The sequence below is a fragment of the Serinus canaria genome, chromosome Z (assembly GCF_022539315.1).
Source record: "Serinus canaria isolate serCan28SL12 chromosome Z, serCan2020, whole genome shotgun sequence".
In the NCBI taxonomy this organism is placed as follows: Eukaryota; Metazoa; Chordata; class Aves; order Passeriformes; family Fringillidae; genus Serinus; species Serinus canaria.
In genome coordinates this window covers 56,361,854-57,515,286 of record NC_066343.1, presented here as the reverse complement: position 1 = coordinate 57,515,286, position 1,153,433 = coordinate 56,361,854, and the positions used below count along the sequence as shown (strand labels likewise).

The window sequence follows — 1,153,433 nt, the reverse complement described above, 5'->3', positions numbered from 1 at the left end:
AAACTGGGCCTTTTACACGATGTTCTTCATGATCCTTTGTGACTTGAGTCTTGAGTGTAAGTGAATCTTAGTTCACTTTACTGTGAACTAAGATTGATTGACTAAGTCTCACTTCTTGGTTTATTACTGTCTTGTTTTAGGGCAAATTTGGGAGGAAACTTCTGAATGGGTATTTTTTAGAAAGCAAATTCAAGTGGCCCTTCCCTTCTACTGTATCAGAAAACATTTCTTTGGAGAAAAGTGGAAAAATTTGTTTATTTAACTAGCAAAGTACGAATACTAGCAAAGTACAAATATGAAAAAATTGATAATATTAAACAATGGAACTTTTTGTTGTTCTGAAGAGATGGGAAATTCAGAAAGTCCTTGTCATGGGGTGTACCTTGGCTTGCTCAGTCTCTTATCAGCCTCTCCTATGCTGCACAATGCCACCTCCTGGTTCCCAATAGGCCACAGGTGTGAGCTCCCAGTGTTTTTCTGGGTTTTTAGTCCACAGCAGGGCTGAACAGCTCCAAGAAAAAGAAAAGCCACAGTCTGGGGAGCTTTTCTGTCTCAGCCAGCTAAAAGTTAACTAAAAGCAAAGGAGAGCTTCCTCTGCTGTCCGTGCTGCAGACAGCACAGTCTGTGGGATGGATGTGGGGAGCAAGGAAGTCCCTGAGAACAAACTCTGTGCTTCTTCTCCCCCTCAGCTCTCAGAAACATCTTAAAGGTGCAGAACTTAATACCCAGCATAAACAGAACAGATGACTGGGGATACAAGCATCATAAAGTCACCCAGGACAATGACCTAACTTATCCTCTTAATTTTCAGTTCCATACCAGCCTTTTCTCACCACCCCATATGGGTCTGTATGTTCTCTGTTTTTGTTTTACACATTTTCCCTGTTCTCCAGGGCACTAGTTTTTGTGTTTCCAGTGAAGTATTAATTTCTAAGGTTTCTAGCATAGGCATCCTTAACAAATAAATTATAAAACACATAAAAGATGGACTAGGTATAGAATTAAACATTTGCTCTTCAGTTTGTCACTTCCCTTGCAGGATTTTGTTGTCATACATTGTTCTTATACCCAGGTATGATCGCATTTTTTCTCCTTAAATCACTGCAGAGCTGGTGCAAAACACTTGTTTCTGCCACAATTCATGTCCCTTAATTTTCTTTGTTTGAAGCTTGGCAATGTTTCCAAAGACCTGAATTCTTTTGCAGTTTTCTTCAAAGTGATCTACTAATTAAAAAGCAGGCAGGCTACCAAGAACTTAGGCAATCATATGTTTTCCCAGAAAGATCTCCCAAGAAAAGAGGAGGGTGTTTAGGGCAGCGGTCACACAGGCTATGCTAGCTTTTAGTTCCTTCTGGGATGGTGCCAAGGTCTATTCCCTCCCTGCCTGCTCAGTGTTAGTTCCCTGGGGCTGGCAGGAGGACAGGCTTGCAATTATGGTATTTATAGGATCCTGTATTTGGTCCCCAAAAACATGAGACTCTATTTCATTGAATTTAATGCATACTTACATGGTCAAGATCGGTGGATGGTTCTGGAAGGTGTTCCCCCAGTACAGTGATAGAGTATGAAAATAATATAGCTCCTGCCAAGTGTCAGTGTCAAGTGAAGACAATGCCAAAGAGACTTATCTTCCTCTTCATCTTCCTCACTACCCTCTCATTCTTCCCTTGTGCTGCCTGGGTTGAATAATGTCACACAGCTTTATTTCGGGCACTAGCCCCTGCCCTCAGAAAGTGCAGTAACACCTTTATACAGCATCTGCTTCTAAAGTGAAGTCAGACCACAGGTTTGCACATGGTGTTATTTTTCTCATTTTGTTTTTTTCACAGCTTGGCTTGTTTTTATTGCATATGCCAGACCGAAAAAAAGATTATACTAACCTCAAAATTGAGTACTGCAAAAGTAAAGACTCTAAAGCTTCTGCCTTTAAAGGTTTTAAAAAAGACTACCTTCAGATACATAATTTCCCTCGGTGAAGTTCTCTATGGCCACTATTCGCCAGCTTTAAATGCACTGAGGAGAAACAAGAGTGCAAACTGTATTATTCATCCATAAGAAACTGTTAAACCTAATGACCACAAACACATGCAAATATTTCATGTAGTGTCCTGTAGGAATTACAGTCATTCTGGCTTTTTCTGCAATGTAAATGCTCCTAAGTACTTTCTTAGTTTAAGAGCACCATTCCAAAATTCATTTAGGGAGGCACTGTGGCCACTTGGTCTGCTGTCAGTATCTTTTTTCAGAAGCTGCTGCTGCTTCTGGTGGTTTTTGGTCCCATTTAAGGTACTTAAAACTTTGTGAGTCTACAGACACCACGTGCTGGTGATGGAGCTGTTATGGCCAGAATTAGCCTGCCTCCTGTATAAATGCTAGGCCCCTTACTCGACCACATTGATCATGCATAAGGAACAAAGATCTGTGTGATGGTAGCTTCATGCCCAGTATTGGAGACACTTAGCTTCAAACCTGAGGAACAATTGGAGTAGTGTTTTGTGCCCTAAAAGAGCTACCTAGAATATTTTGTGTTGGTGTTTATTTTTTTTTTTCATTCGGCCCTTCTCAATGCCCAAATATCTTACACATAAAACCTCCTTGTTAAAGGAAATAATGCCAAAGGGTAGTCAAAATCCTCTAAACAGAACAAAGAGGTGAGTACTTCAGTCAGTATGTTTCCCTTCCTGATCTCCCTTTCCCTTTCCAGTTTCAGTCTTCAAGTACTTCAGGATACAGGACAGGAGAGTTGCTTACCAATTAGGCTAAGCGCTTATTTTCTTTCTATGGATAGAATAGCAACTTCCTGAGTCCTAAGGGCAGAAGTCAGTGTTACTAGGGCTCAGATGACACAGACAACACAGGAACAGAGTTACAAGATACATGATGTAAGAGTCTGTCATAGGTTATCTGTCTCTACGACACTCTCTTCTATCCTGAACAACCATACCTGTTTTTTATGCATGTGCAGCCAGTACCTAGACATGTACAGGCTACCTATGACTATGTATGATAAACATGTAGCACAAGAGAGGAGAACATTTATGAGATTGTAAACTTTTTTGTCTTATTTTCTGTAATTAACTAGGATTGTAGAACAAGAAAGATACAAAGAATCAAATGTTCTGGCAAACAGGAGTACCAGTCATTGTTCTTAATCCTCAACAGCTGCAGCTGATGCTCAAACAGGGCCAGACAGTGATGCATGTCTTAATAAGGCTTGGATATAAAGAAACTCTGAGAAATTAGAGTTGAAGGTAGGAGACTTGAGGGTCTACAGAAAAATTAGTTACTACATAATTGGATATGCAGTCCCTATTAGCACTGTAGATATGAGAGGAGCTCGTTGCTACCAAAGCAAGACATGCCAGAAACAATGCTGAATAGAGCAGAATCGAGCCTGCTCAGGAATAAAAGGTGGGCTGAAAGCTGCCATTGTCAGAGGCAAGTGAAGCATGCAACTCCTCTGTGAAAGAAGGGCATCCTGTCCTCTCTTTCTCATTGGGATTTCATTAAACTAAATTAACAGTCATTATCCTTCATATATTTCTTCTATACACTGGTCTAAGATAAAAACAGTAAGATTTAAAAAGCATGTAGTAAGGAGGCTTCACACCATATGTTAACATCAAAGTTTTGACATGACAGAGGCATGCATTCAGAAATTCTGTGGAGAGCTGAGAACCACACTTTTCAATAAGTGTGGTTTTCCCTGTCTTACATCAGAAGCTTTTCTTTGTTCCTTACCTTGTGTTATATATTGATATCTCCAGGTTTTCCAGGTAAAAGTACTTTCTACATTTATGAAAATATTTAAAAGTGGCTGGCACTAAATTTAGTTTATTGGAGTTACACCTGTCCTGACTGCTGACCTGAAGAACTGAAGCATGCCATTAGTAAAGTCAGTGTACCAAATGAAAACAGATCACACACTGATCAGTGGCCTCTAAGGAAAGTTAAGACATCTAGGAAAGAGTGACATATAAAGTCTGGTCCGCTGGCTTCTTTAAGAATAGAAATGAGAGCAGGTGATATTTAAAACAGAATGGATAAAAGAAAAGAGGAACAAAAAGGATGCCCTAAATAACTAGATGTGAAAATGAAAATCCCCACTAGATTTTTTTCAGCAGCTCACTTTGATCCTTTCATTCCAGCATGGTTTCTGATTAAAGCTATTGTTAACATCAGCCACCCAGGGAAGGTAGGTAGGCCAGTGCTGTACTTTCCTTTTCCTGGGTTTAGCTGTATGATCCACCAATGACCAAAGATCTCAGGCAGTTACTGGACATCTGCTTTTTAAACTCCAGAAGCCAGTACCTTGAATAAAGCTACTCATCAGTGGAAAAAAGCCCTACAGGGTATCATATTTGACAAATGCAAACAAAGCCAGAACTATAAGAAACAAACCTGCTGGCAAAATGATAAATACACTTACCAGAAGGGTAAATATTGCCCTCTGACCATGGGATATCTGTTTGGGTGTTGTCACTGCTCTGAAAGACACACACTGGGGAGTAAAAAAATCTGTATACCTCCCAGCACCACAGCAGATGCTTTTCTGCACATCTGTGCTGAGAGGAGGCAGTTAGGACTGCCCAAAAGGAACACAAAAATTCAATTCCACAGCTACAGACTGACTCAACCATTTTGTCTAACACAGGGGACATTTGGGGAAAATTTTAGTTCTCTCAAATCCTTAGTTCTATTTCAAATTGACATTTTCTTCTGGTTTGGCTTGTGGGTTCTCAGTTGGCCTTTAATGTTCGGTATTACTTTGCATGGGACAGGTTTTAAGTTTTGAAAGCAGTTATTATTGGCACAGATCAACCATAGCAAATATATTGTGTAACACACATGCACTGCACTTTCATGTCTGAAGTGCACCGTAATGCTCCAGAGCAAATGTAAAATAATGTATAAAAATAGCACTCAACAGAATTTACAACAAGGTAAAAACAAGAATACAAGTAGTTATTGCAGCTCAGCAATGTAAAGAGAAGCCCTGGCATCTGGCAAAGGGTGAGCCTTTGGAAAGGAAGTAAAACATCGCAAATACAGGTTTAGAAACAGGATGTGATAGCTCAGCCTACAACATGGATTATTGGATTTTTGGGATGGGTCTGAGCTAATTTTAACTCTCATTTCAAGTAAGGAGATCACTTCCTTCAGTGAATGTATAGCAGTGACCTTCACAGCGAACTGTGACGTTTCTCCTGTCGGAGTCTGCATTTAGCTTCAAAAGTTTCTGCCTCTATTTTTGACTTTCAGAAGGGCTGCTGCGCTAAAAGAACTGTCTCCTTGTAGATATGTCAGCTCAAGTTTATAAAAAATATTATCTCTTCCTCTGGTTTATATATTTAGATTCTAATGGCAGAGATTCTGCCGCTAGAAGTTTCCTGATTTTTTTCTTAGTTATCTCATTACTGTTAGTGTTAGATGACAGATTAGAATCAGCCGACTCCTGACTTAAAGAGACAGGGGCAGTTTTCACTTATCTGTCAAGTAGCGGCAGAGAGGCATGATCAGCATTCAAAATAATACCCAATTGACAATTTTGATGTATGAAGGAAGTCACCCAATACACGCATACAATAGATCGATTTAAAAGAAAACCCAGAATTTTGTTTTACTGCCCTTGGGCTCCTTGGTGATGGTGTATCTGGTTAGGTGCGTGGTAGTAAGGAAAACATGGCTGCTTCTAGAAGAGCAGTCCTAGTTTGGAGAGGCAGAGAGTGAGCAGTCATGAGAAACTCTGGCTCCTATCCTTTCAGCAGTAAAACAAGCAGTTCACACTTGTATGTTCTTTGCAAAAAAACAGGAAAAGGTCATCTAAGAGGAAAACAATGTGGTGAGTGTTATTCTTTAAGTACCTTAGAGTGCTTCAAAATGTGTATTTGTGGTTAGAACAAATGTTTTCAAACCCCATGCAGCTTTATAGACTTGAGGAGGAGTGGCTTGAGAGTTCAGCAGCAAGAGACCTGCGAGTGCTGGTGACAGCAGCTGAACATGAGCCAGGGTGTGCCCAGGTGGCCAAGAAGGCCAATGGCATCCTGGCCTTGATCAGCCATGGTGTGGCCAGCAGGGCCAGGACAGGGATTGTCCCCAGTACTGGGCACTGGTGACTCGAGTGCTGTGTCCAGCTCTGGGCCCCTCACCTCAAAAAGTTCTGGGCTGTATCAAGAGGACAGCAAGGCTCATGCAGCATCTAGCGATCCTGTCTTACATCAGAAACACCTGAGGGAGTTGGGGGTGTTTTTCCTTGAGAGGTGGAGGCTCAGGGGAATCCTCATTGCCCTCTACAACTGCCTGCAAGGAGGCTCTTAGTAAGGTGGGGTCCAGTACCTTCAGCTATCCCTGCAGTGAGAGGACAAGAGGAAATGGCCTTAAACTGAGTAAGGGGATAATGAGATTAGATATTGGAAACAATTTTTTTCACTGTTAGGGTGGTCAGGCACTGGAACAGGTTGTCCAGGGAGGTGGTAGAGTCATCCTACCTGGAGGTGTTTTAGAAGTATCTGGATCTGGCAGTGAGGGAAGTTTAGTGGTTAAGAGATTACCAACAGTAGTGCTGGGTTGACAGTTGGGCTGAGTGATTCTCTTCCAGCACTGATGACTCAATGATTCAGAGTTTTCCCCATTTCAGTAAGACTAGTCCCCAAGCATGTTTTTGCACAGAAAGAAACAAAGCAAATGAACTACTTAAGAAGTTTCTCTGATCAGGAAGTGCAAATATCCCAATCTATATGCATTAAGAACTGCAGACTTTGTTGGACTTCATTAAACCCAGACTTGTTTCTGTCTTGTAAACTTGATTAAACTTGATTTACCTCCCCTCCCCTCCTTCTCTTATTCACTGTCTCTCTCTTATGATTTTTAGTTGGATAGTCTCTGCTTTACTGATTTCTTAGGTTAAGATGGCCTCCATGAGTCAGCCTCTTGGGCAGCTCTCAAACCATTCTCTACAGCCTGAACCTTTCCCAAAAGCCTTGGGATTTCTTCCACTTTCATTAATTCTGTTCACTTTGTTCTGGGACAAAGTTTGAAAAGAACAACCATCTTTTACTGGAGAGAAAGTAACACAGAAGAGTCTTGAGGAAAAGATCAGGAATCAGAACACATGGAAGCAAACAGCAAATTAAGCTTATGGTGAGAGGAAATAGTATAGTCAATGGAAAGAACAAAACAGTGCAATAAATACAAAAGAGAGACTGTATCAGAAGTTGTTGCTTTGCAATAACTTGGTGCCAAAGACTAAGCCAGATGCATTTTAAGTTTGGGATCAAATGGGTGATCAGTCATCTTGCCTGAAGTAACTCCTAACTGTTTTCTCCATCACAGCTGTTTTAGAAGGAACAATATTATCCACAGTCCTTCTGTCATGTTGTAGAGACCAGCATTTTCTGAATTACAGTGGATTTAGAAGGAGAAGAATATTATGATGAGAGAGGGGGCACACTTCAGTGACCAGCAACAGGCTGAGAACCCTTTGTTCTATAAACCCTAAATATGCATCTGCTTTCTCTGTGGGCATCATCCTGTTCCTTGTGACACAGCCGTTTCATCAAGGGAGCAAAGCAGTGCCTGTGAGGGAGTTGAGACTCTCCAGATAACAGTTATGACAATGCTCACCAATGCTCTCTCAACATTTTTGATTTGTTAATATTCAAATTAGTCACAGGGGTAATAAAATCTGTCACCTGCTTTATGATCTTATGAGAAATTATGAACAGTCCTTAGGGACTGCAAAAGACAGTTTCTTTCAGAAATGAAAGTTCTAAGGTGCTTATCTATAGTTTCATTTTGTTGTATGCATGCTTTGTGACTTAGACCAGTATTTTCTTCACAAACTGTTGAGAAATCTTTGCGGCTGCAGAGTTGTGCTGACCAGGACATTTAAGAACAGTTGTGCTCAGGACATTTAAGAACATTGCCTCAGGGCCAGAGAGTGTGTGCAGTGCAACTGGGACACAGCTCCCCACACATGGAGGGTATAAAATAATTAATCATGATACTTCTCACTGTTTGGAGTTAACATTGGTGGAGTTCATTTGCTGAGCAGTGGAGGGATAAGAGAGATCTTCTTGACAGGTGAAAAATATTTTTTTAATCATTAAATAGGACCCTTTTTCAAACAGTAGTAGTCAGGAATAACTAATGATAACTCTTTCCATAGCTGTTTTGAGCTCCAGACCAGGTAAACTTCTTGTCTCTCCTTCAGGTGTTGCTTCTCCCAGGTTCACAGCTATGACCACCCTGATCTCTCCCTGCAGATGTACACTGGCACCACTCAGCTGGTTCCTCACAGCTCCATTCCCTCATAGTTCATTCCCTCAACAGACCATGGCCAACAACTCCCAAGAGCCTGCTTAAAGCACACTAAAAAATGCTTTTGCAGAAAAATAAAAATATAAAAAATGCACAAAGCAACAGGAAAGAGAAGAAAAGAATAACAAGAGATTCTGCTTGTGGTTTTTATGTAAAGGCAAATAGTTGTAATTTTTACTCCCACCCTTTTGGGGGTATGAAAATCTCCAAAAGAGTAATTCCCACTCCCCAAGAGAGTAATTCATACTGATGTTTTTGCAGATTTCCTCCTAACAATAATCTCCCATGTTGGACTCAATGGCTTTAAAATCAGCTGACTTCACATGTCTTTTAAGTGTTTCCTAAGAGGAATGTATGACACTTCACCTCTGTCTCTAGGTGTATGAAACTTGGCAATTCTATTTCCCAACAAGTCCTACATTCATCATAAATACATCCAGCTACCATTTAAAAGCTCAGCATTAACATTTCTCTTAACATGTACCTAAAAAGCCATTAAAGCACACCTCAAAGCTCCACATTTGCATAAACTCACTCAGGCACAAGAATTTAATCTGTGTTCAGCTCCAAAGAACATACAAATTCTTTTGAAAACCATAGCTACAAATGTGAGCCAATATTTTCTCTCCCACCAGTGTGACGAATATACTTTATTTTTTCCCCTGGGACTAAGTGCACAGAACAGAGCTACTAGTAATTTTCTAAAAATTATCTTGCCATTATTCATTCCAAAGAGATGTTGAGTACCTCTGTTAGCCTGCCTTCCCCTTCTGTAGCTCATCAGAAAGTATAGGTACTTTCAAGGTGAGGACACTAGAAATTTCTCTTTCTCAGCACTTGCCTCTGAGCAAGAGAGCCAGCTTTCATCCTCCCTCTCTCGCTCCAAGAAACAGTAAAGGAAGGTAGGCAGCTTAAGCAAAGCTTGAGTTCTTTCAGATGCCTATTTCCAAAATGGAGTCCAATTCATGCTGTGAACCACAAATACATGAACAACTGTCAGTCCAGGACTGGAGAAAGGCCTTATGAAATCCTCAAAATACAAAAAAATATTCCCGTGAACGTGTGGTTGTGCTTCTTCTCCCCCACTCTGTGATATCAGTACTGCTTGTGAGGCCTTCCCTGATTAATAGCTCCTGGACAGGTAGCACCCCTTGAGCTTATCAGAAACCATCTATTCCCAGGAACTTCTGATGCCTAATGAGCTCCTGCTTTCCAACAGATTGCCTTGGAATATTTTTTGGTTTTTTTTTTGTCTGAATGGTAGCCTAAGTGGGTCAATGTTACTGTTATTTGACTTCTGAGTAGAAGTTTTGGCTTGGATTGCAGCCAGGGCACAGACTGACTGATGACTAAAGCCAATCATCTCACAACCTTGTAGGCGCCTTCAACGTTCTTGGGCCACAGAGGGCTGTAGCCAGCAAACTCGTCTTTCTGGGATGCCTCTCAGAGCTTAGCAGCTCTCCATGTTGTGATACTCAGAGGTCTGCTGCCAAAAGATGATGATGAGGCCTGGTCTGACACCTCCCCAGTTCTCAAAGCTCAATTCTTGCCTGTTGAGAAATGCAGAGGTAAGTATTTCACTAAATTTGATGGGAACTTTTGGCAGGAGTTTTTGCACATATAGATATATACACACATATCTCCCTGTGTCTGTGTGCATGCATGTGTGAATTAATTTAAATGCAAGATGGTGAATCTAGTATGATTATCATAATTTAAGATTTTTATCATTACTGCTATGCTTATAGTAAGTCCTGTTGAATATTTTCATAAATTTTAAATTAGTCAGTGATTAAGTGCTGCTAAATCTCTAGTTTATCCTCAGCCTTTGCATCCCTGGTCTCTGTGAAAATTGTTCTAAATTGATTCCACTCCTATTTTTCCTGTGTTCTTCATCTGTGAAGTAATACAGTGAACCTTTCCATCAAACTTTGTCAGCTCTTAAATCTTTATTAAGCCTCCTTTTGCTGAGTCCATTGCCAGTGATTCTTTAAGCTACCTACATCACTCATTCATGACTAACAGTAGTCAAGCTATCATCTTTAACTCCCTGAATTCAAATCCATTTCAAGGCATGAATAAATACCTTTTATTCTAACTTTTTCTCAGTTCTACCACTATGCATTCAAGTGGAACATTGCAGTGAGAGGCAGAACATATTGTACTCCTTCCTAAAGCAGGTAGTTCCTGTCGCCCTGATTTTGTAAAACTTTGTAAAGCCTTCTGATGTTTATATTCTTTCAACAAACTTTCTCACACACAATTCTGTAAATAACCTATGTTTTGCATTCTTTCATGGAGGTGGAGAGAATTGATGGACCCTTGGTCTGTCCAGTGGCATTGGAGAGGTGGCACTGTCACCCTCCAATCCACTGTCACCTTTGGAAAACTATAAATGTTGGAGTCAGAAAATAAAGGTCCTCTTTTTTTGTTCCCCTCGAGAGCAGCAGTGTCTGTGTCATCATTTCGTGCCTTATCTCAACAAGTTCCTAGTTCCCTTCCAGCTACTTGGGTGGCTGATGGATGAAAGTATATTTCCACTCTCAACAAGTGGCTTGTTCTCATGTAATAAATAGTCCCTGTGCCCATGGGTCAGATATGTCTCTAACTGTAGTGCCTCTAAAGAGTTGAACTGATGTTATCTATCTCTTCACGTGAATTACGTAAACTGCGACTCATTATTGCCAAAGCAACATAATAGTTTACTGTCTTTTTTTAGTCAGTAATGGCTATGTGGACACAGCAATACTACAGGAAGTTTTTACAATCATCAGTATTATTAAAAGATGTAACTTAGTGTTGAGCTGTACTTTTGGCTCATAATTGACCACACTTATGTTTCTTTATATATGAGAGATAGTAGCAGGGCTAACTTTTAGTTCTGTTTTCAATATCTGTCTGTCTGAACATATTTGGTGCTCCAATAGATCTCATATGGTTTAACATATACCAGGAGAAAAAAAATACATGCAAGATTTAGAGGATCTGATGCAATATTTGAATATTGGCATCAGGAAGGCACAGCACAGATGGAGAGGGACAGTGCACTAAGGGACCCCATGTCTGGAGTCTCCATGTGAAACTGGAGTAGGTGGCATTAAAAGGGATTACCTTTTTATCTGGGCCCAAAACAATCACGGCAGTCACAGCAACTATTCCTACATGTAATGACCTTAACAGCTTTTTTTCACCTGTGTTCTCAAGCACTTTGGAAAACATTGATTAACATAAACTTGCAATGTTCATGCAATGTCCCTTGTTTGTCAAAACAGAGCAGTTTCAATGCATGTTATTAAAAAGGTGTCATCTGAGAAGATAATCACAGTTTGACGTGTGCAGTCCTGTTTATTGAGGTGGATTATAAATGAGAATGAGGACTGGAGCATACCCATCTGCTTTGGGTGGCCAGTTTTGGTGAGCTATTGAATGCCATGTTTTAACACACACACAAAAAATTAATCAAAGCTCCAGTACCCTAATGTGGGGTTTTTTTTGTTTTGTTTTGGGGGTTTTTTTGTTTGTTTGGTTTTTTTAAAAAATTTTTAAAATTGTTGCTTTGTGTATTGATCAAAAACTAGCAGCAAAGATTATGTCATTTTAGAGAAAATTCTACTCATCCCAGCATGACAGACCCACTAAGAAGTACATTTACCCTGGGAGGATGAGCTCCCAGGAGTAATTCCCATTTGCTAGGACCTTCTGGGAACTGCCAACCCCATATTTCCCTCCCTGAAAGCAACCAGCACAGAGGAAGTCAAGATGGCATACCTGTGAGGGAAATTTGCCACTCCATCAGTGGTAGGAGGGGAAAGTAAAGCTAAAGTAAGCATCCTTTTTTTATAAGAAAGGTAGGCAGAAGAGAGACTATTTCTGCAGGCAAACATTTGGACATTGACATAACCTGTTGTTAGGAGATATACACTAATATTCATCATACAGTGTTCCTTCATGAAGCCTGTTCCATCAGGCTTCACATTGTTTAACATCTGCATTTTAAAATAACATTTTCTGGCTTGTTTACTCAGCTCTTTTTTTCACAATTTTATCTTTTATGAATTACAATTGAAAGCAATAAAAGCCCAATGGCACAAAGAATACTTTTCAGTTGTCAACCATCCTCCTGGTAACAACATTCCCCCTATATTGCATGGCAGTTAGTGATGTCCAGCAGATTGCTGCTCCAGAGAAATAAGAAATAAAGCAAGCTTAAATATGATCAGTGTCTTATCACTGAAGACTACAGCTTGCTTTGTTAAAAGAGAAGGAATATACATGCCTTTCTGATGTAATTTGCAGTAATAAAAGGCAGTTTAGATGATGCTTCAGAAATACAGTGTGTAACACAGCTAATCTCTGTTCTTTCTGTACATACCACAGAAGGGGCAAGGTTGGAAGGGACTACTGCAGGTCACCTGGTCCAGCCTGCCTTCTCAAATGGGGTCCCCCAGAGAACGTGGCTCTGAAATGTGTCCAGATGGCTTTTGAGTACCTACAGGGAAGGAGAGTCCACAGCCCCTTGGGGCAATCTGTCCCAGTGCTGTCACCCTCATAGTAAAGGGCTCCCTCAAGTTCAGGTGGACTATTCCTGACCACCTTCTTGTCTTCCCTGAGCTTAGAGATGGCTGCTATGAACCATTCCATTGCTTTCCAGAGACTTAGGTGAGGCTGACTAGCCAGTAGTACCCTGGGTCCTCTGTCCTGCCATTTTTTAAGACTGGGGTGACAATTTCTTTCTTGTATTCTTCAGGCACCTCTCCTGACTGCTATGAACTTTCAATGATGATTGAAAGTGGTCTAGCAATGACACCCCAGAATGTATTCCATCAGGTCCCATGGACTTGCAGATGTTAAGTTTGACTAAATGGTGTCTAACCCTATCCTCATCAACCAAACCAGATTTCCTCCTCTTGCTCCAAACCTTCATCCTGGTCTTTTGAGGCATGGATTAACAAGGGCTGGCTTTGCTAGTGAAGACTGAAAGAAGGAATGTGTTCATTATCTCAGCTTTCTCTGCAACCTCTGTTGAGAGGGACCATATTCCAGTCCTTTCAGTCCACACTTTTCCTGGTATTCCTTATGTCATTATTGGGTTGGTAAGGGAATCTAGAACAACAGTTATGATCTCTCCTGTATTTCCATTTGAAGGCAGCTACACAGAAAGAAACAGATAGGCTGAATTGATTAATACATGGCTGGTGTCACTGGTGGAAAAATTCGGGGTTTTTTAACAATGGAATGGTCTATGTAGCATCATGCATGGTGCTTTTCAAACTGAACTCACTTTACTCACTAAGAGAGGAGAGTCTTTGCTCAGAAAATAGCAGGCTTGCTGGAAGAGCATTAAATCAGGTGTGATGGGAAGGGGGATGATATCAGGCAGTTCATGGGATGATATACAAAGTTTAGAAAGACAGGGTGCTAGTCGGGTTCCTCTGTCAGTGCCTCTGAAATTTGCTGGTCTCACTGGAACATGCTTATGGAGATGAGCCAAGAACTCCCTAGGTAACAGAAGCAAGCAGGGAAAGATCAGAGAAACATATCAAAGGGATTAAGAAATGTTCCTCTAGGAAGACGACATGGTTGACAGCCCAGCTGAAGTTGAGAAGTCCAGCTGAGGTGCAATTGCTAATGCAAGCTGGAAGACACCATGTTGCTAGAAAGCTATGACCTTCTTGCCATTACTGAAACCTGGTGGAATGAGTCCCATCGCTGGAGTGTGACTATTAATGAGTCAGGCTGTTCAGAAGAGTTAGGAGAGGAAGGAGAGTTTCAGAGACTGAAATAGTTCATGCTTCAAACATTGATATAAAGTTTTGCTCATTATAAAAAATCCTGTATAAAGAAGCTACCACCAAAGAAGCCTCCCTGAAGATACCTGACTGGGATTTTGGACTGAAAGTCAAGCTGCTGAGATTAGACAAAGGGAAAACACATTCTTCAATCACCTGAAACAAATAAATAAGCGAAGAAAAGAACTTAAGTAAAACCCAGCAGCAATGCTAAGAATCATCTTTGGCTTGCGTTGGGGTGGGGGAGGCCATAGCCCACAGACCCATTTGCTGGAAACAGATTTGCACAGATTTCTCTCATAGCTGAGATGGGGGGAGGAAGTTTTGGTGCATTGTAACCTCTGCTCAGGGGCAGTGAGCCCATCCTCTCTTACACAAACTGGCTATGGAACAGTCCTGGGAAAGCCACATCCACGGGACATTGACATGAGGGGCAGATAAATCATCAAAGGTCCCCCCAAAGTGCCCCCAGAGTCATTACTGAGGCCTTGCACCACAGAACTGCATGTGATGCAACAAACCCAGTCTGTTGTAAGAGACAATGGCAAACTCCCCTGCCCCACAGGATTTTCCTACCTGGCCTGAGCGTATATTAACGTATCAGATTCTATGCTTTTTGGAGGAGGACCTCCACCACCAAGAAGACCAGCTGGAGAGGACTAATGGAGCATCATTGTGATTTACTAAGTGGTGATATTTTCCTTATTCTGTCGCTGTCAATCCCTTTCTCTCCCCACCTCTCCCTACATTTTCTATTTCTTTTTTTCTTTCCCTCTCTCTCTCATATTTACTATAAAATAAAACCCATACTATTGTCATTGGTATATGGTCTCATTTGCACCTTAATTCAGGCAGAGGCATTTTTTAGAAGTTTAATCCTATCACAGAGGCTGAAGGGTTGCCCTCTATATCAAGAGTGGGATTGGGTGTGGAAAATTGTGTCTGAAGAACAGCCACAAGCAGATTGAAAGCCTGTGCTAAGAATCAGAGACCAAGGTAAAAAAGGGAACCTTGTGGCCAGCATCCACTACATGCTGCCTGCCCAAGGGGAACCTATGGATGAAGCCTTCCTGCTCCAGTGAGAGGAGGATCCTTTTCACAGGCCCTTGTCCTGTTGGGGGACTTCAACTACCCAAATATCTGCTAAAAAAGAGGCATTGTGAGCTGCAGACAATCCAGGGGACTGCTGGAATGTATGGAGCTCAACTTCTTGACCCAGGTAATAGACAGCTCTACTGGAGGGGTTGCGTTACTGGACCTGAGGGTCACCAGTGCCAGTGAGGGAACTGGGGACATCAAGACTGGAGGCAGCCTGGGCTGCAGCGATCTTGCACTGGTGGAGTCTGCAGTCCTGAGGGATATGGGTCAGGTGAGGTGTAAAATTAGGTCCCTGAGCCTTAGGAAAGCAGGTTTCCAGCTTTACAGGGGGGATAATCAGTGGGGTCTCCTGGGAGACTGCCCTTAGATACAAGGGAGTGGAACAGAGCTGACAAGTCTTTAAGGAAATCTTCCAGGAAGTGCAAGAGCTGAAAATCCCCAGGAACACATTGAGCAAGGAAGGAAAGAGACCAGCATGGCTGAGTAGGGACCTGCTGGAAAAACTGAAAGGAAAGAAGCAAAGACACAGGCACTGATGCTAGGACAAATGTCCTGGACAAAGTATAGACATGAGGTACAGTTATGTAGGGGTGGGGTTAGAAAGACCAAGACAAAGCTGGAGCTGAACTTGGCAAGAAACACAAAAAGTACCAAGAAGGTACCCAAGAAGGATTTCTATGGGTATGTTAATCAGAAAAGGAAGGTCAAAGAAGGAGGAATGGCCCCTGTTGCACAAGGCTGTAAAACTGGTAACAAGGATGAGGAAAAGGCTGAGATACTCAACAATATTTTTGCCGTGGCCTTCAGTGATATCCTCTCTTCCCACACTTCTCAAATCCCTTGCACTGTAAGTAAAGATCAGATTGGTGACCACCTGAAGAACCTGAATGTACATAAATCAATATGACCTGGTGAGATGCATCCTGGAGTCCTGAGGGAAATGGCAGCTGTAGGTGCCGAGCCACTCTCCACGTCTGAAAATTCATGACAGTCCAATGGTGAAGTCCCAGGTGACTGGAAAAGGGGAAATATTGTGCCCATATTTAAAAAGGGTTCCATCGAAAGCAGTGTGACCAGCAGGGCAGGGGAGGAAATTTTGCCTTCTGCTGTGCTCTGGTGAGTCTCCACCTGCAGTGCTGCATCCAGCTCTGGGGTCCTCAGCACAGGAATGACATGGACCTATTGGAGCAAGTCTAGAGGAGGGCCTGGAAAAAAACAAAGAGATGGAAGAACTCTCCTATGAGGAAATACTGGGAGTTGTAGTTGTTCAGGCTGGAAAAGAGCAATCTTCAGCATGATCCAATTGTAACCTTCCAGTACTTGAAGGGAACCTACAATGGAGATGGAGAGTGGTATTTTACAAGGTCATGTAGTGACAGGACAAGGGGGAATGTCTTTAAACTGAAAGAGATCAGCATATATTGGATATTAAAAAGACATTTTTTCCCTGCAAGTGTGGTGATGGACAGGAACAAGTTGCTGAGAGAAGCTGTGGATGTCCCATCCTTGGGAGTGTTCAGACAAGGATGGTTGGGACTTTCACCAGCCTGGCCTAGTGGAAGATATCCATGCCCATAGCAGGAGGGTTGGAACTAGATCTTGTCTAACCTAAGGTCCTGCCTAACTTCAGCCACTCTATAATTCTATTTGAAAAAACCCTGCTTGTGATCCTTGATATTCTTCATCAGATTTAACTCCAGACTGATCTGAGTCTTCATTGCATTTCTGCATACCCTGAATATATCCCTATATTCATTCCATGTGGCCTGTCCCTGCTTCCCCTTCATATACATCCCATGCTTATATCTGAGCTTTGACAGGAGCTCCTTTTTCATCCATGCAAGCCTCCTGCGCCTTTGAGTCTCGTAAATGCAGTACACAATTTAAGTCAAGTAATTCTCTGTGCTAGCATTGAAGATGTAAATGCAAGCCTGCTTGGTCAGTTGCCACATGACACTGGCCTGTGGAGGCAGCTCAGGCAGGTACTATTCCTGGGCTTGCTAAGTTTACCTGTGTTCTTCTACTGATTGTCTGTTGAAACATACAGAACTGTCTTTTGCAACTGCAGCTTTTAATAAAATAAGTTTATTTATTAAGGGATAAATAGTCTTAATCAAATATAGAGCTGATATAATGTTTAACATAGTAACATAGAATTATCCACCAGGATGCCTCCAATATAATAATTCTATATGGAGCCTATTAAGGGAATTTATATGTTTGTCAATTAGCACAACTGATTTTTTCAATTAACAACTTAATAATTATTACATGCATGAAAAGTAGACCTGTAGAGAAAGAGAGCTGGTGAGCAGTAAAGTAGGAAGGTGGTGTCTGCTATAGAAAGAGGGAGGGTTTTTTTTTTTTTGGAAGGTGTTAAGCAATGCACTCTCAGGTAGATTGGGTTACATCTATGTTAAAAACATTGAAGAAAAAAAGTAGGAAAAGAAGAACTTTTCTCCAAGGTTCACCTCGGGCAAGTGAACCTTGAGAAAAAAAGAAAAATACTTCTGGTTACATCTAAATCCTAGTCTAACAATTTCTGAAGTGCCTTGTTTCTCAGAATGTGCTAATACATGGGGTTTTTTTTCTTCTTTTGACGCAGAAGTGACTCATAATCTTTAAGACGAGATGGTGTTTTTGTTCACAGTATTAGTGTGAACCCTGCATGGGAATAAACATGGTAAAATAAGCTTTCTATTTGTCTTCGGTATAAACTATGTGTAATGAAGGAAGCGGAGAGAGAAAGATACATGCTGCATCAGTGACTGTTCCAGAATAGCTTGATTGCTTTTACTGTTGCAGCCCAAGTACATAAGTTGATTATCTTGATAATACTGAGAAAAATCAAAGATATAATGAGATTGTTCCTACCCTATTTCAAAGGAACTGCGTATAAGACTTTCTAGCATCTAAATGAGATTGTGGGAAGTGGGAAGCAGATTTTTTTAACTACCAGGAGCACCTAGCAGGAGGTGGTTCAAAACTGGTTTATCTGTTGCCTTCTTCCAAAGCCTAGTTGCCAGAAGCCAAAAACTTTTTAGCAGTCTGAATGATACTTAGAACCCAACAGTACTTTCTGTTTACAAGGATGAGCCCAGAGGTTTGAAATTGATGAATCTTGCTGTGAGGGAAATACAAATCTAGCTTTAAGCTTAAGCAATACTGGTTTTATTCCTGCATCAATATTGCCATGCTGGCGGCTGTGGAATACCTCTAGTGCAGGTAGCTCAGTGTGCAGCTGCAGAATGGGCTGCAGGTTGAGCTCTGGGGGCCCAGGAGCCTGAGGCAAGGGGAAGAGAACTGGTACTGACCCTTTGCAGAGCAAAGAGCATGGGGACTTGTGGCACCAGCCAGGTGACTGGACACTCAGAGACACAGCAGGAGCCTATAACCCCAGATTGTCACCCACTTAGACTGTGAGGGCATAAAAGCTTAGGGTCCCCTTTGTTCAAGGCTCCTCCTTGGAAATACCAGCTTGAGATGTTATGCTGCTGTTGCACCATGGTTAAATCACTCTAAGGATTCAGAGATATGAGACTCAGATATGGGAAAACTGGGTTGAGTGACAAAACTTTGTCTGACAGGGTGAGTGCAGGGTGTGTAGGGAGCTAAAGTGGCTCCTGGGTGGTCAGACAGAAAAATTTCCTTAAGATGGCATTAGCATTCAGAGAGTTTTCCCAAACTGACAGGGAGTTGCAAAAACAGTGTCTCTTTTTAACATAGTGCAGCATCATGATTTATTGTCTCTTCATGATGATGTTGAATCCAAGAGTATATTTTTTAATGATGTATTGTGGCAGGGTAGAGGTTGGGCACATAATCATAGAGCAATTTGTGCTGGAAAGGTTGTTTAAAGGTTGTTTAGTCCAGCCCCCCTGGAATGAGCAGGGGCATCTTCAAATAGATCGGGGTACTCACAGCCTAGACCATCCTGATCCTTAACACTTCCAGGCATCTAACACCTTTTTGGGCAATGTACCATTGATGGTTTTTCTCATAAAGAAAAATGTCTTCCTAATATCCTAGTCTGAATCTACCTTCTTTAGTTCAAAACTATTACACTCTGTTGACGCCTTGTGAAGGCTGACCTAGAACGGAGGTTAGACAGAGTTAAAGAATAAAGCAGGAATTTATTAAAAGCCCTCAATGGATACACCTTGGGCAGCACAAAAGCTCAGCCAGGGCTACACACAGGATGAACCCAAAAGGGTCACAAAATGCAGGACCAGTCACAAGGTCTCTCACTTTTACAAGTTCTGGTCCATTTGCATACTGGAGTTAATTGTCCAGTTATAGCTTTAGGTTATAAAGTCCCATCCTTCTTGTTTTTCTCTCTTCATTCTGGCATTGTTTATGCTCTTGGGCCTGATCTGGATTGGTTGTCCTTGGTCCCAAGGTAGGAAAGGAATTGTTTTGTCTCCCTACTCTGTGAAGAGAGCTTACCAACGCTTAGTATGAAGCTCAGAACCACACACTAAAGCAGCACAGAATCTGAAACATATACAAGATAAAACCTAAGGCATTACTCACAGCAGGCTTTACTAAAAAGTGAGTCTCCATCTTTCTTAGCAGATCCCTGTAAGTAATGAATACTTTAATAAAGTTTCCCTCAAGCCTTCTCTTTTCTAGGCTGAATAATCCCAGCACTCTCAACCTTTCCTCCTAGGAGAGATGTCTCTTCTCTCTAATCATCTTTATGGCCTTCTCTGGACTTGCTTAAGCAGTTCCATGTCCTTCCTGTGCTGTTACCCCAGAGCTGATGCAGCACTGCTGGTGGGGTCTCACCAGAGCAGAAGAGAGGGGCAGAATCCCCTCCCTGGCCCTGCTTGCCGTGGTGCATTGGATGCAATCTAAGATACAGTTGACTTTCTGTCTTGTGAGCACACATTGCCAAGTCATGTCCAGTTTTTCGTCTACTAGTGTCCCTCAAGTCCTTTTCTTCAGGGCTTCTTTCATTCCCTTCTTCCCCCAGTCTGTATTGATACCAGGGGTTGCCCTGATCCTGGTGCAGCACCTTGCACTTGACCCTTCTCAATGTAAATTGGTTCACATGGGCCTGCTTCTCAACCTTGCTTGTGTCTCTCTGGATGGCAGGAAAAGCTGCCTTAACAGAAATTACTTTGTTTAAGATAGCTTTCACTCATGTGAGGAGTCTTGGTTTGCTCAGTGCTTCAGAAGATATCTCCATGCTATAGACATTGATTCACTGCCTTTGCACCAGCTCATCTTTTCAGGAACAAACAGCATTACATTGAGGTTTCTGTTTCAATTGGACTGCTTAAATTCCTGCCTCTTACCCTGTTCAGGGCTCCTTCACTCTATTGTTTCAGGTTGTTTCTCTAAGATTGTAGTCATGGTGCAAATTTTCAGTGCTCTCATAACAAGGTAACAAAGGGAGATCATATTTTTCCTAGAGGAACAATGAAATAAAGCATGAATATTGATTCTTCTAGGCTGCAAAGACTAAATTTATGTGTTGAACTGGATATTCTGTTGTTCTGAGCAGTTTGTGCATTGTGTTGTATTTTAATATTAAAAAAACAAAACCCAATCCTCAAAATGCAAAAAACATCAACAAAGATAGAGATATTTTTTAACTCTTTTTTCTTTTTGATGCGAAGGAAAGGCTGAATGTGGCTTATCAAATTGTAGCAAGGAGGCGTGTAGCAAAACAAAAGCATAGATCTCTACGTCAGAAGTGCCAGGCTAGCACTTTGTCTTTCTATTGCTCCTCCTGTGAATTTGACAACTTATATTTTGAATAATTAACAGAAAAATATATTTTGTTAATTTATGTTGTAGTTGAAAATACGCAAGAAATACATAGACAAATTCAAAAATTTCCCCTGATTTTCGGATACAAATACTCCTTGAGGAGTATTGTCTCTTATTTTAAGTAGACTTAATAAAACCAGTCTCCAAACTGAGCTATTTCTTCTATCAAAGCATGTCATATACAATTGTTCAGGCAAAACTAGAATGTCAGATGTCACTGCTATTGTGCCAATACATTGGCATGGTCATGTTGTCCTCCAAGTGAAGAAAGCAGCACGTAACCTACTGATTTTTTTTCAGCACTCATTGAATGATTGAAATGTATTGGTCACAAGCTGGGAGAAAACCCACTACATGCAACCTTAAAGCACCTTCTTCACTGGCTGGAAATCTTATTCAGAGCTGTGTCACTGACATGTTTTATGAAAAACCCTTCTTTAGGATTTTTCCCCTCCTGAGAAGCTGAGAGGCCTCAGGAACAAACTGTAAACAATTCTTATCTGCTGCTGTGGAATGCAACAGAGAAAATCTGTGATTGGCCTCCTCATGCTGTTTGCAATTAAGAGCCTATCACAGTTCACCTGTCCAGCGGTCTCGGTCTGGGAGAAGACATTTGTTTTTAGATTCCTATTCTATTCTTAGCTTAGCCTTGTAGTGAAATCCTTCTCTCTATCCTTTTAGTATAGTTTTTATATATTATCTATCATATAATAATAAATCAAGCCTTCTGATACATGGAGTCAACTTTGTCGTCTCTTCCCTCATCCTGGGACCCCTGTGAACGAGGTAACAGAGCTGCTCCAAACTCTCTATTTCGCAGAACTAAACATTCAGTGGACAATCTGATCTGCCCTTCAGGTAGGGTATGGTGCCTTGTTTGTATTCCATATGGTGCATGGGGATGCAGGAAGCAAATGCTCTGGGGACATGTCCAAGAATGCTGATTTTTAGTTCAAAAGCTACCAGATGAAGGAGGCAGAGAGGGGAGCACTTGCCTCACAGATCACTTGCTGAAAGCGGCAAACACCTGAAGCAGCAGTTAGCAGGAGAGCACAAGGAAATGAGAGATTTTGAAGCTGCATTACAGAGCAGAAGAAACGTAATCAAAGAAGGTCAGTGTCTAACACTTCTAACACTCAGTTGTGTAGAGGTTTTTTTTTTGTTGTCATAATACAATGAATTCTCTCAATAGGATTTTACAGCTTGTGAGCATTCAGGGTCCTGTGGATGTAAGTTTACACTCCCATAGTGTTGTAGAGGAGGGTTTGGCATTGATTTTTGCTATTCTGAGCACTTCCTCACAAAAACAACAGTTGCATGACTGAGGACCGCTTGGAGAGGTTTGAGAGTGAAATTAAAGTTTGTGAAATTTAAATTTGTGAAATAATAGATATTTTCCCAAGAAGAGAGACTGGATGTGTGCAGAGTCCATTAAGGATCCAGTGACAGAAAGTAGGCCCCTTGCCACTTGGCTGTGACAGGCTGTGTGCCACATCTGGCCAGCCTTCTCAAAACTCCATTTCATGGTTCTCCTGAAGGAACAAATTGTAAGGCAGATCTTCATGCCATTTAAGGCAGTTACCTAATCTTCTAGATAGAAATGGTTTGAGTAGCAGCTTTCATAACTGGCAGCATTTGTCTGATATCTTATTTCCAGCTGACCTCTGCAAATCCATCTGTTGGATCCATATCTACATCGTGATTTGGTGTTTCCCCCCCACAGGTGAAATTTGCTCAATTTGGGGCTTGTAGGGTCAAATTATATGAAGTAGGCCAATGTTTACTTCAAAAAAAGGGCAGCTAAGCCTGAAGGAAAGAAAAAGGAATTGTCTAAACAAACTTTGTACGTAGTAAAGCATGCTGTCTGCATGCAATAAACAAATCAGAGGAGAGAAGAAAGAACCAATAAATGAATCTGGAAACTTAACTATCATGCCATTATTTTGTGTCATGGTTTGAGCCTGGTACAATACCAGTGCCCCCATGAAAATGCTTCCTCCCTGGTGTCTGCTGCGAGATGTGATCAGAAATAGAGCAAAGCAGGCTCCAGCTTAGGAATAAAAGGGAAAAATTTTATTAACCTACAACTATAAAAGAAACACATAGAACTCAGGATGAAATCCTTCCAAAAACATTTGTCCTCCCCCCACCAAATTTCCAATACATTCACCCCTCAGATCACTCACTCTCAGTCCAGCACCACCCTTCAGATATTCAATTCTCAGTTCATCAAGGAGAGAGGAGTCCCTCTTGTACCATAGGCTTCCCCAGGAAACACAGTTGAAACCTCTTGTGCTTCCATGTCACACACGGCACTGCCCAGAGAACATTCGCCATCGTGACCTCTTCCTTTCATGCCCAGTGTTCTCTCCACTGTGCATGGACCAGAGCTGCTTCTAGGGTTTTCCTTTTTAAAGTGTGCTATGCCCAGTTCCAAAAAGAGCACAGTCTCTCTCCTTTTGGGACACCTGTCCCCACCAGATTTCACCCCCTGGGGCCGAGGGGTCTCAAGAACAGAGATCTTCTTCCTCTTCTTCTTCCCTGAACATCGAGGGCACCACCACCACCCTGCTCACCTCGTCTGTGTTCACACACCTTCACATCACCGCACTCTCCTGGCTCTGAGCCATTGCCTCCCCCCTAAATGCAGTCTCTGTGTCACAGGAGAAATGGTTCTGTCCATGGCCATATAAGAAATTACAGCCAAAGGTCACTCCATCATCTCCTCCCACCTTAGATTCTTCTCAGCTTCTCTCAGACATCTTTCACTTGCACCAACTTGCATCACACTTGCCCATTCTCTATCCATCTCTCTTCTCATTCAGCCCAGGAGGATCAGCATGGCAAGGTTTCATCATCAGAAAAGGGTAAAAGGTCTTCCTCTATCTCATCTCTGTCTCTCTTCTCATTCGCTCAGGAGGATCAGCATTGGCAAGGTTTCCATCATCCGAGAAAAGGGTTAAAATGGCTCATTTCCTCTTATCTAATCTCTGTCTCTCTTCTCATTCAGCTCCAGGAGGATCAGCATTGGCAAGGTATCCATCATCCGAGAAAAGGGTTAAAAGTCTCAGGCTCTGCCTGTCCAGAACTCCCACACTGGCAGCCGGGCACCTTCTCACTGCACCCCCCCACCCCCTTCTCCTTCTTGGCCAGGCCATGCTATCAAATTTCAAGGTGGCAAAGGCACAGGCTCCCTCTCTCTCTCCCTCAGGGCTGGTGGGCTGCCCGAAGACTCTCAGTGCTCCTCCACCCTTCCATCCTGCAGGGCCCTTCCCCTCCCTTCTCTGTCCCAGCCCGGCCTACCTCACTCGGGCCTCACGGCCTCCCCTCCCCGGTCCAGCTCGGAGCCGGGCAGGAAAGGTCTGACCTCTTCCATGGACAGAACCCAAGAGAGCTTCCCCAGGGAGTTCTCAGCTTTTAGCCCCCCTGTGTTCTCAGAGGCACATCCATGTCCTCAGCGGCCACACCAGATGCCAATATTCAAATCTGAGCACCTCTTGGTTTGACTACAGCATCCCAAAAAACTCAATTCTTCTCAAACTACGACATTTTGTTAGCTATTTCATTATTTTGCCAGACTTCTACAGTGCATAAAAATATTGGTCACAGATCAAAAGACTTTGAAATCTTGTGCCCATAATGTACCCACCTCCCCTGCCACACATGGAATAGAAGGTGTCACAACACAGAAGTCATTGGTTGGGAAAACCAGGCTACCTGGATGGTCTTAATTAGGTAGGAAATGAAGGCTTTATCGTCTGATCATTACCAAAGATGCAGTGTATGTTAGTCATGCATTGCTTCATTTAGCAGAATTAGTAAGTGCCTTACTTGAAATTGTATCAATTAAAGGAATAAGTAAATCATCAGGAAAGAGTTGCTAGAAGTTTCTAAAGTCCAATCTTTTTCAAAATATGGTGTTAATTGGAAAATTAAAGAGAGAATACATACTCTTCTGTAACCCTTTCAAATGCTGCAATCCTCCTGCATGTGCAATTTTTTTTTTTTAGTAATTGCAATGTTTGGTACTTGAGAAGCCTTTCAATAGTAGCAGGTCTCTTAAGAGCACCGTAACCTTTCCTGGGCCTCAGCTCTCTTCCAGTTCCTGTTTCTAACATTCCTCAGCACCCTAGTCTTGCCAAACACCAGCCCTTCACAGGCATTTTCACAGTGCCAATCAGTTTAAAAAAGAAAGCTAGACCTTTTATGATGCATGGTGGTTTAGCTACCTCCCCATATCATACAGCTGCAATCATCAGTGGTATCTCTATTGTTTGTCCTATTCTAATGGCAGGAATTCACTGTTTATCAGTCCCTGCCCTTCCTCCTAAATCACCCTGGGTGCCAACACCAAATCTACTTTCTGACATTACAACTTGGGCTAAATACTTAGCAGGCTGATCTGCAGCTCTCAAGAAGAAAGTTTCTTATTTTCTCTTTAAAGAAATTTGATAGTTGTTGCAAATGTTTATGTCTGAGCTTGCTTTGAAAGGAAAAGCTCCCTGCAGGGAAAACTCAGCCCAGAAGTTTTGGTGGATTTGCTGATACAAGATGGACCCCTGATGCAGAGCTCTGTGGCTTTCAATGGCTAAGTTGTTTATACACAAGCAGCTCCCAAGTCCCTAATTACTTTGAAATCATTGGCAACTATGAAACAAAATTAAGAATATGAAATATTCAAGTAGTTTATTTCCATTGGGAATTTTTTATTTTTACCTAAATCCAACAATGACCCAGATTCCTCGTTGGATTTACATTTGCTTTTGTTGCCTGAGAGCTGGAATAACAGCTACAACTGTGAGGTGCAGATCATGAGCCCTTTGCCCTGATTTTAGATGTTTAAAAAAATTCCAACCCCTTGTGGGAGCACTGTTATGAATTGTGGGGAAGACAACTGTGCCAATTACATTCTTTGGTTTTGCTTATGGCATATGGAAAAGAGCAAATGATATTAAAATGGGCTTCGATTAATTCACCCTGAATTAAACTTTGCATATTCCCTAGACTTCCCTACATTTACATCTACAGATGGTACATGTTGGTCTGATGCTGAAAGACATAAATAAGATTTTAATCTCCTCCTCTTTGGGAATTCACAAAGAAGTACTGGACAAAAGAGTATTAGTTGCTTTTGTTGGATAGAAATTTCAATAGAGCATTTGAAGACAGCACCAACTTTGTTTTTCTCAGTTTTTGCTAAGGTTACAAAGTGACTCAGATTTAGAATTATGACAAGGACAGATCTGCTCATATTCTAAGTCAAAATGTGATAAATAGTTTGACCTCTATCTTAGATCGTGTACTTCAGCTCTGTGGCTCCAATTGTTCCTGCTGTGTATGCCTTCCTTTAGGGTAAGGGAAAAATTGAGTGAGTTTGTTAGAGTTTCAAAACCTTGACAGTGATGAAGACCCACTTAAAAGCAGAGTTTTCCAAGCTTTCACATCATAGGCAAAGAGTACTGAGAAAAATTTCTCATTTCAGCAGGAGGTTATAATGGTAAAAAAATAAACAAGAAATTAAAACAGGGTTGAAAAGGAAATGAAAAAAAAAAAGTGTTTGACTGCCAAAAGCAAAAATAAATTTATATTCTTGTCTCTTTATACATACTATATGAGACAAATTATGTAGACATCCAGTATATCTTCATTTTCTGGTTCCAGAAAAATGTGTGTAGCAGGGAAATCACAAAAAATGGGATTTTAGCCTAAAGATCAGGGACTGAAAAGATGGCCAGTTACTGCTTATCTTTCACAGCATCTGTTGCTCCATGACAATCCTCGTTGAACACTGCACCTTGAGGGCTCTTCCCTTCCAGTCTCAACTGGTGAGTCACCCTTTGGAGGAATACAGACTTCTTTTTCCATGGTCTAGCGTGTGGAATACTGTAAATACCTCCTAAGGGTGAAAATAAGTATGAAAGAGTCAAGAAGTGATGTTTTTAATGTGAGTGTGCCAGGGTGCCATCTGTAGGACACATTTCAAACTTGTGCCTTGTGGGAGAGCTGTAGTTGGTAACTCTCAGCTAGAATCCCTTGCAATTAGGGAGAGAATTGGTGACCCCAAGACTATTCTTTGCAGGTTACTGTCCATCCTAGTCATAGACAGGTATTGCTAATGCTTGATTAGCTTTCCATTAGAGCTTTTCTTGTGGTCAGAAGTTTGCTGCAGTATAAACTCATCATTCCCAATCCCATTTCCAATGAATACAGAGAAGTATTTTTAATTTTAATGCTTTTCAAATATTTTTAAAATGTTGCATTGTCTTCCACTCTTTTTTTGGTTAAATAATTTTTTTTTTGTTTTCCCTCACACAATTTCTGTAGCCTTGCCAATGTTTGTTGTCTGCATCCCTCTGGACCAATTTAAAGATACTACACCAATTTCCCCAGAACCAGATTATCACAGGACATGATTTTTCTTGCATTTGCAAGGAAAACACAGAGTAACATGCTGTAAGAGTGCACTTAGCAGCCATTAACCATTTAAAATCCCAGAAATAAGTATAAGACTGTTATATGCCCTATAGTCTGCCAATTACTGTCATTCCTACTAAGAGCCCTGCTAGTAGTTTCGTTTCTTCAAGGAAACACTACTAGACACTACTTCTGCACATCTGCTTAATTAGACACTACTAATTAAGCAGATGTGCAGAAAAAAAGGACAGAAAAATGTCCATGCTGAAATGACAGAAGTGTCACAAAAAGCAGCTACAAGATTAGAAAATGAGAATTTATTTAAATATGTATATGTATATGTAGATTTTATATCTAAACATGTAAGTCCAGTATGTCATTTTGAGTGTGCTTTTTAGAAAGAAATTTTATTTATGAACAAGAAAATTTTACTGAAACCTTCAGGATTTCATATCATGGCTACCATAATACCTTATTCATCTGTAATGCATATGCTGGTTTTTAACAGATACTGCATTCAACAGGATTCTTTCTCATTTTAAGAAGAAAAGAGCAGTACTGGACTGGAATGACTAAAACATTTGATCAGAAACAAGTAATAATGGTTAACCTTCACTTTCCCTTTTGTAGTGGGTCAACCTTGGCTGGATGCCAGGCACCCACCAAAGCCTATCACTCCCCTCTGCAGCTGAACAGGGGAGAGAAAATATAAGAGTTCATGATTTGAGATAAGGTCGAAGAGAGATCACTCACCAAATACTGACACCGGCAAAACAGGCTAGAATTAGGTATACTAATTTGATTTATTTCTAACAAAATTGGACCAGGTTAATTAGAATAAAATAAGATCTTAAAACCACCTTCCTCCCACCCCTCCCTCCCTTCCAGCTCTACTCCCACCCAGTGGTGCAGGGAGACAGGGAACAGGGGTTGTGGTCAGTTCATCTCACAGTCCCTGCCTCTGCTCAGGGAAAGGAAAGGAGTCTATCCCCCACTGCAATGTGGGCTCCCTCCTACAGGAGACAGTTCTCCATGAACTTTGTGGAGTCCGGCTGTTTGTCTCTGTCCCCACACATGCTTAGGCACCTTTTCTTCGGCCCACCTTTTGTGGCCCACCCAGGGACTGCCAGTTGCCGGGGTCTCTCTCTCTAGCTGGTCAGAGTGACCCGGAAAACGTTCAAAAGTTTCTTTTCCCAGCCCGGTGCTTGAAGAAGGAGTCAGGGCTCTTCATTTTTCGGTCTCAAGGTTATTTATTACATCTTATCTATAAAATTCTTTCTCCCTGTCCAGCCGAGATCCGTTCAGCAGGACAGTCAGAGGCATTCTGCCCTCCCCCAGGGCGGTGTTATCTTTTTATACTACAAACTACATGTACAATATTTACAATCATTCTCCAATACCTATCATCTACGCTAGACAGTGAGTTTCTACTCTAGACCAATCTAAAAGTGCCAACATCACCAGACAGGATGGAGGTAGAGAAGAAGAAGAAGGAAGGCTAGACACGCCCAAATCCCTCCATCTTGTCACCAGAAACCCCTATACCAAAAATCCTAAAACCTACATTTACACTCTGTGAATACTTTATCCCTATACCATCTAAACTGCCGTGGCCTCTATCACCTCATGCAAAGGTGCCAAGCTGTTCCATGGCCCGCACTCGAACCCGATGGTGTTCTGGGCTGTGTGCCAGGGTCTCTGAGCCCCCTGGCAAGGGTCCCAGGAAACTCCAGACTCCCAGAGGTATGTCCTGAGTTCCGACAGAACTTCTTCAGTGTTAGTCCTTCCCATGGACAACAGTTCTCCAAAAACTGCTGCAATGTGTGTTGTCTTCCACAGGGTACAGACCTTCAGCCACAGCCTGCTCCAGGGTGGGTTCCCTGGGGTCACACACTGCCCAGTTCCTACTAGGAAGTGCTGTACAGTGTGGGCTCATCTTTCCATGGCTCTGCCAGGACCCTGCTCCAACACAGGCCTCCACAGGGTCACAGCCTCCTCTCAGGCATCTGCCTGCTCCAGAGTGGGTCTCCTTTGTGGGCTGCCAGTAGATCTCTGCATCTCTGGGCTGCAGGGCCACAGCTGCCTCCCCATGTCTGCACCAGGGGCTGCAGGGGAGCCTCAGCTCTGGCCCCTGGAGCACCTCCTGCCCTTCCCTCTGCGCTGACTTGGGTGTCTGGGGGGCTGTTCCTCTCACATGTTCTCACTCTAATCTTCTCTGGTGGCAATTGCATCTATGAAATAACTTTTTTAAAAAATTCTTAAATATGTCATCACAGGGGCATTATCACCATTTGTGATGGGCCAAGACTTGGCCAGTGGCATGTCTGTCCTGGAGCCAGCTGGCTTTGAATCAGGGGGAAATGGGGCAAGCCTCTCACAGAAGTCACCCCTGTAGCCCCCCTACAACCAAAACCTTGACCTACATAGCCAATACACCTTTAAACTTAAAAGCCTTTTGCAAAGGAGAGAACATTTAAAATAAGGCTAACAGAGCCAGCTCCTGTTTTCTTGTTGCTCATGGTTTATTCATAGATTTTTTGGGTAACACATTCAAAGGCCGCCCCAGAGCAGCTGTCACATAAGAGCATCCTGTGTGAAAGGTTGGGCTTATCTCAACCTTTATCAACCTTATCTCTTATCTTAATGACAATAATAATGGCAAGAGGTGAGTTCTGTTTCTACACCTTGACATTTACATCAGATATTTACATCAGATTTGTTGACTTTTTTATCTTTGGATGTTGAGTCCTATAGGCTGTCTCAAAGTGGATGCCCTTGACTGCATAAAGCAGGGTCTACCATCCAGTAATGACATCCTGAAGCCTTTCTCAGGCTTATCTGTTCTTTGTCCCTTGTGTTTTCATTTTCTTCCTGTTTTCTTACTATTGATCTCCCATCTCAGACAATACTAGCCATTTTCTTATGATTTTTTAGTCCAGAGGAAGTAATTTAGTCTCTACTGTCCTAGAAATATGGACCAGAGAATTTCACCTAGTGATGATACATTTAGCCCTAATTAACTTTTGCTTGACCTGCTGGGTTTAGTGTGGAAACTCAACCAGTGTTGATGCTTGTTTTCCACCACTTGGAATTCTCTGTATCCTGTTATCTCCTTAAATGTTTAATTGTTCTTTCTGTTAATCTTGCATTATTTTCAGTTTGAGCCTTGCTGACTTCAGCTTCAAACTTCTTACATCTTGCCTTTCTCTGCTATAAATAAAGTGCTATTCTCAGCTGTCTTTTAGCAATGTCTGAAGAGTGCAACTAAAGCACTCTTACCCTGTTTCTCACAACCTAACTCAATTAGGAATCTGTCAACTGTTAAAAGAAAAAGCCCCTTTTTTTTGACCTTTCTGAAAAGAAGGGTCTTCTAACTCTGTGTGATTGAGGGATGTTAAGGACACAGGAAGGATATACAAGGGGAGACACATATGGAGGTGACCTTATAAGTGGCATGGCTCAGTCTCTGACCTACAATGGTGCTCTGTCATATATGGAATAGCATCAGCATCCTTTGATTCAGTATCCTTTTACCTTTATTTATTAAGACTGCATAAAAGATGATATACAAAGCATGATCTTAAAATGCCTGATGTTTTAATACCTTAAAAGCCTGAGTTATGAGTTAGTTTTAATAGAAGAGCATCAGCCACTAGAGGCCCTTCATGTCTAGGAGACTGGCTGAGCCAAGAAACCATAGAGTATGCCTCTGGTTAGATTTAGTACCCCTAGGAGGGAAATTATAAACAACCCAGCTGAGAAACAACATACAGACTGTCAGTATTAGGCACCTCTGAGAGGATTTGTTCTCTTCTCAGCTCAAAAAAGCTGAGTTACTCAAAAAACACTCATGAAATTAAAGTCCCTTCACTCAGGCATATATTTTCTTTCCCTTCTCTTCATCTAATTTTCTTAGTTGATTAAACACAGACACTGATCTTTTATAGTGGTTCTGATGTGAATGCCAAAGGCGCCTTGTCTAAAAAGCAGAAGGGCACCCTGGGACCCAGGTGAGAGAAGCATCAACAGGGCACATAGGCCACACTGCTGTTTGTATATGCCCCCACGTAGTTCAAATGGACAAAGTAAATTAAGTTAGATCTGCCACTAAGAAGCAGAGGATTCAGAACTACAAATATTTTTTGCTAGTGCTTAGATGGAAGCAAACCAGCTCTTTCATGGCTCTTTTTATGTCTTCCCGGGAAAGAGTGTTTATGGTGAATTACAATTATTTATGTTTACTTTTCCAGAGCTCCAGTAGGAACTGGGGGGCTTTTTTTGCTTGATGCTTTTCCAAATAATGAGTCGTATTGTCAGCATATAATGCTGGTCCAGCTCTCAACTCTAGAAAGCAGGGCTTGGGATATACTGATATATTGAGAAAAGTGGTTGCCAGAAGAAAAAATGATCCTTTGCCTTGTAAAAAGTATAATATATTCTATAGATCTGCTTCCTGAAAGTCAGTAGTGAGGTCTTGCCCATTGCTTCTTTCACACCACCACAGAGGACAATTAGGAAACCTGGTGCTGTCATCTGCAGGGGTTTTTAAAATGTGTTTGTCTCTATGGCAGTTATTTATGACTGCTGCAGTCTTTGGTCACACAAAAATTAAAATAATAGCATCCCAAATGGAGAATTAATGACATTTCAAAATTGTAGTTAAGTGAGAAAGGAGTTCTTTTAAACAACTCACACCTTTCTCAGGATCAAAATAACTCTTTGAAATGGCCTAGAAAAACTTTGAAGGGCGGGTGTGTGAAAGGCTGGTAAGATCAGAAGAATTCTTGAGTTACTCAGATAATCAATAAGGAGCAGAAGAGTTATGTGTTATTTGGAATGTTGTAATGTATGAAGGATTAAGCCAGTTCTCACTGTGCTAACACCACCACAAAGGAAAGCAGATCTGTGTGAAAGAAGGACACTGAGTTTCAGAAGGACAAGAAACACATTGTTCAGTAACACACTAAGAAGTTGTAATGAATCAAGGATTCTGGCTAGGGTGTACAGACTGTGAGCTGTAAACAGAGTGATTAATATGGAGAGCCTCTTAGAGATTACCAGCTTTAGAGCTTTATAACAAACAAACAGTTCTGTAACCATGATGTTCCCAGCTTTGTGTTTTTTCATTAGTCTAGATTCTTTATTTACACTTTTAAAAAGAGTGTATTTTAAAGAGAGCCTTTTCTTGTACTTGCCTATTAATGTGATGCACCAGATGCTGGCTGATTAGAAAGGAAGACAAAATGTTTACTGCTACTGCAGAGTAATGGAAAGAAAACAGAAGCCACAAAATGGACTATAACTTGCTGAGACATACTCACTGACTGAACAGAAAACAGAATGTCAGTGAAAATGCATAACTGTGGGGAGAAAAGGAAAGAAAAGCAGAGAAGCGGCTTTTGGTACGTTAAAACATCCTAATTGCACAGGAAAAAAATCATGGTGGAGGATATCTATCGATGTTTCGATTTCACTGCAATGTACATCTATGCAGCACAGCTCTACCCTAATCTTTCTTTTCCCTTCTATTTATTATGCTTATCTTTGCAATTGTGAATTTTCAAAAGGGGAGGGAAAACATTTGTGAAATAGTTGGGCTGCTCCCCAGTTTTTCCTCACAAATTACCATGGCAGGGCATAGTTGGAGGAAGGGCATGAAAGAGTTGAAGGACTAGCAGCACTCCTGCCTCAGCCTTGGCAGTCAGCACAAAGCCCTCGGTCACTCAGTGCAGGAGCACATCAGCTTTAATGATCAGATGTGGCAAACCTGTGTGTGAAACTTGTCATGAGATGAGAGGTGTTGGTGCCTGGAGGGCAGTCAGCAGACCCCCAGAGAGTTCCTGAGGTTCATACCTCAATGAAGGTGGGGGCGGTTCTTGTGTTTTTTCTTTACTTTGTCAGTCTGTGACCTTCTGAGGGACATTTTCCTGGAAAATCAATTTGATGTGGCCTGATGAAAATTCAGGCCCTTAGGTGATGGAGTGGACTATTCATTTTTTCTGTATCATTATAAAATCCATCAGTGCCTTGTCTCGGCTGTGATTTTCCACTGCAGGCAGACATGGTGCTGTGAAAGAAAGCCTGAGACAATTTTCTCTATCCCTTTCCATCTAGGTGCTTTTCCTTGCCCTGAGTGTTTCTATGTAAGACTAACCTATGGAAAAATGAGCACAGTTTGAAGTCTTGAGCAAATTTCCTTTTCTCCTTTGGACTCTTCTTCAACACAAGTTTAGGTGAGGCATGTTAATATTGGGCAAAAAAACTGGGAAAAATACATATCTTGGCTTCACAAGATCTCCTAGAAGAGAGGTAACAATATCTCATATAACCCTAGAAGAGAGGTGACAATATCTCATATTGCACAAAATGTTTGTTACATGGTTCCCAGTGAGGACAAGAGGAAAGGACCAAGATTCACTTTCTGTAAATAAAAGTCCTTTTGGGGATCCGGTATCTCAGTGGATTTTATTTTTCCAAATCAGTTTGTACAAATGTATATATTTAGGAATATTTGCTATACCAAATTGCATGGAACGAGTACCAGAAAACATTATTAATAATACATATCATGTACTCCAAAATTGAAAAATTAAGGCCCTCTATACAATATCATTCAATCTCTTTGTGAAGCTGTATTTATGATAATCTTCTGTTTCAGACTTCATGTGTATTTTCCACTCTATTTGTATAGGATATGTGTAGGCAGCACTCAGTTAATGACCTACCAAGCAGTAATTATAGCCCACAAGTCAGTCTGCCTTGAAGACAGTAAAGTGAATTTTCTCCTTGCTTTTCAATAGTTCTTGTCAAATTACATGAACCTGAGAAATTTACCAAAAAAAAAAAAAAAAAGAGCTGACAGAATTTAGCCATTTCATTCCCATTTTATAGATGGAGGACAGAGGCTCAGATAAGAGAACACCCTTTTTTTTTTTTTTTTTTTTTATAATTAGTTTCAGATCTATTAGACGTAACCTAAAGAAAAGTAGCACTATTCAGTTCTTGGGACCTATATGGTTTCCTCCAGGGTCAGTGCTGCTGCTGAGCAGATTCTGTATTTATGAACTTAACAGATTACTCTGTTATTCTATTCAGTTTTGACAACATCGTGGTGTTACTGAGGAACACCAGATTTTTAATACACTTCAACAGGGAAGTGTAACATTATTTTGAGATACTTTCTGCCCACAGAAACTGGAAAATTTAGCAGAATTTCATGAGAATTAGAAGCTGCTGACAACTGTCCTAAAATGTGGGTGTCTGGCAGTACCAGAGTAGGCTGTCAGTCCCATTTCCTGTGAGTGCAGAACTTCCTGTGAAGGGAGGGTAGCATAACTTCCCTAATTATTCTTTTCCTTTTTTTTTCCCCTTTTTTTAATGGTTATTCTAAGTAAAAGAAATATTAGAAAAGGAGAAAAAATTAAGAGTGTGATCAAAAAATTGATTATCCTTCTATCATAATCTTGCTAGACTATTTCTGGGTAAGTTGCACTTTAAAAATCTTACTGCCTGTTGTGAAATCCATGGTTGTTAGAAAGGAAAGAATGGAAAGTTTTTTATTTACATGTTCCCAGTCTTTATCTCTTCATATTACTGCAGCTGCTAGAACTGAACTTTGATAACTCATGTCAGGCTCTTCCACTTATGTTGACATCTGATCTTTAAGGTACTTCTTTTAAAAAAATTTTTTTTAAATATTCTTTCCCCAAGGGCTCAGATTTACATAAATTAACAATTACAGAGAATGGCTTCATGCACAACTGTATTCTTGCATTCAGAAACAATATTGTACCTACCCTTTGTTGATAAAGCTATCATTTAATTGAACAGTCTTTTAAGCAACATATTTAATGAACAGTTAAAAAAACACACCAATTCCCTAACCATTGTACAAAGTCCCTAATAATCAGCAATATCTGTTAAGTAAATGAAGGTGTGTTTGTTGTTGCCAGGATGCAAGCTGGAAAACAATAGCAGGCAGTCCTCTGAAAAATTGTAGGAAATTAAATGGCTTTAAGTCCTTTATGATCACATGAATATGAGAATCTTTTTAGCCTATCTTTTTATTGTCTAAGTCTTTTGGCTTGTCAAAATGATAGATTCTGAAGTGTTCATGGTTTTCTATTGAAAACAAATTCCTTATATGAAAAATTCTTGATCAGTGTAAGAAAAAAAATTATTATTCCTACAGAATAGAGCTGATCATCTTTACCTTTCAAATTTTTTTATGTTTCAGACCACTTCAGCATTGTTTAATGGATGGTTAAGCTGTCTTACAGGGAGTTAAAATCTGCTGTTAATTAAGCTTTTTTAAAAGAGACTCTCTTTTCCAAGAATTGTTGAGATACACTTCAGGTTGAAAAACATGCACTAAGTGTTTTCCTGGTAAGTGTATTTTGAGCTAGAATGTGATGCTGTGTCCTCTCACATAATGGTTGTATTGAACTGTTTTGGCTGAGTGTTTCCGAGAAAATGGTGTGCATAGTATTTTGCCTGTTCCTCTGCAATTGACTTCCTGGATTTTCTTGCAGTGAGAAATTATTCAAAAGTTCACTGTGTTACACACCTTTGGATAATGCGGCTAATTCAGGCACAGGCCTGGAAGCCTGAGAGGCTTACAAAGGGCACAAAGGAGAGGCAGAATCAAAGACTCAGATCTGAAACAAGGCCAGGAAGTAACTGAAGTTCCTCTGTGGTCAGAGGAAAGTCAAGGGAAGAAAGTAATAAATATGGAGAGCAGAGAACTGTCTCTGTAGAAGGCCAAGCTGCAAGGGCTAGAATCAGTGTTTAAATTAAGAAAGTAAATCAATAACTGAAATAGAATAAAGATAGCTTGGACTAGGTGAGATTGGCATTTTTAAAGTTATTGAATTAATTGTGATGAGGAAATTAGGATTAAAAAACGTTTAATAAAAGGTGTACTTACTTTACCTTAAGGCACAAAAGACAGTAGGAAGATTAGTTTGTCAAATTTAACAGAACTAAAAAAATGAAAGGCATCGGTGTATGAAGAATTAGTGTATTAAGAACATATGAGGTCAACCATGAGAAGTGAAAGGAGTGACAGCAGTGAGTGCAATCTGGATTGGACTAGTGATTTGATTCACAAAAACTTATCAGAAAACTTAATTAAAAACACCTCAAAAAAGAGCAGCAGAGTTAGAAGCAAAGAAATTGTCTTCACGTAAAGAAATGATGGTGACGGTAGGGGGAGCTGCTTGGATGAGAGTGTATGTGAATATGTGGGTGGGTGAAAAACATTCTCACTAGCAGGAATTTAACTTGACTGTTATGCCAAGCGAAACTTAATTTCTTTGTTAGTGATTGATCCAGGAGATGGAGTAATCTTTTAACAAGTATTGTACTGGCAAAACTCCCTGTGCACATTTAACTTCCAGTAAGAAATTAATAAACCCAGAAAACATTTACTAATACATTTGTGAAAAATCAATTTCCTAACTAAGATTCACTAGAACGGTAATTACTCACAAAGGAGAAATGAGACACCACATCAACTGCAAGAGGAGAAACAGAAAAAAGGTACTGAGATATTAGGTTGCTGCTAAACTAGTCAATTAAAACATATGAAGAAAACCAGAAACCCAGTCAGTATAGCCTTGCATGATATGTTAATGTATTTTCCCAGTTTGAAGTTTAATGCCATTGATTTTCAATTAACTTTAGGTTTCTGTGTTGAGATTCCTTTCTTGATCCCATTTAACTACAGCAACAAGGCTACTGGAAAGGATAGCTGAGAAACACTGTCTAATTTGTCACAGGGCATAGATCTGCTCAAAACCCCAAGAACTCTTGACTCTTGAAAAAATATTATGATGTGAAACATCTGTGAGTAAGAACTTCAGGTGGAATGTTAAGATGTCAAAAAGTTCAAAGATGCAGAGGAACAGATGTCCACTCCCTTTGATTTCCACCTGGCTGCGTAGTGTCGGATGGAGGAAGAGGAGCCACTTAGGCCTTTTCATCACCAAACCTGGGAGAAACTGTACTAGGAAAGTTAGAAAGCTGCCTCAGTGTGTATTTAAAATGTGATGTGGTGTCACAGTACTGATACTGATCTTTTCATAAACTCAACCAAAAACACTGCATAAGAAATAGGAAAATATTCTGAAGTAAATAATGGGGATTGTTCTGAAGAAAAGAGCAACATGAGTGCTTGAAAGTAACATATGGTAACAGAAGGGTGTAAATAGCACTATTGATGATCCTAATTGTCATGAAATCTGAGTATTTTCAGGATTTATTTTCAAGATGAAAACATTTGTTGTGTAGCTAAAATGCAGTAAATGGTAGTAGAAGCATTAAAGTTGTGTTGGAGATTAGGCTTTGGTTTAGCAAGTGTTTAATTTGAAACAATGGAAGCAATTTGGATATTGAGATTGAGTAAAATTTAATGGGAAGCTATGGGAAGTGTCTATTTTTCCTTTCTCTGCATTTAGGGACTTCTATGCAGAAAATATCTCATAAAGCCACAGAATAAGGTAGGTATGAATCCCTTGTGAAAGAGATCTCTGTGGCCTCAAAAAGAAAACAATATGAACAACATGAATTCTGTAAAATTATTCTGCATTGCTGATTAGAAGTAAAAGAAAACAAGTCCTGAGTCCATTTAAAAATACGCTGTTCAGAAGCAAAAACATGCAGAGCTCATGGAAATTAGTGGAAAACTATTGGTTTTTATAGACTTGAAATTAGTTCTGCTGCCTACCTGAAGTAATTCTTGAACTAGTTGAAAAGCAGAAACCCATATGCTTTTTAACTCTCCTTGTTAAGAGAATAATCTCTGCATAACAAGAAAAACAAGGTGACTGATGCATATGAGAAGTCAAGAGGCCAATTATGCCGAAAGCATCTTCACAGCCATTGACACTGATGATTAAGATTCTGACAAATCTGATCCAAAAAGTATTTCTAGCCTGGAAGAGTGTCTGACCAAAGAAAGATCAAGTAGCTTGAGGAAGCAGTGCAAATTATTTTTAATGTCCAAAAAAGCTTAGTAGAAAAAGTGGAAAGTCATTGCTTCATTTAAGTGTGTGACACTAACACAGGAGCAAGTGAGGCTCATCCACAGAGTTCTAAACTTGCTTGAAGGGGAAAAGGGAGAAAACTGCTTGCCAGTGATGGTGTGCCAAATCTTGAGGAAATGAGCACTAACAGGAAGCCTCAACTTGCTTTGCAGGGTTTTGGCTACAGAGTACCACATGTGGAATTTTTTCTTCACTATAGCATGCAGGAGATGAACAAAGAGGAGTTTGAGGCTTTGGCTCACTCACAGGGATCTGGCAAAAGTGAAACCTGGTGGCATGAGTTCTGTGACTGAAGTACCTTGTTGGATGGTTACAGGCTCTTCAGGGAGGATAGTCAGGGCAGAAGAGGGACAGAGGTGGCACTGTATGTAATGGAAGGGGTAGAATGTATGGAGCTCACAGGTGGCAATAGCACTGTTGAGAACCTCTGGGAAGGAATCAAAGTCCAAACAAGTAATATGGATGTCATTGGGGGAGTCTGCTATAGACCTCCTAGCTAGGACAATAGCACTGATGAATTATTTTATGAGGAAATGAGAGATGATTCCATGTTAAAGGTGCTTGTCCTTTTTGATTGATTTGGGGGAATTCAACTTGCCAGAAATCAACTAGGAGTGTTACACAGCTGGTACAACCTGAGCAAAAAGGTTCTAAAAAACTGGATGATAGCTTTATTTATGGAACTAGTCCTAAAGGAGTTGACTCAGAAAGATCCTGTCCCTGATCTGCTGCTTGTCAACAGGGTAGATTTGTGAACAAAGTGGAGATAGGGGCCATCTTGGCCACAGCAACCACAAAGAGATTAAAATCTCTGTTGACAGAAGGAAAAGTGCTCGCAAAACCTGAACTCTGGACATGAGGAAAATAGACCTCAGGCTGCTCAGGGTATTAATAAGTAAAGTCCTCCTGGGAAGAAGTTTCTGCTGGTGCAGGGCTCTGTCAGTGCCGACCACTTTTTAAACATCACCTCCTGAGTGCGCAGAAACAGGAAATTCCCAAATGTCAGAAGTCAAGCAGGTGAGGCAGTAGTCCACCTTGGCTGAACAGGAATGTTCTCCTGGAAATAAAGCAATAAAGGAAGTTTTCTACCCAGTGGAAGCCAGGTCAGGTGACATGGGAATAACACAGAGATGCTGCTCACCACTGTAGAGAGAAAATCCATGAACCAAAACTCAGCTGGAGTTGAATGGCTAAAGGCAGTGTAAAAGTCTCTAGGGGATGAGGATGGCCACCTCACAAACAGGGGCATGGACAAGACAGAGGTGTTTGACACATTCTTTGCCTCTTTCTTCAACATGGATGAAGGAGCAACAGGGTCTCGGTACCCTGAGCTGGAGGACCATGATTGTGAGAATGATCAGCTGACCATGAAATTTTGCAAGTCTGCTGCTCTGGCTGGATCCTTACAATTTTGTGGGGTCTGATGGGATTAATCCATGAATCCTTGAAGACCTAGCTGATGTCATTGCTAAAACTCTCTTGATTATTTTTGCATGGTTTTGGGAATCCAGAGAGGTCCCAGCTGACTGGAAGTGTGTAACCTGAGCTTGTCCCAGTTTTCAAGAAGGGCAAGAAAAAGGACCCTGGAAACCAAAGTTCTGTCAATCTCAGATCAGTGACCTGTAAAATCACAGGAAAAGTCTTCCTGGAAAAAGCTCATAAAATCTTAGTTCTTTCTCTGACAAGGTAGTCCACCTAGTTGATCAAGGGAAGCCAGTTTATGTGATCTTTCTGCCTTTCAGTAAAGCTTTCAATATTGTCTCTCACAGTGTCCTGTTCTGCTCTGCATTGGGATGGCCTCACCTGGAGTGCTGGAGGGGTTCTGGCACCACAACATGAGAGACATTAAACTACTAGAGAATACCCGAGGGAGAGGAAGACACTGATCTCTTCTCTGTGGTGACCAGTGCCAGGACCGGAGGGAATGGCCTGTAGTTGTATCAGGGGAGGTTTAGGTTGGGTATCAGGAAAAGGTTCTTCACCCAGAGGGTAGCTGGGCACTGGAACAGGCCCTGGCTCCCAGGGCAGTGGTCACAGCAGCAGCTTGACAAGAGTTCAAGAAGCATTTGGACAGTGCTCTCAGGCACATTGTGTGACTCTCTTGTGACCTGTGCAGGGCTGGGACTTGGAATCAATGATCCATGTGGGTCCTTTCCAACCCAGCATATTCTGTTATTCTGTGATTCTAGGAGACATCCACTAGCTCTCTGGGCAACCTGTTCCACTGGTCCACCACTGGATAGCCAAACCAATATATATTATATGGGTTTATATAAACTGTAACATAGCTATAGTATAGCTCAGCTTATACAAGCAGGATTCCTTGTGTGAAAAACTGTAAATAAACAAACTGCTAAACTGGGGTCTGAAAAATAGTGTTATTCAACATTTGAACACCAAGTTCAGGATCCTAGAAAGAAGAAATTGGAGAAAGTCATCATTGAAGGATAATAAGATTAAAATACTCATGGATTTTTCCTCCAGCTATCTCAGTTTCTGGAGGAAAAATCTTCAGCAGAGAACATTTTCTAGTGCCAAATTATATTTGTTAGCACAAACCAAGATTTTACTTACCTGCTTAATATTTTCTTGTTCACTGCTCCAACTAATTTCCCTTTGGCAGCTATGAGAGAGTCTGCTAAAGGAGATACAGCATTAGAGGTTGAGTTGCAGCCACTCAAGGCACACAACAAATAAATATATTTGTTGGTCATAATTACATATGAGAAGTCAATTCTGATTGCATGGGGTTAATGAGAGGTGGATATATTAATGACCTGTCTTATTAATTTGCTGAGAATTAAGGTCATGAATATAAAGACAAGTATTTCATTATGTTCAAGAGTACTAATATTCTAATACTACTAATACTAATATTAAGCTCCATTTTAATTTCTTGCTGGGTGAGAACATTTAAAGAAGCAGCACACGTGATCCAGCACTGTTTGATTCCATTTTTTTTTATACATGAGATCTATGCTGTTGACACTGTTTCCTCAGAGAAAGTCATTGAGAAGGGACTTCCCATCTTTTCCAGCATCCATTTGAAAGTATACACAAATGTTTTCTGTTAGCAAATGCAGAAAGAGGTGGTAGAGAAAAAGGAGTAAGAAGAGTCTGTGAGCAAGCTGAAAGAGTTTCATCATGATATTAGCCAGCTCAAATGTGGCATCACCCTTTACCAGAGCTCTGGGAAGAAATGGGCAGGACTGTGTTTTAAAGTATCCTAAAGAAACTAAATTTTCCTGCAGTCACTCCATGAGGCTTAAATAAGGCCAGTCTCTCCTCAAAACAACTAGGTTTTATGCACCAAAAATATACTGATACCACTCACATGTTTATCATAGTGTAATGGCTTGTCTCTGACCCAAAATGAGCACCCCTTTTCCTTCGTCACCTATAATTATATCCTTAGTCAAAGTAATTATAGGAGAAAGGAAATGTAGACTTTATTTGTGTACTCATTTGTCCTGACTTTAGGTGAAGTCCGTTTAAATGATACATAGTTAATAGTATTGTCTTTGTTTTATCAAAAATTATAGACAAAAAAATTGTGTGACACCTACATATATGTATTGAAAACTATTGCTGGCTTTATGCTAATAGTAATCAATATTTTACTAATCTAGCAGAAGCTTTAATTTATTACCTTAAAAGAGACTTCTTTTATGGTTTATTCTTGTGTGTGCAAGGGAAAAGTTTTAATATTGTCTATAGCTTAATCTTCTTGTCTTCAAGCAGTTGAGATTGTAGTAGATATATAATCCAACTTTATTATTATCTAAGAAAATGGACTATAAACACTTAAATGTTGTGAATCCTCTTTTCTACTTCTGAATTTAGTGCAGATACTACAACATTCTGCAGCATAAATATGGTACAGATACTAGTATTGTATAACATGGAGCTGCCAACTCTGACTTCTGTCTCTTAAACTTGTAACTGCAGTATTCAGATATGAAATAAAAACACAAATTAAAATCACTACTGTGTCTGTCTGTTCAAAACAAAATATATGTGGTCTATATGCAATTCTGGTTAGCACAGAGAAAAATCTTCCATACTCAATTCACCTTTAGAGCTTAATTCTGACTGTACTCAGTGCTCTTACCAAGGAACCACTGAAGGTGATTATCAAAGAGAGATGACATGGAAGACTCATGAGGAAAGCCAGGAGATCATGGCTGGAGTTCGACATTTAGCCCAAAGCTGCTGAGGCAAAGTAGTCACTCATTCTTCCTTTGCCAATACTAAGCATTCTTCCTATGCTTCAATACTAACTGTCTTTTATTGCCAAACATACTCAACAAGATTGCCTACCCTGCCCAGGGCCTGAAATATTGCTATAGAGTGCATGTTAAAACCCTGGAGTGCAGAGCCAGGGACTTTGGGAAAGTGGGCTTCTTCAGGTAGGTGAAGTAGTCTGAAGTAGTTTTGCAGGAGCAAAGTAAAGCATATGCTGGGTAACTAGATTTGTTCTCTTATGGAAAAGTGTTATGAAGCATGTGGCACTAGTGTAAGTACTTGGATTTGAACCCAAGTTGGTTTTACTTATGTATGGCACTTAGAAACTGTGTTTCTTGTCAGTTTCAACTGGTATTGCTTTGTTCCAGAAAGCATTAAAGATTTTTCTAAGGAATAATTATATGGTCATGAAAAGTTTGTAAGAGATCTTCTCTCTCCTGGAAATATGTGTAAAGTGCTCACTAGTCTCTGGGAAGCACTTTTCCTTTTATTTCTTAGTATTTCTCCACCCCTCATCTGCATACACAAAGGCAAACAAAACCAACTTGTGCCTGAAGTCATTGCAGAAAATCAGTTTCCCCTGATTGTCCACTTTTACATGAATTTCCAGTGCCTCAGTTGCTCATGATGCTGAAGCATGTGCTTCTCAGTCTCATTGTTATTAAGAGTCTGGGCACTGCACCACTGTACTTTCCTGAGCTGTGGAGGCAGGTCAGAGAGGTTTCTTGCAATTCTTCCCTATGACCGCCCCCTCTTTTGGTAAATATTGTTGCTGCAAATCAAATAAACTATATAGCAGCTTTGTACTGAAGAATAGGAGCAGATGCCATCTCTGTGATAAATCTTGACTCTAAATCCAGAAAAGCCAGCTTCTTGAATGCTTTTTGGAATGGCTGACTCAAGAGCTGCTGCATACATGCAGTGTATTGACTGATACACCTACTTTTCCTCTGTATAAAAGGACCTCCTATTGGCTCTAATCTTCACTTCCTGTTGCATTGCTTTTAGAAAGCAACATTATGTTTGTTCCTTGGGCAAAGCTTACTGTTCATGCAGTGAAACTATTCCCATTTGAGAAGCACATGCTGCAAAAGTCATTAAATAACCATGTGTCCTGGGTGACTTTATGATGGTTGCATCCCCATTCACCTGTTTAGCTCAGAAATAAGTTCTGCACCTTTAAGACAGTTCTGAGAGCTGAGGGGGAGAAGAAGAACATAGTTTGTCCTCAGGGACTGCCTTGCTCCTCGCATCCATCTCACAGACTGTGCTGTCTGCAGTACGGACAGATGGCAGGATAGAGCTCTTCTTTGCTCGAGTTAGTTTTTAGCTAGCTGAGGCACTAGTTCTAGACTGTGTTTTTTCTTTTTCTTGGACCTATTTAAACCTGCTCTGAACACCCAGAAGAGCACTGGCAGCTTGGACATGGGGCCTACCGGGCCAGGTCAATGGCCATTTCCAGGGCTGGAGGGGCCGAGCTACTGCCCACCAAGGGGACTTTCTGAGTTTGTCATCTCTTTGGATTGCCAAGAGAGAGGTTTTGTTGTTTAATATTGTTCTCTCTCTCTCTCTTTTTTTTTTTTTTTTTTTGTGCTGGTGAATGCTTTGCCTGTTAAATTAAAAGTTTGTTCCCTCTTTCCTCCAAGAAGATATTTTTCCCAAACCAGCTGGGGGAGGGGCCACTTGAATCTGCTTTCTAGAGGGATCCCTTTGGAGGTTTTCTCCCAAATTTACCTTGAACCAGGACACCATGACAGAATTTACATGGATGTAGGTCTCAGGCAGAATAATAGGTTCAGCCTTCTCATTATTTCCAGTAGAAATGAAATCAAAATGTTTAAACATACATGAAAAAAAAAAATTTCTGCTTAGTTACACTCCAAGCTTTTTGATACTAAACTTTTAAAATAAAATATATGGCTTTCTTCATATTTCTTTAGGTAAAAAATAAAGACCCTATGTGTCTAACAGATGACTTCTTTCTCCAGCTCTTTCAGAGGAACTCTTTGCATGTCTTCTTACAGGCTATTAGAGCTCAGAGGAATGGTACCAAAAGACCAGTGCATGAAAGCATGTGTTTGTCCCATAAATGCATTTTTCCTTTCTCTTTACCAATGTCTGACACTGCACTCTGACCACTCTAAAAATACATATTTGAATATTAGAACTCTTGATATAATTTTTTGCCTGCATGTCCATAACCATAAGAGTGTTTGTTGCTATTTTTGCTTGACTGAACTTGTCATATATTTAAGTAGTTGTCATAGGGCTGGAATGATCTAATACACTGGATGAATACAAAAAATTTGACTTTACCACATTCCTTATGTTTTTTTGCTTAACAAGCTTTATGGATGAGTAATTATGAAAGCAATTCTAGTGGCAAATTGGATTATCATGCACAAACCTGCATTTCATATTCTTGAAACTAGAGCCATATGACCTTGTTTTTTATTTCTAACCAGATGAGAACATACTGTACTAAAATCTGAGGAAGCAGGTACTGTCTAAACTAAATCCTTCTTTCTGAGTGTACCTAAACCAAAAACATAAAGAGTGTTTCTTAAGTTAGAAGTAATTGTAGACACAAACCATCAGGCCCTGCTAGAAGCTAACCAGAATAGCTCAGTGGTAATTTTTGAACTGTGTATGCCATAGAGATTTTTGTTTTCCTTCTGCTATGCAGAGAAAGTAGCTAGACTTTGATAACTATTAAAAAATATAATATTCTCTAGAATACTGATTTTTTTAAGTAATATTTTTACTTGTAGGTATTTGAACAGGCAAAATACTGTCTGAAAAGCTATACCAGTGAATGCTAGAGAATCCAAAGCAAGATTAAAATTTATACTGCCAGCACAGCATTGTCATTCTTCTGCATTTTGTTATGGTTACCAGAAATATGGGCAGAAGCTTCTAAGAGAGTAGAGTTCCATCTGAATAATTAATTTCTGTTCTTCATTATATATAGACATATGTTTCTTTAGGAATAATTGTCCACTTATTTTTTTCTGTTCTTACTTGTATCTCACTTTTTTAGCATGCACAATTTTCAAATAATACAATCTAATAATTTCTGTCATATTTTTTATTCCACCTTTTAGGGTTTTTTTCTGTTCTTAACATTCCTATCAGAGCAGCAAATATGATGAGTTAACAATATTATTTTATGAAAAAAGAAACAGGGACCAAAGGACTTTCTTAAGCCAACGAGTCAGCAGGAAAGGCAGAATCCAAACCTACTTACAAGCAAATTTATGACCACGCTTACACTTTCATAACAAGCAGCTTGGCGTTTTGATTGCACTTGAGAGAATGTATGCAGATTAGATTGCAATTAGGTAGATTAAAAAATGAGAAACATGGAATGTGACTGTAGTGAGTTTCTCTGCATTGTGGCAGGATAATCCTTCCACAAGGATTGTCTGTTACTCCTCCTTTCTAGAAAATGCTGCTGCAGAGGAACAGCTAATGAAATGACTTGTGACCCAGCATCAACTCTGGTTGGAAACTGGCCTATGAAATGTCTTTAAATGACACAATGGTTTCTGCAGTGAACATCCAACTGTGCACTCTTATGGCCAACTGCCAGAATTTTGCTGTTTCTTATGCAGAAGTCATGATTACAGAACTGGGTTCATTTGCAAACATCAATCCAACACCTCCTGTCTTTATCTACCTGCATTCATGCTCTCATTTTCTGCACAATTTGCAAGTTCCAGAGCACTTGGGACATACTGTGCAAACAGACTGATTAATTCCCTTCCTGATTAATTCCTCTGCAGCATGTGCCCTGCATACCAAAGGAGTGTGCCCATAGGAGTGCCAGGCACAGTGAGCTAAACCAAACTACTATAGCTGAACTTTCCCCTTTTCATTTTGGTGAGGTGTGTAAAATTTTGCATAAGTAAAAGCAAGAGAAGGAAACACATCCAAAACGTGAATGTACCAAATAGATTAAGAGGCGGTTGCAGATATTTGAGATGGGATGTAATGATTTCTCTGAAACAATGACAATATTCCCCTTTAATGGAAATAATTGTGACCTAATGCTGGAGGCTACTGCCAGGTCCCTAGCATTAATATGTACTGCATGTATAACAAGGACGACAGGGAAATGTGGAAGCATTTAATTTGGAAATAAGAAGTAAAATGCAGTAGACAATATGTCATTAATCACGTATGGAATCTGCCAACCACTCAACATCTCTACTCTAGTGAACAAATTACTACTTGCTTTTAAAGACTCAAGAATAATCATGAAACTGATCTGACATTAAAGGCCAAGTTAGAGCTCCTTCCTTGGTTTTGATTTTCAGCCTAAGTTTTCAGATCTGAGAGAGGGTGGATGCCTCTAACTGAAAGCTAATGAGATCTAGAGGGGATCAGCATCTCACCAAATCACATCCTCACATTTGACCTCCAGAGGCTTCTTCTTAATACCCCTGATGAAATGGGAGTGATGTCTGAGTAGGTCTGATTGGTGTTTTAAGTACCTATGCAGAATAGAAAATCAAGCAATAATTCTTTTTCTTCCTGAGTCATGCATAGCTAAGGAAACCAAAAATATCTATTAGGTTGTTTCCTGCCACAACAGCCTCTTCTAACACAGCTGCAGAGTATTCATGGGAAGTACTTGATAAAATCACCATGATATCATTAGCAGCAACTGTGTTTCTGCCTTGAAATGCTTATCAGAGGAAAAAAGCAAGAAAAATTAAATTATATTAGAGCTAGATGTGAATATATTTATTTCCTCATTCATTTTTATATTTCAGGCTGAAAAATATACAAGCTGAATGTATGTGTTTTTTTCAACTGTTTCTTCTTTTCACCTTTTTTTTTTTTTTACTTAAGTCTATAGTTACTATAGCAGAAACTTTAAAAAAATCTAGGGAAATGTAGGAGAATTAATGAACTGTAGCTATTTCTGTATTTTCCATTAATTACTGGGTATGCTAACATCACACTGAGGAAAGACAGACAAGTCAGATGCAAAATGAATGAACACAGCAGCCACACATCTCACTGACGGTGTGTATATCAGATAAAACTGGTCAGATTCTTTCTTTAACCAATCAACCTCTCATAAAGAGTAGGAAAAAACAAATCAGACTGCTTGGTTTGAGAGCCTAAAACCCACCGTTTATGGCTGCTAATTCCCTTGACCACTCTGCAAAACCTTAAACACATTAATTCATTACAGAGCATTTGCTACTATGCTGTTTTAACAATCCTTTTGGGAGTGCAGAAATTATTTGACAGGACAAACTGTGTGAAAATTTCTACCAGAGCAGTAGTCCCAGAACCCCTCTCTCTAGGTCATCTGATTGATCTGAGTTGTTGTCAGCACCGAACCAATCAATGTCGTCCAGTGACCATTTAGATTGGTGATGTGGCATATCACAGATGTGACAAAACTTGGCCATATTTAAGAATTTCTCTGTTTTGTACAAATTGATGTATGCTCTTTTCTGCTATCAGAGCTTCCTCTTGTCTAGGCCAAATGTTGTGAATAATGGTACAGAAATGCATGGACAATACAAGAACCATTCTTCTGACATACAGAAAGTTTTTGTTGATGACATTTTATCGTGAATAGAAGTTCTGTTGCAAAAGGATCACATGAACAATACATTTGGCATGTAATTTAAGTGCATTTTTAAAATTTGGCTATGCATGCACTGATGGAAAATATCTCTGCAGGTATATGCCCAAATCCAAGCATGGACTTTAGTTCCATAATTTCTATAATTTTTAACCACAATCTGCCCATCATGATGAATACATCACTTTGAACTCCTCTTGAATGGTTTGCAGACTCCAAGGGATAAATCCCTTTTTATTGAATCACCTAGGCAGATATTTTTAAGATTTTTAAAGTTAGAGTTGGTAACAAAATCTGTGCCAGAAGACATGTTACTGCCACCTTCAGCTCCATGTGGCATTATCTCCCTTGCCTGGACAAGTCCCTGGACAGGTAGATGCATAGTGATGTGAGTGCTCACATTAGGTGGTGGTGAGTCAAGAGTTAGATGTTTCTGTTCTTCAGCTCAGGGACCCAGAGCATAGGAAGATGCCTTCAAAGGGAGGAGTGTGAAATGCCTGTTTGATCTCCACAGACGTGAGTGACCTTACTGCAGACAAGACCATGGTGCTGTGCAATAGAAAGCGAAAATCATAAGTTTTCCCTTTTCTGCATAGCAATGAAACCATTGCATGTAGACTACGAGGATGCATGAATGTGATGGTGTAAGTGGTGCTGTGACCCAGTAGCCATGACAACAACAGTGCAAAGACAGATTAATCCAATGCTCTTTTCCATCAACAGCAAAACTGCGGTGATTTATGGTGGTTCTTTATCCACAAGATAAAGCTGCATTTCAGTTCTATGTTACAGGTCTAGTGGTTGCAAAGTTTAATAGTGAATAGACCAACAGTATCTTCTGTTCTGAGAATCAGAAGTAAAAAAAAAAAATCCCTGACATAACTGTTTGCTTGTCTTTCATTCTAATGCACGCCTGTCAAGTCTCATGTGATGAGCATCAGACTTGCTCTTTTACCAACTGCTTTCTCATTCCCTACTGTGGCATCTCCAGTTCATGCCTCAGCAGTGTGCTGTCAAGAGGCCTGACGTGTGAGTCTGGTCTGTTGGAATTTTAAGGATTTGCAGAATCTGCCAAAGTCACAAAGCCAAGTATCTATACAGCAGTGAAGAATCTTCATCTGTTGCAAATACAACATGGTTTACCTCATGACAAGATTCTATTTACTTTATGTGTCTTCTAGACTGACAAGAACTCTCCACAGATTTTTTTTTTTTCAATGGCTGTGTACTGGAGATCTGTGCTTGAGACAGATTTTGTCTCAGTGCCAAATCCACTATCAATTTCTAACTTAATTTCAGAACTGTATTTTTTAATTTATGCTTGGCTTCATGATGAAATAATGTTTAAAACTGGAAATAAACATTCCTGAGGTCTCTAATCACCATTTTCTTGCTCTCTAAATTCCCTGTTTACCTAGTCAAAAGATCTCATACTTTTTTTTTCTTTTTGAAAAAATATCTGAAGAAGGCATACCTCAACAATTACATTTTACAATCATATGCCAGATTGGAAAACATGACAGACTAAGCGAGAGTGAATGACCTTTATTGCTTTGTGAAATACTTGTGACTCCCTTTTCTTTTTCTGTTTTCTGCATCCAAAGTCCAATCTCAGGATAAGCCAAATGACATCCTGGAGTAAAAGGAACACTGTTTTCTAAAAGGTCAGCAGTAAAAAAGAAAGCTATTTGATGTTATGGAAGAGAACATGACAGAAAACATTGTCAAGTGGTACTGATCCTTCATAATAGTTAGAATTATGTACCTAGTAAGAGCCTCTATTTTCTTACATCAAAAATTGAGAGTATTTGTATGTAGATCTAAGAATTACAAGAAAGGAAATATGATCATTAGTTAATTGTCTTTGCCTTATTAGTCTCCATATTAACTCAGATTTGTTCTACTTCTGAATCTTGCTTACTTGCTAATAGTACAGAATGGCCTACATTTTGAAAGTTTTGAAAGCACAGAGATATTTGCTCCAATATAGGCACTGGAGTTGTTGAGTCACATTGTCACTTAACACATCTGTGTTATCTTAACTTATGCAGACCTGTAGTGCAAAACTGAGAAACAGCTTTGTTAATATTCTCCATCATTTCAGAGTTCATGCATTCAAAACAACTCACTTGGTTACAAACCAGCTGCCTCCTGATGCCTTTATTATCACACACTTTCATTTGCAGCTCTGAAAATTATTGTTATCTTCTATGTGCTGTAGAATAGTGTTTTGGGCAAAACCCAAACTGTGTTACAAAGATTAAAAAGTGTCCCAAAATCACACAGTTCTACTTCTACCTAAGTCTTATGTGCTATATACAAATATATTCACGCCTAGCTATAACTATCTTACATGCAGCATGTTCATTCTGGGTTAGCCTTTGTGATGACTTACGTTGTTTGAGTGACTTTTTGCCATAACCTAAGGAAAGCTAAGGAAAGCTTCTCTTATTTTCTTTAGTTTCAGTTAGCAAATAATAACCATCTTGTTCTGCAAATCCCATTTGTTATGGGGAAAAAAATAATTTCTGTGATTGCAGGAAAAACAAATTAAAAGGAGGTAGTATAATCAATACACCATAAAATCAGAATTGATATTCATGACTATTCCTCTGGTGCTTCTACTACACCTAGTTAAAATAATGAGGTATTTTATTAAACTGGATCTCCTATAGATTAACATCTGCTGAAATGTTAATATAATTCCTAGAAATTAGGTTTAAAAGAGAGCTTCAAGTACACCGTGCTTCAAAAAAATTAATATATTGTGGCCCAGTGATTACTAATCAACAGAAACTGTTGAGCCATAAACACAGTGCTCTGTGGACAAGTGTATTCAGGAGTATAGTCACAGCAGGCCACTGGACTATCATGCTTGAGGTACAAAAGTTTGCTAGTGTATAGCGCTATACTATTTCATTCTGGCTCACTTCTCTCCAATACTGTCTTCAAAAGCCTCTGAAGAAGACAGAAAGAAAAAGATGAAGCTTCTGCCAAACAACAAAAAGACAAAAATGGAGAAATAAAAAATTACCCCAGCATCATCTCTTCAACTAACACACAATGCAATAATGACAGGGCCAGGCTGGATGGAGCCTTGAGCAACCTGGTCTAGTGGGTGGAATCCCTGCTCAGCACAGGGGAGAGCCAGATGATCCCTTCCAACACAACCCATTCTGTGATTCTACAAAATCGGTGTTATTTGTGCATTTTTATGCATTTGAAAATTAAAGAAATAAAAAGTATTGTTTATGCAAATGTCTGTTTACTTTAACATTTGCACTAGAAGAAAATTAATCCCATGCTTTATAAAAGGACATATGATAATGTAGAAGTAACACAGCTTCATGTTCTAATAATAGTTGTCTGTATGGAGAGACTGCTTCAAAACTTTGGTGTTGAGATAAATGCAAATATAATTGAAAGCTGTGGAGGATCTTTGTCTTGGGATAAATTTGGGAACCTGGCATAATTTAAGTCTTAAATTTCTAATGTATCTGTAATTTTAAACATTAAATACAATAATAAATCCATAGTATCTATTTTCTAAATTCCGTAATCAAAAACTTCTCTGAATGCTTGAATCTACTGTTTCAAATATCTAAAACATTGACATTTCAGAATGAGAAGTGTTTTATGGAAAACTGTACTTTAATAAATACTCAGGATTATGTGATATATTTATAATACTTTCTAAAACCAAAACCCCATGACACCAAGCTTTCATAGGAGAAAAAAGCTCTTTGTTTTTCCCTAACTGCAATTGATAACACATATAACGTGTCCCGTTTTTAGAGGGAAATGGGTTGTAACTCATGATTTTTGGTAGCTTTTCACCAAAAATCAATAGTAAGACTAAATTGCATGCATTAAGAAAACACAAAAGTGATTCTTAGCACCCATGCAGGTGGGTCTAAAATATTGAGCAAATTCAAGATATCTACAATGGCAGAAACAGCAACACTCTGTGCTTCATGCAGGAAAGAAGGGTGAGCTTCAAAAAATGCACGTCTTTGAAAAATACATCCTCTCTTTGTATTACAGTGGGGTGGGTATAAACAGCTGCAAATAAAATTAAAAACTTGCAAAGCTAGAATGAAATTTCTTCTGATACACACTTTAATCTATATTCATGTCTCTACAACACAATTTGTTTGTATCACAGCTCCTATGGGTGCTTCACTTCATGCAATATATACTACATATGGAAAGTGGATAACCCACAGGGCAAACTGCTGTTTCCATGCTGCCTCAGCCACCACTGCTGCCTTCTCCTGCCCTTTCCTCTGCCTGGGATGTGCCCAGCACTCAGACCTTGGGCAGACATCTCCAGTCATCCATGGCTCATCTTCACCCTTTCATTAGAGCTTGCCAAATCTTAAATCTGGCTCCAACACCCTTTTTACATTTTTCTACCATGTATGGACCTGTCCATTGGAACCTAAGGTAAATGGACTCTGCATTAGAGGATGGGGCTAAGCAGAAGTGTCGAGACAGATATTTAAAACACCTTCTTGGATGATTAATCACCACCTCATAATGACACCAAAAACAGCTGCCACCATCCAGAAGCCGTGGCCACATGTCCATGTGGGTCTATGGCCATGGCACAGCAGCACGACACGGAGCAGGCCATCGGACAAAAGCCAAACGAGACAAGAGAGAGCAGGACAGCGGTATGCGATGACAGCCCAGGGACAGTCACTGTGCATAGCAAAGACACTGACCAGCAGTCCTCAAGCTGAAAGGTGCTTGGTCGCCCAGCCCCAGCGCGGGAGGTGGCCACGGGGCGCGGCCGTGAGAACGGGACCGAATGTGGGCGCGGGATAACGGGCCGGGAGCCGGATAAAGAAGCGGAAGCGGGACAACGGGGCGGGAGAGGCCCCGCGTCGCGGAGCCTGAGGACGCGCCCTCCCCCTGCCCGCAGAGAGGGCTGTGCAGCGCCGCGCCCAGGCCTGGGTGAGCCCGTTCCGCTCCACCGAGCGGCTTCGGCAGCCCCCCGAGCTCCGCCCGTGCTCTGCCGGCCGGCGCCGCTCCTCCTGGCTGAGAGTGGTCGGGCCGGGAGGGCAGCGCCTCCGCCGAGCCGGCCATGGCTGCTCCGCCCGCTCCGTCTTCTCTTTCCGCCTCAACACGGGCACAGCGCGCCGCGTCCCCGCCCCACCACAGGGTCCCCGCTCCTTGGCCCCGTGCCCTCTGCGGCCTCAAGCCGGGATCGCGGGGCTCCGCGCTCGCCGCTCCGGCCCCGCCCGCTCGCGGCCTGACGCCGAGCACCCCGGGAACTGTAGTCCCTTCTCTCAGAGCTGAGGCCGGGGGACCCGGGCAGCAGGACTACGACTCCCGGGAGGTCACGGGAGAGAGGGCGGGGCAGGCCGGGGGCGGAGCGGGGACAGCTCCGGTGCTGATCTCGACGCGGGTTTGCCGGCAGAGCCCGGGCGGGCGGCGGCGGCTGTTGGCGTGCGGGAGCGAGCGGCAGCGGGCGGGCGGCGGGGCCGCGCCCGGCGATGAGGCACGAAGCGCCCATGCAGGTCGGTCCCCGGGCCGGAGCCCAGAGAGGGGTGCGGAGGGCGCGGTGCTGCCGAGAGCCGGGACCGGGCAGGAGTCTCTCCGCCCGGGCTGCCGGGCCGGCTCTGCTGCTGCGGGCAGAGGGTGAGGACACCCTGGCGTGTAGGGGGCCTGGGGCATGTGCGAGGGGTCGTGTCCCCGGGAGGGAGGGCTCGTCGCGGGGCAGCGGGTGGGTTTCGAGTCACACTTGGGCACATCGAACGGTGTTTTTCAGATACTGCCCCCCGAGCGCCGGTCGCAGCTCTCCTGGGACTGACTGGCTGTCGGGTGTTGGATGATGAGCTGTACCCAGGTCCTGCCGAAGTGCACAGGAAGTTGGCACGATGCCTCCACCTGTGTAGTCATGGAACAGTTGTCCACCTACAGCGGGGAGAGTTGGCTCGTGGCTAGAGCTGGGGGTAGCAAAGAGGGGCCCCTTCTCAGTTTTTATGTATGGAAAGATCATTTCAAAGGTGGTTGAGGGGAGAAAAAAATTAGGAAGTGGGACATAATTTGTAAATTATCTCCTTTCCCAAGGAAAGATATGAAAACAATTTTCCTTAGTTTTTTATATGCTGTTGTCACTGGCAATAGGTATGTCTAGACAAGGTACATTTGTAGCAGGCACATCCAAACGTGATTGGGAAGGGCAATAGCAAGCCAAAATGCTGCTTACAGACATTTAAGAAGTTATGATAAAATTATGATAAAAAAGGCCAAACAAAGCTATTAGATACAGGAGTTTGCATGACGATTCAGCTCCTATCACTCAGCAAAATTATTAGATATGTCAATGTGAGTTCATAGTAGAAGCACTGGAGTACAAGAGCCTGCCAAGCCGCTAAGTCCTCAGAGGATCTCATATGCACCTTATAGTTAACTTATCTAATTGCTTCTGGAGTCCTCCTTCTGCCACTCCCCCTTTTTGGCAGTGTACTGTGGAAGCTTGTTCACTTGCTGGTTAGATACTTACTAACCTCCAGCTCAGAGGCACTCAGTTTATGCTATTGATAAGATCCAGTGTCTGCTCCAGTATATATCAGTCTAAATAGCTCTTATTGCATCATGACCAGATTACTATGCAGAGAAACAAGCTAATGTTTTCTTTACTGGATTTTTGTTTGGTTTCGTTTCGTTTTTATTTCTGCCATAAGATAATCTTCCTGTTAACCTTTCTGAGTGTTTTCCCATTTGAACTTTGGCTTTCATAAACACACTTGATCAGAATTGTCCCTAATGCTGTCTCATCAGTGCCCTAGACAGTGGCATTAGAATTTCACTTAGTCTCTTAGCATGATGCAGCTTCTCTGGCAAACAAAAAGGTACTCAGTCTTTCATAGTCTCATGACCCTGAGTGCTGTACTAATTAGAGTAAATGGCAGAAAGCTTTAGCCATTTCATTTTCATTCTTTCATATTCCCTGGTAAATCTAAATGTACTTCTGAAGTACCTGGGCTGACACAGCTTTTATTTTTTCTTTTCATAGCAGCACTATTTTGGTGGCCTCCTAATATTCTGTGTTATACTAACCCTCTGAGGACTGTATCTCATTTTGCCACTAATGCTACCTAGAGTGGGAATTAGAAATATGCTTCCTAAGATACCCTTTTCATAGACAAAGTAAATTTAGGTTAAAGAAAGAGGAATGAGGGATAAATCGCAAGCTCACCACAAGAATCCAGGTTGTCAAAACTGTTTTTTACTGCCTTACATTCTACTCTCCTGGGCAGCTCCTGGCAGTGTGGCCATATTCATGCTAGTTTTGCTGACATGAGGCAGGTAGAGCTTCCCTGAAGTATTTTAAACCTAAAATCTCAGTTTCTTCTTGGTATTTCCCAACTTTGTTTTTCAGTGTTCTGCTTAAAAAAATCCTTTGCATTTATAAATACATGTTTCTAATTGTGCTGGGATACATTTACAAATATACATGGTTCTGACCCCATAATACCTTGAAGGAGATAGGCTTTTCCTGATGCTGCCAACTACATTAGTTTACAAGCTGTGCTCTGCAGATGGCTGGCAATCAGTAAATTCCAAATAAGTGGCTGTGCATTATCTACTGAACCTTGTTAATTCTTATTAATTGGTTAAAAAAGAAATGATTAGGATTTGTGAGAATTGGCTCTGGTCTACATCTGTGGATATCAATGTTGAGATTCACCAAAATTACAAGAAAATAAGCAGCTTGCCCAAGATGTAGAAAAGAGGAAAACCAAAGCTATAGGATGCCTCTGAAAGAGTTAAGATTAAAATCCAGTCTGTAGATTAGTCTGATATTTCGCCTCGAAAATAATTAATTTCTTCATGGCCATGTTATTTGTCACCATGTTCTTATACAGAGGGATTTTGATAATATTTTAAGTCCTCTGATGATGTAGGTTGATCTACACATATAAGACAACTATGTGTAGTGAGTGTCACTCACTTGCACATTCTACATATGGTTTGGTAAGTTAGAGTCATTGAATTTTTCCGTTGTATTAAATTATTTCAATATCCATTGATTATGTTTGACTAATTATATTTTGCAAAAGGCAGAAAGATTGCCTTGCAAAAGGCTGCGGGAAACTCTGTTTTTACTAAAATACATACTAAGGTCAGCTGCTGTATAGAAAGAAATAGGAGTGTATATATTTCTACCCTTTATGTAGGAAAGAACCATTTCTCTTTCCACTGCAATTATGTGTGTATAAACACTAGTCAGTCAGTGCTGTTCCACTCTCATCTGACCCCAAAGTGTTCTATTAAAAAGGACCTCAGTTACCCCACTTTTAGAGGTGGGCTGTAACAACAGCAGACAGAAAGAGAGTGTTGCACATTTGAACAACTTTAAGTTCCCTATCCTCATTGTACCTAGTCTATCCTCACTGTACCTAGAAGGAAGACATTTTTTCTGGACTTCCTAATGATCTTTTCCTTTAAGACATGACTGTTAGAGTTTTTAAAAGGAAACAACTTATTTGCTAAAGGTGTGAAGGAATAAATCTCAGTGTTTTCAATGTCAGGTTTTCTTGCCTTTTGCACCATATTTTCTAGGGGCATATCATCCTACACTAAGCATGCAGAGTGTATATATAAGTGCAAATTAAAGTTGTGTGCAAGGCAGGGGCATCACAGCATCCTGTGCTGCTCGAGTAAGAAATCTGTTCAAATTGATTTTGCCAAAGAATGAGGCCTGCCAAGGCATAAAGAGTCACATAGCCAAATGTTTTGTTATGATCATGGAGGTGGCAGGTAAACACAGTTTTTCTGACATTTGTTCTCAACCCTGCTTTTGGGATCAAGGAAATAGCTAAAACATGAGACTTGGAAAGCACCTGGACAGAAAACTCTGCTTAATAATTGAACTTGCCTATGCCCTTAAATAATCCATGTTTAAGGAGTTTAGAGATGTTCTGTAAGCAGGAAAGCAGACAAAGCTATCCTTTATTTGTCCTTGCACCATGTTCAAACTGGCAACATAACTCCTCCTGGCTTTGATAAGGAGCAACCATGTGAGATCTCCTGTCTATAGGTTTTCTGTTCATTGTCTTGAGCTTAGACTTCTCAGTCAACTCTCAAGTCTGTCCTAAGTCCTGTAGGAAATGGTTTGAGACTGCTTTTGGTGCTAATGATAATAATGTGCATTTTCTCTTCAATTTTACCAAATAAGGGCAAAATTGTACTGAAGAGAAAACTCAGTGTGTTTGGTTGAATGTGATGCTTGTTTAATATATCCATTTAACCTTTGAGAAAAGAGCTTTGTCAAAATAAAGGTGTGCATTTTACTTTATTGGAAACAGAATATCATAACTTTAGCAAGGTTTAATTTGGTTCTCATCCATGTATGTAATGTTTAATTACAGGTGGGAACACAGCATTCCTAGTGATTGCTTTTAGCATAACTTCCAAAGGTGGAGCATAGCATCATCATGATCTTCTTCGTATTATATATATGCCTCCAATAGTAGGGAAAAGTACTTTCAGGAGTGAACTGACATATTAATACCTTGGGAGGTGGATTACAGTGCATTCCATACTTAATTTTTAAATCAGCAGCTTGCATTTAAGAAAGAGAAGCTCTGCAAGCTTATTCAAAAAGTTCAAGAGGACCAAGCACCTCTATTTCCCTTACAGTCAGCAGAAATACAGAAGTATTTCTTTAGGGTATCATTTAGATTGTGAGCATAATGTGGATTTGCTTGGAAGAATTTGTTTTGTTTGCTTACTACAGAATGAGTGAGTTTGGGAAATAATGGCAAAGTCTTAGCAACTGCACAGAGTTTGATGCTTCTTTACACTAGTGCAGGCTCATTTGGGTTTTGGACAGGAGAAAGGATCACTGTCAGTAGTCTAGGGAGACTGATTCACTAGGCTAAAGTTAGTCTCTCCAAACAGTTTTATTACCTCACTAATCCTCTTGGAGAAATTAGTCCTTTCCAATGCCTTTCCTATGCCTTTTGCATCCTGCGATAAGTGGACATACTCCTGACCCTGAAATAAAATAGTTTCAATTCTACGTTGAACATGCCCATGATTCTGCCTATGATATTGCAAGTAATGACTCCGTAAGTTTATGGCAAAGTGGAAGTGTTGGGTTTTTAATTTTTTTTTCCAGAAATGTTGTGGAAACTGCTGCAGGAGCAATGCATATAACCACACTAATTTAGAGGAGCATTGAAATTCCCGTGGGTAAAATCTGTATGTAAAACTGTCCACAGGAAATACATTATTACTCAGGAAGGCTACACAATGTACATGGTCTAGCAGGACTATTATTAGAATCCAGGTCTCCTGATTTCTCTGCTCACTGAATCATACTGTTTCTGAAATGTTAGCCATTAAAGTATGTGGGGATGAGTTGGAAACTTCATAGGATTCAGGGTAGCAAATGGATGAAAGCTTAAACCTCTTTTTGTAAATCTTAATCTGGTTGAAGAAGCTATGTGAAAGGCTTCCTAGGAGATGTGGAAAGATGTCAAAGGCTTCCTAGGAGATTCAGGAAAGAATATGATATTCCTCCTTGCTACAAGGGGTAACTATTGCTTTCAGCTGCAACAGAACAGAGGGGAGCCATAAGGGCAGTGGAACAGGCTGCTGTAGCAACAGACAGTGGCCACACATCTGGCGCCCACAGCCGCTGCAGTCTTTGGTCTGATAGACCTCATTGACTTCTTGTTGCAAACTCTATGCAACATCAGCATGCCCTTTGTTATACTGCTCTACAGCAATTTGTGAGTAGACTCGTTTGATCAATATTTGGTATCCTTTTTCTTGTGTTCTAAGCAAAATACCCCCAAATAGTTATATAATACAGGACAGTAATGAAGTTTATCTCTTTTCTATAGAAATGATAAAGCTGAAAGATTAGTAATTTGTATGCTTGGCAATATTAATTTTAATTCTGAATCTTCTTTGTTGCATAGCTGTGGAAGAAGTGAATAAATTTTAAGGCTAATGCAAACACTCAGGTTGCAAGCGTAGATACCCAATACTACATTTAATGAAAAAGGTAATTCTGAAATTGAATTCTGAAATAAAATACTCCCTACTCTATAATTTATGAAATATATATCTGACACTGAATTTTCTGTTAAAAACTTGCTACTTCCAATGTCTTTTTCAGAGATTTTGGTCCCCACTCCTGTATGCCTCTTCAGTAGCCCAAAGAAGCTGGCATCATGTTTTTGATGCTATGAGATAGCAGAATTATCTAAAACATTATACAGTAACTAAAACTTTGCAGAGAGTGTAGGTTAATGCAGAGCTGTCATCCTGGTTCCAGTTGTCCTTTCTGATTGCCCAAATGCATTTTGAGATGCCTAAATTAGAAAGCTTTTACATGAGCTACTTTTCTGTAAGTCTTTATGTTAGGTTATAGTGTCTGTTGTTCTGTCTCAAATCAGCATGCAAAAGTGTTGTTCTTAGAATAATCATAATCAAAGAACTTCCACAGGCTCTCAAAATACTTGATAATTTTTCTTGAAAACTCAGCTGAAACACTCTAAGTTCTTTATTTTTGCCATTTCTTTTTGAGCAACCTAGGTAGAACTTTGGTCACATTTTCACTCTAATCTCTGCAATTTTCATGCAAGCCTAAGGTGCACTTTTTATAAATAGAATCCATGATCTTAACTAGAGCAAAATAGGTTGCTTTTTAACAGTGTTCAGTAATCTGTGCTTATTCAGATGTTTTATGTGGATTAAAAACTGTTTTTCAAGGAATCAGATTTCAAAATGTTGATGTCATCTGGTAGGACCTTGACACAGTTGGGAGATGGGCCACTGCAAACCTCAACAAGGCCAAATAGGAGGTCTTACACCTGTTTCATGGCAATCCCACCCACACACACAGGCTGGGCAGAGAAGTGATTGGGAGCAGCCCTGTGGGGAAGGATCGGGGGTGGTGGCTGATGAAAAACTCACCATGAGCCAGCAGTGAGTGCTCCCAGCTCAGAAAGCCAAGGGAATCCTGGGCTGCATCCAAAGCAGCACTGGCCAGCAGAATGAGAGAGGGGTTCTACCCCTCTGCCCTGCTCTGCTGAGACCCCACCTGGAGCACTGCATCCAGCTCTAGGGTCCCCAGCACAATGACAAGGAGTTGTAAACAGGTCCAGAGGAGGGCCAGGAGGTTGGTGGGAGGGCTGGAGCACCCCTGCTATGAGGACAGGCTGAGCAAGTTGGGGCTGTTCAGCCTGGAGAAGAGAGGGTTGTGTGGGACCTCACAGACACCTTCCAGTATCTCAGGGGGCCTGCAGGGAAACTGGAGAGGGATTTTCTGACAGGAACTGGAATGACAGGGCAAAGAGAAATAGATACTGAAAGAGGGGAAATTTAGATTAGATATTAGGAAAAAATTATTTACTGTGAGAATAGTGAGACACTGGCACAGGTTGCCCAGAGAGGTGGTGGATGCTCCAGACCAGGTTCAAAGCCAAGTTAGATAAGGCCTTGAACAACCTGGTCTGGTAGGAGGTGTTCCTGGCAGCAGGATAGTGACTAGATGATCTTTGACATCCCTTCCGAACTGTAATATTCTTAATAATAATCTAACTTCCAATTATGATGATGTTGCATTAATATTGCAAATTTAAAAACCTACAGAATATACTAGTACTGGAAAAATATCAAGACTTTATTTCAGAGGTGTATATTTAATGGTATGATAACTAAAAGGAAAAATGGTAAATTTTTCCTTTGGTAAAGATTAATTAGAACTCTGTGCATTTCTTGAAGTTTACATTGGCAAATCTTTCAATGTTCTTGAACTTCATTGATACCTGGTATGAAAAAGTCCAATAAAATTGAAATATTTCCATTTTTTATTATAAAAGAGACAATAAGATATTTCTTTTTTATTTTGAATTACAGATGGCATCCGTTCAAGATTCCCGATATGGCCAGAAAGATACATCTGACCAGAACTTTGATTACATGTTCAAACTGCTCATTATCGGCAACAGCAGTGTTGGAAAAACCTCCTTTTTGTTCCGATATGCTGATGATTCCTTTACATCTGCATTTGTAAGCACGGTTGGGATCGATTTCAAAGTCAAAACCGTTTTCAAAAATGAAAAAAGAATTAAGCTACAGATTTGGGTAAGCTAAAATATGAATCTGTGAATTAAGCAATTTGATGTAGTTTTGATAGCATTTACACAACTGCAGGTGAGCAGAGGAATGAAATAGCAGTTAATTATTTCTTGCATAGTTTTTCTGTCTTGAATATTAGAGTGCAAACAGTATTTTTAAGGTATTGAAGTACAGTTAATTAATTAAATTACTTTTGGAAATAATACAGGTTGACACATATTAATATCTGTGTAGTGAGCTCTAAATGTCTCTACAATATGTAGACTATAGAAAGTGTTACATCAAAGTACCTCGAAACACCACTTTTAAGATCTAGTGTCTTCCCTTAAAAAATTATGAATGCATGTGTGAGCTATAATAGTGGATGCATAACAGAAGGCATAATTTTTTGTGCTGTCATCCTGATCACCTGAAAAATCTTCTGTCTTCTGCTGAGGAAGAAATCTTGTTCAGAGAGATAGTGTTAGCCACGCATACAAATCTATACTGCCTATACCTTAGAGACAGTAGAAAGATACCCAGTGGAGAAAAATGAAATGAGAGGGCATTGGTTTCCTTTTTCACCAGTTCTCATCAAAAATAAATTATGGCCAAAACTTATTCCATAGAATCATAAAATATCCTGAGTTGGGAGCCCCACTCCTGGCCCTGCACAGAACCAACACAACAATCACTCTATGTGCCTGATTCTGGCAGGTTTGGTGCTGTGACCACCTCCCTGTGGAGCCTGTTCCAACACCCAAGCACTCTCTGAAAAAGGTGAAAAACCTTTTCCTAATATTCAGCCTAAAGCTCATGTGACACAGCTTCATGTCATTCCCTTGGGCCCTGTTACAGGTCATAGAGAGAAGAGGTCAGTGCCTGCCCCTCCTCTTCCCCTCACAAGGAGATTGTAACTGCAATGAGGTCTCCCTTTAGTGTCCTCCAGAACAGACCTCAGCTGCTCCTCGTATGGCTTCCCCTCAAAGCCTCTCACCATCTGTTCTTTGGATGCTTTCTAAATACCTTTTGTATTATTGGTGGTCAAAACCACACACAGGACTTCAGGTGAAGCTGCCCAGTGCATGATGCCTTGTAGAAGCTACCTGGAACAGAGGCTAGACCAGAGAGAGTAATAGCAAGTATTTATTGAAGGCCTTCAACAGATACACCCTGGGCAGTCAGAAGCCTCCAAGAGGCTACACCCAAGATGGATGATGGTCAGGATCTGTTTTTCAGACAGACAAGTTTGGTCCATTTACATATCAGAGGTTAATTCTTCAATTACAGCTTCAGGTAATAAAGTCATATACCCCCAGTTGGCTCCTGCCCCCAACTCATTTTTGTTTGTACTTTTGGGGCCTGAGACAGTAAGGTGTCCTTCAGCTTCAGGCCTAGGGGAATTGTTTTATCTGACCAAAATCTGAAGACAGTAACTAACACTCTATATAGAGTTTTAGAGTTATACATTAAAGCAGTACAGAATTTGAAAACTTGAAAAGCTAAAATCCTAAGGCATCATTCCCCTAAAAGCCACAATTCATCTAGGTCAGAGGAATGATGAACAAAGTAGGTGAATCCCTTCACTTGCCTATCTGTGCCTAGTGCACCCCAGGACATTGTTGGATTTAGGATACATTCACTGATACATCCCCTCATTCTTGGATGATAAGGTGATACTGAAAGGAAAGGGAGAAATAGCAAAACCTTTAGTAATGTGGAGCTAGAACTGCAGGCCTTCCTGGTGTGCTTGAAGATTTAGAGCAGTGTTTCCTTTGTGAAATTTTTGTAAGAGCCCTAAACACCAGATTTTCCTTTTTAATTTTTTAATGAATATGAATAATTTAAAATTCATTTCATGATGGGCAGCCATTAAGTCTCAAAAAATCTTGGTTCAAATCTGACCAGTTCATCTAACATGATTTAAACGGCAGATAAATTGAATATTTTATTAATATAGTAAAATGGAAAATTTCCCAGGGTTTTCTAGACTCTATAGACTCTGTCTCATTTGGCTTCAGCCCTTGGTATCTCAATGAATTTATTGTTCTGTACCCTCTAGGAAACAGAAGATAGACTTTTTGCCTCTCAATGTTTTTACGTTTAAGTGTCATTAGTATAACAGTGGTGTATATATATATTTATAAATATAGAGCTATATATATATATAGCTATATATATATATATATATATATATAGCTATATATATCTATACACAAAACACTTCAGTAACATGCTGATTTCATTTTAGTAGGTTAATGTTGGAGATCGCATTGACAGACCCTTTTTTTTTTATAATGGAGCAATAAAATTGTGTTCATATTACAGTTTTTACACAGTTCTTCTTTTAATTAACAAGTAACCATTGCAGTAGGTTTTATTGCTCATGTCTTTCCTAACCAAAGCAGCAATGTTAGTTTACAAGGTTGTCATATGATTAGTTTGACACCAGTATATTTTTTTCCTCTCCACGTCACAAATACGTGCTTAGTTCAAAGCTAAAATCTAGATATGTTGTGGTCTATCCCTGGTGTAGAAGGGTTGTAGTAGCTGTACTCTTCCCAGCAGTAGCAAAAATGTATTTTGCTGTTCTATGCATGGCATTAACATCAGAGTGCAAAGAGGCTTTGACAGTTCTTGCCTGAAAAAACCAAAATGATTGAACAACCCAAGAGCTCTGTGTTCCTTAGGGAAGAGGAAACAGAGGGTTAGAGCATAGAAGAGACTTTCCTGTCTGAAGAGTCCCGTGCCAAGATGCAGGGTTAGAGACAAGCCTTCAGATCACACTTTCATAGGAAAGGGTTTTAATCCAAGCCAGCTGCATCTTTATTTGTGTTGGTGGTTGGGTTGTTTTTTTGTTGTGGTTTTTTTTTGGGGTTTCTTTTTTTTTGTTTTTTGTTTTTTGTTTTTTGTTTTGTTTTGCCGGGGTGGGGGGGGCATTTGTTTATTTTACACTAAATTCCTAATGCCAGTTCTTAAAAGGTCTTGTCATTGCCAAATTAACTCAAATTGCAACACCTCACTTATAGCTGTCTGTGCTTTTTAGATGGAGTGTTCTGTGTTGGAGCATTGTGTTGCAGTTAAGCTTGCTAGTAAATAGTTTGATTGTTGCACCTCTGACACCTTCAGTAAAATTAGTAAGGGATCTCAGAAAGCTATTCTAGTGCACAAAATCTGAAGTAGAGCACTATTATCCTGTCTCCTAAGTTATGTCCAGGGCAGAATTGTTCTAAATAGGCATTGTCTATATCGGTAGCTTGTGTCTATATTATATTATACTTTGTTATTTTTATTGGTTATGAAAATAACATTCTAAAATGAATACATTCATTTATTTATTTGTTCCTTTATGAAAGACAATTTATATTAGATAGAATATAAAATCAAGTGAATCATAGTGAGTGTGATTTGATGTTGAATCTGAGTAGAAGCATGAGGTTGTAATACTTGCATGAAGTAATAACACTTCCCTCAAAATCAGCGACAAACTATTTGGTGGCATCATGTGATAGCTGATGTTCAGCATATATGAAATAAAATAGTATTGAAAATCTCACAGTTTTGTGAACTCAGAAGACTGCGATGAAACTTTAAAATGTGTTTTGAATGACAAAATTAGAACTGAATTACTTTGCCATGCACTTAAGTGAAGAAATACATGGAATGATACTGGTGTGCTATTCTTGCTTGACAATAAAATACAGAAATATGTAAATAAGTCACTGAAATTCCCTACGTAGACACGCAATCAATCCAATCCAATTTTTCCTATTACAATTTTGTACATATTCTTCTAGGTTAATATTCCTGTTTTAATAGTGCTTTCAACAAGATACTTTCAACTTGAAAGCCTGTTGGAATTTGCAGATTCCATCAGAATAAGATTCTCATATGCTTGCCAGTGAAGGTTACAAGTTTGTTTAAAGTCAGCATGGGCACTCACGGAAGCAGAGCCATTATTTAATAATAAAATTCACAGTGTATTATTACGGATGAACTAGGAAGGGCTATCAGAATGAGGTAGGTGGTGTTTACATACTGGGGTGCCCTGCAAGTCATATCTTTGTTTGAGGTTTTTTCTTGCTTGAAGGCAATAGTGTCTTATTCTTGACCTGTCTTCTTTCATTTTTCAAGTCAGGGAGAATAGGCTCCATCTAGTCATTCCTGTAATATCATTTTAAAATAGTCAGAAAGAGCCTGCTGGGAGCACTGTAACATGTGCTTTTTTTTCCTTCTGAGCCGAACATCTTCTTTCCACAGTATTTACTACTGGAATTGAAAGAAGTTCAGAGTTCAAGTGCTATATTGATTAGTGGTAGCACATTACCTTGTCATAGGACCACCATCTGGCAGTGAAATTTTGTTTCACAGCATGTTATAAGTGTGACAGTCTGCTATGGACATTAGGAACACAGAATATTTACATGTCTCTTATCTTTTAGAGGACAGGAATCCAAAAAAAAAAAACAAAAACACTTTACCTAAAAAGTATTGATTGCTCCTTTGAAACTATACAAAAATCTGTAAAGAAAAGTTATTTGTATGCAGCACATAGAGACACAGGATAAAAGTCCATTAAAGGACTTTAGGATGTTTTACAGTGTCAAATAATAAAAAGTAATATATTTTTCCTCTGTTTTGAATTAGTAATATTAAAGGAAAGAGCTGAAACTAGTAGGCAATAAGATTTTCTCACTTTCACACTTACACTGAATTTTTAAAAATGATTTCTCAATATTAATTCAGAGAAAAATACATTATAACTAACACTATTAAAAGGTCAAATGTGTCTAAATCGGAAAATAAAAATAAGAGCCTTTTAAATATATCTGTAGCTGTAGTGTTGTAAAGCCTTGCATTACTTTTGTGAACTGTCAATGATATAATAAAAATAATAGCCTGCAATAGTTTATGAACAAATTATAGGCTTATTTGGACAGTAGAATTTGTTAGCTATTATGTCAAAAATAAACCATAGAATAGGGAGGGAAAAAAATCAAGAAAAATAAAGTCCAGATACTGGCTCTTAGAAGAAAGCATAAAATTTGCAAAGACAGCTCAATATGTTTAGCTGACAGTTTATCCATACCTTGTCTTTGGCTCATTTTAAAAATTTACTTGATCAGAAGCCTCAGTGATTTCAAACTGATTTCAGTCCAAATTTTTTCTGAGGAATAAAGTATCAAGTTTTCCCTCTGTGATCTGTTTATTGCACAAAGGAGTTATAACTGAATTCATACAATGATATCTGATTGTAGCACTTTGGTGCAAATATCAAATAAGAACCCTGCATTGCATTTTGCTGCTTAGATGGCTTTTCCCTGGGACTAACTGTAGACTTCAAGGACTGGGTGCAATAATCACATAGAAAGATATCCTCCTAGAGGAGACAGGATAAGCGCTGCTTGTGTCAGCATTTCCTTCTCAGAAGTGTCTGTGACAGTTTCATTTAATACCCAAAATGTTTCTTCCCTCACATCAACAGCTTCTATAAATCATCACAGGGCTTAGGGACTAAGTAAGGACTAGGTTGCGTGAGCTGACTGAGAAAATGCAATGCCATCATTCAATAACTAAAATTATTAGAACTATTTAAAAAAATTTATAAATATTAGGCACCTGATTTTTTTTCTCTACAAGCTTCGTAACACTCCTTTAGCAGTAAAATGGATTCAGATTAAAAAAACCCAAAGCATGTGTAGAGTGTGTTTGTGTGTGTTTTGTGTGGTAGAAGGGTCTGTAGAGTACCAATATTCACGAATATTATCTTGATACTGAGGTCTCTGGGGGGTATTCTGCAGTAACTTAAAAGTGTGGAGGCAGTGCAATATTGCAGAAATACCCTGAAACACTGACTGGGGCTATAAGAATCAGTTCAAGAGTCTCTAAATTCACTGGTTCAGTAGAAAGATGTGAAAGCTGAAGCAATAAAAGTGGAGGTAGGAGTAGCATATGGAGAAAGAGGATAGCAAATGTAGCAAGTATTTCATCACAGGATTTTCAGTCACATCTGTCTCATGAGTGTTTTTGTTTCCTGTGATAGCCAGTGCAAACTATATTTCATTATTCCTTTCTCAGCTGCTGGTGACAATGTGTAGCTGCTACTTTGAATACCAAATCTTTTTAGATAATGATAGTAAATCTAATATTGAAAATGAAACTTCCTCATCTCAGCATGAAAATCAAATGTGTATACTTTAATACATAGACAAAGTGATTTGACAAGAGTAATGTAGAATCATAAATGTGCTGAGTTGAAAAGGAAAAGGATTGTCAAGTCCAACTCCTGGCCCTGCATAGGACACCCCGAGAGTTACATTGTCGAGACCATTGTCATGAGACCATTGTCGAAATGGTGGCATGACCACTTCCATGGGGACACCATTCCAGTTCTGGAATTTGAGATTTCTCTGGATTCAGCTATATTAGGAAACTAAACATTCTAAAACTGCCGTTAGGTGCTGGTATTCAGCTGGTATGGAATAGTTTTTGTCCATATGTTTAAACTCTTTCAGTCTCTGAAAGAGAATGGACACATCCTGGTCTTGTCTGGGAAACGTCTCTGTCCTTTGCTAAGTCCTGGATTCTGCCCAGGAGCTGCTAGTGCTTGCAAACCTGGGTCAAAGCAGTTTGACAAAACATGATGGCAATTTCACAGCATAGATAAATTTCATAGCCTTGAAGTGCTTCTTGGTACAACTTAATTTGCTGTTACAGACGTGGCCTGAAAGAGCAGCACCTCCAGGTAGACATGAGTAGGGCTGACCTGTCCACTGTGATAAGCAGTGCAATATGTTCATAAACATTAGTCTGTTAGAAGATCCTAAAGGAAACATTCCCGAGAAAAGATGGTTAATGGGTAATGTGGTTTTGACAGATGGAATGCTATAGTCTTTCTGGACATTTCCTGTTAGCTGAAACAAGGGGAAATTCTGGGAAGCTTTTGTTTCATTTTGAAGATGCCCTTCAACAAGAAAATGTTATCCAGTTTTTGTTGGATGTGGTTTGCCTGAATTGTTTAATTTCTCCACAATACACAACTTCTACACAATATAAATCACTGAAGAGCCTGAAAGTTTTGGGGTAGAATCCTGTTTTCATGCTGCAGTATCATTTCAAATGCTGCTTCTTACAAATTCATTGAGAGTACTACCACTTATGTGCAAGTCATATTTGGTAGACTTCATTTCTCAGACATATACTGAAATTTAATTATGATTATCTTTGCTTAATTTTTTTTACCCTTATTTACCCTTATTTACCCTTATTTTCTATAGCATCTGGAGTTGTCTACAACAGATATTGAAAATTTTTACAATCAAAGGAAAGCCTATTATAGTACAGAGATAACTATTGTATTCAGATCTATCAGAGAACCATCAGGAATTTTTAATCTCTGTCTAGATTTAAAAGAGTCTTAGTTAATTTCAGAAGTAGTATATTTCCTGAATGTAAGGCTTATTAGTCATCTCTTTACCTTCCCTGTTTATTCTGTATTATGTTTCCTGTACTTGTTTTTCTGTTTCTATAAAAATTGCACCCATGGGTCCAATTCAGTCACAATTTTCCATCACCTGAGGTAGGTAGCCTAGAAGGAAATTGTGGGAAGAGTTAATTTTCAGCCATTCAAGTGTCAGTGAACAGTAGGAGGGGGAGATACTGCTTACCTACAAGGAAACAAGACAGTTTGCCTTTTCTCTAAACTTTAGTACATACTGGTAATTTAAATACTCTATATAAGGTATAAAAATATACATAACTACTATAGCTTAAATGTTAAAAGCAGTAGAGCAGAGGGAAATATAAGCAGAGACTGGAAAGGTAATATATGTGCTGCTATAGGAAGTTTGACTGCAATTGCTCATACTATGAGGCAGGGTGTGAGAGAAAGCACCAAGAATCTGAGTGAAAATGGGACCAAGAGTTTATGAATTAAGGCACCTTAAACAGTGTGAAAAATGAGTTACTACATGTGATAGTTGGTATTATTTCTTTGCACACTACAAAATCACACTATAAAAGCGCTAAAAGATGTGATACCACAGTCCGTTACTGGAAAACCCAGAACTGTATTCACTAAAATTTTTTTGAACAAATGCTACCCTGGGGAGTATTCAATGTGTAAAAATATAGATGCATCCTTTATAAACAATACACTTCCTGAAAAAATAACTGCATTTCTTGTATGGAACCAGGGTTCAATCTTCAGTACCAAAGACCTTGGTGATGTAAAAGGCATGTTCCATTCAGATTTCAGTGCGAAAAGCACATGTTGTATACTTTATGGGACAGGCCATGTTAGCCAGTGATAGTACTTTTAAAAATTCATATGCAATTTATTTAAAATGCAGAACTGGCTTTTCAAACATTTATGAGCCACTACAATTTTATTGCTATTAAAAAGTGCCTGTCTTGAGGGTTTTAAACACTGTCTTTAAACCAAACTCAAAAAAAAGGATGGTGACTATAAGTTCAGCACCCTGTCTAGCCAGTCCTTTGTCCTGATGCTGCATGTTTGCTCTAAAATGCACGCCAAAATGGTTGCAGATTCCTGGCCTCAAATAGTCTGCAGAGGAAATGTGAGTCAGTTCTGCAAAAGCAGTTCTGCAACTGCAACCAGCATTAAGTTCCACTGTTTTTCTCAATATTCCAACAATTTTTTGAAAGCCTTCTGTAGAGTCTTGGGTCAAGGATTTTACTCTTTTACAAAGTCCTGTGGTTTACAGAACCCCCCACTACTTCACATAGCTGGATTTTAAATATTCTTTGTAAAAGACTCCTTTTATTAGAAAAAATTATACATTTGGATTCAAAGGCCTGTATTAATTGGAAAGAAAAGGTATAATTTAGCATAATTGAGATTCCAAATAAAGCTTATCTCACTGTTTAACTTCAAGCCTGTGTGGGAATTCTTTAAGAGAAACTTAGCTAGAGTAAGATCCCTTTCAGAACACTTTTAGTGTTCTGGAAATTGTGTCTTAGGCAGTTTTCTTCATTGGACTCCAGGGAAATGCATCCTGCCATGTTCTAGGTCAGCAAATCATCAAACTGCCACACTTCAAGTAATTGCAGCTCTCCCTGACCAGTGACCAGACTGCCTTCTGGTATAACCTTTTTATAGCTGCCTTTGCCTGCCACATAATGATCTGCAAGTCACCAGCTTGTGACTGTCAGAAAGCATATAACAGTGGAAGAACTGTCGTGAACCAACACTTGCACACATGCAAATATCATATAAATTAACGTTACACAGGCCCCATAAAAGCTGGAGATGAGAAAAGGAAAGAGAAGATAGAAGAGTATTTCATAGATGTGTATCTGAATATCAAAATTTTTGTTTTGTTTTTGTTTGGTTTTTTTTGGTTTTGTTTTGTTTTAATAGAGGAGTCAGGGTGGGAAAGAAATAATAAAAGGAATGATTTTGCTGGGGGATCTGGATCAATAACAGTTACATTGGATTAAATTTGAAAAATAAATAAGCTGTTTTATTTGTACAAGCTCAACTGAATTCAAAGAATCTGACAGTATACTTTTAAACTGTCAATATAACTAACACTTACTAAGTTATCATTTTAATAAGCAAAACTAAGCCTATTTCTAAAATGAAATGAATGTTGACAGCATTCCTAAAAGTGAAATCAACTGTGCTGTGAGGTTCCATGAACCACTTTAGCAGCAAATCGATAACATCTATACAGTTGCAGTGAATCTACAAAGAAAAACAAAATAAAAGAAGCCCATACAGGCTCTTTGCTGAATTTTAATAAGATTTATGTTGTAGATTAGAGCAAAATGTTGCACTCTTGCTGTGCAGTTGTTGCTTTGAAATCACAGGACCAGAGCTTTGGACAGGAGCCATAATGTAAATACCATGAAAATGGGAGTGTAGAGATAATATATAAGGCTTACTTTTGCCCTCTCCTGCTGCTCAGTACAAGCTGTTTCCCTGAGCTATGTTAGAGCATCTTGAAATCATTCTGAAATTATGCTGGGTTGAAAGGGACACGAATGACTGAAGGAGGATATGAGGGTCACACAAAAGGAACTAATTTCTATTAATGCTAGTCAATTTGCATTTTTTTTCAGGAAGTAAGCCTAGGTGCATGCTGTAAGAGCACAGAGCCATCAGAGTCTCTGAGTCACATGGGGATGTTTGTAGTAGCTTATATAGTAGCATATATAATGGGTGATGCAAGCAGATTTTGTGTCTGAAATTATGATCAAACAAAACAGCATCTCTGGAGAATTTAGCTCTGTATTTACATTGATATCAGTTGGTCAGATAAGAAAAAGGAGCTAGCATTTCAATTGCATTTTTTTTTCTATTAGGGAAACTGCTTTTTCCAGTTTTCTTTCTCTTCAGTGTAGTTGAAGGCTAATCTCCTTCAATCTTTCCTGAATAAACATATTGTTCTATCATAATCATCTTGGTATTTTCTGGTTTAACCCAGATTGTTTTATTACTCACTCTTCATAAAAAAATTCTTTCCCCAATTTTTACCTCTTATAACTTTGTTTATTCATTAATTGCAATTTGAGACATACAGAGAAATTTTACTTCAATGAATTCAGTCAATAACGCAGAGGGAAGTTGTCAATGGTGTAATTTGTTGACTTCTTTACTCTAAAATTAGTATGATGCCTATCGATATATGATGGTAGCTGTATATATATAAAGAAGGTTTTTACTTTTCTGGCCATCAGGTCATTATTTTTGTATATTTATAGAAAGAAAAAGGAATTTAGGTCTGCCACAGGAAATAAATTTTTCTCTTGTGACAGCAAGAACGATACTCAGTGGGAATTGTTGCCCCTTATAGATTAGATACTATTGACTTTGGTGTATTTTATTTGAAAATACAAGCCACTCTGCAAAAATGAGTATAAAGTAAACTCTCCTAGGGGTTTCTGGTTTTCCTTTATAGATGGTTTGGTTTGTGATGCTGACTACTAAGGCCTATATTTGTTCATCCTAATGAAGCATTCCAAAATGAGCTGAGCTAAATAAAAAACTCTGGATATGTAATATCTCAGAATTCACCTAAAATTAGTAGGACATATACTTTCTGCAATGTCCTTAAATCTTTTGGAACTGATTATTTCTGACCTCTTCTCCAAAAGTTCCTCAAATTCTAGTCAACTTACAAGGCTTACAAGACTTCTTAAGAGCCAGCAGTGGAATTAACTTCAGGTGTAATTTCTTCAGAGAATTTTCTGATTAGGGTTTCTAGGTTTTAGTGGACATGATCACACATGATATAGCATCATGTATGCTAACAGTGAACGAAAAGATATGAGCTGAAGTGTGACAGCATCTCAGCTGGCTGGATGTAAATACAGGATTCTTCAACTGTATGAACAAAAGGAATCAAAGTAATTTCCTAGAGAGCACTGATTTCAGTACTGGAAAGAAGAGTGGGTGAGGAACTAATGACAGGAGAGGACATCAGACTTCAAATGCATTGTGTAAAGGTTTTAGGACTCAAATAGTTAATAAACTTAACACATAGTAGGTATATGCTAACAATGATTGTAAATTATTGGAAGTTGGAAGGTGTTACCAGAAGAGGAGATCAGTATAAAATACATTAAAAAAACCCTACTAGCTTTCAAATGTCAGGTAATAGAATTGGTATTTAATTTAATGATGTCAAATTGGGCGCTTCAGGACCAAGAATAAGAAAGTACTTTTTAAAGTATAAGTTGTTTAGTTAATAGCCACTGAATAAAGGCATGATCTGGGTATATGAGAAAACAAAGGGATTACTACTAACCATCCAAGAAAAAACAGTTAATATGGTTTTTGCATGTGCCTGGTGAAATATTTCCAGAGGAGATGGGACTATTTCATTATTTGCTGTGCTGGAGATACTTCATATGGAGAAAGGAGTTCAAACTGACAACAGGTAAAGAAAACAGCCCTACTGTACTACATGGAGGAATTAAAGGAAATAGGAGACAAATAATGTAAGTTTCTTTCTCCAGAAAAAAAAAAGGCAAGACTAGTACTTTAGTTTTTTATGAAGCTTGTAGTTTGGTTTGGTTTGGATTGGTTTGGTTTGGTTTGGTTTGGTTGGTTTTTTTTCCACAAACACACTTAATTTTGTCCAAAATGCACAGTCCTCCATTGAGAAGTAGTTTAGATGAAAAAAAAATGTGTACACAGGCCCATTATTTACATGATGTCAATGTGCTAAAGAAACCTGTATCAAGTGAACAGGTTAGGCACTGATCATCTGTATAACAGACAGAGGCATTCATGGTTTTACTTAGAAAGCTTCTGTGGATTTGGGCTGACGAGTGGTGCTTGGACCTTTCTGAATGCTCACAATTGCTACTTCCCCAATTGTATGCATGTTAGTAGTCTTGTATAGAGTACCTAAAGGATTCATGTATTTGTCTTGCTTCTCTGCCTCATGAGACATTTTTTCTGCTCTTGTTTTGACCAACTCTCTTTCAGAATGTCCATCTGTCAGATACTAATAATGCTTTCTTTTCATAGCACTCTGCTTCTGGCAGTTTAATTTCTTGAGTGGTTCAAAATAGCGTCAGTAGCTAGCTGCAACCCATAAGGTAGAGCTGGTGGCATGTAGCAGAATCACAACAGAAGCAAAAGTGATCAGCAGGAGATCAGTTTGGTCTTTGAACCTGATGTGTCTGGTAGACAAAGAAGCTCACTAAACAGCTGCTGAGTGTGAACGTGTCTTTTGCCATAGTGCGGGTAGTATGGAACCTATCAAGGCAGAAAGGCATTAAAAAGATCATATAATGGTGAGGGGGATTACAGTCATTTTGGCTGGGAAATGGAAATGCTGGGATAGCTAGTATTGTGCTAATTAAAGAAGAGGAGAAAACAAAAAGAAAGACATGATGGAAGCATATATGAGGAGTCCTGTGAAAATTAATGTCAAATCTGAAGCAAGATTGTAATTAGCTGCCTGAAGGGTGAAAAGACCTTATAGAAAAGTCAGATAGTCCGGGACAAATGCCTCTATGCTGAAGGTTATGAATACCATTATGATTGTGTAAAAACAGGAACCTTAAAGCTAAGTGGCATAAGCAATGATGGAAGATGACATTTGTACATGAAAGAAGCAATGATAGAAGGCATTTGTACAGAACAGTCTTAATTGAACTTCAGCTCTGGAGATTAAACTTACATATATTTAGAGCTTTTTTTTTTTTTTTCTCTAATTGGAAGGCTAAGGCACTCTAAAGAAATATCCTGTTTTAAACCAGCCATCTTAATAGCTGGTCTGCATGAGAAGAATGAGCCTGGGATTTTAAATGGATAGAAAAAATAAAACCTGGAATTGTTCATAAATTTTACCAGTTCCATACACATAGATTAGCAATAGCAGTTCTTGGTAAAAATTTATGTGAATTAAGAGAAGTCTGAGCAAACTCATGTTAAGAGATACTCACAGAGTATTTATAGACACCAAAACTACTTCTAGCTCTGGAAACTGGAGAGCTGTGTGTGGTTGGAGATTGGAGGTGTGTTAAAAAGGACTATAATAAATGTCCACCTTGTTGCAATTTTCCCTGAATATTTAATACACACTATTAGAGATGGATACTGACTACATCTGTCATTTCATTTGACCCAGCAAGACTGGCCATACATACAGGTGTATTGTCTACAAAAAAAATCAGTTTTTTGCCTTCTCCCAGGAAAAGCTTCCCTGCTCTTTAGGAAACTGTATTTCCTAGCTAGACAAGTGCGAGATAATTCAGTCATGGCCATTTTAGTGCTCAGGCCTCTTTTACATACAAATGAGTCTTAATACTTTGAAAGCTATGGTATTCAGGGAAATAGGAAATTTTCCTGCCTGTCCCTTGCAACAAGGATTTTTAAGAGCTGTGTGGTAGTAGTTCACAAGTGATCACAGAAGAGGTTGAAGGTAAGGCTGGGCAGGACTGCAGTCTTGTTTCACTGTGGTGAAGGATGCAGAATCAGAAACTGGATGGATTCCAGGAAATCTTCTGGTAATACTTGTGCTTGATTCCCATCTTTAAATATTATATTAGGAGCTAGACTTCTTATTTTGTAGTGTCTGATAGCTTACATACTAGCTTTCTTTTGCTGAATTATAAATTTTTTTTCTTCTTTTGAAGTATCAGATATCACAGACTATTTCTATCTGAATTCATTTAGAAATAATGGCTCCAATGCAGTGGTTCTTAGCCATTCCTGTTTGGGCCAGTGGTGTTCTCTAGGACAATCAGACAAGGTCTGTGGAAGGAACACAGATATAAAATACATTCTCACACATGTAAGTAAGGAAGGAAGGTGAGGGAAAAGTAGTAGCTTACATGATTAGCCCAGCTAGTACACAAATACACTAATACACTAGCCTACTAATTTGACTAGAAATAAAAACTTTTGTGAGGCATCATGGAAAAATAAGTTGAGTAACCTTGACTTGGAAAGCCCTATTTTCCCTGTGAAAACACAGGAGCACTACTCTATCCTATACTACTTTGTATAAACTCTGGCGTTCACTCTGACTGCTACACAGTAACCTCATCCTGTGATATTTTTCATTTTGTGTTGCTAGTTAGGAAGTGAAATAACATTTCATGACTTTCTTTCTCTGGGTATAAAATAATAAATGAATACATACACCTTCTTTAAGAGTAGGAGATATTCAGGCAAGTGTGACTGTTGTATTTTCAGTGTATTCTGGAAAGATGCTAGGGGCTGTCTCTGTTGACAATGATGAACATGCATTCAATCTTATTTTATATGATTTTCTCTCAGTTCAATCACTGCAAAGCAGTGTTGCCATCACACAGTATGGTACCACACCAAGGGTCTCTAACATGAAGCAGAGACACAGGGGTACAGCATGACTGTCCTTGCATTTTTAAGTTTGGGGAGTTTTTATTTGACCTTTGGTTTTTTTACCTGATTTACTAATATGTAATACAGTGAGAACATGCAGAGTACCCAGTAGTTTGCCCTAATTTACAGAACAATGCAGAGAAATTGCTGAGTGCAAAAGTAGATTTGGTTTTTTTCCCCCTTGTGTACATAAGATCTTAGAAAATGGATTTCTTTATGCAAGGAGAACTCACTTCCTTACAGATTTTTTTTTCTGATCATGTAGAAGAAAAACTGAGCTAGTGAGTTGCCCAAATATAACTTTAAACAGACCATAATTAGTGTATGTCTCTTGTGAGAACTCGAGTTTTCAAAAGTAGCACTCACCTTCTACTGTGGTATTTCTCTTGGAAGCATACAGTTAAATCCAGTGATATTGGAATACCCTCTTTAATGTAGTTATAAACAAGGCCTGTTTAGAATGGAATTTTAAATGCTGGAAGTTTCTTTTATTTTACAAATTTTATCCACATAAAATGTCCATTAGTGTATTTTCCACTGTTTTTTATCAGTGACTAAAACTACAAACCTAATAAAGGATTTTTTTTCTGAATGTCTTAAGGATTTTGTCAGTACAAGGGTTTTAAATGTAGTTGACTGCTTCACAGTTTTTGATCACATATGGCTTTTAATCGTAGAAAATATCTTCCTTTATGTCAAACATTTCCAAGACTGAGAGAACTAATGTTGGATCACTGTAATTCATTCCCTCAGTAATCCAAATTGGATCTCAAGGGCTGCCAGGCTTTTAGCATTTAAGAGATTAATAGCCTCTATTTTCTGTTTCTAAAAGGGATTTTGTAGTTGGTCTTTGAGTGGGTTAGGGAGAAACAAAATAAATTTAATAGCTTTAATGTCCTTGGAAGTCTTAATTCAAGTGATTAACTGTACTTCATCTAGTACCAAATCACCTGTAAATCTAACTTAGCCACTAGTGCTGTGACTAGTGTGATTAAGTCAATGGCCAGCTTATATAAAAGTTGACTTCTGACTATTACATCAGAAAAATTTTCTCTTACAAAACTAAATTGTCTCCCGGACCTATGATGAGATTTCAACTCAGATTTCTAAATCTGGTAAATTTATGGAAAGAAGTTCCAAACCTGATGATGTTCACTTTTGAGTAACTCAAACAAAAAAGCCTTCAGAAAAGTGTAGCAACTTCTTATTTAATCTGTTCTGAAGCTGTAAGTAACTCTTACACAAAGGGATAGGTTTTCAGTTGCTACACAGCTGGTTCTCAGTGTTCCCCCAAAGTGAAAAGAGCCAAGTTAGCAAACAAGCTTCATTAGATGGAGATACAGGTGTAAGACTAGAAACTGGGGAAAAGGGACGTAATTTAGAAGTACAATCAGAAACCCAAGGACTTGATAAGGTAAAATTTAGGTAACTATCTGAAGTTAGTAATCTGCCATGGCTGTATGACTGGTAGCCAGAAATATCTATCTTCAGAAGATGCTTTATTTCTGTACTAAAAGCATCTCTGAAAGAAAAGGTCCATCTAAAATTTTCCACTCTGGAAATATATGTTCTATTAAACAAAGAAGTGGACATAAATATAGTAAAATAGATGCTTATATTTTTTATTTCTGAATCACACCTTTATCAGCTGAAAAAAAAGGGATGCCTTTGATGACAAGAACAGCTAATGGATGAGAGATTAATTTCAGTTTATTCATGGCTTTTCAGAATTTTTGTAAAAATCAGTGTGCTATAATTTGATGACCACCAGAGCACTTTGGGCAGATTAGGGATAGCACAAATGATATTATGGAGACAGACATGATCCAATGAATCAGTGTTATGCACGTAGAATGGCATCCTCCTTTAGCTGGATGCGATTGCTGAGATAATGCCAATAGTTAATATTATTATGGCTTTTTTTGTGTTTGTTTATTAGAGCCAGGTGCCTTTGTTCACATTCTGAATTTTGCTGTCTGGTGAAAAGAAAGGATTTTTTTCAGAAGACATACTAGGATGGATGGTAATAATTATCAGTCAGGAAAGTTTAGAACTCAAAGATGTGAACATGCCAGCTTTGTTAGTTTCTCAGAAATTCTTTGAGAAAAAGCATAGCCATCAAGGCAGAAATTTCAAGTGGAAGATACATCCCAATCCCACTGTGCATGTATCCATTTTAGTGGAAAAAAAAAATAGAGGTATTTTGATTATCTGATCTGATGTCTCTGTGGAGGCCAAATGATGGTTTGAATTTTATTTTAATCATGGATATTTATTGGAAAACCTTTGCAACAGAATCCAGAATATTCTAGGAAATCTATACTTTTTGGTCTAGGGAATGGTGCGGCTGCTATATTTTTACAATATACACCAGTTTGTTTTGGTGTGAGGTTATATTTTCCAATCCTTTGAAATTAAGTCATAATACCCATTTCAGGCTGATAGGTTTAAAATCTTCTGTAGATCACTTATAGTTTCCAAAGGTGTTAATAAAATCATGGAATGTTTTGGGCTGAGTATTTGGGAAGAGACCTTTAAGAGTATCTAGTTTCAACACCTCTGCTGTGGAGAGGGATACCTTCAACAACGGCAGGTAGCTCCAAGCACCATCCAGCCTGGTTTTGTTTCGAACACTTTTGGGGATGGGGCATCCATAGCTTTTCTGGGCAATCTGTTCCAGGGCCTCACCATCCTTTTTCCAGAGCAAAGAATTTCTTTTATATATCTAATATAAATCCACCCTTGTTCAGTTTAAGTTCATTTCCCCTTGTCCTATCACTACTTGACCTTGTAAACATTACCTTTCCAGCCTTCTTAGAGACTTCCCTTTAGGTACTGGAAGGTGCAATAAAATCCCCCCAAAGCCTTCTCTTTTACAAGCTGAGCAACCCCAGCTCTCTCAGCCTTTCTTCACGAACAGGTGCTCAAGACCCCTGATCATTTCATCTATACTTGCTTCTACAGATCCAAATCCTTCTTATGTTGGCAGCCTGAACTGGGACTTGCTGGCCACACTTCTTTGGATGCAGCCCAGGACACATTTGACTTTCTGGGCTGTGAGTGCCCATGGCTGGGTCATGTCCAACCTCTCACCCACCAGCACCCCCAAGTCCTTCTTCTCAGGGCTGCTCTTAATCCATTCACCGCCCAACCTGTATTTGTTGGGATCGCTGTGGCCCATGTGCAGGACTTTGCACTTGGCCTTATTGAACTTCATGAGATTCCCATGGGCTGTCCTGCTGAGCCTGTCCATGTGCCTCTGGGTGACATCTCATCCTTCGGGTGTGTCAAAAACACCACTCAGCTTGGTGCCATCTGCAGAGGGTCCACTTGATCCCAATGCCCAGGCCACCGTACAATGTTTGTGATTAACCTGTTCTATGGAGAAAGAGGCTGTACTTCTTTAAATTAGATATTTTATAAACATTTCTGGGCATGATTTTTCATGAGCAAAAGCTGCTTTATCATTGGTATCACAGTGCCTTATAAACAGCTTTCTGAGGAATTTGTGTTATTGTTTTAAATCTTAGAATTTTTGATTGGTCACTTTTTATAATGCTTTTAAAAGTTGTCTTCTTTTCCAAAAACATTTTACAAATATTTTTGTTTTCATGTTTGGAGAACTACATAGACCCCAGTGGGGCATGGGACAGGCAGCAAAAGGTCTCCTGGAGCTTTCCTGATGTAATGTATCAGCTTTCCTGATACATTACATCAGGAAAGAACTTGAGAACAAACTGGCAAGAATGTCTTTGTTTTCTCCTGTTATTTATGAGGACAGGAATCTGTCCTTCATAACCATAGCTTAGGAAAAAGATACGTAATTAGTTTTCTCAGTAGAAAGTTCTGCTCACCAATCCATTTTCTCATTTGTTTATATTTGTCAGAGAACACAGTGTAATGCTTGCTGCCATTCCTCTTACTGTTAATTATCTGGACTGTAATTTAATTGTCCTTTGTAGTGTTCTGCATTAGAAATCTTAAATAGTTCATTTCCTAAAAGCCAGGCATTTCCCTTGAACCCAAGCCAAGATTTTGCAGCATATGACAAATAAATGAGGTGCATGTGATACTAATAATTTTGGTTTTTTCTTTTTCAGACTAAAAGAGTCTGTTCTCTAACAGACTTTGGCACAAATCTGTACTTTTCCATGTTTTTTCAAAATTATTTCTGGGGTTCTTCAAAAAGGGGAGTCATAAGTGATTTTTGCGATTTGGCTTTCATGCCACGGTGCTGCGTGTGCATGAAAATAGCATGCGTCCCTCTACCATGCACAAGAACATGTTCAGAAGAAACTCAGTTCTTTGTCTTTGTGCTCCTTCCTTTTGTCAGGAGCTTCCAGAATTGAAATCATTTGCAAGTGAAAATCTTATTTTTAAGCTTTAGATCTCAGTTCTGCATCCACTATGAGAGTGATTCCTGCTCACACAAATAGGACCATTGCAAAATAGTTAACTCGGGCAAATAAAGACTGACAGACAGGACTTTATTATTTACTCACTAAAGAGGGGTCCTCATTGAATGAAATCGTTCAGCTTCAAATGTTACCATCAGTTTATCTCATGGTTAAATATATCTCTCTCTAGTAGCAACTAATTCCTAGTGGCAGCTGCCTGTTCTCAAATCACATTTTGTACCCATGTGGCTGTAACACATGTAGTTAATTATGACAAATACCCTGGAAATGTTATTAGAGTCCAACCACTCAAAACCCCTCATTAATTGTGTGCAGGGCTACCTATGATTGGTTTCATTAGAGACTATTATCATCTGTGTACTGTTGAGTCTGCACAGGGAAAAAATCATGAGAACTAAAATGTAGAAAGAAAGCATCAACATTTTACTCTGAAAAGGAGAATATTGCCTAAGGATCTTCAAAAATAGGAGAAAAACTCATATTGATATTTCAGGAGTGTCTAATTTGTGGTGAAATATCTGAAATACTGATGTTAGATGAGTGCATATGTTCCTTTCTTCTTGTTATAAAAATTATCTTGTCATAAAAATTGCTATTATTTCTGAGGAATGTTAATGCTCTTTTGTTCCCTACTGAGTTTTTGAGGAAGGAGGGAAGGAGGAGGAATAACATTAGGTGAAGGGTGCCCTTACAGGCTTAAGAAACCTCCTGCTTTTTACAGCTGAATGTCATGTCTTCAGGACTTGTTAGTCTTCTTGTTTGTACACACATCACCTACTCTTGTAGTGTAGGATGAGGTAAGATCTTCTTTTTTCACAAAAGAGGTAAAAAAAGTGGAAATAGCAATTAGGGTAGAAATACATAAGAGACAAAAAATAAATTTGGACTTAGAAACTTACTATGAAATTTTTCCCCTCTTAAAATATCCTTAAATATTGAAATGTCTCCTCTCTTGTGACTATTTCTTTCTATGAATGTAACTTCATGTTACTCTGGATAAGGAAAGATTATCCTTGTGGTTGCTGGGAATGTGCTTTTGGCAATAATGTGAATAGTGGTGTCTTCCCCACAACATTGACAAACAGCAGGAGAGTGTCCACAACTTGCATCAGGATTACAGATCAAAGATATACAGCTTTCCACTTGCTTCTTGAAGTTTCTTGTCTCTTATCATAGGTCTCAGAACATCTGTCCAGAAATCAGCATTTATGGGCTTCCTGTATGCTTGCAAAAAATTTTATTAAAAGCTGCAACATAAAATTACAGTTGTATCTGATTTTTGCCTTACTTTACACAGGGCTTTTAATTGCAATATTTCGGAACTTAATAACTTTACAGTGTTGCTCTCCAATGTTATTTTTAAAAGGGGAATTCAGTGGACAGGGTGTACTTAGCTTAACAAAAAAATCTGGGTAACTTTTACTTAAAGTAGAGTTTCTCCTCAGATCTTTGCTAAAGAGAAATGCTAAATGATAATCCTAACAGTAAAACAATGGATTCTGTGGAAGTTAGGAGTAGGAAAACAGTGTCTAGGCTTTGTGCTAGCTTGTTGCATAGGGATAAATATCATTCTTATATCTTAAAATGATGGCTTGATATCACAGCATAAGGGACTATTTAAATAGTAAAGAATTTGTAGCAAAATTTTCAAAGATTTATCCTAGAATAGAAGTCACTTAACTGTTTTTATGATTTAAAAAAAAAAAAAAAACAAAACCAGAACTATGTCTGCCAGTACTTGTAAAAAAGGGCAGCTGGTAAACTGGAAAATCTTGTTCTTTCTAGAAAACAGTAATTTTGCATTCATGTGTTTTTCTCTGTTTGCATGTGTTTCTTTCCCTTCTGGCTTTCAAGACTTAGTGTGTGATTCAATTTAGTTTGGCACTTCACTGTAAGCTAAGCGTGATTGTTGTGCCTCATGTTTTTCCTTCTTAAGGGCCAAACTACACAGTGGTAGGAATTAACTGGAACTAACAGCACTAATCATCCCCCTTGGTTGGATACTAGGGGTAGCTGATTTAGTCTGCTCCATTTTCAGTAATTACCTCATTACGTTCCTCCTCCTTTCATTGTTCGGATATCCATCGGATCTCTGCATTTGCAGTGACTGGATTTAAAATAGGGAACTTAGCACAGCTGAAAGGGCACAGCTAGTCATTTTATAATTATCTCAGTTTTAAGCACAGCTTTTTTGGTTTTTCTGTTAAGCCTCCCTGTCACTGGGGTATGGAATGATGGTTTGTGTGTACTGTGAATGACACAGGTACATTTTTGCATTCAGTGTCTTCAAGGAGGCAGCAACTGGAACAAACTTGGTGTGTGGGTGTGTGGCTTCAGTGGTACTGGTGCCTCAGGATGTTTCATGGCAGTGTTGAACTTGGGACAGCAATGTACAGAAATTAGTGCAAGACTGCTGATGGCTGAGAAATAGTTGTTTTTATCATCTAAAAAAATCAAGGGATAGTGTTGCTGAATATGGTGCTGGATGAGCCTCATCAAGTATGGGTTGCCTTTCAGTGGCTAGGAAAGTCCTTTAGGTTCAAGTGTAATTGGATTCTCCAGCTACCTTTAATTCATTATATCTTGTTAACAGCTAAAATTAATTTTATCTGCTGCTTAACTTAAATTGCTCTGTATAAAACACTTGCATACACATATATATTTGATCTTTAATAATATACATACTTTATTCACTCTTGATGCTGCTGGAAAATTTATAGAGGAATTCTGTAGCATTGGGGACTCTCATCAACACAACCCTCTTCATTAAACTGCACCCATTATACTGTGTTTTCCCTGCCCTACTACCTTCCCCATGGATGACATGCTGGAGCAAGTTCAGCAGAGGGTTTCCAGACTGCCCAGGAAGCTGGAGCTCTTGCATTGTAAGGAGAAACTGAATGATCTGAGGTAGCTGGAGTGTGGTAGGTTCAGAAGGACCTCAGAGCATCCATCCCATACATGTAAGGAGGTATCAGGCTGTATGTCACAGAATCGTAAAATTGTAATATTCATTAGTTCCAGCCATCAGCTGTCTGCCAAGAAGAAATCTATTTCTCTGTATAAGGAAAGGTTTTTCTCCACAACAGCAACAATAAATAGAGAAAGAGATTGCTCTGAAAGATTGTGCAATCTTTTTTTTTTTTTTTTTTTTTTTTGAGGTTTTTCAGTATCCAGTTGAATACAGCTCCAAGCAACCTGGTCTGCTCTTAGAGGTGACCCTGCATAGAGGTGAAGGGTGGGTTAGATGATCTTCTAAGGAGCCTTCCAATCTGAAATAATTTATGGCCCTACAATGAAGTTAGGTCTTCAAAGAAAAGGGGCCTGCTGAGAGGAACAGAATACCCAAATACTTCAGCAGTCAGGCATTCAACACAAGGGTTGTAAATGTGCAGGCAATAGCAGAGAAAGTTTAAACCACCTGGCCTGGCTGATGAAGATCTACTTCTCTGCTAAGATTCCATTTACTTCCCTTTCTTCACTCCTTATTTAATGTGGATTATCTGTAGATTTATTTCAGGCTAGGGAATTTTTAAATGCTTTCATGCTGTCTTTTGTAGTGGCTTATGTAGATGAAAATGCCATTATTTAATGTGTACAAATAAAAATATTCTTTCATATAAAATATTTTCCAAACCTCTCCCTCCCAGTGTTTCAGAAAACTTTTCTGAGGTAGCATGTATAGAGCATGAAGCACTCAAAGCAGTCAAAATTATATTCTAAATCTCTGATTGCATCATTGGCCCAGAAATAAAGAACACTAATTTTTGAAAAAAGTAGTCATTCTGATTAAAAGGCCTTTTTTTTTTCTTTACACTACCTGAGAAATTTCTAAATTATTTGAAAGCAGTTAAAAATGGACTTTGTCTTCCTTTTCTTTCCACTGCACAAGGGATCCTTTGAATCAAAAGTATTCAGCTTTATCTCATTTTTTTACCCTAGATGTTTTTCTATATTATCTTTATATTGGTGGAGAACTATTAATCTTTCCTTTTATGAAACTTTTAAAATGTTTTCCTTTTGCTAGTAGATACAAAAAGTACTTTTCATCAAGGCAGCATTATTCTTGCTGATTCATCTATGCTATCTAGTCAGTTTTGAGGCAGAGGCATTTATTGAAGATAATGCTGCAAAAAGTGGTCTTTTGGGGACAGAAGGCAAATCCCCCATTTTATTGCATTGGTTCAGATGCCAAACATTCCCAAGAACATTAACAATACAGACCAGTGATAGCTTTAAAAAGCTACACTTTGTATATATTTTTTGATCCAGAAATATATTCTGCCTAAACCCTGTTCATAAATAGGTGGAATGTATTCTGGATGAAATTGATGTTCCTAATTCATTATAAGCTGAAATATGTTGTGTGTATTAAGTCTCTTTCCTTGACTGACACTATCTGCTTTGCAAACAATTCAGGTATATTCTTGGTGACCCCCATTCTCTGTCTGGAAAACATTATTCCATGAGGCATCACTGCTGAAAATAACTTAGAAACTGATTTGAGTTCTTAAATAACTGTTGGTGTCTTCTTGGCCACCTGGGCACACCCTGGCTCATGTTCAGTTGCTGTCACCAGCCCCCCCAGCTCCTTTCCAGCCACTCTGCCCCAGCCTGTGGCACTGCCTGGGGCTGATGAGATCCAAGGGCAGGGCCTGGCACTTGGCTGTGTTGAACCTTATGCCATTGGCCTCAGCCCACGATCCAGCCAGCCCAGATCAGTGCTTGAAATCAGTAATCTTGTGCATCTTCTCTTTCTGAACTTGTTTTTTTTTTTTTTTTTTTCCTCCTTAGGTTTTGGAATTTTCTGGGTGGAATTTTTTGTGGTTTGTTTGTTATGGTTTAGGTTTTGAGGGTTTTTTTTGGGGGGGGGGATTGATTTCTTGCAATTTGATTTTGTTGGGTTTTTAGGGTTCTTTTTTTACTTTGATTTGATTTTGTGGCTTTTGAGGGGGTTTGCTTTGTTTTGCTGGCTTGTTTTTGGTTTTAGTTTGCTAGTTTTGGTTTTTTGTTTTGTTTTGTGGTTTTGTTTTTTCCAGAGGTACTGATGAAGTTCTACTTTTCTCAAATGGTCATTTTATAATTAAAACATGACTGATGACACAAACGTAGCCAAGAGAACAGTGACATAGTTAATATACAAGCAATCTTTTTCTACACCTATTTCTATGATACTGCATTTTTTTCATAGCAATGACTTTTCTTTCCCCCAAAAAGATAGCTCAAGGGCATGTGTGGAAGAAGCAGTAAAAGGAAAAAATGAACAATTGCATTCCAACCAGATAAAATGTAACTTGTTTTTGAGTAACTACTTTCACTATTGTTTCAGATCTGCTTGTCAGTAATTAAAAACTGAGGAAATTCCTAATCTTTTAATTAATATATTACAGAATTGAATACTAACTCTGCATGTGCAGATGGTCATCTCCACTGTTAACTGTTATGCATTAGTTTAAATGGAAAAATAGAGAATAACTCTTCTAGAATATAAATATCTCTGTAGACACTGAGATTACAATAGTCATCTTTCTGGCATACAGGAAGGTAAAACTAGTTTGTGTCCTGTGAGTGACTGATATGAACAGGAAGCAGCAGATCCTGAGAATTCTTCCGATACCCAAGACTTAAAGTCTCAAAGATCAACTGATGTTTTTGTTTGCCTTACATTACAGACCCACAAAGTGAACAAGAGCCCAAGTTTGGATTTCCTGAGTTAGTGTAGAGCCCAACAGGTCTTATACTGGTGGGTTTGACTCTGCTGACATAAGTGCCAAGACCTCCTTCCTGGGCAGCAGAGAGAAGGAAGGATTCTCACAGTCATGGCTTCCTGCAGGATTCAAACCACAGAGTAATTACTGAGTTTTAATGAATTATAGGTTCCTATTGTCATATTTGTATCAGAATTTCCATATTCTCTTTTATGTGTTCCCTTGAGTCTTAGGTGGAAAATAATTTGCCTTACTAAAGAACCCTCCAGAAGATATTTTCATTCTGTTTAGGTTTCTCTTCTTTAGAGCATATAGAATGATATGACTTAGATCAGTTTTAAAAAACCTGTATTTTAACAATGCAGTATTTATCAGAATTCTTAACTTCTTATCGTCCTTCAGGACAGGAACAATGAGAATCCAGATTTATAAAACACTTTTTTATCTCTGCACTTATATAATTTCAGAATATTAATGTTTCAACTCCTAAATGTACATGGAACAGCAAGATCATAAATAAGGAGTGTAATTCTCACAAGTAACTGTATTTAATAGTTGATGATTTAAGGCAAGTAAAATACTTTTTTAGCTTGGAGAAATCACACAAGAGTCATGACAGTTTTTCCTTGCTTTTCTTTGTAATGAACTCCTTCCTAACTTAGCTGTTTTACATGTTATGGACTGAAGTATTGCTTCTCTGTGCTACTGCCCGTCGGCCATAGCTTTGACCTACTGTGAACATATTATGTACAATACTATCTGGACATTTTATGTCCACCAATTTTGCAATAGCATCATGACGTGCAACTTTTGCTGCATAGATGAGTTTTTCAGCAAGGCAAATGCTTAAACTTCAAAGTCAGTGGAAACTTTGCCTGTATTTCAGTGGACTAAACTTCTCTTGAGACTTTCTGCTGCCATCTGTCTGAATGAACCAGGACCTTCTTTGCCCTTAATCTTTTGCATATGCTAGTCCAGGGGTCCTTTTGAATGACTAGTTAGTATGGAGCATTCTTTTCCCATAAGGAAGCCAGTGTATGGACCTTAAGAGGAAACAGCATCATTCTTTGAAGTTAATGTAATAATAGGATATTATTTTCTCTTTATAGAGCATCCTTGTTTTATTTCAGTAATAAAAAGAAGCTCTCAGAAGAATAATTTTACAACTCTTTGTGGAACATGAAAGCTGTGTGTCATTTAAAGACTCTCCATCAGGCTTTAACTCAGCTGTCAGCCTTTCAGATAGCTTCAGTTGTCATCATAAGCAGCTGGCAGTCTAGCAAATCCCTGGCCTGTACCCCTGACTTTGTTTCCTTGCTAATGTATAAGGGAACTTCAGCTGTTTTCTATTGTTATTCAGTCAGTTGCTAGTTTTTTCAGATTTTATTTTATTGCCCCTCTGTTTGGCTCTGTCCTGATCTGCTGATATTGGCTGATATATCCTAATATTGGCTTCTGCAGTGTGTTCTCTGGCTGACTTGGTTGCCTTTCTTCTGTCACACCTGCTTCAGGCTGGGGAACCTGTGTGATTCTGTGGTTTCTTGTTTTACCTGTCTTCAAACCTGTATCTTGCCTTGGAGCATGTGTTTATTTCTTGTGCACCTAGCTACACCTTTCTTAACATTTTTGCTTGACCTTCTAGGTGTTTTTTCTGATCTGGCCACACTTTAACTCCTTCTTCTTCTCCCTACAACCTCTGTTAAAGTTGGAAGAAAATGAAACTCAAAGTTTCCCATGCCCAAGTGCTAAATTAATTTTGTTTTCAGCTAAACCTCAAAGACCCACTCAAACAGTAAATGAGGATGAAAATCAGAGAATGTTTAAGAGGTAAACCAAGTGTATCAAATTTGCGTAGAGAAGGAGTGTTTACATTCATATATCTATGAATTGGCTAGATATTCATGAGGTCTTCTTCAGGCCTTGTATTCTCATAGCAGCAAGCCCATAAGTGTACTTAACATTTCTTCTGCAGCTTTACTTTTCAGACCCAGTGGAACCTGTGCAAGACAGTCTTTTAATATGGATGAGCTCATAAGCATTTTCCCTACACTTCAGAGCTTATTTTAGACCAACTTCAAGTGGAACATCTAATTCTGTTGCATTGGGGAAATGCTTCAGGCACTGTGGATTTCTGAGAATACAATGCTCTGTGTACAACACTGAGTTTTGAATCACAGTCATGACAACACCACTGCATATAGAAAACACTGATCTTGTAAAAACTTTCACTCTATCAAATTTGCTTGATAAATGTTTGCAATCCCACTGCATGAAACAACTTTATATCATATTTACCCAAGTTACTTTAATCTTAAATTAAATCAATAATGTCTGCCATCCTGTAAGTTATGTACAACCATGATGTCAAATTATTTCTATAAGAGTACACTCTGGGTAATTGGGTAAAAGACTGCCAAGGTGCCTGCTCTGGATCTAGATCAATTTTATACTCCCATATGTTCTTTTATATTTATGGAAGCATAAATGTCATTAGCAAATAACTCAGAATTTCCTAAAATATAGCTGAAAAAGACAAAATTTCTAGCAGAATCCTGTTCTTCCAATAACTTTGTGTATATTCCACAAATCTCAATTAGACATACTTTATTTAAACATCAAGCTATAATATACCAAAAGACTATCTTTTTAGTATTTAAGTTTTTTCCATGGAAAACAGTGGAAATAGATTAATTATTTTTTTTATCCTTGAGGCATGGACAAATGCAGAGAGGATGAGTATTTTCCATACTGAGTTATAATACAAGTTGTATCACCTGCGGGGGTTTTGTCTAAAACAAAAACAGCAACAATAAACCCCTCATAAACAAACAATAAAGAAAGAAAAAAAATCACAAAACCCTTAAAGCAAAATATAGGCTTCACATGCATATTATTGTCTTAAAATTCCTTAAACAGAGGTTTCATTCATAAAAGGGAAATATAAAACTTTGATATTTCAGTTAAATAGCCGTAATATTAGAGCTGAGAATTGTGTTGATGTGTTTTTCATTAAACTGAAACAGTTTTCAGATTTTTACCTATGAGCTTTTGAGGAAGTGCTGAATTTGAATAAATTATCCATATTTAAAGGAGACTGTCTAAATCATTTCTTCTTCTTTAGCAGGAAGCTATGGGTAGGTACCTTATAGCATGAAGAAACCAGTCCTTGTCTAATTTTTAAAGGCGTTCAAGATACAGAAATATTGATTTCTTCCTGGAAAGGTGCTTTCTGATTTTCTTGTCAGATGAATTTCTCAGGATAGGTAATGTGGGAATATTGCTACAAATAGTTGTAATTTCTCTGATGTTTGACCTATCATGTGTTGCTAGTTTAATGGACACGAAAGGCTCTTTCTTTAAATGTCTGGTGTGACAATAATTTCATTAGTGATTTACACAATAAAGAGTAAATGAGGAATACTTGACAATTAAAAATATGTAGTTGGACCTTGGTAATGCAAATGTTAATGCAAATGTTGTTATGCAGATCCCCCTTTACAAAAATTAATTAGGAAAGTAAAGAATTAAAATAAATGTGTGCTTTTCTGCTAGAATTCACATTAATTTGATCTGTTGTTTGAGGAATTAGAATATTCTAAAAGAATACAAGATGCAAACCAGTTGGTGTCACTTCAGTTTGTCATCATTAAAATTATTCTGAAGGTACTGTAAGCCTAATTCTACAGCCCTTACAAAATGATCCATCTGTTGCAGCAGGCTTGAGGATCTTGCTAGAAATCCATATAAATATAAAACCTTGCAATAACTCATGACAAGAAGGAAATGAAAAATGTAGAGAGAGAAAATTTTTAAAAAGGTAGTCTGCCTGTGCCATGTTTAGAAACATAAATATTAAAATAATAATTAAAATTTGCCACTCTGAGTGCCTAGGGCCTTCACAAAGAGAAAATAGTGGACTCTCAACTTAAAAACCAGAGGTAAGCATTCCTTTTTAATCCTGTCAATTGTAGCTTTTGAAGCAATTGTGGTCAGTGCTTCTTAGACATAAATTGGCTGTATGGCTTAAATGACAGAAATTTCCCTTTTAACGAAATGGCAAATAAATGTCTTAGTAATTGTTAGAAGAACTATACAGACAAGAAACAAAGTACCCACTTAATGTAAGTGATGAAAACCTTCATGCTGACAGAATGTTTGAGGGTCATGAACAAAACCAAGAACCAAGCTAATACTAACTGCTTAGCTCAGGTTAGAAACATTTATTCATTGTCTGGGTTTGAAGTGCAATTCCTGTATAAAGTGTGGAATTACAATCACATAAATATATTACAATATTTACTTTTCACTCAGTTCTCTTCCTCAAGGCACACTATAGAAAATTATCTATTTGTAAAATAGATTAGAAAGAAAGCTGTCAATCAAATTAATCATAAAAATTTTCTTATTATAGTTTACATATAAGTAGGAAAAAGTAAATTTTTTTTTTTTTTTTTTTTAGTTCATTTACTGGACTCTACAAGATAGGGATTTACAGACCTCTTTAGCTCAGGCTAAACTTGCAACACAATATTTGGTGTGCTAGTGAAGTAAATATCCACCTTGGAAACAATACAAATCCAACATAAATAAGAAAAAGGAAAGATTTAAGAGTTTATCTTCCATACAGATTTTGGGGTTTTTTATCCCTAATTTTAAAAATCAAATAGGTATTTTATGAGCTACTCATATTTCTCTAATTTACAAAGAGGTTCAGCTCAGAAGTTAGGCTATTTAAAGAGTAAATAGTGAATTTCGATGCTTATCTAGAATTGGCAGCTCAAATTTCCTATTACAAAACAGAAGTTGCAGTAACTCGTGTCTTTGTGAATAGTCAAAATGTTGGTCTCTTTTAATCTTATTTTTTGGGGTTTTTGTAAGCTCAACATCTACTCAAGATCTATTCAAGATCTACTCTGCTTTTTTTTTTCCTGATTAAATTAGGAACTGGCTCCTTCTGCTTTTATTCAGAATTTAAATAACCATGGTACAGTAGCACATGTCAGCTGTGGTGAAAACATTGCCAATTTCTTAAAGTGATTATGAAAGAACTTTGTGCAAAGTTCAGTGGCTATTCACCAGCATATAGATGATGGGATGTGCTATTGGGTTTTTGCTGTTAATCTGCAGCAGACGTTTATCACTTTTTTTTTTCTTAGTGTTTGTATTTATATGAATTTATTACACAATTCATAGCATAGAAACATAAAACTCTTAAAAGATCATCTGGTCTAACCTTCCATAGAAAAGAGAGCCTATATTTGGTTAAAAAAGGTATTAAATTGTTAAAAATAAATTGAGGGTTCGAAATGCAAGGAATTTTATTATAGTTATTATTTTTAATTTTTCACTATATTCCCAGAAGTATCTGTAGGATATAAAAATAGTATTAGTATTGGGAACAGATTTTTTAAAAAGCACATGTCAGCAAAGTCTAGCTCAGAAATACATTCCTCTAACTCAATAAAATGCATTAAAACATCACTAGATTTAAGTGGCTTCTATGTTCTTTACTATATATTGAATAACCAGCATATTCCTAATCTAATGGGAGTCAAATTCAGTGCTCACTGCTGCCAGGAGACAGAGCCACTGTTCTCTTCTTCATGCAAAAAGTTCAACCTGTAGGCTCTGGAGATAATCTTGTGTTTATCTGAGAAGACATAAGTCTCCTTTAATGTCAGTCTGTGTTCCTAAGGCCAGAGATGAGAGAGGGCATTCACTAGGTGTGAAGAGTCAAGTGATAAGAGCACTTTCCTGAAAGGTAGATATTAATTAACAGTCTTCAGCAGTAGGACTCCCTAGGCTTTGATCTCTTTTATGTCCTGCCTGAATCTGAGCTATATCTGTGAGGTTACCATTTAAAAATGGTGACTGACACTGTAACAACCACAGAACTGAGGATTTCCTGAGAAAAGTGGCAGTAGCTGCAGTGGTTTGTGCTGAGCTCAATACTGTCAGCACATCAAAAGTTGATGCTAAGGGAAACTCCTTGGGGCTCAATTACCTGTGTTCCTAGTTTGCCATTTCCAAATATATTTACAAAAAGAATAGAGACGCTTGAGCTAGATAGTAGGGGCAAGTTTTACACACGTATATTTGCATCATTAAGAGGACTATTAAAAATGGTAAGGTGGGAACATGTGTTGTTAGCCAGGCAAGAAAGGTGAGGATTGTATAGTGACATTTGAATTCTCTATCATACATGTCCACACAGCAATGGCACAACTGAAGAGTTACTTGGGTTTTAGGAGAGACGTCACAAACATGTATTTATGTGATGCATCTACAAAAAAGAGATCCATCTTTTTTGTGTTCATCTACACATTGTGTAGTTCACATGACCTTACTTACGTTAATGTAATTTATAGATTGCCTTCTGGCAGCATTCATCAGGGGTTGGAAAGAGCATACAACTAACAATTAGATCACTTTCAGAGCACCACTTCATATGACTCACATTGCATACCTTTGCGCAGAAAACGTGAATCGCAATTATAGTACTGCTCTTTATTTGCAGCCCTCTTCATACTGTGCTTCCTGTTTTTCAGGGATGTGTGCGGCTCTAAGCAGTTCAGTGTGGTACTAACTAGAGGCACTTCACAGCAGGTGATTATGGGAGGCCAATGCCTAACTGTTGTAAGCATCATAGCAGAAGGGTACGGAAAAAAACTGAGGTGGGATAGGGCTAAAGGAATAGCCAAGGAAGCTGCCTCATGCACAGTACAAGCAGACATGGAGAGAATGAGATGAAAATAGAGTAGTGTGGATGAGGCAATGGATGAAGTGCCATAGCTGGTGAACAGAAAGAAGCTGGTGATGCTGTTGTGCTGTGCAATGCACAGCTCTTCTCAGTGCACTGGTGTGCGATGAACAGCCAGAGCGGAGCATCCAACTGGCCATCCCCAAACTGACAAATTCTGTGTTGTCACATGTGAGCAGTGGCTGCCAGCTGGGACAATAGATTCTGAAAACAAAGAGGGTAACTTTCAGCAGGCCTGAAGGCCTAAGATGCTGCAGTGCAGCGGAACAAGAAAGCTGCATGAGCCAGAAGTTTGCAAATTCCCCTTCTGCTGATAGGTCTTGAATTCACTCTGTAACACATCCTCATTACTGTGGCTGGCAATTACTTTTTGAAGATACTAATTTTTGTGCTAAATTTTCAGTTTTCAGCGACTTGGGTAAACAATTCTTTTGAATTTCATGGAAACACATGAGAATCCCCCTAACGATATGCAGCATTGTCCCTGCTTAAGCAAAAAGCTATTTGAATGTGAAAGGTTTTAATTGGAAAAGAAGTCATGATTGTTTCTTAAAAGCATTGAAATGTAATATAATCTAATCTTTACCTAAATTTTTGTTGAAGTTATAGATTGAATTGATATAGAGTGCATATTTATATACTAAATGTCAGAGGACATTAACTACGCTGTTGTGTCCTAATGACACAGATCCAATTCATAAGTTTATTCTGTATGGTATGTAACACGCAGAACACAGATACTTATTAAATACAAAATACATGATACTTATTAGAAAAAGTTATCTATATTTACAGAAGTAAACACTTTTAACTGTATCTTTCATAAAATCTAGTCCTTAGCCCTGTCAATTAATTAATTTTTAATAATACTAGAAATTTTTTAATGTGTTCTAATGAAATACCCATTACACAGCTCTGAAAATTAAACTAATATAATAGTGTGAGGCATCCTTTTTTTTTTTTTTTCAGTCAGCCATTGTGTTGCAATTGCTTTCTTTATGAGGAAAAGCATGGAATGATACTATACAACAGATTTTACTATTTTAGGGGCAAATGAATGCTGTACTAAGATATAGTCACTTCTCAGAAAATTGGAAGGGAAGAGAAAAACTGGCATAGTTATAAGAGGTCTTGGATTTAACATTCTGTGTCACTCTACCATGGATAATTCATTCAAGACATTCTGTGTTTCAAACACTTCCCCTTGGAGGTATGCAGTTTTCCTATTTCTTTTAGGTTATAAACAGGTTATAAATGCACAAAGGAGCTTTAAGAGTCAAAGAGAAGACAGAGGGGAAAACACATCATGTTTCAAAGCAAAGTATAGGAGTTGTGTTGAGCACTGATAAAGAAAAAATTCAGCCTAAAGAGATTTTTCCAGCTTTAGTCTTCAGCATTCTGTTACACAATTTAAAGAATTAAAATATAAACAAAAAAAACCAACCTCCAAACAATTCTGAACTTTCTCAATTAAGTGGAGTTTTAATAAGAGACCATGATAGAGGATGAATGATCTTAGGTCTTCAGTCAGGACACAAGTTCATTTATTGTCGCTAGTGCATCATGATCTCAGACCCTTGCTCATGCTTCCGGCCACACTTGAGTCAGTTCAGACTTCATTAGCCCAAATACTGGGGTGATGGTCAGCAGAGAAGAGAGATGTTTGGGTGTCATGGGTTGAAAGTATATTACCCATCTTAAACACTATATTTCTGCCATATATGCTTTCTTTGGTAAGATTTAGTCTAAAATATCCTGTAAAAAATGGAATTTACATTTTTATGCTTGAATCTGTATATGTTTGTTTTTTTAAAGGAGAGCTTATATTTAGTGTATAATTATAAATAATAGATTTGTTATTAAACGCTTGTGTTATACATTATTGAAATGGATTTAATGAGTTATTTTCAGTCGTGTTTCTAAAGACTTGTTAATTCAAAATATCTTCTGATAAAATACAGGGTGACTCTGATGTTCTAGTTATTCTATTTTAGATAAGCATATGGCAAGTCTAATAAAAGATTTGAGGGCAGAGAGTAATTTTTGTGGTTGGTAATTGTGCTCCAAGTTCAGTTAAATTGTTCTGTGAGATTTGAGATCCTTCTTTGGTGTATGAAGTGACTAAATTGAGTGCATTTTGTTTGAATTTGTGATTTAAAAATATTAATTAGTTATGGATTGAACTTAATATTTCTATACATTGCATAATATAGTACATGTTGTACTTCATTCTGAAACATCTATGCTGGAACCACCTGAATCTGTTCAATCTTCTTGAACACCTAATGATGACTTATGGAGCTGTCCTCATTCACAGTTTTGACAACTAAGTACCTAAAGTACTCAGGAACTCCTGTACATTAGGGAAGTTTGTTTTCATAATTTTTGAGAACATATACTTCCTGCAGCATCCAGTAACTTAGATGGTACCTGGCATCAAATAAAATGTAATATAAAACCAAAAGATGGCAGTATATCCATCTTAGACAAAATGATGTGTTGCAAAGAACACATTTTCATCCCATTCAAGATTAAAAGGGAAATAATGGGAAAAAAATATCATGTGCTCCTCATATTCATTTGTTGCTTCTGCTCATCCATAAATGTGATTGTGAAATTCAAAGCAGTTGGGTTTAGGAAAATTAATAATTTCTGTTTGAGCTGTGTGCTGTGGGCTGAAACAGAGACCCTTGGGAGCCTATATGGAGCCTCCGAATAAACAGCCCTGGCAAATTATCTTCAAAGCAGCAATCTTTGAGCATGCTTACATGTGAAATGAGCAGATTTTTTTTCCCGTCACAGTATAGTAGAAACTATATATTAGGAAAAAGCCCCATCCCTCCTTTCTGGGATCAGTTCTCACTTTGATCTTTATTCAAATCTCCTCTTTGTCACTCTGCCTTTTCAGTCAAAGAAGCATTTTGTCAGCTGTTGAATGATAATTCAGTTATGTCTGCACAATGAAATAACATGTCCCACAATTTAATAAAATCAGGGTAGAAAAAAACCCCAGTTTTTATCTAGGATCAAAGAACACGTGGCTTAAGGTCTAATAATGTAATTTGCAGTTAATCTGCTGGTCAGTGCTATATTCAGTGAACAGATTGCTGGACTTTCTATTCAGGTTGCACCAAAGGCAGAGTTTGCATCAAGGAAAAATACAAATCCACCCAAAAAGGTGTCTTTTGCAGTGAAAGAAGCCTGGAGAGGCATTGTTAAGGAACCTGTTTTATGTTATCTCCTGTGTACTTAAAAGCTGCTCTATCAGGGGATTTATTGGCATGGCTTTTCAAATATTTTTAGTCTAATCTGTATTTGAAAAAGAGTCATTTAATTTGCTATCATTTACTCTTAACTTTGAATTTCTTTGGTAAATAATACATGAATCCAAAATAATTCCAATGTGTTAGTATGCTTGAAGATCTGATTCATGCTCATGAATTTAGCTCTTCTGTTAAGTAATTGCTCTCTTTGTTTATAATTACTGAAATGCAAATGTATAAAGGAACAGTTACGGAGAAATGTATTTCCTTCTCCTCATGCTTTGAGGAGGTCAGTAAGGATTCTGGGACTGTAGACACAAATTTGCAATGTGGCAAATTTGCTTTCTTCTTCCCTAACATAAAGGCATCATATATAGGGCATGTTTACAAAAAACACACCTCTTTATATCACAATAGGAATAGTGAATATTTATGATTTGTGTTATATAGATATGGTCATATTATATGTAAAAATATTTTGAATTTCTGTATGTACAGAGGAACGTTCACCTTTGGGGACTATATTTTTGAAAAATTAGGAAACCCTACTATTCCTACTCCTACTCCTACTAGTCTAAAGACCACTATTATGTGAGAGTTATAAGAGTTTTTCCTGGGAAGGAATGGGATAGAGATTTAATAGAATATGGTGGTTTTCAGGAAGCTGTCTCTTAATTTTACTGATCTTTTAAATTAAAGTACAAATATCACAGTGTAAAAATTTAAGTAGAGTTCTTGTGATCAGACATGCACTACTTCAATGTCGTCAGTGGTGCACTGTAGGCAGCAAAGCCCTTTGAAAGTTATTTACACTCAATTTGCTTTTAGACTGTTCTTTGACTCTATATGAGCCCAATGTCTGGTTTTGAAGTAGCTAGTGCTTTAATGTAGCTCTGATTATAATTATACTTGCTACAGATTTCACAGCTGGTCATTTTTCTGCTTCCATTAGACAGTAATTTCCTATTCCTTTATGATGCATTAAGACAGAATAATTCTGATTTCTGAAAGAACACCTGTCGTTCAAGAATCTCAGCTGAAGAATAACACTAATTATAGTTCATCATATATGATCTAAATCCTACCTCTAGAACTTATTTATACTAGCACATTTCATTTCATTGAAATATTTGCATTCAAAACTTCAAATAAACTATTGCAGTCATTCTGCTTGCTAATAAATAAAAAATTATCTAATGTTTAGGAAGAAATTATGCATTTCATTCAAGCCTTCTACCCTGACAAGTCTAAATCTCTTCATTGTTTTGATTTGGTATTTGATTTGAGCTCCTGGGATAACATTGCAATTTCAGGATGAATGGGATTCTACCCCCTTTCCTTATATCAGCATAAATGGTTTTGGATTTTTGTAAATGGGTAATTAATTTACTATTAAGGATCCATGTTTTCTGTCTTTAAATATACATTTTGTTACCAAAAATAAAATTAAGAATGGATATGGTGCAACTAAGTACTATGTACTTACAACAGCAAGGAGACTTTTGCTCTGATTGCGTTCTGCTTGAAAATTTAATGTTAATTGATCTCATAATTAACTGCTTCACTTGCTTAAGAAATAAGACAAAGGAAGATAAAATTAGCACTGTGAAATTAAAAACACTGTGATCTCCTCAGAAAACTGAGAGATCTATCTTTTTGTATTCCAAAAGGATCTGTCATTTTTGACACATAAGAAGTGATTCATCAAAATAATTGCATAGATTTTCAGGTGTAAAGTGGGGGGGACGTCTCAAGCCTTTGAGGCTGCTGTGATTTATAAGCCTGTAAATGTGAACCCCAAACCAGACAGGGATAGCCATGTTTCCCATATCCAAGAATGTCTTTCAGGGAATGTTTTTATAATCTGCTACTCTCTGGATCTCTACGGCCTTTGACCTATTTCTAGACGGAATTATTTTGAGGTTTTGGCCAGTAATTCCTTGATGCACTTTGATCCAATTACCTGCTGTAATGAAATCTTTCACACAAGCATAAACTTCAGCAAAAGTTGCTTTGAGTAGTCCAGCATTTTCCAGTGAAATAACCTTGCATCAATAATCCCAAGTGCTGGTATTAATTCTTCAGTTAATTTAGCAGTAAAATATTGAACTTTTAATATGATCTTTTTAATTTCAGAGGGTCTTATTATTTACTGTCTGTGAGTCACAGCAAACTGTTATTCATATGTAATAGGTAAAGATGTTAATCACTTTTAAATTATAAAGAATTAGCAGCTTCACATTTTTTTCTGAAATTCTAAATGCAAAATATTAGTTTTACAAATTTTGTTAACCTCCACCTTTGTTTCTTTACCTATGTCTAAAAAATTAGATTCTCTTAGAAGTCCAAGTAGTAATGTCAGCTCATCTAATATCTGATTCCAGAATGTGATCACTGTTCTAGATATCATCCGGCAAAGCACCTGAAGCTTAAATTCCTTATAAAAATTACTTCTCTTCATCAAGATTTGTGGAAATGTCTCTTTATCAAAGTGCATCAGTCTACCTATGCATTTATAAAGTTTGTGACATACTTTTTTGTTAAGAATCAGTCCATATTCTCTTTCCGCTTTTCCATGGACACTTCTAAAACCTCAAAGGCTCTTCCTTGAAGTGTAGAGGTCTTGCTGCTGTTTTGTTTGCCTGGTGTTTTTAGAAATATAAATATAGGAGGAAAATTTCCAACTTAATAAACTTCATCTTTGATACCTTTTATTTTCTTCACTTATTGCTCAGTTTATTGAAGAAACTCTTGAATAATATTTCTTTCTCTCCTAGAGATGAGGTCCATACTCCCAAACCCGTCAGCGTTTAAGAGTCACTTGGACAATGCTTATTAGATCACACTGTAGCTTCAGCCCTGAAGTGGTCAGACAGTTGTACAGTCTCTTCCAACTGAAATTTTCTTGGGACCATCCCTTCCAAATGAAATTGCCTTTAGCCTTTGCCTTTGCCTTTGCCTTTGCCTTTGCCTTTGCCTTTGCTTTTGCCTTTGCCTTTGCCTTTGCCTTTTCTTTTGCCCTGCCTTTTCCCTTTCCCTTTCCTTTTCTTTCCTTTCCTTCCATTCCTAGGCTTGGCAGTTGCGCTTTCTGGTAAGATTGTGGTTTTTTCTCCGAAGTTTTATTTTAAAGTTACAAAGTCATTAGAATTGCTAAATATGCTTATGCATATGCTAGGCACACAGCTCTCAAACAGTCTGACCTAAAAGAAAAAGAGAGACCAAGGGCCAAATTAAACAGCAATTTAGATGATATCTGATTTAATTATGCCACTTTATGGCAGAATTCCCTACAAAGAGAATGCAAATATAAGGGCACTGTACCAGAAATAATTCAAGATTCATAGACTAATCACACCTGACATGTTTAACTTCTTTGTACTACTCACTCCTAAATAATTTGTTGTTTTAAACCATAAGAAAATAACAGACAGAATTGGTGGGTGTGCATTAAACAGTGTCAGCTGCTGACACATTTTCATGCTAAAAAACTATTTTCTTGTTAGAATAGCCAGTACTCTCTTCAATTACATGTCTCTCATCAAACATCAGGACAATACAGAAGTGTTCTAAGCATGACCTTTTGATATGCAGCCATAGTTCAGAGATCTTTATTGACAAGCAAGAGAACACAATGTCCTTTTGTTTTGGATGAAAATTATATACTTTGGACAATCCCCACTCTCACATAATGTAGTAGATTAAATTGTTGGATCTATTTGTCATCTTTTAAACTTTCTTTCCTTAGTGAAGAGATTTTAGGAGTGCTTATAGTGTGTCTAAGAGTTCCATCTTGCTTTGATGAGAATTTTTTTTTTGTGACTTTGATCCAATTTAGTTTCCCCAAATTAGTAGATAAATCTTACATGTAGATAATTCTAGCAGCATATTGATAACAAAAGTATCTTTATGTTACAGGGGATGTATCCTCTTAATTCTAGCACAAGGAAACTAAAATAATTAAGGATGAGGAAAAAGTGTTTTCCAGCATCTTGCAAGATTTGGTAATTAAAGATTGGCTTTAAAAGAACTAGTCATTCTAAGTCTAAAAGACTTGGAGCCAGATTCTTGGTCTTTCTTGAATCACCTTTCCGTCAATAACTGTCTGAAAGCCATTGTGGACTCCTGTGCAGTAAAAAATGGATAACAAACTGTTGGAAAACAAAAGATTCAAAAGAGGGAGAGGTTGGTGGAGAGTGTCCTGAAAACACACTTCTCAATAGGTCTGTGTCAGTGGAGGGAACAGTCCCAGGAAATACATGAAGGAACTGTGTTGGCAGTGGACAGAGAATGGTGCATTCTGTGCTTTGGATGCATCACTGGTGAGGTTCTCCAGAAGATAACAAGTGCTTTTTCAGCTGAGCCTTAGAATATAAAATACCTGCCGAAGGTGTGATAAACTAAGAACTTCCAGAATTTCCTTTGATATCTTTATGCTTTCCCCAGGAAACAATGGTGCTGCAGACACAGAAAGAGCATACAGAAGTTACCTGTAGGTCCTCCTACAAGGAATCTTCCCGACAGCTCTAAAGCAGCATTTTGTTCTCAAGGTAGAAAGAACCTGTTGTAGTGCTCTAGCACTGTAGTCCAGTATTTTTATTCAAAAGGTATTCTAAAGCACGAAGTTCTGCCTTTTACCAGGCCTTATATAAGTTTTGGATGGATTGGACTCCTGCCTTGCCTGAACCCTTCAATAAATAATGCATTTATAGTTTCTTACTCAAAGTGGGTATTAGGTGTCTAGTTCTGTGTTGCAAATTGTCTTCTTTCTGTTTTATAGATTTTAAATTTTAAGAAAATAAGGTAAAAGTACAAGTTCATAGTTTTTAAACCTAATATTCTGACTAGAAGTGCATTAATTTACTCCTGGGGAGTTTTGGAAGGTTATTAATATATAATAGGAATGTTTCTGTAATTTGTTCCCAATGAGAGAAATCTTCACTGCAGATTTAAACACTGAGGCTTATCACAAGAAGAAGTAGAGGTGGGAAGAGAGTTTCTGGAAAGCGGGTTTGGTTTATGGTTTTAAAATGTCCTTTTTTCTATGAGGTCATTTTTCCTTTAGAGTAATTTTTCTTTTGGAGTGTTCTAAGACCGTGCTTCTAAAAAACACTCTGAACAAAATATGCTAAGCTCATTTTTGCAATGAGGAAAGAGTTATTTTCTTAGCTCTCAATAGCCAAGAGGTTCTGTTAGCTAATCAGTGGACAAAGATTTTCATAATATTGTAATATGATGGCACTATTATGGAAATTTTTTCAGTGCAATGAGCCACTAACATAGAACTGTTTATCAAAATGGCTGGTCAAACTTTTTGCTATCAGTGGATCCCAATTCATCCTGAATAATAAGGGTAAGTTAATTAAATATGAATAATGAATATTAATAGAGAAAGCTCTTAGAGATGCAGAATAGGAATGAATAAGGGGAAGAGAAAGATGAAAGGTTATTATATTGTGAATAAAAAGTTCTAGAAAGAAGCAGTTAATCAAAAAGTCTTGTAAGTATATAATAAAAGTACAGAAATGGGAAGAGCAGTATACTCTGGCATTCCAATATCCCTCAACATTGTTTTTATATGATAGTAGTTGACTTGCCTGTAAGTCTGTTAACTTCCAATATAGATCAGTGGTTTTTTTTCTGCTCACTGCTAAATGAAAAGCGTCTATGCCTCTGTATGTTTCATCTGTGGATGAAACAGCTCTACTTTTCATTTTTATAATAGGAATTAGCATAGGTCTTATGGCATTAGGAATGACCTTTCCAGCCATACCCATCCCACTGTAAGTGTGACAGCCACTGTTTAGTGTCCAAATTATCAAGCACCCTCCTGGAGCTTAAGGACACTTTCTCTAAAGTCTGAAGGTTGTCTGTAGTTGAGTATGAGGTTTTTAAAATTACAGTTCCTTGTAATGTTATCATAGATCTTATATTTCCTCTTTTCATTAAATGCAGATTGTTCTGATCATCTTATGCTTTTTCAGAATTCAGTGGAATTTCAGCATTCTCAAATTATTTTGGTTTTAGTAAAAATTTTATTGATCGTACATTATTTCAGTTTCAATTAAAAGTTTTGTAGGTTTTTTTTTCATTATGCACCAAGACACATTTTTGGTCTCTGAGTATAAAAATTAAAAAGAAGAAAAAGGCCATTGCTGTTCTTGTAAAATCTCAGGACTGGGAGCAGGAGTTTTAAAAAAACAACAACAACAAAAAAGACAAAACTAAGAATATCACATTTTGTTCATGTGTTGCTTCCTGAATGGTAATAACTGCCTGTAAAACAAAGATACTTGTCATAGCTTTGCTGGTTTTGATTGTATAGAACTATTTTTTTTCATAATGGGTCTCTGTTGCTTCATTATTTTCCTGAAAAATGTGAGGAAATTTTTACATTTTAATTTACAAGTATTTCGAAATTATACAAATAGAAAGTTATCTCTATCTTTCCTTATAGATGTGGTCACAAATTGCACTTCAATATTCATTTAGCTTTTAATGTGACTCCTAAAATATACTTGCAATACTACATGAAGTGAAAATTAGATTTTATAAGGTCATTATTTCTACTATGTGCTTTTGGTAGCAGTATATAACCCTTGATTTTTGTAACACTTGTCATAAAATACAAAAAAAAATCTAAAAAGCAAAACCTGAGCCTTTCCAGAAAGAAATTATTCTTAAGACTTAAAAGGAAGTTTGGTAAAAATACACAGGAGTATTTTAATTCATTTTACTTTTATGGATAATGCTAAGTTCTACTGATCCAATGCATGTCCAAAGATGGGAAAGAAAGACTAGAGGAATTAATCCTCACATCCAGCAAATTAGGACAGATGACAGTAAAAATGAAGACAGGACCAGGATAAAGCTACAGCCTGTGGTGGGGAAAGAGGGGGGTGTGCACTGAAATGGCAGCAGGGTTCAAAAACTGAGGCCAGAAATGATGGCAACTGAGGTCAAGTTCCCCTGGGCTAGAAAGGAGACAGTGCTACACTGCTTTCCTCACTTTTGTCATTAGGAAGGCATGATAGCTGAACTGCAGAGAATGGATGTATTATGTGAGTCATAAAAATAAAGGAGAAGAACAGGAAAGGAGAAAAGCAGTAAATTTAAAATTCTATCAATTTCAGGTGCAATGAGCAGCTCCATAGTGAGTGAGAGAAAGTTAAGCTTTCATTAAATTATTGTTCCAGACCCAGCTCTCCTAGGAGGGCTTTCCTCCTTTCTAGGAGCCAGTGTCTCAGTGCAGGCTCTGCTGTACTTTTGTCCTGCCAGGACAGCCCCCCCCAGGCCCCTTTTTGCCAGCCACATTGAAATAATGTCTCTCCCCGCTGCTGTGACCCCAGATATTTCCAGCTAGCCCTGCCATGTTCCTGCATCCCTCCTGTTTGAGGAAGGAACTGTCAGCTCTGATTTTGAGGCGAGTTATAAGGATTAGCACAGGTATGTATTGGCAAGCTCAGGAGCTGGCTTTTCAAGCTCCAAATGCCTGTATATATTTCTACAAACACATGTGTGCATTCACAGATACAGTCATATATTTAGACATGTATAAATACATGTGTATATATATATATATATATATATATATATATATATATATACACACACACATATTCACATATGAATATAAAAGACAGACTTTCAGGGTGACCAAAGCCATGAGAAATTTGGAAAGAACTGCTCTCAGAAAATAGGTACATAAGCAAAGACTGAATTGGCAGTACACTGTTACATCTCTTTCATTGTATCTTAGCTAAAATAAGTGTTTTGAACTGTGTTTTCCTTTCCTTGTTGTAAGTGCTCATCTATCTGTGTTTCTGTGTGCCTAACAGTTTCTGTTAAAAGTGCTGTTTGTTGAGAAACAGTCCTCCCGGGATAATCAGCTCCTCCTGCTCCAGCAACTTTTCTCCCTGTGCTCGTTCTCTGTGCCCTGCCCAGTTGCTTCTGATATAACGCCACAGCTGCTCTTCCTGGGTGTTATCTTAGGATTTTTGCAGAGATCTGCTCTTGTTCCTCCTTGGATAACTTCTTTTATTGTTGATTGGTTTTTTGTCTTTATTTTTTGGAGGTTTTTTGTTTGTTTGGTGGGTGGGGGTTTTTTTTGTTTGTTTGTTTTGTTTTGTTTTTGTTGGTTCTGGGGGTGGGGAGTGAATATTTGGTTTTTGGGGTTTTTTTTGGTGATTTTTGGTTGATTGGCTGGCTGGTTGGCGGGGGGGGGTATGGTTTGACGTACTTTTTATCCTTTTTTATCCTGTGACCCCAGAAATACCTGAGGAGAGATTAGAAAAATTAGAGAAATACATACTCTCTTTGATTGAGTATATAAATAACCTTAGGGTAGCAACAGCAGAAAAGAAAAATGAAACTCATTAGGGAGCTGTTTCTTGATTGCTGTGCCAGTTTTCTTTATCTTAACAGAAAAATTTGGCCTGCAAATTGAAGATTCACCCAACTCACATTTCTAATTTTATCTTTCTATTTGCCTTGCCTTCAAATGGTGTGGATGTGAAGCAGAGGTACAAACACCATCCAAGAAATCCTCCTCTACTCTTGCCAGGTTTTGGCACATAGAACAAGCTGTATTCTGATATGAGTAAAATTTGTAGTGAGAAAGTGTATCTAAAAAAGATATTTGTATGTTTGGCATACAGAACAGAAATGCAGAGGCACAGAGTCACTTAAGCATGCTAGAAAATAAATTTGTGTTTTTCAGGCTGAGCTCTCATGACAGGCTCATTAAAAGTTCTTGCTGCCAAATGCTGTTTGTTTCCACCGTCAGAACTCCCTATGTTAATAATGACCAACTCCCCTTGACATTTATTTGCATAAAGTATTGTTCCTGTCAGTGGTGCAGTGCCAGGTGAGGGTGAGAGGGAGGGCACACAGCAGATGAATTCAAATGTCTCATTTAACCCATTTCAAAACCACTGTAGTAATCTAAGCTGGTATGGCACATTCTCAATGAAGTCTAGCTTAGCAGGACTTGACAGTAGGAGGGGTTTACTTCTGTTGAGTTAGATATCTGTACATTGCAAGTAAGATATGCAATAGTATCTTCAGGATTACTATCAGAACCTTGGTTTGTATTTTGAGACTTTCCAGCCCGCTAAACTCTTAACTTCATGTGAAACACGATTTCCTCTTGAGTCAGCCAGCTTCCTGTCCTCAAGTGTTTCCACTATCACAGATGGCTATTACATGTTATCCCTCCATTCCTCTGGGAACCTTGTTGTCAGCAGCTGGTGCATTCCCTATACAATAAAGCCTCCAATTATATAGCAGTTCCGCAGTAATAATCAGAATCATGACATTATGAAAGAGAGGAAGGCAGGACAAACACTGATTCATGTAGTTACTGTACAAGCAACTAACAGATCTGTGCTTATTATTTTATTGTACGTCAGATTCCACAGCTTTAAGTTTAACTCAAACGAAGAGCCAAGGTAATATGGAATTATTTGTCTGCCTGTCATTTGATACATATATGATCAGGAAGAATGAAAGGAGAGTTGACCAAAAGCATACCAGATTGATGTCTTCATTCAGAGGCAGAACCAGATATTTTGCATTCAATCTATACCTTTACTATTCTCCTTTTCTGGTCCTTTTAGCTATTGAATCAGTCACAAAAAACAATTATTTTTTTTTTAATATGAAATCATACATATTGGGATCTGCTGCACAAAAATATTTGCAGATGACTAATTTCTGTTATACATGAAAAAAATCAGTTAAGAAAAGAAGCCCAACAAAGCATACTGGGAGCATCAAAACATGAAAAGCAAATCTGTGCAAGTATCAGAGTCTTCCAAATACTCAAGACTGTGGGCTATTAGCCGTGTACAATGCACAATTGTATGGACAGTTTCTAAAGTACTGTGACCACTAAACCTTATAATAATGTGATTTAATAATTAAAATCTCATGCCTACTAAAAAAGATCCACAAAGATAGGATCAGCTAACCAGAAGCAAATGGAATAGTGTAGATGTATTAAAAATTGAGTTTATGAAAGTGAATGTAATATTTGAAAATATTTCTTGTAGATGCTGTCATTTGTCTGTGTTTGTGTGTGTGTTTTGTCTAAAATTTCTAAAATACATTATTTGTCTTTTGTGTGTGGTAGTTTTCATAAAGCATTCCCTCACCCTCATTCATTCCTTTCTGCATTTCCCACTCATTTAATGAACAATCATCTGTTCTTACCAGACATTAACTACATTAATGAAGAAGTCCCCAACATGATATATGTGTCCTGTTTTCTGCTCATGAAAGATAAAATGAACTGCCTTGTTTAAAATGCCAGTCAATAATAGGCCAAATTTTATTCTTTCTCAGGCTTATTTTATTTCATTAGCTTAGAAATAAACATCAGTCAGTGCAAGTAGAGATGTTATATTTTCGAATTTAAATCTAAGAAGACAGTCATCTTAGACCAATTCTGTAGCCTTGCCAAATAGACTAAGAAAACATAGCAGTAGACAGTAGCCCTACCTGAATTGGAAAAGGTTTTCTTCAAGTACAAGTATATAACAGTTCCTGAGGATACAATCATTGTGATGTACAACTAGAAATATAATAAAATTTGGAAATCAATTATTTTCTGCTTAGTTCTTCTATAAGAATAAAGCTAATAAACAGAAAGATCATGTACATAGTATTATCTGTTTAAATAAACAAAATTAGTGTAGTAAAATATAATATTTTATTATTTTTCTAATGTGCTATCTCTCCTGTCAAATGGTATTTAAGTTCATTGATGGTCATATGAAAGGACCTATCCTTAGGGCAATTATGGAGGTATTCTTGTTTGAATACACAGAACATGCTTATGAGTGTGTGGGACACGAAAGTTTTGACACATTGGTTTTTTATATTTGGGTTCATTTCTTACATGATCAGAAAAACTTTACTGCATAAATTTTTCATTAGGCCTATATAAAATTTTAATTGCTTCTCCATAGAAAGTGAATATAAAATAATACAAAGAATTATGTGATTACCTATATTTGGAACTAATGTACGACCCTTTATAATGGTCATCCATCTCTGTCATGTATACTGAAATATCACTTTAGAACATCTTTTTTTATCATCCTATTAACATAGCATTAGCTATGAATTTAGAATTATTAATTAGAATTGGAGAACAACTCCAAATACCTGGTTCCTTCCCAGACTGACAAACTTGGCTCTAGACAAACATCTTCTGTCCCGAAGTCAGTAAGTGTTTGGGCCCCTTTGCGTAAAATCATATAAGGACTATAATCTTGATTTGTCATCTTAAACTAGTTTTTAATTTTCATTATTTATTTTTATAATCAAGAGTTCCTAAGCCCACCCTATGTGGCTTTTCACTGAACAGAAAATAATTGGTGTCTGGGACAGAAAGCGTAATTCACTAATGACTTTATTGCTAGGGCTTTTCACTCTTATCTGCAGGTGGGCTTCGGTGGAAACCACCTAGAGCAAAATAAAACTGCTTTTTGTACTATCATGTTTTTTAATCAAACAAGTCTCTAACTAAAAACCAAGCAGAGGCACTTGATAGACACTGATAAAATTTGTTTGAAAATCCTCTCCTGGACAGGCTGAATGCTTGCTGTGGGCCATATTTTGCTTCTGTGCATCCCAGATGTTTTTCCTAATAAAAAATCAAATAAATGAAACCAATAAAACCAAAAAAACCCACAAACCCAAACAGCAAACCAGCAAACTAAATAAAGTGGGAAAAAAAGCTTTTTTCATAAATGAAATAGGCACATCTTAATACCTTAATATTCTTTGTTTAGTGCACATCTTAAAACCTCAGTATTCAGGAACACCAGAACATCTGGGAGCAGCTATCCAAGCTCCAGACCACAGCTGGTAGATGCTCAGCCAGTTCAGAGCATAAACAGAAACAGTTTAGATCTGTCTGGCCTTTCCCACAAAGATGTAACCTAACTTCATGTGAGACCTGCCAAAGACTAACTACTGTTTTAGCTTTCCATCTTGAATCAGTGAAACTACATCAAAGCAGCAGTTACTGTAATCCAGGATGAACAGGAATCATATATTCTACCTAATGTTGTTAGTTGCACTGATGACCTTGGATATTTTTTAATCTAAAAGTATTTTCTGTTGCATGTAGAATCTCCTTTTCTTATTTTATTAGTTTATGAAATAGATTATATATATGCAGAAATGGAGGCCTACCTAATTTTTTTTTTCTTTAGCTTACTAGAGAGTACTCCTAGATTAGAAACTATTTCAGAAAACATACCAAATATGTTTGCTTCTGGTTAGTCTTCTTTGTAGGAAGGATGGATATAAATAATGGATAATAAATGAAATGGATTTATCTGTTAAATTTTCTAGCTATTGAAAAAACATTGGAAATAATTATATTAATTTTCAAAGTTTGTTAAAATTAAATGTGCACAGATAATCTGTTAATTACAGGATTGCACTGAAATATGTCTCCTGTAATGCTATTAATAGTAATGGCTTAAAATATTAAATAGGTAGGTTGGAACATGAAATAGTTATGCATTTCCTGTATTTCAGTTATTGCTGTTGTGTCTCAATTTTAGTGCAGACAGAGGTGGTTGCATTAGAGAATCTGAGAATACTTAGTGTTGGGAAAGATCCCTGGAGATCATGCTGTGCAACCCCTGGGCCAGTGCGGGGTCACCCAGAGCAGGTGACACAGGGAGCCATCCAAGTGGGGGTTGAGCGTCTCCGGAGAGGGACGCTCCACAACCACCCTGGGCACCCTGCTCCAGTGCCACCCTCAATGTAAAAAAGTTCTTCATCAAGCTAAGATGAAACTTTTCCTGCTTAGTTTATGGCCATTGTTCCTTGTGCTTTCACTGGGCAACACTGAAAAGAGTCGGGTACTATCTTCTTGCCACCTGTCTTAAAATATATATATTATATTAATAAAAGCATTAATGAGACCTGCTGCCAGCCTTCTTTTCTCTAGACTAAACTCTATTCTGGATATTGCATTAATATATTAAAAGCTAGTTGCTACCCTGAAAAGTTTTTAATGGAAATAAGGAAAGGAAGGAGTAGGAGATAAGACATATTTCTACATTTCTTGCTTTACGGGACTGACAGAAAATTTCCTTCCCTTCCCTTCCCTTCCCTTCCCTTCCCTTCCCTTCCCTTCCCTTCCCTTCCCTTCCCTTCCCTTCCCTTCCCTTCCCTTCCCTTCCCTGCCCTTCCCTTCCCTTCCTTCCCTTCCCTTCCCTTCCCTTCCCTTCCCTTCCCTTCCCTTCCCTCCCTTCCCTTCCCTTCCCTTCCCTTCCCTTCCTCTTCCCTTCCCTTCCCTTCCCTTCCCTTCCCTTCCCTCCCTTCCCTTCCCTTCCCTTCCCTTCCCTTCCCTTCCCTTCCCTTCCCTTCCCTTCCCTCCTTCCCTTCCCTTCCCTTCCCTTCCCTTCCCTTCCCTTCCCTTCCCTTCCCTTCCCTTCCCTTCCCTTCCCTTCCCTTCCCTTCCCTCCCTTCCCTTCCCTTCCCTTCCCTTCCCTTCCCTTCCCTTCCCTTCCCTTCCCTTCCCCTTCCCTTCCCTTCCCTTCCCTTCCCTTCCCTTCCCTTCCCTTCCCTTCCCTTCCCTTCCTTCCCTTCCCTTCCCTTCCCTTCCCTTCCCTTCCCTTCCTTTCCCTTCCCTTCCCTTCCCTCCCTTCCCTTCCCTTCCCTTCCCTTCCCTTCCCTTCCCTTCCCTTCCCTTCCCTTCCCTTCCCTTCCCTTCCTTTCCCTCCCTTCCCTTCCCTTCCCTTCCCTTCCCTTCCCTTCCCTTCCCTTCCCTTCCCCTCCCCTCCCCTCCCCTCCCCCTCCCCTCCCCTCCCCTCCCCTCCCCTCCCCTCCCCTCCCCTCCCCTCCCCTCCCCTCCCTCCCCTCCCCTCCCTCTTCTCTTCTCTTTTTGCCAGATTTCATCCTTGTTTTAAGAGCACTGCCAAACAGTCTTTTTTTTTTTTGGTCAGCAAAAAGCTGTATTGGTGCTCATGCCAATGATTAAAATCACAAGAACAGAACAATTAGACATTGTCTTTTTGTTCCAGATGTTTCCTAGCTTCAGGAAACATCCTTTTTTTTTGTAATGATGGTCCTAAGGATGCTATTTTGTTCCAGTATTTTATCAAGATTTTACTTCTGTCACAGTGGAAAGGTACAAGGCAGGATCAGAAGAAAAAGTTCCCAACTCTCAGGGTGAATAAAATTAATCACTAATGATTCAGAATATTTGGGCTGACCTTTCTGCTGCTCTCCACTCTCCCTTCATAACAGAGTTGATATGTCCCTGCTGTTATGATCCAATGCAGAGTTCTCCTATTTCTACTTATTCTCAGGATTACAGAGTTGTACAGTAACTCCTTCTTTTTTATAAAAGAAAAAAAAAGAAAAAAAATGCTGTGCACTGTAAAAATTTTGTTTGTTATTGTTTCAGGACACAGCTGGCCAGGAGAGGTACAGAACAATTACCACAGCTTACTACCGGGGTGCAATGGGCTTCATATTAATGTATGACATCACAAATGAAGACTCTTTCAACGCTGTTCAGGATTGGTAAGTAGAAATTGGAATTTATATTAAATAAAGACTCAGAGAGTATGAATGATATCACTTATCTGCTGTGACAGTGTAAATTGTTTTGGAAAACTTACTTCCAGTTAAATGCTCAAGCATTCCTATACCTGAATATATAGTGGTGGGGTTTTTTTCAGTCAGGAAAGATAATAAATATTTAAAAATGTTTTGCATATAATTAATTGTAATCATTGTGTTTTCTGTAATTTCAGTTCATGTACATTATTGATACTACTAAAACCTGAAACATGCTAATGTGGAGACCAACTGCTAAGATACCAGAAAGTGCTCCCATACTTTATGGAAAAAAATGAGATACCATGTTTGAGGGTCATTTTTGAATTAATTTTTTTTATCTGTAACTCGATATACCTTGTTTTGTCCATCCTGCAAATCAAGTGTTAAAATGAGTGAACTTTATCAGAATAGTAGAATCCCTGGAGTGGATGGAATTTATATTCCATAACACCTGGTGTCATGTGAACATACAGATGTCTCTATGAAAGCGGAGATATCATTTTAATCACACAAGTCAGCCAGCATCCAGACAATCTAAAGCTTTTTTAAGTAAAGCTAACATAAAAGGAGAGCCAGAGTTTCCCTAAATGATTTTTTTTTTCCCCTCATGAGTAATTTTAATATCCAAGACCCTTTCAGCAGTTTTCCGAGTGATATGAATAACATTTGTCATGTGTGCTCCACATGCTCTCTTGCATGTAGTTCCCACGGGACAACTGTATTTGAAAGAGGATTTTGTTTGGAGTTTGTGTGGTTTGTTCAGTATATTTCTTTGGCTTCTTAAAATTTATTTTAGGATATGTTCTAGTGTGTACTTCTTTCAGGACAGACAAGGTCAGAAGCATGTTTCACACTTAAAACATAATGATGCTGTGATGCCTGTTTTTTAACAGAAATTATTGCCCAGCATTAAACCATCCAAGAAAAATAATTTTCTCTCTTTTATACTCTTCTACTTATTACTGTGGTAGAAGGTGTCACTGAACCCATGGAACATTTTCTCTCTCAACACCTGGAGTTTTTCTTGGTCTGTATGAGATTGGTCATTTATGACTCTAAATAATATAATAATTACTGAAATAATTACTGAAATAATATAATAATAACTGAATACCTTAGCTTGACTCTGCTGCAGAGAAATGGGATCTTGGGTTGGCTAACATTTCCTATGTAAGCACCGGGGACGTAGTCATTTACAGTCCTCCAGGGGAAAGGGGCAACTCCAGACTGTTTCCCACCTTTTCTCCATCTAGTTATCTGTATGCCTCTACACCAAATTGCTCTTATGAGCAACTCCTTCCATTTTTGAGAGAATCTATAAGCTTGCATGAGTAGTGTAGATTGAGTATCTATCTTTGGACAATTGAATGTATCTGAGTGGAGTCTCTGTTTGATACTCCAAGAGGAAGGAACCTTTGCTCCCTGTGAGTTATGACAAAGGGTTTTTTTGCCCATGTTTTATAAGCTGGAAACATAGTATAAGTACTTGCTATTACACATTTGTGACTACTGCTCTGTTCAACAGCATGAGACACAATCTCCTATCTTACAGGAGGTAGCTGAAAGTGTTAAATTATAGATGCTGCTGCAAAAGGTTCATAAAAACAGGAAATCAAGGAGTTCACCAACCTCCCACCTGAACATGCAGATGTGATTGCCAGTGGCACTGCTTTCTGGCCCTGCCAGATGAAGCACTTTCTCGCTTGGTCCTGTTTTTCATTGTCCATGGGCTGATTCTGTTCTAGCGAGGGGTTGATAATGTCTTGTCTAGGACCAGCTGTGATCTGAAAATTTCATTGTCCCATCTCCAGGCAAACCAGATGGCATGCCATGTATTATCTCTCTTCCTCTAACACAAAGACTCCTTTTATAGCAAGTGTAAATATGAATACTGATTATTAATTTTCCCACCTGTTTGTTTTCCAGTCTCCTAGATCTGTTATGTTTGGCACTTTTTTCTCCTGGTAAAAAGTAACTAGGCTTCATGCTAATTAAAATGAAAAAAGTCACGGTAAAATGAAGCAAGAAAATATTTTAAAGCTATGGAGTTCTTAAAAAGATTAATTCTGAAATATGATTTTTCCAACCATTTTTATCTAGAAGTTTTACAAAGAATTGACAGCTCATACAGAAATTTGGTAGAAGGAAAGGATTGCAGTATTATGTGTCGAGAGCTACTGAGAAATAATCTGCATGATGAAAGGAATGACAGATATGCTGAGTGCCTCACTTGTCAGGAAGAGACATAGATTTGCCTGATATTTGTATTTTTAATGTCATAAGCCCAGTTGCTGTTCTGCTGTTCTTCCTTTTTTTCATTACTCCCATCTCACAGCTCATAATTAATTTTGATCAGCCCTGGCTTCAATTTTGATAGTAATTGCACAGCTTGCTTCTGAGTGTGAGAAAAGTTAAAGAAAACTGGCAGTTAACAATGCTCCAGAAAAGCAAGTATGGCTATGTGCAGGTATCTCTGTCTTTCTAAACGTTAGAGGAGGAGAGAGCAGGGGCTTTTAAGTCTTTTTGGGGCTGAAAGTGCTTTTTTCTGTGATAAATGTGCCTCTCTAAGTAGAAGTGCCTCTTTGTATACATGGACACAGGTCAAATCCAAGTTCAAATCACATCACATCAGCTTCAAGACTTGATCTAGAAACTGCTCTGCAGTCAGGACAATGAATCTACAGGTACATTTTAGGTTTGGATAAAGGAATTTGGTTTAAAATATGTGTTGGAATGATTTTTTATATTAAAAGAAATTTTTTGCAGCCTGAAAATATGACTGACGTTTCTTCTTTTAAACTTCACATATAGATAAATAATAGTTGTACCTCTAGATACCATATCTAAGTCAGCATATATCTGTTCAACTGTGAAAAATTCTATAGCAAATTTGACTATTAAGATTTTACATTTAAAAAATCAGTATCCATAATTTTTCTAAATCTATTAGCAACTATATGTGTAATGTATAGCCAAGAATGCAGAGAGAGTGGATTTGTGCTGAAAGTCTGTCTCCTAACAAAAAGAGCAAATCAAATATGCTTTGACTCAGCAGTTCTTCTATGGAACCCTCCCCAGGGTCTGAAGCTGCCTTTACTAAGAAGCTTTTACTTTCAGCAATGCAGCTAATGCTGCAAGATGTGTACCTTGAAATAGCTTGATGCACCTTGGTCATGTCATCCTAAAAATATGAAGATTTTGGGAATGGATGTATTTCCTTTAAATAGGAGACAGTTGTAGGGCATCATTTTCTTCTTGCCTGAGTTTTAAAGTAGAAAAAGGGTATAACCAAATAATCAAAACTTCCCATTTAGCCGAATTCTTCAGACAGCATCCACATGCTGTTTCAAGAGAGTGATCTAGTGAGATCTATTTTCTTTAGAAATTCTTTCTAATAAAATTTGAAGAAGAATTGGTGAATGTTGAGAGTGCCTTGATGCCACTTCAGTGAGTAATTTTTAATTCAGCTCTAATGTCACAGTGCTTGCATTAATTCCTGTTTTATACTGACACCTGTAGCAGCTACGTTTGCTAGCCTTTTCTCTCTACCCATTTCACTTGGAGGTGCTATGCCCCTTTTCATCTCAGTGTTTCAGTGCACCGAAGTTGTGTCCTTAATGGCAGTGGTCCTTTATGGTAGAAAGGAGAGGGTGAAGGCTTTGTACTTTCTTTACAACTAGTACCAACTCAATATGCTGAGTTCTGTAGAAGTTCCACAGAAATAAATGTCTCTGAGTTGAAGTTAAACCTGTTTTTATGAATACTTTTCTAGACATCTAATGAATGAATTGGAAGGAATTGAAATATCTTGTACTCAGCATGTTTCTAATGCAATACCTTACCTAGGTCAGAAACAGCAGGTATCTAAAACATGATCTAAAAGGCTGAAGTTTTATGTTCCAGGTTGAAAACCTCTATGTGAAACTTTTCTAGGTCTGAAGGATGAATGGGGATAGAGCACATGGTATATAGTTTTTTATACTCACTCTAAGTTGCTCCTCTGCAATCGAAAATGTGCTCCCTACTAAAAATATTTGTCCAGCAGTATTTTTATCACAGTCTGGTGACTACTGAAGACACTGCTGTGGAGTGTAGCGTGGAGGGCTCCCTTGTGCATGAATTCAAAAATTGAGAATTTCACATTGCTGAAATCTCAGATTCAGAGGTGCTTCCTCAGGAAACACATAAGGCTGAAGGAGTCAAAGAGGCTTTGAGATATTGATGATTTGTTTTCTAAACCTGTCAAGGTGTACAAAATCAATTTTTCCTGCATTTTTGGCTGAGATCTATGGGAGCAGGGAAGACTGCTAGGAAACACCTTGATTACCCTCTCCCTTTAAAAAGTACAGCATTTGTGAAAAATTATGTTATGGATGTATTTTAATGTCCCTGTTAGAAAGAATTCAGAGGGTCTTCCATGAGAGATATTTCTATTTCCTTTCCTTCTCTGCTCTTTCTAAGATGTCATTTTTACTACCCCCTTCTCCCCTGCTGCAGACTGCTCAATCTCATGATCTATGAGAAGAAATCAACTGGAAGAAGATACTATTTCATGAGGTGACAGAGCCTCAGTTCCCAGTAAACAATTTGTGGTTTTAAGAACTTTATCACACTCTGTTTCCTTCTGAATTTAGACAGAAATTATTTGCATAATTTAGTAACAACCAATATACTCAGAACAGCATGAAAACAAACTTAATTTAAAATTAAAAGCAGAATTAAATACTGATTTTGCATTCTTCATCTTCGTCCATAACACATGGGAGGTAGTTATTGGAAGTGGGTTTAGGCAAAGACTATAGAAATGACATAAGAAAACACCACAGCATATCCTGAGCTGTGCAATGTTACTTTAGCCATTACTAGAAATATATGGGGGGTGTGGAGGGCTAGGTGTTTTTGTGATACACATATCTTGATTAAATTATTCAGGGTGTCGTTTTAGATGGCTTTAAAGTAGAACCTTAAAAAGAGTCAATGCTTCTATAAATTCAAGATAACACTGAGAATTAAGGCATGAAAAATATGAAAGTTGTCACTTACACATGGCATTTGGCTACTGGATTTACTAGATATGTCAGTAGTCGTTGTCATTCTGTAACATAGTGGAAAAAATTCTTCTATTTCCTTGAACTTTTTCTGTCCATTTAACACCTCAACTGAACTAAAAGTTGGCAGCTACAGCTACAGTACACTAGAATTGAGCATTTATGTATTCTTTTATGTCTTGTAAAGGAAGATATGAAGGCATTTTTTTAAGAATCATTGAGGGAAAAGAAAAAAATACTCAGATGGAGCAGACTGGTATTAAATATATATGCAACTTATACTGTATAACACACACACACACATATATATATATATGTATATATATATATATATATATATATATACTTGTGCTTGATATCAACATATATTTAAGCAGATACCCTTCAGTTGCTTTTGACATATTCATAGTTTTCAGCCACTGAGGAGCAAGGAGATGCATGCTGGTGGATAATTTCATGTCATTCTCCTGCTTAAAACAAAAGACACTCAAATTATATGCTGTGGAAAAAAAGAGTGAAATTGATCCCAGTTTGATATTATCCTTTCATTTCTTTCTTGCATCTGCACACTGGATAAGGGGAAAGAGAAATTGTGTTATTTATGGACTTACATATATGAAACAAAAATGCATTTTTCAATTGGAAGTATTGATAGTATTTGCAATTACATGAAATTTACCATTTTCTTGTTTAATACTTACTGTTGAAAATGTACTTTTGTCACAGACAAAATAACTAAAATTCTTTTCACTTTTTATCTTCACTCGTACTTTAAGAAGGACAAAGAGCAATGGCAAACTGCATGTTTTTTTCTGAAAAAGAAATTTTATAAATTAAAAATATTTAAAAGTAATTGCAAAAAGGTTATTCTTGGTGGAACAAAAGTGTTTTAAAACTCTGTGTTCCAGACCAGTTTGCTTAGCTGTTTTTCACCCATAGTTTGCTACAAAATTCCTACTGTAGGAAATTGCATACATGAAACAGTTCTCTGAGGTTATCTTTTCTCTCAAAGTCTGTCATCAAACTTTGTTTCACAAATGCTAAATTGCTGCTAGCTAAAACTGCCTACATGCTTTCCAGTTTTAAGACCCACTCCAATATCTTCCACAATGTTTCTCCCAACATATAACAAAAGAGTGTCCCCACATTTCAAACTGAAGGGCAGAGCATAGCCTGGGTTATTTGAGGAGTAATATATACTGCAATTGAGTTTTCCTAAAAGAGAAAAGAAGCATGTATTTAGTATGGAAAGAAGATAAAATCTTGCAAATAAATAATTCGGGTTTTTTTACACTTCTATAATTTTCAGAAGATCATTCATGATAGACCAACAAAAAACATTATGTCATCCAGAGTATTTTCATAAAGTCATAGAATTCATAGAATATGTTGAGTTGCAAGACACTCCTTGGGATCATCAAATCCAGCTCCTGGCCCTATGCAGGACACCCCAAGAATAAAATCCTGTGCCTGGCAGCATTGTCCACACACTTAAATTCTGTCTGGCTTGGTTCTGTGATCATTTCCCCAGGGATCCTCTTCCAAAGCGCATCCACCCTCTGCATGAAGAACCTGTTCCTGATAAACTAAACTTCCCCTGACTAAGTTTCATGATGTTTCCTTGGATCCTGTTACTGGAGGCAGTGGTGAAGAGATCAGTGTCTGCCCTTCTGCTTCCCTCATGAAGATGCTGAAGACCACGAAAAAGTGTCCCTTCAGTCTCCTCCAGGCTGAACAGACCAAGTGACCTCATATGGCTTCAGTTTCAGACTTTCACCATCCTCTTGTCCCTCCTTTGAATGTTCTCTAATAGCTTTTTTTCTGCTTATATTGTGGCTCCCAGCACTCAAGGTAAGGCTGCCCCAGAGCACAGCAGAGCAGAGCAGGACAATCCCCTCCCTTGCCTGGTGGGTGATGCTGTCCCTGATGCTCTCAGGACATGCTTGGCCCTCCTGGCTACCGTGGCACTTGCTGACTCAAAGTTTTTTACATGTCATAAAGTATTACCCTCTCTTGTCACTGACATTGTCAATGCATAGCTTTAGGAAAATTCTCCATGAAAAAGGACAAACATAAACTTGTTTTTCTAGACTTATCAAGACTTTTCTTGATAACATTTGATGTTAGGATTAAGCATCACTCTGGTCTGAACTACTTGCTTTGATAAAGATACTTATATTTTTCTTCCTACTAAACCTTGAATTAAAATATGCACATTACAAATAGGAATTTCTGCAAATCCTTATCAAAGTGGTTTGTGTTGACTTAAAAGTACAAACCTCATGAGAAAACATTTTCTGTGTGTTTACTGTCCGAAAACTAATTCATGTGTTTTAACAGTTAATCAGGAAAGACAGATGTTAGGTTTTCATGGCATTTTTCATTCTTTCCTGTCTTTATGCCCTTAAACCACAGAAAGAAACATGTTTGTGGAATAGAAATTTTTTGTATGTGGTCCTTGATCCTATTGGCTCTTGCTCCTTTCATTTGTTTTGTTGTGGGATTAAGGGCTTCTGTAGGTTTTGCACCACTTGAACCTCCTTCACTGTAAATGTGACATTTTCTTAGATTCTAGGCAGCCACCCAGTATTAGGGTGTCCATTCAGCTGTCCTCAGCTGCATCAAACCCTACTAATGCTGCCAGTGGGAAGTCTAATAAGAAAGAGGAGTAAATAATGATAGAGTTTCCTCAGAGTGTGATAGCAATCACACACCCAGGTCCTACTCAGTCACCAACTGGTGAGTGCAGCTCCTCAGTGGAGCTTGTCTTAACAACATGCTTCAGGATTAAGTCACTCTTAAGTTCCACTGGACCTAACTGGCTTAAATAACTTTTAATGTGTCTATATCTATATGTGTCAGCTGACATGCTTGTTGATTAGGGCAGCTGTTGGCCATAACTCGACATGAATTATTACCACCACATTGCAGTCTCCTTGTTAGCACCAGCTGCAGACTGGCAGCTACATCATAAGTGTGGCTGCAGCTTCTAACTACACCTTTCTCTACAGCTGCCACGCCTGCAGATAAGGGCTGAAGTTCTGGGGATTGATCTTTTCTTGTTATACCTGGTCTCTGGTAGGGAAAGATTCATCACTCCTTTCCTAAGACCCTTTTCCTCAGTCATAGCAATATGGAGGTCTGTCTGATACAAAATGGCCAAAATCTTTTATCTGGGAAAACATAAAAAACTAGCAAATTATGCCTTCCGGCTACCTGCATCTGGCAAGAGGAGAGCTCTGGCTTAACTATCCCCATAAATTGCTTTGTTGGAGTGGAAATTTCACAGTGGAGATTTATTGTGCAGTTGATGAGGTAATGCAAATACTCAGCCATTCAGAGAACTGTTTTTTATTAAAGGAGGTGTCTTCCAATCTGTACCACATCCTGCTCTTCTTCAGATATGATGGCTGGGAGTTATACTGAGGTGGATAAAAGCAAACCAGATGATCAGATAAGTATCTGAATGCTGCTGGGCTGAACTTCTGTCCATTAATTAGATCATGTTAAGGTACTCTTAATGAGATTTTCAGTTTTGTCTGTTTTTTCCTATGATAATGCTGTTATTTTTCAAAAGGTTAAAGTGGAAAATACCTCTGACAGGCTAGTGGTGAGCTGCAGGAGTTTATCAGAAAGATAAAGAAACTTGGGGGATGGTAAAATACAACAGTATGCTAAAGAAGGTACATGAAAGCTGCATTTAATATTTATCAAGTCTGTCCATTTTATAGTTTCACACTGACAATAGTAAAAGAAACAAACCCTGGTATGTTATAATTACCTCACAATGTTTATTTTTGTTAATAATAAAAGTCTTACAATCTTGTGAAAATAATAGTTTTTACTGGCTGTGCAGTAACTAGTACACTCTTCTTACCTCCCTGTAACCTAATATTTACAGAGTTACACAGTTGCTCAGCATTCCCAAATGAAATCTCTGCTGCCAGCCGACACAAGTCCAATCAGGGACTTAATAATGTTCCTGAGCAGTTTCCAGTCTTGTCTGAAGCTGCAGACTATTCATTTTTCTCGGTACTCTAATATTCTGAATCTCTTACTCTTCAGAGGAATATGACGATCCCTGTACAACACTCAAAGCTTGAAATTTGCTGATGGAGCTGTTCCTTTGGGGTTTCAATTTTGCATATACCTTCTGTGAGTTGGGATATCTCAGTAGCATTAAGACTGCGATTTCAATCATGCAGCCTGGATGATTTTTGTTCAAAATCTCAAAAAAACCCCAGTCTATGTGAATCAGTAGTAAAGCAGTGTGCAGCTTTGCAGGCAGTATGAAGTTTAACTGAATCCTTCTCCCTTATGAACTTTCTTGTCTTTGCTGCCCTCTCCCCTCATTTCCTCTGCACATGATTTCAAGATGCCCTGTTTCGAGTGTCAGGCCTTGGCAGCTGTGCAAGTATATTAGCTATGTGCAATGCAGTCTATATGGGGGGAGTACAACAAGATTTACTGAAATTGATCCCTCTGGTCATAAACTGCCGTCAATGTTCTTGTATTGAAACGTAAACTGCAATGTGACACATCAATATAACTGCTGGTAGATGTTTTTTTTAAAGCATATCCAAGTGCTAGTTAGGTGGTTTAGGTCGTCTTTTATTAGAACATTGCAAGGCTTGACATTAAACCAAGGCTTTTATAGTGAATGCTTAATATGATGGATTTCAGCCTTCTTTTAAGTCAATTTCTTTCCTAATCTCATTTGTTGTGCTGTGGTATGCTAATAATAAAATTCTTAATTAGGAAAGCGCTAAAAACTAAAGTCTTAATTGTAACTACAGCTTAGTACCATCATCATTCTGCCAAGGATCCCTAAAAGAACTTGTCTGTCAGTGTCAGGTGACAGCATGTTAAAGATAAATAAACATTTCTGATTATTATAAAATAATCAGAATTATTGAATATTATAAAATAAGAAAAAGAAAGGGAAAAAATGTTTTCACTTCAAATTAGAGTTTCTACTTTTGTCTGATGCTTGCTCTTATTTTGCACAATACAAGAGGCATTGCTCTATAAGTAGGACAAAAAAACCTGCCTGCTATTTGGACCAAGACTTTGGATGTTTATTAAATATGCTTTAGCAGAAAACATACATTAAAAGCCCACAATTTATCTAGATATTGTGAGAACAGGCAATAAAAAACTGAACCTTCAAGGTCACGAACTGATGTTTAAACTCTTCACAGGGACCAGAGGAGGGACTGTCTTTAGGCTTTAATCCTTCTCTGTGCTGGACACCAAGCAAATGAGGACCACCTCAGTGGCTGAATATGTTGCAGTTGCCTTCAGCAAATAATGAAGCACCACAGAAGCCTGCAACCAAGCTGAGATGTCCCAGGGAAAGTTTGGGATAACAGTATTTCAATACAGAAATTAAATTGTCTCACCCATACTTGGATATCACAGTGCACTGCTCAGTTCTGCATACAAATTATTCTTGCAAAGTTATGCAGTTGTCCCTGAGATTAGACCCCACATAGCCTGCTTTAGCAATTTAGGACTGTCCATCACAAGGGGTCAGGCAGTGGCAGCTTAGTGATGACACATGTGAAATATTTAATCTCTACATCATTGGTTTAGCAGGAGATTGACAGCTATAGTTTAACTGGAGTTGGGGATATGGTTTTGTTTAAGTTGGGGAGAGGGAAGTAGAAGGCATTGGTCTGTGCACAACTCTGGGAGACAGCAAGGAAAATGTGGAAAAGCAGATACTGCTGCACAGCAGATTAGATTTAACTCTAGCAAGGAGAGTAGTGACTTCTTTCTTGCTACCATTGGGATTTTAAAAAAATCAAACTAAAAGATGATTCCCACATGAAAACACGAGAAAAGTTGTACCTGTCCAATGTTCATAGTAGGGAAGGCTTTCTTAAGCTCTTCCCTTCTCTCTACTTGTAGCAAACGTGCTCTGCCATAAGTTCACATCATGAGGAACTCCAAGGAGAAAAACAGATCAATGTTTTTTTATCTTCAATTGCCTTCTCCCACGCATATGATACATCTCTATTTACAGTGCTTTGTACACAGCAAGAGAAAAGAAAATGTTATATCAATTAAAAGGCAATTCATACAGAACATCTCCCTTGGAAAACTATAATTCTGACAAAACTGATTTCAGGCCCAGTTTGGCAGACATGACATTTTCAGTTTTTCTATACCTGCGTGATATCCTCAGTTTTTTTTTTTTTTAAAGAGACCACTTAGATAATGCCTGGAACAGGCTTACCTAGAGACAGAGACAAAACAAAGTTAAAAAGATAAAAACAAATATTTTTAACAAAGGACCTTCAGGTACATCAGGGGTAGACAAAGCCTCCCCAAGGGGCTACACCCAAAATAGACAATGGTCATGAGTTTTTCAGACAGATATAAGTTTGGTCTATTTTCATATCAGGGGTTCATTCTCCAATTATTGCTTCAGGTAATGAAGTCATATACCCCCAGTTTGCTCCCCCCACTGCGATTCACTTCTGTTTATACTTTTCAGGGCCTGGGGCAGGGGCTGTCCTTGGTTCTGAGGCTTGCAAGGATTGTTTTTTCTGTCCAACATGCAAAGAGATCTTCCTAGCACTCTCTGGAGTTCAGTTATACTAATGCAGTAAAGGATCTTAAAAATACAAAAGGTAAAATCTTAAGGTAAACTAAGTGAGAAAATGAGCATCTGTCACCACCTCATCTCTCATGAGGTAGTTGTTTTTTCCTGTTGTTCCTGGAGGGAAAAACTCTGTAACAAATTCATGTTAATGGAACACATTAAGTTCTTAGATATGTGTGTACATTAGCAGAGCCAAGGTGTGCTAGAGAAAGCAAAAATAAAGGAAAAACATGAAATAAATTCTGCTTGAAAACAATTCTGAAGAGAGGACAAGACTCTAGCAGTTTCTTTTGCTGGTCAGTGAGAGGAGCCTGTGTATTACAGCTTGCTTGTTACAAACCAGGGAGCAGCAGAACTGACTGTTACAGCCCCTGGGAGAAAGGGAGAGAGCAAAATATGAGCCAGGCAAAATGGACGGGAACGCAAACCCTCCTTTGATGTAATATTTAGCATTAGTCCTTTCAGTATAACAGAGCTGAGTGTTACGGCCTCTGGGAGAAAGGCAGAGAACAAAATATAAGCCAGGCATAATGGATGGCAATGCCAGCCTTCCTTTGATGTAATATTTAGTAGCAGTTCTTTTGGTTTTGCTTGCTTGGAAAGAATCAGCAAACACACCATTAAGACTCAATGACAAGAAACCTGCACCTGCAATTAAAAAAAAAAACAAACCAAAAAACATGGATTAAAGTTGTTTATGTAAGCTGTGGTAAAATTGAGAGAAAAAATACATATTTTATTCATGTTTTACTGATTATATATATATATAACTTTACATATATAAAAGATATAAATGTATTATATATATAAAAAACATAACTTTTGCTTTGTATTTTAGATAAATTGAACTTTGCCATTTTAGCCCCTGCCCTTAGTACATCCTTTTAATTCAGTATATTTTCTGAGCTTTCAAACTACAAATGCTCAATTCTTTGCATAGAAGTTAAAGTTATAATTCTAAGCAGATTAAAAGAGATTTCCTTCATAGAGCAAGGAAAATCAGTATTGGTAGTTCATCTGAACTACAAATGCTTATTCAGTTTTTATAATCTTCTCAGAGTTTTGTAGTCTATGCATATTTGAGTGAGTAGATTACAAAAAATATAGAGAAGTGACTAAGAATGATTAGGAAATGTTGCCTCTAGCAACTCATACAATATCTTGTAATAGAGATTTATATTCTGAAAGTAATGGGAGTTTAAAATGACTTTCTAGTCTCCATGGAAACTCTACTGAGTTAGTTACTGCAGTCACAGCTTAGATATATAAACAAAAGCAAGGGTATGATGGCTAGAGGGTAAGTCTGTGTTTATCTGAGGTTGTTAAAGGGCTTTTCATACCATAGCAAACCAGTCTTCCAATGCAGTAGGCTATTAAAAATCCAAAACCAAATCTTTTTCTCACATTTAAGTTAAGGTTTTATACTTTAAATTGTTAATGAGGTGTCTTCAGTTTGCTTTTCCAAAAGAGAGAACTTTCAGGACTCGTATTTTCAAGAATTCTGGGATAAGTTACAAGCTGTTTATGAGACTATCTAAACTGAAAGCTTTGAACTAAAGCTGAATTTGTTTTAAGTCCAGTTCTATTCTCTTTCCCAATAAAGTTATTCAAGAAAATCTGTTCAGAGATTCCAATAGCTGTCCTACCAGTTTTATTTGAAGTATTCCAGGAGGAAGAAGGGAAGTGTGGAAGAGAGCGACAAACTGTGATTTTCTTTAAGATTCCAAAAAGTTATGCTGATTTACTCAGCAGACAGGGAGTGCAGACAGAGAAAGTGAATGGTCTGAGGCCCTGTCTCCTTTTAGGAGAAGATGGCAAATACCCCAAATAAACAGAATGGAAATTTTTAAAGAAGGCAACTGAAAAAATGAATAGGTCCTCTAAGTCACCCGAAGGGAAGCAAAGATATTTGTCCAGGGTGAGTTATGTTGAAGAATAGTTTGGTGGGTTTTGGGTTTCTTTTGTTTTATTTTGTTTTGGTTTGTAGAGAAGAACCGGAACGTAATCCTTCTGAGCTTTCCTCAAGCCAGGTTCTGTAGTGGGTGAAGGGCAGAAACTCTTGCTGAGGGCCACAGTACTTGCAGAGGAATGAGGATCACAGACCTGTGGGAGATATTGCAGGGACCTGTGGGAAGCAGAAAATGCCATTAATCAGAGGAAGTTCAGTGAGAGCTCTGGAATGAGGCAGTTTGAGCACCCACTGTGACTGGGATGAAGCAGGTAGGCTCACACACTAAAATCACTGAGGAATGGTTGCTGGAAGCTTATCTTTGTTTGGAATTTTTTTTAAATTGATCTTTATTTAATTCATATGTCCCCTCATGCTGTTTTCCCTCCTTAGTCTCTATTCCATCGCTTTTAAAATAATTTTTCATTGTTTTATTGCTGTCTTCCATATCCTCTGTTTTTCTTGCTGTTAGTTTTTCTCCTGAGTCCAGAGCACCAACCTCTTCTTGGGAAGCATCTTCCAAAAAAGGGGTTTATCCCCTCCTCACTTAACTGGTGAAACATTTTGTGGGAAGGCTCAAAGGAGGAAGGAAAAAGGCTTTTAGTAGAAAGAAGAATTCTGAGACTGTGACACCTCATCATGTAGAAGTAGATTTTTAAAATACATTTAAACAAATCTTGAATTTTTTCTGTTTTTACTTAGAGTCTGCCTGAGCCCACTCGTGAAGACATGTATTACTGGAAAGTTTCTGACACAGATTTTTAGGATTTCAGTCTGATTTTTTTAAAATCAGATTTCAGTCTGATTTTTTAATTATTTTATTAAAATAATAAACTGCTGAATTTTACTTTCCTAACTGCAAAGGTTATCTTGACAATAATGTAACAAAAGGCCAAACTAGAGTATTTCAATATTGATCTGGTATATTCATACCTCAAATCAGAAGCTGATAATGACAGTCCTTTCTCCACAAAATTGTTTCCTGAGCACTGACAGCTAGCAGGCTCTTTCAAAGAACACTCATCTCCATACAACAGAGAGCTGTGTTCTCCCAGAAGTGCAGGAATGCCTTGGAAAAGCACAGCTATCTCCACTTGTATGGGCAGCTCCCTGCTGTAAGAACATTGTCAGCTCTTCTCCCTGGGCAGTAATAACCCACACTGCTCTGCAGGAACAGTTTCAAGTGCTAGTGTTCATCCCATGAGTTACTAAATGGTGATAAACACAAAGGCTTGTTTTAAATAGTGTGTAGCTTAGTGCAGTTTATATTTCCATACGATGTGCTAAGTGAGGACAGCTGGATACACTGTCTTCTCTAGCCCATTGTCCTATACAGAGGAAATGTTTAAGTTTGCTTTCATGGCTTCCAGACTTACACTTCTTCATCTGGAGCTACCTTATTCCCTAGGCACAGACTGAGCTTGCTATTTCTCTTGTAGCTCAGCTAGACAGAAAGAAGTGAAGTAGTGTTTTGAAATGTAAAGTTGCATTGTATGCATATGTTGGATTAAGATGCTCTTGTAGCACCCCACATATTGCACAGATCCCTGTCATAACTTCATTTCCTGCAGGTGATTTTTGCCTTTGTAAAGGCAAAAGTCTCTTGGTGTGCAGCATTCGCACCAATATACAGTATATTGCAACCAGTTTATAGATTTATTTAATAAAGATGTTGGAGAAAATGAATAAGAATTAGGCTTTACAAGCTGCAAGACCTGTCAAGGAGAATTAAAATGTAGACTGATTCTTGTTTTGTAGAATGTTTAAATGATTACCTTATTCTATGATGTATATATGTGTACAATATGTTTCTATATTTTCTATGCTTATTCACCTATTTAATAGTCAAGCAGAGTGAACACTGATTTCTTCTAGACTTGGACTGACTTGGACTGAAATCTTGACTTCAATTTTTCAAAAAAAAAAAATTATAGCATTAAAAGCCATAAGGATGTGAAGGGCATGATAAAGTAACTATTTTTGATATTTGAATATATCCAAGTTTTTTTTATTAGGGATTACTCTTATTACTATTAAATAAAAACTCTCAGAAAAATGGAACTGCTTTCTTATGTGGTAATATTTCAACAGAAGATCAAACTCTGTACATTCTTCATGAGAATCCTGGGAAGGGAAGAACTTAAAACCAAAACTGTTTGGATTTACTTTTCAGCATTATTAAGTCAATCATTCAACACAGATTTCATAACCTTCATTTTTTATTGTATTGGTTTTTGGAGTTTTTTGTTTATGCTGAAGGCATTGTTGCACTTTCCTAGGATGACTTAATTGAAAACTATTGATTCATTACATTGGTTGCTCTCCTTTTTTTTATTTTTTCTTTTTTGCAGTCATGGCCAGTTCCATACACATAAAAACCTGGTAGAGAGAGCTGAAGTCCTCCACACTTAAACATCAGGTCTTAAATATCTTTTGCTTTTACTTTTTCAGCTATAACTAAGGCCATCAAGGATGGAATCAGCCAATCCTTCTTAACTGAGTGCCTGAAAAATATGAATGCTTGGAGTATTACTTCTTTGATAATTAGCATTTAATCAGCATTTTTTGCATTTGCTTTGATTGCCATTTCATGATTTATTATTTTTAATTGAATTATGCATTCATAAAAACCTCAGTAAACTAAGGAAATGAAAGGAGAGATTATTTTAATTTCTGTAAAGAACATGTACATACCTTACCATGAAGTATGTAATTTGCTTCTGAGCCTAAGCAAAGAAGTCTGCTGGGTACGTCTTCTGGTTTTATTTAGCATCTAAAACAGGGAGGAAATGGGAGTGGGGTGAGGGGAATCAAAAGACATGAAAAAATTGAGATTAAATCTTTGCTGTTATACCTTGTGACTATTTTGTTGTGGTTTTTTTCTAATTAATTTCTTTTATGTCCACATAAAAGTGTAAACCAGGATATTTGGTGGAAGAAGATTGTTTTGCTGGGCTCTGGATTTTGGGAAGATGGCTATATAATAAAGAAAAAAGCTTGACTGCAAAATAAGAGGCCCAACTTAAATGTCTACGGAATGAGGGTAGGGGTGGCATGTGTGGTAAGAGTGATAATAGTGAGAACTGTACTTAAGAAGGATATGAAAAACATAGTAAGAATGACTCTTTTGAGGAAAGAGAATTAAGAAATAGAGTTGTTCTGGTGGGCTTTCATCAGGGCAGCAGCACTGCCTGTTCTCATTTCAGACTCTCCCCATTTTGTGAAATTCCCGTGTCCCCATGGATGTCTGACAAGTAGTGTACATTCTGTGCATTTGTGCACCTTTTGCTCATCATGATGCAGAAGGGCAGCACTGCTCAGCCTGTTGGCCAGGGACAATTTTAAGGCAGAGCAAGCTGTCATATTTAGAAGCCACAAAAGTTTTTCTGTTCAGCCAGGGCAATGCCAGGACTGGCCAAACTTCCTGGACTGTCAGCATCCTTGATGCAACCACCAGAACTTTAGATCTCCATGGAATGAGGCTCAATAATAAATAAAGGTGTAGATGAATTCCAGAAAAATTATAAGGAAAAATGTAATGTTCAGAGAAAAAAAAAAAGTCAAAATATAGGCCTCCCGACATATAAAAGTGTGGAGATGAAAAAGAAAGATAAAATACAGTGGAGCCCGTTTTCTTTCTCCAGGTATTTTTTTTCTCTTCTCTATGTATTAATATTAACTGCAGCAGTAGTGAATATTCATTTATTTAACCACAATATGTAATCATGTGTCTGTAACTTAGAGAACAGCTAGCAAATGTATCGTAAGCTGGTAACACAACAAACACCGGAGAATGCGCTGAGCAAAGCACATCCAAACATTTGGTGTCTTACACACATTAAAGAGAAAGACATTGGGTTTTAAAGCATCTAGAAAAACTACAGCCAGCATGTTACTTTTCATGGTAACCAAAGGAAGTGCCCACATACCTTCCACAAGCTTCCCAGCTCACTGGTAGATCAGGATCAGTACTGTTCAGTTTTGGCTATACCTCACTGTTGGGAAAGAGTGTGACGTGAATGATCCAAGGAATGCATCCAGAGTGCTTCATTTATTTTGAAATATGTATGACTGTTAAAGGAGTACTTGGAAAATTAGAAGTGGAACATCATTTTTCACTAACTAGAATTGAAGAAATAGTTGGGTTTAATCTCTTCAGTTTAAGTAAGTCTGCTTCTGATGTGCAGCCTGTGCACTATTGCTTTTCCCTGATACATTTCCACACAATTTTTGGTGTTGCTGATCTGTACTGAGCTATGAGGAAAGAAAAAAAAAACTCAAGGGAAGAATGGGTTCAGAAGAATGAAAAAAAAAAGGTTTTATGTAAAAATCATACACCATTGACAGATATTCTAGGAAAGGAAGTGTTAATCTTCAGTGAACAGATTTAATTAGACTAATAGAAGCATATGAGAATGAGGCTCTAAAATATAGTACTTATGCTTATATATCAATACATAACAGGAAAAACAGATGAACTTTGGGACATTGTGAACTGCAAAGAGATTATAGCCTAATTGTTGACACTTTATCCATATGAATGATTTTTATGATGGATTTTCAGACCCTTTTGTAAGAGTGTCAGCAATTTTCTGGTCTGGACCCAATACACACTGAAAAAGGACAATGAAATAAATGCTCTGATAATAACTTTAAGTTGTGCTCTGCCAGATTCATGCCCAGTGTTTTAAAGACAGATGGTTCCCTGTACACAGGGAGCACATCCTCTTAGACTAGCAGCTGGATACATCGCTGGACTGGGAAAGTTCTGATGGCCAAACTGGAAGATAAAATTGTCTGCCTAAGAATCTTTGTACCTCCAAAATAATATTTTTACCTGAATAAGATCTGAAGGGAAGGGTGGGGAGGGGTTGGTGTGAAATACCAGACTAAAATATTTTGTTCTCTCTCAAAACTGGAAACACTTTTTGATGAAAGGGATTATGTGGCTTGCAAAGGACTCAATTTTTTTTTTGTTTCCATAGGCCAAGGTTCAGAAATACCATTTTTTTTGCATTTTAAATGTTTTCAGACCTATATCTTGACAGCCAAAAATATTCCCTTTTTTAAAAAATGCAAGTAATATCACAATCTCAAGAGCAAGTATTTAGACGGAAATGCTAAGGCTTATGATATTCTTAAAGAGAATGTGCAAAAATATAACCTTTAATGTTTCCTAGCAAGAAACATACCCTACCACAAACAAATCTATCTATTCTCCTTTTTTTTTTAATTACTAAAAAATTAAAAAAAAAATAATAAAAAATGTATGGCTTCAGAAAATATGATATCTACAATAAGCTTAAGAATGACTCTTAAGATTATGTTATCATTAGATATGATGATATGAAATAACTTTCTGCAGTTTTCAATTATTTCCTTCACTCTACAGGTCCAGTTGAATTTAATTTGTGAGTTCTTTTGCCTTGCTTTTCTCTGCTCCTTGCCTTGCTTGGAAAGCTTGGTCTTTCAATGATGCCAAGGAATATAGAATAAATACACCCAAAATAATTTGGACAAGATAATTGATATACACACCAGGCAGGCAATCTGACTGCTTCTGGGATTCAATATCATGTCCGTTTGTGTGATACTGCATTGCACTGTACTATTTAGACATCCAAACTATCTAGGAGGTTCCCTAAAATAGTAACACATGATGCTGTACACATGCTGTCCATCTGTGTTTGTGTGTTCATCAACCGTACAGTAATGATCCTTTTTCCATTTTCCTATATCCTGAAGTTTGGTAGAATATGATGAGAAAGGTAGATTGATTTAGTTACAGTCACCCCTCTGCTGCTAATGCACTGCATTCAAGGTCTTCACAGATCTGACTCCTGGTTCTATTAGGCTTCATAAAAAAGTGCTGCGTAAAATGTCAGTTCTCACAAAAATAAACCCTTGGAGCTGAGATGGTGGAAGACAAAATAAAGCTAAACATCTGCACTTATCTCAGGAACTCTACCTGTAGTTTAAAGTTTTGTAATGGAATAGGGAGTGGCTGTTTCCATAAACATTTTTTAACCAATATGAATTAAGTAGTTATTTGAAAGAAGGTAATATATTGACCAAAATGTTGTTTTTAGTATTCACAAGTAGTTCATATACTTTGGAAACAAATTCTTGTGAAGGAGATGATGACATCCTTCTTCCCTTTTTCTTTTCTGCACTTAACTATTTTTTTTTTCACTTGAAAGGCTTAGAAGTATAGAGGAAACAAAGTAATGCATTTAATCAGTAAATAAATATTCAGTGTTGATAGAAAGACCTTTTTCTATAACCTTTGCATATGTAGTTCCACCTTAAATCCATACAGCAGCTGGAAATAGGTCAACACTGAGCATCTTATTGTTTGATGAAAGAATTCAAACCTGTTTCCAAGGTAACCAATCCCATTCTCTACAAATCTCTGCCGTGCTACTACCTGTTTTGTGAAGCTGAATGCTTTTCTCATTTCCTGAGGTTTAGCTTGAACTTTAACACACACATGTATGCACACACCACGTGCTGCTTTGTTTTCACTGTGAAGAAAGAGACAGCAAAAGTAAATAGGAGATGGTTAATATTTAAACTGTTAATGCAGGTGACTCAGTAGCACATTCATAGAGCTTTTGTAAGTGGTGCCAAGCAGCCCTTGAACAAACAGCTTTTACAGGAATGGCAGATTAATTTTGGATGAATTTCTGGGTACCTGGGCATCAGGTCAATATTGTTTCCTTTGTTCTCTGCTCTCTACACACACTAGGAGGGATACTCTATTCTGTGGAAAGTAATTAGGATGTGTCAATAGAGGCAAATGATATTCAGTAATACTATTTAGTGCATAAACTGCCATGTCTCTATCATGTTAGGTAGTTGCTCCACACATCTGTGTATAAAGACAGAACACTTATTTTATCAAGTTTTCTTTGTACGTTTCAAGTGCATCTACAGACATTAAAACATTTTCTGCAATATTTCAGAAAGATAGTTTTTGTTTTAAAGTTACGTTTTATTTAGCGACTGGAACACGTGGCAGTAGAACATAGTACAGAGTAAAGGAGATGCGTCAGGCACTAAAAAACCTCTTGCAAAAATATCTTCTTTATCTGGAAAAAACTGTGAACATGATACCTTACTGACGATGTTCTGAGTATTTCCACTATATTAAAGAAAGCATATTCAACTTTATTTTTCTTTTGCCTTATTTATTTACATATTGACCACACAGGCAATGTAGAGTTACCTAAATGGTTGGCAGAGTAAAGTAAAACAAAGCAATTGCTGCAAGATGAAAACTGCTCCTGCTCTGATCAGTAGGATCAACTCTACAGCTGATTTTTAATGGAGGACTTAATAATGATCTAGAACATTGTTGGTCTACTAATCTATTCATATACTAGTATTCATACTAGTATTAACCAAAGAATTTCTGTCTGTCTTCAGTTATTATTAATACACTTCCTTGAAGCGTGATACACAGTTTTGGTTTAGCTTTTGAAAATTTAATTTGTTATCTGAAATGTGACCAATTTTATCACCTAGGTAAATAAGCTTAGACTCTCTGTGATAAAGTGTCTCAAAAGAACGAAACAGGCAATTCACTAAATTCAACTCTACAGCTACATGAGTGAAAGCACTGTTCTTCCATGATTTGCATTTACCTTGTAACACCAAGAATGATCTTAAGGTTCGAGAGTGTCCTGGTTCCAGCCAGGACAAGGGTTTTTTTTTTTTTTTTGCAATAGCCAGGAGGGGCAGAGCTGACAATTTATTCTGTTCAAGCTCAGCTCATTGCTGTGGGAGTTTCTTCTAAGGAGAAGGGATTCCCTGTGGTAAAGAAAACATGATTGAGGTAGCCAACCAGTATAGTTTATTATTGGTTGGTTTGTTGTTTTTTGGGATTTTTTCCCCCAAGGAATTTGTTTATTTTCTTATACCCTATCATTAGTATTGTTGTTCTTGTTCATTTTCTCATCTCATTTCTGTTTCCAGTAAATTGCTCTTATCTCACCCTGTAACCTTTGTCTTTGTGTCTCCAGTTCCCAACTCGATCCCACTGCAGCAGGTATCAGGATGTGAAGGGATGCCAGAGAAAGTGATGTGTGGTTTTGGAGAGTCTCACTGAGAGCACTGAACCTAAACCACAGCAGGGGGGAAGTTATGATTAGTTTTCTATTGACAGAATTAGGAGCAGAAAGCCACTGCCATAAGTAAACATCAGACCAGATATTGCTCTGGGTACCTCTAATGAACGTAACCTTCAGAAGCATTTACCTCTGCAATCAAAGCTGTGCAGAGTTTCAGTGCAAGCTGCACAGTTCAAGGAGAAGCAGTGAAGTTAATTCATGTCAATTTTATTAAAAATCATATTTTTCTCCCTCTTCTGTAAAATGTCTTTTACCAATTAGCATGAAACATATCTGCCTATATCATTGGTAATGCAAAATCCTACATTGGCATACTTATTTTAATATTATTATTTTGCAATTTTATTTAATTAAAGTTGTTCATGTAGCCATGGACTCTTTACATCTTGTATAATAGCCTTACATATTTTGGCCACAGGACACATTGTGTAAAATCTGCCTATTATCTTGGTCATACAGAAAAATGTAATTTGTGTTCAGTAAATTCCTCTTTTAAAGAAGTTTTGCTGCTTACCAGTATACGTTTCTGTTGGTAAGTACTCAGGTCACTGCTGGAGGGGTTTTTTTCACTTTTGATTGCTATTTATATTTCTAATCCACAGCTAATTTTTGTCTCTGCTCATGTCTAGCACCTTCAAACTCTTAAAAGTCTATTTACTTTCTGTAGGTGTTGCATATTAATCAATGTTCATTTGTCTTTGACCCTTCAAATCTGTGTAAATTTAGGAGGTTAAGCAATATAATATGTTGGGTTTTTTTAATAATAGAATCAATCTCTCTTAATTTTGAAGCTCTCTTAATTTAGGTTTTAGTCCAAGCCTGCCACCAAGTCTCTATGAAAATCAAATAAGAGAAATAAGAACCTAGGAGGGTTTATAGTGACTATACAGTGGATTGAACTGCTGTCTTTGCTTCGACTGAGGATTGAACCATGCCTTTGCTTTGACTGAGGAAGGACTCAAACTACCTGGATCACATTGGATATCCAGGCTTTCAGATGTTGTAATTAAAAGTACTGAATTCTAGCCTTGCCATATTTTGTTTTGGGTTTAGGTTGCTCACAGGTCCACATAAAAAGCTGTAGATATTCAGGATGAAAATACCCATCTGAGGGTATTTTTTTTATCTGATTGGAGTTTAAAAAAATGTCTGAGTTTTCTGTACTGTTACTTCATCTACCATAATTTCTAAATTCAGATTATAATCTAAGATTACAGTCCTTTATTATTTTTTCCCAAGATTCTAATCCTTTGTTCCCTCTTGTTTCTGTCCTCTATAATCTCCTAATTTGTCTCAAAACTGTGGCATTAAAATGTAGCAAAATTCCAGAGAATGCTGAGTGGAATGAATAATCCTTGTTCTTTATAATATCTCTTAATTCTGTCAGGCATCAGATTGGTTTTGTCACTTTGTAACCTGCTCTCAGTTTTTGGTCACTGCAGCCCCAGTCTTTTCTTTAGAAACACTATCTAGTCAGTTATCTCAAAGCTCATATTTACGTATTTTGTCTCTTTCTCCAGAAGGCAGCACCTTTCACTCCCTTGTATTAATTCCATCTCATTGATTTCAGATTGCTCCATGAGTCTAACAAAACCACTTAGAATTCTGATTCTGTTCACTGAAATTCTTGCTGATACTTCCCTCCCTCATGGCCTCTACAGAATTAATGTATTTCCTATTTAGTGTATTTCCTATTTTGTCATCCAGAACATTAATATAACAACAAATGGAATTAGCACCCCATATTCAGACTGCCTTTCTTGCTTCACTGAATAATTCCTAGCTAACATGAGAGCAAATTTTAAATTTTTAATTTTTTTTAATGTAATTTTTTTTAAATTTTCTCTGCATGTTTACTATGCTGCTATACAGAACATACCTTTCACATGTTAATCTTAATAAAACCAAGAGGAATCTCAGTCATTTCCTCCCTTATATCTGCCAGGTTATTTAGGCTATCAATATAGGCGACAAAATTGGCCTAGACAGTCTTTGTTAGCAATGTAAGTAGCCCTCTTCAGGTATTTTTTTATTTCCAGGCATTAAATGGAATCATTCGCCTATAATTCCTCAGATTTTTCTTTTAACTTATTTTTTTTAATTGAATATTATTTCTATGCATTTCTTTGTTTAAATTCTTGGGTGCATAGTCTAGGAGTGCTCAAAGGTAATAGCTAATAATTTAGAGATCCCTTCAACAAGTTCCTTAATGCCTTAAAAAGAATCATGCTCTGCTTATTTAAATATGTCTGTAAATATCCTGGACATTCATTAACTTTTTGGCTGTTTTGACATGCATTTTTCTCCTGTTGCTAATCTTGTATTAATAATCTTGTATTATGGATGAAAACCAGTCTTTATTTTAAAGAATAAATAAGTTATCAAGTACAATATATTGAACACTTGGACTTCATCAGGCCATCAGTTTCAGATGAGTTTCTGCTTATTTCTAATACATATATAGATTGTATTATTTTTCTAATACTCCCTCCCTTCCCATCCAAAGCTACTCATAGTTTTGTTCCATGGAAAACACCTTTCTGTTTATAACTAATCACTTGAACTTGGTTACTGTGTGGATATATCCTTCTTTTTGGCTGTTCTGGAAAACAAACTGGGAGCTAAGCACTTTTAATAAGGTACACCAGAATCCCCATGATGTACTATCTAAATTAGGAACATTTTTATGTCTTCAGAGACACAAATGTCTCTGTGATGTATTTAATTCCCCAACTAACAACTGTTTGCCTGAGTGACTGAGAATTGCCTCATCTGCTGTTCTGTGAAACATTATGCAATTTTTACTGTAAAAGGATCCTATACACTAAATCTTAAACTGATAGGTTTGGGTTGGAAAGTGTTACTTTTATTGAGTCACTCAGTGTATTAAAAAACAGAGAAGACTTTGGATTGCCTTGAATAGGCTTGTTGCTTGAAGTCAAGCCACAGTAAGGTAGGATACAAACTGATGTGTTTAAAATGCACAATATTGTTACAAATATTTTTATAGGGAAGGGTTGCTGAACAGAAAAAATCCAAAACATACTTTGTCTGCTTACACAACAATTAGATCAGAAGGATCTTCTCCCACCACATATTTGTGTTGTAAAGCACCCTAAAAGTTTTCTGGCACTGAACAAGTCCCTGCAGGATGTATTTTGCTGTGTTTCTCTGACCCCATAGTTACCTATGAGAAATGGCTGAAGAAGGCACGATATGAGTTGTTCAAGCTCTCCTTCTTAACATCTTCAGAGAACATCATGTTTTGCTTTGCACGGATTCAAAGACTATTAAACATCCTTTTCTATTAATCTAGAGTTATTTGCAAACTTGTACTTTCAGTGTCTTAGGTTTTTATAAGAACTAATTGGCTGTTGGGGATTGAAAACATCCCTATTATCTATATTTGTCAGAAAACTTTGATTTATCTAATTATGTACCCATGTAGACATCTCCACTTTTTGTGTGGCAATTGATATCACATTAAATGGGAAAATTACATGTTGAGCATGAATAAAAGTATTCATGCCATGTAAAATGCTGAAGTCTGGAAAAAAATTTTAAATACTATTTTTTTGAAGCCTACAAGTTTTTAAGTCTTATATGCTTTTCCTGGATAAATTTATTGGGTTTTGGCTTCCGTCTGCTACATTAATTTCTTTTTTGTTGTGGTAATTTTTATCCGTCAGTAACAACAAGCTAGCTTAATTAAGAATTTTGGCTTGTGCTCATTTGCCCTAAAGTGGACATAATTCTGACTTGCAGCTAAGATACCTGAAACCCCAGAGCAGTCTTTCATCCAAGTACCAGACATCTGCATTCTACTCAGCTAGTAATTCCACTGTAAAGCAACAGAATTATTTTTTTTTTTGTACACTTTGAAAACTTGAAAAATAGCTGAACAGTTTTCAGAGTGAATAAGGCATGCTTCTGTCAGGGAAACTGATAAATTCATTTCTTTTAACCAAAATCAAATGCAAATGTTGTAATCATTTGTTGTAGGTACATAGGACATTAAAGTTCACAGGACACAAAAATTCCAATTTCCATGTCATACTTGCTTTCCATGTCAAGACTTGCTTTTTCTCAAATCTTGTTTATATCTCAAGGCTGATTTTATTTATACTTTTCTGTGCCAGATGGACTGCTCTGAGCAAGCTTCTGCAAAAAAGTTTATGTGTTGGAACTTCTGGGCTTTTACACTGTAAATACCTCTGTTTAGGCAAGATGGAGCCTGTTCTATGTATTTAAAGACAGAAGACAGAGAAACAGCCAAAACAAACACTCCCCCCACCTCCAAATATGAAGATTTGACCTCCAAGAAAATGAAGGAGTTCTTTGATTTAGGATTTGTTTTGGGAATAGGTTGGGTTTATGACATTTAGTAGCTGTGAGAAAAATTAATATCTCCAATTTGACTTCTATTGTGATCTGAGCTTTGAGCACATTTTTTGTATGTAAAGAAACTGCATCAAAGATACATGAGATACTCTCCTAAAAAAAAAAAAATAAATAAAACAACAGAAACACCTAAAAAAACACTGCTGACAAACCCAGGAAATTGGCTACTGACCTTGGACAAGAGGATTTTTTTTTAGTATTCTCAACAATGTTATGCATGCAGCTAACATCTTGCTTGGTTGTTTAACTATTGCACTTTATTGAACACTGGTTTTTGTTAGGCACCTGGCAATGACATTTGAGGTTTTTCCTAAGTGATTGTAATTCACTTAGTCTTCATTAGAGAAGGTTAGAAGTACAGAGGATACCTTCTAATGTGCATGTTTTAAAATTTATTTTAGTAACTGTGACTTGTCCATACATTTTGATTCCTTCACTCATGCAGAAATGTCTGTCATTTTTCATCCTGACAATCTAATCAGGGGTTTTCATTTTATGTTGTTTTTCACAATGTTATTTTTACTGTTAGTAAAAATAGTAAAATTGGAGACATTGCTGCTCTTTTTTCACCAAATTAAATGTTTTCTCTTTGTCTTGTGTTTCCTATACAGCTCTTATTCAATAATGGCATTTTATGGCTTGTACTTTCGTGATTTACTTGGGTTTACTACACAAACATCTACAATAGCCTGAGATGTTACTTCCCTGCATCACCTATCTGTAGCTGCTCTTCCTTTATATTCTTGCTATACACAATTCAGCAGGACAACACAGCAGCTCGACCAGCTCATAGCCCAGATCCATAGCTCATCCTCCGTTAGGTTTATATATTGCTGTGGGTGAAAATATCTGAGAAAATATCTATTATGTTTAGTCTCTTACACTAAAACTCTGGCAGAACCATAGTTTGGTGAATGGGGTTTCATGTGTCCAAATCCTTGAATTTCTTTTAAAAGCTTCAAAATTTTAACAGTCCAAAGAAACTGTGTCAACCAAATGGTTCATAACTAATAGGAAAGCAATTACTGAGCTTTATGAATTTCTTTAGAGTACTTTAGCTGCATATAAATTTTCCATCACGGTTTTTGTACAAAAGAAATCTTATTCTATTTAACCTTGTAGAATCTGACATAGAATCCTAGAAAGTACAATAAATATCAAGAGTTTACATTCTGCTTTTATTTTATTACCAATACTTTAGAATGCTATGAACTGGGGGGTGTGTGTAGGTGTATTTTATGATGCCTACCTAAGCACCCTACATAGCTTATATTCAGCCTTTAGGATGGCTGTTTCTCTGTGATGCAGAGACTTGTTCCCTATTCAGGCGTAATAACTATTTCATTCACAAGTACTCATGAAGTGTCCTGTTTCCATGAACACAATAGAAGCAAGCAAGAGCCACACATCTTCATGTGCGTCAATACATGAAATTCCCCATCTTCCTTCTGCATCTATATCTGCCTCTGGTTATCTCTCTTGTTCATATTTGCCCCTAAGAACAAGACAGCTACAAACCAATACTGTATTGTATTCCCATGTGCTTTGCTCTAACCTGCAGTCTGGCTTAGTCCTTGGCCTTTTCTTCAGTGTTTGCAGCTCTCTTTGTTATTTTCAAGTCTGATGTGGGATGTGACATACCATTATGTTAATCACTGCACATTAGTACAAAAAAAAAAAACACCTCTGACTAAAAAAGTCTGAGTGAAGCACAGCATACAGAAAAAAACACAGGATGCCTGTGAAACAGTAAGAATTAATGTAATAAATTCAGTCTTAGCATGCCAATTGGCTATTCATTGAAGAGGGACATGACTACAAAAGTTATTTATCATCAGAGATTTAAAGGAGGATACTATAATGCTGGGGTTTTTTTACAAAAGACAGATTGGGAGAATGTGTAGAGGTTACTATTAGAATAATGAAATATGTTGCCAGTCCAGGATTCTGACTCACATCAGAGGTGAGGTTTGGTGGCATCTTTACATATAAGAAATGTGAGGGGTTTTGTACAGAAATATTCTAACCATTAACAGTTATCTGTGATTTCAAAGAAAGAACAAAATCTTTCTTCCATCTGTTTTGTTTTTTACCTAAAGATTGAGCCAGATCCTATCAAGATCATTTCAAGGTCAAATATGTGGATGTTTGATGTCCGAATATCACATGCTATGCTGAAGACCCTCAGAAAGCTGTGAAAATTAGAAGCTCACAGTTCTTCTCATGGCTTGTGGGCAATATTAAATGGAGGATTAAATAGATCTATTCTAATTGATAGTCCAAAGATAGATTCATAAATCCATACTGAGACACTCGGAGAGCCAGACTAATTTAGCAGAACTCAACACCCAAATTCACAGCTCAGGACAGCATAATTCTAAATTCTACATGTCCTTTCTCTGAAAATGTCATCAACTTTGAAGTATTGCAGCACAGTATACATTGCAACCAAACCCTGTTAGGACACTACAGTTAACATCTGTCAGTGATTTATATAGTAATACTTCAGATAACAAACAAAAATTCTTCTCTTCCTCTTGTCCTACTCTGAGAATGAAGAGCTATGATGTGTCTGCTTTTTCTTTGATCTCTCTGACCAAAGGTGTTAGAACTCCTGCTCTTCACAATGAGGGCTAGCGACGACCTGTGCCACCTTACTCCCTGCCATGAATTTGCAGGAAGCAGTAAAATGCTGTTACATGCAGAATTAGGGCCCAGATGTCCTGATGCTTGCAGACTGACACTTAACAGGGCAAGCAACACTGACTGTTTTACCATTACTCCTTTAGCTAAAGGTCCGTGCATAAGGAATGAGTGTGCAGCATACCTCAGGTATAATTTGGGAGAAAAGCTGTTTGCACCATCTTTCAGAATCAGGATAGAGGGCTTTGTCCTCAGTTTCCTTTTATCCTGTTGTGGTGGACAGTCTCTCTTCTCTCAGCCTTTTAGCCTTTATACCTGCATTAGAATGTATTATATATTCTTTTTAAAACCCTGAACAAAGGTGAGGGATGGAGGCCTGTAGGGATCAATTGTGCATTACCTATTGTTTCTCTGCATGAGGCTTTTATAATATAAGTCATTTATTTGATTGCTAGGTATGCTTAAAGTGGTTGGCTAGAAAGCTTTGAACTTCAGTGAAGTAAAAGAAGCAAGCTGTTCATTTAATCAGCACATTTAATTCATCCTGCTTTGCATGCTGTGCCACACTGTCTTCTTTCCATATAAGGATTCTGTGGTATCTTCCTGCAGCACCCCTGCCTCTCTTCTGCAAGCAGCCAAAGATGGCTTTGTGCATATTGCTTATATATATGCTATAGGCCCAAGTCCTTTTTGGTATGCAATGTAGCAGCTACCTCCTTCTTGTATATCTCTTCTTTTCAGGTGAGTTGTTTATATTCAAGGTTGCCTCTTTTCTTTTTTTTTTTTTTCTTCACACTGACTGAGAGCATGTTCTTAATTTATCTTGCTTTTAAATATTTATCTTTGCACTGTGTAACGAAGTGGGAAGAGAATCAGCAAACTGAGTTTTGATTATATTAGGAATTTATATAATTTTTAAGTGTCTTCTACCTTTAGATATTTCATTTTGTTTATTACTGTTAATTCATCAGATTTCTCTTTAAGCAGCCATTGTTTAGAGTGCAATGAGGATTTTCTAACGCTATGCAAAAATTTTAGGAAAACCTTGAAGGAATAACTGAGAAGAGGTGAAAAATATTTCCTAATTTAGCAATCATACTATATTAAGAAAAAATAGAGCATATTTGTTCCAAGATTAAGACTATCTATTTTTTCTCTCAGCCTCACTCACTCACACATGATACATAAATATGTAACCTGTAATTTTCAAAAAAATCAATAGCACCTTTTGTGTCACTTTCAGTAGCCTTTTTTTTTTTTAATGTGGTTTGCCTTCATATTCAAAATTGTTTAAGTGCAGTGACGTGCTCAGAGCCTTCAGAGATTATCTACCACAAATGTTAGGAAAGGTACTTGATTATCACTTAGCATCTCTTCATGCATACCCCTTTTTCAACTGAATGGTTTTCAGACAACTCATAATTTGCTTCAGTCACATCCTCTCTTCCATTCTACGTCCTTCCCCTGCCAGATATGCAGAGAAAAAAGTTAAAATTTTTTTAGGGAATGATTGGTCTATTCAGTACTGCTGTGACAAATGGGAAATGAGGATACAGATTTAAGCCTTGCTGTTCCAATTATCTTCTCTTTTTCCAAGTGGAGGACTGAAGCTATCAGTGCTCACCTAGAGAGGTCAGGGGGCTGCCATGAGAAGCACTAGGTCCATGAGACCAGCCCTTTTCTCTGAATGTACTCTGCATGTCCCCCAGGGGCTCTGTGACCCTCAAGAAAAGAGAGTAGTTCAATTGCATTGCAATTGAAGTAGTAGTTCAGTTGCATTCTGCTTCCCCTCCCAAACCTTCTACATGTGTGCTTCAGGCTGGCCTTGGATTGCATCAATTCACTTATAAGGACTGTCTGTCTGAGAGAGGTAGTCATTATTTGTGTCTTTGAACACGAGCCTTGATAAGACTTTACACCCTGCTTGAAATTTCTTCTCTTATTTGATTTTGGGGTTGGGGTTTTTTTTGTGTTAAAAGACCCCACTGATCTTCTCCTTACTCCCTGATCTCTCCCACTGGCAATTCCCCAGTCTGTAAATCCACAATCCATTGTACAAAAGCCTACCCACTAAGGACACCTTGTGTCTGTGAGCAGAGCTATCAACTAAGTCCTTGTTTTAGAGGACAATCTGGAGGTGACCTTAGCAGCCTTAGTTAAAATCTTGAAATCTACCCTCACACCACAGTAAAATTTGGCAGAGCCAAACTGAAAGAACTGACTGCTTCAACTTCAGTCAGTGTCTGTGATCAGCGACCCCCATGCTTACAGGGTTAAATGAACTCGGATCAGCACATATTGCTATGAAGGCAGTGAGGGCTAGCTAAAGTTCTTAAGGTGCAAATGTTTTATACACAACAGTTTCTTACTCTAATCCCAGCAGATGCTGTGTCTACATACAAAGGCATGTATAAATGAAGCTAGGTGTGCTGTAACCTCCCATTCATCTGCAAAAACAGAGACCTCAGTTCCAAATGTTGCTATGCAGATTTTAGCTTCATTGAAATACAGGAATTTTTCTAGATTACATCAGCCAAAGCCTCTCTTTGTTGTGGGACCTGGTGGTTAATATCATCTAGCTTTTCAGATTTTATGCTCTTCCCTTTCAATCTTTCTTAGTTCTGCTGGTCAGTGTAGGAAATGCAGTGTAGGAAAATGCAGGGTTATTCCTTCAGACACACTCACTGTGATTGAGGCACAATTTTGGGAAAAGGGATCAAGTGATGAAAGGAGGCTGTGTGGCAGGAGATTGCCTTCCAAAAATCCTTCCACAGTCCTGCCATGTACACAGAGGTGTACTCAACTGACCTCAGAGTCTGCCACAAGGCAAGCCCAGCATTTTTCCTTCTTCCTCTTCTCCATACCTTATAAAGACCTGGTGACCAGCTCATTCATTCACAATTACTTGTTTGAAACTGCAGACATAAGTTTCTGGCCGTACATAGGAAATGTTTTATTGTTTTGATCTTTCAGTACGTTACCTCCCTCTGCTCCACAAAACAGAGCAATTCTACTGATGAATTTTTTGATTGTCTGATTCTTGTCCTTATAATCTTTTCATACAAAGATTACCCAAACACCTGTTTAATGAACATGGTTGCATCCTCTTAAAAGGGGTGTTTACCCACTGAAGTCAGTGACAAAGTCCTGACTTCAGTGGGTAAACTGTTTTTCTTTCTTTTTTCTTTTTTTTTTTACCAGAAGGAAGCTGTAACCTTTGAAATATGCTAGTGAACATGGTTCAAACAGTATGCTTTAAAGACCTCACAGGCAAAGTGAGATAAAGTTGAATTTTTGAAAGTTCATCATGAGCCCTAGGAGAGGGCTCCAGCTTGTTGAAATGCCACTGTGTTCAGTTTCCAATAGTGTTAAAAAGTTTTACATCCAATCTCCATGTTTTACTAGAAAGTTGTATTTATGCCTGCATGTGTTGCTGTTAATTTCTGCAATACTCAGGCTTTTTGGGTCAGGGAAAAGCACTATATTTTGGTTTGCAGAACTGTGATGGAGAAGAAAATCCAAATATATACTAGCTAGGGCTTGAGAGGCAAAGAGTTATATATATACATGTACGTACCCATAGTTATCTATAAACCCAGTCTTTTGATTTGTGAATCATGTAGCAACACTATTGACATTCTAAATGAATGTCAGTAGTGTTGCTTTTTTCACCCTTTTTTCCCCTTAAAAAAAAATAAATCTTACTTTCTTTTTAATCCTAGAAATCTGAAGTCTAATGCCTCCCTCCATCTTCTCTGAGTCAGCAGGAATAAACCTGCAGTTTACTTGCTGGCAGTGTGAGTCAGCAAGACAATCCTGCCACCCTGTGCCAGACAGGATATAGACAGGGGAATGGTTTTTACTGTTGTCTTTGACTACTGTCAGCCTTCACAGAATGAATTTTGATCAGCAGTACCCCAAAAACAAAATGTGATCAGACAAATTAAAAATTGACTCCAAAACCCCAAAAATCCCCAGTACCATTGCATAACTCATACTTGACTAGTTAACCAGTTAGCATCAGTTAACCCTGAGATAAAAACAGTTGCTATTTTGCCAATACAGTTCCAGGTATCTGTGACAAAAGTCAGAAGCTCATATGTTCAACTGAAAACTAGGTCACATTTCAAAATTTTGGATCTCAAATCCCTTGTGTCTGCAAGTGTATAGCCACACAGGGAAATTACTTTCAAAAAGGTACGATTGCAAGGACACAGTGGGAGAATCAAAATTTAATGCCTCAGTATAGTTCTGAATGTTTCCATTGCTCTGCTTCCAGAGAATGACATGGGAAACAACCTTAAAGACAAAATGCTGCTAGAATTTATATCCATTTTGTGTAAAATTATAGTAAGAGGAGAAAAATATCCTTGATGTTTTAGTAAAACAATATTGTCTCTCTTTTCAAGAAGAAGTGAAATAATTCACATGATTTTCCTGATACTTGCAGGCTTCATGACTCCTTAACAAGGATAGGTGATGATAGTTTATCACAAGTGGCCTCAATAACCTGGTAAGATTTTTCAGTGATTAAATTTAGGTATGATTTGTTTCAACTCCATCTCTAATACTCAAACAGGCATTTCAGGATTCAATTTATGTGCATATAAGACTGAGTTGTTTTTGAAAGAGTTAATGCCAAATACTAAATAAGAAATATAACCCAAAATTATCTAAGACAACAGGACATAAGAGAAGCAATAGCACAGTTCATTTAAACTTGAAAAAAAAAAAAAGCTGAAACAATAGAGGAAATTAAATCCAAAGAAGTGAAGTTTACAAGTAAGAGAAACTTGGAAGTCATTGCTCATTAAATAGGTAGAAAGGGATTAAGAGCGACAAATGGGCAATGCATTTCATAATGAGATTTGACAGTAAAAAGTCAGGATCAACTCAGAGTTCCTGAGAGTTGATTAATCAGAAGTTCCTTAAAATAGGGATGTCCTGTTGGCAGGTACTTGCCATATATATTGTAAATATGAATCTGGATTTTCTATTTAAAAGAAAAGATGAAAAAATAAATAATCCTGTGAAATCCAGCTCAATGATTGTTATAAAACTCTCAATATTGGTATAAAACAAAAGAACTTGACCACACCTTTAAGAACTTCACTAATCCCAAAATGCCACTGTTGGGTAGGTGCTCTTTGGGTCTGGAGATGAGACACTAGTCAGTAATCCCAGGTGCAAGAGCTTCTTTGGCAGGCAGTGCAGTCCTGGGGTAGGGAACTGTCCTAGGTGCAGTGAAGAGGAAAGCATTAGATATGAGAGTCTAGGACCAAATGAAATTGTTCATCATCAGTATTGCTTGCTTACCTCTATTTTTTTTATATTATCAAAAGCCCGTAAGTGTAAAAAAGAAAAACAGAAAATGAGGACACATACGTATCTGTCTGTATCTGTTTACTTATATATTCCTTATATATATATATATTCTTATATATAAGAATACAAAATAGCAAGCAAAAATTGTTTTAAGTGACAGCAAATTGCTCATTTACTTAAAACTTCAATATACCAAGCAGATGCTGTAGTTGTTTTAGTAAATTTTTTCATTACTCCCTTGTTTTATAGCTCTGTTTTTCAAATACCAGAGTTAGGATCAGCTGGATTGATTAGGGTCATTACTTGGAATTCCAGCGACAGTCTGGGCAATCAACATAAATTGGTGATAAACAGAATCATTTATGTGAAAGCATCTGGAACATGAAAACAAGGGGATAATCAAAAGATGTGCAAGTGCAGTCTGTATTTTGCCTTTTATTGTTTCCATGAATATTATTTTCCTATAAAGACTTTTTTCCATCTCTTTTCAAACCCCTTTTTTAGGATTGTTTTCACTGTGCATGTGTGGTAGCAGCTTTGAAGGATGATAATTTAATGGTGGGTTTCTCAGTGGGGAGAAAATTAAAATGTACAGCCTTTTGTCTGTGTGGCGAGTTGTTAAATCACTTCCCACAATATGACACAGCTTGTGGCATTATACATGACATAAAAACTCTTCATTAACATGTGTCCTACTGTGAAAAATGTGCTATATTAGCTGGCCTGCCCATAAGTAAACCTTGTTGCAAGAGAGGATTCACAGTACTCCTGTGAATAAGATTTAAATATTGAGATGTACTTTATATTGTTTTATCTTTACAAAAAATACAAGGAAGTTGCTTGGAATATCTTTTTGCCCTTAGTGTCTAACAGACTATTTTTATCTATTTTTCACTGTGTTTTGTAAATATCCATTCTACTTTTCTAAGCAAAAAGCCTGGGAAGCCAGTATACACCACACACCAGAAAAGGAAGAAATGAGATTTACTGACAAGGAATTTACTCTCTTTTATGAATTCAGCATACCTTCAGCCAAAGCCCACCTTGCCTTGGATTAGGTCATGGAACTCCCCCAGAAAGTCTCTGTTATCTGTCTCTGTAACAAAACAGTCTGCAGTGTGTGCAATGCCAGGTGTACTGCGTGTGGTTACTCTGCTTAGGGCTGAGGTGTGCTGGCTGTGTAGGTACAGAAAATCACCCCACCTGGAGAGCTTTTTCTCTGAAGAGTCAGCCACCAGAACTTAAGCACAAGAGGTAGTGGGGAGGAGGGATGAAAAGTAGTACTAACTTAGAGCACAGTCTTTTTTATTTTTATTAATGCAATAATTTCATACTTGGCTCTTGCTACGCTGATATTGGAAAGCAGTTTCAAGGTGTAATTGACAGCTGTCAAAAAAGCAGTTGGCAAAGATTGTGCCAAAGATGCAAAAACTGAGGACATCTACAATCTGATTAACACAAATTGAGTATTCCCTGTAGGCTTCCAGTCCTTCATTGTAACTCCAACTAAAGTATGTAAAAGTTATATGTTATGTAAAGTCTGTAAAAATTAGAGTTTAAACATAATGTCTTTTGCCAACAATATATCAGTTTGACATCATAGACCATTATCCACTGGATTTGAATTTTATGTCAGAAAATAATTTTCAGACAATAACAGACAGTTGGCACTCCTATTTGAAACAACGCTGTACAGAAAAGGCACCAAATCTAATACATGGACTCTTCTAAAAAGTATTTGTATATTACATGAAAGGTAAAATGTAACTCAATAAAGTACTCAGAAAAGAACTCTGGATGGGAAGACACTTCCATGGGCAGAGTAGGAACAGCTAGAGATGGTTGACTAGAAAGACAATTCTGATTAATGAACAATATAATGCCTTACCTGTCATCCTAATTACCACACAGAATGGTGTAAGTATTAATGCTATGTCAGTTGTAATGCATTCTACTAAAGGGAGACCCAGAGTGGACATCACTGGGTAAGCATATACTTCCTCATTACAATTATGGTAATGGAATATCACTAACAATAAATAAGAATAAATGTCATAAACACACAAAGAACATCAGCTTTTTCATCTGCTATTAACGCTGCTATATATCTTCCATTTTTGTTTGTAGGTAACTTAACTTTTCGTAAAATGTTTTATTTCCTTGCACAGGGTTATAAAAATGCACATATTAAAGATCAGCTCAGTTTTATCTCCAAAAAACTGGATTAATTTTGAATATCTTTACAGCCTGTCAAAACTGAAATGTAACACCAGGTTTTCTAAAATGAAGTTATGGCCTCAGAAGCTTGTAATGAAGGATTTTTTCATTAAAGTAGATCCAATTCTTTCCAGAACAACAAAAACCTGTGATGCTCTGGGTAATGTGCATTTTGACTAGCTTTCTGGCTGATAATGAAGCAGAAATTTGTTAGTGTCACACCTGTTATGCAGCTTCTCCATCATCAGTCTATCTTCCTCCAAGGAAAGGTTAAATGTGTAGCCTTTCTTTGCATGGTGTGCACTCTTTGGCTCTGCACAAGGAAGATAAAGCCTGTCAGAAGTGGTGAATAATTGGCATTGTTCTGGTTTCTTCAATATCAGTGCTTTTTTTCACAATCATAAGGCATTTTTCTTCATTTGCCCTTCAATCCAGACAGAAAACACAGTATTGTATAAACAACAACTGACACATCAGATACAGTCAGTCTTGAGCAATATTCATATATCCTGCTCTGCTGCAAGCATGGAGGGGTTGATGTATCCCATTTTTGCTATTATTTGTGTAAAGGAAACTTTCCTGTCCAACCATCCAGGAGCCACACCTGCCCCACCTGGGCTGGGACCAAAGCCTCTTCATGGCAGGTGGCTTTAGTGACCCTGCAGCTGCCCTGTTTGACTCCCTACACATCCCACACTCTCACAGCCAGACCAGGTTTCCTCATTGCCTCTCCTGCCTATCCCATAACAGAGTCTCAGACATCCACAGCAGAGGCTCAGACATCTCTATCCTTAAAATTATTTAATCATCCTGCAGCCACAAATTAACAGCTCAAGCTCAACACCTAATAAAGATGTGCTGGGCTTTTATACCCTCAGAATCTAAGCTCTCAAAAGTCTGGGGTCGTCAGTTCCTGCTGTGTCTGATTGTCCAGTCACCTGGCTGACACCACAGATCCCTGGGCCTTTTGCTGTGCAGAGTAGCTGAGGTTTATTTTTCTTTGAGCTCCTACCACCCAGAGTACAATCTGCAGCTTGAACTGCCCTGCTTGCCAAGCTATCAGCACTAAACATATCCTTAGCACATGCACTTCTCCCCAGATCCTTTTCCTCTTGCTATGTTTTGATATTAAGGGTGGAGAAAGTTTATTTTTCTCATTTTTCCCCCTTTCATTGGTCTTCTCCATCCATTTTCAGTACTCTGTGATGCTGGGATGTCTTTGCCTATTCTCTATCAAATGTTAATAAGCATTTGCAGTCAGTAGGTGCCAGTGCCATCACTGAAAATAAACATCACAAATTCATTATACCATGAATTCTAAAGAGAAGTGAAGATGCCAGAATGTCCTCTAGGTTTTAAACCCTCCTTGAGAATGACTGAGAATTCCTCATTCTGATCACATGTTCATCAGCTTTTTATTTTGATAATTATTTCCTTTATCCATTGCTTCCCATGGTTTTCAGTAATGGCTTCAATAATCATTAAGGGGTTCATAAATGGAAGAGATAAAACTATTTGTATTAGCCACAATCCTGAAGGCTTTATGGCCTGCAGATAGAGCACACCAGAAAGATTAAACAAGTAGAAAAATTTCAAAAGTGGCAAATATCCAGATTTTCCTTGTCAGTACAGGAGGAAAGATCCTGAGCAGTTTCTTAAAGATAGTTTTATTTCTGTATATGGCTCCAGCTGTTCATCAGTTCAATTAAAATCTGGCAAATGGTAGCATATTTTTTTTTATTATTGCTGACATTATTACCAATTAGTTCTAGTATATTCCTGCTATGTCAATAACTGTGGCCACAAAAAGTCTAGTATTCAAGTACACCAGGACACTTTGAGTTGTTGTTTGCTAAGATTGCTTAAAATTTTTTATCTTAGTACTCTCTTCAAAATTCCAAGAGAGCTGAGTTGGAGTTTTGGTTGGTGGTTTATATGTTCTGAATTCCTTGTCTCCCACTAATACTAGATTGTTTGCTGGAAAACAGATGAAAAGCCTGAGGCCACCTCTCTCCCTGTGCCGCTTGCAGCAAGGTCTAAGCACCCAGTGCAGAGCAGCTGGTACAGAGCCAGATTCCAAATGGCCATCAAGACTGAGCAATGCAGCCCTTTAATGTGCCCTACAAAATAATCCTACATGTGCTCCATTTTCATCATATCCAAAAGATAAGTTTGGAAGAGAGTGGGGATATGTAAACTCCAAGATGCTGGGGCATCCTTAAGGCACATAACCTATCAGTATTCCTGGGAATAATAAGGGTTTAGCTGACATAGAGGGCATGGGAAAAAGAATGGAGCATATGGTGTACACTGAAGTGTGGGAAACACTTGGCTGTATGAAGGAGACCTCAGACCTCAGCTCTTCACTCTGTGGAAAAGCTGGCTTGAATGGGAAGTGTGTCAGTGTCTTCACAGACAAGCAGGGTGGGAAAGGATTCGTGGCATAATTCCATAATCTGAAAAGATGTGAATGACAGAGCTTCCCCTTGCCATCCCTCTCTGTATTAGGGGTTTGAGAGGGCAGTGGTGTGTGTTTTCCCATGTCACAGGATGGAGACTGGGGGAAGAAGGAAAGAGATCCCTCCTTGCTTCAATTTCAGAAGGAAAATGACGTCTCCTGACAAAGTTGGAGAGCAACCCTTCCTGCTCAGAGAGACACGCTTCCTGCTCAGAGGGGCATGGTCAGTTGGCACACTCTTGTACAGGAATTTCAACTGGGGACACTGAACATTTTAGAAACGCCTCCAGACTCATAGTTGCTTCTCTGACACTGTCTCTTACCAAGTACATAAACTGAAAAAGAACAGATAACCTGGGCTCCACCTGAGATCCCACCACTGCACTGTGACCTCTAGTAATTCAGCTAATGGACTTTGCAGTCACCATGCTGTAGATAAAGACAGGATAATAATTTTAAGGATTAATTAGTGCATTCAACAGTAACTCAAAAAACCCCAAAACAAAACCAAAAAAACTCAGTTTGGTAGAGGTTTCTTTAATTTGGTTTTGGTTTGTTTGAAGTTTTTTGCATAGGTTTGGGGGTTTTATGTCTTTTTCCTGGCAAGATGATGCACTCCAGTTCATTGAGTACTCGTTTCATAAATCAAAACATCATAAATACAACATGTTTCCTGAACTTGCTGGAGTAAACATTGCACATAGGCCCCTCTGGAGCGTTTTGGTTAGGGTGTTTGTCTTGTTGTTTGTGCATGTGTGTCATCGTTTGAGCCTGGCGCAATGCCAGTGCCCCCACGAGAACACCTCCTTCCCTGGCACCCACTGTGAGATGTGATCAGAGACAGAGCAGAGCAGGCTCCAACTTAAGGTTAAAAGGGAAAAAACTTTATTAACCTAAACCTACAAGGAAAAACACACAAGACACATAGAACACAAGATGAAAACCTTCCAAATTCTTCCTCCTCCCCCCACCAAATTTCCAACTCCATTACCACCCTTTAGATAACCAATTCTCAGTTCCTCGAGAAGAGAGGAGTCCCTCTTGCATCACATTCCTTCCATGTCCAGTGCTTTCACCACTGCACATGGATCAGAGCTGCTTCTAGGGTTTTTCATTTTAAGGATACTTTGTCCAGTTCCAAAGAGAGCACAGTCCTTCTCCTTTTGGGACACTTGTCCCCCCCCAGATTTCACCCCCTGGGGCCGAGGGGTCTCTTGAACAGAGATCATCTTCTTCTTCCTCTTCTTCGATGACGGAGGGCACCACCACCACCCTCCTCACCTGTCGTCTCTGTTCACTCCTACACATCACTGCACTCTCCTGGCTCTGAGCCATCGCTTCCCCCTAGAACGCAGTCTCTGTGTCACAGGAACACAAGGGGTTCTGCTGTGGCTATACAAGAAAAGTCCAGCCAAAGGCCACTCCATCATCTCCTCCCACCTAGAATTCTTCTCAACATCTCTCAGTCTGATCAACTTCAGGAGGAATCAGCGTTTGCAAGGTTTCCATCTTCCTCAGGGGGGTTAAAAGTCCCAGGCTCTGCCGGATTGCTCCATGAACTCCCACGCCTGGCTGCCCTGCTGGGCACCCCCCCCTTCTCCTTCATGGCCACGCTATCACAGGCACAGGCTCTGTCTCTCTCTCTCCCTCTCTCCGGGGGTGGGGGGGGGCGGGAAATGGAGGACGGCTGCCTGAAGCTCTTGCAATGTTCTCCTCCACCCTTGGGCCCAGGCCGGGCAGGGAGGGTTGAGGCTCTGCTCAGTCCCAAGCGGGACTCCAAGAGGAAGTTGCCCGGGGAGATCACAGCTTTTAACCCCTGTGTTCTCAGAGGCGTATCCATGCCCTCAGTGAACAAACCAGGTGCCAATATTAAATCTGAACACCGATTGGCTTGCCCACACCATCACAAAAAATTTCATTTCCACTCAAACCACGACAATGTGACTTACTACATAATTAGTCTAAAAGCCTATAAAGTAGGCCTCTTTATGGTGTGCAAGCATCCTTGGAGGACTTGGTCCAAAGAGTGGTGAATAGATTGAGGCTATCTAAAAGTTCATATTTACTCTATATATACTATATTTATAGTATATATAGAGTAATATATACTCTATATATACTATATAGAGTATATATTACTCTATATTTACTCTATGGACATATCTTTACTGAATATATTTATATCAGTAAAGATATAAATATATATTTATATTTATATCTTTATATACTCTATATTTACTCTATGGACATATCTTTACTGAATATATTTGCTTGCTTTTCATGTGGTCTGTGGGTGAAAACATACTAGAGAGTATTCCAGGTTATATGAATATTTGCCCTGGACATAGATGAGTTAGTAAAAAGTGATAATATAAAGAGGTATTCAGAGTAAACTCAAAATATGCCAGTAGCGGGTGCAACCTGAAATATATTGAGTAGTGAGGCTGAAGATCTATTCCCAGCATGCCATGTGTACATAACTCACAAAGATACAACACACAGGTATGCATGTACACATGACCACATAAAAAACCCCCAGCACCCTCAGAGTGCTCCCACAAACACCAAGAGCATCATCATCCTCACACCGCTCCCTTCCCAAACAGTGCAGCATCAAGGTCCATTCATGTGAATATGTATCTGTGCAGACATACACATTGTGGCTCTGTCCATCAGCTGGGCTCATCGTGTCCAGGTATTTTTCTGAGTCTTAATTTGGTGACCTGCTTTAGCACACTCCTGCTCCACCAGGATAGTGTACACAGGCTTTGGATAATCTGATGTTTCCTGCCATAGGCCTGAGAGCGGCCAGGGCCAGGATATTATTTCGGCTCTCTCTCCTGCCATAATCTCTCGTGCTGATAAACTTTTATCACCTAATCTAATGTGAACAGTCTGGTTTCCACAGCAGTGACATCATATTGCTCCCCCATATTAATCTGTGCTATCTTCCATGTCTCCCAGTACCTCAGCTGCCTCAGCCAGCTGCGGCTGCATGTTCCTGAACCCCACTCTGTCACACTGCGCAGCATTCCTTACAAGCTGACCAACAGCAGACACAGGCCCCTTGCCATTGTTGCCTGGGCAGTTACTTGAAGATCTCTCTAAGATAAGCAAATAGCATTACTTTTTTTGGCATTCAGGTCTTTTCTGACAAGGGGCTAGTAAAATTGCAGTTCAGTGAGAACAAGCATGATGCTGATCATGAAAACTAATGGATCATTGCACTCCTCCATTAACCTCATGTTGGGTGTCACCTGTAAAAACCGTGTCTCTTGAGCTGTTGTTGGAGTCCACTCCAGCTAGCCATGGACCCTTGCCCACATGGTCTTACATGGACAAAAGCAAAAGATGAGAAGTGCTCTTCTCCACATGGGAACGAGTGTCCTGTTTATTGGCTTGGGAAGGGACACCTCAGACTCTGGTGATCACCCAGATAGAAAAGAGAGTCTTGCCTTACTGCAGGGAACTTTTATACCTGAGGGAATGGGGGTGGGGGAAGAGGACCACAGTCAATGGGATAACATTGAGGAGGGGCGAGGGGAGGGGTAACCTCGGGAGAGACCTGCGGGGGTACAAGGCTCAGAGGTGGATGGGGGAGAGACCGTGTGATGGGAGAAGGGAAATAACAATCCATGTGACATAACATACTCGGTGCAAATTTCAAATAGCCCAGTGCAAAACAACAACTTAATAAACTATTTAGTGCAGTACAGCAAAGGGGCTGGTAGAATTGCCGTACAGTGAGAACAAGCATGATGTTGATCATGGAAAGTGGATCATTGCAGTCCTCCATTAATCTGCCCCTCTGGAGTCTATACATTATAAAAATTCAAGCATGCTGCACATTGCCTGCCTACCACAAAACTAGAAAGGGTAAGATTTACATGGTAAATTACAATTGACATACACCAGGTCACTAACAGTGAATAAGAACTGTCTTTTTCAGCTTACTGCAAACACTATCTTTGCCTTTTCATGTCTTCAGTCTTCCTGAAGTTTAAGTTCTTTACAAGGACAACAGTTTGTGTTTTGGATTAATCAGAAGCCTTGCCCATTTGATCCTTGTATGCAAGGAACAGCAAAATGTCTTTTTTTCTTAAGTGACCTATGTACTGGCTTTGGTGGAGAGTTGTGGGAATCAAAACATACAGAGGCCAATAGTGGAACTATATGTCTAAAAGAAAACATAACAGTGATGACCCTGTTATATCCTTTGAATCAAGCTTCTGCTGCTGTGGTGTTAGGTGTGAATACATTTGACTAATTTTCAATCAGTTTTGCTCTACTGAGTCATTTGCAGAATATAAGCCTTTGGATTTGTTTGCAAGGACAAGATCTCTTCTTGTTACTTAAAAAAAAAAGTATAACTAGAAGATGAGGCAAAAGCAAGACAGATTAAAAATGTCTACTAATAAAATAAGTTGCTTTAATAATTTGAAGAATTTGCACAGATTTTTAATTGTAGAATAAAAAAAATCACATCTGGCTGCAGTAAAATTAAGGGACCTTACATTCTTAATGAAAGGAACTCATGTAAAGCTCTGGAGGCAAAGTCTGAAAACATGGCTGAATGAGTGCTCTTTACAGTTGTGTGATGATATTTCTTCAGGCAGTATTTCTTCATCTGTTTATTCTATTTCAACTTAACAGATTATGTAATTCCTTAATAAGTAAAGCTTAATATTTTTACTGTATATTTTGCTTTTGAAATGTATTTGATTTCCTGCTGACATAAAGGGAATAAATTGGCTCCCAACTAATAATTGTTCAGAGCTAAGCTCTTTTAGAGCCCTTAATAGACTAACATATTCTGACATTTGAGGTACTAGTATTTGCAAAATTGCTGTGGTGACAAATGTAATTCAGGTTAAAAAACACAATAATAATTCTACTTTGCTTAGCCACCCAGCATGATTCCAAAAGGACATTTCTGCCAAAGTGAATGTATGTTGTCCTTTTTTTCTGAGAAATGGTATCTTTAGTAAAGTATAAGTGTATGGGGAAGTCTGACTTCTTTTTGGCCACAGTACATTACATCTACTCAAATTACTATTAAAACAGCTTTAAAGTAGCACAGTGTCCATTTCTTGAAGAAAAGATCAGGTCAGGCCCAAGGGAACAATCTGTAGCACAAAAAGTCTGGGACTTGCCTCAGCTTCTTTTTGGTCATTGTTATAAAGTGAAACATTTCTAAAAGCAGTGATTCTTCCCTTTAAATTTCTCTGCCTGTCACTGCAAACCCATCAGATGTGACCTAGAGGGTTTTTTTTGACTCAGGCAGGGAACCTGTAGGCAATGGCGTTGGACCCAGGGTCACAGTGATAGCTATAGTAGCTTTTTGCCCATGGCCATCCCTCTGTTTTTGCAGTAAGCGAAGCCAGCTGGGGAGATTTGATCCATTTTCTGTCTTTCACTAGAATCAGTTGTCAGACTAGATTGGAAAAGATCATGATCTTTTTTGAATGTAAGACTTTGCAGACAGGTCTCAGTGAGCAGAGATGATGGCTGTGTCATGAGAAAGGGTTACTAGTGAATGTACCCATGCAGACTGGTTTCCAACACATTTAGGTGACAAATTTTTGAAGCTGTTTCATCTTTTGTCTAAGAGACTTTGAGGAAAAAAGTCCATCATATGCCACAGGATCCCTTTCCAGGGTGTCCTCTCATAACTATGTAGTTATAGAAGTTAGTTTCTATTCTATTGACATTTTCATAAGCATCCTGTGTTGTCCAGGGAGGGATGGAGGGAGGAAATGGTGTTGGTAGGCTGGCAGAAAGAGGTATGCTCTCTGTCTTTTTCTCTCTCCATTGATCATTGATCCCACTAAAAACTTTGAGCCTAGAGCCAGACTTAGTCACAAGCTCAAGACAGTGTAAGTGCTTGGAGTAAGTTTCCTGCATCCAGTGCTACCACCAAGGGCACATAGTGCTCCCAGTTAGATGGTGGTAACCAGAAGCATCACTCTTGGCTGAGCCAGGAGACAGCCATGAAGCTTTCCTTCTACAGAGCAGATCTGGGTACCAGCAGAATGGTGGAAGGCAGAAACTGATAGGTACCGCAAGTATGGTTCCAAGTCACCCACTACCTGCTCACACTCAAAGAAAGCACTGTAACCTGTTTCACTGCCAGCACTCATGGTCCCTATCGTGTTTTAAGGCCTTTAAGATACTTCCATTCAGCTGCAGTCATGGTTAAGCCTTGTATAATTTAAACAGAAGTTAAATCAGAATTCAAACTCAGCCCCTGTCCATGGCCTAATGTACAGTATAAGTGTTGCTGACCTTCTGGTAGATCAAAGAGCTGCAGAGGAATGTGCTGGAGAGAAACAACAGAAAGAAGAGAGACTAGCTCAGAAACTTTTCAAGTTTTGCTGCTAAATTTACATCCTGATCTCAGAAGTAAAAGATAATAAATGAGTACATGGCTGATTTTCTTCCAGAGCTCTTTGTATAGATTATAAGGCTTGTATTAAAATGTGAAAATGAGAGAAAGTATCATCTCTTCTTTCTAAAAGTAAAGGAAGAATGGTGAAGTCAGGAGAAAATTTTATTTTCAGCAAGCAAAAGCAAAACATGTGTTGATACTATTGCTGTAATAGTAATACCTGATAGATAATCCTTAGTTTATTTGAAATCTGTAATTAAACAGAATCATGTTACCCTAGCTGTCAAAGTCAGTATTGTCTCTTTTGTCTGTTTGCAACTTTATTTGAAATTAAGGGGAATTTGCTTTGCTTTGACTCCTCTCTCTGCCTTTCTCTTTTAAGGTCAACTCAAATCAAAACATACTCTTGGGATAATGCCCAGGTTATTTTGGTTGGCAACAAATGTGACATGGAGGATGAACGGGTAATCTTCACTGAGAGGGGAAAACATTTAGCGGAGCAACTTGGTAAGAAATGACATAACAAAAGCTTTGTGGTTGCTTGTGAAAATGCACAAATTAATTTCATTTATTGCTACAGTACTTGCAAATATATGTTCATGACACATTCATTGTAAAGGACTAGTCACACACTGCTTCTCTTTTATTTCTACAGCCTTTTTGACATGGAGCAGGGAAACAAGTAAATCAAAAAACCAGAAAATGAAAATTAAAAATAAAAAAAAAAAAAAAAGAGAGAGAGAAAGGAAAGGAGATATTGCAGTAAAAGCTTACTAGACCTTTTTGCAACTTGAGTAGATTTGGGTTATGATTAGCAATACCAATAATCCAGAACAGAAATATGCTGCTGTCCAACTCAACTCCCACTGCTAACACTTCACTACTTCACTACTGATCCACATTCACAGAACTGTAGATGTGAACTTGTTTCATAAAGTCTCCCTCTGGGAAACAAATTCTATACAGAAGATTGCCAAGCTGTGAGCACCTTTGTTGTTTCTGTCTCTACACAACAGTCTTATCCTTTCATACCATGAAATATTTTTGAAGTGACACTGGCCAAACCTTAATGGAAAATCTCCAGAGCATCATTGTAATGCTACTACCCAGCCTCTTTTTTCCTTCAAATTTCCTGATCTCTGGAGAGTAAGCTCAGCAGGTGTGTAAATCAAACTCTGGCATTGTTAGAGGTCAATTTTTGTACAGGGACTCGTAAATTGTGGGCATGGATTTGTTATTGTTTTTAAAATTATGTGTGGTAAAAGCTCAGTCTGGTCAAAATATATGTAACTAAGATCTCCTTATCACTATTCCTATATAGGTAGGTAGATGAAAGGATGTTTTAATAGGGAATCTAATCTCATGCTGGTGGTTCTTAAGTCATGTATATTCATAGGTCAATGTCCTTATTTTTTAAAAAATACTGTTTTCCACTTCTGCAATTACTTTTCCTGGTAAACAAGTGTATCAGAGTAACATACCTTCCTATTGAATCTTTTTTAATAAGTGTTGTATATGTGTAAAAGAACTCCTTGAATTAATACATTGCCGATTACTGTAAGTTAGTCTTTGAAAGATGTCAGGAAATATTTAGCAGAAGGTCACATCCAGAAACCATACAAATATTTGTAAAAAATTGAGTTCTCAAACTGCTTGCAACAAAACCATTAACAGAGGATATTTACCTTGGCAGAAATGCCTGTCATATTTTCCTATATATATTTTTATATATGTTCTTCCCATTTCTAATGTTTTCTCATTGTACTAGGAGATAGGAATGCGTATTCATTGGAAAAAGAGATCCCAAGGACCTAACTGTATAATTTTAACATGAATTTTGACAAGGTACTGAAACATTTAGCAGCAACCATAAATTTTCACTATAGAGTTTGAAATTTTTTATAAAGTCACATAAAAATCTGAATTTCTATTCCTTCTGGTGTTCCTATTAAAAAGAAAATTAATGCAATGAATTGACAAGGCATCCCCAAGGTCATAAATTTATCAAGACAAGAAGGAACTTTACATGTTTTACAGTCAAGAATCTCAGATGTAATAGCCAATGCTTGAAAAAAAGAAAAAAGGGTAATAAGATAGATAACAAAACTCATGTTTCAGGCTGTAAAGCAAATTCCAACTCCTGGGGTTTAAAATTCAATCTTTATGGAAGAAGATTATCCTTCATTTCCATATTTATCTACTCAGGGGGTTTCTTTTCTCAGATACGTATCCTGTGGCTATCTCAAGGGCAGATTATTGTATTAGATAACTTGTGTTCTGATCCAGTTGTTTACTGTAATCAGACTGCACACACAAATGTTTACAAGTTTCCTGTACAGCTACAATAATTTTTTTAATCTGCCCAGAGACCGGGGAGGTGATGTCAGGAACAACAGAAGAATTTCCCTTAACTACCATGAGCGCACTGGCCTTGCTGCCTGGTTTGGAGGGCACCCATTGTGTTATACACATGGGACTGTCTTTTGTTTCTCTGGGAGAAAATTGATAACGTGTCTTATAGACAAGCTTTAAAAATAACAGTATAGATTTTTCTGTCCAGACAGACATTTTAAAACTGTGGTCCCTTTCAACACAGTGTTGATTACAGACACAAGCCAATAAGACTCATGAGTGCTGTACAAAAGCTACACCATGACACCCTCTGTTCTCAAGAGTGGTTTTATTTTTGGGCCTTGTTTATTTGAAGTCCCTGAGAAAATGAACACATGCACCTTCTTGGGTGTATATTCAGAAGGTCAAAAAGAGCGCTGGAAATTTTACCCTCTGGGGAACGTGGTGTTGAAAACAGTGTTACAGGAAAATGGGATCTCCTTTTGGCTCCTGACCTCTCTGAAAAGTGTGGCCTTCAAGTTTATTAACAAGGTGTAATCATTCTTTTTTTTTTTTAACTCTGTGCTGGCTTATTTCTCAAGTGTAACCCAAACAAGGAGTTTAAATGAACCAACAGTAAGTCTCATTACTGTTGGAGGAGGTCTGAACTACTACCGTGTGGTACATCTGCATACCTTTATCATGGCACTACTCGCAGCTCACAAAAGAATGAAGGAATAGTTAGGAACCCAGACCTGACCTTTAAGAAAAAATTACAGAATCTTTATGAGGTCAGAATCTGTCTTGTTTGCTTTGAAGATGATTTTTTAAATTGGTTGTTAATAACATGACACCGGCAATACCACTATGGGTCATAAATACAAGCAGTGTTGTAGGTATTTTGTAAAAGATGTGAACTGGCAAACATGCAGTGCTACTTTCTCTGACCATAGAAAATGATATTTGTGTGTCTCATGAACCAAATGCAATACATTTATATTCAATAGGCCTTTTGGATTTTTTTTCCTTGGATTTGTACAATGATGTTTTTGAAGCCATATAGAATCATACCACCCACAACATCCTTTAAATATGCACAGTTCATCTGTTATCTACTGCTCCTTTGAATTGGCCTCCTGATAGTTTAATTTTATTTTTCTTCACTGTTATATTATTCTTACAAACAGTGTACAATTGTTTGCTGTTACCTGCTCTGTACCTCTGTGAGTTTCAGAGTGCTCTGTCATATTCCCTTTTTCTCCTTAAGTTAATTCCCAGCATATTTAATTGTTCCAAGCATAAAGACGCAAAGACATGCATTAGTCATTCCTTATCATCCTATTCAGTATTTTTTCAAAGGTTTTTTTTTTCAGAAATCAGTTCATGATTGTTTAACACAATAGCATCATTAACAGGTTAAGGTTAGAATGAAATCAAAATAGATGAGATCAAATAAAAGTTACATAACTTTTCTTCATATAAATATTGCAAGAATATTCAAAAATGTGATAAACCAGCCAATAGAGAGATATAATTAATGCAAGGTTAGTATTGATTTGGTAATGACAGCAAACACATTTAAAGAAGTTTATTCACTAATCATTATCAAAAAAGGGTATGGAATATAATTATTATGATATTTTCTGTCTTCAGGAATATTTGCTCTGAGCAGTACATGGATTGGCTATGGAGTGAATAGATACGCTTTAAAGCATTTTAGTAAAACAATAGTTGGAACTTCTTGTTTTAGTAAAATGCTTTAAAGCATATCTACTTCTAAGAGCACAAAATGCATGCACTCTTGCCAGCTAAACTGCTCATACAGTTTTCTGAGATAGTGCTCTCATGCCTTTCTGCAAAACTCATATATTCATACAAGTTTGGTGTCAATTGTCAGAAGAGAAATAAAAGGAGTTGCAGGTGGCTTGATGTTTTGTTTCTTCTATTCACAGTCTGTATGTTATATTGATATTGTGATCTACATTCCAGTTAAGAATTAGCAGGGAGAGGTGTGCACAGACCTTTGAATAGAGTCTGAATAACTGCACAGGGAAATGGATAGCTGCATATGCAGTTTGACATACAGTTTTTCCATTTATTTGGGACATACAGTATTTCCATTTATTTCCATTTATTCTGCTGTGCCTGTTAATTAGATACATCAATTTTATGTGTTCTTTGGTTTCTCATGTTCTTCTTATGCTTTGCCATCCAGAATTAACCATGGCTGGGGGCAGTCATCATATCTAAGCATGCCCTAGGTTGCACTTGCTGTTTTCTGAATTTATCCTGGCATGCTATTTCTCCTAGAGGCCAACATCCAATGTCAGAAAAGAAAATGAAACAGGCCCTCTCTGGGTGAGCTCTCACATTCTCTTCTGCAAGGGGCAGCAGAAACCAGGCCTCACACTATATTCAGGGAACCTGCAAAGGCCTCTGAATAGTATGTGTATCATGCTCAGCAGTGCCGGTGACTTCAGTGCACCTCCACAGCGTGTTACTCAGAGAGACAGCAATTTTTACATACTTTATCTCCATATTTTCTCTTCTCATTTGGGTGACCTCTTCCTTTAGGTCTTTACTTTAACCTTCCTTCCTGCCTGCCTGCCTGCCTGCCTGCCCTCCTTCCCCTCCTCCTCTCCCTCCCCTCCTCCCCTCTCCCTCTCCCTCTCCCTCTCCCTCTCCCTCTCCTCTCCCTCTCCTCTCCCTCTCCCTCTTCATTTCTTCTTTATTTTTCTCTTCTTTCTACTTCATTTCTTTTCTCTCTCTCCTCCTCTTGATTCCCAGTGCTTTGAAAATAATTTCCACCAAAAACTAGAACAAAAATTCTTAGTTCAAACAAAATCATCCTTCCCTAACAATTTAGTTCTCATTTTGTTCTTGGTTCATATATTTGTGTAGGTAATGGTTTTGCCAGGAGACAACAGAAACAGGATTGAGCTGTGATTGCATATCTTCAAATTAAACCATTTAGCATGCCAGTAAGCCTTAAAATGGGGCATTTGTCAGTGCTGGTGTCAGGTCTAACAGAGGGTGCAATTGTGGTGGTCTGACCCAGCCTGCCAGAACAGACCTGCTGCTGAGATGGAACAGGAACAAGACTGGTTTCTGAATCCTTCCAGGGCTGGGGCACAAGGCAGCAGCTCCCCAGCATCAGGACTGGGGTGCACCTTCACTTGCCAGGAGTAGGAGCCCTGGGAGTAACACAAACACTGGGCATCTGTGGGCATGCTGTGTGTAGGAGGCAGCTGTGAGTTTAGGCACTGAACTGAAGAGGCATTTTTAGTGCTGTATTTTTGGCATGTAAATCAGGAACCACGTGGGAACTGACACCTCAGCACACACAGTTTGCTAGAACAGCAAGTTCTGTTTTGTTTCTGTGGCTGACTGGAGGCTGTGGTGCACAAGGCAGGGTCACCCACTGCTTAGAGAGCATGGACATATGGCTGCATCTAAATTTGCATTAAAAATTAAAATAATTGGGTTGTGCTGCAATATGCTGGTTCAAACTTCCATCCTACACTGTTTTTTAAGCTTTTTTTAATGGGAAAAGGTTAGTTCCAGGGGAAAGAGACAGACTGACAGCATTGACAAATACCAGTCTTCTGTTTAGCTACAACACAGACAGGGTATTGGCAGAGCAATTACAGGCTCCTGTCCCCAGGATGTTCTTTTACTGAGAGGAAAGCCAACCTGCCATTACTTTCACATACTGGGAGCTACATTACAGCAATTTATTTAATAAAAATTAGGAGCAAGGGTTTGTTCAGCCCATGTCTCCTGTAAACACACACACAAAAAAACGTTTGCCAGAAATTGAATTTATTGCCCAAATGCACTCATTTAAAGGTATCTGGAAATGACAATCAAAATCAATACAACTGGAATTTATATGAAACCTTCTGTTCTAAAAGACTGCAAAATGAGATGTTAGCCAGAGCATGACCAGTAACAGCCCCTTGGGTCTCCCCATTCTGCCACAGCTGACAGTCCTCCTTTAGCTTTTTTGTTGTTAATAAATTCAGTCATCCTAAAGACTGGATAAATAACTTAGCATTTCTGGCAATAATGTTTATCTTCCTTTTAATTCTCTATCTTGAATTCTGATAAAGCACTGCTCTTCACTGAAATAATATTAGCAGAGTCCCTTTCTCAGGCTTAATGTTGTTTTAATAATTTTCTGATCATAGTCCAGCACTTGGGCTTGTTAGGACAGCAGAGATCCCCTCCTATTGATCTAGAGAGCAAAGCACAGCAAACCAGAACTGCTGCCATAACCAGATAGTTGCTGATGTAGGAGATACTGTGAAGAGCAGCAGTGGTCTCCAGTGAGTTTCAACCCAGTTTCCTAGGAGAGATGACCTTTGCAGTCATGCCATGTTGTCCTTTCTCTCTTTGACTAAAAAATATTGACAGTTCTGAGGAAGTGGACATCTGAGCAGAGGAGAAAGGTCTTGCAGTTGCCTTGACTGACAGCCTGTAATGTGAATGCAAAACTTAGTAGATACTATTCATAGCAGGCAAGAAGGTAAGTGCCTGCCAGTTCCCCCTCAGAATTACCCACAGGATGCAATTTTAAGACGATAAGGACTTATTAACTCCTCTCCTTTATATACAATGATATTGTTAAAGTATAAATTCCTATGACTTCCTGGAGGTTGCCTTTTACATCCTACTCTTACAAAGGGAGCAGCTCCCTGCAGCCATTTCTTGCTCTGATGCTGCAATCTCCTACTACTCCTCACAATTCTGGATTGAAGAAGACACTGACAAAAGCAACACTAAGGACCACAGTTCAAGCTTGTCTTCATGAAAGTTTAGAAGGATAGGTAGTGAGGGAATATACCCTTGTGGACATCTGCAAAATGTAACATATGGGGTGATAAATTAAATTGTCTTTATTGCAGAAAAACACTCTGAAACCAAAATGCCTCCTGATCAACTTGTGAAACATCAGCATAGATCTTGTCTGTATTGTCTGTGGAAATGTTCTTAAAGTTTGCTGTCTAGCCTGTGCTCTTGATGTCATGTTTTGTCAGGAAGATGAGAGGGTGCAGGATGTTCTTCTCTTTGCATGTGACTGTGCTTTCTGGGCTTTTTTCTTTCCTGTGTTTTGAAAGCAGACATAAACAAGTATTATTGAGCAGTTATGAAGGAGCCTCTACAGAGCTGGCACACATGTGAGGGAGAGAGGGTACAAAGTCAGTAATTCTGGCTGTGTGTATGATTTAGGAAAGCCATCTAAATGCTCTGTGTGCACTGCAGATCACCAGGTGAACAACAGAACCGTGCCAGTGCCCTGTCTAGCTCGGCTGCTATAGTGCTCTGTAGGAGCTGCCAAGAGCTTGCCAGCTTTCTTTGAGTCACTAGTAGGGAAAGAGGGAATCAGCAAGGAATCAGCAAAGGAAAACAGAATTAAACACAAAATAAGCACTTAAAATATCGTATTCCATGGTCCACACAATTTTTACAGGCAGCACTTTGATGTGTTGGATTTTCTGAGTTTCAGCTCTGTTCTGCCTGACCTTCCCACTTACTTCTTGGGCTTGTCACGTCTTTGCAATAATCTCCTCTGCCTGGCCTCATCCACATCAGCAGTACAGATCATCACAGGTGGTAGGAATATGGTGTTCTTTGAGCTCTGCTTCCCTGAGCAGCACCACATGGCTGCCTCACTTCACACTTGTACCCTCATGGAAAATATTTTCTCTCAATTAATAATGAGTAGTAAAAAAAAGACCCTGAAAACAGCATTAAAAGTCATAGAACTTAGACTGTCATACACAGGGATTTATGAAGCTTAGGGTGTCTAAGAGCCATTAGTAAAATAATTGCAAGATGAGTCAGTAGAGAAGGAGGTGTAATGGGGAAAAAAGATCTGCAAAATATTCCATAAAAATGAAAACAAACAGAATTTTAGCGCTGATTCCAAGAACACTCTGCTAGGAAAAATTCTGTATAGCTCCTTGAAACTATTCCACGGGCAGGGTTTTGGTTAAACAAATGGACCAGCCAAAAGAACCAACCTAACTTGCTGGGGTATCTTGCACAACGTAATACTCCCATGAGAAATTGAATCTCTTGCCCAGGACAATCAGTTGCTGTGTGAATGCCTACAGAAGCCTCTCTTGCAAGGGTCTTCATAAAGCAAGGGTCTATGGCCGCATCAGATGAGATTTTGAACTGTTCTGCTGAATTTTTGTAATCCAGCTGGTCCCACTTGCTCAGTACATGCCATGATGCTTTGACAGTGATTACCAGAAACTGTACAAAGCCTTTCTTAACTGTCTTAATTGGCTTCAAAAGACTCTTCTGTGTTACTATTTCTGCACCTGTGAGAACAGTGTCTTACCTATGTGCAGCTGCATCTGTTTTACACCAGAAACTGCCTGGAAGGAGCTCACATGTATGCCCCATTCTCTTCTTGGGAAGATGGATGTTTATTTGCACATTCAAGCATACAAAAAACACCTTTCATAGGTCTATACACAGAAGGAGATGTTTGGGCTAATTTCCCTCACTGTTCAAAATTCCCACCCCTACAGTTCCAGTAAAGAATATAGCATTAGTTTTATTGTGGAGGCAATTGGGTGCTCAGCCACTTTCTCTCAGGTCTATCCATTTGCTATGCAGCAAAGCCTAGCCTAGCAGGTCCAGGCAATTGATGTCCAAGTTGATGGAATACCCTCATAGCCTGATACCCATCTACATCACGGCTATGACTGCAATTTCCTTATTTATTGAAATCATATCTGAAATTCCATAGAAATCTCCAGAGTATTTTATTTGAATCAATTATTTTGCACTTGACACTCTGTAGCCCTTCATTTAATCTGGAGAATGGGTGCCATGTAAGTTTTTCATTATGTTCTCATGCAAAACATCCACACCAAGATAGCAGGCCTGTTTTCTTGCTCTTATCCTTGTCACAGTAGTTCTTGACATAGGCCTCCTCTCTGTGACTCTTTTTCTTTCATTTTCTGCTTTTCTCTGTCTAGATCTCTTACCTAGATATCATATCTGCTATTTCACGATCATCTGATGTGCTCATTTTCCATCTCTATAACTGTAAAAACTGTTCCACTCTTAAATGTTCTTTAGATTCAGTGTTCTTCCTATCATCTCCAAAGCGTTGGTGCACCATTCCCCCATTGTTACTCAGCTCTTCTGCCCTATGATTCTGCTTGTTCCTCTGTGGAACAGCTGCTTTCCTCCTCCTCCCTGTGGAGAAGACAGTAAGACCTGTGGAAGATTCTTGACTCCTTTGCTGGGCAGGAGCTGCATCTGGGTTTCAACACAGTGTACTGAAATTGTGGAAGGTCTTCCTTTCACCAAGCAGCTCCAAAATGATCTGAACAGCTTTCTCCTGCATGGAGCTCTGCAAGAGGGCCAAAGCCACCAGAAAGTTATGCTACACTGTCTTTCCTCATTTTCCTACCTGTTTAGTTCCTTTGCTCTAGTGCGAGCAAAGCTGAACTAAAGCAATATCTTATAGATCAAAACTATATCCTTGTACGTAATTTTTGTAGAAAGTCTTCTATTATTCACAGTTTTCCTGCTTTGCAGAGAAATGTGGAATGGAAAAGTTTTATGGCAATGTATTCTAATACTGGTGAGCTTACCCTTACACTTCTTCCTGATACTAACAGAAGTCGTATGACCAAATAAATCTTTGTACAATATTTGTAGTTCCTGCTATCTAATCTCCCTATGAACACTAGCTTTTGCCAGTGCTTCGCTCCTACACATTTAAACATTTTAGTGCTTCATGACACTTCAGTCCAGCACCTTACATAAATTAAAAATGCAAAAAAAAATCAGAGCAGAGTTGAGTTTGTACATTGCTTATCACTTCTTGCTGGGTTATCATGTCAAGCTGAATATAATTATCTCCAGTAATTCTAGAGTAGAACTAAAATTGCAAAATCTCCATGGACAACAGTTATAGGACTGAATGTGCAGATTACATTCTGTTTGGATGGCATACTGAATGCATAATACTAATGTGACCAAAGTACTTGCATTTAAATTTCATCTGGCCTTTCAAAACAGAATGAAACAAAGCATTCAAAAAAATCAAACAAAACCACCAGACCCACAAAGATTTGGGTTCTGTCCTTCAGCCAGGAATTTCAAGTAATTGAAATTTTCTGACAGGGATTTTTGCCATACTTAAAGACAGTGGTAATTGCACATTAATATTCAGATTTAATCAGAAGGAATCAAAATAGTTATGCAAAGGGTAAGCCAGACTGTGCAAAGGCTTCTGTAAAGCTCTCATTCACTGATTGACATCAGTGAATCAGATGTTTTGTAAACTGTTTCAATATTCAAACCATAGGTAGTGGAAAGACAGGAATGGAAGAAAGTTATGAATTATCAAAGAACAAGTGAGAAATGTTCTAACTTGGGAAAAATGTGGGAAAATTCCTAGAAAAAAAATAAACTAAGGAACACAAATGCTTTGCAAAGGAAACAAGTGTGTAGGAAGACCCAGCAATGGCAGAAGCTTTCCAGGTTGCAGGCTGACTGTCAAACTGCAAACCTGGCCTAGATGAATGAGACACATGTGGGAGGTGAGATGTGATACAAATGGAGGCAGAGAAGAGAACTTAGGGAAACTGTCTCTGGAGGGCTTAGAACAGCTGCCTCTGCTCTATAAAAAGTTCCACGGTCCCTTAAGGGCTAAGGATAGCTATGGTATTTGCCTTTGGGCTAATCATCGGGAGCAAATAGATAAAAAGTCCTTCTGTACAAATTAATTAAGATGTTTTCTTCCTTATGTGCATTTCTGTATTTTGGGGTTTTTTTTTTCTTTTTTTTATTAATTCTGTTTGGGGAGTTCCGAATCCCTTTGGTCCCATGGATTCACATCTAACTTTATCGAATTGCAAAAATCTTCTCTTGTCTTCCTTGGTTTTTTACCTTTACTTTTGCAAGCATTATTTTGTATTTTGGCAACACCTTAATAACACAATGGAAATGGCCGTTTCCAGCTGAATAGTGCTCAGAGGAACATAATACCTGGAGATGGAGCAGCAATTTACTTGTTCCCAATTGCTGTACATATAGGGCTTTCCTAAAATAATTCTCTGAAACAGGTATTAAGTTTTTGACTAAACTGTGTTAAAGTCGAATTTTTCTAAGGGAATATATTTGGAGCGGTCCTGACTTCATCCAGCCTTGTATAAAGCCAGTAGCACTAGTGGACTTACTCTGATCATGTTATAATTTTAACTGCTCTTCTTTTATATGTCTGCTCTCATGTGTTTCCTTTCTGAGTGTTTCTTGCTCAAGAGAAGTTTGTATGTTTATTTGAAATACCAAAATATGCCTAGAACATAAACATGTTCTTTATTTTCTTAGGATTTGAATTTTTTGAAACAAGTGCCAAGGAAAACATTAATGTCAAGCAGACGTTTGAGCGACTGGTGGATATCATCTGTGACAAAATGTCAGAAAGTCTGGAGACAAATCCCACCATTGCTGCCAGCAACCAGAACACACAGCTAAAGGACACCCCTCCTCCACAGCAGCCCAACTGCAGCTGCTAATGCAGCTATCAGCAAAGGCAGCTCCAGTGTGTTCTATTGCCAACAGAGTATTTATGAATGGTCTATATGCCTTTATTTATACTGTCTTATTAATTTATTTGGAAGAACAGTCTTGTTTTACATCAGCTGCTCATATATGCATATGGGGATGGAGCAGTTTTTAGTCTGAAAGGATGATCCATATTTTAGAACCTGGCTTTTGCATGCAGGGTGTATATTAACTTCTCTTTTCTTTTTACTATTTTGTGTCACACTTCAGCTGGTGCCATGTCCTCAGATCATGTTTGCCTATAATTGTATCTTGCTTCATTGGTTTCAAGTTATATAGCTGAATTTTTAGGGTAGTGGTCAGGGTTTTGACTTAGCTTCCTGATGCCACTTGTGCATTTTCCTGACTTAAAATGAATTTAGAAGTATTCCTGTAGTGAGCAAATCCCTCATTCTGCCAGATCACTTGTACAAGGGAGCACATTGCTTTGGAAAATCCACACTCACTATGCTACACATCCTGGCTGATTGAAAACTGCAGAAATCACAAGAAAGTTAGGTCCTGGGCCCAAAGCCATAAAAATTCCCAAATGTTCATCAACAATTTTCAGCTGGATGTGGATATTCAGTCCTGAGTCTCAGAGATATTAGGTACTTCATTCTGTTTGGACAGCGAGTGTATTGGCTTTTACATAGTAGCTGCATGTATAACTAATAATTTTCTGAAACCAGACTTAATTTCTCATTCCATCATTATGGAGATCCCAGTCTTACCTACCCCTGCAGCAGTAGGCTATTTAGCTCTCTCCATGTCTGCCGGCATGAGACATTAAGCACACAGTCCTATATTATGTCTGACAGAGCCAAATTCATTGTGTTTGGTTGTTCACAGCCAAAATTTGCCCTGTCACGTCGCTGTCAAACCTGCATGCTTCAGTTTTCAGAAATTTCATCTCCTATTCAGTCACTGAGACAGCTACCACCACAGTGGCTATAAATGTCTGTATTTCACTCAGACCTACTGCAGAAATGCTGATGGTGTCAGTGAACTGAAGTTTGACCTGATTTTTTTCCATGTATTTTGGCAAGAGAATTAGGATTTTTAAACTTTAGGAGTAATAAAAAATTGTCAACATTTCTAATCTTGGGCTGAATGCATTGAAAATATCAGCAAAAAACTGTGAAGATAACAGAATAAAGTATGCAAATTCTTTTATGTTAAAGTGTTAAAATAGTTATATTTTACAGTTTTTACTCTTCTAGTAATTGGTGGAAGTTTCTTACATCCGTATCCTGAAGTATGTTGTAAAACTGCTTTACTTGCATCATGGTGACCTTTTTTTAACTAAACAGCATAACTGAAGAAGCCCTAATTATTTTATTTTTCCAATTAGACAGAAATTAAGACAAGGCTGATTTTTTTTTTTAAACTGTCAGCGGTGGGAAAAATCTGAAAAATAAAATAAAAGGAAGTAACACATACTACACTGAATGACTCACAACTGCAAAGAAATCCTTCTTTACAGTTTATGTTTTTTGAAGGTAACTTATGGAACTCCTGATACACAATAAAATAAAATAGCTGCTTTTTAAAAATTGATTAAATAATCTAAATACACTTTAACAAAGTTACTTCCAAACTACAAGGCATAAAGACACATGTAAAAAAGATATGCCAGGAGCTGCCTAACTTTAATTAATCTGGGCTGTCTTCAGTCTGGGTTTTTAAACCATCTCTGTCCTGTTAGCTAGTTTATTTTAATGGAGACTGATTTACCTCCATGAAGAGAAAGCACCCTCCTTTTTAGAGTGGAGGACCAGCCAGGGGGAAGAGGTATGTGCTATCCAAACAATCATCCCTTCTCTCTCCAGGGTGCTTTCTTTTTCCCTCCCCCATTTAAGACAGCATGTTGCTAAGTGTGCTAGGAGACTTTCCCTAGTACATTTTCACACCCTCCATGCCAGCTGATTGGAAAAAACAGAAGCAGTACAAAGTTGAGCAAGCTTCATCTGAGATGGCTGCTGGGCAGTTTTCCACGTGTTTCTTGTTATGTCAGTGATTCCTGCTTGAGAAGAAGGAGCAGAAAAGCCTTGAGACAGAATTCAGCTTCAGCTCTCAAGTTCTTTAGATGAGTCTTAGGTTGTATTATTAGCCTGAACCATCTCAGCCAAGGAGAGGAGAGACATAATCGAGTTGTCAAGGATTTTGGTCATGTCCTGAATCATGCAGCTTGGCAAGAAGTGCAGGTATTCTTCCACCTTTGCTCTGAGATGTTTGATATGAAATTGTCATCTCCTGTGCACAGTGCAATCAGGAAAAAAGACTTCATGGTGTCCCTTGCTGCAGTCACACTTTGCTTGTATTGCATTGCAATGAACTTAAGACCCTCCCTGCCTGGCTATGACTGTTTAGACTTGGTGGTAGAAATACATTATTAGCATATCACTTTTCAAACAAGTTGAGAGATAGATAAAGAGTTCTGTACGTAAATGGGATTAATTAAGTACTTTTCATTTTGCATCAGAAGTCTGGGCAGAAGAGTAACAGCAAAATCTAAGGAGAATCCCTGCTTCAAGTTTCTGAGGCAGCTAACCTGCTAGGCCTCCATATATTTGGCCTTCTGCATGAGATGAGGTGGCTGGGGGAAGCAGCTGTCAGAATAGTGTTGTTCCTTAGAGTCCTAAAAATGTGTTAAAAGGAAAAGGCTTATCTGAAATACAGCAGCAAAGAATGAGACTGTATCTAAAATCTCCTCAAAACTTTGTACTAACACTCAGAAATTGTCATGGAGTTCAGAGTTAGCTTAATTTTTTCAATGTTCAAATAAAATACTCAGAGTTTTTCAAGATGAGACTCAGCCCTCTCAGTTGACACTGTTTTGAGTAGAAGTTTGGAAAGGATGACCTGCTGTGGTCCCATCAAACCAGATTTATTGTATCATGACTTTCTCTGAAATTGAAAATGTGTGGAAATTCAAGCAGGCTTTTTCTTTCAGACGGAGTTATGTCTCAATCTGGTTCAGTTCCTCTTGACTTACAGGATAGAACTGCAGTTTTCTTAAATTCAGGTAGGCTGAACATTTTTGAAGAACCTGTTGCAACTTGATCAAGGGCCTAAATTTAAATTATCAATGCCTTGTTCTTCACGTATATCCAGCAGCCACTGATTATGAGTTCCCGGAGGAGACAAGCTAGTTTTGGTTAGATCCCTGATCTTACCGGTGGTGTGGCACAATTCCTTCAAGTACCAGGCTACAAAGTGCTGTATTTTGTGATGGAACATGGGAGGGCTCAGATGAAAACTGGGATAGCAGAAACAAAATTATTTTCAGCCTCATCACAAGTGAAAAGGTTCTTGCACACCTTTCATTAATTTGTGGTACTTTTAACATAAAAATAAGACTGAATGTCACAGCAAATCATTGGTCCAGCCATAGATACCCCTTTCAGCAGAGATTTATCCACTTGGTGAGATACAGCACTTAATATACAGAGTATGTTAAATTTCTGAGAAATGAGATGCCTTTGGGCAGAGAATCCTGAGCTACATAGTGCCAGCTGAAGCTAAACTAATACTACACAATCCCTTTTCCGAGTTATGATCTAGAACTAAAGCTTATAGCAGCAAGCTAATCCTGTGCATGGGCCATGCACCAGCCTTATCATGCTCTAACAATATGCTGCTTTCTGCACCTTCAAGCTACTGGTCAGAAAATACCTTGGGAGCACCCAGGAACATGGGGATTGTCTGGTTCCTGCGGTGCCTCTGGCAGCAACCTGCCGAACAGCTAGCCAGCCCTGCTGGGTTGGACATTCAGATGCATGTTTTTGATTCTTTTAAGAGTTCATGTTCACAAGTTACAAGTGCAACTGACTAAATACTGTGTCTGTTATTTTTGGTGGTGGTGGTTAGTTTATTTAGACTTGTTCATTTGGTGTTTTAAATATGAACTAGCCTAATTTTCTCTCAGAAAATACTCTTTCTCTCTGAACAGCTGTGTAAGTGACTGTTAGCTGGGTTTGTTTGTTCCTTTGTGCTTTTACTTAATGCATTACCTAGAGAAATTACCTGAACAACTACATCTATGCCACCTTTTCCAGAGCACCAGTTTGAAAGATTAAATTTTCTTCCCAGTCTGTTCAGTTCAGCTATACCACCTACATCTTCTTTATTTTAGAAATTAAGTATTATTTCAGGATACACAAAATTTGCTGGAGTTTGATCCTAGCTTCCAGAATGCATTAAATTTGCCATTTGTAGGGGGAAAAAGTAGCAAAAATTCTACATTTTGTGGTTATGCATTTGTTTATTTGGAGTAGACAAATAATGTTGCAATCGCATTCCAAGAGAAAATCCCTTACAAACTCCACCCTTCCCAAGGTACTGTTTCCTATATTTTATTTCCTTAGAGAAGTAAATTTTATTATTTACATTTTTACAGCCAACAACTAAATCTCAGTTCTGATTAGAGCTTGATCCTTGGCCTGTTTCATATAGACTCACAATGTATAACCCTAGCTCTTTAGCATGACAGATTCAGCAATGTGAGACCATGAATTTGAAGCCTCATAGATACATCCTCAGGGGGACTAGCAACATATCTTCACTTATACCAACAGGGGAATAAGTTCTGTTAATTTTCCCATTGATCAATACATTCTGACTCCAGATTCTCCAAGGCTGATCACTTTTCCAGTCTCATTTAAAAAGGCAACATATTTCAATTAGTTGAATGAACCCTACCTGTTTTATTTAGGGGTAAATGTACTTCACCTTTGCAAATTAAGTTTTATTTTTCCTTTTGTTTGTCCATGGGTGTTCAGTGAAGCAGAATTTGTGACTACACACATATAATATGCACATATATACAGTAATACACCTTTGATAGTTATTCATTTCCCACTGTTACTTGTTTATATTCAGTACCACTTTTCCCAAATTTATACTTAAATTGTCATTACTGCTGGAAATCAAATGTGTTACATTTGAAGACCATAAGTTTACCAACTGTGGTTCCAGCAGAGGTAGATGGCTTGTCATTTGTACAATAAGGTACTTGGTATCTGATCTGGGGGGAAGCAAAAAGTCCTGATTTCCCCATAACGTCACATTCACTATAACACACAAAAGTGAAGGTTAGATAGACATTGTTTACCACTTCTGGTGATAAATTTCCTCAAGTAATTCTGACATGTACCTGCAACTAGTGATATATTAAATGTTTGTGCTGTAACTCCTGTTTGGTATTTTGTCAGTAATGTCAGATGTGTTGTGACTCAGTTGGACTGTCACAATGTGTAACTTATATACTAGCATTCGTGTATTTCAAATGTCTTACATGTTGCATGAAAAAAATGTTATAAAAATAGATATTTTTTCTATTTTTGAATACCTCAAGACTGAGGAATCATGGGCCAATAAGTGCAATATTTAATTACTTACTCAGTGTATATAAACTTGTGTGAAAGGGAGAAGCATCATGTATGTGTGATAAGCTGTTGATGATGCCTGTGTGGCTTAACATTTCTAGTAAATGTACACGTCTTGTAGAAATTTTATATAGTAAACACTTTACCAGTGTAGTGTAAGAATATTCTTAAGTAACTTAAGCTATTTTTCATATATGAAAACTATAGTTAAAGATATTTGTATGTTTACTGCAAGTGCATGTCAATTTTACTTTTAGAGTTCTGAGTGTCCTTTTTTGAGAATTGCCATGTTACACCAACACTAGTGGGACAGGCCTTCCATCAGAAAATGCTTTAAACCATTTATAAACTGTCGGCCTATATTTTTTTAAGCATGTTCTCTAGAAGCATTAAAAGAACCTCTTAGAGCTCAGCATTTATGGTGAGTAAATTATTTATTCTTAAAGAGTCAGTTACATGTTCTATCTGCCTGTATTGCATAATATCATGTGGACATGTTTTCTTTAATCTGATACAGTTAACTCATAATACTTACATGAAATTATAAATAGGGGTACCCAATATTCTTGCAGATGACTTGCCAGACTTTGGTTGGTGCCTCGGTTTAACATGTTTGCAAATGTTTCCTGGACATGTTTCCAGGTTATAGTCAGCAGCACAGCAGAGTGGAAGGTGACCTTAGCTGGACAGTTTTGACAATTAAGTTTCTTAACTTCTCTAGATACAAAAGATGGAAGATACCTCCTTAAAGATACAGACCCACATTCATCACTCCAATTTTACATGGCCTTCAAAGTTCAACATTTCCAGTATCAGGAATAAAACTGAGGTGCAAATGGAAACAAAATGCAGAATCTGACCATGAAATTAAAAGGAGACATCCAATAGTTTATTTATTCCTACTTACTTGCATAATTCTAATGGTTTTCTAAGAACATGAGAAAGACCATCAGTACTCAGCAACACCCTGAGGTACATTTGGAACCTTAAACCCTGAGTCACTGATCTGCCATGGGTTCCCAGCTGTGTGCATAGAGCTTGCAGAAAAGCTCATTCTGTTAATTTTTGCTAAATCTCCAGTTTCAAAGGCGTCTGTCATCTGCACTAGGAATTTACTAAACAGAGACAGGCCATTGAGTCTGGGGCATGGGGAAGAATTGGGGAATTGGTTTTGCCAGACTATTTTCCTAAAAAAAGCCCATATATTCATTGGTACCACGCTAAAGGATACATAAGTAGATTTTTTATTTTATCTGATGCATTTTTCTGACAATATATGAGGTTTAATAAGTTATAGTTTTTTGTTGTTTTGTTTCATTTTTTTTTTAATTTGCTTGATCTGGAAAACAATTAAATTCTAAGGCTTACTAGAAACCAGCATCAAGGGTTTCCTTTCTGATGTCATCAAATACATTCTCTGAGAAAGCAAAGTAGACAAATTGCATTAAGTAGCACATGACAGTATTTGCAATGACTGAAAAGTCCTTAAAAAAGTTTTTTTGTACCTAAAGCCATTAAAACTTCTGCAAAATTATATACACCAGAGTAAAATGAAAATGTATGTAGATAGAAATTTGGGATTGCTTAATATAAAAAGGAAATTCTTGGCATCATTGTTGCTGAGCAACAAAGTAAGATTCAGAATATGATGCACCACTAAAATGGAAATGTGCAGCCTGCTACAGGACTCCCTCAACCTTTTATTGTTAAGTGACCTGACAGTTCAAGGGCTGGCAGTTAATTTTGCCTAGCTTTTTTATAATTACACACAGGCATGTGATTACATGCATGAAAATAAATGCTTTCCTTGATAACATATAGCTGTTCTGATTCTCTAAAACTAACTTATTTGCTGAACTGTTTTTGAAGAAAAATTGAAGTATGTGTTTAGGATACCTTTGTGAGGGGGTGAGACTCAATCTGTGCCTTCTCCCCCGACTCTTACTGCAATATAGCTACTGTGGTTTTAAAAAATATGTTAGCTAAAATGCTGCTGGGTGATAAACTTTGTGAATCTTCTCCATAAATCCATAGAAGCTCTTTTCTGAATGTTCAGTACAAGTTTTATCCACAAGGAGAGTTTAAATTCTGTGCTGACGTAGCAACCATGTGTATTTCATTGGATATTCTTTTTGTATGTGATTTCTGTATACCAAGTGGAATCAGTTTGTTTAATTTTTTTGCTGAAAGTTTTTTTTTTTCCTTTTGCAATTACAATAAATATTCAAGAGACTATATTCATGAATATCTCAGTTGTGGTGATATGGTCTTACACCCCACCCCTCTCCCTTCATTTATTTCCTTTAATTTACTAAAACTGGAAAAGAGTAACCTCATTTTTGACTAAATGATTGACAAAGATACCACATCTGCAATAATTCATTTCACTAATATCCTCTCAGTAGCACTGGTGACTGTAGCTCTGTAAGAGTTCCACAGAATTCACTGGGGTCTTTGCCCTAATAGTCTGAAGAAGAAAAATTTTTTAGACATTTCCCTAGCAAAAGCATGCTACCTCTAAGCTGACTCTTTAAAATAGGGCAAAGTTTTTTCTTTTGATTTTTCACTGTCTAAGCTGCTTAATATGTGCTTTTTGGATGCTGTTACTTGCTCATGTAATCTTAGTTCAAATGCACCATCTCAGTTGTGGTGGGTGGTTATTTCACACAAATCATGATTCATCACTGTCCAGTTTTTGCTTTTTCCAACATTTACACACCACTTGTCCTAGTTGGAACCCTGCTCTTGAATTTATTTTCCCTCCACATAAATCTTAACCTTCATTCAATCTGTTGATCAGGTTGCATCATCCCCTGTTCCCCCCAATGTTCCACCTGTGAGCAGGTGTCTACCTATAAACTCCTTTAGCACACATCCTTCTCACTGTTCTACTGTGTTCCAGCCAAGTCCCCCTATTTTTCTATTTACATCTCATCTGCAAAATATCTCATGATAATTGCTTAATTTTCTCTCAACACTGAGTGCTTCCTTGCTTGCTGTTTGTGATCCTAAATCTCTACACAGGTATTTGCTGAAGGGTCTGTTTGTGCAGCTCACTGCCCTCACACATAAAGCATCTCTTTGTAGCAAGGACTCTTGTTATCAAATCACGTCTGAGAATGAAACTCCCTCACTCCTTCCAGATATTGGCAAATGTAGTGTCTTTTTTATCTACCTCCTCCTTCCACTGCTCTGTGAGATTGGCCCTAATGTACTTGTGCTGTGTATTAGGGAGAGTGGAAGACAAGACAATGAGGTGTAAGAGGGAAAGGATAGCAGGGAAAAAACAGGTGATTTCTGATGGATACCTTGAAATGAGAGAATTTTTGAACTGATTTTATTCTAAACATGCTGAAACTTTTAAAAAAACTAGACTAGGTAAAATCACAGATGGGTAGATAAGAACAGTGATCTACCAGGACAAAACCTCACTCAGGAACAGATATTTCTTGTTCACAGAAAACATTTTTTATCCTATTTTCAGTCAGAAAGCTGAAGACAAAATGTTTCTAGCCACCACCAAAAAAAAAAAAGTCAAACAGGCAGAATATCCCAGTGAAGTAAGAGTGGGTGACTTTGAAATGTGATCCACCAAAACTGAGAGAAACAAACTCCAGCTTACATCCAAGTGAGGGGACTAAGCAAGGTAATGGAAAACTGAGGGTTAGTTGTTTTTTGTATAGATCTGTGCAACTCTTGAGCTGCAAAGAGAAAAACAGAGGTGCCTTCAAAAATCTGAAGTGTTTTCCTACACCCATGTACCTGTTGGCATTAAGGCAAGATCCTGAAAAACTAAACTATAGGACAGATTTACATCTTAACTGTCTCATGTAAGAAAGGGTCACCAGCTGCAGGCACAGGCTGTAGGAAGCTAGCATGAGATCCTGTTTTCTACAATATCCCAGCCAGAGTGTCTTCCATTGGGCCTGGTCCTAACGCTCTGCTGGGGTTGAAGAAGCTGGAGGTGCTGAAGGATTGTCAGGATGAAAAGACACTCCAACCCTGGCTAAGCCTGAGTGAACAGCTCTACAACCCACTGCAGTGCAACGGAAAATGAGACCAGAGACCATTCCACCTGTGGAAAAATTATGTGAAAGGTCCAAAGCCCACCCAAACTCCCAGTTGTAAGGAAGATAAAAAATACTGTCTTTGAGAGTTAGAAACTCTGGTATTACTCTCTTCACTTCCCAACAGCTGCCCCCCAGGAGGCTATCCGGGGCATCCACAAGCAGCAATATGGTTTCCCGAGGAGATACAGCCTTTTCCCAATGTTCAAGCACATGGGAAGAGTGACCTTGGACTGCCAAATTATCACTCCTATTGAGGCAGTGTAGCTAACACAAAACTGTGCCAGGTGCAGACAATCAGCCTGCTCACAGCAGAGCAGCCTCACTCTGGGGCCCCTACAGGGTGTTGTGAGGCCTCAGGAAGTGCATACTCTCTTGTTTCAAATCAATGCCTGTGGTTAGAAAATGAGCCCATGAATAGCTGTAGAACATCTGGGGATGTCACACAGAATAACTGCATCTAACCAGACTAAAGATTTTAAAATTTAGATAGGGTTCTAGGAATAAAAATCTCTGCCCTGCTTTTTTTTCAAGAAAATTTGCCCTAAGAGAGATATCTTTTTTTTTTACTGTTTTCTTTAATACTTATCCAAGCAGGAGAAGGCTTAGCCCCTGACCCCAGCAGCTCCAGCCCCTGCACAGGCCAGCAGCACAGTGCACACAGCCCAGCCAGCCCTGCCCTGCAGCCATCAACTCAGGCAGCATCTGCTCAGTGTCTTGGGTGGAACCTGCCTTTGGGCCATCTCTTTTATTTCTGTTGGGGAATAACACCATAAATTGTGTATTGGAAAATAAAGCCCACTTCAAACTGAAGTTTCTCTCTTCAGTAATAAACAACAGGCAGATGAGTTTTCTAGCGCCTTTGCTGCATGAGGACACATAACCATGCACATGCCACCTGGCATAGCAGAAAAACACCAAGGTTTTACTCTATAACTGTCAACATGGAGCAAATCTTGCTTTGTGTTTATGCAGGATATAAAAATATCTTCACTAACATTACAGACAAACTGGTTAAATGGCTTCCTTTTTTCTTGCAGGTAGTGGGGACCATCTATCAGGATGGAGATACTTGGTGTTCGTGTCCATTTAACATTTAACCCTGAGCACGCACAGGATTTCAGATATGGCCATTCATTTATTTCAGGAGTCCTATGCCTTTGGTCTAATCTGGCTGCTGTCTGCTTCTATTGTATGAGTGCTTTCTGAATCATGGTATTAGGGAACATAAGTATCTGGTCCTGGGATGAACATTTCCATCTAAAAATTGTCTAATTCCTCTTCTGTATGTGCCTCCCAGTTTTCTCCTTCTAGTTATTTTCCTGACATGTAATAATAGAGATTCCCAAATCATTAGAGAGGGATTTTTTCCTATTTCTTTAGCAGATAATAATTTCATTCTTACATTTCAGAGCAAGCCAGAAAGACAATTTTTTTAGCCTGCTAAGCTTTCTCTCTTGCCTTACCATCTTGTCTAAAGATAATCCATGTCTGCACAGTCCCATAATGCACAAGTCACTAACTGAGAGTGCCAGGTACCCGGCAATTGCTAACCAAGAAAAAGGGAGAAATCACAGAACTACATTTTGGAGATGTGCTGGCAACAGGCATCCCTCCTGCACTGGGCTTATTGGTGGGTTGGGCAAGAAGCCTTAGCGTCTCAGTGCTAAGCAAACAGACTCTTTCTCCTCCATTCACCACTTATATTCCAATTTTTGAGCTGGGATTCTGGGTTGTGAGTCTTTTGGGTTTTTGGTTTTTTTTTAATGAGTTCACACAGCAGAGAACAATTCATTGTACTAGGAGAGGTGTGGATAAATGTTGCACTCAAATAATATGCATACATGAATGATGACTGTAGCCTCTCTCCCGCGGCCGCCGGAGGCTTTAGGGTGCCTCCGGCCCGGCCGAAGATGGCCACAGGATGCGCCACTCCGGGACTCCCTCCGGAACCCTGGCAGTGGTTACTGCCTGTGGCGTGGGTGGCGCAGGCGGGAACTTCGGCTACGAGGTACCAAAGCAAAGGAAGATGGAGGGACACTCGTATAGGAAAAAAGGATCTTTTAGCCTTCCCTAGCGGGGATAGGGACAAGCGACCAGGAGGAGGCCTCAGGGGGGCACTGATAAAGAGAGTGAGTGTGATGGGAGGAGACACAAAGCTAACCAATAGCGAGGACCCAGGGAGGAGCGTGGGTTACAGCAAAGCCACTGAGGATCACAGAGGGGAGGGGAAAAACCCCAGGGGCAAATCATCCATCGAATAAGGGATGACTGACACAGAGAATTCTCGGGATAAGGGGGGTGGTTACCATGACAGGAGGGGGGTGGGGGCAGCTCCAAAAGGGAGGATATAGGGAGAAACCATTGTGAGGGAAGTACATGGGGGGAGCCAAGGACCAAACCGTTATTGAGTTACAAAAGGAATAACCGATCATAAAACACACAATGTCACAGACAATGCCACAGACAAGCCAGAGAGAAAAGGAGCTGGGCCCAGATGGTTTTGGTGACCACAGATACCATGCAAAGCTTCTTCCGTATATGAGCAATGGAAACTATGATTTTGTGGACAGCCACATTTTTGGCTGTTTGCGTTCAGCCACCCTTCATGATCCAGACATGAGGTGTCTGAGTACCGAATTTTCTCAAAGGTGCTGCTTCAGTGCTGCAGTGGGGTATCACACAGCTAATGGTCATATAGGGCTGAAAGTAGGTATGAGGAAAGGGAAAAAGAAGAGTGTGTCTGTAAGAGTTGCAAAAAGTCTAGGTATCAAAAAAGGAATAAAGTTAGTAAATCAACAATGACCTAGTCCTTTTGGCCATTTTAGCAGTCCAAGAATTTTTGGCTCCTCAGAGTCCTGACACAGTACTTAATAAATCTTGCTCTGGGTCCTACACCCTTGGCTATGCATACCTAGGTACAGAGATCCCTGGGGGTGGTCAATAGAACTTGCTGCTGGAGCCTCACTCTGCTGTGATCACAGTCCACTGTGATCCATGGCCAGTTTTCAGCCTAGCTGTGTTATTTCAGCATACCTTTGAACTGCCTGGCCATGACAGGCTCATTAAAACAAACAAACAAACAAAAAAAAAAAAAAAAAAAAAAAAAATCTTGCTTTCCTTCCCACTTTTTCCTTTTCTTTTCATTGAAATGAAAATCAGGTGCCAGAAATATCTTCTAACTCACCATGTTTTCTGGTCTCACAGCAAGAACCTTCCTTTTTGTTATTCCAACACCCCATAGAGATGCTACAGTCTAAAATCTCCTCCCAACTGCCTTCCAGTCCCCTTTCCCTCTGCCCCTTGGGAAGGAGAGGTGGGTGCCTCTAAGTGCAGCTCGTGATTACATTCCACAGCCCTCTAATGTGTGTGTGCTGCAACCACACTGTGCTGTACAGAGCAGCTGCTCCCCTCCACCTGGCAGGGACCTGTCCTGTCACCCATCACCTGCTACACAGCAGAGCATTTGGCCCTGGAAGCAACCTTTTGGCATGTCAGCTTTCATGGGAAGCAATTTCAGTTTTTAAGCTACTCACTCAACCCCAGGCTGCTGCTCAGCCTGGTAAACAGATTGAGCTACCTACCCATCTTGTGAATCCACTTTTACCACTTCCTTTATCTCTGCAGTTGAATGTCAGGCTTGAGAACTAAGCCTGGCTGCATTTTCTGGCTGTACATTACCCTATTCATTCCTTGCAAGACACAGGGCAAGCAGGCATGTAACACAATCTGTTGGTATAAAAGGGGATGATCCCTAAGAGCTGCTCTCCTAACCAGGACAAGAGCTAAAGCGAGGGCTCAGAGAGCTTGCAATGCACACTGCTGCACTGGTGTCAGTGTACACTCACTCTGTCTTCCTGACCCCTGCTGATGGCAGCTGAACATAAGCCAGGGTGTGCCCAGGTGGCCAAGAAGGCCAATGGCATCCTGGCCTAGATCAGCCATGGTGTGGCCAGCAGGGCCAGGGCAGGGATTATCCCCCTGCACTGGGCACTGGTGGGGGCACACCTGGAGTGCTGTGTCCAGCTCTGGGCCCCCCCTGCAAGAAAGGCACTGAGGAGCTGGAGAGAGTCTAGAGAAGGGCAATGGAGCTGGGGCAGGGTCTGGAGCACCAGTCCTGTGAGGAGCAGCTGAGGGAGCTGGGGGTGTTTATCCTGGAGAAAAGCAGGTGACCCATTGCTCTTTACAAGAACATGATAGGAGGATTTAGCAAGGCGGGAGGTCAATCTCTTCTCCCAAGTAACACACAGCAAGACAAGAGGAAATGGACTCAAGTTGTGATGAGGAGGTTTAGATTGAGGAGTTGGAAAGATTTCTTCACTGAAAAGGTGGTTAGATATTGAAGCAGCCGGCTCAGGTAAGTGGTGGAAGTACCAGTCCTGGAAGTCTACAAAATACATGTAGACATGGCACTTGAGGACATGGTTTAGTGGTGGACTTGGCAGTTCTGGGTTAAAGATTTGACTTGATCTGAAGCATCTTTCCCAGTCTAACTGACGCTATGACTCTGTTCTATGATTCCCGTGCCTTGCTCCATCACAGCCATGCACTGGGGGACAGGCTGTACAGACGAGTATCACTATAGCCTAGGGACAGCGCAGCTCTGAAAACAAAAGGGGCCATACCATTGCCCAAGCCCTGCCCTGGCGGTTCCCGTTCCGAGCACTGCAGGACGGGATAACTCCCGCCTGGAGCAGCCGGGGCGGCGCGGGCGGCAGGGACGGCAGAGGGAGCGCCGGAGCCGCGCAGCGATCTCAGCTCATCTCGTGTCCCGGGCGTCGCGGGGCGCAGCTGGGGCCGCCGTGCCCCTTCCACACTTTGCAAACCACTCCGTAGGTCGCTCCCTGCAGCATGCCTTTACACGCCTGCCTAGGTTTCCCCGTTTTCCTGCTCAGAAAGAGAGGTAACAGGGCTGTGTTACCGACGCCAAAAACGAGTGGCTTCGCTTGGCCACGATGTGGCGACAAGGCTTTTTTCTTAGCTTGTTGCGTCTGATGGATTCCTGAGAGATATCCTCGTCTTTTACTTTTAACCTTCGCGGATCCAAGCGTGGGAAAGATTTCTGCTCCACTGCAGCCCTTTCCTCTTTTTTTTCCCATGTGTTCCCCATCCTGCTCCTCCTGCAGCACACATTTTCGTGGCAGCTGCTAACACTTTTCAACTCTGCATTTAATTAAAGACTTCAATATTGTCATTCTTGTAATTTTCCAGACCATGAGTGTGACTCTGGGAAAGCTGTGAAATAGGCGCCTAAAAACCATATAATATATTGGCTTCATCCCTTCCATTGTCTGGTACCAAGGGCTTCTTGTTGGTACTCCAAGTGCCTCTGAATTGTGTGTTTAGATGTGTGTTAGTGTGTGTGCTTAGGTAAAGGACAGAAAGAGCAAGAAGGAGAAATGATTCATGTTGTCAGCTCTCAAGAGAAAGGAAAAAAAAGCCTCTAAGGAAAAATTATCAAAGATGGTCTCCTTCTATCCCTTGAGAGCACCCTGGTCTGCAGCTTCCCATTGCAGCTCAGCACCACAGTGCTGCATCTGCTTATGCTACCTCCCACACTGTCAGCCCTTCTACAAGCAACAAGGGCTAGAAACTTCCTGGGAGAATTAGTGCCAAGAGAATCTTTAATTGTTTCTTACCAACTCTAAGGTAAGAAATTATGGTTCCATGGCCAGAAACATCTCAGCATTGACAAGTTTGGAGGTTTACCCAAAATTCTGCAGGTTTTTTCAGGCAAAAGGTTAGTTGTGCATTTGCCAACACTTCCAGATGGGTTCACAGGCCCACTCTAACAGGCTTTCCTGTTCAGGTCCTGCAATCCAGCCAGAAGCAGGATCTGCTGCTGCACAGGACACACAGCCTGTTGTGGTCTGGGAAGGGGGCTAGAAGGCACAGAGAGCTTCTCATCCACAGCAGCTACAGAGAGGGTGAACACAGAGCTTTAGAGTGGGCCCCATAATCACAGTGCACTGCTTGTGTGAGTAGAGGTTTCATGTCTCTCCCTAACATTTTTTGTCCCTACCTTCTGATCACAGGATAGTAAGAGGGAAGAGCTGGTTCCAGTGGTGAATCAGGAAACATCTTTTGCCCCTTCCTTGCAAGTTAATGCATCTCATTTTCTAGTGGCAAAAGTATCCTGATATAACATGGGAAGAGGATTCACCAAGACAGCAAAGCAAGGAAATTCTACTCAGTGTATAGGTTTAGCACACTATGAACTACCTTGATTGGCCATATGGCAGGCATGAGACATAGGAGGCTACAGTTTATTATAATGATGTATTCGACTGCTCGTTCACATTATGTTACTGCAGTTAATACTTTCTGGAGTTTCTTTTAAAACCCTAGCTCTAACACTAGCTCTTCAGAAAAATGCTCAAAAAAATGTCGACATTTTCCCAAACTTTTATTATGCAGGTAAGTTCCCAAACTTTAATTTTGAAGGCTAGCACACACACCTACTAGTAAAAGAGCAAGAACACCAAATGTGTTTCTTATTAACTCATTTCCCAGGAGGAATGGGCCTGCTCCTAATTGCGCTCTTCTACTTGGGTCGTACACTACATGGGGATGTAGAGAGATTAGGGACAGGCTGTCCCTACTCTTCGTCGAGCACAGACTGTGGACATCTCAGGTCTCCTCATCCCTTTATCAACCCAGATATGGGGCCACCAGGTTTGGAGGCCCAGGGCAGGCATTTACATTAAATAGAGGTTTATAGCTTTGAGAGAGAGCAGAACTGGCTGCAAATTCTCCACTGATCACCTTCTAAAATATCAGGGACTCCTGCCCCACTCCTGCATGGGAAAAGTGACTGATTCTTTGCTCTCATCCCACACATCTCAAGTGTGCCCCCAAGCACCTAGAAGGCAAGGTGAGAAGACACAGTTCAGACAGAAGACGCACAATTTTCCCACCCTCATTAGTGAGCCACGCAAGTTTCCCAGCCCCACCTTCATGGTGTCAGCAGGAAAGGTGGCTAAGAACACAAAGTCTCCCTTCATGTGGTACCTGCAGCCGTGTCCTCTTAACGTCTCTTGTATACAATGTAGAAATATTTCTTAAGAGAGCCATATGCAAAGCATGAATCCCAGTGTTGCCTTCCAGAGTCATCCCCATTGAAATGATTCCAAACTGATTTCTGAGGGTTTTAGGGAAGGAATAGGTGATCTTGCCCTTTGTGACTAAGTGAAAGAGAAGGATGGCTGATGGAAAGGGCACTGCCAATGCTGCTGCCCAAAATTTTGCTGATGGAGTGGGGATGGAGATGAGAATTTATGTTCCATTCAATACCTACTAAAGCTATGGGTTTCTCCTTCCCTATCTTCCCCTTCACTTCTCATTTAAAGATGCAACTCCTTCTATAATCCTTTTTTTTCCCAAGGGAGACATCCTGGCACAGCACACAGCCATCAGACCGTTTAGCTGTGCAGGGTCTGTGTTCTCAGATCACAGTATTCTGCCTTAATATGTCTGCAGAAAGCAATTAGGAGAAATACTTCAGCTCTAATTTATATAGCAATATAGTAACTGTTGCTCACAAGAGCATGAAGCATTAAAACTAGGAAAATAAAACCCCAGAAATGGAGGCAGAGCAACTCATTTGAGGCATGAGTTTTCTCTGCAGTGGCTTTTCACGTGGAGGGCTGCTGTGACCTGCCAAGGGACTTTCCATGCCCATGTTCACTCTCTTATGCCCCTGTCTTGTCTTAGCTGTCAATTGCTTTCTCTACTGGCCAAGGCTTTTTCTCTGAATGGTGTATCTGAGAGAGAGAGAGTGGTGTTATAAACATTATCCTTTCCTAGCAGGCCAAGAGCAGCCTGGAAGGCTGATCTCTGCTTCCAACAGACCCTGGTTCCGGCATCTCCCACAGTTTCCACCCTCTCTCACTTTTTCAGTTTAAACTGACTGGGGAGGCCCAACAGAGAGCAGGGTCCCAGCTGTCAGACAGGGAAAGGTGCTTGCAGCTGTAAGAGGCAGCATGGCAGAGGTTGCAAATTTAGACCTTACTGAGACATCTGGAAGGCAATAAAGCCATTTATTAAGTGGTTGAGTAGAGGAAATGTCATGTAAGAATTAGGAAGTATCAGGTTCAGAAAAGATTTTGAAAATTTGTGGATACTGAATGTAAAGTGAAAACAGTAGAAAAGCTGAAACAGAGAGCATGATGCAATTTCAGACTATGAAAGCATCTTATCTTTCCCTACCAGGAAGCTCTGTTGCTGCTTCTTTTTGAAGATGCTGCCCTGGTGCCTTTCTCAAGGGGAAGCAGTGCTTTGTAGGACAGGGCAGGATGATCAGAGCTAAACATTGTGTAATTTGTAGATATTCACACCCATGTTCTGTACCTGTATTTGCTGAGGGACCTTTTAAGCAGACCAGCCCCAGAGACACCACCAGTGCTCTTATGGGGTCAGTTGCCCCAGAAATGTAGAAGCCCATTAGTGACAGCACAAAATGCTGCAACATGGCCCAGTGATTCCAAGAAGCTGGAGAGACGCAAAAATATGCTAGGTTTGGTTACCACATCTGCAGTGGGAGCATAATCTGCTTCTGCAGGAGTGCCTTTGTGGATGGCCAGAGGGCACTGATACAGTTATAGAAAATCTTCAGTCAGCAGTCCCCCCCAGCAAAATCCTGAACAGAGAGAAGGCTTACAGAGTGAGAGACATTTCTTTTCATTTTAGTGGAATAACTCTTCCCTGGACTCATGGGTTTTACTATTAGCTCTCCCAAATTCTCTTAATATTAAGTCACACACTGACATATGGAGGAAAAAGAAATGTCTTGATCTTTCCATGGGGATCATAGAATTGCAGAATCATAGAATGGTTTGAGTTGGAAGGGACCTTAAAAATCACCTAGTGTCAGCCCTGCCCCATCATGGGCAGGGACACCTTCCACTAGACCGGGGTGCTTAAAACACCATACATCCTAGCCACGAATATTTCTAAAAATATGGAAATAATAATGCTGATTCTTGGGCTGGATATTTCAAGTTCCTTCTAGATGCACAAGCAGATCCTCTGCCCCCCGCCTCCACTTCCAGCAGAAAGAATTTCAAGTGACAATTGTCTAATGAAAACAAGTTATGAGTCTCCAAATACAAAATAATTTCAAGTATCTGCTTGCAATCTTATAAATATTCTACAGTCTCTTTAATTCCTCAGTACCCAGGCTGAAGCCTCTTTCTCAATATGTATTTTAGGCTTTTGGAGATTGAAGTTTTACCAGTATTATAGCCACTTAGTGCTCATCAAAAATGCCACTGCTTTCAGGTTTAAAACAGGAGGAAGTCTACAGTGATAATATGTTTTTACTGTCAAGTTACTGTAATGACTCTCTCTGGAGCAAGTTCACAGTGTGCCACATTTTCACCTCTCAGCAATGCAGAAGAGCCTTCCAGAAAAGTCAGTTTTTGTTATGCTGTGCTCCTCTGGCCCTCAAACACTTTTCATAGGGCCACAGTGGAAAGAGGAAAGTAATTTATAATATAAACTAATAATATAATACCACATGACTTAAAGAAATATTTGTTGAATGCCAAGTACTTCCCATTTTTTTTACATTCCTACGTGATTTTTTTTGTTCAGCTGGTTTTCGAGTTTTTAAAATAGTTTTGGATCAGCAGAGCAATAGAAATTCAAGTCTGCTGTTACAACATGCTATCAAAGGTTACCTTGCTCTTGCAAAAAGGTCAGAATTTACACAAAAACAAGAGAAAAGCAGCAGCACATATAAATAGATGTGTTCAACAAGTAATAGCAATTAACACAGTACAGCACACAGTGCTTAGTAAATGTGTGAAGCCTGATTCATCTCTTGAACAATGTTAAACATGAGTATCTCAATAAAACTTCAAAAGTATCTACTATCAGCTCACAGTGTTATTTTCAAAAATGGAATTTTAGTGCAGCTGCATGTGGAATGAAGCCCAGCATGTGCAGGCCAGCAGGTGTGTTACTTGCTTCAGAACATGCAATGTAGTGATGCAATGGCTAAACACAAAATCTTTATTAACTTAAATTCTCACTCTGTTATTTGTATGCATTGAGATGTGTGGGTGTGCCTCAGGGGCATCTTTGTTTAAGATTTGGGAGGGGAGGGAGAGGGAGAGGGAGAGGGAGAGGGAGAGGGAGAGGGAGAGGGGAGGAGGGGAGAGGGAGAGGGAGAGGGAGAGGGAGAGAGAAAAGTGAGCTCTGAAGAACTGCTACCAAAGTCTGTCCAAAACCAAAGAGGGATGCAGAAAGAGAGAGACAGAGAGAGCAGCTTCTCAGACAGGTGTCCATGGATGATAATTTCCGAAAAAGCTGAAGCTGTTGATGGTCTGGTATTATGTCACTGGTCTGCTAGAAGCAACCACATTGGTTTTACTGTTCAGAGGTCTGTTGTTGGTTGTATCGTCTCTCCTCTATGTTGTAGAACATAGGATCAGGTACCTGCAGCATCCACTTCTTTTCCCAGGACCATTTACACCAAAGCATTACCTGTATATGCTTAGTTGTGACCCTCTTGCATGCAAGAAGGCTTTCTAGGAGCTCACACCATCACTGTGCTGTTACTTAGTGTAAGATCCTCAAAGATCCCTCTTTCCCACACAGAAATGCTCTTCAGATTTAGGGGGGCATTGACCATGCTCATGTACTCTTTATGAAAATGAAGCCTGCTCTAATGGGCTGCTAAGCAGCACCACGACAGCTGCACTGATTCCTCACTCAGCAAGGAAAACTGGGCAATGTCTAATGTCGAGACTTGAGGTGGGACTTCCTTGTCCTCAGCAGAACCCTTGAGCCCTTGCTCAGACACCCAGGAGCTTTCCTGCCTTACCAGCTCAGACAGAGCTCCTGCATATAAGCGAGCTTCACTTTTGAAGATGATGATTAGTAAAATAATGAATTATATTGCAGCTGGGAAGCCTGTCAGTCCAGCTTTGACAAAATTGCCCTATAGAGAAAGAAGTCTCTTCAGAATAAGTAGTTTCTCCAAAAGAAAGATAAAGCAGTTTGGAATAAGAGCTTAAAAGAAAAGAATCCAGCTACTTAAATATAGTACTGGAAGATCTGTTTTTAGTCAAACTGCTTTGAGTAACTACATGTAAGTAAATGAGGGGGAGCAGGAGATTATGGCTCTTCTTACCTTAAGAACACCAAACCCACAAAGAATTCATGCCTCCACTTTCAGTAGCTACAGTGCTTCCTTCCCCAGGACTGACAGCTTTCTTCCCCACCAGATCACGTCACTGCCTGTCACCAGTGGATTCACATGTTTCTTGTTTCATATGTGACATGCTAACTAGAGACCTGCTTCAAAACAGGCATTTATGAGTCACTTGCTATTCAGCTATGCTATCAAAAAAACACAGTTTGAATACATAAGGGCATGAAATAAACACTCTTAAAACTGAATAATTTTCTCTGACACTATCACTCTAAAGTTGAAAATGCTGCAGGTTCCTGGAGCAGTGCAGTCTGGTTTTATCACCACAAGCACATCCTAACACGGGTCAGGGCTATTTTATATTCCTCAGCATGACAACCTCGACCAGTACCTCTGGAAACATGAACTAGGCAAGGCATCTAATTCAAGACATCTCAAGGCAATGTGCCCAGCTTCCCACTGCTGACTGCTGGGCTGGAAAATCTCACAGGTTTTCCTGTTGCAGGAGCTGCTAAAAGGTGGAGATATCAACAGAGAAAAAAAGGGAAAAAGAAAAATACCTCTTATGCCCACAAATGTGCATGGTTTTGGCTTTCAGCTTGTTTTCATATTAGACAACACATTTTCAGTATTTAGAGAAAATAATTTCTTTCATAAATGAATTTACTGTCATCAGCCTCCTGAAAGCAAGCTTAAATCAGTTATCCTGAGCAGTCATTTAACCTCTCCATGTTTCTAAGCCTGCATAGCTTCAGGTAGAAGAAAAAAAAGTCCTTTAGGCATGTAACTGCACATGCCCCATGAGGTCTGCATAGCAAGATTTTCACTTTCAATTGACTAAATTATATTATGACCAGGTGGTGCTGCCATTCCTTAATGCAACATGTGATGCTGGTTGCGTTGGAGGTGATTCAATAGAGGCAATGATCTAAAATTATAGCACGCACTCTCTGGTTCCTGTTGTTCTCATTAGCAGCCTAAATTTCTAACGTACATTTATGATTCTAGTTATTGGAGAGCTAGATGCAATTCGCACCTGCGTAGGAGGTACAGGAAGAACAGTGCTCTGCTTACGTCTCACTTTTAAGCAGTGCTTTGAACAGCTTACTAGTTTGTACTGATTCTTGGAAAGAATCACACCTATTTTTGAAGAAAGCAGAGCCATTGCATACACGGTGCTTTGCAGTGGTCCTGCCAGGTGACAGCACAGATTCAAACCCAACCATGGCCTCCTCTTGAATGTGGGAAAAACGTCAGCGTCATCTCCCTGCTCTGTTCCAATCATCTTAAATTGATGGGTGGAGCATGGGATTGTGGCCAAGCTAGAGGCTTCAAGCACTTGTGGGGTGTCAAGAAAAATGGACACATCAAACCAAAATATCTTCTGCTTATGCTTGTCCATGCCATGAAGTCATGAAAGAAGGAGGAGCTTAAGGCTATGTGTTATTCTTTGCATATCCTCCATCCATTCAAAACTTTCAAGTTCTGTAAGAGAAAGTTGTGAAATAAATAGCCTTTGGCAAAATTTTTGCTTTCATACCAGGGTACCATCTGCGTGGCTGAATTAAAAGCCTGGGCCAAGATGTAATGCAGCTATGGGAAGTGAAGTCTGAGTCTGTTGTGAAAAATGGGTTTGTGAAGTTGGTCAGTGGACGTCAGTACCATGGGGCTTTGGGAATAATCTTTTCTCCACAGCAGGAGGAAGCTGGTCCTGGATAGCACCAAGCAGCCTGGATATGAACTACCCAAGGCAAAGCTCTGCTGTGGTCAGACCAGCCATATGCTGTGGAAAAATGGGAAAAGGAGGTAACTTTGCCTGGGACAGGCTGGTTCACACTACTTTAATGGGAGTCACACACACTCACCTGAGAGCTGTGCTTGATGTGTGCAGGCAAACAAGGTTACACCTGTTTGCCTTGCCCTGCCACTGCTGCCTCTGTGCAGATATCCATAATCATCAGATGTCACAATGAGAAAGCAGAAAACAACACTGCTTTGTTTTTTCCTACCTATAAAAAGGCATGAGTACATCAGACTTTGTTTAATTTCCCCTTTATTTGGCACACTACATGTACTCTTTCAGATGCTGGAGCTGAGAAAAGAGGATGGGAGGTATCAGTCACTGCCTCGAATGGTTTGGTATTAACATGTCACCAGCATTTCAGGGGATTCATCAAAGTCAGGAATAGCAGGTGACTCACAGGCAGTGTCTGTGTACATGTCTGGTTCAGGTAATGAATTTGCTCATTGGATTTTGTGTGTCACGTAAGTTAGATGGGGGATTCATCAGGGCTGAATCTAGGCTTGGCTTTTGGAGTAGAGCCTCCACATGGGTCAGCTCCCTGGAATGGCCCTAAGGCATGTGTCCCACAGTTCTGAATGGCTGCACCAGAGACACTGAAGGACACAGGAGGAACATCCATGGTCACATAGATGTGGCTCACTGCACAGACACACCCTCAGAGAGCTTGTTCAATGGTTTGTGCTGCAAAATTCCCACCCTCATACTTGGACTCTGATCTAGGTCTGCAAACTTTTTTTTACAGTGGTAGCTCACAGGGACTGTGAGAAGAACTTTGTGCCTTGCATTCACTGCTATTCTACATCCCTGAAGGAAAATGGAATATCTTTCCTCTCCCCCACCCTCCATCTTTTCTGCTTTCTTCTCCAGTGTGGCAGATGGAATCTTCTCTGGGACAGACAGGATTCCCCAAGGCACTCGCCTTGCTCTGTATCAGGTGTGAGTGAGTTATGAGTGTCCTGGGGACCTGGCAAAGTGATCTCTGCCTACTTGGCAGCTGCTGCTCATTTCAGCAGCAAAGACCTCTCATTTCAGCAGCATGCTGTTTTCAATGCTGTCTCTAATTAAATACTGGAAAGATGACCAGGACTAGCACTGAGGCACCCAGACACAATATGGCTGCTACCATGTTTCCCCATGTTCCAGGTACTACCCAGTTTGCAGAGGAAATTCTTTTGGCTGGGGGATCCCTCTATGGCAAAGCCTTGGACAGTCTCCAGGGGCCAGAGAAAGCTTGCACAGCAGTGCCCTTCAATTTTTATTTACTTTTCTATTGCTTTGCAGGACCCCTTCCCTGGAACACAGACCAAGGCTCCTGTGAGAGCCTGATGCCCTGGGTCAAGGTCAGACACTGCTCTCAGACATTGTTCTCTGCTTGAAACATTCCTGTGGAGAGCTCTCTGAAGCTATTCAGTGCCCCCCCCCCTTACATTTTGGTGCCAGATGACACTACTTGCTCAAACCCAGTCAATGGACCCCTTTGCCAGGCTAGAGGGAGAGCCTGTATTGATTGCCTGCAGACATCAGCTTCCCTCTAGAAGGAGAACAAACCACTCACCTTAGTCATTCTTGCAGACCTGGTTCTGGGTGGGCCTGGGCACAGCACTCCTGCCTAGACAGCTCACAGTAAGGCATCATGTGGGCACCAAAACTTATTTTTTCCCACTCTGCCCACTTCTGGTTGTGGCCATCTCTCCAAGTGCAGTGTGAGGAGAGGCAGAATCAAACAGGGCTTCATAGTATGGTCCAAATCCTATAACCTTAGATTTAACAGGTATTCTTGCAGTTAGCAAGAAACTTCTGCCCTGTATCTCCCAGACAAAGGTAAATAACTTCATTGCTGGCAGATGTTCTTTACACAGATGCAGTTCAAAATATGGGCTTGAGGCCAGGTTTCATCCTTTTCCAAATGGATCACCAGGCACTGAGAACCAGCCTTTAAAAATTTTTACACTGCTGGGCTTCCTTGATCCATCCCATGATTAAACCTGAGTACTTGAGTTTGTTTAACTTTTCTACTGTGCTGGCATTTGTCAGTCTCAGCTTTTTACCTTCTCTTTGGTTGTTGTTTTTGTCACATTTCTCCAAGCAGAGGAAAAGTCTGATGGGTGGTTCAGTGCAAGATGTCTTCCTTGGTCTGATGGACCACAGTCCCCTGCTCACTGAACAGCAGAGAGCCTGTGTGCAGGCATAGTGACCCTTCCCTCTCCATCCTGCGCAGAGACCTGGATAGATTCAGTGTGAATGCAGCTACACCTGCTTGGGAGGGTGGGAGTATGTGGTGACAGCACACCATTCACACTGGGCTGGCTGCTACACTCTCTGATATCAGAGTGTCATCCCCACTGTTTGAGAAGATGCCTTTCCTGTGCAGAGGCACAGGAAGGGAGCAGGCACCAAACATCAGTTGCTTCAGTGCACATTTCTGTCTCTTTGCACAGTTCCACCTTCACTGTCAGTGTCATCAGTGATGCTGGGCTTTGTGCAGCAATGGTTGAGTCATGGGCAATGTTCCCTGTGAGTGACTGTGCTCTGGGAGAAGTACCTTCTAAGGGCTACAAGAGGCAGATCAGAGATCCCACATGCCTGGTGGGTACTTCATCCAGAGTAATTGGAAGGAACCAAGCACTTCCTGCAATCTGGAGTGAGACAGCTTATGCTTAGATGAGAGAATGGGGCCAAAATTCTTTTGCTTAGATGCTGCAAGGGTTTATTTTTAATACACTATTAAAAATACAATTTCTGGTTGAAAATACCTGTTGATGAATGATATGATGTTTACCAGAAAGGAACATCTGAAGAGATTGTTTCTGGGAAACTCAGAGCCAAGAGAAGAATGTTTGTCTGTTACATACCAGTATCACACGCTTCAGGTATCCATTCCAAGCAACATAATATGAGAGAGGTGAGTTGTCCCATTCTAGCAAGCAAAGAGAGCAGAACAAACACCTTCACAGCACTTAACCAAGGAAGCTGAAAGTGTGAAAGTATTGAGATCATGACATATGAAATACAAAGAAGGAAACCTCATGGATCCTGGGAAAACCAGCAGTGAATGCTCCAGCCTAAGAGGAAAGAACCCACGTGTTCAGCAAAGCTTTGAGCACAAAGAGTTGCTGGGAGGAAAGATGTGAGAAGTGATAACGAAATGTGATGAAAATGATGAACTGCACTTAAAACACAGTTGACAAGTGGCTTAGTTCTGTAGAGCTGTGAAAGAGGTGGATTTAGAATGTGGTCAGAGTGAGTCTGTATCTCCTTCTTTGACTCTGCAACCACTTCCAGCTCGTCCCCCCCTCCTGGAGGCTGAGAATCCCTTAGGGAAATGGGTTTTGTTGCACCCTAGCTACTGGAAGAGGAGGAGATTTTTAATTCCTTTTACAGTGCCTGGCAGGAAAAGGAGCTAACAGGGACTGTGTGAGGTAGGAAGATGAATTCCTACCTCACACAGGATGCTGCTAAAACAGCCTTTGCCCTCTGCTCATAGCACAGGATTGGTGGGACAAAAAAATTAAAAGTGCCCCAGATAATATGCATTATTTGAGCCAAAGTGGCCTGGGAGAAACATGGGTTTGGGCAGCAATTCTGGGAGTAAGTCCCTGGAAAGGGTAGGACAGGGGAGCCAGACTCTTTACCACTGTTACTGCTGCAAGTTCTAGGCTTGCCCAGGACCCCCACTGATCTCCAAGAAAATTACTGACCATTGCTTCTGAACAGATACAGATTTCATGTTTTGACTCAGAGTTGTTAAGATGGCCCTATCAAATCTTACTGCCAATAAATTTGTCATTAACAAAACCCATAGATGAACAGTGACAGAATTTTGCATTTTTGTTCGGCTTTTATCAGAGAGCTAGCTCTTCTTTCTCTCTTCATTTAGTTTTTAAAAAAAAAAAAGAAAAAAAGAAAGGAGAAGAAAAAGAGAAAGAAAAAGTGAAAGATAAAGAAAAGAAAAAGAAGAAGAGAAAAAGAAAAAAAGAAAAAGAAAAAGAAAAAGAAAAAGAAAAAGAAAAAGAAAGAGAAAAAGAAAAAGAAAAAGAAAAAGAAAAAGAAAAAGAAAAAGAAAAAGAAAAAGAAAAAGAAAAAGAAAAAGAAAAAGAAAGAAAAGAAAAGAAAACAAAAAGAAAAAAAAAGAAAAAGAAAAAAGAAAAAGAAAAAGAAAAGAAAAGAAAAAGAAAAGAAAAGAAAAGAAAAAAAAAGAAAAAGAAAAAAAAAGAAAAAGAAAAAGAAAAAGAAAAGAAAAAGAAAAAGAAAAAGAAAAAGAAAAAGATGAGGCAGTATTTTATAACCCACTCTAGCCTACACAGCCAGACTCTGTGATCACTTGGTCGTCTCACTTTTTTGACAGCTAGGGTGAACCCAGAGCCAACAGCAGTGTGAAGTTTCATTATTTTACTGAGTGTCAAATTTGAAGTCTACTTTAAGAATTGAAATGTCACTACCTCTTTCATCCTTGAGACTTTCTTCACTGCCCCAGTACAGAGTATATGACATGCTTTTAAAGTGCAGGCAGAGTTCACTCTGTTGCATGATTTCCCCATGAGCCATGTCTGGGCTCTGTTCCTCATATGTAACGCAGTAACATCTGTGCTCCTACCTGCCTCTGTGGGTGTGTGTGTTTGTTACTAATCGTGCTTAGATACATAACTGTCTTAAGTCTTACTTCTAAGCCATGGACACTTTGCTGCTTCTATCCAGAGCAGGGGGGATGGTGCCTCAGGACTGTGCTGATCCCCCAGCCCTCTGCCCTCTGCAGCAGAGCTGAGCTGTGGGACCAGCCACATCAGTGCACAGCTCCCTGCTGAAGCCCCTGGTCCTGGCAAAGGTCAGGTCAGTCAGAGCCTGCTGGACTTGAGTTGCATCTGTCAATAAACATCCACAGGTTCCCTCTTGCTGACGTTTTTCCAAGGGATGTCCTTTCTTATGGACAGTCTGAGGAGACATTCACTCCTGGTGACTGCTGGAATTGCTATAGGGCACACCCACTAATTGGCTATGAGGGGCACTCTGTTTTTCCAGAGCACAATGCTGCACTAGAGAAGCATATTCATCCATACATGCACACATAATTTCCTCTTTTCTACCAGTATCTATAGCTACATCTAGTCTATCATCTATAGTTATATCATCTATATCTATATCTATATCTATATCTATATCTATATCTATATCTATATCTATATCTATATCTATATCTATATAATCTATCTATCTATCTATCTATCTAATCTATCTCTATCTGGGTGCATACACATCTATATGCTTTTTGACACCAAGCATACATTAGAAACACAATAACCTTCCCACAGGAGCTAATTTCAAAAGCTCACTTAAGTATTGGTGATTTCTATACTGTAAAAGCTTTTCAGAAAGCCCTAACTTGCAGACATGCACCACTTCTACTGAACTAAAGCTTTTAACAGATGTCAAACAACCAACCCACCACCTTGACATGGATAATTGCTCAAAGTAATCGGCATTAATTTCCCCCAGTATTGGAGGAAGTTGCTAGTTTTAATTGGTGAGAAGAGATGATAAAATAAGTTGAAGAGGGACTAAATAGGATACCAATCTGCCATGTTAGTGTTCACCACAGATGTTTTCCAGGGCCTGAATTACTTCACACAAGCTGTCCTGTAGACTTTCCTCCAAGGGCTCCTTTCCTCCTTGTGTCAGAAGTGTGACAGCAGAAGGTTCCTCCCTCACCCTGTAAGTATGCTGTGGCCTCTGTCTCTCAGCACATGCTGAATGTGGAGCTTTACTGCTACCCAAAAGGTGTCCCAGCATCCCTTTATCCACCATTTCCCTCTCTGCTCAGATACTCACTATAACATAATTCTTCAGCCAGGATTATGTCCTTGTGCACTTCCCTGCATCAGCCATTCCTGAGATATCTCTGGGTGGGAGTTTGGGAGCAAGCAAGCAGCAGAACCAGGTACCTTTGCAGAATGGGCTCAGGAGGTTGCAGGGCACCAAGACCCAGGCAGTCCACATTTTGCTGCAATGTGCCTCATGAAAAAAACTTAGGATTTTCAGCCATTATTTAAGAGATTCTCAGAAACCTTGTGTTTCCCTCTCCTCTAAGAAGCATGATTGTGCTGCTGTGTCAGCCGTGCTGCAGATGTCAAGGTTGTGTTCCCTATTGTGTGTTTGTTTTCTCTTCCTGGAGAACCTTCATGTCACCTTCATTTCACCTTGTATGGCACCTTCACATTTTGTCATCTACCACTATTAGCTACAGCAAGAAGCACAGATTTCCATTCTCTAACACAGGGAGCAGTCCTTCCCAGAGCCTTGGTGCAAGAGCAGCTGTGTGGATCTGCAGACGTGCCCTTTGGCTGTGACAGAAGATAACGCGGCTGAGCCCCGCTTCCCTACTGTATTAATTATTAATGAAGCTGAACAGAAGAGCAGTTCATCTGAAGTAACACAAAGAAGAAAGGAATGATTCATACCCGCCTTTGCTAATGCTTTCAGATTTGCTGGATTTCCAGTGGCCCAAAATTAAATCCCCATTCCCTCCCTTTTTCTTTCTAAATCAGGTACAAAGCTCTATCAAGCTAGAGGAAATGTCAATTTATCAGAGGCAGAGTAGTCTCTATATGACACCATCAAGTCACATACAAAACAGTCCAATAGCGATACCTGGAAATGCAACATGGGGTTTTGGATAGGAAGTCTACTTCAAAGGGCTTTCTGATCTATTTTACACAATAGCATGCTGTTCTGTACTGAAATGAATGTGTAGAGATTAGCATGTGCCCAAAGCAGCATTTTCCTCCCACCATGAGCACAAAAAAATCCCATTGCATCGGTCAGTGACTGTCTAAGCTGCTCCTCTGCAGCACCATGGCAGCAGCACAGCAGCAGGATGTGCAGCCCAGGGTTGTGGCACAGCCAGCAGCACCCCTGCATCGAGGGTCCCTGTGGGAGCACCACATGTCCCCAGAAAGCAGTGGGAATGCACTGCCTGCTGCTGGGTAGCTCCTGAAAAGGTGAGGAGATTTTCACTGGGATTTTATCTCCATTGCTTCAGAATCCTGTGCAGCAGAGGAAAGTTTGGGTGCCACCATGAGGATACCTTTTGCTAAAAGGAGACAAATGCCAATATCTGCTCCCCTGGGAAATAAACACCATTAGTGATGCCAGGGAGAGCTGCAACTACATGGAAAACTGCAGGACTCTGCAGAATTGCATCAGAAAATTGTTCAAATTTATCTAAAAAAACCCTCCAACTTTTTAGGTTGGCTGTGGGAAACAACAGTACTGGCATCCCAAAACATCACCCGGGCTGCTGTGCCACACCCCCCCAACTCATCCCCACAAAACAGTGCCATTGCTCTTGGTTATGATTTCCACCACTCTCCAAGCACAAAGCCCTGAGGATTCTGCTGCACATCAAAACTGTCAGAGAAACATCCTGCACCACTAGGCACAATTTCTCCAGTCTGGCAGGTTGTGCAAGCTGATGGCAGCAGAGGAACTCCAGGACTTCTGTTGCAGGCATCCCACAAGGAAGCAGTGCTGAGGGCTCCCACTCCTCCAGGCTGGTGGAGCACTGGAACAGCAAATCTGGCAGACCAGAGGGTCTGAGGCTTGTTGCCAACTTACTCAGACACAATGGCTGAATGGTTCTGCAACAGTATATTTTTAAAGGGAGTCCTCACTAGTCTCTCCAGGCAGCAGCAGGCCTGGGAGAAGCACCAGAAGGTATTAATATTTATGGAGGGAATTCTGGTGAGGAAAAAATGGACAATGATATCAAACATTTCTAATGAAGCATGAACTTGAGCAGTTATTTTACTTACCTGCAGGGAAAAGACACCAAATCATTACTAGTTCAGTTAGAAGTCATGCTGCTAGAGGCTTTTTCAGCTTGGATGGAATAATGAATAAATTGAATACTAATGGTGTTCATTATTACTAATTACTGACCAAGGAGGGTGCTAGGAGACAGCCCGTGTCCTGTGGCCATGCTGGAGACACTCTGTGTGTTACATCTGCCCTGATTTTGCTGTGCTCTTGAGTGTTGCAGATCAGAGGCTCCAAACGGTGTAGCACTCCACTCCCGTTTGGAAAACAAGACTTAAAGGCCTTTGAAATTTACAGAGTGTGCCAGCTACTGCTGGCTGGCCCCAAGCGAGAGGGCAGCCAGCAGGAGCACAGCAGGTTTCTCTCTGGGGCAGCAGCACTTGACAGGACCTGTGAGAGTTTTGGGTGCATTTCAGCCTCAGGGCACTGGCAGTTTTCTGGGATATCCACGTCTTGTAATGGCTTCAGAGCAGCTGGCACCGCAGTGCTGCATGCTGCACTGAGCAATGAGCACTGAGCTGTGACTCTGGCTGTGCCGCTCTATGGGCAAAGAGCAGCTGTGCAGTCCAGAACATCCGTGTGTAACAGCTCACAGTGATGGGTGTTGGTTGTGACATCTTGCCCCTCAATCTTCCCCAGAGCAGCAGTGGCCGTGGTTGAGCCACTCCTTGAGTGAGGGATTTATTTTTTTTTTTTTTTTTTTTCTTGCTTTCCTCACTTCACCAACCTGCCGACTGCTTCTCACTGTACAGCTCTGTATGTTTACTGCACAGGAAAACTTCACAGGACAAGGTTAGAGGTTGTATCCCTGCTAAGAAATGTCAAAACCCTGAGCCAGATTGCAATAATCTCTTATTGAAACTTTTTTTTGGTCCTTTTTACCCCACACATGTTCTTAAAACATTTCTTCCCCCTCTCTCCTCACCTGTGTGTTTCCCTGGGTTTCATACTCTTTTGTACTTCAAGGCAACCCCAGACAGACCACTTCTGATGGGTTTCAGTGAGATCTTGTCTTGGTTTAACCCCAAACATCCACAAAGCTCTACAAGTTGCTTCTCCACAAATGAGGCTGGGAGGGAATCAGAAGGGTAGAGGCTGCAGAACTCGTGGGCTGAGGTACAGACAGTTTAATAGGGAAAGCAAAATCTGTGCATACAAGCAAAGCAAAACAAGGAATGAGTTCACTGCTTGCCATGAGAGCAAGGCCTAATCATACAGAATGATGACTTGGGAAGACAAACTCCGTACTCCAAATGTCCCCTCTTCCTCCTTCTTCCTTCACTTTATGATGTCACACTGTCTGGAATATCCCTTTGCTCAGCTGGGGTCACCTGTCCTGGCTGTGTCCCCCCAGTCCCCTCACCACCACGGCAGTATAAGAAGCAGAAAAGGCCTTGGCTCTGTGTGAGCCCTGCTCAGAAACAACAAAAATATCTCTGTTGTCAGCCCTGTGTTCAGGACAAGTCTAAAACACAGTCCCTGTGAAGACAATTAACTCTACCCCTGACAAAAACAGCCCATGGTAAAATAATTAATTTAAGTTCTTAAGAGATTTGGCTATTAGTTTTCTGGAGGCTCAGAAGATTCGGAGGATTTTAAGCTAACATTGTCTCTGCTGAGCCCCATGCAATGATGGCTTACAGGCATTTGCTAAAAGCCAAGTTCAACACTTGTACAAAGTATGCCCCTGTAGTTTGACTAGTACATGCTGCAAAACCTCTATTTTGTTTTCCAGACTTCTTCAGATAAACAAAAAATGGTCTCTGCTGTGTAATAGAAATGCTGATATTGTAGACATCTGAACTCAATGGATGTTAGAGAAGGATGGGGGTAGGACTGGAGGTAACATGATCGATGAGTTTCTGATGTCAGTATTTGCTGTCTTCCCAGCTCATAAGCACTAGTTAATTAACACTATCTGGAATCCTGTGTCTTCTCCCTCTTGCTTTCACTAAGGGCTGTTTACTCAGGTGTGATATCTCCCACGCTAAGGTCTTGTTTATCTGAGACAGTCATCCCACATTTTCAGTCTTTAAAGCTGAGATTAACACTGCATTGTATTGAACAATTTTTAGATTTTTATATATACATTTTAACTAGTAAACAGTTTTTACCAGTAACTTCAAAGAACTCAAAATATTAGCATTGCAAAAAGGCAAAAAACCCCCAGCTTTGTACACAAGGAACTGAGACAAAAATCAAACTCAAACTCAGTTCTCCTTATGTCCATATTCAAACTTTGGGATGTCTTTGATGAGATGAGATTATTTTAGTCGGAGATTATTTCTCCCTGCTCAGGTTGTGCTCCCAATTTGTCACTCTGATTTCTGTTTGGACTTCCTATCCCGCTTTATTACCTTTTGCAGCTTTCTCAACCAATTTGACAGGAGGAAGCTAGAGATTTTCTTTATTCTCCAGACTAAACTGAATTGAACTAACTAAGGCTTTTATAACATCTTTGAACTTTTTTCTATTTTCTTTTTCCTGGAAGAACCTAAGCAAAATTAATCACAGATAGAAAGAAATTGGACTGATCATTCCAGTAAACACTACGTGTGCTAGTAGCTGTGACTTTCATTTTCCACATTGCAGAGAGATTAAGCAAACAAAGCTGCAGCTATTCAGACTATTTGTCTCATTAGGAAATAGAAGAGTCATTTGTTCATAAATACATTGAACTGTTACAACAGCAGCTGTCTGCGCTGAAACAGGGGATACATTTTGGTTTTTCCGCGAAACTTCTCTATTCTGATTCATTATTTCCACAGGCAGAGACTGACAAAGTAATGCCAGAGGATGTAGGAAGGAAGCCATGAGCTACTGCTGCCAGCTTTAGGTTTATGCACGGCTGTGGTACCTGATCTGCTTACTGAAAAGGTTTTAGTACTGTCAACAATAATTTGGGACTCCTTCTTCCTTATAATAATAGCCATGATGTATGCAAGCCATTTTCTTATTAGGGTTGCTGGAAACATGCAAGAAGGAGACTGACAGGAGTGACAGACATAATCTAATTTATTCACCCACTGCAGCATCCTTCATCTTCCCCACACAGAATTTATCAACATTTTCTGACACAAAGGTGTGAATGAAAAAGGAGTCCTAAGAATTCATTCTCCTTGCAAACAAATCCCTAAACCCAAAGAAGGACCTAAGAGACTTAAAGAAAAAAATGAACATAAGTTTATTTTTCTTTAATTCAACCATGAACTATTTTCAGTTAAGCAAAGAATTCCACAAAATGTCATACTGATCCTGAAAGCCAGGCACCTAAAATGTGTCTGAAAACCACTTTAAGACCATATTTCCATTGTCATATTAAGACCATATTTCTTCCTCAACAAAACACCATAATTTATTAATTTTATTTTTAAGAGTAATTTCTTTTTATTATTTATTTGGAACAGATATTGTGACAATGTCTAACTGTGGTACTATTTTTTTGTTTTTAGTTTGTTTGGTTTGTTTTGATTATGTTTTTTTGTGGTAAGGCAGCATATTGTTCCTCTAGACAACTCCTTGACCCCAAGTTTCTTTAAAGCCAGTGAAGCCAGTGGTAAAATTTTCTGAAAACCAAGACTGTATGCCTTTCTATTATAACTCACACCTTTGTGGATTAGGCTTCTTAAAAAATACCAAATTTGATTGACTTTTCTAATTTGCTCATATTTATTTTGCATTATTAATGTGAAACACTATTCTGACAAAATATGATAATCAAATTATTCTGCAAACGTGTTTTCTTTTAAGCTGTCAAAACTATGGGATGCATGTAAAAAAGTTAACTTTCAAAAAAATATTAAAATGCAGTAACTAGGCAGAATCAACACATGCTTTTATTTCCATTGCATATAAAATTTCATATGAAGGTATTGATGTACAGTACTAACCCATAGGCTGTAAGAGAGGCTAAGAAACCAGTGAAAGAATAGCCATGTGCAATGTTCACACAAGTTGCCACTCTCAAGACATCCCCAAAGAAAATACCAAATTAAAACAGTAACAAGAAATTGTTCAGGATTTCTGTTGTTGTAGTGTCCCTTTTAGACCATATAAAACAAAAGCATTCGAATTCCTTTGGGCCAGGGCTGCTAAATCTACAGTTTGTGTCAAAAAGGAGATTCTGTGTTTTCTTGGAAAAGAATCTCTCCTTTCGTGAATAAGTCGAAAGTTACAAGGGCTGGGCATCACTGGAATGGAGAAGAGGTTTTTACCTCACTCTGGCAAATTCAATGATACCAGCTCTGAGTTATCTGGAGCAATGTGACAAGTCAAACAGCAAGAGTTGCTCAGTCCAACCTGCAAACCTAATAGTAGTGTTATTAAAACATCTAACAGTTGACTGCTCTTCTGGAGAGCTAGTGCACTATGCTACACACATCTGCACAAAGCTTTAGCTACACCTATATAAAATAAACTTTGGCTACTTGTAACACTAATATTGGAAAGCATTTCCAAGGCTGAAGTTGTATATCCTACTATGGATTCTGCTTATACAGTGATCATTTGTGCTACTAAAGAAGAGACATTACAGACAATTTTAAAAGTGTATGAGTTACACCCTCTTAATTCTGATCATTCCATTTCACAATATGCATTAAAATCAAATGTTTATTAGAGATGCTTTCCAAAGCTGTTTCAGTGCATTTCAGCAGTGAAATGCAGCATCAATTATTTATCTTTTTTAGGAACAAAAAATGGCTGCAATAATCCCCAATTACAGGCTGTAAAAAGATATTCAGAGACAATAAAATTACATTACCAGAAGTCTGCAAAAGCTTGAACTTCCAGCAGGGTCAAGAATGAAAATTTATTGTAGTATTACACATATTGGCTCGTAAGAGTATCCCCCATCGGTTAGCAACTAAAAATATGTAGAAATGCCCAGCCCCAGCCCCAAGGCTACCTTACTTTCAAATGCAGCTAAACAAGAAAATATTGTTTAAAGTTAAGGCACAGCCCTGGGACCAAAGACCTGCAGCTTTTTAAATCGATATATCTTTATGTATTTTATACTTTTCTTGAATCTTCCATAAACGAGCTCTATGGTGACACTGAATATATTACAGGAGAAGAAATGTACAAGGAATATGTATACACAATAGTCATTCTCTCACCAAGAGTTTCCAGATACAGCAACACCACCCTGACAAGGATGATGTTATAATAAGAACTGATAATTTACAATTAACATTACAGTATGTACATTACAATAAATACATGGTTGTAAACAGAGACAAACAAGACTGTATTACAGGTAAGGTCATTTGGTGAGAAAAATGCATGGCACAAAAAATAAATAACGCATTTGAAAAGAACTGTCAAAGCTTTCTATAAAATCCATTTCATTCAAGTTTTAAACTTCTGAATGCTATTTGTTCTATCTATATTCTTTCATTATCCTTTTTTAATGACACAAAATAATTAAAGAATTTAAATACAGCATTACTGAGTACAGCAACTTGCAAGCTAAAGTGTACTGTTATAAACAAGGTGATATTTCTTTTTTCCTCCCACTCAATATCCTGTCACTGCATTTTTTATGGCAAAAATATTCACAACACATAAAGCCACTTGTAAATTGTATTGTTTTAAAGCAGTGTACAATGCTAAAACACACTTTGGCAAAAGAGGAAAATAAAGATTGTACAGTGCATTATATCCCCAACTCTAAGAAATGGTATCATTTTCTATGATTTGATTGTCCACATGTACAGGTGTGTATCTCACAATATGGTTTTATGTTTATTTACCTTCAATTAGTGCAGAAACAAAACCTTCCAGGTCCTACTGGTTATTCTGGAATTTATATTGCTTTTCCACTGCTGAGGTTCCAGGCACTCTTGGGGGGCTAAAAGGACTTTTAGATGGATCAGGTTCAGCAAGAAATAATGAAACAAAAAAGGAATTAAAAAAAAATTCAAAACACAAAAAACCCCAGGAGTTATCTTCATTCTTTTACTCCTTCTGCATCTTCTGTGCTGAGGCCCTGTAAGGGCTAATGGTAAAGAAAATTATGACCTGGATATAGAAGAATGCAAAATTTATTTAAAGTTGAATTATTAGCCAAGTAGTTTAAATCAGGTTTTTATTCTAGATCTCTGGTAATTCAAAAGTACCTGCATTCATATCTGCAAATTTGCTACAAAAAAATCCAAAGGGAAAATAATGGTGGCTGCTATCACCTTTTGTTAAGAAATTATCTTGATATTGTCATTTTGACAGAGTTTTATAATGTAGGAGTCTGTTAGCATCCCTAGGCAACTATTTTCCATCTTCTACACTCAAAACTACAATTCTAATGAGGAGTAAAGTGGAGGAAATAAAATCTCTTCCTCCATGTGACCAAACATCAAGACTGAAAAATGACAAAGATGAATTCCTACCTCCCTTTAGCTTTCCAAGTTACAAAAGCTTTCAGTACCAATCAAACTGAAAGGTAGGATTCCCTTAGCACAAACTGGATAAAGGATGAAATGATCTAAGACTGAAATAATATGGAGAAAACTACAACTCTGATGATGCACTGTTCGCTTACACAATAATATAAAAAGACAAGACTGGCCTGGCTCTTCTAGCAACAGACATTTAAAAATAACACTAGTCATCATTTTTATGTTGTACAAGTCTCAGATTAGCAAATGCTTTAACTAGATAGCTACCCAGATTAAAAGTTACTAGGAGTCATAAGCTGGAAATATTACACTAATGATTTTTTGCACCAGAACAAGTATTTCATACATTGTATTAGTCTGTTCTGATGTAGCAGTCTATAGCTCCCAGACAAAAGCAGTCTGAAAAACCATGTTTCAGAGGAACAAAATTGATTAGAATAGCAAAAGAGATGCTTTTGTACTTATGACAATTCATTACTCTTTTTACAGGCTCTGGTCCTGTAAGTCCTAATGTTAGTGGTCCCAGGTGGTATCACCAGGACCACTTCTTGTAGTAAGACAGAGTTGGCAGGATCAGGCTACTATGAGGACAAAAGCACTATATAAGTCCACTAACATATCTGGGAAAATTGCATTGAAAAAAAAAATAAACAAAAAAAGCTATCCTACTGAAAAAGTTCTATGTAACACAAAGAATACTCATGGAACTCACTAATATATAAAATAATAGACATTTACAGCTTAACATTACCATGACATTCTAAGGTGCCAAAAAAAAAAAAAAAAATTAAAGAAAAAGCCCAACAAGTATTATCCAGTGTAGTACAGATTTGTACTGAAAACTTCTAAGTTACTCTTTGGAAAAAAAAAATAGTTGCAGATGAAAGTGTTGTTTTTTTTTTAAATATAATACCTTGGTATATTTAATAAAAGTGAGCTCTAAAAAAGATCTCTCTTTCACATATTATACAAAATGGAGAGGTTACTGCAACCCACTGGGTCACATTTTTTCAGTCATGTCTCAGAAGATTAGAAATTAGAAAATTATGTAATTTTCACAGCTTATCTTCATGTTGGTAACAGAATCCATTTGTGTCACATCATTTTTGTGAATTTGTTTGTAGGAACCTCAATGTTTTTTTCTTTCTGTTTCCTCCACAGATAAACATTATCCAATGTCTTACAATACAATACAATGAATTCAAAAACCATCAAAGCACACCAACATTCGTTTGGCAGGTGGTACTCCTCTGAAAGCATTTTGCTTTATTTAATGGAATCTGCCAAATAGAGACCTTATTAAAATGCAATTTATGGATGTTCTCCCCCTGCTTTCTGACAGCATGGAGGTGATAATTCTGTTTACAATATTCCTGAGTGCCAAACTGAATCATCAACTTCAGTTTTGATCAACAATCATTCTGGCAGATAACACCAAGTTCTGACCATGGTTGTAGTATGTGACATATACTTTGGAAATCATTGCCTACATTAAAAAAAAAAAAAAAAAAGAAAAATAAAAAATCCGTAAAAAAACTGAAAATATCCCAGGCACCCTGCAGCACCAGCCCCCTGCAAAAAAAAAAAAAAAAAAAAAAAAAAAAAAAAAAAAAAAAAAAAAAAAAAAAAAAAAAAAGAGTGAAAGAGGAAAAGAAAGGGAGTGAGCAAGAGAGACAAGAGAGAAAGAGACTGTGTTTTCATTGTTATGTGTCAGGAGAATGTTCTTCTACCATACAAGGCTCTGCTGTTTGGTGCTCCTCGTCCTCCACTTCTTCCCCTACTTGCTCATCAAGAGGAATTTCAGTGGATTCTGAATCCTGGGTGCAAAGAGTCTTGGAGTCACTGAAGCTGGTGTCTTCTTCTACTTGACTTCCACTGTCCTTTTCGGTGTCTGACTCACCGTCTTCCTCCAGCGTTAGTTCAAACTGGAATTTTTCAGCTTGACCCTGCTTTCCCTCCTCCTTTTCTTCAGGTGCAGGAGAGGGACTTCTAGGGATTGTGCTCTGGTACCATTCTCGATTGTCCTCCAGTGTATCCAAGATATCCTGGGCATCTGGGTGAACAAGATCTGCCCATGTCTCCCACAAAGGATGAACAATGTAATCTATAAAACCCACCTGTTTCAAATAATGCAAGGATATGATTACTTACAGAGAATTGAGTAAGTCATGCAAAATATGAGAAATATAATGCTAGGGAGATACACAAGATACATTACCCTTAGAGGTGGCTGAAAGGAAACATACTAGTTTATATAACAGATAAGGTCTTTTACTTTTCAGAAGTCTGATTCAGGATATTGGATAATGGCACAGGAAAGAATTTGTTTTCAAGTGAACTGCTCATTCCAAACAACTCCACTGCATCTAGAGAGCTAAATACCTGCTTTATACTTAATTATGTTTTTGAAGGAAACCCCAATCAGCTGTACAATAATTTCTTTTGGCATGCATGCTGCTTTTCAGGTCAGGACAGTGATGGAATCCCTTCAGCAAACATACTGCCACGCACTATGTTGTCACAGTAAGTCTCAATTTGCCTCACTTACAACTGAGGAGCTGAATTAAGTAACTAAGAGGAAGAAAAAAAAAAGTACATTCAGAAATTGTTCAAAACATGACTATGTACCATCCTTTACTTCTAAAAGGATTAACTACCTTATAAAATAAATTACCTGTGATTTTTCTACAGATGCATTGTGCTTATCACACATGGGACTTATCTCCATTCCCCTCTCTCGTTCCCGGTCTCCCTGACGGAAAAATTCCTCCATTATTCTATCTGTCCATTGGCGGTAGAGATGGAGCGGCTTGGTAGGGTTGCTCAGATCTGCACAGTGCACCATATTCTGAAGAACCTAGGATACATTGTGGTGTTATTGCACTGAAGAAAAGCAGCTCCTATTTTATTTTCATTTCTGGTGACTGTAGAACAAAATCTTGAAGATACACACAATGCAAAATTTATTCTAAACAGCCAAAACTTACGTGCTTTTGTGCTTTTCTCACTTGCAGTAATAGCCATGAATTACCTGGCTTCTGCTGCTTCTGCTGCTATAAAGGTCACAAAATCCTTGCGAGAAAGAGAATCACTTTTTGATAATTTGAAGGGAAGGCCAAAGCCTCATTTAGTCCTGAACTACCCTAGCACTTTGTTAGTCTCCCAGAGAATCACGTAAACCATGTCATTTAGACCAGTGAGGAAGCAGAGGGAAGCAGCAAATCATGGTGTGAAAGAGACAGCTCTAATCCATGCTGGGGAAGACAATATTATTAAGTATGTAATACAGGTGAATATTTTCAGATGCATTTCCTTACCTGAATCCTGTCTGAATAGTTATCAAGAAGCAGGACACCAGAACTGGTCACTTTTTTCGTTTCAACCATAGTTTTTAAATCAGCCAGTAGATTCATATGCTTAGACATATCTGTTGCAAGTACCTAGAAAAAACAAACAAAAAATGGACACTATGTAAATAATTCTACTGGATTTTTATGAAAAATAATTGAACATATAAATCAACATTTTTGGAAGGAACCCATAGCTCCTATGTCTGAATACACGATACAAGTAAGACTCCTATATATTCATAATAGTAGGTTCTCATATTAGTTTTTTAAAGAATATGAAAAAATCATTGTTCAGCATTGCTTGGAATGAACTGATCAGACCAAATTCATTTTTAATTCAGTAGCAAATTTCTACCTGTAATGGTAGAATGGCATCATGTCATTACAAAACCAGTTTTAAACACAATAGTATGCCTTCCAGAAATGCATGGAAAGTGAGTGGAACTTAAAAGACCCCACTATTTGGGTGATACAACAAAACTTCAAACTTTCACTTCATGTTTATGGGCCTGACGACATGTCATTTATCATAAATTACTTCTGTGCTTTATTATTCAATGTCCTAGCTCTATGGAAGACAAAATCTCAAAACTCACAATGTCAATGACCATTTTCCTCAATGATTGTCTCTGTTTTTTGGTCAAATTCTGGAAAATGTCACAATTTTCTTCCTGCAGCAGTTTGAAACCCACAGCCAAGTGATGATTCTCCAGTACTGATGAGTCATTGTACATCAAGGCGAGTTCAGAATCTGCAATAACAATTGCAGGGCAGAATGTTACTAAAGCCTGTGCTTCTATCAAATCCCTTAAGATCTTTTTCAAATTCATTACATGCATAACAAGATTTGCAGATAAACTTTTAGAAGCAGCCCTGAAAGTTACAGAATTATTCACTGAGTGACTTACTAGGTCAAGCCAAAGTTGAGCAAAACAAAGAAAAGGCTTTGCAATGACACTGGAACACGTGCCTGGAGTGGCAAGTTAGAAAAAATATAAGAAAGTTAATTTTTAGAATAAATTTTCATATCTGCAAGAGGTAACTTAGAAAATATTATATTCATCAACTGAAACACACTGATGTGTTTTCTTCTCATGTCTCTCTCTGTCACCACACCTAAAATTCTACTGTTAGTCAAGTTTCAGCTTCCCAGCACTCTGACCTGAGAATACACAGCTGAGGTTTTTCTGCAGGTCTGCTGCGGAGCACCAGCTTCTTGATTTTCCAATCATGTCTTTCTGCAGTTATCCAAGACACTAAGATGCCTAGTGATCTAGGCCTACAGTCATTTGTCCATGACAGCTGAAGGCTGGTAGGATGGACAGAAGCAGCTACGCTTCTGTCTTTTTCATGTAATGTCACGTGGTGTGAAACTGCAGGCAGCGGCCTTGAGTGCTGCCTTGTGTTTGGGCATGGTCAGCCCCTGATGCTGTCTGTAATACTGTCCTCACCAGTGGAATCATTCTTACCTCAGTCACCCCAAATGGCCATGAGAATAGCACACACTTCCCAGCCATGCCTGTGCTAAGGCACACATGTAAGGTCAGCTTAGACCTGCTGAACAGACAGCTCTGAAAAATCAAAGCAGTTTATCTAACTGTCTGCACAGCTTTAGCTTTAACCCAGGAATACTGCACAGTCAGATTGCATATGCTTTAATATACAGCTTGTAAATAAATCTATCACAAAAATCTCAAATAATTTTTATGCAATCATACTTTTCCTGTGCTATAGTAACTTCTGTTTATTACAGCTGTTCTAGCCTAAGTCTAAACATGCATCAGTCTATTCCACTCTTAGTCCTCTTTTTTCTTTTACACCAGCTATGTTTTAAAATGCCTCTGGTTCAACAGGAGGTCTCCAAAAGCTTTGATCTTCAGGTTTCATTAATTTCATTATCTATTCTCCTGCTGTCTTCCTCTCCTGTCTTGAATAAATCGATCTGTTGAATCAAGAAAGTGTTCCTCTGCCTTTCCTTATCCCAAAGAAAGTAAAACCATAACAGCAAAACCAGAAAGAAAGCAAGTTTGTAAAATGATCTCCCTTTTGTCTTTCACAGAACACATACAAAGCTTGCATACTTGTTTTTCTTATACAGAAATCAGGCAATCAGTTTATTTTCCTTTCAAACAGCCTTCTGATTTGCTGCAACTGCAAAACACTCCACATTGCTAAAATACTTTGGAAGAGCTGGAGCTACAGACAGTTAAAATGCAATCAACTTCAAAATGGATATAAAAATTCAAGAAAGTTCCCCCTTGGTAACCTCTGTAACACATTGTAAGATTCAAGAATATTTTTCTGGAAGGACAGAGTTACAGTGGTAACATCTACTCTGATTCTAATATACTTCAAATTTGTTATTTAATTGCATTCAAGAAGGATTTGTTTAGTCAACAACTCTGTAATAGACTTTATATAGGAAAATAATAGAAAAGTCAAAAGAATAATTATAAAAGAAAAAAGAAAATACGGTGAATAGGTACATACTTTAAGTAACTAAGTCTATAATTTCTTTTTAAATGCATTCTTACACTTAGTGAAATCTTAATACATTGTTTGGTTCATTGGAGAAACAAAATTAGATGGAAGCAAATTATCTTCTAAAGGTTAGGAAAATTTTGGATTTGAGAAGCCAACATTTGATGATCTTTTCCTGTCTCTGTCCCTGCAGTTTCTTCCTTGTACACAGAACAATTTAAAATAAACAAAATCTCTTGGTTTCTTTCTGCCTTGCAACAGCTGAAAGTTTCAAGTAGTGTTTTTACTTGACTGACACATAAGACTCCTTTATAAAAAGCTGAATTGAGAATAACAAGATATATTTTCTAAGCTGATAATTATCAACATGAGTATGACTCCCACGTTAGCTGAATTTTAATCTAACTAGAGGTAAAAGCTTTATGCACCACTACTCATCCCTTCAACTAAGTCAATACTCTTAAACCTAAACAATTCATTGGTTTCCTCACAGAACCTTGGAGCCAGCAGCATAACCTGGCACTCAGTTTCTGACTCAACAAGCGAGGAAAAAGCTTTGCTTACATATGCCCACTCTTAAGATTCAATTAAGAATTCTTTGGTTCTTGCACAAAGCTTGATTCACTCTCTGCCTGCACTGCTGAACTGTACTGGTCCCCAGTAAAGCACAAAAAATCCAGAGTCAATCTTAATCCTCTTTCATGAGGATGAGTCATAAGATTCAATTTCATTATAGGATGGCCCTTAGGCCATTGAGACAAACAAAACTAGGTGCAGCCTAAACTGATGTGAATGTCTCATTTGAGTCTACAGCAGCAATGAGTCAGAGGAGGAGCTCCCTTCTTCAAACTCTACTGCTGATTTGGGGTCATTCTATTTTAACACCTGTGAAATAGACTCTGCCCTTGTGCAGAAGCAACAGTATCTATAAATGTGCAAACAGATGGGTCAAATACACAACCCTAAGTATGTTTCCATTTCTGTTGCTTTTTCTTCTTTTGCACTTGGATTATTTATATTATTTAAACTTTGCACTTCAAGGTCAATTATCATAAAAGGAGGAGTTGTCAGAGAGCAGAAGAAATAATATAGTATGATAGAACTTGTATTGACCTACAAAGGGCACTAATAGTGACATAAGGCAACAAAATCCAAGCAAGTTGCCACTGGGGCAACAAACCATTGAGTAAATATGTCTTGATCAGGTTCAATAAAGTTAACAGTGTTTTTCTTTCAGCAGATGACTGAGGGGATCGAGGTTCAGAAATGCTGCCAACAACAGCCTTGAGGAATGCAGAAATACACTGGGTTTCAAATTTGGAGATAACATTGGGGTCGGGAAAAAACCAAACATGTTTATCATAGCTGCAGAAACAGGGTGAGGAAATTCAATCTACAAAGCTTGAGAGATCGAAAGCCAAGTACAGGATCCAGGCAGAGATTGTCCTGACTGTCTGTTTTCTAAAAAGAAACTTGCTTTTATGCTTTCTGAATTTCTATCCTTGGTCACGCCATATGTTTCCAATATAAACACATAAATTCTTGTCTTGCCTTTTTTGGTTTTTTAATCTTCCTTCATTCTATTCCTAAAAGTTTGTCTATTTAATGTTAATCAACTATATTTCCAGGAGAGAAAACATGCAATAGACTGAAACAATGCCAGGTTTATAGTTTATACCTTAGTAATTCTCGCTAGAGTGTACCATGTAAATCATTTCTAAAGTTAGAAGAAATGCAAGGTAATATCAGGTTTAAAATATAAAAATCTATTTACTGAGAAAAGTTAGAGACAGAAGCAAACAAGGAATGAACTCGTGGTATTTCTCAGGTGCTATGTGCAAACCTCGGAGCAAATTTTTGAGAAAAACCATTAAACATCAAACTTACTTGTGTTGATAAGAAATTGATTTGAAACCCCAGGATGATCTACATCATGTATTGCACTGGCAAAAATTGCTGCAAGAATCTCCAAATCAGTGAACACCGCCTAGAATATAATGAAACAGAAATGACAATCACCAAACAATGAAGAAGTGTTTTCAATAAAAATTATTCTACTTGAATCTGGATCTGAGCAAGCAAAACACATTTAAAATACACTATATTCCCTAGAGACTTTACACACAAGCTATCAAACCCTTTGTAAAGTCATCAATTACGTAGAATTTCATAAACATGTCAAGTTTGGCCAAAGTAAAGTGATTTGTACTTCATACAGAGAGCATCACTAAATTCTGCCACAACTGAAGCATTTTCAACTTCAATCTGTAATTAAATCCACCTTTATTAGGCAATTAAGTACAGCTTTCTAACTTTTAGCACAAATTAAAGTCAATATTTCAGCCTGACTCCCCTGTTTCTGAAAGATGCACATCTCCTTTATAAAGAAAATAGTGACAGACTACACATCATCTCACTTTACATTTACTGATTTTCCATTTGTATGAGACTACTGGGAAGATAGGAAAAGAGGACTGCAATGGACTTTGAATGTCACTGAACCCAGTGCCCTCTTGTCAGAAGCACCTACATGATGCAAGTCCTTTCAAAACTGATCAAAAGGGCAAAGACCAGCAGTGGCACTGGGCAGACGTTCCCATTTCACCAGCTGAAGCTCTGCTGAGAAGAAGGCCATGAAAAAAAACAGGTCTGGGAAAAAACCCCAAAATTTTACTGATGACTAGCTCAGCTGTGTGGTGAAGCCAGTGGTGTTTTAAGAAAATTACCTGATCTTCTTGAGAACAAGAAAATTTTTCTCAAGTGATTTCCAAGTCTTTGAGGATCCACTGCCCAGATCCACTTATGACCCTCTTTTCAAGGTAATACAGATGTATACAGTAACATGAAAGACTGACCATTACAGGAGAGTCAAAATGCAGCCCTCCTTGAAAAAGAAGGTAGATCCTTTCAAACTAATAAAATTTCTACTGCTTCCTTTACCTTTTCTGTTTGCTGGGATATATCAACATCAATGTTTGTTATGTTAAGACCTGAACTGTGCTTAAAAAGATATAGTCCAGTGAAAATTTAGTAAGTGTTCCAGTATGTCTTAGAAATAAATACAAAAGTAGTCTTTCCAGATCAGAATAAACTTTCCTAAGAACTTCCACTTACTGTGGTTAGGCAGAATCTCACATGGGAAATAACTACAGAACAGGATGCAGCATAAATACTAAGATGGTAAAAACAAGATATGCATTGTGTTACAGTGAAAAGGTTATGACAGCAAAAATATCCATGATTTAAAATAAAAAGAAGTGATGTTTTCTGCACAATACTTACATGATCCTCACAAAATATTTTTAAAAGAACAGAATTCATTAAAGAAATGCTAAGATTTATTTTAAAAACCTTGCAGAAACTAAGATCTCTAATATTTAGTTTAGGAGACTCTCAGTGCATCCCTTTCTCTCATGACTGACATTTTTCTTCTTCAGTGTAGTTTACCTCTAATGCTGGGGTTGATAGGAGGACATGGGTTGACTGAACAACATCTGCAGCATGTATGTTATTGTGGTATGCCACATCTGCATGGTAATGGTCTTCCAGGGTCATCAAGTAAGTTATTAAAGTATCTGCTGGAATCTTAAAAGTTTTTAACAAGTCCCGCTCCTATAAAATAAAGGAAAAACAATTAGATTTCAAAGCACAGAACAGTCTCCACGATAAGAAAAAAGCAGCATGACTGCTCATACTTGCCTGAAAAATAGTGTGCATGATGACAGTCAGAGGTCTGTTTCCAGATAACTCTGCTACTCTGAAAACCTGAAGGCCCCACTTGTTCAAATCTTCAAGTTCCTAGAGTAAAATCAAGCAATGAACGGGTTGAAAGCTAACATAAAAATTCCTGCAATTTTTGAGAAAAGCAATTATAATCAGAGGACTCATTAAGACCTGGCCACTGTGCAAGTTACATGCTAAACTTTGCAAGGGCTAAAATCTTAAAGTCTGCAGCTGCTACTAATCTTGCAATATGAGAATTTACATCTACCCATTTTTCAAATTTTATTTGTCTAAGAAGGAAAGACTTCCTCTTAAGTGCATTGCTCCAGAGGGAAAAGCTCAACAGTATCTTGAATGAGTTTAACTGACACACTTTGCTAGCTCACTGTCTATTGACAACGAAGTTCAGTGAGGAGAAAACCTCGAGAGATCTGGCAATTCTGCTGCTCTCTCTCTGGTCTCAGAAACACACTTCAAATCAGATTCCTGAAAATGTTAGGAGAGGCATAACTCAATCAAAAATCCCTTTATACCAATTTTCTGTTATTACCAAGTAGTTAGCTGCTGGCGCAGAAAATAGTAAGAAATTTCATTAAAAATAGGAAAAAGAATGCACATAAAATGATGCAGCTAAAAACAGGAAGGATAGTTCTAATGTTATATACTCTTGTGTATTTTATAAAAATAAGTTTGCTATCTATACATTTTCATTCCTGTGACACTATAAAATATGTTTACTCTTCAATCTTCAGATGCTATATATGAATAGGAAGCTTTGTTAATGCATACAAAATGCCAGATCAAATTATCTTCATGCTGAAATCAACTCTTATGGTCTGATCCTGATTTTACTTGCTATTCTTCCACTCCAACAAATTTGGACTATTTCAAGTGGTATAAATACTTGGTGCTGCAGCTTGAAATCAGTGTGCATAAGCAGAGGATGGAATAATACATAAAAATCCACACTCTCTTTATATAATTTCAAGGACATATATATATTCTCTACCTTGGCAAGGACATCTTCTTGGTCTGTTTTAACTCCAAACCTGGGAATACTGGAATTAGTTAGGCTGGAGCTGTGCATGAGTTTTTTGACTCCACTGATCTGGGACATTGGCCTCTTCTTTTTCTCTTTCTCTTTCTGTGTTGGAGAAGGGATTTCAACTTCATGTTGCTTGTCTTCAAAAGAATGAATAAAAAGAGAATAATTTATAAAATAGTTATAAATATTATAAACTTCACTTTTGAGTTGCACCTTATGGACTTTTTAATTCTTAGAACAACCTCTTTTAGGATTTGGATTCTTTCTATCAAGATCACTAAACCCATGCAAAGTTAAATATAGACCTATACTTCAGTAAAAGCAGATCTCTTTTACTCAAATTGCCTCATTATTTCTGAATTGGCTTTAAAAGCAACTTGTGACTGTCTGATTACCACTTTTGCCAAATCCCTAGTGCTGTAGAAAGGGTCAATCAACTCAGTATAAAAATGTTATTACAACCGCACAAGAATACACTTTGCAAGAAAAAAATAATTTTCTTTCTTATTTTTCAGGAGAAATATTCTCTGAAATTGTATTTCAAAAGCTGTCTATGTGTGTCCTCATGTAAACCTTTAGAAAACTTTTTCAGGACTTGAAGACTCAAAGAATTTGATACTTGTGGACTGGTCCTGTCTACTAAGACTGTACAATCTGGAAAGCCTTTTGTGCTTTCCAAGCCACATCTACAAGCACTTTGGATTGCTGGCAGTTCATGCCACCAATGCAGCGTTTCTGCACCTCCCAACTAGAGTCAATAATAATGACAAAACGAGAGAGTGCTTTGTTAATTTCTGAATTTTGCTATGGGTTTTGCCTCCATAGCAGTGTCAGCAGCATCACCTAATAAAATTTATCAACATATGTGCCAGCAAAACTTTAGACAAGAATTAAACTGAGAGTAAAATATATTTAGGCAACTGCCACAGGATTGCTGCACAACCAGTAAGGGGTTGTGGAGCACTGCCAACATCTGCTTCAAAAAAACCTAAGTTAGTGCAGTGAAGGACTTTTCTGAAAAAAACTACCAGGAACATGAATTATTTTTTGTTTATTTCATTCATACTGTATTTCAAACTAGAGTTTAATGACTCCCTTCAAATTACCTCTTTTTCTTTGCTGAATTGTACCTCCACCTTTTCTAGACCTCAAGGAATATACGAGCAAAATCATAAAACTCCAGAAAAGATGTTTCTGACACAGGAGATGAGCCAAAACAGCTAAAAAAACCTTAAACCAAAACAAAATTTGAAAAGAAAGTAAGAAAAATTGGGATTTTTACATGTGTATTTTTTTACTTTCTGCAATATTCATTTCCAATAAAGACTTTGAAACCAGATGAGGTTAGCAAGTCCATTTCTAATTATGAGCTTTTTATATGTTTGCTTATTTACCTTTTGTTCTGCTTTTTTTTTTAATTACCCCTTAGCAGATACATTTATTGGACACCTGAAATTCCAAGCAAATCACAATGAAGAAAAGATTTTGGAAAAGTCACCAGGTTGTAGCCTACAGCACTGAGTCCCCCGACTACACCATCATACTTCTCCTTGTAAGGAGAAAAAGGGAGGCAGAGCGTGGCAGCCCTTGTCTGGTGCAAACTGACAAAAGATGAGGAACTGTGACTTGTGCCTGTGCTTTGATGTTTATGGTTTCAGCCATATGCACAAAGTTTAGACCCATCAAACAGAGGTTCGTTAGCTGAGCTGTCAGACTAACTCAAGTGAAAGGAAGTGTCTGTCTGAATGACTTAAATCTACAGAGAAACTCCATGGGACTGCCTCTGCTTTTGCAACTTTGACCACAGAGGGCTGTGCCCATCTGAACATCCAGAAAAGACAGTTTGCCATTTTGACCCTGTTTATGGAAAGACAATACAGGTTCTCAATTACAGGTTCTCAAACATCTTCCATTCATAGAAAACAGGTTAATGATGCTGAAAAAGGAAACTTCGCTTATTATTACACATGATGTATGTCTTATACACAGATTGTATTTCTTATCATTTTAAATAACTTCAAACATTCGTATATCCCTAAAGGAAAACAGTTTGGTTTTGGTTTTTTTGCTGGTTTTTTCTTTTAATAAGAAGAACAGAAAACCCTGTTTTCTCATGTCACCTTCCTAACTTACAAATGTGAAAAATTTAGTAGATATGGAGGAGGTAAGGTATGTATTAAAAAAATTAATTAGATAATAAACTCATTAAATACTTCCAGGGAGAGAAAGTTTTCTCTTCGCACAGATATTCAGAACCTACATACTTAGACTGCATATTTTGAAAATATTTAGGCGACACATCTATATATGAGGCATTTGTAGGTATAAGAGCAGCACTATTGTGCTGTACCCATGGTCCAGTAAATTAGAAGTGATTGCCTTCCCAGCCTCTTTCTGCTCATGACTGAGATCTCATGCGAAAGGCTGACGGATGCATTTCTTTACCCTGTCAAAGTAAGTCTCAAGCTTTTAAGTGAAAGCAAGCAGAAGCTGGCATCTCAGTCTCCTCAGCCTAAGTGGGTCATCCTTTCAGGCAACTGCACACTGTGGTTTTCAGGGCACATGAAGCTGGGCAATGTTGCTTGTCCGTGGCAGAGGCTTATCCCTCTCTCTGTGTCTGAAAGCCTGCTGTGCTGCAGCAGTTGGCACACTGCTGCAACCCTGGGCCAGCTGAACAGACACATTCAGCCGTCCATTCTGGACTGAGTGACAGGATAAAATGTACTTCACAAAACCCCACTTCTTTCAAAAAAGCCAAAAAAAAGCACCAGCTATGGTATCTCACACAGAATAAGATGGATATTAACATATATAACTGTCACTTGTAAAAGTACTTGTTATCCTAATTTAGATGTATTTCACTGTGCATTTCTTATTACATCATCTTTATGAACCAATATTATTTTGCTCAAAACATGTTTTGAGATTGGTATGCTATCTTTATCTTCATGTTCAAAATCAGCTATTTGAAAGTTGTCTTAATTTTCATGACTTTTAAGAAAAAAAAAAAAAGCCAGGGTTAAGGAACCATGTTCTTTGTAATATTGTGTTGGGCTTTTGTTAATGCTCACATCCCAGCATGCCAATATCTTGAGCTGCAAAAACTTTCTGGAAAAAGTCTATTCAGATGTTTATTTAGTCACATGCACCTAACTGTGCATATGGAGTCAGGGAATACCAAAATATCTTAACTGCTTGTTGTGAGATTTTATGATTTTACATGTGTTTATGTGTTTCCTTCACACTGAAACCTCTGCAATAATTCCATTAGGAAAATATAGTGGTATAATTCTCTTTAATATAAAAAAAAAAATATAATTACCACTCTGAGACTAACCCAGTTGGTTAGTGCATGGTGCTAATAAAGCCAGGTCGTAGGTTTGAGCCCTGTATGGGCCATTCACTTTTGAGTTGGACTTGATGATTCTTGTGAGTCCCTTCCAACTCAGAAGGATTTTCTGTGAAGCTCTGTGATTCTCTATAATTCATTATATTAATTTCTTAATATGGTATCAATATAGTAGTTATAATATGTATATGAACATTTATCTGCAATTACACACAGGGAAATCACCTACACAAACTAATTGAGCTGTGAGAAAGTGGATCTAATCTGATTTCTCTGCACAAATGCTGACAACAATATGCTAAATGCACAGTTTCTGAAAGCAGAAATTAATATGGAACACCACTTGCTTTTAGGCTCTAACACAGCCCAGAGAGATATAAAAACACCCAAAAGGCAAAAAAGCCAGCTCTTCATAATCTTACCTAAGAAAGTGTTTGATATATATTCTGAGACTTGATTGCCTGACCTGCTCATTTCAGAGAGGTGGGTTAGCTCACGGTTGAGCATTCTTTTAAACTGGAAAAGAAAACAAAAATGTGTAAAGTTAGCTACATCAAGATATATTTTACTTAGAATAAGAACATGCAGTCACTTTATAACTGGGGAAAGAATATGGCATTAAGAATACATTTTATATACATATTTATTTATTTTTATATTTATATATACTATAGCATCAAGAACATATACTGTGAAAGAGGAAATCACAGGTACCAATGATCCACCCAGCCATCTTCATGGATTGGACAATGTCATTCTTAACCTCCTAAAATACACTGCAGTGATTCAATGACTAAGGTACAGTGTCCTACTAGTAACGGAAAACTCTAAGGCATTTGCACACACACAAGTTATAATATTGTCTTTCCAATTTTTCGATTTTAATTTGGAAAGTAAATATGAATGTATCTATGTCGGAGCTGTTCTCCACTAGTTCTCTCACAAGATGTGCAAATTAATCTGTTTTTGCGTTTTTTGCAATGCATTAGGTAAAATTTCAAATCTATCTTACCTCTCAGCACTAATCTACTCAAAAGTACTTGACAACATTGCTCCAAACAATCCAAATATCTTCTTGTTTTCATACTAGCCAATTTAAAAAGAGGTAGGCTTTGTTGTCTCAGACCTAAAATTACTATATTCAACCAATGACTTGACCATTCCACTAGCTCAGAAAACTGCAAGCATCTCCAAGAAACACTGGGGTAGAAAATACCCATCTGTGGAAACATCTTCTATTTCCCTCTTAGTTAGCAATTCACTCTAGGCAGTCTATAGGATAGAAGCAGATACTAATATTCCATTAAACATAAAATTAATGAGGTACACATCACTGAGCCTTTCTTGATTCCTTCTAGACTCCAGGGTGAAATGATATCCTGTGCTATTATGCTTCACAGTTAACTGCCTAATACAGCTCTCACTGTCTCAGATGCTTTTTCATTGACTGTAGCTCTCCTTGATATTACCAACAAACAGAAGGCAGCAATACGTACAAATAATTCCAACTCTTGACAATGAAAATTAGCATGCATCTGTCACTATTGAATTTTGCCTCCTATTGTGCCATCCTTTTATTTTGTTGTTAGATTTCTCAGTCATCTTTTCTCTTAACAAAGCAATATTATTTGCGCAACTTTCAGAATCACCTTTTACCTTCTCCATAGTCATGACTATTTATTATATCAAGGAATAGCAACCCTTAGAGTATATACATGTAAACATTCCTCTATGCTGAAAACTGGTAATTTATAGTTTATTCTTCTTCAAAGGAGATAAACCACTGTAGTAAATATTAACCATCCCATTCCCATTTCACTGGAATCATCAAAGCTATTTCTTCAAAGAAGACTTACATTATGAAAGGTGTTATTTTCTTCACATCTTTGTAAGCCAACAATTACCATATTGCTTACAATATGCCCAACAAAATTACCTTTAATAAAACATTCTAACCATTAGCCACTGCATTTTCTTGCCATCTTGACGTGCTATCAGCTCAGGAAGTTCCAGAGCTAAAAAGACTGAATCCTACTTTAGTCACAAGCCAAAGGCTCAGCTTTGATCTCAGATATAGCCATGTGCTAGGAAGTGCTCAACACATGTCTGAAAATTAGAACCATACTGCAAACACAGCTACACATACAATGAGAACTACAGAGCTATGAATTCTAGAAAAAAACAGTCTCAACCTCTTCAGCAATGCCTAATGTTTGTCACCCATGTCAAATGTAGAAAAATCAAACCAAGTTTATCAAGTAATAAAATGGCTGGTCAAAAAATACCAGGACCTTTTTCTTAAAAGTCTTTCTTTAAACTTTTAAACACTTAACACACTTAAGTGCTTACACACGTTTCCTTCTGTTCCCACAGAAGGTGAGAAACTGTAATATATAGGACAAAAACTGAAGATGTCATGGAATAGCTTGTCTCCAGATGGCATCCAGAGACTGCAGCTTCAAATTAAATATTAAGTATAGGAATATTAATAAAATGTCAGGAGTTGACAAAAACACATTAACTTCCAGGCATGTCATCAGTTTATCCATTACTACTTCAATATTCTCTCTTCCTTAATTTGACTTGCTAGTTCACTGGATTCTAAAACTTCAATAGATGCTGATCTCCCTGGTTGTTTCCTATTAAACACTTCTGCATAATGTCCAACTTGGTGTTGCTGGTTTTGCTGCAACAAATTGTGTCGTGTTTCATACCCTGGAAAAAAAAACCATCTAGCTACCACGGGCATGTACTCTTCAGAATGTCTCTTTAAAGCTTTTCCAGTTTTGAAAGAGGAACAAATCAGTATTTGCAGGTACTTGACACAGAAAATAGGAAAGATTTTTTTTCCCACCAAATAATAAATTTAACTGCACAGACTGGGTAGAGAGGGTTGTTATTGCATACTGGGAATCATCTTATGGAACTAATGGAGCATATATTCTCTAAGAATTTTCAGCTCATTGTTTCTTGTATGAATATCCACAGCAAATGGAAGGTACATAACATGCTTTTCTAGTGCTATGTTCCCCACTATTCTGATGCAAACCTTCCCACCTCCCATCACCCCACAAGTCAGTAGAATATGAAAACTCAACCATCTGCATGAGAACTGCAGAACAGTCTGTGTTACTGCTGAAAAAGAGTGTAAAGTGAAACAAGTCCCTCAGTCTCTGCAAGGCCCTCCTGCTGAGAGCAAATTCAATTGGAGATGCCTTTGGCTTTGAAGAACTGTAGCTGCACAATTTCCTCATACTCTTTCACATGTTGCTGACGCCACAGGACCAAAACTTTAATTGACATGAAAACTTCTGGACTAAGCAGGAGTTTGGAGAACTGTTTTGATTTTTCTAATTATCTGACAAAGGCTTACAACCGTCATTGCCATTGAATCAGATGAAGCTGAAGACCATATGCAGACAGCAGTTGCTGATGCAGAACAATAATGCTCTTTGAGAATATTAAAAAAATCAACCATGAGAGACAAACAGCAATCAAGACATTCAGGCGTTTTTTTGTTTATTCTCTGTTTCACTGTATCTGTACATTACTCAGTCTGCTTACGTTTCATAACTTGCCTTTTGAGGAAAAAAAAAAATCTTCTTTCTAAGAAAAAAACAATCAAAACAGCAAAAACAAATTTAACCCTATTTTCCCCCTAATTTTACCTATTTCTCAAAGATTTAATTTGGGCCCGAGTGCACCCATCCATAATAACTCTTTCAAAGATCCACATCTTACACAGCTCTGCACAAATACTTTATAATGAAAAGTTTGCCCCTCACATGGCTCCTACAAGCTCTTACTGCCAACAAGAGTAGTTGGTTATATCCGTGAGCCAACAATGTTTTATTTCTCCAAAAAACACCCCAAAGTGCTTGAAACTTCTCTAGAATCCACAATCTCATAATTTGGCCTCCTGCAAATAACATGTTGCATATTATGTTCAAAACAAGTCAAAGAGGACATAAAACCACCTTGTTCCTAACAGCAGTAAATATCAAAGATGATACTCCAAATAAGAATTTTTAAAATCTGACTGCCATGTACTTTCCAAACTCAAGAAAATAAATCATAAAGATCAAAACTCTTGTTAATAATAAACATTTAAACCATAAATTTAATTATGATATGTGAGCTCAGCATGGGGAGGAAGCAGAGGTTTTTGGCTAATCTATGCATATATTGTATTTTTCTCAGAAAGATTTTCACACATCCCACTGGGCATTGTTAGGTTGGAAAAATTACACATACATCCTTTTGGAATACAACAGTCCTTGATGACATCCTTAGAAAATCACCCCAAAAATGAACTGGCAATAAAATGCCCATTAAGTCGACAATAGAGTTCTTCACTGCCAAATACTAATGTCAGAGCAATGGAGCCATAAGCTCTTTTCTAAAAAATATCTCAAAAATATTTCCTTAAGCAGAATTTTTTAAAATCTCATTTGTTTCTATTTATTTTAGATTTTAATCTCAGCTGGGGTTAGGGGGATGGGGGAAATAAGAAGGAGCAGAGCCCTCAACACAAATACAAGCAGAGCATTCAAATAACAATAAAAATGTCTCTAAAGTGAAAAGAGCAGATGTGCACCTTTATTTCCCTTTATACAGCTACGAAGTCTGCTGTAGCAAGAACTTTAATATATGAGAATAAAGGTATATACATTAATGATAATGAACTGAGAATGATTTCTTACATTCTTTTAAGTCCCCAGGAAGAGATTTGTAGTTTAGGTCTTTCTGGGCTAAAGCCCAATGTGTGCACATCTCTGTATCTATATTACTGCTGTCAGCCTAGGATAAGCATACATGGAGGAGTTTTTTTGAAAAACAAGTTACTTTTCTGATGCCAGCAAAGACACACAGAAAAACACAGACAAACCATGGAGTAACCATGTTCCCAGATGGCAACTAGAGCATTGATACATTTTTTGGAAGAATTTGAACGTTTGTTAGAAAGAATCACCAACTCCAAGATCCAAATAGAGTTGATTTATGGCCATGAACAAGTTTGGACTACACACTTTATTATATGTATGGGTTATTGTTTACACTTTAGAGGGTTTTACAAATTTTGTGTGAAGTTCTTTACTCAGTAACAAAGAGCTTAAGTAGCAGCCAGCAGCTAGCTGTGTCAAGAGGAAGCACACAGAACCACTCTTGCTGTAGACTCTCTGTAGCAGCAGGGTCTCTTCCATGCAGGCTTTCTGTTCCTGTGGAGAAATCTGCTGCATCCCAGGGACTGTAAAGAGGCTGCCTCCAACACAGCCTTTGGCACCAACACTGAAGGTGAAATATGGACCAAAAAGCCCAGTCCTGTCTGGCCTTCAGTTTGAGCATTTATCAAGTTTCCAGCCCAGAGGAGGCTGGAATAAAAATGCTAAAAGTGACAGGGGACTCTCATAGCACTAGCTCCCAAACCCTCGGGGCAAAGATCCCAGTTTCAGCCTTTGTGGCTGCTTCTTTTCCAGGTAACATTTCTAAAAACTTAAAAGAAATAGAATACATCCATGGAACATACTACGAATACTTGGAACATTCAACTTACATGACTATGTTTTGTTTCTGAAATACCTATTCATGTTATTTTTAGAATATGCTTGCATCTCAAAATGAGTGAACTATATTATACTACTAGATGTGAAAATCTTGTATTCTACTATATAACAAGGAATTTTAAATAAGTCAGCCTTACAAATTAACATAAGGCTTCTGTCTGTACTGCTTATCGATGCAAAACTATCTTTGATTTTAGCACCATTCTAGATACATAAACAGCATTCTCAATAGCTAAGGGTTTGTGTTGGAAGCCCGTGGGTTTAATTAGTATCAAGGCCAGGCACTGTTTTTTATAAGAAGCTACAGAAAGGGAGATATATCTAAGGCTGTCATTGTGATGTCACCAAAATGAGTGGTGCTCATTTTTTTCTGTAAAAGATACTCCACAAAAACCAGGGGTAAACATTCACATTTTCCAAAATATAATTCACAGGAGATAAAGTATAGCCTGAAGTACTCAGAAATATGTATATAATAAGGGATAGAAACATATGCAATGTTACATCTTATATTAAAAACAATGAGAATAAGATACATCTTATAATATATCTTATGTTACAATCTGAGAATAAGATATTTCAGCCTTCAGAATTTTATAAATTCTCTGCATAATTGTTTTGAATGTCACAAAAAACAGAACATCTTTTCTTCTCACATTTTTTCTCTCAAAAAGCGCTGTAATAAAATTGTGCTTAAGGACGACTTAGCTTCTTAACTAAAATCATTGGCTGTGGACAGTATAGGACACTCTCTATAAAAGAATATTTTTTCCCCATGTGTACTCAATTACACCATGGTCTCCGCTAAACTTCAATTAGAAAAAAGTCTATGAATTTTAAAGGATAAACAGTAAGAGTGAACTTTATTTTTTTTTAATTGGTGATTGAATTTTTCTGATTTAGCAAGAGGAACATGACAACAGCTGCCTAGAAATGCAGGAAATACTTTCTAGTAAATTACAATAAATTACTTTTAGCTGAAATGCAAAGAAATTTCATCTTATTGTTTTAGCAAACAAGAAAGTAATCTACCTAGCTAGCATAATGGGATGAATTTCTTCACAGATGACTGATCAAAATCCTTGGTAATATATTGTAACAATGCAGCATCAGCTGAAAATACTCATAATTGGACATAATTAGGCTTTGCACTTCTATTTTAAAAGACATATATCTATTGAAGGTATTAATAAAAGAAATTCAATTGTGCAAATAAAATTGTGTTGTGCTATTTTTAGTAATTGAAGTAATTTATTTCAACATATGCCTTATTTAGTTCAGGAGAAATCAGAATTTCTTTAAAGCACAATGATTTGATACACTTACTGTCTGTCAAGCACAGGATAATTTATTTTTTTTACACATTCGATAGCAATTATAAAAGTATACAAGCAGCAGCATTTTTCTTAAGCACAAATGTAATTTTTTAGGGATAAACCAAAGCTCAGATGTGGTTTTCTATTAAGTGTATTCCAGTTCTGTGTGTTGGCAGGCATACTGATTTAACTCCTTGATGCAAAACTTTTCCATACAAGAGATAAAGGTTATTTAATTCCATTTTCTAGCAGTTTTGCTATTTCAAGCTAGTTCACACTGCCCCACATAACAACATAGATCAGTATTAAAAGATGGCAATTTCCAATGTTATAATCAATAAGCTGTCACACTCACAGAGGCTACAAAAATGATGTTGAAACACAGTGTTCATAATTTCACCTTTCTTCAGCTATTAAAACCAGTATGAGTCATGCATCCACCCATTATCCTCAGCTTCTTTACTCATGCTCTCTTCTATTGTATAGTATCTCTTTTGAGGTATTTGGAGCTTTTTAAAACCTTTTAGTGGCCAGAAATACAGATTTGTAGCAACCTTTTTCTGAAAGAACACAAAACTGTTCTGAATTTTTTTGGCTTTAGGCTTGGTCTAACCATTCACTGAAGTAATATTATTTTAAAAGTCCCAGCACAGTTTCTAAAAAAGGCTATACTGTTCAGCTCATTCTTCTTGCTGAACAAAGCCTTGTCATATTTTTCACTTCAAATTACTCATAATCATATCATCCACAAATCCTCACACTATCCAGAGATCATGCAATCATGCACCATAAATCAAAGTTCTTAAAAGGTAAAACAAAATCCTACCTTTATGTAGCCCCAAGAAACTGAGAGTAAATAGTTTGCCTCAGGCATTTTTGATTTTTTCTATACTACCAATCTAAGCTATCAGTTCTTTGCTATCTGACACTGCAAAAGACTTCCAAGAATTAGGATTCCGTCTTCCCTCTCCTAATTCTTTTTGCTGGTCTTCAGGTCCTCAGCAACTGTGTGCTCAGGAGGCATACTGAAATGAAATCCAACCGCGTGGTCTTCCGACTGTATAAATGCCATTTGTGAAACTCCAAGCACTCAGAGGCAACGTTGAAGACACATATTGTACGAGCTGAAGAAATTTCTGAAGAGCTAGGGATATGCATATTTCCTGAACACCAGGATTTAATGAATAATGTATGTCAAGATGCTCAGCTGCTCAAAGACTTGCTCTATCAACAGCTACCAAATAAGGACCTGAAGAGGAAGCCACAGACAGTGGCAGCAATCCCTCCCATAGAGCCATACTAGCAGCCAATAGTGTGTCACCCTAAAAGATATAAATCCACAGGGCTGGTATCATGATGTACAGTAATTTCCCATTGGCTGATTCCGGGGACTCTCCTCGGCATAGGATATTTCTTTTTTTCTTTTTTTTTTTTTTTTTTTTATTTTGCCTGTCAGCAAATGTCCTTTCCTAATGGCATCCCTGCCAGCAGCATTCACATGCCATTCAAAAATAATTGGGCTAAAGTCTCATCACTTCAGCAGCATTTACCAGCTTTCAATGGACACACCATCCAAGCAGTCAAAATTAGTATTGTGCAAACATCTGTCTGCTTTACCTAGTGGGTTCATTTTTTCATATGGAAGAAAAATATATTTTGAGGTGTTTTTTATGGGAAAGAAACCCAACATGAATAGATCTATCTCATTTCTTGAGTAGTTTATGGTGTACCTGAAAAATGAAATTTTTTTGGCTTTTATGCCATCTACATTAAAAACTGATCTCCCTCAGACTATTTGGTCAGGCTGCTAATGCTTTTTTATTTAAAGAGATAAACGCAGTTACTATTATGCTAAAGCAAGTCACATGTCTTACAATTCCCAGTAAATGTTAAGCTTCCAAGGAGATGTAAGAAGTGAGCTAATAAGATCCTCAAATTCTCACTGTATTTATTCAACTTTTGCTCTTTCTGCCTCAGCAGATTATTATAATCAATTACAGCTATACATCATTGAAAAAAAGAAGGGATTGATTGAAAGTGGAGTGTGTCAGTGAGCTGATTCAAGCATTAAATAAAAGATCCCACCATCTGCCACTCAGAGACCAAAACTTGAAAGGAGGAATACATTATGCCCACGGCAGGGGGGGTTGGAGCTAGATGATCTTTAAAGTCCCTTCCAACCCAAGCCATTCTATGGTTCTCTGATTATTTTGCTCCACTCTGTGCAAGGCAGATGCACTACTGCAGCAAATTTCTGAGTCTTTGTTCTGTCAAAAGAAAGGGAGAGTGACAATGGGCAAATGCCTAAGAACAAGCTGAATGAGGTGCAGAGCTCAGCCTAATCCCACACTGCTGATTCACAGGAAGATGCTGATTGAGAATGGTCATAAGAGAGGTTTTGGCTGAAGTAGTCAGCAACACTAAGTGCTTCAAAAAGAATTGAACCTGTAAAGATCAATAGGGCAAAATATGATATCAGCAAATCTTTTCCTTACAGCAGAGAAACCTAAAGCAGTATGACAACTGGATACAATCAACAGATTATCAGTACTTAAAGTATTTTCATGTGGAAGGCATAATGTTTGCCTTTAAATAGATAATATAAAACATTCCTGACACATTTTAATATCCACAGTTATACTTGGTCTGAATCAATGAAGCTAGATTTATATAAAACAATTAAGATTTGAAAAAAGACCTGGGGTTACTAGACACTCAGCAAGACATTGAAGAAGTCAAAAGGAACTTTTAGAAAATATTTCTCCTGATTCTTCCAGCTCAGTTTCATAATGGTGACTATAAAGCTTCTCTACATCTGTCTTTCATTGTCTTCTATCACCCACAAGAGAGCACTGCTGCCACCTATCCAGCATCAACACAGTGCTGGAAAAATGATGGCTTTCTTCAGGAGGCAATTTCAAGCATGACTTAGAAAATGGTAAAATAACTTTTGGCTACTTTAGAAATGAAGCATGTGGGTATGAAATTTTGGTTGCAATAGGTTGTATGAGAAGACACAGGAAAGTCAAGTCTTAAATATTTTTTTCTTACTTTGCTACTAAAGCTGCTTCCTCATGAAATATTAACAACTCTTCCCAAAGAACTGTTCCCAAAAGAACTTGATTCAGATAAGAAATATTTAAAATGGCTGGAATGTAAATTACACCAGCTGTTAAGAATGGATTAAAAAATAATCAAATTTTTTTTCTTCTTCACTAATGTATGAGATGAAGACACATCTATAAAAATTACTGAGTTACAGTTAGTAGAAGTTATTGAAGAATGGTGTTTATCAAGTTATTAGCTAGGTCATTTTGATATAAAAACAGGAAAAAACATTTCCCTCCAATGTAAATATACGTTACATCAATTCACTCTAACTCCACATTAACTATAGTGATAATAGATAATTACACCTTATACACACTGCTTATAACTGACTGGTATTATTTTTTCAAGACTCACAGTCTCAACCTCATAAAAATAATGATTGCTGTAATAGAATTTAATTGTATTACTTCACTGATTTAGAAAGCATGCCTCCTGACTTTGGCAACATGATCTTAGATGTGGAGAGTCAGGAAATTGATTCCAGCTCTTATTTACAAGAATGGTTTTGGTTGATTTTCCTCCTGAATTCCCAGGTTACAATCACTGAATAACTGGCTTTAGAGGAGGTTATGATGGATAGAAGAGTGTATGGCAAATAGCTGCCACTAACTAAATATCCAGAGGAATTCAAGATAAAAAAACAAAATTCAGAGATTCTTGTTTTTTGTACAAATATACATCCATGAAGATAAAACATGGAGGAGGAAGGATACAATGACATTTTCTACAATGCTCCAAACAATCAAAGTATATGGAAAGGGGAAAGTGCAATTTGAAATTATAGTGAGGAGTATAATAATTCATTAAAAAATAATAATTAAAAATAATTCATTAAAAAAAGAAGTTTTTAATGAGCACTGTTATGTCTTTTGAAAGAATCAAGACCATGATCTTGAAGGACTCAAAGATGATAAAGTCCCTTAACACCCTTAATAAAAGTTAGTTATTATTCAGTCAATGATTCTGGACAACTCTCTCCAAAGAAGTCATAAAAAGAGGTGGCAGGAATCCCAGGAGCTGCAATGTTCAGTTTTAGCATACTTTTAAAGACTTTAAAAATGTTAATTTGTGCTAATTGAAATTCCCAAGCAGGATGGATAGGTATATTTGACCACTTAATGAAACCCCAGTCCTGGGTATAATGGCAGAAAAGCTATTATGCATGGAATATGCACATATTCCATGTTTTTGCTCAATAAGGAAGTGAGATGTAAAAGTGAAATTAATGCCAGTCACTATCATTTATGTGTTTGAACATGTAATATTCTTGTGCTGTCATAGAGCATTTGATTTATAACTGTAAAATATTCTGCACCACTCCCAGTGTTGAAAGAAGATACATTGAGAGGGCTGAGAATCTGATTATAGACTCATTCCTAATGGTCATAAACAGTCTGTCTTCATCTAATGGGACTGTTTTAAGTAAGGTTTTCCATGACTTGAAACTGTTCTATGGTAGTAAATGTCTTAGTTGATGACCTGCAATTACATCACTACTGTGAAGATTTACAGTGTGAAAATTTCCTGAGAACAGAAACAATTGGGAGGAGCAGTTGTTATGGGATAAACTGTGAAGGTGTAAAAGCCACCACCAGCAGCCTCGCTTGTTCAGAATGTTGACATCATTCATGTAAACTACAGCTCGGGGAATTTAAGGGGAAAACGACATACAGCTCAGGGAATTTAATGTCTGCAAGGACATCATCAATAAGGAACATGGTTCACAACTAGGTAAACCACCCTGAGGAAAGGAGGAACCCTGAAGAGTATGTCAAGTCACAACAGGGCATTTCATAGTGATACTGTCACCCCCAAAAATCTGTGTCTTCTGTGCCTCTAAATAAAAAGAGAGGCTCTATAGCTTCTTACTCTGGCAACACACATAATGGAACAACGCACACAGCTTTAGTGTATTGTTACTTCGTTTTCAGGGGTCCCAGGATGAGGGAAGAGACGACAAAGTTGACTCTATGTATCAGAGGGCTTGATTTATTATTATATAATAGATAATATAAAAAAATTATACTAAAAGAATAGAGAGATGGATTTCACTACCATGCTAAGCTAAGAATAGCAAAAGAATGTGAAAACAAAAGGTCTTCTCACACTGAGACCGGCTGGACAGGTGAACTGTGATAGGCTCTTAATTACAAACAGCATGAGGAGGCCAATCACAGATTTCTTCTGCTGCATTCCACAGCAGCAGATAAGAATTGTTTACAGTTTGTTCTTGAGGCTTCTCAGCTCTCAGGAGGGGAAAAATCCTAAGTAAAGGACTTTTCATAAAACATGTCGGTGACAGTGAATCTTTTCCTAATTTCTATTATGCACATTGCGTAGGAAAAAAATCTGCAAATATTATTAATGTCTCAGAGAAAATCTTCCGTAATAAAAGAAAAACCTCAGTCTATTTAACTTATAAGCCCACAGCTACTGTGGAGAATGATGAAAATAAGAAAACACAGCATACCAGACCTGATTCTCTAGCACCAAAGAAGCAACAAGAAGCAATGAAAGGCAGCTGAAACTGCTTCAAACCAACTGGGCTGAAACCAACACACACTAAAGATGACATAGGGAAGGTCAGTGGTATCCTGGATGTAGAAAGAAGAACATTGCCAGCAGGTCACAGATCCTGCCCCTCTACTCAGCCCCTCACCTGGAGCGTTGTGCCCAGTTCTGGGCTCCTCAGGGCAAGAGAGACATGGGACTCTTGGAACAAGTCTGGAAGAGGGAAGCAAAGATGATTTGGGGGCTGGAGCATCTCTTTTGCAATGAAAGGCTGAGGGAGAGAGCATGTTTCTTTTTCTTCAAGAAGAAAAGACTGAGAGGGAACCTCATCAATGTATACAATATCTGAAGAGAGGATGTTAAAAGGATGGACCGGGCTCTTCTCAGAGGTGCCAAGCAATAGTACAAGAGACAATGGGCAGAAACTGATGCACAGAAAGTTCACCCTGAACATGAGGAAGAACCTTGCTATGTGGGCGACTGCACTTGAACAGATTGCCAGAGAGGCTGTGAAGTCTCCCTCACTGGACATATCCAAGCACCATCTGGACTCAATCCCATGCAATGTGCTCCAGGATGGTCCTGCTTGAGCAAAAAGGTGGGACCAGATGACCCATTGGGGTCACTTTCAACCTTATTCTCTGATTCTGTGATTCAGTTGCATGAACTGAATGAACTTTCACATGATGAGAGTGTTACCACCTCGGTCTTTCCTACTACATATAAGTGATGGGTAATACAAAAGTGTACTTAGCTTTCAAAGAGCAGTGCTCTCAAATGCAACCCCTTGGATTGACTATGAAATTGCACTGAGAACATTTTGAGAGATGTCTGAGCATCTGTTCTGAATACAAGTGTGCTGCATGTAGTGCATCTTGTCTAGTAAGCAGCAAAAAGTAAAGCAAAGAAGTAGACATCTAAGCATATCACCAGTTTTAGTTTTCAAGATTTTTGAATGCATTACAATTTCTTGTATGCATTACAAAAAAGAACAGATAGCCTGAACAATCCCCATAAGCCAAATTAAGAGCCTTTGAAAACATGAAAAAATAAGGCCTGGCAGGTGGTTAGAACTAGATAATCTTTAAAGTCCCTTCCAACCCAAACATGTTATGATTCCATGATTTTTAGACTGACATTCACACATTAGAGAACAGCAAAAATCACCCGTGTCAAATCCAGCTCCTACCGGTCACAAACGCAGCAGTGTTTTCACAGCACTAGCCAGCTCCATCTGTGAGTTGTGCTGGTATGTACACCACCAAAGCTTCCCCACAGAATGGAGAGTCTACTCAGTGCTGGAAGACCACAGCAGAAAAGTATGGTCATTTCATCCTGCAAGCAAGAGCATGTGGATGGACTCAGCCAAAACCCAGAGCCGGACTAGAGGAAGCAGCAGGACAGGCAGAGACAAGAAAACTATGCTGAATCAACCAGCCTCACCAAAATTCTCTGGGTCGACATAAGAATCCATGCTAGGAGAGAAACTGTAGGATTTTAGTAAAAAGTCCCAAACAATTAGTAATTTTACAAAAAGGGGAAGTTGCTTCAACTGTGGCAACCAGCTGCCACATGCTAAGTGAGCTGCAGGGACAGAGACAAAGCTGCATCTCATGCCAATATCAAAAAGAGATGAACTTCACTGGTGGCTGAGAACTGATGACTGCAAGTGGAACATATCTCCAGTTCTTTCAAGGAAGTTATAAGTGTGCTAACTGCAGCACAAGTATACTGCTTTAAAAATGTTTTCTTGGAAGCTTTCAGCCTGTCAGAATTACATTTGTTAAAAATTGTGGAATAGCTTATGCAGTATAATTTTTCAGATATTTTATTTGGAATATAGAATTCTTATGCATAAAATACAAGAATTATATGTTGCTAAACAAACTGAGATGATGATGTTCCTTTGAACTATTTTAGGGGAAGTATGTAGTAAAACCCAGGAGCTAAGGTGTTTAATAAGAGTAAGGCTCCCTTTTTATTTTAAATTTAAAAAAGAAAAAAGAAAAAAAAAAAAGAAAAAAATTAACACACTCTGATAAGATATGTAATTCAGTGTTTGTATTTACTGCCCTCTAGTGATAATAAAGGCATTAGCTATGATTATGTAGAAGCATGAAGATTTTTCAAATTGTAAATGTCACAATGTGGTTCACTAATTTTCAACCCTACCAGAGCAGGGTCTTTACAGGTATTCTCTACAGCTGCAGCATTTTCAATAGACACTCGTGAGCAGTTGCACAGGCAACAGAAACAACACCTATTTCAACTCTTATCTTGGGGACCACTGTCAATCCTTTAAGACACAATATATACCAATCCTTCTCTTGAAAGTTTTCCACATAATGAAGATTACATATGTATGTAATAGTCTCTAAAAAACCACCCCGTACTATATGGAGTTTAATTTCAACAAATATTAATCTTTTTACAATATTCTGCTATGTATTTATTTTCCCCTGAATATGATCCTATCACAACTATGTCAGTTATTGAGAAGCTACTGTTAAAAACCAATTTAGATCAGAGAAAGGTCAACCAGGGTGTGACAGCAGCTGCAGTTATGACGGCAGATTTGAGGAGACAGAAAACACTAATAAATAGTTCAGGTGGCTATTGCTCTGACAGAATATTGGCAACTTACATATCAATGACCCTAAAAATTCAGAATTGAATGAAGACCTGATTTCTACTTTTTTATCTAGATGCACCCTGAAAGTAAATAAACACCCTGTAAGTATTTACCATAGCATAGCCATGAAAGAAGTTTATACCCACGTTGCACATTTTTGCAGATAGCTATATCTAGGAAAAGTACAAAGAGTGTAAAAATTCAGAAAGCTGCAATGGCACACTTATCCTAATACTGATACAGCTATACCAGTACAAAACTAAGCTTAACAGGGATTCCTATTTCATACAGAAAGTTTTTACAGGTAAAACCTATGTTTTTACAGGTATTGCAGGATTAATCTTTCTTCTCCTGTAACATGGCATTCTTATTTTAATGATGTGTTCCTACTGCAGACCTTGCCAAAGTCAAGTTCATCAGAAATACTGCTGAATAGTTGTAATTTCTTGCTAAAAGAAATGAGCTTTTCATTCATCTTTGTACAGCTGTGAAAGGGAAAAAAAAAAAAAAAAAGATTGCACAGACAAAACCAGGGATTTGTGGAATATGAAGTGATTACTAACACTGCAACAAGCTCAATATAGCTCTGATAAACATGCCTTAGCAAATGCCTACAAATCACACACTGTAGACACCAACATTTTGAAAGCCAACTGCAAACTGTTTCATGCAATTTTGTTGGTTCACACTCCAGTTCTTATTAAACCACGGCTGTTGTATTTCTTATTAAGGTGCATGTGATAGTATCATTGTTCTTTCAAGGAAGAAATGATAATACTTATTTCAATGTGTCCTTCATAACTTTCATTTGATTATTTATTTAGATGTTAGAAATATGCTCCACACCTACAGAGATTCACAAAACAATGAACGTCTATTCATCTGGAACAAGTGAAACAACTAGTCTCATGCACATAGGGAAACAAAACAAAATTCCGTGTTGTTTCTCTGTGTAAGTAAGCATTTCACCTGAATGCCTCTAGGTCAAATTAAGCAAGCAATCACAAAACCCAAGTGGTTTCCAGTCCCACATTCAGGCATACTGTGAAGTTGGGTTTATGGCTCCACATGAGGGAGATGGAGACATGCTAACATAACCAGGCCAAAGGCAGCTCTGTACTTTCCTGAACAGCATGCTCACTACCTCTGTGATTTATACCCCTCTTACAAGAAGTCTCAGTATTGGCATGAGGCAGCTTTTGGCAGATACCAGTGACTTGTCCCTCATGCTGGACACAGAAACCGAGTGCCTTTGGGGTCTCTGCGTCTGGCGCGGCGCTGACGGCGCTCGCTGGGTGCTGCTGATCCCCGCCACGCCGACCGGGATCCTCCGCTCCTCTGCCGGGCACTCAGTCCAGCAGCCACGGAGGAGCTCACACACAGCCAGGGCTCAGCAGCTTCCGACCAGGCCATGCTGGGAGACATGGGCCAAGTGCTGATAAGAGCCAGTGACACACCCACGCCAGACGGTGAGCACTCCTCACTGTCCCAAGTCACCACGTCCCCTTTGGAGGTTCTTCCATGAATGCAGACCTGCATCACTCCATCCCAAGAGCGTTTTGTTCCCTCCTACTCCACAGTGTAGGTTGATGTGAGACAGGGATATTAACCCAGAACCTTCCTTGTGCTACAAGGCTCAGACCTCGCCAGCTCAGAGTCCACAGGCTATAGCCAGAAGCCCTTCCTAATACAGCCATTTTTGCACCAAGTTTTAGCTAAGAGAGCTACAACTCATACAAACCCTACACCTATTAGTCTCCAACAGTTATCACAGCAGCAGAAATTTTGTAGGAGTCCTCTCACCTGCACGAGTTTCTCTTCTTTTTGAGAAACTAATCTTACACCAAAGCAAGCACCATGAGTATCTCAAGTCACACATTTGAGTATAAACATATGCATTTCTCATTAACATTGTAGAAATGGATTTCAGGTGAGAGGCACCCATGTAGTCATCCTCCAGGGGTTGTTTTTCAATATTTTAATATTATTCACAACTGACTGTTCAAAAGTAGAAAATGCTTTTATGCTACTTTTTCTACAAGAATTAGTGCTGCTCCTGAAAAACCTCAGTTTGACAACAAATCCATATTTCCAAGTAAACAGTTTGATAGTTAAATCAATATTTTCTTTTAAAATACTCCAATGTGTCTTGTATTTAGCAGTTTCCACTATATACTGTAACACCATACAGTAATCCCCTTTTGCTAGCACTGCTTTTATGCATGGCTTATATTAAGTTAATATTTTGTACTTAACAATCATTAAAAGTACTTTCATAACAAATTAATATACTTTAGGTTTGATAATTTAGTTCACTTATGAACTTACATAGCACAGAAAAGCCTTAAAGAAAACTTCATTTAAAATTAAAAACCTCTGTTTAACCAATGATAACCCATAAACGATCACTTCTTCTGAACACTAAACTAATAAATCTCATCATTCATACAAAATTTGAAGTGAAAAGTAGATTAAAAAACATGAAAGTAATGTCGCATACTGAACACTGATTAGGCTCCATTAACGAAAATACAACATTAGATTGAGCTATAGTCTCTGATGGACATGCATTATGGATAAAAAATGCAAAGGCATTATTCAAGTAAAAGATTTTCTATTAATCTTTCATTATTGTTAGGTAATTTAACAGGAATCAATGCATTTTTCATATTTCAGTCCTCTTAGATACATACTCTTATGTCTCTATAAAAATCATCCCTAATCTGAAAAACATCTTAAAATCACACAAAACCAAAAAGGTATGGTATCATCATCTTTGGCTCACATTTTCTTTTGTTAAAAAAAAAAAAACAACCTGAGAAACTTTGTCTGCTTTTTTTCCCATTTACATACAATATTTGCAGCAGCCCAAAAGGCTCTGAGCAGCACACAAAACACCAGAAAGACTTCAGCAAATGCAGAAAGACATCAGCCTGTCCAATTACATGGGCATACATGCAGAAGCCCACTTTGGCCCTCACAAGGATAGAAATGTCTAAAAAACTCACAGTCTGTGTCTAAATAAGCTTTCTCCATTCTTCCAAAGAAGCTCCTGTGAACAGCTGATTCTATCATCTCTTTATCAAAGTGACAACAATGACAAATAAAACCAGCTCTGGGCTCCATTCCCAGCCTGATGAAATAAATGTAAAGACTCTCACTAGCTCCAGCTAGTTGAATTCACACAAAGTGTTCAAATGTCCCAGACAAAAGAAGTGATGCCCTGGTACGTCAGTCCTGCCCACTCCTGTCCAGTGTCATCTTATGTTCAATCTCCAAATCAGAGAAAAGAACCTGAAACCATATAATAAATGCAGTTCATCCATGCAGGACTTTAAAGTTAGCCAGGAGTTTATGTCTCATCTAAGACAAAGTCCATTCAAAATGAGATGCAATATTTGATAACTTCAGTGAATATTTAAGTTAATTTTCATACTCAGTTGACAAGATTGATATGCCTATATTCTTAATTACTTCTTAATCTACAGCTACACATGTAAAATTCATAATCCTAGCTTTTAAAAACAAAATGTTTCTCATTTTTAGACTGTTTTCTCTGTGCTTGACGTGGTGAGGATTCTCAATATTACCCAGTCCAGTGTAAGTACAACACATACTTTTCCTGACTAAAATGAGGATTTGCCTTGGATATTTTCCACTGCACCACTATATTAGTCACCTCATATTAAAATATTAGTATAAGTTCCTAATACCAGTTAAAGTCCCAGGTCTTGATTAGAAAATTTTCTGAGAGAAAAAGGACTATGAAGCAAAGCAGTGTGATTTGTCCAAGTCTGAAAACAGACTTCTCAAAGACCCCTGGTAGTCTGGTAGAAGTACAAGTCAAAATGGATCTTATCCCTTGCAGTGCTGCTACCTATGAGTCCATCAGCAACAATCAGCAGACACAGTACAGGTCAGTGTGACTCTCACCTTTCAACAAAATTATGTGCAACACCCAAAGGTGAGACATCATCGCTGGGCAGGATCTGGGGGTGAAAAGAGATGCTGGAGAACACAAAAATTTGTATACAGCATGCTATTTCACAATAGCCAAGACATAGTAGAAGGAAATAAAGAAAGAAAATTAAAAAAAACCCATATAACTCTTCCCTCAAGAGTAATTAAGGCACAGTTTCCAACTTAGCCACACTACTGAAATAACAGGTTGTAATAAGATTTAAAACTCAGCATCTGTCCACTCATTCTGCCTCTGATCAGTAAGGCAGCTTTAGTTTTCTACAACTGGGACATTTTTCAAGCTCTGATAACAATTTCAAGAACAAACAAAACTGCCTATGTACATCAGCATACTTTTATTTACACCACATCTCTACAATCTAAAAGACACATGAGCACAGGAATAGTATCTAGCTGAAAAGACAAAACACCACAACATAGTTATCAAACTATTTTTCTTCCTGCCGATTTATTTTACCCCAACAGCACAGTTTTATTTTGTATTTTCATTCCTATCTACCTTTCACAGGCCTGGGAAAAAAGATCAAATTACAGATGTATATCCCTGACCACAAAAAAAAAAATGTTTTAGCTTCCAAATACCAATATTTGTTTTTGTACAAATTTTTAGAGCACTTTATCATCTTGTATTTAAAATTTAGCTCCTCCATTTTTAAAATAGATGTATGAACAGAAAGCTGTGCTAGGAATGCCAAGCTCTGACTACGAAAAGTATCAAAAGTATCAAAAAATTCTTTATCCTGAAACCTTTTCAGCAACAACCAAAAAGAGCTATAGGAAATCCATCCCAGCTAGAAGACACACATCAGTTTTTACTGATGATAAGGGGGAAGGGGGGAAGGGGGGAAGGGGGGGGCAACTACCAAATTTCAAAATGCAATCTTACCTGGGTCCAATATTCAGGCACACAAAACTTTGACCATGCTTCAGAGCACCAGAAAAATACAGTCATATTACTGAGAAATCTGGGTGCTGGGCTTTAAAGCTTATGTAGCCAAACAGACATTCAGTGATTTGTCAAAAAATTCATTACATTAACACCTCTAGGACTAAACACACTTCTAAGTCCTCCACCTGAAACTTCCATTGCAAGCAAAAAAAGTAATTAATTTAAAGGCATTCTTGCAGATTTAAATTAATTTCTTTTTTTGTTGTTGTTTTTTGTTTTTTGTTTTTTAAAACTGTTTTCCTTCAAGCAGCGTAAAACAGAAAGACTCTGACATGTACACACAGAATAGTTTTGCAAAAGTATCAAGGACAATTTCTGGCTTCTTGCTGAGACACCACAACCTACATTTACTACAAAAAGGCACCCTCATCCCTGCTTGTTGCTTTGGCCACGGCATAGGTTCGGCTTGCACTTTTTCCCCCGGACCTGTTTGTTTAGGACAGGCCCAGGCCGTTCCTATCTCGGTGCCTGGGTCAGCAGGGCGAGCATTCACCGCAGCAGCAGCAGCAGCAGCAGGAGCAGGAGCCGGCACCTCTGCCGAGGAGATCAGCAAGCAGCAGAGGGCACAAATGCAGAGCAATCGGAGCACTCTCCCTGCAACACCAAACACAAGGTCTGCTTCGACACGCGTAACACCTCATGCAAAAAAATGCATCCGGATTAGGTTGCCCAGGTGCTTTGAAGCTCCAGTTCTCTGCGGCAGCAGAAGCTGAACAGGGTAACGTTAAGGCTAAGAGGGAAAAATCCCCCATAAATACAGGTTTAGAAAGCAAAATAAACGCTGTGTTTTGCAAGGTCTCAAGCATCTGTTGGTCCCCCTGGTTCTGAGATGCTGCTATTGAACCTCAAAGAAGTGAGAAGTTTAATTCAAATAACAGGAGTTCAATAAAGAAACATCCTTACAAACATGCTCATAATTAACCTTCAAATATAATTATTTCATTCAATTATTTCAGCTACCAAACTGAAAACATTTTTTCATGTGTAGTTGCAGAGGAAGTCCCTTTGTGCATGGAGAAACCACAGCCAAAACCAAAGTGCTGGAGCCTCTCATACTACCCATTCATCACTTTTAGGGTATCAGGGTGTCCCCACTGTACAGGAGGTAACAAATTCACCAATGCATTGTGGCCACAAAGCTTATCAACAGTAGCCAAGAATCTCACTACTGCTGAAATACTCAAAAGCATCAACCATATGTAAAGCCAGCAGTAGCACACCTGCACAACCATTTGCAGAAGCAAAGGGCAATTTTATTTTTTTTTAAGTTATCAAATAATTGAAAATACAAATTCAAATGTTCCTTAAATTTGTCATTACTTGTCACGGCGCAAATAAAGTTTGGCAAACACATCAACTACTCAAAACATTATTACGTGTGTAAAAAAGGTCTGTTTTCTAGTCTGTCTTGTCAATTTTTCATTAAAACATACTTAAAGATGCTCAGGTCCAGGGTCTATCCAGCAGCCTGATTTTTATTTGTTTCTGTTCCACAGACTGTTCTTTATTAGTGAAAGAGCACTATCCTACTATTTCTTTTTTTCTTACTCTAAGCTCTACTGTGCCTTCTACTCATTAGCTGAACTACTTTTTCCATGTTCCAGGGATGAGGTTTGTAGAAATACTGCTAAAGAGCATAAAGTACATAAAACTTAGGATGTTTATCCTTCCTTTGTTCTGATCAGCTCTGAAAACAATCAACTGTTTCCTTGTGTCAGCAAGTACACATGAATCACATCCTCACTTATTAAAAACTGCTCTTCATTTCAATGACCCTTTGAAGCACCAAAGGGGGGGCAATATATTATGAAAAGTCATTGTTTCTACATAAAATAATCCTTCCATTTATATTTTACAATGCTCAATACAGACCACTACTCTGGGAGAGAGTAGGAAAAAATATCTTCATATCTAGTCCCTGCAACTGAAATACCTTTTTAAGTACCAACTGGTGCAGGGGTTCTGAATCTATTGATGGCTATCAGTATAGAACAAGAGAACCGTATCTTATTATAAATTCTACCTACCCAGTTTGGAGTCCTCTTCCTAAAATTTGATTTAATGGTAACTAGAGTATCTTTATTGCTATTCGTTTTACTCTTGGTCATTAGAAAAAGACATCTCTGTTATAACAGCTGATTCTGGATCACAAAAATCATGTTTATGAAAATATTACTATCTCAGCTGGCAGTGTGAGGTTGTCTGTAACCCTGGATAAAACTACTGCATCAAGGCTGTACAGTTAACCTTGGACACAAATCAGATAGCCTGGTTTAAATACATTAATGCCTGCTTTTACAGGTCCTCTAAATCATGTAAACAAATTCAATTAAAACCCACACATATTTACATGCATCAAAAAATACTCCTGGACTTACAAATCTGGGTAATATGACTGACGTAGTGGAATGGTTAGGAGGTTGAAGTTAATAATACATGTTTCCTGTAAGGCTTGGCTGTTTATTCCACAATAAAATTAACACTGACTTCATTTTGCATAAACCAGCAGCAATTCTGAGTGGAAGGTTTAGTTGATGATATTGTCGTGCTGTAGGATCTTATACAAGTATTCAACCAGCTCATTTTCGTCAGCTGGCCATATATTAGTGGACAACAACTTAATAAAAGCAGCAAGCTGTTTAAATTTTTTTTTCTAGAGAATCTTGTAATCAGGCCTGACACATTAGCTTGATTCAGTGCTGCTCCACTGCTGGCAATTGGAGATGGTACTGCTGCCTGTGCAGCTCCTTTTCAACACCTGGAGCAGGCAAAGAGAGAACAACAGGCAGAACTTGAACTTGCCCTAGTACAGCAGTGTCTCCCTTGGCTGTCAATCCAGATGAAGCAGCAGTTCCCCATGGCAGCACATCCTGCCCACCAGGCCCGTAAGGGCAGTCACGGGGCAGGTTCACCTCTCACCTGCTCAGAGCTGAACAAGCTCAAGAGGCAGGTGCAGGCCACCACCCTGCTCACATGGTTTCAAGGCAGGATGAGCAGCATCACTTTCCATCATGCCTTAGCTTGCTTAGATTCAGTTTTGTAGCTCACATGGGGACTGGTTGTGAGTTAACTGGAATCAATTTCTACTGAAATAAGTTTTATTAAAAAAAAAAAAAGAACAAACAAAGAAAAAAAATCACAGATGGGGAAATATCCATCTACAATATACTTAATCCTGTGGTGAATCTCCTAAACATGTAAAGTTTTAGCAGATGATACCAAAACCTCCACTAATATAACTGAAACAGGAAAACAATTTCTTAGTAGTGTCTTTATGAGACAAAGTCTGAAGTGACATTTCAGAAAACACCACATTTGTTGTACCAAAACCTCATATAATAGTAGAAGCTGCCTCTTATTAGAAACACAAAATTGATTAAAAAAAAAAAAAAAAAAAAGAAAGGATGGCCACTGCTTTCCTAAATTCTTCATATGTTACAGTCTAACCCCTACCAAAGTAGCACCCTACATACAATGACAGCATTCTTGGCTCTAAATATCATCACAAGGAGTCACAAGTCTTTAGATACTTCTTATACCTTTCAGTTGTCCCGAATACCACCTTATTACTAAGAAGGAAGTTATTAGATGTGCATACCCATGAAAAACCTTTCCAAATAAAAGTTTTTGGAAAAAGAAATATTTTTGTGTAAATGCCAAAAAAAAAAAAAAAAGCCACAATGATATCTGCATTTAAACTAAATAATTCAATTCCTGGAAAAAATTCATAATTTTAAAATCTGTTATTATGGTTGAAAATAATGTAGTTCCCCATATTACATCTTAGTTATTTACTATGTAGCATTTTGTCTGGTTTTTCTGTCCCATTATGCTAAAGGAAAAAAATCTTTCATACTGCGGTATTTCCTGTAATTAAAGAGGCTAAAAAAAAGGTCTGTTTGTATGTTGGCATGGACCATTTGTTTATATTTATGGAAGAAATTATCAAGTTATTAGGGACCAATAAGATCTGCAATCTTAGAAGCAGCTAAAAAGCTGTAAAGTGTTAAATAATAGCAACCTTCTGAGAGGCATAATCTCTCTTTTACACATCTCTTACATCCAGGATCTTTCAAAAAGCAGTGAATGAGAGATGCAAAACCCTATTTTTCTCCTAAAATTTAACATACAAACTGAATCTGTGAGATTCAGAGTTCCTATCTTGTTTTTGAGCCTTGAAATACTAGTGCTCTTTCCATCAACTCTTACGTCTATGAACTCCAGGCTCCTTTCCACCAGTGCAGAACTGGACAGCCTGAGCTGGCTAATTCTATTGGAGGGGAGTCCCAAAAAATGGGGAAGAGGCTGACCCTATCACAGATTTAAGATGTTTTGAAATAGCAACTGCCTGCTTGTCATGGCCAGAGGAGGCCAATGATTGCCATTATGTACCCACACAAGGAGTGAGGGCTGCTTACAGCTCAGTTGCCTTGAGCCTCACTCACCGCATTTACTTCACTATCCTACCAGGAAAACTATGTTTCATGATTTTTCTCATTTGTCAGCAACCCCACAACCCCTATGGAAGCAGCAGGATTTTTACAGAAGAGATTCAGCCACAGCTGAAGTAGCACCACTACTCTATCCACTTGTTTCTGAGAAGATGGAGGTGTCAATAAATGATAAAGAGTGGCTGGTCCAAAGACTCTGCAGGAAGCAGAGTTTCACCTTTTATGTTGCTGCAGCACATCCCTGTACAGTTCAGCAAGGCAAGTGCTGTCTCCTTTTATTTTTTTATGTATACAGGTATGTACACCTCACTCATGACTGCAGTTACCCCCGAGCAAGCCTTCTGCTCTCCAGCATGAGAAGTCTCGCATGAGAGCCAGTAAGGTTGTGTACAGGGAACTGCACTCAAGGCCAGAGGTCTTAAATTTCTTTCAGTCTGGCTTCAGTGAATGGAAAGCAAGCAGTTTTCCTAGAAATCTAGTCATTTCTTACCTCCACAATACTCTTGTTATTTTTCTTTTGCTATAAAGTACAATAAAATTGGGGAAGCCACACAAGTGTGAATTAAGTAAAACCGAGGCTTGCCACCTATCAACATACCTTTACTTTGTCACTGTACAAACTGAAATCTTTAACGAATAAAAAATTTCCTGTCACTGCACTGAACAAGCAGTGTCTGGCTAACAGCTGCCCCTTAATCACAATTTTAATCACAAGCAGTATCCTAAAGAGCTAACCAAATCCTCAGATTTTCTTCGAGAGATCTGACAATTTAAGACCCAATTAAACCATAATGTCAGCCATGCAAATGCAATGGCACTGCCAGACATTATATAAGAGGACTGCCACATAAGAAACCTTGTATTTACTCATGAAAACAACTAATTTCTTTTCTAGTGCTATGCTTCCAGCACCTATTTTTTAATATGCAGTAGCTAACCCAAGTGAATGACCGCTGTTTAAACCTTCTTAAGTGGATCTGACATATTAGCTTGTCCCTTAACTGGAAGCAGGTCAATTTAACCAGTGGTTGTGACAGAGGAGACAATTTTACTCCGGCTGAGCTTCCACATTCGGAAAAACCATTGCAAAAAAATTATGCTTTTACATACAAAAGGTAATTTTTGAAGACAAGCTCCTCACTGTGCCATGAACCTAACCCCAAAGCTGGAAGAAAGAACAGAAAAAGGACAACAGTAAAATCTAGCCTGTTAACAAAAGAATCAGTCACGTTGATTAGTTCTAGACGCAGCCTATCCAGGACCATACAAAAGTACCGGCCACCACAGCACTCAAGCTTTTTCACAGAACAAGACAATGATAAAACAGACGGATGGACTAAATCAGAAGTCAGTCTGTCATCAGCTCCATTTATTCTGAGCCTGGGTAAACTCAGAGAGCCACTGTCAGCCTGGGGTAACACAATAATGCTTCTGCATTCAGTGGGGGCTTTTGTGTAAGAGCTGCCAAGGGCCTCTGGCCCAGCTTTTTTCACCCCAGCAAGGCTCATGCTAGAATGCTGGCAGCAGGGCTTTCCTGGGAAAACACAGTGAAGGTAACACAGCACCTCTGTTTGAAGTATTTTAGGGTTTATACATGGTCCATTATTTGACCTAAGTAATAAATTTAGCCTCACTCTTTCCCCAGATATTATGTTAGTCAGCCACACATTACCTGTGTGAGCTTTTTAGTGCTGAAAAGATGAAAGAAAAAATACTTTTTAGCAGAAAGAAAATGTGATTACAAACCAGCTCAAAGTAGCAGAGGAGGGAAGCTAAGAAAAACAAACAGAACAGATTTCAAGTTGCCTTCAAGTATCATTTTGGTTTACATTAAATATTTACATGTAAGTAATTAAAAAAAAAGTATAATTAACATTATTGTTTAAATTTACATAGTAGGTGATAAGTTCAGGACTCTAAATCCCCACCCTGTGTCACGTTAGGGTCGGCTTTGGACATTAGCTGGTTGATAAAATTGACACTTTGGGTATTTTCAAATCACCAAAATAAATCTCAGAATTTATTTTTTTTTTTAAAGTAAATAGCACTAGTAACTGTCTGTAAATAGACTTCTACTCTAATCTGTAAGCATTGCAAATACTGGTTTACGACCTGGACAATTATAAGAAAGTCTACACTTAAAAAGTAGATTTGTAGTTAACGTGGTCCAATTAAATGAAATCAAAATTTTCTCAGCTCTATACCTAAAAGAGATTCCTGGACAAGGGCATTAATTTGCATTTGTAGTAGGAAAGAAGTGCCCTATGATTGACATCTTCTAAACCCTTGCTCTTTACCAGTTATTAGCAAATCCTGCAAAAAGCATCATTTTCAGGAGAGCTAAAGCTGAAACAAAAACGACTCAGTCTGAAACTTTTCCCATGTGTAAGCTGAGATACTCAGGCACATAAAGCACCCAAAAAGAGATGCTTGCAAAATCATGATTACAGAAGTGAAAATACACTTTTACAAACAAGTTTCATTATACATACTTCTTCATGTTTGACTACTCTGCAAATAATACTGTCTAACAGAGAGGAATTGCTACATCTTTATTACTGGAATTTTTAATTTGTGTATTGTCCATCACAGAATAACTCTCAGATCCATAAATTAGGTAGTGGTAAACTGCATACTGGAAGAAGACAGTTCTTCTCCCAAAGAATTTAAAATCTATTAAATAATGCTTTAATCTTATTTAGCGGGAAAAAAACCCCAAGGATGGTAGTCATAAAAAAAAAAAAAAAGAAAGAAGATATTTAAAAAAGTAAAAAAATCATCACTATGCAACTTGAAAATTTTAAGATATTTCATATGTGCCTCAAAGTGCAGCTGTATCTAAAGTGAGAAATCACAATCAACAAGTTAGTAGCCTCCTAAACCCCGTATTTTCAGGAGATATTACTCACAATTCAGTTTAACAAAAAGTGATATGGGTTGGGATATGTGGAAATATAAACAGTTAAACAGTGACATCTAATTATGCTTTGGGATCCTATCTCTAATGACCCAGATTTGTAAACTATTTCCCAAATTATATTTTATCTATTCAAGAAAGCATTACTCAGAAAAACACAACAATACTACAGTCCACTAACATCAGGCAATATTAAGATTGCATTATACAGAAAACCAGACAATTCTCCAAAAAGGAAAGACATTTTAGTCAATTTCTAAATTTAAGGCGTTTTTTATATGTTTGCTTTGGAACCTTTCAAAACTTTAAAGGGTTTCTAGAGGAGAATGAAGATGACAAACTTCCTGCACTTTTAAAAAGCTGGTTTTCTCTTGCTAGTACCCCATTTCAGAAGCAAGCAATATAAGTAAACACCAAGTACTGTAAGATTCATCACAAAAAGTGACCATACAGTTACCCACTATGTCCTTTCAAAATCACACTGATTTGCAAACTATGCCAATGGGTGCACCAGAGATCCATCCATCAGTTACTTCACATGCAATGGCTGCAAGTATTTGGAAATCTTTGTATTATGAGGATGGCTGGGAAATGGGAAATCACCTGGATATTTAAGTCATACTGATGTAATGTAGGCAGCCAAGCATCACAGCAGGCTCCCTACAGAACAGACCTGCAGCCTGCTTTCAAAGTTTTTGGGTAACACTTTGTCCCACAACATACCGGGGCACATCCAGAGGTTGTGGCTAGCACCCTGTCACTACTGCTTTAATCAATTTTAAGTAGGGAGAAGATGGATCTTCTTATGTATCTGCGTCATTCCACTTTCCGTCATCCAAAGCCGTGCGCTGGCACGTTGTAGACTACTGCTAATTGAGCATGAGGGCATCTAAACAAAATAAATATCCCTGGATTGGGATATGCTAATGCTAGTCCTACGCAAGCATTACAACAGTAAAGGGATTCCAAACAGATGAAGCCAACAGTTCAGACTGTCAACTCACTGCACAGAAGGGGACTGGAGTTAAGACTCACTCCCTTGATTACTCCAAGCATTTAGGACATGAAATACTGTTCCCACCCTGGGTTTTTGGGGTTTTTTTCCTCTACTATGGCAGCCTTTCCACAATGGGCAGAAGTTCTTACCTAGTGCAGAGTTCAATTCTTACACCGCCCCTTATGTCTTGCATTTGTTCACACAAATAAAGAAAACTAATATTGATGAAAATGCTGTTGCATACAAAATAAAGGGGAGAGAAATAGTTAAGGGAAGTAGCTAAAAGTCCAGGGAGAAAAAACACCCCACCAACAATCAGTCAGTCTCATGGGTTGGTTCTTCGAGAGAGCCTGACAAAAGGAAAGAGAGAAGCACTGTGAGAAGCTGTGTTCTTCTCTACCACCAGCACTCCTTTTCCTGACTTTCTAATTTGATTTTACAGGACCTACTATTCAGATAGAGAGCAAAGTACTTTTGCATGCTCATTTCTGTACTGAAGTCTATGTTCTCCACCTTGAGCAAAGCTTTTCTTCTTCAGTTTCTCACTACGGTAAAATAGTATAATTTATCTATGTGCCTCACTAAGAGGTCAAAGTTTGCAGTTATATTACAATAGGAAGTATTGTATAAATGCTGGGTATGTTTCAGTAGTATGAATAGAAATTATTCTTCACAATAACCTTCTGTACCGTGAAATGAAAATCCTCCTGCATTAATTTTTCTCACACTATGGTACGAGCTTGCTGGTTAATATTCAGGATTGTTCACATGCTGGTTAGTGGCACAGGTTTACACTTTGTTGGTTTTGGTTTGGATTTTTTGGTGTTTTTTTCTGTTCTTTGGGTTTTTTTAATTATCTTACCAACCAAAACAAAAACGTCCCAAATGAACACTGAAAGGTGACACAAATTTGTATTCAAGGAGTTAGATTTACAAAAGGAGAGTGAAAATGCTTACTTATTCAAACAAGTACAAACAAAACAGTATCAAACTCAGAGCACCTCTGAGCCTATCTATAAATGCAAATCAGTTGTCAAATTTTACTTTTAAAAGGTCCACTTTTTGTAAAATCTGAATATACTTGGCAAACTCTAAAAACATTGATTTGCAATTAATTTTACCTCATTCTAGAAGCAGCTTACCCTCACTGTTAATCAAAGACACTGCATATCTCATCTGTTACAGGGTGTTAAGAAATAAATACTTGAAGAAAATGCAGCATTTTGTGAAAGAATGGTTATACAAACATCACAAGCCAGGAAACTGACAGGTGTTCAAACTTGTTAGCAAGACCAGGTTGCATCTGTCAGTCTGATCTCACTCCCTTTGGAAACAAAGTCTCAGAGTTATACAGTGCTGAAACAGCCTCGGAAACTCTTGACTTTGTATCTTACAGATGCATACACAATAGGTACTGAGTAAAAAGATCTTTCAGCTGCAATAAAAACTGAAAACGCAGTTCTGAGAATAGCATAATGCCAGGCAGAAAACTCTTAAAACAGAGCTCAAATTGGTGCTAAGCATCTGTAAAGCCAGGAAAAGCACAGGGAATATTTCATTGTGGGATTAAACTGCAAAAGTGTGCAGATACTTCATATCTGACATAAAGGCACACTTCAACAGGAACTTAAAAATAGCCAATAATAAAGAGCAGATACTTGGTAAGAGCAGTCAAAGCAAGACAGTAGAGTATTAAGAAAGCATAAGCTGAGTCAAAACAACTATCTTCCAACTTAAAACAATAACTACAACTGAAGTGGTTAAAAGATACTAAAATATCATCAGCTGCCTTTGCAAACATAACAGTAGGAAAAATAACCTGTATAATAAAAGCTTTCTTATAATTTCTAATTGCATATGTTGTTGTTCAAGTACTCAGTTGATTAAAAATATAAAAATAAATTTTGAAGTAACATAGCACTTTTATAAATTCACCTTAAAAAAAAAACTAACTCCAGAAATATACCTGCATATTTCTTACAAATCAAAATCAGGAAAGAAATTTTACTTATGGATGAAAGATGTGGAAACTCAATTTCAAATTGCAAGACCAAAGCACATACAGACCATAGCAGATCCCATCACAGAGTTCCTAGATAATGCAAATCCTCAGCTTCCAGGATGCGAAGGAAGAGCGCACTCTGTTGCAGAAGCACACCTCTGGATGTAGGTGCCTGTTGTGATGGCACTTTGGTTGAGAGCATGTTCTTTCATAACAAAGAGCGTTATGAGAGCTGTCATCATCATTGTTTACAAGTAGAATCCACCATACAGCTCCTCTGGGCTCAGGAACTACCTTTATCACCTTTCACGCTACTTTCTACACCGTTTCTAGGAAAGATCCCTAATTCTGTATGGGGTTCTGTGAAAAGGAGCGATTGAAGAGGTAATTGCCAGCAGCCCTGACCAATCTCTTTTTGTTTTAAAACTGACGCACGCAAGAAAACAGTGTAGCTTTACAAGACCTGCATCACTTTGACAGCTTGCACTGAAATTTAAAAGAATTGGTGTATAAAACCACAACAGAACCAGCTGCCGCTCCCGCTCCCAAACCTACGCTGGACGCTGCTTGCCCAGGTCAAGTTTCTCCGCCCGGGGCCGCTCCAGCGCCCTGGCCCCTCCGGCCGCCCCTGACCCGACACAGCCCCGGCTGCCGCGCTCAGGGGGGAGCGCGGCGGCGAGGCCGAGCCCGCGGGCTCCTACCTTGTTCGAGGCCATTTCGCTGACGGAGTGCCTGGTTTGCAGGGTCTCCAGCTGGTCCAGGCACCAGTCCAGCTCCTCCATGGTCTCGCTAGCAAGTTTTTGGTAGGCCTCCTCTGCGAAAAGACAGGGAAAGGCGCGCTCAGTTCGCAAGCGTTTCACAGGGCTCACGGGGAGCGCCAGCGCGCCCATCCTCCGCTGCCCGGTGCCCGGAGCCGGGCGCTGCTCCCGCATTCTGCAGGCGCGGGCAGCGGCTCTGCCCCTCCGCTGGGCTGCGCTCTCAGCAGACACCGGGCGGCGCGGGCAAGTAACTTTGGTCCTGCGGGGCTCGCCCCCAGCCTCGGCTCGCCGCCCGCCGCGGGGCCGCTGCCGCCCGCAGCGCCGCCCCCTCGAGGGAGGCTCCGGCTCCGCACCGCGCCCAGGCACCGCTGCGGGGCACGGGCTGCGGGGCCACGGCTGCGGAGGGCACCCACAGCCCCCCGTCCGCGCCGGCAGGAGCGCTGAGCCGTCCTCCCCGTCCTTCTCTTACCTACCGACCGCGGCACCATCAGAAATTAAGCGGGTAACCTTTATAGAAGCGTGGGGGAAGGTGTAGGAGCACATGTGAGTGCTCCGAACAACGCCGGCCCGCCGAAGCGCCGGCTGTCAAAGGAGTACTCAAATAACTGCGGTCGTATTTGTTCTAACCCAAAGTCTGTGTGCGTGTGTGTGCTAGAGCAGGCACAAAGTATTGCATGTTGGCTGTAAGCACAAAAGAACAGATGAAAAGGTTTTGGAACTGGACATAGGAACACAATATGGGAAATGAACCAAATAATGACCATGATTTTACCAAAATTGCTAAGTATTCAATTGGAACTAACTATCCTGTAGAAGTTTCAGTTACAGACCGGAAGACGTACCCTTCTTCAATAACTCCCCAACAACAGGAAATCTCTCAGCATGCAAGTAATTTTAGAAAAATAATCGTATATACAGAGTGCAAGCCTCACCTACCAAGCCTGTCTATTTTTCATTTTATGTAGAACTGAAGTCAAGAATACTTCTCCACAATGAACTCAGAGCTGAGTGAGTTTTAGCCCAGGTATTCTATCCTGCAAGCCGTGTATCTGAAACATCAAATTTTGAAACTGCCTGCATGGACACATCTAGATCAGCTACATGCAAACATTCCTCCAAGCAGAGAAATATTTCTTCAATGGGCTGTTTATGGACATCTATAACATTTCCCTTTACTTGTTGCACATCTATAACATCTCTCCTAACTTGTTTCACCTCAAATTAACCTTATTTTCAAAATGTCAGAGAAGAAAAAAAATCAGGAAAAGAAATTAACTAAAACTTGTTTTCAAATAAAACATCCCAGCATGGACTACTGTCAAATGGTTCAGTGCATTACTGTACAACATCCTGGATGCTAGACCTGTATCTTTTTATGTTTCTGAGCACATGCTCAGAAACTTCAAGTTCCCTCACATCTTGTAAACTTCACATACTTGTTGCTATTGCAAAAACACCCCACAATTTTGAATAAAGTTCACTGTCATCTGAAAGAAAGTAACATAGGAAGAAGTTTGAATTGAGATTAATTGGCAGAACCATTTAATGGAAATTTTGCAGTGTTTGCCACTTCAATAAACACATTAACCAATACTCAACAGAAACTCTTCCCATTAAATTGTAAACCCTGTCATTCAGATGCATACTTACTACAAATGCTGTCTTATCAAAGGAATTCCCTGGCCAATAAAGACAGGATTTCCAGCCTGTTTATCAATTGAAAGAGAATCCATGATGGTCTATAATACAACACACATCACAGATCACTAGTTCTTGAAAACACTAAAACAAATTTGTATGATGTTATTTTCCTGCTAGCCTGAAGCCTGCCTAATAGCAATTCCTGAAAATCAGATACTGTGAACGATGTTTTTCTTAACAAGACCTTCCTTCTTAGCATCCCTTCTAATATTTAAGAGATTATGTAGATAAAGTAAGTATGAAAGTATGAGAAGTATGAACACAACAAAATAAACTCAAAGGATACAATATTCAGGTAAAAGTAATAAAGTGTTCAGTTTGCTATTTATTTAGCAAAAATATATACATTACCAATGTCACCTTACATTCAGGAATCTTTATCTACTATTTACCTTACCAGTAGATCTCAAAGCACATTAGAAAGCAGAATCCATCACTCACAAGCACCTCACCCTCGGGTTGCTTCTCACAATCTCCCACTTCAGACTGCCACACTTCAAGAGTCTGTGACTGCCGTGGGGACCCGTCTGACCACTCTGGCTAAGTAAAATTCTGATGGCCAGTGCTAGGCTTAAGACTTGCTGGACTTGGCACCTCCTGACAATTCTTAGAACTCAGTGCTGTCAGACCAATCTTAAATGGAAATAAAAGGTTTTCTAAATGATGGCAAAGTACCCATCAAACAAGCACACCTGCAGTTCTGAAGGGCAGAACAACCGTAGGAAAGCTTTTTTCTGAACAGTACCAAAGCTCTAAATTTGGCCCACACTTTTGTTGTTATACAATGTGGTGGAAAATGTTGAGGTTAACAGCTTTTCAAGTATAACACTCCGGTGCCACTAAGCTAAGAATAAAAGAATAATTATCAGCTGTGCAGCTTTGAGAGCCTCACAACACTGTTTCTGACTTCTCTGTTACCTCTAAGATAGCACCCTGTAATTAGATCCAGGACTGATCTACCAATCGGTTTTTTTTGTTTTAGACACATGATCAAGCTTCCCCACCCAGATGAAGTCTTAAAACAGATTAACTTCTGTAAATGAGAGGCATCTTGAAATGGCAAAGGTTCTTTTATGTCTCATTAGGCTCTAATATGAGGAAGAGAACATTTTAACACCAGCTGCTTTAAGAATTTGCATGTTATTTTGTATATGCTTTTAGAAAAAAGGAAGTGACAGCAAGTGTTCTCATTTCAGTTTACAGATTACAGGCAATTCCAATATATGTAGCTTTTAGTATGGTACATAGAAAAAACCCAAAAAACAAGGAATGAAAGGCCAGGAGAAAGAAAAAGCTCTACCATAATCATTTGGCTCCGCACAGCTATTTTTTTTAAAGAGTGTTCTACAGTCTGTGTTTATAAAAGACTTGATTCTTAGCACAGTGCCTAACACACCACCATAGATGGCTGCACTTTAACTTGCATGGTTATTTGGAAGCAATTTATGTTCAAAAATTTTGAAGGGAAAAATTACTATATGGAAATACTTATGTAGAGTGTCCACTTTACGTAATGGTTTGTCATGATTTTCATATATGTTATTCTGCTACTCCTGGAGAACAAAAAGCAATATTATACTTTTCCACTCAAGTAGAAAAGCACTAAAGTGTATGTGTACTATTTGTATTATAGTATTTTAATGAATTTCAAAACAAAAAAATCAAAAAATAAGTACAGATTCTTCATTATTGCCTGATCAGTTGAGATCATCTAAGTGATGCAAAGATCCTGGAAAAGAGTTGACTCAGCAAGCATAAAGTGAAGAGCTTGGACAACTTGCCTTAAAATGGGAGTGTCTTGGAGGCAAGACAAGAACTCTGCTAAGCAGTGATGTGATCCAGAGTCTTGGCATGTGTACTGACTTTTGGAGCTGCAGGCTGCTGGAAGAAGCTCTGAAAACCTCCAGACTATTCTAAATGAATGGAAGATCTAACCAGAAAAGGAAAGTCAAAGAAGGTGCACCCCCCTGATAAACAGTGCTAGAAATAAACTGGTAACAACAGATTAAAAGAAAGCTGAGGTACTCAACAAATCTTTGTCACAATCTTCATTTCTCTCTTTGCACTCCTCTTGAGAGGACAAACAGATGGATGGGGACTGGGATAGCAAAGCCATTGTGAGGGAAGATCAGGTTTGTGACCACCTAAGGACCCCTAACATATTTTAGTCTATGGGACCTAATGGGATACATCCCAGAGTCTTCAGCTAAATGGCTGATATAGTTACCAAGCTGCTCTCCATGATATTTAAAAAGTCATGGCAGTCAGGTGAGAAGTCCTTTGTTACTGCAAACATTGTGCCCATCTTTAAAAAGGGTAGAAAGAGTACCCTGGGAGCTACTGACCTGACAAGGTTACTTCTGTGCCTGGAAAGGTCATGGAACAAATCCTCCTAGAAGCTGTGCTAATGGAGGACAGGGGAGTGATTTGAGAGACTGGCACAGCTTCACTAGGGTCAAGCTCTGCCTGACAAATCCAGTGGCCTTTTGTAGTGGACTGGCTGCATCAGTGGACAAGGGAAGGGGTGTGGAGGTCCTGGAATTCTGTAAATCCTTTGACATGGTCCCTCACCACATCCTACTCTCTAAATCTGAGGGAGTTGAATTGGAGAAGTGGACTATTAGATGGATAATAAATTGGTTGGATGGTCACATCTAGAGGGTTGAGGCCAAGGACTCAGAATTGCAACGGACACCAGCGACAAGTGGTGCCCTCAGGGGTCTGTGTTGGGACCAGAATTATTTAATATCTTCATCAGTGATGTAGATAAAGGGATCGAATGCACCCTCAGCAGATTTGCAGATGGCCCCAAACTGAGTGATGCTGTTGACACACCTGAAAGATGGGATGCCATCCAGAGGGACCCGGACAAGCTGGGAAGATATGGCCCGTGGGAACTCCATGGTATTTAATAGACCAAGTGCTTGTGCTGCATTCAGTTTGAGGTAATCCCTGGTATCAACACAGGCTAGGGACAAATAGATCCAGAGCAGTCCTGCCCAGAAGGGCTTGGGGGTGCTGGTGGCTGAGAGGCTGGACATGACCCAGCCTCTGGGTCATGTCCAGGACACGTGTGACTCTCTCCCAGCCCAGAGAGTCACACGTGTCCTGGGCTGCATCCAGAGCAGTGTGGGCAGCAGGGCAGGGAGGGGATTCTGCACCTCTGCTCTGCTCTGCTGTGGTGAGACCCCAGCTGCAGTGCTGCATTAGCTCTGGGGTCACAGCATAGAAAGGACATGGAACTGCTGGAGCGAGTCCAGAGGAGACCACAAGTGTGATGCACAAACCTGGTCAGAGGGGTGGAGCACCTCTCCTAGAGGAAAGATTGCATTGGGATAATTTAACCTGGAAAAGAGAAGGCTTTGGGGTTACCTAATTGTGGTTTTCCAGTACCTGAAGGGAACTGTCAATGAGGATATAGAGAGACTTTTTACAAGGGAATGTAGTGACAGGGGGAATGGATTCAAACTGAAAGGAAGTAGGTTTAGATTAGGTATTGGGAGGAAATCTTTACTGCAAGGGTGGTGAGGTACTGGAACAGGTTGCCCAGAAAAGCTATGGATGCCCCATCCCTGGAAGTGTTCAAAGCCAGGTTGGATGGAGCTCTGAGCCATATGGTCTGCTAAAAAGTGACCTTGCCCATGGCAGGGGGTTTAGAAATAGGTGATCTTCCAACCCAAACCATTTTATATTTCTATGTTCTACTGTGAGATTCAGACCCTGGACATCATCCCTGAATTTTCTCTCCATGTTTTTGCTCTTCAGCCTACTGCTTGAAGTTTGGAGCAACAGAATTTCAGAAACAAGATTTTTCAGTTTCTCTTACAACTACCATTTCAATAAAATCCTCAGAGGTTCAAATCAATATTTTTTTTGTGTAAATAAGGGTGTTCATACTTAGAAACTTAAGTGATGTCCTAAAATTGAAGTGACTGATATATTTAGTCAATATTGATAGTTTCTATTAATTATAGACATGTTAGCTCTTATTCATCAGAGAAATAGCATCCATTTTCTTGCAACTTAATTTTTTTATATCTATTGAGAAACATCACACATATTATGACTTAAAATGTTAAGTCACAATAGCCTGTATTGATCTCTCTTGTGGAGTGTTCACATGTGTTACTGTTGATAAAACGTAATTATGAAAGATGTCTTTGTTCAACACTAGAAATTTGTGCACATCTCTCTACAATCACTGGCAGACCAATTCCCTTGATCAGATTTTAGAATGAGCATCTGGGAAAAACCCTCGGCTGCAGCAGGTTTCTCAGCAAGTGTCTTTAAGGTCCCACTCATCACACTAATTTTTTCCATGCTAGGTATATCTCCAATTTTCTTCTCAAAGTAAAGAGAAATTCCTTGTACATGTTAGTAGCCTTACACATGCAGAGACTGTCCAAATGACAAGGATATACTGCTTTATACAAGTAGCACTAGCCTTAGGCTGTGAGAACTGCCTTATCTCCATGATGAGAGAAGGTAGAAACTTTCAGGGTACAATAGGAGGAAAATGATAAATTCCAGTTGTGTTCAACTTGTCAAAATACTTGATTATAGTTACATAATAAAAAAGAAGTGCATAAAGAATCGTACAAACAAAACACATATTAAATGAGGATCTAGGAAAAAAGTAATTTTTATTCCTGAAACAGATTTTATTTCTCTCATGGTCTTAGAACAAACCAAATATCTCATGTAAAAATATCTCTGTGTACTAAGACTCTATGTCAAGGGCAAAAGGATAAAAAGTATGTGTTTGTATTGTACGAGACCAGGTAACATAAACACTGCAGATATCTAGGAAGAACTTACTGGGCTTTTGAAAAAGGCCTATAACATTTAGTTTAGACTAAATAAAACACTTCTGATTCCTTTAAATAAAGAACTGTATCACTCAGCTCTCACTATATGTTTCAGTTTCTCTGTGTGGGACTGCAAACTTGTGCTAGCTTTTTTTCCTGTAATCATTCAATGTATTTCTTGGAAAAAAGGTCTGGAACAGAGTTACTCATACTGATATAATTTGCCCCAAAATCTAGAACAATTTCTATATGAAGTATTTGCAAATTCGTCTAAACAAACAGTCTTGAGAGCCATAGTAAGGCAGAATATTAAAAAAAAAAAAAAAAAGTGTTACCAGTTGAAGCCAACCAGGCAAACATGCATTCAGTACAGACAGTATATTTAAATAATTTACTGCCTCAATGACAAAGCACACCAAAATTTTGCAGTGTGAATGTTTAAATCCACTCCTTGCTATTATCAAATATCCAGCAAAGCCAAATGAATGTTCTTCTGTTACCACTCATCCCTACCCAGTGCTCCTTTCGCCTCTGACCAATTTGGCAAAGCACTAACACATTCCTTACTCCACTGCCTATAAGAGTTTGCTAGAAGGACCACTGTCACTTACTCACTGAAGAAAAGAAGTAAACCTTTTCATCAAGAAATCAAGCTTGCCCAAAATGAAAAAAAAAAGGGGGAAGCTTTTGATTTTCAAGTAGCTCAAGTAGCACAATGTCTTTTTAATGCATTTTTATTGCTTTTCTCATGAAGAAACTTATTTTCTTTTTAAAAACTCTTTTTCTCCCAACAGTTGTGAGAGAATTGTGTCAATTCTATTCTCTCATGGACAAGGAGTTCAATAATGGATTCATTGCTCAAGTTTCTTTCTTGTCCTTTTTTGATACCACAGAAAAAACATTTCTTCTAGTGGAGAGGATATATCCTCAAATCAGTTTCCCCTCTAGCTGTAAGCCATTCTCTTTCCAAGAAGGATACTGCTGTTGATTCAACATAATGAGAGAAGTGAAAGGTTTTCTAAGTGTAACAAAATCAGAGGCAAAAGGCACGAACTAAACAACAGGATGTTCCCTCTGAACATTGCAAAACTTTCCCTGTGAGGGTGACTGAACACTGGCACAGGTTGTGCTGTGGAGTCTCTATGCTTTTAAATCTTCAAAAGCCATCAGAACACAATCTAGGCAACCAGCTACAGCAGGCACTGCCTAAGCAGGAGGATTGGACTATGTGGCTTGCAGAAGTCCCTTTCAGTTTCCACCCTTCTGTGATTAAGTTAGCAATTGAGAAAATAAAAGCCATTTTTGTAAATAGTGGGTGGCTCAAATGGTGATGCTGTCATGTTTGCAATTCTGTAATAGTCTTTGTCCCTGCTAGAAGGGACACTGTTCCTATCAGGATTTTGCTGAAGAGCCCTTTTCATATATATTGGTATGGACATTATGATGAAAACAAGAAATAAAAATCACTAAACATAAATGTGTAAAATTTCACTATTAAAAAGACCAAGTCACAGTTTTGTTTTCCTGCCTTCTTAGGACATGTAATCTGAACATGAAGGAACAGCTCAAGTTTTTATCAAAAATTGCTCATTAAAAATCGTCTTCACTTTTGAGAAGATTGTTATTGGTTTTGCCTGAGATGTCGATAGCTCAAAAACCTAGCAACTCTGTTCTGCAACAAATGTTCATTATCAACTGAAACTTTCTTAGATCAAGCTGATTGGGGGTTTCATCTGGGAAAGACTTTTATTATACCTTTTATGTTTGGGTTTGAGTGTCCTTTAGAAACTTTCCAGATAAATATTCAGATATCACTGTGGAATAAAATAAAAATAAAGTTATTGGGAAGTACCAAAACAGATTAAGTCTGTTTCCCTAAGCTTTTGTGTCTTTAAGTAGTTGACTTGATTGCTGAAATCCCTGACACACATGGGTGCAGACTAAGTTCACACTATATGAAAAAAAAATGCTGTGTTCAGGATTATAAGGATTTATAAAGGCCAAAGTCTAAAAAAAGCTTAATCTGTCTTTGTCTTTGCCAAAAAACCTGAGTAGAATTCCTGGTGTCTGCTAAGGTGGGAAAACTGAATGAAAGATTTTCAAGAGTTAAGTCATTCACTTTGGCTGTTCTTCATATAAATCCTCTGGTGTCCAATAAGATATGTGCTCAAACTGCATGTTGTGGGTGTTTGTTTGTTTGTTTGTAGACAGTGTTAATATGCTCTTTTATAAATTCACCATTTTTGCAAGGTTTATACTTAATACACTTAACAAATCACTACCTTGCTATCAGATTTAGCTGGCATTGGCCAGTGATTTCAAAAGTTAATAATTGGTAGTACACACCTATTTCCTAAGGGAAGCTATTCTAAAACGTCACACTTTTATTGGTGTTAATTCTAAACAGAGATGCATGATATTGCTAAGATAAACTAATTTAACTGACGGCAAGAGTGAGCAGAGAGAGGCTTTATCTCAGAACCTCAGATGTTGCAGGAGAGTGGAAAGTTCTCAGCCTTGCCCCAGCTGTGTAGCAGGAAGAATGCTTTCTTTCCAACAAAGCAAAAGGAGAAATACAAGAACACACAACTTCAATCATCTTTCTTCCTGAAAGCAGAAGATAGGGCAGTAGCATGAATGAAGTTTCCTTGTTTTTGTGAAACTGCTCTTCCCTCCACACACAATTAGCTGGGTTGTATTTACACAGCACAGAGAGGGTAGACTTTTGCACTCTTCCCTAAAATAAGAACAGAGGCAACTGGCAAATATCCCTTTTAGTTTCAATATTTATTTAGCTTTTAAAGCTTTTTTCCCAGGTGAAGTGGTGTCTGAATCAGCCTTTGGGTTAGCAGCACACTCTTTACCACTGAACTCTCACATCCTACTAGTGACAATGGAAAAATCTGAAATTCTTGGCTGAATGGATACTCTTGACAGATTATTCCCAATGAATATGTGCTGAATCAGACCCTTACTCTACAAAATGTACAGATCATCTCCTCTGTCTCTTGTAAAATTCCATACTTCTCTGTGACAGCGCTGCAGACGTGAATAATCCTTTTGCCTATAAGACTAAGATGGTGGATAAACTCTGTTTTCAGTTAGATAATTCTAACAAAACTTTTATTATTGTCATAAATATTTTTATAATCTCCTTGGTTTTTGCATAACTACTTATAAATATATTCAAAATATTATTCTAGTAGTACTCAAGAGACATATTTAGGAATTAGATGGTAGAAAGACATCAAAATTCAGGGTCTTGTCCCCTAGGTTTTTTTCTGTTAGTGTTCTTCCGATATGGATAAATAGAAGGCTTCTCCCCTTCTAGACCTGCAAGTGACCAGTACAATTTTTCTTCTCATTTTTCTTTTTGTCAAACCACAGGATAATATAAAAGACAAAGAACACAATATGTAAAAATCAAAACATAAATTAAAAATTCCCAATCCAAGTAATATAATCTAACATATAAAACACAAAACTGAACCATGGAAGATATCAAAACCAAGTAACAGTTTTAGTCTCAGTAACAAAATTCAGGTGTGGACTTCAACATTTCCAGCAACTGCATTTTAAAAAACAAAACAAACTGTTCTGAGATCTGGGGGCCAACACCACTTTTCTCCTGAAGAATTAGAGCATCAGGAGCTGGTTGGAGAAGAGCTCTTCTATATGCTGCTGGTGAAATCAGTTCACCCAAGGGAAATATGTCTTTCAACATTTTTTAGGGAAGCATAGGCATTTTATATGTCATCAGTTATCAGTTAAAATGCAAATATTGTAAAATAAGGTACATACAATTTTTAAACTATATTATTAAGCGGTGCTAGGCAACTCCAGGATGGATCCACCACAGGCCAAGGCTGAGTCTGTCAGTGACCATGGCAATACCTCTGGGATAATGTATTTGAGAGGAAAAAAGTTATTGTGCAGAAGCAAATTGTGGCCAGAAAAGGTGAGGATATGTGACAGGAACAGCCCTGAAAACACCAAGGTCAGTGCAGAAGGAAGAGCAGGAGGTGCTCCAGGTGCCAGAGCTGAGATTCCCCTGCAGCCCATGGTACAGACGTGGGGAGGGAGATGCAGCCCATGGAGGAGACTCATGCTGGAGCAGCTGGATGCCTGGGAGTCAGTCAGGAAACCTCTGCTGGAGTAAGGTCTTGGCAGGCACCTGTGACTTTGTCAGGCACCCATGCCAGAGCAACACCTAAAGTGCTGCAGCCTGTGGAAGCAGCACATGCTGGAGCAGTTTGTGAAGAACTGCAGCCAGTGGAAAGGGTTCACCTTGGGGAAGTACGCAGAGAACGGTCTCCAGTGGGAGACACTCCATGATGGAACAGGTGAAGGAGGAAGAAGCAGTGACAGAAACAATGTGTCTTGAACTAACCATAACCTCCATTCCCACTCCCCTGCAACACTGGAGAGGAAGAGGTAGAGGAAACTGGGAAAAAAGCTAAGCACAGGAAGTAGGGGACAAGATGGAAGGGTGATTTTAAGATTTTGAGATTTTAAGATTTGAGTTTTAATTCTCACTATGCTACTTTGATCTGATAATAAATTAAACTAATTTTCTTAAGTCAAGTCTGTTTTGCCTGTGATGGTAACCAGTGAGTAATCTCTTTCTGGCCTTTTCTCAACCTGTGACCCTTTTGTTCTCCTTTCTTTCCCTGTCCAGTTGAGGGAAGGAGTGATAGAGCAGGTTTGGTGGGCACTGGTGCCCAGCAACATGCACATCAGGCTTATTGTACCTGCTAGAGGGAAGTCCCCGATAGGAGGAGTTAAAAAATACTAAATATGGTTATAATGAACATTTTCTTTGATTGTTTGGAAGTCATTGTAGTAGATAATGAAATTCAGTCAGGAATATAGCAGCTGATTGAAAAATAATGAGATTAGCTAAAAAACAAGAAGAGATGCTCAATTTGGTCAGACTCCAGAATGAGACAATGAATTTTACAAGAGGGAAAATGTTATAAATAGAGAATAGTTATTAAAATTATAAAGCTTTTCAACAGGAAAAGAACAGCAGCTAAAACCACAGCTCCAATGAATTCTTGTGCATAACTCCCTCTGACTACAACAAACCAGAATTTCACAGAAGTGTCATTCCAGAGCTGTCAGGAGTGATAGAAGGAGGGATGAATAGAGGTTGTAAAATGACAGTGATTGTTGTGTTTTCTTTTTTGACCTCTTAAGATGTGCCCTCAGCAGTGCCCAGTGCAGGGGGACAATCCCTGCCCTGGCCCTGCTGGCCACACCATGGCTGATCCAGGCCAGGATGCCATTGGCCTTCTTGGCCACCTGGGCACACCCTGGCTCATGTTCAGCTGCTGTCACCAGCACCCCCAGCTCCTTTCCAGCCACTCTGCCCCAGCCTGTGACACTGCCTGGGGCTGTTGTGACCCAAGGGCAGGACCAGGCACCGGGCATTGTTGAACCTCACACTGCCAGTTTCAGCCCATCTCCAAACCCCTCTCTAAAGCCTTCCAATACTTCCATCCAACATGATATGGTCCCCAAACTTACTGAGGCTACACTCAATCCCCTAATTCTAATAATCTATAAAGACATTGAACAGGACTGGGCCAAATTCTGAGTCCTGAGAAACACTGTTAGCGACCAGAATCAATTAAAAACTGATTATTTTTAAAGAAATGTGTGTTCATTAGAAATAAACACATAGCAAGCTAGAACAAGTAGCTGAACATTCCGCCATAAGAAACTCAAATGATGCTTTGATTATCAGGTAAGTTCTCTTAACCTCTGTGATACAACTATTGTTGTGACTCTAGATTGCATCTTTATGGGTTTTGTAACCTGTTTGAACCTTAAATACAGAAGAGTGGTATGATTTAAATTCCATTTGGTCCACTGTAAAGGTCACTCTCTTTTTAAGGTAAGGATAATGTTTTGTATGCAGAGGTATAATTTTAACACTTTATCCTCTAAAACACAGTACATCTCTGCAAAGGAAATCATGGAAAAATAAATGGCTACATCTTCGCCTTAGGTAGACATCAGATTTTAATAGTGGCACACTGATTTACTGTAGGTGAGGATGTGGCCTGTAGCTTGCATTTGTTTATACAAATGAATTCAAACTTAGGAGTAAGGTGATAAGTCTGTAAAGTTAGTCCAGCAAACAGGACAAGCTATATGTTCCAGTGAGTTTGGACAAGTGGTCAAGGTAATGAAATGTGAAAGGTAAAACTGAGTGATTGGCATAATCTACAAAGTTACCTCATGTTAGCACAAACGTTAAAACAGTTAATTGTCAACACAGCATTTTTTTCTCAAAGAGAAATAACAGTCCCTGAGCCTGGTTGGGTGCTGCTGGCCCTGTTTGCCAGGCCCAGGAAGCTGGTGAACTGCAGCTTGGGCTGTCCTGGTGTGTCTAAAATGAAGAGTCACAGGATGAGGCTGTGCTGGACTGTGTGCAGGTGAGCTCACCCCAGGAAGGCATGTGCTGTGTATGAAATCAGACAGTCAGACAAATGATTTTCTCCTCTGGGATGATTCAGTGAAGTGAGCCACACATGCATCTAACAGTCATGAAAATTGCATTTTTTTTACCTTCTGCCAGGGATGCTTCACAGTTTCATGGAATCATGGACTAGTTCAACTTGGCAGGGACCTTTCAAAGGTTGTCTAGACCAAACTTCTTGCAATGAACAAAGACATCTTTAACTGGATCAATTCATTTAGAGCCCTGTCCAACCTGAATTTACAGAAATACTGCCCTGTAAAATTCTGAGGACAACTCATAACTTCTAGAATTCAGATGATCTTTGCTTTGACTGTGGACTGGTAAAGACCTAAGTAGTTTAAAATGTTTGGGCTTTTCCTTGAGGATGAGGAGAAATGCACCTTCAATCTCTCCTGTCCTTCAAGCTGAAGAAGAAAAAAAACAGAGCAGAGTCTAAAGGAATATGTATGGATAAAGGGAAGGAGAAGCACATAAAAAGTGTTTGGAGACAAGAAAACAAGACAGATTCAACTGACCAAAGAACTCCAATGTCTCTAGATGTTACAGATGATAAATCTGAACTGGCAGAAGCCTGCTTTTGAGAACACTGCTAAAGTTTAATAAATAGCATGTATATAAGGATATAATAATTCTTTTACCAACCCACAGAGAGCTCCACAACTACTCTTGCAATACGCTTCCATAGGCCAGCAAAGAAGTTTTTAGATTTAATAGAAAGCCACAAGACAAAATGGCAGAATATGACAGGCATTAGAAAAACAAAAAAAATGGAAAGAAAAGGACTAGGATTAATTTCTTTATATTCCAAAGGGACCTCTGTCCATACCTGGAAGTGACAATCTTTTCTCAAGTGCTGCATGTAGCTTACTCAATAAGTATGTAAGGAGACAGCCTGAAGGAAGCTCAGCTTGCTGCTGCAGGTTAATGAAATGCTTTGAACTGCAGGCAACATGCACACCCAAATTACATACTGTAATACAATATTTGAGCTGCTTCACCCAGTAGAAGCCAATTATTCTTGGCAAGCATCCTCATCATGCCTTCCAGTTCCCCATCCCTAATATGTAAAGTATCATCACATGAAAAGAACCCAGCCAAAAAATTCTATAGTCCCTTACAGATGAAGATCAAGTGGAAGAAATACTCAATGTTTTAGAGTAAGATTTCACATTAGAGTAGCATTCATCTGCTCACAGGTGTTATCAGTATAGCTTTTTGCAAGCAAGAATAACAGCTGAAAATTCAGTTTATCTAGATTTATGGTGCCTATCAGTCTAATGACTTTTTTGTTTTACTACAGTGAAATAAAGTAAGGCAATGGGAAATATGAATTACATTCCATGAAAAAATCAAATAACATAATTTTTTTCAAGGACTTGTATATTTCTACAGAAGTTTGGTAACTAGTTGGTTTAGGATGGATTAAGTATATATAGTAATGCTAAAGAAGTTAAAAAACTGAACTTCAAATCTCTACTGATACTTACTGAAGACACAGTCCACAAACTGAAGTGGTTGTGTTCCACAATCTGTATTCTGACAGAGAGGCACAGAGGGGGAAAATAAGTTATGAAATCTATACTATCTACCTTTTTTATCCACAAATGTGATCAGAAGTCAGATCTCTGAAATTCAGCTCAGGATTGCACCCAGGAATCACACTTATCTAGAAGTAATGTGCATAAAATGATTCTCAGTTACCCTGTTACCTTCCAAATCTTCTGTTTTTTCTTCATACAACAAGAATAATTTTGGGTAACAATTTGAATTGCATCACCAATTACATGAGAATAATTTTGGGTCAAAATATGACTTGCAGCTAAAGTTTATATAGTAGTGATAGCAAGCTCTCACAGAAAATAAAAGACATAGCTAACTCAAGTGTTCCATAACACTGCACCACCAAGGGCTGTGATACTTGAATGACAGTCCGCAGTGTACTCAAAAGAGCAAAATGTTATGCTTGGGAAGGGAGCAAGTGTTTCATTTATATCTGCTGCAATAAATAAAAATATAGGAAGTTTCCAGTTGAGTTTGCTAGGGAAGCGAATTTGAAAAAAATAAGTTCTGCTTGCTTATCATAAGAAAAATTTACTATTAGCAAAGCAGTTAGGTGGGAGAAGAAATTCATGATGGAAGAGAATGTGAGAAGAAATACAATCTCCCTAGCATTCAGGTGGAATATGGTATACTTGTTGGTGGCTGTGTGCTAACAAAGGTCATGATTTGTTGGAACAAATACAATTAGTGGCTTACAATACAGTCATCAGCCATGAGTCCTGCATCAGGTCTGAATAAAAAAAGCAAAGGTTGGGCAAAGCAAAAAACCCCATGTTGTTGCCACATTGTTTAACATGATAAGGAGGGCTGTGTAATTAGCTCTGTCAGAAAATGAAACTTATTACTAAGAAGGAAAGGATATCAGATTATAATGTTTTTAAACTCACCCACACAACAGAACTCCTGAGATGCTTGGGCATCTATGTGACAGCTACAATGTGACAGTGGAGGAATATGCTGAAGGAAGTGTGTTCCTAAAAGAATTTTGCTCTCTGTTGTTCCATGGAGAAATTTGGAGTGCCAGAAAACAGACAGTTCTGTCATATTTCTTTTTAATTCTAAATTATCATTCCACTGGAAATAGATTAAACTTATTTTGGTAAAATTGCTAATGTTTACTACACTTTTTTAAAATATTTAAATGTAAAATAATATTTTAGAATATGTCCCTTAAACAAGTATGAAATTTTGGATGAAGATAAGAGCATACTACTCAACAGTGAAGTGCAAAACAAAAGCGTTTCTTGGAATCAGGGATTGTATTTACCTAATCCATCACAAATGAATCTCCTACCTACTGAAACTAGCCCTGATTTATGTAGCTGGAAATAGAAACTTTTATCATCCTACAACAAATTCCCAAATGATTCAGTCCTAATACATAGCTAAAGCACATTCCATGTGATTAGTAGCTCATATTTGAAATTATTTTGGATATTTACAGACAACTGTTACCCAAAAGGAAAAGGTTGTCATGGTGAGCTCAATACTACTGTATCTGACATCATTATTTGTGGGAACTCAGCGCATCACCTCGGATGCTCTGAGTCCCAGGGAGACCCCTTGGGGGGCTCAGAAGTCCTGGAATGTAGCCAAAGGCACCTGGTGGCTTGATTTTGACCCTTCAAGGGTCGTGCTATCAAAGCATGAGGATATGGAAATTTCAGAGGTTTGAATGGTGTAGGGCAGGTGTTTTTATAGAATAGAATATAGGTTTTAAGATTTTGATACAGGGGGGTCTAATGGAGGCAAGATGGAGGATTCAGGCCCGACCTCGTGGCTTTTCTCCTTCTTCTTGTCATCCATCTTCTCTGTGATGTGTGCATTTTAGATTGGTTCATACTAAAGGTGCACTGTTTAATAAAGGTGATGGGTATTGGAGAAAAATTGTAAATATCACCTACGCAATTATCAGTATAAGAATGTACGACCGCCCTAAAGGGGCAGAGAGTGCTTGTGGCTGCCTTGCTGGTCAGATCTCGGCTGGGCAGAACAAAAACCTTAGAGATAAGCTTTAATAAACAACCTGAAGACCGAACTATAGAGGAGTCCAGACTCGTCTGTTCATCGCGGGCTGCCTGCGAACCGTCCCACGCGAGCCACCCCACGCATGTCCGACAGAGACACACAGCCGGTCGAACATCTGGCGATCCCTGGGTGGGCTCAGGTGGGCTCAAGAAGGGCTCAGGTGGGCTCGAGAGGGCACGAGTGGGCTGGAGACGGGCTCAGGAAGAGCACAGGAGGAACACAGCCTGAGCCCAGGCGGGCAGCTCCCACAGCTGGACTCGTTCCCAGGAGCACGCTGATATCTCCCGGAGAAAGCAGCGTCTGCAGACGGAGAAAGCAGCAGCCACTGAACAGCAGCAGCCACTGAGACCATCAACAATTATCGCACTCCTCTTCCACCGAAGGAGACTCGTACCAGGACAGCCCGGACTGGAATCAGAAAGGCGCCTCTGATCCCATCTCCTGCGGACTGCTGGACAGGACCAGGAGCCTTCGGACTGCCCCGACGACACAAATTCGGTGAGAAGGTTCAGATTTAAAACATCAATTACTATGGGAGGCACATACACTAAGGAGCAATTAGAAATCTTAGCGGCCTTACAAGGCTTGGCACAGATGCACACAAAGGGAATTCCCAAGAAACATCTTAAAGATTTATTACTGTGGGTCAGACTTAATTACCCACATTCAGAGACCCGGTTGTTATTTGAAATGGGTTTCTGGCAGGAGGTCAAAAGGCACATATATTTGCTAGCAACAGAAAAGGATGAGGCAGCCTTGAAGTTATTATCTCCAGCAAGGATTATGTTGGAGGCGATTTCGGCTGAAGCTAGAAGCGCAGCCGGGCAGTTAGATGATAAAAACCCCGGAAAGAAAAAGGGGGGTCAGGGCACGGGACAGAGACTAACTCTGGTCTCAGATAGCCCGGGAAAAACTGTCCCCGAAGAAGAGGAGGAGCAGGAAAAATTAGAACTGCCTTCACTTCCTATTCCCCGAAAACCCAAGAAAACCCCAAAGCGTCCTGAGACCCCAGAGAATTTAGGAGACTCAGACACCGAGTCAGACACGAGTCCTGTCTCAGAGCCAGGCGATCCTGTGGGAGGGGAAATTCCCGAGTTACAGGAGCCGAGGGCGGAAAAGACAGGAGGGGGTGTGGAGTCGCGAACGGGGGTGGAGGGGAGCGGGACCGGCACGGAGGCACCGAGCCGCGGCGACCGTGATTACGCAATAGGGGCGGCGTCGGGGGCGGCGGCGGCAACGGTCCCGGGCGGGGAAGGAGGATCTGTGAGGGCAGGGGGGCATAGCACGGGTGGTACGGGTGCCGTGCCGGAAGCGGCGGCTCAGATGATACGCGCGGGGCGGGAAGAGTGCGCGGGACCGGGGGCGCGCGGGATTTCCGGGAAGGGCGGAAGCTCCACTGCGTCCATCTCAGATACGGGCAGTGAGGCGAGCGGAGCCTCAGAGACCCAGGCGGGGCCCGGCGGGAGGCGCAAGAAACGCATGACAATGACATCACAACACCCGGAAACAGGGATGCGGCGTTCTACCCGGATCGCAGCGCGCACGCGGGCCAAAGCGCGGGGCGAGCTTGTCGCGAGGAGGCGGGGCGTGAATACGACGTCAGAGGGGGAAGGAGAGTCGGAGGCGGAGACCGAGGGGGAGGCATCGGAGACGGAGCAGGGCGGAGACAGTGACGTCAGCTCAGGGGAGACGGGGGGCGTTCCCGGGGCCGCGCGAGCACGGAGGGTGCGGGCGGAGCGCGGCAGGGGGAGGGTCCCGCCCCCGGCGGCATCTCGGACGAGGAGGGGGCGTGGCCACAGCTCCAGTTCCCGGGCTCCACCCCTTCCCCGGTCCCGATCCCCATGGCTCCAGTCCCTGAAAGGCAGGCTTCACCCCCCCCAGGGGTACGTGCAGGTATTCAGCCTACATTGGCAGCCCAGGAAAAAACCGTGCGAACCCAATCTCGTAGCAGGTCTGCAGCAATGCAGCAATTCTTTCCTACAATATATAAAGGGAAAGGTGCAGAGAAAAAAGCGATGTTACCAGAGCAGATGGATTACCCATCGACCTCGGAGTTTCGAGGGTTTGAAAATACGCCATATGGAGCGGATCAACAGAGGGATGATGTGATACAAATCACAGCATCTCAAGGCATTCCTGCATGGATGTTTTCAGCAGCAGAGGCAGCGAGAAGCTTTGTGCATTCACTCAACACAGCAAAAAAAAAAAAAACAATCACGAAGATCTCAAATTTCCTTTTTACATATAGGGGCAAAGCCAAAACCCTCGTTTCAGATGCAAAACGTGAGAAAAAAAAAAAAAAAAAAAAAAAAAAAAAAAATTGTCCAAAATCAGAGAAAAGTGAGAAAGCACCAGGCTTTTGCCCAAGATACAGGAAAAAGGAAGGGAAAATCAATGCAAATCAGTGTTGTTCTAAATATGATGTAGATGGAAATCTTCTGTTTTGAAAAATGCCTCTCAGGGAGAGAGAGAGATGGTACCATATAAAGATAGAAGCATTAGTAAGGATTCAATTACTTGAAGTTCTCTGAAGACAGAGCATTTGAGAAACATTATTCAGATCCTATCTGTGGGGTCATCAGCTGATTCTCCAATGGTTCAGAGTTTTAGGGATTGTTGTCATTGAGTTTGTAACCTTTGTTAGATTTTATAGGTAAGACTGATAAATAAGGATTGCTGTTAATGTTATATGAATACTTTAAAAAGGTTGTCTTAACTCCTTCTAATACTTCCTGTTGATAAGTTGATTATATAATGAGAATTCTCAGAATTTGTGATAAGAATTATTATCAGGGTATTGTAATGTTTATAGCCAGTCAGTGTTTTACTATCTCTTTTGTGTGAAGCCACATGTCTCTTCAGAATCTTGTCTTATTTCCTAACTACTCACAGGTTTTTGGATTTCTTTTAAATCCAGATTGCCTCTCTTGTGGTTTTCTTCATTTATTGTTTCTTCAGTTATTACAGAGGTACCTCAGCCAAGATTTCAAGAAGTCTACTGTGTTTGAAGAATTTCCATCCCAACAGAAGTTTCAGAGGGATCCAATTATTAAATGGTTTGATAGATCTTTAATCCTAAGGTTTCTTATTCATAATTGCTGTTTTTAAGAGTCTCATTTTAAGAATGTGCTAAGTGATATCCATCAATTAGAGTTCGGGCTCTGGCCAAGTCCTAGCTCTACTTGAATGGAGTGATTGACAATCAGCCCAGATGTTTTCTGCATCAAAAAGTATTCAAGTCCTTTTGGCTTGGCAATTTGACCGTCTATGATAGCTGAACCTGTTTTCAGAGAGAGTTTGGAGAAACATGAATCCGGACATGGATTCTCCAGTTCTCTGCTGTTGTAAGGTTCATCAGCTGTCGCAGACTCTGGGATGACAGTTCAGTGTTGTAGTGTTTGACAATTGTATGATTGCAGATGTGTTATTGGTTATGTGTATTATCTAATTAATCTCTAATTGCTGTCATTTTACATTTCCCTATGCAATTGCATAGAGACTGAAACGGAGTTGATCAATGTTTTATTTTCATATCAGGACCCATTCTTCACCTCCAAGATTTTGAGAAAATCCTCCAGTCTCTTCGGGGACATGGATTTGTTTGTGTTTTAGCGGGTACAAAAGTCCAGGTGAACCCCAGTGAAGAATGTGAAACTCCATCCAGTGCAAGACAATGTTGACAAGAAGCGCAGGCAAGAAAACGCTGGCCATTCCATAAGCAGAAAAGAAGATGTACAGATGTGGACTGCACAGAGATTCCAACCCTTGTGCTTTGCCCATAGAAGGCTGTGGACTTTGGGTCACTTCATGGGTGTGGGAATCAGTGGTGTTGTAAAATGTTGTTAGATGATAGCTTGTTATACTTTTGTAAGGCTTTTAGTTCTCTTGTTCATTATGCCATGTGTTCTTCTGTGTGTACGACGTGCAATGAGTCAAGTTACCAGACAAGTGCTTTTTGTGCAAAGAGAGGGGGGAGATGTGGGAACTCAGCGCATCACCTCGGATGCTCTGAGTCCCAGGGAGACCCCTTGGGGGGCTCAGAAGTCCTGGAATGTAGCCAAAGGCACCTGGTGGCTTGATTTTGACCCTTCAAGGGTCGTGCTATCAAAGCATGAGGATATGGAAGTTTCAGAGGTTTGAATGGTGTAGGGCAGGTGTTTTTATAGAATAGAATATAGGTTTTAAGATTTTGGTACAGGGGGGTCTAATGGAGGCAAGATGGAGGATTCAGGCCCGACCTCGTGGCTTTTCTCCTTCTTCTTGTCATCCATCTTCTCTGTGATGTGTGCATTTTAGATTGGTTCATACTAAAGGTGCACTGTTTAATAAAGGTGATGGGCATTGGAGAAAAATTGTAAATATCACATACGCAATTATCAGTATAAGAATGTACGACCGCCCAAAAGGGGCAGAGAGTGCTTGTGGCTGCCTTGCTGGTCAGATCTCGGCTGGGCAGAACAAAAACCTTAGAGATAAGCTTTAATAAACAACCTGAAGACCGAACTATAGAGGAGTCCAGACTCGTCTGTTCATCGCGGGCTGCCTGCGAACCGTTCCACGCGAGCCACCCCACGCATGTCCGACAGAGACACACAGCCGGTCGGACAATTATTCCCACAGATGAGTGCAGCAAGGGGGTATGTCCTTAGATCCTCACAGTTGGTGATGTCTTAAAAAAGGCTAAGGTTCATTTTCTCTTCACTCATATTTTCTCTCCTACTTTAACACAAATGAGAGCAGTTTTGGCTTATTCATGATTTTAAATAATTTTGAATACTTCTGTTTACTATTTAAATGCAAATAATTCAGTTAATATTTTCAACAGCTCTAAGTTACTGCCAAAATTCAGCACTGAATTTATAGTTTTCTTACTTTGCTTTCTTTCTGCTTTTTACATAGACATTGGTTTATACCCCCTACATATAAACTACAAAGTATTTCACTGCCCTGCTCTATTTGACAAATACCTATTGAGAAGAGCACTTAAAAGCCTTCCTAGATTAGCATTTTAATCACTATAAATAGACTGGTGTAGGGACACTCTATGAAAGTCTCTAATATGCATAAACATTCAGAATCACTCACCCAAATTCACGACATCGGTGGCAACAGAGTGCATGAAGGTAGTCTGTGGTGAGATGTTAAGAAGAAAAACCTCTGCTCCACACATTTAAAGGAAGGCTGTGGACTTTGGGTCACTTCATGGGTGTGGGAATCAGTGGTGTTGTAAAACTGTTGTTAGATGATAGCTTGTTATACTTTTGTAAGGCTTTAAGTTCTCTTGTTCATTATGCCATGTGTTCTTCTGCGTGTACGACGTGCAATGAGTCAAGTTACCAGACAAGTGCTTTTTGTGCAAAGAGAGTGGGAACTCAGCGCATCACCTCGGATGCTCTGAGTCCCAGGGAGACCCCTTGGGGGGCTCAGAAGTCCTGGAATGTAGCCAAAGGCACCTGGTGGCTTGATTTTGACCCTTCAAGGGTCGTGCTATCAAAGCATGAGGATATGGAAGTTTCAGAGGTTTGAATGGTGTAGGGCAGGTGTTTTTATAGAATAGAATATAGGTTTTAAGATTTTGGTACAGGGGGGTCTAATGGAGGCAAGATGGAGGATTCAGGCCCGACCTCGTGGCTTTTCTCCTTCTTCTTGTCATCCATCTTCTCTGTGATGTGTGCATTTTAGATTGGTTCATACTAAAAGTGCACTGTTTAATAAAGGTGATGGGCATTGGGGAAAAATTGTAAATATCACATACGCAATTATCAGTATAAGAATGTACGACCGCCCAAAAGGGGCAGAGAGTGCTTGTGGCTGCCTTGCTGGTCAGATCTCGGCTGGGCAGAACAAAAACCTTAGAGATAAGCTTTAATAAACAACCTGAAGACCGAACTATAGAGGAGTCCAGACTCGTCTGTTCATCGCGGGCTGCCTGCGAACCGTCCCACGCGAGCCACCCCACGCATGTCCGACAGAGACACACAGCCGGTCGGACAATTATTCCCACAGATGAGTGCAGCAAGGGGGTATGTCCTTAGATCCTCACAGTTGGTGATGTCTTAAAAAAGGCTAAGGTTCATTTTCTCTTCACTCATATTTTCTCTCCTACTTTAACACAAATGAGAGCAGTTTTGGCTTATTCATGATTTTAAATAATTTTGAATACTTCTGTTTACTATTTTAAATGCAAATAATTCAGTTAATATTTTCAACAGCTCTAAGTTACTGCCAAAATTCAGCACTGAATTTATAGTTTTCTTACTTTGCTTTCTTTCTGCTTTTTACATAGACATTGGTTTATACCCCCTACATATAAACTACAAAGTATTTCACTGCCCTGCTCTATTTGACAAATACCTATTGAGAAGAGCACTTAAAAGCCTTCCTAGATTAGCATTTTTAATCACTATAAATAGACTGGTGTAGGGACACTCTATGAAAGTCTCTAATATGCATAAACATTCAGAATCACTCACCCAAATTCACGACATCGGTGGCAACAGAGTGCATGAAGGTAGTCTGTGGTGAGATGTTAAGAAGAAAAAACCTCTGCTCCACACATTTAAAGATTTGAAACCAGAAAGTTGTTTATCACTGTGCATCTGCACATGTAAATTCAGTCTGCCCTGCCATGCCTTTCTAAATCAGAATCACAGAAGCACAGAATAAGCTGAGCTGGAAAGAACCCATAAGAATCATTGAGTCCTGCTACTGGCCCTGCACAGCACCATCCCCCAAAAACTCCACAATGCCCAAGAGCACTGTCTATATAAGACTCATTTATTTAAACATTAATTGCAAATCTCCATGAATATCCATGAATAGTGTGTAGCCAAGTTTATCATTAATTTCCCCTTTGTTTCAATTATGAATATCCTTTAAAAATGATTTTAACTTCCATTATTGATTTTTTTTATGAAAGACGGAAATATAAATTCTCACCAAATAAATAAAAACTACAATTCATGTTCCTGCACTCCAGCCAGGTGATGCTCAAATAAACATTTTCCCAGAAGGCTATTTTTTATTTGTCAGTCAGACATTAATTAAACAAAGATAAAATATACAACAAATGTACTTTTCTGATTCCATGTGGTATCCCCTTCATTGTGTGAAAGATTCCTAACAAAGCAGTGCGTACTGCAATATAATTAAAATTTGGAATCCCACAACAACTATTACAACACTAATGAGGTAAATAATAATGTCAGCCAACATCCTCTGGTAAGAAGGTTGAAAGAGTAAGGGATAATAGATGTCAACAGACTTCAAAGAGAATGCCAAGTTCAAATGTAAACAAATGTAAAGCACATACAATTTAAATTAGGATTTTGTAGTGATGTCAGGCCTGAAGAAAACAAGGTACAGGCAGAAAAGTGAGGCATTTTTGTCCAAAGTCCACAAGAAAGGACTGTGTCTTGCCAATAAAATAAATTAAAATAAATTAAATGCAGTACACAGGGCAGGATGCTTACTATTATTTTAAGCTTTTACTCTGTAAGTGGCAGCATATTAATTTCTTTCTCCTTCTTTGTCTGTTGGAACTCACTGACACAAAAGAGATATTTTTGAAACAGTTAATGTAGCTCTATCCACATAATGTCATTGAAACAAAAGGATGTTATTGATTTTATGGTTTCTTTACAGCTGTGTTGTTGATGTTCAGATAAAGTACCTAGGAAAAGTAGTTTTTTCTTTTATCACCAAGTTAAATGCAAGCATGACCTTTAAAAATTCTCTATAACAACCTTCATGGATGCCTAATGTTTTTTTATTGTTGAACATTTCCTCAGCTATTTAATTATTTCACTGAATATGCTTACACAATCTGTATAGCTTTCTTTCATTTCATACCCCATTTAGCTATTATTTCTCACATTGGAAATTATGAAAAACTCATAATGATTTACAAGGAATTCCTGTATTTAACTATCAGAAGTCTTAAATAAACATTAAACATGCTGGTTTATTCTTAGAGTTTCCTTGAATTCAAAGTCAGAGCTATTTAATAAGAGCACAGCTCTATCCATTATTATCTTTAAACAAAGTCAACACAGAACTTTAAATTGTACACCTGGCTAACAATGAGGCATGGCCTTCCTAATTTTTCCCAAAATATTGCCCAAAAGACTCTAGATTTTATTGCTTATATTGATTAAGTGTAACTTACTTTATGCTTTAAAGCCTATTGCTTTTCATTTTATGTTGTTAGCATTGATTTGCAGAACCTAATAGTTCAGGCTTGCACAGGCAAATCTAGAAAATAAATAGCTCCTCTTATGAGCAATTACATGTGTTAACTTGATCAGTAGGAGACCTGAAAACATCAATGCAATTCCAGTAAAAGTAACAAAAGCATCATTAAGGTACAAAGAAACATGTTTATTAGATACTTCTTAGAAACAATTTCAGGGCTTGAGTAAGAATATACCCAGCAGGTGCTTCATGGCAGCAGGATCTGGCAATTGGCATGAGCCTGGTCATAACTTTCACCAAAAAAAGAGATAACAGAACAGTTTTAAAACTTTGTGAAAACATTAATATAGACCTCCCTAACTTTCTCAGTCTCTGTATGTTCACATAATTCATAACACCCCTCCTATGGCTACTTCTTTTCTAATGTGCCAAAAATTAGCCATTTGCACGAGGGTTTAAGCATTTTACAAGCTGTATTTCAAGCTCATTCCTGACTCAGTCCTGAGACACTGCTTATCTGGGTCCCTTCACCTTTGAACTGTGACATTTGCAGTTCTACTGCAGTTTCCCACATGCAGGGCCTTGTCTGTATGTTAGCAAGGCTATACCATCCTTACTGAAATTATGCCCCTATGTTCCAGTTGCTGTCATGTATTTGAAACTGCTAAAATGAAGACTGCTGCTGTTTTGCATCAACTGCTTCTCAGGCCAGATAATGCCATCAAAGTGAATTTTTGCTTCATAATTCCATTATTCCTTTCTTCTGAGTCAACCTATCTATAACCTTCTTCCTTTCTGTTCTAATAAAAATAAAAATAAAAATCTCTTTGAAACACAGACCACCAGCTATACCAGTACAAGCCCTCATCTAGGCCTGGAGCTACTTACGGGTACAGTGGTCCTGACAACAAAAAGGGAGACTTCTCTTGTTATTAAAGCAGTGATGCCAACAATCCAGAAGATCAGAGTATGGACTCAAACATCCTCAGAACTACTGAAAAATCCCATGTTAAAAAGTTGATTACCTGCAACTGGTAAATTCTTCCATTATGAAAACATTTGCTGTTTTTCAGACTTTAGCTTGAATGAGTTAGTCCTGACACTGCAAGTAATAATCAGGGGACAAAAATATGTCAGCCTAACATCCTTAGTATTTTTTTGGCCTTTTCAAACAGAAGAGTCCAGCTAGGCTCACTGCTTCTGTTACTGCCTTCCTACCTCTGATTGTGTAACAGAAGATAATTAGTCAACATCCAGATTTAAAACTAAATCTTCTAGGGTGCTCATGTTAAGTGATAACTCTGTTCTAGATTTAAAAAGCTGCATAGGACAGAACTGGTGGAGGGCAAAATGTACAGAAATTATATATGTGCTCATTATTTTCCAAAGTTGACTATATCAACAATTTTCTTTCACAGTATTTTCTTTTTTAAAAAACAAGTAAATCTAGAAGTGTTAATTCTTTAAGAAAAATAGAGTGTTTTTTCTAAAATTCTGATTCTGAAAAGTAGCAAAGCACTATTGTGCTGTTGTGTTTCAAAACATCATTGATACCAGAGGTGTTGCAGCATGAGAATATCCAGGATGCTTGCAAGAGGAACCAGTTGCAAGAAATCTGCTGTGCAAGCTTCCCTGAAGGTGACTGTGCCATGGGTGCTGTGCAGAACGGCAACCACTTCATGCAGCAGCTCAGGCTGGACTGGGAAAGACCACGAGAAAGAACTGGTATTTTGTAATATACATCAGTGCTGGATGGCTAGTCCTGGGAAACACAGTCAGACCTCTCCTTCTGTGATTTGTGTCTTTATTACAGTATGTATTTTCTAGTTAAACTGATAAGGCCATACATACTATTTGCATATTAATAACGTAAATTTTATTACATGAATGATGCAAACAGAACCACTTCCAATCCTTGTAGATCCTATACCTTTATGATGTTGATAAAAAATAAAGTTCTTCATTATGGTATTTTAAGCCAATTTATCAGAAATGTGAAAGATAAAAACTATGAATGAGTAACAACTACTAAGTAATTAACTAATCATAACAGCTGTCTAATTCAATAATTCACATAGTAAATGTTACAATTCAATATAGAGTCACTGAACTTATTTCAAGAACAGCTCAATTGCAATAAAGCTCCTTTTACAATTACTGTACATTGAAATAGTTCTGATACAGTCTAAGGATTTTATATGGTAAATCAATTCAGGTCAAGCACCATATAAAGGACTACAGGTAATACCACTTGCATTGTCCTTAGCCAAGTTATTTCATGAAGCACAGTATCTAAATGCAGGAAATTTTTCATTAAAAGGATTTGGAAAATCCCTTTAGAGAAATACAGAAAGTATCACTGTAAATTTTCTCTGTCTTTCTCTCTCTCTCTTTTTAATGCATAATTCTCTTTTTTTTTATGGATTACTGAGCAAATAGATGTGATATTAATACACAGTATCAGATATAAGATGTATAAGCTTACGCTGAAGAAAACTATAAAAGTAACTAGGAAAATTAAATAGGAGCTAAGCAAACCAAGAGTGCTTTACAATGGTTGATGTGTACTCAGCAAACAGGGGCATTCTCATTTCAGGGCAACCACTGCTCTCTGGGAAATTAGTTTAAAAGTGTTTCATTTAAGTGAATTCATGTCCACATCCATAAGGCTACAGAAAGCCAGCCAATTTAAGCACCATTCAGTTATAATCCAGTTATAGAGTGCCACAGTTAGGCACAAACTGTCTCTTTCAGCTATGTTTTCTAGACTGTCTCACAAAGTATCTACTTTTAAATCTGAAAATGGGAACTGTTTCACGTTGCTAGCAGGGGGATTTTCAGAGATCACAGTGACATGTCCAAAGTCAACAGAGGGAAAGGCACACAGAGTTAGGAGATCCTCTAAGCAGATTGCTGACTTCTAGATGTAGGATGAAAGGAGATTTTTTGATCACGTGTTAATGTTCTAGATGGGGAAATTTGCCTCTTTCCTGATACTATTGCTGTATAACACCCTAATTTATGGCTCTAAGACTTGAAGAACAGAATTCTCACTCATTGCACAGACTCACAAGATCTTTGGAAAGGTACTTATATCCCCATAAATATCTTACATACAGCGTATAACTAAAGCCTAAACCAGAAAAAGTGTTAACCTATTGATGCTGTCTCATTTGAAGCCAATTTTTAAGCATGTATTAATAAGCAGGAACACTAGAAATATCAAACATCAAAAAAAAAAAAGGAATAAAGCCAGAAATAAGACTAAACAGAGCAGCTACAAATTTGATGGGGTTGAATAAGACATGCTGAGATTTATTTGCAGGTTGGAAAACACATCTGACATCTGGTTTTGACTTGACACTTTATAGAGAAGTTTTTGATGATTTTTATATAGAGATATTGAGGAATTAGAGTAGTTAATTAGTTAATTCAGTAATTAATACACAAGGAAATATTAAATTATTTGTACATTGTATGAAAGTACATCAGTTACTACCACAGTGTATTTTTAAGGTGATTCCAATTAAAAGACTGTTTTCTTCCTCATCAAAACATAAATTTACCGAAGCATCTAAACCTCTCCCTCTCCCTCTCCCTCTCCCTCTCCCTCTCCCTCTCCCTCTCCCTCTCCCTCTCCCTCTCCCTCTCCCTCTCCCTCTCCCTCTCCCTCTCCCTCTCCCTCTCCCTCTCCCTCTCCCTCTCCCTCTCCCTCTCCCTCCCGAACTATGAAAGGCAAAGGGAATTGGGTTGTTAAGCCTAAAAAGAGAAGAGTGACCTTATTGTGCCTTTTGTTTACATAAAGGCAATTTAGAAAGGAGCTAGAGAGGTGCATTTTATATGGGCAAGCATAGCTTTAAACAGAAAGGAGAGAGGTTTGCATCAGATGTCAGAAAGAAATTCTTTACTGTGGGAATGGTGAAGCCCTGGAACAGGTTGCCCAGGGAAGTGGATGTTCCTGAAAGCATTCAGGACCAGGCTGGATAAGGCTGTCAGCAGCCTGGCCAAGTCGAGGCGTCCCTGGCCACGGCAGAGGGTTTGGAAGAAGATGATATTTAAGGTGTCTTCCAGCCAAACCTTTCCATGGTTCTACAAACATGACCACGCAGATTGCAGACACGTAAGAACTCGGCTCCAACCGCGGGCCGTGTCGGTGGCACAGCTCCGGCTATGTGTGCCCTGTGTGGAATGTCAGCGGGCACAGCCCGCGTCGGGAGCGGCGGAGCAGCGGGACGGACGCTCCGAGCGCCGCTCCGCAGCCCCGCTCCTGCTGCCGTCGGTGCCACCGCTTGCCGCAGCCCCAGGCCGTGCACTCCGGCCGGCCTCGCCCCGTCCAGCCCTGTCCCAGACAGCGCCCGGCGCCGGACGAGCCGTGTTTCCAGAGCACGGGTTCCCCGGCCCGGAGCCGGCTCTGGTCCCCGCCACCGGCGGAGAGGGTGCCGGGGAGCGCGGGCTGAGCAGGCAGCGGGACCTACAGGCAGCGGCACCGCGGGGAGCTCAGTCGAGAGACAGGGAAAAGTTCTTTTCCTAAGGGCACTGAAGGTTTGAGCAATGCGGCTTCCAGCCGAAGTGTCTAAAACCTTTACCCCGCGGGGGTGAGTCTTTCCCCTTCCGTGGAGGTGTCCTATCCCACCTAGCATCTGTTTTCGATAGCATCCCACCTAACTACAGCAGCAGAAGGGTGAGAAGCACCTGGCACTGTATGGCTATTTTAGCACCATGGGTGAAAGGGTTTGACAACTGACATTCTTTAGGGAGTATTTAAGCTATAGGGGTGCAATGCTTGAATGTTCAAGATGACGCTGGGAAAACCAGGTGGAAAGAACAGGCATTTAAGGAGCATGTGTGGCAGCTGAGATGTCAAGGCCACTGATATCCAGGCAGAATATTCTCTCAAACTGCTGACACTGTGTTGTAGAAAACAAAAGTGAAAAAGAACTGAGAATTTATGAGCTAAAACACATTCCAAGCCTGAACTGGTGAGGAAACCATGGGAGAGGAGGACAGTGATTAGTTTGTCAGGCTGGCTTGATGACATCAAGCCTTACAGGACTTACACTGAAATCTGCAGCATCCATAGAGTGTGTCAGTCTGGCGTGCACCTCATAACATCTGAATCTGCTGATTGTCAGGTATCCTTATCAGCTGTTGCTATAAATGTCCCAAAATGTCTGTACTTACATGCTTTCCTCTCCTGTCCAAACCTTTACTCACAACACTTTAAACCACACTTTATATGTTTATACCTCCCCAACATCTTCTATATATACTCACATGTACAAAATCCAACAAACTCCATTTTATAAAATTATCCCAGTTAATTTACTTGAATGTAAAGCAAAATTACCCTTTGAATGAAATGTATTAGCATCACTTAAGCCCCATGTTTTTTACACAGTAATACCAATTCCTGGATTGTTTCTGATTTTACAGTCAGATACATTTTAACAAACAGTTTGCAACTGATGTACTGTGAACGTAATGAATCATTAGCACTCCCACCCACCCAAAAGTGAGAGCCAAATGTTCAGTCCTAGCAAAAATACTTGAAACTCCATCACATTTCAAAATAATTACAGCTGCTGGTCCTCTGTATGACTTCAGCCCACAAACTGGGAAGTGGCACTTTGATGCACTTGCAGAGGCAAAGCATAACAGACTAACAGAGCAGTAGACACACTTTGAGGTTCTTGTTTCATTGTAATATCTGCATTTCACAAATGTTACTTCTGTTTTAGAAAGCTTTTCTTCAAGTGGATGGTTTTACGCAGATAATGAGATAGAAAAAGCATATAGAAATTATACATATTCCTTTTCTGCTAGTAAGCATATCCCTCATTTCAGATGCTTGTTTTTTTTCAATTACAAGAAGTGAGTAATTTCTACAGAAAGTAATAGGCTCAAAAAGGTTGAATTAGAAGAGAAAGGAGGGGAAATTTAGCAGCATTTTCTTAATCTGATAGTCAAATATTATTCTTAATAATGGTGGCAGCTGTCTCTTGCAAGAATGAAGACAATGTAAGGGAAGAAATAGAAAAACAGACCCTGTCCTATATCTATGTTCTTCAAAATAGTGATTCCTCTTCAGAAGGTCAGATGTGTTATAAAATTGTCCTGCTGCATCAACAGGATTAAGCTACAGTTGGCCTTTGCTTAAAAAAGACTGAAAAAACTGTCAAAAATGGTTTGAGGCAACCAGACTTAATCCATTTACAGACAGCTCCCTAAAGCCATGACTAAATTCCTTAATTTTTAAAATTGGGCTGTTGCTGTCGTCACTCTTCCAGACAGAGCAATAAAGGTGCAAATACCAACCAGCCATCACCTCTTTCAATGAAAAGAACTATAATACTAAGTGGTGAGTTGTGAGAGGACTGCTATCATTCATACCACTTTTTTAGTGAGGTGAAAATACAGAGAAAGAGAAACGAAAAAAATTAAGTCACATCTTGGCCAGGCCTGAAAAAATGTAATCAAATTCTACTCACTGAGGTTGTTACTTCATTTCCAGACTGGACAGTCAAACCAAGAGCAGTAACTGAGAAATGAATGAAATGAAACCCAGATTTCCACTCATTAAAAATATACTATTTAAAAAATGGTTAAGATTAATGCATAATGGTCAATGACAGAATCTTGGAAAGCAATTTTCCCTGAATTCTGTTTATATTGAATGCAATAGTTGTAAGATCCAATGGAACTATCAGCCCTGAATGTGGAGTTTTACGGCAGAAGTCCATTGATACTGCCTGTGAACTCAAGAGTCTCTTGCTCTGGGAAAATAATGTATTTGTCTTTGTTTAAGTATAGAACTCAAAAGACATTCAGAAGTTGTTGGGAGGGTTCTGAGATTAAGCTTATAAAACAAATTCTGATTGTGTAACTCTTTCAAATGAGATAACACTTTTATTTGTCTAGGATGTAGAATCCACTTACGATCATCAACACAGCAGCAAAGATGGTCCCTACACCATATAAAGTTCTTTGTCTGTTCACTTAAAGGAATAAATAAAATTTAAAAAATTACTCTTCAGATTAGTATATTAAAAAAAAAATAAACTTGTAATGATTTTGAGTACAATATGAAAGTAGTAGTACATTGAACTGGCAGGTAACCACCTATACAAAGTAAATATATACAGTGTTTCAGGTAGGCATAACAATATATTAAATTGAAAGTTAAAAAAATTAAAAATTAGAAGCCAGGTTATATTTTTTTCCCCCAGAATTAGTAGCCAGAGGATATTTATTTCCTCAAATGTAAATTTTTGCTGAGAGTTTCTGATAAATCCACCTAACAGAGACATGCACAATGGCAACCACTGATCCGTGTTCTTTGCCTTAGGATTAGCCTTGAAATTCCATTCCCATTTACAGCTGCGGTGGACTACAGTCCTTCGTGCTAACATTTCCACTTCTTAGGAGAGACTGACATTTATTTTCAGCTACACATTTCCAAAGTGTTAGTAACACTGAAGCCATGTTTTCTAATTACAGGAGTTTCTGTAATGGCAATAAGCAAAAATTGAAGCCTTGAAATATGGCCAGATAGAAACAGTGGCTGTGTTAGTACCATGAATGACATTCTCTTCATGGAGAAACCCTTTGCAGAAGAATACAGGAAGCAGAAGACCTTCCACCCTATCCTGCCCCTTTAAAGGACAGTTTCTGTTTCCAGCCTCAGCTAACAGAACAGATTGTATGAAGTGAACAAAGTCAAGAACACTATTTCTGAGTTCTGTTCCTCTGCTACACCAATTCACAATTGAACATTAGATGTGGGGAACAATCTTTTCTATAAAAAACTAATGCTTTAGTTTACTGCGCTGGTTGCATAGACTTTGTTAATGATCCTGACTGTCACCTGGTAACTGTCCGTTCTCCAGCAACACAACACAGAGTCAAGTTTGACAACTTCTAGAAGCAATCTTGTGGAAAGGAAGGTGGCCAGTATGGTCTTCATATATGAGATAACTTTTTTTTAAAGCTATGTTGTTACTGATGTTAGGGATCTGATCATAGGTAAACCAGCTTTAATGTGCTAGCCATGAATCTGTGAGACTGTGGCCTTTAGCCTGGGATTTAATAACATTGAGCATTTGTTCTGGTGGTGAAAGTCACACTGTACTTCTTCATCTCTGTTGGTGTCTGCTCACTAAACAGAACGAGCTGAGAGATATTTATACATCTTGTAGTCCTCCTCATTCGCAAGGCTGCCTGAGAATGCTCTAGGGGAGCTCCTTCCCTGCACTGAAATAATAACACTAGCTTCCAAATAACCTTGTCTAAGCACTGCCAGATGAGGAGCTAATCAGTAACTCAAACAGTGGAAAGGTAATCTGTTTTTTCCATCAACTTGCTGAACAAATGTAAAAAAATTACATTAATTACATTTATTAGGGGAAAGATGGATTTTTTTATGGTGTACTTTTGACTGATGGAGTTGTTACTTTGAAAGAACTATATTTTTAAAGAAAATTTTTATTATATTTTGATTTTATTCTATGTAATTTTAGTCTTTAGAATACTTATGTAAATGTTTTTTATTTTCCAAAGGTAATGTGCCCATAGTGGATGTTTTATAATTCAGCTCTGCAGGATTGAGCTGTGATTGGAAATAATGCTTGCAAAACTGACCTCTCACAGAACCATCAATGCATACAGTTTTCAAAAATAAATGCTTATGAATAAATTTGTATATAGTATGAAGTAGAAATATCTATTTATTTTAACAACTAATCTTCAAAGAAATGGACTCCAATTTTGGAAAATATGACCAATTTTTATAGCCCTTTTTTACAGAGAAGACTAATTTTTTTTTTTTTTAGAGAAAAGAGCTTTCAAAGTAGAACTGGCTACTGGTCTTACCGCAAACATTTTATTTGTTGAAAAAACATTAATTCCTTTGAGCATCAACTCTGTCTTGTATGTTTAGATAATAGTATTTGTGGAATAGAATTGTGCCCCTCTCTTTTAAAGTGTATACTGAGGCTACAAGGATCCTATTTATTTCTAGTAACTTCCCACTCCACAGCTATTCATTGCCTCATATCTTACAGCCACCCCTACCTCCTAGGGAAGAAACAAACCAAGCACAAAACAGAAGTCAAGGGAGTATAAATCTGCAAGGAGGGTGGAACTGCACTAGACCAAAAAAAAGTGTTGTAAAAGACTAATTGGTGCTGCAGCTTCAGATTTTACTCAGCAGAGCAAAAACTGGCAGATTTTGTAATGAGAACCGGCAGAAGCAAGGCAAACAGGCTTTGGTTACACAATATCATACAGTGAATATCCATGGCTGGTAGGTAGTAACATGCTTACATACATTTCCAAACAGCAGTAGCCCCTGATAACTACCGTGGTTTAACCACTTGACTGTTGTTTTCCCATGTGAAAGGCATATGCATACTAAGTCAGCTGCTTGCTCTTTGAAAATACCACCTCAAACTGCAAAAACACTTATGGCTGTAGGGCTAAAACTTCTCTGCTCACCTCCTTTATGGGATAGGTTTCCAGAGTTGAAGATGTATGAAGAATGATGAGATTCAAACAAACAGATCAGATTGTGATGAGATTCATGAGATGAAATTTGATGAGATTCAAATTATCTGTATCTCATATCTCATATGAAAAAGAAAATTTGCGATTCACCCCCAAACCCACAAAAAAAAACCCAAAAAACCCAACTCCCCCAAAAACAAACAAACAAACAAACAAACAAACAAACAAACAAACAAAGAAGCCCACACACAATAAAACAAAACAAAACAAAAAAAAAGGGGAGGAAGCCACCAGAGTAGAAATGTATTTCTGCTGCTGAAATGCTGAAATAGGTCATACATGCATATAGGGCAGAGAAAGGGCAGAATACGAAACACAATTTGGGGGTCAGGTAGCATTTGCCATTGCTTGTATTAGATACAATCCCATTTAAAAGAATTAACCTACACAAAATTCTGATTTTTCTTTCTTCCTTTGAAAAGCAAAGTTCAAACCCTGCAGTAGTAATAGCAACACTAACCATATCTACAATAGTGATAAAAACAACATTAAAGACTCCTCCTAAACCAAATACTCTTTTCTTTCCCTTTAGTTGCCTATCATCATCTGTTGGACCTTCCCAAATCCTGTTGATAACATTTAGGTAGCTCAGCTTTTCCAGGTTTTGAAACTCTTGTGTGATTATTTTCCTTCATTTCTATGGCACAGACTTTTTCCTAGGCTTTTTTTTTTCTAGTGATCTTTGCACTCCTTAAATTAAAGACTAATTAGTCAATAGTTCTTACAGTATGTGCACTAAGTTATTAGCATATGACTTGGTACAAGGGAAATTTGTAAATTCTTGCTAATCCAAAAGTCACTTCTGTAATATGCTCCTGATTTAATTCACATTTTTTTTAGTACAGTAACAAGCAATATAGTGGCTAAATTCACTCAGTTGGATATAATCCTACTTTGCTTATTGTAGTTAAGAAACCTTTTATTTTTATCAAATGATTTAGGAGATTGGTCCTAAATTTTTGTCTCCATCTGTGTTTTTTATTTGGCTTAACATCTGTCCAAATTCATAAATAATTTAAACATTCCAATATAAATATCATTGGAGAAAATAATTTAAAATACTGTGTGCAGAAGGAATGATTAATCAGATTGGAAATTTTATGCTAACATTTGAATGCAAATATTTGGGAATAATTTTTAATATTTCATAGCAACTAAAAATATACACATATGACAACAGCTACTTCATTAACTCAGAATATCATCATAATGGGAATAAAATTAAGACTTTCTTAGTGCAAAAAAAGTTTGTGTCTACTCAAATAGAGATAATCTTCTTAACAGTGAGCTAAGTAAGGACTATGACAAAAGAACATAAATTTTACAACTCTATTAACAGAAAGGAAGAGTCATTGAGCTATGAAAACCTGGCTAAGTACTGTGGTTTGGGTTTGATTAGGAAACTTTGAAGTCATACCTTGGCATGTTTAACATTTCAAGTGAGAACAGTAAGAACAGACAGTAAGATCTACTGTCTCTTTCACTGCCTCCCATCATTCCTCCCAAAGTCCCAAAGTCAAATTTGGTAAAATTTTCACAGCAGCTCTTCCCTGACAGGTTTCTGTAGAGAGAATGCATGTGGTTGTTCAGAGGGATTTAATTGCAAGAGAGCCAACTGGAAGCATGAAGCACAGGGGCATGTCTGAATACATGACTGTTCACCAATCAGTTGTTTCCATGATGACAGGTTCACACTATCAAAGATTTTCTGAGCTGAGTTACCTAACATTGGAAAAAGAGGTCTTTTTAATTAAATATTGTTGTAACTTTTGAAGACTGATTTTTAGGCATTGCTTATTCTTGAAATTTTTAATCCTAGTTCTTGAGAAAGTGAAGCAGGCACTAGTGGATGTTCCTACCGCCAGACCTGGTATTACACCAGTTGAAGACGAGTCATTTTGCAGGATGTAAGGCAAAATAGACGAGGGCAGAGGGGGAAAATACAGAAAAGGAGGGCTTTGCTGAATCTTGTCTCCAGGGTTGTCTGACCATGGCTTCTGGCCTCTCTGATTCACTGCAATGTTCAGGCTCCTTACTAAGGAACCTGCATATAATAAAAGCAGAACTTATTCACTTTAATGGGTGATTTCAATGTAGCCCTAATTTTTAAATAGATGCTCGGGAATGTAAATAGGCTAGAATAGGTCAGTTTCTCAGTAACCTATTAAAGAAAAAAATATCTACTTTCAAATAAATATTTTAGACTGGACAGGTGATAATGTGTCCCTGATCAGAAATGAAGATGTAAAAAGAAAGTACACTCAGACTGCAACCAAGTCATACCATAAACCACATCTGATTCAGTTTCATTTTCTATATTTATCAGACAAGGGACTGCATTTGTAATAGGAAGGAGAAAAATGACACAGGCAAGAGTCCTATTTTTCCTGCCGATTCTTCTCAACTCTGTCCTAAAAACCAAACTGTGTTTCACTCTTTTCAGCTGTTTTTCTGTTGTTTTGAATACAATCAATATAGCTTGGCGTCATGTACAGTTCTCTGCTGTGCTAGACTACCAGTGCCTGTAAGGGACACAGGCTGAAAGGAGAAGAAGCACATGAAGCTTGTCACCCCGTCTCTCTTTCCAGTGAAGTGGACAGTTTGGGTGAAATAGTGATAAAAGGGCTTTTACTGGAGCAGCAAAATATGAGACCAATTTGAAAGTAAGAAGGAAAGATTTATGTGGGGTTGCATATCAGATTATTGATGTGGAGACTGATAATGTCTCTGATGTTTTCTTTTTAAATGTATCCCTAGTCTAACTCCGAAATGTGTGAGTCTGAAACAAAATCAAGGCTCTACTACACTGCAGTCTTATGAAAAGTAATCTGAAGTGCTAGATGAAGATAAAAAGTAAAGGTCAGCCCTATGATGGGTTCTAGTCTCTATGCACTTTAATAACCACCACATATTTCTACTGAAAGAGACTGTTGAAAAATTGAATTCATAAACAAGGACAAGTGTTGTTGTCTACACACTGCAAAACATCTCCTTTTATTTTCTAATTTTTGTTTCAAGTGGTTCTTTTTAATTATATGGGCATTCCTGCCAGGAATCTTGTAAACTATGACATATATTTCTTTGTTTAACTTTCTATTTTATGAAAGCTAACGTATTTGCCTATCAGGTATCAGTGTTGAAGAGCACAATTCAAATATAGAGAGTGTCTATTTTGTGGCCTGGTTTTATTCATTTCCTTGAAAGTGAGACGATGCATAAACCGCTTATCTGGTTCAAAACCATGTCAGTCCTCTTCCTCCAGTTCTGCCTTAAAGTTAATCACTGTTCTACAAACTCACTCACCCTAAAAGAGCCCTACATACAGATTTCAATTGAAGCCTTTGGGTTAGAAAACTTTTGTAACATTAATTAAAACTCCACAAATCAAGAAGAAGAAAGCACTCAGCAAGCCTTCACAGCTGTATCCTGTTAATAACATCGTCTTCCCTAAACTAATGGGGCTGAACTAGAGACAATGCCTTTTTAAAAGGAAAACCCGTTTACTAAATGACTCCATTTAAACAGCTATTTTTTAAAATTGTAGCCCATGAAAGTACTGCACCAGCTATGACACTGAAAAAAATTTTTTCTGAATGCAAGCAAATATGTATTCCATTTATTAGTATCAAATGCTTACAAACTCTGCATGTGCAAGGGATAAAGCTGCTAATTCAGCCCCAAAGATGAGGAAATTACTTTGGAGGTCTGGATGCAGGCTCTCTGATGTCTTACCTGTTAGCTGCATACCTTACTTCCCATGGGTCAGGGGATGTATGAATGAAGTTCAGTCTGAATGTAATTTGTGCCCTGATCTGTATCTGACAAAGCAATATGATCTTGTTTGTGTTGTGGCTAACAAGGTTATAAGTGAGATAACTCTCTGTTTGGTGATCATGACCTAGATAAGGAATTTTAATGATTAACTGAAAAGAGTACCTGATGTAAATAAGGCTGTTTTCCAAATCTGTTCTATTTATGCAAAATATTATTTATTGATTAAGAAAACAATATACAGGTCACTTGAAAGAGCTTTTCACAGTGATGATAGGGAACCGGTTAAACTCCACTAGAATTGTTCAACTCCACTAAAGCTGCTGATTATCAATCCTGTATTCAAAACACTTGGAAAAATTGTGTTTGTTTTTCAAAAATGACGTAGCTGAAGCTAGCTAAAACAACCAACATCTGCATTGCTATTTGGTTACATAACTTCATGGGTCAGATGGAAGGATTTCAATGGAAGCTAAGTCTAAATATGCTCTGAACTGCAAAATATAAATGTTATATTAAACTGCAAAATGTAAATCATAGAATCATAAAATGGTTTGGATTGGAAAAGACTTCAAAGACCATCTAGTTTCAACACCTTCCACTAGACTAGGTTGCTCAGAGCCCCTGCTCAAACACTTCCAGGAATGGAGCATTCAGATCTCTGGGCAGCCTGTTCCAGGGCCTCAGCACCCTCAGAACTTCTTCTTAATATCTAGTGTAATTCTGCCCTCTTTCAGCTTAAAACCATTTCCCTTTGTCCTATCATGACAAACTCTTGTAAAGAGTCCCTCTTCAGCTTTCCTGTAGGCCCCTTTATATACTTGAAGGCTTTTACTTACTTGTGTAAGATCACCCTCCACTTCTCTGAACAGAGCAGAGCAAGTCTATCAGCCTGTCCCCCCAGGAGAGGGGCTCCATCCCTCTCTCTGATCATCCCTGATCATGGCTTTCTCTGGACTGGCTCAAGCAGGCACAAGTCTTTCCTAGGCTGGGGGGCCCAGATCGAGGTGCAGTTCTGCAGGTGTGGGCTCATGCAAGGACTTCAGCAAGGCCTTTGACACTGTCTCTCACAATACCATCGTAAGCAAACTCTGGAACTGTGGACTGGATGAGAGGACAGAACTGTAGAATAAACCTGGGAAGCTCAATCCTCGAGTCGCAGATAGTTCCTTTGTTTTGGAAACAAGATATTTGTATTTCACTGTTTGTGTTAAGAGAATTACCGCCAGTTTGAAATGAAACACCAGAAAACATGATTCATAGTGAGAGAAACCTCTCTTTTGGTTGAAGTACAGAACACCAAGCATGAGAGAACTGTTCAGCAAACCCTGTTATTCCAGGCTGGTCTTAATCATGAGACAGACATGGCACTTGCAGGAAATTCATATTCTTTTGAAGACTTCTAACAGAAGTTTTCATCTCTCCTTATTCACATTGACTGTAGTTAAAACTGATATTTACATCCTAGAGTCCGAAGAAAGTATGAAAGGTGTCATTTAAACATTCTATTGCTACATGAAAAGCTCCCATGTCCAGCCCCCTAATTTGTCTGCAAAAGGAACACTTGGCACACCATAGCATAGCTGTCTGATAATGAACATGGTATTGTATATCATTGATATTCATTAGCTTCTTTCAACACAGTGTTCAAGACAGATTCATGTGGATATACTGAATAGAAAAGACTTCGTTTTGATCACAACTGCTACATATTTACATTGAAAAATCACCATATATTTTAAGACAACCATGGTGGCTGTTGCTTTTAAGAATTTGAAGACATTCTTAGATTCCCGTGCTGCTTCACTTCTCAATGTCATAGTTTCTTATTTTTTTGCTAAGGTATGCTGCCACAAATTTATGTCTTATGGTGAATTCTTAAAATAGCAAAGGAGAGGATTTTGCTCTTATTTTTTAGTTTATGGCTTTACCAGATTCCTTTTCATGTTTCCTTTGCTGGTACCCCCGTATCTTCTGAAGCAGTTCCCTTCTGTGATCATCCCTTTCCTCAGAGTGAGTCTTCCCGGAGACATGTCTTTCAGGAAGTTTAGCAACATAAAATCTCCATCTTAAGTGTCTGTTTTCTGGCTTATCATCAATATAGCTTAGTGACACTGTGCCCTCCAGTCACCTAGATTGCTACCTTGCCAGTAAATTTTTGCTGAGATTGCAAGCTGAGCCATCTGGATGACATGATGAGGCTCTACCCAAGCTGGTGTATCTTTATGGATACTCCATGACACAAATTCTGCAAACAACAAAACCTGGAGGATCTCTCAGCAGGAAGGATCTCTATAAGCTACATTTTGAACGTTCCCCACAAGAATTCAAAAAACATAGTAGCATCTGAAGGGGCTTTCAATTATGCTGTGAATTATAGCAGAAGTGTTTAATCTTCCTTCTTAATATACTGCTGTTAAGACATTTAACTAGGATTCTATATGCCCCAAGAACAAACCTATGCATATTGCTGCACTGATGCCATGAAATTTGTTGCCATAGAAATATCAAAACCAGCTTATAACTAAGAATGAGCAAACCCTTTCTTGCAAAATAGTATCTAGCCTTAATTTCCATTCAATACTCAAATGAATTGTAGCCATTTCCATGCTTTACTGTGGCTTAATATCTTTGTTATATATATTAAAGTCTTTCAACTACTTTTATCCAGTGCACACAGGCTTCAGATCATCCAGTTTGATGCATAATTTGGGCACAGAATTTCCAGCAGCATCTCTGAGAAATCAGACTAAATTAAATTAGACTAAATTATCCTTACTATTCTTTGCATTTTCTTGCTGCCTTTGAATTTATTGGCAAAGAATTTTCTAGATTAATTGGAGAGCTGACTGTAGTACCTTCTTTCTAAACTTTAAAATTTCAGATGATTTATGGCCGACATGTAGAGTTCACTCTGAGGATTAACTGAATAAAAACCTTCAGATCATGGAGAATTTAAAAAGAGCAATAGCATCTTCCAACAGAGAGCATCTTGGGTCTTACTGTCTGAACTGCTTCTCCTGCTGGAGAAAAGAAGGTGACCTTAGGCAAATAGCTGTGGGAGAGCATGTAAGGTAGTGATAACTGGCATGCACATCTTCTCTTCTGGATATCATTTTCTTTTACTCTCATGAATTTCACTATGTTTTCTAAAGTTATTCCTTTGGTGTTAAAGAAAGAGCCCTGTATTTGAGTTTCTCTGTCTCCAGTAAACATATTTCTGGATTACTCTGCTATGAAACAAATCACAAAATCAAAAATATAATTTTGATATAATATTCACAACTGAAATTGTTTATAGAGAGCAATCAATCTGAGCAACCAATGCCCAGAATTACTTCTTCAAGAAATATATTAGCAAAGGATCATTAATATAATTGGTCTACATATATAGATATATCTTCTTTCTATTATTTAATTAGCATGATGCCTTTCTGTATATGGTATAGATTTAAACATATAACCTTCTCTCCCCTGATGAGCCCTCCTACAATTCATATTGTACGAGGTCATAGAAAAATAAAACTGTACAGAACTGCCAAGGTCCTTTTAAGGTGAGAGGTTAGCTGAAAAAAACCATTAATTTTAACACATTCCAGAGCCTAAAGGCAGAAATTATTGAACATTGAAAAGCTACCCTGCTCCTCAAAATTGCTGATGTACCATTTTTTTCTTAGAGATACAAATGCATAGTTCAATTAAAAAGATGTGGTATTTTGAAAATTGTGGAAAATTGCATTTCTGGTTGTTGTTTAAATAATAATTTGTCTGTTTAGGAAGTGTTTGTATACTTTGATCAAGAAGAAAAGCAAATGCTCTTTCAATATGACAGAGGACAATAGAGAAAGAAACACATGGAAAATTCCATAGTGTAAGTTGTGAATTAACATGATGTAAAAAATATGGGATACAATAAGAGTATTTCCATAAGATATCCAAGATGAAGTTGTCATCAAAGTAACCAAAAGTAGTGTGGTGTAAAATTTTCCAAAATATTAATGTCATTTACACTGCTAGTCTTGTTTTTAGGTCAATGTTTCCTTAGAAATAATGCTATCTTTCAAAAAAAAATTATTTCTCATACAAATGCTATAAAAATAGGATTTACAATTCTAAATCAGAAAATTCAGTTTTGAACATTTCTCCTCATAGCATAAGCACTTTTAAAGAGAAGACTTTTGTGTTTCCATAGCTACAGAACTCTATGTCCTAAAAAAAAAGAGATGAATGGATTCCTCTTATTCATTTTTACTACTAGATTTCCTTGCAGAAAGTTACTAATTAAATTATTCATTTTATGGTCACACACTGGTATATAAGGAAAAGAAATTGGAAAAGAACTTAAATTAAAACTGGAATAAAAAAATAGAAATCAGAAGTTAACAGGACTGAAGACTAGAAGTCACCAATTTGAGTCCCTATGTGACTTAAAAACTCAAAACCTCTTTAATAAAACAAATATAAGGACATGAAGCAATATAAGTATATGAAGCAATGCATATTTGCTATTATAAAATGCATTTTTCAGTTAAATAGTAATAAATTATTCTTACCTGTTATGGTTGCTTTGTTAATAGATGGTTGGCTACACATTGGTGATCTTCTATTAAAAAGGAAATGAAAGAAGGTTTTAGCCTGAAAAATTCACTGATGACTGAATTCCTGAACAATACAACAGAAAATGCATTACCTGGGAATTCATTTGGGAACTCCAGGGCAGGAATATTTTAGGAACTTACAAGTTTATTAAAAGCCTGCCTAATCACATCAAGAGCAAATACATAGTTTGAAGTGTGACTTATAAATGTATTCAAAGACATTCTTTTCTTTGAAATGTTAATTCCTTCTAGGTTTCAAGATGCATGCTTTGGGCGAGGGAAATGACTTCACTACGTTTGCCAGTGTAACTAACATTAATGTTAGCTGTGATGCTTTAACATGACTGGAGAGGGATCCTATTTATGCTGGCTAAGGTATCACTACCTTGAATGAGTGAGGTAGAGTTCTAGGTTCAGATCATGCAATCAGATCTCAGTGAGTGCAGCTGCCTGCTCACCCTGTTTCGTTTGCCATACTCAGACTGTGCCCGAATGGTGATCTTTGAATGATCTTAGACATATGACTACTTTATCTAAAATCAGGTAAGGTGAAAAAACCTACTCCAAGTTTATGCAAGGACAACAGTTGCAAGATCTATTAGAAGGCAAGGGGGCTATTGTCCCAGCCACCAACTATAGCATCTTTAGGGATTAATGAACTTATTCCTCATCATTGATTTATGCAGTTTTGGTGGCACAGACTGAAATGTATAACTCATATTTGTCTTCTTAACTTACAGTTAAAAAGTATCAGTGGCCAGAAAATGACACTCACTTGCTGGGTGCCCGGTCTTGTAAATTGGTTAATGCAGCAAAGTTATTCCGGACAGTACGCAGGCTGGCCAGAACCTGCAACAAAAAAAGTGGTTTCAGAATCAATTTCTGCATAAGTGAGACTGATCAATCTCTGCTCCACTGTGCTGAAAGAAAATGGAAAGGTTTCCTGGGCAGGTTAGTCTGTGACCTTTGGCTGTTATTTAACAATAATATGTCTGTAATACAAAGGCAGTAGTTTGCCTCCATTTTTTTGCTCCCCTCATAAACAAATCATTTTCTGTCTGAAGTCAGGCTGACTTGCAGGGGAGGAAAATTTTTTTACTTAATTCTACTTATTTCTTTAAAATAAGAAAAGCATTTGAGTCTGGAAGATAATAGCCCATTATACCCTAGTATTTCATGCATAAGAAATAATTACAAAACCCTAATTTGTAGTTCAGTCCCCATAACTTGAAAGGACAATGGGAATGAGATTGTCTAGATTACCAGAAAAAGTAAAAAAGTAGAAGTATCTCCTCTAAGTGGCACAGTTGTTTTAGGGACTCGGTGCCAAAGGCCAGAGAAAGAGGGAGTTATCCCCTGAGAATGCAGGAAAAGTCTGCAGGCTCTTACAAGCTTTATCCATTGGGGAAGACAACATAGGTGAACTGCTTCCTTTCGGGACCTAATTTTATGTAAGGTAGCAGACAGCAAAAGTAGTAGAGCGTCTTCATGTTATAAGTGGCACTGGCACTCTCTTCTGAAGGCAACTGGGTAATACACAACAGATTTTGTGCCATGTGAGGGTAAAAATATGAACCTCTCTGTCAGGGGAGAGGTTGTTCAGCTGATGTCAGGGAGGAACCATGAGTTTATTGGAGCTAGGCTGGAAATGGGAGAAGGCAGCAACACTAATCACTGGTATGTCTTTGCAGAAGTTGACCCTTTTTTTTCTCAGCCCAGACTAGGCTGGATGCCTGGTGAAACCATCTGAAGAGTAACAAAAGCAGCAATGGGAAGCTGGGTTTCAGAGATCTGAGTTGAGGAGTGCACAACCCTCTTTTCATAGCACCTTAAATGTATACAATAGGTTCAAAGTGCGTAGGACACCACTGAAAAAAAAGAATAAATTAATGAAAGTTTGTAACAAAAAGTAAAGAACTAGCAATAGCTGGCAGTGGTCAAGCCATTGGAGGTAATTTCCAAAGTTAAGATAATAAAAAATACCTTTGACTAACTAAACAGTAGTAATCTTGTTATGTTTTTCTTTCCAAAAATCAGGAAGCAAACTGACTTATTTTCAATTCAGCATGAATTAAAACCAATTTTATATGTCATCACATTTGCATATTCAGGGTAGAGTGGAGATTTCAGAGTATTTTATAAAATGCCCTTGCTTAATATTTGCTCTGCTAGTAAAAGATAATGGTTTTATTCATAATAAGGACTTGATTGAGTCTTACAGACACTGAATCTCTTTGCAATATAATTAAATATATAATAAAGTATTTAATTAATATTGTTTTAACAGCTTATTATTTGACCAAAGCTACCTGCATAGTGTGGCTGAAGCTGCCACATGTGCTTATATGTGGCATATCTATTATATATATGACATATGATTTATATAATATTATATATAATATATATTATAAATTATATATATTATATTATTTTAATATTCTTATTTGACACTGCTGTGCGACTCAAACTTTCTCTTTCCATTCATCTTCAATCACATATGACTTCATAATCACAGTAATTTGATTTTAAATCCTATCTGTTCTGTAAAACCCATCATCATGGGTTCAAGGAAAAGCAATGTTAATTTTTCATACTTTATAAGGAAGCTCTCTTGTGAAGAACTGTGGCTTTTTAGTTTGAATTATAAAGAATTTTGAGCTAGTATTTTATAAACCAGAATCTAAATAGAAAAAACAAACCTGGTTTTGTAAGGGAACATAAGGGCTTTGGGTAAAATTTATCTCATGTCTAAAAATCTCACAGTATTTAATTCATCAAAGATGTTCAAGTGGAGAAATTTTAATTAGAAAAATAACAGAATAATAGGAATCAGAATAATAGGAATCAGAGAAATTTTAATTAGAAAAATAACAGAATAATAATCATGTCATCCTGCTACAGTATTTGGAAGAGATCAAGGGTGTTTTTCATTCTGTTGCACTTCAACTTTTCAGATAATCAAAAAGTGTTAAGAAAAAGAGGTATGGTTAACAGAGTGGGAGGTTTATGACTTTCTGTTGAAACACTTTTCTTGTTTCAGGCAAACATATATAACATCAACAACAGAAAACAACTGGTTTGGCCATTTAGTCTTCAAATTACAAGGCCATGTGAGAAATATGACAAAGCTGTTCCTACCTGAGCAAATGGGGTCACAATCAAGTCATCTCCATGTCTGAAAAAAAATAAACAGAATAGTGAGTTAGAAAAATTTGCTGCTTTAACAGAAAGAAAATCAGGTTTTATAATGCTGTACAGGTGACTCCAGTTTTATTCCTCTGCAATTACACTTTATCATTGCTCCACACACACTCTGAAAAGCAAGTATCAACTCAGTTATTGCCCAACTGCCTGGCAAGGCTGTGGGAATATTGACAGACCAGCCACTTTCTGTGCTGTCGGTATGGCAGGTGTCTGACCCCCCGCGATTAATCCACAGACATGTCATCCTAAAGGATAGAGGTGGATGTCCCAAAAGTGACTCCATGGAGGGCTGTCACCAGGCTTGTGAGGACAGAACAAGTGGATGGCTGGGAAGCACATCACAGATTAATAAAAACCTACCAAAACTTCTAAACTGACTGAGACATCTGCAGTTGTGGGACCTGTGACCAAGGGTGTGCTGTCACTGTGACAACCTCAGAGCCATGGGGGGGGGTGCATGGACAAGGTGCCAGGATGACACACCATAGGACAGAAGGCAGGAAGAGAAAAGAGGGTTCCTATTTCTCAGCATGAAAAACTGCTACTTGAAATGCTTGTCAAAAACTACAGTCAGTAGATTTTAAAGTACAGTAAACACAGGTAGACAGAAGGGCACAAAAGTAGCATCTGCAGCATGGAGGATATATAGAATCAAACATAGAGACATGGAAAATTTGGCATTTTCAGTTATCCTATCCACTATATGCCAGCTATCAAGGTAAAAAGAAATTTTCCAAAGGCAAAAATACAAAATGTTTTTAATTTTCTTGTATTTCCTTGTAATGAATTTTTCATGAATTACAAGTTGCAGCTTTTGACAGAAACTAACATTGATTTGGTACAATTTTAATTTTATTCAAGTTTAAGCATAAAATATGAGTTTTGAATATTAGATTTCAAGTCCATGAAAACCTGATTAGAAAAAGCCTGATAAATGGACAAACGTGACTTTTGTTTGACTTGCTACAACTTTATTTTTATAATTTATATACTGTTCACAAGACAGCAATAGTTTGCAGATACTGCAAGAACCTAATTAAAAAGCAGTATGTGCAATCTGTACTGCTGTACAATCAGCCTGTAAGGATGAAACAAAACTCCCCAATATTAAGATCATCAGAATGTTTAATAACTCTGTAACCATTTTTATTATCATCTCTTTTAGTCCTTTTGTAATAGAAGAATGGATTTTCGACACCAAAAAAATGGAAGAACTTTGCATTTTGTACACAGTCTTTGCAGGAGTGGTGGGAATAGGGCATTGCTTCAGGTGAAACCACAGGCCCAGACTGGACAGAAAGCATATAAGCCTGACTCTTAGAACAAACCAAAAGAAACGTGTGCTCCATAGCAGGAGCTCAGAGGCTTTAATTACTCAGGGAAGCCAAATCCAATGGAGTATAATAGACAACATGAATCAGCCCAGAGCATTAACAGGAGAGTTAATGACCACCTGGGTTTAGTACCTCTTTATGTTTTCATTGAGTCAGGAAAACATCAGCAAATGCCCTACACTATAATTTTAGATAAGGATTGCTTAATGAATTACATAAAGGCTTTAGCAGAAGATAAGTCAAGTGCCTTTTTTTTTTTTTTTTTTATCCTGTGCTCCACTGAAAGAGAGTGTGACTATGCTACTTCACTTCCAGGAAAATTATGCTCTTTGTCTTTGAGTTCTGTGAAATGGCATTATCTGATATGTGACAGATGGCTTAAATGTTTCTCAGTAGTCCTTAAATTTCTTATCTTTTATAAGGGATATTTTTATTATTTGCATACAGCTACTCCATTTTTTTGCTTCTTTTTTGACATTTAAAGGGGGCCCAGTTCAAAACATAAAGACACTTTTTAGTCTAATCTATACATTTGGAAATTATGAAAGGGCAGAATTATGAAGATGAAGGTGTTCACAGGTAGGAACAGCACTGGATAAAGAACAAAAATATTCAATTGTTTCTACCTGTAAATAAGACAGTGGAGACATGGAGAGGTTTCTTTCTAGCATGCAACAGTGGCAAACACTCTGAATGCCCAATGTATGGCACATATGCACAAAATATTCACCCGTGCCTCAAAGTACTAGACAAATCCTGAAACATAGTCACTAACAATTAATTTCTGATTGACAAAAGATATGAAAACAAGATCGTCCTCCTCAAAATCTCCTGTGGGATTTTTTTATTGCAGATGGTACTCCCTCCCCTTCCCATTTAGCCCCTGTTTGCTGCTATGTGGATGTTGAGGCACATTTAAAAGGCAACAGCTACATGTTCTTGACTTTCTGTCTTGGAGGATCTTTTATTCTTTTATGTAAAATAACATGATCCCACTTTTCTCATTTTCAAATTTAATTCTACTTGAGTGGTTTCTGGACTGAAGAATACTGATATCATACTGTAGCTTGTTATTCTTCAGAAGAGGCTTGATTAAGTAGTAATTTAATGTACTGAAATCAAGCCAGGACTTGATTTTCACTTTTCAAATCTCCCTTGTGTCAAGAGCAACAAATCCAGATACTGTCATTATTTTGGTGAACCTGATACTGAATGTACAGATCTCCACAGCTTTCTCAAAATAGTTAGCATTCACCAGACCACTTGAACTGCAATGCAATCATAAAAGGTGGTGAGAAATCTTTGATACACATTGGGTCAGAAAATCTGGACAAGGTGAGATGGTTCAAAAATAGAGCAGACATGTCCAAAGAAGCTGTGGTAGTTATAATACAGAAGAACAAGAACCCATGATTCAAAATGTCATTGATACACAGTTTATTACAGTATAATAAACACTAAAGTGCATCAATGGCCTCTTCTCTAGATGACATGGAAGCTGATGGGTGTTTCGATCTGAATTCCAGTTAGGATAGTGCCACTCATCTGTATACATAAGCAAGAGGGAGTGTAAATACTACAATATGCCACAAGCTTCTAAATATAGACCAAGGTATTAGCCTTTAAAGCTAGAAGAAATTGTTCACATCATTGTTAGACTCTCTTAACTAGAATGCCCAGCATACTTGCTCACATCTTAATTTTTCAAAGGAAATACAGGTTTGAAAACAGAATATTTTTCACAGAGCTCCAAGATTTAAAATTATCAGCTCTCCATCATTGCTAAAGAACATTGTTAAAAAATGTGCTGGCCCACATGAGATTAATGACTCTTACATAAAACACAAGCAAATTTCTCTTTAGCAGACCAAAGGTTGTGTACCACATTGCAAGTTATTAGCCACAGTAAAGTGGTGAAGCCTAAACCTCTGCAAATTTCTGACTTTTTCTTCATAACATTTCCTATATGACACTTGAACTCACACCATATAACCTATGCTGATCCCCACCCTGAGGAGGAGATGAAAGTTCTGTATTAAGTCAGAAGCTAGCTGAATATGTTCAGTACAAAAGTTCTGCTTCCTTTCCTCAGGATTTGCATCGATTTGTCTCTTCTATCCCAATCACAGAACAGTAATTAACTTTTCCCCTAATAATAAGGAACTTAGAGATGCATGGACAGACAGAGAAGCAGGCAGGAAGAGTAACACAGGGATAAGACAGGGTGACTGCATAACCTTTACTTCATAATTAAACTGTCATAATTTAACATCTAATAAGTAACTAGAAAGATATTCTGCAGACCTATCAGGATACACTTATAAAAGAGTAGATGTTTTTTATAGTGGCTAGAAAAAATCTCACCATATCCATTAAGGAGAAGGAAATCCCAGGCTTTAGAGATCACGAGGAGAGTGAGGGACTTGCCCTTGTGGAGCTTCACAGGGAAAGTCTTTAAAGTTTGTCTTTCTAATGGCCATAGTAACACAGATTAAGATTTTCTAGGTCTTTCTAGACTTTTACATGAATACCAACTGAGTGATCTTTAGGACATGCATTGAAGTTATGAGATATAAACAGGATAAATAGGAGTTCTGCCTTATTTGAATAGAGGGGAAAAAACATACAACCCATATTTACACCGGTTTAACACAAATGTACCAGCTGAATGTATGATCTTATTAGTTTGCAACACTCCTCCCCTTGAATCAAAACTGTGCTTATATTCTCAGGAGAAATATTGGCTGAGGATGCCTGTCAAGCCTTAAATCCAACTGGTATAGTCTGTGTTGGATTCTCTGGCTACAAACTTTGGACATAAACCATCTGAAAGAATAAAGCTATCAACTGAATTAAAAAGCCCAAAAGGACAGTGGCTGTACAGAATCTCTGAATGAAGCTCCACATCAAGAACTTTCATCACAGTGCTTGCTTTCATCACTTTGTCATATGAATTGACTCTGTTTTTAAAGAACTATATAAGAAAGAAGATTGACACTAAGGTAGTCTTCTGTTTGGGTAAGAAAATATATGGCAGCTGCCTTTTGCAATGCAAACCTCTAGACTGGGATTAAATATTGCATCCACTCATTTCTGCCTACAAGGCTGTATACTTACTGTCCAATAACATGTCTCATCTTAGATGAGATATGTGCTGTGTTTTGTTTGTGGGAACACAATTTACCATACACAAAACTTCAAATGAAAGATGGAGAATAAGATGGAGTACCCTATCTGCTAGGATTTTCTTTTCTGTCCCAATAACATTTAATACTTGAAGCCAAATATGCACCCGCAAAACACATTGACTAAGTATGCTGAAGTATTATTCACATTGCTGAGGTTCACATTTTAGCAGCAATGAAAAATGATCCTAGATTGCACCTTGATATGGCAATGGTAATGGTACTAGCTATCAGAAGCTGTGCTTTGAGGAAAGTGAGCAGCAGTGGCTGCCTGCTCCATGCAGCTTGATATTTATCATCATCATCATCTGCATTTGAAAAATACAAATGGGTTGGTTTGCAAAATCTATTTTGTGAAGTCAGAAATCATAGTATTCCAAGTCAGCTTATTCTGCAGGAATAGTGCTTAAGTCATGTCATCTCAATTTTTAAGACTTTGAGAAAAAATTTTCTAGCCCTGACATAGCTTAGGCCTTGCTCAAAAAGCCGAGACTAAATGAGTGCAAGTAGCAGCTCTTCAGGTTTTGCCCACATTCCAAAATGGGGTTACACTTTTTCCTAGATAGCCAGTGGGTTATTGGTCATTTGCATGTCTTTGAAAGGGTAAGCACAATCTGAGGGATGATTAGGCATCTCAGGCAGGGGATACAGTCTATGACATTGTGAGCAGGCTGCGACTTAGGGCTGAGAGAACAAGCAATTGAAATTGGTATCAGAGCCATGAGCTTTAGAAGAGGGGGTTGTTTTTCCCAGAGCATTTTAATTCTGCGAATATGTACGTAAGAGGATTGTTTAAAAGAGCTACTTGAAACTACAGAAATTAGACCCTGAATGAAGCAGACTCTCATCAACTATTGTCTGAGTGTTTCAGAGCACCACAATTTTCTGTTACACTGTGCAGTTATGTCCTCCTGATACATCTGTCTAATTCAGCAACACAGCTAGCCCTAATTAGTGAAAAAGTATTGCTGTAATATTGGGAGTTCAGTACAGTTAATTTAATCAAGCTTAACCAGATGAAGGAGGATCGGCCCAAAAAAGCCACAGCACCTGAGAAGTCCATTATCCCAGCCAAAAGAATGCTGATATAGTAATTCTCCTTGGACTGTCTAACTAAGCAAGTGAGATTTAGAAAGACAGACTAAAGGGAGAAAAAATTTCTCCAACATAAATGTCACTAGTAAAAAACTTCAGATATAAGTCTTTCCAAAGACCCCAACTGACTTCATAGGGAGCAAAAATCAAGTTACTCCACTATGATGTTCATTAAGAAAACAATTGTCTGCCTTACAGAGATCAAAACACCTCAAAAAAAAATTGAATTATTACATTTGGCTAATGTTATGTACTAAAGTACATATGTTATGTACTAAAGTACCTAGAGTTTTCTAGATATAACTTGTATTTTATATAAGAAAATACTTTAATTTTTCATGTTGCCTTTTTAGTATCTTAGATCCTGAAGATCCACTTGATTAGGCTTGAAAGAAGCGTTTGACTTCTTGAAACTACCCTGTTGCAGTCATCAGTGCTAAGTTACCCAAAATGCAATCTTAATTCAAGCTAAACTGCATTAGCACCCAAAGTGAGAAGCTCTGTCAAGACTTGGAAGGAGAAATGTCTTACAGGCTAACTGGAAAGGAACAGTGTTAACAATTCTAAATCAGTATTTTGAGGTTTAATCCAGGCCCTATCAGGTACATACTATCTGGCTATGTGTATACCTCACTGTGCATTAACAGCTCTCTTTCATTTCATAGTGCCTCTACTTTTGACCAGATTAAAAAAAAAAAAGAAAAAAGATTTTTCTGGGTGACAAGGGCTATTTTAGGTCTCAGAGACAGTGATCTGAACTATGACCCATCAAATCCAGAAGCTTCATCTAGAACTGCTGAATGAGCTAGAATGAGTATTGGTTGACTATCTCAAAAAACCAGGAATTATTACTGTTTTCTCCCATCCAATATAATGCTCTGTAGGAACCCTACCATGCTTCTTACATCTACCAAGAAAAGTCTCCTAACACCTTTGGAAGAGTTTGAGGACGACCAGGATCTCTTATATCAGTCCCAGCTACTTTTATCAGAAGCTTAAACCTTTTCAACAACATTGTACTCACACATCTGACTTGTGTAATCTGCCTGAGGTAATCATGTAGGTAGTGCTGTAGTGGACCATCACAGTAGGATTCTGGCCTGATGTGCAGCATAAAAAACCACAGATAACTCAAGAAATAATTTGTATCACATTGCCCTAGTCATCCACCAAGCTTCAATCCTTTAGGTCTGTCATTATATAGCAGACCATTTAGATTACTGGAGAATGGTGGGTTACAAACTGAGCAACTGGCCTCTGTTAAATCTGACAGAATTACTTAGTCCTGAAGGGAAACAGAGCATGGCCTTGCCAGAGGCCACTGCTGCAGGTGCTTTTCTCTCTGAAATCAGAAGGTAGTCCTCCTGGGGGTCACTGAGGCAATGGCAAGGGAAAAGAAGCTACAGCAGTGTGGGGCTTTGTTTCGTGTTTTGAAGGAGAGGCTAGATTAAGCCAGAGAGAGTACTTTGAATGAGAAAAATGCTGGACTCAATCAGAGGCGTCCAGGCCAACTCAGCAATGCCACTATTGGACTGTCCATACAACCAAACTCATCATTTAGCTATATCAAGGCTGGAAAACAAATAGGCATCAGAGACTACAGTGTAGTTCTGTTCTCTTCTCAGGTTTGAGAAAATTAGTGACTGGGTTTGCATACATGACTGGAAGCATTCAAGTTACTGCCACTTAAGGAGTTACTATTAGTGAGTTTTGATTGCATTAGCTGACATACATAAACTTTCACCTTGTTGCAAATTAAAATAAAATATGTATGTTTTATCTGCAACTGCTTTTAATCATCAGGTATTTGGTTGCTTGCTTGTCCCTGTCCCACATGCTTAAGTGTTTAAAACTGATATGGGTGTGTTACTTCTGAAGAGCAAGACTACATGACTTTCCATGTGAGCCTCCTACTGATGCAGGCTGAAAGATTCCCTCCTTAAAAGAGATAGCAGAGCTGCTGAGAACCAGGCACTCATGCAATGCAACCCAGCCTGAGAGAGCTTGCTATCAACCAGCCACAGTGCGTTTCAAGGTTTATAAAATATTGTACCTTAACTAAATTCAAAGGTCCCTAAATGTATGTAAGAAGAAACAAGCTGACTTCAAGAAGAACAAGGAAAAAATATCAGATTTTCAGACTGTACACTTTCATGGATTGAGCTCTAAAACTAACTGAGCATTAGTGCCATTAAAAGAATTCAGAACATTCAGTTTGTGCCCTTAAGGGTGGAATGACAGCTAATGTTCTTCTGGGTTTTGAAATAAATTTGACCTGTGCACATAGGTTATCACTGAGCCAGAAAACCAGTCCAAAAGAGATCTCCACAACACATTAAAAAATGTTTTACAAAGCTGCCTTTTTGCAAAGCTGCCTCTCTTCACACAGCTCCTATCCTTCAGTATTGCAGGCACACAAAATGTTCGAGTCCACCTTCCTCTCCACTGCTGATCAGTGGTGCAAGCCCAGGGAGTAGTGGTGTGTTGTACCTGACATCCCAGCTAAGACTTGGCTGTGGTACCATATTTTTAAGAACATGCCATCTGTGACTGAAAAGATGCAGAAATTCAGAGTGTTTTGGTTGTTAACTTCACTAATAACTTATTTTCCTTCAAACATCCATTGTTTCCAGAGGAGGGAAGAAAAAACCTAAAACATTTAAAGTGTTTAAAGGGGAAGTGAGGTGTTTAACAACTGAGAGCTGTTTGGAAAATCGTAAGGTTTTAGAAATCTCACACAAAACCAATCATGACTCTGTATTGATTGAAAGTAAATAAAATATATTTGCATTTCATCAACAAAAATTCTCCCCTGAATAAAAAGCAGATAAAATCTTCTCCATGCAAAAATGCTTTCCTTTTGTTTTCCAACATAACTGATTTCCTGATCAACAAATAAAGTTAACACAAATTTATTATTCAACTTTAAGCAAGTTGCATTCTAAGTTGGTTCTTGTTTTAAATTCCACATATAAAATGTGTCAAACAACCAGAAAGGACAGAGTAATTTTTTTAAATTTTTTTTTTGTTTATAGCTCAAAAAAAATATTGTAAGTGACTTCCAAATTACTTAGATTAATTTAAGCTGCAACTTCATTTAAGGGCCTTAAAAAAAAAAGAAAAACACAACAAAGCAAAATATTTGTCTGTTTTTGTCCGTTTTTCCTAAAGTGATGTAAATACATTTATTTACATTAACAAATTAATGTCTCAAGCAATTGAATGTATTTTTTAAATTAAAGATTTTTTCTAAACAGTGTCACACATAGAAAATTGTTCTTTTTTAGAGTAGGCTGGACTTTGAAGTTTAACTCTTCATTTTCAGTAGGTAATAACCATGAAATAAAAAAACCAGAGATTCCTAGAAAATAATATGATTGAAAGGAATTTCAGCTGCAAATTTCTGGAGAATAGATAATTTCTAATTTTTAAACTGAAGTGCAATTACTCTTCTCAGTAGACACATGTCTTATCTGCTGTTCTAGAATCTTGGCTAACACCTTTCATGAAAAAGGTGTGTTTTTTCTCCATAACTTAAGATTCATAATCACAATATTTGATTAATAAAACCAGGCTTACTGGCTCAGAAAAAAAAAGAAAAAAGAAAAAGCTTGCTGTAGAGGACGAGAAAATATATCCTCTGTAACTGTAGCTGTAGGGAAAATATCCTGGAGAAAACTTCATCCTCTTGATATATCTTTTATCACAGGCAGCAGCAGAGGGATGCTGCTTCTTCAGAAGTTACTGACAGAGTAGAAGTATGTTGTCCAGGTCAGGGAATGGGTTTATGGTGGCCATTTAGCAGATCACCAGACCAGTCACCCTGCAGCTCCCCACAGTTCTTGGGTGGGATCTGCTCTTTTAATGCATGCAAGGAAGTTTTAATAGAAATCAGAAAACTTTGTGTAATATTACTAGTTGGAACTTATAGTGATAAGCTGATGAAGAAAACAATGCTGACCTTCTCTAAAGAAAGCTGTAAAATTCCCCCAGCAGTTGCTTTTTTATGAGTGAGGTTCAGCTCCTCATAAAAAAAGCAGTCCTGAGGAAACCAGGATGTCCATGCTGTGCTGGGCTGTATTCTGAGAGCTTGTGGAAATGGGAGAAGAACAGGCTTAAATGACAGGTCAGAAGATGTATTCTTACACTCAGAAAAACAGTGGAGCTTGGACAGACTTGTCTACTGAGAATGTCTTGGTCCTCTGGTCAAGACTGCTATCCTCTGGTCTGCTTTTTCAGAATCACAGGGAGATTATACAAGTTTTTGCCCTTCAGAGTGGCATAAAACATGGGCTGTGATGCAGCACTGGACAGCTTATTGGCTTTTTATTTTCTAGGAACCTATTTTTTAACCTGATTAGAGACTGGGTTCTGCGAAAACAGAAATTCTCTACTAATTTGATCTATTCCACCATTAACCAGGGCAGTGATCCTTTAACGAGAAAGAGTATAAAAAATGTCATCACTTCAACCTTTTCCTGTATTTGCAAGTTCTGGACAGCCACAGCAGTTCAAACAAGTCAGCATTAAGCAATCAGACCACCTCAGCAAGACATCCACACAGCTCTCTGCTTCACTAATGTCTTCAATTATAGGTCTGACAATTTTTCCAATTATGATTTTGCACATCTTTCATCTAGATACTATTTCCTTTCTCCTCTGTGTTGCGAATTTTGGGTTTTGGGTTTTTTTTTGTTTTCCATTCTTTATTTTCCTTCCCTTTAAACTTGTTTTCCTACCTTTCATCACAGACCCTGAAGTATAATTCCTCATATTGTCTCATATTACCCCTCACTGACTCATTCAGTTACTTTTTCTCTTGCACCTCCTTTTCTCTGCTTGAAATCCCACAGAGAGGCTTCACAACACACCTGTGCTCATCTGCCTTGGACCTTGCATCTTCCTGTCTAAATTATTCACCTCTCCAGGTCACAAAGTTTTGCAGCTTTTCCTGATCTCCGTATATAATCTCCATGTCCTGCTTTTATTATTCTCAAAGACCATGTTATTTCTTCCAAGGGATAACTAAAACAAAGTTACTGACCCCCATTCCAATTTATGTGCTTTTCTTTTCTTACACTCAGGTGCTCTTTCTGCTGAACTGTGCCCACAATTGTCCCACTAACCTTCTCTCATCAAAGCAGCCTTGTACTCATCCTGTCTTTTTATTCTTTTCCATAACTAATTCATGAAACTCTACTTTACATTTTCTGATTTTAAAAAACTTTCCACCTGTCCCTTCTCTGCCCTTGTTTCTTTACTTTCCACCTCAACTCCCTGAATGAAACACCATTTGCTTTCTCTGTGAGGTTTACTATTTTGAGCATAGTGACTCGCATTGTATCTTCTCCTGAGGATAGTATCTGACTGCATTAGTCCCTTGGTTATCATCTTATTCTTTGGCTTTATAGGTTGATTGTAGAAGAGCCAAATTTTTCATTTTGGGTTTGCAAACAAGTCAGCACAACTTGTTCCTTTCCTTGGTTGGAGCTGCATACATAACAAATAATGACACGATGAATTTAGCACTTTAGCACTGCCATCCACTGGCTGTCTTAACATGACATTCCACATCTGACTAAAATTTTGAAGCATTGCTACTGACTGGAAAGTATTATTCTAAGTTGAGTATTTCAGAGTAATGGAAATGCCAGAATTCTTTATGTTCTACCCCTTTAAAATGCAAGATGTATGCCTTTTGCATTGCCTTTTTCTTTACAAAGTGAAATATTGCGGCTGGTTGAAGAATCAGGGGATCTAGACTAAGTTGCTGTGTGCAATTAATTGACTTACATTACCTGAATGATGTGTATATTTTGCAATATATATTGGTCATGTTTAAAAAACAAACAATACTTAAGCATGTATATGGATGCAAAAGGGAAATAGGATAATTTGAAACTAACCTAAAATTTGTGTACTTTCCCTGTCAATACTTTCATCTTCCACTTCATTTAGCAAGGTCCTGAATCAGAATGTCTTCATTATATTAATAGTATTCAATGGATTTTCTCTCCATAAGCACATTCAGTTTATGTTTGAATACATACATAAGGACTTTTGTGACTTTGATTTTTTATTCCATGCTATTTTATCTTTTTAAACTTTTCCTTCTTTTGTTCCATGTCTTTCTTTCACTTAATTTCTGTGATACAGCTAAGCTCATTATAATTAGACTTATTGATAAATTAATGATATTCCACGGTGAGAACAACTGCCTTTTACATTTCCTAATGTGCTCCCCTCCAAAACAGTGGCAGGAATATTTACCTTCTTAGTACAAAGTTTCATCTGTGACAAGAGACTTTGAAAATCTATCAAGATGTGAGGTCAAATAAATTTTATATGTAAATGTGTTTCCAGAAAAATTTGAAAAGAAAATAGAGAGGGAAAAAAGGGGGAAAATGTGTGCTGTTTCAGTAATTATATTGTTTATCCAATTTACTGCCATGTGCTGAAATATTACCCAAAATTCTAGGAAATTAAGTGGATTATGGGTTCAAGGATGGAGCACTAATTGAATCTTTCATTGAAATGACTCATCTAAGCAATGCAGTCAGCTGGATTGTCCTCCTGAATGTAAAAATCTTTACAAATGTTATCCTGGTACAGGTGCCATAATAAAAGCTTGAATCTTCTCACTCCATAAAAAAGGATATCTTTCAGAGGAAGATTTGCTGGAAGGGGGCTACTATTCCCAAGAAAAATGCATTTTTTATATAACAAAGCAAGACGAATTTTTTTTGTTCTAACCCATTTTGTCTCAACAAAAACTGGTCACATTTGGCACAAAGCTTGCTGAGTACTTCAATCCACTGATCTTAACTGAGTCATAGACCTTACACTAACCCTCTCTCAAGGCAGGAAATGTTCTTACCCTGAAACTCTACAAAGAAAAAGAGCTATAAGTAAACAAAACAGTTCTAAAGAATATATAAGATGAAAAAAATAGGTGTGTTCATTTATGTCTTTAAGTTAAATATCAGCTCTAATTTCACTCATTTTTATGAAAACTCTTATTCTTTTTTTGTGCCTACTCTTATTTTTCAAAGTTAATATCTCTAGGTCCTTGCCTCACTGAAAACCAGCATTCACTATGGTATTCTGACAAGCCTGATCCTTTACTTTAGATATCTGTTTGAACCATAAACACCAATTTGGCCATGCAAATTTGAGCCATTTAGGTAAAGAAAACCCAACCAAGCAAAACAGAGTTAATAATTTCTCCTATTTAGAACTGACTAGAAGATGGAACATTTAAATACTATTGGTATCTTACTAATAAACAGAGATTTGCATTACTTCCACTACACATGGAACCTGAGGTTCACATATACTTGAAAAGCGTGACTTAATAGCAGAAAATACACACTTCACAGAATAGTGAGAGAGGACAGAATAAGCTTAAAAAGGTTTTTTGTTAAAATTTTGTCTTTTAGTTAAGACGGTATTTGAAATAATTTTTTCTCTCTCAAATATATTATTTTCTTCCAGCTGGTAAATATTTTGCCTAAAAATTTAAAAGAACCCAGTTGGAAATAAATGTAATCTATTTCTTAAAATCATGAAGAAGCAGAAATTGAATTTGTATTGTTTCTCTTGAAAATAAGAGACAGAAAATAGCTCTCCTTACCATTTTAGTACACCAGTATTGACTATCATTACTATTCTGTCAAAGCTAGTAGAGTGCATAAACATGTCAAGTATACACTCATGACATCCTTCAAAAAGCTGCAGGAACAAGTTTAATCTTCATTAAAGAAATAAACAAACAATTATCCATTACTTCACTGGCATAAGTGATTACAGCCTGACTTTAAAAAAAATTTTCTTGTGGCTACAAAAATCTTGATATTGGACAAATTATAGACTAGAAGTATTTCATAAGGTACTTACATATCACTGGCAATGGAGGAATTCCTGGACATGGACTTTGGGGACAGATCATAATCACTGTCTGACCGGTAGAGGAAAGACTCCCTACGTTGGCTGTGGACAAAATTTGCCTGAAGAATTAGCCCTGACCCAGGGCTTGTCATGGGGTCCAAGGGACTTCGTCCTGATGATGTACCATTGTCTACATCGAAACTGCAAAAAAAAGAGAATTTTTTTAATGTTATTGACCTAAGAATTTTAAAATATAATAAAGACCCTTCTGAAAAATTATCATAGCTAATTGCTTCTTGATAGTAATGGAGAAATAAAGACCTGGTCATGTCCGCTGCTACAAAAAAACCACAAGTCACACAAGAGAGATACTTTAAAATTACTGATAAACAAGAAACCCCCCCCAAGGCTGAAGTAAAAGAAAACTGGCAGAGAAAAGTCCCATGCTATTAGAAATACAGGGAGCTTTCTACTTCTCTGCATGTAGAGTGCGTCCATGAGCTCTATACCAGCAGAAACATGACATTTCACTATTTATTTCTTCAGGTCCCAGCTCTTCTGAGCTGGACCACAGTTATCCTCTCTCCCACTGATAAGGCAGTTGAGGGCTTTTTCCTTATTAAGTATCCAATCCTAATATTTTGTTACTACAAAAATATTTCAAGTACATACTTTATCTTGTCCCAGTAAAAAAAGTGCTGCATTAAGGCATAGGCACGTGCTTGAGCATGTCTGCCTGCATTAGGTTTGCTGTTTTACAAACAGATGGAACCAGTGAGTTCTTTGTTAATGGCCAAGCAGAAGAATTTCTGTAGCCATTTGTGTCTGAACCACACAGCTTAGATTCAGCAGTTTTGGTTGCTGTGTTTTGTATGAAGAGTGGTAAAGAGGCTTATAATTCCTAGAGAACATTTTTGTCTAGAGAGGCTGAAGGACGAGGGAAAAGAAAGAAAGAGAAGAAGAAAGTAGATGCTGTTTTACATAGATGGTAATGTTTCTACCAAGGGCTTTGAAAATCAGTGCAAAGACCTTGAACAGGAGTCTGCAAAGAACTAAACGCTGGTACAGGGTGAGTGGTGCTGAGAGGATGTGTTCGTGGCAGTCTGTGTTGTTTGACAGCCCAACAGCTCCACCCGGTACTGTACGGAGGATTTTTGCAGCATGTGGCTTCATGTTTGGGTGTCTTGTGGTATGCAATCTGAGAGGTTACAAATGTGTGGATTAGCAAGTCCAGCTCTCTAGGCTCATTTGCCATACTAATGGGGACAAAAATAACACTGCTAAAGCATTTAACAATAAGGGATGAACAGAGGATCTTTCACATGATTTTTTTAAACATAGATAAGCATTAGCAGCATATTATGCATTTTTGCTGGACCCATATGAAGTATTCTTTTGAAAATGGTGTTCATTTGAAGGACAGCCACAGTTTTCCAGTTACAGCTAAGGACAGCAGAAAAGATGCAGTGCAAGTCAGCTGTTGATTACTTCAGGCTAACACAAGTGTCACAGCTGGTACTTGCTACTCTGTTCCAGCTTGTTTTATCTCCCATTGACCTGAGGTTTCAATGAGGTTGCCACTTCAATCCTTTGCTGAAGTGACGGGATTCCCATGACCTTTTTTTCCCTTCTTAAATGAACTAATCAAAGAAACATATATTGCTTATTTTGACACAGATGCACACTGCCTGGCAGAGGATGGATTTTTTGTTTCATTATTTATTTCATTTTTTATTTTACTTTGAGCATATTTCTAGAACATACTGCTTTACTGTCACATTCAGACTATATTATTTTCTTTCGATTCACCATTTACAATTTGAATGTAGAAAAGCAAATGCAGTTGGTTTGTTTGTTTCTCTTAAAAAAAAAAAAGCCAAAAATATTATTTAAAAAATTCAGGAGAGCACAGTAATTTAATTCTCTTTTCACTGTAGTTTTCAGAACAATTACCTGTCAGTAAATCCAAACACATATACTTCTTCCCAGGACTGATTTGATTTGAGTATCTTAAAATGTCCTACTGCTTCATGAACCTCAGACTAAGAAACTTTAAGCCATGAGACAACAAATTAGAGTTCTGGCACCAGCCTTCTAGGTGATCTTGGGCTAAGTGCAGAGTTACTCTTTGCTTTTCATTTCCCCTATTTGCTGCATTTTTATGATGACTGTGAAATCTCCTCACAGCGTGTTTGAGGATGTATTGGAAAGATCAAGATACCATGAATGCTAGAGTAAAATGTTCTTTGCAGCTTGTAGTGTCATTGGTTCATAACCACATTACCATTCTTACTAGCATGACTACTATTACTTGCTATCAATCAATACCTTTTTAGTTTGAATTTCTAAATATTGCAGGAGAGCAAAATAATCACAATGGTAATGAAGGTTTTAGCTCATCATATCCAAATTTCCTAACATTAATATTTGGTTTCCTGAATAACTTTTATGCCCTTTAAACAGCTTCAAGAAAACACAAACTCCTAATCTATAGGTAGTCTGTATATTTTGTTTTCTATTGAGGGCAGAGGGGAGATAATTCCTGCAATTTCAGGTAAAACTGAAGACTGTTCTCAGTAAGACTAATTTTTTCAATGACAGCATCATTTCAAATACATATGAGTTTGCCTGGAAACTTTAAAACAAAAGTTAAAACTGGATATAAATAAATGAAGATTAATGTAAGTCCCTCTTACAGTATGAAAATTTTGAATAAAGAGCTAATGCTAAATTGCTTTCTTTAACAGTGGACTTAAATATTCAACTGAATCAAAAGTATTCAGTTGTATTAAACAAATATGGTTTTATTTGCAGGGTTTTTTATTTTCTTCATCCCCCTTTTGTGGACATTACACAAATATTATATTACCAACAATTTATTCCTGTCAGAAGCCAAGGCAGGCCTCTACAAATTATTTCACTCTCAGATTGTAACATATTCAATTTTTAAAATTTAGAAGGCTGTTAGGTAGAACTGCAGTTTCACCTGGGAAAGGTCCTTTGGTTTGCATCACCAGGTAAAGACAAACTTGAGTAAGACGCTGCTGTTGCAACAGAAATTTTATCCTGTTGTACTGCGTGGGAACCACTAGATGGGTGTAAAAAGCAAAAAACAGGATCTGAATAGATCAGCTGGATTTGCCTCGTGCTGTTCCCAGAAAATATGCATCAAGAAAAATAGTGTTCAGCTCTACAGTCAAGGGAAAGTGTGAATAGAGAACTTTCTTTTTTTTTCAGAAAGCTACGTTCATATTAAAAATTTTCTGAAATGTTTTAGCAGGTAAGTGTCTTATTAGATCTTTCTGAGACATTTGCCAACACTTTCAGATATAAAAGCTTGCAGAATTCTAAATCAAAATAAGAGTTATTACAATGAAAATAATATAAATTGTTTCTTTGTCTGAATCATATCTCTTATTTTTAAGAAACTCTACTTCTAACTACACTGTATCAAAAGAAGAGAGAATCAGAATGGGGATTTGAACACTTCAATGCCAGTTATTTGCTCTTTGTTGTTGCATACACTGAAAAAAATCTAAACTTTAAGACACAAAACAGGACAGGCTCTTTAACTTGCCTGATCAGAAATTGCTAAAAGTCAGCTGTGCTTGCTTCATATTTATCTTTTCACTCTTAGCAAGTTTTAAGCCACAGCAAGAGTATGCTGTGAATTAGAAAGAACAGAGAAACAGAGCAACATCTTCATGGAAGTTGTTACTAAAGAGGACAGGAACATTTTCCTTTCATTTCGCAGGTAGTAAAGACAGAATTCTACTTCATTGCTCTGCAGCCAGCTCTGGGCACTTTGCATAATGCATGCAAACTGAAACTGCCTTTGGTGACAGGCATTTGGCACAGACATCACAGAATTTTATGTGTTCAAAGAGCTTTGCTGCAACTCCAGAGGTGCCAAATCCCTGAAAAGTCAGTGATAATACAGCAACTTTTGTGTCTGCATTTTGAAAAATGTTTTAAGGCATAAGTGGATAGTTTTTATCTTTAGAGCCTGCCTTACTCAGTGTTCAGTGCTGACAAACTTGACATGAGATGAAATTCAGAATTTTTTTCCTTGTTTGGCTGTTCATCTTGTTTGCACTTCTTGCCCACTTTCTGTCATCCATGCTCTGTACTAAGCTGGGGACAAAACTGAGTGATTTGTAAACATTCATGGCTGATCTTCCTTGTGCTCCTAACACAAAAAGTACAAATAAGCCTACCAGCAAACTTTAGGAAGATTGGAAGGTGGTTAGATATTTTCTTCAGACAATACTGGGACTCTGTGGCAAGAACAAGAGGGGTTCTGGATCCTGATTCTGAATCTTAGCAGCACCTCTTCGTTGTTTATGACTGCACAGCTCCTTTGCATATTGAAAGAAACTGTGGACTTCCTTTTGAGTCCCTAAAAAATGGTTTCCTACTCTGCCATGCTGCTAAAAGAAAAAATGTGGAGGCCTGTATATAAAATATGGATTTTAGTTACATAAGGAATAATGGCATCATGATCACTATACCCAAGAGTTCGTAATTAAGGCTGAATAGAAAATCTTAGTGTTGGTTTTCCTTAGTACTGAGAATTTTGCACTAACTCTGCAGCATTCTTTTTTTTTTGGGGGGGAGGATTATTTTCTTTAGTTTTTGTGTGGTTTTTATTTTAGAGAAGTATGCAATAGTAGCAGAGAGAAGGAAATAAATTTCACCCTAAAATGAAGAACTTACCAGACTTTTTAAAAATGCAAATTGTACTACTGTTATTCCCCTTTAAGTGCCTTCCCACTTTCATCTTGGAAACTACAGGGAGGGAGAGCCAAATTAATTGAACCTCTTGGGTACACCTTATCTTTTAAGGCCATCTTTAGCATCACAGAGGGAAAGGCAAGTTCTGGAGGAGCACTTTTTTCCCCCCATCAAAGGAATCCATTGTCCTGGTGTCAAGCAATCTCTCCAGCCATCTGTGCTATGACCTACATACACTTCTCAATGTCCTCACTTCCAAGAAGTTGTGTCCTGTTTTTTCACCTGGTAGCACAATCCAAATATTACACAAAATAGGTGCATTTGGTGTAGCAGCTGTAATTCACTGAAATTATCAGAGAAGACCTGCCCTGCAGCAACTCCCCTTGAGCAGGATGGAATTTAGGACAAAAGCAAGGTGATAAAAATACAAGTTTCCAAGGAAAGGGTAAACTATTCAGTTTGTGCCCCAGGACAGGAGCCCATCTCTGAGGAAGGAGGTCTTAGCAACCGGAGAAAGGGAAGGAATGGATGTTGCTTTCAAAAGCAGAATCTGAATTTATTTCTTGGATTGCTTCAGATTTAAATAAGCCCTGGGTCACCACAGCTGATGGAATGCACCATGAATATGGAGGATTGTAGAGAAAGGCTGGAGTGTGACTGTATCTAAGATTCCTTGGTAGGTCTTTGTGATTTCACTTGGGCCTTTTATTGCTTATTAATTAACTAAGCATTAAATTGTTACTACAGCTGATTAAGGTGTCCCTTTTTTTTTTGTCAGACACAGTTACCCCAAAGTGAAAGATGAAGCTTTAGAATTCTCTTTATCATAAAGAAATAAGTTGTCACTAGTCTGCTTCTGCCACAGGCTCCCAGAAGATTTTAGGTGTTGAATAGGCCAACCTGCAGCATCAGAAAAAAACCAAATAAAAACCGAGAAAAACTAAATCAGTAGATTTTTATAATTGAATACTAGGCTAATTTTTTTTTTGGGGGGACCTTTCAAAATGTTTCCTTACTGACAGTGTCTACCCAGTGATGCAAAAGAATCCACATCTGGTTATCTCTTTTTTTTCTGTCTTTTCTCCCAAAACTAGTTAAAAAAAAAGAAAAAAACCAACAAAACGAAACAACAACAACAAAAAATCTCAGTAAAATGAGGGAAGAAAAAGTAAAACATTTGTATTGATATTTTAGAAGGAATATAATACCTACTCTCTACATTTGAAGAAAAGTGTTTATATGTGAATTGATGTTTTTATTTTCTTTCTAGCAAAATTAAGAAAAATTTTTGCCTTCCATTACTTAAAATATTTCCAGTCAATTGTAACCAAATGATATTAGAAGGAACATATGATCTAAATCTGAATTTCCATGAACCACTGTAGAATTCAAGCCAACTATCTGGTTGTGGCTTTGAGTTTCCAGTTGAGTTCCAGTGGTTCAGAAAGCAAGCCCTATGATTAACTCCATATTTAGTAGTGATGTGGGTAGAATTTCCTGTATCAAAGTTCCAAGCAAAAGAATAAAATATGGCATTTTGTGATTTGCTTTTTTTTTAGCAGTAGAACTTGGCTTTTTCTGTTGACATAACTGTTTTTAGAAGCTTTAGAGTGTACAAGGCTATTAGGTCCAAAATTATAAGACAGTATTAAAAGCCCAGGAAATGGACAAATGGAAGATGTGTAGGACAAAAAACTAACATTAGTAGGAACTGGTAAACTCAAGCATGTTAACAAAGGAACTCTGATTGTCTGTTTATCTTCTGTGTCATATTTTTTGAGCAAGAACCTCAGGAAATCCAATCTCTCAAAACAAACTGCTTCATGTTTTGTTATGAAGTTTCCAAGCAAGGAGTTTCCTGTGAAGACTATTCAATTTCTTTGGTACTTTAGCTTTGAATTGTTTCCTGGTACTCAACTGAAGATGTGCTTTCCACAGTGTCACCTCATTATTCTTAATTACCCCTCAGTGGTCTACCCATTTGGCCTTAAACTCTTTTTTGAGGCACCTATTACATCAACTTGAGCATTGTACTGGGATTCCCTTTGTTATTCCTTTTATTTTTTTCCTCAGAGAGAATATCATCCCTCACTTGGCAAGTTTTATTCTCTAAACTTGGTCTTGGGAGTGAACTTCTTTCTACTAATGTGATGCTCAAATGAAATGCCGAATTCCAGGTCCTATCTCATAGATTTGATGTTTTGATGTTTCTTTGAAGTTGAAATAGTTGTCTTATTTTAGTGTAACAACAATTCAAACAAGAACCGCAAGACAAATGAAATGAAAAACAGTTTCCAAGAAATGTGGTAATCTGTTCATGCTTTTACTAGATTTAAGTCACTTTATTAGGTTCTTCTGATCTAATAGACCTAAGGGGATTAATATTTCTACTTTTAGATAACAAAAAAAAGCCACCAAGCCCCTCTTTGCCAATGCTTCTGCTAAAATCTGTGGCAGCTGAGATCTGAATGACAAAATCTGCAGAAAATGTTGAAAAATTCGAAGTATTTTGGGCAATCTGAGAAAAAGAATGTTGAAAAACAGAACCACTTGATCCAGACATGAGAAAGACTAAGCAGCAAGCCCTGGGGTGCTCCAAGTACCCCACAAACATACTGGTCCTTGCCACCCTTGTATGCCATTGCTGCAGGTACACTTCAACTGCATTTCTAGGATTGCAGGCTCAGCTGGACTGATGGCTCTCCATTCCATAACCGTCATTATTTGATTGCAGTCTATCTGTCACCATTCACTTAAGTCATTAAGTGGGTTTATGTTCCTGTGATCCCCAGGGATGGGGAATCCACAACTTTCCTGGGCAACCTGTTCCAGTGCCTCACCACCCTCACAGTAAAGAATTTTCTCCTAATATCTAATCCAAACCCACTTTCTTTCACTTTTAAGCCATTCCTCCTTGTCCTGTGAATTCACCTGCTCTTGTGAATGGTCTCTCTCCATCCTTCCAGTAAATTGGGTACTTGAAGACTGCAATTTGGTCACCCAAAGCCTTCTCTTTCCCAGGCTGAACATACCTAACTCTCTTAGTATTTCCTAAAAGGAGAGGTGCTGTGTCCCTCTGATCATCTTTGTGGCTTTTTCTGGACCCACTCCAGCAGTTCCATGTCCTTCCTGTGCTGGGACCCCCAGAGCTGATGCAGCACTGCAGCTGGGGTCTCAGCAGAGCAGAGCAGAGGGGCAGAATCCCCTCCCTGCCCTGCTGCCCACACTGCTCTGGATGCAGCCCAGGACACGTGTGGCTCTCTGGGCTGGGAGTGCCCATGGCTGGGGCACGTCCAGCCTCACAAGTCCTTCTCCCTGGAGCTGTTATTGATCTGTTCATCACCTCAGGTGTTGCCCTGACCCAAGTCCAGCACCTTGTACTTGGTCTCACTAAACGTCATAAGATTCCCATGCACCCATTTCTTCAGCCTGTTTAGGTTCCTCTGGATGGCATGCGTACTGAACTATCTTCAGTACGCATGCCATCCAGAGATCTTTTTTTAAAAAACCACTTTACCTAACTTTATTCAAGTTTAAGAAAAATTGTTTTTCTTTCTGGGGTGAGTTTTGATCCAAATATACCAATTCTTTTTTCTGCACCACTACTTTCCAGGCAGTATTTGGATGCTGGGATACAAAACCAACTTGCACCGTGTGACCATATGGCATGAATTTACTGTAATACACAGTGCCATTAATTTTCTCTTATTTTAAATGTTGTAGAATAAAATTTCAAAGCATATAAAAATGCTTATGTATCGGTTAATAAAAATATGCAAACCATCCACCAAGCATGTTTCCTAACTCTAGTTAAAATGCAGTTTCTCTAAGATATTAGTAGAACATAGTTGAGAACCAAACTTGTGCCAGAGGTGGAAAACCAAATACACTGAAAGAGCTCAGTCTCCTCTTTCCATGAATCCAGTCAAATGCCATTATAAAATTAAATTGCTTACATAAATTGCTTAAATTGCTTAAATAGAATAAATTGCTTACATATTCTTTATTAATTACTAGTGTGATAAAGCAAATGGAAGAAAACAAGGAGTTTCTCAGTCCTATAATATTTAAATCAATACCCTACAGTACTGATGAAAATACTGAGTCCATATAATGGGTAAAAATATTCCAAGGGATAACACTAATATGCCTTACTATGTTTCCCAGCAAAACATGTCTATCTGAAACATCATCATATACAGCCCCAATGATGATAAATGCTAGGTGACAGAAGATATGGTTACACTTATCCTGTGTTTAGTGACAAAGACCTTTTGCAAGGAGAACCTGTGACAGAAGGTGGAAGGACTAAGCGTTCCTGGTAACTTCATGCTATATTCCCATACCAGAAAATACAGCCCAGAATGGTAGAACCACAGACTGGTTTGGTTTGGAAGCAACCACAAATTACTCGTTTCAGCCCACCTGCCATGAACAGGGATACACTTTCCACCAGATCAGTTTTTTTAGATCTCCATCCAATCTGACCTTGAACACTTCCAGGGATGGGGCATTCACAACTTTTCTGGGCAACCTGTTCCAGAGGTTTATCATCCTCACAATGAGGAGTTTCCTTCTAACATTTAACCCTTACTTATCCTTCTTCATCTTAAAGCCTTGTAAATTACCTAAATTACCTTGTCTCTTGTCACTACATTCTTGTCACTCTCTTGAGTGTTCTTGTAGGCCCCTTTCAGTAACTGGAAGGTGTTCTAATGTCTCCCTGGTGTTCTAAGTCTCCCTTCTCTCCTCCAGGCTGAACAAGCTCAGCTCTCTCAGCCCATCCCCCTAGAAGTGGTGCTCCAGCCCTCTGATCTTTGTGGCCTTCTCTGGACTCACACAAATAAGCCCAGGTCCTTCATGGAAAGAATCCAGTGAGCCATCATGTGATCCAGTGTGACCATTATAACAAGAGAACCTGCAATCCTCAGCATCACTTAGTTCATAATTATTAAATCTTTGCACAACTGACCTTAAGAAACATTTTCTTCAAAAACCATGCATTGAAGAAAATGAATAAGGGCTGTGGACAGAAAGGCCCAAAGAGAAGAAGCTCTAAAGCATAAATGATAGGGACCTTGCACACAGAAGATGATTTTTTTCACCAGTACAATGTGCACACATAAATATCAGCATGAAATCAAGGCCAGCTTCAGAGGAGGGTGGACAGGAGACAGCTAGGTAAGAAATTGCAGTTGTTTCTTTAGGTATTGTTCAAGATTGACCATGACAATGAAAGCTCTAGGTAAAGGACACATAATTATATTTGACAGGAAACAATTATTTTTTTTTCTCACACCATTGTAGCATTCCTCTCGTTGCAATAAATAATTGCTGGCAATTAATCACAAGCAAATTCTACTTCCACAAGAATGATATATTAATAGTAATTATCATTGAAGGCAAATTATACATTTTGTAAAGAGTGAAAGCTCAAGGTACTAGGACCTTTAGAGATCTAAAATTTTTATACTTTGGTTTAACAAAATTGTTTCGTCCTTTCCACTTCAGTTCTTTAATTTCTGGGTATTGGATTTTTGTCTCTTCCTCTTCCCTAGACTCCTACTTAACATGTATTAAGGTACATGTAGTGATTTGAGTTCTGGAAGTTCTCTGCCACATCCAAACAACAACCTTTAAAGGGTAACAAGCTCAGCAGCTAACCTTGGAAGATTGCTGAGATGAATTATCTTGTGCGTACACACTTACACTTTTGTTAGACCCTGAGAATATTCACTGAGTGCATGTAATGTCAATGATAATTCATGTCAATAGTCCAAAGCAAATTTATAACCTACAATAATGAATCATTTGGGTGTCGTTTTTCCTGATTTTTAGGACATTATTTTAATGTTAAATGTATTACTACAATGCCTAATAGCATTACCAAGGAGGGCTGACTGATGTTCCTCTGTATAGAACTGTGTTTTTGTGTTGCTAAATTACTACATTCTGTGCTGCAATTTTCTTTCCAAGTTTTTAAGAGGGAACAAGGATCAACTGTTGATAGAAATTGACAGAGAAAATAACATTTTTTCATATTTAAGACATTCTGGGAACTGTTTTGTGAGATACTCTAGTGACTCATATTTTGTTGTACAAAATAGGTTTTAGCCAAGTGTCTGCAAAATATTATGGTTTTTTACTGATTCTGTGAACCTCTTCATAATTTTCAAAAAGTTTTAAGTATAGGCTAAACTTAAGCCTGTCACCTAATGTATCAGCGTTACTGAAAAAATCTGAAGTGTTTTTTTAAAAATCTTCTCTTTTGCCCAGAGTCTCAGAGGAAGAAGACCCTGTGGGGGGGCTTTTGTGTCTTTCACCACAGAAGACAGGTACTGACCAAAGGGCTACAGAGAAGTAAGAGTGATTTTATTATCAGGAACTGGAAACAATTGCTCAAGCTGCAAAGCACCTGATAATGAAGCAGTCCCTTACACCAAGTAAGTGACTGGTTTATCATGCATCACTGGCTAAGTATTTCTCCTTCTTGAGGTATCCATATGCTTAAGCCATTGACACTCACAAACACAGATTAACTCAGAGCCTCTGAGCAGCTACTGCTCAGGATGGATCAAAGGCCCACCAGACCCACTGCTCTCTCTCTGGGAGGGGATGCCAATGAAAAAGGGTAAGAAGAAGCAAGTAGAAGTGCTACATCTCCCTTGTAACACAGCTCCTCATCCTTTGCTCACAGTTTAATTGAAAAATGCTCTGAATACAAGAGTCATTACATGCCATGGAGATAAAAAAATGAAGTCCTGGACAACGCATTTTGAAAGTTTAAGTTAGGTAATACTTTCACTTTTACCTCTGTGGTTTAATATCTATTAAGTAAAAATGATACAATTCCTTCTATTGCAAGGGTGAGATGAAAATTACTTTAATCATCAGTGAGAAGCTGTGAAGTGTCACATGGTGAGCAGCACAGAGAAGTTAATGAAAGCACTAGAGCTGCTTTTACAACACATATGAACAGCAGATTGTCAGTAAAGCATGTGACCATATAATGAGAAGCAAGAAAATGATAAAATACTGAATATCTCATTAATTGAGTTGCATTTGTTTTGAGTTCTCATGAAGTAAAAATAATATAAACCCACATAGGTAAAGTATAAAATTATTTATGCCCAGGACTAAACTAAATTTCCAAAGTAAAATGCTATCTTGGCTTTTGTGCTGGACTTTTCAGTCACAATAACATCTATATCAGCTTACTGTATTTACATTTGAGCACATGTTGAAGACTCTTGCTTATCTCCAGTTTTCTATTTTAGCCTGCTGTTAATGGCAGCCTATCAGAAAACTGACTTCAAATGCAGTGTTGCAGGTTTGGCTTCTAAAAATTATTACAAAGATGAAGACCACATTTCATTTTGGTTATAATGCATGTTTGATTAACTTCATCTTCTGCTCATCCTTGAGATCATTGGAACATTTCATTCACAGTTTCATTTGCATTAACTACTACTGTAATATAGGCATGTTCTTTTTACAATCTCTTATGCTCCTATATTGTATGTTTCTACCAGTCACTGTAAGATCATTTATTGAGTAAATTACTGTTGAACTCTGAAAGCAAATGTGACAAAGCAAAACCTACAGAGCTATAAATTTAGTGCTTTTTGTATTAATAAAACAAAATATTTTGAGGTGTGAAATTACTATACATGTTATATAGCTCACATTTGTTAGAATATCTAAAGGAACAAAAGTCTAAAAACGATCAAAGACTATAAAAAAACAACTAGAAATGAGAGAAAAACCTCCAACACTGATTGCTACAGACTTCAGATGCCACACAGAGCTAAGGCAAGCACGTCTCACCAAAGAAATGAGTCTTTCTCTGTGAAGGAATGTAGTAACAAAAATGCCAGTTTACATTGCTTGTAGCAAGGCATTTTTTTCCAGTATTAAATAAACCTACAAGCAGTTTATATGCAGTTAATTAAAAGAGCAGTTGAAAAAAATTTTTTTAATAAATATGAGTGACCTGGCAAGCCAAAGCTGTTAAAAATCACTGTGTATTGCAAAACAAATTCTTATGTGAAATTCTTCTCACAGAGCAAGACTAAATCATTCTATTTAAATTTAAAACTCAGCCTAGTACAATGCAGAAATATATATCAGTAGATCTATGAAGCCCAGCTAAAAATTTCTCATCAGTTACAGAGTTATCTGTAAGAACAAACCAATTCCATAGAATAAGTTTTGTGCTCTAATTTCCACTAAAAATTGGGGAGGGGAGATGATTGCTTTTGACTGGTTTAGTCCATCAACCATCTTCCCTGCTATAACAACTGATCAGCTGCATTTCTCCATTGGGCAAAATGTGCTGCCTTTTCTCATCCTTTCCACAAGCCCCCCCCGAATGCCAAAAAAATGTATGTTTGAACTAACAAAATCATTCAAAAGTCTGGACAAATCATAACAGCTGAACTATAGAACTTCTTAGGACAAAATGATTAACATGATGTATGTTTACAAATAGAAAAAAAAAAATCAAAAGCATAAGGGCATTTTTTGTATAATGAAATTTCCTGTTACCAGGAAAAATTGTGCATGATTTATTGACTTAGTGCAAAAAAGAGTTGTCAGGCAACTAGATTCCAAAAGTCTATTTTCTTGATCCTGATGTCATTACTAAAGCTGGGATAGGACACGCCATAACTGCTGGCGCCAAGGAGGTGATTGTATCACTCAGGAAACATTAAAAAATGCACAATCCAAGAGAGCAAGGAGAAAGTCCACTATCTCTCATCAGTCCCTACAGATGAAAAAATGTCAGTGTAACATTGTTGCTTTTGGAACAACTCCTTCAACTATTTTGCCCGGACATCTCGTAATTTCATCCTACGAAGTGTTCCCAGGAGAATCAACAACTTAGCCAAATAAAAACTACTTTTCGAGCAGCGCTTTTCAGCACAACCCGTCCGTGCCCGCAGCCCTGCCAGGCTGCCCACACACGGCGCTGGTGATGTGCCCTCCCCGCTGGCACCGCCCTGGGGGCACCGTCCATCACCGTGCCTCACCCGTGATCCGCCGCAAAACTCACAGACACTCGGGCTCTCGAGGAGAAACCTCGAGCAGACGGGAAGGGGGGCCCGGGCAACTGAAGGAGGGACAAACTATCAGGATATCCTTTGTTACATCTGTTTCTTTTGTGGGAATAAAGTAGAATAAGAGGATGCAAAAACCTGTTCTCTCGCTGGGTGAGTCATCCCGACTGAATAATTTTGTCCTCTTCTATGCTTACATTTCCCTACCTGCAAAATGGGAACTTTGTAAAGAGCCAAGAGTGCTGAACCTTAAAAAACAACCAAAACAAAACAAATTAAAACCTACCTACTACCTAAAATTAATACCAATTAATTTTAATAGTGGGTGTCTTAATTTGGTAGTAGGAGTTTAGGAGTAGTAACAAGAGAAAAATCAGAAGCACTGTTTTTAAGGATGTATCAAAAACAGATATAGGTGAGGAAATGAGAAAATTAGAACATTTATGTGTTTTCCTCATAGAAATCCTGTGAAGGAATAGGAAGAATAGACTAGTTTATTTACTTGTTTTGGTACATGTGCTTTTCAAGATCTCAAAAAAAGGCAACAGAAGACATCACATCAGGAGGTATTTCTGCAACATTTCCATGTAAAACAAGGGAATAATGGAGGAAAAAAAAAAAAAAGGAAAAAAAAAGACAGCAAAATAAACCACCAGCAAACAAACAAACAAACAAACACCCTTCACTAAACATTTATTATAAGAAACTTTATTTAAAAAATACAAGGAAAGTAAGAAGAAAATCTTTCTCACTTCAAGTGAGAAGCTGATTAGATGTTTTTAAAATGTGGTTTTATTGTTTGTTCCACCATGTGGTAGTTCTCTAAAGAAAACCATTCTAAATTCTCCTTTCAGACAGAATTGAATGGTTTGTTTGGTTTTATTCAGTTTTGGGTATTTTTTCAGAAAGAGCTAAACAAATTTAAAAATATTTTTAAAAAATGTTAAATGGACAATTAATGCACTAGATGAAACATTACTGAGGTGTAAATTACTGTCAGTGGCTAAATATGGGCTTAGAATATCCTACTACACAGCCCTGCCAGGACAGCACATGGGCAAGTATTCCTCCTGGGAATTTTGTAATTTTGCATTAAGGAAGCCTCATTAGTACATATCTTCCCACACTATTCTTTTTTTACCCCTCCCAGCCATGGCTTTTTGCCCACAGAGCTTTTTTGTCTATCCATGAGAAACACAGACTATTAAAAGAGATAGCAGGTTTGTGTACTATTTTCCTCTGAAAATTTTTCCATGATTGTTAATAGATAAAGCAATGAAAACAGAAAAAAAAATTTATATCTGACTTCTCCAATGCATGAATGAAGTAGCATTCAGTAAATACAGTTTTTGCTATTGAACTTCAATATCAACATAGAAGTGCAATTTAGTAAGCATAAATTTTCAGAATATTCATGGATTTGTACAATTTCAGAGATAGCATGCTTGAAATAGTGAATGTTTGATTTAAAAAAAAAAATAAGTTCCTCAATGAGTATTTAAAGAAGAGAGGTAAGGCAGAGAATTTTTGCTTATAGTTCAAATATTAAAGTTCATACCTTTCCCTGACATGTGATAACATGAAATAAACAATTATCTGTATCATTTAAATCTTTAAGAACTATTACAGTATGCAGCAATGTTTGTGATTGTCTCTATATTCCATCCTTTAGGAGAAGCTGGATTTAATTTATTTTCCAAGCACCTGCAATAAAAAATATTGCACAAGACCTCATTCTGCTAAGCTAAACTTCAGGAAATGGGTCCTTTAATTTACCATCAATGAATACAGTGTCTGAGACTAATTTAACATCAAATGAAGTAGAAACTCTGATACCAGATGCTGGTTCTGAGCCACACAGAGATAGCAAGGTCAAAGAGTTTCAGAAGTTTGCTCTCAAAATCGTTATTCACCAGTAGTTTTATGGTAAAATTCCTGATAAGATTCACACACTTATAAAAGAGAAGCAGCAGGCAAAAGGGGAATGGACTGGACATGTGTGGAAAAGGGAGAAGAAATTATAAAGAATCCTTTAAGCAAGCTCATCCTTTTTAGGAAATATCTATCTGCAGCAAACAAAATTGTACTTATCAATACTTCATATTAAAGATTTGAGAAAAGGGATGTGCTACTGAGCAAAAGTACATTCTGAGCTGATAGCCCTTAGATTTTCTTCTTTAGATAAAAAAAACTCAATTGGAATTTCAATTATTATTAAGATTTTATTAGCATTTTATTTAAGTGGTCTCTTCCAAGGATTTTTGAAAGCAGCTGGAAAGTTCTTGAAAACTAACTCTTCACTTTTTGATTCTAGATTTCCAATTGCCAACAAGTATTTAAACTAAAATAAAATCTTATTTTGAAGTAAGAGCCCAAATATTACCATGCTCAATACCTCAAATAGAAAAAATGAAAAAATTGAGAAGGCAGAGAGAGCAGCTGGCCTATCTGAATGTTAAAAAAGACACAGTGTTTTGCTTTCAGTTACAATGAATCATACAGAACTTCTATTTCTAGTACCAGGAACCCATAAGAACATAACTACTGGTTAGGAAATCAATCAGTTTTAGGTGATGAAGCAAAACATTCTGAGGAGCTATGGGAGACTGAAAAATGAATGCTTCTCATCCATCTAAACCCATGTAATGATACATAGGCCATATTAATAGCATGAATACAAGCAATATTTTACTTTTAAAATAAATAATTGTAAGAAAGGTATAAATGTGAAACATCAGTAACAAATTCATGTGGTCATCTTACTAACATGGGGAGAAACTGTGGGGGAAGGAAGTCTTTCTGTGGTGGAAAAGCTGTTTGGACAAGATGAAAAGCTGTGATGGCTTTACAAAATGTCATTTCCTAGTTATTCATTTCCAGCCTTTTTCAAGAATGGATATTCCAAGGAGAAAAATTCATTGCTTCACAGCTGTGAACATCCTGCTTGCCAAAAATGCAAATGTAATTACTATCTGTGAATCAAAGAAAAACTGTGGTACTGCTGATAAATATGAGTAAGGCCTAAACCCTGGCATGTTAATCTCATCCCTGGAAGTCTTCAGGGCTGTGCTGGATGGGGCTAAACAAATTTAAAAATCCTCTCTGACCTAGAGGAGGAAAAGTGTCCCTGCCCATGACAAGGGAGTTGCCGACAGATGATCTTTAAGGTCCCTTCCAACACAAATCATTCTAAGGTTCTGTGGCTTTATGGAAATGCAGATCTCTACAGGTCAAATTCTGATTCATTGAGAAGGGCTCTCCGTGTGTGTGTCTAGCAAGAAGAACGTTAGTTAAAAACTGAGAAGAGAAAGAGAAAAAAATCTTTTTGCAATTGTGGTATTTGAGTTGCTACAAATGCTGAGTTTATGAAGGCTGACGCCACCACTGGGGGTTCAAAGAATGGTTCCTAATGTTTTCCCAGCTCACGTCTCTGACCCTTAAAGAATGGAAAACATATGTCAGCAATTAAGTCACTAATCATAGTGTTACCAAGCATAAAAACAGTGCCTGTGCCAATATCATCTGAGTCACTTAATATGTTTTCTCAAATGCCCTGGACTCCACATGGCACCGAACCTAAACAGTCGTTTTGGTCATACTGAAACCTAGACAAGAATAGATCTTTCCTTAACTGCATGGAGTTCAAACAGATGGCACTGAGGTGACTATCATGTCTTGACTAGTGTAGAAAAGGGACATTAAAACAAGAACCAAAACAGAGATTATCTTGGCCAGTGTTTCCTAGAGGATAAATCAAAAAACAAGCTTTTGCAGACTGGGCTGCAAAGGGCAGAGCTTCAATATCACTGAGCCAGGCAGCATCATTTTCCAGCTCATTAAATGAAGGGCATCTGAACAGTTTGCCTCAGAAAGGACACAGAATAGGTTGAACTTTTAAAAAGTAATTAATTATACAATGTTAGTGCCTACCACTAATGATCAGCAAATTTAGACCAAGGCGTCCCATTGGCTTTGATTTCTGTATTCTCTTATCACACCTTTCAAAAAATATTCTACCTTGTAAAAGATCCCTTATGCTGTGCATATTTCCTCTTGAATACTGTAATTCCCCCCCACACACACACACCCTGTGTCAATTATTCCTTGATTCTTGACAGATTTCCTCTATGTGTGGGTAAAAATGAAAGATTATTATCACCAGGATTTCCTGTAATAACAGGTAACAGTGGTAACAGCCTGGTACACAGCTTTACTGTCTTTGAGCTCTAAATCACAGATCTCTTTCTATTGTGAAATATATTTTGAACTGTTAGCAACTTAAGACAGAAAAAACTATCAAATCAGGACTTAAATATACTAAAGAGAGGGAGAAGGTAACAATCTACTCACCTCTTTGGACAGTGATTTTCTTCTAGAGCTAATAAAGTAGTTATAGAAATGGGCACTGAGCAGTAATACTGTGACTTTGGAGGTATTGGGATACTTACAGTGCAGGTTTCAGTGTATCATGAGCTGCACACTAGGGAAACACTAAATTTCAAATTTTTAAAGCCTGTTTTTAAAGCACAAGAAAAAAACTGAGAGTTATGAAAGGATATGTTATGAAAGGAAAGACAGAGCCAAAATGTTCCTTATCCAAGACACAAACCAAAGAACAGCCAGAGTGACTTGACCAGAATGTTTTTTTCCCTTATCACAGGAAAGGCACACATCTACTATCTCATTATCTTATTCATCCAGAGGTTTATTCTGCAGAATAAAGGCAGAAAAGAAGTCAGGGAAACATTGTTATTCAATCTGGACAGAAAGGAATCACAATAGTTCCTGACACACACCCAGTTCTCCTTTCAGCCTGTTCTGTTGACAGAACACAATCAGGACTGGTTTGACTTTTTCAGAATGTCTGAAAAATTAAATTGTGAAGCTGTGGGTATTAAAGGGCAAATAAACCTAAAGAAATTTAGAAAAGTATGGAGCAAGAGAAAGAATATGAGCCAGTAATGAAAAGCTATCGAAATCCAATTGTCTGCTGCTCTAAAGCAACATTTACTTAATTTATAGTGTAGATTTTTTTTTTCATTTAAATGAACAGTTGATCCCATGTAAACAAGATGCCAGGACTGAGCAGAGTATATTTGAAAATGCAACGTGTATTACATGAATTGTTTCATGCCCAAGAGGTTGAATGACTGGAAGAGATAAAAAGAATAGTAGGAAAGCAAAATATATTAGTTTATATATTTCAATTTCAGAATTCAGTACTATTTTAAGACTAAATTAATTTAAAATTGACTATTACACAAAGAAAACATGAGACTCATTTGGAAGCCTTAACATCTCTGTAAATGTTCCTTTCAACCTAGCTGCCTACTGCAAATTTGTTTCAAGCCATGCTTTACAGAATCATGCTCAAATGGAACAGTGTTTGTACATTTTTAATTGCTTTCACATCAGTGAAAATGATTTGAAGGAAACCTGTGCTACAATGAAAGTGGATGGGAAAAGGGACTTCAGTCTCCAGCATCAGCAAGGGATTCCTTCCGGGCCTTAGCAAAATTTGCAGCCAGTAAGAACATGGTGGGGTTTTCCCCTTTCCACTACTGATCTTCTCAGGGTAACTCTGTGCATTTGGTAGCCAAAATAAGTATTCAAGGAGTGCAACAAGAGAATAATATGGCCTCTGCCACTAAAAAACATCTGCTGATGATGTGTGTAACCAGAACATCTACCAGCTGAGGTACTGGTGTTACTGCTGTTCTTTCGTGAACTGACATTTTCATTTGTAGGGGCAAATATGTTCCATTTTACCCTTATTTGGTCTGTCAGAGGAAGCTTAAATAGAAGTCTCACACTCTTACTGCAAGCACAGGCCTGCTGACTTTCAAATGTTCATCTTTACTTAATCATATTTCTCTCCACAAAATGGGGCTATACCTGCCAACATTTTTTTATGCAGTTTGAGATTTAACAGATGAAAAATAATTAAAAACTGCACAGAGGAATAAGACAAAATCTAGCCAGCATTTGTGAAATGGCATTTCAGTCTACCAAATGTCCTTCCTGTGTATTTCCTTTTTCCTGAGTATACTTCAACACCAACAGAAAAAAGCATTATCACACCATCTTTATGCAAAACATACAAAGTAAATATACATATTAATCAAGAACAAGAAGTAAATACACCCAAAAAAAAATCTCTTTTTTGGCCTTCTTTTTCAAGGCAAAACTTGAAAAAAACATTTTTTTTTAGATCACACAGAGAAAATTAACAGCACAGGTTTGGTCAGATGTCTAAACTTGAAGGTCAGCCTCCCCAGAAGTCCCTGGGGACAGAACTCTTAGAGGAAATCTGGGAGCTCCTGTATTAGGATGTCATTTCTGATTTTCTGAACAGCCCTCTAGACTTATATTAATTCCCATGTTGACTATGCAAGCATAGGTGAAAGGACTGTCTTAAAATGGTAAGATTTTAAAAGCAACAGATCTTTTCCTCACCTTTTAATTTGTGAAATTTACAATATTTTCTTTAATCATTAAGTCTTTAATTTTTAAATGTGAGATTTGAAAATGTTGTATGACTATTAGACTTGAGCACATAAAAATTACTCAAGCTATACTAAGGGCAAACACAATAGAAGATTGACTAAATAAAGATTTTTATTAAAGTAAAATATTTGATCAGAACAAAAGTTAGAACTAGGAAAAGAAAAAAGGTATTTATGAATAGGGCTTAATTCAGACACCTCAGGATGGCATGCAATGAAATCAGCAAGACTAAACACTAGCAAGACCAAGAGGTTTACTTCTGGAAGTGTGATGCACTTCACTTGGTCTCATAGAACATAAGGAGTGCAGGCTTTATCACACTATGGCTTCTCACAATAAATGTGAAGATAAACAACTTGTGAGAGGTAAATAAATTTTTTTGTTCACTGGACACACCTGGAAAATACACAGATACAAGCAAGGAAAGTAAATTATACCATATAATATAGATGATATATTTCAAGTAGATATGCTCATTTCCACAAAAGGACTTTTGACCAACTTTACAGGCATCAACATCGAAGATGTAAATATACTAAAAGAATTAAACTTATTTGAACATATCTGTATTCATGATGCAACAATAAGGGTGTATAGGGGATGTTGAACTAGGAAGGATGGAAGCTGCAGTAATGCCATTGCTCAGTTTTAGACATAAAAATACCTATTTTATATCTGGAAGTTTTGAAGGCTAAAATTGAAACTAGTATTTTTTTCATTAAGTGAAGTTAACAGTATGAAAAGAACAGTTTTCTGGCAGTCTTGCAAAGGTAAATTTTAATGGCAATCAAATGGCAAGGCTGTTTCTAACTCAGCAGGAAACTCGGACGGAAAATGTGCAAATGGGAGGGAGTAAAGGTAAACTAGTTACAGCGTCAGAACCCAATAACTAGGCATATATAGAGGGCTAGGAGAAGAAAAAAATAGATATTGGTTAAGTCAAGGAAAGACCTCATATCAAATGAAAGCACGGCTCACAAGCTTAAAACTACTAAATGTGGAAACGTCTGAGACAATAAAGATGATTATGAATATAAAGCTCTGAGAAGAAGATGATCTTATATAACTGATCTTGTGTAGGGGACTCTTCAGGGCAGCAGCACCCAAGGAGCTTTCACAGTGACTGGCTGTTGACTTCTCAATATAAACCTCTTGGAAAGAGTTTCCTAAAAGCACTTGCTGCAGTCTGCCCTGATGTGTCTGGGGGTGGATGCCGGCAGCAGCTATGAGATGTAGCGCACCTCCACGGGAAATTAGTCACTGGGGTTCCACAAGCAGCCTGTCACAGTGTCAGAGGGTTAACTGGCCTTGTAACAGCCCCCTCCCACCAGCTCCCTGGGCAATACAGCAAGTGCCAGCATCCAGCTCTTTGCCATGCGCTGTACTGCAGGAATGTAGCATTTCTTTGAAACTTGTTTTGGGTACACACCATAAAGAGATTTTTTTTTCTGTAGGTTATTATACAACTGCATATGGGAAGTTCTTTAAAATTTAGATAACTAAATGATATAATTACCCCAAAATTTAAACTTAAAAAAAAAAAAAACCCACAAAATTTTACAATTATTAAAAGAAATTTAAGAATAAATTTCAGAAATACTGAAAGGTTTTTCATAAAAACAAATTGCTTTTTTTTCTAGTCTAAGCTAAATTTTTATTTAAATAGATTATTTGAATAATGATTTAAGTTACTAAATGGAAACAAAGCACAATGAAACTACAATTTTTTTAAATTGGTCTGTGCTGGATTTATTTTGAGAGATCTGTCAAAGAAAAAGTAAGTTTATAATGTTTCTGAAGCAATCATCTTTCTTTTTTTTTTTAGCGCTTAACACTTTTATAGAAGGGGAAAAGTATTTCTTAAATAATATAGAGAAAATTATTTTTTAATTTGCGTGTGAGGTTTTGAATGTATTAGTATTTGAGTTTATTTATAAAGACATCAAAAAATGCTGTTGTAAAACTTGAAAAGGAAATAGAGAGGCAACAAATTTAAATCATCAGTTCTTTGTGCCTCAAATCCTTGAAAATGAGGTCAGATGAACAAGTGTGATTCTGCCATTTAGCATCTGAAACTGTTCTGTCATTTTATACATTATAGATCTGAAAAGTTTTCATTATTTTTGATGAAAAAAATATTTAAAAGGTCATATATCATACTATGCACCTATCTAAGTCATTAATGCCCCCATCTGCACTGTATCAGCAATGGTACCAAATAAACGAATGCAGAAATCTACTTCTGGTTGTGTAATGTGAGCTAAGAAACATGCTCGAGTGCATATTAGTCTGAATTAGAAACCACCACAGCTGAAATCTGATGGGAATCACAATAATGAGATTAAGTAATTTGTGCTTTCATTGGAATGATGACATCACTGGTTAGGGATTTCACGGTTGTGAATTGACCTCACTTTGACTGCAAGGTTCTTTCAATACTATACTTAGCCTAAACAGTTGTTTTATTCCTGCTGTTGTGTTCAAATACTTTCTATTCCATACTGGACTGCCCTTATGTTATGCAAATCTTCCCCTTGTATTATAAGACAACAGTAAAACTACTAAATATTAGAGCATGTATTCAGCATAAACTATGTTAGTTGCATCAGAAATAATTAATCTGGCTGTATTATGCATACTGCAGGTGTCCACATACAAGTTAGATTTCATGTATATGTATTACGTTGTGTTGAGTGGTGCTCAGGCCGATAAAATCACTGACATCAAGAGTACTTCTTTCCCTGAGGCAGGCATCTAAAATATGTCACAGACACATCATACCCTGAGAGCAAATATTTCTTTCCACCAAGAGGTTACTACACCAGGTATGATAAAAATCTGTCTGGATGAGCTGAATCCCACCTGTTATGCTTTACACTATAATTGTGTTTCTCAGAATACAAGGTAGGAAGAAAGGTAACCCCTCAGTGTGGAATTAGATGCAAACAACAGGTTCAGACATGGTGCAACGGAAGGCACGGGAGAAGACTTCCATCATGGTATCTCAGCATTGATCCAGGTTGGGACTACCTTCTACCCTCACTTGAACCAGCTGTAAATGGGCTTTTGGTCATCCAGATGATCTGTCTAGTGAACTCCCCATGGAACTTGCCGTCCTCTCCCTTATTTCACTCTAGGGATAAACACCAAAATGTCACACCTTCACTTCATGGTTGTTAGATTTGAGAAGAGCTTTGTCCATAAGCTGATAACATACTAGATGTGCTCAAGGAAAAGTGCAAGAACCGTGCTGTAAAGACAAGATTATATTTCCAGGAAAACTAAAACTGGATTGTTCATACACTCAAGTGAGTGCAGAGAACTAAATTGTGTGGTTGTGTGTGGTGGAGAAAGAATTTCACCTGAGTTAATCTGGATGTAGCTTGAAAGAAAGCATCTCGGAGGAACTGCTTTTCTTTGCTGGAGTCACACTTTGCAATATGTTCTCTTTGTCATGATTTGTAATGTTAATTTATTTTTTAAAAAAAATATTTGTTTTTTCAATAAGGAGTTCTTCTCATATTAATGTTAAAGTAACTGGATTTTATGATGGCAACTCTAATTCTTCTGCTCAACAAAAATACAGAGATGGGAACATGCCAAAAAAAAAGGCTAAAAAACCCCGGTAAAAATAATTTAAAATTATAGATCAACCTGAAATGGCACCCCATATTTGACATCAAGAAAGGTGCTGAGGAAAAAAACCCAGGCATAATTTTGCCAATGTGTGAGAACATTGGTCTGTTCACATCTTGGGTAATGCCTCCTTTGGCCTTTGTATTTCAAGGACACAGCAGTCTTTAAGGAAATACAATAAATGGGAGCTAAAATACTCAAGGGATGGGGCAGTAGCCTGTTTAGGAAAACATAAGAAGGCTACAACTTTTCCATGTCTACAAGAAAAGGCAGAGGAGGTTACAGATGAACATCACAGAATCATGAAGATGTTGGATAAGTGAACGCAGACTCTTTGATAAAATGCTGCAATGACAGAACTCATCTTAAAGCACACTAAAGAAAGTGGCTTTCCTACATAGGTGAAAGGTTGTCTGAAGGCTGCAGGGGAAGACAATTTATTGGCAAATTCAGAAAAGAGGTTAGGCAAATCTGTAGGCAAAGGCCAGGGTGAACCCTGTAGCATCCCTAATACAACATCAGCAAATGCTGGGCAACATGTTGGACTGCAGAAACTGGACAGGGACTCAGGTGGGACAGGGATTCAGGTATTCCTGTTGCTACAGGTAATGACAGAATACTAGGGTAGGAAGACTACTGGCCAGGCCCATTAGGACATGCCTAATTCTGTTAGAAAAGAGACTACTTGATAATTTCAAAATCCACCAAACTTTGTTGACAATAGCAAATTTTTCCCTTTCATTTTTTAAAAATAAAACATTTTAACATATCCCACTCTGGAAAATAGTGTCATGCTGACTTTGCAGACTTCCTCACTAGCACTGAACAATAAATAAAAGCATATATTCCACCATTAATTTCTATGGTTATCTAGATTTGAGGCTTATACTGCTTACGAAAGCCTATTTTTCTTAATGAAGTCACCTATGAAGTCGATCAGAGTCAGAGTTCATGTAGGAAAGACTATGACTATAGCTTGAAGGCTTTCCTCAACTTTCAGAAATCCCACAATTTTACTTATGATACTTGCACTTCAATTCCTACCCACAAGTTTGAATGGTGTGCAGCTTGCATTGAACTTTCCCAGTGCTCTCTATTCAATACCTTCAACTACTAAAAGTGCAATTGGATATCATGTGATGTCAATTGGATATTATGTGATGTCCCAACCCTCTTTTGTTTAAGAGCAGTTTTATAAGATACGGCAACAAGGGGCAAGTAATATCACCAACAATGCCTCACACAGGCAATCATAATACTCTAGAGGAAAAGAAATTCACCCAACACATAAATAAAAGGCCTTAACCCTTTAGCAGAAAAGTGATATGAAGCTATATTAATATTGTTCACAGTTACATGTTAACATTCTCTGCCCTGTAGACAAAGACTGCTTCGAGGAGTACCCTGGTTTGGTGTTGACCTCATCCGCAATGGGATTCCCATCCTGGAAGTCAGCAACTAACTTTAAATACCTGTCTGACAACAATAACCTTCACATATATGACTCATCCAATGTCATTTATTGAATATATTCATCATCTTTATAATGGCAATAGGCACCAAGGGATTAACCAAGGAACTGAATTGTTTTGGGATGGCCAGTTTCAGAGCAGGGTGATGTAGCCAGAACTTCCTCCTCTCAGACAGGGCTACCAAAAGATTGGGTCACACTTCCTCCAGACTTCCACTTCACAGTACCTTTAAGTCAGGAAAGCAGTGCACCTACCTGAGGTCAGCATAGCTGAATGTCAGCTCATTTGTTTGTTCTAGCTCTTCTGCCCCAGAAACAATGCTATTCACTGATGTCAAGGCACAAGAATTTTGCTGTGCCCATTCAATGAAATTTTACCTAGCATCCCTCTTGCGATCCATATATTAAAGGTCAGAGAAAGTCCATACAAAAGATCAGTTTTGTCCTACTTATCTATAAATATGTCATAGACTGAGAAATCCATATTTGACAGCATCTTTCAGTAATTTCCATCATATTGAAGACAAGCAATATCACTCACTTCTAGAGCTAAGAAAGAACAGATGCATTGTTTTACATAATACCACAGACGGAATTGTTGAAGACCTCTGCTCTCTGGGTCACTAGACAGGCTGTGCCCTTTGCAGAGCAATCTACCCTAAGTTCCAAAACCCAGAAAAGCCTGAACTGGCCAAAGTTACAAAACACAAAATAAAATCCAGTAATGCTAACTCACAAAGTAAACATGTGACTATCTCTAGCCACATATAATGCAGAAAGAATTATGGAAAAAAGCTGACAATACTCCAGAGGCTTATAGCTCTTTTGGCTAGTTGTATGTATCATGAAACACAAAGGCAGTTCTAAGGTCTGATCAACTGCAACATTTCAAGGCAGAAGGTTATGTCCAACAACTGAGGCTGCTTGCTTGACTTGCCGTCAAGCAAGCATTTTCAACTTCTCATTTAATGTTCCAAAATTTTAATTCAGTTCTTCCAAATAGATTTTATTTCATATGTTCAAACTTTTCTTTCATTACAGAAGGAAAAAGCAACAGAAATGTGACATTTTCAGTGGTACACTACTGCTTTACTCTTCAGTGGCCAATAGTCAAAAAATGTAATCATATTATCATTCAGCTGTCTCAGCAAAAGTTTAATTCACTGTGATTTCTTTACTTCCATGTTATTTCTTCTCTGGAATAAAAAGAACATCAATTGTCTTATTTGAAAAGTCTGCACAAACATTTTTCCCTTCTAGATTATTGTCCAGAAGATTTATGATATAAAACCATACTTCACAATCACACCCTGAATTGAGGAATGAGTGGGAATGGGTGGTAGGATTGAGTGGCAATAATGTAACAGGTAATAACCCTAATATAAGTCACTTTCTTGTTCTGTATAAATACCAGACATCTGCTTTTACTTCAGTCACTATAAAATCAGGGTAAATTTAACAAGGCACATTGGAAAGAGAAGGTTTGCCTACAGACCCTACCATCACAGTAAACAGCAGACACCCCCCTTGCAGCTTTAAAGGGGAGGTGTCAGCACAGCCTGGGCTCACCTGCATCTGCTCCAGGTCAGCTGGGGCACCCATCATAGTACCACATGTGGAGATTCCCTTTGATTGCTTTCTAATATTGATACTGAAAAGAATATCATGCTTTTACCACACACATGCTTACTGTATCTTTTGGACAAAGAGGGAGTCTGATTTCAGGGCACCAAGAGCAGAGGTTTCTCTGTCTTATATTTACAACTCTTTCTGTCCTTTCACTGGCCTTTGTGTGTTGGGAGCCCAGTTTCTGAACTTCACAGGAACTTTATTCACGTGAGAAATGGTAGAGGAAATCTGGGATAGATTTTTCTCAAACCCTTGCAAGAGGGGTATCGGTAGTGTAAAACAGTCCTGTCAGTCCCTGTGTCCTTGAGACCCATCTTATCCTTTCTCCCAGGCACTCCTGCTCCTCATACATAGAGAGGGATCACTCTATATCAAGAGATTCAAAAAGGATAATTACACTCTTTCTGTCTTCTTGCCTGAACACCTACCAGTGCTTCTGATTTAACCCTGATTTATCTTTTCCCTAAGCATTAATACTGTGGCAAGACTATGCTGTGGTTACTCTCTCCTAGAGAACTGCAGGAAGGCGCTGACCCACGGGTACAAGCCCAGGATTCAGGGAACAAAGCTCAGAAGGCGAAGCCAAGCAGACGTTTTGGAAAGTGGTCCTGCTCAGGCCCACCTTGCAGGAGGCAGGCTGGGCAGGGTGGGCAGCCTGGGCAGGGTGGGCTCAGCTGCCAGCTCCCCCAGGCAGCCGGCAGCCGAGCTGGGAGTGGGCAGCCAGCCGTGCCCTCCCGTTCTCTCTTATCTCTGCACTCCGTTTTCCCTCTGGCTGGGACAGGGCCTGCCTGGCTTTGCTCCACACCGACACAGAACAGCATGTACCCTCTCCAGTAGCCTTCAAGTGTCTCCCTGAGAGCCACCTCTGAGCTCAGGTCGTGTTCCCAAACAGCAGGGTAGCAGAGGACTCCAGGCTTACAACCAGCAGAACAGGTATTCTCAGATATCAGATTAGCACCATGACTAAAGGCCACAGCAACAAAAGGCAGGCAGGAAGGTATTTTAGGCAGAATACTTGGTGCTCAAATTAGCCTGCAGCTATTAGTTACAAGGATTTTTTTTTTTCTAAAATATATTTTTTCCTGCAGGAATTAATGGAGGCAGTCAACAACCAAAAAAAAAAAAAAAAGAAGGCAAACTTAATCAGAGGTCCTGATTTATTTGCACAGTTGTACGTAATGACTAAGGTATGTATGTTTTAGCTCACTTCCTTGGAGACACCCCACAGAATGCAGCACATTAGCAATATTTAGTTCACCAACATGGCATTGAATTTTAATAAAGACATAGAGACACTACTTACTGCATTTATTTCAGCAGAACTCTGCCTTAGCATTTTCTGAGAACAACTAGGACTACTGTTTAGATTGTGTAGTGTACTTGTTTAATTCCCTTTTACTACAAAATGGTTTCAGTAAAAGGTAACTGGAAGAAATTTCTATCTGCTTTAACAGTAATACTGACGTGGTTTTAGCTCAGAGCCAAAACTATTTGAAGCATAAAGGTTTTATAAGGCTAATATTATATTAAGTGGATGCATATCCTCACAAAGAACTGTATTTAGTCACTAGTCTATCCCTCAGTAACACATCAGCCATTTATATGTTACAAAAAGCTATATTTAAAATACATATTTTATACCTGTAAAATATAGCTCTGAACAATTAGTCTATTATGTGTTTATTAAAATTATGGTGATTTTATTAAGACACAGAGAGAAGAACAAAATATAGGACGCATTAAGAGAGTAAAGGAAATTTATTTCTCATACTTCATAGAAAGCTATCCTGTCAGTGCCCACCAAGTTTTAAAAAGCATGAAGTGATGCTTAAAAAGCATAAAGAAAAAAGAATTATTCAAAAGACAAAGCTTTGCTGATTAATTACTGGAGAATATGCAAGAAAATTATACAGACAGATCAATATCACAGACTACTTCTACTCCTCTAAGCCTCAGAGAGCAGGGGAAACATATGAAGCATAACAGAGCACAGTCTCACACATGCTGCTACAAAGTCTGCTGCTTCCCAGGACACATCTCTACCAGTCAGTCTATTTCTGCAGCACAACTACATGTAAGCATCCCAAAATAGCTCACACAACCTATAACTTCATTTTACTCTCTAGCCTCCAGAAATGCAAGCTTAGTGTTATGATTTCTCTACTGAAATAAGTGTACTGAAGATTTTTAGATGGCATCTCTAACTGTAAGTATTGAACCCGACTGCTGAATGGGTAAAATCTGTGTAATATGTTACAAAAAGTACAAGAAGGGTTCTCTTTTTAAAAATTAAAGACCCTGTATTTTACAACAATAAGTTACATAATTTTGTTTCTTACTAATGATTGTGCAACTCAGCAGCAGAACGTCTTCAATAACTGTGCAATATCTATCAAATCCAAATTAAAGCCCGTGACTTTCTTGGGACATATCTCTGTGTCATAATAGAGAGCCCGAAAGAAACAAGTGAACCACATTACCACATTGCGTCGGCAGTCCTTAAGGAGCTGGTAGATCGGGATCTTGGCTTCATAACAATGCTCATTTTGAAAAATTCCTTCAGTATTACTAGCAGTCAGGCGTCAGTTGTCCTTAAAAAGCTCATTCTCAAAGTACTCCATTTCAAAGTATTTTTAAAAATCCTCTGCTTTTTAACACCTTCCAAATCTGTCTTGTGTAAAAATCCAGGCTGTGGAGGAAGAATTCTAACATGCTGCAACTCCTTCCTTTTTCATGCTGAGTTTACTCTAGCACTGTGCTGTTCGGAAATGACAGTGCTTTTCTCCTCTGTCTTGTATTGCCCTGGGAGGAACTAGTCTATTTTGAACCTATTCTCCCTTCAGGTCACATGAGAATGAAGGCAGCTGAAAAGAGTCCCTATCTCTTTCTTTCAGTTTGATAACAACAGGTTTAAAGGTCAATAGCATTAAAAAAAAAAAAAAAAAGAAAAGAAAAAAGAAAAAAAACTTCTGGATAATAAATGAAAGGAAAGAATGAATGTAAGTTACAGTAACATTTCTGAGTTTGCAAAGAAATTCCACTTACAGACATGTTAGATAAATTAGCCTCTGTGGAGTAAAGAAAGGAACAAAGATTTTTTTCATTCCAAATCAACTAAAACCCTTATCCTTACCTTTTTGAGAAGGAGAAAGGGAACAATTACATTTCTGGGTAAGGGTTTCAGTTGATTTGGAATAAACACATGCTTAGATACTGTTAATAAGTACTGTTATCTAACTTCAAAAACCAGAAAGCTTTCCCTGTCTGAAAGGCATTCAGAACACTGGGGAGAAGTTAAGTAAAAATTAAAATCCTTGTAGACTGTTAAAGTCAAACGCACATACAGATAGCGATTGTTACTAATCACTGAAGGATAAAATACCTTAGTTGAAGAACTGTAAGATTATATTCTTTCTGCTGTACTGCAGATATCTTTTCCTGTTATAATAATTACATTAATAGTTTATGCATTACAAAACAATATTGCATTTTTAATTTCTGGTCAAAAAATTATCATCAAAGCTTTGAGAGTTAATTCCTTTGTTGGTATATTTGGCAGTTTCAGCATTAAGAGAGGTGGAAATGCAACAAACAAGGTGGGGATTCTATTGTTTAATTTATAAGTTTTTGAAAATGCTCTGAACAGTGTCAGAATTAGTTTTAAACTGGAAGAACAAATTCATTGCTGAACAAGTGTTTACATGCTTAATAGCCATTCCTTTGCAGTCTCTACAAGTGTGGCAGTACATTATTTTAGATGGGAGTACATCTACGTTAATAATGAAAGCAAGCACTGAAGATTGCTTTTATAAAATTTATATAGACTTGGAAAATAGAAGGGAAACATGATAAGCAGATTATGCATCAAAAGATCAAAAAAATTAATCAAATTGGAATGTGTGTAAGGCTCTCTACAACCTTTGCACTTAGTTTTATAACAGTACAATAACATCTATTACCAACTACACTGTATGTCACCAGGAAAGATCCTAACTGGCCTGGAGGCTTTTGCCAGTGATCTGCATACAAATTGTTCCACAACAGCAGAAGGAATGTTAATAATGTTTCTTGCTCTGCATTCTGTTTTTCATGTTTTCAAAGTTTTCTGGCACTTATCTCTCAAATATCACTTAGTGACTTGCAAAGGACCTTTAGTAGGGGTTCTATGGAATCAAAAACTTAGCTTCAATGAATGGAAAAGGCATCTGTGGTAAATTTAGCTTGAAGGGTCATACAGTCATAGGACCTTTAGTAACAGTTGGGTCTGTCACTGTGCAGGTCACACGTCTATAGAAGTGCGCATAAATCAGGCACCATGTTGTGAAACTTTTTTATTTCTTTAACAGAGAGAATAGGTCATTAAAAAAAAACCAGATAAAATAAAGCTCCTAGACTGTTGCAGAATACTTGGACATTTTAAAGCTGATTTTTTTTTTTTAGTTTTTTTCATTATTTATAATTTGTAAATATAAACATTATTCCAATTGTACACAGGAAAACAAAATTAGGTTAAATAGAGCTCTTGACTAAGTTTTTTGCAATACCATACTGAATGGAATATTCAAAGGCTATTTCTGCTTTGCCACAAAGTATATATCTCAGGATGACCTCTAGAAATATGACTAGAAATAAGAACATATATAGATACTGATCACTACTACTGCTACAGTATAAATACATCCTAGTTGCATGTACTCAATTTAAGTCATTGTTTTTCAATGGCAATTCAGAAAAAAAAGTCCTCATGGGATCACAGTTCTCCATCTCACTAACACCCACTGCCAACTTGCTTTCTTTGTTAGTCTCCATCCTCAGCTCTTAGAAATAAACTCCTGTTCCTCAAGTGCCTACTAACTTCAACCATTATGAAATATATATTAAGCAACCATACTTCAAGTGGCCAAATCAGAGACTGTCTTCAGGGAGCAGCCTTAGACTCATAGGCTTCTCCCAGAAAAGGGAGTCGACCAGTAGGAAGGAGAGGTCACAGACCTCCAGGGAATGTTAGTCTTCTCTGATATTAATCAGTTGACTTTATGGAAGCTAAAACAAAGGAGCCTGTCAATATTCATCATGAGAAAGGCTAAGCTTTTTCTAGAGAGATTTCTAGAGAACCTATTAGAACAACTTTGACAGTTCACAATAGGTTCTAATTCGTACATACAATCTGTTGTGCTACAATTAACACACTGAAGGGAGATTTGTCTAAGTTTTATGTAAAGGTAGGAGACTACTAGTCCACTGTGCTCATAGAAGATGGTGTAGCATTTATTTTTGTATTTGGGGTCAAGTAATAACTTCTCATAATTTGAGGAATTAAGAGAAAAAAGAATTAAGGAAAGTTAAGAGAATAAATAGAGCAATGACCATTATTTAAATGGCTGATTTGTGCATGTAATCCTGCAACTTAAAAAGAACCCTTAAGAAACCAATATTTTTTCCCTTTTGGAATCCTTTTTTTTTTTTTTTTAATGGTGGCAAGAAAAAGGCTTTGGAAGAGAATTCTTAAGATGCCACCACGTTCAAGGCAAGTGTTGATAGTGCAATAAAAATAATGAAGAAAATATTTAATATTAATGAAACTACTAAAAGATGGTGACATTCAGTACTACTAAATACACTAATAATAAAAGAATCAAGAAAAGCAGCAATATTTTTTATTTGCATGTATCATCAACCAAGGTTTTAGCTGTATAGTTTAAAGGTCTAAGGAAATAAAGATGCAGAAACAAAACACCATTAAATGAAAAGTGCTCTGGATCCAGCTCACTTTGAGCACACTTAGATTTTAGTTACTTATCTTTATATTAGTAACTAATTGAATTATTCCAGTGCTACAGTGCAAAGAATCTAATATTAAAATTAATATTAATTAATTAACATTAATATCAATATTAATATTTAAAATAACTACTTAATTATTAATATTAAAATTGATTGCCAAAGGCATGGCTTAGGGAATGAGGAACTGGATTGATTATTTTGTTCCTTGCTTGGGAACATCTCTTTCTTCAGGTTACGGAAAACTTGCTTAAACATTCTCAGTTTTGTCTTCCTAGTTTGTAAAAGAGGGATAACCCACATGATGCTGCTTGAAGAGCACTTGGACATCAAACTGATGAAAAAACATGCAAGAGGAGCCAGGCTATTATTGTTGCTCTATGAAAGCTGAAGAAATGGATTCACAACTTCAAGCCTTCAGACATAAATAACAACTGGGCTCTTAAGTGAGGCATTTGGAATACACATTACATAATGAAAGCTATAAAACAATCTGCTGCCTTTTGATACGGAACCTTAGTTTCACCCTAGTTTTTTCAAGTAGTATAGCTAAATAATCTTTAAAAACCTGGAGCTGGGCTCATTCACTCCGGACTATCCATGTTATTTCTTAGTTACTGTTGCATCTGTCTTGCTCACAGTTTGTGTCTTTGCTTTCTTCATATATAGTTTCCAGTTTCCACATTTATGTGAAATACAGTTTTCAATAAATAAAGAATATTCATTTAAACTTGAAATCAACATTTCCAATTTGCTGAAGCACACATTCCACTATAGGAAACATTTTTTCACAAACTAAGCACCGTGCCAATTAGTTTTGTGAAACTCTTGAGTTGCACAGTTCATTCTAGCTCATCCACAGACTAGATTATCCTCTTATTGTCCTGTACTGCATAACAAGCTGAAGGGCAAAAAGATTAATAGAATATTCTTATATTACCTGCATGAATGGGTCTAAGAACTAGTAATGCAGGTATAGGTTCCGGAGATGTATCTTTCAAAAATAAGTATTAAGTCAGAGAATTTGAGAAATAAGTTTTTAGCTCAGATGCAGATTTTGCCACTGCTCAACATTTAAAGTGATTTAAAAACATATTTTGTAGGTTTAGAATTCCAGAAAACTAAACTTTGCAGTTTATGTCTAGGTAACAGAATATTCCCTTTTGATGAGTTCTTTAGCAAAGAGGAAAAAGTTGCACATAACTGCATAAATAAGAGAACTAAAAAATGTAATTATAACTAGAGTGTAGAATTCATGAGAATGAAAAAAGGCAAACGAAAGGGCACAGCAGAAACATGACACGTGTCACTTGTGTTTCCTTTCTGTATCCACTCACATCTAGCTGCGTGGATTGAGCTACCCAGCTTATAAATATGGTTTATTAGCTCAGAGCCTGCTGTGTAAACAAAGTTACTCTGTGCTCTACAAAGGTCTTACACAGAATTAAATGTGCAAAACTTCTCATTGACCTCATGGCAGAGAGGGTCTTCTGTAAGAATACCCAATTCTAATATCATGCCTTGTCTGAAGATGCTTGATCCCAGTTTCCTATGAAGCTGCCAGGTGCTGCTGCCTGAGCTGTACCATGAGTAGTAAACGAGGCAAGAGTCACTGAGAGGCCTCACAGAGCCTCTCTCCCTTGCATAGCAAAATCAGGTTCTTAATACATATATATATATATATATATATATATATATATATATATATGTCAGACTAAAAATGTATCCTTCTGCCTTTATTCCTGCCTACTTTTAATTTGATTTAATCACTTCAGCTGAACTAAGGCTGCCTAGTTTTTGGGGCTAGTTTTTTGGGGGGGGTTTGGTGTTTTGTTTTGTTTTGTTTTTTGGGATTTTTTTAATAAACATAAAAATTCCTCCTAGATTGAACCACGGGTATGTGTATATATATAAATATATATATATATATATGTATGTATATGTATATATATTTATATTTTTTATATTATATATATATGTATATATATATATATGAACACGTAGACATAAAAAAAATACAAGTTGCATTATAAAAACATAGACTTTTGTCAGATCTAAATGGGTTTACTGCAGTAATACAGCACTAATTACAAGGCTAAAGGAAAAATCTATCAATGTTTCCATCAGACCTTCTGTTTTTGAACTATTTGCTTGACAAAAACTCAGACTACAATTTGTTAGCTAAATAGCTGCTTAAAAATAAACATTGGTGGTTCATACTCAACTCAGTAGGGAGTTAAGCAGTAGCTATAGTTTCCAAGAGTAATATGCCAGCTTTTTTAGGCTAAAAAAAAACAGACTAACATTTTTCTGGGTTTTTGTTGTTGTTGTTGTTGTTGTTTCAAATGAAGTAATGGCTACTAGGAAAGGCAAGAGAGAATTGTATTCCTTTTACAAAGCTTTCATAATTATGACTGGTCCTGGACAAAGTCACTCTCGAGTGTCAAGCTCACTATCAGAGAACCATTATGTTGTGTAAGACATGCCTTTTTTCATCATCATCTTCTTGTTCAGATGAATGGGACAGTGTGAGATTAACAAAAGAAGGTTGTAAGATTCTTAGGAATACCACTATTCCAAGACTATGTATGTATTTCGAGAATACACACAGACCACTGTTTCAAGCAAACAAAATTTGTATGTACAATGTGAAAATTTATACTTGAATTTTAAGCATGTTAGCTAGCCTTATATAGTAAAGCACTTTTTTTTTTCAACTTTGTCTTGTCTAGAACAAAAACCAAACTTTTACAGAAAACCTGCCCAACCCATCCATGCATACTCAAAAATGAATGTTTCTGGAACATTTTGTCTTTTTGGAAACAATAAACTTTTACTGTCAGAAAGTCATCCTGAAAGCAAATCAGAGGTGAGGTAACCACATTAGTGTAACAGAAGGGTTCTCCACAAAACAGTAGAGTGTATTTCTCCATGTCCTTCACTGGAAACTTGGCATCCACAGGTATGGGATCATGGCCTGAATGAGTCAGACATGGATAAGACTCTTGTTTGGTAGAATGACATCATCTATACTTCTAAGTCCTTCAGAAAAATGTCAGGAACTAAAATTAAATCTAAATTATGCATTATGTTACAAAGCCTTTCTTGAAGAGAAAGAATACCTCCATGACACTTGTATTTCAAAAATTCCACTTGAATTTGCATAAAATTTGCCACTCATGTTTCACTTCTGCTTGTTTTTGAGGTCTGGAAAACTCCAAAAGTTTAATCTGGCTTGTATGAGCTGAAAAAAAAAAACCCTCAAACTTTTTATATGAACACTTACAAGTACAAAATATGTTCGATTTTTAATGCAAAACTGTCAAACTCAAAGCTGTAATTAAAGGAAAAAGCTATGTATTTTAAAAAGTTGCAAGTTACTGGAGAGCTTCTATGAGAACAAATGAAGGTTACATTGAGAGTACATTACTTGTCATGAATTATTCACTGAGAGTTAAACAAGGCACACTAAGAAAGGAGTTGTCTCACTAGCCTTGAGCTGCCCAAGAATTGGTTGCTCATTTAAACTGGTCAGCTAGGCTCCTGCTAGAGACAGCTCTGATAGGTGCTTGCTGGGGTAGTCTCTTTCCATGATTCAGACATCTATTTTAAGACAGACAGAACTGCTCCTCTCAGCAGTCTATCTATCCTTCTGTGGACTGTGGCTTCCTGCCTATTTTATGTTAGAAACCTAGGTTTTGGACAATTCAAGATGTACTTGATAAATTCTATGGCACCAGGATAAAACCCAAATGTTTTTTTAACATGGGCATTGCAGATTTTGCCTCGCTAGTCTCTTACTTGATGCAGTTGAACTGAATGTAGATAGGATTAATTTTTTTCCCTTTTATAGAAATATAAACTTGACATATTTTCATATTTGGCCTCATATCATATTTGGATTTTGTGAGAGATGAGCAATGCCAAGACACACTGCCCCAATCCGTATTTAACGTAGTTTAAAAAAAAAAGAAAATAAAAAGAAAGCTGCACTTCTGACTTCTCCCCTCCTTCCTACCTTCCCAGGGGAGGAAAAGAAAAGTGACCAAAAGAAGTATCCATGTATATAGTACAGCAGTTATGCCTACCACTGAAAACTCACATAAGACCTTCTTCTTCTGAATCTTCGGGCATTTGGAGGGAGAGATAGAGTAGGTTCTAATATTCATTAATTCTAAATTTCTTCTCAGTTTAGGACTAATTTGTTAGATCTATCTGAACTCTTTATTCAATATTTATATGTTTGAATTTCCCCATATTTAAACAATGCACCAGGCACAAGAAAACCATAAATCCCATAGAGACTTTAAGCAACACTGGCTCTAAAAAACCACCAGAGAAGACAGTAGCCAGAAACTGTCTTCACGTTCTTGTGGAAATTTAAATTGTCGAAATTGGAGACAAGAATTTCAAAATTGCCAGTGCATTTCCAATGGACAATGGGCATCTTTCCTCTTTACCCTTCTATGAGTAAGAGATTCTTTGTGGGACAGAGAGATTTCTTTGTAGGACAGCAATTCTGAGACCAGTACAGTTTCACTTCATACCTAGCTAGTGTTTTACACACTGTAGCCTTCTAAAATAGCAAATCAATCTATTCTTTCTCTTGATGGCCTCCTTCAGTATCTGATTAGCAAAGCTATTTCTGTTTTCACATTGAATTCAATCCAGCTAAATTCCTTCTAGATATATGCTGCTATGTTACATGCAGAAAGAGAGAATCTCTGACTAAAATAAGTGAAAGGCACCAAATCATCCTCTTTATTTATTTAGGGTATTATTTTTTAAATTAAATGGTGTTCATCAACTTTACAACATATTTCCTTAAAATAAAAGAGAAAGTCATAGAAACATAAAATGGCTTGGGTTAGAAAGAATCTTTAAATGTCACCTAGTTCCAACCTTTTGCCGTTGGCAGAAATACCTTCCACTGGACCAGTCAACTCAGAGTCCCATCAAACCTGGCCGTGATCAAAGCCAGGAAAAGGGCATTCAAAACTTCTCTAAGCAACCTGTTCTAGTGTCTCTCTGAAGTCTGAATAAATAATTTCTTCCTATTATCTAATCTAGCTCTCTCTTTTATAATTTTAAAAGCATTCTTCTTTGTTCTATCACTATCTATCTCTGTAAAAAGCTGTTCTCGGTCATTTTTCTAAGTCACTTTAACTATTAGAAGGCTGAAATGTAGTCTTCCTGGAGCCTTCACCTCCCCAGGCTTAACAGCCCCAACACTCTCAGCCTCTCTTCACAGAAAAGGAACTCCAGCCTGCTCATTATCTCTGTGGTCTCCTCTGGACTTGCTCCAACGGGTCCTTCCTCTGCTGGGGCCCCCAGAGCTGATGCAGCACTGCAGGTGGGGTTTCACCAGAGCAGAGCAGAGGGGCAGAATCCCTCACCACTCTGTGCTGCCCACACTGCTCTGGATGCAGCCCAGGACACATTTGCCTTTCTGGGCTGCAAGGGTACATTGTTGGGTCACGTCCAGCTTTTCAGCCATGAGATCCTCCGAGTCCTTCTTGGCAGGGCTGCTCTAAATAAGTGCTACTCCCAGTTCTGTACTCATGTCTGGGACTGCTCTGACTGTGCTTCAGGCCCTTGTGCTTGGATTTTTTCAACATCCTTAGCTTCTCATGGTCTCAGTTCTCAAGCTTTTCCTGGTGCCCATGGATGGCATCCCATCTTTCTGCAGTGCCACCTGCACTGCTCAGCTTCCTGTCACTGCAGATGTTCCGAGGGAGCACTCGGTCCCACTGCCTCTGTCACTGACAAAGATACTGCAGAGCATCAGCCCCAAGACAGCCCTGAGGGACACCACTCATCACTGGCCTCCATCTGGACATGGAGACATTGACTGCAACTCTCTGGCTACATCCATCTCACCCTTTCTTTAGTTTACCCTTAAAATACAACTCTGGATCTTCAGTTTGGAGTTTATGGTTCCATGGGAAACTGTGTTTAAAATGTTCAGAAGCCCAGGCAGACTACACCAGTTGGTCTTCCCTTTTTGAGCATTGTGGGCACAGAGGTTGGTGAAGCTGTTTTTGTCCTTAGTGAAATCATGGCTATCTTGGTTCACTTCCTTGCTTCCATGAGGATCTATTCCATGAATATAAGGAAAAGAAGTCTAAATTGCAGCAGTTCTTATTTGAAGTAACTTAATTTATGCAGCATGTCTAACAGAATGTGTTCACTGTTGGTTAAGGCCATATGGGCTGTATTTCAGTGTGTTTGCACAAAACATACAAAAACCAGAGTCAGCCCTTTTAAACTACTGTGAGCATTTTGTGTGTAATTTTGAAGGGTGGTTTGTTTGCTTTCCTTTCTTGCATGTCTAAAGGTGGGTTAAGAAATTAAACAGACTGGGGAGAAAAGACTCTTCAGAATTTTTTTTTTAATTATCAGCAGAGATTACCTATGAAAGTACTGAAAAAAAAATCACCTAAACTTTCTCTATGTGAAATCTTACATGAAGATTAATTTATAGAAAATTTTGGAAAAATTTATTCTACAAATATCATGACAATGAAATGGTTTTGTTCTATAATTCACTATAGCAAAAATTCAGAACATGGTTTTGTATTTTATATTTCAAATATTGCTAAAGTCAACTATTGACATTAAATGATGTCTGTAATAATATATTCTTTTAATTTACATGCTCATATGCACATATTTCAAAACTTTTAATTTGAACTAGCATTCAAAATACACTGGCAGGTTTGCAAATCACAGCAAAATGCACATTACTGTCTCTGGATTATGAAGTTACAAAATGTTGGAAGTTATTTTTGCTGTTTAAGGAGTTTTGTATGCGTAAATAAAGTCAGTCTTGCAAAGTGAATCCAGCTGATCATCATCCAAATAAAGTGACATTTAAGAAGAGAGAAACTGGCAGGGAATTTTCCCCTTCTGTTTCTACCCATTGTGTTCTATTTACTTTGGGCAAGAACACGACTAAATTATCCACTTTTGCCTTTTACAACTTAAAAAAAAGTCTTAGAATCTAAAACCTTTCTCAGTTAGGATGACATTTTTTTGCAAAGACAAGGATGAGCTACTAAGCTGCTTTGCTTAATAAATTCTCAATATAATACATATTGATCTGACTGCAGGAGAAAAACTAGGACTTCTTCAATGTTTATTTTAAACTGTATATAACACTGTTGATAAATTTAATAATACTATGACTATTTGGAGCTTAGTTATCCCATCTCTTTTCTCCAAAGTCCTCCCAACAGTGTGTTGGAAGTTCTTCTGTTTTCCTTCCAGCATAGCAGCTTTCCCCTCAAGCACTCTGTTGCTTACTTTCTTTATGACCCTTGTCCAGATGGTTCCAAAAAGTCTTAATTTTAGAGAAAGCTCTGTGCAGAAATCTCTATTCTGAAAAAGCTTACACAGAACCACTTATAGCAGTCACTAATTCTGGCAATATTCTTTCTCAGAGGCATCTAAGGAAAATAAAAACTCAAAAACTTTTCTAAAAATTGATAAAATTTCAACTACCTACACAATACAAAAGTATTATTTAACCTCAAGAAAGTGAGAATGCCCATTTGAAACCACGACTACTAGAATAATGATCGCATTTCTCAGCTTTGCCCTTCATGGAAAGGCTCATATCCTCTAGTCAGAGGACAGGCACAGGGCTTTTTTAATCTGTACAGACCCTCTGCACGCCCAGTCCCAGCAAACGAAGCACTAGGAGCTGTGACCCAGACATGTGCCAGGCTGCACATTACTGGAGGCTCAGAGGTCTCAGGGAAGAGGCTGAGCTCTCAGGAATGCAATGTACCTTCAGATCTACTCATTCACAGCCTCTGTAGGGATGACCAAAAATTTCTGAAATATAGGTCAGTAGATATTTGTACTAAATATCAGTTCTTGACTTCTAAAATAGTATGGGTGATGGAAAGGGATTGGTTTTGTTTTCAAAATAAAACTGCCCTTCTGTCCTTCAAATTTGTGGATACTGACAATTAAACCTGTGGTGCCAAAATAAGTCAGATTAATGCTCTAAGTTCTTAATCAAAGAAAGACATTTATAGAGAAGTCAGATTTTCAGAAAAAGATGTCTCTCAAAAAGTGATTTGACAGTGCTAGAAAAAAAACCCAGGAAAACAAAATAAAACGAAAGAGCACTCAAGAAGAAAGAGATACTGAAAAGGAAACAAAAAAAAGATCTGTGAAGAGCAAAAAGAGAAACACATCCCTATAGAATAGAAGGTGACTGAGTGGGATTATAAGGAAAGTATATGCTTCAAAATAACAATGACTCTGTGGTTCTATTAATTTTAGTGTCTAGCAAAATGACAACTTTCAATTCCCTGTCTTGCCTTTTGCATGTCACATTGAAGGATGAGATACAACGAAGCTCCTCTTGTTTTTGACCTTCCTCCATTGCTTCTGAAAGATGATTCTAGATTGCAGACCTTGTCTATTTTCTATGATGATGTCCAGTGCAGGAGATAAAGTATACTACAGGAATGAGAATCCATGGATTTTCATTAAAAAAAAAAAAAAGGTTGAGGTAGTTTTGGAGATACATTGCATTCTTAATAGATGAAAAGATTCAACTTGAAAAATCTCATTTTGTGAGTCTAAGACTTTTGCCTTTGAGCTTTGTCTTTGCTTTGTTTTTTGGAGAATGACATTTTAAATAGGCCTCCTTCAACTCTCTAAACCCCTTATGGCTAAGGAGTTTACAGATCATTAGAGAACAAAAAAATGCATTGGAGCTTAAGAATAATATGAGTAATTTCCCTGAAAAAAGGTTCTCTTCAACTCTTACCAACAAACAAAATCTTAATGAAGAAAAGCCATTGAACATCAGAATAGTTAAACCACTTTTCTAAACAATCTTTAGGCCCCTATTATAGTACAGTCATCCTTTTATCCATTGTGTATCCTGTGCTTGGTCTAGTTTTTACTTTGAACATGAAACTTAGATAATGTTTTGTCTCTTGTAGTACGTAATGAAATTAATAACTCGAATCTTTCTCTCCTGTGGAGATGTATCCACAAATATATGGAACTGCTAGAACCTGAGTAATTTCAGTTCGTGTGGTAGACATGAATCTCTATTTAAACATGAACATGCATGACAGCACCACATTCAAAGTTATCTCAGTTCAGCTCTTTTAAGAGAGGCCGTTTTGATGAGGCAGAGCAGCTACAATGGAGTGAGAGAGCCCGTTTCTCTTCCTTTAGCAGGTATATCAGTCAAAATAGTAATAATTTGTGGCTAAAGTGCAAAACGCAACACATATTGCAAAAAAAAGTACTACTAATACTATCACTGTTACACAAAAAATAATGTTAAGATAATAATTTCCAATAATACTTGACTTGCATTTCTTCAATTTAGACTTCAGATCTCACTTCTTCCCCTATGGTTTGTCATCTTACTCATGTCTGAAATCAGTCTGGGATCTCTTTCAGTCTCAGCTGATGGGCCATTATTCCTGAACAACTAAGCCTTGCTACAGCAAACATGGCTATTAAGTACACAAAGTGGTATTTAACTGCTCAATATATTTAGTTGACATGACAGATCTTAGGTACACGCACTGATTTTTACTCTGTTACAATTGATTTATAGATTGAAGTTGATGATTGCTAATAACTCTTTCCTGCCTCATTTTGCATTGTAACTTCAGCAAACACTAACTAACCACTTAGGAAACTGACGGCTTATTTACACCATTAGAGGAAAAAATCCACAGCGATAATATATCATGATACTCTTTTTTAAAGTCAGTTTGCAGTAAGACTAAGACAGAAGCCTCACCAAAATAATATGCACTTATGTTTAAAAAACAAAACATATTACTAGAAAGAACAAAATATACAGTAAATAATGAACTAAATACATCTTTAGTTTGTAACTATTTGAATGGATTCTATTTGAATGGACAACTGGAGAGCCTCTTCACATCTCAGGGCTGGTATTTTTTCATGTGTTCCACTGTCAATTCTCTCTCTTAATATATAAAAGTTAGAAATGCAGCTGTACTGGACTATCTATGTCAAGCGTCCATTTGAATTTTGTGTTAAATGATTCCCTTAATCTTTTGCAGTCCATGAATTTCCTTGGTTTTAAACTTGGATTATTCATTCTGATCTGTCACTTTCCTGACAATCATCTCAGTAAGATAGGTTCAGTTCAGTTAACTTTGTTTCCTATAGCTCCTGGAAAGTATTTTTCCCTGTTAATTTACTGGCATAAGTAGCAAAGAGCTGAACTACCTCAGAACTTTTTTTCCCCTGACCACTTTTTTATATTTTTTACTATTTTATGAATAAAAATATCTCACAAAACAAGCAAACATCAAAGTTGAACCAAATAAAATAGATATCAAAGAGCCAATCCTGAAATTATTTTTCCTGTGCTTTTGTTTAACACCCCAATGGACCCTAACTACATTGTGCTGCAGAACATTCTTTGTGAATTTGAGTGCCTACCAAATTACAGGAGAAATGTATGTTTGTTTCTATAGTGCATGTGGCTTCTGTTTAATACGCTCAGGAACATTCAACATTGATCAACATTTTAGAGCTGCCTTGTACTGTCTATTTTAACTAGCCCACAAAATTTTGGTTTTGTTTTGAGGGGGAAAAAGTGCAAGATTTTTTTTGAACTAAAAATGGAAAAGAACAACAACAAAACCTCTTGACTTCTTTATCAGCAGGCACTAACTCTTTGGACCATTTCAAAATGATTGAAGATTAAATGTTAGATTTCAAGGTGATATTTTACACAAACTAAATTTTACAGCATTGACTATTTCACTTTACAGCAGTTCTAAGGGGGAGGAGCTGAAGCAGTACTGGTTTACTCCAAAATGTACAGACCTCTGAACACATGTGGAGAAGGAATGTTGTTTTGGTCCTGTGATCTGCTATTCTAGGAAATTTCAGTGCCTGCAGGCCACTTGGGTGGCCTGGATAGTACAGTAAGTAAATTTGTAAATTAAATTTCCAGCAGCATTGCTTAAATGGTATTTCCTTCATTAAAATTTTCTTTAGAGAGCCTTTAAGTTTTTGTCATATTTCTGGTTATATTTAGAGGCACCAACAGGTGCCTTGCAAATACTGAATATTTGCTAAGAAGGATCACAAATAAAATTTTTTTAGTGATACTAAATTCACCATGGTGGAGTAGGTTTCAGAATAAATAAATGCCTTGCCAATTACAGTGGCTGTGAGAGATACAGAACTGCTAAAAAATTGTGTAAAATTCTATGAATACAGTTGAGGCTGGAAACAGGAAATTTCTGTGTGCTAGCACCACTGGCTTGCCATGTTTGTCAAAGCTAAGGGTTTGCTATTAATTTTTTCCTTGAAAACTATAATGGAGCTTTTATTCATTACAGGCATCTGCATTCTGGTTCTACCGGTTACTGGCAACCTGAGATGGCTCTGACCTGTGCCTGGCCCTTACACATATTACTAGTTATTTATTAGATAAATACTTATAGTCAGTTAATTTATATTACTGGAAGGGAATGCATACCATGTTCTCTTGAACTCGGTAAGGTGTAACCATGAAGGTAACTCACCAGGGTAGATTGTCACCTCTAAGAACTCCTGTCTTAAAGGAGCTCTAAATATTGCTTTGCTAAAAACAGACATTACAGATCAAAAGGCTATAGGCAGCTGAGAAAAAATTTCAGCCCTTCAAAATAGAGAAATGAAAAAAAATGACCTGGAGTAGTGTGGTGTAGTTTTTGCTACAGAGTGAATAGAGAGAGGTCCCACTGTCATACCCTGTCTCCTTCATTGCACACTATTCCCCCCTTAACTCTTCTCCTTTCCACTCTTTGGTCTGTAGTTTCCTGTCATGCTGCCAAATAAAACCTGTATATCTAACCTATAGAAGTTGATTCTGTGACTCCTCTGAATCTCCTGTAGTTAACCACCTCTTAAATGGCAACTCTGAGTCCATAGGTATTACAATGCTGCCGTGAAACTGACATTTGTGCATGAAAAATAATGCCCAATTTTTTCAAATTTTAACTTAGGCTTGTGCTGACAAAGCCTAAGGAAATCACTAGATTATTAGAATTTCAGAAAATAAAGACAAAATTTTCTCTATCTTCCTGTTATATATGAAAAAATATTTTTTCATAGTTAGCATATCAACCAAGTATAATATACCAGTAGAAAATGAAATCATAGTGTTAGTACATATTCTTACTGACATAAGAAAGAGAAAGAAGGTAACTAAAGCAGGCAATTCTTTAGCCAGAAAATAATTCCTAAAACATGGCAAAAATTCTACAATGACTTCAATTAATGAATAGGATAACAACTACATTAAAAAAAAAACAAACTTAGATTATGCATAAAAATATTAAATACAGAAGAATAAAGATGCAATAATTAAAAAGAAGAAAAAAATACCATTCCTTAAGGATGTAGAACCCCAATGTCTTTCTAACATTACATTCATACTTTACTTTCCTAGAAGACCCAGCATAAATGCAAAAATAATGCTGCTGCCCAAAGTTAGGACAAGCACTTCAAGAGCAGATGTACAAGAGTACTTCATACTGTTACCAGAGAGAGTTTTACATTGCTTTATATTGTCACCATAACTTCTAAAGGGCCTATTTTGAAGTGACTTTGTAAACCTGAAGAGCTGGCATGAAGAAGCTCATGTCTTACTGAAACAATATGTACTTGGAAGCAGTTTTATCCTTTTATAGTAACAGAGTGTATGACATTTAACGGTGAATTATATGTTCCAGGATCAAATAAATATCTTGCATCAAAAGAAATGTTATCTAAACCATTTAGAAGCATCATGTGAAAAAATATTTACAATAAATTGCTAATATAATTCATTGATTTTTCTTTATCAAAGTTAAGAACCTATTGAACTGCAGATCAATTAGATAACTCTACACTGCAATAAATAATTTTCACTGCATCCTCTGACTGCTTTTTACCCTCCTTCATTTAAACTTATATTAGCTACTGTAAGCCATAATCAGAACAACATATTAATTCAAAATAAATGGTCCAAATTATAAAATATTTTCTTGGTCAAAGACCAGTTGGTTCTTTGAAAGGGTGAAGAGAGTACAAATCCAGCAAATCTTTCCAGTAGTGGAAAGAGCAAGCACAGCTTTTCCAGGACTGTCTGCTCCTTTCCCCAGTTCCTAAAACAGTTGCATTAGACAGCTGGGAAATCTTCATCTTGGAAGAATGTCAGGAAGAAGAAGCTGGTGAGTTTTGCATGACAGCATTAGTCTGGGTGAATTCCTTATACTGCTGCCTAACAGCTCTCTACTTTGAACCCCAGAAGAAGAAGCACGGCACTACAATGACCACGCTGGGTCACACATCCACTCTGTAGTGAAAACTAGAATTTTAGATAGCCAAATATTTTGGGTTGTGGCTGTCAAAGTCACAGTATTCTGCCTTGCTACCCTCTGAAATGATATGTCCATTTCACATACTAAGCATTTTCCTTAAAATTTCTAGAGTCAAAGTTTTAGACTAAAATCTCAACTGCATCTTAAGAAAGCTCCCAGCTTTTCTGGTTTTGATAAATCCTTTAATATATAGATAAGGAAAAAAGAAAGGCTTTTTACATAAACTCTTGTGATTCTCCAAGATATAACTAAAAAACCGTTGGAGTTGACTGTACTGTAATACATGCAAACAGAAAACAATATATTCCTGTAGAAAACTGAGATTAATCTATTTTGATGTGGTAGAAGGGCTGCAAACCCTTCTTGGTTTGAATGCTACTGCAGCCACCTGAGCCCTGAAGAGTATTTTGGCCCCTCTTATTCCATTCCAGGGAGCAGGAGTGGTTAGCATCACTGCCATGGCCCTGTCACAGAATCACAGAATTAACTAGGCTGGAAAAGACCTTGGAGATTATTAAGTCCAGCCTATGACTTAAAACCACTCTGTCAGCAAAACCATGGTGCTGAGTGCCATATCCAGTCTTTTTTTACACACCCCCAGGGATGGTGACTCCACCACTTCCCTGGGCAGCCCATTCCAATGCCCAATATTTTTTTTTTCTAATGTCTAGCCTAAAATTCCCCGGGCACAGCTTAAGACTTTCTTGGGAGAAGAGTCTGACTACCACCTGGCTACAGCCCCCTTGTGATGTCACACCATCTCATCACAGTTCACCAGATGAAAAGATTTCTGGGTTGTTTTATACACTCTGCAGATTCAGCCATGGGAAAAACAGGGCCCTCACATAGTACTCACTAAAATCGGAGGAGCTAGCACTTTTTGACAACATCAAGCTACCTAAAAAAGAGGTTTAAAATCAGATTTTTACAAAAATATACAGTTTGTGACTTTCAGGATTTATAAGGCAGTCATATCATTGTATGATTAGATGTTTAACAGCCAGTACCTAATATGTATTACTACATATTTATATTTATATATTACATGACCTTTTTTTTGTTAATATGGCTTATTTAGTAATACAGACTGAAAATTATGTACAGCATAAATAAAAAAATATATTTTAATTGTAGTCTAATAGGGGTTGTCAAGCATGAAGAACTGTGTCAGCAAAACTTAAATCTTTTGTGTATTATGGACACATCTGTTCATCTGTATTTGAGGATGAAATTTTGTCAGTATCATGAAACCAATTTTTAATGGCATAACACTACATTTTGCTATTGGCCCCACCTATAAATTAATACAACACATGTTTAAAATAATTTTATTCTTACCTATAAACAATAAGCCCTATTTTGGCATTAATGTGTGCTTGTATTTGTATTGTAAAACCACTCTGTCTAGAATTCCTTTTGTCTCCTATGACAGCAAGCAGAGTTTATTGTAAAACAGAACTACGTGTATTTTTATGCCAAGATGAGATAAGCCTCAAATATGTCATGTTCCAGGTTCCAAGTAACACTTTACTGTGTCATGTAGGAGAGAGCTTAAACAAAGACTGGGGCCAAGAGGAGACATGGGACAAACACCATTTGCCACTTACACTCTCATTAAGACTGCATGACTACCTCATTAAGGGAAGCATCTGGATGCTAGGATCATTGCTAAGAAATTACATTCCCTTTATATCTCTTTTTTTTGTTCCCTTTTTCCCCTCCTTTTTTGAAAACAGAAACATGTCTTCACAAATCAATATTTTCTTTCAGAAGGTTCACAAGATTAACCACATATGCTAGACTAGTGTAAATTTCTTCCTGATTCTCAGGTGCCAATGGCACTTCTCTTGACCAACCCATCACTTCTTGATATTGCATGGCAAGTTCATGTTTTTCTCACATGATGCTTAAAAGAAACTTAATTTTCTCCTTTGCCACCAGCAGAAACTTAATTTGGTGGATTTTCCTTCCACTGTTTTAGTGGAAGGAAACTGTGACATAACACAGTTTCCAAATGAACAATTTTCTGATTGCTCAGTCCCTGGTTCAATGGAGTGTAAATGATGTTGAAACACTTGACTTAGACTCCAGTGCATGATATAAGTCAGATGAACTTTGTTGCTAAAAACAAATGGTCTCTATGAGTTTCTTGTTTAATATTTGCATGACCATATTTACATTTTCTTTTTTATGTCACAAGGAAGAATAAGAAGTATAGAAAAATGATGCAATTGGTAAAGAAGTAAAGAAAATAATGCAGCCTAGAAGCTTAAGTACATTTCACACACTTAGGAAAACCAAGTAAATTTAAGAGTGTATCCACACCTATTAGTACCTGTGAAGGTAAAAAATACATCTGCTAACACAGTGCTATATGAAGCTTGTGCCTTATGCCAGAGCTGTCTGAGCAGCAGATTCTGCTCCATCTGCAATGACCACTTCCCTGCAGCTGCCAGTTGAGTTGGATTCACAGGATAACTCATGCCATCTGTCAAAGTAATGCACATGTAGCTTCATCTGGAGTTATAAATTTATGTACTTGTTATATTTGTCCCTTTGCTTCACCTACATTTGTCGTAACAAGAAAAAAAGCGAGGCCTCCCCTCCTCCGCCTGAAGAAAATTATATCCCCTTGAAACAGTTTTGGGTTGTTTTTTTTTTCCATTTCTTTACTAGCTAAAGAACTTCAGTTAGTCTTAACAAGAGTTTATCTGATCCTGGTGTTTGTTCAACTGTGTCATTTACTTTTACAACTGCAACAGAAACTTGTACCAAAGCCTGTGAAAGCTAAGTCTCTGAAGAGCCAAGTATTGACTGGAAATGTTGCAAAGGTAAAACAAATAAAGGAAAACTGAGTTAATGTGGACAAACAATAAAGAAAGTGCTGTGTATTCAGCTTCTTCCTGGAAAACTCCTCATAGTTTGTAAAGTTCACTGTAGGAAACACCCACACATGTGTGTTTGTATGTGTGCAGACTGTTTATCTAGCACACATGTATATAATGATCAAGTGTATGGCTATGTTGATGGGAAACATCTGTCTCCTCCTACTGCTAAAAGCCCCCATATCTTCAGCTGCATGCATTATGACATATTTCCTGAAGGACTTCCTAGCCTTCTAATGAGTCAGAAATCCTGAAAAGACACTATAAAAAAAGAAAATCTGAATTACATTTTTTGTTTCCTTATCTGAAAATAAAAATGTTCTTCCCATAGAAAATTATGTAAAGCTATTTGCCGTAAGGTTGGGTGTTTTTTTTCTTTTAAAAATGCAAAATTTCTAGTGAGACTGAAATTCTACCTACTAAAATGATCCCTGTTGTTTTTATACAATACTGTATCTTTGTAAACTTCTCTGACAAAGACAATGGGGAGAGATGAAGTAAAAAGTAGGCAGTAATGGAAGTAAGACTCTCCAACAGGGCTAAGAACAGAGAATAGCTAGCCTGGCCAGTACAGACACCACCAGGAATGGGAGGCTATTGCTTAACACTTAAAATCAGTTAATCAGCAAGTCTATTAATCTACATCAGAAATGAGATAGAGGGGAATAATAGAAGTTTCATAATGGATTTTTTTTCTCCTTGAGAATAGTAATATTTTAATTCTAGATCTATTGTCCTCATCAGAAGCTCTGAGTTTGCTTCTGGTCATTCTGCATTAGAAAGAGCATTGAGACAGGAGAAGGTGTTAAGTGATTGGCAACATGAATAATATCGCCACAAAATTTTTCCATGTAAAAAGATTAGTTAGAAAGCTGATGAAAAAGAGCGGTCTACAGATACATAAAACAACAAATCCTTGGCTCACAAAACTTCTACTATTGGGAAAATTAGACACCAGGATGAATAAAATCTTGTACATTGCATGTTCATCTTGGAAGTGAGTGTCAAAAAATACTCCAAAAGAGAAAAATTCAGCAATTTTTTTTTTATTGTATTATCAACATTTAGTATGACTAAGTAAAATACTCAGATTTTCCAGGCTAAGTAACACACACAGTAAGGAGACATACACACACACATGAACTACTGAAGATGTTGAGGAGATTATCCCTCAAGAAAGGTTATACTGTAACCACCAAGTTTCTTACTGTTCCCATTCAAATATTTGCTGCTGACTGCTGGCAGAAACCAAGAGCTGGATTAGTTTACATGGACCACCCATGTGCTTAACTGCCCCTACTGCTAAGGGTACCAGACTGGTGTTTGTGCCAGACCTCTCTAGGTGGGCATGAGCCTCTCTTTTTTGACTCTTATTTTCATTTATTGCCCCATGAAGAAAGATGCTTTGAAGCATTAAATTACCTTTCAGCATATTAAAGAAGTTCAATTGCTACTCACAAATTCCTCTCATAGAGACAACTGAAACACAAAATGACCTGGAGATTATTGTTTCTAGGGCACAGAAATCAATTAGATTTACTAGTTCCAATAAGAAATGTCAGTTTTCCATTTAAAAAAACCAAAAAACCAAATAAACAGAAACCAAAACCAAAACAAAACAAAAAACCCAAACACACAAAAAAAAAACCCCAACTATTCAGACCCATAATGGAAAAAAGCAAATTCTAGAATTCTATAAAAGAAACATTAATATGTTACCCTTGTACTACTTTTCTTATTTAACGAGGTATCTAGAAATTAATTACAACATTTGGACATGGTACATGCTGAACTTGCGTCAGCTTGCTCCTGATGTATTCAGTATCAGATTGAATGACAGGTCTATTTATAGTGCTCCCAGAATTTGTGATACATCAGGGAATCACAAGCCAGATACTTCTGACATTTACATAAATATTCATGGACATCTACAATTTGTAAATCAAACTGTGTATTTCCTGGCGTTTATGGTTAGTGCAATCTTTTTATGCATCCCAAGAGGTGCTAGCGTCTGGGCCTTGCTCCATCTCAAAGGCTGGCTTTGTGTGGGGATGTTTTTGCCACAAACAGCAAAGCCCAACCATTTATTTACTGTAAACTGTAACAACACTAGTCATCCTACTTTACTTTACTCTGTATGAAGGAATGTTTCCTGTGGTTATTCACAGAAGATCTGGCCCTGGCTGTCAGAACACGCTTAAGCATAAATTTGAAAAAAAAATTTAATAAAATACCTATAGATATACTTCATATATAGATATGTTTTCTGTTTATTTCACGCTAATTAAATCACTTCCAAGGCCACAGCAAGAACCACAAAATCCCACTGAAGAAGCACTCAGGAAACACTAATCAGAAGCAGCAATAACAAGCACTGACAGATTCAACCTGTTCCACAGTGATAGAATAGCTTAACCTATCGGTACGATGATCAGCTATATAAAAAAAAATTAATCAAAAGCTGAAACTTATGAACATGTTTCATCTTTGCAGTTTTTTCTTGGTTTTTGAGACCTAAGGACTGGAGCTTGTCTTTCTGAGCTGTTAGGAAATGGTACTGAGATGATATTTATTCACTATCAGGGACTCTGTAGGCAGTTTTGACAAGCAGGTAAGTCTGCAGCAACACAGAGTTAAGTGTGATTCACTTGCACCTGCTCTCCTACTGCTACTTAATCTGACTTGCAATGCGCCTTGCTATTTTGCCACTTTCCCCAAGACTTCAAGTCAACATTTCCAGATGTCTGAATTGGATAGATGATATTTTGGCATGCAAATTCATCTAAAATAAATCTGAGTGAGGTTCAAAACATCCTATTAGTGGTGACATGGCATTCTATGAATTACAGAATATGAAAAGTTAAATATGAAATCAAATGTGTGATTCATCATGTTCACTAGAAAAATTCACACTCATGCATTCAAATATTTTATTTCCCAGAAAATGTTGAATGGCTGGTCAAATAGAACCAAGATATTTGCAGTGAGCTGGGACTGTAGTGCCTAATAAATAAAATAATAAACTTTAATCTGGTTTCTATTTCCATTTCATCACCAAGCTTGTAACACCATAAAGTTTTAATATTACGCTCTTTTCACTAAGACAGCTTTGACATAATTAAGAAATCCCCTTAGAGAAGGAATTACTAAAATTTTTCTCTCAAGTTGCTGTTTGAGAGAGATATACCACTTTCCAGCCCAGTTCCTAAGAGTTTAGTGGCTTGGAGTACAATTATCTAGCAGGAGGGAATTTGCCTTCTTATGTACAAATGCCGTGAGCAGCTGGCTGCAGAAGTGGTGCTGGCAGTAGCTTCAGCCACATGACTGTTCCTCTAGTCCAGGGAACTATGCCAAATGGCAGCCAAAGAAGAAAAACAGAAAGAAAGCAGAACAAAAGAAAATCACATCACCCAACAAAGGACCTGTCTTTCCTTTCCAGATGAAGGTACAAATGCCCCGATTACTGTTTCAGGAATTGTATCTCCCCAGCTAACTGAATGAATATGTAGTTCTGACAATGTAACAATTAGCAAACATAATAATAATTTGATTATTCAATTTAATGCATATTGTTGACTGTGCCATTTCTCTATAACATCCTTTTTACTTTGGAGATTACATCTCTACAAAATTGTCTCCACAGAAAGGTTTTAGTCAGCATAGTCACTGTGCTTTTCACAAATGATGAAACAACTCACATATGGTGGAAAGAGAAGACCAGCCAGGCAGATCCTGATGCCTCTGGAGAATCTTCTAAGTGGTCCTGAGGACCTGTCACTAGGTCAGTGGGAGGTGTGTTTAGCATCTAGCAGGACTGAGTGCCATATAACTTGTTCTTATTCATACCTCTCAGTAATGTGCAGGCAATTTTGATAGGTGCTTTAGTTCTTCATCCATGTGCAACAGAATTTAGAGATCATGAAAAAGCTTTTAAAGCTTCTATCTCTATTCATTCTTCAGTGTACTCTAAAAGTGTAACTGCGGTCCTACTAGGATACAATTTTTGTGTAACTGTGCTCCTACTAGGATACAGTTTTTGTGTAACTGTGCTCTACTAGGATACAGTTTTTGTGTAACTGTGCTCCTACTAGGATACAGTTTTTACAGTCACATCTAGGGCTATTTGCCTGAGCAAATCTAAAAGCAGCAGGAAAACTGTATCCTTATTTGCATTTCAGTAAGGGAGGTGTGCTTCAATATAGAGGGACTCAAGGCTTTAAAATGAAAGGGAAAAAAAGGAAAAGAGGTGAACTAATCTGTGCGTTATGGAAGCAAAAAATAAAGATGTACACTTATTTTTTATTGGAGTAAAATAATGTTCATTTTCTTGAGAACAGAGTGGGTACACATCCCTACAAAACTAAACAACCCTCCTCCTTCAGCCTGCAAGAAGTTATGTAAATTGTTTTGATGGTTTCCTGAGTCTCCTCTCTGAGAAGAACTGACTCCTGGCCTTGGTTCTACATCTAATTCTGTGAATATTTGCATTTTTAGTGTAGACTCAATCATAAATGTTTCTATCAGCTCTTTTAGTCTGTTCTGTTTTGGTTCAGTTCAATTTGCTGAAGTTTTTAAGACATGGTTTACTTGATGGGACAAGTGGAGTAAGAAGAGCTCTGACTGCATTGCATTCCGGCTCTTCCTAGAAAAATTGCATTGCTTCAAAGCATATTTTTCCCTTAACTTGGGAAAACTTGCATCAGCCGAGTCTTCTTTTACCTTCTGAAAGCACTTCCTGATGAGCACAGAAACTCAATTCATTATTTTGCTATAAGGGAGCATACTAATTTTGCTTGTAAGGAGCATCAATGTATCACAGAATCTCCCAGAAATTAAGTATATAAATTAAAGCATGATGTTCTATTTAATCAATGGATTATGAGTATCTCCCAAAATAAAAATTCTGTCTTTCCCAAAATGTAAGAAAATAAAATTTAAAATTATGGCAAACTTCGCAATTTAAATGGTTTGCTGAACAATGTTCACCAGGGAATGCATGGACAGCACTGTCCGATACATAGTTTTAGAAATTAAAGTCCCTTGACATCAAATGGTTGAGTACCATGAGCAGAACTGTCAGCTGACATAAACAAGGTTATTAAATTACATAGGCACTGAGTACCGTAAAATTTTGTAGTAGATTTCTAAATATAACCTACAGTGTGAATGGAGCCATGGCAGTGACATGGCAATATATATATATTAAGGATTTTTATTTCTCCTCTTAGAGTCTTACAGTTAAGTTAAACAGCAATAGCAAAGAATACAGCTCAAAGTCAGTAATACAACTATGATTTTTTTTAAAATTATCTTCAACCTCATCTTAGTTCTTAAAGCTCCTGAAAAATAAACATGTAACACTCTAGGGTAACACAAAATTCATTCACACCTCTGAACTTATGGTAAAGGTTCTTTGTTTTTTTTTAGCTTAACTAACAACTTTTAAGAATATTTTCATTTTGCTATATTGAAAAATTAGAAAAAATGCATGCAATATGTACATAATAATGAAAATAATCAGACCCTATATTAACATGTTACATGAAACATTTTTCTTTTTTGTTTTTAAAGCAGTTTGATTGATAGATAGAAATATAAGTAGATAAAGATATATTGATATAAATTTGTAAAAGAAACATAAGCAGCTTACTTTAAGAAAAAAACTCCCCTACAATAAGATTTCTTAAGGGAACTCTATGATCTAATTTTGAACAGATTCTAATACCTTTAACTGTTGTTATTATTCTCTTTGGCATAAACCTAGGGACTGGTATGTTCTGTATGAACAGGCTAACATTTACAAAATAAAATACTGAGAAAAGTAAAGAGTACTTGGTGAGTTCTTCTTAATAATATATACACAGTGTTTGCTATAAATGATCTTACATAAAGCATTTATACTCTGAGGCATTTTGTGTTGTACTTATGTGCAAATAATTTTGAATGTTGCATTGATAAAAAGGTTTTATTAATATGATATGTTGTAAGTTTTTCAATTAATTATATGCAAATGGGAGGATCATAAGAGTTTTTATTTGAAAATATGCATGAATCTGTAAGGAAGGAATCTGTAATAAATGTAAAGAAGTTGAAGAACAAATATTGATTCAATTACCAAAAGTATTGGAATAAGTATTGGAAATCAAGCATTGATGATGCTATTTTTAAACAATAGTTTAGGAAAAAATACAATCTCTGTGTTTTTCTCATTAGCTAAACTTAGTTTCAAAAATGTTTAACACAAAAATAATTAAATAATATGATTTTCTGGCAAAAGCCTCACAACTATAAATATTGATTCAGGTTTGTTATTCTATATCAGTGTGTCAAATTTTTTATTTAAATATGCTAACTTATAATAAGCACTGAGAATAATTAAAATTAATATTTTCATAACAACACTGACATAGACATTAATCCACCTATTCCCCCAGCTTGGTATGCCAAAAAATTTTTGAAGTTATCATTTACTTGAAAAGTGCAGTTTCATAAATTTCCATCACTTGTTCACAGTATTTTTTCTTATACAGAAACAATACCTTTTTTTCTGATATACCATGTTTAAGCAAAACCTTCACAAGCTCAAGAGAGTCACAATTACTACCAGCCATTTCCATTTTTTTAATATACTGTAATTCTCTAGAAGAATAAAAAAGATCCACAGTTGCAACTATTACCACTGTCAATTGCACCGTAAGCCACCAGAAGAGATACCTGTAGGACTTCAAAAAGCGAAATCTCATCTTATTTCTTGGAGATGGACGAGGCATATAGGCTCCAAAAGGATCCCACAGAAAGGCCATGGGAAAAGCTAATTCTCAACTGTCTAATAAGTATATCCCTGAGGGGAAACAGGACAGTAGTGCTGGAAGTGCACCACGCTAATCATGAAACACTTGTAACTGTGTAAGGGTACGTCCTTTTCCTATGGTATGCTTTGGCAGAGATGTGGCTGGCTGAGAGCAGAGGCTAAAGGGATAACTGGGATTTCCTGCTGCGTGAGGCTTGCCCTTTGCATAAACATCTCCTATATTCAGGGCTCTTATCGCATTATTCGAGTGAGAACTCTTATGGTAAACCCTTAGATAGTTACAGCAGCCATTAAAGAGCACAGAACTCTGGAGCTAAGGGAGACCAGAAATAGCCAATGCTCTGATTATTCACTGCTGCCCAGACAAAACCCCTCAAATTCTTAACAGTCTGTTCAAAGTATTTTTAATATGGGTTCTATTTGAACAACATGTTCGAACTGACATCAGGCAGCTAAGAGTATGGAGAGGAAAAACAGCCAAATGAATGTCCCTACCCCTTTCCAAAATTAAAATCTGCTGCATCCCTCAATGTGTGCCCCCAGCACAGCAAGGAGCTAATAAACAAGGAGCATGCTGCTGGAAAAATAATCACAAAGCCCTCAATTGCCTCTTTGTTTAATTCTTAAGTCTTTTCAAGTGTGTCTTCCATCCTCACAGTTTCTTAAGGGAATCAATTTATAACATTAAGCAGCTTTCCTGAGAAGGCTTAATGATCTACAAGAGATCAGCCACTCTAAGAAAGGACATTTCAGTCTGGTAGATAATTTTCAGGCCACTCCACAGCTTTTCTCAATGACATTACTTCTGCATTGTATTACCACCAGTGACGTTGAGAATAGAACTCAGTTCCTTCCTACCTGAGGTCATTGCGTTCAGCGTATTTTTGTTGTTTGTTTGGCTGGCTGCACTTCTTTTTGGTTTATTATTCATTTTTTATTCAAGCCCCAACTCTCGCATACAACTGTTTCAGCCTACCTTTAGTAGTGCTAAAAGCAAGTAGCTCTCACCCTGGCTATGATCTCTCAACACTAGTAGGCAGGGTATTCTCCCCTTCCAGTGATCTTGAAATAAAATAAATTGAGATACTTTTATTCATAAGAAATGTGATCAAAAAGTATTCACCCAGAGCAAGGTTAAAGATAAAAATTTAGAATTACTCAGGGCTTTACCAGGAAAGTTCAGAGACTTAGAAAAATGAAGTTCTATGGATAAATTACAACTATCCATCAATTATCTGAAAAAATGTACTGATTTCATGGTAAAGGGTACTATGAGTAAGTACACTCTTCAGAAAGATTATAAATATAACCGGCTATATTTTTCTCCTTGGAGGAACCATTTTTCTCCTTTTACACTGACAAATGTGCTACAGCTTCAACTGACAATATCATCACATAATAAGTTTTCAATATGTGGGGTTAAGAGGTAAAAGCCTTAAGGCAAAATTTTTTTTTTTTGAGCAGTTAAAAGTATAGATTATATAATTGAATTAAAATAATGTAGCAAATAATTTTCAAAGGAATGGAATTACAGTGGTTAGTAAGGTGCCTTCTGAGTATCATAAGCTATAGTCTTCAAAATCTTTATAACATTAACATCTGACTGATTAATAGATCACTTTAGGCATGCCTGAATAATACTGAATTTGTGCTTTGCCAAGATCCATATTTCTCTTTGGGTAAATAAAGCCAGGGTAGGTTGCATTTTTATAATTTTATCCTAAGTATTTTAATATTGGCAGTTTTTTTTCCTTTTCACATTCTGTTTCTAAAAAGGATTTTGTACAACACATTCATGCAGCAGCAACATTTGCCTTTTAATTTCCTTTAATAAAGAGAACAGAACCAAGTAATCTGAACACACTTATTGTGAGCTCTCTTTCCTCCTTGGTGCCTTTCCTTCACTGTAGCAAAGTCTTCTAATGAAGGCAACCACAATAAGGTCATAGAAATAAGCCTCTTACGAGATTAGTAAAGACTAAATTTATACCTTGATATCAAAACCACTTATTGTCACTTGGTAGTGGCATGCAGTAAATCACTGTACCAAAACATGTCACAGTGCTTACAGAAATTCAAAGAAATGAAGAAGCAAATAAAAAACCTTGACTTTTACAGAGAAGTTGCTAGACTCTTCCTTTTATTTCCCTTTTCTTTCAGAACAAAACAAAATATTTCTAGAAACAGTCAGATAACTTAAAATTATTTGACTTGAAGTTGCTGCTTTTTAGAAGTGTTTTTTTTGAAAAAATAGCTCATTAGTGTGAGGGAACCAACTCATAGTTATATATAAAAGCAGTATAATCAATCAGTGCATTCAACGATAATCCACACCTCATACAGAAATGAATACTGTAACAAAAAAATGTGGTGCCATATCTTAGGCATTCTATGAAGTTTTGTGATTGCAACTTCTGCTCTAGATTTTTTGACAGACAGTGGGATATCAGCCCCATACTCCTAGTTGCTTAATGGTACCCCTTTACTCTGCTATGATGGCTTCAGATTTACAGGATCCACAAAAGGGGAATTTTTAGAAACATTTTCACTATTCTCTCACATGTGTCAACTACTACTTTATATAAAAAAGCTTTGTATCAATAAATAGCAAAATTATATTTACCATAATTAAAAATTTGAAACTTAAAGTAACAATGAGCACATAAACCCACAAGAAATTGCAGTTTATTATGGTTGAAGTCAGGTAAGAGTAAAACCTCCAGTAAGTAACTAGGACTGGTCATAAGAATAAATACCCTCACAGATGTGATATACTTTCCTATTTTGCAGATGAAATAGTGGTAGATGTAGGAAGCAGTATAGAAAAAAGACTATGAGGATACTTTTAAGCTGAGGGCTTTCCTGCATTCTCCCTTTCTGACTCCTGCACAGTCATGCTTCCTTTCTGGGCAGCCTTCCCAAAGCCTGTATCTGCTGCCCAGTTCTATTGTATTCAGTGTTGTACCTTGAGAAAAAGGATGTTACAGTTCCTATTGTGACAATACCAATGGCATGGCTGAGTTGGGATCTACTGGTGAAACTAAAGAAAAAGAAGGAACTGCATAAAAAAATTAAGCTAGGAAGGACGACTATTTAGGATGGGGTCAGAAAACCAAGACAAAGCTGGAGCTGAACTTGGCAAGGAACACAAAGAATACCAAGAAGGATTTCTATGGGTATGTTAATCAGAAAAGGAAGGTCAAAGAAGGAGGAATGGCCCCTGTTGAACAAGGCTGTAAAACTGGTAACAAGGATGAGGAAAAGGCTGAGATTCTCAACAATGTTTTTGCCTCGGCCTTCAGTGATATCCTCTCTTCCCACACTTCTCTAGTGGATGGACAGCAGGAAGGGGACTTGGGGAGCAAAGTCCCTCCCACTGTAAGTAAAGATCAGATTGGTGACCCCCTGAAGAACCTGAATGTATGCAAGTCAGTGGGACCTGGTGAGATGAATCCCAGAGTCCTGAGGGAAATGGCAGCTGTAGGTGTCAAGCCACTCTCCATGGTGTTTGAAAAGTTGTGGCAGTTGAGTGAAGTCCCAGGAGACTGGAAAAGGAGAAACACTGTGCCCGTGTTTTAAAAGGGTAGAAAGGAATACTCTGGAGGTATCAACTTGTCAGCCAGCACCGGAAGGACATAGACCTGTTGGAGCAAGCCCAGAGAAGGTCACAAGGATAATAAGAGGGATGGGTAGATCTCCTGTGAGAAAGACTGAGCTAATTGTGTTGGTTTGGCTTGGAAAAGAGAAGGCTTTGGGGTGACCTTATATTACCTGTAGGGAGCTACAAGGAGTACAAGAGCCTGTAGTGACAGGACTAGGAGGAACGGTTTCAAACAGAAAGAGAGTAGGTTTAGATTAGGTATTAGGAGGAAGTTCTTTGCTGTGAGAGTGGTGCAGCAGTGGTTGCCCAGAGAAGCTGTGGATACCACATTCCTGGAAGTGTTCAAATCCAGAATGGATGGAGATATGACTGACCTGGTCTAAGTGGAAGGTGTCCCTGGCCATGGCAGGGGGTTCAGAACTAGATGATATTTAAGGTCCCTTCTAACTCAAATCATTCTATGTTTGTATGATATAAACTCTGTCACATTGTTTAAAATATTCTTATTTATCAACAACTGGAAACTTGGAAAGAGTTCAAACTGAGGTCATTACATCAGGCAGGATGGTTTATATTAGCATACAGCATTTTTCAGATGCTTCTCTCAGAGTTATTCATTCTGTTTTCAAACACTGTCTTATGGTTTTCTTAGACATCTCCAAACAAAATGCCACTGAATTTTGCATAGCTAGAATCAATATTTACCCACCATTTCAAAGATATATCTTGCACAATTCAAATTATAAATAATTTAATAATATTCATGTAAATTTTGTTGTGGACTAGATATTTTCCCAGCTTTCTTACTTTCTGTCTTGCTATCAAAACAAATGAAGCACAACCTCCAAAACAAGAATTATGAGGGAACAATTTGAATATAGGATAAAATTACATTCTAATTTTCTCAGTAGAATGATAATGTTTATTTTCACGTAGAGATACCTCAAGAAAAGTTTATGCTGGAAAGCTAAAAATGTGTAAGGCCTAGAATTAAATAAAATTATTTTCTACATTTCATTTAGGTTTTAGACAACTTCAAACTCATTTTAAAAAAAATTCTTCTAAATTCCATTTTTTACATTATTCCTTTATTCAGAATATTATAATTCAAAACAGAGATATTTTCCTCTGTAAAGAATATCCTGAAATTTGAAGTATTCTGAAATTTGAAGTATTAGGGTGGCAAAAAAAGGCCCACCCTAAGCCAAAAACCTTACCAAAGTCTCACTGAGTTGTAGACTGAAAACCTGAACTTTCAACCCCTTCGAAAGGCAAGCAGATTTCCTTCTGTCTTTCATTTTTTCCATCACTCTGATCTATTTTAACACCTCAGGAAGTTTGAATTTATTTTACTTTTGATACCAGCTTGGCCCTATTAAAGTGTGCAACGCAAAATAAATCGCAAGTTATTTGATTTGGGATCAAGTATCAAGAAATAGGCATGATCTCTTCATGATTTATTTTGTATACTTAAATGGTCTGCCCAAGACTAGTACCTCTTTGCACTGCAAATGCTTTCTGGTTTTTATTATTTGTCATCCCTTCTTAGTTTTAGTGCTTAATCTTGCAATCTGTGCCTGTGAAAAAAAATCTAACCAAAGTATTTCTGTAAGGCTTTTTTTACTGAACAATGGTTTCTGAAGTTGTTGGCAGTAGTGACACTACTCTTGTGATTCCATAAGAATGCTCTGCTAAGAATATTTTTTGTGATTTTTAAAGATTCAGCATAGCCTGGAGCCCTTCCTTCAAAAGGGTTCCTCACATATCTAGCCTACTACAATTGTGGACTTCTAATTGTTTTAATGATCTCACAGAGTCCTATAAAATTGCACTAAAGGGTTAAAAATTATCTAGAAGGAGGACATACAAATATGCGTACACAAGCATGTGCTTACTTCCTTTTGTAGTTAGGAAATATATAATAATTCTGAAAACATTATGAAATATCTGGGTTGGCTTTTTCAGTAACTTTTGAAGCAATGTATTTTTTGCTAGTCCTAGTTTTATAGATACAACTTGATTTGAAATGCATGTTATAAAGGGTTTTTTTCTCATCAGTCATTAACTATTTGTGGCCTCTCAAATATTTATTGTGTGGAAATTATTGTAAATAGTGATGACTAATTTAAAGTGAGAGGAAGTTTGATACTCTTGTCATTGTCACCAGAGTCATTTAGGAAGCTCCCACTCAGAAAGCAAAATGACTATGTCTGTTCTGTAAGCAAATCACATGAATAGATAAGTGTATGAAGGATTAAAAAAGTGTGAAATTCTTTCCTACAGATTAAAGTACTAATACTGGAGAGCAAGAAGAGAGATGTCAAAAATATACCAGCCTGAGCAGATAGCTCTTCCATTAGTCATGCATAGAGACACTACCTACTAGAGGTGACATTTATCATCCAGAAGGGAATATCAGAATGAAAACCAGGAGAGATCTGAGCTCTGAAATAATTTATTTTCATAATGAAATTGCTAAGCCATGCAGCAACGTTAAGAGTATTGAAATGTGTCTAGGAGAGTTTTTACAAAGTTTGCACCAGCTTTTACTGAGCAAGTTTTTGTCTGAGTTTCTCTGACAGCCTCTGCAGCCGGTATAAACATGTTATCCCTGGTACATGCTACATGAATGTTATGTAAGCAGTGAAACTGATCTTCAGTTTATAGAGGTATAACCTACAGAATTCTGTAAAAAACATGATTGAAAGTATTTTTTTAAATGGTAGCCAGATTGAACGTCTTATAGAAATGCTGTAATTTCTGGGAATTTTCCAAGAAAATTATTATATTTATTAAATTTTTATTTACAAAAAAAAAAAGTTTTGCATAAAAAATGTTTGGTTTAGTCATTGCTTTTTAAATCACTGCTGAAATCAAAGCATTTCTATTTATCTGTTCTTTCAAAGGATGCTGATAAACTTCAAGGACAAATGGCGTCTCTAGAACTACTGAGGAACCTAATTTTAGTACAAATGAAATTGAAGAGCTTGTGCAAACGATTACCAGGCACCTTTGACTCATGTTTGGAGCTGCCTTATTGAAAGGGGATTTCACAGATAAACAAAATCTATATTCATCAAATTACCTAGGAAGCCTTTCAATTTTTTCTTTGATTCCACAAAGATCTGTCAGAGAATTTTAGTCATTCCTTGCCCTGAACACTTAAAATCCTATGCTTTTAGTGGGATTTCAAAAACTATTTGGCAGGAACACATTCTACTTCTAGGTGACTGCAACAGAAGCGGCATCAGAGTCACTTAGATCAGAGCTAATTTGAGACGTGCCTTAGGACAAGGACAAAAAATGGGACAGCTCTGGACAGTGCTGAAATGCGAAAGAAATAAGCCAAGTTTACAATCTACTTTTCAATTTACTGAATTTGCTGTTAACACACATGATGCTGTTTGCATCATGTAAAATATTAAGTGATTTTTTGTAAAGGTGGAAATAAAGATCCTGCTTCAATGCGTGAGCAGCAGAAGAGAGAATTTGCTGCCAGCAAGACTTGGGAAATCTGAGTCTTAAAGTCTTTACAACTGAGCCCTGTTAGTCTGTGTGACAGTGAAGAAGCATTGATCAATTCTCCTGCTGCTCAGATAGGTACATCCATCTGTCATTTAAAGATGATGAACAACATTTATAAGTTCTTAAACAGGGACGTTTGTCTTGTGCATCAAAGTCTTATTCAGAAGAAAGGAACAATTCAAGAAAGGGCATCAGGGCTTCCCAGGACTCTAATCTTTAGAGAATTAGCAAACTGTGGTTTACCTTTAGTCCCCAAAATAATGTACCCTGTGCAAATGGCTAGAGTGAATTGGTAGTCAACATGCCAGAAAAAAATATTGTAAAATCCCAGAAGCGATGCCTGCACAGAAAAAGTGGAGATAACTCTCTTGTCTCCATACACAAATATTGATTCAAAATTCAAATTTCCCCGGTATTGTTAAAGTCTTAAAGGAACAAATTGACTTAACCAATATTCTACGTATTTTATATTTAAAGAGAATTGATAAGTAAAATATTCAATAGAACAGTTTAGGTATCAATTTTGTGTGTTTCAACAGTTTATCAAGATGAAAACTACCCATGTGTAAATAACTGTTTTTTCACTCAGTGAACATGTAAGTTGAATTAGGGAGCTTAGATGTTTTAACCTAAACATAGAAAAATATCAGTACCTGTACTAGGACCAGAATCTTGCTTAACATATTACTCTAACGTATAATAATAATTCATAATTTATAGTAATGTAAATGTAATAAACTTAGCTTTGAAACAAGGAATTATACTGCAGATACCAAAACCTATTATACTTCGTTTTAATAATTTTTCATTGTATTTATTCCTATTCAATTTCTGCTTAAGTATATGAAAATTAAGATAATTGTATTCATAATTCATTCCTTTTGCTCTACTGACTTATTTAATTGCACAGTCCTAACACAAGAAATACTATATTAGATAATGAGAACAGCTTATTTAGATTTTATATTGAAAGTACTATCATAAAGTTCCTAGCATAAACTATGAAAATTAACTTAGGAAAAAGATGAAAGAGGTAATGCTTGGCATTGCAAGTTGCCCTAAAAACTGAACAGATGTGAAAGTAATATTAACCATTTGTTACTGCAGGTGAGTGAAGAAAATTCATTTACAATTTACTGAAACATTCTTGACAGAAATAAAAAAATGATGCAAAACTATAGCATAATAGTTTTGGTCACTTCATGTTGAGAATACATAAAAACTACATATAAAGCCATAAAGATTACAAGTGGCCTGGTCTAGGACCACCTGCTCCAGGTGACCCTGCTTGAGCAGGGGGTAGGACTAAAGGACTTCCAGAGGTGCCTTTCAGCCTGAGAGATTCTGTAATGATGTATAGCAGTCCCACTTATGACAGGTTTTGATATCATGAAAGCTATGGGATTTCAGAAGTGCTTTCACATGCCTGCAAAGCTTCTCTCCCTCTCTAGAAAGACTCTTCCATGCCCTCTGGTGTTCAATAAAATAAAAATGTTGCTCTCAGAACAATTACTTCTAAAATAATAACATATCCATATGTTATTTTCTTCCTTTGGAGGGGTTTGTTCAGCTAGCTGCCACCAGATGTGTCTGTGTAGCAAGCTCAGCTCATCTTTAAGCTACAATAACCATTTTGAACAGCTGCCTCTTGGCTGCAGTAGCTCTGACATCTCTCACATGCACAGGTCACATCTTCATTCAGAGGGTTGTCCTAAACTGGAGCAAGTTCCTTCCCTGGATTGTTAAGAGCTAAAAACCCTCAGAAAATGGAGGTTAGACAACATTTTTAAGAAAAGCCTAATTCCTAGCATTTAAAAATGTGAGCTGTGTAAAATTCAAAGCAGTTAACATATTATTCATTCTCAACACTGTGTGACTGTAAGGTAGGAGTAGTAACAAATGAACAAATTTAAAGATGATAGCAGCAAGAAGGCTGACTTATGCCTCTCTTCTCAGTAGCTGAGGTTGAAATACATTTTTTTTTTAGACAAGAAAAAGCAGCAACCATCTTTACTTTATTTGCATATACCTCTTCAGTATTTGAAATTTGTGAGGACCATTGGGACCATCTCCAATACACAATTCCCATACCAACTGCTGACATGCATGCCCAGTGTGATTCGTAAATTAGAATTTAATTTAGCAGCTTGGGAATAAATCCACCAGTAACAGTTTGTGCTCATTAAGAAAGGATCAAATCCTGTATGGATGAAAAGCAAAAACTGTGCATTTTCAAGTTGTGACATGGCTCAGAGTCTTGCTCAAGGACAGCTCTTTGTCACTGGCCACATGATGTCCTCATGCCTACAGCACCCCTGGCCCAGTGGGAAGGGGCACACTGCCACCTCACAGCTCCACCAAGGCAGCCCATTATTTCAACAGCCAGGACTATGTCTTCATATGCACTTAAAAGCAAACCCAACTAAATCCTAAGTATTTCATTTACCATGAAAAAAAAAATCCTAAATCCCAAACATGTTCACTACTTGTACCCCTCCATCTTTTCTCTTACCAAAAAAAATTCAATGGAAACTGAAGATTAATTCTAAACAAAAAAAAAAAAGGAAATAATTTTTAGACAGAGGATCTGAAATGGAGAAAGTGAAAACTTCTTTTCCTCTTAGACCCTGACAGAACTGAAAATGCTGAATTCCATTTATCCTACAAATTTTTAAAACGGTTCTTTTGAAAACAAAAATAAAAAATATCATCATTTACCATGATATGAGGTTGAAAGACACAGACTGCCTGTAGAGAATTTAGATACAGCTGTTCATCCATGATTATTTCCTTTCACATGAACATGACAATTTATTTAAAATTTTCTACCCCAAAGAATTAGACTAGAAAGCTGGAACAGTAGAACAAAGATCAAAACAAAGGGTGTTTTTTATTATTTTTAGAAAGAAAATATGGAAAACTATTAATAAGAACACATGGAAAAACAATTAGCAGCAGACATTCCAGAAACAGATAAATGCAGTGATGGTACCTTGGATAATCTTTGAAAAAAAGTTATTTACCAAGTACTTTTTTCACATTATATTTCAGATTAAAAACTCAGATTAGATTATCTTGCACTATGCTTTCTTTTACTTGTTTGTACAGCAAAATATTACTTTTTAGTAAGTATATTTGTTTCTTAGTTTCACACATAAAATTATAGAGAATGCAGTGTGTGTGTGTGTGTGTGTGTGTCTGTGTGTAGAAGCAGACAAAGCCCTTTGTTCAGAGAGGGAATGGCAATATTGTTTCATGAGAAGCCAAGGTTCAAGAAAAAGCAAGATACCAATCCTGGAGTCAGATGCATCTAGCTTAAATTTAAGTATGCAGAAGATTTAATTAAACCCACAGGAAAGAATAAGAAAATGGCTTCACACAGAATGATGCAGTACTCTGAGGAAATAAGCGAAGATGGAAATCTAACAGAACTGTAAAAACAGGTTGAAGTTATCAGACAAGGAAGGAATAGGAGATGTTATAAGAAGCACAGAGATGACAGAGGAAATACAACTGAAGAAACTTCTGGTTTCAAATGCAAGTAAATTTCTGAGGAAGGGAGGAGGAAATTTCTAGTCTAAAATATTTTGCCTCTTTTTTCTTTCCAATTCATGGGAGAAATTGCTTCATTACCTTTGCATGTTTTGGTGAGAGAAGAAATAGATATTTCAACCACTTTCAGCCAAAAATTATTTTCCCCTTATAACAAAGTCTCGGTGAAAGCCCACACAATAATTTAAACTTTTCCCCAGACCTGAAATATTTTACGTGACTTTGGCTGCATACCTTGGAATTTGTGCTAGGCTTTTATAGTTGCATTACCTAGTAGAGAAAATATATTCATGCTAAATATAGAAATTTGGAACAGAATTACTAGTACTTTTAAGAGCACAAGTAAAAAGAAAATAGAGATCTGAAAGTTCCTAGCGGTGATTATCAACTTGGTTTCATAACAGATTTTTTTTTCTCTACTTTCAAGGTGTAAGTCAGCACTTCTGTTGCTCACTATTCTCAAATTATGTAGAAGTTCTGATCAAATATTGAATTGCAAGGTTACTTTTGAAAAAAAACGTTGAAAGCTGATTTGTGAAATTGATTGCCAGTAGGCTAAAACATTTTTATCAGCTTCACAGTTCTGGAGAACAGACAATATGTAGTTGAATGAATAAGGACATTTTGGAAATTAATTCAATGATATTTCTGTAAATTGATGGTAACAGAAGATGAGTCATCAGTCAATCATGGCTGAAACCAGGAAATGCAGCTGTAGAGTACATTGATTTCACATCTATTATGCTAGTAAGAAATCTTCAAGACATTTTACCATTTCTGGTTAAGTTTAAACTCAATATAAGTTGTTTAGTATCACTTAATAATTTTATCTACTTTACAGTAAAGACTGCTGATTGTTAATGTTTCTCCTAATTTTCTTATTTTGTCAATATTTCTCCTCATAAGAAGCCCAGATATATAAAGTATTTTCAACTGTAAACTTTTCTGATGGATTAACTCTTACAATCAGTTGAAATGCATCTGTTAAATTGCATACAAGTGAAAGAATTGTGATTTTCATATAATATGAGTTTTTTGCTGTCTGTAGAGCTGCCTTTCCAAGACTGAGACAGATTTGCTGTGTCTGTCCACACCATGCATTCACTGTCTTTTTCTGGTAAAAAATCCTAAACCTAACAATTTTTCAATAATGTTAGTATTTTGGCAGTGTCATGGATTATCCTGCCCACCTGACATCAGATAGACAATGTCAGAATAGGTGTAGGCTGCCTGGCTCACCTGATATTATAATGATCTAGTCACTTGACAACAGAAGACACTACTGAATGAAGTTAATCCTGTAAATTCTGCTGAGTTTTCCTCCCTAGTTTAAGTGTTGAAGTTTCATCTTTCCTCAAAATTATTGCACAGTGAAGTTGGTATAGCCATTATTTGACAACAATAATGCTTTTCAGCTAACTTCAAAGTGAAAGACAAAATGAAATATTGCCAAATAAGTATTAATGCTGCAAAAACTTAAAAGTTTCTCTCTGCTTCAATAAAACAACATATTCTTCAGAGGGAGGTTCACCTTGATTTGAGAGCAACAATAACTATTGAAGTAGATAATATGTCTGGTATTTAAATAAGATAAACTAATTGGGCAATCACGGTCTTTAAAATTATCTTTTAAATAAGATCATCTTATTTAAAAGATAATTTGTAATTTAATGAAACTGTTTTCTAGAGCAACTGTTAAGAGAGTAGAAAGAGTGCTCTGTAATTTCAAAATTCAAAGTGTACCTGTGCTTTTCTATATGTTTCATCTGCTATGGTCTGGTAACTGATATTAAGCATTCAATTTTAACAAAAAATACTATAGTCCCTGTCAGCAAAATCTTCTTATGTAAATCAAATAAACATTATTTTTTGAAATAATTGTTTCCACTCATGAATAATTACATTTAGCAATTTAATTACATGTTATGAAGACCACAATGCAAAACATTCAATTAAGAAAACATCAAACCAGGACAAGAAAAAAATTACTTTGTTTTCCAGGATTCTGATTAAATAAACACTTAAGAGTCAAGTTGAATACATTATTACAGAAATGTTAGCAATTGGCTTCTCTGAAGGGAGCAGAACAGTGGAGCCGCTTGACATTGAAAGTCTAATTTCTGTCTTTTTAATTCAAAATTTTTTGCATGGCTTTGTTTCAGAGCCTTGGGATTATGTGGCCTACTGTGCAGTAGACCATTTTTCACTTACTAAGAACAACTATACAACTTTCACATATTACATTGTCCACTTACTTTTATGTAATTGCTGTATTTGTTACAAAACTGCCTATCACAGAATAAAGAAAGCAGTAATTCTGTACTCATCTGGTGACAGTGTGAGGAAATATTGTGGGCAGAATGGAGAATCCCTAATTCCATGTCTACAATAAACTCACACATCTCGGCACTGTCTCAACAAGCCTTGATTCAAAAATCTTCAAGAGAATTAGATTACACAAACTCTTCCTTGTCCTTTGAGATCTCTCATCAGTTACTGGGGGGAAATACATGGAACTGTTGTTTTCTACGAGACCTTTTAATAATCCAATCCTGACTGCTTATCCAATTAATATTATTAATTCAGTTAATATTTGATAAATTTTTCTGCTAGTTTATATTACTTTTAAAGTATTCACCTTTCTTTGTTTCAAGCAGCAAACATGCAAAGAGGAATTCTTCAGTTAAAAGAGCACACTGAGAATTAGTATGTGTATGTACACAATTCCCAATATTTTCAATATATATTCTTGAAGAAAAAACAGGCTAAATGAAAATCTCTTTAATTATGAAAATGCCTTTGTCCTCCTTGTACATTGTGTATTGTGCTACAATCTTTAAGGAAAGGACCTTATACACCTTTTACCCACTGAAGTCTACATCATCCAGTAAGATGGAGCTGAAGAGGGGAAAGTAAGTATGGACAGAAAAGACAAGAGAAGAATGTCTCATAGCTATGTAGTAAATACAATGCAAACTGATAGAAATCAAAGATTGACCTTATTATTAAGGAAATAGAAGGCAGAAGAAGAAGAAGAATTCATAGCAGTTAGATTTCCTTCATATTCTGGCCGCCTAATTTAGCTTTGCTGATGTGCTAAGTCCATAAACACAGATGAAGGTGAAAAAAGATTTTTGTGAACAAATAAAGAAGTTTACTACAAATCTTTAAGGCATTCAACCAAGTACATACAATGAAGAGTGAAACTTTGATCTGACTTTCTCTCTATTCAGCACCCATTTACAGGAAGAAAGCAATATTAGCCCCTCATCAATCAGATCCCATTTTGAAGAAAAAACTTCTGCTGTACAGTACTCAAGCACATTGCAGCAATGAACCACGAAGTCAGACACCAGCTGGAGAGGTCTAAAAAACTCATCTCTCCCAGAGAAATGCTGGAAAGTGGGTTATCACCCACTTTATACAGAATATTCCGTATAGTGGGTTATCACCCACTTTATACGGAAATGCTGGAAAGTGGGTTATCACCCACTTTATACGGAATATTCCAGACATTACTTCATCTAATTGAGTCTGAGAAATTTTCAAAGCTGAAGAAGTAGCAGCATCTCCAGGTGTCAGATGGAACACTGAACTACCCTCACAGCTGGGAAAAAAACCCCAATGTATATCACCACCAGATACCAAGCCCCAAAGCCAATTTGTAACCACTGTCCCTGTTTAGAACATTGTTCACAATGAACACTGTTCAATGTTCACAAACAGATTGCTATGTCACTGTTTGCAACTATACTTCACTAGCTGTTATTAGCTTGTGACTACTAGCTTCAGACTATTAGATCCCTCCTTAGTTCCTCTTTCCTACTTGAGTAAACTTGAACATCTCTTGAGTCCTCCTTGTGAGCTCCCTTACTGGATTTTTAACGGCTTCTCCAAATCCCTCTTTAATTGGAGTCCCAGAACTACACGAAATATTTCAGTAACTCACAGTTTATGACAAAAATAACTGCTTTCATTGATCTGCTGGCCACAGATCTTCTAATGTATCTCAGTATGCAGCTTGTTTTGCTCATGGTGAAAGTGTGCTACTAGCCCATATTCAGCCAGATGTCCATAAATATCTCCAGGTTCTTTTCAGTAGAATTGCCAGTTAGCTATTTACTCTGTGCTTGGGTTATTCCTTGTTTCTCCTTACTGAACTCCATAAGGTTAGCTCAATCCTCCTGTCACTCATACCACATGAATTGCTGACATTTGTCATGTTAGTGACTTTCCTTTTGCCCCACAAATCAAAATGCCTCCTGGATGTGCTTTGCTTGTTTTGGAATACATATAGTCTTACATTTACTTCATTCTTTAAATACCAAAAGCTATTTATCAGGCAAGTGGAGTCTGAATTAAAATACTGAATATTCAAAAGGTATGAATTATTTAGTAGTGTATTTTAAGCTATTTCTAAAATATTTTGAATGAAAAAGTTCAAGTGAACATCAGACCAATAACCAAGTAGAATCAATTTTCTTGCATTAGTGAAGTCAGATAAGAAGCTGTTTAATTCTTCAAAAACTTACACATGTATTGGCAGCAATCCATACTTCACATGTGCATTTAAATCAGGAACTCTTAACTATAAATAATCATCTTAAATTCTTAAAAATGAAACTTCTCTCTTCAAGGATAATTCTGGGTTCTCCAAATTTTCCTGATTTAGTAAATAGGATCTCAGAGCTTGAACACCCTCACAGCAACATTTCAATCTCAAAATTGACCCTTATTTGCAGCAGTGTCTACACATGCACTTGCAAATACAGAAAGCTTCCGTTTCATGAAATGATTATTATGGGATATTCTTCTATAGAATTTTAAAAAATGTTGACTTCTCATCTGGTGTTCTACATTGTTTCTGGTAACTCAAGAAACTATTCTAGATAGCTCTACTTGTTCCTATTGAAAAAAACCCCTATTGTTTCAACATGAAAACAATTTCCCTCACTTACTTTCAATTATTTACAAGTTAGTTTAATTTGAAATATTTTCACTAGTCTGTAGAGTAATGAACAAAGAAAGGCATCTTGAAAATTTGATTAATTTCACTTACCTTAAAGGTCAGTTTGGGACAAAACTTTAGAGGTGCCCTTCTCATTTCAGTACTCACAAAATAAATTTGGGTGATTATTAACAAAGGTGCATTGTTTTTAAATGATTGGGGTGGGAGCTGAATCACAATCCAGTTGATTCTTGTTAGGATGTAGCTGTATTAATTTAATTTCTTTTGCTTGCTAAGTCCCTTTTCTTCAAATTTCTAATCTTAAAAACACATTCTTTTTTTGCTAAAGAAATTGCTTAAGAACCATACAAAAAGGATAGAAATTTAATTTTCTATTATGACTATCAAGGCCTATTTTCATTTTTAACCAATTCTTTTAATCTCTTTTCTTCATGGTGGAATACTGGATTTCAGAGACTGTATTCTATGCCTATCTTGCTCCGCAGGAAATCAAACACATAGTCTTTCTTCTTACTGTAAGTGCCTTTTTCCACACAACTCATTATGAAGTGCTTGGAGGATTTTCTTTCCCATTTTCCAAACAATCATTTTGTTGGCTAGTTTATTACCCATTTTCAAATTCTCAGTACACCTGGCTCTGTCATGCCTTGTAAATGAGGGATTGGGAATGGACCATTTGTTTTTCGGTCTCTGCCAGATGTGGAAAGAGAGGGGAATTGGGCTAGGAACTATCTGGCTTTGTGGCTCTAAAAGGCCACAGCATCATGGGAGAGACTAGTACAGTGCTAGAGAATCACAGTGGACCTATCTCAGATAAATTTTCATAAAGTTTGGTCTTTTTTATGGAGGCAGCATATTCTGCTGTGATAAATCAGCAGACTATGTCCCATTACAGCTGTCATCTTCAGGAAAACACATTTAGTGACAGTTTTGGTATTGACTTGTGTTTGAGATTTCCTTTGGGAGATTGTATTTTGTGATAAAGAATACACATTCCTAATAATTTTAGTTTTTGAAGCTTAATTGTATTCCGTACAACCTTGAAAATCCTCTTTTCAGCAGTTCAGATCTAGCTTCCCTTTGATAAGCCACATTTCTTCAATAGATGTTTTATTTCACAGAGCTGCCATATCACATGTTTCAGAAATAATCAGTACTAAGAATATCTACCCCACGCATTTACTTTTTTGTCAGTAAAGCAATAGCTAATCTCAGAGTTCAACAACAGTATTTCTTATTATCTCTGCTTATGATGATTAACTGCAATACCTAGGAACCTTCAAAGTGAACCAGGGAACTAGGGCTAAAAACAGGGTTTCTAGCTGTGAACCAAAACCATTCCAGTCACACACCAGCTCTTATATACAAATAATTCCAATGGACCAATCAATTAAATAATATCAGAAGGAAAAAATTATCTACATTTATTAAAGTTGATATTTGCGTTTTCACCTTTTTTTTCTTTTTAAGGAAAGTACAGCCTTTTATAAAGTGATTTTATGTAGACCTTGAAATTCAACAGAAAATCTTTGGGTTCCCATACTTTTCTGATTAAACTGAGGATAATTTAGAATTATGTATTTCTGCAATATCTCATAAGTAGAAAATACACTGCTATGATTGCTTTCCCAGCCCAAAAAGATATATTAGTGAACCACTCTAATAACAGCAACATTTTAGGAAACACTGTTAACAAGTATCAGAATGGCAGTGTCATCTGAATGATGTTTAAGTGACAAGAAAAAGCATTTTAATAAAATGTTTGAAGAGAGACTGAATTCATTATGCCATATTCTATCTTGAGATTGTTGTAGAGCTTAATCACAACAGCACTAAAGCAGATGCGAATGAAAGATGAGTGTGAACTCTACTACAGAGGATATATTTGTGTGGAAAAAGCTGGAGAAAATTTGGAGTTATTTAATGAACCAGCAAAGCATAAAGAACTCTTTTTCTTCAAATTATTATATCACTGAACAGTCACCTGCAATAGTTTACTGATGAAAGAGAAAAAAAATCTACCAGTAGAAGAGAGAAGACTGATCAGAAGTGATTGCAAATACAAGTAATTATATGATTTATAAATTGGAAAGTAAATTTGAAAATAACAACCTGCTTCATTTGGGTTGGTTTCTTGTTGGATTTCTTGGTTTTTGGTTTTTGTGGTTTTTGGGTTTTTTTTTTTTTTGGATGGCAGCTTAGCAAAATCTTAGCTGTAAGGAGCAGCAAAGAAAATTAATTTCCATTTTAGGATTATTTTACATTGTCAAAGCAATACGAAGCAGATTGCAAAGAACTCCAGGAAGAAACAACTGAGACAAAATTCAAATGAATGAACTTTATCTAGCTCTCCATCCATAACTGAGAAAGCCATAAGAGAATGAGAAAGTAGGACTGAAATAGCATGAGGTGCATCAATACCTTTCCTTAAAAAGATAGTAATAAATAGCAAGAATCTAGCAGTACTACCAGTCCTTAGTAGCCATTAGTGAAAGATGAATCCCTCACACTAGGCATCTAACTCAAACTAATAATTTTCCTTAAATAGTAAACAACTGAAGTCTTCATATTGTCTTAATTTCTATCTAAGATACCAAGCACATTTGGCTCTGTAATCAGGCATTTGAAAATTCAAAGGAAGACATGTGAAAAGCAAAAATGTGTAGTGTCCAAACTTCTGTTTTGCATCTATGTCACTCCTCTAATTTTAATGGCTGAAATGCACCATTATCAAGTCATGAACTTGCTCCAGCATGCAAGCATCTGCTTTAAATTTTCTTGGTTTTGGTAATTTGTCTCAGTCATAAAGCTATTTAAATGTGCATTTCCATTACTAAGTTTAAAAAAGTCCTTATCTATTTGCCAACATGTGTTGCTGGTTCTCATTTACTTCTTAAAAGCTCTTTGTTAGCTGATATATCCGATAAGCTTTTCTAACAGCTATGTATGTTGCTTTTATTGAAACATACTGGTGGGTTAAGGAAAATATACAATTGTACTACTTGTTTACATAAACCATACATCTTATAAATTATCAGGGTGCTTATAAAGTTCAGTGGACAGCTTCCTAACATGTTTGATTCTTAGCAGTGTATATAAATTATAAGTGCATTATTTTAGATCAGTGTTATGATAGATATTTGCCGCATGAATTATAAAGCAGACTAAGAGTATTAAGAGTAGCAACAAAAAAAAAAAAAAAAAAAAAAAAAAAAAAAAAAAAGTCCCTATCATACACAGATCTTTTCTACATGAAAGGAGCTACAGCTATAAAACTCAGTATTAGAAAATGTAAAAAAAATCTTAGCTGAGTTGTTTATAAGGGGAGATAAAGGGAAATACTCAAGCCTGCTATCCAGCTCACAACCAATTTTTGAAAGCTTGCATCAACACTGGCCAAATTACTACTCTAGAAAATTTGAATGTGTACTATACTGTGCCAGTTTCTGAAGCACTGTGATCTCATCAGTAGAAATATCTAAAAAATTAGGTTCTTTTGGAATTTCTTTGAAATTTTTTATTTTACAATAAAGTAACTTAGAGCATCTGCACTACTCCCTTAGATTACTCGTATGCCCACAGGAATGTTAGTAGCTGAAAAACAACTATTCAATATATTTCATACAAGACCGAGGTGAAATTCAGGGGTGTGTGAGCATTGGGTCTGGCTGAGACAGAGTTAGTTTTCCCCCCAGCAGCCCTCACAGTGCTGTGCTTTGCAGCGGTACCCAGGAAGATGTTGATAGCCCACCTGTGTTTTGGGACTGCTGGGAAGTGCTGGCATTCCCAACACCACCTCTCTGCATCAGTAGACTGGGGATGGGCAAAATCAAGGGGGTGCAGCTGACCAAAGGGTTATTCCATACCATATAGGATTTGCCCTGCAGCAAAAGCTAAGAGATAGAACAGAGAAAAGGGGCTATTTACTCTTCATATTTGCCTGAAGAAACATCTATGAGTTCTGAAGCCCTGTTTTCCAATAAGTGGCTGAACATCATCTACTGGCGGGAAATAAAGAACAAAATACATTTTTTCTTTGCTTCCACACAAGCTTTCCTTGTACTTGTTAAACTGTTTTTATTTTGACCTGAAAGTTAACAGAACATCCTATTTTCTGTCCCTACTGTTCTGCTGAGGTGGGGGCATAGTGGGCACCTGGCATCCAGCTGCGGTCAACTCATCATAGCATGTTTGTAGAACATGCAGAATCCCTATGGCTCACACACAACAGTTCTCCCATCAGACAGAAGGCTTCATGTTGACTGATAACTGCTGTCACTCAATATGCTTAGCATTGCCCATTGATCCCATATTTAAACTTCCATTTGCACATTCCTATAGCCCATCACAACAAACAAAGCTCAGACAGCAACTCAGCCCACTGATAACCAGTATAGCCTGTTTATCCCATTCTCCCACAAACAGTTTCTGTTATCAGCCACCTTCTACATCAGGCATTTTAAAAAAAAGGAGGGGTGAGGGAATGAGGGGTGTTAATGGCATCATCTTAGTGTACACTGGCTAATTACCACACTGCTGTTAGGAGACCTGGTTACAAGTATATTAGGAAATAGGTATGCTTCCATTGCTGCTTCTTGTATTATGGTCTTGCATTATTTTTTGTATATTATAAATAGAAAGGTTGAACTTCCATGGAGTTCCTGTTTATTAACCAAGTTCTAATATTCTGAAATATTTCTTCATAGTGAAGAAATAGAAGTGACTAAATTAAATTTTTAAAAGTATTAAATTAATTCTGACTACTGTGGCTTGTAAATAATTTGTAGTAATATCCTCTTATGGCAAATAAATAAATAATTAAGCATAGAAATATGAATTGCTTTTTTGACCCATGTAAACTCAATAAGAACCTCCTTTGATGACGATTTCCAGACATATTTCATGGAAAAGTGTCTTCCCGGCCCTTGACCAGTGCTTTGTCATTGTTCTGAAGATACTGAGCAGCTGTTATCCAGCCATATTTTTCATAATCTTTCTCAAACTTTCCAGTTGTCCTTCTTTTCTAAGCTGAAAACCCCTAGTCTTTTTCAGTTTCTGAGATGTTCCTGCTATTCATCATATTTGTTATCTCTTTCTGTAGCTTTTTCAACTACCCTTTTTTTGAAATCAGGAGATTTCTGTTCGTTACATTTTTCAGGTCCAGATATAATTTTCTTCTTCGGCTGCTAAACAATGCTTACATAATGTTTTCAGGGAGTTATTAAAACATCAAGATTTTGTTTCTGAATAGAACTTGGTAGTTCAGAGCCTTTTTTTTTTTTTTTTTTCCACACATCTTAACTTCATATTTATCAGTTTTTATTTAAACCTGTTCTGCTGTTAAATACTCAACACTCTGAGGTCCTTTCCAAGCTTGGTAAGGTTGGAATACACCAAGATTGGTATATTTGAGATCGAGTATCACCACTATGTTTGTTATTCACCATGGTCTACAAGTCTTCTCCTAATAGCTCTCTGCAGAGCTGCCCACCTATTTACACAATCTGTTTCATCTTCCTAAACACTTTGTATTTGTCTACACTGAATTTCATCTGGATTTGATCTCAGCCATGACATTGAGCCTTTTAATCCATCCTCAGATTGTCATCTAATTTCTTTCTGTTTCACCACTTAAATCAAGATCTCCACAAAGGTTTGTTTAATTCACCCTACTTGACATTAAACATTATTTTCTGACACTGCATTTAAATTTAAAGATGGATACTCATTTTATACCAATTTAATGCAAACCACTGTAACTGTGTTGCTTGCAAGTCTCTCAGGGAATAGTAGCATAGCTTTCCTATAGTTTTCCTCAATATTACTCCAGTTATCCTGCTAAATAGCATTAAATTGGTTAGTCCTAATTTGCCCTGGTTCAAAAAGCCTGTCAGGAATTCTTTTCAACTTAATTGCCTGCCAGGTGCATATAAAATGATTGTGTGACAAATCATTAGGGAACATTCTCATCATGAAAACTAAGGCTCAAATAGGCAGCTACACTTAAAAAGTTTACATTCTTCTTCAAAGCCAGACTGTTGTGTAACTTTTTAGGCTATGACAAGCCACAGGCTAAATTTTGATGGAAAATATAATATATAATCTGAAAGACAGAAATAGTAGAAGGTACTACTGCCTCACTAAACTAGACAGTAAATTAATACCCAGGGCCAAACAGCTGGGGTTCAGAAATTGATTCACAAACAGATCAAACATCTATTAATTGTTATCAGCAGAACAGCAGGCTGAGAGCAGTGACTGAGAGATTGAGTTACCTGATTTTACTTTCTGTATGTCTGCCCAAGCTCTCAAATCACACTAGTTGAGACTGAAGGAGAGGAACATTTTTCTTCTGACTGCAAAAGGCAGGAGTTGTTACCAAAGATCAATGAAATGAGGTAGCACAGCCCTGTGCCTCAGCCCTCAGGACAACTGCTGTACTTCAGGTAGCTCTTCCCTCAACCTTTAAGAATGGAGCTTTGTTTGTCCTCATTATTACTCTTGCTCTATCTCAGTGTATGAAAACAAAGAATTGCCCAGTTATTTAAGTAATTTCTTGAACATGTTCAGTTAAATCTAATAAGAAGTGCAGCTGTCAATAGTCTAAAATTGGTTTTTAGTGGCAGAGCTGCTTTTTTCTTAGGACTGAGAGAGCACTTTACATTCTCACTGGTGTATTTGCCTGCAATACAGTGTTACCTAAGCCAGGTGATTTAGGAAATAACAGTACTTGGTTTCAGAACATTGCTTTCAGTGAAGAGAAAGTTTGAAATCAGACCCTACTGTCAAGCCAAATTAATAGAAAGAAAAATTACTCAGTTGTTCTTACTCTTTTCCCCTCACCCTCAAGTACTACTGTGTAATATTTAATTCCTGATTAGCAAACTACATTCTAAAAGTTACAGGCCATGCACACTTCAATAATATCTCTCCAGTACTGATTGCTGCAACCAAAAAACACAACTGTTTATTTCTAAACTACTTTGATATCTGTGAATCATTGTAATCCCTGAAAAAATCCACTGCCAGCATTTCTTTGCTGGACCAATTCTACCTTTGTTCAGATTGCTCTCAAACCAGATTAACACCATCCAGGGCAATAGAGGATGAGGTAGAAAAAGGAATGGGAATTTTAGAGTAAGGTACAGAATTGTAAATCAGTTGAGGGTCTTCCTCAGTTTGCCGCTAAACTTTTTTGATCACACAATAACCTACTAAGCAGCATCTCTTTCAAATGCTCCAGAAGTTTAATTTCAAAAATAATCTATCCAATGGAGAGTTGCAACAGGGAAAGCTGAAAGAATAGGACACGGTTTTCATATGATGAAGCAACACACCTTAGAATTGCGCCAAAATAAAGAGTAGCCTTTAGAGAGCATTTCAGACAAAACAAAGTGGTAGAATGTTGCAACATAAGACCTGCCTGTGAAATGAAGTTGCTCACACCAAATGAGAACAGAACAGAAATAAATTAAACAGCAATTCAGCTCCCTGGTTTGTGTCTGCTTGTTACACAGATTAAGAAGCACTAATGATAGGGTTTAATACTCAAGTTTTATATCAATATCTGAGTAGCCAAGTGCTCATTAAGTTGTCACTTCCAGCTCTACCAGGCCACAAAAGCGCTTCATTAACTGTGTGTATAACATATAATATTTCAAAGAAAAATATTTTCACTCTACATGTTGGATATAATTTCCCTCTGGGGTTCATTTTTATTTTTCAGTAGGAAAAACAGGTCTTTCGTCTTGGAACAGGGTGAGCTTTGCAACATGGTTCACCATATATTGGGATTCACTGATTGTTTTATTCTGTTTCTCTGGACATGAAGTTGTAACTAAAACACTGCTGTTAGTCTAAGTCCTAACCACAGTGACACTGGAATTTAAACATTTAACAGATATCATTACAAAATGGCAACTGGCTTGGTGATTCGACAAAACCCCCTATTTGTACTCCTGGGTGGGACAATATCAGGAACAATCTTTTTGCTCCAGCTGGTAGTATTGCAATCCTGAAATTTCATCTTATTCCAGAACATAATACTAATGCAGAAATTTCAAGTGACACAAAATTTTAAAAGGTTTCCATATAGGTTAATTTAAATGTATTTGGTATTAGAAACCTGAAATGTTTCTCCCATTTGCTGGGGATTTTTTTTTATTAGCATGTGGAAGCTTTGTGATATAAAAAATCTAAAATAAAAAATCTCCTTTGAAACAAACATTTGACACATTTATTCCTAAAGATAATATGGAATTATATTATATGCAATTATCTCACTAAATTCAAGGAATTTGGTGTTACACATTTCTGTAAAAGGTATTAGTTTTCAGGACACACTGGGAAACATCCAGCTAGCAATATTGGAATAGAGATCTTGCCTTAGTTTCGGTAACAGCCATGAAAACAAGCATTACATAATTTCAAAATGTATATATTTGTGTGTGTGTCTATTGAGAAGGTTTGTATGTGCAAGTGTAAGTGATTGTTTTTGTTTTTTTTTTCTAAAATGAGACCTGCACTTATTAGGGTAATTCATTGTTCTAACTCTACAACCTCAATATGTCTACGTCTCAACTCCTGAGTCCCTCACCATGAAAGCTGCAATTACTTCCCTAAACCTTGATGATATTTTTGCATTTATGACAAAAACAAAGTCATCAAGGAGACATCTTGCATGTCAAGCAACACAGAGTGTGGTCTTTGAGAAAACTCTTGAATCTCACACCACTGAACGCAAGAATAAACAAATGCTACCTAATGGCAAACAATACCCATGAAAGTTCTTCTAATCACACTCTGCACCTTTAGCCAAGAAAACTCTTGTTGCAAATCCTCCCTCAGAAAGACTAATTTGGTGTGTTTGGAGGTAGAAGCATTCTCAGTGACCCAGTCATCTTAGATGTTACATGGTCTACTTCAAGTTCTGTCTTCAAAGTTACAATAAATATTTTAATTTCCACTAAAAATACTCCCATTTGTCTTAATCCTTTTAAATAGTTTGAATTCTACTCTCTTACAAGCTCCTAAATAATACTTGGCATGACAAAACTAATAATTTTATTTTGCTTAGAAATTCTTCACCTACAATTTTTACAAGACTTGCCTCAAACTAATGCACTGAAAAATGTGACACATAAGCATTTTGTATATACTTCAAATTAGCTTGTACATAGAACCTCTTCTCCCTGAAAAAATCAGCAAGTAGTCCCAACTGTAAAAAGAACAATCCTGCACTGTTGTCTATCAGTTTTCTAAAGAAGGTGAAACAAAAAGTAGAAAACAATGAAACTGTGGAAGATCTTCAATTACTTATATTACTTGGTTTTAAACTGATTTGGGTTTGAGCTGTCACAAAAGGAAGGAGAAGTATGGATAGTCACACAATGCATCAACCTCTTACAAAAACAGAGACCAAAGTATCCCATCAATATTATAAAGGTTAAAATCTTAACTGGAACAGTTATTAAACAAGAGTTCATCAGCTTTCTAAAAGGCAATAGTGCAGTAGCCTCCAGATTGGTGTGACACCTTAGGAAGGCCATGGAGGTGGAGACTGGGAGATATAGCATATCATATTCAGCAGATGTTAGCACCAACCTCCATATTCTTTAAAGACAGATGAGACTGGGCTATGTTTCCCATTCTAAATGCCATGTAACAGAGGAAATTTGTCTGGCTTACAGACAAAAAATTAATCACTAGTTATAAAATTAAGTTGTGCATTTGTACAAGACCATTTGTATTTCACTGTTGATTTGTTTTTTCTCCCCAGTATATCACCAGTCTGATGAAGTTATAGTGATATGTACTCAGCAAACACAAAAGGCTACATGCTGAGGAATCAACAGACCAGAGAAATATACCCTTCAAGCTAAAGCTTGAATCAAAGTTCAAGCTTTAGCACAGCCTGATACTATCCTAGGACAACGAAATAAATTCTTGGGGAAAATGATGTATTACACTAATTTTTCAAACTGTAAGCAATTAAGATGAAATTAGATTTTGTAGACAAATCATGGGGCTCACTAAGTAGAAAATACTCAAAATTTTCATATTAGTGTAGCTACTTTTCTAACACTATTTTTTTTAAATAACATCAGAAATATTATGGAAAAGTACTTTCTTTTTTCAGCTGGAGAAAGGTATTGATTGATGTTTTCCAGTAGAATTTTCCAGTAGATTTTTCATTCTCCTAGTCAAAATTTGTATTTTCTATTTAAAGTCTACATATAAACTGGTAATTTCAATAAAAAGTACTATGAAATATATAAATACATGAAGGATTTTGGGCAACAAATATTGATTTCACCTGAAATTACTTGTGGTAAGGCAGGTGGTATGAAAGTCCTTTTATTTTTTCTCAAGGAAGATTTTTTCATTAGTATCTCTCTTTTATTTATTTATTTATTTATTTAACTCAAAAAAGCCTCTGCTAAAATGCTAATCAGATATCACCATTACTCTGATCTGACATGAAACTTTGCATCCTTTTTGTTTCCAGTGGGACAAAATCAAGGGAGAGCGTTTTATTCACATAAGAAATTTCAGTACCTCTTTTAATTCCATTAATAAAATAAGTTTCTCTTCATGCCATAGCTGGATAAAATTGGATGGAAATTCTGCCACAATGAACAATATGCAAAAGGATGTTTCAGTTATTTTGCTAAAATATGGAAGAAATATATTCCAGGCAAAAAGATAGAAAGTATCCAATGTCATGCATAATGCACATAATATCTGACAAATTGGATTGAGAAATAATTTGTAAGTAGTCAGATTGTTAGTATATCTTTTACTTGAAATTTAAAGATAATAGCCTTCGTTTGACCTTTCATCCCTGAAAAACTTTCTAATCATTAGTAGCTGCACACACATATGGCACAAATATAATTTTCTGCGGCTATAATTTTTTTCTGTTACCTGGTATTGTACCTTTTTCTTTATTCATTGCACTTCTCTTCCATGATTCAATACCGAGCACACAAACATGCCCCTTCTCCCCCTCTCTCTGCACACAAGCACAGAAGGTTTAAAGGCAGCAAGCTGTAGATGATGCAAACACTTTGCTGAAGAATAATAAACTCTCATAATGTCTCCTTTGCCGTTTAATATCAATTGGCTTGTTAACAACATAAGGCGATCCGTGAGTGCAAGCATTCTGGAATCTAGCCACTTTCCCCAGAGCCAGGTGATCACAGCTAGGTGATCACTCATTTTATCCCAACAGAAGCAGCACAAGACTAAAAGGCCAAAGGATACATTCCTGGAAAAACTGGAAACAAAATGTTACATAATCAAGTCATTGAAGTATGCGGCTCCAAAGGAGCCGAGCAGTCCGGAGCCTGGAAAGCAAATGCTCCTCATCTCAGCTGCATCTGTCACCATCATGCAGGAAGTTGGCTGTTTATTTCCACCCAGTCATACTCCAACCAATTACTGATTAAGCAGATAAAGGAACGGATTCCCTCACCTGTGGATGCTAGACCTAATAATTTAATTTTTTAATTTTTTTTTTTTTGGGGGGGGGGAGGTGGGGAGACAGACCGTAAGAAGAGTTTAATCAGTTAAGTCATATTTGAAAAAGGCACAGACTGAATTGACTTTGAAGAAGCAGGTGGACCAGAAGAGGTGTTTTTGCATATATCAAAAGATCAAAAGGGAAAAGGAGGATCTACCCAGTGGTAGACTTGAAATGGTCAAACAACTTTAAAGACTCATGATGCAAACTCAGACTGATTAAAAATTTGCTCCACAAATAATTTCAGAATTTTCTCTTTATGAAGACTAAATGAAGATCATATAATTTATTATGTATTTTATGAAGTTTCATATTCTGAGGTATGTTTCTTATTGAATAGCATTTTCCCCTAATACAAAGCAATAAAATCTAAATAACTCTAAGAACCTACTCTGTCTCTGAAAAACAGCAACATATAAAGTTGTTTTCTCATATCTATAAGACATTTTATACAATTCAACAATTCAAAATTTTCCATGGAATTGCCTTTATTTATGAAACTATATCTACTTGGCCTCCACTATCTCAGTCTCTGTGCAATGTTGTTAGACGTCCCAGCTACAAAAAAATCCAGGAAAGTAGTACTACAGTGCTACTTTCATACACAATGAAATTATAAAGTGCATTTTATACTACAGCATGAGAATCTGAGGGATGGAAAGATATTTATGTTCAGCACAGAAAAAAAAAAAACTGTAATGGAGAACTAGAAAACTGTGGCTATTTTGTGTGTATCATGTGTAAGTATTATAAGCACCTCAATCTATCTGGCTGGTATTAATCCTCTTGAATTCCCAGCATTAAATCAAAGGAGGCTGCAAAGGTGGAAACCTTACAGGAAACAAGACAGAAAGAAAGATATGGCACCTTGTGAGAACAATGGAGGTAGTTCCTTAAAAAGGAATACCTTATGCCTGGCTCCAGAGGGGGTGACACTTACCTTTCCCAGACTGCAGTTCACTAGAGAAGGAAAAAGAAGTGAACAGCAAGAATGTGCCCAATATACCTCAGGGAAAGCAGACAGGTAGCAGAGGTGTCCAACAGAATGGGAAGCAGGATGCCTTGCCTTGGAACTGCTAAAATGAAGGTGAATCAGGAATTCAAAAGTTCAGATGCATCAGAGGGGAGCTCTGGCCTGAAATCACAATGCAGCTGCTCCACGGGCTGCCACCCTCAGTGCCTTGCTGGAAACAGGCAATTTGTCATGGGCCATTGGCAGGTGTCAAAGGGCTTACAGGATGATGAAACAAACAGGCAAAGGGGGACCAGTCATCTATATTGTGTGTTTTCCTTGCATCTGATACCAATGATAAATGTAATGCATAAGATTTTTCATAGGTTGCTCTTGAATCTATTTGTTTCCTGAAACTGTTTTTCTGTATAAATTTGCATGCACAGTTACTATAAGATTGAATTCAATCCAGGTAAACTTTCTATTGTAATAACACCCACTCTAAGAGGAATCCATTCTCTTGGAGAGATGAAAATGTGACTGATGTGAGCTGAAAATATGCACTAGTCTTTTAAATGTGACACCGGTAAAAGGTTACATCTGATTCTACTTAGGTCATAAAATGCCAGCTGTTATAAAATCTTTCAGAAAATACTTCAGCTTTGTACAACAGAAAGTTAAAATAAATAAATATCAAATACAGTTATTATGAAAAAAAAAAACCACCCAAGTTAAAGAACAAGCAAATTGAATACCATGCCTATTAGCTCTTTAGTTAAAGAAGAAAAATTTCTTAAAAAGTGTACCACTAATTTACTTAAAAAGAAGACTCTTGCTTGAATTGTCCAAAACTATTTGCATGGTTTTTTTAAGAAGTGCCAATTGGTAGTTATCTGAGATAGTATGCTATATGTCCTACATAGTGCCAGCCAAAGCAAACATGCAAACAAAAAATTCATAACATATGGGTCATACAATAAAGTTGTGAATAAGAACCAGCTCTTTCTTACATCACTGCACAGATTGCATAGACATATTGTGAGTCTTTCTGTTACATATGGGGATAATGAAAATGGTTTTATATAGTCTATGTCAAATACATACTGGAAAAGACTCCCCAGTTCAAAGGAGTTAGACAAATCTTCAATAACAGCATACACTTGGCTTCAATTTTTAATGTTTAGATTTGGCTTATAAAGATGAATCTGGTTTTAACATATGTTCTTTCACTCTGCCAATACACTTTTCCTATTGAAATGTAGAGCTACATGCTGCTGCCCTTGAAGACCAGTTTTTCTCAATTGACTCCGACACACTTTTGCTTCCCTTTATCTCATTAAATAATGCAGGGAATCATTAATGAAGACCTTCTATTCTCTACCTCACATATCATTAAGCCATTAGAATAGCTGCAGTGGGTCCATTCAGCTCAGCACCCCATGCAACATTGGCCCAGAAGCCTGCCCTTTACTTGGCATGCATGTTTACAATAAAACCAAAAAGGTTTGAAAAATTGAATTTCAGCTATCGCATTGCAAGAAAATCACATTCTTCTGACAGAAAATTATTTAAGGGCGTAAAATAGCTGATGAATAGAAGAAATTAAAAAATCAGGAGTTCTTATTCAATTCAATCTGCAAGCATAGATAGTGAACTGTATATAATGTTACTCATTACTAGACATTAATGACATACTGCAGTAATTACACAGCAGAAAAATTCTGTTTATTCATCTCACCAAATGAACATCTATCTTGACCATGGGCTGGTACTACTATATTTAGAACATCAAGGTAGTATTACCAATGCTATTTACTAAATTGGCAAAAAAAAGATATAGAAATGTTAGATGCTAATAATATGCATTACGTCTTTGGCACACTAACTACAAATTTGTCTGTTTATGACTGAATGTTATATTTTCCACAGATTAATAATCAAGTAATTTCTGAGTCCATTTTTTTAGGTATATACATCTGTTCTTTTCTTTAAATTCTCTTTATTCTATTTACTTATTCTATTTTATTTACTATATTGATTTCAGCTGGAGTAGACTTACTTTCTTCTCAGAAGCTATTACAGTACTATGTTTAGGATTCAGGTGAAAGCAGTGTTACTAACACACTGATGTTTTGGGTTTTGCCAAGTTGTGCTTATCCTAAGTCAAGGACTTTTATTTTTCCCTTGTCTCATGCTTTGCCAGTGAGGAGATATGCAAAAAAAACCCCCAAAAAACCTAAGAAAACTGGGATGTAGCACAGCCAGGACAGGTGATCCAAAGTGACCAAAGGGATATTCCACACCACAGAAGTCATGCCTAGGGCTGGAGGGAATTACTGGGAAGTGTGGCTGATCTACGTTCAGGAATGTGGGTCGGGCTTCAGTCAGCGGGTGGTGAAAAATTGTATTGTATGTCACTTGGGCTTTTTTTTCCCCTCTTTACTATCATTTTTATTATTTAAAATTTATTATTTTATTGTATTTTATTTTCAATTATTAAACTGTTCTTATCTCGATATAGAAGATTTATTTTCATTCTTCTCCCCATTCCCTTGGGGAGGCAGCAAGGGCAAAAGAAAAGGGGTTGAGCAAGTGGCATCATGATGCTTCCTCTGTAGCTGGGTTGAAAACCATGGCAAATGTATATGTTGTACATCAGGCTGTGTATTTCACTACAGGTTTCCATGGATAATTAATTTTCAAGAAATATTTTCCATCAGAAACTGTCAGTTTATAAAGGTTATGACTTCTGGTTAGTTTTCTTTTTTTTTTAATTTTTTTTATTTACAGCTCCATGAAGAAAGTGAAGAACTGTGCTGTCCTCTTTAACACTGACATTACAAAGGCTTTTTGGTTCCCATAGAAAAGCTCTAAGGAATAGATACCTTAATTTGGTACAAATTCACCTCCACATTCCATGACATTTTAAAATTTATAGTATAGATCTAACAGTATTCTTTACCTCTTCTCTGAATGATATAACCAGGCTGTCTTAAAACCTTCCTATAGACCAAAACAAAATAAAACAAAACTCACAGTGATATTGTCCATATGTCTGTCACACCCCACATAAATCACATATGAGAGAAGTAGCAGAAGGATGTGCTTTTAACTTTATCATACTGCTGGAAAAAATCCTTTCCTGAAGGCAAAGGAGTCTTAATTCTACATTGTCTAGGAAAAAATTAACTCTTGCCCTAAAAACAGGGTGATCCAGCATAAATACAGGATATATTTTGATACACGCTCTAACAAGCTGAGTTCTCCTTGCTCCAAGAAATTTTCACAATATCTTGTTTATAGCCCTGTATCCATGATTCAGTGATCCATAATATGATCTATCACTCTAAAGAGTTAAGGGTTTGTTGAGGAATCAAGACTTAAATATATTTTTCTTATATTTGAAAATAAAATAACTCTTAAGTTCCTGAGTGTCTTACAACAGTTTTGACTGCCACAACCCATCAGAGCTGAGCCTGGACAAAGATACATACATGTATGTGTACATGTATGTGTATGTACACACACACATGTGTGTTCATACACATAACTGAGGTGCCTCCAGCTTCCCTCCTGCTCTTGTGTGGATTAGGGTGCTCATTGAGCCTCTGGGAAACTGATTCCAGTTATTAACTGAAAGGGCAAAGAAAGCTGTCATGTTTTGCTAAGATGAATATTCAACATTCAAGAACGAAAGAAATTATTCCCAAAGAGCACTGATGTCTTTTCCATCAAAAGTGCCTAACGCAACATCCCCAAAAGTAATGTCTACAAGAGTGATGTCTGCCTTTAACCAGTGTATCATGGGATCCTTTTTGCCTCTTCTGTGGAAATGTTGAACATTCATTTGTAAGTGATTTTGGTGAGCAATGTGACCGAAAAGATGCAATGAAAAAACCTCGCAAAGTATAATAATCAGATCATTAGTTTTTAAATTAAATACTCAAAATACATAGCATATATTTTTGAAATTGATCTGCCCATGTCTGACAGTAGAAGAGTTGCTACCATTTTAGATGTTCAGGTTACTGCAAAAATAAGTACAGATCCAGATATTATACTGTTGAACACCTCAGAAAAATGAACAACGGAATAAATCTCTTTACCAGTCAGGACTCACAATGTTCTATAGCCAGTGGAAAAAAGTTGCTTTTTAAAAGGGCAAAAAAAAGGGATGGGGATTCTCCACAAAAAACAGTGAAGACAAAATAAGAAACTGTCCCAACAGTCTCATTGAATACCTAAGGTTAGGTCCTTTGTAAAAGCTCACAATTAAACATCTGAAGACTATCAGTCCATGAATGCACAAACAAAATTAACTTTATTAAATAAACATAATTTAATTATTTATAAATCTAGAATGTCAAAGTTTGAAACATATGTTTCTTAATGCTTTTTTTTTGCTATGGAATTTTTAGTATGTTGTAACAGATGAAGCAAATTGAAAATATGAGAACATGTCCAGTTAAAAAAATACTGCACAAACCACAGACTATATAGAAAAAACAAATCCCCTTTTCTTCCACAGAGATCTTATGAGCCTGCACTTTAGCTTATTCACTATGATAGCTGTAACACTTTGGGCTGCACCAACCATGTTGAGCATTGAAGTCTTTTCCTTGATAGCATCATCCTAATTCTTATCCCTGATACAAATAAACTTCATGCACCGCAGAGAAAATTACATGCTGATTTGCAACTGAAATTAACAGAGAATCTGCTTCCACACACAGGGACAGCTTCTGCATTGCTGCATGTGGGAGGATTGGTATGCCATTAAGATTTGCTTTTTGTAATAAAAAAGCAGTTTTATTTCTCATGCAGGAAGAGGTGAGTAAGGTTTCCTTTCTCCTTTTCAAAGTGTTTAAAATAATTAGTATTTAGTCATCCTCTCCTCCAATATAATGGATGTACCTGTTTGTAGTCTATTTCTATTGTGGATAAATTCTGATTTCTAACATGATAAGATGCAAGCCACCACCACTTCATAGAAAATATTTCTTTTCAAAATGATTTCATTGTAAGAAATGAGTCATACTGCTTCCTGGGGTGAGCTGCAGAGCAAGAATTAAGCAGAACAATACAGTCACTAAGTATTTGCAAATATTACTTCACAATTCTTCCAAAATCAATAAGCATGTGTTGAAGAGCAATAGAAAAGTGAGGAGAAAAATTAAAATCAAGATGTTATTTCAATTTTGCATTGTAAATAATTGTTAACACATAATAATTTACAGTAAAATAAACCCTCATCACAAAGCTCTTGAAGCTTTGTACTAAAAGTCTGGTTTTCTTTTCATGGCCTTAAATTTGAAGTCCATTTAAATTTCTCATTCAAACTGCTAAAGATTATCAGTTAAAGGCTACCTACTCCTATGTTATCAGAGACTTGAACTAGTGGAGAAAATGAAATAAATCTGCTCTGTAATGTTGACATTAATTAGTACATTATAAATACAAATGCTAAGGTGACCCTTGTCAACACTTTCATGTTTTCTATGGCTTAAAGTTAAAACTGAGAACAGCACCAGATGACACATGATGGCACCTTAGGTAGAATTACAGCAGGTAAAATGCCTGGGAAAAATTTCAGGAACACTGCCTAGCAAGCCCTGAGAGAAAAGTAGGCAAGTTGTTTTCAGAGCTGGATTTAGGCAAGTTATAAAGATCACAGTCCCTTTTGTTTTATGTAAGTGTCAGTGTAGATTCAATTGTGGACAACTGATAGATTTTATCCCCTCAGGATGGTTGAAATGAGGAGTGCCAGCATAATCAGTCAGACTGTAATCCAGTCTTAAATTTGTCATGTGATCCTGCTAACTTTATATGTTTGACACAGCTGAACATCATGCTGCTAGTTAGAACATTATGAGAACTGCTCTGTCTCCAAGATAGACTCTAAGAGTCTTACTTGAATGTGGATATGTGGATAGAGGAGGCCTTTATTTTGATGGAAGACATACTCAAAGACTCACTCTGTGATCATAGCAGGACAGAATTTCTCTGTGTGAACTTAGCCTTTTATCTATTCAGACAAACTTGGACACCTTTTTTCCCTCCCCAGAAATCACAGAGAAGATTCTCTATGGTGTTGTTCTTTCGATCCAATAAAGCATGGATGAAATTAAAATTTTGTAGAAGTTACCATTAAATATTACCTTGATTTCAGTGGAGTTTTGTTGCTTTAGTAACAGATTTCAGTCAATGTTGCTGTGAAGAATCCTTAAGGGAGGTTTAGCCATTACTGTGCTAAAAGCCTTTTTGCACTTCCAGTTAAGGAAGAAGCCATTTGGAAAAGAATACGGCACAAAGAAGGGATGTAAGCAGAGGAGTTTGAAAAAGGCCAAAATGAAACTGCTCATGAATCACAGGGAACTGATTTTAAGTCTGAGGAAGTAACACAAAGAGAAACCTTCCTTGGAGCAAGGCACGTAACAGAGTCAGTTGCAGTGGAGGCTTTTGGATGTCATAATAATAAGGTGAAATCAGACCTCAGAATTGTATGAGCACTGAATGAATTTGTACTCTGGATGTAGTCACTGTACATCATAGTTCCATTTCAGAACAAAACATAATCTCATCCAAATATGGTTTCAGAATATGATGGAATTTTCTGTTGAGAACCCCAGCAACTAAAAATCACCAGAGTCACAATGGTTTTTGTCTGGCTAGTCATTTCCATGCCAAACTCTTGCAGCAAAAAAGGCTAAGATGTAGAAGAAGAAAGAGTAAAATTTTGCAGGGTAGCATAATTATATAGTATAGTGGTGTACAATTTATGTGTGCAAAACATAAGTAAGATCTCAAAATATGTTTTTTCACTTTTTAGAAGACTAAAGTATTTGTAAAAACAGGACAATTTTTTGTTTTGTTTTCTGGAAGCCGTCAGTGAAAAACAAGGCTGGGGACAACAAACAGAGCATATACCCAAAGGATATCTGTAATAGGGGAGAAGATAGGGAATAGAGTCATGCAGATAAAACAAGGCAGGTTGTGCTGCATTGAAAGGGTAGAGAGCAAGACAATAAAGCCCATCTCCACTCAACAATGCTGAAAGTTTCCTGTGTATCTCTAATGGCAGGGTGCAGACTGGCATGCTAGACTGTGTTTGCTTGCTCCAGGTCAAAAATGAAAGAAAGTAAAAGAACACAACTTGTAGAAAAATCAGAAAAGAGTGTACTCCTTTGGCCTCAAAAAGGTGAGTGATTTAGAAAAATTTACCGAAGGATTACTACCCTCATATCGGTCACAAATGCAAAAGTAAATGGAAAAACACAGGTTCTGTAATTTCCTTCTAGATACCTTGCATTTTCTGTATACAAGAGCATCACTGTACCAGTCATCTAGCTCTATAGTGCAGTCTTGTTTGTATTAGGATTAAGCAGGAGTCTGAGCATATTATGTTAGTAATTTTACATGCATTCCAAATATGGAAAGTATGCAATAACCTTATAGTTATCTGATGTTATCTTAAACATGTGAGAGTACTTGCCTCAAAATGAGATAAGAACAAAGATTTTGAGATTATCTTAGCTACAACAACACAAACCAGGTACATTTCCATTTCTACTGTCATCATCTGCAGCACTACCATGATTGCTCCTCTTTTCTTAGCCCATTTGTTCCAAAACAACAATTTACTACTCCTGTCCTTATGACTTCACAGCCTTAATGCCTGTAAGAACCTGTTAGAAGATACATCATTTGGTCTTTTGAAGAACACATTCTCAGGGCTTAATTCTGTGTCTCTACTATAATGCAACAAGTTTGGGAATGACAAACAAAATGCATTAAAAACCCAGTAAAAGCCCACTGTATCCTAGAAAACAAAGGTTTCATAAAAAAAACCCCTCAAGCTTTTAAGTCAATAAGATTTTGCTACTAAATACATGATTTACATACAGTTTTCTTCTCACAGAAAGAACAGCTGCATATTAAATTGTTTTGACAAAATATGTTTGGAAAACATCAGCAGAAATTGCTAGAATGTAAAATGCCAATATTCAAACCCAAAAAAGATTAAGTTAAAAAAAAAATTAGGAACAACTCCAAAGCAAGGCTGCATTCTATTTCAGTTTGCTCTGTGTTTATGAGAATGCAATTATGTTTGCATCATTTGTCCACGTTGTCACTTGTGCATGCATGAACTACTGTAAGATATTATGCGTTTACACAAGATATTACCTAAATAGTACAATTTGCACAGTTGAATGGTCCCTGCAGAAATAAATAAAAGATCTTGCTTGAAATAAGTCTATTTCTTTATTTTGCATGGTACAAAAGAAATTCATTCTACCTTTCAAGCCCCAATTCCTTTCCTCTAAGGCACCCTTTCTGAATGATTCTATTATTTGTGCCTTGAGGATGGCAATACAGAGACCACAGTAGGCAGTTCTCAACATGCTCCTAGTCAAAAAACTCACAAAAGTCAGATTCAACCTAATTTTCTGTCAGAAATCTTACAGAACTCTGCAATCTGCAAACACCAGAAAACAAGAGGTTGCCAGGCCTATGTGTCATGGCTGATTTTTACCATACCACAGAACTGCCTCCTCTCTCTCAAAGGGGATTTTAAATCACAAGAATTTTAAAGTTATATGGAATCCACACATAATCAAAGGCGGGTTTTATACATATTTATCTATATTAAAAAATAGATATATATTTAACCTCTCCCTTTACATATGATGTATTAGTCTGCAGGAAAATATTGTAGAATATGGTGTTGAAAGTTTTACAGGATTTTACTGGTTATTTAAATGATTTGCTTTCTTTTTTTTCTTACCAGAACTGCAGAGCAAAAACTTTTTACAAGGGAAAAAAAAAAAGTCACTTTGAAACATAGCTTCTTAGCTTCTTTTTCACAACAGCTCAGAACACGACATACTATTTTTAGTATCTTGAGCAGCAAAATCTAGAAATAACTTGCATGAATTTTTTAACTCCTCATAATGAAACCTTAGCAAATTTTCTAATTTCCCTATTCAGCTACCACTTGTATGCTAAAACCCTCGTATTGCCCTCTACAGGTTGATCTGGTAACATACTTCTTATCAAACCACTTTTGCCTGAAATATCTACTATACAACTGAAAATAACATCTATTATGAAAATACATATATAAAAGTATGTCTTTATCATAATATTAGCCATTATTTTTCTCTCTGATATTCTTGAAACAAGTACAGAAGCCTTAAAGATCTCAGTACAGAGTCACTATGCAGACTCATCAAGTCACTAAATGAACATTTAAAATGTGAAAAATTCTGCATGTGTGGCTTTTGATTTGTTGGTCTTGTTGCTCCTCTAAACTTGTTTAATTTTCTTTTAATTAGAGGAATATCTGATTTTTGCAGCGAGATTAAATAATTATATTATGTACAATACACAGAAGTTTGCATTTACAATAGACATTATAATCTCCTGGGTTTAGTAGCCTGTAACCTTTGAAGGCAGACTGAACTTCTTTAGGTATTAAAAAGCTGAATTAGACAGTTTTTTAAAAGGGGGAAATACTAAATATTGCTTCTATTCTTTTTACTTTTAATCAAGATGGAGTTCTTCACCCATCATTCCAAAAATTGCAGTTAGTACTGTTTAGTATTGTCCTTTTTTGCCTTTGAATCTTTCTTCAAGTATTTTTTTTGAGCTGTTTTAATTTTCTAATTTTCATTTTCCAAACTATCTAGCTCAAAAATAATTTAACTTTTTAACACAGTTTCAGATATACGTATGTTCACTTGTATATCTGTTAGTGTGTGAACTCAAATATAGTGAAATTTAGTGCAGGCCGTCTATAATTAGGCAAACTAAATTCATACAAGATTCAAATTTGTAATTATTTTTCAGATGTGTCAGAAAAGCTTTAGTGTCTAGCAAGCACAAGAATTTGAGGTTCCCAGTGGAACACGTCTAGATTCCTGGGTCAGTATGAGTCCTGGAGCATTTACCAGTGTGACACTGGTACTGCAAAGGTCAGGTAGACAGATGAGATTCATCTCTGCTAGCATGTCAGCCTTCCATGGTCATGTCCACGACCCCTGGACCCCCCTTAGCACCATTAAGCTTTCAAAAACTCCGTTTTGGAGAATGATTCCAGAGGACATCATGACCTCAAATATCTTTGGTTAGGCCCTGAAAACCACTGCCGTGTGAGATTCATGTTTCTGCTGTAAAAACATTAACTTGTGTCATTTTCCTTGTAATTATCCTCAGTCTCCTCCTCTGTTGTTTCTCTTTTTACTCTCCTTGGCCTTCTAACTAAAATTTTTCAGTCCTAGCCTGGCTAAGGCTGTATCCTGCATTCCTGTAACTGTAGCTACTGTAGAAACTATCAGTAATAGCTTCATAAATAGCTTCAACTGAGCACAGACTGTATTTCGGAGAAGTTCAGAAGGCCATCTGTTCTACTGGTTCATCAAATTGTTGCGAGACCAACTAAAAAGAGCCACAGTTAAAGGCATTTTCCCCCTATTTTTCACTTTTTGCTATTGCCTTGTAATTGCCTTGTTTTCCTTCAAGGAAGCAAGATCAATTGTACTTTAGTATTTGTACTTCACTGCTTCAGGTGCCTTGTCAAACACCTCTTCCAAAAGGGCAGTTGGCTCCATCTTTGATATGAGCAAAATAACTTTCAAACAGAGAGGTTTCTGCCATGAATACTCTCCAGAAATGCATTTCAGCCTTCTAGGAAATAGAAGAGCCTTTACGCTGACAGTGTGGCCCTAGACCCAGGAGAGGAGGCAGTGCTGCCTGCAGTCCACCTGGGCAGTCTGGCAGTGCCACCAGCATTTCATGAGCTGCTCCTCTTAGCGGGTTCCCTCACCAATTCTACACAAACCTATCCTCTGTAACAAATGCATTGCTGCAATGCTAAAAAGAAAAAAGTAGGCAAGCAGGTAAACCAAAGTAAATTCTTACCAAATAGACCTTCATTTTTGTTGTCTTGATTTTTAACTCTTTCATTGAACTTCAAGAAGTAAGGAAGAAAATGACAGAGTACTTACCTAGAAAACAGAACATTAAGAAAGAAATCGTTAGAATATGGAAGCTTACAGTTTTTATTTATATCAGAAGCATGTAGAAATACTCACAGAAGCCCTAGAAAAAATTATTGTTTCTCCTAAGGTATTTTAATTATTAATTAAAGCACAATTAATGGGAAGTTAGCACATAAAAATATATGTAGTACACTATGTTTCTTCAGATATTCGAAAATCTTTCTGAATTTTTTTAAAAGTCTTCTTTATTGTAATATTTAAAATTTAATACAGTACTTATTTTTGACAGCTTCTGTAGAAAATATTTATATTTTTCTGTGGACAATAAAATAAAAATTTTAATTTCAATTACCAGCCACAATCATTAGCTTCCAGTATATATTTTTGTGCAGTGTAATTTGAAATTAATTTTACTTTAGTATCATTGAATGTAGCTGTATTTACTAATACAAAAACATGCAAGTAAACTTTGAGTTCTTATATGTTCCTAGAAAAAGCAGTTTTTCAGTCACTGTACATAAAGATACATCAAATTTTAGATATAATAAAACTGAAATACTGAAAGTATTTTAAGATCACTAAAGTTTCTTTGCTGTTTAATTCCATCAAAAATATTCATGCCAAAATTGGAAAAACATAAAAATTGCTTGAGTTTTAGGAAGAACTCTGTAAGAGGATATAAAAATGCTCTGCATTTCAAATATGACCAGACAACCAGGATTTTTACCTGTTCTCAGTACAGTGTTTCTCTCTAGTAATTAATCCAAATTATGCTAACAATAAACAGCAGAGAATTAGTGTTTTAAAAAATATAATCTTCAGTATCTAAAAACATGTGTGCTGTCATCTCAGTTACATATGTACAGAAATAAAGCTCTCCACAAGCAGAACTTCAAACCAAAGAAATAAAATCCCTATTATTTACTACTACTGAATTTACAATCTGTTATACTTTCAGCAGAAGTACTGTGAAAATATCATTAACAAATGTCTGAAAGCTTAGTCCAGAAGTGACAATAAAGAATCTCATAAAGAATACAAGGTTATAAAAGTGAATTTGACACACATTAGAAGCCATTGCTACTGTAAAACACTTCCCTCTATGCTTTCCTCTTCATCATTTACCAGCCTTGTTTTTGAGAGTTGGAGGTTTTTTTTAGAGGTCCTATAAATTGCCATGATAGCAATTGTGTGTGTATGACGCATTGCTACAAACACTGACATTATATTTTATTAAAAACACTGGGATTTTTTCTGCATTTAATAGTTTTGCTTAATAATTTATTAATGGAAATTAGTAATAAAATTCTAGAAGTGTGACAAAAAGCCTTTTATTAGACTTAAATTAGAGCTCTTACAAAACTGAAGTTTATATTGGACATAACTCAGGGAAAAAAAAACTGGAGTGGAATTTTTTTCTGGAATAGGTACAGCACTCAGAAGAAACAGTGTGAAAAAGACCTTAAGTGGCCAAAGGAATGAATATTATTAACTAAATTTCTCAGTACATAAAGGCTAAAAGTATTTAGTCAGGAGAACCTGACAGCTGACACTTCCATATTTTACATCTGTAGGTTGACTTACATTTTCACTGTTTGTCAAAACAGGTTTTTAAGACATCTCTTTTGCTCTCATTACATCTATTCTTTTACCCTTAGGGGATATCAGAAGTAAGAAGATTATAAGAAAATACCTGTGACAAATGCCAGAAGGAATATTCTCATATTAAGGCCAACAGAAAGATCAGCAGCATCAAAAAATCCTCATTTGAAAGTGGGATTTTTTTCTGTTTTAAGAAATTAAGGCAGTATGTTGTGCTGGTGTAGAGTACGGCTAACTTTGCTAAGCAGTGCATATAGATTTAGATGCTTCAGACCCAGAGGATCAAAATATGATGCACATCCCTGTATGCTATCCTAAAATAGCACAATCTATCTTCCTCTTTCCTCATGCTTGTTTCAGTGATAAAAGAGCTGCAAAGCAGTTCTTAGAAAGGGAAGAAGATTTTATATGTCAGTTAACCAGCCCAGGGGTAAGGGTAACTGGTTTCATTTTAATTTAGCTAAGGAGGCTATAACTTTTATGTATAGAGCTAGAACATTCATGATTTTCAAATAGCCAGACCTTCTAAGGATACCAGCTTATGACAAAGAGTTGTAGGTTTACTTGTTGAACTACAGCAGCAACAATTCATACCCTGCTCGGTTCTGGGCAGTGTCAAACTTCTGCTAGCAGACCTAGGTGCAGGAAAAACTGGAAAGTTGTGCTGTGTAATTGTACTGGACAGAGTCAAGCCCAGGTTAATGTGTTGCCATTCTCAGTGGGCCTTATTAGCCCAGGTTAATGTGTTAACTTCCTCAGTGGGGCTTTTTAGATTGTCTGCTAGACTGGCTTTTATCTCAGGCACTTCAGACTATTAATGGAGCCATCACAGGACTTTTCCATTGACAGTAGGAAACTGGTGAGAGTTGAATGGAGGAACATCTTGCTGAGACATGTGGTAAGGAATCCCAGCCATTCATGGATATATTTGTCTACCGTTACTTATTTGTCAGTCAGACATGCCCCCTCATGCCATATGAGAAGGACACATCCAGGAAACACTTGGCAGTCAGCATTTGTATGTTGATATTTGTATATATCTGCAGATGGAGGATGGAAAGGATGAGCTTCTGTTATCATTTAGATTAAATTCTCTGATAGTTTAAATATTACAGCCAAAATCATCATAAAGCCCAAAATTATGCACAACTTTAGAAAGTTCCATCTTTTTAAATCTATTTTCTTTACATGCAAGAGCATGTACATTTATAATGTCCAAATGTTGGCATTGAAGGATAGATTCTCTGTGGTGCTATTGCAGAACTAATTAAAGCTACAGCTGGAGGAAGAATTACAAAGACAAGAAGAAATCTGGAGCAATTTTAGTTTCTCCCCCAAATATATTAAAATCCTCTCAGCCTTTTTTGTAGAAACCAGATGAAGAAGTATAATTTGCTTCTCACTAGACTGCAGAATAAAAATGCTTGGATAATGAATATTTGAAAACTGACGGCTACATGGCACTGAGCTACTGAGCATTAGCTGTCCTTTTACTCTTTCATTTGTTCTTAGTAAAGGATATCAAAGATGTCCACTCTGAAAAAAATGTTTCTCACATGCTGATGGCAGAGATTAGGCAGAGAAAGTCATCTTTGCATGCTTCTGCTTTTAGTTTATGACAGCATAACACTGACAGATAGAGGAACTAACAGCAGAAGAGGCACATATGGGCTAATGTTGTATGAGTATTCATCATGAAAAGAAAATGTTCTTTACTGTCTACAGCAGTATTTCTACCACTTAATACTGTTTTCTTTCCTCCTCCCAAACACTTTCTGTCTTTTGTATACTTCCGTGGGCTTAGTTTTATGTCAAACCACTTCTTTCAGGTGCCTTCAGGTCCCGCAGGGATCCTGTGTGACTGTGGAGTCACATGGAGTCAATGGAGAGCGGCAGTTCTGGTTGATAATCCTGCTTGCTGCAATAGCTCTGATGCAAGGGACATTAGCCCTTTTAGAAAAGTCTGTTTCCCATGCCTACCAGGTAAGATAAAGCAGTGATGAGGTTTCACCTGTGAATACAAAATTTACACTCCTATTTATTTGAGCCTTAATTAAGGGCATACCTTAATGTGCTCCCACATGAGCATTATTTCGGATTCTGAATCACATTATTGAAAATCATGATGACTAGAGAAGAAAATATATTTCAAATAGATTAATTAAAGGATCTTAGAGAAGTTGTAGTATTGAATTGCCTTCTATCTACTGCTGCTCTGCCTTCTTCCCTACTGCAATTTCCCTCTTCATAACTTTCCATATATTTAAAGTGGGTGTGGTAGTTGTAATTCCAATAGTCTTCAAGCATTTAAATGAAAAAACATACCTCTGGGAAATAAAAACACATAATCTAATGATAACCTAATCTCATAGCTCATTTTTTTAAGATTATGTATTTGTGCATAACTATATGGCTATTCTAGCAGTAAGACACAACCAATATTAAATTTCTGGTATATTTTGCAGGACTTCATTCCAAATAAAAGAACATGGGATACATTATATTTTAAGGATTTCAAAAGTTGCTATGGCAATGATAATCATGTGTTACTCTCAGAAGTTGGGAAAAATGGCCAATGATTTCACTGACATACAATCAAGATAACAGAAACAGCATTATATTTGTTAAAAGGAAAGAACACAAAAAGGTTCTATACTTCAGAAGATATGGATGATAAGATTATGCTAGCACCAACCTCATCCAAAGACACCATATTTTTCAATTAATAGCTATTTTGAAAACACCTGTACCTTTTTCTCAATAATATTTACAGAAGTAGGATAAGGAAGCTTTCCATGAGAAATTGCTGTTGTATTGCCCATACCAGTGAGACAGCACTTCCCAGAAATATGTTAAGAAGGGATAAGCATGTGAATACAATGCTGGAAACACTTGGGAAATAAAAGATGCCTACAGCACAACTGCTTCCCACAAGTCCTAGCTGAACCAACTAAGCTGGTGCATGATTCATGCTATCCAGCACCAGATCAAATCTAAGAACTAGTAACCTAAATTTGCCTTACAATACAGGGATAACCAGCTCTCTGTTTAGCAAAAGTTACCCAGGCAAATACTTCAAAAGTTTAGACCATAACACATGGTTAAAACACTAGTTCTGCAGTAAATATTCCTATCTGTGGCCAGTTAGCTCGTCCACAACCTGGAGGAGTCTTACAGAAAGCAGGGAGAGTCTATAGTCCATTAGTGACAGGACAAGGGATAATGGTTTAAAATTGAAAGAAGGCAGGTTTAGATGTTAGCAAGAAATTGTCTACTCAGAGATTGCTGAAGCACTGGAGCATGTTGCCCAAAGATGTTGTACATTCCCTATCCCTGCAAGTGCTCAAGATCAGGATAGATGGAGCCCTGAACAATCTGATCTAGAGGGTGACATCCTTACCCATGGCTTAGAGTTTGGAACTAGACGACCTTTAAGGTCCCTCCCAACACAAATCATCCTATGATTCTGTGATGCTAATTCTCATTTATATGCACCCTGTTTTCAAACTGTTAGAGACACCAGAAACACTTGCACTTTGTAAGGTACTGCATTATGAAGAGTCATTCATATAAAAACTGATGTGCATTCCTCAGGATTATTGTGAATATAAATGAAGCACAATGCATTCTTCTTATAATCTTTATATCATCACTATAATCATCTTTTCTCTGGGCAAATATAAAAAAATCTAAGGAAAAAAGTTACTTAATTCCACAGCCTACCAAATCGTCCAGGTTTTGTTTTCATTTACTTTGATTTAACTTAATTACAGATGCATAGAACACAAAATTGTTGTTAACTTGTTAAGTTACTCAGAGCAGAAATTAACGATGTAGCACTACTGACTGGCAAAAATCACCCACTTCACTGTAGTACCTGTGTCTAATTAATTCAAAGTGACATCCATCCCTGTCCTTTTGGATATCTCAGAATAGTGCTATTTAGTAGCAAAATGCACTTAATTTAACTACTTACTTACTTAGAATAATAATTTTTTTCATAATAAATGTCTTTTAAACAAATTGCTTAGATATATAAAATAATAGTCATGGACATATAATAGTCAATTTTGGATCTGTAGATCGAGATAATAATTGGGGAATGTTACAACTGCATACAACACACCTTAAATATAAAGAGATGAAAATTTATACATAGAAATACTGAATTCAACATGCTTGGCATCCACAAGCTAATCAGTTAGTGCTGTAAAAAAAAAATCTGTAAACTGGCTTCTGGGGACCAAAACATATCAAAATTACACTCCCTAGAGATTATCTGGTTTACACTACACTAATCTTCACTATGCTTTCTTCTTACTTCCTAGTTGCAATATGCAAACACTTTAAACTAATATGAAATGCTAAGTGATTTTCTTAAAATGGAATAAAAATCAAAAAAATATCCCAGGGCAAAAAATAATGTCTGTTAGCATGGTTAGTGTAAAGTTTTCAATAGCAATTATTTACAGATGCCCTTTTCCAGGTGTATTTAGATAGCTCTTATGCCATGAAGAAATCTTGTAATGTAATTACTGAATGTCCCTAGGTCTGAATGGGACACTATCATTTTTAAATAAAAATACATAACATTTCTTGCCTTTTTCATCAGAGAGGGTACCACAATGTCCATGTAATTCAAGATTTCAAAATTGCACTCACATTAAGAGGGTGAACGGAAGAAACTACCTTTATATTGATGTTTTCTGGTTCCCCAATACTTCAATTGTAATCTTTTTTGAAAGTAATAAGATATGTATTTGCTCTTCTGATATGTGAAGCCTGGGACTGTAAGCGAGGAAATCTGTTTGCTTCTTGTTTGTATCCAGTGGGTTTGCATAATCTGGGGCAAATTGCTTCACGTTCCTGTCCTTTAATTTGTATGTTACGTTTCTAATACCTGGCACTTCATTATGTACAAATGGGAATTCTGGCCTTTAAAATAAAATCCTTTACTGAGAGTTATACAGAGATTTTGTCTATCAAGTGTCAATAATTAGGGCACCAAAACCAATCCATCTGTAACGTCTCATGTCTCTTGATATTAAAGCACCCAGAAGACAAATACATTTAGGATCTAAGATTGGAAATATCCTTCACTACGTTTTGATAAATGTTTTAACCTTTCTGCAGACCTACCCTCAATACACACATGTTAATTCCAGCCTAAAATAAAATCACCTGCATTCAGTAGGTTTTATTTAATCCTTTACATCCTATGTCTTCTTTTAGTACATGTACATAGAACTCAAATGTAGGATTGAGGGGAGCTCTAGAAATTCCTGCTAAAAATGAAGCAATAACCCTGTGATGCTTTTAAGAAAGAAATGTGGCAAGTTGGTGGAAGGCAGTCAAATTTTTAGTATTTCTGCACTTTCATTGTAGTTCTTATAAAATTTCCACTGATTACTTGTCACAAATAGCAAATCAATTTATTTCTTCCTCAGTGCTTAAAAATATACTTCCAAATGACCAACGAAACACAGAGCTGCTGTGTTCCTGCTGCTGCTTTCATCTTTTGTACACCTATAAATTCCATCTAGCTCTTGCCCACATCCAGTACAGCAAGTGGAAAGAAGAAAAACCCCAGAAAGTTTAATCTTGAAAATTTCAATGTTTGTGGGGAAGAGTCATGACTCTGCAACTGGAGCTACATGTTTTGGCTGGTCCACCTCTGTCTGGATATACACCTGTATCACAATATCATAGAATAGTGAGTAGAATAGTTCGGGTTGGAAGGGACCCTTAAAGGTCATCCAGTGCAACCCCCTTGGCCATGAGCAGGGCACTAGATCAGGTTACCCAGAAGCCTGTCCAGATTTATCTTACATGTTTCCAGGAAAAGGACATCCACCATCTCTCTGAGCAACCTGTTTCATTGTAACCTTATCCCAAAAATTTTTTATATCTAGGCTGAATTGTACCTCCTTTGGCGCTATCTTTTCTTTCCAAGTTTTCACCAATAAACCAAATAATATTTGCTCCAGTTCTCTGCTTTTCTGAACATTTTGAAAAAAATAGTGCTTCCAAACTGAAAAATCAAGAACACTGTCCTTGAAAATACTTGATAAAACAATCCAATTTTCTATAAAATTGACATTTATTTTATTTTCATTGGTGTTAGTTGCTTTTGCAAATGCACATGCTGCCTACATCTACCCCATTTGTCATGTCACTGCTGCAATTCCAGAAACAAATGAAAAATTAAATTTCATTTTAAAACTATTGTATCAAAACAATTAATTGAAGACAATTTTGTCAAAAAGCAAAGTTTCAGAGAAAAGGATATTAATTGGCAAGAAGTTGCCAATTAATATGAACGCAGATTTCATTCCTCTGAATTTAGGTCTAATGGAAGAATAGTAAAGTCTTAGCAGATTTTTGTGAATCAGTAATTGTGAAAATTCAGAACAGAACATAGATTCAAAATTGAATGAATATATTATACATTCTTTTTACACTGACTCTCAGGTTACCTTTACATTGCAAAAAATTGAGCATAATTTGCTCCTTACAAGAACCCCCACAGAAGAAAGATAACTTCCAAATTGCTTTCATCATTCCCAGTGCCAGTGATACCAAGCTGCCTAAAAAGCTATAATTTGCTTAGCTAGCTTCTGACATCCATGAGGGTCCCACCTCTCCAAAATTACTTCCAGCTGATCATTATAAGTTTGCAATATCAGGACCAGGATTAATAGAATTCACTCATTTCTAGGATATTTTTTCTGACTTTTTTTTTTTGAGTAATAAACATAAATTTTTATTTCCTATTAACTTTTATTCAAATTCACAACCAAATCAGGTTAAACTTTTCTAGAAGTGTTTGGAGTTATTTGGGACCGATTGAGAAAATCCTTCTCTTGCCACAGAAATGTATGCTTTCTTTCATATTTTCCTGCATGCTTTGTTAAACAGCCTTCAAGACAGATGCCACCTGTGCCCTGAGCAGCAGAATGCCTGTTGCCAGGGAAACAACACCCTTCTCTCTGATTCTCTTCTCTTCCCTCCCCCTCTCCTTATCACATGCCTCAGCATTAAGGGCAAATAGAAAAACACTTCCATGATTGCTAACATATGAAAAAAAAAAATGCCTTCAAATACTTGCACAAATTAGAACAGCATTCCAATAACACCAAAAACTTTGAAGTCCTGTTTGCAAAAATGCAAATTACAAATTATGACTTTCCATTAAAATTCTACTTTGCCATAAATAGAAATATATCCTACAGATATATCCTATAGATTATAGGATATTTATAAGTGTTGCAGTCCTACTACGAGCTGTAGAATGCAGAATGCTGATTCTGCTCAGCCATACACACAGAAATAAAGATACCCTGAAAATTAGTTGAAGAGGATGCTCTGAAGAAAAAAGTTCTTTACCATAACTACCTGCGGCCCAGTGGAACAACTCACTTAGACTGTTTACAATGGGATGCAACCACAGGTAGAAAGATTTTTCTTACCTGCACAGTCAAGATTTAGTAGTCAATTACTTGTAATGACAACAAATCTAAGCCCAAATTTAAACAGTAAAGCTGGACCAAAGTAAACTCTGTATTCTTATCATGACGGGTTTCCTACAAGTTTCTTGTTTCCCAATAGCCCACTCCTATTTCTCTGAGCACCTAAACAAGAGGTGAAGAAACCTGATCTGTAGATGTTTAACTGCATTTTCCTAGAGCCAAAGGAATACACCTGCACATGATTATCTCAGTCCATTTCTTTTTAGAAAGAAACAAAACCAGTTCCCAAGCATTGTCAAAAAAAAAAAAAAAAAAAAAAAAAAAAAAAAAAAAAAAAAAAAAAAAAAAAAAAAAACAAAAAACCAAAAAAGATGAGCCCAGGTTCCATTTAGCCATTAACACAAAGCCACAGAAAAAAAAGCAGAAAAAGACCCAGAAATGGATATCATTACTCAGCCCCCAGAGAAATCATAGCTTAACTATTTCCCACTGCAACAATAACTGCATCCATTTCTGGCTCCAGCAGACAGAGCAGGAATTGCAACCAGACAGTAAATGCTGTTTTCAAACTTTTCAATGCCATTAGGAAATAGCAGACAGAGATGCTGCCAGGAATGTGGATGCACCAAGCAGCTATGCCTGTTCTTCCCAGGCTTGGGAAGAGGGCTTCTCCGTCTCCAGGAACTGGTTCAGTCCTGTCCCTCACTGCCCTTCCACCATGTGAAACCTCACAACCAATTGCTTCAACAGCTGAATGTGCAAGCCAGAACAGAGTCCTGCTGCTCACCATGGCTGATCAGGGATATGGAAGAAAACTCTCTTTTATTATGAGGAAATCTTTCCCAAAACTCTCCTGCAAAACCTTTTCATTTTCTCAGTTTAAAAATAAACAAAACAACTGCATGTATTATTAATAACTTGGTAGAAAACAGATCTCATTTATTGATGTGCCATATATTGTGCTCAGGTATTTTGTGCCTGCAGGTGATGATACCTTTACAAACAAAGGAGAGCATCCCAAAGAAGAAAATGCTGCAGTCATGAAGGGTCCTACACTAGTCCTCTGCTGCAACAGAGTCACAGTGCTTATACTTAAAGCTTTAAAACCAGTATTATTTATTCTAATGATTTCAAGTTTGGAAGAAGTTTGTAATGGCAAATTAATTTACAATTTCTTCCAGAAATCTTTACCTTGGCCAGTAGTACTTTACAAAATTAATCCACTTTATACAAGATGTTGTATGTTTATCTCCTCTAATAAACCTGATAATTAATGATTTGGATACTCCCTGCATATGTTTTGCAATATTTTTATACTAACTGAATATTGCGCAGGTGAATTTTTTTGTTGTTGTTTATATTATTTCATTCTAAAATACCCCAGGAGAGTTAAATACACTCAAATGTATTTAAAGTGTTTTTACATTTAAGGTTTTATAGGTCTTTTCATTATAAAGACCTATATATACAATTTGAAAGGGATTTTAATATTAATTTCAATTTTGGGTTTATATTATTTCATTCTAAAATACCCCAGAGGAGTTTAATACACTAGAATGTATTTAAAGTGTATTTACACTTAAGGTTTTGTAGGTCTTTTCATTAAAAGCCCCTATATATACAATTTGAAAGGGATTTTAATCTCCTTTACTTTGCAGCAAAATTAATTTACAGAGAGAAATAAGCAAACTATAAGCTTAATTTGATTCTTAAAATCCTTAACAAAGGCCAAAAAACTATTATTTCTGTAATCACATCCATATGAAAAATAATATTAATATTTTAAAGAGCACTATAATCACAAAGCATTTTTAAACTCATATTTTAGCTTGCCTAGCATAAAAAAACCCCTATATGTCAGTAAAATTAATAAGTACCATACCAGGGTATTTCTATTAAATACTTTTATCAGTTACAGATATAATTTATTCTGTAAGTAAATAGAAAATAGAAAATATCTATGACTAGAAGGGATATTTTCATAGCGTTCCAACACCATTAGCTTCTAATTCTGTAAAAAGACATTTTGGTCTTTTCTGAAAATTTTTTTTTCTCAGTGACAGATGATGAAAATAACCTGCTAATGACCAAATAAACATGCCCAAGTAATTTTATTTATTTGCTATTTTTCATCTTCAATAAAGAAAGATTTTTTTGCTCCTTAAATTTAACAATGTTAACAGATTTTCATCACAAACCATAGATTGCCACAGCAGGAAATAATACAATCAGATCCAAGTAACAAAGCTATCGTTTCTTGTTCTTTCTTACATATTCCAGTCCTACCAGGTGGTGATGTTGAGAAGTTGAAAAGAATAAGAATAAATCTGAGTGTACTGTGAACTATGACATTGAGCCAAATTATCTGCAGTAGGTGAACAACACCCCCACTGAAAACACATCAATAGATGATTTAGTCTTTTATGATAACAGAATTTGTTCTTATAATGTAAAACTATGCTTCATTTCTAATGCAGTATCTCACAAAATGTGTCAGAGCTAGAAAACAAAAGTGGCATGAGCATATTTTACAAAAGAACAGCAGGACTTCCTTAATGCAACAGATCTTGAAGCATTGAAATTTAACTCTGCCACACTTCTGCAGATGGATTGCTACAGCTCAGAGGGATGTGAAGATAGGATCCTAACACTTAGTGTGGTGCAAAGGGCCTTGGGGGTGATTCCAGAGCATACTAACATTTTGTTAATTTAGAGGGTTTTTTGGGAAGTGGTGGGGAAAATAGCCATTTCCTAAGCACAAGAACTGCATGCATACTGAAGGAAGTGTATCTTACTAATGTAGTACAAACTTTCTGAATGTTTTCAATTCATCAAATCTTTCAAGACATCTTTTTCTTAGATTTAACAACAACACTGTGTTACTAGTACAGCTTTTTCTTGCTGTTTTTATTTTCCAAAATAGGATCTTGAAAGTTTACCAAAGTGCTGGGGGCTATCATTACACAAGAAAACCAGCTCTTAAATTATTATATATTTAATAGATGTCATGATGAGTTGCATCTTTTCTACCTTGCCTTTACAATAGTTTTCACATAATGAATGCATAGTCAGAGTAATGCCTGAATGAGGTTTTTTTCACTTTAGACAATTATTACATGAGATCTCACAGTTGCCTTGGCATTACTCATGTGTAGCACAATCCGTGGAATAAAAGATAATGACTGACATGTAGGCTGTACTTTAGGCAACACAAATTGCATTAGAAATTGTGAAGCTAAAACTGACTACTGTGATCACCTAATCCAACTCATTGAATAAGAAAGATTGTTAAATCAAAATAAATTAATCCTGTTTGAAATAGAACATATCTCTAAAATGTGCTGTTGAAGAATCTGCGCAAATGTTGGTAAATTATTTGTGAAATATCCATTTAAATATTCTATTTAAAATTTATGTATTTTTTTCTAAATTTTCTTCATCTATCATTCATTCAAACTTCTAATATTTTTGTAATATGTATCTTCCCTTATTAAGCTATTGTGCTGTTATCCATATTTCGGTGCTGCGACTGGACTACATTTCAATTCTTTGTTGGAGAAGTAAAATTGGTTCAACTCCCTCATTTAATCAGTACATAATATTTTTTACAATTTTCTAATTTTTGGGGTTTTTTTCGCAAGCTTATTTCTGTTCTGCCTGATATACCATTGAAAGAACAAAACTATTAATTAAATTTAATTATTTCCTTAATATTGGTAGGCTGACAGTTTTCATCTGATACAATATAAAGTGAATTGCTAACGTGATTCACCTAGAGTCTTGTTAAAACTTTCTTGATTCCCTTGGATCTCCAGTACTCTTTGCATCCTTTCACTTTATGAGGCTTCTACACTGATTAGTTTCTAGTTTATAGACTTTATATTCAAATGCTCTGTTTGTCGCAATGCACGTACAATTGTTTGAAATAAGTATTTGTCTTCCTCAATCAAAATGTTTCAGCTTGAACATAAATTTTGAAATAAAGATAGGTGTGAGCTCTCAGGGCACCTGAAAAGTTAAATATTTTTGCATAAGGTGTCCATTTGTTAACACATATTCGGCTCAAGGATAGTCAGCACCTTCTGCTTATCTCAATACAATTCTCAAACTCAGAGCACTGGTGTCTCCCTGTTCCTGACATAACATAATCCTGAAATCATAGGAAACTTTAGGGAATCCACAAACACTACTTTATAAACCTTAAACTATAATTTCAAAAATTAAAGTTGAATGGTTTTATTTTAATATATAATCCTCCTTTCTCCTTTATAAGAGCATAAATCTTTGCTCTGCTGCATCAGTTAAGAAACCTGAAGGACTTACTGTAGATAATCGTTGCAAAATTCTTCTGAAAAACAGTCAGTATCATAGTTTCAGCCTTTCCACTCCAAGCATTACCAAGGATATAACCTTCTACCCTTCTACTTCCCTTCAGAGATAAAACTTTTCTTTCTACTTGGCTTCTTTCTTTTTTTTTTTTTTTTTCTTTTTTTTTTTTTTTTTTTTTTTGCATTGGTACAGTCACTGATTTTTCAGTCTGGTGGGTTAAAAAGACTGTAAAGATACTTTTTTATAAAACAGGAAGACTAGTCATTCTGGCAAACCCTGAAGGGAAGAGAGTTCATCAGGGCATTTATCAATATCTGTTATTCTAAGAATACCAAAAAATGTCCACCAGCTGAATAATGAATTGATTTGTCTATGAATATTCTTCCTGGAAAGGCTGCTGAAAGAGGAGCATGAAATCAAATTTCTTTGCTTCTTGATTGCCTCTCACAAATAGCTTATGGAAGTATGCATAGCATCAATTCAAATACCAATATTTTCAGAAAATATCAGGGAAAGAATAGTAGGCAAATATTTAGTATATAAATCAGCATGATTTTGAAACAGAAAATAATTGGAATTGTCTTATATCTTGATCATCAGAAATTTTTTTTTTTTTTTTTTATTTCTCACAGATCATGTTTGTTACCAGATACTTAGGTTGGCTACAAAGGCTAGTTAGAGAAATTTTCCTTTCACTGTTTAAAGTACAGACTGGACTAGGCATCATGACAAGACTAATAGGGATTCACGTTACTATGAAGTGACTCAGGCTTGCAAGGAGAAATTGTGTTGGTATTGTTTAACACTTGGTTTTAAATTATAAGAACACAAAATGAGCATATTTTTAAAAATAAAGACTTTGGAATCCTAATGAATTCGGGCTAGTATAACAACTTCTTGAAATCTTCACTGAAATCTTCATTGAAATCTTGCATTGACTGCAAGTTCCACCTATATCTTTTAGACAAACATTCATATATTTTATTTATTATGTGTCTGGAAACAAATTGCTTGATCTGACTCAGCTTGCATATATGGAAAAGAGAGGCTAAATTTCAAAGAAGAAGCTGTTGGGCAAGGGTGCATTATTAGTTGTAGTTGATCAAGCAGAACAAATCTCAGCGGCATTCTACAGCAGGGGGAGCTCCAAGACAGGCTGTGCGAGCCAGCCTCCCTCCAGAGTCAGGAGTGTGACGGGGAGAGGAATGCAAGACAGAGGGGAATTTGATGGTGAAACAAAAATCAGGTGAGAGAGAAGCAGAAAAGAATTCACCGAGGGTAACTCAAAACATGATTCCAAATACAGACATTATATTGTGGATTAGAATTTTTAGAATATTTCATGAAACTATTAGATAGCTCCTACTTAGAACTCTGTCCTGAGGTGGGGAGGAGGAGAAAGGAAAGTCAGTGACAAACATGAAAAGCATTTTGACAGATCCTCTAAAAGAACAGAAAGCTCTGAATTTATCAGCGATTTCTCCTTACAACAACAAAAGCATGTGAAAAACAAATATCTTCACTTTCCCCACATGCTTAACAAATTATTTATGTCTCAGTAAGCTACACTAGATTTTGTTTGTGTCTTCATGTTGATTTTGCTCTTATTTAATTAAAAATTTGAACATTTCAGAACTCATCTCGCTTTTTTTTTTTTTTTAATGTTTGGGTTTTGTTTGGGTTTCTTTTATCATGATTATTGCATTACTCATTAACCTTGGCCTTGGGGCCAGATAATTAAAAAAGAAAAAAAATCTGCAACTTTAGCTGGTTCAACAATTATCTAGATAAATTTGAAATGTGATAATGCTCTCAGAATGTATCTTCTGAAACCAAATATTTAAGAAAATCCTAAGTGAGGATTGGTGGAAAATTTTCTTCAGAAGATTGTGGCCATAAGTCTCTTTCTCAGCAACACCAGCAACCCTGATTGCAGAGCTAAAATAATTTAGGGCTATTAAGAAAGTATGCATCACAGTGTCCTTAAAAAAAAAATTAAATATTAAGTTCTGTATAAATACCTATAAAAAAGGCAAAGATAATAGAAGGAAAAAAAAATAAAAGTAATATGCCCAAAATATTATCATTGAACCTTTTGAAATTAAAAAGTAGTCACTTCATCTGCATCAGTATCAGTTTCTTTTTTTTTTTTTTTTAATAATATATACTGCACCCAATTCTATTACAGAGAAAAAAATATTCCAAATGGGGACATGAAAAATTAAGAAATTCAAAAACCTATAGTAACAAAAAAGGCTTTTTGATTCATGAGTCAAAGCAAAAGAAAACCTGATACAATTAAGCTCACTTACCAGTTGTTTCCCACGTTAACTAGGTAATCTTTTACACATTTCAAGGAAATAAGTAAAATGTACAAAATTGATGAACATGTCAAGATAATTGTATGAACAGTAACAACAATTATGAATAGGAGGCATTGTGAGCACATGTGTAAGAGGGCAATGACACAGAGACTATATTTATTAAACTTTCTTATCCTGGAAGTGTAATTTCTGTGCCTCAATAGCTGTGGAAACAGGGAAATGGCCACTAACTTTTAGGCCATAAAGAGTACTCTGTGAACTGTTTTGTGTGCAGCTGAGGGAACTCCTCACATGGACTCGGCAGTAAATCAGGTGGCATTTAGAAGCTTAGCTAGCTATACCTCTCCTGGCAGTAAAATGCTAATGCTAAAATCCTAATGCTAAAAATATTTGGCTTCTTTTGAAATCCACTACTACACCTGACTCTATATTAATCTCACAGCAGACAAACACACAGACCAATTAAAACACTGTTTCTTGAATATCTTTTATAATTTTATCACATTAGAATGTATATTATGGCCATCGCTGTTGATTCTCTAGGACAAAGTAAGACTCAGATTATATACACTGTACTTTTTTAATAACACTGAAAATTTTATTTACTTGTAACCAGAGACAGTGAGTGGTCCCATAATTCTAGTGCTGATGGTTTTTCCAACTTTAGACAGTACAGGACTTCTGTACAAAAATTATGACTTTGTTGTGAGGCTTAACAGCTTTAGTTTCATCACTGAAGATTTCTCATGCCTAAACCTCCAGTGACTAAGCCAGAATGTCAGGTTTCATGCTAGTTCTTGCTTATATTCATCTTACTCACTTTGGGAAACTACAGCCGTATTGAACTGCTAAGAGCAGTTCTGCTACTGAGAGATAAGCTACCACTTTTAAAATAGAGTTTACAAAGCCTGAAAGAGACATGACACAAACCCTGGGCCTAATTTACATAACATATTTATTTCCTTCCTGAGAAATCATACTAAAAAGCTGTTGATAAAATGAACAAAATGTAGATGCTGCCTGTGCTGACCTGCAAAGTGCTGAAAGAGTACAAGGACACAGTTCCCTCCTTAACTCTGGCACAAAACTGGGAGTAGAGACTAAATTTCCTTATCATTCCCTCATCTTCCTTCCCACCACCCTATACTATTTTCAAGACTGTAAATTTCTTATTAGGAATAGACAAGTAAATTTGGCTTTAAACAATAAAATTGAAACAAAACAAAACAAAAATGATGAATCTATCATATATAGAAATAAGACCGAAAAAACCCAATTATGAATCAATGGCATCAATTTTCTAAATTATATTTTATATTCCAGTAAATTTTACAGGCCCCTGTGAGTTACTGTACTTGATTCTCTCTAAAAATGTATGAGAATACTGTTCTATCAACCCCCCTAAAATTTAAAGCAGAAAACCACAGAAAATAACTGGTCCGCTAGACAAGGAATCAGTAATAGAAATCTGTTTAGCTCAATCATTTTATATATTAGCTATTTAAATAACAAAAGATAACTAAAAATAAGGAAATAACTTCTCATTTCAAGTTTTTCACATCAGAAAAAGAACACACAAAGAACTACTAAAACTCAAATGCTTTATTCCTGTGCTGGAGATCAGAATATTTTGCAATTAAAACCTGGTAATGAAAGGTATTAGGGCTTGCAGAGCCATGGAGTTCAAGATATCAGATGACAGGGTCAAATCTATTCCTTCCCTCACATATGGGGGAAAAAATCCTGGAAAACCAAGATAAATAAAACAACATTTAAAAAAATGCTGTGATACAGATGTGTGAGAGAGTACACCGGCAAGAGAGAGAAATTTCCACTTTAAAGATTGCATCTACATCTTTTTAGAATATCAAAGGTAAACTTAAAAAGGAAAATAAACAAGTAACACAAAGTATATCAGCAGTTTCTCAAGAAATTTATGGCCTTTTAATAGGTTTCAGAGTGCACTTGAAATAACTTCATGCCTTTATTGATGTAAGATTCAAATTTTAGACTATTATTCAAGTTTTAGGCTATTTTTTATCAACAATACCAAGTTGGATTTCTTAGTTGGACCAGGAGTTTGGGGTCTTAAATAAAAGTAAGTGGGCCCTAAGATGAAAACCGTTTTACTTCATTAGGCAATTCATCACAAGGAAATAAAATGGGCAGATAAATTGCTATAAGTCAAAGTTGAGAGTAAGAAAGTGAAAAATTACATAATCTTTCAGCTCTGTCATTACAGATTTTTCAGAGTTGCTATAGTTAAGATTGCACAAAACTTTTTTAAATTTTTTCACACCCAAATAATTTGGTACAACTTTACACTAAACATCTAATGAATGGCTTTGTTAAATGGTGCAATACAGAACAGTAAGAGAATGCACAGTTATATTAGTTTTGATTCAAGGTAAATTCAGACATCACTTGAGAATGTGATTCTCTGAGCCTGACCAATATGAGGTCGTTCCAGGTTTCCCTGAATTTTCTTCTCACAGTTTGTCTCAATCTTCTAGGATTTATTGTGTTCAAAAACAACAATATTTTTCCATGTATGGCCATGCAACTATTTTTCTATTTTGTTCAGTTCCAACGAAGAAACTTGAAATGTATTTTCATATACTTATCACAGAATCAAATAAAGTACTTCTAATAAAAGGGATTGAAAGTGACAGAAAGACAATTGCACATATTCTGGAGCTAGTTGCCCTTTCAGATCACTGCTACTGCATACCTGAGCCTGCCAGAGGCTATCGTATGCTGGAGCCTGCTGCCCCTGCACAGGGGATTGGTGGGAAGTGCAAGGATCCACATGCTGCAGGATGCTGTAGGAAGGGAAGATTTCCATTGGGAAACTGACACTTGCAGCCTAGTAAAAAATGCCAGAGATACACCACTGCTACCTTACAGAGTAGCATAACTTTCAAATGAAGGCCAAACCTGGTCCAAATTTTTTCATTACTTATCTAAGTTGTTTTAACAATATAAGCTTATTATTTTTTCTGCAGAACTGAAGCAAAGCAAAAGAAATGTTCCGAGCAAAGTCTAAAATGTCTTCAACCCGACAACTAAGTCTTCACAAATTAGTGTTGAAAAATGGTTTCAGTTCATCACAGTTCAGAGTAAATATGTAAGACAGAGTATAAACCAATTTTGGTTAATTTTTCTAGATATCTTGAAAATATTTGTTAGCTATGTTGTATAATTCTTAAGTAGACCTGTCTTGTACATATTAGTATCACGAGAAGTTTAAAAGATTATTAACAATATTTCAAAATTCTGCTTCAGTACATTGAAAAGTATGAACTCCTATTTGAGTAATATAAAATTCTTCATAGTTTTAAAATTCTAAGCACATTCTCTAGCCAAATGAAGCAATGTTTTTTCTAGCTATTCTTTCCTACAAAAGGAGTAGGTAAGTACCTTCTGAGTCAACTATAAAATATACTGCTCATATGGTTATCCCTAAACCATAAAGCACATTCATACACTCATATTAAACCAGTATTTAGTGAACTCATTTCATTATTTTCCTAGTAAACAGTATAAAGAACTGAAAATCCTAGTTCAGGGAATATTTTATTGGCCATGTTATATAGGTTAAAGTTGTTCTTAACTTGCAGCACCTCAGGTATACATAAAATATGTACATGAAACCTCTCCATCACTGGCACTGAAAGTTTTATATCTTGTCATTACTGATACTTTGAAGTCACTATGAGCCAAAAGAAAACAAAGACAAAAAATATAAATCATAATTTTTGTAGAAGCTTGTAAATCATTTTCCCAGTTGTAATAACTACTTCAAAGTCTGTTGAAAAACTTTAAAGCATTGTTTGACATTTTTCAAAATAATAACAGGATATTCTCTTTTCCTATTTAATATAAATATAATAGAAGTATTTTCATATTATTAGGTATCAAACAATTTGTAAAAAGTGTCCAAATAATGACAGTGGAAATACTTGGTAGAGAATCATCAGGAGAAAGTGAAATCTACTCCAGCGCGTTTGTGTCTATCACACCACACCACATCACTCTCTGAAATATTATTTAGATAATTTTTTTCATAAACTGCAGAATGCCACTGAGAACACAGGGTATTGGAGAGGGCAGACAATGCCAGTATGGAAAAGAGAAGGACCCAGCTTAACTCCAATATGAAAAGTAGATAGCTAACCAAGACTCTAAAGGATAAGGTTACTAATAATAAGCAGCCAAAATAGATTAAAATCTTTCCAGATCATTATGACTTTCTTTGGCAAAACAACCAATCAGATACAGGTTGAAACTGAAAGCTGTATGTTTCATCTATTTTGAGTTTAGCCAAACTTTAGGTAGTGTTTTATGTGACATGCACAGGAGTTAAACATGTATGCCTAGGTTATATTCAATTAAAATTTGACTGACATGTTCAGAAGTAAATATAGAAAGAGACTTCTGTCAAGTAGTGATACCACATCTTGAATAAAGTCCTTTAGACTGTACCATATTTCCATTACAGTCTTGAAGTAAAGCATGAAGTGACTAAGAGTTGATTTTATAAGTATAAAAGTGATGAAAAACATTTAAGACAGATGGTAACCAGCAATTGATATTGCTAACATGGACACTGAGAAAAACACTGTGAAAATACAATGATTGATTATTCACCTTGTTCTCTGAGTAGACAAGAAGCTTGCATAATTTGGAGCCAGGATGATTTGGCCTAGGTGCCATTTTAAAGATAACAATGTCCAAAACCTTAAATACATTTTCTGCTCATTGGATACCATACACGACAGATCAATTAGGTTACTTAAAATCTTCATGAAGTTTCTGGATGTATGTGATCCTGCATCAAACTGCTAAATAATGATCTCTTCCGTTACCTTCATCACTTTCATTCTGATAGAAATAACACCCATTCAATTCAATTTTCAAAATTATTTTTCAGGCAATCAAAATGAACGCTAATTAAGAATAATGGATGAATATATTAAATATTAAAGTAACACCTGATAAATTGAGTAAATTATGTAGCTAATCACAAGGTATAGAAGAGTAAATATATGTGATTTTTTCACATTTAAAATAACAACTGTCAACATTTAGCAACCTGAAGGGGGCTCCCACTGTTGTCAGCATCTTTATTTTTCTGTATCAATACACGCTGTTAGCTGCTGAACAGAACAGCAAGAAAAAACTTAATTCCTATCTCCAAGTCCAAGAATCCACAGAAAAGAAACTGACATAGGCAGACCCAGATAAATTAATTCCAACAAGAAAACAAATTAAGATAATGGTATGGCATTGCTAAGCATGGTAGGGAGCAGGCATAACATATCAGAAGTCATGTAATAGTTTAGATTTTCTGTATGTTGTGGTACTGAGAGAGACACAAAGACTTATCTAAGAACCTGTGCAATATTTATCAGCTGAGCAGATAACTACTTTATTGAACTTAAATAGTCTTGGTTTACATTCAGCAGTCATAGGCCAGTGGAAAAAAAGAAAAAAAGAGAGAAGCAGATAGGCAAATTAATTTTTCATTTCCATTTGACTGCTTCTGAAAATTAATACCCTTTTTAGGATTTTCTTCAGACTGTTCCCATGGAAAATTAAAATACTGACTGCCAAGCAAGGCACTGGAGATTTTGATTCTCCCCTCCAGTTCAGGTACATAATTTCCTGTATCAAAATCAATAGGCATTAGACACTTAAATGCACAGCGCTATGGCCAGAACCAATGATGCTGAGAAAAAGGTCACACCTTAGGTGTGTTAGCAGGCTGTATATAAAAAGCATTGTCCTTTTGGCAATTTATTTTTCTCCATTATTGCAAATATTTGTGATATATAATTTTTTCTTGTGTTTTAGTACTGTTTAATAAGCCACCAGGTGATAATTTTAGATTTAGCCTAAATTTTCGAAGGACAATAGGCCAACAAGTGTGGATATCACTTCAAAATTCATAATTATACATTCAAACTAGAAAATAAAAAATAGTATAGAATGTAAAGATGTGACAAACTCAACTACACGCAGAAAGCAAGAGTATGAGAAAAGCATACTTTCATTTTCTCTTTTTATATAGAAATAATGAAATGAAGAACTATTTGAAATATTCATTTGACCTTTGCAATTCTTGTTAAAAAAATTCTCAAAGAACTTCTGGTGAAGCTGTGAGATAAACACATAGTCTAAAAAGTAATGGTACTAGAGAGTATCATAACAAAGAGGTGAAGGACTAAATTTAAATTGAAATGTGCTTATGTGACTTCATAAATTGTAATGTCAGGAGTAATTTTTTTTTTTTTCTTTTCCCCCTCTCAAATAGTTGGACTCAAATGTAGATTACCTGCCTATAATTCTTTATTATTGCAATTGATTCCTAGACTATATACGCATTAATAAGATAAATATGCTAATTTTTTTTAAGGTAGCAGAATCTGAAGAAAAAAATAACAAGGTTGTCTAAACTCATAATTTTTCTAGTAAAATACAAATACAAAGAAAGAAAAGAGTTTCATTCCAAATGCTTTTCCAGCTAATTTAAAGAGAAATAAAAATTCATTTAAAAATAGAGAAGTCTGTGAAACATAATAGAACAATATGAGGAAACCTCCCTGGCACCAATTTACTCAGTCTAGGAGTATAAAAGGTGCAGAGAACCCAAGCATACATCCTGCATGTGGTTTCCCTTGGCATTATTTACTTCAGGAAATGTTCCTGCCTGCTGTAAAAAGTTTGGCCAGTGTTCATGCAGAGCACTGGGATGCAGGATGATGATGAAATTCTTAACATTATAAAAGACAAAAAAAGCACAAGAAAGGGATATTTCCTCTGCAGCCTGCATATTGTTTTTCAGACCGACAAAAAGAAGGAAAATTTAGTCCTGTTAAATAGACTAAGTCAAAATATGGCACTTGCTCTGTAGAACCATTATAATGTCCATGTTACACATACTGGACCTGAGCCGAAAATCACCAGTGGGTCCAAACAATGTCACTAATGGGCTAAAAGTACAGAATATTATTAACAATTCTTTGTATCTCTAAAGACTTTCTCTCAAACACTTTTTTAAATCCTCAGCTGCAGGAGTTCAATGAGAAAGTTGACACTGGCCTCAACAGCATCTGATATTTTACTTCAGAGCTGGATAGAACATTTTAGGATGTTATTACTATAAACCCACAATTTGAAAATGCTAAGGCATTTTCCTGTAGAATGTCAGCAATGATGTACAGTTCCACTATATATGTGTTTGAAAGCATAAGGATTTTCAAGATTTTGATACAAAGCAGAAGACAGAGAATAGCAGAACTGAACTTCAGGGGTGTACAGCTCACAAACTCAATTTAAAAAGCCTTTATTCTATCAACGTAGTTCAAATTTCTCTTCAGGATTCACTTGAAATGTCAGCTGTTCCCAAGTAATAAACAAACATTTCTACACAAAGTCTATGAGAAACTAAAAGGGGTCTTTTCAAGCAACAGACTGTAGATGCTTTCTACAACATTTTGCAGCTGTCACTTCAAAACCTCACATTCTTGGGTTATTAGATAATTGCCTCCACATCAGCTATTCTCTGTTCCAGTGTAAAGGTGACTTCCATGCAAAACAAGTCATCTACCTAGATTATTTTAAAGTCAGGGATTTGCTCTCAGGGTTTTCTTCTTTAACTAATGAAAAAACATAATTACTTGATTTATTTCAAACAGCATTTTGTTAAAGCAAACTTCATCATTAATTGTTGTTATAATTGGAAGGACTTCTTGTTTCTCTTCCAGTACCTGAATTTTAGGATTTTCTCCATAAGCATACTTTTCCTGTTATTCTTTGCAAAGAGGCATTTTTGCTTTCATTTCTTTCTTGTCTCAGAAAGAAAATTCCAAAATTAATGCAATGTACTTTATTTAATTTATAAGATTTATGACATTTAATGTTGTTTCTGAATTTTTTTGGGGGGGAAAAAAGCCGTTTTCTCTAGAAAATGTATATGATGTATTGAAGTTCTGCATTACTTTAACTGCAGGCACAGTTAAAGTAATTCCCTTAATAAAGATTAGTGTGTTGCCATTCAGTCTTTTTATTTCTACTCACAAAGCTTGTCTCCTACCTCACGTTACTTTGCAACTCTTTCATTTACTGTTGAATACCCAACCCTTTCTTTGTGCTGAGTTTCAGATATAATTTACTTTTAAAATTACCACTTCCCAATTTAAAAAGTCACTTTCATTTAAAAATGGTGGTTAGAAAATTACAAGGATTTCAACAGTAGTTTCAGTTTTCTAACAGCCAGACATAGATGTGTAAATATGCATATTTATTGTTATCTTCAAGCTTCATACAAAAAGAGAGTAGTATTAATCAGCACATTTTTCTGCAAAGCTGCAGTATTTCTGCAAAGTTGGTAGGAATTTCATTTTTCTGCTATCCCTAAACACTCTGACAAGGCCTTGAATTTCTTTCTAAAATGTCAGCTAAGAAAATAACTGCAGGAATCTCAACTTTTAGTTACACAGCCTGTTCCCAGCATCTCTAGGGAAGCTTGAAAATGCAATACAGTGCTGAGCCCATTTCATATCTGTAGTTGCCCACTGCAGTAGGCCACCACAAGTAACAGTGGGGATCCAGGGAAGCAAGGGAGTTCCCCAGGCTGTCAAGAAAGGACCAAGCTCCTAGGGAAGCACAGTCTGCTTTAGCAGGCAGCATGGCTTCTCCTCTTCTACGCACAGAGCTCGAAGGCTGCATCCCCTCATATGACAGTGGAATGTTGAGGATGGCTCTGTATGTGAACAGTGACTCTTTTAAACAGCAAATTAACTACTACCAGCTCATACCAGGCAGTAGCCAGGCAAGCAATTTCATCATTCTAGGGCACACAGTGAAACTCAACAGCTGGAATGTATTTCAGTTTTTTTGTTCTGGAATACAAACCTCATCTTCATTACTGAGGACCCTCAAGCATCAACCCAACAGCAAAGACAAGGATTTTTGGGGTTTAAATCTAGCAGTATTATATAAAACTTGGGAAATATTTTTTAAAGTTTTGGTCCCTCAAGGCTAAAATACAGTTGATTAAAATTGGTGAGTTCCTGTCGTTTTTTTACACAAAATGAAGGCATTGCTACACACTGCAAAATTAATTAGAGAAGTTCCTCTTTCCTCACCACCTTCACTGCTCAACTTTTTACCACTAAAAAAAAAAAAACCCCAAAAAAAAAAAAAAAATCCCACCAAAAAAACCCTGAGCCTGAAAAGGGAACATAGAAAACAAAGCAGCAAAGCAGCAACACAGTCTGTACAAGCTAAGCATATGGTTTACCACAACTCACTGTTCCTAACTTCTCTCAGGAACTGAACACCCAATTTAATTTTTGCAACAAATATTTTTGTTCTTATACCAGATTGATACAAAATTTACTTTAGTTAAAAAATACATAAAAATACATATTTTGCAAGGATCAGTGATAGACTTTTCACAGTGCACATTTTCTTCCAAAAATTAGAATATTGAGGCATGGCAGATTGGTAACATGTACAGACTGAGACCTCCTTCCTCTCTGAGACCAGAAAAAATACTGCTGCATGAACCAATTACCTGGCTGTGATGCTAGCCCGCTGCACAAGTATTTCTGCCAAGTCGTCAGCTCCAGCTACCATGCACTTGTTTTCAAATGCCCAGGCTCAGTTATTTATTCAGGACATCTCATTTAAACAGCTAAATAATTGGTGGAGTCAGGTCACATTTGGCCTCCAGCATTCCTTGGATGTCTGACCTCTAGAAGTGTACAAAAATTTATTACAAAATGTGTAAGCCTGGAGTGGGACTGCAGAGGCTATTTGCCTTGACAAGCTCTCTGTCAATGCCAGTTCAGGGGTGCTGTCAAAGCCAGAAAGACATTTACCCCTTTTTTTTTTTTTTTTATGAAATGACCAATAACACAGCCACAACAGCTTGTAAAACATCCAATACATTTCCAATAAATGCTTACTAATACTATTTAGTGACATCTTAGCACAAAGAACATTTTTCTTTTATCTCTTTCCATTAAATAGCTTGTAGGGCCATTTTCTTACTAGTAACCTTCCATTACAGTTATGACACAATACTCCATTTACTTCTGCTGTGCTTTCCTACAAAATATATTTATTTTTCAGTACATTTTTTTTAGTGTCTTCCTTTCATGTACATTTTTCTTAGTATACGCTTTTGAAGATATAGCACTTAATGCATGTAAAACTGCAGAAATCACTCAAAATGAGTAACAGTAGAACCATACAGGCAATGTAATTAATTTCTACACACATTCACAGACACAGAGAAGCACAAAGCTACAATGGAAGAAGGGATACCTCAATAGCTCAGTCACAGAAAGGGAGTCCGCACCTGGCCCCTCCCTGGGGAACTGATGGGAGAAGCTCCTTGCTGCACCTTACAGACTGAAGGGTTACTGCCATGGGACATGGGACAAGTTAAAGGGTAACAGGAGCACTTTGGGCTTGGATGAGACAGCCTGGGATGTCCAGGAGAGGAAGCAAAAGGCAAATAAGGTGGTTTGCAGAGGAACAAGCATGGTAAAATAGTGGGATGAGGGGTTAAAGCAGGTGGTTGATTTCCTTGTCTGACTACGCCCTGTGCCAAATCCCCAGTCTGTTCTGTCTGCTGACTGAACTGCACACCCTACTCTGTTCCTGGGAAAGGGGCTATTCGTTCTATGCCAAAACAACTGGGGCCAGAAAGCTTATAGATGTGTCAGCAACTGGACAAAGTCCCTGCGTGTTTGTCAACAACCATCCAGATAAGCTAGCCAGCGGGCAGTCTGAGTGGCCTGGGAGCCATGTGCTGTGAGCGAAGCACCTGGAGAAGGCAGCTACCACCGGGCCCAGGTTATAGCTGATCTTTATGTGCGAGTGTCTGAGTGGAAGGCAGCAGAGCCTGCCAGGGTTTGATTGGGTTGGGTCTCAAAGCCTGGTCCTGAAGAGATCCAAAGTGTGTGTGGGTATCCACCTGCACCCGTGCACACTGACAGAAATTAGGAAAGGAGGGACCAGCTGCTGGACACATAACTACTGGGCCTTCAGTCCAGCCTCTGGATGAGCCACCAACATATGTATGTCCCAATAATAGACTTTCATCCTGATCAGCCAGACGAGCGCATGAGATGCAAACAGAACTGTTTGGGCTTGCCTTGAATGCCAAGTGGTTCTATCTGTGCTGATATGTGTGGCCATGACCATGATCATGTGCTTGTCAGTGCTGCACCCCACTGAGTGGGGTACCCATGGGCGAGGCACATTCATGCTGCATCCAGGCTGGCCCTGACAACATCAACCTGCAGCACCTCACTTCTTCCAGACATGGATGAAGGTACAAAGTCATTTGCAAAACTGTATGCATTGTTAAGCTACAAACCTTTAAAGCAAAACAAACTTTACATCCCATAAGGAGGGAAGGACAATTCAAAAGGGAAACTACTATATTGTTTCAAGAATAAAAGTGAGGACAAGGGGAGAATAGAAATTGTTGTTGCAATCAACATTCATGTTGCTGGAAACTTTAGTATCCATGACTAAACTTAGTAAATAAGTATGAATTATTTACTCCTTCTTTGTTTTTAGTGCTATAGAAAAAAGAAGAAGAAAGAATCTGTTCAATCAGACCTTTGGTGGATGGTTTCATTTGAGCTGTGGAGGAGTTTTCAGTAATTAATAGCCAGCTGCACATCCTGATATAATGCCAGATGGATCCTGCGTCATTAAGCATTACTGAAACATGTTGCTATTTATCAGGTAATGGTCCAGGAAAATAAATCCTTGGAAAAGCAAAACAGTTTTCTTAAGAGGCAAAGATGTATTTAAGGATTAACCTGGTGGTCATTATTTAACTCCATTTAGGAAAAAGTAACTGCATAAAATACTCTTCTTGTGCAGATTATTAATATACAAGAGTATATATTAATCTAGTACTAATCTGCATTTATGATTCAAAATAAGTTCTTTTGACAAAAACATAACACTGTTGATCATTAGAATTCTCTGAAATTTCTTTTAACATGTTACTTTTTATTTATTTATGGATTTGCCTAAAATTATTCACAAAGCTAGAAATTTTTATATTGGGTATAAATCCAAAGATAGCTCACTAATGACATTGTAGTTTTGTAAAATGAGATTTCTGAGCTCCTGTGCGGTAATGGGGCACCTACTCTTAGTCACACCCACACTCTTCAAAGCTGATTTACACAGGCACCTCCCTCAGTTTTGGTAGTGCTTGGCTCTGAGCTTTGAAGAAAGATTAGTAGAAAGAGCATTCCCAGCTGCAAAAAAGTTGATTTGAACAGTATTTGTACTATATTTTGTACTATTGAAGAATTAGAAATGCTGGATAGTTAATTTCTGAATACTGCAAATTACTTACCCCACACTAATGGACAGTACTTCATATTCCAAATCCCTATCTGTAGAACAGACTCAATGATACTTCATCAGTGCTGTTGCAGCACCACTTTAAATGTTTGTAAAGCACATAGCTTCTACAATGGGAAGAGTTCAAGAAGAAATAGGCCTTTTCAAATCTGGTGCAGCTTTTAAATTGTTTATTTTGAACAAGAAGTACTGGGGTATCGACAGAACAAAAAATATTGGGCAACAGCCAAGGCAGTGAAGGGACAAGGTGTACAGTGGAAGCTACATTATGCTTTTGTGCATTTGGAAAAAGTAACTCACATGCATAGGAATGACAACTTTCCAGTCATCATAAGGTGAAAATTACCGATATTGCCACATTTCCTAACTTTTTTCCTAACATTTCCTAACTTCAAATCTTCTTGTTTTTAACAAGATTAGGTTTGTTTTCATGCAAGTACATAAACCACAGTTTTGCTCTTTTCTACAAAGGTGACATATATGATGTTTATTTAAACAGCTGCATGTGAAATCGTGCCTTAGGACATTCTGTAAACTCCAATGAGAGGAAACAGGGAGTCTATTAAAAAGCCTCTTTGCAATTACTCAATTTGCATGTGCATAAAAAGTTCATGGGACTGTAACTGGTGATTTTCACGTTTCCCATCATTAAGATCATTTGAGATTTACAAGGCACATTTGGTTTGGTACAGTCAGGAAAAGTATTTAAACACTTTTAAATACTTTTGTAAATGTAAATATTCCAACTCTGAATCAAACTAATTAGCATTATGTCCTACTATATGAAAGTACATTAAGTAAGGACAGATAATTGTTGATAATGACATTGTCTTCAAAAGTGGGTATAAATTTCTGACTTTATATTTCTATGCCTGCCTATCCCTGACTCTCAGAAATAAGCCAATCAAAAAAAAATGTTTTCTCTATAGCATAAATGACAAGAAGGAAAAAAAAAATAGCTGTAAAACTAAAATTTCTACAGCAAGAACATTAAAAACTGTAAGAAAAGAAGTCCAAACCAGGAATATCATCTTTGCTCTTAGGTACTATCTTTCCATCTGAGCACAGATAAAGAAGGCAAGGAAATGCATGACATCCAAAAATTTTAAGAGATATTTTTCTAAAGGCTTTTGCAATGGCCTTATTCAAAAGAGGGCAAAACAAGGTTAGAGGCTGACAAACAATTGCCATCAGCCTCAAAGATGGTTTCTTTCTTACATATGATAAAACAACTTCCTCTAAAAAAACAAGAACATGAACAAGATTTTCTTCAGTGAGAAACTGATACTATCTAACAGTACCCATTATTCCCTAATGAAGTTTCACAAATCTAAATTTCAGAGAGTTCGAAAGTTCATAGAAAAATATGATATTGCATTCCAAGTAAAAACGAAGGATGTTCTTCACACAACAGATTGTTGTTACTCAAGGGATTTCCTGACAAAGGATGTTGAAGATGAAAAGGTTTACAAAGTTTCCAGAAGACACTGGACAAAAGCTTAGGAAATACATGAGCTGAAAATAATTGGAGACTGAAGAGCAGTCTTGTGGGAAGTATCATATTGCACTTTCTCCTGTGAACATCTGTTTAAAAGCCTGAATACCAGCCTAGAGGCATCACAGGTTTCACCCATTACATCCATTCCTAAAGTACCATTGCAAAATATAACCAACCATATGCAATAAAATTGAACTAAAACAGTTTTATCTCGACAAGATGATGTAGTATGAGCTACAGTACAAAGCAGAAAGCAGTAGAGTAGAAAGCAGAAGTTAACCTTCAGGACCCCACAATCATTTTGTCCTTGTTATGCACTTCTCTCTACCTTTGAATTCTACGCCAACCCTGTCCCTGAATCTGGATTTAACTCTTCAAGGCAGAGGTTGCTTCTTACTGTGAATTCCAACAATGTCAGCTATCAAAACAAAAATCTCAATCTTAATTATAATCTTTACACTCAACTGTAATAATAACAAATATCATATTTTTTAAAAACACTACAGGTGAAATTGCTTCCTGTGCTTCCATTTAACCCCCTGTAAATTTGGTAAACAGAAAGGAATTAAACTAATTACCTTTCCAAAAGGAACTTCGATATTTTTATAGGAAGCACAGTATTAAATAAAAAAAAATTACCATTATAATAAAATATCCTAGAAAATATAGAAATAAAATAAATAATGAAACAAAAAACAAACCTCCAGTTCTCTCACACAATAAACATTTTTAATAATAAGCTACCCATGCAAACATAAAAATATATTTTAAATATTCTGCTCCTGATTTCTTTCTAGAGTACTGTTCATTATACAACTGGGCCACTACATAACTGGACAACAGTTACACAAAAGTGTAAAAGAGAAGAATCTTAGAATTGCAGATCCAAATTCCAGATTTCTTAAGACAAGAGAAGATTATTTTTCAACATTATTTTCCAGCTTCTGGGAAAAGGATGTTGCATGTTACTTCCCACCTTTTCCCCCACTCCAGTCCCCCTGCTTCCTATCCAACCCCCTCATCCCATCCACCCCCACCCCAAAAGCAACTTCTGTGTCCTGCAGAGAAAGGTATGCAATCTATCATTTTCGAGTCTGGGGGGACGTTTATGCAGGAGGGGTGGGGTAGAAAGTGACAGTCTTGTAGTTTAAATAGAAACTAAAATATACCTTTGGTATATAGGTTAGAAGCCGTCTTGCATCTTTCTAGCTCAAATCCTGACAGTTAGAGAAAATCACTGTGTTATCAAGGGAGATTTGAGAAATACTCAAAATTCGCATTTATCTATAATCTTCTCACATGAACTATCACAGAACACAGTTTGATAGCCTAGAACCTTTTGTGGTCCTTCCCAAATCTAAATCTAATGTGACTTTTGCATCAGCATCATATTCAAGAATTGGTGTCAAACATATCATGCAAGCTACTAAGATGAAGACAGAATTGAACAAAGCTGTGTCTTTTCAGTATCTGAAAGAGCTCTATTAACCTCTGACACATATTCCCTCCTGTAAAGCACCCTATAAAGCCCAGCAATTCATATCTGCAAATTGCCATATTGCATATAGTGGTAGTACTACCTTCTATAAAAAAATCATTAAAATTAAGACACTAGATTGTAATTCCAGACATTTCCCTATTTCCTCCAAAGGAAGGAATTGAAATAAAGATAGACCTTAATGATTCTGTGATTCTAAGTGTGAAATAAACTTAAAACCACATACGGCCTCAGTGTCCTTATGACTGAGAAACAAACAAGATGCTTAATGGAGCATGTACAAATGAAAATTCCAAATATTCTGTCATGGGGTTCTCTTAATCCTTTCAATAATCACACTTTGTATAGTTGTATGATCTAATTTAGTGGGAAAATAAATAAGTGAGAGAAAACTGCAGTAGATGAAATTGTGCCCTTTAGTATATTGAAAATATATTGATATCCTTGAGATTTTTATAGGCCTTCTCATTTCCCTCAAATTTTCCATTAATGTGTTTTTATTGTTAACAAACTTAGTGTGTATCTGTTGAAGAAAATCATGATGCAGAAAGGTACTTCACAGTGGAAAGAACTAGTCTGAAGACCAACGAGGCTAATCTATTCATGGTTGTTATAAAAATTTGGTTGAGAAAGACTGTGTTTCCATTATATACAAAGCAGTAGGTAAGAAGACCTTAAAGTGACAAATGAGGCATAGCACTTATTTTCTCTAAAAGTTTTTCTACTTTTCTGAAAATTTCAGGAAATCTTTGTTTGATCAAAGCAAATCACTATAAAAAATCAAAGCATCATTAGTCCTTCCTTCTCAGTTTAACAATATCATATATCACCTCTTCTGGTTAAGCTGGAGGCAGAAGCATTCCTGCCACCTTAAGAAAAAGAGCTATACCATTTACTTAAGAAGAAAAATTCCAGCCAGTAAATCCTACCTATATTCCCAAAACAATTTCAGCCTTCTTACAAGTGCCACAGAAAAATGAGGTATTTCAATTTAGTTTATTTGTATGCAACTTTTCATTTAGCTGTTCCTTATTTCAAAGAGAGAATAAAAGCTGTTACTTCAAAATTAAGCAAAAGATATTTATCTCTCAAAAAAATGATTCATAATGCACAGTTTACCATTTAGAATGATCACCATCAAACTTGATAATCTACGGATTTCCATTTAATTACTCCCTCAAACTACATTGTGATCCATAAGAAACCTTGTTTTATATGTCCCTTAGATTAAAATATAAACTTGGAGAATACCAAGGTCTCTTACCTATTGACTCCCATCTTAAAAAAAATATGTGTGGATGCCATGGGACAGAGAGAGAGAAACGGCAAGTGTTTCTCATAGCAGCTTGTGAGAAATTTTAGGGAGTTGGAAATATGTGATAATCTGTTGAAAATAAGCAATTTGCAGGTGCTGTTTTTCTACCTTGTTTTACTGTTCCTCTCAAGGACAGTGCATGAGAAAGATCTTTCTGTTATTTAGCCATTAGAATAGAATCTATTGTAACACTCTATAAAAACCGCGCGGCTCTTTCGAATGAGGCTCTTCTTCGCCTTTGTTATGATCCTGCCTCTCATCTGTTCCTGCCCCGACCCCAGGAACATGAGTGACAAATATGTTTTCAAAAAGAAGTCTGGGTGAAATGTATAATTACAACTTTTTAAATAATCCTAATAGATAGGAATTAGTGAAAATTCAAATATTTTAATTGGCATAAGACTCTAAGTCTTGTGAAAAAGATCTTCCACTTAAGCCACAGAGTGATACTGGATATAAAGTTTTGTCAAGAATAATTAGTTTTGTCAAGAATAATTAGATAGAGGCAACTGTCTAATTTATATATAGATATTTAAATATTTAATTCTAATGACTCATGTATAGGGCAGACTCAACAAAAAATATTAATATTAATATTTAATTGATTAGACTAATAATCAGCTCTGAGAAGAAGAAATAATGCTCTTTAAGAACCCTGCTGAAACACTGATTCACAGGGAAAAAGCCAGTAGTTTCAGGGTAGTATTATAGGCTGTTGCAGATTCCATCTTTACACTTTCAATGGGTATTATTACCAACATGTAATTTTAGGCTAGTTAATATCTTGTGAAAGCATTGCTTCAAAACTATTCAGAATGCTAAAAAGAAGAAAAGAGTTTGACCTCCAAGAGCTGCCATCCTTTTACAGAGGACATTATCATGAGTAATAAGCACACTGCAGCTTTGATGAGTGTGAGCCTCAGGTCTTCCACCACACAAAGTTCATGGAGTTGAGTACTGAGCTGTGGGGCAATTTGGCTTTTTCCTTGCCACAGCATAACAGCTAAGGACTTTAGGGAATCCCTGAGAACACAGCAGCTCAGTCAATATGCTATTTCTCATATAAAGGGAGGGGGCCACTTCCAGGCAGAAACCCTAATGGGACTCAGTGTCCTGTTTAAGACAATAAAACACTGTTTGACACAACATCTTTTGTTTCTTATTCCTAAAAGGCAAAATGTTTATCCTCTGGAATTTGGTTTGACATTGAAAATTATACAAACAATGAACTTACTAATTTTGGTGATAGCTAAAAATAAAATAATTCTGGACTATCATATTAAATGAAAAGCCATCCAGACACAGTTTTCACATCCACAGCTTAGGGCTGGAAACATATACAATAATGTTTTGACTTTGAAAAATATTTAGCAAGCTCAGCTCTCTTTGGCTCATGTCTATATAATCTAAAATTAGAATTATTTCACTGGTTCCTCTTGTGCCAGCGAGGGATTTTTTTAAAATTTCAGTTTAATTTTTAAAAAATCCCTGAATTTTTAATTAAGCAAGGATATAATTGCATTTTGTGGGATAGGGATCTGGATTATTTTAAATACCCACTTTATAACAAAGATTTTTCATTCAAATATGTTGATTTCATTAGATCAGGATTCAGACACAAAAGAAATTGCAGTGAAAGGAAAAAGTGAGAGAACCTCACCTCACACCCCAAAGTAAAAAGAAAGTACTAATTTAAGAACTGAAACCATTCTTTTTAATTTTCTTCAACCTGTCTCAGTATGTTGTTCTGTGCTAAGGAGTGTGAGTGGCTGGAAAAATATGACCAAGGTATCTCGGGCTGAGGATAAGAAATGATTGGCTCCTTCAGTAGTAACATATATCAATCTGAAGCAAAAGAATTAAAGAAATATAAAATTTGTTTAAATCCTGTAAACAACTGCTAAAGAAAAAGAGAAAAGGAAGGGGAAAGGAAAAGGGAAGCAATAATCCTACCTGAAGATTAATAGTTTTATAATTATAAAACAAAACTCAGTCAAAAAAATCTATGTGTGAAGTCTTGCACGTGCAGAATCAAGCCTTAAAAAAAAATCAGTTTACCAATTACTGTGCAATTTTCAAAGATACTTAAGTAGGTCATTTGAGAACCATGACACGAGTTTTCATTGCTGCCATTAGAATGGAAATAGTATTTTAAAACATAAAATTTTACAGAATAAAAAATAAAAATAAAATCAGGTATGTAGGGTTCTTTGCTTCTACAATCATGGCAATTTCTCATATACCTTTTGAAAACATCTTTCTGGACAGAAATCTAACAGAGACAGCAACTACTTTTTAATGCTTCTGCAAATTATTTAAGACTGGCACATTTCAAATTACTCACATTCTCTACTTTTAAAGAATATCTAGATCATCACTATCTCACCTAATTCTTTTCATAACCTAATCAAGCTTTCCCCTAAATCTACCCTGAGTTTTTGGGTTTCTACTGTACCCATTATCTTTTAGCCACTTCAAGTTAGACTTCTATTAATATTCAGTCAGAATAGATTCATAACTACTGGAAAGCAAAAGACCATTCACTATGGAAGATTTTACCTATCCTGACATTTCTTGCAGCAATGTGCCTTTTATCCTGTTAGCAGATCCATAGGATTTTACTATTGCAATATTACATTACTTTGGCTTGAGTTTTTGTTTGTTCCTTCCTGACTGTGATGAGAACATAGGTTCTTTTTTACCAAAAACTCAGTCCAGAAATCTTCACACAATCCTTTTTTTAGTAAGATATATATGTGAAAATAAAAGGGCTTAATGATGACACAGAAGAAGTGAAGTCCAATTACATTAAAACAGGTGTCTGATGTGTTGCAAAGTGAAAGATATCATTAGGACTAGAGAAAAAGGAGAAGAGCAGTCACATGGGTCCTTAAGAGTGATACCAGTAACATTGGTGAGAATAATAGCTGCTGACGTCTCAATGAAATTAGCTACAGCAGAGCTGGATTATGAGGCACTGAAATAGTACTCTGAGAACTCAGAACTGACCTATTAATCACATACAGAGCTAAAAAGCCCTACTGGGTACTAAAAGCTTGCCAATGAGAATACAATTCACTAGAAACTTTCTGATATTTATAGTCACAGTCTATACACAAAAGTAGGGTATGTGAGAAAAAAATCATGCAATGAGTATTCTGAAACTTCTGCTGAAGATATTTCATCTTGACTGGGGGTGGGGGGGGGAAGAAAATAAGGTGAAATGTTTGCTACTTTACCATTTTTCAGAAAATATTTTCTCATTAATCTACAACCCTTAAAAAATTAAGGAGAGAAAACACTTTATTAGGTTCCAGCAGTCATGTTTTCCATCCTGCATGTTATTGGTATCAGTGTTCTATAATGCTTGCAGCAAAATGTGCAGCAATAAATATACAGAAAAAACCTATCAGGTTTTGTTGTCTTATGAAGAATAATGTTGTCTTATGAAGAAAAAATGTAAGTATTTTATAGGAACTAAAAGTAACTGAAAATATAATCATAAAACTACTACAAATAATAGTGAAACATGAAATATATTCCAAATAAGCACCAAATGTAGCTTATTAGAGAAATAAAAAAGCATTATTAGAGAAATAAAAAAGAATGCACTCTTAAATATGACTCAAATTACATGACTGACATGTTAACTGGAAGATGTTAAACAAACACCTTATAAAAATAATTTTTTAAAATATCTATCCTTTCTGTCTAGTGAGGAAAAGTAAAAACAATGTAACATATTGCCAAATACACAAGCTAAATCAAAATAGAAACCATTTCTATAATTGAATGAGACAGAAAAAGCATAGTATACATGTCACTTTATTTCAGATATTATAGAATATGCACAAAGAAAATAAAGTAATATAAAATTCCACCCAAATAAGTCATTAATAATGTAAGAGAAAATTAGGCTGTCAGTAAAAGCTATACAAGCTCTTTTGAGCAGTTTAACATGTTAGCAAAAAAACCCCTAATATATTACTTTAGGTTACTTAGTTTATTAGAAAACATTTGAATTAAGAAATTACAGAAAAGTATGCATTTTGTCTGAGCATATAATACATACAAAAATTTTCAGCAGAAATAATAGAATTATTATATTTGTGATGCATGGATAATAAGTACACTGTTTACTGTACTTTTTACTTAATAGATTAGTATCTTGAGACTAATTTAAAGAGATATTTCACACCAGATCAGGTCAAAAATACTTGTATTAAACAGCATAGTGAAATTGAAAGCTATCATCAAAGTTATGTTCAATTATAGAAAGCAGTTGTGCTCAGCCATGCTAGGTTTTTTTTTTGATCCAAATGTGTGAGCCCTAAGTATTAAAAGATAATAAAATCATATAACAAGGAAAAAGGAAAAAAGTTTGCAAATAATATTGCTGAAGTAAATAGATTTTTTGATTTAGTTATCTCATAAAAAAGCCCTTAAAAATCAATTTGGATTATTCATAAATTATTTTTAATCTGTTTTTCTCACTGAGATGAAAAACCTATTGAGATAAGAAGCTGCTGCTAGAGGCATCATAATTTATTAAACAGCTCTGCCATGAGACAATAGGATCTACATTTAATTGCTTCTGCTCCTTGCTGATTGCCCTATTCACCTTGATACAGAATCACTATGGGAGCATTCTATGTAAAATGTAATGTCTCAGCAAAAAGAACTGCAATAAAGACCCATAAGATTACTACGTGGCCTAGTATTCAGTACATTCTACAAGACTGTGCAATGTGAGAAAACAAACTCTCTGCATTCTTGCTGCTATTTTTGGTGGATGAGGATACCAACAAAACCATAAACTCATGTGAGCTTGGCAGATTACTCCAGCACATAACTACCTTTTTCCGATTAACTACCTTTTTACATGTTGAAATTACTAATGTAATTTAAGCCAAAAGTGCTCTTGGTATTAATAGAAACCAGAGAATGGTTCTCAAAAATGCTTTGGTCAACTCATGCAAATACCATTTTCAAAGGTTTAAATGACTTTTTGAACTTTCTCCATGGATCTAATATTATACCAAGAATCTACTTTGATCACAGTTTCATCAATTTCTTTCCTTGTTTTCCTAACTTTAAAAGAAGTAGCTGATCACTAGCTTGTAGAAATTTATTTTTGAAAAGGTAAATAATTCATATATTATTTTTAAACATTTGTTAATATTTATGATGCAATGAGAACCCAAATACATATCAAATATAATTTAAAATACACTTCAATATTAGGTTTATACATTTTAGATATCAATTATACCTACTTAAACAATTATTTGCATCACTAAAACAATTCTACCAGATCCTTGTTATTCCAAAAAATTTAGTCCTCAAAATGGCAGGTAAAAAAATGAAAACAAACAAAGAAAGCAAATGCAAAAAAACCCCCAACCAATGAATAAAAAAAAAATTACCTAAATTAATTCATTCACCATCATGGATTTTCTAGTTGCTCTGCTGTCACAGGCCCCACATTGTACAAACCTCTTCACAGCTATTTTTAACACACAACAGTCAATTATTTTCAAGCCTTTCTCCAATATCCTATTGAAAGTCTGTTCCAGTGGCCAATTAAACCCCATTGATTTCTTCTATTTTGCCAACACAGCTCTAACAGAGAAGTATTAGAAAATCCAATGGTCTGTAGCTAAATCTGCCTAACCATGTTGGTCAAACTTGCCCTTAAAATTCTGCAACAACAGAGGAGCCACAGGAAAGATATTTCTTTAACCATGTCAAGTACATCTTTATCAAAGGTTACATTTCTAAAATTATGTTGGGGGTTTTTTTTATAAGAATTCTCTTAGACTCCGCAATTTCCTAACATTGCAGGTATGTATTTTGAATACAAAAATTATCCAATATTTGCCATTCAATTTCACAGTGTGTTTGGAATTCTCATGTTCAGTAGTTGAAAACTTAAGCTCAATAACAATACAGATCACTGAACGTACTTGCACACCATTTTTTAATTTCCCTGTCCTGACTTCTAATGTAAAGAAAAAGAATTCAATCATATCATATATTGTTGTCTCCTGAAAAGGAAACTGTTGTGATTCATAACAGAAAGCCTCACTTGAAAATCCTTGACTTGTAGCTACCTAAATGTCATGGCAGTCAGGTAAAGTCCCTAGTGACTGGAAAAAGGAAAAAGTTGCATCCATTTATAAAAAGGGTCAAAAGAGGACTCAAGGAATTACTGACCTGTTAGCTTCACCTCTGTTCCTGGGAAGATCATGAAGCAATCCTCCTGGAAACTGTGCTAATGTTCTTGGAGGACCTGGAGGTGATTCAAGACAGCCAGCATGGCTTCACCAAGGGCAACCTGCCTGACCAACCTGGTGGCCTTTTATAATGAAGTGACTGCATCAGTAAAAAAAAAGGAAGGCCTATGGCTAAGGTCCTTGACTTCTATAAAGTCTTTGACATGGTACCCCACAATATCCTTCTCTCCAAATTAGAGACAGATTCATTTGATGGATAGACTAGATAGCGGGTGAGAAATTAGCTGGCTGGTTGCATCCAGAGAGTAGTGGTAACCAGCTCAGTGTCTGGATAGATTTAGTGATGAGTGGTATCCCATACAGGGACACATACTGGGACCAGGACTGATTATTATCAATTTCATTCTAGGCTCAAGTAAGTTTGCAGATGACTCCAACATGAATGGGACCATTGACATGAAGGATTGACTACCAGACAGAAGGACCTGGAAAAGTTCAAGAAGTGAATTCATGTGAATTTTATGAGGTTGAACAAGGCCAGGTACAAAGTCCTGAATCTGGGTTGGAGCAACAATAAACAACACAGTCTGGTGAATAAAGGGATTGAGAGCAGCCCCGCCCAGGAAGACTTGGGCTTCCTGGTGGCTCAGAGGTTGGACATGACCCAGCCATGGCCACCCACAATCCAGAGAGCCAAATGTGTCCTGGGCCGCAGTGTGGGCAGAGGATGCCCACAAATGTGTCCAGAGCAGTGTGGGCAGCAGGGCCAGGGAGGGAGGGAGGGAGGGGATTCTGCCCCTCTGCTCTACTCTGTTCTGCTGAGACCCCACCTGGAGTAGAGCGCCTAGGTTTGGAGTACTCAGCATGTGACAGAAACATACGGACCTGTTGGAGTGAGTTCAGAGCAGGAAGATGGTCAGAGGGGTAGAATAGCTTAACTACAAATAAAGGCTAAAAGGATTGGCTTGTTCATCATGAGAAGTCTCTATGGTGACCTTATCATGGCTTTTCAGTACTGCGAGGGAGTATATAAGAAAGATGGAGACAGATCTTTTAACATAGTTATAGGACAAGGGGTAATGGTTTTAAAGGAAAGAAGGTAGACTCAGTCTAGAACTAAGGGAAAATTTTTTATAATGAGGGCAGTGAAATATTGGAACAAGTTGCCTATGGTGGATGTCCTTTTCCTGAAAACATTTAATGCCAAGCTGGAAATGGCCTCTGAGTAACCTGATCTAGTTGAAGATGTCCCTGTTTATTGCGGAGGGGGTTGGACTAGATGACCTTTAAAGGTCCCCTCCAACCCAAACCATTGCCTGATTCTGTGTGATCCCCCAAGAGACTCAGAACACTAAAAAAAAGGTCTGTCTTGCTTTTTTTTGAAACATCCCACAACAAACATTAATGATAGTGCAAAACTTACCCAGGATGCCAAAACCTCTTTTGATATCAGAAATATGATACATCTTAAAGCCTGTAGCACTCACTGCTGCTACAAATCTCATTCCAAATGTATCAATGTCCTAAAATTACATTCTTGAAACCTAAAACGGAGGCATCTTGAGTACTCAGCATTTTTAGAGCACTTCAAGAACTGGTGAATAGTTAAAAAAGAAGAGTAGGTTTTTATGAAATTTAGGAATGCTTCTAACTGTCTCATTCTGTGTTTTCTGTAATTGACAGTGGAATACTGAGCACATTTTTACTAAAAAAGAAGTGTAGGTTTTTATGAAATTAAGGAATGCTTCTAACTATCCATTCTGTGTTTTCTGTAATTGACAGTAGAAATACTAAGCACATTTTTGATAAGGAAAATATTACATCATTGTTGCTTTGAGAGGTTCCGGTACTTTACCAATCCAGTCTCTAACCTGCACTATTGAATATGTGGAAGGATAACACAACTGGGCTAGCCTGCCATTCTGTAAGGACATCCCTCTCCAAGAGCTCAGAGGCAGCTAAAGAACTTAAGATCTGTATGATGGATTCTTGAAAGTATTCAGACTGATGTTAAGAGATTAACATCCACGGCTATCAGAGATATGGATTAGTCATCCCTGCAGACTCCATTCTGTCTGTGTTTCTGTCTTGAACAGGTCTACATGGATAATGCTTGGATTGTCCTATTTCTCACCCATGTGTAATAACAGACTGGCATCTTCACTGGCATCATTGTCACAGTACACCTGAACTGCAAGAGTAAGCTGCTGCACAAAGCTGATACATCTCCCTCTCCAGAGATGCCCCAGCACAAGCTCAGTTTGAGGGTACAGGAGGTGGGAAGCCCTGAGCAGACAGATAGCTCTACAAGGGTTTTGCCTGGCCACTGCCAGGACTCAGAGGTCATTTACATATGGATAGCACAAACTGAAGGTGTTTTCTAACCAAGAGTGTTATATAAAAGATCTTAAGTTATAAAATTATTTCATCTAAGGCTGGTTTAAATCAGAAGACAGGTTCCAAAGCTACAAAAAGGGAGGAAATATATATATATATGATCATGTAGGCTTCATTTCTTTAAGAAACTAGGAAAAAATCCCCATATATAAATACTTTTTTTAATAGAGACATTATATATATATCAAAGAGTTTCAAAGCATTTCTTCCTGCCTAGCATTCTGTATCTATTCACTTGATTAAAATCCAGTAAAATACCTTTGAATATACAGAAAGTAAAGGGCATTCCAGGAAAGTGAACTTACAATCACAGTCACGAGCATGTTTGTGCATTTTATATTTTCCAAGTAAAAAATATTTCTTAAAAGTACTAGATAAGGAGATATGAATTTTTGAGCGTTTGGACTTTTTTTAGTATCAGAGGAATAGCAAAAATGAAACATTTCAATGAAAGTTGCAAAGAGAAAGACTGAAAATTTGCAGTTGTGTTTGTTTTCACCAGTGATTTAATTATATTTTTATTCTAATAAAGATGCCATTATCTGTGTGATCAGATCTTTTCTATATAAATTTTAAAGGCAGATTCGGATACATTATACTGTTTTCTGCTCATGAAACATTCATTTTGCCTCTCCAAATTTTTTTTTTAATATATTGTATACAAAATGAAACAATGACCTGAACATCTGATCTTCTAGAAGGATTTCATGTAGCCATGATTCAAAAATGCTCATTATGCAAAAAACTTCTAATAACTTTTAATCAGTCACTTTGCAGGGGATAAGCAATGCTCTAAATCATCTTCGCTAAAATCCTTCTTCCACTTCATGGAACAAACAAGTGAGCCTCTATCTGGTACAATCCCTACCTTATTATGACTTAATCTCTGATTCCTGCTTGGTTGCCATAAATAGGTAGATATTAGCTCAGCTGCAGCTCAGCATGCATACCTTTTTGTGACTGTGGCATTCCCAGAGGCAGTTACTTCACCACAAGCCACATCTCCTCACAAAATGAAATCCTACAGAAAGAAATATGATTAGGCTTTGAGGATTATACGGTGTATAGAGATTCCATTCTTACTAAAAGATATATATAGTATATGTGTGATTCAATGTTTAGGCATAACAGCATTTAAAATTTGAAAATACTTATTATACATATAACTAACATTGCACCTTAACTCTATTTTTAACCAAATATAGTGTCTAATAGCCAAAACTAAACCTCTCAGTAAAAATCTCTCTAATGACAGAAAGAGTAATTTCAGTATTTGTGGGTTGGATATTCAAAATAATGTTGAATTAGAAAGAGGAATACAAAACCAAAAACACAGCAGTACTTTTCTTGTCTGGGCAATTTCTAGGATTCTACCTTCACAAGACAGATTACTCTGCCACAGATATTCCATGAGAAAGACCACTCTCTATGCTAGTTATTAAAAAAATGGAAAATTCTATGGGGAACTACACAGTGTCTGTTTTACTTTTACCCTGAAGAGCATTCTCAAGACATTTAAGGTGAAAAGTCCAAACAGTAACAAAGAAAGAAGAAGCTGATTTGTAACCTTCTGCAAATCTCCAAGATATTGGTGTTAAAGACCAAAAAAACCTACATTCTCTCAGTATTTGAGACAACCAGTTAGAAATGTGAAAGGGCTGAAGTTATGTCAAAAAATAAGTCAATGTAGGGCTGGATATGTCTCAGCCTGTACATGAAAATATGCTTTTCTCTACAATACTACCCTAACATTCAAGGAATTTATGTCCCACTTTTCTCCCAGGTGTTAATTTCTTCAAATCTCAAAACTATAAGTAGCTTGTGGAGAAAATGATAATTTTTATTTCACCTTGTGTGTTGTTTATTTAAAAACAAGAAGAATACAATAAAATGTTTGAAAACTACAAAGATGACAAGATGGACATGCCAGACAAAAAAATTGTCATATAGTAGAACCCAGACAGAAGCCAAATAGAGCAAATGAATTTGTGTGGCTAATTTGTAATGTCTGTAAAAGTTCATAACCACTATTTACAAATCAAAATATTGAGGAAAGGCAAAACACAGCAGCCAAACAGCAGTTACAGGCCATGCTCATTAAGCAGTTATGCCATGAGATCAATTGCATGAATGGATACTTTATAATGGGCAGGGAAAAACATGAGTGACAGATTTCAAGACAGTTGCTGGGAATGTTTGGATGCCCCATAAATTGAAAAGCATTGTATAAAATACATCTCTCTGAGTTTAAGGATTAAATAAAGTATCTGAATTTGGAAGACTAAGTTATTGTTTAGATCCCTAGATATAAATAAGTTGATGAATGGATGCAAACACAAAACTAAATATATTTACTTCTCAAACTGTTTTAGTAAATGAGCCTGCTAGTGGCGGATGGTATGATTTGTAGGTTGTTATTTCACTAAATACAACCGATTAAAACTGCATTTTTTGTCCTCAATATGCACATTTTAGTTTGGTTGAGTATTGATTTCCATACATTTCTGAATGTATCTTGATACTGAATGTGACGTTCAGTATCTAGATACATCTAGACGTCCTCTGTCTGAAGTTTTGAGAGTGCATATAGATCACATGCCTCACTCCTTTTTCAATTATTACACTTACTCTGTCAAAGACAAATGATCCCAAGAAGTAACAAGATGACATTCTTAAATTCACGCACCTTGAAAACAAAACTTCAAAAATGGCCCAAGATGCATAAAATCTTAGACCTGGAAAATGGATTGAGAGCAGCTTTGGGAAAAGAGACTTTGTGATGTTTGTAAACTAAAAAGCTCAATGTGACTCAGCCATCTTCACTCACAGCCCAGAAAGCCAAACCTGTCCTGGGCTCCTCTGCTCTGCTCTGTTCTGCTCTGTTCTGAGACCCCACCTGCAGTGCTGCATTCAGTTTTGGAGTTCTGAGCATCAGAATGACATGGATCTAGACGAAGGCCACAAAAATTATTAGATGGATAGAACACCCCTCCCAAGATGAAAGGCTGAGAGAGCTGGGGCTGTCCACCCTGGAGAAAAGAAAGGTCTATGGAGATCTTATACCACTTTCCAGTACCTGAAGGGGGACTAAAGGAAAGCCAGAGAGTGACTTTTTACAAGGACATAGACAAGGAGGAATGAATTTAAACTGAAAAGGAAGAGGTTTAGGTCAGATATTAGGAAGAAATTTCTTACTGTGAGAGTGGTGAGGCACTGGAACAGGTTGTCCAGAAACTGTGGACTCATCATCCCTAGGGGAACGCAAGACACAACTGGATGAAGCTCTGGAAAACCTGGTGAAAGTTCCTGCCCATGATATGAAGGCTGGATCTGGATGAATCCTTAAGGTTCTTCTAACACAAACCATTCTGTGAAACTATGACCTTTTGTATCAAGATAATTTTTTACTGGTCAATATTCAGTAAAAATAAAAAAAATAGCAACTTAATTCCAGATCCATCAAACTAAATCTTCTTAAAAGAGCAGTCAAAAACACAGTCAACCTGCTTTTTTTAATATATCTCAAATATTTATCTGTAAACTAATTAAAATAACACTGGAATCAATCATTTGGTAACTAAAATCGACTCACTCCCTAGATTGCATTCCTTTGTTCCCTGAAGGCATTATTTGCCTACAGAGAATATAGCTGAATACTGTAGAGGCGTAGGCTGTAACAGATACAAAGTTAACAAACCAATTTTTAGTTGTATCTGAATTTGGAAGACTAAGTTATTGTCTTTATAACTTTTGAAACATCTTTTCCCTAATATCCATTTGCACATATCACTGGGATCTATAAGCCTCTAAGCATGCTGCTTCTACTATTACCAGAAAGGCAATTTCACCATGAAGGGCCTGCCCTGTTCTGAATATCCAAGGTATATAAAAAAAACAGTTGTACTTTTTTTCCAGTTTAAAAGAAGGTTAAACTGAAAACTTCCTTGTTTTTGAGTAACAGAAGTTATAGTGACATCAACAGAAAAAAATTGCTCTTAAAAAATCTGATGGTTTAAGAACCTGACCTTTAAATCTGCTCAAATAAATATGTAAAGAAAAATAAACCCATTAATAATGTGAATAAAACACACGAAAATAATGGAATATAAAATACTATGATGCAATATGGAATCTCCTTTTTTTTCTTAAATTGTTCTAAATATCACATTTTATTCAAATAAGCATAGACCTGACCTTAGAATTTCACCAAATAAACTATTGTGCCAAACCCAGCAACTTGTGAAGGACACGCAAACGTTCTGTAAGAGCTACATCTATGTGATAATCCATACAATTTTAACCTCAGGTACTGAGATCAAAAATGTATCCATATGTCAGATCAAGCCTTTGGTAGTGACTAAAGCTAAGAATTTGATCAGTGAATTTGGTCATTACATAAGGAGCTAGATTTCACTGCAGATGGAAAGAGCTAAAGTAATCTCTTTTCACCTCTTTAAGAATTATCTGTTTTCATGAAGGGAAGAAGCAATCATCTGTCATACTAAAGTAAACCAATTAAAAAGAGACAATATGAATAATGCAATGTAAACTGATTGCTTCAGACAATTTAAAACATGAAGCCATGCCACATGAGAAAAAAAATTAAATCTTTCACATTTTTTGCAATGTTACTGAGTAAAGTCATTCAGTAAATTTAAAATTTGTGACATAAGTAGACTAGAGATCATCTTTTTGAGAGATTAACTAAGGCAAATAGAACAAAAAGAAAGAGATTCCTTCACATAGCTGAATCTGAGACTTGGGTATACTCAATTTCACTATAGCTTTCCAGAGGTTGAATATCTTTAATCCTCAGGGAATTGTTTTATTCAGTTCACAGTAACAGAAGAGTTACTGCCTAAATAAGGCAACAAATATTCATACCATTTTTTACTACACGTTTTAAAAAAGGAGTAATAAATTCTCAAGGTAATCTAGAAATATCAATTTAGCTAGTTGTAAAATTAGAGAAATAAATGCCCTTTCTCTTAATATTTTTACATTCTTCATAGTATAAATGGATCAGACATTTAAAAATAGTTTCTTAAGAAAAATTATGCATTCCTTTTTCAGATGCTGTGCTTGATATTATCCACTCCTTTGAAGCCTTTTATTTTGTGCCCTCCATTTTGCTAATTCCATGGAGTGAGTCACAGAGGGAAAATTATTCTGTTTATTACCATCTACTGACAAGTAGCTTTTACCAGAAATATTCTTGTATTTTGTAATGGTTAAAATAACAATTATCTTAAATAATTCTGCTATGATCAAAGAGTTAAGTGAGTCACAAAAAATATCTAGCAGCATGTACTCAGTTTAGGTTTCAGCAGGCAATACTGAATTAATATTAGAACAAAAGTTGCCATTTAGTATAGTGTGTCCCTGAAATCTAACTAATTCTATTTCAGTGAAATGAAAGTACCATAAGCTGTAAATTATAATTGTTGGCCAACCTTCCTCATTTTCTGTCAGCTTTCAATATATTTTTGCTGGTCTCTCCCCTTCTCTCTACTCTTCTCCCTGCCCACAAATACTGTGTTGAAAATATCAAACAAAATAGTCAGTCTTCACTTACAGACATTCCTTGGCTGTCTATGAATGCCAAATGGGTTTCAAGCAAACCTGCTAATTTACCATTTTGTTTAACACCATAGTTTCTTTTTTCAGTAGGATCCATTCCTCTTCAAATAAAGACCACACCCACTAAGCTCAGGTCACAATGTTTAGAAACAATATAAGCATCACTTACCCATATACAAAACACTCTATAAAAGATACAAATACTTTATGAATGAAATTACTTATAAATCAAAAATATGTAATCAGTTGTACCTAATGTAATAATACCTTAATTGGATTTGAAGTTTTTTGCTTAATTAATAAATTATACCTAGTAGGCAGTGGTGCAGGGCAGTTTTTGCTGCATGAAATTGCAGATGGATTAACCCTTTCCAAAGAAAAGGCAACTCTTTTTGAGTGTTAAGAGTGCAGTTAAGAGTGAAAAGACTGTAGAAAAGTTGCATGAAGACTCATCTGGTGTTTTATGATTAGAAGAAACTTCAGTTTAGTTTCTACTATCGTGACTTGATTTTCCATTAAGATATAAATGTGATTAAGTGACAGCAAGACTTTCAGCAAGTTTATAGGATGCTTCAAAAATGACTTTAATTTAGCCTGAAAATGACTGGCTAAAATATGTCCTCTACTTATAATGAGACATAGCGCGGCAATATTTTCAAACTGAATTGACAAAAACAGTAGTACATCAAAAGGATTGAATTGGACAATAACAGCTTCATTTACAGATTATATGCTGAGGACAAAATACCATAAGACAGAGCTTGGCAAGATCTACATTTCAAATATAAAAAAGTTTAGTTTGAGTCAGATGTGATAATATTAACATAGTAGTAATTTCAAAATGCAAGTTATGTGATCTCATTATTCTGGAAAAATAGATTAGAATCCCAACAGCATACTCATCTATCTAGGACATAGATTGATGAATTAGAGTTTATACTATTTTTATGGTTAAATTATCTTGCCTGTGCAGAAATTTTGCATGCAAATGTGCCATAACTACTGTATGGAAGACCATAGCGCATTTCTGTGGTAAGGGATAATTTACATACACATATACAGATACATATCTGACCTACCCATCAGGAGTGCTGGCAGGCTTAGCTGAGTATGGTATCTGGAGTACTTTCAACTTTTCACATGCAAACATTACAGTAAGTCAAATGACTGCTAATATAAAAAAAAACAAATGAACCCTTGTGCTGCTTCCAAACAGCAGAAATCATTTTATCTCTTATCTGATATTCAACATGCTGAATGCTGGTTAGATGCTACTGGGCAGATAAGGTGTTATAAATACAAAGAAAAGGCTTAAGATACTTTAAAATTAAACTCCTTGTTTCAGTCAGTATCCTACTACTTCCCACTACATTAATTCTTACTTGAGAAATAGACTTAGACTATGCCCAGAGAAACCTGTTTCACCTGTCACTGAGCATAAGAAAACAGGGATTTAGGTATGCTAAAAGCATATTATGAAAGCATATTTAGGTAAATATGCTTTCATATTTAGCAGTACTGTCAAAATCTACTGTTCAGAGACCAAAATTCTTTGCTCTTAAAGGTTGTTCCTTAGTTTAGGAAATCTTTATTTATTTGTCCCAAATTCAGGTTCAAATCCAGATTTCCAAAGGATAAACTGAGATGTTCCTCTAGTGTTCATATATTAAGTACAAAATATATGAAAGCTAATTAAATACTGTATTGAAATGCAGTTAGGAAAGAAGCCTTTTTCTTTTCCCCACTATAAAATATAAATAATAAAATTCTTCTAGAAAAAGCGGAGGAATAAATACTGCATGAAACATTTCTGTTAGAAGTGAACAGTTATGCCATGAGAAGGGCATAGCACTGGTCAGATTCAGTTCCCCATGATAACTTCATGAGCTGAGGTGACTCATCACATCCTAGGAAAATAACGAAAAGTTGATTTCAGGAATTAGCATAATATCTTCATTTTCCGTCAGTTTTCTTTACAGTTACACATTCTACTTTTATAGACTAGAATAACTTGCATAATAATAGAGAGCCAAACCAATTTTTGCTGGCTGAAAATCAGGTAGCATTCCGTAAGAGGCAAAAATAAAAAAATTTGGCATCATTATTTTAGAATACTGGCAAAAACAGAAGACTGAAGTTTATTAACAATTGGATTCTTTCAGGGATTTACTAATCACAGAATCATTTCATTTCAAAAAGACCTTGAAGATCATGGACTTCAACGTTACACTGACCACCTTGTCAACTAGACCACAGATCCAAGTGTCATCTCTAGTCATTTCTTGAACACCTCAGGGATGGTGACTTTACCATCTCCCGGGGCAGCACATTCTAAAGCTTAACAATACATTCAGTGAAGATAGTCTTCCTGATGTCCCAGTGGAACCCCCTAAGGCCATGTCCTCTTATCCTGCCACATGTTTCCTGGGAGAAGAGGTCAACCCCCACCTGGCTACAATCTCCTTTCAGGCTGTTCTGGAGTGTGACAATGTCACCCCTGAGCCTCCTTTTCTCTAGGATAAACATCCCTGTCTCCCTCACTTCCATTGCCCTTCTCTGGCCTTGCTCCAGCACCTCAGTGTCTTTCTTGGAGTGGGGAGATCAGAGCTGGACACAAGATTCGAGGTGTGGCCTCATCAGCACAGAAGCCCAGTACAGGGGGACAATCCCTGCCCTGGCCCTGCTGGCCACACCATGGCTGATCCAGGCCAGGATGCCATTGGCTTTCTTGGCCACCTGGGCACACCCTGGCTCATGTTCAGCTGCTGCCACCAGCACCCCCAGCTCCTTTCCAGCCACTCTGCCCCAGCCTGTGGAGCTGCCTGGGGTTGTTGTGACCCAAGGGCAGGACCCAGCACTGGGCCTTGTTGAACCTCACACCATTGGCCCCAGCCATGATCCAGCCTGCCCAGATCCCTCTGCAGAGCCTTCCTGCCCTCCAGCAGATCAACACTCCCACCTCCCACCTAGCTTGGTGTCATCTGTGAATTTACTGTGAGTGCACTCAAGACCCTCATTCAGATCATCAATAAAGAAACTGAACAGGGCTGGTCCCAATCCTGAGCTCAGGGAAATGTCACTTGCAACTGCCACCACCTGGATGTCACTCCATTCACAGCCTCTCTCTGGGCCCAGCCATCCTGACAGCTTTTAATCCAGCAAAGGGTGCACCTGTTCATTCCATGGGCAGTCAGCTTTTCCAGGAGAATGCTGTGGGAAACAGTGTTGTTGTGGGAAAGGCTTCCCTGTAGCCCAGGTAGGCCACATCCACAGCCTTTCCCTCATCAGCTGGGCAGGTCACCTGGTCATAAAGGCAATCAGGTCAGCCATACAGAACCTGCCTTTCCAAACCCATGCAGGCTTAGCCTGATCCTCTGTTTGTCCTTCAAGTGCCACATAATGGTACTCAAGGCGATCTGTTCCATGATCTTCCCCAGGACCAAGGCCAGGCTGACAGGCCTGTAGTTCCCCAGATCCTCCTTCCAGCTCTTCTTGTAGATGGTCATCAAATTGGCCAACCTGTAGTCATCCATGACCTCCCCTGCCAGACAGCACTGATGATAAATCATGTTATTGATGATAAATGATGATACTAAGAAATTTTTGTAAAAACAGTTAAAAATTAAATTTATATGAGGCAAAGCATAACATGTATAACCTTGCATTTTGCACTGTTTTCATTTAAGTATATAGAACTTAATATAGTAATATTCAATTAAATATGGGGGGATTTAAAAGGAAACAAGATTTTGTTTTTCTTTTATTTCCCAGTCCTGATAAGCAAACCAAATTTTATTCAATCTTAATAGGCTGAAATTTGATAGAAAAGGATGAACAGTCACAGGTTACATTTTTGATTCTGAAGTTAAGGTATTAACCTGTGGATTATTTTAAAATCTTTGCCAGTTTAAAAGCAGACATGCTTTTTCCACTTCTATTTTTCTTATGGTAAAAATAAAAGGCGCATGCAGTAGTTGTTTATGTAATTAAGCAAGCTAAAATTGAATCCATCTTTATTGGGTTTGTCATCACAGATGCAGATAGAATGCAATGGAAAGGAAAGCCAGGTTACATAACTCAGCAGTAAATATTTCTAAAATAATTTCCAGTGTGAATGGCAGTAGGCTGGCAACATACTGTTGATCCATAATTTATGCTGTATAGTGTGCAATGTGGTAAGTAGCTATAAAATCCTACTCCTCCAATTATCACCACAAATGTGTCAGTATTTCCAGGCCTAACTTTATCCTCACCCAGGACATCACTTGCTCCAACCACTGCACCTCTTTAATGTATTTTACATTTGCTCCTCTGCCATCCAAACTCTGAAACAGTTTCAGACAAAATACCCTATTTTGCTTACTCCAGTCTCTGCTTTGTAAGCTGCTTAAAGTCTGTTTACATTATAGTTACATTTACCTGTCTGATATAGTTGTGCTCCCAGTCATACAGCCTAGGAACATACATATTTTATTGCTACTTTTTGCTAGTAGTCCATTCCTACTTTTGCTAACATAGTCGAGAGGGTTCAGGTACTGGGATTTTCACTACATTTACTAAAGGTTATGGGTTCTGGATCCAACCCTGCTACACAGGCCATCACTTTTTTGGCTGGTCTTTTCCTAAATCTATATAGATGGCCTAACACAAAAGACACTCCCTTGGCTTGTTACACAACATTAAATCCTGGATATTCAAAACAATAAATTGTATTTCAGAAAGGTTCACATTTTAATTCCCCACAACTCTTTCTCCCCACATTCCATGAAAGACAAGCAGGAACTGGCACATGAAGGAAAAATGCATGTCTCTAAGGTACAGAAAATAACTTTAATATCAATTATCTAGTTCTAAAATATTTGGTTTTGCATGCTTATAGAGATTACACACATCATCAAGCATATGACACAGACCAAAGGGCACCTTTGATGGGTTGCATCAGCACTGAAGAAACATTATTAAAGATGACCAACTAGTCTTCATATTAATAAACACAAAATTATTTGCGTCCCATGAAAGATATTTTTTCTTTTATCTTTGTTGTCATCCTCTAAAGGACATCTGAAAGTAGCATGAGAGAATGTGTGTATATATACAGAACATTTCATGACAATTTCTATTCTCACTAGAAAAGGATAGCATACCTTACAATCATTGCCTAGATTTTTGAAGCTTCAGAATTAAAAGAAAACCGGTGACTTGCGGCTTAACATCCTGACACTCAGAAATGCCCCTTACAGACCTACTGTAGCATGAATAAGCAAACTTGCCTATTCTTTGAGAGCTGACATGAACAAAAGCATGCTAAAAACATTTGCATTCTAAATTAAGGCCGTGATTAGGTAAGCACAAATGCAGGCAGAAACCATGGTATGGTTTGCATTCAGTTAAAATAGCAAATATAGAACATGTAATTATCTTCCTTTGTCTTCCCATAAAACACTTCTGCTGGGCTTCCCCAGACAATGGGCTCACATACTGTGACAGACAGCAAGGGCTGCCAAGGAGCAGACAGGGAAGACAGGTAACCAGTTTTTAGAGAAGATAAATAAAAAACGGACGGTTCGTTCCTAACGTCTTTCAGCAGATTTCGCTGCTCATGTTTGAAAAAATCTTTAGTCAGGAGATTACCCTGTGGCTTAAGGACTTCTTAAAACGTTTCTCTAAGTTAATAAAATCAGAAGTAAACCATATTCTTAGAAGACAATGGAAGCGCTTTCCCTGTCAGGTGCGGGCACACCTGCAGTGTCCTTTCCAGCACACTCCGCTAAAAAAAACCGCCAAAAAGGAAGAGGAAACGCATCCGAGATCTCGCATATAATTTCGTGGGGGGGGAAGGCGGTTTGAAGCTGGCTCTCACGGGGCTTTACAGGGCCTGGAACGGTCTCACGGCCAGGCGGTACCGGCTGTCATTAACAACACAAACAGAGGCGCCGGCAGCAGCGCGCGCCCGCTAATTGTCCGCTCGGCGCGCGGCGCCGCCCCCCCCGCGGTGACGCGCGGCGCGCGGGCGCTGCCATTGGCGGCGCGCGGGCGGTGACGGCGGCGCGGCCCCGCGCGGCCCCGGCGTGTCCCGGCGGCGCGGCCCGGCCCGGCCCGGCCCGGCCCGGCCGCACACACTGCCCTGCAGCCGGCCCCTCTGCCGGCCTGCCTCTCTTGGGCTGGTTTGCTTCAGTAGCTTCCAAAATGGGTTTGCTTCCAGTGTTCTGAAAGCCTTAGTATTTACCCAAAGGGCAAAAGTTTTATGGGAAAGTATTTTTGCCTTAGCTAACAATCTTCATTTAGCGCTAACCAAGACACTAATTCCAGCATCAGGAAGAAGACATGACGCAACAACTACTGGTAGAATTTATAAGCAAGTTGACTGCACTGTGTTGCAAGGCAAGTAGAAAAATTTTTCAGTCAGGAAGAACTATAGATGCTTGTGGTTCAAAGAGGAAACAGATGTTTTAATGATGATAAAGGGATTTTAATGCTATATGATTGTCTTTCAAACAGCCACGTTGGAGAACCTCCCGTACAAAAACAGTCTACAGCATTTACGCATATCTTTAATAAATGATTAGTGAATTGCCATATGAATGAGCATTTTTTTCAGGTCACTTGAAAGTATATAAATAAATAAGTTCTAGGACAAATCAGCCATAGGAGAAAAATGTGCCTTTGCTATTTTCTTCAAATCAGGCTAAGAAAGAAATGTGAAGAACTGTTCCTTTGATACAGGAGCAAAATGCATCACCTTGCTCAAAATACTTATGTAAGAAAACAAGAGCATAACAATACAATTTCTATGAATTGCCTATTTTGCAAATATGAAGTGCTAAACTCATTACTTTATCACTACTATCTCTGTCTGATTTTCATTTTTTTCATAGGTCCATTAGTCCTCACTTGACATTTATTTAGGTAAAAACATAGCATCTGGTAGTTGTCACAGTATTTTGCAAACAAGCATTTTGAGTTTAACAGTCTATAATGTGTATTGATTACTCACCATATCCATGAATGCCTCCTAAAGGGGAAATTATTCACATGCATCATGTTCACAGGTCTTCCAACATTAGTGTTTTCCTTGTCAGACTGATTTATCTGTTATGGTATTCATAGATGCATGCCAGAACAACTGCATGAGCAGTCAACAGCAGGGATTATTGCAAGAATTACTGTAATCCACAAAAATAAAAATTCCCAGGATCCAGTGAAAGACTTCTCATAGGGTTTTCTAGGTACACGTCCATCCATTTATGCATCACTTGCTATTTTAAAAAAAACATTAAACTAATCAGTATACAGAAACTGTTCTGACAATGCCAACAGTTTGCCTTGATAAAAATCCAAGTGCTTTGACCGTGAATTAAAGCATCTTCATATGCAGCATTTTGGACAGTTGAAAAAGGTTAGTTAAAAGATAGTTTCTTGCCATCTGTGCCAAATCAGTGTTTAGGGAGAGATGTGTAACTTCAGACTGCTTTGCCATGTTCAGAAATGAATACTGCTTTTTCTTCTTTCTTAGACACATATTCATCAATGATCAATTTAATGCAGTTTTCCTTTCTTACGAGCCTGGGGAACAGAAGGATGTTTAATAGCCTTGTACAACAACCCCAAACTTCTCTCTGAATTTGATACTTTGACTTTGTTTCTTCAGCTAAGAAAGAAGGAAGGAAGTACGCTTTTTCCACTCCATAGGACAGGACTAGAGTTAGATACCATCAAGAGATATGATCATGTCATGACCAAATTCATTTTTGCTGTCTAACCCCGTAATAAGGCTGCCTGCTCCCTTTAAGTGAAATGACTAAGCTATTGACTCTCACTGCAGAGTCTAGTTCTGTTTTGATATTATACTGTATATAAACCCACGTGCATCAATTTGTATGTTGCAAAACAAAAGCAAAGCTATAAGTCCCATGTTACCTAAGCATTCTTTCTCTGCTGTCCTTTTTTCCCAATTCAGCTCCCAGACAGTAGTTATCACTCCTTACGCTCTGGCAAACATCCTCGGGAAGATTCTTAAGCCCAGGCTACAGAGACGGCATCTATTTTGAAGCAATGCAGAGTCAACAGGCTCACACTTCCCTTTCCCGGACCAGAATTTCCAGCCTGCCCTCGGGCTGCTGGTCTCCTCGCCCAGCAGCAGCAGCAGCAGCAGCCGCGGCAGCCCCGGACAGTGTCGGGCTGCGTGGCACTGGTCCTGCAGCAGACTGGGCTCGGCTGCGGAGAGGGCTCTGCCTGGCAGAGGCTGTGCTGGCGTCAAGGGGGCCCTCTAGGTGGGTTCTCCCGGCACCGCGCAACCTGTCCTGCCGCTCCCACCCTCCCGGGATGGAGGAGAAGGACGGGGCACTAGCGGAAGAGCTTCCTTAGGACAGTCCGTGCCTCCAGGGTGACAGAAAGCACTGAAAATTTTGCATTGAAGTACAAAAATCTGCAGGAAAAGAGACGCGCAGGAAGCAGAGTTCACCATGTTGATCTGTACTGAGATGTAAAAGATTCCTAGACTTTTATACTTCAGCATACCCAGGGCATACATTGTTTGCTTGCCATTCTTCTAAATGGTTTACACTGTACTAAGGCTTCTTAAACTTCTAACGACCCATTGCCCTTTTGGACAGGAAATCCTGCGGTATGGAAGCCAGCTGCAACTTCAATGACATTAAAACGTGTGATAAGACTTTGTATTTGATTAGGGTGTGGGTGAACTTGGGAGTAACATGATAAGCTATTGCACGTCACATTTGTATAGATCCTATTTCCTTAAGATCATTTCTGTTGCTTGTCACAACCCTATTCTACAATACCCCAAATTAGCCCTAGTAGAGTTGATGCCACTCTGAAGAAAGAATAAAATATTAAAGTACTTGAATGTCACAGTGTATTGACAGTGAAATAGCATTTATTTCAATTCAATAATAAAAAGGGAGACTATACTGTGACACACATTTTTATATTACTCAAAATTTGTATATTGCTGATATTACTACCTATTTGAAGACTTAAAGCACAAAAGTACAAAAGATTACAAAACTTAAAGGGGCTCTAGCATAATTTACTTTCTACTACTCTATACAGAAGGTGACTTTTTTTTGTCATTTAAGTACAACCATGATAGAAAGCATATTCTGAGAAGTAGAAATAATGAGAATGAAAGTTAGTATTTTTCACAAAGATGCCACAAAACTAAAATATGTAGTTTAGTATGGCTTTAAAGGGATGAAGTAAGCTGCTATAACTATGTTATGTTCATGCTTTATGTAGAAAGCCCTGCTAGACCACACCTCCCAATTAGTATGGGAATTTATACCAGAGACATTTGAAGAGAATATAAACAAAACTCTAAAAGCTGCAACACTCTAAAAGCTGCAATTTAATCGCGAGATTAATCTGAATATGAAAAAAAATCATATCTATTTCAGTTATCTATTGCTTTCTCTAAGCTAGATAAACTTATTATGGAATATTAACTGTAGCAAATGCTACACAAATCTGCACCATCATTACTATTTCATATTGCACTTATCTCAGTGCATGCTTGCCCGATCACTCACAGGCACTGACATTTTCAACACTAGACTTACATAATGACTTGTGCTATCTTGAGAAATACCTTCTCAGCACTGACCTGTCACAGCATTTGAAATCTGGGAATGAGTCTCTTCTGAATATGTGTTACAATTTCTCTGTTTTTCTTTAGTGTTAAGTTCAGCACAAAGCATAGCACCCATTGACTCAGCTAATTTCATTCAGAAGCAGAGTTGCAGAAGGAGTGTGGGTGTATACAAAGTTACTACACAGTATTACAAACCAGTTAATTCACCAACAGAGTGGAGTGCATAATATATGAGCTTTCCACAGCAAGGATAAATTAAAGCTAGAGACTTTACCTAGTAAAATAGGTTGGCTTGTGAAATTCTTCCTGTTCAATCCCATAATAACTTGACAGCCACTCTGCATTAAAAAAAAAAAAAAAAAAAAAAAAAAAAAAAAAAAAAAACCCACCAATAACAACAACCAAACAAAACTGGAAGCAGATTTTAATTTGATTCCTTGGTTACCAGAAGAATGCTCTGACCAATAGAATTTAGGCTATATGACAGTGAGTCCATCTTCCTCATTCAAGTGGAATCTCAACTAGGCATGAAGAAGTTGGAGAGTGGATAATAAATGCAAACAGGAGTGCACAAGTTATTTTTACTCCTCCCTGATTTGGAGGAAGCCTAGACTCCAGTCATTATACAAAGTCTTCTTGACTATTTTCCACTGCATTAGTCAGGACAAAGTATGTTTGTAGTAGGAATCAGATTATCTAGAACCATTTCTCACTTCCAATAATAGTTGCATTGGACTACAGAGTGAAGATCTATCCTTTTTCTCTTTCTTAATAGTATTGGGAATCTTTCAGTTATTGTTGTCCAGTGAAATATCTAAAAAGGGAGAATTAAAGGATATGTCCTATTTACCTTATTTTTAATCAGCCTATTAGCATTGCAAAATTGTAAACACCTTTCCATTCTGTTTTTTCAGAGAAGACAAACCAAAGAGAGGATTATTAGCATCTCCATTTCCATGCAGTCTTCCTCCCACAGCACTCAGATTTTCAATTACTATCCATACCAGAAAATTCACTTAAAAATTGACTAAGACCTATGGCTGTTAAACTGAAGTCCTCTACAATATTTTCTTTTCTCCTCTCATGGATGCAAATGCACTAGCAGACCCCAGAGGAAATTTCCCTTCTAACATTTCTGGCCATTATTCTGCATAGAATGGTTTGGGTTGGAAGGCATCTTTAAAGGTCATTTAGTCCTAACCCCCTGCAATGACAGGGTCATCTTCAACTAGATCAGGTTTTTTAGAGCCCTGTCCAACCTGATCTTGAATGCTTCCAGGGATGGATCATCTACCAGCTCTCTGGGGAATCCATTCCAGTATTTGACATTTTAAGAAATTTCTTTCCAACACCTATTCTGAATCAACTCTCTTTTATTTTAAAACCTTGTATCTGATGTCCTATCATTGCCTACCTTTCTAAATTATGACAATACTGAGATAAGAACTATTCTACCAGTGTTAGATTTTTAATACAAAACTCAATAAAACCAATGAAAATATATCATACTGATGTACACATCCTGAGAAGAAAACTGCACCAGGGGCATATAGGACTAACATTTGTATGCCTAGATTGAATCCAACTTTTCCAAAGAGATCAGTTTAATTTGCTGCACCTTTTGTTTTTTATAAAATGGGGGAAAAAAAAAAGATAAAATATTTTTCTTAAAATTCAGTAGTACAAAGAGCAATACCTGTATCTGGAAAGGTAACAGTAATTCCTAAAGCAATGCTGAAAAACAATCTCCTAATATGATTTCAAAGAAATTTCATCATTAAATTTTTCATCATCAGTATCATTATTAAATAGTAATAATGACCAATGGCAGATTTTTTAAGACTATTCAAGATGAGCTGGTGACGTAAACTAGTAGATTCTGGTTAAGTATCTATAAAAAATCTTATCAAACTGTCCATTTCCATAAAAACTTTCAAAAAACCCTCCAAGTAGCAAATGGTTGTAGAGCCTGAAATATGCTACCATTAAAGAGAAAAGTTCTGGAAATAAAGTCCAGTGCATGCAATAAATATATTGCTAACATAACTGACCAGTGCACACAGTAATTTCAAGCTTTTGGAAGAAGGCTGAAATAAAAATTCTTATTAAAAAATAAAAAGAGTAGCATTTTTGCATACATTTTTAAGAAAAAAAAAAGGTAAAGAGATTATTTAAAACAGAAAAATTAGCACTCACCTAATATATATTTATATGCAATATTATGGAAATATAACAGATGGATGTGAAAAATGTCCACATTTGGAATTCATTTCTATATTCTGAGGGTTAGGATGGCATCATTGCTTATAACCTTTCCATGAAGACGACATAGATTAAAATATCAGAGTGGTTAATGAAATGGTAAGAAATCCCACTGCACATAGTTGAAGAAAATCATCCAAATGATAGGTCTTTAGTCATACAACTTTTTAGGTCCCTACAAGTTAACTTCAGTAATACTAGCATAGAAAGTAAAGGCACAAATTCATCTCATCAGCATCCTCATCAGAGTGAGCAAATAAACCCAGTGAGCTCCTTAACACATTTTAGACTTCTTCACTCACAAACAAGTGTCATATGAGTGTATGTCAAGACAAGAAACTTTGGATTCTGTCCTGTGTTCTTCTTCTGCCATCTGCCCTGCAAATAAATTAGCTCTCTATCGGACTCTCTTCTGGAGTAAGTAGATCAGAAAGGAAAAAAGGTTTCCTTCAGAAAGGAAAACCTGTGCAACTTAGAAGTACTTGCTACAAGCAGTAATTTGTCCCTATTCTCCCTATATAGTCCCGTTAAATCCCTGAAGACCTTCCACCCTCAGATATTTTCATGATGAATCATAAGACAAGCCACATGCATTTGGTGTCATGTTATAGGAACATCACCCCAGTGGGTTCTCACAGAGTCTCACATGATTTCAGACACTTTGAACTGAAAAATGACAGAAAATTTGTTTCCTGTACCCAGAGAGGTCTAAATGAGCACTATGCAGTGGAGAAATAACACACACCACATAACTTGCCCTGAGGGCTTGAGAGCTTAGAGTCATAATTATTGCATTGAAATGACTACTTAAAGACAAAACTTCAAAAAACGTATAGTTCAGTTTTGAACAACAATCATGAATTAGGTAATGTTGCTAAGAGCTTGCGGCTATCCCTTAAGAATAAAAAGAGCTTAGTTATCAAGTATATTTTTGTTCTGAAAATGATGTGCTGAACTATAAATGTAATTTGAGCAGAACATTCTCCATCCGAGCCCCCACCCTTTTTGAAGTCCAAAGAATCTTCAGGTCAAAAACTTTGAAAAAAGAATATTTTATGTGTCTTCTATTAAATTCTTAGCTTGTTCTGTGTCTCTCTCTTTTCCCTTTCTTCTTTTTTCTCTTTTCCCTTTCTTTTCTCTTTTTTTATTAAGTTATTTTGCCTCTTGTGTCCTAGCTATCTTATTTTTGGCCAGAAGCAGAGCTTGAGCTCTCTGTAAGGAGTCATGTTACTGCTGTGAAATATGGGCCTGGTAACACACTCCCAGTCCAGATGCATGTCTGCTGTGAAACAGGAAGAGACTTTCATTAACCACAAATTCTAAAATTTTACCTCACTGAAAATTCTAGATATGACTAAAATTCCCAAATACAGTTCGACAGCAGTTATTCAAGAAAAAAAATTGTATGTTTTCACAACTATAAAATGGAAACCATGAGAAAACCATGACATTTTTTTATTTATATAATGTTAGCAAACTGAAGTCAGATTGAATACACATCCAGCAAATATTCATGTTCTATAATATGGAGACCTGTTCTATAATATGGAGATTATTGTACATTATTGTGGTCAAATGCATTTCAAATAGAACACTGTTCAGAGTGTAGGATGAAATTTTACTTGGTAACACTTTTTGTTTGATTTTTCTTAGTATATCTGGTAATGTTTGAATTACATTCACAACACTGTTGTACATTAGCTTAGTGAAGATGGCTTCTTCCTATATTACCAAGTATGATACATAATTCTGAACAAAAGCATATTTTGTAAAAGGAATTATAACTACCTGAATTGAACAATTCAGTTATGACTTACAACAGGAAACAGAGAAAAAAGACTTTTCTTGAAAATTCTTGTGGAATCTTAGACATACTTTATTTCGAGACTTTCCTGTCTTGGTAGTTTCTTTTCTGGGCTGGGGAAGGAAAAGCAGTAGAATGGGCACATGTAAAACACAGGACAATGCTTTGGGATATTTTTTACTGAAATATAATTTCTCCTAATATATCTTATATTTATATCAAGTATGTTTTTCTGATGTGAAATAAATAGTTCAATCAACTAAATTTGAATTTATGATTTATAATATGATTGAGACATTTGAATAATCTTCTTAATGATCTCAAAAAAGCTTCTTGAAAATCTAAGTTGTAGATGACCCATTAGAATCATTAATGTTCCATTAAAATCATTCTGCTTTGTCTGGAACTGTTTATTCATCAAAATTTTTTCATGTTATTTTCAGATGGAAATAGACATACTGTAATTCTTTTCTTTTTAAGAAATGAAATTCGCATTTTCTGTGTAAGGATTCCTAAAACTTCTTCAGATGCCTTAATGAATTTTGTAATTTTTATTGTTATTTTAATAATAAATAACTCTTCCAGCTTTCCTATCAAATTTGATATAACTTTTCTGAGAAAAAAAAAAAAGACCCACCTTACTAAAATTTCTTTCTGAAATGGGAATATGAAGTTGTATATTTGAGAGGTAATGTACACTAATGAATGAAAATCTTTTTTATTTGATTTATTTGATTTGCCTTGGTTTTGTTACCTTTCATTTTATTTATAAGCAAATACTTTCTGCCTGTTTTAACTTAGTCAGCAATAAATGTATTATATCAAAACCTTCAGGCCTTGAAAATTAAAGCATTTCAACATTGAGATCATGTCATAAAAAAGGTTAGCAATTATGAAAGTAACATAAGCAGTATTGAGTCACTGAACTTGCTTTTCAGTTGTGGTCAGCCTATGCTCATTGTCATCAATAGACTTTCTGTTTTCTTTCATAGTTTCAAAAAATGTCAGGACGTCAAACATGTAAGCTTTACATTCCCTCCTAATGAACTACTGCAACATCCTGTAATCTGATTCTTCTCTGTAGTGGTAGTTTCCTAACACTGAGTCATATGAAAATGTCACTGGTGCACTCCACGAATAAAAGTGCTCAGTGAAATACTCGAACTCTAGAAGTATTTTACTTAGGAAATAATATTACCTTCTTACGATCCTTTTTTTCTTTTGTTACTACCTCCTAATCTGCCTTAAAATTCCTTACTTCTACTCATGTTTTCTATATTAAATAGCAGTTTCTGAAGTAACATTATGAAAAAAATCACCTCTATGAGTCCACCTACTATTTTGTCTGCAGAATAAGGCTGCAGAGAGCAAATTAATTTAGTAAACACTTAACAATTTAATCCAATTTATATTTGTCTTGATGATTAATAACTCTTCAAAAGTCTTTAAAACTTTTCTTTCTTAAATGAAAAAGGCTGTCTACCAGTCTAGATCACTGCTGATATCTTAAAATACAAGTAACATGTTGAATATTATTCTGTTCCTGATTTTAAAATCTTATTAACAATCCCTACAAGAGTGAGATTTCCTGTACCAATTCTTTCAAAGTTCTTGAATAAAGGTCATCCAGTCCCCTTAACTTTAGAGCATTATTGCATGGGATTTGTTTCCATATAAATTTTAGTAATTTATATGTAAATACTTTTGTTCCTGTTATCTATCATGCCTGTCTTGATGCTTAAAATAATTTTCGGTATTAACACTTTGCACCTTCTGCTTTCTGTTCATTCATTGAGAATTGATAAAGATTAGATTTATCTTGTCAGACTATTCTGCCCTTACCATACTTTACAAACTTTTCTATGCAACACAGATATGAGTTTTTAAGTTTCTCATAATATCATAATTCCTTGTACTGATTCCGGGAAATATTCACCCAACAAAGTTTTTTTATCTGTATGGAGCATCTTTCTTTTCATGTTCAGTATTATCTTCAATTCATCAAACTGTAATTCTTCTTCCTCTACCAGTGGATGTACAAATCCCAGAGAGCTAATTTCTGCAAGTTGACACTTTTTTTATTTTCTAATTGCCTTTCCCATATGTTTCTAAAACCATTTCAACAGCCTCCAGGGGTCTGAATATGTAATGCTGTCCATCCACTTTTACACACAGGTACTGATAAATAATTCTTTAGATAGGACATGATAATTACCCTTTGTACACAAGTACTTTTTTTTCCTTTTTGTCAGATGTGGCCAAAACGTTAATTTGTGATTGTGTATTCTATTTCTGGCAATTTCTAGCTTTAAGTGACAACTTGTATTCTGACAAAGATACATAAATTTATAACTTGAATTCGAGTATGAGAGCTAAAACTCATACTTGAAAAGACATTGGAGCTAGAGTCAAGTTCTTAAGTAAAAGCTGTTTAAGAATTAGCACATAATTTAAATTGCTGAGTGCCCAAACGAAAGCTAATTCAGATAACAGTTCTGTTTCCTAGCAAATTATTATAGGAAAAAAAAAGTGGTCTTTTTTATAATATTAAGAAATTCTCACTGTCCCAGAAATAGTATACGTATATATATTGCTGATTGTGCATATGTAGCTAGGAAGTAGCTATGGACAAGTATCTAATTGTAGAATTTTATAGCTACTTAGATCCACAGATGCTTAGAGTTACTAAGAAACACAGAAAAATACAAGATCTTTATCTCAAAGAGTTTACCGTCCTAAAATAAGTAGAAAACAGAGGGAAATTATTATTCATTACATAGAGAAGTGGACTAAAACATTCTTAACAGAAGCAGAATAATAAGCTGATTATAAAGTACTTAATGAGATTTGTAAGATGAAAATGGGCCAATATTCCCTGTATACAAAGCCGTTCTTAGTTTCTTTTTATTTATTATTTAAAGGAGTACAATAAAGAGCAAACATGTGACAGTCTAAGTAGCAAACCTCTCTGATTTGCAGACTGAAGTACAAATTTGCATGAGATTAGAGCAGCCTTTCTAAAGTTTGAAGTCCAAGTCCTTCTGCATTTACATCACTAAAAATGCTGAATACTCCAATGCCATCCATGGTGTTATCCACTAACTGTGCTGTTGTGAACAAACTGAGAAGTTCTGAAGCCTCATCAATTATTTCCTCAAATACATTTGGGAGAAATGGAAGTTTTCCCTCAAAATATACTTCCACCTGTGAAAAGTATAATGCTTATAAACTGCCACTTTTAGGAAGCACACAAAACATAAAAATGCGCCTTCTTTTTCCTATATGCTTCCAAAGTTTTTGAAGAACAGACTCCTAAATTAAGTATCTCTGAGACAAACAACTTTAGGTGACAGATCAGTTACTGACTCGTCTCTTGTCAGTCTATTGAAATATTCTTCAGAGAAATCACTCCATTTTGCAAATTATTTTAGTCAAATGAGATGGTGAAATGCAATAGGACCCATACACTTTAAGTCAGACATACTTTTAATGTCTTTGCAGGATCAGTTGAACCTAGGCCTAGTTCCCCATAATCCCCAAAGACCAATGGCAAGGCATTACACTGCTTCCTATATTTACATCCTAAATTTTAGACCTAGTCAAGGGAAGTTGAGAATTAAATTATTACTGCAAACATAAGACACCTATTTGATATTTGATTTTTTTCCCCTATCATTTGATGACAGAAAAAAAGAACATATCATTGGTACAAAGGCAGACATCAAAAGGTCCAGTCAGAAGATTAGGTCTGTAAAGTCATGCCCTCTGGTCTCTAGCTATTAAGACTTGGGAAATTTGGAAAGCTTTCATGACATAGATTGGTTTTACAGTACTTTGCTAACATAACCCATGAGAAACGTGGAAACTTCTTAACATTATGGAAAGCCAGGGTAGCACTGCTTGAACTGTAAACACTTAATTGTCATGCTATTTTTGGGCCATAGTAATTACACTGCTTTTGCTATTTATTCAAAACTACAGATATTAAGACAATGTCTCAGTATAAATGTCAAGCACAATGTAGACAAAATCTAAGAGATTAGAAGAAAAGATTAGTCAAGAAAACAGATGCATTTAAAGTTATACTCCCCTAAATACACATTTTCCCGGCTTTCTTTTAATTACAGTTACTAGAATACTATTATTTCCTGGTATTCTGATAAGTAGCCATAATTCCTCTAAAATCAAGTTTTAAAAGCTCTTATGTGTGCCTTCACATGACTTTCTCCAATAAAGTTGAATATTGGATAAGTTCAATAAAATAAAGAAAAGAACATGCTTTCAAAGCCTGCTTTGCCGATATTCCCTATTTTAAAAACTAGGTAGGTAATTTTTGGTAATTAAATTCAATAAGACCACCCATCTGAATAAAACCCAAATATATTTTCCTAAAAAAGTGATGCTCCTGTATTTTCTGGAGTGTTCAGAGAAGGCTCTGATTTTTTCTCTCTATAGCTTGAAATCTTGTGTGTATGAAGAAACAGAACAGCTGTTACTAGTAACATAGGTCAGTCACTGATTTTTCTGAGTAAATTACATTATCCTTAAAGCTGGATATGTTTACATTCTCAAATATTCTCCCTCAATTAATGTAGGTAACTGGGGACAGCACCATCTCACTGCTTGCTACAAAATGATAGTGAAGTTATACAAACAATTTCTTACTACCCTCACGATTTGCATGTTATGAAACACTAGTTCATGCCAAAGGTATATATTGTGTGATAACTCATTGTGGAAGTGATCTTTAGAACACAGCATGTAAGATAGAAGCATGATATGCTTTCTATTGCATATACTAAGCTAAAACTGAGAAGCTACTGAATAACTTCTCCAAGAAACAGTCTTAGGTTTCCAACTAAATAAACCTGTTATCAAAATGTCATTACAACTAAAACCTGTTGCCAGCATCTGAGGCATCTGAATGTTTTATATCTTCTCACAATATTTTGTCAGGTACTTACTTTAGGCTTGTTTCAATACTGAAATAAATAGAAAATTGTTGCTTTACTATTTTCTTCAATTTATATACTGTTACAATTCATATATACACAACAATTAATATACTTCACTGCCAGTTCATCCAGAAGACTATCACGCTCTAGAAAATACTCTGTGGAGAAAAGAATGCATGCATTTCACATCTTGCACTTGATAGGGGTCAAATAGGTCTTTTGTATTATTTTATAGATCGCTGTTATTATGACCTCAAGTTTGCTACTTATAACATCAGAAAATGTTCCATATTCTCAAGCAAGGTTGAGTTGAAAAATGCTTGGCAAAAATGGTTTGAAACACTCATTTAAATTCATGTTTAAACTCTAAAAGTAAAGCTTAGACTACTTGAAAAATTAAGAGGGATTTTCTTTTCTGGCTGTTTTTTGATTACTTGAAAGGCCATGGTGCGATACTTTTTTCTAAAAAAATGAAAAGAAGAAGGCCAAAATTAATATTTTTCAAAACTAGGAGAATAACAGAATTACCTAAATTAAGACTGGACATTGGAAATTGTCCTCTAAAGGGCTGGACATAGAGCAACTCCAGTGAATGAATAGGAATTTGGAAAGCTCAGCTGTTGAAAAATCAGGCAAATTGACTATGCTGGTAACACTGAAACCCACTCAAACCGAAGGTTTGAGTTTTTTTCATTGGAACCTGCCATGTTAAATTAGCACAGAAATCAGAAACAATATAGTATTGCCAGTTGCTACTTCAAGAATGAGGTAGCTGTTGTAGATTCTATCTGCACAGAAACTGACATCTGTATGGAAGGGAATATTAACTAAACCCGAGACCACCTGCTTCTCTCCTCAGTTTAGTTCTTAGAAAGCAATACAGAAATGGACATAAAACTCCCAGTTCCATTATTTCTTTAGATTCACAAGCAATGAAGTTCACAGGAAATTTTCAAACTTATTTTACAATTACTGTTGTAGTAATATCTATTTAAAATAAGTGGTCATGTAGTTATTGTTGCATAAACACATAGCATTTTTCCCAGATGTCAAGAGGAAAAGGTATGTTTAATTGAAGAAAAAGATTTCTAAATGAGAGCTGATGCACTGTAAAAGATCCAAATGGAATTTCTGATGGTAAATCAAGTGGCATGAAATCTTGACATGTAGATTTTCTATAATTAATCCAGGATGTTTAACATTTTTACTTGCAGCCACTATTGCAACTTATCTTGACACAGAAGTATGTTTCAGATAATTTTATGTAAATTTATTAGAAGGTAAAAGGCAGAAATTGAAGTTTAATGAAGCATCATTTCATAACATATTCACTGGTTGAAATATTCTTATACATTCTATTCTTTCATAGGCTTATGGATATATTCCGAATCCTTAATTTACCGTGTTTTTCATTCGGTCTTTTTACGTTTCTCGGTACTAATATTTCAGCAGTACATAGATATCTTCTACACACAAGATATTATGTGTAAATATGTTCTTATACCATATAATAAATCATTATCAAGTCTTTTATAAAAAATTATGCATAAATACTGTGAAAGAGGATGACAGAAAGTTCCAAAATATTTTTTTTATATTAGTATTGTACAAAACGTGGTCTATCCTACACAAAGAAATCACTCCCAGAGAGCACATTTTCAGTCTCATTTAGATCTCTTACATCATTTTGTGAAGATAAATTATTCTTCATAACATGTTTTAAAGATGTAAGGCTATCTGTGACTGCCAAATATAATTAATCTAATTAATATATCAGCAGCGCATGTAATACTGCTCAATAATAAATTCCTTTGTGATACTTATATGAGTTTGATGGCCAATTGCAATTATGCAGTACAGTGTGCTTTTTTTAAACTGTGACAAGCTTCCTGGAAGATCGTTTCATCAGCCTTCATGAATTTTTAAAAATTCTATATGTAATATGAGAAAATGGACAAATATCTGAACATGTTAGGAATCAGTACTTAAGTAGCATTTTTCTAACTAGAGACTTAATAAACAATCAGCAAGATTTTAATGTGAAAAAAATTACTATTAAAAATATTTTTAAACCATCAGCTCTTAATACATTTCTTAACACAGATGAAGACTGTACAGAAGAGCAATTCTTTACTCTCAGAAAGTAGTCATGGAACTGGGATCTCACATGCATATACAAAGATCCAAATATACAAAGACAGGTACTGATTTTTATTACCAAGGCAGTTAATACCAGTGCCTCAAATTATTTGATAAAATTTCAGAATAATTTGATAGAATTTCAGAATCATTGATAAACTATCTTTGGGTTTGGACAAGGAAGTTTTATGAAAAAAGCTTCTTCTTGTCCTCTAAATTTATGGAGATTTTTTAAAGATTGGTTTTGAAATCCTATTACATTGACCCAGATGAAGTATTTAGACAGGCTCTCTGTTTTATAGCAATAAAAAGACAGCTTACATAAGATGCAGCATGCCTTAAACACTCACATTTTAGCTATGAAGTTGGTAGCAGTATTGAAACCAGATGTATTCAGTCGCACCTCAAATCATCATCATGCACATATTCATTATAAAATATATCAATACATAAGATTTTTTAAAAGACTAAAGATGCCAACAAATCTTGTAACATTTGAGTCATGTTCTTAAGGAAGACTTAAAGATATATTCCTCTTCATGTGCATTTTAGATAGGAATACATTAATTTCTCTAGGAAAGGTGCTATTTACATAGCTTCTGTAATTTTTCTGTTTTTCATAAAAACCTTTTTTTCCCCACACAATTCATCGTAATTCCAGTACAAATGCAAAGAAAATATAATTACAGATTTGGGGGACAAAATTATTAGCTTGTCCTATAAGAACACTCCCTCCTCCCTCCAGCCCTAAATCTCTATATTTTTCCTTAGAGAAAAAAATCTAGAAAATATACTAATTTTTTGAGTTTTACAAGTACAGTAACTATTCATATAGTAACTATTTCACAAGTGAATAACATTTCTGTAGAAATCTCAAGGCAAGACCTGGAGGACACAGATTAAGCATTTTCTAAAGTCATAGTCCATCTGTATACATTCACTAACTTGTGTAACTTTCAGGTCTCTAAGCAATTTATAAGCACACAAAAAAATAGGCTTAAATAGCTGAAAATACTAGAGTGCAACCAATGTCAAAACTATGCCTGGACTGTCTGGTAATTAGCTCACAAGCATATTGAAAAGAAATCTCCTAAATAATAATACATTTATTCCAGAAAAGCAATGATCTGAAATAGTCAATGTTTTAAAGAAATTATAAATACACAGATTTCCAAAAGCAGAAGCCGTTAACCATGATATGGAAAAGATTCTGACACAACTGGGCAAAGCATGTAAGAAGGTACTGTAAAGTTATGCTACAGCTTGTGGCACATCTGTAAAAATGGAAAATATAAATTGGCTGTCTTTCTTTTGAAGAAAAGTAAATAAATTCTTAGGAAGATCAGTCAGTTCTGGCTTACTGTTTGTTTTGTCTAGGTTTTGTGTGTGTGTGGTTTGTTTGGTAAGTTTTTTTTCAATGTGGAGAAACAAGCAATGCTTCACTGATCAACATTTATACTGAGCTGAAGGTCAGACTGTCAGCATTTTTGCAAGCCCATATATCTGAATTAATAATTGTCTTTCAGGTACTGGTGAGCTACAAAATTGTTGCAATGCCATTTAGAGTCATGGAGGCATAAAACAGACCAGGCTGGAATGGACTTCAGAAGATCATCTTGTCCAGTCTTTCATGGGAAAGATATCTTGTATTTGGTACAAAAAATAAAAAGAAAAAAATGTTACAAAGCAGAGTGGAAGAGTTGGAAACATAAAAAATATTTTCTTGTTATTATTATTGTCCCCTGGAATTGTCTGTCGGATATATAAAGTATCTCAGTTCTTGCATTTTAAACCTGGGAGAGATCACTATAGGCAGCAGTTTTTAAAAAGAAACAAATGTCAACAAAGTCTAGCCCATGAATTTTTTCAGTAAAAATGTAGTTTAAACTTTTCAGTTCCTTGCTTGTTTTCTTCTTTTAGTTTTGAAAGGGGTTGTTTCTGTTTTGTGGGGCTGTTTTAGTGATTCATTTTAAAATATCTTGATATATCTTCCTAAATTTGTACAGTGATGGAAGATTGTCATAGTTTTCCCTGCCAGATTAGAAAGCATATAAATATTAATTACTTTAGTGTGGTGTTTTCTCAGGTAGTCTTTCCACACTTCATATCCAATAATTATATTTAAAATTATCCAATATTGTCCCTTATAGGATGTGGTGTGGTTTTGTCCAACAGTATCTGCTCAAAGTTGTGGTGCAGGTAAATTGCAGTGTATGCTGTTCCATTTGGGTAATAAATGCAATTCCTTTCAAACCACCACCAACAACCAAAACTTCTCAAGAACAAGATGAATCTCTGTCATAAGCCTCACCAATAAAAAATATTCAGGTAAGAATGCCTTACTAGCTTTAAATATAAAACTGTTCCTGTTTAGGCCTTTGATAAATCCTGTCCTGTAGCAGTCCTGTAGATGGCATGAAAATATTCTCCATACTTCCAAATCATTCTTTGAAACATCTGTGGACTGAACTTTTTTAAGTAATGTATCAAAAACTGGACAATCTTCTGGTTGTGGTCACCAAAAAACCTCAGACACAAAGATTCAAACTGTGAGTCTGTCTAGCTCCACACTCAGATCTTTTGATCAATACACATTCAGGATTAAGACTGAACTTCCTTAGCTACCAACAGCATGTCACCTGTGGCACTACGAGCCTCAGCATGGGCTGTGTTCACACTGCACAAAGACAGTCCATGAACTGCCAGCATCTGGGACCACAATCTTTCCATGGCTCTTTTCCAGACCACTCCACCTACTTCTCTCTAAGACAAAATCAGGATAAGGTCCTGAAGTAGTTCATCTTAAAGATGAGCTCCAGCAAGGGATATAGACCAGAATGCATCAAGTTTGTTTTTCTGTGACCTACGCAATCTTCCACTGCTACCCTAGAATTTTTATCCCCAAATACCACTTAAAGCCTTCATGCAAAAGCCCAAGGCACACAGCGTAAAAACAGCGCTGTGGTGGGCTGCAATGCACCCTGTGTTATCATTTATTATTTCAAACACTTCCAATTAAATGTATAAAAAAATTACAATAATTATTATCTTGTTGTCTTAACAGTATCACATAGAATCCAGAGGGAATTCAGAGCCAAGTGGTATGCAAAGACAGCCCACCGTAGGGTCCTGAGCAGCATGGGCCACTCTGTGTCATTTAATTTATGCATCATACTCAGTAACTGATGCATTTTTCAGGATGGATGGAAGATTTTTTCAATCTTTGTAGAGTTCATTCTGTGAGGACAGTCTGACCAGACAGCTGTGAAATGGCCTTAGGTCTCAATCCAAAATACACTCAGAATATTAGGCAGAAGGTCTTGATAACTTGGGATAAAAGTTTTTCAAACACAGACAGAAGAGATTTACTCCCCTAATTTGGTTGGACAGATTTAAACAAATATTTAAATCTTTAAAGTTTAATATAATTTGAATTAGTAAACGGAAATAATTTCAATAATTTCAATATTTCAATAACTGATTTATTTTTCTTTTTAATTTTTCTGGTATTTTACCTAAAGAAATGTTCATCTCCATTAAAGTTCTCACTTATATTTACTAATCACGATACACTATACCCGTGTATATTTGAAGTAATTCCTCAGTTCAGTTGCCATTTCTTTTTCATACTCTTATTACAAGCTTAAAATATTAAATGCCACCATTTTTAAAATTGATGACAACATCTTTTATTGAAAGTTTCTGGAAAACTGCTTCTCACTGGAAACTAAAATACTATTATAATACAGAACTCAGAATTTTGAGTGTTTGTTGTTTATTAGAGTTGGTTTTTATAGAAAAGAATTACTATGCTATAGATATTTAAAGAAAATAAGTGGTGGATGTGGATTTCAACTAGCATGCAAAAAATTGAAAGTGTAGCAAGAGACTTCTTTGTATCCTTCAAGACTTCATAACTGAGATTCATCCTTGAGGGAGTTTAGAGATTTCTGTGTTTGGGTTTGGTTTAGGATTTTTGTTTTGTTTTCTTAAAATGATTAGGAGTAGGAGAAGAAGAAGGAAAAGGAAAATCATAGATGGAAAAGCAAAAAATATGATCAGATTTCTTATTTCATTATTAACAAAACAATCTGGCAAAATAAATATTTTTAATCACCCTTTTTTTTCCCTTCACCTCTAAAGAATAAGCCCCTGCTTCTTGCAGCCAGTTTAACTTTTCAGCATGCTGGTTTTAAATGCCTGGTTAGGAATCAGGATAACTTTAACTTTCTGAAAGTCTTGGCAGCAGATGGAATAGTAATGAAACTACTCTTTCTAAATACTGTCGTTGGTTTTATTTGTTTGGTTTAGGTTTGGGGTTTTTTTTTAATTTTTATTTCTTGTGACATGGAAAGACTATTATAATCCGCAGCAGTGGGTCTTGCCACTTTAGAGGCTTTTTTGGCAGTTTTTGGCACAGTCTACCAGGATGTCAATAGCATGTTGCCAAAGCTTGAACAAGACTCTTATTGTTACATCAGGTTTATGGAGTGGCATTCTTTTAAAAATGGTTCTTTGTACATTGTTTCATAAACAAACTTGTTTTGGTTCTAAACTTGGGGACAAGACAAACTTATTTGAAATGCCTGACAACAATGCTAGAACTGTTTTCTGAAGCAAAAGTGCCCATGGCAAAATTTTTTAATCCAAAACTACACCTAGAACATCTGTTGTAAAAATTTTGTGAATAAATCTGTCTGACATCTTTAAGAATGTAAAGAAGGAGGTGGAAACAGGAAGTTTTTTGAACTAACATTTCTTGGCATGAAATAGTTGATTTCTTGCACTGTGTAAAAGACTCATTTTATGTCCTAAGGCAAGCAGCTTCCAATAGTTGTAACTTAGACTGTGGTGGCTGTGTAGTGCTAAATATATTTAATAGATATTTCTGTTGCTGGTAGCTGAAAATACGTTTCCAGTTACACTTATAGATTTCACCACATTTTTTTTATTTTGCTGTCTCTGCTTCATATTTTTCATCAACTGATAAGCCAGATGTCAAATTTCACAACTTTGCAAGTACTGTTTTCATGACATGGTACATCAGAGGGAATACTGATATTAAATCATATTATTTGAATATGATACTGCACTTTAATCCTTTTGATTCAGAGATTCTATGTTTCTTATGCCTTTAGGCAATTGCATATTTTTATTTCCTGTCACAATAGAAGTAATAGTTACGAGACACCTTAACTTCTGTAATGTCATCCTTGATACAGTCAATAAAAAGATTAATGCTGGATTTACAAAGAAAGGGGTATGTATTCTTTCCTTTTTGAATGGAACTAAGTACATTTCTTGCTGTTCTTCAATGCAGATATATTACACATTCTTAAGGTTTTTTGGGGCAAGAAGACTAAAATTAATGAGAAAAAGTGGGTGTTAAATTTTAATTGTTAAGACAATAATAAAGAGGCTATACAAAATGGCAAAAATTAAACTAATAAAAAAATTAAATATAGAACAAAAGAATTTTGACCACAGCCTTTTAGAGTACTAACTTAAGAAAAACAGTCAAAAGAAATTTGTCTTGAAGACATTACATAAATTCATTATCATTTCAGTGTTGTAGATTAAGTGGTCTTCCTCTCATCAATGTCTGTAATGTCTTTCTGTCTTTATCCTCTGCTGCTTTTTGCTGTAAAATTGTTTTCGCTAGTGCCATTTGTCAGCGAACCTTGACTGTGCCTGCCAGCCAAATGGGTTCCAAATAAAAAATAAGATTAAATAATTAATGCTGCACCATTATAGATCTATACAGAGAGCAAGAGCAAAAGTCACCTGCCCAGACATAAAGCTGAAGTTTTTTGATTTGCCTGTATTTCCATCTTGCTAATTAATATCTCTGCCATGCAGAGGTGATATACCTTTGTTGGAGACAGCTCTTGTCTCTACTGTGGCCACTGTTTGGATCTGGGGCCTAGGTGTGAGCACTGCTCAGCAAGTGTTAAATCATCATAGCCCTGATTAAACCTGTCTGTTATAGCTTGATGATGAGTTGCCATGCTGTACCTGCTGTGACAACTCACACATTGGCTCCCAGATTTGCCCACAAAATGTGCTGCTGTTGCCTTGTTGATGCAGGAAACCTTGAGTTTTAGAAATTTTGTGTATACGGTTATTTTGGTAGGCTGCCAAATGTTTCTGAAGAAGACAGCAGAAGGAAAATGGTACTTCAAGCAGTATAATTAAGCTAGCACTGAGAATTTATCAGAAAGAGGATCTTTTCTATCCAGAGTGATTTCAGGCTGCTGAATTTTAAGAAAACTTGGGTGGATATTTTTGCAAATATTGGAGATATGAGAAACATATTTTGTTTTGCAACTCTTTGCATAACACTGTGGCTAATTCAAAAGAAAAAACTAAAAAAAAAAACAGAAAAGAAAACTGTTGAACTATAGGTTTTATAGAAAACCCGCTATAGAAAATTCAAAGAGTTTTCAGCTGGATAGTGGGAAGAAACAGCAGGATGCTGATTGCAGTTTTTTGCTCACTTTAATACCTCTGGTCTTCTGATTTTGACAATTCTACATTCTCGAAGTTATAATCCAGACTAAGGTGGTGAGAGCAGAAGGAAGGGGACAAGGACAAAACATGTTAAGCATTAAAGGAGGTAAAAGAGGATATTTTTCTTTGACCTCATTGTTTATAAAATTAAAATTGGACCTGTTGCCCTGCAGATCATGAAAGGGTAAACAGACTGAAAAAGTGCTAAATCAGACTGCATGCTTAGATTCTGTTTCCAGAAATCTTAGTTATTCCTATTAAAGGAATCAGCAGTGTTGTGGGAAATGCAAACTGAAGTTCAATGCTGACACATGCAGAGGAAGAACTTGCACTTCATCTTCCAATATCACAATTAAATACATTTTTAAACATTTCCATATTGGAAAGCATGGGGAAATGGCTGTTCACTGTCACTTAAATTTTATGTTTATAAATTTAAAAAGTTTGGGTTTGTTCCAGATACAAAGAAAATATTAAAATTCCTTCTCGCCAGGAGCCAGTTCCCATTTTTCAGCCAGATCTGGGTATTCAGATACTACTTTTGCCAAGTGAAAGAAGAAATTATTTTATATTAGGTCTCCCTTACAGATGCATATTGTTCTCACTTTCTTTTTCCGCTTATCTAGATATCTATCCCCTTTTTCTCTCCTCATTGCTAGGGATATCAGGCATCATTAATAGGCAGTACAGTATTAAATATGCCCACCAATAGTTCACTGTGTACAACATCATATTTCACACAAAATATTTTGGAAAATAATGTTAATGATAGTTTCTTTAGGAAGAAATCTGTAGAAACTCATTTGCTATATTTTATGTCCCTTATTTCAGTAGGAGTTATCACACCTGCTTAAGCATGGTCCCCAAACAGAAAAAATCAGAGAAATTTTTGATATTAGTACATCTCACCACTAACCTGTACATTTCTGCTTAATCATCTTACTTGAGTGAGCTGACTGATTAATCCAATATTGGATAATTGAGAATCATAGGATCACAGAATCATTTAGGCTGGAAAAGACTCCTAAGATCATCAAGACTGATGGTTAACCCAGCACTGCCAAGTCCATCACTAAACCATGTCCCCAGGGGCCACATCCACACAGTTTTCAACACTTCCAGGGACACTTATTCCACCATTTTCCTGGGCATCCTGGCCCAAGGCCTGGCACAATTCAGTAAAGAAATTTTTCCTAATGTCTAATTTAAACTTCCCCTGGTACAATTCAAGGCCATTTCCTCGTGTGTTATCTCTTGTTATCTCTTGTCTTACCTAAGAAGGAGCTGACCCCCACCTGCAGCAGCCTCTTTCCAGGCAGTGGTAGAGAGTGATAAAGTCACTCCTGAGTCTCCTTTTCTCCAGGATAAACACCCCCAGCTCCCTCAGCTGCTCCTCACAGGACTGGTGCTCCAGACCCTGCCCCAGCTCCACTGCCCTTCTCTGGACTCTCTCCAGCTCCTCAGTGCCTTTCTTGCAGGGAGGGCCCAGAGCTGGACACAGCACTCAAGGTGTGCCCTCACCAGTGCCCAGTACTGGGGACAATCCCTGCCCTGGCCCTGCTGGCCACACCATGGCTGATCCAGGCCAGGATGCCATTGGCCTTCTTGGCCACCTGGGCACACCCTGGCTCATGTTCAGCTGCTGTCACCAGCACCCCCAGCTCCTTTTTCACTGGGCAGGTTTCCAGCCTGCTGTTCTAAATTTGTTTGGTTGTTTGACCCTTCCTGGATGCCAGGTACTCACCTATCCCTGTGCCACTGGACAGGGGTGAGAAAATATAACAAAAGGCTCATGAGTTGAGGTGAGGACAGGGAGATATCACTCACCAATAACCATCACAAATAAAAGAATCTCAACTTCTGGATATTAATTGAATTTATTAACACTCAAAATCAGAACAGGATAATGAGAAGTAAAATTAATCTTAAAATATCTTCCCCAATCCTAACCTCCTTCCCAGTGTTTACCTCCTCCCCCACAGCAGCACAGGGAGATGAGGAACGTGGTTACTCTCAGGTCATCAAACGTTATTCCTGCTGCTGCTCAGGGAGAGGAGTCCTTCCCTTGCTCCAAAGTGGGGTCACTCCCAAAGGAGTGTCCTCCCCATATTTCTCCAGCATGATTCCTTCTCACAGGCTACAGTTTTTCATGGGTATCTACCTGCTCCAGTGTGGGACTGCAAGTGGATCTCTGCATCCCCAGGGACCTCCATGGGCTGCAGGAACACAGCTGCCTCATGGTGCTGTCTGCACCTTGGGCTGCAGGGGAACCTCAGCTCTGGCCCCTACAGCACCTCCAGCCCCCACTTCTGCACTGGCCTTGGTGTCTGCAGAGTTGTTCCTCTCATATATTCTCACTCTTCTCTTCTCTGAGAGCGACTACAAGTGCATAATAAGATTTTTTTCATCTTATATGTGCTATCACAGAGGTGCTACTACCATCTCTGATTTGTTTGGCCTGGGCTAGTGGAAGTTCCATCTTGGAGCCAGCTGTCATTGGCTCAGACTCAGGGAAAGCCTCTCACAGAACCCACTCCTGTAGATTCTCCACCACCCCCTCTCACCCCACTTCCAAAACCTGGCTACGTAAGCCCAATACAGCCCATGGAGCTGCCTGGGGTTGTTGAGATCCAAGGGCAGCCTCAGCACTGGGCCTTGTTGAACCTCACACCATTGGCCTCAGCCCACCAATCCAGCCTGTCCAGATCCCTCTGCAGAGCCTTCCTGCCCTCCAGCAGATCAGCTCCTGCCCAACTTGGTTTTGTGTGCAAACTGACTGAGGCTGACCAAATCCTCTTGTCCAGATAATCAAAAAAGACATTAAACAGAGCTGACCCTTATACTGAAGCCTAGGGAACTGCACTGGTGACTGACTGCAAGCTGGATGTAACTCCATCCACCTCCACTCTCTGGGCTCAGCTATCCAGATAGGTTTCCAGCCATGCACAGCACACCCCAAGCCATGTACAGCCATTTTCTCCAGGTGGATGCTGTGGGAGACAGTGTCGAAGGCTTTACTGAAGTCCAGGCACAGAACATCCACAGCCTTTCCTGCATCGACTGAGTGGGTCGCCCTGTCACAGAAGGAGATCAAACAGGACCTGCCTTTCACAAACCCCTTCTGGTGGAGCCTGGTCCCCTGGCTGTCCTGCACGTGCCACATGATGGCACTGGAGATGAGCTGCTCTGTGACCTTCCCTGGTATTGAGGTCAGAGATGCACAGAGATGTGCAAAAGTCAAGACCCACATTCTGTACCTCATTCATTTCTGAAAACACAGGAGTTTCATTCTCTCCAAGCACTTGCCTGTTTGATTGTCATGATGCAAAGAGGACAGTCAAGATCATAGCACTGTTGTGGGAAGGATCTGCTAACAGAAATAAATGAGGGTTTGGAATTGTCTTATAAAGGAAATGCTGGCTTAGGGGCAGGTCAGTACTAGATTTGTTTGGGTTTTTTTTCTTTTAAAGATAACTAAATGCTTGTCTTTTAAAAATATACACATATGGACTAATTTTAATTTCGATACTGAGAACAAATATGGCTGTTTCATCTCCGGCTATAAAAATCTAATTGTTTTGAAAGTTATATTGTTTTCAACTTCAGGTTCTAACAAGAAAATTGCTGAGTTAAAAAGGTTCCTACTGATAATCCATTTTCATGCTTATAATCCCTAAGAATTTAACTCACTTTTTGTTTGTACAGTGCCATGGGCTTTCATGGCTCAAAGCACTATAGCTTATAATTAGCTAAGCTATGTCAGATACACAAAAAACCTCCAAGGCCAGCCTGAATATAATAACTATCCTGATATGTTCCTCATTAATATGGCAACAGTGTGGTAGTTTTGACTTCATTTTTGAGTCTGCAGAATTCCAGATTTCTTATTTATAGCAAGCGCTGAAAGAATGATGCATGCTGGAATGGAATTCAGTTCAAGACATCAGCAAGTGAAGGTTTTATCAAGGACACTAAAAAGAAGCGTACTCAAAAACCAAGGCAGCAATTTAAGAAAAGAAAATAAAAGCCATGGTTGTATTCCAAGCCCACTTTCTTCTTACTGAGGTCTGAAAGATATTAATGGCAACTACTAAGATCATTGAACATGGCCTGTAACCCACAACTATCAAAAGCTAATTCCAAGGAGGGTTTCAAACACTTTTGGGCTCAGCAGTAAGGACAATTAACAGAAGGCAAGTAACAGATGTGAGGAACTGTGAGTTTCTTACCAGTATCTCTGGTACAGTGAATAATTGATTACAGAGATGTTAGAGCTTCTCTTTGACGCTGAGAAATTAACTTCTGGCTGGTCAGGTCAAAGTCATGACCTGGCCACACAGTCTAGCATTAAGAAGTCACACTCCAAACCCACACTTTTTTTTTTCCATTCAATCTGTCATTGAAAATGATCACACTAAGCACCTCACCTAGACCTTGAGGATAAGTTACAAATCTGAAACTTTTAATTTGCAATGATACAAATCAGTTTCACTACAAAAATTCACTTCAGTTTTAGAAGGAAAATTCTACCCCTACATCTTTTTGCTATGATAGGCTTTGTATTAGAAGCATAGTCTACTTTGCAAAAAATAATACTAACAGAAAATAAAACAAACATGGATTTCTACATTATATAATATAGCTGTACATGTGTTTAAATAAAGATATATATATATGATATATATATATATCAAGAGATATATATCCAAGACAAGAAACATCTTAGAAGTGAAAAACTATTTTATATTACATATATAAAAGAAAATCATAAAATATAAAATATTTTTAAAATTGCAGTACATCTTACATAGACAGATTTCTCCAAATAATTAGAAAAGATGACTGCCAAATATCTGAATGGCTGCTAATTAATAAATGTAATGTAACCAGCACAACAACTTGTTGCTCCCATTTTGTCTTGAAATCCATTCCAAATGGATTTCTCATGGAAACCTTAAAGTAGCAATTTTTTTCATTGGAACAATTTATTATATTTTTGTTTGATGTTCCTATTGAAATAGTTTTCTGATATACCCTTTGCATCTGCCTGCTATAACATAATTTTGAAAGTCACAGGGATTTTTTCCATAGAATTTAGAAGACAAAACTGATGTTATAGCACATAAAATCTCTAAGGCAGTTGTTTTAAAAATAAGATCTTTAGATAAAAATTAGCCATAACTTATACAAACATGCATTAGCCACCTAATTTCACAAAATTTTAATGAGAGCTTAATCTAGTAAAGGAATATATCTCACACAGGAAAGTGGAAAAGAGTTTAAAGTTTGAAGCAATTGCTTTTATAAGTGATCAAATTGCCCTTATTCAGGAAAAAATATGATATAAATATCTAAAAAATTTTTTTACATTAATTATGGCTGTGAAAATTACAAAGGTTCCCTTTTTATAGTATTGTTAGGGAAGTATTATCTGTCTTTCAGAACTGTCTTCTTTCCAAATGAATTTGGCTCACATCAAGAAAGAAGACAATATTAACCTGTAATTACTTATATCTTTTATTGACAACTGTAAAAAAAGACTAAGACATTCATTTAGAATGTGATTAGGGAAAAAGGAATAGGAAAACAGAAAATAGAAAAGCTTAGCACTGACAATGAGTTAGGGTGATCTTTGGCAATGAAGTAGGTGATTGTTGCACACCCTCATGTCAGATAGCTTTAGGTGGGTAATAAGATCATTTCAAGCAGCTTTGAGAGAGAGAGAGAGAGACTGAATACACCTGAATGATGCTTGATCAATAAAGATGCCTTTTCATCAATAAGGATGACACAGACCACAGAGTGGATCCTTCCCTTACAATTCACCCTCAACCCAAAAACAAATCTCCTCAGGATCTGCCAACAATGTATTCCCAGCCATGCCCCTGGGAAAAGACTCACTTTCTCCTATTGCTTTGGACTGGTCACTTATCCCTCTCTTTGCTTTACTCAGAATTTTTACCTAGCTCTGTTCCTGCTGTGGTCTCCCTGACATTTTCCCAGTCAGGCACTCCCCTGTCCCACTCATCTTTAGCTATTCCCTGCAATGGTACAAACAGTCTGTTCTCCAGAGCTTCATCTATTCAGGGTGAAGTGGTTAGAGCAAGGTGAATGTGCAGCCTTCATTCATGCAACCTGTGCGCAGAACTTTACACAAAGAGGCAGCAAATCACAACCAACAAAACAAATTATGAAAGACATCTCTCTTCCTTTAAAGAAAAAAAAACCCTCTCTTCTTTATAACCCATGTTATTGAATTATATATACTCATTGAAATATTGGACAACTTTTCAAATGTCTAGTAGCAATTTTGTTGAGAAAAACAATGACATCTAGTGACAAGACAGAAAATCACAACTCTGTCTTCCCTATGCAGGACTAAATGAATACACATTCACCTCTACACTTGTGGCCACAATATACTCCCTGAAGCTTCAAGATGAACTGCTTTTCATGTTAGAAATCAGCACAAAAGAAAAACAAAACAATCTTGCTTGGCTGAATCTGTATCCGGCAGCACTGAAATGCACAACATCTTAATTTTGTAAAGAAATGTCCCGAGATTATAAATTCTTACACACTGGCATTTTCAGAAAACAGTAAAGTATAACTTGCATTTGACAGACTCTTTTGTAAAACTAGCAAAAACAAGTGTACTATTTATATTCTTATATCTTGCCCCCAACATGGAGACTACACTAAGAAATTTAAGAATTTATATTATAGATTGAAATACAGGATTTAAGCAACATTAGTTTCTGTAATTTTTTTCTAAACAATTTTTATTTTTCTGGGTTTTCTTTCTCCAGAAGGCATAACTTCCTTCATAGTGTCCAAGACTGTGAATAAATTTCTAGAAAATTAAATTTGTACTCACACTTCATTTGTACTCACACTGCATGTCAGTTCTTCATAAAATTGTTTGTATACCATGGAACTTTTTCAGTTTTCACCTTACTAACTTGACAACATAATCTTGTGTAAAACAACATCATTATGTATTATGTATTATCTGTATTATTTAGCAGTAAATTTTATGTTCTATTAATTATGTCTTTCAAAAAAGGCACCAGACATCACATCATTGTAATGTAGGGGGCTCTGTTGTATCATTCTGGGCTCCTTTCTAGCTGTCCTTGGTGGGAAATTTGTTATAGAAACCTGTAGTTCTTATTTCCACAGTATCTACATTATCCAGTATGTTCCATATATATATATAATCTTATGGTTCTTCCCTTTTTTCTGATAAAATTTAAAATTACTTAGAAGGCTGTTTCAGTAATGATTCAGTAATTTAATTGTCTATTTCCTTGTTAGAGAAAAAATGCACATAACATACCAGGCCATTTTAGTTCGGGAAAATACTGGAGCATATTTCTGGAATGTGTCTTTTTATCCCAATAGTTTATAGATGTATATGAATTCTATTGGATAATTATGAAATTTAGACATATTTGCAAATGTGTTCTGAAAAGTAACACAAATGAAAATGTACTCAAATTTTGTGCTGACCTCAGATTATCTCCTGTTATGTATGTAAAGAACACTTGGAAATTCCTAAAAACAGGGACTGTGAAATAAAAGATTTATAAGCATACTTGTTTGTATTAAAAGAAGTGGATGAAGATGTTTTGCCTTTTGAGTCTGTACCAAGTTTTAAACAGAGCACCTCTAAAGGCATTAAAGGAATTGGTAAACACATCTCATTTCATTTTAATTCCATTCTGACTGTAAGAGAAGCACCAGAGAACTTTGGAAAAAGCAATCAAAATATCTACAATAGTAAATTCTTACTATTAATCATAGTTGTCAAAAAAAAGATTCTAGATTAAAGACTTCTCCATCTACTCTGTTTTCCTGCCTAAAAAAACAACATTTAGGTATTAAGAAATTATTAATAAAATAGGTGGCATAATTTAGATACAAAAAGTATTGTTTCTAATTACAATGGAAAAATCTCAACCACCAACTTAGCTGAAGTATAGGATGATGATAAAATAATATAGTATTGAAAACAACTCTAGTATGCCTACCAAGAAGTAAATTTCATTAAAGTATGGTTATTTACAAGAAATTATACCATAAACTCCATCTGGTTTTCCACATTAGAGAGAAAGTATGAAATTTGTAATTGTTGCTGGAAAAGATGAAATGTCTTATTTAGTTATTAGGTCCATATGTTTGTTCAGGGTTACAACAGTTTATATATAACCCATTTTTACATATTTGACCAAATTTTACATTTCAGAAAAAAAACCATAATTTTTCACTCATTTCAGAGTTCTTTTTCTATATGACCATCTTATGGTGCTGTTGTTTAAGGAACATCAGCATGTTTTCTGTCTGTAAAACATCTCAGCAAAATCAGCAAATTAGATAAAATGCCCACAGTTCAAGGTTGCATCTATATTGTGTTTCAGTCTGGCTTGGGAGTGTATTGCAAAGCTAGTCCACCTTTAGCACTTGTTGTGCATAGCAGAGAAGCCCTGTAGTATGCAAACAGAGCACAAAGTGAAACCAGATGGTAGGTACCTGGTCTGTGTACACAGAGCTCTGTGGCCAGTGGGACACAAGCAGAAATAATCTCAAGTATGGTGCAGGCACTGGCTTATCCATACTGACTGCTCAGAGCTGCAGTAGCCTCCCTGTTATATCCTATTTTGCAGTTAAATTACAGACTACGAGGCCTTTAAGAGACCCTCTGAGCAAACTCCTGAAAAACACTGAGTGTCTAAAGCTGCACTGTAGAAGTCACAAGTTAATGTCTATTTTACCACATACTGTCACTGAGACTAACTTCTTAGTAGAAGAGTCTCTAATACCTATGCTGCATGAAGTGAATTTTCCAGTCTTCCTCTACACTGATCCAGGAACACCCAAGGGATCTGGATAGAGACTCCTGCCAGTCTCCAGGGAGAGCAGGTCATGCTTTAAGAACACAGGCATAGAAAAGAGAAACTGGCAGATGACTCTGCTTATGAATTTCTAACATGGAACAGTAGAAGTCCAGGAATGTTGTCCAGAGTAAACTGGGGAGGGTACAAAAAAAAAAGAAAAGTGAGTTTGCCCCGCAGAAGAGCAGTAGAGCCCAGTCCAGTGATTCACATCTTCAACATATATAAAATATCAGTACAGTTAATGTATGTCTATTGGTTCCTGAATGTGTCTATACATATGCTTCCTAAGGCAGCACATGTATAGACAGATATATATCAGTTACAAATAGAAATGAAAAATGTCATCTTCAGTCTGGTAGCTTGCAATTTTTCCTAATTTATTTTCTGTATTTCCTTGTATGAAGTGAAAATATAACTTCTGACAATGCAGCATTGGTTAGCATGAATTTTAAAGCAGCTTAGGTCCCGACATATAGTCCAGAAAATGGTTCATCAGAATTACTGGAATATAAAAATGTTTCTGTCCTGTGTCTTCCAGCTCTCACTCATGTCTGCCAGTACTATACTTCATAAAGACCACAGAAACATCATCATTATTCAAGATTTTTGTATATCATTTGGATCATAAGGTATTTCCTAATACAATTGTATCTTTGCTTTAGATCACTGATACTCATATAAATTTTAAAACTACATATATTTACCAATTTCCAACCACCCAGGGATAAAATGGTTTATAGCATCTTTTAATGCAAATGTATAACTTTACATGCAAATTTGCCACTAGTAGCCTTAAATGTTATATTTCTTTCTTTAAATATTTACCATTTCCTTTAAAAATAGGCCTTGCTATAGTTTGCTGAATCACATCACTAGAGCTCAGAATATCAATTTCTGCAAATCCTGAACAGTTTTTTTCATTGAGTAAATAGTTTGTATTCTCTCCTAGTTTTGTTCCTTAAATCTCTTTTCATATAAGCTTCAAGAATTTTGGAGGAAGTTATCATATATTTACTGATTTCTTGCCATAAATCTTCATGCAGGTCTGCAGTTTTTATTTTTGTTTTAAACAGTAGCATTCAAAGTAACTCTTCTGCTTCCAGATTTGCAGTAAAATGAGAGTAATGGGCCAATATCATGACTAGCTGAAAATATTGCAGTTAAAATCAATTACAGGTTTTCATACTTGAGTTCTAAACATGGAAAAGTACCATGAATATTGCACTCATTTGAAGCAGCATGTGTCAGAGAAGAGGACAAGTGCATACTTGTTGATGTGCTCCTACAGATCTCATTCAAAATCCAGAGAACACAGCAGAAAGATTTAATTACACACGACAATAATTTCTGATGAGCTAAAAATCTCAAGACATTAAAAGATTTTGCATGTACTCACTGGACATATGAATTCATAGATCACAATGTAAATACCCACTAAATTATGTACTTCTTCAGAAATGCTACTTAATGTAAAAAGCAAATGAATAGAAAGACATTAAATAGCTATGCAGAGACACATGTACACATTAGGATCCTAAGAAAGCCAGTGGATCACAATATTGTACTCACAGACTTTGTACTGGCAAAAGGTTCCAGCCAAAACATATTCCTAGATTTGCAGCTTAGACACCATTCACCATGAATACTCACAGATAATAAAAATATCCTCATATTATCTTTGTTTTCCATTTTCCCTCTAAATTTTGGAAAATCACAACTTTTAAGGTATAAAAAGACTTGAAAAATTCTGCTACCTACCCTACATTCAAATTTCAGAGTCAGTTGCAACAGAAAAATATGTTGAAAAAGGTTTTAACCAGCTGTATTTCTAAATAGGTTGTTTAAAAGGTTAAGAGTTTATATTTTTTATGCAGTTTGCTGCTCTAATTTCAGATAATTCCACCCTGAAGTTCTAACTCTTCTTAGTATTTCAGCTCAATATAACTTGAATATTTAGCAACCTTATACATTCATCAATCCAATTTTGCAATTCCATGTGTTGCCTAATTTTGACAGGGTAAAAAGAAAAAAAACAACAACATAAAACAAAATTTACCTGATCAAAAGGTCAGTCAATAATCAAACTTAAACAATACTTTAGTCCTCAAACACACAGCTGTGTGACATACAATGGAGAGAAAAAAAACATGATTAATCTAACTCTTTAAAGTCATTTCAAACTGTTAAATCATGAGGCATTCTTTTTTCTTCAGTTCTTGCAGAAAGGAGGGGAAAAAACCCAAGAAGAACACAGAAGAAAATTCTTGATGTGTAGAAATTTCTAAGCTGTGAATTTCTTGCTTGAGTTTAGGCATGGGTTACCACAGCAGATCCAGTTGTGTAAAACAGTCTCTAAATTATTGTATGCACAAGCATGAACTGGAAAAAAAAATCATCAACAACAAAAAACCTAAACCAAAATACCAAAACCAGAAACTGGAGGAAAAACAACAACAACAACAAGAACAAAATCCAAAAGCCCCTAAAACAAACTCTAAGTTAATCTTGTGACCAATTACTTCTATTTCTGCATGGGGTTGATCCATACTCTAGTAGAGCTGTTCTTAATTGTTTTGTGTTGCTGTATATAAATGTTTCAATTCCTTTGCATCTGCAGGCATAATAAATCAGTACTCCTCAGCAACAAGGATGCCTGAGCCTTTGTTAAGTACAGAAAGGTCTCAGTACCTGTTCAAACTAGAGGTAAGAACATGATTTGATGCAACAGGTCTGTTATGACATGAGGAAATGTAAGACTAATTTGTTTCACACCATGTTCTATTTGTTGTGAGCTACTTCTGCACAGCAAAACACGGTGTCAGGATCCAGACCAGACTGAGCTATATTTTGTATTTATGTGCTGCACTGGGTGTTGTAATACTCTGCCCAGTAACCTGGTTACAATAGTAATTGGCTTTTTTTTTTCTTATCTATAACACAAATGTTCCACTTTCGCCAACCTAGGAATTTTGTGGTTCCAGCAAACATGCCCATCTGTCCATGATATGCATAACAAAGCTGGAAGGATGTGTCTTTTTTGACTTTCCTTATCCCAGTCATGATATAAAGCTAGAACAGCCAGAACATCATCAAAAAAAAGGTAGCAGCAAAGATTTTAATCCAAATCAAAACTCCAAACAGCAGACATATATACCTTAAGTTCAGTCAAAACAGTAGACAATCCTGCTTCACATGGCTTTTAAATTGTAATCATTACATTAGCTTTTGAAAATTGCTCACATCTAGCCAATAAAAAAAAAAAAAGATCATATACAGATCAGGATTTGCCCTAATACTAGAAAAAAAATTAAAAATTCCAGAGCACTTAAGGATTCCTCATAAGATTAATATTATCTTCCAACATATGCTATTTTTCCATATATCCTATAAAAGTCTTAGCAGACTGGAAGTGTGCCTGCCGCCCATTGCTGTGAAAACTTCCACCTAGGTGATGGAAGTCTAAAAGCTATTTCACAGGCAAATTGTATTAAGTGCTTAGTATAGATTACTGAATATATCCACAGAAAACAAAATTAATGTTATGATTTTTTTTTAAATACAAAAGAAGGGGAAAAACAAGAAAGAAAAGGAATACAAAGAATAATTTCTTTTTCATCCCAGTTCTCAAGAATCTCAAAATAAAATTGGAGGCTGTAGGCCTGGACAGAAGTCAACATAAGCCTGAAATCACTATTGAGATGCTGACAGTATTCACATGCTGAGGAGCACTGAAACCTTATGATCACTTAATTGTTTTAAGTATAAAACAATTACAAATTTTAATACTGATAGTTCCAGGTTTTTTTGTAGGGTTTAGTTGATTTGTGAGTTCACTGAAGTAGTTCAATAGTGTGTGTCAGCAGAGAGTGGCCATTTTACCTACACAAATATGCCAAGAAAATTCACTTCTGAGCCACAGGTTATCTTTCCTTCCACTTGTGTGTCATTTTACAGAACAGAGCAGTAAATACCCCTAACATGTGGTGTCAGTTTACAAGACAGTGTCAAATATCCTTAAACATGAATTTTTGAGGTAGGTTACTTGCTCCACTCTATGTTATAGTATCAATTTGGCTAATGATTTAAAATTTTTAATAGTTCACAGCTGAAAATATTAAAAAGTAAATATATATATTGAAATATATTTAAAAAGTAAATATTTCTCATGGCTGATACAATGGAAAACATGAGAGCATTACTCTGCTTTTGTACCAGCCCACATAATGCTCTTGGCTGTTACCTGATCAACTGAGGTCTTTGTATGTTCTCTATTTTCTTTTTTTTCCCTTCTTCCCTTAAACATAATCGTTAAATTCTCTAATTTCCAGAAAACTTGATAATTTTTGCATTCTTTCTATTAGGAAGCAACCTTAAGAATAATCCAGAAATTGAACTAGAATATTAGGACTCTACAAAGATTACCGGAAACTGGAAATTAAGCTATTTTAGCCAAATTACTCATATTAATTTCATGACATCAAAAGGACTTAAAAATTTTTTGCAAACTACATCTTTTGCTTCATGTAACTGTACTAGGATGGCAGAAATCATAGAAAAATTAACCAAAAATCACAAGCACATATTCTCTGTATCAACTTCTGCAAGTTTAGTTGTTGGGGTTTTTGCTTTGAAACATTATAATTAATGCTTAGATATCAGAAAAACAGAATTTCACAGAGCACACTGAGCTTCACAACACCAAAAGACATAATTGTGAGTCTGCCAGCAAACTGACAACCTAACTGTGCTATGTATGAGATATTACACAACAAAAAAAAAAAAAAAAGAGCTTAATATATTTAAAGAACTAATTTGATATCATAAAACTTACACTGTTTGCTTGCTTCCTTATTAATTATAAAGACTGGAAAATATGCTATAAAAATAATGCAAATATTCAGACAGAAAATAATATATCCCAGGAGTTATTTTTCCTCAGTTTAACTGAGCAAGGTTTTATAGAGTATCTATTTATTTTCCTCCTTATTTATAAAATAAGGACTTCCAACTAGCCTCAGGCTGGCTGCCTAACTACTAAATTTGCAGCAAAATAAACAAGAGCTGAGAAACTATGACCTATCCACAAACATGATCCTCCTGTCACCTGCATTGCATGTTATCTTTTAAACATTAGGATCTCATGTGCAGGATGATGTCTTTCACTGTCCCTTTGGTTCTCAGTGTATGTAACTAAGGATGCAACTACCCAAAGCAAATTATAATGGAATTATTGTTGAATATTTTAATCAAAAAAACAGGGTTGAATTTTTCTTTTCTGTGTAAGTATAAGTCTTATACATTCAATCTGATAATATAAATTCAGAGCTGTTAGCTTTCTAAAACAAACCTTTCTTTAGCTGCTTTTTCTTCTGCTCAAATATAGGCAACAGCATCCATCATTTTGTATTCTTTCAAACAAAAGAAATTAACCACCTCATTGATAGCCTTATTGGCTATCACCAATGATACATTCATTGCAACAGAGGAGCAGAGTCTACAGGCATTTCTGAAAGCCCATAGGGAATCCTACTGATAAAACTATTCATGAGCAAAATAATTTTTTGTGTCATAAAGAGGAGAAAAGAATCCTAATACAACCAAACTAAAACTTTTTATTATTTATGTATAATATTCACACAAAATAAAAGATAATAATCAAACTTTGTGCAAAGTCACATGAGAAAGAGAGGATTACTCCTCAAAATCTAATAGCAAGATATTGTCTACCTCCCCTTCAGAAGGGCTTTTGAAAGTGTCTCCCATAAGTTCTTCAGAAACAATCTAATGGGGCATGGACTGGATGAGTAGACAGTGAAGCAGACTGAAAACTGGTGGAATAGCTGGATCCATAGGGCAGCGATCCATAGCATGAACCCTAGTTGAGGCCAACATCTAGTTCTGTACCCTAGGCATCAGCACTGGGCCCAGCTTTGCTCAATATCATCATTATTCTGGATGACAGGGTGGAGCATAGCTTCAAGAAGTTTGCCAATGACTCAAAACTGGAAGGTGTGGTTTACACACCCAGAGGTTCATGCCTCCATCTAAAGGAATCTCAGAAGGCTGGAGAAACAGGCTGACAGGAACCTCCTGCAGCTACACAAGGAATAGAGCAATAGAGCAGTAGCTGCTGCAAGCCACCCTGTTGGAAACCAGCTTTCCTTCAAAGGCCCAGAGGATCCTAGAGAGCACAAAGCTGAATGTGAGCCAGCACTGTGCCCTTAGGCAATGAGGGTTCTTGGGCTACACTGGAAAGAGAGCTTCCATCAGATTGAGAGATGTGATCCTTTTCTTCTGCTCAGCACTGATGAAGCCATTTGTGGAGTATTGTGTCCAGGACAAGAGAAACACCTAACTCTTGAAAAGAGTTCAGGAAAAGACCACTAATATGATCAAGGGTTTGGAGCATCTCTCACACAAAGACAGACTAGTAAAGCAGGAACTGTTAAACCTCAAGAAGACAACGAAGGGTTTTAGCTGTCATATCAAGCTAAGCAAATATGTGAAGGTATGTTACAAAGAAGATGGAATAAGACTCCTGGCAGCAGGGCTGAGCGACAAGATCAGAGACAAGAGACACTAAAACACAAGTGGTTCCCTTCTGCCTCAAATTCTGCTCTAAATTACTGCCTAGACCAACGGGAAATTGCTTTATTCCAGTTTTAGCATTTCCGTATGAGCTGCTTTTTAGTATATTCAAGACAACAAGTAGTTCAATGAATATTGTAAATTTGCAAGGCACATTATCTTTCATCTACTGTTATAGTAGGATAATTACTTTAATGACAATAATTGACTAAAATATATATACACAATAATGGATTTGTTTCAAGTCTTTCTTTGGCAAATAATAGGGACTAATTACCTTATGAAAAGAAATCCAAGTCACAATTAAACTTTCTTTAAAGATTATTATTATTATAATCTACATTGTTTCATGACTCACTTTTTCTAACATAGTGGTGGAATACTGCTGCTAAGAAAATCTGAAATTACTTCTATATAGTATTTTCTTTTCTTTTTGCTGCAGTGCTCTTAGAAAGCCACATGAGACAGCTTCATAGGTAAATCTGCTTTGAGGAAGTGGGACTTCACAGGCAAGCTCAGCTAACTGGGCTCTATCCAAAATGAGAAAATTATCATGATCACCTACCTAATTACTTACCTAATTCTAATTGTCTAAAAGCAATGGATTACTTTTTCACTCTCATTGGTGTTACTATATCATTGCCTTACACTGTTTCTAACATTGTGCTCTGTTACTATTATTAATCTTTTGTAATAATACCAACAGCATACCCCAAACATTGGTCAACCTAACATCCTTTATGAATGAATTCTTTTAATCTCTTAAGACAGTACACTGGTCCTTTATAGCCCCAAAATAATTAGCAGAGAATATACTTTCATTCATATCAGTGACTTGCACCCTCTGAAGTGTATGCTTCAATTCCCTGTTGTTGCTTCTTTCCTGACAAATTTGACAACTTCATATTGTGAACTATTTGCACTGGTAGTCCAAATGACAAATTGAGCTTTGCCATATGCTTCCAAACTCAATCACAGAACCCTAGGCTAAGTTCTAGGATGTTATATTTCAAAGCATCTGGCAAGCCAGAATATATAAATTGAAGATTCAGCAGTGCTAGGGTTCAGGCCAGGAAAGCAGAGGCAGATAGTAACTATAAAACTAAAAACACTGACAAGTCTTCCTGGGGTTGCAAGTTTTTACTGGTTTATTGCTCTGTGGTGTTTGTTCATAGGCTCATTTTTACTATGCAATAGATAAGAAACTATGCAATATAGATTTTTTCTAAGTAGAAGAAGAGTCAGTTCTCACATTAAACAAGGCTCTGCACTCAGTGTGAGTGATGATTTTTAAAACACACAATACCTGGGATTGTCCAACAAAGATCCTTTTACCAAGGATTAAACTTCTAGGACACTTTAGATTTTAAAAAAGATAAAAAAACAGCCTCCCCCTACCACCATTTTTTCCTTCTTTCTTCTTTCTTTCTTTCTGCTTTGCTGCTGGAAACACACTCTTAAGGAGTGACATGATGTAACTTGGGAATGCTTCAGGCCTGCTGTCTGAAGTGCAATGAGAATCACTGCAATTCTCATCTTCCTTTAGTTCTCATTAGAATTTCCCATTTTTGCGTTCTTACTTAGGACTCAGCAAAGTTACAAAAAGACTGCAAATCTGCTCTGTTCAAACACATTTCTCAGCAGAGTAAAAAGGAGCGAGTGAGGCTGATCTTTATCACATTCTTCTCCCTAAAACTGGTGTAGAGTGGCTGTGCAAGCAGCTACTGTCAGAGAGAGCCAGGGAAGAAACAGCAGAGGAGGAGCAAACAGCAAACACAGACTAACTTCCAAAATGCTGCACAAAGCACAACAGTTTGTGGCTAAATACTTATGTATAGCTTTATATTGTTTAATTAAGTGCAAAAGAGACAATAGAGTACTAGAATGTGAGGCATCAATGGCAAACATATGGAAAACAGGGAATACACTGTAAATTCACATGGTGATTTGCCCCACTATAACAAGAGCTGAAGTCATAACAGCTAATCAATTGTTAATTTTTAATCAATTGTTAATTCAGATATTTTGACCTGCCAATAAATTTTTTAGGATCTCTCAATCCAGAATATCCTACCTGACATAACCCATATAGATTAAAGAAGGCATGAAGCAGCCATTGCTGTTTTATGTTGCTTTATCTTAAAAATGACTTGCAGTAAACATATGCTTTTTATCTACATATAAAGATACAGCTCCATGAATCCATAAGTCAGCTGGATGCATTTCAAACTCTGTTTCAATTTTTCTACTTGATATATTTAGCCATACTCTAATCAAGCTATAGACAGTCAAGTGAAGAGTGTTAATTTGCTACCAAAAATGCCAAATATGCACAAAAAATCAGATAAGAAGAAACATAATTGATAAACTTATATCAATTAACAAAGGGTAGATACAATGACATGAACACACAAAACCATCTGAAATATTTCCAGAGGAAAGCAGGTAGAAAGTCAGTGAAGTCAGTTATAAAGTAAAATTTTGACCCCATTTTATGCCTTCTGCAGTAGACTAAATGTTGTATTATAATTACTAGCCCAAAATGTCCTCTGAAATGAGAAAACATGATAGCTTTTCAACCAAATAAATATAATAAACTATTAATCACTGATCACAAAAAATCTCTACTCATCCTTAATCTGCTTAAATACTGTGACATTCCTGGGAAATTTTTTTTTACCTGACAGCAGGCCACTTCCTGTTTGCTGTTCTTTTGCATAAAAGATCCACTCTCAGTCTTACACATTTCTGATGCATGTCACACACATGTCAAGTTAAAGCACCATGGATAACAGGAATGGATTTTACATTATTCCACAAGAAAAAGGAAAAAAGGCACCACAGTGCACACCTGAAACAACTCCTTCTTAAACATTCCTATTCTAATTATTCAACTACACACTTTTAACAAATGTGTAATACGTCCACATCCTAAAAATACTGAAAATCTTCTGCTTTGTAATTATTTAATGGCAAGCTAAATCCGCCTAGGCAAGAGGCACAGCAAGGTATTTTCATTTACTTTCTGCAATACCAAAAAAGGCTAGTTTGAGCAATAAAACAACACTAAGATATTCCCCAATCTCTGCCAGTAAGCCTTACCAGTGCTGTATAGTCCCACCCATACCTGTACTAGGTTTTTGGTCTTAAACACAAAGAAATTAGTCCAAGTAAAATGAATAAATGAGATCAACCAAGTTGTCAAAGAGTCAAGTTTTTAAAGCAAAAGTTGTCAAGCTGTTTGAGTTCTTGGTAAAGGTTTGCTAGTGATTATCCAGGTTACTACAGCGACCTTTTGTTTTCCTTTTCTCATCTCAGTTTGGTCAGGGTTATTATAAGTAACAAAGAATGTTAAGATACAAAGTTGCTTATATTGAAAGCAAGTGTAAAATCTCTCAAAAGATGAGTTAGTCACTGTTCCCATGGGATGAGCAATGATTGTAATTCAACAGATTTTGAGGCTGATGAAATATTGTCTAGCAGGCAGATAAACAATATTCAGGATATATGAAAATGACAGCCAGTTCAGGTGAACAAGAAGAAGGATTTCCTGCCCTTGATACTGTCAATTTTCACACTTATATATTGGGGAGTAATTTCAGTCACATATGAGATCACTGTTTACATATTAATAGTTCTTAAAATATATTTTCCATTTGGGAACCCTCCAAGTAGCACTGGTTGGATACAGACACACAAACTCTCCAGTCACATGCACACACAGACACAACGTCTCTGGCCTAGAGTGTAAATTGACCTAGCTGAGGTTTTGACTCTCTGACAGAGGCTACTAACAGGTGCTCATGGAAAATGTGAAAATAGAACTTCAAAACAGAATGGCATTTCTCTCAACATTTCCTGTCAGAATATGGAAAGATGAAGTTGTGGTTAAATACACAACATCATTGTGTTGAACAGCTCTCAACAGGCTTTCATCCTTTCCTATATTTACCTAAATATATTTGATCACACATGTATTTTGACATTCACAAAAATACTTTTATTATGCTGAGAAAAAAGAATTTATTTTAAGCCTGCTGCCTGATCAGTACTGTGATCTGATTCTTACATGAGAAATAGCAAGTGACTTTTTCAGATTTCCTCATCATCTCACTTCTGTGTATATTTTCATAGAAACCCAAGTTCTTTTCCAAACTGAGGCACCTTAGTCAATCTGATCAATTTTGGTTTTTTTCACTATTTCTTTTCTAAAAACTCTTAACAATCTCATCATCTTTTAAAACTCCTGCTTAGCACCAAATAGATATTTTCAGACAACTACCCGCAATGATTGTTAGAACCCAGAGTGTTATTTAAGATCCATTATTAGCTATGCGTTTTTTCTCCTCTTGTATCCTTGTATTTATTGCAAATGAGCTTTCTTCAACATGATTCTTTGCATGGAATCACTATTGCTTGATAGTCTTGATTCTAGTAGCTATTACAGGGTACAATTAAAAAAGCTATTTTGAAATCCATGTGTAAAAAATGAACTGGATCATGTTTCTTACATTTGCTAACTCATTAAAAAAATCCATTAAAAAAAAATTAAAAGGAAAAAAAACCAAAGGAAACTCCAAAGAAAAGCAAGCATAAAACTCAACAAGTCCCCTTCTCCCCCACAAAAAACCCCAAATCCACCACACCCTCTAACTAGTTTGAAGGATGTTTTTCTTCTATGAAAGGCCACCACACTAAAATGGGGGTTTTTTATTCCAAAAAGTTTCTGGAGTTTGTTCAGTACAGAATTAAGGCATGCTTACTAGAAATTCTCTGGATTCTCCAAAAAACAAGTCTTCCTTCTCTCTCCAAAAAACAATTCTATTAAAAATACAGCATCATGTTTGCCACCACCTGATCTTTAGATAAGAACCCTGATTTCACAGATATATGGAAGAAATAGTTTTATGTATTTCAATTATTTTGGAAATACTGAAAAAAAACCCCATCTGGACAGATAAACTTACTAATTTTACTTTTTTCAGCAGTCATTGGTCTCTGTCTGAAGCAAGCATTAAATTCATCACTTGCAATCAAAAGTTCTCCTATAAAATATAGCCTAAGTTATTTTTTAGTCAACTGTGATAGAAGAAAAATTGGTTTGGTTTTCTGCTCTTCCTTTAACTTTTTTGAGCACTTTTCTTATCTCAATCATTTATCAAATCATACTTCAAAGATTACACACATAAACACTGAGTTGTTTTCGAAAGGAATTATAGACTGGGCTAGAAAAAGCCCATTACCTACCTGTGTGAAACTGCAAAACCTGAAACAAGCTCTGATGAACTGAAGGTATGTTAATAACTTTTAGGTGTTGCACAATATACTTCATTCCAATGTATGACAGAATTTACACAACTTTAGAAATACTAATACTGGCCTTTTATACTTGGAATTAGCCTTGATCAATGCAATTAACTTTTGGCTATTTAGAGAGGTATGCAGGGACCTAGACCTTAAGCCAGCCCTGTATTCTTCCCTACAGACTTTGATGAACTGAAAAATAACACTTGCAGAAAGTTCTTATTTTTGTCCAGAAAAATATTTCAGAGTCTTTGACTACAAAAATAAAACTTTTCTTAGAAACTGCACATTATCAGACAAAATTAGCTTCCAGTATACAGCTGTTTAAGCAGGAAGATCTAGTCTTTGAAAATAACTTGACCAGTAACAAAAAGTTTGGGTTTATTCTTTGCACCACAAATGCAGTAACTTTTTCTCTTTTTTTTTTTTTTCTTTTTGGGGGGTGGTGAGGGGAGGGGGGGGATACTTGGCACAAAAATTAGCTAATTTTAATCAAGCTCTATAGGATTCACTTGTCTTTCATTGAGGCTATTAATAGTACTGTTTTCAATAAGTATTTTAAATTATAGATATTGATTAGTTACCAGACCAAGATTTTTACTTCCTACTTTAGAAACTGGCATAATTTGCTGAAGTTTGCCAAGCACAAAACCTATCAGTTTTTCAGACAGGATATTGATATTATGAATGTAGGAGTTAGCTCTATTATTCATTGAAAACACACTGCTGACTAACAGAAATGAAATAGTCCCATATTACCTCCACCTGAAAATTTACTTCTCATTTTTTTCTGCGGTATTGTACTGCTAAGTAGTAGAACTAATCACACTTTAAAAACCCCCACATAGTTAATGGGTTTACCAATGCTGTGTTCTGCTCAGTACATATTCTGTTCTAAGGTATCAAACACTTCAGCAGTGGAGAGCTAGGGCAAGCTGCAAATGAAGAGGGTTATTTCACTTCAGTTTCCAAGCAACACAGGAAAGTAATGGCTATGCCACATGCTGGTCTTTGTTCCAAAAGGTGCTAGAACTCATAATTATCATGCAGTTTAAATATAAGCATTTGCTTCTTCCACCTCATGTGTTCCAATCCTTTTCTTTTCTTTTTTTTCCCTATATTCCACCCCTTTTAGCCATGTTAGAGGACATCCTTTTTCTGAAACACTGTCTGTATGTATAATCCACATAGCTACTCCTTGGAGGAAGTCCCTTAGTAAGTACCAACTACTAAAATGACATTAAAATCAAATTTTAGTCCAGAGAAGGATCACAAGGATGGATGAGGGGGATGGATCACCTCTACCGTGAGGAAAGGCTCAGAGAATTGGGTTTCTCCAGACTGGAAAAGGGAAGGCCTAGAGGTGACCTAATTGCAGCCTTCCTACACCTGCAGGGAGCTTACAAGGAAGATGGAGAGAGGCTTTTTGCATTGGCATGTAGTGAGAGGGTAAGGGGCAATGGCTTCAAACTGAAGGAGTGTAGGTTTAGATCAGTACTAGGAAGAAATTCTTCTCTGTGAAGGTGGTGAGGCACTGGAACAGCCTGCCCAGAGAAGCTGTGGCTCTCCCATTCCTGGAGATGTTCCAGGCCAGGCTGGATGGGACTCAGAGCAGTGTGGTCCAATGGAAGGTGTCCCTGCCCATGGTGACAGGGGGTTTGGAACTAGATGATCTTTAGAGTCCCTTCCAACACAAGACATTCCATGATTGTAGGACAGCCACATAACTTTGCAGTTATGAACTTACTCCTCTTTTGATTCAGGTGGATTAGAAAATGGAGAGGAGGTTGAGTTCTGGCAGAGGACATTTAGAAGCTTGAGCATCGGCTGTTTCACAGAAGATTAAATTTAAAGGTGCTTACTTTAATCATATTGAACAGTAATAGGGATACTCATCCTAAGTTAAAGTAGTCTGAATTTATTTGGTGAAAATTATCTCCAAAACAAGTAATAAAAGTAAATCTAAAGTATTTGTTATGAAGAAGTGGGCTAAAAAGGAATAATTTCATTAGAGATCAGTTAAAACTAATCTTTTTGGGATTTTTTACTTTCTGGGGTGTTCCTGTTCACTCTTGTAGTTCCATCACTGGAAAACCAGAGTTTTTAAAATCTTTAACAAATCTATATTGTTGCAGCTCTTGTGCAAATTTACCTATGTGGCTATTCAAAAAACTAGAATATTTACTTTAAAGCAATTGCAATGGTTTTCAGTCACTACGTATTTGAAATGTGTATTTCTTTAGTGACATACAATATGTAAGTACTTGCCTGTAATAATTAATAAGATTCTGTTAAAAGTAAACAAGCAGAGTTTCTACTTCCCCTCCATAAATATATCTATGATATAAATGTAGCATATAATATAAACATATGAGTTTTAAGATAATACGATCACAGGGGACAATTTATTCCTCGAGCAGCTATAATTCTGGTTTCAGCTGTGGAAGAAGACTTGCTCAGAGCCACCAGCCCTCAGGGCAGCAACATTTCACTGCAAAATGATCTCTAACCTGAGTGGATTAAACAGCCAGCAGACTGCTTCTGACAACACACCACCCACACCCTTTCCCTGCGTGCTCAGACCTGGTCCTCCCCTGGCACCCATGGCCTCCAACTACCAAAAGTAGTGCAGTTCAAAGAACAATAAAGTCTCACAGCTCCAATGTTTATGCTTCACTCAGTGACTGAGAAAAATCAGTTTGCAAGGAGACCAATTATTTTGCCATGTTTCTGGCAATTCAATACATTTACTCTCCCAACTTCTACATTGGATGTCCGAGCTGGTCAGAAACAACAATAGATTTTGTTTTCCAAACTAAGCTGGTTTTATCAGTTTCTAAATTGATGGGTTATTATGATAAACAAGCAAAAAAAATCAAAGCTTTACAATATACTCATGCAACTTTAATATATATACAAAAATACTCTCAGTTTACTACTTCAACAAACTCAAAAAACAATTTCCTTTGATTAGTCTTTGAGACATAAATAGATGGTTTGTGCTTTCTGTCTTTCCTTTTATGTACTGAAGTGATATGTTTTCCCTCGCCTTTCATTCCTGATTTGACTCTTTTTTTTATTTTTAATAATATTCATTTTATGATTGCATTCCTGTCTTTCTGAATTGGCAGCAATAAATGTCAAACATTTGGGTATTTTATTTAAGATATAAAGAAATGTAAATTACATTTAAAAAGAATGTTTACATTTCTGTTGGTCTTAGGTTTTGAACAAAGCTTATTTACACAACAATAGTCTTGGCAAAATTAATTTAACTTGATTTTTTTTTAGCAAAGCTATCACTATATTTTACCACCACTCCCTCCACATTTTTCACAGTAAGGGAATGGTTGGCATGGCATTAATTTTCTATTCTTCTTTTCCACAGAGTGCAAAAGCAAGGAGAATTTCATCTAAATTCAGTTTCCAATAGTTAATTCAAATTTGCTATGTTTAAATTATTTTTCTTATAAAATGGAATTTTAATTCATTCTTTTCCTCCTTTTTTTTTTTTTTTTTTTTTTTACCTCTGGATTTTATAATTAATAAAGATGGTTTTGCTTCCATACAAATAGTCCTCATTTGCCCTGGAAGAAAAATATTTTATGCTTCTAATGTCAGTATAATTACTATTAGAATAGGAATATTTTCTTTTACCTTTCTCCCCCGTTTCTGTTTTTCTCAGAGCTATATAAAAAGAATACTTTCTTTTCACTATTTCAGTGAATGTTCTGCAAAATTCAGGGGTCTTACAGGCCTACAGGTGCAGAAGTAGCACACATGAAGATCTCAGGAAGGTTATTACCCTTGCAATGTACAAGAGGCATCAGAAAGCAAAGAAATAGTTTATTTTGCCATAGGGCTTTTAACCCTTATCTATAGAATGAGTCACCACCTATAATACAGACATTTCATGGAAAGCAAAACCATGAATAAAAACTGTGGCTGTTTTTGCTGCAGTTGTGAGTATGGAAATACACACAAACAAGAAGCAGAATGGAAAATTAAAATTAATTACACCACCAGAGTACATAGAAAGATTTTTGGACTTTAAATTTCCACATTTTATTTCTTTATTATTTAATTTGTATATCTATTTTCTGAAGGTGATACTTTTATATTCAGATCATGAGCTGATAAAATAGAATCCTGTCACTTTAAAATGCAAAACTTGGGAAAAAAAAAAGAGTTTTAGATTTCAACAAGTCACCATATCCTTTCTAGTTAAATCCTTAATAGGGAACAGTTATAGAAACATACTAAGATCAGTCAAGAGAACTTTCCTGGGAAAGATCCATCTTTTTTCATCCCAAATGCTTTAGACTACTTTTAAGTAAAAGAAATTATGTGGGAAACTAAATATTTAAAACTTCTTGCTCAATAACCAGCTGAATGCCTGGAAATACAATTCCACAAATTATAAAAAAAAGAAAAAAGTGTAATTTCCGCAGTGTTGCATGTTCATCCATCTTGAATACATTGAGAGATGTCTAATGTACTTAGTCAGATACTATGTGGCACCAGCATGCCAACATTAGAAAATTCATTCACCTCCTTGTAAGTCCCTCCTGATAAAAATATGGAAGTACAGATTCAGCCAAGCATACAGAAAAGTAATGAAGAAGACAACAAAAAAGAAGTAATTTTTTCATTAAACAATTTTGAAAAAGCCAAACCTACACTCAGAAAATACCTGCAGGAAAGGTTTTAAAGATTTTAAAGATGCTAAACTTGTTTGTCCAAGCAGCCATAATTTGCCCTTTGTACAGCACACATAATGACAGACATCCTTATTAACAGTGATCACAACAATCTTTTCCATCAGACCAGTAATACTTCGGGTGAGCAGAACAAATGTATTTTCCAAACAGAGAACGAGGCCAAAGGGCCTCAAACTGAGGCCTTCAGTTTTTGAAGACGTTGGAAACTGTAAAGCAAAAGACACTGGAAAACAGTTCTGTAAAACAGGGAACATACACACTACATTTAAGAAGGAGTCACTGCTTTGTAAACCCACGTTTGACATTTTCCCCACTGCAGGGGATGTCTGTGCCTTTATCAAAGCAGGTAAACTTTTGCATTGACTGCTCTTCCTGTGAATCAGACACAACTGAGCTTTGGACTGCATAGTCAAGGCTAGTGTGGCACATATGAGCTGCTAGGTCTGATAACAACCAAGATAAATTTGTTTGGATGCATTTGTCACGCTCAACTACATTAATGCTTCAGATTTTTTGCTACAGGTCAGTGGGTACTCTAACAATTATATGTCAAGGACCCCTGAAGTTTTATTGTTTTAATTTCTGCTAGAGTTAAAAAGTTCAAAACTTAGATTACTACAATACCTGGAATGTTGACACAGTAAAAAACTATAAGTGAGTATTTTGTATTCAAAAGATGAAAACTGAACATTTTCTTAACCTGTGGGCACTGACAGCATTTCATTATTCCCAATATTTTTTCCAATATTTTCCAAAACATTCCTGAGATCAATATTATAATGTTTTATGTTAAGTATTTAGAAATTAGAATAAAATATTATAAACAACTTCGTTGACTCAAAAGTATAGCAACTGATCACACAGCTAAAAAATCCCAGAATATTTTGACTTATTCTCACAACATAATTCATAATTAATGATTAGGTGTTATGATTTAACACTTTACTGAAATAAATTAATTTATTCTTATAATTTAATTCACTCTATTGAAATAAATTAATGAATCTCTATTCATAAACTAATTACGGAGCATTAAATGCTTCCCAATCCTCCCTCACCCAAGGATTTTACCCTGAACAATTATCTATAAATTACCAGGATAAGCAATATTGTAACAGTCCTTTTATAGAAAAGTTGGACTTTTCCTCCTGTAGTTACAAGCAGGAAACTATTATCCAGATTTTTTTTTTTTTGTGGTAGTATTTTTTTTAAAACAATTTAAATTAATTTTGAGCCATATCACATTTTAGTCTAAACATGATACTGATTATTTTTATTAGTCACAGTATGAAAATGTAATGATATTCAAACACCATCATTTAAAGGGAAAAAAACTCTATAAAAGGTAAAATAACTTGAAATTAATACCAAAATCCATCTTGTTACATGCAATCATGTAACTATGTCAGGATGAATATGAAAGCAATTAGGATTTCTAGAGAATGACTGTTAAATTAGTAGTTGTTATAGCACACAGAAAAGGGCTTTGCTACAGAAAGTCAATTTCTCACTCATTAGACTGGATTGTAATAGGTAAATAACCACTGTGTTTAAGAACTTCACAGGAATTAAAATAATCTGAAATTAGATGGTCCTTGATACTACAGTAGGTGACCTGCACTGCAACCTGTTTGTCAACACACTGAGGCGTTATTAGTCCTCTAGAAGTCTGAAGTGAATCAGACAATTTTACTGACTTTCAATCAAATTACTTTCATATACACCCAAGCACTACAATTCTTGTTTTTCTCCAGCCTTCCTATGCCTCAAATCTTGACCCTGCTGACAAAGCTCCACTGCTAGGTGGTAGACTTTTGTGTCATACTCTCACCCAGGCCACTTCATCTGTACTCAAATGTCCTAAAACCAGCTACCTTTATACTTTCAGTTGCTCATCTTGAATTCCTTATCTAAGACTTCTGTTCCTCCTGAAGCCTTTATTTTACCATCTGCAAAAGATAATATATTTAAGCAGACTACTTTGCAAAAGTCACACTTAAACAGTAAGCTTCTCTGTAAGTTATTATACAGATGGAATTAGGTATGCAAAAGTATTAGTTACCTTTGCAGAATCTATATAAAGAGCTAAGCCTACTCCAAGGCTTTAACATCCTTAAAAGGATTGAATTACATTTTGTGTAACAATTTTGTTTAACAGATGAAGACTGTATCCATTAGTAACTCCATCACCTTTCTATTGAAGGGTTTCTTTCGCATTATATACGCTAAATTCTGGAAAAGCCATTTTATTTTCTAATGTAGGCTTTCTGAACTTTCCAACCAAGTTTTCTAAACTTCAGTTCTTTCATAAAATAACATATGACGCCCTATTGATTGTAAAGAAATTACTGCCTTTATAATATTAGGTGATTTCCATTTCAAAGTCATCTTTTTTGTCTTCTTTATAGCTCCTTCTGTGACAACTAAAGCAAAATGTTCTGTTACAGGAAGGGTGTGGAAAGAAACAGCCACTATTGAACAGTTTCAGTTCACAGCACAAAATTGTATGAAGGAAACATTTCCAACCAGCTTTTACAGGCCAAGGTTTTTGCCTGCCCTTGCCATTTTAACAATGATGTTTCATCATGTGCATTCCAATAATTGATAACATTTTTATATGGCTTTTAAATATTAATACATTTCTTTTGTTTATTTTTGATTGGCGATGATTTTTGCCCTTTGGACACGCAACCAGAAGCTTGTAGCAAAGACACAACACACAAAACATTTTTGATTTTGTAAGGCATTTTGTAAGAGCAGTTTTTAATTAAATGAAGCACATAGTCTGGAGAACTGTATAGATGAGAATATATGGATAATGAAAGACAGAGGTTTCCTTCCTTAGAATCAACTGCAATTTTATTTTCATTCCCTCCACCACGTGTGAAAAAAAGAAACAGGGCTACTCCTGCCCAGTATACCCCCAAGATTTACAGTAGATGCTCCACAGTCTGAAGGGGTTGTGAAAACACTTTCTGATGCTGTCTATTCAGAATCTAGTTTAATTTACAAATTAGTAATTAATGATTAAATAGTCATATCTTTTAACAATTCATTGGACATTAAAGTTAAACTATTCTTGTTTCACAGTTTGAAACAAAATTGATTTTTAAAGATTTACTTTTATTGATCTATTCACAAAGATTCATAAAGCATGTACTTTTAATTCATCAGCACAGAGTCCAACCTCTACCTTGTGATATAATCTCTGAAAGAAGAGGAGACTGTCATCCTCTGGAAAGCCTTATAATCTAAAAAACCCACAACTGTAATGTGAAGAGCAGAACAGTGTTATGACAGATCATTTGAACTATGGAGAAAAAGGGAGTTACAACAACTCATCAAAAAACAGTCTTGACAAAGATTCTGTAGAGAAGATTTATAACTGCGAAGACACACTTTCGATTTTTTGTGTTATACATATTTTAAATAAAAATACTGATAATGTGTATTCTTAGGAAGTACATTCATTCAGGGTTGTTGCTTCACAAGCCAAATTACATGATTCTCACACAAGTCATAAAATATTTGAACAATTGTCTGAAAAAAATCAATTTAAAATATTATCACCAAAGAAATATTTATTTTTTTTTCCTCACAGAAGGATTTCCATGTAATGAAATATTGGATATCATGCTGGTGAAAGCATGGTTGATATGATGCTGACCTTTTTATTTGGAATAATGGGTATCAGAACACTATTATGAAGAGACAGCAGCGCATATGAGAGTGTTCCAAGGAGAACACTCCAGCTTCCAGACTGGAGCAAAACCCCACAAAAGAGGTCAGAAACATATTTTGTTAATGTAAAAGAGAAAATTAGAGAATAAATGGTTGATATGACCACTGAGTATACAGTGAATTTACTAAAAGATGAGAAGTTGAAACAAAGTATTCTTTACTCTCAGCAATTTCTTGGAGTTCAGGTGGATGAGAAATTCTGAAGTAATTCAAATTAAATATTTCAGTTACATTAAGCTGGTATTTTGCAATATTGTATTAGAAAATTCCTCACAAGATCTATCTGAAATCTGCATTTTTCAAACATTGAGTTGACTTTTTACACACTGAAAGATTCAGTCCAGTCTTAAACTCAGCAAGGTTCAGTGCTGGTTACTTTTCAAATTGCTCGCAACAGTCACACAATGGGATGTATTTTTTCTCTTAGTCCACTCCCCTCCCCACTACACTTCTTTTTCTCCTGGCAAGCTGTTGTTGATGAAAGGCCAAAAGTTTGAAATTGTCACAGGTGTTATGCTATATTAGTGCCACCAGATAGCACCAACAGTTGTGTGGCTGTGGCTGCAACAACTCCTCTGATACACAGACATAGACATCATATACATATCCATATACACATACATATACACATATACATAAACATGCACATATACATATACACATACATATAAACATACATATACATACACATACATATACACATATACATATACACATAAATGTACATACACACATATACATATACACACATATATATACATACACATACACACACACATATACACATTGACATACACATATACATATATACATATACATATACATATATACATATATACATATACCTTGCACAGCCACTGCAGACAAACAGTCAATGCTGTGGCAGTGTGCTCTCCCCAGCACCAGCCCCAGCTGAAGCCATAATCACCAGTGTGGGCTGTGATGGCTGCACCCAGCTTACTCTGGACCTTGGGGGATGGACGAAACCTGCCCCAAGGGCTGTTTGGAGCACTGACCCACACACCTTGCTGCTGTGCAGCTGTGACTGTAAGCCATGAAGAGAGAGCAGCCCAGGGCCCTGGGGCTGTCCTGCAGGGAGCTGGGCTGCACACCAGGATCTCCTCCTGCACAGGAATGTCTGTCCAGGTGACACCTCAGTGGTGAGAGATTCCTTGCAGCAGCACATCCCCAGTAAGGGATTAATATGGCTTTTAAATTTAACTGCACGTAAAACTTGGACATCTCAGCTGAGTAACACAAAGGATTGATTGTGTACATATAATCCTCCAGACATAAACCACTGCCCATAAACCAAGTTTGCGCTGCTAGGACTGGATCCAGCCCCATCTAACTCCTCTCTGAGTTGTTTAGAAAGCACGGGGGCCCTGTCTGAAACTCATGGCTCAATGAATGGGCCCCCCTGACAGCTTTGTCTGACTCTGCCCTCCATGCTGTAAATAGTTGGGTGTTCTTTGCCATAGAATCTCGTTTAAACAGTCACATCTATGGCTGAAATTTGGTACATCAACAAAGCATTTGGTAATTTGTTTCTTTGGTAATTTGTCACACAAATTAAGTGTGTGACACCATCCTTAACACACTCACAGGAGAACCAGAAAGAAGGCACCAGACAGCAGCTATTATCCACAAGATGTGAGAAATATTTAAGTAAGCAATGATTCTTAAAATGGTCATCTTGTAGCTGGCATAGCTAACTTAGATCTTGCAGACTCTTGGAAATGAGTGAAACATGCTGCTGTTTAGAAGTTTCAAATATTTATTCTATGGGAAATTAATTTTTTATGTGGGGAGTATAGTTCATTGTACAATCATTAGGCATTGTAATAAACATTTTGAGTGATCTGACTGGATTTCTATATTTAAGTATGTGGTCTATTCTATTTCCCATGACAGCATGCATTTACACAAGTCATTATTCTTTTTTTTTTTTGATGATTCTGTAATGTACCACATGCTACGATTGTAATTAACACCTTTGGAGAATTTAATCTCTATCATGCAAATGTGCATAATAATGAGGAGGTCCAAGAGGCAAATATTTTAAAATTATTTATATTTTAGTGCTTATGAACCTAAACCAGATTTTAAAGGTTCTTACAGTTTTGTATTAAGACTGGAAATACAAAAGCTAACTTGTCTGATTCTTCATTTACTGAACCACTCCATCCCCAAAAGAAAATATTATATGCTATCTGTGATTATACATGTCTAGTGTAATACAAAATTATGTTTATAGTAAGGGTCAAACAAAGCAGTTATTTGCATATATCTGGAAGACTCTTACAACATTAAAATGCACATATTAGTAAGTATGCATCAGAAATGCATACTTATTTAATATGGGAATATATTTTTTTCCAAATGAAGATAAAATGACAAAATTTATTTTGAATAAAAGGGAGGAAAAATTAATGTACAGACAGATGTTCTTAAAACACTCTGTAGAGCTTCATTATCTAGTACACTCTAACTTATTATTTATTCTGGAGATTGTCAGGTTCAGCAGATACCGATTTTTGACAGAAGCCTGATAAAGTAAAAACTAAAAAAAGCCACATATGTATTCAAAATCCATAATTCACATATTCAATCACTTTATTCACAATTAATTAGATGGGGTTTTTAATTAGCAAAAAGTTTTCAACAGATCTATCTCAGATATAAATTAGGGCATTAAGGAACACTATGAAAGTTCCTGGACATTCCAGCTGCAGTTAGTCTGGTCCATAATACATTTAATTATATGCCATTGGTTTTATATTTTATGGCACCTTAAAATATTCCAACTTTATATGAACAGTAAAAGTCTGCTACTAGTAGCCTACAATAACTTTACTCCACTATCAGGAATACACCTGTTAAGCACTTGTCACAGTGAAATGATAACTGATAAGTTTTATGTTATAATAAGACTACTTAGTGAGTGTTGGTAAATTTGGTACACTGAAGAATAACAAAGATATGTGATCACTAAGAAAAATACAATCTAAAAAGTAAACAGGTAATAATTGAAACATTATAATACTACCATGAGTATTTCTTCATTAAAAATAAAAATAAATGAAATACAGTATATCCTTCTTGTCTTATATTTCATCCCGTGCATGTAAATTTTACTTTTTTTCTGATTAATTATGTACACATCCTTTTTTAAACAACTGAATGCAGAGGTTTAGTGAAAATAAACCACTGAAGATAACAGATAGGAGCTACTGAGTATTTACTGAGGGGAATATACAACTACCAGAAGAAATGTTTTCTGCCAATATGAAACATTAGCCACACACTGTCACGTCCTCTTTGATGACAAAGAAGATAAGAGAGCTTTTTGAGGGTTTAGAAGATGAAAAGTCAACACACAACAGATTTACTAAATTTACTATATAGTATAATATAGTATAATACAATGTATAGTGTAATATAACATACTACACAGGATAGCAATAGAAATTTTACATTATCCCCTAAAATTCTGCAGTGAGAGCAGCTAACAATCTTAACAAGCTTCTCTAGTGACCAAGATCAAACATTAGGAGTGAATGAATGACAGTTCTGGCAGCATCCCACCACAACAGAGGGACCACTGCATATACAGCCTAAAGAACTTGAAGACAGACAACAATTATAAACCTACACATTTCCCCCAGATCAGGACAGAAATCAGCCTTCTGCAAATGTTTCACTGCTTTTCCAAATAAAGTGAAAGTCTGATAGTAGTCTGCCCACTGACAGAGAAAAATTTGCTGGTTCCACTTAAATGTTGCTCCTTAAAGTACTGGTAGCTTGACGGACAGAGATTATGAGACCCTTCTCCCAGTCTTCTTTCTCACTTAAATGTTAATTTATCTATTGTTGGAACAAACTCTTGCAAATTTTAAGCTCAGTGTTTTCCTGGATTACGAATGGAAAAATTCATGTGCGGTACCACATGAAACAGAAGAACAAAACACCAAAAAGGTCATGAGATACAGAAAGATGTCACAAGAGGGAAAAAATTAGAGTGATACCTACAAATCCCAAAGAAGGTGAAGCTCTTCAAGAATGTATGAAAGAAAAAGCTAGCTCATTGTTAGACTGTGCTAAAAAAATTGTAGTATCTATTTCCATGACAAACACACCTAAAGACATTAATTACTACAAGAAAACAAAAGGAGAAATAAACTTCTGAATATTTTGTAACACACTGGAAACTTTAATGTTTTGTGTATGGATCTTATGAAATCTTTAAGGCCAAAATACAGAACTCAAAACTCCAGATGGAGGGAATGGCTCATTTTGCAATACAAATTTGAGCTGTCATAAAACTTTGTGTCAAACTGAAAAAAAAAAAAAAAAAAAAAAAAAAAAAAAAAAAAAAACAGGCAAAACCCATGGGATGGGTCAAGAACCAATAAACTTTTTTACCACCAATAAAACAGTAATTTACTCATGCAAAGTGAAAATGAAAATAGCAAGTTTGCAAACTGCAGAGTAGTGCAGCAAGGAGCAATGTGGAAAACTGCTTGAGTGTAAGTGTAACAGGCTTGTGTTACATAGTAAACTAAAAAACTTGTAGAAAACCTACTGAAGCCCTTGGCATATTTTCAAAAAAAATCAGAAAACTGTTAATATCATATCACAAGAGTTCAATATTTAAAACCTTTACAGTCATGTATAATTGGTTGCAATACAACTAGAGTAAGATATAATAAAAACTCTGGGGTTCAGTAGCATTTTAGCAAAGTGGTTTTAGGTTTTGAGATAGGTACTAAACAAAAGAACTCTAAGAACTCTGTTTCACTGCTGCTAATTCTTTTAGAATTTCTCCCAAATACTGTCTAACACAGGACATGCCATTAAAGGCAATAGGTCAGAAAATAGCATGGTCCAGAAAATACCACTGATGAAATTCCAATTTTAAAAGGCAAGCAGGTCATAGGCAAGAAAAAAAGGCTCAGTCAAAATGGTTTGAGTATATTCCACATGTTATTGTGAAAGAAAAGGAGGGATGCAACAGGTATTTTTATATATTACAATTCCTGTACTACTAAATCTAGTCAGCCAAATCTATCCCTCTTTCACTCTGTTCTTCCTTGCTCAGTTATTTGTCCTGTACAATAAAGACTTAGAATCTACTCTTTGATAGCTCACTGATCTTTCTGAAGTGGTTTTCAATTTCCTACCCAGACCTATAAGCTCTCTTTAACACAACTCTTATTTGAGAAAATGCATCTTTGACATTTCTTTCTTTATGGAAAGATTAACTTTTTCCCCATCTGTCTTTCTTTAGCTGTGGAGAAGCAGTATTATTTATCTACAGTAAATAAATTTGTCAGTAGTTAATACCATTGTGAAGCTTTCTTAGCTTACCACAAACCATTCTGTAAAATTTTGGAGAGCATTGTGTTCTCAAAGCTTATTCTTCTTTCTGCCCTACTAACCTATGCATCCACGCAAGCATGCACCTCCTAATGTAAGAGAATTTCAAGAGTGGATACGTGGCCTTATACATGATGGTATATTTTATGTAAAATGGTTCACATTTTTTGTAGAAAAGGAGTGTGATAGCTCAGTCTAAAGTCTGAAAAAAATGGAATAGAGTCCATTCTAATATGCCAGTTGTTACGTTGACTGAAACTTAATGCAATAAGAGTGATCTGATTTAGAAAGTGTGAATAAAATTCATGAGAGAAAAACAAGGAAGTAGCAGAATGTGGAAACCCAGGACATCGGGAATATTTCTCTGTCTGCTCTGGGGTGTCCTGACCCCCAGGAGAGCACTGACTTTGACTGTTACTCATGGAGAAAATTTCCTAGACATCAGGATAGACTAGAATCCACAAAAGTGTGAATACATTATAGAGAGTGGTGTAGGTGAATCACTTGGGTGAGAAATTTAGGTTTTGGGATTTTTAGTATGTTCTGGATGGAAGCAAGATAAACAGCACAGGGTGTTGTCCTGAGTTTCTTCTTCATGCTTCTTCATCCTTCTTTTTCATGGGTTAGGGTGATGTTTTGTAAATGGGCAGGCTCTGTGGGATCAGTAATTGGGTTAACAGGGAAGAAAATCTAGGTGTCCTTTCATAATTGGAAAGTTTAGTCTTAAAAGACCTTGTAACAAGAGATAGTTAGCCATTTTGTGCCTTCTAATGAAAAGCTGCCAAACTCACAGTAATGAGACTGTTTTGCTGATAAGAAATAATAAACACTTGAGTCTGAACATGAACTACCATCTCAAGTGCCTTCAATCCAGACCCAGAGAAACCAATAGTAGAAGAAACTGAGATTTTTTTTAAAATTGAATAAGTACTAGTGAGATTACATAGGCATATATGAACTTTTTTGTCATATAATTATAGAATATGCTGAGTTAGAAGAGACCCAGCAGGAACATCAAGTCCAACTCCTGGCCATACAGACAACAACCCAAGAGTCACACCATGCACCGGACAGTGTTATTTAAATGGGGTTTTAACTCTTTCAGGCTTGGTGCTGTGATCACTGCACTGGGGAGCCTGTTCCAGTGCCCAACCACCCTTTGGGGTAAAAATGTTTTCCTGATATACAACTTGACCATGGCACAGCTTCATGCCATTTCCTTGAGTTCTGTAACTGATCGCAAGAATGAAGAGATCAGTACCTGCCCCTCCATTTTCCCTCACAAGAAAGTTGTAAATTGCAATGAGGTCTCCCCTCAGTCTCCTCCGGGCTGAATAAATCAAGTGACCTGAGGCACTCTTCACATGACTTCCCTTCCAGATCCTTCATCATCCTTTTGGCCTTCCTTTGGATGCTCTCTAATAGGTTGTTATCTTTTTTTTATTGTGGCTCGCAAGAACTGTCCCTAGCACTTAAGGTGAGGCTGCTCCAGAGCAGAGCAGAGCAGAGCAGGACAATCCCCTCCCTCGCCTGGCTGGTGATGCTGTCCCTGATGTCCCCAGAACACGCTTGTCCCTCCTGGCTGCCAGGGCACTGCTGGCTCATGTTCAACTTGCCATGGACCAGAGCCCCAGGGCCCTTTCCATGGCACTGCTGTCCAGCCTCTCATTCTTCAGTCTACACACAGCCAGCATGGTCCTGCCTTGGGTGCAGAATCCATCTCTTGCCCTTGTAAAACTACATCTTATTTGATACAACTCAGTACCTTGATGGTAAACATCATCTTGCTCAAGCAATCCCATCTTCTTAAACTCTATATGAAGCCTCATCTCCATGCTGAACAACTCCTTACTCTCCAAGCCTTTCCTCACAGGAGAAGCGTCCCAACCTTTTTTTTTTTTTTTTTTTTTTTTTTTTTTTTTTTTGTCCCTTCTCTTAACCTGCTTCAACAGGTTCATGTAATTCCTCTGCCGGCAACCCCAGAACTGTATGCAGTATTCCAGGTGGGGTCTCACCAGCATGGAAAAAAGGGATAGAACACCTCCAGCAATCTGATGACCATGTTGCTTTGGATATTTGGTTTTCTGAACTAGTTAATCACTTACTATCTTGTATAGATATCTGCTTTGATGTTTCTTCCTTTTCAAATTACTTCCGTATGCCAAAATGTAATTACTTTAGTTCCTGAAAAGTACAGAGTAGTGAGAGAGAGGAAAACACAGGTATTAAAAATCTTTTAGCAAAATTTATACTGAAAGTTGGAAGAAAAGAGTAGTGATTTAAAAAAAATGATTCAGTGTGGTAGAGCTTCATTCTGGTTTCATGGTTGAAATGCACTGAACCAGGCTGTGTAGAATCACATCAAATTAAATAAGTTGGTCTTCTGCAATCTACCTATAGCTAACACTTGAGGATCCGTTGTTTTTTGTAATTAGCAGTAAAAGTGAATGGAAAGATATTGTGCAATAAAAATAAAGACAAACCTGTTTTTATGGGTACACTTATGACAGTTACATTCCTGAAACTTAAAATGGCACACCTTGCCCATATCTATCTAAACTATTTCTAAGGCATCTATCGTTTTCATATCTGAATGCCAAAGTCAATGTAAAATATTTACTATGGGTGGGGACAAAGACTGACTAAATTCAGACAAAAGTACCCCATTTAACTGAGCACATACTTGTTTCATTAATTGCATTAAATTCTTAGGTTTGGGGGTACATGTCTTAAAAAAAAGAGCACAAAGCCCTGAACATCAGGAAGTACTAAATGAACTCCATAAGAGCTGGAGAGGGAACAGTTATCAGAGAAACCCTCACACAGGACCTGTGAATAAACAAATAGAAGACAGGCATATATCACTAGCTGCTGTCTCTGAATACACACACACCAAAAATCACAAAGGCAGCAAATAGACTCTCCAAACTTATATACAACACAGAAAAAAACAACTAGTTCATCATTTTGTATTCACTGAGAAATATTAAGGCAGCAAACAAAAGTCAAAAAATAAACAAGCACATGTGTTCCATGACTTCATCCTTTCAATTAACAGATATAATTTAGTTGTTATGTTCCACTGACCTTACTATCCTGCTCCAAATATTTATCTTTCCTGCTTTTCCTCCCTTTACAGAGAGGAATTTTTCATAGAAAATTAGGGAAAGCTGACTTTGCACATGACTTAACTAAGAGTGTATGATTTAAAGTATCTAAACATCCTTCCACAGATCTTTGGACAGTGTGTGTGTGACGGATCACACACGCTGGACATCCACACATATGGGAGCTGACAGACTCTTTCCCTCCCTCCTCACAAATCAAAGCATGTGTGATTCCACCCTTGGCAGGACGGGCTGTCAAGCCAAAAGACACTGAGGTAATCAGCCCATTTTAAAAGCATTATGAAGAGCAATTCAAGACAATCCAGAAACTGATTTTGTCAAGCAGATACCAGAGGACTTAATTTATCTTTTCCAAGTCCAGCTGTAATATGTGCTGTGGTGGTAATATGTGTCACTATATTAATGAGATCTTAAAGCAATATGAACACTTTTACAGTAATACAAGACAGATTTGTGAGGAATTGGAAGTTAGGTTTGGGTAGAGTTTGTTTGAAATTCTGGCCACAAAACTTAAACACTTGTAGTTTCTGTGGTTTTTTCCTACAGATTGTAGACTGATGTTGTTTACAGACTGAGAGGAATCTAGGCTAAAAGTTCAAGATAACTAGTTTTAATTTCAGTTTTAGGCAGAACTAACATTCTCAGAAACTGAGGGATATTCAGCAATTTCTCTAGCAAAAATCAAGGCCTTATGAACCTCTGCCGCTTAAACCCTTCTATTTCAACTCTGAAGGCTGTACCTTTTCCTCTCTAAAATCCTTAAAGTAGCAGTTTATCTTTAAAGTGCTTGAATGAATTCAGGGGTACAGCTAGAGAAGAATAAAAAAAGAGAAGTAGAGAAGGACTTGTAAAATGACTGAAAGTGATAACCCAATTATTACTGTGAAAAGATAATGGTCAGGTGATAAAGAAAATGCATTTTGGTGTCAAAAGTTCTACAATCCAAGCCTTTAGAGAGGGTGAGCTACAGACTTTATCATAAAAAGGGGGAGAAATGGATTGCCAGAACAATTCATTAAACTCCCACTCACTTCTTGACTGTATGTGAATGCTGAACCTTGAAATCAGGGAGCTAGGTACAATCTAAATTAGGGGGTTTTAGCACTCTGGATCTGTGGTGGCTGTTTGGCATCACTGCAACACACAGCAGTATCTTTAGCATCATACATTTACTTCTTATCCTATCTATATACATAATATAAATCACCAGAAAAAAAAAAAAGAACATAAAAAAAATAAAATCAGGGACATTTTGCAAAGTCAGAATGGCTTACCAACTTACTGGTAGTTGGAGTAAGAACATTAACATTTTTAACGCCTGTATGAACAGTGCACTAAACAGAAAAGAGGTATACATGAATTCAACCACTTTTCTTAAATAACAAAACTGATAATATTAGGAAAATAAAGCAGACGTGTTGATGACTACAGTGGGCCAAACTAACCCAGAACGGATCCTTCACAGTATAACATTTTGAATTAAGGCCACAACTACTCCATTTTCAAATGCACTTTTTTCCTATAAGCTGTCTAAAGTGGATTATATGCACATGAAATTAAAATTACTATAGCGCCTATGTAGCTACAGGTCTATCACATAGTATCTCAGTTTTCTGACTAGATAACCAAGGGAGGACATATCAGTAACTACAGATTTGATGGACTTTGGCAACAAATAAATTTTGTACACCCTTTGTAAGCCCATGAGCTTGTAAGTCTGATCATGTATGTCATTGCTTTTTCACTTCAGAAAGAAAAATAAGAAATATTGTTCTTTGCAGGTTCTCAGGTAATTCATTGTAACTTGCTGCTTGACTCTGTACTTCTCTACTTGATGGAAAAAAACATTATTACCCTGATCAGCCTGTCTCATAAACCATAACAATGAAGTATTGATTTCAGGTCCAGTATTTCATATATTTGGGAAAACCTCAAGTGTTTTCTACTCTCATCATGGCAAAAAAGGCATTCTACACTAAGAGTAAAAAAGGCATTCTACACAAGAGAAAGTGTATTTAAATAAAATTTCACCTTTTAATACTACACAAGCCTGTGTCCTTTTATGTTGCCTGCCTAAATATGTTTGTTAACTTCACATCTATCCCCTTTCTTTGTCTGTCATACTGGACTGCCTACACATGCATAATCACACACAATAATTTCCCTCTTTAAACGTTCAGATTTTTTTTTCATGTTTTCTAACACTGTAAGCCAGATCTGCCTGAATTACTTTTTCAACCTTCACATTCTTATGTATAGAATATTTTATAAATTATTTAGCACAGGATAGCAGTTGGGATTTATGTATAATTGTTAAAGAAATATTAAATATCCTGATTTCATTTAGTTTTCTATTTTACACATGCAATATCTGAACAGATACATTGGTTTCAAAAAAGTATTCTTTAATTATAAAGGCATATGTTTTTCTTATGCTTTTCAGTGGTAAAACCATTATTTTATACAAGAAATACTTTACATAAATACATACATACTAAAGATTTAAGCACACTAGTATTCAATGTGCAATGCACATACCAATCACATAGCTATAACGTAGATCTTATTTCAGACAAATGAAGATAAACTTCAAGAGCATATTCATTTGCTGCTTAGAATGCATGACTTGTTTTCTTTGAACATATGTCATCACCCTCCTTTCTTTATATTACATTTTTGTTAGAGGAATAATGGGGTGGGGGGTGGGGGTAGGGAAGAACTCACAAGCAAAAAACCCAACATTTTAGGACCATCAATGCAAACACAAATGCGGTTTTGAGTTACAATAATCTCATATACAACATCTTTTGAAAGAATAATTTTAAAAGTAATGAAATAATACTGCTGTTTTACAGGAGATTGATGCAAAAAATGAGTTTCCTTTTTAGATTTGATCACAACCACATCTAAGAAGTGATCAAGTTACCAAAGAAATACTACTAGTGAATCATTTACCAAGGGATTTCCTTACCACCTTTCCTGTTTTTCTAGCAACTGCTCTAATAAAAATCACTGCTTCAAATGAAATATGCATTGCTATCATTCTTCTTTATCATGCCCTTCTTAATTTGAGCACTGTTAAGAAAAACAGACTTTTGTTATTCTGCTAAGAGGCTGAGGGGCCCAAAATTGTCAATTAAAAAAAAAAATATTTTCAACAGGCACATTAAAGAAAATAATTGCCAAGTCACTCTGGGCAGAACAATGCTCTATTTCAATCAGAGGGATTAATGCAGAGATCAAACCAAGAAACAGAAGCACAAACACCACGGAGATAAATATTCCAGAAAAAAAATTAATATTTTATCTCAACCACCTCAGCACTTACCAGGTATGTGCCACAGTGAAACGACGTTGTTTTGGTATGTTGCTATTTAAAAACATCCTTCTCAAGAGCCTTGGAGAATTTCGGGGAGAAATAACTGGACACAGCCGGGGAGAAGCAGGTGAAGATTTTTGAGTTGTCCTGGACTTTTCATGCTGCAACAGGTTTTCCCTCAGGGTCTTCACAAGATCTTCATTTAGCCATGGATTTTGACTGTGTGTATTATCCACTTCAGGAACAGGCAAATTGTCTGGACTTGTCTGCTGAGCCATGTTTCTCAAGTAACTTTGTTATTAAGGTCTAATACAATCGAATGTTGGCCTAACTGCTTAAAATATTTCCGTTCTAAATCAGTTCCCAAGAACTGTTCACAGACCCTGCACCAGTTCAGCCTATTCTGTTTTCAACATGGTGTTGCCTGCCCTTAACGTCTTTCTATAGATAATAATCTACAAAGGAAAAGCAAGCTAACTCCTCCACAGAAACCGATTAAACATTACCACTCCTTTCACAGCCCTGCTGCCAAAGATCACTTCTGAGCTATCATAGCAAGTGAGCACGGGAGGAAGAAATTGCTTTAGCACAACCTTTATCAGAGCTGTAAAGCTGCCTGTTAAACTATCGTAACTAATGTGCTGCAGCTGCTTGAGTGATTTCTGGTTATGTACATAAAAAGTGCCGGAGGAGGGCTTAAACATCAGATGTGTTCTCCTTTTGTTTGATTATTCTTTCCTTTGCTTATTCCTGAACCTTCAGGGAGGTTGAGAGGAAGGGGGACTGCTGAACAACCTCTTCTGTTTTTTCAAGGATCTACCATGTTCTTCTTAGTCCCCAGGAAAAAATTAAGATTCCAGATTATTACCTATTAAGCTGAAAAATGCTACAATTAAGTAGTGGAAAAGGGCTTAGTTTCTGCCTTCTCCTCCCTGCCCTTGAGTCAGTTTATCACAACCAGTTTTCAAATGCTTTTAGGAAAGTCAAATACTTGCTACCTTATATTCTTCAGAAAAACAAACCTAACATTTAAGAGATGCACATAAAATAAGACTATGACAGCTACTAGTATGTGTTTAATGAGATAATCTTATTTCGGTATTTTCATCATAATATTACCACTGTTTTAACTAAGGAAATGCCTTTTTTCTATTCACAGCTGATGGGGAGACAAAAATATCAAAAGCTATGCAAAGAGAACTTCAAGAAGATAAAAAGGCTTACATTTATTGCTATTTGCATTTATTTGGTGAATGCATACAACTAATAAATTTCACATTTATTTTCATGTAATTATGCAAAGAAGATGGTGCAATTTCATGACACAACAACACCTTTGTCAATCAAATCTGAGCCTTATACTTTTTTACAGTTTGAAAAAAATAACTAACTTCATTTATTACGGAAGACAAAGATTTTGTAAACATGTTGAACTGTGTTGATAACTCACTAACAGCAGATGAATAATAAAGGGAAGTAGGCGAAAATTTGCTTAAAGTTTTGTTTTACAGCAACAGTAACAACAACAGTCTTTTCAGTTATAACCATACTTCCTGTTCATCCTACAGGAACAAAGAATCAATATTTTGTAAGAGAATTCTCTGTGAGATATATCTTTTAAAAATCAGAACACTGATTTTATATAATTTTTATTGTTGCAATATGTTGTTCCTCTTATGCTTTCTCTTAGAATTTCCTTTGTGAATAAGAATTTCCTTTGAAGCACACACAGTGTCTTGGCTTTCAGTGAGATGAAGGACGTTTACAATTGCATGACCAGGTGTGAAAGGCAAATACTGCTCCCTGTTTTGGAGCAAAATCAGAAATCCTGCAAAAGAAGCTTTCTCTCACAGTGGAGAGGAATCACCTTTGTACTTAGCACTGAAGCCACAATTCCTGATGAAGATTATGAAGGGAACATCATGATGCTGACAGAAGTAGATGAGAGCAGCAGAGGAAAGGTCAGCTTACATTAAGAATGACATTGCTATCAGGTGTCAACCCCATTATGTAGACAAGTTTTAAATGTACTGCGTCATATGTGAAATTTGATAACAATGTACTTGCAAATTTAACGCAGTATTGAATAGCACTACAGAATGCAGAAATCACTGTGCATTATGTTTTTGTGTATTTTTCTAAGATTCTATAGAAAATTTAATCATTATGTAAAAACTAACACTGACCAAATATAGAATACAGCCCAGATATTACTAAAACTACAAAAAAACCTACATTTTAAGCTGCTTCATTAAGAATAAAATTTAAACTGGAGATAAGGTGTTATTTTATAGACAGACAAAGAATTTTATTAAATCATAACTAACACATAACTACCACAAATGCTTTCACACTTTCTTGAGTGGAAGAGTAGTTTGCACAGAACTGGTCTTCAACAAGTAGACAAAATAAGAACATGATATATTAAAATGCTTTTAACATATCACCCTCTGTTAGACTGTTATTTTTTATTCTTTAGTAAAACACACTAGCAATTACATAATAACTCCAAGTATTTCTTTTAGATAATGCAGTCTGTATAAGGAGAGTTATGTTCTTTATGCTATGAAATACTGCCATCTGATGTCTATTCCAAAGTATAGTCTTCAGACAACTTCAGTGGCTTTATAAAACTAGTCAAACTGACCCACTGGAGATCAGCAATCAGTGATGCCATTAAGACCATTAACATTATCATAGTAGGCCTGGGATCATATTTTAAGGTGTTCTATGTTTCAAGGGTAACTATAGAAGAGGAAAGCCCTTGGATCAGCAGTTTTATTACCCTTTTTCTCCAACTAAGTCAACAAGGGCCACTGACACCTTGCATTTCAGATATTGAGAGGGTTTGTTACATTTTCAAAGAGGTAAGACACCATGTACTTAGAACAGCAGGATAAATCCTTCCAACAGAAGAAGTGAACCAAGTCATTATTTGCATGAATAGCTAATGAAATGCTTTTCCTGACTGTGCTAGTAGGTTAAATTTCTGAACATAGATTAACCATGTCCCAGATACCTCATTCTGGCACATCTTCCTCCTTCTTGTCCTCGAAGGAAAAAGAAAAGCTAAGAAAAGTCTCAAGCATGCTCATAAATTTAAATTAAAGCCTGAGGACTGATTTTTATTATAGACTAGAAACATGAACAGTCTTCACTGTAATAAAAAGCAGAGATCTAACTTCCAGCAATATCAAATAAGCATTATGTGAGTTGGACAAAATGCTCAGGGTAAGAGTCAGTAATTGGGGCAAGATAAAGCAGAAAAATGGCAGTAGCATGAGGCATTTATGCAGGTACTAGAATAAAGACCTGAAAGAAAATTGTTCCACAAAGAAAAAAATAGCATTTCCCATTGATTAAAAAAAAAAAAAAGACAGAGAAGTACTTCTTTTTCTATAAAGATTAATTGAAAAACAGCCATATTAGGCACATATTAGACTGTGTTTTAATAAAAACAACTCATTTTCTTACAGAGATCACCAAAATTATTAATAAAACTTTGAAAATACTTTTTTCCTCAAAAAAGTGTTTCTACATGCTTTTGTTCTGATGAGTTACTTTTCTGTGCTCTTCTGTATTGAAATGAAATCACTGAAAATTTCAATTAAATTCAATCAAAACAAATATGTATATTTACTGGTCCTTTTGACAAAAGAACTTGGAGAGCTGGTACATACCTAACTTCCAAAAGTTCATCTTGACAGTGCTTTAAGCATGTTGTATTGTCCTATTTAAAGGCAATGACTGTTATATCAAATTTTGCAGATTTTGTATAGTCACATCTCATAGGTAAAAGTTATAACAAAAACAGATGTCATTCTGCCAGCTATACATTTAACTGCATCATTATAAAGCTCAAAGCAAAAGCAAAGAACTAGAACCTTCTAATGAGGGAAATTCATTACAAGAAAAATCTTGAAGTGACAGTAGCTTTTTCGTCTTCCAGTGACCACCCAAAGATACTAAAAATGAAATTGAAGTGTTCAGTTTTTGTACTTTTCACAAACTTTCCTAAGAAATATGTACTCTATGAAAAATGTACTTTTAAAAAAATACAGGCTTAAAGTGCTTAATTTTCTGTTAATTACAAGGAGTTTCTGAGCTGCTGCATAAAGAAAGAACAAGTTAATTGATTCTGCAAAGAATACTGTGCAAGATTAAACAAGTATTTGATCTCACATAAAAGACAATAAACAAGCATTTTAAAGTTCTTTCTTTGAAACAACTACTTTGAACAGAGAGTATGATAAGCATTTTAATATTTTAACTGCTAATCAACATATAAAATCTATTATATGATTGTGTCTATTTTAAATTACCTTGAACAGAGTTTTTCCTACTAGAGAATAAATGCAGTCACTTGAAAGGAGCAGAATTTTTTTTACATCTTACTTGGGACCAAGGAGAGAATTCCAGACACATAGGAATGCAAGCTAAAAACAACCCTCCAATGTGTTACTTCTTTGAAAGCAGGCAGATCAGTATCACAAGACCATAGAAGTTGATAATAGCCTCCCTGATCAAATCACTCTCCTGCTCAAAACAGGAGCAGCTGTAAGGCCAGACCATGCTGAGGCATTAGAGCACCTGAGAGTGATACAGAAGTGGAGAGAAGAGTCAGAGGTGGCTGTGAAGAATGGCTGGTATACCATGGTTTAATTTCCTGGAGTAAATAACACAATACTGAAAGTATGGGGTGACAGAAGAGAATTGTTCCAGGTAAAGTAGAAAATCTTGGATGGCAATATGATTCCTATTTAGAAAGAGAGGTTAATAAATTAATTGAAGAGCATAGTAGTGAGGAAGAAAAGGATAAAAAAAGAGATAATCAGGTGATAGAAGTCTTAATAAAATGTTATGTGTTAGCAAAGTTCAATACCTGTCAATTATCACATTCTCAAAGAGCTGGGATAGTATTCATATTTCTCAGACTAATATTTCTCAGACTAATGTTTATCAGACTAATGTTTCCTAGCAGTTACATGCACGGCCTGCTGAGGAGACCATAGGTACCATTCAGCTTCCTACAGGTAATTAAGAAGGGGATTAGTTGCACTTACACAGAAATGGCAGGCATACACCAAGAGATGAAACTTTTAAGAGAACACAGTACAGGAAACACATGCACCTCTAAATATTCAAAGGAAATTCTAAGCTGCTGTATTCACTTTTTGTCTTTGATCTGAGTATATTTTTAACATCCTAACAGAACAATGTTACCTAAAATGGCATTAAAACAACTTCCAAAATCATAATCAGATACACATACTTTTACAAATATATTTTCAAAAGAGGAACAGAACACACATGAAGCTGGCTATGGTATGTTTAGCACTATAATAAAACCATTTGCTGTGACTTAAAAGTCTAGAGCACTTCCATTCCTGAGAAATTTCTGATAAAAATGTTTCAGAATATCAGGTCAAATTCACTTTGCAAGTCAGTAAAATGTGATTTCATCAATCATTTTTTTCCCATGTTTGCAAATGTTGTCACGATTCCACAGAAACAAACAAACAAACAAACCCCCACAATTTATGGGGTGAGATTAAGGGAAATTATTGTACTTCTACAAAATTCTGTCAAAGAACGGGAGGAGTGTTAGGCAGCATTTCTGCCACTGTAATGCACAAATATCTCTGATAACTATTAGTTAATTCCAAGGAAAGGACTTGGTCAACATGAGCAAAAAACAATTACAAGCATAAATTGCTTTGAAGAGCAGTCCTGAGGAGAAGGGAACGAGAGGTCAGTGGAAAGGACATAGCACAGAAGGAACCATGCTGCGACCAATCCCCTGGTCTGTGTTTCAGAGGGATATAGGCTTCATTTAGTGGCATAGCAGCTAAGCAAGGTTTTGGTTGTAATCCTAGACTCACGACAGATACTGTTAGAAGCTTTATGGCACTGTATAGACTAATCTTGGGAGCATAATTTTGCCTATTGATATATCAGTGAACGCATCATGGCTTTGTAAAATTCTAAAGATTAGAAAGTATCAAAAGTACTTAGCAAAAAAGTGCATCGGCATTCCAGATTCCTCAGCTTTTTCTCAAGCTAGCACAAGCAATCTGTCTCACCAAACTAGACTTAACCCAGGCTCTCCAAGCATAGTGCTTAAGCCAGAATGTAATGCACAAATAAACGAGTACATTTCTCTGAGGTCAGACACAAGCACAGAGAGTTTACTTTATAAGAAAAATACACCATCTGCTGTACTTCAAATAATTTGTTATTTTGATCATGTACTAAAAGCTGAGAAGAATTCAAAGAAATATTTACAAAACTGTGAGAAATTAGAAGAAAAGAAGATGAGTCTATAAGTCTACATACAATAAGACTGCATAACTAATTAATTGCCTGGAGATGAGCTACTACTTAATGGCAAAAGAGTAAGTGCATTAAAAGAGGAACATAGCTATTTAACAGGGTTTAATATCACAGGATGCCTCAGAGCCTAGATATTCCTATTTAGGCTGTTGAATTTATAAATGCTTCTGTTCAAACCCATTATTGTAAGTTGGTTTTTTTGAAGTCTGAAATTCCTAAAATTTTGAGTGTAAAATGAAATGTAACATCAAAAAACTATTCATACAATTCACTTGGAGTCATTTCTGTATCTTTTCTATAGATGTTAAGCTAGTCACTTTGCAGATTTGAAAGAATTGGAACATAAATAACACAAAGGATTCTATTCTACAGCGTTATTAGGACTTGGCACCCTGAAAGAGTTTCAAGGGAAAAAAATGTCCTCCCTACATGGAAATGCTTGGGATTGTGATACTTCAAATGCATAACACTTTTTTCTTTATAGAATTACCCCAGAATTTCAGAAACCTCTCTGGAATCAACAGTAGGCATTTATGTGCTTGCCAATTCCATAGTGTGTCATTCTTAATCTTAAGTAGGACTTAAGCAGGTTCCATAAATCTTTTATTGAAATTTAATTCTGTCTTGCAGAATTCTACTCTGCAGTTTTTAATACTGTTACTTTTTTAAAATGTACTTGGAAAGAAACCTTCAAAAATCCATTTGGTTGCATATGCCTTATAAAGTTTTTTATGGTAAGAGATCGGTGTTGTATGAAACTAGAGCATGATGCACAGTATAAAAAGTTATAAATATAGGTATAAATAATGTCCTGGAGAAAAATGGAAACAAAGTGGGCATTTTAGTACATCTATCTAGAAAATAATTTATTGACATACATCATATGACAATCGTAATTACAGAAGAATAAAACTATATTTAAATATAAAATATATTTATATAAATCTGAAATATATTTAGATCTGAAAATATATGTAAATCTTCTGATTTAAATCTGCTATCAGATTCTCCAAAGGACTGCAGTAGTCTGTGAGATAATGTAAACTGGTATATTTAGGCAACAATTATAATTAACAGAGCTTTAAGATCACCTGATAAACTGGCCTAAATTATTACTATGGAGAATTTTTTTCTGAGCCTATGCCAATTGACTTTAATGGGGACAGGAACAATCTCTAGAACTTCAACAATGAAATAAGAAATCATCAGTACTCTGTCACCCTCTACAGGAAAAATCCTAAAACAGAGTTCTTAAAGGCAGAATTAACAAATCTGTACCAGCAATTTACCACTGATTTAAGGGATACCTCTATTTTCAGAGAAGTTAAATGTTTCAAACATTCTTGTCAGATATAACTGTAATTAAAATGTCTCTTTTTTCATTTATAAAACTGAGGGCAAGAACAATCAGCAGATCTTTACAGAATATGTTAGATATTTGTGTCACAATCACACTCCTGGATTACTGTCTGAAACCAAATCATACTAACTTGACAAAAAATTAAATGAAAGATTTGCAATGGCAGAATCCAAAATTCTAAGCTGAACTTTATATTATACTTCCTATGCTAACATAGCAACTCTATTTAATGTTAGCAAAAAACACACATAAAGCTCACAAAAAAAACCCATTTGCCAGCAAGCAGAAAAGGAAATAAGGATTCAGTGGGATTTCTTTCCATATGAATGTAAAATATGACATCTATTAACTGAAAGAGATAATCCAAAGGACAAATCATAAAGCAGCTTAATGTTTGTTTAGTTTTATAATTCTGCTGTTTGTTTCTTATTTTCACAATGTCTGGGGGTTTTATTATATTTGAGATAATTAGACATCTTCCTAAGATAACCATTTAGAATAGATATTGAGTCTATTTATACCTTGACCTTCTAAGGCCCTGGAATCTGAAAAACAGGGAAATGAGGAAGCGGATGAAGGTTCTCCTGGGATAGAGGGATTGCCTAGGGCAGGGCAGCCCACCCCTTGCTATTTGAGGAGATCACAGTCTCCTCAAATATGAAGAAAAGAAGGGTAGTAGTCCCCTTCTTAGAGGAATGAAGGGCCCAATATGCCAACTATACCCAACGCACCAGGAGGTGAATTATCACTGAGTTCCAGGGAAGGATGTCACCAAGAAACTTCCCAGCCTGATTCAGCCCATATTATTACCCTCTACTGGTTTTCTAAGTGAGCAGTGATGACGACCCAACAGGAAGATTATGGACAGTAAAGACAGAATTTAGGGCTTTGGGATTACCGGTCAAGGGACATGGGGCACGTGCTGTATTCTCTTCTGTCCTGCCATTTGCTCTGAATGATGGGGCAAGAAACAGGATAATCATGCAGATGGGTGTCTGGCTTGGAGACAGGTGTTATGAGAAAAAAAAAAAAAGGGGTTTTGATCACAATCAGTTTAAACAAAAGCAAGCCTGCTGGTAAAAAATGGGGCTGCCCCAAAGGTGGTAAAGGATCTTAGCTTCCAAGCTACCAGGGCTTGTTGAGAGACCTTAAACCAGCTTTGAAGAGGGGTAGGAATATCTCCAGTCTTGAAGAGACAAGGTGTGGGAAGGGCAGAGCTATCGTGACCACCCCAGTAGCAAAAGGAGGGTCAAACAAGCACAAATAGTGAAAGACTTAATTACAATTACTTAATTATGGGGCATCCTTCTGCAATCCTACTGGGATATTGACACAAACAAATGTAAACTAACACTTGCTATATGGGGAACAAAGAGGATGAAATATAGATCTGTGTACAGTCACAGGACTTTGATCTCGCTGTTATCAAAGGAGGTGATCCTGCTCCTCTACTCAGCTCTGATGAGGCCTCACCTGGAGTGTTGTGTCCAGTGCTGGGCTCCTCAGGAAAAGAGGGACATGGAGCCCCTGGAGCAGCTCCAGCCAAGGGCAAGAAACATGATAAATGGACTGGAGCATCCCTTTTACAAGGAAAAGTTGAGTGAGCTTGGCCTGTTCAGCCTCAAGAAGGGATGACTGAGAGGGGAACTTTTCAATGTATACAGGTATGTGACAGAAGAGGATGGACCATGCTGTCCTTGGTGGTGCCAAACAAGACAAGAGGCAACAGGCAGAAAATGGTGCACAGAAACTCCACCTGCACACTAAGGAAGAACTTACTGTGCAGGTGGCCTACAGAGCACTGGAGCACTGGAACAGGTTGTCTGGAGAGGCTGTGGAGTCTCCCTTACTGGAGTTATTCCAAAAATGTCTGGAAACAATCCTGCATCATGTGCTCTAGGATGGTCCTGCTTGAGCAGAGATATTGTACCAGATTAACCCTTTCCAACTTTTACTGTTCTCTGATTCTGTCATTTTAAAACCAAAAGGAAAAGTACCCACTGAGAAAAAGCTAAATTTTCCCTGAGGAGAATATTTTCATTTATAAGAGAATGGTATCTAGGTGTATATATCAAAAGACAGGGAAGTTGATTAACTGGAAAGTGTGGAACCTGAATATTTTGTCAATGGTATTAAATAATGGTAGTAAATGTGGTCCTGGTTTTGGCTGGAATAGTTAATTTTCTTTCTAGTAGCTGTACAATGCTCTCAATGGATTCAACATGAGACTAACATTGGTAAAACACGGATGGCTTTTATTGTTTCTAAGTAGTGGTTATTCTAAGTCAAGACTTCCCTGCTTCTCATGCCCAGCCAGCAAGAAAGCTGGAGACACACAAGCTGACCCAAACTGGCCAAGGGGACATACCACAATGACATCATGCTTAGTACATAAATAAAAGCAGGAAAGCTGGCTGGAGGCCACTGCTTAGAAAGTGTCCAGGTATCAATCAGGGAGTGATCAGCAACTGCCCTGGGCATCACTTGTTTTGTTTTCCAACTCTATTATTATTGTTGTTATTATTATTATTATCATCATCATCATCTCATCATCATCTCATCATCATCATCTCATCATCATCATCATCATCATCTACTTCCTTTTCTATGCCATTTATCTCAATTCATGCGTTTTCTCACCTTTACCTTCCAGTTCTGTGGATGTTTAGTTGCCAGCTGGCATTAAACCACAGCAGTGCTATTCCAGTTTTCCATGCTGCAACTGCCATTTTACCTCTTAATTTTTGTCTTCTAAGCATACCTAGAAATTGTAACCTGTGGTACAGATAAGAGGAGGCACAACTGCAAGTAATACAGCATGGAACAAGAAAAAGGCTGGACTTGATTAAAAATGTGGTCCAGGTTTTGAAGTGGAGAAAGCAAAGCAGAAATTTAAAATAGCAGGTTTTGTTCAATGTACCTTGAGTAAGAGTGGCAGGGAGGAAAACACCATGTTAACTGGAAAAAATTAAGTTCTAGAGGAGAGTAAAATTACACACAAGAGTTGGCAAGATCATCCCAAATTCAAGGACAGTGCAGATCCTTAATCAAATTAAATTAATTTAAGTAGCTCTCGAATAACCAGTGATACTTCATCTCAGTGGAACCGTATTTTTTGTAATCACTGGTCATTAGAAAAAGTTTGATTCACACTTTCCACCTGAAGGGGCAAAGTTTGTACATTTCAATCAGAGTTAAGCATGTTGTGCCTGTCATTCTAGGTAATGTTGGAAGCATGGATTGTCTTCAGACAGCAGTTCTTTCCCTCACAGGATGTTAATCGGTTCATAGAATTCAATTTTTTTAAAGTTATGAAATTGGAAGCACCAAGTATAATTTCTTGTGCACACAAGTGTTAAAAGTGACTGGAGAATAGGAGGAATGACAGGTCAGCTGTGTGAGAGGCAAAGTGGTGGGCACTGGGCTGAAACTCTAAAATCTGCTTCTAAATGAGCTCCTCTAAGTGCCTGCAAATAAACACATCATGGCAAACATAGTCACTGCAGAGGCAAGCTGAGCAAGTATTGAACATAGGAACCCAGAGAGGAGGAAAAAACATAGTACCTGTAACCTCCCACTAGTGACAATTTTTTGACCTTTTTTTTAATCTTACTTTGCACTGAATTAAGCATGAAGGTACTCTCTTGCAATTTGTTGCTGATCAGTGACTTTCACCATAACAGTTGGACTGTTCTTTAGCAGTGAAATTACTAGCTGTTTTTAACCAATAATAAAAGTTTTGTTCAAACACATTTAGTCTTAAAAATTGAAAATTCTGAATTTCTATTTTTAACTTTCATCTCCAGGCTGCTAAAGAATCTGAGTTGTCTGCATCTGCAACTCAGAACTGCAGTTGTGACAACACCAGACTGGGGGTGGTTGATAAGTGGAAGGCAAGGCTGCTGTTTGGGACATAAAAGTATTTTGATGCCAGAATTGCCAAGGAGGTCAACAATGATTAAATGCAAAATGTTGCAGCTGGAATGGGATCACCCCATCCAGTAGGTACAGGTATTTTTCTGGTTTCTGGTGGACAGGAACTTATTTAGTAAGCTAATAAGCTTCCATAGTATGTCCTTGCAGTAATGAAGGCGACATATTCATCTGTATTAACAAAATTGTTCTCAGCAGACTGAAGGAAGTGATTTTCACCATCTTAAGACCACATGGAAAATAGCATGCTAACTTTCAGGCTTCTAAGTGCAAGAAAGACACTGACAGAGTGGAGCAAGTCCAGAGAATGACTCAAAACCTAAGAAAAGTAGGTTTGTTAATCTGTAAGGAAAGAAAACTAAGTTGGGACCTCAGCACTGCCTGCAGCCATGTAATTGGAAGGTGTAGAGAAGAGGGAGTGAGACTCACAGAAGAATTGCACAGATAAGTGGCAGTAGATACAAGCTGAAACATGTAATATTCTGACTGGATGTATAAAAAAAGAATTCCCATGAGGATGGCTGAACATTGGAACACGCTGTCCCAAGAGGCTGTAGAAACTCTACCCATGGAGATACCCAAAAGCCAAAGAAGGCAATGCCTGAGCAACATTCTGTAGCAGGAGGCTGGCTAGAGATCTCAGGAACATACGGGACTCTCTGAAACAGCTTGCTTCCTTATCACTCACTATTATGGACCAGAGAAATTTTAAAATTAATACAGGTTTTCATAATTAGGATAAACCCACAATAATACATGGCAAATATATAAGAAAAACAGAATGCAAGCAAATACAACAGATGTAAACTCATCACAAGATTATGTCTAAGGAAAGGTGATACCCTAAATATTTTTTTCTGTTTTCTGATTTGGGGACCAGGCCTGGCATGAAGCTAGTGGAAATGAAGTTCAAAGATGAACAATTCAGTTCTTTATGTAACAAATAGTTGGTCTCTGGATGTCTTTGTGAAGAGAGGCTACAGATAACAAATGTTTGTATGAGCTGAAGGGCACACTATACAAGTTCATAGAAAAGAAAACCATGTTGTTGTTCATTCAATAGTATCCACATCCTGCATAGAAGACTCAAAAATGAAAATGGCTGAGAGATGAAAATGTCTTAAGAAGGCTTCTGATATATGATTGTGTTGTTCTTACACTTTTTATTAAAAGACTTTTTCTTAGAAACTTTCCTATAGAGAAAATCACAGTCAAAAAGGAAATTATGGACTTGATGAACCATTGCCCTCTCCACAAACAACTGTTCTAAAGAAGAGTTAACAGTGTTCTCTAATAGGTAAGAGTCATGTTAACATGCAAGAAGGAAAAGCTAGCAAAATAGAATTTCTGAAATGGAAACTGCAGAGAATTGAAGATGAGGTATTTGAGTTTTAACTTCATGTGGAGTGGAAAAAGAGGAGAAACAAATGTATTCAATATTAAGTTTAGGAGCAAAAGGAAAAACCCTGTTTGAATAAAACCAGAAGTTTTTAATAACAGTGTTCTGCATATCACAGCAGAGGGAAAAAAAAGAGGACACCAAAAGAAAACAGCAGATACCTAAAGACATCAGAATAAGCATAAGGTTTGCTGGTGGACAGGAAGTGAGAGTAGGGAATTTAGAAACAGGTACAAAGTGGAGGACTTTCAGAGTACAGTTTTCACAAAAAGTCTTTATTGTAAGCCTGAAAGATTAGATATGCTGAAGTAGCAAAAGAGTAAAAGGAATATAAGAATATAAGAATATGCAGATTGTTTGTAAAATTATAAAGAGCTGATTAAAAATTATAATAATGACTCCCAATAGCTGTTATTGCAAATGCTATTTCTTATGAATTTGCTATTTTTCAGTCATCTTCAATTCTGAATGGACTTGGAGTAGATTTATAAGTGAATCTGGATCTATATTTTATATGAAATTAAGTTATTTCAAGGGAGAAAACACTTCCATCTCCATTTGCATAAAAAAACTATTGTTGGACTAAAAAATAACAGTGATGTAATCATTCTCAAGGAAACACAGAGACTTTCAGAGACTTCTAATGACAATGTTATAATATTTTTAAAGTATCACCTGAAGATAAAGCATTTTAAAAATCCATTTTCCCCTCCCAGAACTGCCATATTAAAAACACTGCACAGCAGGAGAGACATCTCACCTTTGAAAGCACTGCTTTAAGAATACAGAAATACAGTATAAAAGTCTCTTGAATACACTTCTTACAACATCTCCCCAGATTCTTATGTACTTCTTATCTTCAGTGTTAGTAAGTGTATGATAATCCAAATCCCATTCTTCTGTCATAAAGGGAGTGAGTATTCCTTTAGTTTCTCTCAGATGACAATTAAGAAACTTCCATTTCTTGCTTATGTTAATGGAGCACATACTACAGTAAAAACATCTTTTTTAACCTCTTTCAACAAGTTCTCATGTTTTCATACTTAAAAGAGCTGACCAGTGGATAAAAGAAATCTTTCTCTTTGCATATGACAAAGACATCCTTTCATAAATACCTCTTTATATTTTAAAATAAAATCTGAATCATTCAAAGGACTTAAAATACATATAGCTAGGTTATCTTTACAGGATATGAAAACTCACACAGATAAGGAAACTGCCTTCATAGTGTTAAAATATGTCTTAAGAAGTCCTTTTATTAGTACTGATGAAAGAAGTTTTAACACTCTCATTAATTGAAAGAAAAACAACCAAGTTGCTATTCTTAAAACAACTACCAAACCATTCCAGAGAAGGCAGTCTTCAAAAGAGCAGTTTTGTTATTTCCTTCATCATCAATTAGGTAAGTAACCTGCAGTTAATGCATCTCTTTACTTTACAGCAGAAGAAAATAAAATTAGACCTTTTTTTCAGGCACTAGTGTAAAAATATGGTTCTTTGGCACTTCATGCTGCAATCAAATTTATTTTTAAAAGGTTACTTTTATAGCAAAAGTAATATTATTGAAATACACATTTACCAACAAACATACATTCCCAAAAAAAAATTTTAAAAAAGTTCCTGAATCTTGGGTGAATTCTCACAGGTAGAGATACAGTTGCCTGAAGCTGTGCAGCCAAAAACATGAGAGTTAGAGATCTGACAAGTCACCAAGTCCTGTACACTGTCCTTAATTTTTCCTGAGACTCTAGAGATTGTGACCACCACATGCATAAAATGAAAATAGAATGCCACATCTCTACATACAATCCCATGCTGCATTATGAAGAAAGGAAAAAAAAAATCTGAGATTTTGGTTATTGCATTTTCCTTCCTACGTCATCTTCGTACTTGCACTACTTCGTTAAGAAAAAAGAAGCCTGCATGCAACAGCTTTTCCTCCCGTCTAACAGTAGAGGGGGCCCACTTCCTTAGAAAAAGATCCTGGCTTTGGCCTCGACAAGGTCGAATTTGGTGTCTTTACTACTACTAATACTAGCAAAATGGAAAACGTGAAAAAACACTTACAAGCATATCATTGAAGAAAGTTACTGAGTATTGAAAATAAACAGATTTTTTTAACTCCTCACAAGCTCTGATTTACTAGGAAAATCCACCCTAATTTTACCTAAATTATTTCTATTTTATAAAAACAGGGCACAACTGAAGTCAGAGCAATAAAAAGAAGGAAAGGCTATTACAACACACAGTTACCACTATCTACCCACGGTAAGTGTGAATTTCCTATCCAGAAAAAAGGATCGATTAATCCAGATTTGGGTCATGTTCTTACTTATTTGATTCTTCAAAATTAAAAATAAATAAGACTATGACCCCATATTCTTCAAATTAGCACAGTGGCACTGTAATGGTTAAATCAGCTGACCATCAGATCCTACCAAGGATCCATAGAAATCTTTCTTTCTAGTTCTTCTCATTCAAAATGTAATTACCATATCACAAAACAAAATTTGCAATTCCTGATTTTTCTCTTCTTCCCTTTAATTACACAAACTGGAGTAACAATCATTTTATTTCTCTACCATTGTAAGTAGTTGACAGCTTTCTGTTACCTGAGCTGTTTCATTCACCATATATTTAACCTAACTCTATGCAAATAAACAAATGAAAATCTACAGATGCCTGCAAACTATTACCATTTTTAAAAATGTATGGCCTGAGGTGTGATTTAAATACCAATATGCAAAACCAATACTTCCTTTGGTGTTTAAGTTTCCAAACTTTACCCTATTATTTTAAAAAACCACAACAAAATATGTCCTCTTTTTGATTTGCATACTGACACCCTAATAATAGCATTTATCTATTTCCAGTTGTTGAATTTTTTTGTCATCAAATAACAGTGGCATATATTTTGTGATAATGGTATCTCTTAGTTGTTTCTTGGGGGAGGGGAGAAGTTTCTTACTAAATATATTTAACAATGTTCAAGTTAGTTCAGAATAGTTCTTTGAGTGCTCCAATGAAGCATCATAAGCAGGTAACAAGAAACGGTGGTGAGGTACCCTAGCAATACACACCAAAAAAGGGCTTCAGTATAATATTAGGTCAAGTTTTTCTTGTAGGAAATAAATAACGTTCTGATTAGTATGTTGTAAGATCACGATTGAAATGTTAGATTTTTTTCGAATGTGAAAGTATTTTGCTTCAATAACATCGAAAGCTATTCTTGGGTGTCTCTTTGTTCTTTTTTATGCTATAACACACAACCTCTTTCTGGGGCACTGCTCAAAGTCATAACTGCACTTTACTAAGTTGACACATAATTTTCTCTTCAATCCTCTCAGCAGAATACAGCGTCCCCCACTATGGCAGTTAAAATGCCAAATTTCCAAACCAGCCACATAGGCTAGTTTTCAAAAAAAAACCAAATAAATTACACAGATACTTGTGATTTTGGCACACCACTAAAAACTAACCAGTTCTCCAGATAGTTAAAATTAGATAAAATACAAAATAAAATTTTACAGGCAAAGCTTCATAAGTAAATATGGACACATGTGCAGAGGGTGGTTAGGCAGTTAAAAGGGGCCTTGGAAGGAATTTGTTCACACATCAAGAACATCCATCCCTCAGATTATGAAGCAACAACAAGATCTTATGAAAGCTATTAATTTTTTCTATGACCATCCATTGATAATTTCTTTTATAACATAATAAACATTTTTACAGAAATGAAAAAACAAACAAAAAATAAAACCAAAAACAAGCAAAAGAAATCCAGGCAACCTAATGGATTTGGATGTGTAAAATATTTGGTTTTGTTGTAGATTTGAAAAAAGGGCTAAACCAAATGAAGAGAAAAGAGGAGAAGGAGACATTCAACAGTTAAATGGCAGAATAATTGCATTAAAATAATATTTTTAAAACCTAACTACCAGAAAACTGAACTTTTTCTTAAACTATAGATGTCAGCTCTTCAGCAGAATATTATTTTTTATGGATAGCCAAAATAAATTTATTTTAAAATTGCTACAATGTTGAAACCTGGACTCTTCTCTGATAAAATTATCTCCAGACAAATTTTTTCCCTAGAACAAAGTACTGGTACAAAGTGCAGAAAAAAATTACTCAAAAATCAGACACTCAGAATGTTACTCCATTGTAGATTTAGATGGTCACTTTTTGAAATGGGGTCTCCTTGCTTCTCAAACCATGCATTTTTTACAATTAGTCAAGTGAGAAAGGTGTGTCATTTGAAATTATTCCCACCAAAATATCCACAGAATCCCAGTTAATTTACAACTGAATTAAAAACAGAAATTAGTATATTCTATGTCATCTGGAGTAAAGGAGGCAACTGGAGAGTATATTTATTAAACCTGCCCTGAAACAACAGACAAGAGTTCAAGAGATTCTACAGGTGTAAATAAACAGGCATCCCTCTCTTGAAACTTAATTTTATAAGTTTTTTAAAGTTTATAAACATGGTTAGAGGATTAAACTAAAACTATACATTTCCAAATAACTTTCTACATTTCTTTTTGGCAATTATAGAGATGTGGGATTTTTAGTTTTTCTTGGAATATTTTCCATAAATCAAATTTTGCATTTTGATATGAAGAACAGCTTTATTAAGAAAAGTATAAACAAATAACTTAAATAAAACTTTTCCAATTAGCTTTATTAAAAATAAACCTTCAGCTAGAAAGAAAAGGGTCTCAGGTTAGAATATTAAATATCATGCTACCAATACCTAAAGATGTTCAGTCTGATTATGTTAATGTTCTAAGGAGAACGTGAGTTTTTTTCATAATGACTTTGGGAGAAACTGACCAATTAAAGGAAGAGGCTGTAAAGATTAAGAAAGTCAAAGCAACAGTATGTATTGATTGTAAATTCTGTATGGAAGTTAGGTAAGGAAGAAAAATTGTATTTGCAGCTTCACTTAGTAGGCTTACTGTGAACTTTACATCCAAAGGACACATGCAGAATAGAATATTTATGGATGACGCAACTGTGTTTAAAATATTCATTTTGAGAACATACTGCTTCAGACACCAAAACCAATCATCCGCAAGACCCCAATCTGTACCTAAGCAGGCTCCCTTCCTTCTGCTCTTCCTTATGCTAATTTTTCAAGTTTAGAAATGTGTAGTCTGGGTTATCAATAAGGCATGCAGTCAAGATTATAGACTTTCCACTCCTACCAATGGTTCACATTCGAATTATATTAGTATTTATTTCTTATAAAACAATGCTTTGATTCTGATGCACTCCTCCCTAAATTTGCATATACTCTGAACTAGTATGAATTTCTGTAGAGCTGTTGCAGACAGGTCAGACCTGAAATCACAGATCTGATTTTTCTAAGTTTGTTTTAGATCAATTTGAACTGTTACCTTGAAATGAGGTACATATCCTAACAGTCTTATGATGTAAAACATACACAATAAAGCAGCTGCATTACAAATATTGATTAAGAACTTAAATCTGAAAATTAGTTACATTTTGAAGAAATACTGAAATATTATCTAAACTCTGTATAGAGAAGCATAAAATTATTTATGTGGATAATATTCTAAGGAAGTGATGGACTGCATCCTCTTTTACCAAGAACCAACTTTACTGGATGTTTTCTCTAGTTGTAACTTCAGGAATTGATCAAAAGTTATATTAAATGAAACGGTTAACTGGTTAAATATTCTATTCTTATGATTTACATTGTGTGTCAATTATTACTTTCTGAAGTAACAGCGTTCTGCTGTCATTATACTTCTTGATCCAATCTAAAAGTTAATCTCTGTTCTCTACTTTTACTTTTTCAGGAGAACTGCTAACTCCTGTTTGCTGGCTTGACAGGAAATGACAGAAAGCACTCCACAGTCATATTTCTTCTTGGAGTGGCCTGCACAAATAAGAAAACAACTCCTTGTACCTTGCTACATAAAACATCTTTAACACAAAAACTCAAGGCAGAAAATAGTATCAGTTTACTAGTAGGAGAAGCTACAGATGCTGCTTTGGTGCTCAGTTTCCTACAGTATGATACCAAGTTTGGATCTGCTTTTGTTTATGACTGCCAATTACACTTGTGTCATTGACTAGTATTTAATTAATTTAAGATGGGGTATAGGGATATTTAATTTTTTTAAAGATTAAACACTTTTTTAAAAAACCACCTGCATTCTTTCAGTCACTTTGTTTTGTAGTTGACATTAACAATTTCCTTGAGGAAACTTGCATTTGTACATATGATTACACAAGTATAGATTTTTATGACAAATACTAAGAAATATTTTTCGAGTATCCAGGATAAAAGGTATTCAGCTTGCATATGCAAAATTACTATGCCTAATGTTCCCACTGTTCCCAAGGTAGTCTTGCAATGCTGAATAGATGTGAAAACAAATAATTCAATGGGATGCCTAAAGCAGCCAAGATTTCTCTTGAAAAATCTGTCATCTGTCTTACACTACTGCGGCCATAATCTTCACCAGCTGTCTGATGATGAAATTTAAATTAAGAGTATATATGAATGCAAAAATAATATTTTAGTGTTCTGGATATACAGACGTAAACAAATATACAGATATATACAATGACTTGGATATGCAGACATATACAAGTACCAAAAAAATTTCTTTTATAGAGTGAACTCTAATTCAAGGATAAGATATTTTGCACATATAAATATGGGTCAGCAATCTTTAAACTACTAAAATGTGAATAACAAAGGCAGGCATTCCTATTGCCCATATATGCCCCTGTCCACACCACAGGCTGTAAGCTACTGTTGTGGAAAAACCAGCATTAAAATGTACAAAAGCAATAAACAACAGAAAGTGAAACATTCAAAATTAATGTAAGAGAATATTATTCTGCCTTTATTCCTGGCAGCTGAAGCTCATATACTTTTTAATAATGTGAAAAGTTATCTAAAATTTGGCAGTATCTCCAAGTAATCATTTTCATGAAAAGCATTACAAACTTGTTTTTCATTGAACTGGAAGAATAATTACTGTCAACAAAAAATGAAATGTTGTAGCGCACAACATGACCTTGTACGATAAAAGTGTTTTAAATGGCAATAAACACAGTCTGGGGAAATGTGATGGTGGTTTTGCTACATTATATCTGTGAGGGTTCTACTTATGTATAGTAATGACAAATTATCATTTCAATTTGTCCTGTCAGGTTCCTGTCAAACAAAAGGCAGGTTGAACACCAGGGATTACAACAAAAACTTCAGTAAAATTGATCTTACAAAGAAAAATAGTAATGAACCACAGCTTTTTCAGCCAGCTGTATTGTCCCAAGCCAACAAAAGTTTCATTAGAAGAACAGAAAAAATAGTAAATCGCACTGTTTCAATCATTTCAATATCTTTACCTCAATTCCACCAAAAAAAAAACCCACCAAGAACACACTTTGAATTAAAAAAATATCTGTTCTTGGTAATATGTCTTGTATATGTTTTTTCAATGATGAGCAATTGCATAGGCATAACTAGACAACCATTATTATAGTGCTGAAATATTAAGCTTTAAATGAAGAAAATATTAAAATATTATATAGCCACTATTGAAAAAAATTGTAGATTCATAAAAATTATTCACTACAATTCTGTCTCTGTCTTCCTCAAAGATTTTCAGTCTCTTTTATGTACCTGTAGTCTTAACTTTTTGATATCTAACTTGAATTTTATCATTGAAAACTTGGGTTTAATCTTACTGTGTTCTAGATCACCCTGAAGAATTCTGCTGTTATTTCATCTTCATTACCACTTCAGGGTTTTCTTAATTTCATTCAAAAACTATCTGTCAGAGCCTTTCTTTACTCTCCAAACTCTGTTTACACAATGATAAAATGATGTGACATCCTTCTAGAAATCCTTACATTGGAGGTACTCTACCAGAAATCAGCTGAAATAGTTTTTGACATTGTCAGGTAGGTCTTACTAAGTATGATGCTGATTCTTCACTAGTTTAAATTTACTAAATCAGAATATTATTTTATATAAACATCTCAAGCAATGGAAAGAGTAAAACAAGAAGAATTTGTTAGCTGCATTTATTATCTCATTTAAAAACAATATTAAATATAAATGTGAAAAGAAAAATAAAATGGGTGGATATATCAAGTATCAATCAAGATATGCCGCATATCCCACAGAAGACTGTTAAAGAAAAACCTCACACAGGAGCATTTCTTCAAAAAGGGTAATCATCAACAAAGGTTTGCAAGGCAGTATTCTTCAGTCCTTTGTAAAGTGCAGCATCACCTTAGCTATCCATTCTGAAGTATCTTATCCTCTGAGTACTAAGATTTCTAAATTGCACTACAATAAAAATATAATTTTAAATTAACTGCAAATTACAATTTGTGTTATCATTTCCTCCAGATAGTATTCAGCATCCCTTCCCTTCTCCAGGGAAACACAATCTCGAGTGCTTAAGGAAATATGAGTCATACAATAGGCCGTCTTCTAAAGAGCTGCACATATGAGTTTATTGTAAAAAAATATTAGAATTCAGTGTTCTATAGACTTCTACAATTACATATACATTGTATCATCACTCTTCCACAGACCCTTAATATTAAATACCAGAAATTTCCTATTACCTACAGGATGGTACCTAAGGTACCAGACGAAGTAACATCTTGATGAATACTTTAAAAGGCCTGGGCAAAACCCACAGCTGCATCTCATTTCACTGTTCAGTATTTCACAGTTTTATGATAGACCCTGCTATGGGATGTCTAGATCAACACCTAAGTCACAGGACTTTCATTAACCTTTCAATTTAAAGAAGGTGGTAGAGCAGAATTTAAGCTAACTACCTAGTTAGAGAAGTAACCTCTGCCTGCATAGGTGTCTTTCTCTGTAGTTGGAAACCTAGAAAGTTTTTCTCAGGAGGCCTGCAGAGTTTGGATGTTTGTTTGTTTGTTTTTTAACAATATGGTAGGTAAATTCATTTTATAAAAAGCAAAGCAATAAAGGCATACCACTAAGTTACGTACTTCCTCTCTACTCTTCAGACAGCACACCTTCTTCCTGTACTACACAGAAAACCTCACGCTAGATATGACCATATAATTTGGCAAAACTACCAGCAAAACAGGGTAAGTGTTCACTGCAAACACATATTTATACACATTTATAACTAATTCACAGCATTTTATAAAAAACATTTCTTGTGACCAAAAAACCAAAAACATCAAAACCCAAAAAACCCACAGAGGTACATGTTGGATATTATTATATGCTTAGATTTTGGAAAATGGCAACTCTTTTTAAAAGCTGTTCATCATCTTGGAAACTTTATCCTTTAATTAAGAGCACTTCAGATTAGACAGCTAGAGTGGGGGTTTTTATTGTCAATTCTACACTAAGTAGCAAGGAGGTGAACAGTGACCACAGCTAACTATCAAACAACAAGGTAAAATTCAGAAAACAAATCACATTCACAGATTGCAACACTGTCCATTTACCTGCATTTTTGAAGAGGTTCTGTCTTTCTTGCGAAACTGGGGAAAAACACTGAGGAACAAGTTCTCATCACCATATTCAAAGGGACTGGACTTACAGTTTCTTATATGTAGAGCCATATATAAATTGAGTAATAGGTAACTGGCCAAATAATAACATATAATAATTAAATAATAGATAGATTGACAGAACTTGTGTTTGATATTCTCTGGGTAGATCTCTTTCATAGTCTGTAAGGTGAAACTTAAAATATAGACCTGACTCATGTTCCAGTGTTCTGTTTCCAGTTTCAGTTTCCAGTTTATTTGTAGGAATTCCCACTGTAGGTTTAGAAAGTAATAAAGATTTACCACTTTCTTTCTCACCACTTTTTATTCCAAATAATGAAAGCAGGAATAGAGAAAATCCCAATATATCCCCAATTTACAAGAAGTTAATTTTACAACTGTATTTATCAAACCTGTTATTTATACAGCAATGGAAAGAATAAATTATATATATGGAATCTGAGATTGATCCCTAAGGAAAACATTGGTTTTTATAGACTTCCTATTCAGTGAAAATGTAGAAAATTTATGTCTGTTAAACCAAATTCTCTATAAAGTGGCTCCTGATTTACTTTATTTCAATTTCTTCCTAATATATTTTCTTACATGCATAAATAATCTCCATTTTAATAAAGGTGTCACAGTCATAATTAATGTACATTGCTTAGTCTCAAGACATTTTATATTTAATCTATTATTACTAAGTCTATAATTTGCATTATGTTCTAAACATAGAGACAGTAGAATGTCCCTGCTTCATAGAGACACAGACAACAAAGACAGTGCAATTACTCTTAATAGTAACACAGAACATCTGTTTGTACAGACATTTAACTTACATTTACAACCTCTCTGTTGCTGGTCTTTTTATATTCTTTCAATGTATCACCAGAATTGCACATACACATGAGTGTTCAGATAATACATATACATGTACCAATATTATATAGTCACATAAATATAATAACATGAATATTATACATGAATATTAAAAACATTAATATTAAAAAATTCTTGCCAAGCCTTTCTACTCAAATATTATATATTTCAAGATTCACTTTATTGAAAATTATCTCAAGGATAAATACTTGCCCAAAATTTCTGACCTTTTCTATTTTTTCATTCGGAAGAATGCAGTATTTCTAAAGGTGGAGCAGATTTTATGTTCAGAAGAAAGCCCATATGAACAGTACTATATAGAATTGCTACCAGGTACCTGAAGCCTAAATGTCTATTATTTCCCCATTGTATGTAACTGTATTAACAAATTTCTGGGAATTAAGTTAATATATAAGGTTTATATTGCCACTATCCCAGGACCAAATTGTTTTCAACCCTAACCTGACAGAAAATGTCAGGAGTATCTTATTCTTTAGTTGCAGTCTTTCCTCAACTATCATCTCCTCACATACCTAGTAAGAAATTATTTGGTGTTAATTCTAAAAGGAACTTTTCTAGAGATTCATTTAACAAAACATAAATACTATTTTGCATGTCCTTCCATTTTAGTTGGCAATCTTCATGCAAGTAATTTTGAATCTTCAAAATGGGAGTTTTGTGAGAGCTTTATGAATAATTGAGGTACTTTTCAGGCTATAGCCTCTGCACGGTGTGCTAGAAAAATCTAGGTTTGTAATCCCACTTCATTGTAAATTAGTTACTTGCAGTTCTTTCCTCAGTCAAGTAGGGAAATACCTTTTTTATATCACTAAATGAAAATAAAAAAGTAAAAGAAACAGAGAAAAAAATTGCTAAATTGAAATAAATTATACTTCAACAAATTATATTATACTTGAAAAAAATTCTATTTCAATAAGTTGAAATAAATATATATATATAATATAATTGCATTATAAATTGGAATTAATCTAATTGTTGAACAAATACCTAATACTTCTCAAAGTACCCCTGATAAATCAAGTTTACAAATTTCCTCTAATTACTATGATATTAATGTTAGCCATGAAGGTCTAAAAGTGACAGTTTTGACAAAAAAGGAGAGGATGTGCCATGATGTGAAAAAAATGTAGTGGTGTGGGAGTCTCATTGTCAAACGGCTGAATGAGGTAGTTGAGAACAATCATTACCCACATGTTAGTGAAACAACAGACCTTCTTGGCAAAGTAAACATAGAGTTTCACTGGAATGCTGAAATTGCTTTGAAAATACCTGGAGCTATGTTTCTCTTTTACTGATAGATAAATTCTAGACATGCTAGGAGACATCCCTCAGGGCTATTTTTCATGTTTCACTTACAAATGGATAACAGCATAATAACCATTTCATATTTATCACAAAATCATGCTATAGGATTCCTACTGAAATACCTCATAAACCAAAAATAGTTAGAAAAATAAATAGGAAATAAAAGACATCAAGTACTAGAGCATACATATGATTCTGAGCCTATGGAATTCCCAAAATAAATCCATATGCTGGACAACTCTTCTATATAGGGTTGAGGTTAGATGGTTCAGCCTGGAGGAGACTGAGGCATGACCTCATTGCAGTTACAGCTTCCTTGGGAGGGGTAGAGGAGGGGCAGGCACTGATCTCTTCTCTTTGGTCACCAGTGACAGGACTGAGGCCAGTGAAATGGCCTGAAGTTGTGTCAGGGGAGGTTTAGGCTGGATATTAGGAAAAGTTTCTTCATCCAGAGGGTGTTAGGGCACTGGAACAGTCTCCCCAGGGAAGTGGCCACAGCACTAGCCTGACACAGTTCAAGAAGTGTTTGGACAATGCTCTCAAGCACATGGTATGATTCCTGAGATGTCCTGCACAGGGCCAGGAGCTGAAGTCAAGGACCCTTTTGGGTCCATTCCAAATCAGGGTATTCTATGATTCTATGTAACTAAACAAAACTGAACATAGTTGCCCAGGAATATGAATACATTCTAAAACAGATACTTGTTCAGGACTGTTCTATGCAAGGCAATAGGGGCACACTGAAATGAAAAACTCTTTTTCCCTATCTCAGATGCAACTTTTCCTATCTATCTGCAAAGATACTAACATCCAGATTCTCATTAATTTATATCTACTTTATGTACAGAACGCTGCTGCAAAGAAAATTACCTAATCTCCTGTTGTCTTTTCCCCCCTAGGGCATCAAATAGAAGCTGCTCCTTTCAAGGTTGGTCATTAGTTATTTCCTCCTTATCTACATCTTACTTCCTCTGTGAAAACTCCCACTTGCAAATCAGCTGAGGATATCAACTCACAATTAACACTTGTCATTTTTCAAAACAAGTTGGAAATGTTCTTCTTACAGCTAGTGAGAAATCCTCCAGAGAGTAATTTGCTCAACTAATACATTATTCTACACTGGAGTGACTGCTTTTCCTTGATATTTGCAAAAAATATTGATAATATTATATATGAATATGACTTCAAGTTATTAAGTCCTGACCAGTAAACAATTCAGCATGGGATCAAGTACTGTAGATTCTTTTTCGAGCCATCCATCCTGCCATACATTGAGTCTATTCAGATGACCGGTAATATACATTATTAGCATTTCACAGAAAAAAATCCCCCAGTATCAAAAGTGAGGGCTGACATCTGAAACAGCCAAAAATATTAAAGTAAATTGAAAGAAAAGCTACTTAAAATTAGCATCTGCACCACTTACAGTACACAGAAATTTTACTGGTGTTAAATTTTAATATTTTCCCAAAGGTCAGTCCATTAAGTTCCTTCTAAGTAATTTTAAAAAAGGTGATTTTATCTGATTCCGCCACCTTCCTCTCACTCAGACACCCTTCTGCTTGTGCCAAGTCGAAAAAGTGCTCACAGAAATTCATAAAACTCAGAAGCATTTATAAAATCAGTGGAAGCAGAAATTCATATAATTTAAAAGCTGTACAGTGCAAGCACTGGAGACCTGCTTTCCTTCTGAGAATGAACATAATCAGAGGGTGATGCTTTTTTGCTGTCATCAATATCAATATGTCATCAATATATTGGTATTTTTCAATTACACTGTTTAGGTAAATACTAAAAAACTGATTTATTGTGTTGATCCAATATTCCAACACACTGCAGCTAAAACATTTGTCTTCACAATTTTAAGTGGCAAGAAGGTTTATCTATGGAAGGAAATCTTTTTTATGACACCTTGGAATTCTGATCTAGGCTAAGTTTCCCATAAGTAAAGACTCTTTTCCTTGAATCCTCAGGCCCTTCCATATACCTAAATTCTAGAATTTTTTTTAACTTATTACAGACAGTTTGACCTTTGGAATGACTCACCACTCCATCTGAGGCTTCAATGCTACCAAAACCAAGGCATTGGTAGCCTAATAACAGATATAGAGAGGCTATAAATAACCACTTTCTTTTATTGAGTCAGTTTTGAAAGTAATACATATTTTCTAGCTTCTAAAATTTGATATTGTGTCTCAATAAAAGAATGCTTCATATCACTTTGAATAACCAGCTACATTCTATTCATGTAAAATTAAATTTATTCAATATATAAGGTACCAGAAATTGGGATTCTTTTCCTAAGAAAAATGAGAAAATTTGTGCTAGCTTCAAAATATAACACCTAATAATGTAAAAGACACAAAATATATCTTACATTTTTAAATTTCCACCTATGCAACATTTTTATTAATCTAAACATAAATTTAAATATTTTTTATCAACCATATGTTTATTATACTAGCTGTTCTATATAGTAAATAAATTCTATATTTAGAACATAAAAATATCATTAAATCTTAATTTTGTAGGCCAAATTTTTATCCACCATAGTTTATCCTAACTCCTTTGGCTGGAACTCTGAAACTAATGGGGAAAAAAATGGAGCTCATGACCTTTGGAAGAAGGGATAGGCAATTCAAGAGGACTACAACAACATCATGAGTCTCTATGAAGAAAAAATTACAAAGGTCAAAGCCCAGCTAGCACCTAAACTGACTACTGCAGTAAAAGACAACAAAAAATGTTCCTAAAAATGCATCAGCAATAAGAAGAGGAGCAAGGAGAACTTCCAGCCTTGAGTGGTGAAAAGGCTGAGACACTTCATTCCTTTTTTGCCACAGGGTTAATTAATAAGACTTGGTTCTTTGGGTACCCACCCTCTAAACTCAAACACAAGGACAGGAAGCTGAATGATGCCCCCATAATCCAGGAGGAAATGGTCAGCCACATCCTAGACCACTTTGACCTGCACAAGTCTACGGGGCCAGATGGGATCCACCCAGGGGTCCTGGAGGAGCCCGCAGAAGTGCTCACCAGGCCACATTTAAGCATTCACCAGCCATCCTGCTCAACTGGGCAGGTCCCAGTTGATTAGATGTTGGAAAATCTGATACCCCTCTACAGGAAGGGTCAGAAAGAGGACCTAGGGAACTACGGATCTCAGTCCAAGGAAAGTCAAGGACCAGATCATCTTGAATGCTACCCTACAGCAAGTTCAATCAAACAATCAAAGGGGTTGGGAACAGCCAGCATAAGTTCCATGCCAGGAAAGGCAGCTCCTGTTTGACCAACCGGATCTCTTTCTACAACAAAGAAGACCTGCTGAATGGATGAGTGAAAGGCTGTGGATGTTGTCTGCCTGGCCTTCAGTAAAGCCTTTAACACCATTTCCTACAGTATCCTTCTCGAGAAACCAGCTGTTCAAGACTTGGATGGGTCATTCTTTCCTGGGTTAAAAGCTGTCTGGATGGCCAGGCCCAGAGAGCAAAGGTGAACAGGCCTATACCCAGCTAGCAGCCAGTCACCACTGGCACTCACAAAGGGTCAGTATCAGGGCCAGTCCTGTTTAATGTCTTCACTGATCACCTGAACAAGGCGACTGAGTGTGGTCCCAGTCACCCTGCAGATGACACGGGGTTGGGCAGGATTGTTGATCTGCTGGAGGGCAGGAAGATCCACAGAAGGATCTGGGCAGGCTGGATCAATGGGCCAAGGCCAATGGTGTGACGTTCAACAAGGCCCAGTGCCAGGTCCTGCTCTTGAATCACAAAAACACCAAATACAGCACCACAGGTTTGGGGCAGCACAGCTGGAAACCTGCCCAGTGGAAAAGGACCTGGGAGTGCTGGTGACAGCAGCTGAACATGAGCCAGCTGAACGCCTCGAGTGCTGTGTCCAGCTCTGGGCCCTCCCTGCAAGAAAGGCACTGAGGAGCTGGAGAGAGTCCAGAGAAGGGCAGTGGAGCTGGGGCAGGGTCTGGAGCACCAGTCCTGTGAGGAGCAGCTGAGGGAGCTGGGGGTGTTTGTCCTGGAGAAAAGGAGACTCAGGGTGACCTTATCACTCTCTACCACTGCCTGAAAGAAAACTGTAGCCAGGTGGGGATTGGCCTCTTCTCCTGGATATTGGTAGAGAATTCTCCACCAAAAGGGTTGTCTAGCATTTTAACAGGCTGCCCAGGGAAGTGACTGAGTCACCATCTCTAGAGGTTTTTAAAAGAGACACAGATGTGGCCCTTGGGGACATGGTTTAGTGATGGTTTTGGCAGTGCTGGATTAGTAGTTGGACTCAACAATCTTAAGGGCCTTTCCAATCTAAACAAATCTATGATAATGCAACACTAAAAATTCTCTGGACTTAATCCAGTTCCTTTCAAATCCACCAAAATAGCCTAATCACTGCAGCAGATTTTATTAATGTGGATTTTAGGAATAACTGAAAAAGGAGTTATTTTAACTACAGTTTTCAGAAACACTTTTTAAAGTTCAGAACAGCATTGTAGAAATGAAATTATTCTTTAAAATGCATAAGATAAAACTTAGGGCGAACCAAATTTAATAATATTTAAATAACAAAAAGAGACACTAAGTATATTGAGGAAGATATAATAACAAGTGAAATTAAAGCTGAAAGATCCAGCTGGGAAATTAAGTATTTTGAAAGTAACTTATTTTTTTTAATCTCTGATAACATCTTTAATGTTAATACGATTCATGTAATAAACTAAAATAGCTATGTAAGTCTTAGAACAATTTCTTAGAAGCAAGGAAATGGGTATATGTTCAATACACAGTCGGTTAATCATCATTATTACCTAGAATAAAAGATAGGAAAGCAGAATTCAAGATTTCCAAACTTTTCAATATCAGTCAGTTTTTTGTATATTTTTATTTCCGCTCAAGACATGCAATTTTACATGCATATCGTGGTAAGAACTTTGGAAACAGAACATTAACAGTACCTTAGTCTGTCTTTGAGCATATTTTTTCCTGCTGAAGCATACATATTCACAAACATATTAGATTTTCTTACAGAGCTTTCACATATGGGGTAAGAGTTCTCAGCTGGACATATATCCTTTCTGACAGGCAAAAAACTTCAAAAGTGGAGATCAGATATGGAAGAACTTACACCTGTTGTGTCAAACTCTTTGAAAAAGCACAGGACATCCTAGCAGCTTTATTTTTCTACTCCAGAAGTCGCCACGCACTTTAAACTTATTTTTTGCAAACAAGCTATTCCAGGAGGTTTTAAATAATTGCTTGCTAAGTTTCTAATACATTCAACTCTTCAGAACATGAAGTTCATATTGAGATATTCATTATGAATTTTCATTGGTTATTTTAATTTAATATTGTGGGATTTTTTTCCATCTACAATAATAATCTTTTTTTTTCTGAGCTGCAAGTTAGGGTAAAACTGGAGAATCAAAAATATGTAAATAAATCTAAATAATTTAATAAATTAAATAAAAATTTACACTTCGGTACATTTGAGCTAGAATAAGAATAGGGGTAAATTTCTACTAGAATTGTTTCTTGATACCCTGCATTTAAAACATATGTTCAGTCCATCATATCACATTGCTAATGACTGTTAAACCCTGCTGTCACAGAGCAGCATCTTGAAAAAGCATCCAGTTTCTTACCTGAATAAAACTATGCAGCTAAAACATTTGAATATTATATTGGATAACGCTCTTTTGAGTCTCTTTTTTATTTGGTGAGAAGAGCACACCAGTGATGAAGTTGGCTTTGCAATGTTAAGGCCCATATTAAACCAAAAGTCTTTTGGTTCTAACAGAAGCATTTTTCCTCAGAAATAAGCTTGTAAAGACAGTAATGCTCTGGGACTTCTTGGCCTTACCATCTCCCTGTTGAAAAGTCTAAAGGGACAAAGTTTACTGAAATTCACACTTCAATAAGTTTATTACACATAGTTCTTGGAAGGGGAAGTAGACATTGTAGAAGTTTTCCTTTTTCACTACCTCGCACATAGTAAAAATGCATTACCTTAAACTTAATGCAAACTATATAAAGCAAGAATTTAAGTGACTAACTTCTGTAATTTGAAATAAATTGACATCTACTTGAGTATAACTTTTCAGCTAATATTCAATTTATGCACCCATAAAAATTTTGAATATCATATATTTTGAGGACAGAAAATGCTCATTTCTCTAATTTTCTGTATCAGTTTAATTTCCTAGTTCTTTCAGTTTTGTTACCATCCTCTCAAACTAAGTGTTTTTTCTCTGACCTATGCTTCAAATTAAACATCAGGTTTTCTTACTCTTATTAAGGGCTGCTATAAATTAAACAAAAGATAGGTTCTATAAATAGAGATAGAATCAACTACTTAAATTTGCATTCTGAGCACCAAGGTTTTCTAAAACAATACAAAAAATATTTGCCATATCTGATAGTTTTCTTCTTCCTTGATCCAGTCATTAATTTTCAACCACATTAATTCTCATTAAAAGTTAAATAGGTCTAAAAAGATTTAATGTTCATTCTGGAAAAGTGTATCGAGAACTTTTACAGCTGAAATTTTGCTGATATAATTTTGCTTCTGAGTGTGATCCATGTAAGGACTAGTCAGTTGTTTCCATTCATTGGATTATGCTACATTTCTACATTATTTAATAGACATAAGAAATTCATTATTAATAATTCAATTATTTTCTTTATATTTATTATTTTCCCCAAGAAAAGAGGCACTTCAAGTTACTTCCTTACTTTGTTTCCACTGAGTATGCATTTCTCAATTAAAAAAACCCAACCAAAAACTATATTTTATTTTTATACTACCCTGCACTTATATTACTCTAACACTTATACTACTACTATATCATGTAGCAGTTTGCCTGTTATTTCAATTGGATTATCAAGTTCCAAGCTTTTCTTCTAGATGCTTATAGACTACTAAATGTTGCATCAAAAGTTTTAGCAATCTAATAGGGCTTCCTACAGGCCCTATACTACATGTTACTTGATGTGAATAAAGCTGTTTGATTGTAGTCATTTTTCATGCTTCACAAGCTCAAAGTACTTGATATCTGTTTGAGGATTTGCAAGAAAACAACTGGTGGAAACTGTAGAACTTCAGCATTAGGTAGCAGTTTTGCTGAAGAGCATTTCAGATTACTGTGCATTAAAAGCCATTTATGATAGACTACTTCCATGCTGTTGGGAAAAAAATCAATCATCAAACTAGGATAAATATGTGAGGCATATCTTGCAGAACACTTTGTATATGCATCTGTTCCATGCACATCCAGCATAGAGCTGAAGGCTTGAAACAGTTTTGGACATGTTATATAATGAAAGGTATGTATTAAAAATGGAAAGGGTATAGAAGAAAAGAACTACCAGATTAGACCACCAAAAATGTGGGGGGGAGGAAAAAGAAAGAGAAAAAAAAGAGAGAGAAAGACAGAGAAAAAAAAAAAAAAAAAAGAAGAACTAGAGAGAGAAAGGGAGAGAGAGAGAGAGACAAAGCAGAAGAGAAAGCAAGAGAAAACAAGAAAGCAAGCAAGCTAGAAAATACCTGCAACAGGTACAGCTGATTCTGCTATGAGCTTTCCAGCTATGAAATCACTCATCTTTAGGATTCCATTCTAATAAATGAATGATATTTTTTGCCATCCGGTTTTAGAATTTCTATATAAAAGGTCTGCTTTAAAAATTTACTTTGAATATTGATTGTACAACCTTTCCAAAAGAAAAATACAATGCCAAGACAAAATCCTCCTTAAACCTGACAGTCTTCAGGAGATCAACATGGGAAGCTAGCCTATTTGTTCTTTCCTAATGACATGTAGAGTTTCTGGCAGTATAAGGTGGGAGGAAAACTACTTTGCTCAGAACAATCTCCTGCCATACATATAAACTGCTCTGTTGACTACACTAGGAAAATTTATATTTTCCAGCTGAACACCCTCCCTGTTACTGTTAGTAACTGTTAGTTACAGTCATTAAGCATGACTGTAAATTTATTTATTTCCTAAGGAAAGACAACAAATCACTACAGAGACAGGCTGACAGAAGCCAGTGAGAACACTGGCCAAAAAATGGTCAGACTTGCCAGACAATTTTAGTGAATATTTAGTGGTAGGCTCTGTTTCCTTCTACCAATTTCTATCCAACATCTTTGCTTCTTAGTGTCCTCAGAGCCTTACTAGTTGTTAATGTTATCAGTTTCTTTAGCATTTTTTAAGTCACACTAAAGGAAAATAGAAATTCAGGTAAGCACCTGAGTAATTTTTATTTTATGCTATTACATATTCCTTACTCACTGATGAAAATAAAATAGATCTTTAGTGCAATTTTTGTAATGCTAAATATCCCAGAGACATTTTTCTGCTCACATATGGGAAACTCTATAAACAATGTAAATATATAAAATACCTACCTTAACTGTAAGCTGTTTTTATTCTCAGCCAAGCACAGATTATGCCTAAAAATTCCTAGAACATTCCTGCACAGAATAATGGATTTGTTGATAATCTAAGGTTTGTAAGTAGAAAGAGGGAAATTAAATGAACATCAATTCCTGGAGCACATATGTACATCCAGCCACCCTTTATATCATTATCCTGTCATTGGATAGGACATCAGAAATGTTCTATTTTATGTTCTCTCAAGTGTTTGAGAGAGAAAGAAAGAGAGAAGAGCACCCAAAAGTGCATCCACATGAAAGCACCTCAAATCTGTGGTATTTTTTATTCGATATTATAACAGTGAGTAAAACTGTTCAACACAATGTTTATCCTTTTGCCATATACTTTCTCACAAGTAGTATGTCTTTTCAATTCAATAAAAAGTCTGTTTCTTGAGAACCTAACTTTGCCTTGAAATACTTGATGGTATTTCATTTCCTAAGTGGAGAGAAAAAATAAGTAAAAAAACAGAGGAAGTTTATGAGTTTAACCTAAAATTATGATTGTAGAAGTAATAATTGTAAACAAAGGTAAACAACTAATTACCTTTCCAAAACACAGGAAAGGTTATTTGAATAGCAGCTGCTCTGACTCTCATTACTTTTTATGATCATCTGATGTAAACAAGCACAAATGTGACCACATGTCAAAATACAGGTCTGAAAAACTGTAATGTTAACTGAGTAATGATCATCCAATGGTTTCTCAGTTCCAGAATCAGACATGAGATTTTCATCCCTCTGTTATAACATACCCTAGAAGAGTTGAAAATAAACCTTTGCTTCATGAGCTCTGTATTTAATAAAAACTCATTATTAATTGAACCCCTCTAAATTTACAGAGTTGGACTTAATTCTCTGTGACTGGATATGCTTCAGTTGTCTTTGCATGTGTGTTCAAATATACATCTAAATAATTCTTGGGTGTTTTGAGATTTTTATTATCCCCCCTCATTTATGACCATGTACTCATTTTACACTACTACTTCTTCATGTTAATAATGCCCTAAGACTTTGTTCAGGAGGAATAACTAAACCAAGCTAAGCTCTTATCACATATATTTTGAATTTTCTAGTGACTTTCAAGTCCTCAAAGATGGTAGATTTTTGGGATTATTTTTCCCTCTAGACTTCTCTTGTTGTGTGATATAAGCTTATGGGAAGTTTTCTATACTGCACAGTCTAGAACAATTTCTTCCCAGGGAGGCCAAATTTTGAAACATCTTTTGGAAGAGCTTATAATGGCAATGGCAAAAACAAAAAAGTAATTGGGGTTTCAAAATCTAATTTGCAATCTCCAATTTTCATGGCACTGCGTCATGAAAACTGAAACCCTACAAGGGCATAACTGAAACCTCAGAATACTGGAAGTAACAGCAAGTCAAGCTCAGTAGTCAGAGCATAGGTTCAAGTACTGGACCAGAGATTTTTTGAATGAGGTTTGGTTTTCATTTTTTAATTTCTGGAATTAGAAGGGTGGATAGATAGCCCAGAGAAAACCATTCCCATTATGCTTACTTTTCCTGTCTGGAGCGGTATGGGCCTTAGATCATCTTGGCCAAGACAGGAGTGGAAATATTCATAACATCTCTGAGAGATATTAAAGTCTTCAACAAACTATTTGATTGGAAATCATGGTGGTATTTTCCTGTATTTATTTCTCCTGAGTATTCTTGCAGCTGAACTCTCTCTGTGAAATCAGAGAGAAAAGATGTTACAGATCCCAGACAAAGAGAGAGTGAGGGGATACTCTATGCAAACTAATCTACCAAAGGAATCAGTCATTCCTCTCACTGTATATGTAATAAATGGCATTGAAAACAACACTAAGAACACTACATTTCCCAGCAGACCTGTGAAATTGCTATTACACATTTGTGAGACTGCATGGAGGGAACTATTATACCTCCCTGATTGGAGAATGGATTCAAAGAAGATGGAGTGAGTCTCTTGGAAGCGCACAGTGATATGATGTGAAGCAAAGGACCCAAATCAGAACATAGCAAATTCTGACTGGATATTGTAAAAGTGTTTTACCATGGAATAGTCAAATCCTGAAACAGTTTGTCCAGAGAGACTGCAGAACCTCTTTTCCTGGGAGTGTTCAAGACTGAACTGAACTCTGCACTGGGCAATCTGTTCTCAATAGATCTTCCTTGAGCAATGGTTGGACCAAGTGACTTACAGAGGTCCTTTCCAACATAAATCATTCTATGATTCCATGATTGTGTAGTGCTATATATCCATAATTTCTCTTTGGCCCTTTCATACTTGTTTGCATGTGCTAAGTTAACTGAGCAGGTGGGTTTGTCTTATTTATTATCAGGGTGAGGTTATTCCTCTTTAGTGGAAGGTACTTTTTAGCAAAAGATACTTGGCAATTTTGGCACAAATACTGTCTTGTAACACTGGAATACAGACCTATTTAAAACAACTGAAAGTAGCCAGGCACATATGTGCAATGGCAGGCACATACTAAGCTAAAGGGTTAGTTTGACATCTCCACAGCAGGTCACACTAAGTTATTAGGAACACACAGGAGACAAAACAGATACCTCTGAAAAGAATTTGGAGAATGAACAACGTGGGACCTGTCCTAGCTACTAACTGCTATTAGTAGAAAGCTATTGCTTCCCTCCTGTAATCCTTGCTATATGAAACGTAAGGCCTTAAACATCACGGAAGAGATGCAGGTAACAGGATCAAAATAAATATTAACAGAATTTAAAATCTTATCTATACATTTTCATTCCTATTAGCAAATGTTATTGTCACCTTGTCACATTGAAATATGCAGTCTAAACATGCATTACTAAATCTAATTTCTAATTACTGAATCTAGTTTGTTTAGATTACTGGAAGAGCTTTGGATTTGATCCTGAAATGGTGGCAGATCCACTCTATTACCAAAAAAATACTCTTGTTCTAAGAAATAACCTGTATTCTTGCTCATGAAAATAAACTCAAAGCTCTTCTCTTCTAGGTCTGTTAATACCTTATACTGATGATGGCAAAAGAAGGTTGACATTCTTCACATTGGCAAGGACCAACCTACTTTCAAATCACCCTGTCAACCGACACAGAGTGATGTTTGTCCAACACCCTTTTTCATTAAACCTTTGCCTTCCAGTAGCAAAAAAATTCATTCTTAGAATTTGTCCATTGAGGCAAACTATTTAGCAGTCAAATGGTATTTCCTTGCTTTCCCCAGCTTCCTCTCACATTCATAGCTTTAACATGAATCTCACAGGTTCTCCTGCCAGCTCCAGTCTTCTCTAAAGGAAGACTAAAATGCAGTTAAAATCATTTAACTCTGTTTCAAATGACTTTTGAAGAAACCTACTAAGGTTCTTTTAGTGTTTTACACAGAAGTTCCATCTAAATTACTCTTCAGCTGTGCAGCTGGTGTCTCCACATGTTTACAACATCAGCTGAGCACCACTGACCTGACACCATGAGCTTGTGTGTTCAACAGACACCTTCACTAATACTCCAATAATATTACTATATTAAAGCCTATTTAAAATATAGGAATATATTAAACAGTGACATTAGTATTTTTAAGTAGAACTTCATATAGCTACATCTTTTTTAAAAAGTGTTTAAATCCTGATTATTCTCTGTTTGATTATGAAGAACTTGTCCTGTTAAATTATCAGGTGTAAACTTAGTAAATTAAGAAATCTGAACCATTAATTCTCAGCAAAATATAATTGAATATGTGAATTTTAAAAGCTCATATTTTACAAGTTCCAGCACCATGAAAATTAATGCTGCTCATATAGTTCAGGTCACACAACCCTAACAGTCAGAAAATGTAAGCCTTTCAAAACATGAAAGTAACACCCTTAATAGTCACTTATTTAAAATGTTGACAACATAAGTTTCTTACTTAATTTATCTCTATAGACAATTAAAAAGAACAGTAATCCAACAATGTTTACTAAGACGTTAAATTTATTTGTGTCTCTGAAGTAGGAATACCATATGCCAATTATCTTAACATCTTGGGAGCCAGTACTACGTAGTAGTAAACAAAGCAATAATACACTGCCAAACATGTAAACAACAAAATCCTAAATTAGAAACTGCTGCTAAATTCTGAGAATGTTATTTGTGGGCCTGTAAGTTGGAAAACACTCTTCTTCCATCATTTGTGTGGAAGTAGCTAAGACATAATAGGTGAAGAGGAGCTTTCCAAACCAAGCAGGAGGAAGGAATGGGGCTTAGGATGGAAAGAGGTGTGCATTTATTGGAGAACCAAACAGATTTGAAAAGTAGCTATTCCTTTTATAGCTCTATATGCAGATGCAAAGCCTGAGAGTTTATCTATCTAAATTATTAGAGTGGTATACAATATCCCAGACTTCAGAAAGTCAAGACACTAATGCATAAACCTCATTTCTTCTCCTAATAGAGAATAAAGCCTCTGGGCAACAGAAATATTATGTTGCATTCAATTTTGAGAGTTATTCTCGTTTATTAGCTTTTATTGAGTGGTATAATGACAAGACTGACACCTCAAAAAAAGTAACCATACTTTAGAGCAATCTTCATATGTAAGCAATGCAGTAATGAATGCTACTTGGTCAGACCAGATCCCACAAATGAAATGGAAAGAGAGCAAGTAGATTTTTTGGACAACAACTAATTTTAATGAAAGTAGTTTTTTAAACTTTTTTTTATTACAAAAGCAGTTTTTTAAATAGACAATAATAGGGAACAAACACGTGGATTATTGGATTGTAAAACCTAGTGTTGCCTCATCATTGTGTGGACGTTTATGTTTAAACACTGATGAAAAGTTGTTTTTGTGAAATCCTAGGCAAAAACAACACTGGAGATAAAATTTACAGAGGACATATTGTAAAATGATAATTGCATAGGAAACCTGACAAAAAGAAACTAAGACACTAAGATTTATTTTAAGTGAATGACGTCCTGGGAAATTCCACAACTAGTGGAATAGGATGGATGGTGCTTGTTCCCTGATTTTTTCCGTCTTAAATTTCAGTAGTGAAAAATAGATCATAGAAAGATGATATGGCAAGATGACTTGTTTGACATGTGACTAATGGCCTTTAAAAATGCCAAGGTGGGGTGTTCTTTAAACAGCTAGCCTCTGTATATAGACCACACAACAGTGCTAGTTATGTGCGAAGAGGTACCTGAAACTTATGAAGATAACCAGAATAGCTTACACGGAGTATTTTGTGTTATTGACTAGAAAATTATTTGAGTTGAAGTATTTATTTCTCAATTCCATGACTACTATTTATTATTACATAGTTCTTTTTATTCTGTCATCTAAAAATTCACTTTAGCATGAACCTGTAATTACCCTGTTTCTGTTTTTCTTTTACATAAGAGAAAATACTCTCAGATTAAATGACTTGCACAAGACCACACAGTAACAATTGGCAAAAACCCCTGGATCACAGATCTCAGATAATCACATCATCTTCTTGATTATCCTGGTTTTTGTACAGCTCTTGTGTATATGAATTCAAAACACTTAACTCCTAATTTAAAAATGCACAAATAATCTTGACTTTTATGCAAAATACATTAGTCAATGATCCTGACACGTACTTCTGTATAATGAAATGCTGCTGTATACCTTGAAGGAGCTACAGCACTGCTCTAAACAAGTTGAGTGCAAAGTTAGCATTGAAGCATTCCAATGCTTTCTCTGTCATGAAGAGACAGAGAAAGCACTGGAATGATTATAAGCAGTAGTTAGCACTATAACTATAAGCACATAGTGGTTTTCAAACAATTCAGTTTAGAATCTTTGCAAACTGATTTTGCCTTTTAAATGTCAATTCTCTTCAGTTTGAATAATAAAGATATACTAATCAGTTCTAACTCAAATTGTCACATACATAATTTCTCCTTCTCATTTCTTTTGAAAAATGCAAGTGTTACATATTTTCAGTTCCCTACCAAACTTAAAAGAGAAAATACTTCAAAGTTGTATATTTGGTTTATTAAGTGTCCTTTATGGTTTTAATTGAGGTTTTCAGAAATGTGATTTGTGTAGAGTGAAACAAAATAAATTCTGGAAAAACAATTACCTAGATTTAATTTTTTGACATTTGAGACATCAGTGTATTTTGATGCATTTACCATACTTTTATACACAATTTTCCACAGTTCTAGACAGTTTTATCCACTATATTCAGAGTAATTTAGTGGATAAAAAGGTCTTCTGAAGTACAAACTTGTCTCCTCACACCTCAATAAATCCAAAGGAATCCATTCAGGAATGTTCTTTTGAAAAGAGTTTAAATAGGGGAGAAGTATAAAAATGTCTAAATACGAAAAGGGAACTGCAATACTTCTAAAAGGACAGGTGTCTTTCACTAAAATATTGGGGGTTTTTGTAAGTCACTGCTTTTACAAGAATAAGAAAATATTTTTCTTTGCTTTTTATGCAAAAGAGATTGGGGGGGAAGTAGCAATTGACTGAAAACTTGAAATGAAAGACCTGGAAAGACCATCCTTTTTCTGATATTTCTTGAATATATTTGTAAAGCAATTTGTTACAGTTCGCTTTGCATTTCCATGCTATAATTGTTTGCTTCATTCAAGATGTTTTACTGTAAGACTTTGTTCTAAGAAAGTCATTTGATGGTGAATTATATTGAACTTCTTTACTCTGCTTTGCTTTATGACTTCCAAACGGGAAGCACATCTGAAGCATTTTTACTAATCCCATAAAATTAAAATAAAATCCAGTGACTTCAGTTAAGCAGTAGGTCTTGTCAAAACATTTTTATGCTAATAAAATAGAAATAGAATGAAGGTTTAAAAAACAAAAATACTTTTTATATTGAAGTTTTAATTCCTATTTAAAGAGGTGTCATATGAATTGTAATTGAAAATGGCCCTAAAATCCTAATAGCAAAAATAGCATGTGTACTCTCCCATTCCACATTGACTTAGTATCCCCTCAATAACTAATCACTTATGGAATAATGCTGAATATATTCAAGCCAATCATTATGATATATAAAAATTGAACTTTTTTACAATTACAAAACAGAAATTCTGCAATCAGTCTTAAAGGTCAAAAATACTAGAGGGTTTTTTATATAAAAGAAACAGGAATGTATTGAAAAGGCTTTAAATTGAACATTTGTAAATTTTTGAATATTATTATTTCTTCTTTCAAATCTTACATGGTGAAAAATTTAACATCATTAACTTCAGACAAGAATGAGTTCACAAAAGGGATACAAATGTGTGGCAGCAGAATGGCTTTGTGGAAACCAAAGATATTAAAAGACATATTTAAAGATTACTTATTTGAAAATACAGCTCTAATTTACAATTACTGAATCTCTTTTATGTCTTAATTATATATGAAGGTGACATGAAGTTACTGTTAGGTAGAAACAGAGCTAACACTGACAGAGAATATTCAAGTATGTCTTTTTCAGATTTATGGCCAAGGCTCCATAATAAAGAATGCGGTGTGCACCACAGAAACACACAAAGCAATCTTCGTTCAGAAAGGATTCTATTATTTATTCATCAAGCATATCACACTAAAAAATCTGATTATCCAGGAAATCAAAAACCTACAGAGTCCCTCAGTATCAAGTATTGTCCCTTTGCCCACCATTCTCTCCATAAATCCTTTATTCACAATGTCTGCTTAAAATTCAAGTGCAAGCGTGTGTCTTTCTACTAAAAGGAAGTAGTTCCAGCTACTAAACATGAAGTCCGAATAATAAATTGATTCTTCAGATTCAACATCTTTCTGATTTTGACAGAGAATTTGATTTTAAAACAGATGCCTGTTACAGCCATCAAGGGTAAAATAGGCATTGATAAGCTACACACTGAAAAATAAATCCACAGCTCATTTAAAGGGGAACAATAGACTAGTAGATGACGGAGTCCTCCCTCTGGCTAAGAAACCATTAGCCTATTTTCTCAACTAAGCCCATTCAACTAACAGGACCCTAACCCTGGATTTGCCAGACTGTTTCCCACCCCCCAGAGCTCTCGTTATTTTAACTTTGTGAAAACATCACACAGATTGCGTCCTTCCCCTCGGCAGCAGCGCTGAAGGTTCCCGGGTAGCTCGGGCAGCTCGAGCGAGGAGGGGCAGCCGAGGAGGCAGCGGAGCGGCGCAGGGGAAGAGCGGCCCCGCTGCCCGCCCCGCGCACGGCTCCGTGCTGGCACAGACGCCGTCCCGCTCCCACCCACGTGTTTCGTGGCCGCTTTTCCACCCACAGACAGGCGTGTACGGGACGACGCGGTGCCGCCCGTGCCCCGGTCACGCCCGCTTCAGGCGAGCCCTGACCGGGGGTTCCTTGCAGCGTCCCAGCCCGGGGTCCGGGTCCCCAGCACGGCTGCGCACCCCCAGCCCACCTCCCTTTCGGAGCCTCCGCAACCGTAGGGTGCCCCTTCCTTATCCTTGCCGCCAGGGGAAGGGAGGCCGGTCGGACGGGGGTCCCGCGGAGCCCACCCCTCAGCGGCCGCCGCTGAATCCCGTCCCTCAGCGGCCGGGAGCGGCGCTCCTCCGCCGCACCCCCACACGCGCGGCCGGAGCGCTGGGCCAAGCCCTCTCCTACCGTCTGAGTCCCTGGAAGGAGGAGGGCCAGGACATCCGCGATTTTTTCAAGCCGGGCCGGTGGCCGGTCTCCACGGCGTAGGAGGCGCGGTCCATGGCTTGGCAGTAGAGGTACCGCTCCGTGTCGGAGTAGCCGCGGTGCCTGACGCGAGCCCCGGCCAGGCAGCGGCCCCGCGAGACGGGAGACGGTGGTGGCTGCCCGGGATGCTGCTGGTGCTGGAGGAACTGGTGCTGTCGCAGCTGCGGCGGGTAGTGCTGATCTTGCCGCCACAGATGCTTCGGGGCTTTGAGACCACCGCTACCGTCGTTGCCGCCGTCGCTGCCGCTGGGCATCGCGGACAAGCCGCTGCTGCTCTCCGCCTCCATGCTGCCGGCGGTCGGGCCGCGCCGGGCGGGCGGGCAGGGGCGGCGGCTGCCGCCTTCCTGCGGGCAGCGGCGAGGAAACTGTGCTGAAAAGTTGGACAGCTCCTGCCGCGCCACCCCTCGCCCGACTGTGGGAGCGGCTGGGGCAGCCGCGCCGCTGGGTCTTTGACTGCTCCGCGGGAGGGGAGGCGGGGAGAGGGGGAGGAGGAGGAGGAGGAGAGGAGGGGCTGGCATCCCGCTCGGAACTATTTAAGCCAGGCTGGAGCCCGGGCGAGAGAGAGCAGACCCGACAGGGGGCGGTGGTCGCGGCCATGGAGCGCCGGTATGGTGGGAGAGGGCACGACGATGATGCCGACAGGGTGTGGGGGTGGGAATGGGACCGGGGCCGGGAGTTAATGCAGAGGGGTTCAGTGCCGCTGATACTGCAACCCCTCTCTGCTGAGAAGCGCCTCTCCCTTCCTGAGGCCGTTGTTTCCTGCCGGACAGGACTCCCTCCAGAGGGACTCTCACTGCCGGGCGACGGCAGGTGGCAAAGTTGCTCGCGCCCCTGTTCACCGAGAACTTTGAGGTGGGTTAAAAATGGGCTCTCACTTCTTAAACTCCCCCTCCCGCCACTCCTTATTTCCTATATCGTGCTTTCAGTCCACATCAGGTTCAGAAATCGTGTTTCCCAACTTGAAACCTTCCCCTGGTCTTGTCTTCGCCGATGAGTAAGCTCCCTTCCTACAAGGAGTAAGACTGGCTGCAAATCAAGGCGAGGAAGGTTTAATTATAGCGATGCTGAGCCTACTGCTACAGAGAAGCTTTTATATGACATACCACTAGCTTCAGGACTTTGTAACAGCCGCGGGAAAAAAATATTTAAAGTTAAAATCTACAGAACAGGAACTTCGTACTAAAGAGATCTTTTAAATTAGTTTTACATTTAAAATTCTTTTGTGCTCATGTACAACCAATAATTCACACTGGAAGGGAATTGCATTCTAATAAATTCCTTTTTTGTTTTTTAAAGCATTGATATTTGTTCTGTGTGGTAAAATTCTAAAATCTAGCAGTTTTTATTCAGGGCAAAATTATAATCTCCACCCTTCTGATAAAATATGAAAAGGACACATGCATTTGAAAACTATTAAAATGAATTTGTTTGGTCCTTCTATTCTGTTTGCCAGAGTATCAGTACTAAGCAATACTAATCAGTACTAAGAAAGTGTTGCAAAAATCTCTCTCCTACAGTATCTTTACAAAAACATACATTTTCTTCTAATCAGTGTTCATCTACTCATTAGACTGTTCTGATTATCTTCATGCACAAATTCTACTTCCTCAGTCATAAAATTGGTCTTGCCAATCCTTTTCCCTTTCCATCACAGGTCTGTAATCATCTTAATCCTCATAAATTTCTCTCTGAACTTAATTTTTATTAATGCAAAAGTACATTTATGACAACTCTTTAATGTGTTGATGTATTTTTTTTTCTGTTCTCCATCTTAAAAGTCAGCCTTACTTTCTAAACATACAGGGTTCCTAAAATTAAGATTCGCCCTCCAAACACATACACACAAGATTTTGTTGGGCAAAATTCCCAGCCTGTGTTTCTTTGAGCCATGAGTTCATAGATAATCCTGGTAAACACACACAATCCCTTCAGATCTTGTCTCCTGTCCTCCTCCTAAAAAACTGTTCATTTCAGCAAAAATCCTCCAGAAAATAATAAATTTAAATAAATAAATACTGGCAAAGAGCCAAAGTATTACTGCCATTGAAGGAAACTTGAACTTGAGATCACATTTGCCAAGTTCTAATTCTTCTGTTTTTTATCCAGACATCTAAGACTATTTCCAAGCCAGACATCTTACATGCTACCATTTTCCCAGCTGTGGCAGTTTTGACAGGATGTACAGGAGACAAAAATGGGGCAATGAAAAAGACTCAAATCAGACAACAGGAGAGAATTATACCCAAAATGTAACGGGATAATTTCATCATGGAATATGCATATAGGATGCAATTCTGTGAAAAACTCGGAGAAATAACTTTTTATTCTTGTAGACCTCCAGAGGGATATTGCAAGGGGACTGTATTCACAATTGCTAGTTCCCTCTACCTTAAAATTAGACAAACCTTCTGTGATCAATTGCGCTATAATTGCACAGAATCACAGAACTGACATTTAGAAGGGCCTTCATAAGATTGTCCAATCTAACCTCAAGCTCACAATTGGGTTATCATCAATACTAGATCACATCAGCCACAGCTTTCTCTGAATCTCAAAGCTCTTCAACAGAAATTCACCAGCCTCTGTGGATGACATGCTATCATGCTTCACCACATCCCTAATGAAGACAATTTTCTTGATGTTCAATCTGAACCTCCCAATCAGGGGCCCTTGCCCCTTGTTAAACAGCATGCCACCACTGACAAGACCTTAAATTTGCTGTCTTTTTCAACTAATCTTCCCATAGATGCAGGCTGCCTTTAGATTGCCTCTTACCTCCTCCATACCAGACCCAGCAAGCTCTGTCCCCTCAAGCACTCATCACTGGTCATGTGCCCTTGGGCCATCCTGTAGCCTTTTGTGGGTTCCCAGCATACCCATTCATCCACTGCCTGCAGTCACCTTGGCCCATATTTTGCTTTATTTATGATGAAAAGTACACTGCTGAGCTTTTACCCACCCTACAGTCCACTAAAACTCCCAGATCCTTTCCAGTGGGGCCATGATCTAGTCAGTCGCTAGCCTGTGCTTCAGGTTATCCTGTCTGGCTCTTCTGGTGATGTATGGCTTACCACCTGCCAGCCAGATTCTGAAAGACCATTCTCTACACTTCAGTCCTACCTAACGGTCTGTTCATCCAGTTGAGACTTCCTCAGTTTCAAAACAGAAATGTTTTGAGGGATTAATTCAAAATCCTTACTAAACTGAAAGTGTTTTATACCCACTGTTCTTTATATATATCCCAAACAGTCTTTTCATAATGGAACACAATCAGGTCAAACATATGTTAATTGCCTTTGGTAAAGCTAAGTGTTGAGTAGTCCTATCTATCTTCCTGTTTTTAGAAAATAGATTTAGAAGTGTGCTTGGAGCTTTCCACCAGTACCTGTGAGACCAGTAAGTCTATAGTACTTCAATTATTTTTCTTGCCTTTCTTAAGAGTGGGTGTAACAGTGACCTTTTCCCAGCTGACAGGGATTTCCCTTAACCACCATCACTTTCCACAGATAACAGCCAGCAGCCTCATGGATGCCCTTTGGTTTGACACTGGCATTGTATTTTGGCAGTAACCTATATTTGAGCTAATAAGGCACTTTTAGTACTCCCCATTCAATCTCATATTTTCAGACTTTGCCTAATGTTTTAGACACCAAGTTCAATTTGACAGATAATCAAAGCATATTAGCATTTTAAATTAAAAAATATTATCTCTGAGAAGCACAGAAAATACAGCAGAAGTACAACCTCCTGTACAATAAAATGCCAATACTTGCTCAAGGAGTTGAAGTACTGCATTAGAACTAATGGTGAAATCTATATGAATTCCTAATTATTTTCTGACTATCTTTGATTTGGTTTTTGTTTGTTGATTGGGTTTTTTTTCCTTTTATTTTTCTGTTTCTGTTTGATTGTGTGTGTGGTTTTTTTCTTATGCAGAAACCTTACTGTACCTTCATGCCAATGAGACTTCATAAAAGCAGTCTCTTTTTTTAATAACAGCATTGGTGTATTTCATTTGAATGTCCATTTTACAGTATTAAAAATAATATGGTTCTAAATTTACAAAGTGTTTCTCAAAAACTTCATCAAAAAGACACAAATAGAATATTGCTGCAGTATTTCTCACAAATAGAATCTGTACCATAGAGCACAAGACATGGCACAGTAAAAAGGTAATCTATAAAGTATATGTAAAAAACTATAAATATATTCAGATACTCTTAAATATCTGAATTTCACTTCACCTACCAATCTTTGTATCTAAATTTTAAAAGAATATTTATATGACCAGCTTTTTATTACACCAGCATGCTAAGACCATGCACAACATTTACAAAAATATTTATTTTAAAAATATTAATACTTCCCTGCAAAATAAAATATATAAATGGAAGCTAGCAGCATTATCTAAAAATCAAACAGAAAAATAATGAGAGAAGTATATAATACCTTTTTGTCAATATCTCCTATATGAAGTAAAGTTTTTTCTTACCTGCCTAGCTTATTTCACACAGAATCCTCAGAAGTACTAAGTTTGGCGATGACTCAATGGCAATAGAACAGTCTATATCTGAGAATTGTAACTGCAAATGATTTAGAAGAATACCTTTCTTTCCATTTTCCTAGAACGTGCCTGAGCCTCCTCATGAGAAACTAGAAACTCCTTGGTGAGTTGAGGCTCAAATATAAGAACTACTTCTCTGGCCACACCCAACTCTAGAGCCCTGCCTTACACAGAGCTTTCTGTGTACATGATACCAAAATGCACAAAGATTCATTAAAGAAAATGTAACATTTTACCTTGTAAAATAAAGCCATTTTATGTTTTTCTTAACCTTCCAAATATTTTTTAGAAAGCATGTCCTTGCTTTCAAGAAGTACTTAGAATAATAGAAAGAATTACTTTCAAAAAATAACAATTCCATTTGCTTTTGTAGATTTGTTTACAAAGATTTTGATAATATTTTCAAGGCTCTCTTCAGCTGATGGTGCTAGTATTCATGGTGTACTAGATAAACTGCCATATCACTTACTCGTTCAGAACAGCACTGCAATTCTTAACAGACATTTGTGACAGTACTGCACTAAAGATAAGTAGTTCTGATAAACAGAAAAATAATGGGGACCCCCTTATTTTTTTACCTTCATTTCCTAGCATAATAATGACACACAGTCTTTAAAAGCACTGTCTTTTATTTTTGGCCAAAATATAAGTGAAATATATTACCTAAGTGCAATAGAAAAAAAAATCTAAATTGAAATAAAAACATATAATTGAAGGAGACAACAGTATATTAAGAGATAACCAGTACAAGTAGATTAAAAAGGAAATAATTCAGCTATTTAATTAAGAAGCTAACAGTATCCCCCACACTTCATGTCAGAGAAGATGCTTTTTTAATAGTTTATAGACCTTGTAAACAGTGGTAAAGTAAGAGGAAATAACTTGTATCATCTCTACAACAAAAGAAACAATGGTAACACCTGAACATAGATGACAGTACATTTTGTTCAGTAGAATTCACCACTGACTTCAGCACTGATATTAGTCCTGTTATAATTCAGTGCAACTGCACTTAAGAAACTGTACCATATTTTACATACACAGACTCACTGAGGTCTTTTAAGTCCAATAAGACTGAATTTCAGATACACTGCAGAGTCACTAGCTGTTCATATAAATTTTTGTGTCACATCTGACTCATAAGACAGAAACACATTCCTGCTGCTAGCAATGTAAAAGGAATTCAGCAGATCATCATACTATAACTCAAAAGAAAGCATGAATTATTAAAAAGGAAAAAATGAGTGCTTTAAAAAATAGAAAACTGAATAAATATAGAATATTTTATTAGATGTGTAACTTCAAATCCTAGAAAAAGAAAATACTACAATAATATATCCATATAGGTTTCACACAATCTGTTTGTAGAATGTTTCTTACATTACACAAACTTCTTTGCCATTGCAAACAAGGGGCAGTAAGACTTAGACTACTGTATCTGTTTCAATATGTATTCTGAAATCCTACTGCAGAAAGAAATTAACAATCAATAATCTTTTTTGTTGAATGCCTTTTGTAAATAATGGAATGACTCCATAATCTAATTCTACTGAAATTACTATTAACATGATAAAGAGGGGATTAATCTAGAACTGTATAAATATGCAAGTTTGAGTCTTAGCACTTATTATGAAGGCTGTTTTTTCCAGTTTGTGAAAGATATTCCTGCAGGTAGTTCTATGGGGATTTATTTTTGATATATTTTTAAGTAAGGAATAACACTTTCCAGTTTTGAAAAAAAACCCCAACATTGCAATCTGATTAGCTATCTTATCTGGTGTCTTCTATACATAAGTATAATTAAAGTGCTTAATTTATTACCCTACAAATGACATTTCTGAATGCTTTTTAACTTTTCCTGTGTTCAGTCATAATCGATTCAAAGATCTACTTAGAATCAGTGATATAGATACCAAATTAATTTATAATATAAAACAAAACAAATCATATCCATGTAAGTATTTGCTACGATACAAAATACTACATACCTTTCAAAATTGGAATATAAACCCAAAGCTAAAAATTTCATGTAAGCACACAATTTCTATATTTTATGGAGTTTATGTACACCAGGAGGATGTTTCTTTGAATGTATTGACATTTCAATTGTAAAAGCATAGCTTTTCTGTATAGATTGTATTCTTGCTTTGTGTATCAAAGCACTGAGTTTAGTCCAGTGCAATACATTCATCACAAACCAGGCACAGAGAAATATCCTGACATACAAAGCCAACCCTCTCCTTTTACCCAGGTACTTTAAAATATGTCAAGTATGTAAGAACCAAATATTTGATAGTGCAGCTACATGGACAGACAAAGCTAAAGCCTGGACTTTGACACCCCCAGGCTGGTGCAGAGCTCTGCTGATGAAAAGCTGAGCTGACTGAGATGAGAGACATTTTGCACCCACTAAGTTCACAATTTCATGTAACCTCCCACTTGGAGCAGTGAGCAAAGACTCCCTCTTATTTCAGAAGCATGCTGAAAACCACACGCTCAATTCTCCCTAGCACTATATAATTACTGAACGTAAAAGGGGACAGATCTTAACATTTACTTGACTGCCTTGATTTGCAGCTGGAGTAGGAAACAACAGCAGCAGTTATTATTTTACCAGTTGGATAGTACAAGAGTGAGAGGAGGGATTTAGCACAGCTAGTGCTCTTCCCATTTCCTCCTCTCCACTGTACCACAGCAGCAGATTAAAGGAAGCATAACCCTAAAACAGCCTCTGTGAAGTTTCTTTTTTATGTAGCAATAGAGGATGGTGCTACATTGACTGAAACTTTTTTCCAAAGTAGTTCCCAGATAATACAGCTACTCTTCATCATCCATTGATCAGGAAAAACATCACTAATTGAGCACTTAACCCACTTTGAACAAGGCTTGAAGGATAAAGATACTTCTGCAGTTTCTTTGACATTCTATTGGTTGAATTACTGATCTGCTCACTTCAGACAGAGGATCATGGGTGGCATCCAAAATATTTTTTTAGGGTTACACTTTTATGGAAAATAGTGATTTCAGGTTTTTGGTGTTTATGAGCATGTCTGTAGGACATTATTGCACAGCTTGAACTCCTCTTGATTTTACTCTGACTTCTGACAAACACAAAAGTCTACCAGTTAAAAAAAAAAATCTCTTAAACCTAGTTACACTAAATTCTTGGCAAAATAAAGCATGAAACCATACTGAAATAACAAACATTAGGACAAAAACTTACAAAAAACCACAAAACCTGGAGCACTCCAGGCAAAATCCAAGGCAGGTGAGTTTTGTATGATTTAAAGTTTTCATCAATCTTTTTTTAAAGCCGCTAGAAAATTCAAATTCTAACTAGTAAAGACAGAGCTTTTGAATAAAGATAGATAAGCTATTTATTCAGAACTAGGCAGTATAATTCTAGGGGTCCTTTCTATTACCCAAGCCACATGTGAAGCTTACTACTCATTGTCTTAATGTGTTTCAAAATTTCTGATCAGAGTTTGGGTTATGAACCCTCCCTTATATCTGCTATCTAAATTCTCTTAAAGATACAAAATCAAACAAAACAAAAAAAATATAGACACTTCTACATATTTCATCAATTCCAGTGAATGAATATTTTTAGTTGGATTGATGTTGAAACAACTCTTTTAATTAGATACTTTTTTCTCTTCACCTCTTAAATTTTTTTAAGCTCTCACTCAGCTTTGACAGTTTAACAGTCTCCAACTATCAATCAAGACAGAAAGTAAAAATGTTTTTTAAATTAGCCTTAAAAAAGTCACTTTGCAAGAATAGCAATACATATATTTTGGCTGACTGTTCTCGGGTAGTAAGAAGGCAAATGAATGGAAAGGTTCCTGCCAATAGATTCCAGTTAATTACACTCAAGCCCTCCTGAAAATATATATTATCTTATTTGTATTTCTAAATAAAGCAGTAGATTCTATACCACCATTAGAATGAATAATAGAGTTTATCTTCTTCTTGGAAACCGCATTGAGAATAAAATTTCATCCCTCTGTGTCATATATTTCTGCTACTAGACTTACTTAACATGCACCTAATCTTAACTTTGTCAGATACAGAGCAAAATTTTAAAATATAATGCATTGAAATTAATTAAAGTGTAAAAATTTATAACAGAGGAGAAACTTCATATTTTTAATTACATACTCAAGAATAAGGATTGGTCATTTTTTAAACATAAATTATTCTTCCGTAAGCAAGTCATATACATGTAATTTTTTCTTAACAAACTACATTTCCAGTTAAGACATCCTTTATTACTTGTTTTTGGTGAATCAAAAATGTTAAGAATTTGAACAATAAAATGTAATTTTGAATGCTAATGGAATACTTGTTATTTAAATGAAGGACAGAGGAGAAAGTAGCATCCTTTAATGCATGTGAGTGTACATATTGGCAATTTAATTTCCCTTCTTTTATTTTTTAAAGTTAAGGTCTATACTGAAGGATGTTAACTTCAAGACTAAAAAAAGGTTTTAAAGCATTATTTATCAAAATTGTAATTTGTCATGTTATACTTGCTGAAATACCCTGGTGATATTAATGGCTTTATTTTCTGAGCTTAGGTCATATTGGTTTGACAGTCCTCCAGCTAAAAGGAGGAGGTTTTTTCAAACCACTAAGAGGTTTTTCTGCTGTCTTCATTGAAACTTGGAGTGTTCAGCTCATATTTGAGCTACAAGTGAACATTATTTAAATTGCAGTATTTGCCTGAAGCCTGTACAATATATCAGGTTTAGTTATACTCTGAAAATATGAAATTTCATTGGCTAAAAATTCTGTCACGTTTGTCGAATTAATCACTCACATAAGAAGAATACTGCCCTCCAGAGACAAATGTGAAAGATCTCATAGGCAACTGTTTGCACAGCAAAATGCCATGTTTTTTCAAATTACTTCTTTTACAGAAGTGGTGGAATGCTTTTATCTATCTTATCACTTCAGCTAGCACCCACCCATTCTCTTCACCTCCCTCTTTCCTCTCACCAGTATTTTCAAATGGAGAGAAATAAAGATGGGAATTATTAAAACATACTTTTCTGTCCTCTAAAAAAATAAAATAGAAATTTGAGCTTCTGCTTGATATTAGCAGAATTTAAAAACCCAATATGGATGCTAGCCAGTTTGTCACTATCCAAGGCAGCAATCACAAAGAGAGAAACTCTGAAACCATTCCCAGATGTGTCTCTCCTGGGTCAGCGTTAACTGAAGCACTGCCGCCCTGCTTTTCCTCTAGCTCATCATCAGCTTTACAGAGGCAATACTAGACTTAGAAATTATTACCTCTTTCAGAGCACTGTGACTACATGCTGCTTGTACTAACATGGCCCAGTGCAATCAGAATATGTTAATTTTGTACTCAAAAAAGGATTAAGATGGGCTCAAGGACACTGGAAAATATCAGAGCTCAGTTGCTATTGTTAGAATGTGGTCAACACCTAAGAATTAAGGGGAAACTGTTAGAAAATTTTATCTTTCCATTTCTGTTACTGGTGGTTTGGAGAATATACATCTCAATGTTTCTTTAATAGGGAACTCTTTAAAGAAAGAATCTTCCCATATTCAGTATCACAAGGGTATTCATAAGCAAAACAGCACCTTTCCATGCACATAAAATATTGCTAATGAATACTTTCCCAAAACTGTGTTTAATCTATATCCTTTTAGGAAGCAACAAATACCGCAATATCTCCTTACAGAATAAATTAAGTACCAGGTTATTTTCTCACTATGTGAAATAGCAAAAAATGGTTTCATTAAAACTTGAGTTTTAGATACAATCAAACACCTCAAACATCAGGGAATTAGGATTTTGAGCACCACCGATCACTCAGGTGATGAAATCATCACTTTTGATCTTATTCATGATGGATAGCTAATATTCATTTAATGTTGAATTAAAAACCACCACCAGTAGCTAAACATTCATGATTTCTCTGACTGAGAGACAGTGCTCAGTAAGAAATTGTAATCCACTTACTGCTTTTATTACTGAAATAATTGCTGACAGTAAATGCTGTCATAAAACTGGTAGTGTTGGGAAATTTCACTTGAAATGATTGAGAGAAAAAAAGCCAACTATAACTTCTAAGTGAATTATATTCTTAGTTCATTCTCTTTCACAACTCTACTGGTATTAAAAATATTCTCTCTGTTTTCCAAAGCATTTTGCTCTCTTCAATGTGTTGTGGCATACCCTCCTAATTCTTAGTTAAGCACACTGTAAAACTGATACATTTGTGTTATGTAACTATGTAGCTATTAAGCATCATACAGGTCTTGATCTTTCATATGGGAAAATGCTATAGAATGAGAAATTATATTAATTTAAACAATTTCAACAATATAATTTACTAATTTTCATTACAGTTCCCTGATACCCTCCGTTACTTCAGTCATATTCTATGCACTTTTTAATAGCCTTGACAAAATGTATGAAAATTGTAGCATAGCTTTTCCAGGAGATTTCTTTGCTTGTCTTCACATTGCTTCTTGGCAAATGCCTTACCACATTCAAGCCTGGCTTACAAACTAGACTTTTTGTCTTTTGTACAGGGAGAAGTTTTCTCCAAACACCTTCAAAAATTTTTCTGGAGTGCAGGCTATTTACGTAATAACCTTTCTAAGCTATCTATAGTATTTAAATTATTTTTCTTTTTAATTAAACAAAGCACGTAACAATTACTGAATTCCCTGTGCTAAGGTCCTAGTCCTACCACCTGGAATCAAATGAATGATCAATAAAAAGCTTTGGTTTTTATTGGATATCTAAATAAGCTATAAATCCAAAAGAGAGCACAAAAATAGTTTTTTCTCATTGGAATAATAAGAGCATCTAATGAATTGGTGCAAAAAGAAAGTAACAACTACTACTGTTGTATTAGAGGACTATGTTACTTCTATAAACCTGCACTATCATCAAGGCTCATTGGAAAGCATTCTACAGAGGCTTTGCAAATTTTTTATTTAATGGACTGTGCTGACACTCTGAGACTGAAGTGTGACGATTTATTGTCATTTGAAGTGCTGCTGTTCAAAGGTCTAAATTAAAATTAAGTTTGAATCTTGGATGTTTCTTCTCTGACTTCAATTACTTTTAGCTACTCTACTGACAATGATATTCAAGCTGAAAAGCAGAAACCTCAAATGCATTTTCAAAATTGCAACAACTACAATTGTATTTCAGTTTTCTCTAACAGTACTGTCCTGATCATCTCAGGCTACTTCTGCTCAACATTTAAAATAAATCGAACAATTTATTCCTGGATTTTTTCAACACACTTCAAGGTCTGTTTCTCATCTTTACTTGGGCTTTGGTAGACTGCTCTCACCAATATTTTTAACTATACTGCTGGAGCTTTTTTAGTGGAGGTTTTACTTTCAAAATTCAAGATGTATCAAGTCTAGGCAAAACACCACAATACTGAACTCACTGTCCTCAAATAAAGGGGAAACTCTTACACCTATAAACTCCTAGCAATTCCTCACCTTTCTCGAAAATTGCAGATTTCACATCTGTCAACAGGTGTTATGTAAGGGCAAGCACATATCAAAGGAATAATGGCTCTTAAATTCAGCCTGTAATTGAAATGCTACTTACATTTGACTTGGGATTCGGTATACTCAGGTTCTATTGACAGTAATGGACATCCCAAAAACCACAACAGACATGATGTGATTACGCACTAAGGCATTTGGCAAGAAGAAAAGTCCTATGAGGCCAGGTCATCAGAACCATAGAAAACTTTCTAATACAAATTCAGTATTAACTAATATTGAAAGAAATATAACTCTCAAGGATATTCATCTGTAGGGATGAAGCTGTTTTTCAGGTTGTCAACTTCTACTTTATTTTGTGTAAATCTTCTCTAAAGTGCATGCAACATTGGATTTATCCAGGAAACCAGTTACAATCACCTGAAATATAACCATGTTAATGAAGAGCTTAAAGATTTTTAAACTACAGAAAACCCAACTTTTCTTGCTTTATGTTGTAATCTTTATTTTAGGGGTTTAAAGGCTTTTATAATATCTCCTTCATTTTTTGTGTGATTTCCTCCTCTACTACATTAAAAATATCATAGTTCTACACATTAGTTCTACGCATAGTTCTAGCATTTTTAAATAATTGCTCTCTAGCATGAAATTTTTACTTTAACAAAAAAAATCTTAAGATTCTTTTTTTTCTTCTTTTTCAATTAAGGCTAAATTTACGGAACTATCTCCAAAGAAAACCCCAGATTACTGGTGGCTTTTCATTAATCTCCCACACAGCTTTTAGCACCTCTGTGTAGTCCACATCCTGTCACAAATTAATTAAAGAAGATTTTGCCACCATCTCCTCATGCAGAAGAATCAGGCTTTGCAAGATTATTCTAAATCTTCTAAATTTTCTAAATAAAAAAATTTTAGACATTATTTGTCAAACAGAAACAGGACAAAATTATTAATTTTAGAAATATTTTGTCAAACATAAAAGCATAGATATTGTCAAAATTTACACCAATTAATCTGTGAATCAAAAATTACAATTATATACTCACATTTGATGCAGAAAAGCAATTGCTACTGATTCATGCATACATAAAAAATGAAGCATTTCAACTGCAATATTTGGGGCTAAGAATTTTTTCATATGTTTTACTTTTGCAAATGTGAAATATGATTGGGTCGTTGACTGTGGAAAAGAATTAGCATGACATCAAGGTTTACTTCTGTTTATTGAATATCTTGCTGTGGTTTTCTCTCTCTATATATATCAAGTGGTGCTATTCCCATTTGAATTTATGTTACCAATGAAAAAACTGACAATTCATTTCCCACAATAGCATAAAGCATTAAAAAAATTTTTAAACATAAAATATCTTAGAAACCATGGTCCTCAATATAGCATAAGTCACTGATACACATTTTGTAAGCTACTGTATGCAGTCTACTCAAGGTACTCCATCAATCATGCCTGGGTCTGGTGGTAATAACTTTGAAACATATTGAATACAGGTCTTCTGTCAAAGATAGGGAACAGTTACAAAAATGGCACAGAACATGAAAGAGAACTATCTTACATTGTGGCAGGCTAAGAAAAGCAGAGTGTGTGTGATTAATAGATGTTTTAACAGCCTATGGGAAATAAACATCTGCAGGAATGAAAGCATCTGGAGCAGGAAGGAGATATGTGCTGAAAGAGATTACCAGAAGGGAACTAAGGGGGGAAATGCTGCAGTATGATTGCAGTCAGAGAAAGACACAACTCCCTCAAACTTTTCAAAGTTGTCATAAGCATCCAATTGCTTATATATAAAACTAGATAAAAGCAGCTGAAAATCTACACTGCTGACTTGTCTCAATTGTAATGTTTCAAATTCTACTGTTTAATGAATTTCTCACAAAGCTTACAAAATTATTGTCATATACAGCTATCAAAAGTTATTTTTTGTAAAGAATATGCAGACATATCTGATGTTTGATCTGATACGGACATAGAGTGTCATAATGAAACATTTAATTGTAAGGGCTGTGAGGTGCTGTATCTACCTAATCACACTTTTCTCATCATCAAGCTGTTATATTTAATCAACCTGTCACCTCTATCAGAAAAAAGAAAAGAGTTACCTTTGAATTAAAGAAAATTATGGTTGAAAAGGGATGTGGCAAGAGAGAGCAGAATAAAACTATTACCTAGACATTACCTGAGATTGCATAGAAACATATTTTCTTGAAAGTAATACCCAGATCTTACTCTATCACATCTTACTCTATTAACAGACCTAAGAAAAACATCGTCTAAAATTTATTCACTGCTTGGAAAGAGGTAAAACCACAGCCACAGCCTTTCACGGCTTTGCCCTTCTACTTTCTTTCCTACGACAATAGCAAAAAACTACCTGTCCATATATTCTTTAAAGATAGTTTGAAATTCTTTCTTTTAATCCCCACTTTATAGATTTCATGTCTTTTAAAGAGGATGACTTTACGGAAAGATAAACTATGATGATTTTTCTGAAAAGGATTTGATTAATTTTCTTTTCAGAGACCTAATGTCCAGTCTTTATCTGATGTGACAGGGAGACCAGAAGGTAATCTGAAGCTTTAAAACAGAAACAGAAAAATAAAGTTGGTAGTTGAATGAATTTACTTAAAAACTGTTCTCATAGAGTACACCTAGTGTAAAATATATGAGTAAAATATATATAGAGTATTATTCATTTTCTGTTCCATGATTTTTCCACTTTATTTTTTTAAAGGGAATCGAAGAATTAATAAATAAATTCAATAAATTAAAATCTGACTTTATCAATTTAAGCTTTATTCTTAATTATATATATGAGTTTATATTATTTAAATTGAAAAATTGCTCCATAGTGAAAAGAAAATTATGTTTCATCAGTAAGAATATAAAATTATCTTTTTCTCTAAATAAAGTTTAAAAATTATGTCATTTAATGAAATACCATTTTTGTAAATTTCCACATTATGCAAATTGGTTTTCCAATGTGTAATCCTACAAGTGAAACGCCTTATCACCACTATCTAAATTATTCTATATATATAGCTGGTGTTATATTTTACACTATTTAAACATCAATGTTGAAAGCTATTGGATGTTCAAACTCCAAAGTGACATCTGAAATCTCCTGTAACTGCATCATTTAATAGTAATGTGAACTGTTACTGAAAACATGTTGAAAACATAAAATTTAAAACAAATTAAGGCCTTGCTATGCACATGCTTACGTATTAGTTAAGCTATGGCTACGAATAGTCTGAACACGGATGAAATATCTGCAGAATCAAGCTGAAGGAGTGCATGCTATCAACAGATGGCCAAGGTCTAGAAAAACTATGATGATGCATTTTGTGAGAGAATGACTACACTTAACCAAGTGTAGTCATTCTCTCACAAGCCTTCTAGATAGCATCCTGTAACCTGCACTATCCATAAGCAGGTATCTGACAAAATAACTGGATAGCCATAATTTACACACTTCCAAAGGCAAGTAACTGCCTAAAAATCCACCCACTTCCATGTCAGAGAATTTTTTAGCTTAAGTTATAAAGAGAACAAGGACATAAAATAGCATCCAGTTTTCCTATGAACTGTGTTTATTAATTACTAGGTTACATGATCACAAGCTTCTCTCCACACAATTGTACTAAAGTGATGTAAGAAATGCTGACAACCTCTTGATTCCCTACACAGCCCAGACCCTTTTGTAGTGGTTTTGGTTCTCCAATTTAAGATTTCCCCAGTTTTGAGATTTTCCTGGCCTGTGCACCTAAGAAATGTGGCAGTTTCAGTGCTGGCCAATCACCAATACACTCACTTCCTGCTGTGGGACAGGATTAGGAGAAAGGCAAAGCAGGCTCCAAACTTTAAAAGGGTATGGCAAAATTTTATTTAAAGTAACTAAAAGTAAAAAAGTAGTAAGAATCAAAACAAACCCTTCAGAACACTTCTCCTCCCCCCCACAACCTATTCTTTCCCACTGACAATGTAAAAAAACAAAGCTTGAAATTTCCAGTCAGTTTACCACCTCTAAAATGGACTTTCTTCAGCTCACTTAGGTGGAGAAGTTCCTCTCGTAAGGTTGTGGACACTTCTCCCCAAAAGGAAAGAAAACAGGTCTCGTGTGGCTCTCAATTTGTCACGAATAGCAGCCGCCCTGGGGAAACCTGCCATCGTGGAGTCCTTCCCATTGCCACAAGCCTTCCCACAGCTTGTCAATGGGCCATGTCGACTTACGGAGTATTGTTTTAAAGATGAGCTGTTCAAAGGCAAAAGTTCTCATTATCTATTTCTAAAATCATCTTCCTCCCTGGGAACAGAGATCTTCTCCTAGAAGCACAGGACTACTCTCCTCTCTTTCTCTGCTCAAACTTCTCATGGGATTCCAGCCATTTCAACATCTGCTTATCTTAGCATGAAGGCCTCTGCTCGGTATCAATTTGAACACTTTCATCTCCCCATAATTTCATTTAAGGAAAAAGAGTCTTTTCTCCACATCTTACAAGAGGATTTCAGCTCCAAAAACAAGCCATCTCCTCACCTCTCCCATCTGAGGCTTCTTCCTCACTGACCTTGATGTCTTTATGTCCTTCATTTATATACTTGCATCTGGTTCTTTTCTCTCACTCGAGGGAGGATTGAAGCACTGAAAGGGTTAACATCAGGCCTGGGCTGTTCAAAGGGCCACCTGACCCCCCTGGAGCTGGCAGCTCTAGATGGCAGCTGGGGCAGGCGGCTCGGATGTAATCAGCCAGGCCGGCAGCACGCCGGGACTGGGGTGGGGGTGCCCTTCTCCTTCCCCCTGGCTGCGGGCAACTCCCACGGGGTAAAATCTCAGCACCGACCCTCGCCTGCCCCCGGGGCTCGGCGGCTGCGGCTGGGCCCCGGGCTGGGGAGGTGTAGCAAGCAGCCTGAGGTTAGCAAGGCTGGCTCCATCGGGCTCGCGGCACCCCCCTCTCCCTGCCCAGGAGCAGAGGAAGGAAGCGCGGGGGAGCCGGCGGGCGGCCCGGGGAAAGCGAGCCCGGCCCGGCGGAAGGGCCGATGGGCCCGGCCCCGGGACGGCCCCCCCAGCCCCCACCTCGCTCCTGACTGGAAGGGAAAGTTCCCGGCGTTTTTCGTCTTTAACATGTGTGTTTCACAGAGGCGTGTCCGGCTTCTCAGTGGTTCAACAGACTGTCAGTTACACAAGAAGCTTTGCATCACTTCCCTGAATTTCTTCCCATGCCAAACTCTGACGCCCTTCTTTACCTGTGCAGCTCCCTGTCACTTGCTAATTTAGAGAAAGAATCACCATTGACAATAAAACCTGTAAATCAGTCTTAACAGAGATCATACAGTAGCAACTCTGCATGCAGACCCATAGAAAGATGTAAATGCTCAGAATTAATATGTTTCTGATTTGATTTTCTCTCTCATGTGCTTTGGTTGCTCAAAGACCAGGCGCTGTTCTTCATACAACCCTGCCAATTGCCTCTGAGCTTCTCTGTGCTCTTCCTCAGCAATGAACCTTATCACTCTGGGCCAAGGCAGCCTGGATGAAATTGTCCCAAAGGCTGGATTCACCCTCAACTCTTGGCTGAATCACTCTTTTGAAGTGGTTTCTTTTTTCCCTTAGCTTTGCCAGTCCAGTTTCTGGTTTGTATTTATAGGCCGCTGCTATGAAGGTGCTGGAAATGTCAATCAGAGAGAGCCCAACACACCTTCACTAGTGAAGCTAGTGTAAAAGAATAATTTCCATCATGAAAAAATCCTTGTGAAATGTATGGATGGGCTTTCTGATTTTGTTATCTCTAAATTGATGTAAATATGACATAGTGAAGAAGTATATATTACAATATTATTGTGTCATGCATTACTTTTCACTTTGCACTATCATTGGTGAATCCCTATGTTCAATTTCTCTCAATTTTGATTAGTGTGTGAATTTGGGTTTGATTGACTGCCCAAAGAAGTATTTTACCAAAATAATTACTTTGCTGATTAACTACCCCAAAAACCCTAGAAGTACCTGAAAATTGCAAATCTTTTAAGAAAAATTAATAGAATTTTACAGAAAGTAAAGCTGTGATAATGAATGCTCAGCCTTCCCCCACCTCACTGAAATTTTAACCCATTAGAAGCAGTCTAATGAGTCTAGTGAGCCATTGTAGCTGCAGACCTTGGCACCAATAACCATCTAAGCAGATGACTGTTCAGTAGACTAAGAAGAATCATCAAGAGAAATTGTTTAAAGGGGTACTTTAGCAAATGATCTCTTTAAAAAAACCAAAGCTATAGAACAAGCAAACATCTCTCCTACTCTGTTTAATACGGAGAAAATTATGCAAATGCAAAACCAAAGAACAGAGTGTAGTCATATTAAAAATCCCCTTTTTATGAAATTATACAGGACTTTAACAAAAATTGAATATTAAAACAATAATCATAAAAATACTATAATCATAAAAATAATCAGCCATTGACTCACTTTCTTCTAGTATAATGGACAAACTGTGATTGAGGGCTTAGAAACAATAGAAGGACACCAAATTGGTTGAGCAGAGAACTTCTGGTAGAGATTAAAAACAAGTGTAGGTGGTAGAAGAAGAAACATTTCCAGGAAGGAATACTGAAGTATCCCCTGGCTTTTCAGGCATGGCACCAGTAAAGGCAAAGCTCAACTCAGGATGAACCAGGCAACTGAGATGAAGGGTAACAAAAAGGGCATCAAAGACAAAAACAAGAAAAAGGTGAACATGGGCTTGCTGCTGAATGGAGTAGAAAACCAAGTGACAAAGGATGTGGAAAGTGCTGAAGTATCCCAACCCTCCTCTTCCTTATTTTACCAGCAAGGTGTGTTCTCAGGCCTCACCTTGACCAAAAGCAAAGGTTTGAGAAGAAGAAACCACCCACTGTGGGGAAAGATCAAGTTAGGTTTAAGTTCCTGGAGCCACATTGTATTGTTAAAGATTTTTTCAGATTAGCCATTGTTTGAAAGTAACTATATCAAAATACATATTTTAAACAATAATTATATTTTCTTTCCTAAACTAAAAAATACATGCACACATAAACTATTCATCTACAATTTACAGTAACATCTGTTTCCAGTCTATGCTATATAGATAATAAAATAATCAATTGTAAAAATTAGAAATTTTACCATTGTTAAGTAAAAGAGCAAGAGTTGATCAAAATTCCAGTTTTTAAAAAGGATTTCAGAATATTTAATGGACTGAACTGTGCACAGTACCTACTGTCCATGTCCAGCACCTGGGCATCAGATTTAAATAATTCACCTAATGCTAGACATAAATTTACAAAAAACCTTTTATTTGGGACATGAGGGTCTGGAGCTAATTGTGTCATCTGAAGTTATGCTCAAAAAAATAAGAAATACTATTATACAAATAAGTGTTCTGATATAAAATCTACCATCCTCACAGCTCCCTTACATCTCTTAAGCACCAAGACAATAAAGCTCTTGATCAACAGTATTGTTTTTATATTGTTTTCCAAAATGATTCCAGGATCCATATAGCACCATAACAGAAGACTCTGTTAAAAGCCAAGGCTTGGATTCCATAAACATTGAAGCTTCTAGCATGCACTTAGCCTCAAAAATTCCCACTAATTTTTCCTACTGGGAAAAGTGCTCTTAAATGCTGACTCAGTTTTGGTTTCCACAATCATTAAATAGGTTTTTCTTCACAACAGATACTGCAGTCAGAGTTTGCTGTGACTGAGCCAGTATGATAGGGATACAAGTTCAGTGTGAGTCTGGATGCATATCAACAGTAATGCTCTTAACTCTACTACTAACAATTTAAAACCTTCTAAGACCTGATCAATAAAATTCTCTTTGACATAGTATAAAGGCTGAGATAAATTTAAGGCATATTTTTCCCCCCAAGATCTATCCTCAGTGAACAGGTAGAATAAAGCAGACACAAAAACAGGAGTCAAAAACTCGCAAATTCTCTTCATAGTTTAATTCCTGGCTTGTTCCTTAGCCTTGACCAGTTGCACTTTCTGTTTGTGTGCAAGCTTTCCTATGCATAAAATGAAACTAACACAGTGTTTTCACTAATTGGAAAGGTTGTCCAAGGGTACCATGAAGATTGTCTCATGTTTATAAAGCTTTTAAAGTAAAGAAATATGCAATAAAAAGAAGACCTAAGAATTATTGTGTTGCTCCTCATTCTTTACTAGCAGGTGACTCAGGGAACACAGATGCTGTTGAAGGCAGCCCAGATACATGAGAAAAGTTACTACTTGGCAGACTCAAGGTCATAATTCTGATTTAAAAAAATAAATGAAATAACAAATTTCCCCCTTTTTTTCTGTCTTTCTCTTTAAGAAGTATCTAAACCATAGTTCCCACTTATTTTCACTATGTACACTACTGAGTTGCAAATAAATAAACCTGAAGAACAGATTTTATTGGATTTTATTTTTATTGTGTGCTACTCAGCTACGGTCAAATCTTACTGCTTTTATTATCTCTTTCTAAGACACTTATCTCTTTAAAACAATGATAAAAATTTTGCATCCTGTCTGTTCTTTTAAAAATAGTTTGCTGGTATCGTCAGTGAATTACAGCAAAATTATGGCTCAGGATTCCCATATTTCAGTTTCTAACATTTGAAAAAGCTTTTCTCACCCTCAATACAGAGGACAAAATCTGATCTTTGAGGTATTCCTTGGACACAAAAAAACCAATGTGCAAGCAAGTGGTAGGCATTAAGACATATTTGGCTTGAAACTAGACTCTGATGCTGTATCGCCATATCAAACTTACAGTGATGAATATTTCTTTTCAAAAACAGATACTGAAAGTGTTAAGTTCATCTTGAAAGGGCCTGAGGATAATTTTAAATCAAGTTTTTATCTGATTTCCAATATAGAGAGTGTTGATTGCCTTTTTAGTTGATAATAAAACACATAAGTTTTAAGCAGTATACTGAGTTTCTAATCCAAAGAATTTGCATTAAGGAAAAAACATAAATTAAGACAGAAAGTACATTGCAAAAAAGATACTTCAGAAATTAGCTGTCATGTAAGTTGTTCTTGTAGCTCCCTAGAGTTTCATAAACACAATAATATGCCCACTCTGAGTTGTACATAAGCAATACGAAAGCAATTTAAAATAGATTTTATGTTGTACAATTATAATAATCTCTCTCAAATGATGTTTGAGCAAAGACTAGGATAAATAGTCGGAAGAGACTGTTTCCATACAAAATCACAGATAACTAAATGAAATACCAGATTATTTTAGGTATTTTTGTAATTAAAGCCTTTCTAAGAACCTTTTGATTACAAAATAACTTTTTGCTTTCAAATAATGCTTTTAATGAAATCTTCAAGTGTTTGATGTTCTCTTATTTCTGGAGTTTACATGCAACAAACATGACATTTTCCGTCTGATTTTGCCAGTCACATGTGTTACAAGGACACAAGTATCACAGTAACAACTGGGATAGTCCTTTTTCTCTGAAAAAGCTATTCTTAAAAGGCCAAACAAAGAAATGCTTCAGTCCCTGACTCCTTGGATGTTGTCATCATATTGCAAAGCTCTCATACCTTCTCGGTGATTTCTCATGGGCAGCTCCTCATAGTACTAACTCCTTCACAGATAACAACACCAACTCTCTCCTCTACCAGCAAAACCACTCTTTTGTGGCACTCTTAGTGGACACAGCTGTGGCCTGTTAAGGGCAGGCCTTTTCCAAATCTTTGGTGATTAGTACAGCTGCAACTCCTCAGGTGTGAGACTACATTCTACACTATCTTTATTTTCTTACATTCTATCCATCCACACTTGGATCTGTACCATGGAAAGGGAAGGTATATGTGCCATGGTAATTTGCAGTGTTCAGTAGGGGCCATGTCCTATCCCACCTTCTCATCACCATTTCTTCTTTGGAGTAAGGCAATGCAGCGATTGTTTCCAGAACAAAAGTGATTGAATAGACTTTCTTCATATTTCATGGAGCTTTGGACATCATGGAGCTTTGGACAAATCTAGACAATCCTTACAGAGAAATTTGATCAGTTATCCTAAATCACAAGTACAGGTGTTTAAAAAAGAAATCAAATATATGGTGCCACACATGCAACATAATATAAATATTTGCTAGAGTATTGAATCATGGCAGGAGCTCTGGCTATTGGTCCAATACAGAGGTAACAAAGGAAACTTTTGGAATAGTTATTATAAAGTAGGTAGGATAAAAAACTAAAATATCCTCAAATAAATAACTTTCCATACATAACAATCCCCCACCAGCTACTTTGGAGAAAACAAAAGCATTCTACCATCAATAATTTCTTATCTGTGCATCCCTTATTAAATGCCATTATCGCTGTTGCTTAGACCAAAGCCACCAGTAAATTTAGTTACAGTTATTTGAGGAAAACTGGCCAGAGCATGCACCACATCCCAAACAGCCAGGCTATCCCAGCTTACAGTAAAATATCACATTTCATATTCTATATGTATACAGGTTATTGTTTATAAAATAAAAATAAATAAATATAAATAAAAATATAATAAAAAGAAAACTGACATATTAAAAGCAATTGTCTGCCTGTTTCTAATCTTTCCTGTAGAAGGTCTGGCAATTATTACATTTCATAATGGTAAGGATGATACCAGCTGCAGGGTCAGCCTACCAATTTTCAAGCACTGGTTCTTATAGCACAATAAGCATTTTTGCATGTCATACTTCAATAGGAGACATAAATTTTTCATCTTAACAATGATCTATATTAGAGTCTCAGTCTAACATGTATGCAAAAAATAAGAATCTGTATGTATGGAATGAAATTCGAACAGTGAAAGAAATGGCAAGGCATTGTGATGTCTCAGAGTCCAAAGGATAAGAGTTTACAAAGTATAAAAGATTTAGAAAAACATTACTGAAAGTTCGCTTTCCAACTTTCAACCTATGCTGCTGTTTGGATTTTGTTTAGTTGTTTTGGTTTTTTTTAATATAAACTTTGTTTTAATTGCTCTACAAAGGTAGCACACAACCTGTGAAAGAATCCAGAAGTAAAACAAACTGTGAAACAAGATTGAAACAATTCTGTGACAGCATAGAGAAAAAAAGGAAGACAAAATGAGAATGAAAATGGGAATGTGTGTATTCACACGTGCATTTGTGCATGTCCAGGAATAGAACAGGTATTTTATTTTTTAAAAACTACATGCACTGTCATTGTTTTTATTTTGCACATTCCAATCATTTAAATCTAAGCATAAGGGCTTATAATGCTATTTTTAAATTCTTTTAGTCAATTCTTCCAAAACCATGCATTTATAATTTAGGATGTTTTCTATGATGAAATTCTTCTGCGTTAGAATGAGCTTCTATGACCCAAATGCTCTTCTACCTTCATTTACCTACTGAAAACAGTGCATAGTCACACCCACACTTTTGATTCCCTCTCCTCAACTGTACATTTCAAAAGCAGGGGAGCTAAGCTGCATTTTTACAGACATAATGGGACCCCTAATTTCATGCACTTTCATGCAGATGAGAAGACAGATAAAAGGATAGCTTTCTCCAGCTGTTTGGCTGGCAAAATAAGCATGTAAATGGGAAATTCATAGCCGCTTGAGAGAGAGCTAACAACCAAAAAACAGCACTAAACATCCAGAGAAATTTAATTTCCGGAACAATAATCTTCCTGTATCACTGTAATTGCTCTTTAGCTAAGAAAGAATCATAAAAGCTAAAGTTCTTATATTACAAAGATCAAAATTACAATTGCTTTTGCTGTTGTGTTTAGATTTAGTTTATTTGTTTAAACAGCCTGGCAGTTCCATTCAACAATCTGTCTGCTGTTTCCCTGTCACTCTCAGAATAAATCTTGTTTTGTCCATCTTCAAAACACATTCCTACCAACCACAGGAATAAATGGCATGGACAGGGTACAAAGCTGTCTCTTATGGCTGAGGAGAGATTCATACCCACAGAGAAGCCTCTCAAAGAAGCAATCATTCTCTGAGTACAGCTGATAGCTACACATAGTAACCACAATGTTTTAGATTTGTTATTTGAGTAACCTTCGAAGTGTCTTTCTCTGGTGTATTTGAATCCAGAGAAAAAGAAAATAACACAGTCTCCAGAAATTTATAATCACTCAGCCACTTTCATCAGACAATATTTTTCATTCTCCTTTCTAATCTTCCTGATGTATCACATCAGGATCACACTTTTTTTTTTTCCAGTCAGTGTTACTAGAAGCATTGCACTTATTTTGCTCCCATATCTCAGAAAATCTTCTCTCCAGACTCCATGGATAAAAATGAAAAATCAAGACACCAGCCTATTTTCAAAACAACACTAAATTTCATTACATTTAGCTCTCCAAATTGTATTTTCATTTGGAAACAATCTAAATGTTTACATGTTTTTATGGATGTAGTCAGTATTCTATGATCATTTTACAAGAATGCATCTAACTTCTTCAAAAAATAAAGGTATCTAGGAGGAAATAAGATATGGGAAATGGTATTAAATTCAATGTTAATATTAGCTGGCTTTTTGGCTAAGCATGCTAATGAATACTTATGGGTTTACTCATGTACTACATGTCCTACATTCTTTTCATAACTACATTGTTCAGAATAAAGTATTCTCTCAGAACCTATGTTCTAAAATTCTTAAGTACTGCATTTTAGCTCTTAGTGTTTTCGTGTTACCTTTTCCTTCCTTTTCCTTACTGTGTCACCAAACAGATGTACTGCCTTCACCATTGTCAGCAAAACTTTCATACTAAACACTTTATATTTTGGAAAATAAGGACAGAAAATAGTATGGTATCACAAAATTTAAGAAAAGGAAAGTTTACTTTAGAAAACATATTTTATAAAAATTCAAAAATGTAGTGGGAAGAAACTACAATAGAAATCACTATAACTAAATAATTTCAAACAATTTATGTTACAAATAATGTAGACATACAAGAGCAGACAAAATCCCCTCAGGATTTCATGGAACTAGTTTTGAAGTTGTATAATTTTAAAAAAATTCTGCATTTAAAAAGCTTCTTTCATCCTCTACCTCCTCCTTCCCTTCATCATCACAAATGCTTAATAAAGCCTCCTTCTTTCAGAATATGATGTATTACATAATGTTCAGAAAAAGAATTTTTTTAGATTTTGTTCTATTAGATATGTCCAAAAGCTTTACAACCAGATTTACCAACAAATTTACAGACATTTCATTCAACTTTTTCATTTAGTGGCTTTAGAAAAGAAATAAACTTTTTTCCTACTGGCAGCATCAGCAGCCCCGTACCTGCCCCGAGAAATGTTGAATAAATAAATTGCTGGATCTTACCTGCTGGACTCAGCAGCTGTAATGGCAATCAGAGGAGGTATCCTCAGTGGAAGAGTTGTGGGCCTTGGGATAGTCTCGGTATCATTCTTTTTATCCCAGTCTGCCTGTTCTAACTGCCTGAAAGCCAGTGGGGGAAGCTGAATGTTACGGGACGATAATCTCCGCACGAGATAGGGCTCCATTCCCTGGGAAGGCTCTTCATCCTCAGTGCTGTGATGCAGAGTTTCTTCTGAAACCTGTGATGAAGGCAAAAATATATCCACTATATCAGAAAATACTCATTACCTTAAATTGATAACTCTTTTATTTCCTTTCTGTAGCTTAGTTTCTAATAAATACTATTTGCACTTTATTGTCGTTATTAAGGAAGGTAAAAGAAGTGAAAAAATATAATGAAAAATGTCAAGGATTTAAATAATCTGTGGTTTTACAAGCAAAGAGAAAGTATTTTTATCATAGATTAGCACAGTGCTATCTAAAATACTTATTCATACTTCTGTACGGAACAAAATCTTTGCATAGGACAAATTTCTTTCTCACAATATATATATGATTCCCTACAAGTTGTCCTATCTTTTGGAAGAACTGAGGGTCTATAGACTGATAATAACTTTTTTTAAAAAAAGTAGTAATCAGAGATTTAAAACTATACACCTCTTGACTAAAAACACAAGAAACTTCATCTTATATTTTCTCAGGCATGCCAACTCCCATCTTTCTTTCTTACTTACAATAATTTCATGCTAATAGTAAGAGCCAAGCATTTAAAGCAACCACCATAGGACTTAAAACCTCTGAAGTTGAGGCCCTAATTAAATATTTTGTTTAAACATTAGTAAATATTTTTTGCAATTTAATTATCTAAAGATATAGTAATATTCTCTGGGTCAAAGAAGAATGGCGGATAATTCAATAAAGAAAACTCCAACTGGTAATGATTTAAAGGGGAAGAAATTTGCTCTGAAAGTTTCTCAGGCTTTTAAAAAACAGCTGTTTCTCTCACCATTGTGAGAGAAAATTCTCAAAAAGTTTACTTTTCTGAAGAGAGCTTGGTAGGGGGTGGCTACAGGGGTGAGGGTGGCTTCTGTGAGAACAGAAGTTATTGCCATGTCTGACAGAACCAATACCAGCTAGCTGCAAGATGGACACACAGCCTAGCCCATCTGTAGTGGTAGTAGCACCTCTGAGATAATTTATTTCAGCAAAAGAAGAAAACTCTTAAGCATTTGCAGCCAGAGAGAGTAATGAGAACGTGTGAGAGCAACAGCTCTGCAGGTGCCCAGGTCAGAGGAAAAGGAGGGGCAGGAGATGCTCCAAGCACCAGAGCTGAGGTTACCCTGCAGCCCATGGTGAGACCATGGTGAAGCATCTATGGCCCTGCAGCCCATGGAGATCCCAGGGGATGCAGAGATCCACATGCAGCCTCTGGAGGAACCCCACCCTGGAGCAGATGGACGCCTGAGAGGAAGCTGTAGCTCCATTGGAAGCCCTTGCTGGAGCAGGTGTACTGTCGGGAATTGTGATCCCCATGGGGAACCCCTGCTGGAGCAGCCTGTTGCAGAAGGACTGCACCTTGCTGAAGGACCCATGCTGCAGCACAACTGCAGCCTATGGGAAGGACTCAGGTTGTAAAGAGCTTTCTCCAGTGGGAGGCATCACAAGGCAGAGCAGGGGAAAATTGTGAGTACTCCCCCAGTGGAGGAGAGAGCAGTGGAAACAACAGTATGAACTGCTTGCAGCCCCCATTTCCTATCCTCCTACTCTACATGGAGAGGACGAGGTAGAGAATTCAGAAGTAAAGTTGAGGCCAGAAAGAAGGGAGGGGTGGGTATAAGGTGTTTTGTCTCACCAACCTGTTCTGTTTTGATTGGTATTGTATTGAACTTCCTCAGATCAAGTCAGTTGATGGTAACTGGTGAGTGGCCTATTCCTAGCCTTATCTCAACCCCTGAGACTCTTATGATACTTTCTCTCCTCTTTCCACTGAGAAGGGCTGTGATAGAATGGCTTTGGTGGGCACTTGGCATCCTGTCAAGGTCAGCCTGCCACAGTGACATTAATGAGAGCTCCATTTGTACTTGGAGCTTGAGCAGTTGCTGTGGGCAAATGGTTTCCAATTTTTAATCATTAAAACTTAATTAATAATTTATCTATTTTTCTTAATTCAGCTGCAATATAATTTAAGAAAGTAAATATTATAGAACGGTATGCATTGATGCAAATACTCTGAGGGAAATCAACAGTAAAATCAATCACTGTAAAAATACGACAAGAATTAATGTTTTATAGTCATCCAGGGAGAAGTTTATTTTTATGCTTTTATTTTCAGTGTGTGCATAGTGTATATTTAAGACAGCTAAGTAAATTAAAAACAATAATTAAATTAATTATAGTTCTGCAAGAAATGAAAAATGCTGATATCAAAGCTAAAAATAGTTTATCACATGGGGATTTTTTGATACATTTCACCAGTTGGGTTTTTTTGGGGAAACTCCAAACACCATAAAAATCCCTGAACTGGAGCCACACACAGTCAGAACTAGAAAGCTGAATTGAGAAAGTGAATCACTGGGCAGTTTCTTCAATTCCTATTCAAAAACTGGAGAGGTAGAGGAATGTGATCTGAATAAATTCAGAAAGAAATGGAAAAGTTCCAACACAAATATTAAGGCCAAGCTTTGCAGAAATGAAATAATAGGCATCTAATGTTTATTTCAGTGACAATGAAAATTAAATGAATTTGTGGAAAAACTGGCCACCTATTCAAGTACAAATGCTCAGGCATCTAAACCAGGAAATGTTCGCCATAATGATTTTATCCATCTTGGGACACAGAGGAGAAACATGCTTTGGTAGATTTGCCTAATTTTTCACCATGGTTTTAAGAAGCATTACAGAATTTTAGGCAATTTATACCAGTATTCTATCATGAAATTGTTGAGCAAGCATAGCAAAAGCCATTGCTCTCACTACCACAAAACCACTCACTAAAAATGAAAACCAGGCTTTGGAATGGCAGGTGTGTCATCTGCTACAGAAAATGATCCAAGCTCATAATTGCTGATAAAAAGAAAATAACAAATAGTTCTGCTCATTTCTTATCTATGCAACATTTTCTTATATCTGACAATGTACAAAGAAAAAAAAGTTACTGTAAAGTGTCTGTTCATGAAATCAGTTAAATGGAACATATTAGGCTTTCTTTTTTACCTTAAAGGTCTGGAAGACTCTCTGTTAATCCCTGCCCTGTAACCAATTAACTGAATTCTAGAACATGGCAACCTTTCAGATACCAATTAACTTACTTCAACACTTTTTGTCCAGTGCAGACTCTGGGCTGGGACATTTAAAGTGTCTGTTTCCTTTTTTCATTTTTTCCTGGTTGGTTAACTTAATGCTTAAGGGATCGTTTGCTTGCCTTCTAATTAGCAGGCATGTTTCTTAGTTCTTATCAGTAATTGCTCATTAGTAGGCATAGATTTTTGTGCAAAAATAAGCCACTGTAACCTAATGAATAAAAGTCAGCCTCATATCACAAGATTGCCAGAAAATAAAAACAGCCTGAGAGAAGTCAAAAAGTAAAGAGTCCTGACACTGAAATGCAGGCTATGGTTTTTGCCACTTCTCTGCAGACCATTTGACACACTGAACAAGATTATCTGTTTCTCACCTTCCTTAGCATTTAGTGAAAAATATTTTTTAAAAGCATCATAACATACATCTCTAACAAAGTGTGTAGTGTCCGTTCTTGAATCATCCCTAACCAACACACCCTAGCACAGCTTCCCTTTTTTCCAATGGAAACTCAGTCTTGTGACATGCATCAAGTGACTACAGGTATCCTGAAGTTTTTCCCTTCTCTTCCAAGAACAAATAGGCAAATTAGTGAAAAGTAGTTAGAAAAATCAGTGCTGCAGTCAACAGCACTTGTTGGAACAACACTGTTGTTCTTCCAACAACTTTGACATGCAGCACAGTGCTCTTTAAAAGAATGCTAGTCAGGGGAAAAACAGTACAGCACCTTGAGTTCTTGCATTTCAATGTCATGTCCAATAGCAGAATTGAATCATAAGTTATCTGAAAAATAGGCTAAAGTAATCACCTCAGTTTGTTTACCTGCAGCCCAGAGGCATGCTGAGTACCAAAGAGCCAGAGGCTCATTTTGGAGGTTTGACACTCTTTCTCCTAATGAATAATAGGGTTGTTACTATCCCACCTACAAAACAACTCCTTGACTCAGCTATATGACTCAAGAATGGCTTGAGTCAGAAAATAATAAACTATAATAATTCTACCCACTTCTATAAAAATAATTCTCTCATTTACAATAGGATATTTAGATGAAAACACCTAAATAATACTTCTATACTTTTACTTAGAATAATAAATAATGATTTTATGCATTATTAAAAGGTTACTTAGCAGTATTTACTATTACCTTAAGTGTTCAAACAGTTCCATCAAAAAGACAGTGACTAGGTACTTAGTGTTTTACAAACTAATAATATATTTACAGGACACAAAAAATAGGTGCTGGCTTGATAGTATTATTATCTGGACTCTCTTTTCTGCTTTAATCTGAATGTTAATGGCACTGGCTTTCACCATCGCCATGCCTTAGCTTCTATACCTGGAGAACTGACACAATTCTCATCAAGCTATGAGTGTTTTTGAGATCCACAACCACTATTTGTTAGCATGGCTATTTTAGATCTAGACTAAATACACTACTCTTCTTTCAAGCAATGCCCTACTTTCCATTCCTACATTCTCTTCACTTCTTCCTCACCAATAACTATTTAAATACTTTGAAAATATAATTCAAGGAAACTATCAAACCAGTAAATGTTCTTGCTCTTGGATTCTCTAATTTTTATTAAAAAGTAAATGAGAATATATTATTCACAGACCATTTCAATGATGCATTTCACTGTGACTAGATTTATTGCTATTCATTACTTGCAGTATGGAAAAGGAGAAAACAATGATGATTCATACTCCTAAATTCATAGTTTAATAAAATTAACTTTTATTCTGTCAGGCACCTCTTTCCCTTTTTTTTTTTTTTTTATGATGCAAATATTTTTAGTGAAAAAAGACTCTACATATGTTTAGAGTAATTTTTTGCTCTATGTTTCTTCAAGTGTTTTGAAATAATTACACCATTTAAAATGTGATTATACATTTCAGAATAAATTAAGTACTCATTTACATTAAAAAAATTAAACAGGTTAAACAGATTGAAATAGTGGAAGTATTAGTAGTACAAGGAATACCCATGTTTATTTCTGTTATGTGTATAGAAGGATGAAAATTATTTACTTGGGTCAAATGGAAAGGAAATACTTTTCAAGTCATCAATATGTAGCATTTTCTAAGGAAAAAATTGTTTTAATTCAACAGAACAAATTATTTTCACAGAAGAGGTCTAAAAAATACAGTAAAGGGTTCTTGTCTCCTTTGAGAATGACAAATCCTGGGAAGCACAGGAAGTCTAAAAGAACTGGAAAAACCCCTTTTCTAAGAGAACAAATTACAGGACTCAAATTCCAGTAAAGGAGGAGACCTACCAATATCATACAAAGAAATAAATCATATTACTACACAGATGTAAGAACAATACAGTGAGTTTGACTTTATAGGAAACCTCCTCAAATGAATAGTTGTGATTTTGTGGGTATATATGACAAAGTTTTGTAACTTTGAAAAGTTTTGTAGCATGAAACTGATGACGAAAATAATGCTGTTCAAGTATGTCTGTCTCTGAGGCAGAGACCCTGGAAATTTCCTACCAGACTTTCAGGTTCCCAAACTCATCTGCATGAGGTTATTCTCAACTTAGCAGAAAAATGAGATCTAACTGAGATAAAGAATCCTTTATCCTGAGCTGCATTCTTAAGAATTATAGAATCATTATTTTGGGAAAGATTTGTCAGATCATTGAGTCCAATTGTAAAACGCTGCCAGGTCCAAGAGCAGGCCACATATCTAAGCACCCCATCTGCACATCTTCATCTTCTAAACACCTCCAGGGATTATGACTCAAGCACTTTCCTGGTCAGTCTGATCCAATGTTTCACAACACCTTCTGTGAAGAAATTTTTCCTAATGTCCAATCCAAACCTCCTGTGGTACATCTTGTTTCCTCCTACCCTGTCATTTGTTTGCTGGAAAGGAATAGGATGGGTCTGTCTCAGAGGTTAAGTAGGTCTACCTGTCCCAAAGGTCTAAAATCCAAGGCTCCAGCCTCAGGACTTTGTACATTTCTAATGTCTTCAGCCCAGGTGCTAAGATATTAGACAGTTTTATAAGTCTTATATTTATCTAATCAGAAAAATTCCCACAAGCTCTTTGCTTTTATCTCTAGCAACTATTCTTCTAACAGCATATTTTTGGAAATTGTATGCAGACAGGGACATGCTCAGCAATGAAAACATCATGGCAAAAGCAGGAAAAAAAATAACTGAAGTAACTTATTCAAAGTCACATTGATGATATAGTTTTGAATTTCAGATCTATAGGGGATTATGCCAAGAGTACTGCATCCTCTGCTGCACATATAATGAAAAGACCGTAGGTATACAAACCTAGGTTTTGTGGGCTTCAGTAAGGCAAGACTACTCTCACTTCAGCTTCATGATGTGAAGTCACTTGTGTAGGAGGACCTCATTCAATAATAATCTCAAATCCTATGGAATTCATAACTAAGCTACATACTTGTCAGAATGTTCCAAAAATGTTAGTATAAGATTTAGCCTGTTAATGGTACTTGAAAAATCAAGAAACAAAGGCTCACCCATACTTGCATTAATTGTATAGTAGCTGTTGTTATTAAAATATGAGTTGTTTGCTTTTATCTGTAGCTCTGTGAAGTGTACTCACCTCTGCATGAGAAGGAAGTTGAGATGCACATGTGCAAAAAAGTAAAGTTCCTAACATGGAAAAAAGCTTCTTCCATCACATTACCTAAAGAGTTATGTGGCATCACATATATTGAATCTTTGAGGATAAGTGAAAGCTTTGAAACAATTACTTACTTATTGCTGTAAATGCACCTTAATGATAGTGACATACAAGAGAAAGATGACAAAGTATTCATGTTCAGATTTTTCTTTCAGATCCTGAAACAAGTTGACTTTATTACCAGAAGTACTAGGATGAATTCCTTTCACTGATCTCATCCATCTTCTGGAAATAAAACTATTAATTTGTAATTTTTTTCCAATAAATTTGCTAAAATAGGGTCATAACATTACAAGCACATTGCAAAATGTTGGGACCTCCTGGTAGTGGAGTTTTATTTTAAGACATAGCCACAGCAAAGTAGTTTACAGAGGTCTTTTTTTCCCCAAAGGGAAATTCTTATTTTTTAATGAGAGTCCAGTTGCAACTCTGAGTATAAAGCTTTATCCACGTGTCTTTACCACCTATTTTCCCACTCTAAGAATCAAGAGTTATTTGGCAGGTCATATGATTACTTAGGCATATACACTAAAATATAGATTTGGCGTCTCTGTATTTCCAATATATATTTTGAAATTTTTCAGATTAGATATTGCCTCAACTGACATTGCCAAATGTGAATTTCATGCATTTTACCTTGTCCATTTATATGCCACTCTGCCTCTTTTGCTCTGCGTATCCCTCCTGAACAGCCTGTAGCCATATAGCAGGGCACTCCAGTCAATGGACTAATCCCACCAGGTTTCCTTTATGTCAAATATAAATGCCAGTTATGTCAAACCTTTGAGACGGGGCCAAAGCTTATGTATACTCTTATGTCCTCAGAAATGCAAATTAAAACACATTAACCTCTATATCACTGAAGTTTTGTCTTTTTTTTACTACACGCACTACCCGTGTTCATTTTTATCATGCTTTGACCACACAAGTATTGGATGACTCAGTTTTTCAGGGTATATATCTGAAAGCACCGCAGTTTCCTTGTTGCGACAACTAATGAATCATTTTTGCAGAAAATTTGCGTTTTCTTATGCTGGAAATGCATTCAATGCATTACCAGCATAAGAAATTAGCATGTTCTAGGGAAGTCTGCATGAAAAAAAAAATATGTAGAAAAATCTTCTTTCCGGCAAGAAATGATAGATGAGGCTAGTTCCAGGATTATTGATAACATGCAAGACAAGCTTAGGAAACCTAGCTGCTGGGACAAAAGAAACATTACATGAGGAAAAGATACAGACTCATTTCTGTAAATGAGTTTTACTGGAATATCTGTAAATGAGTTTTACCGGAATATGTTTTGTGACTTACCTGGGAAAAGTTTGTCAAGCTGAAGAAAAAAAGCATGTAACCCACCAGTATCATGAGTCCAAAAGGCTCTTTTTTAATGTTTTGGGGCTACAGGTTTTTCAAAGGCTGACATCTGGTTTAACCTGTCTCCTTATCCTTATCTTCTCTCTGCAAGTGGAGCTGATAACACACTAATCTTCCTAACTTGTAGGGAAAATAAATTTTAAAGAAATAGGAGTGGTATTGAAATATCCCATCCTTCAAAAAAATCTATAGGAAAGAATAATATTTAAAAATTAGTAGAACATGTGTTCTAATAATTTACAACAAATTATCAGTTTGAATAGAGATCTTTAGCAGCACCAAGAGAGAAAAACTATAATTTCTGATCTAAATGTAATCCAGCTAAGCCATACCTACTCTTGCTTTTATGATGTTCTAGAAACTTGCAATTTAAATACACTCACAAATTTTTAAAACTTTATAAAATTTACCAGACTTTAAAAACCAAGGAACAACAAATTTTAGGCAAACAGGTGAATATCTAGCATTAACTCACTTGAAAGGTTTCATTTTCTTTAAGTAAAACCTATCAGAGTTAGTTGAATTAAACAAAATAACAGAGTATAATCTTCTGTAATAATGCAATTATTCTTTGTTGTACTTCAATAAATATTCCTTAAAGACGTTATGCTGCTCTTGGCTGAGGCAGAGTTGATTTTCTTCCCAGTGACAGGCATGGGACTGTGCTTTGGATTTGTGCTGAACACAGGGTGACAATAGAGAGTTTTTGTTATTGCTGGGCAGGGCTCACGCAGAGCCAAGGCCTTTTCTGCTTCTTATACTGCCATGGTGGTCAGGGGACAGAGTGCCTGGGAGGCTGAGAGGAGACACAGCCAGGACAGGTGACCCCAGCTGAGCGAAGGGATATTTCAACCACGTGATATCATACTAGGTATATGAAGCGTGGGAAGAAGCAGGAAATGGGGACACATCTGGAGTGAGGGGTTTGTCTTCCCAAGTTACCACTATGAGTGTTTGGGCCCTTATCTCCTGGAGACAGCTGAATTCCTGACTGTCCACAGGAAGCAGTGAATTCAGTCCTTGCTTTTCTTTGCTTGTGTGTGAAGCTTTGGTGCTTCCTATTAAGCTGTCTTTTATTTCAACCCATGAGATTTCCAGCTTTTACCCTTTCAATTCCCTTTTCCATCCTGCTGGTGAAGGAGTGAGCAAGCAACTGCATTTTACTTGTTTGCTGGCTAAAGTTACACAATGACAAGCACTAAACTACAAGTAGAGAAATTGGAACGAAAAGCTTCTATATATCAAAATTTTATTTCTTAAGTTTTCCAAGGTATTATTTTAATATGATCTTTTTATGGTAAAGGATCAGACCTTCCTTAAAGCAATCCAGCTATGGTTTAAATGAGAAAACAACTCCATCCTTCTTGTTGGGGCGTATTTCTTGCATTTCGAGCTGTTTCTAAGCCTACTTCATAAGCAGGGCAATACTAAACTTGACTATATACAGATTTGGAGTCATGATTGTTACTTGAAGAGAATGTTAATATGCAGTTCACTTTACCAGGAGACAGTAAAAGATAAATATGCTTGTATTTTACACTAACAAGAAATAAATTACAGAAGCTTCTGAAATCTTCATAATGTACTTTGAAAGTGCAACCCAGGGTACAGAACTCATATCCTTTTAGTTCACCAAGATTAAACTGCTGCATGAACAAAACTTTTAGTTATCATTAGTTTACTAGTGTTGGCTTAAATTTTACTAAGGTGTTCTGTCTAGTAACAGTATAGTAAGCAGTCAATACCAGAAAGTTTTTATTCAGAACAAACAAATATTTTATTCTCTATTCAGAATAAATAAATATATACAGTTTTAATTCTGTAATTTTAAAAAAAATGTGAGCACCGCAGTTTCTTACTTGCTTGATACAGGGAGAGCTGGCAATACATTCCATATTAATTCTACACCTACCCCAGTGTCCTATCTGATGGCACTTTGAAAGAGATGGTTAGGGAAACTGTGTTAGAAAAAGACCAAGACTAAAAGTGATCCACCTCCATCTTGCTAATATTCCTTCATTAAAGTCAAGTTTAAGATACTCTTGCATAGTGGTTTCATTTGGGCTGTTACATTTAGGATTAGAAACTCAGTTAATTCTATTAATTTATGTGGTTTTTTCCAGCTTATTTATACAATTTCCTCTTATACTTTACAATTTTTATTACTACATTTTCTGCAAAAAAATGCTCTTCTTGGCTTTTAAGTTCATGCAAGTTATTACTTTATTCTCTATGTCTTTCTGGACCATATCTAATATATTATTTGACTTTTCACTGCTGGCTATTGAGGTGATTTTTGCAGATGAACACTTACAATGTCCAATGCTATTCTGAGTTGAAATAGGTCATTAAAAACCTTTACCATGTACTTATAGTAATTTTATATTTCCCATGTACATTTTTTGTTACTTGTCGCGAAGTAGAATCTTTTGAAGTATCTTAGAATCATAGAACTACAGAATGATTTGGATTGGAGGGAAACTTAAAGATCTTCCAATTCCAGCCTCCTGCAATGAGCAGGGAAACCACCAACAGACTGACCAGGTTACTCAGAGCCCCATCCAACCTGGTCTTAAGACTCAAAATCAGTGGAATTATTAACTTCAGGAATTTAATTTTTTTTTCTTTCAGAAAATTAGGAACTAGCTTTGATTTTTCAGTGCATTACCTTGCAAACAGGTATCTATATAAAGTTCCCCAGTAAATGGAATTGAGAACAGTCCCTGACAAGGAATCTTTATTTGCACCTATTGGTTCTGACTAATTTTTAAAAGGAAGAAAACTACAAGGAAGGAAGATGCCCTATTTTATATCCTCAGGTCAAAAGGGAAATAGAATTCCTATAGTTTTATACAGAGAATGCTTTGAATAATGTTGTTGCAGGAAGACAAGGAAATAAATTCCAATATATAGTGATTTAATAAAAATATTGCAATTTCTTGCCATCAATAGCTGTCAATTTGTTGAAATATGAACTAGTAAGACCATCCTGCTCAAGTTAGATGTTTATATTCTATTAAGTAATAATAATCAAAAACTTCTTATTGCATCTAATTGTAAAATTATAACTTGACAAATGCAAGTAAAACTAAGGGCACACAACAAAAGCCATAATTTCAGGATGGTCCTCCTGTGTTTTTGCGTCATGATTTGAAAATAAAAAAGGCCTACACAAACTACTGTGTTAATAAAAGTATATGGAAGGTTCTGCTAAAGACATATTTGATAGTTAACAAGGCACTACCTTAATATAGAAATACTCAAAACAAAAAGACAGGAAAATTACAAAGGAAAGAAAGAGGATGAATAAAAGTCTAAAAGCAAATCACACTGAGAAACAGAAAGCCAAACAACCACCCAAATATATTCTTTTACTAATAAGTAGTATATCAACTACTTATTAATAAAATAGTATAAATTTATTACTATAAATAATAGTAATAAATTTATACTATTATTATACTATAATTTATACTATAAATTATACTATAATTTATACACCACCTTCTCTCCACAAGGCCTATCTTTTTGAAAATCAAAGTACAGTTTAAATACTGTTAATTTCTGGCACTTCCTCTACACATAAAAACATCAGTAAAAAAATTATTTGAACTCAGATCTCTTGAACTGCCAAGGTAGGGGCAGAAATTCAAATTATAATAGCATTTGAGATTGTAATCTTATAGAGGGGTCAGATAGGGCTGCTCCCTCTCTGTGTTCATGTTTCACCAGGTCACTACTATTGCTTGAGTTAATTCAATCATAGCTCAAGGTAAAAACTTGATATAAACCAGTTCCATAACAAGGACATCATGCTGACATTTTATATAATGTTGCACAAGTACACTCTCTTCCAAGAACACTTATGCCATTGGAGTTGAGGAGGAAATTGGTTTTGTAAACTGCCTCACTGTTCCATGTCAGAAATCTTCTTATTCTATGACATATGACAAGAAAATTCTATTTACATTTTCATAAAAAGCCAATCTTTTTATGGTAAAGGATCAGACCTTCCTTAAAATGTAATTGTTCAAAATGTATGTGTTTTCCAACCTTTCTCCTCAGAGTCAAATAGTCCAGGACACCACAATGTCCTGGAAACCAAATCAACCAAGAGTGAATCACCTAATCACTGAGCTTGGAGAAATTCTGTGAGGTTGTCTAGTTCAAGCTCTGTTCAAGGAAGCTCAGAGAGTAGTTTGTCAGGACAGTGTCAAGTCAGGTTCTGAACTTAGCAACAGGCTACTTCTTAGTCTCTCTGGACAACTTGGCCTTCAAACACTTTGAATAGTGTTTGACCATCTCTCAGTCAGAAAATAGTAACAATTTTTAAAATACAGAGTTAATAAATAAATACAATTTAAAACATTAAAAAGTTGTTTTGTTGTGTTGAGATTAAATGTCCTGTCTTTCAATAGTTGATATATACCCAACGCTTTTTTCCTTGTCAGTAAGTACTACTAAGCAAAAACTGGTTCCATTATAAATACTCCCACAAGAAGTATTTATACACATTGATACCTCACCCCAGAGCCTTCTCTTCTCCAGGCTAAACAGTTCCAGCCCTCAGCCTTCTCCTGTATGTCACACGCTCACTTTCCTTAATCATCTTCAAGATTCTTTGCTGCACTCATGTAATGATTCATGATTTTCTTGTAGCAGGGCACCCAGAACATAACACAGCACTCCTGATATGCTTCCAGTAGGGCTGAGTAGAGGGAAAGAATAGCTCTGCTTGACAAATTAGGAGTGCTTTTACTAATGCTGTCCAGCATCCCCTTAAGCTTTTTTGCTACAAAGACATACTGCTCCCTCGTGCTGAGCTTGTTCACTAGGATGTCCAGGTACTTTTCTGCCCATCTTCTTTCCAGATGGCAATCTCCAGTGTATACTTTGAGTAGTTTGGTGTTTTCCCTCTTGTTATCAGGTCCCATGACCCACATGGCAGCAGACCCACATTTTCCCTAGTCTTCTTACTGCTGATGTACCTGTAGAAACTTTTCCTGTTGCTTTTTTATATTTTTCTCCAGATTCAACTGAATATGAATTGGGCTTTTGCAACCCCATCTTTGTATGCTCAAACAGTATTTCTATATTTTACCTGAGTCACATGCCCCAGCCTGCCCTTCTTGTATGCTTCCTTTTAATGTTTGAGGTTTATCAGGAATTAAGGAGTTCTTTATTACATGCAGGCCCCCTCCAACCACTGCTTGATTTTCCCTTTGTTGGCATGTGCTGTTCTTGAGCTTGGAGAAGGTGATCCATGAAAAGCAGCCACGTCTCCTGGTCACTCTTCTCACCAGGGCTGTATCCCATTTCTAGGAAACCCCTCAAAAAGCCAAAGCCTACTCTCATGTTATTTCTTGTTATTTCTCTTTTCCTTCCTCTCATGATCCTGAACTGCACACATCCCAAAGCCTTTGCAGCTGGGGCTGTTGCCCACATTCGACTCCTCTTCAGGTCTTCATGTTTAAGTATCACGCCCATTTGATAGCTCCTCCTCTTGGTGCCTTGATTAACTGCATCAGAAGTTGTCATCAAAGCACTCCAGAAGTCTCCTAGGTTGCATGTGCCTTGTTAAAGGACTAAGACCTGTAAATGTGAGACTTCCTCCAGTTCATCTTTGATCTACTACCTCTTCTTGACAAGGACATTTGAAGAAAACCCCTACCACAACACTGCTGATGTTAGTTTGACCACTAACCCCAATACATAAGTTTTCAGCTGGCTCATCATCTCACAATAGGCAGAGCTCCTTTCCTTTATTCCTGCTGCTCTCCTAAATAAAAGACAGCTTTCCTCCTGATTGTCCTTCTTAAAGAGCCAGTATTGATCCATCACGGCGCTCCAGTCATAAAACACAAGCACCTCACTCTCCTGCTGTCTTCTCAGAAGGATTTCACTAAAGTATTGGCTCTACTGGAGTAGGTCATTCTCAATTTCTCCTGTTGAAACAGATCATTACCTACAACTAATTACTTCTGAGGCGAGTGGGAAGAGACTTAGTCTTCATCTACATAGATAAGTTACAGACTAGTTCTTGTCCAAATTAAATGTAAACCAGAATAGCACAATGCATGTGGAGAGAAAAGCAAGGAATTGAATTATTCTAATGAGAAATCCAGTTTTGTATCCAGGGTAATCTTCAGTGAATGACTCATCAGGTCTCATCTACATTTGTATGGGAAGTTTCAGTCTTCACAAATTGTTTTCTTTTCTAATGATAAAAGTAAATTAAAAATCCCACCACACGCATGTTATGGGATGTTGAAAATGCAAGCTGATATTGTCAGTGTCTACAATAATGAAAAAGGGTGTCATAATGTAGGACATGCTTGATGCAGAGTAAGTTAACCAGTTTTGAAGTAGCCTGCAATGACCCAGAAAGAGAGGTGTAGTCTCCCAAAGTGGTATAGAGCAACAGCAGCTACAGCAAGGCTGACTAGAGGTGATGCTTCAGCAGCTCCCTGCAGTAGTAATTTCTACAAATAAAAAACTACTTCTTTAATTCCATGATGAGGAAGGCTATACTGCTCTAAAGTATCAATTTTCTAAGAGAAGAAAGCAACTTGTATAATCTGCTTAATTTGTCTTAAAGTGATGTAAAATGCTTTTAAGTTCTGACATACTGAGTTTCAGTGTTGAAAAACCCACAAAATTTGGTTCATATTAGAATGCACTGTAGAAGCTGATTGTCCAAAATTTTTGTTAAGCAGTAGGTGTGGTAGAAGAACACAGTAATACAGGAAATGCCTCACTGGGTATCATTATTGTGGGCAAATCCAGTCAGTTCCTTCTGCTATGGCAGCAGAAAAAACAGCATGGTCACAAAACTGAACTTTCATCACAGTTCAGACCAGACCAAATGGAATGAGTTGAACCAGCATCCCCATTTGCAGGCACCAATAGGTCCTGTCCCTGCAAATGCAAAATACATTTTTTAGAGGCCAAAACAGGAAGGGAAAATGAAGAAACAGCAGCAAGTGTGATATATAATTGCTTGAGTTTTGTGCAGTTTGGGGATGGCAGTATTTTACAAAAGCTGACTCATGGTGGGGAATCCTTCATTCCCAGCACCTCTTCACTGCCTTCGAACCTTGCCTAGCTGCTCAGGACTGGAAAAGGTATGGGGCAGGGAGAAGAAAAGGAATTTCTCCATGTGATAGGTAATCATGTATCAGAGCAGAACTTCAGGAATTCTCAAATGAAAAAAGAGGTTCAGCTTTTACATATTAGACAAAGTAATTCAGCTCAATGTGACTCCAAGCAATACTTCTGCTCTGTCATATCAAGGTACTAAATTTTAGCTTATAATACTTTAATATTTATATTAGACTACAAAAAAATGCATTTCTATCACTTAGTATCCACTGGCAAAAGTACTGCACTTTTTAAAGATCATTTATAGCTATTTTCTGAGTCATCTCATTCATTTCTTTGGGGTTGCATAAAAATTCCACTAGCTCATCTCCTTAGGCACCCATGCCTATGTGATGCTTCTTTTTGTTTCTACTTCATATTTTCTTCTGAGAACCCTTAAAACTAAAATGAATCAGCCTGTCTGGCCTGAAAACCTGTACAATTTTTCTCTACTACAAAGCTCTTTCATCACATTATTTTTTGTTCTGGTGCTCTGAATTCTGAAAGCAGTGTAACAGATGACTCACCATCAGCTATCAGTCATTGTCATCTATTCACTTATTGAATGTTGAGGTTCTTTATTAGAAGTTCACACTTTACCTCCCATTTAATCTTAATTCATATTTTGAAGTATTTCTAATTGATTTTTTTTCTGTTTTCTTTATTAAACTGCAATAGTTTAGTGACACATAAAATCATTGATTCTGAAAGTTATTACTGTTTATGTACAAAAGCCAAATTATTCATCTGCATCAGGACTCAGTACTAACAAAATACCCATACCCCTAGGTGATCGTGCTGTTTCCTTCTGTATTCATATTCATCTGTTGGCTTTTCTAATGGATAAATGTCTGTTTTCTTCTAAAACACCTGCACTGTACAGGCACTGTACAGCCATCTTTTTGTCAATTTGCTGACTATTTGCTCTTTATATGCAAATAAAACCTCCATAAACTTGAATTTCCCAATCTTGGTTTAATACCATATAAAAGAATACACATACATTTTCAGCACTTGTCCCTCTGTTCCTTGTCTTGTGTAAAAATCAATGAGATTCCTTCTCCACCTGCACAGCCTTATAGACATGCTAGATTTTTCTTCCCAGTTCCCATAGTAAATATTCTTGTGGGAGTAAGTCTTATACACCCAAAATTATTTTGTCACATATACGTGCATCCCTAAAATTCGTAAAATAACAGCTTATTGACACTGTTTGAAATTTCTGACATTCCAGAAAATAATTTCTTTTCACTATTATATTTTGTGAAAAGTTTCTTTCTTCACCATTGCCCTCCCTTAAGCTTATGCAATTCATGATTTATGAATTTCCATGCTTGCTCCTTGCTTGGTTTCAAATGGACTACTATAACATCATTTCCAGTAAGAGAACTAATTGTCATAATCTTTCTTTTTTTTGCTATGCAATAATGTTAGCTCATTATAGACTAAATCTTTTCTAAAATACTTTTAATAATTATTTTGTTTGTTTAAAGTAGTCAGATTAATTTTTTTAACTATTTCAGTGTATTTTTTATGTCTTCACTTGTTCTGCAACCTCTTATCATTGGACTGCTTCCATACATATGGTGACAATATAGGACTCCCAAAAGCATCTCCAAATACTGAAGTGATAATTTCACTTTACAGTAAGAACTTCTTGTACTAGATTCAACTGCATTTTTGTGTTACTGTGGACATTTTCATGAAGAAGAGGTTGAAACGTGGTGTATTTTTATTTTAAGTCTTTCTTGAGAAGAAGGCACAGCAAGGGTTACCGATTTTCAATTTAAAACATTTGTGCCTTAAATCTTTTCCAAGCCCTGCCAGCTCTTATCATTAGTCTAACTGCACTTGCAACACTTTTGATGTACTTTAAAACACTAGCAGTAATAACTTACAATAGAAAAATCTTTAAAACCAAAAAAATTATTCTTGACACCGCTGTTACTGGCTTTTCTATAAGACCTGTAACTCATAGGAGAAAAAAACCTCAGTTTTAAATGTACTAGGAAGAGATCATTTACCTTTAACAAGATGAAATCCTGGATCCTGCTCTTGAGTCATAAAACCACCATATACAGCGCTATAGGTGTGGGGCAGCACAGCAGGAAACCTGCCCTGTGGAAAAGGAGCTGGGGGTGCTGGTGACAGCAGCTGAACATGAGCCAGGGAGTGCCCAGGTGGCCAAGAAGGCCAATGGCATCTTGGCCTGGATCAGCCATGGTGTGGCCAGCAGGGCCAGGACAGGGATTGTCCCCCTGCACTGGGCACTGCTGGGGGCACACCTGGAGTGCTGTGTCCAGCTCTGGGCCCTCCCTGCAAGAAAGGCACTGAGGAGCTGGAGAGAGTCCAGAGAAGGGCAGTGGAGCTGGGGCAGGGTCTGGAGCACCAGTCCTGTGAGGAGCAGCTGAGGGAGCTGGGGTTGTTTGTCCTGGAGAAAAGGAGGCTCGGGGGAGACCTTATCACTCTCTACACGTCCCTGAAAGGAGGCTGTGCCCAGGTGGGGGTGAATCTTTTCTCTCAAGTAATAAGCAATAGTACAAGAGGAAATGGCCTCAAGTTGTGCCAGAGTTTCAGACTGGATATCAGGAAAAATTTCTTCATGAAAATGTTGTCAAGCATTGGAGCTAGCTGCTCAGGGAGGTAGAGTCACAATCAATGGAGGTATTTAAAAGATATATAAATGAGGCACTTAGGGACATGGGTTGGAGCTAAACTTGGTAGTGTTAAGCTTACAGTTTCACTTAATGATCTTAAAGGGCTTTTGCAACCAATGATTTTACGCTTATCTCTTCTTCAATCATATTTTGAAGCATAACTCCAGCAGCTCTGTCATGTTTCGTTCCTCACAATAACTGCAGTATATTAAGAGTCATTTCAGTTAGAACTGAAATAAACCAAGAGGAAGATTATGTTCAAATAATAGCAAGGTATTTTTTCTAGTTTCATCTGGGAATTGGTGAGGGGGGTTATATGAATTAAAGATTAATTGAAAAACACTGGGACATAAAAATATAATTTTCCTATTGCATAACCTAAGAGTTCAGCTGTAACTGCTCATTTATTTTTAAGTTCTCCCTCAATGGTGATTATAAATTTTTTATAATTCATACATCTACATACACACACAGAGAAACAAAAAAAAAAAACAAAAACAAAAGAAAGCATATGTGGCAAATTACATATATTTAAAGAAAAATCTATGCTACATTTATTGAATTAATGAATTATTGTCATTTTCACATTAGATCAGACTTAGAGCTAACTATTTCAGGATTGGTTAGTGATCAGCAAAAAAACCCAAAACAAAACAAAACAAAACAAAAAACCAAACCAAAACACAAAAACTATCAGAAGCAGGTAGGAAAAAGCCCTTGTAAAACTGAGAACAAAGGAAATCTTTTCCCTGTAAAGTCTTACCTAACCCTATTTAAAAATATTCTTAAACACAACAACATGAAGCTTTTATCCCTCTCAAGTTTTCTTTCATCCTATTTCTTCGACATTAATTTTTCCAATTTCTAGTATTATTCCAGATCTATATAAAAACGATTTATTTGTAATCAAAGTATGTAAAATTTGGGGTTAAAACAGTATATTGTGACAATTAATTGTGGATTATGTTTGTGTATTTAATACCAAATTCCTGTTGTTTGTTTGGTTTTTCATTTTTTTTGATCCAGGCTGTGGTCATTTTCCTTTTATAATGCAAGTCTGAGCTCTCCAATAGCTTTTAGGACATGAGGTGATCAATCAATGATAGGTCAAATGATAGGTCCTGGTAAGATCTCAGCAAATCTCACCAATTTGCATCACTGATTCACATATTATTAATATTTTTAAATACATCTGTATAGTGACAAGAATTTCTAGCCCAAGATAAATTCTATTTCTAGCTACTTTTAAATTTAGACTGATTTTTAAAAACTATGAATTAATTTTTAAAGTATTCTATATTTACAGGAATCATGAGCAGTGTTTAAGTTGCAGACTGACTCACTGGGTTGTCCTGCCATGGAACCCAAGTTGGAAACACCTCTGAAGGGTCTGCTGGCCTGCCAAATTTCCAGGAATAGTTTTGACAGTTGTTACCATGCCCTTTACCTGCTTTTGCTGTACTCTTGACACCTTTGCCAAACTATTTGGACAACAAGTTTTATGAGGAGTTTCTGAGGAAGCTGGGGCTGTTTAGCCTGGAGAAAAGAAAGCTCAGAGGAGATCTAATTGTTCTCTACAGCTACCTGAAGGGAGGATGGTGTAAGGAGGTGTTGGTCTGTATTTTAACCCAGGTAACAAGGATAGGACAAGAGTAAAAGGCCTGAAGTTGCACCTAGAGAGGTTTAGATTGGATATTAGAAAAAATTTCTGCATTGAGAAGGTGGTAGAACAAGCTGACGAGGCAAATGGAGAAATCATTGTCCCTGGAAGCCTTCAAAAAATGTGTAGATGTTTTAGCCTTAATGTTTCTGTGATTCTGTTTAATTAGAAAAAATTTCCTCGTTACACTCTGAGTGTAACCCACCCTGTAGTGTTTTTGGGAAAGCTCATTCATGAATTAGCACTCAATTCCTGTTGTCATCCACAATAAGACAGAAAAATGTTAATCAGTAGTGCCCCAATTGCTTTTCTTAGATGTTCATGTAATTATATGAGCCCTCTAAACTCTCTAAGTACTTCAGTAAACTTAAGATAATGAAATACTGGAGGAAAATAGATCTTCATATCAAGCATCACTTCAGAGGAAGTAAAATGTCTTAGGAAAAAATCAGACACTTTCACCTTCTCCTGTTGTGAAGATAGGACCACAGGAGTTAGTGACTCTGTATAAAATCTCTTAATGCTAATAAATACATAATTTAGTAAGTATTCCAACATTAATGAATAGAACAAAATGTCTCTTTATGAAATAATTGTGTCAGTCTAATGATACATCATGGTTCCTATAAATTCCCATGAAGTTCAAGACTAAATAATAGAAATTCACACAGAAAATGATAACCATTCTGAAATAACAAGAGACTCCCTGGGTGCTGAGTATTTACTTTGTATCAGAGCATTAAAGTTTATTTGGCATGTCCAATCGTTCTCTGCTGGGAAGCCCCCCATAAGGAACTGTATTATTAGGAATGTAACACTGCAAGAAGTTAACATTTATTTTTTCATTTTCAATCTCAAGATCTCAAAGTTCGAGGCTCAGGATGGGTGCACTGTGTGAGACTGAAAACACATGGCTCTATGTAACCTGGTTTTCCTCATGTATGGGATAGTTAGCTTCCTGTACATTCTCAGTGTTAAACTATTTCTAAATGAATGGTCAGCAATTTTATCAGTTGCTACTTTTATGACAAAAAGTATAAGATTTTCAGTGAAAATTTATAATTTACAATGATTGATAGAAGTTAACATCTGCAAATAAAAGGGGTTTTGGGTGAAAAAACATCATGACGCATAAAAAACATAATATAACTTAGCTCCATAAGAAATCAATGCCTGCATTACAGAAAACATACCATTTTGGTCAAATTTATGGGTGGATACAAATAAACTGCAGAGCCTAATTTCTGCTCTGTGCATATTTTGCCTTCATGTTTAGTTGCCTCGTGCAAAGAACTTTACGGCATCAAGAAGGAATCAGAATTCACCTCAGTTTTACCTGCCTAGTATCTGTAGCACTTTCCATGTATCCAGAGAAGCATTGGATTGGCGCTGCAGGGTAGGCATAGGTCACAACACACAGGCACATCTTACACAGTTACTTCTTTTTCCTCCATTTCTGCATAGTATAATAAGGTTCTCATATGCTCTCCATCACCCAATTACCCACCAAGTTGCTCAAAGCAGCACTGGGCAGTCTCAAATTGTACTGTATCATCTTATAGTCGTATGATGTTGTGCAAATATTGCACTCCAACAAAAAAGGGATTACTAAAAATGTCTTAGATCCAGACAAAGAAGCTGAGGTAGTATATCAGTATTTTTAATCTTACACAAAAATTGGTCCTGCAAGCACCTCTTCAACTGTCTTGAACTGAAGCTGGTGAAAGGGCTAGAAGGCATGTCCTGTGAGGAGCAGTTCAGGATTTGGAGTTTGTCTGTTTGGCGAGAAGGAGGCTGAGGGGTGACCTCCTGGCTCTCTGCAGCTTCCTGAGGAGGAGAGATGGAGAGAGAGGTGCTGATCTCCTCTCCCTGGTATCCACATAGGAATGATTCAAAGCTGAGGCAGGGGAGGTTTAGCCCAGGCATTAGAAAGCATTTATTTACCAAGAGGGTGTTATAACCCAGGAACAGGCTTCCTAGAGAGGAGGCCGGTGCCCCCAGCCCATCAGTGTTTAAGAGACATTTCGACAAAAAATGCTGAGGGCATTGCCCTGTGTTGCCCTTAGGAATATGCTGTAGCTTTTGGTCAGCCCTGAAGTAGTCAGGCAGTTGGACTGGATGATCCTTGTAGGTCTCTTCCAATTGAACTATTCCTTTTCTGTCATATTCTAATTCAGAGAGCAGATCTAAGGTTCTGCCTTTGGTATTTAAGTCCATGTACCACAGGGACTTGTGCCAAAGATAAACTTATATTGCCAGACAAAATGTTGGTTTGGTTTATTTGTGTTTTTTTTTTGCTTTTGCTTTTGGGTTTTGTATTTGTTTTTGTTTTTAGAGTGAGTGAGTGAGTGAGTGAGTGAGTGAGTGAGTGAGTGAGTGAGTGAGTGAGTGAGTGAGTGAGTGAGAAAGAGCAAATTCTTTTACTAATCAACAGGACATGTAGTTTTTTATTAATTACCTTCTGGAAAGAAAAGCATTCTATGAAAAGCCTAAGGATGAGGGGTCAAAAGTCCAAAGCTGGGAGTGGGGTTCTGCAATGTCAGGATATAAAGCCAAGTTCTTTTCTGTTTAGATGCACAAAATACTTGTGGAAAAAAGAAACCACTAATTTCTATTGGCATAGATTTCTTTACATTTATTTCCTCAAAAAGGCCTGTTAAACATGAAGCAGCTAGTGATGAAACAAAAGGTTCTATCTCCATTTCCTGGGACATACTAAAACATCAGAAAATAAATTGATGTAATTATAAATTTGATGCAGAAACTCAAGTAGTTTATAATGAACATCTGAAAGAGTTATGCTTAGCTTCTGTGCAAAACAAAGTGTGTTTGTATAAATAAGCAGCAGTAGAGATGCTAATTTTTAGTTACTACTGTATTATCAGTGTTGGCAAAACTAGACCCTTGTTTTCTAAATCTTGCTACTCAGATATAATATACAAACCAGAAATAACCTACACACTGCTTCACAGATAGAAATCATTTTAGCATTTTACAGGGCACTGCATCACCATCAAGTAAAATACTTATTTTAGGTGTATGTTGGCAGGTGAGAGGAAACTTTATTTTTTCCTATACTGTGGCACCCAAAAGTGCCCCCAGCACTCGAGGTGAGGCTGCCCCAGAGCAGAGCAGAGCAGGACAATCCCCTCCCTTACCTGGCTGGTGATGCTGTCCCTGATGCCCACAGGACATGGATGGCCCTCCTGGCTGCCAGGGCACTGCTGGCTCATGTTCAGCTTGCCATGGACCAGAGCCCCAGGGCCCTTTCCATGGCACTGCTGTCCAACCTCTCATTCCCCAGTCTGTCTGTACATGCAGGGCTGCCCCACAGCAGGTGCATATCTCAGCATTTACCCTTAAGCTTCAAACAAACAAGAGTCACTTGCACCCACTTCTTTATATGAGCTATACCTTGTATGAATTCACTTTGCTGTACTACCACATTGCTACTGAATGTTGTGACAAGATTATGAAATATATGATACATCCTGCTGGGTAATAACATAATTTAGCAACCACAAATGAATCATTAGTAGCTGTTTAAAATCACAGTCCTCCACCTGGCCTCATGGTCCTTTAAGGAAGAGTTCAATCCACACCCAATCCCAATTAAGTCTTGCAGACCTGGTAAATGACTACTCACTTCTCCATCTAAAATTTGAGCATTGGGCTCTTTTAACCTCTCCCTCTGTACTTCATAACTACTCAAGTTATAACAAGAAATAGACACTGTAGCTAAGTCTATTAGCCAGCATATGTACAGCTTCAGGATTACAAAGATCTGAGTGTGAAGAATCCTTGGAAACAAGATTTCAGGTAGGCTTGACATGGATTCCACTGGATAAGGACATAATTTCTGCATTTTTCAGAATGCAAGTAAAAATTTTTCAAAATGCCAGTAAAAAGGCAATACATGTCTTAAGACTGGAACAATCAAAATACTTTAACTGACCACTGATACTCAGTAATTTTTGTCAATCAATCTTTACAGCAGTTTTATGCATCTTTTAAAATCTTCTGTCTTTAATCAACCACTTCCTGCTTCCTATGTTTTTACTAATTATTACTTTTATAATGTTGAATTTTTATCCTGTAGTGTTAACATTAGCAGCAAGTATGTACATGCAAGCTAGATGCAAAAACTAAACCTTCCATTTATATTTTCCCATCCCAAAGCTGTATGTTATTTCTTGCAGGCAACATTAATGGTGAAAAGAGAACTCAAGTGTGGAATATTTGGCCCAGCTTTCATAATACATGTTTTTTCAAAATATTATTTTCAAGGTCATTCATAAAATGGTACTGAACTTCAGCTTCTTAATAAAATCTGTTTGAGCAGGTGCAGTGACAGATTGATTCAATTTTTGCTTAGAATATCCTGCACAGTTACTGTCAAACACAGCAAAATTAACCCACTACACTTACAATTTTAATTAATTTATTCATTCATTAATAATTAAAACTGTGATCAGGTTTTCAATTAAAAATATTACTATTCTGACTAAAACATTACAAATAGCCACTCGATGAAGAATTAGAAAGTTAAAGACCATTATTATTTTTCTAACAAAAGCCATGGCATCAATTAAAATAATACATCACACGGTAGGACTTGTATCTGTTTAAAAAACTTAACAATATAGAAAGTGCAGCAATAAAAAATTCCCCAAATTAGTTTCATGATATGGCAAATAGAGACCTGTTTTTAATACTTCCACCTATAATAGTAAAGTATTTGTTTAGTATATCTCCCAGAAAAAAAGAAATCTTGTAGAACCAGTGTGTCAAGTAACCTATTAGACAGCAATTTGCTTATAAGGCATGAATGGGGTGCTTTAGTCAGGAATTGTTCTGAATTTTTCATTCTAACAGGACCTTCACCTTCCAGCTCAAGAGCAGAAGGCCCGGTGGTCTATCTGAAGGCCAAGGGAAGTCATGCTTGAATACCTGCAAATGTGTTCTAAAGACACCCATCAATGCCCCCACTCGCAAGTTTAAGCCAAGTTTCTGCTCAGATTTCTATCATGCTCTGAGTCAGGTGTTAAAAAGAAACAGCAGACAGTTACAACAAAGCATGGATTGGAGACTAAGGTAGAGAGATTACCTATTTTCATTTCCACTGAGTACAGATTTTCTTTGCCAAATGCTAGCAAAATACAATTCAAGGTGTAGGTCCTTGGCTTCTGTACAGCATGAACTGAAAAGAGCTGTTTTGTGTCTTCACAGTAAATGCCTCCCTTTTTTTGGCTGGTCTGCCAAGTTAGCAAACATTTCTGCCAGTTCATTTTCTAAGTATGTTTTTCTGATCCTTGTTTCTTTTCAACTGCACACACCAATAACAAATGGAAAATTCTTGAGGCAAAGCCCATTGTTCTTTATGCAGGCATCCCAGAGCAGAGGGGGATAAAACAATGTGAATGTAATACATGTCAGGATGCCCTCAGGCTCTGTACCCGAAGATCACATAATCTTCCCTTCCAAAAAATAGTACCACCCACAAAATAACAAATCTGAGCATACTTACTTCCTGCACACATAAGGGTGGATTCACACTGGTTTGAAGATTTATTTTAATTGCTACTCTTGTTATAGCTTCATGTTACAAAAGTGTATTTACTGCCCTTTACTTTCCTATGCTTCCTGAATTTAAGAGGATACAAAACTGAAGTTTTCCTTCTCTTCAATTACAGAAGCTGGAAAGAAAATAGCTTTAAATTAAGCCATTCTTAGGTCTTTAAAAAAAATAAAAAACTAACAACAAAACACAACACTTAAAAAAAAAAACTCCATGCTTTTACTGTATGAAAAGTGCATAGCTATACAAGAAGAAAATGCACTCATCTAACTCAAAAACATCAGAAGCAATATTTACAGAACTTATCCTTTGTTCTAGACTAGCTTTTAGACCAGTATATTTAGGATTGTGCATATAATCAAGGGTAGACCAAAATACTAGATAAAGCACTATGAAGAAAGGTGTACAAAGAAGTTGAAAAGTGGAGTTCCACTACATGGCACCAAATCCTGAAAGAACTAAGAACTGTCCAAGGCAGCTGGATTCTCAGTGTAACAGAACCAGGTGGAAACAAAATCACTTTAATGGATAAAAATAAAATCATGTCCAAGGTAGCAGTGAACTTTTGGGTAGGCCAAATAAGCCATTAATTCAGTTGAAGAAAAATTCCATACAAAGATAAAGTAATTTAGAGGGACAAATTAATCTCTAGAATTATTTCCCTGAAATAAAATTAGCTAAGCAAAATCTTAGTTTATTCTGTTAGTTCCAAGAGAATCAATACTAGCTGAAGCTGCCCGAGAGCTCTCAGCTGGTCAGAGAATGGTGGCAACAGTGCCATGGTTGTGTGTTTATTCCCCATATGGGCCATTTACTTTAAAGCTGAATTGCTGATCCTTGTGGGTCCCTTCCAACTCAGAATATTCTGTAACTCCTGTCTGCTACTCTATAGCACACATGAAAAAATCAATAAATTAATGCTCTCTTTCCAAATCATATCCACGTAGGAAGAACTCTCTTCAAAATGGTCACCCATTCCCTATTTCTGATTGATGGAAATGGCAGAAACATTCCACATTCCCTAATAGTCATATAAATTCTTTAGACTAGGAGGACTCTTTTTTTTATCCTTCTCCATTAAAATACATAAAGTGATAACTTCTGCTTCTTCAGTGAACATACTCTGTTCCAGCAGGAAAGTCCACAATACATATTTTGCCACGTTCCCATGGCTATGAAAATAGTTTAATTTGGCTTCCGTTACTCTCTTCAAATAAGCAAGTATTATAAATGGATACAATTTATATTCCAATCCATCTAATACAGTTTTATTATATGAATTTGCTTTTATTTTAATTACTATAGAAGATGGGGTGGGGGTAGGGGATGCTGGGGAGGATATTGTTCATCTGAGTTTTAGAATTGCTTTATATCCCTGTGAAATGGTGTTGTACGAGCTCACCATTGGCCTTCAAATAATATGCACTGCTGCAACACCATACTGTAGGGTAACAAGCTGTGGAAGGTACTCTTCATATTTCTTATGATGCAGGGGGGAAATTGGACCACCAGTTTGTACAACTGGAAAAAAGCATCCAACCAAAGTTACCACTCCTCCCCCTACATCCACTCCTCCTACTGAAAATCTTCAGTTATAATATCTTGTCTTCATTCTAAGGCTGTGAAATGCATTCTTTTGGAACCACAGCTAGTAAATTTTCAAATTTTCTTTAGCAACAGCCAAGCTAAGTAATGCAATCAAGTTTATGTTGTATTTGTGTTGTGTATATGTAGATATGGATATAGATATAGATATAGATATAGATCTAGATGATATAGATATAGATATAGATATAGATATAGATATAGATATAGATATAGATATAGATATAGATATAGATATAGATATAGATATAGATCAGATTAGATATAGATATAGATATAGATATAGATATAGATATAGATATAGATATAGATATAGATATATGAGTGGGTATGCAACAATTCTAGTGGGAACAGCATCTGGGCATAATGGTACTTGAATGAATTAAAATGTAGAACTTAGTTCATTACAATTTCTGTCATTGAACCAGCTTCTGTACAGGAAATTCCTTGCAGAACATTCAGTTTTTATTTGATGAGTTCTGGTCTCCAGCCAAAAACAACCTGTTCAGTTGATGAATCATAAGCCTATGACTTTATAAAACATTTCATGTTCATAAAATTTTGTTATGGAATGAACACAGATTAACATATGTGAACAACATGTGCATACATCATCTCTTTGATATACTTATTTTATTAAATGAGACAATCTAATTTGTAACACCTATTATATATTAGCTTTTTATTCATGCTCCAATCAATTTATGTTCTCTTTGAAGTCATCTTTAATTTCTATATTCCCTTTTTCCTTCCCAATCTGTATAATCCACATAAGAAAATTATATATTTTTCTGTTACTGTTGTGTCTCAATTTCATACTGAATATAATAATAGTCAAAATCCCATTATGTTGTACGGATCTCTGTCTATCATCATGGTAGAAATGAGGAACAAAGGAGGAAAAATTGCAGCTATGCTCTTAAAAGAGCATATGTGTGGCAAAACTTCTGGAATTTGTAGAAAGATTCAGTGGAGTAGAAGCAAGTATTTAAGAACAAATTCAATATGCAGATTCTTCTTCTTGCCTATGTTGGAAAAAATTTTTAGAAACCTGAAACCTAAGATCCTGGTAATGATAGAAATAATGTTTTCAAGTACTGAAAATATTTATTTCTAATACCAAACATTTTCAATGCTAAGTGAATCTTGCCTAATAGATCAATTTCTGTAACAGCCAAAGAACTCAAAATCAAGCAACTTTTTTTTTTTTTCATGGAACATTAGATTGATGCAAATGAACACTGTTCCCCAATTAAGTCTCTTATTCAGAATTTAGATATTACTAAAAATCCATTCATAAATGTATGGAAATCTAAAAGCTATTTCAGTTAAAATTGCAGAATATACATTGGTGGCCTAAGTTGTCAATGACAACGAGGGCTTTTTCAAATACAGTAGTAGCAAAAGGAAAACAAAGGATAATGTGGACCTATTACTAAAGGATGGGGGAAGAACTCTCGTAACAGAGAGACCGAGAAGGCAGAGTTACTGAATGTCTTCTTTTCATTGGTTTTCACTGGCAATACCAGGCCAATACCAGATGTTGACCTGTGGGTCTCTGACTCACAAATCCAGGATAAAGGAATGTTGGAAGGAAGGCTTTCCCTTGGTCAAGAAGGATGGATTCTGAGAATACCTGGGCAAACTTGAGACGACCAAGTCCCTGGGCCCTGACAGGACACATGCACGAGTGCTGAGAGAGCTGGTGCACACCACAGCGAGGCCAGTCATTATATCTCCTTTGAAAGATTGTGGAGATCAGGAAAAGTTCCTGAGTCCTGGAAGAAAGCAAATATCACTCCAAAAGAACAAGAAGGAGGACAGAGGGGCCTAATTTCAGTCAGCCTCACCTCTGTCCCTGGAAGTTCCTGTGGATGACAAGGTGATCAGGAATACTCACCATGGATTCACTGCAGATAAATCACGCTTGACCAACCTGATTGACTTTTATGATGAAACAACTACCTGGATGGAGTAGGGGAGAGCACTGGAACCTCTACTCAGCAAGGCTTTTGACACTGTCTCTCACAACATTCTTGTAGGAAAACTCAAGAGTTGACTTGGACAGTGAGGTGCATTGAGAACTGACTGAATGGCAGAATGCAGAGGGCTGTAATCACTGGCCCAGGGTCCCGGTGGGTGCAGTCACTGGCCCAGGGCCTAGCTGGGTCAGTCACTGGTGCTGTTCCCCAGGGTTCAGCAAAGGGCCCAGGACTGTTTACCTTGCTCACCAGTGACTTGGGTGAAGGGACAGATGCTCTGAGCAAGTTTGCTGAGGATGCAGAGCTGGGAGCAGGGGCCGACACCCCAGCGGGCCGTGCAGCCCTTCAGAGGACCTCGACATCTTGGAGAAATGGGCAGAGAGGAACCTTCTGAAATTCAGCAAGGGCAAGTGCAGGGTTCTGCACGTGGGGAGGAACAGCCCCAGGCACCAGCACAAGCTGGGTCTGACCTGCTGGGGAGCAGCTCTGTGGAGAAGGACCTGGGGGTCCTGGTGGACAAGAAGCTGTCCATGGTGGCCAAGCATGTCCTGGTGGCCCAGGATGCCAATGGTGTCCTGGGGGCATTAGGAAGAGCATTGCCAGCAGGTGGAGGGAGGTGATCCTGCCCCTGTACTCAGCCCTGCGGAGGCCTCACCTGGAGTGCTGTGTCCAGTTCTGGGCTCCTCAGGACACGAGAGACATGGGACTCCTGAAGCAGATGCAGTAAAGGATAACAAAGATGATAAGGGCACCTAAGGATCTCTCTTGTGGGGAAAGGCTGAGAGAGCTGGGCCTATTCTGCCTCAAGAGGCGGCTGAGAGGGGACCTGATCAATGTAAATCAGTGTCTGATGGGAGGGTGTCAAGAGGATGGACCAGGTGGTGCTGAGCAATAGCAGAAGAAGCAATGGGCAGAAACTGACACACAGAAGTGTCACTTGAATGTGAGGAAGAACTTCTTTACTGTGCAGATGACTAGACAGTGAAACAGATTTCCCAGAGAGGTTGTGGAGTCTCCCCCACTAGAGTCACACCAGAACCACATAGATCCAATCCTGTGTCATGTGCTCTAGGATGGCCCTGCTTGATCAGGGAGATTGGCCCAGATGACCCACTTGTGGTCCCCTCCAGCCTTACCAGTTCTGGGATTCTGTGATGTAGGTGAATTCCTTACTCTGAACATGTCTATTTCAGCATAGCAGCACCACTGTATACAAACATATCAAAAACAATATAATAGCTTTCTACAGATAGAGTAACATCAAAAATCCCAGACCATTTATCCCTGTGAATCTCACAAAACTTACATTTTATTATTTCCCTTCAAAATTAAACACCTTAGTGTATTTTATTACCTGATTTACAGAAAGAAATTACTTCAAAATAGACTGGTTCATATTTATCAAGTGAATGAGGTGTCTACTTGGGTTTTTTTACTGGCAAATTAATTTTTATGGGAAATAAACATAATTCTATCACACCAATTAGTGTGTCATTAGAGCAGGTGCATTGAGACCAGGATTTATGCCACACTTGCAGACACAGAAAGCAGTCAACATCATTAATCTAAAGCAGTCTGCAAATCATTTATCTAATTAGCAACACATCAAGACTCACAACATACACTTTCCTTTTGCACAACTATCTGACCAAAAAAAAGCTAAACATGAAAAATAATGTAGCCTCCCTAAAATTAATATAACCTCCCTAAGTTCCCTGATGCAACACAAACAATTTAGGTCATTGAAAGTACTCTAACCAGTAGAAATAAAAATATTTCAGTAAGTGTTCCCATGTGTTTAATATATACTTAATGGACTAAAAATATCCTGCATTGAAAATTTCTTCTTATCCAATAGGAACTATTTGAAAATTATTTTGTGGTGTTTTACAATATTTAATATGTTTTATTATACATTTACAATTAATTATGATAAAAGATCTTTTCATGTTTAGCAAAAGAGAAAAAATGTGGTGCTTTGCTGTCTGAGAACATGAAAAAATGAAGATTACTAAAAATACTCAATAATAAATTTTGAAGACAAACACAAAGCACAACACAAAGGTTCATTCCACTGATGTATTTCAAAAGCCCTGTCATCACTTCCCCACATTAATTAATGGAAATGTATCAATTAAAAACCATCCCAAATTGTCTATTTCATATAGTCTTTATATATATATAAAAAAATACTTTATATATAGTCTTTATATAGTCATGTTCATATAGCCTTATAAAAAATTAACACCACTAAGGCTTTAGCATTGTTGGCTATAATCAACAGGATTTGCTGAGAAGCTTGTCTTTTCAGATAGCAGCACGTATATCTGAAGCAGAAAGGGAGAAAAAAAGGCATCCCAAAATCTGAAATGATTAAATGAACTCCTTCCTAGACAAATGCTGAGGCAGGATATTTGTGTTTGTTCAGCCTTCCTTCAATTGCAGAATATGCTGAATTTATGGTACTTGCTTTTAAGGTTCAGGCTAAGGCAGGCAGGCAGTGTAGTGATAAATTGCATAACAGAGCTGGCTACATAGCTTACAAATTTAAAAAAAAACTTGGACAGGTATCCAAAGACGAAATAGCTGCCAGCTGTTAAAAGTATTATTTCTCTTTACGTACTGTTTGCTGAGGTTGCTACTCACAACACTGACATATCAGCAGAAGGGAGTTTGTGTTGGCATACAAGTTGCTTCAATGCAGAATTTAAGGTTTAAGCTGTGGTTCATTATAAACTGATGCTCCCTAGAATTAATAATTTAACTTTTATAAAATTAACCATGGTGCTGGGCTTAAAGCTTGTCTTACAGAGGTGTGTGCCAAGGGCTCCAGAGGTGATAGAAGCCAATAGGTGAACACAACTGAAATATTTCCAGCATGTTCTTCTGAAAAGGTGACATGGCCAACAGCCCAGCTGAAGTGCCTCTACACCAATGGGTACAGATGGACAACAAATAGGAGGAGCTGGAAGTCACTGTGCTGCTAAAAGGGTATGAACCAGTTGCCATCTCTGAAAGATGGTGGGATGAATCCCATGACAAGTGTGGCTATCTATGGCTACAGGCTGTTCAGGAGGGACAGGCAGGGCTCTCTGAGGGTTGCCCTCTACATCGAGAAATTAATGGAATGGCTGCCTCTGAAGAACAGCCACAAACAGATCAAAACTTCATTGGTGAGAATCAGAGACTGAAGTAGCAAAGGGAACCTGGTGGATGGTGTCTGTTAGAGGCTGCTGACCAGGGGGAGCCTGCTGGCAACAACACCTTCTTGCTCCAGAACAGGAGGCACTGAACTCACCACATCTTATCCTGCTGGGGCACTTCATCCCTCAACATCTGCTGGAAAAGAAGCACAGTGAGCTGTAGGCAATCCAGGGGGCTGTTGGAATGCATGGAGGATAACTTCCTAAGCCAGGTAATGGACAGCCCTGAGAGAGGGGATCTGTTACTGGACCTGATGGTCACCAGTGCAAGTGAGCTCATGGGTGACGCCAAGGATGGAGGCAGCCAGGGCTGCAGTGAACATCACTGGTACATCTGCAGTCCTGAGGAATATGGGACAGGTGAAGAGTATAGTCAGAACTCTGAATTTTAGGAAAGCAAACTCCAGCTGCTCAAGGAATTGTCTGTAGAATGACATGGGAAACTGCCTTATGGACAAGGGAGCAGAAATAATCTGGCAGATCTTTCAAGACATTTTCTAAAAACCAGAGCAGTTCTTGACTCAGAGTAAGAAATCAGGAAAGGAAGGGAAGAAACTGTCATGGATCAGTCAGGACCTGCTGGTTAAACTAAGGGTCAAGAACTCACAAGACAGGCAGGACAGGTAACCTGGGAAGAGTATAGGAAGGCTGCCTGGTTGTGTAGGGATGGGGTCAGCAAGACAAAGGCACAGCTGGTGCTGAGCTTGACAAGGAACAGCTAGAAAATGCAGGTCAAAAAAGCGTATATGCTTCTGATGAACATGGTTGGCAAATTGGTAAAAATAAAGGATGAGGAAGCTCAGGTACTGACAATATCTCTTCCCACACCTCTTGAGTGGGTAAACCTCAGGATGGGGATGGGGGGATGGAGATGGGAGCAAAGTCTCTCCCACTGTAAGTAAAGATCAGGTTCCAGACCACCTGGGGAACCCAAATGTACATAAGTCTTTAGTGCCTGATTAGATGCATCACAGAGTCCTTGGGGAAATGTGTGATGTAGCTGCCAAGCCACTCTCCATAATATTTGTGAAATCATGGCAGTCAGAAGAACTCCCAGGTGACTGGAAAAATGGAAACATTTCACCCATCTCTAAAAAGAGTGAAAGGAGTGTCCTAGGAACTACTGACCTATCAGCCTCCCCTCTCTGCTTGGGAAGATCGTGGAACAGATCCTCCTAGAAGCTGTGCTAAGGAGGACAGGAAGGTGATTTGAGGCAGCCAACACAGCTTCACCAAGAGAAAGTCCTTCCTGACCAATCCAGTGGCCTTCTATGATGGACTGACCAAATCAGTGGACAAGGGAAGGGTTGCAAACATCATTTACCTGGACTTCTGTAAATCCTTGGACACAGTCTCCCCGAATATCCTTCTCTCTAAAGAGGAGAGGGATTTCCTAAATGGATGCAGTAAAATGCTGTCACTAGCAATATGTTGGCAAGTGGCCAAGTAGAAGTAAGTTTGGGCAAAAAGAGCAGGGAGAGAAAACAGGAACAAGATCTAATGAAACTCCATGCTTACAAATTTTCTTAGAATAGATTCTATTTCTCAAGTTACTCAGTGAAAAATTTACATACTGAGTAATTGTGAAGATATATTGGACAAATGCTCAATACAGATGTAATCCAGAGTCAACATTTGTATTTGCAACCTGAACTGTGGGTATAGTGAATACAAAGCAAATTAAATTCCTTTTCAGAAATGCTAAAATTTTAATATCCTAAAGATGTTAATTTTATTTTACTTTAAGTAAATGTCCTAAGTATCTGTTGTTTCCTACTAAAACAGACATGGAGGTCTGTCTCATTTTTACATAGGCATGTAAGTTCTAAGTTCTTTAAGAACACAGAACGAATCCTTTAAAATACAGGGTAAGATGTCTCATTCTCTACTGAAATAAGAACTCTGAAATGGAGGCAAATATTATTTTTCTTATAATTTTAATTTTCTCCATGAAGGGCTTGAAAGAAATGAAAAATTAATTTGTACAGTATGATAAGGCAATTCAAGTGTAAGATTCCAGTCAGGCCTTGCAGACCAGATGGCTTTTAATTTTCTGGCAATGATGTTGATTGGAAGCCAGGATGTAAACTTCTTATTTAATCAACTTTGGGCAACTGAGGGTTTTTTCTAATCATAGAAGCAGCTGCACACTGGAAGCATCTCAGTATCAATATTACCGTGTACAATAAATATTAGCCAGGACATGTACAACTATAAACAATAATATTAAGTTCTAGACCACTGACTTTAAAGAGTCCAAAATGAAAATTTTGGATTTAATGAATGTGTTATTCTTCATTCTCCATATATGCAAAAAAATTTCTAAAAAACACAAAAAAAAACTTGGCATTGGGATTCAGCATTAAAAAAAAAAAAAAGAATAACTAAAATCTCAGGTCCTTCCTATAAAGCAAGTAGGTAAGAATATACTATCTTTTTGGTATACCTTTAACAGAGTATATAATATATATAATGCTATTTGTGTTAGCAAGTTAATGACTTGTTTCTTCTTTTCAAATAAAAAAAGTAAGTAGAGGATTTAACTTGCAGTAAAATAATGTTATAGTATCAAATTAGGAGCTATTTATAAAATAAGAAAAACTGAGAGTGTGTTTCAAAAGCTAGAAATAGGTTTTTACATTTACCCAAAAAGGCATAATTCCAGAGGATATTGATTGAAAGAAAGAAATTAATTGAAAGTATTTGAACCTCTTATTTTTATTCTAGGAAGGAAATTCAGAAAAATTCTAGATTGCCTAGCTGGATTATCATCTTTAGCAAATTTGCACATTACTATGATAATTAATGTAATATGGGAAAAATACTTGTCATGATTGCAAAAATGGTCACTATTATTGGAAGATGTACTTAGTTTATCCTCATGATATTTTGTCACAGGCCAAAGATATTGGTTTTCCCTCCTGGTCTATTCTTTTATACTTTTGTTACAATAGTACAATGAACTCCCCATTCCTAGCAGCTCTAAGCAAACTCTGAATATCACAACATACATAAGACAGTATTTTTTAAGCATTAGTGAATATATTCCATATTTTCTCTACATAGTGCAATCTAATGCACATTATCTTAAAAACAAAAAAACCTGATGTATTGATGAGGTATTGATGTTTCTTGGAATAGACTTCAAATAAATTTCAGGTTGCAAGAACACAAGGAAGGGAGGTAACTAATTTACTCTTCTTTCCTTTTCCTCTTCATATCCATGGACATGGATATGAAATATGCTGGAACCAGCTTTAAGCCAACACAGTGCAAGAGGAATAAAGACAAAATGGAGAGAGTCCAGCAGAAGAAAGGCCACTGGTGTGGCCAGGAACTGAAGCAGATTGTATTCAAAGGGGAGGCTAAAGTAGGTGGGCTCGTTTGGTCTGGAGAAGAGAAGGCTCAGGCATGGGGGAAACTCACTTCAGACTTTCACAATCTTGAGAGTGATTGAGAGAAGAAGAGGTAAACTGTTTCTTCCCAGGAGTGCTCAGTGAAAAGTCAGAAGGCAGCAACAATAAATTTCACCAAAGGATAACTTGTTGAGCAAAAGGGAGAAACTTCCCTGGAGGATGTCCACCACTTGCTAGACCAATGCATGAGGGCTAGAGGATTTTTAAAGTTTTGAATTTCAGAACTCATTGGGAAATCCAGCAAGGTTAGAAATGCCTATAATTTCCAATTTCATCTTCAAATCACTTGTTACTTTTTATCAGTGCACTGCAGCAAGTCCTCCTCTAAATCATGTTTTGAAAGACAAACCTAATCTGAAGCTTTGAAACACTATAAGTGTTTCACATTTGATTTCCTAGTCTTAATGCTCTTCTTGTTTTTCACAATGTAGATAGAAAATAACCTGATCAACCTGACCTTATCAGAAAAAAATTATCAGCTTATGGTTGTGAACCCTGTGGATCACTTTCATTATTTAGTGCTATTCTTGGGATATTTTCTTTTTAAGCTATTTTAGACTGAAAAGTTTCAGTAAAGTTTTCTGTAATAAGCAATTACCTTTAGAAGAGAATTACATATTATTCTAGAAAATCACATTTATTATTAACTACAGAACTGGTAGTTACCATTTCTTTCATCTCACTGAATAGTGCAAGAGTCAAGATCATTAAATTGAACATTAGACCTTTTCGCTAAGGCTCTGGTATTATCCCAGTATAATCACATCTATCAGCTACTTATGACTCTTTACCAGACTAATGAAAAATAATGTAAATAGCACACTGTAGCAGCTAATCTGTGTCTATCACATATCTTTGAACCAGCAGTTGTTCAGATGGACTGAAGTCTGTCTGGCAATCATTAGTGACACTTTCAGCGTTACAGAAGAGAGGCACACTGTGTCCACATGCTTCACATTTAAACACTACTGCTTTAATAGGTCTCTGTTCCACGACACATTAACTATCTCATTGCCATTTTCCTTTCCCCATTTAATATTTTTCTGACATTCTCCTACATTCCTTATTATAAGAAAATCAGATACATGGCAACAGGATATTGAAATTTTGTCCTGATTATTGTCTAGAATCACTTTTTCTGTGAGTAGATGCCTCACTTACTGACTCTTTCAGGAATTTTTATTCTAACTGTTTTCAATTCACTTCATATTGCCCTTCTTCACTATCTATTTTTTTTTTAAATAACTTGAATACATTTGCTAACAAAGCTGCAGTAATGTTCATAGGACAACTAACTGCCAACTAGATTATGTCAAATTTCCCTCTGTTTTGTTAACAAATGTCAGGTGCAACATTCGTAATTCTGTATTATGATCAGAATATTATTCTAGCCAAGGGGCTGCATCAAAGATATTGACTGAAACTTGCAAACTCATGTTTGTGATAATAGAGTTATATTTTTGTGTGTTTACACAATTTTTTATGTAACAGGTTAATAGCAATAGTTTAAAAAAGTTAATATGCTTTGAATTTTTTTTCCTATGTTAAGTTTTTATTTACCATTTCCAGTGTTCTGCTAGTTTGCAACATGGATCAATTTTATTCCCATTTTTAAACATGACATTACAAAATATTTGGACTGCAGATTAATTAATGTTCTATGACAACATGCATTATCAAGAACATTTTTAGTAGGATTATAAGGAGTATAATTAGATTTATATTTTATGAAATTTGCTCATAGTGGATGACTAAAGAAAAAAGGTATTAACCAGTCATCCTTTCAAAATGGTGATATAGTCTGTGCACTAGAAAGAATACCAAATTAGTTGAGGTGTGCTTGAGTAGAGAAGTTTTATAGCATTTAAAGTAGCGAGGTTGAGAGAGATAAATTTTTAAACTACTTAATAGTGCCAAGATATTCCTGCCCCTGTGGAAAGCCTGTGTGAAATGTATATGACATAAATGTTCATGTATACAAGAGCTGAACCACTGAAAAATATTGAAATAACCAACAGGTGAATCAGACTACCAGGATTAAAGCATGTTGGGTGGATCTGGATTGGCAATATAAGATTGAGTTATTTTTAGGCTGGTGAGCCCATGATACTTTGAACCATCAGGGAAGAGATGCAGCCTGTATGTGTGCTCATGGCTGAGACGTGAGCTTAGTCAATGACAGTATTGCACAGGGTACTCATGAGTGCAAAACATGTGCTGCACTTGAGCACGTCAGGAGGTTAAAGCCCCTCTTGTGTGGAGAATGACGGCTGAAATGCAAACATGGGCATGCCTTGCAGCGTCCATTCAATGGACTATTAAACACTACATTGAAAGCAGTAGTAGGTGGGATATTCAAACGCTGGGATGCCCATTGAGTAAAAGCTGCTGGGCTAGTCAACTCGTACAGATTGATCAGCAAGCTGGCCCTGCTCAATTAAACCTTTTATATACTGTAGTAAAGGACAAAGTTCCCATAGTGCTCTTAGAAAATATTCTGAGAACACCAGTCTGGGTTATTACTGACTCAAGCAGAGGCAAATCCTTTCATGGAACTGCTTTCACTCAAGGACACAGATGGACTTCATGGGTAATGAAGAAGGAGGAAATCCATTGTGTACCCCAAAGGGATTTGATTTTGGATGAGAATAACAAACTAATTACATTGTATTCTGTTAATTACTATAAGATATTATAAATTACCACTTTTCTTGTAGCTACAAGCATCCTTTTCCACCACTACACATGTGGGGACCTGAGCTCACCTCCTTTTGGCCAACATATCAAGAGTATTACAGTAAAGTCATTCAGATTAATGAAGGATGAACTTTGGTGAAACTGGACTAGCACAGCAGTGATGGAATGAGAACTGGCTTCTTCATGCAATATTCAAGCACTGTACACACTTTTTCTTGAAAGACTGCTAAAGAAGCCCAAAATCACTCAAAGGAAGAAATTCAGTGTACATTTTTTAGGGCTGATCCATAGACTTATAGAGTGCATTTTCTTTGTAGCAGCTGGTACAACTCCTGTGTTTTGGGATTAATATGGGAATAGAGTTTTTAGTGTTTACCAGTAAAGTGAGAATAGTGATAATATACTGGTCTCTTTTTTTGTTGCTAATTAATGCTTACCCTAAATCAAGGACTTTTCAGTGTCCTGTGCTCTGACTGTGAGCAGATACACAAGAATCTGGGTAGCAGCATGGCCAAGGAAGCTGACCTGAAATGGACAAAAAGATATTCCATACCACAGGATATCATGCCTAGTTATAAACTGGGGGGAGTTGACCAGGAGGAGACAATCACTGCTGGGAGATAGGCTGAGCATCAGTCAGCAAGTGATGAGACCTTGTTTTGCTTATCACTTGTTTATCTGGGGTCTTATTCCTCTCTCTTTTTTATCTCCCTTTTCATTACTGCTAGTAGTACATATTAATTTTTTTCAAATACTAACCTGTTCTTTTCTCAACCCACAGGTCTTATATTTTTCTGATTCTCCTCCCCACGGTACTGGAGTATGACAAGAAGTGAGCCAACAACTGTGTGGCACTTAGTTGACTGCTAGAGTTAAAACATGAGGTCAGTAATAAACAGAAAATTTTGTACAGACCTGTCCAGTAACAAAAAAAAAATAATCCAGTGAAATATTAAAAATAGGTTTGTAAACCACCAGTTGATATTCCTATTGTTGCCTAACTGAAGAACAGAAAATAAATTGTTTAAAAATTATATTTTTCATATGTTTCCGAAACGTTTGGGTTTGTGTTGCAATCTTAAAAAAGAAAGTGAAAAAATTCAAAACTTCTTAATGCTTTTCAAAGATTTTTTTCATGGTTTCCCCTCTTGAATTCTCACATAAAGGAAGCAACAGAAGAATCAGCAGTCCTCCAGAGAGCTCACTATCAGTGAGGTAGATAGTGATGATTCACTCTCTATGGATGCTGCAGAAGCTGGCAAAAGGACCAATAGAAAAGGAATATTTCTGAACCCTTCTGGTTGTTTATTTTTCTTTGCTGAGCTAAGAGAAACCTCCAGCATCATTTCAGACTAAGCCAGAAGAAATTACATAAATTAAATCAGCTATACTAATCTACTGTTTTACTGACATTATACATATACAAGAAAGACAGATTTAGCAGAAAGTACAGAAATACAATTTCCCCTCCATCACTATTAGCACCACTTCAAGAAAAAAAATTGTTTTGTTCTGATAAAAAAGTCATCACATTTAAATACAAGCAGCAACCAGGAACAACTAATCAGACTCTGGATAGCAGCAAGATTCCTCCAAAAGTACTGAACAGGTTATTTCAACTTCACCTACACAATATTAATGGCATTCTCCTACTTTTATTCCTTGACTAATAACAAATGTAGCCATTTTTCATTTATATACTTCTAGGGTAACTAACCCAGGGAAAGACACGATAGGCACATTTGCAATATTCAGTATGCATATTCTGATGTCTATTGTGTTGCTCAGTGTGTGCGTTCCTCCAGCGTGGGCATCTAGGTGTTATTAATGAGCCTACTTGCATACACACGCCTAGGAAAAAGATAAATGAAAAAATATAAAAATTACTTTTGCAAATATGTTAGCTGCTACAAGTAAAATTCCATTATCACAGCATATGTATTGTCCTTAATTTATGGTTTGCCTTTTTATGGAAACCTGCTGTTCAAGAACACTGTGATACCATTCAGCATTTGATAACTCTGCTCTTCCTATTTTTATTTTTTTATTAGACTTGACCCAAATAAGGATGCTTTCAATTTGCAAGGAAACAAAGAAAACACAAACCAAAAAACGTTCAAGTTTCCCATTATTCCTTTTTGCTCTGGAGAAAAAAAGTAGCATATTTCCATTGCTGGAGGAACTTGTGTGAAACCTGTTATTTTTTATACAGTTTCATAGTTACTATGTTCAAGGAAGGAAAATTGAAGTGGGTAGCAGAATATATTCCAAGTGGGACCTGGAATCATATTCCTAGATGGCAACCATACTTCCAAAAAAATTATCTTCCAGTTTCTTTGTTTGCTGTAGAAGGCAATCATCTCCTCAACATAGTTATGAGTTCTGCTACACAAAAGTTGTACCATAGGCAATCCACAACAGTCAATTCAGCTCTGTTTTGACACTTATGTTCATTTGAAGGCAACCCTGAAGCTCCACCTTGACTGGATTTGTGCTAGTAAACTGGAGCTAACAGTCTCTGTAGCCAATAATCTTCCAAGAATATCAAGTGTTATTAGACCCATCTTAACAATTTCTAGTCACATAGAATGTGCCAGTAAATGAATAAATTGCCAAACTTATCTGTGAAAACTATCTTTTCTAGTGGGGATAAGGAAGAGAAACTTTATTCCCTCATCTCCTCACTCTGTTCCAGGTATTAAGGGCTATATTGAACTGGCTTTCAGCACTTGACAGGAAAGCTTAAGTTCTTCAGGCTTCATCGAGCATGAAAACAGCATTCCAGTGCAAGCCTTGTTGTTTTGGGCTGCCATTGAATAACATAAAATAATCTTGAAATCTCTACAAAATGCTGCTTACAAATAGTTTGGAAGCTAAAGATTGTTGAAACATAACTTTATTTAAAGAAAATTGCTTCTATAATTAATTTTATAAGATTGAAAAATTATTGTACTCTTTCTAATAGCATATATTGACAATAATTTCTTATCTTGTCCTTGAGAATTCAGTATACATAAATAATATACATACATCTCACAGTCCATTATATGCTGTAATTATCTTTTTGTTATTCCTATCAAAATCTCCTAGGACAAGGATTTACATTTTTCAAGGTAGATTCAGCCCTATGTATAAGTTATACAACAACTGAAGAACCAGGTTGTATCACAGATGGGGCCTCCACAGGAAGAATTCGGCTGCACTGGGAGAACTTATCCTGGGATATTTTTGGGCCCACAAACTGGCTGTCTGCCTTTCCTTTCTTACTCTTTGCTGTGACAGGATCATGGGATCCACCTGTAGCTTTCCTTCTAACACACTAATAGGTTGAAATATGTTTGAAAAAGTATGTTGTATGTGTCACTCTCTTCTAGTATGGGGTTGGTTTTCTTCTTCTTTTTCTTCAAGAACACAGTGGTAACCTTCCCAGAACTAAACTGTATTTTCATTATGAGTACTTCTATCAGCCCTGTTTCCTGGGTGCTGTCCCACATACTAAGACCTAACTGCATTTTCCCCCTGCTCAATGCTGAGGCAGTGTGACCTGAAACAGCAGCTGAGATAATTTAGGAATTTACCATGCTCTACTCACCTCCTCTTTGTGCCCAATGGCACTTCAACTTTCAAGTGCTGTCCAAGCAGTACCTACCTACAACTTGCAGGGTGGGTCAGAGTAGGAATTATCACAAAGCTTAAGAGAAAACAATCATACTCAAGTATAGCCTTCAATATGAAATTTGAATTATGAAATTGGTGACTTCAGGCCATCTGAAGGGGACTAAGAGGTGAGATACACACACCCCCCCATTATCCTCCTACCTGCAGTCTGCAAAGCAATGTTTTTTTAAATAAATGAATAGTTAAAATCACACTTGTGATCTTTATGAAAAAAAGAAAAATTGGAGAGTGCATTTACAGGATATCTATTATGATATCCTTATCCCATCATGGCTGGCTTCAAAGCGAAATCTCGTTGTTCAGGGGGAACTGGGGCACACCCTGGTTTTGGATATGCTCCAGACTCTATGCACAGCTCTTGCAAGTGGTGGACCATTACCACAGGAAGGATTTCCCTTTTTTGCCCAACAAGTTATTCCTTGTTGCAATTTAGTATTGCTGCTTTTTGATGTTTCACTGGTCACCCCTCAGGAGAAGCACTCTACCTCCCCTCTACAATCACCCTCGGGACTGTGGTAGTCTGATGCATGTTTCCCCATGCCTGTGCCTTCTCTTCTCTCTGCCAAACCAGCCCGTCAACATCAGCCTCCCCTTTGAATTCATAAGCTTCAGGTCCTGGACACACCAGTGGCCTTTCCTCTGCTGGACTGTATTTTGTCTTTATATCTGTTGCACTGCGTGGGCTTAAAGCCGGATCCATAATAAATTCGGAAATTAGATTCTTGAACATAATTTTCTATTCTTACCATACCTTTATTCTAATGTCATAATGAAACACAGTGTCACAATGTTGAAACCGCTTTTTTAGAGTAACAGCAAATTAGCAAAAGTTGCCGCAGCAGCTACTAACACTGAAGCACTCCAATCTCAGTAACAGATACAAGAAACCAAACTTGTACCTGACTTATTATATTGCGTTAAACCTAAACTCAAAGCAGTATGTTATCCTGGGCAGTAACTTTGAAATGCAATGGGCAAACAATGGTGTGGTGATTTTAGCACTATTCATTTCTTTCCATCTGTTCTTAAAGAAGCCAGTGCCTAAGCCCCGTATAAACGGAAATATAGATAACAGAAATATGAAAAAGAGGATTAGCTATCAGCTAGATATTAAATAAAAAATGAAAGACAAGCATGTAAACAAAGAATTATAAAAGTATCTGTGAAAAAGAAATCCCAAGAGCAATTAAATTCAGGTCTGATTAATGTTTTAAGAAATAAAACCTTACACATTTATCAAAAACTAATTTTAAACTGCAGTCCATAGAATGCAAAATTTCACTGCAGTGTCTTTTGTAAAGGCAGTTTGCTGTTTTTATTTGGCTTTAAATTTCTTGATGTATCACTTAAACAATCTCAGGGTAAACGTAGCACTTAGTGCTGTGGTCTAGTAGCCAAAAGTGAGACTTGATGATCTTAGAGGTCTTTTCCAATCTGAATGATTCTGTTTGATTCTGTGAAAGAGGTCTTCAAACTCTGGAACCTAATCATAAAAACCATAATTCTTGTTAACATTGTGTATCCTTTCCTCTTCCTATTTATTACTGTTATTCATTGCATTATTCTCAATTACAGACTCTCTAAAACAGTGGTTGCCTGTTTACAGTTGTTCTGCTACGTAAGTAGTGCACGTGTCAGACTAAGTTCAGAATATATAAATAGTGGTTAATTGCATTATGAATGCTTTTGCATACTAAGTCTATATTGGTTTGGGGTTTTTTTAAAGATTTCTAGTCTAAAAATGCTGTCAAATACTAATAATGGCATGGAAGAAAATCACAGGGAGTTGAAATTATCGAATCTGGCTCAGCAACCAACTGTGTCAATGTGTGTGGAAAATCACTAAAAATTGTCACTGTGCAGACTGCTGATTACTGGCTGAGTTGAAATCAGTAGCAATAAGGGATAAGCTCCAGATTTTGACCTCAGAACAAGGAGAGCTCTAAAGCTGTAGAAAATCACACTAACATAAAACTGGGGACTACAGAATCTGTTCCACTGAGTTTAGACAAGGATTTGATAAGGAACAAAATGAACTAAACATTCACAATCAAATATGTAGGTATCAAGAATGGTCCATAGTAGCATAATTGCTACAGCTTTTTACTGCTATGTTTTAGGTGAAAAACTGGAGATTGATACCACACAGCTTTTTCAAAGACCATTAGGATGTATAACATATAAAAAAATATGACTCTGAGTTGGAAATTGTGCTGAATTAGGATACAGTGCCTGAAGGATCAGATGGTAAACCATGTGTAAGACTGCTATACTTTGATTTATTGCACATTTTTTCCTTTTTTAGCCTTTATCCTAAAATTGAATACAGTCGTGAAATAGTTATTGAAGCCAGAACAATAGTACTGCTGTGCAAAGCAGTGCAGTGATCCAATGAATATCAGATGCTCCTGTCAAGCAGGAAATGTGCAGTTAGAGGAGCAACTGCCACACTGCTCTTTTTGCTCTTCCTAGCAAAATAAGAAGGAAGAACTTCATGATTGCTGTAACATATCTTGGCATAGAGCTGTTAATGACAATCTGAGGAGGGAAAAAATGGAAAAACAAATTTTAAAAAAGAGTATATCTCGCATTTATGATAAATAAACTATAAAAAGAAAGCAAAATAATTACAATATAGTGGCATCATTGACAACATTTTTGCGTCTGTTTATAGAAAACAAAGTTTTCTTTGTTGGCTTTGTTCACCCATAAACTCTTGACCTGAGCTTTTCTCCTCCTCAGTTAGAGCTTGAAGCAGCCCCAGTTTGAGAACCAGCCACTCACCTCTCCTTTGCCTGTCACTTCTGAATACTTTATTGCCATCTACCACAGCACCGCAACCATAGAATTCATGTCCCTGAGTTCCTGTGGCAGTAATCAGCTCACAGTTTTTCACCTGAGCAGAATCCCCAGCTCCTCCTGTTTGTTTCCCATGCTGCATGCTGCATGCCCTGGTATAGACACATTTGGCTGGACTGTTGGCCTCATGCCCTCTGTAGGGGAACTTACCCTAATTCCCTTTGGGGGAGTTCACACTGGCTTCCCTGTTGCTCCCTAATCCCTCAACAGCCTTTGGCTCTTCTTGAGTTCTTAGATCATTATTTTTCTATATTTAATGTAATTTAATTCTCCATCCAAACAGTTTATTGCCCAGGACATTCTTGCTCACACTTGGACACTTGAGCTCTATCAGCTGTAAACAGGTCCAGCTTCTCAGAGGTGTGCAAAGATCACAGAGGCTAAGACTTTGAGCATGACACCAGCTATTAAGACAGCCTTCCACCTGTTCAATCAATCTCCTTTTTCTCAAATCCCTTCTCTGGCTGGGAGGGTAGAGGAGGACAATAGACAAGGGACTGTTCCAGGGGACTTATCTCTTGATATTTCTGGGCCACTTTGTTCCAGCATTATTTGATGCTGCTTAGAAAGAAATGAATGAGTCAGCTGGTTCAGCAGCCTCTCTCTTATACCATAGATGCAACCTCTTGGCAGGCAGCAAACCACTGGAAATACTGTTGGGGTGACAAATGGCCACTTCCTGCGGTGTGTCTCTCATCAAGGAGTCTCCAGGTGCTAACACCCTATGCACCTGGTTCTATGGGTGAGTTGTTGGACAAACTTTACTTGTCTGGCCTTTCCTGGATCTTGCCCAGTACTCAATCTCTCTTCATTCTCCAGACTCAGGGAAAGAAAGATTCCCACTCAGTTAGTCAGGAATTACATTAACTTTTTTTTTCTAAATTCTAGTATTATTTACCACACCGGGAGTAAACCTTATCTCCAAAACTGAATTGTATATGACTTAAATAAATAATTTACCCATTTGAAATCAATAACTAAAAAATAAGACCAGTAAGATAATTAATAATCTATCAATTCTCTGCACTGAGAAACAAATCTAAGATCCAGAACCCAAATATGTTGCAGTATAGTATATGACATTTAATATCTTCACACTGAGGCCAATGGAAAGAGTTCCATCTTCTTTCAACCTAGTCATATTTTTAACCCAATACTCAAAACAAATTATTTGTCTTTGTAAAACAGAAATTAACTGAACTCACTTAATATTTTGAAGATAAAAGGACAAAGAGAAAATAATTCCTAGCAGTTGGAAATTCTTTTTTTCCCTTTTTTTTTTTTTCAGGAAGACCAGTATACATGAGAGATTTGACTTGCAAGTCCTTTAGAAACCTTGCTGCAATAGTTTACATGAGGGATATGCTCATACAGGGCAAATGTGGGAAGGAGGGAAATGACACACAGAGTCAGTGTCTATGAATATTTCAGGATTTTTTTTTAAAAGAATTTTAGTTCATAGCCATGCACTGCAGTATAAATGATGTAAGTATTGGATCTCCCAATATTAGGAATAGGATATGGTTCTCTGCATGAGACATATCACAATCACAGAAGGATTTCCCAAACAATAAGGTACAACAAACAATCTATGCATATTAATGATTCCATCTTATGAAATAATTCTGTTGGGTTTTGTCTACACTGATTTAAAGGAATAATTTAAACATTTCAGGCAATTTCACTATAATATTCTGTACTATGAGGATTTACTGTGCAGCAGATTCCAGACACAGATTTCATCCTGCTGAAAGCACTTTAGCAAGGAATTTAATTTACCTTTTTATTTCATAATATTCAAGACAGATAGTTCTACTTCCTGAGGAAGAAATCCCTTTCCAGTGAGCATGTCTTTTAAATAGACTATAAATTGATCTTGTAATTTAGTATCCTTACCACTTCTTTATTCAAAAAAAAAGGTTTTATATCCTTAGCACTCTGTAGAAAAATCATATTGTATTAACAATTCTAAACTTAATTTGGCAAACCAATTCTCTACAGATGCATTCTGTATACTAATTAAATTTTAGGAATTAACATTAAATTGTAAACAAGGGTGTCTATTTATACTAGCAGGAGTGTGCCAAGTGATAGGAACCTGTTGGTCTACATAAAAAATCTGGAGGTATATATAAGATAAGGAAATCAAAATCAAAAGTTTATTTTATTTTATTTTAAAGAATAGTTAAACTTCTTCTAACACAGATTAAGTTGTTGATTCTTATTTACAAGCAGCTCTTTTTGCATTACTATAATCAAATTCTATGCCTCAGAAAATCTATCTTGGTGAAAAGTCCCTAGTGCAGTCATGATTAACTGCAAAAATAACAAAAACAAAACAATCAGGAGCCAAGGGTTACAGAGGCACTCAGAGTGAGGCTGAATACAAGGCCCTTGAAGACATGTACTGAAATACCTTCTCTCCAGAATATACAATATTATCTATTGAAATTGCTAAGGGAAAGAGTTTTAAATCTGAACTAAAGTTCTTGTTTTAAAAATAAACAGAAATTGGATGAAAGAAATGTTTTTTCAGGGCACTATTTTCATGCAAATTGTACAGGTTACATTCTTAATGTACTAGTTCTGGGTACTAGAAGTATTACTTTTTACTGTATAATCACACAATTTCATAGATCTATCAGTTCTGAGCACAGAGAATCCTTCTGCATTACTGAACTCTGTAAACTGGGGACTGTAGATTAATTTTTAAATATTCATCTACATTTACTCCTTGATTGTCAGACTGCAAGAAATAGAAGTAAATGTAAATTAATGGAAAGGGCTTTCTTCATACCCAGGCAAAACCAGTGAAAGCCAGTGAATTGGATCACCTTTGACAATGTCTTTGTATATAAAGTAAATCGAGAGGAACCATCAAAAGAAGATGGCAGGAGTAAGGTAAAGCAGAGAAAGGAACAAAAGTCTCCCCACAGTTGGCTGAACCATGAAACTCTGCTGACACTATTTCAGACTGTAAATTTTTATGTGTGTTCAAGGAGAGACCTAGATTATCCACTGGAAGAAGAACAATGCAGTAATAAAAGTTTAGGAGACATGATATTGGCTAAATGATCCCATTTTCTCTCCTGACACAACTGTTCTTACATCAATGTCCTTTAAACCAACAGTTTTTGGTAAGGCATGACCACAGTTGATGGTAATCTGTAGGTTCTAATTTTTCAGATCAGTTTTTCCCTTTATTAACTCTATGCAGTGATAACCCATCTCCCTCCCAGAGCTTATTTACACACATTGGACATGAAATAAAATTCTTCACAGTTTTAAAAATCATTATTCTAAAATCTACCTCTGAAAAACTCTCCTGTGCTGGCTGAAGACGCAAAGCATCCGCTCTTGCAGGCAAGTGAAGATTTGTCAAAAAAACATCAGCTCTCAGGAGGCATTATACATAATGGTGCTGATGGGCAGGAAGCCTATTCAAGAGTGCTAGACCTCATACTGATATGAAAACAGATCTCAGTGCTCTTGAACACTAGGGATTAATGCTACTTGTTACATTCAAAGTGCTCCTAAAATCTTCCCAAAGTGCCTCTTCCTGTGCACTTACTGACTATCTACAGCACTAAACACATTTGATACTAAATTTCTCCTCAGTATATTTTGTTGTTCATTAAAAATTGTTCCAAATGTCTTGTTTTGTGACTTGTATCAACAGACTCCAGAAAGTACTTTCATCAAGGTGGAATAGGGGAGGAAAAAAGATAAACCCCCTCATACAAAATCAGAGAAAAAAAAAAATTGAAGACCATAATTATCCATCTCAGAGAAATGTTGCTGTTTATGTGGCTTCCTAAAAACAATCAGACCTTGAAGTTAAATGCTTTAACTTGAAATATTTTATCAAAAGTCAACACTATAATGTACCATAACTCTTTTAAAACTGACATGTCTGCTTTTGTGAGGAATGCCATTAATAGTTATTGTATTTTAGAGAAAAATCCTCAAGAACTCATCAAATATGACATATTGAGCAAGAAAATAGCATACACACAGGGAAAGGCAATGCTGGAGGAGCATTTGTAGCTGGAGAGAAACTGCTATATTGTGCAGAGTCCATGAATGAAAAGTAATGCCCATAGAGATTATATTTACTGAGCTGGGGGTTGACATTTTGACTATTATGAGTATAAAAAGCTATTTGAATTTCACATTGAGATTCGAAAAAAATTCCTATAATGTTTTATTGTAACTTAAAGCAATTTTAAAATTTGCTAGACCAAAATTTACTTTAAGAATGGAAAGATACCATGGGGATTGGGGGCGGGGGGGTGTTGTTGTTATTTTGTGGGGGAGTTGTTTGCTTGTTTGTTTGTTTGTTTGTTTATGGGGTTTTGTTGTTGTTTGTGGGGGTTTTTTGGTTGGTTGATTTGTTGGTGGATTTGTTTGAGGTTTTTTGGGGAAATGGGGCTGAGGTGGGGCTTTTATGTTCATTTTTATCCTGAGTGGCAGAAAAATGTTGAATAATTCAGCAGCCAGAAGAATGAAAAATCTGGCAGAGATAAAAACACATTAGAAAATAAATTCCTTTTCCTAAAGAGAAATATTTTATTACATTGTCCTGTTTTCACTTGAAAGGAATGGCAAATATATCTCTTTTGAAACAGAGACATATCTTCTAATTCCACCAAAGATATTTGAACTGCCTTGGAATGCTTCACACAATGCAGTCTAAGAGCTTTCATTGCATCAGTCATTATGCATGAAATCATTTCAGAACAAACACTGAAATAAGTTGTCATATAAAACCAAACACAAATCCCGGCAGAGAAAGTAAATCATGTATTAGGAATTACCATCAGATTTCAAAAAGTAAATCACCGAATTTCACTAACAGAATAAATATCCTAAAAGCCAGAGCATGTATATTTATGCTTACCTGTCTCAAAAACTAAATTCTTGTTTTAAATTTAGTAGATTGAGAAGATTATTTCTTTTCAGAATGAAGACACAAGATCCCATTGTTTTTCTAGTTTCAAGGTACTTCCTCACCTAAAACTTGATTGTATTAGAGCAGCAACACAGACTTGTATAAAAACAAATAAATTGGGCTGCTATATTTTTCTTCGCATCTGCAACCTACATGTGCAGACTTTGCTGGAAAACCAAATGGTCAAGTAGGCAAAAAACCAATCTGATGCTGTCCTAATACCACTTATTTTCCTCTTCCTTCTGTCTTTATATCACTTTTTTTCCTCCTCCTTGCTCCACTCCCAGTAGCTTCTCAATCACTTGAAAATAAAGGCCCAGGTGCAACAAATCTAAGTCTAAGGAAGTGGGTAGGAAAGACAGGTTAACACAAACATGGATATTCATTGTCTGAATGATTAAATGTAACTTCACTCTGGAAGTGAGGTTCTTTACCTCTTACACAGAGAAAGGAGCACACTCCCATTTTAGATATTATTAACTGCCCTGGAGGTCTCCTAATCAGAGGGAAACACAGCTCCCAGTCTTGGACCTGAGCCGTGTATATATGGTATGACTGACAATGACCCTCTTCATATCCCAAAAGTGACTATTTTAAGAAACTCTTTTTTTGATACCCAAAAGTTCTCTTTAACTGGAAGCCACAAGAAAAATTTTATCATTTAGAAAATTTACTTCACCAGAAACTGTAACTAACTTGTCAGGCTGACAAATGAAACTTCATTAAGAAGCTTGTCAATTTCATATTCTGTAAACCTGGAAGGCCTAACTGTAGATCCACTGGTCACAAACTATAAAATACTCCTTATTTTACCTTGCTGTTAAAAACTCTATTAATCTTATTCTGTCACCAGATTAAGCCTTCTACTACTACTGCATCCATAATTCCTTTCACAAAATAATCAATATAATTTGTTCCAACTCATTTAGTTAGAAGTCTGCTTTGAAATCTCACTTTTCTGATATCTTCTACCTGAATATCTAAATTTCTTTATAGTGACTCCATTTTTTTTATTTTTGGTACTGATATTTCCTTTAGTTTAAACAAGATCTTATTTCTTCCTGGGTCCCAGACTTTATTCATCAATTTCTATCACCGCTAGTGTCTTCACTAAGAGTATTCAGCAGCATGACATCATATTACTAGTCCACGTCATAGTTCTCCCAATATATTCAAACCTTTCACTAACTCAAGCAATGAGAAATGCATAATATATTCCAGCTGGATGTTTTCCATTATACAATACAACAGTATTCATTTCAATGTTACAAAGAGCTTGCCTTATGTGTTCTAAAATCCCATTTCATTTTTCACAGCAGCTTCATGTTGTTAACCCATAGTCAAACTGTACTCTGCTAAGAGGCTGAGGTCTGTCTTGTCTTCGGTATTTTAAAGTTAGTAAGCCTTCAAATTAAAGCAGGAATATTTTTAATTATGTTCCCTATGTGCATGACTTTTCTTTCAAGTTATTAAATTTTTTGTATTTCAGCTAGACCACTAAGCCAGTAACATCTTCACAGGAGATAGTCACAGACTTCCATTTATAGATGATGCCTCATGACTTGAAATAAATCAAGTTGACCAAAACACAAAGGAAATATTTATATAACCTCCCACTAATATTGTAGATATCTCTTCAATAAAATCTGCTGCCTATGCTTTAGATAATTCTTTGTCCAAACTTCAGTTCTTAAACTGATCATTTTCTTCTCCATACTAACTAATCAGCACGTTTGGGATGTCATATCTAAACTTCCAATGAAATCTATTAAACTAAAGTTTTTGCATTTTCTTATATAGAAAATGAAATAAAATCTTTACCTTAAAGCATCCTATTGCAAAACAGTCCTGGTTTAAAACTCATATTTTTTAAATTATACTTTAAAGCATGCTCAATTAACTTTTCTGGACACTGTAGTGCCCCCACCCTAAATGACAGTAAGCAAGTGTTAAAATTTTTAAAGCCATAATTCATAATGGGAAAATATTTCAGCAAGCAAAATATCTTTTTCTAAAAAAACAAAAATACTTTCATTTTGGGCAGAACTATTTCTCAGACATGACAAGAAGAAAGAACATGATAAGAAATTAGAGGTATGATTCTGCATTTTTATACACTTCAAACTATCTTAAATCATTCTGTAGGGATTTTATTCTAAAAGAAAGTTTTCATTCAAAATTTAAATATTTTTATGGTATTTTTTCTACTCAACACTATTATTTATGATTTAACATTTCCTGATTCAGCTGAAATAAAATTTTATTTAAAGAAAATAATTAATAAGAGCATACTTTTCTTATTCAGACATTTTATGACCTATACAACAATTTTAGATCTGAATTACTTTAAAATCCTTTTACTCCTTTTCACTCTTTTTCATATGGGTTCAAGTATATCATAGCACTCTTTGCATGCTAGTACTAAATATTTCCATATTTGAACATTTTTTTATGCACAGTTAACTTGGAAATTCTTAGGCTTACCTCAATGGTAGGAATTCATAGCTATATCTCCTTAGGAATTTTAGCTCAAGTTAGTAATGAATACATTCCACACAAATTCCATTTAGAAATTGCTTTGTAGGAAGATTTATGTTATCTGTATTATTTGATAATGCTATATCTCTAGAACAGTCAATTTCTTCTCTGATATGGATAAATTTTGTTTGAAATTAGCTTTCAAGTTACAGTGTAAGTTTACCAACAATATGTATAATATCACACATATTTAGTTTCCATTTTTATCACTCACAGGTGTTTCAAATGCTTTGTAAGATCTTGATTTTGCTTTAGAGAAGGCAGTCCAAAAGAACCAATTACCCCACAAATTTCAAGTAGTCAGGTTTTAAACCAAGTCTTAGATTTCAGGTGGATAAAAAGGGCACAGCTGTCTGACAGCTGTGAGGGAGATAATTAAATTCCCATGGCCAGTCTGAGCCTTATACTGAGTTAGAAATTATTACACAATTTTAATTGGAGAAAGGCCGCTACTCCAAATCTTTTGATTGAAAGGTATTTCAGAGGACTTTTAAATTCAAAATGTGACCACATTAATAGATTTCCTAGAGAATACTTCTTTAGACCTACTCCTTTAGACATAGAGTCGCATATATGAAAAGAAAGGGTAAGATCAAGAGTTAACTAATGCATACTTAAATTAAATCATGCTGTTTCATAGTAGTATTTGTTTAAATAAATTATTACAGCCAAATTATTTAATCGACTGCAACACATGCAGTGCATGCAGCAGGCTTAAATCCATGCTGTTTGATGTGTGATTTAACATTGTTGAATAAATTGTCAGAATCGAGCTACAAATTAAACTACTCTCTTTAATAACCTTTTCCAAGCTGCCTGAGGTTCAAGAGTTACAGACTGTCCATTTCTTAAACAAGCAATAACATCCTCATGTTTTCATTCCAGCAGTGAAAGGATGGAGACTGATAGTTGCATCTACTCAATCGAGTGTGGGGTACATAAAAATCTAACTATGCTGCAGTTTCTCAGACCACTGTAAATGTACCACTCTGCTGATGAATAGTATTTTCTATCACTTCCAAACATCACATTAACAACACAATGAAGCAAAGGTAAATGTCAATAGCTCTCTTCTGCATGACAGTTGAAACGCCTTCCTATGTCAACACAAGGCCTTGATCATTTTCAGACTGTGTTACCTGTCACGTTTTATTACAGCTGGCCAAGCAGGAAGAGCTGCAGTGTGCTGAATTTGGCACTGTCATATCAGCAGTTTATCCTAACATCTTAGTAAGTGTAGGACACAAGGGAGGCCTGCTCTAAAACCAAATTTCCAAATGTCTACCACAATAGACTCCTTTCCGCAAATATTAAAATTTGAAAAATTGAAAACTTGCTCTGAAGAGGACAGAACTGGAGCCATTGCCTCTATCATCCTAGATTCTTCCTCTGCTTAAAATGTAAAAAATAAAAAAATAAAATGAGACATGAATTATTGCATCATAACCACTTATTTTGCATAATTTTTAACCTAAAATCCTTTCGTTTCCAAGCAGTAAAGAGATTTTACTCTAAGCTTCTTCAACAAAACTTCCATAAGGTATTTCCTTTAAAAAAGCCAACAAAATCAGACTGATTTATTTAATTTGTTTTCCCCTGGAATAACCACCATAAAAATGGTGTTATGATGCCAAAATATAAGACCTCATCTAAAATATGGAATCACTTCAGATCCTAGACATTTCCCTCACTGCTTTCCATTCTTCTTTATGCCATCAATCTCTCTGGTCATTCACAGATCTTTGAACACAGAAGTGTTTTATTTTAAAAATATAAGTTTCAGCAGCATGAAAAAAAGATTGTAACTGTGGGCAGATGTACAGAGATTTATGCTGTTGAGTACCAATAAAATCCACACTCCTTGTGTCTACTTCTAAAATTTTCTGCAGCTCTTAAAACACAGATTTACTGCTTGAGCTCCGAGTCTCCCAAAGCATGGGCGGTCACTGAGCAGCACATTCCTGGCACTACATACAGTGCTGTACAGACAGCACTGTATAGACATAAAGACTGGCTGCAACTCAACATGTGGGCAGGAAAATTTCTCACAAATGTTTTCACCTGAGAATCTGGCAATTAACAGCTAACATGCAATTTCTCACAAACAATAAATAAATGTGCTTACAAATATAATCTATTTTACACCAATTGTAGCCATGCAATAGCATTACAAATTTATTTTTTGTAGAGAGTCATTATTAAAAAAAAAAAAATCCCTATATATGTGGGGAGAGGAGGAGGAGAAGGAAGTTGATGGTTTACCATTTGGATAAGTGTGAGAGATAAAAATGTACAAAATCTGGATAAAATTTGTAGTCCCATATTGCAGAGCTCAAGGTGGACAAACAGATTATCTCAGTCCATACAAGCACTCCATATATTGACACAATTCTCATCTATTCTGAAACTGACATTATAGAAACTTAGTCACATAACTAAAAATATTGTCCTTTTACAAAATTTAAGATTTCTCTAGCAATAGTATGCAAGCTTTCAAAAATTAATCTCAGAAAATCTTATGTATCCTTTTATGTACAGCTAAAAATGTTGAGGCACAGTTTCTCTAAAAAATTACACATCAAGAGAAATCATTCCATGTTTTTATTCCAGGAGATGAATGACAACAAATGGCCATAACTCCAGAAGTCCTAATCTTATAAAGGAATTTTTATTACTTCTATTTTTTTTTTTTCATACATTTAGACTGTTTGTTTCATATGTATGTTCCAGTAAGAAATCCTGACTTTCAACCATTTTTCCCCACTCTTCTGCTTATCGAATGCGGACACTAGGTCATGTATCTTACCTTTTCTGATTTCACTGGAGACAGAGATTCCTAGATTCTCTTCTGTACTTTGAAAAATTTGCATTCTTTAGTGCTTCATGAATAGAGAGAAATGGTTAGAAATACAGTTTCTTGTTTGAGTCTTTCACTGCTTCTGTTTACCAACCTAGCCAGCAACTTAAAATCACTACACAATCATGTAACCCTGTAACCCTGTAACCTCTGAGCACCAACCTAAGAACAAGTGCCTTCAAATACATCTGCTGCTACTACTGCGATATCCACAATTTCAGGTTATCACACCTCTAAAGAAAGCATGCTTACAGTGTTATTTTTGAGTTCCTTTGTAGTGTTATTAGTCGACTTTTCCTCCCATGAAATAGATTCTTGCATTAGAAATAAATTTTGATTTTAATAATGCTGGACATCTATGATAGATTGTGGTAAGGGAAGAACACCACAAGAGAATTTTGATGAGAATTGTCTGAGCCAGTTATATTACATATAATTCTAACACCCAAACTTTTCACCCAAGTTGTAACCCCAAACTTTTCACCTTCACACCAACGAAGTGTTTTCACCCTCTGAAAACACTTCTGTAACACGAGTGTTTATTTTAAAGCTGAAGAAGGAGCTACTAGGGGCAAGCGGCCATGCTGTCAGGGATGGAAAAAGACAGAATGGAGAGCTAATGCTTGAAGCAGTTGCCGGTATCCTTGACACACACTCTGAAGTAAACACCACTGTATTGGAAATAAGAGTGTCTTAGCAAACTGTTGTTCACTATAGGATGAATCAAGAGTTGCTATAATGCTATACCAGCATTCTTTTATTTTCTCTGGTTCTTGTTCTTGGAAGTAAGGAGAGAGTATTGAACCCTGAAACAACCACAGCAATTTTTTTAGCTTTTATTTCTATAGGTTTTTCAGACTGAAAAAGATCCAAAGACTGTGATACAAATTCTCCATGTAAAGGAACAGTTTTCTTTTTGTTTCATCAATTGTCTTCAAACAACAGTCATGTAAAACACCACCTGCATTGCTGCATCCAGCTCTGGGGTCCCCAGCACAGGAAGGTCATCTGCCTGCTGGAGCAAGTCCAGAGGAAGGACGCCAAGATGGTCAAGGAGTGGAGCACCTTCATACAAGGAATTCCTGAGAGAATTGGGATTGTTCAGACTGCAGAAGACAAAGCTTTGGAGCAGCATAATTGCCACCCTCCAGTACCTGACGGGAGCCTTTTTACAAAGGCAGAGACAGGACAAAAGGGTGTGGTTTCAACCTGAAACATGGCAGATTTAGAGTAGATATTAGAAAGAGTATTTTTCTTGTGAGGTTGGTGAAGTACTAGAACACAGCACACAGAGAAGGTATGAATGCCCCATCCACAGGTCAAGGCCAGACTGAATGGAGTTTTGAGCCCTGATCTACTGGCAGGTGTTCTGGCTCATTGCAGAAGGTTGGACCTAGATGATACTTAAGGGTCTTTCCAAACAATTTGATGAAAATATTGTCAGTGTGTCATTAACAAATCTGTGAAACCTGACTGAGAGAAGTTTTACTTATGTCTCTGCTCTCACACGACCTTTTTAAAATTTAACTTCCACCAACATTATCTCTTATTGCCACATAGATGAGGCTAGTAGGGGAAAATATAATGTTGTGTGGACAGCATTTATACATGGTTGTCTGTTCTGTATCTTCTTTTAGTAACTGCGTGCCGTCCCACCACTCATTCTTTAACTGAGACTGCTCTGGACTTTAAGCCAGCATGCAGGGTCTCATTATAGGAAAAGCATAATGCAAAAGCTAAAAAAAACAAAGCTAAGTGTGACACCATCCTTATATCTTAAGGTATCACATATCATAAGGTACCTTACCAGAGCCATGGCAAAATTAATAAATTGATTTTAAACATATTTCAAATTGCACTCTACCAAGCTCTGAGGATTCTTTTACAAACTTTCAAGGAATATTACTAAGCCAATAGATATTTTTCTTGAGAGAGTAGTTTTTTTCCAGGGGAAAGAATATCATTCAGCCCTGTGAAAATAGTACTTTTGTCTACTTAACCATATGATACTTAACTGCACTTTTTTTTCTTTTTTTTTTTTTGTACTTTCTGTAGTGATTCAGTGATGCATGAATTCCATCATATTAATTCTTTCAGTTTATGCACCACAGCTAGTTTGCTATGTTTTGATAGAGAGAATAATATTCTTTCCCAAACTCACTACTCTTACTGTGGTTTGCCTATTACATCTCTATTCATTGATTCAACCCTAGAACAATATAGTGGAATTATTTTTTTTAGTTACTTTGTATTTACCATTTAGAGGGATTATTCATGGAGAAACAAAGCCAGAAGAGACATTAAAATTTAAAATGGAATCACAAATCAAAGAGTAGAAGGAATGTATGCATTGAGGAACAGAAAAAGAACATATGATTAACTAAAGAAAAAAAATGAACAGAGGTCTAGTACTTGGGAACACTGGGGGGAAGAAGGAAAAGGCATGATAAGGGTACAAACATCAAATACATTTACTTCCTAATTTACATCCCGTTTTATCTTGATTACTCTGATGAGTGATGAAGTCTGTTGGGCAGCAACATAACAATTTAGGACATTATGGTCAGCACAAGGTAATTAATTTGTATATATTTCACTCCAATTACACATTTTTCGAGAGGCAAAAAAGTAATTTTTTTTTTTCTTTTGTGTTTCTATATGCAAACAATTTTCTACAAACATAAAATCCTGTAGCTGAAAAAAGGAAGTGAAGGCTTGAGGCATACCCAGCCACAACTAAACTTGCAATTGAACTCACAATTGAGCTTCCAATTGAAACAACCAAAACATAGCTTTCCCAAGGAATTATGCAAGCCACACTTGTGCAGCAGATGAGACTGATTATATTGCTATGAAAATGTATAAGACTTAGAGATTCCAATCTCTACTTTTGCTGCTGGTAACTCATACAAGAGCATAGTGTTGTGGTTACTTAATGTAGAAAAAGCCCAGGAATTAAAAAATGATAAGGTACGTTCGCATTAGGAAATCAGAAAAAAGGCATGAATTTCCTATCTCCAAAATAAATTGAGTGAAAACTGTAGGCAGCTCTTAAGAATTCCACATGATTAGCTATTGGAAAGCAATGTTGCAAGACAACAGTGTTTATCTAAACTTGGTAGACAAAGTAATTGAAATAAATTACAGAATTTTAATTGTTTTAATTTCTGTTCATCCGCAGAGGAATCTCAAACTGCTTACTTGTAGTTGAGTAGATCACATCTGTTGTCTGTTATTTTAACTACTTTAATTAAATCTTTGTACCGAATTGCAGATGAAGAGGAAGACACAATCATGAAAATAGCAGATGCTTGTAAAATAGCAACAGTTCTGATCAGACTTCTGATGCATTCCTGATTAACAAAATGTAAATGGTTAACTGGGACTGCCTCACGACACACGGCACTGTGCAACCAAAGAAGCCAGAGTGTAGTTTGGAAAACATGGATCACTTCTAATAGAGATATTTATGGCTTCTATAATGAGGTTCAAAGAATTTTAAAGTGTTCCAATTATTTTTGATTTGCTACTAGTATGTACCAGTCTAGGTAGTAACATAGTAATTTTTATTTGATCAAGATAAAATGCAAAAAAAAATAAAAGACTGCTATCTTTATATATGTGCTGTGAACTGAGATTTTTTACTCTGAAGTGACTCCAAAGGCACAGGATGGAAAAGAGCTATAGGAGTAATTACATGGATAAGTGACAGGTATCTTTGTTGTCTCTCCTTTATATGCATTTCCTTTTTCTAAGATGCAATTTAAGATGCAAGAAAGCAAAAAAATTTTGGGTAACATACAGAGAGAGATGCCAGAACTGCCTGCAAAGCAACATGCATGAAGGTCTGGGTACAGCCATAAAACCATGCTGGGTTTTTGTGATCACACATCTCCTCTCACATTCCCTTTCTTTTAGGAAACCACACATTCTCCAAAAATATTATTTTTCAATGCTTTATCAAATGTCATTTTCCAATGTAGTTACTTGGTTTTCGTTTTTAAAACAACCACTTCCTGTAACAGAGGAGCTGCTCTTTCAAAAGAGGAACAGAGAAATCCTAATTTTCTCTCTCAAGAGAAGATCATTAAGTAATATTTGCACTGAGACAATTGTTTTATTTTGAAAAGAGCATAGCAAAACCATTGAGATTTGATATTCTGCTCTCTGGATTGTGACACTGAGATGGTTTCTCATGCAGAGAATAATATGTGAAAATTATTTCTAGAGGAATTTTCAAAGGCATCATGAAAAAAATCTAGCATCCTCTCTCTGAATCAAAGACACCAAAAACAAGGCCAGAAGAAGATACTTGTAGATATACAACAATTTATTAAAAATTTTTCCTCACTATCTGTCTAAATTTCCCTTCCCATCCTAATTCATTTGTTCTTACTTTATTATTCAGATACTGTTGTTACTAAACAAAATCTAGGTCTTGGCATGTGCCATGCAATTCAGATATTGATCCCTGGTAAAAAAATCACGATGTTCTGCTCCAGAAAGAGATGAAAGTTTGCTATTAATTGCCATTATATATGAAGAACATGCAGAGAAAAGGATGTAGATAAGAGTGTCATAGCCTTTGTCTAAGTTTCAAATTATGTAGGTAGAAATCTGTAGTTCATTCACCTAATGGAGGAATTGGAAGTTATTGCCATTCAGTATTTTCAAATGTTCACTTATGTTTTGAAATCTATTTTCTCAGGGCATGGTAATTTAAAATGCATAAGATAAGAAGCATAGCATGTATAATAAAAATATCCCCCGTCTCATACAAAATTTGATGATTTTTTCAGTTCTTTAGCCAAAAATATTATGTATGCTAATTCATTTTTTAAAATCATCTTGAAATGAGTTGTAGTTTGTACTTATTTAAGACCATGCAAATTACCTGTGTTTCTTTCATACCAAATTAAGTGTTTCTTTGATATTGCTGCACTGGCTTTTTCAGGTGAGCCCTAATTTTCTTAACTCTCTTTTTTATTATTATATCATATTATTACAGCATACTGTCCAGATGAAGTGTTGCAATATTCTAATCTGTAATATCTGACAAAAGAGCTAACAGAATTTGGCTTAATTTGTACATTGTAACAGACCAATTATTTTGGACATCACAGCCTTGCCTTCATTACTTTCCAGATCTTGAATAGCAAAGGAAAATGTATGGTCTAACATTCTAACAGAGACCCAGAAAATTCTCCAAAAAAGCAAATAGGACCATGAAAAATCTATAAGCATGTGTCAGAAGCATAAGTGAAAGCTAACAGCTAGGAACCCAAAGCAAGAGAAAAGCTTAGAAGCTATACCAGAGAATGCCTTGTTTTCGGGAGGGCCACAAATCACAGTGAAAATCCATCAGATTCAAAGGCTTCCATTGCTTTATATACTTATAAAGGAAAGGTGAAGTGGTAAGTAATTTAGTCTCTAGGCAAGTTATCCGGACTTTAAAAAAAAGGCACGGATGGGGGAGGGGGTATGAGAACAGAACGCAGCAGCAGCAGAAAAAAAAAAAAAGCTTTGAAAAATCAAAATCAAATTATTTTCTGGAATGCATGATCTGATATGAGATAAGTACTAGCCCTAGAGCAAGTCTGAGCCTCCTTTATTTTTCCAGCTTAGGACTGAGAGGGCAGAGGCAGTAAATCTCAGCCTTTTGGAGGTTTCAAAATAAAAATTCATCTTTGTTAGGACTGTCTAAGTGAGGGACAATACTTACTGGTTCTATAAGGGATGAGCTGGGAAATTTCTAGTTATTTTGCTTACTTAATTCTGAAAATTGCAAACAGCAGAAGTGGAATATGGAAGGAAAAACTGCAAAATTTGTTTTCTTTGACCCCTCTATTTACAGAGACATGAAACAAACACCTAATAGGCCTCATTTGGTCTTTTAAAAATATTATTTTAGATCTGTCCACAAATATTCAGCTGCAATTGACTTAAAATTTCTGTTTCTGTTGACTGTGTTTTCAAACTGTATTGAGTCATAGAATCAAAGGATTAAATGAAAAACAGAAATTCCGCAGATCTTCAACATACTCTTTCTTTTATTTAGCTGAGTTTTGATCCAAGTTAAAATAAAGTTTAAAAAGGAGGGAGATAGAAAAGAAACAGACAAAACTGAAATTCCCAGTGCTGAAAATAATAAGCTAGAATCTGAAGATTTAACCAGCCCTTTCTTGGATAATATTAAGTTTTTCAACCTCAAGCCACCAGATGCATCTGCTGAAGGGCTGCAGATAATGCACTTTCACTGTTCATAGGCAGTTTGGAGTGTTCCTGCTGAGATCCTGTGTAAGGTAACAGGCTTCAATTTCGGTGAGAGAATCCTCGCATTTCATAGAAAGGCAAGTTTGATATTAGCCCTCTTCAGAATGAGATTTGATTTTTTTAATGGAACTTCTTATTCATTTAAGGAAATCTGATTATGCTCTTTCTTCATTAAGGGCTTCCTAATGGACATACACAGCGTATACTTTCTGCCTTTCTAGGCTCTACATTTATGTGTACAGACATGTATGCATGCAGGGATAAAAGGCAAGATATACTGCCTGTGTCACAAGGGAAAAACTATACAATATTAAGAAAAAAATTCTCATTTTTTACATACAGTCAGAGCTGTTTCTGAAGCCATTGCTGAAGAAACAAAATTCCAATAGCAAGACCACTATATAAGAGTTGAAGGGCAGTCTTAATTCGGGAATATACTGCTCTTGTCAGCCTACTCAAGTTTTAATACTACTCAACAGTTCATTGTTCATAGTTCTTCATGTCTCCTTTTGCTGTCAGTGGCCAAAGAGCAGTAATCCTTGCCAGGGAATTATCTGCTTTGATGTAACAACTGGTATGAAGCCATTTCCATTTTCAACAAAAACATCTAGCAAATTGTTCTGCCATTGCTACAATATTTGCTCCTCTAAAAACATTTTCCATGTGACTGCTACTTACCATTCTTTAGTTCTCTACATCTATCATACTTCCAAAGTCTTGAAATTTTAAATTTTCATTGAAAATATTGGATATTTCTATTAGAAATATCTCAAGGCCCTTGTCGTGCAAGAGAACCTGAATATGCAATTTCCATTGCACTCTAACAGATGCATAGATATTGACAATAACTACCTGTGATTTAAAAAGACAAGTGAGGGACAAATAAGAACAGAATTTACATTAAAAAAAGGAATTACACAATATGGCATTTCCATCCATCTACAGTGTGCACCAGTTACATGCTCATTCTCCTATATCCATCACTCTGTCAGCATCAGTCATCCTTCTCCTAGGCACTGTTTCAAAATTTAGTCTCAAAGAGGGAATCAAAAGATGCAGTGTTTGCAAACTGAATAGCCAGAAAGACTATCTTCATTTTTCAAGAGAGAAGAGTGTCTAGAAACTCAGTCATGGATTAGAAATGTACTGTAATAAGTAAGTGGGAGGCAAAAGTAGGGAGATCAATAAATCTTTAATATTACTCTGTTTTAATTACATTATCCACCACATTCTTGTCTTTCCTTTACTCCTCCCTGACCACTAGCTGTCCTCAGTGTGAAGTGCAATGTATAAACTCCTAATGTTTACTGTCTTTTCTCCTAATTTGCCTATTCCAACACCTAGTAATCTATCCATGTTTTTCTTTTCTAACCTTTTAACATCTATTTCACTTAAGTTTATACTCTTTAGGTTAAGCATCTTTTCTTTACAATCATACAGTGAGATCTTCAGGGGCTTTTAATGTTATTTTCACCACTGTAGTAAAGTATTCCAAAGGCAGGAGCAATTTCCATCAAACAGTAAAAACAAAAGGGCTGGATCTGGTGTCAGATTTGGGATAATTACTCTGAGTAAAACACAAAAGGAGGTGTAATTCTGATACAAATGGTTGATGCCTCCCAGTCCTTCCCATGAAAGGGGGCCTGAACCATATACTGTGCCTCTTCAAGACAGCCTGAACAGCCTGAAATCAAGCACAGGGTGGGAGAATTGAGAGCATAAATGTATTGCTGAGAAGATGCAACCTCCCAGCAGATAACCATGGTTGCAGATAGGAAGAACTGGGACAAGGGATGCCAATGACACAAATGTGTAAGAACTCCAAAAAAATAGAGACCTAGGTGTAATCCAGGATTTTGCTAGCATAAATGAGCTATAAAACTCTCTGTCATACCCACTCAAACCATTAAAAGATTTTTTTTTCCCGTCGATGTAATTTGGACTAAATAAATACCATTGCCCCACAGATTATTGCTTAAATTTGCATAATAGTGGATGACATTTGAGCTACAGATTAGGATTTTTATGTCTGTTAGCACATGAGTGGGAGTATTTTCATGTTCCAACGTGCTGCAGTTATGTCTCAAAATTGTAAGTACTGCCCAGTCCCTAGATAAGGAGGTGAGGCTTCTTTCAAAAAGGCTGGAACTTAATTAGGAACATAGGCAGGAGCTGAGCTAGGAGAAGAGTCAAGAGAAGAAAAAGATTTATGACAAAAGCATGTCTATTAATTAAATGTCAGAGTTGAAGGAAGAAAGTATGGAGACTTTGGAGACTTCAGATTTTGAGATCTGAACAGAACAGGGTAGCTGGAAACATAAGTCAGAACTTCCATGAAGAAAATTTTCACCACTGGAGATGGCAGAAGACTGAAATGAAGAAATCTAGAATGAGTTGGAGGAAATGAAAATGTACAATATCTTTGTCAGGAATAAACTAGTGTATTCCTGCTATGGTACCTTTCCTCTGTTTTCAAAAGGTATTCCCACAACCAAAAGGATATTATGTGAATATAGTAAATTAACATAAAAGAATTGATTTAATAGGATCCAAATCCAGCTATTGTTTCTCAGAATGGACTCTCACAATAGGCATTAATTACTAGCCCAGTAGAAGAAATGTTCAAAAAAAAAAAGAAATGTTCAAAAAAAAAGGATAAAAGCTTTGCAGGGTATTCCTTACATAAGTTGCTGCTTTATGTATGTCCATATTGCCAGTCAGCCAGTGACATCAGGGGAAAAATAGCACCACTGTATGAATTTCAATTTGCCCTTTAGCAATGTCCTGCCTTGCCTTTTCTATCCCTTGTTTCATTTGCAAAGATTGTATTCAGATAGAGAGGTGGAAGAAGGCAAAGAATATGCAATGTAATTTCTTCCCATTAATTAAGAATGGGTAGTCCAAGCAATCTCCCTCTAAGTTTCCTTCTATCAGATAACAAATGGACCTAACCATTGGTGATGAGAGAAAAATCAATTTATTTGTAACTAATGCAATTATATTATGAAAAATACTTCTGGAGCACTGCAAGTTTATCTGTTGACAAATTGCTTACTTAGAATTATTGACCTAAAGCAAGAATTTCTGTCTGAAAGAACTGCTGTGCCAGAAAAGGGGCTGGAACTGAACTTCTTTGCAATTCCTTCACACTCTCAGTGGAGAACTACATCTATTTTTTGGTATTGAGTGTCTTACCCTGATGCTGACTAACTATTCTAGCTGGTGAGCAGAGGAGTGTAGTGCATTTGTCTGGGGTAGACAGGATGACATTCCCTCTCCCTTCAGGAGGAGTGGCAGACAAAGAGCCCTTGGCCCTTGTGTTCTCTGAGACTCATCATCTAAGGAGAAATGAACATAGGAACAAAAGAAGTGTGCAACTTCTCTTCACTCCCCCGCATCACAAGCAAAGGTTATGACAATCTAGCCCTCAGAACTTTGGATGAAAACATTTCTGTGAGTCAGCTGTTTGAAAATAGCTTTCTGCCCTCCTTTGCACTTTTCTATGGGTGCTCCCTGCCTGCTTTGCATTTGCATGACTTACCACCACTACTGTTACCTCCCCCTGCTCACAACTTCTGTATGCTGCTCAGAATCTTTCCTGCAACTTCTCTTTGGAGAGCATTCCGTTTTGAGGTCCACCATTTTTTGACCCCAGTGGTCAAAACTTTGCTTTTACAGCTTTGATCATAAATTATGAGTCAGTTTGTCTCCTATTAGTGATCTGTAGTTTATCCCGAACATATCATTGTCAAAAATATATTTTTTATATTTATGAATTCAAAAGTCTTCCACTTCTAGGCTTTTACAGATAATAATAAATTAAAAGGCAAACAAACTATCCTTAAAGTTCTAATTTTGCTTCCTGCCCCCCACTCCTTTTCTTTTGTTGTTGTTGAAGCTGTTAAAATGCCACCGTTTAAGCAGACCCAGTTGCTAAATATATTCTCTTTCTTGGTCCATTTTCTTGCAATATAGCTACTTTCAGATTTCACAAGGATTGACTCACTTCTGACACAACGTTCTAAGATAAAATCCCACACAGTGTGACATTCAGACTTCATTCTTGATACTAGCATGCTCATCACCTGAAAGTGCTCTTACTTCCTTTAGCTGACCAAATATGCTCCAATATACTCCCAAAGAAATCTAATTATCACAATACTTTGTTGAAAGGTTATTTATTATAGATGGAGCACTAACTGTCAGTAAAGCTGTGCTAGTTTCATTGAAGATAGGCTGGAAGTCTGATTTTGAAAGTACCAGTAAATATACTTCATCATGCTTTTTGATGAAGAATAAATTATATGCACATATGCAAAACTGTAGAAATAGTGTGTGGAAATACTTTGCCTTGCTTATGCAGTTATGAAAATAATATTAAATCCTTGTGAAACAAAAAAAAAAATCAAGTTCACTGTTTTATTATAAAAATTGTTCAAAAAAAGATCTCATTCTGTGGTTGATCAGTACTAACTAAAACTACTTTTTTTACTAGAAGTAACTTTGAGGTGGGGAGGGGGTGGAAACGGAGGAGGAAAACAAATTGCAGGGAGGGAGAGAGGGAAGGAGACAGGGAGAGACAAAGATTTAGCTGTGTTTTCAGATGTACCAGATGGTAAGTCATGGAATTAGAAACATTAGACCACCTAGAATATTGTAAGTTGAAAACGCTGGAAAAAGAGGGACATAAAAAAGGACAGGAGGAAATTATTTAAGAGGAAAAGTTGTAAAAGAAATTAAGAGCTACCTAAGGATACATAAGAAAAAGTATTAGACAAATAGTACACATAGGCTGAAACTACATGTTTGCTGATACCCTCACTGAATGCTGTGAGCAGCACTGAAATAAAGAAATTACTGTTATAAAAACCCTTTTCACAAAGGCAGTTAAATGAAACTCCATGGACTACCAATGAAGGAATGAGTGGTAATACTGTGCAAACCATCAAGGAGAGAGAGAACGTCTAGTAGCATTCGACCTTATGTGCCATCTGAGGATAGTTAAGTAATAGAGTTTAAAAATCTATTAGAAGTACAGTTAATAAATATTAAACACATATTTTTAATTACGAGATCATTTGCAAATTATTTCAACAGGATTATAGATGTTGTATGGTCAGAAAAGGAATGGAAATGTTTAAGTACCTTCTACCAGCAATTTCTATTATGCTACACTGTTAAAGTTAGCCTCAGTTAGTTCAAGATGCACACTGAGTTCTATATTTGGTGAAAATACCCAATGTTCACACATATCTGCAGGTTCATCTTCTATATTAAGTAAATTATGTTCACTGACATCTGAAACCGCTGAACCAATACCTTAATTCCTATGCTTCCTAAAAGGACAAAAACTTTCTTTGAGCATATGCGACAACATCCTATTAAATAAAAATAGAAGTCATATTCTGTCTTTCTTTTTAAGATTATTCAGCTGATGGCATTTTTACTTATTCACCAGTTGGTCTTTTCATGAAATGACTGGTCTGGCAGACCAGAGATGACTTTGACAACGAAAATTCAAATTGACAGGCATGTGGAAAAATGGAAGATTTGATATGTTGTATGAAATCTTTGGCTGTACTCAACAAGTCTAATGAGGCTTCTCCTAAGTCACTTTGGTTAAAATAGTTCAAATAGTTTCACTATTCTCCTACAAGCAGTAGTCAAAAAATTATTTATGTAGCATGACACCACAAAGCTAAAAATATTTCTCTGAGACTATGTATTTTACCATTTCAAAACAACAAACAGTAGGAAATATTCTATGTAACCAGTTCAAAGAAAAAATAGTTGCAGATGGTTTTAAGTTCGCAGAGCAAGATATGCTAGGATCTAACACCAAAATAAGGAAGTTTATTTTGCAGGTTAAAAATATCTTTCAGAGTCTGAACTGTCCAAACTTTTTGTTTCGGAAGTACTCTTGGATACAGAGAGATGTAAATATATATATATATATATATATATATATATATATATATATATATATACAGGACATCAAAAAGACCAGAAAACAGGCAAAATTAGGCCGTATCCAAACCTATGCTTATCTTTAGCTTATTTTCTCATCAATCTCCTGGAATACTTCACAGTCAGCATTTCATATCAAATCAAACACAGTTCTTGACATCAGTGCAGGGGCATACATTTGTAACTGAGTTTAATGTGGACATTATATAATCTTATATTTCAATGAATGCTCAAGAAAATACTAACTTTTTGAAAAATAAATTGTGGAAAATGAATGTGTAAATTCAAAAATAAAAGAAAAATGTCACTGAAACCATGCAACCATTGAATAATCTTATCTCTGGGTGTTGAAGACACACACATATTTATTTAGGTTACAGATATAACAGGGTACAAATAGCAATGATTTTATCATTCCATCTCAGAAAGTGGCATTTGAAAGGCTAATACAACACAGAAGTAGTGTGGAAGAATACTGATATTAAATAAAAAAGCAAGAAAAAGAAAACCTTCTACTTACACTCTTGCTCTTCCCACGTAGACTACAGGTATTCTTATTCATGGTGCCTAGGACTAAATCAGGTGTGTTTTGCAAGTCAAAGGTGAGGTTTTATCCCTCAATCATCCAAATAGCTTCTCTACTGAAAGAAATAAATTTATATAATTAAAACAAAGACTTTTCAAGTTCTACATTCAGGCATAAGACATTTCATCAGTGTATAAAAGCTGCACATATTCTAAGATCCACCAGAGCAAATGTTTCATGCATCACTACCTCATTCAACACATAGTTGCCCTGAACCATACAGCAAACATATCTGTGAATAGATCATGCTTTCCAGTCAATAACAGATGCATACCAACTCAAAAAATTGCAAAAGATTACAGGCTTCTGATTACAAGCTTTTTACCACAATTATATTTAACTAGACATTGGCAGTATTGTTTGCAATAACAAAATAAGGCTTATTGGATATTTTTATCCAGTTTCTCAGTCAAATGGCATTTTTAAACTTATATGCTATTCAGACCATGACTGAGGCTAAAAATTCAAAGAGGATCATTCAGAGTAATTTTCAAATCCAGGAGCCTAAGAATGCTTAAACCAGCAGTGGGGTACTTTCATATAGTTGTCAGAATTTGACAAATCTGTCATTGTATTAAAACAATAACTAAGCAAAATACCCTAGCAACTGATGATGGCATGGCATCACAGCTTTGAAAAGAAACATTTGTCAGCCTCTGGCTACAGGCACTGCAATAACTATGGAGGAGTGGAATTAAAGGGAAATTCAGATGCTCTGAAATCAGGCAGTTAGAAGATTGATATTCTCATATGAGCCAGATACATCTCTACACACATTTTTTTCTTTAGCTCAGCCAGGCACAGACAAAATAAAGTATCATTTCTGACCAACAGAGGTGCTACAGTAAAACATCCTAATATAACATCAATTATATCAACAAAAATCAGTATCCACAAGAGTATCCCAGCATTACTTTTTCAATGGACACAAAAGTAAAGAAGTCATTGTTCAATCTATTCCAGCAATACACACAAGAGAGAAATACACGTAGCTAATTAAACCAGTTGATGCATTAGAAAAATTCATAGAAGTCTAATAAAATATCTAGAGGTATGTATGAAATCAAGGTACAAGTTTATGGATTTACCTGAGGAAAGTTGTACTAGCACATTAAATGAGGGTCAAATATTTTTTTTTACATATTACGTGACATTCTGCTGTAGACAGTTTCAGGCATGTTTCTATGGCATAATACAGGCATAACACATCAGTCTGTGTCACAGCCAGAAAGCAGGATAGCAGAGCTCTTAAAATAAAGGAGAAAAATGCAGGCTATTCAGTACTAGGCTGAAGTCTGGAGAGGTAATTTTTGCTCTGTGAACATTTGATTGAAGAGACTGAAGAACATGCCCTAATCTCCATTTTTCTGTGGGTTCAATACCTAGAATTTACACCACAAGAAAATACCTCACTGAACTAGCCCAGAGATAGTTCCAGCACCTGACTGGTGCCATTTATTGTAATAGGGACATGAGACAGACACCCTTCTTCCAGACCTTACAAACTTTCCAAGTTTTCATTTAAGTATTATGGATTTTATTCCTGTTGAACATGCTATGTCCAATATTAGCCAAAAAAATAGTTCACCAAAAGATATGCATTCTGGAATACAAGCAGAACAATATGTATAAACTTTCATTTCATCACCTTATTCATTAAGACTAAACAATAATGATTCATAAAAATTACATAAAATACATTAAAAATATAAACACAACAAAGATTAACAAAACAGCTACTGATTTTTCTGATATTGCCTATTTTCTAAATTATAGTGGACAATGAAAATGTAAATGCTTTTACTGAAGCATTTCAGCTCAATTAAATTTTTGTTTTATTTAACAGGTGATTAAGAGATGGCAAAATCAATAAAAACAACTTGCCTTTATGGTCTGTTTCTACCTCTAGTTTTCACAACTCTTTCAAGATATTTTCAGGGTGTGAGGTTCCATTGAGAAAAGTGGCACATTCATACAGAGCAAAATATTTCCAGTTCAGGTTGTAAGAAGTTTATAAAAAAAAAATATACCAGGGAAATATCATAAGAGGAGGGATAAAAAAACAGCAAAAAACTCTGACAGACTGCTTGAGCAGTTTCCAGGGTGAATCAGGAGATTTATGTTTTTGTGACATCTGGGATATTGTCGCTTATATGTTTGCATGCATGTCTGTCTCTTTATAGAAAAAACATATTTTCTTTGAAGAGAGTTATAGGACACTGCAAAATAGGAGTTGCTGCACAATTCAACAGACTTACACTTTTCCTACTTGTTAGACAACGTCACATTTCTTTAATAGTGTTTATTTCTTAAAAACTCCCTACAATTTACAGGAATGCATCAAACTAGCTGGGAAATTCTTATGCCATTTTATCACATATGACTTGACCTTGAACAATCTCTCTTGTGTGCAACAGATGTCCCTCCCTCTAACAGGAATTTAACAGAAACTAAGTGAAGACATTTTCTTCCATCAGGAACTGACACTCTGCATGCAATGTTGTGCTTGCTCACTCTTATATGCGATGTTTAAGTTGGTTTATCTTAGGCACCTCTTTGAAACCTGAGCAAAGCAGCTTCAATATATCAATGTAAAATGGATTGATTCTGGGGAGCAAACTGCTGGAAGCTGACAAGATTATGGTTAGTTATACTAAGTCTGACTCCAGGGTCACCTGTGTCTGCACTGGAGCTGTATTTAGCAAAGTACAGCACTAGCCATAAAAGTTTTCTCCTTCTTTCTGGTTAACAATCATACAAATGTTATACTTAATCATTTGGAAATATTCATGATCTAGAAAGATTTTCAACGGTGATTTGGGCTGCCAATCACTGCCTAAAGTCTTTCTATAAAAGTTGCAACAAAGATTTGAGATAGAGCCTAATCACTGTTGCCACCCAACATCCATTTACACGAGTGAGATGAAGAACTCATACTGATTATCTCCGACATGTCTCTATTTCTGTTCTGGGCTGGTAAGGTAGCCAAATTTCTTTCATCTAAATAGATAGGGAAAAAAGCACATTATCATACAGGACAGAGAGCTCTTGGATGATCTTCTGTCTCTCCAATCTGCTGTAAGAAAAACTGACATTTCTCTGAAAAAATGTGTTGTTTACAGATTTTAATCTCAGAGCCAAGCAAAGCACGCTCACTTTACAACTAAAGATAAAGATCTGAAAGGCCTGAGCTTATATCTGCAGTGTGTGACTCATTCAGTGTCCAGAACCACTTCTGGAACACTTTAATATGTTTTGTATAATTTCAGTTGGGCTAGTTTCCCTAGCACAAGCACATACCAAAGAAAATAAAAGGAATAAAAAAAAATATAATACAAATACAAAAGAGCAGAGACACTCCAATGAATCTGCTAAGCTCCATTGAAGAAATTTTCCAAAGCAACAGGCTGTGAAAGACCTAGACAACTGGAACAGATGTGAAAGAAAGGCAAAACCTTTATCAGTACATGCTGTCTCCTAAACTAAGCAAGCTACTGTATTTTCCTAGTTATGACTGGGTAGGAAAAAGCAATTTCTATAGATAGGCTGAGATGTGAGAAATCTCTTAATAAGAGAGAACTGTGCAAATAAACACTTGAACATTCAGAGCCAAATATATTCCTGTTATCGTGCTACTGGTCTCTTTTTTTCTCTAAATAAGAGACCAGTAGCACGATAACAGGAATATATTTGGTCTCTTATTTCTTTAAGGAGTCCAAAGCATAACCCAGAAATCAGTCAAACTTGCCTAGTTAGACTAGCTTTTTGCCTCCTTTAATTCAATTATATATTTTCTATATAATTTGCTTCTCATTGTAGGCATTTTTCAAAACAATTCAATATTCAAAAAAGCATTTACACTACTTTAAAAAAATTATAATTGCCATGAGTGTGAACATTCCACTTTACACTTGACTAAATGCAGAGCAAGCAAGACTATAAATGTCCCACCAAAAAAGTCATTGCTATATGATTTTAAAAATATATATATAGAAACCTTGTTTATATCAATTCTACTTTCTTTATATTCTCCAAATTTCAAAACACTACTATAAAAGCTAGTGTTTCAAAACTATATCGAAGCTGCATGGAGAAATATACTATTATGCAATATTAACATCTCTGAAGAGTTGCAAAAATGGCCTTTAAACTCAGTCAACTAAGCTGAATTAAATTGTAACTGCTTTAATATTTTAGTGGGGTTTTTTAGAATGTCCTGTTCTACAATAACCTCTTCTGTAGGCACGAATGATAGGTAAACAGTCTCTCTCCAGTAAACGGTAATTTTGACATGGATTCAGATAACATCAACATTTAAATTCAGCAGTATAGACATAAACTCTTATTACACTTGCAGGAGCATTTTTCTTTAATTTTTCAAAGCAAAATAATATTTACCATTATCTCTTTTTAACAATAACACCAAATAATTTTACTGTCAGTCCTTGATTGCTAAGTACTGTACTCTTTTGGTTATACGATGTAAATTCCCAAGACATTATGGAAAAAAAATAAGTTAACACTGCAGAATTACTTTGCCCTAAGTTTTCTCTTACATTTGAAAATCATGAAATACAGGTTATGAGAACCACTTTTCAGGAAGCACTTGCAGCTTACACAAGAAGGAGAGTATATTTTCATAAGTTTTTTTGAAGACATATTGCTCTATGGATACAACACAAGTATCAATGCCAGACAATTTGCAGGACTTCTTACCAGAAATATCATTAATCACAGGTATGTATTATATAATGTACGACCCAGCAGTATGCTGGATTTTTTAATAAAAAAAGATGGAGTAAAATTGCTGTAGCAGGTTATAAAGCACTGAGGAATGTAAAAATATTGCTATATTTTTTATTTCTTTCCTTGGATAAAACCATAAAGCCTCATTTTTTGAGACAAGGGAATATGATTTTAGCAGAATACAGCATAACCTCTAGAGAGACACTTAAGTCCACTCAGTGCATTTTCTTACCTTTTTTTTCAAGTAACTTCCATTCATCCCAGAATAAGTATCTAGTACCTACCCCAAGAAATGCCTTAGAACAGATAAACAGAGACATATAAGCTGGAGAAATTAGTCAGGTTTTGAATCTAGGAACAGGACATGAAAAAGCAATTTGGGGTAAGAGTATTCCCACTAAATATATTTTCCTTGTGACTGGATTCTTGATAACTTTGTTTATAAGCTTATAGACCAATTGCTAGTATTTTACTAATCACTTCTGTGTTAGTACTGAGGATTCAGCTGTTGGGTTGGTCTGATTCTGTCCAAGGGACTATATCAAGACTGAACAAAACAACACAGACTTTCCCCAAAGTACACGCAGTCCCATTCTTTGTGTAAGGCTAATTTCCATCACAAACATTCTGACTGTTACACACACAAGAGAACACTCTGTGTGTCCTCACACCACACACCACACAACAGCACTGACGAGGTCAGGCACTGCTAGTCCCAGGTTTATGCCTGTTGGGTAATGACTGTTCCAAGATTGCAATCTTTTTAATGGAGAAACTGTCTTAAAATAGCTGCAATAGTCTGCAAGTCCTCCAATGTGCCTATTCTCCAGCCCTGAATGGATGATACATTTACGTAACAAAAATGCATACCCTTCAAGAGAACTGACCAGAACCTCCTACACTGCAGAACATGCAGTCAGTCTTGGTACATATGTGCCAACATAACAACCTCTGCTTCGTATTCTGCTGGTTTCCATGCGCTTCCTAATATTTCATCTTCTTCCTTGACCTCTGAGCATCAAGCCAGCATATTCATACATCTGTTTGCTTTTGCTCAAAGATCCTTTTCTGCACAGTGATGCTCATTCCAAGTCCATCATGCAACTTGAAACTTGCTGTGCTCCCACTGCTGTGCTCATCACTTCAGGTTTCTTTTCATTTTAGATTTCATCTGCTATTTTATCAGATTCTGCAGTTTTGCAATTTTGTGTAGTTGTGTTTAAAGCAATTGATAGCTTGGTATTACCAAATTCTTTTTTTTTTTTTTTTAACCAAAACCTTTTTAGCATATAGAACAGCACAAAGCTCTGCTTCCTGGCAAGCTCATATTTCAGACTTAGTAATTAATCTGTTTAATTTGTGAGCTTCTATAGGAGTGTTCTGTTGATAGTCTTTGCCCATTTTACCTGCTTATTTAACAATTTCTTCTACTATTGCTTAAATCTGGGGCAGGTTTTGTTGTATCTTACAAGAAAAAATCCTGTCATAAGAGAGCTTGCAAGTTCTTCTGTGGCAGACACTCATTAAGTTTTCCTTTTATTTTACTTATGTCCTTCCAGCCTCTCTAGCTGACTTCCTGATCTGGAGGAGGTTTCCTAAAAGATTCCTAAATCTTTATACTTTAGTTTTTATTTCCCTTTTTTGGTCTTTCACATTATATTTTTATATGTAGCATTTCAAATTTTATAACCTTTTGTATTTTCCTTATTTGGGCAAAACTTCACATTTTTGAAGGATGTCTTTGCAAGAACTATCTTTATCCTATTTTTTTCCCCGTGACAAGTTTCTTTCACTTCCCAAAAAATTGCAAACTATATATTCATATCCTCTCAGTTGTTTTGTCTTGGGCTTCTGCAAGTTTTACACAGACACACACACACAAAAATCATAGAACTACGTCATTTTTCTCCTTCACTGTGTCTAATAATCCTGTTACTGTTTTCTGTCCTTTCCAATTTCCTATTCAATAAAAAATTTTCTACCTCTATCTACTTTTCTTTAGAGATACAAAAATTACCTAGGGGAATGCATCATTTTGAAATGTGATGTTTCAGAATTATCTGCCTTCCCAAAATCTTGAATTTAAAACCTCAGATAAAACTCCACCTCAAAGGGTTTAAAATCATAGTACAATCTCCTGATTTGATATGTTGTCTACTTCCTTTGAAGTTCAGATAAAGCCTATCCCTCTAAATAGGATTGTTCTGTTCTAAAGGCATAGATCCCTTGTTCTTGATTTTCTCATCTACAAGATGAAGTGCTATCCCTCTGTTTTTCCTTGCATTTTTTGCATGCAGTATGGAAAGCACTTGAGAGAATACCATTGCGGAGATGGAATATTACTTATACAAGTTTTGAAATCTTTTTCTGGAAGTGTTCACGCTTTCCCCATCTCTACTTATACTCATTTGAATAAAGGATAGCAATAACACCATTTCAGAATAAGACAACCACCTTTACTTTTCTTCCTATGACTACAACTCATAAAATTTACTGATGCAGTCCTAGCACACAAAATTAATATTTGATAAATTCATATTTGAGCTTACCTTAAAACAAATATATTTTAAAATCAACATTTACTATCCAGTTTAGTTTAAAAATGTTTTTACTGTAAGGCATCAGTAATTGCTTTCTGCCTTCAACCCATGACATGCATTCACATTATGATCTTACAGAGCAACTCAGTGGCTACATAATGAATGGGTTTGTTTCTTTTATGGGTAGCACTAACTTTCACCTGTGCCTCGAAGGGCTATAATTTCTTCATACTTTGTGCTTTTCAAAAACCCATCATAATTTTCTTCCTTCTGTTCAAATTTGCTACTGCACATATTTACTATTTTTCATGGTTCAAGTTTATTAAAAAATAGTCCCTTTGCCCCGAGCTGCTCAAATTTATGTTATTATCTTCTCAGGGCATTTTCAGAGAAACTGGTCCAGACTGAAGTGGTAGCAAGGCAGTGGAACTCTGAATTTGGCTTTGTATCAAAACATTTAAGACACACTGCATACAAATGACTGCTTAAAGAGAGGTGTGTGATCTAAGTGACAAATCCTTGAAACTTGCTAACAGTTGTGCCATTTAAGACAGATGTTTGCAAGTAAGATTCTTCATGCAGGTGAGGGCTGGGAACAGATGAAGAGATTTCTTAAAAGCTGGAAGTAAAACCTTTATGTATGATCATTTTCTACTTCTATTTGGATAGAACTTTGCTACAGAAGAGGTGGAGTAAAATCAGGGCTGGCAAATCTAAGTTGAGGGAACAACTGAATCAGCCACGATTTCAATATTATTTTGTCTAATCGTGAATTACATAGTTAGGAGATTTTGTAGACTAGAAAAATTTCGGACATGTTTACTCCAAATAAACCTCCTGCTTTATATTCCTGTCAGATACCAATGACGGTCAAGGTCAAATTGCTAATCTCTTGCTTTTGAACCCAAAACACAAATATATTTATAACAAGGATCTTGACTTTCATCAAACAAGACACACATCTATCTTTTGATGATCTTAAAAATTAACTTAAATTGTGACAAAAATAAGAAGCAAATTACTCTGAAATTACTTCAGGTGACTGGAATTGAGCTGTCCTTATTTTTGACAAACCTGAATTTGAAAGGTTATTATTATAGGATATTATTATAGACTGAGAAGGTATATAAAATACAAGCTTATGTCATTCTTTCTTTGGCTGCATTTGAAGGAGATTGGAGCTCAAAATCAATTTGTTTTACTTGCTGTTCAATGTTTTAAAAATATACATTATTTTATTAGAAGTACTGGATTTTTATTACAAAACAAGTTTAATTTTCTGCTTATGATATTTACTCTCTGTCAATGGGAGGCAACTTCCTTGTGGAAGAGGAGCTAATGTGGTCAAAAACAGTAGCAGAAGAATCTTCACAGGGTAGCTAAAATACAGCTTTCTGAATATACAAGCAATTAATTTCCTGTTGCCAAAAAAAAATTTTAAAGCATCCAGATTACAAGTAGTTGAAGTACAAAAGAAAGGGAAAGAAAATTTAAAAACAAGCAAAAACCCCACACACGCCCCCAAACAACTGCAAATGAGAAATCCCAGTTTTCTCTATGTACAAGCTGTAGTCTAGCATTTTTGGTTTTCCTAGCTTTTTATCTCCAGCTGGACAGCCGCTTTCAAAACTATGGCTGGCACTAGTTTCATGATGTCATAACTTTTATCATCCCAGTAGTGTAGATAAGGTCTCTTTCAAATCACATCAACTTCAGGACAAGAATTTGATTTTAGACATAACAAAGATAAATCTAAAACTTTATCTCTACACACTCAGAAAAGGCTAAAAATACTTTTATTTGATCAAATTTTTCTCCCTCATCTGGCAGAAGTAACAGAGAGAAACTCCAAAAAAAAAAAAATCCTCAAGAAGAAACGACTCAGGTTTGCTGGTTTTTTACAGACTCTTCTTGCAGCTCTTACAGCCCTGCATAGGCAGGGCGGATATTGTGAATCAAAGACGACTCCAACGAAGGGGAGAGAGAATGATGCCTCTGACTCCATCATCAGAAGACTAATGAATTACTTTATTATACTATGTACATTGTATCTGAACTGAATCTGCCATGCACTCAGTCTTGCTCACAACTGCACAGAACTGCACTCATCTGCGATTCTCTCGTGACTGCCCCGCGACAGTCCCCCCCACACACACTGATTGGCCCTGCTAGGCCAAGGGAACAAAACATCCTCACTTTGGCTAAACAATCTCCATATTGCATTCCACTTTACCACAACACAGGCACAGCAAGCGAGATAAGAACTGTGTTTTCCTTCTTCTCTGCTTGTCTCACAGCTTCTCTCTGTTCAGAGGGCATGTGAATACCACAGGTGGAAGAGGTGGAGGAGTGGCATTGTATGTAATGTAAGGGTTAGAATGTCTGGCACTGTTGTCAGCCTCTGGATAAGATTCAAGGGGCAAACAATTAATCTGGATGTCATAATGGGAGTCTACTATAGACCTCCTGGCCAGGACAATGGCACTAATAAATTTTTCTTCAGGAATCAAAGGGAGCCTTCCATGTGAAGTGCCCTTATCCTTATGGGGGACTTCAGCTTGCCAGAATTTAACTGGGACCATCACACAGCTGGTGCAGCCTGAGCCAAGGGATTCCTTAAAGACCTGGATGACCACCTTATGGAACAAGTCCTGAGAGAGCTGAATTGGAAAGACATTGTCCTTGATCTGTTGCTTGTCAACAGGGTGGCTCTCATGAGCAAAGCAGAGACTTGGCCACAGAAAAAAGGTTGATTTTAAAATCTCTGTTGACAGAAGGAAAAGTGCCAGCAAAACCTGAACTCTGGACATAAGGAAAATAGACCTCAGGCTGCTCAGGGAATTAATAAGTAAAGTCCTCCTGGGAAGAAGTTTCTGCTGGTGCAGGGCTCTGTCAGTGCCAACCACTTTTTAAACATCACCTCCTGAGTGCGCAGAAACAGGAAATTCCCAAATGTTGGAAGTCAAGAAGGTGAGACAGAAGTCCACCTTGGCTGAACGGGAATGCTCTCCTGGAAATAAAGCAATAAAGGAAGTTTACTGCCCAGTGGAATCCAGGTCAGGTGACATGGGAATAACACAGAGACGTTGCTCACCACTGTAGAGAGAAAATCCACGAGCCAAAGCTCAGCTGGAGTTGAACCCATCTGAACTGTGAGAAACACTAAAAAGGTTTTTTTTTTAAACATATATTGCAATATATGGCAAAAGGCAGTGTAAAAAAACATCAACAGGATGAGGGTGGTCAGCTCATAAACAGGGACATGGACAAGGCAGAGGTGTTTACCACATTATTTGCCTCTGTCTTCAGCACTGATGACAGACCAAGTGGGTCTCAGCGCCCTGGGCTGGCGGACCATGGCTGTGAGAATGATCGGCTCCCAGCTGACCCTGAAATTGCTCAGCAGTATTGGCTGCTCCAGCTGGATCCCTGCAAATCCATGAAGCCTGATTAGACTCATCTAAGAATCCTCAAAGAGCTGAATGATGTGTTTGCATTGCTTCTCTCACGGGCTTTTGAGTGGTCTTGGGACTCCTGAGAGGTCCCAACTGACTGGAAGCCAGTGCACACTGTTCCAATTTTCAAGAAAGGCAGGAAGGAGAACCCCGGAAACTACAGGTCTGACAGTGTCAATTCATTGCCTGGTAACTTAATAAAAAAAATTATTCTGGGAAGTATTGAAAAAGACCTGAAGGGCAAGGCAGTCACTGGTAACAGCACAGCTTCATGAGACGAATGGCCTGCTGGTTGAACCTAAGATAGGGTAGCTCACCTAGCCAATCAACAGCACTGGTAGATGTGAACTTTTTAAACTTCAACAAAGTTCTTTATACAATCTCTGACAGTGTCTTCCTGGACAAAATGCCCAGCCCTCAGCTGGATGGGGTTATGCAATGGGCAAGAAACTGGCTCCCATGTGGGACAGAAAGGGTTACAGTGATATCAGGCTGGGGACCTGTCACCAGTGGGGTTTCACAGGGCTCCATCCTTGGCCCACTTCAACATTTTCATAAACAACTTTGACACAGAACTTGGAAGAATACTAAGTTTGATGATGACACTATGTTGAGAGGAGCTGTTGACTCCCTCAAGGGCAAAGAGGCCCTGGAGAGAAACCTCAACAAATTAGGGTGCTAAGCAATCATGAATGGTATGAAGTTTAAAAGGGGCAGGTGCTGGATTCTGCCCCTGCAATGGGGCCCCTGGGTGTATGGACAGAGAGGGAAGTGAGAGGCTGGAAAACAACATTGCAAAAAAAGGGCCCTGGGGGTCCTGGTTGATGGCAAGTTGAACATGAGTCAGCAGTGCCCTGACAGCCAGGAGGGACATGTCCTGGGGTCAAAATCCATGCCTGGCATCAGGCACAGGATCACCTCACCTCCAAACCTGTGTGCAGTTTTGGGTACTCAAGTACCAGAAATTAGTTAAACTGCTTGTCCAAAGGAGGGCAACAAGGATGGTGAAGGTCTGGAAGTGAAGCTAAATGAGGAGCAGCTGAGGTCACTTGGTCCGTTCAGCCTGAACAAGAGGAAACTGAGGGGAGACCTCACTGTGTTCTTCAATATCCACACAAGAAAAAGAAGAGGGGCAGGTACTGATCTCTTCATTCCCATGACCAGTGACAGGACTCAAGGGAATGGCATGAAACTGAGTCAGGGGAGATTTTAGCTGGTTATCAGGAAAAGGTTCTTCTCCCAGAAGGTGGCTGAGCACTGGAACAGGTTCCCCAGGGGAGTGTTCATAGCACCCAGCTTGTCTGAGCTTAAAAAGTGTTTGGACAATGCTCTCAGGAATATGGTGTGATTGTTGGGGTGACTCGCACATAGCCAAGAGTTGGGATTGATGATCCTGATGGGTGCCTTCCAACTCATCATGTTCTATGATTCAATGACTTTGAGAACATGTTTTTTAATTTTTAGAAAGAAACTGACATGTAGAATGTGTACATCCACTGGCTTACTGCACAAGTAAACATGCTCACTAATCAATAATCATAGAATGATTACTACACTAATGCCCATGGGCAAGATACAAGTTAAATCTTCCTTACAGAAATTTAGACATGAAAAGCATTAACTGCCAAATTCTTCACCAGTGTCTGCTTATGGTAAAATGCTCCAGTAGTAATTTTACAGACAGGGAGGCTTGTGAAATCTAAGTACTCCATAGATAGCAACAGGGAACAAAAGATGGGGACCCACACTTTGGGCCTTTATATGGACCCTGTTACACAAGCAGCAAGACCTGGCATTTACAGGGGACTTAAAGTTCTTACTCAGTAGAGATACTGTGAAATTTTTTCAGTGTAAAGATAAAGAAAATATTAGGAAAAATTAAACAGAACATAAATAAATAGCAGAATGTAGTCACAACAAATTCAGCAAAATTACTTTTATGTGCGCCTCAAGGAGCTGTCAATATTTCTGTAACTTTATTCTTTTGAATTGAGTATGTTCCTGTCTGAACTGTGGCTATAGCAATAACCATGACAATCACATACAGACTGCACCTTACAGTCTGTAAGCTGGTTGAACCTGCAGTACTGAAGGTCTGTCAACAAAGAACTGGCCATTTATTGTGTCCTTGGCACTTCAGAGGTGTGGCTTTTTACCAGATTAGAGAAATGGCATGAGTTTATACTCATAAATTCTTTAGGATTAGGACAAATCTAAAATACTGCAGAATTGTACATAACAAATGCAAATATGTGTGCAGTCGTAGTTTCTAAAACGACATCATTTTATGTCTGAATAATGAAATAATAGGAAATTACATCACCAAGTCTACATCAGGCACAGACCCACTCTTGTTTTTCCATTCTAATAACCTTAGTGGACCTTTAGAAAGTAAACAGGTATAATTGTACACATTTGACATTCTTCATTAGATGTAATATGCTCAGTACTGGATGAAATCATCCTGTTACAATTGCAAATTGAACAACTGAACTTTAAATCTGTAAGTTTAGGCTTTTGTATTAATTTCTACAATATTCTTTAGTGTTCAAGGAATAGTATTTTGGAACTTCTTCCACTGATCAAAATAAGATTTTTTTCTTTCTTTAAATTTCTCCTCAAACATCAAACTTTTCTTCAAAGACTGTGTAACAAACCACTGTTACAGCAATCATGATATGAACAATGCACAAAAAAAATTCTGTTTTCTGAACTGTCTTCATGTCCAGACATATGTACATCACCATCTTCCTAAACTAATTCTGTATGCTTTTTTTTTTTTCATTATCTGGCATTATATTGCAGTGTAGCAAAGATCTGCTGTTGTTATATACCCAACTGGATAGCAAAGTTAACCACTAGAACCCATAGTTTAAATCAAAATTAGTTTTCAGTCCTACTGCTTTCTATTTTGAGATCTCAGTCTGGGAACAAATCTGTGAGGTCTGTTATATTTTTACATGTTTTCATATATAGGGATACACACATATATTTGCCTGTGCAAAAATACACACATTTTGCTATATTTATGATGAGTGGGAGACAGAATTCTGAAATGCAAACAGAGCTCTCATTCTATTTAATTGGACTATGACTAAGATAATTTGTGTGACTATGACTTCATGAAGCACTTAAAGAGAGGCCATAAAAATCAACAGTACTTACATCAAGAAGGGATTTAATTCACAGCCCAAGCAAAACACATGAAGGTGAGAAAGCATCTGATCCATCTTATCCAGAAGAAGATGTTTTCCCAACTAGATAATGGGATCTGCATTTATCAGAACTTCTGAATGGATTATTTTGCATATTTAGATTTAAAATCCTTGAAAAAAAGGATTGCTCAAAATCTGTTCAATATGCCACTTCTCTCATATCATACTAATTTCAAAAAAATATGGGGCAAAAAAATCATAGTATATCAATATCTTCCTAGATCAAAGTTATAAAAATTATTAAAATGGCACTTCTCCAGTATATGAGATGTTAAGCAAGAATGCTGGGGTACACTTTAATTTAACTCTACTATGTACAATAGAGAGGAAAAAACCTCAACAGTCATACAAATGAGAGATTGCAACTAAAGGGAAACATTCTCTAAATACTGTAATTTATGGACAGATTTTAAAATATGTACATACTTAAATTCAAGAAAAGTATTTCTTTAAAATATCATAAATATTTTGGGTATAAGAATATGCATATATTGGTATGGAAACAAACAAATTACACAGAAAAGCTCACAGTATATTGATTCCAACATTGTCATGTGTGTTTAAAACACAGATAACATTTCCCATACACAAATATCACGTGTCCATCCCTACTTAATGCTCTGTCTTCTTCCTCTCTGCAGCATCACTTTACACTGCAGCATACCTGTGTGATGCGTGATGTTTTGGGGACAATAAAAATAGCTTCATTTATTTTCATGTTGCCTTCACTAAATCTACTATTAGTTTGTGTCTTCGCTGTTGTTCTCACTTTGTTAGTCTGCCACAGCTCAACTTTTCCTAAATTTGCATTACAAGAAATTTCATCTATTAGCTTTCTAATGTCACTGAAGTCTGGAGTCTTCTCCTCATTCATTGGTTTTGTTTTGTTGTTCTTTGACTTTCTCTTCTTTTCATTAGCTTCAAGCAGTTGTCCTCCACTTCCACATTCTCAACTAAGTCCCATTGCTTGGTGTTCATCTGAGCTGTATTTTAGTTTTCTACACAAAGAATCTGTAACAAAATTGTCAAAAATCTGATAGGCCATTAGCATCATGTAGTACACCTCCCACAAAAGATATCTGGGAAATATTTCCTACTGCAGTATTCACTGCTTTGACTTAGGCTGTAGTTGCTCATGGTAAGCACTGCCTACCCGTCCTTACAAATCTGGGGGTATGCCATGCCGCATCAACACAATGGTGCCCCTGATTGTTTGTCCTTCTATTATTGTCCATGAAATTTCAGCAGATCCCATTCCTTTTGTATTCTGAATTCCAATCCAAGCATAAGTATGTGAATAACAGAGAAGCAGAAATCTTCCTTTTTATATGTTCCTTCTTTCATAGTATTATTCCTGTCAACTTATCCCACAAATCTATGTTATGTCAAGTAAGTTATAATGTTAATTGTGCATTGTTTTTTTCTCCCTTCTTCCTTGTTTCTCAATCTTTCTATATTAGCATCCGGGCTGAGTAAAAAATAAAATTTAATAGGCAAAGACTGACAATAACAGGATGTGTGAACAAGCACCTTAATGGTAAAAATGTCACAAATTTTCCTTTAAGGAGTGAATGTTTTTAACCTTTTTTTATACCAACTTGTTCAATTTCACTTTGCTCCATAGTAAACATCTGTCTGGGACCTTTCAAAGCTTCATTTTCACATTTAGATTACAGGATAAGCTCCTAGAACAGCTAAATTTTAAGGAGACCTAACAGTTGTCGTTCAAAACCAAGTTTCTTCACTGCTCTTGTATAAGCACACCTAAATGACACCAGAAACATCTATCCTTGCACCTATGTTCAGTCAGTGCTATGAAGAGCAATATAGATGAATTGACTATTTTTGATAAATTAGAAACAAATAAAGAAGGGGGTTGTTGCACCTTCACTAGGATCCACAGGTTGGAGTCAGTTAGTCATAGCAATTCTCTAATGAGATTAAATGAGCTAAAAATATACAAACAAGTCCAAGAAAGCTCTGTGCATGATTAACAAAGAAAATAAAGCAAAACCATTTTTATTACTTTGTCAATGTCCTCTGTTAGTGGATCTTCAGGGATTTTGTAGCGTAGGAGTTAGAAATATCAGATCCAAAGTGCAGCAAATGCTACTACAGGTAGAACACAAGGTGGTGAAAAATTAGAAAAATAGCTTATGATTTAGTACATCAGGGAAAAAGCAGGAGAAAATTATTTCTTTCCTTTTTCTCTTACAAAAATTATTACAACCTCTGGAATAGATACTGATATATTTATGTAAAATACCCATTCTCTGAAACAATAAGAATGTTAATAAGGGATTTCATGATACCTTTAATGACAAAAATGTAGCAAACTATTTTTCTGAATATCTGATTTTCTATTTTAAAATTGTGACTATGGCATTTTCAAGGAAGATAGAGCCAAAAATTCACAAATTATATCACTGAAGAAAAAGAAAAACTTCATAATAACATCAGGGTTTTTTCATCTCTGATGCAATCCCAACTATTCTTTCAGGTGGCTGAGAAGAAAGGTCCCTTTCATCTAGCTCATCAGAAAAAAGTACAATTCAGTACCTTTCCTTAGAGCTCTAACTCCCAACTATAAAATTATTTGCTATGCCCATACCTTTTTCTAACCCTGTGCTTTGTTATTTTGTCCTGCTGATCCTTAAAAGCCCCTTTACCTATCTAGCAGTGAAAGTAATTTGACAGCTTCCACACCCCATCTTTTGCTTAGTCCATTCTGCAGGCAGACTTTAAGGGCAGTAGCCTCCACTGATTAAGTGTCTACAGAAGAAAAGGTTGTTCTCTGTCCCCCCACTGAAAAGAAAGGTAGCTGCTATAGCCATGGCACTAACCAGTTACTGTTCAGCAGAGAAATCCTAATGGGGATGGCTTAGATCTGTTCTTTGTGTTTTCAGGCATCCCCAAACATTTTATTCCTTATTTGTTTCTTCTCTCACACAGAATGGGTGCAGATGAGTTCCTTCCTCAAGATGTTTCTGTTAAAGTTGAGATTATACTTCATTTTTCCAATCCATATCCTACTCTTTAAATATCTGAGCATGATAGCAAATCTGAAAATATTAAAAATATGCATGAAAAACATGATTTGGGAGTAAAAGTAAATATCAGATTTCTAAGTCTAAAAATCCAAAGAAACCCCCCCTACAAACATAATCCAAAAGCCCTCCTCCCAAAATAAACAATGAGCCTAGAGCCTGCAGAAACTCCTTTAAAAATGAAATGCAACAGAAATGTTTGGGCTTACTTACTTTACCAAACCATGAAAATGCAGATGTTTATCTTCCTAGATTATTTTATAGCTCATTGTACAGTCAAGTCTGACCATTTCTAGTCTGTCTTTATCCTAATTGAGAAAAATATGGGTCGTGTCCAACCTACAGCCAGCTTTGACTCACACTGACTCTTTGAAGAAGATTTAAGTCATTAATTTAAATAGAAGTATTTAAATAGTGGTAGTTCATCTATTTTCAAATGATTGATAATAACTAACATTTTAAATCAGGATTTACAAAGGTTATTTTGAAAAGGAGCTTAGCTAAGCTAAGGAATCAAGAACATCAATATAGAAGTTGCTCAAAATGTCCAACTTGCTTTAATTACATTAATTCACTTCTGCTTGTACACAAGGCCTATATCTAGCACACTATCTGTTACAACATAAAGGAAATGCCAGCCAAAATTACCTTCTCAGGGACACACACAGGCAGAGGTTATACTGATTGCCACCATCATGAGGCTGGACAGCCAGCCATCCCACCCTGCATGTGAGATGGTGTTGCAGGTTCTTGGCAGTAAAGGACCGAGAAGGGAAAGTCAAGCTCTGGGATGGGTGTTTATGGCCTGGACAGACATACACTCCTGGAGTGCATGGAAACTGCTTTGCAAACCACAGTTCTTAGTGCAGAAGACAGGAAGAACTCATAAAACCCTAAGAAAGGACATAATGTCCATTTTTGGACACAGTAAAACAAATGCCTATGAGCGCTGTGAAAGTTGTACCAGTAGCTTCATTTTGCCTTGAAAGGAGGAAGGTGCTCTTACTGTGGTGTTACTAACTCCAGCTAATGTGGTAACCATTACCAAGGCTGGTAACTTTTTATGCTACCTCACTGGAATCCAGAGTCTGACATTAACTGTATCCTGCATATGAGAGTAAAGGAAGGGACTAAAAATGACAATTAGAAATAGAGTTGGCATGAAAATTTTTGCATAAGGTTACTTATCCACAATTTTCTCTCTTTTTTCTAATCATGACTATAACTAAACAAGCAGAAAAACTGGTCAAAATTATCAGATTAAAAGCCCATTTAACACTATCTATTTTTGTTTTTTTCACCAGATGCCCATGCAAGAGCAAGAGAATAGATGATGTTATCCTTGCACAGTCTCCAAGACTCCAGAAACTTCCAGGTCAGGAATAACAAAGCCAGAGTTATCTCCTGGTATTCAAAATGCCTCTGATACATTTGTTTATCATAAATTAAGTCGCCTGAAGTTTGAATAAACTGTATCAGCTAGAAAACTACAGATATACTCATGCTTTTCCAATAAATACATTTTCAATTCAAAGAAACAATAAACACAGGGAATAGATTAGGTCCCCTTCTACATTCTTAGTTATAAGTGGTTTTTTTCCTACAGTATACATAACTTCATAATGCACAGAAGAACAAAACATAAATGACATCCATTTCAATTTCTAGATTATAAAAATAAGTGCTATATTTCATTTGCAATTCTTTGTCGGTGTTGAAGGAAGAAAATAAAATCATCCTGGCTTTATTTTAATACAGCAATGTATTGGCTATTGTTGCAGTATATTTTCCACTTGTATCACAAACTGCTTACAAAAACTGCTTAGGAAAAAAAGTGCAAAGATAAACATGCTAGCCTTCATCACTCTCATCAAAAAGTTATTTCTTGGAGAAGAACTGAAGTAGTTTTTTCTATTTCTTTTTAGGGGCTAAAATGAAATAGGATAAGAAGAGTCATTTAATATATTGGTCAAAAAGAAAAAATGTATGGTAAAGTAAATGTTACATGATATTTTTCTACGGATTCAAATAATCACTACTCTCTTCTATAGAATTTAGGTAAATAAATGCTAAATTGTAAACTACTTAAATCTAAAGAGACTGCACTGTTAAAATGTTCTCTCTTAGATTATTGGTAAGACACGATCTGAGTAATATAGTAGAGGTAGTAAGAGAGGTATAAAATACTGGCAATGGTTAGTCATTACATTTGACCAGCTGAAAGGCTTTTGGAATACATCATGTCTTTTTCTCCCTAGAAAAAATGTTTACTTGCTCAATGAAGAGTGAAAAGCAGAATGCACTGTGGATTCAATATTTGTCTTTGAAGGAACTTTTTATTATTCCTCATGAGACTACTTCTATCTTTGATCTTGTCCCTTTCCAAGAATTTTCTCATGAAAACAAAAAGAGATTTTCTCTTTGAAACTAAGAGATAAAATCAACAATAGCCCACCTTGAGAATAGCAAAAGACCCACACTCATTTACTGTAAAAGTCTTTACCAGACATCGAACTCTGGAGTCTAACAATAAGAAATAGGAAAGCCTGTCTCAGCTTGGTGCATTTCAAGTGACCATGACCAAAATAAGTCGACAATTCAGGAATTAATAATCACACTTTTAAACATTTTTTGGAACTGTAAAAACAGACAGTTTAAAGCCAGAAAACATAATATGGCAACACTGAGTTAACAAGTTGAAATGGAACTATTAGGCTGACAGAAACATGCAAAACACACCTGAAAGATTATACAAAGTAAAACATATATTAATGTCTTAGAAGAACAACACTGTAGTGCAGGTCTATAATATGTTAAGCACATTGTAATCCAATTAAGAAAACAGACAAAAGAAAAAACCCAAACCACAGAAAGGTTTGGTAACTGGGTCTGTAACTGAAGAAGAGCAGAAGATAATCTTTCTAAAATAGCACATCACACAAAGTCTTCATTCTGCTCTACTTCTTCTGTTGACAAATTTAAGGATAAAGCAGTAGGAAAAATACTAGGTTTAGATAACAAATTCCAAAATCACATTTTATTTAAATCAAAATAACAACTGGTGTCTAAGTGTTAATATAAGATGTGACCACTCGTCCCACAGAAGAAAAATGGTGTATCATGTATGGCTCAATATGTATGGCATGTATGTAGTGGTGTCATGGATGCTCAATGTTTTTAGCTGAACTTCTCACAGCTTTACTGATTGTCAGCAAGCAAACAAGAACTTCTGAATCAAACAGCTTTTTCTGTACCTCAAAGAGATAAAATACTGAACATTAGAAATCCTTAGATTAGACATTCTTAGATCATTACACAACCTTTAGAGGTTCTTTTCTTAGAAGACAATTTAATGCAATGTATAAAAAAAATTTCAACATTTATTCCATTTCATCTGTATGCATTTAATTGGAAAGTCTTTGAAAATTATAAAATTTTTATACACATAAAATTTTCTAAAAGCATCCCTATATAATCTTCCTTTCACTATTTCTAATTTAAAACAACTTGCATCACTACAAAATTTAAAGTTGTCATTTTGATCAAACTCAATTACCTGCACAATCCAAAAGTTCACATGGATTTAATTGCCACTTAAATGACAAAATTCACTCTTAAAATATCAAATTTTGATTAAAATGTTGCCACGTTGAAGACTCCATGACAATCTTAAAACTAATATTGTGATTGACAGCACTCAAATTCTACAAAAAAACTTATGATCCTAAATCATCCATGTTTGCTTTGCTTCAGTGTTTGGACCTTTAATGCTGTGCTGCTTTCTGTCTTCTCTAATCCATTTGATTGAGCTCCTTGAGTCTTGTCATGTCAGGTCATTTTGCCCAAGTATTTTCTAATTTTTCATAATCCTTGAACCTAAGTCTCCATAATTCAAAACAGCACTCCACTAACTCACTCGCAAATTGAAAGATAAATTGAGTAGGAAGATTGGCCTTGTTACAAATCCAATCTTAGAAGAATATAATATGGTCTGCATCTAGATCATTCTTCAAGTACTTTCACACAAAGAAGCCATGTATTACATGAGGCCTGGAAAGCAAGTATTTTCCATTTTAGAGTAGAGATAAATGCAAGGCACCTAATCCAAGACCTTAGGTCTCCTTGCTTCTGTGAACCAGACTGTTTGAGGTTATATAATGCATTCAGTTTAAGCAAAATAAATCCTTATGGTATTTCATAAGACAGAGCCCTAAATTATGAAATATTTGTTATAAATTCTTGTTTCAAAATCCATGTCCAAACACAGATTTTTATATCCTTGTTTTATTTCAACAGACCTATTTTGAATGATGAAAAGTGAACAGGACCTCAGTTTCACACTCTTGTCATCTAAAAGCAGTACTTTTATTGATGCAATGAAAGCTCCAAATTATTATATTTTGACAAGATTAAAGACTCTACTTGAAATGCAGTTAGATTCCCTACACAAGTCAGCAATTCCTTAGAAATGCATAAATGTCAGAAATGGTATTATGGATCTTTGGCTAAGCACAAAAAACTAAGTCTTCTAATCTCATCTCCTGTTTTGCCTGATAATGTAGATGCTGTGTAAATTCACATTGTCTGATTGATATTGTAAAACATGTTTGTGCAGCAAATGGAATGTGCAGCAATATGTTTTCTACCAGCAGAAAAGTTGAACAGGGTTTGCTGGTGAGATCACTCATCAGTACATGCATCTGGAAAGAGGCAGAAGCTCAAGAAGTGGAAAGAAACAGCACAGGCTTCATGGGTCAAATTAGAATGAGGAGAAAGTGACAGGGACTTTCTGACATCAGTACCTCTGAATAAGTGGCCTTTGGCTGTGGAGTTTCCAGCACAGACCAAGTAGAACTAACCCTCAGAGTCTGTGAGCCAAATGCAGGAGCTGTCATTCTCCCTGTTGGGAGTGTTGCTTCCTCTCCTCTCATTAATATGGTTTTCAAACACACTCAAGTCAGGATTGCAAATGATCTATAGGAGGACCATAAGAAAAATTTATTTCAGCAGTTCTGTGATTTAATTTAGCTTTGACAGGATCAAACTGAAAGATTCAAACCATGCAAAAGCTTGGCCTCACAAGGAAAACAAATAAGCAAACAAACAAATGAAGCAAACAACCAAGGAAACAAAAAACTGACTGACTCATCTCTAGCATGATAAATGCCATTTATTGGAAGGCTTTAAGTAGTAAGCCTTTATATCCTTCATACATCCTTCTATTTTTTTGAAGGCTGTCACTCAGTTTCATTATTATATCATTTTTGGAAGGTGCCCTGCTCAACTGTTATCATATTTTTCTAACTTTTCTTCAATATGCTGTCACAATACACAGGGAAAAAAAAAAAAAAAGGTGAGAAATTGATTTTTTTTGAGGAAAAAAAGGGTTAACACTGTTTGTGTGAAACTAAAGAATTCTGACTTGATGTGTAATTGTAGAGCAGCTTAAAAGAAAAAGGCTATTTAAAAAAAAACAACAAAGTACATTATATTCAACATTGCAAGCCTGCTATATTTCTGTTTATGCCCTTTCTGCCCCAAAATACAATATATTTTAAAGAGGATAAAGAGATAAAGTAAGGATTGCAGAAGCTACTGTCCTTCACCTTTCCGAGTTCCGATCTTTCTGTGCAGGCCTACAGAGAGTGCTTCACTACACTGCTTCTCACAGTCCTTCCTGACATTTTTAGAGCCACTTTCAGCAAAAAGAACAGGACAGACAAGCGAACATATAGAAATAGATCACGAATTGCCCCACTTTGTAGACCAACAAGATGTATATCAGGGAATGTCATGAGCAGTGTCGCTGGGAATCTCAGAGAGCAATGATGTGGTCATAAAGAGATTAGCTGCATACTATTTTTAAGGCCTCAGATCACTGCATCAACTGCCATTGCATCCTTTAAAGAACGTAATGTTTGCATTAATTTTTGTTCCTCTTCTTCTAGAAACATTGAATGCCAACTATAAAATTGTCTAAGAGGCTATTGAGTGTTCAGCTGAGAAAACTAAGAAGCAGTGTATTGACAAAGCATCAAGTAAAGAGCAGCTTAAACTTAAACAGAACGTGAATTCTTAAGGCATTGACAGATTTTTCAAAGTATTTTTGGAAATAAGCATGTAATAGCAGCTGTGTAGGTGTTCATTCTCTGACTTCCATTTAAGTCTCTCTCCTGAGAGGTTGACGAATAAAGGCCTGCAACATTTTTCAGATTAATACAGGTTCTAAAATGATAGGATTATTCACTTGCCACACTACTCTAAAACAATGCACATGCAGCTAACCAGACATAACCAGATCACTTAGATACCACCTAAGAGCTACACAACTATTTAAGATAGGGGAATTGTTCTTTATACAAGCTATATCTCACAGTTATGAAATATGCGTCTTTTCTTCCTTTCCTTAAAGATATTAAAATAATAATTAAAATGAGAATGTTCACTGCACAGATAAAACAAAGTCTCACATTATTCAAATAAATTAGAAATTCTTCCTGAAATCATAGAGGATCCCCTAAAGAAGATAAATCATGGGTTAATTATTAATAAACTCCCCTGTGCATTCCCATGAATTCTTGAGACTAGAAATACGCCACTAGTATTAGTACCTCTAAAGTCTGAGGAAGAAATAATATTTGAGAGATTCTGAATTTAAAAAATAAAAAACTATAAAAAATCAACACCAGTAATATCAATCTATATAGCTTAGTATGTTTAGTATACAAATAATCACACAGAGAGAATGTAATTATCTTCATTCTAGAGAACAACCTATAGATGGAAAGCATACACAGCTACAATTTTATCCGTTTTAAAAAAATAATTTAAGGAAATCCCTTGGCCTCCCTAATGTCTAATTTTACCCCCTTCAAACACAAATCTGTGCCCACACCTTTACTCTTATTGTGTTATCACTGATAATATAGTTATTCAGCATGTAATTCCTTGATAAAGAAGCCAATTGTGCTGTTTGAGATTGTAAAATTAATGGTACTTTCAGCTCAGAGAAATGAGTACTCACAAGCAAAACAGCAATTCATATATCATGTTGGATTTTAAGTGGAATCACTAACAGTGAATCCATGCTTTTTCGGGGAAACTCAGGGTAAGAGGGGAAAAAAACAAACCAAACCAAACCAAACAAACAACCAAAAAAAAATTTTAAAAAATAAAAAAAAGAAAGAAGAACAAAAAAACCCCAAAACACTACCCGGTAACTGTGGGAAACAAGAGAGTAAGAGAGCATCTGCAAGCAAGAAAAATCCAGCATGTTTCTGTCATTTCATTTGTCTTCCCTTCACTTACAAAAATGTCCATTTTAAACCAAGATTCATGGACAGCATGGCATTCCAAAAAAGAAATTAGTTAAATAACTTACAAAGACATAGAAAGACATTCATTTTGTGTATAACAAATAGATTTACTCCTAATGTTTCTGCTACTTAAGCAAATTTTTTCCCAACAAAAAATAATATTTCAAAGAATTGAAAAGAAGACCTAAACCAGCAATATGCAAAACGGGAAGGTGGAGGATAGAGAGCTTGTAATCTAATTTAGATTAGAGTACTGTTCCCAGGCCATATTTTATAACTATTCTAAAAGAGAAGCTGAAAGTAAAGTAACAAGCTTTTCTGTTTGAAATATCTTCATCTGTGATTACCCATACTTTGCTAGATTTCAAAAGAAAAATACCACATGAACTATTTAACATTTGTTTGCGAATTAGGAGTAGCTAAATGCCTCGGTGTTTTTCTATTAAAGCACATTTGTATGAGGCTGAAGCAGTTACCACAAAAATACCATCAGCTCTATTAATAGGAAAACGAAAAATTTGAAAACTGAACCATACATGTGAAACAATAAAGGAAATGAAGATCAGTCTCCACTTTCTAAGTCAGTATGTGTTGTTTAAGTCTTTTCCTCATTTTTTAAGGAATATCTAGGAACAGTTTTCATAGAATCATAGATTGGTTTGTTTTAGAAGACACCTTTAAAGGTCATCAAGCTCAATCCCCCTGTCATGGGCAGGGATATCTTCAATTGGATCAAGTTGCTCAGAGCCCAGTCCAACCTGATGATGAAGGAGCCCAGGGATGGGATATTCACCACCCCCTTGGACAACATGTTACAGAGTTTCACCATCCTTACTGCAAAATCTTCTTCTGTTTTGCCTAAAGAAAACATTTGGTGGTGAGAGGTGCAGAATTATAGTAAATGGCCTCGTTATTTTTGGTGTGCTACACAAGCTGGCAAGTGCATCATGCTTAAATGTGAGTCAGCAAACTGTATTCTAGTTGGTAATAGCTGAGATTCTTCACAGTATGTAATGCAAAAGTCACAAGCCCTGTGGGAAGGCAAGTGAGGTCACTTGACCTAAACATCAATTAATATTTGGGCATATGAAGAAACTGCCACACAGTTTGAGACACAAATTTGTACAAATTAGGACACTTTGTCCTTTCTGTTCAAGAGAGCCTCAGACTGGACCAGCAGGAATACTACAGATTGTTCAGAGGCATTTCACTCCTGTCTTGTATGAGAGTTTGCACAGACCTGCCTAATCAATCATTTACAAGAAGACTAGCTGAAAGCATCCACTCTCTTGAGTATCAATTTCAAACCCTGAAAAGGTGAAAAGATGGTTTATTCAGGTTAGCTGTGCATAGACTATATAATTTAACTGTACTCTCAATATTCCAAACCAGATTTGCAGTCCTCTGCTGTAGTATCTTTTGGGAGAGCTAAGTGGTACTTGAAGCAATCTTTTCATATTAGGAAGAATTGGAAAGAAGTGACTCCCTGAATCTAAATAAGTACTCATCAGCAAGTCACCACCCTTTTTAGGCAGAAAAATGTGTTTAAATTTAAGCAGACCACTTAAGTGCAAAGCACTGATGTGATGAAGTGTACCTGAGCTGACTATTAAATTCTTCCTTTGTTCCTTACTTCTATTTTAACCTTACTGCCATCTGCTCATCACACTTGAATAACATCAGGATGTTGAATCCATGTTTAGAAATGTGTTGAGGAATCTAACCACTAGAAGGATCCCACTGACATTAGATAGGTACAACCTACAAGTGAAAAATACAATAATGTTGAGTAACGATTAGGATATTTATTAAGGGACACATTTGGTTAATCTTTGTTGAAGTTTTTATTTCAGGTTGGATGACTGGGTCCAGTGCAAGACTTACTGTGGACTATTAGAGCTTGTGTTATGAAGGGTGGGACTGTAAGTCCTCAATGGTCCCTTCCAGCCCTTAAAAGAATGCTGTTTATACACAACATTATTGCAAATATGTTGTGTACATGCCTTCGGTTACAAGCTTCTAATCATTGTATGACTGCAGCAGTTCATCAATAAATGCAAATAATCAATTCCAGACCAACTTTTGCAATAAATAAGCTTATCTTCTGTAGACTCATTAGTCCAGTAAACATGCTTAAAAGAGCAGTAAGCTTTGTAAGACACCAATGACTGTTTTGAAATCCACTCACTAAGAGCTCTGAGCAAAACTCTCTCTATTAGGAAACCAACAGGAATGAACTAAAACATTCTTCTGGAAATCTACACCTATTGCTAAGGACAGTAACTTCACATATTCTTATGTGCACAACAGGGGAATTAGAAGAACCAGCTACCACCTAACAGCTGAAGAGATTCTCTTGGTGAGACAGAAGGCTAAGGTAAAATCCTAGGACAACAGAAGGCAGTACCGGAAGAAAACATGCAACTTTCACACAGACTGGAGAGACACTTCAAACAATTCCATCTGGAAAAGTCCAGTCAAACAGTTCACTAGAATATCAGCACTTTTACTTATGGTCCCAGGTTCACTTCCTTTACTAATGTATATCTTGAACTTTCAGTCCATTATCTAGATATTGAGTGAGGTCTGATTCAGGTCATGCAAACAAATAACATCTATGCAGGCGAGTTAGCTGAGATAGGAAGGAACACAGTGAAAGGAAGTACTCTTCTTAATTGTACCTTTCTAATGCAATTATGCTACTTTAGAAGATTAACGAGTGAGGAAGCTACAAAATGCTTATCATGTTAGTGCTGATTTTTCCTATATGCCCAAATACAGGCAGTATCCCATTAAAACAGCAGAACTGAATCAGACCTTGCCCATGATTTTACGATGGCTTAGCAACTGCTGTAACTGTAGAATCAGAAAGAAGCTTGTTTTGTTGCAGCTGGACTTTAGAAAACTGAATTAGTTTCCTGGTGTTTCTCTGTTTTAGAGGCAGTGCAACAGCAAGTCAGATTTTCCTCTGTACTTCAGTTTATGAATGTGTAGCACAGGCATAAAAAATTTGCTATCTTGGTGCATTTGTAAATTGCCTCAGTTAAGTTATTTTGATGCAAGCTGCTTTAGTTTTCCTTTTCAGAACTGTTGATCCTTCACTAAAATATAACAATATAGCATATTTTACCATGATTAGTTATATATACTTCTCTGCTAAATAACATTAGTAGAACTATGATAATCAACTGGGCTAATTTTCCAAATTACAGTAGAACATAAGGCTTCTCCTTTGTTTGGAATTACTAAACTAGGCAATTTCAGAAGTTGCAATGAAAAAGTTACAATAGAACAACATAACTAAGCATACAGGAGATACCTTACAGGGGTTTAAACATACAAGGTGTTAACTAACTAACTGACTAACTAACTAACTAACTAACTAACTAACTAACTAAATAAATAAATAAATAAATAAATAAATAAATAAATAAATAAATAAATAAATAAATCTCTTTCCTATTTCACTTCTCTACCTCCTTATCTTTATTTTACCTGTTGAATAGGTGGGGAAAAACTACAACTAATGTCAAAAGATCCTTGAACTATTTCTGACTCAACTATCTATGATCAAATAATTTTGTCTTCACATGTAAACAAAAGCACAGATAATTTAAAAGGAAACATTGTCAGAACACAACTAGAAGCTCTTCACTTACAAACACATTCAGCATTCATTCTGAGTCCTGAATCTTAGGAGAATAAAACTCTATTTCTCTTCTAAAATATCTTGCTTTATATTAACTTCTTTTAGCTGACATGCAAAGACTTCTTTACGAAAAGGAATCAAATACAAATCAAATACATGTCAGCACAAACAAGATAATCAAAGATTTCATTATGTTCTTCCAATAAAATAAACTTCTGTAGAACTATAAATTGAATATTAAAACCTTGGTTTTCAACTACCTACCAGAGTGCCATGAAGGAAAATGAGGAAAAAGTTCTCTTTATGTAGCTTAAAGGTTGCTATTTTGTATCTATGGCAGTTATGACATTAAAATGTCATAAAGAATAATGTAAATGAAATTTTAATCTTAGAAGGAAACTGCTTCAACTACCTTTCTATTTGTAATTCAGCTGACTATGAAATAAATATGGCCTGTAGATATACAGCTGGTACTAGTGGTAAGATTTCTAATGTTGACAGTTATGGGAAATATCAATTTTACAATCTGGCTCCTATGATTCCTCTGGTGTAATTTGTTTCCCATCAAATTACTATCAAATTTTAATTTCTGTTCTATTGGCAACATATTTTTCCTTACGGCTGAGTCTTCCATATTTAAAAGAAATCATAAAAAGTGCTTTTCTCCCCATTATTGAAATGGTTGTGTAATCTCTTTTGATCGAGTTCTAAACCTTCTTGTAAAGAAGGTTTAGAACGCGATCAAAATGTAAATTAAGTCTAGACAACGCAGCTACAACTGCTAGTCAAGAACAAAAGGCAAAGCCAAGTTCAGCCAGGAGTGAAAACATTTGAGTTTCAATTGAATTTGTAATTATTTTCATTTCCTTCACAAATAGCATTGAAAACCAGTCATGAATAAAGCCAAATGCAAATACACTGTTCAGTTATCAGAACCAGTTCACAGTTCAAAGGAAAAAAGGTAGGATTAGAAAAAATAACATTATCTTCCCAATTCCTTGTATTCCCTATTATATTTCTAAAGTGAATAAAAGGAATTCCTTAATAAGCAATTACAGGGGAAGATAGAAATCTAAATCTGTTTGTGCTGGCAAGAGGAGAGATTTCTGCTACATTATGATACAGTGACACCTGGAAAGAACAGGACTTCTCTATTTGTGTCATTTTTTACAGAATCTCAATAATTTAAGTTCATTCAAAGTTTGCAATAGGATTGCTAATTTATGCCAGAACTTTTTTTCCTTTTTTAAAAATGGGGAAAATTTAAATATGAAGACAGGTGATAACGTTACTTTTTCACAAAAATTCTTGCTATGATTACAGAAGCCTTCCACTTAATTCTTCATTTATGCTTTTCAGCAAGGACAAGAATCTGTGAGCAGAAGAGGTTCAGCATAATCATGCCTAAGATATGTCTTGTTATGAGGGTGACTTGAAAAACATGAGCAGGGCTAGGCTGAGATAAGCATTGGAACAGCTGAAGAGAAAGCTTTTGGTTGACAAAATTATTCCCTTTTACTAGCAGATCTGACCCAACTCACTTTCTGTTGACAGTATTTGTAACCCCTCATTTTAGGTTTTCAAAATATCTGGCTTTTTCAAAATCTTTCATTTTACAGTATAACGCAATTACACCAAAATAGGGTTGGGGGGGAAAAAAGGAAAGAAAAAAGCCTCCTTTTAATGTTTAAACTGGAGAAAAACAAAACCACAAATCACTATTATTTCCATGAAATGAACTATTTCATTTCTAAGGTGTTCTATAATATTCCTTACAAGGGCTAGGAATTAATGGACAATAAGTTTTACATTACAAATTCCTCATTTCCTATTTAATATGTATAGTTAATACTTGTAATTTAACAAGAGTACAGAGGGTGTCCACACCATCATGTTACACATATTTATCTGAGGGGTAAAACTATGATGTAAGGTGCTGATAGAGTCACTTAGCTCTTCCAGTGAGCCACACAAAGTACATGAGGGCAGAGGTGGCAGACTCTCTGGTGTCACAGCAAAGGAGCTTTACAGATCTCCTGTCCTTCTGTGTCACTGGGGTTGTATCATCACAGTTACACCAACACAGCACATCTGTCATGACTGCATTTCAAACCAGATCACTGAAATGAATAAAGGTGCCTTTCTCACCCCACATGTGTTTTGTAGGGGGCTGTTTTGTTCCAGCCACTGCCATTGCAGTGCAGTGCAGTGCAGTGGCTTGCAGCCTGGAATGGTAATGCAGCTGACAGGACAGTAAATTTCTGTCTAGGGAAAAGCTGGCTGAGGTGGGATCTAGCCCTCAAATCACTTTACTGCTGCTGCCAGCATTAAGTAACTGTGCCTGAGATTATCATCGTGACCTTTTCCAGCTGCATAGGATGACTGGATGCCTAACCTGGGCTTCAGAATCAGGCCTTTTAAAAGGCAGTATGTTTTTTGACAATCAGATTGGTTATACTTACAGACAGAAAACCTTGGTTGGGTCTAACCAGCCTCTCCCTTGCAACACTGGTCCCTTAAAACTGAGTATAGTTTGACAAGGATTTTGATGGGTTTCCAACAAAATTGAATACATCAAAATTTTGCTCTATACCCTGCCTATTCTCTGCCCCATAAAATGAAGATCAAATACTATATATTCCCTTTGGTCAGTGTGGAGTAAAAATAAAGCTGAAAAGTTATATCTTCTGACAATTTTAAAATCCAACCACATCCCAAGTACTTGCTGGTCAAGAAGCAAGAACTATATTTTATAACCTACCTCCTTTTATGTAAACAAAGTTTTTTTTTCACACACCATTATTCAAGATGCTACATTCAAGAGGCTATGAATCATAACACCACACTTGGAAATTACTGCAGTGACCTTAAAGAATACAGACATTTTAGAAAATATTTTTAAACAGTTGTGTAATGAACATTTACAAAAGACAAGAGATTTTCTTATGTTTTTTTTCATACTAAAATCCTAATACCACTGAATGGTATTACATCTCTTAAATAAGTTCCCCTTTAAAAAAAGTGTTACCTTGAAATTCCAGTTTATCTGTCTATTAACTAAAGACTTCATCTGACCATAAGTGTTGTTAGCACAGATCAGGATAAAACTTTAACATCAAAGATATTCAAAGAATTGCTAGTTGCAAAAATTACCCAGTGAGAGCTTTGAAAACTTCAAGGCATCTGTATTTTGTTGGTTTCCACAGGTTTTGCAGGAAAAGGTGCTTTTTGAAGTTTCAGGAATTGCCCAGCTCAGACTGTAGGTGTCTGTGGGACTTTTGATAAAGAAACTTGTCTCCTGGGAAAGTAGTTACTTCTAAAAAATGGGCATAGTGCATTTTCAGAGTTTTGAAGCAAATGTCCAGATGTATGAGACCCAGACTTTTATAGTATAACTCAGTATTCATAGGATATCACAGATCATTTATTGAGCTATTTATTGCTTGAGCTTTCCTATGCTTCAAACACAAAAACAGGCTGGAAATGAACACTAATTTTAGTGTTCAAAAATGCTGCTCCACTTTTTCCGTTTGACAAATGGATAAATACATCCAAGAGGAACTTTTTCTTTTAAATTAAGATCTATGCCTTACCAAAAAACAGAATATACAGGACAACTTACTTGAACTACATTGTGAAAAAAGTCCAATGTTTTCAAAGTAGTACTTGTATAAAAATTTTGTAGACCATGCTTGGGAACATCGACCTATATATGCTTTTTGGAGTTACTCTTCTTTTCCGTGTCTGGTGTACTTGAAGAAAGATTAAGTTGCTTGCATGTAATAACCACAGAGAAGCAGAAAACACTTAATAAAATACAATATAAATTGCAGAATTATCTAGAAAACATATTTTGGGTTTACTTTAACTTTGTTTTCTGATTTACTGGAGTTAAATAAAAATTTTTCTCTTAAATGGTAACATGATAAGCTATAGACATGATAGCACTGGTTTAATGATCTAACATTTTATCTGCTGACAGACTAAAAATGAGAGATGGTTTTCAATACTTCTTTTTTACACAGTCTAATAAAAGCAATACAATATTTGCTCTTAATGAGTCACTTCAGTGTTTAAAACACAGTGAAATGCAGAGTGCCAGTGATGTCCCTTCTGCAGCTTTCTCTACAAAGAGTTAGAAGGAACAGCACCAGAGACACATACCTGTACGACAGGTACCAGTAAGACTAGAAACTGAAAAACATATGTCAAAAGTAATGCTTCCTTGTGTTGTAACATGCAAAGATGAAAATGCCAGCAACTTGGTATTATTATTAAATTTGTACATGATTTTGTGCTTTGTACCTGCCTCAAAGGCTAAAGTTCCTACTCAGTTATTCTTAAAATGCAATGGGTGCAAGGAAAAAAGATGTAATACAACTGGAGTATAATATATTGGAGGACATGAGCCTTCTTTCATGGAAAGTACACAATTTACCAACAAAAAGCAAACAAAGAAACAAAAGACAAAACAAAAACAAACAAACAAACAAAAAGACAGAAAACCACAAAAATTATGTAGGGAAAACTGAGACAATTTTTTCCCCTATTGATGGCATGCTAATTCTTTTTTCAGTAGTTTACGTTACAAACTTGCAGATCAAAAACCTCAAAAGTTTTGGTTAATAATGCTATCAAATAACTACTAAACAATTCAAAGATCTTAACAATATTTGGTAGTAAATCAAATCCTGACTATGTGGCGTCAAGTTTCAAATCCATGTAACTTAATTTTTTAAAAAAATTTAATTAATTAATTAAATAATTAGTATTTGAGGACTTTTCACAGTTTTTGAAGACAACCACTGGCAAAATACTATTTTGTGTGCATAACTGTGACTCCTAAGTAAATTGAGTATACATAAATGTGAGTGAATTTTCTCTGGATTTAGTGAATTGATTCACAAATATGGTATTTCTAAGAGAACGGGAAAAAGGAAATTGAATTTCACAACAAGTGCACTGGCATTACCATGATCATCTAAATAACCTACAGCATCTGGGGCATTTATCTCTATGCAGCAGGAATTACAAGAGTGCCTTTTGTTCACAAATTTTTTCTCATGGCTTATCTGGACCCTAAATTCTCATTACAGAGAGTGAATCTCCCACGACTGATTTATGAATTAGAAACATATACATATCAAAACTTGATAGACATAAGCAAAAATTCTTTTTTAGTTTTGCATAATTCAGACTTGCAAAGGAATCACCAGCCACAACAGTGAATGGCCGACTGGTGTCTTCAAGTCTACTGCCTCAGTATTTAACATAAATAATGTTTCAAATAAATGGAATATAAATAGCTGAACATCTTCTCAAGACTGCAGCCATTTATGGCAAAGAGAATTAAATCCATCTATTTCAGTTAGAAAGATAAAGAGCTGCTATTAGGACAAATTTGACAGCACAGAAGGCAGCGTAATGGAATAACTAAGTGAAAACACCGTGGCCTTCCTCTTTGGAAAGCTCCTGGAAAACCTCTTTCAAGCAGAAATATAGGTACATCTGCCTGTGCTGTGGGACAGCAGCAGAAGAAAACAAATTCTCTTCCAACCCAGTGACTACAGCACAATTCTGTGAGCTAGTGAATTCCTGGGTGGATGAGTGCCCAGCTCAGTGGAAGTTTCCTACACATTAAGTACAGCCCAACAAATACAGACAGGAAAATTAACAGTGTTCAACCTTAACACATCAGAGTTTTTTTTTTTCACCTTTCAGTCACATGCAATTGCAGAGCCTCTCAAGAAAATAGTGCAAGCAAAGGTCTACCAAAAAATCAAGGACAATACATTGAAGTATATCCTGTCTTTCCCTGGTTCACGACATAACTGTAAAAAAGTACAATGCACTATGAACTAAATATTTTTAGCATCTACAAGATAATAAGATAGGAGAAAGTCACAGTACCATAGAATATGCTGAGTTGGAGGGGGCCCAAAAGGATCATCCCTGGTTCAACTCCTGACCCCGCACTACACAGGACACCCCAAGAATCACACCTTGTGCCTGAGAGCATTGCCCAAACACTTTTTGAACTCTGTCAGGCTTGGTGCTGTGACCACTTCCCTGGGGAGCCTGTTCCAGTTCCCAGCCACCCTCTGGGGGAAGAACATTTTCCTGATATCAAATGTAAACTTCCCCTGAAACAACTTCAGTTCATTCCCTTGGGTCCTGTCACTGCTCACCAGAGAAGAGATCAGCACTTGCCCCTCTGCTTCCCCTTGGAAGGAGACTGAAAACAGCAATAAGGTCTCCCTTTGGTCTCCTCCAGGCTGAACAAATCAAATGACATCAGCTGCTCCTCCTAAAACTCCCCTTTCAGACCATTCACTGTCTTTGTTGTCCTCCTTTGGATGCTCTCAAACACTTTCATTTCTTTCTTACACTGTGCTGCCCAAAACTGCTCCCAGCACTCGAGGTGAGGTATATGCACACAACCTGCATAACCCCATCCCAGTCCTTTAATCTATTCTTAAAGAAGATGAACAAGGGGATGGGAGAAGGGGAAACCACCACCCCCCCCGCCCCCAACAGCCAACCACAGCATGTTACTCCCAGGGGACTGCATCCCTACTGCTCAGCTGAGCACAGGCATCCTTGTTGCACAGTTTTCAGAGGTAAGAAGGAGCTTTCTTGATTCTAGTAGGGGTTATTTTCAAAGTTCAAGCTGATCTTCTGCTAATACACTGATGTCAGCAACCATTCTTAACCCCTGCATTCTAATCATACATACATTGTATATGTTCTTTGAGATTCCACAAGTGTTAATAGAAATTAAAGCCCATACTTTTCTTTTATATAAGCTCCATATTATGTGCCTTTTGGTGAAGAGGCAGATAAGTATGTTAATTGAGTAAAGATGGAATTGAATTATGCTGACATAATGATCTGGTACAATTCCATAATTTCTTAGCATCGCATATTCCACTGCTCGTCTTTACTCACTTCCCACTCTGTTGCCTACACCTGAAGGCACTTTCTAGTTCATATGCAACCAGAATTTAACCCTTAATTCCATGCAGCATTCCTTTTTCTTTTTTCAAACATCTCACTGCAATACTCACAGCAAAGGCCTGCCGTGCAGGCTGCCAGCTGAGCAGAGCTGCACAGGAACAGGCTGGGTTTGCACGCTTAGTTAGAGCTACCTTGTCCAGTCCAAGCATTATCCATAACTCACAGACTGTTCAAACAGCCTTGGCTCTCATTCCAGCCCTCTGATGAGCAGGACATAGAAGTGAGTCAGCCGTCCTTTGGGAGGCTGAACGCCCTGTATATGCTGTTCTTTGGATGGTGATTCACATCATCTGACATTTAATCACTGAGACCAAGCTCTGACCCAGCTAGTTACTGCATCTCTTCCATTTCAGCACAAAGTCCAAGAGCCTGATCTGTCTGGCCATGCAACAGAAGAGAGCAGAACAGTGCAAGCACAAGAGGGAGCAGTTATAACTAAAATACCTTAAACACCTTCTAAAACACCGTCTAAAACTGTCTCAGAAAAGAGTGCAAGTGGTGATGAAGCAGAGTATCTAAGAGCATAAATAACATCTACCACAATTTTGATGGTGGCAGCCAAAATTCCCCGCTTACCTGCCGCTGTACTAAAAGGTTCGACCTTTCATTTTACCATTATTTTCTCAGCAGGAACTTTGTGGTTTTATGCTTTGAAACACTTGGGACTGAAACAGCAACAGAATAGATAAATAAATTACACCTAGATCAGAGTGAAACAAGTATTCCAGACATACTGTAGTGCCCTAGATTGACAGGCTAAGAGGAATCTTACATTCAGAATCCAAAAACCTATTCAAGGCTAACTCTGAAGAATCACTTATACCACAGGCAAAAACTGTTGCTCCAGTGTTGCAGGAGACATAGCTAAGTAGGAGTAATCATCTTTAATCTTTATTGCAAAAAAAACTAGCAAGAAGTATGGGAGGAATTTGGAGCAGCACCCTCCAAGAATTACAATTTTGTCGTGTGCTGCTTGTTGTGAAATTTGGTTTATCTTTCATTTTAAGGAGAAAAAATAGATGTTTACCGTGAAGTACCTAAGTCAGTACAATCTGTCACTCTCCGCACAGTCTTTGTGGCTCTCCAATCAATTACAGTTCCTACCACTGAAGCTTTGCTCCTGGAAACTTGCATTATGTAGTCCTCCTGCTAAATGTTTTCAAAAAGAGGTAATTTGTGGAGATTTGTTGTTGTTGTTGTTGTTGTTGTTGTGGCTGTTGTTGGTTTGGGGTTTTTTTGTTTTATTGATTTTGTTGGTTCATTGGATGGTTAGTTTTTTTATGATGTATGTGCTTGGCTGCTCTGATTTATCTGTGGTGTGACATTTGGGGAAGAGCCTCAGTTCAGCTGTTAGCAGCTTTCTGAAACACTCACCACACTGTCCCCTTTGATGATACATGCTGCTAAATTTGACTGCAGATAAGCCTAGAATGCTTAAAGAGCTTTTTTAGTAAGGGAAAGGCTCCATAGTTTTTAGCAGAGGATGGATGGAGCTGACAAGAGTTCCATTTGTATTTATTTCTTCTGAAGGAAGGCAGGATTCCTTTTTTCCAGCAGGCAAACTCCAAATTTCTTTGGCAAAAAGCATACCCCATGCTTTTCCAGAGTATCCAGTGCTGTTTATTTACAAATCTTTGTGCTTCTTTGAGATGCCTCCAGAAGCTCTTTGCCAAAAATCACGAAGCAAGATTAGTTTTCTTGTTCTCAGAATGCCAAGTGTACCTAAGAGATGTTTGTCCTGTCCAAGGTCCTGCTCAGAGTCTATGCAAAACGTGATGACAAAGATTCAGCTTGACTGCAACATTGCCCCATATACAAAATCAATTAAAAGGAATGGTGCATTTTTGCACACAGTGGATGAAAAAGCAGCACTCCTGAGTTTTACATTAAATAGCTACAAAAAAACTCAAAGAAAGACATTTGCTAGACTTGCTTTCAGTACTGAGACCTGAAAAGCAGAAATGTAAAATTATCAGTTCATTTCAAAGTGGCCTGAAAATAGTTCTGTGTTGGCAATTATATTTTGCAACTATCGGATTGTGTCACAGTAAAGTAACTAATACATTTTTATGCAACAGTATATTGCATCATCTTTTCCTGAGCTGTTGCACTGACAAGAAATTTCTCTGAAATTTCTGTAATCCCTCTTTCTATTTCTCTGCAAAGGAAAAATATGTAGATTACATACCCAAATGGGGTGAACTGAAAAGTGGTACCTTTAAGGAGAGCAGAAAGAAGCACAGACGCTTTAGTTATGAAACACAACCAGTATATTTCTGATGCTTTGTCCTGGACTTTGAGGACTCACATATGTACTTCTATCCTCCAGTACAAGCCTTTATAAGAATAGAATTTTAACCACACATTTTCAATGTAATGCAGATCACACCAGCTTCATTAAATCTGTGGCAAGAGAACTGTCTGATTATCTGGTAACAATTATTCTTTCACAGTTAAGAAACCACAATATGCTAATATAACCCACATTTGCTTTCTGTACCTTTAAGCTGCCTGGTGCAAGGGAAAGCCCTGGAAGAAGAGAACACTCTACTCTGTCACAGAACACTCTACTTAGACATGGTTTGGGGTTTTTTTGGTGGGGGTTTTTGATGGGGTCTTTGTGATTGCAATCTATTTTAGCAAAGCACATTTCTCATTAGTGTGTTTCCAGATTTACCCTTGTTCTTCAAGAAAGTATTCTATATTCTTTTCGGATTAGATGGTAGAGGATGTGTGCTCAGGGTCACTTCTGACATAATGAAGGCCACACAGCTGATTAGCACAGTTGCTGCTCTACACCCACGCTCTGCCAGTATCTGTCTGCTGCATAACAGCCTGGAGTGCCTTGGAGCAGCAGGGAGCTGCCAGAGAAAAATCACCAAAGAGGCCTCATGGGTGGCCAAAAGGAAAAGATAACTTGAAAATAGACAAGTGAGAAGTATAGAGTGGTTTGAGATTGGACTAAATTCCGATTTCCATCTAGCAGAAATGAAGATTTATATGTAAAGGGACACACATCCTGCAGAGATAATTTCTTCAGTGTTTAAAGGTTCCCAGTAAATGCAAACACTGAATCTGTAATCTTTTATTCTATTGCTACAGTTTCAATATGTTTTAAAAGTGCAAATACAGAAGACAACAAACTACACACTTTCACTTATGCTGCAGGAAGTTGAAGTGAATACATTGGAAATAATCCATGATCTTACAAGCACACTCTCAGTTCACATGAGAGGCGTCTTTTCTGTCAAATGTGCATATTCTGAGCTGAATCATCATCATAGTAAAGGTTTTATATCCCCTTCTGCCAAAATACAAGGTTGAATGACTCAAGGAAGAACATTTTCTTGTGAATTGATCCACTAGCCATAAGTGAGAAAAAAATTACCCAAATGCTGGAGTTTCTAGTGAAAAATCTAAAACTCATTGAGGGAATGGATTGTTTGTGAATATTTTTATAGCAAAAAATTCAGTGGGTTCTGAATAAAAAAAGCAAAGAATTCCTACACAAAGTTCAATAGCTCTACTATTGAACAAGCATATAAAAAAAAAATTGTTCGATAAGGCAAGATACATAGACACAACCTGAAACTATTTTTAACAATATTCCCTTTCAATTCATCCAGATAATACAATACTATCTGTCAGACATGAAAATTATACACACTTTACATAGAAAATGTTAGAGACTGCCCTTTAAACACCTCTCTACTTTTAGTTCTTTCTTGAATCTACCAGTCGAGGAGTAGTGAAGTGATACATACACCACAACAAAACCAAAGACTAATGTATGTCATGGATAGAAAGTAGAAATTCAAATCAGCTGGTAAGAGATGCCTGAACATTTTGAAGATTTTGTTGAACTTCGAAGGAAATGTCAGCGCAAAACAGAAAACACTGCAGTCTAATTCCTGAATTTGAATACTTTCAGATCTGACTAACACAGTGACAGCCAAAGAGAAAAAATCTAGGCAAAAGAGAACTAGAAGAACAAGCAAATCCATTTATAGAAAGACTTCAAATCTTCAAGCCACTGAGATTAAGATTCATGGCCCTTAAAACCATGATGAAGAGAAATCTTTCAGTAAATAGGAAGTTTCAGTGAACAGCAAGAATTTCAGTAGGATCGGTGTTATCTGTGAATTCACATCAAATGTAGACATTCAGGTTAAAGAAATGGGAGATATCCTTTGATACTATCAGAGACATGGATTTTAGTGGTAAGATGAAGGTCCCACAGTATTTTAATAGACTACAACCACCTGTTAAATTTTTTTAAAAAATCAATCACTACCATTGCTTTAGCTCCTCAGATAATGAGTTTTTCAAGGACTAGACAGGAATCATTATGTGTAATGTATTTTCTTAGCACTGAAGGCTTAGGGACATGCTAAGACAGAGGCAGCCTGGTGTTAGCTATCTCACCTTGCTGTGACCACAGAGAGGATGAAGCAGGTCTAGTTGCCAGCTGCCTGTCTCCTCAGATATTAAACACGGCCTACTTGCTGATACTTCTTCATTCGCATCCACCTTAAAACACACTCATTAGAACATGATTTCTGACAAAATGTAACTGCATCATTATCTACTTACACTTAGATTGCATGCAAGTAAAATAGACTTTTAGTCTGAGGCATTCAAATCAGTTCAGATAGCAGCTATTTGCCTTTATTTTCTTTACCTCTTTTTTAAATGGTCCAACTATCCTGTTATTTGTTGTTTTAAAAACTGGTATTTAAAAAATCAAATTTAAGTGGTTTGCAAAAAGTGCTTTCAAAAGTACCACCAAATGAGATTTTGAGCCAATAAAAAGGGAAGGGTGCCCCCTTAACTAGAAGTGTAATGTCTCCTTCCTGCTTCCTGGAGACATACAGAAGCAGAGCTAGCTTTCCTATCCAAACACAAAATACTGAGCTTATAATGGGATTTTTTTTGTCTTCATGACAAGATAACAGCTGCAGCACTATTATAATGCTTTGTCACTTCAGTCATCAACTTCAGATTGCAAGGCCTTTCCTTTCTACCCTGCAGGAAATCTGTGTTTACTTCCACCCCCACCCTGTACTAAAAGCACAGAGAATGACAGCCAGATTTTTCTAGATACCTTTTCTTAAAGGAGAGGAAGGTGAAGGACAAAAGTGGTTTTCCCTTCTCCCCAAAATACGATTTCCTTTTTTTTTTTTCCAAGTTCTTATGGTGCCATTTAAAACAATTCAGAGGGATTTTTTTAAATTTAAATATTGCTACTCCTGTACTAAGCAAATGGCTCTTAGATAGAGCACTTCCAAAGGACTACCAAGTGCATCAGACAAGTTGGCACCTGACTTGAGGCCTGGGGGAAAGGAGTTCTGGTTGCTCCTTAATTCACCTATAGACACATGGGGTTGCATAACCGCAGCTCCATCTGGTGTTAAGAGACTGACTCAGGCTGGCCGTGATTGTCAGAAATGGGTCCCCTCGAGCACTATCTTTTTTCTGACTTGTCGCTGTGGATAGGAGGAAATGTGGTTAACTAGTAATTTAGGCAGTATCAAGTGCTTTCAAATGTGTCTCAAAACCTTGTAAAAATTGGTTTTTTGTTGTTAAAAGTTGTTAGTATTGTCAAGACTCTCCCAGAAAGTCCGTGCGAATAAGGTAGAGCGTTAGCAAACAAAACATGTACCCCAAAGAGTCGGGTGAAAGACACTGTGCTGAGGGGTACATTTTATGTAGTAAAAGCCTTTCTTAAAAGTATTTCTCCTTCTCACTCTCTCACTCCACAAGTCTCTATCACATTTCTAAGGCAAAGATGAAACAGTCAAAGACAGCTCTATACACGCCGCTTGACTGAGTCTGAAAGGCACCGCTGAGCAGTAACAAACAACATTGCATCCCACATTCCAGAGGGAATTGGCTGATGTAGCTGCCAAGCACTTTCCATGATATTTGACAAATCATGGCAGTCAGGTGAAGTCCCCAGAGACTGGGGAAATGGAAACATTGCATCCATCTTTAGAAAGCAGTACCCTGGGATCTACTGTGCTGTCAGCCTCCCCTCTGTGCCCGGGCAGATCATGGAATAGACCCTCCCAGAAGCAGTGCTAAGGAGGACAGGGAGGGGATTTGGGACAGCCAGGATTGCTTCACCAAGGGCAAGTCCTGACCAAGATAGTGGCCTTCTATGATGCAGCATCTGCATGAGACAAGGCAAGGGCTACAGATATCATTTATCTGGATTTCTGTAAAGTCTTGGACATGATGCTTCTCTCTAAATTGGGGAGGAGATGGTTTCAATGAACGGACTATTCATTGGACTAGTGGATGGAATGGACTAGTGGTTGAGAAATTGGCTGGATGGTCACATCCAGCTCAATGTCTGGGTGGATATCAGTGACAAGTGGTACTATCAGGTGTTTGCACCAGGGTTTGGGACCAGTGTTAATTAACTTCTTCATTGATGACATAGAAGGGTTGAGAGAAGAAAACATCCACAAGTTTTCAGATGACCCCAAGCTGAGTGGTGCTGTAGACACCCCTGAAGGACAGGGTGACATCCAGAGGGATCTGGACAAGCTCAAGAAGGAGGCCCATGTGAACCTTCAGGAGATTTAATGAAGCCAGGTGCAAGGTGCTGCACCTGAGTCAGAGCAACTCTGTTATCAACACAGGCTGAGGGATGAACTGACCAAGAGCAGCCTTGCCAAAAATGTCTCAGGGTATTGGTGTAAACAGAAAACTGGACCTGATCCACCAGTGTGCACTGGATGGGCCAATAGGAATGACAGGGATATTGGGGCAGAATTTTAATGGGGTCAGTTGTGAAATGACAAGTGGTGATGGATTTAAACTAAAAGATAGATTCAGTATAAATATATAGAAGAATTCTTTATGGTGAGAGTAGTGAAAAGGTGGAACAGGTCACCCAGAAAGATGGGGGATACCCCGTCCCTGGATCAGGGAATTCAAAGTCAAGGCTCATTCAAGGTTAGGCTGGAAGGGCTCAAAGCAAAGTTTTCTAGATTAAGAAGTCCCTGTTCATTTCAGGAAAATTGGTCATGACCTTTAAAGCCTTTCTCAATCCAAACCATCCTATGATTCTATGATCAAGAGCAGTAGACCAGTCTCCTAAAATAGGATGGTGTTTCAAAAACCTAACACAGTAGGAGTGGTATGAAATTGAGATGTTCATGTTGTAAAGACACATGAACATGTCTGAATTCAAAGGAAAAACTGATTGAAAGTGTCAATATCCTAGTTATAATGTTTAATAATCAGAACAGGAACAATAGAATAGCAGCAAAATAAAAGAACATATTTTTAAAAAGCAAAACCACAATCAGATGGAGAGTTGATAAGCATGAGCACCAACTGAAATTTGTGTAAAACAATGCGGTAAAAATTAAGGACAGTGTGAGTGTGTGCTATTATTGCTTGCTGTCCCAACTTGTGGTGTGTATTTATTATTTTTGTACAATTTAAAATGGACCTTGAAGCAGACACCATGAGTGGCACTTCCTAGCATAAATTACACACTGCAGCCTCTGGATGTGAGCATGGGACAGACTGGAATGCTATTAACCTGTCTGAAGAATTGTTAAACATTTCATGATGAATCAACATCCAACTCAGCAAATTTATGTCATGACTCAAGATACTACCTGTCCCTGAGTTGGTTTTCACCATCCATCTAAACCTTTTTACCATACTCTAAACCTTACCAAACCTCTCAATGGTTTTGTCAGTGGAAGGGATGGGTTATGGGGCACTCTCCATTCAGGCCATGGAAGGTAGCTCAGACCACCTTCGCCAGTTGTTTGATCTTGCCCAACTGACTGCCTGAAAGAATATAAGGAGCAGTTTTACTATCCCTTCTTCAGAGGCAGACTTGTTGATCAGTACAGCCAACAAGATGACGAGTAACACAGCAGGAGTGTCTTCAGGTGTATCTGAAGGCCTACATTTGTATTCCAGAAACCTCTCAGACTACTGACAAAGTAACTCACTAGAAGCTTAATTCTGACAGGACACAGGGTTGCACAGAGAGCTTTAATATTCTTTGTGGATTCTGCCGTACTACATCACAGACACAATTATGCATCTTTTCAGTATTGTCAAGGTTGGAAATAATCCAGGAAAATGGATTCTCCATTTTTATTTTTTATTCTCCTTTTTTTTTTTCCCTAGCTTGGCATGGAAAAAGACAGGGGACAAATAAGAAGGAGAAAAAATATGCCAGAAAAGAAAGACAAGAAAAATCAAATCTTCCTGAGAAGGAAGGGAAGAAAAAGGAAGAGAGAAGGGGAGGGAGAGAGAGGGAGAAATCACAAATAACTTTCTGTCTGGTTCAGTATGGATTATGAATGTACTTTATTCAAATTAAAACTCTTCTTGAAGGAATCATTTAAGAAGAGGTAACATCTGTTTCACCAAAGAGGAGAAATTTAAGTGCTGGGCACCTGGATGCAAAAGATCCGTGCTAATTATTTTCTTCACAAGATGCTAAATTGTCACCATTAAAAATCATCAAAAATTACAAGTATGCAGTTTTTCAACTGTCGCTTGTGGCTAGCTTGGGATAGCTTCTCAACTTCAGGAAACTCATCTCCATGCCTCAATGTCTTTAAAGTTATAAAGAACAACATGTTTATAAAACCATGAAATTAATTAAGACCAAAAAGCACAGTGCAACTGAGTAATTCTGTCTCATTTTCAACTAATTTTGCATTATTTATTAATGTCTGTCTCAAAATACTGATTTGTTTTAATTATGGTGATCATGAGAATCCATAAAAATACTTTTCTTGCCATCTTGGTCAGGAGACAGGCAACAATTCTTTTTTTTTTTCAATTCAAAAACTTTTCATTCTTTTACAAGATGTTTTCTAACACAGGTATTTCTTCTGCAGCCACACAGTAGAAAAATCTCACTCTGCAACCAACAAATCAGTGTGAAAATAGCTTGGAAATAGTGTAGGACAAGGTAACAAGAAAAAATGCACTTTAATAGTAACCTATATAACTGTAGCTGTATTTTTCTGATCAATAGCATTTCTTTTCAAAGTTGCCGTGTTTTCTGATTTCAGACAGCTTAGTGCTTCCTCCATTTTCTTTGCAAAGACTGGCTGAATGATTACTTCCTTTCACTGAAGAGAAATGAGTCTGAATTGGTGCCATTCTCTTCTTCACTGGCTTTTTTCAAAAACTGAGATGCTTCACCTTGACTTACTTAAAATCATTTCACAAGAAGGCTAAATTGCTAGAGCTAATTTTCTGAAGTCTATATGATATACTTCTTGTCTACAGAAATAATGTTTATTCTGATGATTATGTCACTTGTTCAAACTTTAGCTGCCTGGAAACCAATATGATTTCTGCCCCCCTCCCCATCCCTGAGGTAACCTGCTTCTCTCCCTCCCCCACACCAGTACCTTTGAAAATAGCCACCTTTTTCAGCTGCAACAGGTCATTTCCAGACATACTATGGTCCATAAAAAGCTAGTTGCATTCTTCTTATTGTTCTGCTATATAAGTTTTTTAAAGGAGGGCTCACTTTGCAATTTTTTTTATCCTTGTTTTTAAATAGTTCAAAGTATTTATAGCCAAATTATTCTACACTGTGGTAAAGTTATAAAAAGGTGTTATTTTCTTTTAATTTTGTAAATTCACAAACAATATATTTTTCTACATACTTTGAAAATGCACAACCTTAATATAGATATCACCACAGAATGCTTACTTTGAATGCATTGAAATACACAAGTTAAGGAAAAGTAAAAAGCCAGTGACTGGTATATTTATCATGGTGAATATTCAGGAAGAGTAGCGTTGATTTTATAGAAGTCAAGAGAGCACTTGACACAGCACATTTTCAATCAGTATTCATAGCAAATATTTAATACTCTTGATCTAATGGATACAGAAAGATTACAGTGCTTCAGGCCCACTGAGCAAGAAAATAAGACCTGCAATCACCAGGCTAGCAAGTCCACATTTGAAGCATGAAAAAATTAATGAAGAGACATGGTAAAAAAAGGATGCCAGAAAAGATAGACACATAGATTTTAAACAAGTGTTGAAAGCCATCTCAATAGTATTAAACACACATAACCATTATTCCAGACAAGTATGGAGTATGCCGAAACAATTAATTTTACATGAGTCATTTTATAATACAGCAGAAAACTCACAATTTACATAAAATCATTAGTAATACATGTAAACTAAACTAGAGAGACAGAAGAAAGTTTCATACAAGTTACTAAATCGTTTAGGAATAAAAAGGCCATTTACCTGCATCTGTCATTGTACATTAAAAATGCTAACTTTGCTACTGCAGGGATCTCAGTGAAATGAGAAATGCCAAGCCCTTTCTTCCCACCTTAGCAGATTGACCATAATACATTGTTGTATAAATATCATTACGCTAAATATATATCAGTATTATCTACTACTAAAGTGCTATCAGTGTTAGCACTTTACTACCTACCTTGGTTTTACCTCGTGTGCCTTATGGTCTATTGTGTAGAAGTACAAGAGCCACTATTTCAACACCCTGGAATGTCTAATTGCTTGCACCTGCCACAGGTTGACTGTTAAAAGAACTTGCAACAGGTTGCAGTAAGCTGACACAAGATCCCAGTAAGGAGTATCCCTCAGAGTTTTCACAGAATTACAGAATCATTTAGGTTGGAAAACACATCTGCAATCAAGTCTAAACTTTGACTGATCACCACTACGTCAATTAAGCCATGGCACTAAGTGCCATATCCAGTAATTACTTGAACACCTCCATCACCTCCCTGGGCAGACCTTTCCAATGCTTAACAACTCTTTCTATGAAAAAATTCTTCTTCATGTCCAAACTGAATCTCTCCTGGTGCAGCTTGAAGCAATTTCCTCTTGTCCTATCACAGGCTGCCCAGGAGAAGAGAACAACCCCACCTGGCTACAACCTCCTTTCATGCAGTTAAAGAGCCTCCTGAGCCTCCTTTTCTCCAGGACAAACACCCCCAGCTCCCTCAGCTGCTCCTCACAGGACTGGTGCTCCAGACCCTGCCCCAGCTCCACTGCCCTTCTCTGGACTCTCTCCAGCTCCTCAGTGCCTTTCTTGGGAGGGCCCAGAACTGGACACAGCACTCCAGGTGTGCCCCCAGCAGTGCCCAGTACAGGAGGACAATCCCTGCCCTGGCCCTGCTGGCCACACCTTGGCTGATCCAGGCCAGGATGCCATTGGCCTTCTTGGCCACCTGGGCACACCCTGGCTCATGTTCAGCTGCTGTCACCAGCACCCCGGGTCCTTTTCCACTGGGCAGATCTCCTGCCACTCTATCCCACCTTATGGCACTTCCTGGGGGTGTTGTGACTGAAGTGAAGAACCCAACACTTGGTTTCTTGATACCCTTGATCTTGGTCTCAGGCTGAAAGATTCAGCAGATTAATAGACTACTGGAATTTCCTTCTTAACCTTTGGTTAGAGCATTCAGTCAAAACTGAAAGTACATGAAGAGAAACCTGAATAATCATATGTTCTACCCCTTTTGCAGAGAAAACTTTTTCCTTGTCCAGAGAGGGAAAAATAAGATGACTCTTCAGGCACTAGAAACCATTAACAGACTTCTTGCTCCTCTGCTACCAATTGCTAAGGAAAAATAAAAGTATGGTCATGACTGCATTCAGGCAAGTATTGCCAGCACAAAATCACCTGCATGTGGACTCAGAGTGTGTGATAAGAAATTAACTTCACTTAAGTACCTTCTCTACAGCAAGTCATATGCTTACAATTATAAAATAAGTCAGTAAACAACAGTTATTATTGTTACCACTGTAGGAGAAAAAAAATTGATGCTACTTACCAAGTGATGTTTTATAGTACAGAAATACTACTATTTTACCTTATAGATACATGCTTAAAATTTGTCTTCTTTTATTTTAATGGTTCTCACAAAAATAAGCTGCCTAGTCATTTGGGAGGTTTCCTCCTAGTTTCAGCAGTTACTGAGCTTGCTGGCACAGAAACCCTTACACCAGCCAGGAGCAAACTGGAATGGAAGCTGCATCTCCAGCAGAAAGTCATCATCGCGAACCACAGCTACATGCAAGCTTCTTATTCCTCATCTTCTCCCCCAGGAAATCTATGCTCTAGAGTTTACTTGTTTGTTTGACATATGTCAGGTTAGATAAGAGGAACATCAGTAGACTTAACCCTCCAGTACTGAGGACTGGACTAAAAATTCAGGGATGATTTACTACTAGCTACCAACTGCCTGAATAAGGTTGTCATATTCATATGTAGGAAAAATTAAACAAGAAAATAAGCAATGATTTTCATTTAGTTTAACCATCCTTCAGAAGTACAATAGAAAATATTTCCTTTAAATAACAATTTAGTAAAAGTAAATATCAAAAATACTAAAACAGTTTAGACATAAGAAGTGGTAGCAAGACAGCTAAAAACAAATCAGTTTTAAATGTTACTATGTATAAATCAATTAGTTGCACTCCTACATTTTCTTGCTCATGTTATTATTATCTTTCTGTTTTGGGAAGAAATGGGGGTGTTAGGGTTTTTGCAGAACTAGGTGGATAAATGGTCACATAATAAGAAAATTTTGTTATATGTCACTTGGCTTTAGGGTCTAATTCTGCATAGTTTTTCACATCTCTTATAGTATCAAATAAAAGTGGTGGCCTCTGGGAAATGTGTGGAATACCTTAATCCAGTTCATCATCCTGTGGTTTTATAGTTGACATAAATTAGCTAGCAGGCAAAAAGGCTAGCTTGTTTTCATTCAAGACCACTGAAGGCAAAAGACTGTGCAGAATTATAAATCTCTTTAAAATCTGTTCTTTGTCAAACACTGGGGATGGAGGGTGGAGGTGAAGGAGACAGGGTGTTTTTGTGTGTGTATGTGTGTGATGAGACTTAGAAGTGATATTAAAAAAAGAAGAACTCAGAAACTAGTCCCTGAAGTTTACATTTCCTTATGAGTTTAACCACATAAATTCTTTGAGCTAAATGTGATAATCAAAATTCCTAAAGCTTATATATTCCATGATCCTTGTCCAGACAAACCTAGAGGCTACAAAAATAAGGAAGGTTATTTGAAATATGAGGGCATACACAGATTACTACATGCATGGATTTTGAAACCAATTTTTAAGCTAGCACTACTAACAAATTCATAAGGAAAAAAACAGACCTGAAGGTATTTATTACAAGGAATTGTACTCTTAGCAAGAATTTTATTGATTTTCAAGTAATATGCCCACAAAGCTGATATTATAGGAACTATTTTTGGACTCATGGAAAACAATTACACAGCTCCATACGCTGCGGGCATACTGCTACGGCAGCATATCTCAGCAGTGGCTGTTATTATACCTGTTTGAAACAAAGATATTTTCTTCAAGCCATTAGCCCAAGTGTATCTTTGTTGTTTTCTTGCACATTTTGGAAAGAAATATGCATGATAAGTTTCAAAAATGTGCATGTTTAATTGTATTCTAAATACAAGCACAGAAATAATGTAGTATGAGCACACATATTAGATAATAAGTGGCATGAAATTCTATATTTTAATAATTATAGGATAACAAAACACATTACTTTCATCCATCAGAAATAAAGACCTTATTGTTCATACTGCATTCAAAATTCTAATTACATGAAGCAACTGGGAAGTTATTATGCAACCCATAAAGCACTAAAACACATTTTACTCTTTAAAAAATATATAAAATATATATAATGAATATATCATATATTAAAAATATATAATTTATATATATATATATATATATATATATATATATATATATGTATGTATATATATATATATATATATATATTCTCCTTAAGATAGTATCTTACTGAAACGGATTATTAAGTGAAAGGATATTCACAACATAAGAACAAGTTAATAGTGCCTGCATAGAAACAGTCCTTTATTCATCAAAAGGTGGGGACAGTTTTAAATTTAGAATTGGAAAAATCTACTAATTTATGATTTATGATTTCCCTTGTTTGGGCTTTTCTGGAATCAACCCAAAACAGATCATTTATTTGGAATACAAACTCCTAGCTTAATTTGCAATGCATATCTCTGTATCACAAGCTGGGAGGCAATGTCAGAGAAAGTATTGTTCTGTACATGCCCTCTTGTACTCTGTAAATATCCACTTCAGACCACTGTCAGGATACAGCAGTCAGCAGAGTTTTAGGGTGACTGAGACTTTTATGCTTAACAGGTAGCACCACTGACACAGGAGAAAAGAAGGAAAGGACAAATGAGTAAAAAGTAATATAAGAAGGAAACAACAGGAAAATAAATTAATATTGATTATTTTTATTCCTGGAGTTCTTAATGCATTCCACAAAATCACCTTTCTTGATCAGCTGAATTGCTCAAAACTGAACATACATCTGCACCACTAAAACAGAATAACATCTAAGATTTTTCCTCCTCCAGAAGTTGACATTATCATTACCCAGGTGAAACTTCATTAAATACTACCAGTTTAAAGCTGAAGTTTTTTCTCTCTGTCACAAATAAATTCTATACAAAGATGATAAATGGACAGTTTCAAAATATAACTTCACCATCCTTATGTAGATTAGCTTCCCATATTTACATTTGCTCAACAGCAAACGGAGTATCTTATATAGCATTAAGTTTGCTTTTTCACTCTCTCCTTTGTCAGCCATGAAATTATGCTACCAAATGCTGTCATTGCACAATTCTTCATCAAACAGAAGAATGGTGAAAGAGAACTCAAAAAAAACCATGTTCAAGTGCAGATACATCTAGGAAGTGTGGATACATCTAGGAATAGTTTTATTTACCTGTATTAGCCCACAGTGTTTTTATCCATATGTGCATATCTCATGGCTCTTACATTTAAACTCTGATCCTTCACAACCATTCACACTAGAACAGAAGTATTTGATGAAGTCTTTAAAGACTGAGAAGCACCTAATAGAGAATTTTCACATGTCCTAGGTACTTATGTTTTTCTGACCATTGACCTTCAGGTCCATGCCAGGAAGAATAAGAGCCACAGGTGCACTAAGACAAGGCAGAAAAATAGAAGAAAATCAAATGCCTAGCAAGTTGTTCAGGAGCCATTCGGTATTGCACCAAGAATATGTCAAGTCTGAAGTAATGAAAACACAAGAATGTAGCCACCCCAACTGAGAGAGTCCTTGGCCTACATGCCTTGTACTCAACCTGCTAAATATTGGTTGATTAATAACCTTTTAGCTTATTTCTCCTCTACTTATTAAACAGAGTTCTCTGGACCTACTATCACTCTAATGTTCCAAAGCAAAATAATGTTTCTTAAGGAAGAATATGTAACAGGAACAAACTGGTCCATGAAAACAAGATCACACGTCTGAAAAGAGTAGTAAAAAACTTACCTCCACAATTTCTTCAGTTGAACTGAATTTAAAATAAAGTGATAATTCAGCATCCGGAAAAAAAAAAAAAAGGTTTTTAATGGTTATCTAGCAATCTTAAGAATGATAATTCAAACCAATTGCACCAGGAGTTCAGCATGAAATGTAACAGTCCTGTGTTGACAGGTGCTGGTTAGTAACTTCAGTGTAATGTAGAGATGACAGCTAGAAACCCAGTACTAAAAGTAAAGGGTTGTTCTATAAAGAAATGTTATTTATTCATTTAAACTTTTTACTTTAATGACTCTGAATCTGTGTCTGATTCTGTCAAGTTGAGCAGCTGTGTGGGACAGATTGCCCCAGACTATCTTCCACATTCTTTTCTCAAAATCCAATACACACCAGCACCTTAGAAGCGAAAATATTTAATGAAATCTGAGCTGAGACTTCAGGGAAATAAATAAGTTGATTCCTCTGGCAGTTCAACAGCTTTTCTCTTCTCTTATAGAAAACACATATGCCTTTCCCACATGATCTAGTTAAGACATCCCTTGTGCACCTACTTTTCTGTGTGAGCTGATACTGATATCCATTTCTATGAAGAGTGTAATGAAAGTAGTACATGTTAAAATCATCCATCCAACTAAAATATTTTTAATAAAATAACTAGAGATTAATAAATCTGTCTTTCCAGCAAAAATTTTCAGCAGTTTTTACATTTAAAAGAAAGCCCAATTATAGAAAAGTGTCAGAATAGTTTTACCTTGTAAATAAAATAAAAATACTATTTTTTTTTTTAATTGCAAGAAATAGGCAATGGGTTGTATTCAAAATAGCTGACTTACAGCCTTTATGATGTCTTAAGTGATAAAAGTTCCCAGTGAAAGGCAGAAACTAAAGACTGTTCATGAAGCACTGTAAAAATCCACTCATGTATATATTGACATATTTCATGGCGCACTTCAGACCTCACAGTGATTTTACCAAGAAATACATGTTGGTCTATTGAAGGAAAACAACTACCAGATATACAGATAAAAACACAGTCCTTACCAATCTAAATCTAAAAGTAAACAGGATTCTATACATTTTCTGAATATATATATATCAAAGCCATGGCACATCAACCAGTGAAACTGAGAACAGCTATGCTTTCACTGTTCCATGATTTCTTCTATATTTTTAAAACAAATTAATCTGAACATTATTTCACTCTTCTAATTCAACCTTCTTAATGAATTAAGTTTTCAATTTATAAATTAAATTCTTTAAGTTTCAGATCTCTAATGAAGTTGTATTCTGAAGTGTCTTTCTGACTTCACATTACAAAATTTTACCACAAGAGAAATTTACCTTGGAAAGATATATCACAAACTTTTGTCCTTCCCATTCTTGCACTGAACTGAATAGTAATTGCCATATCAAACTGCTGGTATCTAATATTCAAATAAGGATCACAGGATTTACATACTCAGCCCAATGGTACTTCAGTAGACAAAGGTCTTAATCCTAACCAGCACAAGTTGAACGTTAATTTCAGTTCAAGCAGCTGTTGTGTAGCACATTGGATTCATGAATAATCCAGCTAAAATGTGTGAGTGAAATTTTTATTTCTCCATATTCTTCCTGAGTTTTACAAATATGCTCTCCTCCTTGCTTCAAAATCATCACAGTGCTATATCCAGACAGGGAGTAGGACGAAAGGACATAGATACAGGTTTTAAAATAACTTTGTCTCTAGAATTCCTTTGGAAAAACTCTTTTGTAATACATATTATTGATTGACTTTCATCCACTTTCTCTTCCATCAATAACAATTCTTACAATAGTTCCCTCTTTCACAAATTTTTAAAAAAACCAAACCAGCAGGTCTCTGTCTTTTCATGTTAATAATATGAAGACAAAAGTCACAGATGATACTGCAGTCAAAAAAATAATTAGCTGAAAGTTAACTAATATAGCAATGGAGGTTATGCAAGGCAGCATGTCTTGTATTAAGAAGTGGCAATGCTTGATTTTCACTGCTGAATGCAAATTAATGAATTTACATAAGATTCCCTAGAAGAGATGCAAACAAGTGGAGACTGTCATATTACCATATGTGTTACGGTAAACAAGAGTCCTAAATATTCACTGCCTCTGGAGTCCTAAACTCAACTTCCAGCATCCAGAGAGTCTCAGTTCACTGAGCCATTCAAAAGTGCCAGAAAACAGCTTGTGCCTACAGCAGAAATTGTAGGTAAAAGATTTGAGAAAAAAATGTTTTAACCCAAGTCATCATGTTAATCAAACAAGCAAAGAATAAAGCTATGCCTGGAATTGGTTGAAAATGGGACTATTCCCAATGTTTCTAATGTTGCAAAACAATTTTTATTCAAATGAAATGCAAGCTTTTTTTTTCTCTTTCCCTGAAAAATAAAAGGGGAAAATTATAAGAAATAGCAAGGGAAGAATGCACTATCATATAAGCCCACATTATAAGGAGGTGAAGAGATATTTTATTTAATATTAATTATACTCTTACCAGCAAGTCCAACTTTTTCCTTTTCAGTAGGCGAGTCTCAACACTAACCTTTGCTGCTGCCACTGTTGTACCAGCTTTGTAAAGGATGAGGGGAAAGATTGATTGCTGTGCTATCCACAGGCAGGTTACATAGAGATTAGATCAAAATCAAATTTAAGAAAGCAGCATAGGTATCCAAGAAAATGGGTGAGGGGCTGAAGTGATAAACAAGTAAGCAATAGTTTAAAAAAATACTTAAAAATTACAGCTCAGACTTGAGAAAGGTTTTCAAAGACATCCGCAGTAAATAGCCACAGATTTGTGTCCAGGGAATCTCACTTCAAGCACCCCTAGACCTGCATTATGGAAGATGCCATTTTAACTTACTGTCAGAATGACCCTACACAGAGAAAAATACTTAGAAGCAGAAGTAAGGACACAGTAAATAGTTAAGAGAAAATTGAAGCAATCATATGTTCTAAGCTTGGATATGAAATCCAAAGTATTTTACTTTTGATTTCTACAGCACCTCCAGAATGATTGTGAAATTTATCTCACAAAAGCCTATTCATTTTGGTTGATTTAAAGAAGTTATTGCAATACTGAATACCAATCACAAGATATATACAATTTTTCTATCTTTTGCTATAGGGTTAGAAAGCAAAGACTGCAAAATTTCTATAAGATGGAGACATGGGATACTCATTCCTAATCACTCCTGGGATGGCCTCAACACAGAAAAGCCAAAAACCTATGATCTATGAAACCAAGTTTGTTCTGTCTTGCCTGTAAGGACAGAGAGGGACAGAAGGAGGAGTGCAGTAGAATTTTCCTGAAGAGACTGAAGTCTATCCACCAAAAAAATTATAAAATGGATGCAGGAATATGGAGGGGGGGGGAAAGGGAAATTCCAGAGACTGAGGAGGTCAAAGAATGTTATATTTTACAAATGTTCCACACACCATGAAAGACCTGAAAATTTGAAAGGATCCTGATTCAAAGTCCAAAGGGTGCACAGAAATTTGAACCAAATAGCTATAAGAAATGGCAGACATACATGTCATTTTGTGCAGTCAAAATGAATCTAAAATATTTTAAATTAATCACTGTACTTCAGTGCAAAGTCTTTATTTCATCTAACAGTCTGTTTTCTACTGTTTTCTACTGAAAAACACAAACCAGAACAATCTCAGTGGAATTACCTATCCTCATAGAGGCATATTTCAGGAACAACACAATGCTCACTGCCACTGGTCCCACTTCAGGAAGGGATGTAACAGACTCCACTCATAGAGGACAAGGGGAAAGTTGTCACTGTGGATTTCATAGCTATGGGGCTGATCCAAAACCCAAGAGAGTTTAAAACTCCAGGCATGCAGCTAGCAGACCTAATAGCAGCCTGTCAAAGTACCACTGGGAGATTTTGAGCAGAACTGCAAGAGCACACTAACTCTGTTTTAATTTTAACAGGGTCTGACTGACAGCACATGGGACAACCCACCTTGCTGAAAAAATATCATTCAGCTCAATCTTTTCTCAGATCAGTAAGGAAGAAACAATGCTCAGTTACGTGTGTTACCACCAGCCAGTTAACCACTCCCAAACCTACACATGGCCACCTGCCCAGAACCCAAACAGTCTGAACAGAGTAGAGGAAGGAGAAAGTTAAAAGATTCTCCATATCACTGTGGCAGGCAATATGTGGAAACTAGAGAGTAGAAAACTGGTGACTCCATTGCTTTCACTTGTCAATCCTGCACAAGACACTGGAAGGTGAAATTAATCCTTATAAAAAAGTTTGGAAATGGGAAGGGACATTTTTCCTTTGATTTACTTTTTAAATGACTTGGGAAACAGTGCCAGCACTGCCAAGTGTCACTTAACACTTTTTTGGGGAAAAAAAAAATCATTAAGTGGAAAATTAGAACAAATGAAATGCAAGGAAATCATGCTTATTCTGGTTTGACAAATTAGAGATGTGATGGAAAGGGCTTGACAAAATCACAATTACTTATCCAGCGGATATCAGGCTTGCACTGGAAAGTGCAGTACTTCTACAGAAAGAAAACTTGGATGGGAACTGATTTTATGCTTCCTGAGCTCAAAACAGACTTTTCTACTGTTGAAAACCCCTTGTAATGCTTAGGAAATAGACTCTATTTGTAATATAGCCTGAGAACAAGCATATGGCAGTGAATAAATTGTGCTAACATTGTCTTTCTGCCCAAAATGTAATAGAAAATGACCTTGAGTCATAAAAAATAGCTATGAAGATCACACACTTAAACCTATCTGGGTGAATTACCTGGACTTCTGCTAATGCTGTTGCATCTTACCGAAGGTTCATCATGTGCAAAACAGATTTTGTATCAGATTTGGAACTTTCTGCAAGAAAACTTCCATATAGAATGAAATAGGCAAATAGGCATCTGAAAGCTTCCAAACTTGGTGGTGTTATTATCCACCCACCAAGTTAAATTACTAACAAAAGAAAAGAAAATATATAATACTTAGCAACACCCTAGACAGTTTCCATAATTTTATATATCATGGGATGAATCTGGCTTTGTGAATTACTGTTGTCATGGCAGCAGTGTCACAGTCCCAAAGGGAAATAAATCCTCCTAACAAGTTGTGACAAACCAGCATAACAAAGAACAAAATTACTTCAATCTTGCTCAAGGATTATTGATTTATTATTTGAAACTCAGAATTGGTTACTGAAAAATCACTACTCTCTCTTTTTTGGGAGTGTTTTCAAGAGCAGGATAGCAGATAACTAAGATTTTCGTTACTGAAGATTTTCTTTTCTATTTCCCCACAGCATAAAATTCAATCTTAAAAAGAAAAAAAAAATCACTAAAAATAGGCATTTAGTTTATTTAGTTCTGGTTGATTTGAACAAACACAGCATATTCTGGAAGAACTGGAAGGAGGCAAAACATTTCTTTTAAAACAGTCCAATATTAAATTTAATTTCTCTTTCACTGCCAGTGGAAGATGTGCTTACAGAAGGAGGTGGGTAAGACAAAGCTTACAGATGTGTTTTCACATGAAAAATTGATCTGTATGATTCTGACCCAAACAGATAACATGTCTGATTCAGGAAATTCTACATCTACATCTATTTCAGCATAGGGACAGCTTGGAGTGTGTTGCAAATTAGAAGAACATTAAGGGGAAGCATTATCTGTGCTTTTTCTAGTTCTGCATCCTTCTTAGACACTCTTCCACCAAAATTTAGATGGGAAACTAAGATTCGGATTTCAGGAATTTTCCTTTTCCTTTTTTCAGCCATTACTTGTTACTGCTCTTCCTTATGCACCTCCATAAAAATGCAAGACATAGTAGAAATGTGCACAAAAGAGACTTCAAGGCATTGGGACAGTTTCTGAGGGAATCACATCCTCAGCTTATTCTCATTTCTGGTCTTCCAAGTGAATGTGACAGCATAAACAGAAAACAGGTGGACTCAGTCTACTAAGAAATGACCTTGTGACCACCAAAATTTGGAGATCTTTGATAATGGGATGGCCTACACGGCACCAGACTTGCTGAGTTCAGAAAGGATCCACCTCTCTCAAAAGGGAAAAATCATCTTTGGCCGAGATTTGTTTCTATGGCTTTAAATGTGATGGGAGATGTGGATATCATCAGGTTTAACAGTGATAAGGCATGGGATGACAGGCCATCCACTCATACCAGTGAGCCAGACAGCAAGAGATGCTTAGAGTCTGTAGGAGTTACACAGGTCCAGAGGAAAGCACATGAAGCACAGTCCCAAGGAATTCCAGACACTTCAGACAGAAAGTCATAATGCACTCAGCTTGGGATTCCCCAGGTGGAACTAGAGACCTGCACTTGCCTGCAGGGCTCTGATCTTATTGGCATCACAGAAACTCATGGAGTGTCAGAATGGAAAGATATGAGCTCTTTAGGAGGGACAGGCAGGGGAGATGAGAAGGTGGTGATGCCCTCTATGATGACAGAGTGCATGGAACTCCAGCTGGGGATAGATGATGAGCTGAATGAGAGTTTATGGGTCAGGATTAAAGGAGAGCAGGGACTAGTGATTCTATAGTAAGTCTCTGAGGCTGCCTGAACAGAAAGATCAAGCTGATGCGATCTTCTACACACAGAGGAGTGGCCTCATATTCACATATCTTTGTTCTCATAGGGAACTTCAACCATCCCAATATCTGTTGGAGGGACAATACAGTGGGCTTAGACAATCTAGAGGGTTCTTGGAACACGTTAACAACTTCCTCTGCCAAGTGATAGAGCAGCCAATGAGGAGAGGTGTTAGGCTGGTCCTTTGTGTAACCAACCAGAAAAGGCTGGTGGGGAATGTGAAGCTCAAGCCCAGCCTGGACTGTGGTGACCATGAAATGGAGAAGTTTGAGATCCTTAGGGTAGTGAGGAGGGCACACAGCAAGCTCATTACCCTGGACTCCAAGGAGAGCAAACTTTGTTCTCTTCAAGGGTCTCCCTAGTTGAGTGCTATGGGATAGCATCCTGGAAGAAATAGGAACCCAAGAGAGATGGATGATATTCAAGATGGATGATTTTCTCCTCCAGGCTCAGAAACGATGCATCTCTATGAAGAAGAAATGAGGGAAGTCCAGGAAGCTTACATGGATGAACAAGGAACTCCTGGACAAACAGGATGCTGAAAGAAGGGACAGGTATCCTGGGAGGAATACAGAAAAATAGCCAAAATACCAGAAGATTGTTAGGATAGATAAAGCACAGGCAGAAGTTAACCTGACCAAGGATACCAAGAATATAAAAAAAGCTTCTTTGGGCATATCAATGATAAAAGAAAGACTAGGAAAAATGTGTTACTCTCAGGAGGGATATAGGAGACCCAGGTACAAAGGACTTGGAGAATGCCAAGGTAGTCCATTATTTTTTCCCCCAGTGTTTTACCAGCAAGTGTTCCAGCCACTCTGTTCCAGTTGCAGAAGTTGAAAGCAGGGTTTGGGAGAATGAAGAACATCTAAGGAACCTGAAAGTAAACAATTGCAAGGAGATACGTCTGTATGTCCTGAGGGAACGGGCCGAAGAAGTGGCTAAGCCACTCTCTGTCATATTTAAGTCATGGCAGCTTGGTGAAGTTCCCATTGACTGGAAAATGGGAAACATAACCCCCATTTTTGAAAGGGAGATAAGGAAGACCCAGGTAGCTATAGGCCAGCTAGTCTCACCTCAGTGCCTGGCAGGATCTAGGAGCAGATCTTTCTGGGAACTACACTAAAGCACATGGGAAATAACCATGTTATAGAAAGCACATGGTGACAACCAAAGGTGCCTTGACAGGCTTGAGAGGTGAGACTGTGCAAAACTCATAAAGTTTAACAAGGGCAAGTGTAAGATCCTGCACCTGTGTCAGGGCAGTCCCAAGCACACATACAGGCTGGGCAGAAAATGGGCTGAGACCAAGCCTGGCAGCACACACTTGGTGTTTGAAGATTAAAATCTCAGCATGAGTCAACAATGTGCTCTTGCCCACTGCATCCTGGGCTGCATCAAAAACAGTGTGGCCAGCAGGTGAAAGGAGGCAATTCACCCTCTCTGTTCTGCACACAGAATGCTGTGTCCAACTGTGGGGTTCCCCACACAAGAAAGACATGGACTTGTAGGAATGACTGAAGAGGAGAGCAACTAAGGTTATCATGGGGCTGGAGTACATTCCCTGTGAGAGACTGAGAAACCTGGGCTTGTTCACACTGAGGAAGAGAAGGCTTCAGGGAGACCTTTATAGCACCTTCCAGTATTTAAACAGGGCTTACAAAAAGGCTAGAGAATGGCATGTAGGTTTAGGACACAGGAGAAGCAGAAGGAGGGTAGGATGGATTAGATTAGATATCAGGAAGAAATTCTTAGCTGTAAGTGTGTTGAGATACTGGAACAGACTGTCTGGAAGGCCGGAGACTCCCTATCCTTGGAGGTGCTCAACACTGGGTTGAATGGGGCTCTAAGTAACCTGGTCTCATGAAAAGTTCCCAGCCCATGGCAGGGATTTTGGAGCTAGCTGACCTTAAGATCTCTTCAAACCCAAAACATTTTATGATCCTATGATAGAGGGAAAAATGGGCTCTTGACCTTTGCCACTACTGATACTTCAACAAAATTCCAGCATCTGAATTGCATGCTGAAGTTACACTTTATTTCTCTAGAGAACCCCATCTGGGGTGAATCAGACTTCTCTTCTAAATGGCCTTCTGTGGTGCAACATAATCCTTTCTGACACTGGCATGCTAAAATAAGGAACGGTCATCTCAAGGTAGAGGTCATGTAAAGATGTAGTCTAATAAGTGGGAACAATAACTCAAGCATCCAGGAAAACCTGGTTTAATATGAAATTTATTTGATATTAAAGACTTAGATTATTCTGAATCTGAAACAGAATATCCTCAAAAAATAAACATGTTGCATATTGAAATTATCTGTATGCTGAAAAGCCTTCATTTTCCCAATTGCACTCCTAATTTAATTTACTTTGATGATCTCTCATTCCCCTCAAAAGCCATGCTGACCACCAAAATTTTATATTGTTTGGCAATTAACAAAAGTTAATTCTATTATAGCTGAGGTTGGATATAACTATTTTTAAATTAATTACTTATTATTCCAAATTGGAAAAGTAATTAGCAGTGGCAAATAAAAACATTATGCTTGTAAAGATATGAAAACAATTTTTTTTCTAATTCATTCATTCACAACTTTACAGGAGCCTTTTATTCACTGCCCTTGGGTAGAGCCTAATAAGACTTAAGATAATTCTTGTAGCATCATGCCACTGGTCTGGCAGGTCTTCTGGTTAAGGTTAAGAAAAGTCTATCTGCATCAGATAGAGATGTCCTGTGATGATCTCTTCCTGCTTAAGCCCAGCTCTGCCACAGCTTCTTCTTCCTTAGGTGACTCATTTGCCCTTGGGCTCTGTGCTGCAGGCTCAAAGATGAAGTGGAGCCCCAGCAACAATTCTATGAGATATACCTGCCCCAGATTAAAAAAATAGCTGTTTTGAAAGGCTAAAACAGAGATAAAACCCCAGCTGATGTTTTAGTTCAATACTGCCAAAAAGGGAGACTCATAGTTTAGCTAGCAGACTCAGTAAACCATGTGCTCAGCTGACACTAAGACTCAGCCTAGTCCCTATTTAAGCCTTCATTTCACTCAATTCCCTGTTCTGACCACATAGGATTGCTATCAGAGGAGGGCACTTCCTTCTTCCTTGCCCAGCCCAAGGACCAAAACTGAACAGTCGTCCTCTGAGTCTCCCCAGGCTACAGCAGACAGAAAGTCCCAATACCTTTGCTCCCTGACTTCCTCGGTGAGTCACTGGACTGCCTAAACCTTCAGAAGTTTACCAAGACTTGTCACACCCTCCAGGTGACATAGGTGTAATGAAGCAAGAAGACTTTTTAAAGCAACCATTTTGAGAGACATCTCAGCTTTGCTCCCATTCATCTGTGGCAGGTTCTTTTATTGATGCATGAGTCAGAGAATCAAATGTGCAGCAGAGAAAGCAAACAGCTGTTGAGCAGTTTTGGAGAAGGGAGCAGGGAGGAGAAAGGATGGCAGAGACAGGAACCATCTTAATTGCAGAATGAGCCAAAAACATGAAACCTGTGAAGCAGAGCATCATGAAGAAAAGGGACTGATGCCTCATGAGCAACTGATAGCAATGGGCTGAGAGATAAGACTTAACCAAAAGGAAAGAGTCTATTATCATCTGTAAGAAAAGTTGCAGATGATAATTCTCAGCTAATAATTTATGTAAATTTTTGCATTCCTCATTTAGGGATAAGCATGATTTTCCTTAACACAGGAACAAGAAAATTAACCCTGCAGAATTTTCTATGACCTTCATTCCTCAGCAAAACTGAAGCTTGCTTGTGCACTCCCACTCTTGTTGTTTTCTAAGTGCTCTATGAGCTGTCATACATTTAAATGCAATATTTTATCCTGTTTCAGTTCAAAAGCAACAGATCCCCAGCCTCATAGGAAGGATCTGAGGATGCAGGCAGCAGTGATATGGCACACATTACTAAAAATTCAGGAAGTTTGGACAGAGTTTAGAAAAGGGCCTAAAAGATTTCCTCCCTGGAGAGCAGGAGGGGACAGACAACAACACAGATAAAATTTAGAACTTAATGAAGAATAAATGTGTAAAGGAATTCAAGTTAACAAGAAAGAAAGAGCAGGAAGGAGAATGATATTAAAATAACCAATTTGCACAAGTACAGCTGAAGTGTCAGTACTTTTCATTTGGTTTCCAATCTATTTGTGACAAAGTTTAACTTTGAGCATCTTAAAATATGATAGTGGTGCCAGCCTAGACAACACATCAGCCTGACATCTCTATGTTTGTTTTTATCTATATCATGTTTCAGTAACTCAGTCTCTGGGGTACTATTCCTGATTACCTCCAAATTGTTATAATCTGAAAAGGTTATTGAACTGTACCCTGCATGTAACAGCAAAAGCTATACTTCACTGAGTATTCTGAGGCTTAATGAGTGTTCTTAATGAGCTTTCAAAGATCAAAACAAAGTAACTACCTCATCAGCACACAGGAAAAGTGAAATTAAAGTAGGGAATCAGTACGCGTGTGGGTGATTGTTCATATGCATTAATTTCATCTGCCGTTTCCTACGTGTTCCTTATAGTTCTGTAATGAAGCAATTTCAAACCAGACATTTAAGGTTACATCGGCAGCTACATTTTAAAACTACCAATTTAAACTACCGTTTAAAATTCTAAAGAGCATGTCCATCATTCCAATTTCAATTAAATATAAAAAATATTTATAGAGACAGTTTTTGCTTCTACCATTACACTATGGCAAATTGAATCATCTGCTAGATATACTTCAGTTGATCAAAAGAATTAGAGTCAATCACTTGGAAATAAGGAGTGAGAGACCCATAGGCCTGGCAGTCCAGCTTAGCAATATTATGCTAATTTTGCATAATTTTCCTCTGGAAAGAAAGATTGCTAATTTTGTTCTGGAATTCTTAAATGTGACAACTGCATCAAAAGAAAAACATGATGTCTAAGGTTTTTCTTTTTCTTTCAGAATATTGTATCTTAGTAGATCTACTCTCAGTTCCATATGTACTTATTCACTGTTAATTTATTCACCTGCATTTCCTGTTGCATACTTTCACCAAGAGACTTCAATATCAAGAATCATCATACTCTTCCAAACTGGATACTCTCATGCCTCAGTTTCCTTCCTTATTTAGAATGCACTTTAAATCCTCAGCTGAAGATGGCAAATTTCCTTACATATTCTCTTACCAAATACAAATTAACTCCACCCATTTCTTTTGAGCATGCAGCTAAACCTTCTTCTGCACTGGAACCAGGCTTAACAGCCATTCTTGACTTTCTTCTGCTCTACATCAAAATGTTTTAAGACTGCTGCCAGCCTAGTTTCCAAACTTCTGGCTGTGTTTGCTGCTGTGCATAAAATTTTTTGGTTATCCACATGGCCTGTGTTTGTGCTTGTCTGACACAGATACTTGGTTGCTTTGCACAGAGGACACCCCACTTGGGTCCTTGTATGGCTTAGTCCAACACTGGGTGAAACTGTTGGCAGCACATCACACAACTGTATCAAAAAAGGAATCTGAAGGTAAAAATACATTTTTATTCTCATCACTGAAACAACCAGGAGTGCAAACCTGAGGAGAATGAATGCAGTTCCAGATGAAAACAGCTTCCATCCAGAGTCCTAAGAAGCATGAGCTATTACTGAGGCATTTCTTTAGGTGCTAACTAAACTAGTCAAAAATTTTCAAGAAGGTATTTCATCAAGGAAAACTGACTATGTGGAAATTTATTCATTTCTAAGTAAGTTTGCTTCAGAAAGATATTTTCAGATCTAAAATACACTTTGATATAGCTGAAGAATTGCTTTGACCTTTTTAGAAAAGGAACATTTTTATCTGCCATTCAACAGAACTCATATTGTTATAGTTTTAGAGAACATAGAATTATCATTAAAACAGAAACAAAACATCTCGTGTCACCTGAAAGGAGTTTCCAGGGTTTGTTTCACTGAGAACACTGAAACATATTGTTTTCATTAGATTTGGTGACAGACACGACCTTTTTCTAACTGTGGATTTGCAGATAAAAACCAAGATCCCACATAGTTCAAGTCTTTATTGTGCCAAAATACACTGATGAGGGAAGCTGCAAATATTTTACCTGAGTACTCCAAGCATTAAGGATCCCCCCTTGCTTTCCAGAGGATGCAGAAAGAAACAGACATATAATGCTGTTTATCAAGCCATGGCATATATTAGAAGAAGGATCCTAAATACATGCTACTCACTTGCATTCATTGATACATGGGGTGGCCACAAGTCAGACTGCAGACAGTAAAGTAACTCTGGCTCAGAATTCATGAAACAACTATGGTTCACATAAATTACTGAAGCAAAATGCTATACCATTTGTTTACCCATATACAAGATTATTGTTTTACTTTACATTACTTTTCTCTTACAGGACCTCACTTCAGTGCTATGTAAGGTTTCTGGAAAATAATGGTTAACTTAAATTTAACTCCTTCAGTAGTAAAACATGCAAAAAGCATTGGGAATATGTGAACCGAGTCTATAAAAAAGTGTGATTTAATGTAGCAGTTTGCAGTAATTTCTAGGTATTTGTTTTCAAGACTTTGTTTTGCCAGAAACATTCCTGGAATTTAAGAGACAAGGATGCTAGAATATGCATACCTACTCCAAATAAGGAAATTTAGTGACAGAGAGGGAAAGACTTTAGTGCATAAAGAGCCTTGGCCCAGAAATGTGAGTTATATCTTGGTAAAATCCATTCTTCCCTATTTTGCTGGTAGGAAGAGGCAGGTCAAAGGAATGGAAAATTCCAAAACATAAAGTGAAGTATCTAGCAAACAAAAATATCTTTTAATGGTGAAAACTGTAAGAAAATCAGGAAGGTATAGATGCACATGATTCTTGGTAAGCAGGAGCTTTAATTCCCAGCAAAGCCAAAAGGAAGCTAGTACCCTAGAAGGAGCCAAAGCAATAAGGACACAAGCCACTAGAAAACACCTTGCTGGAAAAAAGAGAACTAGCAAAAAAGCCCATGGAGCCAAATCCCCAGGACCGCTTGAACATTCAGAGGTAACTGTGACCAGAAATGGCCAGGAAATGGCTCCTTGTATTGCTCACCTCCTGTAGCCAAACTGAGCTCGTGTACATTGTTACAAGGCAATACTCCAAACAGCCTTAATAATAACTGCACTGATTCCAGCGGCACAAAACAGAGGCATACTGGACTTCTATACCTGCACAAACTACTGCCTATTTGCCCTGTACTTTCTGAAGGAAAGGGCATTTGCTTTACAAATACACCTTACTACTTGCTTCCTTTCATCTGTTCTCGAAAGAATAAAAAGAATACTAATGCAGAGTGGGAGAGATGGGAAAAATCTCTGGAAGGTTTGAGTGATGTTTAATAGTTACAGCCATGCAGATTGCAGTATCGCAGTACTAATTGCTTATGGACTCTCATAAACACTTCTGGTTTGATTACATAACCTTTGTTTCTGAATGCTTTTTCAACTCCTAGGCAGGTAGATGATCGCTTTTCTTCCTACATCAATTGGAAGAGTTGGGCATCTGAACACCACAAGGCAGTAAAAGATGCTCAGTGTAAAGTTTTCCTAAGATAGAGACTGTGCCAGCAGCTTTGACAACAGATAGCTGCTGCACATGCTTACATATGTCAATGTGCTCCAGTGTTTCAGAGGCTCTCAGAGGGTCAGTTCCTCTCCTGCTAGGGTGGAACACATGGCCCACCTTCCTGTAATGGAACACATTAAGCACATGATTAAACTCTGGAGAACTGCAGCTTGCTTTCCATGTCCATCACGGGACTGCTCTCCTCACAGAAAAGAAAGGAAGCTGCCTTTCTTGTCTGCTCTGAAGTAAGGCAGCAGCTGACATTTTTACCCAGAAAAGAAATAAACAGTAAAAACCAATCCTTAGAAGAGAGAACTGCAAGTCAGGATGATACTGACCACTGAAGTGTGGGAATATAGTGATGGGAATGCTGCACTCCCAGAACTGCACAGTGAGGGGGAAGGAGGAAGTTGAACAGCTGCTTTGCTTTAAGAGGTATATTTATATAGTTTGTCAAACTTTGCAGCTCCTTACTACCCTGTAGACCCTGAGGGGGTGGATGGAAGAATGTCATGACCAGCTTAAAGAAACTCATAACCTTTCTGAGAGACAGACAATGATGTTCTGAGAAACAGTCTGCATCTCTTTTGAACTCTGACTAATGGGACAAGAGCTAATATCAGCTCATGCAAAGGGGTCAAACAATACAGATCCAGGCAAAATTTATCCAACAACTGGTAGAGCAAAAGCTCAGAAACTGACTGTTACAAAACGAAACTGCAACTCTGCCATTGAGAAGGACAGCAAAAAGCCTTTTTTCCAGCCCCTTAAGAACACCAAATTCAATATCTGCAGCTTTAACTGCAGAACTCTGCACAAGGCCATTTCAAGGCAAGAGAACTTTGGATCTAAAAGCCAGAAACCTCTCAAAAACACAAACAAATTAAAGCAGGAACTTTCATTATTGCATTCCTATACATCTAGGGAATGCCATTTCACATATGTCATCCAAATTAAAACAAAATCTTGGTTTTGTCCACCAGAATTGGTGTTATACCAATAACAAATGTGTTCACAGTGAAATTTTTAAGAGTTACTACTAAACATTAGCTTCTGAGAAGAAACTGTTTAAATAAAAATAAAAAATGAGTTTATTCAAGCTCTTAAATCGGCGGTGTGAGACCGTAATTTAAAATGATGCTTCAATGTCTTTATGTACACATGTATATTATCAAGGTTTGTACTTTTTTGAAATGAACAAACATGTTTACTTTACAAATCTTGTTCCAATTAAGCAACTTTCTTAGGGCATTCCTTTTACATACACTTCTAAATAAAGCAGTCTGCTGCCCTGCATCTCCCTTGATTCTTATCAGATGCCTGAAAATGCCATATACAGTCTGCACTGAACTTTCCAGGCATGAAAGTACAAAATCCCTAATTATGACAAGTCTTAAATCCTAAGGATCCAAACTATTCTTAGGAGAAGTAGAAAAAGTAAATAAATACCAGATAATATCAGACTGACAAAACATCTATAATCTGTTTCTGTCCTATTTTACAGTGAATAAACAGATTGATTCTACTGACACAAGAAATAATGACACAAGAGAATTAACTTCTTAATATCTAAGATTAGAAATGCAGTTTTCTTCTTTTCTTCATCTTTACATTGCACCAAAAGGTTGTATTTGTACTTACTTCTTTCATTTAAACACCATGGTCCCCCTGTGACCATCAAGTTTTTATCAGAAATCCATCTCTGCCATTGAATTTCAATGTAGACAATCACCTTTACTCCACCTTAACCACGTGTCTCCCATAGAGCAGTAGAGAACCTTTTGGGTGCAACACCAGTTTCATGCCCTATTATACCTGTGACAAATTGAGGGCCTTTGCTCTTGGTACAGAGGAAAGGGGAGAAATCAGTCTGAGCTCTAATGTCATATGGAGTTCTTGCTTATTTTCCCAAGTACAGGCTTCAGATGACCATACAAAAATAAAAAGGGACCCAAATACTTTCACTGGACAGCCTCAAAAGGCTTGAAATATACAATCTATGATTATTATATAAATGAAAGGGTTTTTTCTTAACACAGGCAAATTATTAAACTATTATGTACCTCAATTTGGTTAATTTAGGACCAATGAAATATGTGTAGGGACAGGACACCTAATGAAGATTAATTGCTTTCAAATCATAAAACAACCTTATATTAAGGAAACCTCATAAGTGAAAAATCTTATTTTTGTTGATTATGTAATTTATTGTAGAATTCTTCCATTCAGAAAGACACAATATTTCTTTAACTAAATTTTTGCTCTAAATAGTGGCTTAATTTTCTACTGAAATATAAGATTATGCTTTATTGGCTGGAAGATATGTTCTACCAATTTGTGAGATTTGTCATATTTGACCATAAACAGCTTGGGCATATTCTCTGAAAAATGCCAATTTTGAGTTCCTTTGAGGAAAAATAGAAGATTAGGTATAACTTTTCCAGCCTCCTGCTGTAAATCATTTTGTTCTTGGTATTTGCACTCCATTTTGTGTGAAGGGTAACACATGAAAGCAAATAAATATTTTCAAATTTTCACTGCAGAATGCCAACGTTACTTGAACTATTCTTATTCATGTCCGATACATTAAAAAGTCAGTGAGCAATGCTAGCTAAGCCAGACACACTTGAAGATGAATTATTAATACATTTCAGGGATTTTCCTGTGAAAGATGCATAACAAAATATTTGAACTGTCAAGAAGAGAAATATCTTCAATTTAAGGGCACTTTTCCTATTTAGCTTCTTGCATGTCTTTTCCCAATGTACATAATGACTGTCATAATAAAAGCACATTTAAAATTTAGCTAGTCACTTACTTGTGTAAATACACAACTAATAACTTTTTCAAGGGAAACAGGAGCATAAATTCCCTTTCTAGTTTTAATCTTCAGATACCTTGAAGTTGTATAAAAGTTGGCCTAAAATTTTCTTGTGTGGGTCCCCATGTTTAGACATTTGAAATCATCCTTCAGTACTTAGCTAAAGCCAAGTTCAGAAAACTTGCCCCATTAGGAAAATAAATCAGCATGAAACATTAGTGTACTTGAGCAGCTCTATACACAGGCTCTCTTGTTTAACCCTAAATGGCACCATCCTGGCAGGCATGCCCACTCATAATAAAATTTCCTGGACGAAGCGTAGCTAAACTAAGAAATGCAAAGTCAGGGAACACAGACTTTGCAAATTGCAAGTTCCCACCACTCAAACCTCCTTATTCTCATTTTTGGTCAACAAAATCCGCAGCTATGTTTTAGTGCAAATGTCACCCTTTCTTTGAAAGTGTTGAAACTGACAAGTGAGTCATCTTTACTAGCTTATGAGTCATATTTGATTTCTACCTTGCAATTAATTTGAGACAATTTTTGTTTTCATTCCCTGCTTCCTTTAATTTTCTCATACGGAAAGTCAAAAAAAGAAAAAAAAGGGAAAAAATAAAAGGGTCTTTTTATTTTAGAGTCATATTTAAAGGCGTTATTGTCTCTCAGCTTCATTACAATTATGCATGCTGCTTGACATCTGAATTGCATTTGCAGGGTCCTTTTTGCATCTTGGAAAGGCATATTCAGTTTCTAACTTAGTGATTCTTTGCTTCCTGAAAGTTTTCTTCGTGTAATCAGCTACTGCTCACAAGTTAAAAATCCCTGATTTTTTTGTACTGTATCTTTCATCTTCTCAAATACTCTCAGTTCAAATGTACTGTTCTGGATATTTTCTACTACTAGTTTTACATTGCTTTTGCAAAATTTATTTAGGCCATTACTGACATATCCTTGTGGATCTCTCTGCAGCACTACTTTGATTTCTCACTTTTGGCTATTTACCACAATTACTTGGACACAGCTTTTAAGGACAGCACCAGAAGAAGCCCTGCATACATATCTATAACATGTTTGCACTATATATTAAACATAAAGTCCTGTATGTGTGTGCACACATATCTATTACATGTTTGCACTATATATTAAACATAAAGTCCTGTATGTGTGTGCACTCACGCTACTCACTCTCTTCTCAGAAAAAGCCCATTGCTCACCTTCGTGGATTATTGTAATTTTTACTTCATTTTACAGAAGCCCAAAACCCTCATTCAGTTCTCAGTCAACAGAAGAATCACCTTGAAATCCACATTTCAAACTGAAATACATTTGTTTCATTTTCCATATTGTAGCATTAGCTCTTCATTCACTGGTGTAGTTTGTCTAGTTTTCACCCCTCTCTTCAGGCTGTCATATAGGAGCTGTCTTCAAGGCCAGGTTGCAGGATGAAAATAGAACATTTACCAAGCAATATTTCAGACATGTTGTTTCTAAGAATATATTATCCAAGTGTAAGTCTAAATATGTAGGCAGTTCTTGTAAAGATGGGTGAAATAGGAATGATTCTATCAACTCATTTGAGCATTTTTCCTTCTCAGTGCATTTTAGTAGAAGGCAGTAATGGAAAAAAATAATTGATCCTGAGGGCACTTGTGTGACTTCAGAAGCTACTTCATAAGAAGTGAGGTGATCACGCATAGATGAATAAATGTCTAGAATTCCCAGAGTACTACAGTGCATGGCTTTAGCAGATGACTCCACTCAACCCCTGCCAATACATTTATCAGGGTCTGTGAGGCTTGGAACCCTCTGTTTGCCTGGCAGCAAAAGCTATATCTGACAGTTTTGAGGAAAAACTCTCAAAAGAGGTATTCACCATCCCCTCTGAGCCCTAAGTTTAACTTGTTTAAATGCTATAAAATTTTCTTACAAATAATGTTACTTTTGTTGCACTGATTAGCACCAAGTAGTCTGAAAAAACAGGAAGATTTTTCTCCAACAAATTTCTCCCAAGTTAACAATTCCTTCATTTTTCAGAAATATCCCACTAATAGAAAAAGGAAAATATGCTCTGCTTCTTTTTCTCTGGCATATCTGTTTTCCCAAAGCTTCAGGGAGATGAAGCCTTATCTGGACCCTGGAGAGAAGGAGAAAATTCTGACTCACATTCTTTATTGAAACTGACAAGAATAAAATGGCAAAACCTCCAATAGAATACAGCCAGGATCAACACCATTGCCTATAGCAAAAAATATTTAAGATACATTCATATATTTTTAAATAATATAGTACTGAGAATCAGTTTACAAAAACATTCTGTATATAAACAGAAAATTAATTTCTGCCTTGATGGAATCTGTCATTCAAAGGCAAGCACTTCCATAATTCTCAGTTCTGCTAGATCCTGGTTTCATTTCTACAGGTGCTTTTGTTGCTAAATAAATACCAGCTAAGATAGTTTCACACTTCAAGAGGACTCACAGGAAGCTGTAAGAGTTGCACTGCAGCACAATATTACACAGCTCTTTATTGCATCTTGTAGGTTGTGACCCTTCAAAGAATTTAATAAATATTGTTTGAGGCCTACTGCTGGCACAGGTCAAAGAAATATACTTTTCTGAATATTTAAAGGGGAGGACTGGAAGAGGTTATGAAAGAAGAGGAAGAACTAATTATTCAAATTATAATCACAGCCTGAAACATTACTGCCTGTTAATAGTGTTATCCTAGTCGCATCATTTGGCAAATTTACTTCATTACTCCAATCCTATCAAATATCTTATTAGGTCACGGGAGCTAAATTTGATTTCCTTTACTGTTATTTGATACTTTACAAAAACTTCAAACATCTTTGAAATGACAATTTGAAAGCGTTTGACAAAAAACCTGCAAGGAAATACTCAAGAGACTCCCCTAGCGAGTCAATAAGATGGACTGGTGGAGCTCCAGGGAATGCACTACCCATAGAGGAGGAACAGCTGAGGGAATGGTCAGCCAGTGTTACCCAGTGACAAGAGAAGGAGCAAGGGATAAGAACTGAAATACAGATGGCTGCCCCTGAAGGTTAGGCACAGGAGAATCTGTGGGGTTTCCTTCCTTGCGTGTGCTTGGAAAGGCTCTGTTGGTGTTCGGGGTAGGTGGCTCTAGGAGGCCCTGCCTGAGCAGGTGGTTGCACAAAGTGACCTCCACAGAAACTTTCCAGACTCATTCCCTGTGTTCTGTGGGGCTTTCCCAGTGGCCACCATAGGTGAGTCCTTCTCCCAGGACAGCCCTCAGAGAAGCTGAGTCAAGGCTCTTCTTTACACCAAGGAAGTCAGCAGGATTCCCCACACGTGTGATCCCACTGCCAGGCCCTTGTGTTCACAGTCATGGGCCTCTCACCACGGAACCTGACCCGAGGTAAACCAGGCCACAGAAAGAAGCCAAGATCCTCTGAAGCAGAGTCTTTCCAGCTTTGTAGTATCCGCTGTCCTCACCTGAACCCTGTGACCTCTCTGGGAATCGTCTGCCATGGTGCTGCCCTCTCTGCCCTTACTGTGGTTTTTAGTCCAGAGCCCTGGTGGGCACACACGAAGGAAGGATGTGGTCCTGTGGTCCTACATCAGGTGTGCCGCTGGTGAGGAGAGCATTGGCTGGGAAGGGCTGTGGCTCCTCACAGTGGCTGTCCCAAAGCTGTGGGCATCAGTGGCACCTCTGGCCTGTTCTGTTTTCCCTAACCCCTCATGCAGGTATCCTGTGCTATCCTAAGCCATGCTGACTCCCAGGGGAGTGGAATGATTAGAAGCAGGGGAGACAGCCTTTAGGGCTGGTTGATGACTTTCCAGCCTTCAAGGACACCCTGGGGAAGCCCTTACCTCCCATCTCCCATTGCCCTCATGGACTTTCTTTGCACTTTTGTCTCTGATGCCAGGGAAGTTCAGGCAGGCCCTTTGCACCTTTTGGCAGGACATGTGGGGGTGCCAAGGAGGCTCAGGGGCAGAGCAGCTCCGCTGCCACAGCCAGTACCAGCGAGGGGCAGCAGGCACACCATGAGGGTGGCAGTTCATCAGCACAGATGGCTCAGAGGGATTGTGAAAACACTATTCTGCTGAGGGGAGCATCAGCCCAAACACATCTAAGCACAAAAACAATCCTACCTATTATTGTGATTGCAGCACAGCAAGCTCTCTGAGACATTTAGGCAGTGAGGGAAGCGGCCTAACATAAAAGAAAAAAAATCCTGCAAAACTTTCTGGCAAAATTCAGCTGAAGCACAGACAGTGCCAAATATTTATGGATTAACTCATAAACTTTAGAAGAGACTACCTGATGGTACGTGGCATCCTTGAAGGACATTGATTTCCTCCCAACTATTGAGTTATTTTCATGACAAAGACATCTAGAAAGGTCATGATGCTCAGTCTTTAATTTGATTTTCTATTTTACACTATAGCAGATTCCAAGTGCCTGTAACTTTTAAGGTAAACACATAAAAAAACCTCTATTTACATTACCTGTTACTGTATAAGAGGTTTATCCTATGCCTTTCTACCTCTAGATCCCCATTCCATTGTATTGACAAAAGAGTTAGACAAAGGGCATATTGAGATTAACCTGAAAGTTAGAAATGCCAACATCTGTGCAATACACAAACGTTCAGTAAAGGAAGAAGAACACAAGTAAAGAACAAACTAGACAGGCAGTGCTTACACTCCACCATAGGTAAATATCCAAGTATTTACTGCTCCATTCTTCTCAATTTGTCAATGTGTATTTTTACTATAGAAGTACATATGAAGACCTGAAGGCCTTTTATCTTTTTGTCAACAAATTGCAACTCTGCTCCTTCCACAAGTACATGCCTTCATGAAAATAACCTTTCATCTACAAACTGTTTGGGGACAAACTTGGATACAGGTTCTTTTTCTTTCCTGTTTTCCCCAGTTTTTTCTTCCTTAGTCAAGATTCCCTGTTATTTGTTGTAGATCACCTTGCTTATTTTGCAGACATAGTTTTGTGTTTGTGATAACTGGGTGAGCCTCGAGGCAATTCTCTCATTCCAAATTTTCTTTTAAAAGAATTTTCAAACTTTCCTGTTTCCACAGTTTGAGAGCTTTTTGTGTTCCTGTTGTGAAAAAAGGACATATTTTTTTAGAGAAAAATCTTCCAAAAGAAGTTATTTTTCCACCAAAGAAAGTCTGTTCTACGCAAACAGACTATGACAGGCACTTTTGTGTGCTGAAATTAATTTGGAAAAATATCTTGATAAAAAAACCTAAAAAAGCAAAAGAAACAGTACTCAGAAATGTTAAGGGACTGGAAATGTAACTGGCCAATCCAGTCTAGGTAACCAAAGGGATTGGCCTAAATGATCTCCAGATAAACCATCCAGCCATGACTACTCTCTGATTCTCTCTATTGTAATTAAAAGCAAACAAGAGATTGTTAGGCACAAAATATGATAAAAAGAATGTATGATTTTAGGTTGTGCATGCAACTTAAATTGTTATAAGCATTAGTCAGTTGCTCAACAACACATAAATTCTCTTAAGGAGCCAAAGGAGTCCTATGCATTTTATCTATCTTTCAGTAGCTTTGGCATTCATTTCAACAGGAAGATTCTTTCCTGACTGCTTTGGAAAGGAGAAGCTGTCTTCATTTGACCAAACTATCCATACAGTTTCCTTTCATCATTCACCCAGTATTTAACCAGGAAAAAGAAAATATTATTTTGTATTTTTCTCATTGGTTTTTAAACAAAACTAATTCAAGTATCATAACAGTGGTACTTAATATTTGCATCATCTAAATAATGTAATCATTTACATATAACAGAATGGGTGTGAGGAATTAAAACCATGAGTTCAATTTAAAACATTCATTTCATTTGAAAACCTTGTGCAAAACTTTTAAAAATTCTTTTTAATTCACAACTACATTTTTACTGAAGTTTGTCTAAAAAATCTATTTAAAATCTGCAAATATTTATATTCAAAATTATTATATGCTCTTTAAAACATCAAGGTGAAAACTTCCAGCTGTACAGGATCTGGCCAGTATATATCAGCAACATATTTCCCAAGAAACAGAATTAAAACCAGATGAATATGGAGCAGAGGGGAATGCTAAGCCTGATTTGGAAAGAATCCTTTAGAAATTCAGGGTCCAGATGGTCAACTGCATCTCAAGCCCGGCTAATGCTGGTACACAGATATGCTTTGTCAGACAACAACAAACACATGCCTGTTCTGGTTCAGGGGTGAGTGTGTGAAGCACTTCCCAGTACAGAAGGCAGCAAGGCAGCAAATACTGACGCAGCCACTGCTGCAGTGGTTCCTCACTGTAAAGCTGCTGCCATCTGCCCCAACTCCACTGTGACTCTGGGCTGTACCAGAGGCTCCCATTCCCCACTGCTCTCTGAAGAGACTGCTGCCTTGTCATCCTTATGGGTACAACCACAGAAGGCTCATGTGATAACGACTGATAAGCACTCTCCAGCTACGCTTCTTAGATAAAAAATCCTTTACTCTTCTCCTTATACAAACATATTTTCAGCTGCTGGTAAATTTTGCAAATCTTCATTTGTTTGGAGTGAGGTTTCCCTTAACAGATGTGGACTTCAAACTGAATTTTTGGGATACAGGTTAGCCAAAGAGTTCAGTTAATATTGAAAAAGCAATAAGAAAATTTCCATAAGTGGAGCACATAGGAATGAGCTTTTAACTATCTTTGCAAATATTCCTAAATAATAAAAGGTTCTCCCAAGAGACTTCTCCAGGCTGAACAATAATACAGAAGAAAACCTGAAAATAAACCCATAGACACTGTCCCAAGGCAGAAAATGCAGATGAAACTGCTGATCATATCTGCTTTCTTTCCCTTCTTTTCTCTTTGCGAATCATCTGCACAGGAGTAACTTACAGTAGGAGTCCTAAAATTTTGCTACAGTCTCATGTTTTACCTGCATTTTGCTTTCAAAGATTTAAATTTAAATTAGCATGGGCTGGCTGTGCAACGTGTCACAATCTGACACTGGTTTATACTTCTTCATATCTAGTTCCATGTAAAATCTTGTCATGCAACTGGCTTCATTGAAACATTTAGAATTATCTAGTTAATTTCATGAATGGATTCATATGACAAATTATTTTAGCTTTATGCTACTTTTAAAATAGACTATTTGCAATTTGATAATTTATATGGTTTTGTATAAGCTCTTTTACTGAATTTTATTAGTAAAAGTATAACTGAATTCCAAAATTACTGTTTGACAGTGGATGACTTAGAAATCTGAATGATGAGAAAATGGGTTTAAATAGCAATTAGGGAAAAAATAATAATAAGAAGAAAACCTATAAATTGCTATAAATTGTCATTCTGTCATAGTATGTCTTCCTAATCACTTGTCCTTTAATTCAGTCACTAGTGCATATCTGATCATCACACAGTACAGCTTACTTTAAAACATTTTCAGTGTATGTCAGCAAGAATTTGCACATAAATTGGTACCTGTAAGCTTTGGTTCTTCAATAGTAGGGTTCAGATTTGGGCTCAGATTTTTCTCACTCAGTGATATATCTGCATGCTGTATGTTTGTGTGTATGTATTTATATTTTTACAGTCTGTCTGTTCATGGAATAACTCTCTCAAACAACATACTTTCAGATCTTCTAAGGAATCACCAATCAAAATTTTTAAATTCTTATTTAATGCATATGTCAAAAAATTCCCTGAAGCAGAATGATAATATTTTTTTCCCCACATGAGAAAACAACTTTATCCAAACTGAAGTACCTATGCAATATTGAATAGTTAGATATATAATGGTGTAAATCAAATCAATAACAGACTAAGAAAATACAAAGTGCTGAAAAAATTGATGAACATTAAGTTGTCATGGTTTATCCCTATGGTAAACAGACAAAAACCTGCAGGCTTTAATATAAATATACTGCAAGGTACAAAAGCAGGCAGAAGATGCATTCTTCAAACATTTCTCTGTGAGCATCCGAAATGCATTACTAACCCAAAGCAAGGAACTGTATTAGTACCTAATTCCAAGCAGACAACTCTACTGAAAGCCATTAACTTAACTTCTCCTTTAAACTTGAATATATTTTGTGCTGTTTCCTTTTTTGCTATCTCTATATGTTGTAAACATAAACAATATGTGAGCTCATATACAGCTTCCCATGCAAAGTCTCAATCCAGTGTTTAACTCACAGTTTTCTTAAGTCTTTTTACAAAAAACTCCTAGAGCAAACTTGCAGCAAGTCAACTGAAGCAGAGAACAGGTTGTGGAGCCACACCTCTGGGGACTCTCAGGTCAGCTGCAGACTTTGCCCAAAGCACTCACATACAAATTTTGTGCAAAGCATGCAGTAGGTTCCCCTGGCAGTGTGCATCCCACATGTGCAGTCCTTGCTCTGGGGAGAGCATTTCCTTTTACCTGTAGGGTTTTCTTCATGGGCATGCCCTTCTTTGGACATCTAGAAGGCTGTTGGCTGGGGAGGACCTGCCTTTCCAAGCAAGCAAAGAGCAGCTGACCAGGAAGCTGGTCAGCTGGCATAGGAAGCAGTCTGAGAAGTCACCCAGACAAAAGGCAACACAGCAGCTTTATAAGTAAACTCACCAGACAGACCTGAACTTCCAAAAGCCAAGAAAAGTGTGGCTGGGGCATAAGTTTGAAGCCTGGGCATATGATCCACTACAGGACCTACAAACGTGTTTCCTGGCACTGTACTAGCCCTGCCAGCTAGCCTGATCTGGAAGGTAGGACCTGGTGAGGCCTGTTCCCAGTAGGAAGAACAGACAAGAATTCACTGTGTCTGTCTCCCCCAGCAATTACTGTCCTAGGCTGTTGTTTGACCTTTCAGTACCCTCATCACCAGACTCCAGAGCATACTGACAGACGTGTCAGACTTCATACTACTCTTATTTCACATGCAAGAAATTTTCTGCACAGAAGCATAATTTTCAAAATAATTTTAGATGCTTTTTATGAGGGAGGGGAATATGGGGAGTGGAGAGAGAGATAAATAAACAAATGAAGCCTGAACTGGTTTAGAACCACAAGACACAGAGCTGCATAACATGGGTGACTGCATGCTTCTAAGTTCATAGGGAAATTCATACCTGAATTATTAAGGATTCTAACCTTGCAGTTCTGCAAACAGATCTCAGCTTTAAAAAGAAAAAAAAAAGTCACAAGAGCAAAATATAAGCAATACTTTACTTTTTATCAGCAAAGTAACATTATAACTCTAAGTTGTCCACTTGCAGCAAACCATGACCATGAAAGAGCAAATTCCAGACAGCATAAATATGGTTTTTTCCCCAGAACAGGCCGTCCTAACACTAATACAACTGATATGCTATATTGCTTCGTATCTCTGAAAGGGGAAACTTCAATGAGCCATTGGAAAACCTTCCAAGTTTAAAGAGCATCCTCAATGAAGAGATGACTATTTAAACTAATGCTCAGCATAGTTTAGATAGATCAAGAGTATCTAAACCCAGGGATTATATTAAAAAGCTTAGAATCATAGCCATTCTAAGGACTGGGAAGTACTTAGAATGATTTTATCACATGTTAATAACAGAGTTTGAAGGTGGTATTTTGCTCTTAGCTGCAATAAGAGTCATAAAAGGCAGAATTAAGAATCAGCTGAAGCTAGAGGAAATAAGCAATTCTTCCTTTGTTGAAACAGCACATTCAGAAAGAAGATAATATAAGAAAAGTCTTTTATCCATAAACATCACCTTCAAATTTCTCAGTCTAACACATTGCAAAGTAGGCATTTCCTGGTTTATTTTCTACCTTTTACCTTAACCTTTTCCTTCTCTACCAAGTATGCTAATGAATGTTGCTAAACAGCCTATAGGAGGCTTTTTTTTCCCCTTTCTACTCTTGCTGAATTTTCCTATTGCACTGCAAACCTGGACATAGGAGACTTCATCCCATTGCAGTAACTCTTTTCTAGTGCTCCATTTTCCCTGTATTTTATTTTCATTATTTCTCTTGCACAGAAAAAACACTAGACTTCTGATCATTCTGCATTGCCTTTTTTGTGAACACCAGTATTATCACTATCTCTTCCTATGGGTTATCCTATACACTAGTATTCCCACAGCTATGCCCACGAAAAAAGCAATTCAATCTGAATATTGAATAAAGGGCCTTTGAGTTATTTCTGTGAGAAGACTTCAGGAAATTACTGTAATGACCACAATTTATGTTTAAAGATTTTGTTTTGCCATTGGAAGCAACTGTCTTCATACAAAATAAACTTGAAGAGATTATTCAGAGGAACAGATGCATTTCAAAGTAGAGATTTATGTTTAAATAAAAATTCCCCACAAAATCAATCAAGAGGACATTAGGTATATATTCCTATAACTTTTAATTTTAATTACAATCAAAGCGTATTGATAACTGGTCTTTTCAGGACTCAGCTAATTGTTTCATTTACTGTATACACACATGCTGAGCTATATCCACTAACTGGGAATCTATTATAAAAAAGGTTAGTGATTAACAACTTCCCCTCGCTTCGTAATTAAATATCTTGATACGAAGCATCCATATGGAGATAACAGAGGCAAATTACAGGATGTTCCTGAAGATCAAGGGCTGCACACTTCTAGAAATTTCATATACAAAAAGGCTGGAGAAAGGCCAGTTGTTTTAATGGTCAGAAATAGGTGGATGTACAAATGCATTTCTGTCAGACACCACGTTTCACCACAAGTGCCTGGGACATCACAGATCTCACCATCTGTTTGCATGGATGAGCCACAGATGTTCAAACCTCCACATGAGCTGAGTCCAGAAGCTGCATATAGTGTTCAGATTCTGAAAAGTGGAAATATTAAAAAACTCAGCCCTTGATTTAATTTTAAGAGGTTTTTCAATGATAATTTTCATTTTATAGATTTTCTTTGTGTAAGTGATGGTTTGTGCTCATAAATATCTAATCACCACACTAATTTTATATCAATGTATTCATGTACTGAGTGTAAAGAAAGTAGAAAATTCATTCTCATACAAATATACCTTCTTTTCTATACCAATTTACTTCTGAAGCCAGAAAGAAGAGACAGAAAGACAGGAATCAGTGCAGACTCCTTGGCTACAAATTAATGAAACCACAAACTTTGACATCAATGCCCAGAACTCAAAGAGTTTAGGGAGAAGATCCGTAGATAATAAGATATGAAACGGACAGATTACACTTGAACATCTTAACTGTTACATATTCATTTTAAAGTAGAATATTTTTTTTTTTATTCAGGTTGAATGAAATTTTATATTCAAAGATTAAAAACAGCAAGCAAAATCAGCATCCAAAAAATTCTATTTTTAATTGTGCATGTAAATTGTTGTATATGTAAAGCCACATGCTAACTCTTGCTTGGGTGTTAATCATCATAAATTATCACATGTAGTACTTCAAATAGTGTAGAAGGAAATACATAAGGGCACTTAATGTTAAAAAAGGGCCCATGTGTTCAAATTTCTAAGATAAAATTAAAAAAACACTTTTATTTTTAATTGCATTTGCAACATGTGGTACCTTATGGGAAATATCTTTATCACCGAATCCTGATTGAGACACATATTGAAATTCTTCATAGGAAGATCAGCTGAGAATTGCTTTCCCCTGCTGTGTCAGACATTTATATACTGCAGTCAAATGCAATTTTTCTTAACTAACCAGAAAAGATTTGGGAGAACTGCTCAGGATAGCTACAAACGCAGACAAACATAGATTTGATTAATCACACTTCACAGCATGCACATCCCTTATGTTCTCAAAGTTCTGGTTTACCAGTGAAACGGAGTATAAAACAGCTTTCAAGCTTTGTCAGCTCAATTTATACAGCAGAGTCCCTTTATTCCATCTATATCCTTTTCTGTCACGGGCCATAAAGCCACCTTCTTCCACTTCAGTTCCTATCTTACCCTCAGACCACATTCAAACACACATCAAATACAATTTTTGCCATCCACACTTTAATAAAAATTTTATACACAGCTAACGTTGTACATACAATACATATAATACACAAAAAGCTGGTTTTTTCCCTTTAGCTTTTCAAATCCATTACTAAACTAAAATAATTTCATTTTTTTATTTTGGCAAACTACAAAATATGGACTTACAGTCCTTACTCAAGAGCCTATGACCATGAATATTCAAAAATATTTTGATCTGCTTTGTCAGAACTAGAGACATAAATGAGATTGTATTTAGAATATGATGCATCAAGAAAGCTAACAGACTGTCTACAGGCTGAAATCCAGATTCCAGGCTACAGCAAGGTTGTTAAGCTTTGCTAGCTTTCCAAATCATCATGACAGGTAAAACTTGCTAGCAACTTATTTAATGTAAAAGACACCATCATTTCTCATTCAGAGAACAGCAAGTTCCAGCGAGCCCTGAGTGAACAGCATGTTCTCTGCACACAAGCCAGGAGCTATGCTACTCGGGCAGAATGTTTGTGTTACTGCCTGAAAATGTAAATACATCTGTATTCTACTTTGGGTAAGAATACTTTCATTCAAGCAGAGCAAGCAGGGACACAGGAAAAGAGAATTACTTTTTCAGATGAACAAAACTCAAATCTTGACACAAAAAAACCAAAGCAATTCTGTTCTTGATCCTGAGAATGCAAATACCTGCAAATAATAAGACCTTTCCATGTCTATACAAATGTAAATTCTCACCTACTATGAACATCCACACATTCATCTTTGAGGTATATTTTATTATCAGTGAGTTCACTGCATAACTATCATACACAAAGTGACTACAAAGACAAAATTACAGAAGGAAGCCAAGAGCTGGTTTCTTAATATGACTTAGAGACTTTTTCTTTTCCCCTCACATTGCATCACATGCTTTACTATAAGTCAACATTTTAAAGATACTTTTAAGGTACTGGTTAGAACAGCTGATTTTCATTTCAATGTTCCCTGTTATTCCCTTTGGTTTCTTCTAAATATGATAGGAACTCACTTGTTTTTCCTTCTAGTTCTCCTTCTTTCCTCTCTCTCTGCCCTCCTCACACTTTTCAATCTGCTGGATGACCTATCAGAACATACAGACATCAAATATGTAGGTTTATACTGTTTTAAGAGGATACAAGGCATTATTGCACTTTCTTGCTTGTTTCCATGACCAGTCAAATTCTTAATGATCATCCAGGAAGAGGGCAAAACATTTTCCAGTAAAAAAGAAAAGAAATAAGAAATATTTTTTAATCTTAACCAATTTGTTTCTTTTTCAAGCTCTGAAATAATATTTATAGAGTGCATAATTAATTTAGAAATTCTAAGAGACCACTGTAAATGAGAGAAGAAAAGGTTCAGTATACATTTGGCTAAGCAAAATTCTTTATAGTTTCTTGTGAATACAAAATTTCTATAATGTTTTGTATGATAGGTTACAACATAGAACCATGACAATACAGTCACATAAATACATTCTACTTTAAACAAAAAGTATTTTATATCTGTTAAACTGAGGTATGCAGGAATATTTGTTTCAAAAGTCGCTTAATATTTTAAACAAAATTACAAAGCTATAGGAATAGCAGCAGAAGGTCCTGTCTGATCCTCTACTAACTTTGACCAGTGCTTAATTCCCAAGGCTGCCATGAATTATTGAATATGGGCTAACTGTTGCTGACATGGACATTTGCACTCACATGGAAAACACCAGATCTTCAAGGGGAGTTTATTTTTATAAGTTTTTTCAAGTTATGTAAAGCATTTCTTAACCTTAAGTTTAAGAAGACTAACACACATGAATTTTACTTGCTTCAGCTATACACCAATGCAAACAAAAAAGACAGAAGGACATAAGCTAGGTACTATGTAAAAGCTATAACTTCTGGCGTCTTCTTTTTGAAGTTAAACTCCCTTGCATTTATAAAGAGCCCCTGGCATGTCTTAAACAAGGCTGCAAATCTGAGCCTCTCTTCTAAACACTTGAGAAAACTTTTCCAGAGAGTTCTAAAACTCTAGATATCTAGCCTTCCTAAAGTAGATGTAAAATATTGCAAGAATCATTTCACGTGAGAGAAGACAAAAAATTTCTTTTAAGTAGCATCAGAGGCCCTGAGCTATGAATTATGGGAGCCTCTAGACAAGAAGCAGTAAAATGTTCAGTGCAAGCTAATTCTGGTCAAATTAGCTTTGGCACAATGCACCTATAATGCTTCTTGGATCAAACATGTGTCCTAATGTGGACCTTCACTGCCTCAGGCCTTGGCTACAGATATGAATAATACAACACCATATTGCAAATATATTCCAGAATTTCATTCCTTCTTTAGCTGCTGACCTGCTCTGACTTGCCCAAGGTTATGTTTAAGTTGTGCACATACCCATCCTGTGCCTACCACCCTGTTTAGCTCATAATCTCATAAGGGCAAGGACTTCCTTTCACTACTTGTTTGAACAGCATCCAGCACAACAGGACTTTGAACCAGCCTGAAGGCACTGCTTGTGATATGTTAGATTTCAAATAGCACATCCAGAATTCTGTCTCAATACAGTTTCAGCTGGAAACATGGTATTAACAGAATTGTTAGCAGTCCATGTGTTTGGCAACAGCGCATTGCTCACCTTAAGATCACAGCAAATACAGCATCATGGGAAACTCACTTAAACTTGCCAGTTTTTTTCCACAGTCCCTCTTTTTTGTTGAGCACAGATGTAAAGTAGCAATGCTCAGAGCTAAATAGCCTGACTATATGAAAAAAATTATCCTGGCAGAAATAACTTCCATTCAGATGAGACATGACAAGTCATGTGGCTGTTCAGACTACAATACTACATTCTCCAAGTTTAATGTCCCACCAACTTAATTCCTTGTGCATCACATAAGTCAGAGGAACTCTGCTGAGACCAGGTTACATGTCTAAGAGAATTTTGGATTCTTATTTCCTATTCCATAAATATCATAGGAATTATTACTTTATAATGTAGTTCATGATCTCATTTAATGTATATTATTTCAGACAAACTGATTTCACTGTGCTTTAGATTTATTACCAAGCAGAGTAGCATATCTACTGCTTTATATGACCATTATGATAAGTTGGCAAAAGTTACCTCTATTGTCAGTACAAGCAAACCCCTTGTTAAATTTCATAAAGACATTTAGAGGAGGTAAGCTATTCACTTTGTTGATCCACATCTAACAAAAATATTTGAGGCAGAGAAAACATAGTGTTCACTTTCAGTTTCTGATGGTCACTTTTATCTTGCAAGCATCTGGGCATTACAATGCAAGACATGCAAGCAGCAATATTGCTAAAATTACATTTCTGTTTTTCTGTTCCAGGGTCAAAAAAAATTTCTTTGCTAGCAAAAAAAGATATATAGAGAAGTTTTACAAGGGTATTTTTATATACCCAGGAGAAATAACATATATTAGAATGAGCAAGGCAGCTGTCTGAAGAATATTTACTATTTAAAGTTATTTAGTCACACAATTCTATCTGAAAAGTGAAGTCAAAAATGAAAACTAATAAGAAAGAGCATAAGCTTATATATTGCTAGCAGAATGTCTGTGCTTCTTCATATAACCCAGGCTATTTACCAGCAAACACTAGCTTTATTACACTACACAGCAAAGTGACATTTCCAGTGGGAAAAAAAAGCAACCTGGAAAGTTCTTTGAGTAGACATGAGTTTATGTTTATAGCAATGAATGATCTTATAGCATTTATGAGAGAAGTGTAGAGTGTTACCTTAGTAGCTTTCTAATTTCTGACTTCAATCTGTTGCTCTATTGTTTTAAACCTGAGTTGTGCAGAGGTAACACTTGATAATCTCAGGAAACCAACAAGGGATTTACTGTGATAACTCCATCTGATTAAACCACAGGTCCTGTACAGCATTTCCCACAGGTTTCCAGTTCACTGTGGGTAGAATTTCCTTTTAAAAGTCTGAACTCCAACATGCTGTCATTTTGCCTGCCACAAAAAAAAAAAAAAAAGAAAAAAAAAAGAAAAAAAAAAGCCTCTACAAATTAAGGAAAACATCACAGCACTTAAAAAAGGGGTGGGGGAGGGAGGGGGGACAGGGGAGGGTATTAAACCTTGCAGTTGTTAACACTATCCTGCCTTTTACTGATGTCTGTTCTTTTTAGAGGAAAAGGGGCGAGTATGAAAGGAGTAAGGATTCTCTATCCTATTACAAGTTCAGAATCATGTGCTTTCCTTCATTAGTTCTACCACAATTGCTAGTATATAGTATTCTTGAAAATGAGAGACATGCCACATGCATTAATTAGGCACAAATAAGGTGTAATGCAACACCACTATATTTTATAGAAGAATAAAATCTATGGGGCAAACCAGTCTATTTCAGACATGCGTGAACACCAAACACACTGACCACATGTAACATCATGTTTCAAACCTAGCAAGAGAAGAGCTACAAAGTTTGCTTACCTGATCTTAGACAGCACAGAATCTCAAATGTTAGCTGCCAGCGAACTACTTCCTAAACACAAGCATTCTTGTTTACAGTATGTAATTAACAGAGTAGAAAAAGTCAAAATTACTCACAGAGTCCTGGCGATGCAATAGCAAACTATCTAAGACAGGAAATTCCAATGCAATATTATAGAACGAGTAGAAATAAACATGCATAAAGTCAGGAACTGACAGGCCTCTGGATTACTGCAACCGTAGGAATCATGCTCATGCATGCTGGGCTATAATTTATGAAACAGAGCCCAGGAAACAACCAATCGCTCAGCTTCTCCTAACAAGTCCAACTGGCTATGAAAAGCTGGAAGTGCTGCACAGAACAATGAAGAGGAGCTATCCCACATATTAATCTGCTTATCTGGGATTGCCTTCTGTGTAGAGAGAGGGAAGCATGTAAAAAGGAGAGGGGAAAACAAAGGAAAATCACAATTTCATTTGTTAAAAGAACAGGGTAAATTCCAGTCAACATGAAAATCCTCCATTGCAGTCTGATGGCTAGTACTGTAGTCAAATATTTGTAGCATCTGCTAAAACATTTCAGAAGACCACCATCTTCTTTAGCAGTGATTATCTTTCACAATACTGACAAAAAACTATAAAACTGGATTTATATTTCTTATGCAATTGTTTCATGTTCTGGTGCTGTTAATTTAAAGCTACATCTAAATGTGAAACATCCTTCCTTAAAATCTGATTAGAGTAAGATTATTCTTTTTACAGATGGCAGGTGGCTTCAGTGCATTAACAAGCCATTCTTCCTGGAAAGCCATCTGCATGGTCCTCGGATTTAAGATTTAAAAGACCATCATTTACAAAAAAGAGGCACAATAGAATGTGTCTTACTGAAGACACATTATTAATTTTTATAAGCAAGGAAAAAAAAAAATTAAACAATGGGAACAGACCAGAAATTGCATTTTACAGCTTATGGAGCCGAAGTTGTTCTTCCTGGGACATTCCATGGTTTCAAAATCTGGGTTTAACCAATTTGAAATTAACATTATTTTGATTTTTTTTCTGACAAATAACTTTAATGAAGTGCTTTAGATTAAGAGAAAGTAATTTATTTTTAAAATTAATATTAAATATTTTACATTAGATAAACATGGAAATATTTATTAATATAGTTTGTTTCATAAAGCAGTGAAAAATAAAATGTACACTTTCATCTAATGAAAAACAGGGAAATCTGTCAAGATAAAATTTGGACCTTACTGAATTATTTTTCTATAAATATGTCCACTGAATTCTCTGTGTTGTTTAAAATTTCTACTACTAAAAAGATAAGAAATTATGCTTAATACATAAAAAGCTATACTTTTTGAAATATGCTGTTGGCCTGTTTATACAGAAATCCTAGTGATACTGAATGAAAATACGGATAACCTGGGGTGACTTTGCATGAATTTGACAAAAATGGAAATCACATAGGTTTGGTTTGTCCATTGTTAAATCCTTTCTAGATTGAATTGTTCTTCATATTCCTTTCCTTTTCTTCTTCCTCTTGCAACCCATACCATAATGATTCCTGAAATCTCCTGGACAAAATGCATTCTATAAAACAAACTCTTGTGTTTGCTGTCATGATAACATACTCAACATATTCTACAGATATTTTGTAGTTTTAGATTCTTTCTCAGAAGACAGCTAGTAGATACAGATGACCACTTGAACCACCTTGTCCTGCTGGGCACCAGAACTTAAATTAGGGAGACAAAAGCCTTTAATCATGTCTTTTTTGCAAATGTAGGCAAAGGCAGGCTCCTCCCCAGTTTTACAGTCTACTATAGTAATCATGAAGTTTTTCAGCACTGCATCCTTTTAAATATGTCTTGATGAACACTTACAATGCAAAAAGGAAAAAAAACAGTATGCTGAATGTTAACAATTTGTAACAGATACTGAAAGTGCTATTCAGTTTTGCTGTTTCTATTAATTAGAAAAAATTCTCAATGTTCCACATATTCTTGAGCAATATGTGAAAGGAATAACTTCATTCCAAGATTCTACAATTACACCAGGACTAAAGAGCAGCCACCTCCAAAGAACAGCATTTGTAAACCAAAAAGCATTGGTGAACTGATTACATAAAAATAGTTTTTAAGAGATAATATTATACAATTTAACCTATCAATTTGAAAATATTCTAGTCACACTTATGGGATGTACAAAATCTTCAGTTATCTATTCATATTCAACATTCTATATTCACCTTGCCACCAGCCCATATGCTATTTGACAAACAAAATGGTTTCACAGGTTTAGAGCTTGAGTTAGTTGCCTTTGCAAGCCATGTCTGATCTGAAGAAGAAAACCCTATAATTTTCAATTTCAGCTCCCTGCTTTCCAAACGTAAGGAAAATAAAGCAACTGCCAGCTGGGTTTTTTTCCATGATGACTGAGGAATAACCTCCTCCAAAGAAAAGCATTTGATAATGAAAGAAGCAAGTGAATATATATACACACATGCTAAAGTGTTTTTTCTCTGATTAATTCAAGTAGCAGTCTGCCTTTCCCCCCAAACAGGCTTCAGAATTGTCCCTTCTACCCAACCACACACTGACTTCAGGAAAGGCTGTGGTTAGAGGGGGGAATGCCTCCCCCACATCCATGTCAAAACACCCTTTTTACACCTTTTGCTTCTTTTAATAACTTTCCCAAATGAAATGCAAATATGTTAGCTCTAAGTCTTTCAGCAAAGGAACCTACCACAACTCTCAGATATATCCTCAAAGAGTGGCAGTTTCTCATTTTGCTTCTCAGGACCACAAAGAATATTAACTCCTACCATTTCCACCGGCACAGGATTTTACATGTAACCTGACACCCACATTCAGTGTTTTGAAAACAAAATTCACTGAGTACCACAAGAAATTGGTACCATTCCCTTACTTGCTGTATAACTGTGGACTGTATCACATTGCCAGTTTACTGTAGTTCAATTTAAAATCAAATAACTTAACTGAAATAATATCTGCACTTGAGAAAAGTCTTCACTGAATAAGGATTGTCTGAGGTAAAGTAATACAGTTAATCCTTCAGTACTTAAGATAACATATCCTCTTTTTCTATCTCGTTAAATTATTCATCTCCATAATAGGAGTTTTCTGCATGTAATTCATTCTTTCTGTACTTGGCTGCCTTTCAGAACTCCCTGATTTATTTTGTTTCTGAGTCTGCCACACTGATATCAACTTCACATCAACTAATAAAGTCAGTACCCTTAAAAGTCATGCATTCGTCTGCCAGTTGCAGTGTTTTAAATGGTTCATCCACAAAGGATTTTTCTTTGCCAAGGTTTGAAATCATTTTGTTAGCTGAAAACCTTTTAAAATGCTGTAGCATACTGCTTAAAGGGAAAACATCAAGCAAGAACGTCAGCATTTATTTGCCTGGAGATTAATCTTTCTGGCAAACTGAAGGGGAATCCCATTTTCATACATTGAAGTGTCTGGGCATAGTAGACCATTCTGGCTAGAAGAGGTAGGCACAGCTTAGGTATGAGTGAGGCAGCTTGGTAGCTACAGCAGTCTTTATGGAAAAGTGCTTATCTCTCCTAGCTCATTTGGGACCTGTGAAAAAAGGGCTGCTTTTCTCAGTGGAAATTAGGTTCTCCAAAAGAAGAATGCACAATTAAGTTAACATGCTGGTTTTGACTGGGTTTAATTTTCTCCATAATAGCTGGCATGTGTTTATATGTGTGGGTTTTTTTGCTAGAAATAGTCTTGATAACCCCGACATATATCAGCTATTGCTGAGCAGAGCCCACACAGCATCAAAAATGTTTCTGCTACTCACCCACCTCACCAGCCAGGAGGCTGGGGGGCACAAGGAGTTACAGGACAGACACAGCTGGGAAGGCTGACCTTCTCTGACCCACAGGATATCCCATTCCATATGGCATTGTGCTCAGCATATAAAGTTGGGGCCAGTAGGAGGAAGGGGGAGGATGATTGGAGTGATGGTGTTTGTTTTCTCAAATCACTGTTAAACATGATGGGGCCCCACTCTTCTGGAGATAGCTGAATGCCTGTCTGCCCTTGGAAAGTGGCTTTCCCTGTTACACTGCCCTTGTGTTAATTCACAAATTTTCTCACTTTTGCTCTTCTGATTTTCTCTCCCATCTTAGTGGGGGGTGAGTGACCAAGTGTGAGAACTCAGCACATCACTCCTGATGTCCAGAGCTACCGAGAGAACCCTTGGGGGGCTCGGGAGCCTTGGAATGTTGCCAAAAGCACTTGGTGGCTTGATTTTGATCCATCTAGGGATGTGCCACCGATGTATGAGGAGATGGAACCTGTGAGAATCACTCGGGTGTGAATGGTGAAGGGAAGACGTAATTATAGGGTAAATCACAGATTTTGGGGTTTTGGTACAGGGGGGTTGTGAAAACAAAATAGAAAAATCAGAGCTTGTCACCAAGCTCTTCTTTCTTCTTCTTGTCGTCCATCTTCTGTAGTAGTGTTGGCACTTGTAAATTAGTCTGAGGTGAGAGTGCACTTGGTGATGAAGGTGATAGGTATTGGGAATAAAAAGTAAATATGATATACGTAGTTTTTGTTATAAAAGACGCCACCGCCACCTTGGGGGTGGTCAGAGTGCCTTTGGCTGCCGTGCTGCTCAGATCCAGATCAGGCAGAGAAGGGACTTTGTAGATATTAAACAATAAACAATTCTGAAGACCGAAAAAACCTGGAGTCCAGACTCATCTTTTGAGGCCCAGCGTGCAAAGAACCATCCTAAGTGTGTGTGGGAGCAGAGACGGACAGCCGAACCCCATAACCAAGCTTAGTTGTCAGCTGCTCTTAAACCATAAAAATTGCATTTCCATATATATAAATTTTCTCAACCCACTTTCAACCCCACAGTGAATTTTGCTGCTCATTCCTTAGGTTTCTTTATTCCTGCAGCTCCAGAAGTGTCTTACTGATGACAAGGGATTTGCAAGCTTAGACACCTGCAGATGTACTTGCTCTCGCAAAGTGCATTTGTGCTTGGCTCTCCTAGGGTTACCTGCAATCCATGACATTCATACAGAAGTAATTGATACCAGCTCATCTCTGTGAGCTAACTATATAAGTTACAAAATCACCCCTTGCAATGCATACATACAATATATGGACGGACAGCCATATTGCTATCACACCCCGCTCTAAAAACAGCAGCAGAACTCTACATGCTGGGGCATTTGAGTAATTGCAGATATGAACAATGGAAGTAGAGATCTACAGACAGGCTACAAGAGAAATTTTGACTCTTTATTCATCTGATTAATCAGCAGGTATAATCTGCTGAATATTACATGGAGAATAAGGTTGCTCTGATACTATTTGGGAACACTGTGTTCTGAATGATGTATAAGCAAGCATACAGTAGTTTAATAAACAAGTTGTTCATGTCTCCAGATGCTGATTTTATTTGATACAGCAGCAATGCCAATAAACACCAGATCATAAAATAATTTTGTACTCTTTGTGGCAGTTTTGTGAAGGAAATCATTTGAACTGCACACAAAGAAACATGGAAAATATGCAAGGAATGGAACATATGATCCATGAATACACATCCTACGTCAGAAGCAAAAGGACTTCATCCAGCATGTAACCTTATAAAGATTTAGTAAGACAGTATACAAAAGAATGTGAAACTCCTGCTTACAGTAAACAAGAACAACCTTTAGTTCAGGTTACATTATGTGTCTACAAAAAACAAGCTGAAGAAACACTGCACACATAGCAAATTTTTTGGGAAATAAATAAATAAATAGTTTATTAAATTGTGCATGAATTCATTTAGGAAACCAAGTATTCATCTGTACTACTGTTTCACATGCACATGAAAAAGCTCAGCCAGTGCTAAAGAAGCTACTAGATACCCAGTTAATTGGCAAATTCAATAGGAAAACCATATAAGCCATTTTGAGTTCTGCATAGAGGGAGAACAGAGTTGTACACTTTGGCTGTATTACTAGCATGCCTTAAGCCTGCATAAAATATATTGTTTTATACACATGTGCTTGTACTTTGCTCAGAATGGAGATACTTTAAGACCCTCAAAGAAATTCTAAACCAATTTGGTATTTAGTAAATATCTTTATTTCAGTAGCTCAACCAAGAAGTTACTGATTTTTTTAATAGAACAGTTGCACAAAGCCAGACTGACGAATTCAGCCCAATGGCCCAGATTTGAAAGTGAGCTATATAGGATACTTAGTGGAAGACATGTCCACCATCTCCATCTCCAAGAAATAGAAAGTATGGATAGAAAAGAATAAAAAGAAAGCAAATAGGTTTTATTATAAGCATCCTTTTTCTTTTAATAAAGCCTAGATATAAAATTCATTTCACATACAGAGAATTGAAACACACACACTCTATACTATACCTATTAAAAATTATAGGAGTGTAGAACTCTTCTCAGTTTAACATATGTTGAGGGAGACACAATATTTAGCAACTTTTCACGTGATCACTGACTCTGGAATTGAATTCCATCTTCTGACTCTTACTTCAGAATTTAAGCCACAAGACACCCATTTCCATCCCTACTTACTGCAGCAAGTTATAGCTTAAAAACTACCTAGGAGGCCACGAGGTTGTATAAACTACTTCTGTCAGACTGAATATCCTGCATAGGTAGGATCAGCTTTATGCTTTCAAAGTTGTGTTACCTATATCCCAGAGGAGCAATGATGAAAGACTGTTAAATCTCATTTGTCTGCTGGAAAGCAGTCACGTTTAGAGCAATGAAAGGCTGGAGGCAAGGGAAATCAGTTCACCCACAAAGGCTGGTACATGAAGGGAGTAAAGTAACAAAACTATTCCAGAAAGAGGAGAAGGTATGGGGACAACATTAGAAGTCTCATTAGCTGCAGACAAACAGACTTGTACAGCTCCACAGGAAGCTTGATTCAAGGAACAGGCTCACAGAAGACAGATATGTATAAAAAAAAATTGTTTTCACTTAGACATATTCTTTCTCCTACAAAGGTAAGAAATAAAGATAAAGAGATCGAAGAGAAACTCCATAATCTGGAGGACTAATTTTCTCCATAGTAACTAGTAACATCTGGTCAGGAATGAAGAAACTATCTCCAAGATACTAAGAGAGCATGTCTTTAAAGAATGATAAACCTTATGCTCAGACATATGCCAGATAAGCTATGAAAGCAGCTAAATTAAGTTCAGAACATAGCAGACCCAATCTGTTTGCTACCCTGTTGACAAACCTTGTAAATATCCAGCTGGGGAAGCCCTACAAAGCTTCTTCTTTCTTACTCCCAGGAAAATCTGATTGTACTAGAACTTGTTTGCATTGACAACCAATCTAGGCACAAGAAAGTTTTAAAATGACAGCTGTCCAGTTAGGCACAAAATTGATGCATTCAAGTCCCAGAAGGAAGGAAATTTGGAGCCCTTTGGGAAGGGATTGCAGCAGTGTTAGAAACTAGCTATAAAACTGTAAAACCTGTCCTTTCCAACTTCTGAGACTGGATTTTAGAAACTGTAGTGTTTTGGATTCTGAGAGGAGACTTTTCTTGATAGAAGGAAAGCGATTTGTACATTACTTCCCAAGTTTATACTCTGAAAAAACCACTGTGCACCACATCTGCCACTCTAAAACTTCCATCATGGTTAGACAGCTCTGACAGTTGCTGGTCTACACAGCAGAGTAAGCACAGAAGCACAGTTACCATTTAAAGATATTACTGACAAGACCAGGAACTTGGATGGATGTTTCACTGAGGCTAAGCACTGGCACTCATGGAGTGAGACTGAATACTGTAGAATGAACCCTGCCATTATCTCTCCTCCTATCTTAAGCTGGGAATATCAGGCTTTTCTTTCCTTGCTCCCAGTTGGGAAGCAAGGAAAAATAGAAATATTTGAACTACTTGTTATATGTTGATCTCCTATAAATAGAACCAGGTACAAAAGAGTGGGGAAGATTAAACCATATTTTCTGCCTAGTGCAATTCCCAGAGGTGGTATGAGTCAGGAGATGCATGCAGAGTAATATTAGCAGCAGAGAAAAAAATAAAATACTTTCTGAGACCCCCACTAAGTCACTGTGAGACAGAAGGGAGAAGTTCAAGGCTGTCAGTAAGAAAATAAAGTTACAAGTCAATGAAGAAGAGGAGGGGAATAAAAAACAGTCTGCATTTTTACCTTTTTTGGGAGCCCCACAAGTTCAATGGTAGAAACAAATTTGTAGGGGGCTGGACTATTGCCCCAGTCTCTCTTTTCAACCCCTCTGGCAGTCTCAGATATTCTCAGTGAAGCAGCAGCTGTCACTCTGGCAGCAGCAGTGTGAACCCAGCTCACTGAGTTCACATGTGCAGTTATTTTAGCACATTGCCGTTTTCTTTCTTCTCAAAAAAAAAAAAAAAAACCAAAAACTGGCAATTAAATACTTTGGATAGCTCAGCTGGTCCTGGATAAGATTTGAGTGAGTAGGAAAAAAAGCCCTAAACAAAACAGTTCTCTCAGTCCTGGTATTCTTTTTCTCAAACAAATGTTGTGAACAAGGATGTAAGAGATTTAAGAGTTTTCTCTCTGGTGGGAAAATATTAGGCAATCAAGTTGTAAGCAGAGCAGGTCACACCGTTGGTTGCAAAACACTAACTGAAAACAATTGTCTGAAGAGCATGAAACAGTTTTTTAGAACTACCAGAGTCATCTTTACACCACAATCAAATTTTATAAGTCTGTGACAGGCAAAACAATGCTGGCTCTTCCTTTCAACCTTTCTTCTCTCTTGCTCTGCTCATAAAAAGCCTGCAAGCTGAGTTATGGTTTAAAGCACATTCTGCTCAATTCATCCTTCTTTTAAGTCATCACAGTGTATTCCCTGTCTAGGCATAGATCATACGCCGCCTTTTCTGGAGGTTTTTAACTCATATAGAGTTGAAAACTTCGGAGAGAATGCTTGAACATTCTGTGTCTTCTTAAAATGATCCCAAAAAGAGGCAATGTCTTTCTGTCTTCCTAAGTCAGTTTCAATAAATTTGTAAATATCATCACCTTGACTGTTGTGTATGGTTCTGGGCCCCACAATTTAAGGCCATTAAAGTACTCAAATGCATCCAGAGGAAAGCAAGAAAACTGGTGAGAGGGCTGGGAAGAATGTCTTACAAGTAGGAGCTAAGGATTTCTGGCTCGTCTAGTTTAGATTCAAGGAGATTGAGGGACGGCCTCATTGCTGTCTACTCTTCCTGAGAAAAGGAACTTGAGACACAGGTGCTGATTTCTTCTCCCTGGTGTCCAGAAAGGCTGTGGAGTCTTCATTTTTAGAGAGATTCAAAAACACCTGAATACACTCCTGGGTAGCATGCCCTGGGGGATCCTGCTTGAGAAGAGAGAGTATGTACTAGTTGATCTCCAGTGTTCCCTTTGAATCTTACCAATTCTGTGATTCTGTGAACTGTGAGAATGCTTCAAAGTTGAGCCAAGACAGGTTTAGACTGTACATTGACAAAAGTTTCCTCAGCAGGAGATTGTTCAAATCCTGGAATAGGCTTCTTGGAAAGTTAGTTGGCGCCCCCAGACTGTCAGTATTTAAGAGGCATTTAGATAAAGCCCTTGAAAATATGCTGCAGCTTTTCCTCAACCCTGAAGTGATCAGACAGTGGGACGGGATGATTGATCACAAAATGACAGAATCATTTATATTGAAAAACACCTCTGGAATCATCAAGTCCCACTGAACACCCCCACACTGTCAACTAGACCATGGCACTGAGTGCTACATCCAGTCTTTCCTTCAACACCTTCAGGGACAGTGACTCCACCACCTACCTGTGCAGCCTATTCCAGTGCTTAATGGTCCTTCCTGTGAAGAAATTATTCCTCGGTCCAGCCTGAACACCCCCTGGCACAGCTTAAGGCTATGTCCTCTCTTCCTGTCACTGGTGGCCTGGGAGAAGAGACTGATGCCCATCTGGCCCCACTGCCTTCATTCAGGCTATTGTAGGGAGTGACAAGGTTTCCCATGAGCCTCCTTTTCTCCAGGATAAACACCCCTAGCTCCCTCAGCCACTCCTCACAGAACTCTCTGCAGACCCTTCCACAGCTCTGTTGCCTTTCTCTGGAGTCACTCTGATATCTCATTGTCCTTCCTGAATTGAGTGGCCCAGAAAAGGGCTCAAAGTGTGGCTTGACCAGTGTCAAGTACAGCAGGAAAATTCTTCCCTAGTCCTGCTCACCACACCATTGCAGATCCAAGCCAGGGTGCCCTGGCCTTCTTGGCCCCTTGAGCACGCCGTGGGTCATGTCCAGCCACTGTCAGCAAGAACCTCCACATCATTTTCTGCTGGGCAGCTTTCCTGCCACTCTTCCCCCTACCTGTAGTTCTGCCTGGCGTCGTTGTGGCTGAAGTATTGGACTTATCACTTGGTCTTGTTAAATGTCACACTGTACATCTTGCCCTATCTATCTGTCTTCTCCAACCCCTCTTTGCAGAGCCTTCCTACTCTTCAGCAGATCGACACTCCTGCTGTACTTTGTGCTGTGAAGTTACTAATTTACTCAATCCTTTCACCATCCAGATCACCAATAAAGGCATCGAACAGGACTGGGCACAACACTAAGCCCTAGCAGACACCACTAGCCACAGTAGAGTTGCAGGTTCCTTCCAGCTGGAACAGTCAGGTCTGTTATATTCTGCAGCAGGTAAAAGCTTTGAAATCACATTAGACTGAAACTTAATTGGTTTCCATAGCAGTGGACAGCTATGTGGTAAGAATGGCCACACACATCAGACTTAAGTTTCAAAGAATTTGGGATCCTCTCTCACATGAGCAATTAGAAAATGCCAATAAAATAGTGAACAGGTGAAAAACATCTCTCCAGAATGCATTTGAGCTCTTCAACAACTGGTGGATCAGCAATGCACTGAGACAAATCATCGTGGATTATAATAACTCCCAGTTAATTATTTTCTTCCAGTATTTAATTGTCACACTTTAAATCCACATAAGCCTTAAGCGCTTACCAGAACTTGCTAGAAAGAAGGCCACAGTTTAACTAGACCAAATTAAAACCCATGTCTTTTAGTTCCAAATGCAATACCTTACCCAAAGGTCAGCTGATGATTCCCAGTTTTTCTATTTGAAGATGTAACAAATAATTGTTCCTTATTTTTCTCTCTTATTATATTGTAGACATCAATTCTACTCCTCCACCATCCATTCTCCTGACAAGTGCTGGTCTCTTTAGTCATTTCTCATGTGGAAGCCATCCCAATATTCTCTATATGGCTACACTACCAACTTCTATATTGGCATAACAATATTCTTTTCATAGTAAATTGCTATATATCTTATACTGAAGGGGAAAATATCCTATCCATCAAACAATTTACGTCTACTTGTACACTTTCTAGAACTGAAAAAGGTTCTCATCCATCCTCATTCTCTCCCCACTTATATCAGAGTGGGATGGCCAAAACCAGGACATTCCTTCTTCTACAGTAATAAAATCATAGAAAAGCCTCTTGCTGCACTGTGTCTGTCAGAATTTTTGATTTACACTGAAGGACCAGCAATTTGAATCACAGATAGAAGGACTTTTATTTCTAACTGAAGATCACTTCCAGAAATTCCATGTATTTCTCTTTTTAATCTTGAAATAAGTAATTTACCAGCTACATCACTACTGCTAATGTTGTTGAGTGTGATCTTTTTGATAGATTTTTTTCAGTGCTTTAATTGTTTTTCCCTGTTAGCGTAAGTTGCTTTGGCAAGCAAGGCAGCAGTCTTAATAGTTGTCTTTCTTGTGCTATCAGTTTCTCAACCATCCTTGTGATAAACTTCTTTTTTAGATGTTATTAAATTCATCAAAGGTTATTAAGTTCCTGGATTCAGTGTTGTTCATTTTAGAGAGAGTGTACTAGCCAAAGTCTCGCAAAACTGTTGAATTCTCTGAGATTCTTCAGTTGTTGATGGAACTGAAATCTGTTCATCCCACTTGGGAGACAGAATAATGACTAGTTTTGTTTTATTGTCACATACAGTGAAAACTTGACCTTTGCATTTGAGCGCAGGTTGAGTGGGAGAAATTAGTCTTCAGGGCATCTGTGTAATCAGCCCCTAAAAGAAATTTGAAGCTTTAGCAGCAAGGAAGACCATTGTTTAAGTCTGGTAGTAAAACTTTAACCCTGTTTCACATAGCACGATAAGCTATTTGACAGTAGACACTGGAAGTGCAGGCACCAGTCTGATCTTTATAGAGTTGGATGAGTTCAAAAATTACTAGTTGAAACTGTTATTTGAAGTTGAAGAACAAACAAGTTGAGGGATGTGATGAAAACCCTTTCAATTTCACATAACTAACACAAGACATTCAACTAAATTTAAGAAAGTAATTTCATACACATTAATTTAAAAATTCTAAGCTGTTATTTAAGAATGAACCGCCGCTTAAAATAGTTCTTTGGCCTTTAAGATTCTATATCTGGCTGACCTGTTTAAGATGGTATCTCTCCATTGCAAATTCTCTCTCCTTGGTAAATATATGTAAATAATTTCATTTCCTTAAAAAAATTATGACAGAGCAATCATTTCCTTTTGTACATCTTTTAGCTTCATGTGATAAAACTGCTTAAGAAAAATTCCCATGACATTGTTGCTCATTATGTTCTGCCAGATCTCTGAAGCAAAGATCAAACATCCTAGAACACAAAGTAAGTGTATATTCCAATTTCATGTTTCCCTGCAGTGGTTACTTGGAGATGGAGAATAGGAAGAAATCTCAGTTTTCATAAATTATCACAATACCAATAATATTCTGAACTTTTTCTAGATTTGCCATTCTGAGACAATTCCTCTCAACAAACAACCTATCTAAAGATTTGAGAACCATGTAATTGATACGTTTATGTTAGCAAAGTAAAATCAGTTGTCTTCCAGGCTAAAATATATTTCAGGGCCAAATCAAGTGCCCAGTATTTAAAAGCAGTTCATCAGTGTCCTGCAGCTGTCATTCACATACAGACATTTAGTCAGGGAACAGGGAAGAAAAACAGATTACAAACTAAACCCTGTGTAAAGATGCCAACAAGCCAAAGATTTAATGTGGTCTTTTAGGAGATCTAAAGCTTCTGGATGTACTGCTCTTCAGGGACAGGTTGTAGTAGTGAAGGACTACAGGGCTGGTATCCCTAAGAAGATGCCAGAAACCTCCCCTGTGTCCCAGAAATCCACTGCCCACTAGCTCCAAGACAGAACTGCTGCTGGCCAAGGCTCAGTTCATGAGCAATGGTGGTAGCACCTCTGGGATAACATAATTGAGAAGGCAAAAAAAACCTGCACAACAGCAGCAAGGAGAGAGGAGCAAGATATGAGGGAGAAAGAGCCCTGCAGATATAAAGGTCAGAGGAGAAGGAGGGGAAAGAGGTGCTCCAGCTGCCAGAGCGAGGATTCCCCCACAACCCATGGAGATCCATGGTCGAGCTCAGATCCGCCTTGCAGCCCATGGAGGGCTCCAGACCAGAGCAGGCGGATGCCCAAAGGAGGCAGCGACTCCATGGAAAGCCCTTTCCAGAACAGATCCCAGCAGTACCTTTGACCCTGTGGAGAGAGGAGCCCAAGCTGCAGCAGGTTTGCTGTCAGGACTTGTGATACTGCAGGGAAACCACTCTGGAGCAACCTGTTAATGATGGACTGCACCTAGCTGGAGGAACACATGCTGGAACTGCTCATGAAGAGTTTCAGCCCCACAGGAGGAATGCACATGGGAGATGGGGAGAGAGTGTGAGGATGAAGGAGCTGGAGAGCTCCTGACCATAATTCCTATTGCCCATTTCTGGTGCATTGCTGCAAGGGAGAAGGTCAAATCCAGGAAGGAGTGAAGTTAAATCCAGGAAGAAGGGAGGGTTGGGGGGGGCCAGTATTTTAAAGTTTGGTTTTGTTTCTCATTATACTACTTGGATAATAAATTAAATTTATTTCCTCTAGTCCAGTTGCTTTTCTCTGTGAGCATAATTGCTGAGTTATCTCCCCCTGATCTTATCTTAATCCATGGAACTTTATTTTAGTTTCCTCTCCCTCGTACAGTTGAGGAGGGGTGTGACAGAGAGGTTTAGAGAGGAACTTGGCATCCAGCCAGGTTCAACCACTCCACTGGAGAACTATATAAAGCAACAGAAAATAACTTATTCTGAAGATTATGCACATTAGATGAGCAGAAGACATCTGGTCTTGAGTGGATCTTTATCTTTCTTCCTAACAGATGAAACATGTTACTACATACACACACAGAAATAATATAAGATACTGTATTTTCTAGTCAATATGAGGAGAAATTTTCATACTAATCCATAATTGTTAATTATCTTGTACTACAAAAGACCCATTTCTGTAATCACTGAAAATTTCAACCATCTTTCTGTGGCCTGTTTTTTAGAGTAGCAAGGGAAAAACAGAAGACTGTTGCTATAGACTCCTTAAAAATAAATTTATACAGTATACAGAATGTTGCTCAATTGTCCTTAGGCTGTGCCTTAAGTACCTCAGCTACACTATCCAGGGTCAGGAGGAAGGGTTGAGAGGTTGAAACAAACAAACAAACAAACAAACAAACAAGCACCCACACAAAAACCCAGATATCTATAGAAGAGAAAGCTATAGCTACAACACAGAAAAACTGTATGAGCTTGATTTTTAAACAGATTCACACAGATTTGTCTGACAAGGCAAGAAATGACGAGTGGGTAGTCTTAGGCAGCTATTGTCCATCCTCTGAGCCAACAGAAAAAGAAAAAAAATAATAATATGCCAACTTTTGAAATATACAGATATTAAAAGGAGAAATTTAATTCATTGTCCTGTGTTTCTAAGGAAGCTATTTTTGCAGAGGAACTCTGGTAATTACTGTTGAACCAGATTAGGTTTTATGATAATTTGAGAAAAGTATACAAATTGATAACAAGGATGAATTTGCTGTTAGAGTTCAAAGTGAGATCACATTGCTGATAAAGTAAGGGCTTGCAAAGCATCCACAAGAACCTCTTTGCATATTCAGCCAGCAATGAAAGTAAGCAAATCACCTTATTCAAATGGAGAGCACTATTGCACCAACTGCATTCCATAGGCTCAGCCAGTCATGAGTCAACACCAGTTTGTGGTCACATCTCTGTAACCTAAAAATTTAGCAATGTGACAACATAATGAAACAATTGGCACAAAATGTGCAAGCTGCCAAATGTCAGAAGAAACGTTAAATTGCTTTTGGGAAAGAACAGAGTAAGAACTGAGAGTTACAGTGCCACTTTATTTTCTCATCTCTTCACTTCTGACCACTCAGTAATCAAGAAGATAGATCATAAATGGGAAGTAGGAGAGAGCTACCATAGAGTTTAGAGGTGCTGAGAACTCTATATATAAAAAGTGATCTAGGAAAACCATAATATAAGCTCCCTTTAGAAAACATAAAACATATTTTCCCCAAAAAAAAAAAAAAAAAAAACCTCAGAACCAGAGGACACGTGCTAAAATTAAAAGGCAACTCAAAAAGTTGGTTTGTGGTTTGTTATTACATGTTCAAAGTGCTTAGAATCACAGGAGCTATTACGGACTTATTGAGATTTGGAAGAGACACAGAGAATCATCAAGACCAAATCCTGACCCTGCACAGGACATCCCAAGAGTCACATCATAGACCTGGGAACATTGTTCAAACACTCTTGGAACTCTGTCAGGCTTGGAGCTGTGGCCACTTTCCTGGGGAGCCTGTTCCAGTGCCCAGACACCCTCTGGGGGAAAAACATTTTCCAGATATCCAGCCTAAACCTCCCTGAACACAACTTCGGGCCATTCCCTTGGGTTCTGTCATTGCTCACCAGAGAAAAGATCAGTGCCTGCCCTTCTTTGGGTGCTCTCTAATGGTTTAATGACTTTCTTATACTGTGATACCCAAAAGTGCCCCCAGCACTCGAGGTGAGGCTGCCCCAGCTCAGAGCAGAGCAGGACAATCCTCTCCCTTGCCTGGCTGGTGATGCTGTCCCTGATGCCCACAGGACATGGGTGCCCCTCCTGGCTGCCAGGGCATTGCTGGCTCATGTTCAACCCCCAGGCCCCTTTCCACAGCTCATCTTTTCAGCTTCTTGTTCCCCAATCCAAACATATTTAAGGATGTATAAATATAAATAAAATTATTCTATGTCCAGTGTGAAAGTTTAAATACCTTTCCATTTTTCATATTCAAGAAAATGGCTCTTCAAGAAATACACCAGGTAGGAAGAGATTTTTTTTTTATAGATAAACTGCAATGTAATGAATAGGATTCTGAGTTCCTTTAGAAATGTCTTTCATTTCTGGTACAGAATACAAGTTTTTTTCACTGGTATTACTTGTTCTTTAAAAAAAATGAGACAAAATCCTCAGTGTTGAGATGTGTCTAGATATTTATATGTAATTTATACTATAACCTTTTTAGGTGTCACAATGGAAGAGAAGAGCATCTTTTACTCTTTAAAAAATATTGTTCAAGTTCCTTGGCAACAAAAATGTTAGACAGTGCATTCTAGCCAGCTGACCTTTAGAGCATATTTACTTGACTATCAGGCACTTTTCAATATGTATAGATTTGGCATTAGACACAATCTTGGGTAATTCCTGTTTCTATAATACATATGATGAAGTTCAGGAGCTACTGAAGACAAAAATAAAACCAAAAAAACAAACAGACAAACAAAGAAACAAAAAACAACCTAAAAAAACCCCAAACAACAACAACAACAAAAAAAAAAACCACCAAAAAACCCTCGAAGCCAAAAAACAAACAAACAAAAAAAAAAAAAAAGAAAAAAAAAACAAAAAAAAACCAACCTACAGTGCCAAACCACAGCCTTTAAAAAGGAGCCTTCATCAATGGCCGAACCACATCTTTCCATTTACTGAGTTTCCTGCCTCTCACCTTAATGTCAGCAAACATCAGCACAAAAGAGTTCCTCATTATCCTAGACTAAAAATGAACTGGAGAAAGTGACACTTTTTTGAATCTACTCCCTTTTACCTCAAAAAAACTTAACAGCTGGAACTTGTCTTGCCCTGACAAGCCAGTGGAAACATGCATTTGAGATACGGTTTTTAGATCAATAACATCTACATGATTAATATTGTAGGGGGTCTAAATAAAGAGATACTTGTTCATACTTAATTTTATTTGTAAATAAAGAAATTTTTCTATGAAAATTATCAACAAAATTTAGAGACAAACTTAAATGCTTTTAGTGAGTGTATTTGTCAATATCTTAATTGCTGAAGGATTTATCTAATGTGAGAGACATTTGAAATTGAATCTTACTAATGAACCATGCAATAGGAAAGGAGAGAGGCTGTTTCATTAATGTAAGGGATCTAGGTGGTCCAGTATAGGAGGCAACACCTAATGTAGGTAAAACAATTCTTGTTTTAATTAAGAATAATGACTGGCTAACTCAGAACAGGAAAAAGTTGAGCATTGGGAAAAAAGACAAAAACTTTATAAACTTTTCAAGTACTACTTCACAGTGATTTAAAGATTCTTTTGTTTAAGGTGTTGTTTAAGATTCAATACCTTTGTAAACATTTTCAGTGGTTACCTTTTTCCACTGCTATAAAAAATAATTGGCTCCTAAACTATAGTCCAGATCTGTCTGAATTGGATTTCTAATTGATTTAGTTTGCTATGCTTCATCTCTTAGACAATGAGATCCTGTTACTAAAATTTCTCTCAATTTCTCTCTTCATAATGATGCAGTTGTCCCTTGAAATATTCTGAATGTTATGCAGATCTTTGTTAGGAACATCATTACTATAAACCCTACAACACATTAAAAGGACGAAAATAGAAGGAAATAATGACATTTAGGCATACTAGATAAAATTCTCAACTTTTAGATAGTACAGGAGAGAAGCCTTTTTTTTTTTTTTTTTTTTTTGAAACTTCAGCTCAAAGAACACACACTTAAATCTTTAGGACAAGCTACCCAGATTGAAGTCAAAGAATTTGTAACTGTGTAAACATGACAGCCCTTACCCAGGACAGTTTGTTAGGATTCCTAAATTTGCTTTCCAAGGAAGAAGTAACCAAGGCAGCAATTAGGAAACAGTTATAAAGAAATACAGTCACTAAAACCAGAAGTGCTCACTTCTAAAGAAAGAGGAAGAGTGAAATAATTCAAGAGGCTATAGTCAGAGAAGCAAAGTCAGTTCGGGCTTTTAAGATGGGGAGGCAAAGAATCCATGAGGTGGCAGGGGAGCAAAAGACTTATTGCAAGTAGAGAGATGTAGCACGCTGGTGTTAATGTTGAACAGCTGTAGCTCATTCAAGTTTTGATGCTTGGACACTAGTTTGAAGAATCTCACTGGTGTGAGACTCTGGATAAAAGCTTACCTATTTAACTGAAAGAAATGCAGTTGGAAACAGAACTTTGAAATATGTTCTTGTGCTTTTCAAAGGCGTGGCACACACTGGTAGTCTGGCAGCCCTGCAAAGGCAGTTGCATGTGCCAATCAGTGAGATTCACAGGCAACTGCTCCAAGCAAAGGAAGCCCCATGTCTCAGTAAAAATTTAAAGGATTGTTAAGGTGAGGCATTTCAAGCACTACTAGAGTATGTGTGTATAAGATTAAAAAAAAAAAAAACGAAAACAACATTTTGTTTTTTTACAGTCTAGGGTAATGCCTCAGAGCTTCCTGTAAAATCAGGACAGCCTGCAGCAAAATTATTGTTTTCCCAGAATTATGGTGCCATTACAAATCCCTCAAAGATTCAGTGTCCCTCCAAAAGAAGCAGAGTATCTTCAAAACTCCCCTGAAAAAACAAGATGAAACAGAATAGAATTCCAAACATAAGGTTGAATTCAGCAGCATTGAAATGACTAGAATTGCACAAAATATTAGAATCCTTCTAAGACCCTCCCAAAGTGCTGGCAATGACGTAGGCTCATTGAAAGAAGCATCTTAGAGGTATGAGAGGGAAAGAGAAGGTGGAATAGGGTGCATAAAAAGGAAAATAAAATCCATAATGCTAAAAGATTGCATGAGCTACAGTAATAATAGAGCATATTTTGAAGAAATAAAACATATGAGCAAATCCTGTGCAGTTTGTTATTCATATACAGATCATCCTAGAGATACTTCTTTGAGAAAAAAGTGAAACAAAAAATACTGTTTTGTCATATAGTTTGAACTTCTGCCTGTAATAAAACATCATTCTGATGCATTCCCTGCAAAAGAATGGCCATCAGAGTCTGGATAGATTCTTGGTTTTTTACAAGAACTTGCAAGCATCAGTTACAATTATGAGTGTCAAAATCCTTAGACCTCTTGAGCAAAGATATTGCCTTCATCAAGGCTCCAGGAACACAAAACCTGCTGTGTATTACTTAGATGATAGCATAACTATTCTCTATACATTTTTAATGCAGCTGTAGAGTAACAGCAAAATATTCCCCACAGATGGCAATAGGTGACTATGAAAAAAAAGCTTTCACAAAAAAAAATATACCAATTAGCACCTGTTAAGCTTTTAAGGCAATCTGACGAAAAAGCAGTCCTACTGCTACAAAGATTTCTAAAATGGGATCCAAAATAGAAAGGTATCTCTGCTCACGGAGGTATTGCAGATGCAGACTACCCATCAATCTCTTTCTTGAAACCCATAGCAGTCAAACACAATTCATACTACAGCATAGTATTGCAAAGCAAGTATCCTTACAGAAAATATTTTCTGCAATGATAGAAAGGCAAACACAAGACTAAAAGGACTCTTGATGGCATATTTTTGCAACTTCCCTGTTCTTTGGATGTGGAAATGCATGTGATACTGGGAAGGCTGAAACAGTGGAGATATGCCTCTAATCCTAACAGGTAACACAGAGCCATTCATAGCTTCAGCTTTGTTCCTGAAAAAGCTTAGTAGTGTTTTTGCTTCTCTCAAGTAAACTTGCAAGGGTTCTTCTGGTAACAGAACAACATGTGGTTCTATTATTGTTTATCACAAATTAACAGTCCTTTAAAAAGTTGCATGTAAGATGCCTCCAGAGCACATGTTAGCTTTCAGCAGTTCTTCACAAAGAACTCTTAGAAAACTTTTCCCTCCCACAGTTTTATATTTCATTTTGGTGAAGACAGCAACATGTTTCCAAGTGAAAACCACCCAGCCAACTGCTGGCCTTCAAAGAAACCTATGAAAAGAAGTAAAAGATAATGGGCTTTCCTCTTCCCTGATAAATCCATAGCTACCCACAGGTAAACATCTCTGCTTTGCAGGTTTTCTCTTAGTTTAATATTCATTAAGAGAATGTCAAACTCAGCTAGTCTCATTACTGAGTCTTTTTGATTACCCTCTTATGCATTATTTTAATTTCTGTTTTTCATACATTCATGTATAATGCTGAATGAAATCATGCTAACAGTGCCAGAGAATTCCCACATAACTACAGCAGACATCTTGACAGTGGGAAAAGGTGCAGCTCCTTCCAATATGACTCCACTTATTTGGTCCAAACAATATCTACTCTTATGTCTCACCTTTCTACATGCACCTGTTTTTCCCCCATCCCCTCTTTGCATTAACCTCAACAATTTCACTTATTCTTCCAAACTTACATAACCCCAGAACAATTAATGATGGACAAGGTCTCCAAAACTATTGAGTACAACCTTTGGCCAAACACCATACTGTCAGCAAGAACACGACACTCAGTGCCATGTTCAGTCATTTCTTGAACATGTTCAGGGATGGTGACTCCATCACGTCCCTGGGCAGCTTATTCCAATGCTTGACCACCCTTCCAAGTATGAAATTCTTCCTTATGTCCAGTCTAAACATCTCCTGGCACAGCTTGAGGCTGTGCCCCCCCATTCTAGTAGTTGCCTGGGAAAGGAGCCTGACCTTCACCCAGCCACAACTTCTTTCAGGAGTTATAGAGAGCCATAAGGCTCCCTGAGCCTCCTTTTCTCCAGGATAAACATCCCCATCTCCCTCAACTCCTCTCACAGGACTCGCTTTCTAGACCTTTCTCCAGCTGTTGACCTATGGTTTTGTGCAATGTTTCAAATTAACACTGTACATACATAGACTACTAGTCTTGGTATTCTTGTAGGTAATCAAATGCAATCACGGTATCATACTTAGAGAACTTGATTCATGAGAAACAAGTTAGGAGATGGAATTATAGAGGTCATCCATAGAGTCTGGTCCGTATTCTGATAACAGAGCGTGTCTAAGTGTTTGATATATTAGCATCAGAAAAAAAAAGTGAATGCTATGCCATTAAACTCTGCAATGCTATGGTTAGGCAATTTCCAATTTCTTAAAGCCTGCAGTGACAGAAGTTTGTGGTTACAAACAAAAAGACTATGTTTCCCAAGCAAAGATAGTTACATATGTTGAAAAACGCTTCCCACCAAAAGTATACACCTTGGAGAATATATGCTCAAAAAAATAATACAAAGCTCTTCCTAAAGTTCATAAAAAGGGATGATTCACATTTGTGCCTTTGTCTTCTATCTGTGAAAATAAATAAAGCTTTATAGAAATAAAACTTTTTCTGATGTTATAAACCAAGTCTATTTTGGTCTTTCCTTACACATTTTACACTGAAATTCATTAAAAGTCTTTTCCTTTGGTTCAATTTCCTGACAAGAAAGCAGATAAAACCTGACAAATTTTTTTATTTATGCTCCTAAATACCTGTAAAATAGGCATAGAGGTAATCTAGAATAAATCATTAGTTATTTTAGATCAGTTAATATTTTGCAAATATTATGAGTATAATCAAACACAAGGAAGTATGCAGAATAGTTTGGGAAATCAGGCAGTAAAACAGGATGCCTGGCTCAAACCTTGATTCCATCCTTTTTCTTTCCTAAGAAAGTGAGAGCGCTGTAAGAATGTGAGTACTACGACAGTAAGCAGCTGCATATCATCAAAAATTATCTGGCTACAGAAAAAACACCACTCAATATGAACTTGCAGGACTCCACTCCAGAGCAGGTGGTTGCCTGAAGGAGGGTTTGAATAGGAAACCCATATGGGAGTAGGTTCCTGGCAGGACCTGTGGCTCCAGAGAGAGAGGAGCCCACTCTGCAGCAGGTCTGCTGGCAGAACTTGTGGAGGAGCCACACTGAAACAGGCAGTCCCTGCAGACCTGGGCCCTGTGGGAGGGACACACACTAGAGCAGTGTGTGGAGTATCTGTATCACCATAGGAGAAACCCACAATGGAGAAGTTCAAGGAGGACTGTTTCCCACAGGAGGAACTCTGTGATGGAGCAGGGGCAGAGTGAGAATAGGAAGGAGTGCCAGAGATAACATGATGAACTGAGTGCAACTCCTATTGCCCATTCCCTTGCACCACTGGGAAAGAGTGGGCAGAAAATTTAGGAGTAAAGTCAAGTCTGAAAAAAAGGGATGGATGGGGGCAAGGTGTTTCAAGATTTAGGTTTTATTTTTCTCATTATCCTACTTTGATTGGATTGGTAATGAATTAAATAATTTTCCTTGAGTCAAGACTCGTTTGCCCATGGCAGTAATTTGTGAGTTATCTGTCCCCAGACTTATCTTGATCCACGTGCCTTTTTTTATATGTTCTCTGTCCTGCCCAGTAGAGAAGACAGAGAGAGAGATAGAGATAGAGAGAGAGAGAGAGAGAGAGAGAGAGAGAGAGAGAGAGAGAGAGAGAGAGAGAAGCTGTGGTGGGCACCTGCTAACCAGGCAGGGTCAACCAACCACACCTTCTTCTTGCCCCAAAGTAGGAAAAAACAAACTGGATTTTTCCAGAAAAACAGCCATTTTGTTTATCTGCCTTGCAATCTACCATGCTCCGTTGCTAAGAACAGAAATGGGTTGATGTTTTCTCTGTTTAATTCTATGTGTGGAAATTCAGAAACACATACTGAGTAAAAGCATTTAGATGTTTTGAAGATTTAGGATGAGCTTGTTTGGTAGCATTCCAGAAGAACCTAAAGATAGCGGTGTATTTCCATTCATTCAAATTTCTTGTTTGAAGTAAGTGTATGGATGAGGTAAGCTTGCACAGCCTTTCTGGATGCAGATTGTAAAGGTTGCTATCTGAGGCTTACACACTGGTGGTGTGACACCTTGAGGAGGTCTCTCACCCCAAAACATACCAGGCATTTCTGCACTGTGTTCTGCAAAGGGGTGGAGGGCAGCACGGCGCAAATGTCTCAGTGCTTTTCTGCTTAGACAGTCTAAGTTCAATTGTGTTCATTTTAGTTCACCTGGACCCAAGCTAAGTCAGTTCAGAGCACCTGCTCCTGTACCTACTTCTGCTTCTTTTTGCTAAAGGAAGGCTTATTAAACTGAAGAGTTTCTCACAAACCTGAGGGCTATATAACAGAAGTACTGGACAACAGTCATTGTGCTAAGGACAAAACATGACCTATTAAGCTACTAGAGCCAAGAGCTAGGAAGCACATAAAATGATAGTTATTAATGCAAAATTATTTCACAATATCCTTTCTTTTACACACCCATTAAGGCTAGAGCTTAACTACAAAAGCACAGACAGTTTAGTGCATAGGCTCCTCAAAGCACTCAACACTATTTTCATTTCAGTAGAGTGGACAGGCACAAGAACAACATCACTGTTGCTGATTAACCTTAAATAGGATTCTTTGTCTTAATACTGTGGTTTTCTAATCTCCAGCAAAAAGCACATTCAAAAAGAATGTATTCCAGTATTCTGGTCACAGCAAATTAATTAAGTTTTTGTTTTAAAATTCTTATTTTCTCTCTCTAATTGGAGAAGATTTTTGTAACATAACACTCTGACAGTTTTTCGTGATTTGTAACTAGCTTTTGCAGAAGATAAACATAGTAGCTGGACTTGCTCCAAGCTGACCTTGACTCCCTGATGGCAAAAAAAAAAAAAAAAAAGGAAAAAAAAGAAAGACCAAAAAAAAAAAACCCAGAGAAGAGTGGAAGAGGTTCTTACAGAAAAGCAAGCATTAAAAAGCAGAGTGTTTATTCCTTAGACTGATTTTCACATGCTGGCTAGATGCTGCAACAGACACAGGATATGTTATCAGCCCTCCAAAGCCTTGAAATATTGTTCTTAGCACAGGGTTTTTAACATCTGAAAACCAGCTTCAGAGTACACAAAAAATGTAGTAACAATAATGGAATAAAACGTCTTTGAGCGGTTCAGAAAGTGAACTGGCTAAACAAAAGGCAACAACATGTTTTCCCAGTTCCCAATATCATGCTCAAGCCATTTAATCATCTTCTATTGCAGAAAACTCAGCTGCAGCCTTGACAATGGTGTTATTGCATGTTCAGTTCTACTGTTTACCTGGATAAAACTACTTTGGTGTTAGTTCAAGGTACAGAAATTATGCTCAAGCAGAGCAAGGAGCAATTAAATCAGGCACTCCTGAGACTGCCTATTGTAGCAGAACTTACAAACCAGTAATCCAATTTAAGTCAGGACAGCCACTTTTCTTGAGGAGGATTATGATCTGAGTCATCAAGTTTATAAAAAATTAGACCCTTATTAGTATTAAAGAAGCCATCATTGAGGTACAAAATGGGAATAGCACTTTACAATGTAAACAAATCATTAGTGCTTTTGAGCTGGAGTAGGGTATGAACACTGTTTTCCCTCAACTCTTTAAATTTCAATTTTTTTAAGCATCACAAAAGAAGAAATGCTGTCTTTGTAGGTATTTCAGAATACCAAAAAAGCAAACATTTTAAACTATTTGTAGCAATATTATGAAACTATTAATATTGCTATTACATAAATAGAAATTTCACTGAGATGTTTAAGTCATACATCTAGCTACAACATAGGAATATAACATCAACTCTAATTTGCAGGAATGTATTTTATGAAATAAAATTCTACAGACTTATTATAATAAGAACTTTGGCTCTATTTAATTTGAGCATTTGTTTTGAAAACTGCCACAAGGCTGACCTCTGCTGGGTCATAAATTATCAAGCATCTGAAGTGGCACACAAATATTAAAAATTGAACATGAGAAAAAGTAGGAATTTTTTAGTGTCCCAAAATATTTTTCATAGATCTCAACATAAAAAAGACATGTGATTCTTCGCAGTCTCTCACAGGAAATTAATATGCTGCAACACATTATAATAAACAAGAAACAAATGATCCCACTGCTTATTTGCTCACCAGTATTTGAATATAAAAACAGCTAAAGGACTCAGAACTACTGCTTTTTATGAAATTAGGTATAAAAGTTAGCACTGTAAATATCCTTGAAATCACACAAGTCTTAGTCATTCACAAGGCCAGATCCTCACATGAATAAGTGCTCAGGTAAAAAAAAGGGGGAAAAGAGCATAAAAGCTATAAATACATTACATTGTGCCTTTTATTCACCTTTGGAGTCTGCCTAGAAGTATCAAGGTCAGTTCTTCCTCTATTCAGTAGGAAAGCCCACGAATGATTCCCAGAAGTTTCTCTCTCAGTCACCACTGAAGTTTCAGAAAACCTTGAAGTGATTTCAAATCACAGTTATAAAGTCTAAAAACATCTCAAAAAGAAGCAGCAGTACACAGCCTTAGACAGCCTTAAGTTAGCATCCATGTTACTATAACTCATACCAGCCACCAGATCATGCTTCTGTGTGTCTTTGTCTCAGCAAAACTGCAGCATACCAGAGACATACCTTACCCTCCTTGACCAGACTGCTGGGCAGAGCAGAGATGACTTCCATTATCCTCAGAATTAGTCATGCCATGGCAACTCAAAACGGGACCCCTATTTGCCATAAACACTGGGATCTGACTGAAGAACAAAAAGTAGTTGTTTTCTTTAGGTGTCTCAAAAATCAAGAGAGGAATGAAAAAATAAACTCTTTCCCATCACCCACTGAATATCAAGCCACTGACTGAAGCTAATGAACTTAAATAGATGTGTGACTCACATATGAAAACCCATAGCATGCAGACTGAAGAGCTGTGAGATTTTGTCCAGTCTTCTACAGATTATGAGTCATTATACTTACCCTTTTATCACTGTGCCTTGAGCTCACTGACTTGGGTTTCAGTATCTATCAAAATGTCTTCTGAAGACACAAGGAAGAGTTAAAACTTACCATATTCCATCATTCAGTAGGCTGAACATAAAAAAATTCCCAAAACACATCCAGCTCCATCTTCTACCCAAAGAATATTATACTCCCTTCTCAACTCAAATCTGCTGCTTATCAAGTACTGCTTTATTGTAATGTACCCCACAAGATAATCAACTAAACTCCCGAACAAAGTTAACAGAGTTCAAGAAATGATCTGTGATTCTGGGGGCTTTTTTCTGATATATGGGAAAGACTGATGTAATGTGAATTCTCAGTGGAAGGAAATAGTTCCAAATACCTTGCATAATCTACAGTTTTATAAAAGCTGCAGAAAATGCAGTTCTCTAATGTCAGACAGTACTAAGAGTAGAGGTCCCATGAGATGAGTCATCTGATTTTATATAACAATCTCCAATTTAGACTGTCAAAAACCACATTAGCCCCTTTGCCTCAGCATTATGTCAGGAAGCCTTGTTGACTGTAAAAGAAACTTTTTACAGATCTGTGATTTTCCAGAACATAGTCTTTCCTTCCTTTTATTTTCTTTCTTACATGACCAAAGTATCTTTTTTGTCAGACATTTAACTTAGAAATGACCATGTTAGAATTCATTTTCAACCTGCACTGTTCCATATTAATGCCTCTCTTGTTACTGAACAGTCTGAAAACTCTGATAAGATTACCTAACGATGCTAACAGATTTTTATTTTCACATCCTCAAAGAGAACCAACTGATAGGAAAATATGTTGATTTGATGTAAACCCATAGGGCGTCTCTCCAACATTATCCCTTATCTGTACATTTAGGTAGTTCTTAATCATTAAACACTTACTGACATTATCCAGGAATCATTTTATCAGATGCTACTAAATGAAAGGCTTTAATGAGCTTATTGTATCCACAATATTTGGCCATATTCTTGGCTCTATCAGTTCTTCCAAGGAATTCATAAAAAACAGACAAGAGCTAAGTCTATTGTTAATTTACCTAAATCTTCTATATGGATAACCCACCTTCATTAAATTTTCAGCAAAACCCAACAAACATTATAAAAAAAATGTGTAAGCTCTATTGCTAAAGAAAGTCAGTTTGTTATGCAAGAGTATGTTCTCTATAAACAATTAAAACAATGTATTTAATGGACTTTGGCTCTACTACTGCACTTTGTGTTTTCCCACAAAAATTCTGTATAATTTTTTCTCAATTTTGCCCAGCTTTGCCATCAGACTCATTTACTATTGGCCATTAGGCTCATTCTCAATTAGGGTCTTGAAAAATGGTGTATTTGACACTGTTCTGCTATTTTTCTAACTTTGTCAGGACAATCAAGAGATTTTTTTCAGCTTTAGAAACCAAAAGTTCAAAAAAAGCAATGAAATTGAAAATTACTGTCTGGAATCAACATTGTTTAAATTTGCTGCTTCTTTTGACTACTTTTAAAAAGGACTTCACAAACATGTACCAGCTTCCTTCTTTTTAAACACACACTAAATCTTCTCTTTGTTATTTAATTAGTTTGGCAACAATAAATGTAAGTTAAACACACAAACAAGAACTCATGAGAAGGAAGTTATGTCACATAATTTTATGCAATTATATTTAGTAAATATATTTAGTCAATTCCTTTTAGTCAGTAGAATGCAACACTCACTTCTAAAACATGATTTATATGGAAAGTGGAGATGTCCTAGATGCACAGCTATTCTATAATCCGAGATTACGCAGAAAAAAAAAATCAAACCCCAAAACTGACATCTAATACAGGAGATGTTGATTAAAAAATATCATACTGCAAATCTTTGGAAATAGACTTCCAGTAAAACCCATTTTATAAACTTTCTTTTTCTGAAAAGCTTCTCTCCTCCCACTTCTATTTCAAGACTAATAAATTCATGAAAATAGTAGTGTTAATGCATGACAGCTATTATAAAGTACACCAAAAGTTCCAAAGCAATAAAATACCTACAGAGGTGTATCTGTGAGTTTATGGATTTTAAATCTAAGACATAAGGTTTTCCAGAGCTTGAATCCTAGGCTCTCAGGCAATAGGAAACCCTAAAAATTGTGATGAAGAAATAAAGCCTGTTATTTGAGTTAGCTCAGTCTCTGTGAAAGAGAAAAATGCTCTTACAATGTAAAACATCTTCACATAAAAGAGGGCAAAAAAGGCTATGACATATCACCACAATAAATGAAAAGTGTGATATTTTAACATACTATCTACTTCACCTTAGCTCCTTTTTCTGTTCAGTAGAATATGAAGGCAAGATCCTGTACATTTTGCTTAAGCGTTCTCTTATACTAACTGAAGTAACATCTGAAAATAATTTCAGAAAATAACATTAGTCATCAATCACTCTCTGTGGTCATGACTGTAAACAGCTGATACCATGATCCTGGCACATCAATGAGAAGTTAAAGAGACCTCTCATAAAATATAAGCAATTAAATAATCCTTACATATTAGCAAATAAAAATGGCAGCTAATACTTAATCAAAAGCACAGGACTAGACTAAAGGGTTTTGCAGACGGCTGATTGTAAATTTAGGAGCTGCAACAAGCTGTGTTTGTGTAAGGAGAAAGAGCAAGGCTTGGCCCCCCTCTCAAGAAAAGAAGATAAATACCTTTATTTCCTCTTTGAGGAAGTACTGGAGCAAAACTGTCACAGATGTGTCATTAATGACCAGTAGGTCAGGAGAGATGTTATGCTCAAGGTGAAGTAGAGGGTGAAGGAAAAAAGATTGCTCTGCAGGAGGCAAAGTACAGAGCAATAAAAACCAAAACAAAACCCAACCGACCAACCAATCAAAAAAACACCACAAAAACCAAACCAAAACAAACAAACAAAAAAAAAAAACCAAAAAAGCAAAACAAAACCACCTCCCATGCAATGTTTCAGCTGAAAGAGCTTGCTCAAAAAGTCTAATTCTACCTTGAAAACTAGTGGCATTACACTAGAAGTTTCAGTACTACAAAGTTAAATATTACCCAAATTTAAGAATTTGCTCCTACTTACATGCAAGACTACACCAGATGCTCTACTTAGATGACAAACATAGGTCTAACCAGACTGAAAAAGCAGCAATATATGCCTTGAGTCTTCCTCCTGATGTGCTTTTAAAAAATATCAGCTCCATTTAGTGAGGGACTTCAGAACAGTCACTAGGAGAAGCAAAACAAAGTTTGGCTTGTAGACCTCATGGTTCAAGGGAAATAAAGCCAGGGAAGGCCATGAATGTTCAGCCTTGGTAATACCAAGACATGGCAGGGCTTTAATACAGAAGTAAATGCCAAATTCCTGAGAAAGTTAATATGAAAAGTGAAGTTTCTATGCCTACAGTTTAGGGTTAGAGAATCTCTGTTTTTTCCTGTGATAGTTTACCAAGCTTACAGTCTTCCCTGAATTAGGTTTCAAACTTACTTTTTCTAACTAGCACCCTGAAAAGAATAGACAAATTTACCTAGCTAACCTTACTTTTGTGTTCCTACCCTGTTCATCTTGCATATTTGCATTTGGTTCAGCTGTTATAAGGAGCCATATTCACATAACTTCTGTTCTTGACAGCTTTTCTGAAGTGTCTCCCAGGACAGGAGCATGGTTAAAATTCAGTCTGTGAGATTATGATCTCAAATACTATTCCCTCCCTGCAGCTCCTTCAAGGATTTCAGATATTTTGTACTTTTCACAGTTTTGGAAATTGTGAGCAAATGGACTGTTTTGGGGTTTTTTTACCACAGTCATAGATCTCTGAAACAAAAGAATGATCAATTCATAAAAATATATGTCTTCTCTTCAATTTCTCATAATGAAAACCAATTAGAAAACTTTAATTGCTGTTTAAAATAGACTCAAGAAGCCTACATATTTTTTAAAGGGATAATGGGGAAAATTTCAACAGGACAGCAGAAGGCTTAATAGCAGGCAGTAGGATAATTTCAAGGGCAGATAGATTGGCTTCAACTTCTCTTCTGCAATTTAGGAAGGGATGGCAGAGATCCCTTAGGATGGGCTTCCACTTTTATGCAAGACTTTCTTCCAACTAGCTTTACTCATTATACTTCATGAATTACTGAAGTAACAAAACATGAGTAGCCTAGTTGCAGTCAAAGTTTGACAGCACATAAACATACACAGAGTACTATGACACATCTAAGATTTTCTCATCCTTAAAGACCTAGCACAAAAGGTTAGATATGGCCTCAGACCATTTTTAAAAGTAATTTTTATATTTTCTTAATATTTGAAAAGTGTATCTTTCCGTATCAAATTTGCTTAAGATTATTGATATGAAGTCCAAGTATCTCTGTGAGAACAGCTCATGAAAGCATGTACTGTTCAATATCACACAGCCCAAGAAATAACCCAATCTATTAAAGCAACCACCTTGTAATGTATATAATGAAACTTATTGAGTGGTTAGGAAGTTAGCAAGGTACAAATGCTGTCAATATTACATTACATTTTCTACTAAAATTTCAGAAATTTCTTGAGATGCCAGCTATCTTCTCTCCAGCATAGCCTACCCTGACATTCAATATGCTATGAAATGCTGTTTTTCAAATCTCTAATGAATAGCATGAAATCACTACTCCAGATATATACAGGAAAAGAGCAATGCTTTAATAGATAAAAAAGTGGTCTCAGAATCAACTATGTAATATGTACAGTCAGGATATAGGCACACTAGAGTTCATAATGCAAAATGAATCCAATCAATAAATGCATGTACACTACAATGCCACTTCAATATTTGAATTCCATTTTGAGAGGAACCTCAAGGCTTTAAAATTTTCTAATAAAGTATATTCTATTGTCAAGCACCCAGCTTTGTACAATTTGCAATAAAAAAATAAGGGGAAAAGGCCGCGTTGCCCATCAGAATAGGTCTGCATTACATAAAGTTAATGGAATTTCAAAGGAAGTTCACTCAACCTGTAATGCACCATATGAATCAGAAAATTGAGAATTACTTTTCAAAAATAAATCTGCCATGTTAGGGTCAGCAATGTTACAACCTGCCCCTGAGGCAGGTTAACTGAGGTTCTTGTTAATAGATCCCTCAGGGCAGACTAGAGTGATGCAACACTGAATGAATGGTGGGTTTTTTATAAATAAAATGATTAGATAGATAGATAGATAGATAGATAGACAGACAGACAGACAGACAGACAACAGGTTCGTTTTGGAATAATTTGGTTAAAACAGAAAGGAAGTATGTAACAGATTTGGTTATTATCTATAGAAATAGAGGAATATAAAAGTAAAATGATTACACCTGAGAAAATGTACAAGGAAAATAAAAAGAAAGGATAAGAACGATGAAGAGGAAAGGTATCACCACCCTATGAAGCCTGATTGTTTCAATTTAGATGTCCAGTGTTTGAAGTAATAGTTACAATTTCAATTCATCAGGGCCAGGGGAAATCCCTGAAACCCAAAGTCCAGTGGGTTCAACAGGTTCAGGTGGGAATGCCCAGGTACCTCTCCTCAGGGAGTTTTACAATGTGTCTTGCAACACGGTGGGTCATTTGCAGTCCTCTGGTGGCAGGCCCAAGAATTAGGTCTGGAGGCAAAGACAGGACCTGCGTATGTCACGCCAGCTAATTTGAGCCAGTTCTGCCTTAACAGAAGGGATAAATACCCTCAGGCCTAAGTGTGAATGTTCCTGTATCTCTCAGGATGGGAGAGAATCTTCTGCCTGAGCCAGTTGTGTAAGGGAGGAAATTGGCATGATAAAAACCAGCATACCAGCACCGCTGCAGGATCTGCTTCTTGGAGGTGTTTTCCCTTATCTGTCTCAAACCCCAGCTTGCTGCTACACAAAGGTGGGTTTGTCATGGTCATCTTCTGGTGATGGGTGCTCACCCCCTCTGCACCTGGGCAGACCAAGAAGTTTCATAACCACATACCCAAAAACTCTCCCCCCTTTCCCTGTGTCTGAGGGGTGCAAAAGCCAAATGATTGCATCATTAACTTTTAATATTAGTCTCTCACAAAAAGCAAACCAAAATCCAGTGTTTCATACTTACTAAAGCATGTACAGTAAGTTAATTCTTCACAATACATGTGCACAAATGCAGCCTAGTTTATGCAAGACACTCATTTGTAGGGAGGAAAAAAAGCTGTTGACTAGTTACAAAAAATACATTATATTCAAGTACATTTAGGCATTAAAATGACAGTCAAACCAAACCACAGCAAGTGTACATTATCACCCATATATAGAATAATCCCCTTGAGTGTGCGGTGGGTTTGTTTATTTAGTTTTTTGTAACTGTTTTCTGTTGCTTGTTTTAAAGTAACAGACATTTAAAAAAATAATGCTTTACAAAAATACTGATAATGGTTCACATTACTACAATCTCAGTAGTCTCCTCTTCTTTCAACATTTTCAATGAACTTAGCAGTATCCCCAGTAGTTTTTTCGAGTGACCATGTGCTGCTCAGGCTCCTTTTGCATGAGATCCATTGACAATACACTGAGTCTCTGTTCATTCACTGATATATTTCAAACCATTTACATCCGAAAGCTTCTGGTTCTGTGAAATGGTTGAAAAGGCTTTTTTAAGGCCCACATCAGTATTGGTGGCTTCTGCTTAGTTTTTTCAGGAAATACCATCGCTTCGGTTTCAGGGCTAGGAAATCGTACTCTGTACACTTCAGGGTAAGATTTCTGAAACTAGAAAAGTACATTAATTCAAATTAAAAATTTGTTCAAACATCTACAATAAACTATTAAAATGAAGCTTGCATTTCTGGAACAGGGAAATTATATGTCTAATGGACTTTCTACTGTGCTATGTAGAAAATTAGGCAGTATTTTTAATTTGGATTGATTCATCACAGCATACTTGTTCTGAAGTATTATAAATCCTGAAATCCCCACGTGTAGCCACTGTTTTCAATTTCAGTATTTCTCTAGAAGAACGTATGTCTAAGCCTTGATAAATCTTTTCAAATTGAAATTAGAAACTGTGGAGAAATTTTTATTTACTTGCTTGAGCTTCTTCTTTTTATCTTTCACAGATATTTCTTTGTTCCTTACAATTTCTTCCAACAAAGCTGCCAGTGGTTCTTGAGAGCCAGTTGCCCTTTGGTATTCAAATTCACCTGAAGTGATTTGGTGACAAAATGATGGAGGAGGAAGTGCTGCATCACTATCAGACCCATCATATTTTATCTGAAGAGACAGTAAAAAAAAAAAAAACAAAAAGAATAGCTAGGTTTTCTGTAAAATACTTGCATAAACGGGCTTATTCAATTGACCACTTCAAGACATTAAGTAGAGGAAATACTAAATAGAAACCCTGAACTGTAATTTTTATCTCCAGCCCTAAGTGAGTGAGTTCCAGTAAGTCAAAAAACATGACACATAGGAAGCCTATTCAGCTCTTAAAATAAGTTTAAAGTTACTTTTCTAGTAGAAAATAGACAAAAGAACTAAAAATCATCTTTGAACAAAAAGAAATTATGGGTATCAGGAAACAGAAAGATGAAAACATAATTTGTCCATTCCATGGGAAGATAGTGCAACAAACAGGAAAACATATTTGAGAGTTCTTGTCTCTAAACAGTTTAGAGTATTTGCAGTATTTGTTTAGTTTCTTTTAAACACATAGTTATGGTTGAATATCAGTAGTCAAAATTAGTTAGCTCTCAAAAGCTAACAGAGACAGAACAAAGCATTTTAAGAACTGTTGATCTTCAGAGAACAAAGGATAAATTCAATCTAGAAACAGAGACAAAAGAGGTTTTTCACTAGATACTTACTTGGACTCTCTGGAGATGTACAACATGATCCTCTATGGAAGACTTTAAAGCAGAAGGAACACTTAAGATCTCTTGATAATTATCCATGAGAAAAGATACTAGTTTAGCAGCAAGAAGTTCATCCAAGTCTATTTCATCCTTTGAGCAGAGAATACAACGGGAAAATGCCTGAACCATCTGAGGGAAAAAACACACACCATTATAATGTATTTTTCCATTTGGGACTGAGGAGTAGAGAATCAGGCTACATTTAAAAAGTGATTTTTTAGAACAAATATTTTAACATCACCATGCATACTGTACTTCAAACATATTAATATTTTTTTTAATGTATTATGTACAGTGACATTCTGTGAGTGCACTGAAGATTGCTCCTGCCTCATGCAGATAATCCACTCGAGACTTAAGGTATAGAATGAACGAATTCCATTTTATTCTCAAGACTTTCTCAAATAACCACTTCACATGGCTATTTAAAGAGGTTATATGTATTTAGAGATTTTTTTAAATAACATGGAAATTTAATAGAAATTAGGCACCAGAGGGAAAACTTGAAACCACCATTCTGAAATCATCAACTCAAATTTCAGGTCCAGTTAACTTCAGGCAGTCTTGTGCTCAAGCACTCAGTTACAACAGCTTCTGTTTGTGCACCAGTCACTTGTAACATTAAAATCACAGAAGGTAATAAAGATTTCTGTCATGTACCATACATTACGTCACTGAATTAACACTTAGAACAAAACACTCAAACTGTAAGGATTCATTCTAAAATCAACATTTCAATTACAACACTAAATTTAATGAAAGACCACTTACAGTTAATTAAATTATAACCTTGACAGTAAAAAATTTAATTATTTTAATCAAATACTATTCAGAGTTCACAAAAAACTTAATTGCTGTGGAGCACATTTAGACTGGTACATGTTGCTATAGGATTTGTACATGCAGCCAAAAATGGCTCTGCAGCTTAGTTTTCCATTGCACTTAATTTTAAAAGACTTTTAAATTAACCAAAATAAATACTTGTTGTTAGCTAGTCAGAATAGTTAAGTTATGCCTAATAACTTTGTAGTAAGTTGCTGTTGCAAACATCAGTGTAGTGATATCACTACATAAGCTCCTACAGAAGAATTAGCAAAAACTGGAGCTTACTTTAAGAGACTTCTGTGTGTGGTCTTAAAAAAAAAAAAAACAACTACTGAAAAAAACAGTTGGGATTTTAATTTTTTTTAATGGCTGAAAACAGGTTAATCAGAACATTCATCTCCATATTTCTAGCTATGACTGAAACAGGCAGTCTTTTTCATTCACACTGTCTGCAGTGATAAAGAACAGCAGAGACCTCATCCGCTTTTCTTTTTTGTTGATTTTGCTTGTTTGTTTTTGAGAGTTGTTTGTTTGTTTGTGGTTTTTTTCTACTCAATAGTGAAATCAGTGGTGATTTAACTTGGCAAGGTAAGGAAACCTCTAAATTCTGAGCAAGTTCTTCATGTGCTCACAAATTGCCATGAAATCCCACTTTATTCAAATCCAGATTAGCTCTCCAAATAGCTGAGACAGACAAGCCAATTCCTTAAACAAGTAAACTGTATTTTGTTCATACTCTCCAGTAAGAATCTTTCACCTGCGCTGTTCCAAAAGTCTGTCCAGACCTTTTACCTTACACTTATACATACCAAAGTTCTGGTCCTCACTGATTCAGAAAGACGTGGCAAATCCTGGTTTAGACTAATTCTTGCCATCATTCTCACCAACAGCTGTAGTCTTTTCCTATTTTCTGGTGGCAATAGGAGACAGGATATCTGAAGAGCTTCAACAGCCTTGCTGGGTTTTTGCAGCAGTCCTGGTTTATATAAGATCAGAAGATTGGGGAACATTTCTCAGTTATATATTTCCACAACATTTCTAAATCTAACTCCCAAAACTCCCTTCTTACTCACACAAGATTGCCTTAGAACTCCACTTCCCAGTGAGAGTAGAAAGATATAACTAGAACTGGACTACCAGGACTTAAGTTTTTAGAAGATGCACTGATGCACTGGAAGATATTGACAGCCATAAGCAATAACTCTAAATATTAGAATACATGAAAAATTACAACATTTTGTTTCATCCTTTGCTCTTTTATTACCTGGGCACTAAAGGCAACTGAATGATATGCACAGATATAGCAACCATGTTACATAAAATGTTAAGTCTGTGGCAACAATCAGAGGGAAAGAAAATGTGCTTATGCATCAGTAATAATTATGACAATACCAATATGTGCCTCAGACCTATAGATATTAAATCTGTGCCTAACTCTGTTTATTCCTTCCCAGGAGAGGACTTAACATTTCTCCTTTTCTAAACTTTATAAGATTCCTGCTTACCAATTTCTGCAGCCAATCAAGGTAACCCTGCATGGTACTACAACACTCAGCTGCATAAGCTACTCTTTCCCATTTTAATGATTTGCATGCTTGTTTAGGGTACTGTGCCCATGTTTAGGACGGAATGTGCCACCACCCTGGTCATTAACAAAGTGTTAATCATTAATGGCGACACTACCAGCCCTGGGGTGCTTCCCACTGACTGACATCCAGCCAGACTTTGTGCCACGGATCACAACCCTCTGAGCCCAGTAACTGAACCCATTTCTGAGTCTACCCCACTACCCACTTATCCAGCTTGTACTTCCTTAGGTTGCCTAGAAGGATGAAATGGAACACAAGTGTTGAAAGCTTTACTGCTCTCAACATAAAGTGTCCACTGTTATACCCTCATCCACCATTCTGGTCAACTCCATGGTGTAAAACATGGAAACTGTTTCTTATTGAAAAGGAAGTGTGGAGTAGGTAAGACATTCCAAGGAGAGAGGTAAAACACTGAAGTCAATTTTCATAGTAAAGCTTTTTCTAGTTTCAGAGGAAGATTTGGCAAGCATATTAATACATATGTTTGGAAGAGTAAGGAATGATTCCCCATCAACACTTCATTTTTTTTTTTTTAAGATACCACAAAATTAATGTTTGACTTCTTGAAACATCACACAATTTTCATTGCTTCCACACACATACTGGCATGAAATCTTTCTTCTAATTTTACATTTACAAAATGGTATGACATTAAAGTAGTAGAACCTGAAAGATGTGAAAAAAAAAATGGAAAAGCAAACAGAAACAGAGTATGAAAGCAGAAGAATAAGTTTTAAAGATATCAACAAGAGTTGTCTAAGAAAAAGAAGTCAGAAAATTGAATTATATTCCATATGAAGCAAGATTGACAACTCACAAAGTATATATACTAAATTCCAGAAACAGAAGTATCATTTTGGATTCCTTTCTCATTTCAATACTAAAACCAGTGTTGTTTACACAGAAAGAAGCTCAAAAACCTAACATGCTACATAGCAGGTTTGCTTTTCAACTCAATTGTTCTTTCTGAATTTGATTACATAAAATGTAATCAAATATTTACTGCCTTACTATTTACTGTCTTTCAGTAAGCCATCTATAGGATCAGAATTGTTAATTTTATATAGTGTGAACCCTGGAAAGTTCTAGTTAATAACCAAAACATTGCTTCTTTTAAACACTACATTAGCTAATGTCATTTCTAAATTAAAGCAACATAGTATTTCAATTCCCTTCAAATATCATATTTCCAAGGTTAAAACGGTGTTTAAAGCCCTAATCCTCTCTAATCTAGACTTCAGTCAAGCAATTTCTAAAAGCTTATGAGAGTTTTTAAGACATTTAAGCACTTGTAAAAAAAGGAAAATCTATTAAAATCCATCAGTTGGATGCTGAGCAATGAACGGAGGCCTTTAATATTATAAAGACAAGCAATGAAAGACTTTTGAACTAATGTGATTAAAAAGATACAAAAATAAAACCACCGTGTGATATGAAATAAATTTAAATATTAAACTGTTCTCTATGTAGAAAGGAAAGGACAGGCCCTAAAGAATTCATCTGTGATATTATTTAAGTAAGGTAAAATAACTCCAGGAAATTAACTCTACAGAATATTTTTTTCATTAGATTCCAAACTACTTACCTAACACACTAACAAAAATATCAAAAAAATTAAATGTGAGAAGAGGCTCTTTCATCTGGCTAAAGTAGTCCACTATAGTTTTGAAGACGTCTCTTTCAAAGCCTGAGTACGTAGGCTGCTTCAGATCTGAACAGCTGGGCCCTACAAAGAAAAAAAAAAAAAAAAAACCAAAACAAAACAAAAAGGAGCAAAAAAGAGAGAGAACATTGATTTTTCAGCCACTGAGCAGATCAGTGTTTTCTAATCCAGCCCATTAAAATGGATCTTAGAGGGAAAAAATAAATCAAAAAAAGAGATTGATTCTTCAAAATAAGTGAGTTTATTGATCTACTACTTGACTGATCTATTCCCAATAGGTTTAGTGAAGATACTAAGTAGAGGAAAATCATTAATAGAATAGTTAAACCTTTATATAATTAATTTAAATAAGCTAGACTGAAAGGAGAATACATGCTGACAGGTCTTTTCCAACTTTCTTTTAGAAAGTCATCATAAACAGGATTTAATCAAGTGGTGAAGACACAGTCAGTTCAATTTATTTTTTTGGAGGGTGGGTTGTTTGTGGGATCCCTTTCCCTTTCTGAATTTACTTACAATTTACTAGACATTTCATTGCAGATAATATCCAATGAGGTAGTTCCTCTGCACAGGGAAGAAACAGAAATTAAAACGACAAAAAAGAAAAAACAAGAAAAATATTCGACTGTTAGACAAAAGCAAAGCTGAAAACAATTTAACATGTTCCTCCTGTGCAGTAAAACAAGTGACTCCAAAGGCAGGATCTACCTTAATGTATACCTTGTAATTCAAGATCTAGCTTGAATTACACCTATACAGTTATGCATTCTGCTCTTGCAGCTCAATCAGCACAACAGGTCATATAACAAATCTTTAACCTATTAAAAAAAAAAAAAAACCCACCAAAAAACCAGACTAAACCAGTTCTAGATACAACTTTCCCCAGTGTTATACAATGAAGTGTTTACTTCGTACCAAAGATGATGAAAAGCACTCATGTATTCAGTTTTGCCATTTCTTCAGGGAGAAAGCTAATATTTTGAGATGGTCCAACTGCCTTTGAAATGACCACAGATATGCTCTAAAGGCAGTTTTATTCACAACCAAACCAATGTTCAATGTCATATTTAAATTTCTCTACAAATCTTATGAAAATCATGGTGGCAATAGTACTGTGATATATCAGAGCAGCAAAGATGCTTTATTTTTTCCCTGATGTGCAAAACAGTTTTAAACATGACACTATCTTCAAAACTCAAAACTCTCTCAATGTACATTTTGGCTCACTCAATGTATTTTTAATACATTTTTTCTTCATGTGAACACTCCAGTTCAGGTAATTAAAAGGGTACGGCCGAGAAAGTTACCTTGAAGTGATTAATATCCCTATATTTATAAATGGTAAGTTGCTGCTGTCTTACATTCATTTTTCAACCCTACTAAAGCCAGAATTTGTTTAAGAGAGTAACTATAGAATAAACCCTGACTCTTACTATTGGGATACCAGAGGAGAACAATAGCATTTTAAAAACAACAGCATTATAAAAACTAGAGTTTTTACAAAGTAGATTACAATATATTAAAAAAAAAGAAAATTTCTAAAATACTCACTTGATTTGTCCTCTAAAGTGACAATGCCTTGCTTATTGACATTATATACATTTTGAACAATATGTTTCGAATTCACAAGTTTTGTGTCTAACACTTCATCTAGAGAATCCAAACCCAACACCTTTTGTAATCTGTAAAAATACATAAACACACAGTTCATACACCATCTAATCCAGAAAAGGCAAACATGAAATATTAGGATACAATTCAGAAAAAAGAGAGACTTTTATTTCACAGAGATATAATATCTCCAGCTGGATGACAGCCATAAGGACCATTCAGCACAACTCCTGCTTCTCAAAAAACTGCCTAGATTTATAGAATATCCTAAACTGGAAGTGATCCACAAAGATCAACTCCTGGCTTTGCACAGCACAACCACAAAAATGATACCACATGCCTGAGAGTACTGTCCAAACACTTCTTGAGCTCTGTCAGGCTTAGGTGCTGTGACCACTTTCCTGGGGAGCCTTTTCCAGTACCCAACCACCCCCTGTATGAGGACTCTTTTCCTAATATCCAATCTAAACCTCCCCTGACAATTCAGGCCATTCCCTCAGTCCTCTCACCAGCCACCACAGAGAAGAGACCAGTGTATTCTCCTCCACTTTCCATCACAGATTGCATCGCAATGTCCTCTCAGCCTCGTCTTCTCCAAGTTAAAGAAGCCAGGAGACCTCAACTACTCCTCATGTCTTCCCTTCTAGACCCTTCACAATCTTCATAGCCCTAAAAAAGTGGTTTTTTAGTACCTAGTAAAGGTTTAGTAATTTTAATACCTAAAACTATACTGTATAACTGAAAGCACTACTAACATGCTCCTTGAACTCTGTCAGGCTTGGTGCTGTGACTACTTCCTCAGGGAGACAGTTCCAGTGCCAAGTCACTCTCTGAGTAAAGAACCTTTTCCTAATGTGGAGTCTGAACTTCCACAGCTGCTTGATTTCATCTCGTGTCCTGTCGCTGGTCACCAGAGATCTTCCACATCTCCCCCCACTGTCTTCTCCACAAATTGTAGGCTGCAATGAGAGCACCCCTCAGCTTTCTCAAAGCTTTTGGTGACTGTACAGCTCTTTGCTCTATCCAGATCTCACTGCAGGCCCTGTTCACCCTTGAAAGAGTCCGAAGTTCCTTCTAACCTAGTATCACAGATAAACTTAGTATACATTCAATTCCCCCATCCCTATCATTTACAAAAACATGAAAAAGTTCTGGCCCTAGAATGGAGCCCTGCAGAGCCCCAGTGATGACTACTCACCAAAAATAACCACATTTACCACAACCCTTTGTGCTTGACCCAAGAGCCAGCTGCTCACCCAACAATATTAAGGGCTCATCAAGCTGCATGCTGGACAGTTTATATAGAAGGATACTGTGAGAGACAGTATCAAAAGCTTTGCTTAAATGCAAATAAACTGCATCAGCTGGCTTCCCTTGGTCAACTAGATGGGTGACCTTGTCATAAAAGAAAATTTAATTGGTTACACAGTATTTTCCCCTTCTGAAACTGTGCTGGCTATGACCAATGACTGTGTGTCTCTCAAATATTTTATTATTAACTCCCAGAATAATTTTCCATAATTTTACAGGCACTGAAGTAATACTGACAGGCCTGTAATTAACGGGGTCTTTGTTCTTTGCTTTCTTAAAATTGAGAAAATAGTTGCCAGCTTCCAGACAACAGAGGCCTCTCCAGGATCCCAAGATAAAGGGAAAAAAAAAGCAGAGATATCCTGCAATAACATCATCCAGCTCTTTCAGTATCCTGGGATGAATCGCATTGGGCTTCATAGTTTTAAGCACATCCAGCTGGAGCAGAAAGTTTCATATAAATTCAGGGTCAGCTGTGAGTCTTCCTTATTCCCACAGTCATACTCTTCCAACACAGAGCTGTGGGAGTCCCAGTGTCAATTATCAAACTTAAAAGAGTCCAGGACTTTTTGTTTACATGAATGCTACTGCTCCCTGATTAAGCTATCAGGGTTTCAGCATCCTTCCACACAATCTGCTGTGCCAGCCCTTTTTGCTCACCCTTGTCTTTTGGTTGCTAGAGCTCTATAGGGGCCTTTATGTGAAGGAGGGGCTTGACTACCAGTGCCCCTGGTGTCACCTGTCTGGGTCCTATCAGCTGCTGCCATGTGAGCTCCAGGCTACCAGGGTATCTCTCCATTCCCCAGTAGTTTCCTTGGTTCAGGAAACCCAGGAATACACATGCCCTCTGCTACCCATCTTGCTGTCACCAAAACTGCTCACCTCAGCACCAAGTGCAGATAATGTGCTAGGTTTACACTAAAGTCATAATTAGTAAGACCTCAACTATGCTGTAATATCAGCTAGTGTATATTATTTTTTCCTCTCCAGAAATAGTCCAAAGCAAAAGCTTCAACTTTGCATAGGAGATTCCATTCAAATATAGTAAATGAATCTCTAGGCTGAATCTCAAAGCTTCAGCACTCAATTAGCTATGCCATTTATCTCATACAAAGTATTGTACTTGCCATTGAAAGGTTCCATAGCACTTCTACATAAGTGTTTTTATTTCTTAGCAACAAGGAAAAGAGACAGAGAAAAAAAGTGATTAAACAAGATAAAGCCTACACAACAAAGAATTGTATAACACAATATGCAGAAGTCAAAAGATACTAAGCACAGTAAAGTTTTTTTTGCAGACTTTATTTGCTGAATTTGTTAGCCAAATAACAAGTGGTGGAGTTAGTCTAGACACTAGGGCTTTGAAGGCAACGACGAAAAGAGAGTGGGTGAAATTACAAGTGTTACCAGAGAAGATAGACAAGACTATTACCTACTACACGGTTTTACTATAACAGCAAATGACTCATAAGTACGCTCACCGTGATAAAGTCATGGATTTCCATATCTCTTCTATATTTGTTTGTGTTAGTTCTCTGCGGAACACAAGTTTGCATGCCGGTACTTCCCCGATAGCTATGCTGTGTCGCTTGTACCACATCTCAGAGTTCTGAAATCAGAAAAAACTCTCCTCATTAACTGGTGGCTTTTCAAGTTTTAAACAGTATAAAACATTTATAGTACAAAATTGCAAGTGTTCTTAAATTCCAGTGAAGTCTTCAGGATGCAAGATAAGTATTTGTGTTTAAGAGAAATGAAACATTTTCTCAATCTTACACACACATCTTTTCTCAATTCCATAACCTGTCCAAAGCTGAAAAACTATGTGTTTCAGAATAGCCATTAAAGTTCGTCTGCCATTTAAAGACCAAACATCTGTTTATGGAAAAGTTAATGGAGAATTAGGAGATATCAAAGAATTAGAAAAAAAAAATCCTTGTTCAGCATATACCAAAATAACTAAACATTAAGTTCAATAACCAGTTCTATACATACAGAAAATAAAAGCAAATCACTACATTTAAAGGCACTCCTCAGATTCTAGTCCACCATTATAAAAGTGTAAAGTAAAGCTGAGAATGCAGAATATCGAGAATGCAGAATATCACTATCCTTTATGCAACCTTCATATCCAAGCTTGATTCTTGAACATTCTCATCAAGGTATCAATAGGTGGACATACGTTGCAGCATCCTTTTCAAGGGAAAACTCCTAATAATTCCAGTTCTTTGATTTACACTACTGACCAGTGCTAAAGCACATTAAAATTATTCCTTATAACCAAACCACAAAATGCTCTGCAGGAATGCACTTAAATACTCCAAGCACTAATTGTTTGTCATTCTATGGCAGACTAGACTAGAGCTAGTTGGAAGCAAATTTTACACCCTCTGAAATTAAGGGTCTGCTCTTTCACATCAGTATTTCGTGACACAGACCCATGCTCATCAATCTATACACAGCCACTAAGTGCTCAGATTAATGCTGAAGCAATTCAAGATACTATTTTCAGCTACTTCAGCATTCCAGTGGAAGCTAGACCTAATTATAAAAGAGGCAGCAGAGGGAAGCTTATAGCTTTGCCTTACATACCGTCCACTGTACCAACACTACCAATTAAACTGCCAGTGGAAGAGATTTTGAGGTATGCCAAATTCTATGCTGTTGCATCTGAGCCTGATGCAGACTTTTGCTAATTCTTATCAGGCCAGGATGCTTGAATGGAAATTTAGAGCACAGTTGAAAGCTGTAATATTTTACACCTCCAACAGATACTTGCTAAGTAACTAAAATACTCCATTCTCTTCTCCTGTCTTTGGCACCATCTTTTCTTCTACCTTTGGCACCATCTTTTCTTTTACCTACCATTGAAGTTCTAAGGACTATGTCTTTCCTCTTCAGAAGCTTGCTGTTCATGAAGAGTACACTTGATTTGCACACAACTGGATTGTAAATATTGAATAACTGTTCATTCAGAATATTTAGATGTCCAGCAAAATGGTAAGGGCTACTTTTCCAAATAGACTATGGTTTATCAAGAAATCTAAGGCCAGACTCCTGCTCTGAAGGACAGTAATAAAAAGGCAAAAATCATCAAAGAAATCCTGAGTTCACGAATTATGAGAATGCACACATATAAGACACACTGAAGGAAAAGCTTAAAATATACAAAACACTAGAAGCCTAATCTTTTACTATGTCAAGGTGAATATTGATTTACTAATAAAAGCAAGTTTTTTCAACAACTTTTCAAAGGCTGGATCAATCCAGATAAGTATGAGGCAGGATGATTTTCCAAGCTTACAAAGGATAACTGAAAAATCAGGACCACTTCTCCTTAGCTAAAACAGTCCTTATAAAAAAGGAAAATTAGTCAGTAACAGCCTTATAGCAGCTAGGAAGGTTGTAATAACTGTATATATTCCAATACCTGAAGTGTCCAAATAAGAGTTACAGCATGACTATTTTGTCTGGTAATATAATAAATGCCCTATAGGAATTTGAGCAGACTGGAATAAAATACGGGAAAAGACACCCATGTGGAACTCAGGTTCCTCAGGGCATTGCAATGTGTAGCACAAAGAACACTAAAATATTACTTCTCCAGCAAATTGTAAGAAAAATTTAACTTCACAAAAGTTTAGAATAGAAGTATTTAGCATTTAATTTTATAAGCAAGTATTTTGTGATGCAGCATAGAGGTCATCAGTTCAGTTTTGCTTTCCAAATATGCTTTTGTCTGGGGAAATAAAACTGGGTGCCTTACCATTGCGACGGATTTCACTGGGATGTGTTCTTGAGAAGGGCCAGCCCTTGCTTCATTCCAGTCTGGAAATTTAATTACTTCCTTTCCACATGAAGGTTTCTTTGGATATGACTTCAGTGGTGAGGAAGGAGGAAATCTACAATTAGAGAACATTTTTAAAGACTCTGAATGCCAATCTAATCCCTATTTACCAACGCAAAACTATAGTCAGCCTTCACATGCAAAAATACAACAAATGCTTTGGACATTCACAGCCCAACAGAGTTGCATGATATGTAAAACATCATGGAGTGTCTTGTTTGCCCTCCAGCTGCTGCTCCAGAACAGTTCAGGTCCTTTGTACCTCCCATGACATAGCTGAGCCTTGGGTAAATGTCTGATATCCCAGTGCCTCTCATACAGATAGCACAAGCTGTCTTTGCATAGACAATGACATACGTTCTTCACTAGAAGATGTTGATTCTGCTGAAAAAGCCATGGGGATGTTTTCCCCAATGTCAAGTGCTTTGTTAGCATGCATTTCCTAAAGCAAAGCTACATAGATAAGTCACATTTCTAACACTCAGATTTAGTTAGAGTGCATGCAAGTGTCCACACACAGTTTTGCCCACATTACCAGATTCTTCTGCGTTTACATGCTTTCTGTGCGAAGGTCATATCCTGCAGTTCTTTTCTGGATCATATCCTGCAGTTCTTTTTTCCAGCTGGTTTTGCAGGTAACTATTTGACTTCTTAAGGCATTTCAAGAAGTGCCTTGAAGAAATTAGCAGAAATAAGCCCTAAACCAGCCCTTGTAGAAAAGAAGGAAAACAAACTATCCAGCTTGACCAGCATCAAATTATTGCTAAGCTTAGGTCAGAGCATGTACAAAGGAACTAAAGACGGCATATCAGAAAGACAAATGAGTTCGATAGAAAAGCCTCTTCAGACTGGCCCAGATCCAACCCTGTCTACTTTCACACCCAGGTTTTAGATGCTGAGATTCCTGATGCTTTAAGCAACTGCTTAAGCCTCATTAACTCTTTTAAAACAGAACGTAAAAATAGATATGTCTGTGACTTTGCAACAAGAGCTTGTACACTGCTGGAGAACGTGCATATGCATCCTACCAGAAAAAATGCTTGAGAATCCCTCAAGTTTCTCCAAAACGTCATCTCATCCTCTCTAAAGGCACTTCAAACTTTTAATAAGTTTTTCATTTAGATTTGTTCTGCAGTTTGGTTAGTCCAGTACTGTTGTACTGAATGGTTAAACACATTCATTGTTTTGACCACACACACTGAGCAGATTCCACAGTGCCGTTCAACAGCACATCTGCAACACAGAGATATCACTTCCATCAGACAAACCCCCAGAACCAGCAGCAAGCATCTCACTCTAATCCTGCAAGATTTACTCTGTTTTTTAATGGTAAACCAGACTACATGGCAGATATTCACCTGTTGAGTGTTCTTGACCATTTTTCAGACATTCATTATTTCTAAAGAGTTTAATGTTAAAATAGAACATACCCACATATCTGCAAGCCTTTTTCCTTTGTCTTACACTATTCTCAGTAGTTTCCTGTTTCTTCTCCAGTTCTTCACAATTTTTAGCTTTGTGTCATTTGCTGCCCTGATTTGCAACCAATCAGTAAAATAATAAGCTCTTACAGGCGGAAAAAGGATGTGCATTCCCCTTTCTGAGGTAGCATTACAGCAAGATCTAGATGGAGAAGGATTAATGTCACTCAAAGCAAAGGACTGAGAAACACTCCAAGGCTGGCACATCAAGATCAGAATTGGTTATAGCCAGCAACACTAGTTTGGGGAGTTTATAAAAAGAGGAACTAGAGATACCTGTTTGTGTCCAGAACAAAGGATGCAGAACAAAGTCAACTAACAGTGATGTCCATGATATAACAATATTACTAGTGAATTCCCAAAATATTGCTATCATTGCAAGAGTGCTAACCCCTTTGCTTTTGATAGAATGGCTTTGATTCCAAAAAAAAGTATAAAGCCCAACAGCTTCCAAAACTGTAACTTCTCATTCATTATTGTAGACTCAGCTGAGCCAGTAAGTCAGGACACACTGAAAAGTCTTTGCTATTTTTAGAAGTCACATTAGATCTCATCTTCATGTTTAATACTTGCCAAATATTCTCACACAATCCAACTTTTGGCAATACTTCTTTTGCATACTCTGTGGATGAACAAGAGCAGACAACTACACTTACATGGGAAGTAAATGAGTGACACAACTCTGTACCACAGTGTGCCTGCCGTTACAGCATATTAAGATATAAATTTATACAGAGGGTATGGAGCATGTAAGTATTTCCAAAGTAAGCACTGGCAGTAAAATGGACCCGTACCACTACCTCCGGCAGCGCTGTGAGAAGAAAAAAAACCCTGTTTTTACACGTAGCATTAGGATAGCCCACCAGAGGGAGCTGCCAGGACATTGAATACATGACCAAAATAGGCTGGAAAACCAGTGCCAAGATACTTTAACAGGAGAGAAGCATGTTTTGATACTTGAAGCCGAGAGTAAGGTATATAGCTTATTTATGCACCAAGCCCAGTGAGGAAAAAAGCTGGCTCCAGTTCAAGATACATGAAAGGTATGCATTTTTAACTGAAAAAAGTTCAGTTACTTAGGTTTTTTTTCAGAGGGAAGGGAGAAAAACATCACAACAAAATATACAAGAGTTCTGTTGTGCAATAGCAGAGCAGTAGGCAGAGCACCCAGAAAATTAGAAGAACAGAAATATTTCACCCAGCCAGCTTCCACAGCCTGCAGCTCAGTAAAGTCATGACTGAAAATACAAATAAATAAAAGAACAAAATAATTTGAATATATACTACTACTAATGCAAAATAAACAAAAACCCCACAGCCACACAAACACAGCAAAACCAAACCAAAGAAATATAGATTAACACCAGCAGTTATCAAACCCCATATTAAATCTTTGACAAGAATTAATGCCCAAAAATAAAAAGATCAATAGAGCAAATGAAAAATTGACTTACTATATATAAAGGGGAAATTCAGTTCTATATATTTCCCCAAGGAGAATATTAAGAAATAATTGCTTAAAAATGAATATGTAAAATTTGAGTATGTAATAATAGCTATAATAAGTAGAAGCATAAACTTATTGGTAGCCTATTTTCCCTAATGTTTTGCATGATGATAACTCCCATTTCCTCAAAAGAAGGCTCACCATGATAACAGTTACAAATCTAGACTTGAAGTAATGATCATCTTTATAATACTTCTGCACCAAACAGGGCACTACAAGATGGTACAAATTCAGAACCTGCAACTTCTGTCCACTCAAACCTTAACTGAGATCACAAGAGGTCAAAGAATCCAGTCCAGTAATGCTAAGCTTCTATTACAAAGAGATTTCTTCTCTGTTGACAAGCCATCAGCTGAGATGCTCAACAGGGATAAGTAAGGAACCAACCTTGAGAATAAGCAAATAAAGCTTTGCCCCTTGTCCATCTACAAACCAAGGAGTATAAAAAAATGTTACATCATAAATATCTTAGATTCAGAAGACCTTTCTCTTCTCTCAGAAGAAGTGGAGATAAGAACCAAAACAGTCAGGGGGTTGGGGTGAAGAAGGGCAATTGGAGCTGGATGACCAATGGCATTCTCACTTCCACCTGTGTGTCTTAATAGGTACTCTTCCAGCACCAACAAACCTGATGTCTACCATCAGCAATGAGAACTCAATACCCTGTGAAAGCTGCAAAAGGTTTTGTTGATATTCAAAGAATGCAACTGAATAAAAGTGACCTTCAAAAATATTTCAAAACAGACAAGAAAACTGAAGTCAAACATTAAGTCACAGCAGCTACCCTTTACTAAGAAAATTAAAGTCTGGAAAAGGAGAAAGCATGTCAACACTTTTCAGAGGCATTCTACAAAAATACTTGTAAGACATGAGCAAGAGTTATTGATTGCACTCTGTTTCCAAAAAAACTTTTTTTTTTTTTTTTTTATCACCGCGTACAGGCTTACCGATATAAACGGCCATCGTCTTCAAAGTCCTCTTTGCCCCATCTTCCTTTAATATCTTCGATTACATGATTTTTCAGGAATTTTTTAAGCAGCTTAACCGTTTGATCGCGAGTCACTTCTGGGCCAAAGTTTTGGTTAGAGCCAAGTAGCTCATGCAAACATTCCACTGCCTCCGAGGCTTTGAAGCAACGCTCGTAGCTCTTGAAACGACAGCGATGCTTCCGTAAGGGCATCCCAGCACGGAAGAGCTCGATTATCTCGTTCCACTGGGAAAGAACAAAGCAAATCGTTACGGGAGCTCTTCTCCCAGGTTTTCCTGCGGCCAGAACGCAGCCAGCTCTCTAAGCAGAACTACACCCTTCTTTCACCGTCTGCGTTCAGAAGAATGCCGAAACCTAAGCCCAGGATTTAAACTGCCGAGACCCGAGAAAAAACGCCAGGTTTAGGAGGCTGAAATATTTAGAACCCTGAATATTTCAGCGGACCTACGGATACGGCTCTAACCTCCCTTAGGTTTCACCGGGACAAAAGGCTCAGCCTGCCGCTCCGCCCGGCCGGGCTCTGCCCCGCGCCCGCCCCGGGCTCCCCCGCCCCGCAGAGGGGCGGCCTGGGAGCACGGGCCGGCACCAGGAGGCCCGAGGGCGAGTGGCCGCGGGGGACAGGGGCGCGGGAGGGCGGCGGTGTCCGGGATGGCGGCGGGGGCACTCACCAGGCGGGTGGCGCGGTACGGCCCGGGCCCCACCAGCCGCGGCTCCATAGGCGCGGCCGCGCCGGCTCCGCGCCACGTTTGAATCCGACCGGGAGCCGCCGCCTTCGCCCATTGGGCGGCGGGCGCTGCACGTGACGGGCCCGCGCCGTACTTGATTGGCGGGGCGGGGCGGGGAGCCGAGCGCGGGGGGCGCTGTGGGGGGCGCTGTGGGGGGCGCTGTGGGGGGCGCTGTGGGGGGCGCTGTGGGGGGCGCTGTGGGGGGCGCTGTGGGGGGCGCTGTGGGGGGCGCTGTGGGGGGCGCTGTGGGGGGCGCTGTGGGGGGCGCTGTGGGGGGCCCGTGCCGGGCCCGTGCCGGGCGGCGGGCCGCAGCGGCGGTGCGGGCAGCTGTGCCGCGGGGCCGCAAGGTGCCGGGCTCTGGGTGCTGGGGGTGCCCGGCGGTAGGACAAGAGACAACGGCTAGAAAACTGATGCACTGGAAGTTCCCCATGAACATAAGTACTGTGAATCAAAAACGACTCCGACGAAGGGGAGAGAGAATGATGCATCTGACTTCATCATTAGAAGGCTAATGAATTGCTTTTTATACTATACTATGTACATTTCATCTGAACTGAATCTGCCATGCACTCAGTCTTGCTCACAACTGCACAGAACTGCACTCATCTGCGATTCTCTCGTGACTGCCCCGCGACAGTCCCCCCCACACACACTGATTGGCCCTGCTAGGCCAAGGGAACAAACATCCTCACTTTGGCTAAACAATCTCCATATTGCATTCCACTTTACCACAACACAGGCACAGCAAGCGAGATAAGAACTGTGTTTTCCTTCTTCTCTGCTTGTCTCACAGCTTCTCTCTGTTCAGAGGGCATGTGAATACCACACAAGAGGAGGAACTTTTTTGCTGTGCGGGTCCTGCGCACTGGAACAGATTTCCCAGAGACGTTCTCCCTCCCTCATGGAGAGAGTCCAGAACCATCTGGACTCAATCCCCTGCTGGTCCTGTGCTCTGGGATGGCTCTGCTTGAGTAGGTAGGCTGAACCAGGTGGCCTGTACTACGTAGTCCTCTCCAACCGGGCCCACTTGGCGATTCTGTGCGTGGCAACAAGTTAAACCATGTCAGGAAAACATTGTCTGGTGAATTGTTGCCCTGATAAAGAGAACAAAGCCTTGGCATTAATTAAAACAAAAAGCAACCTAAAAAAAAACTTCCAAATACTAAATTTTCAGTATTTTAAAATTGTTTCCAATCAGTTCTCTTGTTAAAGAATTTTGTTTTGAATTCAGGCAGTGTGTGGGATGATAATTACTTGCAATTACGTTTGATATTATTCCCAGAGAAGACAGGAGTTGATGCTGGTGCCACAGAACTCATTGAGTTGTTGTATATTAGTCTTTATAAATATTTTAAACAAAGGGTGGTTTGGAAAGTAAACAGGAAATCTCCATTTTTAAGGTAGGAGATTTTGATACCAAGTCATCTATCCTGCATGGACAGGGATGTAACTGAAACTCCTGTGGTAACTATTAGAGATGAGCTATCTCTGTCAATTTTTAGTATCCTCACGGGAGAGGAGAGGCTGGTAACACCAGTGTTGCTTTCCAACCCTGTCTAATGAAAACAAAATTTTAGCATTATTCCCCTCACTGTCAGTAAACATTCACCTTATCATGGATGACTTAGCTGTTAGACTCCTCTTTCTAGCCTCACTCTAGGCTATAAACTATAAACTTAAGTATGTGAGATGCACAGTTTTTAGGTTCAGATAAAGATTGTGTGATTCTCACGATGTGTGTAGGAGGACAGGATTTGTTTTGAGCTGATGTCATTGCCACAGTTATACTATATGCATTCTCTTAGGCTGCATCCATACAATTACTGTGAAACACTGCATTCTCTTTCTCCTAATGCTTTATAACTCCCAGAAGACTAAACCACTGTGCAAGATATTATGCAGTGGCAATCTGACACGGCACTTGCTGACAGCCCACAGAATGATTAGCATCTCCAGTTTCTGCCCCTGCTTATTAGATCTTAATCTCAAACAACTGACTCTGGAAGCCTTTGGCTTCCAATTCCAGCAGTGTACAACTGCTGGAATTGGAAGTTTTCCTGGCTCCTATCTGTTCAGCACCTGTCCACATGCAGCACTCCTTAGTTTTCACTGCGTGTAGCCTCAGCTCCTATTTAAGCCCAAGTGAGTTTGAAAAATGAGTTGCAGATCTAGCTCCCAAACCAACAAACAAGTACCTGCCCCTTCACACCCAGCTGCGGTATACATTTCACCATCCATATTTCTGGGCATGGAAGGAGGTGTGATTGCAAAATCAGAGACTATAACTAGGACTTTCCCTACCAGCACAGAATTATCTGCAAGGCTGCAGAGTAATGCCTGCTTCCTTGCACAAGAAGCAGAAGGTATTATTATCCAGTTTTCACTACAGACTAGCTATTACAGCCTTCCCCTCATAAGGGCTGCATTTCCCAAACATATTTGAATGCACAGGCTCAAGACGACCTAAAAGAACCAAACTGTCCCACTTCCTTCATCATTACTTATGTAATTAATATTATTCAATATGCTTTAAAAATATATATATATAAAACTGGCAAATCCTTTCCTACTATTTGAAAAAACAGCAATAGGTCTCTGTCCTTAAGGAAATCCTCCCTAACACTGGAGGCCAGGGACATACATATAGGCCAGAGCTGTCTGGACTTGAGACTTTGAATCAGTTATGGACGCATTTCCCACCAAAAAGAGGTGTGGTCCCAGATCAGCACTGCAACTTATTAGGATCATGTGATAGAGAACCTCTCCACATGAACTGCTGGGAACTGAACACTGATGATTCGAAGATCAAGCATCTAAAATTCAGGGATTGTAATTTAAATCTCAAGTCATCAATACTTTGAGATCTACTTTCAAGCTGCCACGACAGCTGACAGCTACAGGGATTAAATAGTGAATAGATTAAATATAAATTATTTTTTATTTGCTTTAAAAAACTTGATGTAATCTCAAAAGAAGACATTTGCAACTCATGTCCAGCCTAAAGTTTACATTCCTTTAGCGTTTACAATGCACCGTAAATGTCAGTAAAATGAAAGCGTTCAGGTAACAAAGCTTATGCTCTTGGAATTGTGCAACGGGGAGGCTATTAAAATCTGCCTCAAAGTCTTGAGTATCTGAAAATCCCACAGATCAGATCAAGTAAAAAGCAAATATTGCAAGTTTCTTTTTCCTAGTGTTGTAGAAAACAGTACCTTTAATGGTAACATTAATCCAAACATATTTAATTCCTCATTTTGAGGTCTGTTGCATGCACCAATTCCTTAATAAACTCATGCAGTACAAACACAACTTACAAATAGCAAGTTCCTTTGATTTCTACACAAATGTGACCCTAACAATCTTCCTAATCTTGGAAAACAACATACTGGGTAATTCTACACAGAATGGAGCCATGACCAGTCACTACTTACTGCCTGCCCCACTTTCAGAAGCTCCGAGAATGTCACATATTTTTTTGCCGGGTTCCAGACAGGAACCTGGAGTAACTTTAACCTTGAGCTGAAAAAACAAACCGCAATAATAATAATAAAAAAAAAAACAACAAGATGACACAAACTTTTTCTAGACATGTATTTCAATAGATAATGGAAATGGAAGAAAGTAGAGCACAATACAATCATGGTAAGCAACATTTCAGCTTAAATCATTAAATCAATTTTTTTTTCCATTTTATTTGACTACTAAGATTTTGACTATTGAATTATCCATAATCCTCCTAGACCCACTTCACAAACAGCACAGGCTAGCAATTTAAAGTATATCCATAGACACACTGAATAACAAGAATATTTGGCTACTACAGTGAACAAATCAGTAAGATGTTTTGATCACTATGCTACAAGACAATTCAGATAATCCCCATATTAGTAGCTTTCCAACATTTATGATAATGTTCATCTGAGTAGAATGTGAAATGAATTCAGTTCTCCTAGTAAAAGAGAGTATACTCAAAAATCTGTGATCTTCAAATGAAACGCTATGTCTTGACAGATTAACATACAATCCTTCCTTTAAAGTAAAAACAGATGTAAGAATGTTTATGTATTAACTATATTAATATACCTTAGATTCTATAAACAGTATTTACTGAAGAATCATTCTTATAATAAAATGCATCTGACAGTCTTAGCAACTTACAACATTTAAAGTGAAGTATTTTTTATCCCCCTCAAAGTGTGTTCAAAGTACTCAGTACTTGTCATACACATTTTAGTTTTTCCAATTATCTTTATTTTTGTGCATTTTCTAGATAGAGATCTCTTTCTTTTTTAATCAGAGATACACAGTGTTTCCCCACTCCCAAGCTCTGAATCCCAAATAACTTACGGTAAAAATACAAATTCTGTTTTGGAAGAAAACATACAAAATATACACCATGTAGTGTGCGCACTTAAATGTCTTGATTGTCAAGCAGTGCAAGTTTCCCCATTGACATATACACTTCTTTGGTTTTAGAGACAAGAATTTGTTTCACTGATCTTTGCTGATGCCATTTTTTGCCGTTTTTGGCAGTCTTTGTCCCTTGGTGTAAGCATGGTACCAGAAGTGGAGAAACAAGACTAAAAACATGGAGCCATAAAGCCAGATAATAAACATGAAAATTGGATACTGGTACGGACAATCATCCATGATGTAGATTTGTCCTATATGGACTGTAATCATAATAAATTGGACCTGGAGGAAAAAGGTGAAGAAAATAAGTACTTTTAAAATAAATTGCAATCTTATTACAGAAGTTCAGAAAATTTCAGCATAGCTTGTTTGCTGAAAAACAGATAGTAGGGGTGGAGTGGATGGAAAGCAAGGAGCAACAGGGACAACAATACAAGTTCCTAATATGACACAGATGCACCTTTGTAGCCCATCTCCCCAAAATATTATTCCACTGAAAAACAGGTTTACATTAAAAAGGAAGAGAAGTTCTGGGACAAACTAAGAAACTCATAGTAACAGAACAGGATTCTACCCTGGCCAGTTCAGATAAAAAGGAAGGAGGCAGACAATGTTTGTCCAGTGACAAATGGGAGGCTCCTTTAGAAAAATTAGCCAGGGAAAAAAAAAAAGAAAAGAAAGTAACTATTACAGGGTTAAGGAACAATTCCCACCTTCCCTGCACAGTAGTATGTGACAAAAATACACTCCACATGAGCTCCAAGTTAAAAGTCCACTAGTAGTGCCTCTTGGTCAAAAAGACCAAGTTATAAATATTCAGGCTACATTGTTCAGAGTTTCACATGGTTACATGAATTATTCTACCAAAACCAGCCCTGGTGCAAGCAGACAGGGTGCTCCTTTACCTCCCCCATCAGCATTTTTGCTCATTCTAAGCCAATTGTTTAGCCAGAAATTGAACATTGAAAATCCATCTATTAAATGAGATAGGCATGATAAAGCATTCAGAAAAGCAACCTTTTGAACGTGACCTAGAGTGGATAAAACACGTAATATACCCAAACTGCAAGAGTGGGCTTTAATGCTCTGGAGAGAGCATTAAAGAGAAGTAAATTTTCTAAACACAAACATTTTCTACGAAAGAACATCAAGTTCTGAAGACATACTTTTTCCCTTTCCTTGCTACATATTACATGTAGTTACTAGTTACATGTGTATTCTGTACATTAATTGTATTTTCTTGGTGTCAATTTATATTATAAATTTTTATACAAGCAGTGAGTCTTGTAAATATATTTACCAAGTACTGCATAACTGAAAAGCTTATTTGTCTAAATCTTTGATTACAGTGAATGCTGAAGTCAGCAGATATCCTCAATTATCGTCAATTAAAATATAAGTAAATCTTATACCACCTGTAAGCTCCATACATGGGCATAACTGAAAGGATAAATTTATTGCTTTTAATCTGTGTTAGCTTCAATCAGGTTTTTCAGAGGTGCTTATGTCAAAGACAGTTACTCACAAGTTGTATAGTTGTCATGTACTTTTTCCACCACAAATATTTATGATAGGCTGGTCCCAAAGAACAGATTCCATAGTAAGTGTACATGACAACATGTACAATACAGTTCAGCAAAGCATGAAATGTTCCTAAACCACCTGTAGAAAAACAAAACACAGCAGTAGTATTAGAGAAGGTATTTAAAAACCCACTGAGGTCCTAGCAGATTGTCTTGAGCCAGGGTATGGAAAAACATGTACCACAAAACCTAAACTTTGACTAACCCTCAAAGTATTTTACCTGAATTGTGTTCCTACCAGTTCTGACGGATCACATCAGTATTTTGTCTCAGAAAAGGTTTATCTGAGCATTCCCAAAACAGCAGTAAAACCCAGCTGATCTAATTACATGTAAAAATATTTGAGTGGAATTTTTTGTTCTTTGGGTTCATTTTCTTATTATTTTTTATTAAAAACTGTATGTGGTAGAGACACAGAAAAGTTGGTGAAAAGTATTCCTCCTGGTTTTTGCCTCCTTTCTAGACATCATAATGAACTTCAAAAAGTTGTAGAGAATAAGTAATAAGTCTCTTCTCAATACATATTTGTAGATTCATAGGGAATGAAATACAGTTTCAGACAGTAAGTTTTCATAATCATGAACAAGTGTCTCACAGATCCATTGTTAATCTGAAAACTTCCTTACAGTGAAAAGGAAACTTAAGTAGGGCTCATTTTGGGATAAATTTATGACAAACCATTAACACATGAGCATTTCAAAGAACAAGTAAGGAAATACTTCTTTTTTTCATTGGATTAACCATGAGCTACATCATCTTGCTCAAAGCAGGTTTATTTTAATGAATGCAACAAATTAGATGTAAAAATGATCCAAGAAGCAGCAGACAGCAAAGTATTTTTAAAAGAAACATGGACATGAAAACAATGATCATCAAAAAGAAAACAAGATGACATAAAAGGAAACATTTAGTGAGAAAAAGAGTGCCATTTTCCCATTTAGAATTATTCCCATTAAAAATAAAACATATTTTGTGTTTTTAGTAGCTCACACTAATCTTCCAGCTTGAGAAGACATAACTCCTCCAGCTGTGATTGCAAACTTTCTTTGAAACTTAGCTATTTGTATTTTTTAAAATAATTTCAATGTTCTTACAGTTCACGTATACATACTTTTTTTTGGCTTGTGCAGTGAATATGCAGAAGAAAAAATAAATAGCTAAAGCAGAGAAAAAAGGAACCTACACAACAGTACAAAAATATGCTCTAAAAAATAACACTAAGCATCATTTTATAATTCTCTGTTTATATCAGATCAGAGAAAAAACAGCAACTCCATTCATAACTGTTGGTTTTTTTACAAGAAAATTGAAAACTTTACAGATGCTGCTGTTTAGAAGGACAAGCACTGATGAAACTGAATACAAGGTAAACATCAGCAGGACTGAAATTCTTGGAAAAAAATTAAACTTATTAAACAAGAGTATTTGGAAAGATAAATGTAAAGATAGCAATAGAGTTTTTGAAGTACACACAGCTCTGCATAAATATGAGGGACTATTACTAGCAGAGGACAAAACAATTCTTACACACTTTGCTGAAAGTATTTGTTAAATTATCACATGGGAAATTTGAATCTGATCCAAAATAAGAAGCCTGGTACAATGCTGGTACAATGATCCAACATCCAGATAAAAAGGAGAAAGTTAATCACCTGTAAGTGGAAAATTTTCAAGGTTGAAGAGGACAGACTGTTAATTGCTGCAGGTTTCCCTCTGCAGACCTATAAACACACTGGGGTGTATGCTGAGACAACAAGTCACAGTTTTATTATTAACTTAATACTAGTCACTCAGCAAGATTTGAGAAATACGTAATCAATCCAGCACTTTTCTAATAACAGACGCTCAACAAATATAACAGAAGTATATCCATTTATACACAAGAAAGGTTCAATAGATGTACAAATATTCTGGAGTGCTTTCTGGACCACTCCAGAAAAAACAGACATAAAACAGACACTAACAGATCAGACTGAAAAGCAATGGTACAACTGCTTCATCAATTCATCACCCATTTCCTGGGACAAAAAAAGAAAAAAAATCACAAAACATATTTCTAGGTAAACATGTATGAAACTCCACTATTTCTCAGTAGAAGCTCCTGAAAAAGCCTAAGCTGTCCCAGAAATGGATTAATAAATGCCTGTGCATTTCAGACTATTCTCACGGCAAGTTGTATTTATTAGTGGTGCACACTGCTAATGTGGCATAGGAAAATGCATGCAAGGACACACCAAGCAGGAAAGGGAAAAGTGAAGGTCAGCTTATAGTGGTCAAAGAATTTAAATTCAAAACAATTCAAATATGTTTCTTTAATAACAAAGGTCCAGAAAATATTTCTGTAGTTTAGTGAAAGCTGAAGTATCAGGTGTATATAAATCCCACACGTGCTACCTAAAGCCAGTAAAAGAAACTGCAACAAAGACTGAATAGTTTCTGAAACAGGAAAAAAAATGAAACAGTCCTCTCCTCCAACTCTATTCTAACATTGTAGGGGTTGAAGGGGTTCTAACATTGAAGCAGTTTCAACAGAGTTATTTGCTTCACGTATCTCTCCTAGCACTTAAGATCTTTCAATGACTTCTCTTTCTCATCTAATAAGGTTTTTTGCTTGTACCCAGCTCTCTTCTCTGCATCTCTTCTCCCCATAAGAAATCAACACTGAACAAAATGTTGTCAAATAGGAAAAATTAGTAATCCCCACCCATTTAAATAATTATGGTGATCTTGGTTGTTCCAAAAAATGCTGCAGAAGTCTAAATTTAAAAACACTGATGTTTCCAAGGTGTTTAATTCTCTTTCTTTTTTTTTTTTTTTTTTCTCTGCCATAGATAACTACTAGAATATATGTTCAACATGAAGTCCACTCTCTCTCCATACCTGCAGCAAATTTGACTCCAAACCACCAGGTCCATGGCATAATGGAATGATGAAAGACATGCAGGAATGTAACTTGGTTGTTTTTCTTACGCAGCACAAAAAATATCTGAAACAGATTTTTAATGAACAGAATGTTACAGAAGATAATCAAGTCCAGCATATTTAAAGAAAGATGTACACATCAGTGCTGGTCACTCACTACTGTACATTTAAAAGTTCTTCACAGTTACAGTGTTGGGAGAAGAAGGAAAACTGAGCAACTGTCTGGCTATGCAAACTAGTTTTCAAAAAAACTTAAAACCAATAAGTAAAATCCACCTGTGAAATCTCAAAAGGCAAGCTTTGAAACCAAATGTCAAAGGTTGAGCCATCACCTACATGTGCAAAAAAATGTGTAACATGGACTTACTTGGACTGAGAAGTCTCTACAAGCATCAGATTTTAAGTCCCCTGAACTATTAATGAAAGGCCATTTGAGAAAATTACCTGAAGGACTAACAGTAGAAAAAACTATGTTAGAGAAATAGCACTTTATTTTGACCTCTGACTTAGCTACCATTGGAAAACATTAAAATTGTAGAGAACATATGTAGGTATTCTTAAATTATATCGACAGGCCCCATTTTAAAGGACAGGCATCAAGGCAAATGTTAAGGGAAGACAGCAAAAAAATGTAAGAAGTCAGGTCATGGAAAGGGTAGTATCAGATGGCAAGCAAACAAACACAGAAGAAAAGAAGTCTGGTGTGCCAGAAAAAACATTTGGAATCAGCTGATTTAAATACAGCTAAAAATTTACCTTTGCAATAAAACAAAACAGCTGATGAGAAACAAGTACCTAGTTGTCTGTATTCAAACAAAACAAAGTTTTTAAAAAATAAGGCTTGGGACTAATTAAAAAGGAGCACTATAACCTGTGGGGAATAAAAAGGCAAATAGAGGAATATACTTGTCAGGATTTTCCAGTTTTAGCATTCCTGACACTTCCATACCATTCCACTTGGTTTAGTCAGTAAGATCTCCCAGTGTTGAATCATGAACATTTGCAGATGAAAAGTCAGACGGCAAGCTTTGCTCAGAGGATGTAGAACATCCTCACTGCTCATGAGTCAGCTCCTGAACCATCACTTTTGTGTCCTAAACAATAGGGCAAAAACTGCAGCTAATTCCACCACTCAGAAGCTGGTTTGAAAATACCTCAGTCACTCCTATCTGGTGCCAGTCTTGGGAAAATGGCTGGTGGTGGTGAGCGAGGTCTGCATTCTGCTTTAGTGCTTTGCTGCTCAGACTTCACTTAGAGTTCCAGTCTGACATCAAACATCTCTATAATCACAACACTCAAGACTTAGAGCAAGTAGGTATGGCAATTTTGTCCTGCATCCAGAGCTGCTGATGATATGAATGGGAAAGATAAAATCTGAAGATGATGTGGAAAAAAAAATTCAGCATGATCAATTGTTTTTTATCTGCAGTGTTTTTTATCTGCATTGCCATAGCATAACAGATTAGTGTACTCAGCATTTAGACAAGTTATCCAGACTTCCTAAATATTTAAAGGTGCATTGTTCCCTCATTAACATTTTTCCTGATCATGAAGGAAGAACAGTGTTAAAAAGACAATGAGATACACAGAGATAATAGGGGTAAACGTGATGCTATTCTAATAATTGAAGATTGGAGGATTAAATAAAAAGCAACTTATATCCTCAACCCTGAACAGCATCAGTTATTTTGGTGTGAAAAGGAAACAGAACTACTTCTTTTATTAGGCTACAAATACTTACAGTGTCTAATAATTCAATGAACTTGGAAAAGAAGTAAAGCCAACAAGTTCGCACCATCTGCAAGAATAAAAATCAAATTGTCAAACCACTTTAAAAACATAAAACAATTGTTCAACTTAAAGGAATTTTAAAACCAACAAAAACAAGCCAATGAATTCCTTGACTCCTTCTTTCTCCCAACCAACCAGCCAGCCAACCAACCAACCCTCCAGTTAACTCATGTGCTCTACATTATGCAAGTGGGTATTTCCATTTAGTGCATTCCACTCTACAAGAGTACATTCAAAAAGCAGGCTGTTCAAAAAGCATTTCTAAAAATAAAGTAAATGTATAACACACTACTTTGAACAACCTGGTCTTGTGGAAGTTGTCCTTGCTCATATCAGGGACATTGGAACTACATGATTTCCAAGGTCACTTCCACCTCAAACCATTCTATTGTTCTATGATAACAATTCACCTCTGTCTTTGGCAACTTACTCTTAGAGCTGTCGGTGACCTTGAGTAGTCAACAATATCGCACCGGAATGAGTATCCTGTGGCCCAGCCTGACATAAGAAACTGGAGGAAAAAGGGGCAAAAATTAACTTTACATCTTTTGAAAAATTCATTAATTTTGGATTACTTTTGCAATCACTAAGCAGGAGGGGAAAAACAATATTAAAAACACCTTAAATCAGCAACTTTGTACGTCATCTACCTGTGTGTGGGATAGCTACCACAAAAATCCTTTGCTGTTGCAGATTAATGAATTTCTAATTCCAGGACCACACCCATAGACAAGAATTTTCTTCCTACACCCATTATTTCAGCTTTAGTAACTGAAGAGAAGAAAGAGATGTATCTCAAAACCAGTGTTAAAAAACAACTTACTGTGTAAGTAAGACCACAAAACCAAATATAATTATTTTTAAAATCGCTACCACAGCTAACTATCTTAATACAAAAAAGAATACAACACAGCATCTTAATACTCTAACAAAACCAGCACAACAGAAAGCCATTGCTAATTATCATTAAAGACAAGGAACAAATCAATATGCATGATGTATATTTAATACCATAGTCCGTAAAATTCTGCTTAGTTAAACTTCATGGTTCAATTAGTTTTCCACTCATATGAGTGATGAGAAGCTACAACAGAGAGCACATGACCAAAGGACTATATGTACTAAATATAATCTTTTCTCTTGGAATATGTTGAAGTTTGGACAAGAGGAACAATATTAGTATTATAGTTGGCTTATTCTACTGCCAGCCACTATGACATCTGTATTGTATTTTATATCTTCATGATGCTTCTCATTATCACCATCCACTCATGCATGGTAAGAGCTTCACCTCTCCTAACTGAAGCAGGCTTTAGTCCTTTTAACTTCCTGATTGAGGAAGAACTGATTGCTTAAAAAAAAAAAAAAGGCTTCTTTAGAATGCCAGGACTAAAACACCCCCCAAATGACTTAGTTTCAAAAATGGGAAGAATTAGCTCTTTTGCTGACCACCAGACAATAGCAGAAATTCAACTGGTTACACACTGTCCATGCACGCTTTCATGAAATTGTAACATGGAAGCCTTGACAGCAGACTTATTGAATACTGTGCCAGTGTCAGACACTAATAGAAGTTTCATTTTTTTGTTTTTTTGTTTATTGTTTCTTTGTGGTTTTTTTAAATTCATTTCTGAGGTTTATAACCAAAACCAAACTTGGAACTAAATTCCAAAAGGAAATTCAGCATTTTTTTTTTTAAAATTGTCTAAAGTGCAAAAGTGTTCAACTTGCCCACCACTTTCCACAAAGTCATGACACAAAATAGCTGCTGCTGCAGTGCCTTTACAGAGCTTAGAAGAAATGTCAGGTAGTTCACTGTAACTCATGATAAGATTAATGCAAATTAAGCTAACAGGAACATATCCTGCCAATTTGGCACAATAATCTGACAGCTTTTTATTACTAGTTTGCCAGGCCTGAAATAACCACATAGCCTGGGAGTCACATACAGCATCAGTACTAGCACAGTGATGCCTCACCAAGCAAATGTGTAAGGCTGTCATTCACACAATAGCATCAACAAACAGTTACACTTCAAAAAACCCCACCAAAGCCCACAAACTCCCAACAAACAAATAAAGCCCAACAGCAGCAAAATCTCCACATTGCTTTTGAAAACAAAAAGAGAATTCACTATTTTGCGGTTGTGGGGAAAATCACTGTTAAAGATACTAATAATTTGGGCTTAGTGGGGAAAGCAGGGGGCAGAGGTTGGAGGTTTTTTGTTCAGAGGGGTTTTGTTTGTTCATTTAAAGGACAAAAATGCCTTGAATTAGATTTTGTTAACCTCTGTCATTGATTTCTGTGATTTAAAAGGCAGATCTAGCTGAAGATTATTTCATAGTAGACATACTCTATACAGTGTTTGAAACATCAGTTGTTGTTCCTTCCCCTCAAGGGCAGGCTGTCACATTATCACCTAGTAGGACAGAAAACATTTACAAAATACTAAGAAAAGCATATTGTCTGCTTTTCCTGCTGCAGTACAAAGAACTTAAATGATGAAAACTTTAAACTTTTTAAATTATATATAATAACAGAAAATGTTTCATATTCTCTCTTTCTGGGTATGACTTATTCTCTTTTTCCAAGAATTCCAAGTATAGCATACAGCTTGGAGGATGATAATTACTGCCATGACAATAACATTTTTTTGAGAATTGCAGTGTAGGAATTATATTAATACATTTATTAAAACTTAGTTGTTAAAGACATGAAATATATAAATACATTACAAACATAGTACTTACTTCATAAGTCATATACAAAGAGAGGGCTACAACACTAAAATTATAAAACGTCATGATCTGCCTGAGTTCAAAAGGTTTTTTATTTTCCATGAGTTTGGGTCCCAAGGAAGTGACAAAATAAACATAGGTTCCAATGATAAAAGTTGTTGGAAAAGGTGAAGACATAAGTGGCCAGCCTTCCAGTCTTGGATCTAGAGGGGGTAGAGGGAGGAAAAAAAAAAAAAAAAAAAAGAAAAAAATCAGATGTCTACACTACTACTAAAACAGCTACAGAAAAGTATTTAATTCCTGATGGTCTAGGTTTTTCTGTCACTGATCACATTTCGGAGTCCATTCACCTCAAATCCATACTGACAGGATAACATGATTTAACCCATATAGGACTCAGTGCTTCTTTCTTCACATATAATGAAAAGGAGACACAGAATCATGAGTGACATAATGTTCTGTCTTACAGCATAACAAGCACACACTTTCATATGACAAGAAAGTTATAAGACAAGCAAATGTTGCAAGTTATTCCACAGTTATGCCAGAGAGCTGTATTGCAGAGGCACCTCCTCCTAAGCACACCCCACTCCCTCTCCCTGCAGATGAGGCTGGCAGGTATTTCATCTGAGCATCACCATAATTTCACTGCACCCCTCTGTGTTCATCACAGAGTCCCAGATCACCAAAGACTGCCTAATTTCTTCATAAGCAGGTGAACTGACACAAACCTCATGTAATTTTTATTTTCTTTAAATTTTTTTTACACTGACTTTTGGAAGATTTGGTTCAGAATGATCCCAAACTTAACTACTGATTGCTTTCTGTTGCTCTCGTGGTTTGCTGCAGCATTTTAAGGGTAAAATTATACTAGTGTTATTTTTGTCAAGTGTTTAATTCATAGCCAAATGTTTCAAGTCATCAAATTTTCAACCCACAGCATTCAAGCAACCTTTCACCCATGAGACCTTCTGATGTGGTTAACAGCCACTGGAAGTGTAAAAACAGATTGAGGAGGAGAGCACATTACAATGCTGCTCACAGCTTGTGATGTGCCAGTGCTGCTGCCCACAGACCAAGGAGGACTGTGACCCACAGCATAAGGAATCTGCTTGTGTGTGCTGCAGGAGAACCACCATCTCTTCACAACTGACTCTTTTTGTTGTATGCATCCTTGCCCTGCTCCTACTAAACCTTTCCTGCTGTTCTTCCCAGCCCGATCCTGAGAAAACCATGTTCCACCACTAACACTATGACACAAAATGACAAATACAAGCACTCTTGGGCACTGTTGGAGACAACTTGAGTTCTGGAGTCATGGACACTGCAGCAGAAATGCTTGCTCCATCCCAATCCACTTCATCCCATGAGTCATACTAATTAAACTCCCTGCTCACTTGCAGGCTGTGCTTTTACAGAACAAGAAAAGTGGTGATCAGCTATGCTAGAAATGATAAATCAGTAATCTTATATATCAAACCTTAACCACTTCTCAATTTTTTTCCAGGAATTAGAAATTTTCTGTCACTATCTGTCTACCACAGTGAGAAACACTGAAACTGATGGTCTTAAGCCCAAAATTGAGGTCTTCTCTATCAGCTTTTGGTAAGCAAACAGAATAAGAGTGGCAACATAAAATCAAAATGTGATTAATATCCCTTACTAACTGCAACAAGGGACGAACGTCCCTTTTCAGATTACTACTGTGACAGAGTTAATTACTCTGAGGATTTCAAAATACTGAAACTTATCAGGGCTTGAGGGTTTTTTTCCAATTTGCAAAAGCAAAATGCAATAATGCAATGTGCATTAATTAACTGATAAAATGCAATTGTTTGGTAATGAAAGAGAGTTGAAACTATACATTCAGCACCATAGGAAAAACTCAAACTATATATTCAGGCAACCAGAGTCACTGACAGAAAAATCACTGTCTGCACTTTATTTACTCTGACTTTAATTCTATAAACTACTTGAGTTTGGTTTACTTCCTATTTTAAAATGCAGAAACTAGACTGCCATGTCAATAGATAACCTGGCAAGTCTTACAAATATTCACAGGATGACAAAGCTACTTCTAAGTTGATAAACAGCACACCTAGCATAGCTACACATTGCTATTCAAAATTATTGGGAGTTACTAAGTTTTAGATTTAAATGACTCACCGGCATCTTTAATCCATTCATCATACAGTAGTATAGCCTTTGATGTCAGATTGCTAAAGGCCATTTTCACTTGATTTTTATGATGCTGCCTGCAGAAAACAAGCCAAAACAGAAATATGAATTTTTATCAATGAAGAAAGATAAATAAAGTTTTTTGGGAAAGATTTGCAGGAAGCAGAGTGGTAAAAAAAAAGAGACAATACTAACAGAGCACCATATGTGAAATACAGATCAGGAAGCATTAGCTGGCCACATCCCACTCTCCTTTGGTCTAATTTATAGCAGAGCTGTTATGCACAACAATATGATTTTGCAATCTCTACATACAAACCAGGTGCTTCCGTGCCATAAAGTGTTATCTCAAGAAACTGGGCTGTGGTTAACCATTACAGTTAAGAGGTAAATATGAATAAACAACAGATGCTTAAATTATTTTTTATCACCATCTCCACTTAAATTACTTTTTATCACCATCTCCAAGCCGCTGATATATGAGGAAGTTCAACTTCACAACATTTATTATTGAAAAAAAAATTCTAAATAATATGTATTTCTAAGGTATGCAGGAAGGAAAAAAGGTACAAATATGTCAGCATACTCCTTTTAAATACAATAATTAGCCATGTTATAATTAGTATGCAAATGCCACTCTGATGAATCAACAGTTTCCAGAATCATGGAATGTCATAGTACCAATGGCAGCACCATAAACCCACAAAAATTATCTAGCACATCCACTTTGCATGTAGTACCTCCTACTTATGTAAAACTTTTAAGAGAAGTATTCTTATATGAATCCTGATTTTTGCTCCACTATCAAGCATTCATCAGCCCTTCTCTTGCCTCATTTCCTCTAGAAAATACCTTTTAAAAGTCCCTGCTCATTTGATGGTGTTTTTCTTGTAGCCACTCAGTGTCTCATTTTACCATATTAATTCTCTTAATACAATCTTCACACTGTATTCACATTTATTAGTAGTATTTATTTATTATTTCAGGCTGCAGGACACCTTGCTAATCAGCTCCCTTCCTCTGGCAGCCCTTCTCCATCTCCTCCAGCTAAGCCAGCTGCAGGTTGAGAGAGCCAGTTCTTCCCTCATGATGGTAATGCATCGCTCTCCTCAGATCTCCCCACTACCATCTTCTCATTTATCTTTACCTTAACAGTCCAGAAAAACAATTTCACCCTTATTTCCACTTCCCAAGTACATCCTGTTCACTGCCATTTCACAGGAATTTTTAGCCACTACACTCACCCTTCATTGTAAGATGCAACACAGACAAGCCTGTCTCCATTAGAGTTCAACTGATCTACTCTTCATCTCCATTCTCATTTTGCTGCCCACTTGTTTTCCTGGTTGGACTTCTGTCCTGTGTCTCTGAATATCTGAAACCACCACCAATTCCAGGTTTGGAAAATATTCCTTCTGCAAAGCTCTTTTAAGTTCACATTTTCTAGAAATATCATCCTCCAGTATCAGCATTTCCCAATTCAATATCACTGCCTTCACGTTTGTCATTTTCATGCATCCTGTATTCATATTACAATATTTGCTTCAGCACTCTATGCTGATAAAGGTGCTGACAAAACAAGAAGTAGGGGGCATCCTCTTTTTACTAATGGAAACAAAAGAGCACTCTTGCGTTTGGCACTAGCAATTACATGAAAGAAAGCATTTCATGGTTAGAGGCAAATTTTAAATATTCTTGTCACCTTGCTCCACAAGCCAACTATGGATGATATCAAACACACATAAATCCAACCCTGTCCTGAGCACCAGGTACTTCAGAGTGCTTAACTGTGACAGCCAAGAAATTCAGCCATAACTGGTGCTGGGAAGGGACCATTAAAAATGTTTACTTTATAAATAACTATTGTATTAAACTGTTAGACCGATTACAATAAATTGTCCTTTTAATCCAGTATTCTTTCAGTTTCTGACATATGAGAACAGTATGTCAAGAGAAAAGGCATGGCAAACTGAAAGTACTTGACGCAGTGGTTATAATAGAATTCTGCCAAAGCCCACAGAAATCTTGCACAGAGCATGGCTCAATTTTTCAACAAATATATTAACTGAATACAAATATCATGTTATATTTAACTGGTTCTTTGGTAGGAAAAGTAGCTTTCTGATTTCACTGCCACCCAGTTTTCCCACCCTTACACTACTGGAAGTCAGACTGGCCAGCTCAACATGCTGACCAAGACTAAAGTTAAACACGAAATCTGCTTCAAGACATGCTCTTAAAAATCCAGAAAATTCAGTGCAGATTCTGGCAGTAAATCAATTGCCACATAGTATCAGTGTATTTGGTTTGCATAGCCAGGCTTTGGTGGTGGGGGGCCTACAAGGTGGCTTCTGTGAGAGCCTGAGAAGTTTCCTCAGTGTCCAGCAGAGCCAGTCTCTGGTGGCTTCAAAGATGAATGTGCCACTGACCAAGGCTGGGCCAATTAGAAATTAGAAATGGTGGTAATGCCTCTGTGATAACAGATGGAAGAAGAAGAAGAAAAACCATCCAATGTTTGTGCAGTTGTAATTGCCACCAGAGAAGATTAGAGTGAGAACATGTGAGAGGAACAGCCCCCCAGACACCCAAGTCAGCGCAGAGGGAAGGGCAGGAGGTGCTCCAGGGGCCAGAGCTGAGGTTCCCCTGCAGCCCCTGGTGCAGACATGGGGAGGCAGCTGTGGCCCTGCAGCCCATGGACAACCTTGGGGATGCAGAGATCCACCTGGAGGAGACCCAGGCCAAAGCAGGTGGATGGATGCCTGACAGGAGGCTGTGAACCCATGGAGAGAGAAGGCCACACTGGAGCAGATGCTGGCTCAAGGACTGCACCCCATGGAAGAGTGAATGATAGTGCAGCAGTTCTTGGAGAACTGTTGCTCATGGGATGGACTCACACTGGAGAAGTTAATGGAGAAGTTCTGGAGAAGTTCTCCCATGGGGGAGACTACATGTTGGAGCAGGGGATGGACTCCTCTCCCTGAGCAGCGGCAGGATATGTGATGAACTGACCACAACCCCAGTCCCTATCTCCCTGCACCACTCATGGGGGGAGGAGGCAGAGCTGGGAAGGAGGGAGGGGTGGAAGGAAAGTCTCATTTTACTTCTCATTGTCATGCTCTGACTTAGTTAGTAATAAATTCAATTATTACCTTTAATTCAAGTTTGTTCTGCCTGTGAGGGTATTTGGTGAGTGATCTTTCCCAATCCTTATCTTAACCCATGAACCCTTTGTTGTATTTTTTCTCCCCTGTCCAGCTGTGAAGGAGAGTGAGAGAGAGGCTTTGGTGGGCATCTGGCACCCAGACAGGGTCAACCCACTACAAGAGGCTTGGGGTGTTGATTGTAACACCCTTTTACAGTTGTCAATCAACAACTGCAAACTCACAAATAGACAATTCTTTGCATTTATCCACTTGAGTCCTCCACTTTAGTTTTTGCATCAGAAGTCAGACAAATGTGCTGTCAGCGTTTAAATGCAACTCTTATGCCTGCTAGGCACTGAGGCCAAATGCAAGACCTTTATCTGGAATCCGACCATTTCCAATATTTTTCTTCTAGTTGTAGTAGAAAGGCAAGAAAGGCAGATTATGAAAATAGTGAAACTGGCCCTTGCCATACTGATGGTGAGGGACTTATCCCAACTCTCCTGACCTCAGCACTCTTCACAGCTCCTCTTGCTTTAGAAGTCCTCAAAACTTTAGACAGCAGAGGCTCTCAGCCTTCAAGATTTATTTTCTGTTCAGAGTCAAGCAAGAAACAACTCCACCACAGTTAGCAAACTTTTTCTGAAAGTTCCTGGAGTTCAGTAATGCTGGAGTTCAGTAACTTGAGAGAAGGTTTTAGACAGAAAGCAGCCCCAGCCTCACCATTAAGTAGTGACTGATCTAAATCTGAATCTGAGCAAAATACAGTAAGTTAACTCCAATTACCTTAATAAATAATGTCTGCAAGAAAGACACTGCTGTCCAGAACTTTTCTACAGTTAAAATATAAAAGTTAGATTTAAATTAATGTATGACATTGCTATTTCAATTTGTTTTACAATTCTACCTATTTTCTTACCTAGCTACCCAGTTTTCCTTCATAAAGTCACTTCTGTGAACAACAGTTTACGTTAATATCAGGTTCTCAGGATAGTTTTTTTGTTAACCACCTACAAAGGGAGAGTTAATGGCAGCATGAAAAATATTTTGTCTTACCTTGTCACACTTACTTCACACATATTCATACACACTGGAAAGTAATATGATCGAGGCCTGCTTGATCATTTTTTTCACTCTTCCATTTTTTTAAATGGAAGAGTGAAAAAAAAAGGAAATCACATACCTACACACAAGATAAACAACTAGCTTGTGCTTCACCAAAGAAACCAAACCATTTCTGAAAGACTGTTTTTTGATAGTATGACTGTGTTGTTAAGAAGCAAACTGATAATGCTTTGACCATAATGCAATCTTACAAAATGTTTGGCAGTAGGCTACAGAAATTATCTTCTAAGAGACTGGAAAGAGTTCACCTAAGGGGTCAAAGAGTTGGGGCCAGAGAAGGCCATTTGTTAAATACAGAGTCTTAGTTCTTCACACTATAAACTCATCTACCCATTATGCATTTGTATAGCCCTAGTTCAGTCAGGAAAACATACATTTGGTTTACCTACCTGCTAGTGTACTTACAGAATCAGCACATCAGCACTTTTATTTCCAATATTCCCCTTTCTGCTCAGATCAAAACTTTAAAATGCCATTAAAATGCACAATAGATTGTCCAGTTTGTAGCAAACTCTCTCAAAATTAGGTAGCACAAGCAGACTTATTTTCAAAATTGGGTCATTTTAAACAATATATTGCAAACAATTTACATAAATTCAAAAACACAGTCATATAAGTAGTCTGGCCAGCTTGAAAAGTTCTAAATAACAGAGACAGTCCTCTCAAACACACGCAATGGGAAAACAACTTTCAAAATCACCTAAAAAACTTATGCAAGATATTCAGCTCTTCAAAAGACATAAGCACAACTTTTCTTTTCTTTAATGGAAATAATGCTGTGTACCTAAGTCAGTGCAGCAGCATAATTTCTGAAGATATCTTTAAACAAATGCGCCTCCACCACTGTAAGAAAAGGAGATATAAGTGAGGCAAAGGAGGAAAAGGTTTGTGTTGGGCTCTGGTTGTCTGCAGCTCAGCAGACAGCTGGAAGAGCCCACTAACAGCAGCTGAGGTAAGGCAGACAGCTTGGCAGAACCAGTTCTAGGTTGGAACATTACCTTTACTGGAGGGACAAGGGCAGATAAGATTGTTTACGCCAACAAAAATGCCACAAATACAACAGCAAACCATATGAGAATGTCTGACGATGAGAAGTGGTAAGGAAACAAGCTGTTGGAAGTGATCAAGTTCACTTAGCTCACAAAACTATTAGTGATTTTTGTAATGGGAATTACTGGTATGCCTCAAATATTCCTAATTTTTAAATGAGAACAAGGAGTTTTTCACATTCCTTTGGTTAACCCACATGAAAGGTATTTGCCATTCTTTATGCTCATTTATTCCCCCTACATATTTTTTAAATAATAAAACAGATATCAAGATTTGCTTTTAAATAGTAAATTTACAAAAATTGTTTTATGTTAATGGCTACTAAACAAAATAAGCACATAAAAGAACTTCACCAAAAAATACACAAAAAACAAAAACAAGAAAACCAGAATGAAACAATCTAATATAAGCTCTGTCACTCAAAAAACCAATTTTCAATTCAGCATGAACTTAAAACACTTAACATTAAAAATATACATTAGAGAATAAAAGCTTATTATTAAAAAGACAGACAACATACTTTTACAGTGATCCTTTAGAAAATGTCTGGAGATTATGACAACCCAGGGCAGAATTCAGTGGTCTAATTTCCACCCAGGATGGTTCTCAAAAACAAAGCTTCTGGAGCATCATACCTAGCCCAGTAAGACAGTGATGGCTGGAGGATCATCCACACTGCAGACCCCACTGGAAGATGGGGAGAGCCTACAGCACCACTGACACATGCAGGTCTGATTTCAAAATTATAGCTTAAGAAATGGCAGTAATACTGGCTTACATATTCAGGCACAATTATGAAACTTTCATGTTTCAGAATCACTTTGTATACTGTTGTTAATTCTGCTCTTGAAGTTCAGAAGGTAATTAAATTAGGACATTTCGCAGATGGTATCTTAAGATTTACCTGGGAAATACCAGCTCTGCCCTTCCTATTTCCCAAGGCCGTGTGTTACATAATTGCAGTTATTTTAACTACATTACTCCCTATGTCACATGGCAAGCAACTACAAACTGCCTATTACATTACACGGATTACTCACCCATGTTCTGCAACAAAGTTTTAAACTTTAGCTGGGTGTCACCTGTTGTTATGGATTTTGCTGAGAAAAGTTTCTGTCACCTTTTCCATTTTTATGCCTTCTCTCAACCACCCAGCCCAATTTGTGAGAGATTCATCTCACAGGCAAGTTTGCTACATCCTGCTTAAAATTAGACGGCTTTTTCCTTTTTTGGTAATATTGCGTATAAACACTGCCCCTGCTAGATGACAGTGGACATCCTAAAAACAGATTACTGAGGCTTAGAAACTTTATTAGAACATCTTCTAAAATTCCTCATTGGAACTATTCAATAAGATATCTAATGCTTATCTTGTGTAGTCAAGATAAGGATTAGATATAGTTCTTTTTTGCACCCTCACTGAATTTTTTACATAGCACATCTTTATTGAATCCTTTGCTTTTTAAACTAGCATCAAATCTGTTATTCACCTATGTGACTAAAGTAATCTAAGTAGCACAACTAGTGAAAACAGGTTTCATTTCAACTACATTTCACACTGGTTTTTTGTCTGTCCAATGGATTTCCCACTCTGCTGTTGTGTAAAATAAAGACCAGCTTGTATTTGCTTCCATGCCTCTCTATAAATTGTTAAAAGAAAGATACTGAAGACTTCATGGCAAAGCTGAACAGTAACATCAGGCATGGAAAATCCCCTTCTTATGGGAACAATTTCAGGAGTGCCCTGCTTTGTACCCAGCTCCCAGCCAGAATTACATGGGCACTCTCCTGGATCCCATACACTGAACCAATCACCAGCGTCTGAATGAGGAAGGCCCCCTGTGCAGTCCAGTCCCATAGCATCACTGCCAGTGTGTCTGCTCCAGGCAGCTGCAAGATAAGCCACAGCAGTTCACCAATCCAAATTAAAGCTTAAGCTTTGAGAAAGGAAAAAAGTTAGTATTTCTCAGTCAACTCAGACAGAGTGAAAGGCTGAACTGGCTTGTGCAGAGGAAACATTAAAACTCACAAACTGAAATGCCACAGAAAGGGAGAAAAGTGGGAATAACAGCCTTGTCATAGATCCCTTTAAGCTGATAATGTAGTCATGTAGGGAGGCCACATCATCATACAATCCCACCTACTCATAGACAATCCTGCACTAGATTGCTAGTCAAACACTTCACATGCTCCACCTCAAAAAGACATCACACTGTCCACCAGAGACACGCTACAAGATGAGATGTGAAGCCACAAAAATTACATTGTGCTACAATAAGGCAGGAAAAGACCTGTCATCACCAGTATCTTAAATATCTGAAATATATTACCTGAGGTTGCCGGGATGCATGTGAAATGATCCTAGGGACTAATCTTCTACATCAATAGAAAGACTTATCCAGTCTAAATAGTTCTTGCAACCATAGCCTGGAAGGAAGTTTCTTTGCAAGTCTGAATCCACTTATCAGGTTAAATCGAGTATGAGACTGTGGGCACATCCCTGAAATAGTTCTCAGTTTCACTTAGGACTTGAGCACCACGGACATCACTGTATCTTCACCAATTTTCTCCCCCCATACTTCCAATGTTTCAGAGAAAGCAAATAACATTAGCAGGGGTAAAGTTCCTATGATTTCAACTTGTTTTCAGTGCTCCCCTGCCTTTAACAAAAGCTCTTTATTGAGTATTTAATGTCAGCCATCCTTCAGCCAACTAGTCTCACCTACCTACTCTGCTGCAGTGAGTGGCTCCTCACAGAGCTTAGAACAGAAGCTCTTCTCCTTGGTGCCCCAGAGCACAACTTACACTTGGCTCCTTTGAGTTTGATTCTAGCTCTGTGACACCAGCTCACAATGTCACTAGACCTGCACACACAGTGACTCCTGAGGCACACACACCATGGCAACTTTCACTTAGAAGGCAAAAGAAGGTTGTTAATGCCACCTCACTTCCATTAGATAATGGTATATCATTACCCTTATCAAAGGCTTTTGGTAATGCATTGATTTAGTAACTGGGCCATATCTGACCCAGGTTAATGTCCTCCTTTCCCAAAGGATTTAGACTCTCCTGCTTCCTCCTTACTTTATTGTGCAACTAGGAAAGCATTTCAGATTTACTTGAAAGACCAGATCAACTAAGCTTTAGGTCATTTTAAGCAGACTTTCACAAAACATGAACTAAAGGCTAGAAAGCAGCAACACAATCTAGTATTTTCAGCCGTGCTGTGCAATCATACTAACTCACACCCCCCGTGCTCCATGCTCGTTCATCTACAAGCCAACATCTTCCTAAAATACCGAGCTCTTACCCATTCTGTTTGTTTTTCCTGTACAAACAGCTATAGCCGAGACAGTTCTGATAAGGTTATGTAAGAATTATGTGCAGCTGTGGTGTTTCTAAAATGTATACACATCATTAGTAACCAAGCAAAACAGAATATAGAGCTCTGTACTGAACTAGAGGTGTAAGGACTGCTATTTACCTGCACTGCAAAAGGTAACACAGACTGGGTTTTTTAAGCTGCCTTGGAAGTATTTTTAATACTCAGTTTATAGGTAAGCTCTAAAAAGAGAGAGGGAATGCAAGTGCCAACTAAATACTTTGAATGAAAGGGATCAAAGACGTCTAATGTCTGAGACTGTCCCCTTCTCTTAGCAGCAAGCTGAGTCACCGAGTTGGCTCCACCATATCGTCTACTCTAATTTACAGTTAAGAGTTAATGCATAAGAGTTAACTGAATGCAAGGCTCTCATACATTGAATCAATCACAATAGAAGCAGTTTGCTACCAAGGACTTGGTCTGTGTTTACCCACCTCTTAGCAGAACAACAACATAAATTGTCATTAAATAGTCACAGTGGGGTTCACTCTATGGAAGCACAACAGAAACAGAAAAGCAGAGCTAGAGTTCAGCTTCCAGACAAGACTCCTTACAAAAAAGGGAACAGGACTCGGTGCATAGGTAGTATCTTGCTAACCGAGCCAATGCCAATGGAAAAAAAAGCAGACAAGCCTTTTTATTTCCAAAGACATGTAATAACCAAGTAATCAATGGCCATGTACCAGCTGGTATTCAGCACTAGGGGAAAAAATAAAAAGTTAGACCATAATTTTCACTTGCAGTAGAAAAAGGTAGATGGAGCTGTCTTTGTAACATGAAAAGACATCAGAAAAGAGTTTTATAGGAAGAGGAGATGGAAAAACAAAAGTAAATAATTACCTTAAGAAAACAATATTCACCCAAAGAAAGAAGAGGTAAGCAAGTAAAATGAAAGATATTTGTAATTATTAAAGGAAGAGGTGTTTTTCCACAGTTACATCTTGTGTATAGCATACACTCAGCTCTTGTCACTGTAGTTGCCATGGCAAAACAACATTGCAAAATCAATGCCATTTTATGGAATTTTTATTGCACCAGCTCTAACCTTGCTAGGTTCAGAATATTAGTAAGTAGTAACACTGATAACACCCGTGCAGAGTTGCAACATACTATTTTGTACACCCTCTAACGCAGCAATTTACAGTAGTTGAACTGCTCCCACACCACTCTCCCATGCTGATGCGAGCTAATTTGCTTTACCATTGTTTCCCACTGCCTTGCACTTGCTCAACCTACCCACCCTCTGGGTCCTGGGCCGATATCCTAGGCAGCAAAATAATGCATTCCTTCTGCTCCTATTTTGCTTGCATTGCAGTAGGCAGGCATAAATTTTAAAGGCAGCTGACCTAGAACTGACACCCTCCCTTCCCTCCCCCCTCTCTTTTTAAGCTTCCATGCACCATAGTGGACATGCTGCTGAGCATTGTAAACATCAGCAACTGCACCCTCCCTGGGAGGCTCTTCCAAGAGAGCGGGAACCAGCTGTGCTGGCACCTTTGGCAGTGACCCGCACAGGCAACGTGAACCTGGGGACACCGGCAGCAGCGGCTCAGTGACAGGCGAATGCAGAACTTTGGGATGACAAAAGCCACTTTAAAGGAAATGTCCTAAGTGCTTTTTAAACTAAGGTCTCAGAACACTCTTTCTACCCAAGAAAACATGCTGACAGTATCATTAAAAAGCTGCTGCTCCCACATCCACTCTTGGCACATGTACTTTTTGGAGCACTCCAGGAAGAAACTACACTGCCACATCCTAAATCCTCCCAGTCCAGAGCTGGTAATTTATACAGAGGAAGCTGTAACTTTCAAATCACTGAGGTTTATGCAGGGAGATATATAGGACTTAGGTTGTTGTTGTTTAAATTAACATTCTTCAGCATGATGAAAGGTTTGGTTAATCACTATGAAGTACACTCATGAGTATTAGTATCGGGCAACCCATGAAGGCACATGATGCCACTGTTTGGAGACACAGGCCTCTCAGTCAGAACAACTAAACAGAGCAGTTAAGTCACTTTCTCCTGGCAGTCCATTTTTTATTTCTGCATCCAAAGGAAGATCTCCACTTAAAAAAAAAAAAAAAAAAAAAAAAAAAAAAAAAAAAAAAAAAAAAAAAAAAAAAAGAATTTTAAAAAAAAGAGAGATAGGTAATTAGGCCACACTTACACCTGACCAAAGTTACTGTGGAAGGGAAAAAGTGAAACACAGTTTCTGAAATGGAAAAGCCAGATGTTTCTATTATACCCTATACTCAATGGAGGAATCACAATGGAGTGGAGAATGGAAATGGACACCTGAAGTTTAAGGAGAACTGGAGGAAATTACCCCACAGGCTCACCCTGAAGTCAAAGCCACTTGCATTGTGATTATATATTGAATCCAGAGATGAATGCATGGGAATTAGTACATTATAAAGCCCCACTTGATTCTATTCAAAATTTGAGTAAGCTTTTGGGTACCACTCCAGCCATCTTGCATGTTACTTACACTACTTCCCTGATAACTTTCCCCAGTACCTTTTCCTTTTGAGATGACTCACCTGTTGGAGGCAGATCCAGTTTGGCAGCTTGGGCACATGGGGTGAAGACAAGAATGGGAGCACCTTTGCTTTCACACAGTGCTAGCAGCAGTTCCACTCTTTTCCACTTGCTTAGCAGGTACCCTTCTAAGGACTGTGGAAGTGCTGGACTTTCAAAAGGTTCTTGTGACAGACTTGGAGGTCAGAACTCAAGAAACAGTATGGAATAGGAATATTCATAGCTGCCTATAAGTATTAGAGTGAGGAAACATCCAGACACAGTGACCCAGAGCAGGCAAAGGCCTATAGAGACTAAAGAAAAAGGCTGTGTGGGCAACACAATGTTGCATGGACAGTATTCAGAAGACAGCCTAACCTCAACAGCTTGCATGAAAGCAAAATCATCCATTACCTAAAAACATTAACTGGCTTGATCAGCAAAAGTATATATCAAGATTTTTAAAACCACATCTTGTTATGAAAATTCAGCTTTAAAAATATATAAATTTTTCATTCAAATTTCAATAAATCAATGCGTAGGATTTGCAGAACAAAATGCAAAATAGAGGTTGATATTATGGGCAAAGATACATTAATGACACTACACAGCTGTGAAAGCATACTTCTGTTCCAGATCTAGTTATCTAGACCTTAGATCGTTTGCTAATAAGGATTTCTAAAAGTCTTCATTATTTTGCACTTCCTGGAAGCTCAAGAACAGCACAAAAAGCAGCACTGTGCAGGCCATGAGTTTGTAACTCGGAGCTTTTTTAAATCAGCCTGGAACACCAAATAGTAACTTCAAAGAGAAGCAGAATCAAATAACACATCCATGCTCAAGTTTAGTCACAGGTTTGTAAGGATTTTTCCATCTTCTATCAGTATTTTCCACTGCCACATTAGAATGTACTTTTTACCATCTTTCCAATCACTTGGAGACCACCTAGAACCACAAGACGTCTCTGCAGTTTAAAATACAACAGTTCATCCAGACAGCATGGAGGGATGAACCAGCTATGTCTGGGCAAGGCAACTGCACTTTTTTTGTCCTCTTTTCGATCCTGAAAGATTGCCAAATATAAATTGCTTCAAAAAGAAAAAAAAAAAAAGAGAGATCCCATCAACAAAGTGCATTAGGCAATGGATGTGCAACATCAGAATAACACAGGAGACAACAATATTTCCAGCAAAGAAGCTTGGCAAGCAGCAGAATACTCAGCCTAATACTAATGTTCCTTTAAAACACCAGTATACTAGAAACAGACAAGTGTCTAACAGTCTACTCAGCAGGCTACAGCAGTAAAACTGAAGAAAACTGGACTGTCTCCAATACAAAAGAAAATCACACTTACGTATAGCTATGCATTTAAGTTATCAAAAACAGTCTTAGTATTTTTGACATACAGTTTCAATGCCTTGCAGAAGAGGTCGGTCAGTGGGTTTGGTTCACTCTCTGTATGAAGTTCTCAGTCCCCAGAGAAAAAGGAGCATGTCTTCTACTAGTTAACATAGCAGAGCTGTAAGCAAGACCAAAGTGTTGTGCGCTGGTTCAATACTCCAGTTAATACGCAAAACTAGCAGGCCACACCCCCTTATCTGAACCTAAAGCAACACAGTAGCCCTCATCATGAAAGCAAATCTGGTTTGCTTCTACTCTTCTTCTGCCTCTGAGATGACTCTATTGCTCACACTTGAGCCAAACAATTTGCTTTCACACATATTCTTTGTCTTATATATACATTATTCAGGTGCAGGTTCATCCAGCTGACCATATCCAAAAAGCATGATGCCATCCCACTGACTGGAAAGGAAGACTGGATCTCTTCCCGCTGCAGTCATCTCAAAGAATGAGCCAATGTCATATAATTTCATGGTCTGTAAAAGTGACTCCCTCACTTATCACGAAAGTCTTTCTAGATTCAATCAAGTTTTGTCTGATGCTTCAGCACGTTGGATGAAAGCAACTGACGAAATATCACATTTTACAACAATATGCGTAAACTCTCTACAGGATAAAAGCAAGAACACCAGATTGCACAATTTCCACACCTCCACAGGCAATTTTCCATTCCATACTTTTAAATGTAGTTCAAATGTGGTACATGAGATGTTCTGTTTTAAAATAAAATAGCAACATCATTTCAAAACTGGGAAAAATTCCAGAGCAAACCAGAATTCAGCATGTCCAGGTCCAGTCCATGCTCAGGAACATTTTCTCCACAACTTTCGGATAAGCTTCCCTAACTGATCAAGTAGATCCATTCAGTTTACAAAAAGCTGTTTCAGGATGATCTGAAATTCAGATAGAGAATACTTCACCCCTTAAGATTTCAAGCAGTCATTAAAGTTGAAGAGAGACACAGAGTATTCTAATGGCACCTGTATTTAACATTCTCTCCTCTCTTTCTAAAATCTGCCATGCTCCTAGTTAGAAGTTAAACTGAGTAAACTTCTTAAACATCTAAGAGCTATGGCATGAGGCTATTTACAGTCTTGTCTTAAATTTTTTTCCTTTTTCATGTAAAAACAAACTTAAGCAAACTCCTTAACAACCTGACTTGTTACAGAAAAACAGGTGCTACAGAAACAATGTTGGCAGCACAGCAGAAAAAATGAGAGTGGTTGTAACAAGGCATTTGAGAAGTGCACCTTACACGTAGTTTTATGAGATGTTTAATTTCAAAGTTAAAAGTGAACATTTGAATTTACTTCATTATCCTCTTGGCTTTGATTGATCGTATATGCTACAATTCTCATTCACAAGAGACAAAGGGGGACAGGGCACTGCCAAAGTAACAATAATAGCAGCAATAATAATTTCATTAAGCTTATCACACCCCTTCTGTAGAGTTTAAGACTAAAAAGGGAATTTTTTTCTTCAGCTCTAAACAAAAAAGCTAGAACTCTGACTATAAAATGACAGAGAATGTATTTAATCTAGATTTTTCCAACTGTACATTTAAACAAATACAAAAGGGATTGTTGTGGATGTTAAGAATGCAAATACTGTAAAACATACTGTTCTCTTGCAATATACCTGAAGTACTTTTCACCTGTACAAAAGGAAACCTTGCTAGCTACTACTTCTCTGAACTGACTACAGACATTTCCCCATGCCCATCTCCATCTATTCATAATGCCACAGCTTTCCTGAAAGAAAGAACACAGCACAAATGTGAACCGTTCCCATACTCTAAAAGCATAAGAGAACCACTGAATCAGGTTTTTGTGACTTGGCTTTAAGTCATTTCAGGACTGATGATACAATGCAAATTATTTCCAAATCAACAAACTGATCTTTGTGAGTCAGAGTCCAGCAAGAGTCGTCCCCTTCTTTTGTTAGAAAACAAAGAACAAAAGGAATAGAGTAAGCTATATTTTTATCTAAGGCACAGCCATGAACCCTGAATGCCATCACTGGGACAGGAGCATTCTCTTGAATTCCAGCCCATGAGATGCCTGTTGAAACTTGGCAGCTTTTTGCACACTACATCCTATTTCTTTGCACAGGGTTTTGCAGTGCACTAGACAAACTTATGCTCACATTCACATGCATTCAGTGAGGCATTGCTTTAAAAAAAAAAAAAAAAAAGTCTTTGAATAGAGGTTCCAGGCACAGAGCCCAAAGTCCAAGGCCCATATCAATATAAAACATAATCCAAACTACAAAGAATTCACAATACAATTAAACACAGGCAGGCAGCACGTAGGAATTCATAAAGCTGCTACAAGCAGCTTCTCTTGAGCACAGCCAGTTCAAGCAGAGCAAGTCTGGCTGTTTACAGGGTAAGTTTGCAATTATAAGAGCACTTTTAATAGTAGCAATGTAATTTTAATCAACCTCTCTCCCCATTACTCATACCTGCTCCTATGTCACCCTTGACTTCTTATGGAACAACCATTTTTCTGGCTGCATAATAAAACAGATTGGGAAACAGACCCAGCACAGGAGAGCAAGCAAGAAAAAGAAAGGGTATTTTTTAACCCAGACTGTTTCCTCAGTGCTTCTTAGTACCACCGAGAAATAGTCAAGCCCAAAATAAAAGTGACACAAGAAGCACATGCAAAGAGAAGCATGTGGAATAACAGAAATGTTGGTGAAACTGCAGCATCAGCCTAAGTAGGTATCACAAGCGGAGTGGAGACAAGGGATTGTGTGTTTGCTGCTTTTACCCTGGCACAGTTAAAAGGGGCAATCTGAATATCATTGCTCCTAGCAAATAAGATGATTCATGGAGCTTACTGACACCTGTATTTGCCCTCCTTGTGACATCTGTGCCTCCCTGCAGGTGGAAGCCAGAGTTTGCTTTGGGCCGGATAGGCTTTACAAGTAGTTTTTAAGCGATTTGAGTGCTGCCTCAGGATTTTAAAATTAATTGCTACTGAAATTCAATTCCTCAGACTCTCATCAAGAACCAAGATAACACTTAAAGACACTTAAATCGGTGGTTCTCTAGACTGTTTATTCATCTCGCATTACTCCATTCACGAACCACTTAGGTGTTTTCTAATCAACATCTTCAGTGATAAATTCCTTTGTGTGGCTGTCATAAGCAGACCGACCAAAAATAACAAAAAACATGCAGAAGAAAAAAAAAGACATCTTGACAGACACATTGAAAGCATTTTACTTTGTGAATTCATTAAAAAAAAATACTGACCAAAAAACAAAACCAAAACCAACTAACTATTCAATATTTGCATGGCAATGGTCAGCATTAAACACTGATACCAAAGACAAGTAAAGATAATAGACACCTGAGTTATTCTGGTGTCTCTCATTAGTGTAAACTCACGTACTTAACTTTTTATATTTTGGATTTCAACTAAATGTCATATACATATAAAAAAATTCTTAACTGCTACATCACTGGCAACTTAGCCAAACTTTTGGCAAACTGGAAATATGACAACAGGCACTGCAGATCCCTGTAGCTTTAGAGGTACCCTTTAAACTGAGCTGTTTTAAAAAAAAGTACAATCGGTTTGTAAAATTAACTACTTGTTTTATTGATTATTTTGTTCTAATAATCTCATATTTTGGAGGAATAGGCTTTTTCCCACCTTTTAGGCTGCATTTGGCCTTTACATGCAGCAGTGAGCATCATGGGCGGGTGAGGTCCCAGGGCAAGCACATGGGACTTGCTCCCTAGCACTGTGGAACAATGCAGAGCACCCATTCAGCCTTCAGGGCAGCTTTCAAGCAAAGACCAACTTCCCTTTAAGTAGTACTCAGGCCTACCAAAACTCTGAAGTTTGAAGTTAACAATCCATAAACTGCAGTAGACAAAAATGTACCTAAGTCTGCCATTTCTTGAATTTAATACATACCTGAGCAACAAGAAACTGATAAAAATACTGCCCGCATGACACATGCTGTGACTTCATGAAAAAAAAACAGAATAGTGAAGAGCTGCAGTGAGGGACAGAGGAATAGTGAGAGGAACAAGTATTTCTTCCTTTCCAGCTGCCCAGGCTTTGAGAAGCAGCTTAAAGTTTCAGACATCCATTAGCCTGAAGTGAATATGAGTGTTGGGCCAGAACATTATTTGTATAAAATAGGCTGTGCCACTGAAGATTTCAACATCCCATCTATTCATATTTGCCTATATACTACAGCTCTACTATCCCTATTTTACAAGTTGTCCTTGATCCACTTCAGGCAAAACAACACAGCTGGCCTAAACCCATAACTGACAGCTAAACCATCTTAATTCAGCACACCAGCCTTCCCCAGGAAAATTATGGGGCAGTAGCTTCTGACAGCCATGCTGAGGCAGTCATCAGGCAGGGAGAGGTGCCACATGAAGTCTGCCAAGCTAGATCCACAGTACAACAAACATGATTTCACAAGCAGCTAATGAAGATCCATAAAGGGATCTTGGCTCCCTTCCACCTCCTGCCCTTGAACATGGCAAAGAGGTGACATTCTCTCACCCCACACATGCCTCTCATGCCCAGCCCATGCACTGCTTGTGCCTCTGCCTCTCTCTGCAGCTGCCCACACCTCCAGAAATTTGTGTGTTAGGCAACCAGATACAGGCAGGCCAGAGGAAGCATTAACACAGACACACTGTGCAGAAGCAGCTTCATGAGGAAGAGCAGAAGTCCACAGTGGGGGGAAAAAAAAAAGATTGCCAGGTTATTGCAGCAGAGAGAAACAAAGTCAGGAAAGGCACAGAGAGGCAAGGGTGCACACTTGGCAAATGCTATCAAGTCATGTCAAGATACAAAAATGCCCCTGATTAGTTCTTTTACTGATATGCCACTAGTTGATAGGCATTTCATGGTATTTTATGAGCTTCATAATGAGTTAAATCCTATTTGGCTTGTATTACTTGACGAATGCTGTGGCATTTTTCCCAACACATTCCATGAATATTGCTTCCTGTACCAGAACCTGTCTTGCTCTACCAATAAGTTCTTAATAGAAAGATCACATTATATTGAAATAACATAAAGTTGCATTATTCTCTGTATTTTCAAGAGAGGTGGTGCCTAGCAGGAATTTCAAAGAATCATAGAATGGCCTGGGTTGAAAAGATCACCTAGTTCCAAACTCCTGCCATGGCCAGGGACACCTTTCACTAGACCAGGTTGTTCAGAGATTCATCTAGCCTGGGCCTTTCAGGGATGGGGCATCCACAGCTTCCCTGGGCAAGTTATTCCAGTGCCTCACTTTAAGCCTACGTTTCTCTAGGTTTTCAAATCCTAGGTCTTTGTACATTTTCTTCAGGTAAACATATGAGTATGAGTGCTCCCACTCCTCAGGGAAGTGTTTTCAGGGTACATCCACACTGCCTAATGCCATGTCAATACACCATGATTCCACCTCTACCCCAGGCAGCTCCAAGGCAGCCTGAATGCATTCCGGGCAGCACCCCAAGTGTTGAGCAGCAGAATAAATCAGGCAGCATGTTCCCAGGCTGCTTCCAACAACCAGAAAAACTTGTTGAAACTTCTCCCACACGGTAGTGCTCAGTACAGACCTACACATGGGTCTGGGAAGAACTGAATAACAATGAAGTAAGGAAGAGAGTATCCATACATGCCTGTAAGTTTTCTGGTTTGTCTGAACAACTTTAATTAACATCCCTTGATTTCCTATGCAAGCAAAAAATAATTCAGTAAGAGCTGGTTTGCTGCCTCACTATGACCTTTTGAGCATCACACTATTCTGTCTTGGTGAACCAAGACCCAACCACAGTTTCAAGGCAAAACGTATTTACAAATTAAGTATACACAAACTTACAATTCTATAACAATATACATGACATCTACAGTTGCAAAGGACAAGTCTAAGAGGCTGCTCCAATGGAGGTAGCTTCATCAACGCCTCCCCCCCAGCTGGCACTGACATGCCTCCTTGGCTCCTGGCCTCACTGCCTATGTGGCCAGTCCTTAAGGACAGACCTGCCCCATACAGCAGTAAAAGTGACCTGTCTCCAGAGATGAGGAAGGCAGCAAGCCAGACAGCCACCCTTCCAGCTTGCCAGACAACCCCTGGCTAGACATCACCCCTCCAGCCCTACATTTTAATATCACCCTCTTAAGCACACGGGCCACACCTCTCCCCTGACTGTCTCCAACCTTCACCCTTGAAGAGAAAAACCTCAGTTTCTTGATGCCTGGGATCTCCCTTTGGGAGCAAAAGGTGTGGGGAAAAAAAAGCATTTTTCAACAATAAGGTCCCTGATTCAGTGGGGCCAGGCACAAGCCAGGAGGTAACTTGTTCCTCATGACAGGAAGGAGAGCTCTGTTCATGAGAGGCATAGCGACAGGTCCTTGAGAGACAGGCACCGGGAGGTGTGGGGCACAGCCAGAGGGTTTGGAGGAACAAGTACTGCTTACTGCCAGACGCGGTGAAAGGGTTTAGGGACACAGACACAGTGCGGTGTAGGGCACAGTAAGAAAGCTTGGAGGCCAGGCACTGCAAGGTGAAGTACACTCAGTGGGGTAGGAGGAGGAAGCACCACGGGACACTGCCTGAGAGTCTGGAACTGTGGCACAGGAGGGTGCGGACAGGGAGAGGGACCAGGGATGCAGGTGCACCCAGAGAACGAAGGTGGGGAGCAAAAAAGCTCAGCGCGGAACAGTCAGGGCTTTGCGGAAGAGAAAAGAGGTACGCAGGAGCAACCAGGGAGTTCGAAAGGAAGGCAGGCAGCAGGCAGCCCGTGCCCCGTCCCGTCCCGCCCAGCCCTAGCCGAGCCCCGTCCCGTCCCGCCCAGCCCTAGCCCGAGCCCGTCCCGCACGCCCCAGCGCGGGACAGACCCTGCGGAAGGACGCGAAGACTCCTGTTCCCAAGATGACCGCAGAGCCCCGCGCTCCGGTTTCCCGCTCCCGCCGGATCCACTCACGTGGCAGCAGCGAGCCCCACCTGTCCCCGCACCGCCGGGCGGCAACTGCGCGGCGGCACCGCACGGTCCGCAGGAGGGCGCGGAGGGGGCGGACCGCAGCGCCCGCTCCGCCCCGGCAGCGCCCCGGACCGCCCCCGGCTCTGCCTTCGCACAGCCCCGTTCCGCCCCGGCAGCGCTCCGTGCTGCCCTCCCCTCTGTCTTCGCACCGCTCCGCACGGGCTCACACCGCCCCGCACGGCTCACTCGACCGAGGATTAGGGTTAGGAACCTTCGTGAGCGAGACCAGAGAAGGCCGCCAAGTGCGATCCGAGAGTTGGGGCACTTCCCCTGTGAGCAAAAGCAGAGGGAGTTGGGGCTGTTCAGCCTGAAGAAAAGTCTTCAGGGAGACCTTATAGTACCTTTTAGTCCCTCAGCTGGGCTATAGGAAAGATGGGGAGGGGCTTTTAACAAGGGCATGTAATGATAAGACAAGGGGGAATGGCTTTAAACTGAAAGAGGGTAAGTTTAGATTGGATACTAGGAATAAGTTCTCAATTGTGAGGGTGTTGAGGCACTGGCACAGGTTGCCTAGAGAAGTTGTGGATGTCCCATCCCTGGCAGTGTTCAAGGCCAGCCTGGAGAGGGCTTCTGAACAACCTTGTCTAGGGAATGGTGTCCTTCCCCACAGCAAGGTGGTTGGAAATAGGTGCTCTTCAAGGACTCTTCCAGGCTAAACTGGTGGTCCTGCGACAACTGGTTTTCTAATTGTTGTGGTACCCACTGCTATGGTGTTAAGGGGTTCTCCAGATGGATCTCAATCTCACTAGCATGGAGGAGGAAAAACTGCAGCGTGGCTTCTTGGTATTGCTTTGGGATCTGTGGCAACTAAGTGTCACCCAAAGCAACACCAGGAAGGTGTAAAAATTCCTGTTTAAAAAACAAAACACAACCAGTCAGCTTTGGCTCACTGCTTCTGGGAACACTCCCACCCCAAAAAATGCAGTACAGGGTATTCAGCATGACAGCATCTGTCCCCAGTGACTGCCATCTAGACAAGTATGGGGCACAAAGAAAGGTAACCGGGAATTTCTAGTGTGTAAACAGGTGCTCCATTTTAGTTGGTCTATCATTTTAGTCCACAAAAGGCTAGAAATTACAGCTTTTTGAGATGGTTAGCATGGAGAGGATTGCTTGAGTCAAAAGACTGCAAAAACAAGGAGTAGGGAATGGATATGAAGGCAACTTGAAGAAAAGAGGCAAACTCATTTGAGATGTACAGAAATGCACAAGACCAAGGGTCTGTGAGCTAACGCTGTGAAATGAACAGTCAATGTCAATGCAAAGATGCATAAGGAGTCTTCGAGTTGGAAGACAGCAAGGAGCTAAAAGCTCAGAACTGACGTTTGTGATAACAAGAGGGAGAAGCAGCACAGAAGATTGTTAAAAGTGTGGAAACATTATGAGAGGCTGACAAATAGATGGTAGTATGTGGAAAACATAGCTTGTAACAGAGATCATACAGAAGCTCCATAACACTGAGTGATTGATTAGGGTGGGGAGTAGCAAGAAGATTTTGTCCTTTAGTATCTGCTTCACGCTTCTATTGGAATTGTTAGGATTATGACAGATTATGAAATCCCTGAGCTTTTGAAAGAGCGTCTTAATAAGATCACTGGGTTTGTCCAAAAGGGATATGTCAAAATATGATAAACCATTGAGCAATACTGTATGTCTCACCTAGGAGGGAACAATCACATAAAATTAAATCATCCCCTTCTCCCTTCAGCATTCAAAAGTTAGAACCATTTTTTATTTCTTTGTTCAAACCCATTTTTTTGTCTAAAATGTTGGGCAAGAAAAAACACAAACCAACCTTAGGACCACCACATCCCTGCTCAGACAGAGTTCTTGTGAGCCTCAAGGGTAATAAATCTTAACTTTGCCCAGAGGGATGTGGCTTAGCCTGCAGCTAATACTCCTCCTGTGTTGCAAAATCTGTTTTGCCATGCCTGATAGGGCTGCCTTGGCTAAGAAAAAATGTGGCACTGGGGTGCATAACAATAAAAAGTAGGTTACCTGAAGACTTCAAAAATACACAGCTGTTCTCATTCACGTGAAAAAGAAAAGCAAGCCAAAAAACAATAACCAGATGCAAACTAACAGCTCTAACACATTTGATGCCAATAGTGTTAGCATCAACAGCTTTTCTTTCTTTGGAGCCCATAAAGACAGGAAGAGTCCATGCTTTCCATGCACTTCAGGAGCAAAGGTAATTTGAACCATCAAGCAAGTCCGTGAGTGTTGGGAGAGGACAGAAATAATGGTTGACCTGTTCAGGGCAGGTAAATCATTAACATGCATCAGGAAAAAGGCAGCATAAAGGAGACAGCTATGCCCTACACACACAAAGAAAACCGAGACACAGAGCAAGTCAGAGACATTTACATTGTAAAAGAGGAACTAGCAGCAGACAGGTTTTCTCAGTTCTTAGCATGTGAGAGCTGCACATGATATTTACTGTAAATTTAAGTAATCTTTTGAGTTCACTACATGCCCCATCCAAGAATAGGACAAGAGATAAAAACAGAGACTCTGGAGACAGCCCCAGTAGACTTTACCAGATGCTAAAGACACAACTGCTAGTATATGATGAATGAAGAACTGTGCTTGCCATGAACAGTGATAGCCAGTACTTTACCTTTTTTTTTTACCTTACTAGAATCCAAGTAGCCCATACACTTTAAGAGACAAGCACTCACTAGGGCTGTATTTGAAGCCTTGAACAGCTGATCAGCAGAATCATATGAACCACTTCCTACTCCAGCAACAATGTTAGCTGCTTTTACTGACAAAGTACAAGGTAGTCATCCCAAGAACATCAACAGATACCTGCACACCAGTCTTGAAGAGAGATGACAGGGTAACCCAGATTTTGTTTGCAAGCTTTGCTTTTCTGGAGAGCACCTGGTTTGCCTGTGCACTTGTACCAGTGTTCTGAGTCACAACTGCTAAACCTGTCCAAAGCAGGTTCTGCTGCACATGGCTAGTCTCCCACAGCCATCAGAGCACTGTGTTGGGCAGCTGTATTGGGAAAAAAAGGGCCCTCTATGCCCCTTCTCATTTTCCAGATGGAGTTAATTTCAGACTTTTCTTACTGCTTGTTGCAGAAAATATTGCTTCTTCTCCTATTCCTGAGCCAGAATAGTGCCTTTCATTTAGCTGAGGCTTTCTGATAATTTTTCTGCCCAGGCCTCTTCCAGAACACCATGGATGGCCCCTTGTGTAATGCTGGCAGTGACTTTCCAGGAGCAGTTTCCACACCACAAAGGATTTCTTCCTCAGACATGTATCATCAACTTTTCCGTGGGACAAGGTGAGAAGATGACTCAGTCCTGCTCATATCTCTCTGGATGAGCTGAGTTTTGCAGGGAGGTTTCCCCCTCCGTCTGGGGACACAGTCACTGCAGGTGACTGTACAGAAGTGAGTAGTCACTGCTGGGTTTGTGTGGCTTCTTGGCACCACAAACACACCACAGCGCACTCTGTTTTTGTCCTGACAGCCTGTTTCACTAGCTACATGTTGACCTATGTGTTGGGTTCCAGTTTTGACATTTGAACAATAGTGAATTTGACGAACTCTTGCAAATCTGCCAAAGTTATTCAGATAGAGAATTTTCCATGTAAACCCACCTATCTCAAGTAACAATATTAAAACCAGTATGTCCATGGAAAGTTGTTTTGCCTCTGAAATTGATGCTAGGCAGGAGTGAAGGAAGAAGGTGCCACAAAAGTAGGGTGAATAATGACTACTGCAAGAGTATGAGAAATAAAGCTTAAGTGTATGAAAAATTTCATTAAAGGGGATGTTTAATAGAAGCAGTGTCATGGTGTCATATTGATAATATACATATGTAATATATATTCTACTACATATGTATATTTTAAACTTTCTTCATAATGTATATAGTAGAATACATGTAGAATATACTGTATATACAAATAAACTTAGAATGCATCCACACACATACTATATAATGCACTTTATTATATGCACACTGGGATTCTGGTAGTGACTCACCTCCTCAGAGTGTATTGCTTGAATGCAGCCTGATTGCAACTCAATCTATACCAGGAAGGAAAATTAAATCACCCACAAAAAGTGCATTACAGTCAGCCAGAGAAGCCTGACTGAACATAATGAGAAAACCAAAGTACACCTGGCCAGCCTGTTCCCAAAAATCATAATCTTGCATCAGCAGATTTTTCATTTTAGTCTGCCCCATGTCTGAAAACTGTATATAGAAAAAAGAGAGGGACAATGGCTGTTCTGGAGCCTACATCTTACAGCTTTGCACATCTGAGAATTGTAATTCAGATGCTATCTACCAACCGTTTTAAATTTTTCATAAGTAAAATTTTACCTGTATGTGTTACTGACAGTGATGGGAGAAAGTTTTATCCTCTAGGAACTCACACAGACAAAGCTAAAGAAGTGGCAATCTTTTTAGGATGCTGGAGGGCTATGAGACCTGTTTGCTGTTCCTGGGTGAGAACAGCATGCTGTAATCACAGCCTTATCCTTGAACTGGGTGCATAAACATGTCTGGAAACATAAGCTCCTTATAGACAGTGGGAACTCCATGACTCCAAAAGGATTCTAACATGTATCATTAAAAAAAAAAAAAAAACCACCAAACAATCCCACCAAAACCAAAGGTCAACAAAGAAGTGAACGCTAACTTTGCAGAACACCTGCACAGCGCTGGTTAGGCTATAGTTGGACAAGCTAACAGGTGCATGCTGTGGTGCAATCCACTAGAAGGGCTTAGAGTAGGAAGATCAATAACAATAAGCTACTAGCACATGTTACACCAGTTCTGAATCAGAACCATCAGCAAAGATTGTACCTGAGTAAAAGTTTGTTTTGGGCTTTTAGAAACAAGTGAGTTAATGAGGCAAACAAAAATAAATCAATATAGCCTATGGAAACTTTCTGGTGCTAATGAAGATGTAGCTGTCTGTGTCATCTCCACACACCATGTGCTGCACAACATCTGCAAGGGTAAGAAAAAATAAGATCTTTGGTGTAGGTTTGAATACCTGCTTGTTTGTACTTTGAACCTGAAAGATACAGACTCTTTATCCAAGCAGCATGTGGTGACACAGATCTATAAATAACTCTCTATCCTATAATTTTCCTATTTCTTCATTAGTGGATCAACACACTCTAGGAGTTCATGGGCTGCCATGTTTCTTGAACTGGAGGGACAGGGATGCTGTCAAAGAGCTCTTTCTCTGCTATGTTCAGTGTCCATGCAAAAGCTTCTACTAATTTTGCCAGATTGCTGACATTTTGCTGTGAGAATGCATTACAAAGATGGTACACCTAGGTGAAGGAATGAGAACTGACCTTGAAATCAAAACCCTTGAGTTATTTTGTTTGTTTCATACTCAGACCAACAAGGCTCAGAACATAACTTGTAGGGCAACTGAGTGTCACAGTGAGAAACAAAGATAAAAAACTCCCGAGGAAGCCATTGAAAGCTCACCTCTCCCTATTCAAAAACCAACCATCTACTTTTTTCTCCTGTCCCTTCTCATATTTCTTATGCTAGTGTCCACAAGGACTCCCATAAAAGCCACTAAATTGCATAACGTTCCTAACAGTGTAGCAGTTTTTCTTCCCTTTCTCTGCCAGTCTCTGAAACATGAAGAAAAATGAAAGACTAGAAAAGGGAGCTTTATGATTAATTATAACAAATCCACGGTCCATTCTGCCTTGACAGATATGACATTACTAAAGGAATGCAAAACTACAGTAAAATCATACCAAGAAGTTACTTTCTAAAATTGATTCTTGATCACATTACATGTACCTAACAATACATTGGGGTAACCTAATCCTTTAATGGATTTTCATTTATTTATTTTTATAAAACCATTCTGCAGATGGATGGGAAGAAAAGCAGGAAAATAAAAGTAAATACATGGATAATCAAGGGAAAGAGTTATTCAACAAATTTCTGGGAATATGGTACAGTTATGCCTGGTTGGATTCCCCATCTGATTTTAGACAAATAAGGTTGTTTTTGTTCCCATTCTCCCCATGACAATTATGTCACCTGTGCTTGGTAAACAGGCCAGAGATTAAGAAGTTACTTTGAAACTGAAGATATAGCTACTAATACTCAAGGAAAGGTAAACTATGGGAAAGTAGTTGTGAGATAGACATGCTTTTCAAGACACTCAGAAAATGAGCCATAGGCAAGATATGTTTTAAATGGATTAAAAGAAGTGCTGCCTCTTTCTAAATTATGGTTCCAATAAATTTAGAAGTGACTAGTTTATCAAATGTAAGAGCTTGCTAATTTAGTTTAATTTTTGGAGAAAATGCTAAGAAGAAGAGGCTGGGAATTTCAACCAATTTTTAATTGTGTGGCATATAGTTTGTACTATCTTGTCATAGCTGGGTTCCACACACAAATAGGTTGGTGTTGAAACTGAGCATCTTCATTAGCAACATGCCTCTCAGACAATTCCTGAAAATGAAATTGCATAAGCTAAATATTAATCAATCAAACAGAAATCTTTGTTATATTTCATAGCTAATGACACTTCTGTAGTCTCCCATATCTGTAAGATTATCAGAGATCAGGCATTTTAAATTAGGCTTTTGAAATTAAGCAGAAAGAATAAACAACAAAGTAAAATGAACAAACAAGCCCCAGTCAAAACAAAACAAAAAATGTGCCCAAACAAACAAGAAAAAAATAATCCACTCATCTATTTGTTTTTCTAGCAGTGTTGCAAAAGGCATAATGGATATCTTTTCTTATGATGCAGACATGTGGACACCCAATGGCTTTCCTTTATGAAAGTATGCACTGTGCAAGCTTGCAGTTACATCCACAATTTATTAAGAGTCACAAACACTCAAAAAGTCCCAAAAACTCACTGTCTTACAGTGCATGTTCAGATGGCAGGTGTGCTACAAAGTAGCAGTGGCAGTCAAGAAGAAAATGCTGGAGGAGTCATAGATCGGATTTGATCTGGAGAGTGAGAGAGCACCATATGCCACCCTCAGTGGAAAAGGCATTCATGTTTCTTTTTGGACTGAGGAAGACACTGATCAGAACAGTTAGATAAACTGCCTGGTAAGATCTTACAAGGACTTACCTGAAGCATCTTAGAGAGATTTGTTGCTAGGACAAGTTACAGTCTTCAGTCCCTTCAAGTAAAGAGCTGAAGCTGTGCAAGGAAAACAGCAAATATAGAAAATGTGCATAACAAAACTCTGGATGGAGGAGATGACAAAGATTTCACCTCACACTGTTGTTACCCAGAAAAACTCTTTCATGCTCTGTTCTGCCCATAGTCTTCTCCTTCCTCTTTGGCAACAAGGTCATGCCATGGAAATAGGCATCAAGAATGTCCTTTCTTGCATCTTCTCTCTGTAGTTCCTTTTGAACATTCTCAAAAGGGTAACAGAGAGTTTTAAGACCTCAACAAAACAAAGGGAAAATAAAACCACATGCTCAAATAGCTCAGATATACTCAACATTAACTTACATAAAACTACCTCTAGCCTTCTCCAAACAAAAGATTCTGACCCTGTCTACACACTCCTGACCAGCTAACACAGCCAGGCATACACATCACTATCTTTTCCTCCATGACAGGTGGAGGAACAGGCAGTGTTACAGAAACTTTTATTCTGCATTTCTTGTTGTATCCCTCTTTTCTTTAACCTTTACAATCAATTCTGATATTTTCACAGGAAAATAATGATCCACCATAATGCAGCCAGCACATCAACACATGCCTTCCTATTGTGATTAATGTTCTCCTTCTAAAGGATACCCATTTACATATGCACATCACAGGAGTTCACACAAACATATCTGAACTCCTTTTACTCTTCCCAGCTCAAGTGTCTGTAACCACAGCAACAATAAATCCAGACCAAGGAACTGAAGCCTTCCTCAAGGACAGAGTAAACTCTCCAGTCTGACTAGCCTGACAAAGCTGAGCTGTACTTAATAGGCACCATGTCAGGAGAAGAGGTGACAGGAGAAGCTGGCCCCATGAGGTTATCAAACAGTTGCCCGGGCTGTTGTCTGTGCATCAATCCACTTTAGGGATTTTACTGGCCTGACTTTATTATTGGCTGAAGGAAAAAACCCTGCTTACCCCTTTGCAGGCCAACACAGCCTCATTTACATTGCCATTATTATTCTTTATCTTCCAGACAGTCACAAGAATATCTTTTAAGCAGACACTACTAGCAGGCAGAGATGTCACACGCGTGCAGATATGGGCTACGTAGTCAGTTTCTTTTTACAAAGTGCTTGAAGTTCCTTTACTCCATTCCACTTACCATAAATACCACTTGAAACATTTCAGAACAATTAATTTTACAGATTAAGATGCTACTTAATCTGTTTAAATGAGAGAAGCAGAGTTATCAAACAGTGAGGTTCTAGGCTTAAATATATCAATAGGTACCTGCCTAGAAAAAGACATTCTACCATGAAGAATCTGGAGCCTAAATCCAGTATTGTAGAAAGAAAACCAACCAAAAAAAACTAGTGAAACATACAGTCTCAGAAACCAAATGGTTTCTCCCCAAAAAAAACCCAAACCAAACCAAACCAAAACAAACAAAAAACAAAACTAAAAAAAGAAACCAAAAAAAAACAAAACCCAAAAACCTCTATCTCTATTCTAGCTGAGCAATTCTACTTGCCAGAAAGAGACTAAAAATGCATCAGGGCATATTTCTGTTACAGGATATATCTCAGGCCTATATTGATGCTGAGAACCTTTTCCCAGGCAGACTTCCGGCATTTTTCACAGCTGCATGGGGACATGCTAAGCACCTGCACAAGGCACCATTATGTCTTACAGTGTGCTTCACAGTAGTGCTGTATTTATTTCTCTCCCCTGACTCCTTATTTACTATAGTTAAATAGATCTAGAGTAAAATGTCAAAGTGGGAATGTGGCTTCATATCAGATGGCAGAGAATTATTTCACTTTTAGGTGTGGGTGGGAGCTGAGAAAAAAAAATCATAGAGTGGTCTGGGTTTGAAGAGACCATTAAGATCATCTAGCTCCATCCCCCCCCACTGTCATGTGCAGGACACCTCCCACTAGACCAGGTGTCTCAGAGCTCCATCCAACATGACCTTAACACTACCAGGGATGGGGCATCCAGAACTTCTCTGGGCATGTTCCAGTACCTCAGCAGCCTCACAGCAATGAATCTCTTCTGAAGAAGTCCATTTAAGGGTGCCTGTTTTCATACCTCCACTCATTTTGACATGCCTTTACAAAGCAATGGGCTATAAGAACACTTCAAACAGAGACTGGATGAGCATGATGCAACTGTTTGCAATTGAATCTTATTTTAAAATCTCTATATTTCCAAAAAAGCTGCACTTCCTTGATTATTACCTCTGCATCAGTCTATGGACTGTTATGGAATAATACACAGTCTGATGTTTTTCATATGAGACATTATGGGGGCTAAATCTTCAGGGCAGTTTGAAAGTCCTACATTCATAGACCAGTTCTGCACCTGAGGTGCTGTTTTCTCTGTGGATGTGACACCCACAAACTCAAAAACAATGATTTCTAGACAGAGCGTAGGAAAAATTCTGTACTTCTAGAAGTTAAAAATTTCTCTTAAACAAAAGCAGAAAACTAATAACTGATGCTATTTGTAATTTCTTTGATCCTGACATGGCTCCTCAAGTATTTCTAAAGAATATTTTGAAGCCTCCTCTTTAATAGTTTCCCTTCCTGACAACTATTGTTTCATAAAGAGACTTACTGCAGTTGAACTATTATATTTATTATATTTGTTGTGCTCACCTGCACTATTGAGAAGGTGAGCACAACAAATATAAGTGAACAAAATGGAAATTCTACACTGAGGACAAGATTTTTAGAGACATTTCATGTCCTTGAAAGCAGCTGAAATGCTTCTTGGTAGATATAATTGTAACCAAAATAAAAGGACTACTACTTACGGTTACTTTGTAGTCACTCCTTCCTTTCTTAAGGCAGCTTATCTCTTTGTCAGATACTGAAGATGAGGAGAAGTTACCTCCAAGCAGTTCTGTTTTTTTCTGGTGGTGATACTTCCATATACGGAGCCATATAGGAGTTAATGGCCTTTGTTAGGACATGCCCTCTAATCCTCTGGTCTAAGATTCGGCAAATTGCAGAGAATACTGAAGGAAGTTACCCTACATACATATCGAAGTTGATGTTACAACAACCACAAAAAAATTTAAAAATACATAAATGAGAAAAAACCAACAACATTCCCTTTCTCACACTCTTTTTGAATATCAGTTGGGTTACTTCTTGTTCTTAGATATCTGGTCTCTGCTAGGGGATTCATAAGCTTCCAGATCAAAAACTAGAATATAATAAAAGTAACTACTTCAATTTTTAAGGCAAAAATTGAATAGCAACTTAAAATTTTACTGAAATTCCTAAAAAACCCCAGAAATTTAGCAGTCCAGTCTAATTCAATCTAAATTGTGAAATGGTTTCTACCATGATTTCATTATGAGATATAAATAAATACTTTAATATCACTAAAAGAGGACTATGCAAATTCCAAGTGGAAACTTCTCAATGACATTGGAAAGTGCTTTTCACCAACTTGTGTACAGGAAAGATCAAAATATTTGTTAATCCTGGAAATTCAGATAAAGTTGTGAAGTTTGAAAATTTGAACCACATTTGGCCCCCAAATTCAACATGTGTTGATACCTTTCAGAAACCGCCTATCAACATCAGGGCATTGAGTTTTCTTGTCTGAAGTAATTGTGTGATCTAAAATACTAATTTCAAAGTTTTGCTTTTCCAGCTGCACGTGTACATTGTTGTATAGGGTTTGTGTGTCCAGGTTCTGGTAGTGGGAATGGCTTCTGTGAGAAGCTGCAAGAAGCTTCCCACTTGTCAGACAGATCCAATCCCAGCTGGCTGCAAGGTGGATCCACTGCTGGCCACAGCCAAATTGAGAAGGAACAGTTAGTTGTTGCACAATGTTGATGCACTCAGAGAAGAGCAGTGAGAACAGGAGAGAGGAACAGCTCCACAGACACCAAGGTCCGTGCAGGAGGTGCTTCTGACACCAGAGCTGAGGTTCCCCTGCAGCCTATGGTGCAGACCATGGTGAGGCAGCTGTGGCCCTGCAGCCTGTGGAGGTCCCCAGGGATGCAGAGATCCACCTGCAGCCCCTGGAGGAGACCCACACTGGAGCAGATGGATGCCTGACAGGAGGCTGTGACGCCATGGGAGGCCTGTGCTGAAGCAGGTGCTGGCAGGGACCTACCCACCCATGGAGAGAGGAGCCCATGCTGGAACAGGTTTCCTGGTAGGATTTGTGACCTACCAGGGGGACCCACACTGCAGCAGACTTTTCTTGAAGGACTGCACCCTATGGAAAGGGATCCACACTGGAGCAGTGTGTGAAGAACTGAAGACTGTGGGAAGAATTCAGAATGGAGAACTGTCTCCCATGGGGGACAACCCATGGTGGAGCAGGGGAAAGCCTCTTTTCCCTGAGCAATGACAGGAACAACATGTAATGAACTGACTATAACCCCCATTCCTTGTCTCCCTGCATTATTATGGGGAAGGAGACAGAGCTGGGAAGAAGGGAAGAGTAGGGGAAGATGTTTTTAATTTTCTCATTACACAACTCTGATGTTTTTAGTAATATATTCAATTAATATCCCCAAGTTTGGTCTGTTTTGTGACCTATAAGTGATCCCTTCCCCATCCCTATCTCAATCATTGAGCCTTTTATTTTCTCTCCCCTATTCAGTTGTGAAGGGTAGTGACAGAGCAGTTTTGGCGGGCACCTGACATCCAGCAGGGTTAACCAAATACCAGCTACTAAAAAGCCCTTTTCATGTCCCCTACTTAGGCCTGATTTGCTGTATTCATCTCTTTCCCTCTGTGCACAGGCACTTGTGCAACCCTCCTCTGTTCCACTCTGAAAGTGCGCAAGCCACTCTCAGAAAAGTCAGTAGAAAACTTCATTGTAATCAAAATCACCAATAGATTGTGCCATTGAAAGACAGGTCCTAAACCCGTTAATGGTTAGGGGCATTTGCGGCTCCCGACAGTACGGGGGTGACATTAGCCTGCTTTCGTGCCTTCATGTCAATCTGGTAAGTGTGAACAAGCTATTGAAGCATTACAATAGCAGAGTTTCTCAATGCGACAAGAAGGAGTTAAATGTCAGGGAAGTGCTGCTTTTTCACAGATGCTTTACTGGTTAATCTTTAACAGTTAAAAGGTTTTTAGATTAGAGTTTCTAAGAAAACACCTTATTTTTTCAAACAGTCTACAAAGAAAGGTGGGGAGGAGAACAGTCTAAGTAGTTTAAAAAGGGAAATAGATAAAGCAGAAAAAAAGGAAAGAAGAAACCAGAGAAGATGTAGTGGAAGAGTTTCCCTACAAATTCCTTTCATTATGCTGCATTTCATTTTTAAGAATCTACCAAGACATAAGAGGATTTTCATTCATGGAGAGCAAAGAAGCAATCCAATTTTGCAGCAGAGCTCGCTTTCTTGCCACCTCTTGAGGAGAGGTGATGCAAAGTAAATTTTAATCATTTTGAACTCTATCACCCAGTTGTCAAGGACATCCCTGTACTGTCTTTAATTGCCCTGAGAGGTTCAAAAACTGGAGGCAGGCAGAGGTGGCAGAGTGGTAAAGAGGACTGGTTGTCCCTGATTTTGTCATCTCTGGTAATACCTTTGTCTTCTTGAATAGGTGACAGCTCTATCTGGAATAACATTTGGTGGATTTCGAGTAATACAGAGCAACTACTTACTGGAAGATTTCTGTAGAGTCTAATCAAGGAAATCTTCTCTGGATTGTGTAGCATGAGCTCAGATTTTATAAGATTTGGGAGAGCTCTTACTTTCCTCAAGATATTTTTGACAATGGCTTTTAACAAAGACAGGTGTCTCTGTCAAGGCACTGTAAAGCAATGCTACTTAGACACCCCTTTGTTTCTTGGCTAATTATCCCATAACAATTTATAATAATTTATAATAGAACTTATAATATTTATAATCCATTGATGCAATAAAATGCTTTTCTGCTTTTCTATTAGTGTTAGATAAAGTTCATCCTTTATGAAATCATTCATATGTTTAATATACCCTCGCTAATAGTATTCAGTGGTGTAACAACTGAAGGGGTTAAAGCTTTAGGATACCAGAAAGGAAAAGGAGTGGGTGATATGATCATGCAAAAGAAGCAAGGTCTAATGTTTGTCAGCTATGGTCCATTGTCCATTTTCTGTGTTAACACTAGCCTGGGACACCACAACAATGGGATGGCATGGGATGCTGCTGAAAGTACAATGCAGAATCATCTTACAAAGCAAAATCTCAATTCTGCATGGAGCAGATCTTGCAGCTCAGTACCATCAAATCTTCTGTCTTGGACATAGTGACAAGAGACAAGGCAATAATAGCATTTTAAGAGAAATTAATTCAGTTTGGAGTAGTGAAACTAGATTTAAATTTGACAAATTTGATTTGCATTTAACAAATCCTGATGTGAAAGGCAGCAATATTAGTTTGGGTAAAAAAAGAAAGATCATCTAAAAATGAGCATAAATAACAAAGCTGACAGTTGGTTTACATTGCAAAAATTATTTTAACACTGAGAAATACTTTAATATAGCAGTTGGTAATAGTTGTAGTGATGATGATTGACAAAGATTTCTGTAATAGCTCAGCTATACTTTTATTTAACTATGTCTTTTCAGATAAACTAGACCTTGATTTATATAATCACTTTTGTATATGAGTGCAAGACTTTAAGAAGCCGCAGGTGACTGAGGAGAATAATAAAAAGAGATCAATTATAAAATGAAAAAAAATACTAAAATGCCAAGTTTTCAAGACAACATTTTTGACTGACTTTAATGAATAAATGCTCCAAGTGTAAAAACCAATGAGCTGCTAGCTCATAGAAAATGGGGTAGAGTTAATTTTCCCCACAGTATCTGTCATGGAGCTATGTTTTGGATTTGCTCTGAAAACAGTGTTGGTAACATAGGGTTGTTTTAGCTGTTGCTGAGCAGTGCTCAGGCTGTGTCAAGGCCTTTCCTGCTCCTCACTGTCCCCCACCAGCGAGGAGGCTGGGGGGACACAAGTAGCTGGGAAGGGACACAAATAGGACAGCTCCCCACAACTGACCAAAGCGATATTCCATACCATATGTTCAGCATATACAGCTGAGGGAAAGTGAAGAGTGCACAGGGGCATTGGTCAGGGGTGAGCAATTGTTTTTATTTGCTTCAATCATCTTTCTTGGGTTTTATTTCTATCTCTTTGTGGTTTGGTTTTTTCTTTGTTTGGTTGTTCTTTTGTTGTTGTGGGGTTTTTTTTTTGGTGTATGTTGTTTTTTCTTTTTCCTTTTAATTACAATTGTAATTATATTTTATTTCAATTATTAAACAATTCTTATCTCAACCCACGAGTTTTCTTACTTTTACCCTCCATTATCTGCCCCCCTCCATCCTTCTGGGGTTGGGGGGAGTGAGCAACCAGTGGTGTGGTGCTTAGTTGCTCTCTGAGATTAAGCCATGACACTCATTTTTCTTGTGCCTGTTACACTTAGTGCTTGAGCACTCTTGTGAACTACTATCTTTTTACTTGCATAATTTTTCCTCTTTCTGGAAGGGAAAAACTTTGCGAGCACAGTTTTCAAGGCCACCAGAATATATAATTAACCTTCTTACTTATATGAGATGTACCAGTAAGTCCTTTTACATGTTTAGGTCACACAAAGTAAGCCTCCTTAAGTAATCAAACCTAGAGTCCAACACAGGGGAATTCTGCTAAGCAGCACTATATTCTTATATTATAAGATTCAGCAATTACCACAGCTATCTACTTTTAATACAGCAGCTCATTGCTGAGTGTTATTTAAATTACTTTGATATAGTTCATTAGTCAACCTAAACTTCAATAGTTAACCAGAGTGGCAGAACAGGATGAAGCAGCTATTTCAAACATTCATTCAGGCCCTCAGGTATATTAGCTGTCTGCAAAACAATTAAGTGTTCTGGAAACTTACTTTATAAATAATGATGAATAGTATTCAGATGTCGAAGTTACATGCAACTCTAAACTAGACTACTTTTTTTCTTGGGAACCAATTTGTGCACTACCCTGAGAACATGCAATACATTCCAAGCACATGCCAAATGTGACCATTTCCCACAGATGAGTGGGAGAACCACTCAGTCTAAGGCTCCTGTTGCAGATGTGACAGTTCAAAACCACTGAACAGCACCAGACTGTTTGAATACTTAGCTTAACTTCAATTCTCATAAGCCATAATGCACAATTCAGGTACAAAAATATATTCTCTGGGCCATATATTCCACCTGGAAGAACTACTGATGGGGAAAATCTATCATTTTATAAAGTTCCAAAACATTTTTTTTTTTTTATCTTTGCTAGCATGAGAATAATCCTCAGCTGATTTCCTGTGGTGTTACAGAACAGTGTGGGTGGTGATAGCAACTGTAATTAACTGTTGAGCAACACAAGACACTCCCTTTTAACTGCCACAAAACATGAGAACTTGATATTCTTAACATACACCTACTCTCTGGTGTATCTTTTATCACAGCAAACACGGGCTCCCCAAACGGCCACGTTCATTGTGTCCTTTGACACAGTGTACCTACAGAAAATAGGAAAGAAGCCTATCAACAAAGCTCCATCCCTCCCGGAGAACCAATGCAGCGCCCCCAGGCAGACAGATCGGCGCGTGGTGGGGCTGCTCACATCCACTGAACTCAAAAGCTTTGTGTCACACTGCTGCCTGCAAACGTGCCCTAAGCCCGACAAAAGGATTATCTTTTTTTCTCTTGTCGATCTGTTTTCTCCCCTGGAGTTTCTGTCCCCCTTTTCTTAAAATGGCAATGACACGTTAAAGATCCATCATACAGACCAAGATATATTTGTGTGGATGAAATTAAAATACTGCAGTCATTAATAACTTTATTTCTTTCAGAGGCCATCCTGGACTACTGACACAGAAGATTAAGAATCAGCTTTAAATTCTATACAGAAATGGAACTGGCTGGCTACCAAATTTAAGTTTAATTCTTGTCAGTGATGTCCAGCAAAATTTTATTTCTTCATTTATAATGAATATGTATTTTGAGATAACTTTTCTAAAATATGATTCAAAATTTTCTTAGAAAGTTTTATTAATTCTGTTGGGAGCAATGACCTTTAGTTAATGTACTGTAGTCTATTCAACAAATGCCTTGCGATTAGAAACAATAGAAAGGGACAATACTTGGTATTTTCCAAATATGAAGAGAACAGCAAAAAAATCTTTTAATAATCCCCTTTTCTCTGCCTCCCATGTTAATCTATTTTGTATTAAACAAAGGCATATACATATCATTTTTGTTGCTGAATACTTTATCTGGTTCTTGCTTAAACATGTTACTTTAGATTACAAACATATGGCTGTAAAAATAACTGGTTGGACTGATTTAAAATGCTGATTATAATCTCCATTTTGGCATGAGGAAATTTATTACAAAACTTGTTTAGGACTGCAGATGTATCTGTGCCTCACAGCTGTTAGAGAAGGGTGAACTTGCAATCTTCCCAGTGTACAGATCTTAGTGAGTGTCTAAAAGACTCCTTAGCACAAAGCTAAAATGTATCACTAAAAATATATTAGTTTTTTCTAACTTAGTTGGAAGGCAAATGGTGATAAAATGAAAATTCGGAACAATGCTGTATGCCTATGCAATTAAAATACTCTTTCATGTGTAAATAAAATGCTTCCTTAATAGCCCCAAATATTTTTTTTTCTGTCTTTTGGGCTCAGTGGAATTTGGCAGGACTGGGCGTGGTTAAGCGTTGCCGGCAGGTCGGATGACATTGGTTACTGTCATCTGGGCAGAGCCTGTGGGCTGGTGGGTAAGGCTGACTACACACACAGACATGATTAGAAGTGATGAAGACGCAGGGAGTAGTTATACACCTGCCTGAATTCCTGGCCACTCAGTCATCCCTTTTTATCCTCCATTCCCATTATTTTTTTGAAATAGACTAAAAGAAAACAAAAATGGTGGAGGATGGAAGAAGGCATGTCCATTTCATACCTCAGCCTTAACCACACAAAAGGACTTTCTTGATATGTTTTACATACTTTTGTTTAGTTGGATATTATAACCACTAACTGCTGACCAATGAAGCTAATATACAGCTTTCAAGGACATCTTTTGGGTGTCAAAACTTCAGCACACATATTGGTGGCTAAGTGTGAGACTAACTGCATAACAATAGCACGTAGCAGCCAATACTCAAGCTTTTTCTTTAAGGACTACTTTAACCATGCTTAAAAAACCTCTGTTTGCACAGATGTTGTTGTTTAACTGTTATGCCTATAACGTCACTAGGTATTGCAAACTTTACTAAGCTAGCAGTAAGTTTACCCGTTCACTATGGCAGATGCTAGGCTAATGCGCACTAAGAGCCTACAATTCTCAACTATGTGAACCAGACCCTTGCCTCTGTGTAAAAATGAGTTAGGACCAAAACCAAGAACTATCCTCCAGTGGTGCCAAAGCAGTGGCATTTCAAGTACTTTTATATCACCTGAGCATAGATATATGTGTATGTGTACATTCAATGTAGGATAAGAACTATAATACAAGTACCAAAAAAAAGGAAAGAAAAACATACCAACCAATTCCATTGATGCTGGCAAATCTGAGATTTTTTTCAGGTTTACTATGACAGGGTTCTTAAATTTTGGGTCCTAAGCTGACACAGGAAATAAATCTTGAATAAAAAAAACCCCCAGATGTCTTGTGAGAAGCCTAGCCTGACAAGAAACCCAAACAATGCAAAAACAGATGGCAAAGAAATCCCTAAGTTTCAAGATTTGTCAGTCTGTGTGCAAGAGCTAGTACACTAGGCACAGAAAAAAGGGCAAAGAGAGGTAAGCATATGGTGTTAACTTGTTATTCCCTCTACTGGAGAGATAGTTATACAGAAATTCTCATGTGCTAATCCTTTCTTTCAGATCTGTGTTCAGAAGAAAAAAAGAACACGGTTTTTCTTGGCAGTCTTAATATCAGGTACTTGAACATCATAACCTAGGCATAAATAATCAGAGTTCTATCTTACTGCCTCCACAGAACTCAACTTCCACTTAAGCTGAAGGAGACTTGTCTTAGGCTCTTTGTATTTCTTCAGTTGGACTAGCTCAGTCTGGCTCCACCTTCATTGTTTCCTTAGGCTGGAAGGAAAAGAAAACTCTTTGATCTCTTGTACGAACAAATAAATTCTTCTCCATCTTTTGACACTTACTGTATCAAGTTCAAATAAAAATCTCTGCCTTGGCAGACAAAGAAAGTCTTCTAAGCAATATTCAATTCCCAGAACAGCCTGAAGAGATTAAATTCTCTAGAATCTAAGATTAGATTCTCTATATTCTCTGATACAGCATGACCAAATCCCAGTACCACTAGTGAGATAAGAATGCAGTTCATTGCAGTCTAAGCTCTCTCTTTAAACTCTTAACTTTTACTGTTCTTAACAGCAAGAATCTAGCTATGAGCTAGTTGACTCTCAAGTGAACAATTTTATTTACAGAGCACCCATTTTGACACCTGACTGGACTTTTAGATGTGTTTTCTTTCTGACCGATGGGTAAGGATGGGAAGTGTGATTAAGTCTATACCACTCTACTTGTTCTACTTTGGTTTCTGAAAGCGTTTTGATACTATTAAAATACATGCCATAAGCATATAAGCAGAAAGGCATAAACAAAGGGGAAAACTCAGATTTAATTTTAACATTTAACTTACACACAAGAAAGATATTACAGCTGCAATGGATATTGTTGGCTTAGTACCTAGTTCTGGGCAGTGAAAAATCATATACAGTATACCTACATTGCTCTTTAAAATTTTTCATTTTGAAGACACCAACACTCAGTAATTAAGTACAGTTGCCATAGGAATCCAGGAGAAACACAACACAATATTGTTCCAAAAAAAAAAAAAGCTTAAATAAAAACACAACTACAGAAAGAAGTAGTGAAGGAAATAATAGCAAAATTGCCATTCTTCAAAGTAGAATTTTCACAGAAATTGGTGTTTGAGATGCTGGCTAGTACCAAGAGGTTTTAAAACTTGGAAAATAAACACTGCGTGTCAGCAACTGCCATTATATGGAAGGCTTGCAGATGCTGGACTGTAGAATGTATCTGGACTCTTGCCCACGTGAGAGACAGGTGTTTCTCATTTACCTCATCAGAAAATACCTCTCCTCCAGCAGATCTCCTCCAGCAGAGGACAACAGTCAAGAAGGAGAATAATAACACCAACAACTGATATCAGAAGAGGATTTGGAAGGACTCCAATGAAGAAGATATTAGATGCCAGGTGCAAGAAGCCCCCAAGGCAACTCATTTCTATTTTCAACTGTTTGAGACACTAAACCCTAAGTCATCTGAGTAAGAAGATACTTGGACAAATAATTCACAGCCCACCTCTTCTTGAGCTGAATCCTTCATTCATGGTGCAACTTAGGCAAAAATGGATGTTTAACAGTTTATTCAGCAATAGTGCATCAAATCCTTCTCCCAATGTGATATGAGAAATGCCCCTTGGAAACAGCACCCAGACGAGCCTCTCTTGACTTACCAGTAAAAACACTGTCTGCTCCCAGGAATTTCTGATGTCTAATGAGCTCCTGCGTTTTAATGAACAGCCCTGGACACTTTTTTTGCCCGAATAAAAACCCAAGTGCGATAAAGTTTTCTTCTCTCACTTCCAAAGAAAGTTTCCAGCCCAAAGTGTGGCCAGGATGGAACACTGTTATGACCAAAGGCCCTCTCTTGCAGCCCTACAAACAGTGCTCCAAAGTGAGACTCTGAGCTCTCCTGGAGCAGCAGCTGTGACCAGCAAAGGCCCCTGTGAGAGGGGCCTCTCAGAGCCAGGGAACTCCCAAGTTTGCTGTATTTGGAGGATCCCTGAACAGTGATACCCCGACTCCTTGAGGCTCCACCCTTCACAAAGGTGTCTGAAGTGGGTATTTCACTACTTTGAGGGGAATTTTTCACCTTGTGCAGGGTCTTTGTGTCTGTGTGCATGCAAGAGTGCATATTCTGTACCAAGTGCACAAGAAATGCTGCTCTCCTACATTCTCTAAGTACTTGAGATTTGTAAGTTAAGTCTGTAAGTAAGTTACTGTTGTGGTATAGCAAATCCTGTAAGAATCCTTTGCTAAATCATTTAACTTCAAATATAAGTTATGTGGCATAGTTTTTGGTTTATTTTGGACTGGATTGATTGAGTCTGGGCTTTCGTTTGCTTTTCCTCACTGTGCCCTTACGAGTGAACCCTGCCAATGAACCTTATCCTGCTGTTGCATTTATACTGGACCTGTTTTTACCGATGCTTTTACTGGTGATGTTTTAAGCAATCTGAAAACATTCTTTAGTGACTGAGACTACATTATATCTGAAGCACAAACTAGAGACCGAGATGAGACAATAACCCCACAAAACTCTTCCCTTTCAAAACAGAGCAGGCATTAGGACCACAAAATGTTTTAGATGAAAATAATTTGGAAGGATTACATTCATTATTTTTAATTTGAAATTATATAATATTCTCTGCCTTGTACTGTACCTCAACCCTGTTTCTGTCCAGGAATCCATGTTTGCTAAAGATATGTGATTCGTACATAGAAGGCTGATCTTAAAAACCTGCTAACAGGAGCAACAAAAACTAAACTAGTTTCTTTTCTTAGCTTTCTGGGGCAGATTCAGATATTAGATGATAGGGTCACCATATAAATACTTGAACAGAGGATCCCTGCTATACCTCTTTCTGAAGCGAATACTGAATTTATGGAAAAACATGCAAAACTGAAAATGCAAGAAGAACAGGCCCAAACATCTGTTGACTCCCACAGCACATAAGCACTTACAAATGAATACAATCTGCTCCTTCAAGACATTGATAAAAGTAAGTTGGAAGTATTTTTGAGCTACCCCTCTTTCATGGAAAATCCTCTGTATCATGTGTCTTGGAAATGAATGGGTTATCTCCTCATGTACTAAAGATAACAGAAGCAATGTAATTTTGACTGGTCCCAAGGGCTTTTATTTTTTTCTTTATCAGCTGTTCAGTGCTGAACAAAATATACCAATGTGTAAGTACAAAAGTCAGCAAGTATGAAAAATTAATTCTGTGGATTTAACTTTACAGTGACAAAGAAACACAGAGAACAGTGGAAACTTATTTCTGAAAGACCTTGCTCGAACAGAACTGTACCTAAAATCCAGCTGTGATAAATCCAACAATGTCCAATTTCTGTAAAAGTAGTGCCTGAATGTCAATTTTATATCAGCTCATAATTTAAATTCAGCCTTCATCATCACTGCTGCTCCATGCGTCTTCATATGCTGGATTTACATGATGTTGAGGCAGAGACTAGGGAAAATAAAAATTTGCAGTGTTTTACTTAATTAAAAATACTACAATCAAATAAGGGCAAAGCTAAATGCACTTTTTAAATGACTACATGAAGACAAACTATTCTATCTCTCATCAGTACGAGATTGTTTTTAACTACTTTTTTTAGACATTCTACTGATTTGAGACATGATAAATTATGAAAAGAAATAGTATTGTATTTAATTTCAATTTCAGCATAAAATATGTGGAGGACTGACTGGGAAGTATTACAAATATTTGGTACGAAATGTAACAAATGTTATAACTGTGTTTATTGCATGCCTCTGCTTTAATTTAGATCACAATATCCTCAGCCCATCAAAACTTAGCATTACAGTTTCAGGAAGCAGCCCTGGCCTCTATCCACATCCAAGAAATATTTCATCTCAGCCCCAGTAGGGTCCAACTAAAGGGTTTGTGTAGCTGTGCAGTTCACTGAATCACAGTGACTTAAGGTAAATTATTTTTCTTGTTTACTTCTATTCTGGGTTCAGATTCTGGTCATACAAGCACTCAAATGCCTATTCTAGTGCCTGAGAGGAAACATAAATTAATGGCCTGTGGACAGCAAAACAGCTTCTTACAGAGAAATCTCATCTACAGGGCTCATCTACAGCATTCGCAGATGAGCAAATGCTGTAGATAAGCCGCTGTAGCTTAACAGATTACAAAACAATGGCATATATTACATACTGCCACTGTGTCAAACTTAAAGGAGCAGTTCTAATCAGAGCTAAATAAATAATCTTGTTGCTGTGGGTTTTTGTTTCTCAAACTAAGAAAAATCCAATTTCTTCACATCAAAATTTTCATGGCAAAAATGTTAATTTCAGGTCAACATAATTTGGGTTTGGGGTATCAAACCTTTGGAACTATATTTTTCTTCTCTGCTTAAGCACAGGATAGTTTCAAAATACAAAAACTTACAAATAGCAAATGTAACAATTTTATGCTTCTTATAATTTCTCCATCAAAAATGGAACGATGCTGAAATTTTAAAAACTGGACTTCTCACATGCTATGGGCCAAAACATTAATACAATCTCATTTTTCAACATCAGTACAGTCTGCCAGACTCTGATCTTGTGAATGGTTTCAGTTCCTTAAAATACAGACTTTTTGGCACTCAGGCTGTTCACAGAAATATTTCTTGTCCAAGAGAGAGAAAATACTCTAATGGAAAACAGCCTTACATATGATCTTCCCTGCAATCACACTGATTTTCACATAAAAAACATATGTGCGTGAAGTGTGGTGTCCCGAAACTTACTGCTCAATACGTAGTATATACTTAAACAATTTAAAATACAATCTAGCACCGCAACAATTCCAAAACAGGATAAACTGCAGAAAGCAGTCTGGAAATTAAAGAAGTAGAATTTGAAAGACCCACAGTGAAATGACATGAACTACTCTTAACTAAGTAGGAAGCTAGCAGGCTGCAAAAGATTTTACTAGACTGCAACAGAAAATGTCTTCTCAAAACCCTACAAGAATCAAAAGATTGCACAGAAATAATAGACATTTCTTCTCTTAATGACAAATTGTTAAAAATGTTGGTGGTGAATCACATACTTCATAATGACTTTCCACACAACCTGCCCAAGTATAACAGCCATAAAAAAGTACAGTTCAAACACAAAAATTCACTACCTTTTCAGAAATATCATCAGGAACTGGCTCTCTTGGAGCTGGTATCCATGCAAGGATATTGCAGTCTTTGCTACCAGTATAAAGTTCCTGTAAAAAAACAAACAAAAGTTACTTTCACAAAAATTTACTGAATAGTGACATAGATACCATACTGGGCAGGAAAAAAGGTAGTGAATATTATTTAAAAATAAAGACAATAGTCAATTTCTAATATATATTATAAATCTGGATAAGTAGTATTTTAAATAATATGTGAAAACAAAATTAATATGTTTTTATTTTTTTTTCCAGATTGCTCACCAAAACAGCAAAACCACATTAAAATGAACTATGTTGCTTAAATACATTTTTCTCCTTCCCTCTCTCTTTTCTCCTGAAAACACATCTATTTTAACAGTTAGGCACTTTAAAAGATTGTTTATGGACCAGTAAAAAAAAATGAAAAACCATACAAACAAACAAACAAACAAAGACAAATATTTTATTATAATTAAAAACTAGGAACAAACTCAGAAGAATCAAGAATCTAGTAATTCACATCAGAAAAGAGAATATGTATGGAACAAAGAAGTATTTAGCAAATGTAGTTACCGTATGCCTAGGAAAGGAAAAGAAAAAATAGAGTACAATATGAGGCTTGTACCCTGTTGGGAAGGAATACATCAGAAAGACTAAGTGATTACTTTTAATATAAATAACTCTCATTAGTTATGGTAATGATAAGGACTGAGATCCCATTGCACAAGGCACCCTCCAACACATATATAAATAGTTCTTACATCAAATAGCTGTAAGTCAAATATATCTTAATTTTCTTACTGTTCTGTACTAAAGAACAGTTCTGTAGTTCTGTACTAAGGGAAACACAGACTTCTCTGTCACTGTAAGATGAGAAAATTTTGCTGGTGAGAAATACTAACACCATTTTTACAGTAAATTTTGCAAACCTGTAACATTTGCATTTTCAAATGTGCTACTTAAATTAACAGGTATGAAGATATTCTCATATGCCTTCAATACTGAATTATATTCCTGCTTATTATATGTTATGTTTGACAACACTTGAGTATTGTCATGTACTTAAACTGCCTGAGTGAGACGTGGGATTTTTTTCAGGCTGACAGCATGAAGTATGAAATCCTTTTTTTAAGCATGCTGGTTTTTACACTTAAACTAGCAACTCTCTGCATATGTGCATGTTATGAGTATGTTGATTCAATGTAAGCTCAATATATTATCACAGGTCTGTCTTTGCAGGAAGTTTCCTATATAATTTATATATAATTAGAACTGCATGACTTCTGTTGACATTTGGTGCAGAAACTTAATGCTCAATTCCTATAAACATTTATGTGGGCTAATCTTATTCAAGCGAGCACTTTTCAAAAGCTGGTACTATGCATGAAATTGTTCGCATAAAAAACATATTACTACGCATAAAAAACATTCAAGATTAGCGTTTACAGTTTTAAGAGAGATAACCATCCCACTTACCTTGCTTAAAAGAAGATATGGTACACCAAAGTATAGGTCAAATTCTACTTTATTCTGTCAGCAGTACTCTACTTGGGCCTTCTGTCTTTGATAGAATATAGAATATCACTAAGAACTTTGAAAGATCTTTCTATGCCAAAATATCTCCTAATGAGCAATGTCACAGTGACATCCGCATACTTCCATTTTAATCCTTCTTACCACTTGTCTCACTTTCTGATCCTGGTATGGCAAGATCTTCAGCTAATAGCCACTGCATTAAGCAATACTTACAATTAACTATTACTGCCTGAACTAGTGACTCAACCATAAGTCAGTCAAAAGAAGATCTAGTGACCTCTATGTAGAATTATGTTATAATACAAGACAGACACATATATTGCACTACAAACAAAATCTGTGCACGTTTATAGTACAATATATGGAAAGACTGCAAATAAAACATAATTTAACTTTCAGTTAACTTTATGTAACAGCCTACTACTGGATTTGCCAAATACCTTTGCAGTTGTCACTAGCATTTCTTGAACAGTAAAAGCAGCAGTGTGATTTAAACAAAAATTGCTTCCTGTTGTATACTACTATTGCTTCCTGTTGTATACACTATTTCTTCTTCTTCTGAAAGGGAAACTTAGGCCTTGTTTGTTTATTTAAGTAATTCTAAGCAGGATAATATGGCACACTGGTATCTAGTGTATTAGATCCAACTGTAAACATCATCTAAGATATTGCACAATGAAGATTTTCTCTTCCACACCACCCTTGAAATTACTGACCTCCTATTAAATTAATGCTTCTTATTAAAGGGCCAAATTCTGCAGTTCTTATTACTCAAGCAGTCTAACATCTTATTAACTTTACAGAGATATTTACGAAAGAACAGTACAGGCAAACAATAATATAGTGGATTTTATGGATCTGTTCCTAGGATCAGAAAAGGCATATATACAAACATTAACTAAAGCTCATAACGCTCTCTGGAGACAGCTTCACACTGCACCTCAAACATAAAATGTATTTCACACAAACATGCTAATTAATTTGGATAAGAACAGATAAGGACTACTATAATTGAATTTCAAATAGCTAGCTGCTTGGTTAGCAGTGATCACATTTAATTATATGGTTCCAAGACACTTCTCAGCTCAAATGCATAATTGGTGCAAAGTTTAAGTTTCTTCTTAGAGCCTATTCTAGTTATGAGGTGAAACAAAGATAGCAATTAAAATACAGTTAATGAACAGAAAGAACATGAGGGACTGATAGCAATCAATACTAATAAGGAATTCTGAACACAGTAAAAAATTAGTGAGAAAAATCTCAGGACCAAATCTGAGGATGGGTAGGACACAAATCAGTCACCTGGGTTAAAGACAGCAGGAAAAGTTTATAAGACTGTTAATGTGAAGAACACTTAACAATGACAGAGAATACTAGATGAAAATGGCCAAAACTACAGAAAAGATATAGATCGTGTTTCTCAAGAAGACAGGGTACTAAAGTCCAATTAAGTGCTAACAAGTAACAGAAAAGTTACAAAGCCATTGCTACACTTTTCACCACTGTATACACAGCTTACATCTGTGAGACTTAGAAGAATCCTCAAGGAAAACTTCCAACTTGCTTAATTATGTTTTGATATGTATTTAAAATTCCAGAGCTGAAAGTGAGCTGATATGCCATTCAGAAAGAAAAAATAGGCAGAATAATATAAAGTATGAACTGACATTTTTTTTAATCCTAAACATGACAATGGAAAAGATTATTAAATTATTAAGTTACTGTAGAGTTAAAATATAGATATATAAACACTCAACAGGATTTGCAACAGAGCATGTTTTGTTAAGCAAAAGTGATTTTACTTAAAACTAGTAAAAAAATACAAATGTACAGTTGTGAATAACTTTATGGCATGTTGATTTAATACTACTAGAGAGAGTAAAACAGAAGAGGTGACTATACATTTTACAAGCAATATGACAGTCTCAGGAAAGAAATTTTACTGGTAAAATTGTAATTTCTAATGTAATTACATGAAGACTGATGAATACACTTAATTGTGTCAAGATAGAATAAGATACTTGGATGTATATATATGAACAAAGTGAAAATAACAGTAGCACTGCCTTTGGTGTTGACATCCTGATGAGGGTGTCTGGATTTGGCATGGCCTGGATTATTGGTAGCGGGGGAGCGCCACAGGGGTAGCTTCTGTGAGAAGAAACTAGAAGCTTCAGCCATGTCCAACAGAGCCAATCTCTGATGGCTCTGAAGATGGACATGCTCCTGGCCCAATGAGAAAGTTGGCAATGCCTCTGTGACAACATTTAGGAAGAAAACCAAAACAGCACACACGCATTTTCCCTGGTGTGGTGAGGCATCATGGATGCCACCATCTTGGTGTGGCCCGTGGCTTCCCCTTGCCTGGCCCCTGCCCCTAGCCAGCCGTGCTGTGGGCAAAGAGCGCAGGGACGGCAGTGGCTTCCCCTTCCTGGCACCCTGCAGGAGGTGAGATGTTAAACAGCACTACGGCAGCAACCACTGTTCACTGAACAACTCCCCAGCACGGAACTCAGGTGAGATCAACTCAGCACTGCGGCATCTGCAGGAATCTTTGAATTAGTGGAACTTGTTGGCAATGGTATCTAGGAGCAGCAGTTTTTCTTCTATATAGAGGAGGAGGTGAGGATATGTGAGGGAAAAGAACATGGCAGCAAAAAGGTCAGTGGAGAAGGAGGGGGAGGATGTGTTCCAAATGTCAGAGCCAAGATTCCTCTGCAAGCCATGGTGAGGACCATGGTGAAACAGGCTGTCCCCCTGTAATGCATGGAGTCCACAGGAGATGCAGAGATCCACCTGTAGCCCAAGGAAAAGTGCTCATGCTGGAGTGGGTGGATACCAGAGAAAGCTGTGATCTAGTGGGAGTGTCATCCAGGAAAAAAAGGGCCCCTGCTTCCAGATACAAGAGGGCCCTTGCTTCCAAAGCAGAGCAGCCTACCCTTACAGGACTGCATGCCATGGACGAGTGACCCACACCAGACGAGTTTTTGGGAAGACTGCTTGCCTGTGGGAGGGACCTCACAGCATGGCAAAGACTCCTCTTCCTAAGTGAACAGAGGATGAACTGACCAAACCCCCAAGCCCTGCCTCCCTGCACTGTCAGTGGGAAGGAGGGAGGGGGAAAGGGGAAAAAGGTGTTTTAACGGCTTATTTTACTTCTCATTATCCTCCTATGACTCTGTTAATAATAAATTTACTTTATACCTTTAAATTTGAACCTGTTTTGCCCTTAGAATGTTTTTCTCCCAATCCTTACCTCAACTTATGAGCCCTTCATTAATTCTTTTTTTCTCTCTCCTCTGCTCAACTGTAAGCAGGAGAGGGTGAGCAAATGACTCTTGCAGGTGCCTGGTATTAAGCCAGTGCCAAACAATTACATATAGCAATGTTGTTTCTCAGACTAACTATTTAATATAATGAAAGCACAGCATTTACAAAAAAAGAAAATCTAGTCACACTTCTACAGTATAGAACTGAACTCTGGAAAAGGGTATTTCTGAAAGAGAATCAGGAGTCACATCAGATAAGCAAATGAAGTTGTTGACTTCACAAACTTCTAGATATAGTGACTAATGTAGCTCTTGTGTGCATATATGCACACACAAGTAATCCTTTACCATGGATCTTAAATGCCAACATAGAGACATCACATGTAAAACAAGTAAAACACGTTTTACAGAGACCTAATAAGCCTCACCTCTTCAGTTTATCAAAAAGAACACCAAAGATAACTTTATATAAACATACTAGAAGTTTTGTTGGGAAACTATTCTTGAAAAGACAAAGAGCTTTTCAAGAACATTCTGGAAAAGATGTGCTTTAGCCACAATGTGAATATTGCAGTTGATGTATCTCACTGACTATTCGTATCAGCTGCCTTCCAGATCTAGCAAGGCTTATTAGCTTGAGGTCTACTGTGTGTCCATAATGTGTCCATAATTTTCAGTGAAGTCTGTCTCTGTGATACTGTCTCAATGATTCAATCAAAGCTACCGGACACAAAGCAGAAGCTACCAGAGTCACTTCTATGATGAGAGGTCATGAAAAGGTATCCACAGACCCCTTCCACCTCAAATATTTCAGCCTGATACTTAGAAACAGCAGGCAAGGAAGGCAGAGCTGGGACATGAAGTACAATACTTAATACAGGAGGGCAACTATGCAATGGCCTGAAAATCCATACCATCATCCATTCTGCTCTTAGAACAATATATGCCATATGAACAATCTGTTCTAAAGTACCTCATAACAAATTAACTTTTGTTATCCTTAACTCTTTTACTACAAGAGAAAAATTATACCAGAGGGGGATAGGGATAGGAAAAGAGAAAAAGGTAGAGAAGAAGAAAAAAACCCCATCTGTCAGTACCATGAGTCCCTGTAATGCTATGGTATTTCTCAGCAGAAAGGTGCTCTGATTAATTGAAGAAACTCACAATGTTGCCAGCACTTTATCCAAAGTATAACTACAGGTGTTTGAGCAAGATCACCTTAGCAAAGTATTTGAGAGCCTTCTCAGTACTCACTTCAGTACTAAGGCACTTCACATTCTTTCTTAAAGTGAGTCTCAGATATCTCTGAGAAAGACAACTCCTCTTTAGTTTTACAGAAAACAAAAGCCTTCACACATATGCTTTATTAATGATTACACAAGCCAAAAAATTATTAAAGGTATCTTGAGAAGCTACATATGTGAGGCAATACAAGCAGTGGAAGGAACCTAATCCAGAAAATGTCATCCCAAAAACTAGACTAAACTTTTCCTGGATGACACATCAGGCACAGTACTCCTTCTTATGATCTTTGTTTTATGATTAAAGCATATCCCTGGAAAGTGAATGCTTTTGTAGTGCAAATGGTATGTCAATCTGCATAAATATTCCTGCTTGTCTGGAATACTGCATGTATTTGACTTACCTGAAAATGAGGTTGAAATACACAGCAGTTGACAGTACTATAATGCCCTCTAAGCATAGTTATCAGTTCTCCTGTGAAAACTGTATAAACAGCAATGGTACTTCCATATGGAACAAAGGCAAACTCTGGATTACAGCCACAAGAGATGGCAAATTTGAGTCCTTTCCTACTTTCATTACAGACTTTCCCATAGTTCCACCTGCAAAATGAAAGATCACATAGATTACATAGTCAGCTATTAAGTAAAACACCAAGAAATTATATTAGAAGGTCAATTTTACTTCATGTTTAATACTCAATAAAATTAATTTTGGGTTATGTTAATATATTTCTTGATATTTCAAAGTACAGATGTCTATCAAAAGAATCATTTTTATGTTCAATATAGTTTATTCTTCTTAATATCAAGAAAGAAAGAAAGAAGAAAGAAAGAAAGAAAGAAAGAAAGAAAGAAGAAAGAAAGAAAGAAAGAAAGAAAGAAAGAAAGAAAGAAAGAAAGAAAGAAAGAAAGAAAGAAAGAAAGAAAGAAAGAAAGAAGAAAGAAAGAAAGAAAGAAAGAAAGAAGAAAGAAAGAAAAGAAAAGAAAGAAAAGAAAGAAGCCTGAAAATTAGCAACTCCACACTAAGAAACAGGATTTGCACCAGGCTGTTGCATGCCAGATCTGCATCAAGCACCTAAACCCTCACTGAAATTAGCCATGGTTCAAGAATTACCACCTGTTGTGGTTTAGCAATGGCATTTTCAATTCAGTACACTCACTCTCCAGCCTCAGATTCAAAGCACAAAAGGCAGAGATCATGGGTTGAGATATATAACAATTTACTGGAAATAGAAAAAACAAAAACAAAAACAAAAATAAAAACACAAAAAAGAGCAACAATATTAGTAACAAAAGGCACGAGACACTGAAATTATTTACAAGTTCAACAAAAAAGTACTGGACCGTTTTCTCCCAGGGTAGCTTTGATAGGAAAAATTTCTAAGACCTTAGTGGTGAGGTGTAAGGGAATTCTTGCAAATTAAAATACCATAAAAGCATCTTATTAAGACCTTTACTAATGTCTCAAGTTACAGTTTCATAGAGTTTCAAGCTCTTGACAAGTTTTATACAGATAAAAATCTCATAAAACATAGAAAGAGAAGTTTGCAAACATGTTTGGAAATATTCCAATTGGCTGTATGAGTCTATTTAGGCTCTATCAGACATCAAAAGTATATTTATGAAGAAATAGAGGAATATATTCATGGAAACAGTATAGCCTTCCTCTAAACAAATTTAATTAAAACAAAGCATTACAATTTGGACTATTTCTTCATGAAGAAAATTTGTTGTTAGAATATTCACACTATGAACTCCACACATTTTTTAGCTTATAGTCAAAAGATTTTACAATTGGAACTGTTTTCTTTCTTAACTCTGGCCTTCAGTTTTAGATGGGGAGATTTAAGATTAACACAGAGAGCTTTGCTAATATTGTACACAACTGTGACATTGTTAAAAGAAAATCATATGTATGGCCATATGTATGGCCATATGTATGGCCTTAATATTTCTTTTCTATATCTTTAGAAAGATACAGAAAAGAAATATTAAGGTCAAAAGGATGGGTTAGTCAGGGAAATTAAAGGGCTATTGTGTAAACTTGTAATACTTCTACAAGCATTTATTTCTTTGCTGATGCCTTAAAATTATTTTAAGCAATAACTCTGGGCAGTGTGTGAAAATACAGTACTCTGGACAACACAACTCTAAATTTTAAAAAGCAAAGCAGGGTCAAGCTATTCCACACCAGATTAGAAAACCATAAAATAGCCTATGAAACAAGTCAATGAACTAACAGGCACAGAAAAATCAAAAAACCAGTGATCCAGCTGGCAATAGGAGACTGAACAAACTACATTATCTGCTTTGGTGGTGGTGATTTGAAGACAGGAAGATGTTTGTGTATGAGATGCTGAGAACAAGCTGGCAAATATGGGTAGGATGGAGAGATATCTTTTTGTTTAAATATCCATATAGAATTATTTTGCTCTGTTCTGAAACTAAGCAGTAGAATCAAAAGATTTCTAAGGTATAGCAAAATTTCTTTCTTTCCTGACAGCAATGACAGACCATAATTACAGCTGACTAAATTTCCATGGACACTGACTTACCTAGTTTGTTCTTTTTTCAAAATAAACAAAGAAATCTATTTTCTTTACTGAAGAGAAAAATAAAACAAGAATCTTCAGCACAAAAAAACCCAAAAGCCATTAAAAAGACTGCAATATCAGTAGAGGTTTAACACATTTCCCACCCCTCATTCCTGCTGCTGTGTGATTCCACCACAAATCTGGAAGGATGGATGAATAGATATTTTTAATACTGTCATGCAACTCAACAGGAGAGATTCCACAAAAACAGAGAGATTTGCAAGAAAGCCAGGCAGCCAGTGAAACTCTCAGGTACGGCCAACTGCTCTATGGATAGTACACTGGCAACTAATAGTTTAAAAAAAACCCAAAACTTTCTACCAAAAGTCACTGCTTATTCAAGTTTTTATTACTGTATGAAACGTTTATAGCTATACTCTCAAATTCATTAACTTAAAGTAATCACATTGAATCATTAAGTAGATTAGGCTTCTTCATACTCTTTTTCTTTACAGTAAGTAGAAAAAAAAATTTGGAAGAAAAAAATGTTCACCAAATGTTCTAGTGATTAAATTGAGCAGCTACATTCTTTCCAAAAATGAAATCAAAGTTCTACTGACAACTGCAAAAATTACAAAATCTCTTAAAATTAAATGAAAGTTAAAACGCAACTTAAGTTCCTTGAAAACTTACTAAGGTGTTTTCTCCAGTGGAGCTATTCCAGAGTCGCATCCGATCATCTGTACCAATGGTTAGCAGGTGAAGTCCATCATTCGTATAGCATAAACCATTAACTCTCCCATTGTGAGCAGTGTTTGCTGCCAGGAAAAAGAGCTGTCTCAGGTTTCTAGAGAAAAGTTACTACTTTGTATACACTTTTCCTTCAATGTGGAACATTGGAAGTGCTGTTCGAACTGTAACATTCAGTTAAAAATAATTTAGTTTTTGGTTTATAAAAATCTGGCCTGCTAACATTCAGTTAAAAATAATTTAGTTTTTGGTTTAAAAAATCTGGCCTGCTTAAAGCCACCAGCAGTGCTCCTCGGGGTGCAGTTCAAGGGCCAGTTCTGTTCAATCTATCATCCTGTTGTTGATGCCCCCAGACTGTCAGTGCTCCAGAGGCTTTTGGACAACTCCCTCAACAACATGATGTAGCTTTTGGCCAGCTCTGAAGCAGTCAGGATAAAGTCTCTCTGTACTATACTGCAGTACCTAATTTAGACATACCTTTTAGGTAGAAGTGTGAACTGCTTTTTAAAGATTTAAAGTAAATAATTATTACTTAGTTCACATACATTTCAATAAATTAAATACCCTAGCCTACAGAGTTGATATTAGATAACCAAAAAATCATCTTGATGCTGTCTGACAAAAATAAAGTTGAAAAGAAAGATGTTGTGATCGAACAAGCACACATGTTTTTTAAAGGAATGTATGAAATGGCACTAGTTATCTTTGCAGTTACATCAATTTTGGTTTTCATTAAACAATCTTTCTTCTTTTTTGACCAAGTACTATCTTTCTTTAGAAAATTTTCCTCTCAATAACTTTTAAAGTTTCAATGAATTTTGTACTTACATAAAGGCTAATCCACAGCATAAATGAATTCTTACACTCACAAAAAAGATAACAGAATTTTCCTTTTTAGAGGAAAGCTATTTAGAATAGATACACTGCTATTGTATAGGCAATCTCTCTAAACAAGGTCCCAAACAATAAACAGTGACTCTAAAACAGAAGTAACTGAACAAATCTGAATGGCCTCTGTTATGTACTAAGTAACAACTGGACTATCACTACTCCCCTTTCTGGTCTAAGTATTCAAAAAATTTATGAAATGTAAGAATTACTTTAGTTACATATGAATTACCACCAGTTATATTTTGTATTACCTGCCTCAGAAGATGCTTTGGACTTTTCTCCATTGTACTGATCAAGTGTACTCAGACATCCAGAAGCTCTCCTCACATCCCATAATTTTACTTTACCATCAGCACTAAGAAAAACAGATTTGCTAAAATTAGGGAAATTGAGTACACTACAGTTCAGAAACTGTCTTTGGTCAACACACCAGGCACTCACCTTGGTCCAGCAACTATTCTGAACTACTCATCATGTGGGCACACTCAAGTCAACAGAAATCCATTAAAAATATTTTAAGGCAGACTACAGACTTTCATTTCCATGTATTAATAACTTCAGCTGGTACACTATCAGGACTTAAAAGTGAATCGTCATCTGTAACACAGTACACTTATCTCTGATTACATGTAACACCTTTGCATACATAAAAAGCCTGAGAATAAACTTGCTAATTCTTCTGTTACCTAAACTGTAGCTACAGACTCCAGCATTGTCTGTAATAGTGGTCTGAGAATTTCAGCTTTTGTTATCACAGATCTATTGTATGACTGGTACAGAAGCTTTCTACAAGCAAACAATTTTTCATCTGCTACAACAAGACAAAAACAACAAAACCCCCACAAACAAACAAGCAAGCAAGCAAGCAAACAAAAGAAACAAATCCCTAAACAACACACTGTTAAAACTTTTTCAAATTTTCCATCTTTGATAAGCATTTCAGAAGCCTGACTTCCGAAACCAAAGGTTTGCAAATCTGGTAACTTCACTAAACTTATAAAACAGCCATTCCACTAAACTTAAGAAATAGCTGCTCTTCTCCGCAAAAGAAAAAAAAAAAACAAACCACAGCATCTAAAAAGTGAGAAGAGAAATGTCATATTATAATCAAAAGCTAACATACATGAAAGTCACAGAATAGCCAAGAGGATTTTTTACATTAAAAACATCTGGACAGAAAACAAAAAAAGCCCAGGAATATCAACATACAAGCCAAATTCACTGAATTACTCTCACTTGGAAAGTTATATCAGCTAAGCTCTCCAAGTTATTCTTTTGTATAAGTAAGTGTGATTACCAGAATGGTAATTTGAGCTAATAATGTTTTACCTTATTACAACATGGATTAGCAATGCACACACTAATAAACAGTAAGAAGTGAGTATATCCTTAATATTCTACCATTTTCCTATACCAGTAGTTACAGTTAGTATTTCAAAACTCTGTACAAACTTAAAATCAGCATGACTTGTTGACAGTTCTTCAGGTTTCATTTTTCTAGGGAAAAGCTATAAAATTGTGAAGAGGTAAAAGTCAGTGAAGAAAATTAACTCCAGAAGTGCATTTGAAGTGAAGTCTGCCTAAAGAATGCATAAAAGTTTTACTGACCAATATTCCAGTGCATTTAACAGTTCAGCAACATCCTTACCTTCCTGTTGCCAAAACATATTCGTGACGTGGGGACCAAGACACTGCCAATACTTCTTGTCTGTGACCTAAGAATTACATGAAAAAGCTTGTTATACATACCATTTTGTGTAAATAACAGAAAGTAAAAACAAATATTTAGTTGTACAGGATTCACCAAGCCAGAATAATAATCTGAATTGCAACATTAATTTAAATTTTGTGAAACTATATTATTTTGGGACAGAAGTTATTTCTCTTTTTTCTTCTTCTTTCTTGAATGGGGTTTCAGTGAGCAGCAAATGAAACACACAGTATTACATGTGTATAATTTTTGATAATAAAGATTGTTTTACCTATGCAAAACACATTACAACTCAGTCACAGCTTTTTGTGCAGCACTGGTATTTTCATACATGGAAGGAACTTTCCATTTATTTTTCTTCAAATCCTTTAATAATGTTACATTTAAACTATATCTACCTTACATACTTACAATTAAAACTTTACTCATTTTATCCTCTAAGAGTTTTGTCCTAAACTTGCAGAATTTTTTCCCTTAACTATTAAAGTATCAATGAAGCTAGTGAAGGGTGTTTAACACAGGTCCAAGGAAAGCTGAGGGAGCTGGGAGTTTTCAGTCTGGAGAAAAGGAGATTTGAGGGGACCTTACTGCTCTCGAAAATCACCAGAAAAAAGCTGTAGCCATGTGGGGGTCATTCTCCCAGGTAACATATAACAGGAGAGGAAGTGGCCTCAAGTTGTACCAATGGAGGTTTTGATTGGCTGTCAGAAAAAATTCCCACACTTTCCAAATAAAATTCAGGCAGGAACAGGTTGCCCAGGGCAGTGGTTGAGCCATTACCCATGGGGATATGCAAAAGATGTATAGATGTGCCACTTAGAGACATAATTCAGTGGTGGATTTGGCAATGCTGGGTTATGAGCTGGACTCAATGATCTGAAAGGTCTTTTTGCATATACATGAATGTACATGTTTCTTGGTTTTGTTTTTTTATACACACACATGCACACACCCACACTTTAAAACTTGGCAAGTTATGTTAAATAAGTACAGACAATGGGAAGGATAAAATGTCTTAAATGTAAAGACCGTAATCATGCTTCACATCATAAAAGAAACATATTGCTGAAAAATAAACTAAACCATAAAATGCATTTTTGCTAACACAGTTTAGAGGTGGTGTGAACCACCTTGTTCCTGGTGCATCTTCTAGTAGGCGTTTTCCCATTACCTGAATTAATCAAATCACTGTAATGACCAGGATAATAGGAAAAACCTCCAAGATACAGGTACTACAGGATACATTTAGTAGGCTCAGAGCAGACATTTACTGGGATCCATTAATTAAACAACAGCCATGCATATACTTCCATTTCAGCTGCTAGAGTTAGCCTATGTCAACACACATACGGTCAAGACACTACTGATTGCTTCAGCTCCGCAAAGAATTACTAGATTATTCCTAATCAGTAACATATTCTCCTTCCACTTATTCCTCCAATACTGCACATGAGGTAACAGGCTATTACAGGCTTAGTACAAAGACACAACAGAGCTTGTGCCTGGAAAGCACTAACTCTTGTTAATGCTTGTCAAAATTAAGACGCCCTGATGAAACCAAACAGGCTCTTTAGAGAACTGATTTTGTCACTGCCCTGTCTGGAGCTCTAGGTTCTAGGAACAGAACATGAGATGCTTGTTGTAGCCATTTCAGTTCATAGAAGTTTAACAGTTTAAGCTCTGCATCGCAAAAAAAATCACCTAGGCTCCTTTGAGACTTAGCTGGCCAGTGAAGAAATAAAGCTGCACTTTCACATTGCTGTGTCTGAGTTAATGCTTCTGTACAGTTGAAGCATGAAGATTTGCTTCATGATTGCCTTCTCCTGAGCATGTGTATATATACTGATAATACAGAAAGTACACATTAGAAAAGGGCCACCAAAGGCAAATTCTCACTGAGTGACTAATGTAATGGATTGTGGAACAATAAAATCTTACATGTAACTGAACTAGGAAAGTGGAAATGATTTTGTAATACCCTTCTACAGAAAGCTTGTTCTACAGAAATCAGAAACTTCTAAACAAATCCATTCAAACATTTCCATGGGATACCTTCTTAAAAGCAGTGAAATTTTCTGTTCGTTTTGGTTTCTTTTCTGGGGGTTACTTTTCTGGGAGGTGGTGGGGAGTTTCTCTTGTTTTACTCGGTCTTCTTTTTTAAAGACCAAGTAAAACACCACTTTTTGACTCCACAACCCCCCAAACCAATGACTACATTTAACCATGTAATAAACAGTGAGCAGTATTGATTAGGCCGTGAAAATGGCCAAACATAGGTAGTAACTGATCATTGATTAATGTTTGTATTCTGCAATTCATTAACTCTAGAAAAACACCCAGAAGAACCTCTTGCCACTGTGTAACTTTCACAACTGGCTACAAATAAATTAGTCATGTTATTGACAAAGATTACATTGTATACAGTGTCTTCTTACAGGACTTGTTTTTACTCAAAGTAGTTATTGTTTAACATTTATGTTTCAGACTAAAAAAGTACCCTGCAGAATGTGAGAACTGGATCCGGACTTCAAGTCACAGAGCTGTACTTTGGGGCTTTTGGTACCAACTGTAACAAGAGAAACAAAGACAGCTAAAAAAAACGCCCAGCATCTGAAAGAACAACAACAAAAAAATCTTAGCAATGTCAAAAAAAAAAAAAAAAGAAGAAAAATGCTAGCTGCAAAACAGCTCATTCAGTCAGAGCAATGCTTCTATTAATATGATGCTTCATGCTTAATGCTTCTAATAATAGATTCTCATTTTTAGTCCAAACAAATTTAGAAACAGGATTATACTTGGGAACTTAAAAATATCTCCTCAAATACTTTTGCTAAACATAGACACATTGTGTACATGTAAGCAATACACAGATCTATTTACAAAATTTACTATATTTGGATCTAATAACCTTTAAACCATAACTTATGTAATGAAAGAATCTAATTACAGCTAAGAATTTTATCAGTAAGGAGAACTGATTGATGCATTATTTCAGAAGAACAAATATGATACTGTCATTGACATCATCCACTAATGGACAGTATTTTATTGTACCAGTAAACTTACATCTTACAAAGACTTGATTTATGTAAAATAAGACAGAGTAGGGGGAAAAAACCCAAATGAAATATTACCTGCTTATTATTATAAACCTTATCTATCTATCTGTTTCTTTAAAACAGATACGTACCTGCTATTAAACAATGCTTTGTAGCAACTGGAGACATGTGATGACTGTAGACTGTTCCCTCAAAATGAAATATATCTGCAGGCTGGTAATAAAAATATTAAATTAATTGCAATGCAAGTATATTAGCAGAATGTAGATGCTCACCATTATTTTTCAAGTAACAGCTACAAGTAAGACTAATACAAATATTACTATTTACATAATAATGATGATTACTCTCCTGGTTAGAAGCCAGATAACACAAACATCACAGAGTAAGCCTGCTTCCAACAGCAGGACAGCACCAGAGCTCAGAGATGACCCAAAAGACAGACTATGAAAACTGACAAATGAGAAGCATGAATGGAAAAGATTACAGTTACCAAAATTAATAAAACTAGTAAGTAAACGAAAGGTTATAATATGGAAATAGAGTCAACAGGAAGAAGGCACTTCAAACTAAGTTTAAAGACCCTTTTCATTCACAAATACCACACACTATTTTCAATTCCTAAAAAAATAAAACAGCTCCATATAAAACTACTATCTGCCTCATGACTGTTTAAAACTAATGGAACATATTTATTTTAATAAACGTTAATATTTACTTTATTAAGTACAATTCCTTCCAGGTAAACTGCTTTTGTTGTCTTATTCTAAAAGACTGCATATGAAAAATCTCTTAAAACTGAGTTGTCTGTGCTTTCAAAAACACCATTTAGTGGCAGAACAGGTCATTCAATAACTTTTATGTGTACACTGAGTCTTTCAAGAGATGATCACAAAACTATCTAACTAGTGGAAACAATTTTTTATGAGAAGGTTTAGCAACTGCAAACATAACTTTATATCTAAAAAAAAAAAAAAAAAAACAAACCTTGAAAAAAAAACCAAACCAAACCAAAAAAGCTAAAAATTGTTCCCTATTATGTCTCTAGAATGACAGACCTTTTTTCAAAGAATTATTCGCCAGGTGTGAAATAGCAGCCAAATAGTATCAATGTCAATTCCACATCCTTATGAACATTTACATATCAATGATATTATGAATCAATGTAAATGTTCATATGGAACAGGACAAACCACAGACACGAATTCACAGTTCAACACAAGATGCCAGAATTACTGAATCAAAGCAACATAAATTCCTAAATAATCTGTTTACCTTATTAATGTCAGTTACATTGGTTAGCATGGTTTTAATGGTTTCTCTCATTCTCTATGGATTTTAAGCAATGGTGTTTCTAGTGCTTACAACAGAAGAATTCTGGACCTGGATCCTGTATGCCAAGACCACCAGTCCTTCCAAAGTACTGGTTATTAGATGCTGGTTATTAAAAATAGGTAGCCACTGCCATTAGACTCAACAATCCCCAAAAATGAACTGCAGACCAGACCTTGCTGAACAAATTTACCCAGTAAAAATTCAACAAGCTGTATTCCTGCTCACAGCAAAAGCAGAAAGGAACTGTCCCAAGGGTTCCAAGCTCTCCTACAGTTCAGGCATTCAGGTCAGAAATGGGCAAGTACACACCAAGGTGTACACAAATGCCAGGACCACACCACCCTGCTGCTGCACCTACAGTTCTAACACGTGGCTGGTTTTCATCTTCAGGATGCATAGTCCTGTTCACCTCTGGGAGAACTTCAGATACGCAATAAATAACGTACACAAAGAAGGTTGCAATCTGTAGAAACTCTCTTACTTGTAAAGTGTTCGTATCCCATATTTTCAAGGTTTTATCAAATGAGCTCGATGTAAATATGCCAGTGTCATGAGGATACCACTGGACTGTCTCCACACTGAATTTATGAACATCAGGATGACTCCTAAAATCGAGGAAAATATTCCAACTGGTTAGAGTTTTGATAACCATCTTGTAGTTGTCTTGGTTTTTGATGACAAGTTATAAACATAAACATTTTTCTTAATTTGTCCTGAGGTTTTCAAGAACTGTATTTTTGTTGGCTTGATTTTCATTCAACTATTACTCATTACTTTGAAAAGTCTTCATTTCAAGAAACTACAGATCATTACCTTTTCAAAATATGGTAAACTGTAGCATATCTCAAGACACTCATAAAGCACAAAAACTGCCTTTTGAAATATTTAAGTTGCAATGTTTACAAATCTTATGGTAAATGTTATAGCTTAACTCTACAAACCATTTATGCTTCTTAGAAATTATCCACTAAAAAAATACAATCATACATACAGTTCAAGAAATTCATTAGTATTAATGAATAATTACAGCTCCATAGTTATTGGCAATTCCTGTCTGACAAAGTGACCAGAGAGCAGTTGGCTAAGTTACTGAGAGTCATTTATATCTGCATTTAGAAATCAAACTGGAAGAACAATAGGAAACTTTCAACTGAACTGTGGATATTTAGAGACTGCAATATAATTAATAATTAACAGTGGCAGAAAGAACAGATAGCAGAGCAAATCTTGACAGCTCCAAGATACAGACTCAACTGACCAGGCCCTGAAAAATGTATGTCATTATAATGTATGTCATTCAAATACCTGGTAGATGACTCATCTGAGCTGGATGCACATGGATCCAGCTTCAGGGGCCCAAAATCAACTGTTTGCTTACTCTACCCTCTGCAATGGGATGAGGGAGAACATACAAATGTGGAAGGTGTGAAAAATTGTGGATTGAGATAAATACATTTTAGTAAGTGAAAGGGAACAAATCAAAACAAACCCTATGAACCCAGGGAGAAAACAAACAAAAAAAAACCCCAACCAGTGAAGTGATGCAAAAGTAACCCCTCACCATAGGCTTAGACAGCTGCACATGGCATTTTATGGTATGGAATATCAGTATGTCTCTGGTAAACGTGGGTCAGGTGTTCCAGCTGTTTCTTCATAGCCTACTGTCCACCCCCTGAAGGGCCAGTGAGGAACGGTGAATGCCTTGACACTACCAAGTACTGTTCAGCACTCACTAAAACATCTATCAAGATGCTATCAAGACTGGTTACAAGTCCAAAACATACTACTGTACAAACTATGACAAAGAAAATTAACTCCATCCCAGGTAAGTGCAGTACTTATGAAAAAACTGTAGCTAGAAAAGGCTCCATGAGATTTCATTACTTCAGCTCTTATCTTCTCATTATTCTATCAAATGTTCTGGCCTCCACAAGCAGTTTGTATCACAGAGGTATCATTATGCAAACAGAGATGCAGATCTTCAGTACTGCCATGTACAGAAGAGTAAGCACTTCTCAGTGTACCTATGCCTAGCCTAAATTTGTCTACAAATTAGAAAGCATAACACTACCTTTTAAAGGCAGGAGTGGATCATCACAAAGGAGAATGAAAACCAACACCTTTCACCTCTGAAGGGAATTAAAGGAGACATCTCAATAGTATGCTGAATTCAAAATAACGAAATGCATGACAACAGTCTTACACACTGTTGTAAGCTGTGTCAAAGGGTAGTGGATTATGCTGAAGGGAGAAAACCACAAAACCTCTTCTAAACATGAGTGTTGGTATAAAAATATGCCATCAAACACTTGTGATTTGTCTTTGAACAGACCCAAACTCTTGACTGAACAAGGGCCTTTAATTCAAAAGTGCTGAAGGGTCATTTTTAACAACTCAGCCTCAGTCACCTATCGAACTGTCTCCTCACAATTATAACATAACATTAGTTCCTTCTTAGTCAAGAATACAGGTCAATAGTAAATGTTATTTGACTAAACACAAACAAGTTGAACTGTTGATGCAGAAAAATGTTTCCACAATCCAATCAGCTCACTCACTGCTTCTGAAAACCTCTTACACATGATGGACAGCATGGCTGCATAAACAAACCCTCACTTTCTCTAGGCAAACCAGGAGGGATGTGACTGGTATCCTGGGAACAGGATGGGGAGTTCTAAATGGCAAGACTCTGACTTATTAAGGAACAAAACTAGTCACAATAAATAGTGATTTAAATAAACTGAAACACCCTCTATGATCTTCCCCTTTGGCTTTTGGAACTAATCAGTGGTTTCAAATGGATATATTACTTCAGTGGCAGGGTGTTAATGAAAAAGAGCATCAGTTGATCACAGATGCACGTAGCATAGTCCAAACCAATGTTTCTTTAGCACTTATATCCAAGCTCAACTATGGATGCACTGATGACAGCTGCAATCACAAGGGAAGGCAAAGAAACCATTACTCATTGAAATTCGAGAGGTAATTTGGGGTAATACAACTGAATTTCAAAGGAATTCCAGTTCTGCTGGTACTTAGTCAATTTCACCTATGACATCATCAGCAGCACAGCCACAGCTTTTGTGTTAACAATACACAGTGCTTCACTATATGATATATACCCAGTCATTGCATTAGGATTAAACCACAACAGAACTATAGTCATCCTCTGGAACATAGAGCATGGGCCTGAAAAGATGGAAATAAATGGAAGACTACTGATGACAACACATGCATTGCATGAGGGCAACAAGGATACATTTGTGAACCTAACAACATCAAAACCCAAGACATTTGTCATGGCACCGAGCAAAATATTTCTCATTTTGAGATACATCCTAATGATAACCTGCAAACTGTGTATATTGGTAAAGAATGAGCTTTTATGAGACACACTTGTGATTTTGTATTTGTGGACAATATTACTGCAGACACAAGTAATCATTCTCATATTTGTGCTATAACTTTGCCAACATTATGGAATGTAATTTAAGTTATTCAGCTCCTATAGTATCCTATTAAAATATTAGAATCTAATTATACTCTGATTCAAGATTGACGCTTACTCCCATTGGTATGAACCTCATGCTGCTAAAGAAATTGTTAAAACACAAAGACCTGAGCTGCTTGTTGAAAACAAATGCAAAAAAAATGGACAACAGACTTTGTTTACTGTCCATCATGACATGGAAGAAACAAATCACATGATGGAGTATGTGAATAAAGTGGTGGGACACCCTTTTTGGATGGTCACTAAGATACCAGAATTCTCAACAGAGTGCTTCACCCTGTTGTCGTGTTGTTGATGGTAACACTTTTGCTTTTTGTTCTAATAATCATATTGTATGTTAGGATTTGGATAATTATGAAACAATTAGCCTACTGGCTACCCTCACTAATACCAGATAACCACACACTAGAAATGTATTAGATTATCTGCACTGTAAAAAAGTGTGAAACATTCTCAAATTCTATTTGGATATTGTGAAGTTTGAGTGACTAGTCATGGGTGGATGATGCAGAAAGATGACTGGGGGCAAAATGGGAGGAAACTGAGAAGCTATATTCACATCCTAACAGAAGTTATAACCATAGGGGAATTATAGGGTAAAGTGTAGCTGCTTCTTCTGAATGGAATGTGGTGAGCATGACTGAAAGCTATTCCACAATGATTCCCCATACTAACAGCCTGCAACCACAAGCACCTGCTAAAGGGGATGAAATGGGGGTGGAGCCAAGACACCATGTCCAGGCACTGTTGAAATCCCTGCAGGGAGGGGTACTTACTATCTGATAAACCACATATCACCTGTCCCCCAAGGGAGACAGGAGATGTTTTTCTGTTGAACCAGCAACTGTGGTGAAATTGCTCTCCTCAGATGAACTTGGTTCATTATTATCTAATTGTAATACTAACACAGACCTCCATCCAAAAGTTCAGAATCACAGAATATTCTCAGCTGGAAAGCAGACACAAGGATGATCAAGTTCAACTCTTAAGTGAATGGCCCATATAGGAACCAAACCCACAACCCTGGCATTACTAGTAACATGATCTAATCAACTGAGCTAACCTCAAGTTACCCACCTCCAGGGTAAGATCACCCCTCACTGAGCACATGCTCTGCATTTTACTGACTGTAGCTTTAAGAGCAAAGGGAGAGAATTTTACACCATTTAGTAACAAAGTTCTCCTCTAGCTCCAACTAAACATAATGGAATAGTACAAAAGTAAGTCAAAAATTGTGAAGTTAGGGAAGATTCCATCGTAACTTCTGGGATCAGTCAACAAGGTGATGTGTCTTCTTCCCCAGAGGAATGCCTGGAAGAACCCTACTCTATGTGCATTTTATTAGGGATTAAATTTTGTCTGTGTATTGGTGGGAACGTGGTTTTGCAGTCAGAAACGATCACTGGAAAGCCTCAAACCTTAACATGTCATAATTTTCTCTTATTAATAAAGGAGGTTATTCCATAGTTAGAATGAGTCCTTCATTGACGCTGTCACTCACTGGCAGTGGGTAATGTACTTGGATAAAGTGGGAAACCCCACTGAGGGGGGGGTCTCTCTTATGCTGCTGGTGCGTGTCCCTGACAAGTCAGTTGAACCATCCTCTGATCCAGCAGGACTATTCAGTGAAGGGTCACCCTATAAGAGGGTGCTGAGGGGCTGGTTGGACACAAAGGTCTCAGCTTTCTGAGGGCACTGACAGACTAATCTAAAACTAGGGGTTGAGGAAATCCTCCCTTTCCACATGACATCTTATAGTTCTGATTTCATCTGCTCACTTGGGTTGCTACAAAGCAAAAAAGCCTCTCCTCTAAGGAGTTAGCCTTAAGCCAGCACTGACAATACTAAGCAGCTTTTGAGCTTCCTTTAATGATGCCTGCATTGCACCTCCACCTCTGAGGTGCACATCCTAGAATGGCCTGTGACTCTGGCACAGTGCTAAAAGTCAACAAATTTTATGCCTCTATTCTTCAGGGAGGTGCACTGGTTTTGGCTGGAGTAGAATAAATTTTTTTCTCAGCACCTAGCATGGGATACGTTTTGGATTTGTGCTGAACAGAGTCAGTAACATAGGGATGCTTTTGTTACTGCTGAGCAGGGCTTACAGAGAGCCAACGCCTTTTCTGCTTTTCATACTGACATGCTGGTGAGGGGACTGGGGTGCCTGCCAAGCTGGGAGGAGTCAGGACAGGTGACCCCAGCTGACCAAAGGGATATTCCAAACCATGTGACATCAAAGTTCAGTATATTATGCAGGGGGCAACAAGGAAAGAGGAGGAGACATGTTTGGAATGATGGCATTTGTCTTCCCAAGTAACCATGTGTTATGGGGCTCTGCTTTCCTGGAGATGGCTGAAGAAGTGAATTAATTCCTTGGTGTGCTTGTGTTTGCAGCTTTTGCTTTCTCTATAAAACTATCTCAACCCAGGAGTTTTCTAGATTTTACCCTTCCAATTCTCTCCCTGATCGCTCTGGAAGGGGAGTGAGCAAGCACCTCTGAGGAACTTGGGTGCTGGCTGGAGTTAAACCATGGCAAGCTAAAAATCTTCAGTACCTGCAGATCCAGGAAATCAAGCTTGACTCAGAGTGAGCTTACTCCTGGAAAGGCATTTCTATGCACTGTGCAGAAAAATCTAAACCCATCTGGGTACAGTAACTATAAATGTACAACAGTGGACTGTAATCAACTCTGCACAAGAACAATCAATTCTCCCATAATCCACGGGGCTGAGGAATGAACTAACAAACTCTTGAGCAGCTCGGCAGGAACCACCTTTGATCTGGCTGAGCTTAGTAATGGCTATATGCTATTCAGCCTAGTTTCATGTCTCAGGATGTATATTTTTCCCAGTTCATTCCATGTGAAGTATTTTCATCTGTTACTCAAAATATCCTAGTCTTTTCTACCAAAGACAAATACAAATAATTCTGTGGATAATATGTTACTGTCATTCATTCTTCCTAGACATGTTTTGAGTAGTAGAGACTACCTTAAAGATAATCATTATCTGCATATTATCCAGAAATGGGCACTGTCTGTTTACTCTCAAATGTCAGTTTTTGTCACAGGTCAGCATGAATCATATGAAATCAGGTAAAGCTCTTTGTGCTGACTCCCAGGAAAAAGGAAAAGTTTTATTTTTGTATTTGCAATAGTAGCCCTATAGCCCAGACTTGAAACATGGGGTAAATCACAGTCTACCACCAGGAATTACCTCTTTTGTTGTTCTATACTACTCGATCATCAGCAAGCCCAGTTCAGGGGTGTATTAAGAAACAGCTTTAAAAGGCCTTCAGCAGGATATTCTTTAAGCAACTTTGAGACCAGCCTCTCTTATGCCCTGCAATCTTGGACAACAGGCAAACTATCATAAGATGTCAGCACCATATCCTTCAAAGACAGGAGCTAGACAGTCAGAGGAAAATTCTTCTGCAGTATAAATTCATTTATTATATCAGGAACTCTGAATAATACTCCAAATATCTGAAGATATATATAAACTGCAGCTAATTAGTTAGCAAGTATTTAAAATATACTAGGAATCTTCATGAATACTACAAATAAATAATTGAGGAAAGAAATCTACTAAGGTTATTTAAGCAATAATAATCATAAGCCTGTCATTTAGAGCAGTGCCACACAAAATCCAATTCTACTAACAAAATTCATGCCTCAAGTGGTAAGAAATAAAAGACACAGCTATAAAAATTAACATCTACACAAGAAACAGATAACCAACCATACTCCTAAACAGAATCTTTAAGGATGGATTACTTCTGCTGACCTAACTGAAGATAATGATAGCCTGATTTTAACACAGATTTGATAGCTTTTACATTGTGCCTTCTTAGCATGAATTTCTTCAATTTGTGGCATCTGTTTCAGAATTCATCTCAGTTTTGAGAGTTAGAGATGTATAGTCATTATATGTTCTTAACTACAATTTAAAATAATTTTGTGCAAGAAGCCCAGCCATCAACATTTGTTCTATTAGCCTTTTTCTTGTCTATGATTCAAGATATTGTTAAGGCCATTTATTGTTACAAATCTGTTCTATTCTTGTATGACTCATGAAGCCTCTGACTCTTAGACCTCAAATGATTTGTAGACTGGGAAAAAATAAGAGGAAAATGCAGCTACCAATCTATTATGAACTAGAATATCTCTTACTGTGAGTTTTAGGTGAAGTTCTAACCTACCAGACAAGCCTTTATCCAAATAAAGAAAAAACAGCTTTTGCTAGAACACTTAAAATGCCTATAATGGAAAAATTCATATTGCCTGCAGGGACAGCCTGACAAATCAATAAAGTCTTAGACTCTTTATAAAGATTGCACACAACACAGTAGTACCCTATTCTTGAGAAAAATATACCCCATTTTTTCAGTAGCACACCTGTCTTCATTTAAACATGTTCTTAAGAAATTTTGTACAAATCACTTCTGTACCTGATGAACTAAAAATAGCTACTAGTAAAGCTGGAAAGAGAGAGAGGAGAAATAAAACAAACAACTGCATATAGGTGTTACATTTTTTTCCAAACAGGTGAAATTATCATGCAAATAACTGCATAATAATCCTGTTTAAAAGTGCATTTACTCAAATATATGTATTACATATATTTGGGCAATACAGAGAACATTTCTGCAGCAGTACCAAAACTACTTTCTCATTTACTGACATAGAGTTACCAAATTTCAAAATGAAACATTAAGAAAACTCACAGGTCAGAAATCTTGAGTTAGAGGAAGGTCTGGGTTTCTTTTTTTTTTCCCCTGTCTTCTTTTTCTAGTGTTAAAATATGAGGTTGGAATACTAGGTCTGCCTTCTTTTTGTGGCATCAACAGCAACATAAGACTGTCTAACTTTAGTTTCCATGTGAGTACATTAATTTAACTTTTGAAATTGCTATAGATTTGCTCAAACAATACTAGAGTCACTGTACATATATTGTAACATGCTAATGTAACTATTAGAGTAGAAAAAACAAGAATAAAACAATTAGCTCCTGCTACTAGCTTTCAAAGATTTCTGGCAGTATTTTCTACAGTCTTTTTTTATCCTAGAAATAAGAATACATATTAATCTGCAAGTTTAATTCTAGCCACACAAGAGCTATATCATGTTCTTTTAAAAGACGTCCAGAGTACTTACCTTCCCACCGAAAAAAGTGCTTTACATGTGTAATTTGGTTTCCTGCTCAAGTTTTCAAGGTCATAAAGTACAATAACACCATCTGATCCACCAGATAACATGCTGAAAGTGTTAATGAAGCACAGAAGTTAAAACACTCATAATTTCAATATGCTCGATATAATGAGTGTATTCAACAAGACAACAAATCCACAGTACCCAAACACAGTGAATTACTTGGTACATTTGTAACAACTAGAGTATATACTTACTATCTTCCCTCAACAGGCTCAATATCAAGGGTGTTGATACCGCTTCCATGTATTCTTTCCACATCTCTGTCTTTATTTAATTCCAAACTTAAAACCCTACCACAAAAAAAGGAAGAAAGAGAGATGAAAAAAAAGAACAGAATCATTAAATGTTATCATGTAGCTCTGAGCAGCTGAAATCTAGTTTCATGCTCCTTCAAAGCATTTAACTCATACTTGCCATTTTTTTGCAAAGCTACACAGTACAGAGATAGAACTAAGCCTTGTGAAGTTGGCGGAGAAAAAGTACTTTGTTGTTTGGCAGGTAAGAGAGAAATAAATACATAAAATGGGCTCAAAGAAAAAGCAAAACTACATGTTGGGTCAACATATTAAACAAAGCCTGGAATGTAATTTGAAAACACTAAGAAAAAGAAATATTAAGAAGCTTGTAATCACCACAAATATTGGCTACTTTGAAGCTTCATCATGTAGCATCCTTTAAGGCTTTATCCTGCTTGGAACTACGGACACCTAGTGGACAAAGTAATTTAGTTTACCAAGTTTACAGCATTTCCTTTAATGAAACGAAGTTTGTATGCCACATTTTCTGCAATATTAAACAAAAACAAGGCAACCCCCAATGATGAAGCTTCCTCGACAACATTTTCTGACCTGCAATTCTTAGCTTGTATTTTTGAATATTTTAATATTGCATAGTCATAAGAGAGATATTCTGCTTCATTAAATCATATCACCTGATATAAAATTTAGCCTTGCAACATGATCAGCACCATTTAGTACAAAGCACAACACCACCACAACAAAAACATAACTAAGTAGGCAACCAAAAAAGCTGTGAGGCAGAGTGCCCGTACTCAGCTTCAGCTCAAGGTGCAAAAAATTCCTGATGTAAGACCCTTAGGCTGCTACAGGCAGGCCTCTATCATCGTGTCCGTAGACATGCTATAAAAGCAGCAAATCATTTAAGCTCTCTTAAACGATGTGAAACCTAGTTCTGTAGAAATTCACCTAGAATAAGAATTCTGAAATACACAAGATACCTAATTTAAAACCTTTGAGCTCCAGATGGAATATAAGGAAGGCCGTGGAAATGTGTTAAAATATATTACTTCAAAACGCAGCTATAAATAAAATCCACTTAAGACGACCGACTTTTTTTTTTTAAAGTCAAAATTAAAAAGCATAGAAAGGGAAATGCTTTGCAGACAATTGTCCAAGTAAAGTCCGTCCAATGCGTTACTGAATGCTACCTGAGGGTACAGAGGGACATAACTGTGAGAAAATGCCCCTAGAAACAAGCTTCCTGAGCTACCAAAATTAATTTCAATTTTAAATATTTGTCTTACAATGATACAGCGTCATAAAGCTATAAATCGCCACCATAGATCCAGAAGTTGCGTGAGTTACTGAACTAAGGTAGGCTTTATTTGATTTATCTGGAAATACATCTGCAAAATAGATTCTTGGTATTGAACAAATATCATATTATAACCTTTTGCGGGAATATTAACAAATCCGTCTATGCTGCCGCCACTTCCAACAAAAACTGCTAAGAAACCCCCTGCATCTGATTCTTCTTCAACCTGCCAAAAGGCCGGCTTTGGGAAAAGGAAGGAAGAGCAGATGAGGGCACAAACACCGGTTTCCTGCCAGGCGGAGCACAGCCGCAGGCAGTTCGAGCTCCCTGGAGGAATCGCGCCGACATCAAGGGCGGTAACTCCGAGGTGCAGGGACTGAGTTACAGCTTACTGCGCTGTGCACACTCCGCCCAGGCCTGAGCACACCATACACAAACACCAGGCCGGCCGACCCACCGCTGCAGCTCCCCCTCCCCGGCCCCCGCGCACAGGGGAGCTGCGGCAGCGCAGCCCCTCACTCCGCCCCGGGCCGCCCCAGTGCGGGCCGGGCCAAGCGAGGCTCCGCGGCAGGGCGGAGCCAGGAGGGACACCCGCCCCGGCCCCGGTACCCGCCCCGGCCCCGGTACCCGCCCCGGCCCCGGTACCTCCGGGTGCGCTCGGCCCGGCGCAGCCGCGCGGGGTCGTCCAGCCCGGCCTGGCGAGCAGCCATGAGCCCCAACATGGCGGGAGCGACCGGCCCGATCTGCTCCGCGCCGCCATCTTGTGGCGGGCGCGGCCGGGATTGGCTCGGGTCGGGCCGGCCCGCGCCAATGGCCAGCGGCGTTGCTGGCGCGCCCGGCGCCCATAGGCGGGTCGGGCCGCGCAGGGCGGCGCTGCGCAGCGGCGGGCTTGAGGCGGCGGGGCGCGTTGCACGCTCGGTGTCCCCGTGTCCCCGGGCAGCGGTGCCGCGGTCATCCCGTCGGGTGCCGGCATGAGCCGCGCCTGGCGGGCTCTCCGCACTCTGCGGCTGCGGCTTGTGGGGCCTGCTAAGGAGCTGGTGGGCACCGACCAGTTTGGCAACAAGTACTACCGGGTGCCCAAGTACGAGAGACGCGCAGGTACGCAGCGGGGAGGCGGCAGGCGGGCCTGGGGGGAGCCGTGCACTGCTCCCTGCGTGGCCCCTCACCCGCCCGCCGCTGTCCGCAACCGGCGGGGCGGCTGGACGGCGGCTGATAAAAAATTATAGCGGCTGATAAAAAATTATAGCGGCTGATAAAACATTATAGCGGCTGAACAGTAGCGGGAAGGAAAGTGCCGCGCATCGGGAAACACGTGCAGGTTTCTGGTGCTCTAATGCCAGAAAAACTGTAAAGCCACGCACTGGAGGGTTTCAGAGCGCAGCCTGTACTAGATAGGTAGGCAGCAATTATTTGCTGTTCTCGGTAATTCGGAGCTCTTCTGCATAAGTTTTTAAATGCTAGAGTTCAGAGAAGGGCAATGGAGCTGGGGTCTGGAGCACAAGTCCTGTGAGGAGCAGCTGAGGGAGCTGGGGCTGTTTATCCTGGGAAAAGTAGGCTATGGGGAGACCTTATGACTCTCCAAAACTGCCTGACAGAAGGGTGTAGCCAGGGGTCAGCCTGTCTTAGGCAGCTGGTGACACCACTGGAGGAAATAGCCTCAAGTTGCAGCAGGGGAGGTTCAGGGTGGACAACAGCAAGAATTTCTCCATGGAAGGGGCTGTTAAAATCGGAACAGCCTGCCCAGGGGAGAGGTGGTGTCACCATCCCTGAAACTCTTCACAAAACCACTGGACATGGCACTTAGTACTATGGTTTAGTTGACATGGTGGTGTTTGGTCATAGGTTGCAGATGATGATCTCAGATGTCTTTTCCAGCCTAACTGGTTGTGTAATTCTATAAAATTAATTCTTACATGTACATTTATCCCACTCCTGTAGAAAATACTTTTCTAGGTTTCTGCCCGTGTTCCAGGAGTTTGGATGCCCTTATTCTGTATGTAAGTAGAGAATAGGAGAGTTCGTATCGGAAGTACTACTGCTGCGATTTTGTGAAAATACTACTTGTGAAAATTCTGATTTTTTTCTGTATATTTGTCACTGTGCTTTAGCTTGATCTAAAAAAACCTTAATCACTCAGCATCAGCAAAATGACAAAACTCTGAAAGAAATAAGCATGCCTTCTGCTAACAAAGAAGAAATTGATGTGATTTTTGTTTTCAATGAAAGTGTTCAAATGTTGCTTTTTCTGTAGTACAGCATGTATCAAAGTATTGTGCTGCTACAAATTTCATTTCTGTGACCTCTTAATTTGGATACCCATTTTCTTCCTTCATTTCCAGTTGAAATGACAGACTGTCATCCACTTTCCTTACAAAATGGACTTGCTTGTGTTCATTATTGTTTTAAGATGTTGTTCTCCCTGACCTTTGTTGTTTGGAGTTACTTGAGTGTAGGAGATTCTACTTCCCTACACACTCATTTCCACTGTAATTTATGCGTTTACTTCTGTAAATGGCCATCCTTGTTGTGCCAGCATAGAAAAGATAGGAGGTTTCATCTATTCCAGAGCTGGAACTGGAGAGTATGTCAGTTCTCCCTCAGGCTTGTGGATGAAGAGAAAAATCATTCTGACACTAGTGAAGTGATTACAGATGGTTGCAACCACTGCCTCTCACAATATTTTTGAGCAGGATCCTGTGCTGTACAAACAGGGTCACACCTGGCATTTGTGGGCTTTAATAACTTTGTGAAGAAGTTTAAGGATATGGATTGCAAAGGTAATAGAGATTGAGGAAGGTCTATAGAAAGTAAAATGTTCACCAAAAATTTATGATGGTTTGTTTTTAAAAGAAACTAGGAATTAAAAAGCCCTGAGAAAATAATGCTCTCTTTTCAAGTGTTGGGCTGTATCATTTGTAGTACATTAGGAAGATCTGCTGCATTTATAATTCATAGCTCACCCAGTGTCCTAACCATATAGAGACTTGTGCAGGATTAGAACAGCTCTAGAAAGAAAACTGATAGATCAGACCAGTGAGATGTTGTGTGCAGGTTTCACTGCAAGGTCACTGCAGTGTGTCTGCACTGTGCTTTGCTGTCTGCCCTACAGATTTAGGTAGGACTGAGTAGGTCTGTCACAGTGATGGGCGATGGATGTGCTTGATCCCTTTGTACTGTACTGGATTTTGATCCAATATATTGCAGAGTGTGCAAAACAGGCAGATCTTGCTTTCTCTCTCTTCACTTAGAAAGGGTAGGTCTGTCAGGACAGGCTGGGCTTTGCATCAGACCAACATCCCACCTTAAGCTGGAGGTGAGAGTAAATAGTGTAGGTAGTGTCTGTGCCACCTTCTGCTTCAATCAAAAGCCATCTGACACCTTTCTTTTGGCCTGCCCTGTCTTTGGGAGGGGTTTGGAACAGAAATAGTGGACTGTGTGATGCAAAGAGTTAATGTTTTCTTTCTGTCTGTTGTGAATTGTGTTCTTCTACACTGAGTTCAGGGTCCAAAACACTTTTGGAACCTGAGTCCTTGTCTGTCGTAGGGAGCAGTAGGAGCAGGTCCATTGTATACAAGTGGTTGATGTTGAGTTTCCTTATACCTCCATCATCTGTGATTAAAGAGTATTTGCTTCTTAAATTTAGTGTTTTCCAGGACTGAATATCTGCAATACAGACTTTGGAGATGTCAAAGGGGTACAGAATTTTTAGGTATATGCTGCAGGTATGGCTTTCACATTGCCCCATGCTGTTATTTTTTGAAATGTTTTATAAATGAGGAATTCTTCTTAAAAAAAAGCAAGTTATGCACTCAAAAACTACTTTAAAATTCAAGTCAGCACGTGGTAAATAAAGCCAGCACAGGATTAACAAAACTACAGTTGCTTTGATTCAAGTCACTACAGTAGAGGTAGTCTCACCAATATCCTATGGTCTTGGATATCCAGGTCAAACTCAAGGTGTAGCAACTTTACCCTGAGATCACCTTTACTTCTGTCATTATAGGAAAATTACCTTGTGTTCCTGATTTTTCCTGTCTCTGAGAAATTAGGTTCTTAAATGAGCCAGCAACTTGAACAGGTTTTGTTGCGATGAAGGGAATAATTGGGGAGATTAAAAAAGTGTTAATGATATGCAAGTACTGATTTAACATGTGTTTTGCCTTCATTCAAAATGTTCTAATGAATAATAGCAAAAATATATGAGTTTGCAAGAGTATTGTAATTCTCTGGGGTGAATATAGAAAGGATTGGCCTTCAGAAGTGGAGAGGAAGAAGGACGTAAAATAATGCTGATTCAGTCTGGTTGTCTTATTTCTCTTGAAAGAGAAAAAGTGATTGTTCAAAATCCCTAGACTTTAGGAGTAAGAAGTCATTAGATTCAGTAAAGAAAGTAATGGCTAGAAATAGAAAAAGAGTTAAGAAAAATTTGAGTGCCAATATAGAGGGAAAATATCCCAAAAAAGTAACTATACTGTCAACAGGAATATGGGAGAATTCAAAATTAGAGTAGTTAATTTCCTGAAAGCATGAAACTTGAGACAAGATACACTGTTTACTGTTTATCAAGAACTTTTATTTTCAAATGGGAAAGAACCTATCATCCTGAAAGCTGGGTCATACCTTCAACAACATAGTAAGGTGGGCTTATTTGAATGTAAAGATGGTTCTGTATTTAATGACATTCTGTAAGTGGTGGGTTTTAGCAAGATGATCCTAAGTGATGACAGTGATAAAATGCAGCTATACTAAGCTTGTCATGAGAGGAACATCCAGCATAACTCATTAACTCTGAGATGACTCTTCAGCTGGTTGTGATAAAAGATGGGAATAGATGGCTGAGGAGTAGTGATCGATGACTCATTTCAGTATCTTGGACAAGTATTTCACTAAACAGACTAGACTTATCAATGTAAGTAATTTATTTTTCTTATATTACATAACATACTGCCAGGGCATTGCCATAGCTTTGGTACATGATTAATTGTTCTTGCAGTAGAATGTGGAGTGATAGTAAGAGTGTTCCTATATTTTTAATTGAAAAACAAAGTCCTCATACAGTTTATGCATCTATTACAACCAAATATGTCGTGCTGGAAATAGCTGATTCCATTTTCCATTGAAAACAATTTGTCAAGACTCTTAATAACCATTTTAGTTTAAAAATGCAGGAAGATGAGGAGCCCTAAATACTCAAGATCTGGTATATAATTTTTTCATCAAAAGGCTGATTAATGAGCAGGTTATAGTTATACATTTGCAATACCTTCATTTTCACTCTTATGTATTGTAATCATTAAGAGTTTAAATGAGCCCTGGTAAGTACCACCATATGCAAATTTTTATGAGAACAGTAGGTTATCATCAAGTTAGGTGATTTCAAAGATTAAGTAGGAGTGTTAAAAGTATGGCTTAAGATTTAAAGTTCTCTTTATAGGAGCAGCATACTCAGGTTTGATTTGATTTGGACTGTCAGCTTACCAGGAGTTGCTGGAAAAAGCAGGAAGCATTCTGTTTTCCTTAGGTTTTAATATGTTCCACAAGCTCTGCATTAGGGGCCATATGTGGTGTAAGCTTCTGATGATATAAGCTAAAATTTCTCAGTACTCTTCTCAAATACCTCTGAGAAATACATGTGGCATTACTGAATTTAAGTGGTAAATTAATCAGTGGCTAATAATTGAATGCAAGCACTGACTTCTGTGGGAAACATTTTCTTAATGTGAAATGCCCACTCACATTCGCATAAGCCTGTATCTTGTGCAGCAAATTCTCAACAAAGCAAAAATGTATAAGTAAAAGAATCTATATAAGGAAAAGTACTAAGTATTCAGTTGCATTATATATTTATAAATTGTTCTGTATCTGATTGAATGCAGTCTTCAGTAGAAGTAAGTAGACTTTTTAATGTAAGTTGGAAAGACTTAAGGTTCTGTTGAGACTAAAGGAATCCTCCATGATAGTTTTAGTTGCTCCTTGTTTCCTGTTTTAGGTAGTGGCCTGTCACCTTCCTGTGCATCAGAAGTTTAGAGCAGAATTTCTAATTTCTTTCAAAATCTTTTATAAAATACAGCTTTTTACTGAAGACTGGACTGAAACTTTCCTGTAATGCTTTATGATGAATGGCAGAGAGGGGAAGAAGCAACAAATCTCCAAAGTGTATCTTCAGAGATAAAAGCTATGGTTTTCTTCTGAGTCTGAATGTTAGCTTCCTGGCTAACAGGAATGAAGTCTGGTTGTGATTGTATGAAGCATTTGTAAGCTGATTATTGAGTACTGCAGATAATTGTATATTATATTACTGAACATAAAAAGTAGTTTCTCAAGTTAGCTTTTCAAATGTTGGTGGAAAGCTAATAAATTTTAGTTTTACATGTCTAATGTTAGATACTAATTAAACACAGAATTTGAATATTCATTCAGGAATAGAAACCCGAATTTTAGACTATTTAATTATCTTGCTTAAGGAAATAATTCTATGGAAAAAGTGAGTTTGGGTTTTTTCCCATGTACAGACTCTCACACCACAGCAATGCTTGTCAGTTAGAGGTTTGTCCAGGTGGTGGCAACCTTGTTTCAAAAACAGAACAGCAAGTACTGAGCTCTCTTGAGTATTCTTTATGGAGAGATTTTAGAATACAGAAACATAGTTTTAAAGAATTCTGTGTATGTATATTTGTAAAGAAGTAAAACTTACACTGCAGACTGCTAGTTTCTAGGACAGTTATTCTATATAATGACAAAGTAGCTTTTCAATCTGGGTGCTACATTACATAGCAAAGCAATTACTCTTTGAAGAGCTCATTGCAGATTATAAAAGCATAAATATTTGAAGAACCCATCTTTGTTTGCAGTGATATAGAGTCATAAGATATGAAAAAGACTTCCAAGTTCATTTAGTATAACCTATGACCAAACACCACGTCAACTAAACCATAGTACTACGTGCCATGTCCAGTGGTTTTGTGAAGAGTTTCAGGGATGGTGACACCACCTCTCCCCTGGGCAGGCTGTTCCGATGTTTAACAGCCCCTTCCATGGAGAAATTCTTGCTGTTGTCCACCCTGAACCTCCCCTGCTGCAACTTGAGGCTATTTCCTCCAGTGGTGTCACCGGCTGCCTAAGACAGGCTGACCCCTGGCTACACCCTTCTGTCAGGCAGTTTTGGAGAGTCATAAGGTCTCCCCATAGCCTACTTTTCCCAGGATAAACAGCCCCAGCTCCCTCAGCTGCTCCTCACAGGACTGGTGCTCCAGACCCTGCCCCAGCTCAGTTGCCCTTCTCTGGACTCTCTCCAGCTCCTCAGTGCCTTTCTTGCAGGGAGGGCCCAGAGCTGGACACAGCACTCCAGGTGTGCCCTCAGCAGTGCCCAGTACTAGGGACAGTCCCTGCCCTGGCCCTGCTGGCCACACCATGGCTGATCCAGGCCAAGATGCCATTGGCCTTCTTGGCCACCTGGGCACACCCTGGCTCATGTTCAGCTGCTGTCACCAGCACCCCCAGCTCCTTTTCCATTAGGCACTTCCAGCCACTCTGCCCTGGCCTTTGGAGCTGCCTGGGGGTGTTGTGACCCAAGGGCAGGACCTGGCACTGGGCCTTTTTGAACCTCACACAATTAGCCTCAGCCCATGATCCTGCCTGCCCAGATCCCTCCAGGAGATAATGCTCCCACCCAACTTGGTGTCCTCTGCTAACTCACTGACAGTGTATTCAATCTCCTTATTGAGATCATCAGTAAGGAAATTAAACAGGGTTGGCCCCAGTACAGAGCCCTGGGGAACTCCACTGGTGACCAGCCACCAGCTGGACGAAACTCCATTCACCACCACTCCCTGGGCTCAGCTATCCAGACAGTTTTAAGGGAGATAAGTGCTTCTGTCCAAGCAACAGTGCCAGCTTTTCCAGAAGATTGCCATGAGACACCATGTTGAAAGCTTTATTGAGGTCTGAGTAGGTGACATCCACAGGCTTTCTGTCATCCACTAAGCAGCTCACCTGGTCATAAAAGGAGATCAGGCTGGTCAAGCAGGACCTGCCTTTCCTAAATTCATGCTAGCTGGAACTGATCCCCTTGTTCTCCTGGATGTGCCACATGAGAGCACTCATGATAATCTGTTCCATATGTTTTTCTTTTAGTTGCCAGAAGCAAACTGGCAAAAGGCATGGTATTAATCTCTCTGAGTTGAAAAACCAGGAATAGCAATAAGTAGTCATGCAGACAGGTAATAACTTACCTATTATCTGGCCATTGCCACAGCCAGGTTTGATATTCAGTGTGTGTATTGGTATTAAACTGAGATGCTGATCTTTTTAAATTCTGCATGCTACTATTAACATTCAAATGCTGTACATTTCCAAGTTAATTATTGTGCATTTGGCTTGAAAAGCTATTTTGATTCTTTCAGCAGAGGTGTGCGAAGAGGTAATGGTTTGAGTGGGTATCTTTTTTTGGGTTTCTTTGGTTGCCAATAAATCAGATAGTAAAAAAAAAAAAAAAATTAAAAAATTTCCATGTGTTAGTATCAAAAATTGCCTTGTATTAGTAACTCTTCTCTATGATGTATATAGAGAGAAAGGTGGTGTAGTGCTATAAAGATAGATGTTTTCAATAGGTAGAAAAATCTTAGCAGTATTTTAATCATGGTGATTTGAACAGCCAGCAACTGTAGAGCTAAAAGTAATAGGGCTGAATGTGTTGCAAACATGATCATTACATCAGTGAGGATTGTTGGTATATCATCATGCCTGCTTTTGACTAAATTCCATGCCTTTTAGTTTTATTATTCTGAAATACAAGGAGAATTCAACTTACTTTTCTGGTTCTAAAGGAGGAAAAAAAATCCATCATTAATATGCATAAAAAGAACAAATCACCTATGTTTAAAATTTTAGGGTTTGAAATCATGTTGGGAAATGAAAGAACAGGTTTTACAGAAGAGAGTGCCAGTAGTCAGTACAGGGAACTTTTTTTCTAATATGGGTGTGTATAATTAATTTCAGTGCGTTATTTACATGAATTTGAGTATACAAGATTATAAATACTGTATACATGCTTTGTTACTTGTGATTCTGATGTGAAAATTTGCAGTGTCCATTTTTGCTGGTACCTAATTTGGTGTATCTTTTTTTTAGGAATTGTTTGTTACTGTAAAATAAGAGTGCAAACAAAATTAAGCATTTAAATGAAAGTGGTGGGGCTACCCACCACTGGTGTCATTTAAAAAAGATAAAATGACAAAGAGCTTAACGAAAGATTGCAGTTAAGAAACCATGAGATTAAAATAGCTGAGTAATGTTGGCATGCTACCCTATGGACCAATGTAACCTTTTAAGGTTCTCCTGAAGAATAGAGAATTAGGTAAATAATTAGGTCTGGCTTCTGCTTTGTGCTGTAAGTTTATTGTGCTCTTTATAAATCTTTAAAATAACAAAGTTGCTGTCACCAGGGATTTTATAGTTTTAACATCAGGTTTGCCAATACAAGAACTGCTTTGCTTTGAGGAAAGGGAAGAGTCAGTTTTCTACTCAGGCTCTGGGCACAGTGGTTGCACAGAAGGGAAGAGCATTGAGAAATGAATGTGACAGGTTGAGGGAATGGAAATGTTGAAATAGGGAGGTGAGATCTTAAGTTCTAAATGTCCCTTGTTTATTACCATCTGTGTGCTAAAAACAATGTTATTTCATCCTTCTTGAAGTGAAGTGATTTAACTAGCCTCTTTCAACTGGATGAACTGGAGACACCATCAGCAGGAATTACAGTCTGTATGAAATTTTTAGAAGAGATCAAAGAAAGGGTGGATTCTGGCAAACTTCTGCAAGATTTGGTCAGTACTGTAGGAACTGAAAATGTCACTAGCTTTGGAACAATTAAGCAAATGTACTGATTGATATTTTGTGTCTGTAAGAGGGATATCAAACTCCAGGATCAAGAAAAGTTAGTGCAGACAACTACAAACAGAAAGATGGAATGGAAAGATACATAGCAATATGCAGCAGGAGGTCCACTGAACAGAACATTCACTACAGATGTTACTGAACAAGTGATATTTCTTCAAGTACAAGTCTGTGCAGCAGTGGGGGAAGATGCTGGAAAATTCTTTTAACTCTCACACAGCAGTGAATGACCCGTGATTAGTGTTTAGTTTTGTACCACACAGTGCTTAGTACAAATACCAGAGGTCAGTGTGGTCTTGTGCTAACTCCCTGTTGTGACTAAAAAGGCTTGTGACACCTAATGCTTCATTGTTAATTTGTACTAGTGATTAATATGTACTAGTTGATGTCTTAGTTTTGAGGACACAGATAGAGTACTGGAGTAAAGAATGAAAAGAGAAGTGCATCATGACCTGACCACATATTTGAGATACTCTCAAGGAAAGAAGATTCATCAGAAAATCTGGGACCATAAAAGTGAATTTTGAGGAATGGGACATTCCCAAATGACCACAAGAAGACCCTCAAAGGACTCATATCCAAATTAGTTTGGGCTACAGGGTGTTTTCGCACCTGAAAACACCTTCTTACTCTCGTTCTTCGCTTTACTTTGGTGTCTGCAGAGGTTTAGCTCTCACATATTCTCATTCTTCTCTGGTTGCAACTTCATCTGCACAGTAACTATTTTATCGATGGTGCCCGGGAGCAGAATGGTCCCTCTGTTATCCAGGAGGAGGCAGTCAGAGAACTGCTGAGCCACTTGGATGTTCATAAATCCATGGGCCCAGATGGGATCCATCCCAGGGTGATCCAACCTGGCAGATGAGCCTGTGAAGCCACTCTCCATCATTTACCAGCACTCCTGGCTCACTGCTGAGGTTCCAGAGGACTGGAAGCTGGCCTATGTGACTGCCATTCATAAAAAGGGTGGGAAGGGGGATCCTGGCAATTATAGGCTGGTCAGCCTGACCTCAGTACCCCGTAAGGTTTGGAACAGTTTATACTGAGTGTCATCACACAGCACCTACAGGATGGCCAGGGTATCAGACCCAGCCAGCAAGGGTTTAGGAGGAGTATGTCGTGTTTGACCAACCTGGTCTCCTTTTGTGACCAGGTGACCCGCCTGGTGGATGCAGGAAAGGCTGTGGATGTTGTGTACCTGCATTTCAGCAAGACCTTTGACACTGTCTCCCACAGCACACTCCTGGAAAATCTGGGACCCCACGGCTTGGACAGGAGCACTCTGCTGGGTTAGGAACTGGCTGGATGGCCGGGCCAGAGAGTGGTGGTGAACGGTGCTGCATCCAGCTGGGGCCAGTTAGCAGTGGTGTCCTCAGGGGTCTGTGCTGGGACCAGTTCTGTTCAATGTCTTTATTGATGGTGTTGAGTCTTTCATTAGTAAATTTGCTGACAACCTTGAGCTGGGATCATGTGTCCATCTGTTGGAAAGTGGGAGGGCTCTTCAGAGGCACCTGGAATGGTTGAATGGATGGGCAGAGTCCAACAGGATGGAGTTTAACAAGTCCAGTTCTCGAGTCCTGCGTTTTGGCCCCAGTAACCCTCTGCAGTGTTACAGGCTGGGGACGGTGTGTCTGGACAGTGCCCTGGTGGCCATACAGTCCAGTGGCATCCTGGCCTGTGTCAGGAATAGAGTGGCCAGCAGGAGCAGGGAGGTCACCCTTCCCTGTACTGGGCACTGGTGAGGCAGCACCTTGAGTGCTGTGCCCAGTTCTGGCCCCTCAGTTTGGGAAGGACCTTGAGACACCTGAGCATGTCCAAAGGAGGCAACAAGGCTGGTGAGGGACTTGGAACACAAACCCTGTGAGGAATGACTGAGGGAGCTGGGGGAGTTTAGCCTGGAGAAAAGGAGACTCAGGGGTGACCTTATCCCTCTCTACAGCTTCCTGAAAGGTGGTTGTAGTCAGGTGGGGATTGGTCTCTTCCCCCAGGCAGCAGCTGACAGAACCAGAGGACACAGTCTTAAGCTGCAGCAAGGGTAATACAGGTTGGATATAAAGCAAAAGTTTTTACTGAAAGTGTGATAAAGTTCTGGAATGGTCTGCCCGGGGATGTGGTGGAGTCACCATACCTGGATGTGTTTTAAAAAAGATTGGATGTGGCATTTAGTGCTGCGGTTTAGTTGAGGTGTTAGGCTATGGGTTGGACTCAATGATCTTGAAGATCTCTTCCAACCTAGTCATTCTGTGAATTCTCTAAAGTGTGTATTCCAGAAGTGCCACCAATGCTGCTGATGGACTTGGCCTTGTCCAGTGGTGGGTCTGTGCAGGAGCTTTCTGGCCTTGCCTCTGTCGGACATTGGAGAGCTTCTCACAGTTTCTCAGGGAAGAGAAGCTCCCTGCAGGCATCCCCTCCACTAACAGAACCTGGCCACAAAAACCCTGTATGTGTGTATATATATATATATTTTTTTTTTAATGTATATATATATATATATATATATATATATATATATGAGAGTGTGTGTGTATATGTATATACATATATATACACACAGACCAGTGACTCATTATGGCCAAGAGTACCCCAATTTAGTAGTTGTAACAGGAAGATATACAATGTAATGAAGAAATTCAGATAGACAAATTGAGCTCTTTGATATAATGTTTTGCTCTCTGCATTATAATGTGCTACCAAAAGACTGATGGCAGTCAAGGTAAGGTTCTGCCTGAATCAGGGGATGAATTCATCCAGGTAAGTATAGTTCATGTCTGATTTGTATAAAGGTTGGTCATGGAGGTTGGTAACTAAATTTATTGCTGCATATTTAAACTTAAGTCAGCTGAATATTGATACTTTTTCTCAGAATGTACAGTACATGAGAGAGGAATTAGAAGTCAAGTCCTAATTCAGCATCTTCAGTACAATAAATTGATACTCGAAGGAGGCTGCTGGCTGCTTCTGCTCTTTCTCTTGTAAAGCAGACCTACTGATTAGGAATTGAGGAAGGGGGAGATAAAGTTCCCAGGCACTCGGAATGTCAAGATCTATGTTTTCCAGACTGGTTGCTGTTATCTGGAGCAGATGCATGCAGATAACAGGGTACTAAAGGAACACTTGCTCCGGTTTCCAGACATCAGGGATGGTGTAATTTGTAAAGAAAAACAGTTACTAACAGTAGCAATTATGGGGGGCTGGGGAGAACATAACATCCTCAAAGCCTTAGGCAATTTTAAGAGACCTTGCAATTAAAGACAGTAGGTGTTGTCTACTTGATAGTTTTGCAGTCTCACTGCAAAGAACCAAGCGGTTCTTTCTGCTACTTTTTCGGACAAGCCCAAGGCAAACCAGGCACAGCAAGTTCAGTGTTAACCTGATTTTTTTTGTATCTAGCAGTTTTCCTCATTCTCCTATAAACAAGCCTTCATTTTAAATTGAAAGAAACTAAAAAACAGATAAACCTCCTTCATGCACTAAAGCTTTATTGCTGTGTGAGTGTTTTGAAAGGTTCAGGAAGAGCAAGAGTACCAGGAGATTGCAAAGAAAGAAACCAAAACTGTTTAAATATGCCTGAAAAGTGCTACAAGTTATGTTTAGCCATCAGACCTTATATACTTGTACTTTAGAGGTGGTGGCTTTTCCCTGTATGTTAGCTACAGTGCTGTTTAGTGTAGTCATCACAATATTGAAGAAACAAAAGCTTCAGATGGACTGGTCCTCCAGAAATGTTTAAAAAATTTGGTATGGTACCAACAACCTCTGATTGTGGTACTGTGAATGTGTCAGATATAGTGGCACAACTTTCATAAGCAGTTGTAATGTATCTTTTCCAATTTTTAGTCAGTTAGGAAAAGTTTGTTAATATGGCTTGATTATGGTCAGAATCATCTTTATGTTTTCTCTTTTACTACAAAAGGTTGTTAAAATAGAAACTTTGAATGCTTTTCCATAAGAAATGAGACAAAACTTATTCTTTTGAGGTCAATGACAGAATGTCTTTTATCTTCCAGAATTCCACTTTTTGCCATTTTTGCAAAATACTTATTGAGAGTGTTCTGTATTTAAATGGCTACTTTAAGGCATGTAGTGTGTTCTGGTGTTTAAACTGTAAATACTTGACCTAGGCAATATGATAGAAACACTGAACTCTAAAATTGCCAAAAATTAAACTTCTAATAGTTCAATTTTCTGCAAAACTACTTGGCTATAGTAAAATTATTATCCATATTTATTTCTGTGATAAAGTAAATCTCTGATCTGAGTTAGTAGAGTCTAGTATTTTTGGCAAAAAAAAAAAACAGTGGTCCTGTTCCTTCCTCTAGCTGCTCATGTCTGCTTTCTAATACTCACTACAAGTGGTTGTGCAGCCTTGTGCTAAATCTGTTGACTGTCTAACCTAGTGTGCTGATTTTTTTCAGCAAGAGTTATTTGGGCTGGTTCATGGCACAAGCTGTGTAAAGAGCTAAAAAGCATCCAGGAATGAGAACAATCCCAGCTGGCTGCTGTCTGTGGCTCCTCTAGTTTGAAATGCTAGTTGAACTACTAATCTGGGTAATTCTAGTAATTCTAAAGAATCAAAGGCTACATTTTTACATTTCTGTGGAGATTTGCAAATGCTGGTTGCAAATATTGTTTTTCTTAGTTCCCATTTGTAATAGCAATAGAACTTTGCCACTGTTGTCTTATACAAAACAACAATCTAGATTAAACCTATTGTAATGATTCTAAAATAATCAAAATATAATTTTATAAATAAATTGTGATTATTATCTTATCTGTTTGGGATTTATTTTTTACTACTCAGTGTAATAAATGTAACTCTCTGAGTTTCTTCAGATCAAGATGGAGGCATTTTTTGATGCTGTTAAAATGCACTTGATATTTCTATCTGGATATTTTCTAATTTCAGGGGGAAAAATTTTCTTAGTATCCATAAGTATTGACATTGGTTCAGTGTAACATACCAAAACTTCCTAGGTTGTTCTTGAAATGATTAAGTGGGAGATGACAGGTACTTTATGAAATCATCTGGTTTTGTGACATTTTCATCATCTCAGCTTGAAAAGACATGCTGTGTAAGCAATTTCTGAGCCAGAGCTGGAAAATGGGCCACTCTGGATTTGTGTCTGACCCAGGTATGTAATAGCGTGGGAAAAAGTCCAGAGAACTGGAGCCAGAGTCTGTTGTGAACCTGAAGGTGACATGAGTTTGACTCTGTTGATTAACATGAGTTTGTCACTGATAAAAGGGAGAGATCTCATTCATCCTTCCTCTTCTCTTCTTCAAGGTGAAAGTTGCATTCATGAGAACTGTTGCTGAGCTAGTTTAATTCAGTTGAAAAAATAGAGCATGTGGTTCCCTGAGTTAAGAAGGTGGACATGAAGACGGAAACTGGCTTCCAAGCATTTGTGTATTAGCCATTACTTGCTAAAATTTATGGATCTGTTGTGCTGACAAAACTGTTATGTTGAATGCTTTTTTTGCCTTGAAATGTTTCCAAAGACTTCTGCATCTTGAAAAAGTTTATTTGAATTGTCCTCAAAGGTCTAAGCAGCAAGAAGTTTAGATATAAACTTAGTTTCAGACTGCTTACCAACATCCATGTACTTAGCATGCAAACTGAATGCATTCAGTAATCTGGTTTGTGGTTATAGAATGGCTGGTACTCTTTAAAAGGGGTTGTAATGGAAATGCCAGTACAAAGTTACATTACCTCATGAATCAAAACAAAAGAACTGGAAATTAAAATACATCAACTTGCAGACTCTGTCCTCTTTTTAGCTGAAAGGGATTTTATTCCTTTTCAAGTGTTCTTGAATCCCTGTAGCTGTATTATCCTGGTGTAGAGCACATGAAGGAAATCATTCTCTAGTACCAAAGTGTGGCATATTGTGAGGAAGGACTACAGCTACCTAAATGTAAATGGGCAATTAAGTGGAAATCAACTGCATGAGCTAGAAGATAAGAAATTGATAATCTGTTATAGTAGCACAGTGTGATGCATTCCTGTTCAAATGTGTAAAGTGCAAATGTGAGTCTTTATAGGTGGGTGAGGGAAGGAAATAAATTTTACCTGCTGTTCTGTAAAATTGGTTTTGTTTTTTTTTCTTCTGTTGGTGAACATGTCCTGAGGTCAGCTCTGACTTCAGCATCTAACTTCTTCGTTCTTTGGGTGTAATAGGTATTAGATAAAATAGGCATTACTTAATGATAAAATCACTGATGCTAGATCATGTGTTCTGCATGTTATCAAGTGTGAATTTCTAGAGGCTTGTGGTTTAACCCCAGTCAGGTACCAAGTCTCATGCAGTGCTTGCTTCCTCTCCCATCAGCAGGATTGGGGTAAGAGTTGAAAGGGTAAAAGCTGGAAAACCTGAGGGGTGGGATAAAGACTGTTCAATATGGAAAGTGATAGCCATATATAGAAGAAAATCAGCCATTTCAGGATAGCAGTGTAATGGTTACTGAGGAAGATAAGTGCCGTCACTCCAAATGTCCCCCCGCTTACTACCTTTTTGCCCCTGCTTTGTATACTGAGTGTGATGTCACCTTGTCTGGAATATCCCTTCGCTCAGCTGGGGTCACCTGTCCTGGCTGTGTCTCCTCTCAGCCTCCCAGGCACTCTGCCCCTGACCACCATGGCAGTATAAGAAGCAGAAAAGGCCTTGGCTCTGTGTGAGCCCTGCTCAGCAATAACAAAAACATCTCTGTATTGTCAGCCCTGTGTTCAGCACAAATCCAAAGCACAGCCCCATGCCTGTCACTGGGAAGAAAATTGCCTTTACTCCAGCCAAAACCAGCACAATGCTACTAGGTGGATTTTAGGCATCTTGACTCATACACTGACATTACTCAATGTAATGCAATAACAGTGATGATTCCTTGTCGTTTTTCTGTCAGCCTCCCTAATTATATTTCTCCCTTCAGGTGTATTAAAAAAAAATCAAACAAAAAAGTAAGTTAGGAAATCTCAAATATTTAACTTCCTCCTTACTGCCAATTTATTATATGTAGATGTCTGTTTTCTATCTTCCATATTTTACCAAAAAGGAAAAAAAAACCCAAATTCTTTGAAAAGAAGCACCTTCTTCTGGAACTAGAATAAAAAGAATTAAATTGGAAGAATGGTGAAGTTCAGCTGCTGCTGGTGAAATGTATTTGTTTAGAAACAGTTATTTCAAATTTTTTATCTTACTGTAGGAAAAGACCTCTTGTAGAACTACTTCAAAATTTTCTGTACTGCTGAAGAGAGAACAAGAGCCATATCTAGTTTTCTTTTATCTTCCTGAATATTGCAGCACTATTTTTCCCATCTGTGTTGTTTAAATTTATTTTCAGATTTTATTATGCCTATGAGCCACAGCAATGTCTTGCATCTCTAGTACCTGCTTGGTCATTGAGATAGAAGGGATAGCCTTTATTAAAGGTGTTTAAAGTTGATGCCTAAGAGGTACTGTAGTTAAATATGGATAATAATGGCTATCCTTATTAGCAAAACCACAACCCACTCATGGCAGAAATTTTATATTTCACATCAAATAGAAGATAAAAGAAAACTCTGAAATTACTTTGTGGATATTCATGGAGTTCTTCCATTTAGTGAATAGAAACAGAAAATAAATTTTACTTGATTGATACACACCTGTATGTGATTGAAGTCCTCATGTCTCAGGCTATCGAAAGAGGAGAAGGGTACGGAGGAGACTCCTTGCACAGGAGTTTGAAAACAAAGTACGCTGTAGTCCAGGTGAGAAATAAAAACCTTGTAGAGGGTCTAAAGACACAATTGAGTTCCCACAGTTCCTGACTAGATAACCTATCTTTGCAGCAGTGTTACAAATTTGTGAGTAGGGTGGGATGCATATGCATTGACATAGGAAAATTACATTGTTGTAGGTGTGTCTGAATAGCAGATTGAGCAGCATGGAAAATCAGGAAGATCATACAGGAAATATCCTATGCAGAAAGAACCTACACACTGAAGAGAAATCCTGGGTACCAGACAGAAAAGAAGAGAATGACGTCATTCATCATGAATATGTGGAAAGGGAGGATAATAAGACCTGGTTTAGACATGCAATTTTTACAGGAAAATTATACATGTATTTGGAGAAGCCAGTGAGAGAGAGAGATGGTTAAGACAGAAGGAGGCAGGACTAAAGTCTTAGTAGAGAAAAATTTGTTTCTTGTGTAAGACTGTGGCTCTTCCCGGCTAGCAGCTCCCCAAGCTTGGCTGGAGGAAGACACAAGATTTGCCACCCCCAGGTTCCATTAGAGGACCCCAGGTGGTGGTGCCGTCTGTGGTGTGGGTGGCACAGGCGAGGATAAGACCACGAGGAGTCCAAGGCAAAGGAAAAAGAGAGGACACTTGCGTGCTTGTCAAGGGGGCTTTATTCCCTAAGGGTTCCAAAGACAAAGGAGACAGGCTCGGGCACGGGGGGAGCTGATACAGGGAGTGGGCGTGGAAGGGGGAGACTCAAAGTAATCAATAAGAATAGGGTAGGGGAGGAACGAACAACATATTTGAACCAATAAAGATCATACACGGGAGGGGAAAAGCCCCAGGGGCAAATCACACAGCACAGTAAGGGTGACTGACATGGAAAAATCTCGAACAAAAGGGGGGGGGTGGTTACAGTGACTGACAAGGGGAGTAGGTGGCACCACTGGGAGGGGAGAGGACTTATAAGGGCAGGGAGGGAGGAGGGAAGGATCACTGGGTTTGATGGGCAGGCAAGTGGCGGGAAAGTAACAAACAACCTGGGACAAACCATCATGAGGGGAGAACATGGGGGGAACTAAGGACCAAACCATTTTCTTAACACAGAACAACTAACATAACTAATAATAACAAATCTTTAAAAACACAATGCCACATAAGACAGGTGTATATTGGTAGGAAACTCAGCAGAACTGTGGAGGGTGCTTTGCAGTAATTAGAATCAAAAAGGAAATAGTAAAAGTGATTTGATTTATGTTGTGGTATCTCTACTACTAATACTTGTCTGAAGGGTGTTTGTGTTGCAAAGATTGCAGTGTCTCCAGAGGTGAAACACAGGAAGACAAGCAGGGATGAAGGACAGGCAGTGCCATGAGGCACTTGCTCTGTAAGCACTGCAAGATAATTATTAGTTATGTATTTCTGAGACTAGCTGTTAGAACAAATGCTGTAAGTGCAGTAGTACACTGGAGCTTTTCTAGCTCATCTTGCTGATGAAAGAGAAAAAGCAAGAAGCCAGTGAAGTAGCATAGAGAGAAAATGCAACTGTAGTGAGAAAGGATGCTGGTGGTTTTGTTTGTTTGTTTGTTTTTTTGAAGGCAGTATTGTTGACTGACTTTATAGAAGAAATGTCATGAAAGGCCAAGTAAGTAAGCATTAGGTGAGAGGCAGAAGGTGAGAGGCAGAAAAGGGTTGGAACAAATCAGAAATTTTCCTCATAATGAATATAGTTACAAAACAAATGGTATTAAAAGGACTGAAAAGTTTTAAAGAACACTCTTTGGTGGGAGCTTTAGTGTTGGATTGATTTTTGTGATTTATTCCATTTATAACTGATTTTGAAGCCAGTAAAACAGTTCAGAGGGAAAGTGAGCAGAAATGTATTGGCATTTGAGATTTGGAGTAGTCTCATGCTGGAGTATTTTGTTCTTTTTTTTCCCCGCTGTCTTGGTTTGACGTTAAAGGTAAACACTCCAGAATGAGTTGCCTCCATTTATAGGTTCCATCAATCCCTCCCTTTCCAATCCAGTTGTGTCAACCAATTCCATCAATAAGGAAAGAATATGAGTAGATACAAATGAAAAAGTAACAGTTAACTAACAAGCAGAGCAGCAACAGTCAAGAAGTAACTGCAAATAACTATCAGATACAAAATTTTATTTATACTGAGGTGACTCTTGATACAGTTTTGATTCAGAAAGAAGTGATTTTTATATATAAAACTGACCCTTTTCAAATTGCAAGGTTTTTTTCTGTCACTTCTGTGACAGAAAGTGACAGAAAGTGGCCCCTACAGGGGCCACACAAATTATGATATGTATGCAGTATTCAATAAAATTCATTCTCTCTTTTTCACCTAACTCCCCCTCATACCCTCAAGCTGTAAAAAGTATAGCAACCACTGTGCCTAATTTTAGGCACAATTCACAAATAGGAATAACTTTTTACCCCTTTTGACTACCTAGCTCGTCTGTAGCCAGCATATCTCTAAATAGCTGCGCATGCTTCTTTTTCTCAGGGTTGTTTCCCAAGACGGGTTCTGTAGTTTGCCTTCTGTTGCACTGAAAGAGCCTGCAGATGATGAAGGCAATATTTCTGTGAATTTGGAATTTTTTTGTGCTCTTAGATGGCAGTTTGTGATTTACTCAGTAATCCTTTATTTTGAGTCTTTTCAAAAGGCATTAGATTTATTTTTTAAGAGTTATTGGCAGACTGAAACTTTTATGTTACTGTAAAGTTCACAGATTAGGTTAAAATATTACTATTTAATACTTTAATGTGTTAGTGTTTTAAAATAATGATGTTTTCATCATTCTATTACATATGAAATCATGTGTTACAGAAGACCTCATAAGTGTTTGTGAAATTAAAACAGTTTGTAGGAGTAAATTTCTAGGCAAGAGTGGATAGTCTTCATGAATAAGATGGCAAACTCTGGGACTGGCATTGGGATAATGGGGTTCTGATGCATTTTTTAAGTGAACAGGTATGGATGCAGAAGTTCTGAGGTGGCTCTGCAAAATACCGAGCCATTTCTGTGCAATGAAATTCAAGAATGCATTGGCTCTGGGTTTGGACCTGTAAGCATACATGTCTACCTGTTTTATCTAGTTGGATTAAATTAAATTATTTCAATTAGATCAGCTAAACTGGGTAGAAAAGAGAAGGCTAGAAGGAAGATTGAGCTGACTAAAAAAATTGTGACATTGCTAATTATGAAAACATAAAACATAAGGAAGTTGGCCAAAAGTATAAAAAGTGACAGAGTTGTCTCAAAATGAAAGATGCTATTGGATGCATCTGAAGATTTGTGTAAATGTGATGAGTAAAAAATTGTTGATGATGAATGAGGACTGAAACACAGTACTTAATTCTATATAGAGAAAAAGAAACTGCAACTTGTAAAATGGAAGACAGAATGCAAAATATATTTAACGTGGACAATAGAACTATTGCTCATTATAATAATAGTTATAATAGTAATAGTTATATGTATATTTTTAAAAGTATAATAAAGACCTAAAAAATACCATGTCTGCATCTGAAAAACAACAAAATAGTGGACTAAGAGGAGAGTGATTGGTCGTTTCTTCAGTATATTAAGTGTTTAGATAGTGTAAGTAATCGATGTTTCATAGGTGCAAAATAAAATGGTGAAAAAAATTGCCTAGTGGAAAAATGCCTAGTGGAAAAATGCCTAGTGGATGTGTAGGATGTGACGTTGGATTAGTCTGGTAGGTACTACCCTGTATCATAGACAGGACTTCCACTGCATGCCTTCAGAAAAAAAGGTGGATCTCCTATGCTCGCCTCTGTTTTAATCCAAAGGTGTAGAAAGCCCTGGATGGGAGAATCCATACAAAGAGATCCACACTCCTGTTTTCCTTTTCAGTGCTCTGCTTTCAGTACTTTCTCTGTAGGACAGTACTCTGAACCTGTTATTTGTGATGCAGATTACAGGAGAAAATAAATTTAGATAGTCTTTAACATCTCTGTCTGCATTGTTGACTGCTAAATTCTGTAAGACTCATGCCCTTGAGGGAGGGAAGTTTGTGTGGAGAAGATGCAATATCATAGGAAACAACTGTGAAACAGTTTTTTGATGGTAGTTGGTTAGTTGGATTTTTTTCCCTTTATCAAGAGAAAATAGGCACATAACAAAGCAGTTTGAGCTAATCCTTGAATAAGTGAAAGACATTGAAACTTGTGCTAGTTTTAGTAGGGAGTAGGAATGCAGTTGTAAATATTAATGAACATGGAAGGCTAGGATTTGATGACAGACACCTAGAAATTATTTAGTGATTATATTTTTCCTTTCACATCAAGTTTTAGAGAGCTGTTATATTGTGAGCACAGCCTCTTTAGGATCTTTTGGTGGTTTGAAATTCTTTTTGTTGATCATCTCATTGATGGAAAACATTTGAAAATTACACCTAATGTATAGAATAACAGAAAAAGGATAATGTTTGCTTGATTTTGCATTAATTAGCATGGCATCACTCCAGATAAGGCTTTTAATGCTATCATAAATAGTGATACTGGAGATCAGTGAGCAACATGATGATTCTTACAGTTTTGCTAATGGTTCAGAGGACTGGAACACAAGCATTTCTGGAAACCTGCACACAGATTTCTGTTATACTGAGAAATTTTTCTGGGGAGGCTGGATGTTAACCATGTTTCTTTTTAAAAGATAAACGTTGTGTATATTAGGGATGATGCAGTGTTATTGTAGATGCCATTATCTAAGCAATGCTTTCAGAATTCTAGAAATGAGTCAGGTTTTGCCTGAGGGATAAGCTGACATTTCCATTCACTTTTTAATTTTTCTGGGACTTTACTGGGTTAATATGACAATTTTTCTCTAGGGATCCATCAGCTGATGGAAATACTGTGATTGTATTTCCTTCTCTCTCAATGGTAACAGCTGTAAAGTTTCTTTTTTCTCTTCTTGCTGGTGTCCAAGTGCTTTTCCTGAGAGAATTTAAGTACAAGGCTATGGCACTGGACAACTGGCCACTGTTGCAGTATTCTTTGTGTGTTACATCCCTGCTTCATTGCCAAAGTGCCATAAACTGTGAAGACCATGTAGAATATACGAGAGTTCATGTTCCCAGAGAGGGTGTGTATTTTATGCCTATGGTGAATCAACTGGCTGTCCTTGAAATAATTCAGTTTTAACCACTTCATGTGCCTGCTTTGGAAACTATTTATTGTTTGGTTTATAAAACTTGGTTAAACTTCACAGCAATTTTCAACAAGATATCTTTCAAGTTTTTTGAATGGAATGATTAGATTACATAGGGATTGCCTTGCAGCAGAATACTTTGGATGAGAAAGTAATGGATTTTTTGGTTTTTTATTATTATTCACTTCACTTTTGCCTGCTTCCAGTATTAGCAATCATTATGCTGTATTTTAAAAATCAGCTTCATAAGGTAGTAGTGCTTCTAATCTTTTTAAGCAGTCTTGCCATCTAAAAACTTTTCTAGTTGTCTTAGGAAGAAGGTGAGAAAAAGGAAATCCTCATGATCTTCTATGCATGTGCAGGAGGTGTTATTAAATTAAGAGCAAAGCTTTTAATGTGGGAGGAAAATAATGCAATCTGCAGGTGATGTACCTTAATACCATAGAAGTTACACTTTTCGTTCATTTGTGGTACTTCTGATACTTTGCCAAGTACAAGTTTATTGTCATCCTAGGTTATATTGGAAGAGAATAACACTTCTTCAGTGGCTTTACAGTGCAGAAGATGGCATACATAGATCATACTGGTTTTTAAAGGATCACAATTGGGTTTGTACTGCTGTGTGTTTTCTTTTATGTAGCTTTGTGTGGCTTACTAAAACTGTTTTCACTTTTCATTTACTTCCCTAAGTTTTTAATTACTTTGGTGTTTTCAGTTTTGGTAGGATGCCTAGAGGTTAGCAAACCCAACTCCATGCATAAATTGGAAAATTCTGCACTTTCATGGATTCGATGGAAGTAATTTAAGCATCTTCCTTTGGAAGTACTTCAACACCCTGCACTTTAATAAGGTGTCATGGCCTAGAACTTGGAAGATACGAATAAATAGAAGTAATTGTTTTTGAGAAATTGTGAGGTTTTGAAATAATGCAAATTAAAGTTAAATCATAAAGAGGCAAGCTATTATGCAATGATTAATACAGTTAGGAAGGATTCTTTGTTCCTGTGCTTTGAAATTATTACAAACTCTTACAAGTAGTACTCTCAATATTTTGAGAAATAGAGCTAGATTGTCTTACTATGCCTACCTTCTGTTCTGGTAAGCTCCACAGATAAAAATGACCAAATAATATTCAAGAATCTGTTATAATGAAAGCTATTATAATACATTCAGCAATTACCACGCTTGCTACCTACCCAAACAGAATTTACAGCTAAAACTTGTCACTGAAAATCATGTGGGACAGAACATCTGCTTCACTATATAAAATTACTTGTATTAGAGGAGAGATTGGTGTGTGTCTTTGTTTTTCTGTTAAACCTAATAAGTATATGATAGCTAAATGTGAAAGTATCAAGATTATTTTATCTGAATGTTGTAACTAAATCAGAGTTCTGTCAAAAAAACATTTTCAGCAAAGTTGAAGGGTGTTTTTGTCATGCTGAGCAGGAAACACTCGAAGAATAGTAAGTTTATAAGGGTCGGTTTAGTAAGTGTAGGAAGCCCAGTAATTTTCCTCTGAGCGACATGCCCCTCTGACCTACGTGTTTGCCAGAGCATAAGATTTCACCTAACTAGTGCGAGCCTTTCTCCAGCTGCATGCCAGCATTCTTTCCTGAGTTATTTTTTGGAGACTGACCTAGTTTTTGACATAGGCTAGTGCTCTTGCATATTTATTGGTTTTTAAATCAGTGAATTATACTCAAGTTAATAGGGTAAGAAACTACAGTGTGTAGATCAGTTTGGATCTGAGGGTTTGGAATTGTGATCAACTCTCAGGTCAGTCCAGTTCACATAAACCAGAATAGAGGGCAGGTAAGTGAAGGAGGGGGCAGGGAATGTGGAATGACTCAGCTGAAGAAATGATGTTGTGATAAAAAAAGTAGAAATGATAAAGTGATAAAACTGTAGTACAATCGAATTCTTTGCAATGGAATTACTCTGTAGCTCACTTTTAGTTTTTTTTCCTTATTCTGATAATGAACTGGAAGTTTGGTGTAGATGAAAGAAGATGCCCATTTGAATTTTCTCTGAACTGAAAGATAGTATTGTGTTTTAGAATGTGATATTTGTATGGAAACATCTAATACAGTGCCATTTTTTTCAGTGATGGTAAAGTGCAGTTCAGTAAACCCTTCACCTATCCCACCACAATATTTATCCCAGAGACAAGAAAATAAACATAAAGTCAGTAAGTTCTCAACTACATGAATAGATGAATCATCATTAATTATGAATTTCTCTTTGTGAATATTTCTTACTTCCTTTCTCTATAATAAATGGACTAATTAGTTTGCTTGCAAATTGGTTAAATGGTATTGTTTTATAGCTTTCTTATCAATTCCTACAGAAGAGAGAAACAAATATTTGTCTAAAGCAAAATATTTGAACTGCTATAATATACTTGGTGAGCTTTGTGTGCCTCCTAAGCTACTACAAGAATCAGTAATTGGATGAGAAACTTTATTTTGTTTTATTGTGTTCTGAAAACAGTAAACAGTTCAAAACTCTACTAAAGTTTTGATTTTTGTAATTTATGCATCTATTTTCTGTATTCCATCAACATTTAATGTAAATTGGGACTTAGAAGAAACAAATTATCTCTATGAGCTATTTTGGCACCGCAGGAAATTCTTTAAGTTCTATTGCAGCTACTTGCTGGGGGTTATCACTGCAAAATACTGTAAAATGCAGGTTCAAATAACTAGTTTGAGAGTATTTGGAGTATTTTGAAGACCTTTATATTTTTCTTCTAAAAAGAACAAATGGGATTTAATTTTTAATGTTAAAAAAAAGAAACAGATAATTTTTCATGGGTTATTTTTAACCCTTTCAATGTCAAAATTGAGATAATGAAGGGGAAAATTACTTGTCTCAATCTGGCAGGCACTATATCTGGGCTGGCTCTATTTTAGTGCAGCTCAAATTCTAACATGGTAAAATTGCAGAAATTTACAATTCAAAGTGTGTTTCATCAGGGAGAAATCTGCAGATTGTTTTGACACTCAGTTAGAAATTCAGCATGAAGATGGACGCCTCATGAAATTTGCAGGTGCTGATTGAATTTATATTTCCATAAAGGCCATCAACAATAGCAGCCTGCAGGGAAAGTGGGGGGGGGAAATGAAAAAACTTATGAGGCTAGCATTTTTTCCTCAGTCCTACAGTAACAAATTACTTGTAATAAGGTCCTATACTGACCACGATTAAAGAGAAATACAGGCAGCCGGAAAGCAAAAATTTTTCAGTTTAACTGATTTGAACTAAAGATATTTGAATTTTGATCTTTAAATGTACATGCAGTCATCTGTACAGTATGTAAAATGCAACTGTAAATCTGGAGCATCCTTAAATTGAAAGACTCTTACTAATAATTGCAGAAGATTTATCATACATGTAATTTGATTGTATAATAAATTCCCAGGATAGAAAATGAACAGTATTGAAATATACTAAAATAGATTATATTTTTAGCGGTGAAAATCTCATCCCATCTGTGGCATGCTCCCTCTCATTCATGCACAGATACACATACACAGATAAGAGGGAATATGTAAGATTTGGATTTATTTGTCTGAGTAACAAGTCTCATTATGTTCATCATTTACCCAAAAAAAAAAAAAAAAAAAAAAGCAGTTGCAAAAACAAATTTGTGTTATCAAAACGATTAGTAAGAAATGTCATTGATATGATATAATATTACATTTTTTATCTTCTTTGGTTACAATATTTTATATATTTCTGTCCCTTTCTGTTTTTATGGAATAAAGAGGGCAGGAGAAGGAAACGGTGAAGTATTTCTGAAGTATCTTCTTTTTTAATAGAAGCAGTAAAGCAGTAAAACTATCATTGTTGTCCATCTGTTGACAGCTTTGTTTCTGAATATCTGTGCATCTTAAGACTGTGGAGAAGTTCAGTGGTGAGATGTTTGCTATAATCTTGATGTTAGAGATTTCTGCCTGTAGCTGTCAATGCTCCGCAAGGCAGCTACACACACCCAGCTGTGTCCAGAACCCTTTTCCTCATAGTTTGTAGTCTGCATTGGTGCCATCCTTTGCTGCAGTTCAGGAAGGTCAACAAATATGAGTTTTGAGGTAGTAGACCCTCAAGTGTTGCAGAAAGTAAAAAGGGAGTTCTGCACTGCTGGACAATGCAGAATTTAGCATGGTGAGATACTAGTCATGTGTTTTTGATATTTAAGAATTAAAGTGCTTGTGTGACATCTTAATACAAAGACATAGGAATCACATATCTGAGCTGATCACACCAAAGAATGAGTTAGAATGCTGATTAGGCTAAATGGGCAACTTTGCAGTAATGAAAATATCTGTGTCTTTATTTCTGAGAGTTTGCATTTTAGAGATTAAATTGATAAAGCAAAATAGAGTAACTGTTTTTAATTTTACTAGCAGTAGGTATAGGAACCTACTAGTCTTTAATGTATAAATAAATGAAATTGTTTGGTTATAGAGTTTATAAGTTTCACAGCTTGTGTTTTTGGTGGCTTGTAAACTCTGCGTGTCAAACACTTGTATTACAGTTATTATAGGCTATACAATTCTAAAGGTCGCCATCCAAAAGTGGTCATTCTTTTCTTTCTCTGTCATCAGGGTAAATGCTTTCACATAGAAATTTTTGTATAAATTCATTGACATCTATTGCAGTAGTTGCACCTGATAGTCTTAAATTAATGAGCGCTCAAATAGGTATTGAAGTACTTGATGATTAGGTACCTACCTACATACTGTGAAAGCACATAAACCTCAGTTTTTTCAGTTTAGTCTACAATTTGGTTAAGCTGGGACTGGAAGTAGAACAGGGAAAACTCAACTCTGTTGCTTTTTATATATGCATTTGCTCATTCTAACTTGAATAGAGGCCACACAAAGTCTGAGAGTTGAGTAGAAGAATGAAATAAAATAATGGGTTGACTCAGATGTAAAAAGCTTCAACTTATGGTTAGTCCTTGTTCTCAGCTGTTTCACTTTAAGTTTTTTTTCTTTTCAAATTAGGTTTGAAAACAGTTCAGGTATTGCTGCAATTCCTTGGGTATGTGAAGGCTTTTTTTTTAGTTCTTCACCATCTACACCACTCTGAGCCCACCAAAATCAGCTAAACTATGAGATTTTTTCCTCCAGATCAGTGTTGCTGGAAAGTACCTTAACTAATGTGTGCATACATACAGACCAGCTTAAAGAAACAAACTTCTGAAGAGAGCTTTGAAAGTAACCTAACAATGTAAAGCTAGAAGGTAATAAAAAAAACCCAAAACAACAACCTGTTGAATGGTAAATGATTTTACATTACTATTAATCAACTAAAATATTGCTTGCTAGTATGTGTTTAACAGTGTTTTAAAAGTACCTTTGAAATACTTGTTTATTTTAGAACTCTAACCAAATAAACTAAAAATTCTTTATTTCTGTGTAAGTGAAAGATGCAATTTTGTAGGGAAAAAGAATAACATTTAGGGCTCTTTAAATGTTTGTAGGATATGCATATACATGAAGTGGGTAATACATCTCAAGGACTTTAGCTAACTTTTCTTCAGAAGTTTGACTATTGGGTTGACTGTGGCTGAAACAGGTGAGTGTTCTTCCCTAACCTCCACAATGAAAAGCAAACACAGTAAAATAGTAGTACCAGTATTCTTAAATCCTTCAAATGCAGTACAGTATTAGCTGTAATTGTGTTCAGACATTGTATAAGACTGAATTTTCTTTGCAAATATCACACCTGTAATCATTTTCCAAAATTCATTAAAATATACTATACCCCAAAACTAGCATTAGTACCCTGAGAATATATGTGCAGCTAGTTGTAATAATTCTACTTATTCTGGAAAAAGTAGAGATGGTAATGAGTTTTTGCAAAAGAATCATTGAAAATTCATTTCTAATTGAAATATAATGAATCATCCAAACCAGTCCATAACACTGCTATGTTTGGTCATAATGCAGAATGAATGTTCTTCACAGGTTTGACTTTCTTTTAATTTTATTTACAGTTCATTTTCTTGCTGTCAATTACCCATTTCTCTTCCCTGTATCACTGCCTTTTTATCTCCCTGCCTTATGTTTTTATTTATAAGAGTACAAGTTATTGTGCACTTTCTATCTGCCTGCTGAATTCCCTTTATACATGCTAAGTTCCCATTTTAAGCTATATTCCAAACATTTACAGAATAAATTAAGCCCCTCATTCTTGGATTTATTCACATTTTGACAGTAATTGGTAGAAAAGCATTTCTTGAATCTGATAGACTAAAAGAAACCAAAAGAAAGTTGGGAGAAAGCTTCTCTGTGACAGACCACTGAGCTTCCATCAGCTCTCCAAGGACCTGTCATTTCTACTAGTATCATTTGCACTTGTGTTCCCAAAAGAATGTAGTGTTGTGTAATTCTGTTAGGCTTATTGTAGACTCATTTACAAAACAGTGCTTCTTTTTAAAGACATGGGCTTCACAGCTGAGGAGGAAGACATAAGGCTTTCCAGTGAGCAGGGAGTGGGAACTGGTGGTGCTGCATCCTGCAGCCAGATTAGGAGAGCCCAGGGGCTGCAATGGCAGTGGGTATTTAACAGAGGGATTTGTCTGTCCCTTGAAGGAAAATGTTTCTTGAACAAATATTATTAATTTAACTGCCACAGCAGGTTTCCAAAACATAAGATTTGTGTGAACATACATGAACTCCATGGGCACTGATCCCAGAGGAAGTTACCGAGTTTGTCAGCTGGCAGTCCTTTTGGGAAGTGAAAAGGGACTGTGATGTTTGTAGTGTATGTCAGTCTCTTTCTTTGACAGTACATGTTTCCAAAAATTGAAGCAATTTCCCTTGCTTCAAACTTGCAGTAGAAGTCTGAGGAAATGTATCTTCCTTTGGGAAGAAATTAGTACTTGCAGACAACTCTGGAAAGCCAAATGTACTGCTGTTAAAATGTAAATATAACTAGCAAAATTGAAACACAATTCTTGACCATGAGTGTCTGGTATTTACAGCTTTTGTGGACTTGCTTGAGTCAGCACTTAACAAGTTTAACATTGCTTGATCCTGCATTGCTGTAAAACTGGAAATCACTGATCTGGTTCATTTCAGGTTAATGGAATTAGAACCATCTCACATTTGTGGCCTTGCCTGCTCTTTAAAGTTAAAAGTATTTCTGTTATGATTTTATAAAGCATAAAGCATTTTAGATTATTTAGAGTGTGTTATTTATTGGAGAAAATATAACTACATCTGTAAGTGGTAGATGTTAGGAGCAAATACTTGACTTTTTTGTATTTCAGGATACTGTATTTATTGTATGAATGAATATAATGAAGTGTTGGAAGTTATTAATTTGTCACTAAGCAAAAGTTAAGTAGAAATCTAAATTTAGAAAAAAAAAACCATAATTCCTTGGGAAAAAGATATTATTTTAAAATAGTTATGTCTTTCCTAAGGTAAAGGTATTTATTGCAGAAATACTGGACGTATGACCAGGAGGTAACATAAACACAGTCATCAGTGAACAGACTCTCTCAGCTAAAAATCTATGCAAAGAAAAGATAGTAGCTTTCACAAACTAATACTCACCTTTAAAAGGGTTGTCTTTTATAACAAACTTTTTTCCCTTCTTCAGTGGAGATGAAAACTCTTGATCCTGTTCTGACAGTGATGGGCTGCTCCTGCAGCCTATAGATATTTAAATCCATGTTTATTACTTCTAGGGAAGTAGTTCTTCCTTTGCTTGGTGTTAAGAACTGCTCATAGTTCAGTTGCTTTTGTAATTTAAGTACTGCTTCACATTTAGGAAAACTACAGTTTATGTGGTGGTTAACAAACAGGAATGAAATTTGTGACCTGTTCCTTGAGAGTTGTAAGATACTGCTGAAAAAAATTTTAGAAACCTTTGTTTTGAGTAAGTGAAGTTTATTTTGGGTTTCTGACCAGGAAGTAATAGGCTGTTAGTAGATGAAGTACAATTTAATCTCTTCAAATTACATATCACTTCAGTAGAAAGGTAAGCTTTAGAAATGCGTCTTTCATCATGAAGTTTAGAGCACTGCTATGCAAGCTGGAATTTAGGCCATTTGCTTTAAATTCACAAAGGCTGCAGGTTCAGTCTGTGCATTAAATAAAAAAAATTTTAGTGGAATGTTTCTTCCATGGACTTTTAGCATGCAGATGTTGCAAATCAGCAAGCCAAAAGAGTCCTGGTCCTGTGTTCTCATGAACATCTGATGTTCCTTCATTTTGAAAGGGAATTGTTACTTTCACATAGTGTGTTTGATAGGAAGATCCTATTTCCATCTGCTGACTGCAAAACATGATGATATTTTATATCTGGCAGATGCTCGTGTTCAGGTAGCTCAGTTCAGGTACCAGAAACACCCAGTTCCCTGTTCCTGGTCCCATTCTGCTCTCACTCATTACATGTGCCATAGTTTGTTTAACTGTACACATTGTACAAACTTGTTTGAGGATTAACAGGAAATCTTTTTCAAGTAATGCTTTTGTAAACAGTGAGAATCAAGCTAGGGCTCCTGAAGATCTTTAGAACAGTGTGTGTACTTATTTTTTGTTGAAGTTGGTGTCAGAATAGTAATCATTTGTTTATAGAACACCACCATTTTGGGATTCATTATTTATCTTAATGTGAAAAGTTCTTCAATGGCTTTTTCTAAATATAAATACATATATATAATATTTAATGACTGCCATGGATTAACTAGGATATTTTGCCCATAGAAAGACTCTTCCTTAGAAGTTACTGAAAAATTAAAATATTAATTTTATAACATCTGTGCATATCTACTGTTAACCATGGGGTTTTTGTGAAAATATAACCTGGTTTCTGGTTTCCTTAGTGTATAGATAAGGCTGTAGAAATTTAGAAACTGCTTAATTATGCCATTGACTACCACTTTATGTTTCACTGAGTATTTCCTTTGCTGGCTTTGACTATCCCCTTCTTATGCCAGCAGGCCACAAAACTTCTGCTAAACACTTTTGCTTTTATACAAATTCACTTCAGTCATGAAGCATTGGTTTTTCAATAGACTGGGACTGAAAGGTTTTGAGAAAATATATGAAGTGAGAAAATACATAAATGTAACATATGGAAATACTGTATCACTTGCTGAAAGATCTGTCAATTATGTAGTGTTCTTGGCCCTTCTGCTGGCTTGAAAGCTGATGCAAATCTTGGCTACTTTGGTGTTCAGTGTAAATGATGTTGTATCTGATTTTCTATATTACTATTCTGTACATCCACTAAATTCTCTCTGAAATGATCTGCTATTTTTTTAGGACGCAATTGGATATATTGTGTTATGTATATAATCCCAATTTGGAGCATTAATGGTTCTTCAGTGTTTCTAACATCCAGTGGTCACATGAAAATGAGGTTAATTTTAAAGTTAAAACTGTTCTTATGGTGCTATTTTCAATTGCTTCATAATATATGGTCTTACAAGTGAAGTTTCTTGCATTGCTGTAGCAAAGACCCAAGTATTTGTTTAAAAATATGGGGACGAATTAATAGGAAGCAAAACAGTCAATAAAGTCAATCTTTAGCATGAAAAACACTTCCCTAAACTGTAAAATGTTTTAATTACATCTAAAGAGGCCTCAGTGTGATCTTCCCCACAAAAGCCTATGTAAATTATTTGTCAGCGGTGGTCTGCCAAAAAAAACCTAGGGGACGAGGCAAATCAGACAGTTGAAGTTAATTAGTGTCATGTGTGCATCACAAATGCAGAGAGGCTTAAAAGCCACCAGCAGTACTCAGAAATAACACATTTGGGAAATAATTTCTGAGTTTGGCTCTGCAGTGTGATTTGACTGTGGGATCTGGAGGATGAAACCTTGCAGCAGAATAAGAAGTGTAATATTTTGTTTAATAATACCAATCACTAGTTGTGGTGGCAGTTCTTCAATACTCTTTCTAATGGTGATTTATTCAGATGGTGTAATACTCAGTTTAAGAACAGGGTTTTAAAAGGTGTTGTTCTAACAGTAAAGTCTAGTAACTTTACAAGACTGGAGAAGAGTGGTTTTTCCGAGACTAGTATAGGATCAGCCCTTATTAGATACCTCTTCAGCTTTTCTGGAAATCTTCTGCATGGGAAGAAAGTAATTCTGTAGTTTTGTTTTGCTTTGTAGATGAGCACTGTAAGAAATTAAATCATCCATGGTGTAGTTGAAAAAAAATTCTGTTACAGCTAGGTACAAACTATAATTTCATCAGTTTATAGGAATTGTATACTTATAAAACAAATAAGTATCAATCGTGTAACTTCCAACACTGATTAAAAGTATCTAGTTTTGAAGATGAAGGCATTCTACTCAATATTCTTTGCCTGATTTCATATCTTGAAAAAATAAAAATGTTGCATTGCTTAAAAATAAAATATAAAGCTAAAGAAAAATCTTAGAAAAGGAATTTCACATTATATACAAGTTCTTATTTTATGTATTCAATACTTAATAACGAATGATAGTGTGGAGTTTAGCTACTAATGGTTCCAAGTCCCAACTGGTAGCAGTTGTTTAAAGCATACTGAAGGAATGAACTGCATTAATCACTTCATTATGAAATAAAATATTTTATGCAGACATATTTAATGTTTCCTCAATATGTCAAAATTTGCCATGTCAGCACCCCAGGAAGAGAAGAAGCTGGTAGAAGGAGCCTAGGGAATAGGGGTGGGTTCTTCTCTATGAGGGATGGGAACTTTGCATATATTTCCAGTATCTGCTAATTTAAAAACGAAATTAAAATACTCTTTCTCCATACAGTAGCATAATATCTGACAGTCAATCTGCTGTGTACTACCTTACAGTTCGAAGTTTTTAATTCTTCTTTGGCAGTAACAGAATCAGAATGTGGGATGTAGACTCAGGTTCCCCACACTGTCTCCCCTTTCAATATACTGAGTGATTCCTACCTTCTGGTTTTTGGTTTTTAACAAAGAAAATATTTAGTTTATAGGTAGTTGTGAAAAATCTCACAAGGACAAGGTAAATGCCAGTGATTGGTGCTGATGTGGCCTGATGGCTTTGCAAACCTAACTGGTGAACTTTGAGTGCTGTTTTTCATCACCAATAATACAACTCAGCTTCAAAATAGAACATGGAAGCTTTTCCTGAAATTACTGAAATATAATGTTTCAAATTGACGTCTAGATGGTAATAATTTTCTCAGTATTTTAACCTTTCATTTTCATCCTGTATGTCATTGCGCTCATGTGAATAAATATGTTCTTTAGAAATTATAAGATGATCAGTAATTATAAATTTATATAGAAATGCATAATATAAAATACCTATTATATAAAATATATATTATACATATAATTAAATATTTTATATAAAATTTTAGTATAACTATATAAAATTATATTAAAGTATACAATATAAACATATGTATTTTTCTTTTTTTTTTCTGCTTTAGGGCAGATTATACCAGAAAGAAGATTTGTAGAAGCAGTAAATCGTGAAGCATATCAATATCAAATTGGTGATTTTCCAGCAGAATGGGAAGGTAAATATTTTGGTTTTATTTCAAGATAATTTTGCCATTGAATGTAGGCTCTGTATTTTTAATGGAAAGCCTGACTATGTGAACAAGTAATTTGTTTTCTTTCATTTTAGGTAAGGCAGGCTTTTATTTAACTGCATAACAGTATGAATTCTTAAAGTAACATCTTTAAAATAGGATACATTTTGTTTGAGAAGTCAGTACTTAATGAAAGTAAAGCCTATGTGGCAATGATTTACTCCTATTAAATGTGAAAATATTTGTGCCTGTGGAGGATCTGGTTGAATAACCAGCATGAAGTGCATTAAAATAAAACAAAACTTCCCTATTATTCCTTCACTGCAGTGTTAATATGTAGGTCAGTTGACCAACATATTGGTGTCCCCAGTGATGGGGCTGCTTTTTTAATGGTGTATTTGGTTTCCTGTACTCTCCCTTGTGCAATCTCGTAGAGAGTAGGAGAACCTGTTAATAAGTAACCATCTTGTCCAACAACTACTGATTAAATTCTTGTCTGAAAATGTGTGATATAATAAACATTTCAGGGAAGTTGGTGCATTTCTTTAGGATTAGCTGATCAGCTCTTGGAGAAAGAGAGAAACAAGAGGAGTATATGTTGGTCTTTGAGGTTGTTAGGTGCTTGAGCCAAGTATGGGGTTAAATGTGACTTAAAATCCAGGACTCTGCAGCATAAGCAAGGAATCCCTGAAATGGTATGTCGAGGTTACCCATTACTCAACATGGTTTTGGGAGAGAAAAATACCTAGACATCTTCCAGAAGCTGGTAGGTTTACAGCAAACAGATTTTAAGCAGTATGTATTTAAGCTCTGGAATTCCTCATCCTGGACTATTCTGCTTGCTGGAAGTTTGCATGAGTTCAGCAAGAGGTTAAAAGTATTGGTGTAAGAAACATTGTTCTTATACACAGATATTACTGTGGTTTAATTTGTCAAGGAGCTGCAAGTTAATTGAGTCTACAGCATGTTTGGAGGAAATGTCTTGGTATACTTGCTTTACCTCATTCCTTTATGCTGGATCCTCTTCTCTGAGGGAGATGATACTGAACAAAAAGAAAACTACAGGCCCATTATATTCCTTTATGGAGTCAGTAGAGAAATAGAAAACATTCTTATCTTGTTTTTTATCATTGTCATTACACTAATTCCTAGGGTTTTTGCTGTGATCAACTGAGGCTAGTATTAAGAGCAGAAAGCTTCTGAAAGGTGTTTCAACACTTATTGGCAGTGTTCCCCAGCTATGGCGAAACCATGGTATCAACAGTTTCTGTCTTCTACTGCTGCAGTACCTGCAGGGGGTTGGCAAGTCTTGCTCTAGCTGTTTCTGCTTCTTTGTCAGTTCAAGAGAGCCATCTTCTGAAGAAGAGCAGCAACCTGATAGGCTTGTGCTAATGAAATCATCTGGTGCTTGAATGGATGAATGCTATTCATCCAGCTTTCTGAAGGTCTTTTTCCTCATCAAAAGTTCTCTAGCTGTCAGTTAGAGCTCACGTGACTGTCATGCAAACACTGCACCACAGACACCAAGAAGTACGTATGCAGCTTTAGGTAACTCTGCTCTCCTGTGAAGGAATTCTTATCCAGGACAATTCAGTAGTCTCTGTCTGCACTTGTCTGGAATTAACAGGAACACAATGCGGACAGTCAGACTGTCTCAGATGGGTGTGGGCTAATCATCCTTTCCGAAATGGGGTTAGACTGCAGTGTTCAACCAAATTGCTATACAAACCCATTGCTTCATGCTATTGGGATCTGTGTAGCGCTAAAAATCCTCTGCTATATCTCTCTTCAGAAATTTAGCACAAATCCATGTGATTTGACAATGTGGTGCCTTGAATGTTGCAGATTTTTGGGATGTTGTGTGTGACAAGACTTTGAAGTCAAATGCCACATACTCTCAAGGGCATGTGGACTTCTCTAAAAAGCTGCAGCTACCAGACCTGAGACACTTTTCAAATCAAGGCATCCTGTTCAGATTTGTTTTAGAGAATAAGCAATTACCTGACCATTCCTGTTGTTATGAGCTATGTTTACAGTTTTATTGCTTAACTTCCACATCTTCCTAACTGTGAGGTTTTGTCTTTGTGATATTGTCAGCAAATACAAATACATTGTCAGCAAAGAATTCACAGAGGAAAGGAAAATTTCCAGTTTGCAGATTGAGTAATAGTCTTTTTCTCTTAAGTACTTGCTCTGATTTTGGCCAAGGATGGAATTAATTTTTGCAATCACCAGGAAAGGGTGTGGCTGACAAGGGTGTGGCCAGACTCCAGATGTTATACAATGACCACCTTAGGTCATTGCTGGGAGTAGGGGAAGGGGACCCTGGCTTCTGAGAAAAAGGGTGTGGCTTCTGATTGGGAAAAAATATGGCTGTGGTCATCTCACATCATCCTTGGTGAGCATTTTGCATTTAAATTGCCCTCTCTTTTGTATGCTTTTATTATGAGTATTAACATATGTTTGTTTTCTTATCTCACTGCTGTTTCCAGTATGTTGTTATCTCACCCCATGATCTTTGCCTTTTTTGCCTCCCATCTTCCACCCTGGCCACCCTCAGTGGGGAAGGGTGGAAGAGGAGGGGAGAGAGTAAGTGGTTTGGGGAGCTTTAGTGGGAGAAGTAAACTGGGGAATACCATTCCTCAACCACAATACTACTAAATTTCTCTAGAAAGAAGAGATGCATGCATGCTTTTTTTCCCAGTGCATTTATTAACCAGAAGGGTGTGTAGTGTATCCTTTTGAGAGATAAAGATGGGAATTCTGGAATAAAGGCTAGCCTGTACTTTTTTGTCCAGTGCTAGTCTAACCTTTGCAAATGGTTCTCTGGATGTAGAATTTTAACAGTCCAAAACTGGTATTTTTGCTGTGGGTAGAGAAGCTGTTGAAAGACCTAATATGTCTTCGCTACATATTGTGAGATGTGAGGGATGTAGGATGCTCTGAATTTCAATTCATCACTATTTCTTTTTTTGCCTCCTGTAAAAAAGAAATTCTGAATTAGTTGAAAATGAGAAGGAATGGAAAGTGTAGATAGTTCAAATACTACTACAGAAGTCAGTTATCTGAGTAAGAAAAGGTTAATTCAAGATTCTTAGACACTCTTTGCTAAAATGCTCATTACATTTCTGTCCCAATTTTTTCCTCTTTAACATTGGTCTAGAAGTTTCCCAGGCCCACAGGACCCGTGCTGAACTTTCATTGTGTGTCTTCTGTCCAGACGCTTGAAAATACCCCAGTACATTCTTTCTGTGGGTGTTCACATTATAATTCGTGCTGTTATGGATGCTGATCATTCCAGCAAATAGCCTGAGACTTTGCTGAAGGAATTCTAAAATACTTACTGTTTCCTCTGAACAGTAAAAGATGAGTATAAGGTTAGAATCTTATTTAATATTTCCTACTTTGTTTTCTCTTTGCTTTTGCCTCTGCTGGGCACACACTTATATCTCCAGGGGCCTCCTCTCCAAACCCTGTATATGTACTTTGACATCCATGGCCTCTGCTTAAGTTTCAGCTGGCTCTCCTTCCTAGTCCTCTCAGGCTTTTCACTTTTAGGACTGTTGCCTAAAACAACAGTCTTTTCTTGGGACCTGTAGAGAGCTGCCTTTACCTGTACTGTCTTTGTTCTGCCAGAACTCAGGGTTTTTTACTTGGGGACAATTCTAAATGGCCACCTCATTTAAAAGCAGTTATCCCAGCACCCTTTCCCTTTCTTTGTTACCCTGCACAATGTATGACTGTACAGTTGTGTATGACTAGAAAAAGAAACTGTAGTCTGTATGATTAGAAAAATAAACTTCATATGACCAAAATGAATGTAAGTACCATCTCTGGAAATACTTTCAGGCATCACTTGTCTGAGGAGAACTTTCATGAAACCAGGGACAAAGAATAGTGTAAGGAGTGGGAACAGGCTGTAGAGAAATTGGAAGAGGGGACAAGTTAAATCTCATTCTGTACCTAAGACATTCAACTTGGACAGCTGGTAACCTAAGGAAATTATTCTGGTACTGTGTTTATCAAATTTTAAACATGTAATAAAGTAAAGGAGACCAAGTAGAAAGCTATAAAGCATCAGACAGACTCAATCTGTGCAAGCTGGTTCTTCGACTCTGGAGAGGTTGTTTGTGCACTGATCCTGGGAGTTTAGTGAACACAAGGCCAAGGGTTTACTCCTGAAGGAATCATCTGGAAATTTTATCCTAAAGATGTTAGTTTTCAGTGCTTTGCTGGATTGAATTATCTACATTCTCAGACCTCTGAATTTTATTCAAAGTTTTGAAATGTCCATTAAGGCTTTTGTAAAGCTAAAAAAGAATCCCTTGTGTTATTCTCAGTGTTAGCTCTTTGTACACTTAAATTAATTTTAATTTTAAAAGCCCAAAAGTGTATTCCCTCTTGTGCTGTAATTTTAAATTTAGACTGCAATCCATATACTTTTACATTCCACAGATATTCAGCAGAAGGCATGCTTCATACAGCATTTTATTGCCATCTACTCCTAATCTCTCTTCTTTTTCTTGGTAACATTTAGTGATTAATGCATGTTTGTTTTTATGGCCATTGCACTGTGTTATCTGCCAGGAGGAGTCTTAAAGTTCAATGAAAATTTCATGCATACTAATAAGAATGCAAATGAGTGCTGATGAAAGAATGCAAATGTCTCAAGGTAGGAAATGTCCAGTTTACTTGCAAAATTCCTTTTAGACAAAGGTGGAATTAAAATGAATACATCCAGATAAAATTAGAAGCAACAATTTTAAAAGGTTTTTAAATGATTCATTTTGCCAAAGCTTTGGGGGGCCGGGAGGATGTTTTGGTTGCATTCAGTACATACATGTTACCTTCTCTGCCAGGTTTAAAACATCTTGGCTGATAATGGTGAAGTCATTTCATTTTGTTAGCTTGTGGAATGGATTGAAATGTAAAACTTTCTTGGCTATAACTGACAACTTTTAATTAAGTATATATATGTGTGCATATGTTATTCAAATAAAATGTAATTAAATACCTACCTACCTACCTACCTTGTTTCCATCAACAAATATTTGACTATGGTGTAAAGCTGCTGAGTATTTAAAAGTACATTCACCAAAGGTGTAATGCAGGTCATAAAGAAAGGTACAAGAGCTTTTTCTTTACTCAACTGTATACACAGATATATAGATATATTTTGCATCTGGGTATATGCAGATATATAAAAAGAGTGCAAAATATATAAACTTCAACAAATTGTTTACTTGAATTTTGTTAAATGTAGTGCTAACTCAGTAGAAAATTGGTTATATTTTTGTACACCTTCATTCTCCCTTTGCTACTATGAATGTCTCTTACACCTGAGTTATGAGGTGTTGGTGCTTATTTTGAACCATGTGTTGGGTGCTCAAAATTTTATTGATAACTTAAAAGTCAAAGATTTGAAAGACTTTTAAAAATTTTCCTCTCTTAAAGAAAACCACTTAAAGACTGGTGAGAATTAAGTATACTAGAGTCCTCCCATTCTTAGCCCCAAAGATTAAGGAGTGTTCGGGTGAATTATTAGTAAAAGGTATTTCTTTTGCAGTGTACAAAAAATATACTGAAATCAGATGATGTTTTCTTTGCTTTTAAACTCATATTTCTTCTTGAGCTTTATGAAAATATTTGAGAAGTGGATTTGCACAGAGGAGTATGATAATATTAAATCTAACTAACTTCATATTATGGATATACAAAGATTTTAATAAATTTTCATACTGTATTCCTCCCTCAGCTACCTGGCAGTGAAGAAATCTTTCATTTAATAATGACTTTCTTATGCAGTTCATGAGAGATATTAAAACTAATTTACTTGTAGTAATTCAGAAAAATAGTATTAATATTTGTGCCAACAAGTTTTATGTACCATTAAGCTGAAAAAGATTTGAACCCCTGACGTTTATTAGAAAACAGGAAGGTTAATAACTCCAATAAAACCAAGAATTCAAGTGTTGTTATAACTGGAAAGAAAAAGAGCACAGTGTTAAAACTGTGTGCATTATTTATGTACTTAAATAGATACAGTTCTATTATGGAATGTTTGATACAGAAACTCTTCCTAAATTAAGGTTTGCTTCTTTGCTTTTGAGTGTTGTTACTGAGTTCAGTTAATGAATGAAAATGTATTGTGGAGTGGTCCTTACTTCACAGCCTCTGTTCACAGGACATATGTGATTATGTTACCTTTCACTGTTTTGTTTGCAGCTTTTTAAATGAGGTAGATAATTAAATTATAAAAACATTTACTGGAAGTATTCCATTCATCTGAAAATCATTAGTCAAAGAACTGCTAAAAGTCACAAGTGCTCTTGAAAGAAAATCTATTGTAATGTTTACATTTCAACAGTACTTTCTAACTGCAGCTTAATTTTTATTTCAAATTTTTTCTTTAGGGATCAGTTATTATAATGATCTGAAATTAAAATGCAGCTGGTGGTTTAAGAAAATACTGGCAATTTCAAATAAAGTAAAGCAATTTTTACATGTTGAGAGCTGTGGGATTGAAAACAGTACCATCAGGTACTGTCCTTCCACAGGTCAGAAGCAAGGCATGGCAAGGTAGAAGATGATATTTAGTTGAAAGTAATGTGTTAAATTTTGATGGTTTAAGCTTTACTTTTTATGAGACATTTTGAACTAGTATTTTCCCATTTTTTCCTCCAACTGTATCTTTTTTTGATTAGTGTGTAGTATACACACTTTGCTGTATCTGAAATCTCTACTACTTTTTGCTTTTTTTTCTGAGTGATGTTGCCAGGTATTTCAGTAATTTGAAACTGTTGCTGAGTATGGACAAAGGTAACTTCCTTCAGGAGGAAATGCTTATGTGATAAGATTTTCTTTAATATCATGGTTGCTTTTGTTACAGAGTGCATGCAAGGCAGCCAGCTGAGAAGTGACAGTCTCAGTTAGTCTTTCATCTTACCAGTTTTTACAGTTTGAAATCCTAGTAAAATTTAAATGTTTGTGAGTGCTATAGGTACATGCAAAAAGTTCTATAGTTCTACAGATTTAATAGAAAGTCACTTAGCTGTATTTTGAAATACATTATTGGGCTGTTTTTCTTTCCACTGACATAAAACTTGCAGTAAGTGTGATGCTAACTCTTTGTAGCTCTGTCACTTCTCCACAATGACAATAGATTTGGATCTACTTTTTGTTAGGAATGCTGAGAAGAGATGACAGGGACTGCTTTTAACAAAAGTAGTCTGAGAAAGACATTTAAAAGTACATATCTTCAGGAAGTGAAATCTGATAGACAAGAACTGAAAGTATTACCTAGCTTCATATCTTTGCAGGTATTTTACCATTAAACTTTACCATTAACCAAAGCTGTTGGCATTGCCATCCTGGATAAATTCCAAGCTGTTCTACCATCTCATCTCCCTTTGTTCTTATGTTAATTGGAACCTATTCTCTGTAAAACCAGTTGTATACTGCTACTGGTGTTAGTGTTTCACCTCCTATGTAACTGCATTTTCAAAAATGAGATGATGTTATGGCTCAGTGCAGGTTTTAGTGTCTTAGGCTTAGTGTCTTAGGCTGTCTAAATCATTCCCTGGTTCCTCTCAAAATACAGCACAGATGGTATTAGAAAATTAAAATATGGAATATTTACTTCTTAAAGCATTTCTGTAACTTTATAGGTGGCAACAGGTGAGGCCAGGAATTTGAGTGGGTTATAGCAAAATGTTATTTTTGCTCTAATTTTCAAGCATAGTAACAAAAACAAACATATGAAATAACATTTTTCTGCATCTCAGCACTTGGAAGTGGCTTTCCTTATGTTTGTCATTCCGTTCGTTACTGGCTACTTGCATTCTGCTACTAATTAATTTGAAAAATATGGGCAGAAAAGAAAAATGTCTTTGAAGTATCCAACCAAAAACCTACCAATTGTGTAGCTTAAAAAGTGAAAATGCTGCAGTAGTGATATTTCTAAAAAGTGGTGTCAGGTTATTCCTCTAAATAATGTCTGTAATAGTTGGAGCTCTCTCTTTTAATTCAGTGGCTGTACAAAGTGAGACCTGTCAGCATCTGTGATGTGGTGTCTGGATTGTTGCCTCCTGACAGTCCCAGCTAACTGCAGTGTTAGTGGTGGGAGTGGGCAAATATCTGTGGATCTCATTCAGAAAACCTGAGCCACAGGACAGCTTTCTGCTGTCATTCCTCCATTCCTCTGCTGTCTTTTCAGCATGAATGAACTGTGATGGATCCTTCCCCAAGTCACAGTACCCACCCTTCCTGGCAGTGAGTAATTCCACAGAGCCACATGATGTGTTCAGTCCAGGCTCTGCAGTCCCTCAGTCAGGTCTGGGGCTATACCTTTTATACCTGTAAAGGAATTCCGCCTGGTAGTAGCATAAAAAAGTTTTCAGCTTTAAGAATGTCTGAAGCATGTACAGGAATCCTTTTTCACCAGAGTGGTCTAAGGCTGTTCTTACTTTCCATCAGTCAGCTTGTAATTTTCTTAGGGTGTACCTCAAGTCTGTATTGCAAGCTCAACAATAAGCTTGTGCCATAAACCCTGCTTTTTAAGCCCTGTTTTGACAGCCAAGATGGTATGTAAACTGTGCCCAAGGTCTCCACACAGAGATGACACCATCCCCCACCCCACCCTTCTCTGAAGACCGAGTTTTGAAACAGGAAATAACATCTTGTGCCTACATTTTGGGAAATGACAAGTTTGCCAGGTTGTGGTGAATTCTATTGTAATTTTTTCATAAATACTTGCTTTCTCTTACAAATTAATAATAATTTTGAGTTTTAATACTGATTGCGATCTTTGAAATAATCAATTTGATTTTTTTTTCAGCATGGATAAGAAAAAAGAGAGAAGATCCACCCACAATTGAGGTGAGATGAAATGTCTTTAAATTTTCAATTGATCTGAAACTACCATAATTAATTTATAGTGGACTCACTTGTGCAGTAATCTGCCACTTATGGGGGAGAATTTAGTATGTTCCTTGCCTAATTGATGAAAATGCACACTGACTAGATATCTAACACTTAGAAAAAAGTAAAATAAAGTTCATTATTCTTTAGTAATTCTCTGTATGAATTCTTTTAAGATGATATTCATAGGTTCTTTAAGATTATCATCACCATTGAAGAGTCTCTTCAATTAAAAAAAAATAATTTCTGCTATGGCTTTTTAATTAATATAAGTTTTTTTTATGGTAGTTGATATTAAAATGTGGGTTTCAAACCCAGCTGCCAGTGAATTCATCAAAACAGAAAAACCAATTGCACTAGAATTTTACAGTGCTAATGCTACAGGGGGTTGCAGCTGTCTTTTTCCATAAGAGAACGTAGAGAAATGTCCCCTAGTGTATTTCATGCTGTTGAGTTTGTAAGGAGTTAAGAAACAAGTTTGACTGCTGATCTGTGTATGCAGATGCATGCACACACACACACATGACTTGCCCAGAATTTCTATTATAAGTTGCTAAGCACCAGCTAGGAATGAAAGAGAAGACATAGTTTGCTGCAGAAGATTCAAAATTACACCCAAGGAGGCAGATACTTGCAGCAGGAGTAACTGTGTCAAGTTCAGATCCCTGAAGATATGTTGTCATATCCAGCCATTTCGTCACTGAGATCTTCTGGAACATCCTGGCCTGTGAAAAGTTGTCCTGACTGCCTGTGTATTGAGGTGACACAAGCTGGGGAAGCTTCTCATTGAAACAAGCTCCTACTCAACATACAGCTTTTCAACTAATTTTCTCTGCCCTTCTTTCACACTTGCCACTGAGGCTGTAGAGACAGTAAGGACTATAATATATCCATGAATGAAAAAAATCTAAGTTAAATTTATCCTTAAACCTATTCACGGAAGTAGTAAATGTGGGGTTTTTTTTGATTTTCAAATTTTTTTCCTTTCCTCCCCAATCTAGTTACTTACGTAGAGCCATGGAACTGATACTACAACAGCTGCTCCATCTAAGTTTGGACTGACCTAATTTAATTCCTTCTGGCTTATACCAACTGTGTGCAAACAAGTTTTATTGTTTAAATTAACACTTAATGTGATGGTTGAAGATGGGAAGTGTTGTGCGTCTTTTGTTCTTTCATTTCTGTGAGCCATGCTGCCTGATAGTTGCTCTGAGGTAAACCTTGTCCAAGACAGGCAGCCTTGGGTCTGGACTTGGTGCAATAAAACTCCTTCTGGTGCTAGAGATGCTGGTTCATTTTTGAAACAGGGAGCGAGAAGTCTCCACAGGTGAGAGAATTGTGGAACAATAGTGTTCTAAATATTTTACCTTCCAGAAAAAGCAATTTATGGAGAGTGAAAGATTGTTGTGACTAATGGTGCATTCAGAGTTACAGGACTTATATTTTTGGTTTCATGGGGTAATAGATCTGAGAAATAATTTAGCAGTTAGGTACTTCACCTGCGGGGCTGTGCATTGACCGTATCACAGAGCAGAAATTATAAACTAGGAATCTGAAAATAGTTAACTTTTCAAGTAATCTCTAAACAGTTTTTTACTGCTTGAGAAAAAGTATTTCAAATATATGTATGTTAAAAATTCTTCCTAATATTTTGAAAGGAGTGCTCCAGTCATATTTTTAATAAGTCATAGTAAAGCCTAATTTTTTTCTCTATTATGGAGAATAGTTTGGGGCGCTATATATAATCTACTTTTCTCCTAATTTGAAACTGAAATCCTTACATCTTATTATAATTATCATTATAGTAGTGAAGTATATATAGCATATTGTTTGTCCCTATTTTCCCAATTGTCCATATTGTCCGTATTTTTAGATCTGATTTGCTATAGTGTTTTAGCTACATAAACCCTGCTATTCCATATTATATTCCCCTTTAGACAGTAAAGATAGTATGATAAACTGCTGTTTGACAGCTATGAAACAAGGGAGTATTTATGGCATATTCCATGTTGAAACCCTGCATAACAAATCTTTGTTCTTTCGTGTATTTCTCATGAGACCAGACTATTTCTGAAACAGGATGTAAAGCCCACAGTTTTTACTTTAATGACATTTGGTGTCATCATCTTATTGTAACAACCCTAAAGTTCCTAAAGCATAAGTTTCTGGAGCTGTGTCTATGTTCCTACCTTTGCAGTCTGTAAAAATACTTTTTTGAATGGTTTTCCTCTCTTTCCAGTCCTTTGCCCTTCATTTTTTTTCTTTCTAATATCAAATGACATATATTAAACTTTATTACAATTTCTGTTCCACCTCTGTTAGCCTACCATCCTCGTTTTGAATCATATATATGGGAGTTTTTTTATTTGTCTGTCTTATCTTAGCTCGTGGCTGTTGATGATAGAGGTTGCTCAACTACTCAGGTTTCATTATGAATTTTTAATTGAAAGTATTGCAGAGTTACAGCTTCACAAAGCAGTTGGATCTTACTGATCACACTGATGACCACATGTTGGGAACCAGTGGTTTGGTAAATACTGTCGGCTAATAAAATGTCATTCATAATCATCAGGACATGTCAGTCATTTAAGTGAGAGCAAATGTGAGTTGTTCCTCCCTTAGGGTGGTCAGAATAATTGGGTCATGACATCATGCTAAGTCTGTTGATGATTTTCTTGAGACTTGATCATATTTTGTATTCAAGCCATTCTTTCTTCTACAAACACCTGATTTTTTTTTTTTTTTTGTTTGCTTGTTTCCATTATAAAGTTTTCGCTTTTGCTCAGAAGAAGTTGCTTTACCTCTCTCTTTAGTTTCTCTGCCCTGGTTTGGTTTTTTTTTTGGGGGGGGTGGGGGTTAGCTTATTTTGGTTTTGTTTGTCTGTTTTCTTTTTTGTTTGTTTTGTGGTTTTGGGTTTTTTTTGGTTTTTTGGGGTTTTTTTGGTGGGGCTTTTTGTTGCTGTTTTTGTTGTTTTTTTGTTTGGTTGGTTGCGATGTTTTTTTGTTGTTGTTGTTGTTGTTGTTGTTTTTGGGGGGTTTTTTGTTGTTGTTATTGTTTATGGAAGACTTCTCCAAGTCAGCTTGTGCAGTGTTAAACGTACCACATCCCTAATGGTTTCTTTCCTCCTTGTGTGCCCATCCCTTTTTTCCCATTTTTGAAGGAAGTCACTTGGCCTTCTGTGTCTGGGTAGACATAATTCATGAATGCTGCTCATCACCTTCATTATTTCTAACCTGGCCAGTTACATAAGGAATATTAATGCTGGAAGTCTCAGGTTTTAAAATAATTTTCTGGGTTACTGGGTTAGTGGTTGCCTTTTGATTTTTTTACAGCTTGAAATATGCCAAGTCTCAGCTTAATTATGATAAGTGTGATAACTTGACAAATTAGTGCAGATCATGTTGTTTCTTATCTTCTGCTTAAGCCTACTCTTTTCCTATGGTAATCAGGGTATCTGTCTTGATATAGAATTCTGGATCACACCTTTGTTCTGTCTGACCATGTGTACAGTACATATACTCCTTAATAACACTGAGAATCTGAACTTGAATACAAATCTTTTTGCAGAACTGTAGCATCCTGTAATCTGTCCCTTTATATGTGTATTGAGTATGATCATATATGGTTGGCTGAGGAAAATCATTACCTTGATTCCGGTCTAGCTCTAGATTATATTTTAACCAGTTTAACTAGGGATTAATAACTAAGTTGACTAATACATTTCTTTATTATGTATATAGGAAACTGAATGTATGTAACAAGTGTTTTGGCAAATACGAAATTATTTGCCACTGTGTAAGGACCTTACAGTTTTAAATTAATGAGAATGTTTTAAAGGCTACTAATATTAAAATAATTTTAATCAAGTGCTATTTTGTGGAAGCAGATTTAATAATTTATCACTTTACATGAGTGTTAGTTCACCTGCTCAGCTTTAATGTCAGAATTTGTTAAGAAAAGTTGCCTTGAGATATAGCAGTTTTATAGAAAGGATGCTCCATCCACAGAAATTATTTCTCTTAAGAGGCTATTCCCTTCCAGTCTTTGAGCCATAGTCCACCTTCTGTATAGCTCATCCAAAAATTTCCAAGGTAAAATAAAAGTCCTATCTTGCATATTCCTCTACACCCCAGTTCTCCTTCCGGCTACAGAAATTTAAACCTGGCATCTTTATATTTTGGATTTTTCACATCTTGTTTGGAAAGGAAAGAAAAAATGCTCATGAAGACAAAGAGGAAACCTCTTTTCAGACCTTTCTGTGCCTAACTTCTATTTGATTTTTTTTTTTCTTATTTCAGAGGGCATCAGATTTTAAGAGGCTTTTAAAGACTTCTGCCATCCATAACACAAGATACATTTAGAGATATATTTAGAAATCTAATCCTTATTTTCTCCCATAACAGATCTTCTAGTTACACACTACTACTTACAATGTCCTGAGGTTCAAGGGTATCTGACAAACTTGGCATTATTTAAGGCCATGTCTGTAGAATGAAGGCAGAAATAAAGTTACAGACTTTGTTAGGGCGTCAGAAAACTAATGAGGAAACTTGCAATTCTGGCAATGCTGAGAGAAACTGGTGTGAAGGGAAATGTGGTTTATCTTTGAACCCAGCAACATGGTATCCTGAAAGTGATAGATGTGAACTCATAGTAACACATACTTGTGTATGCAGATCTTTCTGCTAGATAGCACTTCCCTGCTGATATAGAAGCTGCTTCCTCTGTAGCGTACCCAGGGCTGCGCAGCCTCAAATCTCAGTTTGAACTGAAACCTCTCTGTTGCTCTGTATGTGTGTGTTACATTAGCATGTAATGGGAAGTGAAGTAGAATTGCATGTGCTTTTATTAGCATCAAGATCCTGAAAACAGTTTGAAATTGAAAACCACAGTAAATGGCTGCTTTCCTCATGCAGTATGTCCTGGTAGTGAAATTCAGTGAGTTCTGAATTTCATAGTTGGATAGAAGGCAAAATGCTAAAAAAAAAACTAATGTGATGATGCCTCTATTTTTTCAAACTATTTCTAGGGTAACTATTTCTAGGAGTTTTGGCAAACTTGTCAAGTGAGGAAAAAACATACTTCAGTTGAGTTGTAATAAGCATAAGTTTTCTTCCTCTCAACCCCCAAGTAATTACATTGAAATTAAATTCTGTTTAGTTCCCACAATGTTTATCCACTCTTCCCATTTGTTTGATCATAACTATTACTTATTTGAGAGATGGTGTGATCAAAAGCAGGTTCATTCATGTAGATTAGTTTACACAGAATTTACATTCCTTTAAGGAGAATGGAATGCAGTTTAGAAAAATTCTCTGTTTGACACTGTTGGGATTCCATTTTATAGTTTTGCCTCTGTCTGCTTTTAGATGCTTCAGTTGAGAAGTTGTAAAATGAGAACACTGATATGGAGATTGTACATTTTTACATTGAGATTAGGGCTTAGCTCATGAATAATTTACTTCTGAAGCCACAAAAGCTGTAGTATGATTAACAGGTTCAAGGAAAAAATATTTTAAAAGCACAGAGATAAACATGTCTCTGACCAAAATATTTCCCACCACTGTTGTCCAGAATCACATCCAGGATTTGGGCCATATTCAATAACTTAGGTTGCACTAAATAGTGTTTTGCATAGTAAATGATGCATGATTCCAGAGAGGATAATTATATGGTGCAAAAGGGCAATAAAATTTGACAATATAAAGAACTGAGCTATGAAGATCTTAAATAGAAGGGAGTAGTCATAGAAGTCATTTAAAAAAAATTAATTGAGCATTTACAGAAACCATCACCTTTTGATTTTTTCCTCTTGTTAATTTTTACTTCCTCTTCAAGTTTGAAATATAACTTCTTGCCCAACCTCCACAGACAAGTATTGGGGCACCAATTTGTCCCATTGCTTCTAGGTTGCCCATACTGCAGATTCCAAGGCAGCAGAGAAAAGAGCTACTGCTGCTCTTCTGCTCCTATCTATGTGGGAAGGAGTGCATGGAGCACTGCCTCTGTGCCCTGATTCTCTGACAGCACAGCTGAGCGGGGGTGCAGGGTAAAGGGAAGCGTACCAGGAAAAGGACTGGTACAAATTACATCATATGTGGACTAGGGAAAGCAAGGACCAAACTGTGACTGAGTCACAGCTACAGTTCCTTGTTTGCTCTGTGGAGATCACGGCTATGTGTTGCCCTTTATTCTGCCCTTTATAAGGCAGAGTGCAGTGGTGCCAGGCTTATTTGTAATTTTTGCTGCTTCTACAAACTCTCATCTGTAATCTTGAATATATTTGTAGTTCTGAACAAATACCTTAGCAGAATTGTAAAAATAATTGAGGCACAAACCCCTACTGTCTCCATGTGTTGGGGATATGCTTTACAGTCCAGTGTCTCTTCCTTTTGCCTCTTGCCTCTACACATTCTTGCCAAACACAAGTGTGTTACACTGTGTTGCCCTAGAAACTATGTCAGCTAATGCCAGAGATTCTGCAGTTCTTATCTAGTACTATAGTACTTCAGTAATCATAGGCACTGCTTGTCTGCAGATTTAATTTAAACAAAATTTGCTGTGAGTTATGATTAATATTTAACTGATTTAGCATGGTAGTAAATGTGGTATTAGCACTGCATGTAAAATTAAATATTGTAACTGATCAGAGATTTGCTCAAAAACTGAACCTGCATAAAACAAATCTTTAATTGATTTGATTAAAGTTGTTTGTTGATGGACCAAGGATATTTAGTGTTTATTCTTTACAAAATTAGCAGTCAGCTGAGTCAGTATTTGATTGAAATAACTATTTTGGCTAATCCAGATAAGCCTTTCTATTTCAAACTGCTTCTCTATGTTTGCCATGAAGTTTCATTTAGCACATTATTTCTCATTCCCAAGCTGGTACTGCTGGGCTCATGTTCAGTTGCTGAGTTATCAAGACCCGCCCTGGATCAGAACATTCAGAGCTTCCCAAAGATGAGGTTGTCTCTCTGCCTCCTACTCTTGAAATGATGTATGATGACGTAATAGCCAATTATCTCATCTTGCCTACTTAACTTGTCAAACTGGTAAACAGAGTTTAATTGTTTGGTGATATTCTAAAAAATGGTGATTCAGCTTAACTTCGAGGATTTTGCCTGAGTTTCAGTTAATTTAATAATGAAGAAAAATTCTGACGTGTTAAATTGTCTTACATCAATTTCTTTAATACTCTGCCAAAACTATTTTTTCATCCCATTTGTTATTTTTTAAATTTTTGTCAACCTACAGGTATAAATTTTTAACAGGCAGAGTTCTAAGTTGAAGTTAATTAATGATTAAACATAAAGCATTCAAACTAGACACAAAATGTGAGTATTCTATGAATTGCACAGTCTACAGTTCAGAAAATCTGTCCAGCTGTTTCTCAGTTATGGCATCAAATAGTAACTAGCAAACAAGATACAAATCAAGAGAAATAATGAGTATTTCAACTTACAGTAACTTGGGAAGTTGAAATAGTTTCTAAGACAACATAAAGAAACTGTTTATTTTTAATTTAATCAAAATACAAACCCATCTGAGAAAAAAAGTGACATTTTTCTCAAAATTAATAATAAATAAAACCCTTAGTTATGAAAGGGTTAGGTGTTTAAAAGACCATTTGGAACGTGCCAGTCTGTGAAAATATCTCTTACACCCTGCCCCTTAGACACTGTACATTGGTACTGCCTATCTGCATTTACCTGCATCCTTAGAGCTCTGTTCACAACTTTGTGCCCAGGAGTTGGAATATGTTTTGTGGGAGGCAGGTGCTCATGTGACCGTGGCTGGCTTAAGGGCTGAGGAACATGGAAAAGGTGGAACTGGTTCCTCAGGGTGTAAGATTCAGCAGGTGCTGCAGGATAGAAAGGGTTCAGTACCACCGTCTGCCTATGGAGAAGAATGGCAAGAAGTGTCCAGCAAAGACTGGTCACTACTGAGCCAGACTCCACTTGAAGGAATGAGTGTGTCTAGAGAGCCCTCTTTTGTATTCATGACATCTTCCTTCCAAGAGCAACTTATTTTATTCATTCTCTAAAGCTGCTCATTTATTTAGGAAGGGGAAAGGAGTGACAATATGGAAGTCTTTAAGACCAAAAGAATGTCGCATTGCAAATATTTACCCTACAAAATAGCTCTTCCAGTACAGTAGGCATTTAAAATCCTTTGTCTAGATTTTTCTCCTTGTATGGAGTGGAGGTGAATACAGTTTCCATGCCACAGAGGATACTTTGTGATACAACTCAGTTGCTGGAGTTGTGTGAGAGCTTCAAAAAATACATAGTTTGCAACAGAAGTGAAAATTTCATGCTGGTGGCAGGAAATACAGCCTGATGCCTTTTGCAGAAAACCCCTTGGAAGACAGCAACATGTCTTGAGCTGTGTTGCTCCTAGGAGCAAGCTATCATTCATTCTTTGATCATGCAGCTGTTACCAATACTAAAATGTCAGATTATGCAGAAGTCAGCAGTTTTGTGGATGAAAAACAGCTGCCTCAAACTCCACAAAAGGCTACTTTGGTATTTCCTTAATAATAATGTTCTTCAAAGAAATGTTAGACAGCACTTTCTTAACTCTGTCCAACTAAGGAGAAAAGACATGCAGCTCCAAATGTTAGAAGTGTTAAAAACTTCATACAACTTAAAGTAATCACCAAAGCTGGACAACCTGCAGTGATAAAATGTCTTGTTTTACTTTCCACCTAAAAATAAGCTGCAGAACATATAGTTGAACATAGCTCTTGGCATATCATGTGTATCCTGTTCTGTATGCTGGGAGCTGATATATTTCAAAGTGAACATCTGCACGTAGGGAGTTCAACTGCTTTGAAATGTGGCTGGATATCTTATGGCATTTTTTTGTTTTTTGTTTTGCAGCATAGCCCCAGCTCTTAAGAGTTTTCTTTTTTACTTCTTGTACTCTTGAGATGACATGTATTTCCTGAGAATTGCTGGTTCAGAGCTTATATAATTTATTTGTACAAAAAGAGAGTGTTGGAAGAACAAGCTAATCCTTTGAAAACTGCAGCTATCTGATAGATAATGTGTTCTCTGGGTTGGATAGAAAGATTTTGTACTTTGCTTAATGGTCAGGGCACATTATGTGTTTGTGTACTTATATTTTAGCAGAAAAGTTATTGGGGATTAGTTTATAGTAAAGATAGTCACCTTGTAAAGTACTGTGATTCATCTTGAAGAAGGAGAGAATATAAGTGTTCTGAACCTGACAATGTAACTTAAACAAACAAACAAAGAAAAAACCCACAAACAAACTAACTTTTAGCCCTTAGTTATTTTTTATAGCAAATCAGACAGAAAGGATTGTTTAGCATTGGAATCTCAAAGTGAGAATGTGAGAATTGGCAGTTTTTCTAACATGCCAATTGACCCAATATTTCCAATTCATATTTTGTTTAACTTGAGCGCAGGAACCCAGTGATTTCAGTGTGTATGTTAGTGGCATGAGTTTAATGTCAAAAATGGATGTGTACATTGGTAGTAGAAAAATTTTATCCTGGTAAATTGTATAGAAAATTCTGAATAAGTCACTTCAGTTTGGGGTTTTTTTTTTGTTTTTTTTTTAATTGCTAATTAAGAATCATTTCTCATGTTTTGGGTTTTTTTAAGATCCACTTTTTCATTTTACTCAGTCACAATTATACTTTGTCCACAGAAAGCTGATTAAAAGAGCCTTATTTGAGTCTGAAAAACGGAGAACAATTGTATATCGACATTTTTAATGGACTTGGAGCATTTGGTGTTTAGTTACAGCTGCTCTTACCTGATTTAGATTACTTTATGTTGAAGTAATCACTAGAAGAGATTTTAAATTAATAGCTGTTCATAGTAAGTAGGTTGTGTTGTATTTTAATAAATCACTTCCCATTGTTTTACCAGAGACAATGATGGAGCCTTCAGTTATCACAAAGGTGTTTGCTTTACTTGTTTCTTAGTAGTGGCTTATTACAAGCACCGTAGGAGTAATCCCCTGGAAATCAATAAGGTTGTGGTGGATTTACATAGGTATGTGGTAAACATAGAAATTGAGAGATGCCACAAAGAAGTTTTGCAATACTGACTGTTGAAAATTTCATCTTGTAATGCTTGGCAATATTTCTGTTTGAGCATGTGAGAATTTTCACCCCTCTTCAGTTTGCAAAGTCCTTTGTGTATTATACTTGTGTATTTCCATTCAATTTCCATTTGTATGCAAAGGGTTCTGCCTCTGCTCTGTGTATCTGTGAATGTAGGTACAGAGGCAACTAAAAACTAAGAAAAGGGGTTGCGTTCCATGGTACCTCTAAGATAAGGTGTATTGGGTTTGTATAGCCAGGAAGCTGCCAGAAGTTTCCTCCATATCTGGCAGAGACAGTCCCAGCCAGTACCAGGATGGACATGTCTCTGGTCAAGGCTGGCCCCATCAGAAATGGTGGTAATGCCTCCCTGATGATATATTTAAGGAGACTTTAAAAAGTTTTGTAGAGTTTTTGTGCAGGGTGAGACTATGTGAGAGGAACAGCCCTGCAGATATCCAGGTCAGGGGAGAAGGAGGGACAGGAGGTGCTCCAGGCATCAGAGATGAGGTTCCCCTGCAGCCCATGGAGGTCCCAGGGGAAGCAGAGATCCACCTGCAGCCCCTGGAGGAGACCTAGGCCAGAAAAGGCAGATGCCTGAGACAAAGCTGTGATCCTGTGGGAGGCCTGGGCTGGAGCAGGGTCCTGACAGGGATCTCCAGACCCATGGAGAGAGGAGCCCATGCTGGAGCAGGTTTCCTGGTAGGACTTGTGACCCTGTGGGATATCCACACTGGAACAGGCTATGCCTGAAGTCCTGCACCCCATAGAAGGGACTTACATTGCAGCAGTTTAGGGAAGACTGTTGCTCATGAGATGGATCCATGTTTCAGAAGTTCATGGAGAACTGAGCAATGGCAGGAATGTATGATCAACTGACCATAACTCCCATTCCCTGTCTTCCTGCACTTGTTATGGGGAGGAGACAAAGCTGGGAAGGAGGGAGGGGTAGGGGGGAGGTGATTTTAAGATATAATTTTACTTCTCATCATCTTGCAATAGGATTGAGTCTGTTTTGCTTGTGGTGGCATTTGGTGTGGGATCTCTCATAGTCCTTAACTTGTGAACTCTTCATTATCTTTTTTCTCCCCTGTTCAGCTGTGGAGGGGAGTGACAAGCTCTGGTGGACATCTGGCATTCAGCCATGGTCAACCCCCTTGAAATCGTTTGAGCCTGGCGCAATGCCAGTGCCCCCACGAGATCACCTCCTTCCCTGGCACCCACTGTGAGATGTGATCAGAGACAGAGCAGAGCAGGCTCCAACTTGAGGTTTAAGGGAAAAAAAAACTTTATTAACCTAAAACTACAAAGGAAAACACTAAGGAAAACACACAAAATACATAGAACCCAAGATGAAAACCTTCCAAATTTCTTCCTCCTCCCCCTACCTAGATTTCCAATTCCATTACCACCAAATCCACCCTTTAGATAATCAGTTCTCAATTCCTCGAGAAGAGAGAAGTCCCTCTTGCACCACAGACTTCCCCAGGAAACAGTCAAAACTTCTCGTGTTTCCATGTCACATGTGGCACCGCCCGGAGAACATTTGCCATCGTGACTTCTTCCTTCCATGTCCAGTGCTCTCACCACTGCACATGGATCAGAGCTGCTTCTAGGGTTTTCCCTTTAAGGATACTTTGTCCAGTTCCAAAAAGAGCACAGTCCCTCTCCTTTTGGGACACCTGTCCCCCCCAAATTTCACCCCCTGGGGCCGAGGGGTCTCTTGAACAGAGATCATCTTCCTCTTCCTCTTCTTCGAAGACAGAGGGCACCACCACCACCCTCCTCACCCGTCGTCTCTGTTCACACACCTCCACATCACTGCACTCTCCTGGCTCTGAGCCATCGCCTCCCCCTAGAACGCAGTCTCTGTGTCACAGGAACACAAGGGGTTCTGCTGTGGCTATACAAGCAAAGTCCAGCCAAAGACCACTCATCATCTCCTCCCACCTAGGATTCTTCTCAACATCCTCTCAATCTCATCAACTTCAGGAGGAATCAGCATTTGCAAGGTTTCCATCCTCCCCAGAAGGGTTAAAAGTCCCAGGCTCTGCCGGTTTGCTTCATGAACTCCCACGCCTGGCTGCCCTGCTGGGCACCCCCCCTTCTCCTTCACGCCGGGCCACTATCACCGGCACCGGCTCTGTCTCTCTCTCTCTCTCTCCAGTGGGGGGGAATGGAGGATGGCTGCCCGAAGCCCTTGCAATGTTCTCCTCCACCCTTGGGCCCAGGCCTGGCCTACCTCTCTCCGGCCACATGGCTCCCCTCCCCTGCCCCTGCCCAGCCAGATCTGGGCAGGGGGGGGGGTCTGTTCAGTCCCAAGCGGGACTCCCAAGAGGAAGTTCCCCTGGGAGATCACAGCTTTTAACCCCTGTGTTCTCAGAGGCATATCCTGCCCTCAGTGGACAAACCAGGTGCCAATATTAAATCTGAACACTGATTGGCTTGCCCACACCATCACAAAAACTTCATTTCCTTTCAAACCATGACACCCCTACATAAGGTTTTTCTTTAATTACTTTCTTTTAAGCATTTTTAGGTGTTCAGAGTTGCTACTTAAACTCTTGGCAGTACCCCTTGTATCTTAGCACCTAAATTCCTAAAATAATGTCATGGTCTCTTGTTCACAGAGGAGTGAACTGGTATAGAGAGAAGAATTCGGCCTTTTTCTTAATTCTGGAGGCCATCTCTATCTACGTGGATGACTGGAAGGTGATCAGGAATACTCACCATGGATTCACTAAAATAAATCACGCTGGACCAACCTGATTGACTTTTATGATGAAACAACTACCTGGATGGAGTAGGGGAGAGCACTGGAACATCTCCTTCAGCAAGGCTTTTGACACTGTCTCTCACAACATTCTTGTGGGAAACTCAAGAGTTGTGGATTGGATGAGTGGACAGTGAGGTGCATTGAGAACTGACTGAATGGCAGAATGCAGAGGGCTGTAATCACTGGCCCAGGGTCCAGGTGGGTGCCGTCACTGGCCCAGGGCCTAGCTGGGTCAGTCACTGGTGCTGTTCCCCAGGGTTCAGCAAAGGGCCCAGGACTGTTTACCTTGCTCACCAGTGACTTGGGTGAAGGGACAGATGCTCTGAGCAAGTTTGCTGAGGATGCAGAGCTGGGAGCAGGGGCCGACACCCCAGCGGGCCGTGCAGCCCTTCAGAGGACCTCGACATCTTGGAGAAATGGGCAGAGAGGAACCTTCTGAAATTCAGCAAGGGCAAGTGCAGGGTTCTGCACGTGGGGAGGAACAGCCCCAGGCACCAGCACAAGCTGGGTCTGACCTGCTGGGGAGCAGCTCTGTGGAGAAGGACCTGGGGGTCCTGGTGGACAAGAAGCTGTCCATGGTGGCCAAGCATGTCCTGGTGGCCCAGGATGCCAATGGTGTCCTGGGGGCATTAGGAAGAGCATTGCCAGCAGGTGGAGGGAGGTGATCCTGCCCCTGTACTCAGCCCTGCGGAGGCCTCACCTGGAGTGCTGTGCCCAGTTCTGGGCTCCTCAGGACACGAGAGACATGGGACTCCTGAAGCAGGTCTAGCAGAGTGCAATGAAGTTGATTAGGGGACTGGAGCACCGCTCCTACCAGGAAAAGCTGAGGAGAGATGACTGAGAGGAGATGTGATCAATGTCTATCAGTATCTGATGGGAGGCTGTCAAGAGAATGGAGCCAGGTTCTGCTCAGTGGTGCCAAGCAGTAGAACAAGAGGCAGTAGGCAGACACTGATGCCTAGGAAGTTCCACCTGAACATGAGGAAGAACTTTTTTACTGTGGGGTTGACTGAGCATTGGAACTGATTGACCAGAGTGACTGAGGAGTCTCCCTCACTGGAAATAATCAAGCAGCATCTGGACACAATCCTGTGCCACGTGCTCTGGGATGACCCTGGAGGTTGAATGAACTTGGACCAAATGACCCACTGTCTATGGGTTTAACTTCCAACCTGACCAATCCGTAATTTTGTGATTTTAGTTATTTATTTTGTAGTCTTGCAGAATCAAGACTCCAAAGGTTGCACATCTGTTTCTCCCAAAACTGTGCCATGAGGCACAGGTACCTAACACTACAGGCATAGTGAATTACAGGAACAGATGCAAATGATAAATAGCTGTAAGGATCAAATCCTACATAGGAAACAATGCAAAAGTAGCCTTGTTTTTAATGTCCTTTCACATTTTTTGATGTATTTACATTCTTATTTTCTTCTTTTTGCTCCAATAGAATAGTGAAGTGGACACCACAATACAGTTAGGGTTGAATTTGTAGTTGTGGAAACCAACCAATTTTGCTACATTTTATTTTAATATCTGCAAATGTGGGTTATAAAATTAAGAAAAATGACTGTTTAAAATGTTTTATTGCAACACTGTATATTGCATTTGCTTCTGACATACTTAATTATCTTTCTATTGTGTTTTTAGGAGATTCTTCGGAATGAAAATTATAGAGAAGAAATGAAGCAGAAAGTCAAGGATGTATCTGAAAAGGATAAGCTGCTTCAGACCAAGGAGTATGAGGAAGGACTTGTTGCTGAACCAAGTCATACTCAGGTTAAAGGCCATGCATCTGCCCCTTACTATGGAAAGAAGGAACCCTCACAAGACCCCACGAGCACTGCAAATACCTTCCAGCCAGGTGCCTGGATGCCACCAGGTAGTGGTAGTGGTCAAAATAAATAAGCAATACAATGGACAGGTACTGTTAAACTATTCAAATAGGCTTGATCATGACAAAGTATTGTGAAGTGTTTTGGATTTAGTGAAAAACAGGGTGTGTTACTAAGTTTGGTTTTGTCAGAGGCTGTTCATCAGTTACTCTTGAACTCATACTTAAAAAACAAATTTTCTTAAAGCCAAAATTGCTTGTTTCCTTGAAGACTAATTTAGTTTTAAAACTGTTATTGATGTAAGAATTGTTGTCTGTACACTTATATTTTCCCAAGCCTTGGCCAAGACATCTCTTCAGAATAAATCCCTTGGCAGTGCCAGCATGCCTTCCACTGACAAGCAGACGGAAAAGTTGATTTCATTAACAGGAATCACTGTGATGCTGCACTGATTATTCACTGTACTCATCACAGAGGTGTTCTTGTAACTTAAAACAGTCAACATATTTGAATGTTTGATTTTAAAACTGTCAACATATTTGAATGTTTGATTTGCAGATAGCTATTTGTACAGGATAAAATCAGTTAAAATACATGTAACTGCTGTAATAGAAGCAAGTACTTGATAAAGCTGCTTGAAAATAACACTAGGGACAAGAGACTGTCATGAATATTGAAAAAAAATATTAGTTTTTATCCTTGTGTATCCATGGACTTCCCTAGATGATGAGCTCATTTTGGCCATAGTTTAGATACATAAAATGCGCAGATTATTTGCTTAGAGATGATGTTTGAGAATTTCAAATAAAAATAAAGAGCACACATTTTTTTTTCAAAAAGTATCAAATTTATTTACGGAGTGTATCTCTCATCAGTTTTTCTCCCTGTGTTTCTAGCTATGTAGGTATCAAAGGTAGAACACATACATATTTGACAACACTTCATACAAAACACTGAGACTTAATCTCACATATTTATAAAATGCCCAAATGTCATATTCTAATAATGCTTGCTTTCACCAACAAAATTGAAAGGGGATCAACTTCAAATTTACTTAAAAGTAATTTCAGTTAGACTCCCCACTTCTGATCCCCCTTGGTGTCAGCCAGCTCTATAGGTCTCTTCATTTGAACAATGGTATTATTTTAAACCTGATCAAAGAGTAGCTGCTAGAATGCACAACTCCGTGCTGATGCAAAATGTAAAATCTTAATGACTGCTACAAGCGTTTTTGAACTAGATTACGTAGAGGTCACCACAGACTATTATTAAAAAATTAGGCTTTGAAAAATTAATCAAGTCTATTAAGAAGAGATTAATTGGAAATAAGGTTAAATAATTTTAATGTATTTACAACACAAACCTGACTTTTTTGACTATGTCAGCATCTTGCAACCTGTAAGGCAGCAGAGTTTCAAGGGCCATGAGAAAAAAATCTTACCTAAACTCAAGTCTTAGATCAAAGGTAGCCAGGTGGTTACTGTCACCAGAACCACTGTCACCAGCTTGTGCAACACCCTTGCACAGCCATCTGCTATAGCAGAACACTAGGCCACTGGGTCTTTGGTGGCACCCAACTTATGGCTATTCTTTGAGGCATAAAGAATTTATGAAGGCAAAAACAAACTAGTTACAGGTGGAGCATTCAGGTGATTGTTAGGGAAGATCAAACAACAGTACTCTATTTTATAGAACATGAGTGCCTTATAAGAAATGAAGCTAATAAGAACAAGCAATCAGTCTCCTAGAATTTGGGCTGAAGTTAAAGTCTGTTGATGGCTTGTAGTTCAGTAAAAAGGAAAAGCTAATGTAGGTTATTTCTGCAGACAAGCAGCACCATCAAAGACACTGCAGCAGCCACTATGGGCACACACAGCCATATGCAGTGACCTTAAATAAAATCAGTCATGTCTGCTATCTAATGCTACATCTAGCTTGTCTCTACAGCCCTGCTCAAGGTATGCCAAAAATTGCATTTCTGTAATCCAGTTTATTATTCACATTTTTCCCTAAACTTGATAATTTTAAGACACTTGTTAAATTACAGCTCAGCTAATAGAAAAAAATAATCTACCTCCAAAGCCATCCAAGAGGTTAATTTTTTAATTTAACATGCAAATTTAGAAAAGCAACCTGCACTAGAATACAAATAGTAAATTTAATTAACAAGTGTCACTTGGGTAAATTTTAACACAAATCAGCAGGAAAAAATTACACTGAAGTATTAACCTTCCTACTTCAAGAAATAACAGGATCAACTATCAAAGGACAGTTGCAACACAAAATGTACAAGTATTTCGTTTTAAAAGTGAATTCTTTGCACAAGGAAGGCCATTTTTGCTCATTTAATCCTTCTTCGTTCGTTTGGCCTTTGCAATGTTCTCCTGGCGTTTCTGTTTCTTCTTCAGCTCTCGTTCCCGGGCCTCAATCATTTTTGCAAGTTTCCATGACAGCGCTGCACTAATGACAAACAGCGGTGTCAGAGCCAAGATCACGGTTGTGAGAAAGCCGTAGGGGTCCTTGGCAGCCCACTCCACGATGTACTCGGCCCAAGCCTTAATATCGAACATCTTCTCTGTTTTCCTACTGAGAAAACCCTGTAGAATAATTAAAAAAAAAATTCTGAGTACTCAGCAAAATAAAGACAGACATCCACCAGAATAAAACACAAGAAGTTCCACCTTCACATGGGGAAGGACTTTTCATTGAGGGTGGCTGATCACTGGAATAGGCTACCTAGGGAAGACATGGAGTCTTCCTCTGGAGATATGCAAAGCTCAGGTTGAGAGGTTCCTGTGTCACCTGCTCTAGGTGACTCTGCCTTTACAGGGGGGTTGGACTGGATGATCCCAGAGGTCCCTTCCAACCCTACGGATTCTGTGATACCAAGTACCATTTTATTATAAGTTGTCCTTGTTCACTATTAAAAGGCAAGATCATTTCTGCTAAAAGTTAAAAGCAGTGCATAGCATGTGAAAGTCTAATGCAAAGCACTGACCCACTGTTAAAGTTCAGCGTTTACAGAATAATTAGCATTTAATTAAACAGAGCTGCAAATGCTACCAAGAATGTATTGCTAAATGGAAAAAGAGTGCGGTTCGTGGTTCCCTGGAAGTGAAGGAAAGCCAGCCCGGTTGGTTTATGTCTGTGGAGGTTTCACCACGGAGGCGAAGGAGCCCCGGCAGTGCTTTGGGTACTGAGCTGGCGGCAGCGGGGCAGCCAAAACCCCCGCAGCGGTGCCGGCCCCGGCGCGCTTCCGTGGCGAACGCTGGACCGCCTCCCTCCGAGCCTCCCGCTCCCGCCGCGGCCGGCACCGCCTCACCTGCGGCCCCGGGCACCCTCCGGGCCTGCCGAGCGGCGGAAGGGCGAGCCGAGCTCCCTGCGGAGAGAACACACGGGGCCGTGAGGGCACGGCAGTGTCCCCGCGCCGCCGGCGCCCCCCGCCCGAGCCGCGGTCCCGGGCCGCCCCCCGCCCACCGCCGCCCCGCGGTACCGCGGCCCTGCAGGGCTCCGGGATCCCGAGCGGAAACAGGAAGGAGGCGCCTTCCCCGCCCAGCCCGGCTGGGCGGGAGCGGCGAGCAGAGCCCGCCCGCCGCGGGGCTGGGGCGGCCCCGCCCGCGCCGCCTCCGGCCGCGCCCCGCCCGCCACCGGGAACCAGGCGGGGGCAGCGGGAGCGCGCGTCTGTCCAGGAAGGAAAACCTGTAAGCCGGGAAGAAGGAGTTCCCGAGGTGCCCGAACGGGTCGTTCACGTTGGCGAATAGCCTCTGGAAGCTGGAATGCGGCTCGCACCGGAGCTGGGAGCGCCGTGGTGTCTCCGTGCGCTCGACCGTGTTCGGGCCGCTCGGCGCGGGGAACGATCGGGAGCAGAGCGCGGGTACCTGGTCAGTACCTCGACAAGATGCCACCTGTGTGTCCTGGTCCTTTTGGGACTGCTGACTCGATCGGGTGGGCGCAGCGTGGCTCTTCTCGGAGCCACATGGCCGTTCAGGAACCGCTGGCTATTGCACTGCTCCCCACTGGACTAACCTCAGGAAAAATACTCAGCTGGTCGCCGTGTATTCTGAACCTTTCATATGCTCATACTGAAAAATAAAAAATAAAAAAAAAAGTTTTGCCTTTGTATCTTACACCAACCTTCTCCCCTTGCACAGACACGCAGATGTGAATAATAACTTCATTATGTTTCCAATGCAAGGAAAAGTGTACAAGGATATTACATTAATACATGAGAAGATCTTGCAAGATCTCAAATTGTATCGAGCACTTCAGGATCAGTTCTCTGTATTAGACCAGCAAATGCCATCACAGCAATCTGCTTTCATATATCTTTTCTTTATGTGAATATTTATAATATTTCAAGGGAAGAAAACAGCTAAATAAAAATATGTTTTGCTAAAGAGTTATTGACAAGACACCTGACTAATATAATCTAGATTGCTTCACTTTCAGTATGTCAAATGCTATTTTTCACTATGTGGAAAATTGCATTATTTGTGTGTTTTTATTAAAAACATGTCTGTTGGGTTCAGCCTCTTGTAGTGTCAGGACAGGACAGGACAGGACAGGACAGGACAGGACAGGACGGGATGGGACGGGATGGGACGGGATGGGATGGGATGGGATGGGATGGGATGGGATGGGATGGGATGGGATGGGATGGGATGGGATGGGATGGGATGGGATGGGATGGGATGGGATGGGATGGGATAGGATAGGATAGTTCTTTTGGAAGGTACCTTCCAGTGTTATCTGGTACAAGTGCCTGGCAGTTTCAGGTCTAACCAAAGCAGCAGCACGTTGTTAAGAATTGCACCCTGAGGAGCACCGCTGGTGGCTGGACACCAGCCAGATACAGCCCCAGTCACTGCACCCTGCTGAGCTCGGTGCTTCAGCCAGATCTTCACCAGCACACTGTGAACCCACTGCTGGACAACAGGTTCAGAAGGATGCTGTGAGGGACAGCATCAGAAGGTTTAATCCAAACTTAAGAATTCTTAATCCTTCCTAAATCCAGGAAAACTACATCCATGTCCTTCCCTTCAACCACTAGGCAGGTAATTTTGTCAAACAGGACTTTCCTTCTGTGAAACTTTGTTGACTCTGCCTGCAGCCAGTGTGATCTTTGCCATGTTTTTTCCAGGTACTGAGATTGTACCAACAGGTTTTCCTAGATCTTCCCTCATGCACTTTTTGTAAACTGAAATAATGTTGACTAGCTTCCAGTCCAGGACCCCCAGAGTCCAAGTTCTTTAGGAAGATCTGTACATGTATCTCTGTACTTGGGTTACTCAGCCGTTTATGGGAGCATTAAAACTCTCAGAGAAGTTATGGGTCCCTGTTTGGTCTGTAGGTTGTAAATCTTGGCAGAATATAACTATATCAATTGATTGAATCTTAGGTTCTGTTTCTGAGATGTTATATCAAATGGTATCACGATAAGGTTTTATTACATGCTGTATAGCTCAGTTAAAAGTAGGTGGGTATTATGTAAGTATATCCTATTTCTGGTAAAATTGCATATTTGGCTAGAGGGGACACAGCTATATTTCTGATGTTTGAATGTCAAATTCAGATACATCTTCCAAAATAAGCACTGGCTTAGTCAGCAGCTATATACAAGCTTTTTAATATAACCACTGCAAAATTAAGTTCTCATTCCAGTCTTTCACATAATAGAAATTGTCTGATCCATCTGCCTTTCTGCCTGTTTTTTCTGCCTAATTGCTTTAAAGAGGTAAAGTACCTGATTCATTGTGGCAGGGAAGAAAAAAAAAGAGGCAGGTATTCTTAATTCACTTTTCCTAGAACACAGATCTTACTTAATTACTTTTCCTGCTGTTCTTCTCCTCCTAACGGTTTGTGAAGCTATTCACTGGTTATATTGGCAAAGTAGTAGAAGTCTTGTACATAATAATTTTGCTCCTTTTTAGATCTATGAAAACCAGCCCAGACTATCACCTTGACTGAAAGCTGCAGTAGATCTTTAATATGAATGAGGAGGTGTTATAGGAATACTACCACATGGGGAGGCTTCATTTGTGGCTTGCACTTTACCAAATTCAGAATAATTCAACCACGTGGTAGATCAGGATACTTGTTTTGGTTTTCTGAATTCATCAGCTGTTGGACCTTAGGCAGTCAAAGAGAGAACAGAAATTTCAGAATTAACTACAACTTGCACAAAACTTCACAACCCTTAGTACACCATTAGAGAATTTTAAAATACTACGTTAGCATGTTTCATGTTAATCATAGTTTTGTCACTGAATTACTACTTTGCAAATCTGCACTTTCTTTTTCATCTAATCTAGAATTCCTTTACATGACCCTGTTCTGTTATTTATAGTTATGTACATGCCAATGTGTATTTTAAGACAGTCATTAATTTTGTGTCTCTCAGGGAAGGATCCACTGATCAAAGACACAGTGAGGGAGTGGGCAGGGAAATGGAAACAGGACTCCAAAAATCCAGAAATAATAAAATAAGATACAATGCTGGGAATGCAATACATGCATGGAAAATGGGAGAGTTACTTGCAAAGCCTTTCTCACACCAGCAATGACTGAAGGGTCTGTGAAGTGCTTGGTTGTGTGTGATGAAGATAAGCTTTGAATAAATGCATTCATTTCACTCAGATGTGTTGACATGTATCAGTAGTCCAGAATCTTTCAGTTTACATAAGGAAGCTGCTAAAAATTTCCCTCAATGTAATCTCTAGCTACCCTTCTCTCATTTGTACTCTTCTTTCATTTGTACAGTCTAAGGATAAACTAGTTCCTTGAAGCTAGTTTTTTTTTCTACATACAGCATGAATTCTCCTCCAGTAATCCTTATGTGCACTTACTAATGGGCTGGGCATGGCATAGTCCACTTGCTGAATATCCCTGCTTCTAGAAGAGCTAACTGGAATTCTTGTGCCATTGCACAGTGGTGGGGTTTTTTTAGGAGTTTTATAAAGTGAAAAGACTGTTTATTTTTTTTCTCCAGCCTGTTGAATAGCTAAGCTATGAAAGCTTTATTAGCAGTTTTTTGACCATGTATGATATATTCACAGTATGTGCCAGCCAATAAACATGTTTTTTACAACTGTACTTAAGCCAATAAAACTCCTTTGCAGCACTGGGGATTAGGGATTCTTTTTCTGCTACAAACTTTGGTGTTTCATGTTGAAGTGGAGTTGCAGTCTGTCTTTATTCTGCAAATTGCATGGTCAACCCCACATATTTGTAGTTTGGCTATCATTCCCAACAGTTAGGTCTAAGTATCCAAGATGAAAGTGGTGAAAATAATGATTAATACTGCTGCTGTACTAAATTAACTCCAAACAACCCTTATAAATTGTTCTACTCTTACATATATTCAAGGACAGGACATGTTGGGACAGTGCATGACCCACTGATGATTAATATGCTACACGCTTTTGTATCTTAAGAAGTAACAGAACATAGAAGTACATTTCTCTAATATTTTATTAAAGAATGATCAAATCCTTCTGTGCTGTAGGTGGGCTCATTTATGTAGTTTTGTTTTTACTACTGTTGTAACAAATAATATAACCGAAGAACTAAAGTGTATCATGCCTTACTCTAGCCTTTATTTGTTCCTATTGTAGGTGTTACTGTAGTTCAAAAAGGAGAAAGAATTATCCAAGATAGAAATGGGAGCTATTCAAATAGTAGGGATCTTTTCATCTCCTGGATCATTGCTGTGTTCTGGTATGGTCATGACTGATGCAGGTATTAACTGACTATTAGAATTGGGGATTATATTAAAGGGAAGGAGAGGGGGAAAATCATTATCAATACAGCTTTATAAATCCTCAGATCTTTTCCCAGAGGTAGTTTAATGTAGCAGGTCAGAGAAGAAATGGGAATCACACAAAAATATAGCAGCTGTGACATTAGAGCTGGGCTGATTTGGAAAATTTTAGCCATCTCCACAAAAGTCTCATCTCCATTTCAACAAAGTTGAAAAGCACTGGAGAAAGATTGGTAGGTCTGAGCAGTAATTAAGGCCCTCCACAATGCAAGTCATTCTCTGGAGCTGCCTGCTTAAGCTCACAGACAACGGAGGGCCCTAAGGACTGAGGATTAAACACCTCAGTGAAGTGCCAAATTGAAGTGCAAGAAACACAAACCAAACAGCATCTCTTCCAGTGAATCAACTCCATGTATAGTGGGCACTAATATTTATTCACCTTCTTAAAACACTTTGAGGTTCTTGACTAAAAGAAGCAGTGTTAGCATGACTATTAGTTGAACTTCTAGGATACAAGTTTTCCTTGGTTTTGTCGGAAGCGTGAGTTTAACAAGCAACTTATGTCTGTTACAAAGCTATGTGCAAGTAAGGGTTTTAAATACAACTTTTTCAAGTCCAGGGAGTAGGATTTCACTTCTAAAACTTCCTATGTTTTTACCCTATTCCTGTTTATAGATGTTGGTATTTCTAGTGTGCAGCTAGACATCTCAAAGCTGTGTACAACTGAGTTAATTTTTGTGGCTTCTTCAGCAGACAAGACAAAGTTGAGACAAGGAATTGACATTTAAGTCTCAAATGACATCCTGTTTTAACCTAACATACAGTCTAAGGTAAAACACCTGGAGTGTACGTAAGTGCTTTGTATATTCTGAGAACTAGAGAATGAGGTTCTGAGAACTAGAGAACAAGAGGCCACACTTCTGTGTAACCACGGCATTTCATCATGGGAAGGCTGAACACAGTTACTGTTTTCATGGTTTCTTTCCAAGAGCAGTAGGAAGTATCAATATTGATTCAGTGAGTGTTACAGCTGCTTTCTGCAGGTCACACTGTCCCTAACTAGAGTTGAAAAAATGTCCCAGGGTAGTGTTTGCAACAACCTCTTTTCTTGAATCGTGTTCTGTGTATTTCGTAAGAATGAGTTCCTGATACTTCAGTAATAATTGTACTGTTTATTGTTTCAGTACTTTGAAGTGTTCATTACAGAGTCAGAGTACATCTCACAGCTCTTCTAGTGTCTTTTTTTCATTCAACTTTAAATAATACATTTTCCTCAACATAATTCCTTTTCACATCTCCAGTGGTTTTGATTTCTTTTTTTTTTGGGGGCACCAAGTATTCCAGCCTAAAGGTGAAGTTGCAGACTCTCATAATAGGACATAATTTATGAGTCAGGACTTCTGTAATAGTAAGGCACCCTAATTCTAATTCCTTATTCCTTTTTGGACAACTAGACCTTGTGATACATTTTTTCCTGTGTGTTTTATAGCTGTCATTTTCCATCTGAACATGGCAGAATCTTTTTTTTTTTTTTTTTTTGCTTATGTGTGTTTATAAAGTTTGAACTTTTTATAAAGAATCATGATCTCTCTGCTGCTGAAATACACTGTATAAATCTTGGATATTGATAATGAGGGCCCATTTCAAAATTAAGTTAATTTAGAAAAGTAGTATATGCATGAATCACAGATCTGAAAGCCAGCATTGTTGGCAGCTTCCTGCTCTGTCTCATATGGCAAGAAACTGTTGTCAATGGCAGTGGGAGTCTGAACTTTGTGTGAATTCCTAGCTCTATAAAATGGAATGCTTTAACAGTCTGTAGCATTATGTGTACAACCCTCTTGCCTTCTGCTTGTTAGCAAAGGAGTCTTTAGCAAAACAAAAAGAAAATTCTAATATGTTCCCTTACTTAGTTTTCATGCTAGAATTAAAAGACCTAAAGCTAAGAGCTTTTCAGCTCATTCTTAGCAAACAAGAATGACTAAACCTAAAGAAGCATCACCACAATTAGAATAAACATCAGCCAGTCTTGATGCTGATTTTTGTTGTCAGCCTCAGGATCACGTATTTAAATTATACTGCGTGTTCAAAAGATAATCACTAATTCCACTACTATGGAATTTGTACTCATTTATTTCTTCTTCAGATTATAGGAAATAATGTTCTTACAAGAGCCTTCACAGCTGAGAAATCTCATGGATGTAAATTTACCTTAATCATAACAGTGGGGGTCAGCTTTGCATATGTAAAAATGTATGTTCTTAAAACGGAATTGTTCATGACACACTTATTTTGCATTGGTGGCAGCTTGTTTGTCCTTGGCAATGCCAGGTCCACTCCTAAGCTTCAAACATATGGAGTATACTTTTAGAATAACATCACTAAAAAAAACCCAACCAACTGAACTTGTACAACTTAGATTGTCAGCAAACACAGTAGTATTTGTCTGATTTGTTTAGAACCAGCTCAACAGAGTAGCTTTGGGTGTTCAGATAGCCAAAAACTGCTGTCAGGATGTTTCACACTGCAACAAAATCAGGTGCTTTTCCCTCAATTGTTTCTCCATTCTAAGCCATACAAGAGAAGTTCATTCAAACACTCATCTGGTAACTCTTCCTGTTACTCTCTTGGTAACAGAAACTCTGCGTAAGAGGTCAGGTATGCTTTTAAAGGTAGAGGTGTTCCTTGCTGAACTCATGGTTTTTAAGAGCTCTGGGATTTATTCTGTACCCTCCAAAGGATCCTTGCCACACTGAGCAGGAAGCAGTAAGGGCAGCCCACTCTGAGTGCAGGCGAGCCAGGGGTGGAGGTGAGCAGGACGCTGGCAAGGGTGCAGTCCCACACCACCTGAGCACGAAGAGCAGAGCAGGTCTAGTGATGGCATCAGGGCTCAGCTCGCAGATCAGACCTCCAGGGAAGCCTGTAGGAATGAGACAGTCAAAGACCAAGGCAGAATATGAAGTGATCAGGTCAGGATCAGAGCCAAGAGGCAGGAAGGTGGAAGACCAAGCACAAGTAGAGACTGAGGGCAAGAGCCTGAGCTTAGAAGCTGCTCTACAGAAGAAGTGGACAGAACCCCACCACCTACACCTTTTTCCCACACCACCCTTTCCAGGCACACCTCTGACTCAAGGTTACAGATCTACATGAAGCCAGTGGTGAGCTTGAGCCTTTGGCAGCTAAATCATAGAATCAGAGAAACACAGTGTGTCTCCAGTTGGAAGGAAACTTGCAGGATCATCAAGCCCAACTCTCTGCTCCTCACAGGACTTCTTAAAACTAAATCTAATGATGACTAAAAGTATCATCCATGTGCTCCTTGAACTCTGGTAGGCTTTTTGTTGTGATCATTTCCCTGGGGAGATCTGCCCAAGTGACTGGCCACCCAGTGAAAAACCAATTCCTAATGTCCCATCTGAACTTTTCTTTAATGCAGCTTCGTTCCAACTCTCTGTGTCTTATTGATGGGACCAGAGAGAGGAGATCAGGACCAGCCCTTCCCCTGCTCTCTAGAGGAAGTTGTAATCTGCCAGAGGGTCACACCTCACCTTTTTCTCCTCCAAGACAAAGGAGCCAAGTGAACTTAGCTGCTACTCCAAAGTTTTATCCTCAGGATCTTTCACCATCATGGCCACTGTTCTCTGGACATACTCTAATGGTTTGGTGTTCTTCATATACTGAGGTGTGCAGAACTTTGAGCAGTACTTGACCATGGTTCCTGGAGAAGAGATGCATTTGGGGTCCTAATAAATCTCAATATTCCAAGATCCAATAGAGATCTATTTAATTTCTGTTGCCTTCCTTTGATGTCCAGAGAAAGATCCACAGCTGTGGTTTGGGCCATGGTAAGGTGAACTGCTCTGCCCGTAGCCAAAATCAAACAGCATGTAGACTAGGTGGCTACAGGGGACTTCATCTCTCACATGTTTAGTGAATATTCTGTTAAATTGAAGATAGTGTTTCTAGTGGCAACAATGCCTGTTGATGGTGGCACCTAAAGAAAACTTTTGTCTCCTATAAATAGTTTTTATTTCCAATTAAAAACCATAATTTTATCACTATTGCTTTTGAAACAGTCTTATTCAATATTATTGTACATTGTGATCCTCCAGATTAAGAGACAGGACTCTATTTTATGAGTCTGATTCACTTTATTTCCCAACTATGATAATCTTTCATCTACCTTAAATGTTGAGGTAGGTGTTCATGCTCTGTGTCACACCTCTCCGAGTTGTTTGTTCTGTTATTTTACACATTATATAATGTTTGCTGGAGAAAGCCAAGAGCTATGACATCCTTTTTGTATGGAAGTGTTTCATAATGTGTTTGAGGGCTATGATTCAGCCCAGCCTTTTATGTCATGTGGATACTGAATTACCTGCTCTCACATTTCAAGACTCCCTCAGCCTAATATGACACAATGTCCTTGATTCGGAGACTTGCCAGTAAACTGTGATTAACAAAGAAACACCTGCATGACTAAGACTATTTTTGCATTCCAATTTTGCTTCATTTCTGTCCCTAAATTTTATGCTTTTTCCTCCAATTTGCTTCTGAAAGGGAAGCCTTTTCTTCCCTGCTGCCATCAGGCACATATTATAGGAGGCAATGTGTTTTCTCCAAGGAGAGCTTTCATGTCATCAAAACTATCAAGGAAATATTCCAAAAACCAGAAGGCACTATTTCTCCTGTTCTGATTTAAAAGCATTTTTCACATTAGTCACAGTCCTTTTCAAGGCAGGGAGAGACATGGCCCTCTTAGTTTTCATTCTTAAAACTTTTTTAACCAGTCAAGAATATTTATACTCAGTCCTGAAGTTTTAACTTCTCCGTGCTTGTGTTTATTTAATTGCTAAAACATTTCTATAGGAATTTTTTCGCTCTCTGTTTTGGAACAGAGAACAGAAAGATATGTGAATTCTGGTGGTTCCCACAAACTGCTCCAAGCAGACCTCAGACTCCTTGATGACATGAAGGATATTCATGACTCCTAGTCCAATTCTGCCTTGCCCATGTTGATGTTGTATCTCCTATTGACTTGACTGGAATGAGAGTCAAACTCACAAAAATGACACTGAGGAGCATGATGCAAAATATATACTCATAAAATCATTTTTTTTCCATCAGTCTAGGAGGCAGGTATTGAATTGTTGGGCTTTTTAGGGAGCTGCATCTTTATTTTACACCACTGAAGAACCTGCAGAAAAAAAAGAAGCTGAAAGAAGCTGCAGAAAAAAAAAATGAAGTTGAAGGCAGAGGAGAGGGCTGTGTGAATTGCTTAGAGATGATTGCTGAATTTCATGTTGGGCAAGTGCTTTACAAAATGCCTGTGCCTCAGGAAGACAATAAATTAAAACAGACGCACATAATCAAGGCAGGTAGAACATGTAGGAGGACTTCTTCCTTGCACAGTGCTTTCCTCAAAAAGTACAAAATAGCTGTGTCCTAATCCCCTGTATCAGGCATTCTGATAAGATCCCTTAATGCTGGCAGTGGCTGCCCAGTGAGGATATATTCTCAGATAATATTTTCTTTCTTTAACATTCTGGTGGTGCCAGAGAAGTATAAAATAGCTTGGAACTGAGGATTGGGATGCCACAGTGGTAGGTTTGTTGATTCCTTCATAGGAAATGCTTGTACTAATAGTCCCATAAATCATAGGTGGAAAAAAAATGTGTAAGTTAAATATCAACACTTTGATGCCATATGGCAGAACTTGGGGTTTACTTGATATTGGCCCATTGGAGATAAATCAGCAATCCTTCCTAAGAGGTGCTGATAAGTTACACACAATCAGTTCTGATTTTTTTCAGAAATCTTCAGTCCTGATTCCAATATGTTCACTGGATATTACTTTTACAAGACTATGACTTCAAATCAGCTATAGGCTGTGCAAAAGGCTATTGAAAAAAGATCTGTTGAAAGCAAAAAATATATTGAAAGCCACATGTTAAATGCAAATATAACAAGGAAGTGATTTCATGAAATTGTATGAGTTTAGCGTTCACTTGAAACTAATTTTTTATTATCTATCCTTTTGTTTTTTGAAAAGTTGGCCAGTTCAGTACTGTGGTCAGTAAGTATGGAAAAGCACATGAGGTTTTGACATTTACCTTCTGCGTTAGAGTGCATCACTTCATTCACCACCTCTGAGATCTTTTCTTGTAGGCAGGTTGCACTTGGATCTTGGTTGCAGTTCTCATGTAATTGGTGTTCTATACAGAAATTGGTGTTCTTTGCATCTTAGTCAGGAGTTCTCCCATGGCCCCACTTCTTTTGTAGCTGGGGATGTCTACAGTAGTGAGAATGCTATAAAACAGTATGTGCTGGTGTGTTATTAAAGCTCTAATTTGAGTAAGCTTCAAAGCAGGAAATGTCAAACCTATTTTCAGAGATATCTCTTCTGTCATTTTTCACTTTCACACCCTAATAGGCTATTGAATTGCATAATCCCAAAACTTCAGATACCAAGATGTATCATACCACAGGCAAAACTGAACTGCACTGTTGTCTGCTGTAAGCCAGGCAAATATATAACTATATGCATATATGTTCATATATAATATACACAAATATATCTAAACCTATCTATAAAGAGTATAGTGTTTTATTGTACTGTATTTGGGGATGTGTATTGTATGATCATGCAATGTAAAAAAACAGTTAGTAGTGTTGTTCACCACTGCTATTTTAAAGACACTTGGAATTATCCTAAACAAACACCAAAGGGAATTAAATTAATGTCTATGCAGAAAGCGGTAAAATAAGGGGAAATTTAATTCAATAAGCACAATTCTCAGTTAGACCAAAGCTTATTTAAGAGGAACCTAGTCCTATCTGCATTTATATCTTCTTTAATGCCCTGGCATTTTGTTTGCATTATGTAAAGGAGCCAAAATATGGATACGTCTGTCTTTGTGGCTAGTATTACTGAACTTAAGTTAAAGCTTTTGTTGGTTTGATTTTGGTTTGGAGGAGAAAACTGTGTATAATTGTTTATTACTTGTTTGGTTAACATTTAGAATATAAATACAATGCACTAAATTACTTCACAGGCTGCTGAAACTAGATACAGCTCAGACCACTTCAGCTTCCAGACCATTTCAGTATTTAGCATTATTATCTGAATCTTTCTCAGTTATGAATTGTGATATTTGAGAATGTTATTCTAATTGACCACAATTCCCTCAAACATTGCATGTAACTTTTTCTCATTAGAAAAATAAAAAAGGACAACATAGTGGCTGCTTTCTTTTTAGAGTCTACATTCATTTTTTATTGATTGATTTGATTTCAGTAGCACCATTTTGATTTTGTAGTGTATAAGAATATACTAATGTCTCTCTAAATCACTCATGCACCTTTTAGTTACACAGTTTAGTGCTTGTAGTGCTAGTAGTTCAGAGATGCTGCCAGAAACCAGCCAGAGCAGCAGCATGCCTCTAAATAATACACAAATATGCCTCTTGCATATTTGTGTATTATTTAGCAAGGGCATTTATTTGGTATATTTGGTTCAATTATACAGCGTGTTTTCTGGACACTATAGTCATTGTGGAAGAAGCAGAAGACATACAGTGCCCCACAGCTGTAAGCACCTGTCAGCACCTATCCTGGTGAGAGCTTTCAAGGCTTCAGTGAATACTCCAGTTCATCAGAATTTCCTGTTCTTGATGCTACTATTTACATAATCTCCCACAAAAAACAAAAGCACTCTGGGAACCAGTGTTATGAAACCCACCTACGCTGTTCATTATTTCCAGCCCTTCCATCTCTCAGGCCTCTTCTCTGAACATCAAGACAGGAGGAATTGTGTAGCATGCCTGCAATGTTTCTAAATCCAGGGGGAATCAGATCCCAGAGCTTAGGGCCTCACTTGAGGACTACTCTCTTATATTCTCTTATTCCTGAACTCCCAAATAGTTTGGGAAATGTCAGATTTGGGGCTCTGTTTTTGGACCACATCAATCTAACAGGTACCTGGTGATAACACAGTGACAACATAAAAGAAATATAAAGAAGGAAATAAGGGATATATAGTTCCTTTTTCTCAGTATTGCTTAGCATTTCTAATTCTGAAGGCTAGAAGACTTTTCAAACAGAACTACATCTTCACAGAGAATGTATAGATAATAAAATGTTTTCTGCTTATTAAGTACATCTCTCATTGTTTTGATATTTGAAAGAGGAGAAGTCTAAAAGAAATAGAAATTAAAATATGAAGTGTCCATCTGACAGAGACCATGATTTTTCCTATGATTTGACTGAGATTTATTCTTCCTAGCACACATGATGCAGTGGAAAGGGCCAAGTGTTTGACCTGTACTTTGGTCCAATACTGAAGATATGTGCAGAGACTGTGCCAGACACAGTCTTCTTTATGGATTTTACAGAAATATCTGATTTCTTACACCTTGCAACCTTTCATTAGAGTTATAATCAGAAGCTGGAATTTCCATTTTTTTCAGAGACTTTTTCTGAAACAAACAATTATATTAGTTCAGGGCAATTATACTTTGCCTAAAGCAGGAATTGATGTGAATATATTTCGGGACAGTTTTTATTTAGATTAATTTTAAGGAACTACATGGAATTTTATTTTTTATGTTTTTATTAGCTGTTTATTCTTCCATACGAAAGATCCTGTATAACTACTAAAAGAGAATCAAAGTATTTTTATTGTAAAATCCTTGGGGCAAGATAAAAGATCTCCTTTCATAGGTTAGATTACCACCAGATTTTTACCAACAAAATAGCTGGATACGTGGAAGTCATCCATTTGTGACTGTTAGTATAAAATAAAGCTGGGTAAGCTTTACAGAATTAGTCTGTTGGCAGACATTCATATTGTGTAAATTTCTCTTTACATTTCCTGCTTCCAAAGAGAATTAAAGGGAGTTTTGTGTTGGATGCTGAGAAATTTGAAACTGCCATGACTTTTCAGTTCTCTGACAAATGTTCCAAGAAACCTATCTTTTATTTTAGGCCAGCTTTCTAACCCAATTTTGCTGCTGTGTTGACAAATGCTGCCCCAGGAGAAGGGCAGGGTCTACACGCTGGCATTTCCCCATGCACACACCACTGCCTCTCCTTCCTTGAGACAGGAGTGACACGGTGGCTGCCCAGAGAGGTGTGTGGCCAGCCTGATCTCCTGGCCCGTGGCAGGAGTGGCCACCCCCTCTCCACCCCTGGGGCCGGTCTGCGTGGGGGTAGAGCAGGGCAGCTTCACTCCCAGGAGCAGCAAAGCTGTGGCTGCTGTTGGAATCTTGTTGAGTCGGAATGTTGAGCTGAGAAATCTGGAATATCACTCGTGTGGTCCCAAGAGGTTTTAATCCTTGAGAAGGTGCAGGGGCAAGTGATGGCAAATGCAGAGTTACCGCAGCTTAAGTATGGGGGAGGGAGCAAGGGGAGGATACAAACTTTGACCAGGGGCAGGGAACCTGTGGAGGAGCACAAGTGGGGCACACATTGTGACAGCCAGAGGGGGACAACAGGGGAGGAGAGAAGACTAAGCATACCAGTGGGTGTTCGAGGGATACAAGATGGACACCGAAGATTCTAGAGATAAAGGTGGGGTTTCTGCGATGGACAAGGGAGAAGGGCAGGGTTTCCCTGTGTGGCAGGGAAGGATCTAGAAGAAGAAGTAGATATTTAGGTAGGTGGGCAGGGGAACGAGACGGTACATCTCTGGGGCAAACCAACATGCACGGGGGACAGCCAGAACAAACTACTTTCACTTATAACAGGAAAGAACAAACCACTTCAAACCCATAATAGAAAAAGGCACAGCACCACAAGCGAGGTTTTTCCAATGCACTTTTCCACATCCCAGGGCGTGAAGAGCAAGTAGAGGGGAGGAGAAATTGCCGGTGTTGGTAGCAGCTGGCTGTTAAATTTGTTTGACAGTAATGTCTAACTACATTATCAATAACCTAGCCATGGAATTAATCTGTCATACAACAGAAACAATCAGGTCTTCTGTATCCAGGTCCTTTAGGGGATGAGATAGGATATGAGTCTCTTAAATAGCAATAATAATGAGGAGCAATTGTACTGTAAAGCAAGATTTTCATATGGTGGCCCATGGGACATCTCTAGACTTTAGGGCACATCAGCCAAATCTGACTCCAACAGTTTCCAATCCTTAGAACAGATCTAGGTTGTAATGTCACCCAATAAGTGTTTTGTGTAACCCAGCCTGAAAACCTGCTAGAGGCTCCCATTTGAATTGGCTCTGCTAGGCATCGTAACATCCACCACCTGCATTTCCATTGCTCCTGAGCAAATGGATGATGCTGCCAATGGTATTGAGGAGCTCAGAGAAGGCTGCTGAAGTGGAAGTTCACAACACCTTCTTCTGTACAGCATTATAGGCTGAAGAAGAGTCACTTGCATTTTGGTACTATGCCAGAAAACAGCTGTCCTCTGTGAGATCCCTTTTCTCTGAATGGCCTCCTGTCCCAAGGTGCTGGCTTTGCATCCCTTCAGCTAGGAGTGGGCCTTCCAGTGACAGACAGACAGATTCTGTCCCTAATGCTGTCCCATCCATCCCCATCCTGAGTTGCATTCCATTCACACAAATAACTTTTCCCCTACTTCATGCACTGGATTTTTCTCCCATGCTTCTAATTCAGCTGTGTCTCCAGCAAGTATTGGTGTAGGAATTCGTCTTGCCTACCTGCTACAATTGAACCCTAATTCCTCTTTATAGCTGCTAGAGTGAAATGATGGTTTAAGGGTGAAATTTGTTAGACATAACTGAAATATTCAGTTTGGGAAAGAATTAACTGTAACTCTGGAAATACCTCCTTGTTTGTGTGTGTGGTGCTAAAGGAATGTCATATGAGTAGACAACCCATAAACAACTTACTGTGAATATGCAAGTCAGATAACCCCAAATGGATGTACTGCTCCTCTCCTCCTCCTTCTCATGCGGTAATGTAACAGTCCTCCCACACAAAATGATGTCACTCCCCCTCAATACTCCAGAACCACACATAGGTCCTTCTGGTGGGTGCTTCATGCTCTTCAAACTGGACACCTTAAAAATCTAAAAAAGCTAATATAGCAGTCCTCACAACCAAGAGAATGGCATGCAGTAGATGTTCTCCCTCCGATGTAAAATGAATTTGCGCTACATAATTTTCATTACTGGAGTAGGCTTGCTTTTCACACAGCATAAACATTTATTAAGAAAAACCAAAACAATCTCTCCTTGTCTCCATAAATAAACACAACTTCATGTTTCTATGTTTAGTGTTTCAGTATAGATAGAGATATTTTCTTTACCTGTCTCTTTCCAGCATGATACTCTGCTTATCTCCGTTCATTTACTTTAAAAGAAATTTGTAAACCAGAAAGAAACATGCAGAAGAGCCTTTATAATTACACACTAATCTCTTTTCATTGCATCTGGAAATTAAAAGTGTTTCTATTGAAATCATATGGCAGAAATTAGGGAACCAATTTTTAACATGCATACTTGGTTAACCTGTTTGTCCATGGGGAAAAAATACCAGTAAGAAAAGAAAAATCTATCATTTGTAAAAAATAAAACCTTAGTTATAATAAAACCAGTTTTATTAATACCAACATTATGTGTATAAATCTCTATATAAATATGAGTTATTGCACATCACATAAAGGAGAGAAGTCTGGTCTCTCAAGTGAGTGCCATCCCAAATAACAATAAAAATAAGGAAAAAATGCTGCAGCACTCTGGCAACAGAATCTCCTTGGAGTCATATGATGTGGAGATGGGATTTTGTGCTCTCATACATATCTACAAAGAAAAGCACGTGGAAAGAACTTCAGCAGCTAAAGGAACATCAGGATGCCTGTCCATTTCCTTGTCTTATTATTCTTTCCCTGCCAGTATGACACCTTTCCAAGTCCCACACCAGTTACCCCAGCCTCTCACAGCCTCCCTCCTCAGGGCAGGGTGTGGGTGCTGTTGTGAGCTACAGAAGAGATTCAAAAGCACTGCCTGACCCTGAGCTGCAAACTGGGGTGATGGGCTCCGCTCACTTAGGCTTGCTCTCACTTTCCACATGTTTATTTCACAGAAAGTGTGTGGGGTTTTTGTGAAACTTTGTGCTGGCTGTAAGCATTGTACCGTCCAAAAGGACCTTTGTGTGTAAACTAACGATGGTTTTGAGAATCTCTCTGGAATCCTGTAGCCTGTACCTTCTCACTCAGCCTCTTGTCCAATGCCATGGAAACACACAGGTTCAGAACCTGGCCATGGAAGCTGCTATAGCACACATGAAGAAAGTATTTCTAAATAATGTTATACTTTTTAAATATTCCTGTAGGTGCCTAAGGCCTCTTCTTATTGGAAGTCAGCAGCTTGCCTCAGAATATCCTTGAGGTAGCCCAGGGAGATGTTGCTATTAGTTATTCTTGTTCCTAGCGTGCAAAATGCTTGTAAAACAAAAACAGCTGTTTTCTTTCGGCTTTATTTTCTGTTTCACTTTATTTTGTAGTTTTATGGATAAATACTTCAAATGCAGTGGATGTTGCCTTGGAAAGGATACCCTTGGATTTCATGGACAGCTCTCACCTTTGTTAGTAAACCATGATCATTTTTTGTTGTGTTGTCCAACATACTTTATTATTCATAAGAAAATAAAAAATAAATTGACTTTCCTTCTATTCTTCTCTACCAGAATAAATCCAGTGTTGCATCTATGAAATTTGATTGCAGTCCTCTTTCCTAATATGGAAGTAGAAAGGTAGGAAATAAGTATATGACAACCCTTTAAAAGTAACCTCTTTCTTTATGTATTCAGAAACTTTTCTAATTTAGCTATTTTTGGACACGCAAAATGTTTCTTTTAAAAAGATGAATCCCTATTTTCTGTTGAGCATAAGGAAATATTTGTACAAGGACTTCACAACAGTGACTAAAACATGAGCATATATGTTTATAAGAAGAAACTACCCATCTATAGGTTGATTTAAATGCATGCAATGGTGACTAACTGCCTGATTCAGTGCACTTAGAGGTGAGTGGAAGGACTTCTATTAATTTCTGCCTGCATTAACTGGCAATATGGACCTCCTTTTTGGGACCTAATCTGGTTTAAGCTTGGGTATATTCATAGATATGGATGTCTTCCTGTGTTCACAAGTGTAATACTTCATAATTAAAAAAAAAAATAAAGGAATGGAAATGGGCATTCTCTCCTGCATTAAGTGAGGTTCTGTCAATATTTGCTTTGAACGGCTGTTTGCTTAGTGCAGTGAACATGGAGCATTGTCTACTTTTGTCCACAGAATGACATTTCCAAGGGCTGAGTAAATGGCTAAGGAATTACAAAATTAGTTGTTTGAAATTTAGCCAAAGGGATGATGCCAATTTCTACAGATTGTGTGGGTCTTACAGGTTGAAAGTAGTTTTTATTTCATCATTGAAGTGTAACAAAACAGCTGCAAATAGAAATGTTGCAGACTTTGTTCCCCTGATTTTAAGATAAATACTGTATTGTACCCTTTTTCTATGGCTTTTATTTTTAAGTCATACTGAACAAGAAGTATAAAAAAAATCTCACTGAGATTGTTTTACTTTTTAAACTGTGTTTTCTTTGTGCAAAAATAGAATTGTGAATTCAACAGTGAGCACAAAAAACAGCCTTTTAGTTTTTCTCTCCCCCTGCTTGTTTACTTTGTAGAGTACTGTATGGAGTTCTGTTTGTAGGGTAATGTTTCACAGCCCAAACTGCCCTGTTTCAGTGCCTATAGGAGACTGCTTCTTCTGTTCTCACAGTTCTGGTACCTTATCAATTTAATATCAATTTAATTTCTCAGGGTTTATTTTTGTTTTTGGTGGGTTTTTGGTTTTTTTTGTTTGTTTGTTTGTTTTTTTTTTTTTGGATAAGGAATAATTCTAGATGTGTGTTTCTGAGGCAGGCCCTTGCAGGTGATGAAGGTGATGAAGGTCTTACTGAATGTACTGTACTCAGTACACAAATAAGTGCTGTGGTTTCAAAGAGATGGTCCTAAGGAAACCCTAATGTGATTGTGCTATTATCAAACTTCAGAAAAATATTTCGATATTAAACTTTATTAATAGCCATGTATCATCAGTTATAAATATAGCATAATTTTTTGTTAATGATCTGTGTTTTAGAGTAGGCATTGTATTACTTCCATGTTAATAGGTTATTGGGACGTTATGGGAATATAATCACATATCACTGACTTGTAATTATTGGTCATATTTAGTGTTTCAGTCAATAAATCAGCTTATAAAATAGCTGCAACAGGAATCAAAATGAATATGACTGAACTGGTTACTGCTATTGCTGTTATCACTGAGCTGCATAATGGAACTACCTGCTCATGTGGAAAGTAAAAGCTAAGTTCATGTGGATTTTTTTTGATTAGTTGCTGACAAATGCAGCTTGGTGCTTCCTGTGTTCTTCTACAGATGCTCTTTTAGTCTGAAATTTGTGGGAAAGCCCCCCATCAAACCTTTAGACCCCTGTTAGCTCTAAGTATGATTTCATGTTCAACATCTACCCTCCTTTTCTCATAGCTATGCTGACATATCTCTGTGGGGGCTGCCATAATGAAGTAATTGGTCGTCCATAACTGCAAAAAGCTCCTGAGCTATCTTAGAAGCAGAGAATTACCTTTTATGGGTGAGCCTAAAGTCCTGAGCCTGCGTACTGCAACTGCACACAGAGTGGATGAAATCTTGGCTTTGCTACATGCAAGTGGCAAAGATCCCACTGCCTTCTTCAGCAGAGCCAAAATTTCACTGATTGGGTGTTTGAAGTAGTGATGCCTCTCAAAGGCAGGTTTGTGGAGAGGCATTGGCAGACCAGTGGTGATCCTGCTGCAAGCCCTCTCCTCCCAGAACTGGAAGCAGCACCTCCTGTCAGCTCTGATAAGAGGCATTGATTGAAGAGTTTCAGGGTACAAGAAACAGCAGCACAGATGAAGTAAAACTAAAAGTGATAGGATCAGTTTCAGCATACAGGCTGATTGAAACTACTATACAGCCAGCATATTTCAACTAGGCTTGATTCTAAACAAATATATGTGTTTAAGAGCATGAAAAAGGGGAGAGCTGAGAGTGACTTGGTGATCTTGGAGTCTTTTTGAACTTAAGTGATTCTCTGAAAGGAATACAGCAGATACAGTTGTGAAGAAACATGAGAATAAGAACAATGTTCTTAAGATTTGTATACACATGGAGTTTCTCTTAGTCTTTGTGCTTCCTCACTCTTACTCCCATTTAGTGTGATCTTACAATAATCTGTATTCACCTCAATTTTACAAAAGGTGAGAGTGAAACAAATGGTTGGTGAGGATAAGATATATATGTTCAAATTAGCCTTGAAACATGACTTCCTCAGAGGGAATTCTTACTTCTCCTTACTGCCTCTGTGCTTCCCTGCACCCCTCTAATGCTTGTGAGGCCACATAGGAGGATGACTCAAGGAGCTAATCCAGAAGATATGTAAACCCCTACAAGTGAGTATTCCTGCCAGTTTAGCCTCTGGCTCTCTGCTGTCAGACCTATCCCAAGAAAAGCAAAAGCAGCTCATGGGAGAATCAGGTGGGAGCAGGGCAGCTCTTCTACCAGCAGTCTACTGGCCAGTCATTTTTGCCATAACATGAAACCTCACTCTAAGCTGCTCAGAACTTGGCTTGAGATATTTATGACTTCATCCAGAGAATATCCCATCTGATTATAGGGAGAACTGCAGGTGTCCAGAGCTTTTGAAAAGAGACTCAGTGTCTAAAGCAAAGCATCTGGAATTAGAAGCTGCTCTTGAGTATTTGAATCTTTGTGATTCACTCAGAAACAAGCCAGTGGCACAGTCTGAAATAGATCTGCTGCCTCCTGCCTCTCAGCCATGTTCCCTGTGCAGTAATGCTCATGCCAGAGCCTGCCATCTCCCACATACTCTGTGACTCATTTTTTCCCTAAAACTATGTGCACCTGCTCTTTTATTAACAGTGTAATGGTTAAAAATATGGCCTTCAGAAGAGTTTAGTTAAACCACAATAATTTTCTCATTGTAAGTCTCCAAGATTTTATCCTTTGTATGTTTCCCATTTGGTGCCTGGAGAGGCTGCCTGGAACAGAGGCTAGACAGAGTTAAAGGAATGAAATAGATATTTACTAAAAGGCCTTTAAAGGATACACCTTGGGCAGCACAAGGGCCTGGCTGGGGCTCTACCCAAGCTGTACCCAAGCTGGACCCAAGAGGGATGATGGTCACGAGTTTTCACACTTCTATAAGTTTGGTCCATTTACATATTGGGGTTAATTGTCCAGTTACAGCTTCAGGTTATGAAGTCCCATCCCCCCAGATTGCTCCCTCAGTTTGCTGTTGTTTGTACTTTTTGGGCCTGAAGCTGCAATGGTGTCCTTGGCTCTCAGCTGGAAAAGGATTGCTTTGTCTAACTAAACTGTGAAGAGAACTTGCTAACATTTCATATGAAGTTCAGAGTTACACACTAGAGCAGTAGAGAATCTGGAAAATATGAAAGCCAAAACTGAAGGCATCACAGTACCTGCAGTAGTCCAGGACAGTTTGTCCTTGACTCTGCCTAGCAGCAGCAGATGAACACATATGGTGGGAAATGTAAATTTCATCTTTCTTACCTTTGTTTCCTCCTTGGTATGTCCAGTGTATTCTTTATTACAATTAAATCCATCTCTAAAATTCCATCCTTCCATGAAGCTTTCATCATGTGCTCCTCACCAAAGATGCTCTCTGTTTTTTAATTTCTGTTCTGTGTTGCTAAATCAGAGCAAATATCTTTAGAGCTGGCACAGCATCTATATGCTTTCCTAAAACAAGAAAGGCATCTGCAGCCCTAATTTTTACTGCTGCCATGGCTCTCCTTTAACTCTTACCCCCTTTTACAACATAATAGATTCCCTGTGTATAAGTTTTGTATATCTTCTGGCATGACATTAGGCAGACCTGTGTTTGTGAATGTGAGACACAAATCCCAGAAACTGAAAGGAGAAGCAAGCTAGCCAGCTAGTTAGAAACTCTCTGATACAGAAGGCATTTAGGATACTTTGGTGGTAAAGGCACAATATTTACAAAGAAGCATAGTGAGAATATAGTGAGTATTGTAGGCCTTCAGATTAACACAGTGTGTGTGCATGTTTCACTCCTTCCTCTCCAAATGTGTTTGCAGTTTGGGGTTGCAGCTGAAGCACAAGGTGAATTATGACATTTTTCCTGGGACAAGACCTGTGACCCACTGCAAAGTCATGCCCTTTACTTGCTACTCTGCTGCCCAGTAAAACTTGTTTTTTTTCCTTCATAACCTGTGTCCCAGACATTTACACTGCCTTCTGTGAAGGAAGATTTGTGGACTCGCTGTGTCTAAGTAAATATCTGAACTTGGTTTTTTCATTTCAGATAAGTGCTCTAGGCCTGAGACTGGATGTGTGAGTTACCTTGCCACTAGGAGCAGCATCGGAAAAGGATTAACAGAGCGGTCTGGAAAGGATAACAAATGCCACTGCATTCAGTGAAAGATCTCATTCTGTCATCTCTAGTTAGGTGTGCGTGGACAACATTCACTGAGCAGGGCTTACATGTCATTCCATGAGTTTCTGGGTCTCATGGTGACACTGTAGGCTGATCTGTTGGAATTTAGGTAGTGCTTATGGGATTCTAAGCCCAGAGGCAGTAAGACTAACTTATAAAATTAACACCACGTAGATAAAGGGTGTCATCATAGAACGGGACTTAAAACACCTCAGTCACCTCAGTATCTCATTCTGATTGCTCACATTCATCTAACTAAGGCTGCAAGAGATAGCAGGCAGAAAAGATGAGAGCAGAATCTCATCAAGGTTGTTCTCTGGATCAAACTTTTCTGCTCAAAAGTCTGCTTCGTCAAATCTTCTGTATGTACGTCTCAGTGCTTAAATTTTCCCACTTACTTCAACAGCCTCTTTGGCTGAGATAGGGATTTAATGCATTACATCAGTCTCAAAGTAATTCTTTCTTTCAAGATATTCACTGTTCCTGATTTTGGTTCTCAAGGAGATCAAAGAAAAATTAAAACATCAGTAGGTCCACTGAGACCTACTGAGGTGACATCAGGCTGTCCTCTGAGCTGGTCGAATGAGGGGAGACTGGGTACCACCCAAACAGAACACAATTTATCCCTTGCATTTCAACAGTTCACAATTTCAAGGGGAGAGAAAAGAAGTTTTTGCCTTATAAAAAGAAAGTATTTGCCTTTCCTTCAAATTTTCAGTTGCAAAGTATGACATATGATTTCATTAAAAATGGTCAATTCATTGTCAAGTGAAGTACACGAATAACCAGCCTCAGGTGAAAAGTTTTTGGAGTGATATTTCACATACTAGAATGCCATACTTTTACCAATAAGCTAAGAAGTCTTTGTTTGGTGATCTAAAATAGCACTGGGGAAAAAGATTGGGTTTTAAATGAGGCTTTAAAGTATGCACATAGGTGACTAAATTATACTTTATAGGACAACAATTTTTTACAGTGAAGTAAAATTTAGTGCTCTTCTATCTGCAACCAGTGAATTCAGATCCTTCCTGTCAACCAAAAGTGATGAGGGGTTTCATTCTGTTTACCATTTTGTGGGCCACAGTTAGTGGTATTCACAGCTGTGCAGGGCCTTAATCCTACCACCAAAGAAATAGTTCCTTTCTGTGAAAATGCCTGACCTAAACCCTGCAGATTCAGCTGGAAATACAGATGAAATATTTGCTGATCACAGCTGGACTGGAAGCTCATCTTTATTCTGAGTTATAGTTATCTCCTAATTTTTTACTGGTTTTGTATTTTAGTTTTAATTTTGGGAAAAATACATACCACACTGTAATGAAGAGCGAAGAGTAACAAGTGCTTTTTTGGGTTCCTAAATAATTACACCAGTCCTGGTAATGGCAAACACGTTAATGATCAAGGAGGGTCGAGAGCGGAGAACCACCACGTTCTTTGCCTTGCATTTCTTGGGTTACTGGCTGTGTGTCCATTCCACTAGGACAAAGGTATTCTGTATTTCACAGGTTTAAAATGAATTATTATAATGTGGGATTTCACTGGTCATGGGGAAATGATTAATTATATGTTCCTCTGAGAACAAAAACATTAAGTTGTTAACAAGTTTTAAAGAGTGTGCTTGTAGAGTTTACAGTAAGATATTGGATGTCTGCCATGAAGTGTTTAAGAGTGACTGAGCAAAATCCTGGCAACTCAAATCAGTGTAGCTTTGCCCCTTACTGCAGCAGGTTTGGGTTGCGTGCACTGGGGAGGGCTACTGGGAAGAATTGTGAGCAAAGTTTTCAGCCTGGTCTCCTCTCATTCAAGAGCTGAACCCAAAAGGCTTAGTAGTTACTTTGTGATAAATGTTTACAAATTTTGTGAATGCTGAAAAAAGGAGATATTTAAATGTAACAAAAAATCTTCATTAAAAATATAGGAAGGTAAGAGTGTATGAGTACATTTTCAATGTACACACCCAAGGGCAATTGCTAGCTCTAATAACCATTGTATTTGAAAAAGGTTGTTTTCTCTTTTAGTGCAATGTGCTCTTTTCTTTACTTTAAATGAAACTTTTCCCAACATTACAATTTCATGTTAGTAAACAGTAAACAAAAAAATAACTGTAGATAGGCTTCTAATGTATACAAACAGCAATTGGATGTGTAGCAGATATGACATCAGAAACAATACCTAGTCATCTAGGTTGTTTTTATTATTTCTTGGGTTTCCTTGGTTGTCTGGTTTGTTGTTGCTGTCATTAAAGAAAACAAGGCAATGCCTTTCTTTGTTTTGCAGCTCTACAGCAAACCTGTCATTGACTATTTTTTTTCCCATGTCCTTCTTTGAAGTGTGTATATATATATATATTATATATAAATGGTAGGCTAAAAGTGACTTCCAAACATGTCACCTGCTTCAAAGTTATTTTTGCCTTGAAATAGCATGGATAGTGAGGAATTCCCCTGAAGCATTCCAAAAGTAAATCTGTGTTTTTTTCAGCTTGATAGAAATAGCTGCTAATTCTGAGGTACCATTTTCATTTCCCTACATCAGGAATGCACATTTTCCCCAGCCATGAAATTTTCTCATAATAGAAATGAGCCATTCCCCAAGGGCGTGGTTATCAAAAGATTATCTCACCCAATCTGATTGGTGGCATAAGGCTCATGCCTCAAAATGCTCCAGGGTATGATTATCTTATGATAGCCATACACTGTAACACATCTTATTGATTAACTAATAAAGCTTCAGCATTATTATTTGGGTGAGGAATTAAGATATCAGCAAGAGGTCTGATTCTGGAATTGGAAAGATTCTTTGAAGCTCCCCAAATAACCTCTCTTGTTCTGATTGTAGCACTGCTGAAATTATGGGGTCACTGCATGCCAGGTTTTCCTTCTTATTTCTGATGATATCAACAGTAAGTTAAAACTCAGCTTTACCCAGGTATATACTTATGTAAAGACACAATTGCACTCAACTGCTTGCTTTGCATCTATATTGCAGGTGTAGGTTACACAGCAGAACAGAATTCAATTCTCTGGAGAGGATTTTGTAGTCTGGACACTAGGTGTGCACGTCATTCAGGGCAGCTCTGAGTTTTGTGAACAGTTACATTGTGGAGGGGTCTCTGTTCTCACAGGGAATTGCTCCCTCCTTGCCCACACACTTCATAGGAAAAGGGACAATAAAGTCCACCCTTGGGCTCCAGAGTCTTCCAGTCCAAGTCATCCTGAGCTGCAGGTTTTGTATAGCTGTTTGTCCCTTAAATCTCCTAAACAACACTATGAAGAGGCCCTAAACTCGTGCTGGAGCTTTAACTGCATAGCCACCTCCACTCTCGCTGTAGTGCTGTTTGTTTTGTACAAAAAAACCTGCTCAATGGTGTGGGACTTGCTGGAGCTGGCAGTCTGAAGGCTAATGGTGCAGCCAGCACACATTGGACTGCTCTGCATCAGTAAAGAGCTGGAATGTTTTCACTGACTTCAGTGGAGCAAACCTAGGTTAGTAGACACATCTAAGAAGAAAATATGTTTGGTGTATGCAACAAAGACCTCACTCAAAATTCCCTTACAATGCAACTTCTACATACTGAGATCAGAGGAGGCAATATTCCCTTCTGATAAGAGTTAGATGATTTTTTGGAAACAGGAGGGAATATTTACATCTGTACGCAATTCCATTTTAGATGAGTATTTAATATAATCAAACATTTGATCACACCTCTCATATAGGGGTGTGCAGCTTAAACCTATCAAAGGGATCTGTGTGGCAGTGCAATCCACACCACAGTAGTCCACTATAATGAATACTTTGGGAAATCTGCTCTCTCTGTTGTTTTGTCATTCGCTCTGCGAATGGACAAAGTTAATTTATGGAACTAGCCGGAGAAGAGTCATCCCAGCCTTTCATGCTGCATGGCAAAAATGGCTTGCTGTTCCTACTTGCCAGCAGTGCTTCATTTTAGCTACTCACAGAGGGAATGTGGATAGAAATCAGGCTTTGAAAAATTCTGGCATTTGCACTATCATCAGCCAGCAGTGCCCGGCAGCCAGGAGGGCCACCCATGTCCTGTGGGCATCAGGGACAGCATCACCAGCTGGGCAAGGGAGGGGACTGTCCTGCTCTCTCTGCTCTGCTCTGCTCTGGGGCAGCCTCACCTAGAATATTGTGTGTAGTTATGGGTACCACAGTTTTGAAAGAATATGAAGCTATTGGAGCGCATCCACAGGAGAGCCGTGGGGGATCTGGAGGGGAATCCATGCGAGGAGTGGCTGAGATCCCTCAGTTTGTTCAGGCTGGAGAAGAGGAGACTGAGGGGAGACCCCACTGCAGCTACAACTTCCTCATGAGGTAAAGCAGAGGGACAGACACTGATGTGTTCACTCTTGTGACCATGACAGGACCCGAGGAAATGGCCTGAAGGTTTAGGTTGGAAATGGTCACAGCTCCAAGCTGACCAGAGTTCTGGAAGTATTTGGACAATATTCTCGGGCACATAATATAATTTTTGGGTTGGTTCTGTGCAGGGCCAGGAGCTGGACTCAATGATCCTTATGTATCCCTTCCAACCACCTTGTTCTATGAATCTGTGGTTCTATTATTATTACATTGTCTCTGAGTCTATTATATTCCATGACCTGCAGCATCCTGAAGTAAGTTCACATTAAGTAGGTTCAGCAGCAAAAAAAGTTGTTTTCCTTCAGCATTTTCACAGATACTTCCACCATTGTGACAGTGCTGCCTTTTTTAATTAGAAGCTGCTAAAATCTCTGAAAGTGTGGGAACTCAGCGCATCACCTCGGATGCTCTGAGTCCCAGGGAGACCCCTTGGGGGGCTCAGAAGTCCTGGAATGTAGCCAAAGGCACCTGGTGGCTTGATTTTGACCCTTCAAGGGTCGTGCTATCAAAGCATGAGGGTATGGAAGTTTCAGAGGTTTGAATGGTGTAGGGCAGGTGTTTTTATAGAATAGAATATAGGTTTTAAGATTTAGGTACAGGGGGGTCTAATGGAGGCAAGATGGAGGATTCAGGCCCGACCTCGTGGCTTTTCTCCTTCTTCTTGTCATCCATCTTCTCTGTGATGTGTGCATTTTAGATTGGTTCATACTAAAGGTACACTGTTTAATAAAGGTGATGGGTATTGGAGAAAAATTGTAAATATCACATACGCAATTATCAGTATAAGAATGTGCGACCGCCCTAAAGGGGCAGAGAGTGCTTGTGGCTGCCTTGCTGGTCAGATCTCGGCTGGGCAGAACAAAAACCTTAGAGATAAGCTTTAATAAACAACCTGAAGACTGAACTATAGAGGGGTCCAGACTCGTCTGTTCATCGCGGGCTGCCTGCGAACCGTCCCACGCGAACCACCCTACGCATGTCCGACAGAGACAGACAGCCGATCGGACATGAAAGAGGCAAGGTGTTAACACTGTAACCTGTCTCAATTCAAGATTTCTTTCAGAATGAGTGATGTTATCCTAAGGCATGTACCTATATGAAGAAGGATAAATTACTTTTCAGGGTAATTCTTTGAGTCTGTTTCTCACTGTTGACAAGAGGGAAAGAATCAAGATGACTAGCTTGGATGGGTTGCCTAGTTTTTATAGAGCAACCAGAGGAGGTGAAAGGATTTCTGCCTGTATTATGGCAGAGTCTCAGCTGAAACTTGGGTTATCAGTATACAGCCTCTGCTGTTGCCATCGTTTCCTGATCTGCATAGCAAGTACTGCTCAGCCAGGCTGCACACCATGCAGCTCTGTGCAGCAGATCCTCCTGTCTTCTGCACTGAAGATTTAGTGCCAGATGCCAACCTTGCTCTCAAGCCTTATCTCTGTCAGTAAAAAAGGTCTCCTGAAAAGAAATGTACTGTTTCCACCAGAGACATATCTTGCTAAGGAACTCTCTTCCTTCAATGGTTCCTTTTTGATTAATTGTTGATTTCTAGGAATGGAGTTCATCATGAGTCATAACACATGTTTTTTTTGTCTTGAATTGGTTACAGTCTAGGTGGCAGAAAAAGAGGAGGCAGGGCAGATTTAAAATCTAGAAAGCGAGAAGTGTACATAAAGTGCTCTTTTTAAAAATGTCAAGATATTTGATCACTGTCTTTCCACTCCCTGTGACAATTACAGCTTTATTTTTCTATTATGTCTATGAAGTACTTTTGCAAAAGTGTTTCTGTTTTTGTCTGTCCTTTTGTAGTGAAATACGTCATGTTCTCTACTTGTGTACAACAAGCTTAATCTAGTTCCAAGACAGGAAAAACCCCCACGTAGCCATCCTGAACATCAAAATTAAGTCAGTATCTTTCCTTTGCCTGAAACATCTTTGAATGAAAAGGACACTTTCAAGATAGGGCAAATGGTTGACTACTAAAATAAAGGACTGCCATGATCCCCATTGTACAACACACTTTCTTCTCATCTTGAGCAAGACCCTACTGCCTGGAATATAGGATGCACCTAGCAGTTCTGGTCCCTTCAGTTAAGATGGACAAGAAACCTGACTTACACTTGAGGAAGAGCTTTTTAATAGTGCCAGAGCCCTTTTGAAATTTAAGAACTGATCATCTGTTTTCTACAGAATTACTTTATATGCAGAAATGATATAGTGGAATATAAAATCTCTACTTCTTCAAAATCTGAGACGTACAATTATGAAAGGAAAAATGGTCTTCTGATACTCCCTATCAATTTCAGGCATATATGCAATGAGTGGACTGGTTTCTTCCATGCTGCTCACGGATATTCAAGCCAACAGCAGATGCTGTGAGAATGTCCATTTGCCCTCCTTCCTTTCTGTCTGACTTTACTTAGCTGTCCTGGCCCACATTGTGTGCTCCTGTGCAGAACTGGCTGCAGTGAGGCCCTCAAGGAGTGAGCAACAAGAAGCTGAGAGTCCTGGACAGCCTGCAGAATGTTTCTAGGACTACATGAGATTACTGATCTTCCAGTCCCCTCCATTGCCAGCACAGATCATCAGCAACAGAACTGTTATTTCAACAAGACACAGATAATACATGCGGGTGATGGCCTAGAACAAGATATGCTGCATTAACATGAGTCTTAATGTGTGTGTGTGTGTGTGTGTGTGTGTGTGTGTGTGTGTGTGTGTGTGTGTGTGTGTGTGTGTGTGTGTGTGCATACAAAGTGATGCCCTAGAACAAGACAAACTACATTATCATGAGTCTAAAGTGTGTGTGTGTGTGTGTCTGTGTGTCTGTGTCTGTGTGCCTGTGTGTAATCTTCAGAAACTGGTAGTACCCCAGCTTGAACTTAACATTTCCCTGACTTCTTGACCTATTTTCCCCCTAAATACAGCAGTATTTTAAGCATCTTGGAAGAGCAGAGCATATCAACAGACTTTCATTTCCGCATAATATTTTTAGATAAGTATTTAATTAAATATTTCTATAGAACAAAGACATGAGAGATGCTATATCTGGAAAATACTAATCCAAGAATTCTGTTGTAGTTTGTTCCCATTTAAATGTAAGAGTGACCAGGTAACCCATGAGGTAGGTTTTACTGTTAGTTTGCTAGTTTGTTTAGGTTTTTTTTTGTAGTCACACTCCTGGGCAATTAATTTGCTTTGGTACATGGCAGCAGTTCCACTGCTGTAATGAAGGGTTAAATATCAGGATCTTCACTATTCTCAAATTGTGCTTTACTCCAGAGATACTTTCACTGTTTCAATAGAAATAGTTTTTCCACTAGAAGCTGGAGAGTATTTTTTAAAAAAATGTGTGTGTTACTTTCAACCCTGCAACAGGAAATGCAACTACTTAAGGCAGCACATAAAAAGGCATCCTATGGAGTTAGGCCTAATGCCTAAAAGTAGTAATGCAAGAGAAATGACACTTTAAATGCCCCACAGGGCTATTTTAAACAGAGGCTTTTGACAGTTATTAATTCTTTGTAAAGACCACAAAAGTGTTGTTTTTACTAGAGAAAAATAAACAGCTTCAAGGGACACTGAAATTCTTTTGGAGATAACAAAGAACAAAGGAAGGACTTTGCATCAGGATTTGTTTCATCTTTAACATCTAAATTGTGCTCTTAGCTCAGTGGGCAGGATTGCCACTGAACACATTGTGGGAGTATTTAGACCATACCCAAAGGAAGAATTTGGCCCAAACAGATGACCAAACCCAGGGCTGAGGGCTGCCAGCCAGTGAATGGATTGTCCTTTCATTGGAACCCTCCAGAAGGTGAGGAAGCTTATCCCTAAATCTGTGTGCTCTGATAGGAATGGCAGCAAGAGGGATTTAAGCCATGTCAGTCCTCTGCCCTGGCTGAGTGCAGCCCAGAAAACTCTAATGCAGCACAAATGAGAAAGGAATACCCAGCAGCACAAGACTGAGTAGCTGCATTTCAGAAGAAGTGGGACACAGCTGAATGCCATATTTAGAGTGCAGACCAGCTTTACTACTGCTCAGAAAATGAGTAATTTTTCTAAGTGAACTGTTTTGTTTTCAGGTCTAGGGCCAAACAAAAGGCAATTCAATCCCTAGATCCCTAAGCCAGAAATGGCCTCTGTGTATGATGTGCGTCAGTCTGGAAGGTTTATTCTGTGCACACCAAAGAACAACAGCACAGAGCAGAATTTGTTGATTCCTTAATAAGTTAGTAAATGTGCCCTGATGATGTTTTCATCTTGCAGACTTTGGTCTACCAGCTCTTTGGTCAATGGCTTCAGGAAATTCTGCTTTTCTAAGTCTCTAACATAATTTATTTAACAGATGGGCTGGTTCTGAACATTTTGGCACTGCAATGTGGAATGAAAAACATGAATGTATTTTTTAAATAAGAATGTCTTTTTAAAATTATTAGAATATGTGTTTCATTTCACTGCAAAGACAAAAGGCAGAAGGGACTAGCAGTGTAGATTTCCCTCAGAAGTTGAAGTTAAGAAGTCTCGTATTCTGCCTTGAATGGTGGCCCTGGGTCATGCTGATGTGGAGGCCATGGCAGATGAAGCACCACCTTTACGGGCTGGCAGGTTGAGACAGAAGGATGAAACCCCCATCAAAGTCAGTGCCAGCAGCCACTCACAGGTCACCAACATTTATACCAAACTATTTGGATGATTTACAAGTTATATTTTCAGCACAACCTCATCTTTTCCTGGCTTTTGCCTTGACCTGTGCAACATGAATCCCTGTGAGAAGTAAATCTAAGCATGTAAATAAATACATCAATCCAGTGCAGATAAATGTTACTGCTAAGAAATACACACCTAAAGACAGAGCAAAGGGAATGAGTAGATGTACAAATATTTGTTTAAAAATGAAAGAGATGTTTATGGCCTTTTTGTTTGCTTCTAACAAATATTCCCATGCTCTCTGTTTACTGCAAAGATTTAATACTAAGCAAGATATAAGCAAATAAGCCCCTACACTGAGTCTGTAAAAATATAAAATGAACCCCTCATGAGCAACGAGCATCTTTCTCCCACTCCTCCAGTCTGAGCCACCAGGGAGGAGGCCATGAGAGCTGAACAGGTAGGGCTAATGAAGAGGGGTAATGAGCTAAAGTTTCTTCCCAACATGCAAGTATGGGACAATGAAAAACAGCCAGGAGAGTTCCTGTGCCTTTTCCCTACAAAGCTAAGCCTCCCTGTGGTGGCAACTCCTGACCAGGGGAGCCCTCCAGGGCCCATTGCAGTTTGGCTTGTTTGAATTCTGTGTGCCTTTGGCCCTTAATCTTAATGTAGCACATGCCCTATGGATATTGTTCTAAAACTGGAGTCTTTTTATTTCTTTAGGAAGAGCTGTACTGAACAACAAGTGCTCTGCAGATTGGAAACTGACAACCTAGGAAGAGATATGGTATTGCTAGCTAAAACATGTGTGAACAGCCTCTCTGTTTCTCTTTCTACGAGTACTTTCAGAATCTTTGGTCTATAGCCAAAGATACTTGGACATTATACTGCTGAAGTCATAGTTCCTGAGTTGTAGACACCTAGTGGTATTTCTGACATCCAAATCTGATCCATGGGTATGCTGGAAATTTGGCATCTTGGAGTGGGATTTGTGGAAGGCAGCTGAGTGAGGAGCTGCCAAAGCCGAGCAATACTGCTGCCAAGGGCATAAGGATATGTTTTAAATTGCATCCTTTGCTGAGAATTGACAGGTTTACTCTGGGCAAAAGATGCCATTTTCTAATCACTCCACTGAGCATTATCTTTTCTGTGGAGGAGTAGAGAACCTTGTGCTTGGGTTGCTATGTTGTCTTGGCTCTCTGGAGCCCACTACAAGCCTCTGCAGAATGCCAGCTTGTCTCCATCAAGTTCTTCCATGATGTTTTCAGAGGCCTGCATTAGCTAGGCTGTTGAAGCCAAACATGTACTGACTGATAATTTGTCTGTTACTGACATTATTCCCATACTCCTCTGTGCTTGTTTATTGTATTTTTTTTTTTAACATTAGGGCTGTAGCTCATTTAGAGGAGAATATGTAATTTTGTTCTTGGTTTTTCTTTTTTGTCTTGCATGACATTATTTCACTGTGGTCCTATACCAGGAAAGAAATGCAGATCTTGTTCTGTGTGTGTTCTTGCATCTGTTCAGGAAATAGATGCAGTGTCAGCTGGTGTGTAACCAGGAGAGCAGAAATTAGGACTGTTGGTAGTGAGCTTTTCACAAACAGTTTCTTGGCAAGGCAACACTTGCTGACCACCATCACAGGTAAGTAATTTGGAAATCTGGAGTGGTGTGTAAGATCAAAGAGTCTATATACCACATACTGCATATGTACTTATATGTAGTATGTAGTATTAAATGTACATATAATACTGCATACTCTATACTTGTATGTGGCTAGCCACATTGGTGTCTGAGCACTTCTCTGTTGTCTGCTTAAATAGCAGGGAGTGGAAGAGAAAAATCATTATGTCTTCCTCTGGGATGTCATGGGCTATGAGATCTGGAAGAGACTTTGATTAAAAGGCTATCATGGCACTGGATGGAAATGGTGCATTAGTTGTCTTATGTGGCAACAAAAACTGCTGCTAATTGAGAGAGAGAGAGATCTATAATTGCTGGTTTTACCCATTCACTGCTAAATAAATGTTTGGCTCCAGATAACAGTAAGCATTAAAAAAGAAAAAAAATCATCAACATTTGCAGAACACTTAGGGGATGGTATTATCATGTTTATTTTAATCTATCTTGAACTCATCTGACTTAATATTTGCTACCTAAAGGTTTAGTCTCCCTCTCTAGTCTGTGGAGAAATTGCTAGATGGGATGAATCACCTGCCAGGGATGGCCTCTTTAGGATATCTGTCTCAGATGGATGAATGTGTCTCTGGAAGTGCCTGTTTCTCTCCTGCCTCTATTAGTGGAGGCTTATGACTACCCCAGCTAAAAACCCAACTTTTAAACACACACAGCAGAGTAAAAGCAACCCAATCCTTCCATGTGGGCACTCCTCATTTTTCCATCTTTTCTCTTTCACAGGAAATGGAAACGCTTGCTAGGTCTCCTGTGCTGAAGTGGTGTGGTAGTATTATACTGTCCCTCACTGATCAGCTTATTGTTACCATCAAGTCTGGGCAGGGAAGAGAAGTCCTGGGCTGGTGAGACACTTCACCTCCCATGAGAATTCATGGGATGTGCCAGGGCTCCTAGCTGTGCTGGGTGAACCCAGCATCTGCTGGCCTCACAAGCTGGTGGGACCAGCAGGGCGTCCCCAGGTCACCTGTGGCTGTTGTGCCACATGTACATGTACCACAGTGCCAAGTAAAGCTACCACCAGTGCCACCAGAGCTCAATGAGCTAGGGAAGCAAAAGCCAGATTTGCCTAGGGAGTAGGAAATAGATTTTGATGTGTGAACAGTGACACAGAAATGGAAAAATGGAAAACCATGGTTTTTTCATGGGAAAGAGAGAGCTGGTGGAACTGCAGCTACATTCCCTCCTGGAGAGCTCCTTCTTTATGCTAATTCCACCTGCACTGGACTCCTAACTTGGGTCCATTTTATGAGATGTGGAAAGAAATCAGGCTGTGACTGCCTCTCACTTCTGCCAATAAACAAGAGTCACTCAAGTCCTTAGTTCTTGTGTTCAATGAAGTAACAATTAGTTCTGGACAACCACGATGATTGCCAAATTTCAATTTTCTTAGCAAATAATTTAATAGACAGCTCTGTGAAGTTCATGTAGAGATAACCAGTTTAGCCAGTTGTCAAACCTAGCCAGAGAAAGAAAGCTGATTAAATCCAAACATGTTATCACTCCACCTCAGGTAGCCTGTACTGCAAACTTTTTCTCTCCACTTGTCTGCCACTCAGACATTTAGACAGGCTGTCATTATAAGCCATTCGCTGCCCCAGCTTCGCCCCAATTTTTTTAAGCCCTACAGCACTGTCATTTGATGTGTCTGGTGAGAGAATAAAAGTGGATGAAGACTGAGGATACCACTCCCTTAGGTAATGATATATTCTGATTCCCTGCAGCTATCTTCCTGACAACCCAGTCCTCCTCATCCTGGCCTTACTTTCCACTTCCACAGACTGAAGAATAATTAAAACTCCTCTACATAAACCATGGCTTCATTCAACATTCAGATTAGACTCTGTTAAAAAATGCTTCTGACACATGGGGTACATTCTTCATAGCTGGTATGCAGTAGCCATCGGAAAAAGTGGGCATAAATACCTGGCATAGAAAAGCCAAGAAGGAAGGGAGACAAAAACACTCAAGTGGTGCTTGAAATGAGACCTCATCAGTTTAAACAAAAAAGTGCTAGACCTTGAAATTTTTATGGAGGTACTATCCTGCATGCATTCAGCAGAGATAAAACAGCTGAAATATATCTCATGATCCATCAGGTATTCGAGAGATTTTAGAATGAGATAGGAACTTACAGTTTTTTAGGAGATCCATCAGTACTGAGTCATGAGAGTTGCAGCTTGGAGGTCAACATGAGTGGGTCAAATTTCCTTGCTCTGAATTGTTCTGGAAAGCAAACAGTAGATCTTAAATCAAAGGAAGCACAATCACTTCAAGTCACCTAATGAGGAACCTTGGAAAGAAAGTTTCTAAAATAAGTCATTTTAAAGACCATCAGCCTGCCAAAAGGCACATGCTGGGGTGATTCTGGAAATGATCATTCTCATAACTGTTCTTCCTACCAACACTAGTACTGGTTGTCCCTGATGTAATTAGTCACATTTAGATGCAGCATTTAGCAATAGGAAGCATCCTTCCAATCTTAAAAACACAGTCAGGGGAATCAAAAATTGTACCCAAAAAAAACCCCACAAAAATAATTGTTAACCCAAAGGCATCCACACCCAGCCATTCTGGCAAGAAGATACTCTCAAAAAGCAAAGCTCTCATGACTTGTGATGATGTTATCACAGCCTTGGAATGTGTGCACAGTCTTACTTGCAGTGTTACTGTTTTTGTTTTTTTTTTCTTAATTGCAATGAAAAGCTGATATATCACATGCTGTTATAACAAGAAAAACAGGTTTGAGAAAACAAAACAAATATGCCAGTGTAGTTATAATTGCATTCAAGAGATAAAATAGGCAAACATGAGATGTAGGACCAGAATAAGACTGAATGTGCCATGTTTCCCTAATTATGTGGACATAGCTTCATGTTTCTCAAAAGTGATTGATACAAAGGCTACACAATGGCTGCCAAATAATTGTTCTCCAAGCAGTTTTTCTTTGTTACATTTTGGGCAAGGCAACCTGAATTGTCCACTTAATATCAGTAAAGCGAGACAGAGAAACAGAGATATTCCCATGAGAGTAATAACCAATGAAGCTGTCTTGCCTGGCAGCTGAAAGCTACTAATAAGTATAGATGAGCAATTTTAAAAGAGGAAGGGGAATGGCAACATCCAGTAAAGGGGAAGAAGTTATCCAGCACAGATACAGAGGAAGCAGTACTGCTCAGAGGTACTGAGGATCACAAAATGCTCCAATTTTTTGTTCAGGTCTGAGTTCTCTTAGGGTTTGTTGTTGTTGGGAAAGAATTTGTTGTTGTTTTGTTTGTTTGTGGATTGTTCATGTTTTTCTTGCTGACTGCTTGACAGAAAGTTTGTTTGGGAGGGCTGTAAATGCCCTACCCATCACGTAGTTCCCAGACAATCAAACTGGGAGCTGGAACAGCCATGTTATTGACTTCATAATTCCAAGAGAGTGTACCTGCTCCTCAGTGAGGTCCATGAAGACAATGAAGCCTTTGATACCGTGTTGGAGCAACTCAACTGAGCTATCTTGAAAGCAAATATAATCCAATAGGCAGATCCAGTGCATCAGTCCTGTGACTACTCACAGAGAGAAGCACAATGGGGACTGTGACAAGACTTCCTGTAGGTGAGAGACTATGTCTGAAGGTGTCAGAGGTTCCCAAAGGTGAGACAGTACTATCTCTGTGTTTTTTCTTTCTTATTTCATTAATCTTAATAGATTGAATTTTTTGGAGCTATAGTTTAGGTATCAGAGGCAATTATGCACTTGATTAACGTTTATTTAATTTAATGAATAAACCTATAATTTTTTCATATATATATTTTTTTTCACCACATTATTTAATGAGTTGCCAAATACTGTTTTTCCCCTCTTTGGTTGTTGGTGTTAACTACAGCTTTGGGTTGCATGGTGCAGGAACTGGAGGGATCCATCAGGATGGTAGCTGGGTAGAAGTTTTATCACCATGCATGAGGTATTCACTCTGCACAGAGTTATACCTGTAACTAGCCAGTTACAGAAGAAAACTGAAGAAGACTGTTCCTGGCTACCTGGTCTTGCTTTCACGGCTAATCAGAGAGCTTTTCTGCTAAACTCATGAAAAGGAGAGTATATTTACCCTCCTACCTGAGGAGATATGCTGAAAGTGGCTTCCAACAACAGGATTGTTCAGGATTGCTGAGAAGGTGATCAGAGCTTGTGGATATGCCTCCTAAAGACAGTTGTGCTGAGCTGGCTGGATTGGGAGACTGAATTTCTCTCATGTCTACACTTTGTTTTGATGTTTTCTGGTTCACAGTTAACCTTCTTGCCTGAGACTGGGAGGAGGTTTTGTGGGAATGGCTCTAATGAAAGCATAGGGTTTGATATGGAAGACTCTGTTTCCTTGCTTGCAGCTGCAACTAATAAAGGAAGAGGAGTCACTTTGCACCCTATGAACATAACACTCTGTTGCCCATTATCCATGGAGAAACATGGGATAACAAATGACACATTGAATAGAGAGGGACTGACTGTTTGGAAAAATATTCACAGCTGGAAAGCAGGGGGATTGCAGGAGACCATGGAATGGAAGAGTAGCCTTATTCCCCAGAATGGCTTTTGTAGGAAGCCCTTCTAGTTATAGGTCACCCTGATGGTTTTTGTTTTGCTTAAGGAAAATAAGCTACCACAGAGCACACTGCCTATTGATGACTGCTAACTATGCCAGTTGAAATTCAAGAAGATATTACCAAAAAAAAGTAAAAACAGATCACATTTTGTATTTTCATTTAAGCACGTGAATCTGGGCTTTGTTCTTTAAAAGAAATACCATATCTAATCAAGTTTGAATGCATTTTAAACACATTTCTAATTTTCTGAACAAGTAAAAAAATTTAGCATGGCACTCTCATAATGACCTGATTATGACTTTTCAATAAGTTGTAGTGGTTTTGCTTCTTTCCTTACTTGTGTTTGAACATATAGTACATGAGTAGTAATATTGAAAAATAATTTTTGAATGAAGGGACCAAATATGAAAAGTCATAAAATTCTACAAATTCAGGGTTCAGTTTTAATTTGTTGGTGTGTGTCATGTATGTTTTGCACAGGCAAGCTAATAACAAATTGCCCTAGGCTTTTATTAGGACTGTATGTGCCATGTGGTGAGAAAACCTTGGGTGTTCCTAGGCATTGTCAGCCACCTGAACATTTTGCTTATCATACCAAAGGTGTCAGAGCACATTTGAGACCAAATGGTTTCTAGATCTGCCTTCCTGAAGTTACTCCTCCTTCTCCAGGTCATTACTTCCCACCCATCTCCTTGGCTATGGTTTCCCTTCTGGAGTGTTTTTCATTGCTCCTTCTGGAAATGATCCACTACCTCCCATATCTCTCCAGCTTCCCTCACTTGTCTACCTGCTCTAATTAGTTCCCAGTTCCTGTGACAACAAAAAAGTGAAAATTGAGAAAAACTTGGGTCAGAGTTGTGAATGCTTTGATGCTGTTTGTGCAAAAAGTCTCAGTGTGAGCCCAGATGCATAAGCTGTCTTCTGCAGTGTGACTGTGAGCCTGTGAATCTGCTAATCCTAACTCTGTCTGCATCAAAGGCTGGGTTTATTTTCATTACAGAGCTATTTTTCCTCCCCATATTCTCCTTTTTATCTATCCTTGTAGATGTGTAGTAGCAGACACATTTTAAGCCTCCAAACAGAATAGTGTCAAGAGTAAGAGAAAATAATTCTGGAATTCTGGCTGGAATGAGAGTGAACTAGTGACAAGAGAACATAATAAGTCTACTATTTGTGTTTTTGGGGTTTTTTTAGTATCTCAGAGGCATTTGGAGATGTAGAACTTTGTGTCTTCGTTGATGCAGCTCTAAAGAGACATAAAACAGTGCACGCAAACATGTAAAACATTGCTGTAAATAATTTTGATTAAATTGTAAGAGGAAATATTAAATCATCAATTAAGGCCTCTTTCATGTGATATGAGCATTATTGGTGGCACTGAGTTTGGGTTGGACAAGATGGCTTAGAGTGGCATGAATTTTGGGGCTATAGTGGGAAGTATTTTTAGAGACGTCACACTGACTGTAGTTTTCCTCTGGGATTGTTACACACATTCACCTGTAACCTGTTGTTACTGCTACAAAGCTCAGCAATGACCAAGTGGCAGTTACATAATTGAAGAATTCTGCCTAGCTCCAATCTCTCTTCCCTACTCTTCTGTTATTTGCCCTGTGACAGGTGATCTGAAGACCACCTGATTTTTATGTAGGACACCTTCCAAACTCTTCTTGAAAAATTGCAATCACAGTGGTTTCTTTACCTTTGTGCTGTCCATATGGAGTGCTGGGAGGTGAAAGCTGTGAATTCACCTTGCACAGATTGATATGAATGCAGAGCATGAAAACAGAAGGAGCTGGTGCTTCCAGTCATGGAGGTAGTCAGCTGCTTCTTGACTTCCACATAGCCAGTGATGTGGCTTCCATGTAGCCAGTGATGTGGGTACCTCAGCAGATTGATTGCACCAAATAGTGCAATCAATCTGCTGATTGTAATGTTGAGCTCTTGGGTCAGCAAGATCCATTCTAAGGCAAACACAGGGATAAAAATGTGTTATGCAGGTAATAGAAATCACTAATCCTCAAAAAGAAAACTGTAACTCAACAATCCTGGTGAGGAATCCTCTTTCCATTCCCCTTCTGCTTACTCAGGCACTGTAATCAGCTTAGGCAATTACTATACAAATATAAATCAGTGATGAAACATGTATGCTACCTGATATCTATTTATGCAGACAAACACGTCATTAAGAAAAAAAGATAACTGCTTAGTCTAATTGCATACTATGCAGATTGCAGGAGCCTAAGTACAACAATAGTGTTTCAATTCCCTGCAAAATGCAGAAGGATGCCCTATCTCGCTGTCCCCTACTGGGATGTGGCTGACACCCTTCACACCCTGGCTGACCAGCAGAGCTGGTGAACTTGGTCCCGTGGTCTGCCACCACAGAGGGGTGTTCTCTGTTTCTCCAGAATGAACTGCTTGCCTTATTGGTCTTTAGGAGAAATTGATGGTCCATGGAATCCCCAAAAAGGTTTTGGCAAAGCAGGATTGTGGAAGGGTAACACCAAGTGACGCAGTGAGGGATGTGGTATTGAAATACTTCCATTTGGCCAATAGAATATGCACTTGTTTCTCATCTACACCAAACAGATCAATCTCATCTTTTAATGTAGTGATTGCATAGGTTTGTGGATGCCAGTGATCTTCAAATTTGAAAGAAGAAGCAAAAAATTGTTTTTTAAATACATTTATCTAGGGAAGAAAGACAAAAGACGCTGAGACATTCTAACACTGTAAGGTATTGAGCAATCTACATGGCTTGATATCCACATAATTTCAATATTCATTCCAAAGAATATTGTGGGAACATTCCAAAGAATAAAGTGGGCTAGGATTCTAGCACAAATCAGCTACCATCAGCCTATTAAATAAGAAACCTATTTAATGACAATGGGTGGTAGCAAGGATACTGAAAGATTTTCCAACACTACCACTTTGTGCATCAGTTCAACTATGTTTTTTATGCATAATCATCTCAATGATCTTTTTTATTTATTTTACTTTATTTTATTTATAAAATTCCAGTTTCCTTACCAACAAATTTGGAGCTGAGCAAGGAAGAAAAGGGGAATCATTCTAATTCCTCTTCTTTGTTCCTGTCAGGAGAAAAAGGAGGTGGCACAACCCAAACCTTAGTAGAATAATTCTATCATCTCTTGTCTTTTGGATCTTTTCTCAGGATTTACCATATCCATCCCAAATCAAGAACTTTCTCTCTCTCTCTAAAAATATCTATAACTATATGCATATCTATGTCATCTACATCTATATCTAATCTGTATCTATATCTATCTGTATTTTTAAGATTTTTCACACATTAAGTATTATGAACTTGATTGATGATTCGCAATGGAAATTATTTGGTGGTTTACTGACCAAAAAACTTGCTGCTGAAATGTTGGTAAGATGATGCACTAAAACTGAATCTCTCTATATTAAAGTCATCAGACCAGGACACCCATGCTTAAACATTTATTAAAGGAATATTTAGAGTGGGTCTTATATGTCAGTGATGCAGATATAAGTAAACAATTTTTTTCTACTCGAAACACAGTATATTAGTTTTTCTAATTAAATTGCAATATTGTTAGAAGATGATCTTTTTGACCTGTAAACCAAGCATACCTGATCCTAAATAAATGCTCCTGCTTAGTAAATTTAAATTTAAATTTAAATTCTGGGATTGTTGTTGTTGTGGTTGTTATTTTTAACTACTAAAGAAACACTTTTTTCTTTCACAGCACTAGTTTTACACTATATATAGGTCCATCTTTTTCTGTGAGAAGTGTTGTTCTAGAAACCTCTAACCAACAGGAGAAGAAACATACTTGCATTGCATAAAGATGATTATTTTGAACCAGTTTGCAGATATTTTCATACCTAGAGACCAAAGCAAAGGTAAGAATGTCAGGCTTGAACCCCAGCTACATTCTGCAGCCCCCAGACAAGCCAAAATCCCAAAATCCTGTCTATCATATCGCTATGGTGTTTTGTATAACACAACCTATGGGTCAAAATCAAAATTGAATGTCACTGACTGCAAAAAATAAAAAATAAAATGCCAGCTCCTGTCCTGTCCTGTAGATGTTTTGCATTTATGATATGATCTAACATATTTACATCTCAGGCTGCTGGGCTGTGGGATCCAGGCTGTCTTTGCCTTCAATGGAGGCTTGTGCAAAGTGACACTGCCCTGGGCATTCCTGCTCATGCTTTTCTCTCCCTGCATGCTTGTTTCTCCTCAGTGCCCACCCTACTGCAGGAACAGGAACAGGTTATGTTGCAGTTGACACTTTCCCCTCTAAACTATGTTTAGCTTGTTTATACTTGGGCCCTTGACTAGTGCTGGGCTTTCTTCCAGCTAAGTATTTAGAACAGACCCTAAATACTAACACTGTGCTTTGGTTTTTCTGTGTTCTAAAAGCAATACCAAAATGTTGTTGAACTTGCTGTGCTGCTGCTCCTAAATGCACGGCTCTGTCCCATCTTTCTCTGTCTGACTGGAATAGCAAGAGCAGACCGGTTTCACTTGCACGTCCTCACTGATAAGTGCATCATTATTATTCTTGCCAGAACAGCAGTATTTTTTTCATCATTATAACTGTTAGATTCACCTCATCATCTTTTCACCCTTTCTATCATTAAAAATAACAACAAACCTGAAATGTGTCCATCAAGAATGGTGGGTTCCTCCATTGTGTCACCAGAGAACTGGGATATTGTGTAGTGCAAAAGTAAGGAAATACAGTAATTGATTTGATGCTTTTAATCGGCTCCTCCTCATAGTTTAAAAAATTTACATCTCTGTTTTTCATGTGAAAGTCATAGCCTTTTTAGGATTACTGTCCACACTTTTATGTATTTCCTGGGTCTAAAGACTACTGTTTATTAATAAGAGAGACAACTGAAGAAGCAGAAATGTAAAACTTGTGCATGACATAGAAGAAGTAGGATGCAAAACTGGCATAGAGATAGTGTATATTTATATAATAAATTTTTCTTTTGAGTCTAATACCACCTTGTAAAAATGCAGGTCTTATAAAATTTTCCACGAATTATCTTGAGGCAAGTTTGGAGTAATCGTGTGTTGAAAAAATGTACCATAGAAACAGCTCTGGACAAGTACAGTCCATATTGTTTTGGAAGTTGTAATGTGTAAATCCTTTAAGTGCATCTTTGAAGTCTACATAAATTCCTAGCCTAAGATCATCAGTACAAAGATACTTATTGGCATGGGTAGAGACATTTTGGAGATAGGGAACTTCTTTCTTTACCTCTTTGTTTGGTTAAAGTGACATATAGCATTAAAAATGCTGTGGGGATCCAATTTCAACTTTGAGAATTCCAGAAGGCCTTCAGTCATGACAACAGCCTGACAATTTTTTGTCATGTTGGAGCTTGGCTAGAAAACAAGAATTTGGTCTATGAAAACATTCACAATGCTTTTATTCCTATATTCACCAGATAGTTTATTTCACATTTAAGGGCAAAATTGCACTTTCCAATAAAAGCAGGAAAGAGCAGAGAAATGATCCAGCAATAATAAGGTCTGCACTTCAGAAACACTAGGTGTTTCCAGGCATGGAGGAAACTGGATCAGCTGCCCCCAAGGGCATTGGCCCCAGCACCTGCCTGCAAGCCCAGCCCAGCTCAGCCAGGTAGCCACAGCCTCTCTCCTGCAGCCCTGCACAGACAATTGTGACTGTTTCTCTTAAGTGGAGTATCTCCAGCAGAGAAGCAAGGACAGACAATGGCTCCACAGCCACTGTCTAGGGTAGTGGGAAAACCCTTTTGTTCCTGAAGAATCTGACTGGTGTGGGTATACACCCTTCCTCTCATCCCGCAAAATCGCCCTGACCCAGGTTCTTCACCTCTGCGTTCTTGTTGCTGTTGTCAAAACCATGCCATTCCTGGAAATATTCAGTTTAACCAACTGTCATTTAGATGGAAAAAAACCTTTCCTCAAAAATGCTTCTATCCACTGTACTGAGCACGTACTCCCTCCTGTACAGGAATGTGTTGCTTCAGAAGTATTTTTCATAGCAGTTGGTTTTTGTGAAACCCTCATCCTGGCCTGATGCCCATGATTTTAATTGGGGAAAATAGTAGCACAAAACTGAGGGGGACTGCTATGAATTCTTTGAGACATTTAAGCTGCCACTCAGAAATCAGACCCCACAAACACAAAGCTACTACAGACATCAAGGTGGCCAGCTAACAAAGAAACGCAGTTTTAAAAAAATTGGCTTTTTTTTTTCTGATTTCTCAGAATTAGTTGTGCTGATGACATGTCTGCCATCTTTACAGGAAGAGGAAACTTCTGACACTTGCCCATGGAAATTTTATAGAATTTTTTAAAAATTTAAATAGAAACATATGAGAAACGACTATCATAATTTAAAATATTGCTGTCTTTGTGCAAATCCAGAGTGAAGTTTGCTGATACCTTGACTGATCTGACAGAAGCATATTCAATGAGGAGAGGATTTCAAATGAAAAAAGAGGATAGGAGAGGTGTCCATTTCCATTGGTCACTGTCTTGTCAGGAATCTTCTCTCCCTTTGGAGCAGTACTAGGGCTGAGTGGAGCACAGCTGCCTGCAAACCAGCCCAAAATGGGGAGCTCTGCAGATGCAGGCTGATCCTCTGCCTCCCTGCCAAACACAGCGCTGCTTCAGAAAGGTGCCCCTGGGAAGGCAGGAAGGGCTGGCAGGGTAAGAGAGGCAATTTAGCCTGCTTTAATAGTCTTTTCACAGAATTGCTTGGTAATTACAGAAAATGTGTTCTGATTCAGTATTTTTATTTAATTGGATTTATCCAGGAAAATAATTTTGGATTTGGTATGACAAGGTTTGAATTGCAAAACAAGCTTCTCAACTATATTAATCAAGTCAGCCTGCTATGAGAATGACAGCCTATTTTGCCACAGTAGGACTTTTTTATTGGTAGACTTAAGTGCCAAAATAAGCAGAAATTATGTGCTTATTCTCTAGGGGAAAGTCTAGAGCGGTGTGTTTTCAATTCAGCCTTTGAAGGCCTTCTACAAAATCATATAGGTGTAAGCTTTGTCAGAAGCTCCTTGCAGCTGAGAGGTCAGCAGGAGATGTCTCCATGCACGGGTCTGTGGAGCAGCCATTCTCTTCAGCTGCAGCTCGTCTGTGTGGGAAAGCTTAGTTTAGGCACAGCATCTTCCTCCACTAGGAGTTCCCTTTTGGGAATTCACCTTTCCATACCCATGATAACCTGTGGGAAGAGGATGTGTAATGCTCTCACTTCTGAACACATTATGATGCTGGGGCAGTGTGGCTGGAAAGCTGCCCAGGGGAAAAGGACCTGGGTCATGCTCAATCATTGTCATTGGTGCTGGTGGCAGCAGCTGAACATGAGCCAGGGTGTGCCCAGGTGGCCAAGAAGGCCAATGGCATCCTGGCCTGGATCAGCCATGGTGTGGCCAGCAGGGCCAGGGCAGGGATTGTCCCCAGTACTGGGCACTGGTGAGGGCACACCTGGAGTGCTGTGTCCAGCTCTGGGCCCTCCCTGCGAGAAAGGCACTGAGGAGCTGGAGAGAGTCCAGAGAAGGGCAATGGAGCTGGGGCAGGGTCTGGAGCACCAGTCCTGTGAGGAGCAGCTGAGGGAGATGGGGGTGTTTATCCTGGGAAAAGGAGGCTTGGGGGAGAGGGCTTTATCACTCCCTACACCTCCCTGAAAGGAGACTGCTGTAGCCAGGTGGGGTCAGGCTCTCCTCCAAGGTAACCACTGACAGGACTAGAACAGAGTCTCAAGCTGCATCAGGGCACATTTAGCTTGGACGTCCAGAAAAATTTCTCCATGGAAGGGGTTGTCAAGCCTGGCATGAGCTGCCTGGAGAAGTGGTGGTCACCACACCCAGCAGTGTTCACAAAATGACTCGGCATGCCACTTAGTCCTATGGTTTACTTGAAAGGGTGGTGTTTGGTCAAAGGTTGGACTCAATTATCTTGGAAGTCTTTTCCAACATTAATGGATGCATGAAAGCTGTGGAGCAAGAGTCTGTGAGTGCCCCAACAGGAAGTAATGCTGCCTATTACTACTAAAGATTAGATAACATCATAACTGCTCCTCTACCATAGTAAGACCTAATGTAAGCACTTATAATGGGAATATTCACAGATTAAAAAAGGTCTTTGCCAAGGTCCCAGCCTTAACTAAAGGAGTAGTCCTGTTAACTTTACAAGTTTACTTGCTAAATACATACCACTCTTGTGAAGAATGTGGTATATTATTTAGCCTTAAACAAATTAGAATATGCTAAGGAGATTGGTTGGTGAGGAGACCCTTAAAAGATGAAATGGGATCACAGAGTTTGTTTTAAAATTTGTTTGATTATTCTTTACAAGGGTACAGAATGGAAGATATTCACATTTATTTTTGTTAAAAGTAATCCAACCCTGTACTAGCTTTCATTTTAGCAGGCAGAATAAGCCAATATAAGAAAATGTCTTTGATTAACAATTTCCCTTCTGAAGAGTGGCTACTGTACATCCCTGGAACACTCTGCCTCTGGAGCACAACCCCACAGTCTGCTTGCTTTCCCAAGACACTCCTGTGGTGCAGATACATCTGAGATCATTTGGAAAGCCTCTGCACAGAACCTGAAAGCATTTTGGAGACATTTGTGCTCCTTCAGCCTAAACTGGATAAGCAGCAGCTAGAAAACAAAACCTTCTTCAGAAGTTTAGGTGCACTGGTGGTAATGCAAGATAAAAATAAAAGAGGGAGCATGATGATTTCTATTTAAATCGTGCTTTCAGCTCCTCATAACTTTCTGTCTAAAGAGATGTTCAAAAAGTTCAAGCATATTTTTTTACTATACAATAAGCTATAAGTGCTCAACAGAAAGAAATAGAGAAGTTAGTGCTCTGCCCAACAACAGAGTGCCTTCTGCATCTCCCATGAATTTTGTAGTTATTTCACTTGAATTCTCGGTTTTTGAAAACTGGATTTATGTTTATTCAGTAACAATTGTTCATATAAGCATTTGACAATGAGTGCTAAAAGCCCTGCAGTCTGCTTTTAACCTTGTTTATCTGCAGTGTTTAGCACTCTCAAGCCAGAGAGGTGTTACACACAGACACTTCTGCCAAAAACATGCCCTAGAGAAAAAATTTGGTTGAGCATTTTTTTTCTTTATGAAATTTTCTTTTTTAGTTCAGTACAGAGCAGGGTGTTAGTACAGGTAACTAACAGGTGTTAGTTAGGTACTTGCTGGTGTTAGTACATTCCATTCCTTTGCCATCACTGGCTGCTCAGCTTCTACCCATGTTGAGAGTTGAAGTGTTTTTTGCTGAATGGGGCTTTCTAAAGATATTTAACAGTTTATTCCAATTCAGTGAGAAACATATATCAGATCACTTATTTCACTAAGGTATGAGCCTTGAACTTACCTAATCAATGATACAGGGAAAGAATATAAACTTAGGTTTCTAAAGAAGCTGACAAATCAAGTTGGAATTAATCAGAACAAAAGATATAATCTAATTTTCTTTCTGCACAATTACTTTCTGTAATTTCTGAGTGTTTGTTTGAGGTCCACATTCTCCTGTAGTGAATATTGTTGAGGATGCAAGGATAGCAAGGAACTCTTCCACAATATATACTAGAGGTGCTTTTTTACATGTATCAGGCATACAATTTACTTCGTGTAAGTTTTTAGATTAAAATATGAATTTGGATATATAGGGCAGTATAAGTAAAAAGCCCTTCAAGGTAACTAAGACTTAATTTTAACTGAAGATTTACTTTATTATCACATTTTTATTAAAATAATTCTCAGCAAAATTAATTTCCTTCCAAGAAACAAAACACTGAATGAAAAGCAATTCTGGATAATGTGCTAAGATACCCTGTAGTGGTTAAATTTAATCAGTAAGCATTGCATCTAATGAGCCCAGTTGTAGAGCTACTCAATTAATGTACCTTGTTGTGGTGGAGTTAGTCTGAATTAAATGCAAACTACCATGAAGGAACCAGCCATTTAATCAGCTCTGTTAAGACACTAGTTTTTTTAACTTAATACTACCTAAAGTTGCTACATAAGGATGAAAATATATCTGTTAGTAAAGGCACAACCTTTATGTGAAAGACTGAAAAACCTGTTTTACTACACATGTCCCACCCACAGGTAAATTTTCTTCAGCATTGGCTTAGCCCAGCTAATTTATATAAAAAACAAAACAAACAAAAGGATGGAGCCATGGCTTGAATAAGTGACTTTGCCAAACTAACACTGAAGAAATCTTATTAATTTAAAATTGTTGACATGGGCTGAGTGACAAAGCAGCTTGCAAAACAGAGTGAGTGAAACAGAAAATTTTAAAATGCTGTAAATAAAACATAAAACCTTTCTGTGTGTACGTGTGTGTGGGGAGGACCATTACACACAAGTTGGTGTTTGATATATGGCATATAATTGCAGGAAGTAAGTAGAAGGTGCCATGATACCTGTCAATTATCAGCATACAGAAAATGAAGATAACATACATAATTCATCAGCATACTGCCCTTTGTTGTTAAGCCAGCTGATTTGGCTCCATAACTGCTTATTTAAAACAAGACATTTAAATTCAAATGAAATACTGTTACCTTTTTAAAATATGTTGTTATTATTATTATTATTTCAAAATCAGTTATTGTACCGATCCAGATGCATGTTTATGCATTTCTATACGTTAGCAAGGAAGACTACAACTACTTTAAAATTGATTTTTAAAAGGAACACTGTTAAATAAAGATTGATTTCTGTAGCATTTAATTCTGCCTGCTTGAAGTCAAAGATGGATCTTTATAAAAAAGCCATCTAGATAAGGGCTACCGGTACGTACTGATCAGATATTATGTGGAGGGCTTTTTTCTGTCATGGAATGCCCTCATTTAAGATTAAAAAAGAAAAAAAAACTAAAAACCCAATAGCTGCCCCCCCCCCAAAAAAAAGCCTGGTATGAAGACATAGCAATTCAACATTCGGAGGGGGACAGACCTGAGAAATGATATAAATTTGTGTACCATGCAGGAAGCATAAAGAAGAAACTGATGGATTTTATTTATTATTTTAGAATACAAGAAGGAGAAGACTGATTGTGAAATCAAGAAAACATCAAAGAGATATGAGAAAATTCATCAAGGGAAATGGCTTCCCCATAAAAGCAGGGTGTTCACAGTTGGAGTTCTTTTCCACAAGATGAGTGGGAGCAAAAAGCTCTGTTGCGTTAGCAGGACTTCTACAAAGGTTAAACTTGAATGCATTCACACCCATGAATAAAGGAAGCTGTGGATGTTCTCACTGAGTATAAAGTTCCAAAGTTCCACTGTGTACCAAAGCTGGTACATCTGATGAATGCATTTCACTTAGAAGAGATTGTCAGCACTTGTCTGTGCTGGGTTTGATTCTAGACGGGTAGATATAGGTGCACCCTGAATGCAGTACACCCTGCGTTACTGCTACACGAGCATAAAAATTTTCCTAGAGGCAAATTGTTGTCATACAGAAAATTATTTTTCTAGGTAGAATAACAAGATCTAGTAAATCAGATGACATGAAGAAACACATGACTTGAAACTAATCTGAAAAGGAGAAGAAAGGGAGTAAAATGGACATGGGATCTGTCCTTTCCATGTAGGCTGGAGCTAACCAAAGATCCTCCCTGGCAGCCTAGCAGGGAGGATCTTTGGGCCTGGTTTTGGGCCTGGAGCCCCTTCCAAATATTTGCATTTCCATTACTGCCCTGAATGAGGCCTTGAATGAGAATAGTCTCTCTCAGAGCTGAAAGGGAAATTCTACCATTTCAGCTTAGGGAAATGTTTTGGGTTAACATTTCAAAAGAATGTTGATGGGACTAGCAAAACAAGAAGCAACTAATTACATTAAAAAATGGACAACAGTCTGCAGAACTAACTTTCTGGGAGAGGATGACTCCCATCCCCATCTCTGAAGATTCCCCTGGAGCCCAGGTACTTTCTCCTTGGCTACTAAGATGTTTACCCTTGCTGTGTGGGTTCTGGAGCCAATTGTTTACTCCATGGCTTTGTCCCTTGAGGCACAGTTTCAGGTACTCCACCTCATTCCATATTTTATCATCCAAACTCACCTCTGACATAAGATGTATTCTATTTTTTCTGTCAAATGCCAAACTGAAAATCCATACTTAATATAAGGTTTTGGATATGGTGCTTTGGTTAGCTGCAAAGAAATTAAAATCAATTTGTCATCATGTATAACAATACAAAGTGTTGCTGTATTTGTGTTCAACAGACAACATACATTATTTATCTATCCATAGTAGCATTGTAAAACTCAGAATATTTTGAAGCACATGTGAAATAAAGAGTCATTTCTCATAAGCAGGTAAAATGTATTCAAACATGTGCTGCATAAACAAAATATTTATTATGCTCACAAATTATCTGTATACTCTAAATGTAAAAAGTACTATACTGCTGATTATTTCCCCTGAGTACATATAAAACAATGCCAAAGGGCAGAACAGTACCAGACTAGTTCAACCACACCTCAGGCTTCCTGCAGGGGCACTGAAATGAAATTCTCAGCACATTTATTTTTCTTTGTTGCGCTTTCTCTCACCCTCGGTGATTACTTTGCACACTTGGCCACCACATGGGAACAAGATGGCAGAGCTGGAAAAAAGCTGCAATTTGGGAAGGGCAGAGGACCTCGTCCCTCTGTATTAAGAGTCAGCCAAACCTGTGGACAGTTTGGGTGACACTAGCAGTGACAGTAAGGATATGGGGAGGGCAAAAAAGGAAAGAATAGGAGAAGTCTGGGGACACCCTGACTTAAGTTTTGCTACCAAAACAGAGACACTTTGGATGAACTTCATGGTGTTTTTTTTCACCTTGGCTCAGCTGGGTAATTTTCATCATGTTTCTGTTTGTACCTCCAAAAGCCTTCTGAAGGAAGAATGTATTCCTTTCACATGTATTTGGTTCTGCTGGGTGATGCAGCTACAGCTCTTCTCCAAAACAACCAACCCAGGATCCCTTTAACAAGTCCCATGACTGCAGTAAAACTTGACACATATTGCCCTAATATCTGTCCCCAGTCTCTGATTTTGAGCAGCTTTGCTTTCCTTCATTCTTCCTACTCCTTCTTGTTTACACATTTCTAGGAAAATTTGAGAATGGAGGAAGAAGAAAAAATGTTTTTTCTGACCTCTACCCAGCACCACCACCATTCTTAGAGGGTTTGGGTTTTAGTACTGGCTAGAAATAAAGTACGTGGTAGTGTATTAAACAAAGGGGATGATGCAGAGCAAACACAAAACAACCAGCCCTATAGGCATAAAAGATGACCTTTGGGTGGCAGGAAAAAAATTAATCTTAATTACAGCATTTTGTCATTTTTCAATGCTTCTACCTCATGCTTAACAGGAAAAGATACTTTAAAAGTATAGGGGAATGTAAAATATTTGCAAGACAAAAAGAGAACCAGAGAAGTGATTTCTGAGGAACAAGCTGGAATAAATTTTCTTTTCTTTTTTTGCTGACCTGTTAAGGATGAGTTTAGAGCAGGGGCAGAGGCTTTTGTTGTTCAGTAAAAGAACCCGTGGGGTATCAGTCATGGAGTATGCTTGAGCCAGAACCAAATGTGATTTACAGTAGAGATGGTGTTTATTGCTATGAAAAGAAAAAACTATAACTGCATATAAATTAAAAAGTAAGGGGGGAAATTTGATACTTTATTGCACAAAGAGTTCCATATAGACAAAACTGCATAACGTACTCTAGGCATATAAAATGGTGATTTGTTCTGTGTGGACAGTTAAATAAAAAATGGTAAATAAAAGGACAGCTTTTCTTCAAACTTTATTACAGTGTCTCATTATGGAATAGAATCCCAGAATAACAGAGTGGATTGTGTTGGAAGGGATATTAAGGATCAGATAGTTCCAATCCCCCTACCATGGGCAGGGATGTGGCCCACTAGATCAGGCTGCTCTAAGTCTCATCCAACCCAGCCCTGAACACTTCCAGTAATGAGGCATTTACAACAGGTGGTGAGGCAACTTCTTTCAATGCCTCACCACCCTGACTGTGAAGAATCTCTTTGTAACATTTAATACAAATCTGTGCAGTTTTGTCTGGGGTAGAGTTAATTTTCTTCACACTGGCTGGTATGGGGCTGTGTTTTGGAATTGTGCTGAAAACCGAGCTCATAACATAGAGGTGTTTCTGTTATTGTTGAGAAGGGCTTACACAGAGTCAAGGCCTTTTCTGCTTGTGCTGCCACACTGGTGAGGGGGCTGGGGTGCCTGGGAGGCTGGGAGAAGACACAGCTGGGACAGGTGACCCCTGGTCAGTTGACAAAACAGATATTCCAGACAATGGGGCATCATGGTCAGTATGTAAAATGGGGGGAAGAAGGAGGAAGGGGGGCGTTCGGATTGATGGAGTTTGCCTTCCCAAGTCACTGCTGTGTGTAATAGGGCCATGCTCTCCTGGAGATGATGAACACCTGACTGCCCATGGGAAGCAGTGAATTCATTCCTTATTTTGTTTTGTTTTGATTTGTTTTTCTTGCATGTGTGGCTTTTACTTTCCCTGTTAAATGGTCTGAACCTCAACCCACAAGTTTTCCAGCTTTTACCTTCATTATTCTCTCCCCAGTCTCACTGGTAGGCCAGTGAGAAAGCAGCATGGTGGCTGGCTGGCATTAAATCACAACAAAACCTTTCTAATTGTAGCTTAAATCCATCCCCCTTGCCCTATCACTATCTACCTTTGTAAAAAGAATCTCTCTGGGACTCCTATAGCCCCCTTTAGGCACTACAAAGTGCTATAAGGTCTTTCTGAAGCCTTTTGTCCTCCATGCTGAGCAACGTCAACTTTTTCAGCCCTTCCTCATAAGAGAGGCGCTCCATCCTTCAGATCATCTTTGTGGCTTTCCTCTGGAGAGCCTCCAATCCAACAGGTCACAGAATGACAGGCTAAACTAAGTTGGAAGGGACTCACAAAGATTATCAAGTTCAACTCCTGGCCCTGACAGCACCAACCCAAAAGTTGTATCATGTGTGTGAGAGCACTGTTCAAACACTTCTTGAACTCTGTCAGGCTGCTTGTTTGCTGTGACCACAACCCTGGGAGCCTGTTCCTGGGGAGCCTTCCATCCACCCTCTGGATGAAGAATATTTTCCTTAAGTCCAACCTAAACCTCCCCTGACACAACTTCAGGCCATTCCCTCAGTCCTGTCACTGATTACCACAGAGAAGAAATCAGTGCCTACGCCTCCTCTTCCCCTCGAGGAGGTTGTGACTGCAATGAGTCTCCCCTCAGTCTCCTCCAGGCTGAACAGACCAAGTGACCTCAGGTGCTCTACATATGGCTTCTCCTCAAGGCTCTTCACCATCTTTGTTACCCTCCTTTGGACTCTCTCTAATAGCTTAGTATCTTACACTGTAGCACCAAAACTGCCCCCAGCACTCCAGGTGAGGCCACTCCAGAGCAGAGCTCTCCCCTCCCTTGCCTGGCTGGTGATGCTGTCCCTGATGCCCACAGGACACGGGTGGCCCTCCTGGTTGCCAGGGCACTGCTGGCTCATGTTCAACTTGCCATGGACCAGAACCCCAGGGCCCTCTCCATGGCCCTGCTCTCCAGCCTCCCATTCCCCAGGCTGTCTGTACATCCAGGGCTGCCCCACACCAGGTGCAGAACCCGGCACCTTCCCTTACTCTTGAACTTCATAGGGTTGGTGACTGCCCAGCCCTCTGATTTGTCAAGTCTCACTTCAGGGCCCCCCTGCCCTTGAGGGAGTCGACAGCTCCTCCCAGTTTTGTATCATCTGCAAACTTGCTTAGCATCCCTTACAGTTCTGCAAGTCATTATGTCATCTCTTGTAGTCCTCCAAGTCATTATAAGACTGTTGAAGAGCTCAGGGCTGAGGATGGAGCCCTGTGGAACCCCACCAGGTCCCCAGTCTAATGTCACCCCAGTAACTTTAACTCTTTGTGCTTAACCCAAGAGCCAGCTGTTCACCTGTTGCATAATATGTTTGTCCAGCAGTGATATCTTCTGGATATTTTGTCCAGAAGAATTTGGTGCTAGGGATTCCAGAGCTGATGCAGCACTCCAGCTGGGGTGTCAGCAGAGCAGAGCAGAGGTGCAGAATCCCCTCCCTGCCCTGCTGCCCACACTGCTCTGGATGCAGCCCAGGACACGTGTGGCACTCTGGGCTGTGAGTGCCCATGGCTGGGGCATGTCCAGCCTCTCAACCATGACACCTCCTAAGTTCTTGCCAGCAGGGATGTTCTCAATCCTGTTATCCCCCAGCCCAGTGTTGATATTGGGGATTGCCCCAACCCATGTGCAGCACCTTGCACTTGGCCATGTTGGACCTCATGATATTCACATGGGTTCACTTTTCAAGCTTGTCCAGGTCCCTCTGGATGGCATACCTTCTTCCTTAAGTTGAGTAAAGCAGAGATCTACTCCAATTCTATTCTATTCAAATTCAGAGATCTATTCCTCTGAATAGGTCCCAGACCATGTTTTCTGTGAAACATTACAAAGTCTTATCATAATCTTGATGGAAATCGTTTATACCCATGCAATCTCATATTCTTTACAAGTTCAACCTGATACTAAACTTTTAGTAATATTCATATGGCTTGAAGATGAACATAGAAACCAAAACTAAACCAAAAAGCTTTTCACCATGTGAAAAACTCAGCTGTCTAAAAGTTGCAAATATGTAATATATGTAATGTTCATGGTCATGGCTAAAGGTATGTTTAGCTTCTAGCAGAGCCAAATTCACATGGTTTGCTGACAGAGTATGTGCTTTTGGGTCTTCCTGAAAAAGCTGCGGTCAAAGGCTACGGCAGTCTCTGTCCAACTTTCATTTTTGTCAAAACAATGGGACAGAATCCCACTTACTCAGATGCAAGGCAAAGGACTTTAAATCTCCTGTATGTAGGGATGTGCTGGCAGTTGAGTAACATGTATTAAAATAGCTAGATTCAGACAGTTACTTATAATTTTTCAGATGAGTTAAAAGCAGCAGCTGCTTTTTGTTGCAGAGTTTTCAGATGCAGAACCTCAGATGGCATAAATAATCAAATGCACTGAAGTCTACTGGAACTATGCTAATTTACATCAGATGAGAATCTCAATAATCACTGGAGATACAGACTCACTACAGGAATATTAAATGAGAGATGCTGCCTAGTGAATATAGCAAAAAGTCTGGAAAAGCATTTGATCTGATTGTGTCAGTCAGTCCATATGTTATAAGAAAGGTGTGATAGTCTGGGGAATGCCTGACAACTTGTGGATTTAATTGTAATTTAAAGTGCAGACTAGACTCACTGTTTTGTGGCAGGAACATGATAACATCTATGGAGTAGAAACAGACTCCAAGAGTACCTCATCCAGGAATACTTTCAGCCTGGAAGAACAGTTAGGCTTCTACTACAAACACCTGTTATCACAGCATTTTGATATAGGTCTGGTGTGTTTCCCAGGAAAATCTCATCTCATCTCAAGTCAAAGAAACTTGACAAAAAGACAAACCTCCTTCAGTTTAAAGGCAAAAAGTGGAACTGGAGAAAAGAGGATAGAAGTGGCTTTGCCTCCTTTCCCCAAAACCATAGATAAAACATTTTTTCTTCTGATGCCCATGAAAAAGGAAGATATGATGGTCAAATGCAGTTGGGAATAGACCAGCAAATGTTGTGCTGCATTGCAGGGTTTCTCCTTGTGACCTTGTTGCAACACAAAGAATAGCATCTGAGATGCAAGACTCTAGTAGGGGAAGGCAAAATTCAGCCTGGAGGTGTGAGATACTAAGGTACCATCTCATAAGGCTGCACTTTGAAACCTTCTGCATCAGTGAGAGTTGTCTGGCAGAGCTTTTGCCAGGGAGGAGTCACACAGATATTCAAAGTTAAAGGTGATTCTTAGAAGCATCTCAATCTTAAAAGCATTTCAGCATTTCCAAGCCATGGAAACATAGGACTGCCAACCCCAGAGTTTCAGACATAAGACATCAGAAATAGTTAACAGTCTGATGATTTGCTTATTCTGCTGGTTTTGTCTGGGGTAGAGTTAATTTTCTTCACACAAGCTGATATGGGGATGTGTTTTGGAATTGTGCTGAACACAGACTTCATAACATGGAGATTTTTTGTTATTCCTGAGCAGAGCTTGCAGAGAGCCAAGACCTCCTCTGCTTTTCATACCGCCACGCTGCCACCCTGCTTCACTATGCAGGAGGTGGGAGTGCCTGGGAGGCTGGGAGGAGACACAGCAAGGACAGGTGACCCCAACTGACCAATATCTGGTATTTCAGACCATGAGACATCATGCTCACTATATAAAGTGGGGGAAGAAGGAGGAAGAGGGTACATTTACAGTGAGGAGTCTGTCTTCCCAAGTCACCATTATGTATGATGAGGCCTTGCTCTCCTGGAGATGGCTGAACTCCTGCCTGCCGACGGCAAGCAATGAATTCATTCCTTGTTTTTCTTTGCTTGCATGTGCAGCTTTTGCTTTCCCTATTAAATTGGCTGTACCTCAGCCCACGAGTTCTCTCTTTTATCCTTCTGATTCTCTCCCTCATCCTGGTGGTGGAGCAGTGAGTGAGCAGCTGCCTGGAGCTTGGTAGCTGGCTGGTGCTAAACCACAACACTTAGTATGAATTCCCAGAGTAGTTTAAGTACAGTCAAACAGCCACTCTGATGTGAAGATGATTAGGAAGGAGTTAGACATCAAAGGTACCCTTAAATGATTGTCTACCAGTGAAACTACAAGGCAATCTGATTAGAAAAAACTACTGCTAAAAGAGGAAAAAAAATATCTTCAAAAGTAAAATAATATTAAGGAGCTTAGTGAGAAATTGACTTCATCTGAATAGAGGCTAAGCTCTGGAGCTACTGATCTCAAGGGTAGCCAGCTCCCTCCCCCGACTCCTGCAATGAGGAGGTGACCAGAGTTACCTATGTGGCAGTACTAGTGACACTATAGTGGTTCTTCCTTTTCTTGACTTCTTGAGATTATACAATTAATTAGCTTCTTCAATATGGGACCAGAAAACATTCTTTGTGATGCCTTTTTGTAAATTAAAAAAATAAAAAATGAAACACATTCCTTTTTTACCAGTATCAAGAGTTAAAGAAGTCCATAGGCTTGTATAGGATACCAAGGCCAACTTTGTACAAAAGGCCCATTTACAGGAATTGCTATCAGGTATAAGGTTTTAGCCTGGAGAAAATTTAACACAAAAATTCAGATGATCAGTCCTAAAGAAAAATGAGCGACAACAGAAAAACAAATATTCAATTCTTGTTAGGGACTACTAGGAATGCTGATCTCATTGAAACACGGTTCTTAACTTATTTTAAATTTCTAATGTAATTATATCCTGTTTTCAAGTTCTTGTCACTACACAGAGGTCCCTTTTGTATAAGTTCATATTCAGGTCAGTTTGAAGAAGCTTCACAGACAACAGAGACAAGACATTGTCCTTTTGCCAATGTTGTTTTGCCGCAAGCTTCCAGAAAGCTTAACTAGACACTGTAAGGGATATTTGCATCTTTTATTGCTTGCAGAAAGGAAGTTTTCAGCCAAGGAAGGATACAATTTTAGTTTTCTCTTCTCACAAAGAGGGAACTGACTTGCTGTAAATAATGATAAGGTAATCTTGCTAATTTCTTCTGCACTTTTTATTCAAAGGATGAAATACCACTTTACAAACAAAAGACAAAACATAAGTTGGAAGTTTAGGATAAGCTAAAAAAACATGTGTCAGTGTGGACATACCCTTGTTGCATTTAAAATCACACAGACATATAAGACTTAATAAAGGATTTTAAAACTGTTAATCCAGAATGGTATTCCACCTTCTCCATATGACTACAGACACAGAGTGATGCAGAATCACCAGATAAACTATTAATGCAGAAGACTATTGCTGAGAAACTGGAATAAGCAGAAAAAAGGAGTGCAAAAATTCCTTGTGTGGCTGGGTCTCTACCATGAACATCTTTAGAGTAGATTCTTAGCCAGTCTGGATCCCTTGTCACACTACACCATTTACAATGGATTATGTCCTTTCTCAAACAGCTGCAGCTGCCCTGAAGTTCCAGTACAAATGGTAGCCTCCACCAGCAAAAAAAATGGATAATGAAGTAAATCCATAGGAGAGTTGAAGGAAAAACCAAAACAACTTTGCTCCCCACCAAAGAGAAGGCTAGAACATCCACTTTGACCATCCACTGGGCTGATCTGTTTTGACACAGAAGTCTCTGTGCTGTCCTGAACTATTGCTGAGCTGAGCTACAATACCTATTTCAAGACAGATATCTCTTGAGGTTAAAACTAGACCATAATTATAATTTACTTTAAACCATTTCACTAGTTAACTGAACTGGATTCAGGCAAAATTGTACCAGTCAGTTCCAGTCTGATTTTGTTCAGCTTCCAATATTCAGCAATCAGATCCTTTTATGTCTGTCAACTAGATGGAGAAGCCAGGTATCAAGTTTCCATTTCATTGTAGATACTTTTGGACTGCAGTCTATAGATGGTTTTGTTTGATAGAGAGGAAAAACATCCTTGTATCTTGCCACATGAATCAATGACTTTTCTGACTTTTCTCTCAACCTTTCCTTTACACTAAGTATTCTTGAATCCTAAACTGCAAAAAGCAAATTAAAAAGAAATTTTCAGTGCAGACATATAACTCGTATCGTTCATGCAATCCCCAGGGATTTTTTTGGAAAGCCGAGATTTACACAAGGCATTTTGACCAAAGCACCATATTTAATAGTCCATTCATTGTTACCTCTCTTGACAAATCTCTTTGCATCTCTTCATTCCTCCTCCAAATCCCCAAATAATAACTTGTGAACAGGAAAAGAAAAAAAAAAAAAAAAAAAAAAGGAAGAAAACCAGCATTTTCAATTCTTCTTATGTCCAGCAAAACACAAGTTTCTGAAGATGAGAACAGCAGCATTAGTTTTGCAATAACATGACTGATGATTAGACTAAGGGAATTGTCTGCAGATGTGGTTTTATTACCTTTTTTGTTACAGCTGTACATGTGAAAAGGTTATGCTAGACAGAGAAAGGGTAACAGAAGTCGTCATGAATCTAAGGTATAAGGCATATTTAAAAATACTGGCTCAAATTTCAAAAGTAGAGTCAATTTATAGCATGGGGATGTTTTAGCATTACTCAGAGATACCAAAATAAAATTGTGTAAGCACGTAATATAACAGAACACTCTAGAGATGATTGGAACCAAAATATACAAGGAAACCCAGGACAACAAATCAGAGGCTTAGACTCACCTAAAACAAAAGGCTGCTTATTAGAGAATTTTACTTTTAGAACAACTTGTTCAATGGGCCTTCCGTGGCTCCATATTTGACTGTCTTGTCTGTTCTGAAGAGCTAGTATTTGATGGGTAGACTAAATGCAAAGATCATAGATATAATAGTAAAAAGGACAAACCGCTTTCTCTGTTCACAAATGTTTTACTTTAATAGTTATCCACAAAATACTTGGCTGTTCACCCCCTACTTATTAAAGCCATCTGATCTGTATAAATGACTTATCTTTGTTCTTTATTATATCTCCAATCTTTAGGGTCATCTGTGAGTATCATTAATAATTTTGTAAAATTTAAACATAATTTAAAACAAGCATTAAATAACACATAGCAAAAAATAATTCCTAAAATAATTCCCAAATATGAGTATACTTGCTCAGTTAGGATCCTGCATTTACTGCTCTGTGTTTGGCTGCCAGTTACTCAATATTCTACTAATTAGTAGGTCATATTGATCATTGGATCAATATCCAATAATATATAAAAAGTGTCACGCAGCAGTAAGTCAGAACGTTTTCAAGAAATCAAACCATTACATATTACAGTATTGTCATGTAAACACTATTTGGTTAGTGTGTTAGTAAAATGGTAGTCAGATCTGTTTCTCCTATGAACATATTGACAGACATTAGCTCTACTGATTCTCTTTCAAAGCTTATATATCAGTTGTCATTTTTTTGCCTACATGGGTGCTACCCAATAATCATCTGGATTATCTTCTTTACCCTTTTTACTCCTAATACTTTTAACAAATCTTCTGGATTGTCTTTCCCAGTTTCAAATTTTTGAAAACAGACAGTAACAATACAGATAGCTGCTTGTTCAGTTTTAATTTAAACACTGTATTGAAGTTATCTGAATGTGTTATTTTAAAATTAGATGTGATGGCTAACACACTCCTGAGTTATTGCTGGAATAGGATAAGTTTTGTCATTTTGTGAAGTGATAAAATTATGGTATTTCCCCAGATGTTTCAAACACACCAGGGCATTCACAAGCCCTAGTCTTTATGGGGGACTTCAACCACCCCAATACTGGTTGGAGGAACAACCAGGAGGTTCCTGTGATGCACTGATAATACCTTCCTTCTCCAAATGATAGAGGAACCAATGACAGAGGTGCTATGCTGGACCACGTTCTTGCTGACAAGAAGGTAATGTGAAGCTCAAACACAATTTGGGAAGTAGTGACCATGAAATGGTGGAGTTTGAGTGAGAAGGACGCCCAAGAAACTCACTGTACTGGGCTCCAGGAGAGCAGACTTGGCCTCTTCAGGGGTCTGGTTGGACATAGAATCCTGGAGGGAAGAGTGGCCCAAGAAAGCTGATTAATCTTCAAGGGTCAAGGTCTTCCAAGTCAGGAGCAATGTATCCCAAAAAAAAGAAGTCAGACAAAAGTAGTGGGAGATCTGCATGGATGAACAACTTGCTCCTGGACATACCCAAACACAAAAGGAAGCCTATAGAGAATGTGAAATAAAGGACAGGTACGCTGGGAATAATATGAAGAGATTGTCTGCTTAGCGAGGGATCAGGCCAGATTTTTCACTAGCATAATTTCCATCATTTCTATCAATCCATCATTCTGAAGATTAACTTAATGCTTCCTAAATGTACTACATTTACCTATGAGGGTAGCAAGGGAAAGGAATGATGCTGTGTTCTTTGCAGATGCAACTGTCCTCAGCACTTTCTTACATGAAGTAGCAACTCCATATAAAGTATTTCATATTTCCAGACTATCTGATGTGTTATCCCAAGGTGGTGTGTTGTAGCAATAAAGAGCCGTGACTGTTCTGAGCATCTGTTTAGAGGGCAGGGTCAGCTTAAAATCAAGCCAACTTTCAGAAGTTAGGTCTGCAGTTCTGCATTTTCCTACACATTTCCTACATGATTGGTGGAATTTATTTATATAAACATGCATGTCCTGCTAAGTGACAGATGCTCACAAAAGAAGACATAGACTTGAACAAAACCAGCAATGTTAACCACTGATAAAAGCGAAGGCAGAAAAACCAGAGAACTATTTTTGATCAGCATTACTAGGAAGAGCTGGCATGACTCAATGACAAAGGTGTAGTTGTGTTGACTCTGCTTCTTCCAGAAAGTAGTGACCTGTGGAGCAAGCTACAATTCAATCAATTTTAATTCTGCCAGACCACTACTTCCTGTGTAAAGGATTTCTGCAAGAACATTACAACATGCAACAACAAAAAGTATTTATTAGACAAAGTTTAACTGGGATAGCAGGGGACCAGCTCAGATCTATAACTTCCTTTTATATTATTCTCCTTATTTCTCATTCACCCCACAAATTTCTTCTCTATATGCAGGAAGTAGAACCTTCATCTTGTCTAAGAATTGTCATTCTTTACTTTTTTCCTCAAGTGGACTTGGAAAAAAGATTTCAACTCTCTTTGCACTATTGTTGATCATAAAAAGCTAGTAGTATTTATATTTCTTAGGTATACTTCACACAAAATTATAGCTGTTATGTGATCTGAATCACCACTGGATATTAGTATCTATACCATTATGCTTTCACTCATGAAAGATCTATATAAATGGTCTCCTGCTGAGATCAGCATAAACTGAACTGCTAAATTTTGCACAGTTTTCATGCTGCAGTATTCCCATATGGACTGTAGTCTGAAGCATTCTTTTTCAGTTCTAAAGCTACTTTTAAACGGTTGTCTTCTGAATGCTAATTTCAGAATTGCACTGGCAGATCCTTATAGACCGTGTCCTGAATGTTGCCATGGTTATACTCTTCATTTAGTAAACAGTATGGAATTAACCCTCATTCCCAGGCAATAATGCAATTTAGCCCAATCCCAAGGTACTGTGGTTCCTCTTCATTTATGCTCAAACTCTGAGTAAGCAGAGATTGCAGATTTCATTTCCAAATAGCGTACCTTCTAAGTACACCTTCTAAGAAGTGCTCAAACTTAGTAGCAAGTTTTCACTCCTAGGACTACCCCTGCAGGCAAGACAATACATTCTGAGCAAAGGGAGAAGTTGCCTTCTCCCCCTTACCAGATGTGGTGACTGCGACTCATAAGTAGCAGGTGGAAGTTGTCACCAGAGTATCAATTATTGGAAGAGAAAACTGCAGCTTTTGCAAGGCTGAGAGCTATTTATGGAGGATTTTCCTGATGCTACAATCAGTCCAGCATGGATCCATATTTCCCTGGTGGTAAATACCATTTAGAGGGTGGAGGTGGTAAAGAATTGCGTTTTTACATTTATCCCCTCAAAACTTACTCTAGCTCTGCTCTTCTCTTCCTCAGTTATTTCACCCCTCATATCCTAGTGATTTCTTGTTTTCTTTTGAAAGAAAAGACCTCTAGCTTTTCTAGTGAGCTTCAAAAGCAGCCATTCATCTCCAGCAAGCAAAATTTTGTTTTAAAAGAATCAAAGACTTTATGCTCGCAGAGATAAATTGAAAATCAGAGCAGGGTGTAAACCTGGTCATCCAAGTGTGCTCATGGTTGGCTTTGGTGCCTGGACTGTTGTCCAAAATGTGGTGAAAACCATGCTCAGGCTGTGCTGCTGTTGCTTCTCAGAACCACTGAAATCACAGTAACAAAATTTTTTGGTGCTGTCTGTAACAAAGCTCTCAGAATCACATATTAAAATTACAAGCAATTCTGAGTTAGGAGAATATTCTTTCTAGAGATAGTCTTCTGTCATCTTAGGCTGGAACAGCAATGTGACACTGGACCTTTACTACAGCTGGAGGAATTCAGAGGCTTTGCCCAGGTCTTTGCCCATAGGCTTCATTTTTGGAACCACTAGAAAATACATTTTATGTGACACACCAGAAGAGATTTTTTACCCCTTCTGCTCGTGGATCATAACATCTGCAGGATGACTGATGGAGACATCTGCCTAAGCTTGCAGACACTGACTCAGTATGTCCTGCAGTATTTGAACCACACCACACACAGTCCTTGCATCTATTCCCCCAAAGGACCCCAATACAGCCCAGCAGTGTCTAGCAATAGGACAGCTGTCCCATAAGTCCTGCATAATTTATTAAAGCAAAGAAGCATGGGGACATATTAATTACCAAGGGGTCCTTTCCTTTTCAGTGGTAAACCTGCCACACTAATTTTCCAGAAGTGTAAGACCACATTTTCCCCACAGTGTAAGAAAGGGAGGGAGGGGAGGGGAGGGGAGGGGAGGGGAGGGGAGGGGAGGGGAGGGGAGGGGAGGGGAGGGGAGGGGAGGGGAGGGGAGGGGAGGGGAGGGGAGGGGAGGGGAGGGGAGGGGAGGGGAGGGGGGGGAGGGGAGGGGAGGGGAGGGGAGGGGAGGGGAGGGGAGGGGAGGGGAGGGGAGGGGAGGGGAGGGGAGGAAAAAAAAGTTCTCCCTTTCTATTCAAAGCTACTTCAAAAATTACATGCTTTTATTCAGAGCAACTTCAAAAGTTAAATGTTTTCTAGTCACAGACCAGTAGAGAAGAACCTAAATCCCTGCTCCAAGAGAGGGATTCCAGTGAAGTCTTTGAAGGTAGTGAAGTAAAAGGAAGTACTGGTTTCTCTGACAAAATTTTACTGCAGGCTCTAACCATAGCTTATCTCTATCTTCTGAATTTGATTACAAGGCTTAGCTTGACATATTAGCTCCAGTACAATTTCCAAGACTGCACGACAGGAAGAACAGGAAGAAGAAGGCAAGTGGTTGGAAAAGGTACCCATTTTGTCAGAGTGTACAATGGACTGGCAGTAACAAAGTACAGTCAAGGGAAGATGAGAAAGAAAAAGAAGGGATAGAAACAGGCAACCAGAGAACAAAAATATTTTCAGCTGGGATACAGAATACATGTAAAAGTATATCAGTGTCACCCAAGATATATGCAAATAAGCTGTGTTTAACATTGAAAGTTGACTGCTCTGAACAGATGCAGTATTCCACAGTTGCAGGGATAGATTGTCAAAACAAGTACACACCACTCTAATTAGCAGTTGGGCTACAAAATTTTAAATACTTTTTAAGTTTTGAGACAAAAGCCTGGGTTTTACAAATATAAGATATAGTCTGGGTTGGGAAAAAAAAAATTGGGAAAACAACGCCTCAAAATGTTATATCCTTGATTTGGTCTCTATTAACTATTCCTCAGCATACAGTCCTTTTTGACCAAATAAATGACAAGACAGCACAGTGTAATTCTTTTGTCAGACAGAAAAACCTTGGTCTCTTAATTTCAAAGGGTGTCTTAACTATTCAGAAGCCCTTGTACTTAGAGTACTACCTTGTAAGTTTGTCTCTGATACAACCCGAAAGAGTTGTCTGTAAATCTTGATTGGGTGTTTCAGTCCCAGGAAAGCTAGAGATGGGTTTGCAATATTGTTCAAATACCTGTAAACTATAAATTTAAGTCTCAGTTGGAACCAAATTTTACACAGAGATTAAGGAAAAAAATTATAGTCCAGCTCATTTTCTCCAGCTTGCTAAATGCAATCACTAGGGAAACAAGTAAGAGGAAGGAGGTATTCCACCTGAGCTTTTTAAAAAAATGACAGTTCTTACAACAGGAACCATTATAGTGTTGCTTAGCCATCTCAGCCTTTTCTTTGCCTCCATACTTTCTGCAGGTCCTCAGTTATAATTCATGAAGGCTGAGAAGTTCGCAGAAAATTGGCACCCAGAGAAATTGCTGTCCAGTTAGCTATACTTTCCTCTTCCTAGGACTGCCTTTGCTGTGGTGCTGGAGACAAGGGTTCACCAGCACAGCATGGATCCTACTGAAAGGCACCCCATCTCTATGGGAGGAGCAGGAGCTCTAGGTTTTGGCATATGTAAGCTGTCCCCTTGTGTGTTTGGCTCTCTTGCCATCAGACATTAATCTGGACTCGGACTTCTTAGTCAGTCCTGGCCAATCAAGGAAGTCTGGAGATGTCAGAGATGACTGAAGGCTGGCCAGTGTGATGTCCATCCACAAGAAGGGCTGGAACACTGATCCAGGCAACTACAACCTGTCAGCCTGGCTTCAGCACCCAGCAAGACTATGGAACAGACCATCTTAGACACCATCCCACGGCGCACACAGCATAACCGAGGGGTCAGGCCCACTCAGAACAGGTTTAGGAAAGGCAGGTCCCACCTGACCAAACTGATCTCCATTTACAACCAGGTGACCTGCCAAGTGGATGTGGGAAAGGCTGTGGACGTAGCCTGTTTGGACTTCAGCAAAGCCTTTGATTCTGTCTCCCACAGCATTCTCCTGGAAAAGCTGGCAGCCGATGCAGTGGAAAGGCACACCCTTTGCTGGACTGGCCAGGCCCAGAGAGTGGTGGGGCATGGTGCCATTAAAGGGGCAAGTTCTGTTTAATATATTTTTGATGATCTGGATGAGGGGGTTGAGTGCATTCTCATTAAATTCATGGATAACAAGTTGTGTGTAAGTGCTGATCTGCTGGAGGACAGGAAGGCTCTGCAGAGGGATCTGGACAGGCTGGATCATGGCTGGGGCCAATGGTGTGAGGTTCAACAAGGCCCAGTGCTGGGTCCTGCCCCTGGGTCACAACAACCCCAGGCAGCTCCACAGGCTGGGGCAGGGTGGCTGGAAAGGAGCTGGGGGTGCTGGTGACAGCAGCTGAACATGAGCCAGGGTGTGCCCAGGTGGCCAAGAAGGCCAATGGCATCCTGGCCTGGATCAGCCATGGTGTGGCCAGCAGGGCCAGGGCAGGGATTGTCAGCACTGGTACTCAGCACTGGCGAGGCTGGATCTCAAATCCTATCCTGTGCCTCCCAATTCAGGAAGAACACGGAGTGCTAGAGCAGGTCCAGAGAAGGGCAACAGAAAAGAGGAAGGATCTTGAGCACAAGTCCTGAGTGGTTGAGGGAGCTGGGGGTGTTTATCCTGGAGAAAAGGAGGCTCAGGGGGGACCCTATCACTCCTTACAGCTGCCTGAAAGGAGATTGTAGCCAGGTGGAGTCGGGCTCTTCTCCTAGTCAACCAGTGACAGGACAAGAGCACAGAGTCTCAAGCTGCACCAGGGGAGGTTTAGGTTGGACATTAGAAATAATTTCACCACTAAAGGGCTGTCAAACATTGGGACGGACTGCTCAGGAAAGCGGCGGAATCAACATCCACGGAAGTGTTCAAGAAATGACTGGATCTGGCACTTTGTGCTGTGGTCTAGCTGACAAGGTGGTGATCATTCAAAAGGGTGCACTTGATGATCTTGGAAGTCTTTTCCAAACTAAATGATTCTGTGACCCTTGAAATGGGAGAAGGAAGGGTTTTGACTTGTTTGGGGTTTTTCTTTATTATTCAAAGCCATTTTAAAAATCTTTCTACCAGCACTTAGCATATGGAAAAGCTCTTCTGAAAATCTTAGTTTATGTGATTTCTCTTTCTTTGCTATAGGTTAAAATTTAGTTAAGCAATGTCTTTTACTTTGAGACAATATCAGATTAAGGTTTTCATGTCCTTCATGCAGAGCTTCTGCCTGACACTGCAAAGCAGTTCCTTGGTCCAACGCAAGGAAGACTAAAGTGCAGCTAAAAGGGAGAAAGCCCAAGAAGATAAAAAGGGGGAGTTGTTCATGTAGCATGCTTATCCACAAAAAAGCAGTGCCCTAATGTTCCCTTTTAAATGACCAGCCTATTTCACTTTCTGTGTATTTGTATTCCTACACATGCTGGTAGACCAAACAATGGCATTTTGCACCTGATAACTTCTAGACCGGCCTATCCTGTTTTTGGTGGAGAATGTCTGACCAGAAGAAGATGAAGTTTTGAGAAACTTTTTTTTTTAAATCACTTAATCACAATTAAGTGTATTTATTTGCACTAAAAAGAGAAAATAAATGAAGAAAGATGCATTAATATCCAATATTTTAATAAAACTATTTTATTTCAATATTAGGAAAAAAAATAACACTTTAAAAATAACATTTACAAAGACTTTTGAGGGTAATATACTGTTTTTACTTTGGTTATTCATAAATTTTGCAACTCAGACCTAAATAAGGTCACAACAAACCCAGAGAGACTAAATCTAGAGTTCCCTCTGAGACAAGACTTTCTCCTTTTGACTTTATGCAGATGATAAGTCTGAAGAAAGGTGAGTCTTCCAAGACCTTAATATTCTCAACCACCTAAATGAGTGCAACACATTTACTTATAAGAATTGCACATTCTCATTTTACTTGTGCATTATCATTTGACTTGTAACAGTGATGCTTTTATCCCTAGTGATTTAGTAGTGAGCTAAACTGCCCCAACAGATATCTCAACACAAGGCTCCTTATAAGGAAGAAATAATTCATTCCCAGGATCTATTCTCAATAAATGTAAACTGAATGTGCTCAGTCCTTGAGGAAATACAGAGCAGCATTAATTCACACAGCTCTGGGACTATGGCACAAACAATGCCTTCCCCTTCAGTCCTTCTGAGAATGACTTAATACATTAAGTATCGAGCTACAGAAAGGCAGAGGACACAGAAACTAATGTCAAGAGGATTTAGCCCAGTTTTAGATGTTTGTTTCTTTTAATTGTTCTAGAAAACTGGCAAAGTACACTTAGTATTTAAAGTAAATTTTCCTAAATGCTTTTAGATTCTAGTCTCTGACTCCAGTTTTAGAATCAACAAGAAATTTAATCAAAATAAAAAGCTGCACTTTGAAAGGACTCATTTGGTGCTGCCAGTTTATTTCCACTTCAACAGAGAAACTCTAAAGAGCTGGCAATATTTATCCTAGAGTATTTGATTTAAAAGGCTAGCAAAAGGCAAAAGTTCTTTTCTTAGGCTTTAAATTAAAAATAGCCTCTGAACCTCATGAAAGAAACTGTTTTATGAAAACATTGTAAAACTGAAGACAGTGACCAACTACACTATTTTCTTCACTGACCAATCTTTAGATGGTAATTTCATCAACACTCATCACTTCTGTCTGCCTTTCCTGCATTTGAATTCCCAGTTTCACTACAAAGTACAGTGATATTCACCACCTTTACATACAGCCGTGTTTTTCAAGCTTTCACACGATGTTAAAATACATTTGTTATCTGTAAAACCTATAGCCTTTTTCCAAGAAATGAAACCCCTCGTTATCTAAAAAGGCATACAGAAACAGGTTTAAAAAGATTTGGTTCAGCATTGTAAATCCAGTTGTTTCAGTAGGCCTATCATTCTTTCTTGTTTTGATTATTTTAGTCTGTCTCCTCAATTTTTTTTGCTTTTTCTCCCTTACAGCTTTAGCTCCAAGAACCCTCCAGCCTCCATTCCCCAGTCTCCTTCTTTGTCTTTGACCCCCCTACCCTCTGAGAGTTCAGAAATATTTTATGCAGTGCATGAATTCAGACCCTTGTTCAGCTTCAATGCAGGAATGCCAAGTCTCATCTTTCCTGATAAGATTTAACCACTGGGGTGACTTATATTGGCCAGAATTATGTTGCCTACATTTAGACCTTGGTGTGCTTCATACAAAGACAACTGTGCAGCTGTATGTGACCTTCCTTTTAGATTAGCACAACTGGTGGAATGCTCAAGCCTTTTATACTTTACTGTAATGAGCAAAACTGACTGCTACTGGCCTAATGCTCTGAAAAGATTATTAGGAAGGAATTTCACTGCATGGTGGCCAAGGGTGCTTTTCCAAGCAGCTCACAGAATAGCCTTTTATTACACGCAGGAAGTTAGCCAAGTTAAGCTTGCTGTTTTGCAGCCATTCCTTCCTCTCTGTGTGGCTCTGGAATAGAAACTTCCCAAAATGGTGAGATGGAAGCAGAGGCAAGAAATGTTTAGCTCGCTAAGGTCTTCCCTCAAGAACATCCACTGAAAGAAAAAACTATCTAGCAATTAAAATAGCTTAGATATGGCTTTAATGCTTCCTAATTTCTTCTCTGGAATTAACACATCTTCCCACTTGGCTTAAGAAAGGGGAGGGAACTTGGGGCAAACCTGGCAGGACAAAAGTTCAGCCTCAGATGAAAAATTGCAAGTTGTTCAGGTGCTATGCTGGTGCAGCTGGAGTAGAGAGTGGAGCACATTTGGTGCCTGTGGCAGCATGAGAAAAGCAAAGATGCCTCTTGCTTCCTTGTCTGCTCCCTAGCCCAGAAACTAAAAAGATTCACCAGCACACTGTGTATCTGTTAATATACACGGAATCAATAGGAAGTAGATAGTCTTGATGAGGAGTAGACAGATGAAACAGGTGGATCCATGAGCTCTTCCACCTGCTTTTTTCTGGGATTTCTTTAGTGAATTTAAAAATTTCTGCCCAGATCTGTAAAGAAAGAAGAAAGACTAAGTTGAGATAACTGACACGTAGGTTAACTTGTTAGGGATGATTTGTTGTTCATTGTCACTCTTCTCACTCTTTCTGGTTTTTATTGTAAAGTTTCTCAACTATGATGTGAAGAATTCTTCCAGTGGCATGAGTGTTATATTTATTGCAGCAGATGGCTAAGACCTGGTAAAGAACAGCCATTATCCAGTTTGGAAGAGTATCTTTACTGACTTGCTAGATGATTATTTAAAGCAGAAATAGTGGTAGAACAGAGAAGAAAAATTGCTTTGACATATGAACAATCATTACTCATTAATGGTTGATTATGGAGTGATTGATTGATAATGATGGAGTGAAAAATAATTTTCCTCTCCTCTCACACACATGCAATCGTGAAGTTTTTTTTTTTTTCCTACTGTCTACATATTTAAAATCTCTGTTCCCCGAAATGCTGAGATAAAAACCATATTAATAGTAAAAAATAGTACTACAGGCTCATCTCTGATCTGCAGCATTCAGGCTCCTAACACTTCCAAAATTCTGTTGGAGTTAAGTTTATAAATCCAGCAGGACATTTATAAAACGTGCTTAAAATGAGAAACAAGACAGTTAATATTGCAGCAAGTGACCTATGGATTTATGAAGCTGACATCTCAAGAGTAACTATTTTGTGAAGTCTGCAACCTGAAACACAAACATCAGTTTAAACCCATTTCTTACACAGACGGTAGGTTTCATGATCCCAAAGGAAAAAAACGCCAAGCTTATAGTGTATACAACAAAAAAAAAAAAACCCAAAAAACAAAAAACCAACCAACAAACAAAACAACAAAAGAAAAAACAACACCAAACAAAAAAAATCCACCGACCCACCTGTGCAGAAAATAATTCTGCCGTTTAAGCTACTAGGTTAAAAAGCATCCATCATTTTCTTAGAATCAGCAACTGGCAGCAGAAAAGTAAAAAAGAAAACAAAACCAGAAAAACAAAGAAACACAAAAGCAAAAAAACCAACCCTAACCTTCCCCCCCAACCAAAGCACAGGTCTATACCTGGATATAAAATATTCTTTATCCGTGAAATTTCCAAGTACCGCTACTGTTTAGAAGTTTAAAAGCAAACACTCCCCCCTTTCCCCAATACATGCAAATTCTAAACCATCTCAGGTTTCTGCCAATCTTTTTTTAAAAATCAGTCAGCGAGTCTGATAAGTTTCATTCAATTTCGCACCCACTTTTAAAGGTTAAATGCAGTTTCTGCAAAGCTTTTCAATCTCTTCACTACTAAATAAGTTCGTTCCAGTCGGAGGTGGAGGGGGGGGTGGGGGGGTGGTTGGTGCAAACAAAAAGGAGACGACAAAGTTTCGAGCCAAGGCGACGCTGTTTGCACCTCTCAGATTTTATGCCAGGCACGCTTGACATTCCTCCACCGCATTCCCTGACGGAACCGCCTCCCCGCTGGGGGCGGCTTGCGCTGCATCATGGAAAATGTAGTCTGTCTGGGAAAACCAGCCTGCCGGAGGGAAGCCGCTCCAATTACGGCTTCTGCAGGACACGGCATGCAAGCAAAGGGCCGCTCGCCGGGCGAGTAAGTGCTGTTTTCAACTGCGAGCAGCCAAAAGATGCCTCTGACAAGCTATAGTTCCGAAATATTTAATTAATAAAAAAAATTGGTTTTAAATTCGGTTAATAAGAAATGGCGGCTGCTTTACCATGAAACATGAAAGCGTAATCCCATTTCCGAGATAAAACTCCAAAATACCAAAAATATTTATTTTAAAATTTAATTAAAAGAACAGAAGTCAACCGAAGTTGGTCTGCAATGGCACGCAGCCCACAGCCTCTCTGCGCAGAAAGGCGCTGTGGGCTGCGCTCGCTCGATCCCTGCCGTGCGGCACTTCCATGCGGTCGGTACTCCAGGAGCGGCGGCGGGAGCAGCCTGACGCCACGCAGCATCTCAGGACCCTCAGCATATGTATACATCCATCCATCCATCCATCCATCCATCCATCCATCCATCCATCCATCCATCCATCTATCTATGTATCTATCTTTGAGGCGCCGGCACGTATCCGAACGGCGCGGTTTATAAAGATCACCGAAAACATCCTGACCCTCCGCTGTGTCACAACCCACCTGGGTAAACACGGTGCCTTCATCGCCTCCAACTGACTCATTGCGGGTCCGTGCCGCCCTGCCCCGTGTCTCGGCTCTCCCGACGCGCTTCCAAGCCCCGATATCTGCAGAGCCAACCGGGTGCTGGCACCGGGATGACGACCTTTACCGTAATACCGCTAATAGAAGGAAAATAGAACTCCCCGCAAAACTCAATACCAACACGTCTTGGAGCATGCCTCACTGGTGTAGCTCAAGAGCTTGTTAGATGCATGCATCTGGGCTCCTGATCCAGGGGCGGACGGAAAGGGCTTCTCCTGTTGCGGGGCGCCTCTGAAGCAGGAGCGCAGGTCTGTCACCGTGGTGCGGCCGCCGCCGGTACCGTACTTCTCGTCCGCGAGTTGCAGCTCGCCCCGCCCCTCCGGCTTTCCCGGCAGAGGTGACCGAGTTCAGGCCTCGGCGGCGGCCCCGCCCCCGCATTCCATTCCCTATATGGCGGCAGAAAGAGGGGCGCCGCCAACCACTCCCCCTTTCCCACCACGCGCGCGAGGGCGCGCCCAGGCTTGCGCGCGTGACATCAGCGGGAGGGGGGGGGGGGGAGCGCGCACCACACCTTCGCTCTTCCCCCTCCTCCCCCCACCCCCCGCCGTTATATTTACGTTGTGACGCCGATTTGCATAAGGCCCCGCCCCGCCTCAGCCGGCGAGGCCACTCGGCCCCGCCCTCTTCGCCACATAAGGGCAGAGGGGGGCGTGTCCCCGGGGGCTCGCGGGCCCTCGCTGCCTTCCTGGAGCCGTTTATAGGGTACAGCCACTTCCGCTGTCGGCTTAGAAGCGGCGCGATCATGGCGGAGCGCGGTCAGCTCCCCCACCCCGCCAAGCGCCTCTGCTGCAGACCCGGCTATGGTTCGGGCTGCAGGCCGGGGCAGCGGGCGGGCGGCTCAGGGCCTGGCGGCGGTGCGCTGTGCGGCGGACCCTCCTCTGCAGCTACCGCCGCCGCCCTGGGGCTGCTGCCGCTCGGCAAGACCCAAAGCCCCGAGTCCCTGCTGGACATTGCGGCTCGCAAGGTGGCGGAGAAGTGGCCCTTCCAGCGGGTGGAGGAGCGGTTCGAACGGATTCCGGAGCCGGTGCAGCGCCGGATCGTCTACTGGTCCTTCCCCCGCAGCGAGAGGGAGATCTGTATGTACTCGTCGTTCAACACCGGCGCCGAGGATCCCGCCGCCGGTCCCGGGGGCGCCGCCGCGCCTGGCGGGGCCATGGACGCCGCCGCCGTCGCTGCCGCCGACGAGAACCGGCTGCCCTTCCGCAGGGGCATCGCTCTGCTCGACGGCGGCTGCGTCGATAACGTCCTGCAAGTCGGTGAGTCACCGGCCGGTTCCGCTCCCGCGCCAGGCCGCCGGCGCTCGGGGCCGCGGGTCTCACCCTGCGTGTCACCCGCTTGCCGTCCCTCTCTCTCCGCTGCAGCTCAGCGCCTGCGGCCCGGCCCGTGCGAACCCTTCACTCCCCGGCTGTACCGTGGGCCGGGCAACTTCCTCCGCTGGTCTCCTCCCCCTCGTGCCCGGGACGCGCAGTGGCTCCCTACCTCCGTGACACGGACACGGCTCCCGCCTGTCCCTTTAACTCGCAGCCCCGCACCTCGCCGTGCCCGCTCCCGGTAATCCAGCCTGTGTAATCCCGTTTGGCTCTGCCCTCCTACCAGCGTCCACCCCCGGTAATCCGGGTCATCGCTTTTCCGAGCCACAATAGCGAGGAGATGCCGCCCCCCCCCCCCCTCCCCAATCCCGAGGGGGACCGCCGGTGGAAATGAATCAGCAGAAGGGCGGCCGGCGGGGGAAGGGGGGGGCGGGATGCGCCGCCGTCCAAAATAGAGACATAAAAGCGATGTGAGACCCCGGCAGCGGGAGTGCGGGGGGGATCCGCGAACAAAGGCATTTCTAGGGCAGCCGCGACGAGCCCGGAGGGAGGGGGCGCGATTCGCCCCGCCGGGGGTGGTACGGCTGGGGAGGTTGCTTTAGGATGAACGGCTTCGTGACAAGGGGGGGAAAACGAAGCTCTTCCTCCTACTGCAACAATACCCCCATCCTCTTCCTCACCCCCAGCCCAGCCGCCTGCCGCTGTTCTTCACCCGCTGCGGGCTCCCTTGGTTAACTCCTCCCTGCCAGTGTTTAAAGGGCTGCAGAGGTGGGTATTCCCCCACTTTTGTGGGGGCTGTCTGCCGGGGGCGGCTCCCCTTCCATTCCTTGAATGAAAGAGGAGCCGCCCCCGACAGATAGTCTCCTCCGCCGGTGGTGATGCTCTTTGTGCGACCCGGCCACTTTGTTCTCATATTCATGTTTATTTGCGTCTTTTTTTTTTTTTTCCCTTTTTTCTTTTTTCTTTTTGTTTCTCCCCTCTCAGTTTTCTGTCGTTTCCCCTCCTCCTCCCCTTAAAAGGGGAAGACAGACAAAAGAGGCTGCTGCTCGCCTTTTGTTGACGGCGGCGGCTCTCTGTGTATGTTTGTGTGTGTGTGGGGCGCCGGGATTCCCTCCTTCGCACTCCCCCAAAACCTCGGTGCTACCTGCTGCGGGTTTGACTTGGCGGGCACCTTGCAAATGTGCTATCAGGTTTTTTTTCCGAAGGAAAGATGTGACCCTGTTCTTAGGCTCAGTGCCCCTCTCTTCTGCCTAGGGAGACTTTCTTTATTTTTTTTTAACTTAGTTTTTTAAAAATCAAGTTTATTTTAAATTTAATCTTTTTACTTTCTCTTTTCAAGGGGTCTGAGGTGCATTTGTGGTTGCTCAGGACTGGCAAAACCAGAAGTAGGGCTTTTTTAGTTTGGTTGGCAGTGCTGAGATTTTTTCCCCTTTTGCTTGCACTTGATTCTGTTTGCAAGCGATTAGGAATGACAGGAGTGCACGTAGGGAGGGTTTCTTGGCTGATTGCATTTAAGCCAGGAATTCACTGTGAAAATAAAGCCAAGGGGCAATAAATAAAAAATGCAATCTTCTCTAGGAGGCAGACACCCAGTGAGGACTTTTGCTTTGCTTGCTTTCAGCAGTGGAATAGGCCTCAGTGAGTAGTTGTGAAAGAAAAAAAAGTAACTTTTTGTGTGCCTTCAAAGGGGATGGCATTGAGTAATGTTGGCAAGGGTCAGTATGTAGAAAGAACATATGCACAAATACGACTTAAGTGTTGACTGCTTTTTCTGGAACCTTGTAATACATTTCAAACAAACACTGTACCTACTGCTGAAAATACATTTGCTTTGTTGTATTCCCTCACCCTTCCCCCCCAACCTTATGTGAGCCTCCTTTGAAATTCTTGCAAAAATAGTAGTGGAAACTGGTGATATGAAAGATGTTAGTTGTTTTGACAGAAGCCTTTGGTGAGGGAGTTGTGGAGGACTTGAGTAGGTCCTGCTATAGGAAAGTTCTTGTGCAATTTGGGTAGGTAGCTGTGTCATTAAGACTGGAGTCTTGCTGAGAAGATATTCCTAGTGAAGCAGAAAGGTGCAGCTGTTAAAGGCAATTCCGCTCTAGAGTGAGTTATGTTGGGCAGAGAATGGAATTGGTTCCATATAATACAGCTGAATATGTAGCATTGAGGAAAACTTAAAATTAAGTTTATGAAAGTCCATGTTTAGTAACCATATAAATGTGAACTTATGTTCTTTGCAGTGTGAGTAATGGAAACTCTGTAAATGTTTACTATTGAACTATGGAAAAGTGCAGTTATTGGACAAAATACATTTTATTACATATCAGTTCCAACAGCTCTGCTTGTAACCTGAAGTATTACTATAAACAGGGAATGCGGGACTTTATTTGAGAGACACATAAATTTTGGTTCAGTGGTAGTTAAATGGCACCATTTGCTTCTGAATTTTACACTTTAGATTTTTCAGTCTACCCGTAAATAAACATTCTGACTATTTTATCATGGTAAATAATCTTAAGCAGGAAGATTCCCAGTCTTTGTATCTAAGGTTTGCTAAAAATCTTCATGTGATCCTCCTTCATGCCTACCAACTTAATCTCTCCTGTGTTATCTTGTTGTAAAGAAAATCTGAAATCAAATGAAGACGTAGTGATGCCCAATGTATACACATCTACAAATGTAGAGGATATACACAACCGTCTTGGTAATCAGGCAGTAAGGTTGTCTGCTAGCCTATTTTGTAGATTATTGGTGCTGTCCTAGCATAATAATTAGCATCACTGTTTTGAAAGGCTTTTCTCCAAAGAAGATGGCTTCAGAATTCAATTTGCATCTAACATATTGATGTATTTATATCTTTTTGATATGCTTCAACTGGACATGAAAGTTTTTCTTTTTTAGTATATTTCAAAAGAGCCAGAGAATGCAGGTTCCTAAAGCAGACCTTCCCAACTGCATAAGCACCTCTTTTACCATGCCTGTGTTCAACTTATTTCAAACCAAGTATTTTTACTAAAAATTGAAGTCTAAATAAGAAAGCACTTTGTGAGTAAATACAACAATCTGTAAGGAAAATTAGAAATTGACTGTGTTTCATTTGGCCAAATTTTGAAAATGCCAGGAGCAAGCAGACAGTTTTAGATGGTGAAGTGTATATTTGGTTTCTGAGGTTAGTCCTGAATTAGTACACAGTACTGTATTATCCTCACAGCTGTGGCTGTCAAGGTTGGAAGAGGTGTGATCCCTCAATAGCACAGCTGACCTGGTGAGAGCCCTTAATGCAGCTATTCTAGGAGAAGAAATAAACCCCTGTGCCTCTGCTGGTATGACTCTTGCCTGGGGAAAGACAGAGGTTGCCTTGGCTGTAGTGCTGTAAAACTCAGCTTCACTGCTGCAGCCACATTAGAAGTACTTGAGACATTTTGATGTGTCATACAAGTACTCTTACAGTATCCCTGTTTGTTGGTAATTTGAAGTAGGTTTGTCTTTGTTGCTTAGACTCTGCTTGCTCATACAGGCCTTTCTTAAAGGAGTAAGAGCCCTTTCCATGGTAGCATAAGGCTCTCTCACTGTGGTAAGTCATGCTTTTAGGTGTGAATGGCAAGAGAATGAGTTGGAGGGAGGGGACTCCTAGGGAAGGAAAATATAAAGAATTCATCGACTGGTACTCACTACAGCTCTGGAACATGACGTTAATATTATAAGATAGAAACCTGCCTTGTCTGTGGAAGGAGATTCAGCTGAAGAGCATCATTAACTTGGAGCTGCAGGATAGTGTTTTGGAAGCCCCTCAGGGATACCTGGTTGGGGCATGTAACCAAAATACTTCTTAGGAGAAATTTTACTTTGCTTTTTCTCTTTCTTAAATAGTGATTGAAGGTCACTGATGTTTCTTTAATTTGTTGTTAAGTTAAAGACTGGAGATTGTTTTGCTTTCAAAACCAGAAGAAGCCTTTTTTTCACCAGAAGCAAGAGAAGGCTTTGGAATATCAGATTGGTGGCTGCATGTAATTCTGGTGGAATCTTTATTGTAGTCAGCAGATTTCAGATCCTTTTGGTGGACAGTGATTTGAGGTAAATTTTGATTCTTCCTAGCCATCTTTACTGAAAAAAAATACAATCCAAACCCAAAGCTTTCTGAAATGGCGGAGCAAGTAAAACAAAAGTAATTGGTCTTCTTTTGGGACTCAGTTGTTTGAGTGCCAGTGGTATAACATGAAACACTGGTTTTTTTCTTGTGATAAAACCATACCAAGTATTTTGTTTGCCGAGGTGACACAAATGTTATACTGTGCTGTGAGTTCAACTGTGACTTTTAGCAAATATAGTGATCGTCACTGGTGCTTGCAATATACTTGTAGTTGTTGACGAAACATGTAGGACAGATATATTTAGTAAAAGGATTTACTTAATGAAAGTAATACTGAGTTGTGTGACAAACCTAAGACTGTCATTAGTGGCAGTGAAGGCACTGTGTTTAGTGTTAAATTTTTTTGACCTGTGATACCAAATTGTTCTGGTATGTATAGTGAACTTTTTCCAAAAAGGTTGTGTTAAATTCTGCCTATTTGAAGAGGAGAGTTTGTCTGCTGACATGCTGAAGGAGCAATTGTGTTCAGCATAAGGGTTTTGGTTAGGAATGTATGAGTAAAACAAGTAATCCAGAATTTGTTAATACTGTATTGTGGTATGGGCATAAAGCAATGATGTCTGACTTTTTGCTTTTTTTTGACTTAGTTCCAAGCCTAGAGAGTCTTGTGAAAATGCCTTCATCAATTCCAGTTTCAATTTGCTCTAAGAAATAACTGCTTATATTTCCAGTTCCAGAACAGAAACTAGTAAGCTTAATTTTTAAATGTTTCTTCATGAAAGAGAGAGATCTAATGCATTCTAGTTTCCTTATAGGATTTGGAATGCAATGCATTAAATTGGTGAATATGCAAACTTTTTCTGTGTGTGTGTGCTCTAATACACTGTCTTTGACCTTGAATAATTTCTTTGGATACCCTGAAAAAAAAAAGAGCTGTCTTTCAAGACCAGATCACTAAAGGTGGAAAAGCTTTAATCAACTGAAAAATCAACTCCTGCATTTAATTCAAGCTTTCTAAAAAAATCTATTCTTGATTTCAAGAGAGTGTAAGTGTTTTAGAGTGATTTCAAGATAAAAAAAATAAAACTTGTATATATATCTTCCTGTGTAACTGGATAGTACGATAAGTGTAATTGGACAATGTCAATACTACTGTAGAATTCATGCATTTTTTCAGGAAAATAATTGCTCATCACTTGCCATCACAAGTTATAAACCAAGAAATCTTTTATATAGGAGTGTTGTATTTGGTTCATGTAACTAAATTTTTCCTTGAGTGTTTTAGGTCAGTTTTCATATTTCTTATATTCTACTTTTCCCTTAATTTCAAGGCTTTCCTCACTTCTGAGAAAACAATTTTCATTTTCAAAGCTGCCATTTCTTTTAGAAGGTGATTCCATCTTTGTGTATGATCTGATGCTTTGGTATGTAGCAATGTTTGGATTTGAGCCACTTGTCATGCCAGCAGTTGATGCCTGCATTTAGTCTCTCTCCCTGTGTGCTAACTTTCAGAGGTGAACTATTAATTAAATGCAAAATCTGTGTGTGACAGAGGGCTATTTAAAAGTCAGCATCAGACAAACTGGTTTCCTTAAAAATTATTTGCTAGTTGCTGCATTTTGCTGTATCATTTGCTTTTCTAAATGAACATGTTAAATCATTACTTAAGACTCTGGTCAACTTCTAATTTAAAAAATTCAAGTGAAAAAATGTAGCAAACTGTCAGGTGCAGTTCTTATTGTTGAAGGATGAGCTGTAGTAGATGGCATGCTCTTAGATATGTCTGCATGGGTTCAATTTAAGTGTCACCTGTTGTCTAGGTAATCTAGTGATGTCAAGATAATGTGTGAAGTTTTGTAGTAGTGTAAATATCTGTGCAAAGTTTAGGAAAGCTGCTGATATTCCTTAACTTGCTTTTTCTTTAGCTTATTTTCTTGAGGGGTGAGGTAGGAGAATTTACTGCATCTTTAAAGAAACCCAAAAGCCAAGTCAAAGAAGGAGCACACTATTTTAACTGACAAAAGGTATCCTAATTTATGAATATGCTGTCTGTGACATGAACTAATTTGAAATCTTAAAAAGCTTTCTTGTGCAGCAAGGATACAGATTTAATGTGAATTCTAGTTGCCTGGAATGCAGTCAGCCTGACAGCACGTGAATACTTGAGTGCTGTCCAACAAGTGCACTTGTTCTGAGAGATCTGTCTCCTTGAAGTTCCAGTTTTTGCTCTTGGTTTACTGTCCAAGACAATGTACGTAAAAAGTTCTCAGCTGGGTATATGTGCAGTACTTGACATGGCTTCATAACCTTCTGTGACCTGGATCATTGGCAATGTTGGCTGGTGGTGTACAGTGGTTTGCATTCTCCTTCCAGCTACATGCCAATTACCATGATTTATGTGATGGCCTTGCAGCACATTACTCTGCTGTCCTCTGAAGCAGCAATATGCATCCAGTCTCTGTTTGTTGCCTTGGCTGTGTTAGGGAAGGCCAGGAAGTCTGGAAAAGCTGAGATATAAATCATCATTTAAAATAGGTGTTTTCTGACTGAATTCTGCAAATGTGCAAACAGACTGAAGTAGTCGAGCCTTCTAATAGTAACTACAGTATAGAGAATTCCTTTGTGGTTAAATCAGAACTGATAAAAGGTCTGCTTTAAGAGCTGAGTGGGCATACAAAAGATTTTTTCTGATGTGACACAATTCAGTATAGACTAAAGAGTCTCCTAATGTGGAGTTTATACCAACACCACCTCTGCAAAGTGAAAACCAAATATTCAAAGAAGGCAGATTTCAGCAGTGTTTAAAGTATATTTTAAAGTAATTGTGCTGCACATCATTACATGCTTTAAAAAAGTGTATTTTTTTATATGTGGCTTTCAAGGTTATTTATTTATTATTATTTTTTACTGTAAGCCTCCATTCCTCTTTGCAGGTGAGTGTATTTGACAGTCTAAATACCTGGAAGTTTTGCTTTGGAAATGTAAGGGCAATGGCTGAGAAAGTCTGATGGTAATTGGAAGGATGCAGTAAAACCTGTCAATAAGTTTAAATCTGCACTAGTAGAGCTAGCTGATCAGATAAATAGGAAGATCATATACTGAATTAATGTTTTAAAAATTCAAGAGATTTACTTTTTATTGTAGTTTATTTAACAATCCACCTGTTTACATAAGCCATTTTTCACAGTTAATTGGTATCAGACCTTTAATATGTTTTGGCATCATTGGAAAAGTAATAGGGGAAATGGCGTAAGAGGTAAGATATTAACATGTACGTCTGTGAAATATATATTTTAGTGTGTCTTTTTTACTTTATTTTTTCACAAAAGGTAATTACATTCAAATAATTCTTTTAAAGGCCTGAAAAATCAACTGTTGTGCAGCTGTATGACTTCTAAGAAATTAGACACTTTGTTGTATGTGTGCCAAATTTAACTGCTAACTGGTTACTGATGGCCGATAGTAATGCACTGACAGTGCAGGAACTATGCAGGTATTGTGCAGCTGAGTACAATGTTTAAATTACACTGACTAATGAAATGAAAAACATTAAACCATCAAGGCACTTAAAATTGGATAAACCCTTACAGAATGTTACAAATGTACAGCCTGTAACAGAGTAGAGGATCAAGTTTGCATGTATTTCAAGTATTTAGGTGTTTATGAGCTTGTGTTAAAAGCTTGGCTTTTGGGTTAAAGCAGTGGCTCTCAGATTTATTGCTGTATGTTTGGAGTTTGACTCTTATTCTAGTGGCCTGATTTCTTTCTGCATAGAAATGTTCCACTGTGTGTGCTGGGCAGCACAAACTTTTTAAATTCAAACACTTCAGCTTCTAGCTTGCCCATGTCAAAAGTGTCTCCTGAGCTTTATTATTAGTTTTTAATTTCTGCATTCAACTTCGATATTTTCACTAGGCTGAAGTGCATGGAGCACCGATCCATATTCAGTGATTAATGATGGGATTGATATGTTTGTCAGTAGTATAAATATATACATGTAGTGTGATCTTCAGAGTTTCATATGCTTGATGGTTGATCCTTTCTTTGACTTATGTGCAGCTGTGGCTATGAAAGGATAGCAGATAAAATCTGTGTTAAGAATTCATTACTAAATACACTTACAGATAATCTTGGGAGCTTCTGGAAAATGTGAGGAAATCAGTTTAGTGGAGAACTGTACTGTAAGTTGTTGGTTGCTTCCACAGCAGTTCCGTCAGACTTTGCCTCTGCTATTGGTGGAATACAATGCAATGTTCTGGGGGGGTGGAAAGTAGTCTTAGTAAAACACTCATTTGTGTATGTACAAAACAGGATTTAGTGACCATGCTTACTGGATTAAACATGGTTTATTCTTCTGTAGGACAATTCTGCCTAGTCTACTGGTTTGGAAAGTTCAAGAACAGGGAAAAATCAATAGGCTAAATGAATTGTTTAATATATTAGCTTAAGAAAAAGAAAAAACTGAACACTTTTATTCTACAATACTGTTATTACAGATGACAGCTGGCTGTGCTGCTGCTGTGTTACATGCAAAATGAGTCTCAGTTCTTCCATTGATTTAGATTGTAAACCGAAACCTTACAAACTGTCTACAGTTAATGTCTGGGGGATAAAATATCAGGTACATTATTTTCTGTTTCTGGATTTAGTGTAGTTATATAGAAATCCAAAACTTCAATTTCACAGCAGGGGGATGAGGATGATATAAAATGCATGGCTGGTTTTTATCTTTTTGTTATTGCAAGCCATGATATGTGAGCGCACCATCATGCAGCTTTCCTTGTCAGTTATGAATATGCATGAATTAATAGAGGTGACTTCAGCTCAGTGTGCTAATGCAAGAATGGTAGGCAGCGACTTGGACTGGGACATGATGTAACAGATGCTGTGAAAGTCTGATGGGATCAGGAAGCTGAGAAAAAAATTCTTAGTCCTGTGTATAAATTTTAGAAGCAGCATACCACTTAGTTTTACTGACAGTTTTGAGTGATCAGTTTTTAAATTGTCATGTATCCTGGCAGTAGTTTACAGGTTTGATTTCTAGGTAATTTTGTACATGATTAATGTAAATGACTGTTTGGTAGCAGGGAGCAAAGTTTTGTTTAGGAATAAACAAGAGTTTGTTTTATTAAATAATGCATGCTTGAAGAGAAGAAAGGTGATAAAATGCTGAGTAAAAATGCTTTATAGATGAGAGGGCAAGAAGAGAAGTGAGGAAGTGGTACTTCCAGAGATAATACAGAGGTCAAAGACCTCACTAGATATCTGATGAGGTATATTTAAGGAGAATGTAGTCTAAATGACTCTTCCCTCTATATGTTCTACTTCTAATGGGTGTTAGCAAATGCATGGAAGCTGATAGACTTTTTCCTACAAAATGAAACACAGCTTTCAAGATGGAAAATAGGTTAGCAAACAGTAACTTAGCTGTTTTGTAGCTTTTGAAATTGTAAAATAGTTTTAAGTTCACTCTTCTCACTCTTTTCAACCTTTTGTTCCAATTTCAGTTTTATAAAAAAGATCTATTGGATGCACAAAGGTAATGCTCTGGTTTTTCAGATAATGGTGACTTTCAGATAATGGTGATTTATCAGATTTTTCAGATAATGGTGACAGATAATGATGTGTTTGAAAGGTGTTTGTCAGATTTAGCTTCAGCAGAAGCTGCTTCTGTAGTAATGATGGAAGTTTGGCCAGTGGTATAACAAAACCATAGACTTTGTCTTGTACAACTGTTTCAAAGATACTTTTTTCATAGCATTAATTACTTCATTCACTATAAGCTGTTTTCAAATTGTAGCTTAATTGTCCTGAACAGACATTAAATGGCTTAGTTTTAAAGCATCATGTATTGCTAAAAGAGACTTGTTTTCTTATTTTGGTCCCCTACCCCCCGTAGTGAATATTTATGGTGCACAGACTTGTGAAAAACAGATTTTTTTTTTTTTTTTTTTTTTTAACCCCAGAACCTATATATTGTCCTGACCTGTGAAAGGGAGTGCAGACAAGAATCTGATGAAGAGTGATACACAGTTCATTGGACAGTTCTTCAGACAAAAGTAGGAAGGGGAAAGAGGAAGATAGCTGTCAGAGTAGCTGTAGGGGTGATCACAAGGACTAGAGGAGTTTTTCCTGCTGATAAGAGGCCATATAGAATACAAACTTAGCATTGGTAGGGGTATAAGATAAGTGGTAAAGACTAAAAACATAGGACAGATGTGAGCTTTGTAATCTCAGTACCAAAGAGATCCAAAATCTTGTTGTACTTAAAAGGAGGGACTTGTGTCTGCTCAGCAGGACAAGGAAGGGTGCTGCTGTTGTCAAAAAGTTGAATATTCCTAGTATGTAGAAAATGCTTAAGGGAGCAAGATGTCAGTAACATCAAAGCTGCTCCTTCCTGATACTCAAGGTGTGAAATGATAGCTAGTGAAATGTTAGAATGGATGAGTGGAAAGATGTGAATTGTGGGTATGTGCTTCAGTGAATCCTGCCTGTTATGAGGTCCAGCTTCCCCTCCCTCATTGAATAACAAAAGGAAGTTAAGAAGTAGAGATCAAATGTTGAGAAACATCTGAAAGGCGGAAGCAGAGGAAGATGACTGAGCAGTGAGACACTAAGCTGTGAAAGGAAGTAAAAGGAGAAGCACAAAAATCTGTAAAGATTGAAACTTCTGGGAGGGGAATAAACATTTTGTGGAAGTGCTGAAAGGTACAGGAACCTGAATCCAGAAGACATTGCCACTGGGGGCTATGGTGGGAGCCATCCCAGTGTGATGCACTGCATTGGAACCAGCAAGGGCCCAATGGCAAAACCACATTCCAGGCAAGGGCCTTGGTGTACTCAGTGACTTCGTTGTGGGAGCCAAGATGGTGATGTGGGACAAGGTGGTGTGATATAATGAAAGCACCTCAGGCAAAAGTTAATGAATGAGTGAGGTGGGAGAATCAGCAGCATTAGAGTGCAAGGAGTGCCGCCTGGCATACATGTAGCTTGATTCGTAGGCATGGGGGATTTTGTATAGCTATGTTTTGTTACAGGAGTCCAGGGGGTATAGCATGTCATGCAGCCTCGAGAGCAGATCTACTTATATTGCAGTTGATGCTGGTTTGAAGTATCAGAAGCAGAGTGGGGATGCTGTATTGTACAGTGGGCTGGAGGTACGACTCCTGGAGAAGGAGCCTGCAATTTAATCTTCCTTCAGTAGTTGGGTACAAATAATGCGAGTCAGCAGCAGCATGTTCAGTGCAGGCTGGAGGGACCTTTGACTGGCTTATTTTCTGCAGAGCACACTGCCCTCACAGCATACTCTCTGCATTGACCAGCTCCTTTTGCACAGGTGAAATCAACTTTGGTCAGCTGCTTTCTGTCAGGAATGGGTATATTTGCAAGCAGGGGGCTCTTGTGACATTTGTGGGCAGTATGTACTGTAGGTGTCTTAACAGTGGTGTCCAGTGTGGTGGTGACAACTTGCAGGCCCTGACAACTTGCACAGGGCCTCTGCTGACTTAAGTGATCCATGTCAGCTGTTTGGAGACTTTTTTACTAGCCTGCAAAATCTGTGTAGATGTGGTGGGCTGAACAAGGGCTACGGTAGATTGTTTCTGGTCTTTGTAAATCTGGATTTCAAGTGCAACTGCAGGCCTGGTGTCTATCTTTTTCTTAAGGCTGGTAACCTATAATTGCCTTCAAAGGTTATAAGTGACAAAGGCCTTAAACTCTGACAGAAGTTGTAACTATATTTCCAGTTATTCCTTTTCTTAGGGAGGGAGCATATTCCTGGTTGACCAAGCCTGCTGCCCTAAAGAATGCTGCTGATATGGAAGCACAGTGTGGCTGTGAGTATGGGAATTCTCCAAGAGCGTGTTCCAGCAGGCTTGCAATCTCTTGTCACTCAGTGAACTCCTCCTAGGACAGACTACAAAACAGGCCAATCAAAATAATTGTTTTCCATGGTGAAATACTTGTCATGAATATTGTAAATGAAAGAACTGACTAATTTGCTGAGCCGTGACTCATTTACTTCTCTGTGCCTCATTGTGCAACTCTTAGAACAGAAAATGCACATTGCTGTGCTTATAAACTTGTATTTTGGAAAGGTTTTCTGTGATTGCCATTTGCGAACTTCACCTACTGTGATGACCACTGTGTTATTTGCCCTGAAGTTACGTCATTGCTTTAGGCTGGCTTAAATGCAGGCTGCTGTTAAAGGAGCACTGCAGTTCTCAAGCTTTCAGCTTGTGCCGGGGCTCGTGGAGCTGCATGGTGAGCCAGATGACTGGCCCGCTTGCAAATTCAGCTCTTGCTGGGTGAGTTTTACCTGGTTTATTGGCCAAGAAAATGCTACTCTTGATGCCAGGGAGAGAAGATTGCATGAGGGGCACTGAAAAAGTCAAGTCTCCTTTCTGTGTCAGTCACTCTTAGACTGGTCTAAAGTGGACATGAAGCTGTAATTGCTGCCTGGGGAAAAGGAGGTAGCTGGTGTGTTTTGGAGTTCATCTGTGGCAAAAGACAGCCTGTTTGTTTCAGAGCTACCAAGAAAGGCCTTTCCTGAGCTCAGATGCTGTGTTTGGCATATATGAGTGAGCCATCTTCCGTATCACTTCATCCACAGTGTTGTTTCTTTTTGTGGCACAAAACGTTGCCTAAGTGATGAGTACCCCTCCCACACTCCCTCAGTGGTTAAAAAAAAAGCCAGACAAATGTTTACTTTAGGAGTACAGGAAAGAGGAAGGAAATACCTAACAATTTAGTCCAATTGTGGAAATTCATATCTGTCTATATTTGCATAGCTGTTGCAAAAGGTACTTTTTGCTTTCAAAGTTCATGCATTTCCTCTTCTTTTGTGGCAGTGTTGAACTTCAGCATACTTAAAACATAGACTTCTGAAGTAATTTTTCTTATTATGCTGTTGTTTGGTGCCCAAATTGTGTGTTTTGTGTTTATTTCCATCATAGTTGTTGACCTGTTTATTTTCGTCATAGCTGTTCTAAAGTGTTCACAGCTTTTTGTGTGACTAGACCTGCTGAGCCAACATAACTAAGAATGAGAAGTTTCTTTGCTTCTTGAGCTTCCATCTGTTGCTACTCAAGAGTCACTGGAGATTGTAGGTTGTGGTAGTGTAGCAGAGACTTTGGGTGTCTGGCATGGTCTTTTTTTTTTTTTTTTACTGGTAGTTATGCTTTAGAAAGAACTGATGGAACACAGTGTGGAGATTTCAAGCAGAGTTTGTAGGGCTGGCTTGTAGGTGAGAAAAAGCCTTACTGCTTGTAAAATAAGTACTTTTGAACAGATTTACTGAGAGTCTGAAATAGCTTTGTGGTGTTCCAGTATCATTACTGCTTTCCCAAGTAGAACATTAATTGTGCAGAATGGTGCTTTTCTATAACTTCCGTAGCGTGGAAGTTAAATGACAGCTGCTTCAATAAGTGAGGTGTGTTTACTGAAATGATCTGTTTTCAGGACTCAAAGTCAATTTGTGGTCTATTCCAAATGGAAGAGAGCTTTGTTTGCCCCTAGCTGAAGTGCATAAATGCCTTGTTGCACACTGCGCAGTGCAGATGAGGCCATTTTTTAGGGCAGAAATGGATTTCTTCACCATAAAGAGAATTTTTGTGTGACTTGTCTTTCTGGGAGAGGGTGCTTTGGCTTTCTCAACTGCTTGCATGGTGGGAGATCAAAGCTTATTACTGGCTTACTTTTAACAGTAGCCAGCTTCTAGGTTGCTCACTTCCTAGAGGCTTCCAGCAGTTCTGACTAGACCGTTGTGGCTGTCAGACTGTTAAAGGCACTCATGAGTGAGATACGGGGTCCTAAAGTTGTGCAAAGATTAAGCAGGGTTCTTTACCTCTTTAGATTGTCTCCTGATGGAACAGAGCCTGCATGACTCCAACCCGAACTGAAATGTCTAGATCCTTCCAAACCTCTGCAGGTGGTGTTTACTGGGCATGTTTGTCTAGGCTCCTAACCTAAAGATTTCTCATTTGAGGAAAGTGAAGTTACATAGTCTGGTATCTTTCCTGCTCTATAGCTCCACTGCTAATGGTATAAAATTAGATGGTTATAAAATTAGGTATCTACTTTCTGTCACATTTTGTTTTAGGCTCATCAGAGATGTTTAATGTGATACTGGAAGCTGACTATGACTTCTGCAAGCCAGGTTTGTTAAAGAAGTACCAGTTTGAACTTGTCTGCTTAGGAAAATGAAAAGCACTCAGGTGTATCAGTCTTTTAGTTTTTGTACCAATTAGTGTGGTTTCATGGTTGTCTTGTTTTTGACCCCTCCACCTCTATTCCTACTTCTGCTTTGCTGTTTTGAAGATAAGTACAATCAGGACAGATTGGCTCTTCAGACCAGGGCTTTGAGGTATACACAGTGCAATTGCTCACATGAAACTAACAAATAGGAAAAAGAACAATCCCCATGGGTAGTGCAGAAGGTTCTTTAAACAAACTCAAATACTAAAAAAGTGTTCAGATTTGAAGCTTGGCTATGTTATATTCAGCACAATCCCAGGAAAGATGGGACCAGGGTGAGGGAAGAGGAGAGGAGCTGAGCTTGTAGACATTCTGAAGTTATTTCCTGCACTTTCATTTCTATATTTGCACAAATCCAAGATTGTAATTAATGTAATTCTAGAAAAAGTAGTTTTTAAATTTCACTCATAAGTGAGTATGTTTTATCTTTAATCTGGAGAAATTTATTTTTGCATTGGTTTTCAAAATAGGGTTAAAAACCCTGCAATTTTTATGTGGTGCAGTTGAGTGAGTAATGCTGCTAAGTGTAAAACTTACTTGGATTGATGTTTCTTGATGGAACAGGTCCAAGTGGATGTTCTCATCACAGCTCTTGGGTTGAATGAAAAAGAGTCTGCCACTAAATCCCATACACTCAGGTCTTTGCATAGACATTTGCTAGCAAGTTTAGAATTTTGTGGAACTGGTTCAGGAATCTCGACTAGCACTTGCCACCCTTGCCAAAGCCCTCGAGAGTCATTATGTAAATACCCTCACACCAGCTGTAGGTAAGAAGGCTGCCTGTGGGTGTGTGGCTAGAAGCTGCTGCTTTTCAGCTGCTCACTGTAATTTTCTTTCTTCAGACCTTTATCTTTCACCTTCCTGAAAGACACCTGACCACTTTCCACTAAGAACTAAAATCCTGTTGGGAGACTATCCACAAGGCAGTTTCCATGGAACAATGAATGTGCCACCAGCTGTGCTTGTGCATAGCTTGTTCTGTTGCCGCAGTAGGTGTGAAGTTATGTAAGGTTGTTTGACCTAATGAAGTTTAAGACAACTCTTGGATTTTAAATTTGAACATATGAGGAGGGGCTTCTACTGGTTTCAGGTTACTACCATTTCTAAAATTGTTTGGTTAGTTTTGTCCCCTTAGGTGCTGTTTGAATTTAGGGTTAAGTTCCTGCAGCTTGTGCTGTGCAGATAGTAGGTTTAGTTCATCAAGTAGTCTCCCTACATGTATTCATCTTTAAAGACAAAATTTTGTGCAAACTAGGAACTGAGACCCATGAAATTACTTTTAGCATGCAATTTCTGTGAAATGCATCCCAGAAAAATTTAGTACAGTGATTTAATAAGCTTCCATCAAGATGAATCTGTCACAGAGTCAGGATGCAAGTACTGGATCTGTTCTAGCTCACAGTACTTCAGCAGAGACAACAGGCACAAAATTAATTATTCTGGGTCTCTGGGAGGTGTTCTTTAGTATTACCTTCGTAAGAACAGTGCAGCACCAGGTAATAAAACAGATGTTTAGTGCATAATCACTGAAACCTTTTCTGTTGGGACGCTTCAGAACATAAAGGTCATTCAAATAAAATGTATGAAACTTGCTTTTAGATGCGAGTTTCTGTTCTTGACTTTGACCATTGTGAACATTTAGTACATGGAGACATTAAAAGCAGAATGTTGGTTTTAGAAATACTGGCGTCCCTCAATGAAGGAAAAATATATCTTGAATGATGAATTATGGTGAATATGCAGGTTCACACTGTGTTTCTTACCGAGCTTCATGATAGTTTCAGTTCATTTCTGAACTGAAATCTTTCCCCCTCTCATGTAGTAATGAGGAGATGGAAAGACAAAGATAAACCCAGACCCAAAGAGCAGTGTATTATGAAAAGACAGCTGCAATTTAAGCCACCTATTTGTAAGTGGTACTGGTCTCCAGAGATGCAGTGGTTGTGAATATTTTGAAATCCTTCAATTCTTAATTGCTAAAATCTTGAAATGTATTCCTGATTACTGCAAGCTTTTTTATCTCTTTGCATTCAGGTTATTAGGAATACATTTTGACACATCTTTATTAAGCCTATTTTAATTCGATTCATACAGAGAGAGTAACCTGAATGCAAAGGAAGAACCTCTGCTGAAGTCTGGAGTAGCTTCATTCAGCCTGGTCACTTAGCAAAAAAGGTATTTCCTCAGAAGGGTGGTTAAAGTATGTGTGCTCTGTCTTTGTCATCAGTTGAAGTTATACCTGAAATGATATATCACCCTGGTAACTCTACTACTATTGAGAGGTTATTCAAGAGAGAAAGAACATAGCAAGTGAATGGAACCTGTGAATTCTAACAAGTTTACTCAAAGTTACTAAGTTCTTGAGCATGCCTGAAAAGTGGAATAACTTACTTCTTCTGTTGACAGTGGTCAGAGTTGATAAGCATCTACCCTGTTACATTTACATCTCGTAGGTCTAGAGGTCTGCTCCTGCTTTAAGTGAACTAGTTCACCTAGTCCACTTAAAGCAGGAGCAGACCTCTAGGAAAACCTTCATTAACCCTATGTGCTGATGGTGAATGTGCTGCTCTTCTCATTTTATATTAGCAGGGAGATTCACTATAATTTGGCATTCTGAAGCTAATTACATTTGCCGTGCTGTCTGCACCGGCTAATTTTGAAGACTTATAAGATTCGGTGTAGAGGAAAGGGGGAAAAAGATCTTCCAGAACATATATTGAAATGGTTATGTGTTTTTGAGAATTTTGTGCATTGTAAATATAGAAACTACTTACCAGCTTTTGTTTTTTGCCAGTAGTAATACATTTTTCATACATTCACAGCTGTTTTTTGTATGAACAGCTGACAAAAACTCAAGCTGTCAGAGGTAAGGTGAGCTGGCTTCTGGGTAGAACCAAGACCTCTGTCAGAGTAGGAAAAAGATTCCCCTCAGAACACAAATGTAAAGGCAGCTGGCAGCATGATTGCAGATCTGAAACATATCTGGAAATTTAATTCCCCCAATTGTGGTGTTTCTGAAGTGCAAAGATTTACTTTTGATTTACTGTCTTTAAGGATTTTAATATTTAGCAAATAAAACTGTATGCTTTTGTATGCTGGTTTTTGGATTGTATATAAAGCTTTTATGCACAGAGAATAATTGCTAAAAAGGAGGAATGGGCGTGCCTGCACACATTTGTGTAATTTGTGTTGTGGTGAGGAATGGGGGAGTCATTTGGGTTAAACTAGATTAAATAAATAAACCCTGTAGGTCCTGGAGGCCTTGGGTTTCCCTGAATTATGTGGGAGTATTATGGAAATAGTCATTCAAAATAAGCAAGCCCTGATGTTTGTAAACTGGTATCTGATATGCTTGCTTTTGACATCTCCTTCCATAGACATGATACCACTTATTTTGTACATGTGTTATTACTTAGATAACCTTAAAGGAATGCTGCTTGCTCCCTACTTAATTTTTCTGTGAGCCTAAAGCATTACCACAGTCTTGATCTAGCTGTGTGACTACTTTAGCTCCTGTTTTGTTTATTCTGCTTTTTCACCCTCTAACTTGGCAACAGTGTTTGGAGAGAACTTCATAAGGGAGAAATGCTCCTTTTGCTCTGAAGGGTAGGCACCACTGAATCAAATCAGGTTCTCCATGCACAAAGAAAAAGAATTTGAATGCCACAGCATGATAACAAGAAGGGTGCCCAACTGCCGTGTACAGGGTAAATTACATTTAGAAAGTGGTGTCTTCCACAGATTGACCAAGGTAGTGTTGTACATTCAGCTTATTTGTTTGCTGAGAGTAAATTGTTTTTCTTTAAACAACAAAATGAAAGTTTTTATCACAACCTTCAAAATTTTTTGAAGAACAAAACAAAGTTTTTATCACAACCTTTGTAACTGGCAAACAGTTGGTTTTGTACTTTAGTTTATAAACTATTATGAATCTACCAGTCTGAAAAATAATAGAAACTAGTTTTTTCTTTAATTTGAAGAGCATTTTTAACATGCCATGTTACTGTGTGCTATTGAATGCTTTGGGAGTCTTCCTTGAGAAGAAAGGTTTAAACTTAGCTGAGTTGTGATCTCAGACAAAATAACTGATACTTAATATTAAAACAGAAACAACTCAAAATCACTAATGAGAATTTGTTATTATACTGTAATAATTAAACTACACTTTTAATCTTGTTCCATTCTGTCCCAGTCATGAAGTCTTAAAAATGTTAACCGTTCTCAGTTCTGTCTTGCATATAGAAGACACTGAGCTTAGTTACAGCTGACTTGAGTGTTTACATTGCTTTTTTACAGAGGACAAGTGTATTCACTGAAAATAGAAATCAATTTAAAACTGGTTACAGCCACCATTTTATAAACGTCTTACACTGTTTTTAAATCACTTTGCTTTGCAATTATTCAACCACATTGTCTGTAAAGAGCAAAAGCTAGTAAGAATTTAGGATTCCTAAAGGGCATAGTAATGCATTTTTGAAAACTGTTTAGACCAGTTCACTGACATGTACAGGGTTATCAAAGCACAGCAGCCTCAACACTAAATGATACAGTGATTTGTACTATTCAAAATGTTCTGAGTTAGTGAGAAAGCCAAGCTGACTTTTGACATAGGAAGATAATGGATGGCAACCACTGATCACCCCACTAGGTCCAAATGACCTATCTCTAATTGTAGACTTAACATTCTTTTGTTTCCTCTTTTTAATCTTGCTTGTGGCAAAATATATCAGCTACTTAAGGCACTTCTTGGAATATGTAGAGTAGCATTTCTGGAACTCAAGGATCATTTTGGATTTTCTTTGGCTAGATATTGGTATCATAATGCTCCCTTTCCTGTTTTTCTGGCCCTTTCTTCAGATTATTGGTTTGTTCATCTGCTGCAAATAAATAGTTGGATGAAGTTTCTTGTCCATGACCATCACTGTTACAGTTCTTCATATCTTGTGTAATTAGAAAGCTCCATTGGGTTCCTTTTTAGTTTGATGCTTAGATCAGTTCTTAATGCATTTATTGTGGATTGCTTTTTGAAACTTTGTATAAATGGAAGAATCCACTAGTCTTGAAATGTGGTTCATTCAGTGAAGATCTGTATGCAGTAAGGCTTACTGAAAGCTATAGTTTGCTTTTGCAATTTGATTGTCTCTGTAGAAAGACTGGGGCTTGATTGAGCCCCACATACTACACACTGTGTCTGTGTAGTATGTCACTGGACATTGCTGCTACAGTTGAAGAAAATGATATCTTGCAGTGTTGATGAATCTTAAATTGAATTTGCAAGAATTCCATGTTCTTTAAGGTATATGCTACTAATATTGAACATCCTGAAAGATGATGATTAAGTGATTGCAAAACTTAAATCTAATTTTAAAAATGGCTGAAGTCAGATTTGTAGAGTATTTCGTACCTAAGTTGTATACAAGTGTATAGTACAGCAGTTATACAGCTGATAATTTTGTGCATGTTTGTATTCATTGGCACTAAAATGGTTTTTAAGAAACACAACAAAACCAGGTCCTCACTGGTTTCTTTCAATAAATTACTGCTCCATGAAGAATAATATTCTTAAACAAAAGCACTACGCTTTTCTTTTGAGCTTTTCAATCTTATGTCATTAACCACTTGTCACTGTGTTTGCTGGCAGTTGAATTTAAGCTTTAGATTTTTTGGGCAATTATCAATAGAGTTTAATCCTGTTGTCTTCTTGGATTGTGTTGAGGTGTGGATGTTTTTGTGTGTGGGTTTTTTTTTTGTTTGTTTGTTTTTGTGGGATTTTTTTAGTCAGTTTTTGGAGGGGTTTTTTTGTGTTGTTTGCTTGGTTTTGTTTGCTTTTTGTCTTTTTTCTCTCTCTTTAAGTGACTAGGTGGAAACTGAAACTCTTTAGTCTATTTTTAGTTTTTTTTTTTCCAGAGTTAATCCAGGAAGAAAGATAATTCTGTTTCTGGGATTTTGAACTCTCAGTCAAGGCTGAAGAGTATTACTAGAGTGCTTTTGAAACTGTGAGGGCAATAAATGCAAGGTCTTAAGAAGTCAGTAATTTTATCTGACTCCATCCCAAGATTTCTGTTTAGTTTAAAGACATGGCATGGCAGACTGGTAAATATGCCACTATGACAGTAAAAAGTGTTTCTTTCTGCTCAAGAGGAACTTCCTGTGTTTTACTTATCTTGTCGTTGGGAGTCGTGGACAAGAGTGTGGCTCAGTTTGCATTATGCTCTCCCTTAGGTATTTGAACAAACTCATGAGGCCTCCCTGAGCCTTCTCTTCTGCAGGCTGACCAGAGCGAGTCTTTTTTTTTTCTGTATGAGGTGCTTTAGCTCCCACATCACCTTTGTGGCCCTGTGCTGGACTCACCTGAGTAGGTCTTGTCTGTCTTGTAATGGGAAGCCCAGCCCTTGACTCAGCACTTCAGGTGCGGCCTCAGTGGTGCTAAGCAGAGGGGAAGGATCACATTCCTTGACCAGCTGGCAGCATCCTTCTCTTCCAGCGCAGGATACCACTAGCTGCCTTGGCTTCAAATAACAATCAAAAGAGAGCATTTTAACTGGTTCTAGCTTCAGACTGCCCTTAAACCCGAGGTGGAAAAAAAACACTTAAAAAGCAATCACAACTCTGCATTTACCCTGCCAGTGTAACTGGGACAATTTCCTTTTTAAGAGGAGTTAATTTTCAAGCTTGAATTTTTAACACCGGATTGCTTGGATTTCTGCTTACTAGAACTTGGTTGCTTTAGTTCACACAGGTAAGACTCTTGAGGCATGAGGGTACTCGTGTAAGTTTTACTTGGGTTGCCTCTTTTCGCCACTTCTCTGGTTCCCTTAGATTATCTTGAATAGAACTAGGTGTGGGTAAAGAGAAATTGAGGCTGTATCTGTTTGAGAAATGTTGGCTATTTTGTTTCTTTTCTATGGCAATTAAAAAAACCTGCTTTGCTTTTTATTATGTGCTTTTAATAGAACAGGAAGTAAGCTCTATAGTGGTTTACCTTCTGGTTTCATTACTGGCCTCAGCTGAAATGGAAACAGTGGTGTAGGTGGAGAAAGCTATCTGTCAGGATCTCTTCCATGCCCTTTCTTTCCTCCCCCTTTCACCAGCAAATGTCAAGATAGCTCTGACTATTCCAGAATGTACATAAATGTTGTGAGGAATCTCATACAACTGCATATTACCTAAACTCAAAAATTATAGCTGCAAAATACATAAATGGCTACTTTTTGGACAATTGCTGGAAAATGTTTCAGTGTAGAGCAGAGAATGCTGTGTAAGTAAAGTATTATTTTTTACAGGTGCAGTTTGTCATAGTTAAAGTGACAAGCAAGGAAAATAGCTGCACAATTACATTTGAAAAGTGAAATTATATATAGTTTCCTTTCTTAACAGCAATTCTTTTCTTGAGAGTGGCCCAGAGGCTCTCAGTTTTCAGTCTGTGACTTCCATGTACAGTAAGACTTGCAGCATAAACAATTTCTTGCAGGTGAAGGGATAGCTAAATACCAACTGTGTACTGATTAATTTTTTTTCCCTTTTATCATTATAAGTTGGATTTTCTGATTGCAGTTCCACCTAGAAACTTGTTTTGAAATGGAGCAGCAGGTAGCTGATCTGTGTTCCCTTCTACTCTTCCTTCTTGGTGTTTGAGAAGTCACTTATGTTTGCAGAAGAAAAATACTGCAATAGAGTTTAGGGAAAAAAAACCAAAAATAAAATGTGTTTGTTTCCTAAAGTTCAGGTTTTGGGTGTGCTGTTGTTTCTGTTGTTCTTATAATAAACAGAATTGTTCTTTCTGGTTTTTGATTACACTTAAGAAATTCAGGCTTGTTTCAGAAATGTATGGTTAGAAGTCCAGAAAGTAGGGATGAAATAGATACAGGCACCACCTTGTAGTCAAAATTTTAGTCCATGCTCTCAGAAGAAAATTTGAGGTGCAGTAATGATAGAGCATCACAGATGTTTGTAGGTGGTTCCTCCTAAATAAAACAAAAACCTGTTTTGGAAGTAAGTAAGCAGTGGATTCATAACACCAGATTATGTGGTTGCCCCTGTCTCAGAATTCTAATTTATGCAAATCCTCATGCTTTAGGGCGGTCTTCCTTTGGGGGAACTTACGCCTTTTCTAGTCCCTGCCCCAACAATTAAGATCTTGTAATGTCTTTGAATGTTGGTGGAAAGCCTCAAGCATGTTATGCCATTACCTCTGGATGTGTAAGGATGAAATCCTAGACACAACCTAATTGTCAAATACTTGCTGCTTTTTGGGTGTATTAATTTAGGTGGACCTGAATGGACTTGGAATCCGTAAAGCTGTAGTCTTCCTACATACTCTAGAAGACATATTGAGCAGGTGGAGACAAACTTGAAGGAAAATGCTAGAGATGACAGTGCTTTGAGAGTGCTTTCTAAGTGCTTTGTTTAGAATACACTGCAGAAATACTAATAGAAATAGATGGTGTGTTGATCTTGAATGCAATACAAAGAACACATGATATTTAAAGATCATATATTCTGTAGTGAATCATTGAAGATGTGAGACTAGGTAAAAATGTAAAATGCTTAGTATGGTGCCAGGCACAGGAAAGTATCTCAAGTACAGCAGAGGATTCATAATTATTACATTAGTGACAAGTGAGTTTTGTGCGTTCATATTCACTTCATGCTGTGAACAGGTTTAACAAAGTATTTGTTTCACCCAATTCAAAATTTTGCTTTGCCTCTTCCTTAAAATTATTTTAATCCAGTCATCAAAATAGTTAAGAAAATATCTGAGTAGGCAGGTAGAGTAAATTAGATTCTTTTGAAGTAAGAATTGATTAGGGAGAGTTTGGAGTTCTACAAGTACACACTGAAATTAAATAGTACTGGAGTTCATGGATTGGAGAGCATGTTAATGGGTTTGAAATTAATACCCAGCCAAATGAGGCAAATGTATATTCTCAGTCCAAAAGGCAAAATTATTTAGGTCTAAGAAACTTAGTTTGATAGGGCTATTTATGCAAGTATGTCTGTAGAGTTTTTGTTTTGTTTTTGTTTATTTTCCCCCCCTTTCCACTTATAAGGAAATTATCAACTAATAAAGTTAATCTTGACTGCTTCTGTTTTTGTCCTGTGCCTCTACAGGACACTACCTTTGTCACTAGAGAACAGTATAATTGAGGTAATATTGGGGAGTTTCTGGTCATCTTTAGAAGTTTGGTACATTTTATGTGGTTTTGTTTATAAAGATCTGTTTTGTCAAGGTGACAGAAGGATTTTCAGGCTTCAGGTCATTTTCTCTAAGTAAAAGTGACAGAATGGGCTAACTATTTGTTTTTCCTAAAATTTTTGGAAGAAAACATACAGCTTGGTGAGGTTCAAACTTTGTTGAACAGTTTTGTTTCTGTTTAGCCACAGCTGAGTCCCTATCTTTACTTCAATGTCTTTAGGTTAATAACTTGTTATTTTGTCCATAGATTAGACCATGTCTCGTGAGGCAGCTAGGATGAAAACACATGTCTTTCCCTTGTTCTGCACCAGGCAGTGAAACAGCAGGAGAAAGTGGTTTGTGTATGTACATCATTAGATTCTAACTAGACAGTTTCTTTTGACTGTGAAGTGACACTCTTGTTCTAGCCAACATCCTCTTGGATAGAGAAGATAAAATAACTTAGAGAAGTATTTTCCACCTTAGAAGTAGATATTACTGCTGCCGAGTCTGTCATTGTCACTGCAACCAAATTTGTCACGTCAGTTAAGTATTATGGTTTCCCCTGTAAACCATTGATTTCTTCACCTTCTACCATACTTAACTTGTCTCTTCAGTCAAAAGGCTTGGAGCATGAGACATGGAGTAGATTATCAGCAGGAGTTCTGGCATAGCTTTGGCTAAGATGTTATATTTTATGTCCTTACAATACTGACTTAAGTACTATACTAGATAAAATTTGACATCACTACCAGCTCATAGTAAGACTTGAAAGGTTGCTCTTTGAAAAATACTTCTAAGAAGTTGCATTCTCTGAAGTAAGAGCAGTGAAGGTTTGAAGTAGAGAATTTTGATTATGATGTTATCCTTGAGAAATATGGTTTCAGAACAGCAAGAAGCAAATTCTGTATAAATGTTGTTTGTATTTCATTATTGCTAAACCCTTTGTATTAAAATGTAGGATACTTTTCTCCAAGGAAGGATCCCTAAAGATCTTTGGAGAAGGTGACTTATACAAGGGTGGATTGGTTTCTAGGTCTCAATTTTGCACGCCCAGTTTCTGACATTTTGTCTGTTCGGAAGCTTCAAGAGGCTTCCCAAGAGTTGCTAGTTTGAGGTGGCTAAGAGGGTGGGGGGCTGCTGGTGTGCTTTCAACTTCATTTTCTCAGTGGGACTGTCCCTTAACGAAGGCAGTTTGGATCAAACTCCCTGAGACCTCCGTACTGTTGTCATTATCTTCGACGGTCCTTTGTTTTTAACATCCTATCCTTAACTTGGGACAAAATCCTTTAGTGTGCATACTAATGACCCTTCTTCCCCACACCCTGCCCCAGCATTCTGTAAATGGAAGTGGAATTCAGTTCTTGCTTATTAACCGACTGTAGGTGGTGGTGTTGCTATGATGGCATTCTGCAAGTTTTGAATTTTACTAGTGTCTTTTTTTTTTCTGTAATAGTAGCTTTTCTTGGATTGTAAATTTGTTGTCCATACTTTTGGCATTTGTTGGATGGGCTTTGAGTCACTAGTGCTGCTTAATTATGCCATATGAAAGTTATCCTTCAGTGTTTCAATGCACTAGAAAAACTGTTTGTTAATTTTATTTTATCTTTTGTCACAGCAATACCATTGTTTATAAAACTGGCTTTTCCACGTTGGCATAAGACAGGAATGTTTCAATTGTGAACCATTAAAATGTCATTAAAAAAGGGTAATTGCTCAGAACAGTGTGTTTTAAACAGGTAGTTGTCTAGCAGATTATGAACTGTTTTTATTTTAAGTGTCTGAAATTCCTTTTTTGTGTAATGATTTCTGTTGTTTGGTGCACAATTTTAGGACTGTACTGCTGGAGCATAATATGCTGTCATATTTTTTTTTTAGCCCTGTGATGATGACACTCTTTCAGTTGCAAGGGTTATAGTCCTGAGTAGCTGATCACGCTTCCTTACAGAATATTGCTCTTTATCATTATAAATACAGAAAATACAAGGAAGTTTCTAGTTTGAACTAGGACAGTTTTTTGTAAGGGATAGAAGATAGCACAGTAAACTCCAGCAGGTTGCCTAAGTGGTGTTTGTGTCTCTCATGGATGCTTGACATTTCAAGAAGACAGGTTTAACTCTTGTTAGGTATTTAGAAAACTGTTCTGAAAGACTAACTAGCAATATATACCCTGAACCATGTCATAATGAAATGCAGAGGTTAAAACTTGGTGTTTTTCACTTGAAATTGCAAGGAGCTGAGTTGTTTATTCAGAATGTCTGCAGTCTGTGGACTTGTTCCCATCAGTACATGGTAGTGTCTTGTTAGATAAAGGTAGTCATGAGAACAAAAATTGTTCAGGGACAGTTGTTTTCTTGTCAGGTGAGTTATTTAACTGACATGTAAGTTCTGGGCTTTTTACTTTGAAATGCAGTTGGGAGAGAATGAATGTTAGTGAGGTGTATGTTCTCACCTACTGTCTGTGTATGGAAACTGTAGCATTTTAAATTTAGCCAGTTTTATTTTGAAATCTACATTTTAAACTAGTGAAAACCTTTTAAAATGTCCAAGATATACATGTTTGCAAGTACACTTTACCATGGGCTGTGGGACTCTGTATATATTTTATGATTCAGGCTGTGGATTTACTTATGTTTTTCTCAATGTCTGTATAACCTGGGGTTGCTCTCAGCTGCTTTCTTCTGTCTTTGTGCTATTCCTTTACTTATGCAGAAGTGGTTTGGTTTGGTTTGGGTTTTTTCAGTGTGTGTCCTGGCATGGTGACGTGGATCAGGGAATATAACTAGTAAAACATGGTGAGGTTTTTACCTTTTTGTCTTTTTTTTTAAATTTGGGTGGGGTTTAGTGTTTCTCTTTGGAGGTGAGAATGAAGCTCCTAAATCAATGGCTTTGGAGATTCTAGCTATATAATCTTTAAGCTAAATTGTCCTTTTGCTTCCCTTCACTGCCTTTTTCATGTGTTGGGCTTTTCCTCTCTGGATTTCCTTTTCCATAAGAAGCTTTTTATAATCATTGTCTGTCTTAGAAGAATAATTTGTTTACACTTTAGTCTTCATCTTTAGCTGATAGTAGAGGAGATGGCAGTAGATGATGAAAGGGTTTTTTCAGTGCTTGAGTACACTGTCACTCCAGTATTTCTCATTCATCATACCCAGCTGTACTGTAGTCTATAGTATTTATTATTTTGTCTGCTTTGTGTGTGATCCTATGTAAGCTTAATGACCCCTACCTCTGAAAAGTTTATTCCTAAATTATGATGCAAATGGTGCAGCAAAACAAAAAAAAGTGAACGAGAACAAAGATGTGAACATGTGGTTTCTTTCAGAGTCTAAATAGGTACATAATAACAGTATTGTGTAATTGGCAACTAAAGTGTTCTAAAATGATTAACACCTTCTGAAATCAAAAAGCTTAAAAACTAATTGGAAAAAGCTTTAGAAGATAATTTTGAAATATCACAGTTGCTTGCTTCTTGTAATGCTTTAGTTTTTTATAAAACTTGTTTGAAGTTTTCAGACTGTCCTCTACAGCTAAAAACAGAATCTTAAAACAATCCAAGGGGTAAAAAGCAGACAGAAGTAAAATTTATTGTTTTAAATGAGAGAAATGGCAAGTTGAATACCATGATATAATTTAGGAATGTGATTATTTTAAGAAGACTTCTGAAGATAGCAGCAGCCACCCGTGTTATTATCAAGATGTTCAGCTTTTTCAAATGGTAAGCTGGAAGTGAAACATAAACCTGGTGATACTAAATGTGCTAGAATCAATAATTTTCCTGCTTTCAAATCCCAGACAGAAGCCAGAAACAGCACATGATGTGGTTGGTTACCTTTTTTGAGGGCTACTGAGATAATTAAAATGGTGATATAGTAAAAACCACCTAAAGGCCATAGTTTTCAATAACAGCACTACCTGGAATCACCATGAGGAGGAAATGTTATAAACATGGTGAAAAGTTAAGCCTAAATGGATGATGTCTGACCACAACTACATCTAGAAGTAATTGTTACTTCAGTTTTGTAACACTGTAGTGTCTCAGGCTGTGTTTTATCAGCAAAGACGATTTAGGGGCATTATTGTAACAGAAGAAACAGGTCAGATTCATGAGGAGGTATTTTTTTAGAGTTCATGCAAGTGTCACAAATGAAAACTTTAAACTAGGAAGATGGAAGCTCGGTGATGGAAATCTTTTCAATGCTACTGGCAGTTATCCAGTGGAATATTTTTGTCAGTTTTTGGAGCTGGCATTGTTAGGACAATTTTAGGAAGATTAATGTCTCAGTAAATCTGTGAATTGCATATTCTGTCACTGCAGTGATAGATCAGATACAGCAACAGATCCTGTCCAATCCAGTTACCTATTAAATGTAAAAAGTACAGAGCCCATGTGTAAAGGAGAGACCATATTTGTAATCATCAAAGAAGCCAGAAGTCATGGCCCCAACAAAAAGTATTGTCATCCACTACTGTGCTGGAGTTTTGTGTTGTATATGCTGATAAAAATCTTTCCTTCAAATATATGTTTTGGCAGTTATAGTAGCTGTGGGGAACTTTCCATTCAAATAAGTGCGCTGGTGCTTTGAAGTCACTTAACTGGTTTTTTCCATACATTTAGACACTGGTGTCAGTTATGCATTCAGATAAAATACTTCTTGTAGTTAGCTCTTCAATTTGTCCAGCTTGCCACCATATGCAGTCTGGGCAAGATTTATAAAACTTAATGTAAAAGGAATTGCAGAAGAGATAGGTATTTGTTAATATTTGAAATTCTTCATGCCACGCGTTAAAATTGTCTATGCCACGTGTGTTGTAGTTTAATTATGCTCTTTTGATGGCTGGAGCTTCTACACTTCCTAAAAGTGGTGGTTACAGAAGCCTGTGAAAGGGACTCTTCTTGAAATCATGCTTTAGACTACATACATGGCATGGGGGGAGTGTGAGAAAGAGATCTTTTCACCCATCCTACCTGCTCATTCAATTTAAAAGCTCACTATTATCTTTCAAATTAAAATGTAGCATGAAAGTACTATTGCACAGAAGTCAAAGCTTTTTTGTTTTGCTTTAAACTGTCCCTGAGAAATCTTGATCTGAGGAATGCTAGATGAGATGGCCATCTCCCTGTTCTGTTTTCTTGAAGTGGAAAACTTTAAAAATCAGAACTTCTTTTTCTGGTTAAGAACATGAACATCCATTTTAGGAAATCCAGTTAGTAATTAAAAAAAAAATAACTGTAGTCCTTCCCAGTGCTGTACTTGCCCTTCTTCAGGAAATACATAGATTTTTTTTTTTCCTTTTTCCTAGGGATATCTGACATGGTTACAGGAATATGAAACCTGAATATAAACCATTTACTTTGGTTGTAAATGACTCTGGAGAGCTGGAAGCAGCTGATGAAAGTATCTGTGAAAAGGTTTCCTGTTTTTATAAATGGTTTTTTGATGTACATTGTTAGCAATTTATTTGCTGACTGAATTAAAAGCTATAGTTTTATTATCAGTTTAGGTGGGCAGTATCTTTAGTGATATGGTACTGAGGTCATGCTGACAGTCACAGGAAAGACTTCTATTTGATTTCGCTTAGGTTTAAAAGAAGTGCCCCTTACTGGGTAAGGTAGTGTATACTGAATAGATGTTCACGTAAAATGGCAAAACCTCTCTATGTTTAGAAAATTATTTTTTCAGGGCATGCTCTCTGACAACCAGAGCTTAACTTGACCAGGTGGAATATGAATCTGAATAGGAGAACATGACAGGATAGTATATTGGAATTCTTTATTTGGGAATGGTTTCAATGGTTGGTGATACTTGCACTTCTCAGTGTTAAACTAGCTTGAACCCTCGTGTTTAACTTAGTCTTAAAACATCTTTTTTAAAAGAGTTTTGGGGATAGTGAAGCCTTCTTTTATGGTGGTCATTATTGTCGGTCTTACTTGCAACACAACCGGCGTGTGTTTGTAGGGGGTGAGTTTGGGCAGCAATAGTTCGTGGATGTGATGGAGCTGCAGTGTGGGACCAGAAGTCTAAAAATGGGTTGTTATCTTCAGAGAGTCCCAAAACAGTGTGGGTGGAGTGGTGGAAGGAATTTACTATACTGCCTTCACAGCTCTAGAATAGGAGCCCTCTCACAGTAGCAGGGCTCTGTGAATGGAACGTGAAAACTACAGTGTCGTGACCTTCACAAAGCTTCCTTCATTTTCTTCAGAATTGTAGAGGTATTTGGAAAACATTTGCCCATTAGACAGAGCAGGCTGTAATAACCACAGCTATTCTTAGCCTCCTTTCCACCTCAGGTTTTAGACGTGCTTATTCTGAGCCTTCTCTCAGGCCTCCTCCGTGTGACCTAGGTGCATCGTTCCATGTTCACCCTGTGCCCTGCTCCAGTGCAGACAGAGCCAGTGGTGCTCGCCCCGTTCTATGCTTGGGTGAATCAACCTGCGGCGGCACCTTCAGGCTTCGCATACATCATATATGAGAACGTGATTAAAACCAGAGCTGCTATAAATACAGTGTCGTACCTGGCTATCAGAATGCGAGCTGGTCCTGCCCGGTTTGCATGTGCTGGGCGGTGCTGGGGCTGGCTCCTCACTTTCCAGCCGGCAGTCACCGGCGACCGGGACGGCGATTCCCTGGTCGGGACAGCCTCCCTGTTCTTGTCCTGGTGTGCCCACGGAGTGGGGCCGCGACCCCAGTGCCGCAGGGGTTAAAGGCGGCGGGGCCGCGGCGTTATGGGAAAGCCGTGAAGTAAAAAGGAAGTGCATTGCAAAATGCTGAGCTCAGTAGCCTGGCTCCCGGCCAAGCCCTCGCCTGCCTCGGCACAGCTGAGGGCTCGGTGTGCGCTCGCTGGCGGGCCCGCGGCGCTGTTGAGGAATGCCGCCGCCGGCTGACGTCAGCGCGGGCCGGCGGTTCAGCCGGGGGACAGGCGGGCGGGCCCGGCCGCGCCCCGCCCGCCCCGTCATAGCCCGCCTCAGGCGGGAGGCACGGCCTGCCCTTTAACGGGAAAAAACGAGAGGCGCGCTCACGCACCCCCTCCAGCCCGCTTGCATCTCGTGCTCAGGGCTGCAGGTGAGCCCGTGAAAAGCTCTGAGCTCTCGGCGTTCCGGGGTAGAGGTTTTGGGAGGCACTGTTGGCGCTGCTGCCCTCCTTCTGATGTCTGCCGGGTGAGAGAAGTACTACAGTAGCAAATCACAGTCAGTGGTGCCGTCACAGCCCCTGATTTCATAAGTTGGGGGAGAGCTTATGTAGGAAGATATTTTGAGAGTGGCAAGATCGTAAACTTCTTAGTTAAAATGAATAAAATTATCCATGTTTATTGTTTGATTGGGTGATGCATCTTCTGGCTGATACTCTCTTCAGCTCTAAAATCAGATTTCAGGGATCTATGCCTTTGGATTATTATTATGAAACAATTGCAAAAAAAAAAAAAAAACCAACAAATCCAAACAAAACCTGGACAATATCCAACCTTTTGTAAGAGTGACAGAAAGCATTTTTCACTGTCATCCTTTCTGGCAGTATAGGTAAGTGGAACATTACTTAAATGTTTCCTCTTACTGAAGGGATTCTGGGAGACTTTACTGGTTGCAGAAACTTCTGGGCTGTCTGGATACTTGCTTAGCAGGTCCAGGCAACTTTTCTGAAGCCACTCTTGTGTTTGTTTTTTTTTTTTTTTAATAGGGTTTTTTGGTGTCTACCTTTCTCCTCTAACAGTCTTGCTGCTTGTAGTCTTCACTGTTAAATCTGCAAAACTTCTGGGGCGGTGCTTCTCATCACATGTCCCTGGTCAGTGTGCACTTGTCATAGTGGTATAATGCTTTTATATAAATTAGAGTTATAGGTTGGAGGACTCTCTTCAGAGGTTAAGTAAAAATACGTGATGGAATTTTTCGACTAAAAGTTCTGTGAAGGAGAGGTGAGGTGGAAAAAAAAAACTTCAAGAAAAGCCCTTTTCTATTTCCTCCCATTTTTCCTGTCCTGTTAGTGATATTGCAGATATTGGTGACATTGGTATAGATCTGTTCCTGATAGAGTAGCTTGTTCTTGCAAGGTCTAGTTCATGAAATTCGCTGTCTAGTGGTATTGGGGCCAAGTCTTAACCAGAGCCAAAAAACATTAGAACTATTAATATGGAAAAAGTATTTTAAAATTTGATGCATCATCTAGTGGTTGGTGTTTTAGGGGTCAGAAGTAGTAAATTTCATTTGTACTTTTGTGGTGTTGTATGACTCTCTGTGAGTCACTCTGCTTGGTGTGTATTGCTTTCTCCACTGTCTTGTCTATTGCAGATTATTATAAAATTTTATGACTGCTGCTGGACAGTGCATACCAAAGTGGTGCCTCAAGTTCTGTCTGGAGCATCAGGGCAGTAGTGACACAATGTGATGAGGAAACCTCTGAGTTGCCTCTATGAATCAGACTAGTTTGTATTTCTCATTCCACTGAGCACAATATGGGATTTCCTCTTGAAAATGACTAAGTCTAAGCTATAAAATTACTAAGTCTAGTTAAATGCAGCATAAACCATATAAAACAGGAGTTTGGATCTTTCAATCTTTCTCTATATTGCAAGCTATGTAGTAGGAATTGCCTACACTGTGCTCGAGCCCTGAGAGACTGATTGTGGTTCTGCATTTCTGACCAGATAAAGCTTAACATATTACTTCTGAAATTCACTGTCAGAGGTTTAATTTGATATGTGGAGGTGGATTTTGTTAGAATGCCTGGTTTTTTATTGAATCTGTAAATTAACATGGCAGAGGCAATATTGTTATGTAGTTGGGTTTTTTTGATGTTATAGTATATATATATAAGTAACTCATATTTGATGTTTGGCTTCTCTTCAGAGTCTATTTTTATGTGCAGTACACATGTTCCCTGAAGTGTCTTGTCATCATGACTCATAATGAAAGAAACTTAGAAGCAATTCTGAGAGAGAGGCCCTTTTCCTGTTAAGAAGGGAAGTGAACGCAGTGCTGTATCCACTGAGAAATCCTGTGCATTTACTATAATTTTGGAAAAAAAAAAAAACACTAAACCCAAAACAAATAACCCCCACACACAAACAGAGAAGAGAAACAAGCCCCCCACAAACAAACACCAAACCAAAAAACCTGCAAACCCACAAATAAAACAATAAAACCAACCAGCTAAACCCCAGAACTACTGAGTGGTGCTGCAGCACTGGTGCCTGAGTGGCACACTTTTCCTTTTTTGCTCTACTTGCTGATGGTTCTGTCATGTATTGGTGTTTTCTGTCCATACTGGAGCAGTATTGCCAGTTCAGTATAATGTCAGTGTAAAAAAGACTTTTAAACATCTGAAATCATATAGTTGCAACCCCTTTGCAATTACAGGCATTTCATCACTCTGATAATGGGCAGACAGTATTAATCAAAAGAGATCAAATGTTCAGTAAGTGCCTTGTGTGTACTAACTGATTTCTCTGGATCCTTATTTCCCTCAGAGTGTGTGAACTGCCATGTTGGATTTTTTTTTTGTGTCAGTTATTATGCAAAGGGGTGCTTGGGGTGAATTTGTGACCTTATCTGAAATTTTAATACCTAAAGAAGTTTGAAACTCAGCATGTTCTTGCCTCATTTCTTTTCTAGAGGTGAACTTACCAGAATGTAAGTTCACATACAGATTCTACAGAAACTACTTTTGCAAGGACTGTGATTAAGACGCCACATCTTGTTCCCCTGCTTCTCCCCCACTATATCAGTTTGTGGGGGCATCCCTTCTGGTGAACCCAGAGAGCTGACTGTAGAATACTCTCACACCTAGCAGATAAATTAGGAATAATAAATTAGGTAGCTATTTGATTAGTTAAGAAAATAACCCTCAACAGAAACTGTTTTCTGAGTATTATGAGTAGCCAAAAGTGACTGTTGTTAGGTGCAGCAAAGGCATTTCTAATGGTTCTGAAGGGAATCCTTTGCTGAAGATGAGTGTAAAAGTTTTCAAAATGCCTCCTACCCATTCTCCCTCTTCCTTTTTTTCCTGTGCTGTACTACAAAACTAGCTCTTGTTCTGCAGCTGTTTTTTAGTTTGCATGGAGTAGGGATGAAAATGCCTGTCTGCCTTTAAAATATCAGAAAGTTTTGGTTGGTTGGTTGGTTGGTGGTGTTTGTTTTTTTTCCCTCTATCTTTTCTGGTTTGGTGAATCAGGAGAATGAAAATCTCTCTTGATGATTGCCTTGATGGAATTTGGGTATGGTAGTGGTGACAAATAAACAACTTTTCTTTCTCATCTTGTTTGCTGTGTATCATTTCCTTTTCCACTTCTCCATCCCCAGATGTTTGGCAGCTTTCTCTTCAGGTCTGTCTGCCCAGCATCCCATATTGTCTTTATACCAGAATGTGAGGCATTGTGGGGGACAGAATTATTGGTGCCCTTTGCCAGGACATTCTTGGGGATTGAAGGAGTCTCAACTGAGCAGCAACAAGGAGAAACTGAATCTTAATGTCTCTGGAAACTCTATACAAAATGCAGCATGTGGCTCAGAGGACTCTGTTGCTCAGCATAGACTTGATGCAAGTAACTAGTTTGACTATCATACATTATGTACATTCTCTAATTACTTGAGTAACAGTAAAATAACTGTCCCCAGGGACCTGTGGCTAAATGTGTAGAAGGAGCATTTTCTCCAACGTTTGTTGAAATCAGTGCCCGTAGAAAATTTGTTAACTTTGAACTCTTATTTTTTTGATTCAAATCTTGTTGTGAACCTTGTATCTTTTTAGTTTGAATTTTGAATTGATATGTTCCACTCTTATGTCTTATTCTGTGTAGTATAAACTGCATTTTACTGCCTTTAATATGTAAATGGCACAGGTCATTGTGCTGGGTGTATCTTTTGTGTGCCCACCAAAGCAAGACACCAGCTGGTGTGGTTTGGATGTGGCTGGCCTCTGCTAGTAGGACGCCTAAGGCAGAAAAACCTGGATCCTGTTCAGTTGGAAAGAATTTGGTTATACCAGGAAATAGAATCTTGTTCTAGCCTCGAAGCATATCACAGACCTGTTTGGTAGTAGCTGGCAAATTCTTGTAACACAGTGTGGTACTTGTGTCACAAAGATACTGTAGTAGTACATAGAGATAAAACAAACCTCAAAGCACTAAAGAAATGCAGACATTGCTGTATCTCTAGGAGCAGAAGAGTACAGATGGGGTTTTCAGCTGGTTTCATGACATTTTGAAAACTTTCTCTTGAGACTGTGCTCTTTGAAGTGACAGTTGCTGCACAGATCCTTATAATTGATATGTTGTTGTAAAGCTAAGTGAAATAAATAATAAGAAATATTCACAGGTTTTGATATAGTTGCTTCTGCCTTTGTGGAATTACATGGCGTCTTTAATAAGAATATTTTAAAAACCTGTTAGCTGCAAATTGAATAATGTAGAAGTACAGTATCTACTTTTTTATGCTGATAATGGTGCAAAAAGAGTAGTTCCTCTCTGTTCAGAAGCAACTTGTGGGTAACTTTTTTGATAATACTCTCTTTTCCACACAATGGTGTTTCAACAAATAACACAAAAAACAATCACAGAAGAAAGGTGACAAAGCATTTATAAGCAGCTTTATGCAGGCTGAATTTTCTTCTTTGCTTGCTGCTTTTTTTCTTCTTTTGGCAGAAAGCAGTGGCAGATACTCTTCGCACTCCCACACAGGTGGGAACATGAAGAAAATTTTGTCTTCACCTGCCTGTGTAAGGATCTGTTGTCTGAAATTTTTTTGCTGCCTTCAAAACAACAGCTGTGTTTTGTATTACCAATTTACATTTTTTAACATGAAGTAGTGCCTAGGAGCTTTTGCTCCTATAGGTTACTCTGAGTGTTTACTATCTGGTTGTTATGTGAAGCAGCATTGTTAAAGATATTATAGAGTATGTGGGTTTCTCTGAGTCTTACGGTAGCTGGAAGTGAATTGTTGCATTTGGTGAGTGATAGTTGAGCTGTTTCTGGGTCTGAAAAAGTTCAACAGCAGGTCCTTTTTTGGCGGTAAGGTTTGGACAGTTCTGAATGGTGAATGTTGGCTTGTTCTCCTTAAATAAAAATTACTCATTGAAGGAAGCATTAAAACCCAAATTCCAGTGAATTCTAGGTGATATTTTTTGGCAGTCAGGGAAGTATCCCAGAGAGATTGCCATAAACATAACACTATGTGTGTGCTACCATGTACTTCTTCTGTTTCCCACCTCTTTGGTACAACTAGGTTGGCACTGTCTTCATCAGCCACTATTGTTTGAGCTGCTGGAATTGATCTGGTGTTACCAATTGTTTGGGAATTTCTGTCTAAAATTAGAGTCTCTTTAGCTAGCAAGATCTCCATGTGGCAGGGGACATAATCTGCAGGTTGTTGTTCTGCCTCCTAGGAAGGGGTCATGAATGCAAGACAATCAGATTGGTTTTGGACAGCTGGAGAAAGCAAATTATGAGGCATGAGCTTTTGCTCAAACTGTATCCGATGGGCATAATTTGAGTTCAGCATGGTATTTTTGTGAAGAATATTTGTGGCTTTGTGAATGGCTTTTTAGCTTGTAAGATTTTCATAGAAATGCAGTTTATAGTTTAGTCAATGCTAGTTGTGAAGAGTTGGTGGAAACCACAGGTAGTTTCAGAGGTGGAGAAAGCCTAGAGAACCTGGTCCCAATTACTTCCAGTTACCTAGTTTAAAAGCTCATAGGATTTGTTTATTTATTTTAAAACCCCCAACACCTTTTATATAAATGCTTGTATTTGTGTTATAAGTTATGAGGTAGTTTATTAAAATCAGGACTAGCAAGATGAGCAGTATTGTGTCAGTGCAAAGCATGCTTGAAAGCTTTTTTTGCTGGTGGGGATTTCACATTGTGAATATTGGAGCTTGTCTCTGTGGACAGGAAGGAGAAAGTTGTATATCATATACCAAGAATTATTTAACAATTACAAATTAGTTTTATTAGACACTTTTTGAACTGTCTCCTTTATTTCTTAGGTGTAATTAAGATGTAGTCACCTTGTACTGGTATGGATGTGAAGTCAATGCCTAATTTGCCTGAGGAGAAGGCTCTTTCTCCTTTGGCTGCATATTTCCCATTTTCCCTGTACTTCTCCCCCATGTTAAAGAAAAAGTCATTATCAATTTAGAGAGGAGAAGCAAATAGCCATTTTTAAAATTCATTTCCTCAAATGTTAATTTGATGCTTTGAGGCATAAATGACCTTTTTAACCTGCCCAAACAAAGAAATGGTAGACATAAGCTGCTTTGTTCTAATACAACCCGCTGCTTCTCAGGGAGAATTTCTAAACATTCTTCCTCCCTCTTCTCAGCTACATTAAATTAAACTTTTTGCTTTGCTAAATTTGAATTTAGATGTGTATGTGTTGTTGGAGACATAGTAAGGGAATCTAGACAGTGTGTGCAAATTTGCTTATGGATTTCACTTCCTGAAACCCAGGGCAAATGAATAATGCTTTCATCCACAGCTACCCCAGCTGGTATTACTTAGCACTGCAAAAGCAGTTAGGTGTGTGTCAGAAGCTGAGGGAAGGAGTAAAAGGGGATTTCTTCTTGTTTCAGAACTAAGGACTGAGGAAGAAAGGGGGAGGAGAAGAGAAATAAAACAACTACCATATCTTGAAACCTTTCACTTAACTGTTTGGATTGCTATATACACCTTGGAGGTCAGATTTAAAAACTAAATATAAAGGTTTCTTAACTTCTAGGGATTTCATTGAGACTGGAACTGTGATTAAGTGTATACTGTACAAACAGGAAAAACACTTGGTGCATCAATGACAATCTGTCATTATTAGTTTTACCAGAGAAAAGAAATACAGAAAAGGTCGAGGTGGAAGATGTAAGGCAATATTAAAAAAAAAATAGATATCTTTGTACAAGATAATGTTTTCTTTTCTACCTCTATCCAAAAACAAAATAAATGGAATTTGGAACTTTATTAGCAGTCTTCTCTGCCAGCCGTGTTTGTGACAATTGAAAGTAATCTCTTGTAAGAGTGACATGTTTCTGAAGCAAGCACCACGTTACAAGCTTTTTCTGTAGGACAGAAGTACAGTTAGAGTAGTACTTTAGTGTTGCAGTTTTTATAGCTTGTCTTTTTTTGTTTATCCATATTTTTTGCCTTTTCTAACAGTGATTTGCACCCTCAAAAAAAAAGTGTGAAGGTGTGTCTAATATAGAATTTGTTCTAACTTCAGAAATTGAAATATGTCCTTTAATTATTCACTATTTTCCCCATTTCTTATCTATTCAGAGATTTACTTGGCACGCTCTGATGTATAACCTGTATTGGCCTTGATTATGTACAGCACAAGCCTGCTCTAAGTGTCACAGGCAGATGTGAGAATGCAGCACCTGTAATTTCCAAATATGCAGTGGGTGAGAAGTATCATAACACCTTAGTGTCACATTGGTACTATTCATTAATATTTGGTTGCTTGAATCTTTTATGAGGTGTTATTTTATCTTAGGGATGAAAAGCATGTTATGAAAGTATTTGAGGAAGGTTAATGTGGTTCCTTCATTTTTAAGACCTTCTGAAAGCTGTTTTGTATAAGAGGAGAATACTTACCTTCTTGCTTTCTCTCTTTGCCTTATTAGATGTTTCATGTATTATCCCTAATGATAACTTCACTGACACTTAGGGATCCATTCACAGAGATATTTAACTTTGATAGATTCACTGATTTCCATGCATATTGTGTGATCTTACTATAAGATTGTGTGATACTGGGTTTTTTTGGTTGCTTGTGGTTCATAGCTCTGGTTTGACCCCTATCAAGAAGAGTCTGTACTTACAGCCTGAAATCTTTTATGAAGTACTCAAGTCAGATCAGGCTAAAACTTGTCCAGATGCTGTTCTTGTTTGAGTCAGATTGGACTGTATCACTTCTTAGATAACCTCAGTGCCTGTGATTTGAGAGAGAAGAGGAAAAAAGTAAAAGCCTAGCTATTGCTTCCAAAAAGACTGAAGTTTTTCTAAAACATCAACATGTAAACAATTTGTAGGTCAAGAAATACTTCTGTCTGGAGGAGAATGAAGACTCTTCTTTTAAAGTCTCAGCAAGATCAGCCTGCGGAGCTGTTCTGGGCTGTAAAGTGCTTGGTAATCTGCTGTGTTCATTCAGATCTAGGAACAAGCTGTTACTGCCACAAGAAATGTGTATGCATGTACCAAACCTTACAGAGTTCCTGGTGGAACATTTAGGACAAAACCACATAACTCAGCATATTGACATAAGTATGAACAACTCTTCTTAATTATCCTATAGCTTATTAAGCTTGCTCTTGATCCAGGTTGCTGTCAGACAATATTTTCTTGCACACAAACCTATGTGTTTTTGCTTTAAATTGTTACAACTGTTTCATTTTGTGTTACGCACACTAAAAGCAACTGCTAGATTCTCTTATATTTAGTTATTTAGGTACTGAAGTGAATAAGTACATGGATGGAGTATTAGGTCATGTTTTCAGCACAGCACAACTTGGAAAAACACCTTATTGTAACTATGCTATCATTGGCTTTTATCCAGCCAAATCTTATCTACTCTCTGAGGCCACAGCCTTTATTTAAAGATTGAATTCTGCCATACACCTGTAAGACATCCACAAAGTAAACTGCTGAAAATGCTTCTTCACCTGTTTGGCCTTGAGTGTGTTTTGTGCAACCTTGACAGCTCAGTCACAAAGAACCTTGGGTTTGTGGCTTCCAGGCCTGATTAATATAATGTACTGTAATTAAAAAAACCCACAGGCCCTTTTCCAGTTTAAATATTGCCACTGCTCCCAGGACTTCCCCAGCTTTCATTGAGCATTGCTTCATATTAGTCATAATTTAAATATTTGTTTTGTTTACTATCGCCGGGACACTGGGAAGAGCCCCTGGAATAAATCTGTGCCTTCAGTGTGGTTTTTGGGTCTCTTTGAGAAGGCTCTATGATTTGCTGTGTACCCAAAGAGTGACCGGACATACTACTATGGCATCATTTTCACATTGTGTTTCTGTAGCACTGGTACTTATCCAGAATGGAATTACAGATATTTCAATATATATTTCTTAGTTGCTTTTCACATGTTCTTCAGTCACTGTAACTTCTGGACTGTGAAAGTGCCAGTGGCAAATAAGTTGGTGAAGAACATTAAAGCACTGAACTGGAAAATACAGCAAAACACAAAGCTACCTATATTTAATTTTTCTGGCTGCAATGGTAACTGGCTTGATAAAATAGTTTTAGACTTTTCCTTTTTTAAATGTGAATTACCAAATGGCGTTGCTTAATTTTATTTTTTTTACTATAGTAGAAATGTGTGCACAGCTACTGTTTTGGTAAACAAAGCCTAGTGGCCAGATGGCAGTAATATTTAAAAAATCAACTGATATGGTTTGGGAAGCCTCCAACTGGAATATGCTGTGTTTTGCTAGGTACCATAGATTTAGTACACTGTGAAAGACTTTAAAACGTGTTATTGCTGCAGTGTCTTGAAAGAACTCATAGACTATTATGTAGAATACAAATAATGCTTATTAAACTTGTAGTTGATTCATTCTGATAGGTGATCCAAACTGCTGTCAGACTGTGTTTACTTATACATAAACAAATGTGCGTGGGCTTTAAATGAGTATAACTATTCCAAACCTAGTTATGCATATTTTAAGCAACTGTTAAATACTGTGTTTCAAATAATTTCTGGGTTTGTGAAGACTTAAATTATTCAGTATATGCTTTCTTCACCCTTACTTTGTTGCATTTTCCTGTTTGAAAGGTTGAGACTTGGTACATTTGACTAGCTGCTGTATGACAGGAGAACTACTTTTGAGAGAAGATGATAGGCATAGATGCATAGTGTGGCTTGCTGTTCTTTTCGTATTTTTAATCTGTTGGGTAACTGTTTACCATGATGCATTAAAGCAGTCAGCTTAGTGGTTTTGTCTAGGTTCTGAAAGTAAATTATAGATACTGGAAGGTTCTTGGCGTCAACTTAGACACAGACAATGAATTAGATTCAGTTCTTGGTGACCCATGTATGGAAAAATACAATTCTTGAATTATTAAATAGCAAATCGGCTTTTCTGAGACATGAAGTAAGTCTCATGAATAAATGGTGGCTGACTTCTATCTTTTGTAAGAGTGGAATAGGTCTTCCTGCAAGGCTGCCTGTCTCTTTCCCCTCCCTTCCCCTCCTTTTGATGTGGAAAAAGTCTGCATTGTGGAGCAGTCAAAGCAAACAGGCTGCACACCCCCCGCCCCCATCCTGTCTAGACTGCATGTTCCTCAAGCACTGCTCTTTGGGGCTGACATTACTCACAGGTTGTGCTGATCTCTCCTCCACAAGCAGCAGTGTGGGCTCTTTTCCTCTCTTTGTTAGTTAGTTCATCTTCTGCTATGCTAGACATCCTTCATCTGAGGTGGGTCAATCTGCCCTGCAAGTATTTCCATACAGACTTCTGCTTGTCAGAGTGCACCAACTAGGAAGTAGTTTTTTGGCAGCTGTAGCCTGATGCCTGTCTGGGCCTAGGGGCACAGGCATTTCTTCAGTATAGCTGTTAGCCTGGCTGCGGCTTAGCCCACTCTGCTGTTGAATCTTCTCACCGTAATTTCTCAACGGGATGCTGTGCAATCCATGATAGAGGAAGAAATATATCCCTCTGCCCACTCCACCCTCTGCAGATGATTTTTGTGGATTATGAGTAGAAATAATACTCCTGCTGCAAACATTAGCAAACTGCCTCTGGTGTGTTCAAAGCTTTTTCCTCTGCCCTTTGAAGTGGTAGTGACTGGTGGTGTGCAGCATCCAAATGTTGGAATGAGAGGATTCCTTCCAGCAAAGCCTTTCGAGTTCTGAGGAAAAGAGCAAAACAAAGTTCATAATGTCATTGAAGGCACAGGTACTGAGTAATATTGCAGTATTTTTCTGTTTCTTTTTTACTAATAAAATACAGTAAGAAGGAAAGATGTTTCAAGAAAGACGTTTTCTTACTGGACGACCGCAGTCAGGAGCTCTGAATTCAAAATAATGTTCTCTCTTTATTAGGCTTTTTTACTTGCTTAAAGTAATTACAGTAGGGAAAGAAATTGGTTAAGTAGTTTGTTTCCAGGTCAATGAACTGCTGATTTCAATATGATCTCTGAAAGAATAACTGCAAGTGGTATAGTATAGTAGTATTTGTTTCAGCCTTGTCAGATTGTAGAGCATTTTAAAAGTATTAATTCCTTTACTTAATGAACCACCATTTCATTACAGCAGTAGATCCTATTAATGCAGGTTACTTCCTTTGGACAAGTTACTTTTTTTGTTCAGCATATTTCCAGAAATTTAAAAGGTGGCTTCTTTAGCTGTCGTGTTTTTCATGGTCTAGAAGGTTTGTAATTTGCATTGGCCTTTCAAAACAAAATGTTCCGACGGTGACATGCTTACTCTTAAAAAGAAAATGAATTCTTTTTCTAGCCAGTTTTATCACTGGCAGGGGTATTTTACAATCATAGTAAATTTCCCATGCAAAAAGATAACAAATCCATTTTCTGCTTTATGAATTTTGTGTAGATGAATTAAAAAATTTATATGTATTAGTCTGTTTTAGAAGTGTCTTGGTTCTACTTCATTATTTTGCTATTCAAATTCTTTCTCTTCATGGGGGTTGTCTTTGTTAAATATGCCTGTGGTAGAAGAAATAAATTTTGTTGTTTTTGTTTTTTCTGAATCTGGCATAACTTGAAAAATTATTCTGCTCACCCTCATATGCTTTATAAATGTCAAGGTATGATGATGCCCTTCCTCACTAATAAGAGAACCATTGCCTCATCTTGTGAGGTATCGATGAGTTGTTTGAATAGCCTACTGCTTTAGAAGGAGAAACTTTGTATATTCCAGTAGCAGCACACAAAATGAAGATCTTATTATTATTTTGTGTAATATCTAAAGTAAGCCCAAAATGTAGAAAATTAACTGAGAATTTTCCCGTTGTTCTGTTTTAATACAAACGCCACGTGTGTGCATTTGTGTGTAAGGAGCAGATGTTGGTCCTTACTTCTGGAGTTCCTTTCAGGTACAGTTTGCTATGCTTATCAGCAGTGCATCGAAGGCAGAAACCTGTGTTAGCATCCTGATACCTTTATGCTCTCAAGCTTTGGGGTGATGCTTACTTCTACAAAATTCTCAGGGCAGAGTTTGAGTTACGCATCAGAGTAGCTTTTGTGTGTATTGGGCGAGTAAAAAGGCGCACTCCATTGGAGTCCTTTTTGTCCTTAGGAATGAAGCTTATCTACTTTGTAGATAAAGGAGAGTTAGGAAAACTTTGGGCACCCTTTCATATGAAAATAATAGGCTAATTGACTACTGAATGCTCATAGCATAAAAGACATGACTCGACTGAGGCTCTGCTTGGCCACTAATGACTGTCTCTGCTATTTCTTACTCATCTATAGATTTATTCGTAGCTTATAACAAGGAGAATGGACTGGTTAGAATTTTGTTCCTAAAAGTATCCTGTGGGTACACTTAAGTGTTGTTACAGCTCCCAAATCTTTCTAACATCAAAATGGTCTAAAGACAAGTTCTGGAACAAATGTCTACCTACATGACTCTAAATGCCTAATTGAGCTTGCTTTAGTTCAGAATAATGGAATCTCCTTTGCTTTGAATTTATGTTTGCCTTCCAACAGAGAGCAGGTTGTCACATCCTCAAAATCAGATTTAAAGTAGTATTTCCCAGGGAGTATCACTTCAGTTATGCAGAGTAGATTCATTTCCTATACGTTGATTGCTTTGGAAGTATGTAATTCAAGTTGAAATCTGAGCTGGCAACCATAGATGCTAATGCTGCTGCCTTCTATACTAGGTGGACAGTCATTTTGCTACCTGGAATAACTCTGTTCATAATCACTTTTCCCTGAATTAGGAGTAGGGGAGGATTGATGAAATTGGCTTAAAAAGAGCATACTGAAGTTTTTCCTGTGGGACATGATACACCTGGCATGTTGGTCCCACACTTGAGTCCTAAACCCTCTAGTTTAAAACTTTGATTTTTTTTTTTTTTTTTTCCTCTGAGGTAGTTTACTCTGTAAACAAAATTATTAGTAACTGCAAGTGATGGAACTTTGTTACTTCTTTGAGTGTCTTTCCGTAGAAAGAACAAAATCTGTTGCAAAGGCCACTGCTCTGAGTATTCGTATTCCCAGTGGAGTAGTGTGAGTACATACCACAAGAGTAGTGTGGAGTACATATCTGACCAGTTGTCAAGATATGATTCCCTTTCCAGTTCCCTTCATATTGGAACAATGTAAAGTGAGACCCAGGAAATAAACTAAATTATATTAGTAGTGCAGCCCAGAAGCTTGTCTCAGCCCAAGTGGTGGGGGTTTTTGGTCTAGAGTAGTGCACGAGCTTCTTGTCTGGCGCTCTGTTACAAGGAACACCAGGGAGAAAACCTAATAAAAAAAATAGTGTTTTTCAAATGGTGTAGTGCTTCTCACAAGCATGTAATATCTGAACAAACAGGCAGTGAACAGCATATAATTCTGCACATTATGCAATGGCATTAAATATACATATTAGTAAGGCAGCAGATGCTATAGTGCAAAATTGCCATGTAAAATAGCAGTCCTTAGCAGCAGGGTGCTGCTCTATGTGAGACTCCTTCACATGTAATGAATAGCTAATTTCAGCTCGATAGTGCATGAGAGACCAGAGGGGACTGGGGAGGGGGGTAGAGTTTTCCAGCAGTCCTAACCAGCAGGATGTTCTGAGATATGCTTTTAATGGAGCAACATTCTGAGCTCTTGAGGGTAAATTCATAAAGAAAGATGCTGTAATGGTTTAGCCTTAGCTGGCAACTAAGCCCCACACAGCCACAGCTACCAGCTCAGTTGCTCCCCATGGGATAGGAGAGAGAATCAGGAGCATGGAGGTGAGAAAACCAGTGAATCGAGGTACAGACAGTTTAGGTAAAGCAAAAAACAAACACACAAGCAAAGGAAAAGAAGGAATTCATTCACCCCTTCCCATAGGCAGGCACATGTTCAGCTATTTCCAGGAAAGCAGGACTAAATCACATATAACTATGGGCATACAAACACCATCACTCCAAACAGCTCCTCCTTTCTTCTTCCGATCCCTTTGTATGCTGAGCATCATGTCATATGGGGTGGGATATCCCTATAGTCAGTGGGGGTCAGTTGTCCTGGCTGTGTCCTTTCACAGCTCCTTGTGGCCCTCAGCTTCCTTGCTGGTGGGGTGGGGAGCAGAAAAGGCCTTGACCCTCTGTGATCACTACTCAGCAACAGCTGAAACAGTGTTATCAACACTGTTTCCAGTAAAAATCTAAATAATAGCCCATGCTAGCCCAGTTCTCTTAGGAAAATTAACTGTGCCAAAACAGATGCTCAGCGGTTTGTCTTCACATTGAGGAATTGTTGTGGCAGAGGGTCAAGTGGTCATGTGAAGTACCTCTGGCAGGGGTGAGATGGTGGTTGATTTAGGTGCCTCATCAGGGATGGTAGATGTCTTCTTCTTCTTCTTTCCATGTGTGCAACCAGCAGATCAACTAAAACTAAGCAAACACATACAGAAGAATTGACACTGTAAAGGTGAGCAATGAATTCCCGTATCCTTCTTTCAGAGCATATGAGAAGGCTTTTTGATCTAATTAATGTTGGTCACAGATTGAAAGATTCCACTAGCACTTGCGCAGCCCATGGGCTTTGTCTTGTGAGAGGTGAGAAATAGGAGTTTTCTTTCTGAGAAACATGATTTTCTTGCTGAGTAAGCAGAGGCCAACAAACTGGGTATTCTAAGTTCATTGCTGACATTGTTACATGTTCTTAAAGTATTTTAAAAACAGTCAGTCTGATGTTTAAATATTTAGGTAGGAAACTGACCCCGTTTAACCTCAAAATATCCACATTGCTTGTTAGGACTGAGCTAAGTCTGTGAATCTTACATTTAGCTTTTAAGACTTGCTTGTAGAATTTAAAAAGGGAGGAGATACTTATATAGGGCATATGGCACATTCTTATCTAGAGATTCAGACAGAGAGAAAAGACAGAGTTGTAAGAAAGCTCCTGATAATGCTTGTAGCTCCTGATACCAGTCTCACTCCTTATCAGAGGGGGAAGCCTCCAGTTTGACTAAACAGGAAAAGCCAGATGTAGGAAACAGTAATCCCTGCTACATAGTCTGTCATGGTATAGTGAGTGATTTATTTTAACCATTTCACAACAAATGAAAAACCTAAATCATAACTGACTTTCTGGAAGCATAGTGCTAATTAAATAGTTCTTATCTTTCATGTTTGTCTGTAGAGGATATGGATGAATTTGTTTTGGGCATCATTATAATTTTAAAATTTTGGACAATCTGACTCAGTACCCAGTTTTGTTCCTTCAAATTACTCTGCTCAGAGAAAGCCAGGGACATTTACAGAAAGGGATGGTGATGTTGTTGCAGGGGCTAAGATGAGAACATTCTTTTTAGATACTTCAAATTTCTTTTGAACAATTTCAAGTATGAAGAAAATAAATCTATCTGCTTTTATATAAGGGGCCTGACTTTTGAAGTATTTGAATTTATTTTGTTAAAACTGGGATACTGATACTCTTAAACCAAATTCTCAGGGTATGAGTCTTTGTCACTGTAAGAGAGGCCAAATACTGAATTTAACTACTCTGTTTTTGTCTCTTATTGTGATGCAGAAACTACTTCAAATAATAGTAAGTCTCTCAATCCAAGTATATTGAGCAGCACTAACAGCTAATTAGTAAGTAATCTTGTCAGTGTCTTGCTATTTCAATGGACTGTGACAGTACAACTTTAGGTGACAGTGGTGTGTAATAATCCAATATTACAGCTGTGTAATAATCCAATACCTCACTGAATTTAGTCTTACTTTAGCCTAAGCTAGAAAAGGATCTTTAGTTTATTAATAATATCAGCAACTGATGCTAGAGACCCAATTCCTGTTCAACTCTTCTGACAGTGTCTGTCATTACTTGGATCTGTTTCACAGTCCAAATAGACATCATCTTCAAGAACTTAGAGTGGTCTTCCCTTTTTTTCCCCTCCCAATTATATTTAGGTAGGTTATGTTAAAGGTTAAGAGCATACGCAGAGGGCCTTTCATCATGCAAGAGGTGGCCCTGTAGGCATGAGACCAGCATGTAAAAGGATGTTTAGTACCCCTGCAAGAGCACTGTCTGGTTTGAGATAAGTAAAATGAACACACAACATTGAGTCACCAAATTATTCAGCAGTGTTCTTTGTGGTTTGGGTATCACGTTCATCAGCAAGTCCAGCTCTTCACTACTTTAGTAGGCAACCAGAGCTAACAAAATGAGGCATTAATCACACCTTCACCAGTACATTACCTAGCAGCTTATTACAAATGCAAATATTTGTAGTCTAGGTAGGTTATCAGAAGCTGAGGCCCAGGGAAAAATTAACACCAAGAAACTGTAGAAGTCTCATGAAAGCAGCTTGTTACTTAGCTTACTGGTAGAGACACTTGCCATCCTTTCTGTCAGTTTATTTTTGTGTCCCTGAATTGCACTATAAAAGTGAAATAAGTTGTAGTGGCAGTGTAATTTTTTTCATTTTTCTGTTGACAGGTAGTTCTAAGGTGTTCCTTGGCTTGCGAGTGAAAGTTAAAAATGTCGTATGTTACCAGACATGCTTTTTTTGGTTTTTTTGTCAATCTGATAGTTTATGTACTATTAAAACCTGGTTTTTAGGCTGAAATAAAATGTGAAGAATTCCAGTAACTTGCTTAATAAATGACAATGTAAATTGTATTTTGCTGTATAAATTTGTTCTTCTTTCTTAGATTGCTTTCTTTACTTTATCATAGAAGTTTTGCTTTCTTGTTCAGTTCTGATTTTTGTTCTTCATCCCCTGTCTTTTCCAGACTTTTCACTATCACATTGTTGGTGTCTAGAAAGTTTTATGGTTTTGTGACTGTGGGGCATGAATTAGGAAAATAAAGGTCTTTTGTTGTCTTCTGTTGTTCAACCCTGTACATGTTATTGGAGGCTTGAATAGCATGCATGTTACATGCTGATGTATTCTCTAGAACCTTTGATTAACAGTCAGAATAAGTACAACTTTTTAAACTTCTGAGGGCCGCAGGTTAGAGTTAAATATTGCTGAAACATTTACTTCTTGGGTTTTGAAAAGAAGAATGATATGCCTTGCTAATTCAAGGAGAAGTAGTGTGTGGCTTCAGAGGATGGGGTAGTCTTCTCAATTTTATCTTAAAGAAAATTGTATACTAGTCTTACTTGCGTTGTTTGAGGAGCTGCCATGTGCTCTGAATGTGCTCACGTTTGCTTAGAGTGTACATAGGGCTTTCCTACCTGCACACACCTACCCTTACTTGTTCCAAGTCCTTGCTGTACACACAGCTCCCAGAAATCAAAAATGCGAAGATATTCTGGCCTGGGAACATACTTTCCCCCCCCACCTTTGAGCTATCACATTTCTATTATATCAGTATGAACACATATGTGAGCAACTTACACTCAAAATGGTTGCTGCCTTTGGGAATCTGTTTTTCTTACATGAAACCTATCATTCTTCATCTGATGTCTGGAGGAAGGTGGTGCGTGTCAGTATGGAGGGATACTGCTGTGGCAAGTCTTGCCAGTCAGCTTTGTCGATGGGGTGCACTTGATATGGCTTCTGTATATTGATTGGATTTTATTGAATAATGATTGAAATGGATTCAGTTGAGGGAAATAGATTAGGATCTAACTTAGTATGGAAAAAGTGTGAACCACAAGAACCTGATTTCATATGGGATGTTGGCTTGTGTGGGTTTAGGCTGTGTGCCAGTGTTATCAAGGATGTTCTGGTTTATAGTACAAGTGACCTTTTCTGACCTTTTCCTTAAAACACTTTTGTTGTCATCACAGTAGTATTTTTGAGATTACAGTCTTCATTTGTGACTCTACTGCAGTTGGCCCTCAAGAGCTAAAAAAAGGTGCTTCCACCAGTGTTGTCTTCAGCTGTGGAAGGGTGACTCACTTGTGATATTGGTGGATTTTTAGACTTCAATTCTGGAACTCTTTCAACACTATGGTTTTCATGGCTTTTTCTCTCTTGCTTTTTCAGGAAGTACTCTGTTGTTCTTCATTATTTTTGCTGGAATCCTTTGTAATGCTCTAGTGACCAGAGGAAGTTGCTGAAAACCTTTTTCGTGTAAAATCTATAGTCCAAAGTGAACTGAGTCCTCCTTTAAGTCCTACTTAGATGCTGTTGTTTTCACATTTAGAAACCTCTTTTTCTGTTTTCTTCTCTGCTTGATTATTGATAAAATAGCAGTTCAGTGAACAGCCTGACTCCTGCAGTGATCATCAGCATTTGTTAAAAAAAATAAAGCAATAAGACATGGTGAATGTTTGTCATTGTGAATATTTAGTATACAATTGCAAAAATAGAATAATGGCCATAAAGAAAGCGTTTCCCTTACATTCTGTGACTTCTAGTGCCATTTTTCATTTGGCACAAGTGCAGCATTGAGTTCTTTTTCTTTTACCCTCCCCTTTTTAAACAAAAGAAAATTATTTATTCCACAGTTAGTAATAGAAATGGGAGTGGTAGTTTCCTCTTTTAGGCAAATTATAACAGTTCCTGATGGAAGGTCAGTTTAGATTCAAAATTACATTGGCCTGTGCTTTTTCATAAACTAGACTTGAACTGTTTGAGTGCAGTCTTAAATTACTCAATCAGTAAATGTTTTCTGTTGTTGAAAAGGCCTAAGTACCTTTTACTGCAGGATGCCTGTGTTTGAGATATCCTGGGCTGGGTTTTTCAAACTATAAGTATGGCTGTGGAAATCCAGACACACTCTTTCCAGGAAGGAGTAATTTTCTAATATTTCAAAAATTTCTTTCAAAGTTTATATCAGTGATTGCTGTTTGCACAGCCTTTCCTTCTTTTAAGGAAGAGTAATCTGGATGGATTTATCCACAGTCATCCATGACCCCTACTTGGGCTGCAGTGATATGCGTCTGCTTTTGAGCAGCAGATAGGATCAAAGTTGGCTTGGAGGGTTAGTGGAGGCCTTTGTCTAACAGACATGATTAGTTGACCAGTTGTCAGACTTGGAGGTTTGGGCTGGAAGACCTAGAACATTGGTGCTTTTAAATACAACCGTGGAGCTCAGTGTTGGGCTGCTTCTGTTGCAGTGTGCGTGTTCTTGGAAGTGTGCCATTGCTAGTGAGCCTTCAAGTTGTCAGTGTCCTGTGTATGTGGACTTAATGCTATTCCCCCTGTCTTGCTTGCAAAGGTACTGAAATGCCAAGTCCTGATTATTATCTTTATGAAAGGGAATTGTGGAATCCAGGCGCTTATTTGAGATAGATCCTCTGTTAGTGTTTGGATGCAGAGGTAATGCTAATTTTATTATAGGTGACAGTGATGTCAAAACGCAGGTTTGTCCATACCCTATTCATTGATCAGAAACAGTAAACATCTTATGTATTGTTCTTAATTTCTTTTCCAACTCCTTAATATCTTTGTATTGGCCTGCTTAAGATATGATGGATGAATATTTTTCATTTAAAGTCAATGTTTTCTCTGTTTTATGAAGAGGTTGTTAAAATTACCTTCAGGTTAAGGTGGCATGCAAAGTTTTGATTTTGTAATAATTTCAAAGTGCATTGTTGATCTGTTCTTAGTGTTCCAATGTTCAGACAGAATTGAATGTAGGATGCTTTACCATTGCAAAGAAAAATCACTTCTAAAAATACAAAATTTGAGTAAGCTAAATATGATTTAGAGTTTTGTTTGTCTTGGGGGAAAAAATGTAACCACTGATGTAAGTATGAAAAAGTAACTAATGGGCAGAGTTGGAAACTACTTTCCAGAAGCATTTCTGTCTGTTGTTGTTAGGGAGGCAGGATGAAACAGAAGTGTTTACACACTTTACACAGTGATTGTGTGTTTGCCAAGTAATATAGCAGTCTGAATAAATGTGAGCTGGTAGGCCTGCAAATTATTTTAAAGATTGTCAAAGACCGAGAGTACAATTCTGATAACCAGTGTAAAATTATATTGAGGGGAGGTGCCTGTATGGGTCTTGTGTGCTGAATTAACCAGCTCCAAGAACAGAAGAAGAAGCTCTTCTGTTTTTTTCTCAGTAAGTAATTTAATCTGGTGGCCTCTTCTGTAAAAGTAGAACAGCTCTTGTGTGCTCCTGACCAGCAGGCTGTATGTATACTTGGGAAAAGAGTCAGTGGATCAATGTTAAGGAGAACATTCATTTTCAAATATAGCTGGTAGTATACTTCTTGATTTTAGGAGAATGTGTTCATAGTGGATGAGGCATGGACAATGTTGTCAAAAGCCACATGACAGAAAGCTAATCAAGAGCACCATTTTTAAGCTGTAATCAATTTCTAATATTTTTTTTATATTTTCTGTTAAAGATAAACAATACCCAGTGGAGATCTATGGATGTTTTTCAATTAAATCTCTCATTTGCAAGTGCAGACTTAAAGTAATATTTGTGGGTGGTGGGGTTTCTTTGGTGGTTTTTTTTTTTTTTGGGTGGTGTTTTTTTTGTTTTTTTTTTTTTCTTTTATCCTCTGGAATTACTGACTGAACATGCACAGAGACATAGACCACACCACTCCCAGCATTTTACATGGCTACTTCTGATAGTTGTGTTTTTGTTATGACAGGTACATATCCTTGTGCTGGCAAGTACTGTATTGTAATGGTGTGAATTTCCAGTTATCAGGTGGCTTTAAAGTCCCAGAATATTTTTACTCAACAGAATGCTGTCTAGCAGATTTTGGAAAAAGTTGCTTTGTAGAAATCACAGACTTCTAATGCTTTCTTCTTGATGGCACTTTGGCACAGTTCCCTTCCAAAGTATGACAGCTGAGAACGCTATTTTATTGGCTGTCGAATAACACTGAGGTGTTTTTGAAGTTTATGTCCAACAGAAGCAAAGTTGTTTTGTAAAAGACGTTTAGTTTATACATTGTCTTAGTGCTTCAGCTGCTTTTCTAAACAGATTTTTGCAGAATGCAAAGCCTCTGTGCATTGGACATGTTAGCTGAGCTCAAGTTACTGATCACAAGATGGTTTGAGAACAGTAAAATGTTTCAAACTGCCGCTGCTAAAGGGAAAGGTGAAATGTGCCTGTTCTCTAAATAGCTTCTGTAGTGAGCACATTTCTCTGCCTGCAACACTTTTGTTGTCTTTAGCTAATAATGAATGAGCTCTCTACCTAAAAAGTGAAATATCATTATTCTTGGAGTTGTTTGGAATGGATAAATATTTCTAGCAAAGATTCCGTAACTTTGGGTAGAAGAGAAATTTTCCCTTTGAAGGGAAGTACTTGTTTAGGGTGAGGACTTGCAAGTTTTAGCTGAAGAGACCTTTTCTGCTCCTTTGGACCTGTTAATGAAGTGTCATTTTCTTCAAGTCCCCACATAGGTAATCCCATTTGTCTTTTTCTGGAAGCAGGTAACATCTTGCTTCTTGATAGGCTGTAAGTTACTGCTGGTGCACACTTTCTAGCAAAGCACAGTGCATCAACTTTTTACCTGTTCCAACCTTCCATACTTTAGTAGGAGAATTGTAGATGGTTAGGCTAAAAAAAATATTAAAGCTATGTATTCAGTACTCTGCAGTGTTGAGGGTCAGTGGTGAAGGTGTTGTTTGATTTTTGGTGGGTTAAATTACAACAGCCTTACCTGTGCTTCTGAGCTGAAATTTCCTGAATTGGTTTTTCTGATACGGTTAAAACTTTTTAAAGGTTATATTTACTAACAACAGTTTATTTCTTTAAAAATGGAAACAGATAAAGAGGAGCAAAACAGTGTTTCATAATTAGGATACATATCCTGGTGTAATTGTTAATACAGAGTTTCTGTGTCTTTATCCTGCAAGTGCAGCAGGTGTTTAATTTGTTTAAACTCCCAGTAAGTTAAGGTAGGTTAAGTAAGGTGACTGTATTAGTGCTGTCACTGTTTAGACCAGTATCTGTGTTTCTAAATTTTGGTGCTTGTAACATGAATTCCTAGTAAAAAGCCCTCAGTGGAGAGGGAGCCATGGCCTGTGTTTGCATCTAAGCAGTGCAGGGATTTAAGGGCAGGCCTGCTCTTAACTCTGGGTATTTCTGGAGACCTTCATGTTTCTTAGGAGGGTTTTAACTTTTTTGAATGCTTGAAGAATATACTGATGAATTGAAAGTGGTAATATTGTTAGAGTAGCTGATTTTATTATTACTTTGGATCAGTTTAACAGAAAAGCTTTCATTGGGCATTTTTCTACTATATTTAATTGGAGTCCAGATAGTTACAAAGAGTGGGAAGGAGTAGGATCAGGCTCTTTTTGTGTTCAAGTGTTAGACTTTTCCTGAGCTCATGGATTTTTTTATGTATGCTTCACAGGAAAGTGGAATTAAAATTTTGCATGCAGTTTCTGTGGGACCACCAATCCAAATTCCACTTACTGAGAATGAACCAGAAATAAATAGAGCTAGTTAAATTTAAAGGCTTTATTTTTGAGAGTAGGCACTTAAAGAAACACTGTGCCTACTTAAAAACCAAAAGGAAAGGAAGGAGCTCATGATGTGAGGGGTACTTCCACTCCCTTTCTTTCAACAAGGGGTGAGTGGGCGCAAGAATACTGCTTGATCCTGGTCATGTTCATCTGCTGCCTTTCTTCTCTGTGTGCTACACTGACTGCCTCTTCAGCCTTGACTCCTAACTACTTGGGAAATACCCCATTGCAAAGTCAATACTAGTGTATGCATATGACTTTCTTCAGTGTAGAGTGTGAGAGTACTGCAGGGATGCTGACTGCATAACCTGCTCTGGAGCATAACAGTGTAAACAAATGGAAAAAATAACAGATTTTCCTTTTTGTTTACTGTAAAATTCAGCGCTTTAAAAAAATGGTTTGGAATACAGCATTTTGGATTAGAGTTATGTATATATTGCTTCCCCCTCTCCCCCCATGTCTAATCTTGATGTGATAATGCTTCCTGCAGTGCACTACTTTGTATTTCAAGAAGATTAGATCATTTTTTTCACACTGAAGAAGTGTGGGTATTCTTTCCTTTGTAAGTATTTATTATATAACACCTTACTTGTATCTATCTCTGGTTGTATATGGACTTTCCAAATCTAGTGCTGGTGCAGCATATGAAATTCAGTTTTATTGTCCTGTGTCTGTGTCTCTGATTTAATGCTTGAGCTGAAATCAATATCATGCTTATGTAAAATAAAGAAGAAACCCCCTTATTCTGGTATTCAGTGATAAAGCATTGAGAGCCAAGCCTGGGCCTTCATGTTGGACAGACAGGTGGGTTTAGGTTGAATCTTCAGCATTTGAGATCTTGTGCTGTGCTGGCATAGTATATTTGCTGAAGGAAACATCTTGCTTAGGATATACCATGTCCTCTTACAATTCACACAGACCTAGCTCTTTTGTCTTGTGCTTTATTATGCTGCTGGAAAAACAGGAGCACAATGCAGACTGCATATGCATCTGGAACAGTGCATATGTGTCTCATTCAGTGTTACAAGCCTGACATGCTGTGTATTGGTAACTGCAGCAGTTTCCATGTCCAAAATGCTACACAAACATAGCTGTTCTACTGGATCACTTGGGTGACAGTGAGCATTAGCATGATGTCAGTGGTGAGAGAACTGAAAGCAAAGAGGATATGTGACTTGTCAGTGGTTCAGCTAGTACTAGAACCTGAGTTCATGCCACTAGAGTGCACTACTTCCTTCTCACTTATTGAGAGAATGCTTAAATTTGCTGGTCGGTGCTGCAGGCTCCCTGATGGGGGGGTTAGAAAATTGCTGCCAGTTTACTGAGTAGTATTGTATTGGGTTTGATGAGATGTTGGTCTGCTTCTGCAGATGTCATTTACTAAATAAATAGTTCTCTTGCTGTCAAGCTTCTATGAATGTTGTGATGGTATGGCAGAGGGCTTGTAAAGTAACTTCTTACTCCTCTTTTGATTTATTGAAGATGAAAGACGTACGTATGGAAAAAAGGATTAATCATATTTGTAATTAAAGCAAATTCCTTGAGATGTATAATTTTTCATTAAGAAAACTTCCTTGATAATGAGATATAGTATTTTACACGTATCATTAAGTTCTCTTTTTCCCCTCCCACACAGGTTTCCACTTGAGTGGCACAGTAACGGAGCCTGCAATGCAATCGGAGCCAGAAACTGTTTGCAATGTAGCTATCAGCTTTGATCGTTGCAAGATTACCTCAGTGACCTGTAGCTGTGGAAACAAGGACATATTTTACTGTGCCCACGTTGTGGCACTCTCTTTATACCGGATCCGCAAGCCAGATCAGGTCAAACTGCATCTTCCCATTTCAGAGACACTCTTCCAAATGAACAGAGACCAACTACAAAAATTTGTGCAGTATTTGATCACAGTACACCACACAGAAGTTTTGCCAACTGCTCAGAAATTAGCAGATGAAATTCTTTCTCAGAATTCAGAAATCAATCAAGTTCATGGTGAGTTTGATACTTGTCCTTCCTTTGTTTCATTTCCTCATAGGTTTTTAGCTTTTTTTTGTACATTTAGGTGTGTGACCTGCCTAGTTGTCTTCTGTGCTTAATTATTCTGTGATTCAATGGTGCTTACTAAAGAGGATTCTTCTACTGAACTTTGATTTTAAGATATTTAGGAAATGATGCTCTTTGGAATAGAGAAAAGAACTCACAAGAAATAAACTTGATGTTTTCAGCAGTTCAGTTAATAAGTGACCGGCTCTGCTTCATACTCGTGTTTTTCAACTAGTGAAAACTGAGCAGTGGTGTTCTTTGTACAGCCATATTGCTTAAAGGAACTCTTTTTATCAACTTACCAGTGGTGTCTTGTTATTTTGTTCTTTGTAATAGTTTTTGGACACTCTGTGGAATTTTTTTAACAACTAAACATAAAAGCAAGTAGATGATACTGTTATTTCATTCATTAAATATAGTTCTATTGAGCTTTGGGATTCGGTTTATATATGATGTCAGAAGAAACATAAAAAATGCATTTCAGTGCTTTTTTCCTGTTGGTGCTGCAGCAATTACAGCATAGCCAAGGTCTTGATCTTTACTGCTCTCTCTGCTACACATGATTTTAATGGCTCTTTTTTGCTGTGGACAGCTTGTGTTTGTTAAAGGGTGCTGAGTTTGACTTGAGGCTTCTGACATGGCACTTGTGTGGACCCTGATGAACTGAGAGTGGGTAGTTGTGGGTTTGAGTTTATTAGAGTCCTGTGTTCCTGTAAGGTCACATGATAGAAACGTCCTTTCAGGTGGCCAGAACTGTAAGTTAAAAGGGCAACTCAGGGGGAGAGAATAAGTTACCTAAAATCTAAAAATATCTTCTTTTCTTTTTTTTCTTATTGACAGGAACAGGTCTTGTGTTAAATATTTGAGGTGTGACCATTACTTAAAGAACTTGCAATACAAACAGAACCAAGATGCTTAATATTAAGATAAAGAAAACCATGTGTATGTTACAGTGTAGGCAGAAAAAACCCAGTCTTTTTAATAACAGGATTTATTGGCAGCCTAAACTTTCTCCTTGTGCTTCTGTGACTCTAACAGGGGCAGACAGGTGATGCTGCGAGAAAGTGAATTTCAGGAGCAGTGGTCTTTTTTGGCACTGGGGGCTATGGAGATGTGGCCAGAGGCAAGGCAGTTGCTGTAATTGTTGTTGAAAGTAATGGTGACAGTGGAAAGGAAGTGGAACTAAAGGAGAGGCAGGACATTAAACAGTAGAGGAACTGCTCGGATGTTACAAGCTGAAAGCATGTATCATATGAGAGATGTTAACAACCTAAGCATTAGTGAGCTAATGAGTATGAAAGAATTAGGGTAAGAGAGGGGTACGGAAGATTCAGTCAAGGGTGATTAGAAAAGCGGAAGGCAGTGGTGGGATACAAAGGAAAGTTGTTATAAATGTCTGTATTAGCTATACTATGGTAAACGTAAGAGAAATGACAAACTGTTACAGACTTGATAAATGTGAAGTCTGTAAATTAGACTAATCATAGGCATGTTAGTCTTTGCTAGCTATTTACTGTCAGAATATCTAATTTCTCATTATTATATTAAGTAGTTTTGGAGAAATATTTGAGATCTGTATCATTGAAAATCGCAAAAAGTTTTTTTATTTCCTATTCTAAGTTGATGATCAGTTATAACATTTCACAAAGAATTTGAGTGTAAGTTAGTTTAAAATTATCCAAAAAACTGAAATGTTTCTTCTATTTGTTGCTGTCTTCCTAGTAATTGAGATTGCTGCCTGTCTTTATTGACTGTTTTCTACTAAAATGCCAAAAGCCAAAGTAGAAAATCCAGGAAGCATAAGAAAATGAGCTATTATTACCAAAGGAGACTGGGTTTTAAAAGACTTTATATAGTTCCCTGCTTTTCCTCTCAGACACACATAAAACCATGGTCTGAATTATTTTGTGCTCACAATACTAAAAATTTACATAGTTCTTATAAGGAAAAAGTGAGTTCTGTAGAGAAGTGTTCTGGGATTCATACCATAATTCTGTTCTTTTGATCTTGAATCAAATTCCTTAGATTAAAATAATACAGCTGACAAAAAACTCAATGAAAAATAACCAATGAAATGTTTATCGTTCTAATATCATAAGGTGATGAATGTAAGATCACCATTAACTCTACTCATATCTCCTGTGCTGCAGATGTTGAGTCTGTAGCACAAAACTGTCTTGAAGACCTGTCTTGCTTTGAATAGTCTGACCTCACTGAACTGGTGTTTGAAGAGAAGTTATATTAAATTCTACTCAAAGGCATAGATAAGTGAGAAGAAAAACTTGGAAAAACTTGGTTATTGAAAGTAGAGGAGACTTGGCACAGAAAAACCTGAAGCAGCTTAGATTAGGACAAATTCTGAATCTGGAGTTGGATGGGGAAATTCTTTTCAGTGTTGCCTAGAGGTAGTTAAATTTAGTATTGTTCTATATAAGACTTCCATTCTTTTTTTTTTTTTTTTTCTCTGTGGTCACTGTAGTAGCTCTGATTTTCATATATATTTTCAATGATATGCAAAAAAAGTCAACTCTTGAATAGTATTTATTTGTATGTTTGAATGGTCTGGGACTTGGAAGAGCTCTGACCACAGTTGTCTTGTCTTCCTTATGAGCTGGCTCATGAGAGAGATGATTAGATCAAACACCAGTTCTCTCATTTAAACAAGAAGCTAATTGGATAATGTTTCCCCTGCTCAAACCTGTGTTAGCATCATTCAATGACTGTCTTTGGCCACCTTTCAGGAGGCTATTGAGGGAATTCGTGAAATGACTTATATTGACACAGGATTACAATAACCAATCCTTTTGAGTTTCTTGGTGGACATGGACACAAGTGATGCAATATCCTTTCTTGCTTCATGACTAAGCCTCACTGCAGGGAGGAAATAAGAGGATGCTGTGAAAATCAGAAGAATATGTTGGCTAGTCACTAATTTCTTCAGGAGAGACAAGTGATTTAGTGGGAATATTTTTCTGTATTTGCCATACTATTTTCAGTTGGTGGTGATTGCAAGAATGCTCTGCATATTTTTAGAGCACAAAAGCACCTCTTAATTTTGAGAAGTTACTGTATTCTGAGTTTTTCATGTGGCACTGTTACAGCTGTTCATGTTCCTGATGATCTCAGCTGGAGTTTTGTGGTGTGTAATCCATACTGAAGACAACTGTATGTATTAATACTGATACCCTCCCTGGTGTTTGTACTACAGAACTGCTGGCTTCACACTGGCTTTTGGTTTGGGCATGCTCCCACAGGAAGCTGCATATAGCTTTGAGTCTTGCTTACCTGAGGCTTTTTTCCTCCCTTTTTAATTTTTGTACCATTGTGGGAGAGAATGTGTAGTCTAGAAAGAGAGCAGTCAGGATAACAACAGATTGTCAGCTGGATTTGTCATCTTAGATCTGCCTTTTCATAGGTATGAAACTCTCATTTCAGTAAATTGGTTGAAAGGCCAAATTGTGATCATGGGAATTTGAGTAGAAATAGCAAAGGAACTGTGGGATGGGTGGAGGGAGAGAGGGAAGGTCTGTTTTTATATTTGTCTTGTATTAGCATTGTTTTTTATGTGCATAGTGAAAAAGACTCTGCTGGTTTTGATATAAGGACAGCCTGGCAAACCTTAATTTTTACCTTTTAAGCTGTACTCTTTCTTTTCCTGAGTGTTTACTGCTGCTGTTGCAATATCTGCACTTGGAGGAACTATGTGGATTTCTCTAGACTTTCTGCCATTCTCCGATTCTCCAACTCACAGTTAAAGTCACTTGCCAGTACAGATCCGCATACAGGTGAACTCAAATTTAAGAGGGAGGGTCTGGGAGGAAGCAGCTGAAGTATATTCATCTTCTGAGAAGGACAGGCACCTTGTTTCTCTACTTTTTTTCTGCATTTGTCCAGGCATGTGTGGGTACCTCCTCAGCAAATGCTAATTTGTAATGTATATTAGCAGTGCAGGGGGAGGCATTCAAGAAGAAAACATCTACAGGAAAAAAAGAGCTTTCAAAGAAAATTTCAGAATATCTAATATTGTTTATATAATTATTAAGTTCAAAGAGGCAATCTGGAAGTACGTTAATAGGTGTTTAGATGTACTTAATGTATTTAATCAGAATTATGGCGGTTTTAATAGAATATTGTGGGGTAGGGCTGAATAAAAAGTATTGCTGATCTAGTATAAAAAATGTGTAATGTTAAAGAAAATAAATTATTTTTAAAGTTATGGAATCTTCCACATGGTGGCCCTGCCTAAAGTGCAAAATTGATTGAGAGTCTAGTTGCAAAAGAAGAATGCAGGAAGTGGCAGGTGAATTTCCTTTCAAGAAGAATGAAAGTGAATTGAGAATTGTTTGGTGAGCCAGATCTGAGGAGGAACTAAAAAGTAAGAGTCGCCAAAACTAGAGAAATTCAAGAAACCTAACTAAACGTAAATAAAAAGTAGAATGTAAAAATAAAAAGAAAAGACTGGTGGCTGCAAAGTAACATGAAAAATAATTTATGAAACTAATATTTTTAGGAAAAGTTTTTTCAGATACACTAAACATAAATATAAAACTTGTTGCATAGAAAATAGTGAGATTTTGCTAAAAGACATGGAAGATAAATAATTAAAATAAAGTATTCTTATCTATACTGATTAAGTTCTTCTATCTGCCATGCACAAATAAATTTTGAAGCATACAGCTATATGATGATGTGGATTTTTGTGAGATGTGGATTTTAGCAGGAGAGGTTAGGTATTGTTAGTAGATAATACAGCATGTTTGGCTGTATGTACAGAGGGAATGCAGAATTTTTTGGAGTTAAAAAACTTCTCAGCGACTTACATAGTCTCCATAGTTTTGTGTTGTTATCACTGACAGCTTCATAGCATTTGCTGTTTTCCCTTTGGTGCTGTGAGCTGCTGAACAGGTGTTAAATAATTCACCCAAAAGTCCTGAAGTTACATGACTTATGTCTAAGCTTGGAATCATTTGGGGAATCAAAGACATAATAATATTTTTGAGTCATTATGTTAATGATCATTGGTATTTATATAATTATTGTTTAGAATAATTTGAGTATACTGTGTTTTTGAAATCAATCACTATTCTGTTGTGAATCAGCATCTAGCAACATTGGTCTCTAGCTGGGCTTCTTTCATTCTGTCTTCACGTAATACTCATTAAGTCATGCTTTTTATTTGAAATAATTTTTCCATGTCTTCTCCTTAGTGCTGCTGTGGGATGACTTTTAATAAAATGTAGCTGATTTATACTTCATTTGTATACTTAAATTAATGACATTTTTTTAGAAAGTTCAAGAAAATATCTGTGTGGATGGCTACAAGTGAAAAATTTGGCATGGTTTTATTTGAAGTCAACTCTTGTGATACTTCAGAAATAAGGACCAGGGAAGTAGTTTGCCTTGTTTCATCCAAATCTCCCTGTTGATCTGCCCTGAGTAGCTGGTAACATAAGAGCTTTTTAGTCCATTTTCAGTCATTGCTCCCTACTTGCTTCTGTTTTGTGAGGTTAAGTTCTCAGTGTACAGCATCACTTCTTAGACATGGTTGCTCATTTTGAAAGCAGTGGCTTTAAATGGTATGTAAATGAACAAAGTGTTTATTTTTCAAATGCTTCTGCTTCTTAGAACTTGGGAGTTGGTTATATTTAACATGCTATGACCCTAACTGTAAGAGGCCACTACCCTGTTTTCAAATACTATTAGGTGTTCAGTGTCACATACAGTTGTGCACAATATTCCTGCTTTGACTGCTGAGATTGCAATTTAGTAATTATAGTAAAAGAGCATGAGTAAGTACATATGGCTGTGTCTGTATACTGGTTATGAAGACTTTATTTATTGTTTTTAAGTGTATGTACAGGATGTACAGTGTATTCCAAAGACCAGTCATGGCAGAAGTTTAAAAAGCCAGAGGCTGGGGAGAAGGAGATTAATATATTATTTTAGTGTCTATAAACTGACACACTTTAATTATAGGTTTTAATATTGGTATAATTATACAATACTTCTCACTTTCGTATTTCAAATGTGAGCTCCTGTATCCTCATGACATCTCTCTACAGCACGAGTAACACTTATCCCCAGGTTACAAGTCGAAACAGGGTTTAGCCTTGGTACCAAACTGCCCTGCAGAGTTTAAATTCAGGGCTGCTCATGTTCCTCTTTCCCGTCTGCAGCCAAATTGTCCTTCTGCCAAAGCCTTGCAAGTGCCTGTTCAGGGCTGTGCTACATCCTGAGTGAAGCTGCTGCCTTTGGTTGAACCTTCAGCTCTGCCTATTCAAGGCTGAGCCTGACAGCATTGAATACTGACAGCTACTGCTAGGGCTTCTCACAGCCCCTAAGGCAGCTTCCTCTTCTTCCTCATTCAGATAGTTCCTTGCCTATTCATCCAGTCCTGTGTTTTCGGAAGAGAAGTGCCAGTGTAGGAATCCCATCCATGATCTGTTTGAGTGGGAGAGGAAACAGGCTAGATGAGTCACCTGGATAAAAGTGAACCTAGTGAACTTGAAAAGTGCCTAGTTGAGAGACGTGGAAGATGGTCATGTCTTGACCCCGAAACAAGAATGATAAGCAGCAGAAGTTGAGGCTTCTCCAATGGCATCAGTAGACTGCCTGGCTGCTGCCTTGGTGGGAAGATGGCTGGACTTGTGCCTGATCAGATGCAGTGTCCCCGTGCCGCAGCTATTCCTGAAGACTGCCAACAGGGTTGAAAGATGAGTGAATTGCAGCTGTAGGTGGTGCTGGTTATATGTACACTGAAATTTCTTTAGAATTAAAAATTTTGATCATACTGAATGTTGCCTATGTGAAATCTTGTAAGACAGAAAATAATTTTGAGTCAGAGTATCTGTATACTGTGCTGAAGAGCACCAAGGTGCAGACTTGGCATCTTCAGCTTTTACAGTTGTCTGGCTTAACCGCTTGCAAGTAACACTGGTGTGGGTATAGTGATACTGTGCTCCTGGTTAGGATGTATTTGGGATCATACTGGCAGGAGTAGCCTTCGGTGATGGTAGCCCTGGGTAGCAGGCACACTTATTTTTGTAAAGGAAACCTGTTGTTAAAGAATCTGTGGTAGCTGTATTGCTTTTCTAACCTTGTAACACAAAATGACAGGTGAGCTTTTGATAAAGTTTAAACAGTTGCAGAAAGGATTTTTTTTCATCCCCCAAATAGTGAAGCTCAGATGAGGAATATTTGGCTATATTTAATTCCATTTGAAAGTAACCATACCAAGATTATTTAAAGATAAATCTCTATTGAAGCAAGGAACAAATTTAAGTGCATCTTGTATACTGTTGCTTTTATACAGTTCCTCTTCACCCTCTTAGTGTTTAGAGCAATGAAATATTTAAACTATTTGCAAGGTGATACTGCAAACCTGCTCTGTGCAACAGCTGCACTGCTTATTCTTGTGTGGCTTGATTTTCCTTTTTATCTTGTTCTGTGCAACCAAAGACTTACAGTATGTGTTTCATGTAGCTGACAGAACTAAAAGCCCTTTAAAACTAATACATTGAAGATGGAAGCATTTAAAGAAGAACATGTTTTTGATTCCTTGGTTTTTATTGCTGTCTTGAGCTTGATTCCTGTCTTCTGAGACATTTTTGTGTTCCTGTGGAAAGCAGGAGAGTTTATTCACACCTCCAAAGACAATTTCTTATTAATTAAACACATATGTGTGTATATATACAGCAGTGCAGTGTTCCCAGCTTTAGGCTGTGAAAATGAGGCAGTTTAGGAAGTTGCTGAGCTGGAACATATTTTTGTTTACTGTCTCAGCAATTTGTAGATAAGACATCCCTCTAAATCTTCTGTTGGTATTTTCATTGAATAAAGAGTTCAGCATTTCCTGTGAGCACTTAAAAGCTTCACCTTCATGGCAGAGCTGCAATTTTGAAACATGTGAATCAATAGAATCATTAGGTTTTTTTCCTATACATCGTAGACTGGTAGTTTTTTTGGTTTTATAAGTTTTTAGGATTTCTATAAAAAATCCCAGCTTTTAGAAATTTGTCATTTTCTTTCCTGGCAGTATATTCTTTTTTCTTTAGAGGTAACATGGACACAGATTTCAAAGAGAGAGATTGTTGAATGTGATTCAATTTCTATGATGTCTTCTCAAAACATAATAGAGATTATGCAGCTGTGATAAGTTCAAAATCAAAATGTGAAGTCAACTTGTGTCTGAGCCCATGCTTAAAATAACTGATATGTGGTATGGTGATTCCCAACCTTGAGCTGAGCCCAACACTCTAGTTAAGTACTTTTCAGCCTGTTCGGTTTGAAGACCTTTTAAAAAATGTCCAGTGGAGGTGCAGGGTTCTTCAGAAAAATATAGTTTACTAGATAGTGCAAGAACTTGTTTTAGCTAAGTTTGTCATTCTTTAAGAGAGGGAACATCTCTGGTCTGATCTGCAAAAGCTGCGTTATGGCAATCTGTGGCCAAAGCACTGCGGGATGTGAATCTAGTAATTTCAGTTGACACTGGGCTAATTAGAGTTGCTCTAAATAGACTCTGTGCAGATGACATTGCCTATGTAAAAATGCTTCCTTTGAAAGCAGCATAGTCTTAAGTATCTGTAGCTCTTACTTATGATGGAAATGCCTTTAGTGCTTTAAGACTTTGGATTTGTTTGGGGATTTTTTTTACTCTTTGTTTAGCTTTGCAGAGCCATCACAGCTCAGAGGCACCAAGGTGATGATTCTCCTCATGTTCATCAATAGCAGCGCTCACTAGCAGTCACTTAAACCTGAGCAAGATTGCTGAAGGTACAGGAATTACACAGGTGTTTTGGGGACAGTGGTTTTAACATCACAGTGGTAGAAATATAATTCAAAGTCTTAATTTTCCTTGTAAAATCATTCTAGTGTAGCTGCTGAGATGGGAGGAAAAGCATTGATTCTAATGTTTTGTTAGAGAAGAGAATATTATGTACTTAAATACCTTTTCATAGGTATAATTTTTAAGTGCTTAAAGACTACTGAGAAGAAATGTAAGTCTATTTTAAAGACTGTTTAGATTAAAATCAAGGCATCCAAAGCAGAAGACACAAAAAAACCCCCCAAACCTCTGCAAACCTCTGTAGTCCTCTCCCCTGGACTGAAGAACCTGTCTTCTTCATATAGAAAATAATGACTTCTTTTCTTGCTGTTTGCAGGTGCTCCTGACCCAACAGCAGGTGCTAGCATAGATGATGAAAATTGCTGGCATTTGGATGAGGAACAAGTCCAAGAACAGGTTAAACTCTTCCTTTCCCAGGGTGGATACCATGGATCAGGGAAGCAGCTCAATTTGCTTTTTGCAAAGGTGTGTGGAGTACTCTGAACCTTTTTTCTTTCCCCCGTTCTCCAAGCCGGTCTGTACTTGCTTGCATCTTACTCAAAGTTATAGATTCTTCTGTTCTAAAATAACACAAAGCCTTGGGAATACGATGGCAACTTGACAATGTGTTGTAGAGCAGTGGACTACAATCTGATGTGTCTTGATCAGTGTAAGGATATGAAGTAACATTTCAAGCTTCTGCAGCTTTGCTGTCCTCTTCTTCCTTCCCACCCCCAAAATGTTGGAAAACCTTACAGCAGCTTGTATAATACACCTGTGGATTGCTTGTGGAAAAATTCTCTGAAGAATTGCAATTGGATACTGAGCCCAAAATTTTGTCTAAAATTGGGAAGGCAGACCGTTTTTTCTACTTAAAAATTTCCCATCACACATATGAATTGCATTTCTAACTTAGCAAAAGGGGAATATTTAATACTGCAGCATATTGTCTGTACTGTGATTTCTTTGCTTTTTTTCAAGTTTGTATTAAAAGACTCGTTTCCTAGGTGCGAGAGATGCTAAAAATGAGGGATTCAAATGGAGCTCGCATGTTGACGTTGATAACAGAACAGTTCATGGCTGACCCTCGTCTGTCGCTTTGGAGACAACAAGGAACTACAATGACTGACAAGTATAGGCAGCTCTGGGATGAACTGGGTAAATTCACAGGCTCATTTAGGTGTTCGTATGTATAATAAAGAAGCAGTTGTATTTTGGAGTTGAGAAAAACTGTTGTGGTTCTAGGCTAAGCATATTAGTGTTTTCTGCAGTTTTCTTTTATTCAATTAAGTTTGGGTAAAATTGAATTTCTGACCTACAGGATGAAAGAGTTGTATTTGGAGGAGAGGGAACATGGTGTAAAAGAAGTACAACTCCAACACCTTTTAAGTACTAGAGGCTCGAGAAAGAATAAAGCAAAAAGTGGAGATGTAGCTACACAGCTCAGGTGAAATACATAAGCCTCTAGTGCTAAGCTGGAAAGGTTAAGGAAGAAACCGATTCACAATTACAGAAGTCAATTACTGAGCAAGAAAGGAGACAAAATACCAGAAGACTATCAATTAACATTGCTTTTCAGAAGAGGTTACCTGATATATGACTTCATTGGTCAATTAAGAGAATAAAACAGGCTGAAATAGGAGAGGTGTATTCAAACTGATGTCTAGGACCTCACTAATACAGTTTTGAACTACTACTTCAGAAATTTTCAAAATCTATAAGAATCTCATCACAGGATCATAAAATGGTTTGGGTTGGAAAGGACATTAGAGATTACCTAGTTGCAACTCCCCTGCCATGGGCAGGTACAATTTTCACTAGACCAGTTTGCTCAGAGCTTCATCCAGCCTGGCTTTGAAACACTTCAAGGGATGGGGCATCCACAGCTGCTCTGAGCAGATGTTTCCAGTGCCTCACCACCCTCACAGTAAGGAATTTTTTTCTAATACCAAATCTAAACTTTCCAGCTTTCACTATAAAGCCGTTCCCCTTTGTCTGATCACTATGTGCCTTGTAAAAAGTCCCTCTTCAGCCTTCTTGTACTCCTTTAGGTACTGGAAGGTGCTCTAAACTCTACCCAGAGCCTTCTCCAGGCTGGGTAAGCCTGAACACTCTCAGCCTTTCCTTTTATGGCCAGTGCTCTGTCTCTCTTGTCTCTGTGGCCCTTCTCTGGACCTCCTTCAATGGGTCTATATCCTTCCTGTGCTGAGACCCTGGAGCTGATGCAGCACTGCAGGTGGGGGTCTTAGCAGAGCAGAGAGACAGAATTCCCTCCCTCCTCTGCTGCCCCCACTGCTCTGGATGCAGCCCAGGACATGTTTGACTCTCTGAGCTGTGAGTGCCCATGGCTGGGTCCTGTCCAGCCTCTTACCCACTAGTAACACCAAGTACTTCACTGCAGGGCTGCTCTAAATCCCTCTCAGCCTCTACTGATACAGGGTGTTATCTGAAGGGAAAATCAATACAACTTGAATGTGAATGTCAACAGTATTTCAAGATAGTGCTAAGAGAGGAGGATTAGAAAGTAACCATAAGCTTTGCTTTCCTAGATGTAAAGCACTGTAACAAACTACTAACTAGTAGATATGCAAGTGTGTGATTTAAAATACAGTGGTAAATCTAATTCATTCCTCTGAGAGGTAATTTGCCGAGTGTATGAGTGAACATATTAATGTGTCTGTCTTAGCATTCCAAACCTTACTGCAGGTGTCTTGCAGGCTTTCCTAAAGCAAACTGAAGACACGCATGCCTAAATGGAACTGCATTGTGATTCATGGAATCTGGAGTAGAAACCTGTATTCTCATTCTGGAAAGGCTTTTCAAGTCTAGACTTAAGGAAGTCTGTTTTGATGTGCTCTGGTCAATATGGCTACGTCTGACTTACGTGGCAGAAAACATAAAAACATTTAATAACAAGCAAGCAAAAGTTTACAGATTATGTCCTATGAGACATTATGTAGGTAATGTAAAGAAGAGAGCAAATATCATAGTGCTCTTATAATGTAATTTCAAGTCCAGAATCAAGCTAAATCAAATCCAAGTATGAGTAATATGATTCATTTAGAAAAAAAGTCTAAAACGCAAAACTTAACTTTTCCACTCTTAGAAGTCAAAAATGATCATGATTGAATCAGATACCAACTGGTGGGATAAGATTGGATATAACCTATATAGCAAAAATTATGTTCGCTCTAATTGAAGTACTAGGCTATTAAACTGCTGTCTGTACTTTTGTGATCAAAATCCTTAATATCATAGCACGCAAAGCTCTGTTGGAGTCTGCATACAACTGCAAGTGTAACCACCTTTTTATGATTCCTTGTCTTGTTTTTGCCAAAAATAAGTTTTTCCAAGCAAGGAACATGCCTAGCTGGACATACATGGAACAAAATTATATCCCACAATACTGAAACCTGGAGGGTCTCATGCTTCATTGCTTATGTGGGTTGAGTTGGTAGGTGGTGGGAGAGGCAGAAATGTGTTCTCCATCTGTTACCTGTAGCAGTCTTGCCACATGCTATCAATAAACAAAAAAGTTGTTTTAAAATTTTTGTAGTGGCTCCTCTTGTTTCATCAGTCTTCTTTAACATCATTTTCTTGGCAACACCTGTCTGAAGATAGAGGAGGTGGAATCTATCTGTCTTCGGCATCAAATAACAAATTCTTTTGTATTAATTAAATTTAGTTTACTTCTATTTAATCGGAATTCTAGATGTCACTTCCAAAAAGCAACCTTACCACTGCCTGAGCTGCTGTATTTGCAGTCTGAGGCAGACCGTATTGTTTCAGTTCTGGGCTGCTCTGATGCCTCTTAGGAGAATCAAAATATTGTTGTTCTTGTACCACGGTTTCAGTTGCAAATACACTTCAGTCATACCAGGTGGGCAGTAGGCAAAGGGCAGAACTTGGTTCTTCCATCTCCAGGTAGTGTCTATGATTCTAAACTGTCTATTTCTTCTCCCCACTGGTAGGATATCTTGGTTCCTTCCACTGGTGCATAGCAATTTGCCTCCAAAGTGCTGTTAATTGTGTGAATTGCTCCAGATTAACTTCTACCTGATGTGGAGGCCTAAAAGCTTCTGCAGTGTTTTTATTAGGACTTTACTTTGCTTGAGTTTCCCTGTTTTCACATTAAACATTGCTTTTTCCATGTGAAACTTGCATCTCAAAAAAAAAAAAAAAAAGTGAATGTACAAAAAGTTCAAGTAGATTTTAAGGGAGACCAGAGTTACAATAGCAGACTACAGAGGGAAATTCAGGGTGGTCCTGGCAACATATGATCTGTTCTAGTGGAAGAGATAACTCAGATGCTGAGTTTAAAGGAGTCATGCTATCATGGTGTTAAAGTAATGTTGGCTTGTTATCATCTAGAGTGTCAGAGAATCAAAATATCGATGGAGGGTGTGAGACACAGGCCTCTGCATATTTAACTTTTTATTACCTGTTCAGAGGAATCTGGAAGAGGCATGTGTGTGTGTATATATATATATATATATATATATATATCTATATCTATGTCTTCCAGAAAAATCTTTTAGCTGTACTCTCATGTATGTCACAGGTAGGTAGCCATTTCTTTTAGTTAGGGAGAATTTTAGGGCATACAAAGTAAGTAAATATAGACTCTGCTTAATAAAGGCTTTCTTGCTTGCCTTGGTATGCTGTCTGCCAACTGCTAGGCATATGGTCACTTTGTCAGTTCCATCTTGACATAGACTTATAAGCATACTTAAATAACTTCAGCTTTGCTCCTTGACTGGGTCATTTGAACCTTTCATTAAAATTTTAAGTGATGCCTCCTGCCCGGAGTTGGGTGTTGGCAATGGTACTGGAAGGACACACTGAGCTTTGATCATAGTTCCTGTTCAAGTTTGTGGTAAATTGCTGATTTCAGTAAAAGTCATTTTGGGTTTGAATGAAGGTGCTGATTTAAGACAGCAACAGGGAAACCCTGCATACCTGAAATAAAAACTAAAATCCCCCAAAAATCACTGAAATGTCCACTCAAGACCCCCATATGGAATACTTTAGGTCTGAGTATGAATCTGGCAATTTTTTAGTACAAAGTCCTAATTTTTCAAGCAACTTATGATTCAAAAGCATCATGTTAACAAAAAAGGCCTTCCCTATAACTAGGCCTTTTTTTTTTTTTTTAAACCTCTAGATAGGGAGTAAGAATATAATAATTGCCTAGCTGATTTCCCTCTTCTACATCAAAGAATGATGAGCTGTATGCTACTTACAGAATGTCAGAGCTATACTATTGGAAAGGTTACAGGTCTGAGCTCTAAGGCTCGCTCAGATACTTCTCAAACTAGGAGAATTTAGATGCAATTTCAGTGATGCACTGGTGATTGCTTCCAACTCGCCACAGTAATGCATGAATTCCACTTGGCAGAGTTTAAAGCAGAGTTAGAATTCTTCATGTGTTTGTTTAAATGGTATCCCAGTATATAAATTCCACATGCTGACCTTTAGGTGCTTGACTCATGGTGACCATGGTTGAGGAGTCTAGGATGTCATAATGATTAATTATCTGAAGCCCCTTGATTTGCCTATTAATTAAACTGCATTGGTAAAATGGAGTATGGAAATGGAAATGCAAAGTAAATACCTGCTGATGCCTGTTGAGCTGAGATTTCTGAATTGAAGGAAAGCTTTCTTTGTAGTCTAGAAGGAAAAGAAGGACTCTGTAATCTTAGTAGATGGGTAAGTCATTAATATTCATCCATGAAAAATAAAGTAATATTGCTTGTTCTCATCAAAAATGAAAATATTTCCCTAAAAAGGGGGAAAAAATGACTTTGTACTCCAGCCCAGGGATCGTGATGGTTGTGAGGCTCTACTTTGGAATTAAATGTTGAGCACTGCCAGACACTGGGAAGAGACTGTTTTGTCAGCAAATGGGATCTGCAAGTTAATCGGTGTTTTCTGCAGGCTTCTGGCTGTGAAATGAAATTGGAAGCCCTTTAGCCACATGGATAATACAGGACCTGAATACAAAAGTCACATGTCACCATCAGGGCCCACTGTGAAACAATAGTGTTCCCACTTGAGCACTGTGCCATTACAGATCATTTAAATATGGGGATTGCATTTAAACTAAAAGCCCCATTTGCCTCTTACTGCAATTTAATAGTCCTCTTAGCAAAAGCTAAGTGACAAATTAAATGAAAAAAGTGTCCACGTTTTTAAAGCTGTAATGCAAAACAACTTTTTATTGCTTCTTGTGCGCCATGAATGAATCATTGTACTTGTCAACCCTAAACCAGGCCATAATTAGACCAGCTACTGTTATCAGAATAGGGCTGCTCTTGTGACAGCTTAATAAAGCTGAAACTCTTAAATTAAATCCCAGATGCCTAATCTGATGAAAGCAGTCAAGTAGAAGAATCTAATAGAAGTATCTACTGCTTGATGGAGTGATGGAGCCCAACACCTTGTCAAAATTTAGATTACAGAGTCAGTTTTTTTCCCGTGAACTACCATTTTCAGTATCTTCATGTTCTATTGCTTATCTTCAAGGTGAAGAAACTTTGCATAATTTGCATGTTTCAAAACAAACATTTCTAGTAGATTTCCTCCATTTTGATATTTAAGAACTCCTTATGGGAGAGGAAAGTTGGGTTTTTTTAAAGTCAAAAAAATTAGTTTCTTGTGAGGTAGAAATATGATGGCACTGTCATGGGGAAGAAGTTTTGTCCATAGAGGTCCTTGGCAAGGCAGGGCAGTGAATAGAATTGGTGAATGTGTTCTGGTTTTGCTTCATGCTGATCCAGGTCTCTCTTGGTCATCTTATTTTATGATGTTGAGAAGTTAAAGGGTACTCTCTGTGTTCAGCTGGGTACCTTCCACATTTATTGCATAATCTCTGTACCTCAACCACATGTTAGAATCTAAAGTGTTTAAGTGTAGGAACCTCATATGGTATTGAAATGAGCCTCATTCATGTGATAAACCTCTTCCCAGTGATATTCTTGCAATCCTTTCTGTTGTATACTAAATATGTACTAGCACATTAAATGGATTATTTCTATAAAGGACTTTCTTGGTGGATAACGTGGCTTTGCTGCAGTAGTTCTTAGTAGGTTTTTACTTGTACTTTGCTCTGTTGTATACCGCTTTTTAATGTTGGGTCAGGCTGATGGTCTATTTTGATTTCACACTTACTGGTATTTTGACCGTTTTCTGGTCAAAATACAGAATAATACAGTCTTGTGTTAAAAGTTAAACTAAAGTACTATTTTACAAGGTCATGTGATGCAGAGAAATAGTACGATATATTTCCTGATGGATCATGCCTAAACCTTTATTAGTAACACTTTGCTCCTAATCTAAAGCTTAATTCTAAATGTTGAGGTTAGGAAAGGAATCATTATAGACTAATTAAGAGAGATTTAATTACCGTTTTGCCATAAGCAAACTAATGATCAAGTGTTTATTAATGTTGTGGGTTTTTTTTTTTTGAATTGGGAAACCACTCTGAATTTTTTCCTGATAAAAATTTATAGTGATCTCTAGAAAACAGCACGTTAGATTCTTTTAACCTTAACTGAATTAAGCTATTTTCTATCTATATTTCTGTCTCAGGCATTCCTTCCCTTTGCAGTTAGAGACAAACTTGTATGAATGGGACATGCCAGCTGTTCTGAACAGATTATCGGTGCTTAGTGCTTAAGTGGAGGCAGAAAAAGGACAAAAGCAGCTATGGTTGATGCCGGTATGCCTCTAGAGAAATTCCTTCCTGGTGCCAGTCTTAATGATTACTACAGGGCTGGCATGAAAAAGAATAGATAAAGTCTTAAGCATTTGTTACAGTTCTGGTCCTCTAGTACCATTTTTCTGGACCTGCATACTTCATGCGGTCTCTTTTTAGGGTCAGCCACGTAGTAGAGATATTTGCATTCCCCATATTTTATTGTTTTTATAAAACAGTACAGTTGGATTCTGAGTTTGAAATTTGACTGCAGAGTTTATGTGCATATTGTCTTTATATTGTTGATTATACTCACTTATAATTGCATCATGTATTGCCTTAAAGCTAAAGAAAGTATCCTTGCCCTGCACTTGTAGAAAATAAAATTAACTTCAGATTTCTAGGATAGATTAGTCAGTTGCACGTAGGGCGTTTCTGGCCTTGAAATGAAAGCTGTAGGAAGTCCTGTTTTTGAAGGGAGGTTGGATGCACCATTTCCCTTGGTTTTTCATAGTGGGACTTTCTAGGTAGAGTGGTATCTTACAGGTATTTGTGTCTTAAACTGTATCATATCCAGTAGGCTGTCTTTGCTTAAGTGGTGGTTACATTAATATTGTTTAGTCTCAGCTGTCTTATGAAACACATGTAACCTCAGGTCATGCACTTAAGGTGACACCTGCTTTTTCACATAACAAGCTGTTGATTTATGTCACTGTCTTTGAATGATTTCTGTTGTTGGAGGTGCTAAATTAGCAGTAGGTCAGAATTAGCATCACGAGACAGTTTTGCTGTTCTAAGACCTGAGTTATGGATGACAACTTAAATTGCAGTCATGGCCCTACAGTGTCTTGGTTGATACTGTCGCCTTCATTTCTTCAGTGGATGAAGCCAGGTTGCTGTTCTGCAAAGATGGATTTCATCCACCTTCTCTGGGGATCATTTCCTTCTTCCTCCATTACTGACATTGCCATAATAGTATATGAAATGAGGGTGTATGTGAGACCAGAGTATGACAGTAAAAATGGGGTTTTTTGGGTAATTTCACAGAATATTCTGAGTTGGAAGGGACTCAGAAGGATCATTGAATCCAGCTCATATGTGAATGGCCCATATGGGGATCAATCCCACAACCTTGTGTTATGAGAACCGTGCTTTAACCAGCTGAGCTAATCCTGTGGCATTTATCAGATTTCAGAAATAATGGTCAGAGTAATTACCTTTAGTGTGTAAGCATAGCTTGAGGGGTTTATTTTTAATGCCATACAGACAGTTACATTTCCATTCTGTTTAGTTGGTTGGAAAGTAGTTCAGATTTTTTGTAAGTACCCACATTAAAGCAGTTGTTTTTTTAATTCCTGTGATGTTGAACTGATTTACTTTAAAATGTCCTAAAAAATGTTGTGTATTGAAGCTGGTGCACAATCCATTGTAGCCCTCATTGTGGAATCATGTCTGCAAAGATTAAGGACAGAATTTTACTCTAAGCCAAGCTGATAACTAGTGTTATTTTCCCCTAGTGTTATTTTTCATACTTCAGTAATGTTAGGCTGCCATTCAATTTTCCAATACCCCTTCTAGTATATAACAGACCTAGAGAGAAATGATAGATCCTTACAAGGGAGTAATTACTGAGTCTTCACTGACTTCTGAGCTTTATGTCTGCTTAAGCCATCTAACCTTGTGCTATTTTCCAATTTTGTGTTTTGAATGAATACTGGAAAAAAAAATCTCAAAAATTGGAAGTGAGAAGTGCAAGAATATCCGTCCACTTGTGTGTGTCAAGTCAAGGCAAAGGAAATCCTTTATAATTTATCTACAGTATAGACAAAAAAATTTTTAGGGAAGACAGTTCTTCTGAGTAGTTCTTCTGAACCCACAAAAGGTAGGTGAAAATTACAGTTGGAGCTGGAGAAATTTAACTAAAAAAATAGAAATAACCTTAGAATTTTGCACTGACATAAGTAGTCAGTAAGCTGTCTAGCCAGTTACTGTGCTTGATTCTTGTATTAGAAGTTGTAATTGAAGTCTGCTGTTTTTGTAAAAACTCAGCAGTCATGTTTGGACTGGAAGATGGAAGTGACTTGAGAAACAAAAGCGTAGGAAGGACAATTAGAATCTATTCCTTTGGTCAGTTACAGTGCATTATTTATGTTCTGTGAGAGTAGTTGTGGCAGTTGTAATTCCCAGTATGCCTGGGAGTGTTTGCACTTGCTCCGTGTTTTTGGTAGGGGTTTATTTGTTTGTTTGTTTATTTTTTTTTGTAAAGGAGAGGTATTTTTGTCCCTCTGCTTTATTAATAGCTTGTTTTGTTGGACAAACATCTCCTGTTCTGCATCTTCTTTAAAAATTAACTGTGAGAGGAATTAATTTCGTCTCAATGATAAATTTAAATGGAAATGGCTTAATGCATTTATAGTTACAGTCACATTAATTTTCTGAAAATTCTTGAAGTCTCTGAAGATAGACTGTTACTACTGAGAGTGTATTGCTAGATAAAGTAATTGGTAAAATATCTGATGCATATTTTGGTCAGGAGCATACTTTGTGTTCGCCACCTAGCTGTAAATATTAGCAGCTAGTTAAAATTGTGAAGAGTTATATTAAGATAAAGGACCATTTTTGTACTACATCTGTTAGTATTAGTAGTGCTTTTGCCTTCACTTGATTGATTGTAAACAAATGATTAAATAGTTTTCTAAATATGAGGAAGGTTAATCAGTGAGGTTCATTTCAAGGTTTTTTAATACTTTTCTTCAGCTTTGTAGAATAATAAGCCCTATCTTGCTATGGTGGTTAGGTTACAGAGCACTACAGATGCATACATATGAACATGTGATCTTCATTTTCTCTTGGGGAGATTGTAGTCCACTGACACACTGTAAACTGCACCTTTCAAGCAAATTCCTGTGTTTTGAAAACCTTTGAAACCCTTTGGTCCAATGGCAGAGTGTCTGCAAAGATGCAGGAATTTTTAAAACATTCTTAAAGGTCATAACCTAGAGCAACAGGCTCATGCAAAATGTCAGAAGTGTGTGGTTAATTCCTTATTCCATTGTGTTAAAAGTTGAAAACACAGAAAGAGAAAGCAGAAGTTTGTAGTTGACACAGAAATCAGATTACGTGGTTGCTGATAGCTTAGAATAGAATCTCAAGATGTTTCAGCCAAATGCACATGTGCCTTTAACCCTTATAGCAGCAGCAGGCAGCAAGAAAGAGAAGCTTAAGAATTAGGCATTTTATTTTTCTCTGTTTTACACTTCCCCTCTCTGAAATGCCTGCTTGGAGGCTAGCCTGCTGAAAGGCAGTGATTCCCTCTGCCATCAGTGCTGCAGGTAATCTATTGTGGTAATCAGCCAGCCAGTGTAAAGTGCAAGATGAATGATTATACTATCATACACAATACAATCAGCATGAAGCACTTGTCAAGACCAATACATCAAAGTTTAATTCAGTAATACAATGAATTAGTGCAAAATTTAGCACTCTGTTCTCCAAGAAACACCCAAAGAAAACCTTTTTTTTCTGAAGGCTAATTATTGAAACCAGAATGCATTAAGGCATTTTTGTGAATAAAATTGCAACTTGGGTGCAACTGAGTGCTGAGAGTAGTTTTTCTTGATGTTCTAATTGAAGAGGCAACAGTCCTGAAGCACTTTGCCTGTCTTTACTGTTCTATAAAGGCAGCTGTTTAATTGGAGCAGTCTCCAGTGGGACTTGTGATTATGCTTTGTTCTGGTGGAGATCTCTCCACACCAGGAGAAGGGCAACAGCTTTGCCAGTTATTCTGAAGGCACTTGTCCTTCTCATTCAGAAGCAATAAACACTGCACAGTACTTTCCTTGAGGTTTCCAAGTGTCTGTCCCAGTGAAAGTGGGTATGTGTTTAAAATACAGATGTAAACCACTTTTAAGTCCTTTGCTGACACTTACACTTCAAAGCATTTGTAGGTTCTGTCTGCCAGTATTGTTTTTCTTCTGGCACTTTCAATGCTGGAAGATTATGCTTCTGTAATAGAATTGATTAGTCTCAAGTGGGGCGCAGCGGCAATTGTGCAGCAGGTGCTGAAGCTGTCTTGTCTCTTGGGCAGAGGGTATGATCTTGATTACCCGGCTACATTTTCTTTTAAATGGTCAAATACTACTCCTGATGCTTATTTTTTAAGATTAAGTTGTGCATTAATGGAAAGGGCAAAGAAATGTTACAGCATGTGTATCTTGAATATTTAATTTTGGAAATGCACTGTTTGATCTAAAGTGTATGAAATGTATAATTCCAAAGCAGAGGCCAAGTCTCAGCAATTGATTACACAGGTGTTGTGAATGAGGAAATGCTGACTCAAGCCCAGCTGTACAGCAGCTCTGACAAAGACAGCGTGGTGTTCTCAGGAAAAGCAGAGTGTAATCAAACAGATGAACAGAACAGTATGCTGGGTCCTCAGTATAGCTTCATGGTATGTGTATACAGGATGTGTAGTTATTCTACTGCTCTATACTACATCTACTTTTACAGTGACTTAATGCTCTTAACGTTTTTCAGTTTGCGTATTTAAATCCTGATCAATGTAAATGCACACTATCCCATAAATTCAACGGTATAGATGTCACCAGAGAAACATAAAAGTACTGTTATTTACTTGTATGTACAAGGAAGGCCTGCATGTAATTTTTTTTAAAACTCTCTCTCTCTCTCTCTCTCTTTTTTTTTTTTTTTCCTGGTGTTGTGGTGAACACTAAAGATGAATGACAATTATGCATTTCAAAAGGAGCTCTGTCTGAACCAAAGGTCTGTTTTGGCAAAACTGCCTTTTTTAAGGTCAAGAGATTAGTGTTGAATCAAAATAGGCAATTCCTCACTGCAGTGTAACAGCTTTAATACCCTTTCCCTTGTGAAATAAGTATCATATTGCAGTTGCAACATGTCATATATTTTCCAAATATTTTCTGGGGAAAACTTCTTGTATATTGAACTGTGATTGTTTTGGCACTATGCTATGAGGAGTTTTGTACTGAAAGATAGAGGTTAGAGTCCAGGAATTTAAACAAGAACTTCAGTTGTATTCTAATAGCATGCAGTTTGGGGTGGAGGGAAGATGTGTCAGCATTCTGAGAACCAGTATGGAAAAAAATCTGGGGAAAAGGAGATAGGAATGAGAGAGAGCTGTTAGAGAGAAAGGCAGTCTGTAAACACAAATACTTTCTCTGGGGTTTTGGTGTCTCTTTTTAAAAAGTATTATTATTTAATGACACTTTTGTTCATATTGTAGTTTGCATTAGTGACATCATTAAATGTAATCAAACATGTAAACTTAGGAATGATATTAATGCATTTTGGAATGTGTTCCAAATTTCTTTGGAGCATGAACTGTTGCCAACAGCAGTTTTTAGGCTGAAGTCACTAGAAATTTATTCCGATACCTTTCTTGAAATTTTGAGTACCTGTCCTTCATTTTGTCCATAGGCCGTTTCTGTAGTAAAGGGTAAACATAATCAGCAGTTTCCCCAAATGGGATCCATCATGCAGAAATAGAAACTCTCTTGTTTGAGACTAGGATACGTTTTCAGGTTGGTGTTGACATTTAAGGGCTAGTTCGAGGGGCCTTCCACTGAATGGCATCAGAGTCAAATAAAAATATCCTCCAGATTCCTGTCATTTGACATATGATAAAGTCTGGACACAAGTGAATATTTTTCTCAGACTTTTCCATGCGAGGATCTGGGCAGGAATCAGTGAATTGAAACAGCCAGAATGGAGCCCATGTCAGGGGAGGGGGAAGGCTGCAGAAATAGGAAGAGAAATGAATAGAGGTAAATGCATACACTTGGGGCAGGGAGGGAGAGATGGGAGAAGGAAAAAAAATACACCAAAATAAACCTCACTAAAACCCCAACTAAAAAAAAAGACCTAGAAATCCAAATAGATTGAAGAGTGTGGGATCACTGGCATTATGCATCCTTCTTCCAGGTAGTACACTTTGTAGCACTACAGGAGCTCTTTCTGCTCCTTTTTTTTTCTTGTGAGTTTTGTCTCACACTCCTCTTCCTGCAGGGAATCAAGAGCCATCAAAGCTGTTTGAGATCTCACATGTTGCATACAGCTTTCTCTGAAGTCATAGGGAGCAGGGTGCAATTGTGGGTTCTTCTGAAATTTTAAGTGGATTGTGAGTGGTTTATTGGTAATACAATCGTTCTTTACATGAAGTTGCCTGAGTTCCAGAGACAATGACTACTAACATTGTAGTTAGCTTTGACATAGTTTCCCACATGAAATATTTTTAAAGAATATTAGTACTTTGGGTTATCTTGCCCTCTCCTCCCTTATAGATGTACCACATGTGTAGTGGAGTTTCCTCAGGAGGCTGGTGAATTGTCTTGTGTCTCGTGGTGTTCCTGAGATGCAGAGAAATAAAAGAAAACCACTTATTCTGTAGGGTTGTGGTGCAGTACAGTAGTGTGTGTTCTGCCTTGATGGATGATTGAGGTAATACTCAGTGGGTTTGCTTAGTGGGTTTAAGATATTCCACTTTGCTTTTTGCTTCAGTCTGACTACACTGGGAATCTGGTTACAAAGTATTACATTGGTGGGTTGTTGGGGGTTTTGGTTTCTTTCTTCTTTTTTTTGTTTGTTTTGTTTTGTTTTTTGTTTGGTTGTTCTTTGGGGTTCTTTTGTTGGTTTTTGTTTTGGTGGGGTTTTTTTTGTTGTTGTTTTGTTTAGGATTCTTTGTTAGACTAAGAGGTACAGTGTGATGCCTTTAAGTGGTACTTGATTTTGAAAATAAATAAGCAAGCCCACAACTGTTCTCCAAGGCTTTCCAATGTGCTGCATCCTGTGTTATGTTTTGCAGATTGCAAGAAATGCAGACATTCTGTCTTGGGCAGTACTGAATCATTGATGCTTAATAATAAGAACTAGTTGTAATTTGACTCCTTTTGGAGAGTGAAGGGTGCTGGCAAATGTGTCTAAAGAAAATAATATGTTAAAATAAGAAAATAAGTTTTTAAAAGTGGTATTGGCCTTATTTACCCCAATGGCAAGTTTCAGACACTTCCTGAACCCAGAACACTTGCTGTACTCTAATCTATTGTGAAGTAATAAACTGCAGTTAAAGTTTAGGGTCTCTCTGGTGTTCTGAATAGTAACATACTGTATTTTGTTTTGTTTTTCATATTTTTTTTATATTGCTTCCCCTAATATGTTAGTGTCAAACATAGCAGGAGACTTAACCTTAAGAATCATGCTATATTTCCATTGGCTTCTGGGCTGTGGCCCACCTGAGTTACTTTAGGAATAAATGTGATGCAGTGCCCTGTGTCCGGGGTATCAATTTTGCATTTTTAGTTAGCAAAAGAACCTTAGAATGGGAGACATTTATTATCCTAGAAGAACCAGCTGCATTTTTGTTCTTTGGCTTTTTTTCCAGCCTGTCATGAACGTTGTATAGTCTAAGCAAATTCTTGTGATCTCTTCTGGTGTATAAGGCACGTCCTTAATGAGCAAATGAACTGTTCCTAAACAGTACTTTCAGATGTCTTCATGCTTCTGTCAAAGTTCAAGCTGGTGAAGGGACAGCTGATTTAGAGAAAAACCTTTCCATTTGAAAATTACCTTTAGACACCCAGATGCATTTATGCTTTTAGACACCCCTGCATTTATGCTGTGCTAGATACAATCTCAGGGAGCAGCTTATGAAGTGGTGGTATGTGATATGTCAGCACAAATTAGTCTTCCCTTAGAACTCCCTAAACAGAAAATGTAAAACAAATTTTCTAGAGTAGCCAAATTACTAAAGTAATTGCTGTAAAAATATCTTACTCCTATCACACTGCACAAGATTAGTGTGTACTGGTTATCAGAGACCCAGATGCATCTGGGAATTAATTACATGAGTACTTTTGATGGGTTCTGAGTGTGAAAGTATATGTTTACAAGGTGCTTGTCTTACTAATGTGTGTCTTGGTTTCCATGATGTGAAGCTGAAGCATACATAGTTCTCATTAATATAAAACAACATTCACTTCTGGTACAAGAATTAAAAGAAAAACTTGGTTAAAGGTAACTTCTGTTACTTTATGTGAATTCCTTTTTGCCTTTCACTGATTTTCCTGTCTGATGAGCCATACACTGGGAACTCTAGATTTCTAATACAAAAGATGTACTAATGCCTTTTAATTTAGAAGGCTGGCTTGGTACCATCTTTCAGCTGCTTCAGACTGGCCACACCAGCCCAAATGCTTGGATCAGGAATTCAGTCTGTACGGTGTTAAGCGTAGCTGGGAAGCAAGCAGTGTAGCCTTTGAGTAGAGAAAAAGTATATGCTGTAGAAGTTTGCTATTAGTCATTGGCTGCTGCATTTTTAATAGAAAACATAATTTAGCAATTTTTTTAAAATCAGGTGCTCTGTGGATGTGTATAGTCTTAAATCCCCACTGCAAGTTGGAGCAGAAGTCCAGTTGGCTAAAACAGCTGAAAAAATGGAACAGTGTGGATGTTTGTCCCTGGGAAGATGGAAACCATGGAAACGAGCTGCCCAATTTAACCAATGCTTTGCCTCAGGGTGCAAATGCTAACCAAGGTGAGCCTAAACATATGCACTGACTGCAACATATAACTTCTATCTTATACACTCTAGCCTTGCAGAATTCAGCACTCTTTCCTGAGACAAGTAACTTCCTTGTTGAGGACTGACCCGCGAAAATCAGTTGTACTAATGCTGTCTTTGCAGAAGAATGAATATGCGGGTCTTTTGTTAAACTGGGGCTGTAACACTTTCAGAGCAGGTATTTGTGTTTTGTTAGGGCTTCTAACTCTTCACTTGGTGCTGCTAAATATTGTTGCTTGAAAACTGGATGTCCTTCAAGTGTGTCGTGTAAAAGCCCGCTGTCTTTTGCTTGAATATCCTCTAGTATTCCTTCTGCTATTGGGGTTATTTTGTTTGCAGTTACAAAGCCTTGGTAGCTGTTTTAAGAGGGATTTTTTTAAACTACATGAAAATTGTGTGAGAAACTGAAGCAGATGTCTGTAGGATGTGCTCTGTATGTACCGTCTGCATTAGCAGGTGTGTGGAGGGTGCAGCTGCAGTGTTGCTGTCTTGGAGGAGATGTCTTTGTACTCGATAGCATGCTTTCTAATCTCAAATCTGATTATCAAATCCGACAGAAGCTTTGTACAGTCATCTTCAAACAAAGATGACTGGTAATAACTAGGCAAAATGCAGGGTGTTTTTGCAGGTGAAACTGCTCATAGTCCTCAAACTAACTGTAATAATACATTCTGCATACAATTGCAATAAAGTTAAGATTAAATTTCTTGAACGGTGTCAGTTGTGCATTAGTCGGGTTTATTGTTGTTTCTTTTTCTTGGAAGATTGTTGTTTCTTTCTCTTGTGAAGGAGAAAACTTGGTTCATTATTAAATTTCACAACTAGCCAGGAAGATAAGTTCTTTCAGCAAATTACCCCTTAGATAAGTATTTTGCTTGCTCATCATGTTCAGACCAACATGGACACGCTGTTGATAACTCTGACATGGCTTCTGAGCATTGACAGATGCAGTGGCGTGTCACTAGAGAAATTTTGCCTTAGGAAGATGTTGAGTGAGGATTATGTCAGCCCCATGGCTTCAGGACCTCACTTTATTAATAGTATTTGTTTATGTTCATGACCAAAAAAGTTATACAAGTGCTCAAAGTTAGTGTCACTTCTCAGAAAGAAAAACTACAAATCTTTGATGCAGTTTATCCCTCCTTTATTTTGACAATTGTGGATCGAAAGAGAGACACTGGGGATGCTTGAGTGCCATATACATTCTAGTTTGTACTTGCTGTTGAATGTCCTTCACCTCTAGCAGTTGACTGTGCAGAGTCCTGTCTGCCATCAGCTGTGCTGGTTTCTGGATCTCTCTCTCAATGCAAGATGAATGGCACACATGTTGTCTGAGCTCTTGGGTAATAATAGGATGTGAAATATCATCTGTGGGCTGCTTGGTGGAGAGAGGGCAAGGCAGACTGCCATCGGCTGGGGATTGGTGAATAGGCAGAAGAGAGGAACACTGTGAATGACTGATTCGTGTATGAATGAGTAAAAGCTGATGCAGCTTTCTAAACCTGTAAAAATGACAGATTCATCGAACAGGCCACATCGGACAGTGTTTACTCGAGCCATTGAGGCGTGCGATCTGCACTGGCAGGATAGCCACTTACAGCACATTATCAGCAGTGACCTGTACACCAACTACTGTTACCATGACGACACTGAAAACTTGCTCTTTGACTCTCAGGGGTGGCCCCTCTGGCATGGTAAGTGGCTAAACCGGAAAGATGTTTCCATGACTTGGTGCTTTGTTCATTTTCTATGGCATTATTTTGAGGGGGGAGGTGGTGGGGAGATGGATGAAAAGCCTGGCAAAAAGAACAGAGGCTCCCTTGATATGTTGGCTCAGAAGTAGTCCTTTAAGTCTCTCTTGCATAGTTTTAAAAACAAAACAAAAGAGAAAAAATTGAAACAAAAAAAGTCCTTTTGTGTAACCTAGCAAAACAGGCCATTGCATTTATGGAGGCATTGCTATTCTTCAGTTACTTTTTCTGTTTTAGAACATGTTCCTACAGCCTGCGCGAGGGTGGATGCATTACGATCTCATGGATACCCACGAGAAGCACTGAGGCTAGCAATAGCTATTGTTAATACACTAAGGAGGCAGCAGCAGAAACAGCTGGAAATGTTCCGGGCTCAGAAGAAAGGTAAATGTGTGGAAGAGGAGGGCAAAGGGTGTGCAAGTTGACAGTAACACCGGGAAGTTTGCATGAGGAAACTGGTTTTGAAACTATAGTGAAAGAGATGGCTTTTAGCTCTTCAGTTTGGATAGTGGTAAATGTCACATTCTAGATGTCAGAGATTTTCTGTAAACTGTGTTGTGAGCTGTGCCGGGCTCTTATCAGCCTTCTCCAATATATATGGCATAATAGGGCATTTATTCCAATCAGAGGTTTTGGTTACACAAGGAAAATAGTCACCCTGTTTACAGGGTCACTTTGCCTTTGGCACATCAGCTGTTTGGTTTTTTTTTTTTCTCTGATCTATAATTGCTGAACTTTATATTCTGATGTGTAAGTCTAGAGGGTACACTGAGGCAAAGTCTGAACTACAAAAATTCATCAAATCTGGCAGTGTGTTCCAGGAGAATCTCTTATAATGCTTTGCAACCCAAAATAATTCTGCTCTGAACCTTTGTAGTTTGAAGAGGCAGTGGATGAAGGGGGTGGCTTTGTGGTAGAGTGTATGTAGAAAAACTGGAGTTACTTTCTCAGCTGCTATACTAATCCTTTCATTCAAATTTTATTTTAGATCTTCCCTGTTATTCTAAACTGTGTGTATCCTCATGCATTGTAGTCAAAAATACCAGTGTGAAATTATATGTGTAAATTTTTCAAGTGTGTGTTCAGATGTTTCCCAGAAATGAGCATTTAGATGATAATGTATGCACCTAGCTGAAAGAAACTTTACCTGCAGTTCCTATGTGCCTCTGTATTTTTTTCACACAGAAAAAAAGGAGTAAGTGGTTTTTCTGAAATCTTTTTTTGTTAAGAAGGGAGGTGTCTGTCAGTGTGTGTGTTCATACCACTGGCAGGTGTGACAAATCTGTTGCAAGTGTGCTGGTCGTAATAATGCTCCTTTTCATTCCCAGTTGCTAGTGCAGCATGTAGACATTCAGTACCTCTGTTAAATTCCTTTCTTGTTTCTGTAGCTATCACCTAATATTCTATTAGCATTTTTAAAAAGTGCATGAAATGTGATCTATCCTGCCTTGAAACAAAATAGTTTGTTGTTTCTGTGTTGTCACTCGCTGCTATTTTCATTTTTTAATTTTGTGGGAAATTTTTAAAAGACTTTTTTAATACCATAAAGTGTGCTGGTCTCTATAACCAGAGGCAAACTGCAGCAACAGTCCTGCTTTAGGCTTTTTGTTCAGCAAACACCCCATGCTTCTGCTTAGCTTTTATGCGGCTGATCTGATGTCCGTGGAACCCCTTGTGTGATTTTAAGTTAAATGTCTCTAGCGAGATGATTGAAGCCTTTGGTTGGCATGACACAAGAGAAGCTCATAAGTAGGCACAACAGAATAAACAGAACAAAGTGAATCAGTAAGAAGTCACCCTGATGAATCCTTCTTGGTAATATTCCTTACTTCTTCCTATTGTCTTTATTATTTTTTAGGTAATGGAATCATTTACTTGGGTTTTTCATATTACATACTAATGGACTCTTTAAAAATCCTCTACCATCCTGACAGTGTGTCTGTGTTTCATTTTGTAGCCCCCACTCATTTAAATAGGAGAAAGCAGGACTTAAAAATTTAGTGCATATGGTTACTCAGATATATGACGCTTTGTGAACAAGAGAGAGTGAAGGGAGGTACAAGTTAATGTGTGACAGGCAGAGAAGCAGAGCAGACATAATGTATGCAGTTGTATGCAGTTTTTAGAGGGTAGTCAATAATGCATCTGATCTCTCATCATTTACTTGTGTCTGTATGTCAGGGAGGAAGAAAGCTAGGAGTGTCAAAGGGAAGTTGTCATATGATGTGCATTTGGGGAATAGCTAATACCTGTTAGCACAATCACACTTCCTCCAATTCAATGCACTTAATATTTTTGCTGTGTTCTAATCAAGTAATGGGTATGGGCTACAGAAAAATACTGATGAGAAGGTATTTGTGGACTAAAATCTTAAAATGACCAAAAATGCACTTGATCCTATGGAAAGACAATTTTTTCTTGTATACTTAATTTAAACATTTTTTGGGTTTTTTTTTTAAAGTAACTGTCATCCTGAGTTTAGTGCAGAACAAGAGGTGCTGTATAAGCTCATAGTTTATAAAATTGGAACATATTTTAGAATATTTAAATTTATTTCAGTTCCATCAGATTAATTTAAAAATGTAAAAAGGGTACTGCGTCTTTTTGAGTGAGCAAATTGTAAATATTTTACAAAAAAAGTCCTAGTTGTAATTCTTCAAGCAGATATTTTCAGAAGAGTCCTAGTAATATCAAGGAAGACATTTCAAAAGACATTGCCACTGAAGTTTTTGACCTATAATACGCTTTGCTAGTGCTCAAAAAGTTTGGCTTCCATTCTTTCTCTTTTCTTATTCCTCATTTACATAGTCAATAAGGGCAGTGAATTCACCCGGAAAGATGCTATATTCTCTTTTTGTGCAGAAGCTACTGGAAATGCTTTGAATTCTATACTGAGGGCATTTTAAGCAGTTTCACTTGTGTAATTGTTTTGATGGGCTTACATGAGCTCTCTTTCCCTCCCTCCCTCCTCTGTGTGTGTTTTTTGCCACAGACCTTCTCCACAGGGGAGTAATCTCAATAACAAATCTTGAAGGCTGGGTGGGACACCCTTTGGACCCCATTGGCACCCTTTTTGGTAGCCTGATGGAAGCCTGCAGGGTGGATGATGACAGCTTTCATGGATTCTCCGATTTCACGGGTAAGACCAAGCAAATGCAGCAGTCTGGTACATTTCTTCATTTACTGGAGGTATTTTTCTGTCTTGCCTTTTTGAATCAGTTTCAAAGGCACTGTTTCTATAGTATAAGAACTCACATTTGCATACCTTAGGAAAATACAAGGGGGAGAAAATGTTAAAACTAAGAAAGCACTTAAAAGTCACCGGGTTACTCATTCTTGAAGAAAATTACATATTTCATGTTTGAAATAAAACCCAGTAAGACTTCATAGCAGCTGTCTTCTCCACATACATTGCACTGTCCTTGTTCTGAGAAATTGCTGGAAATCACAGGATCACAGAGTTAAGTTTGGAAGGCACCTCAGGGATCATCTAGTCCACTTGGTCTGCTTGTAGCAGGGTCACCTAGAGGAGCACATTGCTCAGGTTGTGTCCATTTGGGTTTTGAATAACTTCAAGTATGAAGACTATACAACCTTCCAGGGCAACCTCCTGCAGTGTTCAACCACCCTCATAGTTAAAACATGTTTTCTTATGCTCAGATGGAATTTCCTGTATTTCAGTTTGTGCCCATTGCCTCTTGTCCTGTCACAGGATACCACTGAGAAGAATCTGACACTGTCTTCTTTACATTCTCCCATCAGATATTTATACATTTTGGTAAGATCCTCCTGAGCCCTCTTTTTTTCCAGGCTAAATAATCCCACCTCTCTCACTCATTATATGAGAGATGCTGCAGTCCCTTAATCATCTCTGTGTTCCCACACTGGATCTCTTACAGCGCGTCCATGTGCTGGGGAGCCCACAGCTGGACACAGCACTCCAGATGTGGGCTCACTAGTGCTCAGGAAATGGGCAAGGTCACCTGCCTCGACCTGCTGGCAACACTTCTAAACACAGCCCTGGATGTTATTGGATTTCTTATTTACAGTGTACATAATATTACAAAACAATGACAAAACACTTGAAATTGGTAACATACGGAGACTGTAAATGGTAGAAGTTGGAAAGTAGTGTTGCTATATCAATACATGACTTAGGATAGGGATAGGATATTTACAGCTGTTTCAATTTCAGTATTTGTTTGCCAGGATTTTAACTGATTAATTCCTTATTCTCAGTCTCTTTCCACCTTTGGGGTAGCTTCTTAACACTACTAGTGTGGACGGAAACTGGATTCATTACTTTACCTGAAGCTGTTTTATATACACGTCCACAATCTTCTTGGGGCTTTGCCTCAAAATTCCTTTTATTCAATTAGATTTTCTTCAATACGTTTCTACTCTCTTACCCACCAGTTCTGGAAAAACTTTCAGTTTAAAAATTTGGAAGTCTGCTGTTACTAGAAAACCAAAACAACGCCTTGAAATAAAAATATTGTGTGCTGAAGAGTAACTTCCTTTTGTACACACACATGTGATCTTCCAAGTGCGTTCAGCCTTTCCATTTGTTGCAGTTGCCCGTCTCCTTACATCTGACAACCACAACTTTTTGTTTCCAAATTAGGCTGTAAAATGCTACAAGCTGAAATAGCATTTTGTCATATATTGTGTCTGTGAAGTGCCAGATGAATTGATAGCACTCTTAAAAACAGTTTATGGCTTGGCCTGTGTGGGATTTGCTTGTAATTGTTACTAAAATAGGACTTTTAATGTTAACAATATGCATTTTTATCATAAGCACAAGTGTAACAAATTAAAAGCCTGAAAAGAGTGCTAACAAACAGAGCATATATTAAAGGTGAGGAGTTCCTGGGACTATTGTATTTGCACAATTCTAATAAGTTCAACTGACGTCCACATAGGTGTAAAAGCACTTTTCCGTTCCTCTTGCACATCAGGGCTTTAAGGAAATACAGAAATGGGTAGGGAAAGAAATTGGAATGGATCTTGCAATTTTGTCCTCATTAACACAAACTGGGAGGAGATGCCTTTTTTAAGATTGTGCAGTTTAAAAATTAAAACCTTTATTTTTACTTGAGTGGATTATTTAAAACCAAATTATTTTCGTGTATTTCTGCTATGTGGAATCAGACTATGTATTTTAGATTGGAGTGTTGTATTTTGAGACTAGCTAATAATTTAAATAATTCTGAAATAGTAATACTAACAGTGGAAGCCTTTGTGAATGTGGCATTGTTGGCAGATTATGGGTTAAAATGATTTGCTGATGTGTTTTTCTTTCTGTGTCACCCCTTACAGAAAACCTGGGGCAATGCAAATCTCTGGAGTACCAGCACCTGCCTGCACACAAGTTCCTAGAAGAAGGGGATTCTTACTTAACGCTGGCTGTGGAAGTAGCATTGATAGGGCTGGGACAGCAGCGAATAATGCCAGATGGCTTGTATGCACAAGAGAAGGTTTGTCGAAATGAGGAGCAGCTAATTTCTAAGCTACAAGAAATTGAATTGGATGATACTCTGGTGAAGATTTTTCGAAAACAAGCAGTCTTCCTAATAGAAGGTAGCTGAATATAGATGCTAACTGCTTCTCTAAACTGTCTGCACTTACACAAGTACACAGAACTAGTGTTCCTGCAGAAAGTGCCTTACATGCTTCAGATGTTTTTTTTTGCTTAGAACTCCATGAAAGTTTTATCAAGTCTCTTACGAGAATTGCTGTACTTTAGATATCATGTGACTGCAGAGATAAGGCATATACTGACCTATAAATCTTTTATTTTAATTTTGAATGCACTTTGTTCTTTACATTTGTTGCATGTTGTAATCTCAATAACCTGATTATACACTCCAGGCTAACTATTATGTAATACAGACATCAGTTATCAACAGTTCCTAGATACCAAAATTCTAAATATTCTTTGTATTCTGTGAAAGGACCTATACTGGCAGCTTTATAAACGTATGAAGATTTTGACCACTGTGCCAAAGTGAAGGGCTCAGAAAATTCATGTGTAATTGCTAAAGCAGAAATGCAATGTTTTATTTGTGAAAATAAAGAAGATTACTTGCCTTTGAAGTTCATGTCATAGGTGGAAATTAAAGTATTTGGTCAAATTTTGTGGCTTCAGGTCGGGTCTTGTCCTGAGTTATGACCATGACACACCACTTACGTTTTGGAATTAGGCAGTGTTGAAATAATATCTGTACATGGAAATGTGTACTTTTGCCTTAACTTTGAAAAAGGCTTAACATGTAGCACTTAAACACATGCTCAGAGAGTGATGTCATGGGTTCCAAGGTTGTCTTTCTGGTTTTTGTTCTTTTTGAATGGAAGAAAAAACTTCTGGGGAAAAAAATTAGCCAAAGGCATAGTCCAGGTTTTTGAAGTCTGGGTGAAACACCCAGATTTTGAGTGCATGCCCATGGGAGTGTGGTACTGCCCTAGGTAAGTTGAGAGATGGTTTCACAACAGTCAGGTTTTACTCTATTTTTTGTCACAGATTAGTCTTTTAAAACTTTGTCTTTTATGGAAGAGGTACAATATATTGCTTAGGGTTCCCAGCTTTAAGTCACTGTTTTTGCCTAGTTTTGAAACTGCAGAGAAGCTGCAACACAGGGAAAGTTTCCATCATGGTGTGTCTCTATTGCTCCTTTGTGGCCTTTGGACAAGAAAAGCTATTGTTTCGATCTAGTTATTAGCATGCAGGATTCCTCTGCATTATAAAATCGGTTTGCTGCATCTGTTTACTGGTAAGGTTGCTTTATGAGGAAAAGCCAGGATTTCTCTGATATATACTCTCCGATAATTCAGTTTACTACTTTGATCACTGAATTCTTTTAATGTTTTCTTAGAGTAGTAAAGAATTGATCATAGCAGGAAGTCTGCTAATAAAACTGCCTAAAAAATTGCCATTGTGAGCAATGTGCTGCAGTTGTCTTGAATTAGTTTGTGATGAGAAATCTGGCTTTTCTGCAGTAGTTTCAGTTTGCTCCAGGTTCGGCAGAAACTGCCAGTTTACATGGAGGAAAAGCTGTGCAGTGATTTAAGGTGCTGATCACACCAATTGTGAGTTTTTAGTTGAAATTCGGTAGATACAATAAAGAAAACTTAATCCAATATTAGGCTGATTTCTCTGCTGTTAATGAAGATTATTGCATGCTGTGTGTAGCTACGATTTGAGCATGTGGGAAAGCAGAATATAAGACTATTTTGCAAGAACTGTTCTGATTTTTTGCTTGACTGCTAAGTTAATGGCAAAATACATTTTCATATAAATGCTTTGTCATGTGTTCTTTGTGTCCTGATTGAATTTCTGACTGGACCACCAACTGGCGAACATACATGAAATTGCTTCTTTCATTCAAACAATGCCAGCTAGATTTGAATGGCTTTCAATTTCATTTCAAATGGTTATAAGACACACTGTCACTTACTAAATCTTCTTTGACATTTACTTTGCAATCTTTAGAAATGCCCACCTATGGAGCTCAGATTTTTTTCATGCCTAGTGATTTCTATCCTTGTATGTTGTGCTTAGGCAGTAGTCAAAAACATTGCTGAAACAGAAGTGCGCTCACACAGCTATCAGCTATCCATCCATCCATCCATCCATCCATCCATCCATCCATCCATCCATCCATCCATCCATCCATCCATCCATCCATCCATCCATCCATCCTTTCAAGTGTGATGAGTTAGAGTCTTAGTAGAAGTAGTAGTAGCTTCTGGGACTGCTGAGTGCTATCTGTAATAATTGTCCAGTAATGTTTAATACAAGATTCTTATTTTGTATCTCACTGCATTTAATGCCTGAACCTTTTGTCACTGAAGTCAGAAACTGTTTGACATAGTTTTCCTATTAACAGGAAAAACAGTCTTATGTATGCACAAAAAAATGTAGAAATAGGATTCTTATGCACTGTGAACATTAGAAACTCAGCAAGTAAATAGTTGCTTTCAACTTTGTTGTTGTCATCATGATTCTGCTGTTATCAAATTTGAATCTACACCTAACTGAGTGAGAAAAATCCATTGCCTTAATAATAGGGATAGTTTTCACATTAATAAAATAGAAATTTTAAAATCATGTGGGTATACTGGACTAACAGCCAGCTTTGGTGCATGATCTGACCTTGAGTTCATCATCATAGAATTGTTCAGGTTGAAAAAGACTATTAGTGTTGTTAAGTCCATCCATTAGGTTACCCCCCACTATCTTCACTACTAAACCATGTTCCTAAGTGACAAATCCACACTTAATTTGAACACATTCAATGATGGTGTTTCCACCACTGCCCTGGGCAACCTGTTCCAATGCCTGACCATCCTTTCAGTAAAGTTTTTCCTGATATCCAGTCTAAACCTGATTGTGCCTGGCACAATCTGAAGCCATTTCCTTTCATCGTGTCTCTGGTTGTCTGGGGCTTTTCAGGCAGGGATAGAGAATCATAAATCCTTCCCTGAGCCTCCTTTTTTTTCAGTATAAACACCCCAAGCTCCTTCAGCTACTTCTCAGGACTTGTGCTGCACACCCTGCCCCAGCTCCCTTGCCTTCTCTGTGCTCACTCCAGCTCCTCAGTGTCTTTCTTGGAGTGATGGACCAGAACTGGACACAGCACTCGTGGTGTGGCCTCACCAGTACCCAGTACAGGGGAACAATCCCTGCTGTGGTCCTGCTGATCCAAGCCAGGGTGCCATTGGCCTTCTTGGCCACCTGGGCACACCCTGGCTCATGTCACCAGCACCCTGAGGTCCTTTTCCACTGAGCAGCTTTCTGGTTACTCTGTTCCCAGCCTGTGGAACTGCCTGGGGTTGTTGTGACCCAAGGGTGGGACCTGGGACTTGAGTCATGACTGCATCCAGACCAAAGGGTTATCTAAATGCCAATGTCAAGTGAGATATTTGAGGGATCACGTGCTGCTGTGGTGATTGGTCTTGTAATTTCAATTAAAGAACACATTTTTTATACACATTTTTCTATAGTCATCATTCCTTTTTTCCTGGTGAATTTGTGATGAAGCAGTGACACACTGACAGGATATATAGGTATTGATATGCATAATATAACTGTGGAGGCAGAGCTAGGTTTATGACTTTCTACTTTTGCATACCAGGCTTGCTGAATGAGTCCCATGAAGTACTGTAATCATTCTGTCATTTGTATAAGCACTGGCAGTGTGCTTAGTATTATACCATTTGCAGTGTGTCTTGTTTTCCTAAATAATACATGGTATTTCATATAACTGTAACACATTGTGCATATATGATGTGTTATCTGTTTCAATGAAAATAACAATGTAACTTCACCTTTTGTGCAGGAGGCCATGTACTTCTAGCTAAAGGTGTACTGAATGCTTTTAAAGGGTCAGAATTTGGGGTCTAGCAGTTTGTAAAGACTGACATTGTTTCTCTTTCCTGCAGGTGGACCATACAGTGGCTTAGGTGAAGTCATCCATCGGGAGAGTGTTCCAATGCACACATTTGCCAAGTATCTCTTCACCTCTCTCCTACCTCATGATGCTGAATTGGCATACAAAACTGCACTGAGAGCCATGCGGTACGTATTCATGAGTTGTCTAAAAAGAGCACAAGTAGTAGATGTGGAAAGGAGGAAAAGGTTTGGTAATCAGGACCTAGTCTCTTTTTCTACAGTATTCATTCTTCCATTCAAGGAGTCAAGGAGGTACTGTTTTGGTTCTGTCATCTATAAAAATAAATGGTATTTTTAGTAACTATATTGTAATAATTTATACATGTCCAATTAGTGTTTATTTATACTCGTAAAATAGGATTTTCTGTTTCAGATCCTTCTAGAATCCCACACCTGGGGCACAAGATTTTGTGTTATAAAGCCACTTTAGCATATGGATTCTCCCACCCATGCGGTTGTGTGGCATGATGATATTGGTAATGAAATAAGGAAAGAAGTATTTTGCCATAAGTCTCAGGATTGTTTGCTGCTTAGTCTGCTTAGCAGGACAACTTGTTTCACTCGCATTCTTCATAAATTGATTCTCAGCAATAGATTTCAGTGGTGTGGTCAGAGCCTGTGCATTGTTTAGTGCTTCATAACATCTTAGCCTCTTCTGGGTGAATGTTGGGATCTAAATTGAGTACATCCAATGACAGCAAAATGTCTGGTTTTGCATCCCATTTGTCTTCAGTAATCAGTAAAAAGCTGTTTCTTAGGCAGTGTTCAGTGTCTGCTGTCTCAGGACAGGTCAGATTGGTAATGGTATCTAAGAAGAGACTTCTGAACAAGTTCTCAAGGACCTAAACGGATCAGTGATAAAACTGTTGTCCACACAGAGTTAAGGGAAGAAAGTGATCCTGTCTGAATTGTCTGCTCACTATCAAGAACCTAGTTGTTGTTGGTTGGCAAAGAATAGCCACAGCTGAATACTAAGAGCAGTCAAGTCTTAGATATAAAAAAGAAAAAATGTTGAATTTTCCTGGTCATTATCACCAAGCATGATTGAACAGTGATTGAAGGACTTCCTATTCACATGAAGAGTATTTAGCTTCATCAAACAGGTTGCGTCTGTATGGTTTGGAGGTGTTTATTCTCTCCAGAAAGCTAAATAGGGAAAAAATAATTCCTGTGTTTGAAGGACTAAATGGGAGGCCCTGCATAAGAGCAAAATATAGCTGTCAGTTTAAGCCAAAGGTCTGCTTAGCCTGTTGGAATTTTTCTGCCTCCAAGAGGGTCTAGTAATGGATGTTATGGGAAGGGTCTAAAAAATGTGAAGAGTGACCATGTATACTTGCTGGATACAATTAGCATTTTAGGAAATAGAATAAGACAAAACTACATTACTGATGAACTATTGAGAACATTCAAATGTGTGATCAGAAAGCTACCTGTGCCACTTAAGTTTTCTAGTCTTGTTTTATCTTGAGGTAAGAACATGAATTACTGATTATATCAGAACAAGATGATAGTACAAAATTTGGTGCATGGGGCTTTTTGGTTGGTTTTGTTTTGTTTCATTGTTTGTTGTTTCTTTGGCTGGTTTTGTTGTGTTTGGTGTGGTTTTGGTTTTTTTTTAAGGAAAAAAAGTTAATTGTTTTATAAAACATACTTGTCTTGTATTTACTTTGTATGGATTTTTACTCCTTAAACTAAGCTATTGAAATGATCCTCCAAGGCTGAAGTAGTCATCCATCAGCAGCTTTCCGGACTGCCTCAGTGAAAATGGAGTCAATATGCAGTTTCATTTGAACAAGTATTTGCCCAGAAACCAGTCATAACTGAAAATTTCTTTTTTGAAAGTTTCCTTTCTCAGCTAGAAAAACAAGACACTGAAAGATCCAAACGATGAAATCTCCAGTTAGTCTTGGGTAGCTCCAGCCCTCATTTGCTATAAAGCTGTCATCTCAACTAAAGAAATTACTTCTTAAATAGGCCAGTGTAAGAAAGAATTGTCTTTTTGTTTCCATCTGGTGAAATCACAGGAGATGTCAGTGCAATCAGGGCTATTTTCCCTCCACAGCCATTTTTTCATCACTTTATAAGACAGATGAAGGTTCAGCCCTAGACAGTAATCTTTCTTTTTGCAGTTTGATATTTGGCACTCTTCAGAAATGTGGGCTGCTATCTTGAACAGTAGTGGTGGCAGATTTAGATGCTTTCTATTCCATGTCTGTCTGCATTCTTCTGCACTTCTTAAATTCTACTGAAGAAGGATGATTATTCTTTCCATTCACACCAGAATGTTAGTTCAGTGAATAACGGACTCCCAATACAAACCAAATGAAAAAGTAATGTAATACTGCCTTGAGGAGACAAGAATAAAGCAAACATGAAGATTGAATGTCTGTCTCATGGCTGAGAAGTTGAATGGGTCAGAAGACAAAAACTTGAGCATCTTTTTTTCCATGGGAGGGAGGAAGTGGTTGTGGCAAGGACGGAAATCCCATGTGGAAGTTTGTAAAGGTTGACGTGGAAATCTGTACAGCTGCTCATGCTTTTAGGAGTGAAGCATATTTCTTTTCTTACATTTATTAAAGAAATTAATTTCACAAGAACACAGGTACTTGCTCTTCAGATAGAAGTATTCAGTGTCAGTCTGCATACAAGTCTACATGGGTGAATTACCCATGGCGGCTCAGGAGTATTTAACCTTTCTATATTCAAAAATACCTGTTGCTGTTTAGTTTTTTGAGTCCTATTTTAGTGTATGGAACACTTAATATGAAATAAATGGAAACTCAGACCAGAAAGCCTTTCATGTATGCACCTCAGGTCTGCAAGGACAGGGTTGTGCAGTCCTTGATAGTCAATTCTGTCTAGCTTTCTGCTTTCATGACTGAAACACAGGGAGCATAGCCTTGGAGAACGTGGATCTGCAGTTGACTGCTCACTTGGAATCTGTGAATGTTTGGCTTAGTTTGGTTTGATCCCTTGTTAAGCTTGAATTTCAGCCAGGCTTTGGGACCCAGACTTTAATGGTGATGTTTATTCACAAGGTAGCTTTGCTAAAACCTAACTAAATAATTGGTGTTTCAAAGGGGAAAAAAGAGTTAAGAATGCTAAATCTACATGTGGTTTTCTGGTGTTCCCTAACCTTGCCAAAATTGTGTGAAAGCCACCAATTCACAATAGCACATCTTTTCACAGCAGAAGCGCACAGGAGCTGGCAGTTAAATGCGAAGTGACAAAAGATTTCTCCAAAACAGCTTTACTTTCATGCTTTTTGGCTGTTTACTCTTACTCATAGCCTACTAATCCCTTTCTTAATTTAATAGCTAAGATCTTTTCTGTTCATTGAAGCTATCTTATAATGTACCTCTGCAGCCTCACTCTATGCTTGGAAAAAATCAGCTTTAGAATATGTTTATGAAGAGATGTCTTTGTGCTGCTGGATAATAGATTTTACTTGATACAAGGGTTTTTTTCCTATTTTTGTGTACTTATATGTGTGTGATAGTTATTTGGGTGCTGTGTTGTATTTTTAAGTGCCTGCTAGATGCCTTTCCATATATTCAAAATTACCTTTCTTAGTGAATTCTTAAATATATTATTATACTGTATTATTATTTTACTAATATGTCATATGCTTCAGGAATCTAAAAAAAAAAAACTTGATGTAACTCAAATCCATCTTAATGCAAAAAAAAACCCCAAAACCCAACATATTCCACAGCTGCTTACAGAACTTAGAAAAGTTCTTATAAAAAATTGTAACTTACATTTAGATGGGCTTATTCTATAAGAAATAGTCTATCACTGAAAAAACACAATGCATTGGATTTTCAGTGTTCAGTAGTTGCAGTTTTGTGGACAAAAGAGATGCAACTTCCTTGATCCTCCCAGATCACTTCCTTCTCAAAAGTCACATGCACATGAAAGCTGGTAGAAACAGACCTCAGATACTAAGACAAACAGGTACTAAGAGTCATCAAGAAGCTAAGCACTGGAAAAGCTTTTCTGCTGGACATGGCCTTATTACTATTTCTTTAACCATTCATATGCTGAAACTATTCTTAAGTGTATCAAAAAATAGCCTTTTTTTGTTTACTCCTATTTTTTTGTACTAGCATTTATAGCATAGCTGATGTACTATCAGTATTTAATGTATTTGAAGGGCAGTAAGGTTATATGTTTACTGTGGGCTGTCATTTGGATTGTAGTAGTCAACAACACGCTAATTTGAATTCAAGTATGAATGCTCCTTGTTGGGTAAGACTGTTGTTGATTGATGAGAAAATGGAGTCTGAAAGTCATATTAAAGGAAACTTCGCTGTCACTGCTCTTTGGGACTACCCTAACATCTAATTAGAGTACATTATAAAATTCTGGTAGGTTAAAAATGCCTATTTATATAGGAAAGTTTGGCAAACGAACTTTGAGATTTCACAAGAAGAGAAGTGGTTTTCCAATTTTTTTTCTGAAACTGAAAAAGCGTATTTCATAGATCATACCGAGTATTCTTGCAGCTTTAGTTTAGCTCATGAGCAACCAAATGTAATAGTGGTTTAATGAAAGAGGATTTCTTTCCTATTTCAGGTTGCTGGTACTGGAATCCACAGCTCCTTCAGGAGACTTGTCCCGCCCTCACCACATCGCATCTGTTGTTCCAAACCGGTATCCCCGCTGGTTCACCCTAAGTCATATCGAATCCCAGCAGTGTGAGCTGGCATCAACCATGCTAACAGCAGCCAAAGGTACATTGCAGTCAGTTATGTGCTCAACTAAATGTGTGCATTTAATGGGTAAACAGATTATAAAACTCATGCTTAGGAGTCCAGATCAGAGTCTGGCAATAGTTTGAAATGGGCACAACAAACTGAACTGGCTTAAATCTGTCATGTAACTTTCTAGCATAGTAGTTAATTCAGTTATCTGGTAGCTAGATGAGCTTAGTATGAGCCTAATAAGACAGTGTTTTATTCTCCTGTCACATGACATTGACTGTGAGACACAGAAGTGGAGAAGTCAGTTCTAAAATTCACAAATCAGAGTGACTTTTGGCCCTGTGCTGCACTAACAGCTTCAGATAGAGCAGTTTGTGGTCTCTTATATCTTTCATTCATTAGCAATTTAATTATAGAAGGTTTCTGAAAACAGAGTGTGTGTAATTGAAACATCATACTATTGCATAGCAATGTCAGGCTCAGATATAATGGATCTCTGGGTGTTTTGAGAGCTTGTTCCATATTGGTGATTCTGTTTACACCTTGCAGGTGATGTTCGGAGACTGGAAACAGTGTTAGAGTCCATCCAGAAAAATATCCACTCCTCATCACACATCTTCAAACTTGCCCAGGATGCATTTAAAATAGCAACACTCATGGACAGCTTGCCAGACATAACTCTTCTGAAAGTTTCTCTAGAGTTGGGTCTTCAGGTATTTCTCTCATTTGCTGTTATTACAATATAAGAAAGAAATTTGATGCAGTGTTGGTGCATGTAGCTTTTAAGCACAGGAAAGGATACAGTCTTTGGGCTCTGTCTGGACTTGGTTTTAAGTTTTGTTTTCTACTGCAAGGCCTAATGTACTGGTAAACACAGACCAAGAATCTGCACAGTCCTTTTGTGTCATTCACATGGAAGGTAGAGCTGGCATTTTTTGGCTGCACTCTTCTGTTCAGGGGTGAGAGAGGACCAGTGTCGTGGGTTCAGGATTTTATGTAGGACTGGCTAGAAAATAAAATTACTTTGCTTGCTGGAAATGCCTTGTATTTTCTGCGTGGTCTTCAGGGTTTTTTCCCTTTTCTTTCTCTTCCTTTCCCCTAAATGAGAACTGATACATGCTATTTGGAAGCCAAGGTCAACCATAATGACTGGTTTCTAAGGCAGAGCATGTTGACAGCAGCCTTCTCACTTCCATCAATATCCTGTACTCCACAAGCTGTGGTATAGCCAGATGCATCTGAGTATGCTTGAGGTGTACAAGTACTGCAGATCAGTTTTCTGGCTCTGAGGAGAGACTTTGCAAGCTAAAAGGAGACAGCCAAGTAGTAAATATTACCTGACACTTTTGAATCTTAGAGATTACTCAGTTAATTTCAACAAAAACAAATATCTCCATCCCTCTTCGGGGAATTCTCTGAAAAAAAAAAAACATGTAAAGATCAGAAAACCATTTATTACTTTGGTTCAGTAAATAAAGCTCCAAAGACTTCAGGGAAAGGATGTTTTCCCAGTTGCTTTTTATGCTGAAGAAAGGGACTAAAATCGTTAATCAAAAAGCTGAGGGTTTTGTATGCTTTGTTAGGCTTTCATATTTCCATGGTCACTGTGGAAATCTGTTTGTTTCATTTGCCTTAAATGTTTATGTGAGAGAGATAAAAATCCTTACAACTGACCTGTGTGTCCCCTCAATCTTTCACCAAGTATCATTTAGTGGAAACACACACTTTGGATATTCATGGATACTCTTTTGTGGTTGATGACAGTGTCATCAGAAAATCTTCAGCACAATGTAGTGAAAGAAATGTCACAAACCCAACAAACTGGGACTTTTATAGAATTTTCCCACTGTTCTGTTCCAAGCTTACCAAAGATGTTTTAAGAATCTTAAAGATTTGTTTTCCAGAAGGAAGATGCATAGCAGTGTAATTTCTAGCAATTCCCACCTGCATAGTTTCTTACAGTAAGGCTTTTCCTGCAAGAAACAGTGTCAGCACTGTCTCTAGTGGCCTATAGATGATTCCCCCTTCTTTTCTCCTCAACTAAATTGTAATTAGGTTGTCTTTGTTTAGTATGTAGTACCTGACTACTTACAACAACTATATGCCCTGGAATATGCACCGATATACTTGTGCATAGAGGGAGGAGACGTTACATAATTTAATTTCGATAATTGGTAATTGATTGGTTTTTTTTGTTGCTTGGGAGAAGGCTTTTTTATGGGGTAAGGTTTTTTCTTGCCTCCAGATAAAATGGTCTTTGTCCTCTATCCTTGAAGGGTCGGCCGTTGGAATTACCTTCTGCATGCTGTTCAAAAATATCTGAACAGTGTTTTTCAAATTGTTTGACATATCAGCTGAAAAAGAGGAAATGGAGTGGAGAGGGCAGGAGCCTGCCATTTTTAACTCCACTGTCTTTGAATACTTTAAAATTCCTTTCTGTTTCTCTGTGGCCTGGGTTTGCAATTAATTTTTATTTTGTGTTCTTTTAACAGGTGATGCGGATGACACTGTCAACACTGAATTGGCGACGGCGGGAAATGGTGAGGTGGTTGGTAACATGTGCAACAGAAGTAGGTATGTTCTGAAATGTTTCCCTTGTCAGCTACTCTTACAGGGCTTGATCTTCCTTGTCAACACCCAAGTTCAAATGCCTCCCACTTCGTGTTCATCTCTAAAATTCCTTTGATGAGAACACATTATGGTAGTGATTAGTGAGGGTTTTTAGGCACAAAGGAAGTGAGACAATAGTTGAGTAATGCAGTTGACTGCTTTCACCCATAAGGTGGAGGTGTGCATAACCTATGGGAAGCACCCAAATGCAAATACTTAATACCCAAAATACTCAATACAGAAGTGGGAAATCAGTGCTCTCTCAAGTAGCCTTTTTGGATCATTTTGGGCTTTGCTATAGATTTCCTGCATGTCTTCATGAGGCGTCTCATAAACTTTCTGTGTTAAGGTTTACCATCTTCAAAATGAAGATGCAGGGTCTAGAAATGAAGATGATTGCATTAAAAGCTGTATAGCTGTTAAAAAAAAATCAAAAATCAGCAGCAATGCTAATGGGAACAATCTAAGTACTTATGATAATGGAGCCATTTTAATTGTCAGTAAAGGTATTTCTGGAGAGCATGTTTTTCTGTTGTATTTCTTCCTTCTTCATATATCTGAGTTGGATTGTATTGCACAGATGCTTCTTGAGTTTCAGAACTTAGGAAAATTGCTGCTGCTTATTCTCTGGGTTAATTCTTTCTTTGCTTTTATGCTTAGCTGGCCATATATTGTCAATAGCATGGGGAAATAGAGCTTGCCTTTGTATGCTCTCAGCCAGAAAGTGGTTTGTGTCTGCAAATTTTCATGCAATGCTCTTGTTTTATTGCTTTTATGTCTTTGCTAAGGTAATTTTTGCTGAGGTTATCTTACAGATATTAGTGCCTGAGTATTATTTCATGCAGCTGCATCTCAGCAAATAAAATACTGGATTTAAAGTTGCTTTAAATTGGTTTACATATTTTAATAAAAGTGTCCTGTAGAGAGCTTAAAATGTTGTGCAAAGTACTTTTGAGACTTAATCAACACAGTAAAGAATGAATATGGTAATGCTGGGAATCTGTTTATTTAAATGAAGATACTGTATTCTCTGGTTATGCTGGTTTTCTGGAAATTAGTGCTGGGGTCTGTGGGAAGCATTAGAGTCCTGCAGACAAAATAAAGACCTCTGTGTGTGGTTTAGGTGGGCCACAAATGTGTGTAAACTGCCTCTAGCAGTAAGGCATTCTAGGTTCAATTTATGGAACCTGTCAGTCAGTGTTTCCTCTGCCTGTGAAACGCACTGGGAATACAGTGGCACTGAGAATATTTCAGTAGTTCATATTGCTCACTGTTTTTCTCTGATAAGGATCTTGATGATCATGTACTTATGAATTCAATTGCTTTAAGGTGTGCTTAATAAGTTCTGATAAGGTATGCCATGGTGTTCTCTTAAGAAAACCATTTTGCCTTTTTTTCACATGTGCTGTGCCTTGAGATTTACAGTGAGAAAAGAGGTTGCAATTGCCCTGGTGTGCAAGGTGAGGGCTGCTTTTGAGTGAGATGATGAGATGAAATGAGCCAGAATGTTTTACCCAAATTGTCTTAAGTAAAACAGCTCAGCTGTCACAACAGGAGATTAAAGCTTATCTTGCAGGCTACTTTTGTTATTTTCTCGTTTTATGTGATTGCTGCAGAGTTTGTACAGTAGTCTTAGTTTTAATGTTGTTTTCTAGCCTTGCTGTCTGTGAGCCCTTCTTGCTGGGATGTACTGGTAACCTCTTAGACCTTGTGGGGAGTATAATCTGCTGAACATCTCTATCTGCTGCATTTTATAGTTGTGGCTAATCCTTTCTTTCTCTCTCCCAGGTGTTTACGCACTGGATAGTATCATGCAAAACTGGTTTACACTTTTCACTCCAACAGAAGCCACTAGTATTGTTGCTACGACAGTGATGTCCAACAGCACCATTGTCCGTCTGCATCTGGACTGCCATCAGCAGGAGAAACTGGCTGGCAGTGCTAGGACGCTTGCTCTACAGTGTGCCATGAAGGATCCTCAAAACTGTGCCCTTTCTGCACTGACCCTATGTGAAAAGGATCACATAGCTTTTGAGACTGCTTACCAAATCGTTCTAGATGCTGCTACAGCTGGCATGAGCTACTCGCAGCTTTTTACCATAGCACGATACATGGAGCACCGTGGTTACCCCATGCGGGCCTACAAGCTGGCTACTTTGGCCATGACACATCTCAACCTGAGTTACAATCAGGACACACACCCTGCCATTAATGACGTTCTGTGGGCATGTGCGCTCAGCCACTCCCTTGGGAAAAATGAGCTAGCAGCTATAATACCTCTGGTGGTCAAAAGTGTCAAGTGTGCAACAGTACTGTCGGACATTTTGCGTAGGTGTACTTTGACCACTCCTGGCATGGTGGGACTTCATGGAAGGAGGAACTCTGGTAAGCTCATGTCACTGGACAAAGCCCCTTTACGGCAGCTCTTGGATGCCACAATTGGAGCCTACATTAATACAACTCATTCACGTCTCACTCACATCAGCCCACGACACTATAGTGAGTTTATAGAGTTCCTCAGCAAGGCACGAGAGACCTTCCTAATGGCTCACGATGGTCACATCCAGTTTACACAGTTTATTGACAACCTAAAACAAATCTACAAAGGCAAAAAGAAACTGATGATGCTGGTTCGTGAACGGTTTGGTTGATGAAAATGTGTGAATGGGGGATTGGGGGGAGGGGTGGTTTGTTTTTACTTGAGCCTGCCTTTGTATCCTTTTTAACTTAAAGAAACAGAGCCACACCGGTATTATATGTGTATAGTTATATTGAGTTTGCAAACTAAACTGTCATGTTGTGAAAGTTTGTGTGTTTAATTTTCTTTTCTTTTTTCTGTTTTGTATGAGAGAGAAGTTAAAAAAGGTTTGGTTTACACTGAGTATATGTTGTCAAGTGGCAAAAGCCCACATTGCTCTCCTGTTCTTTCTGTATACGTTCACAGCCTCAAAAACAAACATATATTGCAATGGCTTTAAAAACCAAACAAAACACCTCCATCCTGTGATAAGTACCTCGAATTGATTCAGCTTTACTCCTTTGTAATTCATCCTTACATTTCAGCTTATTTAAACGAACCAACAAATGAAATACTAATAGTTAAAAGGCTGACCACGTGGCTTTGCAGTGCTGTTCATCCAGAAGCATGGCACACAATGCTTGTGCATGTGGAAACTTAGCGACTGTCAACATACATTCTCAGGGATTTATCAAAAAAATTAAAAAAAGAATGAGAGCATTTATTGTACTGTATATATATTATAGTATATGTCTGAATATTGAAAAATATAACATTAACTAATTTATAAAAAAAAAATCTATGTAATGCAAAATACTTGAAGCTGCAGTAGCTTGGTTTTAAACAAAAAAAAAACCTATCAGAAGGACTAAAGTGCGCCTTGCTTCAGGGTTGGCTCAGGTGGTGAACTATATGCTGGGCATCTATGCAGAGCCACCTTTTGGATTGCATGGTTGGACTGATACCTATTGGGGAAAATTTTATATATATATATATTTATACAATCTGTGTATACATATATATGTATACACACATACACACATGCTTGTAACAGGCACTATAGTAAAGAGGGACAACAAAAAATACACAGCCAGAGCAGCAAGCCTTAGCATTAAGATTACAGTATGCCAGAATTGGGGTTTGTGCCTCCTAGCCTAGAAGACTTAAATAATATCCTTTTTGACACAAAACGCAAAATGTTTTCCAAAATTATTGACATGATACGTTACGCCTTTGCAGTGAGCTAATAATAAGCTAACCTTTGTGCACAAATAACATATATATATATTATATATATATATTCTGCATAGGTATTTTGACTTTGTGCAGGACAGAAAGTTGTGTAGGTATGACTGTTCTACTTTTCAGTTTGTTTTTTTAATATATTTTATTTTCTCTAGAATTACTCAAACAGAAGCAGCCTTCTATCTTGCCTTGTCTTAATGCTTTAAAATAACCAAACTGGAGATCTAACTACCAAACTGTTCATTATATTATTAAATACCAACTTTGGTTACAGTATAGTGTCTTTACTTTAGCTGATGGTTCTGTATCCTTGTGCTTTTTAAAGCAGTTTTTATGTTTTGGTGCAAAAGTTGTCCAGTGTCTCTTGTTCCCTTCATTAGAGAACATGCTAGAGAGGTATGTTTGTAGGTATTTTTGTTTAGAAAAACTATTTCATGCTCTCCATTTTATTTATTATAATAGGTAAAAAGGTTGTACTTCATCACCCATGTAAACATGCTCATGAAGTTGAAAGTAATTAAGATTTGATACACTGATATCAATTTATTTATGTAACTAAATCACTGTTTTATAAACTTGTTAATGATCAACAATTTTTTTGTTTTGATTAAAATTAGTTTTTTGAAAGTTCGTTCTGCCTCCTTTAATGGTGTCTGTTACTGGAATTAAATTGTGTTCATCGATCATGAATGCCCATCTAACGATTTCACTGCAGTGTGGTGGTATGCAATACAACCCCCAAGTCCAGGAAATAAATCTTGTTTACCTCAAAAGTTCTGCTGAGGAATCGTAGTGTTCACAGCTGCTGGTGGAAGAAGACCTGGTAAGGAGAGAAGGGACCAAATGCTGCCTGTGTTTGAAGAGGTGTATTCTGTACATCAAACAGTAAGCCTTGATGTACCATCCTGGTAGGATTCTGGAGTGTGTGGGGGTGTGTTTCCACTCTGGATTATTTGGGTGGCCATGAGAGTTGAGATGTGCTGTGGATGTATTCAAGGACAATTATTCCTGTTCGTCGATTGGCTTTTCTAAAGTGTTTTGTGTATTTTGAGTCATGCAGCTCATTCTGCACAATGTGAAGTTCTTTCTCGTCAGCTGATAGGTGATAGTCCTATTTTTTTGAGCCCTTACTCCATAGGAATTGTGTGAATTTTCTAGCCCTTGGAGAATAATGGAATGTGACATGGTTGCAAATTGAAGAGAAGCTTTCTGCTTTATCACTATTTAATCATCTTAGGAATGTTACTTGTTGACATATTTGATCTGATAATTTTCAATTCCTTTTTTTTTAGTATCTTCAGCTGAAAAGAGAATTAGTATGCAGCACCAACTAACAGAGATAGCAGTGTAACCATGAATTCTGACAGTGCGGCTTGCGTCACTGAAGATTAAGAAGGAAAAGGTCTGAATCTTTGTACAACTTGTCTTGTAAAATATGAATCTTTTACCAAGTCTTGCTAACAGCTGAGATGTCCTGACCTAATTGTGCTAACATGCTGTGACGTTCTGTGACTTCAGTTCCAAGTAGTGAATTCTCATTACATGTTTGGTTCATTACTTTGTCCTAGATGAATTATCTGTCATGGGCAGTAGCACAGGAAGGAAAAGAGGAAGTATCACTTCATTTTGTAATAGGGTTTGCATGGTTGCTTTTTTTCATGGTTATTTTAGTTGTTTTGGTTTTTTTCTAATTTTACAAATAATGCCACAGTAAGGATAATTCTGGATTATGTAGATTGCAAAACTGAAGCCTTTTTGAAGACCAGGCATTAGAATTAAATACAGTTGTGGTAGTTGTCACTTGGTTTGGACAAGCATGTTGCTGCTTTTTGCAGAACTGATAGAATTCTATTTGGCTTATTTTCATGACTGAGTAAAATATCTTCTGTGCCTGCAGTGCAGTTCACACCATGTTACAAGCCCTCAAGGACTAACAGACACTTGGCCAGTCTCTCTAGTAAACATCTCAATATGTCCTGCCCTTGGTTTGTGAAGGTAGGAGGAATCCACCAAAAAAAGAAAATCCTGAGGGCTCTTGCTAGAGGCTTTCAAAAGTCTGAAAGTCACTCTTTAATATTTCTTTAATGTTCTGTCAAATTAGTTCAAGATGTTCTTTTCGGTTTTGGTTCTGGTTTGGTTTTTTTAGCAATTCAGATTTCCACGTAAGTGGGTGTAAGTAACAAGTGCAGCAAAACTGGGGTGCTGCTTACATGGAAATTTTGTCTTCTGAGGTGTAGTTAGAGTGAATTTGCAGTGATTTGTTTTTACTGAGATGCCTTCATCTCAGTGATTTTGTAAAAATTAGGGGTTTTTTTTACTGAAAAATCATACAACCTTCCATTTCTGCTTTAAAAACAAAAGTTCCAGGAGTGAATCTAATTTTAATGGAGGATATGATTTGGAAAAGTAGCAGTATAGCTGTTTCCTTTACCTGAATTAAGAATGTGTCTTCAGGTGTCCTCTTGGTCTGCAGTTTTGACTAGAGGTAACGTATTCAGAGACAAATATTTTTCCAGTATTTTAAATGCTTGCCCCGTGTAAAGTGTGTGCTTTGTGAAAGGATAAGTGGGGAAACAAGGAAAATAAACCACAGTGTTTGCCAGCCATTGCATTGCAACAGGCAAGACTATACTGAATGTGAAATGAAAAGCTTTGCAAGAATTTTAATTGGAGAGACAACAAAGTGTCAGATACAGCTTTACTTGTGAGAAGAGATTGCTGGGATCTGCCTCCTGTGGAGAAGTGTACTCCCCATATTGCACATGGAGACAAAAGTCTTACCTCCACTAACACCCTGGGCAATTGGCATCAAGTAGCACCTACTGTCCGCTGAAATGTTCGCAGTCCGTCTTTTTGGTGTTATCTCTGTCCCTGCTTTTACTTAAAATAGACAATTGTGCGCTCTGAGAAAAAGAATCTGTTTAAAAAAAAAATCTCATCAGCTGCTGTATGTGCAGACAAGATCATAGGACCTGAGATTTCTATTAACATATATTAACTACAATGCACAAGTTATTTCTAAAGCCAACCTTGGCTAATTTCTACAGCTTTTTAGGTAGAGAGCAATAATGACTAGGAAGTACCACAATTATGAAACCACCCAATAAGTCATCTTTTGCTGAGTTTTGTGATAAATGCATTTAATTGTTGGGATTTTTTTTCTTCCTCTTTAGCCTTTGTCCTTTTGCATATGTATTTTATAGAGCTTTGTATTTGGAAAAATGTTTACATAAAAGGTGATGTATTTGTGGTTTGATGATGTAAAATGAGCAACCAAGCTATTGGTTACCATGGTCTGTGGTATTGGAAGAATCTGTGGAGCAGTGAATGGGAAGGGCGAGCTGATGCAGGGGCTGGTGACCTCAGTGAGGCCTAAGGGAGCAGCCACAGCTGACATGCAAAACCAGCACTGTCTGCCTTTCCACCACTCCGACCTTGGAATTGTTTGACCACAGAGAGGTCTTGGTTCGCTGTCTGAGGCATCAAAGGCACATCACTGTTCACAGAAGGATTCTGCAAAGTCAAAAAATGGATGAGGGTGATTAAGGACAGAGCTAAATATTACTCTGGTGAAGCTGCTGGAATTACATCAAGCCTAATGTTGGCAGACACTTTTGAGAAGCCTGTTATAAGAAAAAAAAGTAGCAAGAGAAGTAGTGCCAAATTCTGCCTGGTCAGTGGGCAGGAAAAATCATTTGGGGTTTGTGGCCTTCATTTCCAGACGATCTATATTGCATTAAGCAGCATAATGTCTACTTGTAACACGACAGTGCTCAGCTTTTCTGATGCCCAGGCAAGAGTCAGGCAGATGACAGCTCATCTCTTAACAAATGGTGTCCCTGACATCTTCTCTTGCCTCTGAGAAGGCAGGGTGTAGGACAAAGGCTGGCTTTGCTTGGGCTATCTTGCCAGCATCTTGAGGAACCCTGAGCAGCAAACCAAACCAATTCAGGAGGCCGAGGTTGCAACAGAGAAAATTACATTAAATGCTTTCCTAGCAAGATCCCATTTGTAAAACTCTGAACAGCAGTTGGTCACTTAAATGAATGGAAATTGTGGGTTCTGAAGAAAACATGACTTCTTTTGTGCCTCTGATGCTTCAAACTTATTTAGTAGATCAGTAGATTAATTAAAATATCCCAAATAAATACCAAAATGGAAGACATGTTAACTTGTTCCTGAAATGAGCAAACAAATATACTTAAAGGGGAATTTCATCATACTCATACTCTGCTTGTTGTACTATGAACATGGAGGTGTGAAAGGCAGCTCTCACTAACACCATTGTGACAAACATCACCCTTCTGCAGCTGTTTTTGGTGGGAGAGAGGTAAGGAGATGTTTTTGGGTGGTGTTCTCTTTCCTTGGTTTAAAACCTTTTTCTCTCTAGCCACCAGATGACTGATTCCAGGTATGGCATAGATGCAGCCTGGGAAGACTGCCTCGTAACTCAGGATGTGTTTGCTCCACGAGTTCTCTGAGTCAATTCAAATGTCTGACCTAGTGCATACTTTTTTCTCCAGCAGCCTGCAATTTTTACATCTTTCAGGAGGCTGCCAGTTCTGGGGACTTTTAGTTTTGAAAAATGGGCCTCTCTAACCATTCTTGCAAATCTGGAGTCCGATTTAAAACCACTATGTGCTACAAGGCCTTTGGCTTGGCTGCTACTTAGCAATTTAGCAGGTCTTTCATATTCTTTGTCTAAATCGTTTAATGAGAAACTGAGAAGCCTAATAGACATGTTTGGAAATTTTAATGTGAGATGATACCAAAAGCTGAAAAAGAAACTTAAGTATTGCCTTATGGAGTGGTGATTGTGGAGGGAGACTGTACTCAAGAGCTTTCATCTGCTCTGAACCTCTCAGTATTTTATGTGAAGGAAAGTCCACATGAGGAAGACTTAACTATTGCATGGTGGCTTTGGTTTCACAGCCTGCATTTTCCCAGGTATCACTGTGGTTTCCATCTGAAATGATCCAGGACTTTTTCCGTATCTCAACAATTCATTTTTTTTTAAATCTCACCAGTCACATGGTATATACAGTGCTACACCATGTTCCTCTTTTAACTGCTGGACTGCATTACCTTAGTGTAGTGAATAGTTTGTCCAGACTGTGTTCACTTTGACTTTGCATGGAAACCTTGAGCCTAATACTGGTAAGTAACCGCACCTCAAAGCTAATTAGGGGCTGTATGCGCTATCCTCGTTTATGGAAGAAGAAGTGGCCATCGCACGTGAAGAAGCAATATGGCACTAATCAGAGTTGGATGTCATTCATTTTGTGAGCATTTGGACTTCGTTGCACAGCAAATGCAGGCAATAAAAGGCAGAAGCTAAAAAGCAATTTTTTTTTTTTAAGGCAATAATTCACAACATTTGGTCTTTCATCAGGAAGAATAAAGTCAAGAAAACAGTAATTACTGGCAAGAGTTGGAAGTGCATCCATCATTAAGCATATGCATGGCCAAGGCACAAATTCTCCACTCCTAGAAAAGTTCAGGCAAACCAGACAGGATAATTTTGTCTTTTAGTTGCCAGTTTTTTAGCACCTAAATTGTCTGTATACAGTTTGTGTATGTGGGAGACCTAATTGAATGACCTAAAATGGCACTGACTCTGTTGAGCCCAGTATGAAAACACTAGTTTATACACTTGTTTGTGCTGCTGAATTGGAGAGCAACATGTTTCTGGCACACTTGCCACACTGGCAATCACACTGAGCTATCTCATTGTTCACCCTGCATTACTTCCAATACAGCTAGGTTATCTATTACCAGCAGCAATCCCAAATCTCTGTTTTCTGGTGATAGAAATAAAATAAAAAGACATTTCTAGCATTTTGACAGGTGCTGAGGAGTGCAGCTGCATTGAGAGCTCTATCTGCTGAGTTCAGGACCTGAATTTGCTACTAAATTCACAGTGGTTTTGTTTTTGCTGCCACTCAAGTGTGCACTTACAGGTGAGTGTGTTCAGCAGAGACAAATGTAGACTCACCTCATGGTGTGGGGACAACGTGTGTCTGTATGTGGGTGTCCAAGTCCAAACATGGCTATTATCCATGGGCCAAAGCTTTTCTTCAGATGTTTAGGCTGGGTGAAGCATTTGTGGAACAATGTGTGGACCATCTGAGTTGGCTAGCTGTTACCCATATCCGTGAACATCCTGCAAGGGCATGCTATGGCCAGGCCAGAGGGCAGAAAGGGGAACAAAACAATGAGTCGCATGTTTGTCCCTAAGTCCTTGTCTTGATAAGCCATGAGCATGGGTAGCCCTGGAGAAAATGCTTCTTCCTTCTTTTCACTAGTGCTAGTTGCTTCTCTGCTGTACAAATGGTGGTAAAAATTCAGGCAGTAGGTTGATCCCTGTGCAAGTCATGTGACTGAGAGATCACAGACCTTCCTCCCTGTGTTGGGTACTCCCATTCCACCCACGAGCCTGACTGCTGCCTTTGTTTGGAGTCAATGCTCTTCTGTGCAGCTCTTGGCTTTCTGCAGTTCTCGTAGGTTTCTGTAGGTAAGAATTGGGAGTAATTAAAATATTTGCTGAATTGCAACAATGTGGATTTATGGTTAAATTCAGAAAGTATAGAGTTTTGGAATTCTACTGTTAAGCATATTCCTTGCCTAGTGGAATGCATCCTTGATGTCTGGCTTTTCCAAATGGTGGTTTTCAGCTTGCTACATTTACTTAATGTTCAGCAGCATAACTGCAGAGCCCTTTTCATATTACAGAAAGCACATACAGGACTCAGATCTCTGGAAGCTGTAATTCAAGAAGACTAAATATGATTTTTTGGGGCTTTTCCCCACAAATTCTTACTCTGTATACTAGGGATTAGAAGTCCTGTGGCAGGGATCCCTAACATGAATACCACATGTAAGTCTGGAATTGTCTTTGGATTTAGCTCTGTTTAGTAAGACACAATCTTACAGCTGAGCTTCTGTGTGTGAATAGTCAGTGAGGTTGACAGTTAACTTCCATAAACTACTTCACTATCAAGAGGGTTTAGATGCTCAGTCAAGTGCACAGACCTCTTCCTTCAGCAGCTGGTGGGAGCCCATGCAAAGTGTATCACCCTAGGGGACATCTGCCCAGAGCTGCTGTGGTGATCCTCACTTCCACCCCTTTCTGCAAAACTCCACTGATGGAACCTGGGAGGAGCCTGTCCTGCTCTGGCTGGAGAGACCCATGCCTGTGTGAGACACAGCACATTTTAGAAACAGGCTGCAGGGAGTGTGCCAGGGAAGCTGGAGAGAGAACCTCAGGCTTTCTTAAATGGAGAAACTTTTTGTTTAATTTTCTTTGTTTTCGTTATAACAGGATAAAATAAAAAGCAGAATAGGAGTGAAAAATAAAACTTAAATTGCTTCTTGACAACTCTTTTTCACTCACTGATGTTCTGCAAATGTATCAAAGCTCTTTTCAACCAAGTGCTTAAAAAACTCTCCTATTTAAAGGTAGCTGTTTTAAGTGCCTGCTAAAGTAGGTTTTCAGACTACTGCTTGCTTGCTTACCCAATGGCTTGACAGGCCTGCTGCAGAAATGTGCCTGGGGAAGAAAAGGGAGATTCCCTCTTCAGGTGAAGCTCCTGCAGCAGTAATATTAGAACCCTCAGAAGAAGTGGTTGTTGTCTAGCAGCAGCAGCTTTTAAAGTTCTTAAAATTATAACTGACTGCAGCATGAGAGCAGTGAAAGTAAAGAGCTGTGATGTCAGAGGCTGAAGAAAATTCATTCTTTTCATTTAGATAATTTTGGGCTTCAGAACTTCATTGAAGACTTGGATGCCACCATTGTTTTAGGTATGCATGTGTGTATGCACACTTCTTTAAAATCCTGATACAGAAGCAGAAGAGTTGCGTCTGTCCCTGCAAGTGCCATATGTTTATAGCTGAGTTATAAAACTCTTCAAAGCAGGGGTTTATAATGAAAATAGTATCACATCCTTAAGAATGTTGATAGTAACAGGTGCCACCATAAAAGGATTTAAAACAGACATTTGTCTTTTTTCTGAAAGAGGATATACTGGCTTCTGTCTGAAGTGAAGTTTGTAATTTCTGTTCTTCAATTCAATCTTCAATGGCATCTAAGAAACCCTGAGTGTTGTCTGACACTTCCATTGGTGCCAGCATGTAGCAAAATAATGTGTTTGATATCCAAAAGCTTTTACAATTGCAGTATAGAAATGACAGCCATTTTCAGAACATGTAATTTTTCCTATGTGTGTATGATACAGTGCATATTTTTTCCAGCTTCTTCCCTACTTCTTATGTCCTCAAATAAATCTAAATATGTAGCAACTGTTCTAGTTCTTTGTGTTCCGAGTGCAACCATTTCACCTGCTTTTGTTAAAATTCCTCCCATAAAAAACTTAGTTTCTAGACATTAATGTGTCTTACTCATTTTCTTACAGATTTTAGTCGGCTTCTGACTGTTTTAAAGGCAACAATAGGTATTTAACATTGGCTGTAGCTAAAACCTTTCACCCAAGCTGTTGTGAGCACTTTTGGAGTGGATCCTTCTCTTTTGCTAGCAAGCTGCAGTCGGCTTGGGACTGGAGCAGGGAAGCTGTGCAGCATTTCACAGGGGCGTGAAACTTGTCTGTTACACTTGAGATGGCAAAGCAGATCTGTAGCCTGGATGAAGTGATGCAGTTCAGACTTGAGCTGTGATCCCAGGGGATAACATACTCACTCTGCAAAGCAGCACAAGCAGTAAACAGCAGCATTAAACACAGGAATGCTGCTGTTCTGTTGGACATGGCTGAGCCTGGGGTCACTACCACAGCCTTTCCATTCTTTTGCATGATATGTAGAAACAAGATATGTTTTTCAGTGGTTGGTTGTTGTGTTTCCTTGTTGTTCCCCATGAAACACGATGTTCTCTGTCACAGAGTCTCCTGGTGTGTGCCAGCAGCCCACTGCAGTCTGGTGCCCCAAGTGAACTATGTGGGATGAAACTATGTTGACTGTAGGGTGAAAAGTATGCCTGAATAGTCTCAAAGACAAGGAAGGGAGTGTTAATGGTCATCCTCTGGGGCCACAGGAAAATAAAAAGGGGACCATGTTGCTTTGGGGTGAGATGCTCAACCAGCTACTGATGGGAAGGAAGATACTGAAGAAATGCTTTCAAAAAAAAGAAAAAGTAGGTTTAGATTAGATATTAGGAAAAATTTGTGAGGGTGGTGAGGCCCTGGAACAGGCTACCCAGGGAAGTTGTGGATGCCCTATCCCTGGAAGTGTTCAAGACCAGAGCAACCTGGTTCATTTGAAGGTGTCCTTGCCTACAGCAGGGGGATTGAAACTCTGTGATCTTCACGATCCCCTTCCAAACCAAACCGTAAAAAAAAAATTAAAAAAGAAAATCCCAGTGACAGAGAAAATTGAGTGACTTGTCTGTATCTTCTGAGCTGTGGTGCGATCAGTAGTTTTTACAACTGGGGCAGTAGAAAACAGACTGATCTAAGACAGACTGCTTTCCCCTCTGATGGAGGTGCAGTATCACACAATTGCTTTCATATCTTTAGCAAATCTCTCCTGCCAACCTCCCAGAAACTTCCTAATTTTCAGCAGGCCCCAGAAGGCTCAGGGGAGAGAGGAGGGGGGTACCAAGTCAGTTGACAGGCAGACTGGAGAACAAAGTCATCTTCAGAACCTCAGGCCAAGGGCATGAACTGCCAGGTGGGACAGCACAGCACAGGGCAAGATGAACTTGTGTGCCCTCAGTTCATGACCTTGGCAGCTCTGTCCTTTGAATAAGCCAGACAGGGGCTCAGCTGCAGTACTTCTAGTTACAATTTTGAATCTATGCACATGAAGAATGCCTTGATGCAAATGTTAGGTGAGAGCAGTAGTCTGGAGGATAACCTAGACAGTCTCCTCAAAGTCATCATCTTCCTGAAAGTCTGCAGTTCCTCATCTAATACTCTGGGGGATCCTCTTTGGGGATCTAATACTCTTTCTTCTTCAAAAGGGCACCAGAACATTTAACTCAAAATCCTGAAGCTCCATGATGTTATTTATTAGGTTTTACTTCCAAAGACTCAAGGTTTTTTTTAGGTTTCCCTCTAGCCTGCCTTCCTTCTGCATCAATCCCAGAGAGGTGAGAGAGGTGACTTTGTCAGGTTAGGGCCCTGTTCGTCACTCCAGTGGTATCCCAGAGGGGACTCACAACATGTAACTCAGGTGGAAACAAAAAGCAAACTGTGCAATGTATCCAGTCTTTACACATGGCTGTACTTTTGTGAAAGGTGGGAGTTTACTTCACTAAACTTCACAGCTGAAAATAATGATGAGATTTTGTTTTAGACTAATCACAAATACAGCAGTGGTGTGTTACCCAAATGAATCACTCATTGCAAGCTGCTTTCTGGCTTCCTTTGATAATAATACCTGAATTGAAGTTGTCAGGTAAATATTTTTGTTACACTGGTGTCTTCTAAAGACCACAGTATGGTCCATGTCTCCTTGAATCACATATGCCTTCAGAGTAGGTATTGGAATTGGCACAGAAAGAAAAAGATTTCTCCTCTTTAAAACTATATGGCACTTCCTGGTGGCTCCTTTCCCTGCTGAGCCTGTTACCTTTTCAAGGCAAGACAATGGCCTCTGCTGAGCAGTATATTCTGGCTAATCACTTTATATCTCCATTGCACACATAGTATCAATGTGGTAGTATATGAACCTCAGATGTAAATTGCAATAACATTTCATGTAGCATTTGGAAGGAAAATTAGACTATATGTCTATAATACTTGTGAGTTTGATTACTGTCTTCCACAGAACAAAATCGGAGGGATCGGGAGCAGCAGATTGTTTAACTTTCTGACACAGCTGGAGAAAATCAACTTTATCTGAATAGCATTGCTGTTAGTACTAGGTTTGCTATCCATGCATTTTGGTTCCTCAACAGTGGGACAATGGATGAGCTGGATCCTATTATTAACTTGTCTCAAAGTACCATGTAAAATTAATAAGTGTGGAGAAAAAGTGCTTTCAGATCTTGAGAGAATTAAAGAGTATCAGAGACAACACAGACTTAAATATGTAATGGGAAGTAAGCTGCATTCAGGGATTTCTGTAATAAAGATAATGGAATCTTGAAATGCTAGAGGGTCAGCAAGCTTTTGTTTTGACCTTGTCTGTTCTGTAGAAACTGCTCTAATGATGGATATAGTTACAAACCATTGGTATCCTATTGTGTTTGCAACACGACTCAGGTAATATTGATAGGGACGACCTCTGCCTTGACCACATTCCCCGACTATGGCCCTCAGAGGTCTGTTGTTAAAATGCAGATTGGGAATTCAGTTAAAACATAGTCTGGGCTCAGTAAAGCTAAGTGATGCTTCTGATTGAGCTGTACTGAGTGACTAGCTGGTCTTCTAAACCCTTTTCCACGACGATGACATTACAATTGTCTCAGATATGGCCTAGCTGAGGTAATTTCTAAAGATGATTTTGACTACTGTTTTCCTCCTGTGTCCCTTTCCAGTAAAAACCAAGTTTAATTTCTTTCCTAAACTATGGCAATTTGTATGCTACTCTCAGCTCATAGCAGAATTGACTGTGGAAAATATCTGCTACTGAGCAGCATTTTCTGAAAAAGCAAAAAAAAAAAAAAAAAGCCATGGTTAGACTTTTTAATTAGCATAATTTAATCAGGTGTTTTGTTTTTTCAGGATAGCCCTCTGTAATCTACAGGACACTGTGGCATTGTGTTTTTAAAGATTTGTTATTATTAGTTGTGTTAGTTGTTCTATGTTAAGAAAATGGTTTGGTCCTTGGTTCCCCCCATGTTCTCCCCTCATGATGGTTTGTCCCAGGTTGTTTGTTACTTTCCTTTCCCCACTCGCCTGCCCATCAAACCCAGTGATCCTTCCCTCCTCCCTCCCTGCCCTTATAAGTCCTCTCCCCTCCCAGTGGTGCCACCTACTCCCCTTGTCACTCACTGTAACCATCCCCCTTTTGTTCGAGATTTTTCCACGTCAGTCACCCTTACTGTGCTGTGTGATTTGCCCCTGGGGCTTTTCCCCTCCCATGTATGATCTTTATTGGTTCAAATATGTTGTTCGCTCCTCCCCTGCCCTATTCTTATTGGTTACTCTCAGTCTCCTCCTTCCACGCCCACTCCCTGCATCAGCTCCTCCCCGAGCCTCTCTCCTTTGTCACTTGTCCCTGGACCCATTAAGGAATAAAGCCTGTTTGACAGCCACGCAAGTGTCCTCTCTTTCTTCCTTTACCTTGGACTCCTCGTGGTCTCATTCTCGCCTGTGCCACCCATGCCACAGACGGCACCACCACCTGGGGTCCTCTAAGGGAACCCGGGGTGGCAAATCTTGTGGCTTCCTCCAGCCAAGCTTAGGGGGCAGCTAGCCAGGACTGACTTGCTCCTGTGGCTGCAGGGAAGGACCACAGGACACAGCAGAGGGCAGCCAGTCAGGGCAGTCTTAAGGTTTAATCTTTGGGAATTTCCCTATCTTGAGTGCTGACAGGAATCTTAAGTTGACAGCAAGATTGAGACTTGAGAGAAGCACCTTGACATGGCTTCTAAAGAGGTTAGCTGGAATGGAAATTTTCCTTCATTCTGTACTCTTTTGGCAAATTTCTTACAGGTAAAGCAAATTTCTTACACATTGTATTCAGTGGCATTGTAAACCAGAAACCTGGGGCAACTGAGGAATCTTGTCGGTTCACTCAAAATGTTTTAAAGTCTGTTGACCTGAAACATGTATTGTCATTCCCAATTCAAAAGTTTTCCAGTTGAAGTCATGTGCAAAAGATATCGTTCCCAGCGGTTAGCCGCACAGGAGCCTCTACTTTTCCCAAAGAGAACTACAAGTCTCTGCTGAGGAAGCCCTAAGTGATGACTTCTGAGCCAGGTGGTGGCCGATTGGAGGATGCTGTAGGTTATTTAATGCCCTTTTTGCTGAAGCATAATCAGTATCTAGATGACCTTTCAGCAGTACCTTTTTTTAATATAGAGAACTATCAGTGTGACCTTCAGCTCATATGAGTTCCCAGGATGAGGCAGAGGGGTGTCTCTGTCACTTGGGGGTGTTATGGTCACACATACATCTCTCTTTGATTGTGTTGATGTATGTCTGCAGTTATTCCAGCCAGTCCTACCCAAAATGCAAGGAGCTCCTCCACTGATGTTCTTTTAATATGCAGCATGAGTAAAAAATATTTAATTTTTAATTGCCACAATATAGCTTGCAACTTTTTTGAATGTTTGACTATTTGCACTGGCTTTATTCAGCTCAGGAAACAAAGGTGAAATCACAGTCTTCAGCACAAACTATCAACAAAGTGGTCTTGCACCATGTTTACTCACATGATTACTTTGGTGCCTAAGTTCAACAGAACAATGAATAATTATTTCCATATGATGTTTCCCTTATTTTCAAATATTTCTGTACATTCAAATGGGAAAGAAAAAACACTACATTCAGTTAGAGTAAATGAACAGAATACAGTATGTGTGACACTGAAAGAGAATGGTCTTCATACATGAAATCTGAGAGATTCGTGGTAATTTTGCAGGAGACATGCAGAAAACCAGACCAAATGCAGCAACCGGAGTCACTGGAGAGCTGCATAGGAATTTGGAGTGGGGGAAAAAAGTAATGTGTATTGTTATTCATTTGCTATTTGCAGTTGAGAAAATGGAATGCCTCTGACACATCTGAAGACGTTCATGATTTATGTGAAGAAGTGAAAGAACTATGAAGCCAAATAGTAATATAAACACCTGGGGATGTGTTGCTACAGTCTTTTACATAACATTAGAGCCACTATAAATAGTTGTACTAAGATAAAAATCCGGGCAAATATTTGGCATTAAGGGCTTGAGATATGAAACTCTTCATTCTTTGAAGTCAAGAGATGTTAGTCTTATCCAGTACCATAATACTAAGAACTTCTATCTTTACTTTAAAATCATTCCAATTCTCTTTTGCCCTATACCCATCCTCTTTTTGCTGGAGATGCCCTAGATGATAAAGTAGTATTAGCCACAACATCTCAACTTTGTGGACCTGTTGTTGCAGCATGAGAGCCCCTTGAATTTACAGTAGGCGTTGTGAGGTTTGCTCTTGACCTGGGAGAATACTATCATCATTCACTTTCAGTAGACAAAGAGAAGTATTCCATGGAAACTGGCCAGATGGAACAATACTCAATAGCCTAAAGAAATAGTTGTTACGTATATTCAGTAGTCATTGTAGAAATGTAGTGAACCTATTTGAGTAGTTGTTTACCAAATATTACCTATTAACTTAATTTCTGCGTGCAAGCCTAAATAAGCAAACATGTACCTTCCTGAATTGGGAATGGCAAATACTCCTGAGAGGCAGCATCACTTCAACAAATCATAAGTATGCAGCCATTCATGCCTGGGCTTGATTCTGTTCCACCTGACATTTGTGCCATGAGCACTTACTATTTGCTTCCCCCTGCTGCACTGCAGGTTACTTGCTTTGCTTTGTAGACCAGGAATTCCATGCATTAGCGTATGGATGGAAAAAAGAGGATGAGGATTTAGAGAAAACCAAGAATTCCCCTGTCATGGGTCTAAAACGCAGAAAACACATGCTCTGCAAGTATGCTTGCTATGGCCTTTTAAACAGTACTCAAGCCACTGAGAATAGCTGGGCTCAGACAAAAGTAGGTGTCACTGGACTGTGACACACAGCTGGGGGCTCTGTGTTATGTAACTACTCCAAAATTCAGTTCAGTCAAGAAAGTGCATACAGCAAGTAATGTGGAATAGGGCTGTGAGGAGCCAAATGTCAGTGTGACCAGGGTTAAACTGAGGTTTTGTGAGGTTTTGTTGGGTTTTTTAATCCTCTTGCAGTTTTTAACACAGAGTTCCTTTATCTTTTAAATGTCTCTTTCTCAGATGTACAAGCACATGTCGTTAGTAATATTAGAGCTTGCCATGGTACCCATCATTATTTTTCTCCCTATAACATAATTTTAGTAGCTAGCTGGCTTCAGGAATGAGGGTGTACACCTCACCTGGCTTTAGACACAACAGTTCCAAATTTCTGCACAGTTCATGGTGGCTTCCCACTCTGGGAACCAGAGTTTGGCCATACAAATCACCAGCCATTTAGGCAGAGTTCAAACACAGCTTGGCAATACTGCTTATAACCTAGAGTGAGCACAGCTGAAACTCAGGCATGCCTAGTGAGTTATTCCTACGCATGCTGCAGGGCAGGCACATCTGTGTTTTGCAATGTGTGCAGCCAACTAGCCCAAATGACAGATAAAATGTTCCATTTTACCCATTGCCACTGAAGTCTCTGCCGCCCTTCACAAGTGACTCAGAACCTACTAACATCTCTTTTCTGTCAGAAGAGCATAATGGACTGGCTTGTGTTTTCTCATTTTTTCCCCCTACTTTTTTTTCCGTTCCCAAATAATAGGTGCTTGCAATGTGGTGTGACGACTTCCCAGGTGCATGTCCTGTGTGCACAGTCTTTAACATGATTCACATGAGGTTTGTTGTCCATTATATTCATTGTGGTTTCTCAACAGCTGAGGTATCTTTCATTGTTTGCTGCTGAAAGCAGGATAGCCCCTAGCCTTCCTGCCAAAAGAGTTAATGTTTCTGAATGTGTCCAAGCTTCCCCTTTCTTACCCAGCTGGTTTTTCTGCTGTTGTGCCAGAGTTAGCAATTGCAGTGCAGTTGCTTGCAGATTTCACTACCCTGGTCCCTTATGGGCTAAATGCCACATACACTGCCTTTCAGTGCATGCATGGTAAAGATTTTCTAGGACAGAAAAGCCCTAGAAGGCTTCTGCAGAGACTGTGAGTGAAAACATAGATGAAAGTGTAAAAGCTGGATTGAAAGCACTTGTTTAAACTTGTGGAAATAAACATTTACAGCTTTTCTGACCTTTTCCTATAGATCATCTCAAGCCCTTTATCAAATTTACTGTGATTTAAAATTAAGAGCAATGTTTCCTTTAGGCTGTTACATTAAAGTCCAGATGTGAGTGAATGTTCAGACTCAATATCAAATTTTCCACCAACACCCAAATTATTAACCTGAAGGCAATTGCAAGAAGATTGGCTGCACTTGCCTATTCACTGATCCCATAGAGAGACTCTTTGTATGGAATGGCAGAGGGATGATGTAGTTTCCCCATTACTGCTTTGAAGTAGAGAATTTGCTAACAATCTTTTGAGACCCCGCTTTTGGCATGTTTTATTCTAGTCTTTACTTTCCAGGATATTTTCTTATTTACTTTACTGAAATACTATCTACATATAGGATAAAGAAATATTTCTTCCTGCCTAAAATTTATACTTCTACTGCATCTGTTCTTCACTTACACTACAGACCCATATCACAATGACTTGCACAGAATCCCTTAGCAAGGGTAATGCAAATAGGACTTTAGCAAACCAGTTTTGACTTTAGTTGAGAAGGTAGGACAGAATTTAGGAATATAGTTTTTCAGGAACAATGCGAATTGCTGCAGGTCCAGGGACAGGAGTAAGCATGTTTTCATGCTGTACTCCTTCTGGGAAGAAACAACCTCCCCCAGCCTGAGATGCAGTGCACCTGCTCAGCCTGACTAGCAGCACTATTTGGCATTACTGGGCTACTATGCTTTTGCAGCCCCAGCTCAAACTTCATCCTCTGCTTCTACTCAGCAATATCCTTTCCAGCTGAAATTTTGTCCAAGAGCTCATATTTCTACTACCCCAAATATGTAATTCTTGTGTCTACAGGGTCATTCACAGACAAGACATCTGTGCTGCACATTCTTTGGTGACCATCGAGCCTCTGGCCCATCTCAGGCCTGCTGGCTAAGGCTGTGAACTCTGCTCCTGCTCTTAGAACATATTCAGGACTGAGGAAACCAGAGATACATCCTGTACTCATTTGTGTATGCCATTAAAAGGCATACAGCGATGTGGCATGTTTATTATTGTTAATAATTTGCTGTAGCAGGTAATGCAATGTAACAGGTTTACTTGGGTTTTTCTTAGTCTAATCCTATTTTCTCATAGTTGTAGAAGAACATGTGGTTGAATATCTCTCCACAAAGAGCAGAAATGCAGATCCTTGAAACATCAAGGCAAGAGAACAGTTCATAGATTCCTCAAATGGCCATGCTACTTAGAGATAAGAACTTTAACTTCAAATTTTTGACCCCAGTCCCACCACCCTCTCCTCTCTGAATGTTACAGGAGGTGGAAGTTTGTGGGAGGGTGTTGCCTCTTGACCCTTCCTGCAACTTCATCATTACCGGAAAATCGCACTGAATCACTCTGCTGGTTCCTCTTGCACATCCTGTGTTTCTTTAAACTTCCCGATTCCCATTCTTTCTTTTTCCACCTCCTCAACCCCATCCAGCATTGTAGAAGCTATTCTGAGGTTGCCCTCCCTGCTGCACACTGGTCCTGCTGTTAGGCCAGTGCTGTTAGGCACTGGAATTTCTCGCCTTGCCCATAGTCAGCAGTCTTAGCTGGAACTCAGCTTTCTGACTGAACACTAGCCTGAGCTATAAAATTATGTAGAAACTTTCCAAAAGCAGGCACATTTTTAAACCCTTTGAATTTCATATGAGAATGAATCATAGAAAGAGTCATTTTGTTCTCATGCTGAATAGGGAACTGCATTAAACTTGGGAAAGAAAATGACTTGTAAAGCAACTTTATTTGTTTCATGTTAAGGCAGACAATGCAAGTTTTTTCAACTCCCCCTCTATCTTTTTTTTGTCTAATTTTGAGAAAAAGGCACAATTCTCCTTCCCCCACTCCCTCCCAAGAAATCCTGTTTTGAGGTTGAATTGAACATTTTAATCCACTGTGAATGCTCCCTTACCAAAAACCAGTTTAATTATTTTAAGTTGACTCTAAACAAAAAACATCTTTTCAGCGTCACCAATGATCTGACTGAATCCATAACTCATACAGCTCCAGGGAAAGGCCTGCTTTGAGTCCAGGAGTGGATAATTGACTTGATGCTGCATTTGACTTTGGTGATCCTTGGAGAGAGAGGACATTTGAGTAAGCTACAGCTCAGTGACTCTGTCAAGTGCCCAGCCAGCCATGCTGGGGGCACTGGTGTGCTTGGCAGTGCCTGTTCACATCCAGATCTTAAACTCTGCCACAGCAGCCTCTAATTTCTGTGCCCAGGGGCAGGTGAGCTGTGCGTGTGGTGTTCTTTCCCAGAAATGGTGATCACTACCTCAGCTCCCAGCCCCGCCAATTCTGTGACCCAAGGCAGTTCATCTGAACCAGGCCTGCCATTTGACAGAGCCCTGTGTTCAGTTACTAGGATGGAGCCTGCAGCTTCACTTCCAAATTTTATTAATTTCAGTGCATATTGTTGTCAGTTGTGCTTCTCAGCAGCTGGTGGGTTTTGTCCTACAGATGGGAAATATGGGCATACAAGGAGTTGTCTTCAAATGAAAGCCTTGAGGGGCCTAAACTTGGGATCATTCCTTTGCCCTTGTGTTTTGAAACCAAGTGCAGGGGGCAATATAAAAGCATCTGCATCTCTGTGCACAGGGCTGTGTCCCAGGACTTTACTCAGTGAAGGGAAACAAATTGGCTAGAACCCACACTGCTGGAGTGTTGAGATAAGGCACGAAATGATGACACAGACACTGCTGCTCTCGAGGGGAACAAAAAAGAGCACCTTTATTTTCTGACTCCAACATTTATAGTTTTCTAAAGGTGACAGTGGATTGGAGGGTGACAGTGCCACCTCTCCAATGCCACTGGACAGACTAAGGGTCCATTAATTCTCTCTACTTCCATGAAAGAATGCAAAACATAGGTTATTTACAGAATTGTGTGTGAGAAAGTTTGTTGAGAGAATATAAACATCAGAAGGCTTACAAAATTTTACAAAATCAGGGCGACACTGGAGCAGCTCCTCAGTGCTCCCCAGCTAAGCAGGAGAGCATCCAGGCCTGGATGTATATTTGCATTTTAATGTTGACTCACAATACCAGCAAAAAAGCAGGAGGAATGTGTTTGAGGTAATGCATTTGAACATCCTAGGAGGGTGGCAAGTGGCTGGGTGGGACTCCTCCAGCTAAAGGGAGATCTGGGCTCTGTGTTGCCAACAAATTTGACATGCCTTGTAGTGTTACTGTAGCTTCACCAGCGGGAGTTATGTAGGTCATGATTGTCCTATTGTTCCCAGCCCCTGGAAAAGGGATTTCTTCTACCATCTCCAAGGCAGAATGAGGAGTGGGTTGGGACACTTCCTTTGCCCTTCACTCCCCATTTTTATTGGGACACTCATCTGAAAGGGGTCCTTGGCCACAACAGCAGCTCCGGGGGGTGACTGTATCTCCTGGCTCTTGCTCAGTGGTAGACCTGCAGAAGGAATCAGCTACTACCATGTTTACATTACACTGAGATTTTAGGGTCAGTACAGAAAGCCTTGTAAAAGTCTTGTAAAATTTTAATATATACATATTTAACTGAGGTTATCCAACTTATTTTCCTGGTTCTTTAAGGGAGGGCCACATGGCCAGAGAATGACTCATTCCATTCTCTTTGAGGCAGAAATGAGTCAAGTTGAACCTCTCCCTACAGGAGACTCACTGTCTTTCTGAAGGACAATAAGCAAAGAGAAATCCAAAGTGCAGAACGGAAGATGTAAGCCAAGATGGAGCAGGGTAAAAAGGATGGAGGAAAAACATAGAGGCAGAAGGAAGGACTGATTGCCATAAAGCAAAGCTATGACTGAAAAGAAACCCACCCAATGACAGAGGGAGCGATGCCAGGAAATCTCTGTGGATATGGATTTGCTGCAAGGGCAAATCACTGAGTAGCTCTGCTCCTCTGACAGTACCTTCTGCTGCACAGTGTTGTCCTCATGGTCAATATCTCTTAATCAGTGGATACCACAGGTGAAGGCAGACAGTGTAAAATATGTGTGAGTTCAGTTATTCAAGACAGAAAAACTCACACCATATTGTACCTTGTACTTCAAATGAGTCAAGCGCGCTTGGCGAAAAAAATGCAGACGCGTTTTTCAATATCTCTCTCTGTTATAGTTGGATCTTTTGGGTAACAAAGAACAGGATATAGTGCGGAACCCACCATAATTTTTTGAGGCTAAACCCCTGGTACCTACAAAATCAATAACTTTTATAAGAAACATGGGATCTTGCGCAGGTTTTGGGTTTTGTCATGTTCCACTGTTTTGTTGTGTCGTTATTATAAAAATGTACCTATCAGATATTTCTTATACTTCTCCCTCTCTATAAAACTTTTACCTTCACACCTTCTCCCTGGCATTTACTCACCTTTGGCTTTTCTGTTTCTATAGCAGCTCTGGAAGACAAACCCCCTCCTTCCAAAATGTGTTTGTTGCAAAGTTAACCTTACTTTTTGTGAAGGATGACCTCACACCTTTCCTTGTATCTGGCCTTGGAGTTCTCCCCTGTCCCCTCCAATGCACACAGAGCTGGAGGGAGGCAAGGTTCCTCTCAGGTCTTCTGAGGCCCCACAGTGTCCTGCACTTCTCCTCTGCTGCCAGGGAGAGTCACATGAGAATTATATCCAGAAGAGGGAAGTAATAGAAAATAGGGCCAAGGGGCCAGGTACAGAGCTTGGGACTTTTGTATAGGCCATGCACTGTCTAAAGATCTAGGTGTCCATCATGGGTAGGGTGTTTCAGAGTCAAAACAGGACCTGTTTGGTCAATCAATGGGAAGGGTAACACAGCTCCAAATTTCCTAGACTGGCTAAGCAGCAATCAGGAGTCAATTGGAGGAGACATTAAGCCAGATACTCTGCTCTCTACCTGCTCCTCCCCAGTGCCTGAATCAGAGCTGTGCTCTGGTGGTTCTACATCCCCTCAGGACACAGAGAGCAGTGACCTCCTTTGTCCTGGGGTGAGCAGGTCTTGCTGCTTAGGTGTTTTTCACCATGCCAGTGCTACCCTCTGCCACTGTCTCCTTACTGAAGCTCAGAGGGCTTCTCCAGAAAACGGCCTTGGGTCTAGGTCTCCCACCAAACAGCTCACAAAGTTACAAAATCAGATTTTCTTGGTTTTTAGTAGTTTTGGTAGTTTGATGGGTTTTTTTTTTTTTTTTGGTTGGTTGATTGATTTGATTTGGGTTTGTTTTGTTGGCTGTTTTTTGTTTAGTTAGGGTTTTTTCCCTTCTTTGATGTGTTTTTGTGGTTTTTGCTGTTTGGGTTGGTTTTTTGGTTGTTGTTTTTGGTTTTTTTGGGTTTTGGTTGTTTCTTGTTTGGTTTTTTTTTTTTTTTTTTTTTTTTTGTTGTTGCCAGCCCCCAGCTTCAGGGAACTCATAATTTTGACTTATAAGAGGAAAACTTTCAAAGTGTAGTGTAAAGGATGTCCTCACTGGAAGACTCAGCTGGGGAAGAATGGACTTGCAGGAGCTGCAGGGATGTGACTGCATTGCCTTCAGGCTGAAAAGGAAGCTGATCATAGATTTCCCATTTCCTAGGTAAGCATTCTGCCACTAGGCTAAGAGCTGACTTTATTTATTTACCTACAATTGCAGTTTTGTTTCACATTTTATTGATGGCACCTGTAAACGCATAAAATTTATTCTCTTAAAAATGTACAAAGGAATTGGAAATGTTATAGGTTTTGGTAAAAAGTGCATGTGACTGATTTTTCTCATTTTTAAAACATGCAACTTGAAAAGACTTCTTGGTGTGGGGATAAAAAATTCTTTTTACTTTGGTGACACATCACACAGTCCAGCTATTGAGCTGTAGTTGTGGCACAGCATTCACAAGTAAGTACATGGTCTGCAAGATGTTCCCATGCATTATTCAGTGAATAATTCTAAATAATGAAAACACTGAAATCTGTGTGCAGATGTAATATGAGGGACAAAATTAAATGTGTTATTTAATAGAAAAAGTTGACCTAGCTCTAGTGGAGACCAGCACCAGCTGTTCAGAGACCTGTGGGTCTATGTAGCATGAATTTATTGTGTGCTAGCAACAGTAATCCAAGCCCAGCAATCACTAGTGGATGGTAGGTATTGACAGTGATGAAGCAGCTTCCAGAATACACAAGCTTCACCCACAGGCTACCTTCACTGTAGAGTCACCTTCTGAGTGATTTCCATTTCCCAGGTCGGCTCCTTGGGAGCTGGCTGCAGCTGCTGGGAACCTGTTGGCATGGCACCCGCCTGGTGTCGGCAGCTCGCGGTGACCCTGGCAGCTGCTGGGCTGCGGGCTCAGACTCCAGCTGTGCCCCCCTTCACACTGCCTTCGTGTGCAGACCAGCCTTGAGTTAACAGCAGCATACAGTTTATAATCTAAATTGATTCTTACAGACGGTTGTAGGTGCTTACATGGATCAGTCTGGGGGTGTTAGAGCTTTGCATGCATTTGGTGGTTTTACTCTGAGCTGTAGCACTTATCCAAATACTGCAGGGCAATAACATTCAAACACTGCAGAGCAATAACTTGCATCACTTTAGGCACCCCTCAAAGCAATCATATTAATAAAAACCCTTGAACCATTAAAGGCAAAAATAACTCATGACCAACAGCTTCTTGGAATTTTATTTTTTATATTATGATCTAGACGAGAGGGGCTAAAGCTCACAGCTGTTGCAGCAAATTTCCCTGTTGCTTTCAAAACGTTCCTACGGGTGCAAGGCAAAACTTCAGGAGAGTTACTGAAGACCAGTGGGCAGTGACAGCAGATTTATGTAAACAAGAAAAATCAGACCCTGGCAAAATGTTTGCCAAGCCATAACTTGTCATAAAGCTAAACACAGGTAAGTGAATTGAAGTAAATAGCTGCACATATTTTTATTGATTTTTGATGCATTGTTAATTTTTGTTCATCCAGGCTGCAATTAAGACCTGGCAGTGGAAAAAAGAACAATAACAAGAAATTGAATCATTCATTTGTTTGAAAATAAGACAAAAGCAGCAGTATGGCAAGAAAGGAAGGAACTTGCGAAAGATCTACTTACTGCTTTATTTTCAACATTCAGCTCCTTAGTTTCAACGGTACTTAAAATACCAGTCACAAGTCATGGCTCTGAAAGAAAAGACACAATGTTTTCTGGTGATTGAGAGATTTATTCTGAAGGCACCACAGGAAAAAAACGTCTCGGGGGTTCAGCAGGTTTGAAATGTTGTACAAGAATTCAGAGTGAAATTGATCTAAAACATGCAGTAGATGGATTTTTAAGTCTTATTGACTATCCTGCTGAGTTGCTGCTTCCAAAAAGCTCTGAACTGCAAGTCTACAATAAAGGTTTTCCTTTCAGATATTTAGCCTACACAATCTGCTGGCATTTAGAATTGATACAGGCTTTTATTTTTACTGGAAAAATGCAAGGGGCGGGTTGATGCAATTTTTCTTTCCTCAGGCTTTAGTGATCTGAAATCATAGGTGTTTTGAAGTATCCAGGTTATTTTTAGGAATGCCCTTGAACTTTTGGGATGTTGTAGCATATAGCACACTTTATTTTACTTTGGCTGTTAGAGAGCTCCAAAACACTGTGGGTGCATAGCTGTTAGGCTTTATTCAAAACACTTCAGAAATCTGGATCAGGTTGTGTTTTTACTAGAACCACAGAGTTGGATGGGAAAAGCTGGTTTTGTTCCCCCTCCCTCCAACCTCCAGCTTTTTCCTGCTGTGAGCAAGTATGTTTATCTGAATGTGAGTTGTCACAGGCTGCAGTGCCATGCAGTCGCCATGGGATCTTTTATGCCCATGCCTGTAAAAGGCACGTCAAAATGAAGAGCTGTGTGCCAAGTGGTTTGATGAAGAAGCTATGTCTGTAAACTGTATTTTGATTTGCATTATAGAGTAGCTGTGACCTTCACATAAGTTTTGATACTGAACTTGTTCTGGCCGGTAATGCCTTATTTGAGAAAATATAGCTGAAGGTAGGGAGTTTGGATTTTTATGGAGGGAGAAAGGTCTCTGAGGGGAAGAGCTTGGGTTTTTGTAAAAACCTATGCTACTCTCTTTAACTGTAGGGCTTTAAGACTATTGTTGTCCCAGGAGTCTGGGCCAGAGCACCAGTGGCCAGTTCTGGAACATTCTCAGCTGCTCTGTCACTAAAATTGTGGACCACATGGATACCTCTTAGAAAATGTGGTATCCTGAGCAGCTCTGGCAGTTGTCATTGCTTGGAGAAATTAAGCCTGGGACTGAACAGAATAAAAACTCTGAGGACGCCACAGAAATACAGAAAGGATCTATGAGTCTTCTAGAAAAGTGCAAAGAAATATCTCCTACCCCTAAAGTTTGTTTCCTAACCAAAACAGTTCCTTTGCAAACTCTCTCTATGGGGGTGATAAACAATTTTTTAAGTTGAGAAGAAAAATAAAATTTGAAGTTATTCCAGTTTATTTTTGGGAAATTACAAAAGCATGGTCTCTCCTTTCTTTGTACTTTCAACATGGAGAGAGACTGGCAGAATTCAAGGCTTAGCAGAATTTTATCTGCATTTTATCTTTTTGAAGGACAGCCATTACTGAAACTATGAATGTCATTCTGTCAGGGTTTACAGGGTTAACAAGAATGGAAATATGAGACTAGGTATGGAATCCTTAATATCAACCCTCCTTTCATTTTCAAAAGCATGTTTTTTAACCAAACAGACATCAAAACAAGGTGCAAAAAGAACACAGAAATGTCTGCTTTCTAAAAGGCAGAGGTTGTGAAGAAAATCTCTCCCTTTTGTAACTCTTCTGTCTCCTAGTTCAAAATAGCTATGGTATTTTGGGAAGAAGGGAAGACAAGAGTAAACTTCAAAACAATGCAATATTTCATTGTGGGGTTTTTAAGCTGAAGCAATCAATGGCTTTTTTCTCTATTTTTTCTTAGTAACATCCTTTTCCTCACCAGGAAGTCATCACTGTCAAATTTGGAACAGGCTAGCCTCCTTCCTATGGGTATCCTTCAACGCATTTCTAGCTTTGATGAAACCTGTGATGACTTTGACTAATTTTAACAAGACTGAAAAAAGCAAGCAGAGTGATTGAAAAACCTGAGCACTCTAACCAGGTTAGCTGTGAACCTCACTGCTCACCCAGGGCTTTCATGTTGAGTTTCACGTTGCTGTGGCGCCCTGCTGGCTATACCCCAGTCAGACTGCTGTGCCCAAATGTGTCTGCAGGAGCAGCTGCTCTCAGCACTGATTGCCACAATAATGTCCCCGCAGTGCTGGCACACTTCTTTCCAAGGCAAGATCTTTCCCTCACCACAATCCAGGCTTGCAGTTTGAAGAGGGAACGCTGCAAAGATGTTATTGCAGAGTACTAGTTTCCAAAGGTTTGTTATCAGCAGTGTGGGAACAGCATATTGAGCAAATTTAGATGAAGATTAGAAAAATATTTCCTGCCTGTGAAAGAAGAATAATATGCCAAGAATGTGTATGAAGCCCATCATTTGGTGTTTTTCAGCTCCAAGTGGTAAGGAACAGCCCTGCATTGTCATAGAAGGATGTAACTGCTCTAAGTGATTTAGCTTAATCTCTGCTTTTTAAAGTCTGTGTTGTGTTTATGAGATACCTTGGAACACAGTGGTGTTAATGTAACTCTGTATGTGAATAGGCAGGGAAGGCGTGTGGGCTGGTGCAAGCACGCCTTGTTCTCAGTGCTGTTCTATACCCTTGCATGGGGGCTCACGTGATGGGGAAAGGCTGGTGGCACGCATCTCCTGCCAGAAAGAGGCATCAGCATCTTCCCTTTCCATTCCTTCTCCCCTGTGGCTGCACTGGGCCTCCTGTGTCACCGGTGCTGTGCTCACCTTCGTGGATATTTGAAACTGGGGAATTGGATACAGACCTATACTCTGCAGGGCAGGGGGAAGGGGCAACAGACTGGGAATAAAAAGAGAAATTAAATCCTCCCTGGCGCCAGGGTAAATCTCTGCCTGGAATACGGTCCAGTACAAAGCTCTTCTGGAGCAATTTTTGGCATGCAGATAGACCACGTCAGCTGTTTCTTGATTACAAGCGGAGAGCATGCTCTTGCCTATGGACTACATGGAGCAACTCCTTCCCTGAGCAGGGAGACAGAGTCATGTGTGTATTTGTCCTGGAGTAAGAGCATCCCCATGGATGGTTACACAGAGCAGCTGACAGCATCCTGGTTGTTCTCATCTCAGCTTAGCTTGTGATAAGCTGTGGGTGAACTGTGTGTGCGAAGACATTAAAAAAGAAACAGCTTGTCTAAAAATTAAATATCAGGGGTTTTTTTTCAGGAGGAGAGAGGATTTCCTGTCATATTTTAATTTGGAATTTGTTTATAGTATTTACATTTATATTCAGATAAAGTTATCAACACTAACAATGCAAAATTAGTGGCTCTACAGCAGCATCTCAGACAATGCCAGGAGGGCCTTTGGCATCACATATGATTAATAGGAAATTCTCTGCTGTTGCAGTACATCACTACAGTGTGATACACTTTTTTTCTCAATGGATGCTTAAAGTGAGCATGTTAGGGGAAAATTAATTATTCAAGACACAAAATCCTCTGCTACAAACCACAATATACCATCATTCAAATAAGCCACTTACAATAAAGTAAATATCTAGAGGAAAACAAAATATTTTCTCTTCTGCAATTTTTTTAAACATAGTTTATATAATTACAAACATTTTTTCAGGCAGCTATTTTCAATACTGAGTTATATGAGACACAGGGATGTCCTGTTTTAGTATGTACATAACTATACTGCAATTATGATAGCAGCAGGGGCTCTAGACAGCCTTGTGGCAGAGCAACCTTTTCTTGTGGTGCATGGGTTTTTTCAGTTTTTTCTACTGAAACAAATCAATAAGTAAAGTTTTTGTCTAAATTTTTCTGTAAATTTTAGCTTTCAGAATTTTCTTTTGACAGTATTAGCCCCTTACGTTTTGTATTTTAGCTTATTTCAGCAGGTAGTTTTTGTTAATTTTTCTTTTCTATGCCATTATCTTTCATTCTGTATACTATACCAGAAGAATACATTTTCCTGTAGTATTTTCAGTGGCACAAGGAATGGAAAGCACAGGGCACTTCATGCTGGTTTTGTTTTCTGGGTACTGGCAGGTAGGATGATAATTAACCATTTCAGTGGTTAATTGCAGGGTAAGTAATTTTTGTCTGACTAAAATCCAGTCTATTCTATGAAGATAACCATTGTATAACAGGAGAAGATGGTATGAGCAGAGAAAACAACTGCTAAACAAGTAAAACTTGAAAGCATAAATCTCATTACAGGATTCCTTTTGTGCCAGATCTGTTGTATTCCTCTCTGCTCTTCATTGCTGTAGTTCACACTGACCCAGCTATCACATAATCATGAAAAACAGGACATGCACAACAATAACTACAAAGGCCCAGAGAGGAAGTTACAGCATCATGACCATTTGCCACTTATAGGAACTTGCCCCAGGATGACAGATGCACGGCTTGGGAAACGCTGGTGCTGCAGTGGGACTCAGAAGAGCTCATCCAGGGCATCATGAGTCCAGATTCCAGACTTGAAACAAGGTCTAGAGCAAACATAACAGTCTGTGATATTCAGAGGAGACTAGACAGCCCAGAAGCCTTCCTGCTTTCAGGGTGTGTGACAATTTGCTCTTAGATTTTTTCATGTTACATGTGTCACCACAGCAAGGCAAGGAAGAAGCAGTGAAGCTGTGCTGGGAGCAGTGCTCATGCTGACATGTTTTGCAACAGCAGTCCCTTGCAAACTAATGAAGGCCCCACTTGACACCTCAGGCAACAGGGCAGGAGGCATGCTGCTACAGTCATTCAGGCACCTATCTTTAATGCACCAAGCTTGTCACACAAGCCCCTGACCTGGGTGTCAGCTACCCCTGGCCTGCGTGCAGCAGGAGTATCCCCCCGGAGATGGGCTTCTTGCTTGGAGCCCACTCTGCTGGCTTGTTCAGGAAAGAGGCAGAGAGCACACCCCCGCCACCATCATCTGGAAGGGAGATACTGATCCTGCAGGGAAGCCCTGACCCACCAGGCCAAGATACAACTTGTATGTGTGTGACTCTGAGTGGCTGCAGGTGCCAAGAGATACAGCCCTTTCCAGCCTGGCTTTGGTGGGTGATGAAGTGTCACTGACGGAGCAGGCATGGGTCCCAGCAGGCATCAGGGAATGTCTGTGCCTCTGGGGCACTCAGGCTGAACATCAGTCAGAACATGTCTGCAGAAGTGTTCCAGATCAATGCACACAAGCCCTTGCAGTGTTTTTGTTCCTGTGTGTCTACGTTGTCCAAAGGCCCTGTGGCATGTGTTGCAGGGTGGCACTGACAGGAGACCCTTCCTGCAAGCAGCAGGGTGGATGCCAACAGCTCAGGTGCTTTGCCACGGGCACAGCCACCACCAGAGGTACAGCTGATGGCAAACCCCGATGTAGCTCCCACCCGAGGGCCCATGGAGCAAGAGGCATGGCTGGGGTTTGCTGGCAGGTGGGATGATGCTGCACGTAGGGCTGGTGCAAGATGGTGCAGGTAGGAGTTTCCTGTGCTTCCTCACTGACAGTGCCTATCATCCCACTGCTGCAGGGCTCTGCCTCATCGCTCACTGCTTGCTGTTTGGAGGATACAAGAGTACTACCAAGAAAACCATGGTGTGCAGAAGGTGGCCCTAAGCAGGCTGATCCTGGACTCATTTTTATAGGATTTGTAAAAGTTTCCGGAAGTCAGTTTTCCTTGCCATTACCTTTTCTTTGTCCTTGTGAGGAGCTCCATCCCTCTCTCCTTCTGCTCTGCTCAGAGCCAGCAGGATTGTCCACTGACTCTGGATGGATGACAAAAGCCACCCCTGTTAAATGAGGGCCTAACCTCACTCTTTCCAGGGGATGGTTCATTCCTAGTGGACTCATAAATTTTCAGAAACTTAACTTTCCAGCTGAGTGAGAGGAGGCTAAGCATCTTCAGTGGCAGATATTTTTCTGTTATTTGGAGGGTTTCGTGTGGTGGTTTTGTTTTGTTCTGGGTTTTTGGGTTTTAAAATATATATATATGAAATATAAATCTGAGGAGGCAGTGGGGCTGGCTATAGTTTTGTTTGGATTTTGTTGTTTTTTTTTTAATTTCTGTTGCATAAGAGACATTTTTCCCTAGGTCTGGCATGTGATGAATGTATTTTTGTGAGATTGCTTATGAGCTTTGATTATACAATAAAAATACAAATTCCAAGTTATGGTAATGGCCAGCAGTTTGGTGACAGAAGTCTGCTTGGCTGGGAGAAGTGGGGAGGAATGGAATGCATGTTAATGCAGTGAAGGAGGAGGTAGGGGAGGTGTGTGTGTGGTGAAAAGGTTGCAAATGAGAATGAAAGGAGTTTAAAAATGCAGTCAGTAATCTGGGCTTCCTCTTGCTATTTTTGTGAAGACATTCTTTGTCCAAATTAGGAATGAGCAATTACAGTGGGCTGGGTGGGGGCTGCTGGAGGTGTAGGAAGCATTTCTGGTAATGAAGGGGGATAGTATGATCTCAGAGGAAGGACCAGATAAAGTTGTGGTTGGAATCAACTGATGTGGTGTACGATTTGCTGTTGCACCTCACTCACAGGGAACAAATGTTTCTGCTGCAAGGTTGTTGGCTGTGACAAAAGAAAGTCCTAAGACCCTTTGCTGAGCATAAAATAGCTGCAAATATAACAGGCCTATGGAAAAAACCATGCAACCCTAGCCTAGTGGTGTCATCAGGATGAAATGTCTTTTGGATGTCAGAGGGTGCAACACTGCACATATCCCATCTGGAAATGCGTACGTAAGTCTGGTCTCCTCTGTTTTGGAAGGAGCTCAGATGGGAGTTGGGCAGAGGGAGGCTCCTAGGACTGCCAGGGCAGTGGTAGCCTGTCCTAAGGGCCAGACTCCCAGCTTCTTGTCTTTGTCAGTGGAGAAAGGGACATGGCCACTCTCTGTAAATACCTTGGGAGGCAGAGTGCTTTACTACTGACAATGAAAGCAGTCACAGCCAAGTGAAAATACTGACTTCAAAATGAAAGTCTAATAAACATGCCTGGAAAAAACTGAGCAAGGAATTAGCAGCATATTTTTGTTGCCACTGTAGTGAATTATTTTAACATCCATTCATTCTGTTGGGGACATAAATGTGTTTTTACATTTTGCTTATTCTATTTATGAAATGATAAATTTTGATACATTTGCCTGGAGCAGCAGAGTCTGGTCTCTGTGTCCCTTCAAGCCTTGTCTTCCATGAAAGCTGTGCTCATTGGAGGCTTCAGTTTCAGTAATGCCAAGAGCAGATCTGCAATGCAGTCAGCTTCTTACAAGTGTAAGCCAGAGCCTTAAGAACTGTTTCTCCAAACAGTGGAATCTGTATTCATCTCATGATGAATACCTGCCAGACTGATAACAATCAATCATATTTGCTAAGAGTCTCTGTCTAGAACTATTTCATCAAAGTGGAAAATGCATGTATTTATCAACATTTGCAGCTAGAAGGCCTTCAAATCTCACAGTGCTGTGCAACTCTGAGTAGGCACACAGCTTCTACCTGGCACTGCCAGACACTTCTGCAGCCGGCTGGGGAGCACCCGAAACTGCATGGTAACACACTTATCTAAGCCACACCTCGAGAGGTGGCACTTGCTGGTTTGGGTGTGACAGCCTACCTTTGTCATGGTGAATCACTCCTTCAAGACACCAAGAGAGGCTTCCTGTGGGGATGGCAAAGGGTCAGGTCTGAGCCTGCAGAGGAGAGAGTGCTACTTTTTCTGGTTAGCTCACATGTTCATGAACAAGCCACGACTCAGAATGCAGAGGAATCATTTGGGAATCCTGTAAGAAAAGCCCACGTGCAACTCAGCCAGACTCAGTAGCTGAGACAGTGCTCCAGGGAATACTTCCCAAACCACAGGGGTTTTCTCTTTGTGTATTTTCTCTTTCCAGGGTCCAAATCTGGCTCCAACCCTTAGGAAGGCAATATTGGCCCTCCAAATGCTTGTAAGAGAAATAAGCTGACATTTCAACCTCATCTTGACCGGCTCAATAAAGTTCTGCCAGTGCATTCAAAACCTTGGTGATGGTTGTGGAAAAGGGATCAATATGCTGAAAGACCTGTAGTATCTTAAATGATTAAGTGGCTCCTCTCACCAGCAAGAAACGTTTTAAAATATTTTGAAAAATTATATTTTACTGTAGTATTTTCAAGGCCACCTTCTCAATGGACATCTCTAGTATTTAAACAAAATAACAGCCAGCAGTCCTGCAACAGGCAGTGGTTTCTCCTGAAAATTTAGAAATGTTTTGCCCTTAGGCTGCTGCAAATGATTATGAGCTTTGCCTTATTGGAGTCATTCTTCTGGAGGAGAAAGGTAGTAGCTATGGTGCCATGGTTCCCATCACACATGAAAAAGAAATCTTTCTCATTTTAAGTGCTGGGGCAAGCTCAGTGTCCTGCAGTGCTGGCAAATAAGGGTTAGAATTGAGCCAAAACTCAAAAGCTTCAGAATTGCTCTACAAGAGTTCAATTTATTGAGGAAAGAACTCTAGGGCTTCTCTGAGGTTTCTCTTAAAATATAGAGAAAGAAGATTATTCCTTATGAAAGTTACTGTGGTTTTGAATTATTTCTTTAGATTCCTACAGACCTCAGCCCTATTACTTACAGCTTTTCCAAACAAAGGCAGGTACTAGACCTTTCAAAGGTGACACAGCTGAGGTCTGCCATAATCCTGCTGAACTTAGCACAAAGGTCTCAACTTACTGTGAGGATGAGCTAACCTTTATTCACCTGTTTTGTTCACCTTTGGGTAACTCTGGTGGAAAAAAAAGGGACACTTTTCACAGCTAAAAATGGGTCAGGAGTAAGTTTAATAGAATATGGCCTTGCACGATGTAGCTATGTACATGCGTGGTCATCCACTGATGAACCCTAATAGGTTGTGAAGAAATTATACTCCCATTTTATAGGTGAAGGAACTTAAGAAATGGAATTCAGAATAATATTTAGAAAATGAAAACACTCTTATGTCCTCTTTAAGAGATTATTCTTTTAAATGAAGGAGTTTCTGGGTCTCAGACCACCAGTTAGCATAGAGTAGCCTAGAGCAAGATACCTTGGGAAGTTCAGACAAAATTAAAAGTGCAAATAGTGTTAGTCAAGCCCATCTCTGTTTGATGTAGTTTAGAAAAGCTTTATTTTTCTTTAAAGGGCTAATAAGTTGCTCTTTACTTTCTCATTAATACTTTCTTCAGAAATTAAAGTTACTTCATGATGACTCCACCACAGATATATCCTAAACCAGTGTTTGACTGCACACCATTGAGTGATTTTAAATGTATGCAGCATCAAAGGCCAGGGGGCAGGGCTGGAGTCATTCAGTGCCCCCAGCTCACCCTTGGCATGAAGTGCTGCCTGCAAAGTGCCAAAGCCTCTTCACCATCCTTGCACAGCTGGGGGGACACTGGGCACCTGGGCAGAGACCTCTGCTGCCTGCCTGCTCCTCCCTGTGCCACCAGCCAGCCACTGGGGCCAGGCTCACCATACCCACTGTTTCCAGTAGAACATACCTGTTTTTCCTCCAGATTGCTAATTACCTTTTGAGAGTTCCCCTGCCTCCAAAAAAGGCCATTTTTAGTTATTTCTGGAACATGCCTCCCTGACCCCTTTCCCACTGTTTTTTCCCCCACCCAGTAAGTTTTTCTATTCCAAAACAGACATTCTCACCTGTCAGAATTTTCTTCTCACACTTTCAACATTTTCTGTTATATTTTCTTATCTAGCCTTTCATCAGGCTGCACCTTGTAGAATACAGTGATTAGGAAAGGATCAGGAGCCTGAAATTCATCTTTATATGTTCATACAAATTCTCCCTGCTGTCTCTGTGCATACTCAGGGACTGGGAAGCAAATTTAAAAGCATGTATAGAAAAGGATAAAGTAAAAATAAAAAATGAAAGGAAAAAAATGCAAGGAAAAGTGTATATAAAAAAGGCTCAGCATGCCTCCTAATATGGTAGTGGGAAGATATTTAATATCAGCAAACTATCGAAGCGAGCTGAGGTCTGTGACTCTGTGGTTGTACTACTTCTGTCTGTGCTCTTGCCCAACCTTTGAATACTGTCCACTGTGTTCACAGTAAAAGTAAAAATTGGACCAGGCAAAATCAGTAAACACACAAAACATCCCAGTGTAGAGACAGTGGGTACACCACTTTAGCCCATGACTACATAACTGGAATTGGTAAGTGTGAGATAAAGATGGGTTTTTCTAAACTGTGACATATAGACACATTTCTGGATGAGCAGTGGAGTAAGAAGGCATGCAGCTGGGCGCACAGAGCCTTCAGATGTGGGAAAAGTCCTGTCTACATCTCCCCCCATCCATGAAGTCACGTGTGTGAACTTTGCTTCTGCCTGTTTCTCAGAAGTGCTATGAGAGTTCACTAGTTGAACCTGGAAAATGCAAAAACACTATATAGAGGAACTGAAATGGTCCATTTTCAGTATTTCAGCTTCCCCAGCATCACAATGCAGAGGGATGTCTGTGCTGAAATGCTCCTGCAGTTCCTGATGCAAACAGACCATGTCCCAGCCATGGTGTGATCTCTGTATCAAATCTTCTGCCTGGTGAGGTTAATGAGCCTTGGTAGCCTTACACTTTAGAGCAGCTGCAGAAAAGCAGGTTTTCCTTGGTGTAGTGTCCACATCACTTCTATCACTTGCCTGAACAGAAGTTAAGAACTTGAGAGACTACCTTGTTTATTTCCTTTACTGAAGCATTCCAGATTTTGCTTTCATCCTCTGATGCTCACGAAACTCAAACACAAAAAAACCCAGGCACTAAGAAATGAAAAGGTGTGCACTTTCATTTGCAATTGCATGTGTTGTACATTAGGTGTTTTCTCCCCAGTAAGATTTTAAATCATGGAAGCTTGCCAAATTCCAGTGTTTACTAAGTATTTTCTGGAAGGTGAAAGGTAATTACAAATTTCTGACTAGCCATCAGTGTGGAGACATAAACTCAGGAAAGGTATAATTTATTTGTCTGTATAAAATTTTCTAAGGTGTCCTGCTAACACAGGCATGTAGGATTGGGAAGTACTTGCTGTGCAATCCCATTAAGTTCTCTGTGTTTGAAGGCACTTGTACCTGAGTAGTACACTAAAGAGAGGTTATTTCTCTGATTGCACTACTCTTCTTCTCCTTGTTCTATTGGGAAGACACAGTCAGACGTGGCTTCACCAGTAAATGAAGTAGGGTTAGGTTTGATAAGTATCTGTTCTTGGAACCAGTTTCAGAAGACCTACAAATGACTCAATCAAATGTTGCCTAGGCAATCATTGTTCTTCATAAGGCAAGAGCAGTCTGGGGTTCTAGTAGTCAGATATATAAACCCCCTACGTGTGTGCTGCTTGTGAAAGGGTCCTAATTGATGGAGTCTCTCTACTAAGAGCACTATGAAGATAACATACAGAACTAGTCACAGAATTACAGAATCATTTATGTTGGAAGAGATCTCCAAGACCATTGGGTGTCACCAACATGCTCCATTAAAAATCTTTTCTTTAAGATTTTTTCCTCCTGAAGAGTAAGAAGCCTCAAGAACAAAATGTAAACAATTTTTATCTGCTGCTGTGGAATGCAAGAGGTGGATCTGTAACTGGTCTCATCTAGTTGTTTCTAATTTATAACCAATCACAGTCCACGTGTCTAAACTGTCTCAGAGACAAGATTTTGTTATTCATTCCTCTTCTATTCTTAACTAAGCCTTCTGATAAAATCCTTTTTTCTATTCTTTTAGTGTAGTTTTTAACATAATATATATAATAAAATAATAAACCAAACCTTCTGAACATGGAGTCAACTTTCTCATCTCTTCCCTCATCCTAAGACCCCTGTGAACAATGTCATAATTGGGCTCAAACAGTCACTGACAACCAAGGTGTTAAGTGGACCATAGTGCTAAGTGTCTCTTCCAGTCATTTCTGGAACACCTTCAGGGACGGAGATTCCATCACCTCCTTGGCAGCCTGTTTCAATACTTTACAATCCTTTCCATGAAGAAATTTTTGATGTACACCTGAACTGGTCATGGGACAGCTTGAAGCCATGTTCTCTCATCCTGTCGCTGGTTGCCAGGAGAAGAGACTGACCCCTACCTGGCTACAGACTCGTTTCAGGTACTTCTGGGGAATGATAAGGTCCATGAGCCTCCTTTTATGGGCTAAACACCCACAGAGTTTTTAGTGAGTGAGTTTTTAATGACTACTGCTCATCTCTATCTTCTGTAAGTTCAGTAAAATATGTTATTAAATTCCAGAACTGTATTGCAGCACAGAAACAGCCGGTACTTTTGAAGGAATATTAGTGTTAATTGCAGTGTTCTGTGGATACTTAATGCAAAGAAATATATTCAGGAACTTTGCTGTATTGGAAATGGGAATTGGGAGCATCACTGCAGGGAGCTGCATCATTCATTTATCAGGTTTAATTTTATTAACAGATGCAAATTTTTTGTTAAACAAATATAAAATAAAATGAAAAGAAGAATGAATGTATCATCATTGGGTGCTTCAGTCTAAACATCTCACTAAAAATAAACAAAAACCCTGGGTACCATGTGCTTTTTATCCTGGTGCATTGAAACACTTTGGAAGGAAATGTCTGAAGAAACCACTTAAAACTTCAGTATTTTCATGTCAGTCACACGTTTCCTTGAAGGCCAGATTTAGACCTGTTTAAGCTGTATTGTGTGTGGAGAGCAAAAAAGAGCTTGGTGTTATTAGGCAGAATCGCTTTTACATGCAAAGAATTGGGTCAATTTCACCCTGATTTTCTCTCTCTCCACTTTTTTTGTCCCATTACTTCAAACCCCTGACGTTATCTCCAAGGAGGGGCTGATTGAACTGTAGGTCTGGCACTTGTCAGTTGTGGACAACATTGGCTTCAGTCAGTCATGTTCACACATAAATAAGCCATGGCAGAAACAGACTGGTGAATAGAAAAAAATTACTGAAGATACTGAAGATTATTTACTGAAAATAATGTTCTTGCATAAGTGTAAAAAATAATAAAATCTGCTCTATAAGAAAGGTGACATCTACCTTGAGTATAATAGCAGAAATAGAAATCCTATCCCTTTGCAGTTTCAGCGTTTTTTTGTTCTTTCTACTTGTCTAGAAGTTAGGAATCTGAAAAACATTATCTTCCATTCAAGCAAGGAAGGGAAAAACACAATTCAAATGTAGACCTCCCTAACTGGGAAAAATTAAACCCAGTATGGCCTTATTTATATCCACGTGATGTCACTGCAGCTCTGCTATGTACAGTGTGGAAAGAAGTTGAGAAAGGAGAGAACAGTGAAAGAAAGGAAGGGTGGTTTCCAAAACCAAATACAAGTCAAAGCAATTTGCATAAATGTCTCTCCTATGATTTTTTATTTATGTTCCCTAAGTTTCTAATTAAATACTAATTAATATTATCACCAGAATTGTCTCACATTCTCAGTTCTTCATAGCTTTGTCACTTTGATTAATGCATAGTCATTTATTAACTCATTTAACAAGCTGAGTTGCTTCATGAGAAACCAGATAATATTCCCATAGCAGTCTCCTTACTGCAAAAAAGTAGTTCTACACTTAATAAAATTATCCTCAATAATGTTAAAGCTTTTTAATTGCAGCCTTAAAAGATGGAAATAGGTTTTTTGTTTGATTTATATTATATGGAGTTGTATAAAGCTCCCATTAATAAAATTTATATGTTCATGTGAGCTTGATCACTGTACTGATTCTGTAGTTGTAGGCACTTAGGATTTAACTTTTGCTGTATTTAGGAAGATAATTAATGTTCTGACCAGACAGGGAATAAAATACTCGCTAGAACAGGATAATTAAGGACATAGATAATGTTTAGGCCTTGTGTTTTGTTTTTTAAATTATTTACTTAGTTTTCCAATTAAACCTGACAGGAAATCAGAGTTTACCTGGGTTATGGCGACTTTGCCTGAAGTAGTCTGACAGTTCTGGAGCTGGCTGGGGGACTGTGGCTCTCTGCCCAGTGGTGAGGGGTGCAGCACCACAAAACTCTGGTGCCCCTGTGCCAGCAGGGCTGGTCTCTCCCCAGGGATCACCAATAATCCCACTCTCCTCCCTTCCCTCCCTGCTGAGATGAGGACTCACATCCCCCTCCGCGCTGGAGGAGGGAGAGGCCAGGTTTGTGTGCAGTGAGGATATTCCCAAGGCAGCTGTGCTGGTGCTGCTGTCAGGCTGCCAGGGATGGGGGAGCCCTGCCTCACGCAGTCTGTGGGGCTCCCAGAGGACCTCACTCTTTTTTTGAGCAGCAGCCCTGCTGCTATTTGATTTTCAGGGGAGGAAGGGTAGAAACTGGCTGGCAGGCTGGCTGTTCACTGTATTTCTTCCTAGAGCTCCTGTCTTCCCTGGGCCATTTCCATGAAGATGTATTTGTTATTCATTCCTGTTTCCTCTAACAAGGAACCTCCCATCATTCTACTTACATGCAGCCTAATCAACATATATTGACCATATAAAAATAACAGGAATGTGTTTATATGATTGGGAAAAGCCTCCTCAGCACCCAGTTTCCCTCTAGTCTCACACACTCACCAACAGGGATGTAGGGGAGCAGCCTCTGGTGGCAGCAAGCACATCAGCACAGAAGGGAAGATGTGCTTCTGAGCACAGAGAATATGTAGAGAAGATGCTCAGTGCTCATTGCTGTGTCTGAGAAATAAATCAAGTGATACTTCAGGGGAAAATGTCCCTCTATGGCCTGATGAACTGAAGTATGTTATAGCAAGTCCCCAGCAACTATATCCAAAGAGCAGTTGCACATTTAAACAGATAATAATCACTAATTTTACCATCTAGATTAGTCCCTATTTAGGTAAATAAAGGTTACCTTCCAGGGCTTTTTGTCCCCTGTGACCTGTGTTTTACTGTGTAACATGATCCAGTAAGGCTGGATCACCAATTACTATGGTGGTCATTGCACCAGCATCTGATAAATACTTGCAGCAATATGCCACTTTGCAGATTCAGAGGCTTTAGGACATAAAAAATATAAGTATGTGGCAGGTTTGAATTAAAAGCAGTCTCTTTACAAACTATTCAACAGCCTGCACTACTATTGCATTTCTTCTGAAGTAAGTCACCTTTGCCACATGTTCATTTAGAGTCTTCTTATTTTTCTCTTGCCTCTTCTTACTACCTTCTACTGAGTTTTTATTTTGTGAAAGCTGAAGATGGGTGATGGCAGATTGATGTGCAGGCAGAGGTCAAGTTTGGCAGGACAGCACCAACAGGCCTTTCCTGGCTTCAATTAAAAGTTTAATAATGAGTGTAGAGCCTGGGTTAAAACTTGGTTAAATAAGTATGTCTTAATTTCTGCTGTTAAATAAATAAAAGCACCTCATTATACAGAGAAGAAAAAAGCACAGAAAAGCAGGAGTTCTTTATAGGATTGCTGTACTGCAATGAATGCCTGCCAAACTCCCCAGCTACAGAGAGGGCACCTTGGTGGCTGTGCAAATCAGACAGACCACTCAGCTTCACCTGCTGCATACCAGAGTGGGAGATTTCCGTTCTCTCCACCCAGCTCCTGGGAGCTCTGCAGAGACCTTTCACACCACACCTGGTCCCTCTGTGAAGTTTGTGGGTTGCTATGACAGCAAGGGTAGCTTGAAGAACCTTCACCAATCTCTAGTCCCTTTCAAAACCTTGAACTTCAGTGCCAAAAAAATGGATATGGAAGAGTTCAAGGATTTTGAACACCTTTTTGAATTAGACAGCCTGATGCAGGGGATTGATTGCTACAAGTGACAATGAACTTGTGCTAGATTCTAAAGAGAAAAGGAGAAGATGAAAAATTACAAAAGAGATCTGCAACAATTAGGTCATATGGAACCATGGAATTAGTTCCTAACATGGAAATGCCATTAGATAGGCTAGTAGGAAAAATGAAGGACTAAATTTAATGATATTTCTTAAGTATAAGATTTAAAAATCTGATACATAGCAAATACAAAACCTCCTCAATAGTTGATCTCTAATAACTCTAAATAGTAAAACTCAGATTCTGATTTCCAGTTTATAGAGGTCCTGTTGAATCTGTACAGAAACCTAACTAGAAGGTAGAAAAGTACAATACTGCTATTAATAAATCAGCCCCTAAAAGACACCAGTAGACATTACACATGATGCTCAATAGAAGAGGATATACTAACAAGAAAGTTTCAACAATCTTTTTCGATTTAATACTCAAGAATAAACCTCTGAGTAACCTTCCTCAGGTTGAAACAACAACCAGTCTTATTATTTCAGTCACTGATCTTTACAGCTTCTTTTCTCATGTGCAGTAATTTTATTATAGTTGTTTCAGATCTCTCTTGAATATCAGTTATCAAGGATGCATAATTTTGATGAATTTTAGGGTGGTTGATCTTTTTGTGTAGAAATACTTCATTTCTCATCCTCAGTATTCACATGAGAGGGTTGTTTAGCTACCTTGCTCCCCTGGGGAAGATTCCACCTTATTACTCTCTCATATTTATGCCTGTTGATGTAACATACATTGGTTCTTGCCCCTGATTGTCCCTTACCTTAAATAGCATTTCTCTATCCCCCTGTTCATAAAAAAACCTCTTTTAGTCTTCATTTTCTCTGCTAAAGGCATTGAGCTCCTTTCTGCCATATTTCACAGAGGTGTCTACCTTGCTGGTGGTTCAGATTCAACCCCTGCCTTTCTGATACCAAAAACCTTTTTCTTCTGCTGGTGTGTTGTTCCCAGTCAATGTAATGTTATGTGTTCTGGCCAAAGTTCCTGCCACTGATGTCTCAGCAGATGACCTTCATTCTGACCATACATTTAATGCTAATTGTATTGCAGTTATCCCCAACACCATAAGGGTCTTTTAAAATGGTCTTGTGATCCTTATCTGTATTGATGATGGCTGAAATCCAACTGATTTTATTGCATTTGATTAATGCAATACAAAATGCCCACTTGTCTGTATACTCAGGGAAAAAAAAAAAATAAAAGCCTTTTTTTTATAATTCAAGAATTTCCAGTGTCAGAAACCAGAGTGGGTGTTATTTTTCAGTGGGTTATATAAATAAAACTGTTTAGTCCTATTAAATTTTATACTAAGGTATCTGACCTCATTACTCTTCCTTAAATATCTTAAACTAAAGAAAAGGAGTGGAGTAGTTTCTTTTATATTACTATTTATTATGTGCAAGCCATTACTTGTAAGGAAAGGAATAAATCTGCCTGGATGAATTTAACTAAAGGTCTATTTTTGTCATTAAATCACATATTGCATCCTTAATAATTTTCTAATATTTTCTTGATAAGAGTAACCTGTGAAATTTCACATGATGCAAAAATGTAAAACATCTATTTGCTAGAAGAATTGAATTTCTACAAGCAAAACCAGCATATGGTTCCTTGGGAGAACATGGAACTGATTCACTTCTTGCCCTGCTGTTGGATAAGATGTAAAGTTAAATTTCAAGGTGGAGAATCACCCAAGAGATTGCACAGACTCCCTCGATGCATGAAATATCTTTGACACTATTGCATAGGTTCTTCTGTACTTTTCTACAGGAGTGCTGATAAATACATTAAATGCTTAAAATATTTATTGGTTTGGGGATAGGATACAACATTACAAGAAATGAGATCATTCTCTACAATGCTACAATGTACGAAAACTGAAACTGTATTTTTTTTCATTCTCAGAAGCATTGTGCAAATGACAATTTTTCTGTGAAGAATTGAAGTACAGAAATGCTCTGGCAATTGCAAGTTGCAGGTTTTCAGAACCAGTTAGTATTTATTATGTTTTAAAATAAGTCATTGTGCAAATTGAAGAAGTAACATTGCTAGCCATTTTCTCTTTAGTACATTCTGATTTAATGTCAGCTGCTAGGTGAGATTTAACAATATACACCAATTTGACTACATCAAATTCAATGACAAGAGACTTACTTCCCTGTCAAGAGAGGAATGGAAGTTTCGTGCATGTGGAAATGGGTGGTGGAATTGTTCTTGATGCAAGGCTGTGTGCACTAACACAGTGTTTAATTATTTAAGTGAATCGAGGAAAGATGCTGAATATATAGATGTAGATACCTCTGTTTGCATCAGAGTATGTGCAAGGTGACCTCTGCAAGTGCAGCTCCAGCTGCACTGGGACACTCCTGGAGGCTGGTCGTTCAATCTCCACATGCACTTAACCCTCCAGCTCAGCTAATGTATCACCCAAGTGAGACAGCCAATGATGCTTTTCATCAGTGCACACAGACCATTGTGTTTGTCATCACATGTGCAGGCATCACACCCTGCTCCAGCCCTGCTTCAGCTGTGAAACAGACATCATTACCCATTTTATGGGCTGTCAGCTTGCCCATCTTGGGCTGGAAGAAACACACCAGCTTATGCCAGAGCTGCTGTGCAATCACAGGAGAGCCATGCTGGAAAGGAAATACATCAGAGGTGGGGGCCAGGTCAGAATGTCCTGGGCTTTAAAGTGGGAAACATCGAGAGGCCATTATCCACTGCTTTAGAGTTTGCATTCACAAGGAACTGTGAATGCAAAATGTGTAATTTGGTTGAATCAGTTTCATTTTTCCTGTGAGGAAAATCATAAGTTTTCTGTGTTTGCATGCATAGATGTGTAAACAAGTGGCATGAAGGATGATTAGGAACTGTGAGAAGCTAGAAATCATAAAAACCTCCCATTATTGACATTTAATCAGCCCTGGTATTATGCTCTGTACCTCCACTAAAAATATAATAGCATAGTTCAACTCCCCAGGGCCTTGTCTAGTGGTGTCACCACTCCTTACACAGCCTTGGTTTGTGTTTGGTGTTCTTCTTCCACAGACCCACACAGGAGCAGTAACAGTGCTTTGTCATCCTCAGAAAGATCAGGGTATCTAATTTTTTTTCCTGTTACACTATTTCCAGGTGATAAGCTCCCTGTTTTCAGTGGAAATTTTCATAATTTCCAGGTTCTTGATCTGGCATTGGGAGGGTTAATTTTAATCCTGTTTGGTAGTATCAGTCTCACTTATTTTCAGAATTTTTTCCTCTGTGATACTCTGATTGACATTCATTCCACAGCCCTGTTTTCTGTGCCATGGTAAGAGAATGAATTAATATCTGTTCTGAAATACTGATAAGAAGCTGCACTGGCAATCAATGAGCCTCTAGTTTTCTCTGTAGAGATCCATTGTTTTATCTCCCTTCTGTCTAGTTGAAAACATGTATTGAAATTTTACCCACTCCTATTTTCACCATTCTAATAGCTTCCTATGTGGTGCATTATTAAATAATATGTGTTTATTAAATAATATGTAATTATCATAATTTACTGCTTTACTGAATATTTAATCAAGTTTATTTTAAAAATCTACTATTTCAGGATAAAACAGGATAATAAATTGTTCTATCATGATTCACCTTCCCAAAGTATCTGTTGCATGTCTTCTATCTAAAGCCTTTATTAATATTGAAATGAGTCTAATAGTCTTGTTCAAGTCCCTTTCCTTGGTCCTTGATGTCAGAGGCTATGGATGCTGTTCTGCAGTCATGCAACTTTGCTTTTACTGGAAAGATTTATAAAAATGTATTGTTTCTGGAGCTGCAATTTCACGTGACAGGTCTTTTACTGCAATGGTGGTGATCAACCAGGCCCCCCTTGTCAAGAGACAGCTTTTCTCCTTGTCTTGGATCCATTCTGTGATATAAGTTTCAGTTTCATCCCAGCTGTAGTGAGTTTTGCTCCCAAATCTTCATTTCCATTCCATCCTGTTCCTACCTCTCTGCTCAACTTCTTCCTTCTATTAAAACCAGAGCAAATGATCTAAATTTGAACCCTTATTTCTCTGCTGTCTCCTTTATGTAGCTGCAAAGCCAACCGACTACTCCACTCTTTTTCCATTTTACTTATATGATTACTTCACTTTTCGTAGTTTATTCCTTATTTTCTTTGTAAAGTATAGCTAAACCTGAAATTTGAGCTCCAAAATGTGCCTATTAGTATTTTTCTTTCTTTTTTTCCCTCTTTGCTGACTTCTAATAGCTTTTGAAAATGAGAGCTTATCTGGCCATTTCTAAAGCCTTTCCAGAATATTATCTCTTTTCTCATTTTCAGTAACTCTTGTATCTTTTATTCAAGAATATTTCTGGATTTCACATGTTTAATTTCTTCACTATTTCACACTTTATCAAAAACTTGTCTTTTATTTTGCAGATTTCCTTTTTAAGTTGACAATGTTCTGGACCTATTTTTATATAAGGATCCATTTTTTTAAAACTACATCTTCTCATTTTCAGTAGATCCAAGTTAATCTTTTGTGACCAACTGTACTATAATTTCCTGAGTACCTATCAAACCCACATCTGACACAGTGTTATCTCTAGTAGGTCTGGTGTTTATTTGGCAAGACATTTGTCATCCATCATATACTAGAATAACTAAGATGTGCCATTAGTTATTTAATTTACTTCTTAATCCACATTTGGGGAGCCAATGACTTAAAAGTGCTACATCCCTGGTAGAGTTTATCTCTCTAGAAAACTTGTAGATATTCATCCACTTAAAACATCCCACATGAGAGCTGACAAAAGTACTACTCCAGAAGTGTAGAATTTTCTTTTTCAATATAAATCAAATTCTCACAAGCTGTTCAGTTCTCAATGTCCTTAAACAATAGCTCAGAAAAATTCCATCCTGTGCCAGACAATAAAGCCTCTCTGGCCAATGTTCACCCCTTACTTGTGTACTTCCTTTCTCTGGACTGTCCAGACATTGAGGAGTTTTAGCCTGTTTCCACCTTTTCTTTTTTTAAACGTGATTTTCTAACACTTGTATGTCAGAACCCAAAGATGAGATTGCTTTTCTCCTGACTTTTCTTCATTCTAAGCCTTTTAAAGCAGGTGTGTCTGTCCAGCCAAATATCAGGTGACTTACAGATGAAAGGATGAGCTACCCGACAGAACACCCAGTAGGTTCTTCAGGGAAATGATGTATAAATAAACAAAAAAACCAATAAGCAAATAAACAAACAGCACAATAATTGCTCATGATACCACATCATAGATGTCACTGGGTGCTCAGTAAAGCAAGACCCACTTAGCTTATTCTTACTGTCTTTTTCCTTGATTAAATGTCATACAACCACAATACTAATACAAAAAGAGACATCAAAAATGGTTATAATTAGACAACATCAGGCAAATTATAATAATTCTGTCTAAGATGCTCATGCAAAATGCTGGCTCTGATCTACCCCACAAAAGACTGCTTTTCTGGGCTACAAAGAAGGTTATATAAAATAAGTAGTTACCATTATAGCACACCACATTAATAAATATTGTCATCAAAGTGGCAAAAGAATGATAATGAGCTGATGAACCCATAACATCATTAGGTGC

At 37.8% G+C, this 1,153,433-nt stretch overlaps 10 protein-coding genes across 21 annotated transcripts; 4 read left to right on the top strand and 6 right to left on the bottom strand.

Annotated features, from left to right (window-relative positions):
• Window positions 1-53,797: 53,797 nt before the first annotated feature.
• On the top strand, window positions 53,798-168,032 carry RAB3C (RAB3C, member RAS oncogene family). Of its 2 annotated transcripts, XM_050987006.1 has the most exons (6): window positions 53,798-53,839; window positions 60,688-60,708; window positions 61,188-61,415; window positions 110,820-110,938; window positions 156,530-156,654; window positions 167,845-168,032. In XM_050987006.1, the coding sequence occupies exons 1-6, from the start codon at window positions 53,798-53,800 to the stop codon at window positions 168,030-168,032; spliced, it is 723 nt and encodes a 240-aa protein (XP_050842963.1). The 2 variants fall into 2 exon arrangements, with proteins under 2 accessions (XP_050842963.1, XP_030092972.2); XM_030237112.2 differs by lacking the exon at window positions 60,688-60,708 and having other exon boundaries at window positions 53,798-53,821.
• Window positions 168,033-201,453: 33,421 nt separating this feature from the next.
• LOC103821042 (cAMP-specific 3',5'-cyclic phosphodiesterase 4D) lies at window positions 201,454-561,155 on the bottom strand. Of its 4 annotated transcripts, none has more exons than XM_050986858.1 (15): window positions 561,061-561,155; window positions 309,245-309,436; window positions 295,669-295,705; window positions 293,306-293,379; window positions 292,486-292,535; window positions 249,764-249,876; window positions 219,054-219,147; window positions 215,247-215,419; window positions 214,214-214,312; window positions 213,962-214,126; window positions 212,402-212,501; window positions 208,630-208,784; window positions 208,001-208,123; window positions 207,358-207,540; window positions 201,454-206,800 (listed from the first exon to the last, which is right to left on the bottom strand). In XM_050986858.1, the coding sequence occupies exons 1-15, from the start codon at window positions 561,153-561,155 to the stop codon at window positions 206,387-206,389; spliced, it is 2,067 nt and encodes a 688-aa protein (XP_050842815.1). In that variant the 3' UTR covers window positions 201,454-206,386. The 4 variants fall into 4 exon arrangements, with proteins under 4 accessions (XP_050842815.1, XP_050842818.1, XP_050842816.1 ...); XM_050986861.1 differs by lacking the exon at window positions 561,061-561,155 and adding an exon at window positions 338,752-339,034; XM_050986859.1 differs by lacking the exons at window positions 249,764-249,876; window positions 292,486-292,535; window positions 293,306-293,379; ... (1 more) ...; window positions 309,245-309,436; window positions 561,061-561,155 and adding an exon at window positions 226,338-226,927.
• On the top strand, window positions 266,942-961,411 carry LOC127061026 (translation initiation factor IF-2-like). Its single transcript, XM_050986865.1, has 2 exons — window positions 266,942-270,720; window positions 961,222-961,411. The coding sequence occupies exon 1, from the start codon at window positions 267,002-267,004 to the stop codon at window positions 268,514-268,516; it is 1,515 nt and encodes a 504-aa protein (XP_050842822.1). The 5' UTR covers window positions 266,942-267,001; the 3' UTR covers window positions 268,517-270,720; window positions 961,222-961,411.
• LOC127061027 (cAMP-specific 3',5'-cyclic phosphodiesterase 4D-like) lies at window positions 586,467-738,616 on the bottom strand. The gene is made up of 3 exons (XM_050986871.1): window positions 738,514-738,616; window positions 654,474-654,594; window positions 586,467-586,791 (listed from the first exon to the last, which is right to left on the bottom strand). The coding sequence occupies exons 2-3, from the start codon at window positions 654,513-654,515 to the stop codon at window positions 586,552-586,554; spliced, it is 282 nt and encodes a 93-aa protein (XP_050842828.1). The 5' UTR covers window positions 654,516-654,594; window positions 738,514-738,616; the 3' UTR covers window positions 586,467-586,551.
• DEPDC1B (DEP domain containing 1B) lies at window positions 769,096-791,423 on the bottom strand. Of its 4 annotated transcripts, XM_050986863.1 has the most exons (12): window positions 791,293-791,423; window positions 788,591-788,955; window positions 787,096-787,361; window positions 783,080-783,215; window positions 780,795-780,922; window positions 777,943-778,073; window positions 776,908-776,955; window positions 776,314-776,454; window positions 773,949-774,115; window positions 772,267-772,443; window positions 771,491-771,676; window positions 769,096-771,175 (listed from the first exon to the last, which is right to left on the bottom strand). In XM_050986863.1, exons 3-12 carry the CDS (start codon window positions 787,326-787,328, stop codon window positions 771,014-771,016), a joined length of 1,509 nt encoding a protein of 502 aa, XP_050842820.1. In that variant the 5' UTR covers window positions 787,329-787,361; window positions 788,591-788,955; window positions 791,293-791,423; the 3' UTR covers window positions 769,096-771,013. The 4 variants fall into 4 exon arrangements, with proteins under 4 accessions (XP_050842820.1, XP_050842819.1, XP_030093171.2 ...); XM_050986862.1 differs by lacking the exon at window positions 791,293-791,423 and having other exon boundaries at window positions 788,591-790,379; XM_030237311.2 differs by lacking the exons at window positions 788,591-788,955; window positions 791,293-791,423 and adding an exon at window positions 787,805-787,891.
• On the bottom strand, window positions 791,438-823,142 carry ELOVL7 (ELOVL fatty acid elongase 7). 4 transcript variants are annotated; one of them, XM_009095839.4, is made up of 8 exons: window positions 822,978-823,142; window positions 803,475-803,563; window positions 801,321-801,511; window positions 799,001-799,081; window positions 798,521-798,577; window positions 796,738-796,843; window positions 793,800-793,936; window positions 791,438-792,556 (listed from the first exon to the last, which is right to left on the bottom strand). In XM_009095839.4, exons 2-8 carry the CDS (start codon window positions 803,536-803,538, stop codon window positions 792,353-792,355), a joined length of 840 nt encoding a protein of 279 aa, XP_009094087.1. In that variant the 5' UTR covers window positions 803,539-803,563; window positions 822,978-823,142; the 3' UTR covers window positions 791,438-792,352. The 4 variants fall into 4 exon arrangements, with proteins under 4 accessions (XP_009094087.1, XP_018776206.1, XP_018776207.1 ...); XM_018920661.3 differs by having other exon boundaries at window positions 823,064-823,140; XM_018920662.3 differs by having other exon boundaries at window positions 823,084-823,137.
• On the bottom strand, window positions 844,227-873,687 carry ERCC8 (ERCC excision repair 8, CSA ubiquitin ligase complex subunit). Of its 2 annotated transcripts, XM_050986866.1 has the most exons (12): window positions 873,532-873,687; window positions 871,527-871,622; window positions 871,276-871,377; window positions 863,091-863,214; window positions 861,406-861,487; window positions 860,713-860,781; window positions 858,153-858,219; window positions 856,756-856,859; window positions 855,555-855,681; window positions 852,731-852,926; window positions 846,260-846,346; window positions 844,227-844,582 (listed from the first exon to the last, which is right to left on the bottom strand). In XM_050986866.1, the coding sequence occupies exons 1-12, from the start codon at window positions 873,606-873,608 to the stop codon at window positions 844,514-844,516; spliced, it is 1,200 nt and encodes a 399-aa protein (XP_050842823.1). In that variant the 5' UTR covers window positions 873,609-873,687; the 3' UTR covers window positions 844,227-844,513. The 2 variants fall into 2 exon arrangements, with proteins under 2 accessions (XP_050842823.1, XP_050842824.1); XM_050986867.1 differs by lacking the exon at window positions 860,713-860,781.
• Window positions 873,752-931,658, top strand: NDUFAF2 (NADH:ubiquinone oxidoreductase complex assembly factor 2). Its single transcript, XM_050986870.1, has 4 exons — window positions 873,752-873,984; window positions 907,119-907,208; window positions 916,060-916,100; window positions 930,650-931,658. The coding sequence occupies exons 1-4, from the start codon at window positions 873,858-873,860 to the stop codon at window positions 930,905-930,907; spliced, it is 516 nt and encodes a 171-aa protein (XP_050842827.1). The 5' UTR covers window positions 873,752-873,857; the 3' UTR covers window positions 930,908-931,658.
• Window positions 932,916-934,413, bottom strand: SMIM15 (small integral membrane protein 15). Its single transcript, XM_030237386.2, has 3 exons — window positions 934,328-934,413; window positions 934,157-934,213; window positions 932,916-933,431 (listed from the first exon to the last, which is right to left on the bottom strand). Exon 3 carries the CDS (start codon window positions 933,402-933,404, stop codon window positions 933,180-933,182), a length of 225 nt encoding a protein of 74 aa, XP_030093246.1. The 5' UTR covers window positions 933,405-933,431; window positions 934,157-934,213; window positions 934,328-934,413; the 3' UTR covers window positions 932,916-933,179.
• Window positions 961,412-1,005,873: 44,462 nt separating the features above from the next.
• ZSWIM6 (zinc finger SWIM-type containing 6) lies at window positions 1,005,874-1,109,681 on the top strand. Its single transcript, XM_030236820.2, has 14 exons — window positions 1,005,874-1,006,524; window positions 1,061,246-1,061,602; window positions 1,070,815-1,070,963; window positions 1,071,485-1,071,635; window positions 1,086,563-1,086,742; window positions 1,088,287-1,088,463; window positions 1,088,758-1,088,904; window positions 1,091,513-1,091,659; window positions 1,093,840-1,094,100; window positions 1,097,962-1,098,097; window positions 1,102,550-1,102,707; window positions 1,103,227-1,103,390; window positions 1,105,170-1,105,251; window positions 1,107,076-1,109,681. The coding sequence occupies exons 1-14, from the start codon at window positions 1,006,011-1,006,013 to the stop codon at window positions 1,107,936-1,107,938; spliced, it is 3,486 nt and encodes a 1,161-aa protein (XP_030092680.2). The 5' UTR covers window positions 1,005,874-1,006,010; the 3' UTR covers window positions 1,107,939-1,109,681.
• Window positions 1,109,682-1,153,433: the final 43,752 nt, after the last annotated feature.

Excerpts from the sequence above, each read along its gene's own strand:
- ELOVL7 (XM_009095839.4), bottom strand. The coding sequence starts at position 803,538 with ATGGCCTTTAGCAATCTGACATCAAAGGCTATACTACTGTATGATGAA. Across the intron at positions 798,578-799,000 it reads GGTCACCGACAGCTCTAAGA|ATGGTGCGAACTTGTTGGCT; the intron begins GTAAGTTGCCAA and ends TTATTCTTGCAG. Across the intron at positions 793,937-796,737 it reads TGGAGTCAAATTTGCTGCAG|GTGGTTTAGGAACATTTCAT; the intron begins GTATGGAGAGAG and ends GTTTTTCTACAG.
- SMIM15 (XM_030237386.2), bottom strand. The coding sequence starts at position 933,404 with ATGTTCGATATTAAGGCTTGGGCCGAGTACATCGTGGAGTGGGCTGCC.
- LOC127061026 (XM_050986865.1), top strand. The coding sequence starts at position 267,002 with ATGCACACAAAGGGAATTCCCAAGAAACATCTTAAAGATTTATTACTG.
- NDUFAF2 (XM_050986870.1), top strand. The coding sequence starts at position 873,858 with ATGAGCCGCGCCTGGCGGGCTCTCCGCACTCTGCGGCTGCGGCTTGTG. Across the intron at positions 873,985-907,118 it reads CAAGTACGAGAGACGCGCAG|GGCAGATTATACCAGAAAGA; the intron begins GTACGCAGCGGG and ends TTTCTGCTTTAG. Across the intron at positions 916,101-930,649 it reads AAGATCCACCCACAATTGAG|GAGATTCTTCGGAATGAAAA; the intron begins GTGAGATGAAAT and ends TTGTGTTTTTAG.
- DEPDC1B (XM_030237311.2), bottom strand. The coding sequence starts at position 787,852 with ATGGAGCCGCGGCTGGTGGGGCCCGGGCCGTACCGCGCCACCCGCCTG. Across the intron at positions 787,362-787,804 it reads CGTACCGCGCCACCCGCCTG|TGGAACGAGATAATCGAGCT; the intron begins GTGAGTGCCCCC and ends GTTCTTTCCCAG. Across the intron at positions 772,444-773,948 it reads CAGTGAGGACCAGAACTTTG|ATGGTTCAGGCATTTTCCCG; the intron begins GTATGTATAAGT and ends TTTTTCCCTCAG.
- LOC103821042 (XM_050986858.1), bottom strand. The coding sequence starts at position 561,155 with ATGGACCGCGCCTCCTACGCCGTGGAGACCGGCCACCGGCCCGGCTTG. Across the intron at positions 214,313-215,246 it reads AAGAAGATGTCCTTGCCAAG|GAACTTGAAGATTTGAACAA; the intron begins GTAGAGAATATA and ends ATTTTACTCTAG. Across the intron at positions 212,502-213,961 it reads TATCAACCCCAGCATTAGAG|GCGGTGTTCACTGATTTGGA; the intron begins GTAAACTACACT and ends ATTATATTCTAG.
- ZSWIM6 (XM_030236820.2), top strand. The coding sequence starts at position 1,006,011 with ATGGCGGAGCGCGGTCAGCTCCCCCACCCCGCCAAGCGCCTCTGCTGC. Across the intron at positions 1,102,708-1,103,226 it reads CATGCTAACAGCAGCCAAAG|GTGATGTTCGGAGACTGGAA; the intron begins GTACATTGCAGT and ends TACACCTTGCAG. Across the intron at positions 1,105,252-1,107,075 it reads AACATGTGCAACAGAAGTAG|GTGTTTACGCACTGGATAGT; the intron begins GTATGTTCTGAA and ends TCTCTCTCCCAG.
- RAB3C (XM_050987006.1), top strand. The coding sequence starts at position 53,798 with ATGAGGCACGAAGCGCCCATGCAGGTCGGTCCCCGGGCCGGA. Across the intron at positions 60,709-61,187 it reads ATAGTGAGACACTGGCACAG|ATGGCATCCGTTCAAGATTC; the intron begins GTTGCCCAGAGA and ends TTTGAATTACAG. Across the intron at positions 110,939-156,529 it reads TTCAACGCTGTTCAGGATTG|GTCAACTCAAATCAAAACAT; the intron begins GTAAGTAGAAAT and ends TTCTCTTTTAAG.
- LOC127061027 (XM_050986871.1), bottom strand. The coding sequence starts at position 654,515 with ATGAATAAGAATACCTGTAGTCTACGTGGGAAGAGCAAGAGT. Across the intron at positions 586,792-654,473 it reads TACGTGGGAAGAGCAAGAGT|GTTTCAGAAGAAACTCTGCA; the intron begins GTAAGTAGAAGG and ends CCTTCATCACAG.
- ERCC8 (XM_050986866.1), bottom strand. The coding sequence starts at position 873,608 with ATGTTGGGGCTCATGGCTGCTCGCCAGGCCGGGCTGGACGACCCCGCG. Across the intron at positions 861,488-863,090 it reads GGGATACGAACACTTTACAA|CCTGCAGATATATTTCATTT; the intron begins GTAAGAGAGTTT and ends TTTTATTACCAG. Across the intron at positions 858,220-860,712 it reads CAGTTCTCACATTCTGCAGG|GTCACAGACAAGAAGTATTG; the intron begins GTACTTTTTTAG and ends TGTAATTCTTAG.